Source organism: Mustela erminea, chromosome 2, assembly GCF_009829155.1.
Source record: "Mustela erminea isolate mMusErm1 chromosome 2, mMusErm1.Pri, whole genome shotgun sequence".
Taxonomy (NCBI): Eukaryota; Metazoa; Chordata; class Mammalia; order Carnivora; family Mustelidae; genus Mustela; species Mustela erminea.
In genome coordinates this window covers 95760373-96913805 of record NC_045615.1, presented here as the reverse complement: position 1 = coordinate 96913805, position 1153433 = coordinate 95760373, and the positions used below count along the sequence as shown (strand labels likewise).

General features: G+C 36.9%; 2 protein-coding genes, 1 long non-coding RNA gene, 1 other non-coding gene and 1 pseudogene across 11 annotated transcripts in view; 2 read left to right on the top strand and 3 right to left on the bottom strand.

Annotated features, from left to right (window-relative positions):
* The window catches only part of LOC116583561, a 13671-nt gene extending 10911 nt beyond the window's left edge, over nt 1-2760 (bottom strand). Inside the window, exons 1-2 of the long non-coding RNA XR_004282782.1 lie at nt 2728-2760; nt 1713-1718 (exon numbers count right to left, since the gene is read on the bottom strand). This is a non-coding gene — a long non-coding RNA (uncharacterized LOC116583561). The remainder of the gene's footprint in view (nt 1-1712; nt 1719-2727) is intronic.
* A 161342-nt stretch (nt 2761-164102) lies between these two features.
* LOC116583556 (synaptonemal complex protein 3) lies at nt 164103-164912 on the bottom strand. The gene has a single exon (XM_032331637.1). It carries the CDS (start codon nt 164854-164856, stop codon nt 164146-164148), a length of 711 nt encoding a protein of 236 aa, XP_032187528.1. The 5' UTR covers nt 164857-164912; the 3' UTR covers nt 164103-164145.
* A 137832-nt stretch (nt 164913-302744) lies between these two features.
* INPP4B (inositol polyphosphate-4-phosphatase type II B) lies at nt 302745-1108567 on the top strand. 8 transcript variants are annotated; one of them, XM_032333487.1, is made up of 27 exons: nt 302745-302998; nt 452985-453047; nt 628812-628863; nt 713931-713996; nt 742103-742312; nt 744961-745005; nt 770685-770803; nt 772884-773000; nt 849904-849954; nt 858407-858486; nt 894674-894785; nt 903961-904033; nt 917835-917982; nt 942714-942844; nt 943222-943326; nt 956027-956135; nt 977858-978035; nt 989295-989498; nt 1005682-1005841; nt 1024395-1024567; nt 1025400-1025523; nt 1026504-1026621; nt 1031269-1031409; nt 1036028-1036125; nt 1056590-1056702; nt 1060793-1060947; nt 1106142-1107545. In XM_032333487.1, exons 5-27 carry the CDS (start codon nt 742222-742224, stop codon nt 1106314-1106316), a joined length of 2820 nt encoding a protein of 939 aa, XP_032189378.1. In that variant the 5' UTR covers nt 302745-302998; nt 452985-453047; nt 628812-628863; nt 713931-713996; nt 742103-742221; the 3' UTR covers nt 1106317-1107545. The 8 variants fall into 8 exon arrangements, with proteins under 8 accessions (XP_032189378.1, XP_032189379.1, XP_032189381.1 ...); XM_032333488.1 differs by lacking the exon at nt 713931-713996; XM_032333490.1 differs by lacking the exons at nt 302745-302998; nt 452985-453047; nt 628812-628863; nt 1106142-1107545 and adding exons at nt 642732-642953; nt 1066138-1067331.
* On the bottom strand, nt 609722-724742 carry LOC116582436 (annotated as a pseudogene).
* Nucleotides 635256-635359, top strand: LOC116585399. Its single transcript, XR_004283597.1, has one exon. It is a non-coding gene; the product is annotated as a U6 spliceosomal RNA (small nuclear RNA).
* Nucleotides 1108568-1153433: the final 44866 nt, after the last annotated feature.

Here is a 1153433-nt window from a genome sequence, read left to right as displayed (position 1 = left end):
TGACTCTGGGATCATGACCTGAACCAAAGGCAGAGGCTTTAACCCACTAAGCCACCCAGGCACCCCAGGGACCAAAAGTTTTATTGTTATATGAATGTGTCCTGTGGGGACAGGAACAGAAATGCATAGTTAGAAGATGAGAAACAAGGATTCAACAGTATGGTGCCAGAAGCAAGTCTGTGGGAAAATTCTTACGTCCATCACTCCATCTCAGAGGATGATGTGTCTAAGTACCTCCAGGGTAAATCTCTACATCAACACTGGATTCCATCCCTTCAAGCCTCTTCCAGAAACATGGTCTATTATTTATACCAATGTGTGCATTTATGGTGTCTGACTATTCAGATAATAAAAAATAAATATCTTCTCATTTTAAATTAGACCACTTTGGGGGAGGATCTACCATATTACTAAACCACATTACCAGTATAAAGTATGAGAGCATTTACTTATTCATTCAATAAATATTTAATAAGTATGTATGCATCAGTTTTCTGTGCATCAGTTTGCTGTGTAACAAACTACTCTAAAACTTACAGCTCAAAACAAAAAGTTATTTATACTAACCATAAATCTAATTTGGTAGGGCTCAGTGGGAACAGTTCATCTTTATTTCACATATTAGCTGGGAGCTAACTCAATGGGAGCTGGAGAATTCACTTTCAAAATGGCTAATTCTTTTTTTTTTTTAGTTTTTTTTTTTTTTTTTTTTTTCACCAACGAACTTCTGGTTGGAATCATTTTCTTTTTTTTTTTTTATTTCCAGCATAACAGTATTCATTATTTTTGCACCACACCCCGTGCTCCATGCAATCCGTGGCCTCTATAATACCCACCACCTGGTACCCCAACCTCCCACCCCCCGTCCCTTCAAAACCCTCAGATTGTTTTTCAGAGTCCATAGTCTCTCATGGTTCACCTCCCCTTCCAATTTCCCCCAACTCCCTTCTCCACTCTAAGTCCCCATGTCCTCCATGCTATTTGTTATGCTCCACAAATAAGTGAAACCATATGATAATTGACTCTCTCTGCTTGACTTATTTCACTCAGCATAATCTCTTCCAGTCCCGTCCATGTTGCTACAAAAGTTGGGTATTCATCCTTTCTGATAAGAATTAGCCATTTTGTAAATCAATGAAATACAAAATGGCTAATTCTTATGATTAACAAATTGGTGCAGGCCCTTGCATGGGAGCACAACCAAGGCTCTGAGCCAGGGACTTTGATACCTTTTTACTTAGACTGCTCCATGGACTGCTTGGGTTTTCACACAGTACAGTAGGTAAATTTCAAAAACAACATCCTGAGAAAACAAGGCAGAAGTGAATGACATTTTTATGACCTAGCTTTAGAAGTCACAGGGGCAAGGACTACATTGGGCAAGGTAGTCATTAAAGTTCACTCAGGTTCAGAGGGAGGGGAGATAGACACTTGTAGTTGATGGAATGAGTGCTAACATCAACTTTTAAGAAGAACATATGGGATGTTGTATTAATTTCCTAGGGTTTCTGTAACAAGTACCACATATTGAATGCCTTGAAACAACAGAATTTTATTATATCATGGTGTTGGAGGCTGGAACTACAAAATCAAGGTGTTGACCAGGTCATGCCCTCTCAAAAACTTTAGGGAAGAAACTATTTCATGCCTCTCTTTGATCTTATGGAGTTGTTGGCAATCCTTGGTGTTCCTTGGCCTTGTGGTTGCATAACTCCAACCTCTGCCTCTGTCACCACATGGCAAGCATTCTCTCCCTGTTCGTCTCTCTCCTTTTCTCATAAGAACAACTGTCTTCATGGCTTCGAAGCTGTTTGTTCCAGGCATCCTCCTGATCCTTTTTGTTTGTTGCCTAGGTCACTAATTCTATCTTCTGCCTCAGTTACCCTAGCTGTTAGAGAATTTAGATTAGATTGGAACTCATTGAGAGCATTGTTAACATCTTCCATCGTGGCTTTCACTTCAGTCCTAATCAATTCCATTTTGTCATTAAAGGCTTTCTCCAACCTAGCCATTGCCTGGATAATTGTTAGCCTGAATTCCCTTTCTGACATACTGTTTATGTCCATATCCAATAGCTCTGATGGAGAGGGCACAGTCTCTGAATTTTTCCTCTGTTGGGCACTCCTCCTCCTAGTCATTTTTGTGAGAGATGGCTGAAGGGATATGTAGCTGAATGTATCTACCATGGTGCAGGCAAGGTGCACTCTAGAATGCTTCTGAGCAATTGAGAGTCCCTACCAAAAATAAAAAAAACCAAAAACCACAAACCAAACCAAACCAAACCAAACCAAAACAAACAAACAACAACAACAACAACAACAACAACAACAAACAAAAAAAGGAAAAAAGAGAGAGAGAGGAAAAAAGAAAAAAGAAAAGAGAAGACCCAGACTGAATGGGCCCCAAAGGTAAGATTTATAAAGTATACAAAAGAAAACAGACAGATAAAAAAAAAAAAAAAAAGGACTGGCAAAAGTAAATGACAAGGAAAAAAAAAAAAAAGAACCCAGCCAAAATGAACCCCAAGTATAAGATTTATATACTACCAGAACAAAAAATTAAAAAAAAAATACACAGAAATAGTGAGAGAAGAAAAAGCTAGAAGGGGGTTATAGATTCTCAGTGTGGGTGAGGAAGGTCATTTTGATTCTTTCTGGGTGTATCTTGATATCTTTGTTAAAGGACTCAACTTTCCTGAGAATCAGGGCTCAACCAATACAAAAAGACTGAGATTATTCCCTGCATTTTCTTAGATCACAATGCTTGGAAACTGGAACTCAATCTCAAGGAAAAGTTCAGAAGGAATTCAAACACCAGGAAGCTAAAGACCACCTTGCTTAAGAATGCTTGGGTCAACCAGGAAATCAAAGAAGAACTTAAGCAATTCATGGAAACCAAGGAGATTGAGGACACTTTGGTCCAAAACCTATGGGGTACAGCAAAGACTGTCCTAGGGGGAAATACATAGCCATCCAAGCCTCCCTTAAAAAAATTGAAAAATCCAGAATACACCAGCTGTCTTTACACCTTAAAGAACTGGAGAATCAACAACAAGATAATCCAACTCCACACAGGAGAAGGGAATGGTCGAGTTTCATTCTTCTACATATAGCTGCCCAGTTTTCCCAGCACCATTTATTGAAGAGACCGTCTTTTTTCCACTGTATATTTTTTCCTGTTTTGTCGAAGATTATTTAACCATAGGGTTGAGGGTCATATCTGGGCTCTCTACTCTATTCCACTGGTCTATGTGTCTGTTTTTATGCCAGTACCATGCTGTCTTGGTGATCACAGCTTTGTAATAAAGCTTGAAATCAGGTAACGTGATGCCTCCAGTTTTATTTTTGTTTTTCAACATTTCCTTAGCGATTCAGGGTCTCTTCTGATTCCATACAAATTTTTGGATTATTTGCTTCAGCTCTTTGAAGAATACCGGTGGAATTTTGATCGGAATGGCATTAAAAGTATAGATTGCTCTAGGCAGTATAGACATTTTAACAATGTTTATTCTTCTGATCCAAGAGCATGGAATGGTCTTCCATCTTTTTGTGTCTTCTTCAATTTCTTTCATGAGTGTTTTGTAGTTCCTTGAATGCAGATCCTTTACCTCTTTGGTTAGGTTTATTCCCAGGTATCTTATGGTTCTTGGTGCTATAGTAAATGGAATCGATTCTCTAATTTCCCTTTCTGTATTTTCATTGTTAGTGTATAAGAAAGCCACTGATTTCTGTACATTGACTTTGTATCCTGCCACATTGCTGAATTGCTGTATGAGTTCTAGTAGTTTGGGGGTGGAGTCTTTTGGGTTTTCCATATAAAGAATCATGTCATCTGCAAAGAGAGAGAGTTTGACTTCTTCATTACCCATTTGGATACCTTTTATTTCTCTTTGTTGTCTGATGGCTGTTGCTAGGACTTCTAATACTATGTTGAACAAGAGTGGTGAGAGTGGGCATCCTTGTCGTGTTCCTGATCTCAAGGGGAAGGCTGCAAGCTTTTTCTCATTGAGGATGATATTTGCTGTGGGTCTTTCATAGATAGATTTGATGAAGTTCAGGAATGTTCCCTCTATCCCCATACTTTGAAGCGTTTTAATCAGGAACGGATGCTGGATTTTGTCAAATGCTTTTTCTGCATCAATTGAGAGGACCACGTGGTTCTTCTCTCTTCTCTTATTGATTTGTTCTATCACATTGATTGATTTGCGAATGTTGAACCATCCTTGTAGCCCAGGGATGAATCCCACCTGGTCATGGTGGATAATCTTTTTAGTGTGCTGTTGGATCCTGTTTGCTAAGATCTTGTTGAGAATCTTAGCATCCATATTCATCAGTGATATTGGTCTGAAATTCTCCTTTTTGATAGGGTCTTTGCCTGGTTTGGGGATCAGGGTAATGCTGTTATTATAGAGGGCACAGATTGCATGGAGCACGGGGTGTGGTGAAAAAATAATGATACTGTTATGCTGAAAATAAATAAATGAAAAAAAATAAAAAAAACTATAATAAAAAAATAAAAAAATAAAAATTTTTTGAAATAAAATAAAAGAAACTAGGGATACAGTAGAATGCATCAAAACTAGAATCTGGTGTTTTGAAAGAATCAATAAGATTGATAAATGATTGGCCAAACTAATCTAAAAGAAAAGGGAGAAGGCCCAAATTAATAAAAATATGAATGAAAAGGGAGAGATCACAACTAACATCAAGAAAATAGAAACAGTCATCAGAAATTATTATCAACACTTATGAGCCAATAAGTTAAGCAACCTAGTTGAAATGGATGCATTCCTGGAAAACTATAACTTCTAAAACTGAATCAGGAAGAAATTGACAACCTGAATATACCAATATCTAGTAATTAGACTGAAGTTGTGATCAAAAACCTCCCAAAAAACAAGAGCCTAGGACCTGACGGATTCCCTGGGGAATTCTACCAAACTTTCAGAGAAGAAATAATACATATCCTCTGGAAGTTGTTTCAAAAAACTGGAGCAGAAGGAAAACTTCCAGACTCTTTTTGTGGCCCCAGCATTACCCAGACCCTGAAACCAGGCAAAGACCCCACCAAAAAGGAGAATTTCAGACCAATATCCCTGATGAATATGGATGATCAGTTTCTCAACAAGATCTTAGCTAATAGGATCCAACAGTAAATTAAAAAGATTATCCACCATGACCAGGTGGGATTTATCCCTGGCTTGCAAGTATGGTCCAACATTTGCAAATCAATCAATGTGATAGAACAAATCGATAAGAGAAGAGAGAAAAACCACATGGTCCTCTCAATTGATGATGAAAAAACATTTTACACAATCCAGCATCTGTTCCTGATTAAAATACTTCAAAGTATAGGGATAGAAGTAACATTCCTCAACTTGATAAAATCTAGCTATGAAAAACCCACAGTGAATATCATCCTCAGTGGGAAAAAGCTGACAGCCTTCACTTTGAGGTCAGGAACATGACAAGGATGCCTATTCTCACCACTCTTATTCAACATAGTATTAGAAGTCTTAGCAACAATAATCAGACTACAAAGAGAAATATAAAGTATTCAAATTGGCAATGAAGAAGTCAAACTCTCTCTCATCGCAGAAGACATGATACTTTATACAGAAAACGCAAAAGACTCCATCCCCAAACTACTAGAACTCATACAGAATTCAGTAATGTGCAGGATACAAAATCAATGTACATAAATCTGTTGCTTTCTGATACACTAACAATGGAACTATAGAAAGGGAAATTAGATAGTCGATTCCATTTATTTTAGCACCAAGAACCGTAAGGGACCTGGGAATAAACCTAACCAAAGAGGTAAAGGATCTGTACTTGAGGAACTACAGAACACTTACAAAAGAAATTGAAGAAGACACAAAAAGATGAAAGACCATTCCATGCTCATGGATCAGAAGAATAAACATTGTTGAAATGTCTATAATGCTTAGAGTAATCTATACTTTCAATGCCATTCTGATCAAAATTCTGCTGGCATTTTTCAAAGAACTGGAGAAAATAATCCAAAAATTTGTATGGAATCAGAAGAGATCCCGAATTTCTAAGGAAATGTTGAAAAAGAAAACAAAACTGGGGGCATCACATTGCCTGATTTCAAGCGTTACTACAAAGCTGTGATCACTAAGACAGCATGGTACTGTCACAAAAACAGACACATAGACCAGTGGAACAGAGTATAGAGCCCAGATATGGATCCTCAAATCTATGGTCAAATAATCTTCAACAAAGCAGGCAAAAATATACAGTGGAAAAAAGACAGTCTCCTCAATAAATGGTGCTGGGAAAATTGGACAGCTATGTGTAGAAGAATGAAACTTGACCATTCTCTTACACCATACACAAAAGTAAACTTGAAATGGATGAAAGACCTAAATGTGAGGCAGGAATCTATCAGAATCCTAGAGGAGAAAATAGGCAGTAACCTCTTCGATATCGGCCACAGCAACTTCTTTCAGGATATGTCTCCAAAGGCTAAGGAAACAAAAGCAAAAGTGAACTTTGGGGACTTCATCAAGATCAAAAGCTTCTGCACACAAAGGAAACAGTCAACAAAACAAAGAGGCAACCCACAGAATGGGAGAAAATATTCACAAATGACAGAACAGACATAGGGCTGACATCCGAGATCTATAAAGAACTCCTGAAACTCAACACACACAAAACTGATAATCATGTCAAAAATGGGCAGAATACATGAATAGAGACTTCTCCAATAAAGACATACAAATGGCTATCAGACACATGAAAATATATTCATCATCACTAGCCATTAGGGAGATTCAAATCAAAACCACATTGAGATACCACCTTACACCAGTTAGAATGGCCAAAACTAACAAGACATGAAACAACATGTGTTGGAGAGGATATGGAGAAAGGGGAACCCTCTTACACTGTTGGTGGGAATGCAAGTTGGTGCAGCCACTTTGGAAAACAGTGTGGAGATTCCTCAAGAAATTAAAAATAGAGCTTTCCTATGACCCTGCAATTGCATTACTGGGTATTTACCCCAAAGACACAGATGTAATGAAAATTTTCATAGCAGCAATAGCCACAGTCGCCAAACCGTGGAAAGAACCAAGATGCCCTTCAAAGGACGAATGGATAAGGAAGATGTGGTCCATATACACTATGGAGTATTATGCCTCCATCAGAAAGGATGAACACCCAACTTTTGTGGCAACATGGACGGGACTGGAAGAGATTATGCTGAGTGATATAAGTCAAGCAGAGAGAGTCCATTATCATATGGTTTCATTTATTTGTGGAGCATAAGGAATAACACGGAGGACATGGGGATATGTGGAGGAAAAGGGAGTTGGGGAAAATTGGAGGGGGAGATGAACCATGAGAAACTGTGGACTATGGAAAACAATCTGAGGGTTTTGTAGGGGCCGGGGGTGGGAGGTTGGGTGAGCTGGTGGTGGGTGTTTTGGAGGGCATGTGTTGCATGGAGCACTGGGTGTGGTACATAAACAATGAATTCTGTAACACTGAAAAGAAATTAAAAAAAAATTAAAAAAAAAAAGGTGATCTAACTTTATCCCGGGGTGGGGGGGAAGAATAACTGTCATCTTGGATCAAGAGCCCACCTTACTCTAGTATGTCCTCATCTTAACTAATTACAGGTACAATGCCCCTATTTCCAAATAAAAGCACACACTGATGGTTAGGACTTCAATATACCTGAGAACAGAATTCAACCCATAACAAATGGAAAGTGTTGTGACTTCTCTGGAAAATATAATTAATTTACATTGTATTAAATAGTAGTCACTATTACGTTTGTATGTATACATATAGGTGATAAACTAGTGATTTAAAAAAATATTTGTTTTGAAAGAGGGAATGAGAAAAAATGCATACATGTGCACATGGTGTCAGGGCCAGAGGGGGAGAATCTTTTAAGCAGACTCTGCACTGATCTAGGAGCATGACTACAGGCTTGATGGCATGACCCATGAGATCACAACCTGAGCTGAAACCAGGAGTCAGATACTTAACCCACTGAGGCACCCAGACACCCAGATAAACTGCTGTCTTTTTATAATGTAGGATCCATGAAACAAAATTTTGTTTAATGCTTAGAACACTGCTGATGTAGTATAGGCACTCAATGAATACTCTGAATAAAGAGAATGAAACAAAATAAAAACTCTGTCCTAAAGTTTACAGTTCTGACTAGTACAACCAATCAAGCTATCACACAACTATACAAGTAAGCTAACACACATGATATTTATTTATATTTAACTTACTAAGCACATATTTCCTGTCAGGCATTGCTCTCAGAAGTGGATATAGAGTAGTGAACTAAACAAAATTCCTGCCCTAACTCAATGTCAGAGAATAAATAAGCAAATATACATAATAAATAAGTTGATAATAAGTATTATGGAGAAAAGTAAAGAGAAAGGGGATAGAGAATGATGGTATTGTTATGGGATAACCAAGTAGTACCCAAGTTCAGCTGCCCCTTACTAGAAAGGCCAATACTGGAGAAGAGTTTGATTGGTAAGAAATATGAACTTTATTCAGCCCACCTGGGGAGAAGGCAGAGTCTTCTACAAAGGTGAGCTCCTAGAGGGCACCTGGGTGCTTCAGTCAGTCTGACTCTTGATTTTTGCTCAGATCATGATCTCAGGGTTGGGAGATCCAGCTCAGTGTGTAGTCTGAGATTCTTTCTCTCCCTCTCCCTGTGCTCCTCCCACTGCTTGTATTCTCTCTCTCTCAAAAATAAATATATATATATTTTAAAGACCAACTCCCAGGTTTTTACCTGGCACAGAGATTTTCAAAGGTGTTTAACCATTTAAGGGTATGCTGTGTTCTGTGACATTTCTTGATTATATGCAGACTTGATGATGTTAGCTACAGAGTTATCTCCATCCTCAGAAGTTGTGCAAGAAGATCTGGTTCCTTCTTACACATGAGTTGTATAAAATTACTCTATTCTTTCTGCAAAAGATGGCAAGGTCTATACATGCACAAAGTGGAGATCAGTAAGTAATTTCTGTGACCTTAAAAAGGAAAAACATTTTGCTAAATGATTGCTGGACTAATCAGAAAATTGAGGGGGCTTCAGACAGACTTGCCGGCCTCTGTGCCCTGGGAATGTTCTCGTACTTTATTCTTCAAGGCCAGTGGTCTACAAATCTCAAGGAAAGTAAATTAGTTCTGTTATAGGTCGAGGACCTTAAGTCAGCAAACATGGAGTGTGTTAACTTGAATCAAGTTAAGCCTTAAGACCAGTTGAAACGCTGTTATAGTACTGGTGATATTTACATAGGATGCCCCTCAGTCTGTACCACAGAGGAGGTAACATTTCTGCAGAGATTTGAAAGAAAGAAATGAGATAAACCATATGCAAATCTGGGGGAATGTGCTCTGGCAGAGGCCAGGTGAAGGGAACATTCTTGAAATAAGAAAGGGTTTGGTGGGCACCTGGGTGGCTCTGTCAGTTGGGTGTCTGCCTTCAGCTCAGGTCATGATTCCAGAGTTCCAGGATTGAGTCCTGTGTTGGGTTCTCTCCTCTGTGGGGAGTCTGCTTCTCATTTTGATCCCCCCTCTTTCTCATGCCTTCTCTTTCCCTCTCTTTCTCAAATAAATAGATAAAATACTAAAAAAAAAGAAGGAAGTGCAATTGCAGTCCTGGGTATTTACCCCAAAGATACAGATGTCGTGAAAAGAAGGGCCATCTGTACCGCAATGTTTATAGCAGCAATGGCCACGGTCACCAAACTGTGCAAAGAACCAAGATGCCTTTCAACGGACGAATGGATAAGGAAGATGTGGTTCATATACACTATGGAGTATCATGCTTCCATCAGAAAGGACGAATACCCAACTTTTGTAGCAACATGGACGGGACTGGAAGAGATTATGCTGAGTGAAATAAGTCAAGCAGAGAGAGTCAATTATCATATGGTTTCACTTATTTGTGGAGCATAACAAATAGCATGGAGGACAAGGGGAGTTAGAGAGAAGGGAGTTGGGGTAAATTGGAAAAGGAGGTGAACCATGAGAGACTATGGACTCTGAAAAACAATCTGAGGGGTTTGAAGTGCCAGGGGGGTGGGAGGTTGGGGGAACCAGGTGGTGGGTATTAGAGAGGGCACGGATTGCATGGAGCACTGGGTGTGGTGCAAAAACAAGGAATACTGTTATGCTGAAAATAAATAAAAAATAAATTAAAAAAAAAGAAGGAAGGAAAGAACGAATGAACGAAAAGAAAGAAAGGAAGGAAGGAAGGAAGAAAGGAAGGGTTTGACTTGTTTGAGAACTACTGTATGGAAACTGGAATGAGAATGAGCAAGAGGGAGGAAGGTGGAAATGGAGACCAGGGATTTATAAACAAGCCAGTGCAAAGACTTTGATTTTTGCTTCAACTGAGATAGAATACCATGAAGTGGCGGGGGGTGGGAAGTTGGGGGAACCAGGTGGTGGGTATTAGAGAGGCACGGATTGCATGGAGCACTGGGTGTGGTGCAAAAACAAGGAATACTGTTATGCTGAAAATAAAAATAAAAATAAAAAATGTAAAAAAAAAAAAAAAAAGAAATCCATGAAGGGTTGAAAGGAGAGAATTGGTGTGATATGCTTCTGTAGAATCTCAGCTGAAAGTCAGTTTTCAGCTTCTGTGTGATCGCCTCCCTCCCCCCCAAAAAAGATTATTATATAAATATGTAGCAGGAGAATGTGATCTAGTCAGATAGTGGGGAGTTTTGAGCTAACAAGTGGGAGATGATAATCATTCTCCAATTTTATCTCAATTTGATTTTCAACAGGTACAAAACTTGCATTATTTAACTTTTGCATATTACATATCAAACTTTCTATAGTATTTCTAATACCTATGTATTTAAAAAGGAAAAAGAAACATATAGTGATAGTTCTGCTCAAATTACATTTTTGTTTAGGGCAAATAAGAATTATTCATACCTGCAAATAGGAAACTGAAACTTTTTCTATTATCTTGTTGTTTAGAAAAATAATGCTTGGCTCACATGATAAAAAATAAATTATATGTCACTTGTTAATAGGGAGAAGGCAAAAATTTAGTTCTGTGTATTATGAATACTTTTAATAATGGTGCCATGGTTATTAAGTCAACATAATGGTCTTTAATAATATGATGATCTGAAATGACCTCTTTATCATGTACTACCTGTTACAGACTGAATGGCTAAATCTCCCTAAAATTCATATGTTGAAACCCTAATCTCCAAAGTGATTGTTTTTGGATATGAGACCTTTGGAAGTTTCTTAGGTCATAAGGATGGAGCTCTCATAACACTACTAGTGCCCTTATCAGCAAAGATGGGAGAGAGCTTGCTTCCTTTCTGCTCTCTGCCATGTGAGGATACAGCAAGAAGATGCTGTGTGAAAATCAGGCAGAAGGCCCTCACAAAAAATTGAATCTGCTAGCACCCTGATCTTGGACTACCCAGTCTCCAGAAATGTGAGAAATAAATGTCTATTGTTTAAGATATCCAGTCTATGGTAATTTGTTATAGCAGTCCAAGCTAAGACACTACTCAAAAATGAAGAAATTATTTTTAAAGTTCCTAAGTGAACTTATGTCTATGGATGTTGAAAGATTACACTTTGCTTGAGTGTGTTGGGAAATGTAGCCCCTGAACAGGGTTTGGTAAACTGTAGCCTATAGGCTAAATACTGCCCGCTGCCTGTTTTTTATAAATAAAGTTCTATTAGAAGACAGATATACCCATCCATTTACATATTTTTTCTGTGTGTTTGGTTTTCATTGTTGTTTTTGTTTTTGCTACAGTAGCATAATTAAGTTCTGACAGAAACTGTATGGACCACAAAGCTGAAACTATTTGCTATCTGGTCCTTTATAGAAAGTTTGTTTCCCCTGCTAAGTAATTTAGCAGGCACAGAGAGGAAGGCCTACAACTTCTTTAAATCCCAGAAAGGTAAAATAATTTTTTTTTAGTGAGGAGGAATTTATAAAAAATGGACTTTCTGGTAATTAAAATATTTATTGAGGAATAAATGGTCATGGAGACTTTATAGAAAACTGTTCCAAATGGCTTTGTAGATTGTTCCACAAACCATTTCTACTTCTGTTTTCTATATCAGTCAATGCCACCACTCAGTTGCCCAAATCAGAAATCTAGCCAATGTTCTAAACCTCTCAGTTCCTCTCTGCTTTACATTAACTCAGTACTTCTCTCCATTCCCACTGTTACTCTGGCCAGGCACCTAGAATTTTACAAACTTGCCTGCGGTGCTGAAAACATTTCCTAAGAGCCTTTCCCACCTCCAGACATTCTTTTATATTCAATCTCTATCCTACACAGTGACCTTTTAAAAGGCCTAGTCCCCTATTTATATCAGTGGTTTTCTATTACCTTCAGAAATAAATCTAAACACTGTAGCATAATATATAGAGTCCTTCACAAATGGCCTTTATTTGACTAACTTATCTTTACCCTTTAGGTCTCAGCTGATCTATCACTTCCTTTGGGGATCCTTCTCTGATGTCTAAGCCTAGTTTAAGTTACCCTCAAATGGTCCCCTAAGGCACTTTATAGTTTCTTGTTATAGAGCAGAACACATTGCATTGTAATTGTTTAATTGTCTGTCTGAACACCGTAACACTGAAAGCAAGGACCATGTCTTCATTAACTGGGGACACATTAGGGAGGAAAACAGACAGAGTCTCTGTTATAAGGACACTTGTAGCCAGGTGAGAGAAACTGATACTTATCAAGTAATCACTGAAATATAAGCAGCAGCTTCCTGTTTGGAGATTTTAAATTGAGATTTCCTGCTCCTTTTTACTGAAAGTATTCTTCTTGTCTTATGATTCTTTACACATTCACTGGATTAAGAAGAAGAAAAAGACAAGTGAGAATAATAAGGATAATGATCAGTTTTGAATTTAATAGTCCTTAGGGAGACAATAGTTTTGAAGTCTTTTAGTGGCAAGAACTAATCACCCCAAAGAGAAGAGGGATTCCTAAATTCTAAAAAAAAAAAAAAATCCTTTAATTATCAAGAATCAAAGTTTGGGGTGCTGTGGTAGAATTTTACTATAAGCTCCAGAGGAAGACAGATCCAGGATATGTTACACAGGGAGAAGATAAAAACTCTTTAGGCTGGGTGGAGAAGCCTGGAATAAGAGCAAGAGAGCAAATATGAGAAACCTTCTCACTTTCCCATCTCTTTCCCCTAGAGTATAAGTCATATGCAATAACAGAAGCCCAAGGTGGAGTCGAGAAATTCAGAGCAGGACTTGTGTATTGTTCCCTTTCCATGACACAGGGAAGGGGAGAGCATCTTAGAGAAGTCCTGAATTTAGCATGATGCTGGAGAAGCATGATATATGATGGTTGATAGCAATTGTTGATATAGGTGACCCTGTGAATGGGCTTGATATAGGGAAGGTTTGACCTTCCTTAACTAAAGACATGTGGAACTCCAGACTCAAGTTCCAACTGATAGGGGTGTCAATAGAGAATATGTGTTATAAGAACTGAGAGAAGGTCTTGTTTATGGTTGTATTCTAAGCATCTAGTACAGATTACTGGCACATTGTAGCGTATAATAAATACTTTTTCAATGAACTGAATGGATTCAGAATCAGGAAAAAATGGAGGAAATGGAGTTTTCATTTATTTAAAAGGAATTTTTGAAGGAAATTCTCATGTGGATTCCTGACAAGTCACTTAAATGGGGAATTAACCTTCTTTAATTTTAGGAAAGCAGCTATATATCCAAGTGATATAAAATAGATCATTAAAACCTTACATCCTTGGATCATCTACATGGCTATAGAATCCATGAATTGTTATCATCTTGATAAAATTATTACAGCTGACTCGATCTAACCCTTTTACAAGTTTTTCCTTGTCTTATTTTTTTTTTTAAAGATTTTAATTTATTTGACAGACAGAGATCACAAGTAGGCAGAGAGGCAGGCAGAGAGAGAGGAAGAAGCAGGCTCCCCGTTGAGCAGAGAGCCCGATACGGGGCTCAATCCCAGGACCCTCGGATCATGACCTGAGCTGAACGCAGAGGCTTTAACCCACTGAGCCACCCAGGCACCCCTTGTCTTATGTTCTTAATTTCTAGTGAAGTAGTTACTGTGTAGTGCCTAACATGGTGTGCAATGCTTAGATAAAACTCAAAACATATTTGTTGAATAGATTGTTGAAGAATTCATCTAATGTCCAGGTCTGAAAACTTTGGAAGAAGGGAAGGTTTCCTCTTCTCTTTAATCATATTTGTGGTAATTACTAGTTTAGGAGTTTAGAAAGAGTTATCCCAAGATGTGCCATTTTGGTATGCAGATTATTTAGAACTGAAAACCATCAAGGCCGAAAAGACTTAGGAAGAAACTTTGATCTTCCTCCTAGATGCCTAAAAGAATGTAGATAGTGGACTAGCTACTCTTCTTTCATGAAGAGAGCTATCACCATAGATAAATACATTGTAATATGAACTAGGGGTGGTAAACAGGGAGGAACTCAGAAGACTGTGCTTGTTAAAATTCTTCTCTATGTCCCATTGTTTCTGTATGGCCCAGCAAATATTTGTTTACCAAACATTTGCTCTTTTTCAACTCCTGTGAAATATCCCCCTTCTCTTTGAAGTCCCAGACCTTTCCCCCTTTTTCCTGAGTTCAGGGTGACATATAGACCTCATTTTGCCTGGCTGTCTTTGGAATCTCATGTTTATTTGGAGTCCCTGTATGAACGAAATTAAATTTGATTTTCTCTTGCTAACCTATCTCATGTCAATTTAATTCTTTGACTAGCTAGAAGAATCTTGAAAGATAGAGAAAAATTTTCAAGAAAATATTTTCCTCCCCAACATCTGTAGAATCATGTATAATATAAGTATTCAAAACTATTTGTAGAAGAAAAGGAATAAACAAAGAAATAAAGAAAAAAAGAGACAAAAACTTTAGCTTATCCTGCATACTTTAATTTTTTCTTTTTATTATTATGTTATGTTAGTCACCATACAGTACATTATTAGGGTCTTTTTTTTTTTTTTAAGTTTTTGATGTAATGTTCCATGATTCATTGTTTGCATATAACACCCAGGGCTCCATGCAATCCATGCCCTCCTTAATAGCCATCACTGGGCTAACCCATCCCCTCACCCCCTCCCTTCTGTAACCCAGTTTTTTTCCCAGAGTCTATAGTCTCCCATGGTTTGTCTCCCCCTCTGACTCTCCCTCACTTTATTTTCTCCTTCCTTCTCCTAACATCCTCCATGCTATTCCTTATGTTCTGTAAATAAGTGAAGCCATATAATTGTCCTTCTCTGCTTAACTTATTTCACTTAGCATAATCTTCTCCAGTTCCATCCATGTTGATGCAAATTTTGAGTACCCATCCTTTCTGATGGCTGAGTAATATTCCATTGTATTATGGACCATATATTCTTTATTTTTCAATTATGTTATGTTAGTCACCATGCAGTATGTCATTAGTTTTTGATGTGGTGTTCCAAGATTCATTGTTTGCATAAAATACCCAGTGCTCCATGCAATCAATACATGCCCTCCTTAATACCCATCACTGGGCATACTTCTACTAAAGAGATCTTTACAAAGAATCTATGTCAAGTTTAAAATCTTCTATTTTTTCTCTGTATTACCTTCAATATGATTTTTTAATGTGCTTTTCTCCATGAAGCCCTATGTTTAATCTTATGATCATACAATAATTATGAAAGGGTATATGTTTAAAATAATTAGGCTCTTTCAATTGTGTTTTTCATGCTTTTTAAGGAGGGTGAGCTCTTAAGAAGAACTTTGTTTTGTTGAATGAGATGTTATGTGAGGGTATAAGATATAGAAATGAGTAAAAGCTGTGTCTGATACAGAAGGAGTATAGAGGCCTAGACATCCAGGTGTATGGATATAGCCCACATTACATTTTAGCCTTTGGTCAGTAAGACTTTCTTCTTGAGTGTGGGTTGGTTGTTGTCTATTGAGACACATTTGTTTCAGTACTTGTGTTCTGCTGGTGTCCATAGCTGACTTCTCTGCCTGGTTACCTTGTGCTTTGCTTTTTTCCACTTGGTCAAGATATGATTCTGATTTTCCTCTTCCTGCTGAATTGGCCTGTCTTTAGACTGTGATAGCTCTAAGACCTTTTGAGTCTCTGCTGTATCCTCCATTTGACCTTCATCAAAGATGTCTACCTTGCTGTAGAGGACAGGGCTCAGCTTTTCTTCGACTGTGGCAGATCACACAATTTGAGTGTGGGCTATCATTTCAGCATCTCTTTCACACAGGATTAGAGGTTGGCCCTGTTTATGGCTGACCATGCCTCTCCTCAACCATACTGGGTATGTTGATCAAGGGCCTCTCTGCATAATGATCTCTCAGAGTCATAAACAGGGAATGTTCCTCTCAAGCTATTCCATCCATCTTCTCCCACAAAGCCTTGTACCTAGGAGGCTTGGGCATATATCTGATTGCTTATCTTCTCTACTTATATTCCCATTTTCCCACCCAAACCATCAGGTTAGAAAGGACAGACTTTCCCCTTCTCTGTGGCTAATTAAGATATTCTCTGTTATTCCATTTCTTCAAAGTTATGATTGTGAGTAATTATAGGGAGACAGAAAAAGCTGCTTACCAATAGGTAACATATGTAGGAAGCTATTTTTAAACTATTTACTTGCTACAGTCTGAGAATGGGTGATTCAGATGAGAGCCACATATACTTAGGTTTCTGGGTGTTTATTAGGTTAAATAAATCTGTAACACTTCCTTACAGAATGGCAGACTAGAAATTAATATTTAACCTACTCTCTAATGATACATGATTTACTTAGTGATTACAGTTATTCCTGGAAATGGAGATATATTAGTTTCATCCTGAATTCTGGGGACACTTTATTTAACTCTGGTGTGGTTACTTAACTTTATACTTTTGTAAAATAGCACTTAACTGTCTTATTTTAATTATCTTTGCTAAAAAGTTTCTTTCTCCTTTAGATCTATGTGAACTCAGAGCAAAGATCTTGTTTTTTTCTTGCATTTCCTAACACTGCATCCCCACCTGTCAGCACACACAGTAAGTGCTCAAAATTTCATGTTGAATAAATGACACAATTTAAATCCATGATTAACAAATATGTTTTACTTTAAAAGTGGCAATATTACAAAAGACCACAAGATGGGCTCATTACACTATGTGAGTTTGTGAAACCTTCTTGAACCATGAAATTAACGTTTTTTCCTTGCAAAAAATGAGAAAGATTTCATATAGTTTCTTCATCTTTAAAAGGAATTAAAGTGCTTGTAGTGATAAATCCTACCAACATTTAGTCATTTATTTCTCTAAAGTATTGTATTAAAAGAAAAACCATAGTGTTGTTTATTATTCTCTCGTGTTTTGGAAAAAATATCAAGGTTTTATCTTTATAACTATTTCTATATATTCCTTACTATATAAATGAAATATGTGTCTTGCTATTAATGGAATAATAAATTATATTTCTTCATCTTAGAATTTAAAGTGGGGTTTGTCACTTTTTTAAATTCAAAATTAAGCTTAGTAAATTGAATAGACTTTTCTCCCCCCTAAACCGTTGCTTCTTGAAAACTGACTCTATGCTTGACTGTCTACATTATTATCTCATTTGACACTTATTAACTAGATCCTCATCTGAGGGTCTCCTGATGGTATGAGACTCTGAGGCTCGCCAACTCATTTAAAGAATAATCTGAAAAACAATCTGAGGGGTTTGAAGTGGCGGGGGGGTGGGAGGTTGGGGTACCAGGTGGTGGGTATTATTGAGGGCAGGGATTGCATGGAGCACTGGGTGGGGTGAAAAAATAATGAATACTGTTATGCTGAAAATAAATAAATTTAATTAAAAAAAATCAAAGTCCATATATACCGAAAAAAAAAAAAAAAAGAATAATCAGAGCCAAGTTTTAGTGGGAAGACAGATACAGGTCAAATAAAAACAAAGGCAAAAACAAAATCAAAGAAACAAGAGAATATCAGCTTGTGATAAGGCATGGTGATATGATAAAATGACTGAGGTAATACTTCAGGTTGGATGGCCACTTTGAGTTGGTGATGCTGAAGCTAAATCAGGGATAACAAGAAGGGAACAGAGAAGGGAAATTCTGGGAAAGAATTTCCAAGAAGAAAGAACAAAAGGTATGAAGGCCCAGATGAAGGAGGTGTTGCTCTCAATTTGGAAGGAAGAGAGAAGCTGTATGGCTCCAAATATTCATTCGGAATCACTCTCATATCTTTGATGCAGATGATATTAGTAAACATTTTCTGGCTTCCCTTGGAGATAAGCAGACACTGGTCTATGTCTTTATAACAGCCACAGAATTCTTGCTTATTTTGAACTACTGGCACAGGCTATGAGGCAGAAGGAAGAACTGTTCTAGAATTGGTTGTTCTTTAGCTAAGGAGGGTCAGAATTCTATTTCATTAGAAGGACTCTAGGCCAAACAAACCTCCCTGCACCTGGGAAAGTCATAATGGAATTGGAATGTTCTTCATATAGTCAGTATGTATATGTTAAGTATTTACTGCCAGGCATTAGATATAAAGCAGTGAACAAACAAAATCTCTACCCTCAAGAAACTTGTATTTGATGACATCGTGGTGAGATGGCTTATATAGTTTACACATGGCTTACTTCAATTCTCTAGTCCACCCACTAGTTGATCAAATTTATAACTGTATTTATTGGGTATTTGAACAAAAAAGGAAGTGTGTTGATTGTCAGGATTTCCATTCTCCTGTCACAGTCCCAGTTGGGTTCTTTTAATAGTAGGGATTCTTCTGAAGATATATGTGGTCTTACTCATTCCAGCCTACAAAGATGCAGAGCATTACTGCTGATATCAGGAATCTGACAGATACAATGGCTTATTTCTACAGTTCTGATCTTTTATGCAAGCCCAGACTTACACAGTGTTCCCTCACTCCCTATCTAACTTCTGTCTGTCAGGTCAGGGTCATTTTTTCAACATTTCTGTCACCTTAAGTCTATTACAAGAGAAAAAGAAACTCAGTCACTGAAAACTAAAACAAGTGTGAATCTAATTATTATAGGCTCAACTGCCTTTTCTGATATTTCCCCATAATTTAGGGTACCTGGAAGAAAGTCAGGAGAGAAAAAACAAACGACATTAATGTATTGACCTTTTGACACCAGAGACTCTATCACTCGAGAATGTGGTGTAATTTATGCCCTTAAGTTTCACTAATATATAGGAAAATCCTCTAAACAGAATTTGAAAACTATCCCCATACCCCCAAGAATGGCTCTTTTATAATTTTTCTTTTTCACTGGAAGAAAACAGACTATGTGTATTATTAACTATTAACAGACTATGTGTATGGCCTATTCTTAAGATTCATATCACTTTAGGGCACCTGGGTGGCTCAGGGGGTTAAGCCTCTGCCTTCAGCTCAGGTCATGATCTCAGTGTCCTGGGGTTGAGGCCCACATTGGGCTCTCTGCTCAGTAGGGAGCCTACTTCTCCCTCTCTGCCTTCTTTTCTGCCTACTTGTGATCTCTCTTTCTCTCTGACAAATAAATAGAATCTTTAAAAGATTCATATCACTTCATATTAGGTTTTATACCCACTTACATTAGATTTCCCATTATTGTATTAACAAATTGCCATGAATTTACTGATATCAAACAGCACATATTTATAAAATCTTAAAAGAAAAAAAATCCACGTTTATTATCTTATAGTTCTCTAGACCAGAATTCGGACATGTCTCTTTGGGATAAGCCAAGATGTTGGCAGAGATACTTTCCTTTCTAGAAGCTTTGGGGAGAATGTTTCCTTGCCTTTCCCAGCTTCCAGAGACCACATGTACTGCTTAGTTTTGGGGTCTGTCCCTGCACCTTCAAAGCCAACAACTTTGCATCTCTTTGGCTTTTCTAGTATCATCATCTTTCTTTCTAACCACAACTGGAAAAAGTTCTCTGCTTTTAAGTGCTGTTATGATTAGATTGGGTTCCCCCTCGGATAATCCAGGAAATTTCCCCCCTCAAAATCCATATCCATAACCACATCATTGAAATATCTTTTGCTATGTAAGTAACATATTCACAGATCACAAGGATGAAGGATATCTTTGGGGCCACTATTTTGTCTACCATACTTTTTTCTAAAAACAGTATACACTGAGAAATGTATGTGTGTAACTCCTGTAAACTCCTTGAAAAGAAATCCTCCTGTTTTTAGTTAAAACTCAACTCTCCGTCCTTCTCCTCCCCTCCCCTCTCCTCATTTTCTTCTCTGGGCAATAGATATACAAAGAAAGTAGGATGAATACTATGCTTTTATCTAGTCATTTTCTCTTCTCTTAACAAACATATGCTCCTCTTAGCCTTTGGTGGGGAAAGAGAAAGCTCTTTTTTTCTCACTTTAATCCTGATATTTTGGTAGGTTTTTTTTTTTTTTTTTTTTTTAAAGATCTTATTTATTTATTTGACAGACAGAGATCACAAGTAGGGGGAGAGACAGGCAGAGAGAGAGGAGGAAGCAGGCCTGCTGCTGAGCAGAGAGCCCAAAGTGGTGCTCGATCCCAGGAATCAGGACCCCAGCGGAAGGCAGAGGCTTTAAGCCACTGAGTCACCCAGGCGCTCCTTTGGTAGGGTTTTTAATCATTGTACTCTTCTGTCTCCTTGCCTGGGGGCTATGCACATGACTCAGCCCCCTATCAGATTAGCCTATCATCTCCACCTAGACATTGTGGTTGCTTTGGTAGTGGGCATTTAACCTGAGCTAAACCAGTCAAAATACTTCCCTGAGATTTTTTTCCCTAAGTGGCTCCATGTAAGAACATTTTTCTTTATACCTTTTTTATACAAAAGCTAAGAGTGTATGCTGGCTTTATGTCTCACCAACAGGAGACACCAACAGGAGACTGAAGGGATGCAGAAAGAAACAAGCTTGGTGAGTTACTGATTGATTTTATCCCTTGATCTCTTCAAAGCAGCCTTGGTTCATCTTTGATTTTATAAATTACCCAAGTTTGTTTCCAATAAATCCTCTTTTGTTTAATCTGGTTTATTTTGAGGTTTGTTTCTTGTAACTAAAAGAAGTCCAATTAATAAGCTGTTTTTTTCTTCTAATGTCTTTGTTTCCTGACTTTATTATTTAGTCTGTTAATCTATCGGCTTTATAAACCAAATCCAAAATAAAGAATGTCTCCTATGGGGGGTGGTAATAAACAGAAGAAATTCTGAAGTGAGTCCATGTGATATTGCATATGTTAATTCTGAGGTCACACCCTGAAAAATTCACCTCCTGCTTCACAGTCCATCTTGGATTATGCAACTCAGTTGATTAAAGAGGCTGATGCACAGATACCAGTAATGCTATTAATACAATGGCAGTGATATGAAAAGCTTGAAATCTGAATACTTTCTATTTCTATTATCAAGTTTCCAAGGTGAAATTAAAATCCTTAAATTGAAATTTCCCTTCTCATTTCTTTTTATTTTGCTTGTGGAAATTATACATTCACTCCAAAACCTCAAAGGCAAACTATTCTATACCTAGTTCTCTCATGCATCCCGTTTCCCCCAAATTCTCAGAGTTTCATAAGAACATTTCCACTGCAATCCCATATCCAGAAGGTTCTGATCAAAATACAAGAAGTGCCAATTTTGCTTATAATTTGGATTTTCTTAACAGCATAGTTCTGAGACTCAGAAATGACACTCTCTTTGGGTATATTCTTGCCATACAAATGGAGGATAACATATACTTCCTAATGCATTGCAATTCCAGAAGGGAATTGGTGGGTAGGTGAATGCCCAGCCGGCATATGAGGCCAAACTATTCACTTCACATTAAATCATAGAATGACTGCCAACTGGATCTGCTGAACTGCATTAACTGAAAAGGATACCTCTTCTGCATCCTAAGTACAGAAATAATTCCTAATCTCTAGCCCATGGAAGCCACCATCACAAAACAAATTTAGCTTGCTGTGCAGAAGGATGCAGTAACACTTACCAGCTACTAAGTTGAGTATTTGTCTCAGTTTCCATAGACAAAAGTCACATTTTATGCAATGAATAAGAATTAGAACTGCTTAATATCTCTGATAAGTGAGGATAGTGCATCATGGGACAGATACTTTAATTAGTTTATTTACTTAATTGTTCATCATGTACTTGTTGAATATAAGCTAGGTACTAGGAATATAAACTTAGGCAAAACAAACTTGAGTCCGGCTCTCACTGAGCATGTAGTCTAGTGGGAGACATAGACAGCAAATAAGTAACAAGGTTATAATTAATAATTATCCTAAGTACTCTAAAGGGAAAGGGCAAGTTGCTATGAGAGAGACTATGGACAGGACATAGTTTAGGTTGAGTAGGTAGGGAAACTTCTAGAAGAAGGTGACATATAATTCAAGATCTGAATCTGATGGATGAAAAGAAACCAGTCAGGGGAAAACTATTAGAAAGAGGGTCTTAGGCAGTAGGAGGAACATCCAATGAAGAAGAGATAATTATATAGGCCCTGAGGTAGCAAATAAATTGCAGTTCTAGACGATGCTTACATATGCTGTGTTGTGGAGTGTGGTGAATGATGTACAGTATAATAAGAGTATATGTTGGGTTTTTTGTAGGTAAAAATAATTTTATATGAAATAGCAATGTAAAGCAAATAGCATTCTCCATAAGAATAACCAGAACAGAATACAGTAGATGAGTACTTTATTTTCACAAAAGAAAGTCTGAAATTGATTAACTCATATAAAAATCAACTACCTGAATATGTTGATAATTGCAGCCACTTGGGAATATGGATTACTTATTATAGAAACTATAAAATTCTTGAAATTTACAGATATAATATTAGAAAATACAGTACTGCTAAAAAAAGTATATGTGTGTTTGAAAGAGAGTCAGGGAGGGAAGACAAATTATATATAGCTTAATTTGTCATAAATCAGATTAAGAATTTTGAATTTTATTCTAAATATGAGAAGCAATCGAAGTATTTTGAAAACTGCATAGTCATGATCTGATGTATGTTTTAAAGGCATCACATAGTATTCTGTTTGGAGAATGGTTTGGAGGGGAGCCCAAAGCCCTAGTCAAGCAGAAAACTAGTTAGGAAACCATTACAATGTACTGCAGAGGAGATAAAGTGGCTTGACATAATGGCAATGGAGAAAGAGATGAATTTGAGACATATATTTGCAAATAGGATCAACAGATTTTGTGATGGGTTGCATATGGTAAATTACATCAAGAAATCTGCTTTGAGTGATAGGTAGTGGCATTTAGGGATTTGGAAAAGGCTTCTGGTGAAAGAGAGCTTGAAGATAAGGCAAGAGTTCAATTTTTGAAATGTTGGCTTAAAATATTTGTGATACATTCAGTAGAGATATCACAACTGAATATACTGGTCTGGAATTCACAAGAGAAGTCTGGGATAGACAGTTAAACTTGAGATCCAAAGCACTTACACTGTAAAAAATTTAAAATATTTTCAGTCATACAAAAAAGTTTGAAAAGAGTAAAGGAATTCCTATATATACTCAGATTTTCCAAATGTCAAAATCTTACATAACCACAGTGTAATAATAAAAACCAGGAAATTATTCATCTAGTACTATCTAATGAAAAACCTTATCCAAATTTTGCCAATTCTCTAACTTGTATTCTCTTTTGCATCCAGCATCTCTAAAATTAGAGGGAAAATATTCAGTGTTTACTATTAAATCTGATTTTAGGTATAAATGTTTCATTGATGCCCTTCATCAGGTTGAGGAAGTTCCCTTTATTCTAGTTTGTTGAGAGCTGTTATCAAAAATGAGTTAATTTTTTTTTGTCAAATGCTTTTTCTGCCTTTTTTATAATGATTATATGGTTTTTTATTATGTTAATGTGGAGGATCACATTAAATTAGTCCTATATTCCTAGAATAAAATCCACATGCTCATTGTGTATTTTCTTTTCTTTATTGCTGGATTCCACTTGTTAATATTGTTTTAAAATTGCATCTATATTCATGAGTAATAGTGGTCAAAATTTTTTTGTGATTCCTTTAATTTTGGTATCAAGATAATACTGACCTCAAAAAAGTATAAGGGGGTGTACCCTGGTCACTCAGTCGGTTAGATGTCCAACTCTTGATTTCAGATCAGGTCATATTCTCAGGGTTGTGAGATCAAGCTCCATGTTGAGCTCCATGCTCAGTGTGGAATCTGCTTGAGCTTCTCCCTTTTCTTCTCCCTCTGCTCCTCCCTCTGCTTATTTCCCCCCCCCCCCAAATAAATAGATACATAAATATTTTTTTAAAAAGAAAAAAAAATAAAAAGACAATGAAGGGAGTTGGGGGAAATTGGAAGGGGAGGTGAACCATGAGAGACTATGGACTCTGAAAAACAATCTGAGGATTTTGAAGGGGCGAGGGGTGGGAGGTCGGGGAACCAGGTGATGAGTATTATAGAGGGCACAGATTGCATGAAGCACTGGGTGTGGTGCAAAAAGAATGAATACTGTTATGCTGAAAATTAAAAAAAAAACAATACTGACTTTTTAGTATTAAATGACTTTGGAAGTGTGTTGGGGTCTCTAAGACCAACTCTGGGCTTGATAATTCATTAGAAGGGTTCACAGGACTCAGAAAACTACTATACTCATGATTACAGTTTATCATAGTAAAAAGATAAAGATTAAAATCAACAAAGGGAAAAAATGCATGGGTTGAAGTCCAGTGGAAACCAAACCTTGAGCTTCCAGTATCCTTTCCTAGTGGAATCACATGCATGTAGTTAATTCTTCTTACACTAACTTGTATAAGTGTTACCAACCTGATGATATGACTGGTATTACATAGATAATTACTGGTATTGCACAGGGAAGCTCACCTGAACACTGATGTTCAGTGTTTTTAGGTATTCAGTGCATAGGTGACTGACCTCAGCTTTTTGTATCCCAGCTTTAAAGACTAAAAACAGATGTTTACCATTAGTCATATGTTGGCATAAGCTGTCTGAGCAAAAGTACCATGGGACCCCAGGCCTCAGACATACAAACACTTTCTTATCAGGCAGAATATTCTGAGAACTTAAGAGTTCATATCCCAGGAGCTGGCCTATCACCTGTCCTGCAGAAAGACCTCTCATGGGAATGTGCAGGATTTAAGCAGCCCAGTCCTGCTAACTTTCTTTCATATGATGTCTATTTGTACCTCTATTTTCTGAAAGAGTTTGTGTAGGATTGGTCTTATGGTTGATTAAATGATGACTATAATCTACCAATGAAGTCATCTGGACTTCAAATGTTCTAAGGGGAAGATTTTTAATTGAAAATTCAATTTTCTTAGTTGAGGCAGGGCTATTTATGTTGTTTATTTTTTCTTCTGTCTTATTTGGTAATTTGTATCTTTCAAGAGATTTATCCATTTAATTTAGCTCATTTTTTTGATGCAAAATTTTAGGTAATATTCTCTTATTAGTTGTGGTATGTTGAAAATGGTTTCCCAAAGATATGTCCGCATCCCAATCCCTGGACCATGTAAATGTTACTTTGTTTGGAAAAAGTTAGTATTAATAAAATTAAGGATTTTGAGATGAGGAGATCATCCTGGATTATCCAGGTAGACTCTAAATTCCATCACGAATGTCCTTTTTTAAAAATTATTTTTATTAACATATAATATATTATTTGCCCCAAAGGTACAGGTCTGTGAATCATCAGGCATCACAAATGTTCTTATAAGACAGAGGCAGATTGGAGAGATACACAGAAGAGAAATTGACTTGGAAAAAAGAGGCAGAAATTGGACTAAGGCAGCCAACGTCATGGAACACCAAAGAATGCTAACACCACCAGAAGCTGGAAGAGGCAAGGAAGGGATTCTCTACTAGAGCCTCTGGTGCAGATACTGTCATGCTGACACTGTGACTTCAGACTTCTTGACACCATAAACTATAAGATAATAAATTTCTTTCTTTTTAAACCACAGCATTTGTAACAATTTGTTCCAGAATCCTCAGGAAGCTAATGCATAAGTTTTTATGGTATGTAATGACTACAGTGGTACTGAAATTAGTAATATATGTCTTCTACTTTTTTTTCTTTGAACATTTTGGGTAGAAGTTTATCAATTATTTTGATCTTTAGGTTTTATATCTTGCTTCTCTAATTTATATTTCATTTACTCTGCTCTTATCATTATTATCTTATTCCTTATGGTTAATTTGGGTTTAACTTTCTTTTCTTATTCTAGCTTTTTAAGGTGGAACCTCTAGATCACTAAATTTGCCTCTTTTTTCCAGTACAGGCTTTTATATAGATAAACTTCCCTCTAAGTACTGCTTTAGACCATCCCACAAATTTTTATATATTTCATCCAGTTAAAAATGTTTTCTAATTCTTCTTGTGATTAGTGTGTTATTTAGACATTGCTGGAGGGGCAAGGATTAACCTCAATCAAAAATGCCACAAATTTAATCCTTACCTATTATAGTAACATCTCTACTCGTTTCTGTGGATATTTGGTTAGTTTTCAGTGTCTGAAGAAAGTCGTTTTTAAAATATTCCATCCAGTTTTTATAATTTTTATGTACGTGAGGCCTGCTCAACCACTTAATGCTGTGGAGGGAATAAAGGAAGGTCATTTATTAGACATCTAACCACTGGATTTGAATTGTCTCTTTTCATGACTATTTCCTTTTTATTTCACTATTATTTCTTGAATGTGAGACTATCATAGTCTATGTTGTGTCCTTAATCTCTAGAAAAATACCTGGTAGCAAGTACATGTTCCACAAATATTTGTTAATTAAATGAATACGATTCTAGTAATGAGTATCATCTGATATCCTCAGAAGCATGGCATGATCATTATGCTACATATGCCCAGGAAGATGCTTAATTATCAGAATTGTGGGAAGGAAATTCAGATATGAGAACAATATGTAAATGAGGAGTTCTATTAGAGATGAAGCCATGGTTCAATGGGAGGAGAAGAGGGATGTCAATCAGGGTAAGTCTGAAAAGATCAGGAACTGACTGAGATAAAAACATGTAGGCAGAGAGATCATTGAGAGAGCACTTCATCAACAGGTTCTAGGAAGACTAAATTTGCGTTCACAGAGAATATAAAAACGTAAGGTGAAATTTGCATGGAACTACAAACACATCTGAGTATTTATCTGAAGAAAGTGGAAACATTATTTCAAAAAGATATATGTACTTCCATGTTCACTGCAGCACTGTTTACAATAGCCAAGATATGAAAGCCATATGTGTCCATCGATGGATGAATGAACAAATAAATATGATTATATATATATATGCATGTATATATTTATATTTATATAAAGTATATTATTTATTATATTATATATCATATATTTTATATATAATATATATTTATATAAAATGTGATTTGATATATATTTGTATATATAAATAAATGTGATTTTATATATATATATGGGGGTAATTTATTTTTTAAATTTTGAATTTTTAAATTTCTTTTCAGTGTTCCAGAATTCATTGTTTATGCACCACACCCAGTGCTCCATGTGGTACGTGCCCACCAGGTATTAACCACCACCAGGCTCACCCAACTTCCCACCCCCGCCCCTACAAAACCCTCAGATTGTTTCTCAGAGTCCACAGTCTCTCATGGTTCATCTCCCCCTCCAATTTCCATTAACTCCCTTCTCCTCCCCATTACCCAATGTCCTCCATGTTATTCCTTATGCTCCACAAATAAGTGAAATCATATTATAATGGACTCTCTCTGCTTGACTTATTTCACTCAGCGTAATCTCTTCCCATCCCGTCCATGTTGATACAAAAGTTGGGTATTCATCCTTTCTGATGGAAGCATAATAGCCCATTGTACATGTGGACCACATTCTCCATATCCATTTGTCCGTTGAAGAGCATCTTGGTTCTTTCCACAGTTTGGCAACTGCAGCCATTGCTACTATGAACACTGGGGTACAGATGGCCCTTCTTTTCACTACATCTGTATTTTTGGGGTAAATACCCAGTAGTGCAATTGCAGGGTCATAGGGAAGCTCAATGTGGTTTTTATTTGAATCTCCCTGATGGCTAATGATGATGAACATTTTCTCATGTGTCTGTTAGCCATTTTTATGTCTTTATTGGATAAGTGTCTGTTCATGTCTTCTGCCCATTTTTTGACGTGATTATCTGTTTTGTGTATGTTGAGTTTGAGGAGTTCTTTATAGATCTTGGATATCAGCCCTTTGTCTGTTCTGTCATTTGGAATATCTTATCCCATTCCATGGGTTGCGTTTTTGTTTTGTTGGCTATTTTCTTTGTGTGCAGAAGCTTTTGATCTTGATGAAATCCCAAAAGTTCATTTTTGCTTTTGTTTCCTTTGCCTTTGGAGACATATTTTGAAAGAAGTTACTGTGACTGAAGTCAAAGAGGTTACTGCTTATGTTCTCCTCTAGGATTCTGATGGATTCCTGCCTCACATGGAGGTCTTTTATCCATTTTGAGTTTATCTTTGTGTATGGTGTAAGAGAGTGGTTGAGTTCCATTCTTCTACACATAGCTGTCCAATTTTCCCAGCACCATTTATTGAAGAGACTGTCTTTTTTCCACTGTATATTTTTTCCTGCTTTGTCAAAGATTATTTGACCATAGAGTTGAGGGTCCATATGTTGGCTCTGTACTCTGTTCCACTGGTCTATGTGTCTGTTTTTATGCCAGTACCATGCTGTCTTGGTGATCACAGCTTTGTAGTAAGGCTTCGAATCAGGCAACATGAAGCTCTCACCACTCTTGTTTAACATATTTCTAGATGTTCTAGCAATAGCAATCAGAAAACAAAGAGAAATAAAAGGTATTCAGATTGGCATTGAAGAAGTCAAACTCTCTCTCTTCATAGATAACATGGTACTTTATATGGAAAACCCAAAAGACTCTACCCCCAAACGCCTAGAACTCATACAGCAGTTCTTCAGTGTGGCAGGATACAAAATCAATGCACAGAAATCATTTGCTTTTTTATAAACTAACAATTAAAATACAGAAAGGGGGATTAGAGAATCAGTTCCATTTACTATAGCCCCAAGAACCTTAAGATACCTCGGAATAAACCTAACCAAAGAGGTAAAGGCTCTGTACTTGAGGAACTACAGAACACTCATTAAAGAAACTGAAGAAGACACAAAAAGATGGAAGACCATTCCATGCTCATGGATTGGAAGAATAAACATTGTTAAAATGTCTATACTGCCTAGAGCAATCTCTACTTTCCATGCCATTCTGATCAATATTCGACCAGCATTTTTCAAAGAGCTGGAGAAAAGAATCCTAAAATTTGTATGGAATCAGAAAAGACCTCGAATTGCTAAGAAAATGTTGAAAAAGAAAATGTGACTTTTTTTTTTCAAAATGATGAAGCTAAGTCTCAAAGTCTCAAAGTGCTGTTTCTAGGAACACAGAACTGATAAATTGCAGATCCAAAATTTTATTTAAAGATTTTATTTATTTGTTTGATAGAGAAAGAGGCTAGTGAGAGAAGGAACACAAGCAGGGAGAGTGGGAGAGGGAAAAATAGGCTTCCCACTGAGCAGGCAGCCCAATGCAAGCCTTGATCCCAGGACGCTGGGATGATGACCTGAGCTGAAGGCAGATGCTTAACAACTGAGCCACCCAGGTGCCCCCAGATCCAGGATTTAAAATGAGTACTAATTGTATGTTTGGCAATTAGAGAGTCTGAAAGTGGAGAAGTTCTATGAGGGTAGTAGACAAAAAAAAATGATAATAAATAATAATGATAAAGATCAAATTGGGAAATGTCTTGAATGACAGTTTCTCAATGCATACTAGAAGACTTCTTAAAATCTAATTAAATATAATTTATTACTTTAGAAAGGTAACATATCTACTAAAAATATCTTTACTTTTAAACAGGAATTTTGAAAATTCCTTCTATGTATATTTTTACTTAGCAATTCCTGGTCTAAATATCTATCTTACAGAAATACTATCATGAATATGCCAGGATGTATTTAGAAGGGGTGTGTGTGTGTGTGTGTGTGTGTGTGTGTGTGTGTGTGTGTGTATGATTGCTATTAATGGGAAAAAAAGAAGTTAACTTAACCTATGTGGCAAAGACTGCTAGATGCTCATTAAGCCTGCTTTCATTTCCTGGGCATGAACTCAACTAAGCTTTCCAAACTTCTTGGAGGGCTATATGACTAGTTCTTGTCAGTAGAACATGAATAGGAGAAGTAAATTGTTTTCAGTCCAAGGTAGTAAAGAGTGATGCAGTGATGTGTCTTCATACATTCTCTATCTTCTTCCTGTCTGCTGAGTGACCATGAAGAAGGAAAGATCCTAATACTTGAAGGACTATATATATTAGAGAAAATACCTATTCCTCACCCCCTGGACTCTGACCTGAGTTCAGTTATCAACTTTATTGGGTTAAACTGTTGAAGTTTCAGATTTATTTGTTGTAGATTTTGACTATGGTAATAAGTAAAATCTGATATATGTCCAGGGGAATGATTTTAATAAGTTGTGATACTTCCATATTATGGGCTGCAATATGGCCACTTTAGAGAACTGGGCAAAGTTTTGGTACTGTCATGGAAATATTTCCAAGCTGTGCCATTAAGTAGAAAAGCATTTCATAAAATAGTATGTAAAATATCCTACTTATGAATACTGGCTACCCTGAATTGTGTGTACATGGACATGTGTACACATGCATAGGAAAATAGTTTAAAGGATACTGGGTTGGAACAAGAAGGTCCTACACATTTTGCTCTATGCACTGTACTATTTCAACTTTCAAAATTGAAAAATATATGCAATAGTTTTATAAAAAAGAAAAAAGAAAAAAATCTGTTCAGGTATTTTTTTTTATAGTTTGTTGTAAGGCTCAAATAATGTAATAGTTGTAAAAATTCTTAGGAAGAAGTGCTAAATTTATATGAGATTCTTAATTATAACAAACATCTTCACATATCTCTTGCTGAGATGTATATTTACATTTCTGACCACGCTATAATTTTTTGTACCATAGGAATGGTTTAAAAGTTCCAGGTTGCTAGGCTATCTTAGCTGCTTAATAAAGAATCACTATGACAATACTTTGAGATACTTCCTGTCTTCCATGCATTTTACTACACTCATTCTCTTCTTCCATATAATTCTTCCAGAGATAAACTATTAGGAGGAGGGAGAGAGTTTGCTTTCTTTTGGGAGTAGCAGAGAAACTTCTTCCCAAGTAAATACAAAGACTCATAAATGGTGTGAAGAGGTGGCTTTCCACTTTGGGAAGAGAGGTAGTAAATAATGAGAATGTAATAATGTCATAGGGAACACTAGGTAATTCTACTGATAAGGAGATCTGAAGGCAAACTGAGGTTGTCTCTTTAATTAGCTTGAAGCAGGAATTAATTCAAAGACATCAGTACAGAGTGTGTAGAAATGAATGAAAGTCTTCATGATAAGAAACCAGGGAAAGGAGCATGCTCTGCATAGGGCTGGCCTGGGATTGAATTTCTATTTATCTGACCTCCTCATAGGCAATTTAATACATTGAAACCTCTTGTTTTTTAAATACCTAAGACATTGTTTGATGTATGCAAGACATTCCCCTAGTGCTTTTTTTTAAAAAAGATTTTATTTATTTATCAGACAGAGATCATAAGTATGCAGAGAGGTAGGCAGAGAGAGAAGAGGAAGCAGGCTCCCCACTGAGCAGAGAGCCTGATGTGGGGCTTAACCCCAGGATCCTGAGATCATGAACTTAGCTGAAGGCAGAGGCTTTAACCCACTGAGCCACCCAGGTGCCCCTCCCCTAGTGCTTATAACAATGTTTTAGGAACTTACTTTTGAAGAGCACTGCTCTTTAATAGTCATTTCTTACATCATTGTTCTGAGGAACAACATATTCGTTACGAAAGTAGTTCTGCTGTGTAGCCATTTTTACTTCATAGGAAATCTTAGGATCTGAAAGGAGCAGGAAGGAAGGAAATAGATGAGAAGAAGTAAAGGAGGAAGAGAAATTGGAAGAAGAGTTAAAAAATAAAGGAAGGGAACAGGAGTAGGAAGAGGAGGAAACAGAGGAAGAGAAATAAAAATACAATTAAAGTCACTTTTTGTTATATGCTTAGATCACAAATTTTTTTTTCAATGATATAATCATGTAATTCTTTCTCTTTGTAATGTAAATTTTATGACGGAGCTTTTACTTCCACAGTAATTGCCATTGTCTGATAGTTAGCTTGTTCCCAGAAAGAATCCACCCATAATGTTACCTTTACTGCTCCCTATTTCAGTAAAATAGAAAATTTGTTTTTTATTATAGTGGCATAGATATGATAGCCACATAAAGATGTTTATGTTTCATTTGTTTTCTGCTAAAAAATTTTGAAAATCTATGGTTCAAATATATTGATATATTGATAAGTAGAAATTAACTAAACTATGAAAAGATTGTTTAAATTCATACTGTAGCAGTTAGTGCTAGAATATAGTTGACTCTTAAACAGCATGGGTTGTGCTGCATGAGTCTTTTGGTACATGAGTTAGTTTTATAAATACAGTATAGTATTGTAAATGTATTTCTCTTATAACCTTATGATTTTCTTAATAACAATTTCTTTTCTCTAGCTTTATTATAAGAAAACAGTATATAATACATACACAAAATGTGTATTGATCACTGTTTATGTTATTGGTCAAGTTTTTCACCAACAGTAGGCCGTTCATAAAGTTTTTGAGTAGTCAAAATTTCTACATGGATTTTTGACAGTGCAGGGGATTGACACCACTAACCTCTGCATTTGTTTAAAGGGCAATGTATATGGATTTTATAGATCACCATGAAATTTCATGGGTTTGTAACTTGTAGGTTGCATTGATAATTTTTCTTTGTTTCCTCAAATTCTAAAATAAATGAAGAACATTTTCAAATGTACCTTAATAATAATTGTGTTATTTCCCATTATTGCCTTATGTGTTTTGGTTGTCTGAATAAAATTTCAAGAAATTTCTTTGTTCTGCCCAAGTTGATCTTGCAAATGATGCTTACTGGCAGAAGATTATGATCTGATATTATAACTTTACATTTTTTCTGCATATATAGAGAGGTATAAATAACTCTTTAGTATATTTAGAAATATTAACAACTATCACATTTAAAGATAATATAAAGAACAATTTAGAGAAGTAAATCTGTAAGTTCAGTTGGGTACCATTCTTATTAACTTCCAGCATCTGATAGTATTTTGCATGAAACTTAAATTTCTTTCTTTTTTTTAAAAATATTTTATTTATTTATTTGACAGACAGAGATCATAGATAGGCAGAGAGACAGGCATAGAGAGAAGGGAGAAGCAGGCTCCCTGCTGAGCAGAGAGCCTGACGTGGGGCTTGATCCCAGGACCCTGAGATCATGACCCGAGTGAAGGCAGAGGCTTAACCCACTGAGCCACCCAGGGACCCGTGAAACTTAAATTTCTATCTTAAATTATTTCCTTAATTAGAATGCATCTGCTGGAATACAACACAGTGTCACTGGACAACTAGCATATTGCAGAATGAAAAAGAAATAAAAAAGAAAATTAACTGCTACTCTTAGTGTCAGTTCTTTCTATTGTAAAATGAAGGTTTTAATATCAGTCATATCAGCACATGTCATTGTGAAGCCCAAGCAAGAAAATGTTTTTGAAAATATTTCGAAAATGTAAGGCATTTTTATAAACATTTGTTCAACAGGAGTGATGGCAGATGTTTCTGATGGCTTGTTGGCAACCTAGAACCATTCTTTTTTTTTTTTTTTTTTTTAACCTTAATATATTCCCCATATCATAAAAATTGGAAGCTTGGAAACTAAATTCCAGGCCAGCAGGATTCTGGGTTAAACTGTATCAAAGACATGCACTTGTATATGATTTGAAAGATTGAAGAAAAGCTTCTATTCTCTTGCCTTTTCAGCAATAGTGATCTTATGTGTGTATGCATCATCATGTTATCTTAAGTCTGTTTCGGATGATAATGCTCACCAAAACTAATGCACTTTCTATCCTTAACCCATGGTTCTGCATATCACTATGTTAAGATAAGGCAGACAAAATGAGATTTGTCCATAATCAAGATTCATGAATATGATCTGGCTTCTATTTTTCCCTTTCCAAGGAGAGCTGCCTCTGTTTTTATACCAAGGTCATTGACAGTGATGACATTCAATTACAGCCCTTGTTTTTACAAGGGGACTTGGGAAAGTGGACCTCTTTTCTACTCTAAGATAGACAAATTGTTGGTGCACCTGGCTGGCTCAGTCAGTCAGGCACCCCACTCTTGAATTCAGCTCAGCTCGTTATCTCAGGATTATGGGATCGAGCCTTGCATTGGGCTCTACACTCAGTGGGGAGTCTGCTTGGGTTTCTCTCTCTTCTTCTCTCTCAGTAACCATCTTGCCACTCTGATACTCTTGCTCTTTTTTCAAAAAATAAAATAAAATAGACAAAGTGGTAAGGATTCAAATATTCTTGTGATGTAGTGGGATTATCACAGTTGTTTTAAATTTCTTTTGTATCAATTTCAATGTCTGTCATATCTTGACTATCTTTTTCTCTTCATATTTTACATCAAATTTTCCTTCATCATTGTACACTTAGTAATGTATTTTGGTATGCTGGATGTTATTGATGTGTTGTTGAAAGTCTAAGGTGTATTATGTTTCCTTGTAGAGTACTGACTTTTGTTTTGGTAAGAAATTTGTTTACTGATAATTCAGTTTAATTCTTTTGAATCAGTGTTTTGGCTTTGTTTGAATGGGTCAATAGTATGCCCTGCATTATGGCTAGAGTCCTACTCCTTGCTTGTGGCCTTTTTGAAGTCACATAGGAAATTGGTTAAAAAAACATGAGTGCATAGAAAGTTGTATGAGGTCTATGGATGGTCAGAATTCCAGCATGGTATGATCTCTGGAATTTCCATTCAACTCACAGACTTCCAGCAGTTAAGCCCTGTTAGACTTTGAAGAATTTCACTCTCTGCATTCAAAGCTAAGGACCCTAACCAAAAACTCAAGGGAACTCCCATATATTTTTATGTCTTTTTTCCCCTATAGTTCCCTCTTTTACGGCATCTTGTATAGCAAATCCCTACTGCCTCAGCAGCCCCACGCTCCAGTATTTATATTCTATACCAAACAAGACTGATTTAGGCTCTACTTTTCTGTGAGCCATTTTGAAAGTGTCCGCATGACAAAGCTAGGGTGGAAGTAGAACTTGCCTTGTGAATTTTCCTTCTTTTTAGATCAATGTCACATGCTTTCTTTTGTTTAATGCTTGAAAATTTTACTTCATTTATTTTTCCTGTTTTATTTTTATTTACTGGAGGTGGGTAAATCTAATACCTACTACCCCAATTACCAACTCCCCCCCCCCCCACAAGAGAACTTCTGGAAGGCAATTATTATTTTTCTTTGTGTCATTATCATATGTGAATGTAATACAAGAAACTTTTGCATCTTGTTAATAGCATGGAGATGGGTCTAAAACCTGTAAGAAGTTAAGGCCAAAAGAAAGTGAGCCCAAGGTACTAGATCAAGTCAAATTTTAAGAATGCCCTGGCTCTAGACCTCTAGTTATGTGGATATATGTCTTCATTGGTAAACTTAATTTGAATTTAATTTTCTGTTAATTCCAGGCAAATCATTTTAACTGATATAAACCCACACATTTTTTAAAAAAGATTTTATTTGTTTATTTGACAAAGAGAGACACAGTGAGAGAGGGAACACAAGCGGGGCGAGTGGGAGATGGAGAGGCAGTCTTCCCACTGAGCAGGGATTCTGAAGCGGGGCTTGATCCCAGAACCCTGGGATCATGACCTGAGCCAAAGGCAGACACTTAATGACTGAGTCACCCAGGTGCCCCAAACCCACATATTTTTTAAAAATTAAAATTTAAATCATGTTGATTTTATATAGAGAAAAATCTTAAAGATTCAACAAAAAAATGTTAGATTTAATTAATTCAGTAAAGTTGGGAGATGCAAAATTAACATACAAAAAATACATTACTTAGGAATAAATTAAGCCAAAGAATTGAGAGATCTATACTCTAAAAACAAGACATGATGAAACAAATAGAAGAATACAGAAGTAAATGGAAAGGCATCCTGTATTGATGGATTGGATGAATTAGCAATGTTAAAGTGTCAATACTACCAAAAGCCATCTATAGATTTAGTGCAAATTGCTATCAAGATTCCAGTGGCATTTCTTACAGAAGCTGAAAAAAACCCAAAAACAACATTCATAAAATTGAATGAAACCATAAAAGACCTCTAGTAGCCTAAGGAATCTTGATGGGGCAGGAGGAGACAGGAGTCATCATACTCTCTGATTTCAAGCTATCCTATAAAACTATAATCATCATAATATTATGCTATTGACATAAAAGCAGACAAACAGACCAATGGAAAGAATCAAGAGCTCAGATATAAACTCAAGCATTTATGGTCAACTAATAATTTTCAGGGGAGCCATGGAGATACTCAGTGGAGAGAAGACAGTCTCTACAATAAATGGTGCTGGGATAATTAGATATTCCCATGTTAAATATGAAATTGGACCTCTATCTTATATCACTCACACAATTAACTCAAAATGTATTAAAGACTTAAATGTAAGACCTGAAACCATAAAACTCCTAGATGAAAACATAGGAATAAAGCTCCTAGACATGGGCTTTGATAATGAATTTTTGGATATGACACCTGAAGAAAAGGCAACAAAATAAAAAATAAAGATGTGGAATTGTATAAAACTAAAAAGTTTTTGCATAGCAACAGAAACCATTAACAAAGTGAAAATACATCTACAATGGAAAAAAATATATTTGCAAAACAAATTTCTAGTAAGAGACTAATAGCAAAAAATATATAAAGAACTCATAAAACTATGTAACAAAAAATCCAAGTAACACAATCTAAAAATGGTCGAAGGACAGGAACTGACATATCTCTGAAGAAGATCTATGAAAGGGAAACAGACACATGAAAATATTTTCTACATCCCTAGTCATTAGGGTAATGCAAATTAAAACTACAGTGAGATATCACCTAATACCTGTTAGAATGGCCATGATAAAAAAAAATGTTAAATGCTGGTGTGAATGTGGAGAAAAGAGAATCCTTGTACACTGTTAATAGGATAGTAAATTGTTATAGTCACTATAAAAAACAGTATGGAGTTTCCTCAAAAAATTAAAAAAATGAAACTACCATATAATCCAGCAATTCCATTTTGGAGAATATATCCAAAGGAAATGAAAAAAAAACTCAAAATATATCTGAACTCCCATGTATATAGTAACATTATTTTAGTAGCAAGACATGGAAAAAACCTAAGTGATCACTGATGTCATCACTGAATAAAGAAGACAAACAACAGAGAAATTAAAAAAACAAGGAAATTCTAGTGTATGTAACAACACGCATGGACCTTAAGAGCATTATGCTAAATGAAATAAGTCAGACAGAGAAAGACAAACACTGTATGATTTCAGTTATATGTGGAATCTGAAACAAACAAAATAAAACAACACAAGAACAGCATAGAAAAAGAGATCAGACTAATAATTACCATAGGCAAAGGGTGAGGAGAGAGGAAATTGAAGGAAGGTGGTCAAAAGATACACATTTGTAGTTGTAAGATAAATAAATGTGATGTATAGGGATGTAATATACCACATAATGACTATTGTTAACACTACTGTATGATATATAAGAAAATTGTTTAGAGAGTATATACTATTTGAATCTCCCTGATGGCTAATGATGATGAACATTTTTTAATCTGTTAGTCATTTTTATGTCTTCTTTGGAGAAGTGTCTGTTCATGTCTTCTACCCATTTTTTGACATGGTTATCTGTTTTGTGTGTGTTGAGCTTGAGGATTTCTTTATAGGTCTTGGATACTAGCCCTTTGTAGTGTCATTGGTAAATATCTTCTCCCATTCCGTGGGTTTCCTCTTTGTTTTGTTGACTGTTTCCTTTGTTGTGCAGCATAAACATGAATCTTGGAACACTGAAAAAAAATTAATTTAAAAAAGGGTATATTCTAAGTGTTTCTTATCACAAGATTTTTTCTTTTTATATGTATATATATGATATGATAGATGTTAAATGAGTCTATTGTGATGATCCTTTCACCCTTGTAAATCAAACCATCATATATATACCTTATACTTATGGTGATGATGTCAATTATTTCTCAATAAAACTGGAAAAAATTAAATCCCATCATAATTTATCGTGAAAGAACATTAAAATTATATATTTGTATTGATTTTTTTTGGTATTGATTTTTTTAACATGTCAAACATTATATGAAATAAATTCTCCATTGGCTGGGACTAAATACACAGAAATTTTTCATGAAATAGCCATTTTTCACTAATTAATTTCTCAATGTTTTTGACATTCCACAGATATTTATTTAATGCTCTGGAGAAACAGTGGTGAAAAACCAAAATAATGCAGGAGTTTTGTCTCTAAGCACTATTGCACACATATGCCTAGAGAAAGGTCTAAGTCTAGGAAGATTGAAAGAAACTGTCAAAAAGATTTAACATGGGTGGTAGATTATTTTCACTTTCATTTTATAAATTTTTCTTTTTGAACTTAAAAAACACTGCTACTTATAAGACAGTACTATGTATCTGGCACTAGGATAAATGATTTATTTTCTCTTTTAATTTTCATAACAAAAGATAAGAGTTATATTTTTCTGCTGATAGGAATTACATAATTTTACTGATGAGGAAACCGAAGCCTTGATTTTAAGTAACTTGTCCAAGATCAAATAGTTAATAAATAGTGGAGGACACATTATATTTATAATTAGAAAACAACAAGAAAGTTAAATCTCCTTAAGAAAAATAATGATGTATAAATGTATTTAATGACATGAAAAGAAGTTTATGATGTATTAAGTGACAAAAAAAAAAAAAAAAGAAGTTACAAGGCAACCATCTTTTTTTTTTTTTTATTTATTTTTTTTATTTCCAGCATAACAGTATTCATTATTTTTGCACCACACCCCGTGCTCCATGCAATCCGTGCCCTCTATAATACCCACCACCTGGTACCCCAACCTCCCACCCCCCGTCCCTTCAAAACCCTCAGATTGTTTTTCAGAGTCCATAGTCTCTCATGGTTCACCTCCCCTTCCAATTTCCCCCAACTCCCTTCTCCACTCTAAGTCCCCATGTCCTCCATGCTATTTGTTATGCTCCACAAATAAGTGAAACCATATGATAATTGACTCTCTCTGCTTGACTTATTTCACTCAGCATAATCTCTTCCAGTCCCGTCCATGTTGCTACAAAAGTTGGGTATTCATCCTTTCTGATGGAGGCATAATACTCTATCCCCAGGGGTACAGGTCTGTGAATCACCAGGTTTACACACTTCACAGCACTCACCAAAGCACATACCCTCCCCAATGTCCATAATCCCACCCCCTTCTCCCAAACCCCCTCCCCCCAGCAACCCTCAGTTTGTTTTGTGAGATTAAAAGTCACTTATGGTTTGTCTCCCTCCCAATCCCATCTTGTTTCATTTATTCTTCTCCTACCCACTTAAGCCCCCATGTTGCATCACCACTTCCTCATATCAGGGAGATCATATGATAGTTGTCTTTCTCTGCTTGACTTATTTCGCTAAGCATGATACGCTCTAGTTCCATCCATGTTGTCGCAAATGGCAAGATTTCATTTCTTTTGATGGCTGCATAGTATTCCATTGTGTATATATACCACATCTTCTTGATCCATTCATCTGTTGATGGACATCTAGGTTCTTTCCAGAGTTTGGCTATTGTGGACATTGCTGCTATAAACATTCGGGTGCATGTGCCCCTTTGGATCACTACGTTTGTATCCTTAGGGTAAATACCCAGTAGTGCAATTGCTGGGTCATAGGGCAGTTCTATTTTCAACATTTTGAGGAACCTCCATGCTGTTTTCCAGAGTGGCTGCACCAGCTTGCATTCCCACCAACAGTGTAGGAGGGTTCCCCTTTCTCCGCATCCTCGCCAGCATCTGTCATTTCCTGACTTGTTGATTTTAGCCATTCTGACTGGTGTGAGGTGATATCTCATTGTGGTTTTGATTTGTATTTCCCTGATGCCGAGTGATATGGAGCACTTTTTCATGTGTCTGTTGGCCATCTGGATGTCTTCTTTGCAGAAATGTCTGTTCATGTCCTCTGCCCATTTCTTGATTGGATTATTTGTTCTTTGGGTGTTGAGTTTGCTAAGTTCTTTATAGATTCTGGACACTAGTCCTTTATCTGATATGTCATTTGCAAATATCTTCTCCCATTCTGTCAGTTGTCTTTTGATTTTGTTAACTGTTTCCTTTGCTGTGCAAAAGCTTTTGATCTTGATGAAATCCCAATAGTTCATTTTTGCCCTTGCTTCCCTTGCTTTTTGCGTTGTTCCTAGGAAGATGTTGCTGCGGTTGAGGTCAAAGAGGTTGCTGCCTGTGTTCTCCTCAAGGATTTTGATGGATTCCTTTCGCACATTGAGGTCCTTCATCCATTTTGAGTCTATTTTTGTGTGTGGTGTAAGGAAATGGTCCAATTTCATTTTTCTGCATGTGGCTGCCCAATTTTCCCAGCACCATTTATTGAAGAGGCTGTCTTTTTGCCATTGGACATTCTTTCCTGCTTTGTCGAAGATTAGTTGACCATAGAGTTGAGGGTCTATTTCTGGGCTCTCTATTCTGTTCCATTGATCTATGTGTCTGTTTTTGTGCCAGTACCATGCTGTCTTGATGATGACAGCTTTGTAATAGAGCTTGAAGTCCGGAATTGTGATGCCACCAACGTTGGCTTTCTTTTTCAATATCCACAAGGCAACCATCTTAAAAGTCCCTCATATCATCCTGGTTACAGTCTGGGGAGATTTTTGACACTGGACATGTGACATATCTTTCTTCTTTTGGGAGAAAATGGGACCAATGAATTGACATTAATTTTCCTTTCTTAGGCTCAGTATCACAGAAATGTAATAAAATATAATGTCTGAAAAAACTATTTTAGAGCTCTCTCTTCTTTGTGGTTTAGAGTTCTTTTAATGATTTTATTAGAGAACAAAAATCTGCTTCTCAGTGCCTCAGTGCATCAGTGGAACCAAGAAAAGAAGTGATTGGATGGGAATAGCATTGTCCTTAGAAGTAATTTCCAGGTTGTGCCCACGAAGCTTGACAAAAGAAATTTTTTTAACCCAAATATTTGTCCCAGAAAGAATCCAGACAGTTTGCATATTTGAAGAGAAAGTATTAACCAGCAGATGGTTAAGAAGTGGGTTATGTAAATGTGCCCCAAATATCTGATCCATCCCTAGCATGGCCTTGTGTACAAAATAGATTTTAAAAATCTCTAATTGAACCTCGGTCTTAATACACTTATTCTCGTGTCCCATTTTTTTCTCTTTTTGCAAAAAACCCAAACCAAAACAAAACAAAAAGTCAAATAAGGCAGTCTTAATTTTGGCAAGAACTGTTATTTTGGTTTTGTCTCCATTTATAAAAAATAATTAAAACTTAGTCTGGGGGGAGGACAAGATGGCAGGGAAGTAGGAGGAGGTGCTTTTTAAACCTGTACCCTAAAGTGAGCTGATTACCAACCAAAGAACTCTGATCACCCATTAAATCAGCCTGAGATCAGAATTATACACGTCTGGATCTCTACAGGGGCAGAAGATGCCAGTGGGCAGGTAAAGCGGAGTGGGAACTGTGAACTGATATTGGAAGATAAACAAAAGGGGGAGGAAGCCACCAGAAGCGACTGGTTGGAAAGTAATACCCCTAATACGAGCAAGGGAGCCCTGTGTCTGGGAACCAGCATTAACTTGGAGACTGGTTGAAAGCACTTCAAAAGAGCAAAGGATCGCAGGGGGGAAATTGTGGGAATCGGGGTGGCTAGGGACAGGGGCTTAAGTCCCCGGTCCCAGGACAGCCTCCCCTGGCGCTGAGCCAGAGAGACTGCGGCAGAGAAACCAAGTCTTGGTCCCTAAGCTGCCAGCGCGCCCGAGAACACGTGGGGTCTGGCTCCTGTGAGGGGCTGGGAGCCTCGCCAGAGGACAGAACGTGCAAGCCCTGCTATACAGCCTGAGATTCCCCCCCCCCAACATTCTCCCCTGAAAGAGGTACACAAAGGCCTGGCCCACGCTCTTTGACCCACGCCATTGTTTCAGAGCCTAACGTGGGCCCCAAACTCTCCCCTGAAAGAGGTGCGTGAAGGCCCAGACTGGTACTTTCAGACCTGCGCCCTGTTCTCAGAGCCTGAAATGCAATCGCGGCCCACAGACTCCCCTGAAAGAGGTGCACACAAGCTGGGTGCTCTTAGACCCAGAAAGACCAGGCAATCCTAGCCCGGGCCAGTGGCAAAATCTCAGTGTGCGATAGCAGCTTGGAACCTCTCTGGCGGTCTGGAGCTGCCCAGACAGCCACCGCTGCCATGGTTTTGGGTACAAGCAAAAGATCCTGTGTCCCCAGGGACCGTGACTTGGAACCTGCTCTGCCAGTGGCCAAGGAGGAACTTATTTGGGCTCTGCAGCCAGACTGAGGCTTCTCTCTGAGAGGGAGGTTAGGATGCAGTTTGTTTTCCTCTAAAACTACAAAAACCATCAAAAGCGGTCAAGATGAGAGAAAAAAAGTGAACAAACATAAAAACTGCCAGAGATGAAAAGCTTGAAAAAAACCAGTTCCCTCAGAGCCCACCCCCTTGAGGGGGGCGGGGGGACTTAACTCAGGGAACATCATTGACTGAAAACCCACGTGGCAGGCCCCTCCCCCAGAAAACCAACCAAGAAAGGGAAAAAAAAAGACTACAAGAGAACCACCACTACTACTTCATAGGACAACTTTTATTTTTAACTCGTTCCCACTATTCCGGTTCGTTTTTTTTATATAGATAATTTTTTAACCAATTTACCATCACAGTGAGATGTCCAGTACATCAAATTCCATAATAGCCTTCTAACATGAACTTTTTGATACTTACACCTGTGTTTTTCTTTTAGATTTCTATTTTTTGAATTTTAAAAAAAAATTTTACTTTAGTTTAGTCTAGTTTATTCCTTTTTATTTTTATTTTCTAATGTTCATATAGAGTTAAACTTCAAAGTAATCCCCTTTCCACAATCAATACTACCCCTATAGGTAAACCAATTTTTAATCCCCCTTTATCTTAGGAAAGTTGAGTCCTTTAACAAAGATATCAAGATACATCCAGGAAGAATCAAAACAAACTTCCTTGCCCACACTGAGAATTTATAACCACTCTCCCATCTTTTTCTTCCACCGTTGTTTCTGTGTTTTTGTGTTTGTCTTGATAGTATATAAATCTTACATTTGGGGTTCTTTTTGACGAGGTACTTCCTTTATTTGCATATATATGTATATATATTTTTCTCTTGTCATATACTTTTATCAGTCTTTTTGTTTGTCTGTATACATCATAAATCTTATGTTGGGGCCCATTTGGGCTGAACCTTCTCTTTCATCTTCCCTTTCTTTCCTGTCTCTCTCTCTCTTTTTTCTTTTTTTCTTTTTCTTTTCTTTTGTCTCTTGTATGGGTGGGGAATCCTGATTACTCAGAAGTGTTCTAGGGTGCACCTTGACTGCACTACGGGGATCTCCTGGTTGATCCAAGCATTCTTAAGCAAGGTGGTCTTTAGCTTTCAGGTGTTTGAGTTCCTTCTGAACTTTTCCTTGTGATTGAGCTCCAGTTTCAAAGCATTGTGATCTGAGAATATTCAGGGAATAATCTCAGTCTTTTGGTATCAGTTGAGTCCTGATTTGTGACCCAGTATGTGGTCTATTCTTGAGAAGGTTCCATGTACACTTGAGAAGAGTGAGTATTCTGTTGCTTTAGGGTGGAATGTTCTGTATATATCTATCAGGTCCATCTGGTCCAATGTGCCATTCAATGCTCTTGTTTATTAATTTTCTGCTTCGATGATCTGTCTATTTCTGAGAGAGGCGTGTTAAGATCTCCTACTACTAATGTATTCGTATCAATATGACTCTTTATCTTGATTAACAGTTTTCTTAGGTAATTGGCTGCTCCCATATTCGGGGCATAGATATTTACAATTGTTAGATCATCTTGGTGGATAGATGTAGTGTCCTTTAAGAATGATGTAGTGTCCTTCTGTATCTCTGACTATAGTCTTTAGTTTAAAATCTAATTTATCTGATATGAGAATCACTACCCCGGCATTCTTTTGAGGCCCATTGGCATGAAAGATGCTTCTCCATCCCTTCACTTTCAGTCTGGGTGTATCTTTAGGTTCAAAATGGGTCTTTTGTAGACAACACATGGATGGGTCCTGTCCTTTTATCCAATCTGCAACCCTGTGCCATTTTATGGGCGCATTTAGGCCATTCACATTGAGAGTGATTATTGATAGATACATTTTTATTGACATCGTGTTACCTTTGAAGTCTTTCTTTCTGTAGATTGTCTCTATATTTCTGTTCAATGCTATTCTTGGGCTTTTTCCTCCTTTCAAGAAGCCCCCTTAATATTTCCTGCAGTATCGGCTTGGTGGTTGCATAGTCCTTTAAGCCTTGTCGGTCTTGGAAGCTCTTTATCTCTCCATCCATTTTGAATGTCAGTCTTGCTGGATAAAGTATTCTTGCCTGCATGCTTTTCTCATTTAGTGTCCTGAATATATCTTGCTAGCCCTTTCTGGCTTGCCAGGTCTCTGTGGGCAGATCTGACATTATTCTGATGGGCTTTCCTCTGTAAGTAAGGAGCCTCTTTGTCCTATCGGCTTTTAAGAGATTATATCTACAATTATGATTCCTCAATTTGACTATCAGGTGCCTTGATGTTTTTTTGGAATGTATAATCTTGGGTGGAGACCATTCAGCCTCTAGTACATGAATGCTGGTTCTTTTCGGGAGATTGGGAAAGTTTTCATGAAGAACTTGTTCCACTTTATCTTCTAGACTTCTTTCTTTCTCCTCCCCTTCAGGGATTCCAGTAATTCTGACGTTAGAAGGTTTCATGGCATCATTTATTCCCCTGATTCTGTTTTCATGGCTTCTAAGCTGTTTGTTCCAGGCTTCCTCCTGATCTTTTCTCTATATCTGTTTGTCCTCCAGATCACTAATTCTATCTTCTGTCTCAGTTACCCTAGCTTTGAGAGAATTTAGATTAGATTGGAACTCATTGAGAGCATTGTGAACCTCATCCCTGGTAGCTTTTGGCTCTGCCCTAACATTGTGAACATCATCCTTGGTCACTTTCAGTTCTGCCCTAATCAGTTCCGTTTGGTCATCCATGGCTTTCTCCAACCTAGCTATTGCCTGGATCATTGTTAGCCTGAATATTCTTTCCGACATATTGTCTATGTTGATAGCCATCAGCTCTGTTGCAGAAGGTCCATCTTCTGTATTTTTCTTCTGTTGGGCATTCCTCCTTCTACTCATTTTGGTGAGAGATGACTGAACAGATGTAGCTGGATGTATTGACCGTGGTGCAGTCAAGGTACACCCTGGAACACTTCTGAGCAATCAGGATTCCCCACCCAAACGAGAGACAAAAGAAAAGAAAAAGAAAAAAAGAGAGAGAGAGAGAGAGAGAGAGAGACAGGAAAGAAAGGGAAGATGAAAGAGAAGGTTCAGCCCAAATGGGCTCCAAGGTAAGATTTATGAAGTATACAAACAAAAACAGACAAACAAAAAGACTGATAAAAGTATATGACAAGAGAAAAATAAATATGTACTTTTGCATATATATATATGCAAATAAAGGAAGAACCTCGTCAAAAAGAATCCTGAGTGTAAGATTTATCTACTATCAGGACAAACACAAAAACACAGAAATACTGGTGGAAGAAAAAGATGGGAGAGTGGTTGTAAATTCTGAGTGTGGGTGAGGAAGGTTGTTTTGATTCTTCCTCGATGTATCTTTATATCTTTGTTAAAGGACTCAACTTTCCTAAGATAAAGGGGGATTCAAAATTGGTTTACCTATAGGGCTGACATTGATTGGGGAAAGGGTAGTACCGTGAAGTGTAACTCTATATGAATATTAGAAAATAAAAATTAAAAAAAGGAATAAAGTAGACTATACTAAACTAAAATAAAAAAAAAAGAAATTTAAAAAATAGAAATGCAAAAGCGAAACACAGGTGTAAGTATCAAAAAGTTCAGGTTATAAGGGTATTTTGGAATTTGATGTACTGGACATCTCACTGTGACGGTAAATAGGTTAAAAAATTATCTATATAGTAATAAAAAATTATCTATATAAAAAAATGAGCCAGAATAGTGGGAACGAATTAATAATAAAATTTGTCCTATGAAGTAGTGGTGGTTGTTCTCTTGTCGTTTTTTTTTTTTTTTCCTTTCCTGGTTGGTTTTCTGGGGGAGGGGCCTGCCACGTGGGTTTTCAGTCAATGATGTTCTCTGAGTGAAGTCCTCCCGCCCCCCCTCAAGGGGGTGGGCTCTGAGGAAACTGTTTTTTTCAGGCTTTTGTTCTCTGGAGGTTTTTATATTTGTTCACTTTTGTTTTTCTCTCTCGCCTTGACCGCTTTTGATGGTTTTTGTAGGTTTAGAGGAAAGAAAACTGCACCCTGACCTCCCTCTCAGAGAGAGCCCAAATAAATCCCCTGCAGAGCCCAAATAAATCCCCCCTTGGCCGCTGGCAGAGCAGGTTCCCAGTCGTGGTCCCTGGGGACTCAGGATTTTTTGCTTGTGCCCAAAACCACAGCAGTGGCGGCTGTCTGGGCAGCTCCAGACTGCCAGAGAAGTTCCAAGCAGTGATCACACACTGAGATTTTCCCGCTGGCCAGGGCTGGGAGTGCCCGATCTTACCAGGTCTGAGGGCACCCGGCTGGCGCCTTTGTGCACCTCTTTCAGGGGAGGGCACGGGGCACTACTGGGACTCTGATGGCATGGCAGGGCACTCACATGGGGACTGCAAAAGGCTGTGCTTCTGTTGGCTGGCGAGGCTCCCAGCCCCTCACGGGAGCCGGGCGCCATGCACTCTCAGGCGCGCTGGTGGTTCAGGCACCAAGACCTGATTTCTCTGCCGCACTCTCTCTGGCTCTGTGCCAGGGGTGGCTGTCTTGGGTCTGGGGACTTAATCCCCTGACCCTAAGACCCCGATTCCCACAATTTCCCCACGGTGATCCTTTGCTCTTTTTGAGTGCTTTCTACCAGACTCCAAGTTAATGCTGGTCCCCAGATGCAGGGCACTCTCGTATTGGGATATTACTTTCCAATGGGTCATCTCTGGTGGCTCCCTCCCCCTTTTGTTTATCTTAGGATATCAGTCCGACTTTCCCACTCTGCTTTACCTGCCCACTGGTGTCTTCTGCTCCGGTAGAGATCCAGACATGTATAATTCTGATCTCAGGCTGATTTCGTGGGTGATCAGAGTTCTTTGGAAGGTAATCAGCTCACTTTAGGGTACAGGTTGAAAGGAAGCCTCCTCCTACTTCCCCACCATCTTGTCTCCCCTCAGTTTTTAAGCAGTTCTTGAGTTAAAAATACTTATGTCCTAAAAAAGGATTTTCCATCTTTCCTTTTCCTTTTTTTTTTTTTTAACTCCAAGGGGATTTTACTATCAGATATTTAACATGGGTATTTTGTATCATTTCATCTTGCCATTTAAAATAGCATTGCTATAAACTTTAGCCCATCCAGAGACATACCTTGTGACTTTTCCATTCTCAGAGACAGCACTGAAGTGCTCTTTCTATTCCCTCTCATGAATGATCTCTTTCAAAATAAGGACTATTTCCTTTGAAAGAGATTTTATCTGAGTGGTTTATAAACTCTTAAAATCTTTGCAGACACTGGCTCATAAAGGTCAAGTACTCTTTGTAAAAATGACAGTTGATTAAAATGAGATTTTCATTAACTTTAGTATTTCTTTTGCCTTTGATTCCTCTTGGCACCTTGATAATGATGTAGAGCACAGTTGTCTTCTTACAGGGACCTTCACAACATTAACATGTAGGTTTTTTACTCTGAGAAGATTTTCTAAATTTAAAAAGCCTTTCTTTTACTATTAAATTTTTCTTCTTTTCCATGTGTATTATTTAGGATTTTTTTGATTACTAGAAACAAAAAAAAACCTGACCAAAAGTTACTGCAAATATGTGTTTATTTGGTTAAGTAATGAGAAATTCCAAGCAGTTTTTTGTAGGTTCAGTTATTCAGGAATGTTATTAAATGCTATGACTCTTTCTATATATTTATTTCACTGATAATAGTTAATTGGCTTTTTCCTCATGCTTGCATAAAAATTGCTGAATAAACTCTATCTACAACTGAGTTAAATTTTGGGATTTTAAGATTCATTTCTTCTCTAAAAAAACAATAAATATCTAGTAAAGTGGGTAGATTTCAGAGGAGTCTGTTTTCAAAAGGTATTTGAGTGAATGTAGAGATTGATGAGACCTTTCTTCTTTACTCCATCCATCCTTTTACTTTCCATTTCAAACCACACCTAACCTTTGGGCTACAGTTTCTTGTCAGATGAAAGGATGCTAACCTCTGGAATATTGATGTTATTGAAAGTTGAGAAACAGCAAGTTTGCATCTGAATCAAACCATTAAATGTGGGCATTTTGGGTCCAGACTGGGTAATCATGATGACAAATATGTCTCACAAAGTCCTCTAATAAGATGTTATTTGGAGCCCTATACTCTTTAGATAACTGGCTGAATCTCAAGCTGAATCTCATGTCCTGAATCTCAAGTTTCATAACTTGTGAGATTCCTCCCCTGATTTCTGTGAATTCCTGTGACATCTTTATTCAAAATTTAGCTTTTATAAAGGAAAATGGCGTGGTAGGAGGCTCACCTTGTCCCATGTATACACATAGATAACACCCACATCAGTGTAAAAAAAAAAAAGAAAGAAAACAGAAAATGACACAAAGACTGTCAGAACAGACTCTCCACAGCTAAATGTAGCAAAGAGGCCACATCAAAGAAGGAAGGAAAGGCAGAGACGCTGAGAGCCAAATTGACCATTGGGGTCTGTCCTAGGGAGGGAGGGACATCATGGGGTACTGAGAGGGGAGAAGTAGACTCCACAATAGATAACCCAGGCATAGGGCACTTGCACCAGGAAGACAAATCTCATAATATTTGGCTTTGCAAACAAGAAGGGCTTAACTTTGCAAGTTCTTACAATCACCAGGGCTTAATATCTGGAACTTTAAAAATCAGTAGGCTTAGCTTTGGGGGTGTTGAGGGCAATAGGAGACACAGTCTCCACCTTTAAAGAGGCAAGACAACAAACAATCTCACCAAGAAACATCACGGAAGAGGCAGTTAAAAAAATGCCTATGGTTTATGTGGAGATTTGTTTACTAGTATCAGAAAGTGTGGAGGTGTGGCAGGGATTTTAGGGTGCTTCTCAAGGAACAAAAGAGCTGGCAGGCACAGTTTCCCTTCCTTCTCCTGAACCTAGGTACCTGGAAACCCATGGAACCAGCACAGACACTCTACACCTAGCTAGCTTTCACCAAATTCCCCATAACCCATTCTCCTGAGGACCTGCCCTATCCAACACACCCTCTGCAGGAGTTCATTCAAAGCTGTGCCACAAGCATGACATTGTACAGCAACCCTGATAGTGGATAGCACAACTCTAAAGTGACTCCTGACCTGGGGAGAGGAGAAGATCACCACACATACTAGTTCTACTGTGGCTCCAGTAGAAGGCAGACGTCTGATCTGACTGCAGACCTCGCCCACCAATGAAAACTTCTCTGGGGACACTACAGGGGGAGCACTTTGCAGTTTCATGTAATTGAAGCTCTGAAAAATGTCTGAACTGACCCAACTCAAGCCAAAGAAGACCTCAGTCTGGCTCATTAACAACACAGAGACCAAACTCTGCCCACAATAGGCAAAGAGAGCCATTTCAGACAGCTGGACTGAAAACAAACATGGCACAACCATTGTAGTAGAGTGCCTTCAACATAGTTAGAAAATGTCCCTGAAGTGCCATATCCTGGTGAATGGAGGACTTGCACTGCAAGGCACTATGGTACATGTTTTTTATAAGCCACTACTTTCAAACAGGAGACATAACTAACTTTCCTAACACAGAAACAGACACAGAGAGTTAAACAAAGTGAGGAGATAGGAATATGTCCCAAGTGAAAGAATAGGACAAAAATAACAGCAAGAGAGCTAAGCAAAAACAGAAATAAGTAGTATATCTAATAGAGAATACAAATTCATGGCCATAAAGATACTCACTGGACTTGACAAAAAAATGGAGGACCTCAGTGAGACTCTCAACAAAGAGACTGAAAACACAAAAAAGAACCAACTAGAGATGAAGAACTCAATAACCGAAATTAAAAATACATTAACAGTACATGGGTTGAGTTGAGTGTCCAGCTGCTGGTTTTGGCTCAGATCATAATCTCAAGGTTTTGGGATCAAACTCCATGTTGGCTTCTGTGTTGAGTGTATAGCCTGCTTAAGATTCTCTCTCTCCCCCCTCCCCTCCTATTCATGCTTTCTTTCCCTCTAAATAAGTAAATCTTTAAAAAGATAGGGGAAGATATTTGCAAGTGACATATCTGATAAAGGACTAGTATCTAAAATACATAAAGAATATATAAAATTCAACACCCCCAAAACCAAGTATTCTAGTTAATAAATGGGCAGAAGACATGAATGGACATTTTTCCAAAGAAGACATATTGATTAACAACAGACTGATGAAAAGATGCTCAACATTACTCAACATCAGGGAAATACACAACAAAACTACAATGAGATATCACTTCACACTAGTCAGAATGGCTAAAACTAACAACACAAGACACAACAAGTGTTGGCAAGGATGTGGAGAAAGGGCAAATGTCTTGCACTGTTGGTGGGAATGAAACTGGTGAAGCCACTGGAAAAGAGTATTGAGGTTCCTCAAAAAGTTAAAATACAACTACCCTATGATCCAGAAATTGCACTGCTAGGGTTTTACCAAAATGGTACAGAATTGCTAATTGGAAGGGGTGAATGCATCTGATGTTCATAGCAGCATTATCAACAATAGTCAATTAATGGAAAGAACTGAAATGTCCAACAGCTGATGAATGGATAAAGAAGAGGTTGTGTGTGTGTGTGTGTGTGTATCTTACTCAAATATAAAAATGAATGAAATCTTGCTATTTGTAATGATAAGGTTGGAGTTAGAAAGTATTATGCTAAGTGAAATAAATCAGTCAGAGGAAGACAAATACCATACAATTTCAATAATATGTGGAATTTAAGGAACAAAATAAATCAACATTGGGACTAGAAAGAGAAAAAACCAAGAAACAGACTCTTAGCTATAGAGAAGAAACTGATGATTACTGGGGGGGAGGGGTGTAAATAGGTGATGAGATATTAAAGAGGGGTTTTGTGATGAGCACTGGGTATTGTATGTAATTTTTGAATTACTATGTTTGACACATGAAGCTAATATTACATTGTACTGACTAAGTGGGGTTTAAATGAAAACTTGGAAGAAAAAATTAATTATAAAATAAAAAATGTAAAAAAAATACATTAGATGGAATAAATAGTAGACTAAAGGAAGCAGAAGAATGGATCAGTGACCTGCAGGACAGAGTAATGAAACAGGAGAAAGAAAAATGACTAATAAAGAATGAGAATAAATCAAGGAAACCATCAAGCATAATAATATTTACATTATAGAGATCCCAAAGGACAAGAGAGAGAAAGGGAACAAAAACATTATTTGAACAAATAACAGCTGATAGCATCTCAAATCTAGAGAAGGAAAAAGAAATCCAGACCCAGGAGACACAGAGAAACCCCAAGAAAATCAACCCTAGGAGGACCACGTGAAGATACATAGTAATTAAAATGGCAAAAGTAGTGATAAAGAGAGAATTTCAAAAGCTGCAAGAGAAAAGACACAGCTACATACAAGTGAACCCCATAAGGTATCAGCTAATTTTTCAGCAGAAATTTTGCAGGTTAGAAGAAAATGGCATAATATGTTCAAGTCAATGAAAGGAAAAAAAAATCTGCAAAGAAAGATATGCTATCCAAAAGCTATTATTCAGAATAGAAGGAGATAGAGAGTTTCCCAAACAAAAGTAAAAGGAATTCAAGACCACTAAACCAGCCCTACAAGAAATGTTAAAGGGGTCTCTGACTAGAAAGGAAAGACCATTGAATAGGAGTAAAAACAGTAGGAAGCATGTACAAAAAAGCATAATTAAGTATATCAATTATGTATATCTATATACATCTTAAGTATATCTAAGAATTAAGTATATCTATAAGAATCATTGGAGGGATTCACAAAATAAAAGGGTATAATGTGGGGATACCATATACCTAAAACATGAGGAGGAGAGGAGCAAAAGTTTCATATTTAAGAAGGGGTTCAGATCTAAACAACCATCGGATTAATAGAGACAGCTATATGCATAAAATGTTATATATAAACCTAATGCTAATCATAAATCAACAACTGCTAATAGATATGCAAGACCTTAAGATAAAGGAATCTAGGATATAATAAAGGAAAGCATCAAACCACAAGAGAACAGAGCAAGAGAAGAAAGGAACAGAGAACTACAAGAACAGCCATAAAATGAGTAGCAAAATTGCAACAAGTACATAGTTATCAATAATTACTTTGACATCTGAAACTAATAATGTACTGTATGTTGCCTAATTGAATTTAAATTTTAAAAAGAAAAAAATTACTTTAAATGTAAATGGACTAAATGCTCCAATCAAAAGACATAGGGTTATTAGATGAATAAAAAAGTAAGGACCCATATATATGCTGTCTACAGGAGACCCATATTGGACCTAAAGACACATGCACATTGAAAGTGAAGGTATGGAAAAATAATTTAATGCAAATGGATGTACAAAGAAAGCCTGAGTAGCCATACTTATATTGGTCAAAATAGACTTTAAAACAAAGACAGTAACAAGAGACAGGGAAGAACACTTCATAATCATAAAGGGAATAATCCAACAAAAAGATATAATAATTGTAAATATTTATGTACCTAACATGGGAGTGCCTAAATATATAAAGGAGCTAATAACAAAGATAAAGGATGGAATTGGTAGTAATACAATAAGAGTAGGAAACTTTGACACCCCACTTACAACAATGGATAGACCATCCAAACAGAAAATCAAAAAGGAAATTGCGGCTTTGAATAAGACATTGGACCAGATGGATCTAATTGATACATTCAGAACATTCCATTCTAAAACACTGGAATACATATACTTAAGTGCAAATAAGAACATTCTCCAAAGATCACTTATTAGGCCACAATGAAGACTCAAAAATTAAAAAAAAAGATGGAAATCATACTATGCATCTTTTCTGACCACAACTCTATAAAACTAGAAGTCAACCACAAGAAAGAAGTCTGAAAAGAACATAAATACATGCAGGTTAGGTAACATTCCACTAAACAATGATTGGGTCAACCAAGAAATCAAAGAAGAAATAAAAAAATTATGGGTACAAATAAAAATGAAAACAGAACAGCCCCAAATCTTTGGGATGCAGCAACATTTTTTCTAAGAGGGAAATTTATTGTAATACAGGCCTACCTGAAGAAGCAAGAAAAATTTCAAACAACTTAACCTTTTGCCTAAAAGAGCTAGAAAAGAAGAACAGAAAAAAAACCCCAAAACAGTAGAAAGAAATTATAAAATGATTAGAGCAAAATAAATGGAAAAGAAACTAAAAAAATAGTAGAACAGATCAATGAAACCAGGAGTTGGTTCTTTGAAAAGATCAGTAAAATTGACAAACTTTTTGCCAGGATTATCAAAGAGAGAGGGAGAACTCAAATAAACAAAATCTGAAATGAAAGAGGAGAAATAACAAGCAGCACCACAGAAATACAAAGTATTATAAGAGAATATTATGGAATATTATATGCCAACAAATAGGACAACCTAAAAGAATATACCTCCCAAAACTGAATCAGAAAGAAATAGAAAATTTGAATGGGCTGATTACCAGCAAAGAATTTGAATTCATAATCAAAAAGCTGCGAACAAACAAAAGTACAGGATCAGACAGATTTAAAATGCATTCCGCCAAATATTTAAAGAAGAGCGAACACCCTTTCTTCTCTAATGACTTCCAAAAATAGAAGAGAAAGCAAATTATCCAAATTTATTCTATGAGGCTAACATTACTCTAACACCAAAACCAGCTAAAAGCAGAACAACAAAAAAGGAGAACTGCAGTCCAATATGATCAACCTAGATGAACCTGATGAACTTAGATGCAAAAATCCTCAACAAAATATTAGCAAAACAAATCCAACAATACATCAAAAGAAATTATTCATCACAATAAAGTGGGATTTATTCCCAGGATGCAAGGGTGGTTTAATATTTGCAAATCAATCATTGTGATATATATATCAACAAAAGAAAGGATAAAAGCCATGTTATCATTTCAACAGATGGTTTCAATAGATTTCAAAAAAGCATTTGACAAAGTACAAAATTCCATTCATGATCAAAATGTCAACAGAATAAGTTTAGAGGGAATATACCTCAACATGAAGAAAGCCATATATGAAGAACCCACAGCTAATATCATACTCACTGGTGAAAAATTAAGAATTTTTGTTTTAAAATCAGGAACAAGACAAGAATGTGCACTCTTACTACTTTTATTCAACATAGTACTAGAAGTCCTAGGTACAGCAATCAGATGAGAAAAAGGAATAAAATGCAACCAGATAGGTAGGGAAGAAGCAAAACATTCACTATTCACAGACGACATGATATTATATACAGGAAATCCTAAAGGTCCTACCAAGAAACTACTAGATCTGATAAATGAATTCAGTAAGATTGCAGTATAGAAAATTAATATACAGAAATCGATTGCGTTTCTTTCTTTCTTTTTTTAAAGTAAACTCCATGCTCAATGCGGAGCTTACTGCAGGGGTTGAACTCACAGCTCTGAGATCAAGACCTGAGCTGAGATCTAGAATCAGGTGCTGGGGCGCCTGGGTGGCTCAGTGGATTAAAGCCTCTGCTTTCAGCTCAGGTCATGGTCCCAGGGTCCTGGGATTGAGCCCTGCATCGGTCTCTCTGCTCAGTGGGGAGCCTGCTTCCTCTCTCTCTCTCTGCCTGCCTCTCTACCTACTTGTGATCTCTGTCAAATAAATAAATAAAATCTTAAAAACAAAAACAAAAACAAAACGGAATCAAACGCTTATCTAACTGAGCTACCTAGGACCTCCAGAAACCCATTTCATTTCTATACCCTAATAATGAAGTAGCAGAAAGAGAAATTTTAAAACAATCCCATTTACAATTGCACCAAAATTAATAAAATACTTAGGAATAAATTTAACCAAGGAAGTGAAAGACCTGTACTCTGAAAACTATTAAACAGTGATGAAAGAAATCAAAGATGACACAAACAAATGGATAGATATTCTATGATTATAGATTGGAAGAAGGAATATTTGTAAAATGTCCGTGACAGCCAAAGCACTTTACAGATTTAATGCAATGCCTAACAATAGACTAACAGCATTTTTCATAAAACTAGAACAAATAATCCTAAAACTTATATGGAACCACAAAAGACCCTGAATAGCCAAAGAAATCTTGACAAAGAAGAAAAAAACCAGAAATGTCATAACTCTAGATTTCTAGATATTACAAAACCATAATACTAAAACAAGCAAACAAACAAACAAAAAACAAAAAACAAACAAAACAAAACAAAATGAAAAACATGGTCCCGGCACAAACATAGACTCATAGTTCAATGGAAGAGAATAGAGACCCAAGAAATAAACCCATGATTATAGATGGTCAATCTATAATCTTTGACAAAGAAGGCAAGAATATGTGATGGAAAAAAGACAGGCTCTTCAGCACATGGTGTTGGGAAAACTGGACAGCAACATGCAAAAGAATGAAACTGAACCAGTTTCTAACACCATATACAAAAATAAACTCAAAATGAATTAAAGACCTAATTGTGAGACCTGAAACCATAAGTATCCTAGAAGAGAGCATAGGTAGTAATTTTTCAGACATTGACCATAGCACCATTTTTAAAGATAAGTTTCCTAGGGTAAGTGAAACAAAAGCAAAAATAAATTCTTGGGACTACATGAAATTAAAAAGCTTCCATGCAACAAAAGAAATGATCAACAAAACTAAAAGACAATGTAATGAATGGGGAAAAATATTTCCAAATGAAGTATTTCAAAAAAGGTTAATATCCAAAATACATACAGAACTCATACATCTCAACACCAAAAACAAACAAACAAACAAACAAACAAAATGACCAAATAATACAATTAGAAAATGGGGCAGAAGATGTGACCAGGCATTTCTCCATAGAGATGACCAACTGACAAATAAAAAGATGCCCAACGTCACTTATCATCAGGGAAAATGTAAATCAAAACTACAATTAAAAAAACCATGGAAAACAACAAGCATTGACAAGGATGTGGAGAAAAGGAAACTTTATGCACTATTGTTGGAAATGAAAACTGGGATGCCACTGTGGGTAACACTATGGAGATTCTTCAAAAAATTAAAAAATAAGAGTTACCATATGATCTCAAATTACCACTACTGGATATTCTTCAAACAACAACAACAACAACAACAACAACAACAACAACAACAACAAAACACTAATTCAAAAAGATATATGCACTTTGATGTTTATTTCAACATTAATAACAATAGCAAAATTATGGAAACAGCCTAAGTGTCCACTGATAGAGGAATGGATAATGAGACAATATATACACACAATGGAATAGTACTCAGCTATAAAAAGAATGAAATCTTGCCATTTGCAACAATATGGATGGATCTAGAGGGTATAATGCTAAGTGAAGTAAGTCAGTGAAAGAAAGACAAATACTATATGATTTCACTCATATAGAAATCAAGAAACAAAACAAAAAGTACAAAAAGAGAGGGCTGGGGCAAGGTGGCAGAGAAGTAGATGTTCTTTCAACCAGTCCCCTAAAGTGAGCTAATTATCTACCAGAACACTCTGAACACCCATGAAATCGCCTAGATGTAGGATTATACACTTCTGGATCTGTACAGGGGCAGAGGACTCTAGTGGAGAGATAAAGTGGAGTGGGAATCAGACTGATATTGGAGGATAAACAGAAGGGAGAACGAGCAACCAGAAGTGACCCATTGGAAAGTAATACCGCAATACAAGAGTGCCCTGTGATTGGGGACCAGCATTAACTTGGAGTCTGGTTAAAAGCACTTAAAAAGAATGAGAGATCTTAAGGGGCAACTGGTAGAATCAGGGGGTCATGGGCACAGGACTAAGTCCACAGACCAAGAAGAGCCATTGCTGGCAACCACCTGTGCCAAAGAGAGTGCAGCAAAGCCCCCAGGCTGTGGTCCCTGAGCCCCTGGCTTTCTGCTGCTTGCACCAGTGCTGGGCTAGGGGCCCTCTGTATGTGAGGGAGTCTGATGTGTGCACCAGCTGGTGGTCTCTGGAACCACAGCCTTTTGTGCTCTGTAGGCACACTGCAGGACTGGGAACTGACCACGCTCTCTACTGGCACCTGAGAATGCTCTGTGCAAGTGCTAGCCAGTGGGTAATAGGACCTGCCAAGAGTCTGAATACTCCCAGCCCAGGCTTGAAAATCTCAGTCCACTATCTCTGGTTGGGATCTCTCTGGTGGTCTGGACCCAAAGACAGCCACTGGAAGTGGGCTCTCTGGACAAATATCACTCATGGATTTAGTGGCATGGGGATGCAGAGACAAGAGACAAGAGACAAGAGAGCACACTTGGTGCAACCCCTGAGATGCTGGCTGGGGTCGCACACTGCCTGTGGGAGATAGCACAGCTCAGTGGAGTGTGCAGATGGGGAGTCTATGTGCTCTGGACCACCCAGCGGGGAGCAGACTGAGGCTTCTCTCTGAGGTGGAGGTCTGGGTGCAGTTTGCTTTCCATTAAACCTCCAAAAGCCACAAAAAGCCACCAAAGAACAGAACCCTCCAGAGACCAAAAGCCTGAAAAACTGGTTTCAAGAGAGCCCAGCCCCTTCATAGGGAGCAGGAGGACTCAACCCAAGCAAGACTGACCAGAAAACAATGCAGCAGGCCTCTCGCCAAGAAAGCCAGCTGAAAGAATGAGAGGACAACCACAACAGCGTCCCCATAAATCTGTAAAACCCCAATATCAGGGGAAAACAAGATATTAAGTTCCTGGTATTGATCTAAAACCTGTATATTTCATAGATACAACTTTTGTTTTTAATTCATCCTCAGTATTCTTGTTCTTTCTAATTTTTTAAACCTACTTACCATTACAAAGAAAGGTTCAATACAACAAATTCCATAACAACCCTTTAACTTGAACTTTTTTCGTACATATACCTGTATTTTTCTTTTGCTTTTTTAAAAATATACATATAGATAGAAGTTTCAAGGTAATCTTCTTTCCCTAATCAATATTACCCCTATATATAAACCAGTTTTAATCTCCCTTTATCTCTGGAAAGTTGAGTCCTTTAACAAATATATGAAGATACACCCAGGAAGAATCAAAATAACCTTCCTTGCCCACATTGAGGATTTATAACCACCCTCCAATCTCTTTCTTCTACCAATGTTTCAGTGTATATGTTTATGTTCCGATATTATATAAATCTTATCCTTGGGATTAATTTTGTCTGTTTTTTTTTTTTTTTTTCCTTGTCATTTACTTTGTCGGTCTCTTGGTGTGTCTGTTTTTGTTTGTATACCTTTTAAAGCTTACTTTTGGGGCCCATTCTGGCTGGGTATTCTCTTATCATTTTTTTCTGTCTCTCTTTCTCTCTCTCTTTTTTCCTTTTTCCTTTCTTTTGGTGCTGACTTCTGATTGCTCATAAGTGTTCCAGGGTGCACCTTGCCTGGATCATGGTTGATATATTCAGCTACACACCCCTCAGCTGCCTCTCACAAAAATGACTAGGAGGGGGAATGCCAACAGAGACTGCCCTTTCCATCTCTCAATCAGAGTTATTGGAGATGGATATAAATAGTATATCAGAAAGGGAATTCAGGGTACCTATTATCTAGGCAATGGCTAGGTTGAAGAAAACCATTAATGACAGCATGAAATCGATTAGGGCAGAAGTGAAAGCCACCTAAGAAGAAGTTAAAAAATGCTATTCATGAAGTCCAATCTAAACTAATCTAAACTCTCTAACTGCTAGGGTAACTGTGGCAGAAGATAGAATTGGTAATCTAGAGGACCAAGTGATAGAGAAAAAGGATACAGAGGAGGCCTGGGGGAAAAAATAGCTTAGAAGCCATAAAAACAGAATTAAGAAACAAATGACTCCATGAAACATTCCAACCTCAGAATTATTGGGATCCTTGAGGGGGAGGAGAAAGAAAGAAGACTAGAAGATACAGTTGAACAAATTCTTCATGAAAATTTTCCCAACCTGGGGAATGGAACCAGTTTCCATGTCCTAGAGGCAGAAAGATCACCCCCTGAGATTATAGAATCTAGAAAGAAGTCGCGACACCTGATTATGAAACTGATAAATCATAATTTTAGACAGGAGCTCTTGAAAGCAGCTAGGGAGAAGAAATTCCTTACATAGAGAGGAAGGTCCATCAGAATAAATTCAGACCTGTCCACAGAAACTTGGCAATCCAGAAAGGGCTGGCAAGATGTATTGAGGGCACTAAATGAGGAGAACATGCAGCCAAGAATACTTTATCCAGCAAAGCCGATATCCAAAATGGATGGAGAGATGAAGAGCTTCCAAGATTGGCAAGGCTTAAGAGTATGTTACCACCAAGCCAGCACTACAAGAAATATTAAGGGGGATTCTATAAAAAAAGAATGAACCCAAGAGTGTCAGAGAACAGAAATTTACAGAGACAATCTATAGAATCAAGGACTTCACAGGCAGCATGATGTCAATAAAAATGTGTCTTTCAATAATCACTCTTAATGTGAACAGCCTAAATGCTCCCATAAAATGGCACAGGGTTCCAGATTGGATAAACTATAGGACCCATGCATATGTTGTCTACAAGAGACCCATTATGAATGTAAGGATACATCCAGACTGAAAGTGAAGTGTTGGAGAGGCCTCTTTCATGCCAATGGGCCAAAAAAGAAAGCTGGGGTAGGGATTTCCATACCAGATAAATTAGATTTTAAACTAAAGATGGTACTTGGAGATAAAGAAGGAGACTACATTCTTCTTCTTCTTCTTTTTTTTTTTTTTTTTGAAGATTTTTATTTATTTGACACACACAGAGAGAAATCACAAGTAGGCAGAGAGGCAGGCAGAGAGAGAGAGGAGGAAGCAGGCTCCCCGCTGAGCAGAGAGCCCGATACGGGACTCGATCCCAGGACCCTGAGATCATGACCTGAGTCGAAGGCAAAGGCTTAATCCACTGAGCCACCCAGGCTCCCCAATTAATACAAATAAATTTATATAAATTTATAATTTTGAGGCTTTTCTCTTTTTTCTTGGTTATTATAGCTAAAAGTTTGTCAATTTGCTATCTTTTTTAAAAATCCAACTCTATTAGTGATTTTTAAAAAAAATTTAATAGAAAAAGAAGGAATACTTCTAGACTCTTTTTATGAAGCCAGCATTACCCTGATCACCTAACCAGCCAAAGAGCCCACCAAAAAGGAGAATTTCAGACCAATATCCCTGATGAATATGGATGCTCAGATTTTCAACACGATCCTAGCTAGTAGGATTCAACAGTACCTTAAAAAGTTTATCTACCATGACTGGGTGGGATTTATCCATGGAATGCGGGGGTGGTTCAACATTCACAAATCAATCAATGTGATAGGACAAATCAATAAGAGAAGAGAGAAGAGCCACATGGTCCTTTCAATTGATGCAGAAAAAGCATTTGACAAGATACAGCATCCATTCCTGATTAAAATGATTCAAAGTATAGGGATAGAGGGAACATTCCTCAACTTCATAAAATCTATCTGTGAAAAACCCACAGCAAATATCCGCAATGAGGAAAAGCTGACAGCCTTCCCTTTTAGATTGGGAACATGACAAGGATGCCTACTCTCACCACTCTTGTTCAACATAGTACTAGAAGTCCTAGCAACAGCAATAAGACAACAAAAAGAAATAAAAGGTATTCAAATTGACAATGAAGAAGTCAAACTCTCTCTCTTCACAGATGACATGATACTTTATATGAAAAACCCAAAAGACTCCACCCCCAAACTACTAGAACTCATACAGCAATTCAGTAATGTGGCAGTATACAAAATAAATGTACAGAAATCTGTTGCTTTATTATACACTAAAAATGAAACTATAGAAAGGGAAATTAGAGAGTCAATTCCATTTACTTTAGCACCAAGAACCATTAGGGACCTGGGAATAAACCCAACCAAGGGGGTAAATGATCTGTACTTGAGGAACTACAGAACACTATGAAAGAAATTGAAGAAGATGCAAAAAGATGAAAGACCATTCCATGCTGATGGATCAGAAGAATAAACATTGTTGAAATGTCTATAATGCCTAGAGAAATCTATACTTTCAATGCCATTCAAAAAAAAATATTCCACTGGCATTTTCAAAGAGCTGGAACAAACAATTCTAAAATTTGTATGGAATCAGAAGAGACCCCAAATTTCTAAGGAAATGTTTAAAAAGAAAAACAAAACTGGGGGAATCAAGTTGACTGATTTCAAGCTTTACTACAAAGCTGTGATCACCAAGACAGCATAGTACTGGCAAAAAAACACACACATAGATCAGTGGAATAGAGTAGACAGCCCAGATATGGACCCTCAATTCTATGATCAAATAATCTTTACAATTCAGGTAAAAAATATCTAGTGGAGAAAAGACACTCTCTTCAATAAATGGTTCTGGGAAAATTGGACAGCTATGTATAGAAGAATGAAACTCGAACATTCTCTTAAAACAGACACAAAGATAAACTTGAAATGGATAAAAGACCTAAATGTGCAACAGAGTGGTTCCTGGATCTGTGGCTAACAAATTGTGGCACCTGCAGCAAGTCACTTACCTCTTGAGTTAAACCTGTTCCATAGGAATAATATTGCCTGCCTCAGAGGATTTTTATAAGATTAAATAAGTTGATTTATATACTGGATATTTTTAATTGTAATTTTTTGATAGTAGTAAAATATACATGACCTAAAATTTGCTATTTTAACTATTATTTATTTATTTCAACTAAATTTAATTAACATATATTGTATTATTAGTTTCAGAGGTAGAACTCAGTAATTTATCAGTTGCATACAACATCCAGAGCTCATTATTTCAAGTATTCTCCTTAATGTCAATCACCAAGTTATCCCATCTCCCCACCCACCTCTCTTTCATTTTTCCTTTATTTTTCCTTCCTTTCCACTATGCTCATCTCCTATGTTTGTTTTGTTTCTTAAATTCCACATATGAGTGAAATCATATGGTATTTGTCTTTCTCTGACTGACTTAGTTTGCTTAGCATAATACCCTCCAATTCCATCCACATCCTGACAAATGGCAAGATTTCATTCTTTTTGACAGCTGAATAATATTCCTTTGTGTATAAATACCACATTTTCTTTTTCCATTTACCTGTATTTGGACATCTGGGACCTCTCCATATTTTGGTTATTGTCTATGTTGTTGCTATACACATTGGGGTGCATGTGGCCCTTTGAAACATTACGTTTTTACCCTTTGGACAAATACCTAGTAGTGCAATTATTGAGTAATAGGATAGCTCTATTTTTAACTTTTTGAGGATCCTCCATACTATTTTCCAGAGTGCCTACACCAAGTCTGCCTTCCCACTAATGGTATAAAACCATTCCTTTCTCTACATCCTTGCCAACATCTGTCATTTCCTGAGTTGTTAATTTTAGCCATTCTGACAGGTGTGAGGTGGTATCTCATTGTAGTTTTGATTTGGATTTTCCTGATGCCAAGTAACATCAAACATGTTTTCATGTATGTGTTGTCCATTTGTTTGTTTTTTTATTTTATTTTATTTTTTTCTATTATAATTTTTATTATGTAATATTCTTTTTTTTCATTTATTTATTTGCAGCATAACAATAAAACAGTATCATTATTTTTTCACCACACCCAGTGCTCCATGCAATCCGTGCCCTCTATAATACCCACCACCTGGTACCTCGACCTCCCACCCCCCTGCCACTTCAAACCCCTCAGATTGTTTTTCAGAGTCCGTAGTCTCTCATGATTCACCTCCCCTTCCAATTTACCCCAATTCCCTCCTCCTCTCTATCTCCCCATGTCCTCTATGCTATTTGTTATGCTCCACAAATAAGTGAAAACATATGATAATTGACTCTCTCTGCTTGACTTATTTCACTCAGCATAATCTCTTCCAGTCCCGTCCATGTTGCTACAAAAGTTGGGTAATCGTCCTTTCTAATGGAGGCATAATACTCCATAGTGTATATGGACCACATCTTCCTTATCCATTCATCCATTGAAGGGCATCTTGTTTCTTTCCACAGTTTGGCGACCGTGGCCATGGCTGCTATAAACATTGGGGTCTTCGATATCAGCCACAGCAACTTCTTTCAAGATATGTCTCCAAAGGCAAAGGAAACAAAAGTGAAGATGAACTTTTGGGACTTCATCAAAATCAAAAGCTTCTGCACAGCAAAGGAAACAGTCAAGAAAACAAAGAGGCAACCCACGGAATGGGAGAAGATATTTGCAAATGACAGTACAGACAAAAGGTTGATATCCAGGATCTATAATGAACTCCTCAAACTCAACACACACAAAACAGACAATCATATCAAAAAATGGCCAGAAGATATGGACAGACACTTCTCCAATAAAGACATACAAATGGCTATCAGACACATGAAAAAATGTTCATCATCACTAGCCATCAGGGAGATTCAAATTAAAACTACATTGAGATATCACCTTACACCAGTTAGAATGGCCAAAATTAGCAAGACAGGAAACATTTGTTTGTTTTCTTTGGTGAAATGTCTGTTCATGTCTTCTGCCTATTTCTTGATTGGATTATTTGTTCTTTGAATTGAGTTTGATAAATTCTACATAGATTTTAGTTACTCCTTATCTGTTAATACATTTGTAAATATATTCTCCTGATTTTTTTTTTTTTGGTTGTCTTTTGGTTGTTAACTGTTTTCCTTGCTGTGCAAAAGCTTTTTATCTTGATGAAGTCCCAATAGTTCATTTTGCTTTTGTTTCTCTTGCCTTTAGAGATATGTCTAGCAAGAAGTTGAAGTGGCTGAAGCCAAAGAGGTTTCTGTCTGTATTCTCCTCTAGGAGTTTTATGGATTCCTGCCTCATATTTAGGTCTTTCATCCATTTGAATTTATTTTTGTGTCTAGTGTAAGAAAGTGGTCCAGTTTTATGTTTGTGTATGTGGCTATCCAATTTTCCAACACCATTTGTTGAAGAGACTATCTTTTTTGAATTGGATATACTTTCCTGCTTTGTCAAAGATTAATTGACCATAGAATTGAGGATCTATTCCTGGGTTCTCTATTCTGTTCCACCGATCTCTGTGCCTGTTTTTCTGCCAGTGCTATATTGCCTTGATGATTTTAGCCATGGAATGCATCTTGAAGTCCAGAATGTGATACCACCAGCTTTGGTTTTATTTTTCAACATTCTTCTGGCTATTTGGAATCTTTTCTTGTTCCATGGAATTTTAGAATTATTCGTTCCAGCTCTGTGAAAAATGTTTTGATAGGGATTGCACTGAAGCTCTGTTTTTCCCCATTAAGAATGATATTCACTGTGGGTCTTTTATATACAGTTTTTCTGATGGTGAGGTATGTTCCCTCGATCCCTACACTGGGATGATTTTTTATCAAGAAAGGATGTTGTATTTTGTCAAATGCTTTTTTTTCTGCATCTATTAGAGGATTGTATGGTTCTTGTCCTTTCTTTTATTAATGCGGTGTATCACATTGATTGATGTGTGGATGTTGAACCTCCCGTGCAGCCCAGGAATAAATCCCATTTGGTTGTAGTAAATAATCCTTTTGATGTGCCGTTGGATCCTAAAATCCTCATCTTATCTTGGTGAGAATTTTTGCATCCATTTTCATTAGGGATATTGGTCTGTCATTCTTTTTTGGTGGGGTATTTGTCTGATTTTGGAATCAAGGTAATGCTGACATTATATAATGAGCTTGGACGTTTCCCTCCCATTTCTATTATTTGGAACAGTTTCAGAAGAATAGGTATTAGTTCTTCTTTAACTGTTTGGTAGAACTCCCCTGAAAGATATTTGGCCCTGGACGTTTGTTTGTTGGGATATTTTTGGTTATATATTAAAGTTCTTTGCTGGTTACAACTCCATTCAGATTTTCTACTTCTTCCTGTTTCACTTTTGGTAGTTTATATGTTTCTAAAAATGCATGCTTTACCTCCAGATTGTACAAGCTGTTCTCATATAGTGGCTTCTTTCCATTTTCTCTTGTAATTGTTTGTATTTCTTCTCTGTTGATAGTGATTTCTCCACTTTCATCCATGATATTATTTGGATCCTTTCTCTTTTCTTTTTAAAAATTATATTTAGTTTCTTTCAGTGTTCCAAGATTCATTGTTTATGCACCACACCCAGTGCTCCATGCAGTACATGTCATCCTTAATACTCACCACCAGGCTCACCCAACAACCTCCCACCCCCAGAACCCTCAGTTTGTTTCTGAGGCCACAGACTCTCATGGTTCATTTCCCCCTTCAATTTCCTCCAACTCACTTCTCTCCTTCACCCAATGTCATCCGTGTTGTTCCTTATACTCCACAAGTAAGTGAAACCATATAACCGACTCTCTCTGCTTGACTTATTTCACTCAGCATTATCTCCTTCAGTCCCATCCATGTTGATACAAAAGTTGAGTATTCATCCTTTCTGATGGAGGCATAATACTCCATTGTATATAGAGACCATATTCTCTTTATCCATTCATCCGTTGAAGGGCATCTCAGTTCTTTCCACAGTCTGGTGACTGTGGCTGTTGCTGCTATGAACATTGGGGTACAGATGGCCCTTCTTTTCCCTACATCTGAATCTTTGGGGGTAAATACTAAATAGAGTAATTGCAAGGTCATAGGGAAGCTCTATTTTTAATTTCTTAAGGAATCTCCACACTGCTTTCCAAAGTGACTGCACCAACTTGCATTCTCACCAACAGTGTAGGAGGGCTCCCCTTTCTCTACATCCTCTCCAACACATGTTGTTTCCTGTCTTGTTAATTTTGGCCATTCTAATTGGTGTAAGGTGGTATCTCAATGTGGGGTTTTGATTTGAATCTGCCTGATGGCTAGTGATGATGAACATTTTTTCATGTGTCTGATAGCCATTTGTACGTCTTCATTGGAGAAGTGTCTGTTCATGTCTTCTGCCCATTTTTTGACATGATTATCTGTTTTGTGTGTGTTGAGTTTCAGGAGTTCTTTATAGATATTGGATGTCACCATTTATCTCTAGTGTAATTTGTGAATATCTTCTCCCATTCTGTGGGTTGCCTCTTTGTTTTGGTTGACTGTTTCCTTTGCTGTGCAGAAGCTTTTGATCTTAATAAAGTACCAAAAATTCATTTTAACTTTTGTTTCCTTTGCCTTTGGAGACATATCTTGAAAGGAGTTGCTGTGGTCAATGTCAAAGAGGTTACTGCCTATGTTCTCCTCTAATATGTTGATAGATTTCAGCCTCACATTTAGGTCTTTTATCCATTTCGAATTTATCTTTGTGTCTGTTTTAAGAGAATGGTCAGGTTTCATTCTTCTACACATAGCTGTCCAATTTCCCCAGCACCATTTATTGAAGAGACTGTCTGTTTTTCCACTATATTTTTTTTTCCTGCTTTGTCAAAGATTATTTGACCATAGAGTTGAGGGTCCATATCTGGGCTCTCTACTCTGTTCCATTGGTCTATGTGTCTGTTTTTATGCCACTGCCATGCTGTCTTGGTGATCACAGCTTTGTAGTAAAGCTTGAAATCAGTCAACGTAATGTCCCTAGTTTCATTTTTCTTTTTCAACATCTCTTTAGCAATTCAGGGTCTCTTCTGGTTCCATACACATTTTAGGATTGTTTGTTCCAGCTCTCTGAGAAATGCCGGTGGAGTTTTGATCAGGATGGCATTGAAAGTATTGATTGCTCTAGGCATTACAGACATTTCAACAATGTTTATTCTTCTGATCCATGAGCATGGAATGTTTTTTCATCTTTTTCTGTCTTCTTCAATTTCTTTCATGAGTTTTCTTTTTAATAAGGCTAACTATGGGTTTATTCACCTTATTAATTCTTTCAAAGTACCACCTACTAGCTTCATTGATCTAGTGTCTTTTTTCTTTAAATATCATTGATTTCTGCTCTAATATTTATTATTTCTCTTCTCCTGTTGGATTTAGACTTCATTTGCTATTCTTTTTCCAATTCCTATAGGTGTAAATTTAAGCTGTGCATTTGAGAATTTTCTTGTTTCTTGAGAAAGTCCTGTATTACTATATAATTCATTGTTTATTGCTATAATTACCTCTTATGACTGCTATGTCGCAAAGATTTTGCACTGTTGTGTTTCAATTTTAATTTTCCTCCATATATTTTTTAAATTCTTCTTTTATTTCCTGATATTTAACCTCCACGTATTTGGGTTCCTTCCAAATTTTTTTATTTTCTTTGACTTCAAGTTTTATAGCAGTGTAGTCTGAAAATAACACATTGAATAATCTCAGTTTTTTGTTACCAGCTGAGACCTGATTTGTAACCCAGTACGTGATCTATTCTGAAGAATATTTGGGTATTAGCGAGGGCACGGATTGCATGAAGCACTGGGTGTGGTGCAAAAATAATGAATACTGTTATGCTGAAAATAAAAAAATAATAATACATTATTTATTAAGTATAAAATTAAAAAATTAAATTCATCAAAAAATAAGAATATTTCATGCACACTAGAGAAGAATGTGGATTCTATGGCTTTAGGATGAAATGCTCTGAGTATATCTGTTAAGTCCATCTAGTTCATGTGTCATTCAGAGCCCTTGTTTCATCATTGATCTGCTTACATCTTCTGCCCATTCCTGTGAATGGGATGTTAAAATCCCCTCGTATTGTATTATTATTAATGTGTGCTTTAATTTTGTTATTAGTTTATATATTTAGCTGCTCTCAAGTTAGGAGCATAAATATACATAATTGTTAGATCTTTTTCTTGGTTAGACCCCTTAATTATGATATAGTGTCCTTCTTCATCTTTTGTTAAAGTCTTTGGTTTAAAATCTAGTTTGTCTGATATAAGAATGGTACTCCAGCTTTCTTTTGATGTCCATTAATATGATAAATGGTTCTCCACCCCTTCACTTTCAATCTGCAGGTGTCTTTGACTCTTAAATGAATGTCTTGTAAGTAACATATCAATGGGTCTTTTAAAAAAAATTTATTTTGATATCCTGTGTCTTTTAATTGGAGCATTTAGTCCTTTTACATTCAGAGTAATTATTGAAAGATGTGAATTTAGTGACATTGTATTACATGTGAACTGTCTCTTGTTGTAGATTGTCTGTTCCTTTCTGGTCTTTGTTACTTTTGGTCTCTCTTTCCACTCAAGGGGTCCCTTTTAATATTTTTTGCAGAGCTGGTTTGGTGTTCATGAATTCCTTCAGTTTTTGTTTGTCTGGAAACTGTCTTTCCGTCTATTCTGAATGACAGCCTTGCTTGGTTGAATATTTTTCTCATTTAGCGTGTTGAATATATAATGCCAGCCCTTTCTGGCCTGCCAGCTCTCTGTGGACACAGCTTCTGCCAGCCTTATGTTTCTCCTCTTGTATTTAAGGACCTTTTGTCCTGTGCTGCCTTCAGGATTTTCTCTTTATCTTTCAAATTTGCAGTTTTACTATTATATTTTAGAAGGCTGACCTATTTTTATTGATTTTGAGCACATACTCTGTGCCTCCTGTACTTGAATGCCTATTTTCTTCTCCAGATTAGGGATGGTCTCAGCTATAATTTGTTCAAATAAATCTTCCATCCCTCTCTCCCATTCTTCATCTTCTGGGACACCTTTTATTCAGATATTATTTTGATTTATGTAATCACTAATTTCTAGAAGTATTCCATTTTGATTATCTGTCCTTCTCTCTTCTTTTCAACTTCCTTACTCTCCATCTTTTTATCTTCTATACCATTGACTTTCTCTTCTGCCTCATTTATCCTTGCTCTTAAAGCTGCCAGTTTATCTTGTATCTCAGTAATTGAATTTTTATTTCAATCTGATTAGATTTTGTTCTTTTATTTCTACACTAAGGGATTATCTAGTGTTTTTTATACTTTTTTTCAAGCCCAGCTAGTATCTTTATAATTATTGTTCTAAATTCTAGTTCAGACATTTTACTTATATCCATATTGATTTCATCCCTGGTGATATTCCCTCCTGTCCTTTCTTTAGGGGAGAGTCTCTCCATCTAGTCATTTATCTAGAAAAGGAAGATGGAAAGAAAAAAAAAAGGGAAAAGAGCAACAATTTCAGGAAGTTTTTATGGCATTTGGTGTGTATCATTTGTTGTGTTTTGGCTGTTCTTTCCCACTGTTCCTTCCTACAGAAAGGAAGTTGTACAGAACTACGGAGTTCTACCTTGCTTGTTATGGGGAGTGTTTGGACCTTTAAATATGTGTGCTTTGATTTATTTGTCAAGATAAGCCAGTAAAAGAAAAAAGAAGAGAAGAAAAAATAAAAAGAGAAACAAAAGGGAAAAACAAATCCCAGTCCAAGATAAGAGAAAATAAAAGAGAGCAAAAATGCAAATAAATGGACAAACAATAAAGTATGTGCCTGGTTCTAAAAAATAAAAAGGAAGAAAACAAAAAGGGGTAGGGAAAGAAGAAAAGAGAGAAAAAGACCCTGATCCTAAAAATAAGAGGACAAAAGTGAACAAACAAATGAATAAAAGATTATAAAGCTGAAAGAAAAAGAAAACAAAAGAGAAAGAGAAAAGGAAAAAAGATGACAAAATATATATAATAAAATGTAAAGAATAAAAAATAAATAGAAAAATTAAAAAAATAAAAATTAAAACAATTAAGAAAAGAAACAGAGAATAAAAAAATAAAAGGAATCAACTCTGGTCCCATTTCCACTGGAAGCTGATTTTTGGAAATTTCTCTAATCAGTATAATTGGTAGATGTAGGAGCCTGTGTTGGTCTTCTGAGTGAAGGACTGCTGGGCTGGCTCTCAAGCTGACTTGCCCTTGTAAAGAAGCCCCTGCCAGTCTGGTGTGGGGAGAGTGGGGTTTAGCATAGGGGAACTCCAGCCTCTGCTGGAGGTGCTCTGTTTCACTCTGAAATCAGACTGTGCTGGTGGGTGAAAAGAGGGAAGTGTTGGGGAAGAGGAAGAATTTGGTATTGCCCTGCCATCTTGTCCTTGGGGAGTGGAATTCCTCACCACCCCTGTTTGGGGGCCCTCTTGGAAAAGTAATTTTCCTGTGTCCCAGGCTTTTGTCAGTTCCCTTCCCTTAACCTGACTGTGCCTGGGCTGCAGGCACATCTGGAGCCACAGAATTCCTGTATTTTATCTCTGACTGGTGGCTGGGATTCAAAATCCCAAATTTTAAAGGGCCTGGTCATATGCAGGCCCACTCCCATTCCTGGTGGAGGCACTCTAGGCATGCCTGGAACTGTCCCAACCCTGAAAACCCACTACACAGTGTGCCTGCAGAAGCTAGATTTTATCGTAACACTTAATGAAAAGCTGAAAGCATTGGCACTCAATTCAGTCTCCTATTCCATTCTGTTCAAGAAAAGCCATTGAAGAGGTTTGAATCTCTTGTAGCAGACATCAAAAAGGGGCAGTTGGAAAGGGGAACCCTCTTACACTGTTGGTAGGAATGCAAGTTGGTGCAGCCACTTTGGAGAACAGCGTGGAGATTCCTCAAGAAATTAAAAATAGAATTTCCCTATGACCCTGCAATTGCACTACTGGGTATTTACCCCAAAGATAAGATGTTGTGAAAAGAAGAACCATCTGTACCCCAATGTTTATAGCAGCAATGGCCACGGTCGCCAAACTGTGGAAAGAAACAAGATGCCCTTCAACAGATGCATGGATAAGGAAGATGTGGTCCATATACACTATGGAGTATTATGCCTCCATCAGAAAGGACGAATACCCAACTTTTGTAGCAAAATGGACGGGACTGGAAGAGATTTTGCTGAGTGAAATAAGTCAAGCAGAGAGAGTCAATTATCATATGGTTTCACTTATTTGTGGAGCATAACAAAAAGCATGGAGGACATGGGGAGTTAGAGAGGAGAAGGGAGTTGGGGGAAATTGGAAGGAGAGGTGAACCATGAGAGACAATGGACTCTGAAAAACAATCTGAGGGTTTTGAAGGGGCGGGGAGTGGGAGGTCGGGGTACCAGATGGTGGGTATTACAGAGGTCACGGATTGCATGGAGCACTGGGTGTGGTGCACAAATAATGAATACTGTTATGCTGAAAATAAATAAAAAACAAATTAAAAAAAAAGGGGCAGTTAGGTTATCTGCAATCTGCTTCAGTCTCTTCTTTCTGCTTAGTTCTTCAGAGGAAAAGATGCCACTTGGTGTACACACAGAGGTTTAAACCTATTAGCTTATGGAGAAGCTAGAGAAGTTTTCTGCCCTCTGTGTGCACCTCTGACCCTGCCACTGAGCACTGTTCAGTGGCTCTCTGGATGGCCTTTTGTTCTTGGAGAGACACACTTTTCCAAATGCCTTATGGGAAGGGGCGTGATCTCTCCTTGTGCAATCCAGAGGATCTCCTTACTGGGGCTTAATATGTGGTCTCCACCTTCTGGGCTCTTTCTCCTTCTTCCTGACTTTGTTGCATGAAATGTGTTCCCTACCCTACAGAGCTGCTGGGCTTTTCTCTCCCAATTTGTGGCTCTGAACCTCGCATCTGCCATGCTCTCTCCCACCAGATGTGCAGATTGTTTCTTTAATTCTCCAATCTCTTCCTAGTTGTTCAAAATAGTTGAATGTTGATCTAATTCTATTCAAAGGACCAGGAAAGTTTAGAATCTCCCTACTACACTGACATATAACTCCTCCTCTTATTTTAACCATTTTAAGTGTACAAGTCTGTGTGATTAAGTATATTCACCATATTATACAGCCATCACCATTATCTATTTCCAGAACTTTTTCATCTTCACAAACAAAAATTTGTATTGTTAGACAATAACAACTCCTTACCACCCCCCACCTTCCCTTGGTAACTTCTATTTTACTTCTTGTTTCTATACATGTGTTATCTTTACATTGTCCCACAGCCCTACAGTGCCAGTTCAGTGACTTATGCAAAAAGTGAGTTTTTTCTGCATCTCAGTAATTTTCACAAAAGCTTCTGTTTCATCTCAGTTGGATCAAGCTGGGTCACATACCCATTCTTAAATCAATCTTTGTGACCACTGGGATTGGCCAGACCTGTGACATGTGTATACTCCTGTGTCTTGGATATGGGATCATTCTTACATTTCCACCTGAACCATATGGACTGAAGATGATGGACTTTGGCCTCCAAAGAAGAATCAACAAGCTATCATCCGAATTGAAGGTAAGCTGTGATTGAAGAAGTTGCCAAGCAGACAGACTCCAAGTCACTGCCTGGTCTACACACACATGTTCATATGGATTAGGTAACTTTCTAGTGTATGATTCTCCAAAAGGAAAGAGCATGCTTATATGCTTAAATATTTTTTCTCCTGAGAGTGAGTTAATCTACTACTATAATACTAATTTTTCACATACTAGTGGAAATGCAACTTTAATTTTGATTGGAAAATTTTATTATGGTTCGAAAAGGACACCATATAAATGTCCATTTTATACAATTTTTAGAACAAAGAAAAACTACTTTATTAAATTTATAATTCCAATTTTTGGTAAATAAAAGGAAGAAAAAGGAAATACAAGGGGAGAGAGAAACATGTAAAAGAAAACATCAGTAAAATTTGAAAAGTTCTTTGGTTAGGGAGACAGGATACAGATTAACAGAGGTGGATTGTTCTTCCCATAATTTGAACTTCTGAGCTAAGTATTCCAATTATTTTTTTGCTTAAAATTTTAAAATCAGGATTAGTAAATATGAGATATTTAAGTCACTATTTCCTCTTTTCTGAATGTATGGCAGGAATTGTTAATCTATCTTGGCACTCCTGGGCAACTGTGTGGCTCAGTTTGTTAAGCTTGTTAGCTAGGTTTGTTAAGCGGCTAACTCTTGATTTCAGCTCAGGTCATGATCTTGGGGTCCTGAGATTGAACTTCATGTTGGGTTCTGCACTTAGTGGGGAGTCTGCTTGAAGATACTCTCTCTCCCTTTTCCTCTGTTCCTTCCCCACTCACATGCATGCTATCTTTCAGAAATAAAACCTAAATATTTATACATATATATTTATTATATATATAAATATACATATATTATATTATAATATATGTATATTTAATATATAAATATAAAATACAAATATAATATATTTATTTATATATTTATATTTATTTCATATTTATATTTTATATTTATATTATAAAACCTAAATATATATATTTAGGTTTTATTTCTGAGAGATAGCATATATATATATATATATATATATATATATATATATAACTCCATTTGAATGTGTATGTGACCTTTGAAAGTTATTAAATACTTACTCTAGACAACCACCACCAAATAATCAAAGTTCAAATGCAAAATGAGACCTATTTGCTGCTCTGAGAAGCTCATTCTGTCCAGATATACAGGACTGTGGCTAGGGATACATTGGCAGAACCCAAAACAGTATTATTACCTTGAGAACTAGACAAAATAGACTTAGAGTTGGATACAACCCCAAAACTGGAAATTTTTCATTCATGAAACAAAATTGTGACATGTATCCTGAACTACCATGGAGCAGTTAAAACTATTCAATTTTAGGATTATGCCAGGAGGCCAATGGGATAGCCAACATTTCTTAACTTTTCCCACTGCAATGAAGAGCATTCAGTTGCCTGATTATGGAAACTACACTGTGGTCACTGGAATTTCCTGAATCTGAACTAAGTGAATGCTCTTTTATTTTATTTATTTATTTGACAAAAACACAAACGCACAGAGAGAGAGAGAGAGAGTGAGAGAGAGAGAGTGTAGAAGCAGAGAGAGTGGCGGAGGGAGAGGAGGAACAGGCTCCTCACTGAGCAGGAAGCCCAATGTGGGGCTGGATCTCAGGAATCCAGAACCATGACCTGAGCTGACGATAGATGTTTAACTGACTGAGCCACCCAGGTGCCCCAAAGTGAATGCTCTTAAACTGATTAATTTGAAATCAGAAGAAAGAGGATATTTTATATTTTTCATGTAAAGATATTGATTAAATTTTGTATAAGAAGTTTTCATTTAGAATTTCAAAAGTAGCCACAAAAGTAGAATATTGAATATTTTTTAATCAATATTTAGTTGAAAAGCAAAAAAAAAAAAAAAAAATGATGACCAAAGGAAATCAGGATTACTTAAATGATAAAAAGAATAAAACTGGACAGTTACTAGAATCATATAATGAATCTTTGTTTTATTATCTTCCTACCATACTTAAATGTATTTTGCAGGCAAAAATCTTTTTTTGTCAAGATTTGTACCTAGGATCATCAATACTCCATTTTCTCTAAATTATACTTATTAGATAATATATCATATGTATTAATCAATTCTTCACTTACATTAAAATCCATTTACTTTACAGAAATTAATATAGAAAATAGAGTATGTCAGGGTTCTATTAAAAACATGATGAACAGCAGTTAGTGTAAGAAACTTCTTTCAAACTTTGTTGAGTATCTATAAGAATATTTATGTATTTTTAAGTTATTTTCCCTAGTGCTTAATAGGTTTTCATTTCTTAGCTGAATTTGGGAATTGGAAATTAAAATTATCAAGTAGCTTTAAGGAGTATAGTTTTTGTCATTTTCTGTGGTAGAAATACTAGGTAAATGACAAAACAAAACCAAAAAAGTTAATTATTTACACCAGTGATCAGAGGATAAGTTTACACTAATATTGATGCTGGAAGGAGAAATAATCTTCCTTTATCCTCCTTTTTTTTATAAAACAAGTGCCTGACTGAAGTGTTTGTATATAATAACTTCTGTTCAGAAACCAAAGATGACTACTAATACTGGAAAAATGGACCTTATAATTTTTCTTGTTGTATATGTGTTGTATATGTTTTTGATTCTTTTTTTCCTGTAGTTAAGTTCTTTTAGAATCACAACACGTGTGGTGTTCATAGAAATCTCCTATACCCAGTGTCTGCAGAACTGAGCCTATTCTCACATCATACCTTCAACTTGGACTGATCCATGTACCTATCATATGTCCAATATACAGAAAAAATCCTGGACATTTGCTCCTTTTCTGATCCTGCTCAGTTCTGTGCTTATCTGATTCCTGAAACTTTGGCTTCATTTCCTGTTCTTTTTCTTGCACTTCACCTTGGATATGACATATGACTTACTTCTTTGTGTAACTCTTAGCACTCTGCTTATACATTTTTTTTTTTCTATTTTGCCTCAAGGTCCCTTACTTCCAACTGTCTTATAGCCCAAACCCAGAGGATCCAACTGAGTTACAAATATGTTTGGCCTTAATCTTGAATAAACTTCAGCAAGCTGTAAGCAAAGAAATTGCAGTTCCAGGTTCTGATGGTTGTTTATCCTGGTTCCCTCGGCACTAACTTGATGAGAAAGACAAATGATGCTTTCTCCTATACCTGAGAACTTGAGTTTTTGAATAATGACTAAGATATACGTTCTAGATACCTTTGTCAGATACATAACCAATTTTGCCAGATGAATTACTTCCTTAGAATATGAGATTATACAAATAATGTTGTAACTCAAGAGGACCTGGCTTGGAAAGAACTCAGAAGATGGAATGATCTGGAGCATGAACTAAGAATGGAGAATAAGTTAGGATGCATGGCCAGAATGAAATTAAAATATTTTAAAAGGATCAGTGATAAATTTAGAGGACAGAGAAAGAACAAAGAGTTTTGAGCCAAAGCTCAGCAATCAAGACCATTCAACACTGAGCATGGAGAGGGGTGTCACATTCTAGAAGCCTAAGCTAGCAATGTGAGTTGCAGTTCGGGGAGCTGCAATTATCCAAGAGGCAAGATCTTGGGTGAAAATTAAAATAATAGTAGTTTATCTGGTTAAGTCATTTATTTATTTAATATTTATTTTTTCTTTTAATTGAAATATAGTTTCTACACATTTTTTTTTTTTTTAGTTTCAGGTGTACAATGTAGTGATTAGACAAGTCTATACATTATGCTAACACTCACCACAAATGTAACTGTTCAACTCTTTACGATTTCATTAGTTATATTTCCTTTACCTTTCATCTCTGTGACTTATTCATTCCATAAGGGGAAGCCTGTATCACCCACTCCCCTTCACCCATTTTATCGATTCCTCTACTACCTTCCCTTCTGGCAACTGTCAGTTTGTTTTCTGTTTTTATGGATCCAACTGAATCTTAAATACACAGAAGGGAAATTCAAATAGAATAGAATAGAAAAAATACTTGGGAAATAAGGCAAAAGAGATTTAATGTGCCAGTGGGTTTTTTATATTGTTATGATGGTCACATGACTGAATTAATACACCAAAATGTTATAGATTCACAAAAATCACAATTTCTTGAAACTCATCTTTTCTGCATAAATAAAGATTATACAAATCTTAAACTCTTTTATGTAAGTAAATAAATACTTAAAAGCACTACATCTTGCTTTGTAGCTCACTTACATGGAGAAGGTTGGGTGGAGATAGTGGAGGTCATAAAGAAAAGTAGATGGCGATAAAGATTCTGATGAGAAGTTGAAACATAAAACTATCCTCAGAAAAATAGTTTCACCCTGAATGGAAAAAGATTGCAAACAGTTTTTTAAATCTGGTAAGTAAGAACATTGTCTTACATAAAATTAAAACACAAAGACTTAAGAATGTTAATTATGAAATATTAGTTTGTAGTAGGCACCACTTTCAGGGTAGAAGAGGGAGGATAAAAGAATCACCTTTTGGAGACTGTTTGGCCAAGGAAAACCAAGAAATTGAGTAGGAAATCCAGTGTCCTGAAGAAACAAAAGTGAATCACAAAGTCAGAAGCCACACCAACTTTTTCTTCCTCACCCCTAAAGGGTTATTGATTAAAGAAATTGAACATCACTATATCATCAGAAGGGGCACCTAGATGGCTCAGTTAGTTAAGTGCCTGCCTCCAGCTTAGGTTATTACCTTAGGGTCCTAGGATCATGCCCTGTGTCAGGCTCCCTGCTCAGCTCCCTGCTTCTCCCTCTCCCCCTGTTTGTGTTCTCTTTCCCTCTCTCCCAAATAAACAAAAAAAATTTTAAAAAAGATTAAAAACATTTTAAAAAAAGAAATGTGTGCTCATGAACAAAAAATCTAATTTGTCAATGAAAGTCTTCTTTTCTGTCTGTTCATACCATTGTTTGGCTAAAGAGAAAAAATTATTATAAAATAAACAGAAAATGCAAGATGGCATTCAAAAAAGCTATTATAAGAAGAAAAGATAAAATGAAACCAAAACATTTTAGCTGATGAAAATCTCTCCACCAAAATAACCACAAAGCAGAGGAAAACTGTAACCCAATACATCAAATCATTGAATATCTTTAAATCAGCAATATATATTACTGGTTTAAAGAATATATATATATATATTTTTTTTTCTCAAATAATTGGTCAAAATAAGAACAATATCTCCAGAAAACAAGAAGATATGAAACAAATGTTTAACAAACACTGTAAAGAGAGTGAAGAAAAAAATTATATTAGAAACGAAGACTAAATGACAAAGTACTCAAGGGAGAATAGATTCAGCTGAAAATTTGTCAAGGGCGAATGGAGGAAGGTACTTAAACAGTTAAGAGAACAAGCTCAAAAAAAAAAAAGTGAAAAATAATGAAAAAGTAAAAGAAGATAGAAGATAGGCAAAGAAGACCCAATATACATGTAATTGTCATCTTTGTTGAAGATATAGAAAATTATCCTAAGGACTTTTAGTTTGAAACACCAAGTTACAAAGAAAAGAAAATCATATTAGTGTTAGTCTATGTAGCAACATATTAAGCAAGACAAAATGGAGTGTCATTGTCAAAAAATGCAAATGAAGGAAGTATGAGCCAATGTTCTTTCCATCATCCATCAAGCAGTTCCTTGAGAATGAGGGCTACATAAAAAATGCAGGAACCTAGAGAATACTGGTTCATACAAGCACTTCCTGAAGAATATACTAAAGTGGGAGTTGGAAAAAAAATATCTGGAAAGGGCAGGTAGTAAATATTTTTCTTTGGTGGGTCACATACAGTTTCCTCTTTCTAGTTGTCTGTTTCTGCTCATCCTCCTTTCCTTTTTTTCTTAATTAAAATTGTTTACAAACATTTAGAATTTACAAACCATTCTTAGACTGAGAACTTTATATGAGAGCCATAAAAAGACAGGCCATAGGCTTGATTTGGCCAGTGGGTCATAGTTTTCTCACTCCTGTATTAGAGGATGAGACAATGACGGAAACTTAGCAAACTTGAGAGTGAGAAGTGAATATATTTATTTGTAAATTTAAAACTAAAACAAAGGTAAGGACAAGGGTGGAAAACAATATGCAAGTTATATGGTCTTACGAAGTAGATATCTACAAACTAGGAGGGAATGTAGAAAGAGAAAGGAAAGTAAATAAGCTCATATGTATGATTATTAAAGAATGTGGCTTAAACATTACAAACCAAAGAGTAGGAAGTTTAAAAGGACTAAAAATTATGAAAGTATTAGCATAAGTGTTATGAAAAAAAAATACAAACTTTTCTAAAAACTAAGAAATTAAAAGCAAAAGACTCTAAGCAACAAAGAGAAGTAAATAAAAACAGTATATATTCATAATTATAACATAAAATAATATGATAGAACTGAGGCCAAATATAACAGTAATACAAATGTGAAGGGGCTTTAATGAGCTATTAAATGAAAAATTTTTAAATGGCCTGACAAATCTAAATGCAACTCTATGCTGTATGTAAGAAGCATGCTTAACATAAACAAACAAAACAGAAAAATGTTAAATGAAAGCCTGAGTAAAATTATACCAGATAAATGGAAATAATCAGAAAGCAAAAGTTGTACTACTCATATTAGATATGATAAAATGCCTGGCATAAAACAAGGGTTGGCAAATGACGGTCCAGGACCAATTCTAACTTGCCACCATTTTTTGTATGGCCCATAAGCTAAGAGTAGCTTTAATAGTTATATATATAAAAAAAGCAAAATAATAGCATTTATATGGCATGAAAATTACATGAAATTGAAATTTTATGCTCCAAAATAAGGCTTTTCGGAACACAGGCATGTTTATTTGTTTAATGCCTTTTTTAATGGCCTCTTTCACACTTTAGGCAGAGTTGAATAGTCTCAATGGAGACTGTATGGCCTACAAGTTTAAAATATTTATTAGCTGGTCTCTTACAAAAAAAAAATTGACAGCCCCTGCAATGCAGTATCAGTTATAACAACCAAGTACACTTTAAAATGATAAAACCACAATTCTTAATGAAGTTATAATAGTGGCTAAAATCTAGACACAGCAACTGTCTTAATAAAGCAGAAACTACAAGATATTCAATACAAAATGGATAGAAACACAAGTATAGTAAAAATAGAAGACTTTAACATATTATTTTTAGTTCAAGAAAGAATAAGTAGGTAACAAATACCAAAGGATATAAAAGACCTACACAACATGCTAAGATAGATCTTATGGTTATATATCAAACTTGATATTTTGATTATATAGGATACTGTTTATTTGAAGTGACCATGATACACTGACAAAGATCAGTATATATTAGGTTGTAAAAATGCATTAGTGAATTTCATAAAGTAGAAGTAATACAAATATTTTTTCATAACCAGTAAGTAACACTATGAATAACTTAAAAGTATGGACAAGTTCTATCAGGAAGTAAAAAATATCCCTTTCTATTAGACAAAACTTGGGTGAATACAAACCATACTGAAATAAAAAGAATAAAAATCATAAATACATATCTCAATACCTATGAGAAATATATACAGGAAAATTCAGTGCTTTAACTACTTATATTAATAAAATAAAAGGATAAAAATAAATATATTGAATCCTATCTGAATGCTGTAAAACAAGAACAACAAAATAAACTACAGGAAAGAAGTAAAACTAATATTGATAGAAAATAATGAAATAGAAACATGAAAACTTTGACACTCATCAATCAATATGATGTTTTTGTTTTGTTTTGTTTTGTTGTAGACTCTAGGTCCAATGTGGGGTCTCACACTCTACTGACTGAGCCATCCAGGCACACTGGTTTTATTTATTTATTTATTTGTTTGTTTGTTTGTTCAAATAACAAAATAGACAAGACACTAGATAGCTTGGTCAATTAAAAAGGATAAAAAAACAAAAGGAAACGGAATGGGAAGAAATCAGAGAGGGAGACAAACCATGAGAGACTTTGACTCAGGAAAACAAATTGAGGGTTGTGGATAAGGAGGAGGTTGGGGGAGGATGGGGAAACAGGGTGATGGGCATTACAGAGGACACATGATGTGACAAGTGCTGGGTGTAATATGCAACTAGTGAATCATTGAATATTATGTCAATATTATATCAATACTAAATATTGATTAATTGAATTTAAATAAACAGAAAAAACCCAAAAGGAAATGGCAAAAGGGAAATAACCACTGAGAGAGAAGAAATTTTACAAATCATGAAATCACTTTACACAATTTATGCAATAAATTTAGAAACATGATAAAATAATTTAAAAAGTAAAAATTTACCAATATTGATCCTAAATATTATTTATCACTGTTGGCCCCACAAAGCAAAAACATGGCAATTTCCATTGAGAAATCAAGAAAATCATTGAGTATCTACTTCACTCACTGAAATAAATTTGCCAACCAGATTGGATTATTTCCTATTAGTTCCAATTTCTATCAAGCCTTTAAAATCAGAGAGTTCCATTGATACATAAATTATTCCAGTGTAGAAAATGAAAAATAATTCCAAGACATATATGAAGAAAGTTTAACTTTGATTTTGATTTGAGAGTATATCTTTGATTTGAAAAATGAATCACAAAAAAAATTGGGACAAATCTCACTTATGAATATCGATTCAAGAAGCTAAATAAATTATATCCAGAAGATGCAACATTATATTAAAGAAAATAATGCATTTTTATCAAGTGGAAATTATCCAAAAATTCAAGGATTCAGTATTAAGAAATACATCAATGTAATTCACCATATTATTAGTTCATGGGGAAAATCACATAATGTTCTTGATAGATGTTGAAAAGTTTTCAGCTAAAATTTACATTCATTCTTGATAAAAAAGACTCAGTAAAATAGAAAATGCATACTTATTTAATATGATTTTCAGTATATATTTATTTTAAGGCTGTTATCTTACCAAATGGAGAAACACTATAGACTTTTCCACCAAAATCAGGATGCAGACAACAGTGTCTACCATTTTCACTATTATTTAACATTGACCAATAAGAGGCTAAGTGACTCCTTTTGTCTAATTACATTGCCTCATACCTCCAATAAATTTCCACTGGAAATTTACCCTGAAAGATACACTTTCAACAACGTGAATAGAATTAACAAGTGAAAAAATCTGCCTCACTATTTGTAATAGCAAAATATTAGAAAGAACCTAAATGCCAAAATAGAAAACATTGGATGAATAACCTATTGCTACAAAAAAGAATGAAAAATACACCTATTAATTGATAGAGTGATTTACAGATATATAATCAAGTGAAAAAACAATGTACAAAAGAACATGTAGAGTGTGATATTTACTGTGTAAGAAAGAAGAGTAAATATAAAATTATTTATGGATCTGCTGTAATTTTTCAAAAAGAGACATAGACAAATGTAATGAATTTTTTTTCTATATTTCTTTTTCTATATTTCTTTATTTCTATAGAAATGTTTTTCTATAGGGAATGGGCAAAATTAGAGCTGAGGGGTAGGAAATAGGATAAAGTTTCTCTGAACATGCCTTTTAAACTATTTTTGAATTTTGGAATATATTTTAGATATTTAAAAGTAAAATTAAATAATAGGATGGAAGGAAAATTCTAAAAATTCAATGTAAATAAAAGTCAAGAAGCCTAACAATGTACAAAAAATAATCACACCCACAGAGACACTAAATCAAATCAAGTAACTTTTAAAATTGAATTTTCAATTTTGAGATAGTTGTAGATATACATACAGTTGTAAGGAATAATGTAACCAGGTTCCATATAGCCTTTACCTAGTTTCTTTCCTTCCTTCTTTCTTTTTTACTATATAATTTTATTTACACATGGAATCTAAAAAATGCAAAAAGCAAAAACAGACCCATAAATACAGGGACCTGGTTGCTGTCAGAGGGGAAAGGAATGGAGAGTGATAGGTAAAAGAGATAAAGGGGATCAAGAGTATACTTAATGAGGTATTAAGAGTATTCAAAAGCTAATAGAAGAAAAAAAAAACCAAACACTGAAAACAGAGCTACCAAATGATTCAGCAATTCCCTTTCTGGATATGTATCTGAAGGAAACAAATCACCATCTTGAAAAGATATCCACACCTCATGTTTTCTTTACAATAGTCAAGACATGGAAACAACCCGTGTTTATAGACAGACAAATGAATTTATTTATTTATTTATTTTTATAAATTTTTGATTTTTTAATAAGCATATAATGTATTATTAGCCCCAGGGGTACAGGTCTGTGAATTGCCAGGTCTGCACACTTCTCAGCACTCACCATAGCGCATACCCTCCCCAATGTGCATAACACCACCACCCTCTCCCTACCCCTCCCCCCTGGCCACCCTCAGTTTGTTTTGTGACATGGTTTGTCTCCCTCCCGATTCCATCTTTTTTCATTTATTCTTTTCCTATCCCCCAACCCCCCCCAGGTTGCATCTCCACTTCCTCATATCAGGGAGATCATATGATAGTTGTCTTTCTCAGATTAACTTATTTCACTAAGCATAATACCCTCTAGTTCCATCCATGTCATCACAAATGGCAAGATTTCATTTCTTTTGATGGTTGCATAGTATTCCATTGTATATATAAATTACGTCTTCTTTATCCACTCATCTGTTGATGGACATCTAGGTTTTTTCCATAGTTTGGCTATGTAGACATTGCTGCTATAAACATGCAGGTGCACGTGCCCCCTCGGATCACTACATTTATATCTTTAGGATAAATACCCAGTAGTGCAATTGTTGGGTCATAGGGTAGCTCTATTTTCAACTTTTTGAGGAACCTCCATGCTGCTTTCCAGAGTGGCTACACCAGCTTGCATTCCCACCAACAGTGTAGGAGGGTTCCCCTTTCTCCACATCCTAGCCAGCATCTGTCATTTCCTGACTTGTTAATTTTAGCCCTTCTGACTGGTGTGAGGTGGTATCTCATTGTGGTTTTCATTTGTATTTCCCTGATGCCAAGTGATGTAGAGCACTTTTTTGTGTGTCTGTTGGCCATCTGGATTCTGGATGTCTTCTTTGCAGAAATGTCTGTTCATGTCCTCTGCCCATTTCCTGACTGGATTATTTGTTCTTTGGGTGTTGAGTTTGATAACTTATTTTTAGATTTTGCATACTAGCCCTTCATCTGGTATGTTATTTGTGAATATCATCTCCCATTCTGTCAGTTGTCTTTTGATTTTGTTGGCTGTATCCTTTGCTGTGCAAAAGCTTTTGATCTTGATGGAGTATGAATAGTTAATTTTTCTCTTGCTTCCCTTGTCTTTGGCGATATTTCTAGGAAGAAGTTGCTGTGGCTGAGGTCAAAGAGGTTGCTGCCTGTGTTCTTCTCAAGGATTTGGATGGATTCATGTCTCACACTGAGGTCTTTCATCTATTTTGAATCTATATTTGTGTGCGGTATAAGAAAATGGTTCAATTTCATTCTTTTGCATGTGGCTGTCCAATTTTCCCAACACCATTTGCTGAAAAGGTTGTCTTTTCTCCATTGGACACTCTTCCCAGCTTTGTCAGAAATTAGTTGACCATAGAGTCGATGGTCTATTTCTGGGCTCTCTATTCTGTTCCATTGTTCTGTGTGTCTGTTTTTGTGCCAGTATCATACTGTCTTAATGATGACAGCTTCGTAATAGAACTCGAAGTCTGGAATTGTGATGCCACCAACTTTGGTTTACTTTTTCAATATTCCTTTGGCTCTTCGAGGTCTTTTCTGGTTCCATATAAATTTTAGGATTATTTGTTCCATTTCTTTGAAAAAATAGATGGGATTCTGATAGGAATTGCATTAAATGTGTAGATTGCTTTAGGTAGCATAGACATTCACAATATTTGTTCTTCCAATCCATGAGCATGGAACATTTTTCCATTTCTTTGTGTCTTCCTCAATTTCTTTCATGAGTACTTTATAGTTTTCTGAGTATAAATTCTTTGCCTCTTTGGGTAGGTTTATTCCTAGGTATCTTATGGTTTTGAGTGCAATTATAAATGGGATTGACTCCTTAATTTCTCTTTCTTCTGTCTTGTTGTTAGTGTAAAGAAATGCAACTGATTTCTGTGCATTGACTTTATATCCTGACACTTTACTGAATTCCTGTACAAGTTCTAGCCGTTTTGGAGTGGAGCCTTTTGGGTTTTTCACATATAGTATCATATCATCTGCAAAGAGTGATAGTTTGACTTCTTCTTTGCCAATTTGAATGCCTTTAATTTCTTTTTGTTGTCTGATTGCTGAGGCTAGGACTTTTAGTACTATGTTGAATAACAGTGGTGATAACAGACATCCCTGCTATGTTCCTGACCTTAGCAGAGAAGCTTTCAGTTTTTCTCCATTGAGAATGATATTTGCAGTGGGTTTTTCATAGACGGCTTTGATAATATTGAGGTACGTGCTCTGTATCCCTACACTTTGAAGAGTTTTGATCAGGAAGGAATGCTGTACTTTGTCAAATGCTTTTTCAGCATCTATTGAGTATCATATGGTTCTTGTTCTTTCTTTTATTAATGTGTTGTATCACATTGATTGATTTGTGGATGTTGAACCAACCTTGCAGCCCTGGAATAAATCCCACCTGGTCGTGGTGAATAATCCTTTTAATGTGTTGTTGGAAACTATTGGCCAGTATTTTGGTGAGAATTTTCGCATCTGTGTTCATCAAGGATATTGGTCTGTAATTCTCTTTTTTGATGGGATCCTTGTCTGGTTTTGGGATCAAGGTGATGGTGGCCTCATAAAATGAGTTTGGAAGTTTTCTTTCCATTTCTATTTTTTGGAACAGTTTCAGGAGAATAGGAATTAATTTTTCTTTAAAGGTTTGGTAGAATTCCCCCGGGAAGCCGTCTGGCCCTGGACTTTCATTTCTTGGGGAATTTTTGATGACTGCTTCAATCTCCTTACTGGTTATGGGTCTGTTCAGGTTTTCTAGTTCTTCCTGGTTCAGTTGTGGTAGTTTATATGTTTCTAGGAATGCATCCATTTCTTCCAGATTATCAAATGTGTTGGCGTAGAGTCGCTCATAGTATGTTCTTATAATAGTTTGTATTGCTTTTGTTAGTTGTGATCTCTCCTCTTTCATTCATGATTTTATTTATTTGGTTCCTTTCTCTTTTAATTTTGATAAGTCTGGCCAGGGGTTTATCAATCTTATTAATTCTTTCAAAGAACCAGTGCCTAGTTTCATTGATTTGTTCTATTTTTTTTTTTTAGTTTCTATTTCATTGATTTCTGCTCTGATCTTTATGATTTCTCTTCTCCTGCTGGGTTTAGGCTTTCTTTGTTGTTCTTTCTCCAGCTCCTTTAGGTGTAAGGTTAGGTTGTGTATTTGAGACCTTTCTTGTTTCTTGAGAAAGGATTGTATCGCTATATAGTTTCCTCTCAGGACGGCCTTTGCTGTGTCCCACAGATTTTGAAACGTTGTGTTTTCATGGTCATTTGTTTCCATGAATTTTTTCAATTCTTCTTTAATTTCCTGGTCAATCCATTCATTCTTTAGAAGGATGCTGTTTAGTCTCCACCTATTTGGGTTCTTTCCAAATTTCCTCTTGTGATAGAGTTCTAGCTTCAGAGCATTGTGGTCTGAAGATATGCAGGGATTGATCCCAATCTTATGATACTGGCTGAGACCTGATTTATGACCCAGGATGTGATCTATTCTGGAGAATGTTCCATGTGCACTAGAGAAGAATGTGCATTCTCTTGCTTTGGGATGGAATGTTCTGAATATATCTGTGATGTCCATCTGGTCCAGTGTGCCATTTAAAGCCTTTATTTCCTTGTTGATCTTTTGCTTAGACGATCTGTCCATTTCAGTGATGGGAGTGTTAAAGTGTCCTTCTATTATTGTATTATTGTTGATGTGTTTCTTTGATTTTATTATTAATTAGTTTATATATTTGGCTGCTCCCATGCTAGGGCCATAGATTTTTAAAATTGTTAGTTCTTCTTGTTGGACAGACCCTTTGAGTATGATATAGTATCCTTCCTCATCTCTTATTATAGTGCTTTGCTTAAAATCTACTTTATCTGATATAAGGATTGCCACTCCAGCTTTCTTCTGATGTCCATTAGCACAGTAAATTGATTTCCACCCCCTCACTTTGAATTTGGGTGTAAAACGAGTACCTTGTAGGCAGCATATTGATGGGTTTTGTTTATTTCTCCATCCTTATACCCTGTGTCTTTTGCCTGGGGCATTTAGGCCATTTACATTCAAGGTAACTATTGAGAGATATGAATTTAGTGGCATTGTATTGCCTGTAAGGTGTCTATTACTGTATATTGTCTCTGTTCCTTTCTGATCTACTACTTTTAGGTCTCTCTTTGCTTAGAGAACCCCTTTCAATATTTCCTGTAGGGCTGGTTTGGTGTTTGCATATTCTTTCAGTTTTGTTTGTTTGTTTTTTGTCCTGGAAACTTTTTATCTCTCCTTCTATTTTCAATGATAGCCTAGCTGGATACAGTATTCTTGGCTGCATATTTTTCTCATTTAGTGCTCTGAATATATCTTGCCAGTTCTTTCTTGCCTGCCAGGTCTCTGTGGATAAGTCTGCTGCCAATCTAATATTTTTACCATTGTATGTTACAGACTTCTTGTCCTGGACTGCTTTCAGGATTTTCTCTTTGTTGCTAAGACTTGTACATTTTACTATTAGATGATGGGGTGTGGACCTATTCTTATTAATTTTGAGGGGGGTTCTGCACCTCCTGGATTTTGATGCTTTTTCTCTTTGCCATATTAGGGAGATTCTCGACAATAATTCTCTCCAATATACCTTCTGCTCCCCTCTCTCTTTCTTCTTCTTCTGGAATCCCAATTATTCTAATGTTGTTTCATCTTCTGGCATCACTTATCTCTCGAATTCTCCCCTCATGGTCCAGTAGTTGTTTGTCTCTCTTTTGCTCAGCTTCTTTATTCTCTGTCATTTCATCTTCTATATCACTAATTCTTTCTTCTGCCTCATTTATCCTAGCAGTAAGAGCCTCCATTTTTTATTGCACCCCATTAATAGCTTTTTTGATTTCAACTTGGTTAGATTTTAGTTCTTTTATTTCTCCAGAAAAGGCTTTTATTTCTATGGACAGGGTTTCTCTAATATCTTCCATGCTTTTTTTGAGCCCAGCTAGAACCTTGAGAATCGTCAATCTGAATTCTAGATCTGACATATTACTGTATTGATTAGGTCCCTAGCCTTCAGTACTGCCTCTTGTTCTTTCTTTTTTTTCTTTTCCTTGTCATTTTGTCCAGATAAGAATATATGAGGGAGCAAATGAAATACTAAAAGGGTGGCAAAGACACCAGGAAAATGTGCTTTAACCAAATCAGAAGAGACCCCAAGTTGGGAGGGGAGGGCAAGGGTGTAAAAAGAAATTCAGAAAAAAAAATTAAAAAAGAAAACAAATATAGAAAGAAATATAAATATATAAATATATATGTGTATATATACATATATATTAGACTGGTGACTAGTACAGGGTCACCCACTTAATTTTGGGAGTACTTTAGTCTCTTAGAAGAAACTACCTCCCAAAATTTTAAAGAATGAAAAAAAAATGTAAAGAATGAAAAAAATATATATAAAAAATTTTAAAGAATGAAAAATAAACACAATGAAAAGAAGGAATATGACTATAAAGATGAAAAAAACCAATTTTTTAAAATTTCTAAAAAAGGAGATGATAAGATAAGTTGGCTGGGAGAATAAGTGGAGAGAATTTGCTCAGGCTGGAGACTAGAAAAAGCCCAGTCCTAGAATCAGGGTGTATTTTGATCTATTAGAAGAAGTTGTGCCCCAAATTTTTTAGAAGAAAAAACCCTATGTGTATACAAAAAATAAAGTTAGATACAATGAAGGATAAAATATGACTATAATAATGAAGGTTCAAAAAATTTATTTTTTATGAAAGGTATTGTTAAGATAAACTAGTTAAAAAATATTAAAAGAAGAAAGGGTAAAAGTTAAAAAAATTAACAGAAGAAAAAAAATTAAAAACAATTAATTAACTTTGCAAGACTAAAGAATCATGGGGAGAAAGCCATGAATTCCATGCTTTGCTTTCTCCTCCTCTGGAATTTCACTGCTCTCCTTTGTAAGTGAACTTGGTCTTGGCTGGATTTCTTGTTGATCTCCTGGTGGAGGGGCCTGTTGTAGTGATTCTCAAGTGTCTTTGCCTCAGGCAGAATTGCACCGCACTTAATCAGGGGCCAGGCTAAGTAATCTGCTTGGGTTCGCTTTCAGGAGCTTTTGTTCCTGAATGCTTTCTGTAGACTTCTGGAGGACGGGAATGAAAATGGCGGCCTCCCAATCTCTGGCCCGGAGGAGCTGAGAGCTCGGAGCCCCACTCCTCAGTGCGCCCTCAGAGAAAAGTGCTCAATCACTTTCGACTCCCTGGCCTCTGGCTGTGCTCCCAGCTCACCCAGCCTGTGACCAAGCGTCTCTGTCTCTGGCACAGAGCACTGCCTGGAGTCTCCAAACCCTGCAGATCCCTGAGCTCTTCCGGGGAGTCTCCCTGGATCTTTTGGGACACCACTCACAGAGCAGTGACCTGTGCCACAGATATGGTTCAAATAACCCCAAGTTGAGAGCTCACTCCTTGGCTCTGTCTCTGTAGCTGGCTTTTCCACTCTAATACCTGCGAGCTCTGCGACACTCAGACACCCCTGATCCTTCTGTGACCCCACGGGATCTGAGGCCATGTTTCCCCATGTGGGCTTCACCCCAGTTTAGCCTCTGGAGTGATGTCCCTCAGTGGAGCAGACTTTTAAAAGTCCTGATTTTGGGCTCCATCGCTCTGCTACTTGCTGGGAGCCAGCCCCTACCCCTGCGGTCTATCTTCCATTCACTTTGGATTCACTTCTCTGCCAGTCCCACCTTCCAGAGAGTGGTCAATTTTCTGTTTCTAGAATTGTTGCTCTTCTTCTCTTTGCTCTCCTTTTGGATTTGTAGGTGTTTGGAATGGTTTGATAAGCTATCTAGCTGATATCCTGCTACCTGATGTCATCTCACCCTGCTACTTCTTCACCATCTTGACTCCTCTGCCTAGTTTCTTTTAAGGGTAACCTAATGCAAAAGGATACAACAGCACAATCATATTATTGGTATTGATATGATCCACTGATTTCATTCACATTTCCCTGGTTATCTTGTATGTGTATGTTTAATTTTATGCAATTTTAGCACATGTGAGTTCATTTGCCCACTACCACAGTCAAATAAAGAACAATTCCATTACCATAGGATCAAAGATTCCTGGTCTTGTCCTTTATAAAAATACTCATTTCCTACTTGAACATCCCTAACCTCTCCCAACCCTTAATCTGTTCTGTATTTCTATAATTTTATCATTTCAAGAATGTTATATGAATAAAAACATGCAATATGTAATCTTTTTGGATCATTTTTTTCAGTCATCATAATGCCTAGAGATTCATCCAAGTTGTTGCATATAATCAATAATCAGTCCTTTTTGTTACTAAGCAGTATGAATGTATTACAGTTTGTTTTGTTTGGTCTTTCTTCTGTTGAAGGTCATTGGTGTTCTTTCAGTTTTTGGCTAAATATTTAAATAGTTACATCCAGGTTTTGGTGTAAGTATAAACTTCTACTTCTTTAGGACAAATGCCTGAGAATGCAACAGCACAGCCACATAAAAATTGCCTGATATTTTTAGTTTCATAAGTAACTGCCAAACTTTTCCAGCAGCTGTATCATTTTAAATTTGTACCAGCAATGTGTGAGTGATCTAGTTTCTCCATATCCTCTCTAGCATTTGGTGTGGTCAATATATTTTATTTTAGTCTTTCTGATAGGTGTGTAATGATATCTAATTGTGGTTTTATTTGTTTTTCCCCAATGGGTAATCAAGTTGTACATCTTTTCATATGATATTTTGCTATCTATATATATCCTCTTCAGTGAAATGTCTGTTGTCTTTCTCTATTTTCTAGTTGAATTGTCAGTACTGTGAAAATGTACTCCAATTATATACTTTCGGGAGGCTATATCATAAGGACAAAAAGAACTACAGGCAAATATTCAATTCTAATTAGTAGGTTTGTTGTGATAACTGTACTATTATAGTTCCAAACTTACTTTGTGTATATTAGAAATTAAGAAAATGAATAAACATCTTGATGTTTTTAGGAATTAGTGCTCTCATTGTAGGAAAAGTAAAAAAACAAAAGGATTAGAGGCTAAAGAGGAAGAACTTTGTGACATTACTTTGATATCAGATATGTCAGTACTTTATCTGTACTATGGTACAGATTTATCAATACTATATCAGCACTATATGATACACAAAATCTTTTTTGAAGATTTATTTATTTGTCAGAGAGAGAGAAGGAGAAGGAAAGAAAGAGCATGAACGGGGGAAGGGCAGGCAAAAGGAGAAGCAGGTTTCCTGCTGAACATGCAGCCCAATGCAGAACTTGATCCTAGTACCCTGGGATCATGACCTGAGCCAAAGGCAGACACTTAACTAATGTGCCACCCAGGCATCCCAGTATATAAAATCTCAGTGATTTCATTCAGAAGAAGTTGTTCAAAGTATATCACAAGATATTTTTTGATTAATTCTGATCACTAGAAATTTATCTACATATATTTGAAGTGAAACTAGATATGCCTGGAGTGTTGGAATGATTGGATAAAAGGAGAAAGAGATCACTTGTTAGTGCTTTACTGTGAATAAATTCCAAAAGCATTTACTAGTATCTAGTTAATAAACTCTAAATGGTCTTTAACAGATGACAATAACTTTAATTTTTTCATCAATATGTAATAATTTTTAACTGTTACTATGAGGATTATATGTCAGATGGAAACATGAATTGAGTGGATTATTTGGCATCATGCAGAGTGGGTTAAAAGGTATTGTATAATTCAGAAGTAAGAGGTATTTTTTAAGACCAAAAAATGTCTACTGAAGACTGTGCGTTTACTGGGATGTGTAAAAGTTTTGCTTCTTGAGTATCTAGGGAAGTGTGGTCAGAGAAAAACACAGAGCTACTCAAGTGATAACCAAATAGTGAGGGAAATGAAGGTGTTTAATAACTCCATGTGACATTATATGATGGATAGAATTAGAAAGGAAGTCTATTGTAAGAGTAATATGGAGTAATTAGGAGGTTTATTGTTCTTCATGACTGGAAATAAAACCATATAATAAAAACCATATAACAGAAATACAATACACTGAATGGAATGCATTTCACTGGTGGATTTCAGAAACCATGTCTTGGTCAATAATGTACACTAAGACACAGGAGTCAAGTGGAATAACTCTAGAATATTTACAGTCTTGTGCCCACAAAAATTGAGTGAGTTCTTAACTGGGGTTCTTGGGGTTTTTCCAAGTGGAGCAGAGTAAACTGCAAAAAACTAAGCTGTACTGACATCACTGCTGCCCAGCCTGGCTGTGGGACTTGTTCCTGTCCAGCCCAAAATTTAAAAAAAGTTTCTTCATTGCCAATTTGAATACATTTTATTTCTCTTTGTTGTCTGATTGCTGTTGCTAGGACTTCTAATACTGCATTGAACAAGAGTGATGAGAGTGGGCATCCTTGTCATGTTCCTGATCTCAAAGGAAATGCTATCAGCTTTTCCCCATTGAAGATGATACTCACTGTGGATTTTCCACTAATCTTTGACAAAGCAAGAAAGAATATCCAGTGAAGAAAAGACAGTCTCTTAAACAAATGGTATTGGGAAAACCGGACAGCAATGTTCAGAAGAATGAAACTAGACCACTTTCTTACATCATACACAAAAATAAATTAAAAAATGTATGAAGACTTAAATGTAAGATAGGAAATCATCAAAATCCTAGAAAAAAAAAACACAACCAAAAAGCTCTTTGACCTCAGTTGCAACAACTTCTTACTAGATACATCTCCAGAGGCAAGGGAAACAATAGAAAAAATGAACTATTGTGACCTCATCAAGATAAAAAGCTTCTGCACAGTGAAGTAAACAATAAAACCAAAGGAAAACCAATAGAATGGGAGAAGATATTTGCAAATGACATGTCAGATAAAGGGCTAGTAACCAAAATCTATAAGGAATTTATCAAACTCAACACCCAAAAAACAAATAATCCCGTCAAGAAATGGGCAAAAGACATAAATAGATACTTTTCCAAAGAAGACATAGAGAGACATGAAAAGATGCTCAACATCACCAAAACCACAATGAGATATAACCTCACACCTGCCACAGTGGTTAAAATTAACAACTTGGGAAACAATAGAGGTTGGAAGAATGTGGAGAATGTGGAGAGAAAGGGGACTGACTACTTTTATCCTATTGGTGGGAATGAGAACTGGTGCAGCTACTCTGGAAAACAATATAGAGGTGTCTCAAAAAGTTAAAAATAGAACTATCCTATGAGCCAGCAATTGGTCTACTAGGGATTTATCCAAAGGACATAAATATACTGATTCCAAGGGGCATGTGCCCCTCAATGTTTATAGCTGCACTATCAACAATTGCCAAATTATGGAAAAAGCCCAAATGTCCTGTGACTGATGAACGGATAAAGAGGATGTATTACAGATATAAATAATGAAATATTACTCAGCTTATCAAAAGAATTACATCTTTTCATTTGAAACAATGTGTATGGAACTAAAGTGTATTATGCTAACCAAAATAAGTCAGTCAGAGAAAGACAAATATGATTTCACTCATGTGGAATTTAAGAAACAAAACAGGTGAAAATAGGGGATGGGAAGAAAAATGAAATAAGATAAAAATAGAGAGGGAGAAAAACCATTAGAGAACAAACAGGAGCTTGCTGGAAGTGGGGGTGGTTGGGTGGATGGGCTGGATGGGTGATAGGCATTAAGGAGGACACTTGCTGGGATAAGCACTGGGTGTTGTATGTGGGTGATGGATCACTGGATTCTACTCCTGAACCCAGTACAACACTATTTATTAACTAACTTGAATTTAAGTAACAAAATAAAAATAAATGGAGGAGGAAGAATGAGATCTTTGGGGGAATATTTCAGTCAGTAAATCAGAGATTTGCTGAGTCTGCCAACAGTATCCTGGGAAAGTGTCATTTCTCTTGCTGGTGATGGTGTTCAGAATGATCACCTGCCCATTACCATTGAAGGAAGTCCTAAGAAGTAAAGATGTCAGCCTAGGAATGACTAAATTATTGCTAAGATGTTAGAATTTATTTGAGTCTTTTAATCTTTTCCAAGACCTGAACTGACAAAACTTCTGATTCTAAAGAGTGCTACAAACTAAAAAATTTTGAAAACTGTTGCTGAATGGGCTTCTAAGATTTGCAATCAATTTTCTTCCCAACTGACTTAAGGATATGTCATTTGCATCATAGCTCATCTTGAGGAATTTGGTGATTTCACCTATGGTGTGATGGAGACAGAACAAATGAAGTTCTCAAGAGGAGGAGAACTGAGACTGGAGAGGGATCAGAGTCCTGGTTTTCAAATGCAAAGGAGATTTAGCTGAGAAGCAAAGCAAAGGTTAAGTGAGTATTACTCCTCCTAAGGCCCTTATAGAGGTTTCCTATCTGTGACCCTGTACTAGAGAAGAATGTATCCTCGTTTCAAGCTTGGAATAGAGAGCAACTAACATAGGCAGTAAATGAGGAATATAATAATGCAGTTGAGTTAATTTGGAGCTCAGGTGTGTTTCCAGAGTTGAGCAGACACTTGTAGTCATTTTATGTTCAGTTTCTGTAACTATGTGTGGTATGTTCCTGTGGTAGAAATATCAATATGGAGGAGAGGTCACTTTAAAATATTGCATACCCCAGAGGCATCAAGGGTTGGAGGAGCTCAGAAGTCTGCTTGTTGGGTAACTTGAAAGCAAATGCAAGAATTAGTGTCTGGAAAACAAAACAGGGAAGGCTATGAGGTAGAAGGAGGCACAGAAATGAATGGAGGTTTTGAGTTAAATAGAAAATGCTTAAATAATATTAGGTATTTGTTGTGGTAGCAGGAAAAGTGTCAGTATGATCTTTAATCTAGTATGGCTATGAATAAATTAATAAGAGTTATGGTCACCCTTACTCTGATTATTCTGACAAAATATTTTTGCCACAACTGCCTAAGTAATAATGGAGGAACTGTCCAATGATTCCAATTAGCTATTTAATATACTTCAACTCATCAGATAATGTATCCTCCTGTATTTTGTAAGAGGCTAGGAGAGATCTTAAGTAGAGAGATTTTCCCATTTCTAGTCCTTAAGTCTTTTTGTGAAATTAGTCCAGCCTGTATAATTTCCAATAATAAAAAAAAGACATTGCAGTGAATACCCCTTATTTATTGTTTGTTAAAGAATTAGCTTTTGTTTTCTTTTAAAACATTTTGGAATATATCCAAGATCTCTTTACTTTCTTTTTATTAACTAATGTGGTCTTAACCAATTGTTTTAAATTGGTTTATATTTGAATACTATTTTGCATTGAGTGGGGAGTGCCCTTTCCTCCTTTTTCTAAGAACACAAAATTCAATGGGAGTAGAACGGAAATACAATTACTATTAGTCTCAAATATCATTATAATGTCAAATAGTTGGTAATTGTAAAATGTAGCTATCAGTTCTGTGTTCCACAAACCTGTCACTTTTTTCTATCAATATCTTGATTTTAGAGATGGTAGCATTTCTATCTCCCTCATGGGCCATTATTAAAGTTAATAAATAACAACGGTAATTTTTTTTTTTAAAGATTTTATTTATTTATTTGACAGAGAGAGAACACAAGTAGGCAGAGAGGCAGGCAGAGAGAGAGGAGGAAGCAGGCTCCCTGCTGAGCAGAGAGCCCGATGCGGGACTCGATCCCATGACCCTGAGATCATGACCTGAGCCGAAGGCAGCGGCTTAACCCACTGAGCCACCCAGGCGCCCACAACGGTAATATTTTTGACAAAAACTTAGAACCTAGCATTTTATAGAAATCAAGACACTATTTATTACAAAACTGATTGCTTAGAACTCATACAGCAATTCAGAAATGTGACAGGATAAAAATATCAATGTACAGAAATCAGTTGATTTCTTATTTTCATACTTTAATTATTAGATGATAATAATATAACATAAAATATATTTTAAAATTTAAAATATATCCTTTTGACATACCCTTCAATCATTGCCTGTTTTTTTTTTTTTTTTTTTTCCCTCTCCAGTTGTTTTTCACTTTCTGGAAGTACCAGATACTACATTCTCATTTTGTGTATTTCCTGTACCAGCCCTAGACTCAGCCATTCCTCTAAGAAGTTTGAATCTTTTTATTGGTAGTAGTATTAGAAACCAAGATCTGGCATGCTCATTGGTACTAGGGTGATGTTGCTTCTTGGCTTTCTCAGCTGACAAAGCAAGGGGATGAATGGGTTATACTAATCTGTGTATACACACATCTATAAATATCTATAAATTTATATAGAAATACATAAATATGAAATATCTAGAAATAGAAATATTTCTTTATGTAACTATCTGTATTGTGTTAAGTTGAACACGAGTTCATACTGATGCCTCCAACCCTAATTCATTGTCTTGAGGATTTTTCTAGTCTCTTCCCCTTGCTTATGTGTAGCCTGATTTAACAGTGACAAATCTGGCTTTCACCACATGCCATCTATTTACCTAACTGCTTAATTTTGGTATACATTTGTAGCATTATGAGAATTACTAGTCTGTACCTCTGTAGCAAGCAACATAATCTAGAGCACAGTGCTTATATATATTTTGGCTTTCAGTTTACTGCCTCCACTTATTTCCAGAGTTACTCAGGTCTTTTCTTCCTTAGCCCCATTTAGTGATTCTTTCAAACATTTGTAATACAGTTACATTGTTTTGTCACATTCTGTATTCCATTGTGCATTTTCCCAACCTTCTAAATCATATTTTTAAATTTGCACATATTAAAGTTTATTCTTTGTGCTCTAAATTTCCATGGGTTTTGACAAATTCATAGTACCACATGTTCACTGCTAGAGTATGATACAGAATAATTTCACTGCCCTAAAAAAAAATCCTTGTACTTCACCTATGTAGCACTTCTTTGTCTTTAAATACCTGGCAACCGCTGTTTTTGTTTTAATATCATCTTTATAGTTTTACCTTTTCCAGAAAGTTACACAAGTTTTGATTGTTTATTCTTTCCAGACTGGCTCCTTTCTTTCTTTCTTTTTTTTTTTTTACTTAGCAGTATGTATTTACAATTCATCATGGTTTTTGTAGCTTGGCAGTGCGTTTCTTTTTATCACTAAATAACATTACATTGTTTAGATTTAGCATAGCTGTTTACTCATGGAGATCTTGAGTCTACTCAAGGAGATCTTGGTTGCTTCTGGTTTTTGACAATTATGGGTAAAGTTGCTTTAAATATATGTATGTGGGTTTTTTTTTCCCCCAAGATCTTTATTTTTTATTTTCTGTAGTTTGAAAGTACTATGTCTATGTCTAGTCTTTTGGAGTTTTATCTGCTTCATGTTCTCTGAATTTCCTGTATCTGTGATTTGGTGTCTGACATTAACTTGGGGAAATTCTCAGTAGTATTATTTCAAATATTTCTTCACTTTCTTTCTTTCTTGATTTCTTTCTTTCTGCCCTTTCTAGTATTATCATACATGTATGTTACACATTTTGTAGTTGTTCCATAGTTCTTGGATATTCTGTTCTAGTCCCTGTATTGTTTTGTTTTTGTCTTTGTTCTTTTTGCTTTTCAGTTTTGAAGGTTTATATTGAGATATCCTCAAGCTTATTCTTTCCTTGACTGTGTTCAGTCTGCTAATAAGTCTATTAAAGGCATTCTTCATATCTGTTCCAGTGTTTTTGATCTCTAGTATCCAGTTTTGTTTTTCTTTAGGATTTCCATTTTTGCATACATTGCATTGCATGCTGCCTGCTCTATCCATTAGAGCCCTTTGTGTATTAATCATAGTTCTTTTAGAATCCTAGTCGGATAATTCCCATATCCCTGCCATATCTGGTTTTAATGTCTCCTCTGTCTCTTCAAATTGTGTGTGTGTGTGTTTGCCTTTTAGTATACCATGTAATTTTTTCTTGATAGCTGGACATGAACAAGGAACAACTGTAAATAGGCCTTTACTAATGTGGTGGTAAAGTGTGGGGAGGGTAAAGTGTTCTATAGTCCTATAATTAGATCTTAGTTTTTAGTAACCCTATGCCTCTGGACAGTGAACTTCGCACAGTTTTTCTTTTTTTATCTCCCCTCAGGTGAATGAGGATGGCTACTGCTGTATATTTCCCTTTTATCAGGTGAGTTAGGCTCTGGTTAATTAGTTTCTCCTGAGGGCTGGCCTTGTTAAGAACAGAGTGCTTTATTATGTCTCCATCAGAAAGGATGAATACCCAACTTTTGTAGCAACATGGACGGGACTGGAAGAGATTATGCTGAGTGAAATAAGTCAAGCAGAGAGAGTCAATTATCATATGGTTTCACTTATTTGTGGAGCATAACAAATAGCATGGAGGACATGGGGAGTTAGAGAGGAGAAGGGAGTTGGGGTAAATTGGAAGGGGAGGTGAATCATGAGAGACTATGGACTCTGAAAAACAATCTGAGGGGTTTGAAGTGGCGGGGGGGGGGTTGGGAGGTTGGGGTACCAGGTGGTGGGTATTATAGAGGGCATGGATTGCATGGAGCACTGGGTGTGGTGAAAAAATAATGAATACTGTTATGCTGAAAATAAATAAATTAATAATTTTTTTAAAAAAATTTAACAACAACAACAAAAAAGAACAGAGTGCTTTGAAATATTTCATAGTGGTTCTTTTTTGCCTTTTGCTGCTGGAAGTATGAGGGGGTATTTCCTCTACTATTTACTATGAGAATCTGGTTGAGCGATGGAGGTAAAACTCACAAAAGCACAGGAGACATGTGTGCATCTTCCTATAGTTTTTAACTGTCAGAGTTGTTCACACTGAACATAGAACAATTCATCAATTACAGTTCAGTTTTTCCTGTTGCAGCACCAAGCCCTGGTTCTGGTTATCCATCTCTGTTCATGTAGCCATGACTCCCTCCCTATATCTGCCTGTCTGACTTTCCAGTTTGGGGGACAGTGGTTTGCCCTGTGTCCTCCTCTCTTTTATTGATCTAAGAATGGTTGAGTTTTCAGTTGTTGTTATTTTCTGTTTAGCTTTTTACTTGTTGTTAGAACAGAGTGGTGACTTCTAATTCCTTATGCTTAGACTGAGAAACCAGAAGTCTTTAATTTTTTTGCGACGTTTTCAACCAAATTGGGTAACTAGAGTATATCTGCTAGATTGTATAATGAGATTATGTTTAACTTTTTAGAAATTGCCAAGCTATCTTCCAAAGTGGCTAAACCACCTTTTTTTTTCTTTTTTGTGGCTGAACTATTTTCATACTGTCACTGAATGAGAGTTTGTTGTTTTGCATCCATGCCATCAACTGGTATTGTTAAATTTTTGGATTTTAGCCATTCTAATTGTTGTGTAGTGGTTTCTATTTAGTTTTAATTTGCCACCCTCTAATGATAAATAATTTTGAGCCTATTTTCATATGTTTATTTTCCCTATGTATGTCATCTTTGGTGAGGTGTTCAGATATTTTGTCCATTAAAAAATTATTTTTATTTTTTTGTGAGATTGAGTTTTAAATTTTTTCCATAATTTGGATACAAGACTTTTATCAGATATGTATTTTCCATATAATTTATCTCAGTCTATTTCTGGTTTTTCTATTCCCTTAAACATTTCTTTCACTGCAGAGAAAATTTTAATTTTTTTAAGATTTTATTTATTTGTCAGAGAGAGAGCAGAAGCAGGGAAAGCTGCATGCAGAACATGCAGAGCAGGTAGGGAAAAGCAGACTCACTGCTGAGCAAGTAGCCCCATGTGGGACTTCTTCCCAGGACCCTGGGATCATGACCTCAGTCAAGGGCAGACACTTAAACCACTGAGTCAACAAGGCATCCCTGAAATTTCAATTTTAATAAAAGTTCAACTTACCACGTTTTTCTTTCACAGAATATACTTTTGGTATGAATATGAAAACTAATCACCAATTCAATGTCACATACATTTTTTGCTAATTTTACATTTGTAGGGGTACATTCCAGTGTCTTCTGGTTTGCAAACTTTCTTTTTAACCATTGCAATCCCAAAAGCCAGAATTTGAAGATTTTTAGTCTCTTAATTATTTAATCTTTAATTACTGACTTAAAAACTATATTTATGAAGTAGTGGTATAGTGGTGGTTGTCCTCTTGGTTTTTTTTTTTTTGTTTGTTTGTTTGTTTGTTTGTTTTTGGCTGGATTTCTGGGGGTGGGACCTGTTGCCTGGTTTTTCAGGCAGTCTTGCTAGAGTTGAGTCCTCCTGCCTCCTATCAAGGAGCTGGGCTCTGAGGAAATGGATTTTTCAGGCTTTTTTCCACTGGAGGGTTTTTTTTCTCCCCTTGGTGGTTTAGAGGAAAGCAAACTGCACCTAGACCTCCATCTCAGAGAGAAGCTTCAGTGTGTTAGAGAGGATGTGGAGAAACGGGAGCCCTCTTACACTGTTGGTGGGAATGCAAGTTGGTGCAGCCACTTTGGAAAACAGTGTGGAGATTCCTCAAGAAATTAAAAATAGAGCTTCCCTATAACCCTGCAATTGCACTACTGGGTAATTACCCCAAAGATACAGATATAATGAAAAGAAGGTCCATCTGTACCCTAATGTTTATAGCAGCAATGGCCACAGTCACCAAACTGTGGAAAGAACCAAGATGCCCTTCAATGGGCAAATGGATAAAGAAGACATGGTCCTTATATACAATGGATGATTATGCCTCCATCAGAAAGGATGAATACCCAACTTTTGTGGCAATATGGACGGGACTGGAAGAGATTCTGCTGAGTGAAATAAGTCAAGCAGAGAGAGTCCATTATCATATGATTTCACTTACTTATGGAGCATAAGAGATGACATGGATGATGTGGGGAGATGGAGAGAAATGAGTTGGGGAAAATTGGAGGGGAAGATGAATGATGTCTATGGACATCTGGATGTCTATGGATTCTGAAAACAATCTGAGGGTTTTGGAGGGGTGGGAAATGGGGGGTTGGGTGAGCCTGGTGGTGGGTATTATGGAGGGCACATATTGCTTAGAGCACCGGGTGTGGTGCATAAACAATGAATTCTGGAACGCTGAAAAGAAATAAAAAAAAATAAATAAAAATAAACAAAAACTATATTATTTGAAAGGGAGGGAGAGTGTGAGAGAGAGTGAAAACACATGTAAGCAGAAGGGGCAGAGGGAGAGAGAATCTCAAGCACACTCTATGCTGAGTATGGAGCCCAATGCAGGACTCAGTCTCATGACTCTGAGATCATGAACTGAGCCAAAATCGGGAGTCAGATGTTTAACCCATTGCACCACAGAGTCACCCCCATTTATTGATTTTTAGGTTATTCTGAACGAGATGTAATCTAAATGTAAAGGGCTTTCTAACAAAAGGTTCCATGTTTTTGAAAGACACTTAGGTTTTTTTCTTCAGGGGCACCTGGGTGACTCAGTTGGTTAAGCATCTGACTTTTAGTTTCCACGCAGGTCATGATCTCAGGGCTGTGAGATTGAGCCCTGTGTTGGACTCTTTACTCAGTGGGATATCTGCTTGAGATTCACTTTTCTCCCTCCCCCTCTACCCCTCTGCCCCTGTGTTCTTTCTCTAATATAAATAAATATTTAAAAAAAGTTTTCTTCAGAGACTTAAGTATTTTAAAGAAGGTAGCAAAGAGAAAATTTACAAAAATTTTGTAGTCAGTTATATATATATATATATATATATATATATATATATAATATTTATAAATTATTTTTGGTAAAATTTGTAAGAACCCTGCTTGAATTCAACTATGAATTCTGTGTGCACCACAGTCTGTTCTAAGTATATGACTTATATATTTTCAGTTTAGTAAGAACATAGTTCTTGATGAAGTCCCAAAAGTTCATTTTCACTTTTGTTTCCTTTGCCTTTGGAGACATATCTTGAAAGAAGTTGCTGTGGCTGATATCGAAGAGGTTACTGCCAATATTCTCCTCTAGGATCCTGATGGATTCCTGTCTCATGTTGAGGTCTTTTATCCATTTTGAGTTTATCTTTGTGTATGGTGTAAGAGAATGGTTGAGATTCATTCTTCTTCATATAGCTGTCCAGTTTTCCCAGCACCATTTATTGAAGAGACTGTCTTTTCTCCACTGTATATCTTTTCCTGTTTTGTCAAAGATTATTTGTCCATAGAGTTGAGGGTCCATATCTGGGCTCTCTACTCTGTTCCACTAGTCTGTGTGTCTGTTTTTATGCCAGTACCATGCTGTCTTGGTGGTCACAGCTTTGTAGCAAAGCTTGAAATCCGGTAACGTGATGCCCCAGTTTTATTTTTGTTTTTCAACATTTCCTTCATCAAGATCAAAAGCTTTTGCACAGCAAAAAAACAAAAACAAAAACAAAAACAAAAAACAAAAAACAGTCAACAAAACAAAGAGGCAACCCATGGAATGGGAGAAGATATTTGCAAATTACACTACAGACAAAAGGTTGATATCCAGGATCTATAAAGAACTTCTCAAACTCAACACACACAAAACAGATAATCATATCAAAAAATGGGTCAGAGATATGGACAGACACTTCTCTCATGAAGAAATATAAATGGCTATCAGACACATGAAAAAATGTTCATCATCACTAGCCCTCAGGGAGATTCAAATTAAAACCACATTGAGATATCACCTTACACCACTTAGAATGGCCAAAATTAGCAAGACAGGAAACAACGTGTGTTGGAGGGGATGTGGAGAAAGGGGAACCCTCTTACACTGTTGGTAGGAATGCAAGTTGGTGCAGCCACTTTGGAAAACAGTGTGGAGATTCCTCAAGAAATTAAAAATAGAACTTCCCTATGACCCTGCAATTGAACTACTGAGTATTTACCCCAAAGATACAGATGTAGTGAAAAGAAGGGCCATCTGTACTCCAATGTTTATAGCAGCAATGGCCATGGTTGCCAAGCTGTGGAAAGAACCAAGATGCCCTTCAACAGACGAATGGATAAGGAAGATGTGGTCCATATACACTATGGAGTATTATGCCTCCATCAGAAAGGATGAATACCCAACTTTTGTGGCAACATGGACGGGACTGGAAGAGATTATGCTGAGTGAAATAAGTCAAGCAGAGAGAGTCAAGTATCATATGGTTTTACTTATTTGTGGAGCATAACAAATAGCATGGAGGACAAGGGGAGATGGAGATGAGAAGGGAGTTGAGGGAAATTGGAAGGGGAGGTGAACCATGAAAGACTATGAACTCTGAAAAACAATCTCAGGATTTTGAAGGGGCAGGGGGTGGGAGGTTGGGGGAACCAGGTGGTGGGTATTCGAGAGGGCACGGATTGCATAGAGCACTGGGTATAGTACAAAAACAATGAATACTGTTACGCTGAAAATAAATTAAAAAAAAAAGAACATAGTTCTTATCATGATAATGTATAACAATCCATCAAAATTTGTATATATAGTATTACTGAAGAAACATCTTTTTCCTTCAATGGCATTCATAATAATGTCAGGTGTTTCATTTTAAATAGTATAAATTTTTAAGTGTTATTTTGATTCCATAAGATATATTTTAAAAACCTATCATTAGAATTAACTCATTTTGTATTTGAAGTATTGATAGCACAGATAAGAAAGTTTCTGATGTTTTGCCTTTGCTAATAGAGTTGGCATGTTAACAGCTGTCATTTCAATTTTTATACAAGAAAATGAGCTAAATAAGTATAGAAGCCCCGTCATTTGATCTAAATGAAAAGTCATGCTTCACATAAGTGATACCCCTATTTTTTAAATTTAAATTCAATTAACTGACATACACTATCTCATTAGTTTCAGATGTAGTGTTTAATAATTTGTAATGTACCTTGTATAGCTGTACATTTTTTCATCTCTAGACACAGTTAATAGATGCATAAAATAGATGCTGGCATTTCTTTAACAGATTTCTGATTACAGATTTTGATATAACCAATGATTTCTGTAATCCTCATGGCATGGAAGATAGTAAGCATTTTGAGTAATTTGTACATTTATTATAACCTTTTTGAGAGAAACAGCATGCCTTTTGTTTCAATACGTACTTGCGTTGTGTGTGTGTGTGTGTGTGTGTGTGTGTGTGTGTGTGTGTTAGGTCATTTCTGCTGAAAGAATATGTAAAATAAAAAATCATTACCAAGTGACAAACTAAATAGTTGTAGATTTATATCATATAATAAACAACTAAACTGTAGCATATAGCATTCAGGCTAATGTCTATCTACTCTTTAGCAGAACTGCTCTGCTTTTATTTCTTCCATATATTTCATATATATCTAGCTTTTAAGTTCTCATGTTTCACACATGATCACACATGATCTTTTCTCCTTTCCTCCAATTAGTGGTCTGGTAGCTTCATGTATCTTGTAGACCATGGCCTGTGTCACGCACAACTAGCCATTATGCCAATTAACTTACAGGATAGAGGCACAGAATATTTTCCTTGGTACCTACCTGAGGATATAGTAGAGATGACTACCCTAGTTGTGTGTGTTGAAGGATGCCTGGTTTCATAGTCCAGGGTCAGATAGCTCTCTTGAAGGGTAGCATTTGTTATGTTGAGTCTGGAAAATCTTAGTGAAGAAAGACAGTTTATTGTTGATTATCTTCCAAATTTAACTACACCTAGTTAACTACTACAAATTTAACTCACCTACTGAAGTAAGAACTTTATTGCACATGAGTCTCTCAGTCACTAGATAAAGTCATGTCAGAAACTGAAACTTCCAAGTAGAGATCTTCCAACCCCAACCATCTTATTTTAATGCAACTATTAAGAATAAAACTTCATTAAATATGAGTAATCAAGGAAAATGCTAAATTTGACAGGAATAATACTGAGAAAAAAAAATATAAACTCAGAGTATGCTGGGCAAACCAAAATATATGGTCACCTTATTATCCCAGAATCTCCAAAACATTCTTGTGTTTTTTGGTGATGTTCTTCATTTCCTAACTTCTATTCCTCAAGGGCAGTTACTTTACATTTACCATTTTTATTTTATGTTTGGCATTTATTTCTGTATTTTTAAATACATGTAGACTATTCTCTTGATTTTTTACTTTTTTTTTTAATATTGTGAGTGCTACAACTTTACATATTTTTAAATAATTTTTTTAAAATTTCTTTTCAGTGTTCCAGAATTCATTGTTTATGCACCACACCCAATGCTCCATGCAGTATGTGGCCTCCATAATACTCACTACCTCCTCTTCCCTCCAAAACCCTCAGTTTGATTCTTTACTTTTTAGTCAATATCTATTGACTTCTTCTAAAAATAGATGAAGACTCCTTCTCTTTATCCTTTTTTTACTCCCCAATATATTATCATAATTCCATTAAATCTATTTTTGGTATTTTAATTATTATGGAAGTATGTGTGTGGATATTTTTCACTGCCAAGCCCAAGTATCATAAAATAAATACAGTTTGTCATTAGATCTTTTCCCCTTTAGAATAAACAACTGCCCACTTACCTAGGTTCATTTAAGTCAAAACTTAAAGCTTAAAACTGAGTCTTTCTATACTAACAGCTCTGTAAAATATTCATGAATATAATTTTCAAAGTGGTCAAACTTCTAAGATAATTTGTCAGTAACTGTAGCACTACTTTTTAAAAATTTTTTCACTAAAAGCATTATTTTTTCTGGAACTTCACCTTTTCTGTTCCAGGATAGCTGTAATATGGATTTTCTGAATAGCTCTTATCTTGGAACTTAGTTTGGCAAGTTCATACAAATTCCTTTCACCTCTTTCTGCTGTTGGATCCTTTCTCCATACCCTGTCTTTTATCCTGCTTTATTCATTTTAGTATAATATATCCTTTAGTAGCTTAAGAAATCTACCTGAAAGGTTATGTATTTTAGACATTTGGTTTTACCTCTGAACTGTGAACACATTGCTCTATTTTTTTCTAGCATACAGTATTGCTGCTGAGAAATCCAATGTCATTCATATCCCTGAGTTAGTGGAAATTAGAAATATTTTACATGTTATTAAACATGGGCATGTTGATATGTGTGTAGTCTAGGCACTTCCTAACTCAAAATGGATGAAAGACCTCAACGTGATTCAGGAATTCATCAGAATCATAGAGGAGAACATAGGCTGTAAGCTTCTCAACATAGGCCACAGCAACTTCTTTCAAGACGTGTCTCAAAAGGCAAAGAAAACAAAAGTGAAAATGAACTTTTGGACTTCATTGAGATCAAAAGTTTCTGCACAGCAAAGGAAACAGTCAAGAAAACAAAGAGGCAACCCACAGAATGGGAGAAGATATTTGCAAATGACACTACAGACAAAGGGCTGATATCCAAGATCTATAAAGAACTCCTCAAACTCAACACACATGAAGTAGATAATCATGTTAAAAATGGGGAGAAGACATGAACGGACACTTCTCCAATGAAGACATACAAATGCCTAACAGACACATGCTCATCATCACTAGCCATTAGGGAGATTCAAATCAAAACCATATTGAGATACCACCTTACACCACTTAGAATGGCCAAAATCAACAAGACAGGAAACAAAGTGTTTTGGAGAGGATGTGGAGAAAGGGGAACCCTCTTACATTATTGATGGGAATGCAAGTTGGTGCAGCCACTTTGGAAAACAGTGTGGAGATTCCTCAAGAAATTAAAAATAGAGCTTCTCTATAACCCTGCAATTGCACTACGTATTTACCCCAAAGATAAAGATGTAATGAAAGGAAGGGCCATCCAAAACCCAATGTTTATAGAAGCAACGGCCACAGTTGCCAAACTGTGGAAAGAGCCAAAATGCCCTTCAATGGATGAATGGATAAAGAAGATATGGTCCGTATATACAATGGAGTATTATGTCTCATCAGAAAGGATGAACACCCAACTGTTGTATCAACATGGATGGGACTGGAGGAGATTATGCTTACCCAACTTTTGTATCAACATGGATGGGACTGGAGGAGATTATGCTAAGTGAAATAAGTCCAACAGAGAGATTCTATTATCATATCTTTCACTTACTTGTGGAGCATAAGGAATAACACGAAGGACATAAGGAGATGGAGAGAAGTGATTTGGGGGAAACTGGAGGGGGAGACAAATCATGAGAGAGTGTGTACTCTGAGAAACAAACTGAGGGTTTTGAAGGGGAGCGTGGTGAGGGGTTTGGTGAGCCTGGTGGTAGGTACATGGAGGGCATGTACTGCATGGAGCACTGGGTGTGGTGCCTAAACAATGAATTCTGGAACATTGAAAAGAAATTAAAAAAAAGAAAACAATCAGCAAGCCAATGTGGTGGTGCAGACCACTGAGACCAACCATTCAAGGCACAAAGCTGAATAAAGATGTGCAGAGAATAAGTCTGTTGGTGAAATAGGGAAAAAAGTCATCAAGACAATAATGCAACAGTCAAGGCCAGATACTGTCATGGCTTGGACTAGGTGTGATACTGATTGATGTGGTGAGAATTTATGAGATTCTGGACATCTTTCTAAGAAAGATATAACAAGACTTGGAGGTGGATTGAATGTGCACATGGGAAAGAGAAATAAGAAATAGACATAGAGAAATTTATGCAAAAAGCAGATTGAGAGAACATTTACTTTGGATAAGATAATTCTGAGATGTCATTGACCATCTAAGGGGAGAGGTCAAGTAAGCAGCTAAAGTATATAAATTTGGAGTTCAGAGCAGAGTCTAGCCTGGAGATATAATTCACAATTAGTATTGTGAAAGAAACTCAATGGCATATAAAAATGCCATCTTTATAGGTATCAGATGTATTTTTAACTGAAGTGCCTGGGAATATACACAATATACTAAAATTATCAAATAGAGATTTCATTTCATGATTATTATACTTAACATTTTATAGAAAGGATCTCATGATTTCATATCCTGTTTTTATCCTTAATTTAGTTCAAATCTTTTCCAAGTAGAACATATAACAAGCAAAAATCATCAAAAAATACACTGTGTCGATTTTGTAATTATAATACCTCCACAGTTCAGAACAAAAGTAAAATCATTACAGATAACAAAATATTATAAAGTCTTATAAAATCTGAGTTGTATTGCAAAAGCCATAGTTGCTTGTATTTAAATCATTAAAACAATCAAAATGCATTACACTTTTACAAAGGCTCATAAATTAAGAAAAAAAAAGGAACATTTTGTCTTTGCATCAGGATGGCAGAGTTAAGGATTACATGTGATTTCAAGTTCTTTTTTTATGATTTTATTTATTTATTTGACAGAGAGAGAGATCACAAGTAGGCAGAGCAGCAGGCAGCAAAGAAGGGGAAGCAGGCTCCCTGCTGAGCAGAGAGCTCCATGCTGGGCCCAATCCTAGGACTCTGGGATTAGGACCTGAGCTAAAGGCAAAGGCTTAACCCAATGAGCCTCCCAGGCGCCCCTGATTTCAAGATCTTAATATCAAATTCAATATTACTTCAAAGACCCTAAAAAAGACCAGTTAGAGCACAATTCTCCATAACTTGATCTGGATAATATTATGTCCCCAAATATCTGCTGTTGACAAACTTAATTTCAATAATATTACAATAATATCTGGATACTTTTTTTTCCTTTTTTTAAAAAAATTTCTTTTTAGCATAAAAGAATTCATTGTTTTTGCACCACACCCAGTGCTCCATGCAAGAGATGCCCTCCATAATACCCACCATGTTACTCCCCAAACCTCCCACCCGCCATGCCTACAAAACCCTCAGGTTGTTTTCCAGAGTCCATAGTCTCTCATGGTTCACCACCCCTTCCAATTTCCCTCAACTCCCTTCTCCTCTCCAACTCCCTATGTCCTCCATGTTATTTGTTATGCTTTACAAATAAGTGAAACCATATGATACTTGACTCTCTCTGCTTGACTTATTGTACTCAGCATAATCTCTTCCAGTCCTGTCCCTGTTGCTACAAAAGTAGGGTATTCATTATTTCTGAAGGAGGCATAATATTCCATAGTGTATATGGACCACATCTTCCTTACCCATTTGTCCATTGAAGGGCATCTTGGTTCTTTCCAGTTTAGTGACCGTGGCCATTGCTGCTATAAACATTGGGGTACAGATGGCCCTTCTTTTCACTACATTGGTATCTTTGGGGTAAATACCCAGTAGTGCAATGGCAGGGTCATAGGGGAAGCTCTATTTTTAATTTCTTGAGAAATCTCCACACTGTTTTCCAAAATGGCTGGACCAACTTGCATTCCCACCAACAGTGTAAGAGGGTTCCCCTTTCTCCATATCCTCTCCAACACACGTTGTTTCCTGTCTTGCTAATTTTGGCCATTCTAACTGGTGTAAGGTGGTATCTCAATGTGGTTTTAATTTGAATCTCCCTGAGGGCTAGTGATGATGAACCTTTTTTCCTGTGTCTAATAGCCATTTGTATGTCTTCATTGGAGAAGTGTCTGTCCATATCTTCTGCCCATTTTTTGATATGATTATCTGTTTTGTGTGTGTTGAGTTTGAGAAGTTCTTTATAGATCCTGGATGTCAACCTTTTGTCTGTAGTGTAATTTGCAAATATCTTCTCCCATTCTGTGGGTTGCCTCTTTGTTTTGTTGACTGTTTCTTTTGCTGTGCAAAGCTTTTGATCTTGAGGAAGTCCCAAAAGTTCATTTTTGCTTTTGTTTCCTTTGCGTTTGGAGACATATCTTGAAAGAAGTTGCTGTGGCTGATATCGAAGAGGTTAATCCTTATGTTCTCCTCTAGTATTCTGAGGGATTCCTGTCTCACGTTGAAGTCTTTTATCTATTTCGAGTTTATCTTTGTTTACAGTGTAAGAGAATAGTCGAGTTTCATTCTCCTACATATAGCTGTCCAGTTTTCCCAGCACCATTTATTGAAGAGACTGTCTTTTTTCCACTGCATATTTTTTCCTGTTTTGCCGAAGATTATTTGCCCATAGAGTTGAGGGTCCATATCTGGGCTCTCTACTCTGTTCCACTGGTCTGTGTATCTGTTTTTATGCCAGTACCATGCTGTCTTGATGATCACAGCTTTGTAGTAAAGCTTGAAATCTGGTAACGTGATGCCCCCTGTTTTATTTTTGTTTTTCAACATTTCCTTAGCAATTCGGGGTCTCTTCTGATTCCATACAAATTTTTGGATTATTTGCTCCAGCTCTTTGAAGAATACTGTTGGAATTTGATCAGAATGGCCTTAAAAGTATAGATTGCTCTAGGCAGTATAGACATTTTAACAATGTTTATTCTTTTGATCCAAGAGCATGGAATGGTCTTCCATCTTTTTGTGTCTTCTTCAATTTCTTTCATGAGTGTTCTGTAGTTCCTTGAGTACAGATCCTTTACCTCTTTGGTTAGGTTTATTCCCAGGTATTTTATGGTTCTTGGTGCTATAGTAAATGGAATCGATTCTCTAATTTCCCCTTCTGTATTTTCATTGTTAGTGTATAAGAAAGCCAGTGATTTCTGTAGATTGACTTTGTATCCTGCCACGTTGCTGAATTGCTGTATGAGTTCTAGTAGTTTGGGGGTGAAGTCTTTTGGGCTTTCCATATAAAGAATCATGTCATCTGCAAAGAGAGAGAATTTCACTTCTTCATTGCCAATTTGGATAACTTTTATTTCTCTTTGTTGTCTGATTGCTGTTGCGAGGAATTCTAATACTATGTTGAACTAGAGTGGTGAGAGTGGGCATCCTTGTCATGTTCCTGATCTTAAAGGGAAGGATTTGAGCTTTTTCCCATTGAGGATGATATTTGCTGTGCGTCTTTCATAGATAGATTTGATGAAGTTCAGGAATGTTCCCTCTATCCCTATAATTTGAAATTTTTAAATCAGGAACAGATGCTGGATTTTGTCAAATGCTTTTTCTGCATCAATTGAGAGGACCGTGTGGTTCTTCTCTCTTCTCTTATTGATTTGTTCTATCACATTGATTGATTTGCCAATGTTGAACCATCTTTGTAGCCTAGGAATGAATCCCACCTGGTCATGGTGGATAATCTTTTTAATGTGCTGTTGGATCCTGTTTGCTAGGATCTTGTTGAGAATCTTAGCATCCGTATTCATCAGTGATATTGGTCTGAAATTCTCCTTTTTGGTAGGGTCTTTGCCTGGTTTGGGGATCAAGATAATGTTGGCTTCATAGGAAGAGTCTGGAAATTTTCCTTCTGCTTCAATTTTTTGAAACAGCTTCAGGAGAATAGGTGTTATTTCTTCTTTGAAAGTTTCGTAGAATTCCCCCAGGGAATGCATCAGGTCCTGGGCTCTTGTTTTTTGGGAGGTTTTTGATCACTGCTTCAATCTCGTTACTGGATATCGGTCTATTCAGGTTGTCAATTTCTTCCTGGTTCAATTTTGGGAGTTTATAGTTTCCCAGGAATGCATCCATTTCATCTAGGTTGCTTATCTTATTGGCATATAACTGTTGATAATAACTTCTGATGATTGTTTCTACTTCCTTGGTGTTTGTTGTGATCTCTCCTTTTTCATTCATAATTTTATTAATTTGTGATTTCTCTCTTTTCTTTTGGATTAGTGTGGCCAGTAGTTTATCGATCTTATTGATTCAAAAAACCAGCTTCTAGTTTCATTGGTATGTTCTACAGTATAAGAGAGTTGCTTTAAATTCTCATAACAAAAATAATTTTCCCATCAGTATTGTCTTCTATCTTCAGCATAGATGTTCATGACTGTTTTATCTTCACTGTGAATTAAATTACTTGTCAATACAAATGACTACCTTCTTAATGCTTTACTATATGCAATTTTACTGTGTTTGAAATCAATATTACTATTTTCTTTCCTTTGGCATGATTAGCCTATTAGCATTTTGGTGTCTTAACGTTATATGGGAATGTTGAAGTTCATATTCTTGGGTTTATCTTAATAGGAGGGTTTAGTTATTTTATTTTTTGTGCAAAAAATAAAGGATGATTTTATCTCCTTATCATCTTTAGGAGGATCTTATTTTAGGAATGTTTATTTTTTCATTTTGAATATCTCTTTATTAGGTTTTTTCCTCTAACTTCTTTTTCTAGTGATTAAAAAGAAAGTATATAAATTAACTTCAAAAAGTTAATTAAAAATGGCCTGAAATCAAGTTTTATCTAATTAAGTAGATTTAAGAATAAGAAGTTTTGAGTTCTATATAAAATTTAAAATTAGCATATTTTCCTTCCCATCACTTCTTTCTGATTTCCTAATATAATATAATGTTATTAGTGTTATTGTTTTTGTTATTTTGTTATAGGGTTGTTATAGGTTATAGGTCTTTTTCAAGACTGTTTTGATTTTTTCTTTCATAAATGGCAAATGCAGTTGTTACCAAATTGAATTTCAATATCCGTCATCCTCATCTTTTTAAAAAATAAATCTCCCCATATACAAACAAATTCAGTCAGAGTTTTACTTGGTCACATGCCTACTTAACTAAAGTCTTTAGTTTTTAATCTTCTTGTAGCTAGATGAGGAGATGTGACTATGTTTTGTTCAATAGGATATAAACAAAGTGATATGTGCAATTTCCAGATCAATCTTGTATAAGGAAATTATTTGTTTTCTACACCTTCTATTTCTCATTTTCCATGGCTTAGATCGAGGACATGATTGTCTTTGCCAACTTTAACCAGATGTGTATATATAAGTATAATATTCCAAGAGATAGGCAAGTAAGATGATAGAAAGAATCTGAGTCCTTTTTATATCTAATGGACTGTTTACATTCCTACCTGTCTTGACTCTTACAAGAGAAAAGTAAATTGCAACCTTGTTTGAGCCACTGCATTTTATAAGTCTTTTGTTTCAGCTTCTTAATCTGATCCTTAACTAATATACCATATTTTCAAGTTTTCATATTTATAATTATTGACATAGTCTTTAAACTTCTAGTTTCTCATTTAAAATTTTTTTTTCTTCTAATACTAAAGAAAAATTTCTAATTTTTCAAGTAGATATATATGAGTAGTATATGCCTCAAGCCATTTCATTATGTTATTTTGTCTGGGTATAAAATAAAATAATGAAATCTTGCCACTTGCAATGATGGGATAGAATTAGAGAATATTATGTTAAACAAAATAAGTCAGTCAGAGAAAGACAAATACCATATGATTTCACTCACAGTGGAATTTAAGAAAAAAAAAAACAGATAAACCTAGGGGAATGGAAGGAAAAATACATAAGATAAAAACAGAAAGGAAGGCAAACCATAAGAGACTCTTAAAGAAAGACACTGAAAGAGAGGTGGTTGGAGGATAGGGTAATTGGGTGATAGGCATTAAGTAGGATCACACTTGATGTAATGAGCACTGTGTGTTATATGCAGTGGATGAATCACTAAATTCTATCACTGAAACTAAAAATACAATATATGCTAACTAAATTGAATATAAATTAAAATATAAAATAAAATAATTGCCACATCCTTTTTCTCCCCAATTGCTGAATAAAATTATGGTGTTCAGGATTTAATGAGACAGGTCTGACTTTTTTGATTCTTTAAAAGTAATCTATTTCTGCTTGAAATTTTATAAAATCTTGCTTTGGAACTTAAAGTTTTGTTTGGTTCATGTTTAATTTAGCCTATTTTTATATTAATTTTGCCTAGGATTTACTAAGTCTTTTTGATCTATCAATGTCTATGCTTTCATTTTTCTTTCTAATAAGTTTTAATTAATTACTAATCACAATTACTAATTAGTACTTTTGCTTTTTTTGAAGGTGTCCTTGATTTTTATCTTCTCCATAACTAGTTTTTCATCTCATGCCTAATCTTTTATTTCACTGGGTCCATGGATTTTATATTTCATTGAAATTATTTAAAAAAACAGAAACAATATAAGCCTTTTTTGTTTAATAAATGTTACTTAGAGTTAGACATCTCTATGTGTTTTTAGTATAATAGCTAATTTCCTTCTTACATATCACAGAGGATTTTTTATTTTAAAGGTCCCCTTTCCCCCACTTCTTTCTTTTTTTTCCCTTTTTTTAAAAAAAGATTTTCATTGATTCTTCTCCTACCCACTTAAGCCCCCATGTTGCATCACCACTTCCTCATATCAGGGAGATCATATGATAGTTGTCTTTAAAAAAAAAAAAAAAAGATTTTATTTATTTATTTCGCAGACAGAGATCACAAGTAGGCAGAGAGACACGCAGAGGGGGAGGGGGAATCAGGTTCCCCGCTGAGTAGAGAGCCTGATGCAGGGCTCTATCCCAGGACCCTGAGATGATGACCTGAGCCTAAGGCAGAGGCTTAACCCCACTGAGCCACCCAGGTGCCCCATCCTCCACTTTTTTCTGATTTCTTAAACATAAGTAAAGAATTATTTCTCTGAACCTGCTATTTGTCAAGTGATGTGATAGTTTTATTCCCTCTGAGTTTATATATTATCCACATCTTTATTGTTATAATAACCCCATCAGATCTTAACCTGACAACCAGCTTCCTGAGTGCAGATATTCACTTAAGATGGCCTTGTTAGATAGAGTGAGAAATCTCTTCTGCTCTCAGTTTTTGATTCTTAAAAGTGTAATGAAGTAAACTTACCTTCGAAATTTTCCAAAAATATTTTGAATTTTGGATAATTTATCATAGATCATACATGACCAGTACAATATCTAGGGTGTGTGATTTACTCTGCCCTAATTGACCTTAATTTACCACTCCAAAACAAGCACCACTCCCTATTGTCTACCAAGTATTTAGCACTAGAAGTTCTACTTTCTGAATGGATATAGAAAGAGGTAAAGGTGAGCATGGTGGGAAAATCTGTAGTATTTAGTAGTTGTCTTGTATGTTAGGACTTTTTTCAATTTATTCTTATAAAACTGACTATCAGAGAGCTTATCAATGATTATTTTATAACCTATGGGTGCCATAAGTAGGAGTAGATAATTCATTAATAATTGATTTTTTACATTTCTATTGTTTTTACAACTTTCATCATCTGTTTTTCTTTATCTTTTTATGAGAATATAAAGCAATATATGTTAGTTTTTGTTTTCAGTTAGTCAGCATTATGACCTAAATGTTTTAATATTTTACCTCAATTTTGCTTTAAGTCATTTTATGCTTTGGGGAGAATAGTTCTTATTTTTTGAACCAAACAAAAAATTAATAGATGTGAACTTCAAGCTCAAAACCATGCAGAACTGTTACTGGCATTCCCAGAGGTGCTTACTTCCCTGTGGGAAAGACTTGTTTTGCCTGAAAATACTCTGAATGTGCATGAAAATTCATAAAATTAATTTTTCTTCCCACTTTGGGTAGTAGGACTCTTTCTTAGGCTTCCAAAGAAGTAAGTAATATAATATGAAAATGATCACTTAAGTGTGTTTAAGGAAATATTTTGACAAAGACGGAAATTCACCAGAAGCTTGTGAAAAATATAAACATTTCTAGAAGCCTAATGACAATGTGTACTCATTCTCAATCAAAGTTTAAAATGCTTCTTTAACAAAAGCTCTCAGGGTATAACCTCTTACAAGCTTTGCAAAATATCCCCCATTCCTAGGCACTGAGAGGGTATATTCATCTGGCTTTGGATGTCACATATTCATGCTCTTCATCTAATCAGATTAGTCCACTTAGCATTATTCAAATATGAATTACCTTCTGTATTTAGGCACTGGACTATCACACTGCAGAACTGGCTTTTATTCTAGAAGGAAGTAGCAGAAATTTCCGCATGGATTTGGTTCTAGTTCTTTCCCCCTCACCTTAAATTTTCATATTGTCAAGGGTCCTGGTTCTCCATTAATGACTATCTTAATCATTGGCAACTGCATTCTCTCACTAATCTCTGACTGTGTGTCTAGTTTTGCTCTAGTTCCAACTTGGTTATTAGTTTCCAGCCTTCCCTGATACCAAACCTCTAACTTTTGTCCAAGTTATAGCTTTGGTTATCTGAATTTTATTTCATTCTTAAGTTTTCAGTCTCAACTGCTGAAAGTCTTGAAGTAACAAAACTATTGATAAATCCATATTTAGTGTATATGTGAGTTTTGGTGTAAGTACATGATTATGCCAAAAATTTAACAAACTGTAGATTTTACAAACTTCCTAAATTGTCTCCCCAAAATTACCATTTTTTAAAAAAAGATTTTATTTATATATTTTTCAGAAGACAGGCACAGTGAGAGAGGGAACACAAGCAGGGGAAGTAAGAGAGGGAGAAGCAGGCTTCCCACAGAGCAAGCAGCCCAATGTGGGGCTCAATGTGGGGCCAGATACCAGGATGCTGGGACCATGACCTGAGATGAAGGCAGATGCTTAACGACTGAGCCACCCAGGTGCCCCAATAACCACCATCTGGAGTACAAGAAGAGTACTTTTCTACCATGTCTTCCTTAATGTGGCTTCCAAAAACTTACCAAGTTCTTTAAAAACATCAGTATTGCAGAAATAGAAGATTCTACCTTTCCAACTTCTTGGGTTACCTCTAACCCAAGACCAAGCAGTTATGCATCTTCTTCTTCAAGGTGAGGATTATTAAAATATATTCATCTTTGTTATAGTATAGCCCCCCACTGTCTGATGGCTAATGATGAGTAGTTTATAAAAGTCTGGTGGCTAATAATGAGTAGTTTATAAAAGGTAACTATCAGTGTGATTTTAATTTACTTACATCTCTCTCTATGTATCTCATAAATCTCATATATACATAGGAGATAATTTTTAAAATGCTGCACTTTGCTTTAAATAAAATTAAAAATCTTTAATTTTGGTTTATTTAAGCATTCTAATTTTTTCAGAAATATTATTCTTCCTGGTCTCATATTTGGAACTTCTTTGGGCTATATTTTGATAAGCTAGCTACTTTCTCTTGGATCCACTGTTAGTTATTTATATTATAAAATCAGCATTTTGCTTTAGGGTATTTTTTTTTAAATTTATTTTTTATTTATTTTCAGCATAACAGTATTCATTATTTTTGCACCACACCCAGTGCTCCATGCAATTCGTGCCCTCTATAATACCCACCACCTCATACCCCAACCTCTGAGAAGTAATAAAACTACTGAATTTAAAGTATCATTTGGGAGAAGAGAAAATGGTAAGGAAAAAAAAGAGTGGAGGTATTATATTTATCTTGGGAAACTGATATATTTAAGAAATTATAATCTTACCTTGATAAGCCTATTTCCCCCTTTAAAATAAGGGAAAATTCCCCCTTTAAAATGAGCTTATATTTCTGGGGTCTAACAGGAATTTTTTTTAACTCTTTTTTAAAAATTGTATCTATTTTTAAAATTTCTTTTCAGTGTTCCAGAATTCATTGTTTATGCTCCACACCCAGTGCTCCATGCAATATGTGCCATCCATAACAGGGTTCTTTTTATGTAATTTACTACTAATTCCTATTCTTACAACATTTTTCACCCCTTTAAAAATATATGGGGACAAGATGACTTTATGGAATATGTTTTCTTTTTGGAATGTTGATAATACATTCTAATGAACAAATGAGTCATGAAGGTGCAGGTACATGATATTTAATAATATGTGACCTTCATCTTGTGAACTTATTACAAATGTAATATTCATTACAAATGTATAAATTTGTACAGGACTTATTACAAATGTATAAATGAAAAAAACTTATTACAAATGTATAAATGAAAAATGTATAAATTATTACAAATGTATAAATGAAAAAACCCAGAGTAGAGCCTTAGCACAGGGAAGAGAAATAGTGACTGGTGGCTAATAATGAGTAGTTTATAAAAGGTAACTATCAGTGTGATTTTAATTTATATAGATATCTTTCTATGTATCTCATAAATCTCATATACACATAGGAGATAATTTTTAAAATGCTGCATTTTGCTTTAAATAAAATTAAAAATCTTTAATTTGGGTATGTTTAAGCATTCTAATTTTTTCAGAAATATTATTCTTCCTGGTCTCACACTTAGAACTCCTTTGGGTTGTATTTTGATAAGCTAGCTACTTTCTCTTGGATCCACTGTTAGTTATTTATATTATAAAATCAGCATTTTGCTTTAGGGTATTTTTTTTAATTTATTTTTTATTTATTTTCAGCATAACAGTATTCATTATTTTTGCACCACATCCAGTGCTCCATGCAATCCGAGCCCTCTATTATACCCACCACCTTGTACCCCAACCTCCCACTCTCCACCCCTTCAAAAAACCCTCAGATTGTTTTTCAGAGTCCATAGTCTCTCATGGTTCACCTCCCCTTCCAATTTCCCCCAACTCCCTTCTCCTCTCTAACTCCCCATGTCCTCCATGCTATTTGTTATGCTCCACAAATAAGTGAAACCATAAGATAATTGACTCTCTCTGTTTGACTTATTTCACTCAGCAGAACATAGGCAGTAATCTCTTCGATATCAGCCACAGCAACTTCTTTCAAGATATGTCTCCAAAGGCAAAGAAAACAAAAGTGAAAATAAACTTTTGGGACTTCATCAAAATCAAAAGCTTCTGCACAGCAAAAGAAACAGTCAACAAAACAAAGAGGCAACCCACAGAATGGGAGAAGATATTTGCAAATTACACTACAGACAAAAGGTTTGGGATCTATATCCGGGATCTATAATGAACTCCTCAAACTCAACACACACAAAACAGATAATCATATCAAAAAATGGGCAGAAGATATGAACAGACACTTCTCCAATGAAGACATACAAATGGCTATCAGACACATGAAAAAATGTTCATCATCACTAGCCCTCAGGGAGATTCAAATTAAAACCACATTGAGATATCACCTTACACCAGTTAGAATGGCCAAAATTAACAAGACAGGAAACAACATGTGTTGGAGGGGGTGTGGAGAAAGGGGAACCCTCTTACACTGTTGGTGGGAATGCAAGTTGGTGCAGCCATTTTGGAGAACAGTGTGGAGATTCCTCAAGAAATTAAAAATAGAACTTCCCTATGACCCTGCCATTGCACTACTGGGTATTTACCCCAAAGATACAGATGTAGTGAAAAGAAGGGCCGTCTGTACCCCAATGTTTATAGCAGCAATGGCCACGGTTGCCAAACTGTGCAAAGAACCAAGATACTTTTCAACGGACTAATGGATAAGGAAGATGTGGTCCATATACACTATGGAGTATTATGCCTCCATCAGAAAAGATGAATACCCAACTTTTGTAGCTTTAGAGTATTTTTTAAAATTAATTTGTTTATTTTCAGCATAACAGTATTCATTTTTTTTCACCACACCCAGTGTTCCATGCAATCCATGCCCTCTATAGTACCCACCACTTGGTACCCCAACTTCTCATCCCCCCGCCACTTCAAACCCCTCAGATTGTTTTTCAGAGTCCATAGTCTCTCATGATTCACCTCCCCTTCCAATTTACCCCAACTCCCTTCTCCTCTCTAACTCCCAATGTCTTCCATGTTATTTGTTATGCTCCACAAATAAGTGAAACCATATAATTGACTCTCTCTGCTTGACTTATTTCACTCAGCATAATCTCTTCCAGTCCCGTCCATGTTGCTACAAAAGTTGGGTATTCATCCTTTCTGATGGAAGCATAATACTCCATAGTGTATATGGACCACATCTTCCTCATCCATTTGTCCGTTGAAGGTCATCTTGGTTCTTTCCATAGTTTGGCGACCGTGGCCATTGCTGCTATAAACATTGGAGTACAGATGGCCCTTCTTTTCACGACATCTGTATCTTTGGGGTAAATACCCAGTAAGCTTAGCAACCTAGATGAAATGGACTCATTCCTGGGAAACTATAAACTCCCAAAATTGAACGAGGAAGAAATTGACAACCTGAATAGACCGATATCCAGTAACGAGATTGAAGCAGTGATCAAAAACCTCCCAAAAAACAAGAGCCCAGGACCTGATGCATTCCCTGAGGAATTCTACCAAACTTTCAAAGAAGAAATAACACCTATTCTCCTGAAGCTGTTTCAAAAAATTGAAGCAGAAGGAAAACTTCCAGACTCTTTCTATGAAGCCAGCATTACCCTGATCCCCAAACCAGGCAAAGACCCTACCAAAAAGGAGAATTTCAGAGCAATATCACTGATGAATATGGATGCTAAGATTCTCAACAAGGTCCTAGCAAACAGGATCCCACAGCACATTAAAAAGATTATCCACCATGACCAGGTGGGATTCATCCCTGGACTACAAGGATGGTTCAACATTTGCAAATCAATCAATGTGATAGAACAAATCAATAAGAGAAGAGAGAAGAACCACATGGTTCTCTCAATCAATGCAGAAAAAGCATTTGACAAAATCCAGCATCCGTTCCTGATTAAAACACTTCAAAGTATAGGGATAGAGGGAACATTCCTGAACTTCATCAAATCTATCTATGAAAGACCCACAGCTTTAGGGTATTTTTAATTTTGTTTTTGCTTAGTTTGCCTTTTATTTTTCAGTATTGCAGATTTTCTCAATTATTATGAGTGTATTCATTTTTATTGGTTTACCATTGATTTTCCAACTTTATTACTGTCATTCATATTAATATAGTGCCAGAACTGCACCTCATACTTTATACAGTTGTTAAATGCAAATAATATTGCAAATAAAGTGAGTTAGTTTATTACAAATTACAAATAAAGTGAGTCATTGCTTGGGGTAGAGTTTATATCTTAAAATATGATGTTTTCATAGTTCATGTGGCCCCCAACTAGCCATGACAATTCTTAACTGAAAGAGGTAAAAGTTTTTCACCGTAGAAAGCTAGTATGATGAGGTCACAAAGTACTTACCTCATGCCATGGTGAAAAGGATGCTGTTTAATATTAACTTAAGAAAAGAAATGATGTGCTTTCTAATTCTTTAAAATTATGTCAATGCACATTGATGGATATAGGAAAATATAATATCTCATATATTTCCTCACTAATTAATAACAGGATAGTCTAAAGAAAAATCATTAGAGTTCAAAACTACAGAAGCAGCTAACAAAAGAAACACCATGTTCAATTTGCAGAAAAGCTTTCACAGCTTTTACTGTACACAGCTTCTGTGTACAGTAAAATGTTTTACTAAGCAAAGTAAATCAATAAGGAGTAAGAAATGTAACATAATAAAATTCTAAAGATATTCTTCAACATACAACAAGAGGATCAGGCAAAACCAGAAAGAACTAAATTTGCATTACTTTCTGTAATTTTTCTGGAAAAAAATGATTTTTCATTTCCAGAACTGAATTAAGGTATTGATTGCAGTCTTGATATTCTGTGAGAACAAATGAAGTCACAAACTAAACCCACCACTTGTAAACATACAATCAAGCACCTTGGCTTAATCTTCACTTTTAATCAGCAGAAGCCATTGAAATTTTAAATCCAAGATTTAAAAAACGGTTTTGGAATTCTTCCTTGATTCATTCTTTCTTGATTTATTCCCATTGTCTTTGCCCAGTAATCATGCAGAGTTTATTATTGTGCCCTTTGGAGCATGCAGAAAGGAAGCCATTAAATCAAGGTGTAATCCTTGTTTTTAACAGAGGCTGGTCCAGCAATCATCTGTGTTAAAGATCACCACATTGGCATACTAACTAATGATTTTTTTGTTGTTGTTGCTCTCGTTTCAACATAATAGTTTTAAATTTAATATATTTAACCCATAGTCTCACTAGGGACTATAAATATAGCACAGGTGTTTTGGAGCATATATTAAACTCTGGTTTAATCATAACATACTGTAATACATGGAGTAAGGGGTTGAACATGCTAAGTGATTTCAGGAGCAAGAAGAGAGATGCATAGAACCCTTAATTATATTAATTTAGGAAGACTTTTTCTTTTGGCAAAGTTTTGAACTGATTCATTAATTCCTGAAATTCTTTTAATTTAATTTAATTTAATTTTTTCAGTGTTCCAAGATTCATTGTTTATGAACCCAGTGCTCCATGCAATACATGCCTTCCTTATTCTAAGTGAACTCTATTTAACAATGGAGAGTTAAGGTGCATTTACTTTATTTAATCATTCCACTCATAGCCCAAATTAGCCTTTGTTAAAATGTGTGTTTAAACAGAATCTCTACCAGTTTTCTATAGACCTTGTTTTCAGAGAGTTTCCAAGTTCTCAAAGTTTTCTAGTACGAAGACTTGGTAGGGGATTTTGGAAAGCCCTCAGATCCTTCTAATGAAAACTGTCCTATGCCCAGACTCTGCTGATGGAGAGTCCTAGGAAGCCTGCCTTGTACCGGCTCTGCTCTGCTCTTCCATTTAACCCCACATATGGTTTTCCCACACAGGTTTAGAGCCAAGATGGAACTTGGTGTTCATGTTTTAATTATCATGTAAGTGAACCAGTGTTCATCTAACCCAACATCAGTCAATCAGTGGGGTTGAAGATAACTAGAAGGTGCTTCCTTGTGGAAATTTTGGCCCATGCAAAGTCTGCTTGTGCCATTTAGTTCTTTCTGTGGGTTATGTCAGTTAGGCAGTTCCGAGGTAGTTAGCAGAGGGAGGCAATGCTAAATGGCTATGCCAAAGGTGGAGCCAAAGTCATGTGTAAACAGAAGTTGTGAGAAGTAAACAAAGATATAGAGGATGAAAGGTAGATGGAAGCAGAAGAAAGAAGGAAGTACTCAGGTTGTAGCTGTAGAATTAGTGGTGGGGCACTAGGGTGAGATCCAGATTCCTGCTGCTTGGCTTCTCAGCAGCCTTATATTTTGAAACACTTTCTAGCTCCAGGCTTCAACAGGCCAGCTCTACTTTGGTCCTACTTTTCTTGAAGCTCAACTGAAACATTTGACTTTTTGAATACCCCTGAGGCTTACCATCCAGTTCTTTTTTCTTATTTTACTGGCATGGCCAACTTCACCACCTTGTGATACAAAGGAATTCATATTTATTTTATCTTTCAAATTAATTTATGTGCCCCCAAAATTAGAAAGCCCAATACTTTATGATATTTTTAGCTCATCTATCAAATTGAAAATTACTCAACTTTTGGGAGGTTACTTAGTTCAAAGGGATAATTCTATTTCCAAACTTTCATGGAGTTAGAGGAGGCCGTTGTCCTCTGCTGACTTTGTTTCTGTCACTGCCACATGCTACTGCTAAAAATGGAAGGTCTTGCAATTTCCTCTGCCATCCAATTCACTGCTGCAATGACATCGTTGCAGATCTATTAGTAGGTTTAAGTATGGAAAGATGATGTTCTAGAGGTCTCTCTCCATATTGGTAAACCTATTTGTGGTCACATTAGTATTGTGACCAATACAAATGCTTTTAAACCGTGAGTGCTAAGGCAGATGCTAAGAAGCTACAAAGGTAATTGTAGGGAATATGATCTTAGTGCCTCAGTGTGATGCTTTGCAAGGGTGCTTTAGTTGATTTACCAAGTTCAGCTCTTTTGTTCACTTACATTATAATCAAAATATGGGCACCTATCAGGGAGCTACCTGAGTCAAAGCACAGCCACCTCCTCTGATGAAATTGGCCCTTCCACCATGAACATTTGGTACTGGCTCTGAGCCAGCCCACAAGTCCAGATCCCATTTTCCTAATGGCAAATTCTCCCTCTGGGACTATAGCATATCATTCTTGTTAGTGGGATTATATTGGCCAGTTAATAAGAAAGTTTTTAGCAATCTCAGAAGAGATGAGATCAAGATCTTGGTGTCTATGTCCCCAGGGAGCTCTTTAATTTTTAATTACTAAGAAGTTTGTCCACACTTCCTCCATAGAGAGCTATACCAGAGGGTATTAGTAAGAGTAGCTTTCATCTGGTCACATAAATGTAGTGTTGTACCCTTCCTCCAGTGCTTGAGCTAACTACTTGCCTTGTATCTACATTACTAAGATGTCCACCCAATAAAGAATTTATGTTCCAGGACAGTAGTGTTGGGTCTGTTATCAAAGGAATGAGACTGAGACAAAGTGAAGGTTATGTAAAGCTTTATTCTATGCCAAGCATTAAATGTCAGACTGACTGGCCAGGGCTGTCTCTGAAGAGAGTGACCACCCCTTGGTCTTACAGCCTAGTTTTATAGGGCACAACCACAGACATCTACATATGTGGCTTTGGCTGATAGGATGTCTTCTACCTGTGTGTTTTAGTAATGGTTACCCAGAACTGATACCAGTAACTGCTGAGGTGTTTATTAAACAACAAAATGGCCTTGTTTTAGATATGTGTTTTAGCAATGGTTACCCAGAACTGGTGTCAGTAACTGCTGAGGCATTTTTTAAACAACAAAATGGCTACCTAGGCAACATGGAATCACTATGGCTAAGTAGGCCCAGGCAGGCCCTAGGGGTTTAACAGGTTTTAACATGGAATCGACACCAACAGTACAAATTTCACAACTAAAAGGAGAAAAGAGTCCTCATCAAAGAAGGTAGGAAGTGTGGAGACATGGTTTAGGGAAGAAATGGATCACAGGTGCTGTAGAGTGGAGGGCCATGGTTATGGAGAAGGGTGAGAGAGAGAGGAGCACAAAGGCGATTGTGTGAGGAGAATGTTTTCCCAAAGCAAGTGGCTTGGAAAATGAGAAGGACTGAATTTTATGAGTTTTGCAACCACTGGGTCTTAAACCCTAGAGTTTTAAAGGTCAGTGGGCTTGGCTGGATAGAGCTAGGAAGGCATTGTGCCCTTCCTAGAGAGAAAGCAGGGAAACAACCCAGGGGCAGATAGTATGGAAACAGCAACCTACAGAATCTCTGGGTCACACGGTGGGGGCGGGGGGAGAGATTATTCTTCTCAGAGTGTGTTCTTGAGAAGCACTGTTCATGGAGATTCCTCTCTGAGAACAAAGGAGCTGGCTGGCACCATTTTCCTCTACCACCTCTCAGCATAAACACAGAGCCACCTATGGGGAGTAACACAGAGCTGACCCTGGCTGCCTAACTTGCATACATTAGGCCCCACTTCCCTGTTCTCTGGTAAGACTGCACTTCAGAGTTACAATTGCCTCAGTCCCAGCACAGGGAGCCCCTCCCCAGAAGACCACCCCAAATCCCTACCCACACCATATCTCCTAACCAGAGTGTATTGCATGGCCTCAGTTCTGATAGAGTTGGTATCTGGTCTCATTTCACAAACAGATTAGAGCAAGCCTAGTTAAAACTCACCACATTCAGGCCAGGGACCAAACACTTCCCACAGCAGCAAGAACTTCTGCAGATAACTGACCTGAGGATAGAGCAGCCACAACACAACAGCAAAGTGCATGAAACACACGTTGGAGACACTCCTTAAACTGTGCCCTCAGCTCTACTCGAACTCTTCTTCATAAGACTATTACATTCAGGAGCATGAGACATAATTGGCTTTTTTAACATGGAGAAGACAGTAGAGACAGACAAAATGCCAAGATGAAGGAATTTATCCCAAATGAAAGAACAAGACAAGGCCACAGCCAGATAGCTAAGTAAAATGATATAAGTAACATGTCTGATGGATAATTTAAACCAACAATCATAAGGATACTCAGTGGGCTTGAGAAAAAGAGTGGAAGATATCAGAGAGATCCTTACCACAGGGATAAAAGAGTTAAAAAAAGAATCAATCAGAGATGAAGAATGCAATAAAAGAGAGTGGTAACAGGCTTGATGCAATGAACAGCAGGCTGGAAGAAGCAGAGGAATGAATTAATGACATAGAAAACAAAGTAATGGAGGGGGAGGAGTCAAGATGGCGGAGAAGTAGCAGGCTGAGACTACTTCAGCTAGCCAGAGATCAGCTAGATAGCTTATCTAAAGATTGCAAACACCTGAAAATCCATCGGCAGATCGACGAGAAGAAGAACAGCAATTCTGGAAACAGAAAAACAACCACTTTCTGAAAGGTAGGACCGGCGGAGAAGTGAATCCAAAGCGATGGGAAGATAGACCCCGGGGGGAGGGGCCGGCTCCCGGCAAGCGGCGGAGCAACGGCGCACAAAATCAGGACTTTTAAAAGTCTGTTCCACTGAGGGACATCGCTCCAGAGGCTAAACCGGGGCGAAGCCCACGCGGGGTCAGCGTGGCCTCAGGTCCCGCAGGGTCACAGAAGGATCGGGGGTGTGAGTGTCGCAGAGCTTGCGGGTATTGAAATGGGAAAGCCAGCTACGGAGACAGATCCGACAGTAAGCTCACAGCTCGGTGTTACCTTGAACCGGTCGCAGACTCGGTGAGCTCAGAGCGCGGCAGGAGGTCAGGCAGACGGGAATAACTGGGCGCTGTTCTCTGAGGACGCACTGAGGAGTGGGGCCCTGGGCTCTCGGCTCTTCCGGGCCAGAGACCAGGAGGCCGCCATTTGTATTCCCGTCCTCCGGAACTCTACGGAAAGCGGAAAGCGCTCAGGGAACAAAAGCTCCTGAAAGCAAACCCGAGCGGATTACTCACCCCGGCCACTGGTAAGGGCGGTGCAATTCTGCCTGGGGCAAAGACAATTGAGAATCACTACACCAGGCCCCTCCCCCAGAAGATCAACAAGAAATCCAGCCAAGACCAAGTTCACCTACCAAGGAGTGCGGTTTCAATACCAAGGAGAGCAGCAGAATTCCAGAAAAGGAGAAAGCAAAGCACGGAACTCATGGCTTTTTCCCTGTGATTTTTTTTTAGTCTTGCAGTTAATTTAATTTTTTTCTTTTTCATTTTTTGTTTTTTTTTTTTTTCTCGCCTTCTGGTTAAATTTTTTTTAACTTTTACCTTTTTCTTTTTTTAACGTTTTTTAACTAGTTTATCTAATATATATATTTTTTCTTTTTTATATTTTTCTTATTTGTTTTCTTTTTTTTAATTCTTTTCTTTTCTTTTTTTTTTTCTTGTTTCTTTTTTTTTCTTTCTTCCTTTTTGAACCTCTTTTTATCCCCTTTCTCCCCCCTCACGATTTGGGATCTCTTCTAATTTGGTTAAAGCATATTTTCCTGGGGCATGTTGCCACCCTTTTAGTATTTTACTTGCTCCTTCATATACTCTTATCTGGACAAAATGACAAGACGGAAAAATTCAACACAAAAAAAAGAACAAGAGGCAGTACCGAAGGCTAGGGACCTAATCAATACAGACATTGGTAATATGTCAGATCTAGAGTTCAGAATGACAATACTCAAGATTCTAGCCGGGCTCGAAAAAGGCATGGAAGATATTAGAGAAAACCTCTCGAGAGATATAAAAGCCCTTTCTGGAGAAATAAAAGAACTAAAATCTAACCAAGTTGAAATCAAAAAAGCTATTAATGAGGTGCAATCAAAAATGGAGGCTCTCACTGCTAGGATAAATGAGGCAGAAGAAAGAATTAGTGATATAGAAGACCAAATGACAGAGAATAAAGAAGCTGAGCAAAAGAGGGACAAACAGCTACTGGACCACGAGGGGAGAATTCGAGAGATAAGTGACACCATAAGACGAAACAACATTAGAATAATTGGGATTCCAGAAGAAGAAGAAAGAGAGAGGGGAGCAGAAGGTATACTGGAGAGAATTATTGGGGAGAATTTCCCCAATATGGCAAAGGGAACGAGCATCAAAATTCAGGAGGTTCAGAGAACGCCCCTCAAAATCAATAAGAATAGGCCCACACCCCGTCACCTAATAGTAAAATTTACAAGTCTCAATGACAAAGAGAAAATCCTGAAAGCATCCCGGGAAAAGAAGTCTGTAACATACAATGGTAAAAATATTAGATTGGCAGCTGACTTATCCACAGAGACCTGGCAGGCCAGAAAGAGCTGGCATGATATTTTCAGAGCACTAAACGAGAAAAACATGCAGCCAAGAATACTATATCCAGCTAAACTATCATTGAAAATGGAAGGAGAGATTAAAAGCTTCCAGGACAAACAACAACTGAAAGAATTTGCAAACACCAAACCAGCTCTACAGTAAATATTGAAAGGGGTCCTCTAAGCAGAGAGAGCCTACAAGTGGTAGATCAGAAAGGAACAGAGACCATACCACAGTAACATGCAGCCAAGAATACTATATCCAGCTAGGCTATCATTGAAAATAGAAGGAGAGATTAAAAGCTTCCAGGACAAACAAAAACTAAAAGAATTTGCAAACACCAAACCAGCTCTACAGGAAATATTGAAAGGGGTCCTCTAAGCAGAGAGAGCCTACAAGTGGTAGATCAGAAAGGAACAGAGACCATATACAGTAACAGTAACAGACCATATACAGTACAGGCAATACAATGGCACTAAATTCATATCTCTCAATAGTTACCCTGAATGTTAATGGGCTAAATGCCCCTGTCAAAAGACACAGGGTATCAGAATGGATAAAAAAACAAAACCCATCTATATGTTTCCTCCAAGAAACTCATTTTAAGCCCGAAGACACCTCCAGATTTAAAGTGAGGGGGTGGAAAAGAATTTACCATGCTAATGGACATCAGAAGAAAGCAGGAGTGGCAATCCTTATATCAGATCAATTAGATTTTAAGCCAAAGACTATAATAAGAGATGAGGAAGGACACTATATCATACTCAAAGGGTCTGTCCAACAAGAAGATTTAACAATTTTAAATATCTATGCCCCCAACGTGGGAGCAGCCAACTATATAAACCAATTAATAACAAAATCAAAGAAACACATCAACAATAATACAATAATAGTAGGGGACTTTAACACTCCCCTCACTGAAATGGACAGATCATCCAAGCAAAAGATCAGCAAGGAAATAAAGGCCTTAAACGACACACTGGACCAGATGGACATCACAGATATATTCAGAACATTTCATCCCAAAGCAACAGAATACACATTCTTCTCTAGTGCACATGGAACATTCTCCAGAATAGATCACATCCTTGGTCCTAAATCAGGACTCAACCAGTATCAAAAGATTGGGATCATTCCCTGCATCTTTTCAGACCACAATGCTCTAAAGCTAGAACTCAACCACAAAAGGAAGTTTGGAAAGAACCCAAATACATGGAGACTAAACAGCATCCTTCTAAAGAATGAATGGGTCAACCGGGAAATTAAAGAAGAATTGAAAAAAATCATGGAAACAAATGATAATGAAAATACAACGGTTCAAAATCTGTGGGACACAACAAAGGCAGTCCTGAGAGGAAAATATATAGCGTTACAAGCCTTTCTCAAGAAACAAGAAAGGTCTCAGGTACACAACCTAACCCTACACCTAAAGGAGCTGGAGAAAGAACAAGAAAGAAACCCTAAGCCCAGCAGGAGAAGATAAATCATAAAGATCAGAGCAGAAATCAATGAAATAGAAACCAAAAAAACAATAGAACAAATCAACAAAACTAGGAGCTGGTTCTTTGAAAGAATTAATAAAATTGATAAACCCCTGGCCCGACTTATCAAAAAGAAAAGAGAAAGGACCCAAATAAATAAAATCATGAATGAAAGAGGAGAGATCACAACTAACACCAAAGAAATATAAACTATTATAAGAACATACTATGAGCAACTCTACGCCAATAAATTTGACAACCTGGAAGAAATGGATGCATTCCTAGAAACATATAAACTACCACAACTGAACCAGGAAGAAATAGAAAGCCTGAACAGACCCATAACCAGTAAGAAGATTGAAACAGTCATTAAAAATCTCCAAACAAACAAGAGCCCAGGGCCAGACGGCTTCCCGGGGGAATTCTACCAAACATTTAAAGAAGAACTAATTCCTATTCTCCTGAAACTGTTCCAAAAAATAGAAATGGAAGGAAAACTTCCAAACTAATTTTATGAGGCCAGCATCACCTTGATCCCCAAACCAGACAAGGATCCCATCAAAAAAGAGAGCTATAGACCAATATCCTTGATGAACACAGATGCGAAAATACTCAACAAAATACTAGCCAATAGGATTCAACAGTACATTAAAAGGATTATTCACCACGACCAAGTGGGATTTATTCCAGGGCTGCAAGGTTGGTTCAACATCCACAAATCAGTCAATGTGATACAACACATCAATAAAAGAAAGAACAAGAACCATATGATACTCTCAATAGATGCTGAGAAAGCATTTGACAAAGTACAGCATCCCTTCCTGATCAAAACTCTTCAAAGTGTAGGGATAGAGGGCACATACCTCAATATCATCAAAGCCATCTATGAAAAACCCACCACAAATATCATTCTCAATGGAGAAAAACTGAAAGCTTTTCCGCTAAGGTCAGGAGCACAGCAGGGATGTCCATTATCGCCACTGCTATTCAACATAGTACTAGAGGTCCTAGCCTCAGCAATCAGACAACAAAAGGAAATTAAAGGCATCCAAATCGGCAAAGAAGAAGTCAAATTATCACTCTTCGCAGATGATATGATACTATATGTGGAAAACCCAAAAGACTCCACTCCAAAACTTCTAGAACTTGTACAGGAATTCAGTAAAGTGTCAGGATATAAAATCAATGCACAGAAATCTGTTGCATTTCTCTACACCAACAACAAGACAGAAGAAAGAGAAATTAAGGAGTCCATCCCATTTACAATTGCACCCAAAACCATAAGATACCTAGGAATAAACCTAACCAAAGAGGCACAGAATCTATACTCAGAAAACTATAAAGTACTCATGAAAGAAATTGAGGAAGACACAGAGAAATGGAAAAATGTTCCATGTTCCTGGATTGGAAGAATAAATATTGTGAAAATGTCTCTGCTACCTAAAGCAATCTACACATTTAATGCAATTCCTATCAAAGTACCATCCATCTTTTTCAAAGAAATGGAACAAATAATTCTAAAATTTATATGGAACCAGAAAAGACCTCGAATAGCCAAAGGGATATTGAAAAAGAAAGCCAACGTTGGTGGCATCACAATTCCGGACTTCAAGCTCTATTACAAAGCTGTCATCATAAAGACAGCATGGTATTGGCACAAAAACAGACACATAGATCAATGGAACAGAATAGAGAGCCCAGAAATAGACCCTCAACTCTACAGTCAACTAATCTTCGACAAAGCAGGAAAGAATGTCCAATGGAGAAAAGACAGCCTCTTCAATAAATGGTGCTGGGAAAACGGGACAGCCACATGCAGAAAAATGAAATTGGACCATTTCCTTACACCACACACAAAAATAGACTCAAAATGGATGAAGGACCTCAATGTGCGAAAGGAATCCATCAAAATCCTTGACGAGAACACAGGCAGCAACCTCTTTGACCTCAGCCGCAGCAACAACTTCCTAGGAACAACGCCAAAGGCAAGGGAAGCAAGGTCAAAAATGAACTATTGGGATTTCATCAAGATCAAAAGGTTTTGCACAGCAAAGGAAACAGTTAATAAAATCAAAAGACAACTGACAGACTGGGAGAAGATATTGGCAAACGACATATCAGATAAAGGACTAGTGTCCAGAATCTATAAAGAACTTAGCAAACTCAACACCCAAAGAACAAATAATCCAATCAAGAAATGGGCAGAGGACATGAACAGACATTTCTGCAAAGAAGACATCCAGATGGCCAACAGACACATGAAAAAGTGCTCCATATCACTCGGCATCAGGGAAATACAAATCAAAACCACAATGAGATATCACCTCACACCAGTCAGAATGGCTAAAATAAACAAGTCAGGAAATGACAGATGCTGGTGAGGATGCGGAGGAAGGGGAACCCTCCTACACTGTTGGTGGGAATGCAAGCTGGTGCAGCCACTCTGGAAAACAGCATGGAGGTTCCTCAAAATGTTGAAAATAGAACTGCCCTATGACCCAGTAATTGCACTACTGTACCCTAAAGATGCAAATGTAGTGATCCAAAGGGGCACGTGCACCCTAATGTTTATAGCAGCAATGTCCACAATAGCCAAACTATGGAAAGAACCTAGATGTCCATCAACAGATGAATGGATCAAGAAGATGTGGTATATATACACAATGGAATACTATGCAGCCATCAAAAGAAATGAAATCTTGCCATTCGCGACAACATGGATGGAACTAGAGCATATCATGCTTAGCGAAATAAGTCAAGCAGAGAAAGACAACTATCATATGATCTCCCTGATATGAGGAAGTGGTGATGCAACATGGGGGCTTAAGTGGGTAGGAGAAGAATAAATGAAACAAGATGTGAATGGGAGGGAGACCATCCATAAGTGACTCTTAATCTCACAAAACAAACTGAGGGTTGCTGGGGGGAGGGGTTTTTGGAGAAGGGGGTGGGATTATGGACATTGGGGAGGGTATGTGCTTTGGTGAGTGCTGTGAAGTGTGTAAACCTGGTGATTCACAGACCTGTACCCCTGGGGATAAAAATATATGTTTATAAAAAATAAAAAATTAAAAAAATAATTAAAAAAAAAGAAAACAAAGTAATGGAAAGCAGTGAAGCTGAACAATAGAGAGAAAGAAGAATGATGTAACAAAGAATAGACTTAGGGAACTCAGTAACTGCATCAAACAAAATGACACTCATGTTATAGGAGTCCCAGAAGAGGAAGAGAGAGAAAAGGGTGCAAAAAATTTATTTTAAGAAATAATAGCAGAAAACCTCCCTAATCTGGGGAAGGGAACAGACATTCAGACCCAAGGCACAGAGAACTCCCATTAAAATCAACAAAAGCAGGCCAATATCAATACATATTATAATTAAATTGGCAAGATACAGTGATTAAGAAAAAAAATCTTAACAATAGCAAAACAAAAGAAGTCACTAACTTAAAAGGTTAGCTGGGAAATTCTCAACAGAAATTTAGCGAGCCAGAAGGGAGGGCCATAATATATTCCAAGTGCTAAATCTGGAAAATCTGCAGCCAAGAGTATTCTATCCAGGGGCACCTGGGTGGCTCAGTGGGTTGAAGCCTCTGCCTTCAGCTCAGGTCATGATCCCAGGGTCCTGGGATTGAGCCTCGCATTTGGCTCTGTGCTCAGCGGGGAACCTGCTTCCTCCTCTCTCTCTGCCTACCTCTCTGACTACTTGTAATCTCTGTTATCAAATAAATAAATAAAATCTTAAAAAAAAAAAGTGTACTCTATCCACCAAGGCTATCATTCAGAATAGAAAGAAAGAAAAAGAGTTTCCCAGACCAAAAAAATAAATAAATAAATAAATAAAAGGAGTTTGTGACCACTAAACCATCCTTGCCAGAAATACTAAAGTAGATTTTTTGAATGGAAAATAAAGACCAAAAGTGAAAAAGACAAAAAAAGGATGAGAGAAATATCCAGAAACTATGACAAAACAAGTAATAGAATGGTGCCAATTACATATCCATCAATAATTACTTTGAAAGTATATGGACTAAATGCTTCAATCAAAAGACACAAGGTGTCAGGATGAATGAAAACACAAGACCCATCTATATACTGTCTACAAGAGCTCATTTTAAGTATAAAGACACCTGCAGATTGAAAGTAAGGGGATGGAGAAACATTTATCACACAAATAGATATCAAAAGAAAGCCAGAGTAGCAATACTTATATTGGGCAAACTAGACTTTCAAACACAGACTCTGATAAGAGACAGAGAAGGGAATTATATCATAATAAAGGAGAAAATCCAACAGAAGATCAAACAATTGTAAATATTTATGCCCCTAGCATGGGAATACCCAAATATGTAAAGCAGTACCAAACATAAATGAACCAAGTGAAAAAAATATAACAATAGTAAGGGACATTAACATCTCACTTACATAAAATAAAGAAACAATGGCTTTGAATGACACACTGGACCAGATGGACTTAACATATTTATATTAACATATATATTAAGAACATTCCATCCTGAAACAGCAACATACATACATTTTTCAAATGCACTTGGGAAATTCTCCAGAACAAATCACATATTAGGTCATAAATCGGGCCTCAACAAAAATAAAAAGTCTGAAATTATACTATGCACCTTCTCTGACCACAATGCTATGAAACTAGAAGTCAACCACAAGAAAAACTTTGGAAAGACCACATATACTTGAAGTTTAAACAACATGCCACTAAACAGTGAATGGGTCAACCAGAAAATCAAAGAAGAAATTTTAAAAATGCATGGAAACAAATGAAAATACAATGGTCCGAAACCTTTGGGAGGCAGCAAAAGCAATCCCAAGAAGGAAGTATATAGCAATAAAAGCCTACATCAAGGATCAAGAAAAATTTCAAACACATGACCTAAACTTACACATAAAAGAGCTAGAAAAAAACAACAACAACAAAAGAAGCCTAAAGCCAGCAGAAGAAAGGAAATCATAAAGATTCAGGTAAAAATGAATGATAGAGAAACTTAAAAACAAACAAGCAAACAAACAAACAAACAAACAAACAAAAAAACAGAGGCTGGTTCTTCGAAAAAAAATCAATAAAATTATAAACCTTTAACTAGACTTACCAAAAATAAAAGAGAAAGACCTAAATAAGTAAAATCACAATTGACAGAAGATAAATAACAACCAACACCACAGAAATAAAACAATTGTAAGACATTATTATGAAACTCTATATGCCAACAAATTGGGCAACCTGGAAGAAATGGACAAATTCCTGGAAACATATAAACTACTGAAATTGAAACATTAAGAAAGAGAAAACTGGAAAAGACTGATAACCAGCAATGAAGTTGAGTCAGTAGTCAGAAAACTCCCAACAAATTAAATTTCAGAGCTAGATGATTTCATAGGTGAATTATTTAAAGAAGAGTTAATACCTGTTCTTCTCAAACTTCCAAAAAATAGAAAAGGAGGGAAAACTTCCAAGTTCATTCTAAGAGGCCAGCATTACCCTGATTCCAAAACCAGATAGAGTCCACTAAAAAAGAAAACTATTAACCAATATCCTTGGTGGACATGTATGTAAAAATTCTCAATAAAATGATAGTAAATTCAAATACAATAATATATGGGGAAAAAAAATTCACCACAATCAAGTTGGATTTATTCCTGGGTTGAAAGTGTGGTTCCATATTCACAAATCAATCAACACAATACGCCACATTAATAAAAGGAAGGATAAGGACCATATGATCACTTCAATAGATGCAGAAAAAAAAAATTGACAAAGTACAATAACCATTCATGATAAAAACCCTCAACAAAATATGTTTAGAGGGAACATACATCTCAACATAATAAAGGCTGTATATGAAAAATCCACAGCTAATATCATTCTCAATGGGGAAAAACTGAGACCTTTTTCCCTACAGTCAGGAATAAGACAAGGATATCCATTCTCACCACTATTATTTAACATAGTACTAGAAACCTGCTCCTGCAATTAGACAAAAAAGATATAAAATGCATCCAAATTGGAAAAGAAGAAGTAGAACTTTCATTATTTGAAAATGACATGATACCATATGCAGAAAACCCAAAAAGCTCCACCAAAATACTGGTAGACCTGATAAATGAATTTAGAAAATTCACAGGATAAAAAATCCACATCTGGAAATCTATTACATTTCATTACATCAAAAATGAAGCAACAGACAGAGAAATCAGGGAATCAATGACATTTACAATTGCACCAAAACAATAAGACACCTAGGAATAAACCTAAAAAAGGAGTAAAACAAGCAAACAAAAAACAAAAAACAAAAAACAAAAACTATACTCTGAAATTTAAAAGCCACTGATGAAAGAAATTGAAGATGGCACAAAGAAATGGAAAGACATTCCATGCTCATCAACTGAAAAAACAAATATTGTTAAAATGTCTATACTACCCAAACCAATCTACACATTTAATATAATTCTTTTTTTTTTAATTTATTTTTTATTTTCAGCATAACAGTATTCATTATTTGTGCACCACACCCAGTGCTCCATGCAATCCGTGCCCTCTATAATACCCACCACCTGGTACCTCGACCTCCCACCCCCTGCCCCTTCAAAACCCTCAGATTGTTTTTCAGAGTCCATAGTCTCTCATGGTTCACCTCCCCTTCCAATTTCCCCCAACTCCCTTCTCCTCTCTAACTCCCCATGTCCTCCATGCTATTTGTTATGCTCCACAATTAAGTGAAACCATATGATAATTGACTCTCTCTGCTTGACTGATTTCACTCAGCATAATCTCTTCCAGTCCCATCCATGTTGCTACAAAAGTTGGGTATTCATCCTTTCTGATGCAGGCATAATACTCCATAGTGTATATGGACCACATCTTCCTTATCCATTCGTCCGTTGAAGGGCATCTTGTTTCTTTCCACAGTTTGGCAACCGTGGCCATTGCTGCTATAAACATTGGGGTCCACATGGCCCTTCTTTTCACGACATCTCTATCTTTGGGGTAAATACCCAGTAGTGCAATGGCAGGGTCATAGGGAAGTTCTATTTTTAATTTCTTGAGGAATCTCCACACTGTTCTCCAAAGAGGCTGCACCAACTTGCATTCCCACCAACAGTGTAAGAGGGTTCCCCTTTCTCCACATCCTCTCCAACACATGTTATTTCCTGTCTTGCTAATTTTGGCCATTCTAACTGGTGTAAGGTGATATCTCAATGTGGTTTTAATTTGAATTTCCCTGATGGCTAGTGATGATGAACATTTTTTCATGTGTCTGATAGCCATTTGTATGTCTTCATTGGAGAAGTGTCTGTCCATATCTTCTGCCCATTTTTTGATATGATTGTCTGTTTTGTGTGTGTTGAGTTTGAGGAGTTCATTATAGATCCTGGATATCAACCATTTGTCCGTACTGTCATTTGCAAATATCTTCTCCCATTCCGTGGGTTGCCTTTTTGTTTTCTTGACTGTTTCTTTTGCTGTGCAGAAGCTTTTGATTCTGATGAAGTCCCAAAAGTTCATTTTTGCTTTTGTTTCCTTTGCCTTTGGAGACATATCTTGAAAGAAGTTGCTGTGGCTGATATCGAAGAGATTACTGCCTATGTTCTCCTCTAGGATTCTGATGGATTCCTGTCTCACGTTGAGGTCTTTTATCCATTTTGAGTTTATCTTTGTGTACAGTGTAAGAGAATGGTCGAGTTTCATTCTTCTACATATAGCTGCCCAGTTTTCCCTGCACCATTTATTGAAGAGACTGTCTTTTCTCCACTGTATATTTTTTCCTGTTTTGTCAAAGATTATTTGCCCATAGAGTTGAGGGTCCATATCTGGGCTCTCTACTCTGTTCCACTGGTCTATGTGTCTGTTTTTATGCCAGTACCATGCTGTGTTGGTGATCACAACTTTGTGGTAAAGCTTGAAATCAGGTAACGTGATGCCCCCTGTTTTATTTTTGTTCTTCAGCATTTCCTTAGCGATTCAGGGTCTCTTCTGATTCCATACAAATTTTTGGATTATTTGCTCCAGCTCTTTGAAGAATACCGGTGGAATTTTGATCGGAATGGCATTAAAAGTATAGATTTCTCTACGCAGTATAGACATTTTAACAGTGTTTATTCTTCAGATCCAAGAGCATGGAATGGTCTTCCATCTTTTTGTGTCTTCTTTAATTTCTTTCATGAGTGTTCTGTAGTTCCTCGAGTACAGATCCTTTACCTCTTTGGTTAGGTTTATTACCAGATATCTTATGGTTCTTGGTGTTTTAGTAAATGGAATTGATTCTCTAATTTCCCTTTCTGTATTTTCATTTTTGGTGTATAAGAAAGCCACTGATTTCTGTACATTGACTTTGTATCCTGCCACGATGCTGAATTGTTGTATGAATTCTAGTAGTTTGGGGGTGGAGTCTTTTGGGTTTTCCATATAAAGAATCATGTCATCTGCAAAAAGAGAGAGTTTGATTTCTTCCTTACCAATTTGGATACCTTTTATTTCTATTTTTTGTCTGATTGCTGTTGCTAGGACTTCTAATGCTATGTTGAACAAGAGTGGTGAGAGTGGGCATCCTTGTCGTGTTCCTGATCTTAAAGGGAAGCCTGCAAGCTTTTTCCCATTGAGGATGATATTTGCTGTGGGTCTTTCATAGATAGTTTTGATGCAGTTCAGGAATGTTCCCTCTATTCCTATACTTTGAAGTATTTTAATCTGGAGCGGATGCTGGATTTTGTCAAATGCTTTTTCTGCTTTGATTGAGAGGACCATGTGTTTCTTCTCTCTTCTCTTATTGATTTGTTCTATCACATTGATTGATTTGCGAATGTTGAACCATCCTTGTAGCCCAGGGATGAATCCCACCTGGTCATGGTGGATAATCTTTTTAATGTGCTGTGGGATCCTGTTTGCTAGGATCTTGTTGAGAATCTTAGCATTCATATTCATCAGGGATATTGGTCTGAAATTGTCCTTTTTGGTAGGGTCTTTGCCTGGTTTGGGGATCAGGGTAATGCTGGCTTCATAGAAAGAGTCAGGAAATTTTCCTTCTGCTTCAATTTTTTGAAACAGCTTCAGGAGAATAGGTGTTATTTCTTCTTTGAAAGTTTGGTAGAATTCTCCAGGGAATGCATCAGGTCCTGAGCTCTTGTTTTTTGGGAGGTTTTTGATCACTGCTTCAATCTCGTTACTAGGTATTGGTCTATTCAGGTTGTCAATTTCTTCCTGGTTCAATTTTGAGTTTATAGTTTTCCAGGAATGCATCCATTTCATCTAGGTTGCTTAGCTTATTGGCATATAACTGTTGATAATAACTTATGATGATTGTTTCTACTTCTTTGGTGTTCGTTGTGATCTATCCCTTTTCATTCATAATTTTATGTATTTGAGCTTTCTCTCTTTTCTTTTGGATTAGTGTCGCCAATGGTTTATCGATCTTATTGATTCTTTCAACAAACCAGCTTCTAGTTTCATTGATACGTTCTATTGTATCTCTAGTTTCCACCTCATACATCTCAGCTCTAATCTTGCTTATTTCCCTTCTTATGTGTGGAGTTGCTTTGATTTGTTGTTGATTCTCCAGTTCTTTAAGGTGTAGAGACAGCTGCTGTGTTCTGGATTTTTTAATTTTTTTGAGGGAGGCTTGAATGGCTATGTATTTCCCCCTTAGGACCGCCTTTGCTGTATCCCATAGGTTTTGGATCGAAGTGTCTTCATTGTCATTGGTTTTCATGAATTGTTTCAGTTCTTCCTTGATCTTCTGGTTGATCCAAGCATTCTTAAGCAAGGTGGTCTTTAGCTTCCAAGTGTTTGAGTTCCTTCTGAACTTTTCCTTGTGATTGAGCTCCAGTTTCAAAGGATTGTGATCTGAGAATGTACAGGGAATAATCTCAGTCTTTTGGTATCGGTTGAGTTCTGATTTGTGACCCAGTATATGGTCTATTCTTGAGAAGGTTCCATGTGCACTTGAGAATGAGTATTCTGTTGTTTTAGGGTGGAATGTTCTGTATATATCTATCAGGTCCATCTGGTCCAATGTATCATTCAATGCTCTTGTTTCTTTATTAATTTTCTGCTTTGATGATCTGCCTATTTCTGAGAGAGGCGTGTTAAGATCTCCTACTATTAATGTATTCATATCAATATGACTCTTTATCTTGATTAACAGTTTTCTTATGTAATTGGCTGCTCCCATATTGGGGGCATAGATATTTACAATTATTAGATCATCTTGGTGGGTAGTCCCTTTAAGAATGATGTAGTGTCCTTCTGTATCTCTGACTACAGTCTTTAGTTTAAAATCTAATTTATCTGATATGAGAATCGCTACCCCAGCCTTCTTTTGAGGCCCATTGGCATGAAAGATGCTTCTCCATCCCTTCACTTTCAGTCTGGGTGTATCTTTGATTCAAAATGGGTCTCTTGTAGACAACATATGGATGGGTCCTGTCGTTTTATCCAGTCTGCATCCCTGTGCCGTTTTATGGACATATTTAGGTCATTCACATTGAGGGTGATTATTGATAGATACGTTTTTATTGACATCATGTTACCTTTGAAGTCTTTCTTTATGTAGATTGTCTCTATATTTCTGTTCAATGCTATTCTTGGGCTTTTTCCTCCTTTAAAGAAGCCCCCTTAATATTTCCTGCAGTATCGGCTTGGTGGTTGCATAGTCCTTTAAGCCTTGTCGGTCTTGGAAGCTCTTTATCTCTCCATCCATTTCGAATGTCAGTCTTGCTGGATAAAGTATTCTTGGCTGCATGTTCTTCTCATTCAGTGCCCTGAATATATCTTGCCAGCCCTTTCTGGCTTGCCAGGTCTCTGTGGACAGGTCTGACGTTATCTCTGTATGTAAGGATCTTCTTTGTTCAGCTGCTTTCAAGAGGTTCTGCCTACAATTATAATTCTTCATTCTTACTATTAGGTGTCTCAAGGACTTTCGAGAATCTGTAATCTTGCGGGGAAACCTTTCGGCCTCTAGTACATGAACGCTGGTTCCATTCATGAGATTTGGAAAATTTTCATGAAGAACTTGTTCCACTATACCTTCTAGACTTCTTTCTTTTTCCTTGCCTTCAGGGATTCCAATAATTCTGATGTTGGAATGTTTCATGGCATCATTTATTTCCCTGATTCTGTTTTTGTGGCTTCTAAGCTGTTTGTTCCAGGCTTCCTCCTGTTCCTTTCTCTCTATCTGTTTGTCCTCCAGATCACTAATTCTCTCTTCTGTCTCAGTTACTCTAGCGTTGAGAGAATTTAGATTAGATTGGAACTCATTGAGAGCATTGTGAAGTTCATCCCTCGTAGCTTTCAGCTCTTCCCTAATATTGAAAACATGATCTCTGGTCGTTTTCAGTTCGGCCCTAATCAATTCCATTTGGTCAGCCATGGCTTCCTCCAACCTAGCTATTGTTTGGATAATTGTTAGCCTGAATTCTCTTTCCGACATATTGTCTATGTTGATAGCCATTAGCTCTGTTGCAGAAGGTCCATCTTCTGTATTTTTCTTCTGTTGTGCATTCCTCCTCCTAGTCCTTTTGGTGAGAGATGGCTGAACGGGTGTACTGGGTGTATCAACTGTGGTGCAGTGAAGGTGCATCCTGGAATGCTTCTGAGCAATCAGGGTTCCCCACCCAAATGAGAGGAGAAAGAAAAGGAAAAGAAAAAAAAAAGAGAGGGAGAGAGACAGGAATGAAAGGTGAGATCAAAAAGAAGGTTCAGCCCAGATGGGCCCCAAGGTAAGATTATGAAGTATACAAACAGACACAGACAAACAAAAAGAATGATAAAAGTATATGAACAGAGAAAAAAAAATATATATATATTTGTGTATATATATATATATATATATGCAAATAAAGGAAGAACCTCTTCAAAAAGAACCCCGAGTGTAAGATTTATATACTATCAGGACAAACACAAAAACACAGAAATACTGGTGGAAGAAAAAGATGGGAGAGTGGTTGTAAACTCTCAATGTGGGTGAGGAAGGTTGTTTTGATTCTTCCTGGATGTATCTTGATATCTTTGTTAAAGGGCTCAGCTTTCCTAAGATAAGGGGGGATTTAGGAATTGGTTTACCTATAGGGGTGGCATTGATTGGGGAAAGGGGATTACCTTGACATTTAACTCTATATGAATATTAGAAAATAAAAATTAAAAAAGGAATAAACTAGACTAAAATAAACTAAAATTTAAAAAAAAATTTTAAAAAAAGGAAATGCAAAAGGAAAACACAGGTGTATGTATCAAAAAGTTCATGTTAGAAGGTTATTATGGAATTTGATGTACTGGACATCTCACTGTGATGGTAAATAGGTTAAAAATTATCTATATAATAATAAAAAATTAACTATTTAAAAAAATGAGCCAGAGTAGTGGGATCAAATTAATAATAAAAATTGTCCCATGAAGTAGTGGTGGTTGTTCTCTTGTCGTCTTTTTTTTTTTTTTTTTCCTTTCCTGGTTGGTTTTCTGGGGGAGGGGCCTGCCACTTGGGTTTTCAGTCAATGATGTTCTCTCAGTTAAGTCCTCCCGCCCCCCTCAAGGAGGTAGGCTCTGAGTAAACTGGTTTTTTCAGGCTTTTGTTCTCTGGAGGTTTTTATATTTGTTAACTTTTTTCTCTCTCGCCTTGACCACTTTTGATGGTTTTTGTAGGTTTAGAGGAAAGCAAACTGCACCCTGACCTCTCTTTCAGACAGAGGATTCTGGCTACAGAGCCCAAATAAATCCCCCCTTGGCCGCTGGCAGAGCAGGTTCCCAGTCGCGGTCCCTGGGGACTCAGGATTTTTTGCTTGTACCCAAAACCATGGCAGCAGCGGCTGTCTGGCAGCTCCAGACTGCCAGAGAAGTTCCAAGCAGCGATTGATTGCACACTGAGATTTTCCCGCTGGCCAGGGCTGGGAGTGCCTGGTCTTTCCTGTCTGAGAGCACTCGGCTGGCATTTGTGTGCACCTCTTTCAGGGGAGGGCACAGGGCACGACTCAGGCTCTGATGGCACGGCAGGGCACTCGCATAGGGACTGCAAAAAGGCTGTGCTTCTATTGGCTGGCGAGGCTCCCAGCCCCTCAGGGGAGCTGGGCGCCAAGCACTCTCAGGGAGCTGGTAGTTCAGGGTCTGAGTCCTGGTTTCTCTGCCGCACTCTCTCTCTGGCTCTGCGCCAGGGGGGGCTGTCCTGGGTCTGGGGACTTAAGCCCCTGACCCTAACACCCCGATTCCCGATTCCCGCAATTTCCCCACGGTGATCCTTTGCTCTTTTTGAGTGCTTTCTACCAGACTCCAGAGTTAATGCTGGTCCCCAGGCACAGGGCACTCTCCTATTGGGATATTACTTTCCAAAGGGTCACCTCTCGTGGCTCCCTCCCCCTTTTGTTTATCTTCGGATATCAGTCCAACTTTCCCATTCCACTTTACCTGCCCACTGGCGTCTTCTGCTCCAGTAGAGATCCAGACGTGTATAATTCTGATCTCAGGCTGATTTCGTGGGTGATTGGAGTTCTTTGGAAGGTAATCAGCTCACTTTAGGGTACAGGTTGAAATGGCGCCTCCTCCTACTTCCCCGCCATCTTGTCTCCCCATTTAATATCATTCTTATAAAATATCAACATCATTTTCCACAGAGCTAGACTAAACAATCCCAAAATTTGTATAAAACCACAAAAGATCTTGAATCACCAAAGCAACCTTGAAAAATGAAAAGCAAAGTTGGAGGTGTCACAATTCTGGACTTCAAGATACATTACAAAGTTGCAATGAACATGATAATATGGTACTGGAATAAAAATAGACACAAAGATCAATAGAATAGAAAGTCCATACAGGAACCCACAACTACATGGTCAATTAATCTTCAAAAAATCAGGAAAGAATATCCAATAAGGAAAAAGACTGTCTTTTCAGTAAATGATGTTGGGAAAATTGATCACTTTCTTATACCATACACAAAAATAAATCCAAATGAATTAAAGAGTTAAATGTGAGGTAACCTCTTTGACATTGGCCATAGCAATTTTTTTCTAGAAATGTGTCCTGAGTCAAGAGAAACAAAAGTAAAAAAAAAAAAAAAAACTATTAGGACTTTATCAAAATAAACATTTTCTGCACAGCAAAGGGAACAATCAACAAAGCTGAAAAGTAAACTTTGGAAGAAGTTTTTGCAAGCTTTTGCAAATGACAAATCCAACAGAGGATTAATATCCAAAATATATAAAGAACTCACAAAACTCAACATTCAAAAAAAACAGAATAATTCAATTAAAAATGGGCAGAAAACATGAACAGACATTTTTCCAAAGAAGACCTACAGCTGGCCAACACACAAGTGAAAAAATGTTCAGTACTACTGATTGTTGGGAAATACAAATCAAAACTATGATGAGATATCACATGACATCTGTCAGAATGGCTAAAATCAATAACATGAGAAACAAGAGGTGTTGGTGAGGATGTGGAGAAAGGGGAAAACTTTTACACTGTTAGTGGTGATGCAAACTTGTGAGCCACTCTGTAAAACAGTATGGAGGTTCAGCCAAAAGTTAAAAATAGAACACCCTATAAATTGTACTACTATGTAATTATTTAAGAATACAAAAATACTAATTCAAAAAAATACGTGCACCAGATGTTTATAGGCCATCATATATAGTAGTCAAATTATGGAAAGAGTCTAAATATCAATCAATTGATGAATTAATAAAGAAGAGGTGGAACACACAGACACATTGGAATTTTTAAATTTTTTAAAAATTTTCTATCTAAATATATTTCTATATTTTGCTTTTTTTCCATTTATTTCTTTTCTTTTTGGTGTTCCAGCATTCATTGTTTATGCACCACACCCAGTGCTCCATGCCATATGTGCCCTCCATAATACTACCACCAAGCTCACCTAACCCCCCAAACCCTCCCCTCCAAAACCCTCAGTTTTTTTTCCTCAGAGTCCACAGACTCGCATGGTTTGTCTCCCCCTCCAATTTCCCCCAACTCCCTTCTCTTTTCCATCTCTTCATGTCCTATATGTTATTCTTTATGACTCACAAGTAAGTGAAATCATATGATAATGGAATCTCTCTGCTTGACACTCAGCATAATCTCTTCCAGTTGATATTCATCCTTTCTGATGGAGGCATAATACTCCATTGTATATATGGATCATATCTTCTTTATCCATTCGTTCATTGAAGGCATCTTGGTTCTCTCCACATTTTGGTGACTGGGCATTGCTGCTATAAACATTGGGGCACATATGGCCCTTCTTTTCACTACATCAGTATCATTGGGGTAAATACCCAGTAGTGCTATTGCAGAGTCATAGGATAGCCCTATTTTTAATTTCTTAAGGAATCTCCACATTGTTTTCCGAAGTGGCTGCACCAACTTGAATTCCCACCAACAGGGTAAGAGGCTTACCCTTTCTCCACATCCTCTCCAACACATGTTGTTTACTGTCTTGCTAATTTTGGCCACTCTAGCTGGTGTAAGATGGTATCTCAATCTGGTTTTGATTTGAATCTGTCTGATGGCTAATGATGATGAATATTTTTCATGTGTCTTTTAGCCATTTGTATGTCTTCATTGGAGAAGTGACTGTTCATGTCTTCTGCCCATTTTCTGATGTGATTATCTGCTTTATGTGTGTTGAGTTTGAGGAGTTCTTTATAGATATTGGATACCAGCCCTTTGTCTGTAGTGTCATTTGCGAATATCTTCCCCCATTCCGTGGGTTGCCTCTTTGTTTTGTTGACTGCTTCCTTTGTGAAGAAGCTTTTGGTCTTGATGAAGTCCCAAAAGTTTATTTTCACTTTTGTTTCCTTTGCTTTTGGAGACATATCTTGAAAGAAGTTGCTGTGGCTGATGTCAAAGAGGTTACTGCCTATGTTTTGATCTAGGATTTTGATAGATTCTTGCCTCATGTTGAGGTCTTTTATATATTTTGAGTTTACCTTTGTGTATGGTGTAAGAGAATGTTCGAGTTTCATTCTTCTACACATAACTGTCCAATTTTCTGAGCACCATTTATTGAAGAGACTGTCTTTTTTCTACTGTATATTTCTTCCTGCTTTTTTGAAGATTATTTGACCATATACTTGAGGGTCTAAATCTGGGCTCTTTACTCTGTTCCACTGGTCTATGTGTCTGTTTTTGTGCAAGTACCATGTTGTCTTGGTGATCACACTTTGTAGTAAAGCTTGAAATCAGGCAATGTGATAACCCAAGTTTTGTTTTTCAGTATTTCCATAGCAATTCAGGGTTTCTTCTGATTCCATACAAATTTTAGGATTGTTTGTTCCAGCTCTATGAAAATGCCAGTGGAATTTTGATTGGGATTGCATTGAAAGTATAGATTGATATAGGCAGTATAGACATTTCAACAATGTTTATTCTACCGAACCATGAGCATGGAATTTTCTTCCATCTTTTTGTGTCTTCTTCAATTCCTTTTATAAATGTTCTGTAGTTCCATGAGTACAGATCCTTTACCTCTTTGGTTAGGTTTATTCCCAGGTATCTTATGATTCTTGGTGCTATAGTAAATGGAATCAATTCTCTCAATTCACTTTCTATATTTTCATTGTTAGTGTATAAGAAAGCAACTGATTTCTGTATATTGATTTTGTATCCTGCCACAGAACTGAATTGCTGTATGAGTTCTACTAGTTTGGGAGTGGAGTCTTTTGTGTTTTCCATATAAATTATCATGTCATCTGCAAAGAGAGAGAGTTTGACTTCTTCATTGTCAATTTGAATACATTTTCTTTTTCTTTTTTATTTGATTGCTATTGCTAGGAGTTCTAATACTATGTTGAACAAGAGAGGTGAGAGTGGGCATCCTTGTTGTGTTCCCAATCTCAAAGGGAAGGCTGTCAGCTCTTCCCCTCTGAGAATGACGTTCGCTGTGAATTTTTCATAGATAGATTTTGTGAAGTTGAGGAATGTTCCCTCTATTGTTATACTTTGAAGCGTTTTAATGAAGAACAGATGCTGTAACTTGTCAAATACTTTTTCTGCATCAACTGAAAGGACCTTGTGGCTCTTCTCTCTTCTCTTATTGGTTTGTTCTATCAAATTGATTGATTTGCAAATGTTGAACTACCCTTGCATCACAAGGGTAAATCCCACCTGGTCATGGTGGGTAATCTTTTTTTATGTACTGTTGTAACCATATTAGCTAGGATCTTGTTGAGAATCAGAGCATCCATATTCATCAGGAATATTGGTCTGAAATTCTCCTTTTTGGTGGGGTCTTTGCCTGGTTTGGGCTTTAAGGTAGTGGTGGCTCCATAGAAAAAGTCTGGAAGTTTTCCTTCTGTTTCTATTTTTTGTAAAGGCTTCAGGAGAATAGCCATTATTTCTTCTTTGAATGTTGGTAGAATTCCCCAGGGGATCCGTCAGGTGCTGGCTCTTGTTTTTTGGAAGGTTTTTGATCACTGCTTCATTTTCATTTCTAGATATTGGTCTATTCAGGTTGTTAATTTCTTCTGATTCAGTTTTGGAAGTTTATAGGTTTCCAGGAATGTATCCATTTCATCTATGTTGCTTAACTTATTGGCATATAACTGTTGATGATAATTTCTGATAATTATTTCTATTTCCTTGGTGTTAGTTGTGATCTCTCTCTTTTTATTCATAAGTTAATTAATTTGGTTCCTCTCTCTTTTCTTTTGGATTAGTTTAGCCAATGGTTTTTCAACCTTAATGATTCTTTCAAAAAATCAGCTTCTAGATTTTTTGTTTTGTTTTCTTTTTTGTTTTTTTAATTTTTAATTTTTTTATAGTTTTTTTTTCTAATTTTTAATTTATTTGACAGAGATCAGAAGTAGGCAGAGAGGCAGGCAGAGAGAGAGGAGGAAGCAAGGCTCCCTGCTGAGCAGAGAGCCCAAAGAGGGACTCAATCCCAGGACCCTGAGATCATGACCTGAGCTGAAGGCAGAAGCTCAACCCATTGAGCCACCCAGGCGCCCCAGCTTCTAGTTTTGTTGATGTTTTCTACTGTAGCTCTAGTTTCTATCTCATTGATCTCTGATCTAATGTTGATTATTTCCCTTCTTGTGTGTGGGTTGGTTTAATTTGTTGTTGATTCTCCAGTTTTTCAAGGTGTAAAGACAGCTGGTGTATTCTCGATTTTTCAATTTTTTTTGAGGGAGGGGTCGATGGCTATGTACTTCCCCCTTAGGACTGCCTTTACTATATCCCATAGGTTTTGGGCCAAAGTGTCTTCATTCTCATTGGTTTCCATGAATTGTTTAAGTTCTTCTTTGATTTCCTGGTTGATCCAAACATTCTTAAGCAAGGTGCTCTTTAGCTTCCACGTGTTTGAGTTCCTTCCAAAGTTTTTCTTATGGTTGAGTTCTAGTTTCAAAGCGTTGGGGTCTGAGAATATGCAGGGAAAAATCTCAGTCTTTTGGTATTGGTTGAGCCCCGATTTGTGACCCAGTATGTGGTCTATTCTGGAGAAAGTTTCATGTTTACTTAAGAAGATGAGTATTCTATTGTTTTAGGGTGGAATATTCTGTATATTTCTATGTGGTCCATCGGTCCAATGTTTCATTCAATGCTCTTGTTTATTTATTGATATTCTGCTTGGATGATCTGTCTATTACTGAGAGTGGCATGTTACAACCCCCTACTATTATGTATTCATATCAATATGGCTCTTTATCTTGATTAACAGTTGTCTTATGTATTTAGTTACCCTCATATCGGGGACATAAATATTTACAATTGTTAGATTTTCTTGGTGGATAGACCCTCTAAGAATGATATAGTGTCCTTCTCTATCTATGACTACAGTCTTCAGTTTAAAATCTAATTTACCCGATATGAGACTTGCTACCCCAGCCTTCTTTTGAGGCTGATTGGCATGAAAGATACTTCTCCATCTCTTCACTTTCAGTGTGGATGTATCTTTAGGTTCAAAATGGGTCTCTTGTAGACAACATATGGATGGGTCCTGTCATTTTATCCAGTCTGCAACCCTGTGCCATTTTATGGGAGGGTTTAAGCCATTCACGTTGAGAGTGAAAGATAGATTTTAATTGATATCATGTTGCCTGTGAAGTCCTTGTTTCTATAGATTGTCTATGTAAATTTCTGTTCTATGACACTCTTGGGTTCTTTCTTCTTTTATAGAAACCACCTTAATATTTCTCATGGTGCTGGCTTGGTGGTCACATACTCTTTTAAACCTTGCCAGTCTTGGAAGCTCTTTATCTCTCCATCCATTTTGAATGTCAGCTTTGCTGGATAAAGTATTCTTGGCTTCATGTTCTTCTCATTTAGTGCCCTGAATATGTCTTGCCAGCCCTTTCTGGCTTTCTGTGGACAGGTTTCTGTGGACAGGTCTGAGGTTATTCTGATGGGTTTTCCTCTGTAAGGAATCTCTTTTCCCTAGCTGCTTTCAAGAGCTCCTGTCTAAAATTATAATTCATCAGTTTCACAATCAGGTGTCTTTTGGTCTTTCTAGAATCTATGATCTTGGGTGGTGATCTTTCTGCCTCTAGAACATGAACGCTGGTTCCATTGCCCAGGTTGGGAAAATTTTCATGGAGAATTTGTTCAACTGTATCTTCTTTTCTTCTTTCTTTCTCTTCCCCTCAGGGATCCCAATAGTTCTGAGGCTGGAATGTTTCATGGTGTCATTTATTTCCCTAATTCTGTTTTCATAGCTTCTAAGCTGTTTGTTCCAGGCCTCCTTCAGATCCCTTTTCTCTATCAGTTTGTCCTCTAGATCACTAATCCTATCTTCTGCCTCAGTTATCCTAGCTGTTTAGAGAGTTTAGATTAGATTAGATCTCATTGACAACATTTTTAACTTCTTCCCAGGCAGCTTTCACTTCTTCCCTAATCAATTCCATGTTGTGATTAATGGTTTTCTCCAACCTAGTCATTGCCTGGATAATCATTACCCTGATTTCCCTTTCTGACATACTGTCTATGTCCATATCCAATAATCTGATGGAGAGGGCACAGTCTCTGAATTTTTCCTCTGTTGGGCATTCTGCTCCTAGTCATTTTTGTGAGAGATGGTTGAGGGGACGTGTAGCTGAATATATCAACTGTGACCCAGGCAAGCTGCACCCTGGAACGCTTCTGAGCAATTGGAAGTCACCACTAAAAAGAAAGGAAAAAGAAAAAAAAGAGAGAAAGAGAGAGACAAGAAAAAGAAAGAGAGAGAAAGAGCGAGAGAGAGAGAGAGAGAGAGAGAAGACCCAGCCATAATAGGTCCCATAGGTAAGCTTTATAAGGTATACAAATAAAAATAGACAAAGAGAATAACAAAACTAAATGACAAGAAAAAATAAAAAATAAAAAAACCCAGCCAAAATTAACCCCAACGATAAGATTTATATAATACTAGAACAGAGACATATACACAGAAATGCTGATACAAGAAAAATATGCAAGGGTGGTTATAAATCCTCAATGTGGGCAAAGAAGGTTATTTTGATTCTTCCTGGGTGTATCTTGATATATTTGTTAAAGGACTCAACTTTCCAGAGATAAAGGGAGATTAAAACTGGTTTATATATAGGGGTAGTATTGATTAGGGAAAGAGGATTACCTTGAAGCTTATACCTATATGTATATTTAAAAAATAGAAAAGCAAAAGAAAAACACAGGTATATGAATGAAAAAAGTTCAATTTAAAGGGTTATTATAGAATTTGTTGTATTGAGCCTCTTGTTGTAATGGTGAATAGGTTAAAAAAAATAGAAAGAACAGGAATAGTGAGAACAAATTAAAAATAAAAGTTGTGTCTATGAAATACACAGGTTTTAAGTCAATACCGGGAACTTAATATCTTGTTTTCCCCTGATATTTGGGTTTTACAGATTTATGAGAACCCTGTTGTGGTTGTCCTCTCATTCTTTCAGCTGGCTTTCTGGAGGAGGAGTCTGCCACTGTTTTTCAGTCAGTCTTGCTTATATTGAGTCCTCCAGCTCCCTATCAAGGGGCTGGGCTCTGTTGAAACCAGTTTTTCAGGATTTTGGTCTCTGGAGGCTTGGCTTTTTGTGGTTTTTGGAGGTTTAGTGGAAAGCAAACTGCACCCAGACTTCCACCTCAGAGAGAAGCTTCAGTCTGCTCTCCTCTGGGTAGTCCAGAGCACACAGACTCCCCCTTCTGCAAACTCCACTGAGCTGTGCAATCTCTCACAGGCCTTGTGCACCCTCAGCCAGCATCTCAGGGGTTCCACAAACTGTGCCCACTTGTCTCTGCACCCCCCATGCCACCAAAGCCACTAGTGATATTTGGCCAGGGAACCCACTTCCAGTGGCTGGCTGCCTTTGCCGGGACTGCTGTCTGGGATCCAGACTACCCCAGAGATCGCAACCAGAGGTAGTGCGCTGAGATTTTCAAGCTGGAACTGGGATCCTTCAGACTCTCAGTGAGTCCTATTGTCCACTGGCTAGCACCTGCAGAGAGCACTCTCAGGTGTGGGAAGGGAGTATGACTCAGTCCCCAGTTGCACAGTGTTCCTGCAGAGTGCAAAAGGCTGTGGTTCCAGAGAGAACCAGCTGGTGCACACATCAGACTCCCTCACATGCAGAGGGTCCCTAGCCCAGCACTGGTGCAAGCAGTGGAAAGCTGGGGGCTCAGGGACCAGGCCTGGGAGGCTTTGCTGCACTCTTTCTGACATGGGTGATCGCCAGTGGTGGCCGTCCTTGGTTCGTGGCTTAGGCCTGTGCCCGTGACCACCTTTGATTCCACTAGTTGCCACTTAAGATCTTTTGCTCTTTTTGAGTGCTTTTTTTTTTTTAATTTATTTTTTTATTTCCAGCATAACAGTATTCATTATTTTTGCACCACACCCCGTGCTCCATGCAATCCGTGCCCTCTATAATACCCACCACCTGGTACCCCAACCTCCCACCCCCCGTCCCTTCAAAACCCTCAGATTGTTTTTCAGAGTCCATAGTCTCTCATGGTTCACCTCCCCTTCCAATTTCCCCCAACTCCCTTCTCCACTCTAAGTCCCCATGTCCTCCATGCTATTTGTTATGCTCCACAAATAAGTGAAACCATATGATAATTGACTCTCTCTGCTTGACTTATTTCACTCAGCATAATCTCTTCCAGTCCCGTCCATGTTGCTACAGAAGTTGGGTATTCATCCTTTCTGATGGAGGCATAATACTCTATCCCCAGGGGTACAGGTCTGTTTTTGAGTGCTTTTAACCAGACTCCAAGTTAATACCAGTCCCCAATCACAGGGCACTCTTATATTAGGGTGTTACTTTCCAGTAAGTCACTTCTGGTGGCTCCCTCCCCCTTCTGTTTATCCTCTAATATCAATCCAATTCCCACTCCCCTTTACCTCTCCACTGATGCTCTTCTGGCCCCATAGAAATCCAGAAGTGTATAATCCTACATCTCAGGCTGATTTCATGGGTATTCAGTGTTCAGGTAGATAATTAGCTCGCTTTAGGGGACCAATTGAAATAGCATCTCCTACTTCTCTGCCAACTTGCTCCAGCTCCCCACACACTGCAATATTACTCCTCTAAAAAAGGAAAAAAAAAAAAAAAGAAAGAGGAAAAAAAAGAAATCTTGCCATTTGCACCTACATGGGTAGAACTAGAGATTAATATGCTAGGCAAAATAAGTCAGACAGAGGAAGACAAGTATCACGATTTTGTGGAATTTAAGAAACAGTACAAATGAGCAAATGGGTGATAAAAAGAGAGAAATCAATCAGGAAACAGACTCTTAACTATAGAGAACAAACTGATGGTTACTAGAGGGGAGTTGGGAGGGGGGATGGCTTAAATAGGTGTAGGGGATTATGGAGGGCACTTGTGATGAGCACCGGCTATTGTACAGAAGTGTTGAATCACTATATTGTACACCTAAAACTAATATACACTGTATGTCAACTAACTGGGGTTTAAACAAAAATTAAAATAAATAAAAATAAATTTAAAATAAGAAATTTTTAAAAAGTCACAATGGAAGGACTATTTCTGATGCCTTAGGGATCATAAAATGATCCCTAAGGAAAAAAAGTTCCAAGTTTATGAGCTTATTAAAAAGGAAATTCATGCACTAGATTCAAAATTCAAAAGGTCAAAGGGTTTATTTTTATATTGTTTTCTAGTTATCTTAGTTCCCCTTTTCCAGAGGTGTCTATATTCTTAATGATTCTATATATACTTGTACATAAACACGTATCATGCTATGCATATAATTCTATAGGACTCTGCTTCTTTTCACTTTCTAATATCAGTCCCACATCAGTATATACATGAAAATTGCCTTACTTTTTAAAAAGTAATAGTTATATATTCTACCATATGCATGGAATATAATCTAGTCATAATCTATTAATAAATATTTAATTTTTTGCCAATTTTTTGCTGTTATAAACAGTGCTAAGTGTGTATATTTTACATATATTATTTGGCACATGTATAACATATCCATAGGAAAAATTTCCAGAAGCACAATATGGTGCATCCAACCTAGATTTCCTAGCAATGATTAAATTGGCAGTCAGGTCAATTTAGTGGCAGGGCACAAAACTCCAATGATACTTTTTTGAACAAAAGTTTGAACTGATACCCTAAGGATAAGACAGTCTCAAATGGTAATAACTTTGAAGAAAAGACAATATTTTGGGGAAAATAAAATATTTTTTTATTTGGGAAACAAACATATTTAGAGTATAGACAATAGTAATTCAGATACATTTTATCTACATTTAAATTTTAAGGCCTTTCTCCATCACATATTTCTGATTCATGTATTTAATAAGTTGTAAATTTTGCATTTCTTAATTTCTTAGGCACCAGGAGGTTAAAGAATTAGATGCAGTTGTTCTTCATGTTTTGGGACTTCCATGTTCACATGAGAATTGATAAGTCAAGAAAATACATGTGTGAAACCAAGAACATATATTCAGGCTTATGGATCAGCTAAAGCATTGTAAACTGTATTTGAAAATGTGTAGAAGTTAGTGATTTTTTTTTAACAGAATTAGACTAGAGAGTAGATATTACTGTTTTTTCAAAAGTATTTATCATTGTTGAAAGTTTAGGAAACAGATAAGCAAAAAAGACAGTGGTGGGAAACAAGGCATACTGGAGAGGTCCACTTCAAGCATGCAGCTTTTCTGTCCTTTCTTTCTCTGACACACATACTGTTTAGTAACTTTTTTTTCCCTCTTAACAATAGCCTAGGTACATCTTTCCATGTCATCCCATGCTTACCTAAAACATCTTTGGAATTTTATTGTAGAGATTTAATTAATTCCATATTGTTGAATTTTGAATGGTTTCTAAATGTTCAAGATGGTAAACAACGTGCTAAATCTCTGTGTGCATCTACAACCTTTCAACATGGAAAGGAAGCTCCTTACCTGAAAGTAAATATAGGGAGGAAGGTAATAACTTTGAAGAAAAGACAATATTTTGGGGAAAATAAAATATTTTTTTATTTGGGAAATAAACATATTTAGAGTATAGACAATAGTAATTCAGATGCATTTTATCTACTTTTAAATTTTAAGGCCTTTTTCCATCACATATTTCTGGTTCATGTATTTAATAAGTTGTAAATTTTGCATTTCTTAATTTCTTAGGCACCAGGAGGTTAAAGGAGGTTGCACTGAATGCCTTACATTTATATCCTAAGAGTTAAAAAACACATCCATGTTGAACTTAGGATTATTAATTTTAGTGAAAATTTTAAGAAGACCATTTTGGTGTGAGATGTTTCTAAGAAAAGGAACTAAAATACTCCTGATCACCCTAGTCTATAGATCTCTAGGGAAAATAAATTGAACCAGGTTAGAAGGTAGAAAATGGGTGACCTATGTCACCTGTGTCTACCTGGACACAACCTGAGAGGGGGATCTTACCTTCTTTGTGTTGTTCCTATTAGTGGTTGCTATGCAGTGAATTGTGTCTACCTCCAACACCACCTCCCCCACAACAATCCATATGCTTAAGCCTTAAGTCCTAATATAGTGGTATTTGAAATGGGGCCTTTGAAACAATTAAGTTTAGATGAGGTCATCAAGTGAGACTATCATAATAGGATTATAAGAAGAGACACCAAAGACCTTACCCTCTCTGTCTCTCTGCCATATGAAGACATAGTAAATAAGACATATTGATATAAAACTAGAATATATGAATAAATTTTAACAAGTGGTATTTGACTTTGTGAAATTTAAAAAATGATTTTCCTCTTAAAAAATAAATTATAACCAAGTTCATAATCTTTGGTGCTACTCTTCTCACACTTCCTCAGACTGGCTACTTCAGAATAATTTTGACATCACTCTTTCCTCCTTTACTTCTGCCCTCCTTCTCTCTTTGTCTCACTTTCTTCTTTCCCTCCCTCTTTCCTTTTCTCCTTACCTCTCTCCTTCTTGCTTTATTTTCTTCTTCCTCTTGGGTATTATGTGCCAGACACTACTCCAAGTAGTGTCTTGGAAAGTTCCTTAATGGAACTTTCATATTTATGAGATGCATTTCACTAAAGTAAACCAAAAGCAAGAAAGTAGATATGGTGAAAACAATGAGGAAACATAAAGCAGGGGAAAGGAGAGGAGGTATTATTTTATAATTACCTATCTGGAAGAGTGTTTGGGATAGGATGACATTAGGCCAGAGATACAACTGAAGAAAGTGAGAACAATAGATATGCAGAAGAGTCTTCCAAGCATAAGTTTAGGTGGGAATGTACTTGGCATCTCTAAGAAACAACACAGATAGATAGCAAGGCTGGAGCTGAGGGGGAAAAGGAAAGGTGCTTTCCTGCAGTGGGTTTGTTTATATTTCAGGAGAGTAGAGATAGAGATATCTCTCTCTGGAGAGTAAGATAGGCAGGTTTAATGGCAACCACTTACATAACATCAAGGCTTCCCGACTCCTGTAACACAGTCCACTGCATCTACTGGCAATACCTGGCTCTCATCACGTCAACGTGAGAGAACTGGGGCTTAGGGAACTTAAAACAGCAATGTTAAACTGACTGCTATTATTACTGTGAATAACAAATGGTCTTTTGCCTTTGACCCAGTTTTATGTCTTTTGTCAGTATTTGTGAAACTGCAGCAGGCTATTTTATTAACTTGCTGGTAGGTAAGATCTCACAACCATTATAGATCCTCAATTGATATATGGTTTGCAGATGTTTTCTACCATTCCATAGATTACCTCTTCATTTGGTTGATTGTTTCTTTTATGCACAACTTTTTAAAAAAAAAATTATTTTGTCTGTACTGTCATTTGCAAATATCTTCTCCCATTCAGTGGGTTGCCTTTTTGTTTTCTTGACTGTTTCTTTTGCTGTGCAGAAGCTTTTGATTCTGATGAAGTCCCAAAAGTTCATCTTCGCTTTTGTTTCCTTTGCCTTTGGAGACATATCTTGAAAGAAGTTGCTGTGGCTGATATCGAAGAGATTACTGCCTATGTTCTCCTCTAGGATTCTGATGGATTCCTGTCTCACGTTGAGGTCTTTTATCCATTTTGAGTTTATCTTTGTGTACGGTGTAAGAGATCTATAATGAACTCCTCAAACTCAACACACACAAAACAGGCAATCATATCAAAAAATGGGCAGAAGATATGAACAGACACTTCTCCAATGAAGACATACAAATGGCTATCAGACACATGAAAAAATGTTCATCATCACTAGCCCTCAGGGAGCTTCAAATTAAAACCACAATGAGATATCACCTTACACCAGTTAGAATGGCCAAAATTAACAAGACAGGAAACAACATGTGTTGGAGGGGATGTGGAGAAAGGGGAACCCTCTTACACTGTTGGTGGGAATGCAGGCTGGTGCAGCCTCTTTGGAGAACAGTGTGGAGATTCCTCAAGAAATTAAAAATAGAAATTCCCTATGACCCTGCCATTGCACTACTGGGTATTTACCTCAAAGATACAGATGTAGTGAAAAGAAGGGCCAGCTGTACCCAATGTTTATAGCAGCATTGGCCACGGTCGCCAAACTGTGGAAAGAACCAAGATGCCCTTCAATGGATGAATGGATAAGGAAAATGTGGTCCATATACACGATGGAGTATTATGCCTCCATCAGAAAGGATGAATACCCAACTTTTGTAGCAACATGGACGGGACTGGAAGAGATTATGCTGAGTGAAATAAGTCAAGCAGAGAGAGTCAATTATCATATGGTTTCACTTATTTGTGCAGCATAACAAATAGCATGGAGGACATGGGGAGATAGAGAGGAGAAGGGAGTTGGGGTAAATTGGAAGGGGAGGTGAATCATGAGAGACTATGGACTCTGAAAAACAATCTGAGGGGTTTGAAGTAGCGGGGGGGTGGGAGGTTGGGGTACCAGGTGGTGGGTATTATAGAGGGCATGGATTGCATGGAGCACTGGGTGTGGTGAAAAAATAATGAATACTGTTATGCTGAAAATAAACAAATTTAATTTTAAAAATTTATTTTTTAAAAATTTCTTTTCAGTGTTCCAGAATTCACTCTTTATGCACCACACCCATTGCTCCACCTAGTGCTCCATGTAATACGTACCCTCCATAATACCCATCACCAGTCTCAGCAAACCTCCCACCCCACGCCCCTCCAAAACCCTCAGTTTGTTTCTCAGAGTGCACAGTCTCTCATGGTTCATCTCCCCCTCCAATTTTCACCAACTCCATTCTCCTCTCCATCTCCACATGTCCTCCATGTTATTCCTTATGCTCCACAATTAAGTGAAACCATATGATAATTGCCTCTCTCTGCTTGACTTATTTCACTTAGCAAAACTTTTTGACTTGATTTGTCCTACTTGTTGAATTTTGCTTTTCTTGCTTATGGTTTTGATGTCATAACCACAAATACAATGCTGTTTATAGTTTTTCTTTTCTTGTAGATTCCTCATCTGGCTTGTTATACTGGTCTTTTTTTTTTTTTTTAAGATTTCATTTATTTATTTATTTGAGAGAGAGAGACTTGGGGTAAACATGAGAAAAGGGCAGAGAGAGAAGCAGGCTCCACAATAAGCAGAGAGCCCGATATGGGACTCAATCTCAAGACCCTGAGATTATGACCTGAGTTAAAGGCAGATATTTAACTGACTCAGCCACCCATGTGCCCCTAATCCTAGCCTTCTAAAATGAGTCTAGGAGCATTTCCTATTAAAATTTTTGGAAGAGTGTGAGAAGTATAGGCAACAATTCTTTTAAAAATGTTCAATAGGATTCACCAATGCAATCATCTGGTCTTGGGTTTTGTATTGTATTTTATTTTATTTTATTTCTTTTCTTTTCTTACTGATTGAATCTCCTTACTAGTTACAGGTCTGTTCAAACTTCTTTTCCTTCATGATTCAGTCTTGTTAGGTTTTGCTACAAAATTTACAGTTGTTTTTCTGGATAATCCAGTTCACTGGTGTATAATGTCTCATAGTCACCTGTATAATCCTTTGTGTTTCTATGATGTCAGTTTAACATCTCCTTTCTCATTTATATTTATATAAATTGATACAAATAAAATTTTTTAAAGATTTTATTTTTGTACTTGACAGACAGAGAACAGAAGTAGGCAGAGAGGCTGGCAGAGAGAGAGGAGGAAGCAGGCTCCCTGCTGAGCAGAGAGCCTGATGCGGGTCTTGATTCCAGGACCCTGGGATCATGACCTGAGCTGAAGGCAGAGGCTTTAACCCACTGAGCCACCCAGGCGCCCCAGTTAATACAAATAAATTTATACAAATTTATAATTTTGAGGTTTTTCTCTTTTTTTCTTGGTTATTACAGCTAAAAGTTTGTCAATTTGCTTATCTTTTAAAAATCCAACTCTATTAGTGATTTTTAAAAATTGCCTTTTCTCTGTTTTATTAATTTCTGGTATAATCTTTTTAAAATTAATTGTTTTTAGTTTCATAAAATGAATATACAGTGTTATAGTAGTTTCAGGTGTATACTATAATGACTCAACAATTCTATACATTATTCAGTGCTCAAAATAAGTACATATTGCCCTTCACCTCTTTCACCCATCCCCTCACCTATCTCCCCTCTAGTAACCATGAGTTTGTTCTCTATAGTTAAGAGTCTGTTTCTTGGTTTGTCAATTTTTTCTTATTCATTTGTTTTGTTTCTTAAATTTCACATATGAATGAAATTACATAGTATCTGTATTTCTCTCACTGAATTATTTAACAGAAAAACACAAAAATACATACCTAGATCAATTTAGAACCATCCATGTTTTTGCAAATGACAAGATTTCATTCTTTTTGTGGCTGAGTAATATTCCATTGTATACATTAACCATCTCTTCTGTATCCACTCATTAAATGATAGAAACTTTCATTTCTTCACTATTTTGGCTACTGAAAATAATGTTATAATAAATATGGCTGCATATATCATTTGAATTAGTGTTTTCCTATTATTTTGGTAAATATTCAATAGCAGATTACTGGATCATATGGTAATTCTATTTTTAACATTTTGAAGAAACTCCATACTGTTTTTCACAATGTCTACACCACTTTGCATTTTCACTAACAGTGCATGAGAGATACTTTTTCTACATATCCTTGCCTACACTTGTTTCTTGTGTTTTTTATTTTAGTCATTCTGAAAAGTATAAGGTGATATCTCATTATGGTTTTAATTTGTCTTTCCCTGATGATGAGTAAACATCTTTCCTGTGTTTGTTATCTGTTTTGTTTCTATAGAGAGATGTCATTTATGTCTTCTGCCCATTTTTAAATTGGATCATGGTGATGATGATGATGATGATGATGATTGGTGTTGAAATGTATAAGCCCTCTATATATTTTATATTTTAGCCCCTTACTGGATATATCATTTACAAATATTTCTCCCCATTTAGTAATTGTACTTTTATTTTGTTAATTGTTTCTTTTGCACTGTGGGAGTTTTTAATTTGATGTAGTCTCAATAGTTTATTTTTGCTTTTGTTTCCCTTGCCCTATGAGACATATCTAGAAAAATGTTGCTGTGACCAGTGTCTGAGAAATTAATGCCTGTGCTCTATTCTAGGACTTTTATGATTTCAGGTTTCACATTAGGTACTAATTCTATTTAGATTTTATTTTTGTGCATAGTATAAGAAAGTAGTTCATTTTCTTTCTTTTGCTTATAGGTGTCCAGTTTTCTGATACCATTTGTTAAAGAAACTGTCTTTTTCCCATTGCATACCCTTGCCTGTTTTGTCATAAATTAATTGACCATATAATTGTGGGTTTATTTCTGGGTTCTCTATTCTATTGATCTAGGTGTGTATTTTTGTGGCAGTACCATATTGTTATGGTTAATATAGCTTTGTAGTATATTTTGAAATCTGGGATTGTGATATTTTCAGTTTTGTTCTTCTTTATCAATATTATTTGGCTATTCAGGGTTCTTTGTGGTTCTGTACAAGTTTTAGGATTATTTGTTCTAGCTCTGTGAACAAGACTGTTAGTATTTTGATAGAGATTGCATTAAATCTATAGATTGTTTTGGGTAGTATGGACGTTCAACAATATGTATTCTTTTGATCCATGAGCATGGGATATCTTTCCATTTGTTTGTGTTAGTAAATAAGGCTCCCTTAATATATGCTGGGAGTTTTTCAAACTGTTGCTTCTATGCCTTATCTCACAGTGGTGTTTTTTCTTTTTTTTTGGTTCGGGTTGGTTTTTTTTTTTTTTTTTTTTTTTTAAATGCTGGCTTTTTAAGGTTGAGAACTCAGTTTCCTATCACCCTCTTGTTCTCCTAGATGGAATCCGCTGATTTTTAAAGTTCTCAGTGTTAAGTCCTACTGATTATAAAAACTTGTGAAGGGAAGCCCTTCTAGTTTCCAAAGCCAAAGGGGATTTGTCTCCCAATGCAGATTCCCCATGCTTGGGTGTCTGGTATGGAGTCTACTCTTCTCCCTTCTCATCCTTGCAGTCTCTCCCTCCTGCTGACAGTCTCAGGAATGAATTTGACTCTAGAACGTTTCTGCCTTTTCTACCATTTTTGATGTGGCCTCTTCTCTAAATTAGCTGTGGAAAGTCTGCTTTGCTAGGCTTTGGGTCATTTTCTGGGTTATTTACATTGATGTTTTGTATTATCTAGGTGAACCATTGGACCAAGCATGAGCTTAGGATCCTTGTACTCTGCCACCTCCCCACAAATCTGTTTCGGGTATAATTTTTTATCATGTTTCTTTTGCTGCTAATTTTGGTCTTAACTTTTTCTTTTTCTAATTTCTTGAGGCATAAAGTTAAGTTGTTTAAGAATGTGTTGCTTAATTTCCACATATTTCTAAATGTTTCTGTTTTCCTCCTGTTGCTGATTTCTAGTTTCAGACCATTGTGGTCAGAGAAGATACTTGATATGAATTCAGTTTTCCTTAAATTTTTAAGGCTTTCTTTGGGGCCCAACATGATATAATCTATCCTGGAGAGTATTTCATTAGCACATGAGAAAGATACGGGTTTTTTTGGTGCTGTTGGATGAATTATTCTATATACATCTATATATCAGACTAGAGACAAGAAGAAGGATTAGACTTTGAGAAGAGTATGGATCATTCTTTTCTAGCACCAAAAAGAAAGGCACATATCAAAGCAAATACACTAATAGGATCTTGAAAATTTTCTCTTTTAATTTAATCTCTCTTTTCACAAAAATATGAACATCATCAGCTGAAGAGAGATGGTATTGGATGTTCAAGGACAGAGAAGACATGGAATGATTATCTAAATGAATGGGAGAGGGAATGGACAAGGAAGATAAGATGAACACTGAGCAAGTGTTCTTTAAGGTAAAGGATTATGAAATGAAATGGAGAAGGATGAGCATGGTTGTAATTTTCCTCAGTTCTATTCAGTTGTTCAGGTACAAGGATAGAGTGAGTGTGGGGAGCTGGGCTTTATGAACACTGGGATTTAGCCAGATAAATATAGTGGGAAGAGAGAAGCAGTTGAGAAATGTGTGATTATAATTATGAAATATGCTATTGATTTGTCTAAGACAGGGAAGTGGGACTAAATGGAAAGTAGGGACAATGAAAGGTTATTCAAATCAATGGAATATAAGCAAAGGATTGATGGAAAATCTACTTGAAGGTGGTAGAATAAAAGATTGGAATTTTTGGGTGAAGAGTTTATAGAAAGAAGCCAGATCTAAGGGCATATCTGTTTTTATATAATCCACTTTGAATTTTGTGTCCTGGTCTTTTTACGTCTGGGTACTCAATTGCCTCATGTTCCAATTTTTTTTTTTTTAAATAAAATGTCTGTTCCATATACTATCCAGCTCACAGAAGCAGTAAGAAGCATCCTTCTGAAGAATCATTTTGATCTTGCTACTGAAATTTTTAGACATCTATAATGATTCCAGTCTATTTTCAAATCAAATTTTGATGTTCTTTACAAATAATATTCCTATAACTTCTTACACCATTATATATATTTTGTGCCACTCTCTACACCATTATATATATTTTCTCATTTTTCACTTACAAACACCAGATATTTCCCAGGAGTTCCCTAAATGAAAAAGAAATCATTTTCTCTCTTTATGTCTCACCAATTTCATTGTTTCAAGGAAAATGTTCTTAGTCTGAAGTTTTCCTTTTGCTGCTCAGTGGTTCTTTGTAGTATGTTTTCACCACCTCTCTAGAGTAATTGCATTACAATCACAGAACTTGATCTCTAAATTTTGATTTATTTCCTCCTGTGATATCTTATAAACGCAAAGAATAGAGAGTCAGATTGCTTTCTTATCCAAGTATGTAGTAAGATTCAGTCACACTGTCTTCAAACACTGAGAGGCACTTTGTCCTTTCCATTCTTTCTGGCAGTCTGTGCACAAGTGATTCCCTTTGTTGTGTTATCAGGAGTTCCAAATGAAACCCAAACACTTTGTTTGTATTCATTACTGTATATTGCTCCAGGCTTAATGTTCTAACTGGATGTCTTACCTTTTTAAGGGACATGTATTAGGGCCTTAGCCTATTATTTTTTCTCTATTGATTGGTTATTTTGAGTGATTAATTCTCATTCTCATTTGACTGACCTCTTCTGTAGAACTCTGGGACTAATGGCACTTGGGTGATTTTTTTTTTTAAGATTTTATTTATTTATTTGACAGAGACAGATCACAAGCAGGCAGAGAGGCAGGCAGAGAGAGAGGGGGAAGCAGGCTCCCTGCCGAGAAGAGAGCCTGATGCAGGGCTTGATCCTAGGACCCTGGGATCATGACCCGAACCGAAGGCAAAGGCTTAATCCATTGAGCCACCCAGGCGCCCCACTTGGGTGATTTTTTTATATAATGCATCTTAAAATTTGTTTTTTCTCATATTCCCTTCCCATCATCTTTTCAGGACTTTCAGGTAAATCATTAGTCTATTTACAATGACAGTTTAAGAAATATTTTTCTGCTATTTCTGAAGATGGGTGCAGACTCAGCAATGCTAAGTTCTGGTAGAAAATAGTTCTTTTGATCCTTAGAAACCTTAATATAGGAAGCACCCATTAGTCATAAAACTTGGGTTCCTTGTGTTTCTTTGGTAGGTATATAAGTTCCCAAGTGTTGCCATAACAAAGCACTGAAAACTAGGTGACTTAAAATACAGAAATATTCCTTTACAGTTCTGGATGCCAGAAGTCCAAAAATCAAGATGTTGATGGAGCTCTGCTCCCTCAGAAGCTGGTAGGTAAAAATCCTTTCTTGCGTCTTCCAGCTTCTGAGAGCCCCAGGCATTCTTTGGTGTAGGGCAACATAACTCCATTATCTGCCTCTTTCTTCATGGGTCTTATTTCTATGTGTGTGTCTGTGTCTCAGTTTCTCTATTCTAATGACAATACCAGTCAATTGGATTAAGGGATCACCCTCATCAAGTATGACCCAACTTAATTTAGTATATGTGTGAAGATTCAAAAAAGGTCACATTCTGAGAGAGGAGTCAAGATGGCAGAGAAGTAGCAGGCTGAGACTACTTCAGCTAGCAGAAGATGAGCGAGATAGCTTATCTAAAGATTGCAAACACCTGCAAATCCATCGGCAGACAGAAGAGAAGAAGAACAGCAATTCTAGAAACAGAAAAACAATCACTTTCTGAAAGGTAGGACTGGCAGAGAAGTGAATCCAAAGCGACGGAAAGATAGACCCCGGGGGGAGGGGACGGCTCCCGGCAAGTTGCGGAGCAACAGAGCACAAAATCGGGACTTTTAAAAGTCTGTTCCGCTGAGGGACATCGCTCCACAGGCTAAACCGGGGCGAAGCCCACGTGGGGTCAGCGTGGCCTCAGGTCCCACAGGGTCACAGAAGGATGGGGGGTGTCTGAGTGTCACAGAGCTTGCGAGTTTTGGAACGGGAAAACCGGCTACAAAGACAGAGCCAACAGTAAGATCACAGCTCGGGGTTACCTTGAACCGGTCGCAGGCTCAGTGAGCTCAGAGCGGGCGGCCGGAGGTCAGGCAGACGGGAGAAACTGGGCGCTGTTCTCTGAGGGTGCACTGAGGAGTGGAAGCCTGGGCTCTCGGCTCCTCTGGGCCGGAGACCAGGAGGCCGCCATTTGTATTCGCATCCTCTGGAACTCTACGGAAGTGTTTAGGGAACAAAAGCTCCTGAAAGCAAACCCCAGCAGATTACTCAGCCGGGCCCCTGGTAAGGGCGGTTCAATTCCACCTGGGGCAAAGACAATTGAGAATCACTACACCAGGCCCCTCCCCCAGAAGATCAACAAGAAATCCAGCCAAGACCAAGTTCACCTACCAAGGAGTGCAGTTTCAATACCAAGGAAAGCAGCAGAATTCCAGAGGAGGAGAAAGCAAAGCACGATACTCATGGCTTTCTCCCTGTGATTTTTCAGTGCAGTTAAAGTAATTTTTTTCTTTTTCATTTTTTTTCTCTTCTTTTGCTAAATTTTTTTTAACTTTTACCCTTTTCCTTTTTAACGTTTTTTTTTTTTTTTTTTTTTTTTTTTTTTTTTTTTTTTTTGAAATTAAATCATCTTTATTGCTAAAAGTTAATTAACAAGTGTTAAAGAGAAAAATTCACTATTACTATTAAAGATCTGGACTCACATAACTGTTCAGCTTTATCTGAAGGTTAACAGAAGGAAGGGTCTTGCACTTAAGCTAACAATTAACACCTTGTATTGTTTTAAACTAGAATTTTTAAACCACTCTAAAAGAATTACATGCCTCTTAGCTAATGCTGTAATTGTATCATATTACTTAGGTTCAAGTTCTTCCTTCAAAGAGTCATCAGAATAACATGGACTGAAGAGACTTTCGAACACTTGCCATCTCTTGCTGCTGAGTTTCCATCATAATTTTTTTTTGCAACATAGCCATTTCTTTTCTAAGTTCATTTTGTGCACCAGTAAGTAGACTATCGTGATTCTTCTCCAAGTCCTCCATACTCTTTATGAACTGCTCATATAACTGTCTAATTGTTTTCAGTCTCTGGCTCTGAACAATTCTAGATTGTTGAAAAACCTTTTGTTGCTGTCGGAACATGTTAGCCAGTTTTTCTTCTTGTTCCTCAGCTTTCTGCACATCTATATCCCACTGCTGAAACAAAGTCAGAAATTGCTGAGAATATTCTTGGTTAAGCTTCTGCCTTTGCTCTTGCTGGGTTTTCCAAACATGTTCAATTTTCTGGTTACTAGTTTTGAGAGACGCTTTGGTATATAATTCTAGTCTTTTTCTCTTGGCAAGAAGAGCCTTGTTAATGTCAGCTCCAAATCTTTCCAGCATATTTTGTACTTCACCCCCCATATCTTCAAACACTGCTGCAGAAGTCCTTTTCTTCCCATGCTTCTCAATTACTGGAGTCTTCCCTTCGGTAACATCCTCCTCTGAACCACTCAGATCTTTTTTATCTTCCTTCTCAAAGTCATAGGCTCTTACAACCTGATCCTCCATTGATGTCTTCCCAGATTTCCCTGTATGTTTTCTTCCAGAGGGCACCATATTTAGATGTTTTCTGAGGCTCCTGTCCGCTTGGCCAGCGCGACGCTCCTCTGAGGCAACTCCCTTTTTAACGTTTTTAAACTAGTTTATCTAACATATATATTTTTTCTTTTTTATACTTTTCTTTATTCGTTTTCTTTTTTTAATTCTTTTCTTTTCTTTTTTTTTCCTTTCTTTCTTTTTGAACCTCTTTTTATCCCCTTTCTCCCCCCTCACGATTTGGGATCTCTTCTGATTTGGTTAAAGCATATTTTCCTGGGGTTGTTGCCGCCCTTTTAGTATTTTACTTGCTCCTTCATATACTCTTTTTTTTTTTTTTAATTTTTTATTTCCAGCATAACAGTATTCATTATTATTGCACCACACCCCGTGCTCCATGCAATCCGTGCCCTCTATAATACCCACCACCTGGTACCCCAACCTCCCACCCCCGTCCCTTCAAAACCCTCAGATTGTTTTTCAGAGTCCATAGTCTCTCATGGTTCACCTCCCCTTCCAATTTCCCCCAACTCCCTTCTCCACTCTAAGTCCCCATGTCCTCCATGCTATTTGTTATGCTCCACAAATAAGTGAAACCATATGATAATTGACTCTCTCTGCTTGACTTATTTCACTCAGCATAATCTCTTCCAGTCCCGTCCATGTTGCTACAAAAGTTGGGTATTCATCCTTTCTGATGGAGGCATAATACTCTATCCCCAGGGGTACAGGTCTGTGAATCACCAGGTTTACACACTTCACAGCACTCACCAAAGCACATACCCTCCCCAATGTCCATAATCCCACCCCCTTCTCCCAAACCCCCTCCCCCCAGCAACCCTCAGTTTGTTTTGTGAGATTAAAAGTCACTTATGGTTTGTCTCCCTCCCAATCCCATCTTGTTTCATTTATTCTTCTCCTACCCACTTAAGCCCCCATGTTGCATCACCACTTCCTCATATCAGGGAGATCATATGATAGTTGTCTTTCTCTGCTTGACTTATTTCGCTAAGCATGATACGCTCTAGTTCCATCCATGTTGTCGCAAATGGCAAGATTTCATTTCTTTTGATGGCTGCATAGTATTCCATTGTGTATATATACCACATCTTCTTGATCCATTCATCTGTTGATGGACATCTAGGTTCTTTCCATAGTTTGGCTATTGTGGACATTGCTGCTATAAACATTCGGGTGCATGTGCCCCTTTGGATCACTACGTTAGTATCCTTAGGGTAAATACCCAATAGTGCAATTGCTGGGTCATAGGGCAGTTCTATTTTCAACATTTTGAGGAACCTCCATGCTGTTTTCCAGAGTGGCTGCACCAGCTTGCATTCCCACCAACAGTGTAGGAGGGTTCCCCTTTCTCCGCATCCTCGCCAGCATCTGTCATTTCCTGACTTGTTGATTTTAGCCATTCTGACTGGTGTGAGGTGATATCTCATCGTGGTTTTGATTTGTATTTCCCTGATGCCGAGTGATATGGAGCACTTTTTCATGTGTCTGTTCGCCATCTGGATGTCTTCTTTGCAGAAATGTCTGTTCATGTCCTCTGCCCATTTCTTGATTGGATTATTTGTTCTTTGGGTGTTGAGTTTGCTAAGTTCTTTATAGATTCTGGACACTAGTCCTTTATCTGATATGTCGTTTGCAAATATCTTCTCCCATTCTGTCAGTTGTCTTTTGATTTTGTTAACTGTTTCCTTTGCTGTGCAAAAGCTTTTGATCTTGATGAAATCCCAATAGTTCATTTTTGCCCTTGCTTCCCTTGCCTTTTGCGTTGTTCCTAGGAAGATGTTGCTGCGGCAGAGGTCAAAGAGGTTGCTGCCTGTGTTCTCCTCAAGGATTTTGATGGATTCCTTTCGCACATTGAGGTCCTTCATCCATTTTGAGTCTATTTTTGTGTGTGGTGTAAGGAAATGGTCCAATTTCATTTTTCTGCATGTGGCTGTCCCGTTTTCCCAGCACCATTTATTGAAGAGGCTGTCTTTTTTCATTGGACATTCTTTCCTGCTTTGTCGAAGATTAGTTGACCATAGAGTTGAGGGTCTATTTCTGGGCTCTCTATTCTGTTCCATTGATCTATGTGTCTGTTTTTGTGCCAGTACCATGCTGTCTTGATGATGACAGCTTTGTAATAGAGCTTGAAGTCCGGAATTGTGATGCCACCAACGTTGGCTTTCTTTTTCAATATCCCTTTGGCTATTCGAGGTCTTTTCTGGTTCCATATAAATTTTAGGATTATTTGTTCCATTTCTTTGAAAAAGATGGATGGTACTTTGATAGGAATTGCATTAAATGTGTAGATTGCTTTAGGTAGCATAGACATTTTCACAATATTTATTCTTCCAATCCAGGAACATGGAACATTTTTCCATTTCTTTGTGTCTTCCTCAATTTCTTTCATGAGTACTTTATAGTTTTCTGAGTATAGATTCTGTGTCTCTTTGGTTAGGTTTATTCCTAGGTATCTTATGGTTTTGGGTGCAATTGTAAATGGGATTGACTCCTTAATTTCTCTTTCTTCTGTCTTGCTGTTGGTGTAGAGAAATGCAACTGATTTCTGTGCATTGATTTTATATCCTGACACTTTACTGAATTCCTGTACAAGTTCTAGCAGTTTTGGAGTGGAGTCTTTTGGGTTTTCCACATATAGTATCATATCATCTGCGAAGAGTGATAATTTGACTTCTTCTTTGCCGATTTGGATGCCTTTAATTTCCTTTTGTTGTCTGATTGCTGAGGCTAGGACCTCTAGTACTATGTTGAATAGCAGTGGTGATAATGAACATCCCTGCCGTGTTCCTGACCTTAGCGGAAAAGCTTTCAGTTTTTCTCCATTGAGAATGATATTTGCGGTGGGTTTTTCATAGATGGCTTTGATGATATTGAGGTATGTGCCCTCTATCCCTACACTTTGAAGAGTTTTGATCAGGAAGGGATGCTGTACTTTGTCAAATGCTTTTTCAGCATCTATTGAGAGTATAATATGGTTCTTGTTCTTTCTTTTATTGATGTGTTGTATCACATTGACTGATTTGCGGATGTTGAAACAACCTTGCAGCCCTGGAATAAATCCCACTTGGTCGTGGTGAATAATCTTTTTAATGTACTGTTGAATCCTATTGGCTAGTATTTTGTTGAGTATTTTCGCATCTGTGTTCATCAAGGATATCGGTCTATAGCTCTCTTTTTTGGTGGGATCCTTGTCTGGTTTTAGGATCAAGGTGATGCTGGCCTCATAAAATGAGTTTGGAAGTTTTCCTTCCATTTCTATTTTTTGGAACAGTTTCAGGAGAATAGGAATTAGTTCTTCTTTAAACGTTTGGTAGAATTCCCCCGGGAAGCCGTCTGGCCCTGGGCTTTTGTTTGTTTGGAGATTTTTAATGACTGTTTCAATCTCCTTACTGGTTATGGGTCTGTTCAGGCTTTCTATTTCTTCCTGGTTCAGTTGTGGTAGTTTATATGTTTCTAGGAATGCATCCATTTCTTCCAGATTGTCAAATTTATTGGCATAGAGTTGCTCATAGTATGTTCTTATAATAGTTTGTATTTCTTTGGTGTTAGTTGTGATCTCTCCTCTTTCATTCATGATTTTATTTATTTGGGTCCTTTCTCTTTTCTTTTTGATAAGTCGGGCCAGGGGTTTATCAATTTTATTAATTCTTTCAAAGAACCAGCTCCTAGTTTCGTTGATTTGTTCTATTGTTTTTTTGGTTTCTATTTCATTGATTTCTGCTCTGATCTTTATGATTTCTCTTCTCCTGCTGGGCTTAGGGTTTCTTTCTTGTTCTTTCTCCAGCTCCTTTAGGTGTAGGGTTAGGTTGTGTACCTGAGACCTTTCTTGTTTCTTGAGAAAGGCTTGTACCGCTATATATTTTCCTCTCAGGACTGCCTTTGTTGTGTCCCACAGATTTTGAACCGTTGTATTTTCATTATCATTTGTTTCCATGATTTTTTTCAATTCTTCTTTAATTTCCCGGTTGACCCATTCATTCTTTAGAAGGATGCTGTTTAGTCTCCATGTATTTGGGTTCTTTCCAAACTTCCTTTTGTGGTTGAGTTCTAGCTTTAGAGCATTGTGGTCTGAAAATATGCAGGGAATGATCCCAATCTTTTGATACCGGTTGAGTCCTGATTTAGGACCGAGGATGTGATCTATTCTGGAGAATGTTCCATGTGCACTAGAGAAGAATGTGTATTCTGTTGCTTTGGGATGAAATATTCTGAATATATCTGTGATGTCCATCTGGTCCAGTGTGTCGTTTAAGGCCTTTATTTCCTTGCTGATCTTTTGCTTGGATGATCTGTCCATTTCAGTGAGGGGAGTGTTAAAGTCCCCTACTATTATTGTATTATTGTTGATGTGTTTCTTTGATTTTGTTATTAATTGGTTTATATAGTTGGCTGCTCCCACGTTGGGGGCATAGATATTTAAAATTGTTAAATCTTCTTGTTGGACAGACCCTTTGAGTATGATATAGTGTCCTTCCTCATCTCTTATTATAGTCTTTGGCTTAAAATCTAATTGATCTGATATAAGGATTGCCACTCCTGCTTTCTTCTGATGTCCATTAGCATGGTAAATTCTTTTCCACTCCCTCACTTTAAATCTGGAGGTGTCTTCGGGCTTAAAATGAGTTTCTTGGAGGCAACATATAGATGGTTTTTGTTTTTTTATCCATTCTGATACCCTGTGTCTTTTGACAGGGGCATTTAGCCCATTAACATTTAGGGTAACTATTGAGAGATATGAATTTAGTGCCATTGTATTGCCTGTAAGGTGACTGTTACTGTATATGGTCTCTGTTCCTTTCTGATCTACCACTTGTAGGCTCTCTCTTTGCTTAGAGGACCCCTTTCAATATTTCCTGTAGAGCTGGTTTGGTGTTTGCAAATTCTTTCAGTTGTTGTTTGTCCTGGAAGCTTTTAATCTCTCCTTCTATTTTCAATGATAGCCTGGCTGGATATAGTATTCTTGGCTGCATGTTTTTCTCGTTTAGTGCTCTGAAAATATCATGCCAGCTCTTTCTGGCCTGCCAGGTCTCTGTGGATAAGTCAGCTGCCAATCTAATATTTTTACCATTGTATGTTACAGATTTCTTTTCCCGGGCTGCTTTCAGAATTTTCTCTTTGTCACTGAGACTTGTAAATTTTACTATTAGGTGACGGGGTGTGGGCCTATTCTTATTGATTTGGAGGGGCGTTCTCTGAACCTCCTAAATTTTAATGCTCGTTCCCTTTGCCATATTGGGGAAATTCTCCCCAATAATTCTCTCCAGTATACCTTCTGCTCCCCTCTCTCTTTCTTCTTCTTCTGGAATCCCAATTATTCTAATGTTGTTTCGTCTTATGGTGTCACTTATCTCTCGAATTCTCCCCTCGTGTTCCAGTAGCTGTTTGTCCCTCTTTTGCTCAGCTTCTTTATTCTCTGTCATTTGGTCTTCTATATCACTAATTCTTTCTTCTGCCTCATTGATCCTAGCAGTGAGAGCCTCCATTTTTGATTGCACTTCATTAATACCTTTTTTGATTTCAACTTGGTTAGATTTTAGTTCTTTTATTTCTCCAGAAAGGGCTTTTATATCTCTCGAGAGGGTTTCTCTAATATCTTCCATGCCTTTTTCGAGCCCGGCTAGAACCTTGAGAATTGTCATTCTGAACTCTAGATCTGACATATTACCAATGTCTGTATTGATTAGGTCCCTAGCCTTCGGTACTGCCTCTTGTTCTTTTTTTTGTGTTGAATTTTTCCGTCTTGTCATTTTGTCCAGATAAGAGTATATGAAGGGGCAAGTAAAATACTAAAAGTGTGGCAACAACCCCAGGAAAAAATGCTTTAACCAAATTAGAAGAGATCCAAAATCGTGAGGGGGGAGAAAGGGGATAAAAAGAGGTTCAAAAAGGAAGAAAGAAAAAAAAAGAAAAAAGAAAAAAAAAAAAAAGAAAAGAAAAGAATTAAAAAAAAAAAAAAGGAAAACACCTAAGAAAAATGTAAAAAAGAAAAAATATATATATTAGATAAACTAGTAAAAAATCGTTAAAAAAGAAAAAGGTAACAGTTAAAAAAAAAAAAATTTTACCCGAAGGTGAGAAAAAAAAAAAAAAAACAAAAAATGAAAAAGAAAAAAATTAAATTAACTGCAAGACTAAAAAAAAATCACAGGGAAAAAGCCATGAGTTCCGTGCTTGGCTTTCTCCTCCTCTGGAATTCTGCTGCTCTCCTTGGTATTGAAACTGCTCTCCTTGGTAGGTGAACTTGGTCTTGGCTGGATTTCTTGTTGATCTTCTGGGGGAGGGGCCTGTTGTAGTGATTCTCAAGTGTCTTTGCCCCAGGCGGAATTACACCGCCCTTACCCGGGGCCAGGGTGAGTAATACGCTCGGGTTTGCTTTCAGGAGCTTTTGTTCCCTGAGCGCTTTCCGTAGAGTTCCGGAGGACGGGAATACAAATGGCGGCCTCCTGGTCTCCGGCCCGGAGGAGCCGAGAGCCCAGGGCCGCACTCCTCAGTGCGTCCTCAGAGAACAGTGCCCAGTTTCTCCTGTCTGCCTGACCTCCGGCCGCGCTCCGAGCTCTCCGAGCCTGCGACCAGTTCAAGGTAACACCGAGCTGTGAGCTTACTGTCGGCTCTGTCTCTGTAGCCGGCTTTCCCGTTCCAATACCCGCAAGGTCTGCGACACTCAGACACCCCTGATCCTTCTGTGACCCTGCGGGACCTGAGGCCACGCTGAACCCGCGTGGGCTTCGCCCCGGTTTAGCCTCTGGAGCGATGTCCCTCAGCGGAACAGACTTTTAAAAGTCCTGATTTTGTGCACCGTTGCTCCGCCGCTTGCCGGGAGCAGGCCCCTCACCCCGGGGTCTATCTTCCCGTCGCTTTGGATTCACTTCTCCGCCGGTCCTACCTTTCAGAAAGTGGTTGTTTTTCTGTTTCCAGAATTGCTGTTCTTCTTCTCTTCGATCTGCCGATGGATTTTCAGGTGTTTGCAATCTTTAGATAAGCTATCTAGCTGATCTCCGGCTAGCTGAAGCAGTCTCAGCCTGCTACTTCTCCGCCATCTTGACTCCTCCCTCTCCTTCATATACTCTTATCTAGACAGAATGACAAGGCGGAAAATTCACCACAAAAAAAAAGAACAAGAGGCAGTACCAAAGGCTAGGGAACTAATCAATACAGACATTGGTAATATGTCAGATCTAGAGTTCAGAATGACAATTCTCAAGGTTTTAGCCGGGCTCGAAAAAGGCATGGAAGATATTAGAGAAACCCTCTTGGAGGTATAAAAGCCCTTTCTGGAGAAATAAAAGAACTAAAATCTAACCAAGTTGAAATCAAAAAAAGCTATTAATGAGGTGCAATAAAATGGAGGCTCTCACTGCTAGGATAAATGAGGCAGAAGAAAGAATTAGCGATATAGAAGACCAAATGACAGAGAATAAAGAAGCTGAGCAAAAGAGGGACAAACAGCTACTGGACCACGAGGGGAGAATTCGAGAGATAAGTGACACCATAAGACGAAACAACATTAGAATAATTGGGATTCCAGAAGAAGAAGAAAGAGAGAGGGGAGCAGAAGGTATACTGGAGAAAATTATTGGGGACAATTTCCCCAATATGGCAAAGGGAGCGAGCATCAAAATTCAGGAGGTTCAGAGAATGCCCCTCCAAATCAATAAGAATAGGCCCACACCCCGTCACCTAATAGTAAAATTTACAAGCCTTAGTGACAAAGAGAAAATCCTGAAAGCATCCCGGGAAAAGAAGTCTGTAACATACAATGGTAAAAATATTAGATTGGCAGCAGACTTATCCACAGAGACCTGGCAGGCCAGAAAGAGCTGGCATGATATTTTCAGAGCACTAAATGAGAAAAACATGCAGCCAAGAATACTATATCCAGCTAGGCTATCATTGAAAATAGAAGGAGAGATTAAAAGCTTCCAGGACAAACAAAAACTGAAAGAATTTGCAAACACCAAACCAGCTCTACAGGAAATATTGAAAGTGGTCCTCTAAGCAAAGAGAGAGCCTACAAGTGGTAGATCAGAAAGGAACAGAGACCATATACAGTAACAGTCACCTTACAGGCAATACAAAGGCACTAAATTGATATCTCTCAATAGTTACCCTGAATGTTAATGGGCTAAATACCCCTGTCAAAAGACACAGGGTATCAGAATGGATAAAAAAACAAAACCCATCTATATGTTGCCTCCAAGAAACTCATTTTAAGCCCGAAGACACTTCCAGATTTAAAGTGAGGGGGTGGAAAAGAATTTACCATGCTAATGGACATCAGAAGAAAGCAGGAGGGGCAATCCTTATATCAGATCAATTAGACTTTAAGCCAAAGACTATAATAAGAGATGAGGAAGGACACTATATCATACTCAAAGGGTCTGTACAACAAGAAGATCTAACAATTTTAAATATCTATGCCCCCAACGTGGGAGAAGCCAACTATATAAACCAATTAATAACAAAATCAAAGAAACACATCAACAATAATACAATAATAGTAGGGGACTTTAACACTCCCCTCACTGAAATGGACAGATCATCCAAGCAAAAGATCAGCAAGGAAATAAAGGCCTTAAACGACATACTGGACCAGATGGACATCACAGATATATTCAGAACATTTCATCCCAAAGCAACAGAATACACATTCTTCTCTAGTGCACATGGAACATTCCCCAGAATAGATCACATCCTCGGTCCTAAATCAGGACTCAACCGGTATCAAAAGATTGGGATCATTCCCTGCATATTTTCAGACCACAATGCTCTGAAACTAGAACTCAACCACAAGAGGAAGTTTGGAAAGAACCCAAATACATGGAGACTAAACAGCATCCTTCTAAAGAATGAATGGGTCAACCGGGAAATTAAAGAAGAATTGAAAAAAATCATGGAAGCAAATGATAATGAAAATACAATGGTTCAAAATCTGTGGGATACAACAAAGGCAGTCCTGAGAGGAAAATATATAGCGGTACAAGCCTTTCTCAAGAAACAAGAAAGGTCTCAGGTACACAACCTAACCCTACACCTAAAGGAGCTGGAGAAAGAACAAGAAAGAAACCCTAAGCCCAGCAGGAGAAGAGAAATCATAAAGATCAGAGCAGAAATCAATGAAATAGAAACCAAAAAAACAATAGAACAAATCAACGAAACTAGGAGCTGTTTCTTTGAAAGAATTAATAAAATTGATAAACCCTTGGCCCGACTTATCAAAAAGAAAAGAGAAAGGACCCAAATAAATAAAATCATGAATGAAAGAGGAGAGATCACAACTAACACCAAAGAAATACAAACTATTATAAGAACATACTATGAGCAACTCTACGCCAATAAATTTGACAATCTGGAAGAAATGGATGCATTCCTAGAAACATATAAACTACCACAACTGAACCAGGAAGAAATAGAAAGCCTGAACAGACCCATAACCAGTAAGGAAATTGAAACAGTCATTAAAAATCTCCAAACAAACAAAAGCCCAGGGCCAGATGGCTTCCCGGGGGAATTCTACCAAACATTTAAAGAAGAACTAATTCCTATTCTCCTGAAACTGTTCCAAAAAATAGAAATGGAAGGAAAACTTCCAAACTCATTTTATGAGGCCAGCATCACCTTGATCCCAAAACCAGACAAGGATCCCATCAAAAAAGAGAGCTATAGACCAATATCCTTGATGAACACAGATGCAAAAATACTCAACAAAATACTAGCCAATAGGATTCAACAGTACATTAAACTCACCACGACCAAGTGGGATTTATTCCAGGGCTGCAAGGCTGGTTCAACATCCGCAAATCAGTCAATGTGATACAACACATCAATAAAAGAAAGAACAAGAACCATATGATACTCTCAATAGATGCTGAGAAAGCATTTGACAAAGTACAGCATCCCTTCCTGATCAAAACTCTTCAAAGTGTAGGGATAGAGGGCACATACCTCAATATCATCAAAGCCATCTATGAAAAACCCACCGCAAATATCATTCTCAATGGGGAAAACTGAAAGCTTTTCCGCTAAGGTCAGGAACACGGCAGGGATGTTCATTATCGCCACTGTTAATCAACATAGTACTAGAGGTCCTAGCCTCAGCCATCAGACAACAAAAGGAAATTAAAGGCATCCAAATCGGCAAAGAAGAAGTCAAATTATCACTCTTCGCAGATGATATGATACTATATGTGGAAAACCCAAAAGACTCCACTCCAAAACTGCTAGAACTTGTACAGGAATTCAGTAAAGTGTCAGGATATAAAATCAATGCACAGAAATCAGTTGCATTTCTCTACACCAACAGCAAGACAGAAGAAAGAGAAATTAAGGAGTCCATCCCATTTACAATTGCACCCAAAACCATAAGATACCTAGGAATAAACCTAACCAAAGAGGCACAGAATCTATACTCAGAAAACTATAAAGTACTCATGAAAGAAATTGAGGAAGACACAGAGAAATGGAAAAATGTTCCATGTTCCTGGATTGGAAGAATAAATGTTGTGAAAATGTCTCTGCTACCTAAAGCAATCTACACATTTAATGCAATTCCTATCAAAGTACCATCCATCTTTTTCAAAGAAATGGAACAAATAATCCTAAAATTTATATGGAACCAGAAAATACCTCAAATAGCCAAAGGAATATTGAAAAAGAAAGCCAAAGTTGGTGGCCTCACAATTCCGGACTTCAAGCTCTATTACAAAGCTGTCATCATCAAGACAGCATGGTATTGGCACAAAATCAGACACATAGATCAATGGAACAGAATAGAGAGCCCAGAAATAGACCCTCAACTCTATGGTCAACTAATCTTCGACAAAGCAGGAAAGAATGTCCAATGAAAAAAGACAGCCTCTTCAATAAATGGTGTTGGGAAAATTGGACAGCCACATGCAGAAAAATGAAATTGGACCATTTTCTTACACCACACATGAAAATAAACTCAAAATGGATGAAGGACCTCAATGTGAGAAAGGAATCCATCAAAATCCTTGAGGAGAACACAGGCAGCAACCTCTTCGACCTCAGCCGCAGCAACATCTTCCTAGGAACAACGCCAAAGGCAAGGGAAGCAAGGGCATAAATGAACTAATGGGAATTCATCAAGATCAAAAGCTTTTGCACTGCAAAGGAAACAGTTAACAAAATCAAAAGACAACTGACAGAATGGGAGAAGATATTTGCAAACGACATATCAGATAAAGGACTAGTGTCCAAAATCTATAAAGAACTTAGCAAACTCAACACCCAAAGAACAAATAATTCAATCAAGAAATGGGCAGAGGACATGAACAGACATTTCTGCAAAGAAGACATCCAGATGGCCAACAGACACATGAAAAAGTGCTCCATATCACTTGGCATCAGGGAAATACAAATCAAAACCACAATGAGATATCACCTCACACCAGTCAGAATGGCTAAAATCAACAAGTCAGGAAATGACAGATGCTGGCGGAGATGCGAAGAAAGGGGAACCCTCCTAACTGTTGGTGGGAATGCAAGCTGGTGCAGCCACTCTGGAAAACAGCATGGAGGTTCCTCAAAATGTTTAAATTAGAACTGCCCTATGACCCAGTAATTGCACTACTGTACCCTAAAGATACAAACGTAGTGATCCAAAGGGGCACGTGCACCCGAATGTTTATAGCAGCAATGTCCACAATAGCCAAACTATGGAAAGAACCTAGATGTCCATCAGCAGATGAATGGATCAAGAAGATGTGGTATATATACACAATGGAATACTATGCAGCCATCAAAAGAAATGAAATCTTGCCATTTGTGACAACATGGATGGAACTAGAGCGTATCATGCTTAGTGAAAGAAGTCAAGCAGAGTAAGACAACTATCATATGATCTCCCTGATATGAGGAAGTGGTGATGCAACATGGGGGCTTAAGTGGGTAGGAGAAGAATAAATGAAACAAGATGGGATTGGGAGGGAGCCAAACCATAAGTGACTCAATCTCACAAAACAAACTGAGAGTTGCTGGGGGGAGTGGGGTTGGGAGAAGGGGGGTGGGGTTATGGACATTGGGGAGGGTATGTGCTTTGGTGAGTGCTGTGAAATGTGTAAACCTGGCGATTCACAGACCTGTACCCCTGGTGATAAAAATATATGTTTATAAAAAATAAAAAAATTAAAAAAATTAAAATAAAAAAAATAAAATGGAAAAAAAAAGTCACATTCTAAGGTTCTGATTAGACATGAATTTTGGGGGGGAACCCTCAATCTCATAGAGTGAATGTAGAAAAGATATCTATAAGAATTGAATCATAGTTATTCCATAGGAAGGTGAATGATTTTATTTATTGATTGATTTATGTATGGATTTTATTTATTTATTTGCAAGAGAGAGAGAACACAAGCAGGGGATGGGGCAGAAGGAGAGGGAGAAACAGACCCCCCCCCCCCGCCCACTTAGTGGGGCTTGATTTCAAGACCCTGAGGTCATGGCCCAAGCTGCAGTCAGACACTTAATGAACTGAGTCACCCAGGTGCCCCCAAGTGAATGTTTCAAAATGATGCTGTGCAATTTGTTACCCCTTCCATCATTATCACCATTTATTTCCTTTTTATGAAGAGTTGACATTAAAGAGAGAAAATGATTGAGAATGACTCATTTCAGTCATTCAAGATGCTTTTCTCTGAAAACTTTCTCCAATTATTAGAAAAATGAATGCATTGAGGAGAAGAATAGATTTGGTAAAATATTATTAAAGTAGAAATATTAAGAGATAATTTCCTTTCCTGGATAAATGCTTTTCACATGTGAAAGATAAACTAAACTGAACATCCCTTCAGGTCTTTAATTTACCCATTTCACTTCCCCTCCATAGATGACCAACCTATTACTTTATTAAGAAGGCAGCTTAAATGAGTTGTCTCATGATGAAGAGTTGACTTCAATATCTTTTTTTTTTTTTTTTCCTTTCTCCTTTGTTTCTCCATTTTCTTTCATGGGGAAAGTGCATCTCTCCCACCGGGAGAGGCTGGTCTTTCCAACTATGCTCTTGATCTAACCTCTTTTCTTCCCTTGAGATTTTATTCCTTTGACTTTTCTTTTTCTGTTACAAATTTTTATCTTTTCCTCCACTAGCTCTTTCCTCCATGTTGACAAACACATTTAGGTCTCTGTTTCCTGATAAACTGCATTTTCTTGACTCAGCCACTAAAATCAACACTATTTTTCTCATATCTCAACTCTTTTTGTCCTCTCAGCAGCATTTGACATGTTGACCATCCTTTCTTTGGATTCTCTTTTTCCTCGTTTTTCATTTCTTCTGGCCTCACTAACATTTCTTCCTGTCTCCTTCACTGGCTCCTGTCTCTCTTTAAAATGTGTCTTTTTTTTAATGATTTTTAATTTTTTTTTCAGTGTAACAGTATTCATTGTTTTTGAAATGTGTCTTAATGGAGATATCTCCCAAAGCTTTCTCCTCAAACTATTTCATTTCTTCCATGACTTCATGAACTCTCACATCTTCAATGCATACATTCCTTTCAAACCTACACCTCATTCTCCCAGTTTTTTATAATGCTTAGGAGAAGCAGTGGCAGCAACAATAAATATTTTAGCCACTTTTAGTGATTGCCTGTTGTGTGTGATCAACAGTTCTAGGTGTTTTTCTCTCCTTTTCAAAAAACATTATCTTATTTAATCCTCAAATAAAGCCTATGAGGTGGATATTATTATTCTTATTTTTTATGATAAAAAAATAAGTTTAAAAACATTAAGCCAATTTTGTAAAGTCAAAAGGCATGTAAGACATGATACTGAGAAAGCTGTTTCTCTCCTTAGACTGTCAACATCTCAATGTGCCCCATGTTCCTCCTTACCTCCTATTTTTTGTTACTATTAACATCTCACTCCTTATTTTACTAATTTCAGTATTCAGATTCTAAACCTTTGGTTTTTCTCCCACCTCCTTTTCTCATTCAATTTGAAACACAATCACAGAATTATTTTCCAAGTTCTTCATGTTTCCAATCCATCCCCTTTTCCAGTTTCAATGCAGCCCCACTAGTTTAAGCACCCAGTTCTTACCTTTCCTATTACCTATTCTTATTCCTATTTCCTATCGACTATATATATATATATATATATATATATATATATATCCCCTATGCATCCTTCACTGCATAGTCCTACCTTGTTATTAGCCTTACTGAAGCCCAGAGAGTGCCCTTTACTTTCACATAATTCTTCAAACTTTTTTTTTGCCTGTTGAATTAGATACAGATTCTTCACACTAGAGGTAATAGGTAAAATATTTTATTAGGTATATAAAAGATTTATTTTGATAATAAATTGAGAAAGTACATATAAGGCATTTGGCAAAATGCCTATAGAAAGAGTTTAATTCATATTTTATAATAAAAATAATTTAGTGCTCCTCACAATATGGCCTAAGCTTACTTTTCCAGCTTACATAGTTCAAGGCCCTTCAACACTACCCTCTATTCTAAAAGGACACAATAGCAGGTATTCACTTTTCTGCTGTAGTGCTTTCATTCATACTTTTCCTTCATGTCTTTATCTCTGCTTTTGAAATCCTTTGAATTACAGGTCCTTCTCAAAGGCCATCCTTGTGAAGATTTTTCTGATTCAAGATTTCTTGCTCTAGGTTAATAAAATTGTTTTCTACTATAATCCCATAGCATCTTGTTATAACCCTCAGATGACAAGCAACATAGACTATATGATAATTGTCTGGGTACTTAGTTCATCTTTTCTGCATTATAAATTCTGTGAGGGCAGAACTCACATCTAATTAATATTGCATCTTTATAGAGCCTAACATAGTAACTTACACAATACTTGCACTCCATACAGGTTTGAATTTAAATTCTATCATTTTTCTTTATATTTATTAAAATAATAGTAGTCTACTACAACAAAAAGACTTCAAAGAGCTCTGACTCAACTAAGATAGATGTTAATTGCCTTGAGGGAGGTATGGGATCCAGGGGATATAGGGCACTCTATTCCTTCCACAATTTGACCTTGGAATCCAGTTTCCTCTGTGTTTCTGTTAAGCCAGGTTTCCTTGGTTGTCTTCTCATCTGTATGGTAGAGATAGATTACTTGCTTCATATTCCTAAAACAACTTGTGGAAAGAGGAAGAGGAAGTAGAAGGCAAGCAATTATCTTACAAGGAAACAACATAAGTCATACAGTAGATTTCATTTACATTCCAGTATTGTGAGTTTAATCACATGGCCACACTGATTTGCAAGAGAGACAACAGCATGTAGTCCCTAGATGACCAGGTAGTCATAACCCCATATACTTAAGGATATTATTTTCAAAAAGGATATATTTTTAAAGGATATTATTTTCAAAAAGGATATATTTTTAAAGGATATTATTTTCAAAAAGAAAACTTGGAGAATGAAAGGTAGGTGACAATTAGCAGTCTTTGACACACTTTCACATGAATAATATGCCATTTATATTTTGTTTTTACTTTCAGCATCTTCTCATAAAACCACTTAGGTTAAATCCTTCTGGATAACTGAGTATTTTGGAGAGGTGAGTATGTATCTATTAAGGCACCAAATTTTTTTATTTGGCTCTTTCAAATAGAAATCTTTCAGAATGTATTTCATCTTCTACTGAATTATTTGTCTATTTTAATAACTTCTTGCATGCTTATCATCATTTTTATAAACATCAACTATTTTACTGAAATGAAATAGATGTCCTTAGATTGGTTCAGGTTCCTTTTTATAAACTTTCACTACTCTATTGTGATGTAGTCAAGTGATGTGCCCTTGTATACTCACTAGGCTTTTATTCCCAAACTCAATGTCCCCAGTCATTTAAATAACAGTCTAACATCCTCCCCATTGCTATTAAGTAGACTTTTAGTTGATTATGCTTGCTGGTGTAGGTGCAAATGCCTACAGAAGTCCTTGTTGCTCTTCTTTCCTGTTGTTTATAGCATCTTATGGACTTAGAAATGAAACAAAAACTATGTGGTTGGCACAGTTCTAGGTATTTTACAAATTTTAATTAATTCTATCTCATACCAACCCTATACAAAGTATTGTTACTTTGTTCATCTTATGGGTGCTCCAAGGGAACACTAAGTTTAAGTAACTTGCCCAAAATCACAGAGCTAGTAAACAGCAGAACCATGATTCAGTTTAGATAATCTAACTCCAGAGTTTGTGGTGTTAATAATTACACTGTATTGTCTTCAAGCTTCCTCAATTCTATTCAAACTATGAATAATAAATTCAGAAAGAGTGTGAGAAACATTCTTGTATAAATGACATTTTTGGTCCTTAGAGCATTCCTCCTTGCTCTATTACATGAAGATTGAATTGAAAGATAGACAAGTTCTGCAAAGGTGAGGGAATATGGCAACTTATTTGTTGAGGCAGTTATGTCAGAAAACAGTGAGGAAGATTATTCTTACCATGCAAAATAAGTCAATTATAAAGCATGGATTCAGAGGTGATATCAAGTGCTTTTGCTCTTCTGCATTTGACATAATGGTAATAGGAAGCCCAGTCATTCCCTTTTGTGGTGAAAAAGTCTGATGCCCATTGGTATAGAATATATATAATGCTGATGTTTCACATATAGACACATCTAACATGCTACCAGGATGTTAGAGGAAAAATTCAAAGGAAGAAGGAAAAGGTTAAAAAAAAAAAATGTTACCAGTGTTTTTCTTTTTTCTTTTATTTTAAATTTAGTTTTTTTCAATGTTCCAAAATTCATTGTTTATGCACCACTCCCAATGCTCCATGCCATACGTGCCCTCCACAATACCTACCACAAGGCTCACCCAACCCCCCACCTCTTTCCCCTCCAAAACCTCAGTTTGTTTCTCAGGGTCCACAGTCTTTCATGGTTTGTGTCCCACTCTGATTTCCCCCAACTCACTTCTCCTCTCCATCTCCCAACATCCTCCGTGTTATTCTTTAATGATCCACAAATAAGTGAAATCATATGATAATTGACCCTCAAATTGTTTTCCATAGTCCACAGTTTCTCATGGTTCATCTCCCCCTATAATTTTCCCCAACTCCCTTCTCCTCTCCATCTCCCCATGTCCTCCATGTTATTTCTTATGCTCCACAAATAAACAAAACCATATGATAATTGACTCTTTCTGCTTGACTTATTTCACACAGCATAATCTCTTCCAGTCCATGTAAATACAAAAGTTGGGTATTCATCCTTTCTGATGGAGGCATAGTACTCCATAGTATGTATGGACCACATCTTCCTTATCCATTTGTCCACTGAAGGGCATCTTGGTTCTTTCCACAGTTTGGCAACTCTGGCCATTGCTGCTATGAACATTGGGATAGAGGTGGCCCTTCTTTTTACTACATCTGTATCTTTGGGGTAAATACTTAGTAGTGCAATTTCAGAGTCATAGGGAAGCTCTATTTTAATTTCTTAAGGAATCTCCACACTGTTTTCCAAAGTGGCTGTACCAACTTGCATTCCCACCAATAGTGTAAGAGGGTACCCCTTTCTCCATGTCCTCTCCAACACATGTTGTTTCCTGTCTTGTTAATTTTGCCCATTTTAACTGGTGTAAGGTGGTATCTCAATGTGGTTTTGATTTGAATCTCCTTAATGGCTAGTGATGATGAACATTTTTTCATGTGTCTTTTAGCCATTTGTATGTCTTCATTGGAGAAGTGTCTGTTCATGTCTTCTGCCCATTTTTTGACATGATTATCTGTTTTGTGTGTGTTGAGTTTGAGGAGGTCTTTATAGATCTTAGATATCAGCCTTTTGTCTGTACTGTAATTGCAAATATCTTCTCTCATTCTGTGGGTTGCCTCTTTGTTTTGTTGACTGTTTCCTTTGCTGTGCAGAAGTTTTGATCTTGAGGAAGTCCCAAAAGTTTATTTTTGCTTTTGTTTCCTTTGCCTTTGGAGACATATCTTGAAAGAAGTTGCTGTGGCTGATGTCAAAGAAGTTACTACCTATGTTTTGATCTAGGATTTTGATAGATTCCTGCCTCATGTTGAGGTCTTTTATCCATTTTGAATTTATCTTTGTGTATGGTGTAAGAGAATGGTTTAGAAGAATGAAATTGAACCAGTGTTTTTCTTTGGTGCTATAATATAGAAGTCAGTTTCTAAAAATGATTGACCTAAAGGGGAAAAAAAAAGAATATCTTTTGGTCAAAGAAAAAGGCATTTACCTCATGTGAAAAATTGGTACTTTGAAGGAAATGTGCATTGGGAAATGCAATGTAATGTATCTGAGCAACATTTTAACTTAAAGTATAAATGTAGTAGAGTGCATCTTAGAGTGAGAGGATACTAGCTGGGAATAATGCCAATAACAAAGAAAATTGCACAAGTGAAAAAATGTTCTGTAAATGCTGATAGTGAAGAGTGGGCACTAAGTAAGTTTGTTATGACTTCCATAAGACTGATACTTTCAAAGAACTTTAGGCTTTGTTAGTTTATTTTGATGACTAACACCAGTTTTTGGAATATTTCTTGGGTTTTTACTTATTTTTCTGCTTCAAAAAAACCCAGATCTTTTTTTTTTTTTTAAATAACAGAGATGACTATCATTGAAAACTAAGAAGTGTCTTCTCTTACTTATTGCTATACATGTTTTTTTTTTTTTTTATAAGGCAGCAGCATATTTTGGAGGTCTGCAATTTGGTTCATTACAAAGCAAGTATGATAGTAGAATATTCTGTAGAATCACATACATCAAAAATTTATATTCCTGTACCTCATTAGCCTGCCAAAATGAGTGGTTACATTCATTTTTCATATAAACAACACATATAATTACAAGTTATAAAACTTAGACTGACCCATATTAAGGAAGTAAACTAACCTATATAGCATCAAAGTGAGTATGAAGGATGTAGTGGCCTACCATTAGGAAATTTTCTATTTCTACAACCTGATATGGCAGACAAATATTTCTTCTTCAAATCATTAGATATTCCCATCTTTTCCTTCTTCCATCTCACTCAGCTATGAGAACACAAATATACACTGAGGAACAGAAGGCCCTTGAAAAGTTAAGAGAGAGAGCAGGAATATTAATCAAGTATTAATTGTGGCCAAGTGTCCTACTGCCAAAGTGCCCCTTAGCTTTTACAGATATCCTTAAATTCAGCTAATATGAGCTAGAACCTATTTTTAAGGTTGTGCTAGTTTCATGTATTTATGTCTTTTTGAGTTCACATCACTACTCTGAGTGCAGGAAGAACTTCCCCAAGATCAAAGCTGAAATTTTTGAATTCCTATTAGAATTTTAAGCTGGTTTATTTAGCCTTGTCTCTGACTCTGGAAAAGAGCAATGCCTTGTGCAATCTTGAACGCTTGGTTTTGTAACTTTGGTTTGGTCTTTTGGGTAGATAATTTTCATCTATCTGTTCATCTGTATCAAATTCCCTGGCAGAGATTGAGATCATGCTTCAGCTACCACGTTCCTTTATGGCAAGTCTAAGTACTTTCACTGCAACATATGACTGTGAATGTAAACCCGGATCTGATTGTTGCCTTTTCTTCTGGCTTTTGTGTCCAAAGATTTCATGTCATATATATATTTTTTTTACCCCCACATAAACCATGATTTTTAAATTGTATCATTTGACTGCATTTCAAGAATAAAAATATCCACTGAGGACACTTTTAATAAATTTCTTAGAACACTGAAGATTTGAATGTCAAGGGGGTGAATGCATTGTTGCAATCCTAATTGCTTCATTTTCTCTCTATTTCTTTCTGTGTTGCACACTTTTCCTCTTATTTTGCCTTGGAATTATTCAAACTCTGTCTCTTTTTTATGTAAATTATTCCCCACTCCCTCCAAGCTTTCATGGGTTGGTATTTGGGCCCTGAGGGGTTTAACTTTTACTCTAAGGACTTCCCATGATGTCTTCCCAGCAAAAAGCTATCTTTTAGAATTATATCAGCTCTTAGCTCTTATACACTTTAACTACCCTATTATGGGTAGTTGAATTTAATAATTCTATTAATTGCTTTCCTTGTTACATTTCTGCCTTTCCCTGTCATCTTCCTTCTTATTTTCCCTTCATTGTACATGTCTTCCTTTCACTCTCCTTTCCTTTTTTCCTTCCTACTTTGCGCACCTAATGTTTACTAGATAATCTTCTAGGCACTGAGATGAGGATGAAGAAGACGTGTCCTTACTTTTCAAGAAGCATTGGTCCAAAAAGGATAGATAATTAATAAACAAATAAAGTAAAATAAAATAAAAATAAAAGTAAATACAAATGTGGGAGGCAGAGAAGGAGGGGGAAAATCTAATGGGCATTTCACAGTTGCTAACATGGAGGATTTTTCTGGAGAAAACAATAATGTTGCTTTTCAACATAAATTTTTATACCTGCACGATACCTGAGAAGAGGAAAATACAGTTTGGAGTTTTGGGAAGAGATTAAAACTGTAATATAAATTAAAGCATCACTAGCATCTATGGATGAGATTATCCAGAAAGGAGAAAAAAGAATAAAAAGAAAAAGAGACTGATGAGGGAGCAGGAGGCTGGCTGAGGACAAAGCAAAAGCTGGCGCCTTGCACCCCCTCTTCACCCGCTCCCCTCCATATGTGTAGCATTCCTCAGGCACCCCTGACTGCCATAAAATGATAAATAGTTAACTTGCAGGGATCGCAATCCTGCAGAACAGGAATCTCCCTTGCTCTACAAGATGTCCTAGAGACCTAAACAGGGAGGTTACCTTATCAATAGCACAAATTTCCAGAGGCAAATAACTCTTGGTTCCTGAAGCCCTAATGTCCCCCTCCCACCATAAACTGGAGGAGACTGGGGTAGAAAGGAATGTAAATGATAGCCAGATCATAATGCCCCACCAAGAATCCCCCATTATCTTGATGTTAGTGCCTGACCTAAAGACGACATTGATCAAGCCATAAGGGCAAAGACTCCCCCCCTGGCACCTTGTAGGCCCTCCCTAACATGTGAGAACTCTGTTGAAATCTCCCATCCCTTCACCACCTCCCCCACCAACCGTGGGGTATATAACATGCCCACCTTCACAACCCGGGGCAGCAGCTCTTCCTGCCCACGGGTCCTGTCCCCGTGCTTTAATAAACCACCATTTTGCACCAATGACGTCTTAAGAATTCTTTCTTTAGTCGTCGGCTCCGAACCTCCTCACCCCACCGAACCTGACTTAGGTTCTGGGACTTCATCATTTTTGGCGAGCCAGCCAGGAGATTTGTGAGTCTTTACATTTGGACTCTGAGCTTCGGTGCAAAATTGGTGAGTACTTTCTCTCCTTTTCCTGTACTCTCATTCCAGGGCTTTTTCAAGGAGTATGGTCTTATTGGAACACTTGCATGTCAATTGCTCAGGCTGTAATCCTCTAGCCCATGGCTACTCTATGGGGAGGAGAACGTCTGCCTTTGGGCTATAAGCTAGTACCCTGGCCGGAATGGCAATAAGACCCAGAAACTCGATGGTCTCACTCTGTTCCTGTTCTTATAGAAAGTTGTCTCTCTTGGGCATGGGACAGCCGCCTAAGTCACCAGGACGGCTGCCAATCTTAAGACTCCCGTGTGAGGTTTCCTCCTGATTGATCTAATGTGATCCCCTCCACATCCCTGGTCTAGCCACTTCTGGCCGCGGGACCTCCACTGGGAGCCGGCCGAAACCAGTACCCGATTGAATTAAAACGCAACCGGGGACCGTTTCCTAGGGAAGTTGGCTGCAAGGACCACATGTGTTGGGATGTCACATAGACCATGATGGATTTCAATCTTTACTGTTTCTCGTCAGTGTCTTCTGCAAACCGCCTAAAGCTATGAAATTGGGTAATTTCCCCTTGCCAAACTTTTCTAGTATTTCCATGGGTTAATATGGCAAAACAGTATGCAGTCTTCAGGATAGACAATGGCACAATTTCCTAGTCCATTCACCAGGCACCCATCTGTAGCCTGGGATGCGATGGGGAAGTGGAGGGACGCCGGCACCCCTCCAGGGCCTTTTAAGGCATGATGGTGATCAATAGCGTATCTTGAGGGACGCCTCCGGTTGCTTTTGACACCTGAAACCTCTGACATACCCTGTGTGGGACGCCACCCAGGAGTTAGGGGATTTGGTAATGGACCTTCATTACTTTTCTGGAAGCAAGGCCTCAGTAGGCTTCTTCAGTTCCCAAGGACTCTACCTTGGGGTGCCTTTTAACCCACTGGAAATAATTTGGATTGCAAAACTTAGGAAAGGACTGAGCTCCTGTAACACTGCATGGCCTCAGTGGGATCTATCAGTTAGATCTCTGCAGGAAACAGGGCAAATGGACGTAGGGTGCCTGCATTGCTCATACCTAGGCCTTCATTGCTCTGCACCAGGGCCCCAGACTAAGGGGCTTTTGCGGAATGTGTTTGCCCAAATGAGTCATCTAGTAAACTTTCTCCTGACATATTGGATGGTAATTACGTAAATAAGCCGCCTTCTAGTAAACCCAGGTTGCTGGGCCATCCCTAGCAAAGGGGACTCTGGCTTTATTTCTCTGTTTCTCCTAATAGATGTGGGGGCTTCTCCCTCACTCACTTCCCGTGTTAATGGCTATAACTGGAGCCAACTGGGGTTAGTCTAACTCGAGACAGAGACCATAAGGAAGATTCCCAAGCAGCTGCCGAAACTCTCTTTGTTTCGGGGAAGTTTCCCTGTGTTCTCTGGCCTGACTTGGACTGCCTAACCCCTCCCCCCTTGCTGGTGGGAAAGCATGGTGTCTGCTCCTCTGTTGGGGCTTATGAGCTCTAAAACCGGGAATCCTTTCTCTGCCTCCTGGCAGCACTTTGTTTCCTCTGTTTTCCCCTTCTGTTTCTGCACCAACGTGTGTGCAGCCTGCATGACTAGCCTCTAGATCATGCACCACAGCTCCTTCTCTTTCCACTGTCAAGGAGCAAGAAGAGCACCCCTGGACCTAACATCCCCCACTCCAGATCTTCCCACGCATGTCTCAGGTAAACATTCAAAGTGGAGTGGGCCCAGGTGGAACGTAAATCACTATTGGAACTAAGTTAAGTTTGTTGGTTTAATTAAGATAAGATGTGTCTTTTAAGTTAACAGCAGTAAATGTGAAGCTTTTATTCTATCAAAGTTTACTGAAGGTCAAATAAGCTTGTGTTACTTGTTAAAATTTGTTAGCAAAGAAATGACTAAACTGATGGTTAATTGTCTGTCTCAAAGTTCTAATAGGTAATTGCTGAAGTAGCTTTCAAAGTCTTTGGTAACCTGAAAGTTTTAAAGTTTTGCTTGGATGACAAATGGAATTAAATTGTGGACATCTAGGTCTTAACCAAACAGGATAAAATGCTAAGTCGTTAATTACTGGATGTAGGTTTGTGCTTTTGACTTCCTACTGCAAAGAAACTAAGAGTATTTAAATCTGCTGGTAAACTTGTTTTCCACTTAACTGATTCATAAATTGCCACCTGAAGAATTCTGTTGTAACAGTTCACAATTGGTTAATAACTAAAGGTGTTTCTAAGAATACAAAGTTCTGCTTAGTGTAACTAAGACTGATGGAAATAAAGGGAAACTCTGTATGTAGGAAAGTAGGAGATATGTAAGAAAGATTTAAGGAATGGGAATACATTTTGTTGAAGGTAAAGGAAGGTAATTTTGTCCTAAATGAGATGGTTGTTTGGAAAGAAATGGCTTGGGACAAAACCTGAATGCAAAGGAAAGTTGTAGAAGGTTTGTGAAGGGAAATCTTCAGAAAAGGAATTTTAGCTATGGTCAAGAATGGATTAAGATTGAAATGAATGGGTTTTAAAGGTACATTGGTACAAGACTGAAATTGTCTCTGTTCAAAAGGACAATGTTTTCTTAGATCAATTGATCTGCTGTTAAGAAAATGTAAATGGTTTTCTCTTTGCCTGCCCAGAAAAACCAGTTTTTATGTTCAGTTTTATCAGGTGTTTAACATCCCTAATTATATTTAGGCATGTGCTTTAAAACTTTCTAAGATTTTAGCAAATGTTGACAAGATTTAAATCGTAAATCTCTTTAACTCAGGCTTTTCCTTGGTATGTGAAGTTGCTCATGAAGTACTACTGAACTAGTGATAAACCTTGGGTTACATTTGGGAAAATGCTATAACTATTCTAGAGATTCTACGCACTTCCTAAAGTTTTAATGTTTTGAGAGATCATCGCTTGATACTGTAATTATGGAAATGTTATGTATCACAGAAATAACCTGATTTCCTTGCAGCTAAATTGTAAACTCCCGTGTCTCTTTAGCTCTAACCATATCCATTCTGAGTTTTTGTCATTTATAATTGTTTTAATTCTCTGGTAAAATGAGTTTTATCTTCAAGGAGATTCCTATAAAGGACTTTCAGGACAAATACAGATATTTGATATGCTTGAAAATCCTAAAACTGAAATGGGTAAGAATTTCCAGAACTGACTAAAGCCGCATTCACCAGAATTAGTAACATGGGACTAAATGAACTAAAAGATTATAGTGTTGTGTCTCTTATTGTTTTGTCTTACTTTAAACATTGCTGGTTCTCTCTAATGTTTGCTCTTCCAGACTAGGGATACTCCCTCCTAGTTATCTGTAACTTATAGAGATGTAAAAGTGCTCATTTGTAAAAGTGCTCAAAGCATTCACCTTTTCTCTCTATCTGAACCCTCTGAAACCAAAAGGTCTTAGTAAGTATTCTTTCTTCCATGGCAATCAGTCATTTGCATAAGTTCAATAAGAATCTGTTCTCCTTGTAACAGGAAAGAATTGGAAACACGGGTTATTTTACCAAGGCTTTGACTGGGATGTCATATTTGAAAAGACTCAGATATAACCAGACAGCTTTAAAGGAACTAAGGTTGATTTTATGAAACCTGGAGCCATAAAGCCCCTTGGGACTGTTGGCCTGATACCTTGCTTACAGAGTTCCCAGAAGCCTCACCAGGTGAGTAAAGAATGTCACTCCTTGGTAGGTGCAGTCTCCGGAAGAGGAATTCGCCCAAAGGTATTGCAGGCATGCCTCATGGCAAGTACAGGGCTTGGCTTCTGGCCCGGAGAGGCTACTAAAAGTTCAACCTAGAGATTCCTTATACAAAGTTCCAGCAAAGCAGATTCTAAAAGATCTATTGATCACACTCACTGTTCTTGCTGAGCTTATGTAAATAATGGGCCGAGTTTGTTAAAACTGGACTTGTTTCACAAGTGAATTAGTCCTGATTTGGCTATCTCTGTAAATGAGGGTTATTTTAGAGAGAAAAATTATGTTTTAGTAACACGCCTTTATGGATGTTAAATTCTAGATTTGATTGTCTTTAAATGCTTGTTTACCTAAGCTAAACAATTTGAGGTAAACTTCAGAGAAGTTGCACAATAGCTTCTTTAGTCGATCTTACTATTTTGTGGGGATATTAGCAGAACCCCGTGGCACATGATTAAACAACTGAAAAAATGGGATTGATTCCCCAACAATTATATAACTTAACTAACACCTTATGTGTGGCTGGGATAAGGAAATTGCCTAAAAGCCAACCTATCACACTCCATAGGATTAACTATGGACTTGTGGAGATAATGGATGACCCCACTTTCTTTATGAGTGGATTGAATGATGCATGGGGAACTCCCCTTATCTCTTGACAAGTTTTCTCACTTGCCAGTGATCCTCTGTAATCAGGATATTGTTAAGGTTGGACCACTCAAAGGTCTTCTTATTGGTTTCATCCCTTAGTCATATTTATCCTAGAGGCCACCTCTGTTGAGGTGCAATTGCAAACAGATGCTTTAGCAAAGCATAGAACAGCCCTCATAAAAGGAGCCTCAAAGCTCACTGTGGGACAGTCCTTGACTGTGATGACTTCACATCAGGTCCAGATTTGTCTTAGAAATCAAAGGCCACCAGTGGGTGATGGAGGTCAACTAATTAAATATTGGGCCATACTTACAGATATGCCAGAAATAATACTTAAAATTTGTCAAACTTTAAACCTAGTTACCTGTATGCCTGAACCTGACCACTGTACTTCTTTCTCTATAGAGCAAAAATGTTCTTTTTATTTTATTTTATTTTTATTTGCTTATTCTATATGGCCAGATTTAAGATGCCCCTGTTAAAAATACGAATGACAGTTGGTTTTCTGATGACAGTAGTTTTCATAGAAAGAATAAGAAAAGCTAGGTATGCCATAGTGCTCACTAGCACTTTGCAATTGCCAAAGCTCAAGGATTAACATTTATACTGACTCCAAATATGCTTTCCTGGTACCACATGCCCATGGAGCTATTTGGAAGGAAAGGGGATTGCTATCAAGCCATTACTCCCCAATCAAATATGGGCCTAAGTTACGAAACCCTCCTTATCGCTATACTGAAGATGGCATCTATCAGATCCGGGATACATATTTGTAGTTCAAACCCACGATTGGACAGCTCAGTTAAAAGGCAGTTTTATGCTGGGAACAAAAGAAATCATACATATGATACTTGGGCAAATAACACACAGTGTCGAGAATGGCTATCATTAGAAATGTGTTCCCAAATAATAGTACTCCAGACTACTGACTGGTTTGCTACTGACTAGGCAAGGCGACCTGGCATTAGGTGGCCAGCTCCAAACGGAACCCAGTGGATATGTGGAACCAACCTGTGGCCCTGGCTTCCTCCAGGGTGGATAGGTCGCTGTACTTTAGGATTTGCCTGGATTCATGGGCGCATTACTAAAACCATTACAACTCCAGCCAATCTCCCCAACTTGAAACAAAGATGGAAGTGATCTGTTTTTAAATGGTATGATCACTTAGCATCCATTTTTGTTCCATCTGCGGGACTAGAGGATGTCATGTGGCATGTAGAAGTGCTTAATAAATATACTACAAAGGCACTCAATGATTCACTAAATAGCATCTCCCAGCTTAATACCGAAGTGTCACAGATATGCAAGGCAGTCCTACAAAATAGGATGGCCTTGGATGTCCTGACAGCAGCCCAGGGTGGCACACGCGCAATTATCAAGATAGAATGTCACGTGTACATCCCAGACTATCACAAAAATGTCACAGGATTAATAAAGGATATGAACACCCAGATTAAGGCCCTACAAGATCCTTCTTTCTCTTTTAGTGATTGGTTAAGTTCCTGGCTTGGAGGAGGGCTATGGCCAAATCTCCTTTTCAGGCTTCTCATTCTTACTGCCTTATTAATCTGAATATGTTGCTTTGTTCCATGTTTCTCTACTTGGTGCCAAGACTCCATTGCTACAATGACTACACCACGGCAGACGATCCTTGTCGCGCGCGAGGACGCCTCTTCACAGTCAGCGCTGGATTCAGCTGCCTCCACCTTTCATAACTCTCTTATACGTTCCTACCCTGACCAATATTAACCCGAGCAGGTAGGGACAGCTCTACGCCCCTATTCAGCACGAAGAAGTTACAGAAGATGAGACCTTCCACCTTCAACCACCTTAAAGATTTAAGGGTCAAAATTGTTCAGGGGGGAATGATGAGGGAGCAGGAGGCTGGCTGAGGACAAAGCAAAAGCTGGCACCTTGCACCCCCTCTTCACCCGCTCCCCTCCATATGTGTAGCATTCCTCAGGCACCCCTGACTGCCATAAAATGATAAATAGTTAACTTGCAGGGATCGCAATCCTGCAGAACAGGAATCTCCCTTGCTCTACAAGATGTCCTAGAGACCTAAACAGGGAGGTTACCTTATCAATAGCACAAATTTCCAGAGGCAAATAACTCTTGGTTCCTGAAGCCCTAATGTCCCCCTCCCACCATAAGCTGGAGGAGACTGGGGTAGAAAGGAATGTAAATGATAGCCAGATCATAATGCCCCACCAAGAATCCCCCATTATCTTGATGTTAGTGCTTGACCTAAAGACGACATTGATCAAGCCATAAGGGCAAAGACTCCCCCCCTGGCACCTTGTAGGCCCTCCCTAACATGTGAGAACTCTGTTGAAATCTCCCATCCCTTCACCACCTCCCCCACCAACCGTGGGGTATATAACATGCCCACCTTCACAACCCGGGGCAGCAGCTCTTCCTGCCCACGGGTCCTGTCCCCGTGCTTTAATAAACCACCATTTTGCACCAATGACGTCTTAAGAATTCTTTCTTTAGTCGTCGGCTCCGAACCTCCTCACCCCACCGAACCTGACTTAGGTTCTGGGACTTCATCAAGACCACGGAGGATGCAATCCTAAATAAAATCCACCTTTTGCTGGTAGTCAGAAGCAGAACCACGAAAAGTAAAAGCAAAAGTAAATAGTAAAAGTAAAAAAAGAAAAAAAAAGAGAGAGAGAGAGAGACTAACCCAGTCCATTTCCAAACTATCTTCCTCTTATGACTTTGAAACCATGGATAAAAAAGAATGCTAGCCAAGCAAGGTAGGATAAGAACAGAGAGTAGTACTAGGAAAGAGAGGAGTATCTTCCATAAGGAAGGGAGTAATTGATGGTGTACAGTGTCTCAGAAACAGTAAGTTCACTGAAGATTGAAACGGGGCCATCAAATAAGTGTTCTTCCTTCTTTAACCTTCTGTATATGGTTCCATCCTGTTCTGTTTCAGTGAAGATGAAGGACAGATGCTCACCAGTTTTCTCAGTTTTCTTGCCTAATACTTTTTTTTCACTGTTTCCTACTTAATTTCATTCCTTTAGTAATATTTTGTGAGCCTTCTCAGAAATATATTATAAAACCCTCATTGAATCTTTATCTTGACAGAGTCTCACTGGGTGAATGGAGTTCAAGTTTCACTCTACCTCATGCTTTTGTTTTTATTCCTAGAGAGCTCTTGTTTATTAAGAAGCATATTGAATTCCTGGATTATATTTAATTTCTGTCCTGTGATCTTTAGATTTCTTTTATTTACATTTCTGTTTTGGGCCAAAATTGATAGATCTTTGTATGTCATAATATAACTGATTTCAAAGGAAACCTGAGAATTTTGTTCTGTTTTGGCAAGTGTTAAGGGATAGAATCTGAGTAAACAAAATGGAAAAGACAAGTCATAGACAATTATTAAAAATGTTTTCAGTGAAAGGAATTCATGCTAAAGGTTTCTGTAAGTGTGATCAGTGATCAGTAGAGCCTTTTCAAATTGGCAATAATAAAATGACTTTTTAATCTTGCAAGAACACAAGAAATTGAACAGATTAGATGTTTAAAGAGTAGAAAGTTGCTTTTCTTGAGTCATAAATTTCTTTGGATTTGACATCTCTCAATATTGATTTTATACTGCTATTTTCTATAAAATATATGATTGGTTTTATGATAGTTTTTACACTATTTTATTAATTTTATAAGTATCCTTGAAATAAATTTCAGTGTATTTTTTATAAGAAGAACAGAAAGACAAAAATTACAATGATACTGAAATAATTCCTACATCTAAACATTCATTATGTGAATTTATGTAAAACTTTGCAATCAGAAGGCCAGTGAGTCTAAAAGTCTATTTATATGTCATCCTTTTTCTGGAGAAAGTGTATTTATATTCTTATCATATTTGGATGCCAGGGTTCTTGTGACCAAGAGTTCATCCAAACTAAAATAAGTTTTTGGGGATAGAAAAGAAACTGCTGTGGGTCTTTCTTCAAGACTTTCTTCAGGATCATCCATCCTAAGAAATGCAATTGACTGCAAGGATCTTTAACCAGAGAGCTTATTTTATCAGGCATGGTAGGGGATGAGATGTTAAGTTTTAAAACATTTTATTATGATTCTCCTCAAACATAGAAAAATATTAAAATAATTTTATAGTGAAAAACCAGATTATATACAATCACAAACCAAATTCCATTTTTTATCTTGTCCTATAGGTGTTTTATCACATTTTATATATATCCCTTTATCCCTCCTTTAATTCATCTTATCTTTATGATGCATTTCAAAGTAAATTGCAGACATCAACATACTTCTCTGTAAATATTTCAGCAGGCATATTATTAACTAGAATTCAATATTGGATTATTTTTCTTTTGATATAAAACTTATATCAGTAAAATGCACAAACATTAGCACATTCACTGAGGTGTTTTGTTTCTCTTTGTGTTTTTGTTTAGAGAGAGAGAGAGAAAGAGAGGGTGGGGAGGGGCAGAGGGAGAGACAGTATCTTAAGCAAGCTCTGCATGGAGAATGAAACCCAATGTGGGGTTTGATCTCACAACCCTGAGATCATGACCTGAGCTGAAATCAAGAGTCAGGTGCTTAACTGACTGAGCCACCCAGGTCCTCCACATTCACTGACTTTTGACCAATGAATACACTTGTTTAAACCAAATGCATATCAAGATATTACCAACCAAGAAAATTCCTTCATGACCTTCCCCAGTCAAACCTTTCCTGTATCCCCAGAGGAAAATACTTTCTCATTTTTTCCCACCATAAATTAGTCTTTCCTATTCTGGAATGTCATATAAATGGAAGAACACAATAGGTAGTCTTTTGTGTTTGACTGATGTGGAATATAGATACAATGAAATATTACTCAGCCATCAAAGAAATGAAATCTTGCCATTTGCAATGATATGGGTAGAACTAGAGGGTATTATGCTAAGTGAAATATATTAGAGAAAGACAATTATCATGTGATCTCACTCATATGTGGAATTTAAGAAACAAAACAGGAGCATAGGGGAAGGGAGGAAAAACTAAAACAAGATGAAATCAGAGAGGGAGCAAACCATTAGAGAATCTTAATCATAGGAAACAAACTGAGGGTTGCTGGAGGGGAGGATGGTAGGGGAATGGGGTAACTGAGTGACAGGCATTAAGAAGGGCACATGGTGTAATGAGCACTGGGTATTATTATTTTTTTTTTTGAGGAGATTTTATCATTTTTTCCTCTTTATTTAGTACTTGTGTTCTGTTTAAGAGTTTTTGCACACATCACAAAAATATTTTCCACATTTTTTTTAGAGGATTTATAATTTTAGGATTTGCCTCTAGGTTTGTTTTCTGAATTGAGTTACTTGCATATTGTATGAATTATTATTTAAGACTGATGAATCACTAAACTCTACCTTTGAAACTAATAATATACTGTATGTTAATTAATTGAATTTAAATAAAAATTAAATAACTAGAACACCAAACAGACTTTGTTTTATCCTTATACAGAAAGATTTTTTGTTCCCCTAGTGCATTCAGGTATAAAGAGCAGGCGGTTTATAAGCCAGTAGGACCCTGATTGTGCTCATCAAACATCATTTTCATAAGAAGTCCTGATTTTGAAGAACACTGTCATATATGTACTTTAAGAAATCTGGCATTAGTCCCATGTAATCTTTAAGGTTAGTGGCTTGTAATGTTATTTCCTGAAATACTTACTTTTTAAACCTATTCTCTGATACTTTATTTAATTCTTAGTTGTTATTTGTATTGAGTTTGATGTTTTACAGCTACATGTAGCCATTGGTTTTAGTGTCATAAGATTTTTATTTTTCTTTCTAGGTTTTTCTCCTTGACTGTCCTCTGTGCATTAAATTTGGGTTAGGATGTTCATGGAAGAAAGATTTGATTTCTGCAACTCTCTTAATATTGTATAGCTGATTTTCTTTATTTGTGGTCTCAAACTATCATTCCCTTCCACTAATTACAGTTATTAAAGAAATTTTAACCAGTTGTTTTGCCCTCACAAACATAAAACATTTTGATGTTTATCTTAAAGTAATCCCAGCCGGTAGTATCAGTAATTATTATCATTTTACACATGCACAGAGAAATGTCATTCTCATAATTGTCTAAAGTAGAGGTCATGATCTAAGACTAGGTCTCCAGGAATATTTAATAGTTGTCATGGTACCTTAGAAAGGATGAAGGGAGTAATAAAAAGTATTGGGGGTAGGATGGACAGATTTGCTATGCCACTATGGAAAGCAGAAGTTCTGGATATTAGTACTTAAAAATGAGACATATCAAAAAAAGGCAGCATAACTGATACCTACCTTTTTTTTTTTTGTAGTAATACCTATATCCTATGCCATCATTTTTTCATTCAACAAATGTTACTGATAACATACTATGTGCCAAGCATGTTTTAGGGGTTAATGGTACATCAGTGGACAAAACAGAAAAAAACTTCCTCATTGATGGAATTTTATTTTTTACACTCACTCATTTTGATGTGTAGGTATAGAAAATAAAAATAGACAAATATTTGTATGTTATGAGGTGATAAGTGCTATGGAAAAAATAATGCATCTGGTGGGTGAAATTTTTAAGGAAGTTTCTCATTAAGAAAAGAGCATTTGAGTAAAGATTTGATAAAAGGTAAAGGGATTAAATATGCTGGAAATCTGGGCTGAGATTGTCACAGTCCGAGGAGCACATGCATGAGAGAATGCAGGAATTAGCAAGGGGATGACTGTGATGCCAAAGTGAAGTGAAGGAAGTACAGATAGTAAATGAGAGCAGAAAGGTGATGGAGGTCCAGATCCTACAGGAATCTTGTCTGCTGTTATAAAGGAATTTTTTTTTTTTTTTTTTTTTTTTTTTAGTATGCTCTTTATTCTGTTTGGCTGACATGATTTGACATGTCTAAATGGATCACTCTGGTTCTTGGTTGTGTATAAATTGAGGAAGAGAAAGAGTGTAAGGGGAGATCATTTGAGCATGAGTAGAGCCTTCTCTGTGCCTGGTAGGTATAAGGATTTTAGGTGTAGTACAAATAGAATAGATAGATAGGAAAACTAAAATTAGTAAAATGACTCAGAATTTCTTTGTGGAAAGACTACACACACTGTATTTGTGTCTGCCTTGGTTCTTGGTATGTTTGCTAAGTCTATAACCATTTTATGTGTTTATGGTGAATAAACATGCAATTACAGATTTATGTTCACATCTTGAAATTCTACTCTTTGAAGTTATATCTGTATTTCAAAAGTACTATTCTTGCTCTAGTTATATATGGTGGATTACTCAAGAGATATTTTCCCAACTGTCTTTGAAGAAACATTATAACTCTGCTCAAAGACAAAAGCTTATCCAAAGGCAAATAATAATGAACCTGAGAAGGCATTATGTTAGGGGCTCCTCCAGGAGTAATGGACTGGATGATCTCAGGAGTATATTGAGAAGTGTATGAGTCAATAGAAATTAACTAAGTGTTTAAAATAGTAAATATTTAATGTCTAAGACAAATTGGATTTTAAAAGTCATCAAGACTACGGGATTGAAGCAAATAATAAGGCAATTTATTCTTTGCTATTAGAGTATAAGAAGAAAATCAAGATTTCAGGAAAATGAAAGAGAAAGAAAAAATTACTCATCAGAGCTAGCTATTCCTAACTTGTTGCATATAAATAGTTAAGATGATCAAACCAATAGGAATGAAAGCTTAAAGCAATTGTATAAGTATTGATTTAATTGCCCACATATTTAGAAGCTCAAAAATATGATTTTATTTTCCTACAACTGAAAACAATATGTCCCATTCCATTCTATCTAGTAGAACAAATGTACAAATGTAACTATTGTCCTTTAAGGTAAATGTAATCAATTCAATAATTTGTCAATTCAATCGGGATTTTCTCCTTTTCATTCTCCCTGAAAATGCATATGTATTCTGGGGGCTTCCTTTAGTGTCCAGCTCCAGAGGAGCAGGGAGTCTGTTTCTCAGTTGTCCTTGCTGACATCTGTTGCCACCTTCCAGTGGCTAATCCTGTTGTTGGTATTCATTCTCATACTAAAGGTAAAATTGACTCTTGTTTTTTGTGTACTTTGCACTTTCTCTGTTGAAGCAGTGTAAACCACTAATTCAGTATGAAGAATGTCTTTGTATAACAAGGAACTGATGTGGTATATCTCTCAGATGGCAGGCATCACTTCCTTTCTTCTCTGTATATGCATGCTGTTTCCTCATCATGTAATAGCCTAGTTCACCCTCCTCCTCTTGAAACTAGACCCATCCAATTGACTTGCTTGACTAACGAAACAAAGCCTTGATAGTGAAATTTGGAGACGTTCAAAAGCTAGGTCAGAGGAAGTCTTGCAGATTTGCTGGACCACTTGGAATGCTCACTTCCGGGAACACTGTCTGGACCAAGTCCTGAGCTTCTGTATGAAGTCCAACTACTTTGAGACTGCCATTCTGAGGAGGATACATATGAGCATTCTGATGAATAATTTTAGATGATCCCATCCTGTCTTCCAGCCATCCTGGCCAAGGTATTAGTGGGTAAGTAAAGTTTTCTTGGACCCTCTAGGTGGGCTCCTTCCCATGTCAACTACCACCAAGTGATAGCAATTGATATGACATGGAACATAAGAAATGCTTAGCTGAGACTTGCCCACATTTCTGACCCACAAAATCATGAGATATAATAAGTTACTGCTCTAAGCCACTAAATTTTGTTATTATTTATTATTTGTTTATTTATTTTGAAGATTTTATTTATTTATTTGACAGAGAAAGAGGCAGTCAGAGAGGTAACACAGGCAGGGAGAGTTGGAGAGGGAGAAGCAAGCTCCTTGCAGAGCAGGGAGCCTGATGCAGCACTCAATCCAGGACTCTGGGATCATGACCTGAGTTGAAGGCAGATGTTTAGTGACTGAGCCACCTAGGCACCCCATGCCACTAAATTTTGAAGTAGTTTGTTATGCAATAAAAATTAGCCAGGATAGGAGTGGAGTAACACATTTTTTTCATATCTCAAGTTTTTATTGCATTACCTAGTCAATACAATCAGGATAATAACATAATATTGATTTCAAATTCTTTTGAGCTTTGCAATCTGTTTTTAGGAAAATGGTCTTTTTTCCCAAAGAACAGGGTCTTCTCCAGTAGTCTTTACTTATCATTGTCTGTAGCTTTCACATGTCATTACCAGAAGACTTTGAAGAAAGACTGTCTTAGGAAATATCACGAGTTCCTTTTGAGTGAATATCCGTTCCCCCTGCTTTGAAACTACCTGCTTAGTTCCTCTGGATCTTTTAGCTATTTTATATACTTTCACTACCTCTTTTATTTCTTTGGGCTCTGAAAGGGTCAAAATCACACTAAATTAGCTCTAGTCCTTCATTCCTCTTTTGATATGCTTTTTCCTGATTAATCTATTTACTTTTATCTTTTTTTGTTAATTTTTATTGTATGGTAGCACACATAGAGAACAGTTCACAAATCTTAAGTGTATAATCTTCACAGAACAAAACTAACTTATGTATCTATCACCCTGATCAAGAAATAGAACATTTAGCAGTACCCAGAAGTACTCTTTCTACCAGGCCTCCACTCATTACCCTGAAGTAACAAAGCATTTTGGTTTTTATAGCCATAGTTCTGATTTTTTTTAACTTTATGTAAATGGATTCACATAGTATGTATTCTTTTGTTTGGATTCCTTTATTTAACTTCTTGTTTGTCATATTCATCTATGTTGTATATGTAATAATCTTTTGTTCATTTTAACTATTTTATCTACCCATATGAATATATCACACTATGTGAAAATACCACAATTGTTAATGAAATTTTGTTTTTAAGTTTTAACTAAGTATTGAAAAATATGAATATATTAGGATATGTATATTCTAGTACATACGTATACATTTTTGTTATGTACCCTGAAGTTGAATTATAGGCTCCTAGAGTATGTGTATGGTCACCTTTGGGAGATAATCTCAAATCAATTTCAGAAGTAGTTTGTGTCAGTATACATATCCACCAGCAGAGTGCCTAGGAGTTCCAGTTGTATCACATCTTGACACTATTTGCTTTAGTTTATATATATTTTTTAATTTTAAATTGTTTCCTATTCCAGTGGATGTATAGAGAATTTTTTTTATTATGGTTTTAGTATTCATTTTCCTAAAAAGAAAACTAATGATTTTAAATACCTATTCATGTATTTATAGCCATTTGATATACTTTCTGTGAAGTGCCTGTTTAAATTTTTTTCCACTACAAAATCAAGTTATCTATATATTAGTACTGACTAATAGAAGATCTTAATATATTACTGAATTCAGTTTTTCTTTGGTTATATGTTTGCAAATATATTCTCACACATTACAGCTTGCCTTTTTACTCTCTCTCTCTCTTTTTAAAGATGTTAATGCAGTTTTTAAAAATTTTTTATTTCTTTTCAGCATAACAGTATTCATTGTTTTTGCACCACACCCAGTGCTCCATGAAATCCGTGCCCTCCCAAATAACCACCACCTGGTTCACCCAACCTCCCACCCCCTGCCCCTTCAAAATCCTCATATTGTTTTTCAGAGTCTATAGTCTCTCATGGTTCACCTCCCCTTCCATTTCCCTCAACTCCCTTCTCCTCTCCATCTTCCCATGTCCTCCATGCTATTTGTTATGCTCCACAAATAAGAGAAACCATATGATAATTGACTCTCTCTGCTTGACTTATTGCACTCAGCATAATCTCTTCCAGTCCTGTCCATGTTGCTACAAAAGTAGGGTATTCATCTTTTCTGAAGGAGGCATAATACTCCATAGCGTATATGGACCACATCTTCCTTATCCATTCACCCGTTGAAGGGCATCTTGGTTCTTTCCACAGTTTGGCGACCATGGCCATTGCTGCTATAAACATTGGGGGTACAGTTGGATCTTCTTTTCATTAAATCTGTATATTTGGGGTAAATACTCAGTAGTGCAATTGCAGGGTCATAGGAAAGCTCTATTTTTAATTTCTTGAGGAACCTCCACACTGTTCTCCAAAGTGGATGCACCAACATGCATTCCCAAGAGTGTAAGAGGGTTTCCCTTTCTCCACATCCTCTCAAACACATATTGTGTCCTGTCTTGCTAATTTTGGCCATTCTAATTGGTGTGAGGTGATATCTCAATGTGGTGTTTTTTTTTTTTTTTTAAAGATTTTATTTATTTACCAGAGGGGGGTGGGGAGAGTGAGCACAGGCAGACAGAATGGCAGGCAGAGGCAGAGGGAGAAGCAGGCTCCCTGCTGAGCAAGGAGCCCAATGTGGGACTCCATCCCAGGACGCTGGGATCATGACCTGAGCCGAAGGCAGCTGCTTAACCAACTGAGCCACCCAGGCGTCCCTCAATGTGGTTTTAATTTTTTCATGTGTCTGATAGCCATTTGTATGTCTTCATTGGAGAAGTGTCTGTTCATATCTTCTGCCCATTTTTTGATATGATTGTCTGTTTTGTGTGTGTTGAGTTTGAGGAGTTCTTTGTAGATCCTGGATATCAACCTGCTGTCTGTGCTGTCATTTGCAAATATCTTCTCCCATTCCATGGGTTGCCTCTTTGTTTTGTTGACTGTTTCCTTTGCTGTGCAGAAGCTTTTGATCTTGATGAAGTCCCAAAAGTTTATTTTCACTTTTGTTTCCTTTGCCTTTGGAGACATATCTTGAAAGAAGTTGCTGTGGCTGATATCGAAGAGGTTACTGCTTATGTTCTCCTCTAGGATTCTGATGGATTCCTGTCTCACGTTGAGGTCTTTTATCCATTTCGAGTTTAACTTTGTGTATGGTGTAAGAAAATGGTCCAGTTTCATTCTTCTACATATAGCTGTCAGTTTTCCCAGCACCATTTATTGAAGAGACTGTCTTTTTTCCACTGTATATTTTTTCCTGTTTAGTCGAAGATTATTTGCCCATAGAGTTGAGGGTCCATATATGGGCTCTCTACTCTGTTCCACTGGTTTATGTGTCTGTTTTTATGCCAGTACCATGCTGTCTTGGTGATCACAGCTTTGTAGTAAAGCTTGAAATCAGGTAGCATGATGCCCCCCGTTTTATTTTTGTTTTTCAACATTTCCTTAGCGATTCAGGGTCTCTTCTGATTCCATACAAATTTTTGGATTATTTGCTCCAGCTCTTTGAAGAATACCGGTGGAATTTTGATCAGAATGGCATTAAAATATAGATTGCTCTAGGCAGTATAGACATTTTAACAATGCTTATTCTTTCAATCCAAGAGCATGGAATGGTCTTCCATCTTTTTGCGTCTTCTTCAATTTCTTTCATGAGTGTTTTGTAGTTCCTCGAGTATAGATCCTTTACTACTTTGGTTAGGTTTATTCCCAGGTATCTTATGGTTTTTGGTGCTATAGTAAATGGAATCGATTCTCTAATTTCCCTTTCTGTATTTTCATTGTTATTGTATAAGAAAGCCACTGATTTCTGTACATTGACTTTGTATCCTGCCACATTGCTGAATTGTTGTATGAGTTCTAGTAGTTTGGGGGTGAAGTCTTTTGGTCTTTCCTTATAAAAAATCATGTCATCTGAAGAAATAGAAAGCCTGAACAGACCCATAACCAGTAAGCAGATTGAAACAGTCATTAAAAATCTCCAAACAAACAAAAGCCCAGGACCAGACGGCTTCCCGGGGGAATTCTACCAAACATTTAAAGAAGAACTAATTCCTATTCTCCTGAAACTGTTCCAAAAAATAGAAATGGAAGGAAAACTTCCAAACACATTTTATGAGGCCAGCATCACCTTGATCCCCAAACCAGACAAGGATCCCATCAAAAAAGAGAACTATAGACCAATATCCTTGATGAACACAGATGTGAAAATACTCAACAAAATACTAGCCAATAGGATTCAACAGTACATTAAAAGGATTATTCACCACGACCAAGTGGGATTTATTCCAGGGCTGCAAGGTTGGTTCAACATCCGCAAATCAGTTAATGTGATACAACACATCAATAAAAGAAAGAACAAGAACCATATGATACTCTCAATAGATGCTGAGAAAGCATTTGATAAAGTACAGCATCCCTTCCTGATCAAAACTCCTCAAAGTGTAGGGATAGAGGGCACATACCTCAATATCATCAAAGCCATCTATGAAAAACCCACCGCAAATATCATTCTCAATGGAGAAAAACTGAAAGCTTTTCCGCTAAGGTCAGGAACACGGCAGGGATGTCCATTATCACCACTGCTATTCAACATAGTACTAGAGGTCCTAGCCTCAGCCATCAGACAACAAAAGGAAATTAAAGGTATCCAAATCGGCAAAGAAGAGGTCAAATTATCACTCTTCGCAGATGATATGATACTATATGTGGAAAACCCAAAATACTCCACTCCAAAACTGCTAGAACTTATACAGGAATTCAGTAAAGTGTCAGGATATAAAATCAATGCACAGAAATCAGTTGCATTTCTCTACACCAACAGCAAGACAGAAGAAAGAGAAATTAAGGAGTCAATCCCATTTACAATTGCACCCAAAACCATAAGATACCTAGGAATAAACCTAATCAAAGAGGCACAGAATCTATACTCAGAAAACTATAAAGTACTCATGAAAGAAATTGAGGAAGACACAAAGAAATGGAAAAATGTTCCACGCTCCTGGATTGGAAGAATAAATATTGTGAAAATGTCTCTGCTACCTAAAGCAATCTACACATTTAATGCAATTCCTATCAAAGTACCATCCATCTTTTTCAAAGAAATGGAACAAATAATTCTAAAATTTATATGGAACCAGAAAAGACCTCGAATAGCCAAAGGGATGTTGAAAAAGAAAGCCAAAGTTGGTGGCATCACAATTCCGGACTTCAAGCTCTATTACAAAGCTGTCATCATCAAGACAGCATGGTACTGGCACAAAAACAGACACATAGATCAATGGAACAGAATAGAGAGCCCAGAAATAGACCCTCAAATCTACAGTCAACTAATCTTCGACAAAGCAGGAAAGAATGTCCAATGGCAAAAAGACAGCCTCTTCAATAAATGGTGCTTGGAAAATTGGACAGCCACATGCAGAAAAATGAAATTGGACCATTTCCTTACACCACACACAAAAATAGACTCAAAATGGATGAAGGACCTCAATGTGAGAAAGGAATCCATCAAAATCCTTGAGGAGAACACAGGCAGCAACCTCTTTGACCTCAGCCGCAGCAACATCTTCCTAGGAACAACGCCAAAGGCAAGGGAAGCAAGGGCAAAAATGAACTATTGGGATTTCATCAAGATCAAAAGCTTTAGCACAGCAAAGGAAACAGTTAACAAAATCAAAAGACAACTGACAGAATGGAGAAGATATTTGCAAACGACATATCAGATAAAGGACTAGTGTCCAGAATCTATAAAGAACTTAGCAAACTCAACACCCAAAGAACAAATAATCCAATCAAGAAATGGGCAGAGGACATGAACAGACATTTCTGCAAAGAAGACATCCAGATGGCGAACAGACACATGAAAAAGTGCCCCACATCACTCGGCATCAGGGAAATACAAATCAAAACCACAATGAGGTATCACCTCACACCAGTCAGAATGGCTAAAATCAACAAGTCAGGAAATGACAGATGCTGGCGAGGATGCGGAGAAAGGGGAACCCTCCTACACTGTTGGTGGGAATGCAAGCTGGTGCAGCCACTCTGGAAAACAGCATGGAGGTTCCTCAAAATGTTGAAAATAGAACTGCCCTATGACCCAGCAATTGCACTATTGGGTATTTACCCTAAAGATACAAACGTAGTGATCCAAAGGGGCACGTGTACCCGAATGTTTATAGCAGCAATGTCCACAATAGCCAAACTATGGAAAGAACCTAGATGTCCATCAACAGATGAATGGATCAAGAAGATGTGGTATATATACACAATGGAATACTATGCAGCCATCAAAAGAAATGAAATCTTGCCATTTGCGACAACATGGATGGAACTAGAGCGTATCATGCTTAGTGAAATAAGTCAAGCAGAGAAAGACAACTATCATATGATCTCCCTGATATGAGGAAGTGGTGATGCAACATGGGGGCTTAAGTGGGTAGGAGAAGAATCAATGAAACAAGATGGGAATGGGAGGGAGACAAACCATAAGTGACTCTTAATCTCACAAAACAAACTGAGGGTTACTGGGGGGAGGGGGTTTGGGAGAAGGGGGTGGGATTATGGACATTGGGGAGGGTATGTGCTTTGGTGAGTGCTGTGAAGTGTGTAAACCTGGTGATTCACAGACCTGTACCCCTGGGGATAAAAATATATGTTTATAAAAAATAAAAAATTAAAAAAAAATAAAATTAAAAAAAAAATCATGTCATCTGCAAAGAGAGAGAGTTTGACTTCTTCATTGCCAATTTGGATACATTTTATTTCTCTTTGTTGTCTGATTGCTGTTGCTAGGACTTCTAATACTATGTTGAACAAGAGTGGTGAGAGTGGGCACCCTTGTCGTGTTCCTGATCTCAACGGGAAGACTGCAAGTTTTTTCCCATTGAGGATGATATTTTCTGTGGGTCTTTCATAGATAGATTTCATGAAGTTCAAGAATGTTCCCTCTATTCCTATACTTTGAATTGTTTTAATCAGGAAGGGATGCTAGATTTTGTCAAATGCTTTTTCTGCATCAGTTGAGAAGACCGTGTGGTTCTTCTCTATTCTCTTATTGATTTGTTCTATCACATTGATTGATTTGCGAACGTTGAACCATCCTTGTAGCCCAGAAATAAATCCCACTTGGTCATGGTGTATAATCTTTTTAATGTGCTGTTGGATCCTGTTTGCTAGGATCTTGTTGAGAATCTTAGCATCCATATTCATCAGAGATATTGGTCTGAAATTCTTCTTTTTGGTAGGGTCTTTGCCTGGTTTGGGGATCAGGGTAATGCTGGCTTCATAGAAAGAGTCTGGAAGTTTTCCTTCTGCTTCAATATTTCAAAACATTGAAAAATTCATAGAATTCCCCAGGGAATGCATCAGGTCCTGGGCTCTCGTTTTTTGGGAGGTTTGTGATCACTACTTCAATCTCGTTACCAGATATCAGTCTATTCAGGTTGTCAGTTTCTTCCTGGTTCAATTTTGGGAGTTTATATCTTTTCAGGAATCATCCGTTTCATCTAGGTTGCTTAGTTTATTGGCATACAACTGCTGATAATAACTTCTGATGACTGTTTCTACTTCCTTGGTGTTAGTTGTGATCTCTCCTTTTTCATTCATGATTTTATTAATTTGCAATTTCTCTCTTTTCTTTTGGATTAGTGTGGCCAATGGTTTATTGACCTTATTGATTCTTTCAAAAAACCAGCTTCTAGTTTCATTGATACGTTCTACTGGATCTCTAGTTTCTACCTCATTGTTCTCTGCTCTCATTGATTATTTCCCTTCTTATGTGTGGAGTTGGTTTGATTTGTTGTTGGTTCTCCAGTTCTTTAAGGTGTAGAGACAGCTGGTATATTCTGGATTTTTCAATTTTTTTGAGGGAGGATTGGATGGCTATGTATTTCCCCCTTAGGACCTCCTTTGCTGTATCCCATAGGTTTTGGACCAAAGTGTCTTCATTCTCATTGGTTTCCATGAATTGTTTCAGTTCTTCTTTGATCTCCTGGTTGATCCAAGCATTCTTAAGCAAGGTGGTCTTTAGCTTCCAGGTGTTTGAGTTCCTTCTGAACTTTTCCTTCTGATTGAGCTCCAGTTTCAAAGCATTGTGATCTGAGAATATTCAGGGAATAATCTCAGTCTTTTGGTATTGGTTGAGTCCTGATTTGTGACCCGGTATGTGGTCTATTCTTGAGAAGGTTCCATGTGCACTTGAGAAGAATGAGCATTCTGTTTTATAGGGTGGAATGTTCTGTATATATCTATGAGGTCCATCTGGTCCAATGTGTCATTCAATGCTCTTGTTTCTTTATTGATTTTCTGCTTTGATGATCTATTTCTGAGAGAGGCGTGTTAAGATCTCCTACTATTAATGTATTCATATCAATATGATTCTTTATCTTGATTAACAGTTTTCTTATGTAATTGGCTGCTCCCATATTGAGGGCAGAGATATTTACAATTGTTAGATCATCTTGGTGGATAGTCCCTTTAAGAGTGATGTAGTGTCCTTCTGCATCTCTGACTACAGTCTTTAGTTTAAAATCTAATTTGTCTGATATGAGACTCGCTACCCCGGCCTTTTTTTGAGGCCCATTGGCATGAAAGATGCTTCTCCATCCCTTCACTTTCAGTCTGGGAGTATCTTTTAGGTTCAAAATGGGTCTCTTGTAGACAACATATGGATGGGTCCTGTTGTTTTATCGAATCGGCAACCCTGTGTCATCTTATGGGCACATTTAGGCCATTCACATTGAGAGTGGTTATTGATAGATACGTTTTTATTGACATCATGTTACCTTTGAAGTCTTTCTTTCTGTAGATTGTGTCTATATTTCTGTTCAATGCTATTCTTAGGATGCTTACTCTTTTATAAAACCCCCCTAATATTTCCTGCAGAGTTGGCTTGGTGGTCTCATACTCTTTTAAGCCTTGCTGGTCTTGGAAGCTCTTTATCTCTCCATTCATTTTGAATGTCAGTCTTGCCGGATAAAGTATTCTTGGCTGCATGTTCTTCTCATTTAGTGTCCTGAATATATCTTGCTAGCCCTTTCTGGCTTGCCAGGTCTCTGTGGGCAGATCTGACATTATTCTGATGGGCTTTCCTCTGTAAGTAAGGAGCCTCTTTGTCCTAGCGGCTTTTAAGAGATTATATCTACAATTATGATTCCTCCATTTGACTATCAGGTGCCTTGATGTTTTTTGGGAATCTATAATCTAGTACATGAATGCTGGTTCCATTCATGAGATTGGGAAAGTTTTCATGAAGAACTTATTCCACTTTATCTTCTAGACTTCTTTCTTTCTCCTCCCCTTCAGGGATTCCAATAATTCTAATGTTAGAACGTTTCATGGCATCATTTGTTTCCCTGATTCTGTTTTCATGGCTTCTAAGCTGTTTGTTCCAGGCTTCCTCCTGATCCTTTCTCTCTATCTGTTTTTTCTCCAGATCACTAATTCTATCTTCTGTCTCAGTTACCCTAGCTTTGAGAGAATTTAGATTAGATTGGAACTCATTGAGAGCATTGTGAACCTCATCCCCGGTCGCTTTCAGTTCTGCCCTAATCAATTCCGTTTGGTCATCCATGGATTTCTCCCACCTAGCTATTGCCTGGATAATTGTTAGCCTGAATTCTCTTTCCGACATATTGTCTATGTTGATAGCTGTTAGCTCCGTTGCAGAAGGTCCATCCTCTGTATTTTTCTTCTGTTGGGCATTCCTCCTCCTACTCATTTTGGTGAGAGTTGACTGAACGGATGTAGCTGGATGTATTGACCATGGTGCAGTCAAGGTGCACCCTGGAATGCTTCTGAGCAATCAGGATTCCCCACCCAAACGAGAGAAAAAATAAAAGAAAAGGAAAAAACAAGAGAGAGAGAGAGAGAGACAGGAAAAAAAGGAAGATAAAAGAGAAGGTTCAGCCCAAATGGGCCCCAAGGTAAGATTTATGAAGTATACAAACAAAAACAGACAAACAACAAGAATGATAAAAGTATATGACAGGAGGAAAAAAATATATGCAAATAAAGGAATAAACTCATCAAAAAGAACCCCAAGTGTAAGATTTATATACTATCAGGACAAACACAAAAACACAGAAACACTGGTGGAAGAAAAAGATGGGAGAGTGGTTATAAATTCTCAGTGTGGGCGAGGAAGGTTGTTTTGATTTTTCCTGGATGTATATTGATATTTTTGTTAAAGGACTCAACTTTCCTAAGATAAAGGGGGATTAAAAATTGTTTTACCTATAGGGATGGTATTGATTGGGGAAAGGGGATTACTTTGAAGTTTAACTCTATGTGAATATTAGAAAATAAAAATAAAAAGGAATAAATAGACTAAACTAAAATTTTAAAAAAATTAAAAAACTAGAAATGCAAAAGAAAAACACAGGTGTAGGTATCAAAAAGTCCAGGTTATAAGGTTATTATGGGATTTGATGTACTGGACATCTCATGATGGTAAATAAGTTAAAAAATTATATTAAAAAAATTAACCAGAATAGTGGGGATAAGTTAAAAATAAAAGTTGTCCAATGAAGTATTGGTGGTTGTTCTCCTGTAGTCTTTTTTTTTTTTTCTTCTTTCCTGGTTGGTTTTCTGGGGGAGGGGCCTGCCACGTGGGTTTTCAGTCAATGATGTTCCCTGAGTTAAGTCCTCCCAACCCCTCAAAGGGTTGGGCTCTGAGGAAACAGGTTTTTTCAGGCTTTTGTTCTTTGGAGGTTTTTATGTTTGTTCATTTTTTTTTTTTTCTCTCACCTTGACCGCTTTTGATAGTTTTTGTAGGTTTAGAGGAAAACAAACTGAACCCTGACCTCCCTCTCAGAGAGAAGCCTCAGTCTGTTCTCCTGTGGGTGCTGCAGATTCCATATAGATTCCTTCTTGGCCTCTGGCAGAGCAGGTTCCCAGTTGAGGTCCCTGGGGACACAGGATCTTCTGCTTGTACCCAAAACCATGGCAGCGGTGGCTGTCTGGGCAGCTCCAGACTGCCGGAGAGGTTCCAAGCAGCAATTGCACACTGAGATTTTCCTGCTGGCCTGGGCTGGGAGTGCCTCATCTTTCTGGGTCTAAGAGCGCCCGGCTTGTGCCCACCTCTCTCAGGGGAGATTGTGGGTCGCACACACGTCTTAGGCTCTGATACAATGGCATGGGTCTAAGAGCGCTGGGCTGGGCCTTCGAACACCTCTCTCAGGGGAGGGTGAGGCGCACACGCATCTCAGGCTCTGTTACCACAGCTCAGTGTTCCGCTGTCTGGCGAGGCTCCCAGCCCCTTAGAGGAGCCGGACCCCACGTGTTCTCGGGAGCGCTGGCAGCTCAGGGACCAAGAAATGGTTTCTCCACTACACTCTCTCTGGCTCAGCACCAGGGGAGGCTGTCCTGGGTCCAGGGACTTAGGCCCCTGTCCCTAGCCACCCTGATTCACACAATCCGCCCCCCAGCACGCGTACCTTTACTCTTTCTGAGTGCTTTCAACCAGTTTCCTAGTTAATGCTGATCCCCAGATGCAGGGCAGTCTCATATTAGGGGTATTACTTTCCAATTGGTCGCCTCTGGTGGCTCCCTTCCCTTTTGTTTATCTTCCAATATCAGTCCGATGTTCCCATACCGCTTTACCTGCCCACTGGCGTCTTCTGCCCCTGTAGAGATCCAGACGTGTATAATTCTAATCTCAGGCTGATTTCATGGGTGATCGGAGTTCTTTGTGATCAGCTCACTTTAGGGTACAGGTTGAAGCGGCGCCTTCTCCTACTTCCCGGCCATCTTGTCCTCCATCCCTTTTTACTCTCTTAATGGTGATTTTTCTGTGAGTAAAAGCTCTTATTCTTAATGAAGTTTAACTTATCAGTCTTTTTCTTTATGGTTAGCACTTTTTTTTTTTTGCATCCTATTAAAGAAACTCTTGCTTACTTCCAAGGGTTTTCTAATGCTGTTGAACAAATTACTATAAACTTAGTAGTTTAAATAACATTATCTCATAGTCCTTATAGATTAGAAGTCTAAATATGACTTGTTCCTTTCCTAAGGGTCTCACAGGTTGAAATCAAAGTATTGTCTGGATTGTATTTTCATCTAGAGACTCAACTAAAAGGATCTACTTCTAAGATCATTCAGATTGTTGGCAGAATTAAGTTTTCTGTGTTGGTATGACTAAAAGCTCTGGATTTTTCCTGGCTTTTGGTTACCCTGAGGTCATAGAGGCTGTTAGTAGTTCCTGAAGGCTACCTGTAGTTCTTCATCATGTGGGCTTCTTGGACATGACTGTTTACTTCATCAGGCCCACAAGACAGTGCCTCCTTCAGGGAGGCCCCAGTCTTTCTTGGAAAGGCTTTCACTTGATTAAGTCAGATCTAGGATAATCTCTCTTTTGATAATAACTCCAAATTAACTTATTTGAGACTTGCATTGCATCTGAAATCTTTTCACTTTTGCCATATTCTATTGGTTGGAAGAAAATCACCGGTCTCATCCACACTCAAAGGAGACAGGAATCATGGGATCTACTTTAGGGACTGTCCCACAGTCTGGAAGACTTAAAAAATGTTATCTTTTGGAAGTTCTACTCTTTTACATTTAACATTTACTCTCACAATCTACTTGGAATTGATTTTTATGTGAGGTAGGAATTAAATTTTTTATGTGAATAAACTGACCCAGTATAATTTATTTGTCATACATCAGGTGAATGTATGCATTTGCTTATTTTTCTATGTTGTGGTTTCTATGCATTGGTCTATGTATCTCTTTTGTGGCAAAACCACACTTTTAATACTTAGGTTTATATGTCTTGATATCTGGATAGTATAAATGCTCCACATTTTTTCTTTAAGTTTCTCTTAGTGTATTTTTTTTTTCATATTCCCATATAAATCATAGAATCAGCTTGGCAGTTTCTACAAAATCTCAAATGGTATTTTTATTGGTATTCCATTAAATTTATAGATCAATCTGGAGGAAACAGATATTAAAAATTGAGCATTTCAGGCAATGTCTTTTTTCTCTCTAGCTCTCACTCTTTTTGTCTTTTAAAATTTCCTCACTACTACTTTATAGATTTCTGCATAGAAGTACTGCATATATCTCATTAAGTGTATTTCCTTAGGAGGTGAATTAGCAGTTCTCTATGTGGTTAGAGCTTTTCATTAACCGCAGAAGAGCAAGCATTGTTGAATCAGGAGGCAGGGCTGAGAAAACACATAGTTTCCCTGCATTCCTCAATAAGAGAGTTAAAATACAATTTCACTAATAATAATTGTGAATGCTCAGAAGATTAGAGACTCCAATATTCAAATATATAGACAAATTCCATTTCAAAACCAAATTTAATAGCAATTATAGTGATGCCAAGAGAATTGACCTGCTTTGAAGTCTATACCAGGGGTTGGCAAATATATATATATATATATTTGTAAAAAGCTAGACAGTTAAAATTTTTAGGCTTTGTTGACCATAATGGAGATCCTGATTTAAGTGCTCAACTCTGCGTTCATGGCATGAAAACAATCATAGACAATATTTAAATAAACATGCATGGCTATGTTCTAGTAAAACTTATAAAGCAGGTGCTGGCTGGATTTGGCCTAAGGGCTATAGTTTGCTGGGTTCCTGTTCTAAGGCATTGTATAGATATTATTGTAATCTATATGTAATCCATTTAATTATGAATATGGAATGCTTAAATGATAAGCCTCTGAGTTATTGCAAGAAGGAAGGATATTTAATGTTAATCAGAAAGTATACAAATGTCAGTTTCTGCCCAAAGGGGCAATGTGGTTCCTGACCTGATAGTGTTTTGCAGGCTAGTCTAGAGGGGAAAGAGATACTAGGAAGAACTAAGTAGTTCTTGACAATATTGCACTAAGGATTTTCACAGATTTTTTTAACGAGGAGGGGAAGGAAAAGCAGATTCATAATGTATATGTGTATTCATTGTAAATATATATGTATGCATATATTTGTGTTTGCAATAGTATACAGTAACAATTCTACATATTACACATGCTTTTCTTAATTCATCTGTGCAGACTGTCTGAGAGCTAATTCTTCTCTTCAAGTTTAACTATAATGCATTCACTATATTTAATTTGACTCATTTATGAATATAACCACAATTAATATAAATATCTTGAATTATGGGAGTTTTGCTACACAAGTTTTGATGTGCAGTGTTTTAGTATGATTACATCCAGAAAACATAAATTACTGAACTCAAAAACTATTGATCTGAAACTTTTAAACATAAGGAGAACAAGTTTTTAATGATATGTAATAAAAACATATATAATGTCTTAAATAATAATAAAGGATTAATAGGGATGAAAAAAGTATTCCCTAAGCTCAGATACAGCTGTGGTAAATAGAATGTGAATTCAAATATCTGGAGTACATGTTAGGATGAACAGATAGAACATTATTTTTTAAGAATTTCTAAACACTTTGCTGCCATTTTAGTCTAAGGAAAACATGGTACAGTCTATCTAGGGTCTAGATTTATTTGGTTAGCTAAGAAATCAGGGTACAATTTGTAATTTCTACTTTTAGAATTAATCATTTAGTATTTAATAACTTCTGTGACATATTGATAAGCATTTTGTATAACATGAACCATTACTAGCTATCATGGAAAAAAGAATTTATGATCAAATCAATATGGGATTTACTGGATACTATTTCCCTCTTAGTGATTCACCATGTGGATGAAATTATGTTAAGAGCTTCAAGCCTGGAAGTTAAAAAATATGTTCATGCTTAGCCTGGATTTCACATAAACTTTTATATGATGAAGCAGTTTTTTCCCCAATAGGACACTTATGTTCAGAAGTGCTAGTGTTCTACAGGAAAAAGTTTGGGAAACAACTACTTTGATCCATAATTTGTTTATTTTCCCATTGTTTTTTTGAACCACTTCCCTTTGTTTTTGAAATTTCTAATTAAATTAGTTGTATTTATATTTATCATTTCATGTAAACTTACAGAGCTGGCTAACTTGAGGATAACATGGGGAGAGAATTTTACCCTTTTCTGCACATTGTTTCTTGCCTAATTGAAGACATTAAAGGCAAGTTATATTTTGTATTTTTAATCAGCAGTTTTAAAAAGGGTGTTTACAGAGAAATAGATCAATCCAGTAAATACATTGACTATTAGTGGCTTAGCTAAGTCCTATGCAACACTTTTCATTTTTATTGTCTTAAAATAAACACAATAATTGTGAAAATATGCTCATTAATTATCTTTAATGAGAGCAGCTGGGTGGCTCAGTCAGTTAAGCATCTGCTTTCACCTCAGGTCATGATCCCAGGGTCCTGTGATGAGTCCCGCATATAGCTTCCTACTCAATAGGGAGTCAGCTTCTTGCTCTAGTCCTCCCCTTGCTCCTGCTTGTTCTCTCTCTCTCTCTCTTTCTCTCAAAATCAAATAAATCTTAAAAAAAATTATCTTTAAGAAGTAGAAAATTTTTGTTCTTTAAATAAAATATAAAAATTTCCCACTCATTAAAGGTAATCACTGTTAAGAGATTGCAACCTTTGGGGCTTTTAAAAAATGCATATTAAAGTATTTAATATTGGGGGCACCTGTGTGGCTCAACTGATTAAACAACGGATTCTTGATTTTCGCTCAAGTCATGATCTCAAGGATGTGAAATCAAGCCTCTGCATTGGGTGTGGAGCCTACTTAAAAGTCTTTCTCTCTCCCCCTCTCTCTGCCCCTCCCATAAATAAATAAATAAATAAATAAATAAATAAATGAATAAAGTATTTACTTTTTGACTTTTGAGGTTTTTTTTTTTTTTTTTAAAGATTTATTTAGAGACAGTGAGGGGTGGGTTGGAATATGGAGAGGGAAAGAATCCTCAAGAATTCTCCCCACTGACACCAAATCCTGACATGGGACTTGATCCCTGGACCCTGAGATCATAACCCAATCAGAAACCAAGATTTGGATGCCCAACTAACTGAGCCTTGGATTTTGAGTTTTATTACAAATGTAGAAAGCCCTCATATGCCATGATTTGAAATAAAATAATCATATATTTCCTCCTGAAATAAGATGGCCAGAATGGAAGCATAAGTAAATATGTATAATAAATGGCTTATTGATATTATGTTCCATATTTATATATGTTCAATGATATTCATGACATATTTAATGTGCTGTCCCTCATTAGTGTTCCATCATTCAAATGTACTATAAAGTTGCATCATCAGTTACTTTCCATTGACCCAAGCATATGCACCTGTAATGTATTAATTTATAATTCTAATTTTCACTGTGCCTTCAACATCATCTCAGAAGACATCAAAGTTCAACTTATAAATATATATGCATGTTTTTATTATATTGCTTTATGTTATAAATGTATTTATATATCTTTTTTAAAACTTTATGACCACCTGTGTTTTTGTAAAAAACCTTTTTTAAAATGTTTATCTCTTCAATACATCTAGAATTGAATTTTATATACAGTACGAAGATAGATTTTTTTTCCAAAAGAATTATCAGTTGTTCTAATACCCTTTATAGAGCAATCCATGTGGGATCTATATATGCCCATCTAAAGGGGAGAAGATGAGGAATTTTGATCTACCTACAAAGAGATGAAAGTTGAAGGTAGATGAGAGAACATGCAGGAGGAGAATAGATACAGGGAATGATGGTACATAGCCTTGAACCTTAGGATATGTGCACCTTTAAAGGGGGAGAGTAAGGAAAGGAGTTAAACAAGAGGTAGGTAGAAGGGCTCAGAGTAGTGTCATGGAAGTCATGGATTAGGGAAGTTTCAAGAAGAGGAGAGGGTAGCAGTGACCAGCAGGGAAGCAAGGCTGTATAGTGAAATGGGTAAAAAAATGTTTGATACATTGGTTATGCAGTTAATTGGATTCTGTGGTACAACTGTGTTATAACTGGTTTTTGATCATTTTGGATTATCCTCATTTATTCTGTTGTTTTCACCCATGGATATGGATAATTATGAGCAAACTATAGGCATGCTCTATTGCTGGGTAATAAAGTGTAATTTTCTGAACACATTTCAAGTCTCTGAATGCATTTTATTAAAATTTTACTTGTATGGTCCATTTGAAAAGTATATTCATGGGGGGACAAGATGGCGGGGAAGTAGGAGGAGGTGCCTTTTCAACCTGTACCCTAAAGTGAGCTGATTACCTACCAAAGAACTCCGATCACCCATGAAATCAGCCTGAGATCAGAATTATACACGTCTGGATCTCTACAGGGGCAGAAGATACCAGTGGGCAGGTAAAGTAGAGTGGGAACGGTGGACTAATATCAAAAAATAAACAAAAGGGGGAGGGAGCCACCAGAGGTGACCTGTTGGAAACTAATACCCCAATCTAAGAGTGCCCTGCGTCTTGGGACCAGCATTAACTTGGAGTCTGGTTGAAAGCACTCAAAAAGAGCAAAGGATCGTGGGGGGGAAATTGTGGGAATCGGGCCAGCTAGGGACAGGGGCTTAAGTCCCCAGTCCCAGGACAGCCTCCCCTGGTGCTGAGCCAGAGAGAGTGCGGCGGAGAAACCAGGTCTTGGTCCCTGAGCCACCAGCACTCCCGAGAATGCATGGGGTCTGGCTCCTGTGAGGGGCTGGGAGCCATGCCAGATGGCAGAATGCACAAGCCCTGCTATAGAGCCTAAGATGCGTGCACCCCTCATCCTTTCCTGAGAGAGGTACAAAGGCCCAGCCGGCGCTCTTTGACCCGTGCCATTGTTTCAGAGCCTAAGACATGCGCCCCAAATGCTCCCCTGAGAGAGGTGTGCGAAGGCCCAGCCTGGTGTTTTTGGACCTGCGCCCTGTTCTCAGGGCCTGAAACGCGTGCGCGATCCACAGCCTCCCCTGAAAGAGGTGCGTGCAAGCCGGGCGCTCTTAGACCCAGAAAGACCAGGCACTCCCAACCCCGGGCCAGCAGGAAAATCTCAGTGTGCAAACCCTGCTTGGAACCTCTCTGGCAGTCTGGAGTGGTGGCTGACAGCCACTGCTGCTGTGGTTCTGGGTACAAGCAAAAGATCCTGCATCCCCAGGGACCGTGACTCGGAACCTGTTTTGCCAGCCGCCAAGGTGGAACTTATTTTGGCTCTGCAGCCAGACTGAGGCTTCTCTCTGAGAGGGAGGTCAGGGTGCAGTTTGCTTTCCTCTAAAACTACAAAAACCATCAAAAGCGGTCAAGGTGAGAGGAAAAAAAAAAAAAGTGAACAAACATAAAAACCGCCAGAGAACAAAAGCCTGAAAAAAACCAGTTTCCTCAGAGCCCACCCCCTTGAGGGAGTCGGGAGGACTTAACTCAGGGAATGTCATTTACTGAAAACCCATGTGGCAGGCTTCTCCCCCAGAAAACAAACCAAGAAAGGGGGGAAAAAAAAAAAGACTACAAGAGAACAACCACCACTACTTCAAAGGACAACTTTTATTTTTAACTCGTTACCACTATTCTGGTTCATTTTTTTTTTATATAGATAATTTTTTAGCTTATTAACCATCACAGTGAGCTGTCCAGTACATCAAATTCCATAATAACCTACTAACCTGAACTTTTTTTTTTTTTACAATTTCTATAAACATATATTTTATCCCCAGGGGTACATAACCTGAACTTTTTGATACATACACCTGTGTTTTTCTTTTGCATTTCTAGTTTTTGAATTTCTTTTTTTTAAATTTTAGTTTAGTTTTGTCTAGTTTATTCCTTTTTATTTTTATTTTCTAATATTCATATAGAGTTAAACTTCAAAGTAATCCCCTTTCCCCAATCAATACTACCCTTATGGGTAAACCAATTTTTAATGCCCCTTTATCTTAGGAAAGTTGAGTCCTTTAACAAAGATATCAAGATACATCCAGGAAGAATCAAAACAATCTTCCTTGCCCACAATGAGAATTTATAACCACTCTCCCATCTTTTTCTTCCACCAGTGTTTCTGTGTTTTTGTGTTTGTCCTGATAGTATATAAATCTTACACTTGGGGTTCTTTTTGAGGAGGTTCTTCCTTTATTTCCATATATATATTTTTTTCTCTTGTCATATACTTTTATCAGTCTTTTTGTTTGTCTGTTTTTGTTTGTATACTTCATAAATCTTACCTTGGAGCCCATCTGGGCTGAACCTTCTCTTTCATCTTCCCTTTCTTTCCTGTCTCTCTCTCTCTTTTTCTTTTTCTTTTCTTTTTTCTCTCGTTTGGGTGGGGAATCCTGATTGCTCAGAAGCATTCCAGGGTGCACCTTGACTGCACCATGGTCAATACATCCAGCTACATCTGTTCAGTCTTCTCTCACCAAAATGAGTAGGAGGAGGAATGCCCAACAGAAGAAAAATACAGAGGATGGACCTTCTGCAACAGAGCTAACAGCTATCAACATAGACAATATGTCAGAAAGAATATTCAGGCTAACAATGATCCAGGCAATAGCTAGGTTGGAGAAATCCATGGATGACCAAACGGAATTGATTAGGGCAGAACTGAAAGCAACCAGGGATGATGTTCAAAATGTTATGGCAGAGCCAAAAGCTACCAGGGATGAGGTTCACAATACTCTCAATGAGTTCCAATCTAATCTAAATTCTCTCAAAGCTAGGGTAACTGAGACAGAAGATAGAATTAGTGATCTGGAGAAAAAACAGATAGAGAGAAAGGATCAGGAGGAAGCCTGGAACAAACAGCTTAGAAGCCATGAAAACAGAATCAGGGAAATAAATGATGCCATGAAACATTCTAATGTCAGAATTATTGGAATCCCTAAAGGGGAGGAGAAAGAAAGAAGTCTAGAAGATAAAGTGGAACAAGTTCTTCATGAAAACTTTCCCAATCTCGTGAATGGAACCAGCATTCATGTACTAGAGGCTGAATGGTCTCCACCCAAGATTATAGATTCCAAAAAAACATCAAGGCACCTGATAGTCAAATTAAGGGATCATAATTGTAGGTATAATCTTTTTTTTAAAATTTTTTATTTTTTATAAACATATGTTTTTATCCCCAGGGGTACAGGTCTGTGAATCACCAGGTTTACACACTTCACAGCACTCACCAAAGCACATACCCTCCCCAGTAGGTATAATCTTTTGAAAGCCGCTAGGACAAAAGGCTCCTTACTTACAGAGGAAAGCCCATCAGAATAATGTCAGACCTGCCCACAGAGACCTGGCAAGCCAGAAAGGGCTAGCAAGATATATTCAGGACACTAAATGAGAAGAACATGCAGTCAAGAATACTTTACCCAGCAAGACTGACATTCAAAATGGATGGAGAGATAAGGGGTTTTCAAGATCGGCAAGGCTTAAAAGAGTATGAGACCACAAGCTGACACTGCAGGAAATATTAAGGGGGGGTTCTATAAAAGAGTAAGAATCCTAAGAATATCATTGAACAGAAAAATAGAGATAATCTACAGAAAAAAAGACGTCAAAGGTAACACGATGTCAATAAAAATGTATCTATCAATAATCACTCTCAATGTGAATGGCCTAAATGCACCCATAAAATGGCACAGGGTTGCAGATTGGATAAAAGGACAGGACCCATCCATATGTTGTCTACAAAAGACCCATTTTGAACCTAAAGATACACCCAGACTGAAAGTGAAGGGATGGAGAAGCATCTTTCATGCCAATGGGCCTCAAAAGAAGGCCGGGGTAGTGATTCTCATATCAGATAAATTAGATTTTAAACTAAAGACTGTAGTCAGAGATACAGAAGGACACTACATCATTCTTAAAGGGACTATCCACCAAGATGATCTAACAGTTGTAAATATCTATGCCCCGAATATGGGAGCAGCCAATTACATAAGAAAACTGTTAATCAAGATAAAGAATCATATTGATATGAATACATTAATAGTAGGAGATCTTAACACGCCTCTCTCAGAAATAGACAGATCGTCCAAGCAGAAAATCAATAAAGAAACATGAGCATTGAATGACACACTGGACCAGATGGACCTCAAAAATATATACAGAACATTCCACCCTAAAACAACAGAATACTCATTCTTCTCAAGTGCACATGGAACCTTCTCAAGAATAGACCACATACCGGGTCACAAATCAGGACTCAACCAATACCAAAAGACTGAGATTATTCCCTGAATATTCTCAGATCACAATGCTTTGAAACTGGAGCTCAATCAGAAGGAAAAGTTCAGAAGGAACTCAAACACCTGGAAGCTAAAGACCACCTTGCTTAAGAATGCTTGGATCAACCAGGAGATCAAAGAAGAACTGAAACAATTCATGGAAACCAATGAGAATGAAGACACTTTGGTCCAAAACCTATGGGACACAGCAAAGGAGGTCCTAAGGGCGAAATACATAGCCATCCAATCCTCTCTCAAAAAAATTGAAAAAATCCAGAATACACCAGCTGTCTCTACATTTTTAAGACCTGCAGAAACAACAACAAATCAAACCAACTCCACACATAAGAAGGGAAATAATCAAGATTAGAGCAGAGATCAATGAGGTAGAAACCAGAGATAGTAGAATGTATCAATGAAACTAGAAGCAGGTTTTTTGAAAGAATCAATAAGATTGATAAACCATTGGCCACACTAATCCAAAAGAAAAGAGAGAAATCTCAAGCTAATAAAATTATGAATGAAAACGCAGAGATCACAACTAATACCAAGGAAGTAGAAACAATCATCAGAAGTTATTATCAACAGTTATATGCCAATAAGATAAACAACTAAGATGAAATGGATGAATTCCTGGAAAACTATAAACTCCCAAAACTGAACCAGGAAGAAATTGACAACCTGAATAGACCGATATCTAGTAACGAGATTGAAGCAGTGATCAAAAACCTCCCAAAAAACAAGAGCCCAGGACCTGGGATTCCCTGGGGAATTCTATGAATTTTTCAAAGAAGAAATAACACCTATTCTCCTGAAGCTGTTTCAAAAAATTGAAGCTGAAGGAAAACTTCCAGACTCTTTCTATGAAGCCAGCATTACCCTGATCCCCAAACCAGGCAAAGACCCTACCAAAAAGAAGAATTTCAGACCAATATCCCCGATGAATATGGATGCTAAGATTCTCAACAAGATCCTAGCAAACAGGATCCAACAGCACAGTAAAAAGATTATCCACCATGACCAGGTGGAATTCATCCCTGGGCTACAAGGATGGTTCAACATTTGCAAATCAATAATGTGATAGAACAAATCAATAAGAGAAGAGAGAAGAACCACATGGTCCTCTCAATCGATGCAGAAAAAGCATTTGACAAAATCTAGCATCCGTTCCTGATTAAAATGTTTCAAGTATAGGGATAGAGGGAACATTCCTCAACTTCATCAAATCTGTCTAGGAAAGTCCCACAGCAAATATCATCCTCAATGGGAAAAAGCTCACAGCCTTCCCTTTAAGATCAGGAACACAACAAGGATGCCCACTCTCACCACTCTTGTTCAACATAGTATTAGAAGTCCTAGCAACAGCAATCAGACAACAAAGAAAAATAAAAGGTATCCAAATTGGCAATGAAGAAGTGAAATTCTCTCTCTTTGCAGATGACATGATTCTTATATGGAAAACCCAAAAGACTCCACCCCAAAACTACTAGAACTCATACAACAATTCAGCAACGTGGCAGGATACAAAGTCAATGTACAGAAATCAGTGGCTTTCTTATACACTAACAATGAAAATACAGAATGGGAAATTAGAGAATCGATTCCATTTCCTATAGCACCAAGAACCATAAGATACCTGGGAATAAACCTAATCAAAGAGGTAAAGGATCTATACTCGAGGAACTACGGAACACTCGTGAAAGTGAAGAAGACGCAAAAAGATAGAAGACCATTCCATGCTCTTGGATCGGAAGAATAAACATTGTTAAAATGTCTATACTGCCTAGAGCAATCTATACTTTTAATGCCATTCCGATCAAAATTCCACCGGTATTCTTCAAAGAGCTGGAGCAAATAATCCAAAAATTTGTATAGAATCAGAAGAGACCCTGAATCGCTAAGGAAATGTTGAAAAACAAAAATAAAACGGGGGGCATCACGTTACCTGATTTCAAGCTTTACTACAAAGCTGTGATCACCAAGACAGCATGGTATTGGCATAAAAACAGACACATAGACCAGAGGAACAGAGCAGAGAGCCCATATATGGACCCTCAACTCTATGGGCAAATAATCTTCGACTAAACAGGAAAAAATATATAGTGGAAAAAAGACAGTCTCTTCAATAAATGGTGCTGGGAAAAGTGGGCAGCTCTATGTAGAAGAATGAAACTCAACCATTCTCTTACACCATACACAAAGATAAACTGAAAATGGATAAAAGACCTCAACATGAGACAGGGATCCATCAGAATCCTAGAGGAGAATATAGGCAGTAATCTCTTCGATGTCAGCCACAGAAACTTCTTTCAAGATATGTCTCCAAAGGCAAAGGAAACAAAAGCAAAAATAAACTTTTGGGACTTCATCAAAATCAAAAACTTCTGCACAGCAAAGGAAACAGTCAACAAAACAAAAAGGCAACCCACGGAATGGGAGAAGATATTTGCAAGTTACAGTACAGACAAAAGGTTGATATCCAGGATCTACAAAGAACTCCTCAAACTCAACACACACAAATCAGACAATAATATCAAAAAATGGGCAGAAGATATGAACAGATACTTCTCCAATGAAGACATACAAATGGCTACCAGACACATGAAAGAATGTTCATCATCACTAGCCCTCAGGGAGATTCAAATTCAAACTACATTGCGATATCACCTTACACCAGTTAGAATGGCCAAAATTAGGAAGACAGGAAACAACATGTGTTGGAGGGGATGTGGAAAAAGGAGAACCCTCTTACACTGTTGGTGGGAATGCAAGTTGGTGCAGCCACTTTGGAGAACAGTGTGGAGATTCCTCAAGAAATTAAAAATAGAACTTCCCTATGACCTTGCAATTGCACTATTGGGTATGTACCCCAAAGATAGAGATGTCGTGAAAAGAAGGGCCATCTGTACTCCAATGTTTATAGCAGCAATGGCCATGGTCGCCAAACTGTGGAAAGAACCAAGATGCCCTTCAACAGACGAATGGATAAGGAAGATGTGGTCCATATACACTATGGAGTATTATGCCTCCATCAGAAAGGATGAATACCCAACTTTTGTAGCAACATGGACGGGACTGGAAGAGATTATGCTGAGTGAAATAAGTCAAGCAGAGAGAGTCAATTATCATATGTTTTCACTTATTTATTGAGCATATCAAATAGCATGGAGGACATGGGGAGATAGAGAGGGGAAGGGAGTTGGGGGAAACTGGAAGGGGAGTTGAACCATGAGAGACTATGGACTCTGAAAAACAAACTGAGGGGTTTGAAGTGGCGGGGGTATGGGAGGTTGGCGTACCAGGTGGTGGGTATTATAGAGGGCACAGATTGCATGGAGCACTAGGTGTGGTGCAAAAATAATGAATACTATGCTGAAAATAAATAAGAAATAAATCTACAAAAAAAAACCCTCAGAAAAGTATATTCATGAAAATCCAGTGAGTGTTCAATGATATCACATACATAAAAGAGCTTTTGACCTAAACAAATCTTATAAATGAGAGATGTGGTTTGTGGTTTGTGTGGATAACATGTGGTGACTTTGCCTCATCCCTTGGTGAAAATATGGAGCACATTTGGCAGGGCCCTAAGCGTCACCATTTTTCAGCACCTATAGTAATGCTATACAAGACATTTTAAGCTCACTAATTCTTTATTTCTATACAGTAGTCATTTTAACACCTATCTGTGGCTCAATTTTTCCTGTTTCTTTCCTCAAAGGAGGTTGAGGGAGGTAGTAAACTGATCCCAGTTTAGTTTGGACGTACTGTTTGATCAGCCTGTAGTCATGCCACAAGGGTAATAATCGCTATATAAATACACAGCAACATTGCATCACTCTCGCTTTTCCCAGCTGCCTTGGAAAGCAGCCAGCCTGCAAAAGATGAAGCTATGTGCTGCTCTGCTTGGCTGCACATTGGCTGGGGATGGATGGCAGCAGGACCTGGAGTGCTGCTCTATAGCAAGACTTGTGAAGGAAGCTCCATCTAGGATTGAGAACCCCATAGGAAATGTTGATGTGACACCAAGGGAACTGCCATTCGTGATGAATGAGGGGCACTCTCTGTGGACAGATATGACACATGGCAGTGTGACAGAGGTGACTCATTTTGATTCAATGTATTGAGCAGGCTGTGAAGTTAGAAAAATCATCAAACAATGACAGGCCATGCACTAGTGCCTATAGTCAGAAGGCAGGGCTTGGGGGTTCCCGGGTGGCTCAGCAGGTTAAGCCCTGCCTTCAGCTGAGGTCGTGACCTAAGGGTTCTGGCATCCACGGAGCGCTGCTTCGGCATTGGACTTCTCTGCTCCACAGGGAGCCTGCTTCCCTCTCTCTCCCTGCTTGCCGCTCTGCCTACTTGCAATCTCTTTCTGTCAAATAAGTAAATAAAATCTTAAAAAAAAGAAGAAGGAGAAGAAGAAGAAGAAGACGACGATGGCGACAGGGCTTGACCAGCTAAGCTCTCTGTCTGGAGCAGTTCGAAGAGGTTTTTGTTTTTGTTTTTGTTTCTGTTTTTTTAAAACAAGAGCCGTAAACATGGAAATAACATTGATAGCATCATTATAATCATATATGAAGGAAGCTGATTGCACATTCATAAATCATGCTAGTGAATGCCAGCTAATGGTGATGGGCCTAATGCTGTATTCCATAAAAGTCTTCCTGTCATCCTCTATCTGCTTATCTTGATTTATTTTCTTCATAGCCTTATCTTTGCCAGGTATTTTATTATATGTGCTTATTTCATTATAGATTCTATCCTTAAGAGCTCTTACTAAATAGAGGTCACAGGAGTAGGCTCTTTGAATGGTCTTATTTCCTATCCATGGTGTAAACACCAGTGCCTGCATGTAGTAAGCCCTCAATATATGTATATTTGGAAAAACAATGTAAAAACTCGGTCTGACATATTTCTCATGGTTTCCCATAATATTAGATAGAACATCATTTAGAATCATAAATGTGATCATTAACTAAATAGTAGTTTTCTTCAGGCAATTCCTAAATAGCTGTGTTTTACAGTATTCAAAATGTTTGATGCCATGTTCCTCATGGATTTATCAGTTAGCATTAACAATTTATTCAGCAAACTCGTTGTCTTCTGCTCATGCTATCAAATAGCAGTTTTTTTAAATTAAAAAAATCCATTTATTTGCTTCACCAAAATAAATATAATGATCTACCCACTAAAAAATAATGCATTTTTTATGGTAAACACAGTGGTTTAAACCATTTTAGTTACTCTGCCCTTCCTATTTTTTTTTTCTTTTCAGCTTAACAGTATTCATTGTTTTTTGCACCACACCCAGTGCTCCATTCAATACATGGCCTCCCTAATACCGACCACTTTGTTCCCCTAACCTCTCACCCTCTGCCCCTCAAGTTGTTTTCCAGAGTCCATAGTCTCTCATGGTTCACCTTCCCTTCCAATTTCCCTCAACTCCCTGCTCCTCTCCATCTCCCCATGTCCTCCATGCTATTTGTTATGCTCCACAAATAAATGAAAACATATGATAATTGACTCTCTCTGCTTGACTTACTTCAATCAGCATAATCTCTTCCAATCCTGTCCATGTTGTTACAAAAATAGGGTATTCATCTTTTCTGAAGGAGGCATAATACTCCATAGTGTATATGGACCACATCTTCCTTATCCATTCGTCCGTTGAAGGGCATCTTGGTTCTTTCTACAGTTTGGCGACCGTGGCCATTGCTGCTATAAACATTGGGGTACAGATGGCCCTTCTTTTCACAACATCTCTATCTTTGGGGTAAATACCCAGTAGTGCAATTGCAAGGTTAGGGAAGTTCTATTTTTAATTTCTTGAGGAATCTCCACACTGTTTTCCAAAGTGGCTGCACCAACTTGCATTCCCACCAACAGTGTAAGAGGGTTCCCCTTTCTCCACATCCCCTCCAACACATGTTGCTTCCTGTCTTGCTAATTTTGGCCATTCTAACTGGTGTAAGGTGGTATCTCATCGTGGTTTAAATTTGAATCTCCCTGAGGGCTAGTGATGATGAACATTCTTTCATGTGTCTGATAGCCATTTGTATGTCTTCATTGGAGAAGTGTCTGTTCATATCTTCTGCCCATTTTTTGATATTATTGTCTGATTTGTGTGTGTTGAGTTTGAGGAGTTCTTTGTAGATCCTGGATATCAACCTGTTGTCTGTGCTGTCATTTGCAAATATCTTCTCCCATTCCGTGGGTTGCCTCTTTGTTTTGTTGACTGTTTCCTTTGCTGTGCAGAAGCTTTTGATTTTGATGAAGTCCCAAAAGTTTATTTTTGCTTTTGTTTCCTTTGCCTTTGGAGACATATCTTGAAAGAAGTTGCTGTGGCTGATATCGAAGAGGTTACTGCTTATGTTCTCCTCTAGGATTCTGATGGATCCCTGTCTCATGTTGAGGTCTTTTATCCATTTTCAGTTTATTTTTGTGTATGGTGTAAGAGAATGGTTGAGTTTCATTCTTCTACATATAGCTGTCCAGTTTTCCCAGCACCATTTATTGAAGAGCCTGTCTTTTTTTCCGCTGTATATTTTTTCCTGTTTTGTCGAAGATTATTTGCCCATAGAGTTGAGGGTCCATATCTGGGCTCTCTACTCTGTTCCACTGGTCTATGTGTCTGTTTTTATGCCAATACCATGCTGTCTTGGTGATCACAGCTTTGTAGTAAAGCTTGAAATCAGGTAGCATGATGCCCCCCATTTTATTTTTGTTTTTCAACATTTCCTTAGCGATTCAGGGTCCCTTCTGATTCCATACAAATTTTTGGATTATTTGCTCCAGCTCTTTGAAGAATACCGGTGGAATTTTGATCAGAATGGCATTAAAAGTATAGATTGCTCTAGGCAGTATAGACATTTTAACAATGCTTATTCTTTCAATCCAAGAGCATGGAATGGTCTTCCATCTCTTTGCGTCTTCTTCAATTTCTTTCACGAGTGTTCCGTAGTTCCTCGAGTATAGATCCTTTACCTATTTGATTAGGTTTATTCCCAGGTATCTTATGGTTCTTGGTGCTATAGGAAATGGAATCGATTTTCTAATTTCCCTTTCTATATTTTCATTGTTAGTGTATAAGAAAGCCACTGATTTCTGTACATTGACGTTGTATCCTGCCACGTTGCTGAATTGTTGTATGAGTTCTAGTAGTTTGGGGGTGGAGTCTTTTGGGTTTTCCATATAAAGAATCATGTCATCTGCAAAAAGAGAGTTTGACATCTTCATTGCCAACTTGGATACCTTTTATTTCTCTTTGTTGTCTGATTGCTGTTGCTAGGACTTCTAGTACTATATTAAACAAGAGTGGTGAGAGTGGGCATCCTTGTCGTGTTCCTGATCTCAAGGGGAAGGCTGCAAGCTTTTTCCCATTGAGGATGATATTTGCTGTGGGTCTTTCATAGATAGATTTGATGAAGTTCAGGAATGTTCCCTCTATCCCTATACTTTGAAGTGTTTTAATCAGGAACAGATACTGGATTTTGTCAAATGCTTTTTCTGCATCGATTGAGAGGACCGTGTGGTTCTTCTCTCTTCTCTATTGATTTGTTTTACCACATTGATTGATTTGCTAATGTTGAACCATCCTTGCACCCAGGGATGAATTCCACCTAGTCATGGTGGATAATCTTTTTACTGTGCTGTTGGATCCTGTTTGCTAGGATCTTGTTGAGAATCTTAGCATCCATATTCATCAGGGATATTGGTCTGAAATTCTCCTTTTTGGTAGGGTCTTTGCCTGGTTTGGGGATCAGGGTAATGCTGGCTTCATAGAAAGAGTCTGGAAGTTTTCCTTCTGCTTCAATTTTTTTAATCAGCTTCAGGAGAATAGATGTTATTTTTTCTTTGAAAAATTCATAGAATTCCCCAGGGAATCCGTCAGGTCCTGGGCTCTTGTTTTTTGGGAAGTTTTTGATCACTACTTCCATCTCGTTACTAGATATCAATCTATTCAGGTTGTCAATTTCTTCCTGGTTCAGTTTTGAGAGTTTATAGTTTTCCAGGAAAGCATCCATTTCATCTAGGTTGCTCAGCTTATTGGCATATAACTGTTGATAATAACTTCTGATGATTGTTTCTACTTCCTTGGTGTTAGTTGTGATCTCTCTGTTTTCATTCATAATTTTATTAACCTGAGATTTCTCTCTTTTCTTTTGTTTTAGTGTGGCCAATGGTTTATTGATCTAATTGATTATTTCAAAAAACCAGCTTCTAGTTTCATTGATACGTTCTACTGTATCTCTCATTTCTACCTCATTGATCTCTGTTCTAATCTTGATTATTTCCCTTCTTATGTGTGGAGTTGGTTTGATTTGTTGTTGATTATCCAGTTCTTTAAGGTGTAGAGATAGCTGGTGTATTTTGGATTTTTCAATTTTTTTGAGAGAGGCTTGGATGGCTATGTATTTCCCCCTTAGGACCTCCTTTGCTGTATCCCATAGGTTTTGGACCAAAGTGTCTTCATTCTCATAGGTTTCCATGAATTGTTTCAGTTCTTCTTTGATCTCCTGGTTGATCCAAGCATTCTTAAGCAAGGTGGTCTTTAGCTTCCAGGTGTTTGAGTTCCTTCTGAACTTTTCCTTCTGATTGAGCTCCAGTTTCAAAGCATTGTGATCTGAGAATATTCAGGGAATAATCTCAGTCTTTTGGTATTGGTTGAGTCCTGATTTGTGACCCAGTATGTGGTCTATTCTTGAGAAGGTTCCATGTGCACTTGAGAAGAATGAGTATTCTGTTGTTTTAGGGTGGAATGTTCTGTATATATTTTTGAGGTCCATCTGGTCCAGTGTGTCATTCAATGCTCTTGTTTCTTTATTGATTTTCTGCTTGGATGATCTGTCTATTTCTGAGAGAGGTGTGTTAAGATCTCCTACTATTAATGTATTCATATCAATATGATTCTTTATCTTGATTAACAGTTTTCTTATGTAATTGGCTGCTCCCATATTCGGGGCATAGATATTTACAATTGTTAGGTCATCTTGGTGGATAGTCCCTTAAAGAATGATGTAGTGTCCTTCTGTATCTCTGACTACAGTCTTTAGTTTAAAATCTAATTTATCTGATATGAGAATCACTACCCCAGCATTCTTTTGAGGCCCATTGGCATGAAAGATGCTTCTCCATCCCTTCACTTTAAGTCTGGATATATCCTTAGGTTCAAAATTGGTCTCTTATAGACAACATATGGATGGGTCCTGTTGTTTTATCCAATCTGCAACCCTGTGTCATTTTATGGGTGCTTTTAGTCCATTCACATAGAGAATGATTATTGATAGATACATTTTTATTGACATCGTGTAACCTTTGAAGTCTTTCTTTAGATTTTCTCTGTATTTCTGTTCAATGATATTCTTAGGATTCTTACTCTTTTATAGAACTCCCCCCCCCCCTTAATATTTCCTGCAGTGTCAGCTTGGTGGTCTCATACTTTTTTAAGCCTTGTCGGTCTTGGAAACTCTTTATCTCTCCATCCCTTTGAATGTCAGTCTTGCTGGATAAAGTATTCTTGGCTGCATATTCTTCTCATTTAGTGCCCTGAATATATCTTGCCAGCCCTTTTTGGCTTGCCATGTTTCTGTAACAGATCTGATGTTATTCTGATGGGCTTTCCTCTGTATGTAAGGAGCTTCTTTGTCCTAGCTTCCTTCAATAGGGCCTGCCTACAATTATAATTCTTCATTATTACTATTAGGTCTCTCAAGGACTTCTGAGAATCTATAATCTTGGGAGGAGACCGTTCTGTCTCTAGTACATGAATGCTGGTTCCATTCACGAGATTGGGAAAATTTTCATGGAGAACTTGTTCCACTATATCTTCTAGATTTCTTTGTTTCTCCTCCCCTTCAGGGATTCAAATAATTCTGATGTTAGAACATTTCATGGCATCATTTATTTCCCTGATTCTGGTTTCATTGCTTTTAAGCTGTTTGTTCCAGGCTTCCTCCTGATCCTTTCTGTTTGTCCTTCAGATCACTAATTCTATCTTCTGTCTCAGTTACCCTAGCTTTTAGAGAATTCAGATAAGATTGGAACTCATTGAGTGCATTGTGAACATCATCCCTGGTGGCTTTCAGTTCTGCCATAATCAATTCTGTTTCGTCATCAATGGCTTTCTCCAACCTAGCTATTTCCTGGTTAATTGTTAGCCTCAATTCCCTTTCCGACATATTGTCTATATCAATAGCCATTAGTTCTGTTGCAGAAGGCCCATCCTCTGAATTTTTCTTCTGTTGGGCATTCCTCCTCCTAGTCATTTTGGTGAGAGATGGCTGAATGGATGTAGCTGGATGTATCAACTGTGGTGCAGTCAAGTCACCTGGAACACTTCTGAGCAATCAGGAGTCCCCACCCAAATGAAAGAAAAAAGAAAGAGAAAAAAAAAAGAAAAGAAAAAAAGAAAGAAAGAGAGAGAGAGAGAGACAGGAAAAAAAAAAAGAAAGATAAAATAGGGGGCTCAGCCCAAAGTGGCCCCAAGGTAAGAATTATGACATATACAAACAAAAACAGAGAAACAAAAAGACTGATGAAAGTATATGACAAGAGAAAAATATATATATATATAAGCAAAAAAATAAAAGAAACTCATCAAAAAGAACCCCAAGTATAAGATTTATATACTATCAGGACAAACAGAAATACACAGAATCACTGGCAGTAGAAAAAGATGGAGAGTGATTATAAATTCTCAGTGTGGGTGAGGAAGGTTATTTTGATCCTTCCTGGATGTATCTTGATATCTTTGTTGAAGGACTCAACCTTCCTAAGATAAAGGGGGATTAAAAATTTGTTTACCTATAAGGGTAGCATTGATTGGGGAAATGGGGTTACCTTGAAGCTTAATTCTGTATGAATATTTGAAAATAAAAATAAAAAAAGAATAAACTAAACTAAACTAAAATTGAAGAAATAGAAAAGCAAAAGTAAAACATGGGTGTATGTATCAAAAAGTTCAGGTTCGAAGGTTATTATGGAATTTGATATACTGGACATCTTACTGTGATGGTAAGTAGGTCAAAAAATTATCTATATATAAAAAAATGAACTAGAATAGTGGGAATGAGTTAAAAATAAAAGTTGTATCTATGAAGTAGTGGTGGTTGTTCTCTTGTCTATTTTTTTTTCCCCCCCCTGGTTGATTTTTCTGGGGGAGGGGCCTGCCACATGGGTTTTCAGTCAATGATGTTCCCTGAGTTAAGTCCTCCCATCCCCCTCAAGGGGTTGGGCTCTGAGGAAACCTGTTTTTCAGGCTTTTGTTCTCTGGATGTTTTTAAGTTTATTTGTTCATTCGTTTTTGTTTTTTTTTTCTCTCTCTCGCTTTGACAGCTTTTGATGGTTTTTGTAGGTTTAGAGGAACGCAACTGCACCCTGACCTCCCCTCTCAGAGAGAAGCCTCAGTCTGCTCCCCTGTGGGTGCTGCAGAGCTGCTGGCAGAGCAGGTTCTGATTTGAGGTCCCTGGCAGCGGTGGTTGTCTCCAGACCACCAGAGAGGTTTCAAGCAGCAATTGCACACTGAGATTTTCCTGAGGGGCTGGGCTGGGAATGCCTGGTTTTTCCAGGTCCACCGGGCTGGCACCTGTGTGCACCTCTCCTATGGGAGGGGGTGGGTGCGTGGGTCTCAGGCTCTGATAGCAGGGCGTGGCGTTCTCCTGTCTGGTGAGGCTCCCAGCCCCTCACAGGAGCCAGATCCCACACGTTCTAGGGCGTGGTGGTGGCTCAGGGACCAAGACCTGCTTTCTCTGTCACACTCTCTCTGGCTCAGTGCCAGGGGAGGCTGTCCTGGGTCCGGGGACTCAAACCCCTGTCCCTAGCCTCCCCGATTCCCACAATTTCCCTCCATGATCCTTTGCTCTTTTGGAGTGCTTTCAACCAGACTCCAAGTTAATGCTGGTCCCCAGACACAGGGCACTCTCTGATTGGGGTATTAGTTTCCAATCTGTTGCCTCTGGTGGCTCCCTCCTCCTTTTGTTTATCTTCCAATATCAGTCCAACGTTCCCACTCTGCTTTACCTGCCCACTGGCATCTTCTGCCCCTGTAGAGATCCAGATGTGTATAATTCTGATCTCAGGCTGATTTCATGGGTGATCAGAGTTCTTTGGTAGGTAATCAGCTCACTTTAGGGTACAGGTGAAATGGCGCCTCCTCCTACTTCCCCGCCATGTTGGGGAGCCAAATAGCAGGTTTTGACTAAATCCCTCTCCTCCCTTTTCCATCCCTCCCATATTATTAAATTTACCTCTAGGGCACCTGGGTGGCTCAGTGGGTTAACACCTCTGCCTTCAGCTCAGGTCATGATCCCAGGGGCCTGGGATTGAGCCCCGCATCGGGCTCTCTGCTCAGCAGGGAACCTGCTTCCTCCTCTCTCTCTGCCTGCCTCTCTGCCTACTTGTGATCTCTGTCTGTCCAATAAATAAATAAAACCTTAAAAAAAAAAAAAACTTACCTCTAACTCACTGTCAGTACATTGATAATAGGAATCAAGTGATCTACTTCCTTACATAGATTGGGTGTGTTTGTGTGAAAGGAGGTGGGAGAATTATGAGTTTTCCTAGGTAAAGAAAACAAACTGGTTGTAATTATTTTAGGTGGAAAAGATTTGGGTTCTCAGCTTGGAGGTATTCAAGCAGACATAGAGTAAACCCTGTCGAACCAGGCCTGACCAATCCAGCATCAGCATCATCTGCGAACATTAATAAACCAGTCAACAACCCCTAAAACAAGAACAAACAAAAAAACCCAGGTTACAAGACCCCATTCTGGGAGTACATCTGTGGAAGTATTGGACTTCAGAATGAAGAAAACTCCCCAGGTGGTTCTTATGTACAAAAAGTATTAGGAACCACATAATGCTAGGGTTTAATTTTCAGGTAGGAAGTTGGACCACATCAGCCTTTCTCAGGTATCACCTGAGTGCACCTATAACTACTTAGTCAAGGCTTTTCCCACTGGGAATTCAATTGTGCCAGGTTTGGGGACCCAATAATCTTTTCCTACTTTTTAATTTTTTAGGATTTTTAATAAGATTGCAGGTGATTTGTATTTTCAGGCACATTTGGAAACATTAATCTAGAAGACCTTGCAGTCTGGTCCAGGTCTCAGATTCTATGGTTATTCAAATAATTTAATTATCTACTTTATCTGTGTGTAGACTTGGTCTTTAAATGTTTTTTTTTTGTTTTTTTTTTTTGTTTTTTTTGGTATTAAGAATCATATAACTAAAGTCATAGATGGTGGTACATAAATTGGGCAGTTTATGCTTGGCTTAGAGACACATAAACAAATAAAGAGGCTTCATTTCATGCAAACTTCTCTGTGGAATGACATGCCCTATGGATCACTGGGCCCAGTAATGTTTTTCATTTGTTTGTGTGCACACTCTATGGTCCTGCAGTCTGTAGTGTGCAAAGGTTAAACTCAACAGCTAGAAAAATGATGACAGTAACAAAGTTTAAATAACAAAAAAGCATGGTGCATGAAAACCAATCTTCAAACCCTATAAAACGACCAGTGCCAATTCCTCATTATATTTTTAACTACATCATGATTATGTAACTTGAACTGCCCTACAAGTTGCAAAACAAATCCCAGGACTTAGAGCAGTATTTCCCAGAAATGATTCTGCTTTGAATTTTCTCTTTCTTTCTCTCTCTTTTTTAAACTATATATTTCAAGTGGATTAAATAGGGAATTTTAATTAAGAAAACAATGTTCAGAGCCCTGTTTGCTTATCAGATGCTGTATGCTACGGTCTAGTAAGCATTTTAATGAGTTGTAACATTGCAAGATGTTTCTAGTTCCTTTACATCCTTGACTCCATCAGCATGTATTTCTGCCAGACTTTCAGAATGAATTCTATTTTCTTAAAATGGATAATTCTTAACAGAGAGCTTAGTGAAAGAATTTATTCCTATTCTACTTTTTAAGGTACTAACTTAAAATGTAAACTATTCTTAATCCTAAGGAGGATTGAACTAATTTTTCCCTAGCCATTTTTTACATAGATACACTGCAAAAGTCTTTGGTTATTTTATCTTAATTTTAGGTCTCCAGATGCTGCAGACAATAATTATAGAAATATGGAATTTTGTAATTTGAAATAACATTGGAGATCATTTATTGTAACATTCTCAATTTTCAGATGTGAGAAATGAGACTCACATGGACGAAGTGACTTGCTTAAGGCCATTAATTCAAGACAACCAATGCCAGCACCTGAGCATCCAGAAGCCAGATTCTGAGTTCTTTCCAATCCATACATTGACTTTAAGTGCCCTCACCCTAACAAGACATCTTGGTTCTGAATTATTCTTTTAAGCTATTCAAAGAGGTCATTACAGACGATTTTGAAAACAAAGTATTTCTGCTTGTGTACTCCGTACAAATATGTTTTTATGTAAACACACAAATTTTTATAATTTCCAACACAACACACATACACATGTAGTAATAAAATGTCTCTCTAGACCCAGACTTGGCAATTATTTTCTTCAAGCAGTATGTGGCTTTTATATTCCCCCTTCTCCTTTCTTTCCCTTTTCCTCTTATTTAACCTTTACTTATCTTGAATTTAGATTCAAACATCATTTCCTAAGACGACCTTTCTCTGAATGCCCAGACCGGGTCAGGAATGATTGTCACATCTTCTCTTAGTACTTTTTAACCTGCACTTGTAATAACGGTGATTTTCTATTTATCTGTGTGATTATTTAATTAATGTCCATCTTCCTCCAGTCTAGACTGACACTAGTCACATGAAGACTGGGTTGCCTGCTGTTGCTCATGACTGTCCCCCAGTGCCTGGCTCAGGGCCTGGAACATAATATTTCCTAAGGAAGCATTTATGGCATGAATAAAGGAATGAGTGAAATTTCCTCTATCCTAAAATCTATACTTGAAGTAATTATTCTATTTCCTTCCTTCCTTCTAGTATCGAATTCATAAAAAATAGTTTTAATTTGTGGTTCCTACTTTTGTAACTCCAATATGCTGTAAGTAGGCTTTATTCCAGGCGCTAGCAAGTGGCCCCAGACTGGGCCTTACCTCAAAGGGGTGTTTCAGGATGAAGTGATTGGCAGAGACATGAAAGCCATCCTCCTGGTGTCCCGGATTTAAAGAGAAGGAAGGAGGAGACAGCAAAAGTGAGAAGCTCCACAAGACTCCCAGAAGAACTTTAGCCAGTGATTAGAGGTCAGCATTGCTCAGGGTAGAACCTCAACATTTATCCCAGTTTAGAGGGGTAGTACTCAATGCCTAAAGATAAGAGTTCCTCAGGTTCTTCTTAAAGATTCATAAAATGATAACATCTGACATTTTGTCTTGGCTGTAGGAAAAGGCCGTTTCCTTCAACGATTTTGGAAACTCTATGGGGCCAAGGAAATAAGTCACAGTGACTCCTTAAGTAAATTGAGATGGATGAGTCCATGAACAAGGGATGAAGACGCATGAACTAGATGATTGAGGAAGGTGAGTGGGAAGGGCGGGCAGAGTATGCCACCCCACATCCTGGTCCCAAAGCAGAGGCCAAAGGAAAGTCAATGAAGAGCATCCTCAGAGAGACTTCTGCCTGCCCAGACCCATATGCATTTTCCCTGCCAGGAAGAAATGCCACCCATACTCTTAAAGCTGCTTTGCCTGTAAAATACAGGAGCCTTGCTCTGAGTAAACATGTGATTTAGATAAAAAAAAAAAAAACTAGGTTCATACAGTCTGGGAAAAGACTACAGGATGAGGGCAACCATCTTTGAAAGGGTGCAGAGATTTTACTAAAAGTGTGAACCAGGATTGGTAAGCAGGTTCCTCATTCTGGAACTGAATATTAAGCCCAGATTCCACAACCTCGACACACAATGTGCTCCTGCCACATGCAGACAGTGAGAAAACCTGAAAGGTATTCTGGATAGATGATTTTATGAGCCCTAGGGTGAGCCACATCAGAAAGCAAGTCATACACAAATTCCTGGATTGGATTCTTGTTCACCTCCATAACCTCTGTGAAGACTTGTGAAAGCTTACAGCCTGATTTGAGCTGTACGGTGGAGAAGTAATGGAAATTCTCATCTCCTGACCAAGTGTGAAAGGGGGTGGATGCCCTGTCCCTTCCCATGGGTGATGGTGACAACAGCAGACCCCAGTGGAAGCTTGTGGGGCCTGGCAGAGTGTCCCCTGAGAGGCTCACTGACAGGAGTTTTGGCATCATCTGTCTTGACCAGGGGACTGCAGATAGCTGTAGAACTCCTTCCTGAGCAAGCACAAATGCTTGAGAAATAACAGGGGACAGAAGTCAATCATTATGTGCATATTAAACAGGAATATGACATCTTTAGCACTTATAGCCTGGTGAAGAATAGTCCTTTTACTTACTAATGAAAAGACTGGAACTCAAGCCACATGAATTAGTTTATGTGACACATAGTGTCTAGAGCAGTGTGTAACACTTCATTCCTAATAGTAACAAATGTTAATGATCACCTACTCTGTGCCAGGCACTGTTCTAATAGCTTTATGTATATTCTCTCATTTAATCCTTATAACAACCCTACCAGGCAAATGTTGCATTTTTGTTGTGTTTTGTTTTGTTTTTGCCCCACTCTGTGGATGATACTCTCTTGAGTACTCACACAGTGAGTGAGTGGGTCAGAATATGAACCCAGGAGTTTGACTCCAACAGGGGTCCCTCAGTTGATAGCTATACTTCCTTTCTCCAGTGTGGTAGCATGAGTGGCCTCCACAGACATAGGTGACATAGTTTTTTCTTAGGTTGAAATTGCCCACATTGAATAGCCCACATTTATTAAACAGTCTCCTCCTTGACATGCGGACACCTGTGATGTGCTGACATGCTGGGCTGTACATTGAAGAGGATCTGGTCCCTGGCCCGTTGCCTCTCACTGTGTTAGTTGCATAATAACCTTCAGAGCAGTAACGGAGCTTATCTCTTAGCCACACAGGTGTATGACATGCAGACACAAATCCTGCCTTTCTCTTTTAGGCATCATAAAGATTTTTCTCATTCCTCCTGTGTCCTTGTTCTATTTCCTCAGCCATAATGGCCCCATTTCCACTTGGTGCACCCTACAGAGTTTTGCATACTTTTCATCAGTCTGTTCCATGGACTCCTTGCCTCCCTCCTCTTCCTAGCTTTGAAATGTTGATATCTCAGCATTCTGTCCTCTCTTGTCCCTGTCTTTGGTGCTCTCAGTCAGTCCCATGGCTTCAGCCACCACCAGGATGCCCACAAATCCCAGTTATCTCTCTCCTCCCACATCTTTTTCTTGCTCTTGGGCTCATTAATATTTTACTGTAAAAGATGTATGAAATGTGGTCTTTTTCCTGAGAGATATTTTAACTTAGTTGCTATAAATTTCACATTTTAAAGGAAACAAATATTGTTCTTAGGTCCATGTTTATTCAAACTATCTTGATTCTTAGTTAAACTTAGAATATGATAATAAACATTTTGTAGTTTATTTAAGTCATAATTATATGTTAGACATTTAATGTGAACATTTAATTTTTATTGGTAATAAAAATCATAATAAAGTAAGGTTTAAAAGCCACTTATGGGAATATAGAAATATTAACTAATAAAATCTCAATATTTACATTTAATAGAATTATTTTTTGAAATTACCTTGTCTCAGAAGTTAAAACATAAAATGAATTTATAGGTATTCAGTTTTTTAAAGCACTTTTATACACAGGAAAACTTAGCACCTATTTATATAGGTGCAAACTTTGCTTATGAGGAAGACAAATGTTTCCTCCATAGCCATCCATAAATATAGTTACTAATGAAAAACAGAGAACTTCAATTTCCTTATTAGTCTCTAGAAACATCCCAAGGATTTTCTTTCTTTCTTTAATATAAAAATGAGTTAATGGCCTTCACAATTTTCTGTCCCTAGTTATCCCCTCTGAAGCCAGATCTCAGAAGAAAAGTGACTCTGGAATTACTCAGATAATTCAGGAAAATCTTTTAATGCCCATACAAAATGCTTAGTTTAGACCATTGAGTTTGGGTTTCACTTTTTCTCAAGAGTTTTTACCTTTTCTCTTTTTCTTTTCTTTTTTCTTTCTTTCTTTTCTTTTTCTTTTACTTATCTTTATTTATTATTATTATTATTAATTATTATTATTATTATTATTATTATTATTATTTTTAGTTACTTACAAATGATCTGGGCATAGAAAACAGGTGAAGGACAAAGCCCAGGACATAGGTCACCTATTCTGACTTGGCATCATCATCTACTATAAAATGAAACATCCTGAAACATTCAAATCTATGGTGTCTCTATAAATTACAATAAATAAGACAAGCATTAAGCATTGTGAAAATATGAAAAATAGTACTGTTTTGGGTCCTCAGAATTGGTGACGCAAATCTGTTTTTATTCTTAGTGTCCATGTAATGATAGCAAGGGCCCCTGAAAACAGATCGAGATGTCACCAGAGCCATCCGTGCAACCCTGCAGACCTGCACAGAGTCTACTAAAAGGAGGGGCCCCAGCAAGCCCATGGAGCTTTTGGCATATTCATTGACCCAGCCACACCTATGGTTTAGATCAAGAGCTACACGTATGTTCACATCTGAATCCATTTATGGGTGATCTCCATGGGGTTCAGATAATTTTGTCTAGCTCAGTTGTTTGCGGCATGGGAACTCAGCAGCAACATGGAAGTTTGAGAGCATGTACACTTAGTAATGAGAGGATCCAGAATTGACAATGAAAGTAAATGGAGTGTGATTGAGTGGTTTGTTCATGGAGGTGATGTTCTCATTGGCTCTCAGTGGTAACTGGTTACTGAGCCTAGGAAAGAAAAGGTAAAGGAAGAAGAGAACAGGAAGAAGCAACCTTAAAAGAGGCAGGGATCACTCCCTAGACAGAAGCTAAGGTTCCACAAGGGCAAAGAAAAGAAACATGAAGTGATTATGTGTTAAGTGTATTAAGCTAGACTGCCTGGTTCCAAATTCCAGCCCTCATGAACCTGAGGAAGTTATTTACCCTTACTTTGCCTCAATTTCCTCTTTTACAAAATGGTAATAATAATAGTCTTCATTGAAGATGGTTATTGTGGGATTATATGAGTTAAAATTGGAGCACTTAGAACAGCATGAAACATGGTAAAATTGCTCAGTGAGTTTCAACCTTTGTCATTGTAGTGATAAACGTTCCTACATAGTGCCTGAATACATCACTGTTTCACCCTGAACGCCAGTCACATTGCATATGAGCCATGGGCTGCAGATTATGGGGACATGCAATAGTTCTTAAGTGCATCACTGTACAATAGTCCCCTCTTATCTTTGGGAAGAATGTTCTAAGACCCCCAATGGATGCTTGAAACTGTGAAAACCAAACCCTATGTACATTATGTTTTTTTTTTCTTATACATATATAACTAAGGTAAAGTTTAACTTATAAATGAGACATGATAAGAGATTAACAGCAATAACTAAAGATAAGAACAAGTTAGTGATAGACTAATAAAAATTATGTGAATGTTGTCTCTCTCTCAAAATATCTTATTGTATTGTGCTCATTCTTTTTGTGATAATGTGAGACAGTGAAATGGCTGTGTGATGAGATGAAGTGAGGAGAATGTCATAAGCACTGCGGCAGAGTGGTAGGGTACAGTTCTTCTCCATCCGCTTCTGGACTGCAATTGACCATGGCTAACTGAACCCATGGATAAGGGGCAACTACTGTATTTAATGGATTGCCAGATTCAAAGGAGAAGATCACCTTCTAGAGAACATGAAACTATTAGAGCCATTAGTGCAAGACTATATAAACCTTGTGCAATTTGAAGACATCTTAGCACCTTTTTGTGGGGAATTGGTGCATGTACACACATAGAGTGAGCTCTTACAGTGCGTCACATATTCTAATAACTCTTTAAGTGTACCAATCTTCAGAATTCTGGTAAAATAAGCCTAATTATTTTCTTCATTTAAAAGATGAAGACTGATCTTGGTGAGTTAAGGTCAATTAGAATCAAACACCTGGTAAGTTGTATAGCCAGAGTTTGGACTCAAGTTTGCCTGACTCTGAAACAAATGCTCTTGACAATTGTGCTAGAAGATGCACAGGATAGTGATCAACAGGAGGTGGGGCAAAAAATGATTCTTGTCATGTTCTGAGGAGATTGCTACATTTTCTGGAATGTGTAAACTGAAAATTATTAAGCTATGTCCCTTGTGTTAAAGAGTTGAGTTTTAATAGTCACAAGTAAGGGTATACAAAGTGGAGTTTGTTTCCTGTATTTGAGCCCAACTTCTCTTCAGCCCTTATTCCTGCTAATAAGAGGAAATGGCTGGTATGTGTAAATTCTGGAGCTTCTGCACATTATTCATATTATGACATTTTAGATTCTTCCTTATAGAAGATTTTCATAGTTCTGCTGCATTAATATCCTGTTCTCATATTTATCTGGATAGTACCACGTTTCATCTATTGATTTATTTTTTGTTATTGTTCCTGTGACCAGCTATCAGGACCCGAGCAGTGGCACAGCCCCTTTACTTCTGGAAAGTTGGTTCACATTTCCAGTTTGCCTTTGTTCTTTGGCAGGAACTATTTCTATCTGTATTAGTAGCCATGGCAAAATAATGGTTAACATGGATGCTATAGCTAGAAGGCCTGGGTTTATTTCCTATCTTTGATTTGTTAGTGGGTAAACTCAAGGGCATTCTTAAATGACTTTAACTGACTTTGAATCCTATCAGCATTACATGTACATTGAAATTGAGGAATTTGATGAGAGGACTGGCTTGCAATGATTGTCTGGATTATTTATCCTCCTCCTCCTGTCCCCTTTAATATGTAATTTTGCAGAGTTTTTCTACTCTAGGTAGGTTTACCTGCTATACCCATCTCCCTTGGCACTGGGCTCAAACATGTGACTTGCTTTGGCCAGTGCAATATTAGCAGAAAGAATACAAGCAGAAGTTTGGAATGGATTTGTGCGCTGAGACTTCCTTTCTTGTGTTTCTACTAACACTATAAGAGCATATCAGGGTAACCTCCTGAGGTCAAGAAACATACTAAGAAGATCTGAGGCTAGCTTAGTTCAACTGTCAGCCAGCTGCCAGACATAACAGTGAGTATGACTGAGCATTATCTAGCTGATACTAGATATATGAGCCATAAATGCTTATTGTTAATACTGTTGAGGCTTTGTGGGTTTTGCTATATAGTACTGTGACAATAACATGAGAATTTAATTTGGGGACTTTTATTTTTTTTATTTTCAGCATAACAGTATTCATTATTTTTGCACCATACCCAGTGCTCCATGCAATCCGTGCCCTCTCTAATACCCACCAACTGGTACCCCAACATCCCACCCCCTGCCACTTCAAACCCCTCAGATTGTTTTTCAGAGTCCATAGTCTCTCATGGTTCACCTCACCTTCCAATTTCCCCCAACTCCCTTCTCCTCTCTAACTCCCCTTGTCCTCCATGCTATTTGTTATGCTCCAAAAATAAGTGTAACCGTATGATAATTGACTCTCTCTGCTTGACTTATTTCACTCAGCATAATTTTATAAAGGGATGTGGATAGGGTTTAGGTAAACAAGAGTTGCCAGTTTAGAAGTAGTAGCAGCAGGATTCCCTTAACCACACCTAGGCCTGAAATGACCAGGAGAAAAAGAGGTTAATAGAATTTAGAGAAAGAAATGTATGGATATTAGAGCTTGAACACCAGCCAGTCAGTGGTTACACTGCAGGAAAGAAGTTGGGGGAGTAAATATCTTCATCTCACTCTCCCCACTAGACCTACTGGCTAACTATTAGATGAACCTGGTCTAAAATTTCACAAGCATCCACTCTGGATAATGGTGTTTCAGGAATTGGGATTAGCACCAGATCAGAGCTGAGGTTTTAATAAGCCTCAGGAGTTCTGAGTATTTTTCTTTCCAAAGAGCATAGTCAACCTGGTAAAATTGCACCAGGACCCTGTGGGAAGGACTGGGGTAAGATTTAGGGTATAGGCTCCTGGCTGTGTTGCATGGTTTTTCCTCAAAGGTCCCAACCTCCCTGGTTAAGAGCCTCTGGATTTGTGAACTGGCTTAGGTCTGGTTGGGCAAGGTATAAATTCCCCTGTAGTTATTTGAGTCAAATCTCTGATAAACAAATCTAGAATATATCTGCTTATATATGTACTTATACATATATTACCTTATGGGCAGATACCTTAATAGGCAGCCTATCTGCTTTATTTCTAGGGATCATTGATGATTCAGTAATCAATTCATCATTCCCATCATCATTCTTGTGGGTAAAAATAGTTTGACTTTGTTTTTACCATAGGCTTATTGTTTAATTGCATGCACCTTATTGCTGATGTGCCAACACCTGGTTTCTATCCCTCTGGGACTGTGTTGTTTCCACTGAGATAGCGAAACTAAATTTTAATGCAGCATTCTCCATTATTATCTCTATCTTGCAAAGGACAGCCATCACAGAGCTTTTTATTCTTCTGATGTCATTCTCATCAGTACTTTGGTAAGAGAAGTATTTTGGGGGTCTTTCCATGAGGTATGGTTGAGGTGGTGAGCTAGTTGCATGTAATGGGTCTACCAACCTCCCATTTCCCCTTAGAACTCCTTCCTCTCCAGTAACTTGAGCATTTCCACATTTTGACCTCACTGATGCAGATCAGAGGTCAACAAACTTTCAGTAAATAGTGGATAGTAAATATTTTAGCTTACGAAGATCACCTAACCTCTTTTGCAACTACTCAGCTCTGTCACTGTGGCCCAAAAGCAATCATAAACAATACAGAAATAAGTAAGTGTAGCTGTGTTCCTATAAGAATATTTACATAAATAGATTGAGGGCTGGATTTGAGGGATGGCCCATCATTTGTTGACCCTAGATGTAGATAATTTTGGATCCACCTTCAATTAGCCAACTTGGCAAATTATCAACACCACTGCCATGTTTATGGCCTAATACACTATTTGTGTATCCTGGGTGAACAGACTTTATTTAATGAATTCAGCTAGATCAAGCTTTACCTTTCAATATAGACCTAATACTCAGATTTTACTTTTATACCTGCCCCTCAACACTGCCAGCATATGTTATTTCTATTTTGGTGTATAGATTATCTCTTTGGGAGATGGCCTTATAATACTGCATCTGGACTGTGTAGAACTTTCACTATTGTTGGGATCCAGAGTTAATGATCAGTGGTTGGGTTAGATCCTGACAACAGGCACTAGTCTGTGAGGCAACTCTTCCTGGTTAATCACTGAATTATGTTTACTAAGCATTAAATTAGTTCCCTTAGAGTGTGAGGAGACAATTCGTGAGGGAAATAGAGTTTCTTGAATTCAGCAAGGGGTGTTCAGAGAGTTGTAGGTTCAGAATCATCAGCCTCTTCTATATCTGCTATTCCCTATCTCAGGGTCTTATGCCTTCCCCTTTCATTAGGACCTTGCATTTCATTAGGGTCAGGAAGTACTGGGCATTTAACTACTGATGTAGTTCTATAAACCTTAAGATCAGGTTTACAATGGAGTAACTTGAAGAGCATCTAAAGAGGGATTATTTAAGGATTGGGCAAAGTTTAGGGAAAATACTAATGCAACTGATGATGGGATGGGTTTATAAGACATAAGCCACCCTGCTACAATTAAGGGAACCCAAAATACACTGACTCAATTAAGAGAGAAATTTATTACTTTCCAGTGTAAGAATCCAGTGGTTAGTGGTCTGTTGCTAATTGGAAAGGCCTAACTTTTTCAACTTATGACTTCCGACATTGTCCTAGTCATCTTCATTTTCTAGGAAATGAAAAAAGGAAAAGTAGAGGTTCAAGGGAAGTAGCATTGACTTTTAGGAGATAATGTTGCATTCATCATTTCTGCTCCTATCTTATCATTCAGTACTGTCACTAGCTATGCCTTGCTTCAAGAAGGGTGGAAATACAGCTACTATCTGGGTGGTCACATGCCAAGCAGAAATGTGCTAGAGTTTATCATTAAAGGGAAGAAATGGAGATATACTTGATGATAATTTGCTGTAACTACCTCAAATAACATATTGAAGGTATATCAGGAACAAAATATTACTATTGTTAAAGACAAGATACCAGGTTTCTTAAGAAAAACAAACTGGGATGCAAATGGCTTATCTCAAAGAGTTTAGAATTGCCTTCAAGCAATTCTTGTAAGGACACATGAAAGCTATGAGATGATAGCCTAGGATCTATATTGTATTTTTGGAGAATTTATTTTTGGATTGAATTTGTAAGTTGGTTCATGAATTCATTTGGTTTAGGATTTTGATGTGAATATTCAATACCTGGAGGTACATTTGTTGATCGGAGAGAAATTATGCAGTAAATGCTATTCTTTTGTTATTGAAACTCATTGTGGCATTCATAATTCTTTTTTCTTAATATGTTCTCTTGTCCAGTCATAATTTATTTTTGTAAGCTTATCTTATATTTACATTAGCTTTTTCAATTAAGATCTGTAGTGATGAAAGGACAAAAAATCTAAAAGGGTTATTGGTATTAGACAAGTATACTTTACTTCATTCAACATGGGTAATATTTTCAAGCTCTGAAAATAATTTTATTATCTATTTATAAAAGTCTCAAGACCTCATATTTTGCCTTTAATCAAGTAGTAGGAAAATGTATTTACTCCCATTTCATGCAGATCTAAATGCTGTTGGTGCTAATTCATGATAATGTAATAAGAATTTGAAATGAAGTCAATGAATTATTGTGTGGCATGATACATATGTATAAATAGTGGAATAGTAATGCAACTGTTTAAAATAATGAGGCGGAACTTGAAGAAGTTACATAGTATGATGTCAAGTTGTATGAAAATAGCAAACTGCAGAATAACATGGATTGAATGATCTAATGTCTGGAAAAGATGAACAATGGACATAAAAATAAAAAATAAAGTAATCCCAAATATATATATATATATAGCCTGCGCTATGATAAAAAGTACAATGGTGGTTCTAACATTACCATTTCTGGCTGATGTTAGGATTGTTGCCAAAAAGAGATTATTTTTGATATTTGAAATATGAAAAAGATGATACATTACATCTACTTGACATTATCACTTCTGATTATGCTTATCTCCTTTAATTTTAACCTTGGAGGGTAAGATAAAAGGTTAATCTTTTAGAAGATTAAAACATATTTTTAGTTCTATTTCTAGGAAGAGTGAAGAATTGAGAAAATATGTGGAAAAATCAGCAATATTTTTGATTACTTTACCATGTATATAGTGCTACCATACTTATGTTTCATGTAGTATCATGAAGGTAATATTGTTTCCATTTTGCAGAGGAATTAAGTGAGGCTTAGAAATATTAAGGGGAATAATTCATTCAATACAAAACATTCATTTGGTAGGAAATCAAGAATAAAGCAACTGTACCTCCAAATTTTGTATACTTTCTATTATACCATACTGTCTCATGACAAATAATCATGGTATTTCCTATTTAAAAAGACTACCTATATTCTGGCAAGACACTTATCTTATTTTCTAGTGCAGATTTCCAAAAAGAGATTTTAGAATGCCTAAGTTCTTATTAAATGTGTTCATATGATCCATGTTAAATGCTGTCCATTGTCCTAACTCAATTGTTGAGCAAAGATTAATATGCTCAAGAGTTGCAGGTACAGTTGAGGCAAGTTCTGGTGTGATATTTCTCAAAGTGTGGCATCTGTGATCCATGCGAACTTAAGAAGCATTCAAAATGAGAAGGTGAGGCCCAAAAATTCTTGGAGATTTCAAATCTTAAATGTGTTAAAGTAAAAAATTGAAAATTAGATAAATTCACATAAGATATAGAATTTCTGTATTTATAATTGTTTAATCTCAATGAGATCATATTACTTTAATTTTTCCCAGAATAATAGTATCTGATTCCATCTGGTGATGGACAGTTTGAGCTACCGTCCAGGCTCTACATTCTTTCCTTCCTCTTCATTTCTCTAGAAAATCCCAACTTGTTGGGATTTGATAAATTAGCCAATAGTTCTGGATAGTCAGACCAAATATACATCTAGTGACTTTACAGATTTTTCAGGCTGAAGACAACATTAAGCAACAGCACCAGATGTAGAATTATAAGCAGATCATATACAGAAGCCGTAAGACCTAGTTTATGTTTCATTTTGGGAGGTAGAGGCTAGTGACCCTCTAAATTCATTCTGGGGATTCATTTAACTCTATTCTGTTTCAGAATTTATAAAAGGTAATAAAATATATTTTATAGCACATAAACTATGTCATCAATTTCTGCCTATAGGCATGAAGAATATCATTAACTGTCATTAAGTTAAACTCTTAGAGATAAGCCATTTGCATCCCAGTTTGTTTTTCTTAAGAAACCTGGTATTTTGTCTTTAACCATCGTAATATTTTGTTCCTGATGTAAAAGGTTCAACTGTTTGAAAAATTCTAGATAAATCCTTAAGTATGTCAATTGAGGAAATAGTTTGAAATTATAGAAATGGTCTCTTTAACATAACTGGGTTTGCTCACTGAAAAGTAACACCTTACTTCTTATGGAGTACATTTCATATAGAGAAGGGTCTCTTGTCCCAGTTCACCATTTCTTTATACAACATGCTGAAAATAAAGTTCTCAGAGTCTCTGCATATTGGACATTGGTTATGCTTTGTCTGACTATTATAATCGGATAGGGCTCCTATCAGGAGCCTTTTCCTCTGTTGTTCAAGGTGGAGTATTTGAATCCTATATAGAGGGAAAAAAAGAATTAAGCAGTTGGCTTTCTGTGCCAGATCCAGTAGCAGGCTTCCATCATCCTGGTTCTGATATACCACAACTGCTTCCTGATCCTTCGTGTTGGGCAATTTCATCCCCACAATTCCCAAGCCTATTTCACTGGTCTGACATTAATTCTGTGAATACTTATTACCACTCCAATAAGTTTATTTTTATTTAAATCAGCCAGAACTTGGTTTGGTTTTAACTAAAGAATGGTGACCTGATTTTATTCAAATGTATTTCTATTTCCTGCAACACTGAATCAAAGAGAAATTATTAATTTTTTTGTATTAATAAAGCAAGTGTTTGGTATTTTGGGGCAAAAACTTAAATAATTTTTTTTTCTTGCCACACAACTAGTGAGAGCTAAAGTACTTATCCCAATACACCATTTCTAGACTGCATCATGATTCAAAAATATTGTAGCTATAATTTTTGAAAAGGCCTTTTCAGATGTAGTATGGAATTTCACAGCTAAATGTTACAGAAAATCATCACTTTTCTTTCATATATATACTGTGCGTATTATAAGAACTGATTCATACTACATCAATGGTGTCATCCAAATGCAAGTTGAACTATACGGTAGTATACAACTGTATTTGTAATTCTACATTTTGTGCCATTAATGTTATGTGAAATACAACAAGTTGATTTGATTAAAGGAATTTTGTCAATGATATCACTATGGATTGCTTGTGCCCCCCTCAAATTCATATGTTGAAACCTTCAGTGTGATAGTATTTGGATGTAGCGACTATAGGAGGTGGTTAGGTTTAGATGAGGTCATCAGGATGGAGCCCCCATGATAAGAGTAGTGACTGTTTAAGAACAGTAAGAGACTAGGGTTCTCATTTTCTCTCTTTGTCATATGAAAATACAATGAGAAGACAATTGCCATCTACAAACCAGGAAGAGGGTCCTCACTGAGAATCTGACCATGCTAGCACTCTGATCTTGGACTTCTAGTCTCCAGAACTCTGAGAAATAAATGTTTGTTGTTTACGTCATATAATCTATAATATTCTGTCATAGCAACAAGAACTAAGACAGATGTGTTCTGTTTTCTCTTTTAGCACAATATTTTTCAGTAACTTTAGAAACTTGTCAACAATATGATTTCTGTAATGTTACTAGAAAGTATGCAATAATGAATAATCCTTCTGTAGTTTTGTTTCTTTTTCCTCTTTCATAATAAATACCACCAATTTTTTTCTTTAGAAATATGTTGTAATTGTTCCAGAAAAACATAGTTGGTTTACAAAAGAGACCATTGAGCTCTGTTTAGAAATGGAATAGAAGCCTTGATAATGTTTTATAATTCAAATTGTTGTGAGGACCAGAAGGAAGTATGTCACAGGTCCAATAAAACTCAATATCAAAACCTTTGCAAAATAACCATAACTGAAGATGCAATTATCTCAGCCTATTTCGTATTTGCTCTAGAGTCATATTCATTACATATATTAATGTTATTCTAAGTTACAATATTTAGATTAATATTTTCTTAAGTACTTACTACTTTGCTTCAAAAAACTAACTCTGAATCATATTCTCTACTTTTGGGGCTTAGCAACTTGACATTAGACAATAATAATAATAAAGTGCAATAGAAAAAATAAAAACCCAATAATAACAAATGTAAGTAATGTGCACACAAGTGATGTGAAAATATGTTAGTTAAGATGAATTGCAACCTGTTAATTTAATATGAGTTATGGTGACTGATCAGCATGACCTTTATAGTGTATATGCATACCTAATGATGTAATGATTTATAAGAACTAAAAGAAATTCCTTGGGATTCACAGATAATATTACATCTAATTTTGTGAAATTTATACAAGTGAAAATTTTTTTCCCTCTGAAATTACCAAATCATCCGTCAAACACTTGGTACACCAGGGAGGCATTTTGAAGAATGTATATTGAAAAACTTTGAATTAGAACAGTGGTTTCCATATTCTTTTTTTTTTTTTAAGATTTTATTTATTTGACAGAGAGAGGTCACAAATCGGCAGAGAGGCAATCGGTGAGAGAGGGAGAGAGAGAGAGGAGGAAGCAGGCTCCCTGCCTAGCAGAGATTCCGATGCAGAACTCGATCCTAGGACCCTGAGATCACGACCTGAGCTGAAGGCAGAGGCTCAACCCACTGAGCCACCCAGGCAGCCCTCCATATTCTTTTAATGTACACCTTTTAATGTAAAGTCTTGACTATAAATAATTATCTATTAATGACAAATTATATACATTCACATCTCTTCCAACATTTTATGTACATTTAAAGCCACACAAAAGCGTCTGCCTTCGGCTCAGATCATGATCCCAGAGTCCTGCGATAGAGCCCCACATTGGGTTCCTGCTTGGCAATCAGCCTGCTTCTTCCTCTCCCACTCCCCCTGCTTGTGTTCCCTCTCTCGCAATGTCTCTCTTTGTCAAGTAAATAAATAAAATCTTTAAAAAGGATAAGGAAAAAAAATTGTTTTTAAAATAACTCATTACTGACACCAAAGTATTTTTTAGTATTTATACTAGTATAATATTTTAGTGAGTCTGTATTGTTGAATATATTTTATTATTTTTTTGAAAACTATCATAAAAACTTTGTGATGTGGTGATTAAAAAGATTGGTTCTAACTTCAGTTTATTTTATTATTTCTTTTTAAGATTTTATTTATTTATTGGACAGACAGAGATCACAAGTAGGCAGAGAGGCAGGCAGAGAGAGAGGAGGAAGCAGGTTCCCTGCTGAGCAGAGAGCCCGATGCAGGGCTCAATCCCAGGCCCCTGGGATCATGACCTGAGCTGAAGGCAGAGGCTTTAACTCACTGAGCCACCCAGGCGCCCCTTATACTCCTCTTTTTAATCAATAAAAGGATGATTCTAATAGTTCTTCCAACACCATTATGTATGATAGTGCATATCTCCTGGAATGTCTGCACACTCATTTTGGAGACCCCTTCCTATATATATATGGGAGATCTATCTATCTATCTATCATCTATCTATCTATCTATATAGATCTATCTATCTATCTATCTATCTATCTATCTATCTATCTATCTATCTGCATCCTGGGAGCCATTTAGGCCTGGAAAGTAGCTGTCTTTAGTAGACAATGTATATGAAAATTATAGGAAAGAAAGGTTATTATCAGATGCCCATCTTCCCTTATTTTCATTAATATAACCTGACATGATTTTTAGCTTAGCATGTGGTCTACCCAGCTAGAAACTACATTTTCCACCTTTCTTGCAACAAGGTATAGCCATATGAGTATATTCTTGTCAGTGGGGTGTAAGTGGAAGTGATATATGCAACATCCATGTCACAAACTTGGAAAGGAGGCCTCTATGCACTCCTTTTCTTTCCCTTTCCACTGAATTAGAAAAGGGAGTCTGAGAGCATCTAGCCTGGACCCAGTGATGTAAACGACATCACTGATGTGCACTGGTAGAGCCATCCTGTCATGAACTGTTATGTAAAAGAGAAATAGATTTCTAATTTACCTGAGCCATTATATTTTGTGCTTTCTTGTTAGAGCAGTTTGACCTGTTTATCATAATACAAAGACCGAAGCTATGGTTGTAAGTCATCCTCACAAAGAAACAGAAATCAGAATAGTTTGGCATATCCAGACACTTGTGTGGATGGAAGAAGTGTTTCAAAGGGACAGTATTTGCTGGTGGTTTTCTCATTAGTATCTAGAACAAACTGCAGGTGGATTTTGACTCACTTGTTATCTTGACCATAGATGATAGAAATAGAACAAAAGGGCAGAATATGTTTAGATAACTTCAAAACAAGATAGTAACAGCTATTACAATTTATCAAGCTTTTAACTGTGTTAGAAACTTTTAATATATTCTCTTATTTTTAATTCTCAAACGACTTTATGGATTTGGAATCATTACCCCCATTTTATGGATAAAATATTTGTCCAGGGGGTTTGAAGACTATATAATTACTAAGAGACAAAACCTAAGAAGCCAAGGTATCTGGTATCTTTCCATTCTGACTCTGCCTTTTTAGATCTATTTAAAAAATAAATAAAGTTATAGCTTGATGGGTGAAGGGCTGTTAAGAGTTTGTCAACTTTTTTAACAAGGAGATTTCTGATATTTTTTTAAGAGACCGAAGCTATGGTTATAAGTCACCCTCACAAAGAAACAGAAATCAGAATAGTTTGGCATATCCAGAAACTTATTCCATCCAGGTGCATCGTTTTTGACCTAAATACTTGGTCAATATGATCTGCTTTTGAGATCAGTGATAAATACATTGAAAGAAGTAACACAAAAGGACACTTTAATTTATGTCAGTTGCATCAGTTTTCTCAGGGTTGGATGATTAAGAGGACCCATGAGATTTTCCATGGCACTATTCACTTAGGTTTAAATATGGTATATTAGGAGGGAAAAGGCACAAATACCAGAGGCATAAGTCTTTCTGGCACAAGTCCCAGCTTCTATTCTCAGTCACAGAAGATGTGCTTTGTCTTTAGATTCTGAACCACCGATGTATGTACAAATTGCCTTAATCGCAGGATAATCTGAGCTCCACGTGAGTTGTCTTTTATACCCTCCAAGTCAGGTAACTCAAACCAATAGGCTCAGTAATGGAAACCAAGAAAGCACACAGAGGCTAGGTGCTCATCATCAACCTGTATGTTGTTGTTGTTGTTTTTATAAACAATGGCGATAAGCTGGCACAGGTTGTCCCTGGTCTGCTTGGATCCTAGCTCAGAACTATATCCATCAATAGTTTGTACATTTCATTCAGATTTGGCCAAATGTCAGAACCATGACTCAAAGTATGTCTGGAGATAAACATAGGGTTGGAACAGATCAGCTGAGTAAACTTGTTCTCTACACCATCCATTCCCCTGATTCTTGGTCAAGCTTTCTTGATTACAAATTGGTCACCATTATTCTTCTTTTCTCATTTTCTAGCTCTTTATGGAGGAAAAAAGAAAAGAAAAGAAAAGAAAAATAAACACCAAACTACTAATCATTTGTAATATTCAATGAAGTGTATGTATGTTTATATTACTATAAAGAAATGTTTCAGCTTTTCAACTAATTCAGCAGCCAAAAATTGTTCACAATTACATATAAGCTTGACAACTTTTTTTTTAAAGTTTTGTTTTTATTTTTTAAAAAACTCCACTACAGAAAAAAGTTCATGAGGAGAATGTTACGTGATAGTGACTGAAGAAGAAGATAGAAGGTTGGGGTTAGGGTTGCACAGAAAATTCCTGTGTGTGAGTGGAGCATGGCATCATGGAGTCTGAAAGAAGAAGTAGGAGGAAAATTGCGATTTGTTTGGCGTTAAACAATGAAGATGTAGTTGGGGGGAGAAAACTCAACCATGGTACCAACATTTAGGAGCAGTGTTCATATACCTATGACCATTATAGAGCAAGGCAAGATCTTAGAAATACCAGGCGATACATCAAGATTCACTGTTTTGAATTCAGTTCCAAGAAGAGCTTGTAACCTAGAACTCAACTAAGACACCATAGAATCTGTTCATTTATTCACTTACTAATTTATTCATGCTTATTCTTTCAATGCATATTTACTAACTCCCACTATGTGACAAAAAATTAAGTGCAGAATACATAGGTCTAAACATGATAGAAAAGAAACCTTTGTTATCAAAAGTTATACTCCAGTGAGTGACTACAGAAAGCTTACTTTAATTCTTCCCAAATAGCAATAACATTTATTCCCAGAGGCTATAGTATGAAGAGTAGGAAGATACTGAAGAATGGGGCTTAGCATCCTCAGATTTGGGCTTTGGAAAGATGTGCCAGCAGAAAGTCAAGAAGATTATTTCACTGCCTCTGTCTCCAGAATGGAAGGCTAGAAAATTACATAGTTTGTGTTGAAAATCTAAATTCATAGAAAATTGTCTCCCACATCCTTTATTGCCATGATAGAATTGTCTTGATGTAACTGGCTATTTCAACATTCCACTTGACTTTCTTATTACAGATCTAGACTAAAATGAAGCACAGAGTGAGAAAATGTATGATTTTACCCCATTGATGATTGTTTTTAAAATTATGTTTAACAAAGGCTCTGCTCAAGCAGTACAGATCTATTTTACCAGTCAAACCTTAATATCGTCCTTCTGTCTCATCACTCAATATGATTAAGTACTTACTATATTCAAGTTCTATGAGTTAAAAGATTTTCAAACTTAAAGATGGATATCTTCTATTCACTACAGAAATACAGTTTTTCATGTTATCTCACTTCCTGAAGCTTTTATAAACTGACTTATTTATTTCACTTTATCTTATTTTTAATACTGAAATAGTGAGCAACAATCCATGCAGTTGATAACAGTAAAATAAGAAACTTCATTAGCCAATCCGACTTCTTGTTGCTTAATGGTGATGAAAAAAGCTTCATTTCCATTTCGTTAAAACGTTGACTGGTACTTTATTCTCTCAGAGAAATAAATTCTCATGGAATTAGCTGGCGGTTTTTAAGACTCTTATGCAAATTGGTAGCAGAGCTTAAGCAGTTATAAAAGAAGCTGATAACTGAAAAATGTGAAAAACGGAGTGCTTTGACTTCTATACACTTATGTAGCTGCATTTAAAGGTTGAACATGAAACAATAACTGTTAGGAAAAAAACTGAAGTATACACATTGAACAGAGTGAAACCAGCATCTTTGAGAAGAAAATTTAAGTGAAAGGCAAAAGAAATACATTGAGGTCTTAGAAAAGATACTGGAGCAATAATAAATTGTCATATAATAATCAGAATATGAAAAGTAAAAAGAAAATGAAGGCATCAAGTAAGAAACAGCATACCCATGACAACTTCGTTAGTTCCTGCTTTCCTTTGTTAGAAACAGTGGATCTCATCACCATGGTCAAATCTAAAATAATAGCTTCTTTTCACAAGAAAGTCACTCTGGATTTTTATTTCAGCTTATGTGTTTATGTGCTATTTTCCTGGATTTTGATAAACAACCTATCTGTCATTCCAAAATGTAGATCTTATTTTCAAAAGCTATTCTTAAACAATATTTTGAAAAACGGTGGTATTTTTTTTTAGGGGAAAAAGGTCACAATCACAGATTTGCTAACTCTAGGATTCATGGTTTATTTTTCATTTGTTTTAATTATAGAATCCAATTAAACAATGACTCCTGCACATTTCATTGTAAGAGAGATTATGTAGCAAATGTCAAGGTTAATTAGTGGACAATTGTGTCTACCAATGAATGGGAGATGTTGTAATTAGACTTATATAAAGAAAAAAAAAGTGCTAACTTTTTAGATGTGTAAGGACATATCAAATATACATATAGCTGCAAATGAACAGTGAGGAGTGGGAGGCTCTACATTCAGTAGCCTTAACTGGGCTTGGTCATATATATACCAGGTGGTACATAGAGAGCTTAATAAGCCTGTCTCAGTGTGGGATTGAGGTCTACATTTAAATGTGGACTCTCATTCCAGGGACATTACTATCCAGACAGTGAATAGAGCCTGCAATATAGAGCACAGCTTTATTTCAGAGAATACGAAGAAGTCTGGATTTGGAGTCAAGTGAAACTGGCTTAGTAGAGTAACCTGTGTATGTAGATTTTTCTGGACCTTGGTTTCTATAAAATGGAAAAGTTGGATTCAATGATCTTTAAAAATTTCTTAACTTTAAATTCAGCAACTTGTTTTTAAATTGTACATTTGATATGCCTTCCTTCCTGGTCAACTATTTTATTATGAAAGCAAAATCAGATTTAACTTTTAGCCACTGGTATTTCAGAAGTATGAGTTAGATGGATTTTGAATAGTGATACCATTATATTCAGGACATTAAACTTTAAGGAAAGAATTGGATCCATTTCTACAAACATTAAAATCCTGTATCAGTTTAGTATTTCAAAATGAACAATATTATCTATCAATGTATAAATTATTTTCTTAATGTTGTGGGTTTCCTGATTAATGAGATATTGTGAACTATAGCATCATCTTAGGCGTGCTTCTCAAAGGATGACCAATCAATCATGATTTAAATAATAGTTATCTTGGGTAGCCAAGGAAACTGGTTAGAAAAATTAATTGAGTGGATTCCTTTAGAAAAAAATAAAAGCAAAAACACAGAATAAGAACAATACAAAAACCCCCAGCTGATTGTAACTGTGTATTTGGTTGTCTAAGAGATCCAAATTCAATAATTTCCACCACTACTGAATTCCAATTAAGAAATGATTTTTGAATAGATAAATGTTCTAGAAATATTTTTTCCTGGCAAAAAAATGTTCCAGATACTTTCCTAAGAACATTTTCATAAATATATATTTGTTCTGAATTGCTACAGAAAACTATGGGAGTATTCCTCTGAATACTATTATGATAATTAGACAATGGGATGTATATATTTATATGCTGCATGAATCAGTCAGGAGTTTTTTTGTTCTATTTAGTGGAAAATTTGAAAGTAACAGTTATTTAAACGCAATGGAAGTGGGTTCCTCTTTTAGATAAAAAGTGAGGGGGTAGAGAAAATTTTATCATGTTAATGGACATTAAAAGAAAGCCGAAGTAGCCAAACTTACATCAGATAAACTAGATTTTAAACCAAAGATGGTTATAAGAGATTAAGAAGGACACTATATCATAGTAAAGGGGTCTCTCTAACAAGAAGATTAAAAAATTATAAATATTTGTGCTCCTAAATAAGGATCAAGCCAACTATATAAATCAGTTAATAACAAAATTAAAGAAACTCATTGATAATAATAAAATAATAGCAAAGGACTTTAACACCCCACTCATAACCATGTACAGATCATCTAGGCATAAGGTGAACAATGAAACAAGGGCTTTGAATGACATAGTGGACCAGATGGACTTAATAGATCTATTCAGAGGATTTCATCCTAAAGCAGCAGAATACACGTTCTTCTCAAATTCACATGGAACATTCTCCAGAATAGATCACATACTGGGTCACAAATCAGGACTCAGCTAGTACAAAAAGACTGAGAGCATACCATACATATTTTCAGACCACAGTGTTAAGAAACTTGAAGTCACACAAAAGAAAAGATTTTGAAACAACACAAATACATGGAGATTAAAGAGCATACTACTAAAAAATGAATCGGTCAAGCAGGATATTAAATAATTCAAAAAAAAATCATGGAAGCAAATGGGAATGAAAACATGACAGCTCAAAACCTTTGAGATGCAGCAAAGGCAGTCCTAAGAGGGAAATCTATAATAATACAGGCCTTCCTCAAGAAGCAAAAAAGTCTCAAATACACAACTTAAACTTACACTTAAAGAAGCTGGAGAAAGAACAGCAAACAAAGCCAAATCCAGCAGGAGAAGAGAAATAATAAAAATTAGGGCCAAAATCAATGATATAGAAATTTAAAAAAGGAGCAGATCAATAAAACTAGGAGCTGGTTCTTTGAAAGAATTAACAAGATGTATAAACCCCTGGCCAGACTTATCCGAAAGAGAAAGGAGCCAAATAAATAAAATCACAAATGAAAGAAAAGAAATCACAACAAATCCTGAAGGTTATAAAAGAATATCATGAGCAATAATGTGCCAATAAATTAGGTAATCTGGAAGAAATGGATGTCGTGAAAAGAAGGGCCATCTGTACCCCAATGTTTATAGCAGCAATGGCCATGGTCACCAAACTGTGGAAAGAACCAAGATGCTCTTCAACGGATGAATGGATAAGGAAGATGTGGTCCATATACACTATGGAGTATTATGCCTCCATCAGAAAGGACAAATACCCAACTTTTGTAGCAACATGGACGGGACTGGAAGAGATTATGCTGAATGCAATAAGTCAAGCAGAGAGAGTCAATTATCATATGGTTTCACTTATTTGTGGAGCATAAGAAAAAGCATAGAGGACATGGGGAGTTAGAGAGAAGGGGGTTGGGGTAAATTGGAAGGGGAGGTGAATCATGAGAGACTATGGACTCTGAAAAACAATCTGAGGGGTTTGAAGTGGCGGGGGGGTGGAGGTCGGGGTACCAGGTGGTGGGTATTATAGAGGGCACGGATTGCATGGAGCACTGGGTGTGGTGAAAAAATAATGATACTGTTATGCTGAAAATAAATAAATTAAAAAAAAATCTTCCAATAAACAAGACTCCATGGCTGGATGGCTTCCAGGCGAATTCTACCAAATGCTTAAAGAAGAATTAATACAAGAATTAATACAAGAATTAATAAATCTTCCAAACTCATTCTATGAGGCCAGCATCACCTTGACCCCAAAACCAGACAAAGACCCCACTGAAAATAAACACAGATTAATATCCCCAATGAACAAGGATGCAAAAATTCTTAAGAAGATTCTAGCTAATACAGTCTAACTGTATAAGAAAAGGATTATTCACTGGAACCAAAAGGGATTTATTCCTGGACTGCAACTGTTGTTCAGCATCCCTTGAACCAATGTGATACACCACATTAATAAAAGGAAGGATAAAAACCATACGATCCTTTCAATAGATACGGGGTGGAGGAAGCATTTGACAAAAAACAGCTTCCGTTCTTGATAAAAACCCTCCACAATGGATTCCTGTCTCACATTGAGGTCTTTTATCCATTTTGAGTTTATCTTTGTGTAGGGTGTAAGAGAATGGTCGAGTTTCATTCTTCTACATATAGCTGCCCAGTTTTCCCAGCACCATTTATTGAAGAGACTCTTTTTTTCCACTGTGTATTTTTTCCTGTTTTGTCAAAGATTATTTGACCATAGAGTTGTAAAGATAGAAGAAATACATCTCACCATCAGGAAAACCATATATGAAAGACCCAGAGTGAACATCATCCTCAAAGGGGAAAGGCAGAGCTTTCCCCCTAAGATCAGGAATATGAAAGGGATGTCCATTCTCACCACTATTGTTTAACAATACTGGAAGTCCTAGTCTCAGCAACTGGACAACAAAAAGAAATAAAAGGCATGCAAAACATCAAGGAAGAAGTCAAAGTTTCACACTTTGCAAGTGTCTTGATACTCTAGAAAACCCAAAATACTCCACCAAAAAATTGCTAGAACTGATACAGTGATTCAGCAAAGTCACAGGATATAAAATCAACACAATGAAGCCTGTTACATTTCTATACACTAAAAATGAAGCAGCAGAAAGAGAAATCAAGGATTCTATCCCATTTAAAATTGCACCAAAACCATAAGATACCTAACAATAAACTAACCAAAGAGGTAAAAGATCTGTACTCTGAAAACTATAGGACACTATGAAGGAAATTGAGGAAGACACAAAGAAATGGAAAAACATTCCATGCTTATGGGTTGGAAGAACAAATATGTTAAAATGTCAATGCTACTCAAAGAAATTTACACATTCTATGCAATACTTATTAAAATAACACCAATATTTTTCAGAGCTGGAACAAACAATTCTAAAATTTCTGTGGAACCAGAAAAGACTCCAAATAGAGGAATGTTGAAAGAGAAAACCAAACATGGTGGCTTCACAATTCTGGACTTCAAGTTGTATTGTAAAGCTTTAATCACTAACACTTTATGGTACTGGCACAAAAACAGACATAGAGATCAATGGAACAGAACAGAGAACTCAGAAATGGACCCTCACCTCTATGGTCAACTTCAACAATCTTCAACAAAGCAGAGAAGAACATTTGATGGAAAAAAGACAGTCTCTTCAATAAATGGTGTTGGAAAAATTGGACAGCCACATCCAGAAGAATGAAACTGGACCATTTTTTAAAACACCATACACAAAATAAACTCAAATGGATGAAAGACCAAAAATGTGAGACAATAATCAATCAAACTTCTAGAGGAGAATGTAGACAGCAACCTCTTTTTTTTTTTTTTTTTAAAGATTTTATTTATTTGTCAGAGAGAGAGAGGGGGAGAGAGCGAGCACAGGCAGACAGAATGGCATGCAGAGGCAGAGGGAGGAGCAGGCTCCCTGCTGAGCAAGGAGCCCGATGTGGGACTCAATCCCAGGACCCTGAGATCATGACCTGAGCCGAAGGCAGTGGCTTAACCAACTGAGCCACCCAGGCGTCCCGACAGCAACCTCTTTGACCTCCACAGCAACTTCTTCCTAGGCACACCTCCAAAGGCAAGAGAAACAAGAGCAAAAATGAACTATTGGGACTTCATCAAGATAAAAAGGTTTTGTACAGCAAAGGAAACAGCTAAAACACCTAGAAGACAACCTACAGAATGTGAAGAAATATTTGCAAATGTCTTACCAGATAAAGGGCTTTATCCAAAATCTACAAAGTACTTATCAAACTCAACACCCCAAAAACAACAAATCCAGTCAAGTAATGGGCAGAAGACATGAACAAAAATTCCTCCAAAAAGACATGTAAATAATCAATAGACACATGAAAACATGCTCAACATCACTTGGTGTGAGGGAAATAAAAATCAAAACCACAGTGAGATACCACACCTGTCAGAATGGCTAAAATTGACAACTCAGGAAAAAAACAGATGTTGACTAGGAGGCAGAGAAGGGGAATCCTTTTATACTGTTGGTGGGAATGCAAACTGGTGCACCCACTCTAGAAAACAATATGGAGGTTCCTTAAAATTTAAAAATAGAACTACCCCATGAACCAGCAATTGAATTACTAGGTATTTATCCAAAAGTACAAAAATAGTGATTTGAAGGGGCCCATATACCCCAGTGTTTTTAACAGCGATGTCCACAATAGCCACACCATGGAAAGAACCCAGATGAATGGGTAAAGAAGATGTGGTATTTATCTACAATGAAATACTACTCAGCTATCAAAAAGAATATCCTGCCATTTGCAATGATGTGGATAGAACTAAGGGTATTATGCTAAGCAAACTAACTCAGTCAAAGGAAGACAAATACCATATCATTTCACTCATATGTGGAATTTAAAAAACTATATATCTTTATATAAGATATAGATATATATATATCTATATGTATATCTGTATCTATATATCTTTATATAAGATAAAATCAGAGAAGGAGCAAAGCATAAGAGACTTCTAACTATAGGGAACAAACAGAGTTGCTGGAGGAGAGATGGGTCGGGGGTCTGGTAATTGGGTGATGGACACCAAGGAGAGCACTTGATTAGTGGGCACTGGGTGTTATATGCAACTGACGAATCATTCAATTCTACCCCTGAAACTAATAATACACTATATGTTAACTAAATTGAATTTAAATAAAAAATTAAAAAGTAGAAAATAAAAATATGAGATTACTTTGTATACCTCCTTTATGAAAATGTATTTGAAAATATAAGTTCAATGGCTAATTTTCTATGAAAATAATTTCACCAATCATGTTCTCATTTTGATAGTAATCTTAAACGGGTCAATTTTTTATATAAGTAGAGAAAGTTGTAAAGAATTACCCTACTAAGAAACACTGGGTTTGAATGGTTTTATTGGGAGAGTCTAACAAAACCTTAAAGACCAGAGAGTTCTAATGTTGTAAGAACTGTTTTAATTTTTCATGAGACTCCAATTATACCTCAAAAAAGACAGGGGTGCCTGGGTGGTTCAGTGGGTTAAGGTCTCTGCCTTTGGCTTGGGTCATGATCCTGGGGTCCTGGGATTGAGCCCTGCATTGGGCTCTCTGCTCAGCAGGGAGCCTGCTTCCTCCTCTCTCTCTCTGCCTACCTCTCTGCCTACTTGAGATCTCTGTCTGTCAAAATAAATAAATCTAATGTGTATATATACCACATCTTTTTGATCCATTCATCTGTTCACAGACCTGTACCCCTGGGGATAAAAATATATGTTTATAAAAAATAAAAAAATAATTAAAAAAAAATAAAAATAAATAAATAAATCTAAAAAAATCTTTTTAAAAAAAGACAAAAAAATAAAACAATCAAAGTCGATATGCTAAGCTGATTGAATCCTGGCTTAAAATTTTTTGGGGGGGCACAAACGAATAAATTTGAGTATGACTAGACATTAGATGATTGTTAAATTGTGGTAATGCCTTTATTTTTAGGAGATGTATATATCATTATTTAGGGATAAAAAACCATAACATCTGCAACAACATTGTTTCAAGGGATAAAATTATTGGGAAACTTTACATTCCTTTTATTTTAAACAAATGAAGTATTTATATCTAACTTATAAAAATAGTATAAAAGAAAATAATTCAGACAAACCAATATTATTATTAATACAAATATCTTAAATAAACAGTGAACTGAATTCAATGACATATTTAGAAGAAAATATACCAGGACCAAATGGGACTCATTTCAGGAATGCCAGGTAGATTTATAGTTAGGACATCTATTAATACTGTATAAAGTGTTTTCCCCTCCTCCCCCTCTTCCTCCTACTTCTTCGCTTTATGAGTTTTGGTGTTATATATATTTTGTTATGCACAACCTTATGACAGTTCATTGTGCATTGTACTTTTTGTCTTCACAAATTTAAAATTTTTCAACATTATGAAATTTCTTTTCTTTTTTAAAGATTTATTTATTTATTTATTTATTTACAGACAGAGAGCACAAATAGGCAGAGAGGCAGGCGGTGGGGTGGGGGAGCAGGCTCCCCGCTGAGCAGAGAGCCTGATATGGGGCTCCATCCTACGGCCCTGAGATCAGGACCTGAGCCGAAGGCAGAGGCTTTAAACACTGAGTCACCTAGGTGCCCCGACATTATGAAATTTCAAAAGTTCAGTGTTCCCATCCAGGCCTATTTCATTGGCTCCTCTATCCATTACTGGTTTGGTTGAATTTTATCATTAAGTAGTATTTTCAGAAGACTCATGGTTATTATACTCCTCAAGTTCTTTACATTTGAAATTGTTTGCCTTTATAGAATTCTTAGTATTATATGTTATTCCCATGGTAACTTCATTAGAAATTTCCCTAGATTTTGTTATTAACATTGATATGTATACTTTTAAGGCTGACCTAATTTTCTTCCTTAAAAATTAGTTAGTTGATTCTTTTGCTTTTAGGCCTGAAAGTTTGCTATAGAAAACTAATTAACTACTGCCCTCAAATCCTGTCTGATTTTGCATTTACCTTACATTTTCTATGTTTTAAAAATAAAATATTTATAAATAGTTGTATTATAATAAACCTGGATGCATTTGAGAGAACTTCACTCTGTACTTCCAGCCCCCATCTTGAAAGCTGCTGGTTACGCATATCCAGCGAGTTGAGTTTAGCATGCTGTTAAATCTGAAAGTTGACTAGCAATAATCTATCTATCTTGGCTCTTCTCACATGTATCCTAATACCCCTTTTTAAGTATCCAGGGCATGTGCTGTTGGAGTCCACATACACACAAACAGCTGGAATAGCTAACTCCGTTGATATTGGTGGTTAAGTGGGTAAAACATTCCTTGCTGCTGCCTCTGCTGGCCATTTGGTATACCAGGGAGCTGCACTGTGGTCTGTGCCATTGTCTTTGAGATAAACAGAGAAGCTTCAGGAATAAAAATTCTTTATGCTTGTAGCTCAGAGCAAGGCCAGAAACACTGCTGGATGAATAGAGATCATTGGCTGCATTCAGGCAGGGGTTCTTAGGATCCAGAGAGAAGCCTGAATGTCCCAGTTTTTTTTTTTTTTTTAATTTTCTTTTTAATTGAGTTTTCTTTTTTTAATTTATTTTTTATTTTCAGCATAACAGTATTCATTATTTTTGCACCACACCCAGTGCTCCATGCAATCGTACCCTCTATTATACCCACCACCTGGTACACCGACCTCCCACCCCCGCCCCTTCAAAACCCTCAGATTGTTTTTCAGAGTCCATAGTCTCTCATGATTCACCTCCCCTTCCAATTTCCCCCAACTCCCTTCTCCTCTCTATCTCCCCATGTCCTCCATGCTATTTGTTATGCTCCACAAATAAGTGAAAACATGATAATTGACTCTCTCTGCTTGACTTATTTCACTCAGCATAATCTCTTCCAGTCCCGTCCATGTTGCTACGAAAGTTGGGTATTCATCCTTTCTGATGGAGGCATAATACTCCATAGTGTATATGGACCACATCTTCCTTATCCATTCGTCCGTTGAAGGGCATCTTGGTTCTTTCCACAGTTTGGCGACCGTGGCCATTGCTGCTATAAACATTGGGGTCCAGATGGCCCTTCTTTTCACTACATCTGTATCTTTGGGGTAAATACCCAGGAGTGCAATGGCAGGGTCATAGGGAAGTTCTATTTTTAATTTCTTGAGGAATCTCCACACTGTTCTCCAAAGTGGCTGCACCAACTTGCATTCCCACCAACAGAGTAAGAGAGTTCCCCTTTGTCCACATCCCCTCCAACACAAGTTGTTTCCTGTCTTGCTAATTTTGGCCATTCTAAGTGGTGTAAGGTGATATCTCAATGTAGTTTTAATTTGAATCTCCCTAATGGCTAGTGATGATGAACATCAAAAGCTTCTGCGTAGAAAAAGACAGAGTCAAGAAAACAAAGAGGCAACCCACGGAATGGGAGAAGATATTTGCAAATGACAGTACAGACAAAAGGTTGATATCCAGAATCTATAATGAACTCCTCAAACTCAACACACACAAAACAGACAATCATATCAAAAAATGGGCAGAAGATATGGACAGACACTTTCCCAGGTTTTTTATATCATGATGTGGCATTTGTTTTCCATCAGCAGATCTGGGTACACAGCTATATTCCTGATGGCCATCATCTTTCTGTCCTCAGTTCTACTACACTTGCTCCCTGCAAAGGTGGCATGTCTGACTCCTTCCTTGTTTAGCTGTGCCTCTTCTGCCACTTTCACCTGTTGAATTGGGATCAGGGATACTCATCAATTTTTTCATATTCCTAGCTTCAAGCAAGGGTCATCAGCCTGCTTCTTTCTTGGGTTTCCACTTACTTTTGGAGAGCTCCTTAGGATGCTTGGGATCTGCATAATAATATGTTCCCTTTCAGAATCCTTTCTTGAATTGGCTTTGATTTGGTGGCTATTTTATTTTTTTTCCAGGTTATTTTTTTATTATTATTTTTTTAATTTTTTATTTTTTATAAACATATATTTTTATCCCCAGGGGTACAGGTCTGTGAATCACCAGGTTTACACACTTCACAGCACTCACCAAAGCACATACCCTCCCCAATGTCCATAATCCCACCCCCTTCTCCCAAACCCCCTCCCCACAGCAACCCTCAGTTTGTTTTGTGAGATTAAGAGTCACTTATGGTTTGTCTCCCTCCCAATCCCATCTTGTTTCATTGATTCTTCTCCTACCCACTTAAGCCCCCATGTTGCATCACCACTTCCTCATATCAGGGAGATCATATGATAGTTGTCTTTCTCTGCTTGACTTATTTCGCTAAGCATGATACACTCTAGTTCCATCCATGTTGTCACAAATGGCAAGATTTCATTTCTTTTGATGGCTGCATAGTATTCCATTGTGTATATATACCACATCTTCTTGATCCATTCATCTGTTGCAAAGTACCATCCATCTTTTTCAAATAAATGATTTGGTGGCTATTTTAAACAGATTCTGGTTGAGGCTCTGGTGTTTTCTAGTATCACCAAACTGTTTTTTCTTTCTTTCTGTTTTTAAGTTTTGTTGTTTTCTCTGGTTTTAGAGAGTGAAGTTATGGAGAACCACATCTGTATCTTTGTTTTAGCTTTCTGTGGCCTCCCTAGTTGGCCTTTTGGTGGTTAGCTACCCTTCCTGTACAAAGAGATAGTTTAGCCTTCTACCTTCACTTTCTCTGGATTAATTTTTTTCTGCTTTACCACTTTATCACTCTCATTATCTCTCTAGCATATGTATACAGATTCAGAGATATAACCTCACTTCAATTTAAGATCAGAGTAGGAAATATTTCTTATTTAGTATGAGGTAAGTAGTAAATACTTGCAGGTTAACAATGAAGCACTCTGTGATTTGGTGGTGAAATAGAATAAGAGGCAATAAATAGCACAAAAATTTTTGCTGAGATTGACTTTAGTGTTTTTTGAACACCATCGCTGAAGTAGGCTTTTTCCTTTTCTTTAAATCTCTGTTACAGCTGATTACCTTGCAACTCAGATGTTTCCTAAATAAGGAACAGATTCTGGGAGCCTATTTAAATGAACTCACAATATCCTTTAAAGGACAATGAACTATGATTTTTCAAGGTGTTTCTAAGAGAGAAGAGATCCACTTCTATTCAATTGCTCTGATACTGCCATTCAGAAAATATACATAATAAAAAGAGATATCTTGGATCTTTGTTGAATAGTTCTGATTTTGTTGTTGTTGTTGTTTTGTTGTTGTTGTTGTTGTTGTTGTTTAAGATTTTATTTATTTATTTGACAGAGAGAGATCACAAGTAGGCAGAGAGGCAGGCAGAGAGAGAGAGAGAGGAGGAAGCAGGCTCCCCGCTGAGCAGAGAGCCCGATGCGGGACTCGATTCCAGGACCCTGAGATCATGACCAGAGCCGAAGGCAGCGGCCCAACCCACTGAGCCACCCAGGCGCCCCTGTTGTTTTGTTTTTAATGTGAAATGAATTATAGAGAAGTACTTTAAATCCTAAAATCATAGGATGCATTCCAGGATAGACCATATTTCCCCCAGATCATTTGGAGGATTATGGGCTCTTGGAAGGTCTTTGGTGTTTAGTCTCTGTGAAATAGGGAACAATTGATGGTTTTGAGGAGCGACATGATCTAACCTAACAAGGTCACTATGGTTGCTGTGTGGAGAAAGAATCATGAGTGTAAAATCCGGGAGACCAATTATGAGGCTACTGAAATAATTTAGGCAAGGAACTATGCTGAACTGGACTACTGTAGTGGCAGTACAGGTAGTACAAAACTGTAAAACTAGAAATATATTTTGAGAGTAAAAGTGAAGGAACTTTCTGAAGATGCAGCAGGCAGGCTGGGTAGAGCTGAGGATGAGGGCATTCTGAGTGTGGGAAAGTAAAGACTCCTCAGAGGCCACATCTTTGAACCTGGTCAATAGGCATCATCCAGGTGAGATCTTTGGAAAAGGCAAACCCCAGAGGAACATATGCTAGGTATGGGGGCGAGACTAGCCATATCCCACAAATAAACATCTATTTCTTTTCTTTGGTTTGAACCCATTCTCCCACTTCCATACCTTCGATTTTCTCTAGCTCTAGTCTAGGTTTTTACTCTGGTTTGTCTTGCTTCTTTTACTCTGTTCACTCTCTTCTACCTCCTTATTTGTGGCTAAACCTCCTTATTTGTGGCAGAATTTTTTTTTTAATTTCCTGTCCAGAAATTTGTTTATTCAATTTAACCTTTAATTGAATATGATTAACTTACTCCATTTGCAACCCTAATAGGCATTGCCCAGATTTTATTCCTTTTCCATTCCTTCTCTTCCTTTGGAGGGGGGAATGAGAGTCATGTCTTTTCTTTTTTCTCCTCCATCTCTTCCTCAGAACTTTCTTGTCCAGGAAAATGTAACTTCCTGAACTTTTCTAAATTTACCATCTGTTTAATGCCTCTGTCTTCCAGGTCCACCTTGAACGTCTGCCCAACACACCTTCCCCTCCTCCAGTGACTTAAACTTATGCTATTTTGTAGGATAATTTGCACATAACCCTAAGCTGTAATGTATTATCAAGATAGGCCAAGGTAGGCTACAGTAATAAACAATATCAAAATCTATGTGACTGACACAAGTTTATCTCTTGCACTTCCAAGATCCTGCATAGATCTGGGAGACAATTTGGGTATGCTGTCCTTTTTGTGCAGGCTCACCATCCCAGGATGTTTTGGTCTTATGGCAACTCCACATCAACAAGTATTTCCATGACCCTTGGACAGGTAAAAAGAGCATGACAAATTGTGCACTGGATATTAAATGCTTCTGTCTGGAAGTGACACATGTTGCTAAAATGATCACATTTTAATGGCATGTGTCCATGCATATATTTACAGAGGAATGTGCCCTGAAGGAAAGGAGAGCCAGAAATCTTAGTAATTACCAGGACCGTCTACATTGTGGGATATGCTGGTAAATAGTAGTATCCTGCTATTGTCACTTATCACCAGTAAATTATGTAATGATCAAATTACATAATTTCTCCTACCTTTGTTCCTTCAGCTTTAGAATAGGGATAATAAGTTTATCTATGCTAAAGTTTCATTGTAAGAGTTAAAGTGCTTAAAACAGTGCTTAGAGCAGTACTTGGAAGTAGCACAAGTTGAGTCATCAAAGAATCCTTACTGATTTTTACTATGAACTCTTATTTGAGCTGCCTGTCTCAGCATTCCACAGCACAGAGTGAAACATGTTTTCCTCTGTCTTCACTCCTCTTTGTATGCAACCATACATGATTACCTTCATCTCACTATTTGTTATTTATTTAGATGAGATTGTCAGTTTCTACTAGGATTTTACTGAAACACGACAGGATCAAGGAGGGAGTCAAACCATAAAAGACTCAATCTCAGGAAACAGACTGAGTTGCTGGGGGGAGGGGGGTAGGAGGGATGGGGTGGCTGGGGATGGACACTGGGGAGGGTGTGTGCTATGGTAGGTGCTGAGAATTGTGTAAGATTGATGAATCAGAGATCTGTACCCCTAAAACAAATAATATATGTTAATTAAAAAAAAAGACTAAGATTTTACCTGTTTAACCTTATACCCTGGAATCTAGCACAGTGCCAGCACTCGATATATTTCACATGCATGAATGAATACGTGAATAAAGGAATGAGTTTGTCATTTCAAAGCTCTGCACTAGGGAACAATAACGTTTAGGCTTACAAATGCCTGCTGCTTTTTTTCTCCCTTAAAGTCCAGCTCCTTGATATTCTAGTTCTAAAACTCCTTCTATTTAATATATTGAAAGAATGGAAGCACTCTTGACCTAAATATTCATGCTTGCAGGTATGTTTTCCCCACTCAAGAACTCAACTACTATTTTTTGATGTGGTCCACAGATGAGCAGCCTCAGTGTCACTTGGGAGCTTGTTAGAAATAGAATTTCACAGCCCACCCCAGATTTACCAAATCAGAATCCACATTTTGATCCCTGGTGATTTGTATGTATATTAAATTTGAGAATCACTGTTCTATAACACTTAATAAAGTTGCCAGAACAAACTCATGTGCCTCCCCATGCATGTGGCTGAGAGTTACAGGCTGAGAAAAAGCAGTTTTGGTCGACTATGGTCACTATGGTTAATTTATTACTGAAGAAAAGAACTTGCTTTTAACTGGTCGAATATTAGCAGAACATACTTAGTATTTGGGAATTCAGGGATTTAGAAATCTTTTGTTCAGAAGTTAAGGGGTTTGTCAGTTAATTTAATTAGTATTAATTGACTTATTATTTCCTTGTCACTGAACATAAAAAGCATACCTGAGAGAATGGAGGTAGGAAGTAAAAAGTGGCTTTTGTCAGATGGTTTTATGACATGTAATGTTGAGCTGTTTCTTCATTAAATTAGCTGATCTTAATATTATAGAAGACTTTAAATAGGTCTTATGCTACTTGAGAAGGAGATCAGGCAGCTGGGCTTCATGTATGTCCATAAAGTGGATGGTAATCTTTGTGCTGGATAAAGACCTTAAGTTTTTTTTTTAAAGTACATTCCCTGCTGTAAGCATCTTTCATGTGAACAATGGAGAATAATGCTTGCTATCTGTAATGATTCATGGCAGAGACAGGGCATGCCACAGCTGGTTCACACATGAGTGAGGAGCAATAGGGGAGCCAAAGAATCTAGTCAAGGCATGATTTGGTGCTGTATAAAAGTTTCTATTTCAGGAAACATCAAATGACAAATTTTACAAAAAGTCCTATTTCATGACCTGCCTTGAAGTTCTATGGTAGAAGGAAATCCCGATCATCCCTCATAATGAATAATACAGTTCAGCATAGTAAATGTTAGTGCAGGGTTATATGGAGGAATTTCCTTTCTGTGTGAAAAATAGCCAGTAAATTTCCCATAATTTCAGAGTGCTTTTGGTTAAAGGAGCTAGTTCAGAATACTGATATGATTGTATAAAAATGTGGCCCATAGCTTTTTAATAGAAGTCTGTGCCCAAGAATCAATAGGCTAAGTTTGATTCCAAAAATTGTTATCTTGTTCTTTGTAGTAGCTGTATATTTCTGGCCTGCTGAGATTGCTATGTTCATTTTGGTTTTCTCACAGATAAAGAAGTCGTTAAAGATTTTTTGGATAATATATGCATAAACAAGTGGTAAACATCTGATATTATCTATCACATGAAGAAACACTTGCTGATTTTTATCATATTTTTGTTACATCCTTGGCATATTTTCTAAAAACTGGATCAAACATAAAAGAAACATTTACCAAGAGATACTGTTACATCTTTTTAGCAATCATAACAGTTTACACAGCCACTTTAACTTGTTTTGGTAGATTAATTGATACTTATGACAAAGATTTCTTGCATTGTCAATTATTTTGTAATGTTATCATAACAACCTATGGAAAACATCATTGTGCTATGAAAAAGATCAGGAATTAACAACAATAGTTGAATGGAGATACTTCTGCCCTAACATGTTATATTGAAGTGTTTACCAGAATATTTCCACATTCTTTCCTCAATGGCATGGCAATATATATATATATGCATATATATATATATATATATATATATATATATATATGATTTTTATAAAATCAAGTGCATCAGCTCATGTATAGCCCTTTATATACAACTGTTGTACTCCTGTAGTTGTCAATCTACGGCAGTGCCTCAAAAGCAGAGTTTGTTTTCTCATCTCTGTTGTTATGTGAACAATGTAACACTCAGGTGACTTTAACACTTGACAGATAAATGAAGCTTTAAAGCTATTTGGCTGTTTAAAGACTAAACATCAATGATAAGTGAGTGAAAAGACCCAGCATAACGAAAATAATTTAAACAATAAAATTGATAGAAGTTTTACTTCCTGATTTGAAAATTTACTATAGAGATACAGATAAGATGGTGTGGTGCCGGTGTAAGGATAGACATATAGAAAAATGTAACAGAATTGAGAATCTAGAAATAAACCCTTATATTTATATATAATCCACAAAAGAGGGAAGACAATTCACTAGCAGGAAAAAAAATAAAAGGATAGTCTTAGCAACAAATTACACTGGAACAATTGGATATACAGGTTTAAAAAGATACAGTAGGCTCTTACCTCACACTACACATAATATTTATTTCAAATGGATCAGAGATATAAGCAGAAGAGCTGGAAAAAAATATTTTAGAAGACAAGAGACAATTGTGTGTGTGTGTGTGTTTCAATAAAACTTTATTCATTAGCACTGAAATTTGAATTTTGTGTCATTTTCACATGACATGAAACATTATTCTTTTGATTTTTCTTTTGAAAAAAGATTTGGGTTAACCAAAGATTTCTTGGACATAACAGCAAAATCATGATCCATAAAAGAAAACAATGACAAAGTGGACCTCTTCAAATTTCAAAACTTTTGTGCTTCAAAAGACATCATCATGAAAATGGAAACACAAACCAGAGACAAGGAGAAAATGTTTGCAAATCATGTATCTTGTAAAGGATGTGTATTCAGAATACACAAACAACTCTTACAGCTTCAGAATAAAAAGACAGCCAAGTTAAAAATGGGCAAAATATTTGGATAGACATTAAGCCAAAGAAGATATATGAATGTTTAGTAAGCACATGAAAAGATTATCAACATCATTAGTCATTAGAAAAATGCAAACTAAAACTATAGTGAGATACCATTTCATACTCATTGCATGGTTCTACTAAAAAAGACAGACAACAAATATCGTCAAGGATGTGGGGAATCAGAAAGCCTTCTGCATTTCTGGGAAGAATGTAAAATGGTATAGCTAATTTGAAAACAGACTGGCAATTTCTTATGAAATTAAACATCACTTTATCAAACATTCCAGCAATTCCATACCTAGCCATCAACCTTAGATAAGTGAGAGCATATATCTATGTTTAAAAAAATTGCATGTAAATGTTATACAAGGTAGTCAAAAAGTGGAAATAGTACAAATGTCCATCAACTGATGATTAGAGAAAATGTATATTCATACAGTGGAATACCATTTAGCAATAAAAGAAATGAAACACTGATAATAATACAACAGGGATGAACCTCATAAACAGTATGCTAAGTGAAAAAAAAAAGTCATACTCTCAAATATGTGACTGTATATATAGAAAATTATCCAGTGAAGGCAAGTATATTAAAATTACAAAGTAGAATACTGGCTGCTTGAGGCATGAACATGGTAGAAAGACAGATTAACAGGTAATGTGCATGAGGAATGTTATTGGTGAGGTGGAAGTGTTCTAAAATTGGATTATAATAATGGGGCACAACTCAGTAAACTCACTACAAATCAGTGAATTGTATACTTAAAATGGGTGAATTATAGATATATAAATCATACCTCCTTAAATTCGTTGAAAAATGGTAAACGAATGATTGAAACAAGTAAAATCTAGATCTTTATGTCATCTTGATATTCTGTTGGGTTTATTCTTGTTGGAACTTTCATGTAATTTCAGTATTACTACTCCCGTTGGTCTCTAACATCCATCAGAATGCATGTCTACTTAGCAACATAATAGCTCTTTATTTGCAGATAGATATGGACCCAGGGCGAGTTATACCCCTTTCCCCTAGAAGAGCAATAGAACCTTCCTAATCCGCAGCTAATTATCATTTCCAGCTGCTGGTGGAACTGAAATATGTTCCTCTCCTAATTATCTCCAGCTCATATTTTAGATCTTACCTTAAATCATGCATCCTCAAGGGATTCTACCTTCTGGATTATGTGTATTTGTCTGCTTCACATTCATAAACCAGTCCTTTTGTTTCACTGACCGCCTGCTGTTTAGATTTTTGCTTTGTTCTGGGCAGTGATGTCATTTGTTACATTATGTTTAGCAAAGTTTTCCAAAATAGTGTGATAAAGACTGATTAAATACTAATTACATGGGACTTTGTTAAAAATGTAGATTTCTGTGTCTTACCCATAAGACTCCTGGTGAGTGGATTAGAAATAAATAATTTTGACAAGCTCCAATGATGTGCCCATGTATGTAGTATGTAGATCACATGCCGTTTTTGAAACACAGAGATAAGAGTGCTGAGGATGGAATCCATCAGGGTACTATTTAATGCAATTTTATTTTGGCATATTTTACATATCATATCATTCACCTATTTAAAGCACACGGCTTTTGTAGCCACATGGACGGGACTGGAAGAGATTATGCTGAGTGAAATAAGTCAAGCAGAGAGAGTCAATTATCATATGGTTTCATTTATTTGTGGAGCATAACATATAGCATGGAGGACAAGGGGAGATGGAGAGGAGAAGGGAGTTGAGGGAAATGGAAAGGGAGGTGAACCATGAGAGACTATGGACTCTGAAAAACAATCTGAGGGTTTTGAAGGGGCGGGGGTGGGAGGTTGGGGGAACAAGGTGGTGGGTGTTGGAGAGGGCACGGATTGCATGGAGCACTGGGTGTGTTGCAAAAACAATGAATACGTTATGCTGAAAATAAATTTAAAAAATAACCATTTCACTTTTTTGACTGACTATAAAAAATAAAATAAAATAAAAATAAATAATTAAATAAAAAATAAATTAAGTGATTAAAAAAAAGCACACAGCTCACTTAATTTTTATTAAATTTCCCAGGTTGTGCAATCTGCACCACAAATCAGCTTTAGAACATTTCCAATAGCCTGATAATATTTCTCATATCATATCCATTTACTCTTAATCTTCACTTCTATCCTCAATAGCCTGCCCTGGGCAATCACGAATCTACTTTCTGTTCCTATAGGTTTTCCTTCTCTGAATGTTAAAATAAAAACATGGAACTATGCAATATGTGCTCTCTTCTGTCTGGCTTGTTTACTTGACCATCTGTTGTTCAGGAGCTAAATGTCAGTAGTAAGTGAGACCCAGAATAGCCACGTCATGACATGTATCGGGGCATGCTCCTTGTTATTACTAAACAGCATTCCACTGTGTGGGTATACTACATTTCCTCTATCCATGTATCAGTTGATGGACATTTAGGTTGTTTCCAATTTTTGGCCATTATGAATAATACCAATATAAATATTCATGTATGAATCTTTATGCAGATAAAAATTTTCTTCTTTTCCTGAGCAGATATCTAAGAGTGGTTATAGTAAATTTATATACATTAGAAGAAACTGCCAAGGCGTTTTCTTTTAAGACTTTTTTTTAGAGAGAGAGCACGAGCTGGGGTGAGGAGCAGAGGGAAATGGAGAGCCTACTTCCCACCCAACAGAGAGCCCAACATGGGGCTCGATTCTGGGATGCCAGGATCATGACCTGCGCTGAAGGCAGATTCCCAACCTGCCGAGCTACCCAGAACCCCCTGACAAACGGTCTTCATATCAGCTGTATATTATTTTACATTTCCCTTTCTGATTCTCCACATTCCAGCCAACACCCAGTTCTAGAGCCAGTTCAAATTATTATTCTGCCATTTGTAATCCTTTAGACTTTGGGCATTTCTTTTTCACAGGTGCATATCCACTTGTCCAAGAATCATTTGTTAAAGAAACAAATAAATTTCTATATAAAAAGAATATGTCTGTCCTTATGCCAATACCACGCTGTTTTGATAATTATACTTTTATATTAAGCTTTGAAAATGGAAAGCCTAATTTTCTGATTTGCTCTTCTTTTCAAAATTATTTTGACACTTTTGGTCTTTTGCAATTCCATATACATTTTAGGCCAGTGGGATACTACATACTACACATTTCTCATCACTTTCTGGAAAAAAAAAATCTACTTGAATTTTAATAGGTATTGTGCTGAATCTATAGATTGTGTTGATCTATAGATCAGTTTGGGAAGAATTTCCATTTTAACACTCATAAGTTTTCCAATTCAAGTAGATGGAATGTCTTTCTAATCATTTAGAAATTAATTTCTCTCAGTAATGTTTATGATTTTTGGTATATAAGTCTTACACTACTTTTGTTAAATTTATTCATTTATATTATATGTTTTTTAAAATCCAACGGCAGTACCTGAGGTCTATCATGATCAAAGATGATTTAAAAGTGTATACCCAGGTTACTAACAGTGTTTATGTCTGACAGTGTAATAAGTTTAATTTTATTTTTAAATGCTTGTCCACATATTCCAAATTTTTCAGAAATTCATGAATCTCATTTTAAGTTGCTGATACTCCAAAATATAATAAATCATCAATATAAGAAAAATATATAAGACAGAAAACCTTAGCCATAATAATTAAAGCTGTTATATACTATATTCTCACTATATATCAGGAGTTTTTCCTAAGAACTTTACATGTATCACCTCATTTAATTTTGTCAATGGATTCGTGAATTATCTCTCTTTTTATGCGCATTTTATTGATATGGAAACTGAGCCACAAAATAATTAAGGTACTTGCCCAAAGTCTCAAGGTTTACCAATAGCTTTGAACTGGCTCTAGATCCCATGCTCTTAACCACTGAAAATTGAAATAAAATCCATCAAAATATAAATAGTAAATATCTCTGGGTAGGTTAAGATAGATTTTTAAAAAATTTTTTTAAATTTATTTATTTATTTTCAGCATAACAATATTCATTATTTTTTCACCACACCCAGTGCTCCAAGCAATCCGTGCCCTCTATAATACCACCTGGTCTTCAACACACACAAAACAGACAATCATATCAAAAAATGGGCAGAAGATATGGACAGACACTTCTACAATAAAGACATACAAATGGCTATCAGACACATGAAAAAATGTACATCATCACTAGCCATCAGGGAGATTCAAATTAAAACTACATTGAGATATCACCTTACACCAGTTAGAATGGCCAAAATTAGCAAGACAGGAAACAACTTGTGTTGGAGGGGATGTGGAGAAAGGGGAAACCTCTTACACTGTTGGTGGGAATGCAAGTTGGTGCAGCCTTTTTGGAGAACAGTGTGGAGATTCCTCAAGAAATTACCCTGCCATTGCACTCCTGGGTACTTACCCCAAAGATACAGATGTCATGAAAAGAAGGGCCATCTGTACCCCAATGTTTATAGCAGCAATGGCCATGGTCGCCAAACTGTGGAAAGAACCAAGATGCCCTTCAACGGACGAATGGATAAGGAAGATGTGGTCTATATACACTATGGAGTTTTATGCCTCCATCAGAAAGGATGAATACCCACGTTTTGTAGCAACATAGACGGGACTGGAAGAGATTATGCTGAGTGAAATAAGATAGATCTTTTTAATGTTTTTAAAATTTTCTAAATAAGTGTTAATACTTTTATAACTAGGAAATAAATATTTGAAAGTAGCTCAAAATGATTCAGTGGTAGACTCTGCTACATGGGATAATTTTGGTTACCTGATAGAGCATTCTGAAATTCAGTCACCAGTGGCTGACACAATGAGTAAAAACATTTTATCTTTCTTTCTCTATGAATACCTATTCTATTACTATAATCAGAATTTTATGCTTAAGTCTTACATTACTTTATCCAAATCACAGGCCAATCCAGTAGCAATTTCAGTAGCATAACAGAAAGAAATGCACATTCACATAACAGGTAAGTATAATATAAATAAGGAAAGCAAAGGGAATGCAGTTATTTTTAAAAGGTTATTTAAAAAAAAACATACAACCTATTTTCTTTCACTCATGCACCATTAAATGGATTCCTATGTAATGTTTAAATTGACATTTTCACTCTGGTTTCTTCTGTTTTTGTGTCTTGTTAGTGAACAGGCTTTTTAATGTTCCAAAGTCATAAGGTCATTAGAAGAACCTTGCATACTATAATTAAAAATTGCTATCCCTTTAGCTGTTTTGCTCAGCAAAGGCATAGGTCACAGTGTCTTTTAGAGACACTCCTCCTGAGATGGGAATAAAAGATTTTGACCTTTTATTGCAGCATTCATGAGTTGGAGGAACTTCATTTATTTTAGGTAAAGAGCAAATGGAGCATTGCCTATTTTTAGTAATTCAAGAAGGACTGGAGTCACCTACAACTTGCTAGTCAATAGTCTTTTCTAAAGTTATTCATTTAGGAAACTATTGTACTTGTCTTTAAAACATCAGTGGCTCTTAGCTAGCAATTTGAAGACACACACATACACAGACACACATGCATACACACAACCATATGACTATAGTCCTGTCACTGTTATAGTCATAACACTACCCTAATGTGTGAAAGTCTTCCTCCTCTTCCAACAGAAAGGACATATTTCTTTTCCAAAACTGAGAAGTCATTTAAAAATTGACACTTAAAAGTAAAATAATTAGAGTTCTGGGGCTCCATCTAGTTCAATGTTTCAATATAAAAAAGAAAAAAAGCTAAAGGTCTATTTGATATTAATTTAACTCACAATTATATGGACAGACCCAACTCGCTCATATATAAAATGAAGTCCAGGGATAATCTCAGCACTTACTTTCATTTTAAAAGAAAAAAAAATTCAGATAATAATTAAAAACAGGTAAGAAAAGATCTGGTCAATTCCACGTTGGTCACTAAATCACATTTGAAAGCCAAGTAAGTGCTTGGAAAGCTAAGTTCCCTCCCTGGTTTGGTTAGACCACATGAAATCATGAGCACCTGATATGTTCATGAAGTGTTTGAATTGTCTTGAGTCTGTATAGTTTGAGGAGAAGCAAATCTTAGTGTGGCAAGTTTAGTTACTAGGATTCACCACTGCCCCTCTAAACAATCGATACAAATTGCTGCATAATTAGCCCAGCTGCAATAATCCATTGATCACAGTGACAAGCTGCAGAGAACCAAAGCCACTGATGCTGCCTGCTGTGGGACATTGTTAACCATGTGCAGACCTGGTTGAAAACACCAGGGAATATATATATGTGGTTTGCTTTGGCATTGAAAAAGACTGGCTAACAATTAAAAAGTGAATCCAGGACTGGGGAGGGAGACAAACCACAAGAGACTCTTAATCTCAGGAAACAAACTGAGGTTTTGGGGGGTGGGGGGTTATGGATAGGGTGGCTGGGTGATGGACATTGGGAGGGTATGTGCTATGGTGAGTGCTGTGAATTGTGTAAGCCTGATGATTCACAGACCTGTACTCCTGAAACAAATAATATAATTTTTTAAAAAAGGAATTCAGAACAAATTAGAAGTGTCTGGTTTTAAGGGTTTGATAAAACATGGGGTGGGCTTGGGAGAGGAGCTATGTGAGGGGCCCAAATTTCCTATTATTGCTGGTCAGAAAGACAAAATCAATTAACGCCTCTCCCAGTCAGAACCTCCTTAAAAGAAAAAAGAATGACTTACGGATGGTGGTGATAGTGGGGGAGACAATGTGTTGATTTTAAAAACAGCATGGAAAGAGAAATTCTGAGTGATATTAATAACTTGTGAAAATTATGTAATTTCAGAAGGCCAACCTGGGAGCAATCCAAAGTTTATTTTTAGAATCAGATGTGTCAGACACATTTACAAAAAATCCAATTTCCTAACTCATCAAAGATAGAAAACCTGGAACTATATGCTGGATACCTAATTTCCAAAAAAAGTATGTAATGGTTGTTTTGGACAAATACCTATTTTATTGTGGCACAAGTAACAGTTGAACAAAAATCTCAAGTACAATAAAATAGTACTCTCCACCCATACTATATTCAACCTGGTATAAACTATGTACAAGACAAAGAATAACATCCTATAATGGACCAGCTGTTAGGGTGACTCAACAAAGTAGGACAAGGGTAACATTTCCTATGAGCTCATTTTAAATTTTGCTCTGACCAGTATAGAAGGGTCATGGAGTTGTGAGGGCAAATGTGATCTTTCCGTAATTCACTGATAGAAAAAAAAAATCATCCTGAAATTTAATTATATACAGAAAGAAGCTATATAATTCATTTTTTACTAGATTCTTCAGAAAAATCTTAAGTTCAAATATAATGTCTCCAGAGCAGAGTAGTTTGGAAGAAAAGAGATCATCTAATTAGGGTAACTCTGTTTAACTAAGGATGACTGATTAGCAAAATTAATATTTTGGGGGAATGAAAGGAAATATTTGAATCAGAAAAAGTATTCTGTCTTATGGAATGAATAAGTCTCAGGAATAAAAGGCAAAGCATGAGGAACAGAGTCAATGGTATTGTAATAACATTGCATAGTGACAGATGGTACCTACACTTGTGTTGAGCATAGCATAATGTGCAGAGATGTTGGATCCCTATATTGTACACCTGAAACTAAGGTAACATTGTGTGTCAACTATACTCAAATAAACAAAATAATAAGATAAAATTGCAAAACCAAAAAAAAAAAAAAGAGGAAAAAAGAAAAAGAAGAAAACCATACACTATCTTGTGTATGGACCTGAATTAAAAGGAAGTGTCAAGGTATTATTTATTTCCCAGATATGAACTCTGCAAATATTAATACTATGTTGGTAAGTTTGAAAGAGATGATACAGTTTGTTTTGAAAATTTGGGTTCTATTTGGCAAGCTATTTATATTGATGCCATTAAAATTTCTTTTTCTGCCATTAAAAACTCTTAATTGTTATATCATGAGATTCAATGCAAAGCATCCAGGCTGACTGCATTGGGACTTGCTGGAGTCATATACTCCTCTCCAGTACAGACACTGTGATGAAGACCGCAGCAGGAACAGGGAAAGTTCAATTTAGCAAGCAAAATACTGCATGTAAAGAGTATGACAAGAAGAAGCAGATACCAGTAGTCCAGGAAAGTAGTTCATATAGGGGAACAGTTTTAGCACCAAAAAATGGAGGAAGGGGGCTGATATTCACGTAATAGGTAACAATGGACAATGAGGAGAAGTCAGTATAGAGATATGGCAAGATCGGCAGGTTGGCATCAGGAAATCCTGTCAGCAGGTGGCAGAGTTCCAATCCCAGGAAGCTCCTGCTGTACATCCCCTCCCCCCCAAAAAAGGGGACTGTGGTGGGTATTGCAGACTGGCTTTCTCAAAATTGATTCCCATCTCTTTCTAGCATGGCTTTCTATACAACAGAGGCTAGTGAGCTAAATCTCCCTTTCCTATGTTTCTGGTCGTGATTTATGTTCTGTCACCCAGACGCCTTTACATAAGACTTAAATCCAGAACTGAAATAAGAATGGCAGGGAACATGACGTGAGGCTCCTATTTTTGCTGGTACAGACTGAGATGAAAGTGCTTTGATCTGGAGCTAGCAGCTGTCACCATGACTTCTTGATCCATCAGGCTACTTCCTGAGTATAGCCAGGGCAACAAGCGTTCCATATCATGACTTAAGGTTTCTTTTCCTGGAAGATCAGACTAAAGTCTCTTCAGTTTATAAACAATTTAATAAGTCATTTAATCCCCAAAAAACCAATGACTTCCCACAGACACCATATAGAGTAGGTTTTGTTCTTTACAACTGAACCCTCCAAGGCTATTGCAAGGGCCACCAACCATCTCTCAAGAAATGACATCCTGTGGTGCACCCAGGTGGCTCAGTCAGTTAAGCATCTGCCTTTGGCTCAGGTCCTGATCCCAGGGTTCTGAGATCAAGTCCTACATTGGGCTCTCTGCTCAATGAGGTGGCCTGATTCTCCTTCTGCCTGCTGCTCCCCATCTTGTACTCTCTCTCTGACAAATAAAAACCTTAAAAAAGAAGAAGAAGAAGAAGAAGAAGAAGAAGAAGAAGAAGAAGAAGAAGAAGAGAAATTCTGAGATTGGTTAACTCATTAGCTTATTGGTTTGAACCAAAGGCAGCTAAGAAGCTGTTGGTGTTGGAGTGCCTGGGTGGCTCAGTCATTAAGCATCTGCCTTCAGCCCAGGTCCTGATCCCAGGATTCTGGGATTGAGGCCCATGTCAGGTTCCCTGCTCTGCAGGAGGCCTGCTTCTCACTGTTTCACTCCCCCTGCTTGTGTTCCCTCTCTCACTGACTCTCTCTATATATCAAATAAATAAATGTAAAAAAAAAAAAGAATCTGTTGGTGTCATAAAATAGACACCGGTATGTCCTGTGATGTATGAACTGAAACCATAACCTGGTTGTTCCAAATAGGAAGACTATCAATGATGTTCTTTCTTGTGAGGAAAGAGAGGCTGGTCATTATGGGACATTGTGACAATGTGGGGTAGATTTTTCTACCTGTTCCAGAGAACTTAAAGGAAAAATGATAAAATAAAATCTAAAGTGTTCTGCCCAAGGCATGGTCAGAGAATTGAGGAACTTACATGGCTGCCCTCAGGCTGCTCTTCTGTTTTGTAGCTCTTGAACCGATGAAGCCCAAATATGTAGAACCAGAGCCTGATCCTTCAAGTTTCTGAACTACAACACAGTGTGGATCCACAGACTTCATGTTTCTTATGTGAATAAGAGGGCATTTGTCAAAGAATAGGATCAGGGGTGCGAGTCAAGATGGCGGAGAAGTAGCAGGCTGAGACGACATCAGGTAGCAGGAGATCAGCTAGCTAGCTTATCTAACCATTGCAAACACCTACAAATCCAATGGGAAATCGAAGAGAAGAAGAGCAACAATTCTAGAAACAGAAAATTGATCACTTTCTGAAAGGTAGGACCTGTGGAGAAGTGAATCCAAAGTGACGGGAAGATAGACCACGGGGGGAGGGGCCAGCTCCCAGCAAGTGGCAGAGCAACGGAGCACAAAATCAGGACTTTTAAAAGTCTGCTCCATGGAGAGACATCGCTCCAGAGGCTAAACGGGGGGGAAGCCCACGCAGGGCAGCATAACCCCAGGTCCCGCGGGGTCACAGAAGGTCGGGGGTGTCTGAGTGTCACAGAGCTCACAGGTATTAGAGTGGAGAAGCCAGCTACAGTGACAAAACCAAGGAGTGAGCTCTCAGCTTGGGCTTACCTTGAACCGGTCGCAGGCTGGGTGAGCTCAGAGCATGGCTGGAGGCCGCAGAGACAGAAGCAACCAGATGCTTTTCTCCAAGTGCAAGTGATTGAGTGCTTTCCCCCAAGCGCAGCCTGAGGCCAGGGAGACAGGGCAGTTGGGCACTTTTCTCTGAGGGCGCACTGAGGAGTGGGACCCCGAGCTCTTGGCTCCTCCGAGCTGGAGATGGGGAGGCCACCATCTTCATTCCCGTCCTCCAGAACTTTACAGAAAGCGCTCAGGGAACAAAAGCTCCCAAAAGCAAACCCAGCAGGAGAAGAGAAATAATAAAGATCAGAGCAGAAATCAATGAAATAGAAACCAAAAAAAAAAAAAAAAGAACAAATCAATGAAACTAGGAGCTGGTTCTTTGAAAGAATTAATAAGATTGACAAACCCCTGGCCAGACTTATCAAAAAGAAAAGAGAAAGGACCCAAATAAATAAAATCATGAATGAAAGAGGAGAGATCACAACCAACACCAAAGAAATACAAATAATTATAAGAACATACTATGAGCAACTCTACGCCAACAAATTCGACAATCTGGAAGAAATAGGTACATTTCTAGAGAAATATAAACTACCACAACTGAACCAGGAAGAAAGAGAAAACCTGAACAGACCCATAACCAGTAAGGAGAATGAAACAGTCATCAAAAATCTCCAAACAAACAGAGGAGGAGTCAAGATGGCGGAGAAGCAGCAGGCTGAGACTGCTTCAGCTAGCCGGAGATCAGCTAGATAGCTTATCTAAAGATTGCAAACACCTGAAAATCCATCGGCAGATCGAAGAGAAGAAGAGCAGCAATTCTGGAAACAGAAAAACAACCACTTTCTGAAAGGTAGGACCGGCGGAGAAGTGAATCCAAAGCGACGGGAAGATAGAGCCCGGGGGGAGGGGCCGGCTCCCGGCAAGCGGCGGAGCAACGGTGCACAAAATCAGGACTTTTAAAAGTCTGTTCCGCTGAGGGACATCGCTCCAGAGGCTAAACCGGGGCGAAGCCCACGCGGGTTCAGCGTGGCCTCAGGTCCCGCAGGGTCACAGAAGGATCAGGGGTGTCTGAGTGTCACAGAGCTTGCGGGTATTGGAACGGGAAAGCCGGCTACAGAGACAGAGCCGACAGTAAGCTCCCAGCTCGGTGTTACCTTGAACGGGTCGCAGGCTCGGTGAGCTCGGAGCGCGGCCGGAGGACAGGCAGACGGGAGTAACTGGGCGCTGTTCTCTGAGGGCGCACTGAGAAGTGCGGCCCTGGGCTCTCGGCTCCTCCGGGCCGGAGACCAGGAGGCCGCCATTAGTATTCCCGTCCTCCGGAACTCTACGGAAAGCGCTCAGGGAACAAAAGCTCCTGAAAGCAAACCCGAGCGGATTACTCACCCCGGCCCCGGGTAAGGGCGGTGTAATTCCGCCTGGGGCAAAGACACTTGAGAATCACTACAACAGGCCCCTCCCCCAGAAGATCAACAAGAAATCCAGCCCAGACCAAGTTCACCTACCAAGGAGTGCGGTTTCAATACCAAGGAGAGCAGCAGAATTCCAGAGGAGGAGAAAGCCAAGCACGGAACTCATGGCTTTTTCCCTGTGATTTTTTTTTTAGTCTTGCAGTTAATTTAATTTTTTTCTTTTTCATTTTTTTTTTTTTTTTTCTCGCCTTCGGGTAAAAATTTTTTTTTTTAACTGTTACCTTTTTCTTTTTTAACGATTTTTTACTAGTTTATCTAATATATATATTTTTTCTTTTTTACATTTTTCTTAGGTGTTTTCCTTTTTTTTTTTAATTCTTTTCTTTTCTTTTCTTTTTTTTTTTTGTTTTCTTTTTTCTTTTTTTTTTTTTTTTCTTTCTTCCTTTTTGAACCTCTTTTTATCCCCTTTCTCCCCCCTCACGATTTTGGATCTCTTCTAATTTGGTTAAAGCATTTTTTCCTGGGGTTGTTGCCACCCTTTTAGTATTTTACTTGCCCCTTCATATACTCTTATCTGGACAAAATGACAAGACGGAAAAATTCAACACAAAAAAAAGAACAAGAGGCAGTACCGAAGGCTAGGGACCTAATCAATACAGACATTGGTAATATGTCAGATCTAGAATTCAGAATGACAATTCTCAAGGTTCTAGCCGGGCTCGAAAAAGGCATGGAAGATATTAGAGAAACCCTCTCGAGAGATATAAAAGCCCTTTCTGGAGAAATAAAAGAACTAAAATCTAACCAAGTTGAAATCAAAAAAGCTATTAATGAAGTGCAATAAAAAATGGAGGCTCTCACTGCTAGGATAAATGAGGCAGAAGAAAGAATTAGTGATATAGAAGACCAAATGACAGAGAATAAAGAAGCTGAGCAAAAGAGGGACAAACAGCTACTGGACCACGAGGGGAGAATTCGAGAGATAAGTGACACCATAAGACGAAATAACATTAGAATAATTGGGATTCCAGAAGAAGAAGAAAGAGAGAGGGGAGCAGAAGGTATACTGGAGAGAATTATTGGGGAGAATTTCCCCAATATGGCAAAGGGAATGAGCATCAAAATTCAGGAGGTTCAGAGAACGCCCCTCAAAATCAATAGGAATAGGCCCACACCCCGTCACCTAATAGTAAAATTTACAAGTCTCAGTGACAAAGAGAAAATCCTGAAAGCAGCCCGGGAAAAGAAGTCTGTAACATACAATGGTAAAAATATTAGATTGGCAGCTGACTTATCCACAGAGACCTGGCAGGCCAGAAAGAGCTGGCATGATATTTTCAGAGCACTAAACGAGAAAAACATGCAGCCAAGAATACTATATCCAGCTAGGCTATCATTGAAAATAGAAGGAGAGTTAAAAGCTTCCAGGACAAACAAAAACTGAAAGAATTTGCAAATACCAAACCAGCTCTACAGGAAATATTGAAAGGGGTCCTCTAAGCAAAGAGAGAGCCTACAAGTGGTAGATCAGAAAGGAACAGAGACCATATACAGTAACAGTCAACTTACAGGCAATACAATGGCACTAAATTCATATCTCTCAATAGTTACCCTGAATGTTAATGGGCTAAATGCCCCTGTCAAAAGACACAGGGTATCAGAATGGATAAAAAAACAAAACCCATCTATATGTTGCCTCCAAGAAACTCATTTTAAGCCCGAAGACACCTCCAGATTTAAAGTGAGGGGGTGGAAAAGAATTTACCATGCTAATGGACATCAGAAGAAAGCAGGAGTGGCAATCCTTATATCAGATCAATTAGATTTTAAGCCAAAGACTATAATAAGAGATGAGGAAGGACACTATATCATACTCAAAGGGTCTGTCCAACAAGAAGATTTAACAATTTTAAATATCTATGCCCCCAACGTGGGAGCAGCCAACTATATAAACCAATTAATAACAAAATCAAAGAAACACATCAACAATAATACAATAATAGTAGGGGACTTTAACACTCCCCTCACTGAAATGGACAGATCATCCAAGCAAAAGATCAGCAAGGAAATAAAGGCCTTAAACGACACACTGGACCAGATGGACATCACAGATATATTCAGAATATTTCATCCCAAAGCAACAGAATACACATTCTTCTCTAGTGCACATGGAACATTCTCCAGAATAGATCACATCCTCGGTCCTAAATCAGGACTCAACCGGTATCAAAAGATTGGGATCATTCCCTGCATATTTTCAGACCACAATGCTCTAAAGCTAGAACTCAACCACAAAAGGAAGTTTGGAAAGAACCCAAATACATGGAGACTAAACAGCATCCTTCTAAAGAATGAATGGGTCAACCGGGAAATTAAAGAAGAATTGAAAAAAATCATGGAAACAAATGATAATGAAAATACAACGGTTCAAAATCTGTGGGACACAACAAAGGCAGTCCTGAGAGGAAAATATATAGCGTTACAAGCCTTTCTCAAAAAACAAGAAAGGTCTCAGGTACACAACCTAACCCTACACCTAAAGGAGCTGGAGAAAGAACAAGAAAGAAACCCTAAGCCCAGCAGGAGAAGAGAAATCATAAAGATCAGAGCAGAAATCAATGAAATAGAAACCAAAAAACAATAGAACAAATCAACAAAACTAGGAGCTGGTTCTTTGAAAGAATTAATAAAATTGATAAACCCCTGGCCCGACTTATCAAAAAGAAAAGAGAAAGGACCCAAATAAATAAAATCATGAATGAAAGAGGAGAGATCACAACCAACACCAAAGAAATACAAACTATTATAAGAACATACTATGAGCAACTCTACGCCAATAAATTTGACAATCTGGAAGAAATGGATGCATTCCTAGAAACATATAAACTACCACAACTGAACCAGGAAGAAATAGAAAGCCTGAACAGACCCATAACCAGTAAGGAGATTGAAACAGTCATTAAAAATCTCCAAACAAACAAAAGCCCAGGGCCAGACGGCTTCCCGGGGGAATTCTACCAAACATTTAAAGAAGAACTAATTCCTATTCTCCTGAAACTGTTCCAAAAAATAGAAATGGAAGGAAAACTTCCAAACTCATTTTATGAGGCCAGCATCACCTTGATCCTAAAACCAGACAAGGATCCCACCAAAAAAGAGAGCTATAGACCGATATCCTTGATGAACACAGATGCGAAAATACTCAACAAAATACTAGCCAATAGGATTCAACAGTACATTAAAAAGATTATTCACCACGACCAAGTGGGATTTATTCCAGGGCTGCAAGGTTGGTTCAACATCCGCAAATCAGTCAATGTGATACAACACATCAATAAAAGAAAGAACAAGAACCATATGATACTCTCAATAGATGCCGAAAAAGCATTTGACAAAGTACAGCATCCCTTCCTGATCAAAACCCTTCAAAGTGTAGGGATAGAGGGCACATACCTCAATATCATCAAAGCCATCTATGAAAAACCCACCGCAAATATCATTCTCAATGGAGAAAAACTGAAAGCTTTTCCGCTAAGGTCAGGAACACGGCAGGGATGTCCATTATCACCACTGCTATTCAACATAGTACTAGAGGTCCTAGCCTCAGCAATCAGACAACAAAAGGAAATTAAAGGCATCCAAATCGGCAAAGAAGAAGTCAAATTATCACTCTTCGCAGATGATATGATACTATATGTGGAAAACCCAAAAGACTCCACTCCAAAACTGCTAGAACTTATACAGGAATTCAGTAAAGTGTCAGGATATAAAATCAATGCACAGAAATCTGTTGCATTTCTCTACACCAACAGCAAGACAGAAGAAAGAGAAATTAAGGAGTCAATCCCATTTACAATTGCACCCAAAACCATAAGATACCTAGGAATAAACCTAACCAAAGAGACACAGAATCTATACTCAGAAAACTATAAAGTACTCATGAAAGAAATTGAGGAAGACACAAAGAAATGGAAAAATGTTCCATGCTCCTGGATTGGAAGAATAAATATTGTGAAAATGTCTATGCTACCTAAAGCAATCTACACATTTAATGCAATTCCTATCAAAGTACCATCCATCTTTTTCAAAGAAATGGAACAAATAATGCTAAAATTTATATGGAACCAGAAAAGACCTCGAATAGCCAAAGGGATATTGAAAAAGAAAGCCAAAGTTGGTGGCATCACAATTCCGGACTTCAAGCTCTATTACAAAGCTGTCGTCATCAAGACAGCATGGTACTGGCACAAAAACAGACACATAGATCAATGGAACAGAATAGAGAGCCCAGAAATAGACCCTCAACTCTATGGTCAACTAATCTTCGACAAAGCAGGAAAGAATGTCCAATGGAAAAAAGACAGCCTCTTCAATAAATGGTGCTGGGAAAACTGGACAGCCACATGCAGAAAAATGAAATTGGACCATTTCCTTACACCACACATAAAAATAGACTCAAAATGGATGAAGGACCTCAATGTGCGAAAGGAATCCATCAAAATCCTTGAGGAGAACACAGGCAGCAACCTCTTTGACCTCAACCGCAGCAACATCTTCCTAGGAACAACGCAAAAGGCAAGGGAAGCAAGGGCAAAAATGAACTATTGGGATTTCATCAAGATCAAAAGCTTTTGCACAGCAAAGGAAACAGTTAACAAAATCAAAAGACAACTGACAGAATGGGAGAAGATATTTGCAAATGACATATCAGATAAAGGACTAGTGTCCAGAATCTATAAAGAACTTAGCAAACTCAACACCCAAAGAACAAATAATCCAATCAAGAAATGGGCAGAGCACATGAACAGACATTTCTGCAAAGAAGACATCCAGATGGCCAACAGACACATGAAAAAGTGCTCCATATCACTTGGCATCAGGGAAATACAAATCAAAACCACAATGAGATATCACCTCACACCAGTCAGAATGGCTAAAATCAACAAGTCAGGAAATGACAGATGCTGGCGAGGATGCGGAGAAAGGGGAACCCTCCTACACTGTTGGTGGGAATGCAAGCTGGTGCAGCCACTCTGGAAAACAGCATGGAGGTTCCTCAAAATGTTGAAAATAGAACTGCCCTATGACCCAGCAATTGCACTACTGGGTATTTACCCTAAGGATACAAACGTAGTGATCCGAAGGGGCACATGCACCCGAATGTTTATAGCAGCAATGTCCACAATAGCCAAACTATGGAAAGAACCTAGATGTCCATCAACAGATGAATGGATCAAGAAGATGTGGTATATATACACAATGGAATACTATGCAGCCATCAAAAGAAATGAAATCTTGCCATTTGCGACAACAGGGATGGAACTAGAGCGCATCATGCTTAGCGAAATGAGTCAAGCAGAGAAAGACAACTATCATATGATCTCCCTGATATGAGGAAGTGGTGATGCAACATGGGGGCTTAAGTGGGTAGGAGAAGAATAAATGAAACAAGATGGGATTGGGAGGGAGACAAACCATAAGTGACTTTTAATCTCACAAAACAAACTGAGGGTTGCTGGGGGGAGGGGGTTTGGGAGAAGGGGGTGGGATTATGGACATTGGGGAGGGTATGTGCTTTGGTGAGTGCTGTGAAGTGTGTAAACCTGGTGATTCACAGACCTGTACCCCTGGGGATAGAGTATTATGCCTCCATCAGAAAGGATGAATACCCAACTTTTGTAGCAACATGGACGGGACTGGAAGAGATTATGCTGAGTGAAATAAGTCAAGCAGAGAGAGTCAATTATCATATGGTTTCACTTATTTGTGGAGCATAACAAATAGCATGGAGGACATGGGGACTTAGAGTGGAGAAGGGAGTTGGGGGAAATTGGAAGGGGAGGTGAACCATGAGAGACTATGGACTCTGAAAAACAATCTGAGGGTTTTGAAGGGACGGGGGGTGGGAGGTTGGGGTACCAGGTGGTGGTTATTATAGAGGGCACGGATTGCATGGAGCACGGGGTGTGGTGCAAAAATAATGAATACTGTTATGCTGGAAATAAAAAAAAAAAAATTAAAAAAAAAAATCTCCAAACAAACAAAAGTCCAGGGCCAGATGGCTTCCTGGGGGAATTCTACCAAACAGTTAAAGAAGAGTTAATTCCTATTCTCCTGAAACTGTTCCAAAAAATAGAAATGGAAGGAAAACCTCCAAACTCATTTTATGAGGCCAGCATCACCTAGATCCCCAAACCAGACAAAGATCCCATCAAAAAAGAGAATTATAGACCAATATCCTTGATGAACACAGATGCGAGAATTCTCACCAAAATACTGGCCAATAGTTTCCAACAGCACATTAAAAGGATTATTCACCACGACCAAGTGGGATTTATTCCAGGGCTGCAAGGTTGGTTCAACATCCACAAATCAGTCAGTGTGATACAACACATCAATAAAAGAAAGGACAATAACCATACGATACTCTCAATAGATGCTGAAAAAGCATTTGACAAAGTGTAGCACCCCTTCCTGATTAAAACTCTTCAAAGTGTAGGGATAGAGGGCACATACCTCAATATCATCAAAGCCATCTATGAAAAACCCATTGTAAATATAATTCTCAATGGAGAAAAACTGAAAGCTTTTCCACTAAGGTCAGGAACACGGCAAGGATGTTCGTTATCACCACTGCTGTTCAACATAGTACTAGAAGTCCTAGCCTCAGCAATCAGACAACAAAAAGAAATTAAAGGCATCCAAATCGGCAAAGAAGAAGCCAAACTATTACTCTTTGCAGATGATATGATATTATATGTGGAAAACCCAAAAGGCTCCACTCCAAAACTGCTAGAGCCTATACAGGAGTTCAGTAAAGTGTCAGGATATAAAGTCAATGCACAGAAATCAGTTGCACTTCTTTACACTAACAACAAGACAGTCATCTATGCAGCCATCAAAAGAAATGAAATCTTGCCATTTGCAACAACGTGGATGGAACTAGAGGGTATTATGCTTAGTGAAATAAGTCAATCGGAGAAAGACAACTATCCTACGATCTCTCTGATATGAGGAAGTGGAGATGCAATGTGGGGGGGTTGGGGGGTAGAAAGAAAAAATGAAAGAAGATGGGATTGGGAGGGAGATAAACCATAAAAGACTCAATCTCAAAAAACAGACTGAGGGTTGCTGGGGGAGGGGGGACAGGAGAGGGTGGTGGGGATATGGACATTGGGGAGGGTATGTGCTATGATGAGTGCTGTGAAATGTGTAAACCTGCCGATTCACAGACCTGTACCCCTGGGGATAAAAACATATGTTTATAAAAAATAAAAAATTAAAAAAAAACAAAAAAACAAATACAATTCTATGAAAAAAAAAAAAACCAACAGGGGCAGCAATGGACTCAGGGTTAGATCAACTCTTCGATTCTGGTAATTTGGCTCAAGGATTGGCAAACTTTTCCTGTAAAGGGTCAAACAGTGAATATTTTAGGTTTTGTATGACACATGTAGCCTCTACTGTGTATTCTTCTTCCTCATTTTTTTTTTTTCCTTAACAGCATAACAAATAAAAAGCATTCTCAGCTTGTAAGTCTCGGGACTATAAGATTTACAGAAGCAGACTGCCTGTAGGTCATAGTATGCTGGCTTCCAATCGGGCTCTTGGGCTCTCTAGGGTCCTCACCCATCCCCAGGATATCATGTGCTCCAATCATTTAGAACATCATCACTGTGGATCTGGTGAACAGAAAGTAGACGGGATGTCCTGGTAAGACATATCGATGTTTAAAAACAAACGGTAAATCTCACAAATGCCAGTGTACCATTTCTAAGACACACAGCCAATTTTTCAAACACTTGTTTTTAATTTTGGGTTTCAGAAACAAGAAAAATTTGAGTCAGGAGAACTGGACACAAGCTCTGAGAAGGATGAATAGTAAATGTATCTTGAAGTAGCCCCTCTCGTGTAGTAGGGCTGTCCTTAAATCCTTCCCACCAAGGGCCTCTGGAACTGAGAAATGGCTGAGCCTCCACCAGGGTGCAAATGGCTCCAAATTGAAAGGAGAGAGGGAACACAGTGGCTGGAAGCCAGGGGACTCAATGGAAGAGGTCTTGCGAATATTGATTTGGGGCCTTTTTTTTTTTTTTTTACCACTAAGTCATTTTGATTGGGTGAATTGTGTGACCTCAAGATAGAAACAAGTCAAAAATTGACTTTAATTTTATTCCTCAGATTCCTACCCACCCCCCCCAAAAGAATCTAAGTATGGGCAATACAAAAGCAGCCATGTTCCAAGGGAATTTTAAAGAAAAAAAATTTAGAGATTGCTGAAAACCATGTAACTGTATAATTGTGCAAGCAAAGATGACTTTTTATTCATTGTAAGAATGGTTTAAATTGGCTGGTATATAATAAAAAGTTAGCCTTTCATCAATACTTGGATAAATAAATTGCAGCATCCCCGGAATATGATTATCAAGGGACAATCAAGCTGTGGTTTACTATTTCACATAGTATGCTTTCTCTTTGGAACTAATAAAATCCACAAATGCATGTGTTATTATAAAAAGCAGAACAAAACCTGCACAGTCTTTTCCTTATTTTAGAAAGACAGAGCTCAACAATGAATCACATATTAGGAATTTGACCTGGACAGTAAGAGACTTGACTTTCCTGTTGCCATGTTGCCATGTGTGGTTTGCAGTGGTGACAAATATTTGAACCTCTTTCTTTGATTTCTTTTGATTTAGCAGAAACATATTTCACTGTACGTGTGTACGTTTTCATCAAATGCAGTTTTCTTCTGTATTTGAATGTGCATTTGTTTCACTAAGGACTTTTACTGGCCTGGAACCTCTCAATCTGAAATCCTCCCAGTGACGTGCCCTTAGAAATAATGTTTTTCTGCCCTTTCTACTCTACAGAGAAGTATGGACTTGATCTAAGGCTAACCTAACCATACGTGGGTCAGCAACACATGAGGTTGCTGTGTTGCTTGCTGCTGCAAGAGGCCCTCTTCTTAATAGGAGACAAATTAATTGCCCCAGTCAATCTGATGCTATACTTTGCAATTTGGACTGACGAGAATACAGAAGGTCATTCATCTCATGATAGAAGGAGAAAGGGAAACTTCCAAAAAGAAGCACAGATAATTAAAATTGCTGAGAAGTATTAATGATCAAAAGGAAGGATGCAGAAGAGACAAAGACTATGATTCTGAATGGCAGTGTCCTCCAAGTGTTCTTCATTCCTCCATTTATAGCTGTCCACTATAAGGTGATGAGGACCCCAATAGTAGCAATGCCAGTGGCTTCTCTGACAGAAAAAAAAAAAAAAAAAAAAAAAAAAAAGGGTGAGCTACAGAGAGAGAAAACCCACCAGACAGGCCAACATCATACATTTCTAGTATTTCATGTCTGCCCAGTGTACTTCTGTCTTTTGTAACTATCGCCCAAATATATGTGGCTTTTCAAGGCTTTGGGGCTCATACCACTCTGCAACAAATAGATACAAATAGTTGGAGCTTGTATCCCATTTGATTTTTGGAAGTCCAGTATTTTTTTGATCCAAAGAATGCTTATATGTTCTACCAATTTGCTCTGGTTTGCAGAGTCCCCTCAACCAATTATCTTCTGATTCTAACTCGAGGCTTGCTTCTCCATGTTATTGCTTCCCTCCTGATCCATCTCGGAGGGAACAAAGTCACCGAGGCTCAGCTAAGACTCTGTTACTGCATTTTGCTACGCTTCACAGATGAATGGTGGGTACACGAAGGAGTGACAATGAAGGAGAACAAACAAAAGATGACTTCTTGGGACTTTAAAGATACAAAGGCCACATCCTTTCTTAAGGTACATGAGATGTGGGGATAGAGACAGAATGGGGTGGAGAGGGGATGCTGCTTGGTCTGCCAACATGATGCAGGGAGCATTTTGCATCTTTGAAAGAGAAGTGCCTTTGATCATGGGGTCCCTGCCTGGAGTTCACTTGCCCCACAACCTTCTGAGATCCAGCGAGACACAGATCAAGTTTCTTTCTCATCCACCACTGTTAACCCCTAGTTCAAAGCCTGTCTCCAGGAAGCACAATCATCTTCAGAGATTTAATTATGGCCTAGAACAAAAACAGCTTTTTTCCCCCACTGTTATGTAGAGCTATTTTGCTTCCTCACTATTTTGTACATCCCACTGTAGAATAATATTCTGGTTGACTTTACCATTACAAAAATCCAGCAGAGTACCCACTGTTCCCTGCCACCCCCCAAAATAATCCAACCACATAGTTTATATTAATCCTCTATTTGGAGAACCTGGTAAAATGTTCACCATTTTAAAATAATGGTGCTTCTATTTACTACTGAGTGCCCCATCTATCAAGGTTTTTTTGTTTGTTTGTTTGTTTGTTTTTTTAAATCTACTCTCAGTTAGAGCTTTTGTTTACAAAACCAGAAAAGGCTAACTCAGACAAGGAGGGTTTTGTTGTTGTTGTTTTATTTTGTTTGTATGATTACAGAAAGTACAAGTTGAGTCACTCATTTGTTTTCATTATAACTTTCATGAAACTGAAACTCAGTCTTATAAAATGTTACTTCATTTTAGATCAAATGAAATGGTTGTCTTTTCACATTGATGAATTTTCTCAACCATTTCCTAAGGTTTAAAATGATTCTATTTGCCCATAAGAGCAGTGTTTCAAAGGAAGAACATTTTTGAGCTATCTGTAATGATTTCTCAGCTCTCACCTCAGAGAATATTGCAATGTGTTCTATGTGAAAAGCTTATATTCTGTTTACAAAGAAGAAAATCTGTAACTTTATATTTTTCTGGATATGTCATATAAAGCAATATTCCATTATAAATTAAAAAGAAAAGTTACTCTGAACTATCAAAAGTCTTCAAAATGTTAGTCATCATACACACACACACACGCGCACACATGCGTGCACATTCACACACTCATTCATCAGTGTAGCATGCGGTAGTATTTTTGTAATAACACAGATGGATTTTCTCTTCATGTTCTCTTCAAATTCTTTCTCTGCATCTTCTCTGGGATTATTGTTCCAAGAAAGAGAAGCATGATTGCCAACAGAGAGAGCAGGATATGATATAGAAGACTTGGTGCCGAGGGTGGGGAAGTAGAAAACAGGGAAGGGAGAAAGGACAGGAGATGAGAAAACGATGGGAAAATGGATGTGGTTGTCCTTTCCCCTTAGGGGTTAATCTGTAAGGGAGAGAAAGTAGATGAACTGAAATACATGCTGAAGTGCCCCAAGCATGGCAAATCTCAGAAGTTTTACATTCAGCCTGGTGTAGGATATTAGAGAGCATTGACAGAGGAAGATTCTAGATGGATGGATAATGATGTCCCAGGATCTTCATATGCCATGCGGAATTCCAGAGTTCCTGTTGATCCTGTGAGGAATGCAGAGGTGCTGAGAAAAGTCATGGGTCAGAAGATGCCCCAGGACTGAGTAAAACCCTATCCCATCAGAAAGTCCAGAAGTGGTAATGCAGACCCTAAGAACTGACAGATTTTTTTTTTTTTTTTTTTTTTTTAGCAAGTTAGGTGAGAGGCTCAGGTTGGATAAAATTTGACTTAAAAATAAGTAAATGTAAAATTCCCTAGGTTTCAAGTTCTCAGTTTTCCAGAATCTTAATGTCTGTTACATAAAACTAAATAAAACATAGTTTGTACTCTCAGATAGAGCTTGTGACCCAATGAAGGAGGCACATGGATAAACAAATCCAGTACTGTAAGTAATACAGCTGAAGTAGGTTCACAGTGCTAGGGAACAGGATTAAATGGATGGTCTTCTCAGTGTAGATGATGTTCTAATCAGACCCTGTAGGATGAGGATTTTCACCAGGTAGACTTCACTTATTCCTGCAGCCAGATGTCTCCCAGTGGAGTTCCTGCCAATTATGCCTCCTGAAATCCCTCACATATCAAACATGAAGATTTTTCTGATTCTTCCCACCATATATGATTTCTCCTGTTTTCTTCAAGGCATTTCAGCTTAATATTTGGGAAATTCTCTGGAAAGTTCTCTCATATGGCACAGACCCTAGCCAGATTCTTTAGAACTGTATTACTTTTTTTTTTTTTAAGATTTTATTTATTTATTTGACAGAGAGAAATCACAAGTAGGCAGAGAGGCAGGCAGAGAGAGAGAGAGAGAGAGGAGGAAGCAGGCTCCCTGCTGAGCAGAGAGCCCGATGCGGGACTCGATCCCAGGACCCTGAGATCATGACCTGAGCCGAAGGCAGCGGCTTAACCACTGAGCCACCCAGGCGCCCTAGAACTGTATTACTTTTCATAGGTGCTGACCAATATCTCCGTAACAAATGTCTAATCGTAGGTAATAGTGAAATACCTAGCCTAGAACATACAAATTAGTTTTCTTAATGATTTTTGCCTCTTCTGTGTGCATCTTCTTCAGTCTTGGCAAGGGGAGATTGGATAGATAAGTTGTGCAAGATGGATGCCAGCTCATATCATGTCCTTACAGTGTCCCTGAGTATTTTTATGGTCAGTCTATAGGTAGGTACTATTTTCCCCATTTTTATAGATAAGGAAGAAGAAACTCTGAAATTTTAAGGCACTTGTCAAAGATCACACAACTGATGAATGAGCACCATGATTGGAATTCTAATTTGTCTGACCCTGAAGCACACATCTTAGCTTCATAAACAAATGGCATCTTGATGGAGAGCATCTCCAGAGATACAGGTTTTACCAGGAGATGCAGTTAGATCCAATTCTGTCTTGCTTTTGTGATCAAAACTGGTTTATTCCAGCCTAGATCAGGTCACTAAGAGATGGTAAAATTTGATTATACCATGGAAAAGAGACCTAGCATGGTAAATTGTCAGGAAGATTGCATTTAGAGGAATTTTTGAAAACAGGCCAAGAAGGATATATTTGTCTGTTTAAGTAATAGAGACAGCAATGAGCAAAATGTAACAAAATATTAAGAGAGTGAACTTAGCTCTGGAAAGCACTAGTTGCTCCAACCAATGATTACCACAAACATTTATAATATATATAATCATATATATATTATATATATAATATATATATGATTATATATATATCATATATATAATATATATATGATTATATATATATATTATATACATATATAATCATGTTCATGTATATTTAGATACATTTAATGCTTTCTAAATGAGTTTTGCTCTTAAATCATTTGGCTTGCTGTTTACTCCCTTTTGTAGTTTTTAATCTAAGGAATTTTAAGTCTAAATTTAATAAGTAATCACATTTAAAGCTTTCTCTTTGTGCAATCTAAGAAAATGTGAGAAATCACAATTGGTGTAGTTTGTCTTAGTTGATATTCAGGGCTTTAGAAGTCATTATTTCTGGGCGTGGTGAGTGAATTTAAGAGACCTACTGCTCTAGAAAGTATAGATGGCCAAAGGACCATTTTGTATCGTTTCCTGGGTACTAGTCTGATTATACTGTGTGTGCTAATATACTCTATTCTTTTTGTTATAGATTGTCTTAACGGTAGGTGATTACCACAAACATTTACCACAAGTCTGTCTGATATATAAGTTTGTCCTTCATTTTATACCATTAGTGATGTAATTAGATAATAAAAAGTATTTGGTTGAAAATGGGGACAGGAAGAAAAATAAGATATTTTTGCTTTTGAAGATGTCCCTTTTTTTTTTTTTAAAAAAAAAGCTGTACATTTTTTGAAGTGAAGCAGCATAATACTTTCACCTCAACTCTTTGAATATAGCTATCTTTACCAAGTGATTGTCTATAATTTCTCCATTTACGAGTCTATTATTTTTCTGGCATTTACTAAATACAATCATGTGAGCTATTCTGCCATAAGTTACAGACATAACTCTCTTTAAGAAAATAGAATTTCAAATAATACATTAGTGGAAAATTATATATATAAGTAGTATTTTTTGGTTAAAAAGATTTTTCACACAACTGGATTTAAAGAACCACATCCCCTGGGGCAAATATTCTCAATCTGGAGTCATAAATGTTATTCTGTGGAATCAGTGCACTTTCTGAAATTCATTAAAAACAAGAAATGTAAGGGATATATTCTTAAAAGTCAGTAAAGTCTGTAAATCTCAGGTATAAAAATTGGAACATAATTTTTTCTACAATAAAATTAACTTAGAAACATTCATTTGCACTTAGAAGCATAGACAACATAATTCAGTGTTCTTAGTCCTATTACAACTTACCAAGTTTTTTTTTTTAAAGATTTTATTAATTTATTTGACAGAGATCACAAGTAGGCATAGAGGCAGGCAGAGAGAGAGGGACGAAGGCAGGCTCCCTGCTGAGCAGAGAGCCCAATGTGGGGCTCGATCCCAGGACCCTTGGATTACAACTCGAGCTGAAGGCAGAGGCTTTAACCCACTGAGTCACCCAGGTGTCTCCCCAGTGGGTTTAAAACTTATCCAATTTGAGATACTTTTTACTCCCTTTCTTCCTCTCACTCCTTCACTCTGTGGTAACTTACTGGTCTGGCCCAGAGGTGACTGATGAAGCACTGTGATACAGGGAGACACGTCTGGGAGGCACCTCTCTCATTTTCCAAAAAGCTGACTTGGTCTCTGTTCTCAGGGTATGAGTAAAGCACAACCTTGCTCTAGTGAACAGGATCTGACTATTCTGAGGTCCCTGCTTGGTCCCATGCTTGATATTTACAATGCCATAGAATTGTGGCCATGTCTGTACACACTGGTCAGCTGGCCATACTGTCCCTTGGTATTTTATGTGGTTGCCCTTACAGGTGGGTCTTCATTGTCCCATTGGCTGGCCCTCTTTCCCAGCTAACTTCCAGGCCTCCTACAACTCACAGGGGCCCCATCCTTACTAAGTAGACACCATGAGAAAACCCAGAGGGCCAGATAGGCCATAATCTTTTGCCCTTCAGGATCTAGATAAGGTGTACTAACACATTTTCACTTTACAAACTGTGTTCTGGGTTCTTCTATTAAGACTGAGATTCTCAAAACACTCCAGTGGGAAAGCTGGACACAGATTTCTTTACTCTTGGGCCCTGTTAACAAAAAGGGGAAATCTCTATCCCACCTTCACCTCAAGACTCATTCTGGAGTTTGATGCGATGCCTATTATAGGCTGAAATGTGTCCTCTCAAACTCATATATATATATATATATATATATATATTTTTCATAACTGTGTGGCCTTAGGTAAGTAACTCAATCTTTTTTTTTTTAAGATTTTATTTATTTATTTTGATATATAGAGAGAGATCACAAGTAGGCGGAGAGGCAGGCAGAGAGAGAGGGGGAAACAGACCCCCTGCTGAGCAGAGAGCCCGATGTGGGGCTCAATCCCAGGACCCTGAGACCATGACCTGAGCTGAAGGCAGAGGCTTTAACCCACTGAGCCACCCAGGCATCCCCTCAAACTCATATGTTGAAGCCCTAAGCCCAGTACCTCAGAATGTGACTGTATCTGGAGAAAGGGTCTTTCAAGAGATGATTAGGTTAAAACAAAGCTCTCAGGGTGGTACCTAATCCAATATGATTGTTGTCCTATTAAGAAGACGTAATTTAGACATGCTAAGAGACATTGGAGGTGCTGCGCCCAGAGGAAAGGCCGTATGAGGACACAGAGAAAGGTAGGCATCCTCAAGCTAAGGAGAGAGGCCTTAGGAGAGAACTACCACGACAGCATCTTAAGCTCAAACTTCCAATCTCCAGCACTGTGAGAGATAAATTTCTGTTGTTTATGCCACCAGTCTGTGGTATTTTATGATAGTCTTAGCAAACGAATACAACATCCTTCTCCACATTGCAATTTTCTTCCATCCCTTTAAGAGCTCTGTTTTGTTTTCCTACCCATGGCTTATCTATGGCTCATTCAGGGCAGGAATGGGTGGGAAGGGGACTTGTTCTCCAGGTTCTCATAGGCGCCAGCACACCATAAGCAAGTTTTTGGCTTATACTTAGCATTTGAATCTTTTGTTAAAGTATCTGGAGTCTTTGTTTCACTTGTTCAAAGTGGGGTGATTGAAGAAAGGAAAAAGAAAGACAATGTTTAAAGTTTCAGATCTCAACTACAGTGGACCTCCTGTATCCACAGGAGATATTTCTAGACCCCTAGGGGGTGCCTGAAACCACAGATAGTGCTGAACTGTATATGTACTGTTTTTTCCTATACAAACAAACCTACCAGAGAGCCTAATTTATAAATTAGGCACAGTGAAATAAGAATAAAATAGAACAATTATATTGTAACAAAAATTACGTGAATGTGGTCTCTTACTCTCTCAAATTTCTGTTGTGGTGTACTCAACGCTTCTTGTGGTAATATGAGATGATAAAATCCTACATGCTGAAATGCAGTGAGGGAATAAGGTAGGTATGGTGACATAAAATTAGGCTATGACTGACCTTCTGATGATACATCAGATGGAGGATCACCTGCTTCTAGACCAAGTAACTGACTCTGTGGAAAGTGAAATCATATATAAGAAGGAACTACTGTAAAGATGTCAAATATCATCTCATCACAAATGTGGGTGCATTTGTTCATATTTTTTTCTGGGGAAAGTCCACAGCTCTCTTCAGATTCTTAGAGGGGTCCATGACCACAGAAATGCTAAGTTTCACCACCCTATTATGTTTGAAATATGATTTACTTTCAACTATGTGATTTATAGACATTTTAGAAATATAGCTATTATGTAAATGAGAGAGCAGAATGTTTATCTTCAATAAATGTAAATGGTATCACACTCATTTCCTTCATTTAAAAAAAATCTCAGATTTAATTTGCCATGATAAAAGAAGCTAAAGTAAACTGTCTGTGAAATACTTGATTCCTTCTTCATGGTCATCTGGTTCCACATCAAGAGATCATAAAACCCATATAACTACTTCCACTAGGACAATCATCTTAGAGCACCACCATCAGCAAGAGGCATTCTGCTTCTCTCAATATTTAAACATCCATATGCATTTACACAGATGTCATTGCTTCTTGTGTTTCTTCTGCTGTTTGTGCCAGTATTCATGGAACAGCAAGGATTAGGAATTAGTAGAGATCAGGGGTGACTATTCTCCTCCTCACATTCTGGAAGTTTTATCCTTTCCCTCTTGTCTCAACACATCGCTACCAGCTCCCTGATTACTATAGTAGCTGCCAGGAGATTGTAGCTTAATCTCCATATCCTGGCCATGATTGTCTGGACTAGGGTCCAAAGCCTGAGCCAATCATGGTCCTTCTTTGGACCATGATTGGTCTTCCTTGAGACCAAATTCTTCCTTGAGAATTTGGGACTGGCCCATAGACTAGGAAGTGCAAGAGCTATGAGTAACCATGCACACCAGAGAAACAGAGAAGGTCTCCCTAAGAGAGAGAGAGAGAGAGAGACTGATTGGAGGAGGCAGCATGGTTGGGGAGGAGGGAGAGATAAAGTCCTAGTGGCATGTCCCTGTTTCCAAGTTGTCACTGATGGCCCAGTTGCATCCCTTTTTTTGGGTTCCATGGGTGACCTGGTACCTTTACAATGGTTTCTCCTTTTTACTTAAGTTAGGTCAAATTTCTATTTCTAATAACATTTCCCATTAATTTAAATATATATATACACACACACACACACACATGCATGCCCATGGAAAAATGACCTTAATTATGATTATCAAAGATTAACTCTTCCAGTGTGAATTTTTCAAAATTAGAATGAAAACCATGACTTGATCTACAGAATTATCATTAAAAAAAATGAACAACTGTGGTAAGAAAAAACACATCTATCATACTTGGTGCTCTACTTTTATAGGTTTTTAATAGTGAAAGATCATAAAAGTGTAGAGTCCTTCTTGTGCCATACCATGTTCACTTGAAATAGAAATCTCCAGGAATAATGAATGAATTACTTCACTAAAAAGGAGGGTGTGACAGCAGCCCTGTAGATCCTGGCTTGATTTTATTGCTTTAGACAGCAACGTAGCTAATGGGAATCACGTTTTAGACCTTCGGCCATACAAAGATATTTCAAAAGGGAATGAAAAATATTTTGTCCTTCATTGGTAAATGGAGTTATGTTTGGGGGGCACAAGTGGCTACAAGTTCAAGGTTTGTAAAAACGGAGGCTCATTAAAAATGGGTTTAATAAACCACAGAAGGATCTGAATCCTCTAGACTTATTTAAAGAAAACAACAAACAACTAAAAAAGGTAACTATCAGGCTGATCGATTGATTTTTAAAATGCCACGTGGCATATGTATCTGACTCATTCATTCCCTCTTTCTTCTTGTCTTTCTCTCTGTCTTCCTGTATCTCCCCAGAATTTAAACTTCCTAGATGACATGCACAGGTACATCACATTTTCTTCAGCAGCCCTGCAAAAGGTCTAGGTCAGCATGATCTATGTCTGGATTTTAATTATTAGAGGTTTTTCTGGGTATCTCACTTTAAGTGCTAATTTCCATAAAGACATTAGCTGCATTTATTTTACAACTCTGTCTTTTAAAAGGAATAGTTTAGTACTTCTGGCACTGTGGCAGTCTTACATAAACACACACACACACATACACACACACACACACACACACACACAGAGCTCCATTCAAGTTAGAGGATAAATATGTTAAACATCTTTTCAATTCAGTAGCAAAGCTCTGGCACCCTGATGTTCTGATATTCTTTCAATCTTTCTGTATTTTAAGAAAAGACTGAAACTGTTACCCAATGAAAAAGTTGTATCATCTTGCCAGCATATCTCTACTAGCAGAATTCATCCATTGTTTCAAGCCTCAAGTATGAATAGGAGTATGACATAGTCTTCCTCCCCACCCCCCACCCCTCCAAAATGGGTGTGTTCAGCACTGCCCCATGCAGGAGAAATCTAACTCTAACAGGCTCCTTAAGTGTGATCCACGTTCCCAAGGGCCTGCCTGGAACTGTCAGCCTCCCACCTTTCTTCTTCTGTCCTTCTAGCGTACATGTGATGATGGCTGGGCATAACAGAAAAGCTTGAAGAGAGGGAAAGGGAAGGGCTGCAGGGGCAAAAGGAGGGAATGAGCCTAGCATAATGTTTAATTTATTCCATAAACATTTACGGAAACTACAGCGTGTAATCATTGTTCCAAGCTCTGAGGGAAAGTGATGGAAAAAACAGACAGACAAACACCAAAACCTCTGTACTCCTAGATTAAGCTTATAACAAGTGGCAGTTAAATGTTTGTGGAATGAATGGTTGTCTAGATGCAGGAAATGACAGCAGGGGGCAGCTAGAGTTTCCCACTTCCTGTGACTGACCTAACCCAAATCGACTTCACCATCTTAACCTCGGGATTCCTGCATGGCAAATGTAACCCATGCGTACTAGCTTTCTCACTCTATTTTATGTGAAGTATGAATTTAAAGTGCCCTTAGGGAAGGGAAAGGCTGAAGATCCCTGAGTGGACTGGTGCTCGGCATTACCAGCCTTCCCATTGCCTTTGAGCAGTTTAGATAAAAACCTCTGCAAGAGAACCGCCAGGTGGCACCTGTAAGGCGTAGATGGAGAGAACCATTTGCCCCACACCCCACAGCCCGGAAAAACGAGGCTGCGTGTCTTCCACTGTGGGCTTGTTGGCTGGGAAGTGGGGGAGTTTTAGTCTCTGTTCAGGCTGCGTGATTACGTACCCTGTTTTCTTGACACCCCAAACACGCAGAGTGCAGATTTGTCCCCACGCTTTCGGGCTGCCAAAGGCGTGTCACACTCTGGTTAGGAGCAGCTCGGCCTCAGGCAGCGGCCGCGACGTGGGGCTGGCGGTGGGTGGCGGTGGGCTGCGCTAAGCTGGAGGCCCAGTCAGTGCCCAGGTCTCCCTCGTCAGACCCCTACCTCGGGCCAAGGCGAAGGAGTGGCAAGAGACGGGTCCCAGGGTGGTGGCAAGCTGAAGTCCCCTGCACGGGGGTCACCGCCTCCCACTCTGCTCACCCCCAGACTGGGCCGGCGCTGCCAGTGGCCGGGGTCTGGGGCACCTCCTCCCGCCAGTTAGAGAATCTTGTGTTTTTTCCGGCCCCCGTTTCGGCGTGGTGGCTCCGGGTCACCCCTCACCGCCACTCTGCATCTGTTCTCCCCCAGCCCAAGCTGGACGACCGTCCCCGCTTGCAGAGGGTCGGGGTGCAAGGTGTCAGCTCACGGAGCAAGCGTGTTGGGTCATTTGGTGCTGGGTGGCCGGGGTACCAACTCCACTCCATCAGCGAGAAGCGAGCTGCGCCAGTTGCGAGACTGTCGCTGCTGCTGCCGCCTTTATTGGCGGTTGCTGGTGACATTGGGAGGAGACCGCTCGGAACAAGCGGAGGAGGAGGAAGAGGAGCAGGGAGGGTGGGGGTGGGGGGGAGAAAGTAGCAATTGTGCCAGGGGGCGTGTGAGCAGCCAGAGAGGCAGCCGCGCTGGTGACAACTTCTCCTGGGCGCGCGCGGCTGGGCGGGCGGGAGGGCGGGGAGCGAGCGCCGAGCGCGGCCGGAGCCGGGCGCCTGAGGGAGCCGCGGGAGCCTCAGGGAGCCGCGGCCCGCGCCCTGCGCCGCCGCCGCCGCGGCCGCCTGCTCGCTTCCTCCCAGTTCTCAGCCCCGGGTGCTGAGGCTCGCGTCTATAAATAGCAGGTTACAGCTCCTGCTCCGCGCGCACACGCTCACAAGCGAACGCAGGAAAGTCAGGCTAAAAGTGTCTGCTGCTGCTGCCGCCCCCCACTCCGCCTCCGGGAGAGGTAATTATCCGCCCGGGATCTGAGGGCTCGGTGGGGATTTTTGCAGGGTGGTGTGGGTGATGGTGGGTGATTCGAGAGGCGTTGGAGCGGGTCTGAGAGCGCGGGGACACGTCCTGGCGGGGGGAGCTGTCTGTTTTGCATTAAGTTTCCCAGTCTCCCTGCCTCGGTAGCCCCTCCAGCCCTGTCGCCGGCGGGTAGGATGAGCTGTCTCTGCTCGGTGGCCGGGGTACCTCTGTCACCGCGCTTGCCCTGCCGCCGAGCGCCCCTCGGCACGGCGAGCGCGTGGGTTCACCCTCTCGCTTGCACTCACACTCTCTGGGCCCGGGGTAACTCTGAGCTCCGGCCTCGTCGACCTTCCAGGGCTGCGCCCACCTGCGCAGTCCTTTTAGAGAGGCCACGGTGGCCCGGGGTTCTCTCTCAACCCCATCCCGGCCGCGCCAAGCTGACGCCACCGGCCTCAGAAGTCGGCTTTAAGGCTAGGGGTGGGGTGGTGGCGGGAGCGAGGGTGACTGGTCCTGAGGTGTCAGTTGCCCCCTGTCCTGGGTTTTCCTAAGGAGCCCTTCTCCGTGACCACCCCCACCCTACGCCCCGCAACTCATTCCGGCAGAGAAGCCCGGCACGTCTCCTCTTGGCCGAGGTGCATCTCTTGTCCTACCCCAATGAGGTCTCGCTGATAGGGTTAGAAAGCGAGGGCCTGGGGTGAAAGCATGGGGAAGGAGGGTGGTGGTGGTGCGGTCATTGTCCGGAGTCCGAAAACTGCGCTGCTGACTCCGCAACCTCCGGCAGGGAGGGCCCAGGCGGAAGGGTGTCTAGGAGCCAGGGCTGGTTCCTGAGTGGACTTTCAGGCTTGTAGCTGGGAGGGAGATGAGGATGCTGGATCTACACATACCTGTTTTTGCCCCTCCCTGTGCCTCTGAAATCTCTTTTCTTTTGGGGGTGGTTTCTGTCCCTGAGGACACAGTGAAGAGGGACCCGCTGTTTTCTGTTTGGGGACAGGAGGTTTTATGACGGTGAGGGTGCGCATCTTGATTGGGTTGTTGTTGCTGCTGCTGCACAAAACTTACTGGAAAAACCTGAGAGGGTTTTCTATTACTCCTGTTTTAGTGGTGCAGATTCGCTCCTTTGCCTCTTTTTTTTTTTTCCCTTCTCTGGAACCAGTCCCCCCCCCCCCCGCCCCCTTTCTGAGATGTGTTGTTTGAGGTCATTACATTTTATGACTCCAGGTGTTACATTTTGCATATCTCCTTCCCCTCTTCCCCTCAGTGAGACAGAACTTGTTTATAAAGGTGTGAGTTTATAAAATAAGTAAAAGCCCAGAAAACAGAGTCCCCTCAAGGTGGGCACTCTATAGCCCTTTTATAGATGTAAAACTACATTTCAAAGACCTTACTTGTAACAGGAATTTTCTTAATGGGTCCTGGACCAGACGTGGTAGTAATCTGACTTACTGCTAAAGCAGCATATGAGGTACAAGGGATCAGCAACAGGGCAGCTGGCTGAAAATGTGCAAGAAGTTGAGTAAAAAGGGGACTGGGCAAGTGCGCTTTATCTCACTTAGTAGACAGAGAAGTACATTATCTTGTGTTTCAATATGTTCCAGTAAAACATTGATAATAAGTCAGAGTAAATGATTAATTGGTTTGTGATAAGTATGTGGGTGTTAAAAATTAAACCTCTTACATTTATAGTAATGTAAAATGTTACTGCCATGGAATGCTTTTTCAGCCTCTTTCTTTAAAATGTGATCTAGAAGATTGTCCTTGAAAGGTTATGAAATTTACATGTGGAGAGAGTCTAAATGTTCACTGTCATTAAGAAACGTATGTGCTGATTGAATTATGGATCTTATTTTGGATGAATATTCTCTTTGATTAGGCAAATCAATATTTATTTGTGATAAACTAATGACCAGTTAGAATGTACATATTTGTAACCGTGTTTTGCTTTTGATCTTTCCATAAACATAAGAAAACCCAGATAGACCAAGGGAGATAGTCTTCTCCCTCTAGTTGTTCAAAGAAGCACATGGTCAAAGTTACAGGCAGAGAATACTTTTAAAATGTTGGATTTGAACTTTACTTTGGGAGTGCCAGCTGACTGAATGACTTCATTTATCATAAACTTTTTGTGAAAAGACTCAAACTCATCAGTTAAATTTATAAAACAATGTATTATATTTTAGTTGCGTGAAATGGAAAGTCATTAAGCTTGGACGAAAACCCAGATATTTGTTTTAAATTGTGTGAATTGGGAGTAATTCGTTTCTTTTTTGAGACATGGAAGTTTCTTTTAGTACAAGTAATACAGGTCCCTACATGGGTAGCAGAGTTAACTTTTACTACTTGGAGGTAAAACCCAAGAGAGCAATTCTCCTAAAGATACAGAAAAAAAATGCAAACTGCTCTCATATTTCTTAGCAACCAACTAGATTTCTGTTTCTGGGTAAGTGTCTGACATCTGAGAATACAAAGTTAAAAGAATTATAAAATCATAATTAGTGAGTAAAATGCTCACTGCCTGTGGTGCATAATCAATGAGTCTTGGAACACTGAAAAAATAAAATTGAATTTAAAAAAATGCTTATTGAATATCTATTACATATTCTTATTTCAGTATGCAATTCCAGTATGTCTAATATTAGACATACCAATATCATGATTTTTGTAGTCTTTGTGGAATATGTTTTTGCCTTTTATAACCATGGGGTTTCTAATAGATAGAGATGTGCTGTTTTAAATAATCTCAAGTTAAATGTAATGTTCATTTCAAAGCTATGTCTTTCTCTTCTGTATTCTCTAATTTTTAAACATGTCTTATCTTTCTAAAGCCTTAGGGAATTTGCTTGATAGGCCATTTTGTTGCTACTTATTTTATGTTGAGTTAGAAATTCTTGTTTATAGACCTTAGGACACACTCTTAAGTATACATACGTTCATATTCAAGCTTAAGAAATGAGGCTATTAGATAAATAATTTCAGCTTAAATATTTATTTTTAGATGCATCCAAATGATGATATTACAATCGCATTTGTGTGTGTGTGCATGTGTGTGTGTGTGTGTGTGTGTAAATACACATAACCTTGGTTTTCCAAAACTTTAAATGCAGTATGTACCTAGAAAAACACACTAAGATCTGTAAGAAAATTCTAAGGAATCTTCAGAGTCTCAGGCATAATTGTCATTTGAATCAGGATTTGTTAGTTCCTTCGCTTTATACCTTTTCACTACTTTGTAGATTAACAGGAGAATTTTAAAAATGTTGTTGAAATTTTATAGTAATATGATTAATATAATATAATATAATATAATTTATGTTGTGTATATATCTGCAACTGCAGTGTTTTTCCTTTTATCAGGCATAGTTGTAATCACTGTCTTATTTTCTGGAATTATCTTGTTATAGACCATATACCATAAGGCCAAGGGAATATCTAGGAGTTACAACTTAAGACATTTTACTCAATTGTAAATTTACTGAACATTGAGATGTCATAATAAATGTAATCCCAACATAGTGTGAATAATTGGATTTCAAAATAATATGTGTTCTTAAGTCATATTTTCCAAATTGAGTTTCTCAAATTGCGATATTTTGAGTAAATCTTTCTTCTGCCTTGGGCAGGCATATCAACTAGGTTTCTTGAGTATGTGGTAAAGACCTCAAAATAGCACTAAGAGCCTCAAAGTAGCCTTAATAGAACTAAGTGAAATAGACTTGGCAGTAGTCACTTGGTTAAGCTGATTAAAGGAAATCTTGAGAAGTTTTCTAGATCATGTGGCTTTGATCAAAGATTCCTTTGAGAATTATCCAAATTAAGATTTTGAGGCGATGGAGGTAACACTTCCCTTAAAGGAAAAATTCTTTCCTCTTCTGTCTTTCTTTCCCTCACTTTCTCCCTTCTTTCTTTCTCCTGTGTTTCTTTTCATCCATTTGTCTATCATCTATTTTTATGTGACCTTGTGGTTATTAAAATGAATCAGTGCAAAAGGCCTAATGTTGAAGTCACTGAATGACATTCTCTATTGTCCACATTTCCAAGGATGGAAAATGTTTATAGGATATACAGGAAGCCTTAATACTCATGCTGATTTTAAATTACTGGAGTAACGTCAACATTGAAATCTCTAGTTTGATCTTATGAGATCAAACTAAAAATAGAACTCTTAAAAATTTCCATATATTGTTTTAAATATATCTTTCATTTGTAAATTTTAAGTACTTCAGAAGGAGAACCTGAGATTTTTATGTTTCTCAAAAAGGTGTGTGATTCTGAAAAAGCTAAGTAAAATGGTTTAAAAAAACCCTCTGATTATTTTTCACTATGAAAAAACTTAATTGACAGAAATATGAGTCTTTTACTTTTCACTTAAGTTCTTAAAATAGGTAGTTATGCGTATTAAGTAGACCAAACTGGGGACTACAATTGCAAAATACAATGAAGCAAATAAAATATACTACCTTAGGACAGTAAAATAATCTATAGCAGTCCTTCCTTTAGTCTTTCAAATGATCTCATTTCATTTTTATGGGGATTTATTTTTTTAGTCAAAAGATCGAGATGACCTATAGTGATTAGCTTAACTGAAACACAAAGAAATTATTCACCTCTAGGAAAATAAGGTAGAACTAAAAACCAGTGGCATCTGAAATTGAAATTATAACCTGTAGATGAGGTGAGATTATAGTTATGTCCTTAAGAAAGCTTGTGAATATCTTTAGTGATTTTTTAACATCCTGTGATGCCTTTTCAAACATCTTCATATGTCAAACTTGCCAGCTAAACACATATTCCATCTAGCTCATCAGCATATATCACATGCATAATAGAATATGTTGCATACTGGGTGAACAGTATTAAAAATAATATTAAAAAAACCAGACATTTCATGTCTTCATTAATAAAATCTGTAGTTTTTTATATTTACTAATCTAATCAGACCTTTCTTACATGAATTTATAAGACAGGGCTGATTTTATGGTATGTGTAATTTCATTTATTTTAAAAGTCTTCTTATATTGAAATAATTATAAATAAATATGCTTCCAATCTATCTTTCTGGATAAATTTGCTTCAAAACAGAGCATTTCCACTTTCCTGAAGACATCCATTGTGCATTTGGAGTTAAAGAGACATTTAGCACTAGGTGGCAGTGTGCAATGCTTAGTAGCCTTGAGTCATTTAATTGCAATATATTCATTATTAAAGCTTTTCTTTAAAACAGAATTTATTTATATTGTGAGTGTGTTAATGAAATTGAAATCAACTGGCAGCTAAAACTTTAACACTATATTGAGAAGATCTATTGTTTGTAAGACTTTAAGATTTGATGGTAATATTTAACATACTCTGCTTTTATGTAGGGTTGCTTACATGAGGGATTGTTAGGAATTAATTGAATTAAATATGCCAGAATTCTGCTTATGATGGAGTAAGAGAAAAGGAAGGGAAAATTAAGTGAACATGATAGGGAAGAAGCCATATGGCCATTCTAAAATAGACATCATATTAACTGTATTTTAATCCTAATCCTCTCACTACACAGGCTGAGAAAGAACATTTTTTTCCTAGGGGGTTGAATACTATGATTGTTAATTTTTTTCCTCTATCTCATTGCTGTTGGGACAAGGCAAAAAAAAAAAAAAAAGTACAGATTGTCTTACTGATGCTTCAGCAAATCCTTTGCTATCCTCTGTTATAGTGATGGCCTGGCCAGCACAATGACCAAATTGAATTAGTTATGTATCACTACAATTTACTGGTTATTAGGACAACTGAAGTTTATATACACCATTTTTCTTGGTTAATCTAGATGTATATATCTCTGTCTTTGGCTAAATGATTAAATTATGGGTCTTGGCAGAGTAAATCAATTTATTCCATCATCAGTGCTCCAGAATGGGACCATGTGGCTGGAACTTCCTCAGGATCAGTTTGGTAGGTGTTTCACCATGTTTACTGGACATGACTGTTGTAGGAATGGAGACCAAGGGAAACATTATTCAATATAAATTGCATAATTAAGAAATACGTTTCTTTTAAAAATTTTTACAACATAAAATTTCAAATCTAATAAAACGCAGAATAATACAACAAACTCACAAGTACCTCCAGCTGGCTTTAACAATTGTTAGATCATATCTATTCTTGTGTCATCCACAGTCCCACTTGCTTTTCCCCTCCCTCGAGTTTCTGAAATCAAATCCTAGAAATTATATCAAAGGAAATACCTTTGTGAAGTAGTTATTTACCAAAAATAGGGGCTGTATGAAGGGCAATTTAAAAAATAATTGTTGCATTTTCAGCATCAATTATTTTTTAAATTATCATATGATCTCCCTGATATGAGGAAGTGGTGATGCAACATGGGGGCTTAAGTGGGTAGGAGAAGAATCAATGAAACAAGATGGGATTGGGAGGGAGACAAACCATAAGTGACTCTTAATCTTACAAAACCAACTGAGGGTTGCTGGGGGGAGGGGGTTAGGAGAAGGGAGGGTGGGGTTATGGACATTGGGGAGGGTATGTGCTTTGGTGAGTGCTGTGAAGTGTGTAAACCTGGTGATTCACAGACCTGTACCCCTGGGGATAAAAATATATGTTTATAAAAAATAAAAAATTGGGCGCCTGGGTGGCTCAGTGGGTTAAGCCGCTGCCTTCGGCTCAGGTCATGATCTCAGGGTCCTGGGATCGAGTCCGGCATCGGGCTCTCTGCTCAGCAGGGAGCCTGCTTCCCTCTCTCTCTCTCTCTGCCTGCCTCTCTGCCTACTTGTGATTTCTCTCTGTCAAATAAATAAATAAAATCTTTAGAAAAAAATAAAAAATTATTTAAAAAAAAATGTTGACTCTATACCTCATCATCACAGTTCCCTTATATAGCATTTTACTTCTAAAGAGGCAGACATAGAGCAAACCCTTGGCATGCAAGAATTCAGTTTGCATGAGTCAAGATTTTACCATTAATCTTACAGGTACTTGACATATAGTAAGCTATAGTTTTGCTGAAATGAATTTAAATCACCCAGTCCTGGAAACTGACCTTTCAGTGAATGAGCTTAGCCAGTGACCAAGAGTTTATACCTCTGGGTGATTTTGTGCTCCAGGTAACATGGCACTTTACGTTCCTGGGCTAATTATCCCTGATGAGTGTATTTCAGAATATGGGAATCTCAGAGTTGCTCCTCCCCTTTGAGAATATCATGGATATTCTAAAATATACCTATTATATTTTGTGTAGAGTTAGAATTTTAAATAAATAAAATTCTTTCAGATTTCAAAAAACTGATGGTAACCACTATGTAAATCTTTGAGACTATTATGTGTCTAAGAGAAAATATAATTCCATAGTAGTGAAAACAAGTAATTTATATTGAAAGGGTTCATCTGTCATGCTATAGTTTTCATATGTATGAATTATATGGGGAAAAAGCCCCTGTATACTTTTCTTAATATTAGACCTATGATATTTTGACTTTATCTTTGAAATTTACTATAATGTTTTCTTTCCTGGGCTGTTTTAAGGCTGCCTCCCAATTTATTCATGCTATTCATATTTCCACTTCTCATTTTATATTCGGGTGGGAGTGAAGAATGGTACATACTTGGAATAGTGTAATGAGGAATAATTGAGCCTGTTGGCTTCCAGTTGATTTCTGGGATTCTTTCTTTCCTTTTTTTTTTCCCCCTACTCATTTTCCTCCTTGATTATAAGTGTAATAAGTCTTCATTGAAAAAAATTTGGCAAGTAGAGACAAATCTTAAGAGTCAGAAAAAAAATCACCTGAAGACAATATTGTTAACATATCATCATATTTCTTTCTAGGATTTCCTGTGACTGTCTTACAAAAGATTGACCTGTTGAGATTAACCTATGTTCAAGGGGTGTGTGTGTGAGAAAATGAGTATTCTAATTATTTTTCCACTTACAATTTTGTTGTTCAATTCAGTTTACACTTTGATTGAGCAATGTACCAGGTAGTATGTGCCAGGTACTGTGCTTGTCTTTGTTCTAGTTTACTACAATGAATACAAAAGAAAAATTACTTTTACCATGCCTGTAAACAATTTTTCTATCAATTTTTAGTTGCTTTCTGTTAGTTAGGCCTATAGATCATTATCATTTGTTTACTCTTGTTCTCTCAACTTAGACTTTTACCTTATTGTAAAAGTCTTTTGCTGTTACTACGTGGTGATGAGCATTTCCTGTATGACCTCATTTTCTAGTATTCCTTTTCTATATTTTTCACTGTTATCTTAGGAGTGATTTCTAGAAGTAGTATACTGGATAAAGGGCTTGAGCTTTTTAAAAACTTCTTAACACATATTTCCAAATTGTTCTCCAGAAAAACTGCACCTACTTCCATTCTCCCTGAAAGAACATAAGTCATATCTCCATCCTCAGCAGGGCTGAGGGATATTTTTTTTTTTTTAAATCTTGTTATTGGGAAAGGTGAAGATGATTGTTAACACCACCACCACCAATATCATCATCAATAATCACAACAATAACACTTACTGAACATCTCTTACAGGCCATTCATCATGTATGACCTTTATACTATCTCATTTAATCCTTACAACTGTAAGAGAAGAATATTATTGTCCCATTTTAAAGTAGAAAACTTATTTTTTGAGAGGTTAAGTAACTTATCCAAGGTCAGGCAACTGGGAAGTGGTATAATTAGGTCCTGGCCTGTGGCTGATTTTATTTTAAATCTAGGCTTTAAAGTGCTACTTTCTTGTTGTACGATTGTTTGATTAGACGAGGTTGAAAAATTTTGAAATTCTTATTTTCATTTATACTTTTTTTATATGAATTCCTATCTTCAGCTGGTTTGTGTATTGGAACCTTGGTTTTCATCATTTTCAATATCCTTTATGAATTAGGGGCACTGTTTCTTTGTCATTTATGTCATCTATACTATTTTCTTTAACATATAAAAGTTGAAAATGTGTCTAGTGAAGTTGAATGTCATATTTCCACTATTGCTTGTTTTGCTTAGATAATACTTTCTCATTCATAGAACAGATTAAAATTTCCCTGAATTATTCTTCCCCTAAAAGAATTTACATCCAGTTCTTCAATGACTTTTTCTCTTGAGTCCACCCAACATTGTGATGGTGTATGGTATGAGATAAGACTTAATTTATCTCCTAAAAAGAGTTAAACATGTTCCAGCAGCAGTTTCTGAATAATCAATCCATTCATTCCCCATTTATTTGTTATTCTATCACATAATATCATAAATTGTCTTATTGTAAAGGTAAGTATACACACTCCTTCTTAGTGGGTTTCTGGTTTTGGTATGCGTGGTCTAGTTTTCCATCAATTCTTTTATTAATATCACACGGGTTTAAATGTTTTTATTTGCTTCATATCTGATAAGATTGATACTCTTTTCTTGTTGAATTTTTTCTGTGTCTATGTGTAGCTTTTAAGAATCTCACTGATATTTCTTCCAGACTCATTTTAGAATAATTTGATAAGCTGTCCCCAAAATAGTTGTAGTTTTCATTGAGTATATAAATGAAATTAAGAAGAATTGACAAGTTTACAAGATCTAGTCTTCTTATCCAGGAACCTGGTGTGTGTCTCAGTAAAGTTTTGATATGGAGAATTTTTCATGCTATATATAAGGGCTTATACTAGACATCAGTTATTTTGCCAAAGTACTTTCCTTTCTCATGTTTCATTCTTCAGACTGACCAAGGAATAATAGAGCCTGTTCTATGCACCATGAGCTCACATTAGTTTTGCTCATTCATAGTCATATGTTTGGCCTAATGGCATCTCTTTGTCCCTGGAAGGAGGGACCCAGGAGGCCTGAAAGTTTCTCTTTCCCATTACTGGATTACAACCTTGTTTTAAACAAATATTTAGGTTAAATCATGTTACTTAAATTATCTCAAGAAGATACCTTTAGTATAAATATTTAAAACATCAATATGAATAATTGTGCAACTTCAACAGCTTACTAATGAGATGTCATAAAATTGTCCAAAAATATGTATTACTTTGTATATCAATAGCATACAAGGCAGCAAACATTTCTCAGTTTGATACTTGGTTTCCAGTTGTCAAATCCAGCATAATTGCCTCTAAGATCATCAATTTTATCCCATTACAATGGTGTGGCAGGGTTGGATAACTAGCCAGAAGCTGTAATTTATTCATCTGTGTCTATACTCCAGTTATGCAGATTTTTAGAATGGAAATCTGGAAGTATTTTCACACACACAATATGTTCATGAGTTTCTTAAGTGCTATGTAGCTATATACTCCAGCTCTTTCCCACTGATCATGGTATGTTAAACAATTTGTTACTGGTATCATTCAGAAGATAATGTCTTGCTTTTATTAACTTGAGTCCTCCAGGTTTTTTTTAAGGGGAGAACTTATTTATCTCAGGCTAATGGATCCTACTTCTGCTGGCATTGTGTCTCAGGAAATTACAGATAAGTAGGAGAAGTATTATGTATGTGTGTGTGGGGGTGTGTGTGGTCTTCAGGCCTTCTCATCTATACTTCCAATTCCAGTTTTATCACTTCCAAGGGCAATTCTGTGTGGTGGAATTGTGCATGTAAGTTATGTATGAGTTACAAGGATTAGGTGAGGTGGTGAGGACTGTGTTCATTTCCCTGCCTAAAATTGCATGGATTGCCTAAAATTGACCCATGGATGGGATACCAAGTCAGGTTCTAGTAACATCTACTTTTCATTTCATAGGCTAAATATTCGAGATCAACAACAAAAGACAACAAGAGAAGAGCTTATAATTTGCTTCTGTTAAGATTTTCTAATTTCTATGCCAGGGTTTATATATTCCTTTTTAGTTGAATGCTTGAAGTAACAATGCACTAGCAGTGATGAAAATCCTCTCAAAGCCTCAAGAGACTTTTTCTACCACTTGTTGAAATTTCCCTGTCAAAATCTCTTGGGTAATATGATGCTAAGAAAGAATATGTGAAAGAAAAAATAGACTAGTGCAGACAGTATACAGCAAAGAAAGTGTTATCTGTTTCTAGCACATAAACATTAATTATAATAAAAAATGATAAAAATTCACTGAAAAATACAGCTTTAGTTCAAGAGGCACCTTCAAAGAACTTTAGTTTAACTATTCCTGTGCTCCATTGTAAGATGACCAAAATTTTCATTTGTTTGGGACTGAGGAATTTCAGGACTAAAAGGAAGAGAGGCTAGAGCAAATGGCATGGTTGGTCATCTTATCTCCACAAACATGGTGAAAAGTGTAGGGAAGTAATGGGTATAAGATTTTATGTAGTCTGTTGTATTCAGGAGAAAGAAAAGACAGTTTTTGATTATTAAAGTGTTACTTCAATATTCTCTGAATAAAAATGATATAAAATCTGAACTCAAGTTGTCCTTTGATGGCAGAAGCTCAGTATTTTTTATTTATGTATTTCTACATATTTATTCATAATTTATTCCCTGAATACTTCCAAAAATGATTTGAGATGCCTTACAGTAAAGCTATGTGCAAAGATACTGAGTTTTTATAGCAGTTCAATAATAATGTGAAAGATATATTTTGGAGCTTGACTAAAAGTAGTATGCCTTAAATATTAAATTTGTTAATATGAATACTATCCAATGTAATATCTCAAGTGCTCTAGGTAGAAAAATATATTTTGGGAAATTTAAAATCTCTATCCAAATCCTGTGATTTTGGATAGAAAGCTAGCAATTATTTAATATTATAAGGCTCTCATCAGATAGTCTGGGTGAGGTACTGAGGAGAGGCCCAATATAGAAGAGCTCTGGATCCATCCAAATAGGAAGAGCAGCTTTCTGTCACATGCATGTTTTTGATTCTGACTCCATGTAGTCTAGCATTAGACACAGCTGTTTTGCATTGAAAAGACTGTTGCATTTATTAAAAAGAACTGGTATAGGTCTTTGTTCTTCCAAATCTAGGCCATAGTGATTTGGGGAAAGTCATTGTAAGGTACCTGAGCCTGTTTTCTCATTTATTAAGTACAGATAATGATAACTCTCTCATAGATTTGTAGTGAGAATTAAGTGGGATTGTATAGAAAAAAAAGACACAAAATATACTACAAAAGCATAGTGTTAAAATATCAATAATCATTAATTTAATTATTTTCCTATTATTAGGTCCTCAGAATGATCATTTAGGACTTGATTATAGTTCTAAATGTAACCAAGGATCTATCTACATTCAATTCATCTTGGATAGGGGCAGGTGGCAGGTGTCTTTAATAGAGAGATAAACTTATTTGAATTTATCCAAGTTAATCTTCTTCTTTTTTTTTTTTTTTAGTTAAAATTTTCTAAGTACATGGGCATCTGGGTGGCTCAGTCTGTTAAGCATCTGACTCTTGATTTTGGCTCAGGTCATGATCTCATGCTCATGAGATCAAGCTGACTGATCAAGCTCAGCACTCAGAGGGGAGCCTGTTGGAAATTCTCTCTCTCTTCCTCTCCCTCTGCCTCTCTCTCTCGCTTCTTGCATGTGTGCATGTGCTCTCTGTCTCTAGTGAAAAATTTTAATTGCAAATGTAATGAATTGACTCCATAGGTATAATAGATGAAATTCCTCATTTTTGTGTAGTAGCCATTGAGAATTTCTAGAATAAATGACAACATAAGTATATTTAAAAAAATTAAATTGTCTTAGACAAAATTTAAATTGCCTTAGACAAAGGATTTTTTAAAACAAATATTGGGTTTAACTCAATATTCAGATAAGGTATGTCTATTCAGATAGCAACAGTCTCTATTACTCTGTTATCTTACACTGGACCCACTTCACCTATATGTGTTAATTGTCCAACCCTTGCAGGCATTTGAGTTTGTGTCTTCTAGAAAACAAAAACAAAAAACCCAAATGGATTACATAGTACTCAAATTATTCTTTACCTGTACTATCACATAAAAGAAAACTTTAGTAAAAGGTAGCATATACTTCAATGTTATGTTTTCTGGTAGTGTTTTGGTTTGACTATACTATATGTTACTTACAGCTTAAAATAGAATAATAGACTTGACATTATTTTGTGAAAACTGAGAACCTAGTACAGATTCTCATCCAAATATGTAGTTATTTTTTCCTGTCAAATGGAGAAGGGCTAAGGAATTATCTATGGGCACAGCCAAGAAAAGTTTTCAAAAACAATTCAGAGTCTACTCTGATGAGTTTCAAGCCATAATCTCCTTATCTATAAACTGGTTCATTAACACCCACTTACAAAAATGTTATGAAGATTAACTATAATAAGGAGTCTTTAGGGTACCATGTCAGAACATGGTAAGTCTTCAAGCTCTTTTATTATTATGATTAATACTTTTTATTATTATATTAATGAACAAGGAATTGAGATATTAGTTATCTGATAGTATTTTCTAAACTTTTGACAGTAGAATTTTAAATGAAATCTTAATATATAAAGTGATATGAAAACAATATGTTATTAAGATGGATACATTCTATAAGTTCACATTTTAAAAATATGCTTATTGATCATATCAATCATATCAATAGGGTCAATCAATGAAAAGAAGGAGGTTCCTTTGCTGAACACAATTACATACATAATTACATTACATAAAGTCTGGACATATAGAATAGTTATGCAGTTATATCAACTTCATCATGCAATTCATTTTTTATTTATTTTTAATTTCTCTTTATTTGATTTTTGTTCATTTGGTATTTTTATTTTGTGTCTTTGTTTGGTTTATGTGGCTTCTTCCTCTATATTAGTAATTTCTCAAGGATGGAGACTCTTTGGCCCCAATATCCAGTAGAATGCATAGCACATGATAGGCCTCAATAATGTTTTTTGGATAAATGAATAATCAGCAGAATGGGGCTTACTCTACTTGGAAGAAATCACTGTGCTGTTAAAGGTGTTAGAACATGAAAAGGACTGGTAATGGTATGATAAAATAACTGATCTAAAAATGGTACTTTTTAGAAGAACTTTAATCTTTTAGTAAAGCCCTTGCTATCCCAGGAATAATCTGGTCTTTGAAATGTCAGCGTGCATATGTGTGCTCATACACAAGTGTACACATGCACACGTATGTATGCTCCTTTATGCATGTGCCTTTATAAGAATTAGTGAGGGACAAAGTGAGGGAAGTGCGAAGGGAATGAACATTTGTGGAGGGCCTGCCACGTGCTTGGCACTTACCTGACCTGAATATGGTTTAACCTCCTTCAGGATATTTGCTACATCAGAGCCTATATAAATATGTCCATTGAAGTATTTATTACATTTCAGCAGGTGGATTATGGAAAATAATTACAAACACCATGTAGAACTTCTTTTTGAGGCTGAGTAATTTGTAGAGTTTTTGTTTTGTCTTGTTTTTTTAACTACACCTTTCTAATCGATAAGAATTAGCATAAAAGGTTGAGATAAATTGGAAAAAGAAATCCTCATGATAACTCACATATATGCTCTATTCTGCTGAAAATAACAATAGCTAGTATTTATTGAACAATAAGAGTGCTTTACTCACATTTCCTCTTTTACTCCCATCAACTGTATGAGGTAGGCACTGCTGTTACTCCCATTTTACAGGTGAGAAAATTAAGGCACAGAAATTAAATATAACACGGTCTAGTTACATATTTAGGAAGAGGTAGATCCAAGATTCTGATCCAATCCCTTAAGGACCCTACTCTTGCAATCTGACTCTTTGAATATCAGTAGTAGAAGTACATGGAAGCCCTATATTCTTCTTGCCAGTTCTATGTTGGAGGTTCTTTCCTGGAGCTTAAACTGGTAAGAAAAGAAGATGATTGCCCCTTTGAGGGTGGCTTGCAACCATGGTGCTAGAGGCAATGTGTGCTGTCCGAGTTGTGGTCATGAAAGGGGAAGGAGATGGTTCCCATCCAAAGAGGAGGTCTGGCTAGAAACAATGTAGATACCTGTAGGATACTTCCCTTTGCCATTTATTTGTTCTCTAAGATGGGAAAATGGTTATTTGGCTCTGGTTGGATCAATCTGTTGAATATAAATACATATAATATCTGGAGAATTTATGATAAATATGAGCATAAAATTGCCCAGCAATTGGAAACCTTTAATCATGCACTTTGAACATTCTAGCGAAAATTTTTCTGTGGCCTGAATAACATCATAGGTGGAAGGAAACATCTGCTGTGTTTTTCATGAGAGCTATAGAATCCAATGTGCTTCATTTACAAGGTCATTCTATATGCATTGGGCACACTTAAAAATTTTACTTGTCACTGAATTTTCTATTCAGAATATTCCACATAAATAGAAATAAATGTTAACCTCTGTAAAATGCACTGGTTACAGCCATCTATAGAAGTTGGCAGCTAACTGCAGAAAAACCACTGTACAGGCTGGATTGTTTTTCCCTCCTACTGTCTTAGAAGGTATATCTTGAGCACAAAATATATTTTATATTTAGGAAGGATTTGTTTACACTGTATGGTGCCAACATTGCTAAGATTTATTTGTGCCATGCTACTTATAGTACAGAGTACCAGTGGGACTTTATCTACACTGTAAGAACAATATATTTGAAGAAAATGAGCACACCTTGGGTGACAACTCTTCATTAAGATAAGCATGCATTAAATCTCATTCTATGAAAAGTCTTCTATTTCTTAACGGAAGACAGTGTTGTGAGCTAACATTGCGTGACCATTGCAGATTTGTTTGCCAGTCTTTATGGGGAGGTTCATTTGCAGATCACCCAACACAGGAGCTTAATCTCAGGAAGAGGAAAAAATACTTTTAGACAAACACTAAGAGGAATTGGTGGTTTCAGCCTGATCATAATTCATTGAAAGCACAGGGGATCTGTATGAACCATGTTCTTTAAATTAATGGATAGTGAGAAGTCTTTCTTCACCCTTGTGAATCCTTGTAGAAGACATTTGCAGAGAAATTGCTGGAGCTGCTCCCCTGTGGGGAGATGAATGTTTTAATATGCAAAAGCAGACAACTAACATTTCCTTTGCTCAACAGCACTCTGAGCTGTAGTCTTACTACTTTATTTTCTCCTTATAGCTTGTCTTCTTAACAACTTTTGTAGAGTCAAATAGAACCACTAATGTGAAGCCATATCCTTGGCTGACGCATGAGGACTCTGCTACATGGAACACCCATGCAATTTGTGACCTAGATCTGGTGGAATTAATATCTATGTGTAGGTATGAGATTCTCCTGTTCATCCATTTGAATTTTCTACTGGAGTTACCAACATCTAAGTTAGGCACTGGAAAATGTTCTTAGGGGAAGATATACCCCTAAACTCTCTTACCACTAATTTCTAATAGAAATAAAAGCCAATGCAAGCTTTATTTTTAATACCCCCCGCCCCCATCAACTCCACTCATACAACTTGTCACCATCTTCTCCTCCTTCCTGGATGGCCAAACTAAGCCCTACACCTTTGCACACAACTTACGTTCTCATGGAATCTTAGGGATCTCTACATGGCCATCATTCTTTCTCTCTCCTATCTTCACTTGTCTGCTTCCTTCCAATGAACAATGAATACATGCAAGATTTTCACATGTTCAAAAGAGTAAAACACCCTCTCTACTGCATAATTCACTCCAGCAACCCTCATTTCTCTTCCACGGGTTTCCTATATTTTCCCATTTCAGTGAAGTCTGATCTCTACCCTTATAGCTCCAAAGAAACTGCTTTCGCAAGGATCACTAAGAGACTTTGTGTTATATTCCATGGGTAGTTCTCTGTCTTTATTTCACTGGCCACTTGGTAATACCAGATCATGTTAACTATTCCTTTAAAAAAAAAAAATCTTCCTTTGTTTTTCTTTACATTGATTCTCCTTTAATTTTTGAATATAAATTTTTATTATATATATTAAATGTGTATATTACAAGAAAAAATAAACAACCATACTTTTATCCCTCTCTTCCAACTAAATCCCTCTTTAATTGGATTTACAGTGAATTCTTAGATCAATTTGGATAAACTTGGCCTCTTACAATGTTGATTATAATTTTATATCCATGATTCTAATGTAGCTCTCTCTTTCTCAGTGTGTTTCAATATAATTTAAACATTTGTTCTATAAAAGTCATCTACATCTCATGTTCATTTCATTTTTACATACCTCATTTTTATTGTAGTTATTTGAAATGGTATCTTTTTAAAAAATCACGTTTTTATTTATTGAGTTTCTGTGGTGAAATGGCACAAGGTAACAACTATGTTGAAACATCAAGGAGACTATATTATTTGTTTTAACTTTATTTTTTAAAATAAGATTGACCTTTGTCACTTAAAAAATCACATTTTTAACTATTTGATAATCATATATAAAAATTGACCTAATTCAGCTACTTTACTGAGCCTTCTTATTCTAACAATTATTTTTCTATAGCTTTTTATTTTCTAAGTATATTTATTATAATCAGTCTATTACTAGTCATTGCTCTTGGTTCTCTGTTTATCTTAAGCTCCTTTTATTTGGGGCTTGCTCTTAAATAATAGTGTTAATTCCAAGTTTACTGTTTTTCTCTCAGCACTTTTAAATATTGTTCCACAGTTTTCTGGCTTCTATGCTACTATTAAGAATTTTCTGTTAGTCCAATTGCAATTTCTTTGTAGTGACCTATCTTTTCTTTCTGGTTAGGGTAAAAGGGAACCACAAGGAAGAGTGCAGAAACTCAGGAATAACAGTGACAGAGCTGTTGGAGAGGGAGAAGTTGCTGGAAACTGGAAGAGGGGAAGATTGTGTAGAACAGGAGCACTGAGCTTCTGTCAAGAGGCACAGTCAGTCCTGGGGATGTCTCAGAGAAGAGTAAAGGTTATAAATGCCTGGACTTGGTCCCCTTCCTTCCTCTGATCTGCTTGTGCTCAGCACTGGCCAAACTCAATCAGAAGACAGGGATCGTGATATGATTCATATGATGATAGACACAGGTCAGATAAATACAGGAGTATAGAGTATGGCAGAAAAGGGTGGAAAGAGAGGATCTGGAGGGTTTAAGGCAAGATATTTAGCCCATTGTATTTCGTTTCTTTTTCTCTTCACATTTGTTTCCATCATTTTCTCTCATTCTTGTTCCTTTCTCAAATTTTAATCTCATATTTTATTTCTTTAGCATCTCATCCATACTTATATCTGTCAGGTCTAATGTCTTAAGTCTTAAAGTTCTATAATTTTTTGTGTTCCTGCTGACTCTTGCCATGATGGCTTGTTTTATTAAGTTTATGTTCATTTTTAAATGTGAGCACATTTTGACTAAAGTTAATCTTTGTGGGACCAAAGAAGATTTGCATTTATTTCTGCCAAATACCATGGACCTCCACAACCTTCTCTGTATGAGCAGTGTCACTTAAAATTCAGACTCTTAAAGAATAGTTATAGATACCATTATTCAGAAAAGGCCATCGTTTTCTATTTTTCTGCCAGATGTATGATAAAGGCAGACAGATTTCCTCATCTATTCCCTTTGGTAATGAGTGGAAGTTTTCCAGGCTGCCTTTTACATACAGTACCTTACTTTTGAGTATTGCAGTTCTGTGTGGGGCTCAGGGTCGTCTTCTCTTTAGGACACAGACCCAAGACCTTAATATCAGTTCTGCTTTACCTTGGGGAATTGAAGGTCTAGTTTTCTGGTATTAACATTTGCCCCAGCCTTTCTTGATTTTTTGTTCATTTAAATGTACAACTGAGACATTTTCTTATATATAATGGCAATTTGTCTGAAGTCTAGGACTTTGGTGTGAAAGGAGATGACCAGTTTTGTTTTTTCACTTGTTGTCTTACCTTGTCATCCTTCTCAATGTCATTTCCCTGCCTGTCCTTTAAACTTGAGGTACTTCGGAGTTCTCCAATTCTCTGTTCCTGTATCATCTTACATTTATAAATTAATTATTACTTTAATTCACCATCGATTGTAATCTCTTTTTGGGCCAGGATTGTGTTGCCAATTTTCACCAATACCTCCCTAATGTTTAACATAATCTCTAGCACCTAGTAAATGTCCAGTTCATATATGGGATTGGGAGGGAGACAAACCATAAGTGACTCTTAATCTCACAAAACAAACTGAGGGTGGCTGGGGGGAGGGGGTTTAGGAGAAGGGGGGTGGGATTATGGACATTGGGGAGGGTATGTCCTTTGGTGAGTGCTGTGAAGTGTGTAAATCTGGCGATTCACAGACCTGTACCCCTGGGGATAAAAATATATGTTTATAAAAAAATAAAAAATTATAAATAAAAATAAAGATTGGGGTTAATGTGTCCAAACAGAGAATGATTAGTTTGTTGTACTATAGGCAGAAGTGGTTGGAACAGTGGCAATCCTACAATGGATAAATACTTCATTAAGCTTCAGTTTCTTGAAGCTTGCCCTTATCTTCAGGAAATACAACTTTGCTTCTGGACTTCCCTCTCCTTTATGTAGCAGGCAGTGTTAAATATTTTTACCCCTCCCTTAAAAATATATGCGTTGATAATATATGTGGACATGTAGAATTCTAAACAGCTGCAGTTGTTAGTGGGATTTTTCTGTCTGCTGAGGGGGATATTATTGCATCTCTCCTGGTGAATAGTAACAAATTATGATTGGCTTTTTGTCCCAGTTGTTATGAGGACCTATTAGTTTGTGACTTTGTTAAATTGGATGGTTGGGCTTGAAGACTTAGCTTCAAGTAGAACAGATTAAAGGAAATTAACTTTTGCTAATATTCAGAGCTTGCAACACCTTAATATATAGGAAAGCACTTTAAGTGCACCGGGGTAGAGAACTAGGGTGAAATCTGTATCTATATTCACAGCTCTTATGCTGACAACTTGGAACTGACTCATGTGTATGAAAGTCTTCCTGCCAGGAATAGGATGGATAAATAGCTACTGTTGTGTAGAGGCAAACCAAAGACTGGCCCTCGAAATAAATGATTTCTGGCTTTTCTAAATAAGAGGTGACCGACCTTGAAAGCAAGTGACTGTTAGAAGCAGTAAGGTGAGAACTGATGTGTGTTCTATAGTAAGCCCTGAAAACAATGGTGGGGAGATGACTTTGGGAGCATATTACAGAAAGGCACCAACAGACCAGTGAACAAAGAGATGCTACCGCAGACTTTAGTAGCTGCAAAGGAAAAGCTATTTCAACAACAGTGACAAGCTTTCAAGAGCTTCTAAAAATGAAAATGGTTATTGTGCTTTATCTTGGCTACTTGAGAGAGCTTGCTGGGTTATTCATTTTTCCTGTGAATCAAAAGCTGGAGAGTTGAGTTTGTGAAGACCATAGTGGAGAGAGCTCCTGTCAAAGTGAATGGAAACACAGGATTAGCTGGCTGTGAGATTCCAAGGAGAAACAACAGTTGCAAAGAACATTATTATAGATGAAGACACTGAAGCTGAAACATTGGAGAGGCAGACCTGTGCAGGAGGATGGGTATTGTGCCATTTCAAGAGATGAGGGGGAAAAGTTTTCCGTGTGTTTTCCTTGTTTGTGCTTGAGTTTAAGAAAATAATTTAACTTTCAGAGCATGAAAAAGGGGACAGGGCAGTATCTACTGGGACTTGGGGATTTAGGGACTTATGAGAATGTCTCTATGAGCAATACTAAAGAACAGCAACTTCTCAAATAAAATGCTGGAAAAAATGGTGTTAGTTCTTTTGTAGCATTGTCCTGAACTTTCAAATGAAGAAATTTCCTTATATAATTTAAGGATGTGTTAGCCTCATTCTTCTGTGTAGCCAAATAAATTTACAAACTTAACTTAATCAACTAAAACTTAGGAAAAGCATTTGCCATCCGCAAATTTTGGCTGTTAGATCTTCTGAAAAAAGGAAGACCTAGTCATTGTTTCTCACGTGTATGTGTATTTCCCAAATAAATTTGTTAACTCTCTCTCAAACTACTTGCATTGAAATGAAATTTGAGCCTATCAATGGAAAATGGGCAATATAATCAAATTAAAAAGAATTACCTCAAATAGAGGGCACATAAAAAATGGAACATGTGAAAAGGGGCTTTAATTTTCTACTACTGTAAAAATAAGAGAGTAGGCAAAGTGTTCACTGAGATCCCTTCTACCTTGGATGTTATATGGCTCTAAGAATCTGCAGTCTGCATTTTATTTCCTACTTCTTTACTCTGTCCTGTGCTATAACCAAACAAGACTACTTGATTTTTCTCAAACATACTCTCTGCTTGTTTACATTTTCTCCTTTCACAGTGTTCTATTTTCTCAATTCTATCTCTTAACATTCTTCCCAGACTTTAAGGTTTAATCCAGGTGCTATGCTACTCTTCTATGGAGCTGTCCTTGAGTTCTGTGGCTGAAAGTGATCTCCAAGAGCTGTACACCAAAGCACTTATGGTTCTAACACTTTTCACATGCTTCTTTGTATCATGCTTATTTGTTTACATGCCAACTCTTAATACCTCTACTACATTAAAGATATCTTAAGGTCAGGGATTTATTGTTAGGTTCCCAATAGCACTGTACTTTGCACATAATAGGCACTTTTTATTCATACATTGATTGGATTGAAAGTTAAATAAAAAACAAATAATTTGTTGGTAAATTGAAGCCAGCCCGATGAAGTTATAGTAAAATTTTACGCTTATGTAATACATTTAGTGAAAATAATCCAACTTACGATCAAGGATCTAAAACAGGTGAATAGGACCTTTTTCTTTTTTGACATTTCTACTGCAGGTAATGAGATGTTAGATTATCAATAGTCCTCTTACTACATGTAATCTAGTAACTATATCCTCCCTGAAAAAGTACTAAATTTTCTAGAAGTCAAAAGAAAGAAAATAACCTATCATTTTCACAAAATGCAAATAACTTGCCCTTAAAATGTATCATGAGAAGCACAGCTACTAGACAAGTTTGACACGTACTTTAGCTCATCAAAGAGATTAGCACACAAATCCAAGGTTGTAGTACACAAAATTGCCATCATTTTTTCCCCTCCAGTATATCTCTCAGCTTTAATTTTTCTGGTGCTAAAATGCAAATGACTTTTTAAAAAAAAAGTCCTCAACACTTTGTCAAAAAATGTTATTTTCAAATCTAAAGGCAGTGATTTTCATTTTGAATTATTTCTAATTTATATCATTAAAATTAAGATTTTTTTTTTTAGTTCTTAATGTGTTTCTTTTAACAAAGAAAAGATCCTCTATTTAAAGAAAAATCATTTGTATAACGTGGAACAATGTTGTGGTGATTGAACTCTCTTTTTGAGAAGGAGACATTGAAATTCTGTATCTGAATAAAGAACTGGGGAAAATGAGTTAGAGTTGAGATTGCTGATAGCTCATAACCAAAGAAATCTCCTCTTTCTCGTATTACAAAGAGAAAACTTTCGGACGGTACCTTTGGGAAGAGTGATTCATAGCAGAAAAACCCATAGCTTTGGAGTATAGTTAATTCTAAATTTCAAAGTAATCACTTACTTAATTGAGTGGTTTTTAAGACAACACTTACCAACTAACTGCTCTTGGTGTCTTAAAGCCAAGAGGGTTTAGTGGAAAGAAGGGGTTTAGGGAAAAAACCTAGGGGACTGACAGCTCCTGCATGCAGCTTTTGCTTTCTCACTGGAACTTCCAGATCAGGGCAACAGCTCTAGTCCTAAAGTGCTACCATTCCAGCTGGACCAACCGAAAGTCCACCGAGTTTTGTGTGAATGAGTGTTGAATGTAGAGGTCATTTGAAAGAGAAAATATTTAGTGGCAGGCATTTAGTGTATTTAGTGATTTATATCTATAAACAATAAAGCACTTTTTAAAAGAGATTTTGTTTACGTATTTTTTTTTGATTAATTTTTTATTTTTTATATTTTTATGTATTTGACAGGGGACGGGGGAACACAAGCAGAAGGAGCTGCAGGCAGAGGGAGAGGGAAAAGCAGATTCCCTACTGAGTAGAAAGCCTGACATGGGGCTTGATCCCAGGATACTGGGATCATGACCTGAGCCAGAGGTAGATGCTTAACCAGCTGAGCCATCCAGGTGCCCCAACAATGAAGCACGTTAATTAAAAAATATATCTTCGTCCTTTAAAATTATTGAGATTGAAATTCAATTTCTGTTTCTAAAAAGGCTACATATTAGTATTGTGTCATTATCTCTACTTCAGTGGGTTGTTTTGGGTGTGGATAAATATACCCTTGTAGTATTTTACATCTTAATTATTTTTTATTCAAGTTGGAAGAAACACTACATTTTCAGAAGAGGTATAAATACTGAAAAAAAAAAAAACCAGACAGTACCATAACAATTTTGTGCTAGCACAGGACGTTTATGTCTCTCATTCATACTTAAGAAAAATATTTTGAGAAGCTGTGAGATATCAGCAGCTTTTTTTTTTCATTTTATTTTATTTATTTATTTGACAGAGATCACAAGTAGGCAGAAATGCAGGCAGAGAGAGAGGAAGGGAAGCAGGTTCCCTGCCCAGCAGAGAGCCTGATGTGGGGATCGATCCCAGGACCCTGGGATCATGACCTGAGATAAAGGCAGAGGCTTTAGCCCACTGAGCCACCCAGGCACCCCCTATCAGCAGCTTTTGAATGAAAGAATGCTTGAAAACTTTGTAGTGAAAATGTGGTAGTCTGTTCCCAAATACTTCTTTTTGAAGAAGTATTCAGAAGTGTTCTGAGCTATCACAAGATTGTACTTCCTGGCCATGATGATGATGATGATGATGATGATGATGATGATGATTTTTAGTTTTTATTTAAATTCCAGTTAGTTAGCAGGCAGTATATTATTAGTTTAAGGTGTGCAATACAGTGATTCCACACTCCATACATCACCCAGTGCTCATTCCAAATGCCCTCCTGAATCCCTATCACCTATTTCACCCACCCCCCACCCACCTCCCCTCTGGTAACCATCCATGTGTTCTCTATTGTCTGTTTTTTGGTTTGCCTCTCTCTCTCTCTCTCTCTTTTTTTTTTTATCTTCCTTTGTTTGTTTGTTTTGTTTCTTAAATTCTACATGTGAGTGAAATCATATGGTATTTATCTTTTTCTGACTAACTTAATTTCATGTAGCATAATACTCTAGCTCCATCCATGTCATTACAAATGACAAGATTTCACTCTTTTTTATGGCTGAGTAATATTCTCTTGCATATACATACACACCACATCCTTTTTTATCCATTTATCTGCCGATCTGGTCCTGGGTGTTTGGGTGGCCAAGTGACTTGTTCCAACCAGTGACTCATGAGTAATAATTAAATTTGTGTCACCTTTACCTGAGCATCTAACTGCTAGTGCAGCCCACGTCAGATCTTTCATTTTCCCTTTGCTATGGTCACCAACATCTTTTGGGATGGTGGCTGCTCCATAAGCCCCAATCCAGTATCAGAAAATGCAGAACAGGTCACCAACATACGGAGTGTGTAGTGAATGAGAAAGAAAGCTTTGTAGAAGACAGGAAGACTTAGGGGTTTTTATTAATATAACATGACCTTGCATATTTTGACTGAAACCAAAGCAATTCCAAATAATAGAACCAGATTAGAAGAGTATGTAGAAAAGAGGATGGGAGGTTCAGCTCTACTGGTATTACTGAGGAGACCCAAGTCATATATATCATGTCCTTGGAAGTTGTACAATCTAATGGTTAAGGGCTGCTGGGTCCCCCCAAGACCTAGAATCAAAGCCATTATTTCCCTTTTTATAAAATGGGAGTGATTATCTTAGTACTTGCCTCCCAAAGGAGTGATGATTCAATAAGATGATGCCCTTAAAGTGCCTTTCACAGGAGCACATAGTAAACATGTAGTGAGCTTTAGTTTTCCTTGTTTTACCATTACTGAAATTGGGATGAATTGTAACAATTGTTAGGAATCTTGAAATCTTTTGGTCAAACTTCCCAGCCAGTTGGGGAAAATCTCTTTTACAATATCTCTGAAAGGCAGTTATTCTGCTTTTGCTTTGTCTCCAGTAACAGGGACTCAACTTTCTGAGGCTGGTGGACATTTTCCCATATAAGGAAACAAAGGCTGTCTTTCCATAGCTTCTGCCTTTGGGTTTCATCCTGGTTTTTATGGACAATCAGAGCAAAATTTAATCTTCCCTCCACAGAATATGCTAGTTCCTTTAGTCAGTCTTTTGGTGATGCTTACTTTTTCAGATGTACTTTGATGTCACAGTGACCCATTTATGCTGTGTGTCTGGACCTAACCGCTGCACTATGGAACTAGTAACACCTGTGTCCCTGCCATTTGAGTTAGCATTTAGCAGGTGCTCCGTACATGCCAGGTTGTCTCTTCTTTACAATTCTATGAATTAATTTTTGTTAATATCTTCATTTTATACATAAGAAGTGGAGAAAAGCAAAAATACATCATTTTACCTGTTCCTAAATAAGAGTGTTGAATATATAGGAAAATATTTGCATATAGAATTAGAAATGGAAATTCACAGAATAAACTACAGAATTAAAAATACGTTAAATAAGAGTACATAGGTGGCGACAATTGAAAAAGAAATAATAATAATATATTAATATTAATCAGATAAACCAATAATATAATATAATATAGGAAATGTGTATTTTTATTAAGCTTATTGTTACTTCAGATTAGTTTAAGCAACAAAGAAAGAACATTGTCACCCAAAAAAGGTATAGCCACCTTGTGGTGTAATGTTAATTAAAGCTGTGTGTGTTCCTAACATAATGTGTGAAAATAGAACACTGACCAAAATATAAATCTAACTGCTCTCTGAAAAAATAGTATATAAATCAAATATATATAAATGCCTCAAGAGAATTCAGGCCCAACAGAATGTAATAAATACTTTATCTCCATTGAAGTTTTTTATAATGTTATTACTAAAAATGTAAACTAAAAATAAAATAGCAATTGACCGAGTTCTCAAGAGGCACTTTAATTCCTAAAAGAAATAACTGACCAGAAGCAAGCTTGCATATTGTGAAGATAATTCACAGTTTGCTAATAAAATGCAGGAGACAGATTAAATTCTTAACCGACTATAACCAATATAAAGTTATAATGAAACCATGAGATAGAGTCCTCTTAAAATCCATCAAATACACAAGAACAACTTCAGAGAATAAACAATTTAAATTAGAATAAAAGGTCTCTGAGTTGGCTAAATAAATGATTCTTTAAGCCGTAGAATCAAGTTTTCTATATTAAACGATGAAAAACAAATACACAAATAAAAGTAAACTAACCAACTATACATGCAAAAAGGAGCAAAATAAAAAGTGGTCCAGGACACTGCAGCTGTCCATTTGGATGGAGAATGCCCATTTTCCTCCCCAGTGCTGTCACAGCACTGGATGGGTGATGAACTTGTCGGCTGAAGTAGAAAAAGTTCTTCCTCTGCACACAATATCTTTGTAGTTCTGTGAACTTAGAATCTGTTAAATTCAAGTATACTTAAAATGAGGTAGGATTTATTTCAATTTAATCTAATTTAAGCCTTTCTAAGTTTGGATTTTAAGTCAATAGCCTAACCTGGATATATAATGTTTTATTCTGGGTTTTCAGAAGCGGAGCCTGAGACAGGGATTCAGGTGCTGTGACTTATTGAGGGGGTGCTCGGTCAGGAAAAGGGCTGTAAGGGAAAAGGTGGCAGGCCAGGGGAGGGAGAAGACTGAGCAAAGACGTGATTTCAGGTGCATTCTAGCCTTGGCTTGGGGGTGAAAGGAAGGACAATGGAGGCATAAATCACACCATAAACCACACTATACCTTGTCATCCAAGGATGTCAGCCTGTCATTGGCTGTGTGTGTGTGTGTGTGTGTGTGTGTGTGTGTGTATGTGTTTGGGTGTGGGGCAGGGAGGAAGCAGTGATAATTCCCTGGTGAGGGGGGATCTGGACATGTCATCAACGCAGCTTTCTGCTCTATTTTCCTTTCTATTTATTACACAATTTTAAGGCCTTCAGAAATACCTTTTCTGTAGAACTCACTTGCTAGAGGGAGGAGGAATGCAGATAGAATTCGTGGCTTAAAAATTATGCTGGGTGTTTCACCCGGATTGGTAGATAGCTGTAGATTTAGATGAAGTGGGTAAAAGTCTTCATTTAGAATTCCGGTTTCATAATTTTCTAAGACTCACTTTGAATTTTCTAGTTGCCATTTTAAGACTTCCCACTTTGTGTGCTTAGAATTTTTTCTCTGTTGCTTAGAGAGTGACTCAAATCTTAACCGGACCCCATGTTCTGCCATCAGTGGGGTCCAAGATTTTACAAGTTGGTTTGAAAAAAGTGGATCAGACACATCTTAGCACATTTTATTCAGGGCACATGGTTAGGCAGGAGAGCCCTGGTCTTTAAGACACTGGGTATTTCAAAATGAAGTTGTATATTCAAACTGTGAACTCTTTACTTTCATCAGCATCTCTCTCCTCCTCAATTCTTGATCTGAAACATTGGAGTCTAGGAAGGCTGGGAACATGAAGGTCTGAGTCACTCCTCTTCCTGCAGTAAATACCACAAGGTAATCCCAGAACAACAGTGTCGAACTGAAAGTCATCCATTCCTCAATGAAAATTCATGAACTTGTGAGAACCAGGTGTTCTTCTAGGTGCTGGATATGCAATAAACCAAACTGACCAAGGCTCTGTCTGAGTGGTATTCACATGGTAGTAGTCCAAAAACTCATACCCAAATGTAATAATGTATCAGTGGGAGAGATACAGGATGGGCAAAAATAAAACAGGACAAAGTGTTAAGAAATGTTGGGTGGTTGCTATTTTATCTAGACTGGTGAGGGGGAAGGGGTTTTCTGATAGGGAACAGTTGAGTAGTGACCAACAGAGCCATGGTGGTAAAGGGGAAAAGAGAATTCAAGTATCAAGTGTTAAGTATGGAAAGGCATCTTGCAGAGAGGATAATGAGGCTTCTGGGATGGCACAGACGCTGGGAAGACACCCAGGAGCTCACCTACCCACAAAATCTTTCTATTGTTGATTTTATATTTATTTTTATTTTTATATTGTTGGTGCTGTTCTTACCATAAAGACTTTGAGGCATTCACCTGATTTTATGCAAAAATTGGTTCCAGTAGAAATTATAATTCTACTGAAATCTAGATAAAGATACAATTGGAAACACACACACACACACACACATAAAAGATAAATGTATATGTATGTATTTAAAATTGCCTTCCTTTTTTGGTAGAAAATTCAGCCCTGGAATAGCCTTAAAAAAGCCATGGAAATTTTACGTGGTAAAAAGGTCAATAATGGAATGAAAAGCTTGCTTCAAGTTTTTTTTCTGAGAAAGCAGCTGTTGCTCAGTGAAGGAATGGTGGTCTTTGAAATTCAGGTTCTATTAGAGAGGAAATGCAATGTTGGCAATGGCAAGGCAAGGGCCTTAGAATGACTCAGGAGCTCCATGTTGTTCAAGGTGCTTCTCTCACACATTTTCATGTAATGTCAGAAGGAGCGGTTTCTTATCATCTTCTCATTCTTTAACATTACTGAAGTTCCATTATTTTTATTTTTTTTTTTGCTATTTTGACTACTTGATTTTTTCCCCCTCCCTGTCACTTTCTTGTCATTTAAGTGTTCTTTCTTACTTCCCTCCCCTTCTCCCTCTTCCCTTCTCCTTTTCTGGAAAGCTGGCTGTTTATTTTTTCTAATTCTGGTGAAAGGAAACCAAAAGGCCACCCAGATAAATTTATCTAAGAAGTTCCAATTTCCTCGTGTCTTTTGTCATTATTTTGGTGTCTTTTTTTATGTCATTGTATAGCAGTCATAAAGTAGGTTTAGCTGGTTTTATTTTATTTTTTTTTTAAGTTCAGATACGTCTGGAATATAAAGTGGCACAAATATGATGACAGAAGTGACCCAAGAAATGTTCACGTTAAGTTATTTAAAACGGATTTAATTCTAGTTGAAAGCCGACTTCCTGGGTGACGCACTGTGAGGGAGGCTGAATCCCTGGCTGGGTGGTGTGTGTGGGTCGGCCTTGGCATACTAAGCACTTACCAGTTAGTCTCCACACTATTATGGCCTGTTGGGGCCCAGGTAGGACAGTCAGCCTGTCACCTCCCTGAACATGCCCCCTGGAAAAGAGATACCAAGTGGATGCATGAAAAGCAGTAAAGGGCTGGGCAAGTCTGAAGTAGCTACATGTACAAAGATTAAAGCACTTCATACTCAGTGTGACTTTGAAAAGTCTAGGTAATCAAGGGGAAAGCAAGGGGAATTAAGAGGCTTGTAGTAGGCAGTTCACTTGTGTTCTGGAAGCCCATCAGGTCTCTGACTGATGATTTCATTTCACACACCTTTAGTTTTATGTTGCTTTTTAGCCATGGCTGGAAACCTCAGTGAAAAACTTTCATCCTAAAATCAGAATGACCAGCCACCTTGTTGAATGAATGCACATAATGAGAGGTATAGGAGCAGACCTATAAACAACCAAGAAAAGAATTAAATCTCATTTCCTCCTGGTCCCCATCTTATTTATGCTTTATAGTTTTACATCTAGGACAACTATTTTGATGTGGAAGGTCTGGTGTATATCAACATTTTCAAGGGCTCTATTTAAGCTGAATCCATTCTTAAAGAAACGCTTTTCTGTATATATATCTTTCTCATCCCCTGCATGAGTTTCCTAGGGCTGCTGGAACAGTGTACCATAAACTTGGTGGATTAGAACAAAAGAAATTTATTTTCTCACAGTTCTGGTGGCCAGAAGTCTGAAAGCAAGGGGTGGTCAGGGCTGTGCTCTCTCTAAATCTTCTATAGAAGAGTCCTTCCTTGCCATTCTCCTCACTTCTGATCGTTGCTGGCAATCCTTGGCATTCTTTGGCTTGTTGATGCATTATTCCAATTTCTGCCTCCATTGTCACACGGTATTTTCCCTGTGCCTCTGCACATTTTGTTTGTTTTGTTTTTGTTTCTGTTTTTATAAGTACAACAATCATGGATTAAGACACACCTTCATTCAATATGACTTCATTTTTTTAATAAATTAATTAATTTATTTTCAGAAAAACAGTATTCATTATTTTTTCACCACACCCAGTGCTCCATGCAATCCGTGCCCTCCATAATATGACTTCATTTTAACTAATTAAATCTGTAAAGGCCCTATTTCAAAATAAGGCCACATTGTGCCAGTCAGGTCCAGGTAGACATGAATTTTGGAGGGATACTATCTAACCCAGTACCCCAGCCCCCATCCTACTAGATGGTAAACATTTTTGAAAGACAAGACTGTACCTTATTTGTTTATATGTATCTAGATCGGCTCTTGGAACTCAATGGATGCTTTGTAAATGGTTGTTAAATCAAATGGTTTTACTTTGAGCATTCAAATATACTATAAAGAAAAAATGAGAGATGCAAATGATGCCTAAGAACATTTTATATATTTGTGTGTGTATGTATAAAATAAATACACACATATGTGTATATATATACACAGAGATATACACATATTTTATGTATCATTTATATATGATTTTAAAGAAGTTAAGCACCACAGAATAGTTACTATTTATTTATTTTTTAAATGGAGAATAGTTTAGGTCTGTTGCCTATAGGAAAGGACTAAGTAGATCATTTTGCCTTCTCCCACTTACTCTTAACTTTCCTGTGATATCATATTTGACATAAGGGTATGGGAAATGTGATTACATAATTAATTATTCTTTAAAAAAGTATTATCACAATATTCTTGATAATCCAACAGTTCTGAACAATTCCTTAATAAGTGGAAATTGGCAACCTTGAAATTAACCTGCTTTTTAATCTATTCTGAAAATTACCCCCTATGAAAGTTATAACCCTACAAGTGGAGAGTGGCAAAATGTTCCTTCAATTAGGTATTCATGCCTAAAGACCCAATCATGGGTGCAAAGGGAAAGGTACTTTTCTGAAAGGCCTACCCAGGAAGAAAAGTAGAAGACATGCATATTGGTTCTGTCATTAGTCTGTCATTCTTCTGTTGTCACAGAAATGATGGTGACACAAATTTAGCACGATGACTTCCACAATAGAAAGTAGGCCTTTACTTTATTTTACTTTCTTTCAGAGTAGGTGGACAAGATCTACTGTGAAGGGGGGAAAAAGTGTCTTGTTTGGGTAAAAGCCTGCAATTGACAAAAGTGGAGACAGAAATTAATAATTATCTATGGAGAAAAAAATGGGTTTTCTGAAGTAGATTTTCACCTTTCCTTTAAAACAAGACATCTTAATTTTTTTTTAAATTTTTTATTTTTTATAAACATATGTTTTTATCCCCAGGGGTACAGGTCTGTGAATCACCAGGTTTACACACTTCACAGCACTCACCAAAGCACATACCCTCCCCAGTGTCCATAATCCCACCCCCTTCTCCCAAACCCCCTTCCCCCAGCAACCCTCAATTTGTTTTGTGAGATTAAGAGTCACTTATGATTTGTCTCCCTCCCAATCCCATCTTGTTTCATTTATTCTTCTCCTACCCACTTAAGCCCCCATGTTGCATCACCACTTCCTCATATCAGGGAGATCATATGATAGTTGTCTTTCTCTGCTTGACTTATTTCGCTAAGCATGATACGCTCTAGTTCCATCCATGTTGTCGCAAATGGCAAGATTTCATTTCTTTTTTGAAATCTGTCTCCAAATATTACACATGATTTATAAAAAAGTAGACTGCATTGAGAATGATGCTAGTCTATATAATAATATCTAGAAATTAATATAAAGTTTTATCAAGTTTACTTACCTAATTTGTCTTCATAAGATTCAAAAATCTAATAAAAATTTACTGCAAAAATAATTAATACTGTTATGCTGAAAATAAAAAATAAATTTAAAAAAATTTCTGCAGAAAGGCAGTTCTTTTGGGATGTCAGAATTTTTCTCATTACAGCTTACATCTAATGTAATGAGTAGCACAAAAGTTAATTGTTTTATTAAACTAAAACATATGAATGGCACGATAGGCTTATATTTGTGTGGTTTTTGTCAAAATAAACTTTCTGTTTCAGAAAGTTTTGGATTCATAGAAAAAATTATAAGGTAATACAGAATTCCCATAGAACACATATCAAGTTTCCCCTGTTAATAACATCTTACATTAGTATGGTATATTTGCTAAAGTTAACAAACCAATGGTTGATTTTTTATTATTAACTAGCATCCATGGTTTGTTCAGATTTACTTAGTTTTTGTTTTTTTGTTTTATTTTATTTTATTATTTTATTTTATTTTAAAGATTTTATTTATTCATTTGACAGAGAGAAATCACAAGTAGACAGAGAGGCAGGCAGAGAGAGAGAGAGAGAGGGAAGCAGGCTCCCTGCTGAGCAGAGAGCCCGATGCGGGACTCGATCCCAGGACCCTGAGATCATGACCTGAGCTGAAGGCAGCGGCTTAACCCACTGAGCCACCCAGGCGCCCCAGATTTACTTAGTTTTTAATCCATTATTCTTTTTCTGTTCCAAGATCCCATCCAGGATACTAATATCTCCTGAGACTTCTCTTGGCTGTGACAATTTTTTTAGATTTTCTTTGTTTTTGATGACCTTGACAGTTTTTAGAAGTACTAGTTGGATATTTTCTAAAACACCCTTCTATTGGAATTTGATGTTTTCTCATGATTTGATTGGTTCTACAGGTTTTTGGGAGGAAAATGAGGTAAAGTGTCATTCTTATCACATTACATCAGGGGTACATCCTATCCATATGTCTTCATAGTATCGATTTTAACCTTGATTACTTGGTCAAGAGGGGTTTTCATCATTCACCATAAAGTTACTATCTCCCTCCCAAAGCTCTGACTTTTCATATTGTATTCTTTGGGTAGCCCACACTTAAGAAGTTTTGGGGTGTAGGGTTATGCTCCATCTCCTTGAATCTACATGCATGATTTGGAATTATTCTGCATGGGAGTATTCTTCTCTCCATATTGAGTTATTCAATTATTTATTTAGCTTAGTGTAGACTCATGGATATTTATTTCATGTTGAATTATAATCCCATACTGCTTTATGAATATTGTTGCTGACGTTGATTCATTTTTGCCCATTGGGAACTCTTTCACAAGTTGGTTCCTATATCCTAGGTATAATTTTTAGGTCAACCAAATTGAATTTTAATAGTCCATGACATCTTTTTCCATCTTTGTACAATCACTGTATAAAATAATTTTGGAGACGAGGACAGATTATTTGGCCATGGTATTAGAAGGTAGCTTGACCAGAGAGTAATATCCATTTTCTATCTTTGCTTTCATTTTTATCTTAGCATTTTGTTAATTTTTACCTCAAGAAAAATGCACTTGTTTCACAGTTTATCTTAATATATGCTTGCCAATTATTTCATGCTCTTAGTAGAGTTTTAAACCTATTGGGTGTTGGGAAAAAAGCTGAGGATGTGGATGGTGAAAGAATATTCTACCCTCACAGCAGTTGCCTCATCTTCTACTGACATTTTGCTTTTGCTTAAAGATCTTGTACTTGAACTATGATCTCTCTCATAGAGAAAAAGCATGCTTGGTCTTCCTTTATCTCTTTCATCTGCTTTTTACCATTGCTCTCCTTCTGCCTCTGGCACAGCAATGGGGAAACACCTGCTAGGGCAAAGACTATGTGCCAGTCTCAAACCACTGTCGTGTTTGCAGCACCCCCTCAGCCTGTAGTTCAGACCACTTTCCAGTCTAGGCATACCTGGGAGAAAGGTCCATATTTGTTGTTGTTGTTGTTGTTGTTGTTGTTGTTACTTTTCCCTTCTTTCAGGGACAATATCAAATTGGAACAGTCTGATGGTTTGGAGTGGAGTGTTTTATTTTTTTAATTTATTTATTGACAGACAGAGATCACAAGTAGGCAGAGAGGAAGGCAGAGAGAGAGGAAGGGAAGCCTTCAGCGGAAGGCTCCCCGCTGAGCAGAGAGCCCCATGTGGGGCTCGATCCCAGAACCCTGGGATCATGACCTGAACCAAAGGCAGAGGCTTTAAACCATTGACCCACCCGGGCGCCCCTGGAGTGGAGTGTTTTTAAGGTTTCTAGAGAAATTGGTATCATGATTTTTTTTTTTAAGTAGTTACCACTGTGTTTTATTTGGAATAAAAATTTCAATTCAGAATATAAATACTGCTCAAAGACACAAAATACAGCACAATAAAAGGAAGTGAGAGGTAATATGTGGAGTTTTTCAGTTACTTTTTGGTTTTATTGTATATAGGACACTAATACACTGTAAATCATTGATTTAGTATTCATTTATTTTGTTGTTGGCACTGTGATCTTTTAAAATGAAACTTTTTATTAGCTTGGTTCTATAATCTGTGTCACTGGAAAGCTTTGCCAACCTCTTTTGCCAACCTCTTTTGTGTGTTATTGTTTATTTCTTTATTTTTTTATTGCCAGTGACAAGATATAGAGCAAAGCTTAACACATAACACAAAACACCATTTACATCACTTAGTAACATGGAGGTGAAAGCAAGACATGAAGAAAGTGATATTACAGAAGTACTGTGTTATCCTTAACTGCATTAACCCAACTGACTCAGACAAGTAAACCCTAGGCTTTGTTCATCTAGAGATTTTTTTTTTTTTTTTTTGCTCCATGTGATGATTTGTCTGGAGAGATTTCTCTTAAAAGACCCATTGGCCTTTCTTTATCTTTTGTCAAACGGATGTTTAGAAAAACATGTTAATTTCCATTTTGAAATGACATGTATATGAGACATTTATAAGGCTGCAAGGTAGAGTTATTTTTACTTATTATTGGTTTGGAATATGAATAGTATGTATGTAAATCTTTCTGGATTCAGGAAGAAAGTGGTATGGATGAAACTCCCTCTACAGTGAGGTTTAAATTTCATTTTTAACATTTTCAGGAGCTAGATCACAAGCACGTGGAGAGAAGCTGAGGCAGGGCATATGGTATTAAGTACTTGGATGTGCCTTATGTTATGAATGTGAATTTAGTGTTGATCATAGTAAAGTCTTTTATTTTTTGGCATCTAAAGGATAAATAAAATCCTCCATCTGTGATTGGTGAGGTGTTCCAGAAAGGTGTTCTTCTAATAATTATAAAGGATTGCCATGCTTTTTATAAATACAACCCGTCACATCCATATAGCTGAAAAAGTTGGGAATAGGTTATGGATTCTAGAATTCTTTGTTGTTCAAAAATATTTCATTAAAATCAGGTGTTCTGATGTCTTTTTTTTTTTTACCTTATTTTGTTATGAATAAATTTAGATAAGTCATCAGTGAGGTAATATAATTATTTCTGTTTTTCTCTAATGGTTGTCTAGTTCTTACTTAAACTCTTTAAACCTGCGAGTTGTGTGCATCTCAAGATTAGGTACCCACATCCTTTATTACACCTTAGGCAAGAAGAAAAACATGTTTGTAAGGATGGGATGAACAGAATTTAATGGAATTAATAAAACATTTATATGTATTAGAAATACATGATGCGATTTTCTAGCTTTGAAGGGGGTGGAGAAAACAAAGCAAAACCAAGAAATTTGTTGATGAAACAGTTGTCACGGCCTAAAGCCAGAAAGTGCAGTTTCTTTACTCAAAAACCATAGCTTTAAGGGAAACAGCACTTCTGGGGCAATGTAGGACAGGCACAATCCTGAAATCATAAGCCCTTTCCCACGTCCAGGGTGAAATGCCTACCACAGGTGTGTGGCCATGTGCATACCATGAAGTATATCATATCCTGAAGAGGCTGTTTTCCTTAGAATGTAAAAGTCAATACAGAAGTGTGAAATAAATATTAGGGATTATAATTTTTCTTAAGAAGCTCTGTCTCACATAGACCTGTGGAACAGAGTAAACAACATGTGTTGGAGAGAATGTGGAGAAAGGGGAACCCTCTTACCTGTTGGTGGGAATGCAAGTTGATGCAGCCACTTTGGAAAACAGTGTGGATATCCCTTAAGAAATTAAAAATAGAGCTTCCCTATGAACAGGCAATTGCACTATTGGGTATTTACCCCAAAGATACAGATATAGTGAAAAAAAAAAAAGGGCCATCCATACCCCAATGTTCATAGCAGCAATGGTCACAGTTGCCAAACTGTGGAAAGAACCATGATGGATAAAGAAGATATGGTCCATATATACTATGGAGTATTATGCCTCCATCGGAAAGGATGAATACCCAATTTTTGGATCAACATGGACGGTACTGGAAGAGGTTATGCTGAATGATATAAGTCAAGCAGAGAGTGTCAATTATCATATGGTTTCACTTATTTGTAGAGCATAAGGAATAACATGGAGGGAATTGGGAGATGGAGAGGAGAAGTAAGTTGGGGGAAACTGGGGAGGAGATGAACCATGAGAGACTGAGAAACAAACAGGGTTTTGGGGGAGCTGGTTGGGTGAGCCTGGTGGTGGGTATTATGGAGGGCACATATGTCATGGAGCACTGGGTGTGGTGCATAAAGAATGAACTCTGGAACACTGAAAGAAATTTAAAAAAAAAGTTAAAATAAAAAGTGGAGTCTTTTAATTTCTTGAGGAATCTCCACACTGTTCTCCAAAGAGGCTGCACCAACTTGTATTCCCACCAACAGTGTAAGAGGGTTCCCCTTTCTCCACATCCTCTCCAACACATGTTGTTTCCTGTCTTGCTAATTTTGGCCATTCTAAGTGGTATAAGGTGATATCTCAATGTAGTTTTAATTTGAATCTCCCTGATGGCTAGTGATGATGAACATTTTTTCATGTGTCTGATAGCCATTTGTATGTCTTTATTGGAGAAGTGTCTGTCCATATCTTCTGCCCATTTTTTGATATGATTGTCTGTTTTGTGTGTGTTGAGTTTGAGGAGTTCATTACAGATCCTGGATATCAACCTTTTTTCTGTACTGTCATTTGCAAATATCTTCTCCCATTCCGTGGGTTGCCTCTTTGTTTTCTTGACTGTTTCCTTTGCTGTGCAGAAGCTTTTGACTTTGATGCGGTCCCAAAAGTTCATCTTCGCTTTTGTTTCCTTTGCCTTTGGAGACATATCTTGAAAGAAGTTGCTGTGGCTGATATCGAAGAGATTACTGCCTATGTTCTCCTCTAGGATCCTGATGAATTCCTGTCTCACATTGAGGTCTTTTATCCACTTTGAGTTTATCTTTGTGTATGGTGTAAGAGAATGGTCAAGTTTCATTCTTCTACATAGAGCTGCCCAGTTTTCCCAGCACCATTTATTGAAGAGACTGTCTTTTTTCCATTGTATAGAACTTCCCTATGACCCTGCCATTGCACTCCTGGGTATTTACCCCAAAGATACAGATGTAGTGAAAAGAAGGGCCATCTGTACCCCAATGTTTATAGCAGCAATGGCCACGGTCACCAAACTGTGCAAAGAACAAGATGCCCTTCAACAGATGAATGGATAAGGAACATGTGATCCATATACACTATGGAGTATTATGCCTCCATCAGAAAGGACGAATACCCAACTTTTGTAACAACATGGACGGGCCTGGAAGAGATTATGCTGAGTGAAATAAGTCAAGCAGAGAGAGTCAATTATCATATGGTTTCACTTATTTGTGGAGCATAACAAATAGCATGGAGGACATGGGGAGTTAGAGAGAAGGGGGTTGGGGTAAATTGGAAGGGGAGGTGAATCATGAGAGACTATGGACTCTGAAAAACAATCTGAGGGGTTTGAAGTGGTGGGGGGGTGGGAGGTCGGGATACCAGGTGGTGGGTATTATAGAGGGCATGGATTGCATGGAGCAATGGGTGTGGTGAAAAAATGATACTGTTATGCTGAAAATAAATAAATTTAAAAAAATAAATAAAATCTTAAAACAATAAGAAAAAAAAAGTGGAGTCTTACTACCATAAAAAATTTATAAACATATATTTTTATCCCCAGGGGTACAGGTGGTGGGTATTAGAGAGGGCACAGATTGCATGGAGCACTGGGTGTGGTGCAAAAACAATGAATACTGTTATGCTGAAAATAAATAAAAAATAAATTAAAAAAAAATTAAAAAAAAATTTATTGAAGACCCCCCAAAAAGCTTTGTGTATATGAATTGTATCAATAAAAATTTTATTAGAAATTAAAACCAGAAAAAAAAAGAAGCTCTGTCTCTCATTCACTTTTAAGTTGGTTGAGGGTAGGGACTGGGTAATTGTCTTCATACTCTCCTCAGAATTCCCATGGTAACTTACACTTAGTAGGTTCTCATAATCTTTTTGTTTTATGAAATTGAATTGACTTTGGATTTAGGAGGACTTGGGAAATTAGAACTGCTGTTGAATTTATATGTATTTAATTATTTAGGCATTCATTAGATAATTTTTTGAGACTTATTGTGTACCAGTACCATGTTTTATAGGGGGGGAATATTAGTAAGAAAATATTGATATAGGGCCTCATTTTCACAGAGTGGGGTGATGCAAGTAAAATGATAAAAAAAAATGGAAGTATTATTGACTAAATGGTCAGAGAAATTAATATGTAAATGAATACACAAGAAAAATTTCAAGAATATTTTGTTTTCTAACTTAACTGGTGTATATCAGAAGACAGTTTATCAAGTCTTATAAATTGTAATTTAAATACATTTACATTTATCAAATCATTGTGACAATTTGCAGGTCCTTGGTTGATATTTAGATAAAGCCCATGTGATATTTTGTTGAAGTTTGTCAGTAGTTATGGTGCTCCTTTCTCAGTCAGGATGTGATTAATCACATCAAACTTTTCCAATAACCTCCTCATCCAGCCTTCCCAGGTCAGGATTTCTCTGCAGTCAGAGGCCAGCTGGCACCATATCCTTGAATCAGGGCAGAGTACACACCTACCTGGATGTCAGTGATTCCCTTATGGCCTGGACCTATGGAGACCTGGGTTGGCTTACTGTCAGCAGCACCTCTACCAGTGCTTCCTGCTGTGTCAGCCACATACCCACCCTGCCCGCATTGTGCTACCCTGAGGCAGTAACAGCCATTGTCTATGACTCCACGGCCAAGGTCACCCCACTGAGTACCAGATGGATGTGTGGGTGGAGGGAGTGGGTACATATTCACCCACAATTCCCCCTGCCCTATCCCAGCCTCTCCTTCCCCTTGCTCCATGGCAATATCCTTAGGCAGCATGTAATAAGGCAGTAAGTGTCTGGATTCAAAATAGATGAGTATTTTAATAGCCAGTGCAGAAAAATGTGAGCATTGTATACTGGTATCTATGTAATATCTTTAATTTTTAAATTGCTAGGAAAAAAAAAAAACCCTTATGACTGGACATGGATAATTAGTAAAACCAGGAAGAAATAATGTTAATAAATAATATGTATCTTTGTTGAATGACACTTTGTCTTGCAAGGATTTTTTGTAGGTGGGGAGCAAAGAGGCTTTGGGGTTATACATAAGTATATGATACATATGATAAACAAGAGCTGGTTTTGGAAAATTACCATAGTGACTTTGGGATTATGATATGAGGTTAATAACAATCTTATATATGAATATACCTATATTATGAGTGTAAAGCTTGCAAGTTAGTCAACAATATATTGAGATAACAATAAAAGTGTCTGGGAGAGTCCTTTGTGTTCGACAGGAATTCAGTAGTTGTTAGTTGAATTGATTTTATGAAGCCACGGGCACAGTACTGAAAATATGATTGTATATATTAGCTGTGGCCCCATAACTGAAATGTTAATCTCAGTAGATTACTGCTCATATTTATGGCAGTAAAATATTTATGTTCTGAATCAATGAATAAATAATGCTGATGGATCAAGATATGGTTCAGTGTTAGTAAAAGAAGCTAATGCAATAGGAACAAAATTTTGTGGTAGATGCAGAATAAACAGATATGAAATATTTTATAATTAATGATAAATAGCAGAACTATTAATAAGTGTTTAATGATAAATCCTTTTTAAAATTTTGTGGTAAAATATACATAATAAAATTTATCTTTTTAACCACTTTTTAAGTATATAGTTCTATGACATTAAGTAGATCCACATTGTTGTACAACTGATAATAAATTCTTATTAAGATCAAGGTCATGTTATATCCTATAGGGTTTTTTTTTTTAAATGGGAAAAAATTTTTTTTTCAGAGTCACTGACTATAGCTCAACTGAGTCTTGTTGACTTACAAACATAAGTCATAAGGAAGGTACTTGGAAAGAACACAGATTATTTGCTTCAAATTTCACCACTTTAAAATACATTCTAGTATATATGCTAGGATGTTTGTACAAACTGAGGGTTGCTGGAGGAGAGGTGGGTGGGGAGATGGGGTAACTGGGTGAATGGCATTAAAGAGGGCACATGATGTAATGAGCGTTGGGTGTTAATTGCAACAGATGAATCACTGAACTCTACCTCTGAAACTAATAATACACTATGTGTTAATTAGCTGAATTTAAAATAAAAATTTAAAAAGTTTTACATTATTTTCTTAAAATAAAAATATAGGCCACTTTCCTTTTTATGCATTTTTTGACATTAAAATTCCTTCAACATACACTGGATTCCAAAACACATTTTACTGATAAAAATCTATTTACTGATAAGATTAAACTTTCCTTCTTCAGTAATAAGGTTTTAATCCAGGGCAACTGGTGAAATCATTTCGTACACAATATCTTTGATAGTAAAAAAACTAAAATTCCTTGTCTTCTCTTCACTAACCAACTTGAATATTTGATTTTTAATTTTTAAATACTGTATTCTAGTATTAACAAATCCACAGATATTTCAGGTAACAATATTAGTGCTGTTTAGGCATTGTACTCACATATTAAAAGATATTGATTGTTTTCATTTTGAAGTTTTTTGGCTTTTCAAAATCTTCACTATTTTAAATAGTTAAATAAATATTTTGACATTAGAAATCAAAGCATTCTGAAAAAAATATCTTATGTAGCAATTTCTGTTGGTGTTTTGGTCATTAATGAATTAGATAAGCCTAGAGAATAATAGGGATTATGTTTGCATTGTCGAAGGCTATTTCCAAGTAAAAAATTTCTCGGTTAACTTCAAGCTTCTGTAGCATAACTAGGTCCTAATGTACTCACTTTATACTCTTATTAATTGTTTATGCATGCTATTTATCTAAAGTAAAGTAGTCTTGTTGCACTGGAAAAAGATGAGTACAATTAGGACTAAGCTTTATTTCTTTTTTTCTTTTTAGGATTTTATTTCTTTATTTGACAGTTAGATCACAAGTAGGCAGAAAGGCAGGCAGAGAGAGAGGAGGAAGCAGGCTCCCCACTGAGCAGAGAGCCTGATGTGGGGCTCAATCCCAAGACTCTGGGATCATGACCTAAGCTGAAGGCAGAGGCTTTAACCCACTGAGCCACACAGGCGCCCTAGGACTAAGCTTTATTTCTAACTAAATGTTACATATTGTGTTCCTCCTAACTTCATGATTCTCTGGATCTTAAAACAGGAATATCATAAATGCCCTGAGAGACTTCCCCTATGTCATTTTCTTATTTTTTTTCATAGAACTTCCAGTTTAAGAAGTCTTGTGAATTCTCTGCATTTTTATTTTCCATTCACCCAGTTCTACATATCCCAAGGATGAAGCCCAAACTGTGTACCATTAGCTGTCAAGGTGTTTGATAATTAAGTCACTATTTTTTTCTCCTAACATCCCCCCTCTCTATCTGAAAAAAACACACTTCTCATTTTAGCAATTCACTGTTCTCTAAACTTGTCTTCATGCTACTTTACATATTTATCAGTTTTCCCATGTGACTTCTCCTGGAACATTCCCCTTTTTGCCAGATGAATATGGTCAGAGGCAGGCACAGTTATGGAAAAGGCCATCATTGCAAAGATGATTGTTGTTTCTGTTCAAGCCCCAGGAAGACTTCATGTTTTTTCTTCTCCTGCTACCTTTTCAACTTGTTTCTTAAGATTTTTATGCCAACATATGGTTTAGAGACAGATGTTTCTTTCCTTAGAAATGTACTAAAGGTTTGAAAAGATCAAAAATGTAAAAAGAAGTATCCTATCAAATTCTCTCTTAACTTTGTCTCACATTTGCCCAGTTCCCCATTGGCCCTAATCGGTAAAAATTATCCAGAGATTTGTTGTGCTTGTATGAGCTAGTACACACATGTATTTGTATGTTCTTTTTTTCCCTCTTTGTTTTTAGGCAGAGTATGCCATACTTATACATACTCTTCTGTACAACTTTTTTTTTTTTCACCTACCAATCTATCTTGGGGATTTTCTGCATAAGTGAATCAGCCAGGATAAGTTACTGTGTTGATTCTAAAATCTCCATGCCTTTAAACTACATAGATTTATGTCTCACACAGTGTTTCTACTGTGGGTCACTTGTAGTCTATACCAAGGCATTGTCTTTAATTCAGGCAGATTGAACAGTATCTAGTTGGAACAGTGTTAGACTTATGGCTCTTAAATCTTCTGAAGTAACACATGACATGTATGCCCACACATCATTGGACAAAGCAAGTTACATCTTTTCTGAAGTTCAACAGGGATAGATACATATGATTCTCCCATAGGGAGAGGCATCATGGTAGGGGAGTTGAGAATAACTGGTGAATAGTAACCCAGTCAGCCCAAATCAGTAATAAAGATCTCAGTGTCATTTTATAACTGCACACTCTTCCATTGAATGGATGTATCATAATTTAACTGATTTCTAATTAATAGACATGAGGTTTTTAATCTTATTACAAATGGTTCTGAAAGGCATTATTTCATATGATTGTGAGGACCTCTTTAGGTTAATTCTTTTATTTTTTTTAAAGGACGAATACCCAACTTTTTTTTTTTTTTAAGATTTTATTTATTGGACACACACACACACAGAAATCACAAGTAGGCAGAGAGGCAGGCAGAGGGAGAGGGGGAAGCAGGCTCTTCGCTGAGCAGAGAGCCCGATGCAGGGCTCCATCCCCAGATGCCAAGATCACAACCTGAGCCAAAGGCAGAGGCCCAACCCACTGAGCCACCCAGGCATCCTAGGATAATTCTAAGTAGTGAAATTTCTGGATCAAAGACATGTATTTGTAATGTTGATTGATATCACTAAATTGCCTTCTGGTTTGTAAAAGCCAGCCACCTGTGAAAGTGCATGAGTTTTTTTTTATGTTCACCAACACATGGTGTAATTAAGCCTTTTGGAATTTAACAGGTCTGCAAGGTACAAATAGTATTCCAATATAGTTTTAATTGAATTTTTCTTATAAGTGAGGTTGAGTTTGTTTAATATATTTAAGGGTGATTTGAATGTCTTTTTTTTTTTTTAATTGTTCATGTCCATTGACTATTTTTCTACTGAGAGATTGATCTTTCTCTTGTTGATTTCTGGGACTTTATCTATTGAGGGGATTATCATTTAATAATTACTTTAAAAATCAACTGACTTTTGACTTATGTATTCTTGTTTTTTAATTATGATATTTGTGTATGTTTCTTTGCTTTACAATATTGAAGTTTTGAAATTTTAATGTAGTAAAATTTATTTACTTTTCCTGTATTACAAATGTTGAATCACTGAATTTGTTTTTCATGTTGTGTGACAAATTACCATAAATTTAGCAGCTCCAAATAACATACATTTATTATTTTACAGCTTCTGTAGGTCAAAAGTCTAGGAACTTCTGCGTAGGGGGTGGGGGGAGAATCCTCTATCAGGATCTCACAAAGCTGCAATCAGTATGTTGGCTGGACTGTGTTCTTGTGTTCTTTTGAAGACTCAATTGTGGAAAAATCTGTTCCTCAAGTCACTCTAATTGTTGGTAGAATTAATTTCTTTTTGTCCATAAGATTCTTAGAGTTTGCAAAAGACAGAGAATGAGAGAGAGAGAAAAGGGAGAAGAATTATCAAAATTGATTCTGCCCTTCTATATTATAGAACCACAATAATTATATACATCCCATTATCTTTGCTACATTCTGTTGGTTAGGAACAGGCTATAGGTGCACCCATATTCAGGCAGAAGGGGTATACACAAAGACATGAATAGTGGGAGCGAGGGATGATGGTGGTCACCTTAACGACCGTCCTCCATAGTCATATTTAGAAGAGTCTTACCATGAGGCTATGAAGACATTTGTCAAACTTTCTCTATCTATGGTTCATTTTTTTACATTTAAATATTTTGATCCATTTGGGTTTATCCTGTTATACTATGTTACATGGCAAAGTGGAATTCAAGTAGTGGATGTGATCCAGTTTCCTAATCAGCTGTTTGGATAGGGAAGTTATCCTGGATTACCTGGATGAACACAGCATTGTCACAGGGTTGTTAAAAGTGAAGACAGGGGGCGCCTGGGTGGCTCAGTGGGTTATAGCCTCTGCTTTCAGCTCAGGTCATGATCCCAGAGTCCTGGGATCGAGCCCCACATCGGGTTCTCTGCTCAGCAGGAAGCTTGCTTCCCTCTCTCTCTCTCTGCCTGCCTCTCTGCCTGCTTGTGATCTTTGTCAAATAAATAAATAAAATCTTTTTTAAAAAAGTGAAAGCAGGAGTCAGAAAAAGAGTCAGTGTCATAGTGATATGATTGAAGAAAGACTCGATCAGCCACCTCTGCTTAAATGTGACAGGGACTATAAGATGAGGAAATTCAGACAGCTTCTAAAAGCTGGAAAAGGCAAGAAAAAGAATCTTCCCAAGAGCCTTTAGAAGGAAAATAAACCTGCTGATGTTTCACTGTTAGCCCACCAAGACTAATTTTGACCTTAACCCCCAACTTTATTGAGGTATACCTCAATACATATAATACATATACCTTACATATAATATATATAATACATATACATATAATACATATACAATACATAAAATACATATACCTTAAATATATACAAATGAAAATTGTATATATTTAAGGTGTATAATATGAGTTGATAACATGTACACTGTGAAATGATTACTACAATCAAGCTAATAAAGATATCCATTGCCTCATAGTTGCATTTATGTGTGTGTATGATGAGAGAAGTTAAGATGTATTCTCATAGAAAATTTCAAGTGTACATACAGGATTGTTAAATATGGTCACCACACTGCACATTAGATCCCCAGGACTTAGTTGTCTTATAACTGGAAGTGTATACCTTTTGACCAATATCTTCTCATACCTCCCACCCTGGACTTTTGAAAACCACCATTCTACTCTGCTTCTGTGAGTTCAATTTTTTTTTAGATTTTACATAACTGGGATCATACAGTATTTGTTTTTCTATGTCTGACTTATTTCACTTAACATGTTCATCCATGTATTTGCAAATGACAGGATTGTCATTCCTTTATGGCTGAATAATATTCCACTATTTATATTTACCAGTTAAAAGATATAATGAAATAGAAGTTCCAAGCTACAATAGCAAAAAGAACAGCATAACAAATAAAATAGAATTATTTTTCAAATAAATGTGCAAAAATTTATTATTCTGATACCTGATTAAGCTCATGTTCAATTTTGTAGTTTTTTCATTTGACTTTTCACTCTGGTTGTATATACAAGTACTTATGTTTATTCTGTCCATTATTTATATATGTAAATACTTTCTATATCTAATTAAATCAGCTTATACATGCCATATAAGTTCAGTGGTAAATAATGGTAGTGGTCACCTTTGCACCTAATGGTAGTGGAATCCCTTCAGTGTTTTCTCTATTAAGAATGTTTTTTAGATAAATACTAGTAAGGATTTACTCACTAATTTCTACTAGTTGAGTAAAAACTCAAGCAAGAATGCGTATTTGTTTGCCAAATGTTTTTTTAAAATTTTTTTTCCTTCACTATAGCACATACCCTCCCCAAAGTCCATCACCCAGCAACCCCATCACTCCCACCAAATCCCCTCCAGCAACCCTGAGTTTGTGTCCTGAGATTGAGAGTTTCTTATGGTTTGTCTCCTTCTCTCATTTCATCTTATTTTATTTTTCCCTTCCTTCCTCTATGATCCTCTGTCTCAAATACCTCATATGAGTGAGATCATATGATATTTGTCTTTCTCTGATTGACTTATTTTGCTCACCATAATACCATTTAATTCCATCCACATTGTTGCAAATGACAAGATTTCATTTTCTTGTTGGCTGCATAGTATTTATATATCTATATATCTATATCTAGATATAGATATATAGATATATCACATCTTCTTTAGCCATTCATCTGTTGATTGACACCTAGGCTCTTTCCATAGTTTGGCTATTGTGGACATTGCTGCTATAAACATTCAGGTGCATGTGCCCCTTCAGATCATTACATTTGTATCTTTAGAGTAAATACCCAGTAGTGCAATTGCTGCGTTATAGGGTAGTTCTATGTTCAACTTTCTGAGAAACCTCCATATTGGTTTCCAGAGTGACTGCACCAGGTTGCATTCCCACCAACAGTGTAGGAGGGTTCCTCTTTCTCCACATCCTTGCAATACCTGCCGGTTCCTGACCTGTTAATTTTAACCATTCTGACTGGTGTAAGGTGGTATCTCACTGTGGTTTTGATTTGTATTTCCCTAATGCCAAGTGATTTTGTTCACTTTTACATGGGTCTATTGGCAATTTGGATGTCTTGTTTGCAGAAATTTCTCTTCATGTCTTCTGCCCATTTCTTGATTAATTATTTGTTCTTTGGGTATTGAGTTTGAGAAGATCTTTATAGATTTTGACTAGCCCTTTATCTGATATGTCATTTGAAAATATCTTCTCCCATTCTGTTGTTTGTCTTTGGTTTTGTTGACTGCTTCCTTTGCTGTGCAAAAGCTTTTGATCTTGATGAAGTCCCAATAGTTCATTTTTGCCCTTGCTTCCCTTGCCTTTGGCAATGTTTCTAGGAAGAAGTTGCTGCAGCTGAGGTCAAAGAGGTTGTTGCCTGTGTTCTTCTCAAGGATTTTGATGGATTCCTTTCTCACATTGAGGTCCTTCATCCATTTTTAGTTTATTTTTGTGTGTGATGTAATCCAATTGATTTCTGTGCATTGATTTTATATCATGACACTTTCCTGAATTCCTGTATGAGTTCTAGTAGTTTTGGAGTGGAGTCCTTTGAGTTTTCCACATAAAGTATCACATCATTGGCAAAGAGTGAGAGTTTGACTTCTTCTTTGCTGATTTGGATGCCTTTTATTTGTTTTTGTTGTCTGATTGCTGAGGCTAGGACTTCTAGTTCTGTGTTGAATAGCAGTGATGATAGTGGACATCCTGCTGTGTTTCTGACCTTAGGGGAAAAGCTCTCAGTTTTTCCCTATTGAGAATGATATTTGCTGTGGGTTTTTCATAGATGGCTTTGATGATATTAAAGTATGTAACATCTATGTCTACACTGTGAAGAATTTTGATCAAGAAAGGATGCTGTGCTTTGTCAAATTCTTTTCAACATCTATTGAGAGTATCATATGGCTCTTGTTCTTTCTTTTATTAATGTATTATATCACACTGATTGTTTTGCAGATGTTGAACCAAGCTTGCAGCCCAGGATTATATCCCATTTGATCATTGTGAATAATCCTTTTCATGTACTGCTGATCATATTGGCTAGTACTTTGGTGAGAATCTTTGTATCCATGTTCATCAGGGATATTGGTCTGTAATTCTCCTTTTTGATGGGGGACTTTGGTTTGGGGATCAAGATGATGCTGGTCTATAAAATTAGTTTGGAAGTTTTCCTTCCATTTATATTTTTTAGAATAGTTTCAGGAGAATAGGTATTAATTCTTCTTTAACTATTTGGTAGAATTCCACTGGGAAGTCATCTGGCCCTGGGCTCTTGTTTGTTGGGAGATTTTTGGTGACTGCTTCAATCTCCATACTGGTTATGCATCTTTTCAGGTTTTCTATTTCTTCCTGGTTCAGTTTTGGTAGTTTACATGTCTCTATGAATGCATCCATTTCTTCCAGGTTGTCAAATTTGCTGGCATATAGTTGCGCATAATATATTCTTATAATTGTATTTCTTTGGTGTTGGTTGTGATCTCTCCTTTTTCATTCATGATTTTATTAATTTGGGTTCTTTGGCTTTTCTTTTTGTTAAGTCTGGTCAGGGGTTTATAAATCTTATTACTTCTTTCAAGGAAACAACTCCTAGTTTTATTGATCTGTTCTACTGTTCTTTTGGTTTCTATTTCATTGATTTCTGCTATGATCTTTATTATTTCTCTTCTCCTTCTAGGTCTAGGCTTTCTTTGATGTTCTTTCTCCAGCTCCTTTAGTTGTAGGGTTATGTTGTGTACTTGAGACCTTTCTTGTCCCACTCTTTCTTCTTTTGGGATCCCAATTATTCTCATATTGTTTCATCTGATGGTATCAATTATTTCTCAAATTCTCCCCTCATGATCCAGTAGTTGTTTATCTGTATTTTCTCATCTTCTTTATTCTCCATCATTTGGTCTTCTATATGACTAATTCTCTCTTCTGCCTCGTTCATTCTAGTAGTAAGAGCCTCCATTTTTTATTGCACCTCATTAATAGTGTTTTTTTTTTTTAATTTAAGTTTGGTTAGAATTTTAGTTCTTTTATTTCTCCAGATAGGGATTCTCTAGTATCTTGTTTGTGTTTTTCAAGCCCAGCTAGCATCTTTATAATCATCATTCTGAACTCTAGTTCTGACATCTTACTAATGTTCATATTGATTAGGTCTCTAGGTATCGGTCCTGCTTCTTGTTATTTTTTTGAGGTGAGTTTTTCTGCCTTGTCATTTTGTCCAGAGGAGAATAGATGAATGAGAGAAGAAAATGCTAAAAGGATAACAACCCCAGAAAAATATACACTAACTGAATCAGAAGAGACTGGAAACGAGGGAGAGAAGAAAGGAAAAAAATATATATATATGATTAAGCTGGTGAATAGAACAGAGCCACACTCTTGATTTTGGGTGTATTGTGGTCTATTAGAAAAGACTGCCTCCTAAAATTTTAAAGAAAGAAAAACTTATAGATAGGTACATGATAGATAAGGATAAACACAATGAAGGGATGGAATATGACCATAATGAATAAAATTTAAAAAGATTTTTTAAAAGGAATTGATAAGAAGTCAGTTGAAAAAAGGGAAAAAAAAGGACAGAATGTCATCAGACTGAAGACTAGAACAAAGCCATGTGCTAGATTGAAGGTATATTTTGGTCTGTAAGAAAGCGTATCCAAAAATTTTAAAGAAAAAAATACTTATACGTATACAAAAAATAAGGTTAAATACAAAAAAAATGAAGGGATAGAATATGACTATAAAAATAAAAATTAAAAAAGATTTTTAAAAAGGTATTGATAAGATAAAATAGTTAAAATAGGAAAGAGGAAATATTAAAAAACAGAAAAAGGAAAAAAATAACAGAAATTTTAAAAATTTAGCTTTGAAAATCTAAGCAATCATGGGGAAAAAAACATGAATTCTAAGTGGTGTATTTCCCTAGCACTGGAGTTTCACAGTTCTCATTGATCTGTGAACTTGGTCTTGACTGGATGTTCTTGCTGATCTTCTGGGGGAGGGGCCTGTTACAGTGATTCTCAAGTGTTTTTGCCTAAGGTGGAATTGCACTGTCCTTGCCAAGGGTCAGGCTTTGTAATCTGCTCAAGTTTGCTTTTGTAGCTTTTGTTCCCTGAACCACTTTCCAGACAGCTTTGGAGGATGGGAATGAAGATGTCAGCCTCCCAGTCTTCAGCCCTAGAGGAGCCAAGAGCTCAGGGCCTCCCTTTGCAGTGATCTCTTAGGCAAAAGCAGTCAATCACTCCCGTCTCCATGGTCTCCTGCTGTGCTCTGTGCTCACCCAGCCTGTGACTGAGCATTTCTGTATCTGGTACTTGGTCCCATTTGGAGTCACCAAACCCAGCAGATCTCTGCAGTGTGCTCCAGTGCCATTCTGCCCAGAACAGGGGGGGGGGGGGGTCTTTCCGGATCTGCCACTTGTGGGGTCCCTGCTACAAGAGCAATGGCCTGACTATGCCATGGATCACAGTTTAAGGTAACCCTAAGCTGAGAGCGCACTCCTCAGCTCTGTCTCGGTGGCTGGCTTCCTCGCTCTGATACCTGAGAGTTCTGCCACACTCAGACACATCTGGTCCTTCTGTGACCCCGCAGGTCCTGAGACCACACTATCCCCATGAGGACTCCACTCCCCCCCCCCCCCACTTAGCCTCTGGAGTGACATCCCTCCCCAGAGTAGACTTCTAAAATTTATGATTTTGCGTTCCACTGCTCTACTGCTTGCTGGGAGCTGGTCCCTCACCCCATGGTCTATCTTCTTGTGTATGTCACCTTGGACTCATTTCACCACAAGTCCTACCTTTCAGTAAGTGGTCACTTTTATGTTCATAGAATTGCTGCTATTCTCTTCAGTCTCCTGTTGAGTTTGTAGTGTTCAGAATGGTTTGGTAACTAGCAGAATTCCTGGGACCAGAGGAAATTTAGATCCTCTACTCTACCATCTTGCTCCTCCTCCTTGCCAAATGGGTTTTTAGTGGCTAAGGAGAACACCATGTGACTTTTCTTTAGATATATTAAATAATCATTCAGTCATCTATTTTAAGATGACTATTAAGTCATCTATTTTAATCAGTTGAATGCTAACTATGTGCCAGGTATTATTGTAGGCACATGGAATATGGTGAATAAAATGGACAAAGCTTGTATAATGACAGGAGAGAGAGAGACAATAAATAAAAATGATGATATATGAATACATTGAGTTAGTTCTAGAAGATGATACAGAAGTACTCTACCAATTCTTATAAAGAAAGAAGAAAGAAGGAAGGAAGGAAGGAAGGAAGGAAGGAAGGAAGGAAGGAAGGAAGAGAGAGAGAAAGAAAACACCGAGCAGGATAAGAAATCAGAAATTCCAGGGGTGGGGGTAGGAAAGTTTCAACTTTAAAGCAGCATAAGCTTTATAGTGAAGGTGACATTTAAGAAAAATATTTTAGAATGTGAGGGACTTAACCTCACAAATATTTGGTGGAAGTTTGTGGGAGAAGAGTGTAACAGTGCAAAGACATTATGGCAGGAATATTCCTGGATTGTTTGAGGACCGGCACTGTTCATTGTGGCTGGAGCCATGTGACTGAGGAGAGAATAAGAGACAGAGACAATAGTTTTCAGATTATATAGACCTTTTAGGTCAGTGTAAGAATTTTTGGCTCTTACTCTGAGTGAAATGGGAAGTCTTCAGACATTTTGGGGCAGAGAATTGACATGATCTGACATCAGTGTTAAAGTAATACTTCTATTCTAAATAGTATTATTGCATTTTCTCATAGTGAATGATCTTAAAGTTAGCCATATTTAGTCATAATGCACAACCCTTCAAAGTATTGATGGATTTTGTTTGTTACTATTTTCTTTAGGATTTTTACAGTGATAGTCAAAAGTGAAATTGGTCTAGAGCTTGTGTTTGTTTTGAATAGTGTATATATCCTCAAGGTCAACATCAGGTTTTGCTCACTTCATGAAAATAATTTTGAGAGGTCTTCTTCGTTTTTCTACATTTTTTCAATGTTTAAAGAGAATCAGCATTATCCTTAAAAAAAAAAAAAACTTTCTTGGAATTCCCCTGGGAAACCATAGACATATTTCTCATCTCTCTTCCTGCATTAGACCATAGAAGAGAGGTCACTTTGTAAAGTTCTGTGTAATTAAAAAAAATGTAAAGTAAAAGTAAAGAAGATATTACTGGGTTTTTAAAAAATTATTTTATGATAAAATGCAAAGAAAAGACTGTGAGTTTTTTCTTTCACAAAGACATTGAAAATGATTTTGCTCTTAATTTTCAGTGACTCTCACATCAAATTCAATCAAAAGTATTTGTTGAGAATTTACTGTCTGATTTTTAAATAAATGTATACTTGTGTCTTAAGTAATTGGTGGCTGTTATAAAAACCCATTTAAAGATTTGATATTGTATAAAATATTTTAAAGAGCTGGTTCTTGATGTTTTATATCTTATATTCTACTAACTATTCAATTTTATTATTTTTGCACACAGAAGGGGTGGCCAATACTATCTTTTAAATCTTACTATCTTCTAACTAGAGGAAATAGAAACCCTCAGACTAAAATCTGAAGACTCTTAGCTTTAATAAGTTGAACAAGTTGACATCTTAGCTTGCACACAAAGACCTTCCATAAAATGAAATGACTGTCTCAAAGAAAGATCTGCATCCTTATGTTCAATGCAACATTATTTCCAATAGCTAAAACATGGAAACAACTAAAGTATCCATGTGGGGTGTGTGTGTGTGTGTGTGTGTGTGTATACACACATACATATAGTGTACACAATGGAATATTATTCAGCCATAAAAAGAAGGGAATGTTGCCTTTTGTAACAACATGGATGAACCTGGAGGCATTATGATAAATAAAATAAGCCAGACAGAGAATGACAAATGCTGTATGATCTCACTTACATGTGGAATCTAAAAAATGTCAAACTCAGAAACAGAGAGTGAAATGGTGGTTGCCAGGGCCTGGGAGTGTGGGAAATGGGGATATGTTAGTTAAAGGGTACATACTTTCAGTTATAAGATAAGTGAGTTCTGGGAATCTAATGTACAGCATGGTGGCTATAGTTAATAATACCATTTTGCATATGCAAAAATGATAAGAGAGTAGATCCTAAATGTTATCACCAAAAAAAAAAATATGCAAGTATATGAGATCATGGAGGTATTAATTAACCTGATTGTGGTAATCCTTTTGCAATACATATGTGTATCAAATCATCATGTTGTCCAACCTAACTTTAAACAACATTGTATATAAGTTATATCTCAAGGAAACTGGGGGTAAAAAAGATACTTTTCATATCATTTAGTGGGTGAGCTATTTGAGGGAAATTCTGGTACCTACTGGAGTGCTTTTGGCTTCACAAAACAAGATTCTTAACTGAAAGTGGAACGAAAAATGGGGGATTATTTTTCTCCCAAGACAAGAGAAGTGGAGAGTGATTCCAGGATTGTTTCAGCAACTACACAGGTCCAGACCCCCTGGGAGGCTTTTCTTCAATTTTATTGACTTTCCCTCCTTCTCACAACATAACTACTGCTATACAAAATGTGGCATCTTCTCAATAGTCCTCAAATTCAAGAAGAAAGAGGGAAATATCTTTGCACATTTTTTCCCTTTATCAAGAAAAAATTTTCAGATATATTGTCACTGGAAATGAATAAGTCAAATGCCTACTAAACATTCTCTGGAAAAGGGAAGGCGGATTACAATGATTTCCATGTACCAATCATGATTCATTCCCTGGGGCTTGGCACATTACTGCCTGAAACCTGATCCAAAATAAGCCCCTGTTAAAAAGAAGAAAAGGGGAATGTGTTCTGGGTAGGCATTCAAGTGTCTGCCTCAATACCTAAGAGCCAACACTTAGTGATCTTTGCCAGAGGAGCATAGAACCATCTGTGAAATTTTCATTTCTATAATCTTATATCTGCAAGTTGCCAAGTGCAAGCAATGGTTCTCCTATCTCCAACAGGGTCTTCACTAATCTGCATGCTGTTGAGTGCGGGCCCATTTCTCCAGCCAAACTCGCTTCCTGAGTTCCAGATCCATATATCTATATAATTGTCTAACCCATAATTAGATGTTCACTTGGATGTCTCATAATTACAAAGAACTCAACATATCTACAGCTGATCTTCAGTCCATCCTGCTCCTCCCTGTGAAGTCCCTGACTCAGAAAACAGCTCCCCTATCCAGAGGATGGTTCTTGCCACTTCATTTAAACTTAAATCTAGTCACTGAATTTAATAATTTTGACTTCTAAATATCTCTCAGATCCATTCATTTATATCCATCTCTATTCATTTGCTATACAACATAGTAAAATATTGCAGACTGAGTGGCTTATAAACCAGAAGCTAATTTTCTCACAGTTTTGGAGGCTTGATGTCTGATATCAAGGTGTATCAGAGTCGAGGCCTCTCTCCATGGTTTGCAGATTGCTGCCTTCTTGTTGTGCCTTCCTGTGGTCTTTCCCCTATGTGCACACATTCTTTGCATCTCTGTGTGTGTATATATTTGCTCTTCTTAAAAGAACACCAGTCAGATTAGACTAGGACCTACAGTAACAGCCTCATTTTAACTTAATCATTTCTTCATAAGTCTGTGTCCAAATGTAGTCACATGCTGAGGTACTGGAGGGTTAAGTCTTCAAAATCTGGATTTGGGGAACACAATTTAGCCCACAACACCATCTCAGTTCTAGTTTCTTAACATTGGCTATTGTCTTTTGCCTGTATTACTGCAACAACTTCTTTTTTCTCCCAGTTAGTTATTTGTTCTCCAGGTAGAATGTTCTTTATGCCTTATGATGACATCCCATTTTTAAATGTCCTCAATGATGTTTTACTACTTTAACCTGGTGTATAAGACCCTTTGTCATCTGTTTATGGTCAACCTCTCCATCGTTTTTTTTTTTTTTTTTAAGATTTCATTTATTTATTTATTTGAGAGAGAGAGAGAGAGAGCTAGATCATAAATGAGGGGGAGGGGCAGAGGAAGATGCAGAAGCAGACTCCCCACTGAGTAGAGACCCTGTTGTGGGACTTGATCCCAGGACTGTGGGATCATGGCCTGAACTGAAGGCAGGTGCTTATCTGACTGAGCCACCCAGGCCCCCCACAACCTCTCCATCTTTGTGTCTGGACAGTTTTTCTTCCATCACATTCCTCATTAAATTTATTTTCCATCCATATTGATCTTTCAGATTCTTATAATGACTTGCTCTACAAACTCTGGGTTTTGTTTGTAACTTGCTTCCAGTGTGGAACAATTTGCTGTCTTTTACTTTCTTCATCATCTTGTGCCTTTAATCACGTATGGGCTGTAAGAAATCATAAGCATAGTACCATGAAGGATATACCAAAAGAGACCCTCAACATTTTAAAAAATTAATTTACTTGTTTTTTCAATACTGGTATAATTAACATATAGTGTTATATTGGTTTCAGGTGTACAATATAATGATTCAACAATTATATACATTACACAGTGCTTATCATGATAAGCGTACTCTTAATCCCCTTCACCTATTTCTCCCTTCCTCCCATCCACCTCCCCTCTGGTAACCACCAGTTTGCTCTATTTAAAGATCTTATTTTTTTCATTTTTCTCTTTTTTCTTTGTTTGATTTCTTAAATTAGACATATGAATTATATCATGCACTATTTGTCCTTCTCTGCCTGACTTATTTTATTTAGCATTATACTCTCAGGATCAATCCATGTTGTTTCAAGTGGCAAAATTTCATTCTTTTTTATGGCTGAGTAATATTCCATAGTATATATAGTACCACAACTTCTTCATCCATTCATCCATGAATGGACAAATGTGTTGCTTCTGTATCTTGCTATTGTATAAGTGCTGCAATAAACAGGGGTGGACATATCTTTCCAAATTAGTATTTTTGTATTCTTTGGATAAATATCAGTAGTGGAATACTGGATGATATGATACTTCTATTTTTAATTTTTTGAGGAATCCCCATACTGTTTTCCACAGTGGTTGCACCAGTTTGCATACCCACCAATGGTGCACGAGGGTTCCTTTTTCTTCTCTACATGCTTGCCAGTACTTGTTGTTTCTTCTGTTTTTGGTTTTAGCCATTCTGACAAGGATGAAGGGGTATTTCATTGTGATTTTCATTTGCGTGTTAAGAGACTCCCAACATTTAACACTTAAGTAACTAATACAAGTCCCTAAACAAAAATAATCATCATATTACTAATATCCTATCATATTTTCAGGATTATAATCCAACTATTATGAAAACATTAATTAGGGTTTTGCCTTTAGTAATTAAAATGCTAGGAGATCTATCAAAGTCATTGGATCTCTTCTTTTCCTTTCAGAGATCTGCATATAAATGTCAGTAATTGAATATTTCTTTAGAAAATGATTCTGTAATTTCTAGTGATCCACCTTCCATTAGATCACCATTCCTTTAATTTGGTGCCATGCAAGAATCATTAGGATCAGAGAGGAAGCATGATTGTTAAAGCAACCCTTTAACAGCCATGTAAATAAGGACTGGTACTTTATAGTTGACTGAGAATTGTTACCTTCTCTACTGCTTCCATAGAGATACATCGGCTGTAAAAGGAATGAAGCCAGCAGTTGTTTGTTTGCCTGGTATAAATTATTACTCACTTTGGGGAGAAAGGAGGTTGTTATTTCTAAGGTTTCTGTGTGTACCTTCAACCTAAAAGGCGTCATATTTTCTTACTGACTTTAAAAGCATTTGAAAAGAACTTGCACTACTGCTTTTGATTTTTAATTATTCAGAAACCTCTTACATAAGTCAAAAAATCACTTCACCTTCATCTAAATTACATGCTTCTTCAATTACTGTACTCAGAATGATCTTTACACAGTCTAAAGTTATTGTACTTCTCCTAGAGACAGTATTTGTACTTCTAGAAATTTAAGCAATGAAAATAATCCAAAAGAGGCAAATATTTTTATGCACAAATATGTTCATTGTGTTATTATTTGAAATTTGAACAATTAAAAAATCAGAAGAAGAATATTTAATAGTAGGATGAGATTTAATAGCATTTAATAATGGGACAAGAATTAACTAAAATTGGATAAGTAAAATGTAAAAATATTTATGAAAGAGTTGATATACAGGGAATAGTTTTTGTTATAGTGTTTAGTTTAAAAAAGGCAGGAAACAAACTTCTACATACAATAGATCAATTATTAAAACACACTATATACAGAGCAAAGATGGGAAAAGAGATAAGAAAATGTTAAAACTGAATATCTCTAGACTATAAAATTGTAAATGCTTGTTAATTTCTGTCTTTTTATCTATTTTCTGACTTTTCTCTATTTGATATGTACTATTTTTATAATCTGTCAACATTTATTTTAAGGATTACATTTAAATAGTCCTTTTGATAGCATGGACAATTTTATTTTATATATGAATTTCTGTAAGTAGAATGTAAAATATTAGTCATGTTATGATTTTAGTTATGTTAAACAAGGAAGATAATTGAAGATAAGTATCAAAAGTATTTGCTTCCATGAAGCACCTGGGTGACAGTTGGTTGAGCATCTGGCTTTGGCCCAGGTCATGATCCCAGAGTCCTGGGCTCCCTGCTCAGTGGGGAGTCTGCTTCTCCCTCTGACCCATCCCCCTCTCATGTTCTCTCTCTTTTTCTCTCTCTTAAATAAATAAGTAAAATCTTGAAAGAAAACGAACAAAAAATCCCACCCAAAATTGTTGCTCCCATTATTTTTTTCTATTCAAAATTTTTTTTTAAGTTTTTAGTTAAATTCTGGTTAGTTAACATATATTTTATATATATATATATATATATATATACACACACACATATATTTTATATATATATATATACACACATATATGTGTGTATATATATATATTTCAGGTGTGCAAGTTAGTTTCTGAAGAATGGATTATGATTGTTTGATCTGTATATTTTTCAGAATTGTCCAATTTTTCCATGGTATATATACCTTTTCATATGTATAATTTAAAATCAGCAAAAAAAGCAAATAATTATTTAAAATATATTGGGACTATTTAAAATATATTGGGACTAATGAGTTTCAGATAGAAATGGGTAGAAGGTGATCCCTAAATATATATGGGGGGAAGAGAATTAAGAGATTTTGTAAGTACCTTTTGTAAGCAGTGTTGGTTGTAAAGCATTTAATAGAGGTTGAGTATGAATATTTATGCTGTGTGATGACATTTCAAGAGACATTTATCCCAGTCTTAGAATCTCTTGGGTTTTCTTAATCACTCATCCTTTTTTATCTTAAATGACCAGTGTGTTATGTGTACATGGGTAAAGTCCAGTAGTACCAAGGGACTTATCAAGAAAAGGACCAGCTAGTCTCTCATAGTCCCCATCCCACTTCTCAGACACACTTTAACCATTTAAACAATTTTGGTCTTTTTCTGACTGACTTATTTAACTTAGAATATTATACTCTAGTTCCATCCATGTGGTTGCAAATGGAAAGATTCCTTTCTTTATGTCTGAATAATATTCTAATTTATATATATATAACATCTTCCTTTTTTAATTAACATATAATGTATTATTAGCCCCAGGGGTACAGGTCTGTGAATCGCCAGGTTTACACCCTTCACAGAATTCACCATAGCACATACCCTCCCCAGTGTCCATAACCCAGGCACCCTCCCTGCCCCCAGTAACCATCAGTTTGTTCTGTGAGATTAAGAGTCTCTTATGGGAGAGGAGTCAAGATGGCGGAGAAGTAGCAGGCTGAGATGACATCAGGTAGCAAGAGATCAGCTAGATAGCTTATCTAACATTGCAAACACCTACAAATTTAATGGGAAATCGAAGAGAAGAAGAGCAACAATTGTAGAAACAGAAAATTGATCACTTTCTGAAAGGTAGAACCTGTGGAGAAGTGAATCCAAAGTGACGGGAAGATAAACTGCGGGGGGAGGGGCGGCTCCCGTCAAGCAGCGGAGCAATGGAGCATGAAATCAGGACTTTTAAAAGTCTGCTCCATGGAGGGACATTGTTCCAGAGGCTAAACCGAAGGGTGGGGTGGGGGAGCCCACGTGGGGTCAGAATAACCCCACGTCCCACGGGGGGGATGGGGGTTTCTGAGTGTCACAGAGGGGGCAGGTATTAGAGTGGGGAAGCCGGCTACAGTGAAAAAGCCGAGGAGTGAGCTTTCAGCTTGGGGTTACCTTGAACCAGTCACAGGCTGGGTGAGCTCGGAACGTGGCCAGAGGCCACAGAGACGGAAGTGACCGGGCGCTTTTCTCCAAGTGCAACAGACTGAGTGCTTTCCTACAAGCGTGAGGAGAGGCCAGGGAGACGGGGGTAGTTGGGCCCTTTTCTCTGAGGGCACACTGAGGAACGGGACCCGAACTCTTGGCTCCTCCGGGCTGGAGATTGGGAAGTCGCCATCTTCATTCCTGTCCTCTGGAACTATATGGAGAGCACTCAGGGAACAAAATCTGCTGAAAGCAAACCCAAGCGGGTTACTTAGCCCAGACCCTGGTAAGGATGGTGCAGTTCTGCCTGGGGCAAAGACACTTGAGAATGACTACAACAGGCCCCTCCCCCAGAAGATCAATAAGAAACCCAGCCAAGACCAACTTCATTCACCAAGGAGAACAGTGGAATTCCAGAGGAGGAGAAAGCAAATCTTATCTGGACAAAATGACAAGGCGGAAAAACTCACCACAATAAAAAAGAACGAGGCAGTACCGAAGGCTGGGGACCTAATCAATACAGACATTGCTAATATGACAGATCTAGAATTCAGAATGACCATTCTCAAGGTCCTAGCCAGGCTCGAAAGAGGCATAGAAGATATTAGAGAAACCCTCTCTAGAGAGGTAAAAGCCCTTTCTGGAGAAATAAAAGAACTGAAATCTAACCAAGTTGAAATAAAAAAAAGCTATTAATGAGGAGCAATAGAAAATGGAGGCTCTTACTGCTAGGATAAATGAGGCAGAAGAAAGAATGGCAGAAGACCAAATAACAGAGAATAAAGAAGCTGAGCAAAAGAGAGACAAACAAATACTGGACCACGGGGAGAGAATTTGAGAGATAAGTGACACCATAAGACGACACAACATTAGAATAATTGGGATTCCAGAAGAAGAAGAAAGAGAGAGGGGAGCAGAAGGTATATTGGAAAGAATTATTATAGAGAATTTCCCTAATATGGCAAAGGGAACAAACATCAAAATCCAGGAGATGCTAAGAACGCCCCTCAAAATCAATAAAAATAGGTCCACACCTTTTCACCTGATAGTAAAATTTCCAAGTCTTAGCGACAAAGAGAAAATCCTGAAAGCAGCCTGGGAAAAAAAAGTCTGTAACATACAAGGGTAAAAACATTAGATTGGCAGCGGACCTATCCACAGAGACCTGGCAGACCAGAAAGAACTGGCATAATATATTCAGAGTACTAAATGAGAAAAACATGCAGCCAAGAATACTATATCCAGCCAGGCTATCATTGAAAATAGAAAGAGAGATAAAAAGCTTCCAGGACAAACAAAAACTGAAAGAATTTGCAAACACCAAACCAGCTCTACAGGAAATATTGAAAGGGGTCCTCTAAATAAAGAGAGAGACTAAATGTAGTAGAGCAGAAAGGAACAGAGACAATATACAGTAACAGTCCCCTTACAGGCAATACAATGGCACTAAATTCCTATCTTTCAATAGTTACCCTGAATGTTAATGGGCTCAATGCCCCAATCAAAAGACACAGGGTATCAGAATGGATAAAAAAACAAAACCCATCAATATGCTGTCTACAAGAAACTCATTTTAGACCCAAAGACACCTCCAGATTTAAAGTGAGGGGATGGAAAACAATGTACCATGCTAATGGACATCAGAAGAAAGCTGGGGTGGCAATCCTTACATCAGATAAATTAGATTTTAAGCCAAAGGCTATAATAAAAGATGAGGAAGGACACTATATCATACTCAAAAGGTCTGTCCAACAAGAAGATCTAACAATTTTAAATATCTATACCCCTATCATAGGAACTGCCAACTATATAAACCAATAACAAAATCAAAGAAATACATCGACAATAATACAATAATAGTAGGAGAATTTAACACTCCCCTCACTGAAATGGACAGTTCATTGAAGCAAAAGATCAACAAGGAAATAAAGGCCTTAAATGACACATTGGACCAGATGGACATCACAGATATATTCAGAACATTCCATCCCAAAGCAACAGAATATACATTCTTTCCTGGTGCACATGGAACATTTTCCAGAATAGATCACATCCTGGGCCATAAATCAGGTCTCAACCGGTATCAAAAGATTGGGATCATTCCCTGCATATTTTCAGACTACAATGCTCTGAAGCTAGAACTCAATCACAAGAGGAAATTTGGAAAGAACACAAACACATGGAGACTAAACAGCATCCTTTTAAAAAATGAATGGGTCAACCAGGAAATTAAAGAAGAAATTAAAGAAGAATTGAAATAATTCATGAAACAAATGATAATGAAAACACAATGTTTCATAATCTGTGAGACGCAACAAAGGCAGTCCTGAGAGGACTTGTGTACAAGCCTTTCTCAAGAAACAAGAAAGGTCTCAAATACACAACCTAACCATTCACCTAAAGGAGCTGGAGAAAGAAGAGGAAAGAAAGCCTAAACCCAGCAAGGGAAGAGATATCATAAAGATCAGAGCAGAAATCAATGAAATAGAAACTAAAAAAACAATAGAACAAGTCAACGAAACTAGGAGCTGGTTCTTTGAAAGAATTAATAAGATTGACAAACCCCTGGTCAGACATATCAAAAAGAAAAGAGAAAGGACCCAAAATAATTAAAATCATGAATGGAGGAGGAGAGATCACAACCAACACCAAAGAAATACAAACAATTATAAGAACATATTACGAGCAACTCTACGCCAACAAATTCGACAATCTGGATGAAATGGATACATTTCTAGAGACATATAAACTACCACAACTGAACCAGGAAGAAATAGAAAACCTGAACCGACCCATAACTAGTAAGGAGATTGAAACAGTCAACAAAAATCTCCAAACAAACAAAAGTCCAGGGCCAGACGGCTTCCCAGGGGAATTCTACCAAACATTTAAAGAAGAGTTAATTCCTATTCTCCTGAAACTGTTCCAAAAAAATAGAAATGGAAGGAAAACTTCCAAACTCATTTTATGAGGCCAGCATCACCTTGATCCCCAAACCAGACAAGGATCCCACCAAAAAAGAGAATTACAGACCAATATCCTTGATGAACACAGATGCGAAAATTCTCACCAAAATACTGGCCAATAGTTTCCAACAGCACATTAAAAGGATTATTCACTACGACCAAGTGGGATTTATTCCAGGGCTGCAAGGTTGGTTCAACATCTACAAATCAATCAATGTGATACAATACATTAATAAAAGAAAGGACAATAACCATACGATACTCTCAATAGATGCTGAAAAAGCATTTGACAAAGTGTAGCCTCCCTTCCTGATTAAAACTCTTCAAAGTGTAGGGATAGAAGGCACAAACCTCAATATCATCAAAGCCATCTGTGAAAAACCCACTGCAAATATCATTCTCAATGTAGAAAAACGGAAAGCTTTTCCACTGAGGTCAGGGACATGGCAAGGATGTCCGTTAACACCACTGCTGTTCAACATAGTACTAGAAGTCCTAGCCTCAGCAATCAGACAACAAAAAGAAATTAAAGGCGTCCAAATTGGCAAAGAAGAAGCCAAACTATCACTCTTTTGCAGATGATATGATACTATATGTGGAAAACCCGAAAGGCTCCACTCCAAAACGGCTAGAACTTGTACAGGAATTCAGTACAGTGTCAGGATATAAAGTCAAAGCACAGAAATCAGTTGCACTTCTTTACACTAATGACAAGACAGAAGAAAGAGAAATTAAGGAGTCAGTCCCATTTACAATTGCACTCAAAACCATAAGATACCTAGGAATAAACCTAACCAAAGAGGCAAAGAATCTATACTCAGATAACTATAAAGTACTCATGAAAGAGATTGAGGAAGACATGAAGAAATGGAAAAATGTTCCATGCTCATGGATTGGAAGAACAAATATTGTGAAAATGTCTATGCTACCTAAAGCAATCTACATATTTAATGCAATCCCTATCAAAATCCCATTCATTTTTTTTCAAAGAAATAGAACAAAAAATCTTAAAATTTATATGGACCCAGAAAAGACCTCGAATAACCAAAGGAATATTTGAAAAAGAAAGCCAAAGTTGGTGGCATCACAATTCCAGACTTTAAGCTCTAGTACAAAGCTGTCATCATCAAGACAGTATGGTACTGGCACAAAAACAGACACATAGATCAATGAAAGAGCATAGAGAGCCCAGAAATAGACCCTCAACTCTATGGTTAACTAATCTTCGACAAAGCAGGAAGGAATGTCCAATGGAAAAAAGACAGTCTCTTCAACAAATGGTGCTGGGAAAATTGGACAGCCACATGCAGAAAAATGAAATTGGACCATTTCCTTACACCACACACAAAAATAGACTAAGGATGGATGAAGGACCTCAATGTGAGAAAGGAATCCATCAAAATCCTTGAGGAGAATGCAGGCAGCAACCTCTCTGACCTCAACCGCAGCAACTTCTTCCTAGGAACATCGCCAAAGACAACAGAAGCAAGGGCAAAAATGAACTATTGGTATTTCATCAAGATCAAATGCTTTTGCACAGCAAAGAAAACAGTGAACAAAACCAAAAGACAACTGACAGAATGGGAGAAGATATTTGCAAAGGACATATCAGATAAAGGACTAGTATCCAAAATCTATAAAGAGCTTAGCAAACTCAACACGCAAAGAACAAATAATCAAATCAAGGATATCAAATCAGAGGATATGAACAGACATTTCTGCCAAGAAGACATCCAGATGGCCAATGCCACATAAAAAAATGCTCCACATCACTCGGCATCAGGGAAATACAAATAAAAAACACAATGAGATATCACCTCACACCGGTCAGAATGGCTAAAATTAACAAGTCAAGAAATGACAGATGCTGGCGAGGATGCGGAGAGAGGGGGACCCTCCTACACTGTTGGTGGAAATGCAAGCTGATGCAACCACTCTGGAAAACCGTGTGGAGGTTCCTCAAAAAACTGAAAATAGAGCTACTCTATGACCCAGTGACTGCACTACTGGGTATATATCCTAAAGATACAAATGTGGTGCTCCGAAGGGGCACGTGCACCCGAATGTTTATAGCAGCAACGTCCACAATAGCCAAACTATGGAAAGAACCTAGATGTTCATCAACAGATGAATGGATAAAGAAGAAGTGGTATATATACACAATGGAATACTGTGCAGCCATCAAAAGAAATGAAATCTTGCATTTGAGATGATGTGGATGGCACTAGAGGGTATTATGCTTAGCGAAATAAGTCAGTCAGAGAAAGACAACTATCATATGATCTCCCTGATATGAAGAAGTGGAGATGCAATGTGGGGGGTTTGGGGGGTAGGAAAAGAAAAAATGAAAGAAGGTGGATTGGGAGGGAGACAAAGCATAAAAGACTCAATCTCAAAAAACAGACTGAGGGTTGCTGAGGGGATGGGGGACGGGAGAGGGTAGTGGGGATATGGACATTGGGGAGGGTATGTGCTATGATGAGTGCTGTGAAATGTGTGAACCTGGCAATTCACAGACCTGTAGCCCTGGAGATAAAAATACATTATATGATTATTAAAAAAAATAAATTTAATAATAAAAAGAGTATCTTATGGTTTGTCTCCCTTTCAATTCCATCTTGTTTCATTTTTTCCTTTCCTACCTCCAAACCCCCCACGTTACCTCTCAAATTCTTCATATCAGGGAGATCATATGGTAATTGCCTTTTTCTGATTGACTTATTTCGTTCAGCACAATACCCTCTAGTTCCATCCACGTCATTGCAAAAGGCAAGATTGCATTTGTTTTGATGGCTGCATAGTATTCCATAGTATATATAAACCACATTTTCTTTATCCATTCATCTGTTGATGGACATCTAGGTTCTTTCCATAGTTTGGGTATTGTGGATATTGCTGCTATTAACATTTGGGTGCAAGTGCCTCTTCGGATCACTACATTTGTATCTTAAGGGTAAATACCTAGTAGTGCAATTGCTGATTCATAGGGTAATTCTATTTTCAACTTTTTGAGGAACCTCCATGTTTTCCAGAGTGGTTGCACCAGCTTGCATTCCTACAAACAATGTAGGAGGTTTCCCTTCTCTCTGCAACCTTGCCAGCATTTGTCATTTCCTGACTTGTTAATTTTAGCCGTTCTGACTCGTGTGAGGTGGTATTTCATTGTGGTTTTGATTTGTATTTCCCTGATGCCATGTGATGTAGAGCACTTTTTCGTGTCTGTTGGCCATCTGAATGTGTTCTTTGCAGAAATGTCTATGCATGTCCTCTGCTCATTTATTGATTGGATTATTTGTTCTTTAGGTATTGAGTTTGAGAAGTTCTTTATAGATTTCAGATACTAGCCCTTTATCTGATATGTCATTTCCAAGTATTTTCTCCCATTCTGTCATTTGTCTTTTGGTTTTGTTGACTTTTTCCTTTATTGTGCAAAATCTTTTGATCTTGATGAAGTCTCAATAGTTCCTTTTTTTCCCTGGCTTTCCTTGCCTATGGCGATGTTTCTAGGAGGAAGTTGCTGCAGCTGAGGTCCAAGAGGTTGCTGCCTGTGTTCTCCTCAAGGATTTTGATGGTTTCCTTTCTCACATTGAGGTCCTTCATCCATTTTTAGTCTATTTTTGTGTGTGGTGTAAGGAAAGGTCCAGTTTCATTCTTCTACCTGTGGCTGTCCAATTTCCCCAATACCATTTATTTCAAGAGACTGCCTTTTTTCCATTAGACATTATTTCCTGCTTTGTCAAAATTAGTTGACCATAGAGTTGAGGGTCGATTTCTGGGTTCTCTGTTCTGTCTTGTAGTTCTATGTGTCTGTTTTTGTGCCAGTACCATACTGTCTTGATGATGACAGCTTTGTAATAGAGCTTGAAGTCTAGAATTGTGATGCCTCCAACTTTTTCTTTTTCAACATTCCTCTGGCTATTCAAGATCTTTTTGGGTTCCATATGAATTTTAGGATTACTTGTACCATTTCTTTGAATAAAAATGGATGGTATTTTGATAGAGATTGCATTAAACATGTAGATTGCTCTGGGTAGCATAGACATTTTCACAATATTTGTTCTCCCAATCCATGAGCATGGAACATTTTTGCATTTCTTTTTGTTTTCCTCAATTTCCTTCACAAGTACTCTATAGTTTTCTGAGTATAGATTCTTTGCCTCTTTGGTTAGGTTTATTCCTAGGTATCTAATACCTAATCATAATGTACTCATATATACTCATAATAGCTGCTCATAATTTGTTCTTATAATTGTTTGTATTTCTTTGGTGTTGGTTGGGATCTCTCCTCTTTCATTCATGACTTTGTTTATTTGAGTCTTTTCTCTTTTCTTTTTGGTAAGTCTGTCCAGGGGTTTATCAATCTTATTAATTCTTTCAAAGAACAACTCCTAGTTTCATTGATCTGTTCTACTGTTCTTTGGTTTCTATTTCATTGATTTCTGCTCTGGTGTTCTCCTGCTGGGTATAGGCTTTCTTTCCTCTTCTTTCTCCAGGTCCTTTAGGTGTAGGGTTAGGTTGTGTATTTGAGACCTTTCTTGTTTCTTGAGAAAAGCTTGTATTGCTATATGTTTTTCTTTCAAGACTGCCTTTGTTGTGTCCCACAGATTTTGAATAGATGTGTTTTCATTATCATTTGTTTCCATGAATTATTTCAATTCTTCTTTAATTTCCTGATTGGCCCATTCATTCTTTAGTTCTTTAGTATGCCCTTTAGCCTCCATGTATTTGGGTTCCTTCAAAATTTCCTCTTGTGATTGAGTTCTAGCTTCAGAGCATTGTGGTCTGAAAATATGCAGGGAGTGATCCCAATCTTTTGGTACCAGTTGAGACCTGATTTATGACCCAGGATGTGATCTATTCTGGAGAATGTTCCATATGTGCTAGAGAAGAATGTGTATTCTGTTGCTTTGGGATGGAATGTTCGGAATATATCCGTGATGTCCATCTGGTCCAGTGTTTCATTAAAGCCTTTATTTCCTTGGTGATATTTTGCTTGGATGATCTGTCCATTTCAGTGAAGAGGGTGTTAACATCCCTTACTATTACTGTATTCTTGTCAATGTGTTTGATTTTGTTATTAATTGATTAATATAGTTGGCTGTTCCCATGTTAGGGACATAGATATTTAAAATTATTAGATATTCTTGTTAGACTGACCCTTTGAGTATGATATAGTGTCCTTCCTCATTTCTTATAGTCTTTGGCTTACAATCTAATTGATCTGATATAAGGGTTGCCACCCAGCTTTCTTTTGATATCCATTAGCATGGTACATTGTTTTCCACACCCTCACTTTAAATCTGGAGATGTTTTTGGGTCTAAAATGAATTTCTTGTAGACAGCATATTGCATATTGATGGTTTGTTGTTGTTGTTGTTGTTGTTCATTTTAATCCATTCTGATACCCTTTACCTTTTGATTGGGGCATTTAGCCCATTAACATTCAGGGTAACTATTGAAAGATAGGAATTTAATGCCATTGTATTGCCTGTAAGGTGACTGTTACTGTATATTGTCTCTGTTCCTTTCTGATCTACTACTTTTAGGGTCTCTCTTTGCTTAGAGGACCCCTTTCAATATTTCCTGTGGAGCTGGTTTGGTGTTTTCAAACTCTTTTAGTTTTTGTTTGTCCTGGAAGCTTTTAATCTCTCCTTCTATTTTCAATGATAGCCTAGCTGGATATAGTATTCTTGGCTGCATGTTTTTTCTTGTTTAGTGCTCTGAATATACGGTGCTAGTTCTTTCTGATCTGACAGGTCTCTGTGTATAAGTCTGCTGCCAACCTAATATTTTTACCATTGTACATTCAGAGTTCTTGTCCTGGGCTGCTTTCAGGATTTTCTCTTTGTCACTAAGACTTGTCAGTTTTACTATTAGATGATGGGTGTGGACCTATTCTCATTGTTTTCGAGGGGGATTCTCTGTACCTCCTGGATTGTGGTATTTGTTCCCTTTGCCATATTAGGGAAATTCTCTACAATAATTTGATCCAATATACCTTCTTTCCCTTCTCTCTTTCTTCTTCTTCTAGTATCCCAATTATTCTAATATTGTTTTGTCTTATGGTATCACTAATCTCTCAAATTCTCCCCTCGTGGTTTAATAGTTTTTTGTCTCTATTTTGCTCAGCTTCTTTACTCTCCATCATTTGGTCTTTTATATCACTAATTCTTTCTTCTGTCTCACTTATCCTAGCAGTAAGAGCCTCCATTTTTTATTGCACCTCATTAACAGCTTTTTTGATTTCAGCTTGGTTAGATTTTAGTTCTTTTATTTCTCCAGAAAGGGATTTTATTTCTCCAGATAGGAAGAAATAAATGTCCTCCATGTCTTTTTTGAGCCCAGCTAGCACCTTGAGAATCATTGTTCTGATCTCTAGATCTGACATGTTACCAATGTCCATATTGATTAGGCCCCTAACCTTTGGTACTGTCTCTTGTTTGTTTTTTGTTTGTTTATTTTGTAGTGAGTTTCTCCTCCTTGTTGTTTTATCCGTAAGAATATATGAATGAGAGAATAAAATACTAAAAGGGTGGCAAAGAACCCAGAAAAATGTGAGTTAACCAAATCAGAAGAGATCCCAAATCATGCGGATAAGAAAGGGGGTAAAAAGAAGTTCAAAATATAGATAGATAGATAGATATAACAAGAGCTGCCCACTTGATTTTGGGTCTATTTTGCTCTCTTAGAAGAAACTACCTACCAAAATTTTAAAGAAAGAAACACACACACACACACACACACACACACACACATAAATAAGGGTAAACATGATAAAGGGATGGAATATGACTATAAAGATGAAAATTTAAAAATATTTCTATAAAGGGAATTGGTAAGTTTGTTGGGAAAAGAAAGAAAAATAAAGTGGAGAGAATTTTCTCAGGCTGGAGACTAGAAAAAAGCCCTGTGCTAGATTTAGGGTATATTTTGATCTATTAGAAGAAGTTATATATCAAAAAATTTTTAGAAGAAAAAACCCTATAGGTTTACAAATAATAAAGTTAGATACAATGAAGGGTAAAATATGACTATAATGATGTAGGTTCAAAAAGATTTTTTTTTTTTAAAGAAAGGTATTGTTAAGATTAAACTAGTTAAAAAAAAAAGTTAGGGGCGCCTGGGTGGGCCTCTGCTTTCGGCATAGGTCATGATCCCGGAGTCCTGGGATTGAGCCCCTCATCGGACTCTGCGCAATGAGGAACCTGCTTCCTCCTCTCTCTCTACCTGCCTCTCTGCCTACTTGTGATCTCTGTCTGTCAAATGGATAAATAAAATCTTAAAAAAAAAAGTTTAAAGAGGAAAGAGTAAAAGTTTAAAAAAATAGAATAAGAAAAAAATAAAATTTAAAAAATTAATTAACTTTTCAAAACTAAGGAATCATGGCACGAAAGCCAGGAATTCCTTGCTTTGCTTTCCCCGCCTCTGGAATTCCACTCTTTTCCTTGATCAGTGAGCTTGGTCTTGGCTGGATGTTCTTGCTGATCTTCTGGGAGAGGGGCCTGTTGTGATTCTCAAGTGTCTTTGCCCAAGGCAGATTTGCACCGCCCTTGCTAGGGGCTGGGCTGAGTAACCTGCTTAGGTTCCTTCTGGGGTGCTTTTGTTCCCTGAACACTTTCTGTAGAGCTCTGGAGGATGGGAATGAAGATGGCGGCCTCCCAATCTCCAGCCCAGAGGAGCTGAGAGTTCAGGGCCTCACTCCTTAGTGTATCCTTGGAGAAAAGTGCTCAATCACTCCCATCTCCCCAGTCTCTGGCCCCACTCCCAGCTCTCCTGCCTGTGACCGAGGATTTCTATCTCTGGCACATAGCCCCATTTGGAGTCTCCAAAACCAGCAGATTCCTGTCTCTCTGCTCTTCCAATGGTTGTCCCTGGATCTGCCACTTGTGGGGTCCTTGCTCAAAGAGCAGTGGTCTGATTGTGCTGCAGATCACAGTTTAAGGTAACCCTGAGCTGAGAGCTCACTCCTTGGCTCCATCTCTGTAGCCGGCTTCCTCGCTCTAATACCTGGGAGCTCTGCTACACTCAGACACCCCCAATCCTTCCATGACCCCGTGGGACCTGAGACCACACTGTGCCCGTGAGGGCTCCACCCCCACTTAGTCTCTGGAGCAATGTCCCTCAGTGGAGCAGCCTTTTAAAAGTTCTTATTTTGTGCTCTGTTGCTTCACCACCTGCTGGGAGTTGGCCCCTCCCCACTGTGGTCTATCTTCACATTGCTTCTTCTTCTTTTTTTAATATTTTATTTATTTATTTGGCAGAGATCACAAGTAGACAGAGAGCAGGCAGAGAGAGAGGAGGAAGCAGGCTCCTTGCAGAGCAGAGAGCCCAACACGGGGCTCATCTAGGACCCTTGGATCATGACCTGAGCCGAAGGCAGAGGCTTTAACCCCCTGAGCCACCCAGGCACCCCAATCTTCCCGTCGCTTTTTACTCACTTCTCTGCATATCCTACCTTTCAGAAAGTGGTCAATTTCCTGTTTCTAGAATTGTTGCTCTTCTCTTTGATCTCCTGTTGGATTTGTAGGTGTTTGGAATGGTTTGATAAGTATGTAACTGAACTCCTGCAACATGATGTCATCTCAGCCTGCTACTCCTCCACCATCTTGACTCTCCCTTGACATCTTCTTTTTAAGAAGGAAAACAGACAAACACATGGGAAGGAAGAAAAAAGAAAAAAAGGAGAGAGGGAAACAAACCATAAGAGACTCTTAAAGACAGAGAATAAACTGAGGGTTGATGGAGGGAGGTGTGCGGGGAATGGGCTAGATGGTTGATAGGTATTAAGGAGTGTGTCTGCTATGATGAGAACTGTGTGTTGTGTGTAAGTGGTGAATCACTGAATTCTATTCCAAAGACCAATATTGCACCATATGTTAAATAAATAAATAAATAGAGGTAGGATGCTTAAACTAAAGCTTAATTGCAAAGAAAATACCAGGGATAAGCACAATGTACTCAATAGCCTTGAATTCCCACAAGCCAGTGAAAAGTACAGCTCTTTTGTGGGGTGGGTGGAGATTGTGAGATAAAACATATTAATATAACTATGCTTTTGTCTAAGAAGTTGTGTGTATGTATGTATGTGAAATGTTATTGCATTTATACTAAAATGATTATGAAATTTTGCATAGTTATAGCATGAAGGCAATGAAGTTCAATGCCGGAAGTGACTGTCAATGCAAATGTAAGAGAAGGTTTTCTTTCACTATGCTCTGAGTCATGTTCACTGTTATTTCTTATGTTTTTCTCTTTCTTTATTTTTTTTTAAGATTTTATTTATTTATTTGGCAGACAGAGGTCACAAATAGGCAGAGAGGCGGGCAGAGAGAGGAGGAGGAAGCAGGCTCCCCATGGAGCAGAGAGCCCTATGTGGGGCTCGATCCCAGGACCCTGGGATCATGACCTGAGATGAAGGCAGAGGCTTTAACCACAGGCGTCCCTGTCTTTCTCTTTCTTGATTGACATTCTCATTTTGATGAACCATCCTCAAGTGATTTCCTCTAAGAGGTGGATGCAAGAAAAAAAAAATGGAATTATTGAGTATATGAAAATATATTTATTTTATCCCACATTTGAAAATAAATAACCTAGTTTCAAAATTTTTTCCTTAAACTCTGAAGGCATTGCTCTAAATTTATTTTCTAGCATTTAATTATGACAATGGCATATTGTCATTTGCTTTTCTTGAACTTTCTTTTCATGTTTGTTGCTTTGGAAGCATTTAGGATTTTCTTTTTATGCTTCAGGGTATAGAACAGCATGAAGCTCAAGCTTCTCACACTTATTGTATGTGAATATTGAAGCAAAATTCAAAGGTGAGGGGCCTGACTTTGGGAGGAATGGATACAAAAAAAATAGCATGAATGTGGAAGTATTGTAGTAGTCTTAAATTGAAAATAATGACCAAGATGAGATGAAACATACAAGGGGCATACAAAAAGAGGCTGCCACTATGAAAGTTTTAGAAAGAAGATTTGTAGTAAAAACAACAGGATATATATTATTAAAAAGATGGTTGAGGAAAGTCATAATTCATTAACTTAATTCATTTTTGTTGGTTATAGAAAGCATTAAAGCATTAGGTAAGCAGTCAGGTCATAGATGGTTTTGGCCACACTGATAGTTACATGGGTAATAACGGATATGATGATGTTGATGATAATAATGATAATTAACAATTATTAAGCACCTGCTATATATAGTATACTATTTTAAGATATGCTATAATAAATATTAATTTTTTTCTTTAAACTGAGAGCACAGGTTTAAAAATGGAATTTATCAGTCCAGGGACATTAAGAGGAACTTCAAACAGCACTCTTTTGTAGGTTTTTCTTTTTACCTATTGAACAAAAACTAAAAAATGATTTATTAGTATGCATTATGTTATAGAGAATGAAAGAACATCTATCTCTTGCATACCTACCACTTCAGATTAAGAGGACATTGCCTTTGGGGCTCCTTGGGTGTTTATCATTGTAACTCTGTTTATGCTTCCTAAGAGGTAGATACTAACTGGATTTTGCTTTTTCTTCATAGTTTTATCATATATGTTTCTATCCCTAAACCTGTATTATTATTGTTTTTCATGCATTTGAAATCATATAAGTAAAATTATGTGTTCTTCTATAGCTTGCTTTTTCACTCAACGTTATATTCCTAAGAATCACCTGTATAGTTGCATGCACTTGTTATTCATTAATTTTTATTGCTTTAAAGAGTTGCACAGAATGAACATACCAGAATTTATTTATCCATTCTCCTCTTGGAATATATTTTGCCAATACAAGGGATATTAAATAAGTATTTTGTGAAATATCTATCTATCATCTATCTATATATATGTTTAAGATTTTTAATTTTCTACAAATGTATCTTAAATATATAATATGTTATATGCACATACTTATATCCTATTACTTAATGCCAAATTGTTTTCTAAATTACATTTTAAAAATTATTTTAGCCATTTTTTTTTAATTATTTTAATTTTTATTTTTTATAAACATATATTTTTATCCCCAGGGGTACAGGTCTGTGAATCACCAGGTTTACACACTTCACAGCACTCACCAAAGCACATACCCTCCCCAATGTCCATAATCCCACCCCCTTCTCCCAAACCCCCTCCCCCCAGCAACCCTCAGTTTGTTTTGTGAGATTAAGAGTCACTTATGGTTTGTCTCCCTCCAAATCCCATCTTGTTTCATTGATTCTTCTCCTACCCACTTAAGCCCCCATGTTCCATCACCACTTCCTCATATCAGGGAGATCATATGATAGTTGTCTTTCTCTGCTTGACTTATTTCGCTAAGCATGATACGCTCTAGTTCCATCCATGTTGTCGCAAATGGCAAGATTTCATTTCTTTTGATGGCTGCATAGTATATTTTAGCCATTTTTATTGCTGCTTTTGTTAAGTGCTGCCATCTTCTCATTAGCTTCTCACTTGTGATTGACTTCTAGGCATCCTTTCTATTTTTTTATGATAGTGTTTTAAACATTACAAATATCTCCCAGATTCTGTTTTGAATTTTCACTTTCCTTATGGTATCTTTTAATGGGAAGAAGTCCTTATATTTAATACAATCTAGGCATATGAACATTTTCCTTTATGACCTCTGCTTTTTAAATTTAACTTAAGAATTGTTCCCTGCCCTAGGGTATTAAAGATATTCTATCATATCTTATTACATTTTTATGTTTTGTCTTTTATATTTAATACACATAGAATTACTTTTGTGTATGTTATCAGTACAAACTCTAATGTTATATTATTTTTTCCCATTTTGTCTCAGCTTCTCTTATTGAAAAATTCCTCCTTTTTCTATGAACTTTCAATTCAAGTCTCTAATAAATCAAGCTTCCATATATCTTTTATTTTGGATCTTTTATAGTGCTCTTGTCCTATTTATCTATCCCTAATCCATACCATCTTAAACTATAGCTTGATATACTTAATACTTTATTTATAACTTAAACACAATAAGTCTTAATATCTGGTAAGACACATCCTCTTTCTTTGTTTTGATATTCCTTAGGAGTGTCTTGGTTATTCTTGATCTTTTTCTCTTCCATAGGCACATTTTAGAATAAGATTGTAATAAGGAGAGAGATGAATGTATGGATAGATAGATAGATGGATAGATGGAATTAATACCTCCAAAACCAAGTCACTGATTCTTTACTTGTAATTGCATTGCTTCTGTGGATCAGTTTAGGTAGAACTGATATCTGTATGATATACAACCAACCAGAATATGGTATTTGTTCATTTGGTTTTAATTTTTCATTTTTTCTATTCATCCCCTGATTCCAATCCTTCTCACCACCACCAATTGATCACCTGCTTTGATTTTATTCTAATTATTATTAAGTATGAACTTACCTTCATATATTTGTTAGCCATTCAGGTTTCTCTTTCTGTGAAGTTCGAATCTACATCTTCATGTGATTTCTGGTTGATTGTCTATTTTTGCAGAAATTTTTTTAATATCCTATATTCTTTTCATACTAGTCTATTAATTTTCTCATTTACATCATTAAAGAAACAGAAGCCTTTAATATTAAATACATCAGTTTTCACCTAATAGTTTGAGTTTGGTGTCTTATTTAAGAAATCCTCATCCACTTAAATTCATAAAAAATACTTTCGTATTTGTAACATTCTCATATTTGTTAACTTCATACTTTTCTATTTCACATTTTCCAACTTTTGTGCATAATATAGGAATGATCAATAGTATTAATTTTCATCATATAATAAGCTGGATTTCCTAACATCAACTTTATACAATCTGTTTTTTTCTTACTGCTAAACTCTATTTTCAGATCTATCAGGAGGAACTTTTGTTCCACTGTTTATTTTTTTCCCCATAATTGCATAGAGTTGTTATTACTGTGGTCTGTGTTAAAATGTGACAGGGAGGGAGTCCTTTTATTTTCTGACTTGGTGTATCTATCCAGGGATACACACACACACACACACACACACACACACACACATATGCCCACCATGAAATAAGTTTAACTTCTTAAAAATATACAGCTGAAATTTTGGTTAGTGTAATGTTGAATTTATAGATTAATTTAGAGAATATTGATTTTGGGAGTATTTATAGCATAGTTTATTCCATTCATAAATACATTATGCATTTATTCAAGTCTATGAATATTTTTTAGGTAAGTTTAAAAATTTGCTCTCTGTAGATTTTTGTAACTTTTGCCAAATTAATGTCTTAGTAGTTTTAATTTGTTCACCATAATGAATGGTATCATTTTTTAAATGAAATTTTCTAGATGGTTATTAGTAATTTAGAAATGTTTCTGAATTTTGTAAGTTAACCTGTGTTTGGACCTTGATAAGTTTTTTATTAATTCAAAGTTTTTTTTTTCTGTTGATTCTAATGTTTTCCCATGTAGATGATCATAGTGACATGACAATTTTGCTTCTTTCTATTTCTTATACCTTTTTTATATTAAATAACCATGATAAGTTATCTCTGTCTTATTTCTGAATTTAAAGGCTCTGTCAAAAATTTCTTTGTTAAATATGGTATTTGCTTTAGTATGTAGCCATTAAACATGTTATCAAGTTTAGAAAGTGTTTAATTATTTCTATTTTCTTTGGCGTCTTTGGTTTATTTTCTTTGTACAGGTTGTTGAATTTAAAGAAATGATATCTTTTGTACCTGTTGAGAGTCATATGAACTTTACATAGTAGTCTTCTTTAATTTCTTTTCTATTTATCACCACTTCCTCATATCAGGGAGATCATATGATAGTTGTCTTTCTCTGCTTAACTTATTTCGCTAAGCATGATACGCTCTAGTTTTCTTTAATATTTTAAATGAAACTTTAAATACTTTCATAAAGGTATTACTTATATTTTGTTAAATTTATTCCTATTTTTTGTTTTTATGCTATTTTAATGTAGTATCTTTATTGCATTTTATAACTCTTTGTTGCTAGGGTTTAGAAATGCAATTGACTTTTGTATATTGATTTGTTTTCAGCCACCTTGCTACAATGTTTTATTAATCCCAGTAACAAATACATTGTGTTTAGAACTGCACCTTATTTATTTATCTTGAATATTCTGTTTGACTTTTGAATCACGGTTTTCTATGCACAGTTGATAAGAGTGTTTGGCATTACCGTCATTCTAGGACTTTGAGATCTCTGAGGAAATCCTTACAGATGCATTTTTTTTTTTTTAACCTGCAGGGCTTGAACCCCAACTGCTGCAAAAAATGCATCCTTTACTTTATTTTGCCCTTAATTCATTTTTGCTCTATTGGTAGTTGCATTGAAATATGTGCCCTGCTTACAGTTCTGTTTCTTTGTTTAATTTAATATTAATTGAGTTTCTGCTGTGCGTCAGTGTTTGTCCAGACAGTGGCCTGGGTGCTGGGAATACAAAAATGGTCAAGTCAGTCTCAGCCTTTCATTAACTGAGAGTCTGGTGGATTTTTGGCAGATTTGTTCCTGCTTAATTCTTTGTGTTGCAAAGGATAACTTATTTTCTTCAAGGAGCTCCATTTCTGATGGGCTGTTACTAGAAGAAAAACACTCTATGTGTGTGTTTCATGTTTTTTAATCTTTGTGTTGAAGCAAATGAACATGTGTTATTGACCCATTCCTGGTTCTATAGAACTGTTGCCATTCATTCTTTACTTCATGTGGCATCTTGGGACAGTAAAAAAGTTAGATCCGTTTTGTGCCAATATCTTGGTTTGGTCACAAATATCTGTCCAGTCATGGAGACATAGAGTTAAGGTTAAGGTATAGAGAAAACTTGCATGATCAATCCATTTGGAGATTATTTTTGGTAACTTTTTATCTTGTGTTTCTAAGAATGTCTTGGACACTTCATTTTTAGTTTTGAAAGTCAGAGTAATGTTTGAATTAAGTTGGTGCTGTTGTCACACCAACTCTGCTAATGATGTGGAAAGCATCCTTATTCTGCTTATGCTCTGTGGCTTGGAAAGACTGCTGTGCTTGGATGTGGAGTGATTTTTCCATTTAGGATGTCTCTCATGACATTTTCAATTCTAATGACAATGAGAATATGGCCAAGAAATCTGTCACTTTTTCTGAGTCCATGGGAATGCTTTTGATTTCCCTGTTTGACCTCATCTTAAAGCAGTTTCATAAGGTAAAAGAAAAAGGCCTTGGGGAAATGATTAAATAAATGATCATACTTTCATATGATAGAAACAAAAACATTTTAAAGGTATTTTCAATGTCAGGCAAAAATGTTCATGACAAAATACTAAGTGAAATTAATAAGACAAACTATTGTAATTCAATCCATCTTATTAATATTCATTTAGACATTAACTGATAAGTGATTAATTATCATTAATTGATAAGTAGAGTCAGTATTTTTCTCTCTCCCACCCCAAACCAAGTTCCCTAATATGCATGCATTGATTTGATAAATAGAGAAAAATTTTCTTTAAAAAATTCTAAAATTTAAAAATTACACACATACAAATATACCCAGTTAAATTAAATATGAAACATTATAGGAATATTTGTTTCAGAAGTGAAAAAAAACTCAATATCAACTTTTAAACAATTATCTCTTGGTTTCTGCCATTTGAAGTTTGTTTTGAAGTTTACTGTTAACCACACTGGGTGATAAAATTGTGGGAAATGGGCTGATGAGCAGTGAGAAGGCAGAGTAAGGCAATGTGAAAATATCTGGGTGGAAAATCAGTGTTTGGGAGGATCATATCGATTGGTGGCTGGTTTGGGTAGTATTCAGTGGGTGGGTATGTAGAAAAGTCTCAGTCTCAGGGTCCAGATTTTAGTGGGGGGGGGTTATGGCTCTGGAAATAATTAAAACTTAGAAAGAAGGCAAAAAGAAGGCCATTTTGGTCCTTGAGGTTATAGTACAGAGAGACAAGGTAGTAGGAAATTCCTCTGTAGGAAGATGTGAGGAAGATATCAAGCTAGTAATTGAATGCCTGGGTGGCTCAGTGGGTGACCTCAGCTGAACCTCAGGTCATGATCTGAGGGTCCTGGGATCGAGCCCCACATCAGGCTCCCTGTTCGGCAGGGAGACTGCTTCCCCCTCCTACTCTGCCTGCCTCTCTGCCTACTTGTGATCTTTCTTTCTCTCTCTCTGTCAAATAAATAAAATATTAAAAAAAAAAGAAGTTGAGAACCATGTTGCTGGTAGAGCATGGTATAGGCCCACTGGAGGCCTTGATCCTGAACTTCAGTATCAATTCCTTCCCAACCTATCTGTCTCCGGCTGGCTGCCCCCTACCACCTGTAGTGAAATTCATCCTGGAATCCGAGTGGACAGCATGCTGATGCTATAGACAGAATCCCATTTTAGTTGTTGCTACTATAATCTCCTTCTAGTATGAAGCCATTTTCTTTTCCTAGTGAATTGGTCATAGAAAATGGTATTCGATGAATTACTGAAATCAAATGAAATGAAAGAAGAACCTTTATAAAACAGCAGAATTTAAAATTCCCTCTTCATGTGGCAGCAAATTTCTGAGGTAAAGTCATTGATACTTTCAAAATAAAACTAGTATGTCAGGCACTTTCTTAGGCATCTTATCTTGGATAGATCATGTCAATATTCCAATTACCTATTTCCTTTCTATAAAATCATGATATGTGTACTCCTGCTGTGAAGTCCAAAGTCAAAAGTTAATAATGTGTGTCAAAACACTTGAAAAACAATGAGTTTATACAAATATTAGATATTATCATCGTTTTTTTTTTAAATATAGAACATTCTGAAATGTTGGTAGTTTTCTAAAAGCTTGCAATGGTGTTAGTGTAGGGTGTTAGGGAACTAGGGTGAAGTGTGGTGCTTATCAAGTAGTATGCCCATGCTGATGTTGTACTTTTACCTTCTAAGCCTTTAAAAGAAAAAGGAAAACTTGGGGCACCTGGGTGGCTCAGTCATTAAGCATCTGCCTTCAGCTCAAGTCATGATCCCGGGGTCCTGGGATTGAGCCCTGCATCATGCTTCCTGCTCAGCGGGAAGCCTGCTTCTCCCTCTCCCTCTTGCTTTTTGTGTTCCCTCTCTTAATGTGTCTTGGATATATCATGTCAATATTCCAATTACCTATTTCCTTTCTATAAAATCATGATATGTGTACTCCTGCTGTGAAGTCCAAAGTCAAATAAATAAATAACCTCTGTGTCAAATAAATAAATAAAATCTTTTAAAAAATAAAAGGAAAAGGAAAACTACCATATGATCTAGGAATTGCACTACTAGGCACTTACCCAAAGAATACAAAATGCTAATCCAAAGGGATACATGCACCCCAATGTTTATACCAATGTTATCCATAATAGCCAAATTATGGAAACAGCCCAAATGTCCATCAACTGATGATGGATAAAGAAGATATGATACACACACACACACACACACACACACACACACACACACATTTGGAATATTGCTCAGCCATAAAAATGAATGGAATCTTACCATTTGCAATGCCATAAATGCCATAAATAGAGCTAGGTTATTATGCTAAGTGAAATAAGTGAGTCAGAGAAAAACAAATACCATGAGATTTCACTCAAATGGGGGAATTTAAGAAACAAAACAAGCAAAGGGGGGTGGGGGGGCAGAGAGAGGCAAACCAAGAAATAAACTCTCAACTGTAGAGAACAAACTGATGGTTATTCTGCCCTCTCTTCCTTGTATGAATCTTGTACTAGTTTGTCTTTGACACATTTTCTGATTGCGCAAGTCTACATCAATCTTTCTGAACTTACATAGCTCTTATATTGACTTGGTTGTTGCTGTGTTTCCTCATATTACTATTTGCTTTCTTATATGTATATCTTTTCTCCCCCTTATCCTGAAAGTAGTTTCTTTTCTTTTCTTTTTTTTTTAATTTTTTATTTTTTATAAACATATATTTTTATCCCCAGGGGTACAGGTCTGTGAATCACCAGGTTTATACACTTCACAGCACTCACCAAAGCACATACCCTCCCCAATGTCCATAATCCCACCCCCTTCTCCCAAACCCCCTCCCCCCAGCAACCCTCAGTTTGTTTTGTGAGATTAAGAGTCACTTATGGTTTGTCTCCCTCCAAATCCCATCTTGTTTCGTTTATTCTTCTCCTACCCACTTAAGCCCCCATGTTGACTTTTTTTTTTTTTTTTAAAGCAAGGACTTGCTACCTGTTAGAGGCTATTTTATCTTTTAAGCACAAACCTAGTGTTTTACCCAAAGCAGAGTTTGTATACATATTTATCATTGAATATTCAAATACCCAACTACTGTTGTATAAAACAAAACAGCTGATGGTTTAATGTCATAAAATGAGTTTGTAACATGTATAGGTATGGAACCCAGAACATGGGATTTCTAGTCATCCTGATCCTGGCACTTATTTTAATAGATTTTATTTTTTAACTGTTTTAGAGTTACATCAAAATGGAGTAAATTGTACAGAGAATTCCTATATACTCCTACACACAGTTTCCCCTATAATTAACATTTAATGTTAGTTTGGCACTTTGATATAATTAATGAAACAATATTGATACATTACTATTAATTGAAGCTCATATTTTACTCATATATCCTTGTTTTTAACTAATGTTATTATTTTTTTTTTAAGATCCCATTCAGGATACTACCTTACATTTAGTTGGCATATGTCTTTAGAGTCCTCTTGATCACATTTTCTCTCATTTCTTGTCTTTGATGAACTTGACAGTTTTTGAAGAGTCTGTTTAGATATTTTGTAGACTGTTTCTCAATCTGGGTTTGCCTGATGTGCTTTCATGATTAGATAGAAGTTACGTTTTTTTGAGGGGTGAGGGATATAACACAGGTAAAGTGCCATTTTTTTAAAGATTTATCCACTTATTTGAGGGGGAGCACATGTGGGGTGGCAGACAGAGGGAGAAGGAGAGGATCCTTAAGAAGACTCCCTGCTGAGCATGGAACAAATTGTGGGGCTTAATCCAATTATTCTGACCTCATGACCTGGGTTGAGATTGAGAGTTGGACACTCAACAGACTGAGCCACCCAGGCGCCCGGAGGGCCATTTTTATCATATCATATTGAGGGTACCTACTATTGACATTATTTTTCACTATTAATATTGACCTTGATTACCTGGCTGAAGTAGATTTCTTAACTGTAAAATTTCTCCTCTCCCCATTTTTTAGAGAGAGGTAGAGGGTGAGAATTAGAGAGAGTGGGGGAAGAGGCAGAGGAAGAGCGAGAGATATCTTAAATAGGTTCCACATGCAGTGCGGAGCTTGAGGTGAAACTCAGTCTCATGACCCTGAGATCATGGCCTGACCTCAAATTAAGAGTTGGTTGCTTAACTGACTGAGCCACCTAGAAGCCCCTCCCCTTTTTCATATGATTCCCTTGGAAAGAAATCAGTGCCTTCAGTCCACACTTGAGGAGTGCAGCATTATGTTTTACCTCCGTTTGGGCAGAGTATCTGTGTAAATTATTTGGGCTATCTCTCTTATCCCTGATTTATTAATTTCTTTACAGTCATTTGTTTGTATCTCTGTGGGGTCATTGATATTTATTTTATACTTTGGATTATAATCTAATACAACTTTATTTATTGCTTAAGTTGTTCTAGCTTTGGCCAAAATGAGCTCTTACATTTGGTTCCTAATACTCTTATTTTACACCCGTCAATCTGGGGTTTATTAGGTTCGTTTTTGTTCTTTTTGGCCTTACATGATGATTCAGGTTGATCTTATTTATTTTTTGCTTCAGTCCTAGAATCAGCTACTTCTCCAAGGATCCCAGGTTCTTTTTATTGGAGAATGGAATTAGAACTAAGATATGAGTACTACATAGGTTTGTTTCATTAAGACTCTCTCTGTTGACATAGCAAAGAAATATGCATGTATATTATTAACCTGTGCACAAACACATGTCTCTATTTAAGTATATTTATCTATATGAAGCAAAGAATGATTTCTTACTAATGGCTCCAACTGTAACCATTACCATATGAATAATTCTAGTCTCCTTTTCTTGCTTATCTGTAAATATTCACCCTAATAGGAGAAACCCAGCTCCCATCATCTACCACCCATTAATTGAATTGCTCTGGTCCAGTTTACATGTATACTCTTTCAGAACTGTTAACTTATATCCCTATGAGAATAACTTTATCAGCTAGAATACAGTGCTTACATGGGCTTCCTTTTGTTTTTAGTCTTAGAGATTCCATTTGTTTCCAAAGTCACTTAGGTCCACATCATTTCCCCCAGCCACATTCAGTGAATATGTTTTATACATTTGTAATACATTGGGGGTCATTTGTCACTGGCAATCTTACTTCGTTGGATCCCCTGATCTCCAAAATGATTTATTTAAAAAAACTTGTAAACATTAAGTTTTGCTCTTTGTGTTGTGTGTTATATGAATTTGAAAAATACATAATGTCATAAATCCACCATTATAATACCATGCATAATAATATAATTACCCTAAGAATTCCATGTACTTGACCTATTCATCTCTCCCTATCCCCTTCTAAACATCTGCCAACCACTAATTTTTTAAACATCTCTGTATTTTTGTCATTTCCAGAATATCATATAATTGGAATCATATAGCTTACAACCTCTTCAGGTTGGCATCTTTCATTTAGTGATATGCACTTCAGGTATCTTTAGCCTTTATGTCTTCAACAGATTTTGCTCTAGGTAAGCTTTTCTTGGCTATGATTCTCTGTACTTTGCCTGTCTTCACAGGGGTGGTGGCTTACCCTCCAACCTCAATTCTGTGATTGGTCTAAGAATAGTTGTTGATTTTTAGTTTGGTCAGCTTTTTTCTTGCTGTAAACATGGGAATTGTGTCTTCTAAGCTCTTACCTGCAGGAGCTGAAACCGAAATTCTCTGGCATTTTTCTTAACTTTTAAAGTCTTAAAATCTTTTCTTCTTATAAAGTAAGTCCAACAAGACACATTTACCTGCTCTCAGCCATTCTGCCATTCCTCTTAACCTGATCTATGCTGACTATTTCCCACCCAGACCCTCATACTTTTGGTGCTGAACCTGCCTCAGTAACTGGCAAGAAAGAGGTGCGGGGGCGGGGGGGGGATTGGGAGAAAGTGGATAATATGCTACATGAAGTGTTATTACATTCTCTATTCTTTCTAATACATGTTTTCTATCATTTTAATGTTTTGCAGAGTACGCAGAGGATCTAAATTTCTGTTTATCATAATCCCAATGCAGCAAAATGTGGTGTTTAAAAAAATTAATCTTTCACAAGGGACACATAAAAATGAAACCGGGAAAACTAAACACTGAGAAGAGAGGAAAGGAAGCCAAGTCAATAAAAATTGTCTATACATGGTGCTGCAGTCCTCCCTCTAACATAAATATTGCTAATAGGGGAGATCTTTACCTTATTTTATTTTTTATTTATTTTTATTTAAATTCAATTTACATCCAACTTATTTTAAAATAAGGTTTTTCTAAAAAATGTTAGCAAGACAAAAAGAGGGTATAAGTCATTCCAGTTGAACCATTAACTAGCAAGTAAAGCAGTGGCCTTTCTGTAGTAATCTTTTAAAAGACAGTAATTAAATTCTTTTTTTTTTAAGATTTTATTTATTTGTCTGAGAGAGAGAGAGTATAAGCAGGAGAAGCAGCAGAAATAGGGAGAAGTAGGCTGCACACTAAGCCCAGAGTACAATGTGGGACTTGATCCCAGGATGCTGGGATCATGATCTGAGCTGAAGACAGACACTTAGCTGACTGAGCCACCCAGGTATCCCACCAGTAATTAAATTCTTATTGTTAATGTTTATTTTCTCATGGAAAGATCATTTCCATAAAGTTTTATTTTGCTGTTATATTCAATATGTTTAATATTGTAATGTCAATTTTATATACCTTAAATGAAGACTTATATCTTAATTTATAAAGATTCATTCTTAGTGACTCCATAGATTCTTTTCCCCATTGCAAAATCTTCCCTCCAATCTGATTTTTCATCTGTGATTTTTTAAATAATTCTCAAATTTCATTAAATCAAAGATAAGAAATATTCATCTAATCCAACCACAAACATTCACTTTATATTTGTGTCTTATCTGTTCCTATGAATGGTGCATGTGTGTCTGGTGTCAGAAATATCATCTCTTTATAAGATGACCTATTCCATATTGAGGTGTTATGAGGTTTCTTCATATAATGACTAAAAGTTGTTCCCTCCTATTCATATCTACACAGAGTTAGAACCTGCTCACAGCTGGACAGAGGTGGGGAGGAGTCAAGTCCAGACCATGGGAGTAGGAGCAACAGCGAGATGACTCCTCAGCAGAGGCAAACTTCCACGGGACAGGCAGAATGCAGTTTTCTTTGTGATTTGGTGAAAGAAATGCTTACCTAGTCACCCCTATAGAATAAAAACTCTATGTGAACAACCTCACTCCACTTCTGTTTTCTTTTTTTTTTTTAATTTTTTTTTAAGATTTTATGTATTTATTTGAGGGACACAGGAGAGGGAACCCAAGCAGGGGAAGTGGAAGAAGGAAAAGCAGACTTCCTGCTGAGTAGGGAGCCCCATTCTAGCTCAATCTGAGGACCTGGGATCATGACCTGAGCCTAAGGCAGATGCTTAATGATTGAGCCACCCAGGCGCCCCACTTCTGCTTTCTTAACAACTACTCTTATGCCAGCACCCAACTCTACCACTGTCTTATTGAAAATCTGCCATATTGAGATTATCTCATATGTATGTAAAGAGCCACAGCAATGATATGGTGCATTGTTTCAATACTTCTTAGTTCACAAATTTAGTGAGCATTATGAGATTGATTTTTCTAAAGCCTCTAAGGTCTTAAGATAAATGAGCTCATAGGAACTCTCTATATTTCATTAATTTTATATTCACAACTGAAAAAGAAACAATCATGTAACTTCTGACACCTTTATGAGAAGTACATTAAGATCAGATTCAGTCTAGACAGGACTGAGTTTTCGGTTAAGTTGAAAGTTGAAAGTTTGTTTGAAAGTTGTTTGTTGAAAGTTGTTTTCCTGGAATTTATTAATGCCTAAATTCCTTAGTACTAAATTCATGTGTCCTGAGCATGTATCAGATCAAATATAACTTTGCTTTCCTGTCTTACTTTCCTCACCATTTTGTATTTTGAGTATGTCCTGTTTATCAATCCCTGAACATTTCTTCCAACCTATCCCTCTCTCTCTCAGTTTCCTCTAATATTCAGCCTTAGTTAGAACCCTCAGTACTGCTTTTCTGGAATTTTGTTGAAGGTCAGAGATGAGAAAATCTACTTGATTTTATCATATGTTGAAAGGCAGATACTTAGCTTTATGGAATTGACATTAATAAACTGTGAAAATAATGTTCACTTTTAAAGAGAAGATGTAATTCTCTCTAAATTGAACCTGAACTTGTTGGAGCTGTCATTGAGGTGCCAGAAATTGCCCTATTCTTTCTTTTTTTCCTGTGAACATAAAAGTAAGGATATTTGTTTAATAAATATGAGTTTATTTCTCTAAAGAGCATTGCAGATATCTCTTCCTATACCTGCTGCCACCTTAGTTTCGAGCTCAACTCCATATGTCTACAGCCTTGCTAATCCATTTTGAGGTCTCTCCCACTGTGACTCTACATCACCATGCAATTTTAATGACCTTCTAGCTTTCTTTTCATCCTTCCTGCTTTCCTTCTTCCATTCTTTTTCTCCCTTTGTTTATTTTTATCTCTAGAGTCAAAGTCTACTTTTCTGTTCTTTAAAAGCCAAATACAGCCTCCTGATCTCTTAGGTGGAACATGGACCAACCTCTCACGGTTTCAACCACTAATTTTTTTTCTTTTTCTGTGAATCTGGAATATAGGAAAAATAGAGGCGTGCCATACTAGTATTGACTTCAGTGTACCACACTGGTATGGAATAATTAATAATAATAATAATAAAAGCTAGGAGTTCTAGATTTTTAGAAAGAGTAGAAAGCAAAAATTTTGATAGGATAGTAAACATATACTACTAATGTTTCATTGTCTTTTTTTTTTAATAATCTCCTCTGGTCTTTACTATTGGTGGTTTATAGATCCATGCAGATCCCAAATTGTATGGCATCTGTATTTTAAAAATGTTTTTCTAAATGACTTACTTGACATCTTATATGATTAAAACATTGTTACCAATATTTAGATTTTCCCACAAAACACCATTCAACCCATTATAATAATCATTTTAATAATGTTAATTATATCATAATTATTTAAATAAATAATTAAAATTATGATAAAGCTATAATTTTAATAATTTCATTGCTTATAACTGCTATTTATTAAATTGATCTCGGGAGTACCTGGGAGGCTCAGTTTGTTGTGTCTGACTTTTGAGTTTGGCTCAGGTTCGTATCTCAGGGTAATGAGATCGAGGCTCCACAGTCAGCATGAGCCTGCTTAGATTCTCTCTCTCCCTCTCCCTGTGCCCCCATTCTGCTTGTGCTCTCTCTCTCTCTCAAAAAAAAATATATGTGTATATATATTAATATAGAAGGTATATAATACCACATTGCTCAGGGTAGGGGAAGGTCTTTTATATATATATATATATATAAATTATCTCAGAAAAGATATTCTGAGTTTCATCTTAGGATGCCAGGGACATTTGCCTGTGATTCTGTTAGTGACTAAATTAGAATAGGCTCTAATGGTATATCACTAAAAATCAGAGTTGTATTAACTCCTCTCATGCACATGGAAAGCTGCCTTTCATGTTTGCATGAAAGGAAATAAGTTGATAATTCAATTTGTTCTCTAGAAGCTACAATGGTTCTGACTCTTATGTGTGCAGGCAAGTATAAACGCTCTGAATTTAGACCTCCAGCCTCCAACCATCTTTTTCAGTATGAATTGATTTCTTCCCCAATATTAAAAGTCATATGTTGCCTGTGCGCAAATTTATATGATGGAGAGGTTAAGGAGTAGCAATTTATAAAAAGCTATAGACTCAAACAAAAAATTACATAGGAAGTAAACATAACCCTTTCTATTCCTAGAAGAGAAACTATGGAAATCTTTCTAAAATAATGATTCCCAACAAAGTAGTGTTGGTGAGTTGAATGCTTACCTTGTAAGAAACACCAAAGGGTCTTTCTCAATCTACCCACTTGCTTTAGATCTTATAGCTCCTCCTTCCAAATCCCAGCACTTAGCCCTTTGATGTTCTCTATCATTGTGTCACTAATACTGATAAGAGTATGCCGCATTGCTCAGGGTAGGGGAAAGCTCTCTAACTAACAGCTTTTAAGAGTAGACAGTAAGATGACAGAGATCTATTGGAAAACCCTGTGTTCTTTCTGAATCTGTGTTGTAAATCTGTACGTAACTTGCCTTTTTTTTTTTTTTGAGTTCTGAGGAAAAATCTGAAAACAAGTAACAAGTCACAAAAATCATCATCTTTTGGCATTGCGTGTCACCAGTTTTCTTTGGATGACTGAAGTTACTATATTATCTGTGTTAGGAGAAAAAAAGAATAAAGAAGGATTGTGTGCTTGAGGTTGATGGCTCAATAATAAGTAGACAGAAAAGAAGATTAAAAAAGCAAGCATTTGTTGATTACCTATGCTAGACCAGGAGCTTCAAAACACACATTTCACAGTATTATGTGTTGCCAGATACTGCATGTCATTTTCTACAGACGAGTGCATTGAGACTTAGTTTAAATGATCTGCTCAAGGCATATCTAATAGGGTAGAATTTCCAGCATCATGAGTAGTTGCTCTGATGAGCCCATACTCAGTTTCATTTTCTGTTCTCACCATACTGAAGTTCTTAAAAACTTTGAGAAAGAGGATCCACATTTTCATATTCCCCTGGGCCTTATAAATTATATAGCTCCTCTTTCTGGTAAACTATGCCAAGGTCTTTCATAGAGTTCCGTAAAGATGTACACAGAAAATTCCCAAGACCTGAAAGGCAGACTAAGAGAAGAAGAAGTAGCTCTAAGCCTTGCATAAGAACTTTGTGTTCTGGAACCAGGATATTGGGCTTGGGGGATGTGCCTCCCTCAGAAGAAGAATCATTGTCTCATAAAATAGTATAAGTGGTTGCTGGGTGCCAATGTGGTTTGATGGTTTGATTTTTCAATTTTTCTATTGCTATGTAACAAATTACTACAAACTTAGTGGCTTAAATCAACACATATTTATTATGCTACAGTTTCTGTGTGTTAAGAGTCTGGGCATGGCTTAACTGGGTACTCTGCTCAGATTGTTACCAGCATGCAATCAAGGTGTCAGCCAGGCTGCATTCTTTTCTGGAGCTCATGTGTTTGTTGTCAGAATTCAGTCCATGGGATTACAGGATTTAGGTACTAGAGACTAGACCTGGCTAGGCCTCCTAGAGGCCACCTGCAGTTCCCTGGCATGTGTCTCTCTCCATAGGACATTCACACATGTTCACACATTACGACTTCTTCAAGGCTAGTGGGAGAGTTAGTCCTTCATTCCAGGGTGATCTAATGTAATCACAAGAGTGACATTCTATTACCTTTGCTATATTCTGTTGATTAGAAGCTAGTCATGTGGAGAGAAGTTTACACAAAGCTCTTAACAATAGGAATGAGGAATATTGGGGATAACCGTAGGGTCTCTCCAGCCCATATAAAACAAGTCCACCACTGTTGAACACTCTGCCTAGGTGGGCCTCTCCCTTCACAGAGATTGCCAAAACCACCAGGTTTGGGACATACATTCATGAGATATAAGGAAAGCAATACGGCTACTCACTCCTCCTCTGAACTTATGTCTTCTATATTTTTTTGTATTTCTTGTTGCTATTCTATGAGCCAGATTAAAAGCAAGTTTGAACTGAGTTCGTCATTCTTCATGATCATTCTCAAATCCAGGCCAGAGTATGTGTCTGCGTTACCTCACAGTAACTGGCAGATGTGGTGTTTAATACCAGGTTTGTGTAGCTCTGGATTTCATAGTCTTCACTGGGATAGATCTGGGTCTTGTGGGGTCTGAAATTTACATATTTTGGGGGACCCTACATTGAGTAAAGGAATGTAAAATAATTTACAAGATTAGATACAAATTGAATATTAAGAATGAGGTAAGAAATCACAACAAATTACTCAAAACTTGAAGATTTGGTCTCTTTTTTCTGAGATCCTTAAGTATTTTACCAGAAATGCTTGAGTAGAGATGCTTCCTAGTTGCAACCTAGTTTCGTCCCATTCACCCAGAATATTCCATACCTCCTGGCAGCTTCCGGTGCTCCAGGCAGGTAGTGCAAGTGATGGGCCTTAGAGCTTTGTTAGCTTTCCAGTAAGTGTGTTTCTGCATCTCACTATATCCTTACTACCTGAAAATCAACAGTATTGCTACCTCTGGGAGCTTGTTCAAATGCAGAATCTCAAGCCCTATATACACTTGCTAAAGATAACCCTACATTTTTGCAAAATCCTAAGTAATTTATATGCACATTAGTGTTTGAGAAGTACCACAGTATACCACATACTGAACAGCATTGCTTCTTCTGTGGGCTGCAACCTACTTGTTTTTTACTTGGCCAGAGCAAGTGGGTAATAGACCTTAGCCCACAGCTGGTAACAATCTTGATAAGAAATAGTAAGAGCATGTTAAACTGCTTTAAATTAATAGAAGTCTCCAGGGTCAGACAAATTATATCCTTGGATATAGAAAAAATTTATAGCTATGATTAGAGAAAAACCACTAGTAATCTCTGAAGAATCACAGGGAACAGAGAGGTGCTTTTTTTTTTTTCCAAAGAAAGAAAAAGATGAATTCTGAAAATTACTGGGTCGTGAGTCTGACAACAATTTCCTACAAAATTCTGGAAGGAATTATTAAATGGATAACTTGTCAGCTCTTAGAAATGGTGATCACCAGGAATCATGCCAAATTAACTTTATTTTTTTTTTTTAAATGCTGTCTTTTGAAGAGTGAGAGGCCTCGGGAAAGGTATAGGTGTAATCATTTTGATTTTAGACTGGTATTGATAAATTTCCTAAGGATATCCTTATATCCTTAGACACCATATGCAGAAATGTAGTGCAGGTAATAGTATAGATAAAGGAATTACGGTTCATTGAATGATTGTCTTCTCTAAGTTGAATCATAAATCATTTGAAGAAAGGAGTTTATAGTGGGTCCCTGTATTGATCAGGGTTCAGTTATAGAGGTGAAACTCCTAGGAATAATGTGAAATAAGGCATTGTTTTTTGAGATTTGACTTTATACAATTGTAAAAACTGGCTCAAATTCTGTGTAAGTTGTTGCTTTTGCTGGACCTGAAGTCAGCACTGCAGGAACTCAGGAAGAAAAGATTGATGTGAAATTGGGGAAAATAAGGACAAATAGAAATGTGTGATGAGTGTGGTCTAGATCCTGCCTCAGACTCCATATTTCCAATTCTGATCATGGAGGTATCTGGCAGGAAAGCTGGGGGCCGAACATGCTTCTGGCCTGGGAGTGGGAAAAGCTTGGATGGGCCTGTGGCCCTGGCAGCTGCTGCATGCCAGTGGGGTCAGCCAGCAGATTCACAATCAATCTGTAGGAGCTGCAAGAGTGTCTGGCCCAGTGCTAACCTTCCAAACTTAAAGATGACTGCTGCCTTACTTTTGTTTTCCTATCTCACCTAAATTTCTCTTGTAGCCAATCTTAACTCAGAGCCATGAGTGAAAGGAATTCTGGGAAATGTAATTCCCACTTTGCTGAGTTGACACAGTTTAAAACTAATACAATCACAAAGCCCTGTTCTTGGCCTTATCTTGTTGATTTTTTTTTAATAATACAAAGCTGTGAATGATTATACATGCTGGATGGCAGGAGTCCAAGAAAAATCTCAAACTAAATTCTCATCCTTCAAGTATCACATTAAATGGGAAAAGTTCTTCTTGACTATACTCAGTGAACTGGCACCCCAGCCTCTAATATCCCAATATATTCACAGACCTTACCCTATTTTTCCATTGTACATATTAGGATTTGTTGTATGAATTTATTGACTTAGTTATGCTTTGTCACCTTTACCAGAATGAAAGTTCCATAAGAGCAAGAACCTGTCTGCTCAGTGTTCAATCCTTAGCACCTAGAATAGGTGGCACATAGAAGGCATTCAATAAACACTTGTTAAATGAATCTGCTATGAAACTTAATAATAATAAACATAACATCATATGTGGAGGGATAAAAGAATAATTACATCAGTAAAGAATTAAAGATATCTAAATTAAGAAAATATCACGAAGGAATATAAGTCTGGAACTTTTGTTGATATAAGCACAAATTTCCAATCAAATTAGAAAATTAATACATGTTTTATTTATATTAGTAGAAACAAAGGTGGAATATTCAACTGTACTATATATGGAAGGACAAGAAGTATTATCTTTTTAAAGACAAAGAGCCACCATATCAGTAGTTTAAAGAATAAAAATTACATGGTCATACCAATTAATGCAAAACTTATTTGACAAAAATGCAATGCTCAATTATAAAAACTCTTACCTAACTATAAATGGAGGGGAACTTCCTTAACTTGAAAGTGAACATCTATATATATAAAACTATAGTTCATATCATACTTTTAAAAAAGATGTGTAAACCTGGTGATTCACAGACCTGTACCCTTGGGGATAAAAATATATGTTTATAAAAAATAAAAAATTAATTAAAAAAAGATGTTATTTATTTATTTTTATATATTTATGTATTTATTTATTTTAGAGGCATTTATTTATTTATTTATTTAGAGAGTGAGAGAGTGTGTGCATGCAAACAGGATGAGGAGCAAAAGGGGTGGAGAAGGAAAAGGAAAGATTCTCAAGCCGACGCTGTACTGAGCCTTGAGCTGGACATGGGGCTCAGTCCCATGACCTTGAGATCATGACCTGAGCCAAAACTTAGATGCCCAATCAAATGAACCACCCAGGGGTCCCCATCATACTTTTTTTTTTTAAAATCATCATACTTAATGTTGAGAAACTATATACTTCTGAGATTTGGACAAGGCAAGGATGTCCACTCTTAGCACTTCTATTCAGTCTAATACTAGAAGACTAGCTAATGTAGTAACACAATAAAAGAACATGAAAGTTATACAGATTGGGAAGCACTTGTCTGCAGATGACATGATTGTCTATCTAGAAATCCCCAAAAAATTGACAAAAAAAAATTCCAGAAGAAATAACAAAGCATAGCAATTTTGCAAGACAAGGCTAATTGTTTTCTTACATACCAGTAATTAAGACTGTTTTCTTACATCCCAGTAATTAAGAATTTGAATTTGAAGTTTAAAAAAAGCTTTACAAAGGCACTAAAAATGAAACATTTAGGTTTAAATCTAATAAAATACATATAGATGTGATGAGCACTGAGTGTTATATGAAACTAATGAATCTTTGAACAGTACATCAAAAACTAATGATTTACTATATGTTGGCTAATTGAATTTAAATAGAAATATATATATAATCTATATGAGGAAAACCATAAAACTCTGATGAAATCAAAGAATATCTAAATAAATACAGAGATATTCTGTGTTGGTGAATTGGAAGACTCAGTGTTGATAAGATGTGGACTCTCCTATTTGATCTATACACTCAATGCAATCCCAGCCAAAATCCTAGCAATGTATTTTGTAGATACTGATTAAAGTTTATGTGGAAAGACAGGACAACTAAAATAGACATACCATACTGAAGAAGAACAAAGTTGATGGACTTATACAAAAAGATTTCAAGACTCATTATAGAGCAATAATAATCAATAGAGCATAAGATTGGTGAAAGAATAGACACATAAATTAATGAAATAGAAATAGCACCCAGAAATAGACTGACACAAATATAGTCAACTGATCAACCAAGGATATTCAATGGTGGAAGGATAGTCTTCAACCAATGGTGCTAGAATAATTAGACAGTCATGTACAAGAAAATGAAACTGAACACAGAGCTTACCATCTTTCACAAAAATTAAACCATAATGGATAATAGAGGTAAATGTAAAAATGTGGAACTACAAAGCTTTTAGAAGGAAACACAGGAGAATACCTAGGTGACCCTGGATTTGGTGGTGGCTTTTAAATACAATGTCAAAGGCATGATCCACAAAATAATAATAAAAAAATTGGTTGGACTCCCTAAAATTAAAAACTGTTCTGAAAAAGACATTGTTAGAATAAAAAGACAACCACACGTGGGGAGAAAATATTTTCAAAACACATATCTGATAAAAGACTACTTTGTAAAAAGTATAAAGAATTCTTAAAATTTAAAGAATCTGATTTTTTAAGTGTGTAAATGATCTAAACTGACATCTCACCAAAGAAAACATACAGATAGTAATTAAGGATACAAAAAAGATTCCCAACATCATTTGTCATTAGGGAGTTTTGAGATAAAACAATGACATGCCATTATGAAAGGTGTTAGAATGGCTAAAACCTCTAAAACTGATAATACCAATTGCTGGTGAGGATGTGGAGCAAAACAAACCCTCATTCATTTCTGGTGGGAATGCAAAGTGATATAACCACATCAGATGGCAGGTTAGCAGTTTCTTATAAAACAAAACATAATCTTGACATATGATCTTATAATTGTAGTGTTTATGTGTTTACCCAATTGAGTAAAATACTTATGTCTTCACAGAAACCTTCACATGAATGTTTGTATTGGTTTTATTCATAATCACCAAAGCACTGAAAGCAACCAAGATGTCCTTTGTTAGGAAAATGAATAAATAAACTATAGCATATCTATATAATGGAATATTATTTATCAATAAGAAAAATACACTATCAGGTGACAATAAGAAAAATGAGCTAGTAAGGCACAAAAAGGGATAGTGGAATCTTAAATGCATATAGCTAAGTAAAAGTAGCTAACCTAGAAACACTACATATTGTATGACTCTGATTATATGGCTTTCTGGAAAGGCAAAACTATAGAGATGGTAAAAATACCAGTGATTGTCAAGTGCTCAGGGAGAGCAGAAGAGAGCTGAATAGGTGAAACATGGGGGGTACTTCAGGATGGTTAAACAATTCTGTAGTAAATTATAATGATGGGTACATGACATTGCATATCTGTCAAAACCCACAGAACTTTAAAGCACAATAAGTAAAACTTAATGTGTGCAAATTTAAAAAATCATTTGTATGTTGGGGATATTTCTAGGATAGAATACAGAATTTAACAAAATAATTTAGCTGTATTACATAAGTATGAAACAATTCACTGAATGGGGTGAGATGGAAAGAAGGCTGTAATCTTTGGAAATGAGTTAAGTCCATAAGACTAAAACCAAAAGAAACATGCATAAACACTATATATGTTGTTTCTCACCTGGAGACAAGTTAACACTTCTGGCACTGCTATACGAGTGTACTGTAATTGAATAGCTAAATAAATGGCTGACCCATGGTGGGAGCCAGATTTCTCAATGTTGGAGCGGAAATTTACAGATAAGCAATGGGGGAGGCTAGAATGAATCATGATAATGGATTAGAGTTAGAAACAGCAATATGAACTCATGTTTAGCTTAATATAGATACAGATAGTTACATACAGAAATATTTTTAGATATGCATATAACATGGGTAAATATAGACATATATTTTTTTCCCCTATGAGCTGAAAGAACCAAGAAGCAACCTCATCCCAATAGCAATAAGCACACCTAACTCTCAATGCTTGATTCTAATGTTACCTCCAATAATAAAAAAAAATAAACAAAAAGATCACACAAAAAAAACAGACCATCTAGGAGAAATGGTTGATTTTACATATAACGCAGAAAATATACAAGATGATCTCAGAGAATCTTATGGTACCTAAAAATAAGGAAGTACTTTAACATAGAACTGAATAAACAAAATCAAACAAACAACCCTCCCCCACTGATGTGGGTATTTCAGAGAAATACAAAGCTAACTGAAAGAGCTCCCAGTAACCAAAGCTGGAACATTCCACGAGCAAAAAAAAAAAAAAAAAAAAAAAAACAAAGCAATACTGTGTTGTAACCCACAGTACAAGATAAATATCCATGGGCCCATACAGGTATAAAGACCTGATTTAATAAATAAATAAATAAATAGGGGACTAAGACAAATAGCACATGTAAATGATTTCCAAATAATGCATACTGATACTCTCATAATGCATAGCTGAACTACTCATTTTTTTTTAATTTTTAATTTTTCAAAATTTCTTTTCAGTGTACCAGAATTCATTGTTTATGTACCCAGTGCTCCATGCAACCTCCATAACCTCCATAATACCCACCATCAGGCTCACCCAACTTCCCACCCCTTCCCCTTCAAAACCCTCAGATTATTTTTCAGAGTCCATAGTCTCTCATGGTTCACCTTTAAATAGTATTCTGCATAGTGACATTCTTCCAAAGAATACAGTATAGAAAAGGGAGTCAGGGGAGAGTAAGTTTACAGTAGAGAAAGCTGACAGACACCACCTTACCAGGGTATCAAGGTCAGCCTCAATAGTAATGTCATGTTCACTTTTGATATGCCATGCATTTTTTAAAAAATTTTAATTCTTTGCTTATTTTCATTTTATTTTGATTGCTTCTCAATCTTGATTGTTATGTCTTTTGATAGTTTTTTTTACTAATTAATTTATTTTCAGAAAAACAGTATTCATTATTTTTTCAGTTTTTAAAATTTTTTTTTTATTTTTTATAAACATATAATATATTTTTATCCCCAGGGGTGCAGGTCTTTGAATCGCCAGGTTTACACACTTCACAGCATTCACCATAGCACATACCCTCCCCAATGTCCATAACCCCACTACCCTCTCGTGACCCCCCTCCCCCCAGCAACCCTCAGTTTGTTTTGTGAGATTAAGAGTCACTTATGGTTTGTCTCCCTCCCAATCCCATCTTGTTTCATTGATTCTTCTCTTACCCCCTTAACCCCCCATGGTGCATCTCCACTTCCACATATCAGGGAGATCATATGATAGTTGTCTTTCTCTGATTGACTTATTTCGCTAAGCATGATACCCTCTAGTTCCATCCACGTCGTTGCAAATGGTGAGATATGCCATGCACTTTTGATTTGATGTGCTGACAATGTCACTCTACGTCTCTTGTCTCTGTCCTTAAGCCCATAACCCCACTGCAATCATGAGAAAAATATCGAACAATTCTAACTGAAGGACATTCTACAAAATACTTGATCAGTAGTCCTCAAATTTATCAAGGTCATCAAACCAAGAAAAGTCTAAGAAGCTGTCACAGTCAAGAGAAATCTAATGTAATGGTATACCTAAATTGGATCCTAGATATCAGGTAAAAACTAAGGAAATACTGAATAAACCATGGGCTTTAGTTAATAACAATATGTCAATATAGTTTCATTAATTGTGACAAATGTCCCATCCTAATGTAAGATATTAATAATAGAGGAAATTGAATACACATGGTATGTGGAAACTCTTCTATCTTTGCAATTTTTCTGTCAATCTAAAATAATTCTAAGATAAGGACTTCATTTTTTTAAAAAGACAAACATAAAGTACAGAAGATTTAATCAATGAATGATTTGGCAACCAGGTCATAGATGGAATGGTTGATTAAAAATAGAATGGTTGGGACGCCTGGGTGGCTCAGTTGGTTAAGCCACTGCCTTTGGCTCAGGTCATGATGTCAGGGTCCTGGGATCGAGTCCCGCATCAGGCTCCTTGCTCAGCAGAGAGCCTGCTTCTCTCTCTGCCTCTGCCTGCTTGTGTGCTCTCTCTGAGAAATAAATAAATAAAATCTTTAAAAAATAAAAATAGAATAGTTATATGGTACTTGAAATTGAATAAATAGTTATGAAGTAGTTGTAATTAGAGTGTTTATAATTCTTGCCTTCATATATTTCAGCTGCTGAATATAAAGGTATTGTGCTTTGTGTAGTTTCCAGGGGTTCAACAAAAAATGGAAGCAGTTATCAACTTAGATTGAAAAACAGAATTTTGTAATGATTAGAGCAGTCCAAATGTGTCTAATCTTCCTTTGGAGGGGGATAGAACACTTCTTACCGATCTTTAAGCAGAGGCTAAAGGAATGTCACAGAGAAGAATAGTTGGATGAGAATGAGCCTGAAGGTGCCTTCATCTCAGATGCAGTGATTACATGAGTGTTATCTAACTCCACTATGATTGCATTAGTTCAGGTGGCTGTAGGCACGTCTCAGAAACTAGTTATTTTCTTATGATGTCCAGATGGCAAGTTTTTCTCTGATCATCTTGGAATTACACACTCTAGGTTGGAAGGGAGAAATAATTATTGAGCACTGTGAGGAATGGCTTTAAGAAAAGCCTTTGAGACTGTATTTATGAATATGCCTTCTTCTTTTCTCTTAAAAGGAATACTAACAGAAAGTTTAAGAAAACAAAATGAAGACATGAAACAAAACCCCACAGTGGGTTTTTTTTTAATTTTTAATTTTTTATAAACATATATTTTTATCCCCAGGGGTACAGGTCTGTGAATCACCAGGTTTACACACTTCACAGCACTCACCAAAGCACACACCCTCCCCAATGTCCATAATCCCACCCCCTTCTCCCAAACCCCCTCCCCCCAGCAACCCTCAGTTTGTTTTGTGAGATTAAGAGTCACTTATGGTTTGTCTCCCTCCCAATCCCATCTTGTTTCATTGATTCTTCTCCTACCCACTTAAGCCCCCATGTTGCATCACCACTTCCTCATATCAGGGAGATCATATGATAGTTGTCTTTCTCTGCTTGACTTATTTCACTAAGCATGATATGCTCTAGTTCCATCCATGTTGTCGCAAATGGCAAGATTTCATTTCTTTTGATGGCTGCATAGTATTCCATTGTGTATATATACCACATCTTCTTGATCCATTCATCTGTTGATGGACATCTAGGTTCTTTCCATAGTTTGGCTATTGTGGACACTGCTGCTATAAACATTCGGGTGCATGTGCCCCTTTGGATCACTATGTTTGTATCTTTAGGGTAAATACCCAATAGTGCAATTGCTGGGTCATAGGGCAGTTCTATTTTCAACATTTTGATGAACCTCCATGCTGTTTTCCAGAGTGGCTGCACCAGCTTGCATTCCCACCAACAGTGTAGGAGGGTTCCCCTTTCTCCGCATCTTCGCCAGCATCTGTCATTTCCTGACTTGTTTATTTTAGCCATTCTAACTGGTGTGAGGTGATATCTCATTGTGCTTTTGATTTGTATTTCCCTGATGCCGAGTGATATGGAGCACTTTTTCATGTGTCTGCCTGCCACAGTGGTTTTATACTGGATATTATCATTCAGTTTTAAATATTATCTGGTGTAATGGTGCTTGAGGCCAACTCAGTGACTAGGAATCACTTGGAGGGCAGGCATGCACTACCGTTATCCATGGGACCAGATGGCTCTCACCTGCTGCAAATCCAGATCAACTTATTTTCTTCTGGGAAAAGAGCACCAGCAGAAATTTTGGTCACCACCCTTTCTGCTACTACTACTAGCAAATAAGTATTATCTTGCTTATGTGTTTCTATGTTCATCCATATTCTCTTCACAAATCTCTACTTTGTGATTCATGCTCTAAAAGTTAGAGAACTTCAGGAATACAGAAATGAATATGAGATGGCAGTATCTTCTATTATGTCTGGTCTTTGACAAGTGTATGCATCAAAGTTCAGGCAATTAGCCCTTCCTGTAAAAAATAGTTTAGCCAATAGATCTCAGATCAAGAAATATCTCAGTATATCTAACACAGGGAGAGTCATAAGTGCATACGTACATTTGTGTGCATGTGTGTAGCTTACATGACTTTTAAAATTTATTTGTTTTTATTTGAGAGAGAGAGAGTCAAGAGGGAGGCAGAGGCAGAGGGAGAGAAGCAGACTCCCTGCCGAGTGCAGAGCCTGAGGATGTGTCTTGAAGTTCAATCCCAGATATCATGACCTGAGCCAAAATCCAGATTAAGTTGCCCAAATGAATGAGCCACCTAGGCACCACTCGTGTGATTTTTGAGAGACAGTTTGAATTCAATTAGAGAGTTCTGTCACCTTGAAGTATAAGTACATGGTAGCTAGATCATCTGTCATTTGTAGGCTTTATATTCCTTGGCAATGGTTTCCGTGCAATAGGAAATGTAAATAAGGTGATTTTTTAGTAGAAGACACTGACCTTTGGATTTTATGTCTGCTCTAGTATCACACTAGAGTTCTAATTTCTTTCCTGATATCAATTATAGTCAAATTAATGCTATGGTATATTACAAAGTGCAAGAGACAGCACAGACCTATTTTTTTATTTAGAATTTGCAGGCATAACAGTTTACTATCTCTTGCCCATCTCTCTGTTTCTCTCTCCCTCTCATTCTTAAATATTTAATTTATTTATTTTGAGAGAGAGAGAGAGGATGAGCAGAGGCAGAGGGAGAAAGAAACTCAAGCAGACTCCACGCTTGATCTCATGACCTTAGCTGAAATCAAGAGTCAGAAGCTTAACCACTTAGCCACCCAGGTGCCCCAAGCCCATCTCTTTCTTGTCTCTAGAGTGGGAGGCCTCTAATTTTTACTCTCCAGCATCAGTTTCTAAGAGTATCCATGTCCCGGATTCAGAGCTCAAGAGTAATTGTACTGCTAGCCTAGGTCTTTAAGGCATCAGCTTTCGTAGTATTGATTTGCTTTCATACTTTACACTCTTCTCTGACCCCTTTGGAAAACCACTTTCATTATTTGTGTACATGCAGTTCTCCTTACCTAGACCCTAACCTCCTTCACTGTTGGACACTCTGTTGTGTTTATTTGTTCATTCCTTCCTGTTTCACAATGGTGTTTTGTATTTGCTTTTGCACCTCCCTGCTATTGCCCACAGTGGACCGTCAACCCTTTCCCTGTTCATCCACTTACTAATATCCACACATTATTTTAGGGTCACCTGAAATGCCTTAGCCTCTGGGAAACAGATTGTTCAGTTGGAATTAATTACATCTTTCACTATATTCCACTCCCCTTTGCTTTGGTCTTTTTTGTACCGATTTCCTTCTGTATTGTGTATTTTATTTATGTCTTATACTCACCCCAGAGTGTATTGTGTATTGTGTATTTTATTTACGTCTTACTCTCACCCCAGAGACACACACATGCATACACTATGTCATAAGCTCCTAAAAGACAACCATCCTGTTTATCCCAGCACAAGGACTAGAATCTCCTTTACACATGCAGGTGTCTCATAAATGTGAGCTGAATAATACACCTCCTGGGTCTTGTTAAGATAGTTTCAGAAGCATCTCCTCTCAAATGGCTCACAAATTTGTATCCTCAGCCTGGACCTCCCCTTTACCTCTCTTGTATTTGTCTATTCAATTTCCTACTTCTCTCCAGTTGGCTTTCTAACTAGAATCTCAGACTTAACATGACCAGAAAACTCTTGCCTTGTTTTCCTCACTAAGCTTCCCTTATCTCGGTAACAGTGAGTAAGCCCTGATTTCCTTCCTTTCATAGTCCATATCAAATTCACTAATAAATTAATGAATCTTGCTAGTTCATTTCCAAAATATATACTGAATCTTATGCATTTTCACTGTTTCCATATCTATAGCTCTGGTCTAAGCCTCTGTCAACTCTCCCTTGGAAAAATGCCACCATCATTTTGCCTACACTATAGTCACAATCTCCTAATCAGTCTTCTGACCTCCATTATTTCTCCCCTAAAGCTAGTTCCCCACCCAGTTGCCAAGAAAACTCTTTATGGCATACATTAGACCATGGCATTCCCATTTTAAAGTTCCCCAGTGGCTTCTACTTAAAATTAAATGTAAATTGCTTTAACCAATCAATTAATTAATTTTTATGACTATAATAATTTTTAATGAATATATAATATAAAAATATAAATTATGCCATCAAAAACATAAAAGAGGGCTTTTATTTATTTGTTTTTCCTTGCTTCTGCTGTCAGTCACCTGAATGACTGCCATTTATTTACTTATTTATTTTTCTTTTAATTATTATTTATTTATTTATTGTTTTATTTTATTTTATTATTTATTTTATCTTATTATTTCACTATTTATTTATATATTTTATTATTTGTTATTTAATTTTGTTTTATATTTATTTTTAAAAAATTATTGCTGGGTCAGAGGGCAGTTCTATTTTCAACATTTTGAGGAACCTCCATGCTGTTTTCCAGAGTGGCTGCACCAGCTTGCATTCCCACCAACAGTGTAGGAGGGTTCCCCTTTCTCCACATCCTCGCCAGCATCTGTCATTTCCTGACTTGTTGATTTTAGCCATTCTGACTGGTGTGAGGTGATATCTCATTGTGGTTTTGATTTGTATTTCCCTGATGCCGAGTGATATGGAGCACTTTTTCATGTGTCTGTTGGCCATCTGGATGTCTTCTTTGCACTATTGGGTATTTACCCTAAAGATACAAACGTAGTGATCCAAAGGGGCACGTGCACCCGAATGTTTATAGCAGCAATGTCCACAATAGCCAAACTATGGAAAGAACCTAGATGTCCATCAACAGATGAATGGATCAAGAAGATGTGGTATATATACACAATGGAATACTATGCAGCCATCAAAAGAAATGAAATCTTGCCATTTGCGACAACATGGATGGAACTAGAGCGTATCATGCTTAGTGAAATAAGTCAAGCAGAGAAAGACAACTATCATATGATCTCCCTGATATGAGGAAGTGGTGATGCAACATGGGGGCTTAAGTGGGTAGGAGAAGAATCAATGAAACAAGATGGGATTGGGAGGGAGACAAACCATAAGTGACTCTTAATCTCACAAAACAAACTGAGGGTTGCTGGGGGGAGGGGGTTTGGGAGAAGGGGGTGGGATTATGGACATTGGGGAGGGTATGTGCTTTGGTGAGTGCTGTGAAGTGTGTAAACCTGGTGATTCACAGACCTGTACCCCTGGGGATAAAAATATATGTTTATAAAAAATAAAAATTTTGAAAAAAAATTATTTATTTATTTATTTATTTAGTTTTTTAAGTTATTTGTTTTTGTTTTGTTTTGTTTTAAATTTTATTGTGTTATGTTAGTCACTATAAAATTCTTAACTACATCATCCAAGGTCCCACACAATCTGAATCCTGAATAACCTTTGATTCTTTCTCTCTCCCCTTTGTTCACTATGCTGCAGTGACATCGGCTTCCTTCCTGTCCCTCACATGTGGGAAGCTTGTTTATTCCTGTCTAGAAATTTCGTTTTTGCTATATTTTCATTTCAGAGCTTTGCAGGATCATCTATTCCATATCCTCAAAGAGGCTTACCGTGACCGCCTTGGCTAAAAGCACCCTCAGCTATCCTCTACCATGATTTCATCTTCTTCCCAGCTCTTACTTGGTGCAGAATGCATTTGTTCCCCCCCGCCCCACTCTAGAATCTAAAATAGTGTCTGTCTTGATATGTATTTATTGACTGACAGATAGACTAATGCCATCTCATCAGGAGTTCATCTTGCTTCTCTAGATAATTGGTTCTTTGGTTAAAGATTTTTGCCCTGTCTGGAAGCTGTCAATACACCTCATGGCTCTTTCTCGTGCTTGACTATGAGCCCCTTAGATATCATGCTTCTCAGAGAATGTGGCACAGAGTAGTCCTGAATAGATGAGCACACATGTTTTCTCTTTAATTCTGTAATCACTTTTTCCTCTCTCATTCCTTTTCTAATGGAATTGCTTGTTAGTTAGAGGAAACTTAAATTCCTATTAGAGCCTTTTAAAACTGAGATTGGGGAATTGATGAGGCCTATAATTGGTAAAAGACACTCTGACCTAAGGAACTTGCCTAATGAAAGGATGTGGTAGGAGGGCAGTGGGAATAGTTTCACTTAATAGAGGAGATGAAGATTTGATGCTCATGGTACCGGTTTATTAGGCAGGAAAACCAATGCTATTAATTCATTGAAAAAAATGATCTGTCAGAAAAGTTTATTTGCTCTATAAGCTGAGAGACTGGCTTGGGTCTTCTCACAAATTACAGCCCTTTTACTTATATTAACATGATTAAATAAAGATTTATCTTTATTATAAAATTTTACATTGTCTAACTTAATGTTTTAAACTGAACGTTGATATTGGACCTCGGTCTCAGACTTTACACCCAACCAAGGGGATGTTTCACGTTCATTGGTAAACTCTCATGACTAAAAAAAAATCTAATTTTGTCAAACAAACAAACATACAAGCAAACTGTTATCAGTATTCTGCAACCATAACTCAGTCTGTTTTCAATGTTTCCATTATAGTTGCCTCACACCACACACCTCATGCCGAACACTTGAAAATTAAGCACAAAGAGCTGAAATAATGAAGTTGTCCTTTATTTCCCTCCCCCAACCCAAGTCCATCTTCCCTCCTGAAAGGTCCGGGCCCCTTGATAATGACTTCTGATTCTAAAGAAAGATTAGAGTCTCTTTCCCTCCTGTTCTCCACCTCTGAGCTTCAAATAACCCCATTCCTCTGTCTTCACATCAAAGTTCCCATTCCCTTAGTGACTTTCTTCCACCTAGACTAATGAGGAAAAGCATAGATTTGTCAATGAGTCATAACAACTCAATCTGTGTATCCAAAGGTATTTGTACCTTTAACATACAAATTCCTGGAAAGAACCATATCTTTAGGGTAATAAATCATCTGTGGTAGTATTTCAGACACAACATTCATCTATATCATATTCAAAAACATCCATTATGCACCTAACATCTACTCTAATGATGTCATAGTAAATTAATGGAATTTTAAACTCAGTTGTATATAGCTTAGTTTTAGTTTACTAAAATACCACAGACATACTCATTAAGGTCTGGTTTCAGTTTGGGGCCCAGAGAAGTACTTCAAAGTGCCCTTCGGAGTATGATGGGTACCTCTCTTTGTCTTTCTCACCTCACCGTGTTCCTTCTGGCTGAGTTTACAATGGAGACAAGCACAGCAGCTGTGGACAGCATGAGCTTGGTAGATCACTCAAAGTGAGCATATGCAAAATGAACTCATTATTGTTTTCTTCCTTTCTCTGAGCCATAGTATCTATTTTATTTCCTATCTTCATTGAACATTACTAAACAGTTACTTAAACCAGAACCCTGCAGGTCATCTTGGAAAAATTATTCTTTCTCAACTTCCATATGTATTCATTCACCAAAACATAAATTCTGCCTCTTATCCTCATTTCTAGATTAATTTTGGTCTTCATCATATTTACCTCAGGCCATTACAGTAGCCTCCTATCTGATTCCTTCTTGGTTTTTCCACACCAATCCATCCTCTGTACTTCTAACAAGTTTCTAAAACATGAATCCTTCCCTCTTTCCTCTTCCCCATAGAAATTATTACAAACTAAAGAAAATTATACTCTTTTTCCTCGATGACTATGCTTTGACTTTTCATGATACAGATTTGTTTCCTCATGTTCACCCATGGAAATCTGTTCTTTAAGAGCTCCAAGTTCTTTCTTTACCTGTGACATGCTTCTGTGTATGTTGCTTCCACTACTTGAAATGCTTCCCCTCCTGAGGCCATTCCTACTTACTGTCGAGACTGTACAGACACATCTTCTGTGAAAACTTTTTGGTTGCCATAATCTCTGGCAAGAGTGTGTTTCTCCCTACTTTCTGTAGTAATTAAACCCAATATATGCCTTCATCATAAAGCTTATTGCTTTGGTTAACAAATGCTTGATAATTTGCCTGCTGTCTCCAGTAGATTGTAAGGAGCTTGAGAGAAGAGTCTGTTAATTATACATTATTATTATTTTTGTATCACTTGGAACAACATACATGGCATCTGGTAGGTTCTCAGTAAATATTAGAGGAATAAAAATCACGGCCAACATGAATCGATCCCTTATAATATACCAGATTGATTCTAATCACTTTAACATGAATTGCTTTATTGTGGGACACCTGGATGGCTCAGTTGGTTAAGCATCTCCTTTAGCTCAGTTTATGATCCCAGGGTCCTGGCATTGAGCCCGCATCTATCAAGCCTGCTCAGTGGGAAGTCTGCTTCTTCCTTTCCATCTCCCTCTGCTCCTCCCCCAACTCATGCTTTCTCTCTCTCTTTCTCTCAAATAAATAAATAAAGTCTTTACAAATTAATTACTTTATTGAATTCTTCCAATTTTTGAGGTAAATAATGTAGCCAGTACTTTCAGTGCCCTGTTCTTATTGTCCTTTGACTCAACTCTAATCTCAGTCATTGCTGTGACAGATAGTTTTGTGTGAGCTCAGACTTGTGTTGAGTGTCTGACCTCAAACAAACTACGTGTCAGTCTGTTTTTTGTCTCAGGTTTTCTCCAAAACTGCATGAAGTCACTATATTTGTTTGTGAGACTACCACAAAGTGAAGGAGACTTAACATTCTCAGGGCAGCCCCCAACCATAGGTGCGCAAGAGCTGCTGGATAAGTACTCCAGCCTCCCCTCCTTTGGATCAAAAACTCTCAGAGACATTCTGTATGTTCATAAATGTCCCAGCTGAATGAACTTTCTGTTGCATATAGAAACAGCTTTGATAATATAGTCCTGTAGAACTTTGTCTCACTTGTCAATTCTCACTCCTTCCAGAGACATTTCCCAAGTAAATCACTTACACAGATCTTATCAGGTTCTACTTTGAAAAAACCCAAATTCAGGTAAATGTTTCTGCTATCCCCATCATATCAGAAATAGAGGCACAGAAAGGCTAAATATCCTCCCAAGGTCTTACAGTGCAAAGTAAGGAAGACTGGATTTGAACTCAGATAGTCTAGCTTCAGAGCCCATTTTCTTGACTACCACTCCATAGTGAACAAAGATTATAACAGGCGTAAAGGTCTCAAATTGTATGATATAAGTCATCTACTCTAACTGTGTTTAAAACTTACAGTTGACAGATTAAAGTTCATATCCTTGCCCTAGGTTTAGAATACAAAAGTACATTGCTTCTTTGATGTTTTCTCCCCTCCAAATAAATTCCTAATATTAAGTTCCAAAGTGTTTTGTTTTTTTTCCCTAGGAGAAGAATAGTGTAGAAGAGTGACAGAAGAGACATTACAGTGTTGAAATTTCCCATTTTTAGAAGCTCAATTTTTAAGATTTCACAGTCGAAGCCTCTGAATAGTGGTGCCGTGGAAAAAGGAATGGCGATTTATGTCATAATCTAGGAGACCAGTGTCACCTGAACCACTAACTAGTTCTATGGCCTTAGGTGGCTCTATCCTCCAGTCTAAGTCTCTATTTCCTAAGGTGTAGAATAAAAATAAAGAGCTTATTTTACATGTGTAGAATGTAGAGAATGAATATAATGTGTAGAAAATAAGATAAAGTGGATATTCTTACTCTCTTTTAGAGTCATGCAATCCCTTAAGAATCTGTTTAAATTTCTGTGTATCATCCCCACTGTCTCACCCCCACCCCAAAAGCACATGCACAAGTACATGCACAAGTGCTGTTGTCATTTCAGGGGATGGTATCATCTGTGGATATTCCATTCCAACTCTATCCTCCCATGGTCTTTGGTTTTGGTAAAGAAGCACTCATTTGAATTCATCCTGCTTAAGATTTTTCTACAAGAAAATTTTACACATTTTGCCAACTAAGACTCACCATGAATGAATTATTCAATAAGAATCCAGGTGATTTTTAAATAGACATTACTGAGAAGGAGCAAACATTTATATTTTACTTGCATCTTAGTGTGTTACTATTCTATGTTTGAATATCTTTTTAAACCATGTCAGTGGAAAATGTAATTGATTGACTGGTGGGCTATGCTCTAAAAATGTTTGCTGTACAATATAAATAAATTGAAAGGTATTAGGAACATGATTGATTAAATGGATAAGTATTCTTATATATTTCTATCACTGATTCCATGTCTGTGATTGGACATTTATACAAATATTAGACTGCTCCATGCATTTCTACAGGAAGCTATATTGATTCAATATCTCTATTTTCTTTAAAAAGAAAAAATCTCATTAAGTGAGAATCTAATGGGCTGGAAAAAAAATCAACAGACTGACCTTGAAGAATGAATGTATTTATTGGGAAAAAAAATGGAACACCTTGTTAGCTGGAAAGGAATGGTAGCTTTGATTTATATTGTATTTGTTTCATAAAATTAGTACCTCTTACAGTTTCCCATACATATTTTATTAGTTGAAATCCTAGCTTATAAAAGAGAGATAATGATGATCTGAAAAGCAATGCTCAATTTTAATCCAGGTTGTATAAGTAATAGAAAGGTGGCATACTATGCTGTTGTACTGGTTTAGTTAATCTTTCTCTTAGGAATGATATAAATTATATTAGCAAGGAAAATCCTGTATACTTTTCTGAATCTAAACAAAACAAATAAAAAAACCCTAGTTCTATTTTGTTCATTTTGTTTTGAGACAAAGTGGCTCTCAGGTGACTGATAAAAAGAGGGTAAGGAGATTCATTAGTTCCAACCACGAGATGACTATCCATTTGTCTACTGATGCTGTGTAGGAACTCTTCTTCCAAGTACAAAGTGATCAATCCAGTCTGATTTTCTGTACTGTGTTTGGAGAGAGTGTTTTGGTGCAATATACAACTCAGTGTATGTTAGGTCTCAGAAAACACCTAAGTGACCATGGTTCTTGTGTTATATTTTACAGAATTACATATCCAGTCTTTTTTTTTTAAATTATTTTAAAGATTTATTTATTTTAAAGAGCAGGGAGAGGGAGAGAGAAACCTAAGTAGACTCTGCGCTGTGTGGAGCCTTAAATGGGGATCCATCTCATGACCCTAAGATCAGACCTGAACCAAAACCAAGAGTCAGAATATTACTTGACTGCACCACCCAGGTGCCCCTAGTCCTTTATATTAGACTGTCCATCTTATGTCATCTTGGCTTATAAGCACCTTACATATTTCACTTGACTTGTTTGTCCCTCTGGACCTATGGTTAGTCATTTCAACTTTTCCATTGCCTTGCTAATCTCTAATGCTGGGTCACCCAATTGTCTGCTTTCTCCACTATCGGGTAACCGAGATTTGTTGCAGAAAGCCATGAAATTGTTTGGGCTGTGGTCCATGCAGTATCATGCTCTCTCCTCTCACCTATGTCCTCAGCGTGGCTTAATCTCCTATTTATCTGTTAAAGACTTTTAGAATTTTTGGGAGAACATTGCACCAAATCTTTTTCACTATTTTCAAACGCTTGATTATTTGCCTGTTTCCAGAGTAGACAACCTACTCTATTTTTTTTTAAATTTTTTATTTTTTATAAACATATGTTTTTATCCCCAGGGGTACAGGTCTGTGAATCACCAGGTTTACACACTTCACAGCACTCACCAAAGCACATACCCTCCCCAGTGTCCATAATCCCACCCCCTTCTCCCAAACCCCCTCCCCCCAGCAACCCTCAGTTTGTTTTGTGAGATTAAGAGTCACTTATGGTTTGTCTCCCTCCCAATCCCATCTTGTTTCATTTATTCTTCTCCTACCCACTTAAGCCCCCATGTTGCATCACCACTTCCTCATATCAGGGAGATCATATGATAGTTGTCTTTCTCTGCTTGACTTATTTCACTAAGCATGATATGCTCTAGTTCCATCCATGTTGTCGCAAATGGCAAGATTTCATTTCTTTTGATGGCTGCATAAGATGTGGTATATATACACAATGGAATACTATGCAACCTACTCTATTTTATTGGACTCACATACATTCCCTTCTTTAAAGAGTTGGGGCCTTTTTAGCCAAGTCCAACTTCTTGGCCTCTTATTCAAGAGGATTCTCCATGCCCTTGCTCCAGCATCCATGCTATGGTGCATATATTTGCAGGTCTCCAGTTTCTTAAGTTTTTTGAAGGATCATTTTTTCTCAGAGTAGATTTTGATTATCACTGATAGTGGGAGGTGGAAGAGTAGGAATAGAGAGGATGGGTACCGATTCATTGGGTGTTGCATAATAAACCTTCCGATATCTGGGGTAACTTTCAAGAACATCTCTGGAGGAATAGTGGCTCTCTGATTTCTAATATGCTCCCGGGAGAACAGGTGGTTCCTCTTTGTTCTTGTCAAAATAAGATGGTTATGTTCACAGGGTGGGATCCCAGTATCATCAGAGCCCCAACGAAGTTATTTTCTTTTTGTTGGAAAGGACTAGAACATCAACAGCTTCTTTGATGTCAGCTCCGTATGGTGCTGTGCCAGCTATTTTCTGACAGTTGCCTTGAATTTTTCATTACTATATAAAGCAAGAAATGACCTTTGAGGGTTTCAGTATCTGTTTGATGTAGGTACTCATTCCTATACTTTTCAATAACCATCTTAAAAGGGTCAAGAAATGAACACAATGATTTTAGTTAGAAAAGAGCTTTTATTGATGTCTTGGTTTACTTGTTAAGCTTTTACTTACTCAGTACAGATTAAATGCAGCTTATATTTTGAATGTAAATTACATATTGTTTATTGTATACACATGTGTAATTTTGTCTGACACATTAAAAAGGGAGATAGAAAATATCTTGAGAATGTGATAAAACTTTTTTTTAGGGAAGAAAAATTTATACTGTCATAAATTGAGTAATAAAATTAGCATTTTGTCATAACTTTTTGAACTTGAAATAAAATGTTTTAAAAGTGGATCAGCTCAAATAATTTTAAACAGCAGTTTAGTGCTTTTAGGAAGCTGTCAATAAATAATGTTAGTCATTATTTCCTACAGAGTTTTCTTTTTTCTCTTTCTTGTAACACAGAATAATTTCATCTAACTGGAATACATTGCTTTTTTTGTTGATTTTTTTAAAATTTAAATTCATTTTTTACCAAGCAAAGTATATGTTATTATCTTGAAAAATGTCTTAGTTGCAGATAAATATGAACCTTAGTTAACATTGGCTCTGACATCACTTTTACTCTGATAGTATACCTAGTACATTGATTTGTTGTTAGTAGTTTCCTATTTCCTTGTGATATTTTTATTCTTCCTTTAGAAAAGCAGTAAGTCCAAACTAAATATATTCATGATTTTCAGAATTCTTCCTTAGAATTTGATATTTTAATCCTCAGGCTTGTTTCCCTTCTCAGTTCTGTGTCAGTTTCTCTGGTGAAGTTTCCATCCTGTTCTGCAAGGGCAATATCTTAAGTATTTATATAATATGTTATTATAGATTTATATATCTGTTTGTTTCTTGGTGTTACATCTTGTGACTGAGGATTAAAGCCAAACAAGGAGGAAATCAATTAATAATATTGAGTAATATTTCTCTTAAATCTATCATTTTTATGTCATAAGTAAAATGTGCTGAATTTTACAAAATTACAAAAACCTTTCATTAGTACTGACAAGTTCACATACGTGGAGAAAGATCTTGATTGAATATATTTAATTGTAAACTTTTGATCAATATTCACAGTATGTAAGGTTCAAGTAAGAAGGTAATGACACTGAGGTAGAAATGTATACTTAGAGACTTTAAATGACTTCTCTAAGATGACATGGCTAGAGGCTAATATGTCATTCTTGTCCTGATATTTAACCTTTGACTAACACAGCATCTTCAAATGTATATCTGCCTCCTCCCCAGGTCCCCAATGTACATTGTATTATACTACAGGGATTGAAGAAAATATAGTTAGTTGTTCTGTCTCTTAGAATAGAACAGTATTTAGCAGTGGATTATATCTAGGCTCTCCATGCAGGGAAATTCATGGAAAAATTTGGATTGGCTTGCTGCAAAGTGCTTCTGTGGGATTGTTTTACTACTGGCAATATGCCATAAACCAGCTTTAACCAGAGGAGTTAGCTCAAGGTAGCTATTTTTAACTCTTGACAAATTACAGGATTATGGTGGCTCCCAGAATTACACTGAGAATTTAAGTTCCTAAGTGATCTACCTTACCCACCTCTTCTAAACTTTGACAAACTACACATATGGGGGAATGTGTGGAGGGGAAATGCTGTTGGAGAACCAAGGTGAGCACGTTCATGGATTTCTTTTGCTCCACTGAAATATTTACTACAGTGTTTCCATGAGCCCTTCCAGCTCTAAAAGTTTTCCAGAATGCCAGGGGAATGCAGAGTGGGGCATGCATGTGTGTACTTGGCATACAATTGTAGACAGCTCTCTCTGCCTGAGACAGTTAAGGTCATTAACTCCTAAGCCAGGGACTTGGGCTATGTAACACACTTTTATTTTAAATTCAGTTGTGTCAGGGTTTTATGTGGAATGTAGAAGATCAGAATGGTCTTTTTTGGCTCACAAGCTGAATCTGGCCAGCTTCCATGTCTACACAGTTGGCCTTGTGTTCTGAAAGATTTTGAAATGGTTTATGTTCCACACTTGCCTAAAACTGTGTTAACATGTCTTAACTGTTCCTGTGTGACTGATTCATATCTGAATGGACAAAAAGTCAGAGCTACTGCAATGTTCCACTTTAACAGGGAATCCATCACACAATTCACTTAATATCTGATGAAAAGGGCTGTGCAATCTTTCTACCTCTGTCAATGTATGAAAAACAGAAATAAGCAGTATCAGTGGGTTTGGTTATCTTGACAGTGACTTTCAAGTAATTTTCCTAATATGGAATAGACTTTAAGAAATCTCTCACAGGGGCGCCTGGGTGGCTCAGTGGGTTAAAGCCTCTGTCTTCAGCTCAGGCATGACCCCAGGGTCCTGGGATCGAGCCCAGCATCGGGCTCTCTGCTCAGTGGGGAGCCTGCTTCCTCCTCTCTCTCTGCCTGTCTCTCTGCCTACTTGTGACCTCTCTGTCCAATAAATAAATAAAAATCTTAAAAAAAAAGAAATCTCTCACAACAGAGATTACAGTGAGATCCTCTGTAAACACTTCTCAAAAAGATACAAAATTAATTGAAAAATATGACCCAGTAATCTGAAAATATTTTTATGAATGTTGAACTAGACACATTTCTCAGTCTTGACTACATGCTCTTTTGATGCTCTGTGTAGAAAGGCCTTTATAGAAATGACTTAAATAAATTAAATACTTTTTACATTTTCTTTGTTTTCAGAGAGGGTAATCAATATGCAAAAATATCAAAAGGGATCCATATATAAAGCTTCAGCCTGTTTTCTAACTCATAGAACTGAGAACTCCTGCTACCATGACTGGTAGATAAAATGGAAAACATTGTAGAATACAATTAAAAATAGTCAAGATGTGGATGTTTTTAAGCCAATAAGAAAGATTACTTACTTTATGACAGTGTATTCATTTATGAAAAATATGTTAGGTTTGTACCACATTCTTAGATAGCAAATGCTATGTCCTGGTCCTGAAGGAGCTTGTAGTCTGTGTGTGTGTATGAATGCATGTGTGTACGTGTGTGTGTGTGTGTGTGTGTGTGTGCACAATATGGGAGAATACAAATAAATAAGAAATGATAAGACAGTGTGCTTTGTGCTATATTAGAGGCCTAGTGCATATTTTTGGTGGGGGGTGGTGGCTAAATCCAGTTTTGTGAGGGATGTTCAGGGAATAATGATCAAAAAACCTGTCATCTGAAACTTAAAGAATGTATGTAATTTAGATAGAGAAGAGGATTTGAGAGAGGAGAATGGTAATTGATAATGATATTCCCAGATATAACACAGTTGCTTGACCAAAGGCAAAAGGAGAGAAAAGCTTGTTCAGGAAATACTCTCCTTTGGAAACTTATTTTCAGTAGTTTTTTTTTTTTTTTTAAATTAATTTTTTAATTTTTTTTATAAACATATATTTTTATCCCCAGGGGTACAGGTCTGTGAATCACCAGGTTTACACACTTCACAGCACTCACCAAAGCACATACCCTCCCCAATGTCCATAATCCCACCCCCTTCTCCCAAACCCCCTCCCCCCAGCAACCCTCAGTTTGTTTTGTGAGATTAAGAGTCACTTATTTTCAGTAGTTTTTTACACCAAATTTATTACAAGAACAATTTGAATATTTAAAATGATGAAATTCTCTGCTTGACTTATTTCGCTAAGCATGATACGCTCTAGTTCCATCCATGTTGTCGCAAATGGCAAGATTTCATTTCTTTTGATGGCTGCATAGTATTCCATTGTGTATATATACCACATCTTCTTGATCCATTCATCTGTTGATGGACATCTAGGTTCTTTCCATAGTTTGGCTATTGTGGACATTGCTGCTATTTTTAGTTTTTTTATAATTAGCAGTTATTGTATATTGGGCTTCTTTAAAACATGACTACCCCGTTTTTTTGGATTCAGTCACTGAAAGTATTTTCAGCATAATTTATTGCTCTTTAAGTGTATCCTGGCTTTTCAGCATAGTTGTTTTTCTCTCTAGAATTGGCTGTGAAAGCATTTATAAATGTTGACACTAACTTCAAGTGTATTGCTGGTTATTCATTTAAATTTCCAGTTTATATGAAACAGTCACCTTTTATAATTATTTTTTTTGCTATGTTTTTCTACTAAACTCTCTGATTTTGCATTCTTCGCTGTGTATCTCTTTTGTGAGTTGAAAGACATTTTCTTTGCCTTTTCCACATGTGACATGGCAGAGAAGCTGTTAAAATGATTTATTGCCATTTTTTAATATGATAGCATAAGAACAGCATTTTTCAGATTTATTTGTTCAGAGACTGTGTTCTCAATTCCATGATACTATCTACTTAATTAGAAATGTGGATTTCTGAATATTTGTGAACTTTAGCAGTTGTATATTTAGTGACTGCACTGGCAGATCTTGGTTTGAAGTGCTTAAGTCTTGGCTTTAATTATTTAAGGTGGAATATCATTCAGAAGTATGGCAGCAAAAAGATTTTCTGTTTTGTTTTTTATTTTTGTCAAAGAAAATCAGAGGACTTCTGCTAAAAAATTTTGCCTTTTTTCCTCTGCCCTTTTAAGAGCTTAATAATATGTTCTTTTCTTATTTCTAATTATATAGGAATGTAGCAGAATTGCCTCATGGTATAATTAAATAATATTATTATTAGCAATGCTTTATATAAGATGCAGGCTCAAAAAAAAAAGATATAGGCTCAACTTCTGGTAAAAATACAAATTACTTTTGTAATCCTGGGCTAATCACTTAAACTCTTTGTAGCTCAATGTTTTTCCTCATTTATTTATTTAATCAGAGTGTATTGACTAACCACTGTAAACATGGTAGTACATTCAGTTTGGAGGGAATTTGGGGGGGTGGATTTTAGAAATAAGTAGGAGAAACTAGAGACATAGAAAATTGTTATAATGTGACTCAAACACTCACGTAAACATCATAAATGCGAAATAGAGTGTTAATACTGTGAGAGAACTAGTATAGAATACAGTAAGGATTCTCAGGATAGAAAACTGATTTTGAGTTGATAAAGAGGAAACTTGAGGATGAAGCATGTGAACTTGTATTTGAATAGAATAGAATTTGAGTTTAAAGAGATGTAGAGAGTAGAAGAAATGGTGTTAGAAGGAAGAGGTGGTTTTTTTTTGAGTTTTTTAAAAAAACATTTTTTTAATTAACATGCAATGTATTTTTGCCTCAGGGGTACAGGTCTGTGATTCATCAGTCTTACCCAACTCACAGCATTCACCATAGCATACACCTTTCCCAATGTCCATCATCCAGCCACCCCATTGCACCCACCCTCCTCCCCTCTAGCAACCCTCCATTTGTTTCCTACCCTATGATTTGTCTCCCTCTCTGGCTTCATCTTGTTTCATTTTTTCCCTCCCTTCCCCTATGATCCTCTGTCTTGTTTCTCCAATTCCTCATACTGGTGAGATCACATAATTGTCCTTTTCTGATTGACTTACTTCGCTTATCATAATGCCTTCTAGTACTATCCACATTGCTGCAAATGGCAAGATTTGGGGTTTTGATGGCTGCATAGTATTCATTGTATATATATACCACATCTTTTTTTAAAATTTTTTAAAATTTATTTTCAGCATAACAGTATTCATTGTTTTTGCACCACACCCAGTGCTCCATGCAATCCGTGCCCTCTCTAATACCCACCATCTGGTTCCCCCAACCTACCACCCCCTGCCCCTTTAAAACCCTCAGATTGTTTTTTGGAGTCCATAGTATCTCATGGTTCACCTCCCCTTCCAATTTCCCTCAACTCCCTTCTCCTCTCTAACTCCCCTTGTCCTTTATGCTATTTGTTATGCTCCACAAATAAGTGAAACCATATGATAATTGACTCTCTCTGCTTGACTTATTTCACTCAGCATAAACTCTTCCAGTCCCGTCCATGTTGTTATAAAAGTTGGGTATTCATCCTTTCTGATGGAGGCATAATACTCCATAGTGTATATGGACCACATCTTCCTTATCCATTCATCCGTTGAAGGACATCTTGGTTCTTTCCACAATTTGGCGACCATGGCCATTGCTGCTATAAACATTGGGGTACAGATGGCCCTTCTTTTCACTACATCTGTATCTTTGGGGTAAATACCCAGTAGTGAAATTGCAGGGTTATAGGGAAGTTCTATTTTTAACTTCTTGAAGAATCTCCACACTGTTCTCCAAAGTGACTGTACCAACTTGCATTCCCACCAATAGTGTAAGAGGGTTCCCCTTTCTCCACATCCCCTCCAACACATGCTGTTTCCTGTCTTGCTAATTTTGGCCATTCTAACTGGTGTAAGGTGGTATCTCAATGTGGTTTTAATTAGAATCTCCCTGATGGCTAGAGATGATGAGCATTTTTTCATGTGTCTGATAGCCATTTGTATGTCTCCATTGGAGAAGTGTCTGTTCATATCTTCTGCCCATTTTTTTATATGATTGTCTTTTGTGTGTGTTGAGTTTGAGGAGTTCTTTATAGATCCTGGATATCAACCTTTCAAAGAGCTGGAGCAAATAATCCTAAAATTTGTATGGAATCAGAAGAGACCCTAAATTGCTAAGGAAATGTTGAAAAACAAAAATAAAACTGGGGGCATCATGTTACCTGATTTCAAGCTTTACTACAAAGCTGTGATCACCAAGATAGCATGGTACAGGCATAAAAACAGACACATAGGCCAGTGGAACAGAGTAGAGAGCCCAGATATGGACACTCAACTCTATGGTCAAATCATCTTCGACAAAACAGGAAAAAATATACAGCAGAAAAAAGACAGTCTCTTCAATAAATGGTTCTGGGAAAACTGGACAGCTATATGTAGAAGAATGAAACTCGACCATTCTCTTACACCGTACACAAAGATAAACTCAAAATGGATAAAAGACCTCAATGTGAGACAGGAATCCATCAGAATCCTGGAGGAGAATATAGGCAGTAACTTCTTCGATATCAGCCACAGCAACTTCTTTGAAGATATGTCTCCAAAGGCAAAGGAAACAAAAGCAAAAATGAACTTTTGGGACTTCATCAAAATCAAAAGCTTCTGAACAACAAAAGAAACAGTCAAGAAAACAAAGAGGCAACCCACAGAATGGGAGAAGATATTTGCAAATGACAGTACAGACAAAAGGTTGATATCCAGGATCTATATACCACATCTTTATCCATTCATCTGTTGATGGACATTTAGAAAGAGCTTTAATATAGGTCTTGGAGTCAGGAGACTTTTGAGCTAGAAGGAAACAAGTAATTAAATAATTTAATTTAATTGGATTATAAAGTGAATTGAGGTTAATCATGGAATATAAGGATGAAAATGTAGGTTGGTGAAAGATCATCGAAATTCTTATATCCAAACCAGATTCATTGTGTTGACCTTGAGAAGTCATTGGGGGTTGTTAATTAAAAAAAAAAAAAAAAAAAAAAGGAGAGAGAGCCCTCGGCAAGACTTGGTTTTAAATCCTATGTCTTCTATTTTAATGGCTTAAGGTAAGTTAGAGATTTTTAAAGAAAATTTGTTTTCTTTTTTATAACATAAGACTAACAACATGGTCTTGCTGGGTTGCTGTAAGAATTGGTGATAATATTGCATGAAGTGTCTGACATATGGTTGTTGTTCACTGAGGGTTGACAATTATTTGTTGAGTGAAGAACATTTAATGGGTAAATTCCAAGGTTGTTTTCTGAGCTATGTTTCTGTGATCATTATGTGATATATTTTCTAAGGGTATCAAAGAATCTCAGAATCAAAGATAACCTCAGATAACCTCAGAGGTTGAGGTCTACTCCCTATTGGGAGCTAGTATCCCCATTACAGCTTTCCTGATTGTATATCAGAATATTAGTCATCTGTCTTCTTGGGAGAACTTGTAGTTATGAGAAAATCGCTATTTTTCAAAGCAGTCCTTTCCATTGCTTAACATTTAATGGCTTGAGAAGTTTCCTTTACACTGATCTAAAATCAGCAGCTTTCTAACTCCACCCATTAGTTCTTTAATCCTCTTTCAGAGCTATCAAGGAGTAGCACCCCTTCCACATTTCAAATCTTAAATATCTAACGTGTGTATATAGTTTTCTTTCGTGAGTTCCATCATAGTTTCACTCCTAGGAGTGAAAGCTTGGGTCTTTCATCTACTCATCATATGACATAATTACAAAACACTTTATTATTTTTTTAAAGATTTTATTTATTTATTTGACACACACACACACACACACACACACACACACACAGAGCGTGAGTGCATGCACAAGCAGAGGGAGAGGCAGAAGGAGGGGAGAAGCAGGCTCCCTGCAGAGCAGGGGAGGCCTGATATGGGACTCAATCCCAGGACTCTAGGATCATGACCTGAGCCAAAGGCAGTAGCTTAACCAACTGAGCCACCCAGGCGCCCTACAAAACACTTTACTCTCTTGGCTGGCTTTCTTTGTGTTCATTCCAACTTTTAAAAGCCATTTTTGAAAATATAATTCCAAGAACTAAATAAAGTCTCACTGATGAGGCCTAGAGATGAATTCAGCAGATCTTGCATGGTCTAGAGTTTAGATCAGTTATCAGCTAAAGCTTACGGAATTTTACAAAATGCATGAAGCCAGGTCTGCCTCCAAAAATATTCTGAGTCACCAGGTCTGTAGTTGAGCCCAGGTGTTTGCATTTTTAAAAGGATATAGATAATTTTGATATCTAACTGGGACTTAAGATCCTTCAGTATACTTAGTGAAGGAAGGAAGATCACATAATATTTTTGGGTAGCCTCATAACATTATTTTTATGTGCTGAATTTAGAAACAAAACCACTAGAGCTTTTTCCTTCCTTCCTTCTTTTTGTCTTTCTTCTTTCTTTCTTTTCTTTCTTTCTTTCTTTCTTTCTTTCTTTCTTTCTTTCTTTCTTTCTTTCTTTCTTTCTTTCTTCTTTCTCTTTTCTAAATTTGTACACTGCTTCTTCTAGGACCTAGATCTAAGACTTTACATTTATTCCTATTATATTCCCTCTTGGCCATCCCGGGTCATCATTTTATTCTACCCATATCATTTTCAATCTCACATACCTTATTCAGATAACCTTTAAGGATTCATTAATTTGGGGCAGGCATTCCAGAATGATAAATATAAGGAAAATTACAGATTCAGATCTGTCCTTTACTTATCACTACTCTTCTCTGGTGGGTATTATGTATTGCTCTCACTTTTTTCGTATTTGACGTATTTATTATTTTGCTTAATGCTTTGAATCACCTTTCCTTTCTAAGTTATCATAGCACATGCCTTTAACATGGAAGCCATTGAGACAGTGGCTCTCAGAATGCTATAATGCAATGTCAGAACCCCCAAATCTATTACCTAAGTGATGGACAACTTTTGGCCCTTGCAAGCATCTCATAAAAAGACACCACTGTATCTTAGTTAGGCTTATGTTGGCTGCAAGTATCATGAACCCTAACTCAAGATATCGTAAGTAATGAGGGGTTTCAATATCTTATATACCAAGAACTCTAGGGGTAGGATGGTCCCAAGATTAGTTAATTTGGCAGTATTTGAATGTCCTCAAAATCCTACTTTACATTTGTCTTTCTACTCTGCCCTCCCCAGCATTTCCTTTCAGGCTGACTTCTTTCATGGCCTCAAGATGGGGGCTGAGACATAACAGTATCCAAGAGCAGAAGAGGAGACCTTTCTTCTTCTTTATCTGTTTTTAGAATATTCTCATCAGTCACCCTCCCCTATTTCCCTCTCCTGAACAAGTCCCAGCAGAAAGCAATCAGGGGCAAAATGTACTAGACAAATAGTGACTCACTCCCAGGTTTAGTACAAGGGCTGGATCTGGAGATGGGGCCACTGCCCTTGATATTGATAGATGGTTTGATACCTGGTAACAACCAGGGTTTAGTGAGCAAGACCTGAATGAAATTGGGATTATGTGAGCAAGGAAGAAGGGGGCTGGGCATGGGAAATAATTTCTGGGTAAGCAACTACCAGTATTCATTATACGATGAAAGCTCAACAACATTTGCCTTCTTCAGAGAGTAGATATTATTAGGCCACTGAAAATGTTATCAAAATAACATTTTATGAATGGTAGCTTGTTGCTAAAGATCAAGCAACCAGTTTATGGGTCAAAGGTAGAAGAATAATCTGCTTTGTTGAACACATGGTAACATTTTATTTCTCTCTAAAGCAAATTAATTAAAGCCCAACTTTTTTTTTTTTTTTTTTTTTTTTTTTTTTTTTATAATCCGTGCATGGTTCCAGATTAACACTATGTTTGCGATTCTTCGCCCTGTGTGGATATACTCCATCTTGCTGAGAAGAGAGGATCTTTATTTCTTTGAAGCAATGACTCTTATTTTTCCTTCAGTCTGATGTCTTATAACAACTCTTTTAAAAGGAATTAGAGTTTTAACTTTGCAATTGGGACATAATAGGGAGAAAAGGACAATTGAGATCACTGTCAGAGGAAAGTAGCTGGGGGAGAAAAAGTAATCTTTAAAAGCTGGATTTTAAAATACAAATTAAAAATTTGTTTAAAAAAAGTTTGTAAAAGGTCTATGTAATATTATTTCTAATTGATCCTGTTGAAGCTTAGAATCAGAAAAACTGAGAAAAATAATATAGGTAAGATGGAGTCTGAGGAATTCATGCAGTATAGAGTGGCTTTCAGAAAGAAAACCCAAGGTGAATGAATGTCTATGGCTATTATTTGATTTCAGTGTTAACCTGAAGAGAAGACATAACAGATTTATGAAAATAGATAGAATGAAAATGTTTGTCATCTGCAGAAGGAAATGAAGTCTGTGACAGGAGCAAGACTTTCCATTTATTGTGACCTATGTATGTGTCAAGAATTTACCCACTTTGTTTCATTTAATCCTTGCAACCCTTTGAGGCAGGTGCAATACAGGGCAGGTATAATCATGAAAAATTATGTAATTTTAAATTTTGATGTGCCATAGAAATGCAAGGTATTTTTAGTCCGTGTTTTTCTGCACCCATGCCTGTCTATTGTTGGGCATACTGGCTTGCCTCAATTATAAGGAAAATATACCAAAACCCATGCATGCATGGGTCAGAGCTTAGTTATACAAGAATCATGAAGCAATTTTACCTGCCACTATTCTCAAAACGTCATTGTGTTTAATAAGTTCTGTAAATCAGGAATGAGTTACAAAATCAAATTCATGAGCCATATCATGCTTTGAAACTGAACCTATCCATATTGCAAATATATATATATGCATATATATATATATTAAATTGGCAAATATTAGAATCTTGAACTCAATAACTCTGAACCATTTAAATTTTTTTGTTGTGTTTTGTTTTGTTTTGGAAAGGATATATCTTGCTGATTAGCATAGTGCTGCATTAAAATACTGCTCCAAGAATTTTTAAGCCTGGATATAGCATAATTATGAAAAAATACAACTCAATGGTAAATATTGGTGTGGACAGGAAGGGAATATACAAGGAAAGAAAAAATAGGTATATATCTCAATGTGCACTTGGCTTATTCACATACAAATGCACTGTTTGGGTTCCAAGTAATTATTTTTGCTGCTTGTCAGGACTTGAGGTCATCATTGCTTCAGCCCAAATAAAGAAGCTCATTACTAAAAGATGTCCTGGAGAACAGCATGACTCATTTACTTGAGAAACTGAATACAAAAGAAACCCCTAGCTAATAATATTTTGGAGTTATTTTTGAGAGAAAAAGAGATGCAATGGAATTATAAAAGGCATAAAAGAAAATTCTCAATGAAAAATTCACACTCTTCTTCATTCCAGATCAACTACTTTGGAAATGAGCACAGATTGCACACATGACATTACGTATGACCTTACTTGGAATTGTACTATTTTGTTCTTCATATTTTTCAGTTGCTGAAGGTAGAAATCAGTCATCAAGGTAATGCCTTCTAGGGTTTTCTTAGTAATCAGCAAAACTGAACATGAGCATTTGTGGGAAAGAAAAAAAGAGTAAAACAAGAAGGAAAGGAACAGAGAATTATAGGTGGAATTCAGACAGGAGGTAACAAGCCATTTACAGAGTTTTTAATAACATTACACATAGTAAGCATCCTAGAATTTTTTGTAGCAGTTTGCACAAACATAAAATGATACTGACATGATTTTTAAATAGTATCTTTGTCATAAATATATTGTCATACAGCTCACTTTTTTATCCATATGGGGGAAACAATTTATTGAAAAATATTTTATTTCCTCTTTGAGAAGCCTTTCTACTGTGGATGAGCTTTACCAGTAAAATTCATCTTGAAAACAAATTTGTGAAAGATTTGAGGTTTTCTCTCTTTGAAAAGACATATACTCCTAAATGCCCCTAGATCACAGCAAACCTTCAATGTGGTCAGAAGGAGATATGGAGAGAGGGGGATCAATATGCAAATTTGTTTTGAGAGGTTCTCCTGGGCTGACCTGGTCTTCATCATACCAGCTGCACTGCTGATATCAAGATGATAATCAGTAGGTTGACAACAAATCGATTTTGGCTTCACTCTAAAGTAGGTGCAAAAGCCCGTAGCATAAGTAATTCAGCAACCTCAAGCTGGCTATCAAGTCATGTTGGATATGCTTAAATATTTTATAACAAAGACAGAGTACATTATTATTGTTACCCTCCCACATACAGATGAAAGTTTACCTTTGAAAAAACTAAGTATGCAAAATAAAATTTATGTCACTTTATTAGCTCAATAAATAACAAATTGTTGTTAGGCCCAATCCAGTTATTGTAAGCATGGTCCTATAAAACTAATGCTGCAAATATTCTGTAACATTCCATTTCAGCAAAATGTTTATTCTAACTGAAAAGTCCTGGCTGTGACATTTATAGGTCTGACAGAATAAAGGCTTTATTACATGTCCTGAGGCTTAGAGCTCTCCTCTGCATAGAGCTGTTTCCACCTGGGCAGGTGTGCTAGGAATTCCTTACACTATTCTGAAGCAGATCCATAGATTCTAAGTCATTTTGGGGCTCAAAGGAGACACTTTGGAAGTGCTTCCTGGGTCACTGAATTCTAGTATCTATCTGTTAATCCATGTGCTTCCTTTTCTTTTTCATAGAAAAAAGGAAAATTTGCTTTTCTTCAAAGACCTCTCAGGATGTACAGCAAATATGGCCAATACTGAAGACACATCTGGTCCTTCTTCATTGGGGAATTTATAGGAGGTAGAGTCTCCTCTCTCAGGCCATTGGCAACTGATAATATAAAATATGATGTTAGCTGAAGAATTATAGATGATCTCTAAGACTCCTGTACAACTCTTGCTGCCTGACAGCTGCATTCTATGACTCTTCCAAGGACAAAAGAAGGGCTCATTAAGTTCAGAATTTCCCCAGCTAGTTGCTTAAAATTAAACAGTAAAGCTGTGAAAGGACAGAGCCTCCTTCTTCTCCTCCAGCAACCGGCAGGGTATTCACTTCTGACAGAGGAAACAGATAGTTCCAAGCCTCGGGGACAGGTGGTTCAGCAGAAATTCAGGCTGTGAGTCTTGACTATAAACAAGTTACAGCGGAAAAGATCCACTGAAGGGAAACTGAGGACACACATGGTGTGTGGCCTCTATGCATGAGATTTAACACTGATCTTTAGAAGATTGCCAGGACAGCTTCCTCCTGGACCAGGATTTCATTTCTCAGGTTTGCATTCCCCTGCTCACTAGACTACGTGGGCCTCCTAAATCTCTGCTCTCCACATAGAACAACTTCAGTTTTTGATGTGATTCCTTGATCTTTACCTTATGTGGCTGGCTTCTGTTCTTCTGTCTCTGAAAAATATCTATTTTCTTCAGCAGGTCTTACAAGAAACCTCAACTTGGTTGTCTGTAGGCTTATAGTGTTTGTGTCTCAGTCTTATATATTATGAAGCAGGCCCTAAATAGGAATAAAATAGAATTGCCATCCTAAAAATGTTAAATTGTTTAATTTCTTTTTCTTTTTGAAAAGCAGATATGTCTTATTCAGTTTGGACTGCCAAAGCAAAACAGTGTACCATAGACAGGATGGCTTATATACTATAGGAATTTATTTCCACAGTTCTGGAGGTTGGAAGTCTGTAATCAGATGTCAGCGTGGTTGGGTTCCACTGAGGACCATCTTCCCAGCTGTAGAGGGTGACTTTACATTGTACCTTCACATGGTAGAAAAAGAGTGAGCAAGCCTACTGGCCTGTTCTTATAAGGGTATTAATCCCATTCATGGGAGCTTCATCCTTATGTCCTAATCACTTCCCAAAGGCCCACCTCCAAACACCATCCCTTTGAGAGCTTGATTTCAACAAATGAATTTTGGAGGAACATGAACATTCAGTCCATAACAGAATGTATGTGGGGTCTGATATGCTTTGGGGAGACTGAAATAAATAACTTTCCAAAGTACATGGAGAAATGAGAATATGCAGAGTGAAGCAATATCCAGGTTAGGAATGAGACAACCCAAGTTTCTAACCAACTGTGTCTTTTGGAAGGTGCAACTAATCCTCCAGACCTTAGCAACTCTTCCCTATCTGAGTGATTTTGCTTAATAATTTAAAAAATTTAGGGTCCGAAAAATTTAAAAAAATTAGAAATCAGAGTCAAATATGGAATAAATGATGAGCCCATAGTATCTGCCACACCATTAATTTCTGATCACTGGTTCATATGTTTCAGCTGCCTTCCAGGAAGTACTCTTCCTAGAATAGAGGATCACAGAGTCATGGGGTTAGAAGTGTCTTGAGGAGCCCCTTAAGGAATATGAATTTAAAAAGCACTGCTTCTTGAGAATTTTCATGGAGTTGGGTTGAAAGAGAGAGAAAACATGGAAGTTATGTATTGGAAGAATTTTTTTTTTACTTCAAGGGGAATACATTTTGTTTTCATAATTAAGCCCACCTTCTATTGCACTGTCCTCCCTAGCTCCCTCTCAGTACCTGAGGGTCATTGTCATTATTGGACTTATTTTTTGACTCTGTTAGCACTCATTACTTTGGAAAGGCAACAACAACTCTTCTACTTTTGCTTTTTTATTTATTTTTACTACTCTTATATCTAATGTTTAACACTCGATGGATGAAACTACTGTACCAAGTTCTGATTATATAGCATATATCGACCTTTTGTTGTCATATTCCTTTTTGATATTTCTCAGCATCATAGTAGTTTTACAGTTGTAGTTCAAATAAGGCAAGTGTCTACAGAGTCTTGAGGTCTTTCTACAATATTTATATTTAGTTTTTGCATACCATATTAGTTCCTTACTCCTCTATTTTAAAACTTTCCCTTATTAAGTTCTGTCATCTGATATTTTGCATTTTATCTCTCTGATTTAGATCCTTCTTTCACATTAAATTATCTAAAAGACAATAGTATACGTCATAACCCACCTATACGGATAATGGTTTAAATTCTTTAACTTGGCATCCATGCTCATCATCTGACTTAAAAGGTACTCCTCATTTATTACTCCCCTGAAAGAACCCCCTGATCAGGCCATGTGCCCTCCAAATGGATCCCTCCGCCTGTCCCCTGTGTGTAAGCCACTGTTGCCACCAGCTCTCAGACCTTTTTTCATTGCTTTGCGGTGATCTGTATGCCCCTCCTACTTTGCCCTGGCTCACATACCACCTTCATGGTGAGACCTCTCCGGGCTCCCTCAGGAGCTTCATCCTACCCTGTCACCTAGGGCAGGTGACTCCTGCCTCCCCTACCTCTACATCTGCCCTACAGAGCCATACCCATTTCGTAAGTATCATAACATGGTGCAGAACAAGATTTTTATTTCTTGCCACTGTTTTCCTATTGAGTTACATCCTTCTTTAAATATAGGACTCTGATTTTGTCAAGGCCATTTTAAGACGAGTTTCATTTTTGCCGAGTGGTACAATTATGAGAGATTAATTTGTTTCTCTCTATACTTTCATATTTTCCAAATATTCTTTACTAAAAAATATCGCAGCTATTATTTATGGTAATAGTTACAAGTCCTTAGTATGTGCTAACAACCATATGGCATAGCACCATAGAAAGTACAGTATTATAGGTATTATTATTTCCATTTTACATATCAGGTGATTTATTTTGAACCTTAACCCTAGTCTGTCTGACTTGAAAACTGAAGCTCTCAACCACTATAGTCCTTTTAGTTATTAGGAAAATAAAATAGCTTTAATCAGTTACTTACACTTTTGAGAGTATTAGTAATCCTCTTAATTTAATATCAACTACAATATTATGTATTTGCCATTCCTTTATTCAGAGTTCATAGCAGATTGTATTTTGGATACACCAATATGTATGTGTCTCAGCCCACTTGTTTTTTTTGTTTTTTGTTTTTTGTTTTTTTTCATGAGACTAACATGTCTGCCATTGAAGATGTGGCTTGTTAGTTGCTCTTAAATCTGTAAGTAGGGGTTTTGACTATTCCAACTCGTAGACAATGATGAAAATGATACACAATGGCATCTGAAGTGGGGTCATAAAAAGCCTATAATTTCTGCCTGGTGCTTCCCACAATCCTTCTCTCCTCCCTTTTCTCTCCCCTCCCCCAACCTCAGTACCTAGTGACAATGCTGGGAAATGGATAAGCACTAATTAGGAGGAAGAGAATTCAATCTGGGAATAGAGCAGAATAAACAAGATTTTAAGAAAGAAGTAAATTGTATAATTCCATGCAAAGACATTTGTTTTGAGGAAACAAAGGAAAAGAAAAATTTTTAAAAGGCGGTATGAGAAAAAATTAGAGCAAGAGAGAGATAAGAGGCATTCTTTAAGACATGTGTATTTAGGTAACTACCAAATGCACTTTGTTTTTAACATTGTGGCCAACAATAAGTGAGAATTAATGGTGGGCATAAGTGCTAAGGAGAAAGATGCATTGTTCCTGAGGTGTGTCATTTTAAGAATTAAATTATTCCATAAACTTGATAAATGATAGTTTCCTTAATCATTCCCCCTTCATTGGGCAGTTGAGTTATTTCTGAACACTTTCAGTTATAATTGTGTTGCTCACATGATTTATAGGCTGTGAGGTGATTTCTTTTTTGTATTTTTCAATCTGTACCCTATTAGTTCTTTTGCTTTCTCTTTTATCTGGAGCAATCTTTAATAGAAGGAGTATATCATTCATTTTTTTATTTCTCTTTGAGTCAGTTTTGGCAAGTTGAGTTGTTCAAGGTATATGTGCATTTCATCTAAGTTATTGAGTTAATAGGCATAAAGTTGTTCATAATATTTCCTTTTTTCTTTTGTAGAAATGTTTATTCTTTCATTACTGATTTTCTTTTTTTTTAAGATTTTATTTATTTATTTGAAAGAGAGAGAGTATGCACACGTGCACACGCGAGAGGGAGAGAAAGAGAGGGAGAGAGCACGAGTATGGAAGATGGAGAAGCAGGCTCCCCACTGAGAAGGGAGCCTCGGTGGGCCTCCAGCCCAAGGCCCTGAGATCATGACCTGAGCCGAAGGCAGACATTTAACCGATTGAGCCACCCAGGAGCCCCTCATTACTGATTTTCTTAATTTGTGTTTCCCTTCTTTTTCCCCCTGAGTAGTTTACTTAGAGTTTATCATTTTTATTAAACTTTTCAAAGAACCAATTTATGTTTTTAAAAATTTTCTCATTTGTCTATTTAATGTTTCTTTGGTTTCTGTTATGATTTTTTTTTACTTTTTTATTTTTTATAAACATATATTTTTATCCTCAGGGGTACAGGTCTGTGAATCGCCAAGTTTACACACTTCACAGCACTCACCAAAGCACATACCCTCCCCAATGTCCATAATCCCACCCCCTTCTCCCAAACCCCTCTCCCCAGCAACCCTCAGTTTGTTTTTTGAGATTAAGAGTCACTTATGTTTTGTCTCCCTCCCAATCGCATCTTGTTTCATTTATTCTTCTCCTACCCACTTAAGCCCCCATGTTGCATCACCACTTCCTCATATCAGAGAGATCAATGTGAGAAAGGAATCCATCAAAATCCTTGAGGAGAACACAGGCAGCAACCTCTTTGAACCTCAGCTGCTGCAACATCTTCCTAGGAACATCGCCAAAGGCAAGGGAAGCAAGGGCAAAAATGAACTATTGGGATTTCATCAAGATCTGTTATGATTTTTTTTTAAGATTTTATTTATTTATCTGACAGAGAGAGAGAGAGAGAAATCACAAGTGTGCAGAGAGGCAGACAGAAAGAAAGGAGGAAGCAGGCTCCCCGCTGAGCAGAGAACCCAATGTGGGCCTCTGTCCCAGGACCCTGAGACCATGACCTGAGCCAAAGGCAGAGGCTTAACCCACTGAGCCACCCAGGCACCCGATTTTTTTAAAATTCAAGTACAGGGGCACCTGGGTGGTTCAATGGTTTAAAGCCTCCGCCTTCAGCTTGGGTCATGATGCCAGGGTCCTGGGATCAAGCCCCGCATTGGGTTCTCTGTTTGGAGGGGAGCTGCTTCCCCTTCTCATTCTGTCTGCCTCTCTGCATAGTTGTGATCTCTGTCTGTCAAATAAATAAAAATCTTTAAAAAAAAATTAAAAAATTCAAATATAATTAACGCAGCGTTATATTAGTTCCTGATGTATACATACAGATTATAAGTATCAGTATAATGATTATAAATATCAATATAATGATTCAACAATTTTATGTATTAGTGCGCATAACGGTAAGTGTTCTCTTAATCCCCTTCTGTTTTGCCCATCCCTCTTTCCACTTCCCCTCTGGCAATCCCCAGTTTGTTCTCTATCCTTGAGTCTCTTTTGTTCTTTGTTTTTTTTCCCCTTAAATTCCACATATGAGTGAAATCATATGGTCCTTGTCTTTCTCGGACTGACTTACTTCACTTAGCATTATACTCTCTAGATCTACCTATGTTGTTGGAAATGGCCAGATTTAATTCTTTTTTTATGACTAATATTCCATTATTAGCACAACTTCTTTGTTCATCCATCAGTGGATACTTCACTGGATTCCACATCTTGGCTATTATAACTAATGCTACAACAAACATAGGGGTGCCTGTATATTTTTGAATTAGTGTTTTTTATTTTCTTGGGTAAATACCCAGTATTAGAATTACTAGATCATATGGTAATTCTATTTTTATTTTTTAAGGAAACTTCATACTGTTTTCCACTGTGGCTATACCAAGTCTGCATTCCCAACAACAGTGCACATCCTCCACTTCCTCCCCAAAACTTGTTTCTTGTGTTTTTTATTTTAGCCATTCTGACAGGTGTGAAGTTATATCTCATTGTGGTTTTGATTTGCATTTTTCTGATGTGAGTGATGTTGAGCATCTTTTCATGTGTCTGTTGGTCATCTGTATATCCTCTTCGGAAAAATATTTATTAATGAATTCTTCTGCCCATTTTTATTTGGAATATTTATTTTTTGGTGTTGACTTATAAAAAGTTCTTTATATATTTTAGAGATTAACCTGTTATCAGATATGTCATTTGCAAATATCTTCTCCCATCTGTGAGATGTCTTTTTGTTTTGTTGATGGTTTCCTTTGCTGTGCAAAAGGTTTTTATTAAACTATAAAACATTGATCAAAGAAATTAAAGATGACAAACAAATGGGAAGATATTCCATGCCCATGGTTTTAGACAACAAATGTTAAAATGTCTATACCATGCAAAGCAATCTACACATTTAATGTAATCCTTATCAAAATACCAATAACATTTTTCACAGAACTAGAACAAGTAATCTAAAATTTTTATGGAACTACAAAAGACCCCAAGTACCCAAAGTAATCTTGAAAAGAGCAGAAGTGGAGCTATCACGATTCCAGATTCCAAGATATACTATGAAGATGTAGTAATCAAAACAGTGTGATACTAGCACAAAAATAGACCCATAGATCAACAGAGCAGAATAGAGAGCCCAGAAATAAACCCATGATTATATGGTTAAAGGAGAAAAGAGCATACAATGAGAAAAAGATAATCTGTTCAACAAACGTGTTTAGAAAACTGGACTTCCTTACATCATACACAAAAAAGAACTCAGTGTGGATTAAAGACCTTGGGGTTACTGGATGGTTCAGTCGGTTAAGTGTCTGACTCTTGATTTTGGCTCAGGTCATGATCTCAGGGTCATGATCTCAGAGAGATTTTCTCTCCCTTTCCCTCTGCCCCTCCCCACCTCTCTCTCTCTCTCTCTCTCTGGAAAACAAAACAAAACAAAACAAAACAACAAAAACAAAACAAAATTTTTTAAAAAGTGTGACCTGAAACCATAAAATTTCTAGAAGAAAACATAGTGCTCTCTTAGAAATCAGCAGTAGTAACATTTTTCTAGATAGATTTCCTTTGGCAAGGGAAACATAAGCAAAACTAAACTATTAGGACTACACTAAAATAAAAAAGGTTTCTGTTGTGATTTTAATATTTATTTCATTTTTCTTACTTTAATTTAATCTTCCTTTTTCCGGTTCTTAAGTCAGAAAACTTCTCTCTTGTTTTCTAATATAGGCATTTAAAGCTATATATCATTTTATATTCACTACTTTAGTTATGTCTCACACGTACTGTTGTGTTGTATTCTTGTCATACTGTTTGAAAAATTTTCTATTTTATTACTTTTTTTTTTCCTTTGACCCATGCGTTACTTAGAAGTAGATCATTTAGCCTTCAATTATTTCTTTTTCTTTTGTAGATTTTTAATTTCAATTTGGAAAAAGAACATATTCTGTGATATTTCAATCTTTTAAAATATATTGAGGTTAGTTTTATGGCTAATATTTTGAATTATGGTGAATATTACATGTGTTCTTGAAAAGAATGTATGCACTGCAGTTGCTGGGTATAGTATTTTATAATTGTCAATTCAAGATTGTGGGGTGGTGATAGTAAGATTACTTTTTCTTTATTGACATTTTTGTTTTCTTATATGAATTACTGAAAAAGGGGTATTGAAAATCAATTATGATTATGGATTTGCTTGTTTTTCCCTTTAGTTCTATCGGTTTTTGCTTCAGGAGCTTTGATGCATACATATGTTTAAGATCATTATCTCTTCCTGATGAATTGACCTTTTTATCATTATGAAATATCTATCTTTATCTCTTGGAATATATTTAGCTTTGAAGTATACTTTGTTTCATATTAATATAACCAGACCAGATTTCCTGTTTCCTGTTTACAGTATATATCTTTCCCCACTCTTTTCCTTTCAACTATTTGTCTCTTTAAATTAAAATTTATTCCATTGTGTATATATCTTCTTGATCCATTCATCTGTTGATGGACATCTAGGTTCTTTCCATAGTTTGGCTATTGTGGACATTGCTGCTATAAACATTCGGGTGCACAGGCCCCTTTGGATCACTACGTTTGTATCTTTAGGGTAAATACCCAGTAGTGCAATTGCTGGGTCATATTGGGAGGGAGACAAGCCATAAGTGACTCTTAATCTCACAAAACAAACTGAGGGTTGCTGGGGGGAGGGGGTTTGGGAGAAGGGGGTGGGATTATGGACATTGGGGAGGGTATGTGCTTTGGTGAGTGCTGTGAAGTGTGTAAACCTGGCGATTCACAGACCTGTACCCCTGGGGATAAAAATATATGTTTATAAAAAATAAAAAATTAAAAAAAATTAAAATTTAAAATGAGTCGTTTGGATCCTAGGGTAGTTCTTCTTTTAACTTTTTGAGGAACCTCCATATTCCATACTGTTTTCCAGGGTGGAATTTAAGAAACAAAATAGATGAAAATAGTAGGGAAGAAAACAAAGAGGCAAACCAGAAAACAAAACCAACTCTTACCTAGAGGGAAGAAACAGGTCTACTGGAGCGGAGGTGGGTGGGAATGGGTTAAATTGGTGATGGGGATAAAGGGGGACACTCGTGATGAACACTGGGTATTGTATTTAAGTGATGAATCACTAGATTCTGTACCTAAAACGAATGCTATACTGTATGTTAAAAAACTGGAATTTAAATAAAAACCTGAAAAAAGAAAAATAAATAAAAGAGTCTTTTGTTGCTAGCATATGGTTGGATCTGACTTTTTTTGTTCAATCTTGTAAAATCTGCTATACAATTGGAGTATTTATTTCAAGGGTAGGCAAAGTTTTTCTGTCAAGGGCCAGATAATAAATATTTTAGGCTTCATGAGTCATATGGTCTCCGTCACAACTACTGAACCCTACACTGTACCACAAAAACAGCTACAGACAATATGTAAATGGATGAGGCTATTTTTCAGTAAATATTTATAAAATAAATGGGCAAAATTTGACTTGCAAGTCATTGTTTCTCAACCCCTTGTTTCCTCTGTTTGCTTTTCCATCTCTGTTTACATTTTATATAATTATTAAATTTGTTGCATTTAAGTCTATCTTCATCTTACTTCTTTTCCATTTTTCTTGCCTTTTTTTGTTTTTTTTTTTTGTTGTTGTTTGTTTGTTTCTCCTCTCCTGAGTACTTTGGGCTAATTGAATATGTTTTGATACTGTTTTATTCATTTTCTTGGCTTCTTAGCTCTTTAAAAAAAAATTCAATACAGTATTTGCTGTAGGATTAACAATATCTTATCTCTAACTTATTAAACTCTATTTGAGTCAATATTCTGTTTAACACATGACCCTTCCACTTTATTCACATTTGACGCTTCTTACTTTCTAGTTTCTAATTCCCATTTCCAAAGTATTGTACCCACTCAATAGTAGAATTTTATTAACTTATACCTTATATATTGTGCTGTTATTAAAAATTTTTCTACTCTTTCATGTATTATAAACTCTACCTTACAATTTTGTTACTATTGCTTTTTAAAAAGAAATAAGGAGAATAATATAATCTCTTTATTACTCACTATTTTTTTCAGTGTTCATCTTTCTTTCCTGTAGATCTACCTGTTCATATGCAATAATTTCCCTTCTTTTTTTAACATTTCTTGTAGCTTATGTTTGTTGTCTAATTATTTTTCACTTTAGTTTATAATGAAATGTTTCACCTTATTTTTGAAGTATATATGTGTGTACATATATCAATTTTTAATTTAATTTTTATTATTATTTTTTAAAATTTTATTTATTTACTTAACAGAGAGAGAGAGCACAAGCATAGGGAGAGGCAGGAGGAGAGGGAGAAGCAGGCTCCCTGCAGAGCAGGGGAATCCCGATATGGGACTCAGTTCCAGGGCTCCGGGATCATGACCTGACCCAGAGGCAGTGGCTTAACCAACTGAGCACCCCTTTATTTTTATTTTTTAAAGATTTTATTTATTTATTTGTGTGAGAGAGAGTGCACAAACAGGGGGAGTAGCAGGTAGAGGGAGAAACAGGTTCCCTGCTGAGCAAGAGCCTGATGTGGGACTCCTATCCTAGGACCCTAAGATCAGGACCTGAGCCAAACACTGACACAACTAACTGAGCCACCCATGTGTCCCTCAGTTTTTAATTTTAAATTAAATTTTAAATTACATTTGTTTAATCTTTAGAGAGAGAGAGTGGGAGGAAGGGCAGAGGAAAAGATTCTCAAGCAGCCTCTGCACTGAGCATAGAGCCCTACTCTGGACTTGATCTTACGATCCTGAGATCATGAACTGAGCTGAAGCCAAGTCAGACAGATGCTTAACCAACTGAGGCACCCAGGTGCCCCATATTTAAATTTTTAAATTGAATTATAGTTGACACACAAAGTTACATTAGTTTCAGGTATACCGATAGTGATTTGACAAGTCCGTACATTATGCTATGCACATCACATGTGTTGTTACCAAGTGTCACCATGCAACTCTATTACAGTACAATTGACTATATTCCCTATGTTGTACTTTTTATTTCCATGACTTATTCATTCCATAACTGGAAGATTATTCTATCCTCTTGCTTCACCTATTTTGCTTATCCCCCACCCTTCTGGCAACCATAAGTTTGTTCTCTCTATTTATGGGACTGTTTCTGCTTTTTGTTTATTTTGTGTTTTAGATTCTGCATGTAAGTTGTATCATGTGCTGTTTGCCTTTGTCTGATTATTTCACTTAGCATAGTACCTTCTAGGTCCTCCAGGTTGTCACAAATGGCAAGAACTGATTTTTTTTATGGCTGAGTAACAAAGAATTTTACATACATGTACATATATATATATATGTACATACATATATGCATATGCCAAAATATGGAAGTAACCCAAGTTTCCATCAATAAATGAATTTATATAAGAAATAATGCTACAATAAACATTGGGTTGCATATATCTTATCAAATTAGTGTTTTTATTTTCTTTGGGTAAATACCCAGTAATAGAATTACTGGATTGTATGGTATTTCTACTTTTAATCTTTTGAGGAATCTTCATACTGTTTCCTACAGTGGTTGCATCATTTTGCATTCCTACCAATAGGGCTTGAGGGTTGCTTTTTCTCCACATTCTCTCCAATGCTTGTTATTTCTTGTCTTTTTGATTCTAGCCATTCTGACAGGTGTAAGGTGATGTCTTATTGTGTATGTGTGTGTGTGTTTTAAGATTTTATTTATTTTTCAGAAAGAGAGGGAGAAAGAGGGAGAGAGATTGAGAGTACAAGCAGGGGGAGTGGCAGGATAAGGGAACAGGACAAGCACGCTCCCCACTGAGCAGAGAATCCGACAAGGAGCTCAATCCCAGGATTCTGGGATCATGGCCTAAGCCTAAGGCAAATGCTTAACCTACTGAGTCACCCAGGTGCCACCTTATTGTGGTTTTAATTTGCATTTTTCTAATGATTAGTAACATCGGGTATCTTTTCATGTATCTGTTGGTTATTTGAATGTCTCCTTTGGAAAAATGTCTATTTAGGACCTTTGCCTATTTTTTTTTTTCATAAAGACTTTTTTTTTAGGGAATCTTTACACCTAACATGGGACTTGAATTTTCAATCCCAAGATTTAGAGTCACATCCTCTACTGACTGAACAAGCAGAATGTCTTTGTCTGGTTTTTAATTGAATTACTCACTTTTTTATTGTTGAATTGTATAAATTCTTTATGTATCTTGGACATTAACTCCTTATTGGATATATCATTTACAAACATCTTCTCCAATTCAGTAGGTTGTTTTCTCGTTTTGTTCATGGCTTCTTTTGCCGTGCTGAACTATATTTTTACTAGATATAAAATTTTTAAATAACAGTACAGTTGGCCCTTGAACAGCACAGGGATTAGGGGCACCAAATCCCCATGCAGTTGCAAACTGTGTGTAGCTTTTGAATCCCTGAAACTTAACTACTAGTAGCCTACTCTTGACCAGAAGCCTTACTGATAATGTAAATGATAGCTTAACAGACATTTTGTATGTTATATTATACAAGCTAGAGAAAAGAAGATATTATTAAGAAAACCATAAGGAAGAGAAAAAAAACATTTACAATACTTTACTGTATTTATTGAAAAAAATATGTGTATATGTGGACCCAAACGGTTTCAAACTGTGATGTTGAAGGGTCAACTGTATTTCTTTTCCTTTTACAGATTAAAGATGCTGTTCCATTTTTGTCTGGAGTACTTTGTTCAGATGAGAAATGAGCACTAATTTTTATTGGTCCCTGTAGTAATATGCCTTTTTCTCGGACTGCTTTTTGTTTTTAGCAGATTGACCGAAGATATACTTTGGTGTAGTTTTCTTTGGTTTTATCTTTTTTGGGATTTCCTCAAACTTTTGACTCTGTGGGATGCCTGGGTGGGTTCAGTGGGTTAAGAATCTGCCTTCAGCTCAGATCATGATCCCAGGACCCTGGGATCCAGTCCTGCATAGGGCTTCTTGCTCAGTGGAGAACTTTCTCCCTCTGTCTGCTGTTCCCCCTGCTTGTACCCCCACTCTCTCTGACAAATAAATAAGATCTTTAAAAACTTTTTTGACTCTGTAAGTTCACTTCTTCCCCCATCATTGAGTATATTTTTAGTCATTATTTCTTTAAATACTTTCATGTCCTGTTATCTTTTCTTTTTGAGACTCCTGGTGTGTGTGTGTGTGTGTGTGTGTGTGTGTGTGTGTGTGTGTGTGTGTGTATATAATTTGCTCATTTTTCTTCAGACATTTGTTTCTCTGGTCCTCAGATTGTGTAATTTCTTTTAAAAAATTCATTTATTTATTTTGAGAGAGAGAGAGAGAGAACTTGAGCAGGGAGAGGGGAAAAAGGAGAGAAAGAGAGAGAATCCCAAGCAGATTCCATGCCAAGTGTGGAGTCTACCATGGGACTTGATCTAATGACTCTGAGATCAAGACCTGGGCTGAAATCTAGAGTTGGACCCTCAACTGACTGAGCCACCCAGGTGATTCATATTGTGTAATTACTTTGATTTTTTTTTTAACTTGACTAATTCTTTTTTCTTCCATCTCCAACTTGTTTTGAAGCCCATAATAGTACATTTTAAATTTTATTATTCCTTGTAATTGTAGAATTTCTATTTGCCTTTTAAAGCTGCTTTCATTTCTCTTCTGAGATCCAGTATCTGTTCTCTCATTAGTACCATATTTTTTCTTTAATTCTCTGAACACATTTCCATTGGTTCTTTATTTTTAATGGCCTTTTAAAAGTCATTATCTGCTAAATGCAAGATCTGTGTCATCTCCATTTATTTTGATACATTTTCTTTACTACATATCCTATTTTCCTTTATTTTTGTACATCTAGTAGTTAATGTATACTTACATTGTAAAAATCTACCATATTAGGAGGTATTAAAGGACTACCTTTATTCTGACTGGCATGGACTCCAAAATCTAACAGCACTGCTTGATCTCCAATACTCTGTTTCTAATATCTCTGTTTCACTCTTAATAACTCTCTAAAAGCATCATGTTTTCTTGCCCTGCATATGTACAGCCCAGTCATTGTCCACGAACTTGTAGGGACTATTACTTGGACATCTGAGTCCTCACTTCTGCACAGCTCCCTCCTTTCTGACACCTTGCTGTGCATATTCCAGGGACTTCAGCTTCTTTGAACTCTAATCTCTGCCTTCTAAGCACAGCAGGACCATATGTTGGTCTGCATCTCAGCTTACTTTACTGAGGTTGGAAAATTGTTTTTATGGAGAGAGGTGGGGAAATTGTGGAGTTTTCCTTTCACTCATAAAGTATAATTTTAGGCTGCATGTTGTATAATACCCCCAAAGATTAACCTTATATTTTTGTCTAACTTTTGATTGTTTATAGTGAGTGGACTAATCTAGGACCAGTTACTCCACTGAGGCCAGAAACAGAACTTTCTGAAGGGTTCTTTCTGATTGAGGTTTACTATTCTTTTCTTTCTTCTATTCGTTGCTGATTTGAAGTTAATATGGTTGATCTCTACTTTTTAGAGATTGACCTTAAAATATTTGTTGGCATACTTAAAATCTTAAGTTAATTAATCTCTATTGCCTGCTCAACAAGGCAAGACATCACAATTTAAATTCAATCATATTCCTCCTTTTGTTGTAAAATAATTTATTTGTTGTTACCTAAATTAAAATTATTATTAATATTATTTTAAATATAGTTTTGTTGATTAAATCTACTCACATGATCATTAATTACTCATTTTCCTTATTTCTCATCCCTCTTTTGTATCAGACTTCCCATCCGGGATTACCTTCTTTCTGTCCCAAATTCTTTCTTTAAAAATTTTCTTGATGTGGATCTATTGGTGATAAACTCTGTCTTGATATATCTGAATAGTTATTTATTTTATGTCTGGTTCAAACTACAGTTTGGGAATAGAGTCTTAACTGACAGTTACTTTTCTCAGTGCTTAAAATATATTACTCTGCAGTCTTCTGGTATACATTTTTGTTTTGAGAACAGCTGCTGTTCTATTTGTCATTTGCTTGCTGATAATTGCACTTCTTAGATTCAAATCCAGGATGAGGATTTTCAGCTTTGTTGAAATCAGACAAAGAAAATTAAGGAAGTATTATAACATGGGAAAATCAGGTAGCTGAAGATGTGGATTTAATGGAAGATCAGCCTGATTCCATAAGACAGTCTGCATCCTGAGGGTACCACAGAAATGTCACAGTTAATGTTAGGGATATGGCCTTGGTATCCATTCATTATTCTTTGGCAGTGGGCTGTCCGCAGAGGGAGTTTGGAAACTCTTAAGATATGAGGACAATTATGAAGAGAAAGGTAGGTGTAAGTTCAGTGGCTGGTAGAGAGGATTGGGCATCGCACCTAAACTGTCTACTAAAGTAGTCAATCTTTTATTTCTGGCTGCTTTTAAGACCTCTTTGTCTTTGGTATTCTATGTTTACTATAGCCACCGGTGTAAATTTCTTTTTATTCATCCTTCTTGGACAACATCATTTTCTGGATTTCAAGTTTCAATTCTGGAAAACTTTTAGCCAATTATCTTCTTGATACTGCCTCTTCCAGGTGACAAAATTTAAGAAAACTAAATGCCTCCTTAAAATGTTGCCCTAGCTGCCTCACTTGCCTCACTCTAGGCCAGGGAGGTCTAGCGTCTCCTCCATTTTATCTTATTTCTTTTTCAGGGAATTTGATTGGTCACATGTTAGAACTTTGCATTTTTTTCTCTATCTTATGTGTGTTCCATTACTTTTTCTTTCTCTGTTGTATTTTATGTAATTGCTCAAGCATACCTTTCAGTTTATTAACTTTCTCTGAAGTTGTACCTGATTTTGTACTCAATGCATCTATAGAGAGTGTAATTTTATATTTTTTTCTAGACGTTACCTTTTTCCTTTTTAAATTCCAATTGACTTTAATATTCTATTGTGTTTTTAGTTCCTTCTTTTACATATTTAGAGATTTTTGAAATATTCATTTTATGTTATATTCCTGACAATTACAGAATCTGATGTCCTTGGCAGTCATATTTTGGTGTTTGTTGCTTTTTTGGACTCTCCTTTATGAAGGCCTCTTTTCTTTAAGGTTGTATAATTTTGCGTTGTTTGCTCATTTTTGGCTTTTTAAAAATTCTGGGGATTCTGAGAGGTCTGAGATGAAGTTATATTATTTTGGAATAGATTCAATTTGCTTCTTTAAGTTAGTGTCTTTCCTTGAAGCTTTTCCAGATTTATAATCAGTGTAAAACCAAGGCTAAAAGCTATGGGGGAAGAACTACAGTTAATTCATTTTTAGAAGAGTGATTTTCTTTTTGTCTACTCCAAGATAGGGATGCCATAGATAAGTTTGCCCTTGTCACTTCCCTATGGTAGAAGGCATTTTTTCAAATTGTACATTTTCTTGGGGTTTTAGAGGTTCTGAATTACAACTCCTCACTTTTTTCAAACCTAAAGCCTTGTCCATTATTTCCCACCAGGCTAATAAATAGTAAAGCTTCAAGATTTTAATAGTAAACAACATGAGGGCATCCATGTTTTTGCATGTGTATGTTACTATTGTTTCCAACCTGCTTCATTCTGCCACTTTAAGGTTGTTTATGTCTTATGAGCTCAGCAGTGCAGTTTAAAGTATGTTTGTTGTATTTTATCAAGCATTCTAGATGTTCTGAAGGAGAGGGCTTTTTAGAATTCTTAGTGCCAATGTTACCAGAAGCAGAAATTCCCTGATTGGGCACTGTATAGTTTTTAATTTTGTCTCTCTCTTTTTTTTTTTCCCCTGTAGTACTTTGATAGTGGAATATGGAGGCATTCAACTATAATTCTCTTTTCTTAGATTATTTATTTATTTTTTTGCATGTAAATACTGTTTAGGTTTTACCTTCCAGCATTGCACAAGGTTTTCCAGCTATATTACTTTTGATGTTCATATGCTTTGCCAAAATTATTGGTTCCTAGAACGGGGTAGAAAGTAAAAGTTAATGCAGTTGAAATTTTTTTGATGTCTGTTAATTTCCAAAATTTTGGACTGTTTTCCACTTATTCTACTGCATTTAGGCACAGAAACCACCTATAATAAGAAATGACTGTCTGATTAATCAAATTAGGAGATAAACTAAAAAGGCTTACTATAAAACAGTGTAAAACTTCTGGCCTTGGGTCAAGCCAAAAATGTTATGAAAGTGGGAAAAGTGTTCCTGTCTCTTTTAAATAACTATTTCATTTTAAGAGCAGGGATATATATAACAGAGTTATCATAGTGATTAGCAGGAGCAAGAGGTCCATAAAATGTGTCCATAACATTTTTCAAATATATTGTTAGTTCAGTTACATTATGAATATTGAAAGAAACATTATTATTTTCTTTCATTACTTTTAATTTAATGTACTAATGGCTTATTTAAGCCTCCTGCATTGATACTAAAATTTTTCTATTATTGATGTTATTTCTAGATTCCTTTTTTAAAAAAGATTTTATTTATTTATTTGATGGGGAGAGAGAGGACACAAGTAGGCAGAGTGGCAGGCAGGAGAGAGGGGGGAGGCAGACTCCCTGCTGAGCAGAGAGCCCAAGGCAGGGCCTGATTCCAGGACTCTGAGATCATGAACTGAGCCAAAAGCAAAGCCTTAACCCACTGAGCCACCCAGGTGCCCCTATTTCTAGATTCCTAATCATTCTCTTTCTCTTCTGTTTTTGTAGCTGGTACTTAATTTTATTTCATTTTTAGTGATGGTACTTCATTTCATTTTTAGTGGTGTACCTGTATGTCCTATTGGAAATTTTTTTTGACATTTCAGCCCACATTTTTTCCAGTATACGTTTCTAAAAGATAAGGATATTAATCTTATGTAACCATAATACGGTTCTCACACCTGACACAATTGAAATAAATTCATTTTTATATCTAATACCCAGACTACATTCAAACATTCTTCATTTTTCTGTTGGCAAAATTTTAATGAATGATCTTCCTTGATTCTATATGCTGAAGTAAATTAACCTTCTTTATCCCAGCTAGCTCATAAGTTGGAAATACATTCAGAGCCAAAGCAAAGAGATAAGGTGATAAGGAAATTTAATAGTTTTTTGAAGATATAAGTATTGGTACTTTATTAAAACAGTAAAAAATACTTAACACACAACTTTGTCTTTTATCTTAAGGTTGACTTTTTTGCATTAATTTGCTGTTTTTGAAGCTTATTTTTATGGTTTTCAATATGGATGTTTCTCTTTGAGGGTTTTATTAGTTATTATGTTTGATTTTGGTTGTTGTTAATGGTGTTTGTTTTAGGCAGAGCAAAATCCTTAGCTTAGTAGTAATACTAAATTATCTTTCTGGAACCTTTTTAGGTCATCTTATGTGCAAAGCTAGAAAACCCTAGGGCAACTTATAAGTGAATACCTAAGAAATAAGAAAATTTGAGCAGAATTCACAAAGGATTTGAGATCAGCACTGTGCTATAATATAGCATAAAATCTCTCAGGATTTTGAGAAAACAGTAGCTACTCTAGTATTGATTTTTTAACTTAGGAACTCTCATGGACATTTACAAGGCTACACACCAGAACTAAAGCATGTCAGCTCTGCCTGTTTTCAATTGATAGCATTTGTAGTTACTTGTGGAAGATACAGTACCTTGCAAACAAAACAGCCTTTCAAACAGCCCTAGAAGAGAAGCTTCTGTTTTAAGTCCTCAGTAGTTAATTCAGTAAAATTCAGTAACACTGCAGGCAGCAAAATTGATAGAAATAGTGAAGTACTCAATAATAATTTTAACAGACTAAAATTTTCGTGGTAAAATTGATAAATTTTGCAGAAACTACAGAAATAAATTTGCGGAAGCAAGGATTCAAGCCTTTAGTTTAGAGGAACAGATCATCTAAAATGTTTTTTTTTTAAGATTTTATTTATTTATTTATTTATTTGAGAGAGAGAGAACATGAGAAGGAGAGGGTCAAAGGGAGAAGCAGACTCCCCTCTGAGCAGGGAGCCTGATGTGAACTCCATCCTGGGACCCCAAGATCATGACCTGAGCCAAAGGCAGTTGCCTAACAGCTGAGCCCCAGGCACCCCTAAAGTGGCTTTTTAACCCACTGAGCTACCCAGGCGCCTCTAAAAGTGGCTTTTTTAAACTTTAATATGCCTACTGAGCACTTGAGTTTCTTGTTAAAATGAAAATTCTGACTCAGTTGGTTTAGTGCAGTGCCTGTAATTCTGTATTTCTAACAAGCTGTTAACCTGGTAACCAAACTGTTCTTCAGTTTCCTCGTCTGTAAAATGGAATAATAGTATACCCAGCTGTCAAAATTGTAATGAAGCTTGAATGTGTAAGACAACAACTCAAAACAATTTCTGGTAAATATGGCAGTGAAGTGTTTATTTTAACTATTACAGTAATAATAAGGTACTTCTAAGGTAATTCAGACTAAAAGATTAAAAAAGTAGTTTTCAAAGAATAAAAGTTTTTTTTAAGTCTTTTATTGCTAAATTGCCTACGGGAAAATATTTTGATTATTTTTGACTAAATGGAGAGTGAAAAACTTAATGATTAAATACATAAAATTATCAGTGAAATTAGAGTACATCATTTTGAGAAAAATGTTTTTATTAATTGTTCCTAGTATTTACTTTTTAGTGTGCTTTAAAAGTATTATTAATTGGGGCGCCTGGGTGGCTCAGTGGGTTGGGCCGCTGCCTTCGGCTCGGGTCATGGTCTCGGGGTCCTGGGATCGGGTCCCGCATCGGGCTCTCTGCTCGGCGGGGAGCCTGCTTCCTCCTCTCTCTCTGCCTGCCTCTCTGCCTACTTGTGATCTCTCTCTGTCAAATAAATAAATAAAATCTTAAAAAAAAAAGTATTATTAATTGTTCTTATTTCTGCCTTTTCTCTGGCATATATTAAGCATACATTTCAAAATGTCTGTGCCTTGGTTATTATCTTTGTAGTTTTTCATTATTGATGTTTGATCTAGATATAATTATAATTCAGAGAAGAAAAAGTTTTTTCTATCTCATTGCTTGCAGACAAAGATAAATAGGTGTTTATTGTGTTTTTGTATTCTATTCATTTTTTTCTTCCCGAAGTTTAAATGCAGAAAAAAACCTACAAATATAAATGTAATAATTGTATCAAAAAATAATAAGCAAAGGAAAATTAGAAAGGAATCAAATTGGTAGAAATTTTAGTATTTGCAAAAGGAAATAATTTAAAAGGTCAGATATAACACTTAAAATCTGACTCTGTTTCCTGGCTAATGTAGCTGAAAAAAAAAAAAAAAAAAAATCTCAGGGCACCTGGGTGGCTCAGTGGGTTAAGCCTCTGCCTTCAACTCAGGCCATGATCCCAGAGTGCTGGGATTGAGTCCCACACTGGGCTCCCTGTCCTCTCCCAGTCACTACCCCACAAGAGGTCCCCTCCACATTTTATATATATATATAAATATATATATATGTGTATATATATATATATATATATATATATAAAGTCATATGATGCATGCTTTTTTGCATATAACTTCTTACCCTGATTATTGCTTGTGATAATCATACATGTTCATGTAACTGTGGTTTGTTCGTTCTCATTAATGTGTGGCATTTCATTCTATGAATAAATCTTCATTTCTTAATTAGTTCTGCTATTAATGGAGATTTGAACTGTTTCCAGTTATCCCTTACTATGAAGAGTGTTATTATGAACATTTTGTACATAATTTTTGGCAACCAGTGTGCCTTTATAGTGATTATAAGCCTAGAGTAGAACTCCGCCAGCTGCAAGGTGTGCACAGGACCACCTTTAGTAGGTATTACCAAACTGTTTTCTAAAGTTACACCAGTTTCCATCCTCTGCCCTTCACAAGCAGGATATCACATTGTTCCATATCCTTACAACTCTTGATGTTATCTGTCCTTTTTATTTTGGCCACAGTGGCATCTCATTGTGGTTTTAATTTACATTTCCAGGGGACTAATAAAGTTGAGGAGGTTTTAATATGTTAGTTGAAAATTTGAATGCCTCCTTTTGTAAAATCTCCATTTGTGTCTTTTGCTCATTTTTCTTTCAAGTTGTCTGCCTTGTTCTTGTTGATTTGTAGGACTTTAAATACCCTGAATGAGTCATTATATGATGTATGTATTGCAGGTTTCTCCTTATACTCTGTGGTTTGCACTTCATTCTCTATGTGGTGTCCTTTGATAAACAGAAATTCTTCATTTAAATGCAATGACATGTATGGTATTTTCCCTTTATGGCTACCACTTCTGTGTTCTCTAAGAAATCATTGTCTACGCCAAAGGGAAAGATACTCTTTTCTGAAAGCTTTATTGTTTTGTCACCCATGTGTTAGGAAACAACCCTCTGAAGTAATTTTTTGTTTGTTTGTTTTGTATGTGTCAGAGTTAAGATTCACGTTTTACCCCAAATGGATATATAATTTGTTCAGGATCAGTTAGTGGAAAAATTGCCCTTTACCAACTGCTCTATGTTGCCTAATTTACCTGGGTAAGTAGTTATCATAATTTGTGTGGGTTTTTTGTTTTTTTGTTTGTTTTGTTCCATATATCTTTTTTTTTAAAGATTTTATTTATTTGTTTGACAGAGAGAGATCATAAGTAGGCAGAGAGGGAGAGAGGAGGAAGCAGGCTCCCTGCTGAGCCGAAAGCTGGATGCAGGACTCGATCCCAGGATTCTGGGATCATGACCTGAGCCAAAGGCAGAGGCTTAACCCACTGAGCCACCCAGGTACCCTATCTGTTTGTTTTTACACCAATTCCATACTGTGTTAATTATGAAAGCTTTATAACAAGTTTGATATCTGGTCATCGAAGTCCTCCAGCTTTGTTCTTCTTTAATATCACCTTGGATAATCTTGGCCCTTTACATTTCTAGATAAATGTTAGGTTGTAAATTTAAAATTAAAAAACAAACTACTGGGATCTTTATTGTGATCAGACTGAATACATGGGTCAGTTCGGGGAGAATCAACATCCTGTAATAATGAATCTTCCAATCAGTGAACATGATGTGGCTGTTTCCATTAATTTGCCTGCTTTATTTTTCCTAAGTAATGTTTCTCTAAGTAATTTTTAGTTTAGAGGTCAAAAAAATCTTTTGCAAGATTTATTCCATGGTATTTGAGGTATTATTTCTATTTTAAATGTAGACTTTGTTTTTCTTCTAAGTGGTCTCCAGGCCCAGCTCCACCCCCAGCTCCACAACCAGCATGGAGCCTATGATCCTGAGATCAAGAGTCAAATGCTTAACTGACTGAACCACTCAGGGAGCCAGAATTTCTATGTTTTTGTTTGTTGTTATGTGGTAGCACAACTGATTTTTGTACAATGACATTAAATTGGTAACCTTGCTAAATTTACTAAATAAATGAGACTAATAGTGTTTCTGTGGAATCATTATTCATTATTTTAATTTTACATGTATTTCATTATTCATTAAAATAAATGGATTTAAAATTATTGATATTTTTATTTAAAATAAAATTTGAATTTTTATTTTTAAATATTAGCTGAATAATAACATTAACTGATATTTATAATAAAAAGGAGCTGGATAAAAATGCAGGATAGTGTGTAGGCATTCCAGTAGGTATTAGAAAAACTGAAATTATTGCCTCTTTTCTGTCCTGATTTGCATAATACTCTTGAGTAGGTGAGTCTGCCACTCTGTTTTTTTGTTTCCTCATCTGTAAAAGAACAACCTTGGACTAGATACATTTAAGTTCCTTTTTACCAGCAGTTGATGACTGAGACAACTTTTGGGTAAATGTTTGTGCTTTCAGAATTTTTTTCTTTTTTCTACTCTTTCCTTTATAGTATTGTGACTATGGAGACAATGATCTCATTGGAGTAGGTGGGGGATCACATCTACTCAGCACTCCCATATTCCCTGATTAGGGTACTTGGGAACTTCTGTTTCCCTGGGGCACCACACATTGGTTGTGGGCATAATGGGATTCTGTCTCAGATTCATGGTTTTAGATATTTCCCTCCCTCTTCTAATGCCACTTAGTGGCTCCCATGTAGGTGTAGTGTTAAATGTTGAATGCTAGTTTTCTCAGAGAGTCTGGAATTCTCTCCAGGCTATGCCCTGAAAAGCAGTCTGCTAGTCCTACTGTTCCTATTACCACATTCATGTGGAGGTTTAACTTAGAGGAGGGAAATGAGGATTTGATATTTGACCTCTTCCTCTTCTGTCTTCTTTTCCATACAACCTTTGAGCCTAAGGTAGTTTTCCATATTCTTTACATCATACCCTAAGTTTTCTTCCCTAATTGTATCATATAACTTCATGATCTAGTTTTCTAGTTCTGACTTCTAATATGTTAATGCCAACTAAGATTGTGTTTTTAAAAATTAAAAGGAAAGCCTGATTTTTCAAGACCATCACCTTACTATGGATCTAGAATTTTGCTGGTGAAGCTGTAGTCTCTTCCTTTCTTACTTTATTTGCCTTGTATCAATCCTAATCCTTCTGAAGCAAGTGCTACCCCTGCAGAAAGGTGAAGTCAAACATAGAGAAATCAAAAAGCATTGCATATGGATTATATTTCCAAATAATGACATCCTTGTTTTCTGTTGGCATTTCACCTCTCATATTCCTTTGTCTTCTGCTTCTGTTCTGTCTGACATATTAGTTTGTTCAAATGTTCTTTAAATTTTATGTGGCAACAATAAGGACTTACTATGTAATTTCTATATGAGACATGGTAAGATATTTGTGCCACAAAAGTTAGCTCTTTCTTATCTTTATTAATAGATATTTAGTACATGGAAGTGAGCATATATTTATTAGGAAACACTTCCTATGTGCTGAGCATTGAATCAAGTACTAAAGCAGATATGTGAGAGGCACAAAATACAAATACTCTTAAGGAACTTAAAATATAGTTGGAGAGACATGACAGCATAAGACAACCCAAGAAGGCAATATAAATTATATGCATTGCCTATAAATAAATGCTACACAAGGTCAGATAGTGATAAAATCAACAAAGTCCAAAGTACCTGGGGATCACTTTGTGGAGAAGTTGGCATTGAAACTTTGACAGGGTGGTAAATTTGGAAGGTACTGAAAAGTAAGAATTCAATCACAACCAGAAGGAACAGACATGGTCAGTGGAACTGGTGAGAGTAACATGGGAGTTTTTGAGCACTTCACCTGACTGAAGATGAGAGATTATATTGAAGATTAAGAGATATAATATTGATTATATTTTATTGAATTTGTATATAAAACTCATAGAATGCTCAAGAAACTTTAAAAAGAGAGTATATCCAGTAGACATATTATACAATTTTTAGCTGATTCCCCCATGAGTCTCTTAAAATTCAGATTGTGAAAACTCCTATCACAGGATGTAAAATGGGAAGATATTGACTCTTTAAGACAACAGCTATCCAATACCAAAATGATTTATGAACACAGGTCACCTTGTAGAAATTCCCTTGTAAAATATGAGAACTGGTTAGATAACTCCTACATTCCTGACCCAAAAAAGGGTGGGAAGTCTAGTGATTAAAGGCATATTTCTTTGGAGTAAACTGAGGGACCATTAGGAATGTACACAAGGATGTAGTTGTGGGGTGTTTCCCTTTTTTCCTCCTCCTACTGATAAGAAGAGGTGGTTCAGCAAAACTCAGTGAGAGTTTAGTATGTGTTCCTTTAAGTTTTGGGTGTGGTTGTGGAGACTGGACTGATTTCAGATGACTCTAAAGCCAAGATGAGCTAGTGAGCATTTATGGAAGAGAAAGGAGAGTTACTGAATTGAGAATAGCCCATTTCTCCAGGGTTTGTGAGAGCTCCCTGTGCAGTAGGTCTGGGTCATGAATGTGAGGGAGCTGAATGAGGCTGAATGAATGAATGAATGAATGAGGCTGTCCCAGAGAGCTACCCAGGGACTGAGTTGGCTTCAGCAGATAGGGGCTGAAGGTGTTAGTTGGAACTGTGGATGTAGTAAGTGATAAAATGAGACAGTGTGACTCATATCAAGGTAGTACACATAAAAGCTCCTCAGTGACTGGAGAGGGGGAAACAATCCCTGAAAAACCTGGAAAAGCATCCACTGATTGAGAATCAGCTTTAAATACAAAACAGCTCTCTTAGCTCAGTGGACAGAGAGTAAAATTTCCTTCTCCAGTTACCTCTTCTTTTCTTATCTTCAATTTTCCACTCTACTCCCATATCCCAGAGCATTGGGACCAAGCTTAACTGGGCTAGGGAAGAGGGACATGGGGTAAAAATACAGGACCAACATATCCCTCTTCATTGGCTGTTGGTTTGTACTTGCAGCAGATCCTAGCTATGGAGGGAAGGCAATTTAAACCTTAAACTTTCAGAGTCCATAGTCTCTCATGGTTCACCTCCCCTTCCAATTTCCCCCAACTCCCTTCTCCACTCATATACTATATGGTGACTAACATAACATAATAATAAAAAACATTAAATAAGATTTTTATATGGAGCTGGGCATTCTAAATTCTAAATTGAGAATATGTTTGCTGAGTTAGTATAACTGTGAGATTTTTTGAAGCTCCAAGTGAGCAGGGTAAAGGCCTAATTCTTGTTGCCTCAAAAGTCGCTGCATTAGTTTAGTAGGACTGCCATGACAAATTACCATAAACTAGGTAGCTTAGAATAAGATATATCTATTCTTTCACAGTTCTAAGAGGCTATAAATCTAGAATCAACAATGTTGAGAGAGAACAATGTTCTCTCTGTAAACCTAGGGGAGAATTGGTTCCATGACTTTCTCTTAGCTTCTGTTGTCAGCAATCCTTGGCATTTTTTGGCTTGCTGACTCCAGTCTCTTCTTCCCTCAACACATGGTGATCTCTATCTCTTTGCCTTGTCTTCATGTGGCATTCTCCATATGTCTCTCTTTGTGTCTCATTTTATAAGGACACCATTCATGTTGGATTAAGCTTCCCTCCTCCCATATAGCATCATTATATCTGGAAAAACTCCATTTCCAAATAAATTCACACTCACAGGTGCAAGGGGAGGACTTCAATATATTTGTTGGGGGACACAGTTCAACCCACAAGAGATGTTATATAGACTTGTTTGCTTGATTCCCGCAACTTGGCGTTGGGGGCTGTGGGTGTGAATCAAAGCCCCTTCCCAGTTTCTCTGTTTCTCATCATATATGCTGTGTCCTCCAAAATATACAGTATGAAGTTTGAGTCTAAAACAGTGTTACTTAGTCTGTCCCTATCAGGGCTGCAGCTACTGGAAATACCTTTTTATGTTTTGTCCCTTTTCTCTAGTTGCCATTACCAGTATTTCTCTTCTTTGACATCCTCAGAGCATTTTAGTGAGAGATTGGGGAGAAGCACAATGGGCTCTGCAAGTCAGTCTCCTGTTAATCTGGTCTCCATGGTTTTTGTTTTGTTTTGTTTTGTTTTTTAATGTTTCAGTTCTTCCTATGCATTGTCCCAGCTCCCTAAAAAGACATATTCTTACTTACCTGCCTTCCAGACCTAGTCCTTCAAAGTTCCTCTCTTTTGTGAAATTTTCTTAGACAAAAGAGGGCGGATTGTCAGCCAGTGTGCATCGGTTCAGCTATTCTGACTGACTTTATAAAGATTATTTTAAAAATCTCCCTTTCCTGACTGTACAGTATCCTTTCAATACCTTCTTTTGTTCAAACACAGTGTATACTGTTTAATGATTTAAACTTGATATTTACACCAATTGCTTGAAATAATTGTCTAAAGATGTGAATCCTCTACCGAACTATGTTTTTTTGGGGGTTGCTTTTTGTTTACTGTTTCCTCTAAAGTCAGTCCATACCCTTGGTTTGCACTAGGAGCTCATGAGGTGTTTTCTGAATGGGATTGAATACTGACACGAGTACACAAGAGCCAGTTGCTTTAAGAGAATCTTAAACTAAATCATACTTTCTTGGGGGCCTTCCTTAAATTAAAATCTCTAGCAAAATCAAGAGAAGCCAGTGGAGTAGAGTGGTTGCAACTTAACTCATCTTCCTGAAAAGTTTTTTTCCCCATCTGCCCAAAGATATACAATAACTATTTATTTATTTATCTATTTCTGTCATCACGGACTCTGATTAACAAAAGACAAATTCAGTGATATCCAGCATGATATTATTTTAATTATTCCACCACATGGCTCAGAGGCAGAGATTTTCAATGAGGTAGTGAGATTTTTTAAAAAAGGGGAACAATAATAATAATATTAATCATGTTATTGATAATTATAGTAGCTAATAATCATCAGTCCTATATCCTTTATATATTTTATTTCATTTATTTATCAGCTCTGTTGAGTAGGAGGAATTCTTATTTGGATAGTACAGATGAAATTTAAAGGTTTACAAAGTTTAATGTACTTGCCCAAGGTCACATAGCTAGTAAGGTATTATATGGATTACAGTTATAGGACTATTCTTATAATGACTGTTGTCCTCAATTAATCAATGATGCTTTTAACTGTTAACATTTGTCCAAATAACCTTCTTAAGGGATGAATTTAAAATTCTTACCTAACTATGCAACATTCTTTTCTGGAAAGCTGTTGCTCAGACTTGAATTTCTTATCCTCCAATCTGAACATTCAGATAATGATGCAATAAAATCTCTTAAGGAATACTCATCAAGATTGTTATATGCTAAGAGAGGGAATAAGATATATTTTCATACTTTTGACTTCTAGAAAGTGTTTTCCTCCTTGTTGAGGCATAGAAAAGCTCTGAAATTGCATCATATGAGCAGGGTAATCTGCAATTATTTACAGAGTCATCCCATACTATCTCATGTTATCACTTCTGTGGAAAGACAGAATAAGAAAACACCCAAGCTTTCATGAATATTTTAAAACCCATACTCACTGCAGGAGGGAGAAAAGTAAGTTTAGATAATTGCCAATTCCATTTCAGTTAGTTGTATTCCAAGTAAATGTTCTGTCCCAACATGGCTTACATCTTATCTTTTGAAAGAGTGGAAGCTAATGCTTTTTCATGTTCAAGTGCTTGTTTTGTTCCCATAGGAGAAGAGAGAGAAGCAAAGAAAACAAGGCTGAGTATCTGCCACAGTATCTGCCATGTTCTCAGCTGTAGGAGGGGGGGGCTTTTGAGGAAACTATTTGGCATTTATAACAAGTACTTCCCAAGGCAGCTGCTGAATGGAGCAGAGTATTTTGCTAAATGATTTTCCTCTCTGACCTTTATTACTAATGAATCTTCTTAAAGAAGTATTTAAAGAGTAAAAAGAAAGATTGTTTTTATTAATCTCTTTTCATTTTGCCCACAGAACCCAAAGAAATGGTGTTACCTGGCAAGAGATCTGCTGTTTTTTATGAAGATTCAGATCAAGGTAATGCTTTTTTTGAACTGATAAGTTTTTTAGTCTGTTGAACTCTGATACATTAAACCAGTTGGCTTTCTTTGATCACTGGTTTTAGCTACTGTATAACCCTCCAAAAAAATCAAATCATTATCTGAAAAGTAGAGGGAATGATTTATGATGATCATCCTATCTATGAAGTGAAGAGTAAATTTTAAATTATATATAGCTTATCAAACGTTATGGATAATGGTTAACTTTATGACACTTTTATTTCATTTATGTTAATATGTGAATAGGATCTTGATGAGAAGATTGCATTCTCTTTGGAAATAGCCCCAATTAGTGTATCATATTTACAAATGATAGACAATAAGACAATTAGATTCTAAATCAGGTTACAGTGATGAGATTTTCCTTTCATTTAAGCATTAGTCAGATGGCTTTACCTTTTATTTTTTGAATATGTGAAAATTTCAGTACAAATTCCTAGAAAACTTCATCAAGCTTTTATAAAGGCACCCTCATGCAAAACATATATTTTCTTTGGAAGATTGAATTATATGATACACTTGCTGAATAGCATGTCTGATTATACTTAACAGATTGCCTATTTAGTTGCTAAATTTTCAAATTGCTATGTGATTTATTTACATATGTTGGCCTAAGAATATGAACACTCATGCAAATATTTTAATGACATGTATATGTAAATGAAGTGTGGTTATAGATGCAGATAAGTAATGTGTGTATGTTTTATGAATAAAACTGCTATCTCAAAATAGTTTTTTATAGAAGTGTTTCTAAAGCTTAGAATTGTGATGGGGAACTGGACGCATCTCTCAATACTTTCTATTCATACAGCTGTGAAGATAGGGTATTACTTTATGTATGTGAACACAAATAATAGATTTATTGAAATGTACATTAGGCTGCATAGTAATTGGAATTAATTGGGTTTTATTTTTGACAAATCATTGAATTCCTAAAAACAAATGAGTGCTGAAATAAAGGTAGCATTTAAATTTAATAGACATTAGCAGAAAAGTTGCTTCTGAACTTTAATTTGCAGTTGAACAAAAATTTAGGCTGAATTGCAAATTGGGGTGTTTCTACTTATTTCTGACTTCCAGTTAGTTCTTCAAAAGATGTATAAACCCCTTAGGGAAGCAGCTTTTCTCCCCTAAAGGGGATTTTGAATTGTGGGCCCTCTATTTAAGTTTTATCTATACTAAAATGTTAATTCAAACTACAAAATATCTTAAAAATGGTTAATGACATCAATTGAGGGTTGCCTTTTGCATATATTTACTGTATAAAACCAGATTTTATACAGTAGCTAAAGCCAAAATTTGCAATTTTGCAAATTGCATTGAACTATTAACTGTGATTCACCGAAGAGAGACATAATGAGAACTACCTGGACCATATGTGGAAGAGGGTGAAGCTGAGCTATATGATAGAGGCATAGGGAGATAAGTGGTGGTAAAGTGTTTGTTGAGGGTAAATTGATGATTGACTCAGAAAAAAAGACCGAATGAGATGAAACCAATAATGAGGGTCAAGGATCTATGAGCTTTAGAATGAAAATAAAGGATAAAGAGAGCACGGACTATCCAGGATGCATCCGTGTGGTATTTTTCTTTTTTCAGAGGTCTGTATATGCTAATACTCAATTTTACTAACCTTTTATTTTATGTATGTAAGAGATGGATAAACTTATTTTGAGCTGAATGTAGTAAAAGAAAGAAAGGTAGAAGGAGGGATATTTCCATTAACATGGTAGAGTTTTCAGAATTGTGTACACATAGTAACAAAACCCACTTCTCCTCAACATGAAAATAAAGAAACAGTTCTGTATACTCTAGAGTCCAAGTACTTTGGTCTGACAGAATTCTCAAAGAGCTTATGCTTTAGCATGTATGTGTTTATATGCAGGTTGGGAGTGGGATGTGGAAGAGTATTTGGGGTGGAGAAAATGGTGTTCACATCATCATCTCTCTAAGTTAGACCTTTCAATTCATTGAAATAGGGGTGTCTGCAATCTTATTAAAAATTTCTATTAATACAACAGAGTGCTAATTATTGATGCTCAATATTTATTATCTCAGATGGAATATAGACACTTAAATTTCAATCTTTAATGTGCTGTTGAGTTTGTTTTACTGGTGTCTTATTGAGAATTTTTGTATCCATGTTCATCAGGGATATTGGTCTGTAGTTCTCTTGTTTTTTTGGAGTCTCTTTTTTTAAGATTTTATTTATTCGACAGAGAGATAGAGAGAGAGCACAAATAGACAGAGAGACAGGCAGAGGGAGAGGGAGTAACAGGCTCTCTGTTGAGCAGGAAGCCTGATACAGGGCTCCATCCCAGTACTCTGGGACCATGACCTGAGCTGACGGCAGATGCTCAACTGACTGAGCCACCCAGGCATCCCTTTAGTGGAGTCTTTATCTGGTTTTGTTATCAAGGTAATGCTGGCCTCCTAGTAAGAATATGGAAGTTTAAGACACAGTAGTGAAGGTGTTATTTTTAGACAAATGGGACCATTCAGTTTTCCCAGTTGAAAACGAACACACTTTTGTGTAAGATTAACTATGACAATGGAGCTCAGGGAACAAGCTGTTTGAATAGCATGCACTTTTGCATGGGAAGATACTTAAAAATTCTGCATTTGACTCTTTTACAGGGAGTGATTTAGTCACAATATTCTGAATTTTATCATTCAAAGAGAGAAGCAACTTCAACTAGTCAGGTCAAAATATCCTTCTATACATCCATAGAAAGATTATGTACAAACATAGAGGCTGTTTTTACATATGTTTTATATGTCCTGGAAATAGATAGAATTTCATTAAGAATATTTCATGTCTGTAATTTATTTTTATTATGTAAGAATATCAAGTTTTTTTCCTCACATATATTTAACTGTAGGTAACTGTAATGAGATATTAAGGATTTGGCATTTTTTTTTGATGTATACTAGGTGAAGATCTAAACTTAGTACAAATGGTTTTAAGAGTTGAAAATAAACTGTATCATAAGGTTAGTGTATGTTGCTTAAGTTCAAGAACACTAATAAATAAACTGTAAAGAAATTGTTTAGTTATGTGTTTCACTGTAGTTTATTATACAGGCTGTAGGAAACACAGATGTAATATCTATTGAGGTTTAAAAGCATGAAAATCTTGTGATATTTTAAGAGCTTACTGCATTACTTATATTTTATATTATTTATTACATACCTACCCTAAAGTAACAGTGGAAAGTAAATCATCAAAACTTGTGGGTTGATTAGTAAGTTAATGGCTGTGAATTTAAAGGAGAAGTAGAAATATGTCTATGGCATGTGATAAGAGGTGTGATAATAGTCACATTGCCTGAATTAGGTGCTGTGTGTGATACATGTAATACTATGCAGGAATACAGATGTAGCATCAGGCAAAATATGTTCCCAAAGAGTGCTTAAAGTGCAAGTCAGAGAAGAGATCACAGAGCATTTTCTTACAGAAGTGATTAAAAAGTAATTCTCAAAGAGGATTTACGTGACAAAGAGCTATTATGATAGCTTTAGATAATCTTTTTGGCTTCTGTGGTTTTTGTCATTTGAAAAGTTCTTGTTATGTTTTATTCCTCTGAGGAATAGAATCTGTGGGGTACTCCATCTTTTAAAAACCTGTTTAAAAACTCCCAAAACTATAAGGCATGTCACTGTCTAAAATAAAGTCCTGCAAATAATTTTCAAGCTCTTCCATCAATCCCCTGCCTGCATTTCTTCCTTTGTCTCGCTCTTACTATCCCTCTTATCCTAAACATTCTTGTCTTTCTTTAAGCTGAATACTCCACCCTGAATGCCCAATCTTTCTCCCTTATTCCTAAGCCCACATAACCTTAAAATTTCTCTTTAAGACCTTCTGAATTCCTCCTAACACTACAACTATTTCTTTCCCTTAACCCATATTCTCTTGGTAAAGTCATCTAGATGCTGCGCTGTCACTGATTTGCATAGATTGCTACTATTAGTTCTTATGTATACAGGTGTGTATATGTGCATATGTACAAGTATCATTTTATTATATATAGGTACAGACACAGACATGGGATTTCTTTCCTTTAATATGAATGTAAAGAAGATTCTTTTGCCATCCATTTTTACGCCCACTTTGAGTGAAGCACACAAACTTTGAATGAACTCCTTGTATCACCATGATTTCCACTAAAGTAATATTTAAAGGCTAAAAGAGTGCTTTGTACTATGAGAGTTATAATTTAGCTATGTTAAATTAGCTATGTATTATTTTATTAGCTATGTTATTAGCTATGTATTAAATTAGCTATGTATTATTTAAGATTGCCTTGAGAACCTACTGTCCTTTTATCACATCTTTTCAATGAGAATAAAATCTAAATTTAAATACATTAACTTATAAAGAAAACAATTTTTCACTATTGAAACATTCTCTTCACCAAGGAAAGATTGCCCAATTCTATCACCCATTAGCTTCTGCCACTATGCACACATGTCGTGGAAGAAAATTCTAACCTGAGCCACACAGCTAAGGCACTTGCCCACAAGCAAAACCCTGCCTTATAAAGACAATACCTATAGCATATCTCACATTAGAACCAATAGCAAAAAAAGTTGTATTGTAATTTGCCCCCTCATTCATTTATGTATTCATTCATTAAATCAGTGTTTACCTACTATATTCATCAGTGTTCTAGTTTGGAGTGGGGGTACATGCAAAACTTGAGAGTCTCTTGTTCTGCTCACATACACACATGCACACCTTACATACATACATACATACATACATACACACATATAGAAACTACAAAACAAATCTCTTTACATGCTTACAGAAGCATGCTCTATGCACCTTATTATTTTTTCCAAGTTCAGTTTTTTTCTGTGTTTTTTTTATACATCATTATTCATGTTGATGCTTGGAAGCCATTAAAGCTGTCCCTGAAAGCTATTTTTAAGTTTGCAATAATTGTTGAACCTCATGACTAAGAAGTTTGTGGCCATTTTGAATGTGTGTGTATGTTTGCATATATGCAGTCTGAAATAAAATATTTTCGCTTCACAGTATTTTCTTTAGGCTAGGATCCTAAAAGTACCTAAATACTAGGTGTGGAAAGGGCGATTGTTATTTAGAAAGTGGAGATGAAATTAATGACTGTTGGGGTTGGAGCAGGGCTTTCGGGAGTCAGGGCTGTCTGGGAATTGGTACTTCCCAGTAGAGAACTAAGAACTTTGAGGGAATTGGTTCCTTTAAGGCTTTAGCATGTGCGTTAGTTTTCATTTCTTTGGTTTTGTGGTGCTAACATTACTTTGGAAGGGGAACAATTCATTGCAAACAGAGTATTGTGGGCAGAGGCAAATAATTTATGACATGGGATGTCCACTAGACTTTGCAAGTGCATTTTTATGTACGTTTGTCCCTTTCTCTCTCTAGTTATATATTTTTAATGCATTTGGCATTTAAAAAATTATGCCACTAGATGTCAGCAGCAACCTCCCAGGGTTCCTGTGGCCTTAATTCTTAATGACAACAACAAATTGGTACTCTATTAGAACATCTTATCTGAGAATAGTAAGTACCTATTCTGAAAATTTAAGAGGCAGTTTTTGAGTTATGAGGAGGATTACAAACATAAAATATCTTGAAATTATTTTTTAAACGGTTTCTGTTGACATGTAACCAGTTACTTTTACTTCCAACGTTCTCTCTACCAATGAGATGACATGAAGAACAATGTGTGCAGCTGAGTAGTTTGTCAGACATTGTATTTGATGCCAGATCTCTAAACTTCTGCTTCAATGTTTTATGATTCATTTATGCCATGATTGCATGAGTGTTTGTGCTTGGGTTTATTTATTCTGTTTTTGCAGAAGCATTTTGGTACTACAGCCCATCAGGTTGTGTGGTATTAATTTTTCAGCATCCACATCTGTGTGCTGTTTATTTAGTCATGTCTAAACTTTCTTGGATCTGTGTTCTGTTGTTATAAGACACTCAGAACACTTTGATAGATGCCAAAGATTCTGATAGTGTTTGCTCACCAGTAGACAAGGAAAACAACCTAGAAAAAAAAATATGTGTTTTCCATGAATTATAATACATAAATTGTTTACTTCTTGAAACAGCAGGTAAGATGACCTCAAATGTTTTTTTTTTCAGAAATTAATAAGACAATTGTAGTGCTGGCCAATGTTCAGTAGATCCTAACATCATTTTAAATAAGGCGGTTAATATCTGGTCAAATCAGATTCACATTAGCAGAATGATTCAAACTAATCTGCTGGATTTTAGTCATGAATTAGAACTCAGGTGATTAGTTGATCAAGTATCAGATGATTTTTAAAAACCTTGAAAAGGTTACCTTCAGGCCATTGCAGATGCTCAAATACCTCAACCTGATCATCAAGGGCCACTTTTCTGTGGCTGCATCATAAATATTCCCAACCTCATTTTCACCTGATTCTTCACCCAGATGTTGTCTCATAACCCATACATGAGGAATGATCCAGCCTGTGTATGATTTACTTATTTCTACCTTGATAAATTTTCATTTACCACTACCCTTCTCTCCTCTCTCCTAACTTCTTATTCTTCATTTCAGAGACAGAAGAGGGTAACAGAGACACTTGTGGGAACCAGATGGTCTATATTCAAATGCCCTGTTGGTGATTTATTAGCTTACTGCTACTAGACTGAATGCAAGCTCTTTAACCCACAGAGTCTCATATTGGTTTCCTGTACAAAACCATGAAAAAAGTACTTAAATAATTGAGTTAATGCTAGTATCAACTTACAACATTACTTTTACAATAGCTATTGGAATATAGTAAGTGTTTAATATACATAAAATATTAATTTTGTCACATTAATCTGAAAATTTGCTTTCACAAAATTTAGTCTCAAACTGATTATTCTCCACACAGTCATTATTAATCTTACTGGTGTGTGGATATAGCTGTACCTGTTATCCTACCTGTACTTTCATATTTGGTGACCTACACATCTTATTCTCTTGGTACTCATAATCAGTAAATAGGATAATAAGACTTACTTAACCATACCTAGGGTTATTGCAAAGACAAAATTAGAAAATAAAGGTAACAATGAAATTGGCCATGATTACTGCTTATCCTGCTTTTGTTACATTGTGGAACAGGACCAGGAGCTTTATTTACATTGCACCATCACTTAGCATACATGTATGTTGTGGGTGATGAACTGGGAGGCAGCAATTCACGTTAAGACCTATAGAGACAAACCATAAGTGACTCTTAATCTCACAAAACAAACTGAGGGTTGCTGGGGGGAGGGGGGTTGGGAGAAGGGAGTGGGATTATGGACATTGGGGAGGGTATGTGCTTTGGTGAGTGCTGTGAAGTATGTAAACCTGGTGATTCACAGACCTGTACCCCGGGGATAAAAATATATGTTTATAAAAAATAAAAAAAAATAAAATAAAAAATTATGCTAAGTGAAAGAAACCATTAAAAAAAAAAAAGACCTATAGAGAAAAGAAATAGCAGAATACACGAGTACAAAAGTCAAAGAGAAATGGAAATACAGAATTGGGTTCACAAGAGAATTTACAAGTTAAAGTGGAGTCTGTAAACTGCCACAGAGTTCTATTGAAGTTCTGTAACTGGGTGCGTGACTTACCTAAGAGAGAGAGAGTGAGAAGGGTGACTATGAAAGAACAGCCCCTCCCCCCAGTACAAGTACTCACACTGACAGATGAAGCTCAGAGGCATGTGGGTCAGTATTTGTAAAGGTAATATATAGATATAATTTCTTGGAGCGAATGCATTTATTCTTTTAAAGTTTACTATTGAAAATTGTGTCAGACATAATTATTGTGTTTAAAAAATGCTAGGAGAGATAAAATTACTCTTGTCCTAATTTTTGGACAAGTATAAATATTGTTAACAACAGCAATTAATCATATAATAAAAATGTTAACATCCATTTTGCAAGGAAGAAGCTTGCTATTTGATCTAATTGATGATATGATAGCTGAGCATATATCAGATATTAGAAATTTACACAGAATGTGTGAAGGACATTGGAGATCATCTACTTTTACTTCACTGACAGTAAGTGATGTGCTTCCCATTATGATATGCTTACTTTTTCTTTTAAATTTATTAAATTGCTAAAAATTTAATAGATCAATATTCTGTCCTTATTAGACCTCGTGCAGCATGTGGTAGATACCTCATTTTTAATTTTTTTTTTTTTTTTTTTAGAGTTTAGTTTGGGAAACTTTTTCTTCTTTAGGAAGCTACCACACTCAAATTCTGTGTGGTACTGGCAGGTTATGGATAATAATAATAGCAAATATTTATTGACTACTTTTTTGAGGTCAGACACTGTTTTAAACAGAATAGTCCTAAGATTTAGGGACTAATGGTATCACTGTTGCATATTTGTCATAATAAAACTGTGGAACTCACACACAAGGAGCAGAACTCATGGGCACGGACTCCAGATTGGGTGATCTTAGCTGGGTTTGCTCATGGATCCTCAGACAGCTGAAGTCAGCTGTGGGTTGGTTTTACTAATCTTGGCTGAGCTGTCCTATGTGTCTCTGACTTTGGCTGGGAGAACGGGGCTGACTCAGCTTTGCTCTACTTGATCATTCGTTCCTCAACAGTCCAAACTGAGCTTTTTCTCCTGGTAGTATCAGGGTTCTGAGAGACAAATTGCAAAATGTGTAAGAGATTTTTAGGTTTATGCTCAGAACTGGCACAAAGTTATATCAACCACCTTCTATTGGACAAATCTCAATCTCCAGCTTAGCGTGGAATCCAAGGATAGGGAAATAGACTTCACCATTGGATGAAAGAGGCCACAGAATCACATTGCAGTTGTTCGCATACAGAAAAGGGGAAAACTGGAGTAAGTCTTGCCATCAATCTATCAGAATCTGCTTTCTACCTGTGAGAAAACGGCAGTTCAGTGAGATTAAATTACTTGCTTCTAGGTAAAATTTACCTGGCTTAAAATTCAGCTTCATTTTCCAGATCCCAGAATTGGACAAGGGGTGGGCATGGGACCTGAACAAATTAATCACAGTCCTTCTGTGAGACTTGGTATACAAGAAAAATACTTCCTTTAGGTTCAAAAACTGTCAGAATGTTGACTTAGCATCACCAGTAATCTTTAGTTCTGCTATTTGGAGAAGACACTGAGACAGCAGAAAAAAAGAGAGACAGAGAGACAGAGACAAGAGACAAAAGAGGCAAGAAACAGAATGATTAGCATGTAGGAGAAAGATGAAATTATGTAATTTGAGCCACTAGATGCAGCCATACTTGAAACGTTAAGCTAACTAGTTCCTTAAAACAGTAAGTTTCTATTTTGTTGTTAATCTAGTTTGACTAAGGCCTCTATTACTTGAAGCCTAAACTATTTTATTAAAAAATGATGGGTTATTTTGCAAAAAAATGGCTACAGCAATATATCTAGTCTTAGGAGCATTTCCTGTGTACCTCCTCGGCACCCCTTATCAAAAGGTGAAGACTTTCCACCTGATTGGGTTTGTGTCTTCTCTGATGATCAGAGTCCTACAGAAGCAATGCTATGGGACGTCCAGAGCTAGGCCATAAAGAGGGTACAAAACTCTTTCTGGACACTTGCATTTGGAATCCAGTCACCATGTTGTGCTAAAAGCCCAGACCTCATGGTGTAGCCATTTTTAAAGTGTTCTGACTGATGGTTCAACAGTCAGTAGTCAGCATTATCTCCAGCCCTGTGTGGGGGACAGTCCTTCACATGATTCCAGCTCCCAGCCTTGGGACAATTTGGGCAATGCTAACTGGAACAGAGATGCACTATCTTCCCATGGGCCCCACCCAAGTTGCAGATTCATGAATAAAAATATGTTATTTGTTTAAACCACTAAATTGTGGGGTAATTTGTTAGACAACCACGTATATTTACACTCTTATCCTGTAACTCTTTTTTAGGATTCTCTTTTATTTCTTTTCTTTTTCTCTTTTCATTGAGGTATAATTGACCTAAAACATTACATTAATTTCAAGTAGTAATGATTTTTTTTTTTTTTAAGAGTGAGCATGAGTGGGGACAGGACAGAGGGAGAGGTAGAAAGAGAATCTTAAGCAGGCTCTGTCATGGAGCCTGATGTGGGGTTTTATCTCACAACCCTGAGATCGTGATCTGAGCTGAAATCAAGAGTCAGACATTTCACTGACTAAGCCATTCAGATGCCCCATGACTTGATATTTTTATGTATTGGTAAATGATCACCACGAGCCTAATTAACATCTGTCACAAACACATAATAATACAGTGTGTGTGTGTGTGTGTGTGTGTGTGATGAGAACTTTGAAGATTTATCTTTAGCAACTTCCAAGTATGCAGTACAGTATTATTAACTATAGTCACCATGCTGTATATTATGATCTCATGATTCATTTATTTCATACCTGGAAGTTTGTACCTTTTGATCCCCTTTACCCACCCGCCCCAACTCCTGCCTCTTGCAGCCACCAATTTGTTCTCTGTATCTATGAGCTCATTTTTTTTTTTAAGATTCCAAATGTAAGTAAGATCATACAATATTTGTTTTTCTCTCTCTGGCTTATTTCATTTAGCTAATGCCTTCAAAGTCCATCTAGATTGTGCAAATAACAAGAGTTCATTCTTTTTTTAAAGGGTGAATAATATTCCAATGTGTATAAATATGCCACAATTTTTATCTATTCATCTGTTAATGGAAATTTAAGTTGTTTCTATGTCTTGGCTATTGCAAATAATGATGCAATGAACATGGATGTGCATATATTTTTCTGAGGATTCTCTTGTCTTACTAAGACACATGTCAAACTCTCCTTCTACCAATGACTGCCATTCCACTTTTACCCATGACTTTATTTAAACTCACTCTGATTTTCCAAGTAGACACAGACAATTTTTATTTACTCTTGCCATTGGCTTTGTGGTGTAACTTTGCTTGGAAGGAAATGACCAGGAGACATGGTTTGGTGATATCCATGTTTCTCTATGTCCTTACTAAATGGCTGGGTCTCCTGACCAAATAAATTCAGCTCTCATTCTCCAGTGCTATGCTGTCTAATATGGTGACAACTAGGCACATGGAATTACTTAAATTTGGATTCATTAAAATTAAGTAATATTGGCAATTCACTTCTTTAGCTATACTAACCACATTTCAAGCGTTCAGTATTTATGTGTAACCACTAGCTAACATGTTAAGCAACACAAAGTTATAGAGCATTTCTATCATCTCACTGTGTTCTTTTGAAGGGTGCTGCGTTGATTTGCAACTTGAACATGTGGTCCAAGGTCATCTTTTTTACATACTGTCATGCAATGACAAAAATCTTTTGACCTAGAACAGAATTCTAAAGGATCTAGTCTTTATTTCCTAGGTATAACTCCAGGAGAGGACAGAGGTAAGAATCCCAGCTCCCTTAATAAAGTTACGTTTCATTTACATTCACATGAAAAGGCTGCTTTGTGTAGCCTTACTTACCTTCTTTCCCCATCCTTCAATTTGTGGACAATGTTTTATTTTCTTGGCTACACTGGTTCCCTTTTTACAATCCTGCCTGAATTTGGGAACAATTCAATTCACAGAAGTTATGCTAGTAACAAAAGATATCCCTCTGAAAATACTTGGGGGCTCTGTTCTCTCAGCAGAGAGACCTCATGAGCACACAGGGCTTCTGTTGACTTGAAAGTGAACTCTGGCTGTGGAGCGGATATTACTCCCTTAAAAAAGAAAAAGAATAACTTCAAGGCAAAAGGCTCTTTATTCTCCCTGGGTATAAGTTTCCTTGAAAGCTTGTTTATTGATTTTCCTTGTAATAACTGAGCTTGCAAGCTATAAAAGAAAAAAAAAAGTAAGTAGAAGCAGGGAAATAATATCAATGATGAAGTTTATTCATCAGCTTTATCTCATTTTTACTCAGTTATTATGTACACTGTGAAATAAAAAACACCACAAACCCCAATCCCATTTTTTATGCAGTCCATAGAATTTTGTTGATCAAAAGGGGAAGCAAACACTTAAACTCTAAAGCAAAGGTCTATTCCCATTAAAAGTGATTGTGACCAAATTAATGTCATGTTGTGAGGAAAGAGTTGAAAGCGGGTAAAGTGGAAAAAAATGACTGCTCCAATAGGGCGATACATGGTATGGTTACAGTGGTGTTGATTTTGATCTCTAATTAATTTGCCACATTGCCTAAAATGCCCACCATTAGCATTATCCCCGTAGGAAGATATCTGCTTAGATTTCTGACCCATTTGATAACTTTTTTAAAAAGTCCTGTAATCAGGTAATTTCAGAAAATGCCGAATTTTATGTCTCTCCAGTAGTTTTATGATGTATGGTAGAATATTAGTCTCTGAAAATCCTGCTGTAAAGAAACTTCTTAAACTTTGTTTATAGGCCAGCATTTCCTAAAATGAGTGTAACAAGGAACCTTTTATATTTTAGCATATTTTAATGTAATACTAATTGCATTCAATAGTACTAGGCTTTAGGGAAGCACACTTTGTGAAATTCTGCTTTAGAATAAAATATGAATCCCCAAGAGGGCTTATTTCCACACAGAAGTCACCTGATAAGAGTAACACTTTCGCTATTAGTATCCATCCATACAGACTATCTTGCCTCAAAAAACTGGATTCCAAGTCACCGATAGGATGGAAGAGGCCATAACATGGAGTGTTTCCTACAGAGGGCTATCTCGGGAGGATTCCTGAGGAGTTAGAGGACGGCCAGCCATATCTGGCAAGGTCTTTCCTACGACATGAGACTTTCCTACGACATGAGACTTTCAGACCTTTCTGGAAAGGTCCATTTTAGAAGGTGTCAAAGGGGATATGATCAGCTAAAGAAAGTTTTAAAAGCTCCTGTGACTTCCAGATAGTTTTGAATTACTTCCTTCCCTTGAATGAGTTCTAGATAGTGTTGAATTGATTCTCAGAAGAGTAGATTACGTTCACTGTAATCTACTTCCCCCCAAACCATCACTCTTTGGCCTATAACAATCTTCCATTTACTCTCTCATTCTGGTAAAATGCCTCTTTCTCAGATAACCTGTTATTTTCTATTAGCCAAGCATAGTGAACTCTTCCTGAGTGAACTTACTGGTCTCCATAATTTTGAATTCTGTCCAAATGCTTTTGAGTTCCCTATTTATATCTCCAGGCCTGGACACAGTTCTGAGCTTCAAAATTATCTTCCCACAGATATCTCAAACTTACACCCAAACTGATCTGATAAACTTGTGCTCTAAACTTCATCCTATAGGTTGTTGGAAGAATCATCATTCACCTAGTCATCTAAGCTAGACACCTGTCAGTCATGCTGACAATCAATCACATTTCTCAAGATATATCCTGTGTCCCATAAAGCACATATCTTTCCATGCCTTAGATCTCAGAGTCAGATCATAACTCTTCCACCTGACACCTACATGACCTTGAACAAACTTTCTAGTCTCATGCTTAATTTCTCTTCTGTTTAATGGGGATAATAGTAATAGCTAAGTGACAGAGTTGTGAGTTTGTGAAAATTAAAAGGGAATAAACTAGGAGAGTAGAGAAGATTAAATTGACTTTTTCTTTTTGTCTCTCTATGGAGGGAAAAAGTATTTATTATTAAGGGAAAAGTCTTAATGGCTCACTTAGTGTTTTTACAGGAGCAAATATATTTTAAATAGCAATAGCAGTGAATAAAAAAAACCTAAGGTTGTGATCTGGTTATAATTCATGGGAGGAATAATTTTTAGCATTTTTCCCTTTTTGTTCCATAATTATGGGTTATTGGAAAGAAAATAAAGGAAGGAAATTGAGCTATATTTCATACTCTTTAGGCCAATAGAAGTACTTATGTGTATGATGAAGTAGACAAAAAAGAAAGACCCAAAATCAGCATCACTAACACATTATCTGTATTATCTGTTTAACCAGGGCCATATAGAGGTATCTTTGACTTATAGGTAAGCCAGAAGGAACATTGCTAACATAGGATTAAGACCTGATTATGGATTGCATGGAGCACTGGGTGTTATATCCAAACAATGAACCATGGAACACTACATCAAAAACTAATGATGCACTGTATGGTGACTAACATAACATGATACTAAAAAAAAAAAAAAAAAAAAAAAAGACCTGGCTATGAATTTCAGACAACTTCTGGAAATATTTCTTATTTTTTGCTTAATAGCTAAAAACTCTCTTTAAAATCACATTACACATAGAACTACATAGTACATAGTGTGGAAATTACACAACATATGTGTACTCTGAGGCCTGTCATTATCACAAGAATGCATGATTGATGATAGTCAGTCTTTCAGTAAATATTATTGGTCTCCTATATGGGCCACCAATCCTGTATTCTGGGGATGTAGTATTCTATGAAACAGACCTCCTTATCTTGCTGGATCTTATATCCAAATAAGAGGAGACAGACAGTAAACAAAATAAGTAACTGTATAGTATTTTATACAAGGGGTTTGGAGAAAAGTAAAGCAAGAGAGGGGGACAGGGCATTTTGTAGTGGCAATAAAATTATATGTTTAAGGAGAGAGGCTTGGAGCTCTTCACTATGAAGATGCTATTTGAGCAAAGACCTGAAGGAGGTCACAAGGCCAGTGAATGGTTTTGATCAAATCAATGAGATGGTCTGACTTTCCTTTTATAAGGGTTACTCTGGCCACTCTTTGAGCATAGACAGAAGAGGAGACCAATGATTAGGCTATTGCAATAATCTAGGCAAGAGGTGGTAGTAAACAGGACCAAGGAAGTAGTATTAGAGGTGATAAGTGGCAGAGAAAAAGTTCAGTCTCAGTGTGTGTGTGTGTGGCATCTCTGAGACCCATGCTTTGTCTGCAGAAATGCAAGCATTTCAGGGGAATACTGAGTGAAAGAACCAGAAAATAAAACTTTGAGGGAAACACTGGGGAAAGAGCAGAAGGATCGTATAGAAAAAGATGTCACACATGCCAAAGCCAATGCAAATTTTAAGAAAGAGATATGAACAACATTCAACACTGCCCAGAATTCAGTTATGAATGTATCTGAAGGAGGTTACTTCCAATCTGATAAGTTGAAAGCCATCAGTGACATTATTAAGAGCTATTTTGGTGAGTTTGCTGAAGCAGAAATAACAGATTGAGATTGGGAAATAAAAAAGGCATATACAGAGGAATATAGATTATTCATTTTTAAAAAATATTTTATTTATTTATTTGACAGACAGAGATCACTAGTAGGCAGAGAGGCAGGCAGAGAGAGAGGAGGAAGCAGGCTCCCTATTGAGCAGAGAGCCCGATGCGGGGCTTGATCCCAGGACGGTGGGATCATGACCTGAGTCGAAGGCAGAGGCTTTAACCCACTGAGCCACCCAGGCTCCCCTAGATTATTCATTTTTGAAGCTTGTAAAACACAAACTAGTGAGTCCAAATATATATATATATATATAACCACAATTTTTACCACAGTAAAAAATATATTTATACTGTAATCTACTGTACATGCATACACATACCAATATACATATTTATATGACAAAATTACTACTTTTTTATATGTGTTATGCACTTTATTTTCTATTCACCTATATAATTTCTTTTCAAAATACTGACTAAATTGATTTTATAACCTTCTCTAAGGTCTTGACTCATGATTTAAAAATCATGATTATGGACAGCAGTTAAAACAAAAGTTTTCCCCTCAGAACTATTGCACACAGTTTCTGATGCCTGTCGATCATATTTGAGCACTTGCGTTGAAACTTTCAGAAACATAATCTCTCCCTTACATTTGGAATTTCTGCCTTGCCATGTGTAGTCAAAAAACTGAAAATCAATAAGAGAGTTAATCCAAACTTATCATAATATGATTAAGACTCACTGTGTAGGGCGCCTGGGTGGCTCAGTGGGTTAAGCCGCTGCCTTCGGCTCAGGTCATGATCTCAGGGTCCTGGGATCGAGTCCCACATCGGGCTCTCTGCTCAGCAGGGGGCCTGCTTCCCTTCTTCTCTCTCTGTGATCTCTTCCCTTCCTCTCTCCTACTGTGATCTCTCTCTGTCAAATAAATAAATAAAATCTTTAAAAAAAAAAAAAGATTCACTGTGTAAAGAGCCAGGCAGAAAGGATGAATACCCAACTTTTGTATCAACATGGATGGGACTGGAGGAGGTTATGCTAAGTGAAATAAATCAAGTACAGAGAGTCAGTTATCATATGGTTTCACTTGCGGAGCATAAGGAATAACACGGAGGACACTGGGAGATGGAGAGGAGAAGTGAGTTGGGGGAAATCAGAGGGGGATATATATGAACCATGAGACACTCTGGACTCTGAGAAACAACTGAGGGTTTTGGAGGGGACGGGTTGGGGGGTTAGGTGAGCCTGGTGGTGGGTATTAAGGAGGACACGTATTGCAATGAGCACTGGGTGTGGTGCATAAACAATGAATCTTGGGACACTGAAAAAAAACTAAATAAAATTTAAAAAAAAATGGGGGTATCAATACCAGAAAAAAAAAAAAACACCAAAAAAGACTCAGTGTGTAGTGATGACATTGACTATGTTGATAGATCAGCATTTCTTGTGGACTAAACAATATGAGTCCATTTCCATTCTTTGATTTTATTCTGTCTCTATGACATGCAAACTGAAGATCCATGACCCATGGCAGATTGGTTTAACTGTGCTGAGTCACTTCAAGCTCAACTGGGATTTAGAATGGATCACTCGAGCAGCGCTTGGTATATACTAGGCAAATGAGTATTTATCAAATAAACAAATGGCGTTAAGTAATACTTTTTTTTGAAAGTCAACAAACTTCACATACATCAATAAAAATGATAGCTTCTTGTTCTGTAAATCTATGCTAATAGATAGTAAATCTCATTGAAAACTACAAAAATAAGCTTTACTTTAAAGGAAATTTAAAAAAGGGAGCAGTAGGCCAAAGGAGGTTGCTTGCCCCAGGAGGAGACTGTCACTGAATTGAGCAGAAGGATGAAATTGAAGATCTTTGAGAGAAGAGGATAATTAATGGAGGGGACATGTTAAAGACAACTGTGGGGGGAGTCCCTGAAGCAGGAGAAAGGCCACCTCTCCTTGAGGTTGGATGGTTCCAATGATGGGCAATTTTGCAGATTAAGAATAGGAAGGTTGTTACTAACATTAACCAATCTGTAAAATCAAGATTTTCTGCTGAGAGTGAGAGGTTATATGTTAACCTCAAGGTGCTTGAGAATAGCATGGTATGTCTGGAACTGTCCTTGGGTAATCTAAAGTAAAGACATTCATAGACATGACATGGCTGTCACAGATTTTTGTCTTCTCATTGGTTTAAGGCCAAGATCATAAATTGGTAATTCACTATAACTGAATAGGCCCCATCAATATGTTTTATTGGTTTCTTATTATTTTAATAGGCCATATTTTAAAATGAGTAGGCTCACATCAAATTTTGGATTTCCAGGTTTAAAAAACTAGCCAGAGGACCTGAAATAATATACTGGAGCTGAGCAATGTCTGTTCCGTTTAGAAAAGGCCTGCTTTCTCCTTTTAGCTCAGTCCCCACTGTCCTATGGGACACTTATCACTTACTTATGTGCTTGCAGGGCCCCTCTAGGCATATGAGTATAAAATTCCTGCTTTAAGTCTCAGCCTATGGGATTTGTTTTCGAAATAAGCAGTGAAGGTATGCTTCAGCCTAGGATGGTCATAGCTTAATGGATTGATGGTTTTAAGGTTTGGTCACTAGCTCCTGATGACTGAGTTCTGAGTATTAATTCGTGTCAATAAAACACATGAGACAGATTTATGAACAAACACATACTCCTGACCAGACTAGATGATGAATAGGCCATCCCTTTCCTACATGTAAGGCTACTTAGCAGCCTCCATTATTAATTCATTTATTGATATACTCAAAATTGTGAAGTACCTGCCATGGATTAAGAAGTCTGATAGCTTCTGGGATCACAAAGATAGATAAGATAAATATGGATACATATCCTCATCTCTCTCAGATACCTAAAAACCTGGAGGGGGAGACAGAAAATTTAACAATTATGATAGTGCCATACTCTGGGTGTTGCAAGGTACTGTGAATTTTCTCATAGTCAAATCAATGACCTTAAGCTCTGGAACCTGATTGAATTAGCCAGGTAAAGGGGAGGAGGAAAAGTTGTCCAAATGAGGAGAATTGCATTTAGAAAGTTTGGAGATACATGAGCATGAGATTTGGGGGTGAACTAAAAGAAATTACCTGAGAACATATAGAGGGCAGGAATAAAGGTTGAGAGATAAGGCTGAGAGAGTGGCAGAGGCCAGATCATGAACGATCTGGTAAACCATTTTAATAGCTTTGCATTTTATGCCACAAGCAACAGGAATTACCAAATGGTTTTAATTTGAGAAATGATTTCTATTTAGGAAGATCATTAACATCAGACCATTTAGAATGATCCATTCTAAATCCCAATTGAGGTTAAAGCTCCTCAGTAGAATTAACCCACTCTGCCATGGGTCATGGATCTCCAGCTGACCTGTCTTAGAGACAGAGTAAGATCAAGGTAGGGAAATTAATACAGATTTAGTTGTGAAGAATACAAAACGAAGAAAAAGGCTGGCAGCTTGGAAAAGCTTTCTAACACATACTGAGTACCTAAGTATTTTCCAGCACTATGACACAATCTTGTCCATTATTTCACTTAATTTTTACAATAGTTTTATGAGGCTGGGCTTTATAATCATTCCAGTTGTAAAGATGAAGAAATGAATGTTTAGAGTGATTAAGCAAATTGTTTCAAGTAGCACAAGAGGTAAATTGCAGAGGAATTCAATCACAATATAGAAAACTAACGTCTTAACCATTAGGCTCCCTGACTCCAGTTGCATTTATCTGGAAGCAATATATGATCTAGGGCTGTAGAACTGGCTGAAGAGAAGTTGACTGTATTTGGAAGTGAGGAGAGTATGATTGGTTTATTTTTGTGAGTGTGGATGGAAGGGGTACTTTCTGAGGGTTAACTGGAGAGAAGGCTAACATCTAGGCTTTTTTACCTCTTCCATGAAATTGATGATTGGCCAGTTTGTGGAACATTATGATAAATTCACGTGAATGTGTTAGAGTTAAGGTGCTATGGGAATGCCTATAGGAATTGCAGGAATTGTGATCTAGGTTAACAATGGAAAACTGATAGTCCTGAACACCAAATTAGCTGCCAGATCCAGATGAATACAGACCATTTCCCAGAAACCATGTTTGGATTGGGAGAAGCTGTGATAGGAATAGTCTCAGAAATAGAGAGAGAGAAAGAACCACTGAAGGACATTGATAACAATACTTAGAGAGAAACCTAGAAATGTGGTGAATTTCAAGAAGGAGACCATGACCAAGAACATAGTTTCCAAAATGCTAAATAAGGTAAGAACACAGAAATATAATAAATTGAATGATTGGTCAGGTGGCAAAGGACAATTTTGGGGGAAAGTAGGGGAAAAAGTCAGATTACCATGGATTGAAGAATGAATAGGGGGTGAAAAGTATGTAAAGAATTGACCTTTATTTATCTAAAGGTATTTGTGAGTGGAAGAAGTGAGGGCAGTGTCTGTGAGGAATATGGAATCGACAGAGAGAGGTTCTTGTTTGTTAAGTAAAATAATCTTCTGCATGTTTACCTGCTGGTAGTAAAATGTGAATAGAAAAGGAGAAGGTGGAAGATGCAGGTAAGAATAGACAAGTGATTGAACTTCTTGAACAACTCATAAGGGGCTAACATACAGAGCATTGGTGGAAGATCAGTTTTAAATTGAATTTTCCCACAGTAATAGTATTAGTTTATTTGGGCTGCTATAACATATATACCACAGGCTGGGTTGCTTTAAAAAAAAAAAAAAAACATTTATTTCTGGAGGCTGGGAAGTACAAGATCATGGTGCCACGAATTTGGTTCTTGGAAGGTACCCTCTTCCTGGCTTGCTGATGACAGCTTTCTCCTGTGCTTATGTGGTGGAGGCAGAGAAAGAGAGTAGGGTAGGGGGTAGAGGGAGAGAGTGGAAGAGAGGGAGAGCAAGCTCTGTGGTACCTCTTCTTCCAAGGACACCAATCTCATTATGAGAGCTCTAACCTCCTGACCTTGTTACCTTCCAAAGTTTCCATCTCCTAATACATTCACCTTAAGGATTAGGGTTTCAACATATGAATTTTGGAGGGACAGAAGTTTTCAATCCATTACAGTAATAGAAAGAAATGGTAAAAAAAAATATGCAGAAGTGTATAAAGGTTTAAGTTTTGTGGTAAGAAGTTAGAGGAATTCTGTATGATGGCTTCCATTTGTTCTGTGAAGTGATGGAGGTCATAAATTCCTTGGTTATATGTTTTAAATAAAGTAGATGTCCCAAGGGATAGCTTACTAAATTCATATAGTTCATATATCATCATACTCACCAACATGAAATAAAATGCGATTTCATTTTCTTACAGTGACATTCTTATGACAGAAATCTTCCACTGATTTGTTGCTGAAAATTAGCTCTCTCAAAGTGTGTTCATGCACTGTTCATCACCCCCACCCCATTTTTATCTCCCTCCCCCTCATCATGCCTTATTGTGTTTGTTTTTAAGTTTGCCTCATATGTGTTCTGGAACGAGTTCCTGTGGTTTGTCAGTCTGGCCCTCTTATCTTGCCATCGTGTTTTATCCTTTGTTGCTGATGAGCCTTGAATCCTCTGCACTGTGAAACACACCTCCTTCTATTGGTGTTTAACACCTACTGGTGTTTAACCAGTAGGTGTTACTCCTACTGGTGTGCCCTCCTTGGCTTTGGGAAGGGGTACCACTCTCCTTTTGTTTCAAGAACAGCCATTATTCCTTGAAAGTTAAGTGCTAGATTTTGGATATGACATGTCCCTCCACACGCTGAAGAAAATGTTCTCATATTGATATTTCTCAAATGGTAGAATTTCAGAGACTGGCCACACTTCTGCCTTGTTAGTCTGGTGTTGTTGGCAAAAGGCAGAGGCTGTGTGGGTCCATTTACATCTAACGTGGATCAGCTTTCTTTTACTGCTAGAACATTTCCTGTCTCCTGTATGCTTCAGGATTTGGTAACAATGCACTGTCTCAGAGAGAGGAGCCTCTTTCTATTCTAGGACTAACTCTGAGGAATATAGATAATTGCCACACTTATTCTTTCAGGGATAATGGGATATTATTAGGAAATTAAACTGCCTTAGAGAATTTGAGATACCTCTATCTATAGATATATAATATTATCTACCATATATGTATATCATATATCTATAAACATATATCTCTACATAAATATGTATCTCATGTATCTATAAATATTTATATCTATATAGATGTATAGACTATATCTGTAAACACCAAACACCCTGCACCAAACCCTGTACTAGTTTGTTTACTAGAACTCACTGGTCTCATTGCTGAATTTGGAAACCCGTGTTACTTCTGTTCTCCTGAAGCTCTAAACATCCCTAGATTTCTTGACAATCTGTTTAAAGGTATCCTGTCATCTTTGCCTCTCATGATGTCCCCTTAACAGTAAATCTGGCTGTACTAGTATTGTGGTCTAGCCACTGAATACAACTAACGGCAAAACATACTAATGTTATTGTAAGGTATCTACTCATCTTTATAAAATGTGAGAACTGCTTATTAACTAAAAACCTGAGATTTCAAATACATATTTGTTGTTCGTGAGCAAGTAGCTTTGTGTGGAAGAACCAATATGATGGCCGGGGGTGAGGTTGGCTGTTGGGACACTCTTCATGAAACTACTCAGATTTAAAATTCATTGTCCCAGGCTGTGGAGCTGATCCAGTCACTTCTGTCACTGCATTTTGGCAGTTTGGAACACCATGACTAAGTCGTGTGTGTTAATTAAAGAATGGGAATACCCTTGAAAGGGTCAGAAAGAGAGCAAGGTGGGGGTGTCTGGTGGCTCAGTCCATTAAACGCCTGCCTTAGGCTTAGGTCATGCTCTCAGGATCATGAGAGCCTGCTTCTCTCTCTGCCTCTGCCCCTGTGAAAGACAATAGGTGACAAAAGTGGAGTTACAAGTCAGGAATATCTTCAATAAGTAGGCTTGCAAACAGGTCTTTGAAACTCCTAACTTAGACCTGACTTGGGTGAACTGTCAGTGTGAGTGAGAGCTTCTTTATAATAACCTGATCTGGTTTTGTTTATGTTGATCTATCACAATATCTACATGTTCCTTATATTTACTCATGTTTGAGAAACAGCAGTAGTTCACTGTCAACGCAGATGTTTATTGTGATAGGGTTTGGAAGGAAATACCCCACAGTGCCAGATTTTTAGGTTCTTCACAGTTGATTCAGTTCTTTATGTCAGGGTAGAGGTACCAACCCCTGACTTTTGGGAGCTTTGAGTATAAACAATGATTCGCAAAGTACCTAGTGGGAAGAAAGGGTAACTTTCCAGCTGGTATTCAAAACAAAATCCACAATTTCACATACATCAGTATATACCTGGCAAACAAGAGGGCAAAGCCCTTGGGGCACCTGGGTGGCTCAGTTGGTTGAGTGTCCCATCCTTGATTTCCACTGGGATCATGATCTTGGAGTCATGGGATTAAGCACTGGCTCGAGGCCCTCGAGGGGGCCCTCATGGAGCCCCATGTGGAACTGCACGTGGAGGTGTATATGAGCCCCTGAATGAGCCCCTTGTCAGTTTGGCATTCAGCAGGGAGTCTGCTTCTCTTATTCTTTCCCCCTCTCCTTCTGCCCCTCCCCACCTCATGCTCTCTCTCTCTAAAATAAATAGATCTTAAAAGAAAATCATGGAGGTCAACTCCAGGCCATCCTTGAAGGAATGCCTCACAGATCCAACCACATCAAAGGCAGTCACATGTCAACAGGTGCAATGGGAAGAAATGAGCATCAGAAACAAGAAACACCCTGAGAATGAAAAATAATAACAAGAAGGATTGATTAGCAAGGAAAAAGGTGAGGTTTCAGATTATACCAATTCCCTTTTAGGGTACCCCCTACTGTGCAAGCACCAGGTAAGGGGGAGTGTCCACTAAACATTATGGAAACAGAATTGTCTCCTCTTGCCTAGGACAGTCAGGGGTAATCATGACCGTCATCTGTACCTTCCTGACACTTTCATGCAGAGCTTGTATTAACAATGAATGACATGCTGACCAGACTGTTCTCACTGTGACTTTTTCTGTGATTTCCACTGCCTTCTTCCAGCTCACTTGTTCCCACCAGGTCTCCAAGAATGGCCCTCTAGCCTCTCATCAGCCCTGAAATCTCCCTAATAAATTTCATTATGGCTTAAGGTAACAGAGCAAATTTCTGTTGTTTTCAGTCTTAGCTTTGCCTCATATATGATCTTAACATGTTCTGAAATAATGAATGTTTAAATTATCTGATTATCAATATTATTATATGCAATATTAATAATATTCTTGACCTAGTCTTTATACTGAAAATTAGCATGAAAAATATAAATTTAAGACATTTCACTGATTTTTTTTCATTTCACTGATTTTTAAACACAATAATTTTGCAGAAAGATTCTAAGAAGAGATTATAATCTGAGGTAGGAAAAAAAAACCACCTGCTGCAATGCAAGAATCAAAGATTTTAGTTCTTTGCCAATGAGCCAGGGCAAAAACAAATGAGTAATAAATTGGGCAAAAATATAATGGCCAGGTGTTTTCTTAAGTAAGAATGTTCTTCATTTTTTATAGGATGGGATGAAAGGGTTAATAGAATTTAGAACATATATTTAGACAAAGAGAAATTCTTTACTTACAATGGAAATATATACAAAGATATAGTTCTATAGAAATCTGACTGACTAGTGCTCTTAGGGTCATGGAGTCTGAAATATGCTTCCCTATGGCCAATTTGAAGTAATACCAGATATACCACAGAGAAGAATTATTAATATCATATTTTACTCAGTATTGTGCATTTATGAGAAAGATAAACCATACAACTTCTCCATTTAGTGCATTTCATAAGTTACAATGGCAGCTTATAACTTGATGCCTCAATTTTATTATATAAATGCCCAAAGACTGAGCCAGATTCCTCATTTAGTGAGCTTAAACTTTATTCTCCCCTTTGAGGCTTTAGAAGTTAGTATGTGGCATCACCATGGGCATAGACTGAAGATAACCTATCATCCTTGTATCCTATCTTAACTAGAGGGGCAAATTAAAATTCCATTTCTGAAAACCTACTTAATTATTTAGTTATTAAATCATGGTTGAATGGCCATCATTACACAACAGAGATGTTGTTGGTGACATGACAACTGAAATTTTGATAGAGAGAAAAAGGCAAAATTTGATTAGAACAGTTTCAGAGAATAGAAAAGACAATTTAAGAACCAAGAATACAGGGAAATCTATCAAGATGTTTTACTACACAGGGATGTAGAGAAAGGAGCATTGTTGCTGAAGAAACAGTTTTTCTTTTCCATTTTTTAAAATATGGAAGATATAGCAGCATGTTTGCATGCTGATAGGAAAAAAGGTTAAGAATAAGAAACTGTGTAGAAAAAAGAAAGAAATGTTGAATGATGCCCTTGAGTAATCAAAAAGGGTTGAGATCTGCAATTAAAGGATTGGTTTTAACCAAGAACTTATGGAGTTCACCCATAATGATGGGGCAGGCTCAGAATATGCAGGTGCAAATTAAGTTAAGAAGGTGTATATGAGGTAGGAGCTTGTATACCTTCTGATTACTTTTATTTTATTATTGAAGTAGAAAGCAAGGCTGTCAAAGAAACATAAGGATGGAGGAGAAGGTTTTAGACATTAATAGGAGACAAAGGTATCTAATAGTCCCTGAGGCATGTGGAAAAATGAAAGTACTGGGGATGTACAGTACAATTGCTAGCCTGTGTTAGGAAAACATTGGAAATAAAGATCATGGATATAAAGTGACATCAGTCAGCATGGATATGACCTTTTCTCCAGACACATTCACAACTGCACAGGTCGAAGTATAGAGTAGGTGGGAAGATGTTTTTACCAAGTGTGTGTTTTTCTCAAGTGAGATGATGAAGTGCCAGAGACTCAAGGTAGTTTGAAGTTTGAACAAGAGGTTGTATTTAAATGCCAACCACGTCATTCACGTTGGGTAAGAAAGGAGTCAAGGACATGAAGAGATAAAGTAGTCTATGCTGACCAGTGGTAGTCCAATGGATTGCAGATCTTATGGACCAAGCTGAGTTGGGAGAGAACTGAGTTGGGCTGCCAGGTATCAGAATAGCCAGTTAAGACAATAAGCCAAAATAAAAATTAAGTCAAACCTTTAACCACTTAGTGATTATAACTATAAAGAAGAGGCTAAACCAAAGAAAGCACTGACATGCCTGTTCCATATTTCCATGTGAGCAGGGCTGGCTGGGTGGTCAGTGGTCAACAAAGATACGAGGAATCACTTTACTACCAGAGGAAGTCCCAAATAAAAAAATTACTACAGTCTTATGGTCCCAGGACCCAGGGAAAAGGACAAAAAGGAAGGACTAACAGTGTGAAGAAAAACTTCTTCAAGGTTCCCTTCTGCTCCTCCCAATAGGAAGGTCTAGGCAGACATTCCCGAGGAAGGCCATAGCCCAACAGTTCTTAATAAAAAGTCCACAGAATAATGGTGCTCAGCCAAGAATATAGATATGTCTGACAGCATGGCTGGCCTTGGGGTCCTGAGTCCCTCACAACAGGTCCCTTCAGAGACTGTCTTGCCTGAGCTGTGCATCAGGTCTGGTGTGGGGAAGGTTGCCTATCCCTGTGAGGCCAGCCAGGTAAAACCTTTCTAACTACCTAGCATCAAGTCTGAAAGATCACACAGAGATTTTTAGGCCAGGAGATAGACTACTCAGTTTATCCTGATGAAGTTCGAAAATTGTTAGTGATAGGAAGTAAGTTAGAAAAATTGATAAATGAGATGCTTGCAACTGAGGTACAGAGACTCTAGATATTTGTAATGATGACATCTAGGGTTTGGTTATAGAAATGAGTGGTTCTAATGTAGGAAAAAATCCTTTGAGAGAGGAGAGGTAGAATCATCTCTGGAAATTAAAATTGCAGCCTCATGACAGGAATTATGCTGGAGAGAGAAATGATGACATATCATTTTGGTGTAATATACTTAAACATTTATCTCATCTATGTCTTTTTTCTATGAGAAATATTTCATGAAAAATTATTTGACTTGAAATTTATCAAAATAACATTTGTATCAGGAGTTTGTCTTAAAAAGCTGAAAGATCTGTAACTGCATTATTTTCTTTTACTGGAAGGGTGTGTTCAGACAAATAGTTGCCCTTATGAGATGACTGCGGTTGCTTATCTTGATGTAAAAAAAAAAAAAAAGAAAGAAAGAAAGAAAGAAAAACAGATTCATTTCAACTTGAGTATTTTTTCCAGCTTTGTCAGGGGAAAATTGACAAATATAATTGTATGTATTTGAAGTGTACAATGTGGTGTTTTTTAAATTACTTTTTTTAAACTTGGATTTATTTATTTATTTGAGAGAGAGAGAGAGACCATAGAAAGAGAGGGAGAGGAAGAAGCAGACTCCCCGCTGAGGAGGGAGGCTGATGCAGGGCTTGTCCCAGGACCCTGAGATCATGACTTGAGCCCAAGGCAGATACTTAACTGACTGAGCCACCTAGATGCCCCCTTGGTGTTTGGATAGACACACACACACACACACACACACACACACACACACACACATTGTGGAACGATTATCAAAATAAGGTAATTAACATTTATCAACTCACATGATTTATTCCTTTTCTGTGTTTTTATGTGTGTGTGTGTGATAAGGGCAGTTAAGCTCCTGTTTTTCTTATAGGTTCCCAGTGTATGGTCTAACCACATAAAGTAATGAAAAACAATAAGCTTTTGTCATTTAATCATATAGAAAAGCTCACTAAGAATATGTTGTTCAAACCTTTTTCAGTTGAGATTGATAGTTTTATCTAATTTGGATGGGATTCTTAAGAGAAGATGAACAGAACATTATCCTGTGATTAAAATCTACTGCCAGAAATAATAAATTTAGCGTACCTATTCTGTTAGAGTATTATTTTGATTTATATGCTAATATATATAATTCAGTTTCACAATTGATAGCAGACTTTTGTTTTTTAATTAATGAAAAGTCCATAAATTTAGTTTTTCCAGGAATGGGGCTGATGGTGTTGGTTGGGGAAAGCTAAGCAGTATCATTGGGGAGGGTGGGATTGGGGTTACTTGGCTTATGTTTAGCCACAGAGTTCTTTTCACTAGAAGTCTATTATTTGAATGTCTTGTTTTCTTGGAAATTATGTAACATTGTACAACAGATAATTTAATAACAATTTAGGCTGCTTACAACTGACATCAACATGTAGATGAGGAGATTCTAAGAAATTTTTAAAAAATTCATCATTGGGATAATAAACTATAACTGACATACTTTTAAACTAAAAGAAAGTGACAGCTTGCCAACCTCCCTATTGTGTTTCACTCTCTCTGACTTACCATTCTAAGAATAAATGCATACAATGGAGTGTGGTGGCTGCAAACAAGGTTTTATCGACTTCCTTGCTGGAAGTAAGTACTTTTATAAAAACAAGGAAAACATGCAAAGGAAGTAATATAATAAGTAATTTTACAATAAAAGAGTGGAACTGTAAACCTGCTTTCGCATGGTTATCCTTGGTGTTATCCAATTTGCCCCCTCACTGGGCTTCTCAACTGGCTGGCTGGCAAAGGGTTTGGTGAACTGAGATGTGCAAAAATGGATAACTCAGTGCCTCATTTTGAAATGTCCAGAGTTTTTCAAGTAGTAGCTGATGATAAGGTGGGATTTGGGGGTGAAATAGACACTGCGAATGCCAGGATAAGACAGTTTGGGGGTAGGCAGTGAAGTGGTAACGTTGGGTAGACACTGGTGGTGTAGTTTGTGTAGGAGGTAGAAATTAGTACAAGGTGGGAAAAAGTAGTGTTTGTGCTACAGAGTTAAGCACTGGGTCCATTATTGCCTTCCAATGATATGTGGATATATTCCGTTCCCTCAGCTAGATTTTGTGCTCTCTGGGGATAGAAGCCACATTTTTTTTTTTTTTTTTTTGTCCTTTTAAAATTTAATTTAATTTTATGTTTTCATTGTTGCAAGATTCATTGTTTATGCACCACACCTAGTGCTCCATTCAATATGTGCCCTCCTTAATACCCACCACCAGGCTCACCCAACCTCCCACCATCCTCCTCTTCAAAACCCTCAGTTTGTTTTTCAGAGTCCATAGTCTTTCATGGTTCATCTCTCCCTTTGTTTTTTTTTTTTTTTTTTTTAATTTTTTTTTTTTTATTTCCAGCATAACAGTATTCACATTTTATAATCGTTTCCTCAAGCCACCTGGCACAGTTATGGAATGACTTTGGTTGTTGTATGAGGATCTCTTACGAAGTTCTCTTGTGGCTTTCTGACCTCTTGGGGCAATTGTCTAATTCTCAAAATCCTGGCTTGTTCTCCTGGAACTTGACCTCTGACCTGATCGAAGTGTCTGGGTTTAAGTTCTTTCTGGCCCGTTTTGTCCCTTGCAATCCAACATCCTGTTAAGAACATTGGTGTAATTTGTGTGAATGGTATGTATGTGACCTCTGAGACCTATGACTGATAGTTAAGATTTAGTTGCAGCTGGATTATAGATCACAGACGGCTTAGTGCTCTGCTGGCTAGAGCACTGTAGCTGCCTTAATGAGCTTTATGTAACATATTTAAATTCTGCTGCACAATTTATTAAATCATATGTGTTGAATAGGTTCCTGGCTTTGTGGCATGCTGCTAACCACACAATACAACATCTTATTTTTCTTTCAACCAGTTATTTCCAATCATAGGCTTATGCATAGTATTTTAAAAATGAACTGCTAATTTATAGATAATTGCATGAAGAAAGTGACAGCTGCATTATACTTGATCCTTTGCTTAAAAAAAAAACACATTAAGAACTAAGACGTTCAGATCTTTTGCATGGGGAAAAATGTTTTCAGCATTATTAATTTTTTTCAATGTATTAATTTTTTAAAAATTTATTTTTAGGGAAACAGAATAGTTATTCAGTTTAGCAAAATCATTTGTTTTGGACCTCCTGGCTAACAGAACACATGCTTTGACTTTGGCAGAGATGTTTCAGAATTAGCTCCATGTTTAGGACTCCTCAGTCTCCTGGTTTATTGTTGGACTTCAATTTCAGAACTCCGTATCTTTGTACAATACTGAAGCAGGGTCAATGATTTTGATGTATCCATAGTTGAGGTTATTTTGCCAGGTGTTGCTTTGTACAACATATAGGTGGTTTTATAATTTTTACCACACAGGCACAGGGGTCGTTTAGCACTAAAAATATAAATTATTAAGAAGGTGTTCTAGGGGCGCCTGGGTGGCTCAGTGGGTTAAGCCTCTGCCTTCAGCTCGGGTCATGATCTAATGGTTCTGGGATCGAGTCCCGCATCGGGCTTTCTGCTCGGCGGGGAACCTGCTTCCTCCCCTCTCTCTCTCTCTCTGCTTGCTTCTCTACTTGTGATCTCTCTCTGTCAAATAAATAAAATCTTAAAAAAAAAAAGAAGGTGTTCTAGATACAATAAATTTCATTGTAATTTTTGGAGATTACCTACCCCCTACACATCCCCCACACACCTGCAAGCAACCTGCAAATTCTCTATGTTATAACTGGACTGATAATGATATGTGGGTTTTAATGAAGAAAATTATTGTTTTTTAGTTTTATCTCCTACTAGAGAAAAATACTTTCCTGAGGTACTTCAGCTGGTATGCCCCTACATTTAGTAAAAGCAAATATATTTTTCAAGCATGTTAAGTAATTTAATGGAGACTATTTTAGCAAATTTAATTTGAGAATATTTTTAAGCTCACTGGTAAGTCTTGTTGGCAAATGGAAGGAAGTGAATTATAAAATGGTAGGAGGGATGCTTTCTCTTAATATTCTGTATTCTTTTTTGCCTTAAATGTTAATTTCTCTTCTAGTAGTTTTTATTTGTTTCCATTAATCTATTTAAAGTAATGATAAGGCAGCTGAGAACCCAGCCTGATTTGTTTCATCTGTGGTTTCTGAACAGAGGTCTCTAATGGGACAAAGAAATCATTTCACATGGTCCATAAGGTTCTTTTCTGTGTAAGACTCAGTATTAATCTTTTTTAAGAACACTGAGTAATTTTGCATAGATTTTAAGTCAAAAGGTGGTGCTCAGGTTGTCTATAACACATCCCATGCATTTCAGAGGAGACAATGAGGTCCAGAAAAGTGAAGGGCTGCCTGTCTGGGATGAGTGGCAGAGTCAGAAGTAGAACCTAACCTTCTGGCTCTCCCTTACATTTCTTTCTCAGAGCTTCCACAGAGCTCCTTGAAGGGAAGGCATGAACAAAGGAGAATTTGTCATCTAAAGTCATTAGTTTAGGGACTTTGTTCCTGTGGAGTATCCACCTGTTTCCTGAATTGGCCTGAGGAAGTACAGAGAAGAGAGAATGAAAGCAGTTTACTCAAGAGTCACAGGATAAATTGAGGTTCCCTAAATGAGGTGACTAGGATGCTGTGATTGTGTTGTTTCTAAATCTAGATTGTCAATGGGTAAGTAGGTGCAATTTTAGGAATGGTTTTGAGACTCAGGGTACCTGCCCTGATATTTTCTTTAGTGGTCTCCCTCTCCCTGCCTGATTCTAATTGTTTGACCCTATTAAAAAGGTACAATTTGACTATTAAAGTATTAATCAGGGGAAATCTTTCCAGTAGTATGTTTTCCAAACATGGACCTTGTGACATATGCTGTATTATGTGGATCCTGAGTAACTAAAACTAACAATGAAAAGTCTGCCCCTTTTTAGGCATTTTGGATCCACTGGTCTTTTTTTTTTTTTTCTCTAAAATGTTTCAAAAACACATTCTAGTGTTGGTGTCAAAAGGGCTATCATTTTCCTTTGAGGTTTTTTCCTCCCTGGGCTTTTAGAATTTGCTAGAAAATGTAGTGACAGTTACAGCTAAAGATAATGTTCAGCTGAGAAGGAAATGAGACACATTGGAGGGTGGAGGTGCACTTAGAGCTTCGTAGTCTCAGTGATGGATCTAAACAGATGGTTCCTGACGAGTCCTTAGCTCTGTCAAGTCCCGCAGGTCGACTGGTCATCACAGCATTGTACACTGTATGATAACACAGAATTACATGCATAATTTGAAAAAAAAATGCCAAAGAGACCAGTTGCTGGCTATAAACAGCTTTTAGGGTAGGCTTCTTAAAAATAGGTTCCAGGGAAGTGGTCCTGCGCTCCTGGATCCTGGTTTCTGGAGGTGGGTGAAGGGGGAGGTGCTGAGGGTCTTCTAGACTAATTTCTAAGCCCTTGCTGTGCTTTACAAAGAGGTCAATTTCACTATTCACTGGGATAGAAAAGTCAGTTTTGGGAGCCATTTAAAAAGCCTAAATTGGCTTTTCTAATGAAGTTGAAGGCACCAGGGGAGGCTCTCTAGGAGGAATGGGAGGCAAGCATTTACAATTCTTTCTCTGGTCCTTTTTGCCAATTCTCCAACAGCTCCCTGCAGGGAAGTGGGCTTCTTTCAAGATTGTTTCAATGTTAAATTGACACTAAATCAAGAGCACAGTAAGCCCCTTAACCTAGTCTTTTTAAGTGAAGAAAATTTTGAAGGCAGCCAGGTCTCCTGTGGGGAACTGATGCAGAAGGGGGTAGACAGTAGATAAAACCACTGAAGAAGTTGGGGAATGAAAAGTTGAAATTAAAAGACTGTTATTTTTATTTTTAAATATGTCTTTCTGGTCTTGTATATCTTCCTCATTTCATTGTTTGTATTATTTGTTTTATTTTATTTTTTATTATTTTTATTATTATTTATTTATTTATTTTTTGTGCAAAAGAACAAGAACTACCTCTGAAACAATTTTCTCCATGTTATATTTAGGCCAAGACACTCCACAGCATCCTTTCTATACCTGCATGACACCTGGTTGGCTCAGGCTCTTAGGCAGTTTTTTCATGCTTTTTAACAGACCTGAATCAAATAATAATGGATCAATAAAAGATTCCCTATTGTGTTTTGAAAGGATATTAAGAACCAGATCCTAAGTGGAAGGCCTGGTCCTGATGGTGACTAGATCTCTTGTCACCAATACAGAGCTGAGTATGTCATTCACTTTTCAAACAAAACTCCAAAGTATATACAGGGTATTTTATTGTGGAAAAGGTTATCAAATGTATAAATATCAGTACATTTTGTTATGCTGATGGTAATTGCCTTCTATCTATTTATCTATCTATCTTGCAAGATAAGGCAAGATTGTTTGATTTTTTAAAATTCCATGAAACCAGAATTTAGTCCTTACTTGTAAACTTAATTCTAGAAGGAAGGAGGGAATATAGAATATTTTCTAAAGAATTACTCAGCTGTACATGAACATGTACATTTATGTAAAGTAGAATTTGTTTCCTTATGAATGTTTTTTTCTAACAACTGTGAGGCTTTTTTTTTTTATAGGTGTGCCAATCTTTTTTTTTAATTTTTTTTAAATTTTTTATTTTTTTAATTTTTTTTATAATTTTTTATTTTTTATAAACATATATTTTTATCCCCAGGGGTACAGGTCTGTGAATCACCAGGTTTACACACTTCACAGCACTCACCATAGCACATACCCTCCCCAATGTCCATAACCCCACCCCCCTTCTACCAACACCCCTCCCGCCAGCAACCCTCAGTTTGTTTTGTGAGATTAAGAGTCATTTATGGTTTGTCTCCCTCCCAATCCCATCTTGTTTCATTTATTCTTCTCCTACCCCCTTAACCTCCATGTTGCATCTCCACTTCCTCATATCAGTGTGAGGCTTTTTTTAATGCTTTAGAATGTGAGTTGTATGGTGGCTCATTCTATACCATCAGCTTGGGCTACTTTTTAAAGAAGTTTAGTATCAAAGATCTTGAGAATTAATACCACTGAGTAGAGAATTGTGATTAGCTCTTCAAATGTTTTATGGACTTTTTGTTGTAAAATGACTCTGAAACAAAGAGTCTATGTAATTCTGTTGAAAGAATTATAATTTCTTGATTTAAACCTACAGAAATAGATTGTCATGAGCAGCTTGGTACTAACTGTTGAAAGTGCTCTTAACACGTTAGTTGTGTAAAAGATTGCAATTTCAGAAAATTCCATCAATTTGCAAATATTTATTGTCTACCAATATTCTGGGACCTTCACTTGATCCTGGGTACTAGTCTTCTAAGAAGTCCGTAACAAAGAAACATGTATTTAATTGCTGTGAGAGATTCATTTCCATTAGTGTATATCTGAAAGATTCATTTCCATCAGTGGGTACACTATGTACAGCAGTGATACAAAAACAGGACCTAAGATGTCTCAGGATATCTACCAGAAATGAGGATCTCCTAGCTGAGTCTTAAAGGAAGGGTATTTTCCAGGTAAAAATACTATGGGAAGGCTTTCCAGAGAAAAAGGGAAATAACATGTGCAGAGTCATAGAGGCAAGAAATATCGTAGTGTATTTAGGGAATTGTACATAGTTTTGCAGTGTTTCTTATCAAGATCTTGCTCTCATTTCAATATTCACAAAGAAAATAAATAATATAGGAAATGACCTTCAGTTAGCTACTAAAGAGGATGACTTTATACTGATTACAGGGTTCATTCTGATGATGAAATGAATCTGCAAAGCATTTTGAAGACAAAATTTAAAAAAAAACTAAGATAAGAAAAAAATGATGTTCTAGAAAGGGCAGATGTCTGTAGAAAAAGTTTCAGTGTAGCTTTGGTGTCTATTCACAAGCTGTGGGTCTTAGGAGAATGAGCAAGGCAGACAGTATGACAGCCAAGAGTTGTTTCTTGGAGGCAAAGAGACATAGGGCCAAGTTCACTCAAGTCTGTCATGGTGGGATGGTTCATAGAACGGTACAAAGAGCTAGGCAGAAAGAGAAACAGGAAGGCTAAAAGGAGGGGCAAAGCCGAGATGGGTGCAGGGACAAGGAAGATGTCTCCCTGACAGTATAGATAGTGCTTGAGTCTGATAAGGATCAGAAGAGTGGGATGCATATGGTGGCTGAGAATCCCACAATATCCCACACTGTTGGGAGTGTCTTAGCAAATAACATCCATATCATTGATAGTCAGCTGGACTGTGTCCTCCATTCCTAGCAATGTAAATGTGGCACAAACAAGCCCATGGCCCACCTCCATGCTTTCCACATGTTTTCTGTTTCTGGCTGCCATCTTCCTGCCTGGATTTTGCCTGAAGAACTTTCACAGCTTTCATGACCTGAACAAGCCCAAGGTATCTGTTTTTCCTTCAGGGGTTTTCCAGAAGAAGGATGACTGAATAAAAGAAAGAATTAGCAATGTCATTGCCCTTATGTCCCATTTTGCTTTGAATTCTAGAAAAGTGAAAGCTGAATTTGCTTCCCAGCTCAGGCAACCCTAGCAGAACTTATGCTTATCTATTTCTGTATACAAACCCCAATCAGAGCCTTATTGAATTCTGAATGGTTACTTTCTCTTTTTCTCCATTTTTTTCTCATAAATTTTGTGCTCTGGTATTGTAGCTATTTTGGAAAGTCTTCTGAAACCCTTTTGAAATGAATTAAAAATTAATTAGTAAAAATAATCAAATAATGTTTCTAATCTCATGCATCCTTTGGCATAATCCTGTCGGTTCTTCTCTGCCTTGGAGTATATTCTTGATTCCTTGTCAGGGGGTCAGTTTCATATCTTTTTCTATTTGTTATTCCTTCTAAGTAACTCTCAGCACTCATGGGCTTTCAATAAAAATGAAATCCCTATTTTTCTTGTGGCAAAACTCTTTGTTTCTTACCGGGTTTTTCAAGAATTTTGAGATTTTTATTTTTCCTCCTGAAACTGTGACTCTTTCCAGTGAAAGGGAAAGAAAATCCTGCCATACATCTGATTTTTTACCTCCAAAACTACTTAATTTTTAACAAGTCTGGGTCATCATCCCTTATCTCCTATAAAATGGATATATACTGCTCTTCAATATTTGGTTTGGATGACCTGCTATCTAGCTTCTAGTGAATGGAGATAAAGAAGACACATAATCTTTCTCGCAGAGTTTTTTTCTCTTAACGAAGATTTATTTTTCCAAATTTTAAATTATATATGAAACCCAAGGATAAATGAAAATTATCTTTTATAACTGAAGTTGTTTCTTGGGCATGTTATACACTTTAAAACACATTAGATACTCCATTGAAGTTCCGAGTGGCTGATAGGAATTATCAAAGGCGAACAGTAGTTTAGGGATCACTGATCTTTCTTTGCATGAAAATGGTGTGAAGACATTGTTGGTCTGTGTTTTATTACTCAAAGTGTCCCTGTGATTCTTTGACATCACCTGTACTCCAGCCTTCATTGTGAATCCTGACTACTGAGTATCAGGGCAGCTGATACTCAGAGAGCCAACTAGACTGAGTCTGGTTTAGTTTGAACTTTGTTTCTTGACTTTGACCCAAGATACAACTATAGATTGCTTATTCAAGGGGCAAAACGGTCATCAGAATTTCTCCCTACTCAGGGATCTTAACCTGTGGTTGGTAACTTTGTCATTTCCTCCCGGAGATTGTCTTAACTTTAACTTTTTGTTAGTTGAGAACTGGAATCTTCACTTAACCACACTTAAACATTTTAAACTTTAGCATTCTAGAGAATTTCTCAAAAGCTTATGGACTATCTAGGGAGTAGAAACCGCAGTCTTAGTGTGTTAGAAGCATTCTAAGTCTCAATTCCAACTTGATTCTAGAGTTTGGAAAATCTGATCAAAGTTTAGGGGTTCAGTTATACCCAATGTTGAAAATATGCCTTCTGGAACTTGTAAACCTGTGCGTTATAGTTTGTTACCAACTTCAGTAACTCAGTATTTAAAATCAAATATCTATTTATGGCTCATATATTCTATGCAGTTAATTTTTTGTTATTATGTAGCAATGCATATTTTTATATACTCACTTATTTAAGTCAGTTGTTTGGTAAATATTTTTAATGCTATGGATAAATTTGCACATGGAAATGTATTTGATTCTAGAGAAAGTATAATTGATGTGGGAGTTTAAAGACAACTTAAGCTTGGTAGGAAAACTCCTAATCATTTGTATTTTTAGAAATGGTTGTAGATAGTGGAATTTCAGTAGAATGAAAGTAGACCATATCAAAAAGCCATACTATGAAATTTTCACCATGGAAGCCACTAAAATATTTATTGTTTATAAAACATTTCTTTACCCTTGAACAGTCTTTGGAATATTATTCACTAAAAATGTCTCCCTAATGAAGGATTTTTCTAAAGTGTAATTGGCTTTTTTTTCCTTACCTCTTCTCTGAAGTCAGGAAGGTTGTATAAAATGGTAAATATTCAAACGTTCTTGTAAAGTGCTATATATTCTCCTGCCTCAGGCAAGTATAGGACTGTGTTGGCAGAAGTCAGCTTATTACTATTAAGTAATGTTGCTATGGCTTGTAAAATTGGGAAGCAGCATATATGAACCCACAGCATTCCTTTGGTACCTCACTGACTATGATGCTTTTCAGAGTTATGGAAGACATACTTAAGCCTGACTCAGGAAATAATGTAAAAAAAAAAATAAATTTCCACCTTTTGGGCAGCAGTTTAAATATATTAAATTTTAGAGGTGTTCAAAGTCACATATATGTTCTTAAATTTTAGGCATTTTAAGTCACACATATGTTCTTTAATTCACTTCCTTTTATTTATATATAACTAGCATGTAGCTTTCAAATGGACCTTTTGTGGTTTGAACTATCACGCTGGCTAACTTTTTTTGTAGTCTTATGCCAATTTAGTCCCGTTAAATTTTGCCAAATAATTAGTAATGGAGAAGTGTCTTTTATCTCATGTAGGATTACTATGACCAACATATATTTAATTAAAGATATTTTGGCTTTTTCTTTTAAGCTGAAATGTCTGTTGCTAAATATCAAGATTCCTTTTCAAAAATAATGCCACTGAACTCTCAGGAAAATCCAATCAAGTATTAATGGCTCTACTAAATCAAACTGAAAGACTGTTTTTTGTTTTTTGATTTCTTAATTTCAAACTCCCTTTCTACCATTTTCCTAAATTCTCGGGTCTTTCTCAGTTTTGTGGCTGTAGAGCTTTTTGGGAATTACTGGTAGTGGAGTTCTCTCTTGCTTAAGTACTGGAGTAGAGGGAAAGACCTCTTTATAGTAGATGTCATGTTGTCAACTTAGAGTAATCTTCCAGTCTGAAAACATTGACCTATTCATAACTCTGCAGCACCCAATCATATGCTCTTGGATACGTTATATGAAACTTTCTGGCATTAATATCTTGGTTTCCCATGAAGGATTAAATATGTGCAATCTTTTTTGGCAGAGCCATTCATAAAGGTTCAGATTTCCTCCTAAGAATGTCTTATTTTGTGTTGCTTTGCAGAAGCCACATGAAATCTTGGGAAACCTATCCACTGGGAATTCTTGTTGGATGGCAGCAAGTGCTCCATTTGCAAACATGCTTAACACAAATATCCCAAAGAAAGTTTTATTTATGTATATGAATTGAAGGAGTTTTGTAATGGAAAAAATATAAGTTATACTTTCCCTGACTTATTTATTGTCGCTCCATCTCCATAAATACCTTATGCTTTAGCCTCCCCAAATCACATCTAGTCCTGAAAAATACTATGGCTCTCTTTTCACTCTCTGTTTGCCTAGTATGTCCATCAAGCCTGTTGCTACCTGGCAAACATACATTCATTTTTCCTGACTCAACTCAAGTGCCCATTCCTCTTTAATGCTTTCCCAAATTCTCTTCCTTTTTTCCAGCAGATTGGTTTTGATATTCCCTTTTTGAATTTTTAAAAAATTTTTTTGTTAACATATAATGTATTACTTGTTTCAGGGGTACAGTTCTGTAAATCATTAATCTTACACCATTCACGGCACTCACCATAGCACATACCCTCCCCAATGTCCATTACCCAGCCACCCCATCACTCCCACCCCCTCCTCTCCAGCAACCCTCAGTTTGTTTCCCGATATTAAGAGTCTCTTATGGTTTGTCTCCCTTTCTGGTTTCATCTTGTTTCATCTTTCTCTCCCTTCCCCTATGATCCTCTGTCTTGTTTCTTCAATTCCTCATATCAGTGAGATCATATGATAATTGTCTTTTTCTGATGGACTTATTTCGCTTAACATATACCCTTTAGTTCTGTCCATTCAAGTCATTGCAAATGGCAATGGTTTTTTTGGGTTTTTTTATGGCTGCATAGTACTCCCTTTTAAAAATCACCCTATATTTATACCTGTTGTAATAATTAATTGATTATATTGAAATTCTCTTTTTTGTTTACATATGTAATCATATATCCCCAGATCTTCCAGGCTTGGAGAATAAAACATATGGTCATAATAACTTGAGAAAAAGGCATTTGTCTGGCTTCTTTCTCCAAAGTTAGTAGTCATGTGATGTCCTATATGAACCTGTTAAGTAGTCCTGTTAATTTTCAAGTGGTAGACAGCATTTTTTTCTTTTGTATTATGTTCTACTGATGTCCCTTGGAAGGCACCATCACCAAGAAGTCCTATTTGGTGCTCTGAGTATCTTACAGAAGTTTTTATAACTTACTTTTCTGGTATTTCCCCTCCCACCAGACACACAAAACACAGTGAGAAAAGATGTCCTTTTATTCTAGAGCTACAGCATTTAAATACAGGAAGAGCTTGTTTGTATATGTAATACACATGTGCTATATTAGAAGTTCAAGGCATGGGGCACCTGGGTGGCTCAGTGGGTTAAGCCGCTGCCTTCGGCTCAGGTCATGATCCCAGGGTCCTGGGATCGAGTCCCGCATCGGGTTCTCTGCTGAGCAGAGAGCCTGCTTTCCCCTCTCTCTCTCTTTCTCTGCCTGCCTCTCTGCCTACTTGTGATCTCTCTCTGTCAAATAAATAAATAAATAACCTTTAAAAAAAAATAGAAGTTCAAGGCAGTATTGTTAGAGAACAACAAAAAAAAAATGCTTAAGAAAAGTTTTGATTGAGGTGTTTAAGTTATCTAGAAAATGTTATCTCAAATTGCAAAGATAAATTATTCTGAGAGGCTTTCTCCCTTTATCACATATGTATGTGTGAATACATATGTGATATATAATAATTGCAATACCTTTATTGTATAATACATTCTTCCTTTCCCAAAAGCTAAAATAATCTTTTTTTTTTTTTTTACTTCTTTACAATCCTACTGATTGATATCATATAGGTACCAAAGTTATTTTCTATTAAGTATTTTTTTTTAAGATTTATTTCTTTGGCAGAGGCGGATCACAAGTAGGCAGAGAGGCAGGCAGAGAGAGAGGAGGAAGCAGGCCCCCTGCCAAACATAGAGCCCGATGCGGGGCTCGATCCCAGGACCCTGAAATCATGACCTGAGCTGAAGGCAGAGGCCTTAGCCCACTGAGCCACCCAGGCGCCCCTTAAGTATTTTTATAATACCAAATTTCCAAAACAGCATACTGTTTCTTTTGATAATGAAATGCCAGATATCACTCCCCTGTCTGTCTCTCAGAATTCCATGGTCAGAATCCCTGGGAGGAAGATATTTTTACCTTCATACATCAATACTCAATGGAAATATTTTCTATCTTGCTGCAGTAGGGAACTTTGTTATTGTTTTTCAAGGGATTATACTCTTTTTGTTTAGAAATGGTTGTTATAATCATTAAATACTCAAATTAAGACATTGAAAATTATTAAAATATGAATGCAAAATAAAAGAATTGTGGTCTTTTCATAAGTTAATCAAAATAATTAAAATTAATTTGAATCTTTTGGAAAAGAATCCATAAAAACTGCCAAAGTTGATGTGGGAAGACAAAGAGATAACAATTTTAAAAATCTAGATTTATTCTATATAAATTGTTTTGTAAGTATCTTTAAATTCTCACTTTTGTTTTGGGAATCCCCAAGACCACCCCCAGGTTTGATGATTCACCAGAAAGACTCACAGAACTCAGAAAGCTGTTATACTCATAGTTACAGTTTATTTCAGCAAAAAGATACAGATTAAGATCAGTAAGATGAAAGGTACCTAAGACAGTGTCTAGAAGAGACCAGGCATGAGTTTCAGTGTTCCTTTCACAGTGAGGTTATATGGAGAACACTCAACTCTCGCACCAGTGATAGGTGAGATGTGTAACGTTTGCCAGCCACGGAAGCTCACTTGAACCTTGTGTCCAGGGTTTATATTGGAGTTCAGTCACATAGGCATGGAGGCAACATGACTGACCTGACCTATTTAGTTAGTGTCTAGCTCTGCTGGGTCAAAATGATACAGTGCTCCAGAGCCCAAAGTAAATAAAATAAAATTAAGTTATATTAAAAAAGAAAGAGAGAGAGAAGAGAGGCATTCAGTATACTGCGTTCTTAGCATAACCTATATGCCATGGCCTGAGGTCTCAGGTATACAAAGTCTTATCAAGTAAGATATTCCAAGAGTTTAGAAATTACCTCCCAGGAACCAGTTAAGAACAGGTCCTTTCATTGCAATGTATAGGATTTGAGCATGCAAAGCCTGCCAGTTTAACTCTTTATTGGGGTTTTTCTTAAATACAATGTAACCGTCATGCATCATTTCACTTTGGAGACATCCAAGCTGAAATGATGCATCACGGTTACATTGCATTTAGGAAAAACTGTGGTCCACCAATTCCCCATGGATATACTCAAAGAAAAAGCCTTGTTCCAATCTCAGAAGATTGCATGTAACTTCTCTACTAAAGAATTTCTTTTCTGCACACAGGAAGGGTCCCTGCCAGCTTTCTTAGGACTGAAGGGGAATATCAACATGATTATTCTAAAGATATTCAACTGTGCAGTATATGTTAGAACTATAGTAACCACCTTAACATTAGGTATGGGATCTGACATGGAAGACAAAGACTATCAGTGAGTGAGCCATCACTATTTTTATAGAATTACCTATATTTTATTTAATCAGTTGTAGCACATTAATGATAAATTTGTAAGAAGTTATTTATTTGGATTGTGCTCTGCTGAACTTCACAATATCCCAACTTCCAGTGCTCTAGATTCAGTCTTACAGAAAAATTATTTTTATACTCAGTGCACAAATTCATTGTTAACTTTTTGGCATTTTCACTCAATACCTCTGTAAATATTTAAATAATAATCATAAGAGTATAAAATTAAATTTTTTATCTTAAATCATTTTCAAAATAATTTCAATAAAATGTGAGAACAATCCAAAAAGTATTGATAGTCACATTTTGTCCGTGAGAAAAATAAATATATCGAGTAATGAACTATCGATTGAATGTTGATGAACTCAAGTTTATCTTGAAACTTCTATCTTGTATTGGTGAACAGCTAGAGTTTGATGTCTCTTCACTGATTATGAAAGCAGGTGGGTTGGAACAGCTCTAGGAAGTACAGGTTCCTGACATTTTCTTAACAGAGATACCTATGCATACAATTTAATTAATCTAACAACTTATTTATTGCCATCTTTTTGCACAACAAATGCTAGGTGCTAGTGGGAGGAAAAATCAATATTGTATTGGATAAATATACAGAAAAATTGGTACTTATGAAAGTAGGTTTCATGTAGAAGCAAGGCAATACATTTTGTTCTAAAACAAATATTAAATATTTAACATTAACACAAAATTATAAGGCAAGCCTGTAAGTGTGATTATTTTCTTTCCAACTAAAAATTATTATACCATAAAATTAGCATCAACTTGTACTTCCTTATTTTCATGCATTGCATGAAGACAATATTCTGGAATGTGTTGGTGTATCATCTCTGTATGTTAAAAGTATACTTCGTCTCCTAGCTCTTGTTTTTTGCCTACATGATTACTCCATGATAAGGCTAGTTAATTATTTTGTCTGAATGAAATAGAATAGATGATAGAGTAGTGATCGAGTCAATGAAAAAATTTGTACACTTTTGTATGTACATCAAGATAATTAAAAATACTGACTCTGTTGACCTCTTATAATAATATAAAATTAGTGTTCATTTTATTACTTAAGCTGCATTATTTATCTTGATTAATGTAATTTTAACTTTATTTTATCCAATAAAATAAGTTGCTGAGTTTATCCTGTAAATTACTGTAGTTTTATTTTCATCTATCCCTAAATCCTGGCTAGTAGATGAGGAAGTTATTCTATAACAGTGATGTACAGGAAAGTATCAGTGTAGTGAACCCAATTATCTGGCTTCTCAAATTTTTTTGTAATGAACCTGCTCTGCAGCCCATGTCATTCATGTCTTTGAATGAAAGTGACCCTGTCTTAGGTAGAAATTATTATAGGTGAATTAGTGATGATATGATCCCCCCCCCTTTTTTTTTTTTTAAAGAGAGATTGAGAATGAGGCACTAAGGGCAGGGGGAGAAGGAGAGAGAGAAATTTTAGCAGGGGCTTAAGCAGGGCTCAGTCTCACAACTCTGAGATTGTGATTTGATCCAAAATCAAGAGTAGGACACTTAACTGACTGAGCTGCCCAGATGCCCCCAGTGATGATACTTTAATGGAATATAGAATATTACATGTATTTTATCAGTGACATAATTTAATAGTTTTAAAGATCATTAATATATTTTATATGTATTGTAGAAATATTGTCCCTTTTCTAATGTTTATTATTTTATGGACATCAATGACAGAAACTTCAAAAAAGGATATAATAATACTTCAGATTTTTAAGGTGTTGCTTTTGTTTTTTGTCTTTATTTATTTTTTTTTTTAACAATCCTTGTTAAGGTTAAATTGGGTAAGTATTGTTTTATAACCACAAGGAAGAAAGAGGAGAGAGTGAGGGAGGGAGGGAGGGAGAGAGGGAAAAAGAGAGTCTCCTGTCAAGGAATTCCATTAAATATTCTCTCTGGGGGAAAAATGTGTCAAAAAAACTAGAGAAGTTGTGGAAATTGATAGAATAAATTAACTTCTTGTAAAATCATTTTCCACATCATTAGAACATTTGTTTTCAAATGTCAGAAGCAGATGAAATAATTTTACTAGAGATATTGTTTCAAGGATGAGGCTAAAACTCACAAAGCACTAGAACAAATGGAGGATACAATACCTCCCAAAGGTATATATTAAGACTAAATTGCACATTGGGTAGAAAAAATAGTGCTTTTTGTGACTGAACTTTGGAGTTGTTTCTGTATGGACTTGGGGTAATTACACATGATGAAATATTGTACAGCATAGACAGCAATATCTGCCAGCTGTATTTATTAAGATTGAATGTACATGGAGCACTAAAATGCCATACAATACAATTTGTTATGTTAAATTTTAAGAAATTTCAAGGCAGATTAAAAATGACATTAGAACAAATTGACTATCTTTGCCTTCTGCTATAAATCTTCCCCTATTATGGGCTTTTTTTTTCTTTTTTTTTATCATTAGCAACCTTCATTTCCTTGGCTTAAACAGACATCTACCTCCTTGAAAAGCCTTTAATTTTTCCCTTTTCTTTTTCCTCTTTTCTTTTTTTCTTTTTTTTTTTTTGACTTCTATTATCCACATGTTTGCTTTAATGCCAAAATTAATGACACTTTTAAATGTATTCTTTCATTTTAAGCTTTAGACACCTGACCTTTCCTGAGTATATAATCTCTTTTTTCTTCAGCTTTCCCCAGTTACTCAAGGGCAGCTAATTAAATAGCATCCATAGCAGAGGAGGAGAAACAGCCACACTTGCTTGCAATGCCTTTCATCTCAGCATTAAATTGCACTTAGAATTCATAAAATCTGGTCTGGTTCAATAGACTATTCCATGTTTAAGACTTACAGTCCTGGCATCCTCAGGTTAAGTGGAATCAGTTGCCCTGAACAGGATGTTTCTCTTCTTTATATTATAATAGGGATATAATGCCTGTGCTAGGAAATGATATTGACCTCAGACCCATGGCTCATTAAAAGACGGTACAGAGTTTAGAAAAACTGGTACTAACATAAACATGTGCTTTAGACTGTTTAAAGCAGCATGTAATTGCAGTTAATTCTAGCATAAACTGAGTGAAACTACAGGAAAGTGGGATTTTATGTCCTCCGTGTCATTCCTTATGCTCCAAAAGTAAGTGAAACCATATGATAATTGACTTTCTCTGCTTGACTTATTTCACTCAGCATAGTCTCTTCCAGTCCCCTCCATGTTGCTACAAAAGTTGGGTATTTGTCCTTTCTGATGGAGGTATGATACTCCATTGTATATACATGGACAATATCTTCTTTTTTGTTGTTGTTTTGTTTTAGAGGGCTTAAAAAATTTTTTTTAATTTAATTTTTTTTTCAGTGTTCCAAGATTCATTGTTTATACACCAAACCCAGCACTCCCTGCAATACGTGCCCTCCTTAATACCCATGGACCATATCTTCTTTATCCATTCATCCATTGAAGGGCATCTTGGCTCTTTCCACAATTTGGCAACTGTGGCCATTGCTGCTATGAACACTGGGGTACAGGTGGCCTTTCTTTTCACTACATCTGTATATTTGAGGTAAATACCCAGTAGTGCGATTGCAGGGTCATAGGAAAGCTCTATTTTTCATTTCTTAAGGAATCTCCATGCTGTTTTCCAAAGTGGCTACACCAACGTGCATTCCCACCAACAGTGTAAGAGTGTTCCCTTTCTCCACATCCTCTCCAACACATGTTGTTTCCTGTCTTGTTGATTTTGGCCATTCTAACTGGTGTAAGATGGTATTTCAATGTAGTTTTGATTTGAATCTCCCTGATGGCTAATGATGATGAACATTTTTTCATGTGTCTGATAGCCATTTGTATGTCTTCTTTGGAGAAGTGACTTCAATTTCTAACTAGCTTGCAGGTAACTCATTAAATAAAAAGGCTTAAAATATGCACTTGCTGGAAACTGCTTCATGTCAAGCAAGCATCTTTGATTCTATGATTTTCTATCTTTTTTCCTTTTCGTGGTTATTAGAAATGAATAGCCAGCTATAAATAAAGGTTCAGGTTGTTTGGCAATAGTTATTTTAAAGGGGAAACTAAATGTCTTTTTAATTTGGAAACAAACCTAAAACAAATGATCATGTTAGTTAAAGTGCTTCCCTTGGGGGATGTGATAGGTAAGAATGGGCAATAGGATTTGGCATGGAGTAGATAATCTCGGAATGCAGTATAGCTGCAAGAAATATTTTGATTTGCCTTCCTGTTGGTTTCTTGGCTGGGGTTCCTGGCACAAAGTGAGAAAATCAAATTAATAGGAATATGTGAAGTTTTAATATTTTATGTTAAAGTGCCATTTTAAAATTAGTCTAAAAATAATCAAGCCGGGTTTGAATTCACCATCTAAGACTAGTAATTAGATTTATGCACTGTGATGTTATGGTTCCAAATCAGAACTCAAAGTGGATGCAGAATAAGGCTGGCTAAAACCAGCCAGCTTGTCCATGGCTGAAAAGAAAATGGAACAGATAAGAGAGACATTACATCTTCACTAAAAGTTGTCACCCATTTCTAAATTTAAATGCTCAAGTCTCCAGTGTCTAAATAAGATCATGGTGTATCCATTTTTTCCATTATGTTCAGCTAGCCAACATATAGTATATCATAATTCTTTTGTTGCAGTGTTCAATGATTCATCCGTTGCATATAACACCCAGTCCTAATCCCATCATGTGCTCTCCTTATTACCCATCACCTGGTGTATTAAATGTATTGACACAGTGAATGGTATTAAAAGGTATCTAGGTCTTATTGCCCTCTGCCTGACTTAAGGGGAATGTTCTCTTCATACAGTGGGAGTGATCATTTGTTTTTCTGGGTAAGGATTGGTTCCTTTATATAGAATCTTAAGGAGTCTCCCATAGAATAGTGTTTTCTGCTCGATGATCTCTTGTCAACTCTTCATCTTCTAGAACTCAAACCTCTATTGCTTCTTAGCCTTTTGGCTAAGATGAAGTGTAGAACTCAAACCTCTAGATGGGTTTGAAGTGCTGATGGTGCCAGAGAATAAACTGTCTCCATTAACCACATGCCAATGACACACAATTCCTATAATGGTCTTCTTTTAGTGAATCTCAACCTTTCTATAAATACTATTTTGGAATATGCTTTACTATCCTGAAATAAAATTCAGAGATATCATGCAACCTACCTAAATACATAATTTTAAAAATAAATTTAACACTAGGAATGGAGAAATACAAAGTATATTAAGTTAGGGGCTCCTGAGTGGCACAGTCCGTTGAGCATCTGACTCTAGATTTTGGCTTGGGTCATGATCTCAGGGTCATTAGATCGAACCCAGTCTTGGGCTCTGCACTCAGTTTGGAGTCTGCTGCAGTTTTCTCTCCCTCTCCCTCTCTCCTTCGCTGATCTATCTTTCTCTAAAATAAATAAATAAATCTTTTAAAAAAAGAATACTGCATTACTAATAAATAATATGTCTTTCAGTAGGTAAATACTCATGCAGGACTTTACCAGAGGGGAAAAAAAATAGCCCTGCAATTTTTTTTTTAAGATTTTATTTATTTATTTGACAGAGATCTCAAGTAGGCAGAGAGGCAGGCAGAGAGAGAGGAGGAAGCAGGCTCCTGTGGAGCAGAAAGCCTGATGTGGGGCTTGATCCCAGGAACCTGGGATCATGACCCGAGCTAAAGGCAGAGGCTTTAACCCGCTGAGCCACCCAGGCACCCCAGCCCTGAAATTTTTAATGCCATTTCAGTTTCCAGAAACTTTTAGGGGATTCTGGTGATCCCATTAAGATCCCTGCTTTAAAGAATATATATTAACTGTCTTCTCAAGTGTTTGGATTTTAGATAGATGTTTTCCTGACTTGCTAAAACAGCAGGACCCTGTCTTCCAAAGAAATCATATTCAGAAGTATAATATATTAATAGTATATAAAGCAGATAAAAGCTCTTCCCCACTCCAGTCCACGGCAGTGGCTATCCCTGAAACACTGCAGGTCCAGGGATATCTTATTGTTTCAGTGACATTTTGAGAACTAAAAATAACTTGAATTAGATGAAGGAAATCTGTTTAAGGAAGTACATTTTCCCTTAAACTTTCCTTTTTCCCCCCTTAGAACAATACAGTAATTCCCTCAGCCTTATCATTAGAGAGATTATTTAGGGATTAGAAAAGATAAATTAATGTCTCTTGAGAAGATGTCTCTGGAGTGTTTTATACAATTCTTCATTGCACAATTAAAGGAAATAACAAATGTTTGAGTGCATGAGATGTTCTACTAACTGAATGGTGGTCTAACTTTAGATCAGTTATTCATGTCTAAAATAAACTAATTTGAGGACAGGTTTTCTAACATTCTCTCCAGTTCAAAATACAGATTGAAAGTTTAACTTGTGAATGGATGGTGATATATACAATTTTCCTTTTACTAACCTTTTCTGTATCTTTTTATGTTGAGTGGCAGATCTCCTTTATATTTAGTCTTCTTTTTTTGGAGTAGCACATCTCAGAATCAACATCTTTTAGAGTCAGAAGAAGCCTGAAGAATAGCTATCTCAACATCTAAATTTAAAAAAAAAGAAAAAAAAGTAAAAAAGGAAACAAAGCCTAGGGATCTACATTTTTTCCCCAAGATCACACACAAAGTCAATTGCCTAATGAGAAACATATGCTGGAGACAGTCTATACCATCTAAAAAAATACTTTCCTGAACATAACTTAAATTTTTACTATTATTTTGGACATTATCGGATACTTAAAATTAAATCCACCTAGCAAAACAAGATTACTTTTATTAACTGGCAGGAACCAGAAATGTTGCAGGACTAGAGGTGGTCTGATATGGTTGACCTGTGGATGACTCACTTCCTATTATATTCTAAATGGCCAGTCAGCAGGCCTCATGGGCTTCATTCAAGAGACCATCAGCATAGTCTTCTAATAAATAATGCCATAATGGTCTGTCTTTCTATTTCTATTTCTTCTGAAAAGGTCAATTCATATTTCATTATTAATAGATCTCAATATGGCAGGAGTCTTTCTCGATATACTCTAAGGTCTTTCTCGATATACTCTAAGTTTTCAAGTTTCTTGAAAACTTACTACCAGTATTGGATCAAAATACTACAAAACACTACAAAACCCTATCCATAATGCCAGTAGTTCCCAAGTCCACATCATAAACACCTGAGAAAGCTTTAAGATCACATTGGCCTAGACTGCACCTCACACTTACTCAAAGAGGAGCTCTAGAGATGGAGTGCATGCAGGTGTGTCTTAGGAGATATTCTGAGCATCCAGATTCTGAGCACGTTTACATTTTTGGAGGGATAGGAAAGTTAACTGAAAAGTACGTTGACGATAACCCTCATAAGAAATTGGAAGAAAGGTGGACAAAAGGAGAAGATGACAGAATGCAATTGCAATATAGGGAGGCCTCTGTTGACTTTATGGGGAGCTTTGGACATGGCCCTAAATTAAGGAAGGATGTGGGGCCCAGTCATTGGAAGCAGGCTCTTCCTGGATAGAAGTGTAACCTAGGGATACAATTTTTGTCTGCCATTTGGGCCTTGCTTAAAGACTGAACTATGACCTATCAACAGGCAACAGTCTTAGCAGCAAGGAAAATGAGTCTGGGGCCTGGCAGCTTATCTAAGTGCTGGCTCCACCCAGATTCACTTGCTTTATATAGTAACTTTCCTCATCTAGAACAGCTTTTCCTGGATTGTGGTTGGTTTCTTTTCCTGGCTAAACACAAAAAAAGAAAGTTAGTATGACCAACTTTAGTCATGCTTCTACTACAACTAATACTCCATCAGCTTGTAATCATTCTGGATTACATTCACCCTTGGCAGGAACCTCTACTGGTCTTTATGGCTTAGCTAGTGAGCTGATCCAAGTCTTTAAGGGGTCTGAGCTCCAATTCCCCTTGCCTATCTCAGGCTAAGGTCCACCATCATACTTGCCAACTTACCATTGACATTGGGTAAGAGAATACAAAGAATTGCCCAAGTCATCTACAGATTGCAAATGTATTATTTAATGTCCTCACTGAGTAACAACATCCTCACCTCCTCATGACAATCAGTCAACAACACTCACAGAAGTATAACTCCTTCCCTGTCTACTAGTATTTTGATATGAAGAGCCAAGGGTGATGGGCAGAATTTATAGGTCAATATTCAACAGGACTCTCTCTAAACTACTTGTAAATGCAATGCAATCTCAATATGAATGATTTTTAAAAATAGAAACCAGCATGTTGATTTTAAAATTTGGAAAGGTGAAGGAACTAGAATAGCTGAAATATTTTTTAAAGATGGGAAAAGGTAGAGAACTCACACTATCTAATTCCAAGATTTAGTGTAAAATATAAAACTACAGTAATCCAGAGAGTGTGGTAATAGAAAAAGGATAGATGTATAGATGAATAGAAAAGACTGGGAACCTCAGAAATAGGTTTATACATACACAATCAAGTGATTTTGACAAAGTTACAAAACTAATTCACTGGATAAAGGTAGTCTTTTCAACAAGTGATACTGGAAAAATTAGGTAACTATATGCAAAAAATGAACTTGAATCCATACCATGAACCATATATAAAAAATAACTCTATATGAATCATAGCTCTACATGTAAAAGCTAAACTTCTAGAAGAATACATGGGAGGAAATCTTTGTGACCTTTGGTACAAAGATTACTTAGATATGATACCAAAAACATGATCCATAGAAAAACTATAAATTAGATTATCACAAATTATTATTATAAATAAAATATAAATTATTATTATTATAAATTAGACTATCAAAATTAGAATTTTCTGCTCTTCAAAAGACTGGCCAGGCCACAGATGGGAAGAAAATACTTGTAAAACACACATCTGGTATAGGGATTATATTCTAAAATATATAAGGAACTCTCAAAACTCAATAAGAGAACAAAACAACCCAAACCAAAGCAAAATAATTGAAGAGACACTTTTCCAAAGAGGTAAGCAGATAAAAATTAAGTACCTAAAAAGATGGCCAGTATTATTAGTCATTAGGGAAAAGCACATTAAAGCCACAAAGACCTATTAGAATGTCTAAAATTAAGGAGGGAGTAGAGAAAAAAGACAATAAAAGACCATACCAATACCAAGAACTGGTAGGGATCCAGAATATTCAGAAGTCTCAAATGTTGCTGGTAGGCATATGGAACAGCTGCTTTCAAAAACAGTTTGGAAGTTTCTTATTGAGATCAACATATACTTACCATATGATTCAATAATCTTTCTCCTATGTATTTGCTCAAGGGAAATGGAAACTTCTAAACATACATAAGTACACAAAAACTTGTATGTTTGTAGCAGCTTTATTCATAATAGTAAAAAAATGGAAACTATGCAAATATCCTTCAATTGGTTAATTTATAAACTATGGTACATTCATACAATGGAATACTACTAAGCAGTAAAGAGGAATGGACTACTGATATATAGAGCAATATAAGTTATACTAGGTGAAAGAATCCAGACTTAAAAGGTTACATACTGTACTGTATGATTCCATTCTGGAAAAGGCAAAACTATAAGGAAAGAAAACAGTATCAGTCATTGCTAGGCATCAAGGAATAGGTAAGAGTTGATTGCAAAGCAGCATGAGGATTTTTTTTTCTTTTTAAATTTTAATTTTAATTCCAGTTTAGCTAACATACTGTGTTATACTAACGAAATATTTTGGAGTTATTGTATACCTTGATTTGGTAATGGTACCTCAATTATATGCATCTGACAAAACTCAGAATTATGCACTTTGTAAAAGGTAAATTTTACAGTATATAAATTATATCTTTGTAAAAGGGCACCTGGGTGGCTCAGTGGGTTAAAGCCTCTGCCTTCGGCTTGGGTCATGATCCCAGGATCCTGGGATCGGGCCCCGCATCGGGTTTTCTGCTCAGCAGGGAGCCTGCTTCCCCTTCTCTCTCTGCCTGTCTCTCTGGCTACTTGTGACCTCTATCTGTCAAATAAATAAATAAATAAATAAATCTTAAAAAAAATTATATATTTGTAAAATAAAACTTTTAAATGGTTCAATGGGGCTTTTATTGTGTTCCCTGGTAGAAGTTGTTACTTTTGGGAATTAAGACTTCTAAACCCTCAGAATCTAAAGTTTTGCTTTTCTTTTTCTTTTAAGGTTTTATTTATTTATTTGAGAGAGAGACAGAGTGAGAGAAAGCATGGTGGGGGAAGGTGAGAGGGAGAAGCAGACTCCCCACTGAGCAGGGAGCCCAGTGTGGGGCTCTATCCTGGGACTGCAGGATGGTGACCTGAGCCAAAGATAGATGCTTAACTGACTGAGCCACCCATGTACCCAGAACCTAAATTTATGGAGATGAGAAGCACAATACGTATCTTTACCTTTGTTTTCTAGATCCATATGTTCTACCTAATTCAAGTTGCACTATCATACAGTGAGATATGTAGAGTTAGGTAGATATGTAGAGATATGTAGAGATAGGTAGAGTTGCAACAGATTTACAAAGTACAAGAGGTTTTCAGGAAGAAGAAATTTTCACAGCAGAAACCAGGAGGCAGGAAATGCATAGCATGTTTCAGTCTGTTTTGTTGGAGTGCTAAGTATGGGCAGGAATATACTGGGATAAAGTCTGCAAAGGAAAGTTGACTTATACCATGAGGTTATGCTGAAAATATTGTATATAATTCTGTAATACATTAAAGGGCTTTGAGAGACAACTTGGCAGACGATCATAGCTGCACTTTAGGGAGATTGGTGGATCAGCAGTACTTAGGATGGATTTATATGGTTCAAGAGCAAAGGTGGTTGCAATGACCCTGTGACTTTCCGTATAGCCTGCTTCCAAACCCCAGAGCATTAGTGTTTTTACCTACGTCTACATTCTCATTCCCATCTAGATCTCTAGAATTTTCTTTTATGGTTCGGTGAAATTTCAGGCTTATCTTAGCTTTTCAAGTAAGTTTACATTAAGGTAGTTTGGTTTTTCCTTGCCACTGACCTTAGGCATAAATACCTATACTTCTAGTTTTTATATTTTAGAGGACAAAGATTTAACCCTGAATCATAATCCCAGCAGTTGGTTCTATAGCCAATTAACTCTATGAAATCATCTATTCTGAGACTTCCTTCTTGGCCAGAAGGGCCTGTGAACTCTTGTCATTTTTCTTGCTCTTGAAAGCCTTATATTTTTCACTATCCATGGATAGACTGTTCCTAGACATATAAAGTGCAAGCCATATGCCTGGTTCTTTACGTGAGATCTCATTTAATTTCTAAAATAAACTCCCTGGAGACATTTTCTCAGAAGGAGACAAAACTTAGAGAAGCTAAATGGCTCATTCCAATTTACACAGCCGGTAAGCAACTGAAACAGGACTTGGACCTAATAGTCTGATTCCAGAAACTATACTCCCAGCCTCTCTGCTATGTCCAGGTAAAGGCCATAGTCAAACATGTCAGTGTTTTACTGTTACTGGGCTTGGCTGTCTCCACTTTGTGGAGCTGGATTCCATCAGCATCGTGATTAGTATCTGATGATGGTAGAACCTTCCAATACATAGATAATAAAGTCCTGGCCAAGTGGGTCAGGGCTCTGAAGAAAGAGACTGGAGGACCTGTCAGAAGATAAGAAAAAGCCAAAGCAGGAAGATTAGATGAATGTACCAGGGGTAGAGAAAGATTGAGCAGGTACGCAGATACTGAGAACTGCCCCCAGTTATACCATGCAAGCTAGAAGTCTTACTGATGACCCATCTGGTGGTGGTTCTATAGCCCCTTATGCTGTGAGAATGGTCAACATAGCTCCAGAATTTAGGCTTTCAAGTGCCAGATCATGAAGATTGATCCAGCCTCAGGAAGACAGGTGTTGACAGACATGTCATGTTCAATGATTTCCTTTGTTTATGAAGTCCATGCTTAAATGTATGGGTGGGCATTTGGTGTGTGTATTTATAGCTACTGAACTCCTGCCGCCATTAAAAATCTAACAGAACAGCATGAAAATAGCCTCAGGCTGTGTTGACCTTCCATTCATATAAAATGGCTTGTTTATCAAGCAAATGAATATTAAGGGTTATTAGTCCTCATTAAGGGATTTTAGCAAATTAAAAGATAGCACTCTTCTCTACCCTTTTATTCCCAAGGCCAATGCTGGTGATGTCATTGGACATTAATAAGTTGTAGCTCTTCAGCAGCAAGGAAAGTAAGCACAGGCATGCATACACACACAAAGACAGAATATCAATCCCACATTAAAAATTTTTATTTCCACATATCAGGGAGATTATATGATAGTTGTCTTTCTCCGCTTGAGGAAGGGTGATGCAACATGGGGGCTTAAGGGGGTAGGAGAAGAATGAATGAAACAAGATGGGATTGGGAGGAAGACAAACCATAAGTGACTCTTAATCTCACAAAACAAACTGAGGGTTGCTGGGGGGAGGGGTGTTGGGAGAAGGGGGGTGGGGTTATGGACATTGGGGAGGGTATGTGCTTTGGTGAGTGCTGTGAAGTGTGTAAACCTGGTGATTCACAGACCTGTACCCCTGGGGATAAAAATATATTATATGTTTATAAAAAATAAAAAATTAAAAAAAATTTATTTCCAAGGGCTGAATCTTAGAACAACCTGAAAAATTTTAGAAAAAGAAAATTCATGTGATTGATTTTTGTTGTTGTTGTTGTTAAAATGTTATTCCCTGTTTCTAGGTTGTGAGTAGGAATACTACTGAATTTGTTAAAAAAAAAAAAAACAAGAAAAGCTTAAAGGGGGTACTTTTTCATTGATTATCTCTTCCAATCTTAATGTTAATATAAAAATGATTGGTTTCTATAACTGTTACATATTTTATGTTTAAAATTGCTTTCATCTCTAATTACTTTTTTTTTTTAATATTTAATTTATTTTTATTTATTTTTTTTTTATTTCCAGCATAACAGTATTCATTATTTTTGCACCACACCCCATGCTCCATGCAATCCGTGCCCTCTATAATACCCACCACCTGGTACCCCAACCTCCCACCCCCCGTCCCTTCAAAACCCTCAGATAATTACTTTTTGTTTTAATTTAACTTAGTACTCTTCTTCATCTTTGTACTTTTATTTATTTTTTAAAAAGATTTTATTTATTTGTTTGACAGAGAAGGACACAGCGAGAGAAGGACACAAGCAGAGGGAGTGGGAGAGGGAGAAGCAGGCTTCCTGCTAGGCAGGGAGCCCATGCAGGGCTTGATCCCAGGACCCTCAGGTCATGACCTGAGCCACCCATGTGCCCCTCATCTTTTTACATTTAAATTTTTCTTTCATTTTATTTTTTTCCCAAGTTTTTATTTAAATTCCTGTTAGTTAACATACAGTATAAATCATTATTCATTATTCATTTTCTTTAGGTATATCTCTTATAAATAGATTTTTAAAATTTTCTTTAATCTGAGATTGCATATACATTTTTATTATTTTATTGCTGAAGCAAAAATGTGTATCTTGCAGAATAATTAGAATTAGGAATTATGGATTTTATGTAAACCTCCCCATACTTCTTAATATTTTGATGTACACTTTTCTTTTTTTTCATTTATTTATTTTCAGCATAACAGTATCATTATTTTTTCACCACACCCAGTGCTCCATGCAATCTGTGCCCTCTATAATACCACCACCTGGTACCCCGACCTCCAACCCCCCCTACCACGTCAAACCCCTCAGATTGTTTTTCAGAGTCCACAGTCTCTCATGATTCACCTCCCCTTCCAATTTACCCCAACCCCCTTCTCTCTAACTCCCCATGTCCTCCATGCTTTTTGTTATGTTCCACAAATAAGTGAAACCATATGATAATTGACTCTCTCTGCTTGACTGATTTCTCTCAGCATCATCTCTTCCAGTCCCGTCCATGTTGCTACAAAAGTTGGGTATTCGTCCTTTCTGCTGGAGGCATAATACTCCATAGTGTATATGGACCACATCTTCCTTATCCATTCGTCCGTTGAAGGGCATCTTGGTTCTTTCCACAGTTTGGCGACCATGGCCATTGCTGCTATAAACATTGGGGTACAGATGGCCCTTCTTTTCACTACATCTGTATCTTTGGGGTAAATACCCAGGAGTGCAATGGCAGGGTCATAAGGAAGTTCTATTTTTAATTTCTTTCTTTTTTTTTTTTTTAAAGATTTTATTTATTTATTTGACAGACAGAGATCACAAGGAGGCAGAGAGACAGGCAGAGAGAGAGGAGGAAGCAGGCTCCCTGCTGAGCAGAGAGCCCGATGCGGAGCTCGATCCCAGGACCCTGGGATCATGACCTGAGCCGAAGGCAGAGGCTTTAACCCACTGAGCCACCCAGGCGCCCCACTATTTTTAATTTCTTGAGGAATCTCCACACTGTTCTCCAAAGAGGCTGCACCAACTTGCATTCCCACCAACAGTGTAAGAGGGTTCCCCTTTCTCCACATCCTCTCCAACACATGTTGTTTCCTGTCTTGCTAATTTTGGCCATTCTAACTGGTGTAAGGTGATATCTCAATGTAGTTTTAATTTGAATCTCCCTGATGGCTAGTGATGATGAACATTTTTTCATGTGTCTGGTAGCCATTTGTATGTCTTTATTGGAGAAGTGTCTGTCCATATCTTCTGCCCATTTTTTGATATGATTGTCGGTTTTGTGTGTGTTGAGTTTGAGGAGTTCATTATAGATCCTGGATATCAACCTCAACTCTATGGTCAAATAATCTTCGACAAAACAGGAAAAAATACACAGTGGAAAAAAGTCTCTTCAATAAATGGTGCTGGGAAAACTGGGCAGCTATATGTAGAAGAATGAAACTCGACCATTCTCTTACACCGTACACAAAGATAAACTCAAAATGGATAAAAGACCTCAATGTGAGACAGGAATCCATCAGAATCCTAGAGGAGAACATAGGCAGTAATCTTCGATATCAGCCACAGCAACTTCTTTCAAGATATGTCTCCAAAGGCAAAGGAAACAAAAGCGAAGATGAACTTTTGCGACTTCATCAAAATCAAAAGCTTCTGCACAGCAAAGGAAACCAGTCAAGAAAACAAAGAGGCAACCCACGGAATGGGAGAAAATATTTGCAAATGACAGTACACTTTTCAATTTGTGTGTATATATATGTAAATGTATACACTATTTATTTATCAAGTGAAATAACTATTTTTTTATATGAGATTGATCTATTGTTTTTAGTATTCTTCATTACATAAGAAAATATTCTGACTCTTCATATCATTTCAGATAGTTTATAGAAATATCTTTAAAGGGAAGTAGCATCTCACTATATCACTGTATTATAATTTTTTAATTGGTTCTTTTGACTTTTTATATTATTTCCATTTTCTGCATCAGTAAACAAAGTTATAGTGAATAACCTTGTAGCTGCCGTTGACATATCAATCACTACTTCTTTAAAATGAAATCTTAGAACTGAAAATTCTGAGGAAAAAAGGGTATATGATATATTAGGATTTTGGTTCAAGGAAGTAAGATATTTAATTTCTTCCTTCAGTTGTCTTGTTCATGTTTTATGTTTTGCATGTTATTTTGATTTTTCTTTTTTGCTCTTAAGTCTCTATTCTTTGTTTTCTTTTAGTAAATTGAAACATTTACATCCAGTTTCTATTAGTGCTTTACTTTAAATTCTTAACACTTAATCTTCATAATTATAATTAGTAAGTATAAAAGTGATTATTATTCCTTTATTGTTATTTGTTGTCTGTTTCATGCTTCTAAATGAAAGGGGTTAACTTGATTTTGGCATTCCACAGTTTCCTTCACTGATATTCTATCCTGGACCCCTGCATTGCCATTTGTATATGTAGCTGTACCAGGTATCAGATGGCAACAACCCAGTCTAGGCCAAGAAGGAATGACCCCAGGACTGTGTGAAACCTTGGTGGAACAGTAAACAAAGCCCAAAAGAGACATAGCTGATATGGCGGCAGTGGGCAGCAGAACTGGCAAAGAGATTCAGGGACCAGCAGGCCAAACAAATAGTTTGAGATGGAAATAGGGATGCCTGGGTAAGGTTAAGTAGCAGGATGGGCCTCAAGCACAGTGGAATTATGTAGGTGAGTCACAAGCCAGACTCTCTAAGCCTTGATGAAAATATTTTTATGGGATAGCTTAACCTACTACCATCCAAGTCTTGGAACAAATGGCATGGATGACAGTGCACAGGATAAATCAACAAGACACTGAGTTGATTTCTTCCAAGGCAGAGGCCTTTCATGCCTTCCTGTTCAGATCAAAGCATTAGCCTCGTGGATCACTCAGGTAGACAAAGTCATCAGTCCAGAGAGTAAGGTGTTTCACTTCCTGAGAAAAGTCAAGTTGTACTCACTACCTCAAAGAACACATAACCAAACAAATATAGTTTATTTGAACAAATATAACATTTGTCTGATGCATTTTAGTCCTTTGTCACTTTTTGGACTATCCAGAAATGCATTTCCAAGATAATTCGTTCTTTTAAACAAACATTTTTTAAAAGTCCCTTTTTTGTTTCACTTTCTTCCCATATCCCATATGCTTTAATTTTAACAGAGTGAAAATTTTCACTGACTGAAAGGTTTCTAAAAATTTTTAATAGCGTTATCTGAAAATCTCAAAACTATGGTGACAGTTGCTATAGAAAGTCTTAGAAACAGATCAAAACAATTAAAATAGTCTTTCAACTTGTAAATGAATACAAATCTCAAATTTATTAGTTTTCCTTTGTGGGATAATAAATTATTTAAGAAATAGTAAATATAATTATTTCAGCAAATTGGATAGGTTTTTTTTAAAAGATTTTTTTCATTTACCTGACAGAGAGGGAGAGAGAGAGTGCAATTAGGGGGAGCAGAAGAGGGAGAAGCAGGCTCCCCACTGCAGGGCTCCATCCCAGGACTCTAGGATCATGAACTAAGCCCAAGAACCTACATGCCCAGGTAGATTTTTTTTCAAAATATACAACTAAGTGGTTGTGTTCTAAAACCACCTACTCCCTGTACTGAAAAAAATCTCTTTGTCTCAATATTATTATTCTCTAAGAAGATATATTCTTTGCATTAAAATGTCAATTTAACCCAGTCTTAAATCTATCACACATTTAATCCTCACTCATGTTTTATGCCTAGACTTTTGTTTCTTATATTAAAATATGTAATTACAAATTTCCTTGAGCTTCCAAATCTAATCTGAAAGGTAAATGAAGTTAATATAATTTAATTATCCTAATGTCTACAGAACTGTTCTGATTAATTTATTAGCAATGATATTGCTTTACTTTTTAAAGTACTTGACAGTTTTTCAAGTGCTGTCATATCTTTTATCTGACTTGATATTTTAACAAGTAAGATAGTAACCATATCAAGGACGATAAAGTTGAGATGGAATAACTTGTTTGTGTATGCCTGTTCTAGAAAAGCACCAAACATCCTTTGTATTTTTTCTCACATTCTCAACCCCATCTATGTTTTTAATCTCAATTTCTTAGTTAGTAAATTGAATGTTTTCTTCATCTTGATAGTTTATCTCTACAGGGGATCCCAACCTATTCTAATAACATACATTTATTTATTTATTTATTTGATTTTTATTTCTGACTGCCAATATTTATTAAATGTTTTGGAGAAAGAAATGCCTTTCAATTATTATATTTTTTCTTTTTTGAGACCATCCCATTTATTTTAGGATTATAACCATTTATCTGGCATTTCTATAACCAAGAATTTAAAAAATGATATGGAGCACTTTTTCATGTGTCTGTTGGCCATCTGGATGTCTTCTTTGCAGAAATGTCTATTCATGTCCTCTGCCCATTTCTTGATTGGATTATTTGTTCTTTGGGTGTTGAGTTTGCTAAGTTCTTTATAGATTCTGGACACTAGTCCTTTATCTGATATGTCGTTTGCAAAATGTAGAGATCTGTATTTTTCTTTTACTTTATTTTAGGATTTAGAGTTATAGGCTTCCTTTAGCTGTCTCAATTAATACACACCAAGTTTTCTTTACTTCTCATGTCTGCAAGAGTCCAATGTGGGTATTTCTAGTTAGTAGGCAATTTTCCTCCATGAGGTTGTTCAGGGAACTCAGGCTTTTTTCACCTTTTGAGTCCACCATCCCCTGGGGTCTCTAAGTTCTCTGCCTCTGATTTATCTCCTTCTTCAGTGCTTCAGACTGGAGAAGACACAATCCATTTTTACATTCTAGCAGTGGGAACGATTCACATGGACAAATACGAAATGTATCTCTGATTGGGCTGCCACCTTCCAGAATCTACACCATGCTATGAATTAGAGTAAATTTTGGTGGACAGTTAGCCATCAAAGTCACAAAAGATTATAACTATGCTTACTCCAAAGATGTGATGTTATTTAATAATGAGACACCAACAAGGAAGCATGAGGATGGTGCAGGGAAGTTTTTAAGAGCTTGACCACAGGTACACAGGGAGGGAGCCGTGTTCTACCTCTCCCACTCCTCTGATTGGTTGTATTTTAGAATCCTGCTTACCTCAATCCCCATCTGATCATGTGGAAGATTTGAGCCCATGGCACAACTTACTGGGCCCCACTTTTTAATATCTTACCCTCAGCAGTGCATCCACTAATGGTTTCAATTGGACTGTCTCCTTTTTTGAGGAGAAGTCTTCCAGCATCTATTACTTCAGATGAAAGTAAAGCCTCACTATTTCCTGGTCAATAGATGTTACACTACAGGTGAATGGGGCTAAAAGACTCCTGTTTTAAATAATCATCCCTAAAATCTACTACAGCATAAAAGGAAGATTGAGGTGTGTGTTTTTTTTTTTTTTTAAAGATTTTATTTATTTATTTGACAGACAGAAATCACAAGTAGGCAGAGAGGCAGGCAGAGAGAGAGAGAAGGGGAAACAGACTCCTGCTGAGCAGGGAGCCCTATGTGGGGCTCGATCCCAGGACCCTGAGACCATGACCTGAGCTGAAGGCAGAGACTTAATCCACTGAGCCACCCAGGCACCCTGAGGTGTGTTTTTAAAGGACTTTTCAGTTCTAGAAGAATTGCCATACTAAGAAGTTCCTGTGGTTTAACTATCTTAAAAGATTTGATATTGTAAGTGGAAAGACTCTCGAACATTACCTAGTATTGACATTGTACCCTATTTTTTGAATTCTATCGCACCTAGTTGATATCCACTATGGACTGAATATTAGGAATTTGATAGAAATTCTTCATACTATGTTTAAGCTCTTTTGTTTTTAATCTTTTTTAAAATTATGTTCAGTTAGTCAACTTATAGTACACCATTAGTTTTTGAAGTAGTGTTTGATTCATTCATTGTGTGTAACACCCAGTGCTCATCACATCACATGCCCTCCTTAATACCCATCACCTGGATACCCCATCCTCCCACCTCCTTCCCCTCTGAAACCCTCAGTTTGTTTCTCAGGGTCCATTGTCTTTCATGGTTTGTCTCCCTCTCTGACTTCTTCCCATTCAGGTAAGCTTATTTCCTCTTGTGCTCTTCTCTCTCAGAACAGGGACAATTGCTCCTTATGACACGACCCTTTGAACTTTATCATTGCCTATATAGTTTTTTTCTCTAATAGGTAATTTAAAAATCTTCCCTAGAATTATGATTTAATTTTGCCTTCATTCTTTAGTGTTGATTTTACCTGTATCTTGCATTTCAGAATTAATCAATCAAATATCCTATATAATATATCGCTTTCAGGATTGAAAAAATACTATTAGCTTTCTAATTGAAAATGTCTTGTTTTTGAAAATAAGTCTTGCTAATTTGAAAATACAGGAAGCTAGTAGTATACAAGTGAAATTAGCAGATAGGCTAGGAATAAGAGGAAGGTTCCCATGCCCTTCATGTAGACTTTCAAAGGAATAATGCATGTAAATGAGAAAAACCAAATTAAATTAAGTTTATAACCTACAGTATGTTGCCACAGATTCCAATTTTTATATTCCTATAATTAATCGTGCCACTCATTAACTTTACAGTATCCTTTTAAGTCTTGTTACTTAACCATAACCTCATGCTAGTTAATTATGGAAAATGTAAGGCAAAGAGGTTTTTTTTTTAGAAATATAATTCATTCAGGTACCTTTAAGCACTTAACATACAGGATGTACAAAATTAGCTGCACTTGTCAGATGATTTTAAAGCCAGATATTAAAAATGAGCACATGGAGGATTGTTTCATTTAGATCTAGACCAATTCTAAAAGAGTATGGTTCATTGAAAATATGGTGTGCTCCAAAAGAAAATGGGAATTCACTGAAGGCAGAAACCGTTAATCTACTTTTCCCTGTAAATGAAAGTTTAGAAAATAAAATGACAAGAAGTATATAACTGTGGAGATAATGAAGCTCGCCTACTGAGTTGGACCACCAGGTGAGATGATTTTCATAGTTCATTATTTTAATGAGGAATTGATGCCATTGAGCAATAATAAAAGGATTCACAAGAGGGTTTTTTTTAATTGTCTTTTTTTTTTCAAAAACAATTGACTTTTGAAACTATGCTGAAATACAGTGGATTAGAAGACAAAACCTGAATTCTAGATCAAATTTGTAACTTTTCATTTCATAACATTGGTTATTATGAGAGCTGAATGAGATGAATCTGAAAGTGACTGATGCAGGTACTAGATTGAGGAACTCCCTCAGTTACATGTTCTCTCTTTTTGGAAGCTTTTTGGATCATGCCCCCTCATGCTGGCACTGGGTTTGATTGGCTGTGAATGGTACTTGTTTGGATATTTGTGTCTCTTTACTCTTTGGAACATTAAGGAATAAATCTCTCCCTTGCTCACTATTTTATCTACCTCCTTGCTGACCATAGCTCTTCCAAAATGCCTTCAGACATATTTATTGACTTTAACTGAGTAATCGAGTTTCAAATAGAAGTGGAATTGTAGCCCTGCTTTTGTTTTTTTGCGGTTTTTGTTTTGTTTTGTTTGTAATATTAGGTACATGAAGATACTTAGGGAAAGAGGGAAGTCCAGCTTGAAAACAAGAGCTTTAGAATCCAAAAGGATGTGAAATAGGAAACAAGAAAAATTTAATAAGCAAGTCCTTTGGCATTCCCTTGAAATGATACAATTCCATAGTATTTTTGAGTTTGTAGGTCTCTTTAAGATTTATTCATTATCATTGTATTTGCAAGGAACAGTGTAGAGCAGAGAGGAAAGAGAACATTGCTCCTTATGGTCTCAGTTCACTAACTCATTTTATGTATTTTGGTGCTAATCTGAGCCAATTTAGTTTGATAGCCTTGTGGCAAAGGTATATGTTACACTTTAGCAGGGTACCTACCGTATTAGACAAGCTAACCAAGAAAATACCTTTTTTACAGAGGGGATGGTGCGGAGAGGTAGTGAGTCCTTTTATAAGAAATTGATTCTATGTCTCAAATTTTGAAGCATTTGGAAGTTCAGAGTAGAATCCAACTGGGATGAGAGAGGAAGAAAATATGCATCTATGCAGTCAATAAAAATATATCTATTTAGGACTAACTAATCACCAGTTGCTTGCTACAAATAGTGGAAAACAATAAAACAATGAAGGACAGGAAGAAAGTAACATTTATCAACACCTGCTTTGGTTCCTTAATCCGGTGTTCTGTCTGCTGTAGTATTTGATTCTCACATTAATCGAGTGAGGACGAGACCACTTCCATATCACTTATAAGGAACTTGGGGCTTGGTTAAGTAACCTATTGAAGGTGATTTTGATGATAAGAGAATGAGAGAGGCCTGGAGTTCAGATCTGTTCTATTTAACACCCACACCTTTTCAACAACAGTTCTCCTTCCCTACTGTGGGTAAGTATTGGGGGGAATACTGATACAATATAGGCTTGCCTGCAGGATTTCTTTTGAGCTACATGCACTGGAGTCCATAAAAGGGATAAATCATCTCTGAGGACATCTGTTTCTCCACACACCGCTAGGCAGGCTTCAGGCAAAATTGTGATGTAGATGAATGGTGTTTCTTATCCCAAGCTATCCTTGCTGACCTTCCCACTTCTTCTCTTGGCATCTCTTCCTTCAGGTCCTCTGTCTACTTTGTACCTGTAAAAACAGGAAAGAGCTGGGTCAGGCATCATATGTTTTGGGTTTCAGTCACTATATTCACTACCTTTCATTTCTAAACTGTTTTTCTTTAAAATAATAATATATGCACGTAGTTAAAATGTACTTCAAGATACAGCAACAACAATAAAAAACTGGTAGGCACTGCTCCACCCCTCCTGGCTTCTGAACCCCACTCCCCAGAAGCAAATATTTTCAACTGTTTCAGCTATTTCTTTTGGCATTTCCTCTTTTCTTTCCCTTAATAGTAGGCCTATTAACTCTTTATGTACTCAATTTTAAGCATGATCTATTATCTTCTGTCCATGACATTGAGGATTGAATTCTCAGATCTTCCCTTAAACACACCCTTCCCATCCACCAGCAAAGTTATAATCACAGTCTGGTGAAATTGATGTACTGTGTTTACAGTTTTACATGTTGCTGACAACTGAGTCATATAGTATGTTATAATTTCATTACTTTTCTTCTATATGTCTCCATTTTCCTTGGAGCTAATGTCTGCAGTATTAGCTAGGACAGGTTCACTTGTTGTAAAAGAGAACAAAATGGCAGTGGTTTGGAAGATGGTGTTTATCTCTGTCTTATCTGACAGTCTGAGCAAGCCACCTGGAGCTGGTATGACAGTTCCAGTGGCAGGGACTCAGACTGCTTTTATCTTCTTGTTTTGCCAGCCTTACCACCTGGCTTCCACTTCATGTTCTAAAAATGTTTCTTTAGCTTGACTGTCATGTCTGTTTTCCTAAAAGTGGGAGGGGAGGAAGATGTGGAGAGCACGCAAGTAGCAAATACTATATCCCATTGGCCAAAATTTTGACTCATAGCTATATATAACTGCAAGGAGGATACGGAATCTAGTCTTACTAGGACATCTGCATGTCTAGCTAAATTTGGGGGGTTTATACTGAAAGAATGGGGGAGGGATATATGGAGACTAAAAATGGTGTCCCCTGCCTTGCTTTCCACTCAATTTTTTTTTTTCTTTCTCTTTTCTTCTTTTTTTTTTTGTTATTGTTTTGGTTTTTAGATTTTTTATTTAAATTCAGTTAATTAACATATAATGCATTATTTGTTTCAGGGGTACAGGTCTGTGATTCATCAGTCTTACACAACTCACAACACGTACCATAGCACATACCCTCCCCAATGTCCATCACCCAATCACCCCATCCCTCCTGCCCCCTTCCCTCCAGCAACCCTCAGTTTGTTTTCTGAGATTAAAGTGTCTTTTTTTTTTTTTAATAAACATATAATATATTTTTATCCCCAGGGGTACAGGTCTGTGAATCGTGTCTTATGGTTTGTCTCCCTCTCTAGTTTCATCTTGTTTCATTTTTTCCTCTCTTCCCCCATGATCTACTCAATTTTTTTCTGACTTTTGCCTCTACTACTGCACAGCCATAGTCCATTCTCAGATCACCGCTATATCCTAGATTGCCAAATGCTATGAGCTCTTCAATCAATAGGACATTTCTTACACTGAAATTTTCTCCAATTCTATCAACTATACATTTCCTGAAACTCCTATTAAAGATTACAAATGTTCTTCTTTTTTTTGTATGGTTATAATTGTGAGTGGGGCAAAATTTAAAATTAATCAATGACCCTATTACCTAATATCTCTTCTATATTTTTATTTGTTGATAACTAGCAGCATACAATGTCAACAGTTTTAGACACCACATCTTGATTTTCAGTAATTATATCATACAATCATATAATTTGTAAGAAAGAGCTTGCATTTTCTTACTCCAGGGAATAAATTAATATTATAAAGCAAATGTTTTGTTTGGTCTTCAAATGCAGTCACAGAATAAATAAAATATTTCCTGGAATTGAATTGTGTGTTGTATTAGGTTGCTGAAGTTAACTAGTTAAGCTAGTTAAAGCTAGTTAAGCTAAGTTAATAAGTAATTATAGTTAGTTGACAATAATATTATTTTAAGCATTAAAGTGGGGCAAAAATCCTATCTTAATTAAGTTTGATAATCTAAGCCCAATCCATTTTCCTGTGAAATGATTTCAGAAGTAATGGTCCACAATTTTAAATACTTTGAAGAGAGAGAATATCATCTGCTGGATCTTTGATATTCTCCTAAGAAAATATTGCTGCAACATTCTTATATGGGAGTTGATCTAGTTTCCCACCCTTGTCTTGATTTTCTTGTTCACACGTGATTCAGATAGGAAAAATGTTACTCATCATCACATTTACTGTTTAATAATTTGTTGCTTTCAGTCTTAACTTTTAAAAAAGATTTTATTTATTTATTTGATAGAGAGAACAGAGGGAGAGTGAGGGGGAGAAGCAGACTCCCCGTGGAGCAGAGAGCGTGATGTGGGGCTTGATCCCAGGACCCTGGGATCATGACCAGAGCCAAAGGCAGACACTTATGCCACTGAGCCACCCAGGCACCCTTTAACTTTGAAATTTTATGAAATCCTCACCCAAACTTCCACCCAATTGGTTAAGTACTTTAATGGTAAGCTTTGAAAATAGTTCAGGCAAAAAAACCTAATCTTGATATACTCCAAATAATGAAATAGAATGAGGCTTGAATGAGGAACTGTTATAGTAGAGTTTATCTTTTTGTAAAAAATTGAAGTATAAAAAAAATACAGAAAATTGCACAAAATAAAAACATACTCTTCCACAACTTAACAAAGTGAACATCCCGGGAACCGTCATCAATCAGGTCAAGGATAAAACATTGCCTGCCAACTGGAGGCTCTCTTTGCATCCTGGTGGAATTGCTAACTCCACTCCCCAAATATAATTAAATCACTTGATTTAGTGACTTTTTAAAAATGTAGTTTTACCACTTAAGCATGTATGCTGACTAGTTACTCTCTATAACCTGTCCTGTTCTTGAACTTACTTTATGTAAATAATATGAAGCACACACAAGTCTGTCTTTCTATTTTTATTCTATATTGTTTATGATATTGATTATGCTGTTGTAAGAAGCTATAGTTTTTAAAATTTTTGGTGCTGTATAGCATTTAATTTTATGAAATGTAAATTTATTACATTTTAGCTATCTAGTCTATTAATGGATATTTGAGTTTTCATTTTGGAAATTTAAAGATAATGCTGCTCTAAATATTCCCGTGCATGTCTCTTGGGGCACATGTGCATATTTCTGATGGGAACATAGTTAGGAATGCAGTTATTACATCTTAGGTTATGTCTACCTACAAATATTGCCAAAATGGTTTTCCAAAGTGATACCTGTTTATATTCCCCCTAGCAGCAAAAAAAGGGGTCCCAGTGCTTTACATCCTCATCAATAGTGGTGATTGAGAGTGTTTTCAAATTTATCCAATTAAGTGGATTTCTAATGGTATCTTGTTGTTTTAATTAGCACTTCTCTGAAGTCTAATGAGCTTGAGCAAGTTTTCATATAATTATTGACAAATTGGCTATCTACTCTTTGCAAATGATATATAAAGGCCTGTAGCTCTTTTTCTATTGTGTTGATTGCTTTTTGTTTGTTTGGTTTTTAATTGTTAGGAATTTTTTTTTTTAATTTGTTAGGAACTCCTCATTGTCTATATTGCAAAAATCTTCAGCTTTCTGGCTTATGTATTTATTCTCTTACTGTGAATTTTGATGAACAGAAGTTCTTCCAATTTATCCCTCATTTTCTTTGTGTTTAGTGCTACTTGAATTCTTTTAGGGAACTTTTTCTCTATGCTGAGTTGTTGATGTTATGTTACCATATACTATTTTTAGAAGCTTTATTGTTTTCTCTTCTATATTTAGACCATTTATAAAATATAGTTATTCAAATGTCTTAGCAAAAATTACTGAAAAAATATCTTTACCCTTCAACTTTATTTTTGCATTCTGTTTAATTCCCTTAATCCATTACTTTATTTTTGTACCAGTATCTCTTACCTTAATTACTGTGCTTTTAAAATAATTTTTTTTAATGGAAGAAAATATTTATTTATTTATTTATTTATTTTTTGGATTTAATTTAATTTCTGTGTGTGTTCCAAAATTCATCATTTATATATCATACCCAGTGCTCCACACAATACCTGCCCTCTTTAATATCCACCACTAGGCTCACCCAACCCCCTAACCCGAAACCCTCAGTTTGTTTCTCAGAGTCCACAGTCTCTCATGGTTCATCTCTCCCTCCAATTTCCCCCAACTCGCTTCCCCTTTCCAATTCCCAAAGTCCTCCATGTTATTGCTTATGCTCCACAAGTGAAACCGTATGATAATTGACTCTCTCTGCTTGACTTATTTCACTCAGCATAATCTCCTTCAGTCTGTCCATGTTGATACAAAAGTTGAGTATTCATCATTTCTGATGGAGGCATAATACTCCATAGTATATATGGACCATATCTTCTTTATCCATTCGTCCATTGAAGGGCATCTTGGTTCTTTCGACAGTTTGGTGACTGTGGTCATTGCTGCTATGAACACTGGGGTACAGGTGGCCCTTCTTTTCACTACATCTGTATCTTTGGGGTAAATACCCAGTAGTGCAATTGCAGAGTCGTAGGGAAGCTTTATTTTTAATTTCTTAAGGAATCTCCACACTGTTTTCCAAAGTGGCTACACCAACTTGCATTCCCATCAACAGTGTAAGAGGGTTCCCCTTTCTCTACTATCTTTCCAACACTTGTTCTTTACTGACTTGCTAATTTTGGCCATTCTAATTGATGTAAGGTATCTTAGTATGGTTTTGATTTGAATCTCCCTGATGAGACTAATGATGATGAACATTTTTTCATATGTCTGTTAGCCATTTGCATGTCTTCTTTGGAGAAGTGTCTGTTCATGTCTTCTGTCCATTTTTTGAAGTGATTCTCTGTTTTGTGTGTGTTGAGTTTGAGGAGTTCTTTAAAGATCTTGATATCAGCTCTTTGTCTGTACTGTCTTTTGCAAATAACTTCTTTCATTCCATGGGTTGCCTCTTCATTTTGTCGACTGTTTCCTTTGCTTTGCAGAAAATTTTCGCTTCTGTTTCTTTTGCCTTTGGAGACATGTCTTGAAAGAAGTTGCTGTGGCCAATGTCAAAGAGGTTATTTCCTATGTTCTCCTTTAGGATTTTGATAGATTCCTGTCTCATGTTGAGGTCTTTCATCCATTTTGAGTTTTTTATCCTTGTGTATGCTGTAAGAGAATGGTCGAGTTTCATTCTTCTACACATAGCTGTCCAATTTTCCCAGCACTATTTATTGAAGAGACTGTCTTTGTTCTGCTGTATATTTTTTCCTGTTTTGTCAGAGAGTATTTGACCGTAGAGTTAAGGGTCCATATTTGGGCTCTCTATCCTGTTCCATTTGTCCATATGTCGGTTTTTGTGCCAGTACCATGCTGTGTTGTGTTCTGTAGTTCCACAAGTACAGATCCTTTACAATAATTTTTGACTTGCAATAAAGAAGTCCTCTTACTCAGTTGCTCTTCTTTAAGAGTATCTTGATTCCTCCTTCAGCACTTTTTAAAAAAGATTATTTATTTATTTATTTTAACAGAGAGAGAGAGAGAGAGTACACAAGCGGTGGGGGGGGGGGGGGAGAGAAGCAGGGACCTCGCTGAGCAGGGAATGTGATGTGGAACTCGATCCCAGGACCCTGGGATCATACCCTGAGCTGAATCTAGTTGCTTAACCAACTAAACCACCCAGGTGTCCCTATTTTGGCATTTTCATTTACATTTTTAAATTAGTTTGTAGTACCACTAATAAACCTGCCGGTATTGTATTAAGTATTGGAGGGGATGTGGAGAAAGGGGAACCCTCTTACACTGTTGGTGGGAATGCAAGTTGGTGCAGCCTCTTTGGAGAACAGTGTGGAGATTCCTTAAGGAATTAAAAATAGAACTTCCCTATGAACCTGCAATTGCACTCCTGGGTATTTACCCCAAAGATACAGATGTCGTGAAAAGAAGGGCCATCTGGACCCCAATGTTTATAGCAGCAATGGCCACGGTTGCCAAACTATGGAAAGAACCAAGATGCCCTTCAATGGATGAATGGATAAGGAAATTGTGGTCCATATACACTATGGAATATTATGCCTCCATCAGAAAGGATGAATACCCAACTTTTATAGCAACATGGACAGGGCTGGAAGAGATTATGCTGAGTGAAATAAGTCAAGCTGAGAGAGTCAATTATCATATGGTTTCACTTATTTGTGGAGCATAACAAATAGAATGGAGGACATGGGGAGTTAGAGAGGAGAAGGGAGTTGGGGTAAATTGGAAGGGGAGGTGAATCATGAGAGACTATGGACTCTAAAAACCAATCTGAGGCGTTTGAAGTGGCAGGGGGTGGGAAGTTGGGGTACAAGGTGGTGGTTATTGTAGAGGGCACGGATTGCATGGAGCACTGGGTGTGGTGAAAAAATAATGAGTACTGTTATGCTGAAAATAAATAAATTAATTTTAAAAAATGATTTCATTAACTATAGAAAATATGTGCTGCTTTCCTCATTTGCCTGTGATAATCCTAGTTTATACCTATAGTCCTGGTATCCTGTCTACCTTAATATTTCTCTGAGGTGTTGTTTTTATTTTAATCTTTCACTTATTAATTAACTAATTAATTAAATTACAATAAGCAGGAAAAATTTTGTTAGACCATTACTTTGTAACTTCAGTTCCTGTATGGTCTCTTTTAGAAATGGAAGAGACACATGTATAGTAAACAGAAAATATCCAGCAATTATGCACCTCTCTTTCTTCAAATAGTTCCTGTCACAATGATATTAATAGCTTCCATTTAAAGACAACAAGCAGAATGCTCACTGATAAAATAAAACAAACTCAAACACGAAGAACTAGGGATAACTAAGTCATTCTGATCCAGGTCATGGTTGGAAGACTATACTATTTGATTTTTTAATTTCCATTAGTCACCTGATGTACATGGTATATTTTGTAAATTGTGCCTTAGAAACATATTTGTATTAATGAGTGTTCAATGAGTATTCAATTAATGAGTGTTCTGAGAAAAGGCAGAATCAATACTTGTGAAAATATTCAGGAGGAGGCATTTTAACATGAATAACTTTCTCCTACAAATTTGATAACCTAGATGAAATGGACTTATTTCTTAAAAGACATAATCTGCCAAATTTCACTCAAGAAGAAATAGGAAGTCTAAAAAAAGGAAGAAAAAAAAGAAGAAATAGGAAGTCTAAAAAGGCCTATATATATTAAACGAATTAACTCAATAATTAATAGCTTTTTAATATAAAAAATGCTAGGCCTACATAAGTTCATAGGTGAATTCTACTAAACATTTAAGGAAGCAATTACATGATTTCTCTACAATCTCTTCCAGAAAGCAGAATCAGAGCGAATATGTCCCAAATCATTCTATGAGGCAACATTATTCTAATACCAAAAAGCAGAAGACATTACAATAAAAGAAAACTATAGGCTGATATTTTCATGCATATGCATGCAAAATTCTCAATAAAATATTAGTAAATCAAATCAAATAGTATATAAAAGGAATTATACATCACGATCAGATTTATTCCATGTATGCAAGGCTGGTTCTACATTTAAACATCAATTAATGTAACCTACCACATCAACAAACTACAGAAGAAAAAAATCATGTGATAACAGTAGATACAGAAGACATATTTGACATAATGCAACTTCCATCATGACCAAACTCTCAGCAAATTAGGAATAGAGAAGAGCTTGCTTGACTTGATCAAAAGCATCTATTAAAAAAAAAAAAAAAAAAAACTACAGCTAACATAATACTTAATAGTGAGAAACTAGAAGTTTTATGAGCAGGAACTAGGCAAGGATTTCCCTTCTTCACCTATGCCTTTCAACATCTACTGGAAGTCCTAGCTAATGCAATAAGACAAGAAAAGGAAATTAAAACTAAATAGATCTGGAAGGAAGATATAAAACTTTCTTTCTTCACAGACAACATGATCATTTATGTAGAAGATACTAAAGAATTAGAAAAACACTCCTAGAACTCATAAGCAGTTATGGCAAGGTGGCAGGATACAAGATTAATATACACAATTAATCATTTTCCTGTATACCAGCAATGAATGAATAAGTGTGATTTGAAATTAAAAACATGTTACTGTTATATTAACAATCCAAGCAATGAAATTCTAGATAAAAATATAGAAAAATATGTATCAGATTTATATATGGGAAACTATAATTTTGATGAAAGAAATCAAAGAAAAACTTAGTGGAGAGATTCCATGTTGGATAGGAAGATTCAGTGTTTCAATAGGTCAGTTTATCCCAACTTGACCTGTAGATTAACAACAATTCCAATATAAATCCCTGAAAATTATTTTAGAATTATTTTGTGGAGAAACTGATCCTAACATTTATATGGAGAGGCAAAAGACCCAGAATTATCAACTCAAAAATTAAGAAGAACCAAATGGAGAGCAAGCACTATCTTAACTTTAAGACTTACTATAAAGTGACAGTAATCAAGCCAGTGTCAAATTGGTAAAAGAATAAACAGATAGATTAGTGGAACAGAATAGAGTTATAAATAGACCTGCATAAATGCATGGTAAACTAATCTTTAACAAAGAAACTAAGGTGATACAATGTAGCAACAGATAGTTTCTTCAACAGATGGTGCTGGAATGACTAAAAATCCATAGGCAAAAACAAAAGGAAGAAAGAAGAAGAACAAGAAGTAGGAGGAGGAGGAGACACAAACCTATAAACCTAGAAGAAAACATAGGGAAAAGTCTACACATATTGGGTACGGTGATGACTTTTTAGATAAAACACAAAAAAATATAACCTGTAAAAGAAATAATTGGTCAGTTTGACTTACTTAAAATTAAAACTTCTGCCCCATGAAAGGCAATGTCAAGGGAATAAGAATTGGAAGAAAATATTTGCAAAAGACAGATCTGATAAAGGACAGTTATCCAAAATATACAATGAACCCTTAAAATTCAAGAAGAAACAAACAACCTTATTAGAAAAATGAATGAAAACATGAACAGACACCTCATCAAAAAAGATATACAGATGGCAAATAAATGTAAGAAAAGATGCTTCACACCATGTGTTATCAGGGAGATGCAAACTAAGGCAATAATGAGATTATACCCCTTTTAGAGTGGCCAAAATTTAGAACACTGACAATACTGACCATATACACTGACAATACAGATAATAATAATAATAATAATAATAATAACAACAACAACAATAACAATAAAATCTTAAAAAAATAAAAAAATAAAGGTTCCTTTATGTGATAGAGTTACAGCTGCATTCTTTTGGATATGATTTTCATGGCATATTATTTCCCATTCTTTTATTTGCAATCTTCTTTGTATTCATAATTTAGATATTTTTATCATTGCTAAAATATTTTTTTAACTTTTCTAAGAACTTATTTATTTATTTAACAGAGAGAGACACAGCAAGGGAGGGAACATAAGCAAGGGGAGTGGAAGAGAGAGAAGTAGGCTTCCCGCCAAGCAGGGAGCCCAATGTGAGGCTTGATGCCAGGACTTGATTATGACCTGAGCAGAAGGCAGAGCCTTAACAACTGAGCCACCCAGACACCCCTGCTAAGATGTTTTAATTCAGTCTATCTTCTTTTAAATTTTAAATATTTTAATCTAATCCATTTATGTTTACTATAATCATTTAAATTTTGTTTTTAAATCTAACATTATTTTGTGGCCTTTCTGCTTTTTTTTTTTTCCCTCCCTTTGGGTTGATTTTTTTCCCCCTATCAAATTAGAAATCGTATATTCCTCCACCATTTTTTTTTTAAGTATTTATTCTAATGTTTACAACATGCATCCTTTACCTATTAAAACTGAAAATTAATTGGCATTTTCCCAACATATTTGACAATTCAAGCACATTTGCTTTGGTCTTTAAGTATATGCTTTTCCTCTTTAAGTAATGCTTTTATTGTTGGATATTTAATTCTTCACTTATATTTAAATTGAAAAGGTATTATTTTTTATCTTGTCCCATTAGCATTCATATACATCCACATATTTATTTTTTTTTAAGATTTTATTTATTTATTTGACAGAGATCACAAATAGGCAGAGAGGCAGGCAGAGAGGGGGGCAGGAAGCAGGCTCCCTGCTGAGCAGAGAGCCCGATGCAGGGCTCCATACCAGGACACTGAGATCATGACCCGAGCCAAAGGCAGAGGCTTAATCCACTGAGCCACCCAGGAGCCCCTCTTCCTGTATTTCTAATCCTATATTTTCATTGATCTGTATCAAGTACATCATTAATTGTTTCCTTTTATGTAGGTCTACTGTTCATGAGTTCTTTTAGGTTTTTTTTTTCTTTTGGCTAAAATATCTCTATTTCACCCTGATCCTTGAAAAATATGTAGTTTTCATAAAGAACTCTAGGTTGGTTTGTATTTTTAAAGTACATTAAAATATCATTTTATTTCTTCAAGCTAACTTACTTTTTCTATAGATAAGTTAGCTGTCAGTATAATTGTTGCTACTTTCAAGTTAGTCCTTTTTTAAAAATTTCTCTTTAAAGATTTTTTTTCCTTTACCTTTAATTTTCTGCCAGTTTACTATGTGTTTAACTGTAGGTGTCTTTTTACTTGTTGAACTTTGTGTTTGCATAGTCTCTAAACCTGTGGCTTACTGTCTTCATTCAATTTTGGAATGTTCTCACTCTGTATTCTTTCAAATAATGCAGTTACTATTTTCTGCTCTTTTTGTTTTACTCAAATTATCCAAAATTATAGACCCCCATATATATTCCCTTTCCTTACTGTCATTTTGGCATTTTTCTCCTCTTTTCCTCTTTATGCTTCATTTAACTGTTTTCTCACAACTCATTATCAGGTTTACTAAGTATTTTTTCTGCTGTTGCTATTTTACTTTTAAAGCCATCCATCAACTGAGGATTCCTTGAGGGGAGGTGGGTGGGGAGATGGGCTAAATGGTGATGGGTACTGAGGAGGGCCCTTATGTTGAGAGCTGGGTGCTATGTGTAATCATCTGGTGTTTGTCTTTCTCTGACTGACTTACTTAGCATGGTGCTTTGTGGCTTCATATATGTCATTGCAGATGAAAGGGTTTCATTCTTTTTTGTGACTGAGGGATATTCCATTATCTTTCTTTACCACAGCTTCTTTATTCATTCATCAGTCAATGGACACTTGGGCTCTTTCTAAGGTTTGGCTTTTATAGGTAATATTTCTGTAAACATCAGGGAGCATGTGTCCCTTTGAGTTAGTATCTTTTTATTCTTTGGGTGAATACCTAGTGGTGCAGTTGCTGGATTATAGGGTGGTTCTGTTTTTAACTCTTTGAGAAACCTCCATACTGTTTTCCAGAGTGGCTGCACCAGCTTGCATTCCCACCACCAGTGTAGGATGGTTCCCTTTCCCCCCACATCCTCTCCATTAAAATCATAGAGGAAAACATAGACAATAATCTCTTTGACATTGGCTGTAGCAACTTCTTACTAGATATGTTTCTTAAAGCAAGGGAAGGGAAAACAAAATCGAACTATTGGGACTTCATCAAAATTAAAAGCTTCTGCACAGCAAAAGAAACAATAAAACTAAAAGGCGATCTACAGAATGGGAAATGATATTTGCAAATTACATATCTGATAAAGGGTTAGTATCCAAAGTGAATAAAGAACTTCTTAAACTCAACACCCAGCTAATTAATAACTCAACTAAAAATGGGCAGAACATATGAAGAGATACTTTTCCAAAGAAGACACAAATGGTCAACAAACACATGAAAAGATGCTCAACACCACTGATCATCAGGGAAATGCAAATAAAAGTGACAATGAGACATACACTAACACATGTCAGAATGGCTAAAATCAACAATGCAAGAAATAGGTAGTCCTGGGGATAAAATTGTTTTTTAAAAAAGAACCAGTGGGGGCGCCTGGGTGGCTCAGTGGGTTAAAGACTCTGCCTTCGGCTGGGTCATGATCCCAGGGTTGTGGTATCAGAGCCACGCGTCGTCGGGCTCTCTGCTCGGTGGGGAGCCTGCTTCCTTCTCTCTCTGTCTCTGCCTGCCTCTTTGCCTACTTGTCTGTCAAATGAATAAGTAAAATCTTTAAAAAAAATAAAATAAAAAGCTTCAGTTAGTGCAGCAGCCATTAATTCAGCATCCACTTTGTGCCAAGTCATTTATACACTAGACAATAATGGTGAAGTTCTTCAATCAAATGGACTCCAGAACTAGAATATTTAGGCCCAAATCTCAGGGTTTTTTAAATAATTTATTTTATTTTTATTTTATTTTATTTTTTCAATGTTCCAAGATTCATTGTTTATGCATCATTCCCAGTGCTTCATGCAATATGTGCCTTCTTTAATACCCACAACCAGGCTTACCCATCCTCCCACCATCTTCCCCTCCAAAACCCTCAGTTTGTTTCTCAGAGTCCACAGTCTCTCATGCTTCATCTCCCCCTCCTATTTACCCCAATTCACTTTCCCTTTCCTTCTCCTAATGTCCTCCAAGTTATCCCTTATGCTCCACAAGTAAGTAAAACTGTGTGATAATTGGCTTTCTCTGTTTGACTTATTTTACTCAGCATGATCTCCTCCAGCCCCATCCATGAACAGACACTTCTCCAAAGAGGACATACAAATGGCCCACAGTCACATGGAAAAATGTTCATCATCATTAACCATCAGGGAGATTCAACTCAAAACCACATTGAGATACCACCTTACGCCAGTTAGAATGGCCAAAATTAAGAGGACAGGAAGCAACATGTGTTGGAGAGGATGTGGAGAAAGGGAACCCTCTTACACTGTTGCTGGAAATGCAAGTTGGTGCAGCTTCTTTGGAAAACAGTGTGGAGATTCCTTAAGAAATGAAAAATAGAGCTTCCCTATGACCCTGCAATTGCACTACTGGGTATTTGCCTCAAAGATACAGATGTAGTGAATAGAAGGGCCATCTCTACCCCCAAAGTTCATAGCAACAATGGCAACAATCGCCAAACTGTAGAAGGAGCCAAGATGCCCTTCAGCGGACAAATGGATAAAGATATGGTCTGTATATACAATGGAATATTACACCTCCATCAGAAAAGATGAATATCCAACTTTTGTATCAAATCTCAATTTTTAACTACCAACCTTATGATCTTCAGTAAGTTACTTAGCCTTTGTGTCTGTTTTCTTATCTATAAGATGAGGATAATAACAGCATTTGTCTCTAGACTTTTTCTGTGGATGAATAAATAATTCCACTTAAAGCAGTAACAACAGTGTCTTGTAATGGCAAAAACTAAATAAATGGTAACTGTTACTATATGCATCACACTAGCTCATCCACACAATTATCCAACAAAGAAGGGAACATTTTTGAATTTGTCAGTGAGAAAACTGAGGTTCAGGGATACAAAACAAAACAAAACTTGTCAAATAGCTCAGAGTGAGAAAGAGTGGAGTTGCAATTAGAATCATGTTGACTCTCGTGATCATGTCCTTTTTACTCTGCTGTGAACTTCTGCATTCATCCTCTATGTTTGCAATAAATACAGATGATTGACAGTGACAAATACTCCTTTTTCTCCTGAATACTTACTTTGGACTAGATTTAATTGATGTCCATCTGATGCAATGTCTAGTGCACAGTGACTCCGTAAGTGGCAGGCAGCTGTAATCATCATCTATTTCACCATGAGCTGTTTAAAACTGACCTAAATGGATAATTTTCTAAATTTTTAGCAGATCCATATAGCTTACCTTTCCATTGGTCAATGTCTGCTTCTCTCTCTCTCTCTCTCTCTCTCTCACACACACACACACACAGATTTTTTTTTTAAATTTATTTTTAATAATGGTATATTTGGTCAAAAGTAGGAAGGATTTACACTTCATTTTTATTTCCTTATTTTACATTTATATTTGACTACAGAGAAATTGGATATGGTAAAATGGTAGCCCACCAAATACAACAAAATCAGTGAATAATGGACGAAGAGTTGTCATTTTATTCTTGGTTTTCCATTGGAAAATACCTAAGAAATTATAGTATGAAAAATTCATATACACTGGATATAAAATCAGCTCTTTCAATAACATTGAAGGTTATTTTTGGGATATTTTTAATTTACTTTTTGTAGTATAGAGTTGTATGAATTTTAATACATGCATGGGCTTGTGTAAGAACTAATAAAATCTGGATACAGAGTAATTTCATCATCCCAAAAAAGCTCCTCAAAGGATATGCTTTAAGTGAGTCTTTGGGAAAAAAAATAAATAAAAAGGTTAAGCTCAGAGATACAGGAGGAATAAGAAAAATGAAAAAAAATAAAGATTCAAAATTTGAACAAAATCTGAAGACCTGAGTTTTTCTTCTGAGTCTGCTGCTAATCACCTGTAATTTTGTGGAGATTTCTTATCTTTTTAAAGATCCAGTTTCATCACCTTTAAAAACGTATTAGGCTAAATGGGTCCTACTGCTCTTCCTTGACTTTGAATTCCAGAATTATAATTCTGTATTAAAGTATGTGAACCCAAATATTTCAGAAATAATTCTTACTTTAGTAACTAAATAAATATATTTCCTCCATTCTTTATTTTTTTTTAAGATTTTATTTATTTATTTGACAGACAGAGATAACATGTACCCAGAGAGGCAGGCAGAGAGAGAGAGAGGGGAGGAAACAGGCTCCCCATGGAGCAGAGAGCCTGACGTGGGGCTTGATTCCAGGACCCTGGGATCAGGACCTGAGCCGAAGGCAGAGGCTTCAACCCACTGAGCCACCCAGGTGCCCCTCCTCCATTCTTTTCTTATGATCTACTTGTGAGATGCAGTGTTTTGTTTATATCCATTTCTTAATCTAACTATTGGAAAACAAATAAATTATATGAAATTACATTTTCTTTAATTCCCTCCAGAATGTCTGATTTGAATTACTGTTTCATCAGTGTGATGACACTTTGCCACATTGCTACTTAAATGTGATATTTAAATTGATATGTTTTAATACTTTTTGGTAGTCCATCTTCAACAAAAGAAGATGAACCCAGAAGAACAAGTGATGTGAGAACTGCAACTTTGGTTACATGCTGTTCTCTTTGTTGCATTTCCTGGAAGTTATGTTAATCTACCTTGGCAAGGCAAGGTGAGGGAAAATTAGGGCATCCTCCACCCAAAGTTTTCCACAGGATTTATGTTGCAGCTGACTATTTTAACCCATGATTTAAATCAGAGTCATTTTCCCTTTCATCTGCACTGTTTCTTCTAAACTCCAAGAGACAACGTGCTTAAGAAGTAGGCATTTAGTGCCTGGAATCATGCCAGCTTTTTGTTTATTGCTTCATGGCTACATTTTGGGAAATTAGTGGCAGAGCATTCTCTCATCATGTTACTGAATCTCATTTTCCCTGATGACTGTTTAGCATCCCATCTGGGTGTGAAAATCTGGCTGGAATGTGGCTCCCTGCTGTGGACTGCCCAAGGAGGTAGGACAAGTCCTGCTGCAGGGAAGGGAGAGTACACTCTGGGCAGTGAGCAGCAATCCCTGTTTGCAGGTGTCAGAGGTGATGCACATCAACTGTGAATGCGTGAGTTGAAGTGAATGTATGTCAGCTATGTTTTGTCTCCACACCCAGGGAATGAGGAGGATCTGTCTTTTTTAGTGTCAGTTTGTCAGTAGAAACAGTGGCTGTAGGCATGGAACCTTTTTGTAGACTCAAGGAAAGCCACTGAGTAGAATGAATGGTTATGAATTAAGAATGTAAGGGCTCTTGGCTTGAGCCGCTTGAGCCAGGTGAGGGCCTGCTTCAGCCATCACCACTGAGTTTAAGCATGAGCTTCTATTAACCAAGAATATTCCTATAGCATGAGGCAATGCAGTGGGAGACTGGCTAATTAGATACACAGACCCTTGGTATTTGTGTATTCAAACTTGGAGGACTCTGCCATATGCAAGTATCCCTAATGGGATCATGACACATGATTTTTAAAATGTAACTTAAGATATGGATTTGAGTAATACTCACTGTGAGACTGATAGGTGGGACTAAGTCGTTAACTGATGAGTGAATCTAGATGGCTGTCAGCCTCTATATATTGATAATTTTTGCATTCTCCATTTGCTACTGTATAGCTTTTTTTTTTTTTAATTTATTTATTTGGCAGACAGAGATCACAAGTAGGCAGAGAGGCAGGCAGAGAGAGAGGAGGAAGGAGGCTCCCCACTGAGCAGAGAGCCCTATATGGGGCTGGATCCCAGGATCCTGGGATCATGACCTGAGCCAAAGGCAGAGGCTTTTAATCCATTGAGCCACCCAGGCACCCCACTGTATAGCTTTTTATGTAGTGATTTAAACATTTTTCTTTGTAGTATGTGATGGACAAATATATTCAGAGAACATGAGACTGGACAGAAAATATATTTCTGAAAAATTCAGAGGTTTTTGTAAAGATGTATGTATTATGAATTTTACCAAGGATGTATAGATATAGTTTCCCACAAATATTAAGAATCTACTGGGTGGCTCAGTCGGTTAAGCATCTGCCTTCAGCTCAGATCATGATCTCAGGGTCCTAGGATCAAGCCCCTCATCAGGCTCCTTCTCAGTAGGGAGTCTACTCCCCTTCTCTCTGCTGCTCTCCCTGCTTGTTCATTCTCTCTTTCTCTCTCTTAAAAAAATAAATAAAATCTTAAAAAAAAAAGAATCTACTGTTGTGTTATTAGTATATGTCTGATGGTAACCCAGTAGGCTCTATTAATTCAAAGTAGATATAACCCTTGTAGTAGCATGTACCATCCTTTAGCCCTGTAATCTTGAAACAATTTTACTATATATAATATAAAAGAAAAAGAACATGCATGTGTTATATGTATATTAATTTGCACATTAAAATGCAGTTTTAACAAATCTATGTTTCAGTTAAGCTTAGGTTCAGGGACATCCAATAGAACAATGATTTAAAACAGAGAATAGTGTTTTCAATAAGATGAAATTTAACTTTTCTTCCACATCACATCTGAAGGTTGACAGTCTATTTGGTCATTTCACGAGGTCAACATATAAAAGGCTCTTTTCTGAATTTCCGTCCTCACATGGGTCTTTTGTCTCATGGTACAAAGTTGTTACTGGATCTGTACTCATTACATTCACATTTTAAGCAGCAGCACTATGATTGCATTACAGTAGCCAAAATTTAGCTGCAAGGAGTATCAGAAAATGACAACTTTTATTCTAAGTGACAATAAATCAAGCTAAAAGTTAGGGTTTCATTACTAAGTGGGGAAGGAAAAAAAGGATATTGCAGTAGGGAATTAGTTTCAACACAGTGCGTGTGAAATGTTTGTAAGGTTTAATTTCTCTTAGTTTTTTTAGTATAAACACTAAATAAATAGTAAAGCAGAAGTTTTAATATTTTCTTTCTGTATACAAGTGGATCATTTTATGCACCTATTTGGACGTGCCCCATCCCCACTCTGGAGGCAGAAACAAGAAGGATAGAGTCTGTTTTCCAATTCAATTTATGAGAGAAGCACAACTGGAAAATATCCTTCTTCTCCACCTGTCCTCCTGAAGGTGATAGTTTTGCAGAACTGTTGGCCACACCTATGCATCCCGTACAGTGGGCTGAAGAAATGAGTCCTTCAGATAACTGAAACATTTGAGAAGCCAGTTTATTTTTTGTACACAAATAAAAAAATATTTATTTTATACATGTTTGGTCCAGATAAAGTGTTTAAATCATAGCTATTGTATGTTACATGCTTGCCATTATTTGCTTTTCCTTAAAGCAAATGAAACAACATAAGATCTGAAATGTTATAGATACTTATTTTTATATACCGACATATATTCTGTGGTGATCTAGAAAAACTCATGAATTAGTGTTTCAGCATCCAGATCCTAGTAAATTGAAGAATTGGCAACCTGAATCGTATGAATTAAAGTGCCCCTTTTCTAGTTCATGTACTTTTTCTAATTTGATCCTCAAAAACATCCTCAAGATAGTTTTAAAAGTATGAGACGAGGGGCTCCTGGGTGGCTCAGTGGATTAAGCCTCCACCTTCAGCTCAGGTCATGATCTCAGGGTCCTGGGATCAAGTCCCGTATGGGGCTCTTTGCTCAGCGAGGAGCCCCTCTCTCTCTGCCTGCCTCTCTACCTACTTGTGATCTCTCTCTCTCTCTCACTCTGTAAAATAAATAAACAAAAGCTTTAAAAAAATGTATGAGACTAATACAGACTCGTAATTTCAAAGTTGGTGATCCCATGTTTTAAACTTTTAAGGCCCTGAGAAAGAAAGCAATTTTCCCAATGCCATACAACTAGTTAGGAATGGAGTTACAAACACACAATTTCTGACTCCTGGGAAATATTCTTTCCAAAATCTTGTTGTATTTACCCAGAGTTATCAACTGCAAGTGAGAGAAGCATTTACTGTTAAAGTAAATGTCACTTCAGGGGCACCTCGAGGGCTCAGTCATTGAGCATTGGCCTTTGAATAAGGTTATGATTCTAGGGTCCTGTGATCGAGCCCTGCATCAGGCTCCCTGCTCAGCAGGAAGCCTGCTTCTCCCTCTCCGTCTGCCCCTGCTTGTGTTCCCTCTCACTGTGTCTCTCTCTGTCAAATAAATAAAATCTTTAAAAAAATAAATAAATGTCACTTTATCTTGAATATTATTTACTTAACCTCTATTTTCAGTAAATACATAATCTTAACAGTATTGAGTATATCAAAATTGCACTGTCCAATAGAGTAGTCATTTAAATTAACTAAAATGAAAAATCTAGTTCCTCATTCCTACTAGCCACACTATAAGTGCTCAGTAGCCAGATATGCTAGTGATAGAAGTAACTAGTGCAAATTATAATTTGATAGTGCAAATTATATAGAATTTCCATCATCATAGACAGTTCTATTGGACAATGCTATGCTAGAAGGCTTCTATACATTACTTCTTGGTGAATTATGATTATATTCTTGTTTCAACTGGTGCATGGGAGTGACAGGGATAGTGAACAAACAAAAAAACTAGCAGTAATAAAAGGACTAAGAACATAGTTGACTCATAACATGGAGGACAAGGGGAGTTAGAGAGGAGAAGGGAGTTGGGGGAAATTGGAAGGGGAGGTGAACCATGAGAGACTATGGACTCTGAAAAACAATCTGAGGGGTTTGAAGCGGCGGGGGTGGGGGGGGAGGTTGGGGGAACCAGGTGGTGGGTATTAGAGAGGGCACGGATTGCATGGAGCACTGGGTGTGGTGCAAAAACAAGGAATACTGTTATGCTGAAAATTTAAAAAAAAATAATTTTCCTAGGCAAGAGAAAATAAGTGTGTGTGAAATTAGGATAATAAGTATCACTAAGCAGATAAATGGTTTTTAGGAAGTTATCAGCACAATGGGTATTTATAGATGGTACTCTAGATAAGCTTTTTAGGGAAAGCATTTTAGATCATGATCCTTTTCAGCAGCAAAGCCATTTGGGAAAGTGTTTTCTTCAGATCCCTATCAGTGAAGATTCATTTATTTATTTATATATGTATTTAAATTTTATTTATTTATTTTAGAGAGAGAGTGTGTTTGTGGGGGGTGGGGGAAGCAGAGACAGAGGGACAATCAGACTCTACACTAAGAGCAGAGCCTGACATGGGCCTCTAACCCATGACCCTGAGATCACGACCTGAGCTGAAATCAAGAGTTGGATGCTTAACCAACTGAACCACCCAGGCATCCCACGAAGTTTTAAATACTTCAGATTAACATGGTATCCAACAGTGTGAAGCTGAGCATAATACTCTTTCAGAGAAGGGGAAAAGAGAATTGCCTAGAGAGGAAAAGGAGAGACAACTGGGTCAGTCACTTAGAATCAAAACATGCATATGATCACACACTCACAGACCTTTGTTCTGATTTAACTGAAACATTAAGTTCATTTTTATGACTTTTGCATGACAGTATTGTGCATCTGATAGGACCTGGATGGTGAATTAAATTAGCCCCTCATCCATTACTAGGCGGTCTCTGGGATCTTTGAACCTCCCACACAGCCTCACAGCCTCAAGGTGAATTACATACACTGACACACTGGAAAATTGTTGAGGACTTGAGGAGGGAATCACGATTCTGGAGTCTCAGGATCTAGTCCTGCTTTGGGCTCCCTGGTCAGGAGGAGCCTGCTTCTCCCTCTCCCTCTGCTTGCTGCTCCCCCTGGTTGTGCTTTCTCTCTCTCTGACAAATAAATAGAATCTTTAGTAATAATAATCAGAGAGACAAGCTAGAAACTGACTTTGAGAGCAATGGGTGGAAGATTACAGTTGATTAGGAAAGAATTGTTAGAAGATGTAGGAGGCTTATGAATCCTTCATATTTGAGATGGCTGACATAAAAAAAATAAAAATTCTTTTTTTAGGCCATTTATGTTATAATATTTGTTTCTAATACCTCTTTTCTCCAAACACATTATAAATGGAAGGTGTGGTATTTCCATGCAGGTGAGAGAGGAATAATTGCCCTTTTACTGGCTTTTTGCTTTATGCGAGGAGATGAAAGGAAGGGAAGAAGACCTGGCAGTTCTGCCTAGAAACTCCAAAAGGAAATCTCTCCCTTTATTTTCAGGAAATGTGTTGGCAAGTGTAGGCATCACTGTGGCTGTTTATAAGTAGTGATTCATTCAACAAACAACAGCAGCACTGCCCCCTCCCAGCACGCGCGCGCGCGCACACACACACACACACACACACACTTTTTAAATGCTTGCCTTATGTCCTGAAGATACAGCAGTAAATAGATAAGAGAAAATATCTGGTGGGGAGTGCCTGGGGAGCATAGAACCCTATTTGATGCTGACATTTGGGCATGCTGCCTGCTGTCCTAGTCTAAGAGGGTCTGCTTTCTTTGTGCCCTAGAGCAGAAACATAACCATCCATGTATAAAAACAGATTATCAAACAACTAAAGACAATAGTGGAACAACCTTTTCACTTCTCCATCCCTAACAGGGGATATGACTTGATACCTTCTGTTCTTACCCTAAAGATACAGATGTAGTGAAAAGAAGGGCCATCTGTACCCCAATGTTTATAGCAGCATTGGCTACGGTCGCTAAACTGTGGAAAGAACTAAGATGCCCTTCAACGGATGAATGGATAAGGAAGATGTGGTCCATATACACTATGGAGTATTATGCCTCCATCAGAAAGGACGAATACCCAACTTTTGTAGCAACATGGACGGGACTGGAAGAGATGATGCTGAGTGAAATAAGTCAAGCAGAGAGAGTCAATTATCATATGGTTTCACTTATTTGTGGAGCATAACAAAAAGCATGGAGGACATGGGGAGTTAGAGAGAAGGGGGTTGGGGTAAATTGGAAGGTGAGGTGAACCATGAGAGACTATGGACTCTGAAAAACAATCTGAGGGGTTTGACGTGGCAGGGGGGGGTGGGAGGTCGGGGTACCAGGTGGTGGGTATTATAGAGGGCAGGGATTGCATGGAGCACTGGGTGTGGTGAAAAAATAATGATACTGTTATGCTGAAAATAAATAAATTTAAAAAAATTTATATATAGAAAAAACTAATACTTTTTTTTAATACTTTTTTTTAAAGGAAGTATATCTTCTCTATACATTTGTGTATTTTCTCTATAATTATTCGTTGAACAAGGTTAATATCGTGCAAGAAAAATGAAAGTCTATACATAGAGGCTTAACATATTGTCAGTTTAAACATTGTTTTGTACATTTCTTTAGAGCGTATCATGCTTAGTGAAATAAGTCAAGTAGAGAAAGACAACTATCATATGATCTCCCTGATATGAGGAAGTGGTGATGCAACATGGGGGCTTAAGTGGGTAGGAGAAGAATCAATGAAACAAGATGGGATTGGGAGGGAGACAAACCATAAGTGACTCTTAATCTCACAAAACAAATTGAGGGTTGCTGGGGGGAGGGGGTTTGGGGGAAGGGGTGGGATTATGGACATTGGGGAGGGTATGTGCTTTGGTGAGTGCTGTGAAGTGTGTAAACCTGGCGATTCACAGACCTGTACCCCCGGGGATAAAAATATATGTTTATAAAAAAAAAATTGTTTTGTACACAAACATCTGAAAAACAACTTTAGAGTTTTTCTAGTTTTTGTTTTGGATCAGATTGAAAGACCAGAATCCAATCTACATTCTCTAGAGACCAAGGGATCTGTCAGACCAACGTTGGTGTCAAGCTTTGTGTTGGCTAAAACTGGAGCACTTTAAAAACATGTGCAGCTGCATCACACACATATAAACACACACATGACAACCTATAAGTACTTCACATTAACTAAATCAAGTAGAGAGTTCTCAGAGGGTATGAAAATAAAGAAGTTATCACTATCGGCTTTAGTATAGTTTATATTCTGCCTATACTGAGTTTTGTAACTAATTTTATATTTAAATAAAATGCTTGGGGCACCTGGGTGGCTTAGTGGGCTAAAGCCTCTGCCTTCGGCTCAGGTCATGATCCCAGGGTCCTGGGATTGAGCCCCACATTGGGCTCTCTGCTCAGTAGGGAACCTGCTTCCCTTCCTCTCTCTCTCTGCCTGCCTCTCTGCCTACTTGTGATCTCTGTGTGTCAAATAAATAAATAAAATCTTTAAGGGGAAAAATAAATAAATAAATAAAATGCTTGTCTACTTCTCCATACTATCCAACAAAAAGCAGAAATGGTTAAATAAATTATTCAATATGTATAAGGTAGAATTGATGTAGCATTAGAACTTGTGCTTTTCTTTTTTTCTTAAAAAATATTTTTATGGAGATATACTCATGACAAAATGTTGAGTAAAAGAAATCAGAATATAATGTTATATTTTTGTTGTAGCACCATATATATAAGAATTAAAAGAACAGTATAAAATATAGCATGAATGAACTTTATTAATATAATGCTATATAGATTTATTCTATTTACACTTTAGATTTATTTTTTTAATTTTTTGGATTTTCCAGTTCTTCTATACTAAGTATATAACCTTTCACAATATGAAAAAAATCAAAACTGAAACTCAAAAACCATTTTAAGTCATTGCTTTTTTTTGTGTTTTAAAAAATTTGCCTTTGATATTGTAATTTTCAGTACTTCTCATTTTACAAATTGATGTGAATTCAGAGTAAACTGATTTCAGTATTATTTTCTTGGTGAAACAGAAATATTGCCAGCAGCTTCCTCTTGGAATTTTAGCACTTTCAAAGCCAGAATGTTGCATATAAAACGATAAAAAAATTTCTTTACCAAACATTCTTAAGTTCCAAAATATTTGAGAATATATATTTGAACAGCTGTGTTTTAATCTGATATTTTTAAATTATGTAGTTTTTCTTGATGCAGGAAGTTTATCTTGGTCTTTTTTTATTAGAATAATAGTTGTGTTCGAACAAATTTTTATGGAGTTGGGAGCGTTTGTTTATCAAACTGTAGGTTCTTGTTTATAAAAGGGAGTTAGTTTCCAGCTCACTGGAGCTTTAGTTGGTATTGCCTGTTACAGCTCCTGGTATTCCAAAAAAAGCATAGTAGCCTTAAAGGCAGACAGTAGATATTGTACCACAGTGAATACAAATTGTTAATGAGTTACCACTGATTCTTAAAGGACACTTACCATGTTATTCATTGAGTTTCCTCAAAAGAAAGATGCTTACAGATAAAGGGATTTTATATGGCAGTAAGTCTGATTTTGAAACTTGCTGACAATCACCTTCCAGAATTTAATCCTATTTCAGAAGGGATTATCTAGTTTAGGATAAAGGGGAGTTCTGAGTGATTCAAACAAAGAGTAGTTCAAGTGAAAAATTACCTAGGTCTCAGTCATCTAAATTTGTGCATTTATCTCAATTATTATTTCTCCTGGCACTATCTGAAAAGCCTGTAAAATTTATTGTGAAATGTTTAAGATCTGATATTAGTCTCATCTGGGCTTTAACTCCAGTAAATGGTGGCACATGTGTAAAAGTGTGGAATCTGCAGGGCAGATAGAAAAGCTCTTTCAACAGACCCTTTTAATTTGGACATTAGGATACATACAAATAAATAGGAAATTTCACATGTGCTCGTATGAGATCATCCGTGAAATGGAGTTCCTATCCTTCTAGTTACTATTTGGGGACACCAAAGCAAGGAATTTTATTCTATCCTGTGTCACCTACAGGAGACCTTGGGAAGGTTGAAGGACATGATGTAATCCCTTTACCCCCATACTTGGCCCATCATAATAGAGGTTTTAATGAATGAACAGTGGTTTTGGAGCCCAGACAGGGAAAACTGTTGGTAATTTGAGGGTAATTGAGATGATATTAACCTTGGAGGCCAGAACAAAAAGCACAAAATAATGCCCTTTAATCTGTGTAGTTGTGAAACCTATAGAGAGATGAGAAAGGTCCCTGACTTGGCACATTTTTGGTTTCCACCTGATACCAAAGAGCTGACAAGGGCAAGTTTGCTGCTTTATTTGGTATCAGAAATACCATTGCTAAGAATTATGGTGGCTTTAAAACCTGCACAGTCTTTAAAAATTGATACCTTGGATAAATCTCAAATAGCTTTATTATAGTTATTAAACTTTAAGTGTCTAAAGAAATGTGGAGGGAAAAATAATTTATTTTAAACTTTTGTTACACTTATCCTTTGTTGTATAACAAATCAACCCAAAAGTCTTAAACAAACAAACATGATTTATTATTTCTAATAATTCTGGGGTTGACTGGATGGTATTTATGTTGGTTTTTCTTGGACTCAGTCTTTCATAGTGTCTGTGATTTGGGGCTGGTCTCTGCTGGGGTAGATTGGCCAAGCAGCTGAGGATTCCATCCCGAATTTCTTTGCTTGAAGTGGTCTCTGGGCAGAATCCCAGGAAGGCAACAGAGAAAGCTGTGAAGTCTCTGGAGCCCTGGGACCCGGACATCATGTTATTATTGGTCAGGGAAAATCACAAGACCAGTCTGAACTCAGGGGGAGGAAACACAAACTTCACCTTTTAATGGGATAAGTAGCAGAATCAAATGGTCAATGAACATGGGAATAATTATGGCAGCCATTTCGGGGGTTGGGGGGGAGAAATCTACCTCAGCATTTTATAAGAAGAAGTCAAGTGGATTTACAACAAGGGAACTGTTGCTAGGTGACCTGTATAGGGCAAGGTGCTGATGTGAAGAGTGGAAGCAAAGAACAGCCTCAAATGACTGCCTAAACCCTTGTGCATTGCTAAGTTGATTGTTGACCATGACTAGGATGAGTATAGTGAAGGTTTGTTTAGGACAGCTTTGGGTATGTCTGCTGACTCAGAGTAAAAATAAATACAGCTTTCTCTTTTCCTCTCAAAATATACAGTTTTGGTTAACACATTTTACACTCACATTAAGTATAGTTTGACTATATACATTTTATACCTTGAGATTTTATTATGTTATGGTAAAAATGTTGACTAATCTCTGACATTTCCACACTATAGTGGATCTTTTGGAGGAGGAGCGTATTTGGAGAAGGGAAATGAGAAAAAGTTCACAAACAGGAACTTCTGTCACTGATATATTAGTTTGTAGTTGTGGCAGCTATTAGTTAGAAGGTGCCTGTTGAGTGAAACTATTTGTTGGAGCTGCCCAAGGGCTAACTTCATTAGAGAGCAAGAATGAGAAAGAAGTAGCCAGAGAGAGAAGAAATACCACCAAGAAAGCAAAGACTCAATTTCCATCTCCTTATCACTAAAAATTAAATAATGTGCCAAACCTCACATACTCCAACTTAAAAAGTAATTTCAACTAATTATTGCAAAAATATACCAAAATAAGCATTTCACTTAAAGGAAAATACAGGGGCACCTGGGTGGCTCAGTGGGTTAAAGCCTCTGCCTTCGGCTTGGGTCATTGTCCCAGGGTCCTGGGATCGATCCCCACATCAGGCTCTCTGCTCGGTGGGGAGTTGGCTTCCTCCCCCTCTCTGCCTGTTTCTCTGCCTACTTGTGATCTCTGTCTGTCAAATAAATAAATAAATTCTTTAAGAAAAAAGAAAATACAAATAAAGCAAAAATAATGACAACAATAAGAACATGGGAAAGTCATTGTAGTAATAGTCAAAGAAGTAAAATTGAAGCAATCTTGAAATAGTTTTTTTTTTATTGTAATTAATGCTCCTCTTTTTGCCTGCCAGAACTTTACTATCTAAATGTTTGATATATCATATGTAATTGCCTAATGAGAGGCAATAGTGAAATTCCCAGTTCTGAAGTCAGATTGCCTGGATTCAAAGTTTGCTTTCTCTTAGTCATGTAACTTTGGGCAAATTACATCTCTGTTTCTCAGTTTTCTCATCTGAATAAATGGGGTTGATAATAATAATAATAATAGTAACTACATATTAGTAGTATCTATATTATCTTACATTTATGAGACAAATGAGTTACTAGAAATAAAGCACTTTTAAGAGTAGTAGTATAAAACAATACAAAAGAAATATTTGAAAAATATTGGCTATTATTTAATTATTGCTGTTGGCATTGGATATTGACACAAACATTTCACAGTACTAAATGGCAACATGTATAAATTTTCCTCAGTTTGTCCCAGTAAACACGCTTCTAAAAATTTACTTCATGAAAGAATCCAACAGAAGGCAAAAGATCTAGTCTAAGGAACGACTAGTGCAGTGTTATTTTCTTGTCATGGCAAACACTTCATTTGCTTTATATCCAAACTTTGTTTACAATGCTTGAAGCATATAGGGTTGTTAATATTTTTCTCCTGGTGTTACAGATTAGAACTGGGGTTCAGATTCTGAATGGTGAAATCCTAGATGCAAACCAGTCAATGACTAGTTAAATTTAATATTATCGTGTATCCATAAAGGAAATACTAGTGGTTATTTTAAAATGAGGAAAAACAAAACAAAATATCTAATATCATTGTTCAATAAAAAAGAACCAAGGCTCTTTGGAGAAGTGGTTTGAGTCTAGCACTGGGAGAGTGAACACATAACATGGTCACAGAATGTCTTCCACTGCCAGAAGATAAGAAATGCTAACAACAACAAACCACAACAATGTCCTGAAAGACACACACACAATGCTAAGGATATGTTAGAGGGACACAGAAGCCAACTGGAAGAACTCTCAGTGACTGAAGCTAGAATGCTTTAAATAACAAAATAAAGTAATATTGGATTGTAATTCAAAGTATAAACTAATTACTCATAAATCCATACAGAGCTAAATGATTGAACAAAAAAGTAAATAGGGGAAAATAGATAAATCTCCCATGTAGAAGAATTGCAAATAATTTGTGCAGATGCTCTGCCTTGAAGTGGACCATCCTTCCCACTCCTTAAATGTAGTCTGTACTTAGTGACCTCTTTCCAAAAACTAATGTATGGAAAAAGGGAAAGAAGAGTGACCTTATAACAAAGAAACCTGCTTAGACATGCCCTGTCTAGGTGATTGAAGTTAACATTGAGAGTAGTAAGTCATAACAATAACATGTCGCCTTGATGTGATGGGATGAAAATGATACTTCACCTCCATGGACTTCCTCCCCAAAACCCAATCCAAGCATGAGAAAAACATCAGGCAAATCCCAACACTTTATAGAGTAGGTGACTGGTCTTTTCCCAAACTAATTATCAAAAACGGGGAAAGTCTGAGAAAGTGTCATAGGCAAGAGATATGAAGCCTGAATGCAATAAGTTATACTGAATGGGATTCTGGAATAGAAAGACAGTAGTCTGAACAAAGTGTGAACTTTAATGATGAGAATAATTAATATTGGTTCATTATTGATAACAGTTGCACATACTAACGTAAGATTTAACAATAGTGGAAACAGGAAGGGATACGTGGGAGCTCTCTTCACAATCTTAGCAATTGTCTGTATATCTAAGACTGTTGAAAAATAGTATATTTTTAAAAAGTTTTTTTTTTTTAAACAAAACAAGACTCTTACTCTTCTTCTCTTCATCTATTCTGGTCAGGAGAGTACAGAGCATATAGAACAATGAGGGTAAAGGACAGAATCACCACAGGTTTTCAGGCTGAGACAACAGCTAGAGGTGTGGGAGAAAGAGAAGCATTCAACTGACCGAGATTAAGTGTTAATTTTGATTGAAATATAAATGTTGAATATTTCATGATATAATTGTTAAAACCTAAAAAGAATCAGAAAATGCTTTGAGACCTTTCTGAGTTATTCAAGGGAAGTGGGGCTTTGAAAGCTACTTTGAGAAACAAATAATATTGTTTCTTGATTTCTCATCACAAATCCAGTTACTTCAATAGACTTGTTAAATGATATATTTTCGGATAAAGAAATGCATTCACACACAAACAGGTATTTCAGTTGACTGAGTGGAATCTCACGTGCTATTTGTACATCACTCTCGCCCCTTACAATTACCTCCAGTGTTTGTTGGCAGTCATGTATTTACTCAGGGCTTCGTGTCCGGAAACTGGAAAACCTCAACAGGGGTTTTGTTTGAGATGAGGAAAGAGAGGAGGCAGATGTTTGGAAGGAAAGACGAGACATCTCTTCGGTATTGGGTTGCTTGAATTGGGTGGTCTCCTCTGGAACAAGAGGGGATACTCACAATAAAGACTCTTTTCAGGAGCCTGGGATTCTAGGAGAAAGGTGAGGCATTCTAGCTGGTGGGGTTGTGCATGGCCCTGGTGCAAAGCGTATCACAGAATTGGGAAGAAGACTGTTTCCTGACTCTGCAAGGAGTCAAGCCCTGCTTCAGTAAAAACTGCATCAGTTGACTTGGCAGAGAACAAAAGTGTTCTCACAACTGCTGCATTCTGCAAGGTGATGGGAAGCTTCCCTTCTAGCAGGATTTGGGCAGCAGAAGTGTAAATGGGAGCAGAGCAGAAGAGGGAGAATGTCTGCGGTTGAGATAAATTGATAACTCTTTGAGAGGGGTGGATTTTTTTTTCCCCCTTAAGCAGGTAGAGTCTCAGATTCATTGTAATTTCAGCCTAAAAATGAATATGGCGGCATTCAGAGGAAAAGACATTGGCAAGGTTAGCTAAAGATACACATACATTTAATTTGATCCTTGGAGGTGAGAGGTGCAATATTATCTGTTTTTCAGATAAAGAAAATGAGGCCCAGATAGATTCAGATTAAGGCCACACAGTTAACAAACTGGTAAAAGTGAGACTCAAGTGTAGTATTTTTACATCATATTTTTTGCATCATATATGTATAACCCAATATGTATGGTAATTAATCTCCAGTTAGGAGAAATCATACATTAAACACCAATAGCAAAATGTACAGTAAACAAACTGCCAAACTTTTAGTATGTTATGACAAACTGTTATTCACTTTGGTTTTATAGGGAACTTACGGGGGAAGTTGATTTTTTTCCTGATTTTTGCTTAGCAGTCACAGATTAACAAGTATAAAGAATATTAAATAGGGAAGTTGTACCATGCCTCTTTCAAGTGGACCGGCCCATGCCCATCTTATGAAAGGTTCTATTTTATACTCACCTTACTCACTATCAAAAGCTTTTACAAAAGAACTTCTTTACTCTTTGGTTAGACCATATTCTTTAGAGATAGATTATACTACTATTAATAGCTAGCACTTTTCCCTTTATGAGTCATTGAATTATTTTTGGAATATCTCTACTTCCAGGTGACGTAAATTCCAATATGCAATTTCCCTCAGCTTCTCCCCACCCACCCCCGCCACCACCGCACACAGAGCAAAATATTTTTTGAGCATATTACTTAAAGTTTATAGACCGCTAGTTACCTGGGTTTCCTTCCACCCACTTGAACAAACCTAACTAAAGCAATTGAAAGTACATGTGCTTCTTTCTCTTCTCATGTGTTTTTTTGTTTCACTTGATAGTATTAACATAGAGTACAGATTCTAAGTCCAGTCTTGGGCCTGTAAAGACTTACTTATAATTTTGTAGCATCTGCTGTTTCCATCCTGTAGCTATCCATGAGTAGATTTATTTTCTTAACCATTAGATAATTATGTTTTCATCAGATTAGGGAAATGATCAGAGAAGGTGTTCAAGACCACTAAGGCCTTACAGTAAGAGCAAATTGGCAGCAGCATGTGTAATCTGTTTGGGAAGAGAATCAACATGGGCCTCATGTGCATGCCAAACTGTTGGGTAATATAGCAGTTGCTGGCTCCCACGATGCACATTTGTAACGTATCTTTATTTTTTTTAAGTGGCCCTTTTCCTTGGCATGATTAATATTCTTTCATTTAAACATAATTGCAGAAGATGGTGAACCTCTCATGCTAGCCATTATTTCTAGTAATTTCTTAGTAGCATCCTCTTCATTATCCCCAGTCCCTATAGACTCAAGATCAGCTGGAACAGGAATCATATTGTTGCAAGACTCTGGAATAATCTCATACAAAGAACAATATGCCTATACTGTTGCCCAATTTAGAATAATTGTAGTAGTTTCTTTTCCCATCAGGTAATCTGAAGGAAGATTTATTATCAGAAATAATTATTACGGAAAGAATGTAACTCTTACCTATTTCAGTTGTAACCTAAAGTTCACGGAGAATTGTTGTCTGCTGACTTTGAGGATTTTAAAGATAGCATAGTGATCATCTAACAGTAACTTGGGTAGTCTGTTTTCTTGCCCTTGACTTCCAGTAGGACTTGGGAAGCTGGATCTTAAAGCTATCTGCTATTAGAAATACTTGAATACATTCCTTTGTATGGTACAAAACTTGGAGAAAAACTCCCTAAAGCTGTTAGAGGAATATAAAATATGTCCTTATTTTTTGTCCTCCCAGATTTCATATCCTTTCTTCAAAGAGTAAACAAAAGTATGTTTTTCTAAACCTGACAGATTTTCCTCAGCTCTCTTTTCTTTCGTCCTGTTTTTTATACTGAAAATAATGACAAGATATGCCACTTTCTGCCCCCTTCTAGCCCATATTCTACACTATTTCAGACATATTTCTTCCAAAAATCTTACAGTGAGGAAATTAGAGGAAAGAGTCCTGAATTACTCTTTGCACATATTGTGCAATTACAAACGGTCCTGAACTGGGGCCAGATGCTATCTAATAATACAAAGTTCCTTCTGTCAATTAATGCATCAGGCCTGCTGAACTATGAAACACTACCATCTAATCTGCCCCAGAAGCTGAAATTGTGTGAGAGGTGGGTTACCTGATTTTGACCCAATTTATTTAGTGTGTCTCTCTCTGGTTTAATTTTATCCCACACAATGGTACATATTCCCTTTTCTAAGCCCACCAAATATTTCAGGCATTTTTTTTTTTTTGAGGGAAAAGAAAAACTAAAGAGAGAAGATTGGATATTCAATACATATATTTGTTTTCTTTTAATATTTGGACACAAAAATGGGCCAAATGAGCACATTCTTTGTAACCTGCACTGGATATTTTTTTCTTGGCAGAATCAATACCTCATTTTAACCACAGTTATTGATGAGGTCTTTAAGTCTTAGTATTCCCCAAATAAACTAGATCTCTCAATTAGAGATCCTTAATCAAGAAAACTTTCTAACTACTAGATTATCTTTAGATGCAGGTTTAACAGAGGAAGTAACAAAGAGAGTAAATAGTATGTTGAGCTTGTTTCATGTTAAGATTGGTAATATTTGCTGCACACAGATTGCATGCCTGAAACCAAGGGCTATGTTGTTTAACTCATATAGTCTTTGCAGTAACCTGCAAATGCCATTACCACTTGATACTTTTAAAATTGGGAAGTTGGGTCTGGGTTAACACAGGAAGTCGGTGGCAGAGATGGGGTTGGAACCCAAGAATGTCATCCACATCCAGGCTCTTCATGGGGCCTGCTTTCTCGACTAGATGCTTGTATGTGTCAGTGACTAGACTCATCAGCAAGACCTGGATTCTTCATTCCATGTCCTGCCACTTTCTGTACTTTACCTTAGGTTCTCAAACAAAGTCTGTTTTGCCTTGAGGGTCTTTGCATTTGCTGGTGTATTGTTGAGAACCACTCTTCTTCACTCTTTTTTTTTTTTTTTTTTTTTAAAGATTTTATTTATTTACTTGACAGAGAGAGATGACAAGCAGGCAGAGAGGCAGGCAGAGAGAGAGGAGGAAGCAGGCTCCCTGCTGAGCAGAGTGCCCGATGCGGGACTCCATCCCAGGACCCTGAGATCATGACCTGAGCCGAAGGCAGTGGCTTAACCCACTGAGCCACCCAGGCGCCCCTTCTTCACTCTTTACATTGATTGTTTACTATCCTTATGGCTTCAAGTAAGGCATGTTCACCTCTGGGAGGCTATCCCTCACCACCCAATATAAAGTAGGTTTCCCCTCCCCTAATCTATGGGCATTCACATTTCACCAACATTCACATTCATAGCTCCTTCCTACCATGTATCGCATTCCACAATTCATGTTGCTTATGCGGTAAGTGTTTATCTGCTTGCTTAATTAATGCCTGCCTCCTCGCCCTTCATATTATCTCCTTAAATGATGCTCCATGAATGCAGACACTGTGTAGCTTTGTTTTAGGGACCCTATAAAATGTTAGATTGTTAGAAGAATTAAGGCACATTTTCAATACAATGTCTAACATAGTAGGTTCAGCAAAATTGCAGTGTGTGTGTGTGTGTGTGTGTGTGTGTGTGTGTGTGTCTTTTTGGTAGGGATAAATCACAAAATAAAGGCATGTCTACTTTTCAGTCATAGGAGTCCACAGTCACAAATTCCCCAAGAACATAAAGTTAAGAGGAACAAAATTTCTTTCTTAGAGCTTAAGTTTCACATGAAAGTGTAATGGATTGCAGTCAGAATGGGTAAATCACTTCATAGAGGTAGTAGACAAGTGAGACCCAATTGTAGGCTGAGTGATATTGCAACATTTCTAGAAGACAGCTTCTGTTATTGGCTGAATTATGACCCCCAAAATTCATATGTTGAAACCCTCTCCACCAGTACCTCCGAATGTGCCTATGTTTGGAGATAGGGCCATAAAGAAGTGACTAAGTTAAAATGAGTCAGTTACAATGGGACCCAATCCAATCTAATTGGTGCCTTTGTAAGAAGAGGGAATTTGAACACAGAAAGACATGGGGAATGCATTTGCAAAAAGGAAAGAACATGTGAGGAAACAGGGAAATGTGGCCATTTGTAAACCAAGGAGAAAGGTGTTAGGAGAAACCAAACCTCCCAACACCTTGATATTGGACTTCTAGACTCCAGAAGTGTGAGGAAGTAAATTTCTCTTGTTTAAATCTTCCAGTCCGTGGTGTTTTGTTAGGTAGCCATAACAAACTCAAACAGTATCTAAGAATCAGAAGAAAGTTGGATGTTCAATGACAAAGAGATAAGACATCAACAAAGGAAAACCTTGTAATTTTCTGTTTAAGTATTGCTCTAGGAAGAAGTTCATGAATTTTGTGTATTCCCATGTTGTTGGAAACATGAGAACAAATAGACTTTTTAAGCTTTTTCCACCTAGTTTCATTGAGAAGTAATTGACATGCCTAACTGCATAAGTCTCAGGTGTCCAACACGATGATTTGATTTACATGTGTTATGAAATGAGTCCCATAATAGGTTTAGTTAACACATTTCATAACATATAGATACAATAAAAGAAACAAAAAAATTCTCTTTGTGATGAAAGCCCATAAGGTATGCTCTCTTATAAATTTGTTACATATCATACACCAGTGTTAACTATAGTCATCATGTTACACATTATGGGCATACCTTGGAGATACTGCAGGTTCTGCTCCAGAACACCACATTAAAATGAATATCACAATAGGGGTGCCTGGGTGGCTCAGTCGTTAAGCATCTGCCTTTGGCTCAGGTCATGATCCGAGGATCCTGGGATTGAGCCCCACATTGGGCTCCCTGCTTGGTGGGAAGCCTGCTACTCCCTCCTCCACTTCCCCTGCTTGTGTTCCTTCTCTGGCTGTGTCTGTCTGTCAAATCAATCAATCAATAAATATTTTTTAAAAAAACCATAAGTGACTCTTAATCTCACAAAACAAACTGAGGGTTGCTGGGGGGAGGGGGTTTGGGAGAAGGGGGTGGGATTATGGACATTGGGGAGGGTATGTGCTTTGGCGAGTGCTGTGAAATGTGTAAACCTGGTGATTTACAGACCTGTACCCCTGGAGATAAAAATATATGTTTATAAAAAATAAAAAATTTAAAAAAAAATTTTAAAAAATAGGGGTGCCTGGGTGGCTCAGTGGGTTAAAGCCTCTGCCTTCGGCTCAGTCATGATCCCAGATTCCTGGGATCAAGCCCCACATTGGGCTCTCTGCTCTGCGGAGAGCCTGCTTCCTTCTCTCTCTTGGCCTGCCCCTCTGCCTGCTTGTGATCTCTGTCTGTCAAATAAATAAACAAAATCTTTAAAAAAATTTAAAAAATAAAATGAGTATCACAATAAAGTGAGTCAAAAAAATTTTTTTTGGTTTCATGATGCATATTAAAGTTATGTTCACATTATACTATACTCTATTAAATGTACAATAGCATTATGTCTAAAATAAGAATGTATATAACTTAATTAAAAAATACTTTGTTGGGGCACGTGGGTGGCTCAGTTGGTTAAATGTCCCACTCATGATTTTAGCTCAGGTCATGATCTCATGGGTCATGAGATTGAGCCCTGCATCAGGTTCTGTAGTTGGGGGAATCTACGTGAGATTCTCTTCCTCTCCCTCTCCCACTGCCCCACTCCTTGCTTGTGCTATCTCTGTCTCTCTAAAATAAATGAATTTTTAAAAAAATACCATGAGAGACTATGGACTCTGAAAAACAATCTGAGGGGTTTGAAGAGGCGGGGGGTGGGAGGTTGGGGGAACCAGGTGGTGGGTATTAGAGAGGGCATGAATTGCATGGAGCACTGGGTGTGGTGCAAAAATAATGAATACTGTTATACTGAAAATAAATTTAAAAAATTAATTAAAAAATATAAAAAAATACTTTGTCACTAAAAAATGTTAACCACCATCTGAGCTTTCAGTGAGTCATCTTTTTGCTGGTGGTGGGTCTTGCCTCAATGTTGATGGCTGCTGACAGATCAGGGTGGTGGATGCTGAAGCTTCAGTGGCTGTGGTGATTTCTTAAAGACAGCAATAAAGTTTGCACACTGATTCCTTCTGTGGAAGAATTCTCTGGGGTATATGATGCTATTTGGTAAGACTTACCCACAGTAGAATTTCTTTCAAAATTGAAATCAGTCCTCTTAAACCCTGTTGCTGCTTTATCCATGAAGTTTACATAACAATATTCTACATCTCTTGCTGTCATTTCAACAGTCTTCATAGCATCTTCACCAGAAGTAGGTTCTATCTAAAGAAGCTTTTATCCATTTTGTTTATCCATTGGAAGCAGCTCCTTATCTGTTCAAATTTTATCATAAGATTTCAGCAATTCAGTCAAATCTTCAGGCTCCTTTCATGATTCTAGTTCTCTCCCTATTTCCACACATCTGCAGTTACTTCCTTCACTGAAGCCTTGAATCCCTTGAATTCATCCATGAGGGCTGGAATCATTTTCTTCCAAACTGCTGTTAATGTTGCTATTCTGACCTCTTCCCATGGATGGCAAATGTTCTTAATGACATCTACAATGAGGAATCCTTGCCCAAAGGTTTTCAACTGACTCTTCTCAGATCCGTCAGAAGAATCACTATCTATGCTAGCTATGGTTTCATGAAATTAATTTTTTTTATATAATTTTTTATTTTTTATAAACATATATTTTTATCCCCAGGGGTACAGGTCTGTGAATCACCAGGTTTACACACTTCACAGCACTCACCAAAGCACATACCCTCCCCAATGTCCATAATCCCACCCCCTTCTCCCAAACCCCCTCTCCCCAGCAACCCTCAATTTGTTTTGTGAGATCAAGAGTCACTTATGGTTTGTCTCCCTCCCAATCCCAAAAGATTTTATTTATTTATTTGACAGACAGAGATCACAAGAAGGCAGAGAGGCAGGCAGAGAGAGAGGAGGAAGCAGGCTCCCTGCGGAGCAGAGAACCCGATGTGGGACTCGATCCCAGGACTCTGGGATCATGACCTGAGCCGAAGGCAGAGGCTTTAATCCACTGAGCCGCCCAGGCACCCCATGAAATGTATTTTTTAAATAGTAAGACTTGAAAGTTAAAGTGACTCCTTGACCCATGGGCTCCAGAATGGATGTTGTGTTAACAGCCATGAAAACAACATTAATCTCATTGTACATCATTATCAGAGATTTTGGCTGTCCAGATGCATTGTCAATAAGCAATAATATTTTGAAAGAATTTCTTTTTTTCTGAGCAGCGGGTCTCAACAGTGAGCTTAAAATATTTAGTAAACCATATTATAAACATATGCGCTGCCCTCCAGGCTTTGCTATTCCATTTGTAGAGCATAGGCAGAGTTGACTTAGCATAATTCAGAAGGGCCCTAGAATTGTCAGGATGGTTAGTGAGCATTGGCTTCAAGTTAAAGTCACTTGCTGTATTAGCTCCTAACAAGGTAGTCAGCCTGTCCTTTGAAGATTTCAAGCTAGACTGACTTCTCCTCTCCAGTTAGGAAGTTCTAGATGGCATCTTCTGTCAATAGGTCTGTTTCATCTATGCTGAAAATCACTTTAGTGGAGCCACCTCCATGAATTATGTTAGCTGGATATTCTGCGTAACTTGCTGCAGAATCTCGTGTTACTTCATCTTGCATTTTTCTGTTACGGAGACAACGTCTTCCTTAAACTTCATGACCTGTGTGCTTGGGTGGCTCAGTTCGTTAAGCATCTGCCTTTAGCTCAAGTCATGATCCCGGGGTCCTGGGATCAGGGAGCCTGCTTTTTCCTCTCCCTCTGCCTGCCATTCCCCCTGCTTGTACCCTCTCTCTGCCAAATAAATAAAAAAATTAAAAAATTAAAAATTAAAAATAAACTTCATGACCTAACCTCTGCCAGCTTCCAACTTTTCTTCTGCAGGTTTTTCACCTCTCTCAGCCTTCAGAGAATTGAAGAGAGTTAGGACCTTGCTCTGGATTAGATTTTAGCATAAGAGAATGTTGTGGCTGGCTTGATCTTTTATCCAGGCCACTCAGACTTTCTCCATATCAGCAATGAGTCTGTTTCACTTTCTTATCATTCATATGGTCACTGCAATAGCACTTTTCATTGTATTCACAATGCGGCTATTTGGGGCAAAGAGGCCTAGCTCTCAGCCTTGTCTCAGTCTTTGACATGCCTTTTTTTACTAAGCTTAATCATTTCTAGCTTTTTATTTAAAGGGAAAGAGGTATGTGACCCTTTTTTTCAGTTGAACACTTATCAGACCATTGTAGGATTATTAACTGGTCTAATTTTAATACATTGTGTCTCAGGGAAACTGCTGGAGGGTGGGGCAGTCAGAGCACACACAACACTTATTGATTAATATCTCCATTTTATATGGTTATGGTTCATAGTGCTCCAAAACAATTAAAACTGTAACTTCAAATATCAAGGATCACAGGTCATCATAACAAATATAATAGTAATGGGAAAGTTTGAAATATTTGGAGAATTATCAGAATGTTACAATAAGAGAAAGTAAGCAAATACTTTTGGAAAAAAAAATGGAAAAACAAACAAACAAACAAAAAATCATGGTTTCAATAGATTTATTCCATGCAGGATTGGTACAAACCTTCAATTTGTAAAAAGTGCAGTGATCTAGGAAGTTCAATAAAGTGAAGCACAATAAATGAGATGTGCCTGTATGACAACTTTTATATCCATGTATGTATCGGTGGACACTTAGGTTGTTTCCATGTGTTGGTGACTGTAAATAACACTGCTATGAACATGGGGGTGCAGGTATCTTTTTGAGCTAGAATCTTGTTTCCTCTGAATATGTTCCTAGAAGAGGTATTGTTGGATCAAATGGTAGCTTTGTTAATTTTTTAAGGACCCTCTGTATTGTTTTTCATATTAGCTGTGTCAATCTCACCATCAGTGCACAAGTGTTCTTTTTCTTCACATCCGTGCCAGGATTTATTATCTCTTACCTTTTATATGATGGCCATTCTAACAGGCACGATGTGATATCTCATTGTATTTTTTACTTTGCCTTTATCTAATGCCAAGTGACCTTGAGCATCTTTTTATTTACCTGTTGGCCATTTGTTCATTTTCTTTAGAAAAATGTCCATTCAGGTCCTTTGCCTATTTTTAATTGGATTATTTAGGTTTTCTTGTTTTTGGTTTTGTTGTTGTTGTTGTTGTTGGCCATTGTGTTGCAGGAGTTCTTTGTATACTCAAGATATTACCCTTTATCAGATATATCTTTCAAATATTTCTTCTCAGTCCATAGGTTCTTTTCACTTCGTTAATGGTTTCTTTTGCTGTGCAGAAGCCTTTTAGTTTACTATAGTCTCTCTTGTGTATATTTGATTTTGTTGTTTGTACTTTAGATGTGATTTCTAAAAAATAGTTACCAAGACTCATGTCAAAGAGCTTTCTTTCTATGTTTTTTCTAGGAGTTTCATGGTTTCAGGTCTTACATTTAAGTCTTTAACCCATTTTGAGTTCATTTTTGTGAGTGGTATAAGATAGGGATCAAGTTTTGGTTTTTTACGTATGAATATCCAGTTTTCTCAGAAAAAAATGGATAAGATGAAAGAAGAGAATGTGTTTTCCTCATTGAGTATTCATGGTTCTCTTGTCAAATATTAGTTGACTGAATATGCTTGGGTTTATTTCTGGGCTCTTGATTCTGTTCCATTGGTTTCCATTGGTGTATTTGTCTGTTTTTATGACTGTACCATGGTGTTTTAAATTTAACTTCTGTAACTTTCTAGTGTAGCTTGAAATCAGGAAATGTGATGCCTTCTGCTTCGTTCTTCTTTCTCAGGATTTCTTTCAGGGTCTTTTGTGGCTCCATTAAAATTTTAGGAATATTTTTTCTACTTTGGTAAAAAAATACTATTGAAATCTACAGAGACTACATTGAATCTATAGATGACTTGGTAGTATTGAAATGTTGACAATATTCACTTCTAATCATAAAACACAGGATATATTTCCACTTACATGTGTCTTCTTCAATTTCTTCCATCAACATTTTGTACTTTTCAAAATAAAGATCCTTTACCCCTTTGGTTAAATAATTCGTAAGTATTTTTGTTTTGTTTTGTTTTTAATGCTATTGTAAGTAGGATTGATGCCTTTATTTCTTTTCCAGAAAATTTACTGTTGATACATAGAAATGCTACTGATTTTTGAATGTTAATTTTATACCCTGCAACTTACCTGAATTTATTATTTCTAGCAGTTTTTTGTTGTAACAAAAGTTATACAAAGTCATGACATCTGCAAATACAGAAAATTTTATTTCTTCCTTTCCAATTATGATTTTATTTACTTATTATTCTTTTTGTTTCTTTATCTTGCTGGATTGCTATAGCTAGGCCTTCTAGTATTATGTTAAATAGGCATCATAAGAATACATACATCCTCTCTTATTCTGATCTTAGAGGAAAACTTTCAACCTTTCCACCATTTAGTATAATGTTAACTGTGAGCTTGTCAGATATAGCCTTTATAATTTTGAGATATATTCCTTCTATGTCTAATTTGTCAAGTGTTTTTTTTATCATAAATGAACATCGAATTTTGTCAAATTCTTTCTCTGAATTAAGATGATAATGTGATTCTTTTCTTTCATTCTGTTAATGTGATGCATCACATTGGTTGATTTACATATGTTGAATCATCCTTGCATCTCAGGGATAAATTCCACTTGATCTTAGTGATGATCCTTTTTTAACGTGTTGCTGAATTTGGTGTGCTAGTATTTTGTTGAAAATTTCTGCATCTATGTTTATCAGGGATAGTGACCTGTAGTTTTCTTTTCTGGTAGGGCCCTTATTTTGGCTTTGGTATCAGGATAATGCTGGTTTTGTGAAATGAGTTTGGGAGTGTTCCCTCCTATTCCATTTTCTAGAAGAGTTTGAGAAGTATTGATGTAAATTCTTTAAATTCTTTGTAAAATTCACCAGTGAAGCCATCTAGCCCTAGGTTGTTCTTCATTGACATATTTTTGATTCAATCTCCTTATTCATAATTGGCCTACTTAGATTTTCTATATCTTTCTGTTTAAATCTTGGTAGGTTGTGTGTTTCTAAGAATTTTTCCATTTCTTCCAAATTTTCCCATTTTTTGGCAATAGTTGTTCATAGGAACCTTTATGATCCTTTGTGTTTCTGTGATATCAGTTGTAATGTCCCCTTTCATTTATAATTTTGTTGATTTTGGTCTTCTCTATTTTTCCCTTAGAGAGTCAAGCTAAGGTTTTGCCAATTTTGTTCATCTTTTCAAAAACGAACTTTTAGTTTGGTTAATCTTGCTTTTCTATTTTTCCTTTTGTCAATCTATTCTTTTTCTGTTCTCCATTTTATTTATTTCTGTTCTACCCTTTGTCATTTCCTTTTTTCTGCTAACATTGGGTTCAGTTTTTATTTTATTTTATTTTAGCTCCATAAGGCATAGAGTTAGCTTGTTTATTTGGGATCTTTCTTGCTTCATGATGTAAATATTTATTGCTATAATCTTCTTTCTTCAAACATTTTTTACTGTATACCATAAGTTCTGGTGTGTTATGTTTCCATTTTCATTTGTCTCAAGAAATTTTTTTTTATTTCCCTTTTTAAAAGATTTTATTTATTTATTTGAGAAAGAGAAATAGAGAGAGAGCATAAGCAGGAGGGAGAGACAGACGAGGGAAAAAGCCAGTTACCCACTGAGCCAGGAGCCAGATACAGTGCTGGATCTCCAACCCGGGGATCATGACCTGAGCTGAAGGCAGACATTTAACTGACTGAGCCACCCAGGTGTCCCTTTTTCCCCTTGAATTTCTTCTTTAATCCATCGATTTTTCGGGAGATTGTTGCTTAATTTCTTCTGTCCATTAATTTTTCATTTTTTCTTCTTGTTACTGATTTCTTGTTTCTTGCTATTGTGATCAGAGAAGATATTTGCTATGATTTTAATCTTGGCTTTGTTAAAACGTGTTTTGTGGCCTAACATATCATCTATCCTAGAAAATGCTCTATGTGTACTTGCAAAGAATGTCTATTCTACTGTTGTTGTATAGAATATTCTGCATATATCTGTTAGGCCCATTTGGTCTATAATGTTGTCCAAATCCATTCTTTTCCTTATTCATTCTCTGTCTGGATGATCTACCCATTGTTGAGAGTGGGGTATGAAAGTCCCAAACTGTTCTTGAAATTACTATTTATTTCTGCTTTTAGTTCTGTTTTTTTGTTTTATGGCTTTGGGTTTTTGCTTTATATATTTAGATAATAAACCCAATGTTGGGTACATAAATTTTATAGTCCTTATATCTCCTTGATGGATTAGCCTTTTTATCATTATATAATTATCTTCTTTGTGTCTTTTCTTTCTTTTTTTTTTTAAGAATTATTTATTTTAGAAAGAGTGCAGGGTGCAGGGGCAGTCGGGGGAAGTGGAGGAAGAAAAAAGGGAAATAGAGATTCTCAAGCAGACACCCTGCTGAGCATGAAGCCCCACATGGGGCTCCATCTCACAACACTGAGATCATGACCTGAGCTGAAATTAAGAGTCGACCGCTAAACCAACTGAGCCACAAAGGTGCCCCTCTCTTTACTATTTTTAGTATAAAGTCTATTTTGTCTGATAGAAATATAGCTACTCCTGCTTTCATTTTTGTACTGTTCTTTCTTTGTTTTGGTTACCATTTACTTAAAATATCTTTTTCCATCCCTTTATTTTCAGGCTAAGTGTGTCTTTAAGTCTAAAGTATTTCTCTTGTAGGCAACGTATAATTATATCTTGTATTTTTATCCATTTAGCCATTCCACATCTTTTTATTGGAGAATTCAATCCATTTTCTTTTAAGGTAATTATTGATAGGTAAGGACTTACTATTGCCATTTTGTTAATTGCTTTTGGTTTTTTTATAGATTCTTTGTTCTTTTTTCTTATTGAGATGTCTCTTTTCATGGCAAACACACTTTTAGGTGGCCCTTGTGATCCCCAACTGCTAGTTTCACTCTTGTGAGATTTTTTCACCCTAGAGTGTGGGTGGAACTTGTGGCTTGTTTCTAACTGATAGAAGATGGAAGAGATAATAGAATATTCATAATTGCATGTATGTAGCATGTTATATAACATTGTATGTTTGTTAAATAACATTTTAGCATTCATTTTGCTGGAGTCTCTTTTGGTAGCTTTGAGATATTAATGAGCTATGTTGAAAACCCCATTTAACAGGGAAGTGCAGGTGACCTCTAGGAACCAAGAGTAGCCTCCGGCCAACTATCAACAAAATACTGAAGTTCTCACTACTCTGCTGAAGCACTGAATTTCACAAGAAACCAAATTCTGCCAATAACTTTAGTGAGCTTGGATATAGATCTTTCCCCAGTCAAGCTTCACATGAAACCAAAATCCTGGCTAATTTCTTCACTGCAGCCTTGTCAGATCCTAAACAGAGGACCCAGATAAGATGTGGTGATATTGTTACACAGCAAAAGATAGTAACATACTTGGTTTCCCAAATAGGCTTCTTTATAGGGAAATAAATTACTATTTAAACTAAAGTTAAATAATCTACTTTATATGATAGTGATTTTTTATTATAAATATGTAATTAAACATTCTGCATATTATTTTGCTCACATACCTATTTGCTTACTAAAAAAAATTTGGGTTAGTCATGTTGTAATTATTGTTTTAGTTCATATATCCACTACTGTTCTTGTAGATTACTAGATTGCCCTAAGCTTAGTGGTTATAAATCGGCTACTGAGAGGTAGATCTATTCTTCATGGAATGATAAAACATGACTTCATTCATATAAATACTACTTTGACTGGCTTCTGTGGAGACTGTCACTGACCTTCTGAATGGACCTCCTGTCTTTACCACCAAGTACTGAGAGACCTTTATTATACTGATAGTTCTCTATCTATACTTACATGTTTTACATCTTTAAACATAAATGCTTGTATATCCCTCGTGTTCCAACCTGCAGAGGAAAAACATTTCTCTGGGTGGGTGTTTTCAAGTTGGCTATTGTTGACTGTAATTTGGTCATTCAAATTAAAATGACCAAAAGTGGAGCTATTAGATCAGCCAAGCATTCCTATAAAGGGATGGTTAAAATAGTTGTCTAAGTTCAGTGCATTGGCTAGTTTATAGATAAGTAATTCAAATGATTACTTCTATGAAGCTGTTTCTTGGATCCTCAAAATCTAAGAGGACTTTATAGTTAGTTAGTGATAAACAGGGCCAAGAAATATAAAACACCTTTTTTTCCTATATACTCTGCTTTCTTTTTTTGTGAGAAATTAAAATAAAGTAGGAGAAAATATAAAAACTAAGTATTAAATGCAATTTATGTTATCATAACACTAAATATTGTATTGTAACACCAAGTATTACTTAATAATTTGCATTATTATAACTAAGTAACACTATGCTACTCAAGTCTTAGAGTATTGATGGAGTACCTATGATGTATAAAGCTCTGTCTTGTACTCTAGGACACATACACAAGTAAGTGAAATGCAGCTGCTGGTCAACAATGAAGACACAAAGAAAGGGACACATTTCTTACTATGCTCTATATACATGCTCCACTAGAAGTATCCTAAACAATTTTTAATTTTTCACACAAGCACACATTCTCTTATCTCCTCTGTGTCTTTGCAATTGTTTTTCCCCAAACATTGTCTTGGCTAGCTTTTGTTCATTCATCAAAACTAGCTCAGGTGGTCTTTCCTGTGGAGTATTTTCCCTGACCATTCTTTTGACTACAACTAGATTAAGTATCATATTCCATACCTTCAATCACCAAGGGATATATACTTATACTGCCACACCACTTTGTATGCTCCATTGTAGTTTCTCCTTTTCTTCTCTCTCTGTTCCTACACTATCATTTTTCTTTCTATTACAAATAGTAAAATTTTCATAAAATTCTGCTCACAAACCCCACACACATATCTGTGTTTGTGTATGTATATAGAGTGTATGTGCATATATGCATAAAGGTATACAAATGCATACATTTATTAAATACCTTACAGATATAAAGGTGGCACATAATTTAAAAATAATAAAATATTTTGTATTTCGCTAAGCATGATACGCTCTAGTTCCATCCATGTTGTCGCAAATGGCAAGATTTCATTTCTTTTGATGGCTGCATAGTATTCCATTGTGTATATATACCACATCTTCTTGATCCATTCATCTGTTGATGGACATCTAGGTTCTTTCCATAGTTTGGCTATTGTGGACATTGCTGCTATAAACATTCGGGTGCATGTGCCCCTTCGGATCACTACGTTTGTATCCTTAGGGTAAATACCCAATAGTGCAATTGCTGGGTCATAGGGCAGTTCTATTTTCAACATTTTGAGGAACCTCCATGCTGTTTTCCAGAGTGGCTGCACCAGCTTGCATTCCCACCAACAGTGTACCCCTGGGGATAGAGTATTATGCCTCCATCAGAAAGGATGAATACCCAACTTTTGTAGCAACATGGACGGGACTGGAAGAGATTATGCTGAGTGAAATAAGTCAAGCAGAGAGAGTCAATTATCATATGGTTTCACTTATTTGTGGAGAGGAACCTCCATGCTGTGACAGTGAGTGCTGTGAAGTGTGTAAACCTGGTGATTCACAGACCTGTACCCCTGGGGATAAAAACATATGTTTATAAAAAAATAATAATAATAAAATATGTGATATATTATTAAATTCCACACAGCCATTGATTCTCAAATAATGTTTTCATTGATTTTTGCACAATTTTTGTGCCCTTGCCAACATATGGTTATCTATGATGTTGCCATTTTTTAGGCTATTAAACACTTTTAAGTTTAATTTGCATGATTAACATTTTATCTGTGGCCTCTTTAATTCCAGATAATCGATAAAACAACAGGTTCAGTCTTGATTTGTAGTGCTCTCTGTTATTCATGGTGAAAATGCTCCTATCATGGCCAGTTTCAAGTACTAACATGAGCTCTCTGCAAAGTTAGAAAGAGGTGCTCTGCAGCTCAATTTATGGCTTTTCTACCATATAGTTATAATCAAGCTATGTGAGCCTAAACAGTAAAATCTTCTAAATTAATTAGGAGTAATGAGTTCTGAGTATTCCTTTTTTGTTTCTAATATAATTTATTAAATTATAAGTTTACATAATATACTTTTTTAAAATCGTGGCTATGTTTAATAGCTGACAAATTTCCTGAAAATATAACTATCAACTCTAGTGAGCTAGCTCAAATTGAGGCCAAATGGGATAAATCTTATAGTAAAAGTTCAGAAATTGTGTTTAGAAAGCCCAGAGACGGTAGAAATTAATTTTCAGTAGAGTATTTAAGAGAAAAATTAAAGTTATCACTATCTTATGGACATTTCTTCTACATTTTCATGTTTGGTTCATAAAACATTTTCATATAAATAATACCATTTATAATAGACCTCATTATAAATACCCATGATACTGGAAGAGCCAAGCAAAATTTGGGGATTTTAAGTTGTTTGTTGCAGGTTGCTTTTATGTCTTACTCTATTCTAATCTCTGTGGACAACGTAAAATCGCATAACCTAATTCCTGTCTTGCAAGAGTTTTTCTGTTTGTCAAGGGAAACACAAATAAGAAGAGGGAGCAGAAAGTAATTCACGGAGTCATGAGTTAAGATGGAACTGACTGTATTAAGAAAGACAGGTTGGCATGTGATTGTCAGCAGCAGACTGTTGAAGTGTGAGTCCCAGCTCTGGCATTTACTAGTCATCTGAACTTTGGCAAGTTATGTTAGTCTTCAGTGCTGCCTTTCCTTATCCGTAAAATGGGTGTCATATTAGTTAGACCTGAGTTTGCTTTGTGTGTGTGTGTGTGTGTGTGTGTGTGTGTGGTGTAGAATAGGTCCTTGAACTTGAAAAACATTGGCCTTTTCCAATATTATCCTTATTATAAATCATTTATGTCTTTTTAAATAAAATACTTACAAATAGCAAGACTCTCACAACAGAAAATATAGCACATTCTGCTAGTGCTCAGGCAGTCCCTCTCTGTTACATTTGAATTTTTTCTTGTATCTAAAATTCCAGGTTTGGACTTGATTCCATTGTAGCAGTTGTGGAGGAGGAAGTGATAGGTTGCAGTGTAAACCCTTGAGTGTGATTGTAAACTACAAATGCTGCTTTTGTTTTAAAACCCTTAGGTTGAACCACCAGAGTAAGAAAGGGTGATGGGAATGATAAAGATTGGGTGAATGGGTCCTAAAAGTGACTTTTGTATCTTTCTTATTTCATAAATTATTTCATAATTTATGAATTATTTTTAAAGCTTTGGTATTTCTGCTTTAACTTATCTATAACTATTATCTTTAGATTTATTTCTATTTTATCTTTTGGTATATTGTTCTTATTTGGTTTCCCTTGTACAATTAAGGAAGTTAGAGGCATATATCAGGGAAAACTGTTGGTCATAATGTAGAAGTCCATGCTTAAGATCTTGATAGGTTGTATACTGTCAAGGTAAAAGACAGCTTTTTATAAAAATTTATTTATTTCCATTGTAAGAGCAGCTTATTTTGAGGGTTAGGAGATGACATTTCCAAAGAGTAAACACTTTTTTTCTGCCTTTTACTATTCTGGATAATTCCTCCTCTAGAATGTAGTTCTAATTGGTGAGGAATTTTTGCCTGCCTTGCTTGCTGCTATAGCTTCAGCACTAAGTAAGTGCCTGGTGCATATCAGAAGCTCAGTAAATATTTGTTAGGTAAACAAATTAGTCCCACCTGGGTACTGAGTGGAAATGTAACTGTATTACATGTGGACTACTGGGAAACCACAAATGATATCCAGCCTAGTTAAAAAGCATTAGAGTGCCCACTCTACAGCTCAGTGGATTTGTAACAGCTATGAAAGGGCACAGTCAGGGATTAAATCTCTTAAATGTAACCTGGGCACATGCAATATGTAATTTTTCATCCAGCACCTTGAATTATTTGAGCCACTAAGCAGGTGATATACATAGTAGTAACCACAGGGTCAAGGGTGTAATGATAGAGCACAATTATCATAAGCTTCATTTTTGTGACAAGTATTGAATACGTCATGTTTGTACTAGTTCTGTTTTCATGCCAGATTTTCCAGGAAGATCTATGTTGAAGCAGGCATGAGTCCGAGGTAGATGATAGTTGCTAATAATAGTAATACTTGAGTGCTTTCAATAAGCTATCTCTGTCCTAAGCATTGTACACTTGCTTTCTCTCTTAATACTGACAAAGACTCTGTGCATTGTGTATTCTGAACATTCTGCCTTCTTGATAAGAAAATAGGAACTATTTGTGTTATTATTATATGTTTATGTCATTATTTGTTTCTGTGGAACTTTTGAATTCATAATATAGCAGCAATAGAAACATCAGAAAGAAAGTGAGGTATGGTAGAAAAGTAGATGGTTGGTTGAAAACTTTGGTTTAGTTATTTAATCTTGGTCATCTCACAACCTACTCTGGGCCCACTAGTCTCATATGTTAAATAGAGTAGGTCTTAAAAAAACATTGCTATAGTTCTTGTTTTGATTTTCTCCTTGAATGAATCCATCTATTGTTTCTGTCCAGTAGGAACTCTTATTCTCCTTTTTTCCTTATCTTTCTTTCTTTCTCCCTTCTTCTTCTTCTTTTTTATTTTTTTCTCTTTATTTGGCCTCTCATCAGGATTCTGCTAAACTATGGGTCAAATGGGATTTGGGGCTGAATGGAGAGCCAAAATGATGTGGCTAACACTTCCTAAGGTAAACCATATTCCACAGTAAATTTCTCTTCCTGTGACCCCTCTCAGAGTTAAAGTTATTTCAGCCCAATTAAGGATTAACAAGGTTTTTGTTGGATAGCTTGAGGCTCTCAGTGCTAGCTGTCATTAAGGGAGTCTGTGTTCCAGTTGCTACTAAATCTACATATTCATTCATTCATTCCTTCTTTCAGTCAGCCTGCAATGTAATATTTAATGAAGTCTCTATTTGAACTCAGTGCCATAGTGGGTCACAATGAGTGTCACATTCCTTATGTCCACGGAGCTATGCCACTGAAAGTAGGGAATTGTGTATAAACAAACAAACAAACAAAAAGCGTATTAAGTGCTAAATGAGAAGCCTGTACTAGTTACTGTGAGGATATGAGAAAGCTTGAAGACTTTATCAATGAGAGGATATTTGAGTTGAATCCTGACAATTTTGAAAAGTACTCTCTTGATAAGTTGGTGATTTTCTGTCCCCAGTGACAGCACCACAGAAAATGACAGGAGAACATGGTACCTCAGGGGATATTCTCATTCTCTAAGCTTCAAGTAACTTTATCCAGTCAGGGTAAGGCTGAAAGACAGTGTTAAATGTCACGAGGGCCTGCTCATAATGTCCACATAAGAGATGAAAAATAACCACACAGGGGTCTCACGGAAGAAAGATCATACTAGGCTGGTGGCAAGTAGGAAAGCTTCGAAGAAGGGTGGGGTATGAACTGGAGCTTAAGTAAATGAAAGTCTAACAGAGTCTAGGTCAGGAAACACAGAAAATCAGAAGGCTGAAGAATATTCCAAGCTGGGAATACAGAGTTCAGGGAGAGAACCAGCTCTCCAGATAAAGCTGGGGGACAGTGAGATGAGAAAGTTTAGCTGTAAACAACTAGATCTAATGTTGGAAATGGATGAGTTCAGATTTTATAATCTCAGTCATATAATCTCAGTCATGTCTCCTAATACCTCTGAATTTTACTTTAGTCACCTGTAAGATAGGGATAATATCACTTTCCCTACCTGTTTAAAATAACCAGTTAAAATTATACATATAAAGGTATTCTGTAAATTGTAGAATTCTGTGCAAATAAATAGGTACATGCATAGCCAACAAGTTCTAAGTAAAAAGACATGAGAAAATTGGAGAATGCAGATTGTCAGTATAATTCAAGATAGGTTTGATGGGGAGAAGATTAAAGTCAAGAAAGCAGGTGGTGATGGCACTGGTCCACATGAGAGACTGCAGTCAGAAATCATTCATGGCTTTCTTGAGCTAAACTTGATAGACATGTGATTTAGCACAAGGAATCTACGATGGTGCACTGAATCCTCTAGAAGGCCTCTTTTCACAACACTAATGTGATCCAAGTCAGAGTTAATAGCTGGAGATTTTTTTAGAAGAATTATTTATTTATTTGAGAGAGAGGAAGCAAGCATGCATGCCTGAGTGAGCGGAGGAACAGAGGGAGAGGAAGAGGGAGAGAGAGAATCTCAAGCGGACTCCCCACTGACATTGAACCAGACAAAGGGTTTGATCTCACAACCCTGATTATCATGACCTGAGTCCAAATCAAGAGTTGGACGCTTAGCTGACTGAGCCACACAGGTACCTAGTTGGAAATGTTTCAAAATTGGAATTTAAGACTGAGAGAGTGACATACATACATTTTTTTTTTTTTTAGCATAATAAGGTTGAGGAACAAGCCAGTGACGATTACCCTTCTCTAACCAAGTGTATGACTGATTTTTAAAGTTTTTATCTTCAGGCCGAAATACCATGATAGCCTACCTCAGGAACAAAATTCTCCTCTGTCTGCTATACTGTCTTGAAGAACAAAGAATTGCTGCCTATCCTTGCCAGAAACAAGACATAAATGGATGTAGGGCCCTGGACATGAAGGAGAGGGAAAGGTTTGTTAAAAGAAAGATGCAGGGCACCTGGGTGGCTCAGTGGGTTAAGCCTCTGCCTTCGGTTCAGATCACAGTCTCAAGGTCCTGGGATCGAGCTCCACTTCGGGCTCTCTGCTTGGTGGAGAGCCTGCTTCCCCCTTCTTCTCTGCTTGCTTGTGATCTGTCTCTTTCTCTGTCAAATAAAATATTTTTTAAAGATTTTATTTATTTATTAGACAGACAGAGATTGCAAGTAGGCAGAGAGGCAAGTAGAGAGAGAGGAGGAAGCAGGCTCCCTGCTGAGCAGAGAGCTTGATGTGGGGCTTGATCCCAAGACCCTGGGCTCATGACCTGAGCTAAAAGCAGAGGCTTTAACCCACTGAGCCACCCAGGCGCCCCAATAAATAAAATCTTTAAAAAAAAAGAAAAGAAAAGAAAGAAACAACTGGGTGGCACAAGATTCAAGCAAGAAGATTCAGGAGGAGTATTTTCTGTCAGTAAAAATAATGCACATAAGATATGTCCTGAGAGACTGGGTCATAGTGAAAGCTGCTCAGAGGGACACACCAACTGACCGTAGAGGTCATTTCTGGATCCCCATCCTCCTGAAAGTGCTCTGTGGGTTGGCATACACCACTTCGCCTAATACAACAATGAACTATTCTTCAGGTTTTTTACATATGTGCTTGGTTGACCATCCCCAGGGGCCTCTCCCCACTTTTAGTCACTACCATGTCAATATGTAGTTCTGCACTGTAGAAAGCAAGAGGTTACAGAGAACAGTAAAAGGGACAAATAAAACTGACAGAAGACTGGGTACTGGGGTTAGTATTTCCATTTCTCTTCTTCCTGAAGGAACTGGGAGTCTTTTGGTAAGGATGGCAATAGATGGAGACCATTGTGGGGTACGGAAAGCCACATCTTGTGCAACCTATGCAAAATCATCTATTCTCCCCAACACTGTAATTCTTCAAAATACATATAAGCATATACAAGCAAACATAAATATATTACACATAATATACTATGCAAATGATTTGTATTAATTTGTATAACTTTTGCATTATATAATTAATATATTTATATAAGTCATGCATTTATTAAATTATATATTTAATTATTTATATACATTAATTTGTATATTATATAAATGTATAATAATGATGTATAATAGGATAATGTATGTCATATAATATATATAATTTATAATTATACAATATAATTGTATAATAATATGTAACTATATATTTATTTACATTTTTTGAATACTTATTTATGCTTATCACCCTTTCAGTGAACATTTACTAAGTGCCAACCACAGGACTCACCAAACTGGAAGGCAAATATTATTCCGTCACATTTTATAATGGAGAAAAAAGAGATACAGGCAAAGGAAAAGGAAGACTCTAGTCTAAATTCAGAGAGTTAACAAGAGGGGGAGTTGGAATATTCTCACCTAGATAAAAATTTCCTTACTTTAAAAAATCCCGAATCACTAAATCCTTGCTAATTTCTCTATGCATTCTAATCCTACAAGAAGAGGAGCAGAGAGTCCTCTTCTGTAAATGATAATCATATGCAGTTTGTCACTGACTTGTGCTTCTGCCAGAATAAAGTGTGGTTGTGAGAAGCAACATTGTATTTCAGTCTTTCCAACTTCCCACTAACTCCTCAGGATGGCTAAGAGCCTAAGTGCACTACTGCATCACAGCGTTAGTGTTAATTTCTCACTCCTTACGGGGGGAAACTTCAGTAGTGGAGACAGCCCGGAGTTTGTCTGCACAGCTATACTTGGCCCTCAGCCCTTCCCTGGAGATGCGGGGCAATGCCTCAGTGCCTCTTCGAATAAGGGAGGCAGCATCATTTCCTGAAAACTCCAGCATTGAGCAGAATGGTATAGTTTCATGACCCAGTTATATAGAGCTTTTAAGATCTAATTGAATTCAGCAACAGGACAGTATGACAGTCAATCTTCAAAGACAGGAAGAGCTTTGAAGAGAGAAGATAAAATTAAAAGGGCCTACTACTGGCAATCGAAGATGATGAAATCTTTATCATTAGCTATTTCTGAAGCAATAATAGATAACTGAAGAATGTAGAAAATGGCTAAATATTTCTAAATTTAGTTTAATAGTCCTGGTATAAACCAGAAAAGCAATTAATTAATTCATTCACTCATTTATTCAATTAGTGAATTTTTACTGAATGCTTTTTACATACCAGACATGGTTAACCACTGTTTTTCACCATAGCCTTTAAAAATACCATTTGGCTAAAATATAGGTCTGTGTTTTCTTTAACTGCCGTTTTTTTTTGTTGTTTTTTTTTTTTTTTTAAGCCAGAATAGTCTGATTCTAATTTACTGTCTACCATTCCCTTGCCAAGACTGTCAAAGTATCATTTTACTTAATATCATGGCTGTTATTAAAACTTTTTCATATTTGGGCTGATGTTTTCAATCTCTAGAAAGATGTGAAGCTATCATTTTCTTATTGCAGGGGCATGATTATGTTGTTTATATAAGAATTTATAAAGACTGAGCACATGGTAAGAATGGAGTATTGTTATTAAAAAAAACTTACAATAAAGATTCTTAGGTGATTATGAGCACATATAATCACTATTGGTCTATTTTAAACATAAATGTTAACCAGTCCATGTGAATAAAGTTAGCTATTCTATTTACATAACTAATTCAAATATTGCTCCAGTTAGCCAGATGGATGGGGGTGAGATGTCAAGATGGGAGATCCAGACAAACAATTAGAGGGATGAAGATAGGGAAGAAATGAGGAAGATTAGAGCTGGGTGGATTTGAAGATTTTTTGGATGCCTAATGCCTCCAACTAGGGGTACCAAGGCCTCTCTTTCCTTTCCCCTCCACCACTTTTCCCACTTTGCACTCTCCCATTTCTGGGAGACAGCAAAGGATTGAGTGAGGACTTCTGGAAATCTTTGGGTAGGTGGGGTGCAAAGAAAAATTGCAATGGAAGCCAGATAAAAAAATAAGATACAACTTTAGAATAAGAGAGACTATCTGATGAGAGACTTTCGGTTGTTGTGGGTTGGAAGAGGATAGGTCTTCCTTCATGGGTGGGTGTGTGTTGGGATGTAGGAGAGAGGAAAGAGGCCTGAAATGAGGGAGAAGGAAGTGCAATTCATTAGCAGGTCGCAAGTGCTGTGGATATGATACAGGTGATAAAATCTGTGATCAAGGGTTCACCTGAGTTCTGTAAAAGGACTAATATGCAAAAATGTCAAAATGCCTTAAATCGTTAAATCATTGCTAATACATTTTCTTTTCTTCTTTTAAATTGACTTTAAAATGGCTTTAGCCATAGAGCATCTTCTTAACGTTAGGTTTCCTGCCAAGTTCAGAATCAATGCGGATACTACTTTCATGGTGCTTATAGTCTTTTGTAGGGTACTGAGTCTTTCCCCCATTTGAATTAGCTGAAAATTATGCCAACCGAAATTTCAGTTTGTATTTTATCCCTCTGCCCAAATTATAACACTTAAAGCAATGTTAGCCCTATTACTTCCTAATTTAAAAAATTGCAGTAAAATATTTCTTAATTTTTCACAATGCACTGAAAATTTTCAGTGGATAAAGGAACAGGTATGATGAGGGCTCTAAGTTAATTTTCAGATGAGGATCTGGGAATTTTTTTTTTTTTTTTAAGATTTACCTATTTGAAAGAGAGAGAGTACATGCATGTGAGCAGAGAGAGGGGCAGAAGGAGAGGGAAGAGAGAATCCCAAGCAGACTCCCTGATGATCATGAAACCCAACTTGGTGCTCACTTCCAGGACCCCGAGATTATGACTTGAGCTGAAATCAAGAATTGAATGAGCTGAAATCAAGAATTGGATGCCTGGGGCACCTGGATGGCTCAGTGGGTTACACCTCTGCCTTCCGCTCAGGTCATGATCCCAGCCAGGGTCCTGGGATTGAGCCCTGCATCGGGCTCTCTGCTCAGCAGGGAGCCTGCGTCCTCCTCTCTCTCTCTGCCTGCCTGTCTGCCTACTTGTGATCTCTGTCTGTCAAATAAATAAATAAAATCTTTAAAAAAAAAAAAAAGAGTTGGATGCCTAACAAACTGAGCCTCCTAGTTGCCCTGAAATGAGTATGCAGGGATGTTTTGTTTTGTTTTATTTTGTTTTTAAGAGAAAGAGGGGGGAAAAAAAAGTCTGGGACCCCTGGGATGCTTTTGTTTAGCAAAAGAACATATTATTAATGTCACTGAAAATCAGTTCAGTGTTTGGCATGAAACAAATACATAAAGAAGCAATTTTCTTTTGTTTTGTTTTCCTGTTCTTTCATGGACACTGAAAGATGATTTGACTTATTTAGCATATACTGTAGTTCTCTATAGGGAGGCACAAACTAATTTTTTCTTAGTTTTATTTATTTCCTGCTTTTTCCTACATGTTTTTTTAATGAGAGGGTCTTAATGCTTCCTGAACCTCGTTAGTCATCTAAAACAATAAATCATATTTTGTAGGCAGAGGGAAGAAAAATAAAGTTTATTTTTTTTACTGACCTATATATTTCCTATATACAGAAAATTTATGTATGAGAGGCAGTATTTGTATATATATATGCATATATATATATATGTTTATATTTAGTGGCTCTAATTACTGTATTCTTTATCAGTGGTGAGAGGAAAACATCATCTTTTCTTTTGTGTCCCCCTGTGTTTTATATAAAAGCTTTGCAGGAAAGAAAGCACATATTTCTTGAACTACAGAATACCAGGATGTAAATGTGGATCTCAGTATTAACTTTGAATTTAATCTTAAAATCTAATCCTCACTTTTAAAGAGTTACCCATATTTGGAGAAATTTTTATGACTGTGTAGTAAGAAAGAAGACAGTCATCAGCACAGTGTTAAGAACAGAGATCCTGTTATAGATCGCCTGAGTTTCAATCCTGGTTCTTTAACTTTGTTCCTCCTATCTGTAAAATAGGCATGCTCATGTTAAAAGGTTAGGCAAACTGAATGATTTGATATTTATAAAGCACTTAGAACAGTTTATCACATAGCACTATGTGGCTGTTGATAAGGAAAAGTAAATAAATCAGTTCTTGATGGGTTGGAAACACAGTAAATCATACAAAGGACTAGGTATAAAACAATAATAACCCATCTTCATCTGCATTGGTGAATACTTCTGCATGTTCATTTGCTGGTTATAATTGTGTGCCTTTCCCTGATAGTATGGGCCCTTTGTACTTCTTAGATGATGATGATTGTTGTCCCGGAAACTTCTGTTTCTACTCTTTTTTTTTTTTTTTTTTGCTGCATATTATAAAACCCAAATACGGCAGATGGTTTACAATTGCCACGTAAGAAGGAATTTTTTCCAATTGTGTTTTCATCAGGCAAGCAGCTCTGCTCTGATGGGAATAAATAATTATGGCACTGTTATGAAGTTGATACTGTCTGTTTCAGAAGGTTATAGAATTGAACAAACACTGGCCAGAATTGTCCTTCAGTTTTTGCAAATATAAGGTCAAAATAGAAATGAATAAAGGAAGATCAGGTAGTCTTCCCTTTCCATCTGGCTCTCCAGTGGCCATCTAGAATTTATTAGACAGAGAAACAGAATGTATATGTGTATAAAATCCTGTGTAATTCAAAAATACTCTTTCTTATTCATATGCATATACAGACTAAAAATGTGGGTGGAATGTTTAAATCATTAATTTACTATCTCATTCATCTAAAATTTTTTAGGAGAAAATCACAACTTAATTTATATTTAGCTTCTATTTTCTGCAAAATAGTTACATTTGAAAAGGTCAGGACAACTGACCTATAAGTATTAATAATCCTTTTGCAATTACGAAAATAATTTGTTCCATATTCCTATAAAATGTTTCCCAGACTTACTGGATTATTACCTACTGAGAAGTTCAAAAGTATCTATTTGATATTTTTTCCAACTGAGAAGCAGTTTTGCCTCAATTCCTTGATAGTGCTGAGTTGTATATTGAAGTGTGTCCTATCAAATAATACCTTCAGTAGCTGTTAAGTATATCTATGATTACCTAACAAGATTAATAATGTATTTCTTTTCTCTTAATGTAGGGGTGATGGGAAAGAAACCATTGTTTTTTGAGAGTTGTCACTTTTGAGTATTTTTGGGAAAAACCCACAAAGTACCCCATGTTCATCAACTTCTTTGGGATGCTTAGAAATTCACATGATATTAAGGAGAGAGAGAAAGGAAGTGATGATGACCTCACTGAAATCCAAAAGGCACGTCCTTTCTTTATTTCTCCATTTAGTTATTGCTTAGACATTTATAAATCCCATTTTTATGTGAGGGAAACTGGAAGAGTTTCCCATAAGCAAGCTGACTCCAGGGTGATTCAAGCATTCAGGTAGTGCTGGGGCAGACTTTGGACCTTGGTGAGTCACCATAAGTAATGAAGGTTCAGATCCTGAAAGTAAGGCTGGAGCTGAGAACTGATTTGAAAATGCAAGAAACAACTTGAGAAAAACAACTTTCTTGGTAAGATCAGACTACTCTTTCCCCTATAACTTATAGATCTACCCAACAGTAAATAGAAAAAGAAAAGAAAGAGAAAAGGGAAAAGAAAAATCAAAACCGAATTAAAATCAGAGCCAATGAATGTAGGAAAGAAGGCTTGGCTTTGAGCATACAGACTTCTGTTTTAGCTCCGGAACTATAATCCTTTAATTGAAGCTTTGCTCTGTCCCTAAGCATTCAACTGTTACTAACAAATTTCACAAAGTGTCTATTTTGAAAACACGGTTGTTTTAGGCAAGCAGTGTCTTAAGTAAATTTGTGTTTTAATTGCAAGAAGGTAGAATATGATTTGAGAGTACCTGAATTAGAAATGTTTTTTATTCCTTTTCAGGAGCATAAATAAATAAACAGGAATAATGAAAAACCTTCCTTAGAGTATGTAATGAACTGTGGTTAGAGAAGAGTTTAAAAATGATTACTTTGTCTGTGGTAATTTAAGACAAGCACTGTGGTAATGTTAGGGATATGCCTTTCTATGTGTATGTACTTTGCCCAATGTGCATGAATTTACTTCATCGTTCTTACAGGTCCTAGAAATTTGGGGGGGGCGATATTTTAATGAGAATCACATTATGTATTTCAGCATATATTCATTCATTCAACCTTTGAATGCATTAACTAGAATGAAGAGATTTTTCTCATTCATTTTTACCCTTTCTACTGAGAATAGGAGTACCTCATCATCTCCCTTTAAGGGAAGGCTGGAGGGGCAGATTTTGGGCTTACCACCACCTCTTCCTACTACCAGGAGCAAATGGCTGGAAAAATAACAAGTAGTTCATGACCAGCAACTTCTGTCTCTTATTTTTTTTTGAGACTAAGCTGTCACTTAAAACCCAGTGGGTTGAACAATGGGGTCTTCTGCCCACCCTCAGAGCTGATCTCAGTCATGTTGCTGTACGGAGGTTTAAATGTATTCAAAGGATGATTCTTTTTTTTTTTTTTCAGGATGTAACAGTTTTGCCAATTTGTATAGGGAATTGAAACCTAAAACTCCAGTTCCCATCTGCTCTTAACATTGGCTGAGAAACCTAGTGCAAATGAAATTACCTACACCAGTGTCTTTTCCTTCTAACCTATATATGCATATTTGAATGTGCAGGATCAGATACATGTAAATGATTGCACTGAAAACACTGATCTCTGAGACTGACTAGGCTCTGACAGTCAATCAGGTGACTGCTTGAAAGCCCAGGACTGCTCTTACTTGAAACTAAGGAACATGGACTTTACTGCTAGATAAAGCACAGTGGAACTCAGAGATAAAAGGGGAACTTCACTTTCTCTTTTACGTTTTTTACGAGTTGCTTATAGTTTTGCACATATATGTAATTGTGCGTGCACTTAGACTGACATTTGCAGAAGCTTGCAGTTCTTGTTAATCGCTTGCAGAGTCTCCATATACATTGAACTTCATGTAGGCCATAGAAATCTCTCCCTCCCTTCCTTCCTCCCTCTGTTCCTTTCTTTTCTTCTTTCTTTCTCCATAGAAATTTCTGAACTTAGAAGATTTGGGTTTAAGTACTGATTCTGCTTCTTACTGGCCTTGTAGCACTGCAAGTTACATGTTCTCTTCAAGCTCAGTTTCTTAATGGAAAATGCAATCATTCTCTTTCCCAGACTGGAGACTGGCCTTTCCGGCCGCCTGCTCAGTGTAGTAAACAGAGATCTTCCTTTCACTGCTTCTGCAGACCCTTCACATTCAATGAGTGCAAAAATCATTTTGAGTCTTCTTCATATCATTTCTTAGCTTACTCTCCACCATTTCTGTGGCCATTACTCTTGTTGAGGTTATTGTGACAGTGCACTTGAAATAATATATCAGATTCCTAACAGGCACAAATACCTTCTATAGCATTTATGTATACCCTTGATTTTGTATCTTATTATCTGCAGCCAGTTTAATCTTCTTAAGGCATGACTCTCATCCTGTAATTTTTTCCTTAAACCTCTTTAAATGGATTTCTTTGTGAAAAGAATGAAGGCCAAACCGGAAGAGCTTCTAACACATGAGTGTGCCCTCATGTGTCTAATATTAGCTTGATTAGGCTCTGACAATCAATACATTTTCTCTGACACTTCCTCAAAATTTAAATAAAGGCTCTGCATTTTTGGCAAAGATACCAGAAACTAAGATTATGAACTTCTCAGCATATCATTTCAGAAGTCATTTGATGTTTATTTGTTCCATTACTAAAAATGGTAACTTGGTGAAGGTGATGGCTGCTGGGTTTCTCCACTGCAAAGTTGCTATATTTCTTTGGGCACAGTAAGGATCTTATGAGGACATAATTTGAGAATACTTAAGTATCTTGTTATTTATCACACTTTCACCACTAATTTTAGCATCCACTGATGTTTTCTGTCTGAAACAATTATTACTGTGGTGTTTGCCAATTTTGATTTTCAATTTCAGTCATTCCTTCGTCTACAGAAACTAGTTGGAAATATATGGTAAGGAAGAGTTTATGCTTTTCTATATTTATCCATTGATTTTTTCTTTCATTATTTATATTGTAAGTACAAATGAATTCCTTAGATTATAATCTGTCACAATCATTATTTATTTTCTTGTTCAGTTTTTCCAGATTTGGCCTTTGGGAGTTCCCCTCAGGTTGGCTCCTATATATTTTTCAAATGTGTCCATCCTTCTCCACCTTTTAAATTACTTCCATATATTCTGATACCATAAGATATTTCAGGCTCATCTTGTACTTTCCCTGCCCTAATTCTACAACCAGATATTTCTCCAAGGACTCACAGCTTTCTGGTATTGGAGAATTGTATTTACAAACCAAGATTTGGGCACTAGGTGGACTCACTGGCATTAGGGCATCTCACTATTAGTAGTCTTGAGAATTCTCAAAGTCACGACAAAGAATGACTGAGGACCAGTTCCATATTAAAGGAGGTTAAGGAAACACAACTATATGTAAAGTATGATTTTTGCCTTGGATCCTGGACCAAAAAAGAACATTAGTTGGACATTTGAAGAAGTATGAATAAGTTTTATAAGTTAAATAATGTACTATGTTGTATTATAATTTTATACATACTGATCTCCCTGTCATGGTGAAGTCAAAGTAACATGATAATCCACATATCATTGATTTTGAATATCACCCCACACTTGTCAGGATGACTAAATCAACAACACAAGAAACAACAGGTGCTCGTGAGGATGTGGAGAAAAGAGGACCCTCTTGCACTGTTAGTGGGAATGCAAACTGGTGTAGCCACTCTGAAAAACAGTATGAAGTTTCCTCAAAAAGTTAGAAGTACCCTATGATCCAGCATTCACACTACTGAATACTTACCCAAGTAATACAAAAACACTACTTCAAAGGGACACATGCACCCTTGTATTTATAGCAGCATTATTTACAATAGCCAAGAGTCCCCATATAAAAACCAGTGTATATACAATGGAATGGTATTCAGCCATGAAAAATAATGAAATCTTGCCACTTGCAAAGACATGAATGGGATAGAGAATATAATGCTAAGCAAAGTAAGTCAGAGAAAAATATGGCATGATTTCACTCACATGTGGAATTTAAGAAACAAAACAAACAAGCAAAGGGGGAGAGAGAGAGAGAGAGAACAAGAAACAGACTCTTAACTATAGAGAAAAAACTGATGGTTTTGAGACAGGAAGGTTTGGGGGGTAGAAAAGGTGATGGAGATTAGGGAGTACACTTGTGATGAGCACTGGATGATGTATGGAAATGTTAAATCACTATATACTACACATGCCACTAATATAACACTGTATTTTAACTAACTGGAATTAAAATAAAAACTTAAAAAAGATTCAGGTGTCTGCAACTGAAGAAACTGATCTGAGTTAGGGGCAAGATAACTTAGAAATAACATTACCATTTAGGAACCTTGAAATTAATTATTATGTATATCAAAAGTTACCTAATTAATCTCTTTTTAAAAAAAGATTTATTTATTTGAGAGAGAAAGAGAGAGAGTATGAGCAGGGGTAGGGGCAGAGGACAGAGAGATAAGCAGACTCCTCGCTGAGTGTGGAACATGGGGCTTGATCCCAGGATCCTGAGATCATGACCTGAGCTGAAGCCACACAGGAGCCCCTAATTAATCTCCTTTTGTTGAACATTTATGTTGTTTCTATTTTCCATGAAAATGTATAAGGCTGTATTAAGTATATTTGGTTCAAACATTTTCAAACAGTGAAAATCTACTTGGGATACATTTCTTGAAGTGAGGTTGGCTAAATTTATGTTACAGCCATAAGCAATATGAAGTTATTAAAACTTATCATATAGATCAACATTTGTCTAACTATAGCCTACGGGCCAGATCATTTGTGTCTACCCATTTGCTTATTGTCTAATGCTGCTTGCATGCTACAGTGCAGAGACAAGAGTTGAGTGACTTCGTCTGGGACCGTATGGCCCAAAAACCCTAAAACTTTTATTATCTGACCCTTTTTAGAAAATGTTTCCAGGCCCTGATATAGATTATTATTAATATGTAGGCTGACAATATTGCTGAGTGAAAAAGAGGCATTTTTATTACATATTCTATGTATTACATTAATATTTAATAATAAAGTTTAAATCAAATATCTAATTTATTTAAAATTATATATGGGCAAGAGACTCAGCAAGGTTGTTCACCAAAGTGCATAAGTAGTTCTTTTTTTTTTTTTTTTTTACATTCTTATTTATAATTTTCTGCATACTCTACATTCTCTTAAAAGTGTTGTTGTAGATTATTTTCACCTCTATACTTTAACTCCTCAGTTCACTCTCTGCAGTCTTCTGTGCCTGAAACTAGTGAAACAGGATAGCAAAGATCACAAGAGACTTTGAAGGACACTTTTTAGTTTTTAAGTAGTATGAGCACACATGGCAGGTTGCCTGGGGACAGGGCTGATTTCTGGCAATGTCAGCAGAGCCATGAGTTTCACTTAATTCTGTGGTGGTTCTTCACAACCTCTGAAGCCACTCTTTGTCTCTTAGGTGTCCTTTGAGTACTGATGACCTCTAGGCTTTGTCATGGGCCTCACCTCTTCTCACTCTATTCGCTCTTCTGGGATCTCCCCCATTCCCATAGTTTGGTTTACACCTGTATACTGATGATTCCTAATCAGTACTTCTCATATGCAAAGCAATGCTTCCCAGGTGTTTTTAAGGTATCTCAAATCTCGTGTAATCTGGAAGTCATCCTAGACATTTCCGCTCCCCTCCATCATCCATTCCTCCAATCAACAAAAATCTCTGGCAACCTAACCTCCTAAATATTTCATGCATTGGTCCCCAGCCTTACTACCACTGTGCAGTTCTCTTATTCTTAACTCTGTCACCACCGGGCCTTTAAGTTACCTAAACAGACCACAGTCAGAAAACTCAGTCCTAAATAACAACCTGAAAATAATAGAGAGAGTGCTCAAGTCACTCTCTTTTTAAAATCACTCCAGGAGACCTGCCATTGCCTAGTGATGTTTTCTTAAAGTGTAGTCCATGAACAATCTTTATCACACTTTCCCCATCGGGATTACCTATTAAAAATGTGAATTTAAAAAATCTGCAGCCTGAAGTCTGGCCTCCATTATAGTTACTAAATCAGAATTTATGAGTGATAGAGGCCTAGAAATTTTTGTTCTTAACATGACCAGATGATTTTCATGTGCTTTAATGTTCAAGAACTACTGGCCTAGACCTATATCAATCATCCCAAGGTATTTATGAGAGCAGCCAAAGCCTTCCATGGTGCTGTTCTCACTAATTTCTCTAGCCTCATTTCCTGGATGCCCCAACTAAAACTTTACACTCTGTAATATAAATTTCTGTACCTTCCTGCTTAGATCTTGCTGTTTAACTTCAGTATACCTTTACCATTCCCCCTAACTACAATACTTTTCCCTGCTTACTTCACCTGGCTCATTCATAAATATATTAAAAGTCTTCACTCAGATGCCTTCTGCTGCAAGACTTCCTGATCTCCTTTGCACAGACTTTGCAACATGGAGCTCTGTTGCCTGAACGTATCACTACTGACCTCTGTCATTATGCCTGGCATGTAGTTAATAATAAAATTTTGACAACTTGAGTTATAGACTTATATGAAGCTTCTTAGAATGTATGGATTCTGTCCTTTAATTTTATTGCTTAACAAATCACCACGAAACTTTGAGGCTTTAAACAACAACTTATTTAGCTTATAATTCTGTGGGTTGACAGTTTGGCTGGGATCGGTTGAACAGTTCTTGTGCTGGTACAATTTGGACTATTCACCTGTCTGTGATCAGCTGCTGGCCAGCTGGGTGGTGTCGCTTCAGGTGGCTTTGGATGGGTGATTTTGGCTAGAGCAGTGACAATTTGCAGTGACTCCTTCGTCTTGTAGAAGGCTAGACTGACCAGTCTTGAGGTGTGTTCAGATGGAGGCAGCAGGTTCTAGGAGAGAGACAGAGAGAGAGAAAGAGTGGGAGAAGGAGGTGGGAAGAAAAACTGAAAGATTCTCAGAGGAAGTGGTGATGCAACATGGGGGGTTTAGGCGGTAGGAGAAGAATCAATGAAACAAGATGGGATTGGGAGGGAGACAAACCATAAGTGACTCTTAATCTCACAAAACAAACTGAGGGTTGCTGCGGGGAGAGGGGTTGGGCGAAGGGGGGTGGGGTTATGGACATTGGGGAGGGGATGTGCTATGGTGAGTGCTGTGAGGTGTGTAAACCTGGCGATTCACAGACCTGTACCCTGGGGGATAAAAACATATTATATGATTATAAAAAATAAAAGAATTTAAAAAAGTATTATTCTCAGAACTGGCACAAAATCATTTTTGCCACTTATTAAATTACAACACCAGCCCAGATACATGATGGGCAGGTAGACTTCACTTCTTGATTGGAGGCAATACAAAGTATTATGGCTATTTTTGTAATCTACTGCATGGGTCTAATGTATATAAATTTATAATTGTCATTTATAAGTAAATGGATTATAATATTTCATCACTACCATCACTCTCACCTTGTAAATATTCTTATTTCATTTTATCTTCAAACCATTCCATTGCCAAATGTTACTATTTCTTCTCTAGTTCTGTCACCTGTTCCAGAGTACCCTTTGCATCTATTCATGGGCAATATAAACAGGCATGTACCATTTAATTAATTACTTGGATTTGGTTAAGCCTTTCACATGAAGCCAACGTTCCCAAGCAGAGCAAACTATAGACTCTGAGAATGGAAATGCTACCTATCAGAAAATGTACCATCCTTGTATCCTTGAATGTTACCTTTCATTCTCAGCTTTACTGCCTTAAAAAATTGACAATACCTTGCTTTCATTCTGTCGTATCAGTTGACCTATTTTCTGTTTTGAAAGTGATATTTATCTTTGTGCCTACTAGAGGGGTTCTTCACTGCTAAAAAGAACTTTCCTTAAAGGGCAAAGCAATCCAAGGTCAAGATTGCTGGCCTCTTCACTGGTAAGGTGGGCTACACTCTGACTTAGAGCTCGTGCTCTGAGCCCTAGCATTCGTTATTAGAGTTTGTGCCTTCTTGTCCTGATTTTCATGGGTCAGTCTGGGAACTTTAACTTTATTGGCATTTAATTTCGTTTTCTCACCAGACCTTAGAAGGAAATCTAACAATATCTGATATTTGCAAATAACATGAGATGCAATAAGGGCATGGAAATTATTAAGTAGGCTTTTAAGTTTTACACTAGGGACTTTTTTTTTTTTTGGCCTTATTTCTCTAATTTTCCTCCTCATGGATTCTGAATTAAACTCTCAGCAGTCTTTGATTTTTTTCTTTAACACAAAAATGGATTTTATGCAAGCACTTGGGAACTGGACATTTCTGTTTCTAAGAAGCAACATAATAATTTCTTTCTTATTTTTGAGGACACCTTAGTCACATTGCTTTCCTGTTTGTGGCCTCACTGAAGCTTAGCATCAAAGCCTGTCATTAACCAAGGGGAAAACATCATAGAATTTACTTTGTGACCTGGGATATATGGGATGTAAGTGTACGTTGCAAAACTTAATGCATAAAGCTGCTACTTTTGATACAGTCTGGCTCATGAAGAGATGGGACTTAGCTGCTTATAATGAGAATTTGATGTGATTGGAAATTGAACAGAAGTATCTTTTTATTGAAGGTGGTGAGCCTGATAACAATCATTTAGTGCCAAAAGTTATTGTTTTTCACCTTACTTTCCAACTATAAAACATTTCAGAGCCTTATAAGAAAATCCTTGTCCTTGTTCAAGCAACAAAAAACTTGGTAACTTTTTCTTTACATCCACATGATGCAAAATAACATTAATATCCCCTTACTCACCTTTTTAAACATCTGTCTCTGATGTTCTTCATGTTAAACGTCTTCCTTCCCTCATTCTAGGTCAGAACTATCCTCTGGTGAAATCTCCTTTCCCCTCTTTTCTTCCCCTGTGAGAATCTCAAGGAAAAAAAGAAAAGAGAAAAAAAAAAAAAAAGAAACCTAGATATGATGCTAGAGATTTGAAATGTACATAGAAACTTTTTGAAAAAAAAATGTTTTTTAGACTTTAGTTAGAATCTTTCTTACAATGTGTGCATAAATAAGCATTTTAGTTGGTACAGATCTTTAGAACAGGAAGAGTGCCAACAAAACTTGAATCAGACATTTGAATTAAAGTTAGGGGGAAAGAATTCTATTTCTTGTTCCATTCACAAATCAACTTTAGAAACAGTCATATGAATTTTCTCATTCAGTTTTTCCATTTATAAAATGGGTATCAATTCAAGTAAAAAAAAATTTGTGAGTTGATTTCTGTTTCAGAAGTATATTTTTATTTTATCTCAGATATCATTTTTAAGCACTCTTATCCACCAGAGAATATATTTAGAAAAATTAGTGAGTAGAGATTTGTAATTTAAAAAGAAAATTTGTCTTTTAGTGGACCTGATGAAAAAAAATTTAAATTTTATATCTTCTGCAAATAACTGAGTTATTCCATTAGTGGGTTTAGCTCTACTTTATATATTCTGTTGAATTTCAGTTTGGTTGTCCTAAGTATTTTTCTCTGGTTTGGCAACTATTCCCTATATAAAAGCAGGATATTAAAAGGATCACTTCAGTTTTTAGCAAAATGAGAGTAAAGGTTTTGTTAACCTGTGTGAGGCTGATTTTTTAGAAAATCAATACCAGCATTTATGAGCTTTCAGGATTAGGAAGATCTTAAATGCCACATACACACAGGGCTGGCTGTCCTCACAGCTGTAGAAGAGAGGACAGGACAAGTCTGTCATTCCCATGGGGGGTTAGGTGTGTTTAGAAGAGGTACAGGGCTGTGGCAGAAGAGCTTTCAGAAGATGTCTTGCAAACTACAGGCTTGCAATGTTGAGGGTTAAATGTTGTCAACACACTTCTGGGGTCATCTCCACAAAGAAAATGGTGCTGCATCAACCCCATTTTGTGAAGTTAGAAGAAAAAGATATTTCTTTACTTGTATTTCCTGCTTGTCCTCTGATGTGATGTTATGAGAAGTGAGGATGCTGGGGGCAGTCCACTCCTCATACACCACCCAGGTGTCTCCAGGAAAACTGATGAGCAAAGTGACAGCCACACTAATCCTACTGTGAACTTTATTTTAGTGGGTATAAAAGCTATCTCTGTGAGTTAAATGTAAATAAATAACTCAAAACATTTTCAACATGTAATATGAGGAACAAGAGGAAGCAATAATAAAGAGTAATTCAGCAGCTTTCTTTTCTCATTATTTTGGTGTACTTTTTGCAAAATGTTCAGTTTATACACTGAGCATTTAATGTTAATTCTAGGTCTAGGCAAACTAGTATCATAATTAATACATGTGTTGAATTATCCTTGGTTTGTTATAAAGGACTATGATTAAAAGTTTCAATATGTAAAAATGTGCAGGTGGCACTCTAGAATTAAACCACAAAATATATTGATAAACTGATAGGTATGATTTTACTAGTTGGCACCCTGCTCCATATGAAGAAACTACAAGTTGCTTTCATTTTTCTTTTTTCTTTTTTTGGTTGAGATGGATACACTTTATTTTTTGTTTTATTTTGGGTTTTTTTAAATTTAATTTATTTTTTTCAGTGTTCCAAAATTCATGTTTATGCACCACACCCAGTGCTCCATGCAATACATGCCCTCTTTAATACCCACTACCAGGCTCACCCATCCCTCCAATCCCCTCCCTTCCAAACCTCTCAATTGTTTCTCAGAGTCCACAGTCTCTCATGGTTTGTCTCCCCTGCCAATTTTCCCCAACTCACTTCTCCTCTCCATCTCCTAATGTCCTCCATATTATTCCTTATGTTCCACAAGTAAGTGAAACTATATGATAATTGACTCTCTCTGCTTGACTTATTTCAGTCAGCGTAATCTTCTCCAGTCCCGTCCATGTTGATACAAAAGTTGGGTATTCATCCTTTCTGATGGAGGCATAATACTCCATCATATATATGGACCATATCTTCTTTATCCATTCGTCCATTGAAGGGCATCTTGGTTCTTTCCATAGTTTGGCAACTGTGGCCATTGCTGCTATGAACAGTGGGGTACAGGTGGCCCTTCTTTTCACTACATTTGTATCTTTGGGGTAAATACCCAGTAGTGCAATTGCAGAGTCGTAGGGTAGCTCTGTTTTTAATTTCTTAAGGAATCTCCACACTGTTTTCCAAATGGCTACACCAACTTGAATTCCCACCAATAGTGTAAGAGGGTTCCCCTTTCTCCACATCCTCTCCAACACTTGTTGTTTACTGTCTTGTTGATTTTGGCCATTCTAACTGGTGTAAGATGGTATCTCAATGTGGTTTTGATTTGAATCTCCCTGATGGCTAGGGATGATGAACATTTTTTCATGGTCTGTTAACCATTTGTATTACTTCTTTGGAGGAGTGTCTGTTCATGTCTTTTGCCCATTTTTTGACATGATTATCTGTTTTGTGTGTGTTGAGTTTGGGGAGTTCTTTATAGATTACAAGTTGCTTTCAATAAGACATCCTTATTCTTTTATGCTCTCAAATATTACATGCAATTAATCATAAAAATGAGAGGTAAATGCTCCATTTTTAATCTTGGTTCATTAAATACAAGGTACACATTAAAAACTAACATTAGAAAAATGCTTCTCAAGTTACAAAAATAAAACAAGCAAAAACAGACAGTAAAATAAAATGGTGGCAGCATAACCACTCTGCTACCTCAGGTTCTTTCTGGCTCTTAACACACATCCTGTCATTTCATCAGTCAGTGAGAACATATTCATTTCTTTACATCTCACTGCAAAAAAAAGTTTGCTTTTTGTCAGCTAAATATGAGGAGCATTGTCATAACTGTGAAGGCCTTTGCCCTTTAGCTAACCAACCACTGTAAGAATTGGAGAGCCACAATGACAGACTTACTGTGCCTTGGACACCACTAGCATTCTGGGTGTCAACTTCCCCCCTCCTTTGGGCTTCACGGAGAAGTAAGGCTGCTCTGAGTCCTTGGAGATGGGAGGCACATGGGCCGATCTCTAACTAATGAGCAGTGAGAGGAGGTAATATGTGTTAATTCCAGGTCAGGACTATGAAAACCCCCTTGTGATCCTTGGGTTTCCCTTCAGCTGCCAGAAAACAAAGAGGGGAAGTTGTCCCTAGTGATGAATCTTCAAGAAACTGAGGCCTCCTTGAACCCAGGTTCCAACTCCTACATAGAGCAAATTCTCCACCACCTCTCAACGCCCATTGCATATTTATGAGGAGGAGGAAATGAAACTTTCTTATGTTATTTCACTGAGATTTCCAGGTAAATTTTTTAAGAGCAGCAACCTAGTCTAGCCTGAATAGTTCCTATAGATTGGATAATTTCTTCACTTTTAGGCCTTATATTCAGGTATATTATTAATACCTGTTTCTAGATGCAGCCCTATTTCCTCAACATGTAGATATCATCTTTCTTCTTTCCTTATTTTCTGTTGCCAAATTTAAATTGTTGTCAGTGTCTTATTTGGGCCAGGACTATTAATTTTGGAAGATGGGGAGGGGAGGGAAGGTAGGGGGCAAGGTCAAATAAATGCTGTGAACCTAGAGGACAGAGCAGGGTCAGCCTGGATAGCAAGCCATAAGGGACAGAACAGGCAATGAGTGGCCTGAGATCACAGGATGGTCTTGCAATTTGGGAGTGAAGGTTGTGAAGATGACAGAGGATTGGTGCCATGTTTAGTGCCTATGAGCTCTTCCAGAAGTGTGAGGTGACAGGTGTAGGTGTAGCATGTAGAATTCAGGATGAAAGACCGGGAACAAGATTTTAAGATTGAAAAGGGCAATTATGGTTGTCTTGGTGGGTACTAGGGATATGGATCTAGAGCCTGCTAAGGAATTTGAGTCTTAGAGGTAGAAGCACAGGGGAGTGAGGTCACACCAGCTTGGAGAAGGCATGTTTCAAATACAAAGGTTAGAAATGGTGTTGACGTTGTTGCTGCACAACCTGTTCAGCATTCCTCATGGCTCTGGAAGAAGAACCAGAACTGAGGAAGGGAGGTAAGGGACTGAGCCCACAGACAAGACCAGAGCTCTGCAGGAACAGATGTTAGAGAATGGTGCAGTGGGGAACACTACTATCTCTAATAGACCTATGTTGGGGACTTCAATTCTATTTTTATATATTATTTGGCATGTGAGTTATATCAATTCCATCTTATTATTCATCATAGATATTTCCTACCACTACCTTTATAATTTATTCTATTTGTCAAATACCATAATGACTCTCCACAGTTTGGGGGTTTATGTTTACCCAGCTAGGATAGGTTTTGTGATATAGTGTGGACATTAAGAAAAAACCCTTGAGTAGGTGTCTGCAATCTTGAGTGTATAGCCAGACCCTACCACTGACAGCTGCCTGTGTGACCACCAGCAGGTCATGTGACCCCTCTGGCTCAGTCACTTCCTCTGTGGAAGGCGTGGGTCTGTGTGTTTGTGGGAGGTGGGGGAGGGAGAACTAGATGAACTTCAAAACCTTTGTGTCTCTTCAGTTCTCTGTGGTGAGTCTGACTTTCACAGAAATTGCAGTTCTGGGAAGTAGCAGAGCTTTACACACTCTTCCTCTTTGCCTCTTGTCTATGTCAGTCTTCACATCTGAACCTAAATTCAGCTCCAACTTTAACCCTTTCTTGGTTTTCTTCTCTTCACAACTATACCTACCCCCCACAATTTTTTTCTGTCAGCAGTCCTACCCTGCAAACTGCCAGCCTTCCTCCAGAGATGTCAGCAGCTGTGAGTGCCTATGAAGACGTCCCCCCTTGCACCGTCAACTTCTCCAGGCAGCCTCTTTGAAAGCTTCTCTCAGCCTGAGCAGCTATGTGAAAAATACTCTGGGTATAAACCAGAGTCTGGCTGCCGGCTCCCAGTGGTAGGAAATATCTATGATATCTGGCTGCCGGCTCCCAGTGGTAACAGCAGGGCAGTTTTGTGTGGTATTGGTTTTGATACATCAGTGAAAAGAGAAGAAGAGCCCATCTCAGCCCTCTGTCTTCTCCTCTCCAGCCTATATATATGGGGAGATAGTGCCCATTTCCCAGGTATGAGCTTAGATGATCAAAACTGCAATCAATACTTTCCTCGGCAATTTGTGCACCTCTTTAGGCCTTTATTCTTCTTGCTATAACTGCTAAGCTCACCTTTCTGACTCAAAGTGGAAATAAAACTGTCTCAGGTGATATAAAACATTTTTCCCAAATAACACATCAGCAGGAAATCTCCACATGCATATCCTGCCCTCCTGTCAAAATGAACTTACCCAGACTGAGCTAATGGTCTTTCTCTCTGTGACCTGGGCTATGTCTCCTTCCCAGGTGACCCCTTTTGGTCAGTAGTACCTGCTTTCTTCCCAGTCTACAAGTCTTGCATTCTTCCTTACTTCTTCTTTTCTCCTTATCCCTTATACCTTATCAGACATTAAGTTCTTTTACCTTTTTTTCACATTGTCTCTAACATTTTTCTCTTTTTCCTATTTCTGTCACCATAACTGTAATCCATGTCCTCATTTCAAAAGTGGTGACTGTTTTCTTTAGTTTCATACAAGTCGAACTCCTGTCTGGCGTCAAGGAGCCCAGCAATACCTGCCTTAGTGTTGGAGGGGCCGTGGGATGTGGTGATGTCCCAACTCATTTGGCAGCAGGGGAAAGAGAACTGACTTGGTGGACCAGAAAAATCTCCTAGTCTTGCTGGTGTGGAAAGAGGAGAGACTCCCACGGGTGCTGTTCAGGAACTATACCTTTGACCATGCATGGCTTTATGGACAAAGCCGTCCTCTGGCTGTTGAAGTCCTGGGTTCTGATTGTAGCTAGGACTCCTGGCTTGCAAGCCAGTGAAGCTCTGAGCCCCAGCTTTCTTGTCCACACCTAAGAGGTTTAAATTTGTCCCATCTCTCATCTCAGTCCTGTGTGCTTCCACAGGTCACCTACAGCTAAGAACTCTCCTCTCTCACCAAATAGGAAAAAATAAATATATGTACTTTCTGCCAGTGAGCAGAAACAGAAATGTTTAAAAAAATTTTTTTTCAAGCAACCTCAGGGCCCTCACCCAAATAAGTTGGCTCTGAAGACTAAATCAACTGTAAAATGCCCATTTACAACTCTTTAGGGTCTAATAAATACATGAGATAGACTGCATCGTAACTAAGTCTTACAGATTCTCCCTCCTTGACATTTTTCTGGTCTGCTCTTCTCTCCACGCGAGGGCTTCTATCTTTACAAATACGCTTACTGGCTCTCACCTGGGCTTCTGACTAACTTTCTAAATATGCTATCTTTGTCCTATTTTCTCAGGCTCCAATTTGTTCTTCCCAGTATGCCAGAATGTCCTGTGTAAGAGCTATGACTGCAGTCAGATGGCTTTAGAAACTTCTGTAGGCTCTACTATCTGCCCTCTCTCCCAGACATCTTTTGCCTCAATATGGTTGATAACCATCCTGCAGCCTAATATTTTGATTCTTCATGGGTTTCACTTTTAATTCTCCCCAGTGAGTAGGTAGAATTCTCCTTACCTATGTGCCTCTCCTGCAGGAGAGGTTTTCACCAGGTCCTTAGGAGCCCAGCACGGATGCAGTTGATATTAGGAGGGTGCCTACGAATTCCCAGGCAAAGAATTAGGGCAAAGCTCTCCAGGCAGAGGGACCAGCATCTTCTGAGGCTCAGTGGCAGGAGAGAACACAGTATGCTTAAGGCATGATTTTTCCAAACTTCTTCTGAGTGTAATAGTTGGTTACAAATAGGTTTTTCATCGTGATACAGTACACATATAATTGGAGGAGGGGGACTCTAACAAGTAACACTGATGTGTTTCTCTTATCCCATTTCATTAAAATAAAATGCTGATCCTGACCAAATAAATTGTTTTCACACTTCACTAAAATCCATTAGAGAGTTTGAAAGTACAAAAGCATAGTTTTGAAGTTCAGACTGGGTGGAGCCCAGGGTGTGGGCTAGTTTGAAGCAAAATGAAACTGGAAAGGAAAGCAAAAAAATCCCTCAGTGCCTTGTCTTCTGGTTAGGCTTGTCTATCATTAACCTAAAAGCCACCAAAATGTACCAAAGTGTTTAAGTAGGGGGGACTTGGGGAGTGTGACATGAGAAAGTTTGTACAATATTCTTGCTGTACACTGATTTGTGTGTGTGTGTGGGGGGGGTGTCAAGGGTGGGTATGGAAGACAGTTAGAGGTATTTTTTGTTTGGTTTTTGTTTTGATTTTTTACCTTTTCAAGTGAGAAATGACTGGTGATTGGAATAGAAGGGGATAAAGGAGATGGAGCAGTGGACACTTTGAAGCTCTTGAAAAGATATAATTTGTAGGTTTTATTGATAGTAGATCTGGGCTATAAGGAAACAGAAAGGGTCAAAGATGACCCTGGGTTTTCAGCCACTGGAGTTAGGATGATGGTACACCCATTCATTGAGAAGGGAGGACTTGAAGAAAATCAGGTGGAAGTGTATGTTGGTGTGATCTTCTCCAGCAGCAGAGCCCAAAACAGGTTTAAAGGTGAGTGGCTTGCTTGGGGGTTGATCCCAGGAAATGCTAATGGGGAAGTGAGCAAATGAGACAGAGAAGGGGAGGTAGGTCATACAAGAGATATTTTCAAGGAATTTACTATGGAGTATAATAGTTCATTCCTGTTAGGTAACTCTAGAAGCCAGTATGGAACCTGTGTCCCCAGAGTTATCCCACCTGAAAAGAAAAGGAACTGAGATATTTATGCCCAAGCCCTTCTCCTGTCAGTTATTAGCTGACTGGTGGACATCAATTCTCTATCACTTCTACTTGCCATATGGAAGAGTCAGAGTGAGCTCCATTTCTTCAGACAAGAATTGCAACTGTTGCAAGTTGGAAGTTGGGGGTAGGAACTGAAATAATAAACCCAGAGGGCTATGGGTAAGACACAGACAGCAGCCTCTGCTACAAGGTGTTGTGTGGAGAGAGAAGATGGAGGCAGCCATCTTGAGCTTAGTTGTAGAATGCATCTGACCTAACTTTCAGACATACAAATAAAGGCATCATCTTAGATACTTGAGTCTAGACTTTGGGAGAGGCTGGAGAGCTACAGTCATCTGAGCAGAGGTAATAATCCAAGAAATAATGGTCAATACTGTCTATTGAAAGAAACTACAATGCAGGCACACAGGAGAGACTCTGCCTTGGCCCTGAGGAATCCCAGCCTTAGTGGCCTGATAAGGGAGAAGGATACTGAAAAGAAACTGACAGTAATTCTTGGGAAATGGAACAGAAACAAAGAGAGTTGATGCTCTGAAAATCAGGGGAAGATAATACTCAGAGAAAGAAGGAGGGTCTGGAGCAACCAGTGTTCCTTAGAGGACCAAAAATGTCCATTATGTCTTGAATCATGGAGACCTTCATGGAGATCTCCATAACAAAATCTGTTTTAGTGGAACAGTGGAGATTGAAGATGGAGGGAGCATAGGGGGTTGTGAGCATGTAGTGTAAAGCAGGACTATGTTCAAACAGCTGTGTGACCTTGAGCAAGTAATTTGCCCTTTCTGAGTCTTATTTTCCTCATCTCTAAAATAAAGATAACAATTATTCCTGCCTTATGGAGTTACCATGATATTAAGAATCAAATGATAAAATACTTAAACCTGTGCCTGACAGATGATAAACATTAAACAAATAGTAGCAATTGTTAGTTTTATTCTTTATACTCTGCATATTTCTCTGAAAGTCAATGTTGCTCCTTCTCTAATTTCTCTCTAGTCCTTGGTGTTATACTTTCCAGGCAGATCCCTGGGTTTCGGTAATATGGGAGGCCTGCCAAATGCTCAAAAACCTCTACTTACCAATCTGCTGTAGGAATCTCATTTCTCTGACACTGTCTTCTGATAGCTGGTGCAGAGTTCCAGTAAGAACATTCTTTTTGCTCCCCAAGAGACTTCAAGTTTTAAGGAAGGTTATTTATGATGGGGTTAACTTATTTAATGAATGTCAGGTGCCTCTACTGTTATCTCATGAGGTGACTTAGCCTTGCTGCTCTGAGTGTGGACCCCAGACCAGGAGCCTCAACACAATCTGTGGACTGTTAGGAATGCAGAAACTCAGGCTCTATCCCAGACTTGCTCCTCAGAATCTTCATTTGAACAAAATCTCTGGGTGGTGCACATGCCCATCGAGATGTAAACAGTGTGCTCCTTAGAGCTCACATAGCATTGTATGATGCCACAAACATTCGATCTTAAATAGCTTCCTCACCTAAATTATATTATTTCAGAGAATGTTTCACAACTTCCCTGTGACTTTGTGGTAGAAGCCCCGTAACCTAATTAGTTGGTGCTTAGTCAATTGCTACTCCTCTGAAATGGTCCCCCCACAGTTTGGCTGTTATATGCTGCTGGTTCAGAACCAGGGCAGGGAATCAAACAAGGGACTCAAACTGTCTATTGCATCAGAGTTCAAATGAACCTGAAAAGGACTTAAAATAAAACCCCAGCATCAGCCAGGGGATCTCTTTCCTCAAACATAGACAAAATTGGCTCAAATCACTATTCCATATCCTTGTGTCTCTTGCCATCAACTTTTTGAAGTTTGCCATGTGTCATGGACATTCTCTTGGCTATATGTCCCTGAAGCTTCTGCTTCAGCTGAATTTAGTTTGCAGATCAATGTACCAATCCTTGAATGTGAGAGTTCCATTCTGTATCAACACAGATACAGAGCTCTACTTGCCTCATTTGTCAGAAATTAATAATAATAATAATAATAATAATAATAACTGAATAATTAGAAACACACAATTCTGTTGTGTGCAGGATGAATAATAACAGGTTTGAGGAGACGGAAAAGACTGAACATCCTTAAATACAAGCAATGCAATGTTCTATGTTTTATACTAGTCAACCCTTGCCATAAAATGCCCCTTGGACATTTTTACGATGGATTCTAGCTTCCTGCCTTATCTTTCCACCCTCCTTCCTCTCCTCCCTCTTACTTCTGTGCAATCTCAGAGAGGAAATCATAAAAGGAAAAAGCCCCACTAATTCTTTCCATTTTTTAAGACACTGTAATTTAGTATTTAGGCTCCCTTTGTAACCCAGACTCTGCTGAAGCTTTGGACTGAAATGTATAAACTCCCTTGGAAACACATGGCTGAGCATGGTGGATGGGAGATTATCCAAGGAAATTGGACAGGTAGTCCTAAAGTAATGAATGTCCACTTGTAGAAAGAATAGCTTCCTCTTTCCTTTGTCTTTCCTACTTGGTGTCACTCCTTGATTGGAACACTTATAAATTTGTGTTGTCACTTTTTAAATTTTTAAAAAATTTTTATCTTACGTATTTATGTATTTATTTGTTTGTTTGTTTATAGGGAGAGTCGGGTAGGGGAAGAGAGAGGAGAGAGAGAGAATTTTAAGCAGGCTCCATTCCCAGCATGGAGCCTAAGGCAGGGCTCCATCTCATAACCCTGAGATTGTGACCTGAGCCAAAATCAGAAGCCAGATACTTAACCAACTAAACCACCCAGGCACCCCATATGTTGGCACTTTCTAATTGGGGAGCAATGCCTAATATATGCCAAACACACTACTCAATGATTTATATCATTGATTCTTTCATACTCATAATACAGTTGGCAAGGTAAATGTTATAATTTTATTCTTGAGGAGACTAGAATTATGAAATTTAACCATGTTAGCCAGAGTGACACAGTCAGGTAAGTACCCATGTAATTTAATTACATCTCTGTTTCTCCAACTAGACTGTGAACTTTTGTGAAAGCAAGGAACCACGTTGTCTTAATACGTGGCTTTGAAGTGTTTGGTCCTCTAGTAAGTTGTAAAGCCTCAATAGTTTGGATTGAATGAACTACTTCAAAGCACAGAGGATAAGAGAAAAACCTAGTTTCTTGACAATGAAATAAAAGATTCATATATATGAACGTACTTTTTTTGTGCTAGAACTGAGAGATCATGAGGTAGGAGAGATAAAAACTTGAAAATAACTTCTATTCTAGGTACATCCCCTTATCTTAGAGAAGGTGACTTTCCTACCTCAAAGGATGAAATAAAGAATGAGGTAGGCTACCCTCTTGAACCACTCTTCTACTAAGATTACTAACATCTTGGTTTGCTCATTTTCAGTTCACACACCTTAATTACGTACCGCACAGCATGAATCATCCTGTCTGTTTCTACAGAGAATACCAATTTGTCTTCCAGACTATGCAGCAAAGCAAACCTTCCTTCTGCCACTACAGAAAAGAGTGAGAAAGAAAGCACAGCAGATTCTGCTCTGCGTACCACCTGGGGAGCAGTTTCCTCTCTGAGATGATAAAACCTGACCTATGACCACCCCTTGGAGTGTAGGATTCTAATACTGGATCATTTCAATCAGAGGCAATGGCTTGCCATTGTGTCACCCTGGACAAGTCCTTTACCCCCTGGGAGCCTCAGTCACCTCATTTTAGAAAAAGGGCCAATTCTTTCAGAAAGTAAGAATTTGCCATCCTGTTAAAACAGGTTCAAATATAGCTGGCTTTTAAAATGCTCTTTTCCCTTCTGCCACTATACTGCGTTGTTGCCTGGTCTGTTTATTGACATGGAAACCAAAGCAAAGGTAACCTCTCACTCATCTGGAATTTGTTTTTGTTTTTTTTTGTTTTTTGTTTTTAAGATTTTTTAAATTTATTTGACAGAGAGAAATCACAAGTAGATGGAGAGGCAGGCAGAGAGAGAGGGGGAAGCAGGCTCCCTGCTGAGCAGAGAGCCCGATGCGGGACTCGATCCCAGGACCCTGGGATCATGACCTGAGCCGAAGGCAGCGGCTTAACCCACTGAGCCACCCAGGCGCCACTGGAATTTGTTTTTAAATCTCAGGGCTCTGGGACAAGGCCAGGAAAAGCTGTTACCAGGAAGTAAACAAATAAGAATTCTGAACTACCACAGGCCCCATGCCTTCTACATCCTAATGTCTTATTACCCCTTCTTAAGTTCCTCACGTCATTCATTCACATCTCTATGAGATGCACATCCAACCATCCAAGGGATGGGTGTTTTCCTAAGTCAGGCCCAATTTGGATTGGTTGAGGGGCTATACTAAGAAGCAGGGACTCTCTCTCCCACCCATTACATTTACTTTCAAAATATAGTCACCCTAGAATGAGGTTAAAAGAACAGATGTCTTTGTCCTTTGAATTCACCTAGGTTACCTCCCATAGCTTGCTCCTTCCATACCTCATGCTTGACATTTTTGGTTCCTGCACCCCTTCCCCACTTGGCTCCATAACTTCAAGTCCAACATTTGGTTAGACCCCCTGACTGGGGTCCAGGTTTATTTTCTTTCTAAAATTTAGATCACTCTCCTAAATTTTACCCAGGTGTTCCCCAGAACCCAGTGTGCAGCCATCACCCTCTGAGGACCATGGGTTCCCTGCACCCCCTCACTGCACCAGAACTCATCAGAGTGCGCAGTTACAGGGGTGAGGAGATTGTATCACCGGCAACAGTGACGTGAGTGAGCATAGAACATAGCAAGCAGGAGAGAAAACCATAAAACAATAGGCAAAGAAACTAATGAAAACACAGACTGTGGTATAGGATGTGGGGGAATTGAAAGGACTCTGTATAAGAAGTTGGGAGACCTGGGGTAGGTCACTGCTTATGTCCCTTTAATTAAATCATATCACTCCTCTCTTGACATTAGTGTCCTTATCTGTAATTGAGAAAGCTGGACAAACTCTCAAGTCCTGCTTAATTCTGACATTCTGTCATTCTGAGGGCAATAGAAAACATACATTTCTGAGGACCTTACAGAAATAATTTTATTACAGCACAGTATGATAATTAATATTCATAATGATGACTCTGGGTCATCAAGGAAAATTACATTATGCCCAATGTACTTTTAAGGAAGGCCTCATAAAGTTTAATGTATTTTAGAATGATTTTCTGTCAGAATGTTAAGTGTAAAAAAGTATAGGCTGTATTGCTACTTAGAAAGGTAATTCCTCTGCTATACTGAAAAAATGGCATCTAGAGTGACCAAATTTTAAGGAGTCTATAGAGTGAAGCTTTAGTGTATCTATAAAGCTTTGATCAAAATAACGACTTCATACTGAAGTGTTTACCAATACCAGAAAGGGTTTACAAATTAAAAAATTCAGCTAGGTCATTATGGCAGCAATTAGGTTTGTTCCCTCATTAATATGTATTTTAAGTTTTAATATGTTAACCTCATATCATATTGTTTTTCCTCTGTAAAACAGGACCATTTGAGTTAGCCTCTTCTGCTAATTTATATATTGATCTTATCACTTACATTTCAAGAAGTAGACTTTTCCTTTGATGACTTTTTTGGTTTTGTTTGGATATTTGTGTTCTTTGAAATGTTTTGGCTATTATTCCATTGCTGACAGAAAAGCTTAAAATGCTCAGATTAGTACTTACAATTTCCACTCATTTGCCATCAAATTCATGACTCTCTGTGTTCACCCATGCTGGAAATATTATTCTTTAGTGATTGGTACTTGGTGAGTTGGTTCTTCCATCACTTCAGCATTCCAAGGATATAGCTTCACAGCCACTGGACAGCTTGAGAGATGTGTTTGCTTTCCAAAGCTGTCCTTGCGAGCTTCTCTCCAACATTACCACCATCACGGTAATGTTGAGTGTGAGCCTGTTTTCCACCATCAAATGTAACTCATGTTAATAACAATCCTTACCCTATTTCTCTTCAAGAGCATTGAAGGATTGGGCACGTGGTTGGCTCAGTGGGTTGGTCCTCTGCCTATGGCTTGGGCCATGATCTTAGGGTCTTGAGATCAAACCCTGCATCGGGCCCTCTGCTTGGTGGAGAGCCTTCATTCCCCTTCTCTCTCTGTCTGTCTCTCTGCCTATTTGTGATCTCTCTCTGTGTGTCAAATAAATAAATAAAATATTTAAGAGAAAAGTTTAAGAAAAAAGAACATTGAGGGATTTTAGCCTTTTTCTCAATCTTTAAGTATTTAGGCTCTCAGATAAAACAGTGGTGATACATTCATGAAGTTGAGCTGTTGTTACCTGAATATTTCAAAACCAATGATTTCTCCCCATAATAGTTTATTTTCAAGAAGAAAACAAATATAACACATCATATTCTTAATTGGTCCCCAGATTTGTTCTCCACACGTAAGGAAACATGATATAGTAGAGAGTGAGAAATCATTACTGCAATGTAAATGACTAGAGAGGTCATTTTCCTTTAAGGAAGGGTAAAAGCAGTCTTTTTCTGCCAGCCAGGCCTTGAGCAGCTTCGCTCAGCACACTGTGTCACTTCAGCCAAGTCACTTAACCTTCATGGTCTTCAGTTTTCCTGAGATATAAAATGGGGCATAAACTCGATGACCTCTGTTGGCCCATTTGGCTCTTTCACTCTCTGATTTGCTAGCAATTCACAAGATGAAGGTCACTTTCCTTTTGTCATGTGTTTCTAATTGGGTTGCAGAAAATTAGTGCGGAGTGCTGGAGCCACTCATAAGTAGTTAATGTTTAAATTTTACTCAGGCAATCCTGCAAGGATTTGGGGGTTCAGAAGCTGAAGGGTCCTTCAATGTATCTGAGGAATCCCCAGAACTTGGAGGGAGGCTTAAAGTATTGTCACTATTTTGTCAGAAGTTTTATTATTAAAAATGGTCTGGCTAGCATTCTCAAAGATTTCTGAGCCTCTTCTAGAAAGAACTATTCGCACAAAAATTATTGATTTCAGGGTAAGCTCTCTGAATTTGCAGGAAATAACTGCTTCACTTTTGGAACTTACCTACTGTACTGATCGTCTTGGTTATAAAAGTACAAAAAGTTCAAAAAAGCAATGGAATCAGGAAGAGGAGACTAGAGAACATACGTATTGTTATACAAAATATACGGAGCCAAAAGTATTATTTTGAAGAATCTTGGGGGAAAAAATGCTGAAAATAGTAAGTTAAACAATATAATCTAGATGAAGGAATTTATGATAGGCTCTTAACTTTGAAAAGGAGCGCAAAATATTAATAGGATTTGTGTCTGCATGGCAAGGATTATAGCTGCATTCTATTTTCTTTTTTTTTTAAGATTTTATTTCTTTATTTGATAGAGATCACAAGTAGGCAGAGAGACAGGCAGAGAGAGAGAGAGAGGAGGAAGCAGGCTCCCTGCTGAGCAGAGAGCCCAATGCGGGGCTGGATCCCAGGACGCTGGGATCATGACTAAGCCGGAGGCAGAGGCTTAACCCACTGAACCACCCAGGCACCCCTGCATTCTATACTCTTTATAGTTTTCTGTAGTGTGTTAATATTATTCACAAAGTCTGCATAACTTTTTTAAGATCGACAATTAAAGTATTGAGAATTCAACATTCCTTTGGACTGTTTCTTCTGTGTACTCAGGTGTGTGTTTTGTCCAAGTTGCATTACTGTTGAATAGTGTGGCTTTTTTTTTTTTTTTCAAACTAAGGATATAAACAACTTTAAAATATTGTTTGAGGATTCCCATATTTCTAGTTAACAATAATAGCTTACAAATATATTACCGAAGAGCTTTTATGCACTTCCATTTTCACTAGACCGTTTGACTTTTTGGACATCTCTGGGGCAGTGTGACATTATTAGTCCCTCACTCATAAGTGATACATTGTCTGATGTCTATCACTGTGGTTACCTCAGGCTCCTCAGTTTCTCCATTTGGGACATAATACTCAGGTCAGAAGGACTCCATTGTTGGTATTTTATTCTACCAAATAAACATTTCTAGATAAAGTGAAACCAATTGATTCTGAAAAATGAAAGTCTCTGTCATTTTTCCTGAAGTTGACCTCCCAAATTATTTGAATCACAGACTATTTTGTGTATCTGTATTAGATCCAATATCTCTTGTTCTTTGCACAGACAAGCTAAAACATTGTGTGAAAATGAATGTAATTGAGGGTACAGGAGGCTTTCTGGGAACTAAAGAATGGATAAGTAGTTGTCCACAAGTGAGCTTGCCTTTTCAGTCAGAGCAGGGGTTCTACAGTGGACTCCTCATGTCTTCTTTGCTTCTGTTTCTCTTCAGTTCCCATGAAGACTGGTTGAGAGTTTCAGGTCTCTGTCATTTAATATTTACTCAATGACCTTGTGTGAGTTGCTCAGTTACCTTCCTTCTGCCATAGTTACCTTCTTTCTACAGGGGGGTAAAAGCATTACCTACCTCCTAGGGTTGATGAGAGCATTTCACAAGTCCCCACCATAAAGTATTCAAGATAGTGACTCACTCAAAGTTAAGTGCTTAGCGCATACTAGGTATTATCATTATCATCATCATCGTTATTGTGATCACTAGGTATTAAGTGTGCTGCATATTTACCCTATCAAGTCCTGAATTAATACAGGTGCTGTTTCCCTGATGCATTGCATTCTGGTATCGCCTACTGGTGACTCTGGTTTTGTTTTGTTTTGTTTATACACATCTATAATCAGGGTCCCTGAGAGGCAAAATGTAGATTTGTAGAAATATGTAACTGAAAAAGTACAACTCCCAGAATGTAACCATAAAATCCATTTGATTTTGTTTTCCAATGTCTCTGTAAAATGTATTCAGTAGAAGTTTTTGCTCTATTACTGGAGAGAAAACTCCAACAAGTTCATTACTATTGGGTAATAGGAAGTCCTAAGGTCACTTTATATACAAAATACAGTCTCGATTCAGAAAATAGGCTGTCTAGTCCAATGTATTAGTCAACATTCAATCTTCATTTGGTTCCCTTCTCCAGCTGAGGCACAGTTTTAGTGGGCCACTTGTTTGTGGGAGTCAAGTCTGATCCATCTTCTCCACAATGGCTCCTCTCTCCTTCCTTCCCCTCTGGGGCTATTGCCTTCAATCTTATCAGAGTAAAAATAAGGTGGATGAGAGCAATGTAAGGACATGAAGATAGTTCTTTCTTGAGTGATAACATCACAATCTGATTTGTTCTTTCCTATTCTACCAGGATTTTTTTCTTCCAAGGATGCTTCCATAAGTTCTTTGGAAGATCCCTTCTGATGGCAACCTTTGCCAAGACTTGAGAAAAGGATTCCATCTATCCAGTGGCAGCAACCCACTCTGCCTGTGGTTTTACAGTGGGCCCCACCATGTGGTCACTTTCCATCCTCTTTCCCCCTTCATTTCTCCCCCTCATGAAGTCATAACACCCCTAGGCCTGCTTGAACTCCATGTGTTCCCACATAGAAACCACAGAAAACACTACAAATTTGTTCTGATGAACTTTGAAAGCCAGGTTGATGCCAACACATTAGTAACCCTGGAGTTACGCTGCCAGAGCACTTAGTCATCCCATTTCTCCTCTTGTAGATTTCATAGGAAGAAGTCAGATATTAGTTCTCTGTGCTCCCACACACACCCACCCACATATGCACAGCCTGTGGTAGTCACACTTTATACCTTCTACATAGGCCCCTTGCAAAGCCCCTCTCTAGGTTTTAGTTACAGGGTACAATTTTCTGCAGAGAAAACTTCTACACAGGATTTTCTTCACAGCAATCCAGTCTTTCCTTGTTTTAGACTTTCACACAAACTAGGGACTACAATAACCGTGTGGCAGTCTTCTCAGCCTTTTCCTTGGGTTCCTCTGGGGGGACACTTTCACACTTCCTTCAATGCCTATTATCTTTAACTTCTTGGCATTTTATTTGTTGTATCATATTTAAAATCCATTTTTTTATGGGCCAGGTAGGTTTTTTACATACAGTTTAAAAATATTCCAGAAATATTTCAATAATTGTATATAACATATAATCTGTCAACATTCAAAGTTAAAAATAACCAAGGCCACATGAAAATCATTGCAATTTAAACTTTGGGAAAGAGTTGCAGATTTTAAGATTAAAAAAATGTCCTGCAATGAAGTGGAACAAATATTACTAAGTATCATTGGGAATTTTTTTTTAATGTGGACTCTGTAATTGAATTCTAAGATTAAGAAAAAAAAGAACACTTATACTATGATGAAATAAAATGACCTTTTAGCTACACAGTTTGAAGTTTCACTAATGGATTTAGCTCTATCAGAAAGAAAAGTTCCATTTCATTTTCTGCCTATCATCCACAAATATAATAGATTATAATGCTAAAGGAGAATCAATCATATGACAGTGGAAATGAGTTTGCATAAAATTCATTTGCTTGAAAATAGAAGCACTCATATTTACCAAAATTGCAGTTAGCTAAGAAGTGATACAGTAACAGCAGAGTTAAACCATAGAACAAAGTGCACCACTAAACTTAATTGGAAACAGCATTTATGTAGTGGTTGAAATAGAAGGATTGAAAATGTGAACAACGATAATGTAATGTTTTCTGTTGGGATTAATACCTTAAATGTTAGAATATTATATTTTAATATGTAATTGTGAACAAAATACACTTTAAATTGTGCACATGTATCAGTACTTGAGAAATGGGCCTCCAAATTCTCATTAATGTAATTTTTAGACCCAAGAAGTATGATATTTCCAAAAGGCTTTTTCACCCATAATAATGAGAAAGATACTGTTTTGAGCATGTAAATGTGCATTTTTTCTTTCACTGAACATCTGCTACTTTATTTTTTTTATTACATGATCAAATCAATTGATGCTCATTTTGAACAAGGAAGATTTATGGTGTTTGCACTTTAGAAAAGATGAATTTATTCAGGGAGTTTTTGTTGGTATATGTAACGTCTTATTTAGTTTTACTGAGATATGTGTATTAGAAAAAAATCTCATTATATTGATCTGGTAAAATGACTTTATTGGTTTGCAGCATTCCTAACTTGAGAGGGAAATGAACTTCCTATGAAATTGGTTATTTAAAAGAAACAAGTATCAAATTGCTGTGGCCCTGGAAGCTAAGATTATTTGTAACCCAAGAAGAGAAAAGTATTTTATAAAATTTAACTCTTTACTATTCAATCCATAGTACTGAACTAAGTTTCACAGGCCATCTTAAGCAGTTGTTTCATGTGTATTAATCAAATAAAGATAAGAAAGATTATTTAAAGGTTACCAGAAATTTAAATTTTGTATCAGAGATGAGATTCAAAGCATCTGCTAGTTTTTTTTGTTAGATAGTTTTCATATTTGTAAAATGAGATGATTTATTCACTTCCTAATAAGGAATGCCATGTTATCCTATACTAGGGAAAAAGTTTTTGATTACTCTTTCAGTCAGGGTCTAATCAGGAGATAGAAACCACATTTCAATTTGGAAAGAGGAAGTTTAACATAAAGAATTAACAACTTTAAGAGAGGATTACAATAACTAATAATAAGTAGTTATAAAAGATACAAGTATTTCCTCTGGGGCTGGCATTGAGTGCTTAAGGACTATTTCCTCATTCCTGCCTCCAAGCCTGACATCCAAATCTTGTTGGAGTGGGCAAAGCCACAGCTTAGGATGGCAGAGAAGTTCTGGTGCCTCACTGGCAGAACTCGCTGGAAATATGTCCTCCAGAAATTATGGGAAATCGACCCTCTGTTTACAGGAAGGTGTATCCCCAGAGCACTTTTCTCCAAAACCACCTGAGAGGCATGTCAGGGAAAGCTACTAGTGATGCGTGGTGTTGACAATCAGAACTTCAGGATCTGGACCCTGGATAAGCAGCCATTTATGCAGTTCCTGAGTACTGGAGAAATAACTTGTGCTGAAGAATTGGACACTGGAGAAGCCACATACACTGCCAAAGCTGAAGGTTCGGGACATTATATGTCTTGCAGGAACATGGTGCATACGAAGCCATGCCTGTTGTAGAAGTTGGGTAGGTGAGTAACCTTCATGCTTCAGGAGTCAGCTGAGCAATGAGCAAGCACACAAGAACCAGGAGGGAAAACCCTTTCTTCTGCAGTCTCTGTAGTGCCCTCTACTCACAAAGCTTAACATCTTCCCTACTGACAATAGAAAAATGTATATATTATTAAAAAGCTCACTCCATTTTCTCAGAGCAGTTACTGAAGGGTGCATTTGGAGCTGTGAGACAATACATTGATAACTGGCACAAATAAAATTAATAGAAAAGCATGCTTAATAGTTCTTTGATCCTGAATTAGGCCTGCTCTGCTAGTCTCAAGGCATGTATTCCTTGGGTCAAACCCATTGTCCTGGCCCGTCTTATCTGGGCTCCTGCCTAAAAACCTGTATTCCATTCAGAGTACGTTGGTGTATTTACCCAGGGGTGTTAACCAACCAGAACCCACATAGACCTTTGGACTACCTAATATCCTCCTTTGCAGAGATGTTTCTTTTCTCTTTCTCATCAGCTTCTTGGGTTTAAATCTGATTTACAGCTATGAGGTGATTCCTTTTTGCTTTGGTTTCCTTATTTGTAGAATGGCAGTAATATTGGCATCTATATCATTGTTTTGCAGTTCTGAGGATTATATGAGTTAATTAATTCAAGTTAACTATTTATCACCATACTCAGCATGTACCAAATGCTCTATAAATATTATCTATTATGTTAACCTAAGTGTTCATTACTAGATTAGGTATTGTTATTGCTCTTGGCCTAAAGAGATGCTGGCTTTAGGAAATCTCTACCAGGAGCTCCATAGGTTGTGGACTAATTATACCTCAAACACTATGACCCCCATCCTGTCTTATTGTCCAAGCTAGTGGTAAATTATCCTTCTTAATTTAAATAAAAGAGAGGAAGAAGTTGAAAAAGGATTGTGGAAAAATATTGTCTTTATGGCCAAAATACCTGGCTACTGAACTGAACTTCTTTATTATTGGTTGTGTTATTGATCTTTGTCAAATTATTTAACCTCAATGCTCTCCTTCAAAAAAAAAAATAGAGAGATATATTCACATGCATTGTTTATACACACACACACACACACACACACACACACACACATTCCTTAAGGCATATTAAATAAGATAATGTACATAAAGCATCACTCCTAGAAAAACAAAGGTATTCAACACATACTACTTTTATTATAAAGCAAAACTTCCTGTAGACACAAAGGCTGTCTCAGGCTTCACCCAAGTGGCAGAGGGGTGTTTATTTTATTTTTTTTAAATTAACTAATTAATGAATTAGTTTTGAAGAGGGGTATTTCTCTTTTTTTTAAGTTTTTATTTATCTATTTATTTGTCAGAGAGAGAGAGCACCCACACACAAGCAGGCAGTGTGGCAGGCAGGCAGAGGCGGAGAGAGAAGCAGGCTCCTTGCCGAATGATGCCCAAATGAAGCCCAATGCGGGACTCGATCCCAGGACTCTGGGATCATGACTTGAGCCAAAGGCAGTGGCTTAACCAACTGAGCCACCCAGGCATCCCGAAGAGGGGTATCTCTATGCCTAGGTTGCTGTGAAACTCTAGGACAATTAGGGAAATACACACAAAAGAACAGAAGCTCTAGTCTGGGAAAATAGAAAGTCAAGAATCACGATTGCTGGGTTTCTCTAGTCTAGTTCAAAATCCAGTTATGGAATAAGTCATGGGAGTAAAAGGTCCAGCATAGGGGACATAGTCAATGCTACTGTAATAGCATTGTATGGTGAGAGATGGCAACTACACTTGTGGGGAGCATAACATAAAGTGTAGAGTTGTTGAATCCCTATGTTGTACACCTGAAACTAATGTAACATTGTGTGTCAACTATACTTAAAACAAACAAATGAAGAAACAAACAAAACCAGAATTTCCATATCTGTGATACTCTAGCTACTGAGAGATTTTGTTCTTCTTCATACCACCTTATCGAGTCTCCATACCAAAGCTACGTTGAGTCTGGGTAACAAAACATGTCCTGTCTTTTCACACAAATTTGACCTTACTCTTTGAAAATTCAATAGGCTTGGATCAATAAATGAAAGGAATCTTGTGGGTTTTTTTGGTCTGGTTTTCATTTTTCAGGGTCTCCATTTCCATCTCTTCCTAAGATATTCAGGACAAAAGGCATGATCTTGTAGTGTGTTTCGTTTTGTTTTGTTTTGTTTTCTGGTCCTGAACCAATAAAATGGTTGTGAAATTCTTTTTATTCCATCCCTAATATGTTAAAATGATAACTAGAGTCTGTCTAGTAATACTAATAGACAGAGGAACTCTGTGAAAAAGTTCTATCTTCCTAAACAACATTATTTGGCGTTAAGAGGGAACAGAATAAGGAACCCAAAGCTGAAATGCTGAAAAGGAAATGTGATAAAAATGTTTACAACCCTATTAATGGTAATAATTTCTACTGGTTGCCTGGCATATATGCTAGGTTATAAGTTACTTTAATATTTAAGAATATACTTGGGTATATTGTGGAAGAGGTTGAAATCAACTGAGTATGCCTAGGTTTATCCAGAATCTGCTTTCAGCTACTGAATGGATATAAGTGCAAAGGATCAGCTGAAAATTGAGGGTAGAGCTCTCGTTTCTTTAAAGAGGAGGGTCTAACTTTGATGGGTCACAAAACTTAGGGGTAAAAAAATGTGACTTTATATACCTGTCTATTTCAAACCCCAGTTCTGCCTCATGGTAGCAAACATTATCCTTGTTAGTTCCCCATAAATTCAGAATCACCCTATATTCTCCACTCTAGGTGACACTTCAGTCCTGGGGGGCTTCTGTCCTTTTCTGGAATAAAGGTGGGCAACATGAGGACTTGTTTCTCATTTAGCCTTTGACCTATGTACAAAATCATCTGGCCCTAGGTCATAATCTTTATTGCCTTATCTCCTGATTATTTTTCTGCCAAGTAAGGACCATATAGTCAATGTCATTTTCTGTTGCAGTATCAGTTGTCATTCATGATCCAATGAAAGGAATCTCATGGGTGTTTTGTTTTGTTTTTTTTTTTTGGTCTAATTTTCATTTTTCAGAGTCTTCACTTCCATCTCTCCCTAAGATATTCAGGACAAAAGGTGGTGTGATCTTGTAGTGGGTACCTCAAAGGGGTTTTGCCCTTTTAGATTTATTAGCATCCTCTCTGTCTGTCTCCCTCCCGCCCCTCTTTCATTCCTTTCCGTCCTCCTAAGATCTACATAATTCATGGTGCACAGAAATATTTAGCTTTTCTTCCACAACATTCTCTGCTGCAGGAAGAAAATGACTTCTCTTTGGGTTGGGACGACTGTGGACAATCACATTCCTGATATTCCTCAGGATTTCCTCCACATAATGATGATGCATGTGCCAATGTGGTGTGGATGTCCCCAGGAGCCTGTTGTCCCCAAGGACTCCAGATAAGTTGCTGGGCACAGATCTCCTCTATTTTTGGTTTCCCCAACATATCTGGAGCAAAAGAGTGGACAGGGTCAAGGACTCCCCCCCGCCAATACCTTCTCTTGCTTATTTTCTTAATTCTTTTTTCTTTTTATCTTTAGATAATTAATTTAAAGAGAAAAACATAAATTAAGACATTTTATGGCTTTCCCTTTGTTTTTTTCATGGCAACAAGATAAGTTTCTAAACCAACCTATTAAATATATTATAACTTCTGTAGCCTTCTCACTCTTAATCATTCTCCTTGATCACAAACTCTAAATTTTCTGAACTCCTCTAAAACCTGCCCCACTGAAATAAATCAAATACTCAGGTAGAGTTGGGGAGAATCTAATGGGACTATTAGCCCATGATTTAGAGAGTACATATTTACTAATATAGCCCAATACTGCATTAATATCAGCAGCTACCTCAAATATTGGCTTATTAAAAATTCGGAGAATTAGCATCTATACATTTTTCTGTGTAAATTGCTTCCCTACTCATGCATATACTATTGAATATTAGAGCTAAATCACAGACCAGAATATTAATCATTAGGTCACCCATCATGGTCTCTTTTAAAATCTTTGGGGAAAATATGACTCGGTCAACTAATACATTTTCTGTTTCATGTAACTTGGCATTACCTGTAAATGTAAGGAGGTACAATTTATGCTTTTATCCAAATCACTGATTAAAATTTTAAACAGGGCTCAGCCAGGTGTTACATAATGCCAGTTATAGACAGAATCAGGTATGGGTGACTGAGACATTTCAGCTCAATCTAACTATTAAAATTCAGCTCACATTTTATCATCTTTTTTTTTTAATTTTTTTTTTAATTTTTTTTAATTTTTTATAAACATATATTTTTATCCCCAGTCAAGCAGAGAAAGACAACTATCATATGATCTCCCTGATATGAGGAAGTGGTGATGCAACATGGGGGCTTAAGTGGGTAGGAGAAGAATAAATGAAACAAGATGGGATTGGGAGGGAGACAAACCATAAGTGACTCTTAATCTCACATTTTATCATCTTTTTAACCAAGATATCAATATTGACTTTTTAAAATGTTTTCTGAAATTAAGAATAAACTATATTATCAAGAACTGTTGGTGTATCTGGATGGCTCAATCAGTTAAGCATCTGCCTTCAGCTCAGGTCATGACCCCAGAGTCTTGGAATTGAGCCTCACATAGGGCTCCCTGTTCATCAAAGAGCCTGCTTCTTGCTCTCCCCCACTGCTTGTGCTCTCTCTCTCTCTCTCTCGCACTATCTCTCTCTCTCAAATAAATAAAATCTTTAAAAAAGTAACTTATCAAGAGAGATAACAAAGAAGAAAAATGCAGATTTTTTTTGTTGTTTAAAAATTATGCTAAATGTCCTCCGTAACAGTGGTTTTTTTCACCTGAGGGTGATTCTGCTTTCTTTCTCCATAGAGAGTTAGCAAAATCTGAGGAGGTTTTGAATTGCTACAATTTGTATGTAGCAAATTGTTTGGGGTATGGTCATCACTTACTCTGATGTCCTTGGCCTCTAGTGGATAGAGGTCATTTCTGGGGCTACGCATACTTTAACATGTAGAACACTTCTCACAACCAAAGACTAACCTTCCTAAAATATCAATAATGGACTTTTGAGAAAACCTGCTCTACACATTGCTCTTTAATGTTTATGTTCATTACTTCTTCTTCTTCTTCTTCTCCTCCCCCTCCTCCTCCCCCTCCTCCTCCTCCTCCTCCTTCTTCTTTTTTTTAAATGCTCCTTACTTTTAAAGAAGTGTCTTTCCCCAATTATGGAGATCTGCACAATTCATGGTATTAGTCTCTCCTTTAACTCCATTAACAAGAAAACCCTAGTGCTAAAATCTCATTGTTTCCCAAAACAGTATTCTAAACATTCAGTATTCAAAACATACTATTCATTGCTCTGAGAAGTAAGAATATCAAGATCTTTTTCTGTATTGTAGATTCACAAAACACACTATTATTTCAAAACCCGAGGCATCTGGTAATAAAAAATATTTTTAATGTTATTTAAGAAAATAGACTTATTTTGATAAAGGATAGCATTTTTCTCAGCACATCTACTTATTGAATAAACTCTGTCTGTCAACAATTTTAGTACCATTATTTCGATTAGGCTACTTAGTAAAGTCTAGAAGCACATACTCATGTTCATTAGGTACTGAAATTAAAAGTTGTTCTTGAATTAGTTATGATAAGGCTAATTGCCTTAGCAAATGACCCCCAGATACTTATGAGCAAATGACACCCCGAATCATCATTGTCTGAACACAGTAAAAGCTTATTGTTGGCTTATGTCACTGCCTAATGCAGTAAGCAGGCACGGATGATGAGAACTCTTCTCCACATAGTCATTCTGGGGTATGGTCACCTTCAACCTCAAAGGTGCATTTATCTTCAGAAAGAAAGCATTCTTTATGAAAATAAAATGTCTGTTCTGGATACTGGATCCACTTCCATCCCCTTCCTATGTATTGTTCCTTGTCAGAATTGCAAAACATGGTAGCAAGAGTCTGAACTTCTCAACTTCCTTACTCTGATGTTCTGGATGCAGTTTGGTTTCTGCCAAGGAGTCTTCTCATCCTGAGATCTGGAGAATGCAAGGGAGACAATGACACTTAGAAGTGCAGATGGGCTGGATCCACTTATCTTCAATGTATGGCTTCAGGGTCATTTTAGAAGGGGAGATAATGTGGGGAAGCCATACTAGATCCATAAACTCCTTAGATCACAGATCACTTTGTCTTACACCCCTTGGTGAAAACTTGTTATAAGGGGACTAGGAAATGTCGCTGCCATCTGGGCACTACTTCTCATCAACAACACTATGCTGTGAAAGAGAACAATTCTTGGACAGTCTGCTCTTTATTTCTGCTCTAATGAAGAAGAGGTTTTTTTGTTGTTGTTTCTGACAGAATTCTGCCTAAGAAGAGAATTATATTTACTTAGAAGAAAAATTTGGACAAGGTATTTGAGGCAAAGAGTAAAATGTTGGGCACATACTGAAAAGCAAAACAAAACGAAAACAGAACAAGAAAACCTTCAAAGTTCTAAAGATTTCCTTTTGTTTCATATAGATTATTAGAATGAAATTGCTTATTCAAGTTGGGGGTAGAGGCTGGGACAGTGAATGATTTCGTATGGTAAAGAAGGGAGGAAACTGACATTCTTGGAAGATGTTTGTGTATTAGAGGAATGAGGAAGCCTGATAAAGACAAGGGAGAACAAAGAAGGAAAACGGTAGGGGAGGCCATGATTGCAGGAAGTTTTTGAATTTAAAACAATGCTTAGATCTGTGTCTGGAACAAGATAAAATGAGATGATACAGGAGAAAACTAAGAGAATAGAGGTATCAGCATCAGGGTTACACTCTGTAAACAAAATTGCAATATCATCAGAAATGCTTACAGAGTACACATTATTTTTCCTAAATGGTGGCATTGTATCAGTTAGGGTTCAGTGCAACAGAACAGAAAACAATGCTAGGTACTTCAACAGAAACAGTGCTAGGTACTTCAGGCAAAAATGGGTTTAATATAAAGATTAATTGTTTACAAAAATCTTTAACAATTTGGAGGAGTAGAAGTCAGGAAGCCACCACAGGACTTTTGGTCTCAAAGCTTTTACGGCACTCCGGGCTCCAGAGATCAGCAACTGCTGCTACCTAAGCTGCATTGCTGCCAAGTCACAGCCTCCCTCCAACCACCAAGCAAGTGAAAAACATGAGGTCCAACTGCCACTGACACCCACATCTGCTAGAGCCCATCTGCACTTCTAAGTGTCATTGTCTCCCTTGCATTCTCCAGATCTCAGGATGAGAAATATCCCTGGCAGAAACTAAATTGCATACAGAACATCGGAGTAAGGAAGTTGAGAAGTTGAGAAGTTCAGACTCTTGCTACCATGTTTAGCAATTCTGACAAGGAACAGAACATAGGAAGGGGATGGAAGTGGGTCCAGTATCCAGAACAGACATTTTATTTTCATAAAGAATGCTTTCTGGAATCATTCATTTCATTAAAAGCTTAGTGATTTTTTTCCCTTCTATATATTATATTAGTATTTATAAAAGTTATCTAAAATGTACTAATGATTTTATCAGAAATCCAAAGCCTATCTCTTCCAGTCAGCTCCCCCTACCCCCAAAGACCCCTTTAACCAAAGACCTTTAATAGAAGCACAAGATATAAAACAGATTCAAAAAAAAAAATTGGAGTATTGGAGCTGGGGAATGGTGTGGGATTTTATTCAATCTGGCCAGTCTCCTGCTCACCAGGCCCTCCCAGGCAACTTTACAGGGAGAATCAAATAAGAAACTTTGAGACTCCCTGGTCTGGATTGAGTAATGAAGATTTTGTTCTCACATCAACAAGACAATGTGAGAAAGAATAAATTGAGGCAAGGGGAAGGAGGCAGCAGTAATTTAAATTATGTTATTTTCCAGACTATTGATCAAGTATTTTGATTGAACTGGCTGGTCAAGCTCAACTTGAGCTCAGCTACCGTGACTTCTGTTGAGTTGATCATCTGTTATAATTGACCTCATTGACAGACTGGTTGACCTAATACAAATAAATCTTCAAAGACAGTAACCTTTTGTCTGGTCACATTCCTCACTCAAATATACTTTGAAACATGTTTTGCTTCAGTCAGAAATGCTTTTTTGTTGTTGTTAAATTGCCATGTAGGTATGCAAAATAAATGTCATCCAGCTGTTTTATGACCTCCCCAGACACTCAGGTATCTGGGTGACAAGTACAGCAAACATGTAGCAGGTGGTGTGAGCGGCCTGAAGCAAGTCTTGTATTCTCAACCTGGAGATAATCCAAACTTTCTGGTTTGTGAAAGGAGGAAGAGCTCTGGTTCACATCTGTTATCTTAGAGCCATGATTAACAAATGAACGTCTCCTCAGGGTGATGTGTGTGTGTGTATGTGTGTGTGTGTGTGTGTGTGTGTGTGACAGAGAGAAAGAGAGAGAAAGAGTTGGCAGAGAGAGGGGGAGTTGTAACTTTTCCCCCCATGTACAGGCATATCTTGGAGATATTGTGGGCTCTGTTCCAAACCACTCTCATAAAGCAAATATTGTAATAAAGCAGGTCAAATGATTTTTTTTTGTTTCCTAGCACATATAAAAGTTATACATGCATTACACGGTAGTCTATTAAATGTACAATAGCATTATGTCTAAAAAATGTACAAACCTTAATTTAAAAATAACTTGTAAAAAATGCTAAATATTAGCTGAGCTTTCAGCAAGTTGTAATATTTTTGCTAGTGGAGGGACTTGCCTCAATGCCGGTGGCTGCTGACTGATCAGGGTAGGAGTTGCTAGAAGTTGGGATAGCTATGACAATTTCTTAAAATGAAGTTTGCACATCTATTGGCTCTTTCTTTCATGGTAGATTTTTCTGTAGTATTTGATGTTGTTTGATAACACTTACTCACAGTAGAATGTCTTTCAAAATTGGAGTCAGTCCTCTCAAACCCTGCTGCTTCTATATCATTGAAATGACAAGAAAAGATTTAGAATATTACATAAACTTGGTTGATATAGAAGCACTAAATTTATGTAATATTCTACCCATCTTTTGTTGTCATTTCAACAATCTTTGCAGCATCTTTACCAGGAGTAGAGTCTGTCTCAAGAAAACACTTTCTTTCTTCATCCATTAGAATCAACTCCTCATTGACTGTTAAAATTTTATATAAGATTGCAGCAAATCAGTCCCATCTTCAAGCTCCACTTCTAATTCTAATTCTCTTGCTATTTCCACCACATCTGCAGTTACTTCCTCTATTGAAGTCTTGAGCTCCTAAAAGTTATCCCTGAGGGCTGGAAATAGCTTCTTCTAAAATTCTATAATGTTGACATTTTGACTTCTTCCCATGAATCATTAGTGTTCTTAATGGAATCTGGAATGATGAATCCTTTCTGGAAGTTTTTTAATTGACCTTTCCCAGATCAGAGGAATCTCTATTTATGGCAGCTAGAGCCTCATGAGATATGTATTTCTTAAATATTAAGACTTGAGAAAGTTGAAATGACTCCTTGATCGTGGGCTACAGAATAGATGTTGTGTTAGCAGGCATGAAAAAACATTCATCTCATTGTACATTTATATCAGAGCTTTAGGGTGGCGAGGTATATAGCCAATGAGCAGTAATATTTTGAAAGTAGTCTTTTCTTCTGAGCAGTTGGTCTCAATAGTGGGCTTGCAGTACTCAATAAGCTGTGCTGTACAGAGATGCACTGTCATCCAGGCTTTAGTATTCATTTGTAGAGCACAGACGGAGTAGATTTAGCATAACTCTGAAGGGCCCTGGGATTTTTTGATTGGTAGATGAGCATTGGCTTTAACTGAAAGTCATTAGCTATATTAGCCCCTGAGAGAGTCAGCCTTTTGAAGCTTTGACGTTAGGGATTAACTTCTCTTCTCAAGCTGTGAAAGTCTTCCATATCATCTTCTTCTAGTATAAGGTTGTTTCCTCTACACAGAAAATCTGTTGTTTAGGGTAGCCATTTTCATGAATTGTCTTGGCTGGATCTTAGTGCAGCGTCCACATTAGCCCTTGTTGCTTCTTTCATTGGTATTGTGGAGATGGCTTCTTTCCTCAAACTTCATGACCCATCCTCTGTCAGCTTCCAGCTTGTCTTCTGCAGCTTCCCCACCACTCTCAGCCTTCATAGAACTGAAGAGAATTAGGGCCTTGATGTGGATTAGGCTTTGGCTTAAGGGAATGTTGTTGCTGGTTTGATCTTCTATCCAGACCACTGAGACTTTCTGCACATCAGCAATAAGTCTGTTTCACTTTTTGCTTAGTTTTGCTTTGTTTTTAAAGATATTATTTGAGAGAGAGAGCACAAGCAGGGGGAGCAGCAAAGGGAGAAAGAAGCAGGCACCCCCTTGATGTGGGGCTTGATCCCAGGACCATGGGATCATGACCTAAGCCTAAATTGAACTACCCAGGCACTCCCGCCCCATTTCTCTTCCTTATTTTTCATGTGTTCACAGAAATAACGCTTTTAATTTTCTTCAATAACTTCATGTGCATTTACAACTTGATTAACTGGTGCAAGAGTCCAAGATTTCAGCCAGTCTTGGCATTCAACATGCCTTCCTCACTAATTTTAATTATTTCTAGCTGTTCATTTAAACTGAGAGATGTGTGACTCCTCCCTTCACTTGAACATTTAGAGACCATTGCAGGGTTACTAACTGAATGAATTTTAATATTGTTGTGTTTTAGGGAATAGAGAGGCCCCAAGAAGGAGAGAAAGATGAGAAATGGCTAGTCAGTGGAGCAGTCAGAACATGCACGATACCAGTTTTTTGCTGTCTCATATGGTTGCAGTTTGCAGCATCTTAAAACAATTACAATAGTAACATCAAAGACCACTAATCACAGATCACCATAAAAAAGTATAGTAATCATTTATTCTTCTCCTACGGGGGGTGGGTGGTTGGGGTACCAGGTGGTGGGTATTATAGAGGGCACGGATTGCATGGAGCACGGGGTGTGGTGCAAAAATAATGAATACTGTTATGCTGGAAATAAAAAAAAAAAAAGTATAGTAATCATGAAAAAGTATGAAATATTGGGTTAATTACCAGAATGTGACAGGAGACACAAAGTGAACAAATGCTATTGGAAAAATAGCATTTTCCAATAATGCTTGATGCAGAGTTGACACAAACCTTCAATTTGTAAAAAACACAGTATCTGCAAAGTACAATAAAATGAGGTATGCCTATACAGAAAAAGAGGCCCAAACAGAGCCAGGATCAAGCTCATGTAATTTCATACTTCAGCATTGTCTCTCTCTTTTTTTTCTTTTTCTTTTTAAACTGAATCTTTTTGTGTCCATTGGTTAAAAAAATAAAAAAAAAGAAAGAAAGAAAAAGAAAAGAAGTGCCATTCATAACTATAAAGATCTTCTTGCAGCATCTAAGTTAAAAGAAGTCATATTTCCATAAAGAATTTATTTTATTAAAACAATTTGGTGAAAGACTTCCTTAACCTTCATGCTCATGCCTGCAATACGGACATGTGAAGATACTTCTCATCTTGAAATTAGCTAAAATTTCAAAGTAGCTTTTTCGCCAAGGTGCAATTTATATGCTTCTTGGTGTTTACAGCAAGTGAATCTTTCCAATTCTTTAAGGCAATACTTAGTATGAGTCATATTTTCTGCAACTGGCATATTCATTCAAGGCATCTTTTTATGATATCACAAGGACTTATGATACCCAGTGTTACAAATATTTAGGCAACATAAATGGGAGTTTGCTTGAAAGATTATAGTTCAAGAATTTAGCTTCATGGTTATGTAAGTTCCTATAATATCTGATTTTAAATATGTATATATACTCACATACATAAAATCCTGATGCATTTACTAGAATATAGTTAGAATGTCAACATTATTTTTATAAGTTTCTGCCCTGTCACTGAGTTTGCAAGAAATTATTTTTAATGTATTACCATTTTTAACACACTCCAGATTGTTGGCTGCCCTTCTTGCCATGTGGATTTAACCAATTTAGCAGTCGGTGTTGAATGTGTTCCATATTTAAAAAAATAATGCTTACAAAGAAGGAGTATGGGAAGCCGCTTACATAAGGATTTAGGTAGATGATTAACAGTGAAAGGGAAGCTGTGCTTTTTGGTGCTTGTCCTATAAAGGTCATTCATGATGATCATTTCCCAGAATCCTTAAAGTTCAGGTGAGGGGTTTCTTGTTGTTTTTTAAGGTACAGAAATTTAAAAAAAAAAAAAAAAGATTGGGAATGATAATTTTCTTGAAATAAGAATTTATACATCCTGTACTCTAGCTTACTGTAGTTTTTTATTGCATCATTTTGAAACGAAGATTTGAAAAATTCTAGGTAAATTTTGAAGTAATTATTAAATATTTCTGGAGTCTGTGTGGTAAGATATTTTTCATTTTCCTTCCCTCCCTGTCTGTTTGTCTCTCTTTCTACACATATGTAGGCTTGTGTGTGTGTGTGTGTGTGTGTATAACATCTGCTATCTGAGAACTGGCTTATCTTCTGTTTTTGTTCATTCAGGCAGCATCTTATATATATGTATGCAAACTCCATCAAAAGTATCTACTTTGACTTCTTTTTAAGAAACTTCTCTGCCCCCTCTCACACCCGACCTAGGCGCTATTTCTCTCACTTCCCATTCCCATCTCTGGAAATTTGTGTCTGCTGATATTCCAGAGCTTAGCAGTTTTCAGTTTGAATATGTACACATTGCTTAATTTGAAAGTATTCCCTTGCTATTTATGAATCACAACCATTGTGCTGTTAATTAAGCATGATTACCATAATATCTTTTATTTCCTGAAACTTATGTCTAGTAAACCCCTTGAAAATTATTTGAGATTGGTTGGAGTAGTTTCAGATGGAAAAATGAAAGTTACATTAAGAGAGAGCCAAATATCTATAGCACTCCCCTCAGATCAGTCCCATTCAGACCTCAGACGGAGGTGTTCTGGGAGCTGGTTACACACACTGAAGTCCAAGATGATTGCCGCATGTGTGGGAGACACGTACTACTTCATTTTCTCTCCCTTCTCTCCCCAGAGTTCAGCATAACCAAATGTAGGAACAATAACAGAATTCCAATGGGGTATTTTTTTTTTTAATTTGAGTACAGTTGACACACAATGTTACATTAACTTCAGGTGTACAGCATAGTGATTCAACTTCTCTATACCTTATTCTATGCTCACCACAAGAATAGCTACCATCTGTCATTATACAACACTATTACAATGTCATTGACTATATTCCCCATGTTGTGCCTCTTATTCCCCTGGTTTATTCATTCCGTTATGGAAACCTGTATCTCCCACTCCCTTGCACTCATTTTGTCCATCCTACCACTCTCCTCCCCTCTGACAACAATAGTTTGTTCTCTGTATTTATAGGTCTGCCTCTGCTTTTTTGTTGTTTATTCATTTGTTTTATTTTTTTAGATTTAACATATAAATGAAATCTTATAGTATTTGTCTTTTTCACTGTAATACCCTCTAGGTGCATCCATGTTGTTGCAAATGTCAAGATCTCATCTTTTATTATGGCTGAATAATATTCCATTATCTATATATAAATTTTTATTTATGTCACATTTTCTTTATCCATTTGTTTATCAGTGAACACTTAGGTTGCGTCCATATCTTGGCTATTGTAAATAATGCTACAGGGAACACAGGGGTGCATATATTTGGCTTTTTAAATTAAATTTTTAAATTTTTTTATAAACATATAATGTATTTTTATCCCCAGGGACAGGTCTGTGAATTGCCAGGTTTACACACTTCACAGCACTCACCATAGCACATACCCTCCCCAATGTCCATAACCCCATCACCCTCTCCGAACCCCCCTCCTTCCAGCAATCTTCAGTTTGTTTTATGAGATTAAGAGTCACTTATAGTTTGTCTCCCTCCTGATCCCATCCTGTTTCATTTATTTTTTTCCTACCCCCCAAACACCCCATGTTGCATCTCCATTTCCTTGTATCAGGGAAATCATATGATACTTGTCTTTCTTCAACTGACTTATTTTGCTAAACATAATACCCTCTAATTCCATCCATGTCATTGCAAAAGGCAAGATTTCATTTCTTTTGATGGCTGCATAGTATTCCATTGTGTATATATACACCACATCTTCTTCATCCATTCATCTGTTGATGGACATCTAGGTTCTTTCCATAGTTTGGCAATTGTGGGCATTGCTTCTATAAACATTCAGGTGCATGCGCCCCTTCGGATCAGTACGTTTGTATCCTTAGGGTAAATACCCAGTAGTGCAATTGCTGGGTCATAAGGTAGCTCTATTTTCAACTTTTTGAGGAACCTCCATGCTGTTTTCCAGAGTGGTTGCTCCAGCTTGCATTCCCACCAACAGTGTAGGAGGGTTCCCCTTTCTCTGCATCCTTGCCAGAATCTATCATTTCCTGACTTGTTAATTTTAGCCATTCTGACTGGCGTGAGGTGGTATCTCATTGTGGTTTTGATTTGTATTTCCCTGATGCCGAGTGATGTGGAGCATTTTTTCAAGTGTCTCTTGCAAAGAAGACATCTTTGCAGAAATGTCTGTTCATGTCCTCTGCCCATTTCTTGATTGGATTATTTGTTCTTTGGTGTTGAGTTTGCTAAGCCCTTTATAGATTTTCTATACTAGCCCTTTACCTGATATGTCATTTTCAAATATCTTTTCCCATTCTGTAAGTTATCTTTTGGTTTTGTTAATTGTTTGTTTGTTAACTGTTTGTTTCCTTTGCTGTGCAAAAGCTTTTGATCTTGATGAAATCCCAATAGTTCCTTTTTGCCCTTGCTTCCCTTGCCTTTGGCGATGTTCCTAGGAAGAAGTTGCTGCAGCTGAGGTCCAAGAGGTTGCTGCCTGTGTTCTCCTCAAGGATATTGATGGATTCTTTTCTCACATTGAGGTCCTTCATCCATTTTTAGTCTATTTTCATGTGTGGTGTAAGGAAATGGTCCAGTTTCATTTTACTGCATGTGACTGTCCAATTTTCCCAACACCATTTGTTGAAGAGGCTGTCTTTTTTCCATTGGACATTATTCCCTGCTTTGTAGAAGATTAGTTGACCAGAGAGTTGAGGGTCTATTCCTGGGCTCTCTATTCTGTTCCATTGATCTATGTGTCTGTTTTTGTGTCAGCACCATACTGTTTTGATGATGACAGCTTAGCAATAGAGCTTGACGTCTGGAATTGTGATGCCACCAACATTGGCTTTCTTTTTCAATACTCCTTTGGCTTTCTTTTTCAATATTCCTTTGGCTATCCAAGGTCTTTTCTGGGTCCATATAAATTTTAGGATTATTTGTTCCATTTCTTTGAAAAATATGGATGGGATTTTGATAGGGATTGCATTAAATGTGTAGATTGCTTTAGGTAGCATAGACATTTTCACAATATTTGTTCTCCCAATCCAGGAGCATGGAACATTTTTCCATTTCTTTGTGTCTTCCTCAATTTCTCTTGTGAGTACTTTATAGTTTTCTAAGTACAGATTCTGTGCCTCTTTGGTTAGGTTTATTCCTAGGTATCTTATGGTTTTGGGTGCACTTGTAAATGGTATTGACTCCTTAATTTCTCTTTCTTCTGTCTTGCTGTTGGTGTATAGAAATGAAACTAATTTCTGTGCATTGATTTTATATACTGACACTTTGCTAAATTCCTGTATGAGTTCTAGCAGTTTTGGAGTGAAGTCTTTTGGGTTTTCCACATAAAGAATCAAATCATCTGCAAAGAGTGAGAGTTTGACTTCTTTGCCAATTCTAATGTCTTTTATTTCTTTTTGTTGTCTGATTGCTGGGGCTAAGACTTCTAGTATTATGTTGAATAGCAGTGGTGATAACAGACATCCCTGCCATGTTCCTGACCTTAACAGAGAAGCTTTCCGTTTTTCTCCATTGAGAATGATATTTGCAGTGGGTTTTTCATAAATGGATTTGGTAATATTGAGGTATGTACTCTGTATCCCTACACTGTGAAGAGTTTTGATCAGGAAGGGATGCTGTACACTGTCAAATTCTTTTTCAGCATCTATTGGGAGTATCATATGGTTCTTGTTCTTTCTTTTATTAATGTATTATATCACTTTGATTGATTTGCTGATGTTGAACCAAACTTGCAGCCCTGGAATAAATCCCACTTGGTCATGGTGAATAACCCTTTTAATGTACTGTTGGATCCTATTGGCCAGTATTTTGGTGAGAATTTTCACATCTGTGTTCATCAAGGATATTGGTCTGTAATTCTCTTTTTTGATGGGATCCATGTCTGGTTTGGGGATCAAGGTGATGCCAGCCTCATAAAATGAGTTTGGAAGTTTTCCTTCCATTTCTATTTTTTGGAAAAGTTTCAAGAGCATAATAATTAATTCTTCTTTAAATGTTTGGTAGAATTCCCCTGGGAAGCCGTCTTGCCATGGACTTTAATTTGTTGGGAAATTTTTGATGACTGCTTCAATCTGCTTACTGGTTATGGGTCTGTTCAGGTTTTCTATTTCTTCCTGGTTCAGTTGTGGTAGTTTATATTTCTCTAGGAATGCATCCATTTCTTCCAGATTGTGAAATTTTTTGGTGTAGTGTTGCTCATAATATGTTCTTATAATTGTTTGTATTTCTTTGGTGTTGGTTGGGTTCTCTCCTCTTTCATTCATGATTTTATTTATTTGAGTCCTTTCTCTTTTCTTTTTGATAAATCTGGCCAGGGGTTTATCAATCTTATTAATTCTTTCAAAGAACGAGCATCTAGTTTCGTTGATTTGTCCTATTGTTTTCTTAGTTTCTATTTCATTGATTTCTGCTCTGATCTTTATGATTTCTCCTGCTGGGTTTAGGCTTTCTTTGCTGTTCTTTCTCCAGCTCCTTTAGGTGTAGGGTTAGGTTGTATATTTGAGACCTTTCTTGTTTCTTGAGAAAGTCTTGAATTGCTATATATTTTCCTCTCAGGACCGCTTTCACTGCATCCCACAGATTTTGAACCATTGAGTTTTCATCATCATTTGTTTCCATGAATTTTTTCAATTCTTCTTTAATTTCCTGGTTGACCCATTCATTCTTTAGAAGGATGCTGTTTAGTCTCCATGTATTTGGGTTCTTTCCAAATTTCCTCTTGTGATTGAGTTCTAGCTTCAGAGCATTGTGGTCTGAAAATATGCAGGGAATGATCTCAATCTTTTGATACCAGTTGAGATCTGATTTGTAACCGAGGATGTGATCTATTCTGGAGAATGTTCCATGTGCACTAGAGAAGAATGTGTAATCTGTTGCTTTGTAATGGAATGTTCTGAATATATCTGTGATGTCCATCCTGTCCAATATGTCACTTAAGGCTTTTATTTCCTTGTTGATCTTTTGCTTGGATGATCTGTCCATTTCAGTGAGGGGAGTGCTAAATTCCCCTATTAATGTATTCTTGTCAATGAGTTGTTTATTATTAATTGGTTTATATAGTTGGGTGTTCCCATTTTAGGGGCATAGATATTTAAAAATGTTAGATCTTCTTGTTGGACAGACCCTTTGAGTATGATATAGTGTTCTTCCTTATCTCTTATTATAGTCTTTGGCTTAAAATCTAATTGATCTGATATAAGGATTGCCACCCCAGGTTTCTTCTGATGTCCATTAGCATGGTACATTGTTTTCCATTCCCTCACTTTAAATCTGGAGGTGTCTTTGGGTCTAAAATGAGTTTCTTGTAGGCAGCATATTGATGGGTTTTGTTTTTTATCTATTCTGATACCCTGTGTCTTTTGATTGGGGCATTTAACCCATTTACATTCAGGGTAACTTTTGAGAGATATGAATTTTGTGCCATTGTATTGCCTGTAAAGTGACTATTACTGTATATTGTCTCTGTTCCTTTCTGATCTACTACTTTTAGGCTCTCTCTTTGCTGAGAGGACCCCTTTCAATATTTCATATAGAGCTGGTTTGATGTTTGCAAATTCTTTCAGTTTTTGTTTGTCCTGGAAGCTTTTAATCTCTCCTTCTATTTTCAATGATAGCCTAGCTGAGTATAGTATTCTTGGCTGCATGTTTTTCTTGTTTAGTGCTTTGAATATATCATGCCAGTTCTTTCTGGCCTGCCAGGTCTCTATGGATAAGTCTGCTGCCAATCTAATATTTTTACCATTGTATGTTACAGACTTCTTTTCCCGGGCTGCTTTCAGGATTTTCTCTTTGTTGCTAAGACTTGTATATTTTACTATTAGATGATGGGGTGTGGACCTATTCTTATTGATTTTGAAGGGGTTCTCTTCACCTCCTGAATTTTGGTACTTGTTCCCTTTGCCATATTAGGGAAATTCACTATAATAATTCTCTTCAATATACCTTCTGCCCCCCTCTCTCTTTCTTCTTCTTCTGGAATCCCAATTATTCTAATGTTTTTCATCTTATGGTGTCACTTATCTCTCAAATTCTCCTCTCATGGTCCAGTATTTGTCTCTCTTTTGCTCAGCTTCTTTATTCTCTGTCATTTGGTCTTCTATATCACTAATTCTTTCCTCTGCCTCATTTATCCTAGCAATGAGAGCCTCCATTTTTTATTACACCTCATTAATGCTTTTTTTATTTCAACTTGGTTAGATTTTAGTTCTTTTATTTCTCCAGAAAGGGCTTTTATATCTCTGGAGAGTGTTTCTCTAATATCTTCCATGCCTATTTCGAGCCCGGCTAGAACCTTGAGAATTGTCATTCTGAACTCTAGATCTGACATATTACCATTGTCTGTATTGATTAGGTCCCTAGCCTTTGGTACTGCCTCTCGTTCTTTTTTTTGTGGTGAATTTTTCCACCTTGTCCAGCTAAGAGTATATGAAGGAGCAAGTAAAATACTAAAAGGGTGGCAAAAACCCCAGGAAAATATGCTTTAACCAAATCAGAAGAGATCCCAAATCGTGAGGGGGGAGAAAGGGGATTAAAAAGAGGTTCAAAAAGAAAGAAAGAAAAAGAATTAAAAAAAGAAAACGAATAAAGAAAAGCATAAAAAATATATATATATATTAGATAAACTAGGTAAAGATCGTTAAAAAAGAAAAGGGTAAAAGTTAAAAAAAATTTTAGGAGAAGAGAAAAAAAATGAAAAAGAAAAAAATTAAATTAACTGCAAGACTAAAAAATCACAGAGAGAAAGCCATGAGTTCCGTGCTTTGCTTTCTCCTCCTCTGGAATTCTACTGCTCTCCTTGGTATTGAAACTGCAGTCCTTGGTAGGTGAACTTGGCCTAGGCTGGATTTCTTGTTGATCTTCTGGGGGAGGGGCCTGTTGTAGTGATTCTCAAGTGTCTTTGCCCCAGGCGGAATTGCACTGCCCTTACCAGGGGCCAGGCTGAGTAATCCGCTCGGGTTTGCTTTCAGGAGCTTTTGTTCCCTGAGCGCTTTCCGTAGAGTTCCAAAGGATGGGAATGGAAATGGCGGCCTCCTGGTCTCCGGCCCGGAGGAGCTGAGAGCCCGGGGCCCCACTCTTCAGTGCGCCCTCAGAGAACAGCGCCCAGTAACTCCCGTCTGCCTGACCTCTGGCCCCGCTCCAAGCTCACTGAGCCTGTGGCCGGTTCAAGGTAACACCGAGCTGTGAGCTTACTGTCAGCTCTGTCATTTTGTCCAGATAAGAATATATGAAGGAGCAAACAAAATTCTAAAAGGGTGGCAAAGACCCCAGGAAAATGCACTTTAACCAAATCAGAAGAGACCCCAAATCATGGCGGGGGGGGGAGAAAGGAGATAAAAAGAATTTCAGAAAAAAAAAATTTAAAAAGGAAAACAAATAAATAAAAAATATAACAAAGAAAAAGAATATATATATATTAGACTCGTGACTAGAACAGGGTCACTCACTTAATTTGGGGAATATTTTGGTCTTTTAGAAGAAACTACCTCCCAAAATTTTAAAGAATGAAAAACATATATAAGTGTAAACACACTGAAGGGATGGAATATGCCTATAAAGATGAAAAAAAAAATTTTTTTTCCTAATTTCTACAAAAGGAGTTGGTAAAATAAGTTGGTTGGGAGAATAAAGAAAAAGAAAGTGGAGAGAATTTGCTCAGGCTGGAGACTAGAACAAGCCCAGAGCTAGATTTAGGGCATATTTTGATCTATTAGAAGATATTGCTCCCCAAATTTTTTAGAGGAAAAAGCCCTATGTGTATACAAAAACTAATGTTAGATACAATGAAGGATAAAATATGAATATAATAACGAAGGTTCAAAAAATTATTTTTTTTTATGAAAGGTATTGTTAATATAAACTAGTTGAAAAAATGTTAAAAGAGGAAAGGGTAAAAGTTAAAAAAATTTAGCAGAAGGAAAATAAATAAATTAACTGTAAGACTAAAGAATCATGTGGAGAAAGCCATGAACTCCATGCTTTGCTTTCTCCTCCTCTGGAATTCTGCTGTTCTCCTTGGTAAGTGAACTTGGTCTTGGCTGGATTTCTTGTTTATCTTCTGGGAGAGGGGCCTGTTGTAGTGATTCTCAAATGTCTTGCCCGGGGTGGAATTCCACCACCTTTACCAGGGGACAGGCTAAGTAATCTGCTTGGGTTTGCTTTCGAGAACTTTTTTTTTTTTTTTTTTTTGCTTTCGAGAACTTTTGTTCCCTGAACGCTTTCTGTAGAGTTCCAGAGGACGGAAATGAAAATGGCGGCCTCCTAAGCTCTGGCCCGGAAGAGTCGAGAGTTCAGGGCCCCACTCCTCAGAGAAAAGCACTCAATCACTCCCATCTCCCTGACCTCCAACTGCGCTCTGAGCTCAGGCACCCTTTGACCCATTCAAGGTAACCTGGAGCTGAGAGCTCACTCCTCAGCTCTGTCTCTGTAACCAGCTTCCCTGCTATAATACCTGTGAGCTCTGCAATACTCAGACACCCCTGATCCTTCTGTGACGCCAGGGGGCCAGGGGCCACGCTGACCCCACATGGGCTTCACTCCAGTTTAGCCTCTCGAGTGATGTCCCTCAGTGGAGCAGACTTTTAAAAGTCCTGATTTTGTGCTCTGTTGCTCCGCTGCTTGCTGGGAGCCGGCTCCTCCCCCCGAGGTCTATCTTCGCATTGCTTTGGATTGACTTCTCCGCCAGTCCTACCTTTCAGAAAGTGGTCAATTTTCTGTTTCTAGAATTGTTGCTCTTCTTCTCTTCGATTTCCTGTTGGATTTGTAGGTGTTCTCAATGGTTTGATAAGCTATCTAGCTCATCTCCTGCTACCTGATGTTGTCTCAACCTGCTACTTCTCTGCCGTCTTGACTCCTCCAGGGGTGCATATACTTGAATTAGTGTTTTCATTTTCCTTGATTAAATACCCAGTACTAAAATTTTGGGATCATTTATTATGTCTGTTTTTTTCTCTTTTTTTCTTACTTTTCTTTTTTTCTTTTTTTAATTTAAATTCAATTAGCCAACATATAGTACATCATTAGTTTCAGATGTAGTGTTCAATAATTCTTCAGTTGTGTATAACACTCAGTGCTCATCAATCATGTGGTTCCTTAATGCTATTTTTAATTTTTTGAGGAACCTCCATACTGTTTTACACAGTAGCAGTACCAACTTATATTCCCACCAACAGTACACAATGGTTTCTTTTTCCCCACATCCTTGCCAACATTCATTTCTTGTCTTTTTTATTTTAGACATTCTGACTGGTGTAAGGTAATATCTCGTGGTCTTGATTCAAATTTTTCTGATGGCTAGTGATGTTGAGCATCTTTTCATGTGTCTGTTTGCCACCTGTATGTCTTTTTTTGGAAAAATGTCTATTCAGATGCTCTTCCCATTTTTGAATTGGGTATTTTTAAAGATTAATTTCAGCATTGAGCAAATGGCTAATGACTTTTATCTTAAATTGTACTTTGGAGCAATATATTTGGTATCAACAAAAAACTATTTAGACAGTTGATGAAGGTTATTGATATTAACAACATGATAGTATTTATCAAACTAAAATAATTTTTCCAAAATTAATCACTTAAGAAAGGCATAGTATATTCTCTAGACTGTAATTTTTTTCAAGTACCTCCAACTTTTTCTATAAAATGTATCTTATAGGTGTTAACTACTGACTACCATGAACCATAAGGGTATACACTATAAACATCAGTTTCATGGACCACAATTTGGTTTTTAACATCAACAGAACATTGAAGGGGAAATGCAAGATTTGTGCAAGACATTAGGTGTGGCTAAACATCATACTGAATACTTGGCCAAAACGAAAAACACGTTAGGTAAAACTATAGCTCATTTCCAATACATGAGATAGAAGTAATGCTTGGCTGTCTACTTTTTGTGGCAGGAACACAGTTTTAAGATCATAATAACAGGAGCACAAGGAAGATAAAAAGTTAACCTTTAGAAATTCCCATGGAATAGTAATAAAATGTCAAACTATAAGAAAAAAATAATAGCAGAAGTTTAAAAAATATTTTTACTAAGAGTAATTATATATTATTTATTAAATTGCATTAAATCCCATCTGTATGCCCAGTTCTATGTTAGGTTTGGAAATACAGAGATTCTTACAGTCTATCAGGATAGACAAACATGTGACCAGTTAATCCTGCCTGTGAATTATGAGGGCAGGTTATTTGAAGGGGGGAACTGCATCTTCAAGTAGGTATAGGGATTTTCTAGACAAATGAGGCAACTCTGAAAAAAAAAAATATTTGTAAAGTTGTAGGTGAGGAAGAACATGAGGTATTTTGGAAACTGTACACTTATCAGCTGAAACATAGGCTTTTATAGATGATAATTAGAAAGCGCCAAGGCCTGGTATGCCATGTGTATCTGCTTCCTTGATTAGAGCTTATCCTATGAAAATAGATCAATGGTACCAAGGTTTCGTTTCATCCTTTAAATGAGTTTACTTGTTTAGCTACTATTTTTGTTTTTGTCTTTCTTTATCATGTTTCCCCAAATCAAGTGGTCTCATGAATCATTATACACATGCAAATGAGGAAAAGTCTATTGAACATTTTACTCTTAAAAATGTCATTTGCAGGGGTGCCTGGGTGGCTCAGTTGGTTAATAGTGTCCTTTGCCATTTGTTTCAAATTTCCACAAAGTGATAGGTCACATAGATAGGAGCAGAGGTTTAGATGTGAGAGGGCTATGCATTTGAGAGATGAGGTAAGTGAAATCTAGAAAAGTTTAAGTGACCTGCCCTTCACCAGAGGAAGCCAAGAAAATCAACATCAGCTCTCCCATCCTTGGCTATTTTGCCTGCATGTAGTCAAGTTCATTGATGACAGGAGGGAAGATCCTAGCTTTCCAGATGCTGAGAAGTGCAGGAAGAGGCATCTTCAGTTCTGGAGAGGCCAGGGCACGCTACTCTATGTGCAGCTGCCACGTCTTTTGATTTCAGAAGATAACAATTTCTACTAGGAGGAAAATAAAATCTAAAATTGTAGAAAGACAGGAAATGATGATGACACAGTCTTTTGTTGATTTTCAGGTGGTTAATTATCAGTTGAATTAATGGTCATTTATCTTTTCCTGCTTAGAAATTGTTCAGTTCCAATTTTGAGAAGTTAAAGTCAGAAATGTTTTCTGAAGTAGAAAATGGAGAGAAGGAGGAGAGCTAATTAATTATCAAAGTATAGACAGAAAAGAGATTTAGCAAATCAGCTAACATTGTTTATAGAAATATTAAATATAAAACTTTAGTTTTCATGAACCAAGTATTGAATGTTTAATTCTTATACAGTTAATTGGGAAACTTACTTTTGGACTATTAATCTGTCAATAGTTTTTCTTGCTTTTGAAAAAATAGGGCAATTATGATATAACTATACAGATGGTCCCCAACCTATGATGGTTCAATTTTCAACTTTATGATGGTGCAAAGCTGATTCAACTTCAGTAAACATCATACTTTGAGTTTTGACTTTTGATTTTTTCCTGCGCTAGTGATATACAGTAGGGTACTCTCTTGTGATACTAGGTAGCAACAGTGAACCACAATTCCCAGTCACCATGAACTCACAAGTGTGACTGCTGATACACTTACAACCATTCTTTACCCATATAACCATTCTGGTTTTCACTGTTAGTACAGTGTTCAACAAATTACATGACACATTCAATGCCTTACTATAAAATAGGCTTCATAATAGATGATTTTGCCCAATTGTAGGCTACTGTAAGTGTTCTGAGAATATTTAGAGTAGGCTAGGTTAAGCTATGATGTTCATTAGGTTAGGTGTATTATATGCATTTTTGACTTAAGGTATTTTCAATTTATGATGGGTTTATCGGAATATAATTCCATTGAAGGTCGAGCTTCCTCAATCTTCTGTATAGTTTGTATACAGATCCTCTGTATAGTGATGACACTTTTTAGTCTTGCAAAGTTTTGCTCTGTGGAGAGGAATGCAGTCAGAAAAGGGTAGGAGCAGACCCCTCTAAGTCAGGTCCTAAAATAAACACCATCCTCATCCAAGTTGAAGGCCAGCATGGGATTGGGGATATTACACATGATATAAATATATAGACTTTGGAGAAATGATGGGATATCCACTTGAAAATTTTCTAAAGGGAATTGGAAATAACAGCTTGAAAATTGGGGTTGAGTATGTATGTTTTGGCTCTTTTTTAGAATTGATAATGGAAGCCTGGAGACTGAGCAAAATTTCCATAAAAAAAGAGTATGGGGTGGGAAAAAAGAGGATGATAGGGATGAACTTGGGAAATATCTATACATATATAATTTATTGATAATAATACATATTATACATTGTATTATATTTATATATAATATATTATATAAATTATATGTATTATTATATCTGTTATATAAATTGTTTATATTAAATAATACATTATATATATATATAATTACCATAAAAACAATTACAATTAAGGAAACACTAGGCGCCAGGCAGTCTGTATGAATTGGCTCATTTTAAACTCACAATCCATTGAAATAACTAATGAGATTAACCCTGTATTACAGATGAGAGAACTGTTATAACTTGATTACTTTTCCCGCACTTCTACTTAATAAATGAAGAATAATAACCATGGCAAAGAAACTGCTCACTTTTGCTCTCCTGTCATAGAGCTTACTTTCATTTATGTACAGACCCTCATAAGAAGTGTCTAGAGATATACCATGGGTACAGAAATGGTAGATTGCCTGAAGTGAAGGGAGTACCTGCTTGGAAATTTGTTTTTGTTTAAATGACATAAAATTGTTGACATTTATCTGGAAGCAAGAAAATCAGATTTAGCTCTCTCCATGTAGGTGGATGAACTAAACTCTCCTTCAGCTTCTATCATGGAGTTGTTACTTAACTCAAGGAATACCAGCAGCAGATGAAAGATGTGTTTCCAGGTGCTCAGAGAACTTTTGTTGAATCACCAACTGACTGATGACATTTCTAATGTTTGGGATTCCTAGACAAATTGTACATAAGTGTAGTCATTTGTACAATCCCTCACGATGATATGTGCTTCTTTTTGGTAATGCATGAAAATTGAAGTTGTTTTAGATATTTTAATATGAGCATCACACTGGAAGACACTAGAGAATGAACCCTTACTTCCCAGGCAATGTATTTTAAGAAAAAATGGTATTATTTTCAGTAACAATTAAATTATGCCATACCTGTGAAAAAGAGTACAACAGATGTACTTGCTATTAGATAATTATAGAAATATATATAGTTTTCCTCTCTTAGGTTAAAAACATTACCAGAAAATTTGAAAAAGATGTAAAGGTAAGAATAAATCAAAACCTGATGACATTATATAATTTTTGCATACTTGGATCTATTTTATTCTGTGATGCCCATATAAAAATATATATATCCATTTATTTATATTTATTTATTTATTTGAGAAATATATCTCTCAAATACATATATATATGTACATACATATGAGTGATATATCTCTCAAGAAGAATTTTTTAAAGATTTTATTTATTTATTTATCTATTTGACAGAGAGAGAGAGAGGGAGATCACAAGTAGTCAGAGAGTCAGGCAGAGAGAGAGGGAGAAGCAAGCTCCCTTCTGAGAGAGATCAGAGCAGAGAGCCTGATGTGAGGCTCAATCCCAGGACCCTGAGACCATGATCTGAGCCAAAGGCAGAAGCTTAACCCACTGAGCTACCCAGGTGCATCAGCATAATACAATATTTGAAAGTATCTTTGATGACTTGAATTTGCAAGTATGGATCACATAGGATGGGCTGTGTTATGGTAGAGAAATAAACAAATTCAAGATTTAAAGACTTAGAAGACTTAGAAGAACAAAATACTTAGAAGAACAAAAATATTTCTCACTCAAGATACATGTCTACAGTGGATTGGCCAGGGTGCTAATAAAAATCTTTACAACTGGAAACCAAGATGAATGAGTGTCTACCATTCCCAGCAAATTCAGCCAGTGGCAGTGGCAAAGAAACCTTGCAAATTGTGCACTAGCTATCAAAGCATCTACTCAAAGATTACACCCATAACTTCTAATATTTCATTGGTCAGAGCAAGTTCATGGCTATGTTATCCTAATAAATACAGTCCTACTGTGTGCATAGAAAAGGGGGGAAAGGAAATATTTGGTTGACTGGCACTGATGATTACAACACTGGCCCTGGTTCTATGTGTTCAAAGAGGCAAATGTGAGGTTTGGATGTTTACAAGTTGTCACCACAACTTTCAAAGGCAGGTTGTATTCTTGCAGCTTCTTATAAACACATTATTTCATTTGTTTAAGTATTTTGCTAATGAGATCAAGGTGAAATTTTTATTACAATTTTGCTCTGTTTCACCTCACTTTGTTTTAAAAAGTATAATATGGGAATTGAGATAAGTTATGAAGAATGGATTTACTCCTGGGGTGTTTGGAGGGCTCAGTGGGTTAAGGATCTGATTCTGGATTTTGGCTCAGGTCATGACCTCAGGGTTGTAAAATCAAGTCCTGTGTCCAAGAAGTCTGCTTAAGATTCTCTCTTTCTCCCTCTACCCATCTCCCCTGCTCACCTCTGCTTATGAACTCTCTCTATATAAATATATATAGAGACATCTATCTATCTATCTATCTATCTATCTATAGAGAGAGAGAGAGAAAGAAATAAAATGGATTTATTCCTTTTTTTAAAAAGTCAACAACAATTCTTGCTATGTTCATAGGGGATGCTGACCAACGTGAACTTTAAAACTCAACATTATTTTTATTATTCAATTTTTAGAAGTATTTTTGTGCATTTTAGAATCCAGGGCAACATTGATTTCTATTTGTTAACAAGATAAATGTTTGAAAGCTTATTGTTTTGAATCTTTAAGCTAAATAAAGATCAGACAAAGAGCTACTGTACAGTCCTCCTAGAATGATGCACAAATTTGTCCTACACTGATTTGAAAGCAGACTGTCTTTTAAGAAAAACTTTATGATTGTTGCAGAGCAGGGAGAACATTTGTCTTGTGTTTGTATTCATGCAACTGAAATTGAACCCATTCAAATTGTAAGACTGAGGATATATTTGCAATACATTTTGAACATTGCCCTCCAAAGATAAAAGGGTGAATGGCACAATCACTTTTTAGACCTATAATTTTAGGCACCATGCACTGAAATGATTTTCTGATTCACTTATTTCTCGAGTCTCTGTTTCTGCCATGTGTTTCATTTGCTTTCTAAGTGCATTAATTAGTGGCCTCTGAATCTCTTTCTTAGCACTAATGTAAAAAAATCCTTATACTTACCATTATGGTTTATAGCTCTTAACATACAGGGAAAAAAAAAAGGTAAGGTTTTCCACAAACCCATAAGGCAGGAGATGAACAGATGAATGGCCTTTGAACAAAATTAAAAGATCTGAATTTATCAAGCTTCTTTTCATCCAATTATCCATTTCACAATTATAGCTGATTATTTAAATTTCTAGATTCTAAATATATGTTTCACTTTTACTCAAGTATTTTGATATATTCTGTTCTTACTCTTACTCTTCTTTTATAAAATGTTTCCTTTGCTTTGTGAATAATTTATACATGCATTTATTTTTCTTCAAATAGTTACTGAATATCTATCTTACTTTGTGGCAGGCTGCTGAGCTTTAACTGACGTGGGTCCCTCCCTCTTGAAGCTTGCTGTCTGGTAAGAGAGACAACCATTCATTAAATAATTGCACAGTTTAAAGTTGCTACTTTCCTAAGTTCTGTGAGCTAGAGGAGTATGGGATAATTAGTGCACATAACAGGGAGATCTCCTCTTGTTGGAGTAGAGTGGGGTGGTTGGAGAAATGTTCTCTGAAAAAGAACAGAAGGGTTAGAGATCTGAAAGAGAGATGAACTAGGAGCATGTGGGTGTAGTGTCCCAGCAAGGGGCACAATCTATGCAAAGATGGTGGGATGGTTGGAAGCAGAGTTAGTCCTGAAAAGGACACAACCAGAGCTGTAAGAGGAGCAGGGACCTCCTCCTGAAGAGGATGGAGAGGCCAGTGACAGGCCTTTACAGGTCTCCAGTGTTTTCATTATCCTGTGAACTAGGAGGCTTTTGAAAGTTCTTAAGCTGAAGAATAATATGTGATTGGAGTTTTGAATAGGATCATTCCAATTGCTCTGCAAAGAAGGATTGGACCTGGGAAAGATCAATGTGGAGATAAGGTGGGAAGATCTTGTTACTATTGGGCCACAGATGACTAGATGACTCTAGCTTGTGTCAGGTTGGTAATGGTGGCAACAGGGACAAGTGGATATATGCTAATAATAATCAGAAAATAAAAGGAAGTTGATGAATTGAAAATAGGAATTAAATATCTATAACACAATTTTCTGAGGTCTATTCTCAGTGCAGCATGACTCAGGCTTCAATGTCTGGCTGTTGAAACAAAAGTAAATTAAAATAAAACATCATTTGTTTAAAATATTCTTGTGCATTAAAGATGGATGAATAATATATATGCTTATTAATTCTATCCAGCTTAATCAATGCATTAATATCAATTTTTGCAAAGAAATGGAGAACTGTTCTTTGTAAATGGCACTAGCAAATCCTTTGTGGAGAAGCAGTCCACCTCTGTCTAGTGTCTTGCTTTATTTGGCATGGACTTTCCCCTTAGCTTGAGACTGGAATTGACAGAAAATGTGACCTTCATATAGGCTTGTTAAAAAATCTATTCAAGAGAAATTGTATTCTGTTCAGAGAAGTACAGTGCCATTTTACTCAGGTGTGGATTAGATAATAGTAAATCATGTTGTAATAATGTTGAAAGCTACATCATCACTTTGGACTCATAAAAGAGAAATTATTTCTCATAGACTATACAAATGTGCACAAGCAGCTACAGGCGGTCAATTTGTCTAACACCACTTCAAGTTTTTATATTTTCTTTCAAGTTTTTGATGCTAGATAACCATTTTTATTTATATAAAGTATATCATTCTTCTGACTGATAGCCAAGGACTTCCCTAAGTCACAGTATTAGTTTTCCAGGAAAATCTATTCATTCTGATACAAAAATCTTTCAACTGAGAAGTTAGATGAAGGCTTCCTCCAGTTTCCTTCCATTCTCCCCCCTCCCTCTCCCCTCTCCTCCCCTCTCTTTCCCCTTCATTTTTCCCCTCCCCTTCTCCATCACCTTCCTCTTCTTTTCCTTTCTGTTTTAAAGAGTGACCACTTACCTTGGTAATGACTCTTTCACACCCACATCATTTATCCATCTGAATATCTATTGACTTTTTCAAACTATATCTGGAATCCAGACAATTCTCACCCCCTTCACCATTACAGCTCCCATCTAAATCAACATCATCTCTATTTTATGTTATTGCAATGACCATCTGACTAGTCTTCTGGCTCTTAAGCTTGTCCCTGGGTTATAGTCTCCCCGTAGTTGTCAGCAATCCCTGAAAAATGTCACCTGTATTATAACATTCCTGTAAGTAAATGGTTCTTTGGCTGCCCATTGCAGAATAAGGGCTATGTTCCTTTCATAGTCCTTAAGGCACTGCATTATTACTGCCCTCGAGCTCACTCTCTGACCTCCTCTCCTCCTCTCCTCCTCTCTAAGAGCACCCTGCCTTCCTTGCTATCTCTCAGACATTCTAAGCATTCTCCCACATTAATGTTGCTATTTGTAATGCCTCAATGTTCTGCCTCCAGACACTGTGATTTCTTTCTTCACTTTCATCAGGGATGTACTCAATTATTGCCTGATCACAAAGGCCTTTTCTGACCACCTTGTCTAAAACAGTATCTGTCATACCATTCTTAGTTACTTTTCCCTGCCTTTTCTACATTGTCTATATAAATCTCCTAATACAGATGTGTTTTTATCTATCTCTTCATTTTTTTTTCACTAGAATTAAGCCCTGTAAGAGCTGGGACTTGAACTTCTGTTCAGCCTAGCATCTCCAGCATTTACAATGGTGCCTTAAGTGTTCAATTACTTTTGGTTTAAGGGAAAAATATTGCTATAGTTCACATTTTCTAGGAGCTAGAAAACCAAAAACTGATTGTTCCTTGGAGACTCCAGAAGAAGTGCATCTCTGTCCACACTCTGATTTTAGGATGTCTGACCTCTAGATCCATAGGAAAATACACTTGTGTTTCTTTAAGACACGAAAGCTGTGATAGGTTGTTTCAGTAGCAATAAAAACTAATAAACATCTGGAGATGTCTAAGATGCAGCCTCATAATCCTTTTTAACTCAGTGCTTCAGGCATGTATGTATGGATTAAAATTAGCATACATGGCACTCATTATATTGTTCGCTGGATTTTCTTTTGGGTATATGGCAAAATTAACTGTTATTGCCCCCTTAAAGTGAAGTGTGACCATGTGACTTTCTTAGAAAGACGACTAGTTAGTGAAAGTAGCATTTGTAACTTCCAGGTAACATTTCTAAGCCTTTGCAAATTTTACCATACTGCCATTTTTCTTGTTATTGGACTGTAGAAATTTTTTAAAGATTTATTTATTTATTTGAGGGGTGAAGGAGCAGCAGAGGGAGAGGGAGAGAGAATCCCAAGCAGACTCCTCATGCTGAGTACGGAGCCCAAGGTGTCTCGATCCCCCGACTCTGAGATCACAACCCTCAGATTGCAACCTGAGCTGAAACCAAGAGTCTGATGTCCAACCAACTGTACCACCCAGGCCCCCCGTGAACATAGAATCTTGATCAAATATATTCTCCATGAGCCTGGTCTCCTGACAAAACAATGACCACATTCCCTCAGAAAACACCAATGTACTTGTAGTGTGAATGAGAGATCATTTTGTGCAAGCTGTTGAGATTTGAGGGCTACTTTGTCAACGTAGCTAAATCTAGCCCAAAGGTTCTCAAAAGTTTTGACCATAGGATCTTTTTTACAATATTAAAATTTCTTGACATCCCAAAGAGTTCTTGTTTATGTGGGGTTATCTATCAATTTTTATCATGCTTGCAATTAAAATAGACATCCTTAAATAATTCACGTAAAAATAAATCCATTTTATGTCCACATAAAAATATTTTAAGGAAAAAACTATAGTTTCCAAAGCAAAAATAGTTTTATGAGAAGAGTGGTCCTTTTATACATATTTGTAAATATTTTAAATGTTTAACTTTATATGAGCCAGCTGGATTCCCGTATCTGCTTTCACAGCATTCAAACTGTTGCCATTTGTTGTGGTTGAAGTATATGGAAAAGATCCAGCCTCATGTAATTATATTATATGGTTGTAAAGGGAGAAGTATACCCTTTTCAGATAATTGTGGATATTCTTCTTTGATACTACACTAGAATTCTGTAAGTAGTAGTTTTTTAAAAGTGAATTTCAATGTGGAACTGAAATCATATTAATGAACTTCTCATACTGCTAACATAAGATCCGTTGGTCTGTCTTTTTTTATTATTCAAGTATAGTTAACATACAATATTAAATTAGTTTCAGGTGTACAATATAGTACTTCAGCAATTCTATACATTTCGTAGCATTCAACCATAAAATTCGCAGCAGAAAACATAAGCAGTAATTTCTTTGATAGAAGCCATAAAAGCACTTTTCTAGATATGCCTCCTCTGTCAAGGAAAACAGAAACAAATTTAAGCTATTGGGACTAAATCAAAATAAAAATCTTCTGCATAGCTAAGGAAACGATCAACAAAACAAAAAGGCAACTTACTGAATAGGAAAACATATTTACAAATGATGTATTTGATAATGGATTAATATCCAAAATATATAAAGAACTTACTCAATTCAAAACCAAACCAAAACAAAACAAAACAAAAAAACAAACACCAAAACGAATAATTTAACTAAAAAAGGCAGAGGAACTGAATAGACATCCCCCCCCCCAAAAAAAAAGATGACCAATAAACACATGAAGAGATGTTCACTGTCACTAATTATCAGAGAAATGCAAATCAAAACCATAATGAAATATCACTTTACACCTGTCAGAATGGCTAAAACCATTGGTCTATCTTGCACCTTAAATGGACATGTGCCTGTCTCTGGAAAAACATCCATTTGGTCAACTGAAAAACCTTGATTCACTGAGTTTTGCAGATCTTTTACATGTTAACACATTTCTTTCTTTTTTTTTAAAGATTTTATTTATTTATTTGACAGACGGAAATCACAAATAGGCAGAGAGGCAGGCAGAGAGAGAGGAGGAAGCAGGCTCCCTGTGGAGCAGAGAGTCCAATGCGGAGCTCCATCCCAGGACTCTGGGGATCATGACCCGAGCCGAAGGCAGAGGTTTTAACCCACCTAGCCACTCAGGTGCCCCAACACATTTCATGATACAATATCAAACCCAACATTCTTTCGTATTGCTAACAAAACCTGTAAAAGAGATTTTTATGTATCAAGAAGTTGTTAAGACACTATTGCCAGATACAAGTTTTACAAAATTCTAACATTCTTTTGATATTCAAATTCCACTGAATTTATTTTCCTTGAAGTAACAAAACGCTCTATTTTCAAGAAATACTCAGTTCTGCAAATATCAGCAAAATACTCAAGCCTGCATAAGTATAGTTTTTAGGTTAATTATTCTTTCAAGTAAAAGTGGTTTGTAATGAAAAGAGCAGATAGTTCAACTTGCAACGCAAACAGTAGTTCCCATAGATGACCATTATGAACACTGCTGCTAACATGGCTCTTAATGATCTCTGCCCCTAGGAAATCATGCTTTTGTGTCATTCTTTCTCCTTGAGAGAGTTGGAGCTGGTGACTTGCTTCTAACAGAGTATGGCAAATGTGAGGCAGAGTCACTTCTGTGATTGGATATAAAAGACTATGATTTCCATCTTGCTGAATTTCTCTGGTTCTTCTCAAATGCTTGCCCCCATGGAGAGAGCAACCTGGCAAGGAATGGAGAGTGCCCTCCTAGCCAATAACTACAGGGAACTGAGGTTCTCAGTCCAAGCACCCCAAGAAATTGAATCCTACTAACAACCACATGGATAAGATTGGAAATGGGGAGGGGTCCATTTCTCCCCAGTTAGACTTTGACATGCTTGTGGTCCCAGGTGACACCTTGATTGCACCCTTGTAAGAAACCTGAACCAGTGGACCCAGCTAAGCAGTACATGAATTCCTGACCAACAGAAACCAAGATAATAAATGTATGTTGCTTTAAGTTGCTCGGTGTGGACACAAACTGTTCAGAAATAGATAACTAATACAACTATCTACTTCATTATATAAAAGTATACAATTCTGCAATTCTACCTTTAACTCTATGTTTAATTTTTGTCAAAGAGAGTATTAAAGCACGTCTTTAAGTTCCAAGATGTAATGTAAGCATTATGAATTTTTACTAATTCATCAAAGATATTCTTAAAATAAACTTTGGTGCATGTTGATGAAATACACAAAATCTGCTAGTACGCATTGGTTCTACTGCCTCAATTTGTTCTAAGCATCGAGTAATTTTACCCATTATTGTATTTGTACCATCAGTGCAAATGGCCACACAGTGAAAGAGGACACATGCCAACATAGTAAAAAAGATGAATAATGTATTGAAAATTGCTTTGATTTCACAGAGATCCTGAAAAGTTCCCTGGGATCCCTAGGGCTCCTAGGATTACACTTTCAGAGCTGCTGCTATAGACTATCCCAATTATCACATCAGATGAATTGTTAATTTGCCATCCCAAGTCTATATATTACAACATAGGAAGTTGCTCAAGGGATGGCAATGCAAAATACTCTTCATTTAAAAAAGAAAACTAGTTTTTATAAGGTTTTGAAATTCTACCTATATAAAGTGCCTGCACATGATTGTCTCTTTTTATCAATTCATGACTGCTGAAACATCACCCCTGCATTTACTACCTATTCAGGAGTATGTTTCAAAACAATGTTGATTATCACTGTGACTTGCTGCTGCTCATGACATCTTATTTTTTAATCATTAAGGAAGACATCGCTAATATGTTTTTGTGTATGTGTTTGTGTGGGTGTGTGTTTTGGTATGAGTTCTATAAGTAGGAATCTGGTACAGCTTGAATAAGGTTTATAACTATTTCCAAGTACATATTTCATGCTTGCTTCAGCAGCACATACACTAAAATTGAAATGATACAGAGAAGATAAGCATGGCCCCTATGCAAGGATGGCATGCAAATTCAAGTACATATTTCATTTGTATCTTATTACTAACATTGGTACCATAATGAATAATAATACTTCTTTGTGATAGGGAATTCAGAAAATAAGTATGTATAAATAAAAAATTATGCATTATCTTTCCACTAAGATAAAATCATTGCTAGCTGTTTTGTGTATTTTCTTTCTTTTCAAGCATTTAAAATTCACATGAGTAATAGTTTAAATTTTCTTTAACAATATTAACAGGCAATTTGAACCCTAGAACTTGCTTTCAAACTTCAGGTCATGCTTGTCAATAAATTAAAGACCAAAGTATATTGATTTCATTGTGAGGAATCATGGTTTCACATCACAAAGACAGCAGTATTCAATTATTCAAAATGTTTTTAAAAAGTTAAAGCTTTTTCACTGTAGGTTAAATTTGTATATACTATTAAACATGTTATATAAAGTGATAATACAAGATATATTTTATTGGCCTACCTTTTACATGCTATCCTATACATTTTATAGATCTAAGTTCTCATGTGTACATGCATTGATATACAGATTATAAAGTAAAAGAAAAAACATAATAAGAAACACACCAGGATTAGCTTGTATTTTTAAGTGATGGGGTAACATGTTTCAAGTTCCTAAAAACTGGATTTTTTAAAAATTAAACATGGACCCCAAGATGTTACAAGGCAGCACTAGTGTAAAATGCAGGTGCTATTCCTGTATGCGTCCTACTCTAGAGCATGTCATGGTAGATGAACTTATCTCAGATGTCTTCTTGTCACTGAGGCTGAGCTGATCTTTTATAGTTGATTGGCACATCATGGCCAAAACTAATACTCTAGCCAGACCTCTGATAGACTGTTAAACTGAAATCTCTCATTATTTCTCCACCTTGATTTCTACCAAAGAGTTGGTAAAACTCCCTAAAAACATAATGAAAAATCCGAAAACAGGTGAATATTTTCTGTGACTACTGCTCATCTCTTTTTCATGCTCAAACTTAATGATTTCAAGATGAAATAAGTTTTAAAATAAAAGTGTTCTTAAATGGTACAGATACAGCATGTTCTTTACTGACTTTTATCTTTCAGGGGTCAGAGAAGGGTAGATACATGATTAGATAGATAGATAGATAGATAGATGATAGATAGATAAGCATTTTATATTTAATGGCCAGGATAACCATTTTATATTTAATATTTAATGCTAATAAAATCTGGGTTCTAGGCTGTTATTACCCTCAATTATTATTTACAAAGCTCTGTCAGTACACATGGTATTTAATGTTCAATGAAATTGTGCCAGACAAATTTTCTTCCCTGAGGAGCCTCCAAGCTGAAAATAGGGTAAAGGATGCAGGAGAGAAATTGTGGGAAGGACAGAGTGATTAAGAATTGCAAAGTTGGCATTGCTTTGCTCAGTAGGTAGACAGCAAGGAGAACTTGAATGCTGGGAGATGATGCTTAGATTGGGAAGCCATTCAGTACAATAAAACCAATAACTAGAAGCAAGGAAAGGTATCAGAAAAGGAGAGTTTCACTCTTTAAGTGAGAAATCCATATCTGCAGCTCAGAAATTTCTTCATGCTTCGTGTTCACGATGGTTTCTCAGCACCAGCTCTTACTCATCGTGTTCCCAACCAGTGGGCCTCAAACTTGAACATCATCAGAATCCATGCAGCCGGGTGGGGGTTGTTAAAACCAGTTGCCATTACTGGGTCACATGTTGGTCAGAGTATCTGAGTCAGTGAGTCTGGGGTCTTGAATTAGCATTTCTGACAAGTTTTCAGATATTGCTGCTATTGGAACCGCCCTTTGAGACCATCAATCCTAAACTAGTATCTCCAATTCCTCTTACATCTTGTCCTCCAAACTGCAGCCTAGAGGCATCTCCAGTTCTTACCTTACAATCAGACAGTTCCCCAGTGCTGTCTCTGCTTTCCTAAGAATGTCCTTCAGATTTGTTTTAGCTTTTCGAACTTATAGAACTTGATCTAATTAGATCTTACTACCATTCCTATCACTACGGCTAGCCATAGTAGGAACTACAATGACTACAACTAACCACTTTGAACACCTGCTATATGCAAGACTATATAGTAACCATTTTAAAATATATTATCTCACTAGATAATGCTACTAGATCATTTGTATGATCCCCACTTACAAGGGAAAAAATTCATTTGCAGCAAGATTAATTTTATTTGCAGCAAGATTAATTCGCTTGCAGTGAGTATTACAGAAAGGATATAAATGAACATTTGTCTGACACCAAAACCCATGTCTTTATGTCCATCTTGTGTTCAGACCCTGCCTGAAGGCCACCTCTTTCATGCAGTCCCCATGCATGATTGGGTCAGTGTAATAGTGAACCCTCTCCCTTCTCTCAGCTACTAGTGATCTCCTTTATATTACAAAGACTTAGTATGTATGAGGTGGCATTAGCAATCAGTACAGAAAGGATAGATTAATCAAGAAATGTCACTTGGGCAATTAAATGCTTGTGTGACATAATACACAAATAAATAGCAGATGGAATAAAATCCTCAATGTGAAAAATAAAACTGAAAATTTTAAAATAAGACATAAGATGCCAAGGTACAAATGTCACATGAGTGGTAAATATGAACACCTGTTGAAATATTAAAAAAAATTTTTAAAAATGAAAGTTGAACCATAAACCAGGAAAGTTATTTGTAGTGGATTTGAACAGTGAAGGATTAGTTAAGGAAATATATAAGTAACTGTTAAATCTTCATGATTCACAGAAGAGGGAAACCAGGTGGCCAATATGTTTATGAAAATATGTTCAGGATCCAAAAATAATAAGGGAAATTAATGTTGTATATCAGCATTATATAAGTCCATACACATCAGATTAGTATGTCTGAACATTTGCAGAGATGTGAATCCCTGGGAATTCCTGTGGTGTGCTGGTGTGTAACTTGTTTAATTACTTTGGAGAGAAGTTTGAAATATCTACTAGCATTGATAATGTGGGTATCTATGACTTATTCATTCTACTTCTAGGTAAATACTCTGAAAGATTTCTTCAACAGACACACAAAGATTTACGTGCAAGGACATTTATCACAACATTCTTTTTTTTTTTTTTAAAGATTTTATTCATTTTGACAGAGAGAGAGAAATCACAAGTAAGGAGAAAGGCAGGCAGAGAGAGAGAGGAGGAAGCAGGCTCCCCTCGGAGCAGAGAGCCCGACGTGGGGCTCGATTCCAGGATCCTGGGATCATGACCTGAGCCGAAGGCAGAGGCTTTAACCCACTGAGCCACCCAGGCGCCCCATATCACAACATTCTTAAGAATAGGAAAACATTGAGAACAATACATATGTTCTTTCTTTAATATTTTATTTATTTATTAGGGAGAGAGAACGAGCAAGGGTGACAGACAGAGGGCAAGGGAGAAGAAGACTTCCTGCTGAGCAGGAGAGGGGCCCCGTCTCAGGACCCTGAGATCATGACGTGACCCAAAGGCAGACACTTACTGACTAAAGCACCCCTCCCCCAACCCACATTTTCCTAATAGGTTATTGGATAATTAATTTTTGTGGTCTATTTATACAAAGAACATAATTCCTCAGTTAAAACAGATAAACCAAATCCATATGTATTATCATAATCCGTCTCATATACATAATGTTGAATACAATTAGTAAATTGCAATGTGTATGAAAATGATAGTTTTTAAAAACTTAAAACACACAGGAATCCTATATATTATTTGTGAATCCAAACATACAAGTTAAAGTAAATATATGATCAAGAATAATATATACCAATTTTGGGATGTGGAAGAGGAAGGAAAATGGGATGGGGGTTGGCCTTGTGTAAGGAATCTTTTGTTTATTATTTAGATGAAAAAATCTGAACCAAATATGGCAAAATGTTAAATGCTTGTTAAATTAATGTGGCAAACACTTGTGTTATTTTTTCTCTTCATTTGTAAAATTTTTGTGATCAAAAGGGAACATTTTAATGAAGTCTTCCATGTTGAAAGATTTTGAATATTCTGGCTTAGTCAAAATGCAGCCATTTTCTTTGCTGCAAAACTTTTCAGCCATTAGTATGCTAATGGCACTGTGAATTGCCAAGAGGATAATGTCTAATGAAATAATTCCCAAACTTATTTGACCATAGAAGTTTTTTTTTTTTTTTTAAATAAAACATCTATTAACATCTCAAGGATCTTTTGGGAAATGCTGTTATACATCACAGCTCTTAACTTTCCCTAATTGTTTCATATAATTTAACTTGATTTCTATGGTTATATTCTCCATCTCCTCGAATTAGTACCTGTCTTACTCCTTATAACTAGGCATGTAATGGACATAAATGTAATAAATACTTTGATAGCTTTGATTTTTCTGAGAACCATTATACTCAGTGTAGGTTTTGGGGAGAATGTAGTGAAAGCAATCATTGTGTATAATTTTATATGGAAATAAAAAAGCAAAACTCAAGAACACAAAGATCAATACAAGGGTTAACAGTATTTTTCAAACAAATGGAATATAATGATGACAAAACATTGCCAGAACTAGTTGCTGGAAACTTCTTTTCTTCATTTATTCATTCACCTCATCCAACAAGTATTGTGAAATATCTAAAGAGAAATTATTGCTTCCTAACATATAGGAAGTCTCATACAATCCAGTGCACAAGATTTCCCAGAATTAAATGATTTCCCAGAATTAAATGACAAATGATTTCTCAAAGAACTCAACCCTTTTGAAATTATTTTGAGTATAAATCCTTTCACAATTTTATTAAATAATTAATTCATATGAAGATTTATAAATAGTAGGTATATCTCTTTGGTTTATAAGGGTATAATTTGACACAACAATTAATAAAATTGATTAAGCAAAAATTTATTGACTTACATTTTATTTTTCATTGTCCACACCTAAAACACTGTTAGCCAAACTTAGTATCAGAAAGAAATTTCCCTCATTACTACCTTTTGACAATTTACAATATATTAAATGCAGATGTTTGATGGAAATATCAAAATTTTAAAGTAGATATGTAAGATCCAGTACAGGGGTTAATAAGTTAACCCTTGTCCATTTGAGTGTTTCAGAAAAGCACTCTGTGATTCTCGTTTCCTAACTTCTACCATTTATACCATTTTATATTTGGTGAAATTTTGTGTCTATTTGCTTAAAGATAAAACATTTGAATCTCATTCTTTTTGAATTTTTTATCTTATTATAATTTCCACAGCTCTTTAAAAATCATTTTGGGACTTACATAAGAGAAAATTTCTGCGCTTTGCAGAAACTAAATTTGTATATGATAAAATCTTGTGAAATATAATTCAATACTTTTAATATTATTCAGGTTAATTTAGAATTTTGACATTCCTATGAGAAATTCACATTAATACTAAGAAAGTAATCTGTGTTTTCAAACTTATTCTTATGTTGGAATCTAATGCTGAAAACAGCTTTTTAAATAGTTTTACTAAAAAATTATACAGGCACCTAAAAGATTTCAGAGATGTGATTTTTCATCTGTTTTGTTATTTTAGTCAGGGAAGTATAGTGATATAAATAGTAATGATATAGCTTCTCTAATTGTATTACCATTTAATACTGAACTGAAATGTTAATGATAAATTGATTTTATACAGAGTAGAAGGCAGGTAGGGAAGAATGATACATTATCTACTTTAGGTGCTTCAGCACCCTTTGTATAATGTTATTATGAATCAAAAAATAAAGTTACAATTAATAATTATTTGAAATTTTTCTGCCAGTAAAGAAACTCATATTTGGTTTAAGAGCACTGGAAGACCTTTGCAGTATTTTAGCCAGATGCTCCTCTTAATTGCCTAACTAACCTGTTTCACTATCTGTTGAAATAAAATGACTCGATTCTGGCAGTTAACAGGGGTTAATGACAGAACATTAACTCACTACTTATAACTGTCTGGGTAATAAAATGACATCACCAGTATTCCACTTAGGCTATTATAAGACAATGAAATTATCTACGTAAATTAGAGTTACGTATACATTATGAAGATAAGCATGTAGTATTTATTTTTGTAAACAATTTCTTGGACGAGGACATTTTTCAGTTTGACTTTCATTGAACAGATGTAACTATGGACATATATATCTTAGAATATTAATTCACTAACATTGTGTCTTTGACAAAGTGATCATGCCTTCCTGTTGCTCCTCACTATTTTGCCATACCAATAAGAAGGTCTTGCTTGAAAAATAGGTGAGTAGTGTCAGGTTTGGTGGAAAGGTAAACCTTGTATAAAGAAAATCAGAATGGATAGTATTTTAGTTATTTATTACTACAGCAAATCACCTTCCCCCCCCACACACAAATCTTTGTGATTTATAGCAGCAAACATTTATTATCTTATACAGTTTCTGTGGATCTAAAGTTTAGGAGTATCTTAGCTGTGTGATTCCAGCTTGGGATCTTTCATGAGGTAGCAGTCAAGATGCTGCATTCATCTGAAGGCTTGACTGGGATGTGAAGATCTGCTTCCATGATGGCTTAATTATATGACCGGCAGGTGGTGCTGACTTTCAGTAGGATGCCTCAGTTCCTCATCATTTGGACTATCCCTTTGAATATGCTCTTACACTGCAGCTGGTTTCTCTTAGAGTGAATGATACAGGAACAAGGAAGAGGTCAAATGGCTTTGATGAACTAACCTTGGAAATCAATATCATATTGGATATACAGGTATCCAATGTGGGAGAGAACTATCTATGTAAGTGTGTGAATGTCAGAAAATGATGGTTATTGGAGGAGACTACCTTAGAAGCTGGCTACTAAAGGAAAGGAGGAAAAGAAAAAACATGTATAATTTGAATGAAACACTGTACCCTGTCTTTGTTTCAGGACAATGAGTATCTCAATCACTGAAAATATTTTCTGACTGATTTTTGCAAGGTGAAGTAGCACAGAGGTTTTGCTATTGCCATCTATACAAATAAATCATTTTTGTTCATACCAATAACTTTGAAGTCTAGGTCATATAGAAAGGTGTCATTTTATGGTGGGGTAGCTCTAGTGCCATACATCAAGAAGGTGACAGAGCTAGAATTAGAAAAGCAGGGCCCAGGGTTCTTGTCTTTTAACATTTGGTCATAATCATTGTTCCTTGCCAGTTCAGAAGTACCCCCAGGAGATTCCCCAGATACTTATTGCTGAAATGGATCAATATTATGCATCCATCTCCAACCATTGCTCCATGAAACTGTAATTCAGAGAGATGTCAACTTGTATCTATTCCACTGGTAGATGTACATGCTCATATGTTTTAAGACTCTTGTGACACATGTTGATGATGAAACAATGAGGTTTGTAAGCAAAGACAGTGTGTCATTTACCTCCACACACTTTAACTTTGCAAACATCAAGTCATAGTGAAAAGAAATGCATCATTCTAGCCAAGTAGCTGAATCATAGCTGTAAAGCTAGACCTTCAACATGAAAACCAGGAGTGGAGCAGTGAAGAGTTATGAGCACTATAAAGGTGGATCAAAGGAGAAGAAAAGGAGGGTAACCATAGTTTTGGAATTATGGCTCAGCATGTTGTTCTTATATCCTTTCATTGGAAATAATCTCTACTCTCACAAGGTGAGCTGTCAAAGTAAATGACAAGATCAACTTGAGATGTTTTGAATAAGAGATGTTAAGGTCAGTTCAGATGTTTAGTCTTTTTTTGAGACCAAGATATATTCATAGACATACATTGTTTCTGATGAATGGCTAATTAGTTTGAAGGGGAAACAAGGATGCACCTGGTATCTTTCTGTACCATGGGATTACATTTCCTGGATGTATTTTACTATCTGATTCCAGGAAGTCAGCATCCAGTTTTATCAGTTGCAAAGCATCAGATATTTTTATACTTAATTAGGCTAAGTACCTGATTTATGACACCTGAGTCAAGGCTTCAATAAGGTCATCCACCTCAAAGAGATCAACATCCAAAATGAATAGGTCTGCTACTGCCTTGCTGCTTGACACTCAGGATATTTTACAGACCCAATGACTGTTATTAGAATTAAAATGTGTTCTATTTGTAGACCCCAATTCCTGGCCTCTTATAAAAATCAAAAAAATTGACAAATAATTTTTATATAGACTTGTAGTAGGAGTAATGGAGCTCTCTTTGGATAACTCTAGAATTTATTTCCTGAGTCTTTTGTGCAGAACTTAGAAAATGGGGATAGTGAGGGTTATACTGCATTTATCTTTTTGTCCAGTCATATATAAACTAGATGAAAAGATGAATGCTTAGATTCCTGATTTGACGAAAGTTTAATAACAAGCCTATTTACAAAGATGTGGTCAGTATTTAGAGAAAATAACAAATATGGTTCAGTGCCCTAGCAACTGTAGTAACAGAGAACTATTGTTATCTTCAGGTTTTTAGGGGCAGAGGAAGGGAGAGGTAGCAGAATCCAGAGTGAAGTGAGTCATTTGAAGTGTTGTGGTTTCAAAAGAGGGATGCAGCTGACCAGTAGTGACCTGACTAGGAGGAACCAGGAAAATAAATATGTTGTCCTCATACTCCTGTTGACCTCTAATCTCCAGTACTAAACCCAGCTGGAAGCCTATCAATGTTACTCATATAGGTCAGACTCTGAAGCACAGAGCAAGAGAGAAAAATATGGGTTATGGATTCAGGGGGCAAAAGGAAGACATCAAACATTAAAGCATACTTATAATTGGAAAAATTCAGATAAAAATATACTTTCTAATTCCCAAACCCTCTGAAACTAAAAATTAAAACAATGTATGATCATCTCTAGACTGATCGTCTAGGTTTGAATCCTAGCTCCAACATTGACTTCTGGTAGGTGAGTTATTCTCCCTAGGCTTCATCTTTAAAGAAGATAATCATGGTGTTAAGTCCATAGGTTGTTGTGAGGAATAAATGAATTAATATTTATAAAGCATATAGACCAGTGCTTTGTATATAGCAAGCATTATATGGCTTTGCTATTATTATTGACTTAAGTCCCACACACTATTCTATATTTGTATTGTTCGTTTCTAGGACAAATAATGAGTATTGAGTTAACTTGGATTCCTGTTGTTACTATTTTTCTATATTCTTTAGCATTTGTCTATAACCTGGCATTAAATATGTAGGTTGAAGTAATTGAATGGAGATCCTTAAGGGCCTCATTTCTAACTGAGGGAGGCAGGAAATATTTTCCTGGATATTCTCATAACAACCAGGAAGTGTGGTGAATTTCTTTACTCTAGATGACTAACTGGGTTGATCCTATGTGAATTAAATTTGTGGTGGAAAAATTTAGTCAAATGCTTCAGCTTCCTCCATTAAATGAATCCCTTTAGGAAGCATTTTAAATGGGCTTATTGCACAGAATGGTGGAGACAAAAATAAATCTTTAACTTGGAACAATGCCTCTTCTTGAGATTTATTATCTAATTAAACAATTTCCCAATAAAAAAAAGCATTTAAATTGTCACAGGAACCAAGAAACAGCAGTAATAATATTAGCAACTAGCATTTGCAAATCACACTACAGTTTACAAAGAGCTTTACTGGCTCAGAGGTTTTCAAGGTTTTTTGATCAGGTATGGAACCCTTTGGTCATCAAAGGGAAAATGGAGTGTTCTGGTTCAAGCTCACATGATTAGCCCTCTTTCCCTTACTATGAGGTAACTCTTATTGAGGGTTGCTGGGTTTCTGAGGAAGACAATGTGTAAGCTACTTTATTTGTTTCTTTCTAAATTCCTTCCCTTCCTTGGGTGCAGGATTCTGTCATCTCACTGCCTTTTGGAGTTCTATTCCAAATATGTAGTGCTGGTCCTCAGTGTCCCTGCAAATAGTTGTGTTAGTGTGGAGGGAGTTCTCACCTAGTAAGAACTTTGAGAATAACAGGAAAAGATGAGAAAAATTAGGAAGACCTTAGCATTTCTTTTTCATGCCCCAATGTGATTGTTTGAAACTTAGCATCACATCTGTGACCAAGAGTTAGTGGAGTTTGGGATTTTAAATTCCCCAAGTCCCACATTATATAATCCATCCATGTAAACATTGGTGGATTGTTCTTCTCTGTCAGCAGAACACATTCAGTCTTCTAAGCAATGCACTTTCAGGAGGCCATTGAAGGCAAACTAAATTAAGCCTTGGTTTTGCTACTAGTAAGATATTTATGCACACAATATTTAAAATAACCTCAAGGTGTTATGCGAGTGTGCACACATGTGCACACGCACATATATGCTATCTCTCTCCCCCGCCAATCTCTTTCAGTCTCTTCTCCCCACCTCCCTCCCTCTCTAAAGACTTGTTTTTTCAGGCTCTAGACTGAGTTCTCTGCACCATCTCGTTTAAAACTCAAATTATTATTATTGGGTTAAGGAAATTGTGGCTGGTTTAAGTACCTTAGGTAAAGTCTTAGCTGTTAGAATCCGTCCATAGCTTAAAGTCTTTACTGCAATATTAAACCACTTGTACAAGCCAGTACATTTCATCTCCAAAACTGACAACAACAATAATAGCAACACAAATTTTAAATGTCAATAATCCTGGGAAATGTCAATAATTCATAGTAAAAATAAAGGATAGCACAAAGTTTAATTCTATCTTATGTTCTATGTCTTTGCTTAGAAATTTTGGGGGAAGAATTTGGCTTTATCAGTTCTCTTGTAATTGGTGACATGTAATAAAGTAATTGGTCTCTAAGTGGCTTCTGAGGAATGAATGAGATCTGATTCAAGGGGAACAACATGAGGACTGGTGAGGAAGGGGCATTTTCAAGACTTGCTCACTTTTTGCCTGTAACTTCATGAAGATCTGTTCCAAAGAATTTCCTGGAAGGTAGCTTTATTCCATTTCTCTTGCATTTGCATATGTTTGAGTTTCAAACATGGTTGATTCTTGCTTATTATTAAATCTCAGATTTAATGATATTAAAGATATGATTAAATCTGATTAATGATATTAAAGATATCATTAATATCATCTTTAATATCATTATATTAAAGATACCCATCTCCAAGTAGAAACTATCTACTTGGAGATGGGTATCTTTCTAAGCACCTCCCCTCTCTAACCAGCTCCCTATCTAGTGTCAGAATCCCATGACTGTTAAAATGAGAATCACTCTGTGAAATTATTTAATTTATTTATTTATTTGCTTATTTATTATTGTCTGTTACTTCTTAAAAGAATATAAACTCTATAAGGCAGGAATCTTTGTTCTTTCTCTGTCCTCAGTGTTTAAAATAGTATCTGGTACATATAAAGCAGTGTGTGTAAATATTTGCTTATTAAATTAATATTCTGAAGATCTTGAGGTACTCTGTAATATTAACAATTTCAGCCATATACCCTTTCAAGTGAGATTGATAAAGAGTTCTTAATGACATTTTTAAATCCTTAAAATAGGATGTAAATTAAAAAGCTGTACCAATGGAATAATATATAGAATTTTAGATTCAATATGACTTTAACTGTAAAAGTTTGAGAGAGAAAACTTGTAAAGATGTCAAAATATTAAATATAGTTGCTCTCATGGTGAATTATGAGTAATTTTCTCTTGTACTTATAAAACAGTATAATGAGCACAAATTACTCTTGTACAGAAAATATAATTAAGAACTGAAAAAATTCTAAGTGGATCAATAATAATTTTCCAATGCTAGTTTTGTTTTCAGAAATATTTTCAAGTTATGTATTAGAGACTCTGTCTAGATAGCTGACAAAATAACAGTAATGATGATTAAAATGAGAGACAGTAAGAAAGCAAGAAAGAAACAAATTTGAGGAAGTTAGAGATATGAGAGTCATCTACTATATATTTTTTTCAGAAACTTGCATAAGTTTAACTATTAAATAATTTTAATATTTAAAATTATCAGTCTTTTCTTGGTTATTTATTTATTTATTTTTAAAAGATTTTATTATTATATTTTTTATTTGACAGAAAGAGAGCACAAACAGATAGAGCAGCAGGCAGAAGAAGAGGGACAAGCAGGCTCTCTGCTGAGCAGGGAGCCCAATGCAGGGCTCAATCCCAGAACCCTGAGACCATGACCTGAGCCGAAGGCAGCCACTTAACTGACTGAGCCACTCAGGGACCCCTTTTCTTGTTTTTTTTTTTTTTTTTTTTTTTTTTTTTTAAAGATGGGACCTAAAGAAAGTTATTGAATATCAATCAAGATTATCTGAAAATTTGTTACACAGACAAACATAAGCAAATAGTAATTCATTTGGAAGTTGACATACTACTAATGTTTAACAATATCTTGAGTTTATGGTGACTATATAGGTGGGATAAAAAATCTATGGCCTGACCTACAGGTCAACCAGCTGTCCATCAATGATAGCAGGAGCTCTGTTTTTCAGGTAACATGTATCTCCAGGGCCCAGTGGGGTGCTAAAAGGGTCTCAACTACTTTTTAATAAGTTAATATATTAGTCATTGTGATTTTTACAAGATTTAATCTATGGAGTCAAAAGTTATTTCTTCTGTTATACTATGATATTCTTATATACCAGATTTCATATTTTTGTTCTATGTTTGAGGAAAAAAGTTGCCTGCATCTTCTGGTGACTGAATCTTCTGTTTCAGTCAGAGTCCATTGAAATTACAATATTTATGTTCATACTTTAGAGTATTATAAATGGCCATATCAAAGCAAATTGCATCAACTTAAATATACACGTAAGAAATTATCTAAATGTTTTTCTGGAGTAATAAAAGAAAACAAAAAGGTTAAAAATATACTCCAATAGTGGCTTTAAACCTCATTCTGAAAGTTATAGCTGTGGAGTGGGAGCACAGAGAGATAATTCTTCCTTCTACTCTAATTAGATTTTAGTTATGAAAATATATCCATATATTCCCTTTAACTCTATGCTATTATTAAATTTTCCATTTCTTTAAAGCATCTGTTCCTAACCTGGACTGTAATATTGGAATCAACCTGGGGAGCGTTTAAAAATACCAATGCCTTCTTCCCAGCCTAGGTATTTTTATTTAATTGATCTGGGGGTAGTCTAGGTATTGGAGTGTTTAAAAGCTCCAGAGGTAATTTTAATGTGCAACCAAGGTTGGGAGCCACTGATTGAAATCGTTAAAACATTTTCTTACTTAGACAACAGTATTGTTTTCCAAACTAACAAGCTGGCTTTTGTAAGCTCTGGATCTACAACTGGTACTAACCTATTTACAGAAGTCCTTCTAAACAATGTCTATAAATGATTGTTAGATGGTAAAAAGTTTTTCCTTTTAGGCAGAATGTTAAATCACTTGCCCTCATGTTAAGGTTATTGTAAAGGGTAATTCTGTACCACTTTTAATAATTTCTTTTAAGTTCTTCTTAGCATTATGTCCTGATCTGTACTTTATTGGAATTATACTTCATGTTTCCCTTTTCAAAAGTATATTAGAGATTACTAGCACTTTGAAGATTTTATTCTTTGACTAAAATTTTTAGGATGAAATTGAAAAATGAACTTATGAGAAAGTTAAAGTAGGAATAGCATATTGAACTAACCAAAATGTACCCTCTGGAACTCATAAAGAGGGAAGAAATTTGAAAATTTTAATACAACTCTGCTTTATGTAAGACTAGAAAATGAAACAAGATATTCTTCATTTCCCAAGATCTCAGAAACCCAAGTCATGTTCAATTTGAAACTGACAAGTCTATTTAAAGGATAAATTAGTTTAGAAAATTTGGGGGAAGATATCCACTGTTTTTAAACTTAGTTTCCTGTAGTCTGGTAGTTTAAAAACATTCTTTATATATTGATTTAGTAATGTATTATTGAGTGGAGACTTAAGGGATTTTATACTTTTATTTCTCATTTACCAATGCATTTTTAAATTTAAAATGTGGTTCTTGAGGAAACTCAGACAATCTTTAGCATATTTCCAAGAATGCATAAGACAAATACAAATAATAGAAGGTTTAAATGTGGGACAAACAAAAATGAGACATAATATCTGTCTTTTACTCCAAGTGCAGTTGATGAGGATGGGCTATAACTTTACATTACAAAATAAGTCCAATTAATTTACATAGAACCATTTAAAGCCAGTCTGTCCTGGTATGGGTTTTCTACCTGTGTGTGAAGGGGAGAAGGGAAGGTGTTTAATTTCTTTTTATTGTCAACTTGCCAAATAAAATGAAATCAATGTGCCACAAGTGAATTAGATATACGTTTGTTCTTTATTATTGCTACAATAACTACTTTTTGAGTAAATGAAAAAGAAATCAAGTAACCTGTTTGGGTTAACTTGCCAGTTAGGAGAGCATCTGAAAACATAACATTTCTCCTAGGGGGCTTTGGGTTAATTGAAGGCTAGTCTTTGGTCAGCAAGACAGTGATTGGTGGTGGCAGTCTATATCGGATTAATCATAGTTACTACTGTGTCTCTAAACTGGCTGACATGAACCTCTAAAGGATTTAGTGGCAGAGTGGCAGTTCATTAGCCTATATAGACTAATTAAACATCTAATTAGATTCTTACTTGGAAATACCTTCATGTGATTAAGAGTCCAGAGTGACTCAGCAAGCCCACAAATTGGATTATCTGGATCTTCAACTCTCATAAAAATAATGGTGTTTGAAGAGTTAGCTCGGTCTCAAAATAGTAAATGACAAACTTAGGACTTAATTAGATGTCACTTATTTCCTCATTTATTTATTAAGTAGTCAATTCTGGGACCTCTATTTTCCTTTCTTATTGCAATTTTAAAATTGTTATTGTACTGAGAGTTTAAGTCAGACACCATACTAAGCAATGAGCATGCATCATATCGCTGCATCTTTACAACAATAGTGTGAGGGAGGGACCCTGATTCCTCTTTTATAGCCATGAGAAAACTGAACATGAGAGCTGAATACCTGGTTTATGTTGCTACAGTTAGTAGAGAACCTGGACACCATCAACAAGGGCATCATGTTCTACACCAATGCAAAATGCAGACTCACTTGGTATTAGCTTAATAATTCAATATTCTTTAAATTGTATTTGTTCTACTCATGTTTCTCAATAATACTATCTTCCAAAGCTATTTTTTAAAAGATTTTATTTATTTATTTGAGAGAGAGAGAGAGCAAGGAGAGGGGCAGAGGGAGAAAGAGAGAGAATCTCAAGCAGACTCTGTTCTGAGCATGGAGCTCAACCAGAGGCTCAATCTCACAACCCTGAGACCATGACCTGAGCCAAAACCAAATGAATTAACCACTCTGAGTCCCTAGGAGCTATTTATAGTTATTTCTTAGTTGTCTACTTCTGCTACTTTTAAAAACTATATAGTCTAACAATCTAGTGCAGGGTTTTGGCACAGACTAATTTCTTTGGCCAGGCTGAGACCTAGAAGAGTGTTCTTAGGATCCTGGTTGTTTATAGAAGGATTTCTCAAATAGGTGTTATTTACATTTGTAGCAAATTATTCTTTGTTATGAGGGACTCCCTGTGCATTTTAAAATGTTTAACAGCACCCCTAAACTCTACTCACTATATGCCAATAGCAAACTTCCTGCTTCTGTTCCTAACTGTGACAACCTATAGGGTCTCCATACTTTACCAAATGATTCCTTTGGGCAAAATTACCCTTGGTTGGAAATCATGGTTTATAGTGTCAAGAAATGGTATTAAATTTTTTTTTTTTATTAATCATAGTTATTACCATGACTATTTTGTGAAGTTCTATACAGTGGTTGCCAAACAAAAATTACACTGAACAGAGTTAAACAAGGAAGAATGTTATCAAGACTATTGCAATAGGGAAGAAAGATTAAACTCAACTCTGTGGAAACAAAAAGGAGAAGAGTTTTAAGCACTGTGATGAACTAACAGAGAAGTACTGGGAGGGCTTAGTGGGGCACTTGGTTCCTGTGAAATGTGTTTAGGCTATCTGTGTTTGTTCACTGATGCTTATGGAGGTTAGACTCTTTACCTACCCACAGATACTGGGAGATAAGGGTACTATCTTTCTTAATAATTACATTTTAAAATAATGACCCATGGCTCCCTGTGAAAAATATTCCTGAGTTGTAAAACTGGCTAGAGGCTAGGAGAATATTTACATATCAAATGAGTAAAATAAGAATTTACAATTGCAATTTTTTTTTATTAAATTAATTTATTTATTTTCAGAAAAACAGTATTCATTATTTTTTCACCACACCCAGTGCTCCATGCAATCCGTGTCCTCTATAATACCCACCACCTGGTACCCCAGCCTCCCACCCCCCCGCCACGTCAAACCCCTCAGACTGTTTTTCAGAGTCCATAGTCTCTCATGGTTCACCTCCCCTTCCAATTTACCCCAACTCCCTTCTCCTCTCTAACACCCCTTGTCCTCCATGATATTTGTTATGCTCCACAAATAAGTGAAAGTATACGATAGTTGACTCTCTCTGCTTGACTTATTTCACTCAGCATAATCTCTTCCAGTCCCGTCCATGTTGCTACAAAAGTTGGGTATTCGTCCTTTCTGATGGAGGCATAATACTCCATAGTGTATATGGACCACATCCTCCTTATTCATTCGTCTGTTGAAGGGCATCTTGGTTCTTTCCATAGTACAATTGCAAATTTTTAAAAGGAAGACAGTTATATCATCTCTCTGATATGTGGAATTTGAGAAAAAAGGCAGAGGATCATGGGGGAAGAGAGGAAAAATTAAAGGGACAAAACCAGAGAGTGAGACAAACCATAAGGAACTCTTAATCTCAGGAAACAAACTGAGGGTTGCTGGAGGGGAGGGGTGTGGGAGAGGTGGGGTGGCTGGGGGATGGACACTGGGGACGGTGTGTGCTATGGTGAGTGCTGTGAATTGTATAAGATTGATGAATCACAGACCTGTACCCCTGAAACAAATAATACATCCTATGTTAATAAAAATTTTTTTTTAAATAAATACTCTAAAACAAAAGAGGTTGAGGATTGGGGTGGGGTTTAATTAGCTATTGTCTAATTTTAGACAGAAAGAAACTGTCTAAAATTTAGTCAAGCTGATGGGAATGGTAAAACCATCTTGGTGATGGTTACGATGATGCTTTTATACTTAGGGTGAATTTAGGACATGTCATTCTTAAGTCAGTGGTTGGGTTGAGATTTATGCAGCTATCACACTTTCTCAGTAAAAAAGTGTGTAGGAAGGTCTGCTGTTGGTTCCATGACCTGCTTTATTGCCCTCAGTTTATGCCTACCTAAGTTTTCATATCTTCATTTTATAGAGCTGACAACTCACACCCAGGGTTTCATCAACTCTGAGTTTAAGCTGCCATTGCTCTCAGCAAATGATGATCATGCATTTTCCAAACTGAGATCCATTTTAAACAGTTGTAAACATTATCAGTTAAAATAACAGGGTAGGTGCTGTCTTCATTTCTCATTTCTAATGGCTGACACATAGTAGCAGCTTAATTGTAGTTTGCTTCATACATGGATGACCCTGGGACTCTATTTCCATGGGTGTTCAGCTATATCAGAGTCATCTTGACTCTTACCTAACAAGTCCTCAGAAAAGCAGAAACTGTTCTGCTGCCTGGCGGAAGTTTTCTGGACTTATCCTCTAGAGGTACAGGGACACAGGTGATAGACAATGTCTTGGATTCTGTGGCTGACTTCAGTGATCTCTTCATTCCATAGCAGTTTAATCAGCTAGTATCAAATGTTTAATATGAGCAAGATACTGTGCTCACCACTGGGAATTAAAAGGCAAGATGCCATACCCTTAAGGAGCTCACTATTTCAAAGGAGTCTGACTATATTCTTGGATACAATAGTAAATAATGAATAGGGTTTAAGGCTATGGGAGCAAGAAGAAAATATTAATTTATCCAGTGACATTGTGAAAGGTATGGAGACAATGTTGTGGAAGGCAAGACAAGACGTGGGGCAGAATTTCAAGGGCAACATAAGTGAACAACATTAGAAAAACCAGAGGGTAGAAGTAATGCTTTCTTATATCACCAGTCAATAACAGATAATCATGAAATAGCCTTATTCTTTCTCTTGCCACTGCCCTCTAATAGACTTCATTGAATTTTCTTTCTCAGTCACTGGGGAAGATCTCAGAAAGAACCCAGATCTTTCCAGGAGGAATACTCCTTGGGTATTAGAAATTTTCTGAATATATTTAGAATATGTACAATTACATATTATAATTTTCACCTCTAATTCAGTTTAAGACATCTGCCATCTTTCCAGCTCAGTTCTGACACAAGAACTGATCAACAGTGGGGAAGGGGAGGAGGACATTATCTATTTTTTTACTCTTTCTCCATTTTGCTCTCACAGTTCTTTTATCCCACAACTCTGTAGCTGTGGATCTTCCATGGTTGAGGAAGTAGGAAGGGGTAGGAACTAGAAGTAAAGGAACAGTTGCAAGCATTAAAGGTTAAAAGGTATCTCTTGTCTGGTGCTCTTATAATCTGACATAGTGCTCTGTGTTTCATATGCCCAATAGCTGTCTCTTTCTATGATGGGATGCTTCTTGATCATAGTCTGGATATGGGGGGGTGAAAAGCCCAACCTTCCTCTTTTCTAGGCTAAGAAGTTTTCTAAAGAGCCCCAATACCTTATCAACTTTAGATGGACTGATGGCAGGTGACAAAAAAGGAAGGTAAGGACATGTTTAGATTTATCTCAGCAAGTCTGGGTAGGAGTGCCTAGCAACTCTCTTTAGAATGTGTGAAGTACATTTATCACCTGCTATCTTCAATTTTAGGACCTCAGCCAAGACTCTATGGCAACAGAAACTTCCACTAAAAATCCAACTACATTTAAATTTGTAGACTATTTACTGCTTATACAGCACTAATATACATTGATGACAACAAACTGTGTTAGAACATGCCTGGGGATTGAAACTGGATTTACCAAACATCAAAACAAACTTTTGATATTCATCTAAACTATGGGGACATTAGTTCTTTTATCTGCAAAATGTGGGGAGTGGAGCATACTTTTCAGTATTGCTATATACAGCACAGTGCCTGGTATCTAGTAGGTTATCATAAATGTGTCAACATGTTCACTTTTTGACCCAAACAAAACTCTCTGAGTAGGTATTACAGGAATTGTTTGGGAAACAAACAGAATACTGGATATAGGAGAGTCATTGCACTTAGGTGAGGGATTGATTTTAAGGATCTTGATACCATATTAAGTGATTTTAACTTTCTATACCTAATCAAAACAAAGGAAAGAGAATTTAAAATATAACAGGACATAAAATCTTAAAAAAAAAAATAGGGGCGTCTGTTTGGCTCAGTAGGTTGAAGCCTCTGCATTCGGCTTGGGTCATGATCCCAGAGTCCTGGGATCGAGCCCCGCATCGGGCTCTCTGGTCCGTGGAGAGCCTGCTTCCTCCTCTCTCTCTGTCTGCCTCTCTGCCTGCTTGTGATCTCTGTCTGTCAAATAAGTAAATAAAATCTTAAAAAAAAATAAAATATAACAGGACAATTTCAAATCACTTACACTTGAACTTCAAAATCATCTTGCTTCCCACCTGTCCTCCTTTCCTCTGAGATTGAAATTTCATTAGTTTGCAGTAACTGTAATAAAAATGATATTAATAGTCAATATTTATTGAGCACTTAATATGTCCCAGGCACTCTGGTAAGCAGTTTAATTACATAGTCACATTTTATTCTCAAAAGCTTACTGCGTCGATGAGGAAATTTTGAGTTTGGAAAAGTAAACAATCCATGGAAGTCCTACGTCCAGTTACTGACAAGGTAGGACATGAACTCTGGTTGTCCAGTACCAAAACCTGTGGGCCTACTGCCTTCCTGTTATTTCCTCAACATTCCCACAGGAAATTTCCTTAATCACCAAAGAGAGAGAGATTTAAAAACAAGAGAGTGACCATCATTTGTAATTTTTAAAAATTATGTCCCTATTTGTAATTTTGCATATTTGTATACTTTTCAATTTTTAATAGTCTTTTTATCTGTTGTTGTTGGGGTTTTTTTTGCCTGATTTTTTTTTTTTAATGTTCTCCTTCATCTTCAACACTAATCACCACACAAACCACCTGCAAAGGGTGGAAATTCTTGGTGACATCCTAATATTTATCCTTCCATGGTTCCATTTTATATAACTGTATAATGATATAATTTTTATATGATTTGTAAGCATCTGTATGTATATTTGTAATCATATTGCAATTATCAAAACATAAAAAAGTGTGTTTCATTCATTTTTCTGTACCTTCCTTTTCTTATTCAACAGGAGAGTTGAATAGGTGCAGGGGAGGAAAAACTTTTCCTCTACCCATCTTAGGTTTATTGGCAGAATTCTCTAAATTAAACTAACAAAGAAACAAGTTAACAAGAGAAAAACAGTTTATTAACACAGGCAGTGTACCTCATGCAAGAAAAACCTCTGATGAATAACTCAGAAGGGTGTTAGACTTGGGCTTATGTAGCATCTTAGCAAAGAGTAATAATTTTGTAGAGAAGTGACAAGACAAAGGAAAAGGACTTTGGCCTTCCAGGGGCAGCAAATTGAGAGAGGTAAGTGTACATGAAACTAATGGTAAGTAAGACTCATTAGTAAGGTTGGTTTGTGTTGGTTCTTTCTCAGTGCCATCTCGCCTCCAGTGATAAAGTTGTTATCCCTTCTCACTCCAGGACAAAGGGAAGAAGGCACCTTCACAAAAAGAATTTATGTTCAGTTTTCAGGTAGTTCAGGGGGAGGGCAGAGAGCTTTTCTTCTTCTATCTGATACCTTTCAATGACCTGCAGTTCAAAACAATCATTATCAAAGTGGCATATTTTGGGGAGACGTATTCTGCTACCCTTCAAAGGACATACTTTCAGATCAACTGGCAAATCTCTAATTCACTCTCTTTAATGACTAAATAAAATTCCATTATATGATATGTTATCATTCACTTATTCATTGCCCTATATATGGACATTCATGTAACAAGGTTTTTGTTTTTGTGTCTATTTTTGGTGAAAATGAACAGAGGAACAATAATCATCCTGTACATAACTGTTAATGAACTGTGGCTTTTATTCTATGGAAATAATCCCAGTAGTGGGATTTCATGGTAGAAAAGTAAATGCATTTATAATTCTAATAGATGTTGCTGTATTGCTTTCCAAAAAGGCTATAACTCTCCATACTCACAGAAATGCATTAGAGTGCTTATTCCTCCTATATACCTGTTATTTGGTGTTACAGATCTTTTCAATAGTTAGAAACCTAATAGGTAGGAAGAGATAATTCATGGTGCTTTATTTGCATCTCCCCCAAGTACTGGTAAATTTAAATCTTTTTCCTCTGTGAACTATTCTTTCAGAGTTCTTCATTCATATTTCTATTGAGCTGTCCTGCCTTTTATTTTTATTTTATTTTTTTTTACATTTTATTTTATTTTTTAATTAATTTATTTGTTTTCAGAAAAACAGTATTCATTATTTTTTCACCACACCCAGTGCTCCATGCAATCCATGCCCTCTATAATACCCACCACCTGGTACCCCAACCTCCCACCCCCCCACCACTTCAAACCCCTCAGATTGTTCTACAGAGTCCTGCCTTTTAAAATCACATATGTATAACTTGTGGGCTTCCAGTTTTGTCTAGATTTTCCTATCCCTTGACCACATATGTTGCCGTTTAATTTATTTTTGCAATTAAGTCTATAATTAATATGGAATTTGTTTTTTGCATATGGCATAAAATGGGAAAAATTGTTATATTTTTAGATAGCTCATTGTTCCAACATAATTTTTTCATAACCTATTCTTTTTCTACTGATCACATATGGTGAGATCCATTTCTAGCTCTCTCATTCCATTGTTTCTACACCAGTACATAACAATTGTGGTAACAATGTAGTGGCTTTATCATAAGTTCTTAAGTACCTTCTCATTGTTCTTCTGTAACATGATTTTATTAACTGTTGTGGGACACCTATTCCCACTGTAAATCCGGAATTATTTTATCCAATTCTTTTTAAAACATTTTCAGGATTCTGTTTGTAATTCCATTAAATGTGTGTGCTAACTTTGGGGAAAATTATTACTTTTATGACGCTATGGCTTCCCACGCGTAAGGACCTTCCTATTTGGTTCAGATGTTGTTTAATAACTTTTAATACAATTTTAAGTTTTTTTAATATATCATATGTCTCATATCATTTTTATTGAAACGCTTGTAGTGCTTATAAGTATTGTGAATGGTATATTTTTCTCATTTCATTTTTAACTTTATTATGTCTAGAGAACATAAAGGCTAACAGTTATTTTTATATATATAGTTTCAAACTACCTTATGTTATGTACTCTTCCATTATTATCAATGATTACTTTTACTTTCTGAGGACTCATGATCAAGGACCCAAGTATTTCAACCTACTTACTATTACTTGCTTGACTCTTCTTCCCTCATTTTGAAATTTCTGATCTGATCTGATTGTATTTTTCCAAGTATTTTCTTCATATACTATATATGGGTGATAACCTCTCTCTTATTACCTATTCTCAAATACTGTTGTTTCATTGTTATGGATGATGGATAGTTTTGGCTGGTAAAGGAATTCTAGTGTTGTCAGACTTGTCTTTCAATTAGTTGTAAATTTTAACCCACTCTACAGGGCTTCATATGAGAAATCTCATTCCAGTCTGGTTTTCTTTTCTCTTAAGCAACTCGTGTGTGTGTGTGTGTGTGTGTGTTTTAAGATTTTATTTATTTATTTGACAGACAGATCACAAGTAGGCAGAGAGGCAAGCAGAGAGAGGAGGAAGCAGGCTCCCTGCTGAGCAGAGAGCCTGATGTGGGGCTCGATCCCAGGACCCTGGGACCATGAACTGAGCCAAAGGCAGAGGCTTTAACCCACTGAGCCACCCAGGCGCCCCTCTTTTGTGTTTTTAAGCTCATATTTTATTTTCTTTGTTTTCAGACTTGCGAAATTTTGATTGCGCAGGCCTAAGAATATGTCTTCTCTTATCAGTGAAATCTATAACTTAGTGAGCCACTTAAAATGCCCATTTATATTATTTTTCCACTTAGGAAAATTATTCTTCTACTCTAATTCAGTTGTCTTCAGTTTAACTTTGCCTCCAGCTGTTCTTTTTTTTTTTTTTTTTTTTTTTTTTAATCTTTGGGGAATTTCAATCATTAGGATATATTTCTACTGTTTCTGTCTTCCAAATCTCTTATCTTTTCCCTCATATTTTCCGTCTGAATGTATTTTTTGTTTGTTAGTTTTGATCTGCTTTGTAATATAACTCTTGGTCTTCCAAGCCATGATTTTGTGTCCTGGTGGCAATAATCTACTCCATTTCATTTTAATGAAATCTCGAGTTTGGAAACCAAGTTTTTTTTTTCTCTGCATGTATGCATGCACATGTTTATAGAAACATGCTTATGTATATGCATGAGCTGAACTAAATTTTATTCAAATATTCATTTAGTTTAGTTTTTTGTTTTTTTTTTTTTTCCAGAAGATTTTCTATTTTTCTGGGCAGGTTTTCTGATTACTCTAATATTCCTCTTATCTCTGGCTGTCAATCCTCCAGAATGGATGCAAAGTTTATTTTTGTTAATTCATTGCAGCTGAGGTTTATTGGGATATTCCACAGAGGGTAGAAGCCACTGCAATTTCTATATCTGTGGGCTGTGATATAGGACCCAACAGCTAAGTGTCTTGATGAGCTGTTGAGGATTTATCAGGCAAATTGGTCAATGTGATTAGTCCATCTGGGTTTACTAATTGGTGTTTATTAAAGGTTAGGTACCTACCCTCCTACAAAGACTGGAAAATAGGAGCACTACTTTTTTGTTGTTTTTAATTGTAGTTAAAAAAGAAAAACAAAAATATGAGATCATGAGATCTACACTATTAACAAAATTTGAAGGTAGTGCATTGTTAACTATAAGTACAATACTGTACCACAGATCTTTAGAACTTTTTTATCTTGCATAACTGAATCCAATTCCCACTGAGCAGGAACTCCCCATTTTCTGCTTCCCAAACTATGGTTAATCATGATCCTACTTACTGCTTCTATGAGTTTCCCTACTTTTGATGTCTTATATGAGTGAAATCACGCATTATTTGTCCTTCTATGACTGGCTTATTTCACTCAGTTTAATATCTTCAAAGGTTCATCTTTGTCACATATGACACAATTTCCTTATTTTTTAAGGATCTTAAGAGATATTTGCAGACTTAACACTTATATTCATTGTAGTACTATTTACAATAGCCAAAATGTGGAAGCAATGAAAATGTCTACCCACGGATGAATGGATATAAAATATATATACAAATAATAGAATATTATTCAGCCTTTAAAAAAGAAGGTGCTTTCATTTATTTATTTGACAGAGACAAAGAGAACAAGCAGGGGGAGCACCAGGTGGAGGGACAGAGAGAAGTAGGCTCCCCACTGAGCAGAGAGCCCAACATGGGTCTAAATCCCAGGATCCCAGAATCATGACATGAGTTGAAGCCAGACACTTAACTGGAGCCACCCAGGCACCCTACTTTTAGTCTTTTAAGGCTATATTTTAGAAGAGATTTAGACTCACAACATAACAGAGAAAAGGTTCAGAGATTTCCCATATACCCCCTATCTCCACACATGCACAGTCACCCAAATAGTATTACTCACCAGAATGGTATATTTGTTACAAAGAATGAAACTACATTCATAACAAATGCAAATAATCACCCCAAATCCATAGTTTACCTTAGGATATATTCTTAGTATTGTACAATATATGTTTGGACAAATGTATAATGGCATATATTCATCATTACTGTATCATACAGAGTAGTTTCACTACCCTAAAAGTCTTCTGTGCTCTGCCTATTCATTCCTTAGAACACCCCCGTCCCCATCAGCAACCACTGATATTTTTATTGTCTCCATAGTTTTTATTTTTTCAGAATGTCATATAGTTGGAATCATATAGTAGTTAGCTTTTTAGGTTGGCTTCTTTTACTAATATGCATTTAAGTTTCTTCTGTGTTTTTTTCATGTTCTGGTAGGTCATTTTTTAGCACTAAATAATATCCCATTGTCCAAATGTACCACATTTTTCTTCACTCACCTATGAAGAACATCTTGATTGCTTTCAAGTTTTGGCAAGTGTAAATAAAGCTGATATAAATATTTGTGGGCAGGGTTTTGTCTGGACATAAGTTTTCAGTGTCATCAGATAAATGCCAACAAGTGTTATTACTGAACCATATGGTAAATGTATGTTTAGTTTTGTTAAGGAACTGCCAAGTGTCTTGTAAAGTAGCTGTACACTTTGCACTCCTATCAGCAATTTATGAGAGTTCCTGTTTCTGTACATCGTTGCTAGTACTTGGCATTGTCAGCATTCTAGACTTTGGCTTTTCTAATCAGTAAATAGTAGTATCTCATTTTAATTTAAATTTCTATGATGACATATGATGTGGGACATTTTTTCATGGTTTGTTTATTTATTTATTTATTTATTTAATCAGCTTGTTTATATATCTTCTTTGTTCAAGTGTTTGTTCTGGTCTTTTGCCCATTCTTCAATCAAGTTGGTTTCCTGTAGTGGAGTTTTAAGATTTCTTTGTATAGGTGGATAATAGTCCTTTATTGGATGTGACTTTTGCAAATATATTCTCCCAGGATGTGGCTGGTCTCCTACTTATTTTGATAATTATCATTCACAAAGTGGAAGTTTTTAAATTGAATGAAGTCCAGTTTGTCAATGATTTTTTTCATGGATTGTGTCTTTGATACTTATCTGAAATATCATCTCCAAACTCAAGGTTATCTAGGTTTTCTCCTGTGTTATCTTCTAGGAGTTTTATAGTTTTGTGTTTTACATTTAGATTCATTTTGAGTTAATTTTCATGAAAGGTGTAAAGTCTGTATGTAGTTTGTCTTTCTTTTTTTGTCCCTCCCTCCCTCCCTCTTTCTTTCTTTCTTCCTTCCTCTCTTCCTTTCTTCTTTCTTTTTTTGCCATATGGATGTTCAGTTGTTCCAGCACTATTTCTTGAGGAGATTACACTCTTTGCTCCATTGTATTGCCTTTTTCCCTTTTTCAAAGATCAGTCAACAATACAAGGGTCTATTTCTGGGTTTTCTATTCCATTTAATTTATTTATTTATTATTTTGGCAATACCTCACTGTCTCAATTACTGTAGCTTTATAGTAAATCTTGAAGTCAAGATTTACTTTAAACTTTGCTCTACTCCTTTAATATTGTGTTGGCTATTCTCGGTCTTTTGTGTTTTCATAAAAATGCTAGAATTAGTTTGTCTATAACCATAAAATAACTTGCTGGGATTTTTATTGGAATTGCATTAAGTCTATAGATCAAATTGGGGAAGAACTGACATCTTGACAGTATTTAGTTTTCCTATCCATAAATATAGAATATATCTCCCTTTATTTAGTCCTTGATTTTGTTCATCAGTTTTATAGTTTTCCTCATACGTATCATACATTTTGTTAGATTTATACCCAAGTATTTTATTTGGGAGGAGGATGCTAATATAAATGATACTGAATTTGTAATTTAAGGTACTATTTGTAAATTGTTGGTATATAGGAAAACAATTGACTTTTATATCCTACAACCTTGCTGCAAGCACCCACTAATTCCAGGAGGGTTTATGCATTGTTTTGTTTTTGTCATTTTATTTTTTTCAGATTTTCTACAGACTATTATGTCACCTATGAACAAAGATAGTCTTATGTTTTCTTTCCAATCCGTGTATCTTGTATTTTCTTTTCTTATCTTACAGTGTTAACAGACTTTCCACTACCGTATTGCAAAGGAGTGGTGAAAAGGGACATCCTGGGGGTGCCTGGATGGCTCAGTCTTTAAGTGTCTGTCTTAGGTTCAGGTCATGATCCCAGGGTCCTGGGATTGAGCCCTACATCCAGCTCCCTGCTCTGGGGGCAGCCTCGTTCTCCCCCTTTTACTCCCCCTGCTTGCATTCCCTCTCTCACTGTGTCTCTCTATTAAATAAATAAATAAAATCTTTTTGTGGGGGGGCATTCTTTCATTGTTCCTAGGAAAGCTTTCAGCTTTTCACTATTTTTGACAAAATCGTTTATTTATTTGACAGAGAGAGAGAGAGAGAGAGAGCGCACAAGCAGGGGGAGTGGCAGGCAGAGAGAGAGGGAAGAGCAGGCTTCCCACTGAGCAGAGACCCCCATGTGGGGCTCAGTCCCAGGACCCTAGTATCATGACCTAAGCCAAAAGCAAACGTTTAACCAACTGAACCACCTAGGTACCCTTGGGTTTTTCACTATTAAGTAGGCTGTTATAGGACTTTTTTAGATATTCTTTATCAAGATGAGGAAGTTTCCTTCTAGGATATTCTTAGTTTGCTGAGAGATTTTGACATGAATAGAAGTTGAATTTTGTCAAATGCTTTCTCTATGTCTATCAATATGGTCATATGATTTTTTTCTTCTTAAGCCTATTGATATGATGGATTATATTAATTGATTTTTAAGTGTTGAACCTGCCTTGCATACCTGGGATAGATCTTAATTTGTCATGATGTATGATTCTTTTTATACTTTTAAAAACTAAATTTGCTAATATTATATTGAGGATTTTTTTCACCTATTTTCATGAGACACGTTGGTCTGTGTCTTTTTTTTAAATATAATGTTTTTGCCTGATTTTGGATTAGAGTAATTCTGACCTTATAGAAAAAGTTGGGTAATAGTTCTGCTTCTCTCCTCTGAAAGTGATTGTAGAAAATTAGTGTAATTTCTTCCAAGAGTTTGATAGAATTCACCAGTGAACACATCTGTTTTCTGCTTTCTGTTTTGGAAGGTTACCAATTATTTATTCCATTTCTTTAATAGATAGAAGCCTATTCAGATGGTCTCTGTCTTCTTGGCATTATTTTTCTTGATGCTCCACATTTCAAAATGATGGCTCCTCAGTTCTTGAGAAAGACATTCCTGGGTTGTAGAATTGGCCATAGACTGTGAGAAGATTTATATATCAAAGAAACAGAGAAAGAGTTGACAATTAAATTGATTCTTGAGAAGTTACTCAGTTCTAAATTATCTCTGTAATCACATGGTCTCAAGGGCAGAGAGATTCGGTTCACCTGGTGTACTTTCTCTATCCTTTGGTATTCAGGGGACACCAGAGTTTATTAAGTCAGCCTTCTAAGAATGACATAGTTTCATGTGTCAAGCTTTTCTCCAGAAGTATAGTTTATCCAGCCTTGCCCTTGGGCTCCAGTTCCTCAGAATCTTGCCAAGCGCTATACTTCAGGGAACAAAGCTTATGTGTGTTCTCTTGTGCTTGGCATCCCTAGTTTCTGATAGTACTGGCTATTAGCAAAAGTCTTAGAGCACTTTGTGGAGGGAATGGAACTCCTAAATTTATCTTGCTGTTTCTATAATCCTTTCTCATTCTCAATGAGACTATCATAATTTTCTAAAGCTATAGAGAGGCACATTAGGAAAGCTTGGGACCAGGCAGTAGAGGATTGGGGTGAGGAGGGAGGAAGGTAGGGAGGCCTTTAGGCTGTCACTAGTAATCTCAATGATAAGTCGTATTTTGGAATAATAGGGTTTTTCAGGGTCAAGGAAGGGGAAAAAAGAAGTAAAGGTAAGGAGTGTATAGATTACTCTTTCATGATAAAATAGAGTCTAAATAATTTCTTAACAGTCTGCAAATTTATCTTTTTAAAAAATTGGTTAAAGGGCAGAATATTTGGAAGATTGTTGAATTGGTAATTGGTATCTTTCAACAATAATGACCCCTGCGAAGTGATGGATAACATTATTCCCAGGATAATTTATTCCATGGGATGCCTGAATAGTTACAGGTTCAGTTTTCTGGTAAAAGCAGTTCCTATTCCTGCTCAGTATGTCTTAGACAAAAGCTAGCTTTTGTCTAAATAAAAATTACTATAAAAAGCAAAATTATATTATAACCTGTGTTACTTAATGAAATCTTCACTGGCCTCAGTGAGTCTGTCCAATAAAAGAAACTATAGTTTATATATCCACTCAAATCAATACAATTAAAGCCTATTCTTTTTTTTTTTTTTTGCATAGCTTTAAACCATCATATTTCCTGATTTAATCTCCTTTTAATCAAGTGGTATATGCTAACAATAACTCCTTCTGGTATTTGACTATTATTTTCCATGATTATTATTTTTTTCCACTCTCAGAATGTTGGGTTGTTTGCTTGTTGGTAAGTCAAGTAAACAACCAGAGTTTTTCTCAGTGATATTAAATGTATTTCCGGCTCCCGATATAGGTTGAATACTTTTTATAGAAAAAGTATTCTTTATTCTTGAAGATCCAAGGCAGATCGCAGGAATAAAGAAATAGCTTCTGCATTATCTAACTACAAATATGCTGATAAGCAGTCCTTACAGGGAGAAAAGTCTTTCCAAATATTTTTTCAAAATGCTTTGTACATTTTGGAAAATTGCTTTCCTCTCTTAAACCCTGGGACTAGCTACTTACACAGACACACAAGTTTGCCTTTAGGTTGCCCTCTTTATATTTGACAATTCCAACTCATAGTTACGTTTTCTAATATTCAAAAAATGCCTTGTAAATATTTTCTTCTGATCTAAACAGGAATATTTCAAGTTCATTTCTTTTTAAATAAAACTTTTTAAATAGATATATTATTTATAATGACAATGGCTTGCTCATAAAATCAGAGTTATCCTTAACTTTCTTGTAGCTACAAATCTCTCATTTATTTCTGTCATTGCTTTGTGGGAAGTGATTTTTAATCATTAGAAAAATGGTGTGATTGGACAAGTCTGGTATATTTGAATTGTGACCATACATTGCTTGGGTTGGCATTTTTGGCACTGACTTATTCCCCTGACTTATTTGGTGACTTAATCACCAAATAAAAGTAAATATAAATATTTAAAAAATTAAGTTGCAAAAGGGAAATAAGCTAGTTATATCATGATTTGAAGTACCTTTAAAGATTTATAAATATAGCCATACTGCATATGCATAATATGTTTTTTAAATTTAATTTTATTTCAGTGTTCCAAGATCCATTGATTATGCACCACACCCAGTGCTCCCATGTAATACATACCCTCCTTAATACCCACCTCCAGGCTCAAACAACCACCCACCCCCTTCCATCCAAAACCCTCAGTTTTTTTCTCAGAGTCCACAGTCTCTAATGATTTGTCTCCCCTCCGATTTACCCCAATTCACTTTTCCTTTCCTTCTCCTAATGTCCTCCATGTTATTTCTTATGTTTCACAAGTAAGTGAAAACATACTACTATTGACTCTCTCTGCTTGACTTATTTCACTCAGCATATTATCCTCCAGTCTCATCCATGTTGATACAAAAGTTGGGTATTCATCCTTTCTGATAGAGTCATAATATTCCATTGTATATATGAACCATATATATGCACCTCTTTATCCATTCATCTGTTGAAGGGCATCTTGGCTCTTTTCACAGTTTGGCAATTGTGGCATTCCTGCTATGAACATTGGGATAAATATGGTCCTTTTCACTGCATCTGTATCCTTGGAGTAAATACCCAGTAGTACAATTGCAGGGTCATAGGGTAGCTCTGTTTTTAATTTCTTAAGGAATCTCTACACTGTTTTCCAAAGTGGCTGCACCAACTTGCATTCCCACCAACAGTGTAAGAGGGCTCCCTTTCTCCACATCCTCTCCAACACAATTTGTTTCCTGTCTTGTTAATTTTGGCCATTCTAACTGGTGTAAGGTGGTATCTCAATGTCGTTTTGATTTGAATTTCCCTGATGGCTAGTGATGATGAACATTTTTCATGTGTCTATTAGCCATTTACATGTCTTCTTTGGAGAAATGTCTGTTCATGTATTCTGCCCAATTTATGGTGTGAATATCTGGTTTTTGGGTGTTGAGTTTGAGAAGTTCTTTATAGATCTTGGATATCGGCCCATGGTCTGTTATGTCATTTGCAAATATCTTCTCTGATTCTGTGGGTTTCCTCTTTGTTTCGTTGACTATTTGCTTTTGCTGTGCAGAAGCTTTTGATCTTGCTGAAGTCCCAAATGTTGATTTTTGCTTTTGTTTCCTTTGCCTTTGGAGACGTGTCTTGAAAGAAGTTGTTGTGACCAATGTCAAAAAGGTTACTACTACCTATATTCTACTCTAGGTTCTGATAGATTCCTGCCTCACATTGGGTGAGTTTATCTCTGTGTATGGTGTAAGAGAATGGTTGAGTTTCATTCTTATATACATAGCTGTCCAATTTTCCCAGCACTCATTTATTGAAGAGACTGTCTTTTTACCACTGGATATTTTTCCTGCTTTGTCAAAGATTATTTGACCATAAAGTTGAGGGTCCATATCTGGACTCTCTACTCTGTTCCACTGGTCTAGGTGTCTGTTTTTGTGCCAGTACCATGCTGTCTTGGTGATCACAGCTCTGTAGTAAACCTTGAAATCAGGCAAGGTGATGCTCCCAGCTTTATGTTCTTTTTTCAACCTTTCCTTAGTAATTCAGGGTCTCTTCTGGTTCCGTACAAATTCCAGGTATGATTGTTTGTTCCAGCACCTTGAAAAATGCCAATGGAATTTTGATCAGGATGGCATTGAAAGTGTAGATTGCTCTGGACAGTACACATTTTAACAATGTTTATTCTTCTGATCCATGAGCATGGAATGCTTTTCCATCATTTTGTGACTTCTTCAATTTCTTTCATGAGTGTTCTGTGGTTCCTCAAGTACAGATCCTTTACCTCTTTGGTTAGGTTTATTCCTGGGTATCTTATGGTTCTTAGTGCTATAGTGAATGAAATCAATTCACTAATTTTCTTTTCTATATTTTCATTGTTAGTGTGTAAGATAGCAACTGATTTCTGTACATTGATCTTGTATCCTGCCACATTACTGAATTGCTGTATGAGTTCTAATAGTTTGGGGGTAGAGTCTTTTGGGTTTTCCATATAAAGTATCACTCATTTATGAAGAGAGAGTTTGACTTCTGCTTTGCCAATTTGAATATATTTTATTTCTTTTTGTTGTCTGATTGCTGTTGCTAGGACTTTTAGTACTATGTTGAACAACGGGGGCAAGAGTGGACATCCTTATTGTGTTCCTCATCTCAAAGAGAAGATTGTCCACTTTCCCCCCATTGATAATGATATTCGCTGTGGGTTTTCCATAGATAGATTTTATGAAGCTGAGGAATGTTCCCTCTATCTCTATACTTTGAATCATTTTAATCAGGAACAGATGCTGTATTTTGTCAAATGTTTTTTCCTGCATCAAGAACAAATCAATAAGAGAAGAGAAAAGAGCCACATGGTCTTCTCTCTTCTCTTATTGATTTGTTCTGTCACATTGTTTGATTTGTGAATGTTGAACCACACTTGCATTCCATGGATAAATCCGCCTGGTCATGGTGGAAAAACTGTTTAATGTACTGTTAGATCCTATTGATTAGGATCTTGTTGAGAATTTTAGCATCCATATTCATCAGGGATATTGGTCGGAAATTCTCCTTTTTGGTAGGTTCTTTGCCTGGTTTGAGGATCAGGGTAATGCTGGCTTCATAGAAAAAGTCTGGAAGTATCTCTTCTTTTTCTATTTTTTGAAACATGTTTATGAGAATAGGTATTATTTCTTCTTTGGATATTTGGTAAGATTCCCCAGGGAATCCATCAGGTCCTGGACTTTTGTTTTTTGGGAGGTTTTTGATCACTGTTTCAATCTCATTACTAGAAAGTGGTCTTTTCAGGTTGTCAATTTCTTCCTGATTCAGTTTTGGAAGTTATAGTTTTCTAAGAATGCATCCATTTCATCTAGGTTGCTTAACTTATTGGCTTATAGTGTTGATAATAATTTCTGATGACTGTTTCTATTTTCTTGGTGTTGGTCATGATCTCTCCCCTTTCATTCATAATTTTATGAATTTGGGTCTTCTCTCTTTTCTTGTGGATTAGTTTGGCTAGTGATTTATCGAACTTATTAATTCTTTCAAAGAAACAGCTTCTAGTTTCATTGATGTCTTCTAATGTATATCTAGTTTCTAACTCATTCATCTCTGCTCTAATCTTGATTATTTCCCTTCTTGTGTGTGTTTGGCTTAATTTGTTATTGATTTTCCAATTATTTAAGGTGTAAAGAGAGATGGTGTTTTCTGGATTTTGCAAATTTTTTGAGGGAGGATTGGATGGCTATGTATTTCTTAAGACTGCCTCTGCCATATCCCATAGGTTTTGGACTGAAGTATCTTTATTCTCATTGGTTTCCATGAATTGTTTAAGTTCTTCTTTGAAGTATTGAATAGGGTAAGCCTATATCTATATGTATTAAAAAGAAAAAAGAAAAAAAAAAGAAAAGGAAAAACACAGGTATATGTATGAAAATTTTCAAGTTAAAAAGTTATTATGAAATATGTTATATTAAACTTCTAGTTGTAATGGTAAGTAGGGTAAAAAAAATTCAAAAAGTAAGAATTGTAAGAAGGAATTTAAAAAAGAAAGAAAGAAAGAAAGAAAAAGAAAAGTTGTATCTATGAAATGTACAGGTTTTAGGGCAATACCAGGAGCTTAATACATTGTTTTCCCCTGATGTTTGGGTTTTATAGTTTTATGGGGACCCTGTGGTGGTTGTCCTCTTGTTCTTTTGGCTTGTTTTCTTGGGGAGGGGCCTGCCGCTTTGTTTTTCAGTCAGTCCTGCTTGGGCTGAGTTGCCCTGCACCCATCAAGGGGCTTGGCTCTGTGGAAACTGTTTTTTTTTTTTTTTTTTAGGCTTTTGTTCTCTGGAGGTTTTTGTTCTTTCATGGCTTTTTGTGACTTTTTGGCTTTTTGGAGGTTTAGTGGAAAGCAAACTGTCTGCACCCAGACCTCTGCCTCAGAGAGAACCTTTAGTCTGTTCCCCTGTGAATGTCCAGAACACACAGAGTCCCTCTCTGCAAATTCTGCTGAATACCACAACCTCCCACAGGTGGGGCAGGCCCCCAGCCACTATCTCAGTGGTCACCCAAGGCCCTGCTTGTCTCTGCACTCTGTGCCACTAAAACTGGGAGTGACATTGGTCTGGGCCAGCCTGAACCCGGGTGACTGCCATGGCCGGGACTGCTATTTGGGGTCCATGCCCACTCTGGTTGTGCTTACACCCAGCAGAGGTGCAGGTTGTGGAAGGCTGTGGGCTGAGGGACCCCAATGAGAGTTCATGCTGGGTTCTCTCAGGTGCGGGCTAGATGTGCTCAGATCCTGCAGTAGCACGGGTTGTGGAAGGCTGTGGCTAGAGGAATCCTGACAGGAGTCTGTGCTGGTATCTCTCATGTGCAGGCTCTGTGCACTCAGACCCTGCAGCTGGTCATGGAAGGCTGGAGGCCCAGACACTGCGGGCCAAAGCCCACACTGTTCTCTCTCAGGCACGGGCGGGAGTGTGCCCAGCCAAAATGGTGATGCAAGCAGTGGAAAGCCATGGGCTCAGGGACCATGGACAGGAGGCCCCGCCCAGCTCTCTCTGGCATGGGTGGTCACAAGGGGTGACCGTCCTGGGACCATTGGCTTAGGCCCATGCCCATGACTGCGTGATTCCACCAGTTGCCCCTTAATATCTTTTGCTCTTTTTTAAAAATTTATTTATTTTCAGCATAACAGTATCATTATTTCCATGCAATCCGTGCCCTCTCCAATACCCACCATCTGGTACCCTGACCTCCCACCCCCCCCCCCGCCACTTCAAACCCCTCAGATTGTTTTTCAGAGTCCATAGTCTCTCATGATTCACCCCCCCCCCTCCAATTTACCCCAACTCCTTTCTCCTCTCTAACTCCCCATGTCCTCCATGCTATTTGTTATGCTCCACAAATAAGTGAAACCATATGATAATTGACTCTCTCTGCTTGACTTATTTCACTCAGCATAATCTCTTCCAGTCCCATCCATGTTGCTACAAAAGTTGGGTATTCGTCCTTTCTGATGGAGGCATAATACTCCATAGTGTATATAGACCACATCTTCCTTATCCATTCGTCCATTGACGGGCATCTTGGTTCTTTCCATAGTTTGGTGACAGTGGCCATTGCTGCTATAAACATTGGGGTACAGATGGCCCTTCTTTTCACGACATCTGTATCTTTGGGGTAAATACCCAGTAGTGCAATGGCAGGGTCATAGGGAAGTTCTATTTTTAATTTCTTGAGAAACTCCACACTGTTCTCCAAAGAGGCTGCACCAACTTGCATTCCCACCAAGAGCGTAAGAGGGCTCCCTTTCTCCACATCCTCTCCAACACATGTTGTTTCCTGTCTTGTTAATTGTGGCCATTCTAACTGGTGTAAGGTGATATCTTAATGTAGTTTTCATTTGAATCTCCCTGATGGCTAGTGATGATAAACATTTTTCCATGTGTCTGATAGCCATTTGAATGTCTTTATTGGAGAAGTGTCTGTCCATATCTTCTGCCCATTTTTTGATATGATTGTCTGTTTTGTGTGTGTTGAGTTTGAGGAGTTCATTATAGATCCTGGATATCAACCTTTTGTCTGTACTGTCATTTGCAAATATCTTCTCTCATTCCGTGGGTTGCCTCTTTGTTTCTTGACTGTTTCCTTGGCTGTGCAGAAGATTTTGATTTTGATGCGGTCCCAAAAGTTCATCTTCACTTTTGTTTCCTTTGCCTTTGGAGACATATCTTGAAAGAAGTTGCTGTGGCTGATATCGAAGAGATTACTGCCTATGTTCTCCTCTAGGATTCTGATGGATTCCTGTCTCACATTGAGGTCTTTTATCTATTTTGAGTTTATCTTTGTGTACGGTGTAAGAGAATGGTCGATTTCATACTTCTACATATAGCTGCCCAGTTTTCCCAGCACCATATATTGAAGAGACTGTCTTTTTTCCACTGTATATTTTTTCCTGTTTTGTCGAAGATTATTTGACCATAGAGTTGAGGGTCCATATCTGTGCTCTCTTCTCTGTTCCACTGGTCTATGTGTCTGTTTTGCTCTTTTTGAGTGATTTTAACAGTCTCCAAGTTAATTCCGGTACCCAATCACAGGGCACTCTCATATTGGGGTATTACTTTCCAATGGGTTGGTTCTAGTGGCTCCCTTCCCCTTCTGTTTATCCTCTGATATCAGTCCGAGTGTTCCCTCTCCACTTTACCTCTCCACTGATGTTCTTCTGCCCCCACAGAGATCCAGAAGTATATAATCTTACATCTCAGGCTGATTTCATGGGTATTCAGAGTGTTCTGGTAGATATTTAGCTCACTTTAGGGGACTGGTTGAAAGAGGATCTCCTACTTCTCTGCTCTCTTCCCCCTCCTCTGTATAATATGTCTTTTAACTGAAGCTTTGTCTTTTCATTTCATTTTCTCATTTTCTGTGCCAAATAAGTCATAGATCACATAACTGTAAATAGTCATCTATGTAAGCTTACTTGGAAAATTTGTTTAATTTTTGTACACATTTCCAATGGCTAGTGGGAGGACACATATTAGTAGGGGTAAGCCTTTTCGTTCTTCTATTAGTTAATATGCTGAGTATGCCATAGACTTCCAGTGCAATGACTGATGTGACTGATAATAGACTGGTAGGAGGGGATGAAGTCTATTACTGGAAAATGTGGCTGTTTCAAGATAACATTGAAAAAGTCCATAAAATTGAAAGCAAACCAAGAATTTAGACGTAATTTTCTTTCTCTAAGTGGAGTGCTGTTTATGGATGTAATTATTTACAACTTTGACTCTGGTTTATTTACCCTGTGCTTAGTCAATAAAGTATTTGCTTAAAATATACTTGAGATGAGGCAGAGATTAAATGCAATGAAACACTGTGTAGAATTAAAAGCCTGTTTGGAAGTCTTGGGGCTTATTAAACTCTTCTATAAAAACTTGAGATTTTCATCATTAGCAGATGTAGACTTGATTCTCTATTGTACTTTTTTTAAATGTAAATTCTCCAGAAGATTGTGCTGGAAATTGGTTTTACTGAATATCAAGATAAATGTAACTTGGGCATATTGCATTGCTTGTTGGTTTGCCTTTATGTGATTCTAACAGTTACAGTTAAGATAGGCTTGCTGGAGCTCAACATTGTTTACTTATTACCTGGTATTAGTCACAGCTGAAGTGATGAAATGTGACATGGCTAATAAAGTATCAGGTGTAAAAGAAGCCTGTTTCAGATGGGCATGCTAAAGAAACATTGTAGCTACAAACATTCACATAAGGTATTTTATAGAGGGTCAGAGTAAGGCATGAAATTTCACCTTATTAATTACAGATTCACGTTATCCTTATTACATAGCTATAAATTTTTTTTCATACAGATACCCCTTGTTCTTCTTCTTTTTTTTTTGTTATTCACCAGTTTGTAACTCTATCTGTCCAATGAGTAATAGTGAATCTACATTGTTCTTAATTTATTTTATACATATCTGTCTTAAAGTGATATTTTACATCATTTTATCAAATATTGATAGGTAATTCTGCTGATAAGAAATTTATTGTTGTCTTAAAATTAAAGCTTAATTATTTACTGTAAGGACTGAGGCATATATGTGGATAATTCATAGTGTGAATAATCTAGTTATCTACACATTATGCCTGGCATAGATGAGATTAAATACAATGAACAGAGTATATGGGTATATATTCACTGAAATGCAATGGTTAATGTCTTTACCATAAAAAGGATTTGCATAAAACAATAAGAAAAACAATGACTTAATAAGAATATGACAAATGTTTGAGAGAAAATATAGTAAATTAAAAATATACAAATAAAAACTCTCGTACACTAATGGTGAAAATTAAGTAGGAACAACCACTTAGAAATCTGTTTGACAATAGCTACTGAACATAAGCACATGTGTTCCCCATGACCCAGAATTTCTACTACTGTGTACACTTAACAAGTGTGCATTTATATAAAGATGTTTATAAGAATGTTCAAAGTAACACTATTCATTATAGTTAGAAAGTAGAAATTTCTTAAATACTCATTAACAATATAATGCATATATAAATTTTGGTGTAATCAATAATACTGTAATCTACAGTATTTGTAGATTTATCCACAGTATTTGGTGTAATCAATGATACTGTAATCTACAGTAATGAGAATAAATATTCAAGGAAATGGATGAATATCTAACAAATAATAATACTGAGCAAAATTAGCCAGACACTAATAAAGAATATATGTTATGTAATTATACTTATATAAAGATCAAAATTACGTATGCCTGGGTTGCTTGGTTGATTCAACAGTGGACTTTTGGTTCCCCCTGGGTCATGAGCTCCAGTCCTAGGATTGGGCCCCCTAAGGGGCTCCACACTCAGTGGGGAGTCTACTTGTCCCTCTCCCTCTTCTTTTGTTCCTAACCCTGCTCTCTCATACAGTTTTTCCCTCTCCAATAAATAAATAAGTAAATAAATAAAATCTTAAAAAAATAAAGTTTAAAAATGGCAAAACTGGACTTCTGCCAAAATAATAGGTAGTAAGTCTTGTAAAGTCAACAAAACTGCTGAAAAAACTATAAAAGATAAGTTATAAAAATCATATTTTCAAAGATACCTAAAAGCTGTGGAACCAATGCGTACTAGACACAAGAAAAGTCAGGAGTGATGAAAGTATGTCCAAAGTGAGCTGAAGACAGCAGCTGTTTGTTTCCCTGTGGTATTTTCCTCTTCTGTCTGGAGGCTGAGGATCATGGGTTTACCAAAGAAAAGCACTACTCCAATAAACTCTTAGTGGTCATTCAGCATAGAAGGAACAAAATTAGAGAATTTGGGATTTCACATGCACAGCTAGTTTATTATGTAGTATTTTTTGAGGCTTTAAATGAAACTAAGGTTCTCAACCAAAAGCCTCTGGAAGCGAAATTATTATCACTTCATTCACAATTAAAAATCAGTTGAAAACCCTCCTGGTAAAATTATAATGTCAAGTTGACAATGAGAAGCTACCAGAACCCATTTTCTATGGACACTTAAGGGTTTGGGGTAAACTGTAGGCTGAGAATCCAGGCTAGCTATAGGCAGAAGGAAGCTACTGGAAAAAAGAGATCAGAGAAAAACTTTGATTCTTTGAGGGGTGCAGATATTAAATTATTAACTTGCTACTCTGCCTTTTCAAACATTAATACTGAATTCACATTATCCTGAATTTGCTTCATTATGAAACAAAATAATATATTAGTGTGTATAACTCTGTAGTGAAGCTGGTATTCCATTGCATTACTAATGGTACTATAAATTGATCCAATTATTATAGAAATAACTTGGAGATATATCTCTGTTTGTAGATAAATATATAATCTTAAAATAGACTTAAGATATTCTACTTTTTCAGAACTTCATTGGACCTTTACAGAATATGCATCATTAAGATGCCTATGATATAAGACTTTTTCTATCCATGACACAATAACTGTTTCTCAAGCTATCCTTCTACTGTAAACAACTATCAGACTGGACAAAATGTAACAAATGACTATCTGCTGTTATCAAGCAACAGACAGGGAAAGAATTTGATACTTATAAAAAAAGAAAAAAAAAAGTGAGGTGAGCCTCACATTTTTTCAATGTTTCTGATTTGGAGCAGGAAAGCAATCCTACGTGGAGAGTAGAGATCTCGTTGAGAACAGAAGACAAACACTGAGTTGAGGCTGAGGTTTCTGGTGCAAGGATAGGGTAAGATTTCATGTGGGACTAAGAGTAGAATATAGATACCAGAAATTGTGGAATGTTAGTGAAAATGATTGTTCAGCCATCCATAGTAGAAAAAGATTGCTGAACATCTCAATCAGTTGAAACCCGAGAAAGATTATGCTTTGGAAATAATGGCCATGCCATAGAATAAGAGCCACATCCTGGGTTTAAAAAAAAATGAGAGTAAATCTTTCCTAACAAAGGGCAAAAAGACAAACAACAAGATTGGGAGGGTCCTCCAGGAGTTTATCTGCATGTCAAAATTAAATATTATTTAATGGAAAACACCATAGTCAAAACTCCTTTCAGTGTAAAATCTGCAATGGCTATCATAAAATAAAACAAAATGAAAATCACTGGTCATGTAAAGAAGGAAGAAAATGTTTCCTAGAATCAAAAGGGAAAGTAGTCAACAAAAACAGAAACCCAGATGACCAAGATGTTGTAAAATAAAATACTAAAACCATCACAGGCTGTCTATATTAATAATTTTAAATAGCTATTTTAAATGTATTTAAGAGTTTAAAGCAACTATAGAAAAAGTGCATGATAAAGTATCATACTGAAATTCTAGAACTAAAAAGAAGTACAAAATCTGAATTTTAAAATGCATCACTGGGTGAAATTAACAGCAGTGTGAAACTGCAGAATGAAGGGTAAGTGAACATTACAGATCAACAGACACTATCCAATTTGAAGAACAAAGAAAAAGAAGGTGTTTGTTTGTTTTTAAACAAACACAATTTCAGTTACATTTAAAGTAATGTCAAAAGACCTAGTAGGTGAAAATAGAATCCCAGAAAAAGGAAAACGTTAGGGCAATAAAATGTTGAAATAAATAATGGTCAGAAACTTCCCAAATTTGCTGAAAATAACATAATACACAGAACGAAGAAACTAAAAAAAAAAAAAAAACACAAGTAGCTTGAGTACAGAAGGAATCACCTCTAGACACATAGCTAAATTGCTGAAAACCAAACACAAAGAAAAAAATATTCAGAGCTTCCATAAAAAAAGTGCACATTATACATGGGAGAGCCATGACACAAATTATGAATGATTTTTTTTTTCTCAGAAATAATGACAGCTAGAAAAAAAATCCTTAAAGTTGTTTTTTTTTTTTTTTAAGATTTTATTTATTTATTTGTCAGCGATAGAGGAGCGAGAGCTAGCATGGGCATACAGAGCGGCAGGCAGAGGCAGAGAGAGAAGCAGGCTCCCTGCCAAGCAAGGAGCCCAATGTGGGACTTGATCCGGGGACGCTGGGATCATGACCTGAGCCGAAGGCAGCTGCTTAACCAACTGAGCCACCCAGGTGTCCCTATCCTTAAAGTTTTAAAAAGAAAACAAAAATTCAATCAGTATTATATATCTAAAAATATATGCAACAAAACTGAGGGTAAAATCACGTTTTTCAAAATGAGGGAATTCTATGTAGGCAGATCTGCACCACAAAAGAAAGGTTAAAGTCTGTTCTGCTGGCTATCGGGAAGTGATGCTATATAGACTTTTGTCAACAGGAAATAATAAACAGTGCTAGAAACCATAAATATGTTTGTAAATATGAAAGCCTACATTTTATATTATTATTTTCTTTAACTGAAAACTGACTGCTTAGAATAAAATAACATATTTATAAGATATGGCAACAATAGAACACAGAAAGGAGGAGGGCAAATGAGATTATGCTGTTGTTGTAAGATTCTTACATTTTGCCTAAAGTAATACAATAATAGTAGAGTATGATAAATTAAGGATGTAAATTATAACATTTAAAGATATTATTCAAAAACATTATATATACAACAGAAAACCCCCCACAAAATTAAAAAAAATAAAAACTCTACAGCCTGTCATCTAACAGTAAAACTTATAAGTCTTAGTGACAAAGATAAAATCCTGAAAGCAGCTTAGGACAACAAGTTTATAATGTACAATGGTAGAAATATTAGATTGGCAGCAGACTTATCCACAGAGACCTGGCAGGCTAGAAAGAACGGGGATGATATATTCAGAGTCCTAAATGAGAAAAATATGCAGCCAAGAATGCTATATCCAGCTAGGCTATCATTAAAAATAGAATGAGAGATAAAAAGCATCTAAGACAAACAAAAATTAAAAGAATTTGCAAACACCAAAACAACCCTACAGGAAATATAGAGAGGGGTCTTCTAAGCAAAGAGAGAGCTTAAAAGTCAGAGACCAGAAAGGAGTAGAGATAATATACAGTAACAGTTACCTTACAGCAATACAATGGCACTAAATTAACACCTTTCAATAGTTACCATGAATGTAAATGGGCTGAATGCCCCAATCAAAAGACACAGAGTATCAGAATGGATAAAAAAACAAAACCCATTAATATGCTGTCTACAAGAAACTCATTTTAGACACAAAGACACCTCCAAATTTAAAGTGAGGGGTGGAAAAAAATTTACCATGCTAATGGACATCAAAAGAAAGCTGAGGTGCAATCCTTATATCAGATAAGTTAAATTTTAAACCAGACTAAAATAAGAGATGAGGAAGGACACTATATCATACTCAAAGGGTCTGTCCCACAAAAGATATAAATTTTAAATATTTATGTCCCTAATATATAGCCAACTATATACTTATATAGCCAACTATATAAACCAATTAATAACAAAATCAAAGAAACACATCAACAATAATACAATAATAGCAGGGGACTTTAACACCCCCCTCACTGAAATGGACAGATCATCCAAGCAAAAGATCAACAAAGAAATAAAGGTCTTAAATGACACACTGGACCAGATAGACATCACAGATATATTTAGAACATTCCATCCCAAAGCATTCTTCTCTAGTGCGTATGGAACATTCTCCAGAATAGATCACATCCTGGGTCACAAATCAGGTCTCAACTGGTATCAAAAGATTAGCATCATTCCCTGCATATTTTCAGAACACAATGCTCTGAAGTCAGAACTCAAACACAAGAGGAAAGTTGGAAAGAACTCAAATACATGGAGGCTAATGAGCATCCTACTAAAGAATGAATGGGTCAACCAGAAAATTAAAGATGAATTGAAAAAGTTCATGGAAACAAATGAAAATGAAAACACAACTGTTCCAAATGTGTGGGACACAGTTAAAGTGGTCCTGAGAGGAAAATATATAGCGATACAAGCCTTTCTCAAGAAACAAGAAAGGTCTCAAGTAAACAACATAACCCTACACCTAAAGGAGCTATAGAAAGAACAGCAAAGAAAACCTAAACCCAGCGGGAGAAGAGAAATCATAAAGATCAGAATAGAAATCAATGAAATAGAAACCAAAAGAACAGTAGAACAGATCAATGAAACTAGGAGCTGGTTCTTTGAAAAAATTATAAGATTGATAAATTCCTGGCCAGACTTATCAAAAAGAAAAGAGAAAGGACCCAAATTTATAAAATCATGGATGAAAGAGGAGAGATCACAACCAACACTAAAGAAATATGAACAATTATAAGAACATATTATGAGCAACTATACACCAGCAAATTTGACAATATGGAATAAATGGATGCATTCCTAGAGACATATAAACTACCACAACTGAACCAGGGAGAAATAGAAAACCTGAACAGACCCTAAACAGACCCATTACCATAAGGAGAATGAAGCAGTCATCAAAAATTCCCCAACAAATGAAAATCCAGGCCAGACGGCTTCCTAGAGGAATTCTACCAAACATTTAAAGAAGAATTAATACCTATTCTCCTGAAACTGTTCCAAAAAATAGAAATGGAAGGAAAACTTCCAAACTCATTTATGAGACCAGCATCACCTTGATCCCAAAATCAGAGAAAGATCCCTCCAAAAAGAAGAATTACTGACCAGCATCCTTGATGAACACAGATGCGAAAATTCTCGCCAAAATACTAGCCGATAGGATCCAACAGTCCATCAAAAGGATTATTCACCATGACCAAGTGGGATTTATTCCTGGGATGCAAGGTTGGTTCAACATCTGCAAATCAATCAATATGATACCATACAGTAATAAAAGAAAGAAATAGAACCATATGATAGTCTGAATAGATGCTGAAAAAGCATTTAGCAAAGTACAGCATCCTTTCTTGATCAAAACTCTTCACAGTGTAGGGATAGAAGTTACATATCTCAATATCATCAAAGCCACCTATGAAAAACCCACAGAGAATATCATTCTCAAAGGAGAAAAACTGAGAACTTTTTCCCTAAGGTCAGGAATATGCAGGGATGTCCACTATCACCACTGCTATTCAACATAGTACTAGAAGTCTTAGCCTCAGCAATCAGACAACAAAAAGAAATAAAAGACATTAGAATTGGCAAAGAAGTCAAACTCTCACTCTTTGCAGATGATATGATTCTTTATGTGGAAAACCCAAAAGACTTCACTCCAAAACTGCTAGAACTCATACAGGAACTTAGCAAAGTGTCAGGATATAAAATCAATGCACAGAAATCAGTTGCATTTCTCTACACCAACAACAAGACAGAAGAAAGAGAAATTAAGGAGTCAATCCCATTTACAATTGCACCCAAAACCATAAGATACTTAGGAATAGACCTAACCAAAGAGGCAAAGAATCTGTACTCAGAAAACTATAAAGTACTCATAAGAGAAATTGAGGAAGACACAAAGAAATGGAAAAATGATCCATGCTCATGGATTGGGAGAACAAATATTGTGAAAATGTCTATGCTACCTAAAGCAATTTACACATTTATGCAATTCCTATCAAAATACTATCCATTTTTTCAAAGAAATGGAACAAATAATCCTTAAATTTATATGGAACCAGAAAAGACCTTGAATAGCCAAAAGAATATTGAAAAAGAAAGCCAAAGTTGGTGGCATCACAATTCCGGACTTCAAGCTCTATTACAAAGCTGTCATCATCAAGACAGCATGGTACTGGCACAAAAACAGACACACAGATCAATGGAACAGAATAGAAATCCCAGAAATAGACCCTCAACTCTATGGTCAACTAATCTTCGACACAGCAGGAAAGAATGTCCAATGGAAAAAGACAGCCTCTTCAACATATGGTATTGGGAAAATTGGACAGCCACATGCAGTATAATGAAATTGGACCATTTCCTTACATCACACACGAAAATATACTCAAAATGGATGAAGGACCTCAATGTGAGAAAGGAATCCATCAAAATCCTTGAGGAGAACACAGGCAGCAACCTCTTTGACCTCAGCCACAACAACTTCTTCCTAGAAATATCACCAAAGACAAGGGAAGCAAGGGCAAAAATGAACTAGTCAGACTCCATCAAGATCAAAAGCTTTTGCACAGCAAAGGATACAGTCAACAAAACCAAAAGACAACTGACAGAATGGGAGAAGATATTTGCAAATAACATACCAGACGAAGGGCTAGCATGCAAAATCTAAAAAAAACTTATCAAACTCAACACCCAAAGAACAAATAATCCAGTCAGGAAATGGGCAGAGGACATGAACAGACATTTCTGCAAAGAAGACAGCCAGATGGCCAACAGACAAATGAAAAAGTGCTCTACATCCCTTGGCATCAGGGAAATACAAATCAAAGCCACAATGAGATACCACCTCACACCAGTCAGAATGGCTAAAATTAACAAGTCAGGAAATGACAGATGTTGGCAAGGATGCAGAGAAAGGGGAACCCTCCTACACTGTTGGTGGGAATGCCAGCTGATGCAGCCACTATGGAAAACAGCATGGAGGTTCCTCAAAAAGTTGAAAATAGAATTACCCTATGACTCAGCAATTGCATTACTCAGTATTTACCCTAAAGATACAAAGGTAGTGATCCGAAGGGGTACTGCACTCAAATGTTAATAGCAGCAAAGTCCACAATAGCCATACTATGGAAAGAACCTAGATGTCCATCAACAGATGAATGGATAAAGAAGATGTGGTATATATATGCAATGGAATATTATGCAGCCATCAAAAGAAATGATATCTTGCCATTTGCAACAACATGGATGGAACTAGAGAGTATTAAGCTAAGTGAAATAAGTCAATCAGAGAAAGTCAGTTATCATACAATCTCCCTGATACGGGGATTTGAGAGGCAGATGGGGGGTTTGGGGGTAGGGAGGGAAAAAAATGAAACAAGATGGGGTTGGGAGGGAGACAAACCATAAGAGACTCTTAATGTCACAAAACAGACTGATGGTTCCTGGGGGGCGGGGGTATGGAGAGGATGCTTGGGTTATGGACATTGGGGAGGGTATGTGTTCTGGTGAGTGTTGTGAAGAATATAAGCCTGATGATTCACAAACCGGTACCCCTGGGGCAAATAATACATTATATATTAATAAAAATAATTAATAAAAAATTAAAACATTATACAAAGAGTTATAAAAATTCATGCAAATCCAACAGAATAAAATAAAATATATGCCATCTATAAGAGATGAACTCTTAATATAGAGACACCCATATATGTTGAAGTAAATGGTTGGGAAAATATGTAATGTGGAAACAATAATGAGAAATTTGAAGGCTGATGTAGTTTCAAGACTAGGATTATTACGTGAAAAGAAGAAATATCTCATAATGCTAGAAAGGTCAATACATAAGGTGACATAACTATTCTATGTACATATGTACCTGAATAACAGAGCTTAAAATGCATGAAGCAAAAATTGGCAGAACAGAAGGAAGAATACACAAATGCTTAGACATATTTAGTATTTTTAATATTCCCTTCCAGGAATTGATAGAATCACTCGCCAAAAAAAACCAAAAAAACAAAAAAGCAAAAAAAACATTTATTCTTCTCCTACCCACTTAAGCTCCCATGTTGCTGGGAGGGAGACAAACCATAAGTGACTCTTAATCTCACAAAACAAACTGAGGGTTGCTGGGGGGGGGGGGGGGGGTTGGGGGAAGGGGAGAGGGGTTATGGACATTGGGGAGGGTATGTGCTATGGTGAGTGCTGTGAAGTGTGTAAACCTGGCGATTCACAGACCTGTACCCCTGGGGATAAAAATACATGTTTATAAAAAATAAAAAATTAAACAAACAAACAAACAAACAAAAAACAGTGAGTCTATTAAAATCTTGAAAACACCATCAGGTTGATCTAATTTATATTTGTAGAATACTATTCTCAACATCTGCAGAGCACACACTTCTCCAGGACTCATGGAGCACTCACCAAAAGAGACCATCTGTTGGGCCATAAAAGAAGCTTCAAAAGATTTCAAAAGAATGACATTTTATATAATAATTTCTCTGATCATAATAGGTATGGTAGAATTAATTTAGAAAAAATATTAGAGACCTGGAAACTGACCAAATACTTGGGAATTAAGTAGCACATATCTGAGTAACTTAAGGCACAAAAAAGGATTCCCAGGAAAAATTAGAAAATGCTTTAATCTAAGTAAAAATTAAAACACAACATAACATTTATGGGATGCAGCTAGAGTAGTACTTAGAAAAAAAATGAAGGCTTTTAAATGTTTATATTAGAACAGAAGAAACACTTCAAATTAGTGACCTAACTTTTCACATTAAGAAGCTAAAAAAGGGAGAGGAAATTAAAACCAAAGTTGAAGAAAGGAAATAATAAACAATCAGGAAATCAATGAAATTTTTAAAAAAGACAAAATGTTCAAGGGCTAAGTATTGTTTTTTTCCAAAGGATTAATCAAACTGATAAACTTTTACCAAGACTGACCAAGAAATGAGAAAGTACAAATCATAAATACTGGATTTGAAAGAGGATAATAGCACATACCTTAAAGATGTCAAGAGAAATATAAAAGAATGTTGCAAAAAAGTGGACAATTTTAAGTGAAATGGAGGATTTATTTAAAATTCAGCTTTTTGGGGCCATCTGGTTGTCTCAGTAGAGCATGTGACTCTTGGTCTTGGGGTTGTGAGTTTAAGTTCTACACATTGTGTACAGAGATTTCTTAAAAACAAAATCTTTAAAATAATTTTAAAAATTAAACACTAAAATTAAACATTAAAAAAATCATCTTGTCGAAACTGACACAAGAGGAAACACAAGATATGAGCAGTCATGTATCTGGTAAACAAATTACATTTATAATTCCAAACCTTCCCATAGAGAAAACTCCAGGCTTATGTGACTTCACTGATTAATTATATCATATGCTTAAGGAGGAAAAATTTCCAATCTCATGAATTTTCATAAAATGTAAGAAGAATGAACACTTCATACCCAACTTTATGAAGACATCATGATTGCAAAACTAAACACATTAAAAGAAAATACATATCATTATCCCTCATGAACAGAGACAAGAAATCCTTAACAAAATATTGGCAAAATAATTCCATTTTATATAAAAAATAATAATATATTATGAGCATTTGGAGTTTGCCCCAGGAATGAAGATTTTTTTTAATATTCAAGAATTAATCATATATTGCACCGCATTAGCAGAAGAAAGGAAGAAATTATATGAACAACTCAATGGGTATAGGATAAGCATTTGAAAAATTCAACACCATTCATGATAAAAACTACAGAAAGCATCGTATTTAAAATTAAAATGTTGAATACTTTCTAGCTAAGATCAGGAAAAAGTATGTTTGCTATTCAACATTGTATTGGAGGTCTCAGTCAAGGCAAAAAGATAGGAAAAAAATATAAAAGATACAGAAGTCATAAAAACTCAAAGAAATAATTAAAATTGTCTTTATTCAGAAAAGATACATGTATGTAAGAAATCTTAATTTCTGGGGCACCTGGGTGGCTCACTAGGTTAAGCATCTGCTTTCAGCTCAGATCCTGATCTCAGGGTTCTGGGGTATGAGTCCAGCATGGAACACAGTGTTCAGTGGGAAGCCTGTTTCTTCCTCTTCCTCTGCCCCTACCCCTTGCTCATTTTTTATCTCTCTCTCTCTCAAATAAAATCCAAAAAAATAAATAATAAATATTTTAAAGATTAAAACAAGAAATCTTAATTTCCACCACTAGAAATAATAAATGAATATAGAAAACTCATAGGATATAGGGCCAATTTTATACAAATCTAATATATGCAGAAACAATTAGAAGATAAATTTTGGATACATTATTTATAAAGGCATTCCCCAAATATAAAATATTCAGGGATTTTTAACAAAATATATGTAAGACTTCTGAAATGAATGTTATAAAATTTTGTTAAGAGAATTTAAAGAAAATCTTTAATCCATGTTTATGGATTAACTCAATTAAGAAGTCTTTTCTCCCAAAACTGCTTTGTAAATTAAAATACAATCCCAATTAAAATCCAAGAAGTCTTCTCTGGAGGTAGAAATTGACAAGCTGATACTAAAATTATATGGCAATAGACAAGACCTAGAATAGACAAAATACCTTGAAAAAGAACAAAGTTAGGGAATTTTCAGTCCCTAATTTTAAGATTTACTGTAATGCTATTAAGATCCATCTAGTGGCATACGTGTAGATAAACAGGTCAGTGGATCAACATAGTGTGTCTAGAAATAGACCTACATATTATAGTCTTGATTTTTTGATATAGGAACCAAGGCAATCATTGAGAAAGTTCTTTGCAATTAATGTTGTTGGAACTGGATAAATTTAGGTAACAAAATGAACACCAGCTTACTCTCACTAGATGAACTATATTTTGAATTGAATATGCTAAAATGCAAACCTTCTAAAAACAAACAAAGTAGATTTGTCTCATGAACTTTTGCGGGAGATGAACCCTAATAAATAGTAAAACAAACAATCAAAAAAAATTGATAATTATAGTTTAAAAATGTATAAAACATTTTTGTTTGAAAGAAACCATTAGGAAAATGAAATGGTAAATCACTGATAGGAATAAAATATATCTGACAAAAAAGTATTCCAACTAAAATGTATTTGACAAAACATTATATCTAGAATATAATGCCGCTATCACAAAATAATGAAAAGATAATCTTCCCCATTAAAAATGGGGAAAAGATTGGAATAGAGAGTTTCAAGTGAACATGTAACAAATGAGTGATGAACATGGAAAATACTTAAAATTACAAGTTATTGGGAAAATGCAAATTAAAGCCACATTTATCACTACGTATGGACTGAATATCTAATACTAGGAAGATGAATAGCACCAAATGTTGGTGAAAATGTAAAACAATTGGACTTCTCATACTTTGCTAGTGGGAGTAAAATGTTGCAGTCCCTTTGGAAATTTTGAAGTTTTAATAGTTTGTGGGAAGAAAAGTTTACTTCTTCTTTTCATACAAATTGCAATCTGACCGTTCTTGGTAGGTAGAAAGCCTTCAAATATATGGTAATATAGGGAAATAAGTCTTTGCTTTTATGGGGAAGAACAAGGAGAAGTGTGTGGGAGAATTACTAGGTCAGGTCTGGAACAAATGTACAAAGCATCTATCTACACACTATCAACCCGATCTCAGTCATGTGACTATGTGTAATTGCACAGAAGGTTGGGAAGGGTAATCTAGGTGTGTACATAGGAACAAAGGGAAAAGAATGTAGTGAATGGCTAGCTGGTGCCAGCTGTTTAGTTGTGGATGGATGTGGGAGGCAATTTGTATAATCAGAAGAACTCTAGTTAGGGAGTTTAATTGTAGGTTCTAGTAGTAAATGTGTGTTACCTTGGACGGGAAATATAAAATATAGTGGGTTAAGAGTATGGGTTTAAAATCAGACAGATCCATTCTGATCCCAGTTCCTTAACCTAGCTAAGGGCCCATTAAAGCAGTTCACATAGTAAACATTAAAAAATAGACAGCTACTGATACATTTGCTAGTTCTTAAAGATTGACATTTTTATTTTATAAAAAAGAAATAATGATACTTTCTCTTATCCATTCTAGGACTGTCTTGAAGATCAAATGAAATAGTGTCTAATGTTATGAAAAATAAATTATTTTCCTTCTCAGATGATGGAGTATTGTTCTATGTGATAAACATCACAAACAAAACTCAGAGTTTGAAAAACATCTCTTGAGTGAATGTTATTCATTCATAAGCTACAAAAACTTAGAGGTATAGACTATCAGTCTAAAAGTTAACTACTGTTTTTGTTTTGTTTTGTTTATAAATGAGAAAATTTCTACTCTAGCATGGTGCTTAAAAAAACTTTTAAAGAAGATTAAGGATATGTCTTGTTCTTTCTGGCCTAAGATCATAGTCTCCTCCGTCAAAGTAAAGGAGTATCTCCTTTAGTGTCAGGTTAAAAATGTATCTGTGCATACCTTCTCTGAAAGTTATTTCCATCTGCTATATAAGGAGCAGACTCATCTGTTGAAATCTCATACAGAACAAAGTTTCTCTGCAGATGATAATCTCTGCTTTAGTGCCCAAATGACAAATTAACATTCTGATAACTTCAGTTCTCCCTTGATTGCTTATTTTTTATAGTAGAAATCATTATTAATCAACAGCTAAATACAAGACCCCTAACTGCAATTGTTTCCACAATTGTTTCCATTGTATCTGAACAGAGACATTTTTCTAAAGAATTATTTAATTTACTAATGTTTTCTTTCAGAAAGTTAGTTATCAGTTATTGTTTAAGTTGCTTTTTAAAATACTCTTGAATTTGCGGTGCCTGGGTGGCTCAGTTGGTTAAGCCTCTGCCTTCGGTTCAGGTAGTAATCCCAGTGTCCTGGGATCGAGCCATGCATCAGGCTCTCTGATCAGCAGGGAACGCTTTCCTCTCCTCTCTCTGCCTGCCTCTCTGCCTACTTGTGATCTCTGTCTGTTGAATGAATAAATAAAATCTTTTAAAAAATAAATTAATTAAAATATTCTGGAATTTAAATGGTAATATACTCAGGCTCTTCTAATTCTAGAGTTTGCTATTAGATGCCTTAGGGTAAAAATATTAGAAGTTGTGCTTTCAACTATAAAGATAGACTATATCTAAGATATCCTTTGATCATTGTCTGTGGTTTATGTCCTCATATACTTGAAAAATTCTTGTGAAATGTATGTATATAGTCACAATGAATTTCTATTGAATTCCATGAATTTTTAATTGGTGTTAATAAAATACTGATTATCTTATTTCCTTAAAGCATATATTTTTGTCCTAAATGCTTTGAAATTTGTTGAACAAATCTATATTAAATTTGTAAATTATGAGACACATAATTTACAGTTGGTTGGGTGGTTCAGTTGGTTAAGCATCTGCCCTCAGCTCAGGTCATGATCCTGGGATCCTGGGATCAAGTCCCACATCCCACATTGGGCTTCTTGCTCAGTAGGGAGCCTGCTTCTCCTTCAGCCTGTTGCTTCCCCACCCCTCTCTGAAAAATAAAAAAAATAAATCTTTAAAAATTTTTTAAATTATATCAGTTGTTTAAGCTGCTCCTTTTTGTATGGCTACTATTTATCAGCTTCTGTTTCCAAGTTAGCAAAAATTTTCCATTTTAATCTGACTGCATATGGCAGGCCTCATACATCACTCACCGGATGGCTTTAGGTGCTATTTTCTGGATCTTTTTAAGTTTAAAGTGCTTTTCTTATGATACAGTGATAAAAGAACAACATTAGATGTTCTAGGACAGGACATTTTTTTCCAATATTTTTAAGATAACCCTGTTATCATGCATGAATTATCTCATCTTTATCAACTGCTCCAACACGAAGATTCATATTCCCAAGAAGTAGTCTAGAGATTACCAGACACCATCCTGGCCTGTTTAATCGGGAGCCCAAGATTCTAGGGGTAAGAGGTACCACATTTTAGTATCACATTTTCCTTTGGTATTCAAATAGCAATAATCTTGAGTCCATATTCTATTTAAGAAACTTAGGCCGCTCTCCAAGAATTTCTAAGAATTGCAAGTGAGTGAGTGTTCCTGAATTTCACAAATCTATTCTGGTTGTTGCTCACCACTTGACAGCAGGCGCCTTTCCCTACTGCCTATAATTGCATAGTAACATTAATTCTGCTTTAGCTCCTTGTCTTTCAGTTTGATCCAAAATACGTCCATGGCTCTACATTAGCCCATAAAGCATAATATTTCAAGTTTACTGACTTGACTAGGACCTAGGGAAACTATGATGCAGAAGTGGAAACCTAAGAAAGAATATCAAATATCACTATTTCTTAGGTCCAGTAGTAATATCCATTCACAAAGAGTTCTCACTGGCCTTTGCTGTATGAACCGAACGTCAGGAGGTGGGGGGCAGTATTATGGCAAAGTGAGTTTTTAAAATAAAAGTAAAAAAAACTGTTTCTATGCTGACTCTATTTCTAGAGTGTTTTCTAGACTACTTGGCACAATGTCAGAACATAAGGACAGTCAACAAAAGGAGTTTGTTTTCATGACCTGAACATCATGATTATGAACTTTGAATTATCTACCTTACTCTATTGTCAGATCCTTTGCATTAATCTGTGGAACAGAACAGAAGAAAGCATGAATGTAGTTAATATTATTGGATCCTATCATTATGACCATTATTAATTTTGTATTTCTGGAGACTATTATACTCCTCCAAACAAGAGTTCTCCTTTTGCAGGACCTTTATTTCTGGGGACTATGTGTAAAAGAAGCCAAAATTAAATTGGCATCATTATCTTTTCTCATACTAAGGATAATCTTTTATGTCATTAAATAAAAACATTGCATTATTCATTGACTGAGCATATCATCTATATTCTAGTTATTATTCCAAGTGTTGTAAATAAATGATAATTAAAGATACACTTAATTCTCTTTCCTTATGAAATTTGTATAGCATACACTCTGGTAGAATCTATAAATTCTCCATTAATGAATCATACAAATTAAGATGTAATGTGTCACAAAGGAGAATAGATACCATTAAAGCAAACAATGTAGGATGGACCAACTCAAGGAGGTCAGGAAAGGCTTTCTTTAATCTCAGGACAAAGCACTTTCATATGATTTACTCCTCTGGTTCATGGCTGCCTTGATACAAACTGATGCACACATAGCTTGTATATATGCCTAAAATGTCATTTAAGTAGTCTCTCTCAGAACAAGCCCAGTCCACCACAGAGACAAATTTTTAAATACTAAAGCCAATAAATGATCAGAAATAGTTTCAAGGTCTGGGGGGGGGGAGTTGTCAATAAGTTGATTTTCTTTTCCTTTCATGTTTTGGAACTTAAGTGATTAGTAGGCATAGAAATCAGACAAATGGAGCTCTAAATAACAGCTTTATTGTTGATAAAAGCTTGATTGGATGATATGGCATATTTGATGCTAGATTGAGCTTTGAATATTTCATTCTAGAATTAAATTTAGCCACCCAGTCTGATGGAGCTGAACAAACGCAGAGCCCATTGTTCTAGGATTACCACAAAATAGGAAGCAGATTAAGAGTCACTTATGGTTTGTCTCCCTCCAAATCCCATCTTGTTTATTGATTCTTCTCCTACTCACTTAAGCCCCCATGTTGCATCACCACTTCCTCATATCAGGGAGATCATATGATAGTTGTCTTTCTCTGCTTGACTTATTTCGCTAAGCATGATACGCTCTAGTTCCATCCATGTTGTCGCAAATGGCAAGATTTCATTTCTTTTGATGGCTGCATAGTATTCCATTGTGTATATATACGACTCTTAATCTCACAAAACAAACTGAGGGTTGCTGGGCGGAAGGGGTTTGGGAGAAGGGGGTGGGATTATGGACATTGGGAGGGTATGTGCTTTGGTGAGTGCTGTGAAGTGAGTAAACCTGGTGATTCACAGACCTGTACCCCTGGGGATAAAAATATATGTTTATAAAAAATAAAAAATTAAAAAAAAATAGGAAGCAGAAAAGAATGCACAGTTTCTTCTGATTCAAAACTGAGTGAGAAGCCCAAGTAAAGAGAAAGTCAGAAGTATTACTCTAGTGCAATTCTTTTAAAAATAAGAATCCCGAAGAATGGAAATCCCACCTCCATTCCAGCCATGTTCTTTTTGTTCCCTTAACCCATTAGATTTGACAGGTAGCCCTATGGCTCATCACAGTTAAGTCTGGCCCCTATGGAGGAGGACATTGTTGGTTCCCAAGAAGTCCTGCTCTTTATTCATGAAGTTGAGAATGACATTGCTCCTCTGTGTATCTGATGGAAAGTGTAATTTACGTCTAAAGCTGCCCTGTCCAATACAGTGACCACTGGCTGCACATGGCTAATTAGGGTCAAATTAAATAAAATCAAATTAAATAATGATTCAGTGCCTCAGTAACACTAGGCACATTCCATGTGCCCAATAGCCAGATGTAGTCAATGGATACATTTTAGGACAGAACAGATAGAACATAATTGCATCATCACAGAACAATCTATTTGACAGGGGGTATTGAAATAGACTAGGGTAGTGTATGAATGAACTCCAGAGCCTTGCGATACCCTAAGGTAGCAATCCACTGTTTTTTATTTCTCACCTCAAATTATGAATAGCCAATATATTTCAGCAGAGTTATGTAATTCCAACATATGACAACTAAAAGATGCTCAAAAATACAATGCCAATATATTTTGTCCAGTGTTGGATTTTAGGGGGGAAAAGGGGACCCCTCAAAAGCTTGGTAGAATCAGTTTCCTCAGTGGTTATGTGGGCCTTGTAATAGTGTAGTGAGGACCACATGTTCTGCCTCACAATTTTTTTTCCAGTCTTACTTTTCACATATTTTCAGGTCTTAAGTAACTTTCATCTCTTTAGGAACAGTAGAAATATTTTATTCTTTCTTTTTATTTCCATTTAACTTATTTATTTAAACAAAACATATTCTGTATTAATAAAAAAGCAAAATGATATCATCTTACATAAAACAAAACACAACATTCGTCTAACAGGCCCTATTAACCTTATAACTACAAAATAAAATTATTTGAATATTAGAATGTTCTATTTTTGGAGAAATAACTTTTTTCTAATATACCTAATATCAGAGGACACTCCCAAATGAAAAACTATTGCAATTAAAACTCTTACATCATACTCAGAGAAAACATTTGCGAACTGATAAATTGTATCATAAAATGAAATCACTATTAGATTACAATTATTCTTTTTAATAGATATTAACATTCAAACACATTTTCAATATTATGAAGCAACTTTTATTTTCTATTTTAACTAGGAGGTAACAATGTGCACATTTTGCATAATAATATTAACATACATCTGTATTGGCTAAATTCTGACTTACAGTATAATAGGCTAAATATTCTTTAGCAGAGCTTTTCAAATTCTACTAGTCAATCTATGCAAAAGTGGTTAAAATCAGTTACACAAAATGCCAGTCTCAGTAATAAGGCATGGTAACTGCAAGTGACTTAAAATACATATATATACATATAATATATATATTTGTATAATATATATATTATATGTATATGTGTACATATGTATTATATATATATTTGAGTATAGTAGACACACAGTGTTACATTAGTTTCAGGTTTACAATTCAGTGATTTTGCAAGTTTATACACTATGCTATGCTATGTTCACCACAAATATAGCTACCATCTGTCCCATTATAATTCTATTGTAATATCACTGACCATATTTCTTTTGCTCTGCTTTTTATTCTGACTTACTCATTTCATAACTGGGAGCCAGTATTTACCCTCTCCCCTTTACCTACTTTGTCTAACTCCCAGCCCCTTCCCCTTTGGTAACCATCAATTTGTTTTCTGTATTTATAGTGCAGATTCTACTTTTTGTTTATTTATTTTTTATTCCATTTATGAGTGGGATCCTGTGGTAATTGTGTTTCTCAGTTTGACTTATTTAACTTAGTATAAAAACCTCTAAGTCCATCCATGTCTCAAATGGCATGATTTCACACCTTTTATAGCCATGTAATATTCCATCCTGTGTGTGTGTGTGTGGGGGGGGGTTACAACATTTTCCTTATCCATTTATCTACTGATGGACACTCAGGTTGCTTTCATATCTTGGCTATTTTTAGTAATGCTACAATGAACATAGGGGTGTGTATGTCTTTATGAGTTAGTGTTTTCATTTTCCCTGGGTAAATGCCCAATAGTGAAATTATTGGATCATATAGTATTTTTATTTTTAACTTTTTGAAGCACCTCCATGCTGTTTTCCACAGTGGCTGTACCAGTTTAGATCCTCACTAACAGTCCATGAGGGTTCCTTTTTTTCCACATACTTGTCAACACCTGTTTCTTGTCTTCTTGATTTAAGATATTCTAACCAGTATGAGGAGATATCTCATTGTGGTTTTGATTTGGATTTCCCTGACATTTAGTAATGTTGAGTATTTTCCATGTGTCTGTTGGCCATCCATATGTCTTTAGAAAAATGTCTATTCAGGTCCTCTGTCCATTTCTTAATTTGATTCTCTTTTTAGTGTTGAGATGTATATACAAGTTCTTTATATAATTTGGATGTTAACATTTTATCAGCTATATCATTTGCAAAACATTCTCCCATTTAGTAGGTTGCCTGTTAGTTTCATTGATTGTTTCTTTTGTTGTACAAAAACTTTTTATTTTCATGTAGCCCCAATAGTTTATTTTTTGTTTGTTTGTTTATTTTCTTTGCCTTAGGAAACACATCTAGAAAAATGTTGCTGTGGCCAATGTCAGAGAAATTGCTACCTGTGTTCCCTTGTAGGATTGTTATGGTTTCAGGTCTCATATTCAAATCTTTATTCATTCTGAGTTTATTTTTGTGTATGGTGTTAGAAAGTAGTCCAGTTTTATTCTTTTACATGTAGCTGTCCAGTATTCCCAGAACCATTTATTGAAAAGATTGTCTTTTTTCCATTGGGTATTCATTCTTGCCTCTTTGTCATAGATTAATTGACCATATAATTGTAATTTTATTTCTGAGTCTCTATTTTTTTTCCTATTCATCTATATGCCTGTTTTTGTGCTAGTATCATACTGTTTTGATTGCTACATGTTGTAGTTATCTTGAAATCCAGAATTGCGATACCTCCCATTTTTCTTTTTTAAGATTGTTTTGGCTATTGGGGGTCTCCTGTGGTTCCATACAAATTTTAGTACTATTTCTCTATTTTTGTGAAGAATGTTGTTGGCATTTTGATAGGAATTGCACTGAATCTGTAGGTTGCTTTGGGTAATATGGTGATTCTGACAACATTAATTCTTAAAATCAATGAGCATGGAAAGTCTTTACATTTGTTTGTATCATATTCATCTGCTTTTACCCATTTTTACAGTTTTCAGAATACAAGTCTCTCACCACTTTGGTTAAGTTTATTCTTACGTATTCTCCTTTTTTTAGTACAATTGTAAATTTCACTTCCTTTTGAATGGTAAATATTTTTTCATCCCCTCACAGTGAGTCTGTATGACTCTTTAGGTCTGAGGTAAGTCTCTTGTAGGCAGCACATAGTTGCATCTTGTTTTTTTGTATCCATTCTTTCACTTTGTGTCTTTTGAATGGAGAATTTAGGTCATACCTAAAGTAATTAGTGATAGATACATAGTTATTGTCATTTTTAATATTTGCCTTTGGGTAGTTTTTGTAGTTCATTGTTCCTTTCTTCTTCTCTTGCTCTTTTTCTTTGTGTTGATGAATTGTTTGTTTTTTTTTTAATTTTTAATTTTTTATAAAGATATAATGTATTTTTATCCCCAGGGATACAGGTCTGTGAATTGCCAGGTTTACACACTTCACAGCACTCACCATAGCACATACCCTCCCCAATGTACATAACCTCAACCCCCCTTCTCCCATTCCCCCTCCCCTCAGCAACCCTCAGTTTGTTTTGTGAGATTAAGAGTCACTTATGGTTTGTCTCCCTCCTAATCCCATCTTGTTTCATTTCTTCTTCTCCTATCCCCTGAACAACCCATGTTGCATCACCACTTCCTCATATCAGGGAGATCATATGATAGTTGTCTTTCTCCGCTTGACTTATTTTGCTAAGCATGATACGCTCTAGTTCCATCCATGTTGTCACAAATGGCAAGATTTCATTTCTTTTGATGGCTGCATAGTATTCCATTGTGTATATATACCACAACTTCTTTATCCATTCATCTGTTGATGGACATCTAGGTTCTTTCCATAGTTTGGCTATTGTGGACATTGCTGCTATAAATATTCGGGGGCACGTGCCCCTTTGGATCACTACGTTTGTATCTTTAGGGTAAATACCCAGTAGTGCAATTGCTGGATCATAGGGCAGTTCTATTTTCAACATTTTGAGGAACCTCCATGCTGTTTTCCAGAGTGGTTGCTCCAGCTTGCATTCCCACCAACAGTGTAGGAGGGTTCACCTTTCTCCACATCCTCGCCAGCATCTATCATTTGCTGACTTGTTGATTTTAGCCATTCTGACTGGTGTGAGGTGGTATCTCATTGTGGTTTTGATTTGTATTTCCCTGATGCCCAGTGATATGGAGCACTTTTTCATGTGTCTGCTGGCCATCTGGATGTCTTCTTTGCAGAAATGTCTGTTCATGTCCTCTGCCCATTTCTTTATTGGATTATTTGTTCTTTGGGTGTTGAGTTTGCTAAGTTCTTTATAGATTTAAGACACTAGTCCTTTATCTGATATGTCATTTGCAAATATCTACTCCCATTCTGTCAGTTGTCTTTTGGTTTTGTTAACTGTTTCCTTTGCTGTGCAAAAGCTTTTGATCTTGATAAAATCCCAATAGTTCATTTTTGCTCTTGCTTCCCTTGCCCTTGGTGATGTTCTTAGGAAGATGTTGCTGTGGCTGAGGTCAAAGAGGTTGCTGCCTGTGTCCTCCTTAAGGATTTTGATGGATTCCTTTCTCACATTGAGATCCCTCACCCATTTTGAGTCTATTTTTGTGTGTGGTATAAGGAAATGGTCCAATTTCATTTTTCTGCATGTGGCTGTCCAATTTTCCCAACACCATTTATTGAAGAGGCTGTCTTTTTTCCATTGGACATTCTTTCCTGCTTTGTCGAAGATTAGTTGACCATAGAGTTGAGGGTCTATTTCTGGGATTTCTATTCTGTTCCATTGATCTATGTGTCTGTTTTTGTGCCAGTACCATGCTGTCTTGATGATGACAGCTTTGTAATAGAGCTTGAAGTCCAGAATTGTGATGCCACCAACTTTGGCTTTCTTTTTCAATATTCCTTTGGCTATCCGAGGTCTTTTCTGGTTCCATATAAATTTTAGGATTGTTTGTTTCATTTCTTTGAAAAAAATGGATGGTACTTTGATAGGAATTGTATTAAATGTGTAGATTGCTCTAGGTAGCATAGACATTTTCACAATATTTATTCTCCCAATTTAGGAGCATGGCACATTTTTCCATTTCTTTGTGTCTTCCTCAATTTCTTTCATGAGTACTTTATAGTTTTCTGAGTACAGATTCTTTGTCTCTTTGGTTAGGTTTATTCCTAGGTATCTTATGGTTTTGGGTGCAATTGTAAATGGGATTGACTCCTTAATTTCTCTTTCTTCTGTCTTGTTTTTGGTGTAGAGAAATGCAACTGATTTCTGTGCATTGATTTTATATCCTGACACTTTACTGAATTCCTGTGCAAGTTCTAGCAGTTTTGGAGTGGAGTCCTTTGGGTTTTCCACATATAGTATCATATCATCTGCGAAGAGTGATAATTTGACTTCTTCTTTGCCAATTTGGATGCCTTTAATTTCCTTTTGTTGTCTGATTGCTGAGGCTGGGACTTCTAGTACTATGTTGAATAGCAGTGGTGATAATGGACATCCCTGCTGTGCTCCTGACCTTAGCGGAAAAGCTTTCAGTTTTTCTCCATTGAGAATGATATTTGCGGTGGGTTTTTCATTGATGGCTTTGATAATATTGAGGTATATGCCCTCTATCCCTACACTTTGAAGAGTTTTGATCAGGAAGGGATGCTATACTTTGTCAAATGCTTTTTCAGCATCTATTGAGAGAATCCTGGTTTTTGTTCTTTCTTTTATTGATGTGTTGTATCACATTGATTGATTTGCGGATGTTGAACCAACCTTGCAGCCCTGGAATAAATCCCACTTGGTCGTGGTGAATAATCCTTTTAATGTACTGTTGAATCCTATTGGCTAGTGTTTTGGTGAGAATTTTCGCATCTGTGTTCATCAAGGATATTTGTCTGTAGCTCTCTTTTTTGATGGGATCCTTGTCTGGTTTGGGGATCAAGGTGATGCTGGCCTTACAAAATGAGTTTGGAAGTTTTCCTTCCATTTCTATTTTTTGGAACAGTTTCAGGAGAATAGGAATTAGTTCTTTAAATGTTTGGTAGAATTCCCCTGGGAAGCCGTCTGGCCCTGGGCTTTTGTTTGTTTGGAGATTTTTGATGACTGTTTCAATCTCCTTGCTGGTTATGGGTCTGTTCAGGCTTTCTATTTCTTCCTGGTTCAGTTGTGGTAGTTTATATGTTTCTAGGAATGCATCCATTTCTTCCAGATTGTCAAATGTGTTCGCGTAGAGTTGCTCATAGTATGTTCTTATAATTGTTTTTATTTCTTTGGTGTTAGTTGTGATCTCTCCTCTTTTATTCATGATTTTATTTATTTGGGTCCTTTCTCTTTTCTTTTTGATAAGTCTGGCCAGGGGGTTATCAATCTTATTAATTCTTTCAAAGAATGAGCATCTAGTTTGGTTGATTTGTTCTATTGTTTTCTTAGTTTCTATTTCATTGATTTCTGCTCTGATCTTTATGATTTCTCTTCTCCTGCTGGGTTTAGGGTTTCTTTCTTGTTCTTTCTCCAGCTCCTTTAGGTGAAGGGTTAGGTTGTGTATTTGAGACCTTTCTTGTTTCTTGAGAAAGGCTTGTACCGCTATATATTTTCCTCTCCGGACTGCCTTTGTTCTGTCCCACAGATTTTGAACCGTTGTGTTTTCATTATCATTTGTGTCCATGATTTTTTTCAATTCTTCTTTAATTTCTTCGTTGACCCATTCATTCTTTAGAAGGATGCTGTTTAGTCTCCATGTATTTGTGTTCTTTCCAAATTTCCTCTTGTGGTTGAGTTCTAGCTTCAGAGCATTGTGGTCTGAAAATATGCAAGGAATGAACCCAATCTTTTGATACCGGTTGAGACCTGATTTAGTACCGAGGATGTGATCTAATCTGGAGAATGTTCCATGTGCACTAGAGAAGAATGTGTATATTCTGTTGCTTTGGGATGAAATGTTCTGAATGTATCTGTGATGTCCATCTGGTCCAATGTGTCATTTAAGGACTTTATTTCCTTGTTTATCTTTTGCTTGGATGATCTGTCCATTTCAGTGAGGGAGTGTTAAAGTCCCCTACTATTATTGTATTATTGTTTATGTGTTTCTTTGATTTTGTTATTAATTGATTTATATAATTGGCTGCTCCCACCTTTGGGGCATAGATATTTAAAATTGTTAAGTCTTCTTGTTGGATAGACCCTTTGAGTATGATATAGTGTCCTTCCTCATCTCTTATTATAGTCTTTGGCTTAAGATCTAATTGATCTGATATAAGGCTTGCCACCCCTGCTTTCTTCTGATGTCCATTAGCAAGGTACATTGTTTTCCATTCCCTCACTTTAAATCTGGAGGTGTCTTTGGGCTTAAAATGAGTTTTTTGTAGGTAACATATAGATTGGTTTTGTTTTTTTATTCATTCTGATACCCTGTGTCTTTTGATTGGGGCATTTAGCCCATTAACATTCAGGGTAACTATTGAGAGAGATGTATTTAGTGCCATTGTATTGCCTGTAAGGTGACTATTACTGTATATTGTCTCTGTTCCTTTCTGATCTACCACTTGTAGGCTCTCTCCTTGCTTAGAGGACCCCTTTCAATATTTTCTATAGAGATGGTTTGGTGTTTGCAAATTCTTTCAGTTTTTTTTTTGGTCCTGGAAGCTTTTAATCTCTCCTTCTATTTTCAGTGATATCCTAGCTGGATATAGTATTCTTGGCTGCATGTTTTTCTCGTTTAGTGCTCTGAATATATCATGCCAGCTCTTTCTGGCCTGCCAGGTCCCTGTGCATAACTCAGCTGCCAATATAATGTTTTTACCATTGTATGTTACAGACTTGTTTTCCCGGGCTGCTTTCAGGATTTTCTTTTTGTCACTAAGACTTGTAAATTTTACTATTAGGTGATGGGGTGTGGACCTATTCTTGTTGATTTTGAGGGGGGTTCTCTGCACCTCCTGGATTTTGATGCTTGTTCCCCTTGCCATATTAGGGAAATTCTCTCCAATAATTCTCTCCAATATACCTTCTGCTCCCCTCTCTCTTTCTTCTTCTTCTGGAATCCCAATTATTCTAATGTTGTTTCATCTTATGTTGTCACTTATCTCTCGAATTTTCCCCTCGTAGTCTAGTAGCTGTTTGTCCCTCTTTTGCTCAGCTTCTTTATTCTCTGTCATTTGGTCTTTTATATTGCTAATTCTTTCTTCTGCCTTATTTATCCTAGCAGTGAGAGCCTCCATTTTTTAATTGCACCTCATTAATAGCTTTTTTGATTTCAACTTGGTTAGATTTTAGTTCTTTTATTTCTCCAGAAAGGGCTTTTATATCTCCTGAGAAGGCTTCTCTAATATCTTCCATCCCTTTTTCGAGCCCGGCTAGTACCTTGAGAATCGTCATTCTGAACTCTAGATCTGACATATTACCAATGTCTGTATTGATTAGGTCCCTAACCTTCAGTACTGCCTCTTGTTCTTTTTTTTGTGGTAAATTTTTCTGCCTTCTCATTTTGTCCAGATAAGAGTATATGAAGGAGCTGGTAAAATACTAAAAGGGTGACAAAGACCCCAGGAAAATACACTTTAACCAAATCAGAAGAGATCCTAAATCATGGGAGGGAGAAAGGGGAAAAAAAGTAGTTCAGGAAAAAAAAAAAAAAAAAGAAAGAAACAATTAAAAAAAGAAAATGAATAAAGAAAAAATATATAAAATAAAAAATATATATATATTAGATAAACTAGTTAAAAAACGGTAAAAAAGAAAAGGGTAAAAGTTAAAAAAAATTTAGCAGAAGAAGAAAAAAAAATGGAAAAGAAAAAAAAAGAAAAAAAATTAACTGCAAGACTAAAGAATCATGGGGAGAAAGCCAAGAGTTCCGTGCTTTGTTTCCTCCTCCTCTGGAATTCTGCTGCTCTCCTTGGTTTTGAACCTGCCCTCCTTGGTAGGCGAACTTGGTCCTGGCTGGATTTCTTATTGATCTTCTCGGGGAGGTGCCTGTTGTAGTGATTCTCAAGTGTCTTTGCCACAGGCGGAATTGCACCGCCCTTACCAGGGTCCGGGCTGAGTAATCAGCTCGGGTTTGCTTTCAGGAGCTTTTGTTCCCTGAATGCTTTCCGTAGAGTTCCAAAGGATGGGAATGGAAATGGCGGCCTCCCAGTCTCCGGCCCGGAGGAGCCGAGAGCTCGGGGCCCCACTCCTCAGTGTACCCTGAGAGAACAGCGCCCAATTACTCCCGTCTCCCTGGCCTCCGGCCGCACTCTGAGCTCATGGAGCCTGTGACCGGTTCAAGGTAACCCTGAGCTGAGAGCTCACTCCTCGGCTCTGTCTCTGTAGCTGGCTTCCCCGTTCTAATACCTGCAAAATCTGCGACACTCAGACACTGCCGATCCTTCTGTGACCCTGCGGGACCTGAGGCCACACTGACCCCGTGTGGGCTTCACCCTGGTTTAGCCTCTGGAGCGATGTCCCTCAGTGGAACAGACTTTTAAAAGTCCTGATTTTGTGGTCCCTTGCTCCGCCGCTTGCCAGGAGATGGCCCTTCCCCCCACAGTCTATCTTCCCATCGCTTTGGATTCACTTCTCCACCAGTCCCACCTTTCAGAAAGTGGTTGATTTTCTGTTTCTAGAATTGCTGTTCTTCTTCTCTTTGGTCTCCCATTGGATTTATAGGTGTTTGCTATGTTTAGATAAGCTATCTAGCTGATCTCCTGCCACCTGAAGTAGCCTCAGCCTGCTACTTATCTGCCATCTTGACTCCTCCCCTCAATCTGCTTTTTAAATTGACCCTTTTTGTTGTCTCCTTTGTGTCGCACAAATACCTTTGCCAGCATCTGAATTTCTTCTTTCCTTTTGATTTTGGTCCAGAGATTTGTTTTTGAACAAACTCCTCTGAATTTTTTGTTAGAGAGACTCCTGTCCTGAGAGGTATGAAGTCTTCCATATCTGGATCTACCAAAAAATATCATATTCATGCAAATTTTAATTATCTTCACTTCCCTAAATGGGATAACTATCTCAGAGGGACTTTGTCATAAAATCAGACAACATCTAATCTAGGTTCAGAGCTCTATCATTATCCTTCTTGGATTTTCTTTAGTACGTCTCCTCTACTTTGTTCTTTTGGAGTCATAGTACATAGATGTCTTGAACAAGTGCCTGTGGGGGCAGTAATGTGCTGAGAAACTGGCTTTCTGGAAAACAGAAGTCCAAAGTTTTAGTGTTCACCCATTTTCCAGGTATAAATACTCCCACCATGGCTGATTTCAGGCTGCTAAGAGAATAGTCACTAAATGCAAATTTTAGGGGAAAGCTCACAGACTGGATCAGCTGCTCTGGTACAGGACACTTTTCCAGGAACTACAATACCAACCTTCCAGTCTACAGTCATAGAGCTACACTGAAATGAACCCAGTAGTGTTGTGTGTTTTGACACTGATCTCTAAGTGTCTGCTGCTCAAACATAACCCCAGCTACTGAATTTCTTCCTAGAACAATCAGGATTTTCCAATCCTGGTTTCCCTATTGCACACATTAAGAAATCTGTAAGAACATATATCTCAATAGCTTGCTAGATCCCATCTCCCTTAGGAGAAGTCATTCTGGTCTGTTCTTAGTTCTTGGCATCTTTGTTTGGCCTTAATATATTAGGCCCTCATAAACCCTATCTAATGTGGAAACTAACTTCTATCATTTGTTTTTGTATAATTATTGTATTCTTCACTTCAGACCTACCATTTTAGAGGACAATATGTGGTTTCACCTAAAATCTTTCCTTTCAAAGGAAACTGCTGATCAGTTTTAGTCTGTCCTTGTTTTGTTTTGTTTTGTTTTGTTTGTTTTGGTCCTAAGTCCTAAGGGTTCTCTTTGGTCGACCATAATCATGAATTTATCATCTGTAGCTGGTTCATTTCCTCTGATATATTTTTTTAGTTGTGTTTTTATTTGTTTTGACATTCATTGAAAGTTAATCTTTCAAGTTGTTTGGGGGAAAAACATTTTATTACCAGATGATACTTGATCTATTGGGTATTTTGAGGGTTTTCCTGTCATCTCACTCTGCCTGTCTTTCCATGTTTTGAAAGATGATTTTTAACAGGTGACAGTTTATGGCATTTGACTGGTTGTATTTACTGCTTGTGCAAGAAGCTCCTAAAAATAGCAAAATTTTAAAGCTGCCTTTTCTCAAATTTGACAGAGCTGGTTGAACTTTAAACAACAAAAATATGTACCTTTTTTCTTACAATATTATTGTTTTCCTGTATTATACATGCCCATAATTTTAATCCACAACATGCATTTTTTTCCTGGGCTGGTAGTAAGGGACTTAATAGGCAATCACTAGGATTTTTGTAGGTTATTAACTTTCTCCATTTTAATTTAAAATGATTTCCCAACTAATACCCACATATTGCTGCCATATGTCTTTTTCTCTAATATTTAACTATTTCTTTGTTTCTTCACTCTCATGAGAGTACTAAAGGTAATGTTATTGTGATAATTATTACTTTGGAGCTCACTCACAGTAATGTCTTTTACTACTTCCTATGCACTAAAATACACAAAATTCTGTAGATAGATGTTTCCATCTTGAGAAGTTTTAACTACTTTTACCAAGAAATAGATCCCAGTCCTCTCTAAATTTTCTAGTACTTAATCATATACTTGTCAACTTATTTGGGGGTAATTAAAATCACTGATCTCTTTGTGTTTTTGTCTGAAATGTGGTTTACAATTTTACCTCAGATTCAGTGGAATTAATCCTGTTTTGTCCAAAGCCGGTGAAATCAAATCATCTGTGGGCTTTTTAGAAATACAAAATACCCCAATTATACTGACTGAACCTCTTGAGTCCTCAAGTAATTCTGGTATACAACATGTTTAAAAACAACTTGTTTAATGTATAAATCAGCTCACCTTTTTAATTACTCAATACAATTTTAACCTCTTAATATGTAAAAGGAGATATGATAGTGTACAATCAGAAAAAACAGATTAATATAACAACATACAAATAAATAACCACATAACAAGACATCATAACATAAATAAATGAGAGTTCCAAGGGAGTGAGAATTTAGAGGAGCATAAAGATGAGAAGGCTTTGTTGGGTTGGTGAAGTTCTAATGGGCAGCCACCTGATGAAAGTTGCCTCTCGACAGAGGAAATTTGCAGAAGCCACAAAACAAAAGCCATTTTGAAAATGGCTGAGACAAAATCCACATAGAGAATGTTCTGAACTTCAGCTTGAGGAGTATTTTTATATTTTTATTATATGACTATGAAAATAACACCCCAAGAAATTCCCTTTTCTAATATGACTTTTGCCCTGAAGATGTTTCTGATACTTCTCACACAGAACTATATTTCCCCTGGATATCTGTTGTCTGTCCTTCCTAAAGTGCTTGCAGGTTATAATTACCACATTCTTCTGATTATCATCTTGTCTTCAATTATTATACCAATTTTACCAAAGCCCTGATTATCAAATCATTCATTATACTTCCTTCATTATTTAGTTATCTAGCTTTGGTATAGACAAATGTGTGCAATCTTCCTTGGACTAATTGAGCTTCATAACATCTTGATGGTGGACTGTGATGGAGATGGTCAGCTGGTCCAGCGGAGATCCTGGCTCCCTCCTAAAGAATAGAGTTATGAATGCTCAGCCCCACTTGCACTCAGAGGAATCATGTATGTGCCATGTCCAGACCTGTCCTATAAAAGGCTCTCATATGATCCTCATTCTCTCTCTTCCCTCATTTCCTTAATGGATTTCCATGTTCAGGATGGCTAAGCCACTTGCTTGCAAGATGATGGAGACTCTCTCAGCCCAGATTCCTGAAGGACTTCATAAAAAAGAACTCCTTCCATATCCTCCTCAGCCAAAAATTGGACCAATAGATAATACAAACAAGATTGAGATTTCATGGCTAGCTATTTAAAAGCTAGCATTACCATAACTTATATAAGAATCCAGTATTTTTTAAATGAGTGAATTAAAGTATAGGATTTTCAGTTAATATAGACAGGTTTTTTAGGTGGTGACAACTCTTGTCTGTGAAAATGGGACACATAGATTTTTCAGGCTCCAAGAACAGAAAAAATGCATACCTGGTGGCAGTCAGGAGGATAACTAACAATAGTGCATTTTTTAAAAAAATTTCAATACCACTGAATACTTCTCCTGTTCATCAGTTGAAAGAAATCTTAATACAAATGACCCTACATTGTTCAACAGTTTTATTTTAATTTTACTCCTTTGTAGAGCTTGGACTTAGGATCTAATTCATTATTAGAAGTCAAATTACCTAAATTATCCCAAAAGGAACAGAGAGATCTGGATTTTATAGGCTATAAAGGATTTAGTAGCAGAACTAGGACTCAGAATCTGTATTTTCCAATTCCCATGTTTGTATAGTTTTCACTATTCCATTTTGGTTATCTGCTTCAAGAAGAACAAAGCAGAAGAGAGGTTTTCCTTTCCAAATACTAGTGTCAGCATTTTGCATTGGGTTCCAAATTTCTTTTAAAACTATGGCCCAGTGTAACTTTATTCTCCTCTGGTGAGAGTCAAAGAAAAGATGAGTTTATGATCTGAAGAGAAAGAATGGACAGTGTCTCTGATTCAGCAATTCACATCTCTGCTCTGGTGTAACACATTTCTGCTCAACACGTTCCCCATAAGAATGGTAGATGGATGTAGAATCAAATTAGTAAGTGTATGGAGTTGATATAAAGGTCTTTTTTTTTTTTTTTTTAAAGATTTTATTTATTTATTTGACAGAGAGAGATCACAAGTAGGCAGAGAGGCAGGCAGAGAGAGAGGAAGGGAAGCAGGCTCCCTGCTGAGCAGAGAGCCCGATGCGGGACTCGATCCCAGGACCCTGAGATCATGACCTGAGCCGAAGGCAGCGGCTTAACCCACTGAGCCACCCAGGCACCTGATACAAAGGTCTTTTGAGCTGGATTGCTATTCAATGATTCCAAGGTACTGATACTGGGTATTTAAAATGGGAGCATAAAGAATACTAAGATATTGGAGATGCATTCAAGGGGAAGAAGAGGAAGCTTAAGGAATATGTATTATGACTCAGTATTAAGGAGAACTTTCTAGTTGTTAAAGCCATTAAGAGATAGAGAAATGAAATCTTGCCATATGCAATGACATGGATGGAACTAGAGGGTATTATGCTGAGTGAAAAAAGTCAGTCAGAGAAAGACAATTATCATATGATCTCCCTGACATGAGGAATTTAAGAGGCAAAGTGGGAGGTTTGCAGGGTAGGGAGGGAAAAAATGAAACAAGATGGGATCAGGAGGGAGACAAATCATATGAGACTCTTAATCTCACAAAACAAACTGAGGGTTGCCGGGTTTAGGGAGAGGGTGGTTGAGTTATGGACATTGGGGAGGGTATGTGCTATGGTGAATGTTGTGAAGTGTGTAAGCCTGATGATTCACAGACCTGTACCCCTGGGGCTAATAATACATTATATGTTAATTTTAAAATTTTTTTTTTAAAAGCCATCAAGTGATAGAATATCTGGTTTTCTTCCTGAGATATGGGACTACTGAGCCCAGTATCATTGACTCTAACATCTTGGTCAGGGTATGGGGTAGAGGTGATTTAAGGCGCATGAGTGATCAGACTCAGTGACATTTTTTCCCACAATGATCTTTATAGTCCCTTTCCAGCTTGAGATTCTGAGATATGCATGTAAAGTTTGTCATTTAATGATATAAAGTACTGATGATACATTATTGGTCAGATTTTCTTCTTTTACTTTCTTTTTTTTTAAGATTTTATTTATTTATTTGTCAGAGAGAGAGAACAAGTAGGCAGAGTAGTAGGCAGAGTAGCAGGCAGAGGTAGACAGAGGTAGAGAGAGAAGCAGGCTCCCTGCTGAGCAAGGAGCCCAGTGCGGGACTGGATCCCAGGACTCTGGGATGACAACTTGAGCTGAAGGCAGCCACTTAACCGACTGAGCCACCCAGGTGTCCCTCTTCTTTTTCTTAATGTACATCTTCTCTCTGGTGACACATGCTTTTTCAAAGAATTTGAAAATTAAAAAAAAAAAAAAGGTTGAGAAAATGTAAAAATTGTACTGCAGTTTCATCATCTATATAATCAGGTTTCATACCTGCAAACACCAAATAGACTCCAGCTAGTTTAGAGAAAAAAAAATTCATCTGAATACATGAGGTAGGACTGACTTTTCCAGCAGATACAGTGGGCACTGTACCAATGACATTCTTTGCTGTTAGGGGCTCAATAAAATGTTTTAATTTCTTTAAAAAACTGGAGAAAAATAGAAATTTTACTTTGAAAAAAATTTACTACATAATAGTATTATATTTATCTTTATAAAAAGGTAGTCATAAGTTATAATTATGTAATATATATAAACCATATATAAGTCATTAGCTATAATTATATGTACATACACACACACACACCTCCCTCTCAAGAGAGAGAGGGAGGTGTGTGTGTATGTGTGCATGCGCATGTGTGTGTGCACTTCTGCCCATGCACACACACACACACACACACACACACACACACAAAGGACTGATGAAGGCAAATGTGTGTAGGGGCCATTAAAGTCTTGAGGCTCCTGGGTGGTTTAGTTGGTGAAGTTTCTTTTTTTCTTTCTTTCTTTTTTTTTTTTTTTTTTTAGATTTTATTTATTTATTTGACAGACAGAGATGACAAGTTTGCAGAGAGGCAGGCAGAGAGAGAAAGGAGGAAGCAGGCTCCCTGCTGAGAAGAGAGCCCGACGCAGGACTCGATTCCAGGACACTGGGACCATGACCTGAGACGAAGGCGGAGGCTTCAACCCACTGAGCCACCCCAGGTGCCCCATAGTCAGTGAAGTTTCTAACTCTTGGTTTTGGCTCGGGTCATGATCTCAGGGTTGTGAGACCAAGTCCTGCATAGGACTTCCTTGCTTAGTGTGGTATCTGCTTTAGATTCTCTCCCTCTCCCCCTGCCCCTCTCCACCTTAAAAAAAAAAAATGAAAAGAAAAGAAAGAGAAAGAAAGAAAAGAAAAAAAAAGGAAAAGAAAGAAAGGAAGAAAGAAAGGAAGAAAGAAAGAAAGAAAGAAAGAAAGAAAGAAAATCTTAAAAAAAAAAAAAAAAAGAAGTCTTAATGAACAGAGGCTCAGGTGTAAGGGCTGCCTGCTCAGGAACTCTTGAGACCAGCCAAACAAATGAGCACCACCCCAGAACAAACCTCCAGTTACTGCCTCTGGCACAGTCGCCCTCACTCCCATCTTTGATGTGGGCCTGGAGGTTGATTCTCTGCCTCTACTGCCTCAGAGAGCAGAAATGTCAGCTCTCAGGATGGATCTCAAGGTTCTGTCGATCTTGTGCTTCGGAACTGAAGCTTTATAAAACAGTATCTTATCAGCAAAGCCTAGGTCACATGCTTCCACCCTAGCTTATACCCCTGGAGGGATAATTTAGACATGTGAGGAATACTGGCATCCATCCTGGTGATGTATAAACTTGTAAGGCGGGGCATTTCCCAAATATAGGAGATGTGTTCCAAAGGTTCTAAGCAGCCAAATGCACCATTCAAAAACTCCAACATATTGATACATTAACGTCTAGACTTTCTGGTAGGCATAAGTTCTGTTTTTATTTAATAATTCAAAATCTAGAGTTTCAGTTACTGGATGCTTATTGTATGATTGATACTGTTAACACTATTTGAATTATCTAATTTAATTTTTGGTTAAAAATAACAAAATAACGTTCAGAAAGGCACTATTGTTACTTTTCCATTTTATAAATTAAGACTGAAGCTTAAAGAGGCTAAATAACTTGTTCATAGAGATAGTTAAGAATTAGAGAAAATGGGATTTTATGCTTGGTGTTAACCTGCTACGCTATACCTGTTATGTACAAAATATACAACTGTAAATCCTGCTTTTTACATTTAACATTTTGGTATAAGCCTCGTTAAGCCTTAATTTTTAGACTTCTTTTTAAAGGTTGCATAATATCCCATCAAATTAATATTACACAACATTTTTAATGACTTCTTTTTCTGAATACTTAGGTTGTTTGTACATTTTCCCTTTTAAGTCATATTGTAGTAATTCTTTGTATATACACTTTTTTTTCTTTATTTAGGATTATTTCCTTAGAATAGCAACACAGGGTTAGAACTACTAGATCACAGTCTGAGAGCATTTTTTGAGAAGCTGACACCACACTTTTATTTACTTTGACAATGAAGAAACAGCCTCTTTAATTCTTCTGTTCAATATTCGTTACATGCATTGCATGTCTTCTAAGAACTCGGCATTGTTCCTGTCATACCATGATGAATATTTGATAGTCACTTATCAAAAAGGTGTTACAGTTTAATTCTGTTAAAATATGTTGTGCTCTAAATGAGTATTTTGTGTTAATTATATATGGTGAGAAGACTTCCTAGGTTTTCTGGGACAGGGTAGGAATACCTCTGGAGCACTTAGAGGTTGAAAATGTCATTCAAAGAAATTTCAAAATGGCACTAAGCATGAAATTTTTTTCTTCTTTGCCAGTTTGTTAGATGAAATATTGTCAGTCATTGTTTTAATGGTTATTTCCTTGAGTACTAATGAGGTTGAACGTTTTCCATATGTTCATTAATGACTTGTTTCTTCATTGTGAGGTATCCTTTGGTGTTTTGGTATTCAGTATATATATAAAATGGATTTTGGTGCATTGCATTTGTTGCAAATAATTTTTTTTTATGTAGGGAAATTTTTTTGCATAGTTCAATCTACCAGGCATTTTCTTTTTTATTTCTTTTGCCACTTACAAGCTTCAGAAGTACAACTGATTTCTTCAAAAGGGCATTTAATCAATTCCATTTTTATTCATTTTTTATATTATATTTTATTTGTATTTAATGCCATGGTATATCTGGAATTTATATCTATGTCTAATGGGACATATTTGATTTTATTCCAAAAAGTTAGACAAATTATATCAACATTATGAAAAAAATCCTTCCCTTCTCATTAATTTGTGGTGTTCATTTTATCATACACTGACTTTAGGTTTCCATCATATATGCATCCATAGAGTCCAATGCCCATCTGTCTCAATTTCTACCATAATGAAAATAGTTCTTAGTTTCTTTACATCAGACTTTCTGAGGACAAGAATTGGGGTTCCTTTAAGAGACATAGATCTTGGTATATGATTGGAATTAAATATTTGTTGAATGAAAGCATAAAATAGGATGTTTCTGGAATTACCTATATTTTCACAGTAGTTTGTACGTAATTTCTAAGCCAGTTCTACCTGCGTTAAATGTATCACAACAATGTATTTTATCAGGAGAGCAAAACCTCCCTTTAGTATTCAAGTTCAGAATTTTTGTTATGATCCATGACTCTTTCTTCATATGAACTTTAGAAAGTTTTAATAGGCTCCCAAATTATTCCCATTAGAATTCTGATTGGAATTATGCTAAAAATATTAATTAGTTTGGAAATAAGTGGTATTTATCTTGTAAATACTTTCCTATTCATGCATTTGTTATAGTTTCTTATTTCTCTTTACAGATTTTTATAATTTTATTTACCTAATTATTCATAAGTAGTTTATTAATTTTGCTATTACTGCGATAGTGATTCAAGATCACCAATGCTATTGGGAGTTGCATTCATTTATTTTGAAAATTTATTTTCTGTTTATTGCTATGATATGGAAAGTCATTGTTACAAATTCACCTCACATCCTAAGACTTCTATTGAGTCACTTTATTAATTTTAATAGAATGTTTTGTAGTTTTTTAGTTAATATGAAGATCATGTTGAGAATAATCTCATTGTCAGCTAAATTTTACTTTGTCTTTACAATAAGGGATGGGACTTGGGAAACTAAAATAAGATTTTTGAAAACCTGCTTTTGAAGGTAGAATTAAATTTCACATCTATTCTAGAGACAGTTAATTATTTTAGATCCTAATGCTATGTATATCATATATGAGGCAAGCTTTTTTTTTTTTTTTAGATGTTTTTGAGATTTAATATCAGAGCATTGCATAGCTGTATTGTAATCTGGAAGACTCATATTTGGATAGAACAGTGTATTGAAAATATTCTCAAATATTTAATTCTCTGCATTGGTACTAATTAGTGGTTATATTCTACGTGTATTTAGATATTTGGACTATTAGTTCCAATTCATACCACAAGCCATGCACAAAAAGCTAGGAAAGCAAAAGCAGGTAAGTCAATATAAAGGGTTGAACTTCTAGGTCAACAAAATCAGTAAGTTACACGTTGTACATGTCTATATTGATTTAATGAAACCTCGGAGAAATCTCCTTTTTATTCCCCACAAAAAGAAATCACCAGGCCCACTTTTCCTCTAAAATATCTCTGAAATCTATCACTCCCTATCCTTATCACCACTGCTTTAAATTACGTTTTGATCATCTCCTGCTAAAGCTTTGTAATAGCCTCCAAATTAACCTCTCTAATGTCTTCTTCCTCCAGGCTCCATTTCTCAGGGCTACTCACTATTCCAGCTGAAACACAACCTTGATCATCTTGTTTCTTGCGTGAAATCTTTATAGCTTCAGGGAGCCTAGATAGCTCAGTCAGTTAAGCCACGACTGGGTTTCAGTTCAGGTGATCTTGTGGTCACCAGATCAAGCCCTGCGTCCAGCAGCACGGTCACGGGAACTCTGCTTGGGCTTCTCTCCCTCTCCCTCTGCCCCTCCCACCCCCACACTCACTCATTCTCTCTCTAAAATGAGTAAATAATCTTTAAGAAAAAAAAAAAAAAAAAAAAACTTTCGGTGTCTCCTGGAAAGCAACGTCCAATCCTTAACATGGTCTACACTGCCTTCCAAAATAGGCAGCCTGGTCTAGTCGTTATGAGAATGAGTCCTAGAACCAAAGGCTTGGGTTGAAGACAGGTTCTGCTTCTGTTAGCTGTGTGGTCTTATCTAAATATTTACAACAGTCTATAAACCGGGTAGCTTTTATTTATATTATATGGTTTCTCCTTCATTTCCTGTATTTACTTCCTGACGGCTTTGAAGTTACCCAAGGGCATTTTGCAGTTTTGTTTCTCTGTTTGTTTTTTAACTGCTGGATCTTTCAAGGGATGAATGTGTGAGTTTTTCAGAACTGATGAGGACCTTCCTATCAAACAATTTTCTGAAAGACACAGCATGCTCTCTCCCTGATCTTTTCTCAACTCCATTCCACTCAGCTCCTGCCTTTGGCCTAATATCCCCAATCCTCTCTCTGAGGGGAGATCTTCCCCTGGACTCACCCAGACTGTCTGGAAACAACAAAAAGGCACCTCAAGCCCAGCTTTCTTTCATGGGGCAATATAGAAAAGGCAAATAACAAGCTTTGAATTAACATACATGCCTGTCACACCAGGGCACTGGGGTAGAAGGAGGCAGTATATGATTGATGAAAATATCATTCAGGGCCACAAACGGAATGGATAGAGGAACCAAAGAAGGCACCAATTTTGATAACATAAGGTGGAGCCCAATAAAGTCTAGTCCAATTGTTTTTTTAAGATTTTATTTACTTATCTGTCAGAAAGAAAGTACAAGAGTGCACCCAGGCATGGGAGAGGGAGAGAGAGAGGGAGAAGCAGGCTCCCTGCTGAACAAGGAGCCCAAAACGGGACCCAGTCTCAGGACCCTGGGATCATGACCTGAACCAAAGGCAGATACTTAACTCACTAGTCACTTAGGCATCCATATTCTAATTTTTTTAATATTCCATATTTTAATTCTAATCAGTAATGTTTAATCCAACTTAATATCCAGAAATTGTTCAAAATAAAGTTTTACATTTTCAACTTACAGATAAACTTTTATGACCTAATTAAGGCTTAATGATCTACTTGATCATGTTTTGTGAAGGTGTTGGTAAAGTCTTAAATAAGGCTTTTGATTGGCATTAACTCTGTGGGATGTTTGTTTAAAGTGACCACACACTTTGGTGGGTTTGGGTAAATACTGGTTCTTGCTACATGATGAAAGTTGACAAAGTATAGCACCATAAGGGAGACAAAATGAGTCTGAAAGACTCAGGCTTACATAATACGGTTGGTCCTTCTGCATCATAAACTTATTCTTTGGACTTGCACAATTATCCGGTTTATATTTGATATATTTCATCATCACTATGTGAGGTGTTGCCCTTGCTCTGCGTGCTCTATGCATATTTTTTAAAGTTATTTCAAGGGCTTGTTTAGACACTGTGGGTCATATGAGAGTACACTGACCTCTGTACATCCACATTGCAAGGTAGACTCATTACCTCTGCAGATGTAATGACACCTCAAAGTATCAAGAGGTGTGCAGTCTATTTAAATGATAAGAGCAAGACACTGTTGGGGTGCCTGGGTGGCTCAGTGGGTTAAGCCTCTGCCTTCAGCTCAGGTCGTGATCTCAGGGTCCTGGGATCGAGCCCCTCATCAGGCTCTCTGCTCAGCAGGGAGCCTGCTTCTCCCCCTCTCTCTCTGCCTGCCTCTCTGCCTACTTGTGATCTCTCTGTCTCTCTGTCAAATAAATAAATAAAATCTTAAAAAAAAAAAGAAAAGAGAAAGACACTATCATCCACAGTATGTACAACAGAGAACAATGCTTAGTCTTGGGTGGATTAAAAGAAAGGTAAGAGAATGAATTACAGTTTTGTTCAAGTGTTAGAATAAAGCATCTACCTCATACACCTAGCAGCAATGACTAATTACACCAAAGCACTTTATGCAAAGTCTACCCGAATAAAGCTAACTATAGCAAACTTAAGACTTTTCCACATAATTGGTAAATTATTTTTATCTTCTGTGTTTAAAACTCAATTGATGGTTTTCATTTTCTTAATTGTGTTATGTTAGTCACCATAAAATACATCATTAGTTTTTTATGCAGTGTTCCAAGATTCATTGTTTATGTACAACACCCAGTGCTCCATGCAATTCATTTTCTTTAGTAGCAACTGAATGACTAGCTTCATGCTTTCTCCTGTTCTGAAACTATTTTTTCAAACACTTACTTTGAAAGCAATTCTGGTTCTATCAGGCTTAAAAAAATTAGATATCTTAAGAAAAAGCATGATAAAGTGTTTTATTTTCCCCAAAGTAAGCGTACCTGGTGTGATTTAACTCTGTAGTTAACTCTGTAGCTTTCGGCCCCATATTAGAAACAATTTAGAGAGGCTCCTGGGTGGCTCAGTTGGTTAAGCATCCGTCTTTGGCTCAGGTCATGATCCCAGAATCCTGGGATCCAGCCCTGCATCAGGCTTCCTGCTGGGCAGTGTAGCCTGCTTCTCCCTGCACCCCTGCTTGTGTTCTCTCTCTCACTCACTCTCTCTCTCAAATAAACAAATTAATAAAAAAAAATTTTTGGATTTTATCTATTTATTTGTCAGAAAGAGAGAGAGAGAGAGCAGCAGGCAGAGGGAGAAGCAGATTCCCTGCTGAGCAGGGAGTCCAATGCGGGACTCAATCCCAGGACTCCGGGATCATGACCTGAACCAAAAGCAGACACTTAACCAACTGAGCCTCTCAGGCATCCCAAATTAATAAAATCTTAAAAAAATAAAAAATAAACAAAAATTAAAACCATTTAGAATGGTGAGAGATATATGAGAACATGAGAAAATCTTATGTCACATTTGCATTATTGACAAGGCTGAAGGAAAGTTTGTTTTGAATAAAGTATAGTGGTTAAAGAACAATTTAATAATAAAACTTATTGTTATTACTCTTTTTTTTGACAGATAAAATGAAATTTTGGTAATTAATAATACATTTACAATTTGAAAATTATTCCTGATAATAAAATAAGAAAAAAGAACCACGTTGCATTTCTTGGTACACTTACTGAATGACAGATAACTATAAATATTTTGATAAACAACATGACATAATTGGTAAAATATATGAAGCAAAGTCCCTCTGCTAACTTCCAGGTGTTCCTTCCCAGTGGAATCCCATGGGTATGAGCTTCATTCTCCCAGAGACAATGTGTGACGAACTGTGTGGCATGTGGTCTGTCAGGGAAGAAGCTCAGCCAAGCTTTGATTACTAGAGTTTTAATGGGGGTCAGTCATGTAGTTTCATTAGGGGTCAGTCACTAAACATGTAGCACCCTATGACTAACCTCAGCTACTCAGGCTTTAGCCTCCCCTTCCCCCAAAGGAAAACAGGTGTTCACCGTAAATGTATCTGGTCAAACTGAAAGAACAGAGGCCAAGGCACAGGCATACAAAAACTCTCTTATCAAGCCGGCTATTTCAAGAGCTCAGAGGTTATCTTCCAGGACCTGGCCAAAGGCCAATCTTGTAGATAGGCTTTTCATGGAATGTGCAGTGCATTGGAATGTGCATTGAGTAACTTGGGCCTGCTGTGTTAACCCTTGCCTCACCAGTGGTGATGAGGAATAGATGAATTAATACATGCAACCTAGAATAGCACCTGGTTTGTGTAAGCAAATAAATAAGGGTCAGCTATAATTCTTCCTCATAGGGTGGTTGGGTTATGGACATTGGGAAAGGTATGGGCTATGGTGAGTGCTGTGAAATGTGTAAGCCTGCTGATTCACAGACCTGTACCCCTGGGACAAATAATACATTATATGTTAATAAAAATAATTTTAAAAAGAAGAATATAAATAAGAAATAGCTATATCCCATGATTTTGTGATGGTAAATCTTCAAGTTTGGAATGATGGGTATTAGGAACATATGAAATATTTTAGCTAGGTCTGCATTAGTAAGAGAAGTTCCCAGTGAAACACCACGATCTAACATTTTGTCCTTTGTCCTTTACAGAGCTCTAAAGTTAGCAAAGCAATAATCGAATAGCAGAGCTATTTGAGGAATACAACAGTAAAGCAGGTACAAGAATGATTCTCAGTAATTAATTAACATAATACTCATTTAGATTGATGAATAATTCAATCTTAGAGTTTTTACATTTTAAATATTTTACAAAATTGCTAGTTTTACAAAAATGCTACTTTGGTGTCTTAGAATATGTGTGACTGTATGTTATAGATGGCTGACCATATCCTGAAGAGGAATTGATTTCTAGGTATAGACTAAATTAATCTTGAGAGTTTCAGGAAGGCCAAGCCTAGATAGAAATGTGAAGGAATTAAGTAATAACAATATTTTTTATTAAATTAACACATTCATTAAAGGCCTGTTATATGCAAACACAACAAATAATTGGTGATTTTATAGAATTGAACAAAACAGCATGGTCCATTGCTGCCCTTAAGGTGCTTACAGTCTTGTGGAAGTGACATGAAATAAATAAGCAAATATCAACGTATGAATAAAAACTGTGATAAGTGCTATGAAGAGAAATAGCAGTTTGTGGGAGAAAGTACTAAAAGACAAGGAGGGAATCTATTGTAAACTGGTTAAACAGAGAGACTTTCTCTAGAAAATAATATATTTTTTTAGATTTTATTTATTAATTTGATAGAGATCACAAGTAGGCAGAGAAGAAGGCATAGATAAGAGGAAACAAGCTGAGAGAGGGGAATGTGGGGCTCGATCCCAGTACCCTGGGATCATGACCTGAGTCGAAGGCAGAGGCTTTACATTAGACAGTGTTTCCAAAGGTTCTTTCTTGGAAATATGTATTTTTAAAAGTTCTTTATACATCTGAGGCTGGCCTGCCTTTTAGGTAATTTGAACTATTCAGTGGCTATGCACATTAAATTATAATAGATAATTTACTAATTTGCTAGAATCTAGATAATTCAAGCTAGAAGAAAAAAATCTGTTTTGCTTCATTGGTTTAGGTTTTTCAGACAGAAGATTTTTCTTGACCTGAATTATATGGTTAATTGTTTCAAATCCTGATTATAATTTTCATGTGAAAATAATATGGAGTAAGGTCTTACTAAAGAATTCTCTTTATCAGTATTAGTAATATTTGTTCTCTTAAATCAGGCAAAGGAAAACCATAAAAACGTGTTTGCATCTCAGCTGCTGGGAACCTTATTCCTTTCCATTGAAAATATCCTATTCACCTTGATTTGTTCTCATAATTTAAAAAAGTCTTGGTGCCTGGGTAGCTCAGTGGGTTAAACCTCTCTTTTCGGCTCAGGTCATGATCCCCTGGATTGGGCTCTCTGCTCAGCGGGGAGCCTGCTTCCCCCCCATCCCACCTGCCTCTCTGCCTACTTGTGATCTCTCTTTCTCTCTGTCAAATAAATAAATAAAATCTTAAAAAAAAAAAAAAGTTTAAAATGAGGAAAATGACTTGGGGTAGTGCTTACATTAGCACCTAAGAACGACTTGATTTTGTATAAAGTGGGGAGATTTTGTATTTATAATAATAAAAGTGTCAAGGAACCAGAATATTAGAGTTAACCTACACTTACTCCAGAAGAGAGGTGCTGAGAAGCATCTGCATTGGAAAGGGCATTGACTTTTTTAAAATCAATTCAGCATTTTTCATTTCAGTTAACTTAAGACAATAATTTCAGTTATTCTTAAGACAATAAGAAAAATACATGAAGAATTCCCTAGAATTTTGTAACTTAGAACAAAAAGCCCTGTTTCATTCCCAGAAAGACAAGAGACAGCTGTCCTTTAATTACAGCTCTCGCCATTCGCTTTTTACTAGAGATGTCTCAAATTTGGAATCTAATTAGAAATCTTAATTGAAATAGCAAGGGAAAGAAAGAGAAAGAGAAAAAGAAAAAGAAAAGAAAGAAAAAGATCAACATGAAAACATGACAGTAGGGATAAAAATAGAAATTGATAATATTTTAGCCAGATGGAATGAGTCGGCCGCTGGGGAACACGTTATCTGGCATGAAACTGAACTTGCTGTTTTCTCTTTCAGGAGGAATTTTCCCAACCAAATGACTAGTCTTTTCATCTTTATCAATTGTAATTTCTAGGAACTATATAGTGCTCAGGGCAAAAACAATGTTTTTAAAGTTTTGAAGCCTGAGTTGAATCCCTGTTCCCTAACTTATTCCCTGTCTGACCTTGGACACATTTTCTAACCATGTGCAATCTCAGTTTAGCCATCTCTATAATGGAATTTTAAATCCCATGCAACATGGTTTCTGTCTTAGTTGTCTTTTGACTTATACACTGAACAGTATATAGTAGCAGATCTAGATATATTAAGTTCTAGAAAGGAAAGAAAGAAGAGAAAGAAGTAACAGGAAACAAAACTAAATTTGAGAATACATAAAATAATATCTAGCCCAGAAGAATGCAAATACAAAACAGTCAAAAAGTACTTGTTGATTCTGTATCCTGGAGACAAAGACTCAAAAGTAGATTCATAAATCCCTTTACTCAAACTTTTTTTTTCTTATAGATACATTGGATTCTGCTCATCAGATTGTAAAGCCCAATATAAAAGTATAGTGGCATATAATTCTGAATTATAGCACTTTGCATGCTGTTAGACATGATAGTTGCTTGATTAATATTGGTTTAATTGAATAAAACAGTGAATTAACAGTGCCAGGAAGAGCGTAACCTGCATTGTCCTATTTCCTGGTTTACAAACACCATATCTAACATCCTAAGCAAAAGCAGTTGTCCTCCCTATGAATGATTTAATTCAGTGATAATGCCCCCACTTCCTGCTGCTTCTCCATGCATTCTGCTCCGATCAGATTAGCCAACTTCCTGTTGTTTATGCATATTCTATCTCTGTAGCTTTTTGTCTTTGCTTTCGTCAACTTTTTCAATGTTTCCTTCTTTTGTGTCTTTTGTTCTGACTTTTTTCTTTAACTTCTCTTCTCTTTTCCTTCCCTTTTATCTATCCCTACATTTTTGATGCACAAATCTCTCAAAGTCCAATTAAGTATCATCTCTGTGAAGCAGTCTCAGGTATTTCCTGAGATAACTATCTTAGGCCCCTTTTGTTTGTTTGTTTGTTTTCAGGCAGTGTCCCTTATTCCCCATCTGTGGAAAGTAACATGGACATGGAGTCAGTGAAACTCAACTGTGTATGTTAATGGCTCTTTTCTTCCATCCTCTACTTTGTTCTGTTTCCTTTTACTAAAAAACTCACCAAAGGAGTGAACCTCTGCCAAGGTTACTGTTTGCTTCCACATTGGTATCTGTATTACTGCTAAGATGAATTTAGGCCATGAGTACTGGGCTACAGTCACATCAGCTGTCTGAGTTTGGTTATAAAATTTGCTATGTAGAAACAATGTTGTCTGCAAATAGCATTATTCATTTTCAATCTGTATGTCTTTTAATTCTTTTCCTTGACTTATTGCATTAGTTGACCGAATGAAATTGAAGACAACACTGGAAAGTATTAAAAAAAAAAAAGGGGGAAGTCTGACCTTATTCCTGATCTTAGCAGAAAAGTGTTGAGTCTTTTATAATTCATTTCTATTGATAGCTGTAGGATTTTTATAGATCCCCTTATTGGGTTAAAGTACTTTCCTTCTATTCCTATATTGCTGAGAGTTTTTTATCGTAGAGTTCTATTTTATGCGCGTTGAATTTCCTCAAGTATTTTTTTCTGTATCTTTGGGATGATCAAATGTTTTTCTTTTTTTATTTTTTGATACAATGAATTGCATTAATAGAGTTTTGAACGTTAACATAGTTTTGCATTCCTGGAAAAAACCCTCTGTATGCTGGTTTGTCCTGGGGGGGGAAAAAAACTTTTTATATACTATTGATTATATTTGTTATAGCTAAGATTTTGTTGATAATTTTTGTGTAAGTTCATGACATGTCGGTCCATATTTTTCTTTTCTTATAGCATCTTTACTTTTCTGTCAAGATAATGCTGACCTCATAAAATGAGTTGGGAAGTATTCTCCATTTTATATTTTCTCAAAGAGCTTGAGATTAGATTTGAGAGTTTGAGGGTAGATTTGTTAGTATTCTTCAAATCTTCAGTACAATTCACTAGGAATGACATATAACCTGGAGTTTTATTTATAGTATTTAAATATAAATTCAATTTCTGTAATAGGTACAGGACCATTCAGGTTATCTATTTTTTCGTGGGTGAAATTTTGTAATTTGCATTCAAGAAATTGTTCACTTTCATCTGTTATCTTTTTAAATCTTCACATTCTTCAGGATAGTTCTCTTTATTATTATTTTAAGGTCAATGATCTATAATGATGTCCCCTCTTCTATTCCAATATTGTAATTTATAGCATGTTTTAATCTTAGTCCATCTGGCTAGAGTTTATCAATTTTATTTATCTTTTCAAAGAACCAGATTTTGGTTTCATTGATTTTCTCAATTGTTTTAATTTTCAATCACATTGATTTCTGCTTTTGTTTTTATTATTCTCTTTCTTCTGCTTGCTTTGAGTTTAATATACTCCTTTTTGTTTCCTAAAATGACATTTTAGATCATAGATTTAAGACTTTTCTAATGTTAGCATTCTAAGTTTCTGCCAGTACCACTTCAGTTGCATCCCACGAATTTTGATTATTTGTATTTTCACAATTACTTCTGTAACTTTCTCTTTGGTCCAATGGTTACATAGAACTGTATTGCTTAATTCTCAAACATTTGAGTTTTCCAGATACCTTTTTGTTATTGTATTTTAGTCTAGTACCATTGTGTTCTGAAAACATGATTACATGATTTCAATTTTTAAAAAAAACTGTCCCAGTTTTATGGCCTATGCCAAGAAATGGGGACTGCCTTCAGGTCAAAAGCACAAGAAAAGTGAAAAATTCACCTTCATATGGTTTACTGCTCCATGATTTAGCTTCTTTTCACAATTTTCCTGCTTTTGTTTATTTTTAAAATCCTTAGGCAGCTTGCTTTTTGTGTTTACTTCTAATCAGTGGAGTACAGTGTTTTGTTGCATTGGTCCATCTTTGCTAGAAATGGAATGCCCAAAAACTTTGCATATATTATATTAATTTATTTAATTCTCTCTGCAATTAATTAGGTAGGTATCACGATTTTACCAATTTATGTTGAGAAAACTAAGGGATAGTATGGTTAAGGACATTGCCCAATGTCCCAGAGTAAGTGGCAGAGACTCAACATTCTAGATCCATAATAGGTTACTTTTTTCTTTTCTCTTCTCTCTTTTTTTTTTCCCTTAAGATTTATTTATTTATTTTAGAGACAGAAAGTGTGTGAGCTCAGGAAAGGAAAGAGGAGAGAGAGAGAGAGAGAGAGAGAGAATCCAAGCAGATTCCCCTCTGAGCACTGAGCCCCCGACACAGGGTTCCATCCCAGGATCCTGAAATCATCACCTAAGCTGAAATCAAGAGTCAGATGTTCAATGCCTGAGCAGCCCAGTTGCCCCCAAAATAAGTTTCTTTACCACAATGCTGTACAACCTCTCTCATGACAAATTACTGTAACAGTAAGTGACAAGTGAGAGGGATTCAGATACCAGATACCAGACTAACAGTTAATTTATAAAAGAAAGACCACAGAACAATAACAAGAAATAGTCAAACAAAGACACATTTGCTAACTTTTCAGACAAAGGATAAAGGGTAAGGAAATTCTCAAGCGTATTTTACTAAAGGGAAAAGAGCCAGGAAATGTTAAGTGCTAAAATATGTGTGGGAGTAGAGGGGTAGAGGGGAAATGGGGCAGAGGGTTAGAAGCAGGAGGGAGAAAAAGATGTGGAGGTAGGTATTTTGTTGGTTACTCTACTGAAAGTCTTGAAACCAGTACTTTGGCAAAGACAATATAAAAAGAAACTTGTCTATTTACACACTGTATGTCATATAGAAGATGCTCAATAAATGCATATCCTATGAATTCATGATTGTGGTATTTACTTTCCTTCCTTTTATACATGGGATCAAAGCAATCCTAGAACTTGTAGGGCTTCAGTCTGAGACTGAGAAGATGGGAGAGGTAGAAGGAAAGTTTATACATGTTTTATTCAGTATTCAGGCATAAATTAATGACATACTTTTCACATAAAATTTGAGTTTGGATATCATATTGTCTTAGTGGCAATCTTTAATATACTCTAGCTGATTACAAAAGATTAACCCGCATTACAAAGGGGATTTGTCAAATCAATCCATGATTTCCTTAAGTTCCATGAGATTCACTAGAGAAATGTTAGAAGAATTTGCAGGTGGAATAATGGCTTGAACCTTACTGCTCAGGCTTATTCTTTTTATAATATTCTGTCCAACTCAGGTTTAGCAACTGAGTTCTCTCTTTTTTTTTTTCTTTTTTCATTACATATTGTTTGCTCTTAATTTCATTGTAGTGCAGTTTTATTGAGTAAACATTTTAATGTAGAATGTGTGACTTTGTGCATATTGGAGAGTAAGGGGCCTGCTTGCAGTGAAAGACCTGAGACTCATTATCTTTATGCAGTAGGCAGTACGAATGAGAAAACTTAGTTATACTGTATCATGTTCTTTGTAGATAACCTCAGGCACTCTGTGAACTTCTCTGGAGAGCTAAAGTGAAATTATCACATATATACGTTTATTCTTGTCATAAAAAGCAGAAGATAAAATTTTAATTAAATTTAGCATCTGTCTTACTTTGAAATTTCAAATTTCAAAAGAAAATAAGCAACTAATTATCAGAAACTATAGATAATTTAGTCAATACTAATTGGAACTTGAAATGTATCCTCATAAGGAATTCAGTCAGTTCTATGAATTAATAACTTCTGATGTCTACATTAGAAATGTCCTGCGGATATAATCAAAGTTTCAGTTTTAGTCTTGCTTGAGCACACGGTGCTTAACTGGCCTTGGGTGTTTGGATGCAACAGTGCGCATAAGGATTTGAGACATTTGATGTTGCCAAGGCACACTTCCTCGGAGTCCTCTTCTTCAGTACAGGTGAAAAAAAAATCAACCTCTAGCCAAATTAAAATTCTTTCTGTATATCTCTGCTTCTTAAGATAGGCTTGAGATGGGCTGCTAGGAGTCATTATATTTGGAATATACGTTTGTTGAATAAACGTATCAGGGGAGGGGTATCTGGGTGGCTCAGTCCATTAAGTGTCTGCCTTCGGCTCAGGTCATGATCCCAGGGTGCTGGGATCGAGTCCCCGTCAGGCTCCCTTCTCCCTCTCCCACTCCTTCTGCTTGTTCTCTCTCTCTCTTTCTCTCTGTCAAATAAATAAATAAAATCTTTAAAAAAAAAAAAAAAGTACCAGGGAGAAAAACCTGTCAGACAATAAACGCCTATCCTTTATTTAGTTTTCCAGATCACAGAGAAGGACACTAAAAATACCCAGACATCTAGTGAACTGCTGTATAACCCTCTTGTATTATTTCTTTAAACCTTTGCTGGGTGATAGCAATTTTTTAAAAGTGTCTTTGGGGCTTAAGACCAGGTTTTACAACTTTTTGTTAAGTAAGCAAAATCCAATACATCGCATGAGGTATTTATAGAAGAAAAAGTTTCTGTGAGATTTCTGTCTTTTCTGGAATATCCAATGAAAGTTCCTTTCCTTTGTATAACAAGTGAGAAGCACAAGAGTGTCACGCCCTGAAGAAAAAGGTAAAAAGCTCAGAACAAAAGACTTTGTCTCTAATCCTGGCACTAACTAGCTGGGCCCCTGGAGCTGTCCTACCTCATTTCTAGGCCTGACTGTTCCCATTCCTTAAATGAGACAACCACTGGTTTCTTGAAGTCTCCTCAATGTTATATTCTATGACAACACTTGATTATAATATTTTAGAGTGATGATGGGAAGGTATATGTAACCAACCTGTTGCAAAGAGATGAATAAAATCAAATCAAGCATGTTTTGATGTCTACACTTTGCAATTCTTCAGGATGCTTTCATTGTTATGATGGACCCAGCAAAATCTAACAAATTAAATGGCAGACTATCTACATTTCCAAAGTTGGTCCAAGTGCTCCCCCTCAGAACATCAGGTCACTGTTAAAAATCTATGTAAAATATGGTGCAGATCTGGCGTGATGCTGAGTTCTCAGGACTAAAGGGGACTTGCCACAAGGATTGGCCGAGCCTCTCTCTTCTGCATTAAATACAGTGGACACCAACATTGTTCTTATCTTAATCTGAGAGAAATGAGCAACAACAGATTGACCTTGATTCTCCGCATTGCTGCTTTGTATTCTGTCTTTTGGAACATCAAAATTTTGCTAGTTTTAGTGAGTATTCATTTAATATGCATTTGACTCAGCAATATTTCTTGACTGAGACTGCAGTCTCCAAAAGGGAGCCCCATGATTCAAACACACAAAAGAAGAAAATGTTACCCCTTTGTTAAGTAACCAAAATGGTGGATCTGGAGAATTGGATATGTTCAAACCCTTAGAGCTTTACTTAGAGCTTCAATTATTTGTTAATATTCAATTTTATTTATTTAGAGCTTCAATTATTTAGAATTTTTATTCTTGGTTTTTTTTTTTTTTTCATGGCAGCTTGTCCACTGAAAATATATTCACACCAGGACCAAGTAAAAGTTATATAGATGAGTATGTCTCAATGAGATAGAATGTTATAAACAGAAGTATAAAAATACCTACCATGGTGCATTATTTCATTTTGTTTTGCTTTGTTTTGGTCTTTCCTGGGGATTCTGGAACTTAAGCATTAAAGGCTATATTGATTATCTTATAAGTTTTCCAGAGATTTCTATTTTAAGAAAGAAAATAATATGAATAAAATAAATGTCTCCTAGATCTTCCTCCAATTTCTCTACATTTGCCCTAGTATCTTTTTAAAATAATAAAATTTTGAGGATTTTTGTAAGATAAAATTAAAAAATGATGGCAGGTAGAATAAAGAAAGGACTCTGGAATTAGAAATTCAAATATACTTTCTCACTTATCCAAATAAGTGGAGCAAATTACTGTTTAACCTTCAGTTCTTCACCTATGAAGCTGGAGTTACAACTTAAATCTGTTATAAAGATTAATGTTATGTATATAATGTGAAAAAACAGAGCATGGCACATAATATATACTCAGAAAAGGCACATAAATACTCAGAAAATTGTGACTGCTATTGACTAAAGTGAATTTCAAAAGCAGTGGTAGAAGTGAATATTAGTAGAACCTCCTTTGATATGGTATTTACAAGAAAAGAAAAGGAAGTGTACCACACTAGTCAATTGTTATTAAATCCTCCCCCCCTCCACCCTGTTTTCATGTGTCACTGTAGTTTGAATCAATGTATATCCTAAGACCCTCCAGTCCAGACATGTTCAGTAAATTGCTGGACTCTAGATGATCTTGCTTTTGCTGACATTAAGACACTAGTTCTTATTGTGAGCTACATAATACATGTCCTAGCCAGCCTCCAGCACTCTCCAAAGTGTGCCTCCAGCACTCTCCTAGCTAAACAGTGACCTGGATCTGTTTAGCTAGGTATTTAACAGAGGTGCCTTGGTCTGATCTGGTCAAGTGTCCAGCAGCTGAGCTAAGGCTGGAGAAAGCAAAGATCAAAAGAAGAAAGAGTAGATACCATCAAGGTTGGGTTAGGGCTAGTCAGTGGAAAAAGTCTAATACAAAGAGGCCAACAAATAGGGGAATAAAACTCTAGGTGGGTGTCAAGGGCCCCAGGCAGCCAATCCAGATTATAAAATTCTGGGTAGAAATTAAAGTCCTATAAGGCAGGTCGTAAGCCAGTGACTAGAGAGACTTAAGCCCAGGTTCCTTGATAGCTCTTGACACCAGATTAGAAATTCCATTAAGTGATATGGGCCTTTAGCCCATGTTGGCTCTTTATTTGGTGGAATCCCATATTCACTTCTCCCAGTTTATGAGCATGGATTCTAGGTAGTCTTCTGTGTCTTAAAATGGTGCTTCTCGTTCTTGAATGTAGATGGAAATCCTCTATGCCATAATGAAGTTTCTAATTTATCACCTCTGGGATCTGGCTCAAGGTTCTGCACATCTAATAGACTTCCAGGTAATGCATATTGCTGGTCTAGGGACCACATCTTGAGTGGCAAAAACCTTAAAATATTTGTTGCTCTTCAGTCTGTCAGTGCTACTTCCTTGTGATAAAGATGAGGAGAACATTGCTGACTAACAGAAGCTAGACTTTTGGTCCATCTGGAGCCCTGATAACTCTCATTTTTATTCTCCTTATTCAATATGAGGAGGCTTGTATTGAATTTAATATTGGTAGCAAAATCATATGGATGATGTGGAGAATTAAATTTTCTACTGATACAGTTGGTTTTCCCAGGCAGAAATGTTGCCCCTGAATGTTCATTCATGGCTCTAACAGCAGTTATCTTCTGCCTAGTCAAGGGCCTCATGGGTTAGGAAAGAAGGCCTTGACCTTAAATACATGCCTGGTATTTTTTTTTTTTTTCAGGTGAAATATCAAATTTGCCAATTTATGCCATTTTTTCCACAAAAGGAACCTTTTATCTGATACCATTTTTTCAATTCTTCTATTCCTTTCAAATGATGTAAATTAGAATAAATCCCTGTTAGTGAGAATAGGGGCCTGGTTGCAGAACTTTGAATATCATTATACTACAAAGATGGTAGCCTTCAAAGTACCCTGACATTTCCAGTGAGGAAAAAGAATCTGAGTAGGTAGAGGTAAATCCCCATCTGCATCATATACCTGGTTTTACCTCTTCGTACATAGCATATGGCTGATCCTTACAAGCCTTGTCCATCATCTTGTAAATTTTGGGAGTGCAGAGGGTAAAGCGATCTGGCATTGTGAAATATATCTGGTTGATCAGAATGTCCTGGCTTCAGAACTTTTGGGATACTGGCATGAAGTGAACACATTTAGTGGGTTAACTACTGAAAGGCTATACCATCACCATAATAGAGCATTGCTGTTCTATTTTTGAAATTGCTAGAAATAATCACTTATTCAACATTTTATATCAAAGCACTGTTTGGAAACCTAAACAAAAGCCACAGGTACATAGTGACAGCAACCCTCCAACAATGCCTGACTGGACCTCAGCCTGAACAGGCTAGGGAACATCTTTAACCAGAGGTACGCTTAGAACCTGACCACAGCCCATCGTATGATGCTTTACCTCCTGTCATCCTGGGATGCCACCTAAACCACACGTACCTCCTGCCCAGTGTCCTTTGCCCCTTGTGTCATCCTTATTTTGGTATGGGCTTAGTTAGTCATGACTCAATCTTCCCCTGATCTTCTCACTTTTAAAATGTCACATAATATCCTTGGGGTCTTCTGTTCCAATGAAAAAAGTTTCTTTCACTTTCTACCTCTTCAGAAAATGTTTCCTTAGTCTCTTGGTCTTAATGGAAACCTGGTTTTCTGGGGTTTCCTTCTTCCAGGCTGCCTGCTCTAATATAGACTGGCCATATACTACAGAGACTGGAGGCAGGGCTGCTATCTTCCTAGTAGTCACAAGAGGCCCTTTAAGCTGTTAGGACCTTGTTTAAGATTACGGATGTCTAGCTGTACCACACCTCTACCCTTTTTACTGTGCTCTTTGGCCAAATTCCTGCTTTCTTCCAGGAAGAAGACTTTCCTAGTAGACACTGCCTTCCCCTAGTTCCCAGTCCTACCTTCTATCCTCCTGGGAGATTTCAGTTTCCATGGAGATAACCCCTGAACACTCACGATGCACAGCTTTTTCTTCTTACTAGTGCTAGTGACCAACAATACCACACAATTTCTGCGACTCATGTATGCCTGTGGCAGTCCCCTAGACTTCTCATCACTCAGACCTGAATTATTCTCCCATCTTCCAGTATTGTTACATCTTCCCCTTTAATGACTTCCCAATCCAGTCTAAAAGCGGTTTGGTCATATTTGTATTATTATATTCTTGGTTGCACTCTTCTCTCACTGCACCAGCAGGCCAAAACCCTACACTGTCAACTAAACTATCCTCCTCAATGATAATGCTGAGCATGGTTGGAGAAAGCCACAGAGATAGTCAGGCTGAGACCACTACAGATCTGTGGTCTCTAGGCCCTGCTGGACCCATAAGTCTGCCCCCATTGTTCCCTCATCTGGCAAACCCAAACTCTATCTTTCTTTTCCAAGCTCCTACCCAATTTCCTTCCCACTTCCTCTCAACACATGACTTTGCCTTTTTAGCTAATTAAATTTACAATGAGAATTTGGGACATACCAGGGATATAAAGAAAAATATAGAAAATACTTTTTACCTACTACTCAGTTTAATGAAACTTTCCCAAAACTATTAAGTTTCTTCTGTTCCCCTTTCTGATCACATCCCTTATACTCATCCTCCCAAACATCATAAAGATTCTGATTTTAGTGTTTATCGTGCATATCTCTGTGACTGTACTTCATGTTTATGTATCCCTACACAACATAGAACTAGAGTATCATTTTACGTGTTTATAAATTTTCTATAAGTACAATCACAGCCCTCTCTGTGTCTTCCTGCCCCCCCTCATTCTTTCTCCTCTTTTCTTTATACTTTGCGAAGTTAATTAATGTTGATATATGAAATGAAGATCCATTTTGTATAAAATGAAAAGGTTACAATGTATTTGTCCATTTTCCTATGGACATTTAGGCATAAGGGCATTTGATGGGCATTTAGCCTGTTTTAATATTTTTTAATTAAAGTTGATTTAATATGAAAATTCCTTTGTCTTCTGGTGTACATTTTCAAGAATTTTTCTAGAATATAACCTTAGACGTAGACTTGCTTTTTAGCTTATATTATTGATCTGAGAACTTCTTTTCTAACATAAACATTTAATCCTATAAATCTCCCTCTAAGCACATTTTGATATGTAGTGTAGTGACTGGTTTTGATATAAATGTACATACACACACATAGTTTTTTAGTTTGTTAAGGTCTGTTTTACAACCTAGGATATAATCTTAGTAAATATTCCATGTGTACTTTGAAACAAAGTGTATATTCTGTTGTTGAACGAGATTTGTAGTAACTGTCAATTAGGTCAAGTTGTTGGTAGTGTTATTTAAGTATTCTATATCCTCACTGATTTTTTGTCTACTTGTCCAGTCCATTGTTGAGAAAGGAATGTTGGCATCTCTGAGTATATCATTGTGGATTTATCTATTTCTTCTTTAAGTTTTATTTTTTCTCCTTTGAGAAGTATTTAAGTTTTTGCTTCATATATTATGAAGTTCTGTTAGGTGCATTTACCTTTAAGATTGTTACATCTTCTTAGTGAATAACCATGTTATCATTATATAATGCTCATATTCTTTACATGAAATCTATTTTATTTGGTATTAATATAGTCTCTGCAATTTTCTTTTGATTAGTGATTCCATGATATAACTTTTTCAGTCCTTTTACTTTTAACCTATTCATGTCATTGTTTTTAATTATAAATATGAAGCATATAATCCATTCTTTAATATCCAAGCTGATAATCTTCTCTTTCCTTTAATTGGGTATGTGTGTGTGTGTGTGTGTGTGTGTGTCTATGTGTGTGTAGCTTACATGTAATGTTATTATTGATGTAGTTTGATTAAAAACAAACCTTTTACTATGTATTCTCTATGCTATTGGTTTTTTTTTCCTCTGCTTTTAAATTTATTTTGTATTTTTTGTTATTCCATTTTACCTCCATGATTGGCTTATTATTTATACTTATTTTTAAAAGTTAGTAATTACTCCCCAAATTACCATAAATGTTTTTATTAATTAGTCTACCTTCAAATATCTCAGTGATATAATTGCATACTATACTTTTAGTGTAAGAACTAAAGAACAATAACTCCTCAATCATCCCTGTCATTCCTTCTTGCTATTGTTATATATATTTTTTCTACATGTCATAAGCATTTAATATATCGCTACCGTTTTTGCTTTAGGCCAGCGGTTAGCAAACTCTAGTCTGTAGACCAAATCCTGAAATTAATTACTTTTACAAATGAAATATTATATACAATCACACCTCTTTGTTTATGTATTGTCAGTGGTTGTTTTTACACAACCATAGCAGAGTTGAATGGTTGTGACAGAAACTGCGTATTCCAAAAAGCCTAAAATATTTACTATCTGTCTTTCACAGAAGTGTGCCAGCCTCTGCCTTCGGCAATTATCTTTTATACTCACTAGTCAGAAAAGATGAAATTAACATCTACTTTCATTTATACCATTTGTAGCACTCTCCATTTCTTTCATATCTAAGAGATACAAAAGAGATCTAAGTATTGTTATGTCTTGCTTGAAGAGCTTCCTTTGTTATTTCTTGCAGTGCAGTTCCGATAATAATGAATTTGTCAGTTTTTATTTGTCTGGATAAAAGTCTTTATCCCTCCTAATTTTTACAGGTTATTTCTACTTTTAAAAAATCTGGAGTTGATGTTTTTCCTGTTTCAGAACTTTCTTTTTGTTGTTGTTTTTTTTTAAGATTTTATTTATTTATTTGACAGAGATCACAAGTAAAAGAGATGCAGGCAGAGAGAGAGAGAGGAGGAAGCAGGCTCCCTGCTGAAGCAGAGAGCCCAATGCAGGGCTCGATCCCAGGACCCTGGGATCATGACCTGAGCTGAAAGCAGAGACTTTAACCCACTGAGCCACCCAGGCGCCCCTTGTTTCAGAACTTTCAATGTCACCTATGTACTAACAAGAAATCCAAAATATTTTCTTATTTTTGTTACTCTGTGTGTAATTTGTGTTTTGTTTTGCTTTGGTTGTCTTAAAATTTTCTCTTTATTTTCATTTTTCAGTAGCTTGAATACAATATAGATGGAATTTTTTGTTTGTTTGCTTATTTGTTTATTGGTGTATGTATATGTCATTACTCTAGTATTTTCTGTACTTTTTAGATTGATGTGTGGATATTTAAGATTTTGGGAAAATCTTGGGCTACAGCCTCTTCAAATACCTATCATGTCTTTTTCTTTCTTCTGAGATTCAAATAATACATACATTTTTGTTCATCATTGTGTCACAGTTTTTGAATGTTCTCATGCCTTTTCACTTCTTTCTTTTGTGTTTCAGTCTGGATAATTTCTATTAGTCTCTTTTCAAGTTCACTGATTATTTCCTTGATGGTATCATTTCTACTAATTAGATTGTTAAAGCCATTCTTTATCTTTGTTTTTGTTTTATATCCCTGGGATTTGCATTTAATCATTTCCAGTAGCTTCTATCTCTGCTAAAAGTCTCCATCTGATCATGCAAGTTACCCATATTTTTTAAAGATTTTATTTATTTATTTGACAGAGAGAGAGAGAGAGATCACAAGTAGGCAGAGAGTCAGGCAGAGAGAAGGAGAAGCAGGCTCCCTGCTGAGTGGAGAGCCACATGCAGGACTAGACCCCAGGACCCTGATATCATGACCTGAGCCAAAGGCAGAGGCTTAACCCACTGAACCGCGCAGGCACTCCATCCACATTTCCCATTAGAGTCTTTGGTATATTCTATTTCTAATAGTTCCAACATTGGGGCCGTATATGAATCTGGTTCTCTTGATTGCCTTTTTTTTTTCTCCTTTTCTGTTAACTATTTTTCTTTGTCTTCATCTTTATCTTTGTGTTCATCTTCTTTGTGTGGTATATAAGATAATACATATGAAATAAATAGTACTTATGCCGGAAAGTGGGAATTTCTCTTTTTCTACTAAGTCTTTAATTTGAGTCAACCTAGTCAGTAACTGACCTGGGTTTGGGTTTTGTTGTTGGTATGGCTACCTTCCGTTCATCACCAGTTTCAAATTACTCAAGCACTCATTTGTACTTAGAGTGGCATTTGAGTGGCTGGAGACTTTGTTCTCCACTCTCTATTTCAGGCTTTTCCTCATAGCTTCTACCTAACAGAGGTTCGGTGTTCATGCTTTTATACCTCCCTCCGTGGTAGGCTGCTGCTACTAGTTGTCCAGTGTTTGCTGGACTGGTAGTTGGGATTAGAGACATTCTCTGTTGTACTACTTCAGCCTTGACTTTAGGCAAAATCTGTATTCTTGGGTTTTGGGGATAAGGCTTTCTCAGGGGTCCTGTCCTTCTCTTAGCAATAGAGTATCAGAGGATCTCTGATCTCTCTTGACTGCAATGAATCTTCACTTGTGTCCTGATGACAACAGTCTGCAGTTTTTGTTCTACAGGGAGGATGATCCAAGTGGTGTGTCTTCAGAGACTCCCAGCTTCCCTCTCAGAGGCTTGAATCACCAAAGGATGCTTTATCCAGATTCCCAATTTGTTTCCAGTCTTTCTCCTGAGCATCTAGTGAGGATAAAGAAAAGTCTGTTAGTGAATGCAGATTACCCTTGAGTTTATGGCTTCAAGTATCTCTGGACTTTGATAGTAGCCCACTCTTGACTTTCAGTAAGTCATTAAATATTCTGGCTGAATTCGTACCAGCTTATGTGAGGCCTGACATCTCTTCTTCTGTGGAGGGAAGCTCTGTTCCATGAAGGCATTTACTTTTTCTTAGATATCAGGCTAGTTAGTTCCTCTGAGACTGCTGCTTTCAGAGTAGTTAAGGAAAAGTTGTGATTTTTATATATTCAGCTTTTTCTTGAGTTTATAGTGGGAATAATAGTCTTTACATTTTTGTATATTCTAAAGTGAAGCTGAAATTTCTGCATTACAAATAAATTTCCCTAGTATATAATTTGTTACCTCACTTTTTATGGTATCTTTTACTTATGGAATTTTTTTATTTTAATATAGTCAAATTTATTAATATTTCCTTTATATACTGTGCTTCTGAAGTCAGGTTGAGAAATTTTTTGCATTCCATAATTCATAAACATGGCTTACTTTTGAATGAGAAAAAATTAGGGCATTGGGAAGAATATCCTCATTTCTGTTCATACTTTTCAAATCATGCCTCATTTTATCTTCATACCCCCCTTTCTCTCATTACAGCAGATTATATAACTTAATTTTTTCTTGCCCCATCAATCATCTCCCTTTCTCCTTAATCTTCAATTTCTCTTTTGTTTTTCTGGCCATGTCCTCTCAGCATTTATATATGCTCAAGTATCCCCATTCTTTTTAAGAAAAGCCATCGCTTTTTTTTCTATATTATTTTATTTTCTCCAGTTTTATTGAGAGAAAATTGACCTACATCATTGTATAAGTTTAAGGTGTAGAGCATGATGGTTTGATTTTTATATATTGAAATAATTACCATGGTAGACCTAACATCCATCTTCTCATATAGATACAATAAAAATAAAATAAAATAAAGAAACTTTCTCTGTATAATGAGAACTCATAGGACTTACTCTGAACAGTTTTCCTATATATTGCATATCAGTTTTAGCTGTAGTCATCATTTCGTATCCCTAGTACTTATTTATCTAATAACTAGAAGTCTTTACTTCCTGACCACCTTCCTCCAATTTCATGACCCCTACCCTTTGCCTCTAGTCACTGCAAATCTGATCTTTTTCTCTATGTGTGTATGTGTGTGTGTGTGTGGTTTGGATTCGAGATATACATGAGATCATATAGTATTTGTCTTTCATTGACATTTCACTTATAATGCTTTCAAGGTCAACCCATGTCATCACAAATGATAGGATTGTCTTATTTTTTTGTGACTGAATAACATTCTATTGTATATATCATTCCATAATTTATTTATTTATTTATCTGTCTATGGACACTTATGTTGTTTCCCTGTTTTGGCTATTGTAAATAATGTTGTTATGAATATGAAGGTGCAGATGTCTTTTTCAGCTAATGTTTTTATTTTCTTTGGATATATTTCAGAAAGTTGAATTGCTAGATCATATGGTAATTCTATTTTTTTTTTTCTTAATTGAGGATCCTCCATACTGGTTTCCATTGTGGCTATACCAATTTACATTCCCACCAATAGTTCCCACAAGGGTTCCCTTTCTCCACATTTATGGCATTACTTGTTATCTCTTAACTTTTTGATGATGGCCATTATAACAGACATGAGGTGATATCTCATTGTGGTTTTAAATTGCATTTCTCTATTGACTAGTGATGTTGAGCATCTTTTCATTTACTTATTGGCCTTTATATACCCTCTTTAGAGAGATATCTATTCAGGTCCTTTACCCATTTTTTATATTGGATTATTATTGTTTTTTAATATTGTATTGTATGGGATTTTTACATATTTTTAGATATTAATCCCTTTTCATATGTTTGGTTCACAAATATTTCTTACTATTCTATAGGTTATCTTTTCACTTTATTGATGGTTTCTTCTGCTGTGCAGAGGATTTTTAGTTTAATGGAGTCCCACTCACTTATTTCTGCTTTTGTTGCTTATACTTTAGGTGTCATATCCAAAATTCCATTACTAAGACCTACATCAAGGAGCTTTATTCCCATGTGTTCTAGGAGTTCCATGGTTTCTTACATTTAAGTCTTTAATAATCTATTTTAAGTTAATTTTTGTGAATGGTGTAAAATAATGGTTAAGTATTATTCATTTTTAAAATTTATTTATTTGAAAGAGAGTGGGGGAAGGGGTAAAGCGAGAGAATATCTAAGCAGAATCCCTCTGAGTGTGGAGCCCAACATGGGGCTTGATCTCACAAGCCACAAGATTAGGACCTGAAGCAAATCTGAGAGTCAGAGCCTAACTGTCAGAGCCACCCAGGTGCCCCAAGTTTCATTCTTTTACATATGAATATCCAATTATCCCAACACCATATATTGAAAAGACTGTTTTTTCCCATTGAGTATTCTTGGCTCCCTTGTCAAGTATTAGTTGACCATATATGCTTGGATTTATTTCTGGCCTTTTGATTCTGTTCCATTGGTCTATTGCTCTGTCTTTATATTACCACACTGTTTAGATGACTATATCTTTCTAGTATAGCTTGAAATCAGAAAGTGTGACATCTCCTACTTTGTTCTTCTTGGGCTTTCTGTGATTATTTGGGGTCTTTTGTGGTTACATCTATGTTTTAGTACTTTTTCTTTACTTTGGTTAAGAAAATGCCATTGGAATCTTGATAAGAATTGCATTGAATTTATAGATAACTTTTGATAGTATTGATATTTTAGCAATATTAATTACTCCAATGCATGAATATGGGGTATCTTTCCACTTATGTGTGTCTTCTTTAATTTCTTCCATCAATGTCTTGTAGGTTTCATAGTAGAGAAATTTCACCTCCTTAGCTAAAGTTACTCCTAAGTATTTTATTGTTTTTGATGCTATTTTAAATGGGATTCATTCATTCATTCATTCATTCATTCATTCATTTTTAGAAAATTCATTGTTGGGGCACCAGGGTGACTCAGTCAGTTAAGCATCTGACTTTTTAAAAAAATTTAATTTTACTTTATTTCTTTTCAGAATTCATTGTTTATGCACCACACCCAGTGCTCCATGCAATACATAATACCCACCACAAGGCTCACCGAACCCCCCATACCCTTCCCCTCCAAAACCCTCAGTTTGTTTCTCAGAGTCTGACTCTTGATTTTGACTGAAGTCATGATCTCGTGTCCTGGGATTGAGCACAGAGTCAGGCTCTATGTTCAGCATGGACTCTGCTTGTCCCTCTCCCTCTGCTCCTCCCCCAATTCTATCCCCCCAAAATAAACAACTAAATATAATCTTAAAAAAATCAATGTTAGTATATATAAACACTACTGAATTTTAATGCTAATTTTGTGTCTTGCAACTTTAATGAATTCAGTATTGATTCATTGATTAGGTATACCAGCTTTTTGGTTGAGTTTTTAGGTTTTTCTATTTATAAAATCATGTCATCTGCAAATAGAGAGTTTTACTTGCTCTTTTCCCATTCTGATTCCTTTTATTTCCTTTTCTTCCTGATTGTTCTAGCTAGGACTTCTAGAACTATGTTGAATGGGAGTCATGAATGTATGCAGCTTTGTCTAATTCCTGATTTTAGAGGAAGGTTTCAACATTTCCCCATTGACTATGATGTTAACTATGGGATTGTCATTTTTTGCTTTTATTGTATTGAGTTATGTTCTTTCTATGACTAATTTGTTTAAGAGTTATTATCATGAATGGATTTTAAACTTTTGCAAATGCTTTTTCTGCACCTGTTACATGAAATTATGTGATTCTTTCCTTTAATTCTACTAATGTGTTCTATTACATTGATGGATTTGTATATGTTGAACCATCCTTGCATCCTAAGAATAGACCTTACTTGGCCATGGTGTATAATGTGCTGCTGAATTTGATTTAGTTAATGTTTCATTGAAAATTTTTGCATCTATAGTCATCATGGAAATTAGCCTGTAGTTTTTGTTTTTAGTATTGTCTCTTCTGGGTTTGGTATTGGGATAACATAGGTCTTACAAAATGAGTTTGGGAGTATTCCCTCCTCTTTAAGTTGCTAGAAGAGTTTGAGGAGGATAGGAGTGAATTCTTTAAATGTTTGGTAAAATTTACCAGTGAAAACATCTGGTTCTGGACTTTTTTGTTGTTATTGGGGGACTTTTGATTACTGATTCAAATTTTTTTACTAGTAATTGGTCTATTCATATTTTTATTCTTATTTACTGAGTCTCGGTAAATTGTATGCTTCTAAGAATCTTTTTCCATTTCTTCTTGGTTTTCCAGTTTATTGTTATACAGTTGGTTATTATGATCTCTCTTTCTTTTAAAAGATTTTATTTATTTATTTGAGAAAAAGAAAGAGAGAGAAGAGTAGAGGAGGGGCAGGGGAAAAGAGAGAAGCAGACTCCATCGAGCAGGGGGCTTGATGCTGGGCTTATTCTCAGGACTCTGGGATCATGACTTGAGCCATAGGCAGATGCTTAACCGACTCAGCCACCCAGGTACTATCATGATCTCTTATGGTCCTCTGAATTTGTGTGTTATCAGGTATAGTATCTCCTTTTTCATTTATAATTTTGTTGATTCAGGTCCTCTCTCCTTTTTCCTTGTTAGGAAAGGAGTTTCCTTGTTAGCTAGGAGTTTGTCAATTTGTTTACTTTTTGAAAGAACCAACTCTTAGTTAATCTTAGTTAACCAACTCTTGGTTAACCTTTTCTATTTTTTTGTTATTTATCTCATTTGTTTCTGCTCTAATATTTATGATTTCTTTTATTACAATGAATTTGACTGTTTGTTTTTCTTTTCCTAGTTCTTTAAAGTACAGGTTAGGTTGTTTATTCGGGATCTCTCTTGCTTCTTAATGTAGGTATTTTTGTGAACTTCTCTCTTAGAACTTCTTTTGCTGCATCTCACAAGTTCTAGTATGTTATGTTTCCCTTTTCATTTGTCTGAAGAAATATTTTTATTTCTCCTTTAATTTCTTCTTTAATCATAGGCTGTTCAGGGTAATGTTGTTTAATTTCCATGTGTTCCATGTGTGAATTTTCCAGTTTTCCTCTTGCTTTTTATTTCTAGTTTCATGATGTTTCAGTATTAGTCTTCTTGAATTTGCTAAGACTTATTTTGTGCCCAAACACATGGTCTAGCCTAAAAAATGTTCCATGTCATCTTGTGAAAAAAAAAAACAAAAAAAAAAAACATTTGCTATTGTTGGGCATAATGTTCTGTATATTTCTGATGATTCCATTTGGTCTGTAATATTGTCCAAATCCACTTTGCTCCTCACTGATTCTCTGTCTAGATGATCTATCCATTGCAGAAGGTGGGGTATTAAAGTCCCAAACTATTATTGTATTTTTGTTGATTTTTCCGTTTAGCTTTGTTTTTATTTTTGTTTTGTTTGTTTTTGATTCAGCTTTATTTTGCTTTATATATTTAGATGTTACAGTATTGAGTGTATACAATTGTATTTTCTCGATGTATTGATCTGTTTATCACCATATAATGATCTTCTTTATCTCTTTTTACCATTTTTAATTTAAAGTCTTTTTTGTCTGATAGAATTATAGCTACCCCTGCTTTATGTTGGTTATCATGTTCTTGAAATGTCTTTTTCCATCCCTTTATTCTCAGTCTGTCTTTAAGGCTCAAGTGAGTCTCTTGTAGACAGCATATTGATAGATCTTATTTTTAAAAACCATTCAGCAATTCTGTGTCTTTTATTGGAGAATTTAATCCATTTTCATTTAAAGTAATTATTAGTAAGTGAGGGCTTATTTTTGCCATTTTGTCAATAGTTTTCTAGTTGTTCTATAGTTCTGTTGCTCCTTGTTTTATTGTTGTTGTTGTTTTGTCTTGTCTTTTTTAAGTTTCTTTTTTTTGTATTTGTATGCTTTGAGTTTTTTGTCATATTCTTTTGAGTAGTTACTACAGGATTTCTCCTTATGGGGGAAAATCTTAAAAGATCTTAAACTTCTATTTTAAGCTTAAATTTAAAAATATATTTTAGAAAAATATGAAATACCTTAAATTTATAACACTCTAAACTGATAACAATTTATCTTCAATAGAGTTTTTGAATTAACACTTTTACTTCTCTTCCACCTCACAGTTTAGACTATTGCTGTTACAATTTACATGTTTGTTTGTTTTTTAATAGTGTTCCTCATAAGAGATCATTGTAGTTATGATTCTTTAAACTACTTTTTTTTAACTTTCTAATTAAGATTGTAAGTGAATTATACACCACTATTACCAGATTGTAGAATTTATCTATGACTCTATATTTACCATTAAATCTCTGGTGAGATTTACACTTTTTATATTTTTATTATCTAAATTAGTTTTCTTTTATTAAAAATATTTTATTTATTTATTTTTGTGTGTGAGAGAAAGTGCATGAATGAGGAAAGGGGACAGAGGAGACACAGACTGCCTTCTATGCAGGGAGCTCAAAATGGGGCTTGATCCCAGGGTTCTGAGATCATGACCTGAGCCAAAGGCAGATGCTTAATTGACTGAGCCCCTGAGGTACCCAATATATATATATATATATTTTTTAACTTTCATTCAAAGAACACCTGTTAACATTTCTGGTAAAGCAGGTCTGGTGGTAATAAATAACCACAACTTTTGTTTGTTAGTAAATTCTTTTTACTTCCTTTGTTTCTGAAGGATAGCTTCACTGGGTATAGAATTCTTGGCTGATAGTTATTTTCTTTCAATATTTTGAATATATCATTACATTCTCTCCTGTCCTGAAAAATTTCTGTTGAGAAATCTGCTAATACTCTTATGGGGGTTCCCTTGTATATAACTTTTCTCTTTTCTTTTGATGCTCTTAAAATTCTTTCATTATCTTTGACTATAGACAATTTAATTATACTGTGCCTCTGTTTAACCCTATTTAAGTTTAACTTTTTAGGAACTTCTGGGCTTCATGGATCTGAATGTCCATATCTTTTCTTTTCCCCAGATTCAGGAACTTTTCAGCCATGCTACTTCACACATATATAACTTTTTGTCACTTTTTCTTTCTCTTCTCTTTCTGGCATTTTCATAGTGTGCATATTGTTTTTTTTTTTTTATTCTCTACTATAATTTATGTAGGCTTTCTTCACTTTTTTTCATTCTTTTTTTCTTTTTCCTTCTCTGACTGGTAATTTTCAAAGTCTTATCCTTCAAGTGAGTGATTTCTTTTTTCTTTTTTTTTTTTTGCATGGTCAGATTCTTTTAAAACTCTTTATTGAGTTATTCAGTTCAGTTATTGTATTTTTCAACTCTAAAATTTCCATTTAATTGTGGGTTTTTTTGATGGTAGCTATTTTCTTATCCAACTTCTCATTTTGCTCATGCATTTTATTTCTGATTTTATTTAGTTGTGTGTCTGTGCTTTCTTGTAATTCACTAAACTTCTTTAGATGATTGTTGTTAAATCTTTATTTGACAGTTCATAGATCTCCATTTATTTAGGGTCAGGTATTGGAACTTTATTAATTTCCTTTGGTGATGTGGTGATGTGGTGATGTTATATTTACCTGTTTTTTTGTGTGTGTGTGTTTAATCTTTGTGTCCTTATTAATGCTATTTGTTTATTTTAATAATTAAGCTCCTCTCCTAGACTTACAAATTTTCTTTGGTAGAGACAGCTCTTCAATAGTCAACTCAGCTTGGGTTTCTGGGTTTGTCTTCTGGTAATGTCCTTGCGCAGGTGGGGCCTGCTATTATGGTCTTTTGGGGGGCAAATTCTGAAGGGAGTGTCTGCAGTGAGTGCCACTGGCTGAAAATATTTTTATAGTATTATGGGCTTGGTTTCCTATCCAACTGAAGCTGTAGGATTGGGCTCCATGCTTGCTTGGATTCTCTGGTGAGGCTTACTGGATGGTCAGGACTGGGTTCAATATTTGAGAGTAGGTAGAGCTATGAATTGACTTCCCTGGCCTGGCAGGGCAGTAGAATGGGGCTCTGGACCTGTATAATTTGTTTGGGGACCTGAATCAAGCCAGAGTGTGCACTGAATTCCCTGGTCAGATGAGGTAACTAGTTTTGCTCTGCAGGTAGGGGAAGTCACAGGCTGTGCTCTCTGTTCAAGTGCCACTGTATATTGGGCTGTTGAATGAGCTATGCAGATTTCCCCATGCTCTGGTTAGGTTCCTTGGTTGGACAGACTGAAAGTTGTATTAGAGATAAGTGGGGTTACAAATTAGATTCTCTTCCCAGGAGCAGTGGGAAAAGCAGCTCTGAAGCCATAAAGCTTTTTTTGTTGTTGTTCTCTTAACTCAAGACAAGCCCCACCCCAAGTTCCCTGACTAAACACAGCACCGCCACTAAGTTTGTTCTGCAAACTATTGGCTCTGACTGTCCATCTCTCAGCTGGAGTGCCACGGGTCCACACAGCTTCCGGGAATTGCCAGGCCTTCAGTTTGGATGGAGCTGGAAGACAACCTCTATAGTATATCTCAGCTCCCTTGACTAGGCAGTAGGGGGAGGGGCTGCTCTATTTACTCTCAATTTCCCAAACAGGTTCTCTGGTTGAGAGGAATGGGAGCTAACCTCAGCCTTGTCTGTGAATTAATCCCTTGTCTCTATGTAGCACTGGAACACTTTATACTGGCTTTGCTCTGGGGGTGATCAGCTTTGTCTGCCAGACTCTCAGCTTGAGTACCTTAAGTCTATAAATCTTCCAGGAGGTGTCATCAGAAGGTATTTTTGGCTCCCTTGCTTGGGCAGAAAGAGAAGGTACTACTGCAAGGTAGACTCAATTTCTCAGATAGGCTTTCTGGTTAAGAAGGGCTGGGAGCTACTTTCTCTTAATTTAATGACCTTGTTTACTTGAGAAACACCCATTAAATAGAGTGATGACATTGTTTCCTCAGTTGTTCTTCTCTGCTTCTCCTCCTGTCACTGCCAGTGCCTTTACTAGCTAATTTCTCTTCTCACGCCCCTGAATGGTTTTGTGCCTTAAGGTTCAATCTTCAGTCATCCTTTTTTCTCACTAGATGCACTTGCTTTCAGTGACTTTATGCATATCTTTGATTTCCACTATTAGTCAATGATTTCTAGAAATATGCTTTTTGAGACTTAATACCTCCCTTAAAATCCAGACTCATGTCTGTTTTCTGAATGAAAACTGTTTTCTGGGTATTTTAAGACATTTCAAAAACCACACTGTTAGAACTAAACTCATCATCCTTTACTAAAATCCTTCCTTCTTTATACTTCCAGATAGTTTAATAGTCCATAATTTATTGGTTTTACCTGAAATTCCTCTCTTTCATCATTTCAATTCTAAAGTGCTTCTAATTCCATTTCTAAGGCTAGGTAATTCCATTGAATAAATAGCCTTTTACCCCATTTAATAATTTTCTTTGGAACCCAGATTCTCTTCTCTTGTCATCTGTTTCTATTTTGACCTAGATTATTTTTATTATTTTCCTTTCCTAGAATATTAAAATAACCTCCAAACAAGCTTGTTACCTTATTAAGTTTCCAACTTCTAGTACATTCTCTACTTTGACATCCAGTAAACTTTCTAAAAATCAAATATAATCATGTCACTCTTTTATAATAGGTATATTTCATGCAGCTTCTTTTTGCTCTAAGAATTAAGTTTAGTCCTCTAGTTGACTTTTTAAAATACAATTGTGGGGAAAAATCATAAAATAAAATATATTTGTGGTATGTAAAAATTAAATCTATTCTTGTGCATGATCTCCCAACCAAAAAATTTCCAAACAGACAAAGAAAAGGAACTATTGTACTTAACCATAACTGTAGGTAAATGCTGTATTTACCACCAAGAAAATGCAGTGGTTATCTAGAGCTTTTCTAGTAACATAACTGATTCTTTCTGAGGAATGTCCCTTGTTAGTAGGTATCATATATGAAATTTTTCCTCAGATGCAACCAGGGTAGAATGAAAATGATTAAAATCATAACAGGTTGTCATATGATCCATGTCTTATGTATTTGGCTTCATTCTCTGTGAAAATGAATTTATTTTTCAGTTTTGAATGAGTGAGATATACCTGTAAGGAGACCAAGTTAGTGTTTGTAGGCATCTTCAGTCCTGTCCCTCCACCCAGAAGTGCACACTCACTCACACAGAGAGTTTACATTTATTTTATGAATTATTCATCATAGTGTGCTAGGCCATTGTTTTGCTAGGATTTACCCATATTGCCTTATTTAGGTTTCCTTTTCAATTTTTAAGATAACTGATCAAGATTAGGGATTGAGTTTTTGGTGAAGAAATATAAGGAAGTTAACAAAGTCCTTGTATCCAAGTCCCGCATGCATGGCCGCCACGGATATTATCCCACTAATGCTAATGAATTTGTCATAGAATATGGTTCCATGAATATGTGTCTGTCCTTATCAGAGTCAACTTCAAAATTTAAATAGAAATTAAAAAATAGAAAAAAAAATTTAAAAATAGAAAATAAAAAAATAGAAATAATTATCTTAATTTAAAATATAAATTTTCAGGGGTGCCTGGGTGGCTCAGTGGGTTAAAGCCTCTGCCTTCGGCTCAGGTCATGATCCCAGAGTCCTGGGATCAAGCCCTGCATCAGGCTGTCTGCTCAGCAGGGAGCCTGCTTCCCCCTTTCTCTCTGCCTGCCTCTCTCTCTGCCTGCCTCTCTGCCTACTTTTGATCTCTGTCTGTCAAACGAATAAATAAAATCTTAAAAAATATATCTATATCTATATCTATATATACATATAAATTTTCAAATTGATGGATTTGGTCTAATTGATAGCACAATGGCCCTTTACCCAGGCTTTTAATTCTTGGTTGTATCCTGAAAAACGAATTGTATTTATCTGCAACTTTATTATAATATTTTCTAAAGATTCAAGATGCTTTCTGGATTTAATTTTTGCCAGAGGATCTTTAAAAACCAGAGCAGAATTGCAAATGAAGATGCTTTGTTAAAACAACAAAGACTAAGGCTGTGGATTAGTGAAGTTGGAGACCAAATCATTATTCCAAACCAAACCTGATTGTCGCTATCTCTTTAAATAACATTGGGCAGACATTTAAAGATTTTTTTATACATTTTAATTCAGGTGGTAACTTGACTCAAAACAACATTGATCTTTTTTCTAATTCATTCTTGGTCATGTATATCAGGCTAAATGTCAAAATAAATTTGAAATTATTTGAGGCTATCTGCATAGGGTATTAAATTCTTGGAGAGTCTTTTTTTCCCATGCTGACTTTCATGTTACCATTATTTTCATTTCCCCTTGAGCTTTAGCTGTTTAGAATTGTGATTCATTCTTTTCACCATATACCCTGATCATTAACCAATTAAAACTTAATCAGGCAGAGAAGCAAGAGAGTCTATGGATAATGATGAGGCTGGAAACTCTCTTGTACAACTTGTTGGCTCAAATTGGAAGAAGAGTATCATGCCAAATTATCTTTACGTGCTCATGAATAATGTTCTAACAAAGGTGGATGGAGGCATGAGCATAAAGCATAGTTCTAATGGAAGGAATAATAGTAATATCCACCTTGGTAACACATGCTAATGTCTTGACAAGATGTTATCTGCTCTTGCTGCTAAATTTGATGCATATTAAGTTAGCAGCCCCTATTGCTATCTACTATTTTACAGAATGAACTAGAAGAGAAAGAATACAGCTTTCAGGATCTGCAAATCCCTCATGTGACGATAAAATAATTGCATAGAGAATACCCATTTAACTTAGAGTTTATGACACATTAAGTGGGTGGGTTGATCTTAAAAATAAAAGTGAAATAGGCAGGAAGGAATCTGTAATTTTATACCTATCTTTAATTATTTATACTAAACTCTGAAATAACCTAGATTTTTGCTTTTTCTATTTCCTAAATGCAGAATTTCAGAGTGGAATATAGACCTTTAATGTGAAAAAACATCTATATTAAACCAGGAATCATTGTCAGTAACATTTGGACACAGAAATTTGGGAGATTAAATAAGCGTGAAAGTTGATCATGGAAATCAAAGAGGAAGGAGCATCAGAAGAAGGCCAGCACTTTCTTCCCACACCCCACGCAAATGATACTGGGGACTTCCAGTTCACAAGTAAGTGTATGTTCCCTTTTCTATAACTCTCTGAAAATGCAAATTAGATCAACTAAACACAAATGTTTAGAGAGCCTGATGCTGGGCTCAATCCCAGGACCCTAAGATCATGACCTGAGCTGAAATCATAGGCTTAACCCGCAGAGCCACCCAGGCACCCCATTATTTTGAGTGAGATAGATGATAGTTTATGAAATGGTTAAATATCACAAAGTAGAACCAAGTTCCTGAATGTGTATTAAGGCATTAATAAATACTTTTTAAGTACAACTTGTATTTAGCATTTATATAATCTCATGTAAATTATTGTTTGGGGGAGGCAGCCAGGTGGCTCAGCTGTTGAACATCTGCCTTCAGTTCAAGTCATGATCCCAGGTTCCTCGGATCAAGCCCCACTTCAGGTCCCCAGCTCAGTGGGAAGCCTGTTTCTCCCTTCTCACTCCCCCTGCTTGTGTTCCCTCTCTCACTGTGTTTCTCTCTGTCAAATAAATAAATAAATATTTTTTAAAGGAATTATTCTTTTAACATAGAAATGTTCTCTTTAAAATCAAAAGCATGTAGGGGCACCTGGGTGGCTCAGTGGTTTAAAGCCTTTGCCTTCCGCTTGGGTGATGATCCCAGGGTCCTGGGATGGAGCCTGCATCTGGCACTCTGCTCAGCGGGGAGCCTGCTTCCTCCTCTCTCCTGCCTGCCTCTCTGCCTACTTGTGATCTCTGTCTGTCAAATAAATAAATAAAAATCTTAAAAAAAAAATAAAAATAAACAGCATGTAAGTTAAAAGCACTAGGGCACAACGGTTACCCTAGACATGTAAATTGTCACTGCTATACCTGAAAGCACTAAGTCACATAAATCAAATAAGCAAGGAGATTTGCCAAGATTTGCATTTGGGCTTTAGAATTGGTTTTTGTCCTACTCAAGTAATTAAAATCTTTGGAAAAATTGTGTTTTCTCTCATGCTTAAAATTCTAGAGTTTGTTTTATTTTTTAATATGAATTGTGTTTTTTCTTTTCAGAAGACTTTAATTTACATTATAAAAATAATCTTTAGAAAACAGTATTGGTTGGAAAAGCTTTCTAAGAAATTTGGTTGTCAAAGCTTACAGCAGTTAATAACTTTAAAAAAAAATCACACTACTTAGAACAGAAATTGACCTAATGATTGTCACTCTCATCTCTCTTGGAAAGTGTAAAATTTTTAACCATGGTATTGTTAAATGTCAACAGGAGAAGAAAAATAAATGGTTATCATGCAAAAAAGTGTTAACTCTGGGGATGCCTGGGTGGCTCAGTTGCTTAAGCATCTGCCTTTGGTTTAGGTCATGATCCTAGAGTCCTGGTATCCAGCCCCACATGGGGGCTGGGAGTGGGGGGCGGGGGGAGGTTTATGCTCAGCGGGGAGTCTGCTGCTCTCTCTGCCTGCATCTCTCTCCTTTTTGTTTGTTTGTTTTTGTTGTTGTTGTCTTTTTAATGATTTTATTTATTTATTTGATGGAGAGAGATGGCCAGGGAGGGAACACAAACGGGGGAGTGGGAGAGGGAGAAGCAGGCTCCCCACTGAGCGGGGAGCCCACATGGGACTGAGCAACTAAGGCATCCACCTCTCCCATTTGTGTGCTTGCTCTCTCTCTCTTAGTCCCTGACAACGAAATAAAATATTTTTTAAAGTGTTAACCCTGTAAATAAAAATAGTTTTTGTACAAAGAGGTAGTTCTAACAATGTATTAGTAGTAAGTTTAAATTGTATTTGGTAAATATACCAGTAGAAATAAATAAGAAAATTATTTTAGTAATGTCCTTACATTTATTACCAAATGATTCACTTTTACATAAATTTTATCTGCTAGTTTGACCACCCATGAGTCATAATAAGTGGCATCCAAGTTCTCATCCACTTTTGTTTAGGAAGCCCCTGAGATGTGTGTGGCCATCGGATATCCACATTATCACATTATAGCACATTATCACGTTATAGCACATTATCACTTGCCACAGCCTGATCTTGCTACCTTGTAACCACTACATGTTCTCAGCCCTACTTTTGTTCTCAGACTATCCCTTCACTTCACTCTAAATCATTTAGCAATGTTATTAGATTTCTTAAAAATCAAGAAAAAAGGAATAGAGACATTTATCAGAACATTGATTTGAGCTATCAGTAAGTTGGCAGTATAACCACCCACCATAATGTCTTTCATCACCTTATTAGAGATAGCTCTTTAATTAATAATTTACTATTTACAGCAGGCTGGACTGATTTGAAAGAAAAATCTATATAAGAGAGTATTTTTGTGAGGTCATCTTTTTAAAGGCTTTGCCTCTGTCTACATGCATCTAAGAGAAAATAACAATTGAATAATACATTTTAAACTTGTCAAAGCTATAAAAAACAATTATTTTTTTCAGTTTCTTTATAGCCAAAGAGCTAAGTAGATCAGTCAAAACTTTAGCCACATTTAGTTCTGCTACAAATATGTACTCCCTGAAAATGGACTGCTTATAAATTTGGACAATTAACTGAGGTAATTCTTTCTGCCAAATAATGTATTTATACATTCTGGGCAGGGTGAAGCATAGTAATATATATTGACATATTTTTCATAATAAGTTAAATACCTTTCATCTGAATTCTTACTCATTATTTATAGGTATTCAGAAGACTCCAAATGAACCACAGTTGGAGTTCATCCTTGGTAAGGAATTCTGTCTTATTTATACTGATAAATAGAATAGTAATTTATATATATAGTTTATAACCTTAGGTGCCTATATCATTATATTACTACTTATATCATTATATAATTTACAAACTTTTATGAACATTGTTCTATAAAAAGCTTTCATTCTTTAAGGTGTTACTCTGAGGTGGGTGGTGGGAGGGGTAAAGTAATAAAGGAGATTAAGGGTACACTTATGATGAGCACTGAGAAATGTTTTGAGATTATTGGATCATTATATTGCATACCTGAAACTAACACAACACTGTTTTCATTATACATCAGTTTAAAAAATAATAATAATAATAAAGCTGGGGTGGGGGGAATCATTCTATGTGATGTCACTTCTCCCAACTTGTAAATAAAGAATCTGAGCTGTGGAGTAGGTCAGTTCACTACCCCAAGGGTATAGGTTTCAGTGGTGACAGAGTTGTACCTCTCAATCAGGTCAGCTGACCACAGATCTGGACCCCAGCACTCATCCTACTCATCCTAATACAGTGACTGGACTTTGCTGCTAACCAGCATTTCTCAAAATCCATGTTTATTTCCTCCTCGAACTGGAGACTGATCTCATGTAGTGCTCCTTTATGCCATATACAAGGTTCCTGCCTCTTTTTTTCAATGTCACATATTGAAAAATTTCCTTTCTCTTCCACCTTGATTTTGTGGACAGATCCTTAATATTTGCAAATTTAACTATAATTCAAAACTTTGATTTGCTTAAGCAACTTTAAAGATCTGTCACATGTAGAAATTTGTAACTTGGTCCATGGATGAGTTAAAAATGTTCACTCTGTGGCTGATCCACTGCTTAGCTAGTTAGTGGGACCTGCTTTGTGTCTGAATTTGCATGACTGCAAAATGTCATTCGGGAATTAGCTGCAAAATGGTATTTGAAGACGCTAAAAACGTGGTTCATATGAACCATTTAGAGAGGGTTTTTCCTTTTTATAATACTAAAATGTTTTAAAAACAATGAGGTATTATAGAGTACTAATACAGGTATTCAATTTCTTATACAGAGACCAGATATCTAAATCTTTAAATATTAATATACACGTTTTCTGAAGTTATGGGAGAATTAAAATATGTACATTTACTATCTATAGTAGTTTTTAGTAGTTTGAAGTCTCAATTATTCCAAATATATATTTTCATTATATGATGAAATAGGTTTCAATTTATACCCTTTGCTCAAAATATTATATTTTGAAGTATAACTTTTTGAGATGGACAAAAACTATATAACTATATAATAGTTATATTATATAACTATATAAAATAGGTTCACAGCGCAATTGAACAGAAAGTACAGAGATTTTCCATATGCCCTCTAGCCCCATAAATTCATACCTTCCCTTATCAGAGTGGTACATTTGTTACAGTTAAAGAACTTATATTGATACATCATTATTATTCTAAGTCCATAGTTTACATTTGGGTTCATTCTTGTTGTTATACATTGTTATACAGATTTGGATAATGTATAGTGGCATATATCTACTACTAATATATCATACAGAGTATCTTCATTGTCCTAAAAATTCTGTGTGCTCAGACTGTCCATCCCTCTCTCCTCTAACCCTTGGCAGTTACTAATTTTTTTTAACTGTCTAGTTTTGTCTTTTCCAGAATGTCGTATAGTTGGAATCATACAGTATGTAACCCTTTCAGATTGGCTTCTTTCACTTCGTAATGTGCATTTAAGTTTCCTCTATGTCTTTTCATGGCTTGATAGTTCATTAGAATATTCCAATGGTTGGATGTAGCATCGTTTATTCGTCTACTCACTAAGGGATCCCTAATAAGGGATATCTTAGTTACTTCCAAATTTTGGTAATTATGAAAAAAGTTGTGTGCAAGTTTTTGTGTAGACATAGTTTTCAACATCCTAAGATAAACACCAGGGAACACATTGTTATGTGATAAGAATATACTTAGTTTTGTAAGAAATTTCCAAACTGTCTTGCAAAGTGCCTGTACCATTATGCCTTCCCACCAGCAATGCATGAGAGTTTCTATTACTCCACATCTTCACCAACACTTAGTGCTGTCAGCATTCTAGACTTTGGCATAATTCATTTAAAAAAAAATTTTTTTAATTTTTGTTACAAATGTAGTTAAGTGTGCTGCAAGTTAAGGAGTCTGTATTTTTTAATTTTCCCAGGTATTAAAAAACAAATGTGAAAACTCAGGAAATTTCTGTGGTAACACCACAAAAGTTATATATATTTTTTCTAGAGAGTTCTCAGATGGTGTCAGATTTAGAAAGAACTTGTTTCAGAAAGGGAGCTGAGTTAGCAAAAGAAGCCTAGGTACCTCTTGACTCAATATAACTTGCTACTTGAGATTTTATCTAGTTACCTTTCATTTTTAAGGGAGGAAACTCTTTCTTTACTTTTTTATTAGGACTTCAAGGAGTAAAGATATATTAGAGTAACTTAGTGTATTTCAAAATACAGATAAAACCTTCTTGTTTACACCCTGGAGAACAAGGTGGAAACCTGAAGGCGGCAAAGACAATTGGAGGAGAGGCTGTTAGTCAAACATGGAGACCAGCTTTCAAGAGACAGGGAGCCTAGGCCAAATGCATATTCTTTTGCAAATGAAGTTATCTGTCTTGTTCAAAGACCTAGCTATATTTTTTGGTTTTGTTTTGAAAGCCCAGTCAAATTCAATGACAATGTTTTCGTCACTTATATTTCTGGCTTAAAATCAAAGACTTAAGAGAGGAGCAGCTGTGAGAATTTGTTCATAATAATATTCCTCTCATAAAAAAACTTCAATTTTCTTTTATCATATTTATTCAAAAAAACCAGTAGAATTCTTAACAAAGATAATTTTATCTTATCATGTGGAAAAAAAAAATGTCTTACAAGTAAACAAACTTATTAAAGTCTTCAGGAAATTGTGTTGTTGATCCTGGATGATAAATTCCCCAAACTTTTTTATGCTTCTAGCATTTTAAAATCCTCAATCGTAGTATTTCTTAAATTAAAAAAAAAAGAAGACTTTTAAAAACTACTCTTTCAAGGTCATTAAAATTAAACTCATGTATGTTTTACTGTATTTTTTGGTACATTTTTCTTTGAGTTTTTTAATCCCACATATTCTTTACAACTCACCTACTAACTAGTTTACTTCATAATAATGAAAGAATAATAGTTTCTTAAATATTTTTTTCATTATTTAAAAATGCATATGCATTTAATTAAAAAAAAGACATCTTAACACAAAAAAAAATTTTTAGAGAATTAAAGTTAGAGGCTTTTGTTCCACCTAATCTTTCAACTAAATTATTGATATTTGAGTCTTGATTCTTGCCAAAATATTTAAATAAATTGAGAATTTCAATGGTTTTGCTTTTAAATTGGGAAAACAGCTACACTAATTTTCCTAGGTGTCATATTGCTTTCTATGTTATTTTCCATTGAGGATTTGTTTCTGCCTCGTCTGTATGCCATTATAAAATCACTGTATCTTGCTGAAGTTCCTCTGCTACATCTTTATTCAAGTAAATGAGGTAGGAGATGCTTAGTCAATTGAGCAAGCTAATTGGTTAAAAATGTCTTGAGAACCCAAGTTCGGCATTTACTGAAAAAGTGAGTATTTCAGGTCCATTGCCATTACATTTCTAGTGGTTTACTGAATTTAAATTATGTAAGTCACCCTTATATCTGCAACCTTACTTCCACATTTTTCTCATTCTTTCATTTAAATGCGTTGATACCTTTTTTATGTCCACAAAGAGGGAAATAATTAAAAACTCAAGAGAACACAGATTTTCTTACAGTTTAATAAAATTGTTTTTTATTTTAACAAAGTAAACATTTGAATAGAGGGATCATGGGGTGCCTGGGCAGCTCACTGGATTAAGCACCCAATTCTTCATTTCAGCTCAGGTCAAGAACTCAGGGCCATGGGATGGAGTCCTACCTCAGGCTCTCTGCTCAGCAGGCTAGTCTGCTTGTCTCTTTCTCTGCCCTTCCCCCTCCCTCCCCCTGCTTGCATTTGCGCGCGCTCTCTCTCTTTCTCTCTCCAAGAAAGAAAGAAAGAGAGAGACAAAGAAAGAAGGAAAGAAAGAAGGAAGGAAGGAAGGAAGGAAGGAAGGAGAGAGATCACTTCTTAAAATCTGGGTACATTTCTTTTGAAATCATTATGGAAAATATATAGAGCAGACAACATCTTCATTTACTGGATCCAAAGTCAATAGAATACTTATGTGTATGTTTTCATATTTTTATGTGGATACTACATATTATAAATCCCAAACAATAGCTACTAATGTATGTTAAAATAGAAGAGATGGTGTGTATATGTGTGTGTGTGTGTGTGTGTGTGTGTGTGTGGTGCATTTGTTCTTTGTGTTCTTTATTTGACTCTATGAAGCTATATTCTTAAAATAATTTATACCTTGATGACTGATACCTAATGGAAACCAATGACTAGGTATAGGGTGCATTGAAAGACACATTGTAGACATCAACAGCCTCAGTGTCAGTTACGATAGGAATGAAAAGGCATGGATGCTGGAGTGAAATCTCTAACAGTACATATCATTCATTCATACATATTGCATTGGGAGCATAGAAAACTTGTAAGTAAATAATTTCAAGCAGTGTTAAGTTCTATGTAGATAGTAAACAGAACAACTCTATAGAACATGTTTGGGGGAGATGTAATTGACTTGGGAGATGTAGGAACTATTTTATTTTTTTTTTTTATATTAATATATAATGTATTATTTTCCCCAGGGGTACAGGTCGGAATCATCAGACTGGCACAATTTATAGCACTTGCTATATAGCACATACCCTCCCCAATGTCCATAACCCAACCACCCTCTCCCTACCCCCCTACCCCCAGCAACTCTCAGTTTGTTTTATGAGATTAAGAGTCTCTTACGGTTTGTCTCCCTCCCGATCCCATCTTGTTTCATTTTTTCCCTCCCTACCCCCATGATCCCCCGCCCTGCCTCTCAAATTCCTCATATCAAAGAGATCATATGATAATTATCTTTCTCTGATTGACTTATTTTGTTCAACATAATATACCCTCTATTTCCATCCATGCCATTGCAAATGGCAAGATTTCAAGGGGTTTTTTGATGGCTGCATGGTATTCTATTGTATTTATATATACCACGTCTTCTTTATCCATTCAACTGTTGATGGACATCTAGGCTCTTTCCATAGTTTGGCTGTTGTGGACATTGCTGCTATAAACATTCTGATGCATGTGTCCCTTTGGATCCCTACATTTGTATCTTTAGGGTAAATACCCAGTAGTATGATTGCTGGGTTGTAGGGTAGCTCTATTTTCAACTTTTTGAGGAAGCTCCATACTCTTTTCCAAAGAGTGGCTGTACCAGCTTGCCAACAACATAGGAGGGTCCCCCTTTCTCTGCATCCTCACCAACATCTGTCATTTCCTGACTTGTGGGACTATTTTAGATATAAAAGTCAAAGAAGGCCTCTGTGTATCTGAAGGGACTTAGAATGTGGAAACTTATTTGGAAAGTGTCCATACCAAACATAAGACCCAAGTGACTTTCTCAGCAGGAGGGCCTGACTATAGTAAATATTTATGTAGCAGGTAATAGAGTTGTAAAAATGGGAGTACTGGGGCTCAAGGGTAATGAATTGGGTTGCTGGTTTGATCACGAATGAAACCAAGTTAGGAGTTGATCTGGTCTTGTAGTTAAAAAAAAAAAAAAAAAGAAAAGAAAGGCCTCAGAGGAAATGACAGAATAGTGAAGAACCACTTGTTGGATGACTGGAATGCCAAAGTCAGACTAGGAGAATTCTGGGAAAGAAGAAATACTGATCCACTGAGATCCTGGCCCCACGGCCTCTTCTAGTCTCCCTCGCTCCCTAACTACAGAGTAACAGGATCTGCCCTGGCTATTGGGTGCTGCCAAGCTTCTAGTGAGCATGAGAGAGAGAGAGAGAGAAGTTTCAAAGCCAACAAATTGTTAAATCCCTTACCTTTTGTAAAAGTATTTCATCTTTTAAGAATCCATATTTAAGTTATGGGATAATTTTTTCCAGAGACTTTTTCCTTTTGAAAGAAAATGTTCGACTCCTCCCCTAAATGTTTTATTAGTACATAAAATCAGGCTAATCTAAGGCTCAAATTATTTAACAGAGACTCACTTCATTTTTCAGTTTTCTCTAAAATTGAGAAGTCTATAGCAACGGCTATAATTTTCATAGTAATATAGTGAAAGCTGTCATAGATAAAAATCAATAATAGACAATGTAGAAATAAATCCGTTTTCTCGGCAACATGGTCATATATCATCATACATTTTCAGACATAGTTAACTCTCTTTATTTCCATTTTATCATTCCATTTCTAGACTTTTCTGCTAACACCTCAAATTCAGAATGGGTAAAAGAAAGAGCAAGCCAAAAAAAAAAAAAAAAAGGAAAGTACAGGCCACTGTATTTTATTCTCAACTTAACAGTCAATCAACATATGTTGTTTAATTTTTATAATGAAACATACAATCTTAAGAGGGAATGCCATACAATCATAAGAATGATCTGTCAGAAGGATATTTTATCGAACAAGAGAATATAAAAATTGTCAAAGCAGAATAACAAACTACATGTACAACATGACCCTTATTTAACTCTCTTTGTATGCACAAAAGAGTAAGATTGGAAGAATAGGTATGAGTGTCTTTAACTGTGGTTATGACAAGTTAGGAGAATTCTTAATTCCTTTGTTCTACTTTCTCGTATCTGCCAAAATCTCTGCAATGTGCCCATTTAGATATCATAGTCAGGAGTTGTCATTTTAAAAAATGAATAGCCTGCATGTTTAAGTGTCTGCCTTGGGCCCATGTCATGATCCTAGGGTCCTGGAATTGAGTCCTGCATCAGGCTCCCTGCTCAGCAGGGAGTCTGCTTCTCCCTCCCCCTCTCCCTCTGCCCCTGCCCCCTGCTTATGCTCTCTTTCTCAAATAAATAAATAAATAAATAAATAAATAAATAAATAAAAGCTTAAAAAAAAATAAAAACATAAAAATGAATAACCTGAGTAAGCTGAACAACAAAAAGGGCATAGCCAAAGGAGTAAAATTCTGCTTTTTATCTTCAATTAGCTCATTGCATAATTAGAGAGGTCAAATTAAGACTCCTGAAATCATTAAGAGACCATTAAAAGCTAAGTGATTTTTAGGGTCACTAATAATAAAAGAGATTGTGTAAAGAATCAAACCACTAGAGGAAGGAGTAGTCAAAAATGTCTTCCTAAGGAAGACTAACTGAAATCACTTCTTCAAGTATGAAAATAGGATTAAGAATAGGAAGAGGAAAAGAGGAATTACATTCCAGACTCGGAGAGCAGCATAAACAGACTCTTGGTGCTTGGAACAAGAAAAAGACTTCACATCCAGAACACACACATGCAAAAGGCATGCCCTAAGTACTTATTTAATATTATACCAAACTTTATATAGAAAGGCCAGCCACCTTGTCTTCCTTGAAGAGAAAATGGAAAATGTGTTCTCAGACTTGATTCTTGATTCATCTACTTCTTGGTCTTTTAGAATAGTGGTATATATAGAAAAATTAGTGATTCCAAGCATTTTATAAAAAATTAACTTCACATTCACTACGTAAGCCATGCCATTTCTGCCATACATAATATGACTAAATAGGCAAATTGAAATTTACCACTTGTGAAAACTATTTTTCTATGGAAATTAAGATTTAAAAAAAGCAGTCTCATGGATATGCAACCCACTGTACAGCTATACTAGGTACATGGTGTGTACCATCCTAGAATTCAGTAATTAAAATTCAATTTTATCACAACATTACATTATGGCACAATGACAAGATGTCCCTAGGTAGGTAAATTCAAATATTAGAGTGAATTTCAGAAAGGAAGGTTATTAAGCCTTTGCCCAAGAGGGTGTTGATTTTAAATACTTTGTTCTACTGTTGAATCATATGTAAGGTTATGTGCACTGACTTTGGATTTTGAATATAGAGCCATTATATTTCTCATAGCCTGGTTAGAGAGGAAAAAAACAAAACAAAAAAAAAAAACAGCAACAACAACAACAACAAAAACCCTCAAAAAGTCAGGTAAATTATGCGATCAGTTTTCTGCATTCAGAATTTGAAATGTGTATTAAAATGTGCTCAGACTGACAAGCTGCACAAAAGCAGTCTCATCTCTTTATAGACACAGATTTTATAGCTTGCTAGGGCCTTCATTAACCTGCATGTCAGGTCCATTCATACTTTACGAATTGCTATAAATCAGGAATTGTTTTATATGTTTCTCTAAAAGAAAAAAAAAATCCTAGGAGGCCAAACTTACCAATTCTCTCCTATGTTCACACTTCCACTTTCCTGTTGGTCTGTGTTCTATAAATGATTATAAAGCTCTGACTTTTTTTTAAAGCTCTAATGGGAAAATGGAAGATTTTAGTCTATCTTCTTTAGTATTTTCACCCTAAACACAGTATGCTGCTCCAGCTAAAGGGAATATCAAGCACAGAATTGTATTTTTGTATTTAATTGTTACTGATAAGATATTCATTCTTATAGGCTGTAAGATCATCTTCCCGCCGTAATAGAAGTATCTAGTAAGAATTAGATCATGTCTGTGCTTGTCCTTTTTTGTTGCTTCACCATACCTAGCTGACCATTCTCTTGATTCTTGCAGTATGATACTTCCCTTACAAAACATGGTTTTCTACTGAACAGTAATTTTGGGGGAACCTTCTAAATACAAGGCATTGTACAAAGTGCTGGGATCACAGTAATAGCACAGGAGTAGCTACCATTTTCTGAGAATCTATGATACTTATGGTATTATGAAATGGTGGTTACCTCTTTACAAACAGAATGCCCTGTTTTCCTCACCACAACTCCACAAGGTGATAACACTAAACATAACTAACATTTATCAAGTGTTTGTTTACCATAAATTGTCCTCAGTAATTTACATAAATTGATTACTTTAAGTTTCACAATTTAATTATGAGATAATTGTTCCATTATCAATCACTTTTGTTTTATAGGAAAGGAAACAGGCATGAACTGGTCAAGTAATGAGCCCAAGATTTGAACCCAGGAATCTGAATACAGAGCATTCTCTCCCATATTATGTTCATTTGTGAGCTAAAAAATCTAAAATTCCCAGTGGTCAACTTTCCAAAGATCTTATGAAAGTTGAGTGACAAAGTCAGGATCCAAGTTGAGGGGGTACCTGGGTGACTCAGTCAGTTAAGTGTCCAACCATTGATTTCTACTCAGGTCATGATTTCTGGGTGAGGAGATTGAGCCCTGAGTCAGTCTCCAAGCTGGGCATGGAAGCTGCTGGAGATTCTCTCTCCCTCTGCCCCACCTCTCCCCATTCACATCCTTTCTCTCTCTCTCTCTAAAAGGAAGGAAGGAAGGAAGGAAGGAAGGAAGGAAGGAAGGAAGGAAGGAAGGAAGGAAGGAAGGAATGATCTAAGTTGTGTTCTGATTCTGAAGCTCCTGCTTTTAAACACCAGGATATATCCCTTTCTTAATGATTCCTGCTTCCCAAGACTTTCTAGGAGTGACGACAACTACAATGCTACGCAGATTATGATAAGGGCAAAAGGTATACCCTGACAACTATAGAAATACTGAGTAAACAGTAATTAAATATAACTGTGGCATCAGAACAACTCAGAAAAAGTGGCATTTGAACCAGATCTGGAAGGATAAGCAGGATTTCAGTTGGTATAGAAGGAAAACAAGAGACAATTCAGGCAAAGGAAGTAGCAAATTTCATGAAACAAAAACCTAGAGCTCATTTTCCAAGGTGATGCATTTAATGCTCACTTATGTATCCCTCTTTATTACTTATAATCCCACAACAAAAATAAATTAAGACTCTAGGAATTCTGTTGCAATATTTTATAATCATTGCACATTATTAGAAACTGGATTTAAAATTCTAAATGAACACAACCCTTTAAACATTGTCTATTGCTAGCAAATTGTATTTGGGTATCAGGAACAATTGAGTCTTACTGACTTTGGGGTTATGCTAGATGAGATTCAAAAAAGGCTTAGCCATGCTGAGCTAGACTCAGTAAACTCTGCTGCCATGCTGTGCCCCTGACAACTGCCTACCTGTTCAGAGTTTGCAAACAGAAGACTCTTCCCTTTCTTTAAGCTACCTCAATTTTGACAGCATCGGTTAACTTGCAATATATTTGAGGAGACATTTTCAGAACAACCATATACCAACAGCACAACAAAAATAATAGACAACAAATAGAAGTGGATTTGCATTTCAGGCTCAGAGTTCAGTCTACAGTCTGAGTGGGGAGGCAAAATATTCACCAGGTAAGAGATGGGAGTGTGAAGCCAACTGCAAACATTTGCATCCTGTCTTTGTTACCACCTGGCTACTTGACCTTAGAAAAATTACACAGTGTCTCTGAATCTTTGTCTTCTTATCTATAAAATGGAAAGGGTATCAGTATCTACCTTCTAAGATTTTGTTAGAATTAAATAAGTTAATGTACATAAAGCACTTAAACTGGTATCTGACATATACTTAATGACTGGTTAAGCTTTATTATTTGGAATATAACCTTGGGTGAGTATTCAATGAGGATTTCCTTGAGCAGGAGGTCTTAACACTTTATTTTGGGGAATAATAATTGCCATCATTTATTGAACTTCTTCTAAGTGCCAGTTATTAGGCCATTTTTTTATCTCTGTTTCTACAACTGACCCTTTAGGTGCTTCTCACTATTCATGTTTCACAGATAAATTCAGTTGCTTGCCCAAGGGTATAAGGTTAGGAGGTAGAGAATATAGATTTTAACTCCAAAGGCCATGTTCTTTGTGGTTGAGTATTAAAAGTGCAGAAATGGGAAAGAGAAGACATTAAAGGCTATCTACGACCTGCATTATGTTTTTGTACTGCTGAAATAATTAGAGATTTAACTGGAAGAAGAGAAAATGAACCAATTAGAGCCTCCTAACAGGTCTGTTGTGTGGGTAGTGGTTTCTAGAGTCTCAGGATTGAATGTGTGCTGCAGTCAGAGCACAGCCTGTTCTTGTTGACACAGGTCTGGATTCTAGTTTGGCACTCTTCAGGAAGTTGAGATCTGTGACATCGTTAATAAAGGAGAAGTATATGAGAAATCAAACTTCTCTTCCCACTTCCCGTTTACTGCAACCGTATCAGTTAATTAAAGTTATGTGGTGATAAAGTATGTTTATTCTCATCACATTTCTTTCTGAGTAATATAACATAGGATTTTTCGATTAAAGGAGGTCTTTGACCAGGTCTGCCTTCCCAGACCAAAACTGATTCTTCATATACGTTTCACGAATTATTTGTTAAATTAGATGGGTTTTTAAAATGCTCACTATCTACCTTTATTTGTGTCTTTTATCCATGATCAACATGCCCGATCTAGTTTATTACTCTTTTTGTGTGATTTACCTAATTACTTTTATCCTTCCATTGTCTAATTACTGAGATCCGCTGGTCACTGGAACAGGTCTACCTCTGCAGCATCTGTTGCTATTTATGGGTAATTGGGGAATCAGGACTACCTAGGGGCTTTGTTCATTAGGTGATTTTGCTTTGCATAAAGTTGAAATCCACAGAGGTTGTGAGGCAGCAAGATCCCCTGATGCTGCTGTCTGTGTGACTGAAATTTATCAGTCAGCCTTCTTGTGGAGCAGATGGTATCCAAATGTATCCTCGGCCGCCTGGGAACCGTGCCATGGGGAAGAGAAGAGACCTAGTAGAGTGGAATGCAGAATTAAAGAAAAGTCCCTTCACATTTCTAATGTACAAAACCGTCTTTTCCCAAATGATTCTTACTTGAGCTTTGATCTTTTGCAATTGGCATAAGTGGTACTATGCCCATTTCACAATGGAGGAAACTGATTCTCAGAGTTAAGTGACCTGCCTGTGGTCTTATACCAGGCGTGAGAAAGCTGCATTATGTTTTCAAGTGTTCAAGCTTTTCAAGTGTTCTACCACTTATTCTCCTATTACCCCTACTTTACCAAGGACAAAAGATTGTTCTTGGCTGTTATCTCTAGTGGTAAGGTCTCAGAAGTCCGTTTAAGAAAAAGATATTCCCAGGTCAAAACCTGTCCAAATTCAGAATATCAGCTGTAATGCCACACAAAACTTAAATACCCTCTCACTCTAAGCAATTTCACAGTCAGTGGCTTTAAGCAACATTTATTTTGTTTCCAAAATTTGTAACTCTTACCTTCACTTTTCCATGGAGCTCCCAACTCCCATTTTCAACGGGCTGGTAGCTATCTCCACTTGCTCATCTAAAAGCTGATCTCTTGATTCTAATTCCTGTCCCTCCCAAAATGTTGTTCCTCCATGATGCCCATCTGCATAAAGAGCATCGCTATCCATTTAGTTATGCCAGTCCCCAAACTATAACCCTTTCTTGAATCTTATTTTCCCCTAATCTCACATTAAATCCATCACCAAGTCCTATAATTTCTATGTTGAAAATATTTTCTGAGTTTGACCAACTCCTTTCTTTGCCACTGCTGTTGTTCAGTTCTGAGCAGGTATCAGCTCTCACGGGGGCCAGTTAGGAGAGTCCTTATGGGAAGCTGTCATCTGCTCTTGCCTTGCATGGTCCCCACCCGACAGAAGAGCCCTGGTAATCTTTTCAAACTATCAGTGTGATTTGTTCACATCCCTAGATAAAATCCTCCAATGGCTTCCATTTCACTTAGAATAACATTGAAATATCCCATCACATTTTATAAAGATCTTGAGAAGCAGGCCATTCTCACCATACTTACGCTAACCTTCTAGCTCATTCTTCATCGACCTTGGTCGTCTTTTTGCTTCTCAAACAAGCCAAAAATTTGGGTTTTCACAGTTGTTGTCCTCTCTGAGCTGGCTCCTTGGTATGTTTTAGGTCACGGCTCAAGCATCACCTCATCAGAGAAGCTTTTCCTGATCAACCCTCCCTCCCAACACTCAATTTTAAACACCCTATTTAAAATTCTCACTAAATTATTATTTTAAACTTCATGTCCCACTAGAGTATAAGCTCCATTAAATAGGGAACTTCTTTTCTTGTTCACTGCTGTGAAACTGTCACCTAGCATCATGCTGGGTACATTTAGATGTTCAATAAATATCCATGAACTGAATGCATGCATGAATGCCATTGCTTTTTTCCTCTCATATTTCTTCATAAAATAAGTGTATATATTTAGATATGCCCTTGAAATGTTTTTGTAATTATTGCTAACACAATTATTTGTAAAAAGTAACTCATTTAAAAAGTCCCAATAAATACAAGTATTTAATCATTGGTATTTTGTTATTAACAAGTTATTAGGAGAGATAGAGCCTTACTGCCCTTGGAAATCTTCTAGAAAGAACTGACAGAAAGAATCAGTCATAGGTTGAGCCGAACAAGGGCATTCTGTAACTAGACTGTGTAGCTGGCAATTGCTTACCTGTGTAGAATTTTATGCCTAAAATTCTTCACAGAGTCACTTCAAGATTCTGGGGTTATGAGAGCATCACAAAGCAAGTAATCTTCTTATAGAGATGTTCTTAAAAGCATACAAAAACAAATAACAAGAAGCATAACAGAAAACCAAAATAGTAGAAATTCTCTGGGTCCAGAGGTTTGAGCTTACTTTTAAGCCTATACTGCATAACCCTGAGAGAAGACAATACAAGGGCAGCATTTGAGACCATGGGGGGCACGGTCATCCTGAGAGCATCTGAATCCTATTTCTGCTACTGGCTGCCTGTGTGACTCTAAAAAATTCATTTTTACTGGGGGCAGGGGTTGGGGATTAATCTGAGATAGTGTACTTAAAGCACTAAAAATGGTGCTAGATGTATAAGTGATCACTGAGAGGTATTATTCTAATTATTGTCTTGGGTTAATCCCTTACCCTGTCCCAAACTCTGATTCTTTATGTGTAAGTTGTGGATTATAATTCTTATTTCACAGGGTGTTTGAGCAAATATATGTGAAAGTGAGAAATGTTAGTACGTTGTTAGAAATTCAGTCCTTTTTTTCTTTTTTTTCACATGTTGAATCAGATCTTCACAAATTCTCCGTGAGGAGAACTCTAATTACCATCCCCATTTCCAGATGAGAATATTGAGACTCCATCACAAATGCAGTCACCCAGTTGGGACTGGGATCTATGACTGGGAACCTTACTACATAAAACAAGTAAGAACTATCAAGAAGACCTTCAAACAAAGGGTATCTCATATTCTTACCTTACCTAGTGTATCACATATCCTGGAAGAGTGGAGAAGGTGGTTCTTTAATTTGAATCATGTAAACTACTTCTGCTTTGTTCTGAAGTGTCCTGGATAGCTAAGGCTCTGAAGCCCTCTTCAGTCCGCTAGCAGGAGCTCTGGTGCGCTTTATATTTGAACTGCTCACCTTGGAGATCACAATTTTTCTAAGAAGTATCTTCTTTGTTTCCTTCAAACTCTGATTCTCCTAGAACCACTGTCTTCTACTTTTCAAATTTTTTAACCTACACAGTTTTCCACATAGTGTTGAACTTGTGGATTTTGTTCTAAATAATTAGATCCTTCCTGCCCTTAGTCTTTTCCACATTCGCTTTCTCACCTACACACTCACTTGTCTTCTTTCTCATGTTCTATGTCTCCTGGATCACTAGTCATTTCTAGCTTTAGCTTTTCTGTACCAAAACCTTGTTTTACTTCCTGTGAGCCAACCGTCTTATGATAGGAGAACTGACACCCTGAAAGCCTGATTGTTCTCTTGTCCACAGGAAAATCACACATATGATTGACTCAAGAGATTCAAGAAAGATGGGGTGCTATATTCTTCAAGCTCTTCAATACTCTCCTACCCCAAATGATGTTCTAGTTGGAGACAAGTAAAACAAGAGGTTAAGTACCCCCTCAGGACCATCTATTCCTCCCATTCTTCCTTCTCCCCTCTTATTTTCTATTTATGTAAAGCTTTGATGTAATGCTTTCAAACTGCTTATAAAATATTTGGCATTAGAGGGACAGCAGTTCAAGGGACAGCAAAAATACTATGAATTCCACATATAGATATTAAGTGCAGCACATTTATAAAAAATAATATTCCTGAAAAAAATTTTTTTTAATTATCTTAATTTAAGCAACACCTCCTAAAATGTAAACCCTTAAGTGTAATATATACAATGCAACTTTTCTAAAATATTTTGGTTTGGGAAGGCATGTCTAAAAATTGCCTCAATTCAGGGTTTGGTGAAAGCCAGACCATGAGTCAATGTGTTGTGTGTAAAGATGTCCAGATTGAACAACTGCTTTCCAGATTGCTTGCTACTTCCTGCCCAAACAAATGGATTCTTTTAGGAGACCATCAACCCCTGAAGGCAACATTCCAGACCCCTATTTCCTTTATTTGTCCTCAGCCTTCCAAATAACTCCTAGACATCAATCATTCTGTGCCCTTAGAGTTCAACAACTCTGAGTGCACTTCTCTTTGCCATCCATCTTTGGTGATTCAGGCTCTGACTTTACTGCCACCCCTCCTGTAAGTGTCTCCAATAGCCCCACTGGCCTCATCTCTTGGTTTGGAGGTAAAACAGAGAAGCAGGAAGCTGCTACTCACTAACCCACATGCCCTTCTGGACCCACTGATGGGCCCCCCTCTTACCCTGATAGGAATCCCGTCGGTTCCCATGTCAAACTGGTAGTCTTGGGAAAATGTTGCCCTCTTGGCCTCTGGGCAGGTAGAAGGCTTGCTGTTGTTCTCTGGATTGTTTCCTCTTACTTCCACTATCCTAGTTTTAACACCAGAGATTTCCATTAACTGACTTACAATATTTCTTTTAGTATTCGGAGGGACCTGCTTCCATTCTTGAAACAACGTTTTCCTCCTTTCTTAAGCGGCACATATGTTTCTGCTGAAAAGAGCAGCAGAAATCGGCAAGCACTTGTTTCTGAAGTGGAACGTGAGTCTGGAGTTTGCGCTCAAAGAGATAAGTCTATATCCATTGTGAGGTGATGAGGCCAGACCAGTGTGGGGCCTTCAGCAGATGGGCTGGATATCAAAACTTGAAGAGACATGGGCACTGACTTTTTTTTTTAAAGATTTTATTTATTTATTTGACAGACAGAGATCACAAGTAGGCAGAAAGGCAGGCAGAGAGAGAGGAGGAAACAGGCTCCCTGCCAAGCAGAGAGCTAGATGTGGGGCTTGATCCCAGGACCCTGGGATCATGACCTGAGCTGAAGGCAAAGGCTTTAAATCACTGAGCCACCCAGGTGCCCCCAGACTTGTTTTTAATTCAACTGTCTGAGGATGGAGTCTCAGTCACCAAGGTAATAGTCACAAAAAACAAGACAAAATAGTATTTTCTGAGGAATGACATAAGAGAAGCTGAGGGAGCTGGGGACAAGCTGGAGAATGGGAGTCTTCTGGTACTGACAACAGTGATGTGAACAAAATTTGTTCTTTTTATATGCAAATATGCTGTCTTCTGTACAGCTGGCTTCTTCAGTGCTCCAGAGCACAGACAATCAAAGAGCATTTCCCGAGAGCACCATTGTTCCAGGAAGAGGTTCTTTTTTCTCTCTCTCTAGATTCCTCAATGATACTTAAATTCAGAACCGGTACTGAGTGGGTAGTTTATTTTCATATGTGTCATGTTCCACACTAAGGAAGTGAATTTCATCTTCTCAGCCATTTTTTTTTTCATCTTAAAGGCCAACATGTTTTTATTTAACACACACAGAGATATGCGTAAGATATGGTGACATATTTGTATATTATTCTGTTATGGGGAAAAGGAAAAAAAATATCGGGACTTTTTTTTCCATACAATGTGAATCTAGCTTTTTACATGAAGGAAATCAGCTTAATTTATAACTCAACCAGTTATAATGAAATTTAGGAGCAGTAATACTCAGTCTCAGTGTAGCAAGAATTCCAAAGCAATGTTTCTCTAACAAAATCTTTTAAATTCCCTCTTGCAGATTATTGCCTATATTCCTCAATAACTCTGTCATCTGCTTCCTCCCTAAGGCATTAGTCTCATCCTTTCCTCATGTTTTATTTGGGTTCTATTATCAGAGTATTGAGAGTCTTAAAATCGTTGTTACAAAACTAAATCGCCATTGAATATGCAGAGGACCAGACAGAACAGAATGATGTTATTGGGAAAAATTATTAGATACTGCTGAATACTCTGCTATTAGTAAAAAGCAAATTAATAAATATAGTCTTCATCTTTGAGCCACGTGTTGTGATCCACAAATCTGACTGACTAGTGAAAAAAAGAGAGAAAGAGATGGAATTTAGTGGAATAATGAGGCAGCAGCAGGCACACTATTGTTCTGGACATGTGCTAACACAACCAAAGTTAACACAACCATTGCTACCTGACACAGTGTAAGTATACAGTACATTTTGCTTCCTGCCCCCCAGCTCCCATCTTCTTTGCATGCTTCATGTATTATCTTAAATGAGAACAACCTTAAAATTTGTTTGATATTAGCATTTTATTGTCGTAATATAGGAGCCCAAAATATAGCATTATTTCAGTATGTCTAAAACATTCTTGCATGAGGATGGCTTTTTTTTTTTTTCCCGTGTGTGTATGTGTGCATTGATTTCTTGGTTTTTTGTTTTTTTAAGATTTTTATTTATTTATTTGAGAGAGCAAAGGGGAGCTGAAGGAGGGAGAAGTAGACTCCCCACTGAGCAGGGAGCCCACAGCTGGGCTTGATCCCAGGACCTTGAGATCATGACCTGAGCCACAGGCAGACACATAACTGACTGAGTTAAGTCAGTTAACTCAGTTACTAACTCAGTTAATTAAGACAGCTAACTGACTGAGCCACCCAGGCACCCCTTGGATTTATATCTTCAACCTCAAACACTGAATTGCTTATTTCCCTTTGACCTTCTAAAAACCTAAAATTAATACTGTTGGTTCATGTTATGGGACAGTACTTATCCTCCTTGAAAAGTCAGGCCCTGATACTGAATTTGGGACCTTTTTTTTTTAACTCATTGTCTTAAAAGACAAAATAAAACCAAAAAAAGGAGAAGAGAAAGAATTCTAAACATTCTAATATTTTTATGCCAACTTTTATATATTTTTAAAAATTTTCCAACAAATTTTCTTATGTTGACAGTTATGCATGGTTCACATATTCTTGAGGGAAGTATGTGTTAATTAAAATCTTCCACACAACAGTTAAGGGGGAAATAACACTTTTTTTTTTTTTCTCTATAAGGACTTACAAACAGTTGCTTAATTGAAGAAAAAGCTGTGGGTTAAAAGAGATGTATTCCTGACCCTAATAGCCCCACATTTTGTAAATATACAGTGATGTCTTCAATGACCTCCTCTTTCACAGTGATGAGAGAAACATATGTTTCTCAAATGCAAATTTGAGATGGCAGAAAAGAGAACACAAAGGGAAAATGCCAAATGAGAAAAATTACAGAAAGTAGCCTTGATTAGCTGAAAATATGCTAAAATGAACAGGCATGGCAAGATGTAATACTAGATTCAATTAATTAAAGATTCTTAAAGATTCTATAGAGAATACTGAATGTGCATAGAATGTATACATTAATGGCCATGAATCAGTCAGTATGATATCAAGCCACATTTTTCTAAGAAGCAGCCTTCAGAAAATATTTAAAAGTGAATAGAGTATTCCCAACTACTTAGGAAAATCTCATTTTGTGGATATTAATATGAAGCAGATACACTCTGCTTTCTGCCATTTTACCACACACAACTGAATTGTCATGGATTGCAGTGCCCTGGGAACGAAGCAGTACTGTCTTCTGAATCCACTCAGGGGATCTGAACTGTAGAGGTTGGAAGCCTAGACTTCAAAAATTGTTGTCTTAAAATTCTGGAGAGAAAGGAAGAATAAAGAACAGAGAGGAATAAGAGACAAAACCAGGAAAGCATATTATACGTTTTATAGTGGAAAGCAATTAGAAAAGGGCTGTTCGGCTTTTTAAGTGTTACATTTTTTAATGTATGCTATAAATTTGCGTAATCTCAATTTAATCACTGGTATAGGATGGTAACTGTGAAACCATATAATGGAGTACAGTAATTTATTGGACTGGAAACATAACCCAAATTGGCTTATCAGCTGATTAGTGGCATCTAATTTTCTGGAGTACAAGGAGAAAGATATATATGTGACATTTATAAGAAACCTGACCAAACAAAAAGAATTTGAGAAGTAAATTAAAAAAACTGCATTCTAGGCTCCCAGAGCATTTCCCACAGCCTTGGGGAAGTGGCTAATTCTCTCAGCCATAGTAAGATAAGTAAGAATGGTGCTATTGAAGGAGCCTAGAAGCCAGATGGTTATTTCCCTAAAGCCCTATTTGTATAAGGCTGCTTTTCTTTTCTTTTATTTACATATAATGTATTATTTGCCCCAGGGATACAGGTCTGTGAACCATCAGGCTTATACATTTCACAGCATTCACCATATAAAGCTGCTTTTCTATTTAAGATCCCTCATCTTCAATGCCCTGGACTTTTTGGCTCTTGAAGGGCATGGATATATCCCTTCCATTTTCACTATGGAGAGACAAGAGATAAAATTTCATCAAAGGAGAAGGTATGCTTCCATCAGGCTATATTGCATTCTAGCTATAATATTTATTTTTATTTTATTTTATTTTATTTATTTGAGAGAAAGACAGAGTGAGAGAGCATGAGAGGGGAGGTCAGAGGGAGAAGCACACTCCCCATGGACCTGAGAGCTTGATGTGGGACTCGATCCCAGGACCCTGGGATCATGACCTGAGCTGAAGGCAGTCGCTTAACCAACTGAGTCACCCAGGTGCCCTTATAACGTTTATTTTTAATTGCAAGAGAAAGACAGCTTACTAGCGTTTGCAGTCTTCCCTTTTTTTTTTCCTTTTTCTTAAATTTATTTATTTATTTTAATAGAGAAAGATCACAAGTTGGCAGAGAGGCAGGCAGAGAGAGAAGGAAGTAGGCTCGCTCCTGATCAAAGAACCCAATGTGGGGCCCGATCCCAGAACCCTGAGACCATGACCTGAGCTGAAGGCAGAGGCTTTAACCCACTGAGCCCCCCAGGGTCCCCTGCAGTCTTCCTCTTTGATGAAAGAAGTACACAGAGCAGAGGAGCAATTCTTTTCATAACTGGTTGGGACATCTCAGGTGTTAAGATAATGCCTCCCTGTGAGCCACTGCTCTCAGTATAAAGGTACACTAACCTCCCAGTTAAACCCCTGCTCATAGGGTGAGTTGACAAAAATTTACATGTAGCTCATCTGCCTGGCAGACAGAAAATAAAGCTTCTGTTGTTTTTGACTTCTTCATTGGAAGAGCCTAGTCAGAGGTAAAATTAACAAGTGTAAGTGTACACATCGGATTTCACAGAAGGCAAAATATTAATGATACCTATGATCTGAAATTAACAAATAATCCCACAAAAGATTTTAAAACATTTTTATTTACCTATATAAAAACAAGCAAATACCCCCCCCAAAATCACAGTAGTGAATTTAATAAAATGCTTTTTACTGAAAAACCAGAAAGTTACACAAAATTAGGACCAACCTGGACTGTCTTAAACATTTAACTACCATAAGAATATTGGATAGTAAAATCCATTTTTGTGTCAAGACATAACTATATTCATATTAATGTTAACAACATCATTGTGCCTAGCATTGCTTCACATAATCTTTATAACAAATCTATGAAATATGTCCTTTTTCATCCATTCTAAAGACTAAAATATAGAGACTCAAAGAGATAATTTATCCAAAGTCAAATAATCCCTTAGGCTGGATCCAGCTTTCAAATATAGTATTATCTTAAGTAAAAAAGCCATTCCTCTATGTTCTTTATGCTATACTGTGTGGTTTCTCCTCTAAGCTTAACTTTCTTTTTGCTGATGTAAAAACAGAAAATAGAGATGTGAAAATCCTTGTCAAAGTCCCCTGCCCCCACCCCCGTCTCCTTTGCTTGTGGCCATTGCTTTGTTCTGGAGGAAAGAGGATACACTTTGTAAGATGCCACTGATACTGAATGACAAGAAGAGAAATGAAAGGGAGTGAGGCAAGAGAAATGACCTGACTTCAAAGAAGAAAGAGCTCTTAAGAGAAAGAGAGAGGTGCTTGGAGTCAACTGTGAATTCATAGGGCCCCACTGGCTCCTGTCCCTGCTCTTGTGGAAGCCTGTGGCAGGCCCCTTTGCTTATTCTCACACTCCATATCCATTGAAGGTCCTAGAACGTTAGGATTTGGCCAATGCTGCTGAATTCAAAGGCACCTGAATGAACAGTTGTGTTCTGCTTCTGATGGTTATTGCTGGGACTGAACTCTCTGGCAGCAGAGTCTAGAGACAGTTCGAGGCTTCCGGCCAAAGTGGGCTAGAATGTTGGCAAGACGGGGTGGATTCAAGAGACTTGACATGATTTAGAAATGATGGCCAAATGAAAAGGAAGCTGGTATTTTATGAAAACAGCATTTCTGGATAGAGACAATATTTAACTTAACAAGAACTGTGCAGACCTTGTCCCTTAGATTCTGCACCGTCGTGCATGAGAACTACAAAAGCAAAAGATGGTCTGTGCTATCTTCCTAAGACTCCAAGTAGTTGCTTGAAGCATCTAGAGCAGAGGGTAGAAAATTCTGGTCCTTAGGCCAAATCTAGTCACAGAGGTACATCGTGTGGTTCTTATGGCTTTAGCCTACACAGTGATGACTGGGATTTCAAGCCCTGGACCAATCCTCAAATCAAGCCGCAGTGGGTTTTCATTTCATCGGGCAATGAATCTGAATTGAATTCCCCTCTGTTAATACAGTGTAGGCTTTCCAGTTTGCTCAGTGTCTGGGCCTCCCCCAAGATACTGAAGCTTCATTTATTTTTATCCTTGCGCTTATACCAAGGATTCCCTTCCGTGGAGTGAGAGCTGTCTGGCTCCTGTATGAATCTGAGCTGGGGATGCCGGTGGGCATCTCATTCAAAGCACTGGCAGTAGAAAGTGAACCCTCATGTTGCTAGTTACCATAGAAAAGTTAACAGAAAAGACAAAACCAAAAACAAACAAAAAAACCAGTAGCTCAGAGCTGTTTTATTTTTCTTAAATAAATCTTCAAATTATAGCTTTTTTTTTTAAAAAAATACTCATTACTTCCATATTGCTCCTTTTTTTTTCCTTTTCAGTAAAAAATAAAACAGACTATTTAGTGGATACAAGCACATTTGAACCCTAACCTATCAGCATCTTGTATATGTAAACTCTTTTGGACTTTGGGAATATTTTAAAATAGCTCAGTCCAAAACAAAACCAGTAAAAAGGCAGTAATAAACATTAAATATATCTATATATGTATATAATAGATACAGATATAGATCTATATCTAGAGATAGTAGATAGATAGATGCATGAATGAGGTCAGAGAGGCATTTATTAAGTACCCATTTAGTTCAAGAAATTTTTAAATGAATAAAACAGAACAAGAGAAGCAAAACCCAAAGTGTGCCTTTAGTCTTCTGAGTTGAGAAATGCCATTTATGTAGAGGAGAGTTTTGTTTGGGTAATGGGCAGTGGCAAGTATGGTTGGAAGACTGAGAAATGTAGTTTCCAGGCTTCTTTATTGGCTACCAAATATTTCTTATGCAGGTTAGACTTTATGGTGATCAAATGAATAATAGCTCCATGAAGCAATCCAATCACTCACCATTTATCACCCTCCAGTGGGACAGTTTCAGTATGTATAGATCCATGGTGTGTATGGGTTTCACTATATGAAATGCAATGACTCATGCACTAGTTTGGTATTTAGCAAGAATTCTTGGACCTGGTGACCATGTTTACAGAGTTATCTGAATATGACTGAGTCAATAAAAAACATTTTACAAAATAATAAAATATTGGTAAATGATATTTACATTGGTAAATATTAGTAGAAGGATACTGGTAAAATTTATTTTTCATAGAAAAGTCTATTAATAAAAAGGGTCTAAAATCTTTTTCAACTCCACCCTGAGAGACAGGTAAACAGATGAAGAAATTGAGTGTCTAAGAGCTTGTCACATAACATCACATAACTAAAAAACAAGGAATGTGGGAATACAGCTCAGGAATTCTGAATGATCTCAGGGTCTTTCCATGATATCTTACTGCATAGTCATGAGGGAACAGAAAATCCTCTAGGCTGTTGGGAAGAAAAGAGGTATGGGCTACCTAAGGTGTGAGTTCAGTTTTTGTTTTGTGTGCCCGTTTTTAGATATAGAAAATAGAGAATTACAAAGTGCCATTATTGCTCTTTTTACTTCTTCTGTATTGGGATATCTGTAAATTGGGTTGGACAGAACATTTCAGTTTAATGAAGATTTTCTGTTTTTATTAGGAGTGAGTCTGAGAATTTCACTGATAAAATGGAGAACAGCTGCTCACTTCTGGGAAACAACCACAGCCCACAGTCAAGCCTGATAAGAAATCTGAAAAGGAGTAACTTATTTTGAGCAAAGGTGTCATAAGCTCATCAGGTAGAAATGAGGTTACAACCAAGGAAGAGGGCAAGATGCATGTGTTTGAAGCAAATAAACTCTAGCTTTAAAATCCAGGAACAGATAGAGTCAATATCTGTAAGTGGAGAGAAAGCTGTACACTCTGAACAGATAACCAAGCGAATGAGTGATGAAGTTAAACACATTCACAAGGCAAATAGAGGAGATGATCAGAGTAACCATCAAAGAACAGTACAAATCTAAATCTAACTTTTTTTTTTCCCCCTTCCGGAGATATATTGATGTTGAAACCTCGCATCAGTGTTTCCTAAAACTGTAGATCTCTTGGGTCAGACAAGAGAGAATCATGGCAGTGGGTCTTCAGAAGAGAGAGGCCATGGTGGAGGAGAGGAACTCAGTATGCTAGAAAAGAAATGGAGCTAATGGGGAATGATGTAAACAAACCACCAGGGTTTTAATAATGGAAATGTGAGCCCCTACTGTTTCTAAGCCTCTTGTTCTTAATATGCAAAACTGAGAGAGTAACTCAAAGTTCTGTTTTGAGAAGTCAAAAGATAATTCGCAAAATGCTTCAAAAAAAAATAGGGAGGGGCAAAACTGTAGCTGTTACTTTTTCCACATGTGCTTTCCTAAGCTCTCCTGTATTGCCAGAGGCATTTAAATAGAGGTGGGTTAAATAAGGAAAAATCATGACAAAATACTATACAGGACTAAAAGGATCTCAAAGTCTGGGAAGAAGTGTTAAGAAGGTAAGAAATTTGCCCAGCATTGCCTAGCTGTTAGAACTAGCCAAAAAACAGACCCGTTTGATCCCAAAACTCCTGCTTTTTTTTTTTTTTTAAGATTTTATCTATGTATTTGACACAGAGAGAGAAATCACAAGTAGGCAGAACAGCAGGCAGAGGCTTAACCCACTGAGCCACCCAGGCGCTCCCCAAAACTCCTGCTTTTCCCTCTACCCCATTTTGCTTCTATAAATGAGATGATCTGTAAGCCACTGAAGGTGATAATTACATTTAAAATTTCCTTTGCTTTCAAGTTTTGGATTTAAGCCTAGTACCTCTGTCCCAGCAGATGAAGGTTCTGGAAACTGCTGCAGTGACAGAATATAGCTTAAATGCACTGTCCTTCTGTCCCTTCCTGCCGCAGTCAGAAGTGTAGGCTAAGGATGGAATAGAGCGCAGCTCCTTCTCACCCAGGGACCCAGACAGAAGAGCTCAGTCTCCTCCAGCCTGCCTTAAGACACCAGCTGGGCATAACTCGAACCCCCTCTGATGAGGACACTTTATAGCAGACTTAGCCATCCAGCTGCAGGTAGTAAAACTACTATTTCAAAGCCAGGGACACTGGACATGCTGAAAAGGAATACATTTTTGGATTTCCCCCCTGAATTGAGGGAATGATTGTGGGAGGAGAAAATATTCAAGGAAATATGGTATGGTGCTGAGCTTCTGTAATGTGAGCCTGGTGTCTCAAAGGAAAGTTCCTACATTTGTGGCCCCTGGGCAAGAATTAACCCATCCTTATTCCACATTTCTCCCTCCCAGACTTGGCTAGAATCCCAGACAGAGGGCGTTTCTAACCCCTCCTCTGTCTCCTCTGCCGCTTGCCTGCGGCTTATGTGCAGCTTTGGTGGGGTAGGGGCTCTCCCCAGTTTTCTGTTGCTGTGTTTGATCATATCCAGTAGATTGCTAGAGCCAAGACAGAGTGCACTGGTACATTTGAACTATTCCCACCAGTGTCAATAAGGAACAGCATAAAGTTTCCTGGATGTAGCGCAACTAAGCTTACTTTGTCTGGGAGTGTGAATTAAAGCCCAGGGTTTCATGACTAATTAAAGTCGCTCAAGTCCCAGAGCTGTGTGTGGAGTCACACGTCAGACCTGGCATCCCAGGGCGGTGCAGACTAGCAGGAGCGGCAACCGTGGTCAGTGGAAATGAACTCTCAGCTCTGCAGCACGTGACTTCCTATTTCTGTAAGGTACTTCCAAGGGACTTCCTCTGTAAAAATCAGCCCGAGTCCCAGGAGATTTCATTCAGCGCCGTCGCTAAGTTTACTTCCAGCTCCGCACAGAAGTTTTCCCTGAGACACGGTGCTAGTTTCTTTTCTCTCTCTCTGCTCTGTCATTGCCAGCATGCAAGGATCTGGTGGCCCCCGTTCGTGATCGGAAGCTGAACACACTGGTGCAGATCTCAGTCATCCACCCCGCGGAGCAGGGTCTGACAAGATACTCGAGCACGGAAATTGTGGAGGTGAGTGAGCGGGCTGGGTGTCTGCCTTCCTTTGCCGCGCCGTCGCCTTCTCAGCCTCTCTCTGACTTTGAGCAAACAGCTGAAGTTAGTCAGTCCCCGGCCTGCAGCTGTGCTATGTTCCTGTCCTCTGTTATTTAGGAAAGCATACCTGAGGTTATGAAGCATTGCTAACTTACCAGAATAAACAGATGAGAGAAAAGCTTGCCTTTTTCATAGACTTTCTTTTTCTTTAGTAAGGAGAAAAAAATAATCTCACTTTGGATCCTTAAATCACCAAGTAGAGGGGGGGAGAAAAAATATATATATATACATACATATATATATATATATATATATATATATATATATATATATATATATATAAAATTAAATGTAACGAATACTTAATTTGGGAGGACTAAAAGAGTCATAAAGTACCCCCAGAGAAGTTAAGTGTTCTTGTACTTTTCATTTTTTCCTGTGTTCTTCAGTCTGCTGATGGAAACTTTATATTATTTGCTATTTGTGTGTGTGTCTTTTTAATGTACCATGTTTTTCAAAGAAAGGTAGATGATTAATTTGAGAAATTGGAATGTTTCTAGCTGAAGGGTGTAAATATTACTCATCAGATGAGAGATTTCCTATTTACATTTATTGTTACTAATATAACATTCAATATGTGTCGGGAGGAAACGTGTTATTGTATTGGATCAGATTCAAAAGAGGAAGTGTTTCCCTTTTGATTATTTTGTTCTCATTACACTTATTTCACGAACTTAGTGAATGAGAAATACTGGAACATCTGGGACTACAGAAAGTGTGCTTCAAACTCCTTAGCTCTGCATGCTTTTTTTCAGACTTGTAAGCCCTGTCTATTTTGACCGAGGAGTTTCTCTGTAAGGAACGAAGTAGCTTGCCCCAGACTGGGTTTGCTCAGTGCCAGCCTGTGCCTGGCTGCCGGAATAAATGATTCAGACTGAACTCGACTCATTTCTCTAATGGGAATGACCCAGTTCCTGCATGTAGCCTTGAATATGCCCTTTGGAAACTTTAGGTTCCAATGCTGGTATAATTTGTAGCTAATGCTGTAGTTGAATTAACAAAAATATTCTCATTCATACCGCGAAAACTTGACTAAAATTGTAAAATTGTTCATTTCTATGAAAAAAATTTCAAATATCGTTCCAGTTTCATTATTCTTAAAATATATGTATATTGTCAAAACTTAAAAGAAGTGATTTTGACACATTTCAGTTGTTTATGTTTGAACACACATAGCTGTTTTGGGCTGTTTTATTGACTGTCTTTTTCCAAAGTGTCTAACACAGAGCTGAACAAGAAGTATTTGTTGAGTAAAAGGAGAAAGAATGAATGACTAAATAAATAACTCGGGCTTTCAGAAACTCAAAGACACTTGGTTTACTAAATTCTAGCAAACATCTCAATGATATTTGACAATATAGATGTAAAATTTAATGTGGGATGTCAGCTCTCTCGAAATTAATTCTGAGGCATGGAAATATCCAGGGCACTGCATCCTATGTTAGTAATTTCATAGGCCCAAATCCATCATATTTAGTTTCTTTCATTAGTTTTCAGATCAGTCTGAGAAAAAACACAGCTGAACATTTAAAAACAAATGGACATTATCAGAGCATGGCTTTCAACTGAATCATCACAGAAAGGAAGTAAATGGTAGTTTATGAGAAAATAGCTTCATTTTAATTTGATCAGTCAATATCTTAGCTTATTTGCATGGATTTCAGGTCAAATCCATTAAATCTATTCTAAATGGACTGACAACTGACCTTAAGGAAGGATTCTGCATATAATGAAAATAAATTGTTTTTCCAGACTGTTAGCAGCACAGACACTGATGCCGTGCCATTTACTATCTATAGCTCTATCAGAATTTGGGCTCTGGGCCTTGCTGTCACCCATGAGCATCAGTTGGCGATTCAGATCTCTCTTCCAATAGGGCTATTTCCTAGAAAAACAGACAAGACTCAGACACACTTGCTGTGTTCTCATGTGTCCCTGCATGCTGCCGACTGCAGTTGCTACTTTATGGAATCAAAGTTGTCTGCTTGTGCTGTTGCAGGGAACAAGAGACCCACTGTTTTTGACTGGTGTCACATTCCCATCTGAGTATCCCATCTATGAGGAGACCAAAATAAAGTTAACAGTCTATGATGTCAAGGATAAATCTCATGACACTGTAAGTACTGTACTTCTTTCTTTTTCAGGGGGCAGTGGGAGAAGGAGTTAGGCTTTTCCAAACTATTGGGTTTGGTTGGATATAACTGGCATTTTTCAAAAAGGGCATTTATACTTTGTTTATGCTTGTCTTATGTTTATATTTTACTCAGGATCCCCCTCACCCCACATCCTTCCACACCCAATTCATTGGGTTTAGTGCCAAATTGGCAACTGGTTAGGACCAAAAGCTTTCAGAAGAGATTTTTCTCTTTCTCAGGAAGGCTGGCTTGATGTCTTAGTTGATCTTTCTGCTGTTGGTCTAAGGAGTTGTTGAGGGAGTCATAGTGTAGGCATGAGGCAAGGACAAGAGATGAAATTTTTATACTGTTTTAAAACTTTCTGGATGCTGTAATTATTCTACAACAGGAGGTTGACAAAGTGCTCTATTTGGACAGTTTATTCCTGGACAATACTGTGTAGAGAGACACTCCCTCTATTTTCCTGAAGTTGTTCCTGGCACCAAAGCAAACAGAGGGGCTAACGAGAAACACTAGGCACATGTTTTTTTTTTTGTTTTGTTTTGTCTTTTAAGATATTTATTTATTTATTTATTTATTTATTTATTTATTTATTTATTTGAGAGAGAGAGACAGTGAGAGAGAACATGAGCGAGGAGAAGGTCAGAGGGAGAAGCAGACTCCCCGTGGAATTGGGAGCCTGATGCGGGACTCGATCCCGGGACTCCGGGATCATGACGTGAGCCAAAGGCAGTCGTCCAACCAACTGAGCCACCCAAGTGTCCCTAGGCACACGTTTTAATTGGCCTCCTTGTGGGGAGGTCATGTAAAGCCCCCGTGCTCTTTCGTCCTAAATTCTTTGGTCTTCCTGCAGTGTCTGACTTTTCTTCCATCTGTATCAGACTGCCTGGTTAGACAGTCAAGGACCCCACACTGTCTCTAGAAGCCATTCTTCAAATTCCTGGACAGAAGATAATGCTCTTGGGTAGGTGCTGAAAAGGGAATGGCTTAAAAGGGGCCCTCTCCTTTAAATTTTTCCAGTCCTGGTGAAGCTCTGTCGGTTTCAAGGCAGGAGAGCATGGCACTGTTGATAATCCATAGGAAACACATGTCAGGGAACACTCTGAAGGCCAAGAGGCCTTTAGTTTCCACCAGAGTTCCTTTTGAGGCTAAGCGGTCCTGCTGGACATAGAGAATCACCCATACCTTGTTTGGGGAAAATGTCACTTTAAACTCTGCCCTCATGTAGGTTATGGTTCAAATAGGTAGTGGGAGGAGTTGATGCAGCTGTGCAGGGGACTAGTAAGCAGAGAAATGATTAGGTGATGGGAGCTGTGGGATTTTCTGTTCCTCCAAGCACACAATCAGATTCAGTCCCCCCAGCAGTCCCAAGGCATAGTTGGGGGTAGACTATGGCAAGGGCAGAGGTCTAGGAACCTCTAGACCTTACAGAAATGAATGTTACAGAAATGAATGTTTCTCCTGAACTCTTGATTTTGTGAAGTCCTTAGAAACATGAGAGAAATATTAGATATCTAAGGTATTTCTATTCCCTTTACTCTCCCTCATTTAAAATGTGCATGGATGTTAATGCTTTATGGATAGATAATTAGCTTACTCATTAATTATGCTTCTTGTCGGCTTCTATTCTGGAAGCTAATTATTTAAGGTCTTTTAAAGACTTCCTTCCTTGATCAGAGGTGTCATCACATAAAAGTATTGGATGAACTGGATCCCTGCTATGATATAAGACTGTGAAATGTGAACATACTTAAGAAATGCAACCAGCTTTCACTTACTAAGAGCTGTTAATTAAGGCATAACCTCTTCCTCAGAATAACTAACAATTAGCCCCGGTGATGGAAGTGTAAATAGAAATACAGTTTATTAATATGCTAATAGTACTCATGGACATACAGTCTTTATCCTGGCCCTTGTTCTCTGACTTCTTAAGATTTTCTTTGGGTTGGGGGTGGGCAGGGGGGGACGCAGGAAGTGGTCTTCAAGTACAGTTTATAATTGTGAGCACTTAACAACCTAAAAAATTTCAGATCATATCACTTTTAAGGCCTAAGAAATGAGAATATGCATATGTGTTTTAGAAAATTAATAAATTTTCTGCATGTATTTAAAAGTAGTTTAAATATTTGATCCTAACAAATCATTGATCATGTTAGGCTGACCCAGAACAATGAGATTTTCTACTGACTAAAAACTAATGAGTTGAGTCAGATGACTAAGTTGCTTGCCCGTTCCTATTGAATTTATCATTACTTGGAATTCATCAGTCAAATAAATGTGTTGCTTTGCCATTTCATATCCATTAAAATACCTATTAATATTAGATATTTTTAAAGAGAAATGATAACCTTTCGTCTATGCCCTTGATACAGCCATTATGTAACTGGTTGTTCTTGTATGCTTCTAAACATTAGACCTAAGATTGATTATCTCACTGAGCAACTTCAGCAAATATGCAATTCATCATTGTAACCAACGAGAAGAGTCTGTCCATTCACAAGCATTGTTGTTTCCTCCTCCAACATCCTTCATCCTCCTGCTTCACCGCAGGAGGTCTTACACTGTGGCAGGTGGATAGATAATGCTTGGCAGGTGGGGAGGTGGGTTATGGTGGATGACAGGGTCATTATTAAAATCAGAGTGACCTTTTTACTATTTTCCTCTTTTTGAGGAAACTGTTTTCTCAGAATGGGCAGCTCTCCCGTCCAGCTGTTTGGGTAGGGACTTTAACTTGAAATTGAAGCCTATGGCTAGGATAGGAGAGCCCAAGTTCAAACAGTGAAGTGTTCAAACAGTATATATCTTCTGGATATATACTGAAGTTAATTGCTCTGTTTTAAACTTCCTGGAAACTGAAACAACATAGACACAATCAGCCCTAGGGAATCAAGCTGGGACTTTCAGAAAAAACTCAGAAGAGGGTGAAATTTACATAGGAAAAGAATATAAAATTTTGTCTTTTTTCCTTCCTTCCCATGCAACTTGTGTTTTGGAAGATACTGAACAAGACTCAAGACCACACTGAGGATAGCCATCAATCTGCTGACATATAATTAGGTCACAAAATTGGTTTTGCTCACAATAGAAATTTGAATTTCTATGTATTTTGCAGAAGTTCACATTGCTACATTTGTTTAGATTTTAGAGGAAATAAATGTTTGCTCCACCCCCAACTTGTTAGATGTCTAGTTTATAGGACAGAGTCCTGGGTACAGTAAATATGGAACTTTTTTCAGGTGAGGATATATGTCCTAGGATATTTTTTAATGCTAGTTACTAGCAATTCTCCATTTGTACCTTTCAGAAAAAAATGATCTTATCAAGATTGGATGTAAATTTATTATACTGTGTGAGTTATATGTCCAAGGAAGCTAATCTATAGCACAATTCCTTACACAGAAGTGTCTAGTTAAGTTATTTGTGTTTCTCTATGGAAAAGAAAATGATTTACATTTAGTATACTTTGACTCTGTTTGATTTTCTACACTAACTTCTTAGAAGATTAGGTCTAATTATATTCATTGAGATACAAATTCTTTAAGCCTGTCTTCTCCTTGTAGAAGATATAGAGCAGCTGGTAAGAAAAAGAAATTGATAAAATTGATCACTAAAAACATGCCAAGCACTGTGTTTAATATGTTATACATGGATTCTTTTCTAATCTCCAAAAAATTCTTTGAGGGAAGTATTACCTTGCCCATTTTAAAGATGAAAAATTAGAGATTCTGCAAACTTCAGTAGGCCGAGGCAAAGATCCTTCCTTCTCTGCAGGATACATATGTTCTTAGGGTTACCCTCATTTCTGCTTCCACACGATGGCATTTTGACTTCAGCTGATGCTTTAAAAGCATTTTTCAGTTGGATCTTCAAAATTGATTCATTGAGGGAAAAAATGTTAGTATGCCAGTGTAGGGGGAAAAAATATATCCAAAATGTCTAAGCATTTAGATTAAGCATGAATAACTAATTGTAAATATCTAAATAAGTTTTATGCAGTGGCCAGCTAGTATTCATGAAAGAATAGCTGTTATTACCTGTTGTAAAATGGTTAAGTTTATGTCTTAAACTTTTGCTTTTGATCACCTGGCCCTTTCCTGTTGTATATATAAGCATGGTCCTCTCAGCTTGCTAGCTCAGTTTGCCTTTTGTAATGCTCTGGTCTCCATTGTAACATAGTTTGCAAGAGGAGTTATCAATTCCTTACAGAAGTAGTTGAGGATTCTAAAATGCTGCTGCCCTCCACAAATAATTTCACTTCCTTTTTTATCTGTTGATGAATGGTATGTATTTATAAAGAGCATGTTTATATTTTATTGAGGATTAATTTATATATAACAAAATGGATAGATCTAAACTTCAGTTCAATGAGTTTGATAGTTGCATGGGGGCCACACAACCTCTACCCAATGTAAGATATAAAATATTTCCATCATTCCAGAAAGTTCCTTTGTGCCCCATTCTTGTCAATAGCCACTCGACATACTCTGAGGCAACCACTTTTCCATATATACCAGCATGGATTTGTTTTGCTTGTTGAAATTTAAGTGAATAAAATCATATAATATGTGTTCTCTTGTGCCTATTAAACATATGTTTTTGGGGTTCATATATGTTGCTAAATGGAATTGTTACAGAATAGTATTATGTTGTCGTGATACCACAATTTGTTTATTGATTCTCTTATTTACGTTTCTCTACATTTAATTACTTTTACTTTTGACAACAATGAGCAAAGTGTCTATGAACATTCCCGTACAAGTATTCATGTAGATATTTGTTTTTATTATGAGATGTAAATACTGAGGAGTTAAAATTGTTAAGTTATAGGGCAGATGCATGTTTAACTTTTCTAGGACCTGCCAACTGTTCTTCAAAGTTTTTGTATAACTTTATTCTACTCTTCTGTGTGAGAGTTGTGTTAACTTCACCAATGATGATAATGTTGATCTTCATTTAGCATTCTAGTGGGTATGAAGTGGTTATCTTATTGGGTCTTACTTTGCATTTTCCTGATGACTAACTCCATTAAGCACCTTTTCCTGTGCTTATTGGCCATTCATCTATCTTTTTTTTTTTTTTAAAGATTTTACTTATTTATTTGAGAGAGAGAGAGAGAGAGAAAATGATAGAAGGAGGGGCAGAGGGACAAGTAGATTTCCCACTGAGCAAGGAGCCAGAAGCAGGACTTGATCCCAGGACCCTGAGATCATGACCTGAGCTAAAGTCAGATGCTTTCTTAATTGACTGAACTACCCAGGAACCCCTCTTTTTTTTTCAAATGACATTTCTGCTCAAGACTTTTCCCTTTTTAAAAAATGAGTTTTTTTATTGTTAATTTAAAGGAACTTTTCATATATGTGGATGTAAGTGCTTTTATAAATATATGTGTTACCAAAAAAGGGGGGGGGATATATGTGTTACAAGTCCTCTTTCCTCTCTTTGACTTGTCTTATAATTTCCTTAATGATGTATTTTGACTTTAAATTCTGAGTATAGTTTATCAATCTTTTCATTAGTGCTTTTTGTGCCTCCAAAGATCATTATGTCTTAGGTCACGAGACTATTCTCCAGGGTCTTTCCTCAGAGTGTTTTATTGTTCCAGCCTTTACATTTATGGATGAGATAGGAGTCAAAATCATTTTCCCCTATGTTGATATCAAGTTATTGCAGCACTGTTTGTCAAAAATACTTTTTTCCTCACTAAATTTAGTGGGTACTTTGACTAGAAATTCAATTGTCTACTGATAGATGTAGATCCACTTCTCGATGATCTGTTCTATTCCATTGATCATTTTGTCTAACTTCATGACATAACATGACTATTGTAGTTTTATAGTAAGTCCTGAAATCAGGTAATTTAAGTCCTCTATCTTTGTCAGCTTTGTTCTTTTTATCAAAGTTTTTGTTTTTGTTTTGCCTCTGAGAGCCTTAGTTTTTCCATATAAATTTGAGAATAGCTTTTCAACTTCTTCAAAACGACTGTTGGGGGACGCCTGGGTGGCTCAGTTGGTTAAGCAGCTGCCTTCGGCTCAGGTCATGATCCCAGGGTCCTGGGATCGAGTCCCACATCGGGCTCCTTGCTCGGCAGGGAGCCTGCTTCTCCCTCTGCCTCTGCCTGCCTCTCTGTCTGCCTGTGCTCGCTCGCGCTCTCTCCCTCTGTCTCTGAAAAATAAATAAAATCTTTAAAAAAAAAAAAATTAAAAAAACGACTGTTGGGATTTTGAATGGAATTGTGTTAAATCTGTAGATTACTTTGGAGGGAATGGACATCTTAACAATATTGAGTCTGTTGATCTGTAAGTATGGTAGGCATATCATTCCATTTATATAGGTATTTAAATTTTATTAGCCATATATTTGTGTTCAGATCATTTTTGTATGGTCATAATACATTTTAAGACTTAGGTATTTTTTATAGTTTTTCATGGTGGTATTTTTAAAAATATAGTTTTAAACTCCTGTTTTCAGTAGAGCTGATCTTAACTGTAGGCTTTTCATAGATGTCTTTTATCAGATTGAGGGATTTCCCTCTATCCCCAATTTCCTGTGAGTTTTTATCAAGAATAGTGTTGAGTTTAGTCAAGTGACTTTTTTTGGTATATACTGAGATGCTCAAATGTTTTTCTTATTTATTCTGTTAATGTAGTGAATCACATTAATTGTCTCTGTAAGTTAAAACAGCCTTGGATTCCCCTAGCAATATTTTCGTTTTGTAGCAGTCTCACCTCTTTCTCAAGCTTCAGCCTACTGTGCGTTGCGGGGTGGGCTGGGGGTGGGTGGAATCAACCTCTGCTCTTCTGCCTCACATTGGAGAAAGCCCTGTGCAGCGCATTGGTGATTCTCTCAGCTCTCCTGCATACTGAAATGTACTCCTTAAGTATGTGACTTTCAGTGGGAAGGAGTAGGTGGTTGGGCAAGACCCATGCTATGCCTAGGGCTCTTCAGGATTCAGATCTCTCATGCCAGGTAATGTGATCATTAAAAGTTTATTGCAAATCCAGCTGGTGTCTGTGGAATATCGTCTTCTCCCTGCTACTCAGTCAGGAATAATACAGGGCCATGGGCATTCCTTCCTCCAAGAAGGGCCTGTCATTCCCTGGATTGCATTTTATTTTGCTTTATTTACACCCTTAGTTTTCTGATGGGTTTAGCAAAAACTGATTGGGTAGTGTATCTGACTTCCTAGTGTTCCTATAGGGGTGACGGTCTCTCTTGCAAGTTTTTGCATCTTAACCAGAAGCGGAAGTACTACAAATTTAAATTCTTTCCTTTAGCACTTATCCTACTCTCTGTATATTTGCATTTCCATCTCTACTTCCTGTTTTTCCCTCCTCTGTTGTTCACATATCAAGTACATTACACTCCATGCTACCCTTTACATTGGTTTTCCTTTCTCTCTTACTCCTGTTTTCTCTCTGTGCTACTGTCTGCCTTTGCACAGTACTCCTTCTGTATCAACTGTCCAGGGATTTGTTTGGTTTTTGTTTTTGTTTGAGCTCCCACCATAGAGGAAAGAGTATTCAATACCTCCTTACTTTCCATTAGAAAATAATGATGTTGGCATGGAGAAAGACTGGCTATTTGAGAGTGAAATAAGAAAACAAATTGACTCATGAAGTAAAGTATGTTTCTTAAAAAAATCTTTGGCCTTCGCAGAGTGGCTGTTTGACTATAAAGGGCCCACATCCTTATTTCATGTAGATCAGCAGAACTGTGTTTTGAGTATTTTCACAGTTGGCTATCTACAAATATGTGAGTTGTAGAAACATTGTTTAACCTCCTTGAAAACAACAACAACACAACAATACCTAGAATTAATTTGCCTTTTTTCAATTAAAATAGAAATGATGAGGTAGGGGCCACTTTCCATTCTCTTTTCAAAGCTGGGACACTTAATTAATGTTAGTCACAACATAGAGAAACATAATTTACCCTGTGTTTCTTTATGGACTCTTATTCGACTGAGTCGTACTTCCATTGAATATTCAAGAATGGCTTTTAAGTTTTTACTCTTGTAAGTTTTTGAGCATGAGCTATCACTGGAAAGAGTGGTTGGGGGAGTTGCCAGGTAATTCTTGTTTGAGTGCATTGAGTCCACAAACTGGAAGTTAGTCATGTCTATATAAATCTTATTTGATGGGTGTTGCCCAGAAGTTTTAGGAAGCTCTCTAATGTCTCATCATAAGAGAGCGAAAATTTAGGCAATTAGGTTTCATCTAAGAATACAGCCTACAACATAGGGTGCACTTTAATACCCAAATCTGACGAGTGTTTTTTTTTTTTTTAAAGCAAGAACCAAATTTCAATTAAAAACAAAGGTACATAAATTATTGAAACAGCATTCAGTAGAGTTCATCTGTGTGGAAAGAGAAAAATATGATTCAAAAAACAAAAATGGTTCAGTATCAATATATCTATCAACATGATCCATCTTATTGGGGCACCTGGGTGGCTCAGTTGTTAAGCATCTACCTTTGTCTCAGGTCGTGGTCCCAGGGTCTTGGAATCGAGTCCTGCATTGGGCTCCCTGCTCAGCAGGAAGCCTGCTTCTTCATGTCCCACTTGCCCTGCTGGTGTTGCCTCTCTTGCTGTGTATCTCTCTGTCAAATAAGTGAATAAAATCTTTTAAAAAAAGATCCATTTTATTAATAACTTAAGGAGAAAACTCATTTGATTCTGTTAATGGATGCTAAAGATGCATTTAATAAATCTAGTGGCCACATCTAATAAAAAGGAAATAGATTATATTATAGAAATATAAAAATCTATCCTGATAAGATAATATAAATGTTCTAAACAATGCAATGGTAAAGTCATTTCAACTAAACACCAGATTAACCACTCTCAACATTATCATTCAACATTTTCTTGGAGACAGTAGAAAATACAATGAGAAAATTATATTACTTATATAAAATTTGGAAGGTGAAAAGCAAAACTATTTCTCTATTAATATGATTAAAATATATAGAAAGCCCAAGAGACTTTACATAAAGACCAAATATGATTTTATAAGTTGGTTGGTTATAAAAAATATCAGCATATTTTAAAATCAATAGCTTCCTTCTTTTATAGAAAAAATTACATAGAAAAGTATAAAGTCTTATTGAAGACTATAAAATAAGATCATTACCAATAGGAAAACTTGTGTTAGAAAAAAATTATAATTAGCATAAAACTGATCTAAACTCAATTTATAAATTTAATATAATTTCAAATAAAATACAAGTATTTTAAGGAGAAGGATTTGGGGGATTGGATACAATGATCTTAAAATTTACTTTATTAAATCAATATCCAAGGATAGCCAAGAACATTTTAAAAATAGTAAGATTTACCTGATCAGGCATCAAAACAAAACATATTGCTACTGCAGTCAAATATATATGGTTTGATTATAAGAATGAACAAACAGAGAAGTAAGAGAGAATATCACATCCAAGAGCAGATTCCAGGATACATGATAATTAACTCCATGAAATGGTTCAACTTAGCAGGCGAGAAGGAAGGATTGTTTAATACAAAAAGTATTAGCGGGGCTCCTGGGTGGCTCAGTGGGTTAAGCCTCTCGCTTTGGTTCAGGTCATAATCTCAGGGTCCTGGGATTGAACCCCATGTTAAAAAATGTTCTTGGAAACATTTTATATTTTCTTGGAAGCACAAAATTAAGATAGCAATGTGATCATCAATTTTTACTCATAAACTGACAAAAAAGTTAAAGACCATTGCTGGCAGGGATGTGGGAAAAAGTGTACTGTCATGCATTGCTGATTTAATGTGAAATTTTATAACTTAAAAAAAAAAAAACAATCTGCCAGCATTTATAAAAGTGGAAAGTAAGTGTCCATTTTGATTTAGCAATGTTACTCCTGGTTATTAACCTCTTACAAGTAAAAGACTTGTCCTTGAGGATATATGGAAAAGGATGTTTGAGCATTGCTCAAATAGTGAAAAATTGGAAACAGGATGAATGCCTATCAGTAGTGGAATGTCGAATGAATCAATTCTGGTGTGTCCAAACTAGGGATATTAGGAAACCTTAGGAAAAGTGGTCGTAATTAATCGGAGCTCTAAAAGCAGACTTGGAAGGTTCAGGAGGGACTGTGAAATTGAAAACAGCAGATGCCAAAAAGGGTGTGTAATATAATTCCATTAAAAAAAAAAACCCTAATAATAAAAAATGCCTTTATATACATGTGTGCGTTGGTTTTGTCTTTAAGAAATATACAATTGTGGATGACTGTCACAAGTATATAGAAAATGCCGGAGAACGAAGGCCGTGGATTGGGTGGGGGAGGTGGGGTCGGATGATGGGGGCAGAGGAAAGAAAGAGAGAAAGGAGAGCATGAATTACAGTAGTTACAACACAGTCATGTCCATGGATTTTCTGAAAGCTTTCCTTATTTTTAATAAAATAAATGCATCTTTCAAAACTGACCGTCATTCCCATTACTTTACACAAAATAGATTGTCCTAAGAGGAGTGTTCCTTTTGCGTCCTGGAGAGTCAATGCAGCGGGTCTGTGGGTGGTCCTGGAGGAAAGGGAATTGTCATTAACAAGGGGCAGCCTGGAGAAGGACTGGTGGGGACAGGGCAGGGGCTTCAGTGCCTGGGGAGATGGGAAGGACCCACCGTCAGGGATCACCTGTGTGGAATGGAGGAAGCAGCCGAGCACATCACTGAGCCGGGCCAGAGCAGAAGAGGAGGAAAATGGCAATCCTCTGTAATACTTGATGAAGCCCCCTGGGAACTGCCCGAAACAACTGAGGGGGCACTCATAGGCGTCTCTAGGACCTGCAGTCTCAGGAGGAAGCACAAGCTTCCCATGCTACATTAGAGACAGTAAGCTGTACAGTGACTTGTAGTTCAACGTCAACCTAGGAGCGTTTATCCTTCTACCTGCTAAGATTACTGACCGCTGCAATATGTGAGTCTAACTTGGGCTCTGAACGGAGTTATTTCTGCTTCAGTTTATTTCTCTCAGTCCTACAGCTTTCAAGTATCCCCCAGTTGTTACCATTTGTTCGGTGTCTCAAGCCTTTAGTGGCTGGCCTGCCCCATCTCGTTCAGGCGGCAGCGCTCTTGGCCCAGCTGATGTGCATGGGGAGGCTTAGTGAATGCTCCATCTGATGAGGGCCACCCCAGAAGCAGACCGACCTGGGCACTGAGGACACGTGTCTGGCTTCAGCTTCCCATTCTCTCTTGGTTTTGCAGGGCTGAGATGTGACATGTTGCCAAAACATTTCTTCTGTTGAGAAAGGAGCAGAAACTAGTGATTTAAGAAGTTAGACCTCTTCAGCTAGGAATAGCTTTTAATTACCTTAAGTTTATATATGCAGCCCAGCAGGAACAAAAGGAAATTCTAAAGAAACGTAGGTTTTCCTTAGAGCCATCTGAATGGAATAATTACAACTAAGTTCAGGCTGGTATTTAAATTCACGTGAAAATTATTTTTAAACTTACCAAGAGGAGTCATGTACACCAAGGCAGAAGGTGATGTCACATCCTGAACACTGTTAAGGGACATCTGTTTCTACACCACAAAGATTTTCTTCTCATGTTGCCATGAGCCAGGTTACTTAGGTTTCATGGCATTAAGTCAAGCTGTCCTCTAAGATGTGCTCATTGAAGTTGGAGCCAAATGTTAAGGTGGCAGCTGTTCCTTATACCACGTCCTGAGGAATTCGGTGTGTGAATTCACGCAGTTATTGGTCTTTCATACAAACTGGCGTTGTAGTTTTTAAGCATGATAGAGGAAGCAGCCTTCGGAAGGCACTATGGATATTTGTTTAATCAGATATGGGATCTGTAGGGATATTTACAATTTTAAATATTCTGATATTTTTAAATTGCTATTTTGGTTTTATGAAAAGAACAGTGATAGTCGTATTAGTGGTTTAAAATGTCTGAAAGCATTTTCCCAAGAGGATCTGTACTGGACATGAACGAGGGATCACCCACCTCAACCTGCAGCCAGCCCCCATTCAGAGCATTTGATATATTGTATGTTATACCTTTGCTTTTCATTCCTGAATTTAAGTTGAGGTATAGTGAATTGTACATAGCAGCTTGCTCTGGTCTCAGACTATTTCAGAAACAAATGGAGGCCTCATGACAGAAACTCTAGACAACTGCATATATATATATATATATATATATATATGTGTGTGTGTGTGTGTGTGTGTGTGTGTGTGTGTGTGTATGTGTGTATTTACACATACATATACCCAAATTTTGAATATGAATATGTACACTGAGCAATGCAGGGCTTTAAACATTAAGTAAGGCTTTAAACTTTAAATTCCAGGATCAAGTTCATTTGTTGCCAAAAAAAGGAAAGAAGCCAAAAATATCCTTAAGGCAATGTTAGTATTCAGAGAAATTTTCCTCTCTTTGTAAATGGAAACCTTCTAGTTAGTGTAGGTTTGTTGTTTTTTTGTTTAAAAAAAAATTTTTTTTTTTTGACAGGAAGAGACTCAGTGACAGAATACAAGCAGGGGGAGTGGGACAGGGAGAAGTAGGCTTCCCGCTGAGCAGGGAGCCAGATGTGGGGCTTGATCCCAGGACCCTGGGCCCTTGACCTGGGATGCTTAAGGACTGCACCACCCAGGCGCCCCTGGTTAGTGCAAGTTTAAAGGCAGAAGCGTATCTTTCAGATTCTGCTTCAGTGCCTTCTCCATTCTGCTTTCTCTAGCATATATGTACAGTACTGACGTTCCCTGGGCACTAGCTTCCTTGACCTTGAACTTGCAATTTGGAGAAGTATCTGAAAAAAAGACAATGCCAAACCGTAGATGAACTGCAATAAAGTGTAAGACGCATCTGAAAACCCCATCAGTGGCTATAAAAAGAAGATTTCTGAATGCTATTATGGGAAAAATGATGTGCACAGAGTGTTGGAAAGAATTATAGCGAGAACATTTCAAATGGGGCATCAAGAATACAACACTTTAGGGCACCTGGGTGGCTCAGTTGGTTAAACGGCTGACTCTTGGTTTGAGCTCAGGTCATGATCTCAGGTTTTAGGATGGAGCCCCGTGGGGGGCTATACACTCAATAGGGAGTCTGCTTGAGATTCTCCCTCTCCCTCTGCCCCTCCCCACCCCTGCCTGTGCGTTCTCTCTTTCTCTCAAATAAATACATCTTTTTTTTTTTTAAATATATTGGGGTACCTGGGTGGCTCAGTGGGTTAAGCCTCTGCCTTCGGCCCAGGTCATGATCTCAGGGTCCCGGGATCGAGCCCTGCATCAGCCTCTCTGCTCAGCAGGGAGCCTGCTTCCTCCCTCTCTCTCTCTGCCTGCCTCTTGCAGGTTGCCTACTTGCAACCTCTGTCTCTGTCAAGTAAATAAATAAAATCTTAAAATATATATGTATATATAACCCTTTGACCCCTCAAAGATTCCTTCTCAAATGGGATGCCACACTGAGAGCAAAGAATCGGAAGCTCTAATCTCAGATCTGCTACTTAGTCTGCAGCTTTAGACAAGTTACCCATTTGAGGGCTCAGTTTCCCCAGCCATAAAACGATGATAAGTCCTGGTCTGTCTGCTGTTGGAATGAAAATAGACTAACACACGTAAAAGTGCTTTGGGAATGAAAATAGTAGTCGAAATGTAAGTCCCGTCCTCATTTACTGCAGATATTATTCAGTTATTATTCTTGCCCTCAGGGCATTCTTTCCTGGGGGACATTGATGTATTTCCAAGAGAAGGACTGGCGGTTTCATGGTATCAGACTCCCCAAGGTTAGCCATGTTTCCAGTGAACTGATTTGTCTGGATATCCCGGTGGTTCTTGTCTGGTGGTTTGTGGCTGGGTACAGAGCCAGTGCTGTGCACCAGCCATGTTTCAGTTTGAACACATCAGCAGCAGTAAATAAGAATCTATTTTCTCTGTTGTTATTTTAGCATTTTATTAATCTGGCACTCTGCAGTTTGATACTCCAGCATTCATTTCCTGAGTGAGTGTGTCTTTCCAAAGGGGAGAAAAACTGAAAAAGATGATTACTGCAGAGGCATGCCCATATTTTCCATTGCAGTCATTTTGATACCTGATTCTCTTTCTGATTTAAGAGTTACAAATAGTGGTGCACTTATGGGTCTGTCTTCTGAAACCACTGTAAGAAAGAATATGAGAGAGGAAAAACCCTCTTCTTTAAGATTCACTTTCCAAGTCATACTTATACCTAATGGGCTGACCAGCGAATCACCTTGTCCCTCTTTTTCATTCTTCCAACTCTGAGTCATCATCTGGTTTGATTTTTGAGACATCATTCAAACTGCCTAAAAAGAAAGGCTTTTATAGGATTCTTTGACCTTGGATGGAGCAGCAAGTAAAAAGCAGCGAATAAAGAATTCTTTTCCACCTTCCTCACAAACTTACTTCATTTTCCTTCTAAGGACATTTGTTAGACAAAAGATTAGCAGAATGTTTCTTCTCTAGCCTGACCTCAGGAAATTCATGAATGCTTAACTAGATGAGATTGTTTGAAGAACTTCTGAGGCCACAGCCACCCAAAAATTGTGAAAAAAGTTTTTTTTTTTAATAGGAAAATGGTTTAACCATTTAGACTCTCAGAAACATCAAAGATAGAAGGAAAGTTTTGAGTGTTATTTATTAATTAAGCATCAGAACAAACTACGAGTGGTGTTCCTAGATGGCAGATTAAAGAAGAGAATGATTTTACTTTATCCTAGCAACACATATCACTTCCTCTTTAAATAGTGCTAATTCTTTTTGGAACATCACAGAAAGTAAAGAACAAATAAATGACATAAAGCCAAGATTACGAAGAATTTGTCCATACCGTATCACATTTGATCTTCCTAGGAATCCTGTTGTGTTACACAGGGCCCTGTTGTGTCAGGGAGCTGGAAAGTAAATTTAAACAATTTGCTGAGGGTCACATTAAAATCACCACATCACAGTCTTCTGCTGTTGAATCCATTGGACTGTAGGAAGTTTCTCAGGAATGATATTAAGGTCCCTAACTCTTCCAGTAAATTAAGTTTGATGATGACTTTCAATCCATCCACTGCTGAGGATAATCACATTTATAAGTGTGGTTAGTGCCTCTTTAAGTAGACTTTCAATAAAGGAAAAAAGGAGAGGTTTGAAGGCACTGTGCATCTCTGGACTAACTACCTTGGATAATGCATCTTGCTCATGGTGTAAAATGCCCTGATGGCTTTATGATTGCTCATTTCTATTTGGATAAGCATACCTTAGGTTGCTGTGGAATAGCTATGACCATTTATGATAGTCTCTTTGGTACTTATCTCAGGTTAGCTGGGTTACAGAATGCAAGTCTTCAGTCTTGAAGAACTGGACGTCCAAGAGGAGCTAAGCCATATCGTCATCATGAGATGTTATCCTAGGATGCTGATAATGTCAAGATAAGACTAGACAAGTAAGGGGAAGAGCTATGTATTTTAATGCTGTTTCCTCTAATTAAAAGTTCCCACAGATTATTTGCTATCCTATGTTTAGTTGTGTCACAATTTATTAATTCACTTAAATATTTTTATGCTTATTCTGTAAAAGGTTGCATGTATTAAGAAAGCTTAAAGAGATGATGAATACATGGGCTTCTTTATATCAATTTGATATTTGTTATGATAAATTTGACAGATGGGCTATCCATGTGGAAATATCTAAACAAGCGTTTGGAAAAAGGTGCATAGAATTAAGGGAAAACGACAAGATCTATATTGTCTAGAAGCATCTGCCTAACAGTAGCTTAAATAATTATTCCTTATTTTTTTTTCTCTCACAGCAAATGGAAAAGGTGTAGTATATCGGATTCTGTCTCTTTTACATTAGGAGACCAACTCTGATCCAGACTCTTTCTTGGATCTCCTTGACTAGAATTGTATCTTATGGTTTCCGTAATATAGCAAGGGATTCTGATAAAGCAAGCATCTGTTCTTCCAAACTTTTTGTATTGGAATGTGCAAGAAAGAGGCAACTGGGAAATGACTTTTGAATTAGGCAAGTAACCACAAGATTTGGAAGAAAGATTTGAAAGGCATCCTTACAGAAGTGATCTTTGAAAAGGAGAGAATCAAGGGAGAAAATGAACAAAGTCAGAAACTTGGGGAATACCAATGTGGAGGAGCATTGATCTCAGTAAAAAGGTGAAGAGCAGGCGGCTCAGTCATTTGAGCATCCAGCTCTTGGTTTTGGCTTTGGCTCAGGTGATGATCCTGTGGGTGGTGGGATCAAGCCCTGCATCCCTGCATTGGGCTCAGCAGGGAGTCTGCTTCAGATTCTCTCCCTCTGCTCCTCCCCAACTTGGATGCTCTCCCTCTCTCCCTCTATCTCATAAATAAATAAATCTTAAAATGAAAAGGTGAAAAGTAACCTCTCACCTGTGAGAATGGCTAATGTAAAAACAAATAAATAAACAACAAACAAATAGATCAGTTTAAAAAATTAAAAACAAAAACAAAAACAGAAAACAACAAGTGTTATTTCTCCATGGCTAAGATGTGGAGAAATTGGAACACTTGTGCACTCTTGGTAGAAATGAAAAACAGTGAAACTGCTATGGGAAACAGTATGGAGGTTCCTCAAAAAATTGCAAATAGAATTATCATATGATCCAGCAATCCTGTTTCTTGTTTCCAAAATTTTCAAAAAAATTGAAATCAGGGTCTCAAAGAGATATTTGCATACCCATGTTCAAAGCAGCACCTTTCTTAATAGCCAAGAGGTGAGAGCAAACTAAATGTTTATCAGTGGATGAGAGGATAAACAAAATGAGGCATTTATGTGTAATAGAATATCATTCAGCCTGAAAAAGGAAGAAAAAAATCCCATCAAACGGTATAATGGAGAACCTTGACAACATTGTGCTACATGACATAAGAAGGTCACAAAAAGGCAAATTCTGTAAGCCCACATGTGGGAGGTATCTAAAACATTCACATTCATAGAAACAGGAAGTAGAATAGTGGTTACCAGAGCTGGCAGGAGAGGGAAAAGGGAAGCTCTTGTTTAATGAGTGTGGAGTTTCAGCTTTGCATAACGAAAAAGTTTTGGAGATCTGTTTCACAAAACTGTGAATATACTTAACACTACTGAACTGTACACTTAAATATGGTACAGATGATTAATGTTATATGTATATATATATTTTTTTTCTTTTTTCCTTTTTACCACGGTTAAAACAACAACAACAGCAACAAATACTACCTTAGCTTTCTGCTTTGGTAGATGTGGGCTGCAGACCACAAAGCTGAATTTCTCACACGTGCCCATGTGATGTTGCTGCTGTTGGTCCTCTGGTCATTCTTTGGGAGTCAGTACTCTAATATAAGACTTACCATGTGGGGTGGCTGGTGGCTCAGTTGGTTGAGCAGCTGGCTCTTGATTTTGGCTCGGGTCTTGATCTCAGAGTCTTGAGATCGAGCCCTACTTTGTGCTCTGGACTCAGTACAGGTTCTGCTTTGAGATTTTGTCTCTTTCCCTCTGCTCCTCCCCTGCTCTCTCTTTCTCAAATAAATATGTAAATTTAAAAATCTTTTAAAAAAAGCCTTATCCCTCAGTACCAAAATCTTCTGTTTATAGGTCTAGCTCTGTTTAGAGTGTGAACTGCTGAAATAGGGACCATCTTATTTGTCTGTTTATCCCCATTTCTAATCCACTGTTTGTTCCTGAATAAATTTGTGTTACATAAATAAAAAAGGGGGGAAAAGGTAAAAAGCAATATGGGGGAAAAAAATGAAGGGAACCAGTTAGTGCAATATCCAAAAACCAAATTAGGGGGCAATGTTGCCTAAATCTACAGAGATATTAAGGAATATGAAGAAAGACTACTGAATTTAGTGGTTAGGAGATCACTAGCCTTTTAGAAAATAGTTAGGTGCTGAGAAAAAGCCAGAGTCCAAGGGATTAAGGGGTATGTGAATGCTGATGCTGTATCAATACTACTTAGCAAAACAAGAAAGAGAGAAGGAGTATGAGTGGATATACAGGAAGAGATTAGTTCAGGGTGAACTGAACACATTTGTAGAGATCTAGGCCACCTAAACAAGCTGTGGGAGTCCCCAGGAATTCTGGAATTCTGGGGTAGTGGGTAATGGGAGGCTCCAGAACAGAGAGCTGGAGATTGCTTGGTAATTTGTCTTGCCTTTACCTGAAATTCCTGAATTATCATTATTATTATTTTTAATTAGAAAATTTCCTCTGTAGCAGTATATTTATTACAATCCCTTTCTTGGAATAGTTTACCAAGTGAGAAATAATGGAATGCTTGGCTTCTCTGGTAACAAGTAGATTTGAGAATTATTTTTTTGATGCATTTGGAGATTCTGATGGGAATTGAATTGTTATGTGAAAATCACCAGTAATATGACTTCCTTAAGGAACATGAGTACCGTCTAAACACTTCTTGATGTTTATAACAATATCAATAAAGATTACTTTAATTAGTTTGACAAGATGCAGGAATCCAAAAGAATTATAATAAAAGACAATTGTATGGAAGAACAAGAGAAAGAATATATACGAAATTACATTCAATTCTGGTTTATATGCTCTTTCACCATACCGTCTCAAAAATAGTGCAAGTCCTTTTTTGTTTTTGTTTTTTCAGTCTTTATTCTATGTCTTCCAAAATGTTTACCCAAATGAGTTTTGCTAAGAAATCCAGATAATTGCAAAAAATTATAAGAAAAAGAATGTTAGGATGAAAAGTGTATCTTTGTTTGGAACAATAGTCTGAGATTATGGAAAGGATTGTAAGCTATACCCATCTGAAGCAGGGCTTATTTCCAGGCTCTAAAGCCTATTAATTCTGTAAGCATGAGCAGTCACTTCATCATTCTTGGTTTCAGTTCATTAAACACATGAAATGGTGATAATGATAAATATGACACAGGGTGGTTATAAACATGAAATGAGGTGATCGCTGTAAATCTAGCACAGTGCCTGACATACAGTCACCACTCACTGCCTGCTCACTGCTGTGGCTGTTGTTTTTAATATTATCATGATGATAATGATGATGTTTATATTTTAACACCATAACAAACTTTAAAGATTTATTTATCTATTTATTTGACAGAGATCACAAGTAGGCAGAGAGGCAGCAAGAGAGAGAGAGGAAGGGAAGCAGGCTCCCTGCTGAGCAGAGAGCCCGATGCGGGGCTTGATCCCAGGACCCTGGGATCATGACCTGAGCTGAAGACAGAAGTTTTAACCCACTGAGCCACCCAGGAAACCCCCATAACGAACTTTAGAATCATTTTCATTTTACCTTTTTTTTGTTGTTTTCTTTAACAATGACTGCAGAAAGATTCTCAACTTGGAATATAATAAAAGATGGTGTTTCCTAAAAGAATCTTTAGCTTACATGCTTATGTTTAAATACGTTTTTATATTTTGTAATTATGTGTAATCATCCTCATCCTCATCATAACAACAATCCCTTCATAGCACTACTTTGTATCACACACTGTTCTCTAGGCTTCATATATTTACTCATTTAATCTTCACAAAACACAAGGAGATAGATACTGTTAGTAATGTCTCCCATCTTCCAGGTGAGAAAACTGAGGCACAGAGAGAGCCAAAACTTGGAAGTAGAAGTGCTTGGATAGGAACCAAGACATTTAGCTCTAGTCTGTGCCCTTCTTAATCACTACATTTTAAATGTCCATAAGTAGCATGGTAAATGATACTTATTGTCTAGATACCTATTATATTTTACCATAAGAATGTTTTTACATGTATATATTAGGTCTCAAAGGGAGCAATTCGAACAATTTCACTAAAATGTATTTTTCTCTAAGCATTTGAGATTTATGATCTTAGGCTTTCAGAACCTTAAAAGGTCAAACGTTGTTACTCTATTCATCTTCTCAAACACTTTCTGCTTTATGAAAGGGCACCAATCTATTCAATATAGATGCAAAAATAGAATTTATGACACATACAGGTCTTGGCTCTTCAATCAGAGCTCTTTCCACTATGCTGCATAACACAGTGTCAGATTTTCAAAATAGTAATTGTTAAAGCCTACGGCTATTTGAAACTGATCCTTCTTTTGGCAAAGAAAATAAATGATTCAGTTTTAAAACCCTCTGTATTTCAAGTCCAGAAGAAAAGTGCACCGCATGTCCTTGTATTTATTTATTTGTAGGCAGAGACAGAGGCTAAGTCCTTGGTTCAGGGCCAAGATTCAGGTAAAATCTACCTAAGCTGTCTTGTGAGATACTGTTTGTGGTACTATCAAGGAAGCAGGACTCAGCGTGGTAAAGATACTCAGGTATTCACTTCCAGTACCAGAAGATTGAGCTAATACTTTTTCCTGGAGAGGAAACACTTTTGCTGACGATTGGAATGGGAAGGATGTTGTCAGCCTTAGTTTTTGTCCTGGGGAATACGTCAAGCTGCTCAGACAGAGGCACACTTTCCTGCTGACTGTCAGAAGTCATACTGGAAACAGAGTAAGGACTTGGGAAGGGAAACCCGCCTTTCACTGAAATGCCTCCCAGGCCTCTGGACACTTTTCCAGCTCAGAACCAAACCCAAGTGATATTTGCTGCTTTTATCGTATTTTTCATCTTTCCTTTTCTTTAATGCAAAGCATTATTATGTAGATGTAAGTCTTGGGGAATCTATTCAGAGTCTGAACTACTTTTGTCAAGGTGATTTATTTTTAAGGAAAATCTAAAAGAGACTTTAGAACTCTAGACAAACTCCGTGGGGACTCATCGCACAGAGATTAGTGTGCTTCGTGAGAGGGAGTAATTTTTCAAAGCATCCTGCTGGACGCTGTCCCAGGCTGGTAATTGATTGTGATGAAGGCAGACATTTGGGATGAACACACATGGGTTTGAGTATTGGCTGTCAGTGACCTTAACATTTAGGCCTGGTATCAGGTCTTTTCATTTCTGAAAGGAAGTATAAATGACAGAACAAATGTAAGCTGCAATATTGTCTAAGTGTTCAATATGTCTATTTCTGTTGATCTACCAGTGTGTTCCATCATGCGTTTTCTTGCCATTTGACCTCAGCCAGAGCAATGAGACATTACCTTATCTACTGGGATTGTGTTTTTCTCAGAAGCATTGGAGGAAGAAACCTCCTTCTTAGGATGTGAACTGAGGTTCTCAGCAGTTTTGTTGTCTCTTGGAAAGAAGCTGTCTGAGAATGTGGCCAAGAACGGGGAAAAATCAGAACCCCGAGAGTTCAGCTGATATTGAAGGACCAGGATCTAGATGTGCTTCAGCAAGAACAACCCCTAGAGACTTTAGGTGCTGACTTAGAGAAACTGACATCCTCTACTGTTTCCTCCACTTTTTCCTTTTATTTTCTCCCTTCCTTTCCTCCTACCTTCCATCTTTCTTTCCTTTTGGCTCCCTGTCCCTCGTCCCCTTTCTCTCTCACTGTCACCCACGGAGAATGTCCAAGCTCCCTAGCCTGGCATCCAAGTCTCTTCTTGAAGCAACCCCAGCTTATTACCTTAGTAAATGTCTTTTTTTTTTCCTCTTTCCTACAATCACCTTGAGGCTTGTTTTCCCATATTTCCTCTGCAGGTTTGTTTTTCTTGGATCATTGGATATCCTATCATGTCTCTATTCCTTTATTAGTCACCCTTTTTCCTTTCACCAATTCTCTTCTTACGCTCCCTCCCTATTTTTCCTGTGCAACTTAGAAAACATTCCTTGATGTCCTTTTCCACTTATTTAGGTCATAATTTTCTCTGATTTAATGAGAATTTGTACAAACATACATTCCGGCAATTCCTTGTTTTTTGTTTTTGTTTATGTTGTTATATATGATGTCATTCTAACTAAATTGTATGCCTATTGAATTGCTGGTAGTATCTTTTATCACTCTGTAACTTCATTTTCTCATATTATGGGGTTTTTTGAATGAACAAATAAATATGTACAACTTTTTTTTTGGATAAATGTTTACATACTTTATAGACATCAGTTATTATTATACAGAACATGAAGGAAAAAGACATTAATTACTAATATTTTGTGATTGAAGGAATAAAGATATTATTGTCCAAAATGTTGAATTTTGGAAAAGAAGGACATTATTATTTGGTTTTGAGATACCAAAGCCAACTGAATTTAATTTGATGATGGTATTATTAAATATACCAGAATTTAAGTCAATGTTTAAAATTAGAGATACAGAAGAGAGGGGCTCCTGGGTGGCTTAGTTAAGCATTAGACTCTTGATTTGACTCAGGTCATGATCTCAAGATTGTGAGATCTAGCCCCGCATCAGACTCTGCTCTCAGTGGGGAGTCTGCTCAGGATTCTCTCTCTGCCTCTCCTGCCCCTCTGTCCCTTTCTCTGCTTCTGTGTTCTCACTGTCTCTCTAAGATAAATAAATAAATCTTTTACCAAACAATACAGAGGAGAATAATCACTTGATACTAAGCCATTTATTATTATAATTATAACTTAATTTTACACTGTTAGTTGGAAGATGTATTGAGAGAAGAATTAAATCTAGAAGCAAAGACAGTGACCTCTTTTGCATGGGTTATTTTTCATTTATAAAGTTTTTCTACCACTTGGTCTCACGTGGTTGCAAAGGCAACATAGCTTAGGAGAGGGGTTACTTCATATAGGGGTGAGATTTTCGTATGTTTGGGTATTTTGGTATGGAGGGACAGAAATGAAGTGTGGTGGGCTTCTTACTTGTCCATCAGTGGGCCTGGCATGCAGTTTTCTCCAACCCTCTGTTTTCTGTTATGCTGGTTTACTGTATTTAGCCTAGGATAAAACTCATAAAGGACTCAAACCATACCCCCCCCCCCCGCCCCGCCAATCCAGAGGACACACTGGGATCTGTCCAAATACATAAACTACATAGAACTGCAAAACAGGTGTAGACCTCTAACCTTATTGTAGTGACAGGACTATGAACCTGGCATAGAGTCTCAAACCCTGCGTGGAGCGTCTATAGGGTGATTGGAGGAGATTTGCTATTACATGTTAATCGGGAGCGGAAGAACATAAGGTTAAAAAGACAAGCCATTATGGCAAGCAGATCTGTGTTTGAATTCTGACCCCACCAGTTACCAACCATATGACCTTACACATCTTAAGTAACATCACTAAAGCTTTAGTTTCCTCTTTTGTGAAATAGAGATAGGAAGAGAACCCTCCTCGTAGGTTAAGGGTGTTGAATTAGTCGTATTGGGCCCTTAGCAGAGTTCCTGGCACACCAAGCTTCCACATATGTAATTATTTTCATCCCTGTCCTTCAATATTTGACAGTATCTGTTAGAAATTTTACATGAAGCCAAGTTGAGAATTAGAGGAAGTTCTGAGAGATTGTGTGCTAAAGAAAGGTCACTCCTGTATCTTTAAACTACTTGAGACAAGGTGGGAAAAAATCATGCAGTTATTAATCACACAAAAGCTGGGGCATCTGGATGGCTCAGTCAGTTAAGCATCTGCCTTTAGCTCATGATCCCAGGGTCCTGGGATTGAGTCCTATGTCTGGCTCCCTGCTCAGCAGGGAGTCTGCTGCTTCTTCTTCTTCTCCCTCTACCCCACCATGCTTTCACTCTCTCTTTCTCAAATAAATAAATACAATCTTAGAAAAAATATTTTAAAAATCATACAAAAGCTATTGAGCTTACATTTCTGGATGTGAATGGAAACAACTGAAGAAAAAAGAATGTAATATAGAAATATCTATGGACAAACTAACCTAACATGTGACTCAGTGAAAATATAGGACATGCATCCTGGGGAAGCAAATTAGAAGTATTCCAAATAAAGATAATTCATTTTTATGATAAGAAATCAGGGGAAAAAAAAAACAAAACCTATCTCCTCTGGGGGTCTCATGTGACACAAGAAGAATGTAAAGCATTTACTGAGATCAAAACCAGGGAATTGGTAAAAGCATACTGTGAACAGAGTTTTCTCACAGAGATTCAAAAGAAAAGGTTGGTTGTGGAAGATTATCAGTTGTCCAGTCAGCATTTTCCCTGAGAGAAAACATGGACAAGAATTCTTGTGTTAATGAGTATTGTTGGTTTAAGGATTGTTCCAAAGTTTTTGAGTTTTTTGTTTTGTTTTGTTTTTATTTAATTCACATCTACTGCATCCATACCCTTATCCTTCTCTGAATTAAGAATTCTAGGTTGTCCATTAATATGTTTCAGATAACATTGGTTCGAATGATAATCTGCCATGGCACAAGGATGCTGCAGGGGTCAAGGACACCATCTAGAAGTGAAAATCAACAACAGAGCTTTATTATTTTTTTTTGTTTGTTTTGGTTTTCTGTTTTGTTTTTAAATCCCCCTAACCTTCTTAACATCCTTGTGCATGTTCTTTTTGTTCTTTTTATTTCTGAATGTGCTTTTATAGTATCTTTTACCACTATAAATTATTGGCTTACTCAGCTGCTACTCATGAAATTGTTCCGAACTAATTATAAGACCATGTTAATTGTAAAGACCTGCGATGTAATTGGCCAGGTACAAACTGAATTTTGCATTTCTATGATGATTTCTATTTAGGTGGAATCACCTAAAAGAAATTTCTCTTATTTTATTATGTCTGGATTATAATTAAGAGCTAATATTTGTAGCCAATGTGAGGCTATCAGAGGAATTATTTTTTCTGCATCCCCCTTTATATCCTCTGACATATACAACTCTCCCCAGAGAATCAAGCCTCACAACATAAACTGGTGCAGGCAAGCAGCCAGCATGACCAGAATCCTTTAATGATGCCCAGGGGAATATTCTGTGCTCCTTGTTCCTGTGAGATAGAAGTGCAACTAGCATCCTCAGAGGAGAGCTCCTATAACATGCTATGCCCCTTTATTTTCATTATCTACTCATTTGTGGAAAGAACCATAGCTTTGCTCATTTGCCCACTGGCAAAGCCTTCGTGTTTTTTTCCTTTATATCAAAAATGCAGTCCCTCTCTTAAATGGGGTTGTGAGAAATGAGAATAAGCAGTTGACTAGTGAAGGAAAGCATGGATATCAATTCCAAGCATTTCAATGATACTGTAAAAGGCACGTATTATTGGGAAGGACCTGTTCATAGCCAAGTGTCAATAATCAAGACAAATCTCCCAGTCCTCCAATAATACAGCTCTTACTTAACATTCCATTCTGTTCACCAGATCTTCCTTAACAGAACTGTGACAATGTCATTATTTAGGGTAAATCTGTCCATGCCTAATAATTCACTCTCATTTCCCTAATGCTAAATGCGCTTTATCATCACTTGTTCTTTTTTTTTTTTTTTAAGATTTTATTTATTTGACAGGCAGAGATCACAAGTAGGCAGAGAGGCAGGCAGAGAGAGAGAGGAGGAAGCAGGCTCCCTGCTGAGCAGAGAGGCCGATGTGGGGCTCGACCCCAGAACCCTGGGATCATGACCTAAGCTGAAGGCAGAGACTTTAACCCACTGAGCCACCCAGGCGCCCCGATCATCACTTGTTCTTAATAAAAATATTTCACTTAATCTAAATTATCCATTACATTTTTCTAGCTCTTTATATTTCCTCCTATCTGTTTCCTGAGTCACCAAAGGCCTGTAGAATAATTTGTCATTTGAGTGCCTAACATGTAACAAATTTGTTTTCTAAAAACAAAGAAAGATGGAGGTAAGATTTTTCAGGACTGAGTTAGGGAAAAGAACATGTCTTTTATACTGAAGAGGTTTAGCGCTATCGTCCTGTTTTGAGTAGCACCAGGCAATAGGAAGCTTATGTCTGGCGTTTATTTCTTTAATTGATGATTCGTGAGGTGGACTGGTCATGTCAGGATGTCAGATACTCTGAGGATTAGAGTCTTGTATTTATTTTTTTTTTAAGATTTCACTTATTTATTTGTCAGAGAGAGCACAAGCAAGGGGAGTAGAAGGCAGAGGGAAAAGCAGGCTCTATACTGAGCAAGGAGCCCATGCAGGACTCGATTCCAAGACCCTGGGATCATGACGTGAGCCGAAGGCAGACATTTAACTGACTGAGTCACCCAGGCATCCCAGGACTAGAGTATTCTAAAACATTCTTCCAAAACTTCCAAATTTTTCTATGTTCAACATTGTATCTCACTTAAATGTAAAACAGATTTTTGAAACCTCAAACTATGGATGAACAAAAGTATTGACTGTATTCTAAATTCCCTTTGAACAAATAAGCTGGTTATTTTATTTGCTCTGCCTGTGTTGCCCCACACCATCCCACAACCATTCTCTACACTTCTCTGTCCTGTGCATGCCTCACCTACCTCAGGATCTGAGCATTCTTTTTTTCAGCTTTGCATGGAGTCCAGCCGATGTAAATCTCTTCTAGAGCTTGGAGCATGGCAGGAGAGAGAAAGCTGACCATGTACAGCCCCCTTCCCACTCCTGCTCTCACTCGGTTTCTACTATTGGCTTCTTTCCTCTTCTTCCAGAGTCCTTGTTCAGTCATTGGCAATACTCCTGGCCCTGTCTCTCAGGGGGTCCTGGGTAAATTCAGTCTTTGTTCCCTTCCTTGTTCTTTCCCCTAAGGTGGAGACCAACTGCTGCGGCTACATTCTCTGGTGCTTCATGGGGCCATCGTGCATTTCTTGACCCTCCTATACACTTGGGAAGAGGTTCCTTTTATTAATCCTCTTCAGTCACACCATTTTGAGTGTGCCATCTGTTTCTTACTGGGCCTTGATTGATGCAGCAAATGCAATTTGCTTCGGTCAGGAAATACATTGTTTTGTATTTGTTTGTTTATTTGTTTGTTTTATCTAGAACTATGTTGATGGTGATACCTTTAAACTTCATTCCACTGTTTCCTCTTTATTGACTATGTTTTATTTATCTTTGCATTTTCTGAGTCTACAGCCATGCCTCAGCACATTGTATCTCTCATTGGATGTGTTAAAGAGATCTTCCTTCAGCTGAACTGAAATCACACTGAATTCTCATATTTTTATTGACTCAGACACCATGAGGAATAATGCTAAGCTGCATATAGATTATTGAGTGACAATCTGCCTACATAACATTAAAACGGTCATTTATATAATCATATTGCACATTATTTCTCCTTTTTCATTTATGTGATTTACCTTAGTTATTCTCATGCAGAAACTTAATTAATGACTCTTTTAAAATTAGAAATTGCTTCCTCTGATAATATTTTATAGAGCCATTTATTCTTTAGTATTTATGCAAAAATTATAGTTGTCTTTTTATAATGTGGAAAGACACTTCTAAAAATTATTGTTGAATTAAGGTATTTAGAGGGTCAATTTATATGATCAGGTTGTAAGGTCAAGTGGAAGTTACCCTGAGTAGGTGAGGAAAATGTTATTTTTGATGAGTATTAGTAATCTGGAAAAGAAAACCATTGTAAAAACTTAACATATTTTTTAAAAAATAGTGATGTATGATCTATAATGATGCTTTGTGGTTTTATGCCTCACTGAATCTTGGCTGCTTTTGCAAGGCAATGCATTATAATGAGCTGCTGTGTGAAATGACTAATGTTGTGAATACACATCGCATTTAATTGATGTAGCCACATGTCTGAAATAAATGTTCCTTGTAGCGTCAAGTGTAAACCTCTCTAGATTCTTCAATGTGCACTGCCCACATCTGAGTATAAAACTAGGAGTCTGAAAACTGCAGTTTCCACTGAAAGAGCAGGCTGCCAATGTATACTTCTTTGTATGTCCTCAGCCTATGACTTATGGGTTGTTTTTATTTTAGTCCATTATCTCTGTAGAGAAACATACAAAATATTCTCCCATTGCTATTAGAACCTGCCCTTCCTTCTCCATGGTCTCTGTTGATTTTTGCATCTGCATGTGTCTAGTTTATTGAGAAGACTCAGCTCAATGGGGAACAAACATGAAATGGTTTTATTTTTCACCAGTCTTTGCTCCCCTATTGTGTAATGTCAAATTCCTCCTCCCAGCTGGGTAGCAGTTCCCTTAACGACATCCTAGGCAGATACCATAGCTCTCGAGTCATTTCCCATTATTCAAATTCTGTCCAGTTGAAATTTCCAAGTGCATTTCTTACATAGAACTTTCCTTTCCAACATCATGAGCCAGGCTCAGGGCTTCCGGATCCATCTGGAGGGGGCCTGGCTTGCTTTTCCAGTCCCAGTCCGACCAGTTCCTCACTTGGGAGCTCTGGCCAAGATTGGTTGACCTGCCTTTGGGCACTTTCTTCCTCTCACTTTTCCTTGTGTGCTGAGGAGGGGAGAAAGGAAAGGAGAAAGAATAGTTGTCTCTTACTTGACTAAGCTGTTGTAATTTTCTCTTTGTTCATTACTACTTCTGAGGCCGTGGCTCTCCCAAGGCAGGCATTCGTGCACTTGTTGGAGAGCTCTGATGGGGGGCCTCTCTTCTGCACAGTCACTAGAACTTGATCATGGATCGTGGATCCCATATCCTCCTCCTACTTGAGGCCTCTCACTTGGCTAGCAGTCCTTTTCTGTGAGATGTCGGTAAGAGGGTTCCAGTCCAGTTTTCTTCAAAGAGGCACACTTGATTATGGGAACCAAATACTAAAAGGACAAGCTGCAATATTAAAATGACCTCTGTCTTTGGTCTTCTGTCAACCTACTTTAACTTTGTTTGCACAGATACAGGGAAATTAGGAATACCCTGCACTAAGGGAAACCAGTGAGATCTAGAATCCTAGTCTCCATTTGGGGTTCTCTCAGATCCCTCTTGTTTAGCTTCTTTATAAACGAGGAGGAGATTTTACTTCCCATGAGGCCAAGAATCTATGGCTCTTGATGACCTCTTTCCTCTCTCCTTTCCCTGTGTTTTTAAATTTTTTTAATAAAGATTTTATTTATTTGACAGTCAGAGATCACAAGCAGGAAGAGAGGCAGGCAGAGAGAGAGGAAGGGGAGCCTGCTTCTCTTCCCAAGCGGAGAGCCGGATGGGGGCTCGATTCCAGGACCCTGAAATCATCACCTGAGCCGAAGGCAGAAGCTCAACCCACTGAGCCACCCAGGTGCCTCCCTGTGTTTTTTAATAGACGAGGGAAGTCAAGAGGCTAGAGTGATGGTTATGGGTAGTAGAGCTACTTTACCTGCCTTAGAAAGCTCTAGAAAAACGGGAACCCTCTTACACTGTTGGTGGGAATGCAAGTTGGTGCAGCCACTTTGGAAAACAGTGTGGAGATTCCTCAAAAAGTTAAAAATGGAACTACCCTATGAGCCAGCAATTGCACTACTAGGTATTTACCCCAAAGATACAGACGTAAAGAAAAGAAGGGCCACATGCACCCCAGTGGTCATAGCAGCAATGTCCACAATAGCTAAACTGTGGAAAGACCAGAGATGCCTCTCAACAGATGAATGGATAAAGAGGATGTGGTCCATATGTACAATGGAATATTACTCACCCATCAGAAAGGATGGATACCTACCATGTGCATCAACATGAATGGAACTGGAGGGGATTATGCAAAGTGAAATAAGTCAAACAGAGAAAGACAATTATCATATAGTTTCAATTATTTGTGGAACATAAGGAATAGCATGGAGGACATTAGGAGAAGTAAGGGAAAAATGAAGGGGAGGGGATCAGAGGGGGAGACGAACCAGGAGAGACTATGGACTGTGGGAATCAAACTTAGGGTTTTCGAGGGGAGAGAGGTGTGGGGTTGGGTTAGCCTGGTGATGGGTATTAAGGAGATCATGGATTGCATGGAGCACTGGGTGTTATACACAAACAATGAATCATGGAACACTACATCAGTAACTAATGATGTGTTATATAGTGACTAACATAGCATAATTTTTTAAAAAAAGGAAAAAATAAACAAAATTAAAAAAAATAAAGCTCTGAAGATGAAAAGCCTTTATTGTTTGCAGTTCTCTGTAGCATAGAGGGTACTTAGATTCTCTATGTTTTTAACATTAAACATTAATCAGCAATTTGGAGTAACAGAAAAAATCCCATTTAAGATAACCTTACCTGTTCTCATATTCCTGTGGGCAGAGGCACCAGAGAGAGGTGTTAGAAAGAGCAACAGTAAAATAACTGAGCTTTATCTCTTTTCTGGAACCCCTCCAACCTCACACCCTGTCCCCCACTACCTCCCCTCAGAGGATTCTCTTAACCAGATCAGTAGAAAAAGCGCTGGGAAGGAACAGCTTCTCAGATTCTAGTCTGATAACTGCAGAGCTCAGCAGCTCCCTGTGCCTTCAACCTTCCCTACCTCAGATAATCCATCTTGGGAAATGCAGATGAACCTGCCTGCCCCTACTTATCTTTCAGAGCTGTTGGAAGACAAATGAGATAGTATCTGAAAACCCCTTGGGAGAAATGTGATGTATAAATCTAGGGCGGTGTTATATATGAGACACCACCTTAACCATTCTTCCACCCACTGCAAGACGAGATGTCTTCGTGCTGTTCTAAATGTAATAGAAGGATCCCTAGACCCAACGAGTTTTGAAATCACGGTTCTCCTTGGCTTTGAGCACTATCTGACTCTGTTTCTTTAGGCAAATTTTGTCCTTTCTTCGTGTTTACTTCCATATCTAAAAAATGTGCAGCAGAGTAATAATAGTATTTAGCCTTTGGAGGCACTGTGAGGGTCAAATACTCAAGAGGTGGGAATAGTCTGTGAGATGTGTAATGTATTTAGAAATGTATGAGTGTCTATGAGTATATATACATGACTACATATGCACACAAAATAATAAAACTCTATATAATTTTATATAACTTATACCTTTCCATATGCGCAGGTACATGTCACCCATACCCCTTCCAATGATGTTAGTTACAGGATACTGTTGAAAGAGTGGCTCTCCAAGTTTCTTACATTGATACACACAAGTGAAATAGATGATTCACTGTAACTCATTTTGTAATGATTTGAAAATTTGTCACAGTTGCCTGTGTGTCTACATGTACATGTGATACCAGACTGTGTCACAGGTTACTAAACTTGATTCCAAAGCCGTACTTATTCATTTTTCTCCTTTTACCTTTGTGTTAAATGTTTAATCTCACCCTTATGACTGATTTCTTTCTTTTCTGTCCAGTAATTCCCGGTTTAGACATGCATAAATTTTAGATGTGTTAACTACTCCAGTCCCCCTTCCTACCTCCACTGAACATTTGAATTTGTGCCAGACACCACATCCTGTTTCTTCTCTGTGTCTTTCTTCTGTATCTATGGGTTGTTTTCTTAAATAAGCCTTATTAAAGCAGAGTCACCCTTATTCCTTCCACCAAACTGTCTTCACCAGGTGCTGCCTCGAGCTAAATTGTTATAGGAAGCAAACAAATGGAATGATATATTTGTTTTACCTTTTCTATTTTTTGTCCTTAATGAGCTACATCCTTAATTGCTGAGCTAATCAACAAATGGAATGATGTATTTGCTTTTCTTTTCCTTTTTTTCTTAATGAGCTACACCTTTAATTGTTGAGCAAATCAATAAATGGAATGCTATATTTACTTTGCCTTTTTTTTTTTTTTTAAAGGGGCTACTAAAGTTTTTCACCCACAACCTGTAATTCTGGAAGTGACTTTTTAGTTTCCTCCATCTGAGCTGTTTCCCTCCCACCCACTCACCCTCGGCCTCTCCTCCATTGGAATAAAAGTCCTCAACTTCATAGTCAATTTAGGCATGCTCCTGGGAGACCTTCCTACACTCCAGTCATTAGGGATTCCACGCTCCCCGCCCCCGCTTCCCCAACTCCTATATAGTAACTGTTCCATGTTGATATCACTTGCTGCCCTTTCTGATTATTTGAGTAAATGTTTTTCTCTTGTACTAGTCTAGTGCTTTTTGAAGTCATGTTGTGTTTGTTCTTCTATTTTCCATATCGCCAAGCATGATACCTTAAACAAAATAAATATAAGACCAAAGTTAGTTGACATACGGATTTCTAATAAAGACTTACAAAATTAGTTATTTCATATTCTTTTGTCTACTAGTATATACCTTGTCCACTAATATTAATCTCCTACTGTGATAGGTGACAATATATAGCAGTAAATAGGGCATGAGTGTTCATTATGCTCATGAAACTTGGAGTCAGATAGACACAAACAAACCAACAGATTAAAAATTGTAATCAATGTGAAGAAGAGATGGGATTTTGAGATAATAATAGGAGGAAATTTAATGTTATAAAGGATAACTAGGGAAAAGCATCTTTGAGTAAGAGCTATTCAGCTGGAAACTTGAGGGAAGTCTCTCAGCATATATATCCACTTACATCTCATTGACGGAAATATGGTGGCCAACTACTTTAAATGACAAGGAAAGCTGGGGAAATTGCCAATCCTGACAAAACTGGGGTTCTGAGAATAGGGAAGAAATTCACAAGAGGTGGGCAAGCGGTAATGTCCATTCCACCAACTCAAACTCCCTGTGCCTTTGTTAGAGATCAGGCTGGCAGTACAGGTGAGATCAGTTCATTCAGAGTCTTGACAATATTTTAATTTAATTTTATCTGACTTAGGGAACCACTGGATGGCTTTAAGTAGAGAAGAAACATAATTGTATTTGTATTTTTAAATGATCTCTCTAGCTATTATGTGGAGTATGGACTAAGGGGGGTTAGGAATGAATATGTTGAGCAAATGGTGATGGTTGGACCGGCATCGTAGCAGTGGAATGGAGAGAAGTGGTTATTTTAGATATCCTTAGGAGACAAAATAGATTAGTAAACAATAGAATAAAGTGGTTAAGTAAAGAGAAAGTATCAAGGATGACACTGAAAGGGTGCACACAAAAAATAACACATATACACAAACTGTATGAGATAACTACATAGGTGTGTATATATAAATATTTATATTTATAAATATGCAAACTCAGCTCCTACAAGAATAGAATTGGTACAGATTTTGAGTAACCTGAGTAGCTTTTTCAAACTACTTGCATGACTATTGGATATTAGAGTTGGCATTTTAAAAATGATAATCACTTTTTTGGTGAACTGACTTAATTAAAAGGTATTCTCTCATTGTAGTCACCATAATCATCATCTTCAACTCTTATATAAAATTATGTTTTCCTTTCCTACAATATGTAAATCCCTGACCTGGTTCCTGTGGGATTTGTAGAATTAACATAGACATTATCCCGTCACTGAAATGACCTAACTTCTTCATAGCCTACAAAGGGATTCTAGTATTAACTATTTTCAGTGTACCAATACCTACACTTGGCTTTGTAATATGATGTAGTCTTTGAAAATAAAAATGTCTGAGATGTATTTTTCAGGATGACTTTCTGTGCACTTCCCAGATCTCAAATATCTTTACTCCTGTAGTGATGGTTTGGAAACACCTTTGTTGTTGACACCTTTCTATCCTGCATGAAAAAACAGATGGTTTTAGATGTCAGGAACAAGACAAAGTAGTAAATATTGTTAATAATAGTAGCAAGTGACCAAACCTTATAATGTGACTGTATTTTGTACCTGCTAGATTGGCTGCCTATTCATCCTTCTAGATAGTGGCCTTTGAAAATATTAACTTAATTACTGGTATGTATGAAATATTTTTATATTTACATTAGAGCCAGAATTCATATATATGTTACCAGAATCCTGATCTCAGGGTCTATGATGGAGACCATTTTATGATTAAAATTACCTCAGTAAGCTCCTCCTATATATTAAAAGCTCCTCCTATATATGAAATTTACCTTAAAAGAAAACATATCCTAACATTCTAGTTTATTTTTTAAATATTTGAAGTTATTTCTACACTAAATACTAAATAATGATAGTTTTCACAAGTCCCAGTCTTTTAAATGAGTACAAAATCCATACTTAGAAAAAATGGCATTAAAGTTCAGCAAGACTGAATGAAAATGGATTTCCTGCCCAAAAGGGTTATTTTAGCTTTACAACAGGTCATATACAGTAGGTTATGAGATACTAAGACCTAGAAATCATTGAAAAAAAAAATAGGATCAAGATAGCACAAAGTGGGGCGCCTGGGTGGCTCAGTGGGTTAGGTCTCTGCCTTCGGCTCAGGTCATGATCCCAGGGTCCTGGGATCGAGCCCCACATCGGGCTCTCTGCTCAGCCAGGAGCCTGCTTCCCCCTCTCTGCCTGCCTCTCTGCCTACTTATGATCTCTCTGTGTCAAATAAATAAAATAAAATCTCTAAAAAAAAATGATAGCACAAAGCTTAAACTAGACACAATCGAATTGTTACTTTTGAATTAAGAGCTCTCAACATTATCTATTGATGGTGGTGACAAAAATGGAGAGAAAGGTACTTAATATATTTTGGAAAACATATTCAGAGAATTTGTTATCTGAGAAAAGTTTAACCATTTTGGTATTTTTACAACTTGGTTTTCCTTTGCTACAATCGTTTAGGGTAAGAAATTTGGATGGATGACAATGGGAAGAATTCTAGGTGATGAACATAGGAAAACACCTGAACAAAGGGAGAACTGGAAAATGTAAACTAATAAACTTACCTTTGTTAAGCATTTAAATTCTAGGCATTTCAACTATTTCTCTATTTAGTCCTCTATTTATGCTTTATGACAGTATAAAGTTAGGTACTATCATTACTGTCACACTTTTTACAAATGAAGGAGCCAAGACATGGCTCTATTAAGTATGTGGCCCAGGGCTGCAAAGCTAGTTGTGAGTGGAGACCAAAGAGAACCAGAGACCCATTCCAGAGCCTGTGCTTTACCAGCCTTTTTTACTGCCTTTTCAAAAGGCAGGAAAGAGCCCTGTGGCTGGAATCTCAAAGGTGGTTTCCCAGCACAATGGACAATATGGTAGACGCTCATGGGTGGTGTAGCAGTGCCAACAACGGCTACCTCAGGAAGCCCCTGAGAAAGCTAACAACACTCAGCTGGGATTCCTTTCTGAGGGATCTAAACTGATTCTTCCAACTCTCGCCAGGTCAATCATTGAAGTAAAATAGGTCAGAGCAGCCACTTAGAAAAGGATATTATCTGGAAAGGCAAGATTACTTGCTTGGATTGATTGTTCCAGCAAATAGGGGCTTTCAAGTGGCTCTAATGCAGCCTCCTCACTGCTGTTCAATTGAGACACAGCAGTTTTGCTTCAGAGTATATACGTGAGGCATTTTTGTGCATATAGCTTCCCAGGCTGGCCATTAAAGAGTCTGGGGCCTTGGGAAATACATAGTAACAAGTTTTCCCAATGAATCTCATAATGAGGGAAGTGAGGGAGATACAACTCAATATGGTTCTTAACCTTGGCTTCATGTTGGAATCTGGAAGATTTAAAAAATGCTGATGTCTTGATCCTACTCCCCAGCGTTCTAATTTAATTGGCCTAGGGTACAACTTGGATATAAGTGGATTTTTTTAAAGCTCCCCAGCAGATTCTAATGGGCAGCCAAATTTGAGAATCTTTGCTCTAATCGGAGCTGCTCAACCAGTGTTACCTACATGTTCTTGTGCTAGAAATTGGGAAAGGTTTTCAATCCAGTGAGATTTGATTCTTCTCAGCTCTTAGGGTGGCCATGAGTGTTTGGTGAGGCAGAAGTGGCTGGTGCTCTTTGACTATTTATGAGTAACCTTTTCTCTTTAGTCCATTCAACTCTATAAATATGATCATTTTCTAGGTCTGTCATGATTTAAAACAGAAAGCCTTGCCTCGTACTAGAATAGAGTATCTGGATTTTGAACTCTCCATATAATTACAAAGTTCAGGCAGGGTTGTCACACAGTCTCCTAAAATTTCTTTGCAACACTTTTTTTTTTTTTTTTTGCTTTGTATTAGTATAAAATTGCAAGAGCTTTACATGCTCACACACATAAAATGAATAAATAAATTGTATATCCATACTAGTATGGTAGTTAAAAAATGAATGAATTCTTTACACACATTGCAGAAAACAAGACATCAGAAGTAAAAACTTACAGATGAACACAGATTTACTAAAGATGTAAAAAAGCATGGAGCAATAAAAACTAAGTTGAGGACAGTTACTATTTTTGGAACTGGAGGAAGAGAAATGGGATTAAGAAAGGAAACACAAAAGGCTTAATGTGTTTCCTTATCTATATCTTTCCTTACAAGTAGAACTAAATCAAGTATGGCAAAATGTTATGATCAGATTAATGGGAGTTATGTGGATATTTGTTATATTATGTTTTCTTATTCTCTGTAGTTGTCTATGAGTTTGAAATTAATTACAAATTAGTTAAGAGGTCAGGAGAGAAAAATTACTATAGACTAAAACACAAAAATCATAAAATGCTAATGCTAAATCACCTCATTTGATACCCATATTATGTTCATGAATATGAGGCCTTTCTTACAGAAAGGTGAGGTCTTTTTCCTATTGCCCATAGATGACACTATTTTTGAGGTTTGTCTGAGGAGAAAGAGAAGCCAGAACACTGCCCGCCCGCACTTGTACTTGCTATGAGAGGGGTGATTCATTCTGCCTCTTCTCCTCCAGCTTCTCAGCAGGGCTACTGAGCTTGGTCTTTACTTCCCCACCAGCCAGGATCCATAGCACTTCTACCCACTCCCACTTGCCTGGTCAGTCTGCCCTCTCAATCTGGCTTCCTGGATCTCCTTCCTTAGCCACAAACATAGAATGAGAGTTTTCAAAAATAGACTTAGCAGAACCCTAGATTCTCTCACCTCCTTTACTTGGGTCATTCTGGTTCCAAGCCTGGATAATTTCCATCATTCAGATACTTGCAGCTACCCAGAGTACTGAATGCAGCTGGAGAAATTTGTGGAATCATGCTGACCGGATTCTCCTATGAATGTCAGAGGCTCCAACACCACTATTTGCTTTCCTTCCCATGCCTTGTCACTGCTCTAATGCACTGATCACCATGAAGTCCCCAGACTCATCAGGTGACCTGTGAAAGCATAATATCATTCTCTAGAAACTACAGTCTAGATAACTGAAGGTAGTGAGACAATTTGTATTTTCCTCACACTGTTTCCTCCTCATTTCAAACATTAATGTAAGATTTCTATTCTTTCTGTACTTGACCCCTGTCTCTGAGATCATATGTCGTCTTTCACATGTTAATTGTCCATTGGTGCTCTTGATCTTTCTTCCTCATGGCTGTAGGGTTTAGAATTCTCATGTGGTTTATTGTAGTAGACGCCTAACCTCTCTTCCTAACCAGTCATTTCCTCTGTAATCAACCATATTCATTGCTATCAGAAGGATCTTCCTAAAAATACCACTCTAGTTATTTTATTTCATCAGCTCCCCCCTTAGGTTCTAAAGTAAGGCGAATTCTTTTATTTTCTGGCTCCAAGCTACATTTGTACTCTTGTTTCTCATGAGTTTTCTCTTTTTAGAACTTACATCCTCATAATACCAGCCACTCATCTGTGTTTATTGGTTTAATTAAACTCACTGCTCTCCTCTCTCCCTTCTATCTAGAATGTCTTCCTCCCCTTCTGTCCTGGCAAAACTCTTACCCTGTATGTAAAGGTGAAGTGCAAATCTCACCACCTTTATACTTGTTTAGATCCCTTAATGTGGTACCTTCTCCCTTTGAATGTGGGTTGTGATCTGTATCTTTTCTCCAGTGCTCTATTATTTTAGATGCTGTGAACTAATTGTTTCTGGTGAATACAACTGCACAGTTCTTATATTTGTAACCTTAGAGCACCTGTGAGAATAGATGCATTTAAGAGAGGCATTATTTGACTTATACTGTCTGTTTCTCTGAAGGTTAAAAAAGAATTCTACAGGAGGGGAAGTGATCAAGGCTGTCTTTATTTAAAAAGGGGTTCTGTCAATGAAATTAATTGGCCTATCTTGAGGATCAGAGCTTTGATTTCCTTAGCCCCATGTTCTGATAAGCTGAGTGGCTTCATAAAGTGTGCACAAGTGGACACTGCTTGCCTCGAATGCATTAGTATTGCCAGAAACCTGTAACAAAAGTTCAAAAGAATCTCCTTTGTGTTTTAATACAAAGATTCTATGTGCAAAAAAGTAATTACTTTTCTCAGCTGAGAAGGTCATAACTTTTCATAATAGATAGGAATATGTGTTTAATAAATAAACTTACCAAGTCTAGTTTATTTTCTGGGAAACACGCCTGGGCATACTTCTGTCCCCATTGTTATGATTATGTGTTTAGTGAGTGCTGGGTGTGATGTAGACATTGTATAGAAGCAGAATATTGGTATGGTTTCTGTTTGTTAAAATTCAAACTGATGAATGATCTAAAATCATGAATCAGTGGCCTTTGTCCCTAAGGATATATTCTATTGAAAACAAAGGAAACCAAATTTGCCTCTAATTAAACCTCTTCTGTCTGGGTTGGTAGATTATATGTAACACAGAATCTTTGCAGCCCCTCCTATACAGAAGTGAAGTCTACTCTCTTACCCTTTGAATTTTTGCCCTGCCCTTGTGACTTACTTTGATCTGCAGAATATGGCAAGAGTGACTTCATGGGACTTCTGAACCTCTATTTCTAGAGGCCTTACACCTTCTACTTTGCCTTGTTAGAATACCTCCAGCAGCATGTGAAAAACCCAGATGAAACATTGCACGGAGAGAAAATACTAGAGGTTAACAGCTGTTCCAGCCATCCTAGCTGTGGCCTCAGTCATGGGAGAGAGGGCATTTTAAAGCATGTAGCCCCACCAAGTGACTAGCTAATTGGGTTCCATGAGTGAGCCCAGAGGAGATGAATAAAACTACACAGTGCAGTCACAGAATCTTGAGAAATAATATAGCATTATTTTTTTAAGGGACTAAATATCCAGAATGGTTTGTTATGCAGAAATAGGTAAACTGATACCCCACGCTTCTGTAGTTGAGTATATTTGAACTCTGGAGGAAGCACAAGCAGAATTTCCCATTCACATAATAGCATCTAAGGTAAACCCAAAACAAAGATCATTGCAGTGAATAACCGGACCTCTCTGAGCTACGGTTTCCTAATTTGGAATGTGAGGACTCTGGATTTAATGCAGTTAAGATTGTTCTTTGCTCCTGGGGCACCTGGGTGGCCCCGTTGGTTAAATTTCTGACTCTTGATTTTGGCGCAAGTCATGCTTTCAGGGTCTTGAGATTGAGTCCTGCCTGGGGCTCTGCGCTGGACATAGAGCCTGCTTGGTGTTTTCTCTCTCCCTTTGCTCCTCCCCACCAAAATAAAAAAGATTGTTCTTTGCTCTGTATCTCATAATGCCAGTTTATTTTGATAGTTAGATTTTCTGGAAGAATTGGAATTCATGATTCTAATTTTCTTCTTTGTCTTCTCCCTGAATTGTTCTGGCAAGTTTATTCCGTGAGTGTCCAGGATAGATAAAAGATACAAAATGGAAATGAGTGAGAGTTCCAAGTATATGGGGTAACAAGAATCCTCCTACTCTGCTTTTCCTGTGAAAATGTTGTATCTCCTGCATATAGATGGGCTGTGCTTATCCAAACCTATCCTGGATTGCCACATACTTACGGATGAAAAGCTGCTGGGCACAGTCAGGAAGGTGATTTGTGCAAGGTGTCTGTGTATTCCACTGCATTTTTAGGTGTAAGAGTCAGCATGAACATTTGCTGAGCCCAGGTCCCAAGGGTCTAAGAAGACTTATCATGCATTACCCACGATGCTGGGTTAAGGGCAGACTGTGACTTTGCTGTGGAGAATTGTCTTGTTTAGGTGGGTTTGGGCTGTTGTGTTCCAGGTCTCTGCATCTGACTGGTCACATGTATTTGACTTGAGTTCTAATGTGTTTACTAAATGTTTTGGGTTTTGCTCCATGACTTTGAATGGTATTAGGTCCATGAAATCACCCAGTGGGGAAGTAACTTAGATTGCCAAGAGTTGAACAAAATTTCACTTAGCATTGGAAATAAATTGATGAAGATTTAAATGCATAGAATTTTGGCACCAGCAGATACTTTAGAAACCATTTAGCAAGGAAAGTGGACTCGTAGAGCAAGAGGTGCCCCTATCACAAAACTAGTTAATGGTACTCTGTGCAGTACCATTACTACTATGTTATTACTACCATCACTACTATGTTATTCTGCATACTATTTGAAATTAGAGAACTATCTTCAGTGCTATGATATTATGGCCAGTGCAGCAGAAATACTAAATATTTCTTTATACAGTATTTTCCCTCAAAAACATGGAAATGGATAACTGAGCAAAGGCAGTAATCAGATCTTCCTGGGTGCCCTTGACTATGCATGTGTATGTATGTTTATGTGTGTATGCATGTATATGCATATGTGCATACATAGATATATATGGAGGGAGGGGTTTCAGGGCAGTGATTCAGCCTGCTTGCCATAGAAAAGGAATAGAGTTTGAAGAGAGAAGTAATCAGTTAGGCTGACTTAGAAACCCTCTGAAAGCTCCAGTCATACAAAACATGCTCCCATCAATGTCCTATAATCTGATTAGCCAGTTCATTTCCTTTTAGGGGAATAGAGATTCCTCCTCTTTTTCTGATTTAGCCTTTAGGAAAATCAAGGTGAAGAGCCTGGGGTTCCCCCTAGAGGCTAATATTTATACACACAACTTAAAAACAGATTTGCGGTATATGGACTTTGGTATTTTTAACATCTTGACAACTCCCCAATGAATACATTAGCCTCGTCTCTATTCAATACTTCTACAAATGTTAACAGGATGAAAGTGGAATATTCACAGTTGCAGCTCATCAGTTAAAGACTGAAGACATGGATACTTTTTGTCTTCTGATGAACATTAAAAAAAAAAAAAAATGAATTTGGTGACTTCCATCCTTGTAGTGTGCGCTCTGTGGCAGTATATTTGGCTTCTGCGGTCTAAGGTATATAATAATCTCCAAAGTCAAGTAAATAGGGATTTGGTTATCAGAGTAGTGAGCTGGGAGCTTTAGTTCCAAGCTACTCTATTCATAATTGAATAAGCCACTTGTCATCCACCAAAGTTTCCACGGATACTTTGGCTCATCCCTGTTGTAGGATGCTGCCTCTCGCAAAGTGGTCTGCATTCGTCAACATGCAGACGCAACCCAGATGCTGCCATGAACATCAGTTTCTTGATGGCAAATCCCGATAATGTGGGGACTCTAAAAATGGGGCGTTGCCTTTCCATGGGTGTTAATTAATGGACAGCAATTATGAGAAGTGGAAGGGTTTCTTTCGTTTGTTTTCCCATTTCTTACTTTGTTCTCTGATTGCAACGATGTTCCATAAGCCACCAAAAGAGAGTTGAAGTCCAATCCTATTAAATTAGCAGAGGACTTTGTTAAGTTCCTGGTGAGACATAGGAACATAATATCTATTTATCTATCTCTCGAAATCTTTAAGAGTACGAATTTCATCTCATACAGAATATTTTAATACATTTCTGTAGCATAGTTACTACAGAGATGACTGTACTTTTAATCTCTTTTTATTGTTTTTCAGTCCTGAGGATCTAGAAAGAAATGAGGGAAGAACAAAAGTTGATGCATTTGCTTTTGTAGATTTTGTTTTGCTTTTTTTTGCTGCTGTCTTAAAGCTGCCGATTGTGGAAGGCCACTTGGGAAGTATTTGTGGTGCTTCCTTCAACTTGATTAGGCTTTGCTGCCAGGGCCTATGGTAAAGGAACTCCTGTAATTTACAGGAACACAAAGCAGCCTTTAGAAGCACATTCGCTGAACAGACAGCAGGAAAAAACACACTCTTGGCCAACAAGAGTAAGGAAGCCCACGTCTGGAAAATCTCACTGAACACCCCATCAGGAAAGATTCATTACTTTCATTTTAAACAGCAGCTTCCAGGATCTGTTTTTATATTTATAGAATATTTGGCAGCAAGCAAATGTAATCCTGAGAGCTACATTTTATTTAGTATTTTTCTTTTGCTTTTTGAAATTCCACTGTTAAAGCTGTATAGAAAATAATGAGCTCACAACTGTGGTTTTGACATTCTTCAGTGGGCTCAAGTTTAACGGATCTTGCTTCTTTATTATGCTGCAGGAATAAGAATACATCTTGGGCAAAACTCTCAAAATTATTAGAATGGGTTTAAACTGGAGAACTTTGATATAAAAATGAACCTGGGACTTTGTGTAAAAATCTGACTTTATATAGCCATTAATAGTCATCTGGGCTACCTTATATACTTTTTATGTTGTCTTACTGAACACGTGGAATATCTGTGAGAAGTACTGTATTCACCTTACACATGGTGTAAGGTAAGAAGTACTGTATTCACCTTACACAAGCATTTTTGATGGAAGGAATGCCAAGACTGGAGTTGGAAGACTGAGTTCAAGCCCCAGGTTTTTCTTTCCTAGGGTTGAAATGTTATTTTGTGAAGTGAGGACAATAATGCTTGCTCTTACTGCCCCCATAGGGTCATTGAGTCAATCACATTCCCATTCCGTCAGGAGACAGAAACCACACTATTTATCTGAAGATAGATACTGATATGTATTGAGCATGAATATAAGTAATTAAGTAGGCATAATGTTTTTATGAGGTAAAACTATCACAAAGGTGGCAAATACAAGAGATGGCGACCACCTCTAGAGCTGGAGGAGCAAAGGAGAGAGGTTGTAGATTTTAAAACTGAGAACCTTGGAGGAAAGCATCAGTAGAGCTAAAATGTAGCTCACTACTAAGGAAGTTGGACCATAACGTCCCGAGGGCCTGAAATCTACTCTACACAGGGAACAGGGGAAAGCTAGCACTCATATCTCTGAGAGGTCTCATGAGGGCTGCAGACGTTGGAAGTGGTGCACACTGATTTTGGCTTATGCAACAGAATGGAACAGTTGCTCCTGGTGTAAAAAAGTATAGGCAGGGTAAAGAAGCATAGGTTCTAAAGGATGATGCTCTTTAGATCTGCAAGGAGACTGGCCTACAGGAAGGACTGGCCCTCTAGCTGTCCAGGTCTCCATCCAGCACATCTTGGGGGAAGAACCTAACGTAGAGCCAGTTGGAAAAGCAGGACTATGGTGTTGAAAGTCCCAGCCCCAGCAACACAGCATGGAGTGTAGACAGTGGACTTGGAGCTGAGAGATCGTCACTGGCACAGTTGTATGTTAAACTGCATAGAAAATTGAGACACAAACGTAGAATATATTTTGCAATATAAAGGAAGACATTTATAATCATTAACTTTTTGCTCTTTGAAATCTTGGGAAAAAATTCTGGCATAGGTACTCTTAACTGACTTCTGTGTTATCAAATATCTTACCAATAGCAGGGTACTTAATATTTGCACCATGCGAGAAGCCTCTTACAGTTGAGGCTCAATGGCTGATGAATAAATATGCTTATTCTGCTATAACAGAGTATGAATTAGAATGTTCATATATAGGGGTGCTTGTGTGACTTAGTCAGTTAAGCATCTGCCTTCGGCTCAGATCATGATCCCAGAGTCTTGGGATCGAGTCCTACTCTGCTTGTCGCTCTGCATCTGTCCTGCCCTCTCCCCTGCTTGTGTTCTCTCTCTCTCACACATGCTCTCTTTAAATAAATATATAAAATATTTTTTTAAAAAGAATATTAATATAGAAGAGGTAAATCTAGTGTAAGGGGCAGGGGGTGAGCATTTGAATTATATTAATATTGGTGATATGTAAGAGAAACTGACTTAGGTTTCAGTTTTGTGTTCTTTTGCCAAAGGAAATAATTGAAAGAATGATCAAGAAGAGCAGTGTTGAATGTTATACATTATGTCCTCTGATTGATCTCTAAATTATCTTACAGTGATGGTAATGGAAATGTGGACACCAATTATTGAACATAGAATGTGACAGTGGATCCACTTTTATCACTTTGCTTAAATAAATCAAGGGCATACCATATGCTCCAGATGACATAGCATACCCCAGAGTGCTCTGAGAAAGGCTAATAGAGTAGGCTGCTCTTAATGGTGGAAAAAGCAACATTGAATCCCAGTTCTTTAGCTTCACATGTCATGGTAATTTTTTTCTATGGCTGATAGTATCTAAGGACATAAGAAGTAGCTTTCATTGTGGTGATAACAGTCTGTGTCCTGCAGCATGATTATTTTTAGAGTGTATTGAATATCTCAAAAAATAAAAAAAAGTCTCCTTATTTCTTCTTACATTAAAGAGAATAAAGAGATACTCCAGTCAGATATTGATGATGGCTTTTGTTTTTAACAATTTCTCTGACAATACTGATTTCAGGAAGATCTGGAATCAATAGAGCATAAAATTCTTGGTTTGTCTATTTTTAAATGCTCTGAACAATAAGGAAGGATATGTGATTCCCTGATTGCTTGGCAGTGGGTGGTGTGGGGTGATGTAAAGAGGTGATTTTTTAGAAAGGACATTGTTTTGGTATTACATTCAGATAGAGTGATTGCTATTCCTTTATTGCCCAAAAAAATCTTCCACTTCAAAAAACATTTTGTCAATATACAATAAATCTTTATAAAACATTTTATTTTTGTAAATTATTGATGTTGGAAAGTCCTGTATTTTATATTTTCAATGAAATCGAATATATTTATGCTTCTGCAAGAAAATGGAAACGCTGATCCATGAGATTCTTCTGGTGTCCAAATCACTTTCTGATTTTGAGCTATTTGGTAAGGGGTAGTTTGATTTGCATTCTCTTAGAGTACTGATTAGTGATAAGCTACCACGTCACAGAAGATTTTCCCAACGCACAAAAAGAGTACAACAAACAGGGCAGAAAATGGTACCACTTCATGTCGTCTTTCTCCCGCCCACCTCATTTGGAAAGTGATTCACAAATCTTGCTTTTATCTCTTGGTTATGAGTTGCTCTTATTCTCTGAAGGGAAGTAATAACAGGTATGTCAAGGATGGGCTATCTTCTTTGACATCAAAATTATATCTAAATTAAGATAAACTGCTGATCATTGACCCGAGTTAATTTATTTTAACTCAGATTGTAAATAAAGGTCTATCACCATAATGATCTTGGCTACTAGACAGAGTATGTAGCAATGGCTAATAAAGAGCCAAATATGGTAAAAATTTGGAAGAGGAACAGGAAAAATCTCTCTTTCCAAAGTAATGTAGAAACACGAGGAAAATAACATCTGCTCCACTTTCCTCATTGGTGCTGGCAAGGCTGAACTGTAAATACTAGCTTCTCAGACCATCAGCCTCCAGCTCTGCACTGAGCTGGCTGTGAAGTCCATGACACCACTTTTCTCTGCAGCAGAACAGCTCCTGGGAGTGGGCAGTCCCTGAAGTTGACATGGGAATTCTTGAGACAGATGAAGCTTTGCTCTGCTAACCTTCTGCAGCTTTAGAGGGAAGGACTCTTACCTCAAAGTGTTCACTAGGGATATTTTAGGCCATTCTTGCCCCAGGTTGAGTCCATATGAATTTGCCAACCTGGAGCCTTGTTACTTTAGATGAGTGTGTTGCTAAGCTCATTTGAGAGCGTTCTTTTATTTCCTTATATCCTAGATTTGCACTTGTTCATTGTAAGGTGAGAAAGAGAGAGAGAGAGAGAGAATAGAGAAGAGGTCTTCCATATGCTAATGAGTCCCAGTGACTCCTTAATCATCTATACTGAGAAAGAATTAGATGGTGGGGCTGGCTGGTACTGGAGCTCCAGCATTAACCTGATTTGGGTCCACAGTTGACTGGTTAATGATAACCAGTCTCAAGGTAAAATATTCCAGAAATGAAATATTTTCCTTAAACAAGACCAAACACTGAAGTGACTAGGTGGTGAGAACCTTCATTGAAATGGCAAAAGTCAACTCATTTCTCATTCCCCCGCCAAGAGAATTAATAATGGAACAATTGATTCAAGGACTGACAGAAACAAAGGCTCTCCCTGGTGACCTCTTTGCAGTAGCAGGGTTGGAATAGGGCTCTTTACAGCACCCCTCCTCAGATTTAATGCCCCTGCCCCCACACTACCCTATGTCATAAGTAAAGGCTTTAAGATGGAAGAATATTCATCAGATGAAGTTCATAGTTTATCTTTGTGATTGGTGTGCACTTTGCGAAAATGTGCGAATGTATATGCAGACACATGATGGAGGTGTGATTTTGTTTTATAATTATACAGCAGAATTGATGGATTGTCGTATTCAGATGTTCTCTCGTGTTTTTGATCATTACAGTTCCTGTCCCTTCTCTTTCCCTCAGAGGAGCAGGAAATTGTTCTGATTTAGGATGGGGATGTTTAACCTCCAGGTGTGAGTGCTGTGACCTTATTGCTACTCTTTAAAGAAGAATGTCCCCTTTTGCTGAACCACCTTTGCTATTATCTATGGACCTAAATCTAGCAGAAAATGTTCACCTAGTAGAGTCTCTCCCCATCTCATAAGTGCCTTCATATTTCATTTCCAGTCTTTTATATTATGCTATCAGAGAGTCTCGGGAGAAGAGGTCACATGGAAATCATTTGCTCAGTTATTTTTATTAATAAGTTATTTTAAATTGTGTTTTTGAATTTTAATATTTTTCACTTTGATTTTTCCAGTTGGGAATTTAAATGAAAGTAATAGTGTCATTGCTAATTTAGCTAAGGGTGAATAAATTAACTTCATTGTGAATTTTTTGACCCTGAGGCAGGTGCTCAAACAAGTATTGACTTGACTTACTCCAGCCTTCATTTTGCGTGTAGCCATGATGCAATACTTTGAGAGCTTCATAATGATAAGGGCTATACTTTCCACTCCAAGCGCTGGCCAAATAATAATCAGGTGACTGGAATGTATACAGCACTTTCATCTGAAAAAGTAATGCATACTACCTCTGACTTTTTAAGACTCTCCTCATGTTATCCCTATTAAGCAGGTAGGTGAAGAATTTTGGTACCACTGGATGGCACATAGCAGATAATCAATAAATACTTATTGAATCTCTATTAGCATTGAAATTAAAGTGATATCAATCTTTTCTTTAAGCACTCATCTGTATGATTTGAAAAATATATCATTTATCATATGACCTTACAATGGATTACATTACATTACATTACATTACATTACATTACATTAATAAATAAAATGGAATAAAATATCAAATATGGTTGCTTATCTGGGCACTTCAAGACCAAGACCACACTTTGGTTAGCAGAGAGATTGCCTCCACATTTTTGTAAAGGAAGGAGGCACAGAGCAAAATGGAAAGGTAAAACAACTATAGAACTTAATGAAGCCTGGTATCTTTTATACCTGTTGTGTCTGAACCTGTCAGTGATCGGGCAGCAGCACCCTTGGCCTTGCCTTCTGTGTCCTCTCAAATGGGAAGGATTACATTTGTGGAGCTACTCTGCTTCTTAGCAGGTCCACATGTATTATCAGATACTTCTGCTGTTCCACATTCCCCCTTTACGTAAAAATATTGAAGGATTCCAATTTGATCTGGTATTTCAATTATTTACATAGTGTAGCCTTGAATTATTTAATATTTGTCTTAATTTGGTCTTTTTTGCTGAGTTGCTAGAGCCATAATTTCATTTAGAAAAACTATTAAATAGGGGCACCTGGGTGGCTCAGTGGGTTAAAGCCTCTGCCTTCGGCTCAGGTCATGATCTCAGGGTCCTGGGATCGAGTCCTGCATCGGGGTCTCTGCTCAGCAGGGAGCCTGCTTCCTCCTCTCTCTCTCTCTGCCTGCCTCTCTGCCTACTTGTGATCTCTCTGTCGGTCAAATAAATAAATAACTCTTTAAAAAAAAAAGAAAAATTATTAAATAGCTCTCAAGCCTTCTATTATAATTTTTTTTTTAAGAAAAATTCTTTGTCCCTTTTCTGTTCTTGGCTTTAATTTACACTTTTTGGTTGTTATTGCTCATCCCAGATGGTATCTCTTACATTATTTTTTTTATCTGGTTTGGTTTATGAAAGAGAATTTTATCCTTTTCCACATCATCAATGTGTCAGTTTTTTTCTAGTCTCATCTCAACCTCTATTCACTCATGTTATTTAATGTTTGAGAACATTTTGCCTTTTTTATTCCTTCCGTGGGCCTTCTTATTCCCAAAGTCTCCTTAAATTATTGAGTGATAGAGAGCAAGACTCAAAAAGAAGTACAGTGAAGTGGAATAAAGCTAATGACCAGTTCATCTTACAGTCCTAGTGGTTGGATTTAATTAGGAAACCAACAGGGAAGATCTATGTACTTCTCCTCTTGGAAAAGAATAAGGATGTGTTATTTTTGTTTTAGTTCCTAACTTTCTAGGTTACAGAGACCATGTATATTTAAATCTAAGTGTTCATCTCAGCACTATGTAATATGTGATAATGATGTCCAATAAACTAGAGCTATTCCTACTATTGTTTCTTTCTATAATTCCATTTCATTGTTTTCATGACTACATACGCATGACTTGATCACTTATAACCGAATGTTTACATCAGCAAACTGAGGTGGACAGCTGAGGTGAGAAACAGTTTGCCCAAACTGCCACAACACTTAATAGAAAAAGAAAGATCTAGAAAACATTTACCCAAAGGTTTACTTACTAGACTAGGTATACACTGAAGAAGCAGCATTAAAAATTGTGGGGGAAATGGGCAGTTGGAAACCTTCATCTGTGTAAGCATAAATCGTCTGTTTTCTTTGGTTATTCTGGTTCTTTTGATCGTTGCTAAATTAAATCGTATGAGAAACACTGTGACTGTTTTCTTTCCTTTTTTTTTTATAAGATTTTTTTTTATTTATTTGACAGAGAGAGAGAGAGAGATGACAAGTAGGCAGAGAGGCAGGCAGAGAGAGAGGAGGAAGCAGGCTCCCCGCCGAGCAGAGAGAACGATGCGGAGCTCGATCCCAAGACCCTGGGATCATGACCTGAGCTGAAGGCAAAGGCTTAACCCACTGAACCACCCAGGTGTCCCAACTGTGACTGTTTTCTAATGAAGACCACTGGAATTTATGGGAGCTGAAATATTTAAGTTTGACTTGAATTAAATGAACCATCTCCCTCTGCTCAGTTTCTATGTTTTCTAGTTAGTGTGGCTGTGATTCATGTTTTGATGTCCCACCAAGTATGTGCTTGTGTGAGTGTGCCATTTCTAGTCATCTGCACTGAGGCACATCACCACATCCCTTGAGCCATACATAGCATTTGAGAGCCTCCTGTCACACCTTTATGAATGTAGAGTATGCATTTTTCTCCAAATCTGTTTCTTGTCACTATTTTTCAAATGCTTTATTTTTCAACAATATTTCCCCTCACTGTAACTTTTTCTTAACATCAGAAGAAAATTCTCTGATAGTCACTATAGATTCCTCTCATCAAGAAATGTCTTCTTTTTCTAGAGATCTGTCACCTTTAGTGTGTCTTATAATAGAGTCTAATTAGTTATAAGTACATCTATTACTCTATAATGTCTCTTCTTCTCCTAAAGAATAATATTATGCCTTTGTAATGCATAGATACCTCCATAAAGACTTTTATATTGTGCATATTTCCTCAAATATAAGTGAGTTAGGTGCACGTCAATGTTAGTAAGTTGTGAATTTGAGACTGCATAGAAAGAAGCGGAACCAAGCAAAGTCAGCTTAGAATAATTTAAGGAGCGCTTGTAAAGCACTCTGTACAAATGAAATGAGATGATAGGCAACAAGAGAACAATGTTTTATTTTAAAATACTCCAGATAGAGAAAATACTGTTGTGTGCTAACTGAATGACATACGATGGCAAAAGAAATGTGCAAAGTAAGGATTATTTCATATCTTTATATTTTAAAGAAAAACTATCAACATCTTAAATGACGTGAGTGTTTATTGCATTGTCAAACAAAGTTATGTTCTTGTTTCTTGGATGATTGATGAATGTATTGCTGGAAAAGGAGTTGATTTTCTTGCTTTATCTGGTATCTTTTTCTATTCATGTAAATTTGTACCTTGTAGAAGCTATATGATTGTGAACTCTGTGATTATGCTGAATAGGCATGATGGAAATAGAAAAATTTGTCACATTTACATTTTCCATTATCATGCCATCCTTTGAGTTTCTAAACTTCAAGATTTGGGTAAAGGGCCTATGAAACACTTCTTGTAAAAATATACATGATAGGGGCTGAGTGTCCTGCTCTTGTTTTTGGCTCAGGTCATGATCTCAGGATAGTGAAATTGAGTCCCCATGGGGCTCTGTGCTGAGCATGGAGCTTGCTTAAGATTCTCTCTTCTGTACCAAGGACTAATTATGTATTATACAGTGGCTAAATGAACATAACTTAAAAAAAAAAATGGTTCTCTCTCTCCCTCTGCCTCTCTTCCCAGCCCCCTCCCCTCTCCCATGCACATGACCTCTCTCTCTCTCTCTCAAATAAATATGTAAATCTTTAAAAATACATATACCTTATAGACATTTGCAAACACACACGCAAACATACACACACAGAAACGCACACACAAATATATATATATATATATATATGTATGTATATATATATGTATATATATATTAAATTCCCTTTGAGCTGCCCTGTTCAATAGTCTGGTTCCTCCTAGAGTTTCTTGGTATTAAGGAGACTAATGCTCTCTTTTCCATCTGCAAAGGTTTTTCTTATTTATGTGGCTATAAAATAAGGGGACTATTTTAGGGAATGTTAATGGATTAAAATGAAATTATAGCCATTATTAGAAAGACACCCGAAGTACACTCAATATTAAAAATAGCTAAAAAAGCACAGGAAATTTCATTGTTAATAAATGTTATTAGGTTGCAGCTTATTACTTAGCAGAAGTGATACTCAAAGAGCTATCTATGGGCCAGAAATGTAATACTAGTATTTATAGTAATTTTATGTTAAATTTGTAGAGTACCTTACTATTTCTACATGTATTATCGCTTCTGAGGCACCAAACAAAGGGTACGAGTAAAGGAAATGGTTACTCTCTTACTAGAGACAAAGAGTCAAAGAGATTAAATGATTTGACCAAATTTACAATTAATTAGTGACTGAGCTGTCACGAATAGCTAACTATTCGACTTCATTGGCATCCTTGGTGATGCGGAGGTAAATACATCAGAATATAGGGTAGATAAAAGGAACCCTAAAAGGTAGGTGGGGTGGTTTGGAACCATCAGTCATTGTTCTATCCAATCGGCTGGGAACACTGACTATGGAATTCATATTTAAAAAATGGGCAAAACTCCAATTCCCTAGTTTAGTGGATGGACAATTTACATTAGTTTGATTTATTATAAACTTTCAGGTATTTTTCAAGCCTTCACAGGTATAGGGATTTATGTGAGCTCAGAAGCAAAGATATTCTTATAATCCATTAAATAAATGCCCTATATCTGTCTGTCACTTCATCTCTAGACTGCCAATATCTTTGTCACTACGGTGTATGAAATGGGCTGTGAAGTCTGATCAGATCTTGAGATCCCTAGTTAACTGCTAGTTAGACCAGTTCCCCTGGTTCCTGTGTGAGTGGTTACACTGGAAGCATCCCATTTTCTCTAGAGGAATGAGCAGAGACCACAAATTGTTTCCCATGGGCTTCTGTGTTGTTAATATTCAAATTTCTTCTAATTCATTCTTTGAACTGACAGGATAGAGATGAAATCCTTCTTCTTCTCACTGATGATTTCTCTTCTAATGATAAACAGAGGGATGGATGAAATACTACCCTTTTAAGTTAATGATGTTGATTTGTACTTGACACACTTAAAGTAGTAGTCATTCTTTGGTTTGCCTTTCTCCACTAATAAGAGGGTTTCTTTCCAAATTTCTTTATGATAGCATTCACTTATAAAAATGGTTTATAGAACCCTTGGAATGAGGCCACTAACTATTCTAGCTTTAAATGCATCCACATAAGTAATAATCCATTCGGCATTGGTACTAGCTTTTTATTGGTAATTAAAATGATCTGAAATCAAAATGAGAGTAATAAATAAAGCTCAGTTTCAAGATCAAGGCAGTAAGCAAGATAGTTCAGACTGCCATTAAGGAACATGAATGCTTTTTCAGCAAAATTTCTCTATACAAAATGTATGAAGTCTATGTTGGAATTGTTATATATTATGAAAATGTTCATATTCTTTTTTTTTTTCCAAAATATTTTATTTATTTATTTAATTGACAGAGAGAGAGAGTGAGAGAGAGAGAGAACACAAGCAGGGGGGAGTGGGAGCGGGAGAAACAGGCTTCCGACTGAGCAGGGAGCCCTATTCAGGGCTCAGTCCCAGGACCTGGGGATCATGACCTGAGCTGAAGGCAGGCGCTTAATGACTGAGCCACCCAGGCACCCCGAAAATGTTTATATTCTTATATACTTCTCCCAGTAACTTTAATTTAATTCTTTGTACAAATATGCAGCAATTCTCACATTCTGGCAGAAGCAGTGATTGTGTTTCTGATGTGGCTCAAGCTACTCTAAGATCTCCTGCCTTGAAATAGATTCTTTATCCTCAACATACCCAGCTTCTAAGAAAAGCTGAGCATGTAACAGCTGAGAGCCTGTTGGGGAAAGATGGAGAGGTCTTGAAAGGTTGAGGAGAGGAAGATCAAGGCCAATTTCTTCCATTTCTCAATTTTAGTGTTCCAAAAATCAGATGTGATAATATTGGATCTGTCAAGTTCTTGGTTAATCAATACTTGGACTAAATCTTTACTATTGACATCAGTAGAACTCACATCTTCTTAAGGCCTTTCAGTCACTCTTGCAAGATTTTGCTTTCCCATATGCTAGCAGTTAATAATGTTGCTACTGATTTTTGACAGATTTCCATGATTGTGGTCCTGGGATGTGTGTGTTTTAAAAAGTACAGCATTTAATGCTAAGGACTATTCTGGGAGATCCTACTCTTTCTGTTCTACACATAAGGAACCTGAGGAGTAGATGAGTGTTTAACAAACCATCACAAGTTTAGCATCTTACTACATGCTTATACTGCGCAGTTTCCCTGGGTCAGGACATGGGCTTTATGGAGTCCAGGGTCTACAGTCAAGGTATTAGCCAGGCTGTGATCTCTTCTGGAGGCTTATCTATAGAAGCACCTGTTTCCTCACTTCTTTTAGTCCTTGGAGAAATTCAGTTACTTGTGGCAGTACAGCAGTGACCCCCTATACTTTTGTTAGCTTTTGACTTGAGGTTGCCTCAGATCCTAGGAGCTTCCAGTGGTTCTCTTGCCATGTGAGCTTCCCCAGCGTGGCCATTGACTTCATCACGTATACAGGGAAGATCTCTGGCTCCAGTATGCTAAAAACAGAGCCTTACATAATGCAATATAACCACAGGATGACATCTGATCGTCTTTGCCATGTAACCCAACAATCACAAGATTAACATTCTGTCACCTTTGTTGTATTCAAGATTAGAAGCCAGTCATACATCTTGTCCACACTCAGGGCAAGGGGAGTACATGGGGCAAGAATACTAGGAGACGGGGATCATGAGCCACCCTGAGGTTTGTTGATCACATTGAGTATAAATTCACCAAGGTCACACAGCTGCTGGAATTCGCAACTACATGTTACTAACTTAAAGACCCATGTATTGAGTCCTATATTTTCCTATCTACATAAAATACAAATGACATAAAATACAACTATGAAAGGTTGTCTGCATGTAGTTCAATTACTTTTTTAAGAGAATTTTTTAATTTATTTATTAGAGATTGAGAGATTGAGAGCAAGAGCAGGGGGTGAGGAGCTGAGGGAGAAGGAGAAGCAGACTCCCCACTGAGCAGGACACCTATATGGGGGCTCAATCCTGAGACTCCTGGATCATGACCAGAGCCAAAGGCAGACATTTAACTGACTGAGCCATCCACGCGCCCCTCAATTACTTTTCAATGTATAACTTAACTGATACAATTTCTTTCAATTTTTGGGGGGGCTCTCTTAATCTTAATTTACCTCTTAAGATAAAATAGGTGCATATTTTATCACATCTGCTTAGAAACATAAATAAGCGTAGTATTGAATTAGACCAAATAACACTGAGTAAAGAGACTCACCTTTGCTTTCAATAAAGTAATGAATGGGCCAAGGGAGAGAGGAAAGTGGCTTTCCTTCAAATGAGTATATTTATATATTCACTAGTAAGCACACTAGAACATGTGTAGTGTTTGTCTGTTTAAAAAGTGGATCCTAATCTTTGTTATCAGAATGTCTATAAAATAACGGCAAATGCATTATGAACTGCACTTCAAGTTCTTGGAGTAGGGTGCTAGAATTACGAAGTTTTAGGTCCTTTTTTTCACAATGGAGATGAAAAAACAAAAGATCTACAATTGTCTTTTTCTCCTAATGGTAAAGACTGACTACAAAGGGAGCCTTCAGAGGCTCCTCTGTGCTGACAGGCTCGAGAGGACCCCACATGGAGTCGTGTTTTTTAAAGAAGAGAAAGAGCCTTACTCAGAGGGGAGAGTGGCTGGCTCTCGCATCTCCTGTTGCTTCTGGTATCTGTTATAGCCTCTAGTAGCTCAGGGAGCAAGAGATCTTCAAACTAAGTCTTCCTGTCTTTTTCCTGTGGAAATTGGGCTGCCTTTCCTGTAGGTGAACAGGGATGGAAAAGCTCCCACTGCTGTTCCCTTCACCAGATATACCTCATGTATTCCCGGTTAGTAATTTCAGTTAATAAGATCTCTCTGTTTGATGTGCTTTCTGTGGTATTAAACACACCCTAGTTTGGAGGGACTTTCATTTCTGTAGTATATAAATAATAAGGCTTTTCTGTAAGAAGACAGTGTTGTAGCTGAGAAAGAAAAATATTTCTTTGTAGTACTCTGAGGAATTCATGTAGCTAATTTTAATTTGTTCTTCTGCTTAATAATTGCTTTTCAGTTTTGCATGAACTACCAATAAGAGGAAAATGTTGTGTTATTTAATACTGTATCAAAGCATGAGAAAATAAGAGATCTATAAATGGGGAATAGATAAATAAGCAGGAACTAAACTGCTTTTTTTTTTTTTTCTTCTTTACGGAAAGAGAGAGAGAGGCAAAAAAAAAAAAAAAACCACAGGTAAAGGGAAAAAAAAAAAAAAAACTGAAGTTCAGAGTCAGGATTTATGAGGTCACTTGAAACATAGTTTACTTTCCTACACTAAATAATGTCTCCTTCAGTTTCAAAATGTGGTAGTGAGAATGAATGAGTTGGGCAAGAGGATGTGAATTGTGGGAGGGAAGTGCTTTGCCCCACCCCTCTGAAGGCTATCCAGCTAGCAGATAATTGGGTTCTACAACCTAGTACTAGTAAAAGGAACCCATCCTTTTAATTTTGTCCTTCATCATTTATTAAATTCCCAGGACCCAACATATTTTTTTGTGTTCCCTGATTATTCTGCTAGCTCCACAGGAAAGAGTCCCTGTGCTTCTGCATGCTTTATAGATGAGCCCAGGAAAGCAACACTTCCTTGCTAAGGTTCCTAAGGTAACCTACCTTAATGCTTTGTTTTCATTCTCTTTGCACACAAGCATGGCTATTAAGTCACTATCAGTCACTGGTCCCAAGAGGAAACAGATGGCACTTGCAAATTAGGTTAATTCCAGGAGGGTGTATTTACAAAGGGACTATTTGCAAGTAGAACCACAACGAGTAGTGCAGTAACCTGGTTTAATAATGATAGAGCTATTAGCACTCCTACGTCTGAAAGAGAGAAGTGGGGGCAGTTTCCAGAAGACCCACTTGAGTGGAGGCCCCTTGGTGAAGGGGCATGGCTGGCCATAAACTGCCTCTCAGGAAGGGAGCCAAGGGCATATATATTCTGACCTCTCCTTCCCCTCTGGAAACCCCTAGCACCATCAGGACCCAACCAAAAGCCGGAGGACAAGAAAGCCCTATGATGTAGCCCACCGAGCTCAACTTCCAGAGACAGAAGACAGGCTAGAAAGGGGTGGAATGTGTGACCTGGAGTAGCAAAATAGGATTGGGTATACTTGGCACAAGTTCCAAGACATGGAAATGAGAATCTTGAAATACAAGTGTTATTTTTATGGCTTGTGATAATCAAAATAGATGAACAGAAAATACTTACTACGAAGGAGGCATTTAGGCTTTGAGAGTCTTACTTTGTTGATTTCAAAAGGTAGGAAAAACAAAAAATGACCTACTCATTAAGTTGGGCCTTTTGTGAAGGCAAATGAGCAGATTGTGCTATGCAGACTATGTTATTTTTTTTTTCTAGGTTGCCTTTAATTATAAACTACTAGAACAATTGGATAATTAGTCTCTTGTGTGACATTTAACCAACTGAATTTTTTATTAGAGTATTGGTTAGATATAAGTCAGTATCCAGGTGTTAGGATTCTGGGGAAGGCAAGGTGTCGACACATGTGGAGGAGAGTCTTGAAAGCACTGGCAAAGCAACACATTGGCAATTTGGGGATGATATCATTGATAGCAGGTAGGTAAGTGCTGACAGATGACTTCTAAAATGCAAAATTAGAGATAATAATATTAGGTACATTCTTCTAAATGTGTGTAATTATATACTACTTTTTCCTCACTTTGTCCTAATGCTTTCAAATATGAACATTTAACAGTCAAATATGAACAAAAACAGGTTACAGCAACGCTTGCAACACATATAAATTACAAAAGACTAAGATCCATTGCATAGGGGCGCCTGGGTGGCTCAGTGTGTTAAGCCTCTGCCTTTGGCTCAGGGCATGATCTCTGGGGTCCTAGGATTGAGCCCTTCATCGAGCTCTCAGCTCGGTGGGGAGCCTGCTTCCCCCTCTCTCTCTCTGCCTGCCTCTCTGCTTACTTGTGATCTCTGTCAAATTAATAAATAAAATCTTTAAAAGAAAAATTTTTTAAAAAGATCCATTGCAAATATAAAATGTATAAAGGACACCTATAAATAAAACAAAAAAAAGAAAAATAAATACCTATAGAGAAAAAGGGCAAAAGGTTTGAATCAGTGCTCTACCAAAGAGATCACTTACATGACCAATGAACATTTAGGAATCAGCCTTATTAGTCATCAGAAAAATGTTAATTAAAACTACAATAAGGTATAATTACCTATCAACAGTTGGCAAAAATGTTACAAGTCTAGTACTTTCAAGTATCAATAAAGATATAAAATTTCCATATGGTTGGAGGTAAATGATATATGCATTTTGGAAAACAATTTAGTATTCTAGTCAAGTTGAAGATGTGATCTCTCTGAAAACTTAATAATTCTTCTTCTGGAAAGTGATTTGTACATGTGCTGCAGAATACAAGAGTTTCATAGTAGCAGTTCATTCCAGCCAATACATGGAAATAATCTAAATATCCACCAAGAGTAATAGAGATATATAAATTATGATGTAGCCATATAATAAATGGCTTACAGGCACATGAAAAAATGTTCATCACCATTAGCAATCAGAGGGATTCATATCAAAACCACATTGAGATACTACCTTACACCAGTTAGAATGGCCAAAATTAACAAGACAGGAAACAACATGTGTTGGAGAGGATGTGGAGAAAGGGAAATTCTCTTACACTGTTGGTGGGAATGCAAGTTGGTGTAGCCACTTTGTAAAACAGTGTGGAGATTCCTTGAGAAATTAAAAATAGAGCTCCCTATGACCCTACAATTGCACTACTGGGCATTTACCCCAAAAATATAGATGTAGTGAAAAGAAGGGCCATCTATACCCCAATGTTCATAGCAGCAATGGCCAAAGTCGCCAAACTGTAGAAAGAACCAAGATGCCCTTCAACAGAAGAATGGATAAAGAAGATAAGGTCCATATATACAATGAAGTATTATGCCTCCACCAGAAAGGATGAAAACCCAACATTCGTATCAACATAGATGAGACTGGAAGAGATTATGCTGAGTGAAATATGTCAAGCAGAGAGAGTCAATTATCATATAGTTTCACTTACTTGTGGAGCATAAGGAATAATATGGAGGACATTAGGAGATAGAGAGGAGAAGTGAGTTGGGGAAAATGGAGGGGGAGGGGCGCCTGGGTGGCTCAGTGGGTTAAAGCCTCTGCCTTCAGCTCAGGTCATGATCTCAGGGTCCTGGGATCGAGCCCCACGTCGGGCTCTCTGCTCAGCCGGGAGCCTGCTTCCTCCTCTTTCTATTTGCCTTTCTGCCTACTTGTGATCTCTGTCAAATAAATAAATAAAATCTTAAAAAAAAAAAAAGTTAAAAAATTAAAAAAAAAAATGGAGGGGGAGACAAACCATGAGAGACTGTGGACTCTGAGAAACAAACTGAGGGTTTTAGAGGGGGTCGGTGGGAGGTTAGGTGAGCCTGGTGGTGGGTATTAAGGAGGGCACGTATCACATGGATCACTGGGTGTGGTGCATAAACAATGAATTCTAAAACACTGAAAAGAAATAAAATAATAAAGTACTATCTGGCAATGAAAATAAATGAACCTGAGCTATATGCAACAGCTTGGATAAACCTCAAAGAAATGTTGAGTTAGCAAAATAAGACAGAGGAATATATATATTGTATTTATGTATTTTATATTAAGTGAACAGGTAGACAATTGAAAGGCCATGTTCTTTTGTTTAGGGGTCTGTTTTTGGTAGAAGTACTCTGAGGAAAAGAAAAGAAACCATTATAAAAAAAACAATGCTTATCTCTGGTGGGGAGGATTGGGATAGTATTGGGAAAAAGTTTCAGAAAGAAGGTTGCTGGTCATGTTGCATTCCTTCCATGGAGGTTAAACTGGTGTTAGTTTGTCCTCTTTAAACTATACTTATATGGTTATGCAGTTTTCTTTCTGACAAAAACAGATTAACAGCTTTTTAAAAGTCCATCGGTTTTTCATTCTCCATATTCTGCAGTATGAGGACTGATACCGCCTATCATGCAAGGGTGTTTGAAGGTGCTATTTTAAAATTTCACATAGCATTTAGTTGTTGAGAATCTAAACATGAATAACATAACAAGAATTCCGAATATATAGTAAATAAAGATTAGAGTTGCACTGATACTGCTTTCTTTCTGGTATATGCAAAACAGATCATCCTTAAGGTGTACGTGGAAGCTTGGGGTTATAAGGAAGAAGAGCTAACTTCTAACAAATGTGATAGTTGAGGAAGTAGGGTGAAAGCTCAGCACAAGGTAGATTGGACTAGACGAGTAACAGGACCTGAGCTGAAGTTAGGGAATAGAAGCCTCCTGGGCCCCAAGCAGATGTTAAGAACCAATTCCCTAGAGATTTTTTTTTTTTTTTGACAGGTTTGATCTGAGTTACTATTAATAATGAGAATGGGAGAAGTGAAGAAGCTCCCATGGAAATGGTCAAATGCCATTCTTTTTATAACTCCTCCAGCTGCTTTGGGAATTCTTGGACCCTTAGACAGACTTCATATTTTTTTTTCCTACAGTTTTCTCAGGAAGTAGCAGACAGAGCATTAGGCCATCTGCTTGAGTAATAGACATTATCTCTGGGAGAGCTGAGGAGGCCGGAAGAGCAGGGAGCAGTGCCTTGGGAGCCTTTGCCAAAGGTGTGGTCACTCCCTAAAGAATTTATCCAGTCAGTATTCAGAGGCAATTCACCGACTGCCTAAATGCAGCGTGTATTAAAAAACAAAACAAACAAACAAAGACAGGTAAATTTAGTCCTGTCACAATGACAAGGTCATGCAGTTAACTTAGGCTTTGGGATTAGAAGGCATTTACATACAAGTCCTCCCTTCTGGTACGTGTGAACCTCATTGTGATGTAACATCTTCAAATGTTATCTTTATATGTGTTTAAATGTACTATCATTTTTCTAGTTTTCCTAATTTCTACAAAGCTGATTTTGAAAAATACAGGCTTGAAAGGAAAAATATGGTCACTAAGCAAACCATCCTCTCTTTTGAGAGACTGCATCCTTGTTCCAGGGTTTCTCAAACTTGAATGCACTCAGGGCCGCCAGAGGAGCTTGTAAAATACAGTTCTAATTCAGCCATCTGGGGCAGGACCTCAGATTCTGCTTTTCTAACAAGCTCCCAGCTGATTGCTGGGCTGCTGATCCAATGCCTGGCCTTGAGGAACCAGAGCAGAGACAGTAACTTAGGGCCCCAGCAAATCCAGCTGGACAGCCCCTATGCCCTCCTCGTATCTGTGATCAAACTGCACCTGAGATGGGTTCTTCCAGGTAATCTGTCTTGTGTGTTTCCAGGTTTTCACTGTGGATATATGTCTGTGATTTTTAAAGTTCTTAAAGAAAAAATAAAACTTTGAGTTTAGGCCCAATTCCATTCTGAGCTGATTTTGAGACCAGGGAGATTCTGGTTAAAGGGAACCCACTTCCAATTATAAGATGAAGTTCTGGGGAACTAATGTCTAGTGTGGTGACTACAACTGACAATACAGCAGCATATGCTTGCAAGTGCTTTGTCAGAGTGCTCTGGCAAAGAGAGTTCTTAAGTGCTCTTACCACACATAAAAAAAGGTGACCAGTGTGAGGTGATTGATGTGTTTAGTAACCTGATTGTGGTAATCATTTTACAATGTATACATATATCAAATCATCACATTCTATACCTTAGATATATATGGCTTTTTTTTGGTCAACTATACCTCAGTAAAGCTGGAAAAAATAGAATTTTAATTTTGCAAAAATTTGATTGTTTTTAAAGATTTTATTTATTATTTATTTATTTATTTAAGAGAGTGAGAAAGCATGAGCAGAGGGCAGGGGTAGAGGGAGAAACAAACTCCCGGCTTAGCAGGGAGCCTGATGTGGGCCTTCATCCCAGGACCCTGGGATCATGACCAGAGACAAAGGCAGATGTTTAACCCATGGAGTCACCCAGGCACCTGTTAAGTTTTGATTTAAGTGATTCCTGCCTTTTCTAGTCCTGATGCCTCTTAGCTCATAAATGATAGAACACTCTGACAAAGGTCTTCATGATGATGAATGTGATCTTGTTTTTTTTCCCTTCTTTTTTTTTTTAACTTCCCCACTATATGTACTTTTCTATTTCTTCTTCTTTAATGAGTTTATCTATTCATGTCCCAAGGTCATTGAGAAATATTTCTTTTTATTTAAAAATAGCACTTAATAGTCTTCTGTTCCATTGCTCTTTTTATGAATATTGGTGTTTCTGTGAAAGCTGGCAATCTATTATTACAAAACCTGTACTAAATGTCGAGCCGTGTTTACCCTACTTATGCTTTATTTTAAAGAAAGGGAAAAAAGCCAAGAATAAAGTCTCACTATAGTGTCATAAATTTCTTTTTTTACATACAAAATTGTCTGAAGTCCCTGAAATGTGATACTGTAAGCACAAACTGTCATACTATGCAGCTGTCATATTACATAGGAATACACTGTGAAATAAAACTTGTACTAGACAGCTGTTCTAAAAGTTAGCTTTTTTAAGGAGGTAAGAGTATTGGCATGGTTAACTCTCTTAAAGAAATTTCAGTTGGCTTAATTGGAACACATTTTTAAAATTCCTTACTGGCAGATTTCTATAAGAGCTCAGATTCTAATCTAGAAGTGTGGGTAAGAAATGTCTATTTATGGACCAGAGGATACACTGACAACCTCAGGGTTTTCCAGCTTGGTGATACATTCAGTGAACATACTTGTCTAAACACTGATGCATGACATGGTTTGTGGCCTGTAAAGACCACAATCAAACACTCCAAAGATAGAGAAAATTTTGAAGCATCCAGTACTAGCTGCCAGGGCACTTCAGATTGACCCCGGAGCCCAGATATGTCATGAGACCGGTTCTCATAAGCCAGATTCTTTGTATGTTTCTGCATCTTTCCCATGGCCAAAGTTTCCATTGATTTTATTTTTTTAAAAATTTTTTTATGTGCAATGGATTTAGTACTGCCATTTAAAATAATTTTTCATTGTATTTTATTTCTTTTGAATATTCCAGAATTCATTGTTTATGCACCACACCCAGTGCTCCATGCAATACATGCCCTCCATAATACCCACCCCCAGGCTCACCCAACCCCCCATTCCCTTCCCCTCCAAAACCCTCAGTTTATTTCTCAGAGTCCACAGTCTCTCATGGTTTGTCTCCCTTTCCGATTTTCCCCATCTTACTTCTCTCCATCTCCCGATGTCCTCCATGTTATTCCTTATGCTCCACAGGTAAGTGAAACTATATGATAATTGACTCTCTCTGCTTGACATATTTCACTCAGCATAATCTCTTCCAGTCCTGTCCATGAAGTTTCCATTGATTTAAAAAAAATTTCTCAGCAGCTACTGAGAAATCCGATTAAATAGCTGGTGCTGGTCACCTCTCCCACAGACATTTGAATTCTGCTGAGTTTAAAATTAATTAACATCATTGGTTTCTGAGACACGGTATTACCCCTGAGATGTGAGACAGAAGAGGGTTTCATTTTCAAATTACTGATTGGAGTACAGTTGTATTATACTAAGTTCTTTTTGAAATCCATGCCTGAGCTCTGCCAAGCCAGGCTCACAGTACTGCTGGGTCTCAGTACATCTACCTTCCCTCCCTGGTACTTCTGCTGTGCTGACTCCCTCCCCCCCGACTTCCTTGTCCCCCTACTCCTGTCCCACAACCCCAACAAAACCCCTCACTGCCTCTCTCCCCAACAATGATCCTCTGGTGGGCTGGTAGGCTGGAACAAGTCCTGGAAACCTCATCTTGCAAAATATCTTAGTAACACCCACATGCAGTTATTTCAAACCGGTAGCTTTGAAACAGGCCAGGGTGGGAGTATTTACTCTATGGAAATTGACATACTCTATAAATCATAGCTGCCCCTCCCATCCCCACCCAATTGTTACACTTTACGGGCACACTACTGTCTTTAAAGGCAGAATCCCATTCAGCATGATTAGATTAAAGCCCCTGAATTTTCCTGCTTGTGGTCTCATCTGGTCTCATCTAGTCTCTGGAAGAATGAACACCTTTCTTTGAGAATAATTGAAAGTTTCTTCTTGGAAACATCCAAGGAAAATTCACTCTAAGAAGTGGAAGGTTAAAAGTACAACTTTTGATAAGAAGAATTTATGAAAATGTCCCTTGTCTCTGTGTCCCTGTGAATGGACTTTGCTCACGCGCTTAGTTTTAGTAGTTTTAATTTCCTCTCATACTTTTTCATCCCATTCGCTCCAATGTAGCCTTCCTCTTTAGGCACTGGGGCAGCAAGATTATTAAGTATAAACTTACTTTAAACACAAAATACGCATTATATGCCAACTGTTAAGAATTTTAAGTGTTAAGATTCTACGTTTCAGGTATTTCCTTGAGACAGTGAGGTTCTTAGATAGCTGAGAAGATACATATTAAAGCCGTGTATGGTTTGAGGGCATAAGAATATTTTGGCATTTGTTGAATAGTTATAGTTTAATGAAATTGAATTGCTTTACCGAATATTTGTGTGTGTGTGTGTGTGTGTGTGTGTGTGTGTGTGTGTACATACTTGGCGCTGACTTCCAGGTCCCATGGTAAAACAGACAGAAAAACTTTAAGAAATGGAAATGCCATCTCAACATTCAGCTGCCGCCCCATCGAAGATGTAGAGTGTGACACACTTTAACTTAAAAAAACCCAGAGCTGGATTGCCAATGCATATTTTAAGTCAGACCCAGCGATGTGCACAATTGTGTCTATGTAGAAAGATGCTTTTCATCAGTCCTCTTAGTGGGTCTTTTGTGCTAGCACAGAGGTTTGGCTTAAAAATCAAAGGTGTCCTTCTTCTCTTTTATATTCTTCCATCCTGTGCATCATTACTTGCCATCGGGCTGCGGATATGGTTCAAATGCAAAGATACAACAATGAAGATAGCTTCCAAATACTACAGCCGCAGATACTTGCCAGATGTGCTGAATCCATCCATAAATCACCTTATTCATAAAATTTGCTTCAGTAATTATAATTCTGTTGTCCTCATTCAGTTTGGGCGTAAATTTTTTTTTTCAGCACATTGACTTCCCTCAGGCATTAGGGTACCAAGCTTCTTCTAAATATTCTTGTATTTCGGGAGCTGTGCTCTTCTTCAGTATCCATAATGTAAATAGGATGTAAGTAGTACATTTATTATTTAGGCTAAATTTATTAAAATAATTATATTCATTTACAAATACTCTTATGGCCAGTTGAACATTATTATCCTCACAGATGTAATTATATACATAGGAAATTTATATACCAACTTAATTTCTCTGTCAGTATCAAAGTGATTTCTATAAATATTTGGAACAAAATAAATGACTTGAGGCTACCCAGTGATTATCCCTCTAAAACCTCAATACCTAGCTTGGCTTGTACTCCAGAAAAAGTAGAATAATGGTAATAAGACTCTAATTTGCAAGTGAGTCCTATTGTTCATCTTTTCCATTTTGACCTTCTGTAGTCTGTTCTCCATATAGAATCAATCTAATATTCATAAAATATGAAAAAGATCACATCAGTTGGCTCAAAATCCTGCTAAAGATCTCCATTATCATTAGAAGAGACCTTATTACTAGAACCCTGCCTTTCTTTGACTCTATCTCCGGGTTTCTTTCCCTTTTGTTCAGCCACTTTTTTTAGTCACTCAGGCCTCAGGGCAAGATTCTGTCTTGGCCTCCAATACTCTTCTCCCTTGTTTTTCATTGAGCAAACTGCCCTTCTGCTTCTTCTCCCCTTCTTTTCCTCCCCCGCTCCTTTAAAAATATTAATTCACTCACAAAGATTTATTAAGGACCTACTATGTTGTAAGCACTACTGCATACATAAGAATAGTTGCAACCGAGAACAAAACCAAAATCCATGCTCAACTTCAAAATGCATGCTCACAGAATTTGATCTTTCATGGTAAACAAATAAATGAGACATCAGAAGATGATAAATGCCATGGGGGAAAAATCAACCAAGGTGAGAAGATGAATGTGCACTGGGTTGGGGCTGCGGAAGACCAACATATGCAAAGGCACGGACGTAGGTAAGAGCACAACGGGTTCAGGGAAACAGTGATATAGGGTGGCTGGATTAGGGGTACATGTAGCAAACATCACATCCATGCCTGAAAGAAACTCTGTAGGGGGAAAAAAATGCTTAAAAACTTAAGATTGACCTAGCAAATACGAAAGGCAAATCCTAAATGCTGAGGATCGCCAGTGACGGTCAGTGTGTTTCTCAAACTATTGGTTTCAGGTTCTGTTTACACTCTTAAATATCAAGAATCCCAAAGGGCTTTTATGTGGATTAGTAACTGTGGGTGTTGTCGTATCATTACGTTGTGCACCTGAAACTAATGTAATGTTGTGTGTCAACTGTACTCGAATAAAAAAATTAAATAAATAAAATATGGACCACCTCAACTAAACTAACGGCATGCTTACCACATTAAAAATTAAAACTCAGAAAGTTAAAACAATAATAGATAAAGCTCGGAAAAATTTTCAACCTTTATTAATTTATTTAAAATAACAAATAATAAACCCTTACAGGTTAATCTAAATAATGCCCGTTTTTAAAATTACTGTATTTTGGAAGTTTCAAGAAGTATACTGAGAGAGTGGAATTGTTTTACCACTTTGCAAATCCCTTTACTATTTGATTTCTTTGGAAGATTTTATGTATTTTTTGAGAGAGAGAGAGAAAGAGCACAAAGTGGAGAGAGGGGTAGAAGGAGAGGGAGGAAACAGACTCTCCTTGCTGAGCCAGGAACCTGATGTAGGGCTCAGTCCCCGGGATCAGGACCAGAGCCAAAGGCAGACACTCAACCGACAGAGCCACCCAGGCACTCCTAATGTTCAATTACTAGCAGAGACACATTGTCCTATCTGCTTCAGTATGCAGTCTGGTGAACTCACATTTCTTGTGCACTCTGGAGAACTCCACTGCACACTCATGAAAGAAGAGTAGAAAAGGAAAATACCATCTTAGAATTATTATGAAAATAATCTTGACCTTGCAGGTCCTCCGACTGTACCACACTAGAGAACTGCTGATCTATGGTTTGAATAAGACATAAATTGCAGGCGTTTTGTGTCCTAGCTACTTCTCCCACATCACAGGACTCCGTGTGCACCTGGTTTATGAGAGTAAAATGAGCCCTCAACTTAATGAGATTGTGTTCCCAGTTTTGTAAATCAATCTTTTGAAATGTCAAATACATTTTTCCTATAGAAACATTGTTATGTATTGTCATTACTTTCCTGGGAAGAGTTTACAACATGGGATTGAACACCTCTGCTCTTTTAAGACAAGAGGGACTGAGCCATGCAGTAGACTGGCCACTTTGTAACTGTTCCTTTGAGAAGAGTCATCCCTACTGTTTTTTTTAAAATGCCTCAATCCCATTTCCTTCTGGGCAGGGAATCTGGGACTTCTACTTCGGTTTCCCATTGCTTTTTGTGTAATAGATGTGTAGTACGATTTCAGCCCAAGCTTCAGGCAACTCGGGAGAGGGGTTCAAAGTGTTGGTTTTAGAACACTACACATTCAAAATGAGATACTAGCTCCTCTACTTATAGGTTTAAAGTTACTTAAACTTTAAGCCCCGGGTCATGATCTCAGTGTTGTGAGATCAAGTCCCACTTCTGGTTCCATATCTGGTGCGAAGCCTGCTTAAGATTCTCTTTCTTCATCGGCCCTCCTGCCCCTACCCACCTCTAAAAAACCATGAGCCTCAGTTTTCTCATGTGGTTGTTTTGAGTATCAAATGGGAAGGCAGTGCAGTGAAAGAAAAATTTGAAGCGAATTAGAAGCATCAAGGAAAGGAACAGAAGCAAGCAGGACCCTGGTATCATCATTCCGGTGATTTCTCACAGAGAGCCAGTGTTGTGGCCTACTGACCAGATTCTTAGATACTTCGGTAGAATTCTACAGAGGAGACACTAGAGCGGTAGTAGAGAAGAGTTCCTGCAGTTATCCCATTTTTGCCCAGGGTTGAACGGTCTTCATTGGATAACCTCACTGAAAGCCCCTCCCCTCTGTGCCTGTATACACCATTTGTTTTCAATCACTCATGCACGAGCCCCCGCGCGCACACACACGCGCACGCACACACTCTGGGGGTTGATTTTATAAATCAGTTGATCTTTACCCAGGCTTTGGTGTCTTCTTTTGGCTGGGGTTAGAAAAATCTGAGTTGTAAATGATCACTTAAAATACTGAATGTCATCACAATAATTTTGTTTTAAAGCTACCTAGGAATTATTTAGCCTTGTAGTATAGGAACTAATGACTTTTCAGTGAGCAACAGATTAATAGACATGTGCCTGTGTTGATATTACTGTTCTCCATCTAATGGCTTGTTCATTAACTCATGACTGTGGTCTTAATTGGGGGCTGTTAATACGTAAGGATGGTGTTTTTGAGTCTGGCAATGTGATAAATTGTGTCTGTTTCTATTCCCTGAGGCTAATAGATTTTTGTCTTTTCAAACTCTCATTAAGCAGCCCTAGGGAAGACAATTAAAGTCACCATCAGTCTGGGTTCAGAAGAGGCAAGCTGCAGGGGAAGGGGTGCAGACTTTGGAAGACTTTTAAACTATTTGAAGTCTGATCTACAGCTTGTTGTTGCAGTGACCCCAGGCACATTAATCCAGTTTTCTGAAACTAAGGTTTCTTATCTGTAAAATGGGCAAAGCAGTAATAGTACAACACAGAACTGCAGGAATTAAATGAGATAATACAGGTAAAAAAAAAAAAATGCACGCACCTCTGAAATAATTAACCCGTAGGTCCAGAGAGTGGAGTTGTTACTTCCTTTGGTTCCTTTGATTATCCTATTTATCAATTTTTAAGATTTATATTATTTCTTTACAAGGTAGAAATTTTCTAGGGTAGCTCATACTCAATCTTGGTCTAATTTTGGAATCAAGGGATCAGTTCTAATGGCTTTTTCCAGCACAATTTTTTTTTTTTTTTTTAATACTGGGGAAATAGAGGAGAAGAAGGGTGATAGGAGTAGCAAGCAGTGGTGGAGGTGTGACCCGACAAAAAGCGGTTAATATGGATACATGCTGTTTGGATTGAGCACCGTATGTAAGGGTGCAATCGCTAGAGCTGCCTGTGGGGCTCTGGAAGTCAGCAGGAATGAAGGTCTCAAGAATGAGTGACTGTTTAGCAAATTATCAGTTAATGTGTTCAAGGCCCGTAACGCCTTTTAAGTTGCATTTTTGCAATGCAAGGAGTTCCTTTATTCTTTATTTCCATCTTAAAAATACCCAAACATCTTAACACTTAAAATTTAATACTTACACTTGATCTTAAATTTAATACTTAAAAAAAAAAAAATCTCATGGCTTTACATCATACAACTCTTTGAGGTCTGTCCTGATCAGACTTGGCTCATTGGTGCAACATGAGAAGCCTGACAGGGTCCAAACAGTGCTGCCTTTCCTGGCCTGGTGTCCCTTTCTGAAAGATCCAGGAGGGTATGTAGGCAGAGGGTCCTACCCTCAGAACAGACGTATCAAGACTTCTTTGACTTCCTTGAAACTAGACCTGAGTTTCAGCATCTCATATTTTCAGCCCAGCGTGTATCTTTCCAATAATCTCTGACAAAGGAAAGGAATGTCTAAAGATATTTTTGCCGTTCAGTATTTTTTTCACCTGCCCATAATAGATCTCTGTAATAGTTGGAAAGGGAAATGGAATAAAATGTGGGTAATGGCGGGGACACTCAGAGTTATGAGACTCTGGAGTCACATTTGCAGTCACCATTAACCCGAAGAACCACATGACTCCTGTATGACTGGTAGAATTTAGTATAATGGTGCATTCATATAGCAAAATTAAAGTCTTAAAGAGCCACCGATTAAACATAAAGGGACCCATGTGACTGGAGAGCTGTGGTGTGAACATCCATGCTTAAGCGAACTCTAGGACTCCATGCATCCAAACTAAAAGAGTGCTTATATTTGTCTATTATCCTTTTAGGCTTAGAAGCTCATAGAATGCTCTTGTGTACACAATTTCATATATTTTTTAAGGTTTATCTATCTGTTTTAGAGGGAGCTCATGTGTGAGTGCATGAGTGGGAGGAGGGGGAGAGAATCCTTAAGCAGACTCCCTTCTGAGGCCACAGGACCCAGAGATCAGGACCTGAGCTGAAACCAAGGGTCCGATGTTTAACCGACTGAGTACCCAGCCCCTCTAATATGTTTTGACATGGGAAAGATGATCACATTTATCTAGTAAAGACCAAGCCAACATGTCACACTCAATAGTTACTGGATTATTTTTGTATAGTGCTCAGGCTTCAGGGTAAACTCTGTTTTAACTAGGCGAATTACCTGTAATTATGCATTTGTAACTGGTTTACCAAAGGTTTCACTCAGTAGACCAATGTGTAATGGCGTTTTCTCCCTCTCCAGTCATATTTAACTATGCTTTGTGGGAAATCACTTTTTATCTCTTAACCACACCTTTGGAAGAGTCTTTAAATTTCCAGTAACTTTCAGATGTTAAGTTCAGTTTGGGTCGGATGTTGTGGGTGGGGCAGGCATTGTTTCATCCAACACTACCTAGAAACAAGCCAGGCATATTACAAAAACCACATTTGAAGGCATCATCAAGTAAGCGGTAGAAGTAGTAACAAGATAAACTAAAATCCCAGAGAAAGAGAGACTTTTGAAGTTGAGCTATCAGGAGCCTGTGATTTTTTTCTCTTTGGGCATTTGCTGATTCGGAGAGTCAGCTGAAGAATATGGCTTTGCCTAGACCCTGGGCTGCTGCTGCTTGGAGAAAGAAAAATCAGTAAAACTCTCAGCACGCATGTTGAAGGATGTAAGAAACTGAAACTTCATCACCTTCAAGTCAGTGAACACTTTTTTGTCAGAAGAGACTTGCTGAATTCTGAGCTTTGCAGGAGGCTAAAGATCCAGGCCAAAGTCTTATAAAAACGAAGTGAAGGCTCCCACCGTTTCACAGTGCTTAGGACACAGGGAGAGAGACAGGCAAGAGAGAAGGTGCTAGAGGGAATGGTGGTGAATTGACACACAGGGACTAAAAAGCTCTCTTTCACCTGCGGGGTATTTACAGATCGTCCCCGTAGCTCGAAGTCTGAGCATCAAGGCTCTGCTTAACATGAGGTGGCAGCTGGCAGACAGAGAACCAGCAGAGATTTCGGGTTTTATGTGTAGCTGAAATGACAGATTTGGAGCCCAAAGGGGACTCAAAACTTGTGGCTGCTCTGCCTCTGAAGACATTTACCAGATTTTGAAGCTGAATGGGGCACAGTGCAAAACAGGCATGCAGAGACCTCTGAGAATCTCTAGTATTCTTTTAGAGGTGAGGGCCAAAGACTCCTCAACTAGAGCTTCTTGGTGGGAAGTCCTAGTTGGTCATGTGGGTATCATACCCTCTACAACATGGATAGACTGAGTATCTTTGTTCGCTCACTAGAGTACTGTAAGTAACTGCCACAGACTGTGTGGCTCAAGTGACAGAATTTTTTTTTTTTTTTTTAATTGAAGGACTGGAATCTGGAAGTCCAAGATCAAGATGTTGACAGGGATAAAATCTTATGAGGTCTCCTCCTTGCCTTGCAGATGGCCACCTCTTGCTGGCTCTTCCCTTGGTCATTCCTTCATGTTCACACCCCTGCTATCTCTTCCTCTTCTTACCAACCATGTTGCCTTAGGGTTCCACTCTAATGGCTTCGTTTGAACTTAATCGCACTGTCTCCAAATACAATCACATTCTGAGGTACTTCCTGGTGGTTGAGGCTTCACCGTGTGAATTTGAAATTAGGGTTTTGGTGGGGATGAAGGGGTGAGAGAAGTGGAGATTCAGCCCACGAGCCTGAGTCTCAGAAGAATTCCAGCTAAGTCAGTCCCTAACTTGATGGTGAGAGCAATCCTTTCTCCATTTGCATAACAAAGGAAAGGGCATCTGTGATAAAAAATAATATCTGGAGCTTTTACAGATGCTTGACATTAAAAAAAAATACTAAATATCTTCATACCCAGAAGAATAAACCCTGTTCCTTATCTCAAGCATGTTCATGTGCAAATGAACGTCTACCATTCTCATCTGTGACGTATTTCACTCATAAGTACTCTTCTATACCAGAGCTTCCCAAACTTGACCATGTGTATGAATTACTTGGGAACTTTATTAAAACGAAGACGGTGATTTTGTATGTTTGAAGTGACCTGAGATTGTGCATTTCTATAACAAGTTTGTAAGGGATGGTCCTCAGACCATCCTGACCAGCTGCAGACGAGTAGGTAATGAGTTTGCACACTGAAGTTTAAGAAACATTGCCCGATAATGTCGAAGACCTCTTCCAACTCTGGAAGTCTGTTATTTTTTCTAATTTGTTTTCCAAGAGTACCTCATTTCATTGACAGATCATTGTCTCCTACTTTTTTTCCAAACCGTCATAGGATTTGGACCTATGAGGCCCACACTCAAAACAATCTCATTTCTTTTACAGCAGTAGTTCTTAACTTCATGCATTGGAATTAAGTGGGAAGTGAGCCTTGACAAATACTGCTGCCTGGATCCTTCCCTCAGAGATTCTGATTTAATTATTTTAGAACACAGCCTGGAAACTGGTATTAAAAAATATTCCAGAGGATTTTTAACATGTAGTCAAGATTAAGAACAATTGTTTTAGGATAGCACATTTTTCACCCCACTAAAGATGGTACTGCGCCTACTTTTTTTTGAAGATTTTATTTATTTGTCAGAGAGAGTGTACACAGGCAGGCAGAGCAGCAGGCAGAGCGGCAGGCAGAGGCAGAGGGAGAAGCAGGCTCCCCACTGAGCAAGAAGCCTGATGAAAGCTGCCTAAGAAAGGGAGATGATCTTGAGGGGGTAGGGAGAATCTGTCCAAATGAGGTAAGCCTTTAAAAGAGAGTGGATCCTGAAGCCAGATATCCAAAGTGTGAGAAGAATTTGTTGCAAAGTAGGTTATCCGTTGCTGGACTTGAAGGTGGAGGAAGTCACATGGCGTAGAATAAGGGTGTCTTATTCTACGAGAGTTGATAGTGGCTCCCAGATGGGAAGTGGGAACCTTGGTCCTAGAGCTGCAAAGAACTGAATTCGGCTCATAGCCTGCAGAAGTTGAAAGCAGGCCTTTTCCTAGACAAGCTTCCAGATGAGGATTCAGCCTTGTCAGACCAAGGCAGAGAAACAGACACATGAGGCCTGGACTGCTGACCTATATATAGCGTGTGAGTTAATAAGTGGATGTTGTTTGAAGCAGCTAAATTTGTGGCAATTTGTTACACAGCAGTAGCAAACTGATGCAGTCATTTAATAATCTAATACTGGGAGCGATGCTTGCCAGATGGCTTTCTCTCACCTACAGCTCTGCAGTCTATCAAGGGCTGGACTTGCAAGGAGAGAGAGACAGTGGAGAGGACATACACCATCCACTTCTGAAAAGTCCAGTTTGTTTGCAGCAAACATCACTTACACATATATTCTATTGGTGAGAACACGTTACATGGCTGTTTCTCAAAACAAGGCACCCTAGGCATATAGTCCTAACTGAGAAGCATCCTCCCCCCAAATTAATATTGTGGAAGGGGGCTAAACATTTCTGTCCCCATCAGGTTTCCACACGTTTGAATATGGAGGCAGTTTGGTGTCTCATTCCTTGTGGAACAAGTAAATGTTATGAAATTATATATTCCAATTTGAGATATATAGAGAACCGGAGTAACATTTTTATTAGAGAAAAAGTTGTGCTTCAATGATGCATTCATTATCAGAGGCCCCATCAGATGTGACAGTGGTCTAAGAAGAAGATCTGGGCCCTTTCCCTGCCCGGAGGGTGTTGGAGCACCATTGCAATACAACCCCTCTGCCTTCCAGCTGAGCCCTTCCAAGGAAAAAGTTTCTCCTTCTTCCCTGAACAGTGAGGAGATGCACTTGCCCAACGCCCAGGTATGGACACCCTGGTGCATAGAGTCATGGCAGGATGGTCCTCTCCTTTTCTGGATCTGGATACTGAAGGGTGCATGGCATTCTTCTCACCTATAAAGAATACAGCAGTTCCCACCGTTGTCGTATGCTCCAGGCAGCGGTGCCCATGGTCTTTGTAAAAAGGCTGGCTAAAATAAGGAGTGTTTCTCCCGGATTAGAGTACTAGACTGCTATATTCATCCATTGCAGGGGTAACTTCTGGCTTAGGAGACCATTAAAGTTTATGAACTAGTCTATAGGGATTTTATGGAAGATTGAATATAAGTCACTATATGCTACCTGGTATATTTTTTTTCATTTTTCAAGGTAATTTTAGTATCTAGACATTTCAGCTTATGGAGAAAATAAATGAATTCGTTTTACAAGAAACTTAAGAAATATTCAAGACGGAATATATAATCTACATGATCACTTCTGTTAAGTGATCTTTCTTTATTTGATATCATAAAAGTCTAGACAAGAGGAAGTTATAAGAACTTTAAATGTGTAGTCCGGCAGACATTCTTAAGTTCCAGGAAGGATGGGGGTGGGGTATGATAAAGAAAACCAGGGAGAAGTACTGCTAATAAGACCAAAAAAGGAAAAAATGAATTCCAAAAGAAGCCAGTAAATCTCAGGAGGCCTGACATTGCCTATGAACTGGAATATTCCACATGTTACAGTGACAGCCATGGCTTCACCCCTTCCTCATCAAGAGGCCTCATCTAAATCTGTCCAGGGTTGTTTTTTTGTTTCTTTTCTTTTCTTTTTTTTTTTCCCCAGTGAGCTATTCCTCCAGCCGTCTCTACCCTCTGCTTTTTCCCTGTCTCCTCTCTCCTCTTTTCCCTTTTCTTTTTCTCCTTCCCCCCAGTTTCCTCTTTCTTCTTCCCTTTTCTTTCACTCCCTCCTTTCTTCCCCTCTCAGCATCAGGTACTATTCCAAGTGCTAAAAAGACGTTCTCCAGCAACCTATGAGGTCTATTAGTACCCTATGCTAAAGATAGCTAACGTAAAGACAAAAGGCAACTGGCATGAAGAGGTTAAATAATTCTCCCACTGTGACTCAGGACAGAGTTGGGATGCTTCAGGGGCTCTGATAATGTCACTCCTCTCCTCAAATGTCTTACATGATTTCCTATCACCTATGAATTGCATAAAGTCCCATTTCTATAACATGATAGATACCAAATGGCCCCAACATCTCTTCCTAAACATATTTAACTCTTGCTACATCCCCAAAGGACCCCTGTTATGCTGTTATCAGAATACTCACTCATTCCCAAATACAAATGCCATTTTGCAACTCCATGACATATGCTCATTATACAATACCCTGTTTGTTTTGTCGTCGTGATCTTCCTTGCCTAAAGCTCCTACTCATTCTTCAAAACCCAGAGTACTTCTTCTGTGAAGCCTCTCCTAACATTCACAGTCTGATTTATTCCTTACTCTGAATGCCCACAGAAAAATGCTCACATTTTCATAATAGTATGTATTACTTTGTGCTGGATTTATTCATATATTTGTCTCACTCACTAGTCTACAAAGTCCCAAAGGGAAGAAATGGAACTTTACTTACTGACAAACCCAGTGCTTGCCACCTAGCATGTGTTCATTCTAATGAGGGATATAGATTATGCAAGAAAAAGCATCATCAATGTGTAACCTATATACCACACATCTGTAGCATTGACCTTAAATTTAAAAGTTTTAGACCTACCCAGATAGACTATCTTAAACAAATGTTGGGTGTGAAAATCTGACTGTATAAAAATTTAAAATTGGTTTATAAAAGTTTTGTTTTTCAATTCCTCTAAATCAGGATCTTTGCTAGTTTTAAGCATGCCTTGATTTAGGAAAATGTGACATCCGTGTAGTTTTTAAAAATACTTGTATTATGTAAAGGGAAGTTCATTCTCTATCTCTCCCTCTCTCCTTCACACATGTACACACATTGGAAATGGCAAACTAGTCCATGGATATCTTCAGATTTTTTCATAGTATACAACTTTGTGTTAAGAATCTCTTTTGGGGGGCACCTGGGTGGCTCAGTGGGTTAAGCCGCTGCCTTCGGCTCAGGTCATGATCTCAGGGTCCTGGGATGGAGTCCCGCATCGGGCTCTCTGCTCAGCAGGGAGCCTGCTTCCCTCTCTCTCTCTCTCTGCCTGCCTCTCCATCTACTTGTGATTTCTCTCTGTCAAATAAATAAATAAAATCTTTAAAAAAAAAAAAAAAGAATCTCTCTTTTCCTCTGAAATAGTTTATTTGTAAAGAATAATTGTTCTACTGATAAAAATCAATATAAATGTAATGACCATATTGCAGTAATTGTCAATATCATTCTACCCTATTTAACATCATATCACACAACATTATATCATTATATTATATTTGGTGGTTGACTGTGGGTAATAATGAAACCTTGGAAAGTGAAACTGTGGATAAGGGGGAGAACTAGTCCCTCTCTTTCCCTCTCTCTCACTCTCTTTTTCTCTCTGGTTTCTATTTCAAAATCACACAGAAAATGTTTGTTTTCCTCTATGGGTTTGAACCCAGTGTCCTACACAAACATAAGGATATACATATATAAAGAGAGAGAGAGAGAGAGAGAGAGGGACAGAGAAACAGAGAGAGAGACAGAAAGTATATAGTGTGTGTGTGGTGTGTGTGTGTGTGAGAGAGAGAGAGAGAGAGAGAGATTGAGATCATATATATGCACACACTCTATGGTCCTTTACAGTCTCCCCTGTTGATACGTAGATTCCTCGTCCTTTGAGGCCAGCTAATGATTTTCAGATAATGAGACTGAATGGTACGTCTGAACATTCTGGACCAAAGAACATTAGTGCAGCTCCCACACTGCAACTGCTCTCAGCCAGTGAGCCCTGTCGTGAAATCCCGAGTTGAGAGTGTTCTGCAAATTGTGTTGATTACTCTGTTGGGATCTCTCCTGTCATTTATTTTGTGCTCTTGTGAACAATTCTGAGTCATAATGACTGACAAATTGTGCAAGTGATACTGCTGGGTCTGTCATGAAGACACAAAGAAAGAGCATTAAGCTGGAAGTTAAAATGCAGTGTTTTACCCGTGGCTTGAGGCTTTTTCCAAGAAGTGGAAACTGTGTTAAAGATGAGCAGGCCCTAAGGAGCTAGTTCAAGTCTTCGGACATTATGAGCCCTATTATAAGTATCCTTTCCACTGGAGAGAATTGACCAGGTATAGTCAGGTATGTCAGGACTTAAAGGGTTTCAAGAGAATTATGATTGGCAGTGTTGCACTCCAAAGGGATTTTGTGAAAATGACCCCCTGAACTATTGATCAAACACGTGTGCCTAGGGTTCCTCTCTTCCCAGCCATCCCCGCTTCCCTCTGCTCTCCAGTTAAACAGAGTATGCTTGTCTATTGCCCTGTATTCATTTAATGTGTTTATCTAATCCTTACTTCAAATTAAGATATACTAGATTTAGGTTTTAGGTGTTTCTTGCTTTTACTAGCTTTTTCTTAAGTGAGAAAGATCGTCGTGATTCCTTTTCATTTGAAACATTTTTTTCTTAGAGAAACATCGACTCAGCTGTACATTAGAATCAATATCTGGGGGCAGGAGAGAGCACCAGGAGTTTGAAAGGTCCCCAGGTAGCTCTAATGTACAGCCAGGATTAAGGATCACTGCTCAGTGGAAGATATATGCCTACTTATCATCTAAGGAGTTGATATTTCACTTGGAACACTTTCAAACATATGAAAAGCTTCCCCAGATGACTGATTATTTTACATTATTTCCCTCTCCCCCAGTTGAGAATTAGTTTTCAAATGAATTTAGGTAATGGTATCTGACAATTTGGCCCAGAACTCTCAAGTGGGAGGGATATCCTATAAAGACTGTGGGTTTTGGTGCTCATTTGGAGAATAAAATATTTATTGAGCTTGCATGGAATGACTTTCTCTATAACAGCTCTCTCCTTCCCCTTGAATACGGAACGAGGGCTGCTTTTTGAGGAGATTAAAGGTAATTCACCTTAAGCCTAGATACCTCTGTATTGGGTGAGGAGTGATGGGGTGAGGACCTGGCAGTTCTGTCTACTTAGGAAAATCAGGAAGCTTAGCGACGATAAAAGGACAGCTTTGCCGTACCGCAGCAGATGGTACACCCAGGTGCCTTCAGTAATGATTAACCCCAGAGTCCGAATCGATGCCTAGGATGGAAAATGACACCCAGCACCTGTGTGCACTGGTTTCTATTTCAAAGTCACACGGAGAATGTTTGTTCTTCTCTGTAGGTTCGAACCAGTGTCCTACCTGAGCATAAGGATCCCCTGCCAGAGGTTGGGGTAAGTGTTTCTTATGTTTCTGAAGGGCACATGCGTCCCTTCTAAATTGATCTTTGGGCTTTCCGCTGACCTTCTGTTGTCTGATCGCCGACAAAGGAAATTGAGTTAAATTAACAGGGTGTGACAACGCAAGGCGGCACTGTCACATATTTGGTGAATTATATGGAAGTCATTCCTTGTCTCTGGGAAATCACCCTCAAATGGATTCATACTCACTTTAGCCTGCTAGAGACGAGTCTAGAAATTGCCCTGCAGGTAGCTGAGAGGCAACTCAGAGCCAGCATTCCTGGACCAACAGAAGGCTAGGGAAATCACAGACGTGAGCTCTCCTGCTTCAGGAAGGAGGCAGAGAACAAACTAGCCACGGGTCTATGCTGTTTTCTGCTTCCTGCTATACCGTAACACAGGTCCAAACGGAAGCTGTCGTCAAAGTGCAGTCCGGTGTTGCGAAACCCTGCAAAGGTTTTCCCGCTGCGTCGGCACCGCCGTATCACGGCTTTTAGAAATTGGAAGAGCAGGAAGAGAAAAACAAGCTTTTTGCTTAGAAAAGCCTGGTGTAGGTGGTGGCAACTTCTGAGGGAGAGCCCAGCAGGCTGAGTCCCTGGGATCTGTGCAGAGAGGTTGAAAAAGCCTAGAAAAAAGTTGGGTCTAAAGAGGCCATGGGACTGAGCCAATTGTAAGGCCTCTGGGAAACTCCCCACAATCCTACAGGCAGTTGAGAACCTTCTTCCAGTTTTTGTGTGCAGCATTGTCTTACGTACTGATCATTTCGTCACTGGCAACAGCCGCCATCTGGACCTGCCAAGGGGGCCCTCCAATACATGCACCAAAGCTTGAGTTGAACTGATGGAGAAGAAGGTCAGCCATCTCTGCATTTGATCGTGAAGGAGAAGGAATGGGGCACTTTGTGTTCTCTCGTGCCTATCAGGACCTTCTCATTGTTTTTTTTCCCCTGGGTACAGGTCGAATAATTCTCTAGGCCCCAGTCAGAGGGGACTCTGACTGACTCCTCTGACTTGAAGCTGTTTTCCTGGATGTGATAGAATGAAGAAATTAGCCTCATTTCCTAAATAGTGCATCTCCTGAAATACTCACCTTCACTCCCTTCCAACACTACCTTTACATCGACTGGCCATGTCATGTTACTAATAGACCATTGTCTCTAAATTGACTTTTTTTTCCTTAAGATTTGTTCATTTATTGGGATACTTGGGTGGCTCAGTCGTTAAGCATCTGCATTTGGCTCAGGTCATGATCCCATGGTCCCAGGATCGAGTCCCACATTGGGCTCCTTGCTCAGCCAGGAGCCTGCTTCTTTCTCTGCCTGCTCTGCCTGCCACTCCCCCTGCTTGTGCTCTCTCTCTCTCTGACAAATAAATAAATAAAATATTTAAAAAAAAGATTTATTCATTTATTTGAGAGAGAGATAGAGAGAGAGAGAGAATATATGCACACATAAGCGAGAGGAGGGACAGAGGGAGAAAATCTCACTTAGACTCTAGGAGGAGAGCACAGAGCCTGATACGGGGCTCCATCTCATGCCCCTGAGATCATGACCTAAGCTGAAATCAAGAGTCAGATGCTTAACTGACTGAGCCACCCAAGTCCCATAAATAAATTTCTATAAGTCAAAGTGGTACCTATGGTAACATCGTCCATATTGAGGGTTTTTTTTTTTTTTAGCTTTAATACTGAACACAGATTGTATTTAATGCAGTTTTGTATTTGAAAATTTTATAATATTGAGTGAATTGAAAACAGCTTAAAAGTAATTACTGAAAAAAAATGCTAGTGTTCTTAATGATAGGAAATTTGAGACATTTAAACATACCACTTTTTCAAATATATTCCAATTGGGACTGATTAAGAGATCCACAGGAGTCAGAGGTCTGTAAACTATAGCCTGGGGGCCAAATTCACCAACTGTCTGTTCTGAATATGTTCGTTTATGCATTTATGCTGTTTCCCACTATCATGGCAGATATCATCACTTGAGCCAAAATCAAGAGTCAGACACTCAACCGAGTGAGCCATCCAGGCACCATTAAATTGGCTTCTTCTGAAGCATTGTGAGAAGGTTGCTAGCTCCAAGCACTGGAGGTTCTCTGAACTGATACCATGGTGTATTTAGAATACTGTCTTTGACAAAGACTCAGCCTGGATCAAAAGAACATTCTCAATTGACATCCTGTGACATATCTGTTGAATCAGTTAGGAATGCATTCAGAACCAAGTCACCTGACAAACAGTGGCTTAGAAGTAACAGACTCATTTTTCTCATGTTAGAAAGATCTGCAATAATGGTCCAAGGCCGTAGCTACTCAAAAAATGACTTTGAGCAACCAGGTTCTATCTACCTCCAGCTCCTCCTTTGTTAGAGTATTGTCCAGTCTAAACATTGAACCTTCAGAAGTCACAGTCCAGGTGGGCAAAACACTGAAGGACGAATGGCAGCTGATCTTTTTCCTTCAATTCTGCGAATCAATCACTTTGGGGAAATTTCAGTTGGTATATTGACATGTACCTATCACTAAGAAGATAGGAGTGCCCAAGCAGAAGAGAATCTGGGTCAGTTCCCATTGGAACAAAATCAAGGTGCTATTAGTAATGAAAAGTGAGCCAAATAGGTATTAGATATTGGTAATGTCTGCACACTCATCCTACATGTTAAACTCTGTAAGAGCAAAGAGCCTATTTATTTATTTATTTATTTATTTATTTATTTATTTTTAAAGTGATTTTTTGCTCTTGTTGTTTTGGTTTTTTGACAGAGGGTGATCACAAGTAGGCAGAGAGGCAGGCAGGGGTTGGGAGGGGGAAGCAGGCTCCCCACTGAGCAGAGAGCCTGATGCGGGGTTCAATCGCAGGACGCTGAGATCATGACCTAAGCCAAAGGCAGAGGCTTTAACCCACTGAGCCAGCCAGGCACCCCTTATTTTGTTCACTCTAATAACCCTAGCTTTGTGTCTGGGAACTAGTAAATTATGATATATGTATTGAATGAGTTAGAAAGCATACCATGATTTTGGTTTGCCAACCATCTTAAATTTTTTAGAACCACCAAAATGAAAGGGGGCATCTAAAACAAATTGTAATGGTATATAAGTCTTAATAATATGTAAAAATCTAGTACACTTTATGACACATCAGAACTCGGTAAAATGGCATTTATATTATACACCTAGGTCTCAAGTGTAGTAAGAATGAGCCTAAATAAGACCGAGTCCACAGGTTCTGGCATTCTAATACCCTCAGAGTACACAATATTGTGGATAGAGAAGAATCGCCACATCTTAAGCACCAGTCATGGAGCCCTGGTTACTTTATATCTCATCACTTAATCCTCAAAATATTTCTTTGGTCTGAGAGTTTTAGCTCTTGGCCCAGACTTGGCTCTGCCATTACAACCATCTAAGAACTCTAGCTCTTGACTACTCTGATTTAAAAAATGAGCTAAAATCTTTTATTATAAATAGTTCAAATATGTTCTGTACATTTCTTTGCATTCTTAAGCAACATCTATTGGATATACCCAGACCTTTTGTTGCTGTCTTAGGGAAGGAGATACCAATATGTGCTGAGACCTTTTGAGGTATATTCCTAGTAAAGATGTAATTTTTAAATATATGACTTTACCCTAAAATGCTTTTTAATGTTTTCTTTGGACCGTTTGTCCACTTATAATAGATTTCCTCCCAAGTCTCTTTTTTGTCCTTCTGATTTTTTTTTTTTCCAGTGTGAGTAGTTCATGTATCTTCTTTCCCTGCCTATTTGATGGGAAACAGTAGAACCATATCTGTTAGGGTTGTCACTGAAGAAGAAGTACATGGGCTATGAAAAAAGGATTGCCCTGTGAGTTACATGTAGGGCATGTTGTGCATGAGCCTCATGCTATCAACTCGGCTCTTCCAAGGCATTTTGGACTTGTACCACAGTTCCTGTAGATAGTTTTATAAGAATAGGTCAAAGTATTATTGATATATTCATTTAACCTCTAAGCCAGCATTTTTCCATGGAAATATTGTGTGTGCCACAAATGTGTGCCACATATATAATTTCAAAATTTCTAGCAGCCCATGCTTTCAAAAAATTAAAAAAGGAACAAGCAAGATGAATTTTAGTATTTGGTTGAACCTAACATACACAGAATATAATCATTTCAAAATGTAATCAATACAAGAAATTAGCAATGCTCTATTTCACACTCTTTTTAAATACCATGTTATATAAATGTGATGTGTATTTTATGTGTACAGCACATCTCAATTCAGAGTAGCCACAAGCCTCATGCCTGAACCAATGGTTCTCCATTGGATCGTACAGTTCTACACAGTACTTGGTAAAACTTGGGAGTCTCTTGGAAATTGTGGTATACAGGAACCCTCTATTTTGATTAGAGGCTTTGTGAGATGAACATAGGTGACAGAGGGTAGGCCAGCTCACAGCAAGGTGTACAGAGCTATACATCTTGTGGCTCGTTATATAGTACAGCTCAATCAGGGAACACTGAGGGCCTGCTGCAGAGACCTATGCAACCCCAGAAGCAATCTGAATACTTGTGACTTGCTCAGAGTCCCTGCAAGGGCTGGTACGATAAACTGTTTATTGCTACACTCCCTATAGAGAGGAACTGGGATTGAAGCAGATGCCCCAACTTTCCCCGCCCCATCCCCCTGCTTGCTATCACTCTCCAGCCAGGTGAGAGATTGAAATTATGTAGGAAGCAATTCAATGATCATCTGCTCTGGGCGCTTGTACCCAGAATGATCTTTCTGAGTGTCGCTCTCTCCTGAGCAGGTAAAAAAAGGCCAGAGACCCATGTTGAGCAGGTAGAGAGCCTGGCAGAAGGAGAGAGAATTGCCACCTGTCCTGGAAATAAAGCCCAGTGTAATGGGGATAAAAGAATGCTAGACTAAAAAGCAGGAAACCTGGATTCCAACTTGGCATCTGCATATTAACTAGTTCTGGGACCATGTGTAAGCCAGTTAACTCCTTTAACTTCCTGTTTTTCCCAGCAATGTACCAAGAGCTTTGCCTGGCTTACTTTGATTCTTATAACAGTAACTATGCGAAAGATAGAGTTATCACATGCAACTTTTTCCTACAGCGGTTATGACGCGGAATGATGAAGTAACTCATTCAAGACCACAGATTTGCAAGCGAGAAGACAGAGAAATAAGGCCTGACAATACCCATTAGTGGATAGCCTGTTTGGGGGCTGGGAGAAGTGATTCAAATGCCCATATTTCCATTTTTTGACAGAATAACATTTAACATGACACTCCAGACCTCTGAGCTCCAACTCTAGTGAGACTTTAATTTTTTTGTTTGTCTTTCACATTTTTCCACTGATACTAGACCTCCCAGTTTTAAACCTTTAAGATGAGTATTTTAGAAACAGCACTGAAGACAAGATGGGTAAGCTTGTTCCTTGAGTTATATTTGAGACTTAAATTTTTTAAAGATGTCTCTGCTATTCCATGGTTACGATTACAGTGACAGCAAAGATAAAACAGCTTTATATTCAGTTACTCTCTTAGATTAGCATTAGTGTGCTCTTTTCTTTTCATGGGGATTTAGGTTTCAGAAACAGAGAAGACTGTTTCCTTCTAACTCATTCTTTTACAGGAGTCCAGTAGATATCCGTGTAAATGAATGCTGGGTTTTATTTATGTTGACATCAAGCAAATACAAAAAACACCTACCAGAAAGTCAATATAGAGGCAAAGCCATTGTTAGTGTTTCATGACCCACTGTCTTCAGGGATTTCATTAATGTCCTTTATGCCACACATAGTCACCATGTACAGTTATTTGTAGAATAAAAAGATAATATTTATATCTAAATAACACCTCCTTGGGTTTGACAAGTTTTCATAACACAGTGCTATAATGTCATTACCTAAACTAGTTTCTAACACATTGTATGATTTCTGTAAAATGTCTTGCTATCTTTTGAGATGAAGCCTGTGGCTGCCAGTTCTGATAAAAAAGTTAGACCCATAGGCATTGTCCTTGGTCCCCTGCAAACATGTACAATGAGGCAGTAGGCATACAAGGCAGCCCTTCTGTTCTGGGCACCGGGCATGGCTCAGAGATGGACCAGCCAGAGTCCTGCTTCCATAGCAGCCCCTGATCTGGTGGACAGAGGAGACATTCAGCGGCTGTGGTCACAACTCTACAGGCAGCTGTGCCTCACGGGGTGTGTGTGGCTCATGTCTGGAAATAGCCACTCCACCTGTCTCTCATTGCTACATTCCATTCTGGGGCATTTGTCACTTTTATTGATGAAAAGACCTCAGTAACATTCATGACATGTATGGTCTGTTTTATTCACTCCAAAACCATCCATACCTTTGACATTTCAATAGACAGAGAGAAAATCATTGGAAATTTTGAGGCATCATGAAATCTTTCATCAGTTAAAGAGTTTTCTTTGAGAATAAAGAGTGATTTAAAAACTCCGATAATCAGGGAAAGAGGAAGTGGGATAGACATGCTTAACTACCACATGCTACAATGAAATTCACTACAATATACAATCCACAAGTTAAAATTGTTTTCATTTTCCAGATAGCGAATTATAGTACTTTGTAAATACCTGCAGAAAGAACATCCTGATATCTATATCTAATAGAATGACTATCTTGAAAGCTAGTTTTTATGCCAGTCGTTCACTCATTTATTGTTAGAAAAATTTATTACATGCCTACTGTGCACTAGGCAGTAGGAGTTTGTGAGAAAACAAAATAAGGCTGCTTGTGGAGCTTCAAATCTTGATTATTTTCAAAGGAGTTACAAAATAAGCAAAGAAAAAATATATATATAAAATATGTATATGTATAAAAAAATAATATGTCCTATGGTGATAGGTGCCAATAGAGAAAAATACAGCAGGATAAGAAATAGGGAAGGGGAAGGGGTGCTCAAAAAGGATGGTCTAGTAGTTATCGCTCATGAGGTGACATTAATGCTTCTCTTCAGCAGGATCTCTCCCAGGTTTTACTATACCATTTGCTGAAAAGTTACCCTAAATCCCTTCATGCTTCACTCATATAGCACTTGGACTTCTTTTTGTAGCTTGACTTACTCTCATTTCATCACTCATTGACGTATCATCAGAGCTTTGCCACAAATAGTATTTTCACCTGACGTCCTTCTCCTAATAATTTAGTCTCATGCTCTTCTGGCTTTGGTGAGTTGGTGTCTAAGCCAGCTCTGTGAGTTTCAAGTTAGTTCATTGGGTTTATCCTTGCTAATGTGTAGACATCTCCAGCTTTAGTACTGAGTTGTATTAACAGTATTTGCCTTTAAGTTTCTTGAAACAGTTCTAAATTGAAAAAAAGGGAGAAAAAAAATTTGACCTAAAGCATGTCTTTCTTTTGCTTAATAATCACTAAGTGTGGACGCAGCCTATTGTGTATGAAATAACCTCACACTTTTGGCTGAAAAGACCCAATTGTGCTTAGACTCCTTAAGCCCAAGCTCTTATTCTAGGGCAGCCCTGCAACAGAGCTATGAAAAGAGAATGCTCTGGAAAATGTAGTGGGTTGACTTCTTGTAGAGTATTACAGTATGTAAGGCAGCAATGGGAGATGGTATGGGTTTGATATTTTCGTGTTTACTTCTTGACCTTGAGGGGAGAACGAGAAACACTATTTATGGTATACCATAATATTGTGACTTTAAATCAGAAGTAGCCCAGAATATTAAAAAGAAATGAAAGATTTGTTTCCTGGAAAAGAAAAACCAATTTGGAGTTTTATTCTTTACATTATGAGTCAAAAATTGTAGAAAGGAGATATTCGTAGATAGTCAACAGCCAAGCCAGTATGATAGGTTAAAAAAGCAATTTTAGAAAATGTAACAGAGTAAGTACCTTTCTGTTTTGTGTATTGGAATGAAATTGTCCCATGCTGGTATAGAAAAAACAAAGGAAACAAATGCTTTTAAACGTTGCTGTGATGGGGGAGAAATACAGCATTTCTATTTATAACTTGTACAGAGTCCCACATAAAAATAGCTCCAACTAACAGATTTGCTCATATCTGGAATACAAAGTTGTTGCTGCCAGTGACTTGAGGAATTCTAATAAGAACGACGACGGCATTGGTAAATATTGAAAGTTTATCATCTTTGCTTCTCTCCCAGTTTTCATAGGAGAAGAAAACTCACAGAAAAGTCCTGGCTTCGGTGTTACACATTTTGTTCTTTTCTAGGCTCCTGGTCTCTTTGTTTTTAATGGAAAAGTCACCATTTGCTCCCCTGGACTTCACCCCACGAGAAGGCTCGATTATCGTATCTCTGTCAGTTCTGATTGTATCTCTGCAAGTGAAATATTTGTCAGGCTCATGCAGTCAACATTTCATTCTTCTAATTTTGTGTGGTTGGTGTGACAGCAAAGATACTAAGGACTTTTGAAGTTAATGGACACCATTCTGTCTTATTTTCAGCGAAGCTTCCTGGGCTATGCCAGTTTTGAAGTGGGGGAGCTTCTGAAGTCAAAGGAGCAGCTGCTGGTCCTGAGCCTGAGGTGGGTCTCTCTGTCCGCAGAAATGCTATAAAGTGAAGAGCTGATGACATTTACTGAAGGATGGCTGGGCTTGAAAGTCCCAATTCTTACAGATGTTTAGAGGTCAGCTCTCACATGGCTCATGTTCTCCACAGCAGCAGGTTACAATGAAACAGCAACGGTTCAGGTTCACACTGAAGTTGTTTCGCGTTGTCAAAGGTTATCAGTCCGTATGGGGGTGGGGGAAAAGACATGATCATTAAACTGATGAAATTCTTTGATAGTAAGAATAGAAACAATGAGCAAGTTATTGAATAATTTTTCTGTTACTTATTGAAATGTGACTTTTTAAGTCAAGTAAGCTTCTGGGTTTGAACGATGTTTGTTAGTGGCAACATTGCAAATTTATGATAATGGAAGGGAAGTTGATTATTCTCTTTTTTTTTAAGCTTGTTTTGTTTCTATCCTATTAAATATAAAACATACATTAAACAGACTCATACTGAAGCAAGCAGTAGAGCAGAGGTAATTTTGAATATGAGTACCATTTGTTTTGAGAGAGAAGACCAGATAATGATCTTTAGGAAGTTACGCAGTATTTTTAAATTTTTATTAACATATAATGTATTATTTTCCCTAGGGTACAGGTCTGTGAATCATCAGGTTTAGACATTTCACAGCACTCACCATAGTGGATACCCTCCCCAATGTCCATAACCCAGCCACCCTATCCCTCCCCACCACCCTCCAGCAACCCTCAGTTTGATTTGTGCGATTAAGGGTCTCTTATGGTTTGTCTCCCTCCCAATCTTTTAAAGCTAGAAGAATGTTAAATAGAATAAACTTTTTTAAAAAACTTCATTATACATTCTAAACAATAGTATGCTGTTTTATAAGTATATAATAACTCCTATAATTATGTACACATAATATATACCTTGCAGTATTTGTATAGTATAAACAAATGTAAGAATTGTATAGGACAGTCCTTGTAAATCTCAAGATGTTCTTCTTTTGATGAAACATAGAGACCACTTCCAGGGAAGAGACGGTGTCTTAAGTGGGCTTTCCTTCTGCGTTGCAGTGGCAAGGACCTACTTGTAAACAATTTATTTCAGTAAAGATGCTGTGGCTTATACTGAAATCTGTACTGAGGTCTGTCTCCTTTTCCTATTTTTTCCTGATCCTTATAGTTTTGCATTTTTGACTTAGGGGAGTATAAAGTAATTTAAAGTAGCTCATATTCATACGAAAAAATAAGTGTTAATGGGTTCTAATGATGCCATTATCGTCTTTCTCTATGTCTCTTAAACATCTGCTATTTTGTTGTTCTTGTTGTTAAATTTTATCTGGGAAGACATTTTAAAATCTTCACAGTTTTGTGGTGTTGTTCCCCATGAAATTTTGCTGTGGTGATATTCAGCTTGAAGTTTGTGTGGATCAGCTAAAAAGTCCAGCTAGCAATGTCACTGATACTCTAGAAATATGTGTTAGTGCCCAGCGCGGTGAGGAGACCTGACAAGAGCGCCCCTGGATTCACGAAATATGATGTCAAGCATTAAGTTAATTTAGGACTACTAGCAGGCCCCGTGTTTTCTAGATGGGATGCATAGCCCTCATTCATCCTCTTGCTGACGACTCACATTGATTCTCCAGAACTGCCATTAACATCAGCACAACGCTGCACCTTTAGACACTTCCTCTGAAACAGAAATCAGGGGACCAATGAATTCTTAGTAAAATGAAGGTTAGTAAACTCAAAGAAAACCTAAAGGTGGCAGAACAGGAAGGGAAGGGTCAAGTTTAGAATACTACCCCTGTAAGCAAACAAGGAATAGAATCAATACCTATTTCCACTTTTGATCTTAACACCTCTGCCTAATCCTCATTTGATTTTGATTATATAAAAGGAAAACAAGTGTAACTACAAAGAATTGGGTTTTCTAGAAAAAAAATTTTTTTTGAAATTAATTTTGAAATGGCTGGGTTGTTATGCTTTCCCTCCCTTTTCATGCTTTGCCAAATTTGTGAATTTCTCTCTCCGTGAGTAGACACTCTACAGACTTATCATAGCCTTTTGATTTCAGACACTTCATGTTTTTTACTTCAGATGTGATTCATCTTCTCTCCCCCGGCTCGTGAGTCTCCAAAGTACTCTACTGGAAGAACATCAGGTTAGGGATAAGAAGCTTTCTTTCTTTTTTTTTTTTTTTTTCAGTTGTTTCTTTTGTTTTGTTTTAATATGGCTTTGAACTGATGATATCTACATTTTGTTCCTTTAGATTCCAGTCATTATTTTTTAAAAGGTTTATTTATTTATTTCAGAGAGAGAGAGAAAGTGGGGGTGAACAGAGTGGGAGGGAGTGGAGAGGGGGTCTCAAGCAGACTCCCCACTGGGCACAGAGTCCCACTCATGAGCCTGAGATCATGACCTGTGCCAAAATCCAAAGTCTGATACTTAACCGACCGAGCCACCCAGGTGCCCCATCTAGTCATTATTTTTAAAGCTGTAGCATTCTCAGATTCCTATGAAACAAATACACAGAAATAATCATGTACAAACATTCTCTGATAGTAAGCGTCCCCCAGATCTATGTAGTTTTGTGTTCACCGTCCCTTTGAGTTGTTTCTTCTCGGACAATTCCAGTCCCAAAACTCCCAGACAAACTCCAGAGACCACCATCGTTTAATGGGGCTACTATGCCATTTGTGCTTTGAACTTTTTAACAGAATTTGGGATTGAATTCTTTTTTTCCCAGAGAAGATTGAAAGGAGCAAGAAATGTGTGTCTTATTTATAGATTTAGACTCAAATTTCATGAAATATCATATAGTCCATTTTTTCGAGTTATGGAACAAAATTTACTTGCATGCATTAGGGAAAATCCCTCCACTACGCAAAGTGGTGCCTACTCATAGAAGTCGTCTTCCTTTAAATACCTAGTTACTAAATTCCTGTCTGAGTGTTCTAGCATCGCAACTGGACATATCTTTATTTAGTACTAACCCTTTTACTTTTGTATTGTATTTACTTTGTTTTGCTAGCCTACATTTTGTGTTCCTGTCTCCTCTGACTTCTTGTAGATCTGAATTATATTTTCTGTTCTTATTCTTGAATTCATTGCCACATCTCCCTGACTTTCCTACTGCAATGTAAACAAGCTAAGGTCCTTGTATGGAGGATTACAAACGAAGGCCTGAGAGACACTAGATAATCTTATAATAATAGTAATAAGAAGAAGAAGAAGGAGAGAAGGAAGTTTCTACATGTTTTATGCTCAGATAAGTATCTTAGAGATATTGCCTCATCAACCCTTATTCTTAATGTCACTTTATAAATTAAGAAAGTGAGATGTGAAAAGCAGTTCAGTGATTTGCACAAAGTCACAGTATCCATAAAGGGGAAAGCCAAGGTACAGAGGCACACGTTTCCAAGTGCAAAGTCTGTACTTTAGTGACCTGCTTCTTGTGTGTTTTGACAAAGGAGAAAACTGAGAACTTGTGAAAGCGTATCACACATTATGTGACTGAGGTAATGGAGAAACAAAGCCAGCACTCAGGTGCAAGACCACCCGTTCACGGTTTCTTCCACTTCGGTTTCACCACAGTGCCTCGTCTTACAGTGAGTGAAGACATAATAAGTGTCAACATGCCATGAAGAACTCAGACAGATGAGCCGTAATGGCAGAAAGTGGGAGCCAGCCTGCCTGGTGGAGGGAGAGGCTGTGGGACACCTGCGGAATCTGCTCTCACCCTAGAAGCTCGGCATCCTCAGGCCCCACGCCTGGCTGCTGTCTGAGCACCTGACAGTCATTTGCCCTTGCTAAACTTACCTGAATGTCTTAGGGCCATGCAAGCAGAAATTTGGAGCATCGTAGTCCTGTTTCATTATTTAATAAGAGAATGGCAAGATTACCTCTGACTCCTGGAATGGTGCTAGCAGTTGGGAAAAATAACGTCGCTCTTAAAGTATTCAAACAACCACAAAGGCAGAGATAAAGGGGGGAGGGGGAAAGGGTGAAACTTCTTTTTTCAGATATTCTTCTCGGAAGAAGTGAGACAGATGGATGTGTTTTGACCTTGTCTCGTTGCACATGACCTTCGTTGCCTATCTCCTCACAGTTTAGGCTAAATTCAGTGCTCATTCATTCAGCAAGCACTTATGAAGACCTTTCCATATGCTAACCACAGTGGTAGGTAATCTTTTGTAGTTGGTGTTACTAATAACACTAATAATGAAAAAAATCGTACTGTTTATTGAGCATCTACTAGCGTGCAAACAAGGTATGAGGTGCTCCTCACGCATGATCTTGAATCTATGCCGCATTATCATCCCTGTGTTGCAGCCGCTTTTCTATGATCCCACAGCCAGTGAGTGTACAAGTAAAATTAGAGTCCAATTTGGTCTGCCTCCAGAGCTTGTTCTGTTTTATTTTCCTGCCTCCTAGGAAGCTAATAGAATCTTTGTTTCCTTCTCTATTTTATATTCTGTCCTTTGGAGAGTTTCAGGGGCCTCATTTCTTTTGTCCTAATGCTTTGTCTTAAAATTCAATTTCATATGCCCAAGACATAGTAGAGGTTCAATAATTACTTGCTGGAATTTTGATTCATGAGGACAACTTCCTTATATTTGTACGGATGCTTGAATGTAAGCCAAGTACCATATATTTCTGAATGGCATCCACCTAAATTAATGCATATAAGGCAGCCAAAGCATTAGAATATATCGGAGACAAGTAACTTCGAGAGTTATAGTGAGGGATAGATTGTAACATGATTGAAAAGCTGAAAACCTTATTTGGAATTTACTATTTCAGGGCAGGCCACTTTACCTTAATGCAGAAACTTCCAATAGAGCACTTAACTAGTGTTCTATTACTTCTTCTGTAATCTTTTGCATGTAACCCCTCCAAGTTAAGCAAACATTTATGTAATTTTATCAAAATGGATGTGGCAAAATATTCTTGAATTTATTCATAAAAAGAAAATTTGTTTTCATTTATTACTTCTGCCACATTTACAGTCGTGCTGTCATGTAACATAAAACATAAAGTTCCATGATCCTAAATAGACATATGGTGTAATATTTTACAATACCCAGATGTGTGGGAGAGACTATGAAAGAAATAAACAATACAGGCCTACTGTTTGTTTTTAAATTTCCCGTTTTATGTAGCATTTATATGTGTACATATTTATGCATATATAAATATGTCATAGATTGTGTGGATGGGTATGTGTTTGTGCATCTACATTATTTTAGGATTATTTTGCTTTCTCACAATCTATGAATACTTATTTTCTACTGTTGTCAAATGTGTGTGCTTAGAGAAGGTAAGGTCGAAATCACGAAGTGTTTAGCTTTTAGTTTTTGGTTTGTTTAATTTAACCCTCTTACACACACACACACACAGGCACGCACACAGAGATACACATTTCAATTTTGTTTCTATAAGTAAGAAAACCATTTTTGAAAAAACCACATATTTTTAACTGAATCTTCCAAAATCACTTTTTTAGCTTGAGAGCTGGAAGTAATGATAAGGAGGGATTCCTTGGGCTATGGCATGCAGTTTTCTACATAAGCACACCCAAGAGTGATAAAAAGATGAAATTGTCACATATGTCTCACAGGCTGGGAGTTCTTTAGCCCACAGGGCAATGGATCAGAATAAGTTTGTTACTGAAATGCAAGACTATATCTGAACCCCTACAGTCTTTGTGATGAACAGTGGCCATAGATAGAAGAGTTTTCAAGGATAAATTTCTTTTTCATTTCAGTTGGAATTAAATTTTCATAGTTTTCATTTTCTATCACTCATCTTTTCCTATATGCAAGTGATAATTATGCAAGTCTTCTTAATTTAAGCATTAGATTAAAGTCTTTAAAATTCTATGTATGATGCATACCTCTTTAACAACATCTTTTCTTATCAATATTTATTTGAATTTCAGAAGAATGTACAGTCAAATATTTGAATAGTCATGTTTATTTTGAATATATTTCATTCTCTTTTCAAAGTCTTGCAGTTAGCTTTTTTAGATATCAGAAAGTAAGATTACAGCAGAAAGTTCTGATGGTTCCACAACGCTAATCCTTATGTATGTCTATAACATTTTCTATATTAAGAGCAATAGACTTTGGCAGCTGAAAAAAAAAAAAACCTCATTGAGAGGGAATATCATATCTGTGATTATTATAAAACAGAATAGTATTATACTTTATTGAATGCACCAATGGAAAAGTCAGAAGATGAACATGGCATGCATAAGCTACTTCATTGACGTCTTTGCATAGAATTTACCAAAAATGCACATTATAAACCCTGAAAGCAATGCATCAGAACTCTGCATTTTTTTGGGGGGGGGAGTGATCAAGCAGGAAAACATGCCAGACAGTAGCAAGTGCACACTCGTGGTTGATCCAGATGCACCTGTAAGGGGAAAGAAAGCCTTGCATCTGTGGAGTGTTTCCTTCACGGTTTTTGGCATGACCCAAGTGGAGGTAACAGAAACTGCCTCCAATTCTGACAGACTCTGACCTTGTACATGTGCAAGAAGAGGTATTTGAGCTTTATGATGGATTAAGTATGTCACTTGTCTCATCTTATCCAATCTTCTAATAACCTTGCCTGGAACGGGATACCTTCCTACTTTACAAGAAGTAGTGAGCTGAGGAGCACAGTTTGACTTTCTTTAGATCACACAGCTGGCACAGGATGGAAAATGGGAGATTAAGAGAGAAGTGTCCTTGGTATCAAGGATCTCCTGGAGAATATATATTTTGTTTAGAATCTTAATTAAATAATTTTTGAGAACAGAAGAGATCTGGCCACTTCGGCTTCTCTTTGGACAGCTTTAGCGACAGAGAGTGCAAAATCAGGAGGCCACAGACACTCACAGACAGGTGAGTGTTAGAAAAGTATTCCTTTCTTATCTTAAATTTAATGTCCTTGGCATGGCCCCCACTCTCCTTCATGGAGTTTAGGAGAACAAGCTTCATGCCTTTTGCTCTGATCACATTTGAAAGCAGCTCTTGTCCTTCTTTAAATCTTTTCTCCTTTTTTTCTGAGGAAGGCGTGCGATGTAGTAGAAAGAACAGCAGGCTTTTATGCCAGACTTGGGTTCGAGTCCCAGCTTTGCCACCAGCTGTGTCACCCGAGGCATGTTATCCTCTCTCTGTAACATCTGTTAACAGAAAGAGTGATGACCTCCCTTTGAGGGTAATTCTGAGCCATTAATAAATGTAGTAAAGTCCTGTGCACTGTCTTGCATTAGAGAAAAGCACTCTGTCAGTACTGTCTTCCTTGCTGCTTGGATTAAACTAATTCCCTCAACCATAACTCAGTGTTTGCTTCATTTGCTTGTTTAGTTTGTTGAAGTTCTTTCTTTCATTTCTTTTAAAGATTTATTTGTTATTTGAGAGAGAGAGAGAGAGAGAGAGCAAAAGGGGGAGGGGAGAGGGATAGAGGGAGAGACTCTCCAGCAGACTCTCCATTGAATGTGGAGACCCATGTAGGGCTCGATCCTGTGACTCCTGAGATCATGACCTGAGCCAAAACCAAGAGTCAGACGCTCAACTGACTGAGCCACCCAGGCACCCCTGAATTTCTTTCTTAAAATGTAACATCCACAATACTCTAAAATTATCAGTGGCAAAGGGGTCAATTTAACTTTGGATCTGAAAATATTGTTTTTATTATTTGAGAAATAGATACCTGAAACCTAAACTCTGGCTTTAATCCCTGTAATATCAGATATGGGTTCCTAGCAGGTGGCCAATACCGGCAAGAGGCATATAGAGAACAGTTTAGTTAAAACAGAAACAAAGTTGGCCAAAAATTTAAAAACAATTTTTTTTTGCTTAAAACTTTAACAATATAGCATTGAAATCAGGACAGAAATTCAAGAGTGTAACACAGTGTCAATGGTTGTTAGAGCTTACTGATGCATTTTATTGCTGAATATATCATAAACTGTCTACAGAAGTAAACTTGAGTGACATTTCTCAGGACCAGACTGTGAGAATAAAGGGAGACAACAAACGCAGAAGTGGAGGCATTTGCTTCTCCTACTCATTATGCATCAATGTCCTTTGGGGACAAATTATCAAAAGGCTCTAATGTGAGCCACTTTCTAATTACTGTTAAAATTGTATCAATTTAGTATATGATCGGAATATGCAAAGTGTACAAATATCATGAGATCAGAACAGTGGAGAAGTTGAAAGAGCAGGTGATTTAGAGACACATTTGAATACACACATACCCGAGTCTTGCTCTTCTCTTGCTTAGAAGGAGGGTAGAGTACTCTGGCCTCAGTGAGCTCATCTGTGGAATGGGAAGAACAGTAGTTCCCATCTCAACAGGATTCTGGTGAGGCTCACAAGACTTACTAATGTGAGAGGTTTACAGTGGTGCCTGACACAAAGTAAGTGCTCAATAAATGTGACCTATAATATTTATCTATTTTTTATTGATTAGCTGGCCTAGCCTCAGGTCTTATTGTGTTCTGTTTTGCAGATGATGCTCAGACATACTGTACAGAGCCTATCAAACAGTACCTGATGCAAAGCAGGTGCAAATCATGCTCATCACCTATTATTAAAATTACCATTATTATTGTTATTTGGCATTTCATTCAACTAGACTGTCTTTCATTTATAATTTAAATGGCACTGCAGTTCTATATTCTGCATTTTTCTTTATGTTCCTAATCCATTTTCATGAGGCTGTAGGTATGACCATGGAAACCAATTAGCACTTTCTTAGTTTGCATTATTCAAAAGATGTCATATTCATCAGATTGCAAATTAGAGTTTTCAGTCACTGAAGGGACAGCACATACTTAGAGCACACTTTAATAGCTTCTCCATTTGTATAGAAAAGCCTGAAATCGTTCCTCTTTTAAAATGCAAATCACATGAAGTTAATATCTGTACACAAAGACCTACCTTCTTAAGAAGTCTGAGAGCTAATTTAGCTTTGAAGATAATTTGCAGGAATGACTAGGCCTGCAAGGAATTATATTTGACCTGAAAATTTGGTATTGGATTTGCCCATATTTACCAAAGTCACTTTCTTCATTATCACCCTACATTTCTATTGCTCTGGACATTTATATCAGCTTTTTCTAAACATTGTTTTGTTTTATTTTGTTTTCTAACACCAATATCCTTTCAGTTATTTGTATATGTTCCTTTTTTTAAAAAAAAAATTTATTGTGTTATGTTAGTCACCATACAATACTTCATTAGTTTTTGATGTAGTGTTCCAAGATTCATTGTTTACTTATAACATCCAGTGCTCCATGCAATCCATGCCCTCCTTAATACCCATCTCTTCCCTTCTAAAACCCTCCGTTTGTTTCCGGAGTCCATAGTCTCTCCTGGTTCATCTCCCCTTCTGATTTCCCCCGCTTCACTTTTCCTTTCCTTCTCCTAATGTCTTCCATGTTATTCCTTATGCTCCACAAGTAAGTAAAACTGTATGATAATTGACTTTCTCTGCTTGACTTATTTCACTCAGCATAATCTCCTCCGGTCCTATTCCTGTTGATGCAAAAGTTAGGTATTCATCCTTTTTGATGGCTGAGTAATATCCATTCATCTATGTCCTTTTGAATGAAGGAGTTTTATGTCAAAATAAGTTTGAAAATCCTCTACTAAAAAAATGAAGAGGGTCACTTTCCTGGAGGACTTACCAGTGCCTTCGTTAGTCCTCAAGGCCCTTTGAGGCTCTCCAGAGATAGACATTGCCCACAGCTTTCCCAAACTAATCTGAACACAAGGAGCTTCCTTCATGGAACACCTATTAACAGCTTATCAGCTGCTGTGTTCCAAGAAACACAGCTGCATAATGTGCAAGTGCTGATTTCGAACGAGAACAACCAGGTGTTTTTCAGAGAAATACATGAGTGACCGTCTATATGTGTTATCCACCATTTCCCCCACGGTAAGCCTGTTTCTAACACAGGCATCAGTAGGAAGGCATGTGGTCTTCATCTACATAAACACTCACTCTTATCCACTCTCCACCCCTGCGCATTATGCTGCTCTGAAACATGCCCTTACCCACCCCTCTTTTATGCATCCCCCTCCCCCTGTCCCTGAGTATCGCCTGCCCCGTGGCACTTCACATCCATGTCAAGAGCTGTGTAGAACCTGTTTGTGACATTTGTACAGAGCTATAAGAAAGGAATAACAAAAAACATGCTGTCTCTTTTGTGTTCATTGACCAATGTATTTCCAGCTCTCATAAGCAGACATACACTTATTTTCACGATTACCTACAGTTGTAACAACCCCAACTGAACTTTGTTCTCCCTGTGAAAGCTGTGCTTTCTGATGCTTTTCCTTTCTGGGTTAAATTAAGAACCATCAGATAACCTCGACATAGCCAAAGCTAGAAATCTCAGCATCTTTTTTCAAGTCATCCTTTCTAAAATTACTTATCTGATTAAATGTTATGTCCCTTCCTATACCCCCCACCCTGTATGTGTGCACATTTATGAACTTTGTGTGCAAAAACCTCGGCCAAGAAATACAAGATAGTAAGTCTGCTTCTTCAGCCTCATCTGCAACCACACATTACCCTTGACACTGATCACCACTTCCTCTGTCATGTATAGTGGCTTGTGCACAGTTTACACTTTGCAAAGGTGGAGTCTGAAACTTTGTATTTCTCTGGAACCCTTCTTGTTGGGGCTTTGAGCTTCGTTTCGACCTCGGCCAACCAGAGGGCAAAACAATGTTTGCACGTGTCGATGGTGCACCTTCAATTCTGTCCCGTACTGATAACCAATTATGTCTCCTCCATTTTGGGGTACCTCTTACCCAAAGAATAAGTCTTACCCATCCAGAACACCTCTTTTACTTTTTTAAAGATTTTATTTATTTTATTTGACAGACAGAGATCACAAGTAGGCAGAAAGGCAGGCAGAGAGAGAGAGGAGGAAGCAGGCTCCCTGCTGAGCAGAGAGCCCCATGCGGGGCTTGATGCGGGGCTCGATCCCAGAACCCTGGGATCATGACCTGAGCCAAAGGCAGAGGCTTTAACCCACTGAGCCACCCAGGCGCCCCTCCCAGATTTACTCTTATTGGGAGCTTAGAAACAGTAGTCTCCAGGCATGTCAGTGGAAAGTTCTGGTCACCACCACTGCCCACTCAGGCTTCTCAGTCTCCAGTGACCAAATGACAGTCAGGCTTTTGAGTGGGTGCCTGAAGAGCAGGTCAAAACACATCACCGTCCCGGCTAACAGAGGCTTCATGATCACTGGAAAGTCGCCATTGTAAATTGTGTTTCCAGTGAGATCTGACTTTGCTCTTCTATTTATGCATTGTCAGTTCTATTTAATACATAGGAGTGAGCTGTGTTGGAGGTACCATCCCTGAGGGAATACGGAAAGTTACATGCCCTGGGGCTCCTGGGTGGCTTAGTCAGTTAACATCAGACTCTTAATTTTGGCTCAGGTCATGACCTCAGGGTCATGAGATCCAGTCCAGCAACACCATGGAGCCAGCTTAAGATTCTCTCCCTTTCACTCTGGCCCTCCCCCACTTTCCCTCTAAAAATTAAAAATTAAATTAAAAAAAGAAAGAAAATTACCTGCCCCTTTACATTGTACTCCCCCTTATAGCATGCTCCAGGTAAGGATTTTTTACTCTTATCTATTAAGTAAAATTCATTGATGTCTCTAGTTCTGTAACGTAGTTTAGCTATCTCATAATGAAAGTACATTTAAAGAGATTGTTTGCAGTAAGACTTCAGTAAGGTGAAGAGTTGTCAGGAAAGGAAGACAAATATGATTCTATTAGCGGGAGATAAGGAAACTAGAAAATATTTAAAAAAAAGAGGTTTTAAGAATGCAGACTAGAAGGATGAAATCAAAGATAAAAAGATAAGACGTAGACTGAGAAAGAAGAAAGAATAGACAAGTTTATTTTGCTGAACGTAATTACATTTAGTACCAATATATGCAAATTTCTTTCAATGTATGCAAACTGTTTTGTAGGCTGCACTGTAATGAGGGATAGTTGCTTCTAATAATGGCCTCAGCCTGTTTTATGGGTGATCTTTTGGGTTCCTTGATCAATGTACATAACCTTATTAGAATAAGAAATGCCTAATAGAAATACCCAAATGCCTGATAGATAAATTAGGTAATTAAAGAGTCTTCTTTATAACATTGAGGGGCAGTGATGAATTTGCTACGTTATGGGAGAGTTTTATATCCTGCATATGAAGAAGGTTTTTAAATTATCTGAAATCACTGAATGAAGATTTAAGTTAACCTGATCTAAATGGTTCTGGACATATATCACATTATTATAAGCAAAGGAAATGACCAGATTTGCTTATAGATACATGCTGAATATTGCTTCCTTCTTAGGTTCACACATGTAAATTGGAAAGTAAATAGGCACATTTCTTTGAACTTAGTATAAAATTGATTGTTAAAAACAAATTTAAGGTGCCTTAATAAACTTGGTCTAATTCCCATCCACCCATTGAAGAGCAGAGCAGATAACTTGAATTTCATTTTATCTTCATTTTTATCTTTTTCAACACTGATGCAGTCTCTCTCATTCAAAGCAGATTTGAAAATTTCAATCCTAAACTTAAAAATGGTGTATGGTGGGGGTTATTTTTTCTCATCTAGAATCAAATTGAAGATATTTTAAAGACTTACACAGCTAATAGGAGAGACAGTGTCTAAGGGTCCTTGGGTTTGCTTGTTTGTTGGGCAGACTTCCAGCTAACACTAAATTTCTTGGCTATTGAGACATACCTCTAGTACCACTAAAAATGAATTGCTTCTATGACCAATTCTATTATTGCTTCTATGATATAGCCTTTAAAGTACTTTAAGGTTGTTAGGCCTGTGACTGTAACATCGGAGGGAGTTAGAATTCCATTGCTTTCACCAGGAATGCTAATTACTTTGCTCAGATTTCCCCATGAGTAAATATCATTTACTAATCAGAATAATGCCACTGAAATTAGATTTAAAAATGTGTTCATAAGTTAGATTTTAAGGAAAAGATCCCTTTATATTTTGATAGGAAAAAATAAGTTTACTGCCTACTCTTTCATGCATCTCTTCCTCCCTTTAGCCCCCAATGGTCCTTGAAACAAGTACTATTCTTGTTGTAAGTGATCTTATCTTTCCTGCCAAATTCATTTGAAGAATATATTTAAATAATAAAGGGTATTTAGGAGGAAATGGTAAAAACACATATAATTGGTCTCATAGTGTTTGTTAGTTATAAAATTTTGTTAATTTCTCTGATGTTTTTGTAAATTCTTTGAGTTCAAAAATGCTAGTCATGGATATGCTACAGCAGCAAATTTTCCTTTGTGTTTCAGAGCTAAGGTCAGTAAAAGATGGATGTATGTATTTTTTGGAGAGTCTTTTTCCTTTTTTATACACTCCAGGTCCATTCCACAATGAAAGCTTTACAAACCTTCCTTCTACTGCCTTCTCTTTAGAGAGATGCAGTCAGGAAGGAGGATTGATGAATTTCCAAGAGATTAAGGAGGGTTGTCTTCTGGAACTGCGTTCAAGAATAGCATCATGAACAACCCTGAAGCTAGAGAGGCAAAGAATGGAGAACAAGCAACATATTATAACAACGCATGAGTACTCTTTCTGGGAAAAACTTTCCCTTTCTATTTTTGAACGATTCATATTACTAATCCGCACATAAAGTTGATTCATGAGGGTCCAATGCAGGCTGTAGGATGGCTGTGTAGATGTTAAATTAGCTATGACTGGAAACCAAGTCACATTACTTCTAAAAATTATCATCCCTCTGCCATTAACTAGACGTTAACTTCAAGAAGGAATGTGTGTGTGTGTATGTGTGGGTGTGTGGGGGGGGGTTGGGTGGGTGGGTGTGCATGTGTGCACACACGTGCTTCAGTTTTATTGGCTCAAAAATGAAGACTTTGGATTTAATGATTAGGTAAACGCTAAGGTTCTTGGTTCTAGGAACCTGAGGACTGTCACCATCTAGGACTATGATATGCTTAGAGGAGGATGACTGGGGAGATGAGGAAGAAGGGGTGAGGGTTGCAGGCAAAAAGAGGTTGGGGGATAGTTTTTGCATTATTGAGAGGACCTAACTAGTGAATTATACAAAGAAAAAGTATTGATTTTTACTGGATAACTTTTGTGTTACTAAAAGACTCCCCTTCCATGATCCAGTTTTAAGAAGCTTTTAGAAACAGAGGTACTGCTTAGACTTTTGAGGAAACCTCATAATCTTCACCTGTAATTGAGAATGAGAAAACCTCATAACGCTGATATTGAGATTTTTAGAAAGTAATACAGGCAATGCAACTGACATAGGGCCTGGTATGTAGTACCCAATCCACACTGGTCCTCTTTACCATCATCATCATCGTCATCAGCATGAGTGTCCTGTAGCACAAAGCCTAAATAGCTTTCTCTTATTTCAAAAATGAGTCTACACCAACTCAAGGCTGTTTATACCATTCTTTCTTAGGTCATACACGTCCTCCACCTATGGTCAGCAGGTGAACCACCCACGGTTCAGGGAGCGATTAGTGCTAGTCACATTGGGAAGGGGACATATAAACAAAAACTTGGCGAAATTGACCCTGCAGATCTCAGCTGCAGAGTGATGGTGGCAGTGGTGATGGTCCTGCTGCTGTAGCCAATGTAAAAAACAGTAAAGAGCCCCATGAAGCCAAAGTTGAATGAGCAGGACGAGGAGGACAGTCAAAGAAAGAAGGCCAAGGAGGTGGCAAGGGTCTAGGTGCTCTAAGGAGTGAAAGCCATTGTGTTACCTTCATCCTTTACTCTTGAGTTCAGCCAGAAGTCATGCAGGGTTTTGAGCAGAGGCATGAGCAGACTTGTAGTGTGAGCTGTGTGGAGAATAGACTCACCACAGGGCAAGAGAGGGAGCAGGAGGCCAAGTAGCAGGTGTTTGCTCTAACCCAGGTGAAGGGTGATGGTGAGTTTCACCTGGAGTAGTTTGGAGGTGCTGAGAGTGACCACATTCTGGATATATTTTGAAGGCAGAATGAACAGGATTTGGTGACAACAAGGATGTGGTCTAAGAAAGGAAACAACAATGAATCCAAAGATTCTCGTTTAGACTGTGGAAACAGTAGAATTGCCACTAACTTAGTAGGGGAGGGCTGAAATGAAGCAGGTTTTAAGAGAAAGACTGAGAGTTCACTTTTGAACATTATCAAGTTTAGATGAGTTAAGTTTGTAAGAATGAATTAATAGACTAATGGAGAAAACAAAATAAAGCAACCAGGTAAAGCCTCAGAAAATATTTTAAACTGTAGTCAAGAGAAGCAAGCATATGAAGAAATTAAGAGGGAAAGTTATCAGCAGTCACTCTGGAAAACAGGGTGGAGATTCCTCAAAAAGTTAAAAATAGGGGTGCCTGGGTGGCTCAGTCAGTTAGGTGTCTGACTCTAGATTTCAGCTCAGGTCATGATTCTGGGGTCATGGGATAGAGCCCGGTGTCAGGCTCCCTGCTGAGCAAGGAGTCTGCCTGAGGAGTCTGTCTCTCCCTCTCCCTCTGCTCACCCCACCCCATCCACATGCTCGCTCTCTCTGTCAAATATATAAATAAATCTTTTTTTTTTAAGTTAAAAATAGAAGTACCCTGTGATCCAGTTTTAAAATTCATTGACCAAAAGATATTTTATAAAGAATCTGTTCAAGGCTCTCAACAAAGTCCTTTCATACTCCAATTTATTCAGCAATACTAGGATGGAGAAGAGAAAGTTCGGTAACATTAAAAATATAATGGCTTAAATAAAACCACATTGGGAGAAGGAATAGTAATTTGATACTTCAGAAAACAGTCTCATGCAAAGGAAAACACTCCTGCGAGTTTCTTCTTTAACCACTCACACAGAACACTTTATTTCTGACATCTCTGATCACCAGCTGTGGGGGATGCCTGTGGAATTGGGAGGCTCCACCCTCCTAGTACATGGATGTGTTCAGCAACCCAGAAGCTAGCTGAGCCTTGGACTTTTGAGATTTTAATGGAGGTTGATCACATAGGTAGCTTTAGTCATTTACCCTACTTCTAGCCCCTCTCCCCTTCACAGAAGGTAGAGCGTGGGCCTGAAAATTCTAAGCTTCTAATCATGTTTTGGTCTTTCTGGTGACCAGCCCCCATCCAGGAGCCCACCAAACATTGCCTCCTTAGAACAAAAATACTCTTATCATCCAGGAAATTCCAAGGGATTTAAGAGCTCTGTGTCAGGAAAGACAAAATGTTAGAACAAAAGATGCTCCCAGTGCTCTTATCACTTAGGAAATTACAAGGGTTTTTTACTAGGCACAGAATATAATATATATTTCTATTATTTCACAATCATGGAGGCAGATGCTAAACCCAAGCAATATTTCAGATTTCAAAATACTACTATTAATTGTGTCCCCTCCTTTCTTCCACCGTTTTCACCCGCAGTACCACCACTAAAAAATAATAATAATTACTGGGTGTTTGCTCAGGATGTCTCATTTTAAGTCTCAAAAAATCTTATGAGTAGGTGATATTAATATCACTATTATAGATGAAAAAAATTAACTTAAAAGTGTTAAGTAAATTGTCCAATACCACATCGCTAGTAAGTTTCAGAGAAAATAAACAAAAATAGAATGGGTGAGAGGGAAGATAATTTATAGGCAAAGCAATTTTTAAGGATGCAATAATAGACTTATTTCAATCAAGAAAGATGGGCCAGATTCAGTAATCAAAGTCATATTAAGATAAAATTTTCCAGACATCTGCAAATGTAATTCAGATGGGTTCTCTATGAATAAAACTAAAGTAATGAATAATGACCAATATTGAGTTATGTTCTAGCAATTTCTAAAGTTAGAGGTTTTAAGAGTGTTACAGACTGAATGTCTGTATCCCCTCAAAATTCATCTCTTGAAGCCCTGACCGCCACTGTGAGTTATTTGGAAATGGGGTCTTTGGGAAGCAGTTAGGGTTATGTGGAGGGGGCATTAGGAGGGGGCCCTCACAATGGAGAGAGCCTGCTCTTTCTCTTTATCATGTGAGGACACAGTGAAAAGGCATCTGTCACAGATCAGGAAGAGATCCTTCATGAGAATCTGACCACGCTGGCACCTTGATTTCAGCTTCCAGCCTCTATACCTGGAAGAAAATAAATTTCTGTTGTTTAAGCCACATAGAAAATTGTATTTTACGGCAACGTGAGCAAACTAAAACAAAGAGTTACTAGACCCTGATAGAGTCATTGGAATAGACTTTCAAAACATGTTCTTATTTCACCAAATGTGTTTTCTTGTTGTTACTAGTATGAATTAAATTATAGAAGTTCCTGCCATTGTGGTTAGCCACAGACATAGGTCTGTGTTCTACAGGATAGGGTTTTCAAGAATAAGTTGCCAAGAATAAGACCTACTTAAAGAGAGACCAAGTGAAAATTAGAAGAAGGGGAGAGGGTAAAAGTGATTACGATGTTTGGGAATGCTTAGTAATCCAGGATAAATTAAATAGATTAGAATAGTTTATGTAAATGATGGAGATATCATTTGTTGGACGGCTTGTGCCTGTAACAGAAGGGGTTGTGACAGTCTGTGTGGCTAATAGTTGTGACCTTCCACGTTATAATGTGAAGTCATTTTGTATTTTGGATGCTGTCCATTCCACAACTGCCACCGGATATAAAGTTTTGGGGGTTCTGAAGGGAGCTGTGGGAAGAAGCTTTTTTGCCTCTCACAGTACCAAATGGTCCCTGGTTATGATTCAGAAAGTGAGAAATTCAGCGCAGCAGTACTTTGGAAGGCTATCATTGATCTGAACATTCCAGATTCCACATGTTACTTAATGGGAGAAGATGATACTGCCAACAAGAAACAATTCTCTCAGTATGTAAAGAAAGTAACTCCAGACACGGACAAGAAAGTTCACGCCGCTCTAGGGGAAAATTCAGTCTTAGAACAAAGTTTAAAAGAAGAGAGAGAATGATCCCCAGAAGACTTTTTCTTGCTAAGAAGAAAAATCACATAGCCCAGAAGACAAGTTGCCTCAGAGCTCGGGAGCCGGCTGCTGAGGACTAAACTATAACCACAGTTTTATGAAGATTTTTCAGATAAGGATGATAGACATGTTGACAAGCAGCTAAAAATAAATCACCACCATTTTATCTTTTGGTGTTCAGAAACCAGTTTTAAAAAATCAGAAGTGGCCTTCTGATTTCTACACTTTGGTGACCAACCCCCACACTGCTGCTGACTTGGGAGGTGCCCTTGAGTTTGTCTCCTGGTTTCTCTGGGCCTCAGTTTCTACAAAATGAATTGGATGATACTTACTCTCTGCTCTACATTCTTTGGTTTTATTTAACCCTAATTCTGAGTTCTGAGGAGTTGAAGAAAAAAGAGAAAACAGCTGTATCCAGGTTATATAAAGTGAGGGAAACTTTTGTCTGGAACACAGACTTCAGTTTCTCAAAAATTTTCAAAAGGATATATAGCAATTGCTCTTGAATTGAAAATTCTACTCTTGTGACCTTCAGTTTTTACAGTCTTTCTACTTCTGGCCAAAACCCATTCTTTTTCTTATATGAATTCTCTTTTAGGGAAGTGATGAAGACCTTTTAATTATTAGCAGGTAAACTGTCTTATAATCAGAAATCTTAGAATAATGTTTTAAAAGGTAATATCTGGAGAAATCATAAATGGCTTTCTAATGCACTTTATGTTGAAAAACTGGGACAGGACATTTGATCTCTTCAAATGTATCTTCAAAATCTATTTAGCATGAATAAAAGCAGTATACTGTTGCCTTGTAGCAGTGTCTTGAACTTTGATTTAATTACTTTATTTCCTTTTAATAAAAAAGTTCTGTAGGAATCTTTACTGTTGTATCTCAACCACTTTACCTGTGAATCAGTCCCATTTTGACCTCTAAAATAATTACCAGGTGATTCAACAAGGCCGTGTTAAGACTACATAGCAGAGCAAGGTAAAGTAAGAAAATGGGGAATTTCAGGCCTTTATAATACTTTAAAATTAGTGCTGCCTTAGCTAAACTGTACTTCCTTATTGCGGCAGTAACCATTCCTCATTGTGACCGCACAGAAGCCCTGAATTCCCAGGCCGTCCCTTGCCCACATTCCACCCGTCATTTTCCCTGTTTGTCTACTCCCTACCCTGGCCCTGGGGTCTTCTGGTCCCCAGGTGTCTTCTGATGCCTGAGGTCCATCCTCAGCCCCACCAGCACTGTCAGTAATTTCTATTCACTTAACTAGAAGCTGCTTCTCTCCGTTGTAGCCCTGTCAAGTGGCTGCCCTTCATACCTGGGGTGGGATGAACCTCTCCTGAAAACTCTCCTGGTGTGAAGCTCATGGCCTCTGGCATGCCCTTAGGTTCCCCGTCTTACTAAGGTCATCTAATGACGCCACTCTCCTCTTTCCGCAAGGAGTTTGACTTGTGATTCCCTGTGTTGCCTTCAGCACAACTCCTCTCCTACATCTTGTGCATGAATAGCCACATAAATTACCCTTTCAGTTTGTGGGCCTGTCAGGCTTTCTCTGCCCTACTTCAGCAACCCGCTCCTATAGTCATCCCCTAGATCTTGTCATTAATCCCACCCCTCCAGAGTCTTAATTTTAAGGACTCTGTTTTCTGATTTCTTTTTTTTTTTTTAAGATTTTATTTATTTATTTGACAGAGATCACAACTAGGCAGAGAGGCAGGCAGACAGAGTGGGGGAACCAGGCTCCCTGCCAAGCAGAAAGCCCGATGCGGGGCTCAATCCCAGGACCTTGGGATCATGACCGGAGCCGAAGGCAGAGGCTTTTACCCACTGAGCCACCCAGGTGCCCCTGTTTTCTGACTTCTGTCTCACATCGTGCCAGCATACTCTTTCTCGTTGTTCTTTGGCTGAACCAACTCATTGATGCTGTAGTCATGTCTGTACTCTTCACCACCCCTCCCCCATACCCACTCTTCTTTTCTTATCCAGTTGAGGTTCCATGGTCCATCACTTAGGAGTCACCAAACAATTCCCTCGAATATCTCCCCAACTCCTGGGCCAATCTTCAGTTACTATACTTCCTGGGCAAAATAGATAAATGTAAATAGAGGATAGGTAGGTAGGTAGATGGATGGATAGGTAGATGATGAATAAAATAAAAATAAAGGCTATAACAAAAAATGGATAAATTCAACCATTAGCTCACCTACTCCATACATGCATCCTCGCAGCTGAGTGAGCTAGGATAACCTGACTTCCATGCTTACAAGTTTCATTTGGTTCAGAGCGTCCTCGCTACTGTTGTGTGGTCCTGTATTTCCCTGGTCCGTTTGCTCTCCCACTGTCTTGGACCATTATTTTATACCTCCTTCTTCCCAGAACCTCCACAATATCTCCCCTCTTCCTCATTTGCAGCCAATTTCCCACACTGTATTTACCAACCTACCAGCATGCACTCCACCTGCCTTCCCGCCATTATAAATGAACTCTGCTTGATGTCTAAAGTCAATCCCTTCACAAGCTTTTTAGATTCCATATCTTCTCATCTATCTGAGAACATTATCCCCTTTTACTCTTGTGTCTTTTTTTTTTTTTAAGATTTTATTTATTTGACAGACAGATAACAAGTAGAGAGGCAGGTAGAGAGAGAGGAGGAGGCAGGCTCCCAGCTGAGCAGAGAGCCCGATGCGGGGCTCGATCCCAGGACCCTGGGATCATGACCTGAGCTGAAGGCAGAGGCTTTAACCCACTGAGCCACCCAGGCGCCCCTTGTGTCTTATGTTATTCCCTCTCTACTAGATCAAGTCTGTTAGCATGAAAAATTTCCCCCAGTCCCCCACATCTTCTAATTTATGCTCCATTTCCCTACTCTTCTGTATAGAAGAACCATTTCAAGAGCTGTCTCCATTTTGCTGTGGTGGTCTTTTTTTTTTTTTTTTAAATCATTTCAATATCTGTTTTTATTGTTTTTAAAATTTTTTTTATTTTTTATAAACATATAATATATTTTCCCCCCAGGGGTACACGTCTGTGAATCGCCCAGTTTACACACTTCACAGCACTCAGCATAGCACATACCCTCCCCACTGTCCATAACCCTACCACCCTCTCCTGACCCCCCTCCCCGCAGCTGGTGGTCTTTTGAATCCATTCTCATCAGGATTTCATTGCTATCATTTACCTTAAACAGCTTTTGTCATGATCAGGAGTAAATTGCCTCCATGTTGCTAAATCCAGTGGAGAGTTCTCAATGTTCCTCTCCTTGGCACATCTGCACACTGGATCACTATCTCCATAAAACACATTTTTTATTTTTTTTATTATTTTTTTTAAAGATTTTATTTATTTATCAGAGAGAGAGAGGGAGAGAGCGAGCACAGGCAGACAGAACGGCAGGCAGAGGCAGAGGCAGAGGGAGAAGCAGGCTCCCTGCTGAGCAAGGAGCCCGATGTGGGACTCGATCCCAGGACGCTGGGATCATGACCTGAGCTGAAGGCAGCTGCTTAACCAACTGAGCCACCCAGGCGTCCCCATAAAACACATTTTTTAGATGGTATCTGAGATACTGAACTTTATTCCTTCATACCAATAGGAAGCTGGCTATTTCTCTATTTCTTTTGCATGTTGCTCCTTATCACCCTAACCTCTAAACGTTGAGGTGTCCTATGTATGAGTCTAGATACAGACTTTTCAATTTTCATGCATTCATTCACTCACTTCTACCCACTCTCAAAGCTTTTGATATCATCTGTATTCTGATGATACCTATTTTTATCTCTGTCCTTGACTAATCCCTTGAACTCCAGACTCTCACATCTAATCACCTGATATCTTTACTTGACCTTTAAATAAATGTCTCACACTTGGAATGTTAAAACTGAAGTCCTCATTCCTGTTTGCTGCTTACACCTTGCCCTAAAATCTTATTTATTCTCACAGTCTTCCCATCTCAAGAAATTGCAATTCTGCCCTTCCCATCATTCATGCACTTGCTAGTGTCTGATTCCTCTTTCTCTTATTCTTCAGATCCAACCAGTCATAGTATTTAGTTCTTTCTACCCTCAGAGCAAAAATAGAATCTGGTGTGTCTCAACTTCATCCTAATTTCTTCTAACTCACATCCATGTTTCTCTCTTTGCTTCCCTGCAGTCTATTCTCTGCACTTAAGCCCAGATTCTCACTTTAAAACTCGTGTCAATATAGAATCTTCTTTCAGTTTGTCACCCCACTCACAGAGGCAAAGTTCTTACAGTGGCCTATGGAGATCTAGCTGACGTCATCCACCATTGTTCATGTTAGACAGAATGCAAAGATGTCCCCTAAGATTCCCACCTCCCTGGTGTACTGGCCATACATCATACTTTCTCTCTGAGTCTGGGTGGGACTTGTGAATATGATGAGATAGTTACTCTGTTTATTAGATTGCCCATATGCCAAAGCTGATGTGAAAATCATTCTGGTCATTATATCTAGGTGGCTGGGAGAATCTTGTATAAGATTCTTCTATTTCTTTTATATATATATTCTTATATTTCTCTAGCAGACTAGAGAAAGAAATTCTCCTGCTGGCCTTGAGAAAGCAATCTGCTCTCTGTATATTGCCTTTGGAGAGGGCCACATGGTAAGACCCTGAGGGGACCTCTAGTCGCTGAGTGTCGGTAATCTCAGCTGAGAACTAGTAAGAAATGGAGGCTGCAGTCATTGAGCCACAAGGAAATAAATTCTTCCAACAACCTGAATGAGCTAGGAAGTGGATTCTTTCCTAGAGTCTCCATGAGGCATGAGACTGCAGTGTAGCCAACATCTTGATTTCATTTTCTTGCGGCCCTGAGTTGAAGACATGGCCCAGACCTCAGCTCTATAGAAATTGTGAGTTTGTGGTCATGTGTTATGGAGCAAAATAAAAATAATGCATACCTCTCTTACTTAGTCTTCTTTCCTTCTGTGCTACCCAGCTTTAGCCACAATGGTGTCCATGCTCTTCCTTAAATATGCAAACCAGGGACACCTGGGTGGCTCAGTGGGTTAAAGCCTCTGCCTTCAGCTCAGGTCATGATTTCAGGGTTCTGGGATCAAGTCCCGCATCAGGCTCTCTGCTTGGTGGGAGGCCTGCTTCCTCCTCTCTCTCTCTCTCTCTGCCTGCCTCTCTGCCTACTTGTGATCTCTCTGACAAATAAATAAAATCTTAAAAAAAAAAAAAAAACCACTTTAAATATGGAAACCAGGTTCCAAGGCTTTTTGGACCATGTGTCTTCTGCCTGAAAAGATTTTCCCCCAAGAAAGATATATGGCTTGCTTCCTTCCTTCCTTTAGGTGTTTGTTCAAATGGCATTGTATTAGACAGGCCTTTCCCAACCACTGAATATAAAGCAGCAGCCCTTCTTACTTTGGTTAATGTTTTCCCCATGGCATTTATCATCTTCTGATGTCTCACTTATCTGTTTACCATGAAAGTTCAAATTCTGTGAAAAGTTGAGCGTGGATTTTGGTTTTGTTCTCGGTTGCAACTATCCTTATGTGTGAAATAGTGCTTACAACATAGTAGGTTCTTAATAAATCTTTGTGAATGAATTAATATTTCCTGGGTTTTGACCTTATTTTTAAAGGGTTTTTGGATTAAAAAGAGTTTTGGATTAAAATTATTAAATTATTTAATTATTAAAATCATATTAAAGGATAAAAAAAGAAAAAGCTATTTTTAAAACCAAACTGTTTTATAACTTAATAACAGAAGAATGTAAAGCAAATCCAAATCCAATTAAGCATAAAAATATAGACACTAAGAATTGCTTGGTTTCAGAGCGCATGCCCAGTTGTGCAATTTAAAGCTTAGTGAGTGTCTTACTACATAGGTTTGAATTACATTAAACTCTAAAATTATGTTTATACACTGCAAAACTCTGACCATATACTGTATAACTTTTTTAATTCTAGCTTTAAAAAAAAAAAAACCTCATCACTATTTCCTCCCGCTAAGAAACTGACATAAACCCAAAAGCACAACCCTGATAAAAATATGTATAAATCAAAATTTGAGTATTAAATATTGACCCATCACTAGTATAATACTAATTATTTAAAAATTGTCTAAAATCCCATGCCTATTATCTGTGCAATGTTTTCACAATGTCTTAGAATATTTTTTTAGCATTTATTTATTTGACAGAGAGAGAGAGATCACAAGTAGGCAGAGAGGCAGGCAGAGAGAGAGGAGGAAGCAGGCTCCCTGCTGAGCAGAGAGCCCAATGCAGGGCTCAATCCCAGGACCCTGAGATCATAATCTGAGCCGAAGGCAGAGGCTTAACCCACTGAGCAACCCAGGTGCCCCTCTTAGAATATTTTGATTGGCTTAGTGACATTTACAAACCATTCTTGTAAAGAGTTGCTGCTCCAGGAGCAGGTCTATTTTTAGTAAGAGAAAAAAATGGTCTCAAAAATGTAAATAGATAAATACACACACACACACACACACACACACACACACACACACACACATGCACAGGCACGCTTAAAAAAAATGTCTGCATTAAGTCAGGTTTCCCCAGCAATCTAAGCATAGCCTGTTATGGGTTTTTTCTCCCTATTATTTCCTTTCTCCTCCGATGGTCTTTGCTTAATAGGTGCTCTTTTCCTCTTAATTTTCTTTCTTTCTCTTACTGAAAATAAAAATTCAGACAAATAAATATAATAAAATAAATTGAACCAACAAAAAGCCTTAGCAATAGTTTCTCTTTTGTGGGTCTAAATGTAAGTAATTTTAAATGGTAGATTCATTCCGTGAATTGGGGCCATTGGCTTGGGAAATTCACTGAACTTCCTGCATGAGCACCTTACTCTCCAGTTTGATGAAATGTCCCGTGGTTCATGTGAACTTTTCTCTCTCATATGACACATCTCTGTCAGCAGATGTCTTGCAAGTATAGAGCATGGGATAAATTGACACTTTGACTCTGCCATTTCAAATCTATGTTGCCAGAAATTACATTTCATTCACCTAGAATAGGATAACCTTTTAGTGATTCGGATTCTCTACTCCTAGACTAAATGGCTATTTTTATTTGCTATTAATTCATTATCAGAGAAAATGGCTATGTCCTTTCTCATTCATTATATTTTGTAAATTAACACACATAAAAATTGACTTTTTATTGTTGTAGATGTGTAGATTCTTGTAACCACCAACACAATCAGGAAATAGAACTATTCTCTCACCACAGAGAAACTCCCTCCTATGGCCCCTTTAATTCATGCCTCCACCCACTCCAACCCATACAACCACAATTTATGTTCTCTATCACCATAGCTCTTATCTTTTTCAGAAGGATATATAAATTGAATTACAGACTATATATTCTTTTGAGATTGGCCTCACTCACTCAGTCTTATGCCTTTGAAATTCATCCAAGTCATGTGTATCAACAGTTTTTTGTTTGTTTGTTTGTTTGTTTAATTACTGTTTGTCTAATTACTAATTCCATAATATGGCTATATTAAAGTTCATTTAACCATTCCCATTAAAGTACCTTCTGGTTGTTTCTAATTTGGGGTGACTATGAATGGACCTGGTAAAATACTCATCTGTAGGTTTTTTCAATGACTCTAAATTTTCATTTCTTTAGGGTAAATACTTATGATTGGAATATTTGTGTCATTTCATGTGTGTTGAGTTGTTTAAAAACCCAATCTGCTATTTCTCCCACCAGGGGTTTATGAGAGTTTCAGTGGCTCTTCATCCTCATTAGCCATTCTAAGGTGTATAGTGGCATCCCATAAAACTTTAATTTTTGACCAACGATGTTAAGAAATTTTCCATGGCTTATTTGCTATCTGTATATCCCCTTTTGAGATATGTTGGTTCAACCTTGCCCATTTATTAATTAGGGGGTTCTTTTTTTTTTTTTCCTTTTTTGCTGTTGAGTTTTGAGGACTCCTTATGAGTTTTAGAAGCAAATTGTTTGCCAGATACATAATTTGCAAGTATTTTTTTCTAGTCAATAGCTTGTCTTTTCATTCACATAGCATTATCTTTTTTTTTTTTTTAAGATTTTATTCATTTGAAAAATAGAGATCACAAGTAGGCAGAGAGGCAGGCAGAGAGAGAGAGGAAGGGAAGCAGGCTCCCCGCCGAGCAGAGAGCCCAATGCGGGGCTCCATCCCAGGACCCTGAGACCATGACCTGAGCTGAAGGCAGAGGCTTAACCCACTGAGCCACCCAGGCGCCCCTAACATTATCTTTCACAGAGCAGAAGTTATCAGTTTTGATGAAGTATTGATTTCTTTTTTAAATCATGCTTTTGGTGCCATATTGAAGAACACTTTGACTAAGCTCAATTTATGAAGATTTTCTCCTATATTTCTTTTTAAAATTTTATACTTTTTATGTTTCACACTTAGATCTGTGAATCATTTTAACTTTTGTTTCCATTGTGAAATCTAAGCAAAGGGTCATTTTTTCCCCCTAGATGGATATCTGATTATTTTAATACCATTTGTCAAAGAGACTGCTTACTCTTTTTCCATTGCATTGACTGTAACCTTGTCAAAAAAAATTGGTTATGTTGCTGCTATATTGTTTCATTTGACACTATATCTGCTCTTTCACCAACACAACACAGTTTGATTACTGTAGATTTACTGTAAGTCTTAAATCAGTAAGTACAAATGCTCCATTTTTTTTCTTTCTTAAAATTACTCTGGCCATTCTATTTCTTTGCCCTTATTTAAAACTTTTGAATTAGCTTATCAATAGCTTCCCAAAATCTTGCTGGGATTTTGGTTAGTAGTACATTAAATCTATAGATCAGTTGGGGGAAAATTGACATCCCTATAGAGCTGAGTCTTCCAATACCTGAACATGGCATGTCTTGCCATTTATTTAGATCTTCTTTGGTTTCTTCCAACAGCATCTGTAGTTTTCAGCATATAAATTTTAGACATTTTTGCACTTAAGCACTTTGTTTGGATCTACCATAAATGATACTCTTTTTGAAAATTTCAGTTTCCAGTTGTTCATTGCCAGATTATTGGTGAGTTGAAATTGTGTCTGTGAAACTTAGTACAATAATTTCAATATCATTTATATTTTCCAAGCTTTTGTGGTATCATTAGAACCTGTCCTTCATCTTTGTCACTCAGGTGACAGTGTGGGACCTGGGGGGATGGTCCAGTCCATAAATTATTTCTCCAAAGTCTCTGATAAGCTACTTAGAGTCGTGCAAGCACAGCTTGAGGTGGCCGGGTATTTATGAACAATGTGAAGAAGTCCCTTTCTTGAACTCCTTCCTCTTCACACTCTCCCTGGCATGTTCCTGTTTCCTGTGGCTTCCCTTTTAGATGTTCCAGCCAGAAAGCTTGGGGTTTATTTTCTTCCTTCTGCTATGCAACTACACCCTCTTCTGGGGCGAAGAAGCAGGAGAAAAGAGAGAGGTAGCAGGGATTCACCCTACACCCTTAGGGTCTCAATTCCAGAGAGGAGACTTTCCCTCTTTCATCATTTTAGGCTTCTGCAATTCCTCCCCGATGTCACCACTGGATTATTTGGAGGCTGGGACATGAGAGAGTGGAAAAAAGAAAAGTTATTTCCCAATTCCTCTGGAAATTCCTTAGGAAACCCCTTTTCTGTTCTTTGTGCCAGAATTTGAGGGCTTCTCCTGAAGCTCTATCTTTTTACCCCATTGCCCATCCCTAGGCTTGGGGCTTTATTGAGTACAGATTGGGAACGACAGTTGGGGAAAGGAGTGAACTCACGGCTGGTTCAGTGGTATGTAAAATTCTGATCTACCCACAATATGCCTGGTACTATTTACTTTGAGTCTGTGCATCCATCTGGGTTTTATACTGCATTCAGCGGATGCAGGAGAGTAGAGTGTGCTTACTTGTTCTACCTGCAGTACTTTTACGTACCAGTGAGCAGACCATGGCATCCTATTAATTTTACATAATTTGGGTTGCCTACGAATCCTGACGAATGCATTTACAAGGCGCCAATCTTGTTTTCTCACCTCACTTAAAGGATATGTCTATAATTTAAAGAGTTTATACTTCATATTTACACTGAATCAAGTTTCCAAATATAACTTACCATATTTACTTATTTAATAGACACATGAGGAGGCAAAGATGTGCTTTTTTTAAAAGATTGTATTTATTTATTTGAGAGAGAGTGAGTGGGAGAGAGAGCACAAGCAGGGGCAGAGGAGAGGGACAAGCAGACCCCCTGCTGAGCAGGAAGCCCAACAGGAGGCTTAATCCCAGGACCCTGGGATCACAACCAGAGCAAAAGTCATATGCTCAACCGACTGAGTTGTCCATGCGCCCCTTGAAAGATGTGCTTTAACAATTTATTTGTATTGGGATAATTATTTACATTTGAATAGTACTATTTTTAGCAATAAAGAAGACCCTGTTTCCCAGTTAGTCTGAAAAATGATAGCCAATGTATTTGTGATGTGCTCGTGAAGCTCTGCGACCCAGACTATATAGCTGTAGTAATCATTACCATACGTTAAAGCATTCTTGCACTTATACCTAAGATCCTTTGTTTTTAGCCACATCAATCTTGTGAGATAAGTAAGATGGTTTTGTTTGTTCATATTTTATAACTAGGACATCTTTAGAGGTGCTGCATTGCCGGCTCATGGTCACACCACTATTTACTATAGAGTAACCAAGGCCTTTGTTACTCAAAGTTCACTGCATTTTTGGCCAAGCCATCCTTCATTATTTAATGGTATGTACATTGGCATGGATCAGTTCAGACCAAAACTATTGAGCTGCCCAAAACCCTTGACAAGTCTTGATATAAGGCCTTGAAAGACAGGCTGTATTTCAGTGTCTCTGTGTAGGCATTAGACAACTTCTAAGGACTTTTAATAGAGGAAAGAATATAATACAGTGGCAGGGATGCTTTAAAAGGAAAACCTGACATTGATGGAACAGAAAAGAAGGTCCCTGAAAGGTAGAAGTAGTTGCCATCGTGAAGGGACATATGCAAGAGACATTGTAGAGGGCTAGTCAGCAGGGTTTAGTGACACCTTGGAAGGCAGGGGCAAGGCATGGGTGAAGAAGGAACGTTCTTTGGTGGTGGTGGTCTTTGGAAAATGATATGCTCTTGGTGTGAGTGAGTTGGATTTGAAGGGAGAGTTAAGTCTCAAGCTTATAGAATATAAAATATCAGGACAAAAGGAGTTTGGAGTTCTAGATCAGGAAATGAGGACAGACTAGGGGTAGAGACTTAAGATGGATCCTTGTAGAAGGGATGGTTGAATAGTGGATGGAATGTCTGAAAGAGGGCTCATAATGAGCATGGAGGAGAAAACCAGGGAAAAAATTCAGAGTGCGTAAGCTATAATGTGAAGAACTACTGAAAGTTTTATTTGAGTATGAGTTTGAAAGTATTATAGGGCTTCTGACATTTATGAATTTCAGCCAGAATAGAGGTGTGCTTAGTTATACATACTTAATGGAACTCTCACTTCTTTGAGCCCTAAGTAAATCTAGCATTGCCGGTAAATGCATTCACCAGAAAGATCATCAGGGTGCACTCACGCACTCACTAATTCCATTTGTTCACCTATGACCTTTGTTTATTTTCCTGCCCCAGTGAGATCTGTATTTTCCAGGTACATGTCTAGACAGTTTAAATGCAAGGCATGTCTCACAGCTGAAGATTCCTGTGCCTAGCACCAAGACTACTTTATATTCACAAAAACTGACAATGCTAATGATGGTTTCTCCCTGGATGTTTAGAGTCATTTGTTGGTTCGCATCTCTGTGGCATTTCCAAAACAGAACAGTTATTTACATGTTGCTCTTTAACGTTTCCAGAGGTTTTGTTTTGTGTTGTGTTGTTTTTCCTTTTCTTTTCGCTCTAGTAGGAATGGTATAGGAGGTGGTGAGGAATTGTTCTTTGGTAGGAGACCGTTTTACACCTCCTTTCATTCAGTCCTCTAAAAATGTTGGTATGTTTCAGCCCGTGAGGTTGAATATTTCATTAGAAGCCATTAGGGGAGTTATTTTAAAGGCAGATTTTGAAGAACCTTAATCACTAATCTACTCTGTATGCTGAAAATCTGAGTGAAAGGGAGAACAGCTTTGTGTTGCTGAAAATTTCTGCTACTTTGTCTTCCATCTTGTTGGCATGGTTAAATATTTAGGTGGACAATAGCCCTCCTCCCTTATTCGCAGGGGAGAGCTTACAAGACCTCCAGTGGAGAATGTGGATAGTATCAAATCCTATATATACTATGTTTTTTTTTTTTTTTTCCTATTCATACCTACCTGCGATAAAGTTTAATTCATGGGTTAGGCACAGGAAAAGATTAACAACAATAATTTAGAACAATTGTGACAATGTATCATAATAGAAGCCATGTGAATTTGGTCTCTCTCTCTCTCTCTCTCAAAATAGCTTACTGCACTCACCCTTCTTCTTGAGATGATAAATGCCTATATGATGAGATGACGTGAGGTGAATGACAGAGGTGTTGTGACATAGTGTTAGGCAACTGTTTGTTTTCCAGTGATATGTTAGAACTTCTTCTGTCGAGCACAGGTAACTGAGAATCAGAAGGTGACACTGAGAAGCAGAACCAGGGATAAGGGGGACTACTGTATTTCCCAAGTTTAATTAGAAACTTCGATGTTGTGATTGAAAGAAATACTGTATCAGCTGTGAACTAGTCATGTTTTACTTCTCTTACAGCTTTCTGCATTAAACAGTGCTAATGATCTGTCAGGTTCTGAAATGGCAGTTTTTTGCTGCTGTTGTTCATGTAGATTGAAACGGTTATTTATTACTGCAGCCTATTCTTATTGCCACATAAATGGCTAGGAACGTGTGTAAAATCACTTTTGAGGCTGGGTTCAGTCAAATCTGTACCTTTGTATAAATGCCAAGATGCTGTGTCATAATGGTAGTCAAGTATATATGTATCCATTGGCTATTACAAGAAAAACCAGCCCTTTTATTTGACTCTAAGTGGTTAGTCATGTCCCCGGTTCGGCATGCCTTTGGCTTGTTTGGTTTGTTTGTGGGGAAGGAAGGATGGGAAGCTGAGAAGTGAGGGGAGGCTGGACTACACCTGAGCTCTTTCCTGAGGCTGTATCGGTCCATGATGGCTTGTGGCGTCTGTGATAGAAGCAGATGATGGAAGCACAGGAGCAATGAGAGCAGTGCACATGAGTGCTGATATTGTATAAGAGCTGCTAGAGACCAACTCTTCATTTTCCAGCAAAGGAGACTGAAATCAGAGATCTAAAGTGTTACGTCTTTGGTCACATAGCTAGTTAGTGGCTGAGCTGGAAGTAGTACTTGGATTTCCTGATTCCTAGCCCAGGTGTCTCTTCCACATATCTTTCATGTAGATATGATGATTTCCACTAAATTCAGAATATTAGTGATGATTAATGGTTAAGCTGTTATTACTACCCCCCCAACCTTGATGGGTGATACATTGAAAGCATAATTAAGCATTGAAGAATGATTTTTTTTAATATTTTATTTATTTATTTGACAGAGAGAGATCACAAGTAGACAGAGGCAGGCAGAGAGAGAGAGAGAGGGAAGCAGGCTCCCCGCTGAGCAGAGAGCTCGATGTGGGACTCGATCCCAGGACCCTGAGATCATGACCTGAGCCGAAGGCAGCGGCTTAACCCACTGAGCCACCCAGGTGTCCCTGATTTTTTTTTTCTTAATTTGTAGGAAATCACCTTTGAAACAGCCTTTGGAAACATGAAATACATATTTCAAACTTGACTTTCCTGACTGAAAAGAAGTGTTGAATATCCGTACTTTGTGTGTGTTAAATTGTTGCAGGATAAATAGAAAACAGCTTCCATGTTTTATGTTCCAGTCCCTTGCCGGGATGAACCGTGCTTTTGGGTGTCTTGGATTCAGCTCTTTAGTTATAACTTGGATTCCCCATTTTGTCTCCACAAATCTCAGATGAAGAGACATGTTTTAGGGTAGCCAAAACTCCCTATCCAAAATGGTTTTGGGAAAAAAAAAAAATTAGAATCATTCTAGGATCACTAGATTAAGCAAGCTCCTTGTTTTGATTCCACTCTGGGAATAAGTGGTAACCTATAGAAGACAAAATGAAGATAAAATGCAGCTTCTCCCTCTCCCTCTGCCTGCTGCTCTGCCCAAAGGCATTAAAATTATTTTTAAAATATTCAGATAATTTTTTAAAAGATTTTATTTATTTATTTGAGAGAGAGAGAGCACAAGCAGGGCGAAGGGCAGAAAGAGAAGCAGACTCCCTGCTCAGCACATCAGGCTCCCTGGTGTGGGACTTGAGCCTAGGATTCCATGAAGAGGACAGGACTGAAGGCCGCTGCTTAATGGATTGAGCCACCCAGGGGCCCTAGATAATTGTGGTGTTTTTGTTGTTATCCTTGTGTTTTGTTTTGTTTTGTTTTTAAAGATTCATTAAGATTTTTTATCATTATTATAATTATTATATAAGAATATTATTATTCTGCAGAGCGGGAAGCCAGACGCAGGGCTCGATCCCAGGACCCCAGGATCATGATCCGAGTCAAAGGCGATGCCCAACAACTGAGCCATCGAAGAGCCCCCCATATAATTGGTTTAACAGGACTAGACAGAGCTATAGTTCAGAAGCTCCCTCCCATAGTACATTGCTTAAAACTTTGAAAGATACAGCCGCATTGTAATTGATACAAACTTGTATTGTTTGCACTGCTAGGTATGTAAGCTTCATAATATCTGTTATTACTAAGTCTCTGTATCTTTAATGAACATGCAATCATTGTTTGAAATGAAGTTTTTGGGGCGGCTGGGTGGCTCAGTTGATTAAGTGACTGCCTTCAGCTCAAGTCATGATCTCAGAGTCCCAGGATCCAGTCACGCATCTGGCTCCCTTCCCTGCTCAGTGGGGAGCCTGCTTCTCTCTCTGATCCTCCCCCCTCTTGTGCTCTCTTTCTCATTTTCTCTTTAAAATAAATAAATAAATAAAATCTTAAAAAAAAAAAAGAAATGAAACTTGAGATCCTATAATATTTTACTATAGACTTAGATGCATATTCTAATAAAATTTCTGGAGAGAATGACTCAGTTGAACGGCTGCCTTTGGCTCAGATTATGATCCCAGGGTTCTAGGATCGAGTCCCGCATTGGGCTCCCTGCTCCGTGGAGAGCCTGCTTCTCCCGTTCCCTCTGCCTGCCACTCTGCCTACTTTTACTGTTTCTCTGTCAAAATAAAAAAAATAAATAAATAAAATCTTTAAAATCAAATATCTTATAATTAATGACATAGAGAGTCTATTGATGCTGCTGCTGTGACTAGCACTATTAGCACTGTTCTGCTACTAGGATGAAGATGAGGGCTGGAAAGAGTGATGAGTAAAGTACTGAGCACTTTACACCAATCATGCCACAATTTAATCCTTACAAATGAAGTTCCATGTGGGTTAAGTTCTTTGCCCAGGGTCATGCAGCCAGCAGGGAGGCCAAACTCTCGAGTGCACACTTTTTTTTTTTTTTTTTTTTAAATAGAAATAGTTTTATTTAAGTACAGTTAACGTGTTCGAGGACATACCCACACAATGTATATTGGGCTTATATTATAGCTGTTGTTTTGTTATATTTTTATTATTATTATTATTTTTTTTTTTTTTTTTTTTGCCTCCATCAGAAAGGATGAATACCCAACTTTTGTAGCAACATGGACGGGACTGGAAGAGATTATGCTGAGTGAAATAAGTCGAGTGCACACTTTTAACCACCATGGCATGTATTGGTTTATAACCGAGGCCTGGAGAGACTCTGAAAAGCCTACCTTCTGTTTCAAATCATTAGGGCATTGTTTGATTCAATTCAGTGAAAAAATTTAGCAAGTTATACATAAGTTTGCATTCCTAAAAATGAATCTAGCTCAATTTGTTCAAGCAAAAATTTTTAAGCAACTCCTACAAGAAGGAAAAGATACCCGTAATTGTTATTGATGATCTGCTTGGGGGAAAAAGAAACTGCAAACCTCTAGAAAAAGCTATTAGTAGTGCCAATGAGAGCGCTTATTAAAGTCTTTATTTATTAGGTACTAAATAATTGTACAGAGTTAAGTCACATCATGATTTATGACAAGTTATTACTTCATTTTCCAGTGGGAAAATGGTATAATGAATAAGCTACCCCAGAATTGGAGCTAATGCAGTGTTTTACAACATCATATAGTGTCATCTATATACACATCTTTGTGATGAATATTTAAAGTTTCTATATTAATTGCAAATAATCGAGTCAATATGATGATTTCCATTGGTTTGAAAGTCATCAAAAGCATCATATTTCATATTTTAATAAGAAGTCTTCATTTTAACAAGAAATCACTTTCTTTTTCTATGTAAACAGTTTTTTATTTGATTACATTATGACAGTAGGTATGCATATGTCACCAGAATTTTCCTATTTCAGTTTCCTTAAAAGCATAATTCAAAAGGTGTGTTTTAATTTATGCTTTCTATATTTTGAGAAAAACCTGCCATGATCTAATAACATAATTTGGTTTCCTTTTCACCTAACGTATTCATTATTTTAATGAGCATTTTGGAAAAATACTTGATACAAATTTTCCTAATCCTCTTTTCTGACATCTTGAATGACAAAATAGTGACATTTAGAAGAAATTGGTTGTAAGAAAGACACCATTTGTATCCCAATTAAAAATAAATTTGAGAAAAAGAAAAAAAATAAGTATCACATTTCTAATATTAATCAATTAGCCTAAGAAAGAAGTTATGGCAAAATGTCATACCTATGGAGTGGCTTGCTGTCTATCTTCAAAATGAGAGTCAAGGGGAAAATATCAGTATGTCTCACAATTCTCCCATGTTATGATGGCCCCATTTATTCTGTATATTTTCTTGCCCAGGAAATGAACATAGAGAATCTTAATGGTTATTCATTTTATTTTTATATTTCATTATTGTTCACCAGAAAATTCATATGTTGACGATTATAATGAAGATGAAAAGCTTAATAATAAAATAACCATCATCATTAAATAGTTTTTCAATGACCCATATATGTGAAAAAGATAGAAACTCGGATTTCCCATTTTGCCATTTGGTTACCTTAGTTGATTCTTTCCATCCTTTTGAGTCTCTGATTCTTTTTTTTTTTTTTTTTTAAGATTTTATTTATTTATTTGACAGAGAGAAATCACAAGTAGATGGAGAGGCAGGCAGAGAGAGAGAGAGGGAAGCAGGCTCTCCGCTGAGCAGAGAGCCCGATGCAGGACTCGATCCCAGGACTCTGAGATCATGACCTGAGCCGAAGGCAGCGGCTTAACCCACTGAGCCACCCAGGCGCCCCGAGTCTCTGATTCTTTATCTGATGAAGTAAAGGGTTGTACTAAATTATCTCTGGTTAACTTCTGCTCTGCATATACATTACTTTTCTTATGTTTGCTGGGAGAGAACCTCCTTTGCGTAGTGTCTTAGGAATAAAAATGGCGTTAGGGAAAAGGCACAGAATCAGATTCTGTGGCCGATGGCCAGTCAGAAAGGAATATAGGGATGTTTATATTTTTTTCTATTTTTCTATTTTATTCAACTATAGTTTCTTTTTCTTTTTCTTTTTTTTTTTTTTTTTTAGATTTTACTTACTTGATAGAGAGAGCGAGTGCACAAGCAGGGGCAATGGGAGAAGTAGAAGCAGGCTCCCCACTGAGCAGGGAGCCAAATGTGGGGCTTTATCCCAGACCCCTAGGATCATGACCTGAGCCTCAAGCAGACACTTAACAGACTGAGCCCCCCAGGCTCCCCAGCTGTGGTTTCTTTAACTGATGTACACAACATCCCATACACTTGGTAGAGTAGCTCCACGGTTTATGCTGTTGTGGGGATATGATGTTGCCAAACAGGACACCGACGCATGATATCTGTGCCTGCTTCCAGGAGCCTGTAAGAGGTTTCACCGCCCTGAGGTAGCTTTGACAGTCCATGCACTTACCTCATAAACTCGTGGTTAACCAGGTTTTTGTTTTTGTTTTTAATTAAAAACAACAACAACAACACTATTAACACGTTTGAATGTTTTAAAAATACATCTGTTTCATTAAAACTAATGAAGGTAAAGAGCAATATTTGTGGTTTTAGAAAACAAACATGTTTGAGCATACTTTAAGGAGAGAGAAGATGCTTACCTTTCCATTTCATTTATTTTTGGTTGCAGAACTTCAGATGGTGGCAAAGTTGTTGGCACCATAGAAGTCAGTGTCGTGAAGATGGGGGAGATTGAGGATGGGGAAGCCGACCACATCACCACAGATGTGCAGGGACAAAAGGTAGGGTCTCAGTCAGCTCAATGCACACATTAAATTAGAAGTGATCAGTTTTGCCAGATGCCAGAATCATCAACAACCCTGTGCACTATGAAATGTCATTATTCGAAAGCCAAATGAGAAATCAGCTCTGGAACTGAAGTGCCCTAAGTAGGCTTCATCTGCTGAACCAGAGGGTCTATTTGCAAGGAACTATGCAAAGCCAGGCGCCATTCAGAAACACCTCTTCTTTGCCCCCCCCCCTCCCCTGTTGACACTGACTCCTCTCACCTGGAACAAAAGTATTGATCACTGCTGCATTCTGCCCTAATTAACCCTACAGTGAGCTGCACAGAAGATTCTGGGAGGGCTGTTGCCAAAAGTCACCGCTTCTCCACTCTCAAAACTCTTTAGAAAGAGATGCAATTTGAGTTTAGATTTCATTTGTATGGGCAGGAGCACAGATTTAACAATGCTGCACCTTATGAAACTGCAGAGAGAGAAGTAAGAAATAGCGCCAAGCAGCGGGGACAGCTTTGGAGGAGGGGCGACACCAGCTGGAGGTGAAGTGGCTTCCTTGAAGCTGAGCATAAAGGTCCCAGTGCATATCAATATGTGTCCAGGACTTCTCCTTTCTTTTCTCTAAGAAAGAGAAACTTGATATAAGTATTAACCTAAATTCCTGTCTTAGGAATGCAATTGCCTACTTTACTGAGCCACAGGGGAGGGACTCAAAACTGCATCTTTTCAGGAAAGATTTTGTATATACACTGTAATTCCTACCTTTTCATAAAGGAGTATTTTCTAATGATAAGGCCTTTAGTGGCTTACTTTCTGGCTTAGTGGCCCTTATCTGGGAGCATATTTGATTTTGGGTGCTGAGGAAACATCTACATGGGAAATGGTGTTTCTCTAACACAACAAATACTGACTTTACAAAAGAAATCTAAGATGGCCCTTCAAAAGAATATTGTTCTTGCCCCAGAATAAGCTAAGGTCTGGTCTGCTGGCCCAAGCCTTACTGTTCTCTGTTCCCCTGCTCTCCCTCAGAGCATAGTGAGGTTCCTGAGAATATTCCAGGGAGGCTCAAAGTTCGAATCAGTTTGCCTGACAAAGGGAGGGCTGTCCTGAGTTTTGCAGCAGACCCTCTCAAGGTTTGTATATTCAGAACACCAGTGGTGGCTCTTAGGATGTGTGCTTCTGAGTCCCCAATTGTGGGACCCCTTCATTCGATCCCTCTTTCCTTTGGAGCTCTGTATAAAATGGGTATTAGTCATCACTGCACGAATGCTTGCATCAAGATTAAGGAGGAAAGATTTGGAGGCCAATTGGCAGACTGAGTACAAAAATAGACAGACAAGACTGCCTAGACCTGTGGCAGAATGCCAGGAGACCAGTAGCAGAAACACTTCCCATTTCAACACAGGCCTATTCTGACTGCTCCCAATCTATTACTAGTCACGTCTCTATTTTCACCCCCTGACTCCTTTACTGTGTTGCTATTATGAGGCAGTGCAAATTGAATCAGACTCTTTTCATAAACAGAGAACTTGACACCCAGGAATATGCCCCATCAAAGCCCCACATAATGTTTCTGACTTAGAAATGTGAACTTAAAAAGACTTAACTGAACTGTTCTAGAAATAGGAGGTGGCAGTGTCAGCATGTACCATGTACGAGTCATAAATTGACTAAAATGATAAACATATCAATCATTGTTGGTGTTAGTTCTGTCCTGTCTGGGTTCTTAGTAAACATTGACCTTTTGCGAATTTTTTATGAAGTTATAATAAACTCTGTTGGCAAGCCTTCAGAATCTTCATAATTCATGAAGAACATGTAATAAGGTCCACTGTGCACAATATTTAGGAGAATTATGTGGGAATAACTTTATCTCGGTGTTTCACAAAGGGTTATCAGAATTTTCTGGAGTGTTTGATAGATACACGCAAACTCCTTTGCAGATCTGCTTAATCAAAATCTCTATGAAGTGTATTAACACAATCTCCTAATGGTGACTGAAGTCCTGAAATTAGTGAATGACTGAAACACAGGACAAGACAAAGGGACTGAAATTGAGGTTATTTGTAAAAGAACACTACTCTCTGGAGTTTATATGAATGGACGAGAAAGAAATGAAACTGTTAGCACCAGTCATGTGGGTGAGTGACACATGTCATTGCTGGCATAAATTGAAGTAGGTAGAAGATTATAGTACCTGTTTTAATTAGCTTAGGCTTCCATAATAATAAAATACCACAGACTGAATGGCTTAAACAACAAAAATGTATTTTATCATAGTTCTGGAGGCCAGGGAGTACCAGGTCAATATACCAGATGACTTTGTTCCTGGTGAAGGCTCCCTTCCTGGCATGCAAACTTCCTTCTGTGTCCTCACATGGCCTTTCCTTGGCACATGAGCACAGAGACAGCCAGTGAGCTCTGGTGTATCTTCCTCTTTTTGTAAGGACATCAGCCCAATAGGATTAGAGCCCCACTTTCATCATCTTCTTGATCTTTCATTCCCTCCATAAAGGCTGTCTCCAAATCCAGTCACATTGGGTGTTGGGGCTTCAGCAGAATGAATTTTGAGGAACACAATCCAGTTTCGAACAATATCCCTGATGTAAATATATTTGAATCTTTAATCTCATAAAACCTCCAGAGCCTGGAATAAAATATAAATGAAAAGCCAAGTTCTGTTCTCTCACATTAATTTACTTGTTTCCTTAAATCATATTGTTATGATACAGTTCTCATCAAGAAAGATGGTTCAGAAGGTCATTCACCATACTACACTGGTTCAAGACTTTTTTTTTTTTTTTAAGATTTTATTTATGTTTTAGAAAGTGAGAGAAAGGTAGAGAGGCAAGCAAGTGGTTTGGGGTGGGGGAGAGCAGAAGAGAGAGAAAAATCTCAAGGAAGCCCCCTGCTGAGCACAGAGCCTGATGCAAGGCTGGATCCCACGATGCTGAGATCATGACCTGAACGGAAACCAACAGTTGGACGCTTAAGGGACTGAGCCACCCAGATGCCCCACTCAAACTTTTATTTGACTTGGACATACATACTGATAGAAGACAAAGTGTTAAAATCACATAGCTAGAGAAAGAAAAATTCACAAGAGAAACAGTAATGTGGACATTTTACAAAGTTCATATAATAAGTGAAATGTTGCATTAGGTATCCAATTTTTTTTTTTCACATTTTGGAATTATCTTTGACTCATTTCTTCCTCTCATAGGCATAGTGAGTATGTCAGCAAATCCTGTTGATTTTGACTTTTAATATATCCAGAACCCAGTTTGAACCCTTCCCTCTTACAGCATTGTCTGTCACATACGTGTTTATGGTGGTCTCCTAAATGTCCCTTCTTCCTCCTTCCCAACACCCCCCATCATCATAGTCTCTTCTCAGCAGAGCACTTATTAAAATGTAACACGGAATATTTCATTCCTCCAGTGGCTTCTCAACTCCCTGAAAGTATAAACCTAAATCCTTTCGGGGACCTACTTAAAGTCTGCGAGTGTCGGCCGCCATTACTTTCTTCATCCTCTCCTGTTCTTTGCTCACTTCCATCGAGCCTCATTAGTTTCTGGGCTGTCTATTAAACATTCCAGGTGCATTTCCAACTCAGGTCTTTCACTTTGTTTTTCCATCTGCCTTTTTAGCATTTTCCCCGGGGTTAATATGTGCTTCATTCCCCCACTTCCTCTTAGTCTTCTTTTTTTTGCAAACTGTGACCTTCTCACTCTGCCTTCTCTGCCCTATATCCAAAATTGTCATGCCTACTGGAAACATTCTATCTCCTTTCTCTACATCATTTTTGTATTTTGTACCTCCCATTGTCCAATCTCACATATATTTATTTATCTCATTTATTGTCTATTTCCTCCACTAGAATTAAATTCCATGAGAGAAAGGTATTTTTCTATTTTGTTCTCTCCTTTACCCTTCCCCTGGTGCCTAGGATAGAGCCTAGCACAGGAAAAATGAGTGAATGAGTAAATGACATCAATTTTACCTGGAAGAAATAAAATCCAAATTTGTCTCCGAGAAAGGATAAAATTTGGCTGCATATAAGGCTGTGTACAAACTAATTGGTCCATAAATAAAAACTAGAGAGAGGATGCAGGAAAGAGTGCAGAATTATGAAGGAAAGAGGAAGAAACTTTTTTAAAAACAACCTTTCAATTAAAGAGTCAAGAAAAAAATATGCTGCTACAGAAAGAAAAATGAAAAAGGAAAATGATCAAATCAGGTGATAGGTAGGAAAACCAATGTAAGTAACAGCCAACAGGATCTAGTGAGATGGCCACTGCCCTCCGCTCTGCCCTGCCACAGAGGGGACTTGGCTTCTTGTCAGGGGAGGGGGATTGTTAACAGACATCCTCTACTGAGGCTCTGCTGGGGCTGAATTCAGCTCCTGCCTTGTGTCCCCCTTTTGTTTACTGTCTTTATTATATTTGAATGTGGCACATGGCACTGTACCAATGACCAAATTAGTGGTGATTTCTGCAGAAGGAAAGAAAAGCCTTACGTATTTATAACGGTGAAAGAGATGGTATTAGTAGAGTAATATACATCTTATTTTTACTACGAGCCTGACCTGACTAGTATTTCGTGGCTCTTCTCAGGTCATTTAGCGCCCATATTTTGAAGTGGTGTTTAATCGAATATTCATTAGCCGTGGTCAGGGAAAAGGTAGAATCCTAGGGGAGCTAAGGACCATCTTGAAAAGTTCCATCGGTTTATTTTTCCCAAATACAGAAGTGAAAATAATATAACTAACTTAACTTATTTTATATTTGCAGACATGTAATATTCATCATTCATTTATCAAACAATACTGCCTTTTGTGTTCTAGGCAGTCTACCAGGTTCTCGATGTTCAGCAGTGAACCAACTAGACACAGATGCTGCCTTCTAGGGAATTAAACAATAAAAAAATAAGCAAGTAATGTATTGTTGATCAGATGGTACTATATGCTATCAAAAAAAAATAAGGGTACAAGGACTAGAGAGTGTGGGCTGTGACCATTTTATGCTGGGTGTTCAAGGATAGACTCACTGGTGATGTGATATCTGAACTGAAACACGCAGGAAATAAGGGAGCAAGAAATGGGCATCTGAGAGGAACACGAATTCTAGGTAGAGTTAGCAGCAGGGGCAAAGACCCTGAGGTGGCAGCATGTCTCTAATGACTGGAACTGGGGGCTGAAAAGGACAATGGAAGGAGTTGAGGATAAGGTCCATAGGCAGGGAAGACAGATTGTATACTCCCTTATGGACCACCAGACTCTGAGCTAGGTGAAAAGACAGTTGAGGGTTTTTGACTACAGGTGTAAAATGATCTGATTCATGTTTTAAGAGGACTGTCCTGGCTTTTGTGTTGAGTATGGCCTGAAAAGAAGCAAGGACAGAAGAATGGAGCCTCTTCATTGCAAAGATTCAAGGCAGAAATGAAGATGAGTTGATGAAGTGAATCAGAGAAAGTGAAATGTGGCCAGACGCCAGGTACCAAAGAAAACCAAAGAATACACTTACCATCTGTAGTGATGAAGAAAAATCAAAGGAACAGGTGCAGAAGGACCAGAGATTTTGAGATGTTAACTTTAAAATTTGAAAGGGATGCATATATCCAGGCAGTTGGAGACTTGAGTCTGGAATTCACGAGATGTCCAAGCTAGAATTACATATTTGTGACTAGTCAGCTGGTATTTGGATGGTATTTAAACTATGAGACTGAATTAGATAACCAAAGTGTAGCAATTTGCATACTTTACACTGCTAAAATTGGTATTTATGTGGATTTTACCTATTAATATTTACTGTATTACAGAATTTGCTTACTTAGGTTATACCTGTGGACATCTATCGTATTAGTAATTCAAACAAGAATTGTTTAAAGCACAAGAGTACACAAGCACACATACCATTAGCTGTCAGTGTATTAGGGCCTCTATGGAATTCCACTATAAGCTTATAAAAGAGAGAGAGAAGCAGATGAATAGTGCTTTCATATTATTATGAAAGTGATTTTTGTCTTCCCCTTGTGCCAGATGTTGCAGAAGGTGCAAAGGCAAACATTATCAGGGACCCCTGAAGACTCCAGGCCAAACTTTGGCAACCATAATTTGAGGAATAAACTAGCACATGTAGAAGTGCTGAGCCAAGAAGTACTGGTCTTTGTCCTTTCTGATCATTGTCGTCCTTACAATTTGGTTAATTTTCTAGCCCAAAGTATGTTAGTTGATAGTCAACATCATTAAACTCCAAGAAATTTATATATCTTATATGTCTTCCTCATGGTCACACTTACCATCAAATGACACTTTTTAAAGCACTCATCAAAATCAGTAGGCTTGCAGTGAGGGCTGTGGGGGAACAAAAAGCATGTCGTGTTTGTTACTCCTGCTCAGTGTCACAAATATAAAATTGTTGCACTGAGAGCACACACAGTAGAAGTGCGTAACCCAGAAAATATCCACCATAATGACAGCAATAAACAGTATACATAGCTCGGGCCTCCTTAAGCCTGTGTTTAATGATTCCAAGTCATTTTAATCTTTGCATACTCTGTAGCATGTAGCACAGTATAAAAATGATTCTAGGTTCAACTGTAAAAAAATTAAATAAGCTAGGCTGAGGAAATAAGCACTGTGGTTCTTGGCTTCAGAACTCTCAATTTAAATAGTGACACAGACAGTACACTTGGGAAACAACTGAAGAAAATAATTAGAGTCCAAATATAAAAATATTAATTTAGTAAATATTTATTGGATTTTTCTGCTTATGTTCCATGGATTTAAATCTTAAGAGCATTGTAATAGTAAAGCTTTAAAATACAATAAAGATGCAAAATAAGAATGATATTAGGTTAAAATTATTCTAAATATCTGCCTTCTAGTGTAGATGGAAGATACAATGTATGAAAGTTCTATTTCTATATCCTTTGGTAAAATAATATAGACCTCTGTTAGGAAACAGAAAGTTGACTTTGATTATGAAGAGGAGGGCTCCCTCCACATAGAGAAGCAGTTTCTCAAGATAATAGCCTGATCCCCATGAATTATGGACTTCCTTACTAAAAGGGTTTAATATAAACCATTTCTATAAATTATATTGTAGATGATAATCCTGTTTGGAAAGGAGGATGGCTCGAAGCTATATACCTAGTTATTATGCGGAAGGGTATGAAGGACAAATCACGAAAGGATTTGAACACCAGTCTGAGAATACGGAATTTGATTGGCCAGTAAATAAATACCATACATTGTAGAGCAGAGCACTGGTATGATGAATATAAAGTTTATGAAAGATTATTTTAACATCCCTGTATGGACTGAAAAGAGTAGAGGAAATACTGGGAATAAGAGAAATAAAGAATTTTAAGTATGCCCCAGCATCATTGCACATCACTCTGTGATTTGGGAAGTGCATTTTCCAAATAGCTGTGGAGTAAGAGAAAGGATCACCTCTGAGTTCTGGTTTGGTCAGGAAAATGATTTAAAGGACATCAGATTCTAAAAGCTGTTTGCAGTTATTCATTCATTCAGTAAAGCGAACCTCAATAGAAGCACGAAAGAAATTATGAAAGCACATTTTTCCCTATCAAGAAATGTGATGCCCGTGAACCATGAGAGACTATGGACTCTGAAAAACAATCTGAGGGTTTTGAAGGGACGGGGGGTGGGAGGTTGGGGTACCAGGTGGTGGGTATTATAGAGGGCACGGATTGCATGGAGCACGGGGTGTGGTGCAAAAATAATGAATACTGTTATGCTGGAAATAAAAAAATAAATAAATAAATAAATAAAAAAAGAAAGAAAGAAAGAAAGAAAGAAATGTGATGCATGTTTATTATGGGGGAGTAAGTAGTGGACTATACAAATACAGAAGTAATATTTAAATCAATGCTTTAAATTATCTTTCTTCTTAAAATGCTTGATAGTTTTAAGCATTCCATCATTAACAGTGACTTCAGTGACCATGAGTCTCCAAGAGGGCCAGTGCCTGGAGAAGAAAGAGTGGAGGGAGACAGTTCAGAGATAACCCAAGCAATCTTGATACACCCTGCTGGGGAGGGTGACCTGAGCCTTTTTGAGTCTCTTGAGCAAAGCCATGCATGCTACAGAGGTTTGGCTGCTTCCCTCATAACTCTTCACCAAAGATGTTTCTGAGTTATGGGTTTTGCTTTTATTTCCATTTGTTTGTTTAGGTCTGATATATTTAGTCTAAAAATTCACTCTCCTCTCTACTCAAACTACCACACACACACCCTTTTTTTGGCTAGAGATAGAAGGAAACTCATGAAAAAACAAATGTCAGTCCTGCTGGTATCTGTCTGTGTGAGAGTAAGTCTTTTGTCAGCTTCCTGGGGCCAGAAGAGGTGCTTCCTCTGTTAATTACAGTTTCAGAGGAAGTTAAGGAGAGTCCATCACTTAGTGCTGCGTTGTCTGGCATATTGTTACCCATTTCTGCTTCACTCCCCAGGACCATTGCAATGTGCTCTTCTGTGTTTCTTATCTGTGTCCAGAGCAGTGTTGGTTCTGTAAGAGCTCATGGCATAATCTATTAATCATAGATTCTAGATTCATGATCTTTGGATCAGCTTATTTACAAATTATTTATTTATAAGTCAGCAATTTATAAATCAGAGATCAATTTATTTATAAAGTTTCTTACAGTTTATGAACAAGTGTGTGCATTGTTTTAGCCACAGATGAAAATCATCTTTTGCCTTATGTAATTTTATGGTACAACATATTTTATCTTTTATTTAAAGCTTTTACTTAAAAATCTAGAAAATAATTTGCTTTTTATTGATCCAAAACTATCCCAGGTGACAGAAATGTAAAACCATTCAGTTTATCAATGTGATTTGCTGCACTAAGAACAGATTTCTAGCATGATGGGGATAATCCTTGTCCATTTTTTGCTTTCCTTTCTAAGTAGTTTTTAACGATAACCAAGATGTAATCTATAATTATGCAACACAATCATATAGATGTTTAAATAATCACAAGTTAAACAAGTTTCATAATAAAGATAAAGCTGAAAATAGTGTTACAAAAATGTCATTCAAAACTTTTTGAAACCATGTGCATAGCCTCATATTTTGCAAACAAGATGGAAGAATTTCATTTCTTAATTTAATTATTTTCATATGTGTTTTTTTTTCTTTTATTCTTCCCTAGTGTACACTGGTATGTGAATGTACAGCCCCAGAAAGTGTGAACGGAAAAGATAACTTACCTTTTTTGAATGCAGGTATGTATCTCAGTTTAGGAAACTTACGTTAGTTTCATATGAAGGTAAGTTTTAATTTCTGTGAACTCAGTGTTAAACTTGGGCAGCATCCTCACAGAATCATTTGTGGACACCAAGCAAATGAACTGGTAATCACTAGAAACATCATCACCAGTGGAGTAGGGATAGACATTGTTCCTGGGTTCTTGCTCATGGAGAGGAAGACTGAATCTGGGACACAAGAAAGACTGAAGTGAAAGTTAAAGTGAAGGTGACAACAGAAAAGAAAGAAAAGAGCTCTCCAAAGTGAGTGAGGCAACTCCTCAATGAGTTGCCATTGAGGGCTTTCATGGTCCATCTTTTATAGGAAACTGACCATGGAACTTGGTAAATTTCTTGTCAATATCATGGTGGATTATTGAATACCAGGTCTATATTTAGAATGAACAGGTTGGACTTGTAACTATCATGAGAACAAATAAGGTGTTCTTGTAAATATCATGTCTATTTCTCCAAATCTGGGATTTCTGTGAGCCTGGTTATATCTCCTTCTCATGGCCCCCTACCCCTCTCCCCCTACCTAGCCTGTCTGTCCCTTATTCAACATGAGAATCCCATAAGAAAGATATAAAAATACTTTGGCTATTTGGCAAAAAAAAATTCCTTTTAGCTCTGGATTTTGTATTATCTGAAACAAGACACATTAGAGGACAGTAAGCATTAGAAATATGAAGCTCTTATTTAGTTGGACTTTTATTTATTTGTTTGAGAGAGAGAAAGGGAGAGAGGGAGCATGATCCAGAGGGAGGAGGAAGGAGTTAAGGGGAGAGGGAGCAGCACACTCCCTGCTCAGGGCCCGGAACCACCCAGGCTCCAACAATTAGAAAGGTTGACTTTCTAATTATAGAATTCAAAACAGAGTTGTTAAAACAGTAGATGTATGGATTCAGTAGGAAAAATTCATATGCGCGTTTATACATTCCTGGGAGTGTATGTATAGAATGTGTTGCTTGCAGTAATATATTTGAATTTCAACAAGGCACTAAACCATGTGTTAAATGATAACTTTGTGAATAAAACTGAAACTTATAGTACAGTTAAAAATGTGATAATATGTGTATGTAAATTATGGATCTACTTTTTAATGAAAATGTAAATTATGTTACCATTAATACTAAGCGTAAACAACGACTAGTGCAGTCAGCAGGCTAAATGCCTTCTGTGTCTTGGCTTGCCTTCTGACCTGTGCTGTGAAAAAGGCACTGTCCTTATCCTCCTTTTACAAATGAGGAAATTGGTCAAGGTCACCTACCTGGCAAATATCAGGTCCAGAATTTAAATTCAGTTGTGATCCCAAAGCCTTTTTCTCTTAATTACTAGGCCATGCTTTTACTAAAAAAACAAAACAAAAAACATTAATTAAAGTTGGTGCAACAGCAGAATAAGCCTGAATATTTTCCTAACACTGTCATGTCATATGTTTACACAATAGCAAAGCTGGAATAATAATCACCTTAGTGAATGATATGGAATTTCAAAGGCTTAGTAATAGATACCTGCTAAATTATTAGCAGTTTTTCATTGGCAACAATCTCTTATATTAAGGAATGGATAAAAGGAAGGCAACTCTTCAACTATGATTATACAGAATGCAAAATAAAATGTAACAACAGCAAAAAATCATGAATTATACTTACATGGAATGAGGGATTATACCAAAGAGGAGCAGCTCCTTAACCTGTGAGCAAATGACATTTTTAATTTCATTTCATTTAGGACGTAATATTGAGAGGGATGTGCGATGAACAGTGATGGGTCTACCCAGACAGCCATGGATCCTAAAAGTACTTGATAAGTTTTCAAGCTGGTTAAAATAGCTAATATATCCTCAAATGGTCCTCCTCACATTTAGTTTAACATCTAAAAATTGACCAAAACTTTAATCCTTTAAGGTATCCAGATAACCTACTGAATTTACTAAATGCCAATTTCGAGAAATAAAATTGAACGTGGGACATATTAAATTCATGTTAAATACGTTTGAATGAATAGGGTTTTCACCACAATCATCTACACTATAATTATAAGATAACTTTTTAATAATTCACTCATCTGAATCTTGTAATTTTTATGCACAAAGAAATGCCATTTTATTTTTTTTTAAATTTAAATTAATTTTTTATTTTTTATAAACATATATTTTTATCCCCAGGGGTACAGGTCTGTGAATCACCAGGTTTACACACTTCACAGCACTCACCAAAGCACATACCCTCCCCAATGTCCATAATCCCACCCCCTTCTCCCAAACCCCCTCCCCCCAGCAACCCTCAGTTTGTTTTGTGAGATTAAGAGTCACTTATGGTTTGTCTCCCTCCCAATCCCATCTTGTTTCATTTATTCTTCTCCTACCCACTTAAGCCCCCATGCCATTTTAAAATACTGATTAGTTTAATATAAACTTCGTAGAGAAAAACGGCTTTCTAAGGAAGAAAATATATTACTTAAGGAAGAAGAGACAGAAGAAACATAATAAAAAATAAATCTGCACCTCCTCATACCCATGCCATAAAATCCGTAAGGCATGAGTCTTAGAAGTGTACTAACTCTTCCCGATTGCTAGGATACTATTCCCGATTCATAAGTTGTAATATGACAAAGACAACTGACATGAAACTGATGGAGACAGCTGCGTTCTGTAATTAAACTATACTTACTTAGTAGAGTGGAAGACGATTGATTCCTGCCTTTCTGCTTTTATGGAGGTGGCAGTTGGGTGGTGATTCTCCACTTAGTTCTAATGCTATTGCATATTGTCTTTAGTCCACACAACCCAGAGGAGCATTGGGTATTTGCCACAGGTATTTTCTTTGAGCCTTCTTATATTAGGGAAAGATAAATAGTAAATGCAAGTCAAATGTCATAAAGCTAGATTTTTAAAAATGTGTTTAAACTACAACTGTGCTCTGTATGAAATGTTTCTCTTCAAAATATGAAAGTGCGTTGTGTGGGTTTAGAATACGTATGAGTTTGGCCTGTGCATACCTTGGTCTTTTATTCTATTTAGTTTTCTATCTCAACTCAGCAACTTTGGAATTAATCTATTATATTCCCGTGTGTGGTTTTTTCTTTTCTTTCTTTTTTTTTTTTTTTTTTAAATCTGTAGGCAAAGGGAGCTACTGACATTCTTTTCAAGTCTTTGTATTAATGTGTTATATGGAACTTGCCAGCCTCAAGTGAGTTATGAAGTACTTATGAGTGAATGGAAGAGAATGTCATATCTCATAGCAGCTCTTCACTATTCTATTTATATCTCTAGAGGCTTAATTTATTATTCAGGAAATTCACTTATCTATTGTAAGACTAACAAGAAAAAAGCTCTTCCCCCTAAGTTCTCACCCTTTTCATGCCCTGCTTGCCTTGCAAGTCCAACCTATATGTTGGGAGTCAGGGGAATGGAGGGCAGAGGGAGAGTAAGGATGAGTGGGAGGAGGGCAGAACTTGCAATTCCTTAAGAAAGATAGGTAAGAGTCTTGGCTGAATAGGGAGATGTATTCCTTCCTGCTGGTGCACTTACATTGTCTGAAACTAGACATGCTGGAAGACATGGTAAGTATTAGAAATGCGAGGTTCTTATTTAGTTTGACTCTGACCACGTAAGTCGTACCATAAAGTTGCTAAAACAGTAGATTGCCATCTCTCATTATTTGCTTATTCATTTAAGCAAACTGATAGTGAGAACACTTAAAACTGCTTGGTGGTGATGGGATGGGGAGTAGGGAAGTACAGTCAGGCCTCTCACATGCCCTGCTAAGTCACATCAGCCGAGGAACTTGGCTGCCCCAGAACAATAACAAATGGGCTCTTGTGGCGTTAATATAAACACACCAGACGGGCTGTCAGAAGAACTGGTGTCAAAGCCTGGATTTGCTAACCAGCAGTGTGACTCTAATACCTGGGTCAGACCCGTCGACATCGATTCTTTTAAAATGACCACAGTAACCTGCACAGCCTTTGACTTTCTTTTCTGGCTCTTATGTGTTTGAAGTCGATATAGCATAATTTAGCTTATCCTGTTCACCTTCTTTTTAGAAACATTTCATAAAAGTACTCATTTTAATCCATTTCAGAGGGAGTCACATATTAATTTTTTTGTCATTGTTACAGTTGTCTTTCTTAGAGGTTATTTCTGTTTAGTAAGCCTGATCAGAAATATGCTTTTTCAAAATTCTGTCAAGAAGATAATTCTCTCTGGAGTCCGAGTTCTCTCAGTTTTCCTTGTGAAAGTATAATGCTGCAGAGTACTTCAGCCCATGGACCCTTCCATTACTATGCCAAATCTAAGGAGCTAATGGGCCCTATCACAACGTTTCCTCCTTTCTTCCCATTTTGAGTGAATTTTCCCCTGTCAGCAAGCATTAGATCTGATACAGCCTCTTTCTTGGTTGAATTCCATACTTCTTGAGTCATGAAATTATCCTTTATATTCCTTGAAGACCACTTTCGTAATTTAACGGGCATACTGTCCTTCATATTCACAGAGGGTATATCTGACAGCTGAGATTTCTGTGACCGAGTAAGTTGGAATCTAAAATAAAAATGAGGGGACTGCCCCGCTCTCAGTCCTAAATCCATGCAGTCCCCTTCCTGTTTGGAGAATTTATTGGTATTTTGCATTTCTTGCTTCACAGACAAATCATACTTTTTCTCAAAATAGGCCACTATATTTTTGATTCTTTTTCTCAAATTAGAGTTAAGCCATCTACTACTTTGCAGAAGATGCTAGATTATATGCTATTTAAGAAGAAAGAACATTGCGTATTTATTTCTGTATCTCCGTGGCCAGAATACAATAGGAACTCAATAAATACTTGTCAAAAGACTGATAGCAAGTGTATCTTATCAATTCAGTTTATACTTCAGATAAATTACTTTCAAATTCTCATTTTTTAAAAGATTTTATTTATTTATTGAGGGAGAGGCAGTGAGAGAGGAAAACAAGAGCAAGGGGGAGCTGGAGAGGGAGAAGTAGACTCTCCTCTGACCAGGGATCCTAACTCTGCTTGATCCCAGGATGCTGGGATCATAACCTGAGCCGAAGGCAGACGCTTAGTGACTGAGACACCCAGGCACCCTGATCAATTTCTCATTTTTAAATGTTTTCTGCCTCTTATCAGTAAAGCATGAGACTCTTGGTCTTGATGTCTTGAGTTCAAGCGCCACATTGGGTATAGAAATTATTTAAAAAAAAAAATGTTTCCTGCCTCATATGACACCATAGATTTTAGCTGCCTTTCACAGTACCTAAATATTGAGATAATACTCTCCTCACTAACATCCCTATCCAAAGCCATGCGTGACGCAGAACATAATAAGAGATTGTTAAAAATATGTCCCTCTTGGGACTCCTGGGTGGCTCAGGTGTTAAGATTCTGCCTTCTGCTCGGATCATGATCCCAGGGTCCTGGGATTGAGCCCTGCCTAGGGCTCCCTGCTCCACGGGAAGCCTGCTTCTCCCTCTCTCACTCCTGCTGTTTGTGTTCCTTCTCTCACTGTGTCTTTCTCTGTCAAATAAATAAATAAAATACTTTTAAAAATGTCCCTCTTTACTCATTTTAAGTTCTCATGAATTCCATCCAAAAAGCAAATTCCCTGTTTCCCCCTTTCCTTCTTTTCCTTCATGAGCTATGAAATCTACTAACTTGTTGATTTTTAGATGATGTCATTTTATATAAGCAAAGATATTTCTGTTGTATTTTCCCCATACTAATTTAAATAGATGTTGCCCTTGTATCTGTAAGTGTCTGCTATATAAAATTTGGGGCCATTTTGAATACCTGCCCTTGATCCTTTTTATTTACTCACTAGATTTCTCTGCCATTTGCTGTTTTAACAAATATGATAGCGTCTATTAACTTTGCTCTTTTGGAATTTCCATACATTTTCATTATGGAGTACTAATATATTTAGAGTGTTAAATAGCTTCAGTAGAAGAGTGAATTTCATTATCTAATAATCAATGGATTCATCTCTTATACACCTTTAAATGTTTCAGCTATCTTCCTGTAGTAAGTCCACTACCTCCTCCACGGCCCATCTTAGGCATCTTAGGTAAAACTGGAAGAAAAATAAAGGCAAGAAGATGATATGGTGAAAAAGCTAACATTTTGTGGACAAATGTGAGGAGAGCTTTCTACTTCTCAAGTTTTTTCCATTCTTCATTCCGATGCCTGTGCTTCCTTAAAGTGAGGTTTTCAGTTTTATTCCTACTCTTGCATTTTCCCCTCTCAACTCACACAGTTGGTGCTCTCACTGTTCTCTTTTTGGTGAAAGTAATGGTGGGAAACATTGAGTTCCAAGGGTTAAGCTTATGTCTGTGGAATGTTTATATTTACTGGGCACTGTGCTATGTGTAGGAGATAAAATGAGGACAAGAAAAACAGCACAGTCTTGGCCTTCACAAAGTTCACACTCTAATGCTTGACGTGGAATAATGAGTCAGTTGTAGCACAACTGGTAACAACCATGATGAAGATGGGGATGGGAAGGACAAAGAAGACAAACCTATAGGGAGGGATGGGTAGAAGCCAAGGAAGGCTTCCTGGAGGAGGTGCTAGCACAGCTGAGTTTACTTATAGCCAACAAAGAGGGGTGTTCCTTTGAGATGCAGAGAATCCCTTGAACAGAAGAAACTGGTGAGGAACAACTTGAATTCAGAGAATTATAGGTCATTTCAGATTGCTCAGTGTGAAATTTGAGCCACCTTCTACCTTTACTAGTGGTATCCTTTACTTTAATCACTGAACTAGAATGAAAAGAGCAAATCATTCAAACTGGAAAGAGTGACACAAATCATTTCCTGACCATCTAAAATCTAAAATCCAAATTCTACACACTAACCTCACCAATTATCATCAACTTGAGGCTAAATGCCCACAAAATATTATCTTTATATCCTATTCTTACATCTGTAGTCATTTTTTCTGATTCTGGGCCTTAAGTTGAAGATGGAGGGCCAAGAACTTATAGGTTTGGCTAGACTAGGAAAGCAGTACTTTGTCCAATACAGCTTATATCCTATTTTCTAGTCTATTCTTTCCTTTTCTTCTTTAAAAAACAAGACAAACAATAACATAATTTAGATTTTATAACAAACCTAGAGAAAAGTAACTAAACCATTTTCAGGGGTTCATTTTTTTTTAACAATTGATTTTATCTCTTTTTTCCTTCCGTATATATATATTTTTAATTTTTTATAAACATATAATATATTTTTATCCCCAGGGGTACAGGTCTGTGAATCGCCAGGTTTACACACTTCACAGCACTCACCATAGCACATACCCTCCCCAATGTCCATAACCCCACCCCCCTCTCGCAACCCCCTTACCCACAGCAACCCTCAGTTTGTTTTGTGAGATTAAGAGTCACTTATGGTATTCATCCTTTCTGATGGAGGCATAATACTCCATAGTGTATATGGACCACATTTTCCTTATCCATTCGTCCGTTGAAGGGCAGCTTTTGTAGCAACATGGACGGGACTCAAAGAGATTATGCTGAGTGAAATAAGTCAAGCAGAGAGAGTCAATTATCATATGGTTTCACTTATTTGTGGAGCATAACAAATAGCATGGAGGACATGGGGAGTTAGAGAGGAGAAAGGAGTTGGGGGAAATTGGAAGGGGAGGTGAACCATGAAAGACTATGGACTCTGAAAAGCAATCTGAGGGGTTTGAAGTGGCGGGGGGGTGGGAGGTTGGGGTACCAAGTGGTGGGTATTATAGAGGGCACGGATTGCATGGAGCACTGGGTGGGGTGCAAAAATAATGAATACTGTTATGCTGAAAATAAAAAATAAATTATAAAAAAAAGAGTCACTTATGGTTTGTCTCCCTCCCAATCCCATCTTGTTTCATTTATTCTTCTCCTACCCCCCAAACCCCCACGTTGCATCTCCACTTCCTCATGTCAGGGAGATCATATGATAGTTGTCTTTCTCCGATTGGCTTATTTTGCTAAGCATGATACCCTCTAGTTCCATCCACATCGTTGCAAATGGCAAGATTTCATTTCTTTTGATGGATGCATAGTATTCCATTGTGTATATATACCACATCTTTATATATTTTTAAAGATTTTATTTACTTATTTATTTGACAGGCAGAGATCACAAGTAGGCAGAGAGGCAAGCAGAGAGAGAGTCGGAAGCAGGTTCCCCACCGAGCAGAGAGCCCATTGCAGGGCTCGATCCCAGGACCCTGAGACCATGACCCAAGGCAAAGGCAGAAGCTTAACCTACTGAGCCACCCAGATGCCCCTCCATCTTTATTATTTTTAAAGAGATCTCTTTTTGCTATATTTTCCAAGTTCTTCTCATGTCTTCTTGCCATCTCTTTTCCATAACCATGCTTAGGATAGTGTTTTAGTGACTTCTATTTAGGTTTTTCAGTTCTTATCCAACCTTAAAAAGAGACAACCTACATTTCAGATGTCTATAAATCTAAGATATTTCCAAGTACAAATGAGGGAATGTCAGTATCTAATTGGATTACACAGACATATCTTTAGTAAGTATAATGTAGCATTTGGAAAACAGGCAATGTATGTACATTCAGCAGAATAATTAAACTATTAAACAACTGCATAGTTAAAAGCCACAGAATGAATTCTCTACAACAATCTGTAGGACATTAAACTAATGATTTTTGTAAGACTTAAAGCCAATAAAGTCAGAATCCATTTAAATACGTGACTTCTACCACCTCCTGAATGCAAGAAAGTTCACAGATGAGCTTCCTCTAGAGAAATATATTAAGGACAATTAGAGAAAATAAGCATTTGGCTTTTTGATGACCCTTTGTCCCTGAATCTAAATTTATAAAATTCCTAAAACAAGCACAGGGAAAAGGAAAAAAAAAGTCCTCCCTGTGGTATGTCTCTGGTTTATCTTTTCTGCCCTAGTTTGCTTTTAACAGCCATGCTTTGTTGTTTTACTTTATGTATTGTCTATGTGTTGGCATTGTTGAACATTTCTTTGGCATCTTTATTTTGATAATTCATTGTTGGAACAACTTGGCTTTGGCAATTGCTGAGCAGATTACCTTGTTAAAGAAGCCCTGCTACAACGTCTGAGAAAAATATAGACGTTTGAGTTGCGCTGCAATTTGGTGGGGGTGGGGGGGATCTGCCTTTTATTTTCCATAACTGTGCTCACCATAGGGAGTTAACCTCAAGGGGAATGTATCAATATTCGGACCAGCTTAGAACTTTACTCTTATTAAGTCATCCCAAGACCATGATGTGGTCCAAAATATCTCCACTATTTTTCTCAAGGGGAATGTATCAATATTTGGACCAGCTTAGAACTTTACTCTTATTAAGTCATCCCAAGACCATGATGTGGTCCAAAATATCTCCACTATTTTTCTCTTGGCAGAATCTGTCACACAATGTTTTTAGCAATTGTTTTGGCAAAAGCAGTGAAAAAAATGAAAAGCATACACACAGGGGTCTCTTTAGAGAATTTATAATAGATATTAGATAGTAATCTGAGTTGACAGGCCTATTGTATGGTCAGAAATATATCTTCTATATAAAGAAAAACTTGGCATCAATAAAGAGCCAGAGCTGAAAATGATGGACTCATTCCCATAGCTGGAATGAGTGTGCAGAATTGTTAGAATTGTATCTCTTCTGTAGGGAAGAAACTTTAAAAAATTGACACAAGCATTCATCATTTATGATCCATTGTTCAGTATTTGGTGCATGAATACCATGCCTTACTATTATGTGAAGATGATAAAATCTCCCCATTATCAACACTTTAAGAATTTTGAGTTAAGAGCGTATTATCTGGTCTTTTTTGTAACTAGTGCAATAAATTTGCATGATAATAAAATGTTGAGCCATATTTTTTTTTTCATTTTTAAATCATATTCCATTATATGGTATTTTAAGATACAGAGTAGGTGTTCTTATTCTATGCATAGTAGGTGTTTAATAAGGAATGCTTCTGGATTAAATTGGGTTGTAAGGTGGATCCCACTATAGCTACATTGAAATACTGATTTAGTACTAATGAATTAGGAGGAGTCAAGATGGCGGAGGAGTAGCAGACTGAGATGACATCAGGTCGCAGGAGTTCAGCCAGATAGTTATCAAACCATTCTGAACACCTACAAACTCAACAGGAGGTCAAAGAGAAGAGCAGCAATTCTAGAAATGGTACTAATGTTTTGAAACCTATGAGTTTCAAATGATCATAATCTATGACGTAAAAATTAGATGGAGAACATAATTGGGATTTTCTTTTGGATGATCAAGTTGACTGATTTTTTTTTTTTTTTAATTCGTCCCAAGTGTTTTCCTTAAAAGCAGCAGCATTCCCACAGAGTCCTTGTATGATATGTACCAGGTGGTCAGAGGAGAGTTCCGGAGCTCATTAATCCAACTGCCTTTGATTTCTGCATAAGCTATTTTAATGAAGATCTATATTTAAACACACCGAAAAGCATTAAATTAAAAACAATGTGATCAAAAGTGGGAAGACTAGCTTTGGGATAACTGAGAAAATGAAAAATTTTATATTTTGTAATTTGATTCAAAATACAGATTTTTTAAAAAATAACTATTGCTTTATAAAAGGCAAGAAAAATGAAGGATTCTTACAAAAATTCCATATAATCTTGAAGGAAAAAAAAAAAAAACAAACCCAGAGGTTTAAAAGCAGCACATATGCTGAGTATACATAAGCCAAGGAACTGAATATTTACTTAGGTTACTAAGAAAAAATTTGGACATTTTCAGAGATTATTTTTTGTCTTAGTATAAAAAAAAACGGGTTTATGTTCCTAATCATGTTAGCTATATTAGAATTCATGACACCCCATCAATGGTTTAACCTGACTGACCGTATGTTAAATTCAATACATACTTTTTTTTATTCTCAAACTCGAGATAGAACAGTAGAGATTGTAGTAAAATTCTTACATCTTTGAAACATTGTAACTTTAAAAATTAATAAGATATCATAGTTTCTTTTATTGGCTGGCTTATAATTCAGATGTAAGAAAATATATCTGATGAGGCCTAATATATCCAAAATATATAAATAAATCATAAAACTCAATAGCAAAAAAGCCAATCAGTTTTAAAAATGGGCAGAGGACCTGAATAAACATTTTTCCAAAGAAGACATGTAGATCTCCTACAGGTACATAAAAAGATGCTCAATATAACTAATCATCAGGGAAATGCAAATCAAAACTACAATGAATGATCACCTCACACCTATTACAATAGATAAGAAGTAACTAGTGTTAGAGAGGATGTATAGGGAAAAAGGACCCCTTGTGCACTGTTAGTAGGAATATAAATTGGTGTAGGCACTATGGAAAACAGTATGGAAGTTCCTCAGAAAGTCTATAATGGGATTTCTATGTGATCCAGCAATTCCACTTCTAGGAATATATCCAAAAGAAATGAAATGAAATAAAAACACTAACTTGAAAAGATACATGCCATCCCCAGGTTCATAGCAGTATTATTTGTAATAGCCAAGTGTCCACCGATGGAAGAATGGATACAGAAATGTGTTGGGGCATCTGGGTGGCTCAGTGGATTAAAGCCTCTGCCTTTGGCTCAGGTCATGATCTCAGGGTCCTGGGATCGAGCCCCACATGGGGTTTTCTGATCAGCAGGGAGCCTACTTCCCCCCCTCCACCACCTGCCTCTCTGCCTACTTGTGATCTCTGTCAAATGAATAAATAAGTAAATGAATCTTTTTTAAAAAAAATGTGTACTATATGTAATGGAATATAACTCAGACATAAAAAAGAATGAAATCTTACCATATGCAACAATATGAATGAACCTTAAAGGAATTATGCTAAGGGAGATCAGTCAGACACAGAAAGACAAATATCATATGAGCTCTCTTATATGTAGAATCAAATCAGTCAATCAATCAATCAAAACAAAACAAAACCAAGCTCATAGTTACAGACAACAGGTTGGGAGTTGCCAGAGGTAGCTGGTGGCAATGGTTGAAATGAGTGAAGGGTATCAGAAGGTTCATATTTCCAGTTATAAAATAAGTAAGTCTTAGGGATATAATATAGAACATGATGACTATAGTCAATAATACTCTATTTGAAAGTTAGTAAGAGAACACACCTTAAAAGTTCTCATCACAAGAAAAAAATTTATAACTATGATGGTGACAGATGTTAACTAGACTTATTGTGGTGATCATTTTGTGACAGCATACAATATTGAATCATTACATTGTACACCTGAAACTAATGTAATGTTATATGTCAATCACCTCAATAAAAAAGAAGGGAAATAAATATAATTATGAATCTGTGATATAATATAATTGATAAAATTTAGAGCTAATATTTATGTTAAAAATATAATCACTTTAGATATATAGCTCTAGATTCTATTTCTGTTTTTTTTAAGTGTACATACAACTCTAGATTTTAAACATTTTACCTCAACATGCTGGAAATATTCTACTGTCTTCTGGCTTCTATTGGTGCTTTTGAAAAGTAAACACTGGCTAATTCTTAGCAGTGGATAAGTAGGTATACTGGAAACTTTGAGCCTGGTTGTTGAAGAATGGGATGTTTGAGATCAGCGTTTCTGATATAGCATTAATTCTGATAATGATGATGTCTAGACAATACTTCTGAGAATGGATGATTGAAGATGAATGGATGAATAGATTCTCATTTTAATGTTCCAAAAGCTATTGTATATTTACCCAAGTAGTGAATGAGATATGGTCTTATAGGACATTAAATTTTTGAAAGGAATTTTACCCTATACTTTGAGGAGACCTGGCCCATTTAACCCATGCTTCATTTCAGTATCAATTAAATCAGCTTTATTGGTAAACTGGAGTCAAATAATTATAGATGCTTTACTGGCAATTGACTGGTATTTTCTTACCCACTAAGCTTTGGTGCATGAGTATAACAAAGGCAGTCATTGCTCAACAGCAGTGGAAATAAATTTCTGACCCAAAATAAATGGCTGGAGAGTGTGGCAGAAGGCCTCATGAAAATGTATCAAATATTATTTTAATATCTGGCCCTCCACTTTTTCCCTAAATCTTAAAATCATTGATGGCGTGATCTTGTTACTTCTTCCCTAAACACTTCCCATCCACAAATACAGTTTGCTCATAACCTCATTGTCTTGCTTCTGGTAATATGTGATATTAGAAAGTGTATTATTGACTCATTGGCACTAAAGTATGCATAATATTTGAACTGTAATAGCTCTTAAGCCAATGAATAAACCTTTCTAGCATTTAGGAAACAAAACAATTTTAGTAGTGGGGCTATTTGAAACCTCTGAAATAACATGTCTCACCTACTGTCTAAGTGAGCAGAGCTGACTAACAATTATCAGAAGAAATTAAGAAATATTATTTTTCTATGTATTAAATGTTAATATATATATTTCATGTATATTTATAAATACATATGCTTTAACAAAATCTTTAGAAGAGAAAGAAATTAATAGGTGGCAAACTAGCAAGCCACAATAGCCACATTTATGACTTGGAACTTGATGTATCACTTCTTAATTTAATAAAGACTACTTGTCCCAGAAGCTACTGAAAAAAGTACAAAAACAAAATTCTTAGAAATTCAAATACACTGTTCCATTATGATAAAAACAAATTCTTGATTAAATCAACAATTACAACAATACACTGATTAAGGATTTTGTTAATTGATCTTTCTCTAATGGGCATATATTTATAATTTAACTATTAACCTGTTGTGTTTTTCTTCCCTCTCAGTGCTAAAGAACCCGGTGTGTAAATTATATAGATTTCCCACATCTGACAATAAGTGGATGCGAATCCGGGAGCAGATGTCAGAGAGCATACTTTCTTTTCATATTCCTAAGGAATTGATTTCTCTTCACATAAAAGAAGATTTGTGTAGGTAAGAGAAAATAATTTATGATTGTCTCTCACATTTTTTTCTAGAAAATATTTTTTCTTAAAGTATAATGATAATGTAAAAATCTAGACTTGCAACTGTCCAGTGTTGATGGCCACTAACCATGTCTGTCTGTTAATCATTTGAAATGCTACTAGTCCAATTTGAGATGTTCTTTAAGGATAAAATACAGATTTTGAATTCTTATCCCACAAACGGATAGACTGACTTTATAATGATATATTAAAATTTAGAGTATATTAGGGTTAAATAAAATATGTTATTAATCTCACCTGCTTTTTTTAACTTTAAAAATATGACTACTAGAAAGTTTAAAATTATATATATGACTCTCATTATGGCTCGCATTATATTTCTATTGTATAATTGCTATCTAGCCAATCACTTGAGTTTTGACCTTGCTAATAATCCTTTTATCTTTATCTCATCTGCTTACCATTACTGTTTCTGCAAGAAATTCCTACTTGACTCTTCTTTGGACTACTCATCTGTAACAAGACTTTCAGATGTTTTTGGTCCAAAAACTCCTTTATTTATTGTTTTTAAAAGAGAGGGAGAGAGGGTGGGGGACAGGCAGGGAGAGAAAATCTTAAGCAGGCTCCATGCCCAGCATGAAGCCAAATGCAGGATTCCGTCTCATGATACTGAGATCATGACTGAGGTGAAATCAAGAATCAGCTCCTTAACTGACTGTACTATCCAGGCACCCCCTTAGATGACTGATAATGTATGCTATATGAATGGACAGTGTTGTCATACAGCAAACTTAAATATGTTGCCGTAATAAAACAGAAAGATCTGGGGACTGGTTGTCAATAAGAATATCTCTGAGGCATGACAACTCAAATAATTTCTTTTTCTGCCTTATAAACCTCTAGTGATTTTAAAATGCTGAATACTACATTATATTACTGTTAAGACCATAAATTTCAGAAATATTTTTGTAATGTTTGTAATTGCGGAAATACATAGCAAAGTGTAAAATGTCTAAAATTTGGATCTCTAGCCTATGTCCACTTTAATACACCAGTTACCTAATAGTAGTGTGCCCTTTGGGTAGACTCTATAGTCCCCAAGCATGCTGTATTGATCTAAACTAGTGAGCAAACAATGGACAAGGTAGGTCAAATTTGGCAGTATTGACAGTATATTTTAGGGTAGGAATGACTGCACAAATACTATATTTCTGATTGAGGAGTAAGAGAAAGAAAAAGCAGAGCCTGGATTTTAGAGAAAATTAGGCAGGAAACTGGGTTGCAAGAAACAACCTGGATTTAGGAAAATAAAGATTAAAAGAGAAACAGAAGATAGATATTTGAGAGTAGCAGATTGAGAATAATCAGGCCACAAAAATCAGATAAAAGTTATTGACTCAGGACAAGAGAAGCTGTAGCATGTTCAGGAACCTGAACAGACTACCTATAAGAGCTGCCTATAAGGATGAATTAATATAAGCCAAATTATTCAGTACTATCCTTTCCCAGAGCTAGTAGTAAGCACATGTAGTGGGCAAAACAAATTCCCAGGAAGGATAAGCCAATTTAGGGAGTTTGTATCTTTGAAGTCATAAAAGAAGTATCAACTTCAGCATTGTTATATTCGAGATTATGACACTAAGAACCATTCCTACTAGTGTCATGTAAAGATTACATTTCACATGGAAGGTTTGGGAAAGATAACTCTTCCTCACAGGTGTTGTACAGTAAGGAAGGTTTCCTTAGAAAAGCATGAGGTCATAGGCAGTGCTTTTATTTCAGCTGAGAACCATAGAAAAGAAGTTGATAGATGTGGTGGATTTAAGCAGTTAGAGATAGACATTGCCCTAAAAATGACTCCTGATAACTCAATCTAAGTTAGCCAGTCCTAAATTCTCACTAAAATATCTATATCATGCCAGACTCTCCTCGCCAGCAAAGTTCCTGTTCAAAAATCCAATGATAGCCTTATGGGTTTCCCTTGTATGTAACTGTTTTCTTTTCTCTTGATGGTTTTAGAATTCTCTATTTATAACTACTTTTACCATTTTAATTACTGTGTGTCTTGGCATAGACCTTCTTGGATTGATCTTGCTGGGGAATTTCTGTGCCTCCTAGAACTAAATTTCAGTTTCCTTCCCCAAATTTGGGAAAATTTCAGCTATTATTTCTTTAAATAATTTTTCTGTCCCTTTTTTTTCTCTCTTCTGGGATCCCCATTATTCTACTAATCTTGTTACTGGATATTTACCCAAAGAATACAAAAACAATAATTCAGAGGAATACATGCACCCCTTTGTTTACTGACACATTATTTATAATAACCAAATTATGGAAGCAACCAAGTATCCATCAATAGGTGAATGGTTAAAGCATATGTGGTATATATATACAATAGAGTTAGCCATAAAAAAGAACGAAATCTTGCCATTTACTACAAACAGATGCATCTAGGGAATATAATGATAAGTGAAATAAGCCAGTTAGAGGAAGACAAGTACCATATGATTTCACTCATATGCAGAGTTTAAGAAACAAAACAAATGAACAAAGAAAAAAAAAGAGAGAAACCAAAAACAATCCCTTAACTATAGAAAACAAGTAAATGGTTACAAGAGGGAATGTAGGTGTGGAGATAGGTAAAATAGGTGAAGGGAACTAGTAGTACAATTATTGTGATGAGCATGGAGTAAAGTATGGAATTGTTTAATCATTGTATTGTGCACCTGAAATGAATATAAAACCATATGTTAACTATTCTGGAACTAAAATTTTAAAAATAACCCATAAAGACACAAAAAATGGAAAATGGTGGCCATTCATAAGATATGGAAATCTATTAACATACTACACATACTACCACATTATTAAAATGAAAAATAATAAATCTTTCTTAAAAAAAGATTTTATTTATTTATTTGAGAGAGAGAGTGAGAGAGAGCATGAACAGGGAGTGGGCAGAAGGAGAGGGAGAAGCAGACACCCTGCTGAGCAGGGAGCCCCATTTGGGATCATGATCTGAGCTAAAGGCAGACGCTTAACCAACTGAGCCACCCAGGCGCCCAGGGTTAAAAATCTTAGTTGACAGACCACTAATGCTATTTCATCTAATAATACAGCAAGCTAGTGAGAAAGAGGATGAAGAGAAAGACTCCTAATGTTGCCCCAGTCTGTCTGTTTTGTTTATCTGTTTTGTTTTAAGTTTTATTTACTTATTTATTTGAGAGAGAGTGGGGGTAGGGGCAGAAGGAGAGAGAGAGAGAATCCCAAGCAGACTCCCTGCTGATCCTGGACCCCGATATGGGGCTTGATCTCACGACCACAGGATCATGACTGCACCTGAAATCAAGAGTCAAACACTTAACGGACTGAGCCACCCAGGTGCCCATCCTCTATCTGCTTCTGTCATCAGTTTAGAAACTTCCTTAAAGCTTGAGCAGCTGACCTTCTGCATGTCTAGTACTTTACAGTCCTCCACAGTGCTATCTTTAACCCCTATCTCCTCTCCATTCCTACTAATGTCTCTCCGTCTAGCCATTCACTGACAGTAAATCCCAGGAGGAAATACTGAGTAGGGAATAAGGAGAAAACAGCTACTCCATATACCATCTGCCTTCTCCACCACCTTTTCTGTTTAAGTCTCTTATGTAACTTCTGAGAACGGTACTAGAATTATGTGTTGGGAAGGGAAGAGGGAAGGTTCTACTTACAAAATACTTAGTATAACACCTTGCTTTTGAGAAGTTACTGAATTCCTTCATAATCATGATGCTCTGGGAATTGTTCAGAGGAGAAAAAGCCCATTTCAGTCCTTAAAACTAAAGTATATAAAAATCTGATAGGTCTCAGGGCACCTGGGTAGTTCATTCAGTTCAATGTCTGCTTTAGGCTCAGGTCATGATCCCAGGGTGCTAGGACAGAATCCCACATTGGTCTCCTGCTCAGCGGGGAGCCTGCTTCTCCCTCTCCCTCTGCCTGCTGCTCTGCCTACTTGTGCTCTCTCTCTCTCTATCTCTCTGTCAAATAAATAAGTAAAATCTTAAAAAAAAATATCCGGTAGGTCTGAAAATTGGCTAGGCACTGTGAAGAGCAGCGTATTCCACATATCCTCCACTCTCTCCATCACCTTTTCTAGGTAAATCTTTTATAATTAGTTTTTAAGAATCAAATATTTCTCTTTCACATTTTGTAAAGAAGAGGAGAGGGAAAAAAAAAATCATGCTGAAGACTCAAAAGGGAAATAGGAAAGATAGGGAGAAAAAAAAGAAAAACTGACTAGCCATCTCAGTAGAGTGTAAGAAGGTATGGTTATTATGAAACAAAACCAGAACTCCATGGAAAATAATTATCACGCTTTAGGGAAAATGCTGTAAAATGGAGGGGATAAATGGAGGGAATAATGAAATTTTAAAATGAAGCAACCAAATTAAGTCCACAGAGCCAGGAGAAAAGAACAGAGCTGACACTGAGAAATTATATCCATAATGTGGAAGGCAAACATGGTAAGCTCATCTCAAATGCTAAATGAGGGTGAAAAATATTCAGAATGATGAAAGAGAAGATGTTAGATATACAAGGCACAGAGCTGGGCACTACTTAATAATTTCAAGTGTTCTTGGGGAAGAAAAACTCATGCAAAAGCTTGAAAGAAAACAGTAAAAACTTAGGCAGGTCTGGTGTTTTTTTTTTTCTTTGGCATGGTAAAATCAGGGTAACCTTACATTTCCCTACAGAAGCCCATACAATAACATCTACTGATTTTTGAGAGGAAAAGCCAGTGGCCTACTTTATTGTATAGGGCCAGGTTATGAATATTTTATGAGTGAAGGTGATGGAAATGACATTAATATTTAGGAGTTCAAAAAATGCCACTCACAAAACTTCCTTAAAAAATTTACTTGAAGATCTATTCCATGCAATGAGAAAATCGTTTCATTAAAATTATAATATACTATAAATTGATGTATAAAAATTAAATTATATTATAAAATTTATGTGACATATCACAATATAATAAATTAAAAATATGAGTGGGGTTTGTCTCACAAAAGAACTTATATCATTTCTCTTGACTGGATGGGATCTCCAGCCTGGACAGCCTGGACCCTTACTGTGATGTTCTTTTCTCAGCTTCTTTTAATCCTAGTCTTACTCAGATCCCAGAAAGTATTTTACTTGCTTTTACCTCCCCACTAAAGCCCAGAACTTAGATGAACTCCCTTACCTTGTTTGATGAAGACTACGGGTGCCATAGTGCTGTTGTCTTTCAACACTTCACATTCACAACAGTGCAAAATGCTTCTTTTGCATGCTTGGAAGTCTGTCCTGGGAAAATTATATTATATTACATTGGATTTTTCCATAAAAATTAATATATGCACACTACATAAAAAAAGTATAGTAAAAAAATAAAGAGAATACTAAAAAGAAAAAGTAAAATTCCTCTAAATTTACCACCTAGAGGGGATATTGTGTCTTTATTTTTTGCATATATTCTCATCTTCGTAAGCCTTCTTATTGGAAGCAGAATTTTGTTCCCCATGGCTGTTATCCCTTGGTATCACCCTTTATTTTCCTTGCATATCTGAGTGTATTATTATGAATACATCTGTGATTCTACTACATAATTGTAAGGGCCTACTTAGCCAGAGGGAGCCATTTTGTGTTTATGCAGTGAACTTAGATTGACCCTGCCCCTCCCAGAGGAACTTACTTTCGAAGCCCAGACACAGGCCAGGTGGAGACATCCAATCAGTGGGGTGTGCATATATCTACTAGGGTAAATTGAAATTCAATTGGCCACCCGTGTGTGACCTAGCTTGACTGTGCAGTTTTCTCTGTGTGTTGCTGACCTAGCATGACTGTGCAGTTTTCTCTGTGGGTTGCTGACCTAGCATGACTGTGCAGTTTTCTCTGTGTACCTCAATCTCATTGGCCACCTGTGTATAGCCAGGCTCAATCACCTCTATAAAAGTTAGTCTGTGAGGCTGGGAGGGGTCGCCTCTTTGTAAGAGACAGCCCCAACCAGTCGGTTTGATTCTGGATGCTTGGCGCGAAATAAAGCTTTGCTTGACCTTCGCTTTGTTATTGGTCTTGCTCCTTTGATTACGGACCCTAACAATAATGTTAAATAAAAGTGTAGGCTACTAACAGTGAAAATTATTGCATTGGAATTTTTATGGATACATAAAAAGACTAGAAGAAAAATAGACTAGATATATACTAGAGCATTACTTACACATATGCGAACATATTAACAATGATTATCTCCGGATGATGGATGATGATGGATAGAACAGTGATTTACTATATAGCAATAGAAAGCAAATACATAAAACTTTACAAATAAATGACAGAGAATAGATTTGCCAGTTAACCATATCTTGATTTCTTTTAATTTAAATAGTTTACTTTCAAACAGTGACGTCTCTTCAAAATTTGGTTCTCCCTCGTGCTTGGTCTAAAAAATTGTGGATGATTGTTCTGTTTTGTTTTGTCTTGGAAAATTACCAGTCATTTAGAATTGAAGTTTTCCCCCCTTCCCTACCTCAAGAAAATACGTAGGTAAATGAGAATGGTCTTACTGTGTTCTCATGGCAACAGTGACAAAAGATCCTTCATTCCTTGTAGTGTCCCTTAGATGCTTAGTGGTTTCTATGATGGGATGACAGATAACCACTGAGATGTTACAGGCTCCATGTGGCCTTTGAGATATTTAGAAAGTTTGTCTTTATTTTGAGTTTAGTTCAGTATTAATCCTTTCAAAATTTTTGTTCAATTATTTTACATTACAAATTTTAATTACCTGGAATTTATTTGATTACATTTATAAAATGAAATGCCAAATTAGCCACATTTCTGAAAACTTAGTTTCTTCAATATCACTTTTTCAGTGTTCCATTCCTTTCTTACCTCCTTATAATACTTACCAGTTTCCATGCCTCTCCATTGTCATTACTAAAGTAATTAAGAAACTTAAACAGTGACAACAAAATTCAAAAGAATCTGACATGTTTGGAATATTTGCTCTTGACATTCAAGAATACAGCCTGCTAAAATCTTCTTTTATACATACAAATACACCATTGTAGTTTTTCATTTAGCTTTTATATGCTTATTATAAGGATTAATATACTTTGTTGGTTTTTTGAAAGAGAATTCTTGTGGACTTGTCAGTTCTACTCCTCCTATTTGTCCTTTTTATTTTCTTTCTTTTTTTGAAACAGACTTCTTGCATGGACTACATGCTGCTTTTATTTCTGTTTTGTTTATTTTTATCTTTTTTTGAGGTATAATTGATATATAACCTATATTAATTTCAGATGCACAATGTAATGAATTTTTTAATTCATTTTTTTTAAGATTTTATTTATTTATTTGACAGACAGAGATCACAAGTAGGCAGAGAAGCAGGCAGAGAGAGAGGAGGAAGCAGGCTACCCGCTGAGCAGAGAGCCCAATGCGGGGCTCGATCCCAGGACCCTGGGATCATGACCTGAGCCGAAGGCAGAGGCTTTAACCCACTGAGCCACCCAGGCGCCCCTTAATTCATTTTTTTAATGTTCACTCCACCTACTCTAATCCCAACAACCATTATGTCTTGCCTGTGATAGTGCAACAGTCTATTAATGGCTTTTCTGCCTGTAACTTTATCATCTTAAAATACATGTTACAGACTCACACAGTCTGATTGAAAATATTGTAAAATGCAGATTTCCAATAAGAGTTTCCTTGAGCCCTGATATTTAACCTCTTAAGAACCATACAAGAATAATGTGTTCAGGGGGCGCCTGGGTGGCTCAGTGGGTTAAAGCCTCTGCCTTCGGCTCAGGCCATGATCTCAGGGTCCTGGGATCAAGCCCCGCATCAGGCTCTCTGCTCCGCAGGGAGCCTGCTTCCTCCTCTCTCTCTGTTTGCCTCTCTATGCTACTTGTGATCTCTGTCTGTCAAATGAATAAATAAAATCTTAAAAAAAAAAAAAAAGAATAATGTGTTCAGAAGGGAAGAGGGGAAGTTTTGCTGCAGTTTACTAAATTACACATAAGGGATTAGTAATTAAAAAGTAAACCAGTTCCTTGATCTAGCATGTCTGAAGGATAGGGAGAAATGGCAAATGGCTTATTATGGTGTTGTTACAATGGAAAAGGACAGGAGAATGACATGTTAAAGACAACTCAGAGATCCTAAATACACAGAAAGTGTGTGTGTGTGTGTGTGTGTGTGTGTTTATGTGTGTCGTTGCCTGTGTTTATAATGCTTTAAGTTTTATAGTCTTTCAGCTTGGGTTGCACACAGACAAGTTATGTAGGTCTTGCCAAACTACCACCTATAAAATTTTTATAGCTTGTTTTAGTGTTGCCACATATTTTGTTTATGTTGAGTGTTTTCTTTGGATTTTGTCCTACTTCAAAGGTTTGCTGTGCTCAGTCTACATTGAAATATGTTAGTTACTAGAGAAAATGATGGTACTTGTAAGACTTGAAGCTTCATGACAGCTACAAATATGGTGTTAAATCATGGTGTGCGAAGTATCCTTTCAGATGGGAGGTTCTGTGACCATATAGTGTTTGGCTTTATCAAAAAAGTACACCTTCTACACTTTAAGACAATATTTGAAAACCTATCTCAGTACAAAAAGTTTTAAAGAAATGAAATATTCAGTGAAAGTGAACTCCATGGTCCATAAAACTCTCCAGGAAAACAAATAGTTTGATTTATATCCTATATTTTTCTCTTTTGATCCCAGAGGTGGGGCAAGAAAGAAGCTTTCTGGCATGTATGCTGGGAGTTTAGAAGAAAAGAAAGAATATTTTATAAGAATTAACTTTAAGACTTTCTTGGGTCTTATATAAAACATAAATATTGTGTGTATGATGTAGAGAAACAATCTTGTAAGTAAAATATAAAAAATATGTACCAAAATACTTTGGTAGGGAAAAATATGATAGTGTTGGAACATACAGTTGTTGTTGTTTTTTTTAAATATTTTATTTATTTATTTATTTATTTGTTTGACAGAGAGAGAGAGAGAGAGAGAGAGCATGAGCAGGGAGAGTAGAAGAGGGAGAAGCAGGCTCCCCGTTCAGTAGGGAGCCCAATGTGGGACTTGATTCTGAGACCCTGGGATCATGACCTGAGCCGAAGGCAGTCACTTAACCAACTGAGCCATCCAGGCACCCCTGGAACATACAGTTTTATTACTACTTCTTTGGAAGAATGTACATGCCTTGTCTTGTATATTAGTGTTTGTAAATATTATACATATTCTAAGTTTGTAATGATAAAGTATTTTATATCAATGGGGCAAACAATTTTTTCAACACTATATTTTCAGATGTTTCGTATTCTATGTTGTATAGAAATATTATAGAACTCTAAGTTCTATGTACCTATATACCTATATCCCAAATCTATTTCTTGAATGTAATGTATTCCTATATATGAAAAAGATTGTTGGTATGATATTTTGAGATCCTAGGCTGAAAGCCTAGTTGCTGCAGAGAGATAAATGTTTGAGAGACGTGTTCTACATGCTTACTTAAATATTATCATATGCGGTTAAATTGGCTTCCTAAGCATCATATCTAGTTTGAAAGAGATGCAGGAGATATTTCTTACCTTGTACTTTATCTTAACACACGTTACAAATTTCATAAAAAAGTCCCATTTATTTCAGACTGATAACACTACAGAAGTTCCTTTTTAAAAGTGTTAAAATTATATATTAAGAACTATAAACTGGAACTAAAATATATCCAGGTAAATTCTTTTTCAAAAACATCCTCACTATACAAAAAGATACGCAGTAGGATTGTACAACACAGTGACCCAACCCGTCCATTTGACATGATCTAACATTCTAAAATGTAATCTACATACTTTGTTGCAAGATTTATCAACAGATAAGGCTTCCTCTTCACATGGCCTACAAAGTAGAAAGGACCCTGTGTCTACCTACTTCTCCAGCCTCATTCAATGCCTTATATATGCTGGTGTGGCTGAAGCACATGTCTTTTGAGAGGTCTATCGACATTTGCATACTTGGTTGAAATAAAGGCACACTGAAAATCTTTACTGACCTTAAAGAAACATTGATTAGTGGGAAAAGTGAAAGGGAGCTAGCCATTCTGTTTAAGTCTCACATATATCAAACAGACGTCAAACCAATGAATCTCATAGATGTTTTATGGCATTCTTTTTCACTGTTTCTCTTTGTTTTTTTTTTTTTCTCTGTCTCCCTTGCTTGCTTTCTCTGAGAGAAATCATAAGTCCGAAAGATCCAAAGATGAAGAATAAAAAATATGTGAGAACGCCACTGGTGGTTCATACCTGATTAGTGCTGTTTCTTCTGCTCATTTTTCTTCATGCAGTGTTGACACTCAGTTGGAATACTGTGTGTATGTTACTTATCATGGAAAGTACAACCAGCCCTACTGCCTCCCCGTACTGAGGGCAGATGCTATGTGTCGTTACGTTCATCATTATGGTTTCTTGGGATCACTTAATGAGAGGTCCTGTAGAGCACTTAGTATCATCAAACTGGTGGTAGAAATATGTGTTTTATTTTGGTGTTTGGATATTACAATGTCTGCACAGGAATGAATATGGCAAAACTCATTTAGAGGTTTTTTTTTTTTTTTTTCCTGTTGCACCAAGATTCTTGATTTAAAATGGATTGAATGGAGGAAAGTGTGTTGTAATGATAAAAACACAGAATTGGAATTATTATGGACCTTAGTTCAAAAACCTGTATCTGCCACTCAGTACATGCTTATGATTATAGAAAATTACTTGATCTTTCGATTTCCAGATTGTTATAGGTAATAATGTTATCATTTGCCTTACAAGCCTACTGTAGTAATTACATGAGCAGTCAGGACAGTTCAGGGTTTTGTTTTGGGGGTGTGTGTGTGTGTGTGTGTGTGTGTGTGTGTGTGTGTAAGTACAGCTGTGATTTGAAAGCTGGCTTCCCCAAACTCCACTTAATAGCTATGTGACATGGCACAATTTACCTAACTACTCTAATTTTCAGTTTTCTCAACTGTAAAGAAGGGATTAAATAATGAATGCACATGGTGATGTTAAGGTTTAAAGTGAAGCATTGATAATAAATGCCCAGTATGCACACACATAGGTCTTTAATATGCTCTTAGCATCTGTGTAAGAATCCTGTATATAGCAGCCACTCCATATATGAAAGCTATTATTTTTGTTGATCTTAGCTGAGGGCTCTAGAGCTTCAGACAGAAAACTGAGTCTATAATTTATTTTAATCTCCTTTAGCTTACTAACCTAGCATATCTCATAGATACGTGCACTATACGGTACCACACATTCCCAGTGGGCAGAAAAGCAGCACTGGCATGTCTTAAGCCACAAAGCTGGTGTGTTTGGACCTGAGGCAGTGATCTTGGGATGAGAGTCAGGCTGTAGATGAATTAGGGCCTTCTGGGCTACAGAAAAGGAAGAACTTGTCAATCTTCTTATGCTTTTCTGGAGTCTAGCATACTACCTAGCATATAGTAAGCTCCCAGTAATGTAATATATTTCCTAAGAACAACTGAAACCATTAGCAGGAATGACACGATTGTGTTTAGCAAAAGGGAAGCACATGTGGAGGGATGAAACAATTTAGGGGATATTACAGTCGCCTCGGCTGGTAATAATGGTGGCTTAAACTAGGATGGTAGTGGGAGAAATGGAGAAATACACATACATCTGCAAGTTTTTAAGCAGCTGAAATCCACAGGACTCCATGGTGGATGATATCTGGAGGTAAGGTGCTGAGGGTGATTCAAGTATTGTGGCCTTCATGACTGAACACGTCAGTATATGTCATTGATACAGAGCATAGTAGGTGCTCATGAGGTTCAGAAGAAAAGAAGGAGCCCTCACTGCTTCTCCCTTGAACCATCTGGATCTGTGCTGATGCAGTAGACACGTGCCCCATGTGGCTATTTAAACTCAAGTTAAAATTTATTTAAATTAAATGAAATTAAAAATTCGATTCCTCAGTTACCTTAGTGACCTTCCAAATACTTGATAGTCACATATGGCTAGTAGCGATCATATTAAACAGCACGGCTATAGAACATTTCCATCATCACAGAGAGTTTTACTGGGCAGCACGAATGTACAATAACCAACAGTGGCATTTGTAATTTGAAAAAGAAGGGCTACAAGATAAAACTCTTCTTTCTTCCTAATCCATTAGAATTTAAAATGGAGAATGAGAACTTTGACCTCAAGCTTTCTACTTTACCCTTGTAGGTAAAAGATAAAAGATTTCTTGTTCTTTTTTTCCAAGTTGTTAGTATCTAGATACACATTCTGCACAGTTATTTCTAGTGGGAATGAGATTGCATAATGTTTCTAACGGAGAGTCCATCTAGCATAGTAGTTTAAAATACGAACACCAAAGACGTAGCTCTGGAGCTTAATGCCAGTACTGCTACTCACAATCTGGGCGACGCTGGGAAAACTACTTGTCTTCTCTAAGTCTCAATTTCCTCACTAATAAAATGAGGATAATAATAATAATACCTATTTCAACAGGCTGTTGTGCATATTGAACGAATGGATATTTGTAAAGTTCTTATTACAGCACCTGGCATAAATAAGCATAATAAACACTGCATAAATGTTTGTCAAATGAATAGAAAATAAATAAGAATTTTGTCCTGTTTTTGACATTCTTGGCAATTACGTCAGCCAAGTGAACACTACAGCAAAATATTTGAATGAGCCCTCTGTGGAGCTGGGTGGAAGCTGCATTCAGATGAGTCCCCCAGGGAGAGACTTCAGTCATCCTCTTCAGGAAGAAGCCATACTCCCCGGGAATTAAAATAAAAAAGAGAACAAGATTTATAGTCATAGAACCTGGACACAGGTCTTGATTCTGCCTCTTACTAGCAATATGGCATTGAACAAATCACTTCTCATTTCAGTCTTCTCATTTGTCTAGAGCAATGTTGTTCAGCAGAACTTTCCATGATCATGGAAATATCCTACAGCGGACTGTGGAGGATGATATAGCTATGTGGCTATTGAGTGCCAATGCAACTGAATTTATAATTGTGCTCAGTCCGACTCTGGAACAATGATCTCCAAGGATTGCTTTGAACATAAGAAAAGATATGTTCTATACAGAAGTATTTGTGATTACCTGGAAAGCTTTATGGTGTCCACTGAAGAACCCTACTGCCACACGTTTTTTTGCAGCCACTTGAATGCCATCTACTTGTGAAACTGAATTGAGTGATGTCTGCACTCCAGGTCCAGGGATGGAAATTGGAAAGGAAAATGTTTTCAATTTCTAAAATTATGGGCAGGAATAATAAGAAGGTGCTGAGAATGCCAACGTATTTTCTTGCTTTGCTAGTTGAACTTTCAGGTACAGTTAGTAGTTTTCATGGGTACTCAGAATGAAAAGGCGTGTAATTGATAAATGGGGATTTTAGAGAAACTTCACGTATGTGCCACTTTAAACATCAGCTCAGAGCACCAAGCTTTAAGATACTTAAAAAAAAAAAAAGAAAAGAAGATGTCATCCATATTTGATAACTTTAAAATAGACTTCAAAGTGTAAATACGATGTTACTTAGAAATAAATAAACATACTCACCTGTATCAGGAACAACAAATAGTTTTTTAGGAGTGGAGTAAGACATGCTTATTATCCCTCATTTTTTTTTTTTTCCAATGCAGTTACCTAAAGTGAAATGATGGAATCTGGCTATTTATCAGATACACTGCTTCTGTGATTACAGCTATATCCTGTAGTTACTGGGTTCTGATGTTTAGTCTTTGCATATAACTTGGAACCTTCCTTAGTATACAATACAACAGCCACTTCGTTTAATGTCAAGTGAAAATCAGAGGGAATGACCACTGAGACTAGCCAGTCATTTTTCAGTGAAAGGGTGACTCACAGACTACAGTGTTTTCCACATCATCATTTTTTTATTAAATGCACTTTTTTAAAAAAGCCCATGATTTATGGATGCCATATTTATCCCTGTATGGGTTAAAGCACAGACAGCTTGAATTGTTGGTTGAACATAACTGTGAAAAATATTGTGAATCTTGACATCTAGTTGAACTTTGCTCAGTTTTATGTTGTCTCCCAACCACTTTATAAAATTGAAGCCACCCACCAGTCATTTATGTCATCTAGTGTTTGACTGTTTAATATTTAATTTTTTTTTCCTGATGGGCAATTTCTGTTATGATTTCTTTGGGGTTTGATTTAAGGTCTGATTTTGCCTAATGAATGAAAGCAGCTTGGCTAGTACACTTTGCATCCGTGAGCACCCACATGTAGTATCAGTATGATAACTACTAGAAGGTTCTGGTGAATTTGTAGAGCTCTTTTTATTCTACAGAATGATATTGTGCAGCCCATTGTAGGGAAGTGTTTCTATTTACTTAGATAATAACAATTTCCAATAACGTTTTAATGCCTTTTTTACTGAGCCATAGCCTATTGTATATAAATTTGTATCAGGCTATTAGGTCTTACTACATTCTTATAAATGAATTAATTATTATTCTCAGGTACTCTTCATTACCATGATTACTTTTCATAAATTCAGGAATTTTTGAGTTTGCACACCCAGATTTTAAAATTGTATTATTCTGGGTTCACAATTTTAATAAAATTAGGTGTTCATATGTGGTGCTTTGGCCTCAGAGATTTCTTGGGCATGTCCCTTAAATGAGCTAACCATCTCTGTAGTTATTTTTCTTTTGAGGAAATCTAGAAGGATGTTGCTGTGGCCAAAGTCAGAGAAATTATTGCTTATGCTCTCTTCTAGGATTTTCATGGTTTCATGTCTTACATGTAGGTACTTAATCCATTTTGAGTTTATTTTTGTGTATCATGTAAGAAACTGGTCCAGTTTCATTCTTTTTTTCCTCTTTTTTGAAGATTAGCCAAGAATATCTATAGAATATGCTGAGAGAGATAAAAGACCATAAAAGAGCTTGAACTGTGTTCTAGATTTTTCCATCCCATCCCCTTTCCCCAACTTTTGGCACCAAACAGAGAAGAACATATACTTTTGTGCTTTTGTGTTGGAATCCCTGTGTAGGTAGTGTATTAGTGAGTGTTCTTCAGAGAAACAGAACTAATACTGTGTGTGTGTGTGTGTGTGTGTGTGTGTGTGTGTGTGTGTGTGTAGAGAGAGAGAGAGAGACAAAAACAGAGAGAGAGATTTATTATTAAATTATTATTATTTATTAAGGAACTGGCTTCCATAATTGCGGTGGCTGACAAGTCCTAACATCTTCATGATTAAGTCCATAAGCTGGAGACATAGGAGAATCTATAATATAGTACTAGTCCAAAGACCAGTGATTTTGAAGCCCAGGAAGAGTGTTTCAATTTGATTGTAAAGGCAATAAAAAGCTAGAGTCCCAGTTCAAAGTCAGTCTGTCAAGAGGACTTCTCTCTTACTCAGGGAGGGGACAGCATTTTGCTCTATTCACCTTCAACTGATCGGATGAGGCCCACCCAAATTAGTGAGGGCAAAGACTTTACTCAATATACCAATTCAAATGTTAATCTCACCCAGAAACACCTACCATAGCATTTAACTGAATATTTGGATACCTTGTGGTCCAGCCAAGTTGACACATAAATTAATCATCTCAGTAAGAAGTGCTATATGAAGATACACTTTCAAATCTTTCTCCATCCCTAAGGAAGACTTGACTAATCCAGATTTATGGACCTAGATCATACAAGGTTAGAGGACTCAACAGTGTCTCATTTATCTATTGCATTTATTCATTTTATCTGGGGCAGAGCTCAACATTCTACTTTAGGTTAGATTATATCCTGACTTTCTCTCAAACTTCAGGAAAATAAAAAAATAAAAATCTGCAAGCAAACCTTTCATTCAGTCAGTCCACAGGCCTATCTTGAAAAATTCCCCCAAACTAAGAACTGTGGTAGGACAAAAAGATGAATGAATGAGACAAGTCTGCTACACTCAGAGGCTCAGAGCAAATATTCCCGTTGGAATTCCTCCTTGAATACATCATCGGTAGGCTTTAAAACTGTTTTAAGTACAAGATCAACTTTCTCCTTTTTAAACTACATTGTTTTAGTGATCTTAAACCCAATTTTCTTTCTTTTTCTTTCTTTCTTCTTCTTTTTTTTTTTTTTTTAGCAGCAGAAACTTGTTTTCATACAGAACTGCACATGGAATTTCAGTATTAATTTAAAACACTTTAACTGGAATTGGTGTTTGACTGGAGTAAGAAAAAGGGCCTGATGCCTGTTCCTGTACTTGACTTCTCTTTTGTCAACACCCTCCCCTGTCCCTCTAGCCACAGCAGCCCTGGGGGTATAGGGAATAAAGTTGAAAAACTATTCATCTATTTAATGTTCTTGCAAATGCTTTATTAAGTATTATACGTAAAAATGTTAAAGCAGGTTTGGCTATGTCTTCCAGTTTCCCTAGGACTTATTTTGTGTTCAGTTATTTTTCTTCATTCTTCCTAGAGTTGTTTGTTTTTAATCTCATTTCTCTCTTTATGCTAGTCAAAAGTTTTGTGTTTCAAGCATGTTATTATGTACTTAGTAGTGTGCTCCTTTATGGAAGGAGGGTTCAAAGGATCATAGTGACCCCAGAAAGTGCAATTTTGCTAAAGAGGAAAAGCATTTCCTCTTCACTAAAGAGGAAAAAGCATTTTTAAACTATTTAAACAAAGGAAGACAAAACACTCCATGTAGACAAAAAGTGCATTATAAGGTTATTTCCAGAGATCAGCATGAATATATCATCAAGTATCAAGAATATCATTCATACTTTTACAATTGGTATACCAAAATCCAGAGTATAAAGATATTTCTAAAAAAAAAAAAAAAAAAAAAAAAGATATGTCTCAAGTAAGGCTTAGCAAACACCTGCCTCCTTTGAGATTTATTTTATCTGATTTACCTTTTATTTTTTTAGGTAGCAAAGCAAAAGGAATGGATGGCAGTAAGTGCCAAAGAATGTTTAATGTATAAGAGGCCTAGACTTATTAATATTTGAATATTCGATCTTTTCTTTCCAACATCTTTGTGTCTACCTCTTGGACTCTAAGAGAGTCCTAGCCTGTCTCCTAGAAGATTTGTTTTAAAGGTAGAGCTCTAGTGAGAGTAAAGTAATGAATTCAAAAAAGACCGTATGTGGTTAGGAGAGCAGTGGATTTTTCAGAAAGACATTTTTGCTCTTATTGTTGTAAAGTTCCAACTGAAGGAGACAGCTTTTGAGAGCAGAAGCTGTTGTTACTGTAAATAAATGAGAATTTTTATAGAGGGAAGGAGTATTTTTAAAAAATATTTTTCTGTAGATTAAAAATGCATTTACACAGCTCATCTCTTTCACCATTCACACCAAAGGCTTAGTGAAGATGTGTATTTAACTGTAACGTCAATGCCAAGATTGCTCCCTAGAGAAATGTGGTGGAGAAATGCAGAGACTGGGCTCTCTCTATGGGTCTTATAATACTGGACACCAGTATGTACTTGAACATATTTTAGAGAATATCAGTTTTCATGCAAGGCATACCTAGTAGCTGTGCCATTCTAACTAAAAGGCTCAGAAGTAGAAGTATTGAATTATGACTTATCTTTTGTTCAAAGTTAACTTTAAAAGTACATGAAAGCTTACAAATGTAGTCCTAGAAGTCAATAGCTCCACTAGCTCCAAACTCCACTCCGTCAGCTTATGTTCATTAAGTACCTTCAGAAACAAGGCACTACGTTTTTTGTGTGTTTTAGTTTAGTTTGTGTGTGTGTGTGCTTCTTTGTTTTTTTTTTTTTACCTGTAATTTTTTTTTTTATTTTTTATTTCCAGCATAACAGTATTCATTATTTTTGCACCACACCCCGTGCTCCATGCAATCCGTGCCCTCTATAATACCCACCACCTGGTACCCCAACCTCCCACCCCCCGTCCCTTCAAAACCCTCAGATTGTTTTTCAGAGTCCATAGTCTCTCATGGTTCACCTTTGTTTTTACACTGGGGAATTACATGGGGTGAGGAAAGAGTGCTCATGGGGATTATAGTCTAAAAGACTTGGTATTCTAGTGACTCCAAGACTAAAAAGCTATTTAATTTAAATGCTTCCATCTGTGAAACAAGAGGTTTCAAATTATTCTCTGAACTTCCTTCCAACTGCAACATTCTGTGAGTTTGTAGTAGTTTTTTTTTTAACTATATCAAAAAAGTTCTATTAATTCTTGTGTCCTATAACTTGGCTAGTTTAACAGGATATTTTGGAATAATCACGGTGCAAGAACAGGTATAAAGTGACACATATGGTCACTCCACCTCTAACATCTGTTGGCACAACGGCAAATAATAGGGGGAATCGGTAACATAAAACATATAGACATGTACACAAAAAGACCTTTATCATAGAGGCACAAAAATACTTGTGCTTTTTTTGAACTCTGTTTATGATACATATTATCATTAAGACTTTTTGTCTGGTGCTTAACCAGCCACTAATCTATAACTGACAGTGGATGCTTAGAGGATTCCATGCCTGGGGGAAACCCATCAACTATTTGGTGGTAGGCCAATTAAGTTGGATCCCCTTGAACTTGGAGAGGACAGCAATTTGTCCTAAGAAGGTGAAACAAAGTCTGAATATGTGCTTGTCTTTCCTGCTCACAGTGCCACTGCCATCAGCCACATCTGACAATGCCTTGGTCTGATGGTTCGCCTTGGTCTGCTTGTACAATGCCTGGTCTGATGATACAGTGTCCCACATAACATTGTTCCTACCAAACGACACTTGCTATAAAAGGAGGTGTGACAGTGAGCTTGTCCCACCATCCAAAAGCCACAAACCTGATACAATAGTGGAATAATATTAATCATGAAAATTTCAGCTATGGCACCACTGTAGGGGGACAAAACCTCAGGATTGGAGTACTGACCTCCAGGATGAAGTTTGTATGCTAAACCAACAGCCAATAGAAGATGTTATGCCCACTATAGGTAGAACACACAGCTCTGGGAAACGGGGTGAGCCCTTTTTTCAATCAATCACAATGTCCCATTAGTGGATTTGTGTTTCCTTTCCCTACGACCTTAGACTTTGACAGTTAGAATCCTGATTCTTGAGGCATGGGATGGGGTAATTCTGTCCATTACCCATAAAGAGTCCTACTCATCTGGAAGCTATGTTTGGTTCACATGTGATCTGGTTATCATGCATTTTTCACTACGGTGGACTAGCAAAGATAGCAAGGGTTACTGTACCTACCACCACAATAGGTACAGTATCTTCATAATCTGAGCAAAGAGAAATATGTCTAGTACTTTGGTGTGCTCCATGCCCAGAGGTGACTGAGAAATTATAGCAACTAAGATTCCATAAGAGCAGGAAAACCAAGGACCTAATCAACTGGGGTTAATGTCTGGGTCACTTCATAAGGCAGCAACCTAGACCAGCTGAAGTACTAGAGGAATCTGAGGAAAATCGAGAATGAGTGATAGAGGAGAGTGAGGAACATCAACTAAGGCCCCCTAAGATCATTGAAATATCAGATATTGTAGCATGGTTCATGACCTCATTTGGGAGAATTGCATCTGGCCATCACTTTGAAGGATTATACTTGAACTCCCTTTTAGGGAAGATATGAGGATGCTGTTTTATATGCTACATGGATATCAAGAAATGATGGAAGTCTAAGTTCTCCAGGGGGTGGTCTGCCATGGGCACCGGTGGTGTACTTTTTTATACTGGCTCAACCTTAAACTCTGCTCAGGTTTTGCCTACTTGCTCAATGGAGGGCTTCAGATACTGCCACCATTATCACCTATGTCTCAACACCACCAGCTGTCTCGGCCTCCGCCCAGGGTGAAGACCAGATATTAACATGCCCCCAGTGACATCTACCCTGGAAAGACCCAGAGTGGTTCTGGTACCTATGACCAGATGTAGGACACTTCTCTCTCTACTGGGACATTTCTTCTTCAGTAGCCACTCAGAAGAGACAACTAGAAGTGCCAAGGGGTTAATGTCCCATACAATGAATCTTTACGAATGAAATACTATAGAAGGAATTGGTATATAAATGTTTCTCCTTCCATCTAATAAACTTTTCTAAGGTGCTTTAGTTCCATATAAGTTATCCGGAGCTGTTAACATGACCAAGGAGCCAATCATGTTTTCTTGTGAAGTTCTGCCTGACTCGGTAACCTCCCACTTGATGTCTACTTTCTCTTTGTCCTACAACATCCCCTCTTACCTCCCCCTTGCTGACCTCGGACTGCTTGATCCCAGTCTACATTCTAGAGAATCTGACTTGAGATACAAAGCAAGGTCCTTCAATGTCAAAGCTTTATTCGCTGAGTAACAAATTAAAATATAGTATAAACAACTCTTGTTTTCCCAACTGAAAAGTTTCCCAATTTGGGGACACCAATGTACCCACTCAGTCTCTTTCTTTTTTAAGATTTTATTTATTTATTTGTCAGAGAGAGATGAACACAAGCAGGGACAGAGGGAGAGAGAAAAGCAGGCTTCCCGCCAAGCGGGGAGCTCAATGCAGGGCTTGGTCCCAGGACCCTGGGATCATAACCTGAGCCAAAGGCAGATGCTCAACCAACTGGAGCCACTCAGACGCCCCCCTACTCAATCTATTTTAATGCATTGATGTAATTAATGTCTTTCATTTTTCTTAAACTTACAACTACTCTCTTACTATGTCCCATTTTGTTTTCTAACTTTTTCATTACTCTGCTCTGGTCTATTATACCTTTATTCTATAGTCCCCTGTATTTGAGTTTTCTTCAATGCAAAGAAACCTTATGTTGGTTGTTTTTCCCTTTTGGAATGTGTAGCTGTTCAGTGCCATCATTTAGAACAAATGAGCGGTGAATACCAGGTTTCATCTGCATATTTCAGTATATAATCTTTGACATATTGAAGGAGTATAATAAATTTTAAACAGCAGATTATGGACTCCTTTCAGCTTATCTCAAGTCACTCCCCCAAAACACTAAACTTCTCTCACCTCCTTTTGCTGAGCTTCTGTTAGGGAAGGAGATGTACCCCATCCCAGTTTCCTACAATGTGTTCAGTGGCTTCACTATCACCCTTCCTTCTCTCCCTTGCCACCTCTCTTTTCATTATTCTTTCTGATAAGGATTCAGAGACAACATAAACTGTAGACCCACGGTACATCTATTAGTATTAAATAGGAATACTTAACTAATATTTTCATTGTAATAGTATATTGGAAGTAAAGCCTGAAACCTTATGTATTAAGTTGACATATCACACATGGCTATCTTGCTCACATCTGACCTAATTGCCCAGATTCTTCTAGACTTAGATATCTCAGGCTTTTGGAATAATTTGTTTTTGTTGGTTAGTGTTGTTTTGTCCTGAATTTGAATACTCTGCTATCTGAGTGCACACAGAGAACTGGATTCCCCAGTTCTCCAGGCTCCCCCACCTGTCTCAACTTGGGTCATGAACTTTCTTTACCCTCAACAGCTATTAATTAATCTTTTCCCATGAATATTGTGCAATGGAACCTAATCCGTCGAAAAGTTAAGAATGAGATTAATGTTCACAAATTTGTAAAGACCTCAGATAAAAGATGCAACAGTACCATACTGCATCCCCTTTGAAACAAAACAAAGGCAGCTACAAACATTTGAAGGCAAGTCACATTTTTGCACACCATCCATTATTCTTGCATTTAACAGGATGTTAAAGATTCTACATCTTCTGAATTTATTAGCTTGGTATTTAGCATGTTTCACAGCCAAAATAGCAAAAAAGGTTCATTATTGCTAGTTAAATTAGCCTCATGAAAATGTTGTTGGTAAAAGGTTACAGAAATGAATAAGAGATCTAACCAGGCAGCATATTAGACCATTTATCATTATAATTTAAAAAAGCATTCTGATTATTTGAATTAACTTGGCTAAAGGGTAGAGAATTAGATAAAAGGTAATAATTAAAACTTAAATGGCATGATTAGCTCTTCCTTTTGATAAAGAAAAAACAAACCATATGCATACTGCATTTACTTAAATTGTCTTCTTGAGAGAAACTGAGGCCAATAAATCATACCTGATTATACCATTTATGGGCCTTTAAAAAATTTTACAGCAAGATGCCTGGGTGGCTCAGTTGGTTGAGCATCTGCTTTCAGTTCAGGCCATGATCTCTGTGATCCAGGCCTGCATCGGACTTCCCGCACTATGGGCAGCCTGTTTCTTCCTCTCTTTCTGCCCTCCACCCACCCTGTTTGTTCTCTCTCTCTCTCTCTCTCTCTCTCTCTCTCTGTTAAATAAATAAATAAATAAATAAAATCTTAAAAAAAAAATTTTACAGCTGTATTATGTATAAACTGGGTTACTTGAATATCTTGTTATTCTTTCAGACATAATCAGAGAGCCCGTCCCACATTATTTTTTCCACGTAATTTTATTTTCGATGACTGAAGCCTAGCATTTAGCTGCTTTTCTATTGAAGTTTTAATGTTTCTTTTTTAACTGACTGTCCCGTGTGTGTGTGTGTGTGTGTGTGTGTGTGTGTGTGTGTTTGGCAAGTTTTTGTCATCTTTGTGAATTTTTTATCAGTGAGAATATTCATTAATTTGTATTTTTTTCACCTCTTCAACATACAGAACTTTAATGTTTTTTTTTAAAATTAATTTTTTATTTTTTATAAACATATATTTTTATCCCCAGGAGTACAGGTCTGTGAATCACCAGGTTTACACACTTCACAGCACTCACCAAAGCACATACCCTCCCCAATGTCCATAATCCCACCCCCTTCTCCCAAACCCCCTCCCCCCAGCAACCCTCAGTTTGTTTTGTGAGATTAAGAGTCACTTATGGTTTGTCTCCCTCCCAATCCCATCTTATTTCATTTATTCTTCTCCTACCCACTTAAGCCCCCATGTTGCAAACGTAGTGATCCAAAGGGGCACATGCACCCGAATGTTTATAGCAGCAATGTCCAGAACTTTAATGTTTGTGTGACCTAAGCTATTCATATTTTCCCTTGTGTTAAAATTACTTTTTAAATTTTATTTTAATTCTAGTGTAGTTGACATAGAGTGCTATATTAATTTTAGGTGTACAATATAATAATTCAGCAATTCCATATGTTACTCAGTGCTCATCAGGATAACTGTACTCTTAATCCCCTTCACCTATTTCACCCATTCCCCCTCCACATACCTCCCCTTTGGTAACCATCTGTTTGTTCTCCTAAGTTAAGAGTATGTCTATTGGTTTGTCTCTCTCTTTTTTTTTTTTCTTAAATTTATATGGTATTTATCTTTCTCTGACTGGTTTATTTCACTTATCATCATACTCTGTAGATCCATTCATGTTGTTGGAAATGGCAAGATTTCATTATTTTTATGATTGAATAATATGCCATTTCTATATATATGTATATATTTGCATATGTACCACTTCTTTAGCCATTCATCTATTGATGGACACTTGGGCTGCTTCTATAATTTGGCTATTGTAAATAACCCTGCAATAAACATAGGGATGCAAATATCCTTCTGTATTAGTATTTCTGTATTTTTTGTATAAATACCCAGTAGTGCAATTATTAGATCATAGGGTAGTTCTATTTTACTTTTTTTTTTTTAAGATTTTATTTACTTGGGGCACCTGGGTGGCTCAGTGGGTTGAGCCTCTGCCTTCTGCTCAGGTCATGATCTCAGGGTCCTGGGATCGAGCCCCGCGTCGGGCTCTCTGCTTAGCAGGGAGCCTGCTTCCTCCTCTCTCTCTTCCTGCTTCTCTGCCTACCTGTGATCTCTCTGTCAAATAAATAAATAAAATCTTTAAAAAAAAAAAAAGATTTTATTTACTTTATTTGACAGAGAGAGAGATCACAAGTAGGCAGAGAGGCAGGCAGAGAGAGAGAGAGAGAAGCAGGCAGAGAGAGAGAGAGAGAGAGAAGCGAGCTCCATGCGGGGCTCGATCCCAGGACACTGAGATCATGACCTAAGCCGAAGGCAGTGGCTTAATCCACTGAGCCACCCAGGCATCCCTATTTTTAACATTTTGAGGAGACTCTGCTGTTTTCCACAGTAGCTATACCATTTTGCATCTCCACCAACAGTGCAGGAGGGCTCCTTTTTCTCTGCAGGCTCACCAACACTTGTTTTTTGTCTTTTTAAGTCATTCTGACAGGTGTGAGGTGATTCTCATGTGGTTTGATTTACATTTCCCTGATGATGATTGATGTCGAGCATCTTTTCACGTGTCTGTTAGCCATTTGTATGTCATCTTTGGAGAAATGTCTATACACCTCTTCTGCCCATTTTTTAGTTAGATTATTTGGTTTTTTGATATTGAGCTGTATAAATTCTTTATACATTTAAGATACCAGACCTTCACTGGATACATCATTTGCAAATGCCTTCTCCCATTCTGTAGGTTGCCTTTCAGGATTTTTGGTGGTTTCCTTTGCTGGGCAGAAGTTTTTTATTTTGATGTAGTCCCAGTGGTTTATTTTTGCTTTTGTTTCTCTTGCCTCAGGAGACATACCCTGAAAGATATTATTATGGCTGATGTGGGGGAATTTTTTTTTTTTTTCCCTAATGAGTGCATAGAACTTTCTGGAAATGGATGGTGAATCAATTTCTAATTAGTTTGGCAATGTTTATTAGGTGTTCCTTGTCTGTGGACTTAAGATCAAAATAAATATTTTCTCCTCATTTATATTTTTAACAGAAACCAGGAGTTAAAAGAACTTGGCGAGCTTTCTCCACACTGGGACAATCTACGGAAAAATGTCCTTACTCACTGTGATCAAATGGTGAATATGTACCAAGATATTCTGACAGAACTTAGCAAGGAAACAGGTATGAAAGCAATAACATTTTTATATATTCAAACTGAATTGCATTTCATGTATGTTAGGTGAAAACAATAATATACACTGTTGTTATGGATATAGAAGAGCCAAAAAATTTTAAAAATCTTTTTATCTCTCATTCTAACATCTCAGCATGATAGACCAGGAAGAAATAGATTTCCCTATTTTACCTCATGGGATTATTATAAGAATAACAGAATTTTTTAAATTGAATTTCTATAAAGAAAAGCAGCTTATACAAGATATATTTTTCTTTCTGAAATCCTTATAATATTTTTCCATGTCAAACATTCTCTTCAATGTACCTGCCACACACATTTATTATTCATTTACTATTAACATTCAATTTTTTTTTCTGCCTAGGGTCCTCTTTCAAATCAAGCAGCAGCAAAGGAGAGAAAACATTAGAATTTGTTCCAATAAATCTACATCTACAAAGAATGCATGTACACAGCCCTCACTTGAAAGGTAGTGTATATAATATTCTTTTTTAAGTGGGCAAATTATTTGAGTATGTACTTTTTAAAAAAACTTGACTACAGGCAGAATTAAAAATTTTAGAATTATGTAAAGATGAAGATGAAACAATTGAAGTTGATAATGACCCTGAATACTACAAAGGTACTATAGTATTTTTGTTGCTGTGTTTCTGAACATTACTTTAAAAATGTGGCACTTGGATTGAGTTACAGGTGAATATGCAAAACAAATGAAAACATCCTTAAGTAGTCTCAGTGATGGCTGAAACCATGCATGCCAGTGTTTGAATTAAAAAAAAAAGGGAAAAGGAGAAATAATACTTGTTCATTTTATGCTTAACTTGAAAAATCAAAGTCCAGAGATGGACTCATAGGCCATTTTTCTGACTTAGTGGTGATTGTCAACAGTCACCCCCTTCTCTGTGAGAAGGATATTTATCAGAAAAAAAAAAAAGTGGTGGAGTATTTTACTGTACTTAGACATGAGAAACATTTTGCAAAGAAAAGTGTATAGATTTTTTATAAACATACCTCAGTAAGGTTTTTTTTTAAAAAGATTTTATTTATTTATTTGAGAGAGATAGAGAGAGAGATCACAAGTAAGCAGAGCAGTAGGCAGAGAGAGAGGGGGAAGCAGGCCCTCTCCTGAGCAGAGAGCCCGATGCAGGGCTCAATTCCAGGACCTTGAGATCAGGACCCGAGCTGAAGGCAGAGGCCCAACCCACTGATCCACCCAGGCACCCCACTTCAGTAAGTGATTATTGAATATTGAGTATTGAATAAGGTGAATATCATATTGTATCCCTTGCTACTCTACATAATTCCTTGCTATTTCTTTGAAAAAAAGATTTTAAAATATTCTTTCCCCTCCCTTTTCCTTTAACTTACTGCTACACCAATTTCTGTGCATAAACAGAGTGATTATCTGCCTCTATTCACACACAGCAAAAGTCCCATATTATGACTATTGTCCTACATCCTTATTAAAAAATTCTTCTCCTCTCTTCCCTCTCAAAAGTCTCTCTATTTAATGATAAATGCTAAGGTCATCCTACTAGTACCCATCTTCCAAGGGATCCAAAATTTACTTTAGGTCATCCAGTCCTTCGTGGTAAGTGTATGGATATGCAAACATACAAAGATACATCTAGAGACTCATGCTAACACCCTATTTTGTAGCTATTGTCACAAATATAGAGGTTCCATATTGTAAAACAATATAGAGGTTTTACAAAGTTAAAATCTGTGTCCTGCTTCAGAATCATCTGAAATTTCACAACCAGAAAAGTTAACCATTTTTCTGAGTTTGTGCATACATTTGTGTTTATACAACCAGCTAATATGCAGGTGTAAGTGTAGTTATGGAAATGTAAAATTTTAGTAGCTTCAGTAACCTTTAACAACTATCTGAAATTTTAACTTGGATCCTTTTCACCAAAAATTATGTCAATGAAAGAACTAAAATAAAAATGAGATAGACTGGTCCAAAGCATTTAGGAAATCTTAATTGATTACTGAGTATCTGTCAGTAGTTTGAACATAACATCTAATGCTGGGGGGACGGGGTTTGGGAGAAGGGGGTGGGATTATGGACATTGGGGAGGGTATGTGCTTTGGTGAGTGCTGTGAAGTGTGTAAACCTGGTGATTCACAGACCTGTACCCCTGGGGATAAAAATATATGTTTATAAAAAATAAAAAATTAAAAAAAAATCATCAAAACCAAAGTATCAGCTAATAATAAGCTACGAGAGTTAAAGGCTATCTGACAGGGGTCCCTGGGTAGCTCAGTTGGTTAAGCTTCTGCCTTCAGCTCAGGTCATAATCTGAGGGTTCTGGGACCAAGTCCCATGTTGCGCTCCCTGCTCAGTGTGGAACCTGCTTCTCCCTCTCCCTCTGCTGCTTCCCCTGCTTACGCATACACTCTGTGCCAGATAAATGAATAAAATCTTAAAAAAAAAGAATTCTTCACTTCTGGTTTCAAATTTCCCCCGTAAAGGCACCACCATTTTGAATTAGGGTCTGTCCTAAAGCCTTGATTTGAACTTGATTCCATCTGTAAAGACCATATTTCCAAATAAGGTCATATTCAAGGTATTTTTCGGGGAAGCATAAATCAACCCATAATAACAAGATATATAAAGGAATTTCTTCTTTGTGATGACAAATATCAAGTAGTATAGAGAAAAGCAAAATTTTCATGTTACAGAACTAGGGTACAACTCTTAAACTAGAGGGTTTTTGAGACTGTAGTTTTCAGAAAGACTTCTTTTTGAAGACCTAAAGGAGAAAATGTGGGAAAAGATTAAAAATCTTAATGACCAAGAATTAATGCAAAGGTCCTGAATTCTACTGCATACTGGTTTTTTCCCCCAAGGTTACTCATTTAAGTTTTATATATATATATAAATATATAAATATGTGTGTATGTGTGTGTGTACATATATATATATGTATATTGTATGTATTTAATTTTATATACATCATATATATGTGGTATACATATCATATATGTAATATTGAATATTAAGCTTACATGTTTTAAAATATTTATGATTTTATAATAAGTTCAAAATTTATTATTTGAGATTGGAATTCAGATAAAGTAAGTGCTTATAGACTGCATCACCAGCTATATGTTTTAATATAAATTGAAAACTTGACTGAATTTTGGAGTTCTGCCACTTACTTCTTAGACATTGACCAAGTTAATAACTTTTCTGAGCATTGGTTTTCTTATTTACAAAATAAAATGGTTTAAACTGTAGATGGCAGTCAATCAAATTTCTACTTACTTATATAACATGTATTCAGCACATTAAATGAATTGCGGTTAAATTTATTTAAGATCCATGTTTACTGATTTGAATGTTTAGCTGAAATTACAGACAACATTTTGCAAGGTAATGATGCAAGTAAGATTGGCCAAGCCTTGGTATTTCACTGGTGAGTTATTTGGATGTAGTCTAGATTTATTTTCATTCTTACCATTAGTAAATTACATCAATCCGCATTTGATTAATATGCCTGCTATATTTGGAGAGGCGGCTTTGCAAACAATATGAGGCAGATTCACCAAAGACAAGGCTAATGTCTAGCTCTAGAAACAAGTAACTGAGCAGAACTAATGTTGTCATGTCTCATACTGACAAATGAAATAACCTCCATTCAATGTCAGATGCCCCCAGACCCAATAATTTTTCACTCTTGTTCATTACTTAAATTAAATGGAACAAATACAATCCCAATAGAGATCTTAGACAGCAGTCACAATAGCAAAGAAAAAACCCTGAATTTAAGAACAAAATTTTCCACCTCAAATTTTATTTTCATAGAGGGTCAGTGATAAATATTATAAAATATGGATTCTTATAATACTATTCTCTAAGTTATTTTATTTTATGTTATAGATATATAATAGCATATTGTAATATATAACAAGAGAGACAGAGAAAGAAAGAGGAAAGAAAAGAAAGAAAAAAAATGTATCATAAAACTATAATTGGAAACAGGTAGGACATAAGCCAGAATTTATTGTGTAAGTATGGATGAGTCAGCTAACCTCTCTGCCCCTTAGTTTTCTAATCTCCGTATTGAGGGAAGGAACAAATGAGGAGCTGTTTAGAACTCCCTGATTTCTGTATCTTTAGTTTGGGTATACCAACTCATCAATGAAGTATAATTACTTTTAGATGTTTCATGATGTTGGTAAATTGTTTGGACTATTTTGAAATAGATTTCCCTTAAAATTCCTTATTGTTTTGTGATTCATGACAAAGTCATTTTGTGGATCATTTTGAAGTCCGGGATTATGGTTAAATTGTTCCCTGAAATGAGATCAGCATGTCTACATTTTTTCTTTCATTACCACTATTTTTATAGTTGCAGGAATTTTAAAAAGATCTTCTGGGGAAAAAAAATAGACTTATTATCTCATATCTATTATTAAGTGGCTTTTTAAAGGCTATGAGGCAGCCCTATTATTAAATTTCAAACCAAACTAGTATCTGTAGCTTGATGAGATTCAACAACTTGAATTCCACTTCCACATTGTGCTATGTATGATGCCATTTTCACAAAGCCTAGGACAATTTTTGAGATATAAACTATCAAAAGAAGAAGACTTAAACTATCAAATATGTATATTTGATATATAAACTGTAAAAAAACTGTCAAAAACAAATTATGTTATTTTAAGAAAGAAAAAAGAACCACTGATTTTTTTTTTTTGCTCAAATTTTCTGTAAAATATATGTCCATCTAGATTTTTGTAGTTGTTTCTTAGTACCAAAAATCTGAAAGCTTTTATTCTATAGAGTTAAGGGCTGAATATCATAAAGATACATAATTTAAACAGCAGGATAAAGTAAGGAAAATTTTTAAATGAGACAAATATTACTGATCAGATTGTTCCCTTAGAGTTTTATTTTTTATTGATTATTAGTTTTATATGTTTTTCTATATGCTCACTCTTAGAGGAATACAATAAATTTCAGTTAGTTCTAACTAAATTTTAAAAAGTACAAGTGCTCTAGCCAAGACTGAACACGGTACTTTAAGTGTATACCATTCTTTATTAACTAAACTAAGAGACCAGGAAATGAATCCCATGCTCTACCTAGGTCTGTCTACTATTTTCATAGTAATTGCAAGTGGCATTCAGGATGAAGGGGCCAAAGAGATAAACCCAGCATTTCCAATACTGTGATATTTGTAAATAATAATTATCAAATACCATTTGAAAAATACTAAGACTCCTAAGAGTCATAATTTTGTGTTTTCCAGTAAGTATGGTATTTAAAAATTTTAGTAATTAGTGTAAAGTATGCCAGAACGGATTTCAAACCTAAGGATTATATAGCTGTATACAGTTTTTATTCTCATTTTAGATCATGTGATAAACCAAAGAAACCTATAGCTGAACAGGACAGCTTAACTTCATGTAAACTCTGGGAATAACATTCAGTAGCTACTTTCTAATTGTTTCCTTCAGAGCCACTCTTTAGTTATTAATGACTGTGGGACCATTCCAATGTGAAGATAAGGGTTTCCCATACCATCAGTTTCCCAGTTCTCCATGGATGCCAACTGAGTGTCTTAAGTTTCAACTCAGTTCTGACATTATCTACCTGGAGATAGCATCAGATTCCATGGGCTAAGGGCTCTGTCCACAAGACTGCCCTCCACTTCAGATGCCAGTTGAAAAGTTCAGGTTCTTACCTGTACTTTTGACCATCTGGCTATAAATCAAATGTGCCCCCCTCCTTGGGTTCAACTAATTGAAGTCAGAAAAACCTTTCATTTACTAGAACACTGGTTTATTATAGAAGGATGTAACTCAGGAACTGCCAGGTGGAAGAGATGCACAGGGCCAGGCAGGGAAAGTAGATAGAACTTCCGTGTTCTCTGAACGCCTCCCTCCCAGCACCTCCACCACAGAAGCTCCCCAAACCTAGTCCTTTTGTTTTTGTTTTGTTTTGTTTTGTTTGAGATTTTATTACACAGGCAGGATTAATTAAATAATTGGCCCTTGGGAATTGAACTCAATCTCCAGCTCTTTTCCCCTCCCAGGTGCCTGGGTAGAGAGAAGGGATAGAAAATTCGGACCCTTTAATTACTTGGTTGAGTGCCCTGACAACCAGGCTCTGTCCTTAGGGGAGGTCCAAAAGTCACTTCTTTAATATAAGAAAAGACATCTTTAAAGCTCTCAACCCTTAGGAAATTCCAAGGGTTTTAGGACCACCTTGCCAGAAAAGGGAACAAGGATATTTACCAAATATATTTATTTCTTACCCTTGTTAAGCAACAAAAATTCAACTGAGTAATTTAGAAGTTCGAATTGTCTTTATTGAATGATTCATGAATCAGGCAGCATCCTATCTAACAAATAAAAGAGAGCCCTATAGAGTTGCAAAAAAGGAAAGCTTTTTGAATGTAGCAAGTGGGGAAAAAAGGAAATTATCGGCAAAGGAATCCATTATTTGAGGCAAAGTCATCCTTTTTTTTTTTTTTAAGATTTTATTTATTTATTTGACAGAGAGAGATCACAAGTAGACAGAGAGGCAGGCAGAGAGAGAGAGAAGAGGAAGCAGGCTCCCTGCTGAGCAAAGAGCCGGATGTGGGACTCGATCCCAGGACCCTGAGATCATGACCTGAGCCGAAGGCAGCGGCTTAACCCACTGAGCCACCCAGGCGCCCCCAAAGTCATCCTTCTAATGGAATGGAAGGGATCTTTTAGTAAAATTTCCTAGCTGACCAAGAAATTCTATGTTGACTGGTTAAAGGTTACATTCCTGGGAGGCTGAAACTGCAGTTAGGTTAGATATAAAGCCTTGGTTTGCTGATGTGGGTCCTTTGACAAAAGTGACTATTTTGAGCCTCTGGCTTTCTTTTTTTACATTATAAATCACAATATCACAGTTATCAGTGTTTAAAAATTAACACTTCAAAGCAGCTTTTTGGAGATCTCAAATGTATGAAGGAAAAGATTATATATGCCTAAATTTTTTGAGCCTCTACAAAATACATACTTAATGATCCCACCTTTTTGAGGAGTGATTCTAATCAAGGTAGATAGAATCAAAAGGCAACAAAGAAAAGTGAGAGAGGCAAGAGAGACCTTATTTGCTCTTTCAAAATCCAGACATAAACCCTACTTATTGTCTCTACAGAGAAAGCCTCTTGGTATTAATGGAATATCAAGGTTGGCTTGCGAGGTGGGGAAATGGGAAAAAAAGGTTTCTGGAATATAGATAAAGTATTCAGTTCTGCTAGCTGTGCTGAAACAACAGTACTACTTTTTACTTGCCTATTTGAAATGTATTCTATGAAGTTCAAAAGTAAGAAATACTTGGGAAACTCTTCTATGTTTTAGTTCCTGGTCACTTTGCCCTTGAAAACATATAACTGTATGAGGAAATTTGCTCTCTCTCCATTCTTATTTTTTTCAAATCCTGATTGTTGTGCTACTAATGATTTGTAAGTTTTCCTTAGAATTTCATATTCCCAATCTGCTTTATTGTTAACTTCCTGTTAATATATTGTTTAAAATGATAACAAATGGTAAATAAAATTACAAAAATTATAATTTAATGAAAATAATGGGAAATAAAGGATCTGATATAAGAAAACATATAAGGCTAAATTTAAAAAAAGAATACAAACACTGTACTTTTGTTAGTATATTTACTTCTTACAGAGGTATGAATTAACAATTCTAAAACTATTTTATTTGTATAGTATGGTTAACCAAATCTGTAAATATAAAGTAGGGAGAGTCCAGTTTCTCAATATCAGAGAAAGAAATTAGAAATAAAGAAGGAAGGCAGGCTAGAAGGAATCCTGTAATGCTGAACTGAAGTAGGAGGTAACAATATGGACTTATGGGCTTGTTGTTAATATAGATGTACAGATGCAGGGGTGTGTGTGTGTGTGTGTGTGTGTACAAGTTAGTACGCATATACATGCATATACTTCCTACCTCTGGCACTGAAAGAATTGAAAGCAGTAAGAATGAGTATACCTACCCCCAGTATTTGATTTCTTTTTTTAAAAGAAAAGATATTTATTTGTTTGAGAGAGAGAGAGAGAGGAAAAGGCAGAAGGACAAGCAGACTCCCCACTGAGTGCTGAGCCCAATGCTGAGCTAGATCTCAGGATTCTGAGATCTTGACACTTAGCTGACCAGAGTGCCCCCAGTATTTGATTTCTAAACACCATCCTCAAGTAAAAAGAGCTAGGGCTCTTTGGAAAACTGGTTGATTCTAGGGCTGAGGCAGGGAAAATATACGTGAGTCTAGAGCATCTGGTGGCTCTAGAAAGTAAGGAAGTGCTAAGAAACAAACTACAATGATGGCAACAAATGGAGAGGGTGAAATAGATAAATAGTTACAAGCCAATGAAAGGAGTTCCCAACGGACAAAGCTAGAACAACTTAAACATAAAGATAGTGTTAGATCATAAACCAATACCTATGAGCCCATACTGATGTTCATAAATAACTGAGGGGCACCAGGGGGGCGCAGTCGGTTAAGACACCAGCTCTTGATTTCAGCTCAGATCATGGTCTGACAGGGGATTGAGCCCTGTGTGGGGCTCCACATGTAGAAGGGAGTCTGCTTAAGCACTCTCTCTCCCTCTATCCCTCCCCCTTCTCTCTCTCTTTCTCTAAAATGAATATATAAATATTTAAAAATGAATAGGTAGATAGATAGCTGAATATATAAACTAAAGGAGAAAGATAAACTATTCTTCCCAAAAGAATTCCAATTAATAAACGTGGAAGGAATGAGGGAAATGGGAAATCACCATTCAACCGTAGCAGTAATAATTGCCACAGGCAAGATATATCAATAGATGCTAAAATTAGTGGGCACAAGTCTAAAAGGAAACTGGATATTGTACTGTCTTAAAATATGTTTCTCTAAATATTTAGTAACTTTACAGTGAAGAATCAACTATAGATAGTGGCAGTCAGCACTTTGACCCATGCATCAAGTTTAATTAACATGAAGTAATATATATCAACTTAACATACTCCCTGTTATAACGCACTGAGAGGGGCATATCACTTCCATAGTATCCTACTCAACAGTGCAGAACTTCAGTCTAATTATGAGAAAACATAAGACAAACCCAAATTAAGGAACCAGTACTCTTCAAAAGTGTCAAGGTCAAAAATGAAATGCTGAGGAACTGTCATGGATTGGAGAAGACTACATGATAGCAACATGAAATGTGGAGTTCTGGACTGGATCCTGAAAGAACAAAGGGTAAAGAACAAAGGGAAAAACTAATTTTAACATATTATCTACTTTATTTAATGTTATAGCATAAGATTAATTTCTTAGTCTTGATAATCTCTGACTGTATAAGATATTAACATAGGAACATAGTGAAGGGTATACAGAACTGCGTTCTAATTTTACAACAACTCTGGAAATCCAAAATTATCTCAAAAATAAAAATTTTCAAAAGTATTTAAACAATAAATATGTTTTTGTATTTTAATAAAAATTATGTATATTTTCAAATATGTTATTTTGCTATACATATGTATAGCGAATGATCACTATAGCTAAGATAATTTACATATTCATCTCACAGAGTTACTAGGCTTGCTTTTTTTCATGTGGTGAGACATTTTTAAAGGAATTCTGTATTTCTTCCTATCTTAGCATATTAAAATTTCAAATTTAAAAAACAAAGATAAAAAATAAAACTGAATTCAAATTTTATAGAAACATTGACAGCAATTTAGCCTAGATACCTCATACAAGTAGAATCATGCATTATTTGTCTTTCTGTGGCTTATTTCACTTAATAACCTCAAGGATTGTCCATATTGTCACATATTACAGAAGTTCCTTTCTTTTTAAAGTTAAATAGTATCCCATTATACATAGACAGCACATTTTCTTTATCCATTCACTCACTGATGGGCTTTAGGTTGTTTCCACATCTTGCCTATTATGGATAGTGCTTACATGAACGTAGAGACACTCATATCTCTCTGAGATCCTAATTTCAGTTCCTTTGTATAAATACCCAGAACTGGTATTGCTGAAGCATGATAGTTCTACACTGTGCAGGGATTCCAATTTGTCCACATCATGGCTAACACTCACTGTCTTTTGTTTTTTTGATTGAAGCCATTTTTACAGGTGTGAGATGGTATCTCATTGTAGTTTTGATTTGCATTTTCCTGATGATGAATAATAACCTTCAACATTTTGACATATACCTGTTGGCCATTTGTATGTCTTCTTTTGCAAAATGTCTGTCTATTCAAGCCTTTAGCCCATTTTTTAGTCAGGTTATTAATTGTTTTACTATGGAGTTATAGGAGTTCGTTATATATTTTGGAGATTAACTTCTCATCAGATATATCATTTGCCAATATTTTCTCCTCTTCTGTATGTTGACTTTTTTGTCTATAGTTTCCTTAATTATGCAGAAGCTTTTCAGTTTGATGTAGTCCTGCTTGTTTTTGTTGCTTATGCTTTTAGTGTTGCATCTATGAAATCACTGTAAAGACCAGTCATCATAAAATTTTCCTCTGTTATCTTCTAGGAGTTTTATACTTTTAGGTCTTATGTCTAAGCCTTTAATCCATTTTTTAGCTGATTTTTGTGCATGCCATAGGACAAGGGCCTGATTTCATTCTTTTGCATGTGAATTATCATAAATTCTCTTTATTCTTTTATAGAATATTGTCCATGGATGGATATGTATTCATTCTCATCCCATTGAGATATATATATTTCAGATTCCAATATGTTTTTTTTTCTGGATAGTATATATAATTTTTTTTATTTCTTCAATAAAAAAAAATACCTTACATGATCTATAAGGACATATAAGAGAAACTGAAATGAGCCTCAAAATATTTATTTATTGACATTTTTGAACACCTACAACATGGATGAGCTCACAAACAGGAAATAGAATGGAAACAAGGGGCACCTGGGTGGCTCAGTGGGTTAAAGCCTCTGCCTTCAGCTCAGGTCATGATCCCAGGGTTCTGGGATTGAGCCCTGCGTTTGGCTCTCTGCACAGCAAGGAGCCTGCTTCCCTTCCTCTCTCTGCCTGCCTCTCTGCCTACTTGTGATCTCTCTCTCTTTTATCTTTAAATAAATAAAAAATCTAAGGAAAAAAAAAAAGAAAGAAAGAAAGAAAAAGAAAGACCATGAGAAATAGCATGGTTTATTTAAAAAAAAAAAAAAGAATGGAAACAAGTAAAAGTCAGAACTTTGGATATGAAAGAACTTGTTTATAACTTTGGAAGTTCTTCATTATAGTTGGATTCAAGAAGCACACAGGCCTTCTTTTAGATTTAAAATTAATCAGCTTTATTATGAAGAGTAGACAATATTTGAGTAACTTGCTTCTCTTCCTTTACCTGCTGCTTCCAAGTTTCATGGTTTCTTCATAGGTGACTAAAATTCCCCTGAGCAGAGTAGATGATGAACAAAGAGAAAATTTCTGCTTCTAGAAAGTAGCTTTGGAAAATGCTGAGACTATATGTGAGTTGAAGAGTCAGATTCATTAGGAAGCTAGTGCAACTTAAGTTTGGGGTTCTTCCTGTATATGAGCCTCTTCTTCTAAGATTCTGCAAAGGGCCTTAGCAACTTGTTTGTGGTCAGGTGTTTTGCTAGGTTCCAGTCACTAATTTAAACCCCTGGCTCTCCATCCCTGGATTAGATATCAGAAGACTGCGGGTGTAAGGTCTTTGGCACTTCAGACAAAGCAGGTCATTTCTCAAGGTTCTCAGAGTTCTCATCAGATAAATGAAGGTAGACTAGAATTTTGTTTTGGGAACTTTTGGGTGCTTTCATGACCATTTGAGAAATCTGTGACCCTTTTCCATGAAGTAGAACAGATATACAATTTTCACATACTTATGAACTTTCCCGAAACTATTTTCATAACCCTAGATTAATATCTCTTGGATAATAAAGTCTTTAAATTTCATGCAAGTCTAATATTCTGCTATATTAAGAAAAGCTAACTTCTAGTTTATTAGCGACTTTTTAAAAGGGCAAGAGATTACCACTCTAGCCATCTATTGATGGCTGTTCAATAAGTGCCTTATTGATAGGTTGATTTGGGTCCCATTCTGGGTTTTTTTTTTTTTTAATTTGTTCGCTTTCTGTATTGTTTTCTTTTGTTTATGTGACCTTGAGTTCTCTCGGTTCTCCTGAAGACTTTCACTTGAAGACATTTTTTATTAAGAAAAATATTTTAGATGCCTTTGGACTGAACCAGTATAAAGAAGTTATGGTGTTTACCTGAAGCTAATAAAATAATTTATGTTTTCCCTGTAAATGGGAACTGAAAAACAACCAGTGTCAATACCAAAATCAATTTGGAAAGGATCTACTATGAAATTAGGTTTCTCAAATAAAATGTAGTTTAACAAGAGATGTTCACTCTGTCTTCCTTCTTATGGGGATACTTTTCATTAGAAGGTAAAAATGATGCTATGTTTTGAGCAATAAACTTAATATGTACCAAACTTGATGGCTTTCAAGATCAAAGGATTGAGTTTCAATTTAAATGTATGGATTTTTTATTAAAAAATACAAAAAATCTTGGTGGAAAATAGATCTAGAGACATTTTATGTATTCTTTCCATGTCATCTAAGAAAATTGCAAAAGCTTGCATTCAAAACTGTGTAAGATTTAGTATACACAGACAGGAAACTACTCTGTATAGATTTTTAAAAAATGTACTAGTACTGTTCTGCCCTTGAGCCAAGATGAATTAATATTTTCGTTCTTCCTCTGTAAATTTTCTCTGTAAAGATTGTTCATTATTGTTCAATTTCAATATGATTGCAAATTAAATGATGCAAAACTCAATAAAGTAAAATACACAAAAGACCAATTAACATGTTATCTCAGTAAGTATATAGAAGAATGAGGGAACATACTGTTCCACACAGTAGCATATAATTAAGATGTAGTCATAAATCAAAGAAATATTTTGACTTGTTTAGGTGCACAGGTGGCTTTTAGAAAGATTGATTAGCTCCTCTTGCCCCCTTGAGATGAGAGTTCATAGTTATTCCTGCAAAATTAAACAGAATAATTTCTCAAACTTCCCACAGCATGTATGCTTCAATGCAGATAGCATGCTGGAGACAAATGTTTGCAAAGTGTTCATCTCCTTGTCCATTCCTGTTCCAGATGCTCTCTACGATGTCATCACTGTGGGAGCCCCAGCTGCCCATTTTCAGGGATTTAAGAATGGTGGTCTTCGGAAACTACTCCATCGATTTGAAATGGAAAGAAGAAAGTAAGTGATGACATGATGCATTAATGATACTACCTTCCCTTTGGGAAAGTTTGTTTATAAGGTTAGGATGAAGAAGCTTGGTCCATCGCAATGAATAGTTCTTGACATCTCCAACCCATTAGTACCTTCAAGTTGCCAAATGGCCAAGAAAATATTGGAACAAAAATGAAATTAGAATACATGAAGTGCCTGTGGTGCCTGGGTGGCTCAGTGGTTAAAGCCTCTGCCTTCGGCTCAGGTCATGATCCCAGGGTCTTGGGATCGAGCCCCGCATCGGGCTCTCTGCTCAGCAGGGAGCCTGCTTCCTCCTCTCTCTCTGCCTGCTTCTCTGCCTACTTGTGATCTCTGTCTGTCAAATAAATAAATAAAATCTTTAAAAAAAAAAAAAAAGAAAAGAATACATGAAGTGCCTGAGTGTGTTGCTTATGGAGTAGCACTATGCTGGCAGAAAAATCTTCTGGAAACTATGCTACCAAAAAATAAGATCTATTCTGGTATCAACTATGGTTCATTCAATGGAATGGTATTCATGTGGAGATTTAGTTGAAAATGATCTACTTTAACTGTGAAGCCCAAGACACTTGATGGAGAGCATGAGTCCCAATTATGACTCTGACCATACTAGTGATTTCCACTGGGGCTGAAGGCCAGGCACATAACTGCCTATCATTTAATTGTGTCATTTGAAAAAGAGACATCAATGTAGAACTCTGTTAAATGGTGAGATTAAAACAGTAATCTTGTATTCCTTAGAGATAAGGCATAACACAAAAACCAAAGTATTATCACTGTCACTTATAATTTTATTATACTTCAATTTTTTGTGTGTTCAGTTATTTTAAAATATTGCATCGGTAGTTCAGTCCCACATACTGACCCCCACATACTGAGTTTATCCTGTAATATGCATATATTCATGTAAACCATCAAGAGTGTTATTCAGGTGTGAAGGGTAAATTTCCTTTCTTTTTAAGGTTGTTACTCTTCTTGGATTACAGTCCCAAATTTTGAAAATTAGGGGAAAATAGTTGTTCTTAATCATAGTTGGTTTAGTAATAGTATTAGAAAATGTGAGTGGCAGAAACAGAATTTTCTAAAAAGTTTTTATCACGTAACACATTTGTTATTCAGTGTCCAGATGTTCAGGAAGAAAGCATTCAGAAATTTGGAAGCGTTCAAACTGGGGCATCTGGGTGGATCAGTTGGTTGAACTTCTGACTCTTGATTTCAGCTCAGGTCATGATCTCAGGGTCCTGAGATGGAGCTCTGCCTTGGGCTCCACACTCAGGGAGGAATCTGCTTGAGAGTCTCTCTCTCCTTTCCTTTTGCCCCTCCCCCTGCTGGCACTGTCTCTTAAAAAAAAAATTACTTAAAGTAAGTTAGAATTGAATAAGTAATATACTATTATATTAAATATAAACTAATAATAGAGCTATATGTTTTTTCTTGTTTTAAAGAAATTGACTTTGGGGGTTGCCTGGTGGCTCAGGTCCAATAAGCTTCTGAGTCTCGATTTCAGCTGGGGTCATGATCTCAGGGTTGTGAGAGGAGCCCTGCACTGCATTCCACACTGGGCATGGGGCCTGTTTAAGATTAGCGCGTGCTCTCTCTCTCTCTCTCTCTCTGTACTGCTTACCCCTCTCCCACTCACATGCTCGCTCACTCTCTCTCCTTCTCTCTCATTAAAAAAAAAAAAAAAACACAAGCATGGAAGGAGGGAAGGAAGGAAGGGAGGGAGGTAGGGAGGAAAAGAAGGAAGGCAAGAAAGGGGAGGAGGGGGAAGAGAAGGAAAGAGAAAGAACAAATGGACTTTGGTACAATACTATTAACTTAGATATAATCCTTATTCAGATTACTCCAGGCTTCATTTTCGTGTTTGGTTGGTTGGTTGAGAGGACATAGATAGAATTCGATGAAATTTTATCACAGGTGTAGATTAGAGTAACTATCATCAAAGGACTAATTCCTTTATTCCACTATTCCACTAGGACTATTCCACTAATCATCAAGGTCTATTCCATTACCACCGAGGAACTCCCTCAGGTGATCTCGTAATAGTCACACCCTCCCCCAAAACCTTCTGCTGCAGAGAGTTATTCTGTTGCCTTATTATTTCAGCAGGGAGTAGGAATCAGAATTGCAACCAGGGGCTCTGAGGGGAGAGGCGCTCCTATTTAAGTCATGGAGGCGGGCAGCCAGTTATCACAGACCTCACGGGGAAAGGATGCCATCTCTTTGCTGAAATGGGGATGGGAGTGGAATACAGGTTTCTATCCAGGTACTGTACCAGGGAGGGGCTTTTCTCACTGACCCCTTGCTGCACCATTATTTAAGTGGGGGAGCAACCTGCCATTTTTCTGATATCACCCACAGAATAGACAAGTATGAGTGAAACTTTTCTGTTCTGTCTGGCCACCCTTTACTAGTTGTCTGGCTTTTCTTGGATGCCACTTTTACCTGGCATTTTGCATCACTGGGATATGAGACAAGGAAAAAAAAACCAAAACTATGGAACTCACTGTCATGTTATTCCTTGAGTCCGAAGGCACCCAGTCAGATTGCCCTCATTTTTCCACCTCTTAGATTCTTCTGATAAATGACTTACAGCTTTTGTCTAGAGTATTTTTTGTAATTAGAGAAGTAAAATAGACTATATTTACTCCATCTTGCCCGGAACTGGAAGTCTCTAATCTTGAGAATTCATCTAATCTATTTGTTTTTCTCAATCAAATGTTAGAGTTTATAACACAGTTAAAAGACTGAAAACTGTCCACAGGGCACATAAAATCTAGTTAGCATATGATGATACATGGAACCTAACTGTGTTAACTTTGTAAAATCCTAAAATACTACTATATGCTACTATACAATTAAAGAAAATATTGAGTTGTGTGATTAGATTCTGAATAATATTTTTTGAGTCTTAAATATCTCCATGAATATCTGAATTTTTTACTATTCCTCACCTCTCACTGGGATGTTTATATACCTATAATCACACACACACACACACACACACACACACACACACAAACACACACCACTTTTAGGATCAAATTTAAAATAAAAGGAAAAAGAGCATCCAATGCTTATAAACATTAATTTGCTTTAGGTTTTTCATATGTGTTATTATCCCATTATTTTACTAATGACTTTATTGATAAAATGCAAAGAAGTTTTTTAATTAAAAAACAGTATGGTGTGAATCTCAAAAAGTATTCCATAGGGCAGTGATACAGGACAAATACGGCTTGCTGAGGCAATACACAGATAAGTATGGTTTCAGCCAGTCCATCAAGTTAAGAGGTGATATAAACAAAGACTTCCAGCATGAAGTGACATCATACTATGCTAATTATTTTTCTGTATATTCTTCCAACAACAAATATTGCATTTGTCAGTCAAAAGCAATAACAGGAGTAAATATGACTATATGAAATGAGTAACTTAGACTAACACACTTATTTACATTTGGCAGTGCAGAAAAGCACATTAGGTGAAGGAATTTTCTTCAGCTCTGTTCTTTTGCTACTTCCCCAAAAGACAGTCAAATATTTTAGGCCAGTTTTTTAAGGGATCGACTATAGCTGTTACACTACCTCACCTCCATTTATTTTCATCTTAGCTATGCTAATGAACTATTGTCCTGTGAGAACATGTGTAATTTATGTGTCTGTTCCTCAGGGATCTGTCTTTTGATGAAACATTGAATACATAATGAGAAGGGTTTTAGTATAAGAAAGCCTTGCTTACCGGGGCGCCTGTGTGGCTCAGTTGGTTAAACTCTGACTCTTGATTTCAGCTCAGGTCATGATCTCAGGGTCTTGGAGGGGAGCCCCACGTTGGGCTCGCACTCAGCACAGAATCTTCTTCTCCCTCACTCTCTACTCCTTCCCCCCCTGCGATCATGTTCTCTCTCAGTCTCTCTCTCTCTGTCTCTCAAATAAATAAATGAATAAAATATTTTAAAAAGAGCAAGCCTCGCTTATAGTGTTCTTATAATGTAGCTTAGATCACATAAAAATGCATTTTAAAAGCTACAAGATAATTAATAAGAAGAGTGATCTTTTTAAAGAACAAGTGTCTGAGTGTATTTCTCTGTTCAGAAACCTTCAGGGGTTCCACAGTCATCCACTGGGCCTTCAAAGCATCTGTGATTGCGCTCCACCAACTTTCTACTTTCACCAATCACACCTTCTCCTATAGTTGCTTCTTAAATGCTATATAAACTGTTTCCTTAATGGACCTCACACTTTTCCACCTCTTCTTCTTTCCTTACTCATTTCCCTTATATAAGAAATTCTTCTGTTTTCATCTTCCCCCTATTTTCTGTTTCTTTCTGTCAAAAACATACACAAAATCCTATTCAAAATTCCGTGCATCATCCGTCCTAAGATTCTACCCTCTCCATTATGTCTTCCTGATTTCCCAAGTTGATTTGACTTCCTATTCCTAATATTTTATTTTTACTCCCCTTATAGCCTTATTAGGTCAGGGTTATGATGTATTAGGTTTGTTCTTGTGTGATACTCCTGTAACAGTTTGTGATTCCCTTGATGAAGAGATAAATTTGGATCTTTTGGAGTTTCCCAGAGAGTATTTGGTATACAAGTTCAAATTCGGCAGGCATTGGAATTCACATATGAATCAGTTACAGTCTCTGATTTAAAGTGCTGAAAACACCAGTGGGAGATCAAGTTTCACAAATAATAATAATTCAGTACAATCAGTATTACATAAAGTAGGGCTTCTCAACCTTGACTGCATATTACAATTACCTCTGGAGCTTTAGAACATTTTTATCTCTGCCAAGATATCACCCCAGACAAATTTAGTGAAAGTCATGGGAATAAAGCCCAGGTATGGGTATGTTTTAAAAGATTCCCAGGTAAGAATGATGTGTAGCAAGAGATAGATGTGAGTGGATAGTGCTGGGAGAAAACTATGGGGCGTGGAGAATAGAAACAAGAATAGTGACACAGAAGAGTTACACTTGAAAAATATTCAATATAGACTCTCAATTGAGATGTATCACGAAGAAAGAAAATTTATACAAGGTAGTATCTGTTGATATAGGAAGAAAAATATTACATCTTGATTAGTGGAAATGTGTCTTTAAAGAATCCCAAAATCATTAATAGTTGCAAAACAGCACCAAGATCAGAATAAAGATATAACAATTTTGATCTGAGAAAACGTGGGCTTGAGTAACATGTGAACAAATAAAATTGAACATATTATAAGGGTTTTCATGCCATGAACATGAGATTTTTCTGAGACAAAACCCTAATTGCACACGTTATTTTTCTAAAGGACCAAAATTAGGATGTTTGTAGGCTGTGTATTCAGTTGTTACATGAAACATCAAACAATGTTACATCAAACTTTCCTGGAGTCAGTAATTTACATGGAAGCTCTTTAAAGCTTGTGGATTCCTCCCCCAAAATATGATCAATTCTTTACTTCTGCTGTTGCTTAAAAGAAAGGGGGTTAATTGCCACAACAACACATATTTTGCCTGCTTTGAACATTTGTGATTTCAGCAGGAATTTCAGGCTCAGACAGAACTTTGACTGAGTAGGATCATGACCTCAAAACATAACCTTTTCCTTAAGATGAAAAAGCACCTTATGAAAACCAAGAATCTTTATAAAGAAGAAAAAGTGCCAGTGAAGGGCAATGTCAACTTCATGTGAAAATATTAATTCCCTGTGATCTGCCTATTCATTTGGAGTAAACTCAGAGCCAACTCCCTGCAAATGACCTAATGTCACATGCCATCACTTGGAAAAGTCATAAGGAAAATGAACTAAAATTTTACTGACAGGAATATTGTAGGCTCGCCTTGAGCCTGCCACAACCTGAGTCTGTATTATAATTCGGGGGACTTTTCTAACGGAAAGCAGAATATTAATACAAAGGGTTAAACAAACCAGTCTTACCTTTATGAGATCAATGGTTATGTAGTCATATGACAAAAACCCTGAGGGAAATTTTCCTATTGTAAGGAGGAGATGTTTCCTCATTCTCTATTTTAGGAAGAAGACTTCTTGGGTAAAAGGAAAACTATTGCATTAGGCAAGGAAGCTCTGTGTAGCCTATAGTGAGGCAGGCATTCATTTAGCCAGAAATGGGACCTGGATGCAACACCTCATACCACTACCTTTGATATATGTATCCTTCTGATAGAATCACTAACCACTGCTTAATTTGGGGAAATAAAACATAAACAGCTGAGATGTCTAAACAAAACAGTTTTCCAACTTATCTTTTTTTGTACTCTCTCCAGTAACTAAGCAGTAGTTACAAAAAAATTTGTTTTAAACCTTTCGTTTTCATACTTAAGACTAAGATTCTCATTTTTTAAATGAAACGGAATTAGTGATTCAAATATATTCAGTGAAAGGAGTAAGACTGCATCCATGATTTGTTTGGAGAATGAATTTTTCTTTCTTTCTTTTTTTTTTTCTACTGAAGTTCTTTTGCTATCTCTAGCTTGATCTCTGGATTTCTCTTAGAAATTTGTCTTGTTCACTAGCAGACCAGTTTAGTCTGAGATCACGATTCTGTTTATATTTTCTGTGTACCAAGAGATCATGCCATATATCTTTTCATTAGAAATATTTTGATCTTTAAATAATGTGAATTTAAAAATATTTTCTATTAATTATTTCCTTTTTTAATTTTAATTCCAGTGTAGTTAATATACAGTATAATATTAGTTTCAAATGTATGATATAGTGAAACAATACTTCCATATGTTATCCTGTGCTCATCACAAGTACCATCCTTAATCCCCATCAACTATTTAACCCATCCCCCCCCCCCACCTCCTCTCTGGTAACCATCAGTTTGTTCTCTATAGTAAAGAGTCTGTTTCTTGGTTTGTCTCTTGTTCTCTCTCTTTTTTTATTTTGCTCATTTGTTTTGTTTCTTAAATTCAACACATGAGCAAAATCATAGGTATTTTTCTTTTTATACTTTCTATACTTTCTATTATCCATGTCACTGGAAATGGCAAGATTTCTTTCTTTTTTATATGGCTGAATAATACTCCATCGTATAAATATACCACACTTTTTTTTTTTTAAGATTTTATTTATTTATCAGAGAGCACACTACCCAGTAGTGTGATTACTGGATCACAAGGTAGTTCCATTTTTAATTTTTTGAGGAACCTCCATACTGTTTTCCACAGTGACTATACTAGTTTGTATTCCCACCAACAGTGCAAGAGCATTCCTTTATCTCTGGATCCTCACCAACACTATAGTTCCTTGTGTTTTCAATATTAGCCATTTGAACAGGTGTGAGGTGATAGCTCATTGTGTTTTGATTTGCATTTCCCTGAGGATGAGTGATATAGAGCATGTTTTCATGTGTCTGTTAGCCATTTATATGTTCTCTTTGGAGAAATATCTGTTTGTAACTTCTGTCCATTTTTTAAATTGAATTATTTCAGTTTTATGTGTATTTTTATTGGAAAATGTAGAAAAGTCAAAATAAAGATTAAAATTGCCTCTAATCCACCTTCTGAACAAGACAGTCCCTGCTGGCATACAGGTGTGGTCTCATCTAGTTCGTTTTTACACATATAATTTACACCCTTATTTTTTTTCTCTTATAAGCTTAAAAATTCAGAATGGTTTAAAATGGTTAATTCTTCAAAGTATATCAATTGAATGCTCTACATTGAAAAAAAAAAATCTAAGTGTTTGTGGTTCTTTGGAAGTCATGACCAATCCACCAAAGGTAGTCTATTTTAAAATATCAGTCTTATAGGTTATAGTTAAAATTCATGTCCTATTCACTTCCAAATATATTTTCTTTCCTTTTGAAAAAAATACTTTATACCACATTAAAAAAAAAAACCCACTTTATATCATACAGGCTCTATGGAAATAAAGACTAGGTATCTACCCATTCATTTTTTTCTTTTGAACCAACACCTGGCAATACGTGATTTTCAAGGAGATAGCAATTTCACTCTTCGTGTAGATTATAATTTGATTCCTTGGGGATATATTTTCTTCCACCTATGATTTAGTCTTCCTCAGCCACTCTTAGCTCTCTGCTCAGTTCATCTTTGAGCCAATACAAAGTGAGGGCTGCCAAAACTATGGCCCATGTCTCCGTGACAGTTCCCTGCATGTAGCTAGCTCCCTGTATAAACAGCATCAAATCTTCCAGAGAAAGTGGATTTTTATCTCTTACATACGTATGGTTTGGAATAACAAGAAAATAAACTGTGTTTAAATAAATAGTCATGTTGAGACTTCAACATACTGTGCAAACGGCATGATTAGGATTGCAAGGCATTGAGTTACCTGTGATAGAAGGGAATAGAAGGATATTTCTAAGTTGAATATGATCCTAAATGAATTTGTGATGCAGTTTTTCTCCTTCTTTATTCTCTTTTTAACTAAAGAGAATAACAAAAACAAGATTTGCTTGTAGCACACAAATTTAAAGAATAAAGAAGCATTTAAACTGAAAAGCCTACTTCTGCTATCTCTACCTAGAATAAATCAGTTAGAACAGCTAAATGTATTTCCCTGTGTAATTTCTTCTAGGTGTCCAACCATTTGAATTTTCAATGGCTGTGACTCAGTCCGCAAACTCAAGGTTCAAGGGAGTATGATGTTCTTGAACTTTCCATAACTAAGTTTATTTTTTTCTGGCTGCATTCTAGGTTAATGCAGAAACTTTCATTTTAGAAATTCATAGACTCCACTCCCTAAATGGATGGAATCGTGGCTTGGGCACAGAGTTGCTTTGTGACATTAGTCAAACTGCCTCACCTCTCTATAACTTAGTTTCCTCATTTGTGGTTTGGAAGTACTGCTTACCTCATAGGGTTGTTCTGAAGATTTGATAATTTCATATACACCAAATGTTTTATAACAGTGCCTGGTACTTAATGAGGGCCTAACAGATACTAGCTATTATTTATGTAAAATATGTAAACAGGTATATTTTCACTCAGAAAAGTGTTTTGGCAGTGCCTCATTTCAATTCATGTAGATCTCATTTTTTCTAAAAGCTATGTACATTTTATCGATTAAGTGTAGCATAATTATCTAACAATACAATATTGGTGATCATTTAGGTGATTTCTAATTTTTTTGTTATAACTACACATGTTCACAGGATACACCCTTATTTTTATGTCCCTAAAAACTGTATTTCTTTTTTGATAAACTCCTAAAAGTAGAATTTCTTAGTTGAGGTGGTAAATTTTAGAGATGTTGCCATGTTTCCCTCCAAAATAGTTGTATCAATGTGGATAAAATGCCTAATTGCCGACATATTCTCAAGCTCTGGGCTACTGACACCATCTCTGTGTGAAGCCCAGCTATGGCTCATGAGGTCCAGACACGCACTGACAACCATCTAGCAGATAGCTCTACATTAATGCTATCATCCAACCACTTCATTGTCAACATATTCAATCATCTCTCGATCTCTTTCCCTCAAACTTCTCTTGAGAATCTCTTTTCTTAATAAACGTCACCACCGTTCACCTAGATGTTCATTTAGAATCTGGAAATCATTGACTACTTTTCTTCCCTTGCTTCCTCTTCCAATAAAACAAAATCAGTTCTTTCAGTTCCACCTTCTTATTTTTCAGGAAGTCATTTATTTCAATAATAAATAATGGGTTCGGACAATTCTAACCCATGAAATCACCATCCTTTAAATATTCTACTGCCAAATCTCTTAATTTGGCAAGTTAAGAGATTAATCTCTTTCCAGACTGGCTCTCATCCAATCTGTTTTTCTCACTTTGGTTGGAGTAATAGTTCCAAAAGACAGATGCAGTCTTGTGATTTCATAATGTTGAATATTTCTTAGCTACCTCTTGCCTGGAGTATAAAGTTCAAGGTGCATAATATATTCATGTGTCATCTGGTCCCACTTTCTTCTCCATTTTCATCTTTCACCCCATCCTCTATATGAACCCGACTAAATTTCCTCAGTTTCAGGGCTGTCTGAAAGCCTTCTTTGACCCATTGGCTAGACTGCTGCTTTAAGACTTCTGTATGCAATCATCCCTAACTGTCTGTCTTCCCCTCTGGACCATGTGTGTGGTTTACCACAGTATCCTCAGGAGCTAACATCTAAGTGTTTGCTGAGGGGGTGAATAAAAGAAGTGAAAGGATTACCTATCACAGGACTATCTCTCCTCTGCCTGAATAGACCAGTGTGGTTGTATCAGGTAGCAGAAACATACGAAATAATTGTGGAGTTGGGAAATAGAAATAGAAGAATATTTGTAGAAAATGTCTCATAAGCTTTAAAAGCAGCCATTTTTTTTTCAAGTATTAGAACGTTAGTGTTTGCTTGCACCTCACTAGGAAGGGAAAATAATACTTTTATGTGTTCTGAAAGGGGATAGATAATAAATTCTGTAAAATCAGCCTCGCGTAAAATCTGATTCAATATTAGTAATGCAGTAGTGACTTTAACATTTCAGTTGGTGACATTTTTCCAATCACCAACCAAAAAGCTTGTGAAGCCAAGTGTGATCTGAAGTGTAGGCAAAAAACACTGTATGTAGTATGACAATTGCAGAATTCTTAAAATTAAATCTTTCCCTTAAAGAAATGACTTTAATTGTAAGTGAAAATAAGTCTGTTAAATGACCTAGAATTTCTAGTGATAATAAATTTGGTGAAGAGAAAAGTGTCTAAAATGATAAAACACATCATCAATCCTATTTGAGGATTTCAGAAAGCCATTGAACTTCTCACCCTTCCATTTCCTTGTTTGCACTATAGATGCGGCTGATTTCTTTTGAAATCATTAGATTATTAGAAAGAGTGGTTAAAATCTTGAGATTTTAAGGAAAGATTTATGAAGTATATCATCACTATCTCTCAGGAAGATAATTTGCATAATTTGACTTTCACAATTAAACGTTTTAATTTTACAACTATTAAAATATGATTTCTGCTTTTATCGGGGAGAAAAAGTAATCAGCAGGAAGATTAGCACTTAAAAGATATTATGTGAAATCTAATAAGCAAATTACATGAAGAAGCTTTTCTTACTTAAAAAACTAAATATGAAAAGATAATATGGTTTGAGGACTTATTTTTAAAAATCCAAAGTTGTATTTCTCCTTCATTGTAAACTAAAAAAAAAAAATTTAAATCATGACACTGTAATGTCATCTCAACTAGTATGCATTTAATCCAAAGAAGAACTCTTGTACTCAGATTAAACACTGAGAAATTTCCAGCATATTTTTAAATTTCTCTATTAGTTTAGATATTTAATATCGATTGGTCTCAAAGACAGCAAACAATAGAAAAGAAAGTCATCTATAAGTAAATTCTCAGAAAATAAAAAACACTATGTTTTCCAGAGCTTTAAAGTAGTAAAAGTATTAACTTGAAAAGAAAAGAAAAAGGTTTGTATGGGACTATGTCATGGAAGAATCACACAACTGCCTTGCGTAGCATAAAAAACAAACAAACAAACAAACAAAAAACTGTTATTGCAAAATCTTTGTTAGATGGGACTTTGCCTGAACAATTCAGTGTCTTCTCCCCTGTCATGAGGTCTGTGCTAATAAGTAGTTATTGCAGTGGTTCTATCAGGAGAAAGATGGCTTAGCTTCCAGTGGTGTCAGCACAGATACAAAAAAAGAGACTGGTTACAGATACTTGGGAGGGGTTAGCAATTGTTTAGATTTTGTGTTTGTTTGGAGTGGGAGGTAAAAATCTAGGGTAATCAAGGAAGACTTCCAAGTTTCTGTGCAGCACATACATGTATGGTGATGACATTCACTGTCCTTGGCTCAAAAATTCCAAGAGTGTAAAGAATCTGGAAATGAGGGAAAGAGAGAGAGGAAAAGTGGGGGATGGGAGAGGAGAAGGGAGAGGAAAGAGGGTGGTGGGAAGATGAGGGGAGGGAAGGGGAGAGAGAAAAAGAGAAGAGAGAGAAAGAATATAAGTGTGGGCAGGACAAGAGACAAATCTGAAGGGTATTTGTTTGCTATATCAAGTCCTGGCAGCTCATCCAGTAGACTGTAGGGAGTCACTGATAGGTTTTTGTCTGAGGATTAACAGGATTAGATTTGTATTTTGAACCACATGAAAAGCATGAAGAAGAGCAAACAATTAATCCATTATAATACTAATGGAGAGAGGAAATGGGTGACTATGGAGTTAGAGATTTTAAGAAAACTTTTATAGAATTTAAATCTAACTGAATGAAAACTTAGGAAGGCTAGGCAGGGTTGAGGAACTCTTAGTACTCTGGTTTATACAACTAAGTAAATGCACAGGTTGCTGGGAAAGAGAGTACAGGAAATAACCCATTGATTTCCATTGCTAAGTTAATAAAGTCCGCTGTATATATTCAATATGAAAATAAGTGTTGGGAAATAAGAAAATAATTTTGTTGAGTCTGTGCTTTTTTTCCAATTAAAGAGCCTCTTAAATGTTAGAACCAATAAGGAATCTCAAAGATCATAAATTCCCCTATTTACTTTATTATTGATGAGAATACTGAGATCAAAGATTAAATCACCTATACAGATAATGATAGAATCAGACCAGAAAATTAGACTTCTGTCCCCACTCTCAGATTCTTCTTTTATACTTATTCACCCTGATGCAATCAATAGATATTTAACACAAAATATAAGCTCTTAATAAATGAACAATTTTAGTTCTAACTACTAATAGATAATCTTGCTGCCCACCAGATAGAAATTTAAGGGGGAAAAACAAAAAAAAAGTTGGTCCATTCAACTCTTTATGGGCTTTAATGAGAACATAATTTTAAGAGATAATCACTTCACCTGTATAATTACAAAAAATACATTACTTGATATGGTGATTAACACTATTTTAAACTGCCTGAAATTGTTTTGTATAGTAGTCAGTAAAAATAATTGTAGACATTGGTTCTCTCTATATAACCTGCCCAATACACCTCAGGAAAACCACTTAGGAATTAAAATAATAAAAGGAAAAAGTAAAGTTTTCAAAGATGATCATCCTTTAAATATTCTACTATTTATAATAGTAAGATATTAAAAACATCTTGAATGAATGAATAAGCACTCTTTGCATCATTAGAGTAGAGCACTATGTAGTCATTTCAATTAGTGTATGGATTATGAATTATGTAGACATGTATATTAAAACTGTACCTGGGGGCACCTGGGGACTCAGTTGGTTAAGCAACTGCCTTTGGCTCAGGTCATGATCCTAGAGTCCCAGGATCTAGTCCCATATTGGGCTCCCTGCTCTGTGGGGGGGTCTCCCTCTCACCTCTCCCCTCTCATGCTCTCTCCTCTCATTTTATCTCTAAAATAAATAAATAAAATCTTAAAAAACAAACAAACAAACAAACAAAACTGTACCTGCAAGAAAACATGAAATTATATATACAAAGACGTCAATCTAAACATGGGTGAATGTTTTGGAAGGGATAGTTAAGTTTATGTAGAATGATGCAGATAGATGCAGACAGGGTTCTAGTTCTTTTAGGATACTTTTGTTTTCTATCTCCCTTTTTTTTTTTTTTTTTAAGATTTCATTTATTTATTTGAGAGACAGAGAGAAAGAGCTTAAGACAGAGATCACAAAGGCGGAGGGATGTTTGGGTAGTGGGAGAAGCAGACCTCCCCAACGAGCAGGGAGTCCAATGTGGGACTTGATCCCAGGATGCTGGGATGATGACCTGAGCGGAAGGCAGACGCTTAATCAACTGAGGCACCCAGGCACTTTCTCTTCCTTCTTATTTTGTTGTACAATGAGAGAAATGTCTTTGTAAAATCCTTTTTCTACTTCTCCCTCCAGCAAATATGGAGAACTAGATGACATGAAAAAAAAATCTCCAACTACAAAATACATAGAAAGTTAGAAGCCATATGACATCCTTTGTCACGATGCCATGTGACATTGCTTTTAAATGAATGTCTGACCTCACAAGAATATAAGAGTCATAGTACTGAGGATTGTTAGTTAAAAGCTCTGAAACTATGGCTACTCAAATGATATTTAAATTTGCAAGGTCTTGTGAGAAGATGAGTGAGGTTAAAAAAAAAAAAAAAAAGTTATTTATTCCCTGTTTCTTCCTCTCTGCTACCAGCCCTGGCTTGTGGCATTTAGAGGACAAGCATCATCATACTCATCCACCAGAAAGACCTCTTGGTGTATTCACCAAGTAGCAGTCATTAAATATTTGTTGAAAGCAATTTATTGTGAGATGATTTTCAAATTTATTCTTTAGTCTGATCTGTGTTATAAAATAGACTCATACATCTTCTGTAATGAGCTTTAATTAGATGTGAATGTCTTCAGTGGTTTTTTATTTTAATATTTATAGGCTGTACCTACCATTATATTACTAAATAAAAGATGTTTCCTGTTTTAGTTATTGTATTATAATTTCTCCAAATTTAAAGTAGGCCAAATCATGTTCATGAGGTGGTAAAATATAATTAAGAGTTCAAACTGAGTGATAATGAAGACCTGGGGATAAATGTTAGTTTTACCATCCATGTTAGTTGTTTGATCCAGGAGAAGTTACTTAACCTACCCAAGTTCCAACTTCCATATCTGTATGATGGAATAGTATTTGTTGCTCAAAGTTTTGTCAAGATTAAATAAAAATAATCTTTACAAAGCATTTAGCATAATTCTAGTCCTGTAATGTAGACTCTGTGATTATTGGCTATTAAAATGAGAGAAAGAAAGAGATTTGGATTATTAGTATAAATTCCACAGTACAAATTTGCTTTATTAGAACTCCCAATGAAAATATCTTTAGGTTTAATGGGGAAAAAATGAAATGTCTCTTAAATATATTTTCTACCTTCCTGACTTCTTATCCTAGACTCATAATGACCAACACTGTAATACCATATTCTGGAAACACTTGCTTACTTTTGCCCAGATTTATGAAGGTGTAATTGACAAATAAAAATTATATATATATAAAACATATAACATATATAATATGCAATTGTTATGTGTTATATTTTTGAAATTATCACCACAAATTATTTAATCTATCCATCATCTCACATGGTTATTATTTTCTTATCTTCATCTTCATCTTTGTCTTCTTTTATTCTTTTTTGTGGTGAGAACACTTGAGGTCTGCCTTCTTAACACATTTCAAATATACAATGCAGAATTGTTAACTATAGTCATAGTGCTGTACATTAGATCTCCAGAACTTATACACCTTGTGTCACCAAAGCTTTGTATCCTTTGACTAATGTCTCCCTATCTCCCCCTCCCTCCTTCCCTGGCAACCACTATTCAACTCTCTGCTTATGTACTATACCCTGGGACTGCCTGTTTTAAGGTCAGTGATATGATTGGTGATATGATAAGGTCAGATATATGATTCAGTGATTTTTAGTAAATTTATAGAGTTATGCAATCATCATCACATTCCAACGTTTAGAACATTTTCATCACCCCAGAAAGGCTCCTCATGATCATTTACAGTCAAAGAAATTTTTACTTTGACAGTGTATTTGGGAATGGTTTCTATTCTTGTACTTAATCTTACTATGTATTAGGCATGCAAATGGATATAGTCCAGGATGGAGTTGAAAAGTTTTCGAGGTGAGAGGAAATCAGAGGACATGATTTGGATATTATGCAATGACACCTTTGCAGAGGAGTGAGCATGAAAATACCAGAAGCCATACTAGGCAGAAATAGAAGTGACCAGACCCTTGAAAGCTAGCAAAGGAATTAGGACAAGTGATTTCAGGAATAAATGGAAATAGGCCATGGAAGGAAGTGAAATCATATGGGACTTTGTTTATTTAAAGGTCATATAAAAGTGCCTGAAAATTCTTGAAAGGGCAAAAATAGAGCTAAGGAAATATTGTATATAGAAAAGAGGTCTTAATGGTTAAGAAATTGCTGATAAGAACTTCAAACTGAAGGGGTGCCTAAGTGGCTCTGTCCTTAGGCATCTGCCTTCTGCTCAGGTCATGATCCCAGGGTCCTGGGATTCCTGCTCAATGGGGAGTCTGCTTCTCTGTCTGCCACTCTGCCTACTTGTGCTCTCTCTCTATCAAATAAACAAATAAAATATTAAAAAAAAAAAAAAAACTTCAAACTGAAAAGCGGGATAGTAGAAGCCACTGTAATCGAGAAAATAGGCTGATTTTCCTTGAGGGTAAGTTGAGCTGAAATGAATTTTAGGACGTTTTCCCTCTTAATTAGCATTACCTGTCACAAAGCTAATAAATGGCAGAATCAAGTATATTATTCAAAACATTGACTAAAATCTCTGTGAAACCAATATTTGTTTTAAAAAGAGTTGATTCAAAGATAAACATTAATTTAAGCTTCGATCATATAACTAATGTAATTACGTAAGTGAAATCCATACAAGGTAAGCAAAACAAATACCGTTTTCCTCTTAGTTCTTTTATCTAAGCTATACTTCAGCAAAAAACAGGAAGGATGCATGGGGGAAAACAGAGAAGCATGTTTTTACCTTCTACAATTTCTTGAAGCACGTTGTTAAACCCTGTGAAGCCAAAAGGGTATATTCAAGTGCACTAAGGTGTAAATTTTCATTTATTATCCGCATAGTTTTCTTCTCAGTTAGAATTGAGAGAATGTCTATCCCTCCCTTAGGATTCAAGAGATCGTTTTTTCACAAGTAGTGCTTGAGTTGGGAAAAAATAAGTGGAAATAGTCCTTAGGTTTTTCTCTGGAGATTAAGTTCTGCCTCAGAAGCAGAGGCACCATTATTCTTTATCATTCTTTTCTATATTTCTTAACCCTAATCCTCTTCTGCCTGTGCCCCCTCCCTGATCTTTTCCTTCACTTTTTCCTCCTTGTCTCTTCCTCATTTCTAATCTATGTTCTTTCATGACTCTAGTTACCAACATAATGGCTTGGTTGGGCAAATGGGTTAAGGGTGGAGGTGGTGGTGGCATGGGGGAGGAAAGGTGCAGATAAGTGGCAGAGCAAGTCCCAGGATCTGGGTGTGGGCAGCGAGCTAAGGGAGAATTGCTTTATTTTGCTCTCCTCACCTGCCCCCTGCCTCCTTCAACCCTAAGTGTAAATCAAGGATTTCGGGTCTTAGAGTAAGAAATGGAAATGGAAAAGATCAGTTTGTGAGGTAGAAGATGATGGCTTACACCAGGCTTGTTGCAGTGAGTGTGGAAATAAATGGTTGAAATCTGCTTACGTTTTGAAAGAACAGAAAGAATTTTCTTAATGGGTAAAGATAAAAGAGGAAGAAAATGGGTAAAGATAATGGGTAATGGGTAAAGATAAAAGAGGAAGAAAAGAGAAATATGCCACATCAAACGGACTTGCCATTAACTGAGATGGGAACATGTATAAAAGGAGCTGTTGTTGAGGACGTGGGGCAGATACAGACCTCAGTTTGGGACATGATAAATGGGAACTGTGAAGAGGAGAGCGTTTGTTTTTAATTAGAGTTCGGGGAAGAGGTCTAGGCTAGAGAAGTGGATTTGGGAATCATCACAACTGAAGTATTTAAACCAGAAGATTAAATGGAATTACTTAAGAAGGGCATGGAGACTAACAAAAAGAAGTGTCCCCAAGGAGTGAGCTTTGGAGGGGGCCAACACTAGAGGATGAGAAGATAAGGAGGACCAGCAAAAAGCAAATGAGGTGGAATAAACACAGAAGAACATACAGCCATTGGTTTAGTTGTATTTTGGTTAGCAATTAGAGTCTATGAATATGAATGTTATTTCATATTCTTTACAACTTCAGAATATGACATCCCTGGTAAAAACATGTACATGCCCCTGTGAGTTACGAGTGTGTATGTGACATGCATATTTTCTAATTAAACTGATATATAATTAAATAGATATATATTTAAGTATGTATATATACAGATAGATAGATAGATATACACGTATATATATATACACACACTTTAATTCACTGCTTCATCAATAGAAAAATAGTATGAAATTAATTTCAATTTTCATTGTCCAAGATTTGCTATATTTACATCTTATAAAATATTTTTTGTCCAAGCAAATACTTTGTCTTTCTTCTGGTTTTGTCTGATTGATATTTAGTTCAAGTGTTTGGATTCAGTTTAAATTTCAGACCACTATAAAATAGAGTTTAGCTATATTATTTTTATCTCAGTAATTAAATTATACTCATAACTTTCCATTTAAAAAGCTATAACTGTTAAAATACATGACATGTTTAAAGTGTAAGGCACTGAATAGGTAAAGGAAATTTATGCACACTTAAAATTATTTTGTGGGTGGTGATCTTTTTTTTTTCCATACCATACTATTTCATCCTGGACATCAACATTGGCTTTTACTGTGGAGAATGAATCTTTCTACCTCACTAGGTAAGATGCTCATCATTAAATAACCTAATGGGGAGAACCAAAGCCTGCTAGTTTATTTAGCTCAATGGAGACTGACTTAGGAGCAGGGGGCAGGAGTTCTGGGAGCATCCCACGATGGAGACTGGGGAAGGAGAGGAAGAGGAAGGGACTATGCTGGGAGGGAAAAGAGGAAAGGATGATGAACATAGTGAGGGGAGGCAGCGCTGGTAAAGAGAGGGAAGCAAAACAACATGAGCTAGATATAAAGATGGAGTACAAAGCTAGCCTTGTAAAGGGTATCATGGAAATGAGAATAACTAAGGAACAAGGAACTTGAAACTTAGAACGAGAAAAAGGACCTTTATCAGAGGCATGACGTAGCAAGACCAAGGGTTTAGAGGGGATTCACAAACAAAGCAAGGGCAGCAAGTGTCTCTAAACGTGCTCAGCTGTGCCTCTGCATCATCTGCATTTCCTGAGCTGGTTGTTACAGTGCTACAGTCCACTGAAGCAGAATCTTTCAGTGTTGCCAGGAAATCTGCATTTTTCAAACAAACACCCAGGCCCTCTCCTCATCCACAAGTGAATCGTATGCCTGCTAAAATTTGAGGACCACTGAACTATTAATTAGAACATGTAGAAATAAAGAACCTGTAAGAAATAAATGTTGAAAATGTGTGTAGTAGACTCGAATGGAGAGGAGAGGCTAAAGAAATGTGCAGAGTAAGAAATATGTAGGAAAAAATAGTGAAAGTAAGCATACCTGGGTGGCTCAGTCTGTTGAGCATCTGACTCTTGGCTCCTATCAGGTCATGATCTCAGGGTCCTAGGATGGGGGCGGATCAAGTCTCTTGTGGGGCTCCATGCTCCAGTCTGTTTGGAATTCTTTCTTCCTCCCTCTCCCTCCCCCCTGCCCCTCCTCCCCTGCTCTCATGCCTTGACATGTGCTCTCTCTCAAATAAATAAAATCTTTAAACATAATAATGATGATGAAAGTAGGTAAAATTCAGGAATAAAGTAACAATGAACTGCTAGGAAAGTATGAGATGAATAAAGAAGGAAAGCAATGGTGCCAGGAGTCCAAAGAATGCCTGGGATTGAATTATGAGAGGGCACGCATGACATCCTCAAAGAGGACAGTTATGGGACGAGAAAGCTAGAAGACCACACATGGCCTCCAGAACTCTGCTTTCCAAGAGCTAAGCTGTGGGAGGCCTGTAGGTTCCCAGAAGTTGACAGCAGAAAGCAAATTATGACAGGAAGAGCAGAATAGTGGAAAGGGACCACCAAGCAGCTACTACATGTTCTTTCTCTGTCGAGTCTCTAGAGTCTTTCTCTGCTGTTAGAGGTGCTGGGTATCAAACATCATCCCCACCCCCACGACCCACTAATATCTTTAGATAATCTCTTTCTTTGCAAAAATAACACGGAGTTGTTTGCTTTCTTGATCCACTGTGGTGGATTGAACCTTGTATCTGGTCTGAGTACAGATGAGTAAGGGGTACATCAAAGGTGGTGATTTTTGTTAGAGGCCTTCGCACACTCCCGAGCGAGATCAGATGAACCAGAAAAAGGTATAGGTGATTGGCAGGGATGACTATCTTCTTTCTCTTCCTCACCACTGTTCTTCGTTCATTTTCTTTAATTTGCATTGAAATACATAGAGTAGGGGCACCTGGGTGGCTCAGTGGGTTGAGCATCTGCCTTCGGCTCAGGTCATGATCTCAGGGTCCTGGATCAAGCCCCACATGGGGCTCTCTGCTCAGCGGAGCGCCTGCTTCCCCCTCTCTGTCTGCCTGTCTCTCTGCCTACTTGTGATCTCTCTCTGTCAAATAAATAAAATATTGAAAAAAAGAGAGAGAAATACATACAATAAGTAGTTATGGTGTGTTTTATTTTTTCAGCTCCCACTTCTGAAATGTAGAAGTCTGTAAGGACAGAATTAAGAGCAAATTCTAAGTGTCACACACTGCTGAAGTGTTTCTTAGCCTTCACAAACCTGTATCCCTCGTCAGCTTGTTGTCCTATCTTCTGAATAGTCCAGGCGACAAAGGACTTTTCTTTCAATCAGTGCAATAAATAAATATATAAATAAAACAATAGGAACAGTCATTATAGGTTTACAAAAAGGAGTGTTGTGTTACCGAGGAAACCGATACCTTCCCATCAAAGTCATTAGTGTGAATGGAAGAGGAGGAAGAGTGCTCCCTACTTGTTGATTTTTCTTACTGGATTCTAATATTTCTAAATAAGAAATGGAATTATGGGAATGTTAATAGTTTAACTGGTAAGTAGAGAAAATACTCGATAAGTACGCATCACAGAGTGCAGGATATATGAAAAATGCTTTGACAGTGGATGCAGAGGGATGTAGGCCGGCGCTACGCCAGGCCAGCCCAGGGCATTTCCCTCTTCTTTCACTTTGGCTAGTGTTTTGCTGTTTGATTCCTTCCCCGGCCGAAATGCTTCCTGTGTCTTTCCTTATCAAAAGATTCCTTCATTCCATGGAATCCTTACCCCTGCAGTATGCTTGATCAATTCTTAGATGAGGATTATAAAAGTCAGTAATTCTTTATTTAGTGATCCCTTTTAGATTGTTCTTTACAACTGAAATGAGAAACCACTAGGAACAAATTGGGTAATGATAAAATAGCCTAGTGAATTTTTTATGCTATCAATATTCTTGTTCTAGCCAATAAAATTCTCCTTATGCCCATTAATATAATTTGGTATTAATAGATTTTCCTGGCATTAATATATTTTCTCCCCATTTCCCAGCTATTAAAATTTACTCACTCTGCCATGTATATCCTGGGGGAAAATATAGGTAGTACTTACTGAATGCTTGCTCTGTGTTAGGCACTTTTGTAGGCATTTCACATGAATTCTAACCAAGCTTACCCACCTCTTAGAATTCTTGTATATTTATTCATAATTTCCTGTGGAGGAAACTGAAGCCTGCCTAAGGTCACCGTGCTAGTAGGTGGCAGAGCCAGGATTTACATTCAAATTAGCCTGAATATAAAAGCTCATACTTTCACTCCATATTAATGTGACTTCAAATTTATTAGTAATGAACAATAATTTGTTTTGAATACTAATACCTGACATATGTAATTATGAAGACTCTTCCTTGTAGTTGAGCAAAACTTGATTTATTTCACTTTTAAAATCTTTGAAAAACAATCTTGGTCTTAAAAAATATCTTGGTCATTTTGCTTAAAAAAACTCTTAGGACATCATGAAAACCTCTTAGAATAGTTCTTATCTGTTCAAAAGGAAATCATGCTATCTGGAGTTCAGTTTCTCATTTGCCATCTGGTACTAAGGGCTGCAATTGCTTTCTGCTTTTTTTGTGTAACTTGCCTTTATCTTTGTTGTTCCAGTACTGGATACCAGTTTATTTACTATTCGCCTGAAAACACAGCCAAAGCAAAAGAAGTTCTCAGCAACATCAATCAGCTCCAACCTCTGATAGCAACCCATGCAGACCTACTGCTTAATTCTGCAAGCCAGCATTCTCCAGACAGCTTGAAGAATTCTTTAAAGATGCTTTCAGAAAAAGTAAGATCCAAATCACTGCTAACAGTGGGGAAAGTGAAATACCCAAATCCCCATGGGTGTTGCTTTCTGCATACATTGCCTTTCATAGCATCTGGAAATGTTAAATAGACCAGGTTAAAATGTAAGCTTCAAAGAGTTGCCAGAGGATCAAAATGAATAGGCCTCATTCTCTTCTCAAATCTTACGAAGCATTAATTTTTTTTTAAGTAGGAAATGAAACCTAGTATTGGCTGAGGTATATTTCCTCTTTTTCTTGACATTTTTCATTCTCTTTGGTTCATGGTCTTATTAAATGAGTTAAATTAGATTTTGAAAATTAATTTATTTTCCTCTGGTGACCAACTAATTTTTATGCATATGAGGCTCTATGTTTGAATAGGAGTGTCACTTCATTTGAAAGCACAACTTTGATGTGGATTCTTATCAGTAGCGTGGGGTGATTCCTCTGCCTTGGTTTGCTTTCTACAACATTATCTACTGGGAGAAGGTTTTTAAAATTTCCAAAAATATTAGCTATTGTTGGAAATGTAATGGGACCTAAGCCTTAATTTTTTCAAGGATGACTTGCACCTGTACATGCAAAGAGGTAAGGTAGTCTGGCATGGGTAAATACTGAACATCAACTTCCATATCTAATTAAGGCAGCTGAACGATTTAGAGAGATCCAAAATGGAAAAGAGAAATTGCAGCTTGATTTTAAATACAAAACCAGGTGTCCTGGAGTCCAATTCCAATATACTTATCCTTAACCTTCGCATTCTGAGGACATCTTGCAGTTTATTATGAGACAGTTCCAATAAATATGACCTTGAAGAAACTGAGCAAAAAAAAAAAAAAAAGGTATCATTTAAGAATAAAGTAACTATAGTTTGTCATGTCTCTAAAGAACAGATTCATAAAAACTTGGGTATTATATATGTATATATTTTTGATCCATATATGTTAATTTATAATATTAATACCTGGCACTTATTGAACATTTTAAAGTGTACATTACCATATATTTTTCTTATAGAAAAAATAATATCTATTTTCATTAAAAATTAGCTCATATCTATTCAACAAGGTCCACTGAATTGTCTCATAAATTAAAAAGTGAAAAATGACAACCTAAGTCTTCTAGTTCAAAATGCAGCATTCTTTCCATGATTTAACAGGTACTTCCATCATGAAAAGGAAAGAAAAAAATTGACCCACATTTCACAGATACCCTACTTTGCCAAATATTGTGCTTTATGGCTTACATTGTTTCATTTAATCTTAAAATTTAATTTTCAAATTGTGGATACATATTATCTCCTTCTCACACAGGACAATGATTGAAGCTCAGAGTCATTAAAAAAAGATGTGTGAAATCATGGAGCTAGAGTCAAACCTGGGGTTCAAACAAAACCAGGGTTCAAACCCAGGTCTGGTTGACTCTGGAATGGAAAATCTTTCTGGTATCCTCTGTGTAATATATGTGCTTTGACATTTCCTTTTTAAAAGTATTTTAACTTCTTTTTGTTAGACATACTCTTCAGTAATACTTCAGTATCCTAATAGTCAATAAATAGGTCATGGCTAGAAAAAAGTGGGGAAAAGAGGAGAGTGTTGTATATAGTAAAATAACATAATCTCAGTTTCGTGATTGCTTTTTTGGACTTGTAGATGATGTGAGGTGGTTCTGGGTTCACCTAAGTAGAAAATCTTAGCAAATAGGACATAACTGCAGTGATTACAGAACAATATTTATATTCTTCCTGTGCATTGGGCAGGGGTTTGTCATTTCATAGACCCTTTATTTACAACTTTCTGCAATGATTGGGGTGGGGGATGGGACAGGGTGTGTATTTTTCCTGTAATTCAGCCTTGCTCCAACTTTCTTCTCTCTGTTTTTCTACTAAGTAGACAGACTTCATCTACTCATAAATCTGTCAGACCTTGAAATCAGGGGGAATTTTTTTAGGTTGAGTTTGCAAGCCATGCATTATTTTAAGAACTCATGCCTGGAATTTCAAAGAATTATTGAAGTTAACAGAGTTTTGCATAATCTATCAAGATGGCTGGCTAATAATTTATGGTTTAAAAGAACGTATGATCCATGAACTTAGCATAAAATGTAAATATTCTTAGTGGCATCTTAAATCTTATTATAATTTAATATTAGAAAGATGTAGCTTAAAATATTTTCCATTTTTTTGTTATTGTTTTAAGATTTTATTTCTAAGTAATCTCTATACCTAATGCGGGGCTCAAACTTAACCATCACAAGATCAAGAGTTGCATGCTCTACTGACTGAGTCAGCCAGGCGCCCCTAAGACATTTTGTGTTTGAGATCAGGGTCTTTCACACTGTGGGTTAGAGCATAAAAATCCTTTTTTTGTTGAGAAGCCTCTTGTTTCTTTTAGAGTCTGAACTGTCATGTTTACAAAATAAGTACTTGGTTGTTTTCTTTGGAATTCATTCATGTGGCATATTCAATACATAAAAAGGATTATCTATGGTCATACTGATCAAGGAAACTCCATAGTCAAATATGGGAAAGTTCTCTGTACTAGGCTGGGGAGGTTGGGGAAGGCTAAGGGCAGCCCATGGGTAGTGTAGAGGAGGGATTCAATTATTTTGTAATGAGATGGCATCTCTCCTCTTAGGTAACATGTTGCCTCTGGAGATGATAGCAAAGAACACGTTATCAGATCAATATATGCACAGAGTCTGGGGTGGAAAGCAAAGGACAACAGAGACAATTGCATATTCAGAGAATCTCAGAGCAGCAATATTTGTAGATCTAAAGTCAGTTCGTGTCATCTCTGCTGTTACTGATAACCAAGCCATAAGACTAAGGCTCCCCAGCAAAATTCCATCCCTCTGAACAACTACTGGTGGAAACAAACAAACAAACGAAAACAAACAAACAAAACAAAACAAACAAACAAAATACAATTTATGAAAAGTAAAAATATTTACTGAGTTCGTATTAATTATCAGGTGCGGTTTCTGACACTAGGTGGGCAAAATGGAATAAGACACAGGTCTGTTCCTTGTCTTCCCAAGAGATTCAAGGTTCTTGATGATAATGGTTATTTATGATTCTAATGATGATGACAATAATAGCTAGCATTACACTTTAATAACTGTAAGTGAGGTATTATAACTCTCCACAAGTCCAAGAAGTGGACACTATTATTTTCAACATTTAATCTTTTTAATCCTATGAAGTAAGTATTGTTTATATCTTTATTTTATACAGTAAGGGGAAACTGAGGTACAGAAATATATATATGCACCCAAAAATCACACCTTGTGAGTCTAGCTCCAGATACTGTGAGCTTAACTGCTATACAGTATGGTGAAATGTTCCATGAGTTCCATGATGGACACTTGCATATGCAGTGAAGGAAACAAGTAAGGTTGTGGAGGTGGGAGTGGGGAAGACAAAACTGAAAATCCATGAGAATAAAAATGTTTTATAATTTTTTCATGTCCTAATGAGCACAAACTCAATTAAATTGTTCTAATTTAGTATATCTTCTGATAAATGACTGGGTTTGTTTATTGCATATTAATCCATGAAAACAATAAAGAAATTATTTAATCTTTTAGAGTCATAACAAAAGACAGGCTCTAAGCTTATATGAATAGCTTGAACAGAGAAGACAAAGGATAGGCCTTTTAACATAAGACCTGAAAGTTTAATAATAGGATGTGATAAAAATTCATTTTCCTTTCTGCTAGACTGAAAGTATGTAGTACTATGGAAAAGAAAAGGGAGAAAAAAGTAATGTGCTGAAATTCAAACTGAAAAACTAAGGACCTAAGTATAGACCAATGTATGGGTATTTATCTCTAATAGCTTAGATATATATGTGACATTAGCGCTTTTTTCATAATTTTTTTATTTTTCCTTTTTCTCATTTTATTTTATTTTATTTTATTTATTTTTCAGTGTTCCAAAGTTCATTGTTTATGCACCACACCCAGTTCTCCATGAAATACATGCCCTCCATAATACCCACCACTAGGCTCACCCAACCCTCCACCCTCCTCCCCTCCAAAACCCTCAGTTTGTTTCTCAGAGTCCACAGTCTCTTATGGTTTGTCTCCCCTTCCGATTTCCCCCATCTCACTTCTCCTCTCCATCTCCTAGTGTCCTCCATGTTATTCCTTATGCCCCACAAGTAAGTGAAACCATGTGACCTTAGCTTTAAAGCTCATCACATTCTTTTTTTCACAGAGATTGATAAATCCTGTTTAGAAAATCATTATTATTATTGCTCACTAAAAAACAGTATCAAGCACTTAATTATGTTTGGTATTGGACTAGAAGCTATAGGAATAGAAATGGCCCTTAACTTTTACCATCTAAAATTTTTAAAAGTGGGTTGTGTCGCATTATGACAATTGCTAAATGGTAACAATAACAGGATTTTATTACAATATTAGAGGCTAAGCTCACATTATATTTAACAAAATCTCACAACTTCTGATTTCTAGTATCCTTTAACCTTAACATGATACGCTGAAACACCCTACTGTATTCAAAACAAAGAAAACAAAACATTTTATTCTAACATTTAACTCAGGGTTTTCTTAAGAAATATGCTGGTTTTTTTGGGTTTTTGTTTTGTTTTGTTTTGTTTTTTTAATGACAATGCCAGGAAGCTGGTATACTAAGAAGTTGAAGATACACATAGTATATTGATTTTGTTGATCACTTAGGTACTGAGAAGGAATTCTTAGTTTTGTTTACTTCAAATACCCCTAGATCTATCTCAGTTCCAAACCAAACAGAAGAACTTAATGAGTAGAGGTTCTTTTGTTTGTTTTATTTAGAGTTGGTGAAAGTATATATAAAGGAATATAAAAATAAATAAATGAAATGAAATTTTGTGAAAGTATTTCTATTTCTTCTTTTTATATTCCTCTTTAAATGGTAAACATTTAATTGGTGAAATAAGCATATACAAAGCAAAAATGAAGCAGGAAAATATGACCCATAACCAGAAGAAAGATTGAGCAACCAAAAGAGACCCCAAATGACAGAAATAATGAAATTAGCAGATAAGGACCTTACAACAGCAATTATAAATATGGTCCATATATTTAGGGAAGCTGAGAAGTACATAAACAGTGAGGAAAAAATGGAAATCTAAAAAAGAATAACATAGAAATGAGAGAATTGTGAAATATAATGTCTAAAAACTATATAGTAGGTGGGCTTAGCAGATTGGTCACTTGAGAAGAATAATTAGTGAACTTGCAAACATAGTATTAGAAACCATTTAAATATAGAGATACAGAAATATAGAATAGATATAGAAATATAGAAACCATTTAAATATAGAGAGAAAAAGACATGAAAACATAAATAGAACAAAAATGACTTACAGAACAATACCAAGAAGTCTCGTATGCATGGAACTGGAGTGCTGCAAGAAGCAGAGAGGAAAACAGAAAAATATTTGCTGAAGTAGTGATGAAAATCTTCAAAATTCAATGAAACAGTGAAACTATAGATCCAACAAGCTCAATGTACTCCAAGCAGAATAAACATGAAAAATGAAGGTACATCACCATTAAATTATTGAGAAACAAAGATAAACTGAAAATTGAGAAAAAGAAAAAGAGATATGAAAAGAATTACTCACAGGCTTCTTATTAGATACTATGTAAGCCAGAAGACAATACAGTAATATCTTCAAAGTATTCACACACACACACACACACACACACACACACATTCTATATCAAAAGATTATCTTTCAGAAATAAAGAGGAAATAAAGACCATTGTAGACAAATAAAAACTGAGAGATTTCATAGAAAACTTTCACTATTACAAATTTTAAAGTAGTCTTCAGGCAGAAGGAAGTGATAACATGTAAAAAACAGATCTACACAAAAGAATAAGGAGTGCCAGAAATGGTAAATATCTGGACAGTTATAAAAAATTTCAAACTTTAATTTACTTAAACATATTTACTCTTTAAAATAAAAGTAATACCCAAGGGTGCTGGGTGGCTCAATCAGTTATACGTCCAACTCTTGATTTCAGCTCAGGTCATTATCTTAGGGTCCTGAGATTGAGCCCTGTGAGGGCTCCAAGCTCAGCATGGAATCTGTTTGAGATTCTCTCTCTCTCTCCCCCTCTCTCTGCCCCTCCTCCCCACTCAGGTTCTCCCTCTCTCTCTCAAAAAAAAGAAAAAAAAATTAGAAAAAATAAATGAAAGTAATACCCAATGTATTATGTAGCTTGTAACTTATTAGTGTAAGTATAGATATAGTGGAATGGAATAGAGAATCTAGAAATACATCCACACATATATATTTCAATAACTTCAGATAAAATTGCAAAGAATATTCACTGGGAAAATGACATTTTTTAACATAAAACTCAGAAACAATTGGAAATCCTTAGGCAAAAACAAAAAATAAACAAAAAACAAAAACACAAAAAAACCTTTCCTTATCTTTACATCACACATCTATAAAAATTAATTTAAAATGGATCATAGATCTTAATATACAAGCTAAGAGAAAGAAGCAAACAAACAAATGTCTAGATGACAACATAGGAGAAAATTTCTGTTATCTTGGGTTAGACAAATATTTCTTAGGACACAAGAAGTAGGAACCAAAAGAAGAAAATAAATGATACATAAGACATCATCAAAATCAAAAACATCCATTAAAGTTTCCAGGAGACACTAGTCAGAAGACACTACTAAAAAAATGAAAAGGCAAGTCATTCAAACGCAATTTGAAAAGATAGAATACATTCATTAAAAACACTGGAGGGGCACCTGGGGGCTCAGTGGGTTTAGCCTCTGCCTTCGGCTCAAGTCGTGGTTGCAGGGTCCTGGGATCAAGCCCCGCATCGGGCTCAAACACCTGAGATCAGGTTGTGACTTCTAATCTTGAGAGACTTTCAGATTCAAATAGGTGACAATGCTGGTGGTGGGTAGAGATGGGTTTTTGAGACTGGGGCATAAAGATAGTTGAAGATATCGAGAAATGAGTTTTATCACCAATAGAAAAAAAAAATGCTTTCAAGGTAGTTGTTTAAGCTTCTTTAGGATCCACTTACTATATTTTAAAGGAGCCTGGAATGAGGAGTCAAGAAAGAAAACTGAAAAGATCAGTCAAGAAAGAGGAGCATGGAGCATAAATAGAAGAGTGCACTTCACAGTTTACAATGAATTACCACGTGGGTTTCACAAATAGGCGTTGTAATTTTGTGCAAACTAGGGAAAAGTGATTATGTGATTTAGCCAAGGTCAAGTGAATAATTCCTATGATCTGCCCAGATGTCAAGTAACTCTACTGAAAGTTCAGTGTTCTTTTCTTTGGGGAATGTTGAACACATATTACTAATTCCAGTGTATAGCACTATTGCCCTGTGAAATAATTAAGGCTTATCAAACTGGAAGTGCCTAGATGGCTCAGTTGTTGAGCAACTGACTCTTGGTTTTGGCTCGACTCATGACCTCACTGGTCCTGGGATCAAACAGTGTAGGGCTTCCCCACTAACTGGGGAGTCTGCTTGAGAGATTCTTTCCTTCTGTCCCATCCCCTCAATTAAATGAATAAGTCTCTAAAAAATGAAAATAACCAGACTTATTGTGGTGATAATTTTGCAGTATATCTAATGTTGAATCCTTATACTGTACACATGAAACTGATAATACCTAATGTCAATTATACCTCAATAATAAAAAAGAAATCAAATGGTATCAGAGAGGGACCGATGTAGCTGATGGAAACAGATGAAGCTAACTGGGTGCAGAACAATAAGGAGTGGTAGAGTCTGGAAAAAAAATAAACAGGATTCTTTTTTGCAATATACATGGCTACTAAAATAATAATCAACCGTTTATGTCATGGGCTACTTCTGTATTGCAGGTGCGATTAGGCATCACTGAATTTTTTCAGTTGAAAAAGAAGATTCTAAATAAATTGATACTTTGTGTAATTTGTTGAGATCACTAGTTAAAAGGGGTGGTTTTAAATAAACATATTCTTAGCTATTCCTCTGCCATTGATATTTAGGAACCTAGGAAATTCACCCCCAGGAGAGGTAATTTTACTGGTATTATACTTGCAAATAATTCTGTATGTTACTTTGAAGAACACTTGTATAAAAATATGAATTGGAAAAATGTCAGTAAGGCAAGAAAACATTTCATTTTTAAGATAACATTTCTCTCTTTTAATATCAACCAAAATGATCTACCTTAGGTACAGAGATTATGCTTTTTTTTTTTTACTATATTATTAAACTATTTTAAAAAATTGTTTTTCCTACCCTTAGGATAACATTTAGACAGCCCTTTTTCTTTCCTTTAATGCAGTGTGAGCTGAGTCAGAAAAGGAAAACGTTTTCAATACTTTGAGCCAATGGGCAATTCAGAGACACAGTCACATCTTTCTTAGGATTTAAACTTCCCTAATAACATCTCAGTTGCAAGAATAGCAATGTTCAGATGTATGGGAATCGAGTGATTACATTAATCTCTTCAAGCTAATTTATTTTGACTGCAAAGCATCAGGGTCTACATTGGTCTACATTTACTAAGTACTGCTGGTCAAGAAAATTTGTACATCGTATGGTTATAGCAATGGAATATTTAGCTATTTTCTAAAAAAGTACAATTCTGTGCAAAGAATCTTGGTGATTCAGAAAGTTTCCAAAGAGTCAAATCAATTTTTCAATGTAGACACAAAGTGTTTCTCTAAGATTTTTTGCGTTCATTCAGCTACCCTCAAGAAAATTCTGGTTTGTAAAACTGCAAGAATGTGGTGTATTATTTTTGATGTCTTTGGTGATAAATCGACCCAAATGAGATTTGAATAAGTGAAGTGGAATCTCTGTGCATGCATGCAATGGGAAGAAAATGACGGCAATTATAAGAACTGTAGATTTCATTGGGTGTGAATAGATATTCAGCTCCATAGTAATTAGGTGACTGTTATGGAGACTGGAGCTGTAGTAGCAGGAATTCAAAGAAGGCAAGCTGTTTTGCTCTAAAAATAAATCAAAAGAATTTATTGAAACTATCAATAAAGAAATAGTTTAGTTAAGCTGAATGGAAGTAAATTTGCATTTTAAAATATTTAAATTCACATTGATGGATCCATCCATGGTGTATAAAAATTATGTAAATAACATGTTTCCCCATTTTGCTTTAACTATACTGCCTTGTCTGAGTACTGTCTAGCTAAATTTTTCATCAGTATTTTTTGGTAACTTTCCTTCTCGTTTTAACACTTCATTGTGATCATCAATTAACACTTCTCTTTGTGCCTTTTTGGTATAAGCTGCCTTTTTCTTTTGTTTTCCTAATTTATTACCAAAATATTTTTCAACCTTTTATTCTTGTATATTCTTTTCTTAAATATCTCTTGTCTGCTTACCTTCAGAGTACTCTCAGTATGACCAATAGATTAAAAGAGTATTTAAAAGCATCCAGTAAAGTTTAACAGTGAAGACAGTTACATTGGCAATTGCAGACACGATTAATTATAAGAGTGGATAGATATCCAAAGCAATCAGGAGGTTGGGGTTTAGAAAGAAGGGGAGGACAGAAGCATGCAGGTGATGGTGGGTGGGTAGGTGGTGTGGAGTAACGAGAAAAGCTACTGAATTTGTTAGAAAACTCGGGCTCTATGCCATTTGTATTACCAGTAAGCTGTTTGTTCCCGGACAGGGCACCACTCTTGCTTCTTAGTTTCCTTCTCTGGTTAAGGAAGAGGTCTGAGTTTAAGGTCTCCTCCAGCTCTGGAACTTCGTGATCGATTGCAAAGGCTTAACTGTGTAGATATAACACAGTCTTATTAGGAAGTTGTTTTGCATGGGGTTTAGCTGGTTTTCTTGAATTGCTGACACTCACAACAGGAGTTTTTTAGGGATAATTTAGTAACTATTACTTAGACGTGGCACTGTTGACTGCACATTGAGAATGCCTCAATAAAGGATTACCTTGAGTTAGAGCAGTGGTGAAGTCAGCATTACATCTAAGTTTCTCATTAAATGGTGATGGTATCAACTAGTATTCAAAATTATGCTTGTAATTTTCAAAATAATGCTTTGAGTTAAAGGGCTCCTTCCTAACAGATTACCAGGTGTGAATGTGTTAGTAATATGAGTCAGTGCTTGAGTTACTTCTCTACGCTTTAACTAAGTAAATTATTAGACCACGTGCACGTCAAGCATAGTACAATACAGAAAATCAATTATGACCTCCTCCAGTAGAGTAGGGTGAAGCTATTAAACATTTCATCAGAAAATTGCAAAGTACTACTGTCAAGTTCTTTATTGTTGGGAAGCCGTCATTTCTATATTACTTACTAAGTATTTACCACCAGCTTGTAAAAATCTGCCATGGCAAGTTTCACAGCAGCCTCATTCACACTGAGCATCACTAGCAACATTTGGTGGAGGAAGACAGTTTAGGGAGTGATAATAAGGAAAAAAAAAAACAAATATTTTCATGAGAATATTGCCTGTGCTATCTCTACTGGTTTGTTTAAATTAATTTATTTATTTTCAGTATAACAGTATTCATTATTTTTTCACCACACCCAGTGCTCCATGCACTCCATGCCCTCTATAATACCCACCACCTGGTACCCCACCCCCCCATCCCCCCGCCACTTCAAACCCCTCAGATTGTTTTTCAGAGTCCATAGTCTCTCATGGTTCACCTCCCCTTCCGATTTACCCCAACTCCCTTCTCCTCTCTAACTCCCCATGTCCTCCATGCTATTTGTTATGCTCCACAAATAAGTGACCCATGATGCTAAGAAGCAAAAAAGTTTTCTGTGTCTATTTTCAGATGTATCATCCTTTCTTTAGCCTTCCTTTCTGCTTAAAATACAGAATATACACAGTCTCACCACATTTTCTTTTAAGGTGCATTTGGAATTACTTGAAAAGTGTAGCAGGTAGATGGTGTTCAAATTATTATCTCTAGTGAAATTCATCTTCAAAGACAGAATTTGGAACTAAAAGAGAGGGGGCTGAGGAGACAGCTGCTGTTTATAGTGCCCATGGAACCAAAGCATTAGCTTTCAGAACAGGAGGACTCAAGGCCTTGGCAGCATCCCAAAACTCAACTATTTTCATTGATTGGTATGAATCATTTTCTCTCTCTGTTGCCTGTACTTTTTCCACCAGGCACACCACATATGTGCCAACAAATCTGCTGTTGACCTTTTCATGGCTCTGTGCTGGGATGCCTACCACGGTGTTTCTAATCCTTGTCAATTTCTTTCCAGACAGAGCTTTTTGTACATGCCTTCAAGGATCAGCTGGTCAGAAGTGCTCTTTTGGCCCTCTACACTGCCAGACCAGGAGGTGTCCTTAAGAAATCACCGTCTCCTAAGAACAGCACAGAGGAGAGCTGTCCCCAGGACCCACCCGCGCCGATGAGAAGGCAGGACTCCATACCACACCATTCAGACTATGATGAGGAAGAGTGGGTAAGTGTCATGCACATCGTTTGCCTCCTCAGGTTTAAGCCTGAAAACTAGAGCAAGAAAGATGAGCATCTCTGCTTTTCATCAAAACAAGTTGGAAAGGAGTCATAATACAGATTGTGGATAAGTAGGCCACATTTTTTTTCCTTGGTGGCAAATTATGAATGCAAGTTTTATTCCTGATCACATTCATTTAGCATAAAAATTTATATATATATATATATATAATATATATATATTATATATATATAACCTAAATAAACATATATATATATATATATATATAACCTAAATGTCATAAAAGCAAAGATGCCATAATTATACGATTCTATAGCACTTTTCTGTACTTATTGCCAAGGTAATACAAACCATTAAAATGGTGTTTTTTTAAGGAAAAGAGTAATAAATCACTCAAAATCCACTACTTGTTGCAAATATTTTCTTGTTGCAATCCAGTGTTTCAGTCTAGACATCCTTCAAGAAGTATGAGCATTTAAATGTCAGTGGACGTAGAGATCTCTTAAATCCTTCCTGTTCTTGATTCTATTATTTAAAGGAAGATGTTGCTCCAGGTTCTTTAAAATTGGCTAAAGGATGGTTACATAAAAGCCTCTGAAAATAGCTAGTAAAAGCAAAAATACAAGAACAAAAACAAAAAACAAAACAAAACAAAAAAACCAGCACACACACACACACACAAACACACACACACACACACACACACGCCAGCGTGGTAATAAGAACTCTAGTGGGACAGAATAAGAGAAACATGAAGGTCCTGGGCAAAGGGGAACAGTGTTATTCCTGAATAAACACATATTGATTATCCAGGAAATCCCCAAAGTATGCACACCTCACACCTGGAGAGGAAGCTGTTTGCTGTATCTTGAGTTTAACCAAGAAAATAGTATTCCAGACATATAGATGGTAAATAGTTAATGATTACTTTTCCTGCCACCCTAGGATTTAAGAGCATTCAGGGAGTAAATTATTTGAAAGGCCCGGCTCTCTCAAAAAAATTGCTGTCTAAAGGGCTATGAAGTGATGCCTGCTCTTTCTTTTGATAAAATTTCTATCACAGGAAAGACAGAGCTGGGTTCCAAGAGGTAAATGCTGAATAAGTATTTGTTGCTGCCGATTAAGATTGCGTTTCTCCCACTGAAGCATTTTCAAAAGAGCAAATCTAATATTTCCCTTTTTTACCTTCACCTTCTTCTTCAATTTATTCACAGCTCCAAGGCGTATGTACCTCTTAACCTCTCTGAAGTTCAATTTTCTCAACTGTAAAGTGAAAATAACAGCCCCTGCTCTGTTTATCTCTTCAGGTGATCATGAGATAAATGACTTACCTGAGCAATAATGCCCCATTACCTGGAAAGGCCTAGGCAAATGCTTTGTATTACCTCAGTATTATTACTGTACATTGTCCTTTTTCAGATGCACACATTAAATAGTCTTATGGGGATTAATACTATCCCTTGAGGTAAATGGGGAGACTGGATCTAGCATAAAATGTGTATTGGGAATTTTAAAGCTTTGAGTAGATACAGAAAATAACTTGTCTTTCATTTAATGAAACATATAATGTTAACCTTTTGACAAATAATTTCTGTTTTTACGTTAAATGAAGTGAGAATTTTGAAATTGGGTGCCTTTTGTTTTGATCATTTTCCTTTTTTCTCTTTTTTTTTGTATTTTAGTATATTTTATTTATTTTTTATTTTATTATGTCATGTTATTTTAGTCATTAGTCACCATACAGTACATCATTAGTTTTTGATGTAGCATTCCACGATTCCTTGTTTGCATATAACACCCAGCGCTCCACGCAATCTGTGCCCTCCATGATACCCAGGCTTACCCATCCCCCAACCCCCTCCCCTCTAAAGCCCCTCAGGTTGTTTCCTGTAGTCCATAGTTTCCCATGGTTCTTCTTCCCCTCTGATTTCCCCCCTTCATTTTTCCCTTCCTTCTCCTAATGTCCTCCATGCTATTCCTTATGTTCCACAACTAAGTGAAATCATATGATAATTATCTTTCTCTGCTTGACTTATTTCACTTCACATAATCACCTCCAGTTCCATTTTCACCCCACTGTCCTGCAAACCCTCCCCACACCTCACTATTTTCCTGCTGCTCCAAAGTGTCCCTCTCCTGCCCTCCCTCCTTATTTCCTTTTCTTTCCATCATCTTTGAGACCTTCTGTATTGTAGTGATGCAAAGAGGAAGGTAAGTCACACTAGATTCTTAGGTTCTAGAACTCAGTCTCGTGGTGGATAAAACATACTAGCCAATAGTTACAAAATGTTGTGACCAAGGTTGGAGAGAGCCAGTTGGTAGAAAATAAGCTCTGCTTATATGACTTCCGCTCAAGATTGTATGTACAGACCCTTTCACGGTGGGGAGAGAAGGAAGGGCGTGAGAAATGTGCAGTGAGCAGATGAGGTTTGTGGTGAGCCCGTCTATGTTCCTGCTCACCTGCTCTGCCTGGTTGATTGTGCCACGTGCTGGAGACAGCGTGAAACACCCAGGGACACGAGGACTCCATGGCCTATCCAAGGCTTTGGAAAGACAAATGAAAACTGCAGAGCAACTCCAGGTTGTAACAGGATAGAGCTGGAAGGAGTCTGGTGGCCATGTGGATCCCCAGAAGTAAAGTTCTTTTTTTTTTTTTTTAAAAGATTTTTTTTATTTATATGACAGACAGAGATCACAAGCAGGCAGAGAGGCAGGTAGAGAGGAGGAAGCAGGTTCCCTGCTGAGCAGAGAGCGCAATGTGGGGCTCGATCCCAGAACCCTGGGATCATGACTTGAGCCGAAGGCAGAGGCTTTAACTCACTGAGCCACCCAGGCACCCCCAGAAGTAAAGTTCTTAAGATGTTAAAGGGAATAGAAAGTTAATCCTTCAGGAAAGAGAATGAATGACTTTCGGACGGGCACACAGGACCTGATGTATAAGGAGAGAGTGTGTGTGCATGATTATACCATTAGCTGTTTATTATACCATTAGTTGGTATATACCATGATACCATTAGTTGTTTATTATACCGTTAGTTGTTTGCTTCAAAGATGGTGGAAACTGAGCATGTTTATACTCCAGAAACCATTTGAGAAGCAGACAGGTGATGACTGTAGCGCGAGGCCCTTTTTCCAAAGGGAAGAAATGATTCAAGTCTGCAGGTGGAGAGCAGTCCTGGGCAAAAGTGGGCTTTCCTGCTGAGACCGCAGGGAGAGTGTAAAGACCAGCTTCACTTTGGGGACGCTGGGTGAAGCTGGATGGCTTCTTTCGTGTTAGTTTAAAATATTTTCCCAGTTGTGTCTCAATACAACTGACATGTAACACCTTATTAGCTTAAGGTATACATGATAATGACTTGGGAAATCATTGCCATTAAATTTAATTAACATATATCACCTCATAGTTGATCTATTTTTCCATGAAAGCCTTTATCATCTACTCTCTTCACAACTTTAAATATACAATGCAGTGTTGTTGGCTATAGTCACCGCACTATACATTGCATCCCCATGACTTACTATCTTACAACTTTTCGACCCCCTTCATCTATTTATCCCACCCCCTACCCTCACCTCTGGCAACCATCAACATGTTCTCTGTTTCTATGAGTTTGTTTTTTGTTTGTTTTTAGATTTCGTATATAAATGAAGTCATACAGTATTTTTCTTTCCCCATCTGACTTATGTTCACTGAGCTTAATGCCCTCGGGGTCCATTCGTATTGTTGTAAATGGCAGGATTTCTCTCTTTTTATGGCTGAATGATAATCCACATATATACCCCATTTTCTTTGTCCATTCATCTGCTAATAGATACTCAGGTTGCTCTCCATATCTTGGTTATTATAAAAAATGCTGCACTGAATGTGGAGGTGCTGATACTTCTTTGAGATTCTGATTTCCTCTCCTTCAGGCATATGCGTCCTTAAAAGTGGAATTGCTGGATCATACGGCCTGTCTATTTTGAGTTTTTTGAGGAACCTCCACACTGTTTTTCAGTGTCTGTACCAATTTACATTCCCAGGACAGCATACAGGGTTCGCTTTTTCCCACATCCACACCCAGCATTTGTATCTCTTGTCTAACCATTCTAAGTGGTAGGAAGTGACATCTCATCGTAGTTTGGATTTGCATTTCCCTGATGATGAGTGATGTTGAGCATGTTGCCATGGCCTGTAGGCTATTTGTATGTCTTCTTTGGAATGATGTTTATTCCATTCCTCTGGCCACTTTTTAAAATTTATTTCCATTGAGTTGTATGAGTTCTTTGTGTAGTTTGAATATTAACCCGAGTGCTTTATTTATCCTTAAAGCAGAATCACGTGCAAAGAGAAAGGGACGAGGAGGACAGGCTAAGGAGTGGGGTAACGTGTTTCAAACTGGTGCCAAAGAAAGTGGGTACAGGCTCTTACAAGCAACATTTGGAAAGATTAGGAAGAATTTTGGTCCTCATGGAGGACCCGCCAATGTTGCAGTAGGAATCTGTGTGGTTATTGATTTATCTTTTATTATTCTTCTGGGAACACTTTCCTAGTCTTGACACTAGGAAAAAGTCAGACTGATTTGTTCTTCCCGTTGGTGTGGAATGGTCCTGTCAGTTTCTCAGCTGTTTTGGTTTCCTTCACAGGCAAAAGGATAGAATAATAATAAAGATCTCCATCCCCCTCTTTATCTTCTTTGATATAATTTCTGAATTTCCTCCGGAACCTACTGTTGCTAGAAAGTATATGAATACTTTGTCTAAATTTACCACAATTACAAGGAAAATCCTTCCCACTCAGAAAAGTTGCTTCTAACTCTCTCCTCCTAATTTGACTCTATGAACAAATATAACTAACTTTGATTGTTACACAACATAGCAAACACTTTCTGTTAAAAAGATACCTTGGTTAAAAGATAGAAATCCCTTACTTAAAAAATATCTACCAAAGTCATAACCATTTAATGTTATTTTCAAAGCTTTTTCTAACTTTGAAAATTTGAGTAAATCCAAAGAAAATGTAGCTAATTGAAAATGTCTTTAGAGACAGTGCTATTAAATGGATTGGAAACATAACTTTGTGAACCACTTTTCTTAGTTAATTAGGTGTTAGAAAAGTTTCAGCACTGATTACATGTTTAATCAACTTCCTAAAATAATTCAGTGTTTTAAGTTAATTTAGTTAGGTTTCTGTGATATACGAAAGTATTTTCTGATCATTTAAGTTGGTTTAGATTTGCACATAAGATTACAGTAGCTCCATTAAAAAAATTGTTTTATTTAATGTCTTATAATGATTGTAGTTTTAACAATCACTTAACTTGAACAACTGTCTTTAAACTTCTTGTAATAAATACTGGGAAAGTAAATATATACTTGTAAATTACTCTTGAATTCTACTCTGTTTATATAAAAATCTTTCTTTTTGAGGTTAAGAGAAAGAATTTCTATTAATTCTAAATTAGAGTGAGGCTGTTCTTTTTCGACCTGTTTTGTTGGCAGAATTGATGACATATGAATCTGGATAATAATTATCTAGTCAATATGGAAGAGATTGAAACTAAAATAATCACCGACAAAAAAAAAATGTCTGTTATTTGCTGAATTTTCTTATTAAATGATTGAATGCTTTAAAGATTTATTTTCCTGAAAAGTTAGTAAACAATTAAACCCAAAGGAATGTGGGGATTTTATGACAATCTGTGCAAAGAAATAAACTAATATAATGTTCTTCATCTTTTATCTGGTAAAAATGACATATTGCTTTTCTTTCTCTTTATCTATACAACAGATGCTTCTAGCAGCTGGGACTCCAAGATTAGTTTGTCCAAAATATGAAAGCATGTCATCCAACTAAAGTATTAAGTTGACCCAGTTTTTGTGGCTTCCAGTAATTATACTATTCTCTAGAACACTATGATTTAACTTCAACATTACTACACTGATGGGTTCGGGGCTAAATCTGTCTACCCTCATTCAAAAATTGTTAAAAAAAAAAAAAAAGATAAACTTCTGATCCTTTATATTCTGATCCATTCCAGCAAAGAGCAGAAGTAGAAAAACTATTCTTATTACTTAGTCATATCCCAAACCCATTTTTTTAGTTGAACTAAATTCCTATAACAGGCAACATTTCACCATCCAAATTACCCAATTAATTCCCTTCTTTGTGTTGTAAATGTAAATCAAATTTTAAATTTTATTCCCTTGCTTAAGGTAAGGGAACATTTGCTATGACTTCTTATGGTAAAATGTGTTCACAACACATAAGCACAATAGATGATCCACATTAATCTATAATAAATTTTCAATAATTTTATAGGTTATAGAAGCAAAAGTATAAATTTATAGTAATATTTATGTCAGACATCCAGTGAGTAAAGTCATATATAACCTGAAAAAACATTGTGTGAGTTCTCTGTAACTCAGTATTCCCAAAGAATGCATTTTTCAATGAGATTTACATAAACCACTTTCTGGCATGTTCTTTACTAACATCTCACATTCCACTTTGTACTACAACTTTCTCTAATGATGTCCAGAACAAATATAATGCTTAAGCTTCCCAAGAGTATTGATAGAACTATTTATATTGCCATAATTAATAACCGTAAGCATACATAGTTGCAAAATATTATATTAAAGGCAAAATGTATTTAGCCAGCCAGATACCTCCACAGGCAGTCTGAAGGGATCTGTATTCTCAACTGCACTTGCCATCTTCTATTTTCATCTTAGACCTTATCTCTAGGGAAAATAGCTCAGGCTGTGTATAATGCAGAGATACCTATGCAAATTAATAATTCAAAGAGATCTTGTTTAGTCCTCTGACTGGCTAGAATTATTTTATGTGAAGCCATTGACCTGATCGTAATAGGAAGGGAATAAATCTCATTCTTTAGAGGTAATTAATTCTTATAGACAACAAAATATTAACTTATGATTTAACTTTTCTAAAGCAACACCTTATAGCTTAGTTACCTAAATGAATAAAATTTCTATTAAATTATAGCCATTTATTTCCCAATTTTATGTTATAGAGAGAGATGCATGTATTTATATGTATATATATATATATACATTCAAGTCTAAAATATTTTGTGTAATAAAGCATTATTCTTACCTCTTGTGATGCCACAACCTCATGAATACTGAATTATAATCATTTGTTAATGTATCTGTTTCTTCCATGTGTTCATGATCTTCAATAAAGTAAGCTCCTAAGGGGCAAAGTCTGTATCATGACCACTGCTGTTTCCCCACAGTTAGCAGGCTATCTGCACCAAAAAGGTACTCATCTTTTATTTGTAGAATAAATTAATGGCTCTGAAATTTGCCATCAAATTATTCTTGTTTACCTTCTTATTTTGAAACATGGACTATTCAACTTTAACTTGTCTCTGGACTGTTCTGTGCCTTTTCCTTTACTAGAATTCATGAATTCTTCTGGGGATTTTGTTTTTCTCTTCTAGTCAAAAGCACCCAGCTATATCCCTCTCTCCTTAGTACATATTTCCTAGCATCATAATCAATCTGAGAGGTAACTATTTAAGTCCTCTTCCAATACCTCCCAACATAGAAAGCAGTAAAATTCAAGATAGATACAGAACATCAGAGATGACCAAATGACATAATGAAGAACATAGAACATGATGAGTTAAGGCCTTCAGAAGCTTCCAGAAACACAGTGGTGGCAATTTTAATTTTATTTGATTTTTCAATTGCTAATTACAAAGGTCCTAGTTACACACATGTTACCCAGCAAATATGATTGGAAATGACTATTTTCCCCTTTCCCAGCTTTTTCTTTTTCATCCCTAATAGGGTTGCCTGGTTTTGTTAAACTTATAATGAGAGTGGGATATTGGAAGCATCCATTCACCCCATCAAAAAGGGCAGGTAAAGACAGGGAGTATTAAGCTAAGTTGTTCCCTATGTGGCAACTGAAATGTGTTCTATCATCTGTTTCTTTGATGGATGGGAAACATTCCTGAACTTCTCCAGTCCATTTCACTCAGAAGAAATGTGCTTTGAATACTTATCCAATATTAAAGTCCACAAAAGGTGATTAAGCAAAGTTCATGACTGTCCATTAAAATGCACAAATGTTCTATTAAAGAAAAGAAACCCCAAATGAGATCTTTATGTGCATGCATATTCATGAAATCCTGACAATTTCTTGATTTTCCCACATGAAGTTAATACATTCACCTTCAGTTCCCTTTTTTATAGTACCTAATACAGTGTTTTATACACACTAGTTCAATGTATTTTTCAGAGTTAATGTAGGAATAAATGAATAAATGGATTTGCTGAATCAGCAGTTCATCCTCCAACTCAAACTAGTGTTTTTAACAGAGATATTTTATTTCTATCAATGTAGTGGTGACTTTCCTGTGGTATTATATTGAATACCATCATCTTCCTTGGATACATTATTGATTCTTACAATGCCTGATTCAAGATCAGATATTTTCATTTGCCTTTGTATAATGAATATGTAAACTTGAATGAATATACACACATTCTTTATAAATTTATGATTACATTCAAATCAAGTGCTCTTAAACATTAGTACATTCTAATGTGAATAGTGAGACATTATTTTTATATAGAAATTTTTGAATCTCCATAATTTAATGAATAGTTAAAAGAAATGCTGAGGCAGGGCACCTGGGTAGCTCAGTCAGTTAACCATTCTACTCTTGATTTTGGCTCAGGTCATGATCTCAGGGTCGTGAGCTCTATCCCTACATTGGGCTCCCCATTGGGCATGGAGTGTCCTTAAGATTATCTTTCTCCACCTACCCCTCCCCCCTCCACTAATGCTCACTCCCTTGCTCTCTCTCTTTCAAACATAAATAAGTAAAAAGAAGTGCTGACATGTATATAGGCAGACTATTGACTTGATATATTAGGGTACATTCTGTTAAAAAAATTAATCCTGGAAATTGATTGCATGCAACACACTAACCAATAACGTCATATAATTCAGCCAGTTGTGCAACTATCTAATGGTGTGCAGATAACATCCAATTACTAATTTAAAATTAAAAGCTTTAGTTAATCAGTGGATTCTTTGTTACTAAATGCTTTATGTAATGTCTTCACTGAATTAAAAGCATTAGCATTTATGTGGCATTTATTAGATCAAACGCAGTCATTCAGAGTACAAGCTTGGTTCTAACTTTAATTTGAAGTTTCATGTGATAATACTGCAGTTGTATTTTTTACTTGTAAGTCACAGCTTGTTAAGTCAATCAGCAGATGTTAATTAAGCATCAATAGTGTGCGATAGTGCTATAGGTACTTGGGGGAAAACAAATAAAGTATAAAGTATGGATCCTCCAAAAGCCATATTATCTAATTCAAGTGAAAGACCAGAAATCATAAAATAAGCAGAGATATTGAAAGGTACAGAATCTTTCCCAGATGGAGATAGTTGTGTAGTACACATTAAACATGTCAAAAATATTTAGGAAGAAGATACATAAAGGTTGGAGAGGATTAAAAAAATCATCCCTTCCTTGCTTCTTTTATCATTCATTCACTCATTTATCCATTCTTTTCTCTATTACCTTGATTGCCAGGGCCTGGGAATAAAAGGATTAATTAATGATAGTCATTTCCCTCATCGAGCCCACTGTTAAGCAGAGAGAACAGAGTCAACCATTCTTGGACATGATGAAACTAAAGGAGGAGAATTTGGATTGATGGAAGTTGAGAGAAGGCATTCTAAGCATAAAAAGCAGTATGTGTCAAGATAGAAATATTAGTTCCTCCAAGGTTTCCTTCATATCTTTGATGTTTAGCACTGAGCAAGCTTGTAGCAGATGCCCAGAAAGTATATGTTGAGCTAATTAATAGCATGTTTCTAAGACAGCAAGGAGACTGACTTGGGCAAGTTTTCATTTTGAAGATTGATGAGAAATAGGGAGAATTATGTAGGTTGACACAACTGCAGCGGTGCCTCCGGGCTGAGAGAAGAATGGATAGTTGCTGCAGTAGAAGGTCTGCTCCTGATGAGAGGACTGATGGTGATGGATAAAGTGAACATGCCGTCATGTGTAGACCTGATTGTGTGATAGCTGAGTATGGGTCTGGCCAAAAGCCAAATCAGGAGAATATGGAGAAGTCTGTTAAAGAAACAGTAGCTGACTAGCTGAACCCACTTGTAGAACTATTCAGTTAGGACTGAATTTCAGGATGTGACCAGCAGAATGGTTATGAGGAAACAAAGGCCATGGATTTTTTTTACAGGAGTAATTAGGTGAAGTTAAGCAGGAGGATCAATAGGAAGCAAAGGTTGGGGAATTTCCCTTAATTCTGGTGGATATCACATGTTTGGCTATTGTCAATGCACACAATATGCATGTCTGTATGCATGTGTGCAGGTGTGTGTGTGTGTGTGTGTGTGTGTGTGTGTACTACCTACTGTGGGCCGTATGTGTGCTGGTTTGTGCCACAGAGTATTTTAAGTGCAATTCCTTTCACCCCACAGTCTGGCCAAGTAAGGATTTAGAGAGAAAAGCCAGCAAACTATTGAAAGAATGAAGGTTTGTAGTACTGAGGAAGGAGGCCAGTTGAGTGCAACTTCCTCTCAGTCAAATCAAGGATAAACTAAAGCTTCTCTTTGAAGATGTGATTGCCTATATTAATTTGCCTGCCCATTCTAATCAAAGTCCTCAAAAATTGGTAATGACAGGTGGGAAATTGTGCATAGAGATATAGATACAACAAAGCTACTTTGGACCCCCATTTCAGTTCTCAGTCAGTCTTCACATTCTTCCTGATCAAAAATTGGTCCCAGAAAAATTGATTAGTTAAGCAATGCTAAACTTTTTTTTAATTTTATTTTTTAGGTTAAGTGCTGATCCAAAGGAGAAAATTGGAAAAATTGGAAAAAATCCAATGGGACCAATCTCATAGATGTGTGGCATGCAGAATAAGCACCATGTCCCCTGCCCTCATGGCTCACTTTGCCAGGTCCCCCTGACTACTCATTGACAAGTCCATTAAATTTGTGGATCTGTGGCCACAAGCTTTGCCCGCACCTTAGCTTAGGTCCTAACGCAGAAATAAATAAGGATGAAAATCAACATCTGATTCTGAGTGGAATAAATGTTGCTATTAGTTCCCTGTCGCCCTTGGCCTCCAAGAAGATGGATTGTCTAAAGGCTCCATTAAGGTCAAGGACACCAGCTAGGCTCCACTTAATAAAGGGTAGAGTGTAACCAACCAATTTGCCATTATTTACTTCAGCAGGAGACAGCAGGATCATGGCTGCTATTTTCTGGGGAGCAGGGGAAAAGTCCAGCCTTCAGTTTTTCTAATAGGTTGTTGTTTTAGTTTGCTTTTGGTTTTGGTTTATTTTCTTTTGTTTTGAAAACTCCCCAGTGGCAGAGGAGCTAGCAGGATCTAGGGTAGTAGCCATGACCCGAAAAGGGGAAGGATGGAAGCACCATGTACTATAGTCACATTCTTATGCTTCCATTTGTCTTTGCCCTACTGACCAGCCTTTTCTCTTTGTGGGAATAGTCTGTGATCTTAGTAGGGGAAAAATGGAGTAGGCTACACACATACTAGCAATCTAAGCAAAAAGAAGCTTCCACATGGACTGTTCTCATGAGTGAAAATGATCAGAATTGGAATGCATTTTTGACAGTCATTTTCCTTTGTGTGAATGCTTTCACAGAAGTATTATGGAAAATGTTTTTTTTCGGGGAGAAATCAGATATTCAAGGTTTCCTATCAAGAGTATTGCCTATCCATTTTATCATCCTAGTTTCAAAGTAATGATTTTGCTAAGAATAATTAATAATTATCTCCTAGAAATTTAATTATCTTCCCTCCCTATAACCTTTTCCTTGTTTTGTATCCCAGTCATGAGTAGATTTTGGGTTTTGATGCTGACACTGTCCTCTCTTTATGTTAGTCGCTTATGTCCTTTGACCCAAGCTCATTGACCTTTTAGCTAAATGATTGTTCCATCCTTGATTGTATGACCCTCTTGATTTCAAACTTAAGAGCACAATGTGACCAGACTGTCCTTTTCAGAGTCATCTCTTAGTGATTTGCCATTGGACTCATTTTCAAGTCTCAGATAACTGACATGTACTCTTGCTCATGTGAGCAAGAGTACCTTCTTCCTGATCCTTCCTGTGGCTCCTTCTCCTGACTTTCCTCTGTCTAGCCTGTCCCTGGAGTTTAGTAATCTCACAAAGAAGAATTCCTACTGTGTGTCACTATTCTGTGGGAAATCCTAGGGGAAGAATCAAGTCTCCAAAACCAAGTAGAATTTCTAATTTAGTTATACCCATTTTAATGTGGAATGTTATTCAACATCTCTTAACCTGAGGTCTCCTCACCACTGTAGACTGGGTCCATAATGTTGAACTTTTGTGGTGGTTTTGAAGGTAGATAAGCTAATTTCATATACTAGGTGAAAATAAATAGCAGCTCTCAATCTGCCTCTGGGTTGGAGTCCTCTTTCTTCTCCTCTCTCTTTTGTTCCATTTCTCTTTATCTGCCTTTCCTCCAGACCCTGTTCAGTGTCGTGAATACACAGCCCTCAAACAACTCCTAGACTGGTATGAGAGACAACAATGCAAATTAATGACTTTATAATCTACTTTGTAGATGCGCTGAAGGAAAAAGAAACAGAGACCAACAAAACTCAGCTTGTGTCCCCACCAGCCGGGTAGGATTTCCTCTCCAAAACATAAAGACCAGCTTGAGTCTGCTTGGGGTCTCCTACTGAGTGTGTCTTCAATAAAAAATAAATTTGATTATGTATGAATTATCTATCAGTCTTGCATAAAATCCCACTCAGTTTCTCACCCCCAGCAAACATCCTCCCAGCTTATGTGCCCCCTATGTATTTAATGACTTAAATGCTCCTCTGCTCTTTGCCATCTAACCTCTTACCATATGGTTGTTGGTCTCATCCAGTGAACATACTTCACTCTGCATCTCATGTTAATAAAGGTCTCTCTACTGACTGCAAAGATTACTATTTCTGTGGGTATAATCCTATAGCCCAAATTATCTATAAAGGAGGAACAAAAAAGGGTTAGAATGCAAAATTATCCTTTTATATATTCTCATATTCTCACCCTTGAAAATGTAATTAAAAGAAGTTGGTTAACCCCTAGTATTACTTTATATAAGAAATGCAGCATGCAATATGATTTGGTTCTTCCCAACATGGGCAACAAGAGGAGAGTTGAAAATGTATCCAATGTACAAATCTAATCTGGAAAATTAAGGATAACCCTCTGCCCATTTTCCCCCCTTAATAACAGTGTTTATTCCCAGTGTTAACTGGGAGAGTTACGCCATTTTTTCCATTCAACGCTTTAAAGATGTAGTTGCTGGTGGAAATTAAGCCATATTCAGAATAGGGACCAGTAAGTTTGTTATTGTGGTCTGAAATGTAAGCTCCTTACCAAATCCCAGTATGAATGATGTCAGGACCTCAGTTTGCTTACCATTCTCCACATTTCATCCCAGAAGAAGTGAGCTTCCTTAGGTCTCCTGGATCATAGCTGAGGAGCGCCTACACCTAATTTCTCAGACAATAGGCAGGGCATAAAGCAATTTATGGTTGTGACTGGTATCTTAGTTTCCCTTAGAGGTAGGAAGTACTTGTAATCTTTTGGTGGAAGAATTCTTTAGAGGAAAGATTTTTATGATTATTTATGATTATTAGCATACTTCATACCCTGGATTAGAAGGTGATGAAAAGCAAGTTTGATTCATTTAGGAAAGCCAGCAAGAATAGGATATGATTTTGCCAATTGTAATAGTTTTCCAGGCACTTTCATGGAAACTATGTTGTATGGCTCCCACTGCAGCATGGTGAGGTTGGCAGGGCATTCTAAACTCTAGATGAACCAACTGTAGCTCCCCCAGAAATGAGGCAGTTTTCCCAAGGTAGCATGTCATGTAGATGGACCTCGAACTTCTCTTTTCAAACTTTGAATGTTCTACTTTTCCCCCTCGACTATAGTATACATATCTGTACACTCCCATATCTGTTTGTTACATTATTCAACTAATATTATATTATTCAACTAAGTTAGTCTTTATAAGACAATCATCCAATAATCTAAACTCAATTATAGTTCTTTCTTCCTAGATTTGTTTTACCCAAAATTAGTTTCCATGTTTATAAACTAGTAAAATTAACTTGGATAAAAATATGTATTTGGGTAAAAATGTATAAACTACTAAGGAGTATTACATATATATATACACTAATTAATTATTAAATACCAATTGATTTATAATTTATAAAATAAATATATAATTAATATATAAATTTATATTATATGTAATATAATATATGTAAATATGCATAAATATAAGTAAGTTATATTTATAATTCATAAATATAAAAATTACCAATAGAAATAAAATATTTTTACCAATCATAAATACTAATTGATTATTCTCTTTGCATCAAGTGCTACCCCAAATAGCTCTGAAATAGCTCTATTACAGTGAAAGATAAAAGAAAAGCAAAATCCCTTTGGTTCTTATGCAATATGTAAGATACACCTAATATGTATATTAGGGTCTTTCAGAGAAATAGAACCAATAAGATACATATTATTTATTATAAGGAATTGTCTCACATAATTTTGGAGGCCAAGAAATCCCATGATCTGCCATCTGCAAGATTCGCCATCTGCAGACTGGAGACCCAGGAAATCTGGTGGTATAATTCAGTCTGAGTCTAAGGGCCTTAGAACCAGAAGAGCCTGTGATATATGTTCCAGTCCAAGTCTGAAAGCCTAAGAATCCAGGAGTACTGAGGGCAGAAGATCAATGTCCTGATTCAGTCAATCAGGCAAGAAGGATCACATCTTGACTGCCTCCACATCTTTGCTCTCTCTCGGGTCTTCTGTGGATTGAGTGAAGCCCACCCAACCTGGGGAGGACAAACTGCTTTATGAGTCCACTAATTCAAATGTTAATTTCACCCAGAAACACTCTTACGAACACACACATAAATAATGTTTAGCCAAATTATCTGGACATCTTGCGATGCAATCAAGTCGATATATAAAATTAGCCATCACCCTTGGAAAGTCAGTGACTCCATCTAAATGATATGAAGAGAAGAGCACAAAGGGAAACTATGGATGAGAAACTACCATAATGATAACTACATTTGAATTTTTTATTAAGAAATAACAACTTTTATGAATTAGAGTGTTGTGAATTGCCCTAAACAAAAATGAATGCTAATCAGAATTGTCAAGTTGGGAGACAAAGAGGCCCCCTAGTGGTAGGGGCTGCTTCCTAAGAAATAAATCCGCCACAGTGACATTAATGGCCATAGCACATAATATTGAGTAGAAGTTCTCAGATTTAAAGTGGTCAGAAGCACCTGAAGAGTTTGTCAAAATTCAGTTTAGAGTGCCTTCTTCGTAATGGTTCTGACTGACTTAGTAGGCGCTGACAATCTGTGTTTTAATTCTCCGGGTCATTCTGTTAAAGGTGTTGTAAAGACCACACTTCAAGAACTTCTGTTACCTAGAGCAGTCAAATCCATAGAGGCAAAAAGTATAATGATGGTTGCCAGTGGTGGGGGAGAGAAGAGTGGGGAGTTCATTTTGAAAGGGCAAAAGTTTCATTTTGGGAAAATGAAAAATTCTAGAGATGGTTGTGGTGATGATTATATAATAATGTGAAGGTACTTAATGCCCCTGAACTGTACACTTCAAAACGGTTAAATGGTAAACAATGTTATGTGTGTTATCACAGTAAAAAGGAAAAACAAGGAGTTTGAATGCAAATTATAGCTATTCTTTAAAAAATGTGTCTTTTCTTTCCCACTAAGTGTCGGTAAGGGAAACAGATACATCCAGTTTAAAATATCATAGGTTGTGTTCAATTATGGATTAATATTGTACAGTATTTCATCATTGCTTTATGACTTAGAAAAAGTAAGGATCTAAATAAAAAATTTATAGGACTTAAATTTTGCTTTATTAAGATGAAACCGATTTCTTCTTATATATTCATAGTCTGGCCAAGTGAATGGGAGTATTAGAATTAATCACTGAGTCTGCTTTCTTATGATTCTTCCTCTACCTGCTTCTCTAAAATGGATTCGTCAGATTTTGCCTTATCTTGATTTTGCAATAAAAATGTGTAGTGATACTTATGCTCTTTTCAGGATAGGGTGTGGGCCAACGTGGGGAAAAGCCTGAACTGCATTATTGCCATGGTTGATAGACTGATTGAAAGAGATGGCAGCAATGAAGGCGGTGGTGGTGGCAGCCAAGATGGAGAAAAGGACCCTTCTCTAGTGGACCCCGTCATAACTCATCCAAGGGGTAAGGAGTCATGTTTTCCCAATCACTGACTGAGTAAACAAAATGAGAAAGTCATGATAAAATGAGATAGAAAAAGAGGAGTCAATAGTGCCTTTGATGAAAGTGCTGATAGCATGCTTTTCTACTGCTCTGGCTTGGATGATAGAAGGCTATTTATCAAATTGCATCTCAGTTGTGTTTTCAGAACTGCTTGCAATGCTCATTTTTTTTTCTTTTGCTACATAAAAACCTTCTTGAAAGAAGAAGAGTGTTTTCTTTTAAAGACTCTGACCAAATTTAATCTACTTTGACACAGTCCTCCAAAATTTTTTAGGAAGCAAAACAAGCATCTGCTCTTAAAGCTCCTAGAAACTTCTACAGATATCAGGACACAGTATCCACAATGGTTCCTGAAAAGAATGCAGTATGATAAAATGCTTTTTACCTTGTGCTGGGGAATATTTTTTGTGAATTAACTCAAAAACTTTAAGAAGGTTTGGTTCCATATAAGAAGAATATGTTTGTGTGTATTAGTAAGTCTCAGTTTTCATGAAGACATGTATACACACAACAGTTACATACACATGTGGGTGTCTATATGTGTGTAAGGGCAGACACACAGATATATAAATACTTTCAAAAGTATGGCTTATTACAAGCTTGACCAGAAAATATGATAATCAAATTTTAACTATGGTTGTGTCCCTATAAATGGCTTTTTCGCCTTTTTTTGTTGTTGTTGTTGTTGTTAATTTGATTAATTTTGATGACAAAAACCCAGACAAATATCTGCATTTCTTTACAGGGGTAAGAACTGCTGTTAAAGTAGTCCCAGCCCTTTTGGTAACTTAAGTGTTTGGAGAGAATACCCAGTGTTGCCCTACTCTCTTCTTCTGAATTCTGCATTTCCTGTTACTTTAAGAAAATGAGTCAGAAGGAAATATGGACACTTATAAAATTAAATTTATGTTTTCCCAATTTGTTTTCCTGATTTTTCATTACTCACATTTTCACCAGGAGTTTAATTATGTGAAACATCAATCTTTCCTTACTTGATTAACAGTAGAACTATTTCTAAATCATGTTTATAAACTAAAGTTTTCTTACTATAGATGGTCCTCATCTTCTATAGTACATTCACATGGAAAAGTTTATACTAATATTCATTATGTTTATACCTACTTAGTTTAACTATATATGGGGATCTTCTTTTTTAATAATATCAGTTTTATTAGTTAATGGATCTAATGTCAGTCAGATTCTATGTCAGCCCCATAACTTTTACATGAATCAAAGTGAAAGCTTGTCATAACTGATGTCATAAAGAAGTAGTATACTTCAGTTTTCTTTAATTGAACATTTATTGACTATAGCCATAAGCCAGACAATATGCTGAGCTCTGGAAAATGAGGTAAGGAAGTTGAAATCATGTTAGGGGCTTGTTATGTCCATTGATGGGTTTTCAAGGCATAATACTCTTTTAGCAGAAATAAGATGAGAGGTACTGAATTTTGCCATATTTGTTTTGATGTTCCCCAAAAGTTCTCATTGACAAGAGTTCTAGAATATTTGAAATTATATATTTTACCTATATCTTGTATTTTATCAGAAGGTTGTTTCTGTGGGATCAAAATTACATTTTAAAGAGTAAAAATATTTGGTAGGTAATATTTGGTAAGATTAGATGAATCACTTTCATTTGAATGTGAGGCATTGTCTGAATATAGTATAAAACAGACAGAAGCTGTTGTCAATGTAGAATTCACAGCTAGATGGGATTTATGGATGGTTAAAGTCAAAGTATAGCATAGTGCCCTCTAAGTGATTTTATTTTCAATTTATGATCCATATTTATTTCATGCATACTTTTTTATGTTATCAACATTTTCAGGAGATAAAACACTTGAAAAATATAAAATGAAATACACACTTTAGTCTAGTAATGATTTAATATCATATTGTCAAATAATTTCAAAGTTAAAGCTTTTGTTAACATTTTACAGGTTAGACAATTGTGTATAGAGTTCATGTTTTAGAGAGGACATCGGTACCTAAAAGAAGATGTATAACATTTACAAATAGATGCTTTACAGATGAATCTGTGCTCAAGTATACTACGATAGATTATGAATGCTACTGCATAGTTGGAGTGGGATTGATTAGCTTATTCAGTCATTTAACAATAATTTACTTTCATTATGTAATAATAATGTACTAATAAAATACTTACGGTTGTTTTAGACTTCTTAAAGTTAGGAAAAAAGCATTTTCAGTTTCTATCCTGATTTTTGTCACATAAAGCAATGCAGTAGAGAAATTAATAGTGGTTTTTTGTGCTGATATAAGGCAAATGAATAACCAAAAGTCATGTTTTTACCTACACTATCTCGCAATCTATTTCAGATGAAGATTTTTGAGATACACATTTGCTAATTATATTGTGCCCCAATTTACCTGTAGTTTTAAATTTTATTAGAAAAATAAGAATTTAAAAAATTTGCAAGGGTAAACAAATAGGACTATGTATGAGTTTTATCTTTTTATTTCAATCAGACAGAAACATTTTTAACATACCTGATGTTTACCCGTACACACAAACACACACACACACACACACAGAGTAACAAAACTGGAGTACACACTGTAAATATAGATGTACTTCTTGATATCCTGCATATCATTATATAATGGATATTTCCTGAGAAGCATTTTCTGGAAATGAGATTACAATGACTGTAAACGAATTCATCAAAAGAGAAACCACTATTTCAGAAATATAATTATTATAATTTCACTGAGTTAACATGTAACACATCTTTGAATGTTGAAGTCTTCTACTATATCCCTGATATTTTCCCCAAAGTCAGATCATGAGAAGTGGAATTATTTTATAAGGAAGAGTTATTCCTTCTCTCCCACATGTGCATTTTTACAATTATCAATTCGTATCAGTGTAGACTCAAGAATATGTATGTTATTTTTTAGTTTATAATCTAATACTATTATAATAATATATATTTGAGGCTCAAACTGTTCTGGAGTTAGCCATTAGGAGCTCTTTCAGGTTGTTTTCAGTGGCCTTCTAACAGTTTGCCCACCCATAGGCTAGTTACTCCTTTGTGTTCTTTCTTACTTACTCCCTTACTTTTTTTACTCATTCCCCTTCCCTCTGGCACCATGAGGTAGTCTAGGTTCAGCTGTTACTTCTCCTGCCCCAGCGCTAGGTTAAGCCATTTTTCAAGGAACTCTGATTTCTTCTATTAGAGAATAACACATAGAAACCAACCAATGGGTAGGAGCATTGTGATGGTTCTTTTTAGCAATAGATACTCTCACGAGCAGTATCTACAAGCACCCTTTTAACCACAGTCTTCCCAGCCTTAAATATTTTCCCTATTTTCATGCCACTTTGGGTGAGAAACATTATATTGCAGCCACTTTGGGTGAGAAACATTATATTGCAATCTGTAATTTGTTGTAATTTAATTTGTATTTTTTTGTAATTTATCTAGTTATTAGTGAAGTTTGACATTATAAAACCTAATACTATATTTCAAAATATTATTTTTATAATAAAATGTGTTTCTTCAGTAGCTCCAGTTTTATCCCCAGCTCATATCTGGGATGGAAAAACCATTTCTTCTTTTCTTTTTACGATTGATAAATGAGTTGAATGACTGAGTCATCCAGAATTAATACGAATGTATGATGTCATAAATACTGCTATGCATTTGTTAGCGCATCACTTATTAGTGATTCTTTCATGTTGTATCAGTTTTATTTTGTTTCTTGCTATATTAAGTTCTGCAATTTTTTTTTCTAGAGAGGGAGAGCAAGAGTGCAAGTGGGGGAGTAGGGGCAGAAGGAGAGAGAGAGAAAGTCTTAAGCAGACTCTTTGCCCAGCAAGAGCCCTCCATGGAGGTCAATCTTAAAATCCTGACTGAGATTATGACCTGAGCCAAAATCAGGAGTCAGGCATTTAACTCACTAAGACGTCCAAGCACCTCATGTTCTGCAAATATTTTTAGTCAATTTCTGGAATTTTTATTCTCTTCATGAGGTTTTGACTATTTACTATGTTTTATGTTGGGATATATTTTGAAATCTTATAGGGTAAGTCAACCCTATGACAGTCAGCTTTTCTTTCTTCATTATCATCTTTTATTTTTACATTTTAGCTGTAATTCCTGTTTGTTTCACTGGCATATATGTATATCATGGTTAAACAGATGGTTTTCTGAATTATTGCTACCTTTTTCCATTTTTTAATGTTTATAACCTGCAGATATTTTTTAAGGTGCACATTTTTCTTTTGCAGTATGTTTATTTAATAATGTTTTAAATTTGTAGTTTTGAGAGTTTTTCAATTTGTTTTAGATCTAGGATTTTACAAAATATCTTCATAAATCTCTTTTCAGGACTATTTCAGGAAATAAAACATTCTCTGCTGTTCTGAACACAAATAATGGAATACCTTTTCAAACTTACATGGCTTATATATATATTTATATGTTTTCTTAATGAACAAGTTTTTTCTTTTACTTCCCTACACTCAAACATACTTAAAACCATCTACTTATATGCACGGGACCACATGCCTTCAATTTCATAATAAGCTGAAAACTCAAAGATAAAAATCACTGAATATTAGAATCTTAGATTTTAAGGTGCCCTTAAACATTACATAATTAAACGTCCTAAATTGTGTTAAGAAGCTTACCTATAGTATCTCCCAGTTTTCACCTAGCCCGTGGTACACATCTCCACTGATAGAAAACCATTTTTTATTTTCTAGAATGGCACACTCCAGATGTTGATCTAAATATGTTTCCTTTAATTTTACCCACTGGCCCAGATCTAATTCTGTGCAACAAACAGGACAAATCTACTTTCCTTCTTCCACATTATAGTCTAACAAATCGGAAAACAACCATTATGTCCTTTTTGCCATTTTCTGGTCATTTTTCAAAGAACAGCGTCAAACCCAGAGTAACAGAGGGGTACCACTTTCCTACTTTTAGAATCTATTTTTCTTTTTTTTAATAATTTTTTATTTTTTTAATAATAAACATATATTTTTTATCCCCAGGGGTACAGGTCTGTGAATCACCAGGTTTACACACTTCACAGCACTCACCATAGCACATACCCTCCCCAATGTCCATAACCCCACCCCCTTTCTCCCCACCCCCCACCCCCCACCCCCAGCAGCCCTCAGTTTGTTTTGTGAGATTAAGAGTCACTTATGGTTTGTCTCCCTCCCAATCCCATCTTGTTTCATTTATTCTTCTCCTACCCCCTTAACCCCCCATGTTGCATCTCCACTTCCTCATATCAGGGAGATCATATGATAGTTGTCTTTCTCCGAATTAGAGTCTATTTTTCTATTAATGATATCTAAGTTCACACTGGCTGTTTTGACAGCCAAGTTTTTTACTACTAACTTTATTGATACCATAAATCTTGCTTAATTTGACTTATCCTTCAGGCTTTCAAGATTCAAATAATATTTAAGTGCCATTGTGTGCTAGACATTGTGAAAGAGTAGGGACACAAGGAGATTAAGACATGGTCTATCTCAATTCTACTGATGTGATTGATGGATAAACCCAAGACTGAAGTGTACTACACTTCTCAGTATACTCAGATAAATACCTATTTCTTACATCCATCATATCTACTATCCAGCTTAGGTCTATTTTATTCACATTTTACAAACATTTTCTGTTCATTCACACAAGTAATACATAAAAAATGATGGAAAAACAGAAATAAATACAGATCCTTGAGGCACATCACTAAAAAAAAACTGTATGCACTGAAATACTCTTGTTAATCACAACTGTTTGGGGATATGTGTTGAAGCAGTGATCCATTCACCCATTCATGATATTGCATGCCTGAATTTCTTTGTCTTTCACAAGGTTACCATGAAATGCCCCGTCTCTGAACACTTCTTTCTAATCTGCTCAGCTACCAGTCCTGTCAAAAAGGAGATGAAATTCTTCTGACATGACTTTTCTCAGTGAGCCCATGCTGGTTTCATGCCGTCACTGCTTCCTCATACAAAGGAGATAACGCAGATCATAGCATTTGTTTACTTACCACTGGTTAGAGTTTCATGCTCATTGATACTCATGTTCTTTCCTCCTTCCTAATTTCCTTTTAGCTTACAAGGTACATTTCATATCTTCTAGTGGGACCTGAGAACTCACATATACCTTTTACTTTATCTCTGGTTGCCTCCTGTTAACATAATTGTTTGGTAACTACCAAGTATTTGTCAGTAATTTATCACAAATTGTCAGGGGCTTCCTATGCCGAAGATGTGTCATCTGAAAAAAGTGCCCCGTCTTCCAAATAGGAACAATCGGAAGGGTTTAGCAAATCACTTTTTTGAATCCAATATCTTTCTTATGTTTTATTTTAGGTTGGCCAGAGTAGTTATCTGCCTAATAAATTTGAAGTAATTAAGGATTAATTAATGAACACGGTTACACATAAAATGGTTCATGGCATTAAGTTTATGGAAGACACACACTAAATTTGTGTTAGTTAGAAGACAGAAGAAGATCCTTTCATTCATTCAGTATTTGTTGATCATCTACCCTGTGCCAGGCATTGTACCCAGGAATACATGCAGTCGTCACCCTGACCTTGTGGTCTTGTGGGTGAGCAAGTTGTATTTTAAAGAAGATATTCAGAGATTTTCCCAAAGACAGAATATACAAGATAAAGGACGTAGAAGAGAGAGTATGCATTTGAGAGTCATTAGCTGATAGACAGATGAAACTGAATGAACGAGAACAGGAAGAACAAGACAAAATTAGCAAAATCCATAAAACAGAGCCTTGGCTTGTAGACATTGCCTCCAGCAAGGAGTAGGAAGAACTAAGGGGTACAAATCAAATGCAACTTGGATCTCAAACAAAGGTGTCAAGAGAGAAAATAATCACATTGCTTAGTTAAACCGTACTGCATTCACATTTTTGTGACAAGCACTCGCCAAGCCTTGCCATTCTTGCCTCCCTCCTTACAACAAGCTTGTTGAGGAGGTTCTGTTTTTATCCCCATTTTATAGATGAAGAAGTTAAGCAATACTTCTAAGGCTACAGAACTGGTAGGTATCTAAGCAGGATTCAAATGCAAAGTGATTCCTGATTGAATTTGTCAAGAAGAATCTGAGTCCTTAGAGCAACTATTGGTGAGATATGCTTAGATCTTAAGAGCCGTTTTGCATGTGGATTCTCTTGCCTTTCTGTTTGGACATTAGTCACATCTACTACTTCACTTGTTTGCTTAAGTTTTCTGCTGATTTTCCAAAACCCTAAATGCCCAGACCCCCACCTGCCTCTTTATTCAGCTTTGTCCCAGTGCAAGTAGACAGGGTCCTGCACACAGCAGGGCCCTCTGCTCTGGGTTTAATGCTTTGTAATCACCATCTTGCATTTTAAAAAGTTGTATCTTTGTGTCTTAAATAAATTCCAATAGGGCAATGGAGGCTGTGCCTGGAGCTTTAAGATTCGATTCACCTATGGTTCTGCCTCGCAGGTTCTCCAGTTCCTGCCCAGCTTCCCCATCCCTGCCCCAGCCCAATGACCACTTTCTGTCCCATTTCTCACCCACCAAAGGGCTTGGGTGCAGGGGTGAAATACTCAGAATCAGTCTGGGTACCTTTGAGACTCTGCATACATGCATCACCGAGCCTAAGGGAGCATGACATGAAAGAGTAAATAGAATTTCACCGTGACAGGTTGAGAGATATACCACTGAGGAAGAAAGGAAAAAGGTTGTTTACTCCTTTTGAATGGAAGTCTCTCACATTTTAACTTTTCATTGAATTCTGCAAATTATGTAGTCATGCTTTTTATAAGGGTTTCCAGTACAAAGGCTCTCAAGCAGCATACAGGGTAACATGAATGAGTCAATTGAATTGGGTAGACACTGGGACAATATATATCCCTCCAAAAAGAAAGGCCACCACTCCAGTTCTAACCAATTCTTCCTACAAAGGAAACTGAAACTAAAATCGCTGTATCTTCTGATTTTTCAAGTAAATGTGAATTTTTATATGAAACATCCAAATTCTTAAAATGTCAATAATTGACATTTTAAAATTGTCAAAATATGAGGAAGACCAAATAAAATATCTTTGAGGACCAGATAAGGCTGGCCCATGGGCCACTATTTTGCAGCCTCTGAATCTCTGATTTATTACAAATGCTGTTTTAAATATTATCTCCTCTACTAGACTTGGCTCTGTGAGAAAATATGCCAAGTATTTGTGATTTGCTCTTGAATCTCCAGAACCTGACATAATTCTTGGCAAGTAATAGAAGCCAATGTTATGAAATAAAAGCCTAGTTACCTTGATCTATAACTGCTACCTGACAAGAAATGCTTAGGTAGGTATTTTTTATATTATTGAGTATTTTCAACATAGTGAATATTTATGCATGCATACATGAAAATCATTATATTACCAAAACTTATACTCAACATTAGACAATTATTTCAGTGGTTTTATAATATGAAACATGTCTTTTATTTGGCAAAGTGCAAAGAGCCAAGCACAAAGCATCATTTTCATCAAAGGGCTTAAGTATTAATATTCCTGAATGTCATGAATTTCTACACATAAAAGTTTAGAATTACATTGGGAAAGAAACATCAATGAACCAGGCTTTGAAAAACTCCTAGGTCAATAGGTAAAAACAAAACAAAACAAAACAAAACAAAACCCCACAACCTTTAAAAGTACACTTAAAAGCTAAAAAAACAAAACAAAACATAAAACCAGTAAAAAATAATCAAAAGGTACCACATATATTTTTATTATAAACTTAGAATTTCAATCATAATTATAGATTTGAAATTTTCAAATATCCAGTCAGAAAATTAATGCTTCTCTTAAATATTGTGCAGTGAATTTGATGTAACAAAACAACACTTAGCTCAGAGTCAAGATTCTTGGCAAGTCCTCAACTTACTTACTTGGTTATATAACTTGACAGATTACTTACATTCTCTGGACCTTAATTTATTGGTAAATTAAAGATCATCTAACAGTTCTGGGGGTTTCTTCCATTTCTACTGTTTTATGATAATATAGGTACCACATTATTTTGAGTGATTTTTTTTTCTTTCAGTCATTCAGCATATTTTAATTGAGTAGCTACTATGTGCCAGGTGCTACTCTAGACACTGAGGATACAAAAAATGAACAATACAGGCAAAACACCTGCCCTCCTGGGTTCATATTCTTGTCCCAGAGAAACATTAATAGAAGAAATTAAGAGAATTTAAACAATATATTAACATCAGCAAATAATGTGGAAAAATGGAGGAAAGTAAAAGGCTTTGGGAATATGGTTGGAGGGCAGGAATTGAAATTTAAAAGGAGTGGTCAATGGCTTCATTGAGAAGTTGTTATTAGAATGAAGACAAATAGGAAAAGATGTGAGCCATGTGGATATCTGAGGGAAAGATATATTGAGTACAAAAAAGAGCTAGTGCAAAAGTCTTAAGACAATAGTGCCCCCGTCATCATCAGTAGACAGCAAAAATGCCAATTTGGTTTGAATAGAGAAGGTGAAGAGAAGAGAGTAGAAGATGAATTTATACAGGCAACTTGGAGAAAAGATCACGTAGGACCTTTGCATAGACTTTGACTTTGACTCTGAGAAAAATAAGAGCAATTGGGAGGTTTTAAACAGAGGAGTAACTTAATATGACATAAATTTTAATACCTACTCCATTATGTTAAGATTCGGCTATAGATGGGAAGGCAGAACGAGGTATAGACTGGTTAGAAGGCTAAGTAATTGTCTAGGTGAGACATGATTGTGGCTTGGACTACCAAGAAGAAGGTGGCAGTGGAGGTTATAAAAAGTGGTTGGACTCTGTACTTATTTTGAAGGTAGTGCCAATGGACTTTTCTGATAGTTTGGGTGAGAGAATGAGAAAAAAAGGGGAGTTAAGGATAATTGAACAATTTCTGGCATGAGCAGCTGTAGGGATGGGATGGCCATTTACTGGTTGGTGAAGACTGGGTAGAACAGGGTTTGTGGTGACTAGGAGCTCATTTGGGATGGTGATTTCAGGTACGCAGTAAGATATAAGAATCTGGGACTTAAGAGAGAGGTTCAGGTTAAAGACACAAATTTTGATAAATAGTACTTTTATCATGATGTGCACTGAGTAATGTATAGAATTGTTAAACCACTATATTGTATACCTGCAACTAATATAACACTGTATGGTAACTATACTGGAATTAAAATTAAAAAATTAATTAAAAAGTTGGAAATTGTCAACATATAAATAGTACTTAAAACTGTGAGACTGAACAATGTCAACAAAGAGTTGAGTGTTCAGGGCAAAGGGAATTAACATACAGATTACAACTGGGGATGTTTCCATGTCAACATTCTAAAACAATGGTGGAACCAGCCACAGAGTTAGAGAAGGAATGGCCAGTAAGGTAGGAGGATGCCAGGAGAGTATGATATCCTGACCTCTAGGGTGAGAAAGTATTCCAGGGGGAAGTGATCAGCATGCCTAATGCTGCTGAAAGCGGAATGAGGACTAAGTAACTTTGGATTTATCAGTGTAACAGTCACTGGTGATACTGACGAGAATTCCCTAGAGTGGATGGGGACTAAACCTAAGTGGAGTGGTTAAGAGGAAGAGAAAGAAAAGGAACTAGAAACACTATCTATAGAAAACTCTTTTTGAGAAGTTTCACCATGAAAGGAAGCAGAGAAATAGGGTGGAAGCTATAGAGGGAAATAGGGTCAAGTGGGGGCCATTTCTAAAGATGGGAAGAAAATGGCTTGTTTGTGTGCTAATTGGAATGCTCTGGTAACAAAGAAATACTGACAATGTAGGAAGAAGGGGAGAGAATTGCTTGAGTGATACTTCTAAGTAGATGAGAGGACATGAGTCTGGTATACAGAGAGAGAAGCTCATCTTAGCTGGAGAACGAACAGTTTATCTTCAGAAATAGGAGAGAAGGAAGAGCAAAAGCAACAATGTTAGCAGGTGGGAAGTCATTGGGTGACATATAAATTAGTTTATTATTGTAGTAATTTTTTAAGGTAGTAGCTAACATTTTGGGGTTGCTTAACATGTGCCAGAAACTTTAAAAAATATTACCTATATTCTTTAATTCTTGCAACACTCATAAAAATAATTTGATGTATTTAATGGATGAAGAAGTAGAAAGTTGAAAACACTTGTGCACTATCAAGCCCAGTCCAGCAGCAGAGCCTGACTTCTGACCCTGGTGGTCTGAGTTGAGAGCCTGTTCTAACTACTATGCTGTCTTGCTTCTGTTCTTTCCAGGAGAAAAAATCACTAATCTTAATCTGTACAGATAATTTTTTGCTGTCATCCTTTTAACAAAATGCTAAGTTTTATTAGACTCTAATTGGTGGTATTATAAGATAACTTTATGAAAATCAATCCTGTAGATATCTGTTAAAGTTTTATTATGGAATTGTACCTTAGGCAAAAATTAAGAACTACCATGTATTCATAAATTACACTTGAAAAATTACTTAACTTTATCATAAATCTGGTGATGCTCATACCCACAGTAAAAGTGAGATAGGGACAAAAAGAAGAGATTCACATTTTCCCTGTGGGAACATTGGGGCATATGATTATTGAATGGAATGGCCTGAGAAATAGTATTGCTTACAGCGTGTTTGGTCCCTTGCCTGCTTTCTCAGTGCTTATAAGTTAAATCTATGTACATGAGTCTTTGTTGCATTTATAGATGTATTTTTAAAAAATAGTACAGTATATACCATGGGTCTTGAAGTTTACTGGAAAACTGCTATGTTCACCTTGTTTACTTCAGGATAGAAGTGCATCGCCTCTTCCCTTTTCTGGATTTCTGTGCTCTACTCAGGCTTCAGTGGACTCAATATCCACTCCTTCTGTCTTCTCAATCTTAGATAAGGCACAAAATTTAAATGACAGGCGCTCTCTGATGCTGATGTATTGGTAATTTCAGATCATCAGGATCTATGACCTATGCAGCTTATTCTTAAATGCTCAGCATATTTGTAGGCCAGAGTCCTGAGATTACAGGTTTTTTTAAGGCCAAAAGGCAAAATATGCCCAAGGAATACAAGTGTGTGACTCCTCCAGGTTCATCATAACCCCCAATTCAAAACTTCTGTGCTACAACAAACACAGAGCTTGTTTGATTAATGGATTTAGTTCCTGGAAACTGTCTTAGCAGAATTTACTTAAGGCTTTCCACTTTGTGCTACAAAATGAGAAGTTTAACCAGGATATCGGTTGATGCATTTCCTTTGCCATTTTTCTAAGAGCAAGACTGGAAAGTTTTATGACATTGCGTTCTTCGGCTGGCAGGATTTAAACAAACAAGGTTCCCTTGACACAAGAAAAGGTTGCCTTTGTTCTCATAGCAGCTTGTTTTGAGTTGAGCAGTATACTCATTTCTAATGCATCTGGAAGGTGCCAAGATCAGTCACTTACCTTGGACGATAGTTCAGTGGACACTATCATGATTGCATTTTAAGATTCATGTCTAGTCTTTGTGTGAATACCCCTGGGGCCTTAAACTGCTCTGAAGGCACAGACTGCTCTCTGTGCAACCTTTCTCTAGGGACATCATAAACCCAGCTCCCATTTGCCCTACAAGTTACCCATTATTTCTAGCTTTGACCTTGCCTCTTAGCTTTTGGCTCTCGCTCACACATAGTCTGTACCTTCCTATTTCCCTCCCTACCCCTGCTTACCTCTTTCTCTATCCCTGCTATGGTAACTACCCAGTAAGTTTTTTTATTGGGTTTTTTCCCCCCTCATGGCTTCAGTCTCAACATGATTTCCATGTATTCTTTTTTGTTTTTTAAGATTTTATTTATTTATTTGAGAGAGAGAGAGAGAGCATGAGAGGGAAGAAGGTCAGAGGGAGAAACAGACTCCCCATGGAGCTGGGAGCCCGATGTGGGACTTGATCCTGGGACTCCAGGATCGTGACCTGAGCCGAAGCCACTCGCTTAACCAACTGAGCCACTGAGGTGCCCCAATTTGCATGTATTCTTGCCTTGTCCAAGTCCTTCAGTCATGTCAGCCCCTCTCCTCCTCCCTTCCAGTCCCCGTACAATAACCTTTGGTCAGTTTATAACATCTGTTTATGGGACTTGATATCACCAAATGATGCACCCCTCCCAGACTTATCCTACAAAGCTTTGCACAATGGGTGTTTAGCTACCTGCTGGCCATGCAGCTTCCTTGAACTCCATCTGCACAGGACTCCCTTTAAATGTTCAGTCAACAATACAGCTGTGAATGAATATGATCTTCTCACCAGAAATGAACTCTGTTGCCTCTAAACTCTTATTCCTTCTAAACATGTTTTGTCAGGTCCCCAGATTTTTATAGCACTTATCAGACTCCCTTATATGGTAAGTATTACTTTACACCTCTTACTTCCCCTTCTATATTTTAAGCCCCTTGAGAGTAGCAGTCAGAAGTTAGAAATATAAGTGTCACCCATAGGACTCACTTCCAAAAAGTTGTCTCTGGCTAACGAATGACTATGTGTCTCTTGATGGCAGTGAAGAAAGGAGGGAAAGTGATAAAAGGGAAATAGGTTAGCATTTATTAAACTAATATAAATACAGATTGATTTTTTTTTTATTCCTGGACTGGAGCCAAGAGATGGATGATAAAGATGGCCAAAGGGTTAGGAAGGCTCAGAGGGCATTCTGAGTAGCTGGGAAAGACATTTCAAGGCAGCCAGGACTCAGTGGGTGTTTTTCATTCCCTGATTATTCATCTAGCACATCATTAGCCTATATGCTGGAGTATGTCCAGATATTTGGAGGCAATGGGCAGGTGTCCATGATCTATGACCAAAGATGGCCACATGTATTATACTCATACAAAGGAGTTTAGCTGTGAAGTATGTGGAGAGAAAGCCTGATCATTGACCAAACCCTCCAAGTTATGCTGTTCAAATTGTAGAATTGTGCCTGAAGGAATGGGCCTTCACTCAGAGGGCACCTAGGTAGTGGTATGTGAGCTGATATAGGACGTAGGTCCATCAAAGCAAAAAGGACTCTGAGCAGGGATAGCAAAATTGGCCACTGCCAGCCCCTAACTGCAAACACATTGGCCCTTCTGTGGGACCTGAGGTTTGAGCACAGTATCAAAGCCCTCTTGGCTATGGGTTGGTCTCTGTTCTCACAACCTTGGGGACTTTATCGCCCTCCTTAGAGGCCATTCTAATTGTTTAGCTTCACAGTGAGCATCTTCTTCACTGAGGTGAATCCTAGAAGCTGGGCTCATTTCTTCTCTCTCTCTTTGCATAAAGTTTAATGGGCATGCAATCTTTTCGCTTTTCTTTTCTTCTATGCCTGAAAAGTTGTGATAACAAAAATAACAATGGCTGTAAGCTTGTGTGGAGTTAATTATTTTAAATGATCAAAGAAGACCAAACACCTGAGAAGAAAATGGCTCAGAAATTGGAAAGAAAGCATTCTGCTCTGCGGCAGTTGGTTGGTATTTGGCTCTTTTATTTTCCTCCTGGGTAACATAAGAGCCATTGAGCTCAGGGGACGTGAACATCCTGTACAGGAAATAGATGGCGTATGGAGGGGGTGGGAGTGGACACCTGGCAGTCGTTCTTTGAATCCTTCAGTGAGCGTCACTTGAATATGTTATAGAAGCAAGTAAAGGGCTGGAAAACAGGCTCTGCTTGGATGGCTTCCAGGACACTTCACAAAGCTCAGGAAAAGCTCAGCTAAACCACATGCATTTTATGTTTTCCTAAGGAAAGATTCTGCTTTTTGGTCTCCGGGTTAAGGAGTTTCAGCAAGTTTTTATAGAGACAATAAAACATTCTCTTTATAGTCCCGTCTGTCAGTGAAAGGAGCCCAGAGGGATAGAATTGAGGATGTGGGCACTTAAGTGTCTGCTGAGCCGATTAGCTCCCAGAGAGGTGTTTGTGAAGTGACTATATGGTGGAGAGCCCCTAGCCACTTAGCTTCACTGGGTGTGTGTGTGTGTGTGTGTGTGTGTTGTATAAAATCTTAGTTGAAACTTGAAGTAATTAAACTCAGAAAACTGGATGTGTGCATTTCAGGACTTCTTATTTTGACCAGATGGCCCCAAATGAACACCAGTTCATCCCTACCAGAAAATGGGCTTTATCTTGAGAACAAAGTAAGCACCATGGAAACTGTGAAGTAGAGAGAGGCAGGAAGGTGAGGGGGAAATGACAATGGTCTTAAGACTGTCAAGAGCTGTAGCTTTTTTTTCTCCACCCAAAAATATTTTTTAAGAGAAAACTAAAGCATTTGCTGTTCCTTTGTGAGAATGATTTGGAAAGCTCATTGGAGCAAAAAGGCCATTTATGAACTGACTCCAGCCTTTCTTTGACCTGTCATACACCATTGTGTTTATTTGAAAACCTGAGATTTACAGTGAGTGAATATTAACAGGGACCGGAACCTGTAGTCATTGCAATTTGCATTTGCCAGTGCAGTTTTTTCTGTATCTGCTCAACTTAAATTGTTTCTTGGCCAGAAAAAAATGTGATGTTAGCTTTCTCACTTATATTTTTCTATAGGAATCTTCCTACTATCTTTAAGGCATTCTGCCTCACTCACAAACTTGTATTTTTATGGTTTAGAATTAATGTTTTATTATACTGTCATTTGCCTTAAATTTTAGCCACAAAAACTGTATATAATTATAGTAAATGGAGACACTGAATATTTTTGACATTAGGCAAGCAGCTAACAATGCCCCTAAGTTTAAAATATTAGTGTATTTTTTCCCAGGTTTTCAGTTTAATTCTATTAAGATTAGAAATCAGAGTCATTTTTTTCTTTATGTGATTGCAATTTATGAGTAAGAATCAACTGGTTAAATAAGTATGAGGATAGATTTTGAAGTAGGTAAGGAAATTATCCTGGTGCTAATGAAGAAATGTGCAAAGAAAGATCTTCAAGAAGAACCAAGAGCTATATTAAATTTTAGCTGTCACTGAGTGTCTTTCAAGAGAAGCGTGCCCTTAAGTTAATTTTCCACTTTCTAACTAGGAAGCGCATATCACACCCTTGACCAACTTACTGATCACTTGACACAAGAGAGTATGATGCAAGGTTCCTAAACTACCCGCACATGCTATGTATAAAGCCATATAGATCAGGTACTTGAACAGAGTAGGGACAACCTAGCTCTACTTCAGCCTAATAAGGCAGCGCCACCTACTGCACACAAGCTTTATTTATGTTGGAGATTGTTGAATAGAAACTGGTCTCTACAGACCTAAGCGCAAAACAAAATCATGCTGCCGTCTATTCTCTTCTAAGATGTAAATCTCAGTCAATTTATTGAAATATTTGTTTTCCTAGTGTATATACGTATGTGTCAGTGAATCAATATATGTATGTAAACATTCATACTGGGAATTATAGAGTGGGAGAGAAATAGGAGATAGAAGAATGTAAATATGAAAAAAAAATAAGAATAAGGACTATTCCTTTCAGATGTCTACTGATGTGTCTTTTATTCTGAAAATAAGACTTATGTACCTTCATAAGCCCTTTTACATATACTTATGACATAAAAATCAGTAATTAGCCCATGCTTGTTTTAAATAACCGTTGTCCAAATTTCATTGTAGGCTGCCCACAAGTGAGTCCTTCATTAAATGATTACAGATTTAATAGGCCTTCATTGTATTCCCCTTTGTCTGGTGTTTTTTTAATTCCTACCGTAACATGTAATTCTACAATATTTTAAAATAATAACTCATTACGTATTTTGCATTATAGCATCACATAAGCATTTACATAAAGTATTAACAAGAGTGCATCTTATTATTAAGTTGGGGTCATTAATTATTCTTTCAACCATTTTGGTTTATTTCATTTAGTCTATTACAACACAAAATAAAATAACTAAGTGATGGTAGATAAGGTACAATAGTGATTATGATTGTTTGTATCATTCCCTGTAACTCTTCCAAGGTCTGAACTGGTTATTGACCATTTACATCATTCATGGTAAAACTTACACTTTTGTGCTGAGAAGATCATATCATTTCAGAGCCTGAATTACAATTAATTTTCAACATACATTCATATCTATTAAATTTCATTGCCATACTACTATTAATTTATTTGTATGTTAATGAAATGTCACACAGTCTGGAATGTGTGGGATTTGACATTTATCAGGGCCTTGATTTCCAAATAAACTAAAATATAACTTTTTCCCACATCATATGCCAACATCATGATTATATACTTGAAACAAGTCAAGTATCTAAACATACAAAAAGCACAGATGGTTTCAGTTTTGTACCTGATTTGAAGAAAGCCTATTTGAATTGTCAAAAACTTGATTTTTTTTCATATTTGCCTATATCTTTAAAAACGTTTGTTATGGGGCACCTGTGTGGCTCAGTTGGTTAAGTATCTGCCTTCAGCTCAGGTCATATTCCCAGGGTCCTGGGACGGAGCCCCCTGTCGGGCCCCCTGCTCAGTGGGGAGTCTGCTTCTCCCTCTGCCTGCTGCTCTCCCTGCTCGTGCTTTCTCCCCCTCTCTCTCTCTCACCCCTCTCTCTGTCTCTCTCAAATAAATAAAATATTTTAAAAATATAAATAAATAAAAACCAAAAACTTTTGTTATATTTATTATAACTTTACTCATTCAATTAAAACTGATTGGGGCACCTGGGTGGCTCAGGTCATGACCCCAGGGTCCTGAGATCAAGCCCCACCGACTCCCTGCTCAGCAGGAAGCCTGCTTCACCCTCTCCCACTCTGCTTGCTTGTGTTCCCTCTCTCGCTCGCTCTCTCTCTCTCTACCAAATAAATAAATCTTAAAAAAATAAATAAATAAAAAATAAATAAAAATAAAACTGATTGAATATCTGCTATATGGGAGACTCTATGCTAGGCTCGGGTATTATAACATAAATTCCTTGCTGCCAGTGAGCTCCCTTTCTTTACAATGTTTAAAGTAGGGCAGGAAGGGAGTGAATGATGGGATGGAACTAGATTAGATTAGAAAGTCCCCTCCAGGGACTCTGGGGACACCGTTAAGAAAAGGTTCAGGTAGGGCATGACTAGAAGGAGAGGGATAGTAATGGATCCAGAGAAGCCAAGTGATGAAGACAGAGGGCCTGGGGACAGTAACCGTCTGGTGCGTTCTACAACAGTAGAACTAATTCAATGTCCCCAAAATGTGAAGATCATAGAAGAAGTCCAGGAAAACTGGTTTCCAGCCTGGAAGGAGTTTGGTGACACTACCCGCTAGGCCACAGGCGGTCCCCAGATTGGAGGTGAGCAGGCCAGAGAGGAGTTCTACTGTACATAGGGTAAGTATGCCCAGCAGAGAGATCCAAAGGCGGCTGATGGCAGACATCTGGAATTCAAAGAGATTTGGATCAGACCTCTTCAAATCGAATCATTGTGAATCCTTAATAGTGTGGGTACCTTGACTAAGAAGAATAACCTGGTTCCATCCCCAAGACCTTCATCTGTCCCCCTGTTCTTACACCCCCTTCCTCCCTGCAGAGGACTGGTATGAACAGCTGTATCCCCTCATCCGCACCCTGAAGGACTGCATGGGAGAAGTGGTGAGCCGAGCCAAGCAGTCCCTGACCTTCGTGCTCCTTCAGGAACTTGCGCACAGCTTGCCCCAGGGCTTGATGCTGATGCTCAGAAGGGACATCGTCTTCAGCCAAGCAGTAGGTGCCTCTCGGGAGCACAGCATGGGGATGGGTGGCTAAAAGGTATCCTTGGTGATGGTAGAGGTCTTCTTTTGGTAGTTTCATTTTTTTTTAAAGGGATTCCTTACTTGAAGTTTTAGTATCAGTTTTCCTAATCCATAATAAACATGAACTGAACGGAAACAGCTTATGAGATCGTAAGGATTTATTTCTGCAGAGAGGTGGCCAAGTCTCTGAAATGTATGCTCTGTTTCACAGTGCAGAGAATCAGGGAAGAAAAGGCCTCCCACTCTGTCATCATATTATGCCCTGAGGTCTCCACACAGCATACGGTAGAAGGAAAGGGGTGGCTGCCTTGCACATAGGTGGCGGCCGAGGCTGGCAGAAGGGATCTGTTTGCCATCTCCCATTTCTACAGCTCTCTAATGCATCCCAGGACAGGGCCTCATAATGGTCTCTTATACGTTTTGTTTGTCTATAAAATAAGTTTGCAGGGCAGTAATGCTTAGAGGCAAGATTTAACAGGACCACTTCCATTGCCTTCAGCCAACCCTGTCTCATGACATCGAGGCTGGTGTCCGTCACAGTGGTTGTCCTGGGGGCCTTTCTTTTCCCTTCTGCCTCAACACCCACAACTGAGTTTTATAGACCTACACGTGGAGGAAGGGAGACCGAAGGAAAGGGAATATTTTAACCAAACTGTCCATGCCCTCCACTAGTTCATGAATGTTTCACATACTTGAAAAATTTTAATTAATTCTGTGATGCCTCAAAAATCTTAAGGATTTTTCAATTAAAGTTTGCTGACTCCAGTCAATTTCTTCAATGACTTCTTTTTCTTTTATTCTAGCTTGCTGGATTGGTTTGTGGTTTTATCATTAAATTACACACAAGTTTGCATGACCCTGGGTTCCTACAGCAGCTTCACACAGTGGGATTGATAGTGCAGTATGAAGGACTGCTAAGTACATATAGTGAGTATCGCTTTAGTACATGTTAAACTCATACTCTCATTCATAAGGATATTTGATCTATAGATTCTGCAGTTAAACATAAAAATGTGGAATAAACCTCGATGACCTAAGCATTACAGAAATAATGTAACTTTCAGTTCTCTGCATTCATTGACCTTGTAACTGTATTCTTACCCCCATTATGTTTTGAAAATGGAATTACAGATTATTTCATGGAGTATGAATAGTGGAGTCTGAGCAGACATCTGGCTTTTTAATATAAAAGGCTCTCTCTGCCAACATAGTTTCAATGACTGGATTTTTAAAGTCCTAACTCTCTAATGTGTGGAACTACACTATTTAATACATAGCCTGGTGTGGCTATTCAGCACTTGACATGTGTCTAGTCCAAATCAATATGTATTAAATATGCACACCAGGTTTCAAAGACTAGTAAAAACTAGTTTTATAAAAAAAAATGAATAATTTGACATTGATTTTTAACTGAAATGATATTTGGGATATACTGAGTTAGAGTAAAATATATTATTAATATTAATTTCATATTTATAAATTTTACTCTTTTAAAAATATGGCTATCAAGAAATTTAAAATTGTTTATGTGATCTGCATTATATTTCTATTGGATAGTGTGGATCTATCTCTATTTCTAGAAATCAAATATCATGCCCGTCAATGGAAAGAGAGCTGCATGATACTCTGTTTCCTAAAGGAGTAAAACTTCTCTGTAGTCTTCCTGCAATTGTATACATTTTTCTTTTCCCTTAAAGGGTACTTGGACTGCTGGAGTCCACTGAAATGGTTCTTATTTCACTGGTGAAATTCTTCAACCTCTGAGGAAAAGCGTTTAGAGTATATTCGCTGCATTCAGAAACTCATTCACTAAAATGCTAGAAAAAATCCCAGCAGGGAGATGTAGTACCAAATGACATTTTCTTTAAATAGTATGTTTGTAACAATGCTCCTTTTCCCTCGTGTAGGTGATGAAATCGGAATGCTAGAGGACATGGCTGTTGGCATTTCAGATTTGAAGAAAGTTGCATTTAAAATAATTGAAGCCAAATCCAATGATGTCTTGCCAGTTATAACAGGAAGGCGGTAAGTGGTGCCCATTTCCTTGGGACCAGGCTTTGTTAGATATTTGTTTTAACTCCTGACAGAGGAGCCAAAGAGAATTAAGGTTTGGTTTGGAAAATTTTCTTCTGTTCCTTTTTTCCCGATTTGGTGGAGAAATGAATGTAAGTGACAGAACAGGGGAAAATCTTGAAAAACGAGAAAGTTCATGAATGTTTATAAATGTGTGTGATAGTGAGGTGAGCATGGTGATGGTCTCCCATGAAATATGAGGGATTTCGAAAGACTAGCAGGCATGAGAAGAACACTTTTCTCTTTCTTACTATCTAGTCCAAAGCTCTAGGTGTTTTTACTTTTGTTGGAATCATTTGGTTAATAGAGTCATAATTCCTGAAATGACTTTAAATTAAATTCTGTTAAAAGCAGCAACATTTTAGAAAAGATCTATTTCTGTGTCAGGGGCACATACGACCATTTTTCTTAATTATTTTTGACAACTCACTCACAGACTGAAATTTCCGAGAATGTTTTTAAATAAATAGCTTCGAAGGTCAGTGAATGATAGGCAAAATATCAGAAATAATTAAGAAAAATGATGGTGCATAGAGTAGACCTCCAACAGAAGAGTTATATCCTGTGGTAAATCATTTTAGTCAGAAGCCCACCAAATTATAACCATTCTGGCATTAGCACTTTTCAGTGCTGCATGAGGATATTTGAAATTTGAAACATCCTTAGATCATAATGAAAAAATATTAATGTGCAAAGAGAAAATCCTTTTCGTGGTGGAGAGAGTTGGAAAAGAAAGTAAGTATAAAAGTTCAAACTGAATTTGCTTTCTTGTCTATAGTAAACATACGTTATTTTAAACTTTGTATAAAGGTTGCCCAGAGAAACGTGACTGAATGAAAGGTGACTATTTCATATACATAAAGAAAAAATATCCTCATAAAACTAAATATATCAACTGTGAACTAATGCTTAATTTTCCATGCACTGGAAGAAAGAAGAATAAAATTGTTCATATACACACCTGGAAAATAGTACCATTCTATATGATCAAAAGTGGGAAACTGATACTTTTATCACAATTGATATGGGAAGTTTACCAGGCCATTTGGTATAGCAGAGGACGAACGCCTTTTCTGAGGGAGTCTGTAGGCTATATCTGAATTCAAATACCAGAATTCAGAAACCAGATGTGAATGGAACTCACAGAATATGGCAAAGTGAGCAGTTTGGTAAACCCTCTCTCCAAACAGCAACATTGCAATTGGACAGAATTGCCAAAAAACAATGAACTTGAGACCGAGGAAATAAGTCAAATGTGCACACAAACTTACAAGTACTTATAATGAAAAACCAGTGGATATTGATTAAGACACATACATGGTGTCTGTGGCACTCTTGCCCAGAGTTGCTCCCATAAAACCCAGTTCAGTCAGCACAGTTTTAAGGGGTTAATACAGGCTGAAGGACCAGCAGTTTCACTACCAGAGGGGCTGACTTGATTTGGATTGGAAAGCAGGAAAAAAAAACACACTCCTAAAAAGTTGCTGGAAACAGTGGTGATTTAGATGACAATTTCATTCACAATAGCGTCAAAAAGAATAATTACATCAGACCAAATTTAACAAAGTACTCTAAGAATTGTACACAGAACACACAAAATCGTGCTTAGAGAAATTAATAAGGTCCAATAAATGGAAAGATAGTCCGTGTTCCTAGATTAGGATACTCAATATTGTTTGGATGGCAGTTCTCCACAAACCGATCTATAGATTCAGTGCAATTGCTGGCTAAATCCCAGTAGTCTTTTGTGCAGAAATTGGCAAACTAAACCTAAAATTTGTATGGAAATGCAAAGGACCCAGAATTCCAAAAACAATTTTATAAAAGGGCAAAAGAAGACTTACACTTTCTGATTTCAAAACTTAATATAAAACCACAATAATGGAGACCCTCCAGTATGGGCATAAATATACACATACAGATCAGCGGAACAGATTTTAGAGCCCAGATGTAAATTATTACCTTTAGGGTCAATTGATTTTTGACAAAATGTGCCAAAGCAATTCAATGGAGAATGAAGAGACTTTTCAAAAACTGTTGTTGTGATAATTGGTTATCCATACACAAGGAAAGTCATTTAGAACTTCAGTTTATACCATGCACAAAAACTAACACACAACGGATCATTGGTCTAAATGTAAGAGCTTAAACTCTGAAACTTCTAGGAGAAAATATGTATTAAGTTGGGTTTAGGGAAAGAGTTCTTAGATAGGATCAGAAATTCTAGTTTCATAAAATACACAATTTGATAGGTAGGATTTAATCAAAATTACAAACTATTAAGAAGCAAAAATATCATTATATCACTAAGTAAATGAAAAGACAAGCCACATAATTGGGAAAATATAGGCAAATCATATATCTGATAAAAGACTTGCATCCAGGGGGAGCGTGGTGTCTCAGTGGGTTAATCCTCTGCCTTCAGCTCAGGTCATGATCCCAGGTCCTGGGATCGAGCCCTGCATCAGGCTGTCTGCTTGGCATGGAGCCTGCTTCCCTTCCCCTCTCTCTCTGCCTGCCTCTCTGCCTACTTGTGATCTCTGTCTGTCAAGTAAATAAATAAAATCTTAAAAAAAAAAACTATTAAAAAAAGTAGGCAAAGGATTTGAATAGATGTTTTGCCAGATAAGATATATGAATGGCTATACACACATGAAAACATGGTCAACATTAGTCATTAGGAGAATGCAAATTAAAACCACAATTCAATACCACTTTGCTCACAGTGGAAATCATCACAATCAAAAAGTCAGACAATAAAAAGTGTTTGCGAGGATGTGGAAAACCTAGAACCTTCATATATTGCTGGTGGGCACATAGAGTGGTGCTGCCACTCTGGAATCAGTTTGGCCGTTTCTTAAAAAGTTAAACCTAAAATTTCTATATGACCCTTAGGTACGTACCGAAGAGAAAACGAAACCATATGTCCACAGAGAAACTAATGCTTGAATGTTGATGGCATTATTCATAACAGTCCAAATTGCAAAGTATCCCAGGTAGCCATCAGCTTGTGAATACATCGGCAAAAACGTGGTTAATCTATACAATAGAATGCTATAAATAGGAATAAAAATGAATAAACTACTGATACAGCCTACAACATAGTAACTTCAGAGACGTCACGCTAAATGAAAAATGCTAGATACAAAAGACTACATATTATATGATTCTGTTTATAGGAAATAGGTAAAAAAGTAAAATCTGCAGAGATAGAAAATAGATTAGGGGTTTCCCGGGGCTGGCAGTGGGTTTGGGGTGTGAAAGCAAACAGGCATGAGAGATTGTTTGTAAAGTGACGGAAGTATTCTGAACCTGGATTATAGTCAGGATTTCACAACTCTATAAATTTGCTAAAACTCTGAATTAGACACTTAAAATGCATGAGTTCATGCCGGTTCTATTTTAATAAAACTGACAAAAAGTTATCATAAAACCTTATATAATGTTTCACCTTCAGTGCAACCTTTACACATGGACGGACTCGTTAATTATTCTCAGATTCTTGAAAGACTTGAAATAAATAAACATCGGCACTCTGTTAGCCGGGCTTTTTTAAAGGGCACTGAGAGCAATTTTAAAAAGAAAAATAATGTGTCCATTCATCTGAGGGTAGTGCTAATAATAACATCCTTGCTTGCTGGATTCATGGTATTTCCTGGTTCTCTGGTTCCAAGCTCAGGTAAGAAACAAGTCTGAGTCCATCATCTGGAGTAGTTTTGTCTCAGGATGGTTATACTAGACAACTAAAAATATTTCCACAAAGAGACTCACGAATTGTTGAGTGCTTCTTTTCCCAATACATGTATTACAATTTCAGCACTATAGATAGCTCCAGAAACACATGGATTTTCATAAATTCTGAGCAAAACTCTTCAACATCTCAATACTCAGTTCACACTGCATTGAGTGATGTCAAGTTTAAAAATATACAAGCAATTCTTCTTGTTGACCATGTTCTGTGAATCCTAATTTAAATTTTCAGCACTGAACATTAGGGGTAATTTTCAATGGAAATTTCCAGTGAGGGGGAAAGAAACATTCCTGTGATATGCTCATGTTGCAAAAATGATCAGAAACCCCTCAAGGTTACATCTTATGTAATGAAATCATTCCATTTCCATCAAGCCATCACAAACAGGGAGGTTCATCAATAACAGGAACAATCAGGCCATCCTCAAAAATATCTTAAATGATTTGATTTATTAGCTTACCTATATTGAAAAATCCATCATTAAATTACTTTTTTTATTCTTGAGATTGACTGGGTTTTAAAAATAATTAAATCAAGAAAATAAATATTGAGTCTCTTAGGCACATAACCCTGGTATACAAACAAACTAAACATTTTTCCTTTCCTAAAGGAACTCAGAGAAATGGAGAAATTTTTTTTTAAGCTGTAAATAGTTCTTTATGCCAAGTAATTTAATAGTGAAGTGAACAAAATGATTGCCGAATGAATTAATGCCAGAAAATAAGCAGATAGCGGCCCCAAACCTAAATCAGCTCTACATTCCAACTCCTTGTTTCTTTCCAATGACTCTAACATAGCAGTGAGTGAAATAAGCAAGGATTCTTCTCTTTGTCCTCCGCTGTCCACAGTGAACATTACGTGGTGGAGGTGAAGCTTCCCGCGCGGATGTTTGAGGCACTGCCTTTACAGATTAAAGAGGGACAGTTGCTCCATGTGTATCCAGTACTTTTTAATGTTGGAATCAACGAACAACAAACTCTGGCAGAGAGGTAAGCCTCAGGTAGAAAGCTGGGACTTCTTTTGTTGTTTTCAGTGGAGGGTTTTTCGAGCAACTCCCACCCACATGGAACTCATGGGCACATATTGCCTTTTTATCGTAGCAAGTCATTTGAGATGGCAAAGAGAAATATTCATATTTCAGATTCCTGGCCCACATCAAATTTAAACACGGCAAAGGAATGAGGAAAATATTGAATAAAAATATTGAATGCCAATGCCAAATTATTTACATGGATATAAACTTTCTTCATGGTTCCAAACACCGCATGAGTATCCAATTTTAACATGGCTTACATTCATATGTATTTCAACATTGTAGAGACACAGCCAACTGGGTCAAACTTTTCTGGACCTAAAACACTGTCCATTTTTCCCTTTTGTTTTGTTTACTAAAATAGCTGTTATTGGGGGAGGTTAGCACATCTTTTCGTAATAACTTGCTTAGTCTAACAACAGATGATTGTATACAGTCCTGTGAGTTACTGTCAAAAACACTTTTTTGTATCTTATTACATGGTTCACATGTAGAGATTATCGAAAGTGTGGTTATGACTTAAAGTTCCTAGAATACATTTTTAAAAGATTCTGGAGAAAGAAGTTGCCATCCTGCCGTGGGGCCTGGCTGGAAAAGTTCTCTGATGGGCAGAACTTTTGGAGAGTTTAATAGTCTTCCATATTTAAAATGCTTCTTGTACATAATTTACTCTCCAAATGTGTCCTTCCCCCATAGGTATCAGTTTAAAAGCACCTAGCATATTCTTTGCCATGACTTGGTAAGTATGTGTTAAACCTGTATCGATGTCTTTTACGAAATTAAAAATGCCACTACTTTTCTAGTCCTCCTGAATTTCAGTGACGGTCAAGGTGCCTGTTTTTATCTATTCTCTCCCAGTGATTTTTTCCTTCTGTCCCTCTTTTCCAAAAGGTATTTCCTGTACAGCATACATTTTCATAGTTCTCACTTGTCAGTTATAAAATTAGGTGGCAGCTTTGTATTTCAAGTTTAATTTCAAATTGTGTAAAAGCATTAATCTCTTATAATATGTGTAAATCAGAATATAATTTTATTCACTGTGTGGTACAAGAAGTTTACTTTGATAATTGAGCACTTTTCCACATCAGTCCCTAAAGGAAGGTATAGTCCAGTTATCTGTGTATATGTGCCTTACAGCAAGTCCGATGGTTGAGATAAATGATATTTATGAACATAAGTTATACAATTTGGAGAAAAAAGAAAACCCAGCACAGTACTTTCAATCAGTTGTCTCTTCTTTGATATACTAGATTAGAAAATGTTTTGGGTTTGACTTAGTAAATTAAGGCCTGTGAGTGTGGTCTTTAGAGAGATGTGAAAATCCCTATTTACAGGATTTTCAAGGAAAAGTTAGCATTGTAGTTACCATTGTATTTTCAAGCCTTCTACATTAGGTTAATTTGCATAATTTATGTCATTGCGGCTATTTTAGTTGTTAGTCACTTTGTTTTAAAAACTCCCCTCTCATGGGCCACCTGGGTGGCTCTTAGGTGTCTGGCTCTTGATTTGGGCTCAGGTCTTGATTTTCAGGGTCATGACACTGAGCCCTGCATCAGGCTCCATGCTGAGCTTGGAGTCTGCTTAAGATCCTCTCTCTCCCTCTCCTTCTGCCCCTCCCCTATCCCCTCTCTCACTTCCTCTCAATTAAAAAAAAAAATGAATGAATGAATAAATAAATAAATAAATATAAAAACTAAAAGGTCCCTTCCCTTTCTTCTCTCTTATCTCTCTTGCATATTTTATACATGTGTGTCTGTGTGTGTGTACACACACACACATATACACTTTTTTTTCATATCTGGAAGCTGTAAAGACATTTAAAACTTGAAGCAGAGACAAAAATGGCAAAGTAGAGAAAAACTCAAAGAGAAGCAAGAAGGCTGGCACTCTAACATCAACTAACTACTCATCTGAATAGATCACTTCCTCTCTGTTCTCTGAACCTTATTTCTCTGATTCTTCATTTTGAGCTTTACCAGGCAACATCTATAAATTAGGTATGCTATGTAATCCCGGTGTAATATTTTACTTACATACTTACCTATTGCCAAAATGTATGTTATGTATATTCATTCTTAATTAAGTAAATACTGATTATTCTGGATTATAACCTAACAAAATACCTCAGAATGGGTGGTTTAAACAACAGAAATGTGTATCTCATAGTACCAGAGGCTGAGAATTCCAAGGTCAAGGTTCTAGCCAATTTGTTTCTGGTGAGTGCTCTCTTTGACTTATTCTCTGTGTGCTCGCTTGACCCTCTATTTTGTTTGTGTACACAGAGAGAGTGAGCTCACCGGTGTCTCTTTTTACAAGGACACACTAATCCTATTGGATTAAGGCCCCACTCTCGTGACCTTTAATTACTTCCTTAGAGGCTTTATCTCCAAACACAGCCACTGGAAGTTGAGGCTTCAAAATGTGATTTTGGGGGGAGGGCATAAACATTAAGTCCATAATAATGACATCACTCCAGCAAGAATGATATTTTTAAAATACCATTTGTTTTGTAATGTCTGAAAAAGTTAGAAGTGTATTCCAGAGTTCAGAGAAACTCGCCTATAGATTTTCCTGGGTCTATATTCCTATTCTCCAAGTTTAACAGTATAGATATTAAACATTGACCTTGCACCAGGCACTACTGTGCCAAGCTGTGGGACACAGGGAACATGCAAATGTAACAAGACAAATGGGCATGATCCCTGTCCTAAAAAATCTTACTATCCCATAAGGAAGCCAGATCAACAAGTAATATGTGACAGTTTGACTCATGCAATAAGCAAAGATGTGGAAGGGGCAGGAATAAGGGAGGAAAGAATGTGATTCACAAATGGGAGAGGAATTCATCAGGGAGGTTTCATGGAGTACATGAGCCTCTCATAAAGCCTGAAGGATGAAATGATCAAGCAGACAAGGAAGATAAGACATTCTAGTGAGAGGGAGAATAGTGGAAAGTCGCAAAGGCATCAGTATGTTGCTGCTTGAGGGAGAGAGGGCTAACTCCATTCCCACAAGGGTTTGGAAGCCTTTGTGGAGAAGTTAGATGTGAAACTAAGGAGGTTAGGCTGTCATTACAGAGAGAGAAGAAGCAGTGAAGTTTAGTAAGCTGATGTGAAGAACCGGTATTAGATTCACTTCTCCAACATTTCATTTATTACACGTGTAGCTCCTGCCACATAGTCAATGTTAAGTAAGTATTTGTTGAATGAACAAATGATCTGAATTAATGAATGGCCATGGTGTAGAGGATAGACTGGAAGGGAAGGAGACTGAAGGCTTAGTGCTGGAGTTTTGGGGAGGCTCTATACCTAGTCTGGAGTGGATGTAATTAAATGCCTACTATATAATGACAGTGTTAAAGAAAAAGAAAGTCTGCCAGACATGTGAAAAGATCAATGAATAGTGGATGGAGTGGCGAAAATAGAAGAAATCCAAAAGAGTGCCTAGATTTTAACCTGAGTTAATGGCAGAGTATTGGGGACATGTTTAATTTTAAACAAAAGGAGGAGGTGGTTTCAGTTTGGGCTTATGTTGCATTTGAAGGGGTTGGGATAATTCACACTGAAGCTTTCAACTGATATCTAAAAATGCAGATTTGAATGGAGATACATATTGGAAGCCATTTACATATGATGCTTTTATAGAGGGACAACTTGACCATGAATTTAAATCTGGGACGTGCTTAAAAAAAACACAAGGTCAGTGATATACAGGTAGAGAGTTTTGTGGTAAAGAGACAGAAGAGCACCACTACAGAGGCTGTCTGCCTTCATGGTGTAGACAGAAAATAAATGTTGGGGGGTGCCTGGGTGGCACAGTCAATTAAACATCTGACTCTTGATTTCAGCTCAGGTCATGACCCTCAAGGGCATGAGATCAAATCCTGCACTGGGCTCCATGCTGGATGTGGAGGCTGCTTGAGATTCTTTTTCTCCTTCTCTCTCTGCCCTCTCTGTGTGCGTGTGTCTCTCTCTCCCTTCCCTTTCCCTCTCTCTCTTAAACAAACAAACAAACAATAGAAGAAGTGTTGACAGTTGTAAACCACTCTCCAGAGATTGTAGAGGTCTATACGTGCCTGCAGCAGCCGACAGTGTATACAAGACTGTGCCCAGCCAGGTGTCTGCTTTTGGTGTTCTAGACCCCTCCTCAAGCTGTCATGGGTGAGAAGGAAGATTCGAGGGTTGAAAAAGAAGAGGCAGGGTTTTTGGCACTGTAGAAATACCACCCTGCAGAGGTCGGCGAACTAACATTAACTACATATCAACCACGCACAAACACGGGAGCTGGTGTTATAGATTTGGGTTTTCATTTGACTTCATATCGGATGATTGCAAAAATAGTTTGGTGTGTGAAAGGGGATTGGTGGAATCAGGGCCAGTGGAGACTGGAATGTGTTTAAATAACCATTGTGCAATGTAGCTTAAAAAAGACTCCTTTAAAAAAAAAAAAAAAAGGCTCCTTAGGAAACTCTTGCCACCTACTTAAAAAGGAGGGGTGAAAAGTGTTAGTTCCAGGAGCTTCTTTATAACCTGTAACTGTTTTCTGTTTGTTTATTTTTTTTTTCCTATTTTTAGGTTTGGAGATGTCTCTTTGCAGGAAAGTATTAATCAAGAAAATTTTGAACTTCTAAAAGAATATTACACAGCATTTATGGAAAAGATGCCACCTGATTGTAAGTATGCCAGCCTCAGAAAGTGTCAATAATAATTTCTTGATTATAAAGTCTCACGCCAGACATAGAGGTCAATGGGAGAAAGACGCGTGGGGTAAGGATGGGAGAGCAACTCTGAGATTATCTGAACCAAGGAGACTGATTGCCGAGGTGGCAGGGCTGACACCTGCCTTCCTGCCTTGATTGTGCTCTCGATGTCCTGCTGCTTATGCTAGGACATTAATTTCAGTGCCGCTGGAAAATACCAAAAATCTAAAAATAAGAAACTTATAATTGGAAATCTCAGTTGAGTCCAATAAAAATTTTATGTAATTCTTAACCATGTAAGAGCCTTTAATAAGTATTTAGCTTTCTGATTTATAATCTGTATCAGATCACACATATACAAGGAGAAAATCAGGTAGAATACAAGTTTGTACAGGTAATAAAAAGTAATACGGCCAGAGGAATTAATTGATTGAATATATTTATTGGGATATTTATGTGAAACTGTTGAGGCATCCATGCCTATAGAAATGTATCTTTTGGAATTTTTTTTTTTTTTGTCATTGTTCACTTCTTTTTCCCCACAAAATTAAGCACATAGCATTTGAGCATTTTGAAACCAGAGAATTAGAAATGTGTTTGGGAGTGCCTGGGTGGCTCAGTGGGTTAAGCCTCTGCCTTCTGCTCAGGTCATGATCTTAGGGTCCTGGGATCGAGCCCCACATCAGGCTCTCTGCTCAGCAGGGGGCCTACTTCCCTTCTCTCTCTGCCTGTCTCTCTGCCTACCTGTGATCTCTCTCTCTGTCAAATAAATAAATAAAATCTTAGAAAAAAAAAAAAAGAAATGTGTTTGGAGTTCATCAATAAGTAGTATAAATATGTTGAAATATTGAGACATTTACAATGATAAGACACTGAGTTTTAATAAAGGAGGAAATATTTTAATATTTTTAATGAAAAGCTATAATAAAAGCCTACAAGGCAATTTGTTCACTGATCTGTAGTCTCATACTTATTCTGAAATACCTTCAGTGGAAGAGCATTTAGGACTTTTCATAAGCCAGCGAATCTTGCATCAGAATATTACAATGGTATATGCAAGTTCAAGTGTGGATAGTTAGAAAAATTCACCTGGCAGTGAGAAAAATTCACTTTCAGGGTTTTTATATTATTTTATTTCACATGAAATATTATTTTCATGCCAAAATGAAATTAAGTGCAGGGAGACTTTTTGGTAGCCAGCATACTTGTGAATTCTAAATTTAATTTCTTGAAAAATTAATAATATAAACATAAAATATAAACATTAATAATATAAACATAAAAATTAATAATACAAACATAATATAAACATAATTATAATAAACAAAACTATTTATAAATAATATAAATATAAACAATAATATAAACATAATATAAATAATATAAACATATTCGGTATTAGTAACTAATGAAAAAAGGTTTATTTTAACTTGGATGTGGGTAGATAATTTTTTTACAAGTGACCTAAAATCTGGATGGGAGTAATTCTCAGAATTCTTATAAACAACTTGGTTTCTACCAGTCCTTTCAAAGTATGGTCATGGGCCCAGCAGAATCAGCATCACCTGGGAACCTGTTAGCAATGCAGACTCTCAAGCCTCTGCAGATCTATTGAGTTTGCCCTGTAATCTGTGTTTTAATAAACCTTCCACATGATTTCTAATCCATACTGGTTTTTGCAAACCAATGATATGCCATCGTTCTTCAAATTATATATTATATTTTGGGGTGCCTGGGTGGCTCAGGGAGTTAAAGCCTGTGCCTTCAGCTCCAGTCATGATCCCAGGGTCCTGGGGTCAAGCCCCACATCTGGCTCTCTGCTCAGCAGGGAGCCTGCTTCCTCCTCTCTCTCTCTCTCTCTCTCTCTCTCTCTGCCTGCCTCTCTGCCTACTTGTGATCTCTATCTGTCAAATAAATAAATAAAATCTTTAAAAATTTTTTTTTAAAAATTCAAATTATATATTATATTTAAAAGTAGATTGTTGGCAAAGTCTGTGAAGGACTTCAGTACTATATAAAAAACAATTATTTCACCTTAAAAAGAAATATGTGTAAGTCATTGTTGAATATGTATGTCATTAGTTATTGCCTGAGATATGAAATTTTTAAAAAATCCCTACATTCAAGTCATTTAAACTCTTCATAGGAACAAAAAAATCTTGAAAACATTAAACCTCATATAATATTCTGCTAATTAAATATAACTAAATGTGTTTATAACTTGTAAATATATTTCATCCTTGAAAACATAGTAGACTTTTGCATCAGACCAATTGTATTTCATTAGTTGGACCATTGTCTTAACACAGTTTTTCCTGATACTTTATTTCCTATTATGTCAACATATTTTTGAGATAACACTGTTATAGACTTGGCACAGAATTTTTTGACTTTACTTTGGTTGTTTTCCATAACAAACTTCCAAGCCTGACCTATGTAATTATACTGACGTATGTAGGGTTATACCTCATGCATAAATATTATAACCCAAAGCCTCATTCGAGTTACACTCCATTCAAGAAAGAAACTATAAAGCTTTATTAACAGTGTGAATAGAGGTTAAACTATTTGTAAAGGAGGAAAAATTACCATGTTGGCTCATCCCCATAATCTGTATAATCTATTGTTTCTTTCGCAAGTGAAATTAAGAGATAATTTGCGTCAGTGTTAAAAGAATAAATTAATCCTCTAAAAACATGACTTTCACTTAATAATCCGTTTTAGATGTATTCTTCATTAACTTACTAACCCTGTTTTTTTTTTATTGTTTATGAATTAAATACTTGAACTCTACATGTTTTTGAAGTAAAAAATTTCCCTTTCTTCCCCCCAAATTTTTGTTTTACCTTGAGGGATGTCCTTTACTTTTGTGATATTGGGATTGAATGAATAAATCTGTTTCAGCTGATATGAGAAAACATACATGATAGGAGACTATCCATAAGTACAAGGAAAGAAAGATTAAAGAACCCACAAAAAATGGAGGAATTGTTAGAGATTGGGGGTCATCAAACATTGCTGTAGTTAAATGAGAAGGATTTCAGCCAGGACAAAGTAAACAAGAATTTACAAATGCGATGAAGAAAAAGGGATTCAAGAGAAGTTGTTGTAATTTGGTGGTTATGAGCATTGATGACATTCCATGGAGTTATTTACATAAAAACATGGACTGGAACCACATCAGAGGCATTTAAAAAGACAACTCGTGTTGTACAAGTAGACAACCAGAGAAAAAGCCACTCTTCCAGGAAAGTTTATAGTGACTGCAAGGAATGAAAAGATAGGCTGAAAATAGTAAAATCAAAGAAGAGGGTTTTTCTCTTTTGTTTCTCTTTAGTTTCATTTTCCAAGAGAGGTGAAAATTTTAAAGACGTATAGAAATTGCAGGACAGTGGCGAGGGGCTAAGAATCTGCTCTGCACCCTACCTGGGGCTTCTACAGGTGGGCACAATGATAGGGCCCCTAGAATTAGTCAGAAAGCCCAGGAGGGGCCCCAAGAGAGAGCAGAGGACTATGCCTCCCATATGATACAGAGATAGAACTTTACTTAAGAGGAAAAAAGGAGAATTCTGGCTTTTAGAAAAAGAAATCTGCCTTGCCTGCCTGAAGCCCCTGTGACACGTGAAGAAATCCAATACCAGGTCACAGATAATTCTTTTAAGATTGGTGTTCTGAGTGCATAAGGTTTGGAAAGAGGCTAGTGTACTTTAGGCCTGCTGGTCTACCACTGTCTGTCAGGTCTTCCTGGTCCTTAGGTAGCGTCAGAGGAAATTGCCTTGAAGAGATTCTTCACAACCACTATATTCACTTTAAAAATCAGATTCATCATGGTTTTCCCTGAATCCTGTCAAATTCTTTTAACATAATAATTAAAACATCTTTAACTATAATTTGTAAAAGCTGTGCATGAGTGTCAAGCACTCTGATGTTTAGTTTTGCTGAGCTAAGATTTAGTTAACAGGGTGCAATTTATCTAAACCAAAATATTTTTGTGTCCTTTGAGCTTATATTTTCAGTTAACACTTTCCATTTTTTAGTGTTTTTATTTATCTTACCTCTCATTTAGAAAATAGACCAAGAGAGCAAAGTTGGTTCAGTGAAGGATAAAATTAGAAAGAACATTATAATACTAAAACTCAAAATAATGTGAAATATAAAAGTAACAGGACTCCATTAGGACAAGAAAACATTCATATGAGAAGATTTCCCAGAAGTAGATGAAAAAGAAAAACTTAACTATGAATACAATGTTGAATATCCAAAATCGGATTTTATTAAGTCAGAAAATGAATCTACTCACCCTTCATATCTAATTCTTTGTCCTTTAAAATTATTGCCCTATAGCCATTGAAAATTCACCAGGTTTTCAAACATAGGACAGAACTCTCTAATAAATCTATAATTTTTTCTAGAACAAGTATATAGTAATAGTTTCCTGAGTAAAATTATTGGATTTTGTTTCTCTAAGAAATGAAAAAAAGAGAGAAACAAAACAAGCAGAGTTACCAAGGTATCATTATGTAAATTAAACTTACAAATGGTTACACATCTGACTATTGCTAAGAAACAGACAACTAGCTACAGTATTTTCAACACATACCATGCTCTGGAAGAAATCAGAACTAGGTCTTGGCAAACTTCTTTAGCTGATCACACTGTTGGACTTTCCATATGGTTCAATACCATAGAGTGTGGGAGATTAGTGGCTGGCTCACATGCTAACAGGTACCTTGCGTTACAAATGGATAAAACCACTGAAGAGCAGCATATAAATCAGTCCTTGGAATATTAAGCATATATCAGAGAGAAGAATTGCACCACATTTGCTCTGTTTATTAATGAAAATTAAGGCTAATTAAATGGATATTTCCTTTAGCTAGTAGTGATATTATGAGCTCTGGTTGCAGACCAGAAAATATGTGATGTAATCAATACTGACAGCATCAGTGATATGTGCCACATCGATGGGCAATGCTCCATAAACAAAATAAGGTGCATCTGAATATCAACCCACTTACTGTTTATTTACTTAAAATTGGAGCCCACATGTTTTGACACTTGCAACATGGCTTACTGCTGCACAAGTGTAGACATGCTGTCTTCAGTTTCTCAGAACAAGTGCTGGGTGTTTCTGGACCCTGCTTTTCAGAGCCCTGTATCCTTAAACTGCCACCCATCCTGAGCCTGGCTGGCCAGACATCAGCAGCCTCGGGAAATAACCTGAACTTATAAAATGGGCAATGAGGTAAGGCACGTATCTCAAAAGACATTAACAAACACATGCACACACATGGAGTTGCACACACACACAGACACGTAGACACAGTGTTGCACTCACGCACACACCCCACTAAATGACTTCCAATAATCTGAGTTGGCTTTTCGTTTTTTGGAGTTATGTTGTTGTTGTTGTTTGTTTATTTGTTTTCATTTGGCAAAGGGACTTTCTGACACAGGTTAAATATTTCCCAGGTTTTAAAGTAAATTTCTGAGGCACCTGGGTGGCTTATCCGATTAAGTGGCTGACTCTTGATTTCACCTCAGGTCATGATCTCAAGGTCCTGGGATTGAGCCCTTCATTGGGCTCCATGCTCAGTGGGGAGGCTCCCTAGGATTCTCTCTCTCTCTTTCTGACCCCCCCCCCAATAAATAATTTTAAAAAATAAAGTAAATTTCTAAATTTTTAACCTTTTCCCCACATATAGCAATACTAGATCTCTTCTGAATAATTCACATTTATATATGATATTAATATTATATTTATTTATTTATTTATTTATACACTATTTCTGAACATTAGGACAGCCTCTCAACATTTACAGAACAGTGACACCAGAGGCTACTGTTTCATTCTGTCAACTTAAGCTTCAGCTATGGGTGATAAAAAAAATACTGTAAGACCCATCCCCCATCACCTTTCTCCCTCCTCCCAATATATCTTTTCTCTCTGCTTCCTTTTTACTGTCCATAAACTTTAAAGGATAAGATCAGGAAATGCAAGAAGAGATTAACCATCACACAGAGTCAGATAGAGAAGGGTGTCAGAATTAGACATGTTATGCTAGCCTAGGTTATACTTCGGTAAAACAAAAACAAAAAAATACCAAATCCTTAGTAGCCATATCAGTCCTAGCCCTGTCAGGAATACACATTTGAGGAATTTGCTACAGAGCACTGATGATTGACATTTAAAAAGAAAAGGGGGTGGGAGGAGAAATTAACCAGGGATCAACATAGCCACTCCGAATTTAGCAATAGCAGGAAGCTGCTACCAGCCCAGGTGTTAAAGGGACTTAAGTCAGATGTAGTGTCACCAGGGCACAAAAACTAGAGCCACCCAGCTCTATCTTTGCTTTTGGGTGGAAGCTGTCCGGTAGAACCAGGGACCATGGACAGAGCTGTTGTCCCTGGGAACTGGAGCTGTGCAGAAGCCACGGATGCCCTCTTAGGAAGCCAAGAGATCAGGGGAGAAATGAGCTGGTTTCTGTCTCCCTCCTTCCTTTAATCTCCCTCTTAATCCTCATGGTCCAAACTTAATTATGAGTCAGTGGGCAGCAAGCAGCCTGGGGAACAAGGTTGCCTGTGATAAAAAGCCAAAGGGAAAAAAGTACAAATAGATATGAGAACAAATCAGCAGGTGACCAGCACCGTCCGCCCCTCTGCCACTCAGCACCTCTTCTTACCTTTTACCCACGCAAGAATAATTTCAAATAATTTCAATAATTTCAAATAATTTCAATCCGTATTTGGATGTGGGGTTAGCTCTTTGTGTTTTAGCAAGCATTCCAGATGATTCTACTGTACAGTAATATTTGAAAAGGTTAGACTTGTAAAATGTTATAGATTAGCTATCAAATTGTATGTTTTGTGTTTCATTTATACTCCAGACTTGAGTGTAAAACAAAGTGAAATTCCCAGAATATTGAAATGTTGTATCTTTTATTTAGTGTTGTTTAACAAACATTTATTGACCTAAGTGAAATGTGTAAATAAAGCACCTCAGCTGTAATCATGATTCTGGGCAATGTGAGATTACCTTGATTTATTATGCCAAGCTAAATTAATGTGTATAAGTTTCTCAAGTACAAGGAATAATCTGAATATTATAGATTTTTGGCATTCTCAACAAACATAAAGGTAAAAGAAGATATAAGATTCATAAGTTAACATGTGAATGTTTTCCCAACAGGAGCTATAAATTACTGCATAATTAAATTACTACTTATCATTTCTGTTTTACAGACATCCAACTTTGATACCATGTACATGGCCAGATATTCAAATGAGAAATACAAATACTCATCCAAATATTTCACTTAATTTCGTTCAAACATATGTATATTTGCAAACATTCAGATGGCTGAGGAGATTTTCACATATTACCCATATGTTTGGCATTGCATTGACATTAAAGATGAGTAAAAGGTATTGGCAGTATAGGAGAAATTATTTTATAATGTAGGACCACCTTAAGGGTGGAAATGTTCCAGAAAGAACAGATAACAGTGAAATTAAAAAATGACTAGCTGTCTCCAATTTTTCTCTACCCATCATTTTTTTTCCAGTCAGCCTTTATTCTACGTAACTTTACTAACACTGGTTTTGTCAGGGGTTTTATATTGTTAAAGCCAATGTTCAATTCTCTGTCCTCCTCCTGCTTAATCTAGTAATAGGTTTGACATTGTTAGTTTTTCTCTTTCATCACTCACTTCCTGGCCACCACACTTTTCTGTGATTGCCTCTACTCTCTGACTGCTACTTTTCAACCTCCATTACTGAATTTTCATTATCTTTTTGACCTCCAAATGTTGGAGTGTCCCAGGATTTAGTCTATGGATGTCTACTTTGCCCTTATTGAATAGTCTCTTTGCTTTAAATACCATCTATTCATTACTGACCTCCGTACCTACATCACTAGCCCGTTTCTCTTCCTGGGTCTCGTATATCCTGCTCACCACCTCAAACTCTACTCCTGATATGCCCTTAAAAATTTACCTTTCCTACAATCATCACCACCTTAGTTTTTAATCAGTTCTAGCTTTTTACGTTGCATTGACAAAAAAAAAAAAAAAAAGTCATCCTTGACCCTTCTCTTTTCCTTACACCCCACTTTTAGTCTATCAGAAAATTTCACTGGTTCTATTTCCCAACAATGTGCCACCAGTTCCCACCACCTGTCTTGCTACCACTCTATGCAAGTCCTTGTTATTCTCATTTATAGATTATGGCAATAATGTCCTTCTGGACTCTTTGGTTCCTCTCTCAGCCTCATTGAGTATTTATCACTGCAGCTGAAGTGATCTTTTAAAAAGGAAAGCAGGGGGCACCTGGATAGCTCAGATGGTTAAGTGTCTGCTTTCAGCTTAGGTCATGATCCTGAGGTCCTGGGATCAAGTCCCGCATCGGGCTCCCTGCCTTAGTCGGGAGGTTGTATCTCTCTCTGCCTCTCTCTCTCTCTCTTTTGCTCCTGAATAAATAAATAAAATCCTTAAAAAATAAATAAATAAATATAGAAATAAAACCATGTATCTTCTCAAACTCTTCCAATAGGCCTTATTTCTTTGGTAAATGAAAAACCTGAGTTCTTTCAATGGTCTCAAAGGTTCCCTGTAACCTGGCAACAAATCTGCCCTTTGACTCTCCTCTCCTACCTCTCTCTCCCTCGCTTGCTCCACTCTGCCCCACACTGACCTCTTGCTGTTTCTTAGACATTTCCTCTGCTTCAAATGCTTTCCCCTTATATGGCTCCTTCACTCTTCTCTTTTAAGTCTTTCCCCAAATGTCACTTTCTTTCTTTCTTATTTATTTATTTATTTATTTATTTATTTATTTATTTATTTATTTTTCAAATGTCACTTTCCTAGTGAGGCCTTCCTTGACTGCCATCATTAAAATTGCAGTCTCCCATGCCCTGGTCCCCTTCTCCATAGCATCTACCACCATCTAATGTACAGTTCATCATTTACCGTGTTTGGCTCTGTCTCCTCAGAATGTAAGCTCCATCTCCTTGTCTATATTTTGACTATATCCCCACTACCAAAAACAGTGTCTAGCCCAGAGCTTAGCCTCCAAAAATATTTGTTGAATGAATGAATGAATGAAATATATGAGGTCTATTGAATGTTTTAAAGAATCAGAGACTAATTGGGATCTTGTAAATAATCTAGACTATTCCAAGAAATACTCTTTCTGCTGGTAATTACTGGGCAATAGTAGGATTCTATAGTCAAATAGTTTTGGAATTCACTTTGAAAGTTTTGAAAAGGCTTATAGCCTGGCCAACCAAGTTGTTATGTAAAGGAGCAGAGAGTAAAGAATTCAGGCTTTGAGGGTCAAAGGATGTTTGTTAAAGACCTGTACCCCTGGGGCTAATAATGCATTATATGTTTATAAAAAAATTTAAAAAATTATTTAAAAAAAAAGGATGTCTGTTAAAATCAATCAACTGGAGCTGCCATTGTAGTCCAAATTAACCCATAGACAAGGTGTGAATTAATGAACATGGCTAAATTTTAATAGAATTGTATTTACAAAAACACATAACTGATTGGGTATAGGCTGCAAGTCATAATTTGCCAGTTCTACAGTGTCTAAAGCTATTTAGTTTTGTTGAAATAGCATTTTATTGCCATATATATATATACGTGCATACATACATACACACACACACACATATATATATAAATACTCATGAGCATCTTGCCGAATAAATGCTCCTCGGAACATAGTTTAACCAATACAAACTTCGTGAATGGGAGAGCAGAGACTAAGTTGCATGTTTCCTGACCCCCCACTTAAGGGCTTCTGATCTTAATTTAAAATCGCAGATTTAAAAACATTTGAATATTTCCAGCAGCACCTTTATTTTCTCTTTATAATTTCTACATGCTAATACGTATAAACTTATTTTCAACTCATTGCAGAAGAAACTCTGATGTACTTTCACCTTCAAGCTTTTAATGCTCTCTGATGTTGATAAAAATTTAAGAGAAATTTTTTTCCCTGATCTGTCTCTAGAAGCACTCCCATGACTTTTTGAAAGGAAAAGTGATGCAAGAAAGTATTCAGTTTTAATTTTTCATGTACAGGTGAGACCACAGGCATAGACTGCTAGTGTCCAGTAACTTCTACACTAGATGGAAGCAACAAATAGAAGCAACACCACAGGTAACAAAGACAGACACACACCATCACATATGTCCATACAAATGGCCACCTCCCTCAGTATTGACTTCTACATCTTCTGTGTTACTTCAGGATCCTCACAGATTAGATGCATCCCTCCCCCCCCCCCCCATTAGCCTTATCCTGCTCTAATTTACATAGGAAAAGTCTAAGATTGATTGGTCTTTTAGTCATCCTTACATTTTTCTATATGTAGACAAAGTAGACTAGGTCTTGCATTACAGATTCTACCACTCGTCAAAGATTGGCTAGACTCCCACTAAGCCAGGCTGATAAGTCTGCATAAAATGGCACAAAATCAAAAGATATGAATTCAACTGAAAGCTCACTTAAGTGAATCACTTGATGTTTTGAATGCCTCCATTTCATTATCGACTAAATGAGAATAACTAATACGTATATGCCAGTACTTCAAAGCACAGTCTGCCATTATCTCACCAGAGAAAGGAAGTTAATTTTCCCAGTGTCAGTTTCTGGACTGAGAAGATGTCACATTGCACTTACAAATGTGAGAGTGATGGACAAGATCACGACAGTGTGCACTCTGAGTTTCTCAAGAGACTTCTATTTCTCCTGTGTACAAACAAGTCAACTTATTGATCCAGTTAAAATTGATCGTAAAGCTCTTCCTATAGTTTGAAACAACCTGCCTCTTTTGCCCATTCAATACACTCTTTTCTTCTGTCTCATCTGTATCCCTTCAAATAACTATCTATACTAACTTTAATGAATTGTTTTCGCATAATCACTGCTTATCTGATAATCTGTTTAAAAAGCTGGGGCTCTTGGCGGGCTCAGTTGTTAACTGTCTGCCTTCAGCTGAGGTTGTGATCTCAGGGTGCTGGGATCAAGCCCCGCATTAGACACCCTGCTTGCAGGAAGCCTGCTTCTCTCTCACCTGCTCCCTGTTTGTGTTCCTGCTCTTGCTCTCTCTCTCTCTCTGACAAATAAATAAATAAACTATTTTTTAAAAAATATAAATAAATAAAAAGTGTATATTTCTTTGTGGAATACTCTGATAGAGATGAAATCTTGGAAATCATCACCTCTAGGGTGAGTTCACTGGCCCCACAGTGAGAAGTAGGGTAGATACTAAAAATCTGGTTGGCTCCATGGGTTAAGCCTCTGCCTTCAGCTCAGGTCGTGGTCTCAGGGTCCTGGGATCGAGTGCCGCAGCAGGCTCTCTGCTCAGCAGGCAGTCGGCTTCCCCTCTCTCTCTGCCTGTCTCTCTGCCTCCTTGTGATCTCTTTCTTTCTCTGTCAAATAAATAAATAAAATCTTAAAAAAAAAAAATCTTAGGGCTCACCTTCCCTTTTGGAAATACATATCACCTACATTAATACAAGTTTCCTATGACTCCAGTTAAATCCAATAAAGAGCCCAACAATTAAAGGTAAATAAAAATTAGTTCCAACTTTGAATTAAATATCAAAAAGGAGACAACTAGCAACTTGTGATTTAACTTTTTAAATCCTTTTTTTCCAACTCTCTAATTCACTCTCCTGAGCATGCCACTCTGTCAGACATTCACTATCTACTATTCTCCTTTTCTGAAACACAAGTGCAAGGTCTTTTATTTTATTCTGGTTTATAGTTTCCCCACCTTTATTTCTTCATGTTTCCAATTCAGCAAAACTAAACTGCAGATAAAGCAGAACTCATCTTTGACATCAGGTAAGGGGGTGAAACTCAAGACTCGGGGATAAAATTATCTGTATCAGATGGGTCAGAAAGAGAAGTCTGGCAACATCGTAAGTTAATCTATTTTGTTGCTATCAATAAGTATATTAGAATCCGAAGTTATAAAACTAGAGCTCACTTCAAGTTAAAAAAGGGACTATATGAATAAAATAAAATGTAGAACTTTTATTCTTATTACCTCTTCCCCTTTTATTTTGGAGCCTCCTAAAGCAGCTTTATATCTGTAATCAACTTCCTCTCCTTTACCTCATCTATACCTTTCTTGAAACCACAAGAGTTCTTTATTTTATCCTATAGAGTATGAAATATTCAAGATCTCATTCTTCCTTGCCTCCAGGAGCCTAAAGAAGCCATGCCAAGACCTTGGCTATTGGGAAAAACTCCTGTCTTCTTGTCTGTCTCCCTGCTTTGTTTTGGCTGTGATTCCTGCAATGTGATGGTCAGCCCCTCCCATGTGATCAGAAAGTGGAGGGGAGCATGGAAGTGCTGGACTGCTCTTTCTTAGACATGGCCTTGTTATAGATCTGTGTCTCCATGCTGCCATTTGGCCTTGGCATATTTCACTGGCAGCCTGGCTGGTACGTGGTCAGGGAGGTGGGGCATTGGAATTAACCTCAAAAGCTGCTTCCCTTTCTTTCCTGAGCTTCGAGAAATCTGTTCTTGCTTTGGTTTTCAGACTTTCTGTGTGTAATGTGTGTTCTCAACAGGACTTTTCTTGCTCTTCTTCTTGTCAGAGTAAAATACAGGGACTTGGAGGTTACCTTGGGAAAAAGAAAAGGCAGCCACTCACCTGCCTTGAGTGCTAAGGACCGAGGCCACTTGCTTAACACAGGCACGAGCATTCCAAGCAGTACAACTGAGGTCACAAGAAGACTGAGCTGGGGGGCAGGGGGTGCCAGGGTAGCTCAGTCGCTTAGGCTTCTGACTCTTGATTTCCTCTCAGGTTATGATCTTGAGGGTCATGAGATTGAGCCCCATGTTAGGCTCCGCACTGAGCTTGGAGTCTGCTTAAGATTCTCTCTAACCCTCCCCTGCTCACATTCCCTCTATCTCCCTTAAAAAAAAAAAAAAAAAAAAATTAAAAAAAAAAAAAAACCTTAGCTGGTAAATCTGTGTCAAGCCCCTTTTCAGACTCAAATTTCCTATTATCTGTGCATAAAACTATCTCAGGTATGTGAGGATAGTAAGTTTTTGAGAGTCATCTCCCTACAAACCATGCCCCAACCCTTTGATATGACTTGAAATTGTTTGAGATTTGGATATCAATCATGACTGTTCTCTTAAAGAAAATGAAAATAGGAAAAAAATATTAATATATTCTAATTCTACTCTCTTCCCTGCACATCAGGTCCCATGGCCTTCAGTGTAAATTAGTGAGTATGGAAATTCCTAAGGATTTTTAGCACATTGGTTTTAATATATTTTAACAATTACGTTTAAAGTTTGTCTTTTCATTTGCTATGGGTGATGCAACCTTGAAATTGAAAATTGAAAAGGAAACAAAAGTGTATAGGTCAAAAATATTATTCAGCTCTGTTCAGGTGGGGAGTTTGATATTTGATTTCTTATATTGCCTTTTCATAAATTGTTAAGTTGGAAATACAATTTAAATAAAGCCAGTTTCACTGGGGATTTTTTTCTATATTTTTCAAGATTTTACAGCATTTGAAAGTACATAATTTCCAATTTTAAGACATCTCAATGGCTTTCACTTAATTGCATTTGTTTGCTAGTACATTTAACAATAATTATTTCAGAATTAATTATAGAGAAGATTTGATATCACAGAATATAGTACTAACCAAGATGGACTGTGAAAGTATTCTTTATATGTTCATTTTTTCATACTTAGAGGTACAGGCCTTTCTAACTTGTTTCTCTTTTTTCTTTGTAGTTGTTCTGGTTATTACTAAGTAACAAATTATGCCAGATTTACTGATGTGAAATCAGAATCATCTTATTTGTGCTCACAGATTCTGTGGGTTAGGTATTCAGGCAGAGCATGTAGGGATGGTTTATATCCACTCTGTGATATCTGGGACCTCCCCTGGAATGAAGATTGGTGGGAAGGGGTTACTTAAATGACTAGGAACTGGAGCCCTCTGCAAGCTTCTACACTCACATTCTGGCACCTGGGCCATGCTGACTCAGGGCTGGACTTGGCTGAAACCATTGAGTGGAGTACCTGAACATGTGGTTGGACTTCTCCCAGCTTAGTGCCTGGGTTCATATAGGTAATATCTCAAAAAAGGGAAGACAGACAGCCAAGTTCCAAGAGAAACAGACAAGAGCTGCATAGTCATTTATGACCTGACCTCGAAAGTGATGTAACATCACTTCTGCCATATTCTGTTAGTCAAGACAGTCACAAGCCCACCCACATTCCAGGGGAAAGTAAATAGACTCCATCTCTCAGTAGAGGGAGTGTCAAAGAATGTGGAGCCACGTCTTAAAACTATCACTGTAGAAGTGATCGGTGTGCTGCTTTCCAGAGACATTCTTACTTGCCTTTTTCTCACCTCCAGAGCAACAATACACATTTGTATATGGCTGGCAAATGTTAAAAATGTCTAGATAGGGGCACCTGTGTGGTTCAGCCGGTTAAGCATCTGCCTTCACTCAGGTCAATTATCCCAGGGTCCTGGGATCAAGCCCCAGGCTCCCCACTCAGGGGGGAGTCTGCTCTTCCCCTCTGCTCATGCTTGCTCTATCTCTTTCTCTGTGTCTCATATAAATAAATAAATCTTTTTTTTAAAAAATGCCTATATAACCATATGTTTTACCTTAGCATGTTTTTTATTGCAAACTACAGAAACCCTGACTCAAAATGGCTTGAATAAGAAAATTTATTTACAAAACTGAAAATTCCAATGATAAGGCAGGCAACCTTCAAGGGAAGGTTGTTTGAATGGCTTCACAGTATCGAAAAGACACTTTCCAAGCCTACTTCATCACTCAGCCACTCTTGGTGTTGACTTTATCCTACCTCAGGTCATCTCATGACTAAAGGATGGCAGGCGTGGGCAATTACCCACATGCTCAACCAGAGATAAAGAGGATTTTTCTTCGTTCTTCAACATTTGAGTCTCGAGTTTCACTCAGCTGGCCAGGACAGATCGCCTGCATACCCCTGAAATAATTGTTGAGGTCACAGTCAAGTTCTGATTGGCTTAGTTTTAAGTCCCCATCCCTGAACTTAGTCCGGACTCCATAGGGGTTGGGATTGTATCAGTTGACTTCAGAGTGAAGGTATGTACTGACCCCATGTAAGTTCTGTGCCTGCTATGAAGTGTGAAATGGGCGGAACAGGTGCTGGGAATTCAGCTTTAATTTCAGTTTCATCTTGGAACACTCTCTGGCAACATAAAGTCACATGATCATGAGGTGATGAAGCTATTGCCTTGGCCTCATTAACGTCACAGATCAATCAGCTAAGTTTACGGTCCTATTCCTATTCACTGGTCAGCAGCCCATCCTTTGATTAAGGTCAATGTCATATTAAAGAGACCTCATCCAACAGAACAAGGAGAAAATTGGTATAAAAAGTGACTCTGAATTTGGCTATTCTGTGCCATTGGGGAGTGGTAGGAAACCATTTACAGGGTTTGTGAAGGTTTGTGATTCTGATCTTTGTTTGCACCTATACACACCTTACTTTGGATAAATTCTGACTTTTGCCTGAGAAAGTAGACTTGCTATCTGAGACTGTGAATGCTTTCCTAAGAACTACTAATGTCTTCCTCTGTTTTTCAGAGTTGACACAGAATATAACAATATAGGCACTTCTGCCAAGACTTTTATTAATTGTTTTTCACTTCAAGCCGATGAAGCATGGCAGGGTTATTGTCCTCATTTTTCAGATGAGAAAATAGGGACAGAGGGTTAAGCAACTCACCTAAGACCACATGTCGGAGCAGGGACAGAGTTGGCATTGGAAATCACTTTCTGGAAATCTTGGCTCCGTGCTTCCTTTAAAAAAAAAAATAATGAAAGTTTCAAACAAAAAAAGAACATCATAAAATAATAAACACTAGGGAACCCATCACTCAGCCTCAGAAATTTTGTAAGAAAAAATGCAGATAGAATGAAAAACCCTTTTGTACCCCTGCCAGTTCCAATCCCTTACTTTCCCTTCTCTGAGAAAATCAATATCCTGAATTTGGTGTTTTACATTATCATACATGTTTTTACCCCACATGTATTACCCATAAAATATATGGTATTTTTGCTTATTTAACTTTATATTATTACTGTTACTTTGCATGAGTCCTATAATTTGTATTGTTTTGCTCAACATAGTTTTTACTCTATACTCATGCCAATATATACATGCATAATATAGCATGCTTATTGATTTTCTCCACTATATAATATTATATTTTATGATTATATATCAGTGTATCCATTCTCTTTATGAACATTTAGATGGGTTTTTTTCTGCTGTTTAATATTATAAACAATAGTGCAATGAACATTGTTGTACACTTCATCTGCTTACTTTCTTGAGCCCCATTTGAAAAGAATGCTCTTACTGAGATAGGTATGGAGATTCAATTACCCTGTCTGAATTCTGTGCTGAGTAATGCAGGAGAGAGTAGACAAAGCAAGACTTATTGGCTAATTTACATTTGAAGAGATTCATTCTAAGTTTAAAAACCAATCCATATTCCCCATTTACTAGGATTTTCAGTTGATTTATCAGAATCTATCATTATATCTTGAAATCTCCCTTACTAATCCAAAAACTAGTCATTACTAATGATACTTCCTTCTAGAACCAGCCCTGAATTTCTGTGACCTCTGGGATTTTTGTCAGATTGAAAAAAAAAAAAAAAAACTGGCAACAACCAAAGAATTGAATTGCTAGAGATGTGCTCTGAATAAAGCAAGTTTTATCATTACAGAAATAGAAATAGTGGCCTGAAAATTTTAAGAACATCAAAATATCTTCCTTCTAAAAAGCATGCCATGGGAAGAAGGGGTGCCTGTCTATCCTAAAGTGCTATCTTTATAGAGTAGAAATACACAAAGGATGACCATTTATTTGACTTCTGTTTCAGATCCTTATATTCTGTTTTAAATGACTGATCTAAAAAAATCCTCATGTCAACAATGAAGCTAAAGTATTTTAAGAAATCATTGTACTTTATTCTGGAGTCTCAGAATTCCGAAGAAGCCGGTTCATTGTGTTATTACTGGAACTGCCTTTTAGCACCACCAGCTAATAGTGAAGGTGCTAGCACATATTGGGGGGAAATTGCTGGTGTAGGAATTTGGAGACTGGATTTTTTTTTACTTCCTCTGACTATGAACCCTGGGAAAGTCACCAAAGCATCTTAGACATGGGGTTGCCCTGAGTCAGTAATTTTCAAATTTTTTATGGTGACTCCAGGTTGTTGCGTCAATTTTGAGGGTTAGGACAATAATAATAAAAATGACGGTCACCATCACATGGAATAGAATGGAATATATTCAGGGAACAGTGTCTGCAATTAGGATAAATATCATTTCATAAAATTCTTGTTACAGAAGGGCATGTATGTCCGTGCGTGTGCACATAATGCTGCAGGTGAAATTCTTATTCCGTATTCCTTTCAAAGACATCTGAAAGCCACTTATACCAGGTGACTTCAGAAAGGACCTCAGGGGAGCCCCTGAGGTGGCTCAGTCAGTTAAGTGTCTGCCTTTAGGTCATGATCCCGGGGCCCTGGGATCAAGCTCCACGTCGGGCTCCATGCGCTGCAGAGAGCCTGCTTCTCCCTCTGCCTGTGCTCCTTCCCCTCATCTCTCTCTCTTTCTTGTTCTCTCTGTCAAATAAACAAATGAAATCTTAAAAAAGAAAGAAAGAAAGAAAGGACCTCAGGGACCTCTAAGATATAGTTATATCCCTATTTAAAATTCCTAGTTGCTCCTATTTTTTTTTTAGGATGAAGCCCAGATTTCCTAGCATAGCAGAGAAGACCCTTCATAATTCCTGCCTCTGGGACCAGGCCTTGCAAGGACATAGTGAACCATGAGCTCCCAGCTTTGACAGTACTGCTTCATTTCACCATGCATGTGCTGACATTTTTCCCTGGGCCTCAAATGCTTTCTGTAGCCACGAAGCATTATCTTTGCTAGAAACCCTTCCCTACCCAACTATTCTTTATAAGATGGCACACTCCTTCCCTTGGGTCTCTATTTTTATTTTTACTGATTTAATGCCATAGCCCACAGTACACTTTACTATAGTTAATGATGGTTTAAAAATCTGTCTTCCCCTACTGAACTGTGAAGACTTTGAGGCCAGCTTTTTGTATCCTAAGAATTTGAGTTCTTTCCTTTTCTTATGCATATACTGTGCTCTCCCTTTTTCTCAAAATAACTTTATTCTTTAAAACAGCACACATTTACTTTAAATTGTCTCAAATGACTCAAAAAGGCAGTTGAAAAATCATTCTAAATCCTATAGCCTAATAATGACCGATTTCTCTCTTTGCCTATATGCCTATAGAGAGACGTAAGCACACACACATACACACACATAATTTTATACAATAAATTCATTCATTCATTTGTATTCATTGATACAATGAATAAATTCATTTCATTGATATTGACATATTTCCTTTCAACAATGTCAAGGTCACTTCCCCTGTTAATGTATACCCGTACATAATTTTAAATGGCTGCTTAAATTTTAATTCATTAAAAATAGTGATGGTAGACCTGACTTCCTGTTCCTTTTATTTTGACTATGAATTAAAAAGTAGAATTATTGTCCTTACTTTCTTTGATCAGCTGTAGAGTCTTGAGCTGGTTTTTTAACTCTCTTCGAGGCATTCCCTTATGCTTTCTTCCCTTTATCTCTGGACTGTGTCCTATTAAACTTTCTGTATATCAGACAGTCCATCAAGCAACGTGATGTTTTTAGTCAAACTTTGTCTTTCTTAAGAGAATCATCTATAGTTACATCATAAGTGTTCGACTTCTGATGGTTTTTCCATTTAGAAACTAATACAGTGGAATCATGCATATATTGTATGTAGATATTTTTAATCTCATCGCCCTACTATAGGAATGCATCTCGATTGTACCCGACCTTCTCCTATTCTGTGGTTATGAAATTCAAGATGATATATAACTGTTTTCAATGGATATTTTTATTTTACCAACCATTTGCATTCTTTGGCAGATAAATATTGCTAGTATAGTTCATCAGGATACTTCCTCACTCTCTGGTGCTAAAGTCAAGAACTATTCAGATGTATTATTTTAATAAAATGAAACATCTGGTACAGTTTTGAAAAGTACAGAGTCACGCTATGATTACAGCTTATCTGTACTGTGTGTGAGTGTATGTGTGTGAGTGTGTGTGTGTGTGTGTGTGCACAATGTGTGTGTTTGTGAGAGAGAGAGAGAGATATGATTCAGGAATATATCAGTTTTGTTTCACTGTTACTGGACAGCCTACACACAGTCCGTGTTACTCTTACAGATTTTCTCCTGTTTCTAGCCTCAATTAACACTCTTAGGAATTCATCATCCTTTGGGTTGTGGATTCAACATTAGAGCACATTTTCGTACTGTACAGCATTAATCCAACAACTCTCTTAGAAAGACTTTTTGTTTCCATATCTATATTCGGATCTTGACCCCATCTTGCCAAGTGTCAGGGACATTTGTGTCATAATGTGCATTGCCTTAGGTTTTAATACAAAACATGTACCATTTGTGACCTATGCTTTAGTTATGAGTATGTAGAGATCTGAGCAATCAGTCATTTCCTGCTCCCTATCTAATTATCTCATGTAATTAACTATCACCTCTCATGTTTTCCCTCTTTCCATGCCTTACCTATGCTCCTTAATAGCAGTTCTTCTCAGCCAGGATAGATTTTGCCCTCAAGGAACATCTGGCAATGTCTGGAGACATTTTTGATTGTCGCAGGAAGGGTATTACTGGTTTCTAAATTGTAGGGGTCACTGATGCTACTTACCATACCACAAAGCAGAATATAGGTCCATTCCCCGCAACAAAATGTTATCCAAGCCAGAATGTCCATAGCCCTGAGGTTAAGGAATCTTGCTGAGAAACTGACTCCATGTATTTTACTTGAGCCTCCAGATTTCTCCCACCCCTGAGGTGTTCAGTTTAACATACCCTCTTGATTCAGACTAGCTACTTAGTAGCAGAAAGTGGTAATAGTAAGTTATAAAATTACATCTCTTGTCTCATCTATGTCATGCATTGGTTGAAGGGAGGCAGCAGCCATTATCAAAAATGTTTCACTTGTTAGTAAAATAATAGTATATGAAAACTGGCATTACCACAGTAGCACAGAATAGGTAGAAGAGGCGACTGAGGCATATTTCTAAGTAAGAAATAAAGCTGGAGAGATTAATAACTATGATTATCCTCGGATTAATAAACATGATTATACTCAGATACTCTCTGTTCCCAATGCTATTTGTTGTTATGGAAATTCTATTCGTACCTATATTGAGCAAATCTCCATAGGCAGCTTGATACTAACACGATCTCCCTTTCTTTCTCTTTTTTTCCCCCCCAGACATTTCACATTTTCAAGAACAAAATGATTTAAAAGGATTACTAGAAAATCTCCATCAAAATATCCAAGCCAAAAAAAGAAAGAATGTGGAAATCATGTGGCTGGCTGCAACGGTAAGCATTCTCCAGCCAGGTCTTTGCCCCTGTCACCATGATGATCAGCAAACATCATGGAGTGTCACTGCGTAGCATCCAACCTCTGCACTTGGTTACCAGATGTCATTCTCCATTATCCAGGGGTTTGGGTATTTTCAATGCTGTCAGTAGTTCTATCAATATGTTAGAACACAAGATGGAAGAAGGTGCACTCAACGAGGAAGAATTACCTATTAGTTTTTCCTGTACATTCTGGATGTCGTTTGACACTCTGTGGCTAAAGTGGAATGTCTGTGATTTACTACATGTTGTGAAGTCAGTCACCCATTTCAATCAGGATTTTGAAGTGCTGCTCTAGAGACATATGGTGGCAACAGAATGTGGTTATCAGATCTCTGACTCACAGCCTCAGTAAGACTCCTGGACATCTTGTTCAATTAATGAGCTTGTAAATGCGTTTGTTAATTGAGATATTAGCATAGAATTTGTTACTGGTGGATTGCTCTTGGGGTAACGAGCTACATTTTCTCTGGTTCTTTCTCATTTAATGACACCTTCAGGACAGAAGTACTGCCTTATTTCCCACCCCAGGTTTCTAGCGGAGTGAGGGAGAAAAACACTACCTGTTATTTCTGAAACTCTTACCTCCATTCGGGCATAGCAGACGTGAACTTACAAATTTTGTTAAGCGTTCAGACCCAAAGATCCTTTCCTGATGAGAGGTTTTTTTCATCAGAGAAGGCCCACATTGGAGATCTTTATGATGATGGCCATAATGAATGCCATATTTGTAGTTCCTGTACAGTGTTGCTTGTGTAATCTGGAGTTCAGTCACCGATCTCCTGACAAAACTCTATTCACTCTGTATCAATAGTGTTTAAAACAAAGGCTTGCCCTACTATCAGTGTTCAATTATAATCCAATATTACTTACTCTCTTCTGGGAAAAAGGAATGGATAATTTACCGTGAGTCTATATAAAATAATTCACCAAGAGTGAGGCAGAAGAAAGCTACTTTAGCTTCCCTTCATGCCCTCTTGGAGCCCCAGGGAAGAACATCAAAGTAACAATATGAAACATTGCTTTCAGGCAGCTCATTTACCCTGGTCCCATTTAGCCCCATACTGCATTACAGGAGGGTTGTTTTTAATAGTTTTTTCCCCCAGTGTGGCTTCTCTTTATATCTTCAAAGACTGCTATGGTTGTTAATTCTCACAAAAATTTCACAAAGGTAGGTCATGAGCTATTTTTGCTATTTTACTAATAATGGGATAACAGGAAGGTAATTTGATCATTTACTAAGGCTTTCTGACAACTTAGGAACATATAACTATGCCGCTATACATATCATGAAGTCGTGTCAATGGATAAATGAAGGATGTACGTGTACAAACACAAATGTATACTTTCTCTTAGTCTATGTAGTTTTACCATTTGAATATATTTTAAAAGTTTTCCCATAAATCTCATTTTTAAAAATCTTTTTTGAAACTTGAACACTGACCAAATACGGCTTTCTCACAACTTAACTGTGGAATGGATGATTGACTGCCTTGACACAAACACGGCACCCATAATGTGCAAATTTAGCATTATGTAGGAACACTGACTTTATTATTATAGCATTTCTGTAGCTGATACTTCAGTTTCAATATCCTCTTTGTAAAAATCCTCTTTGGACTTTTAAAATGAAGAAATACAGAAATTCCTGTTGACATTTTCTAAAAAGCTTTTATTTGTCTCTATTTCATTCTCCTCTCTTTTAAAAATATTATTTATATATTACTGTATTAATATTTTAAATTCTATTAAAAATATAAAACTATTTGCTTTTGTCTTGAGTTTTAAAAAATTTTAAAAAATGAGAATTGAAAGAGATCACATGCCAGCCAAGCGTGTTAAGTTCATATGGCTCAAAGGAACTATAGAAATAGGGAAACCAAGACCCAACCTGCCCACTCTGATTAAATTGCCCCTCCCTCCTCTTGATGTTAAATTTAGAATATTAAACATCCTTAGTAGAATAGTTGCATATAGTAGAGACAACACATTTTAAAGACATTCATTCTTCTTAAAAATCATTATCTTGGGGTGCCTGGGTATTTCAGCTAAGTGTCTGCCTTTGGCTCAGGTCTTACCATAGGGTCCTAGGACAGAGCCTTACTTTGGAGCAGGGAGCCTGCTTCTCCCTCTCCCTCTGCTTGCTGCTCCCTCTGCTTGTGCTCTCTCACTGTCTCTCTGTCAAATAAATAAATAAAATCTTTTAAAAAAAATCATTATCTTGGGGCGCCTGGGTGGCTCAGTGGGTTAAAGCCTCTGCCTTCGGCTTAGGTCATGGTCTTAGGGTCCTGGGATTGAGCCCTCATTGGGCTCTCTGCTCAGCAGGGAGCCTGCTTCCTCCTCTCTCTCTGCCTGCCTCTCTGCCTGCTTGTGCTCTCTGTCTGTCAAATAAATAAATAAAATCTTTTAAAAAAAAGTTTAAAAAAATCATTATCTCGTAAGTGGTCATTGAAGTCAATATTTCATTATTATGAATATAGCCAAGACTTTTTTGTTTTATATTAAAATTTCAAAAATAGTCTTTATTAAAAGGTTAGAGTCTTCCAGATGAAAAAAGATTTTATGGTGAAACCATGCTATCGTATTTCTTTAATCACTTACGTTGGAAATAGTGAGAAAGTACTAAAGGTCTAATAAAGACTTGTAAATCGTAGTGTAAGTATCAGAATCACAATTAAAACATGATAAAAACCTTTGATAAACTGTGTTAGTGTATCTTTTCATCAAAGCAGATTAACTGTTAAGGGTTCCTTGATGGGAGATAATAAACTAAGACTTTATCATATCATACTAGATTTATCTTAAGTGCATGTTGATTAAGATTATTGATACTAATGTAGTGTTGGTCTCTCATATCAGAGCCCTGCCATGGGACAGGGAAGAGAGAGGGAGAAAGGAATGGTATTATTCTTCTGCTAACCATAAGGCAATGAGACAACAGATTATTATGGCTCAGAGACTTTTCTCTTGAATTACATTGGGATAACAAAAAGAAAGAATTTTCAAAAAGAAACAGAATAGAAAGGAAGCTAAAGACTCGGTGCTTGGCATTAGGCCAAACCCACATTAGCACCAATGCTCTGTCCAATTGTGCATAAGTTACTTAACCGAGCTAAACCTTAGTTTCCTCATCTGTAAAATAAGAAAGATTACATCTTCTTCCAGGATTTATGTGCATTTATTAAAAGAGCAAATCTAGGGGCACCTGGGGGCCTCAGTTGGTTGAGCATCCAACTCTTGATTTCGGCTCAGGTCGTGATCTCGGGGTTGTGGGATCGAGCCTCGTGTCTAGCTCTGCTCTCAGCTCAGAAACTGCTTGGGACTCTCTCTCTGCCTCTCCATCTGCCCCTCCCCATCTCACATGTGCACGTGTGCTCTCTCTCAATCAATCAATAAAATCTTTAAAGAAATGAATAAAAGAGCGAATCTATATGAAATTTATTAGCATTATACCTGGTACAGCAGATGTGCATTTCACAGTGACCCTTTGCTGTCCTTATTCTTACTCATTGCATTGATGAGTGGCTAGTGGTTCACTAACTGCTACACTAGTGCCATATAAATGTTTGAAATCTCATAACCTCAAGCCCAAACTCCCAAAGGATTCTTAAAGGCAAAGTAAGAAGCTGTTAGCTATTTCAGATTCAAAGCAGTGTCTGATCCAGAAAATACAATTGTATTTTCCAACCCTAAGGTGTTGCTCCTAAGCTGTGACTGTCATCCACTATGGCTAGGACTGGCTCACCGCCCCCTCAACCCGACCCCCTCAGGGAGCACTGCTGCCTGTGCTGGATTTTTACCATCTCATAGGGCTGCCACAACCCCATGCCTCGCACATCACATACAAAGAACTAAATAAATTCAATCTGTTCCACTAGCTTTTGAAATGAAACGATAATGTTTTTCACTCGCTAGGGCCGATTGAACCAATTGATGATCATAAATTAACATAAATTTGGAATGTTTAGATAAGAAGTGTTTAGGTGAGTCCGACACTTCAGAGTCATCTGCGGCTGAGCAATAAACTGTTTGTATATCTGTGTTGCAGATTTGTCGCAAACTAAATGGTATTCGTTTCACCTGTTGCAAAAGTGCCAAGGACAGGACGTCCATGTCGGTGACCCTTGAACAGTGCTCCATCTTGAGAGATGAGCACCAGCTGCACAAGGACTTCTTTATCCGAGCCCTGGATTGTATGAGAAGGTAGCCCGCATGTCTTCAACTTTCTTTCTTTTAAAGACATTTTAAAGTTTGGGGTCTTTTGTTTTCCAAATACATATTTTACTGGCAGACTAAATATTTAGTGACTTCCCTGCATTTCCTTGGCTTGTAGCTCATGGCATGAAAGATAAAATAATGTTAAGTATTCCCCCTACTCCTTTTAGGCAATAAAAGAGAATGTGGCTGGATTTTGATAATAGCTTATTAAATCATTTAGATCCAAGTTTTAAAGGATCTAAGTTTTAAAGGTCCTTTCATGTGTAACGCTTGAAGAACAATTTCTGTGTATTAGTAATTATGACTATACACAAAATAAAACTCAGCCATTATCCAAAAAAAAAAAGTCTCCTAACCACAACTAACAGGTGATCTTCCCAATGTCTTGTAAGGTCTCCGGGTCGGTCACCTCCTTCCTAAAATTATTTTCACATCACCCATCATAAAGATGGGATGACAAGGATACTTTAGAATAGAGAATTAATGTTGTTTCTCTGCCGACATTTAGAACGCTATGCCTGAAGTCATGTCTCTTGATTCATTTCCACTGTAATTAAATCTAAAGTCTAAGCCATAATGGGAAGGAAAAAGTGTCTCATTCACAGTGTCTGTCAGCAAGGACATACGTTAATTAAAAAGTTAAACGAAATTGTCCTCTTTGCTGCAAAGCTGGCTCAGAAGCACACCAGATAGCATGGAACAGGCTCTCTATTTCCAGAAAGGAATGTCCTGTGATGCTGTGGAGAGAACTTCTTCTTATCTGGCATATCATTAACCCCCCCCTTTTTTTTAATGGCTGCAGTCTTTCAGTGGGGACTGGACGCTTGTCTGCACTTGCCCTGTGCTTGCATGCTTTCCCCACTACATGAGAGATTTCTGGAGCTTTCTCTGTTTCCCCATTTCATGTCTCTCAGCATTATCATTGTTCAGTGGAGTTCTATCATGATTTTTTGATAAATGTACAAGGATGTCTTAGAGGCCTGACATGAACATCTCAGCCATATAAAATGCATTTGGTTGATATAAAAAACTTATTTTAAAAATAACTTCTCAGCACTAATGGGACGAATTCAGAATCTGAAGCTGAAATCTTCTAATGTGCAGAAGAAGAATACAAATGTCACTATGGTTGGAACAAAGGTACTAGGTGGGGAGAGCAGGCACACGTGATATTTTAGGCCAGATACACACCAGAAGACTACAATGATTCAACAAACATGAATTATCTAGAAGATGTAATTGTGGTTTGTTTAAGGCAGAAAAAAAAGAAGACCCTTAAATTAGAAAGATGAATCTTTCAAATTTGGTAAATAAAAGGCATATTTATCATATACACGTTCAAATATAAAACCAGATAGTGTGGTATTGCATAAAAGTTCTATAGAATCGACATTATCTATGTAACATACTTGCTCACAACCTAAGATTTATAGGGTTCATGTTTGGACTGTTAAACAAGGTAGGGTCTAAAAATTTTAATCCAATCACACCGAAGATCTTAACTTCCATACCACCACTTTTCTGGGGAGTGAAAATATATATTTATATATGTATCGTAGAAATTTCAAATCTGTCGAACTTATGATTTGTTTTTTTGTGAATGCATGAGAGCTGTATGAGGCTGTGAGGGCTAGCGTGTGTGTGCACATATGTGCCTGTGTTTAAAGGAAATAAGATTTGTCTTTTCCTTTAATAACTGCCATCATTTCCTTCTTTGGATATTCTGTATTTCAGTCCAAGCCCTTTGTTTTATGAGTTCTGGAAACATACAGTAAACGAGAGCGTGGGGTTTGGGAGCCAGCTGACCTGAGCTTTAATGCCTAATGCCACTTATTAGCCATGAGCAAGATTTTTTTTTTTTAAGTCTTTACTTTTTTTTTTTTTTTTTTTTTTTAGAGAGAGAGAGAGAGAGAGAACAGGGGCGGGAGAGGAATGGGGATTGGGCAGAGAGAGGGAGAAGCAGGGTCTCCGCGAAGCAGGGAGCCAGAAACAGAGCTCAATCCCAGGACCCCAGGATCATGACTTGAGCCAAAGGCAGATGCTTAACCCACTGTGGTACCAGGTGCCCCAGCCATGAGCAGGTTAATGCCTCTTAGTGCCTTAGGCAAGTTAGTCAACCTCTTGATGCCTCAGTTTCCTTATCTGTAAAACAGATGAATAATAATAGAAGCTCTTCTTAGGAGTGTCTTGAGGATTAAATGTAAATGATTACACAGTCATTCCTGTATGATATTTGTTAGTAAATAAAAAATAAATATCAAGAGTCATGATGTTAACATTCTGATCTTCCAGGTATAGTAAAAGCTAGTCAGCTATGGTCCCTATAATCTTTGTGAATATACTATGACAAGTTTTGACTCAAATACTATATATTAAAATGAAGTCTACTGCCAGTTCTCATACATAAGGTTTCAAATGCAATGCTTTATGTGCTCAAGAAAATAGTTATCTTCCACCTTGAAGTGCGCATGCGTTTACAAATGCTGTGCTAATTACGGATGGATTGTATTAATTAAAATAAACCTGGATAGGTTTCTTGTAAGTGTTTTATGTTAATGTGAATTATTGTATGACCTTAGAATTTGAGTCATAGAGCTGGGGTCAAAGAGTGACTCTAGAAATCTAGTCAGATCTGCTTTACTTTATCAGCAGCGAAGCTGAGCTATAGAATGATTTGGCAAAGACTATTCAGACAGAATAGTATTAGTATTCAGACAGAATAGTATTAAAAGTATTAGAGCCAGCACTGGAACATAGACGCCCTTGTTATATTTTAATATTATTTTCCTGGTACCAAATGAACCAAAATACTATCACTTAAAATTATTTGGTAATGTATCTGACTCTTTTAAATCTGTTACTTAAATACTGTTACTTAAATTGGTCTACTTACTTGTGGACTGTTTTTTAATAAACACAGTACATTACTGTAAATGCACTTTATTTCTTATGATTCTCCTTATATCCTTTTTTCCCCTAGCTTACTTATATGTACATATATGTATTATATACATATATATGTATATGTATATATATGTATATATATAATACATACAACATACAAAATATATGTTGATTAACTGTTTATATTATCAGTAAATCTTTCTGTCAATAGTAGACTATTACTAGTTAGGTTTGGGGGACTCAAATATTATACATGGGGATTTTCCACTTTGCGGGCAATCTGTGTTCCTAACCCCTGTGTTGTTCAAAGGTCAAGTGTATTATATAAATCTTACAAATCATTAAAAACCATGTCCTTTTAGAAATTTGAGACTGTGTATAAGACTAGAGAAATCTGCCCAAATCCTGAGACCTTGAAGAGCAGACTCTAGTTCTAGAATATGAACGAATTTCCACTTTATCTATTATGTCTACCATTGTACTGGGGCATTGAGTACAGTGTCCAGAGTAAAACAAATAAAACAAGGGTTGAATAAATGAAGAACAGTCCAAATAGGATGTCATTCTGCTGCCTTCTGCTTTTCACAACCATGTAGCAATTTTGTCTTTTTTATTTTTTTAAATTATGTTTTCAGTTATGTTCGAGATCGTAGTTTGGTTCTTGCTTTCATGTCTAAGCCTTAATTCTGGGAGGTCTCTATAGTTCATTGGCCAATGATAAGCCAGAGGTTGCACTCCAACAACTCAATCCAGTAAAGCCTCCAACCCCTTTCGAAGAGCATTGTGGATTGTGAACATATTCAGAATTTAGGAGTTTTCAAACCTGCTCTGCCTTTTATTTCCACCTGCCTGTTAGGTCCTCCTAGTTGGCCAGAATGTGTGAAAGTTTATCAAAACCCTCCGCAGAGCTCCGTGGAGCTCTCATTTTCAGGATCTCTGGTTAAATGAACAACTAGTTGTCTGGGAGTGGCCCCAGGGAACTGCTATCTCAGGCTAGCCAGCAGGCTGACTGTCAGCATCCGTTTGCCTGGAAGAGTACTGCTGTCTCAGACAATGGTGGGAGTGGCATTTCCTGCTGTCCAGATTCAGGGCAGTCCTGCACACCGCCAGCCCACCCTAGCAGAACTTGAGCTGAGCGAGGGCAGGAAGAGTACATACTTCCCCTCCTCTTACCCACTGTGGGCAGTTTTCCAAGAAGCAAGAGTTCTCAGCTTGCTGCTTGATTTCTTTTGATTACCAGGGTCCTGAAATGGTGGGGTTTGACCATGTTTTCAATTCTCATAGGTTTTTGGGAGAAAGGATTTGTAGAACTCTCCGTCTGCCATCTAGGAAATCCCACCCTCAGATATGGGCTTGAAAATGTGCTTCTGGTTTGCTTTTTAAAACGATCTTTGGACACCTTATGGTTTATAATTGGGAAGATCTGAGACAGATCCAGGGATCTAAATTTTTTAAGAACTTTACTAATATTCTGGGGCACAACCTTAGATTTTAAAAAATCAGTGTTGTAAAGGGCTTTGATTTTTATGCTTTTGAAAATATTGGTTTTTCACTTTATTTGACATGAGTTGCTGTTTCTTTTACCTTTGAATTATTCTAACCATCTTTCAGGCTATTTGCTCTGTATTTTTTTAAAGTTCACCAAGGTTATAATATCATTGCTGGTTTTGGGTTTTTGTTTTTTGTTTTTTGTTTGTTTGTTTGTTTTGGTTTTACTCTTTCCTTATCTGTATTAAATTTTTCTATTGCATTGTGCTTCTCTCTCTAAGTTTCGGGTTATTTATGGATAAATGAAATGTAATAGATAAAGAGAAATAAGTAAAGCTTCATTTGGCTGCTTAGTCAGAAATTCCCTTGGTAGAATAAGCTCCATGAGAGCAGGTATTTTGGTTCTCCTTTGTCCATTGCAAACTTTACGGTACCTAGAACATGCCTAGTGATAGTAGGGTTTTTGTTTTTTTTTTTTGATAGTAGGTTCTTGATAAGTATTCAGTGAATGAGTAGATGAATGAATGAATAATGCAGGTTTCTAGAATGTTCAGGTCACCTATATTAGGAGTTTTGTGCATACATAGGCATTTAGAATTAAACATGAAATTAGTACTCAGTTGTGGCATATTTATCAGCAAAATTCCAGAAGATGAAATTGAAGGTTTTGAAGAGGTTATGATACCAATTTAAAAACACACAGGCCACAAAAAACCTACCTTAACTCACCGTCTGAATCCACCCTTTGTACTATACTAAAAATGTCATTCTCTTTTCCTACAGAGCCGTAATTACCCACAGGCCCACACTCCTGATGCGTGTGCCTCTGGTACAGTCTGCTTGACTGAAGTAGCCCAAGGGCCTCTTCAGATGAGCCAAGTTGGCGGAGTAACTAGGAAGATCTGGCCCTGTGAGAAACTCTTAGTAGTTGCCTATACTGTAAGACAAAACAATGATTCTCAATTCTCCTTAGAAACCCTGGGGGGCTTGGGGGCTGAATGGCAGGAGTCCCGCCCCAAATTGGCTTCCAGGTCAGAGGCCAGGTGGAGGACCCCTTGACTGAAGTAGAACTCATTTAAACCTGTTACCCTTCAGTGTTTATTTTATTTTATTTGGCTTTGTGGTAAGACTATAAGCCTGGTATATCTATCCTTTCCATGAGTTTTGAAGTGTACATGTATTGACAAATTTTCCCTTGAATCCTCTATAATGGAAATTTACAAAATGGTGGCAGCATAATTGGCAGATTTTTTTAAAAGAGAGGGATAGTGCAGTATTAGCTCTCAGTTTTTGGTTATGGGATCTCCACTGATGCTAAGAACCATTTTGTCCCAGTGCATTTATGGAAAGCAATTTTAGCAAGGACTTTCAAGCTTATATTTCATTAATAGATAATTAGGAGTGGATTTTAAAATAGAAAATTTGACTGGATTATATAAAGTCATGCTTTTATCAAAAATGATTGTGTTGGGAAATTTAATAGCCACTAAAAAGTAAATGAAAATGACAATGCCAGTGCAGTCTTATTTCCCTTAACAGGAACATGGGGATTATGTGTGTCTACAATGTAACAATGTGACACCATATTGCTCAGTTGTCTGTAACTTTTATTTTCCTTATGCTGTATTACTCTGCAATCTGTCATTCTACAATAGCTCCTTAAAATTAAGATAGTTGATATGCCATTAGTAAGATTAATCAGGGTTCATTTCAGCATACAACCATTTGTTACCCTTTAGATACGAGGCTTTCATCACTCCGTTTTAGTAAATATTGACTTCATAAGAGAAAGACTAAAAGGCCCATCAGATTTATTGAATTTTATCTTGTTGAATGGCACATTCTCAACATGTTGCACCTGAAATTTATTTTGTTTTTATTGCCTAACTGATGAAATGTTCTGCTTTGTAAATGAGTGACCCTTAACCAATTGATGTCAGTAAAGGTTGTTTTTTTTTCCTCATGGCTTACTTCTTTTTTTTTTTTTTTTAAGATGTTATTTATTTATTTATTTATTTGACAGAGATCACAAGCAGGTAGAGAGGCAGGAAGAGAGAGAGGAAAAGAAGCAGGCTCCCTGCTGAGCAGAGAGCCTGATGCGAGGTTCGATCCCACGATTCTGGGATCATGACCTGAGCCAAAGGCAGAGGATTTAACCCACTGAGCCACCCAGGTGCCCCTCATGGCTTACTTCTTTATGGGCTTTACTTTAGAGTCCTGTAGTTCATTTGTGTTAAAATAGAAAACATTACTTCTTCTTTCCTTGGTCTTGTTTTCACTTCATCTTGTTTTCCTTTACTTTTGTTGAATTTTATGGGCCGGGGAAAAGTTGCCATTATTTCATATTCTCTGCTATTTCAAAAATTGAAGTGAATAATAAGCATTGTAGGCAGAGGTCATTGAAACATTCAGTGATGCCCTGACTACCCGAAAGAGCTGTGTTTATATAGACCAGCATAAGTGGGAGCAGTTTTTCCATGAGCACCAAGTGTTCTCTCTTCCCTGGAGAACTTCAGTAGTGTACTTGCAGCATCCCTTCAGTCCATATCTGTGACGAATAACAGCAACAAGCCCAGGTGGAGTCACCTTCCTCGTAGGGTTGCTAATAGTCATATGAACACTGACCCCATTAGGATGTTTTGGCTTCAGTTGACCAATAAGATAAAAGGTAGTGGCAAAGAATACATTTTTTAAAAAATCAGGTGTCTTTTAACAAGATATCCACAGATGAACCACTAAAGGGTGAACTTGTTGGAGAAATCAAAGAATGACCTACAGAAAAACTTTCAACTTCCTGAATAAAACGTTTGTGCTGATTTTAGGTAATCTTCTTTATACGCTTATTGTATGTCATATTATTTTGATTCTGAGTTGTGATTTGGAGGTCTAGCTCTTCCTAATTTGTTTTGTGTAGAATATTTGTTTTCTACTAGTAGTAACATGAGACCCTGTGCTTGTCATCTGAACACCTGCTTTGCACATACCTTCCCAAACAAGTCACTTCTTTCAGTTCTTGAAATTGTCACCTGAGGGCCTCGAAATATAAGTGTATGGAATATATATACATATGTGTGTGTTTGTGTGTGTTTGTGTGTGTGTGTGTGTGTGTGTGTGTAGTTTAAGGGAAACAAATATAAATGAATTTAATTGAAGTAGATTTAACTTCTGCCACAAAAATGAGTTTTTTAAGTCAGGAAGATCTGGGGTTGAGTCCTAATTTTTACACTCATTGTCCATACATCTTTGGACAAATTAATCTCCAGGCCTCAGTTTCCTCATCTTTAACATGGGGGTAATGATCTCTCTGTTCTGTGGTGGTTGTGTTAAATGAGATTACTAACTGAAAGTCGCTGTGCCCAGTGGTATCAGGTAGTCTGCTTGCTCCCCATGCTCGTCCCATCACCACCTGCCCAGCCTGTTCTTTCTTGGCCCATGTTTCTCCTCCATGCCTCCTCTGATACTCCTGAAGTTGAGAAATGTCCCTAGTCTTTAGGGTCTTAGGAAAAAAGCCCCAAGAGAAATACTTGGTTTCTAAATGGCTTAAACTCTCTCTCTCCAGGACTATGGGCTAGATGGTTTGGATATCTTGCGAGAAGCTTGCCAGTGGTAACAGGGGAATCTAGGAGCATCCAAGCCTGGACAAGAGGGTTAGTGATTATATGCCGTCCTGGACAGCAGTGCCTTAGCATTCAGGGAGTAGAACATGCACGTGTCCAACCTCAAACACGCACAGACTTCACTAGTGAGTTAGGATATCCAGTAAATAACAAGCCAAGGACTCCACCTCAGGAGATGGCCAAATATATCAGGAACAGGAGTATGTCATCATCCTATTCAGAGCCAAAAGTAAACATTTATTGAGTATCTTCTGTGGCTCAGTGCCGTGTTAAACAAAGGGCAAAATTCATTTGTAATAAGAATAGGAACTAGTAATCAATGAATTCTTGCTATGCATAAAGAATTATATAAAACATTCTATATGTGGAACCCCTGTTAATGCCCACAAGGATAGTTATGAGACAGGAGAGGCCACATGCCTAAAACTTCTATAACCAGAGTGGATCAGAAGGGGAAAGGAATCACTGTGGACAGAGCTGCTCCTGGGGGAGGTAGGATTTGATCTGTATCTTGAGGATGAATATGATTTAGGGAAGCAGCAAGGAGAAGTTAGGAGTTCTTGACTAGAAATATTTAAGTGGGTGAGCTAAGGTTCCTGATTTTGAATTCATTACATTTGTTGAGTATTTGTTTTTATGTAGACCAACAACTCATTGTCTTCGGCAGGTATCATGTTTGCTTATTTTTTTTTTTTAAAGATCTTCATTCTTACATAGTTCTAGTCATCTCCTTTAATGTAGTATTCCCTCATATGACTAGACCACAATTTGTCTATTCCCCTGTTGAATTTTAGGCTGTCTCTGATGTTTTGCTATGACAAACAACACTGCAGTAGCCACACTCATAGGAGTATATCCATGAATACATGGATATACTCATACTCATATGAGTATATCCATGAATACATGGATATACTCATACTCATATGAGTATATCCATGAATATATCCATGAATTATCCATGAATAATTCTCCAGTATAACAAACATAAAAGTGAAGTAGTTGGTAAGGTATTTATATTTTCATTTCTACTAGATGTTACCAGATTGCTCTTCCAAATAGCTATACTATTTATATCCCTCAACCCATGCACCTGTGTTCCCCTTTTCCACATGCCCAAATATGTGCACTGTACAGGTCTTTACCAATCTGATGGATGAAAAGTGGTATCTAGGCTTAATTTGTATTTTCCTGATGATAAGTGATATTGAACCTCTTTCTAAACATTGATTGGCCATCTGTGTTTCCACTTCTAGCATCTCATCTTTATTATTACATGTTGCGTGTATTGGAGGTTTGCATATAATTCTAGTTAAGAAAGGGTTCTAGCCTATATACCGATTTATTGTATTTAAGTCAAGTTGTAGATAAGAGAGCTTCAGGAATGATAGTTTTTAAAAATATTTTTCATTCATTTTGTTTATTTTTTTTTTTCCAAAAAATTAAAAGCACGGTGGAGTAGGCCAGGAGGGTCTCTTCGGTTTGGACAGAGAAATGGAGTGTTTTGACAGGAGCCTGTGACATAATATGTGAAATTTTAGTGCTCCAATTTGGACAAGGGATGGAGACTTGCAGCTGAGACGTGTGTACACACACACACACACACAGAGGCAAAAAGGGAGGTGATTGATGCTTTTGCACGTGAAAAATGAGGTGTGGCAGAGACTAGCCCTAGAAAGGGCTTGTTGTCTTTAAAAAGCCAGAGATGCAGGTGGTCCAGACCTGAATGATATGTGGAAACCACATCATTCCGACAGGCCAAAATCTAGAAAGTCTGTTTCTGCTCCTGGAAACTTGATATGCAAGAATAGAGGAAGTGAGTGGGCGTCATCACATACTGCTCAACCCACACACCCCCTTCCAAGAGAGGAACAACTCAGGATTACACACGTGGATCTGAAACAAATGTCACAATTCTATCTCAGACCTTGCTTGCTTTTAAAGTTGACAAATTTGTTAGGGCATTTTGTGCCCATATACTAATGCTTCCCAAATCTCAGTCAATCATTAAACCACCTAATAATTTTTTCCACACGTGTCACTTGAATAATCATTACCTTCAACCTTGTCCTAAGGAATGATATTCATGAATTCATGGACTTGATATGCCTGTTATGTTTGTCCTAACACCCATGAGAATAAATCCAAAACTGCTAAAATCAACGTATCATCAGTGTACTGTGTAAAAGTATGTGCCTGCATTAGTGTGTTTAGTCTACTTGAGTAAACACTGTCATAGAAAGGTTTCAACCCTCCTTCTAACCTTTATTTTTCTTATAATGCTCCAGTCTTTAGCCCAGGAGAAAAAACTGAAGGTCTTCATTGGCCACTCTCTAATAAAATATTAAATTTGGGAGTCAATAGGTTTATGGAATAGCAGTCAAAATGCTGCAAACTTTTCTCCTGATCAGAAGATCACAGATGACAGAAAAGTTCAAATGTCTGGCGTAATGGATTTATGCCCAAGGATAATTGCCTCAAGTCCTATGAGCAAAAATATATTATGTGGAATTATACCCCATTCTCTCCCACTCATTGAGTCTATCAGGATTCAGATGAGTGTGAATGACATCATTACAGGGATCAAGAGGGTAATTTATAAAGCATGTCATTTGGAAAATTGGTAGTTTATTATAGTAGGAAAAAAAAGCACATGTGGTATTTCTCAAGTGTCATAGCATTGTTTTGGCAGACATGTTGCTATGAATTCTTTAAAATCTAAGTATTAAGGCAGCTTGGTAAAGAGTGGTGAGTGTAGTTGAGTAGTTAAAAGGAAAGACTTTGGGCATAGATGGCCTGGTTCTCCACTTCTTGGCAGTGAGAAGGAAATGCTAGGAACTTTTGGGTTATGCGTAAAGTGAAACAGTGTATATGAAGAAATTGGTAACAGGAATATCAGGTAAGTGCTTGATAAAGTTTAATTATTACAGTGTTGATTTCCCCAGCATCTTCATCTCATAGGGCTCTTGTGAGGATTACATTAAATGATCGTCAAAGCGCATAACAGAGTACATAGTAACATAGTTACATAGTAAGGATCAGTAAAAAGTAACTGCTGCTTGGGCTGTGGCATCGTCAGAGGAACTATGCTTATTGCTACCACCTTCTTTGTCATAATGGCGTCTCATCAACCTGTTTGTACTAAACTGTGCATTGGTGTGATTCCTCGAACCATACTGAGGAAAGCAAAAGAAACAGCCTTTGCCGTCATTCATAATGTCTATGCACTGCTCCTCAAAGGGTGGTTCCCAGACCCACAGCAACAGCAGCCCCCAAGAACTTGTCCAGATTCTCAGGCCTCACCCCAGTCCTATTGGATCAGAAACCGTAGGAGGGGGGCCCAGCAATCAGTGCTTCAACACACTCTCCAGGTGAGTGTGATACATACTTAGGTTTCATAACCTCTGGTCTAGTGTAAGGATAGTATGCATTTTTAACAGTTTTGCTGAGATAAAATTCACATACACCTACCATACCATATCATATCATAAAATTCATCCACTTAATAGTGAAGGGGAGTGAGAGGTATAGAATCAGTTACTCATGGGGATAAAAGATATAGCATAGGGCATCTAGTCCATGATATTATAATGGTGTGATATGGTAGCCACGCATTTGGTGAGCACAGTGTAACATAGAGAGATGTCAAACCACTACATTGCACACCTGAATCTTAGGTCAATTAAAAAAAAAAAGAATGCCTCATGAAATATACGGGGTATATTTATATCAAAAACTTACTTCTTGTTTATCTGAAGTTTAAGAAGAAAAAATTCACCCTTTCAAATGTGCGATTCAGTAGATTTTAGTATATTCACAAAGTAGAATAACAATCGTCACAATCTAATTTTAATCTTTTTTTTTTAAAGATTTTATTTATTTGAGAGAGAGACTGAGAAGGGGGACTAATCAGAGGGAGAAGCAGACTCCCTGCCGAGCAGGGAGCCCAATGTGGGACTCAGTCCCGGACTCCACGATTATGACCTGAACAGAAGGCAGACGCTTATCCCACTGAACCACCCAGGCACCCACAATCTTACTTTAGAAAATGTTCATCACTTTTGCCTATTCCGGACATTTCACATGAATAGAGACATAGAATATGTGATCTTTCGTGAATGACTTCTTTTTTTTTTCAAAGTTCATCTGTATTACGGGCATTTTTCATTACCTTGTAAAGTTCCCTCTCTGTGAGTAAATAGTCTTTGCATTCATTTCTACAGCATTAACGTTAGGCTTGTTTATGATTCTCCAGAACAACTCGAGTGCGTGTGTGCATTTGGGTATGGGAGTGGGGTAGCTAGATATGGTAGTGTGTGCATGTGAGTTTTAATTTCATGGTTTCCCTTTTGCAGAGACTCCTAAAAAGCTCACAGCAAATTCTGTGATCCATCTACTAGAAATAGATAGCATTCTTTAATGGGCCTTTAAAAATATATATATATATAGTGGCCTCAGTCCTAATTTCTTTTTATGATATAACCCTTGCATTTACTGTTTCTTTCCCACTTTCATTCTTGATATCTTACTGAATTTTATGTACCCATTTAAACTGCCTTCAATTCTTTTTAAAACAAGGCAGGATTTAAATACCTAAGAATAAAACCACATAAAGCGTCTCCTCTATCCTAAGCTAAAGACTTCCTAAATATATACTTAGCACTTGTCAAATCAAGTTGAATAACACTGATTTGTAGTTTTTTTCAAACTGCAAAAAGGAAAATTCAGTCTCTTACATCTGAATTTATGTGTTTTCAAAGTGATATCTGTCCTCTCAACTATTTGAGAAAATAATAGCGTTATATTTTTATATGCTTCAGAGTTTGCAAATCACCCTGACTGCTCTTTTGCTCTGGAAAATAGGAATACAATAGATATCATCCTTTGTTCAGCTTCTGTTCCATAATTTAATTTTATAACATGAATTCAGAGATGGAATGTTTATAACACAGATAGTTTTATTTGATTTTGTGATAAAGATTTTTTTTCTCTTGGAAAGACTGGAACAGAAGTGAGAAAAAGGCATATTAGAGCTGTCAAGAGACATTATTTTTGCCAGAAAAGAAGAGGCAAATGCCTTCCTCTTCGTGAGAACAAACTGATTTTATAGCAACTGCTTTTGAAATAGATACATGTATTGAAAACTCCACCATCTCTAGTCGCAAAGAAAGAAAGACCAGTTTTGCAATAAGAAAACAAAACCTCATGTGCCTATATGTGAGGTAGGTATGATTAAATATTACATGGTCATAATGTCAGAGGAACTGAGGCAGCTGAGTGGTGTCTCCATGGGTCCAGCTTGACCACGTGAGAAAATGCATGGTTGCCATTTTCTGGAAGGCCCAAACTCTGGCAAACGTTTGCTGAATTTAATCTTCTCCCTCCCATTTGGTTTGACTTCATAAATACAATTTTATTGTGCACGTTAATAAGTTAAAAGTTCCTAGGGAATTGTGTGGTTCCTGAACAGACAGGAAAGACTGTACATAACTGAAAATTAATTCTAAATAATGGTGCTTTATTTGGGGATTAAACAGATCTATTTTTAGCAAATAATATGGTTTGATATTCATGTCAATTATAATCTCCCCAAATGCAATGCTTAAAGTTCTTTTACAAATTTAAACTTCAGGGGCGCCTGGGTGGCTCAGTGGGTTAAAGCCTCTGCGTTCGGCTCAGATCATGATCCCAGGGTCCTGGGATCGAGCCTTGCATTGGGCTCTCTGCTCAGCAGGGAGCCTCCTCCTCTCTCTCTGCCTGCTTCTCTGCCTACTTGTGATCTCTGTCTGTCAAATAAATAAATAAAATCTAAAAAAAAAAAATTTAAACTTCATATTACTGAGGTTATGATTTCAGACTGTAATGGAAAGTAGAAATTGTTTTCCATTTCTATTTCTGCCAAGTAAAAAAAGAAGTTACATTCCTTTGCAGTCTGCCTGATACAGTTTTAGCATAAATGTGTGGATGTTTATTTTGCCACCTTTGCCCACACCCCTTGAAGAACAAAAGAAGGATGTACACTCTTGGTGTGGCTGCTGGGAATGAAAAGAAAATGAAAAAATATTAAGTATTTTTAAAAATCTTCAGAATTTGGGGAAGACAGCATATAGGTGCTAATAAAAAAATCAATTTATGTGTACTTTAAAAGTTTTTAATTTTAATTTGAAAGTTAGCAGCTGCCTTTTGAATATCCTTCTCTCGAGCCAAATGTGAAAATAGTATTAGTACATGCTGCCTGCACATTGTTAACTCTGCTAATTTCCCCCAGAGTTTGGTTCGTAATGGAAGCAAAATTTTGGTTTAATTTGATCACATCGAGAAAAAGGAAAACTAAAAAAAGAATATTGAAAGAATCTGATACCACGTGTGTGGAGGGTGGGCGGGAAAAAGAAGTTTTCTCATTTATATGGAGTTTGATGGGGTAAAGGTGTGCGTCATCTTTCATTTCTATGAAATTCTTCCTGTTTCTCATGGCCAGGCCCTGTTGGCCAGGGCGGTTGGCGGGCGGGTGGCGGGGGGGGGGGGGGTGTCTTCCAGGCAGACAGGGCTCTCTCCCCCTTACAGAGGCAAGCCTTCTGCTTCTGCACAACTAGACTGATATTTTCCCCAGCAACTAAAAGAGACTTGCCACAAGGAACATGGTATGTACTCCCCCTACGTATTTATTTCTCCTTGAAGGAAAATGCTAGGTGATCTGATCTTTTTTGCCATGTTTCTGCAAATAAATAAATAAATAATGAGCAACTGTTCAAGCAGTGGTGTTGTTCGTGTGTAAAGAAACTTACTGCACCATTTCCAGCACGTGGCCTTCTGTCGCCATTGATGCCAAGATAGCTAAAGGCAAAATACAGTATTTTGACAGAAGATAAATATTTTATTGAAAAATCTGAACAAGTGTGGTTAACATCGATTTTTTTTCATTTCTGTCAGAGTCAAGGTCTATAAATATGCTTTTCCGGTTCAATCACTGTTGGAAGAGAAACTGGGTATCTTCTGGTCCAGCACCTCAACATGTTATATGTTAATGAATGTATGCCTTGTAAAGTAACTATTTTTTAACCTAGATATCATTCTTAAGTTGATAGTAACCCTTTAGCTAAGTTTTGTGGGATTTTCAAAGGAAGATTCTGTACCTGGCTTTGGCTCTGGTGGTCCGGAGCAGACATGCTGGAGGATGGCAGGGTCTGAACTGAGAGAAGGTGTATGCCTCTCGGAGCAACAGCAAGAATTTATACGGAATTACGGGAGCGAGGTTAGATCTCTGTGTTTGAGGAAATAGTGTAAAACCACTTTGAAGAATAGTCTAAAGACACTTTTTTTTTAACAAAATGAATTTTGCAGGCTTGTAGGACTTATGATCCTAATGAAGTCACTGAAATGGAAAAGTGAATTGCAATGAATCTTTTTAACGTTATTTTTTGACTTACCGTGAAGGCCTAACCATAGATAGTATATACACATGCACACACACAACATATATATACATAAATATATAAAGTATATGTATATGTATATAAGTGTATATATATACGTATATATGTATATATACATATATACACTTTACATATACATATACATATACTTATACATATACATATATACATATATACATATACATATACTTATACATATACATATATACATATGTATACACTTATATATATGTAAATACTTATATCCATATATATGTATGTATACATACAGAAGTGTATATATATAAGTATATACATATATATATATAAATTATTTTTATGTTCCTTTTGCTTAGATCAAAAATTTGATCTTGTTTATAAATTGCACCTTCATCCAGATGACCCAGTCATTATGACTTTGAGAGATGTGCTTATTCTTACACTCCTCTTTGGGCCACTAAATTTAATATTAAGTAAAAATAAATGTAACACGAAGTAAAGAAATACCTGACAGCATGTATCTCATTAAAATGAGACAAACTGAGAAAAAAGAATACCTGGGAGTTGACACATCAACTTCCCCCAAATATGCCAGGCAGATGACTTTGCTCATTATTTTAGTGGGTTGGTGAAGGGCTACAAGCTTTAGGTATAGAATAAAATGTTATCTTTCAAGCCTTCATGCTACTCGCCTAAAAAAAAAAATCAGTTTTCAAGCTACTTCCATTTCTGTGCACCTGTAACTTTTCATATTAGTGGTATTTTAAGGCTGCAGTGTTTGAAAAGGGCCTGGGAGATTACCTAGTGACCCTGCCAGCCAAGGCAGGGATTCTTTGTATAACCTCCCTGACAGATTGTCAGCTAACCTTTACTTGCACATGCCCAGTAGCAGGGAATCTGTTTCTTTGCTTATCAGTCCATCCTGTGGTTGGACGGCTATCCATTTTATAAAACTTATCTTCATGCTAAGCTGACATCTGTCACCCAATAACTTCCAGTTGTTAATCCACTCATCTGTGCGGATCAACATACAGTACATCAGTCTCTCCTTCCTTATGTCAGCCTGCAAGTATTTGAAAATCCTTGCTGTGTTCTGCTTAATCGTTTCAATCCCCTTTCAATATCAAAGTAGATACAGCCCCTTCTTCCTTTCTATACTGCCACCATCTCTCAAAGCATTCTTTGTTTTTAATGCCCTTTATAAATAATTACAAGCAAAATTGCATTTTATGTCCTACATGTAACATGAAGAACACAGTAAAATAAGACAAAGGTCTGTATTTCCCTACTCCCTCCCCTCCTTTCCTTCTTTCCTTTCTTCTTTCTTTTCGCTTCCCTTATAAAATGCATACTCTTTCTAAGCACTTTACAAACATGAACTCCCTTAAACCTTATTTGAAACCCTGCAGATTAAGCCTGTAATAAGGAAACAGCCACAGAAAGATTAAATGACTTGCTCAAGTCTGCACAAGTAGGAAGAGGTAGAATCTTACTTGGCGTATCTGTGCTTCTGAGAGCATAGGCTCTTTCTCCTGATCTATGTTCAATCTTTTTGTTCCTGAATCCATAAATTGTGTGACCATTATAAAATAATTTTGTCTCACTGTGTAATAAGTGGAAACCTGTAGTCCTTTGTCATATACACTGCTGTCTAGGAAGGTTTCTCCCAGCTCTACTGAGATGATTGATATTTTTTAATGAAATATAAATGTATATACTTTTATCTTTGTCAGCCTTGCCCCTAAGAAAATAAGTATAATAACCCCATTATATATTTTCTGGGCTTTAAGAAGTGGGGCTCAATTTTATGATAAAACATACTGTTAGCCTCTGATACCAAATTAATAGGTAGTTTTAAAGCCCTCAATAAACAATTATATAACTAAGTAAATAAATAAGTATTTAAAAAGGATCTTTCATGAGACACTTTCTCTGGGCATGGTGAACTATCTACATTGGAAAATCATGGAAGATATGGATCCAGATATTAGCCATGTGTACCTAGCATGGAGCAACTCTAGAACCAATCTGTGGCTGATGCTTAGACTAAACCAGACAACAAAATCTTGAATAAGTTTGAATATTGGCTAGAGAGACCATCTGGACTTGGTTAAAGTTCCCTTTGGTTTCCCACTGAACAAGCAGTGCAATGGGGTCAAAGAAAACAGGATGCTGGTGAGCAATTACACTTACCCCTGCACTTGCTTTTTTCTCCTGAAGGCTTAAAGCACAGGGATGGGAAAGTGAAGGGAGAAATCAGACCCCTGAGTAACCCTACATTATAATTGTCATCTTTGGGGCACAGCCATCTCTCCCTCAAAGTCTATGTGCCAGCACAGAAGGCAGATTTACAGCATGGTGACGACCTACTATGCTCTTCTGTCTCCAACATGGGGCCTGCAAAAACTGACTTTGGTTGACCATAATTATTTTTTATTAAAAAATTTATTCCTAGTAATTCTTTATTTTAAAATATTTCATTCACTGTAAGAAGTAGATGGCTTTGAATATTCTCTTACATCAAAGAAGGAAGCCATTTTTGAATGCATGTAATTTACCAAGACTCATACATCATATTGAAATCACATATATGGGGGTGCTTTGTGACTCAGTTAGTGAAGGTTCTCACTCCTGATGTAGGCTGAGGTCATGATCTTGGGGTCGTGAGATCCAGTCCCATGAGATCCAGTCCTGTGTCTGGAGCCTGCTTGGGATTCTCTCTCTCCTTCATTCTCTGAACCTCTCCCACCGAGCTGCATGCACAAGTGTGCTCTTTCTTAAAAAGAAAAAAGAATGAGAGAAAGGAAGGGAGGGAGGGGTGCAAGGAGGGAGGGAGGAAAGATACATACGAATATGATGTGTTCCTGGTCCTGAAGAAGCTCAAAGCCTATTGGGAGAGAATCACATACAAATAAATAACTACAGCTTACGTTTTTTATGATATTATATATAAACTGCTTTTGGGAAACCTAGATGAGGGAGCAGATAATTCCCAGAGGGACTGTGGGACAGTCTTACGACCACAGAGAGAAGGTGACCTTAAGTCAGTACAAGACAGGTAAATTGAGAAAGAACACAATCCAACCACAAGAGACTTTGAAACTATTGGTTACTCTAGAAATTTCAGCATGGCTTGCTAGGGGCTAAGCCTGGGATATAATGACAATAAATATTAAAAATAGATCACTTCCTCAAGTTATACTCTCTGAGAAAGTAATGACCTTAAGAAAAACTAGAGAAGTGACTTTTATAAGTATCTAAGTTTAGGAGCCTTTAGCCCTCCACAAACACACTGGTTTCCTAGGTGATTCTAAACCGGCTTGCACTTTTCCCTTTGTAACTGGTTTCATCAGACTGAGGCAGGCAAGGCAGTATATTTGGGCTAGAAACCCATGATTCCATCAGAAACCTAATCTCTCCTATTAGTTTCAATTTTAGTTGACCTCCTCTCAAGACTCATAAACACTATTACTGCTCAACCCAAATGAACCTCCACCCTTTATTGCTAGATTGAGGGAAAGCTGTGTTAGAACCAGATACCTTGCAACAGAATATCATAAGCTGATTCTGCCCAAGAGCCCATCCCACTGGTTTTATATGGGATTATTCTGTTTCAGCAATATTAAAAATGTGTTTCTGTAAATTAGAATTTCATTTTAGGGCTTGTACTTTATTTTTTTTAATCTCGAACTTTTCTTGCCTTTCATCATAATTGTTAAGCAAGAGTAATATATGAATTCTGCAGCGCTTTAAACATAATATTGAACCGCAGAATATCTAGCCTAGCCTTTTGTTCTATTATATGCTGTTGGAACAAAGAACAGATTGGATCTAAAATAGCTTCCTCAAAGATTCACTAAGGAAAAAAAGAGAACAAAGGCACAATCTGAGAAATAATAGGCCAGTGATATAGTGATGTTCATTTTAACATCATTTGCGAAAACCAGGGCTTGTTTTTATTTGAGTCGGGCCCAAAATCAGAATTAGTCCTCATTTTCAAGTTAGTATAAACTGATTAAATATTAGATTCGTATGCTAATAACTATTACTCTAAATCTCTATTGTGCTAGTGACCTTCTGATATTTACTAGGGCTAAGGCACGATTAATTTTAATCAAACGCATTTATTTTTTGAGTAACTAGCATGGATACAGCCTAAGTCATGGACACGGTCAGAAACAGTAACGGTTGGCTCTCTTGAGGGGCCTTGACTCAAATGGTATTTTACATATGATTCTTTAGTATAAGGCACATTAGGTATCTAAAATATGTTCTTTGTCCTAAAATAACTCCAGTCTGGTAGGAGAGACAAGGCATACACAAATAAAGAAGATGCAGGGCTGCATGCGGAGAATGCCATCTGGTGAGATCCAGAAAGCACTCTAAGTGTTCACAGGAGGCCAAGATCCTCTGACGCTCACTTTGCCTGGAGCACTGAAGCTGAGTCTTGAGGAATAATGGACTGAAACAAATACATATATTTTTAAATTTCCATTAAATCTTTGGCACCAACGTTTCTAGAAATTCTAGAAATGTTCAATAAGAAGCAAAATGAACACTGCACAAGGGAAGAAGAAAACAAATTTTGATAGAGCATAAACATCTGTAATGGAATATTACCAGTTCCCAATTTTACACCTTCATTTTTTTGCCTGTGGCTAGGGAAGAATTTCCATTATCTGTATATCCAGGTAAATTTATTTCTGGTTTGGCTTAGGAGCCTTTGCTAATGTTCATGACAGTACACACTGACCTCTTAATTTCAAGTCCAGCACTGGGATTGCATGTGTGAAATTGTCTTTTACTTCTGAAATAGCTACTGAGAGTTTACGTTTTTGGAATCTTAAGTGGAAATAGATAAGCTCAGCGAGTTCCTTGAAAGAAAGTTTGCTTGAGTTCTCATCTTCGATCACTAACCAATATTGGAAAGGAAGAATAGTAAAGATGACGTAAGTGGCAGCCAATGAAGAATTTGACTATAGATAAATTTTCTGTAACTTTTTAAAAAATTTTTTTGAAGATTTATTTTTTTATTTTAGAGAGAAACAGAGTGTGAATGGGGGCAGGGGCAGAGGGAGAGAGACAAGCAGACTCCCTGCTGAGTGGGGAGCCCAAAGCAGGGCTCCATCTCAGGACCCCAAGATCATGACCTGACCTGGAATTAAGAGTCTGGGGCTTAACCAACTGAGCCACCCTGGCACTCTGATTTTTTGTAATATTAGAATAAGACAAACAGATAAAAATAATGCAGATAGAAAGATCTCATTGCTGGTTTTTAACATCCTCATAATAAAATGGAATATTTTTATCATTACAAAAGTTCCTGTGAAATGTGCTATATTTCCTAATTGTTGGTGTGTTATGCGATGATGTATTTATAGGTTTCCATCTGTAATTAGTTATTTCTATGGTGCCTGTCAGTCTAGAATATGGGTACCCTGACATCACAGAACATAATAAACTTTAAGAGAAAAACTTGTGAGTATTTTTCACCTCTGGATCATTTGTGTGGTTGACAAGTGAGAGGCGAGAAAATTCTCTGCACAGAGCCTTCAGGGCTCCCAAGGAACCAGGGTAGGACAAAAAGGAGATTTCAATTACAAAATACAGCACAAAATTGACTTGTATCTTTGATTTCCTCTTGTCACTAGTATTGCTCAAATTTCCAGAGGAGGCTAGAGGACACTGGACTTCTGCCTTCATAGTGTACCTGTTAAAACCGCGGACATGACATATTAGTGTCACCAAGCCTCCGCAGGTTTAGGTTTGCTGATTTAGCACTCGAGGCTGTTCATTTCCCTATAAGATGTTTGTGTGTCTTCGGGCTAAGTGGCTTCCAATCATCTTTGGTACTTCGTTACTGACCAAAACATCCAATAATAACTTCTTTCTGGGGCCTGATGTATAAGTTGTCCTGGGAATCAAAAGTCCTTGAGGGTGACTTTCTCCATCTTCCCATCACTCACTTCCTTAGAGTAAATTTTTACAGGTACCCAGCATCTATTTCTCTTTATGTAGTCTCTGTGCCATAAACCACTGCATCTCATTTCCTATTCAAGGGTGTCTTTGAAAGTCCAGCATTTTGGAAAAGGGAGATACCATTTAACAGTTTATCTTCTGTAGGCTGATTTTTTTTTTTTTTTTGTAAGCCAAATTTACTTAGGTAGCACTGTTAATAGTTTAAGCCTCTCTCATTTAAAAGAAAGCATTTCCAGCTCATAAACAATTCATAAACTACTAATTGCTTTGGTGGTGGTGGTTGTTCTTGTTACAGGATTCACATGATTTTGCATAGAATGAAACTTCGAATAAAAAAGAAACATCTGTAGAAAATTAGCCCCTGGGTGGCTTAGTCGGTTGAGCACAGGACTCTCTATCTGTTCGGGTCATGTTCTCAGGGTGGTGAGATCAAGCCCCGCATGGGGCATGGGATTCTGGGCTCTGCTACTCTCTGTTTCTCCTCCTCTTCTTCTGCCGCAACTCCCCACACTCTGTCTCTTTAAAATATATAACTAAATCTTGAAAAAAAAATTAGATGTATACAACATATAACACTTATGACTCAAAATGACCACTTTAATTCTAATCCTGATGACCCAGAATATAATGTCTCCCTTTGGTTAAATACCTCTGTAATTCCCTTTTTTTACTCTTTTAAGGAATTTAATGGGCATTATATCATCTAGCCTTAAAGGAATATATATAAGATTCAGAGAAAAGATAGAAAATAACTTTGCTACCTGACAAAGAGCTGCTTTATTTTATGAATTTGGGGTTGACTGTTGTATTTACCATGGCCTTTTCTGAAAGTAAAGTCCAGAGTCCATCTCTACCTCAGAGTCACGTTTTTTGATATATATGACAAAAAGGTTTGCAGAGTTTGAGACCCCTTTTAGGTGTGTCTTAGGAATATGTGATTGTCAATATTACCAGTGATCTCTTTAGCCATCAGACCAATTTCAATGCACTCTGCTATTGAAAATGAATGCAATATCGTTAGCCCCATGGTTCCTGTGACTTGCAATTATAAATGCACAGAGTAGATCCACAGAAATATTTTTTGAATTAATGAGGCAAAATAAAAAATCTGGAAGCTTCAAACTAGTGAATGGACTCAAGCACACACACATACACACACACTTGTCATTCTTATGTCATAAAATGCTTAGGTGATCTTTAGCTGATGACTGTGGTTAAAATTAGCTGACTTTGAAGTATCCATTCAAGTTCAGTAGAACAGATTGTTCTAAATAAGGCAACACAGGTTTAGAGACCTTCATCTATCCCCATTTTACAGATAGGACATAATAAAAATGGCATCCCTTATGTATATTATTATCTCCATCTCCTAAATACTTCATGTCCAAAGATGCCATTGTCTGACTGTGGATATATTCAAGCATGATTTTAAACCTTTGTGATTATCTAGCCTCTTATAATCACAGCACTAGTTTTAGTAATAGATCAGAAAATATAAAAATAAATGTGGCAAATCCTTAATCCATGCAAGCAGACACTCACAACTATGTCAGTTCTCAATAAAAGAAAAAAAAAAAAAACACGATTCTCTGAACTGTCTATGGATGCATCTGAGTTTTATTTTTTTAACTTTTTAAATTTTTATTTATTTATTTATTTTAATTTTTTATTTCTTTTCAGTGTAATAGTATTCATTGTTTTTGCACCACACCCAGTGCTCCAAGTATCTGAGTTTTAGATTACTGTGTATATGTTGTGAACTAACCCAAACTCTGTGCTTTCTGCCCCAGAGACAATCACTCTCCCTATCATCATGAGCCATCTTCCCTAAGCAGCACAATAAGGATAACAAAACCCATTTCAGTCTCAATTTAAGTTTAATTCCCAGATGGAGCTTGAAATGAGGCTGTAAGGAACTTGAACTTGCAGCAGTGATTATCTCATACATCTATAAAAAAGTGTTCAGATACAGTAGTGGTGTTTCCTGATACTATTCTGAAGGCAGTCACTTCTACAGAAACTGATGAAAAACAAAGTATATGGCTTAGCGTATTATTTCACTGAATAATGTACATGCAGAAGTTTCCAGGTTTGGGTGTATTTTATTTACATACAACAGAGCAGAATAGAACAACATATAGCATGACCAGAGGATTTTCTTAGTGACCTGTAGAACATTTCCACCAGAAGTTTCTAAATAAATGCATAAAAATGTTAGCAAGATTAGCTGAAGGAAATATATGAAGGCAGAGATAGATGAGATGTCTCTCTCATAAAAAAAGATACATGATAATATATCACTAAATACATTTAGTGATAGGTCGACTGGAATTATAAACTAGTTATAAAAAAAAGAACAGATGTCTGCAGTGTCCAAATAACTCCCTAAAACCATTTAGGCTTTTAGGAAGACACCTTCATTCAGATGGCTATGCTAGGCATCATTCAGTATTCTATTACTAAAGTACTAAATTACATTCTGTGGACATGAATGAATGATTGTGCCTACTTACACATTTTATAGACCAGAATTCAAGAAGCAATAATTAAGCCTCAAGGGAATGAGAGAATGGTTGTTAAAACCTATGTCAGAGGTAAAAATCGACACTGGAAAGACCTGATTTTGGATTCTTGTTGCAACAGTCTTGCTGTCTGGTAGAAAAGTTAGCAGTTAGTAATTCACTGCCCTTGGACAATTTTCTAGAGCTGGATGATCTCTTCCATGATTCCTGGAAAAGAAATTGAGGGATTCAAGTAAATTCTGAGTTAAGTTCTCAAGCCTATCTACAGTATTTTTTGAGAAGTTAAGCCATGACTACAAGTACAATTGTAACTTTTATTTATGTGAAGATATGGTGGTCTGCTATTAGGACAAAGAATACAAGACAAGATTTCTCATTTTTCCTAACAAAATACCAGCACTGGCACCAATATCACTAGAAATGGACAGACTTCCTTTCTGTCAATAACACAGAATGTCAGCTTGCAATTGTGTCTGCCTGAGATTAAGCATTACTGTTTCTCACCAGCTTCCTTCTCCTTACTGCCTTCTGGAGGCTCACCTTCTGAATAGCTGCCAAAATTCATGTTTTAAAACAGAAATCTAGGGGCCCCTGGGTGTCTCAGTCGATTAATTGTCTGCCTTCCTCTCAGGGCATGATCCTGCAGTACTGGGATCCAGCCTGATTTGGGAATCTGCTTATCCCTTTCCATCTCTCTGCTTATGGTCTCTCTGTCTGTCTGTCTCTCTCCTGTGCGCGCACATACACACTCACACACACACACACACACACACACATGCTTTCTGTCTCAAATAAATAAAATCTGGAAGAAAGGAAAGAAGGAAGGAAGGAAGGAAGGAAGGAAGGAAGGAAGGAAAAAAGATGTCTGTTCCCTACTTGCTTAGGAACTTTTCAGTGGTCTGTCACATGACCATTGCCCACCCCCCCCCCGCCTCTTCTCTTTCTCTACAGCCCTTTCCTCCCCACCATCCCCCTATTGAAGACATTGTCCTTTGCACACACCATCTGTCTCTGCTGTGCTTCTACCTCCTTCTATCTCCTCTGCCTATTAAACGGCCACATATTTGTAACATCTACCTTGGATGATACCTCTTACATGGTGTCTCATTGTTCCTCTATGTTTGAGTGTTACTGTATTGACATTCATTGTGAGATCTCAGTATCGGTACTGATTTAGATACCCTCTCTCCCTCTAGTCTTTGAGCCCTGAAGGCTGAAACAATACTAACTCATCTTTTTAGCATCTAATGCAATGCCTGCTACATGGTGAATGTTAAAGAGGTAGAAATTCAGAATTACAATTCTACAGTAAAGGATGAAAAAGTTGAGGTAGCTTAGACTTTAGGCTTAGAGGGTATCTAAGCCACATCTCTCAAATAACATTTCAGTTAAGTTATGTGGCAGTACACACTATCAGTTTGTCAAGCCCAGAATTTGTTTCCCCACCACTTCCTCTGAGGCTCTTTTCTTTATACAGTATGGTTCCTGTTTGCCAGAAATCTCCTTTATTAATACTTTTCTTTGAAAGGAGACTTTCTTCCCTAAAACCATGTTTAAATCTCATCAGTAGAGTTCCCATGCTTGCTTGGAATCTCTAAAATGATTATATAGTGTTTAGAGAATGGGGAAAATAGGTTATTTGTACATGTCCTGTCTCCTGGAAATGTTTATACTTATAGACATTCCCCAAAGTGGAATACACGATGCTTTGTTATCACAATAACATTAATACATCATATTTTTAAAATATATATATTAAGAGCAATAAAAATTATAATCAAGTATTGTTTTTATAAAGTACTTGAAAAAACTTTAAATATGATGAGAGTCTGACATAATCTTTTTTATTTTATCTTTTAAAGAGGGAAAGAAAGAGGTGGAGGAGGAGCAGAGGGAGAGAGAGAATCTTAAGCAGACTCCACGCCTGGCACGGAGTCCAATGCGGGGCTTGATCTCAAGACCCTGAGATCAAGACCTGAGCCGAAATCAAGAGTTAAATGCTAAACTCGCTGAGCCACCCAGGCTCTCCTAATATTCTATTCTTTTTTTTTTTTAAGATTTTATTTATTTATTTGACAGACAGAGATCACAAGCAGGCAGAGAAGCAGGCAGAGAGAGAGGAGGAAGCAGGCCCCCTGCTGAGCAGAGAGCCTGATGTGGGGCTTGATCCCAGGATGCTGGGATCATGACCTGAGCAGAAGGCAGAGGCTTTAACCCACTGAGCTACCCAGGCACCCTAATAGTCTATTCTTGATCAAGAAAGATTCGAACATTGATTCTGAGGAAGTCAGAACAACTTATCATTTCAGTATAGTATTCCATTTCATACTTTATTTAAACCAAAGCCATTCCAAAAAAGAAAAAAGTAAAAGAAACAGAGAAATGAGAGCAGTGGAATTATATTTACTTATAATATCAAAATAATCACATTGCTTTCCTTTAGTGGCAGGTTCTAGATGAACATGTTTTTAAGACAGCCCTGGATTTCATCCAATACCAAGTGAAAAGAAAATTGGAACATTTTTCAGGTTAAAAATCAAGATAAAATGATATCTAATCTAAACATGTGTATGTAAGAATAATACATTTTTGTCAGAATTATTTAGATGATTGCAATGATTTTCCATCTAACTTTGTGAGCCATCATGACTTTGGTATGTGAATATTAATTTGGTATGTGAATATTAATATTAATTAAGTGATTTAGTTTTCTAATTAGTCTGTGACTTTGTTTTCTGAACTCTTATGGGGCAATATTTCCTAATTCATGTTCCTCTGAATACTAGTTACCTTTATGATGTTTTAAGTAAGTGTTCCAAGAAAAAAGAAAGTTTTTCTAGTCCATATCTCCTCAGAATATCACAACAGATGTTACAGGACATAATGTTAAAGTATTAATATTGTCAGTAATAAACAGTGAATAAAACCTAAGTGTACATTTTAATGAATAATCATAAAGTGAATACCTGAGAAAAAACTGCTGACATCCAAGAAATAGTGTCTTGTCAGCTCCCAAGAGCCCCCACCCTTTTATATGTTTAAGTCTTCTGAAAATTCTGTCATGAAAAACAATTGACTTTTGTTAACACTGCACATTCATCTATACTTAGGAAATACAATACGGGAAAATCTCTCTTAGCAAACCAGGCAATTTAAGCACAGCAAATTTTGGCCAGTAGATAAAATAAGAGCATTGCATTCAAAAAGAATATTTAATGAAAGTCAATGTATTCCTGACTGTAGAATTTTTCAGGGAATTAATGTTATTTTATAAAGATGTGCTTGTTTACAGGAGCATAGAGAAAAAAGAAAGTACAAAGAACCTATGTACTTGTTTTAATTTATACCTATATGCATTTGTTCTGCTTTATATTTATTAACATAGAAAAGAACATGGATTATACTTAAGTAATCAGATAGCAATTTCTGAAGAAATAAATTTTAAATAAGTAATTCCTAGGGAGTAAATAAGCTAGTTTAATAATAAAAGAGCAACCTCATTTCCCCTTAGAAATTATTGTGCATTTTAATAATTTAGTTTGCACCAAACCTTTCTAATTATCATTATCTCAATTATGAAAGTTTGAATATTTATAATTATTCAAGGCACAAATATTTGAACAAAAATCTCTCTCTATATATTAATGATTTCTGATTGAAAGTATTATAACAAAACGTCATCAGAATTAAATGATTATTCAGGTAGACTAAGATGAATTGTAAGATTGAGTGACAATTCTTCTGTGCAGTGTATGATTATATTAGGCATGGAATAGAAACATGAGAGAAATAAGCATCATTAAATGTGTAATAATAAAAGCAAGAAAGCTATATTCTACAGATAAAACATCTTTTGGTTAAAACATATCATACTGTTCAACAGCCTATCCAGTTTGGATTTGCATGCATTGTTAGTATATATATATCATAAGTACAAAATATTATTAGAAATAATGGTTAAATATTCTTTGAAATCACTACTGTTGACTACAACTTTTATGAAAGATAGCTCTGCGTTACACTGTATGTTTTTCATTAGCTGTTAATGGAGAGATCGTGTAGATTATTTGATTGTCATTTATCCAATGTATTTCAATATGTGTGACGCCAATAATAGCTACCATTTATTGAGTACTTAATATTTAGCAAGGTATGTTAAATATACTACTTGTGTGCATGTCTGTTTATATATGTATAGTTAACTTTCATGTCAACCTATCTATAACAATTCTGTTATGATCCCCATTGGAAAGAAGATAAAATGAGAGTTTAGCCAAATTTTATAGTTTGTCTAGTTGCTATAGGTACCAAGAGGCAAAGCCAGATTCAAATCTAGGATTGTATGACTCTCCAGTATATAAACCCTGTGCTATATATACATATAGAATTGCTGTATACTACATATGATGGTATTGCTGAGAATTTTTTTTAAAACAATTGTAGCAATGTATAGGCTAATAATCTGTATTTTGGTTTTTAATCAACAATTTACTTTTCATTTATCATTCCCAATGAGAAGTATTTTAAGATAATAAAAATAACTGCTAATCCCTGATTTACTAGAATGGAATCCATTAAGATACAATCCTCTAAAACAAAAGTGTAAGTCTTCTGATAAATTTTGCCTTCATACTTGCATGTAGGATTCTTCAGTCACTACTAGATTAACTTTATTTATACAAAGTCAGTTCTTTGTGATCCCCTAAACAACTTCTTAGAGGCCAGTTTCAAGGAATTAGTGACGATTATTTTGAAAAAAGAATTAAAAGAACCGGGTGCCTGGGTGGCTCAGTCAGTTAAGTATCTGCCTTCAGCCAGGGTCATGATCCTGGAGTCCTGGGATCGAGCCCCATTTTGGGCTCCTTGCTTAGTGGGGAGTCTGCTTCTCCCTCTACCCTTCATCCCATTGTGGCTCTGACTCTCACTTGCTCAAATTAATAAATTAAATCTTCAAAAAAAAAAAAAAGAGAACAAAAGTAAGTATTTTAGCCATGTGGTTTAAGAGCTCAAGACCACCACCTGACAAAAACTTGTAAACTCAGCTCTTTAAATCAATGGCACGTCACATGGATATATGACCCATGGAACTTTGCTAACTGATTTGTGGTTTGGAGCATTTAGATCTGGCACCTGGATTATCTTCCATATTTCTTGGCACTTCATCTTTTAATGAATCTTGCCAATTATCACTTACATTTTTGGCCATAAAATTAATTCCTGCCTATTGATATATTCACCTTTCTGGAAAGAAATATATGGAATGTCTACCACAGAACCACAAAATTCATATTTTATCCAAGTGCCAACTATTGTACCAAGTCTCGAGTATCAATCATAGCTTATATGGTTGGGTTTTATTGCTTTCCTTTCTTCATTTTATGTTTTTCCTTCAAAATTTGTTATATGTAATATATATTTCTTGATGTGGCCTCAGTTGTAATATATACTTCTTGATGTTGCTCTTACTTTTTAATCCCATATTCTCCGCCTGTCCCTTCAGCTTGACTCCCATCGACCAGACCACTTACACTGTTTGGCTGTATGTCATGGATAACTACCCCCTTGTCAAAGCCAGTGATGTAAATAACAGTCTTATTTGTCTTCAACAGTGTTTCTCAAACCTGAATCCTGCATTGACCTCATTAAAAAGAAATAATTATTGCATACCTTCCTTTCCAACAGAAACTATCTTTAGCATAATTTTGCTTATATATGCCCAAACACAAGGCCAGGTAGGAGCTCCCTATGCCTTTAGCTCTGATGCAACTATAAATCAAAATAAGTGGACAAATTAAATAAAACCAACAAAATTGAGTTAGCACAATTCATTTATTATGGTGTGAAATGTTTTTGCTGAAGTTAAATTGCATATGACAACAGTTTGTAGGTTGCCTGTATTTTTCTGTGACATATGCTACACTTCTGCCATGACTTTTTTTTTTTTTTTAACTACTGTAAAACCTTTTTGGTAGCATGTACCATTATTTCAGTTTGCTGTCATTTAGCTCCGAAGCTTCATGAGTGCATTAAGGCAATTTCTATTTTTCTGTCACTGTCCATGATCATAGTGTCTACTAGTTGGGGGCCAACGTAGTCAAAAACAATTAGGCAAGTCTTAATTCCTTGTCTGTTGACTGGAGCTCTGCCATTTTTTCCCTCCAAGGTGTCTTTGGCTTTGACAAGTTCTCTCTGTCATGCTGATGCTGTCTTATTTGCCTTACACCTTAATTATATCAATATCCTCTTCATTGACTTTTCTATTTCCAGTCTTTCTTCTTCAGTCCATCCTGCAGAGTATCATTTTTTTAAATTTAATTTTATTTGTGTGTGTGTGTGTGTGTGTGTTCCAAAATTCATTGTTTATGCATCACACCCAGTGCTCCTGCAATACGTGCCGTCCTTAATACCCACCACCAGGCTCACCCAACCCCCACCAGGCTCACCCAACCCTCCAAAACCCTCAGTTTGTTTCTCAGAGTCCACAGTCTCTCATGGTTCATCTCGCCCTCTGATTTCCCCCAATTCACTTTTCCTTTCCTTCTCCTAATGTCCTTCATGTTATTTCTTATGCTCCACAAGTCAGTGAAACCATAGGATAATTGACTCTCTCTGCCTGACTTATTTCACTTGGCACAATTTCTGTCATGTTTTTTTAAGTAGGCTCCACACCCAGCGTGGAGCCCAACACAGGGCTTGAACTCACAACCTTGAAATCAAGACCTGAGCTGAGATCAAGAGTCAGATATTTAACTGACTGAGCCACTAGGCAACCCCCGCCCCCCCGCAGAGTATTTTTAAACTGATCTTTCTAAAACTCAAGTATATCATGTAGAATCCTCTATCTTGTAGTTTCATTTCATCTCCTTGTCAGACTATGCCCTACTTCTCCCACTCATTCTCTCACCTCTCTCCTATGTTAGTACACGTCCCTACATGCTTGTTCAGCACACAGGTAACAGCACAGAAACATAGCAAGCACCACATATCTTTGCTTCTTTTTTCTTTTTCTTTCCTTTTAATGCTGTATGCTCTAACCCTCCTTCCATCCACCTGAGTCCTGCTGGGGCAACAGGCATAAACCAGAGCTGTCCTGGACGTGATGGCACGTAGAGTCACCCTAAGCCTAAGATCACACTGAAAACTCTTTAGATTTGAAAACTTCTTGCATTTATGGCAACTATTACGTCTCTTTCTCTAGTTCTTCAGAGTATGTTGAGCTATCCTGTGTAGACTTTAAGGCTCTGTATGCAGATACTCTGATCTCCATAGTTTCTTGTCCAATGTAGAATGTAGAAAAAAAAGTATAGCAATTATTAAGACCACAGACATAGGAGTCAGAAGGAATGAGATTCAAACTGTCTCTACCTCTTATTGCTGATATAATCTTGGATATTTCTGAGTTTTCCCTTTTGCAAAATGCATCTTTGTACTTCCCTTCTAGTAGTAGTATGAAGGTTGAAGATCATTAGCACGAGGTGACTAGCCTTTGTAAAATGATTTGTATTCGATAAATGGTAACTTTTCTTACTAACATTCTATAAGCTTAGCTGATGATTTTATGAATCAAAGTTATATGAACCCATTCCTTAATTTTCTTCCTGGAGTTCTCAATAGTTTACAAGTTGGAAAAATAGCAGCTGTTGAGGTAGATTGAGAAAGTTTAATTCTGCACCATGATAGTCTAGAAAAAGGAACTGAAATGCCATAGGGATTGTTGAGGAACAGAAAGATCAGGACGAGTCATACGCATGGTATTCAGCTCCACTTCCTCCCAACCCTGAGAACATTTCTGTATAGGAATGTGCTGGACACCATGTCCTCACAATGTATAAAATCCGAGGAGTGAGAAAGTGACTCCTTCCTATTAGAGATGGAGACTAAGAGAAAGTCCTGTCTCATTGTGTGAGAGCTGAAGAATATCATCAATCTAAATGTTCTGTCACAATCCCAGCTCTGCACCCCATGGACTACTAATGAGATCCTTGTCTCGCTCTGGAGGCCTCTGCTTTCTCATCTGAAAAATGAAGGGGTTGGACCCGGTGATCTCTAAGGTCCCTTTAGGCTCCAACAATCTGAGTTGAGGAAAAGCAGTAAGCAAATTAGAGGGACACTAAACAAGACAAAAATAAGAGGGGAAAAACAGCGTTTTTCTAAGGTCTGTGTCTTTGTGTCTTACTCAGCTGAACAGAAGAGAGTCGATAGTTTGATTTCTGACCAAAGTGCAACAAAGCATGAACCAAATGGACAGGGAAAAAAACAAAAAACAAAAAACAAAAACCTGTTGTGTCCTAAATATTCTCTTGGTACTACTATAAAGAAACTACTGACACATTTTTTTAATTTTAATCAAAAAGTTAACCGTAAGCAATTACCACAGTTGGCTGTGAGTGATATTTTGTACTCTCCCAGATAGCCATCTATTTGGCAAACAACACAGCTGTTTCAAGAATTATTGTAGAAAACTGTTGCAAGTGTCAGAAATGATGAGTCCTCAGACTCAACCTGATTATCTGTGTCAGCGTAGTTACAAAAGGGGACAGTGACGGGGAAAAAATGATCTAAGATCAAATACTCTCTCCTGGATCTCATGATTTATAACGGCTACCTTTATTATAATTCACATAAGGCAGGTTCCGTAGGACGTTGATTCACCCCACCCCGTCTGTTTCAGATATGGTCTCTTATGCATTTGTATTTCTTCTGCTTTACTCCAGACCCTTATAACTTTCACCCAGACCTCTGCAGTAATCTCTTAATTGTTCTCTTTTCTCTAATCTCTTGCCTTCTGGTCTACTTCCTGAAGTTCAGCACTGATCATGTCTCTTCCTGCTGCATAGAGAGTGATGCCAAAATTTTATAGCTTGAAGTTTAGGGGCCTCTGTCATTTCAGGATTAATCAATCTTTCCTACATCAGTACCCCCTCTTTTCTAATCCTCTTAGACTGTAGTCAGTTCACACTATTCAAGGCACAAAGTCAATACTTAAGAGTGTTTCATAAATAAAGAAATAAGTAAATAAACGTATGTCTTTGAGTTTTTAAGCCAACATTCCCTCAACTTATTTCATCACAGATATCTTAGGAGATGTTATTTTCCTGGGGTTATGTTCTATATCATTAGAGGGACTGAGGGGTACAGATCAAAAAGGGGAATTAATCAAGATCCATAGTCAAGCGACTAGAACTTACACTGGGACAATATCATTTTAAAAAGGAAAAAGAAATACTCAGCACTAAACAGAAAAACAGGAGCAAGTTAGTCTCTGGTCAGTAGAAAACAGCTGAATATCTTTTCTTTAAGATTTTATTTTCTTTCTTTCTTTCTTTCTTTCTTTCTTTCTTTCTTTCTTTCTTTCTTTCAAGCATGAGGTGGGGGTAGTGGGGAAAGAAGAAAGAGACTCTTGTGCAGACTCCACGCTGAGCGTGGAAAATGACACTGGGTTTATCTCAACCACCCTGAGATCATGAACTGAGGGGCAACCGAGAGATGCTCAACTGACTGAGCCACCAAACACCTCTGGCTGAACATCTTTTAAGATCATTTATCAGCCCTGGATAAATGGTGAAGTTCTAAGAAGCCAGTTAGAAGACCTTCCCAATGACTAGAATCAAGAGTCATATCCTGGGCACAAAATCTAGATAACTAAAGGTCATTAACAGGATTAGATATTAAAAGGGGAGGAGAATAATGCATTCTAGCATAGTCAGTTTGATCCTCATTTGTATGGATAAAAGGCTTCAGATTGGTAGTGTTTATATTTGTACAATCATAGGGAGGTTTCCCTCCACATAACCTTGTGAAGAAAGAGTCAGTTGAGCAGAAATACATGCTGTTTTGAAATCTATATGGGAATGTAAAGTGTGAACCCTTAGGACCAAATGACAATGAGCTTCAAAAGTATATGCAAAGATGCTACTCCAAACACATGATCAGTAGCATAGATGTATGTTCTAATTTATTGGGACACTGATTGTTAGAGGACTAGAAATTTCATCTTAGCTTTATTTGCTTGTTAAACCAATGAGAATATATTGCAAAAAATTCTGGTTGTGTCACAAAATAGAGATGAAGCTTCTAATTTGGTTACTTCCCCCCATTCCCCTCCTCTAGCACCTGGACACATTTATCTTCAAGTCCATGTTCAGATGAATCAGGGAATGCTTTGAAGCTAGTGGACCCCAGCTTAATAAGGACTTTGTTTTAGGACTTTTTGATAAATAGTGAAAACTCACTGTTCTGTGGCTAGTCCTCAGCCCATAAGTATCTTTTTTTTTTTTTTTCTGAAAAAGACAGCCAGCTAGCCCATATTCTTGAATCTCCCTATTTCCTTTTTCCTTTGTTCCTCCAAGCATACCTGTCTCCCAAATCCTAGCAGTTTCATTAATGCTATTGACCCTTTGAGACTCTGTGCCGACTTCCTTCTTCTTTCCACTGTCAAGGCTCTGGACCTAGTTGAAATAGAATAAAACGCTGCCTTCCATGCTTCACTACTCATTCATTCATTATTTGTAAACTAATTTCTGCTCTGAAAATTCTACTGAAAGTCAAAGACTACAAGCCACGTAATTATTGAATCTGGTGACCTTTATGTACTTTGCAACCTCTTTGCTCCTGCTGCAGATTAGACTCATTGATCACACCTTTTTTTTTTTTTTTTCTTTGATTCTGTGACTGTTTTCTGGGTTACTGTCTCTTCTGCCTCCTTTCTCATGGGCTTTTCAAATGCAGTCATTCCGCAGAGTTTGTCCTCAATTCTCGTCTCTACTCATCACATACTCTCCACGTGGGTGGCTTTATCAAATTAGCCCATGTTTTTCAGGAAAGTTCCAAACTTAGGGTATAGAACTACATAATCTAGATACAGTCTAGAGCTGTCTTTCATGACACGTATTTAAATGAAGTCTTGTGTCAAATATAGCATATTTAAATAGAATGCATTTTCCCCTAAAACCTTATTTTATTAACTCTTCCTCTCCTTGATCTTTCCCTATCTAAACTCTTAACATATACCCTTTTTATTTTTATTATTTGTTTTAGAATCTGCAACTCTTTACCCTTCCTCTTCACTCCCAAGCCCAAGCCCTCATCATTTCTCCCCTTGGCTATTCAAATAGCCTCCTAATTGGGTTCCTCCTTATTTCCAGTTTATCCGATCCCTGCTGCAGTCCTGGCTCAAACCCTCCTTCTACTGCTGCCCTCTGCTGCCCTAGGACACATAGCTAACCTCACCACCCTGCTGCTCAGGAACCCACCCCCCTTCTAGAGAATAAGGTCTAAGTTTTTGCTGTCAATCACAAACATTTGTGAAATAACCCCATCTTTGTTCAAAACACTGTAGCTGAATTTCTTACAGCAAAGTAGGTGTTTATTTTAGCAAATGCCTAAAATAAGTAAGTAACAAAAAAGAAATTTTCTTTTTAATTCAGTTTCCCTGCCTTTATTGATTTCCTTGCTGCCCCATTATTAAAACCAAAGCAGACTATGGGTCATTCCCAAATGCATCTGACATTCTCATTTTCACACCTTTTCTTGTAATTTACATTCACCCAATCGCACCTAATTTCTAGCCCTTGAAATTCTATTCACCCTAACTGTCCATCACAAAAGTCTATTTTTCTAAGACATTGTCTCTGACTTTTGGATCTCTGTAGCAGGGATTAATTATAATATATGTAAACTATTTTTAGTTATACCTTGAGGTTATTCTTCCTTGGTGTATTTCATATTTTATATTCTGCCTTTTTCAAAGTTATGTGAGTCATATTGGTTTTAGCCATGTACTTGTATCCAGAAACTAAATTCTAAGATTCTCAAATATATCTTACTCTCTTTTCCTAGGATTTTCATAAGCCTTCACTTTTAAGAGTTAATAACATAAATTGTAGCTTCATACTGTTATACCGTCTGCAGGGGATGGTGAGAGTAAAGGGAAAACTGGGAAACAAAAATGGGAAAAACTGGAAGGTGGGAAAAGAGAGAGAACCTGCCCTTCTAGAGAAGATGAGGAACACTTGAACAGTGCTGGGACAAAAACTGAATGGATTCTTTTGGAGGGTCCTATTCAAAGAGTGGGCCAAAGTGAAGGTCTGGGAATGCATAACACTAGGATGTTGAGTTGGTTCGTACTCCACTCTGTCCCTTTCAGATGGAACAAGGGAGCCCCAAAGCAGGACAGCGTCTCTGAGAAAGGTTGACAGCATTCATTCAGCTGGCCATGATACCGCGGCACGGACAGTGCTGGGAGGGGATGAAAACCAGGAAAACCCAGAGCAGACGATGGAGCGGAAGGATGTAGCTGAACTTCCTCCTTGAGATTCAGGAGCTCCCGTCTCAGGGCTGAGCAGCTAAAAATAGTTCCACCTCCCTGTAGACGGCTAAGTAAGCACCACTGCTATTTTGATGAGCTGTGGGCAGCTAGGATGCAGCTGGATTTTCATTCTCTAACGTTCTCCAGGAAATGTTTTTAGAAAGCAACTAGAGTGGTGTCTGGGTGTCTCAGTGGGTCGAGCCTCTGCCTTCGGCTCAGGTCATAGTCTCAGGGTCCGGAGATCGAGCCCCAGTCTGGCGCTCTGCGCAGCGGGGAGCCTGCACCCCCACCCCCCACTCTCTGCCTGCCGCTCTGCCTACCTGTGATCTCTCTCTCTGTCAGATATATAAGTAAAATCTTTAAAAAAAAAAAAAAAAGAAGAAGAAGAAGAAGAAGGAGGAGGAGGGGGAGGGGGAGGGCGAGGGCGAGGGCGAGGGCGAGGGCGAGGGCATTGGTTTTGCTTACTGTATGCGTAAATGGATACACCAGGATTTAGTGAAACTTAATAGCGAAGTCAGAGTAGTGAAGGCAGGAAAACTGCTTCTGTTGATACAAGAGCAAGGCTACGGGCCACAGTGGATCCATCAGGCTGTGCAGTGAAGATGGTGTGAACTGGTCTGACTGGTTGATGGATGAAGGTGGAGTGTTCTACAGAAAGCTGAAGAATCTGGGAGATCTGAGATGCTTACCATGAATGTCTGAGAGTAGGTGAGGGTCCTTTCCTGTGCTGAGAAGGAAGAGAAGGGGCTGATTTGGTATGGTGTAGAAAAGGTAGACAGAAGATTTGGCCTTGAAATCGTGAGAGGCAAAACTTTTCCTCTACCCTCTTAGAGCGTCTGGCTGGGCCTGAGAATTAAATTGCCCTAAGACAAACAGAAAAGCATAGAGATTTCACATGTATGTGGAAAGCTTTACCAAAAAATGAACCCAATGAAGTGTCAAAACCTAGATGTTTTTATACTAGACTGAAGAAAGAGAGGAAATTGTGGGAAAGTAACTAAAATATGGGGTAAGTTAAAGGAAGGGAAGAATGATTTCCCTTAGGTCTGTTGCATAGAATTCTCTGTAGAGAAACATGAGCATTGACTCCCCATCTCCTGCAATAAGAATGTTTGCTTCTCCTCATAAGTGAAGGGCCACTTCCCCATGTGAGTTTTATTCCTTTATTCCTGTTCTGGAGAAGAAAAGAGGAGGTTAGGGCATCCCTCTTGCACATGCTCTTTTTTAAGTGCCTTTAGCTCAAGGTAATCCTTTTCCAATGTGGCATATTTGGGAGCGGCAGATTCTGCCCCCCTTTAAAATCTTAGAATGTCTGTTGGCATCCAAGTGAAGATGTGCTATTTGTGTCTGTAATCCAGAGAAGAGGTCTAAACTACAGAGAGTTCATATTTGTCAGCACAAAATTATGGGATAGTCCAGAGACTAGCTGAAATCCCCGAGGGAACGTATCTACAGTAGAGGAAAGTAAAGCGTACTGTCCTAAATCCTGGGGCACCTCAACATTGGCTAGAAGGGGAGGAGAAAGAGCTGGAACTAAGTTGCAGCACGTCTTGTCAAGGAACTCACTGTCTGCACAAGGGCTGAAATTTAGCATGAGGGGCAAGGCAGAATTTTGAGTTTAATGATTTTTACTCTTGCAAATGTGTAAGTGCCCTTGCATCATCTCATAATGATCTGATTGGGTAGATGTTAACATTCCCTTTTAGTTAGTTATTTATTTTTAAAGATTATATTTATTTATTTGACAGACAGAGACATAGCGAGAGAGGGAACACAATCCCGGGGGTGGGGGGGGCTGGGACAGGGAGAAGCAGGCTTCCTGCTGAGCAGGGAGCCCCATGTGGGACTGGATCCCAGGACTCTGGGATCATGACCTGGGCCGAAGGCAGACGCTTAACGACTGAGCCACCCCGGTGCCCCTAACATTCTCTTTTAAAGAAATAGAAGTTTAACCAGTTAGGTGAGGAGAGAGCTGAACTGATTTTCTTTACTTTTATGCAAGTCCTGATATTTATTTGTTGCTACCGCTAGCTACTACATTTTCCAGGCTACTTTCAGAATAACATCAGCTATAATTTTTCGGTATATATGGACTTTGATTTTTATTTGAGAGCTTAAGGGCCACCCCTGGAGTCAGGCCGCCTGCTCTACCAGGCCCCCAGCTCCACAAGGGAAGCTAGATGGCAGTTGATTTACCTCGTGATTCCTGGTCTGGTGCTTATTTTGAGCATGTTAATTTTCTCTTAACTTGGGGATAAAAATTATCCCGAACTCCAGGAGAGTGGTGAACTAGAGCAGTGAGACAGTGGTTTTTTATATTTTTAAGTACCAAAGGAGCAAGTACACTCACAGAATGTTTTTTAGGGACTGGTTTCCTTTCTTCTGACTGTTATTCTGAAGCAATTAAAGCTAAGTCATCTTGTTGGCACTCCTGTACAAAGAAAAACTAGTTAAGTTGCATGGGAAATAGAAAATGAGTTATGGGTCTATATCTACATCTGTGTACTTATTTCTTTGTAGAATTTCCTTATTTATCTGCCCACTAAGGTACATAAGATGAAATGTGTTTTTGTTTTGTTTCTTTTAAAGAAATTTCTTTAAACAAATGTCATTCTTCATTTCGGTTCCTCTCCAGCCCGACTGATGGAAAGTCAGTCTCTGTTATTTTGAGACTTCCTCTTGCCGCAGGTCTTACCTTGCACGGAAACTTCTAGAACTTGTCTGTATCCGTCATTAGCCACGAATGTGCCCATTTTCCTATTCATTGCGGTAACGTCACGCCTCTTATTTCATTGCGCCCAAGCCAAACTCAAGATCAGGGAATCTTTGACAAGACCAGTGACAGGTCTGAGGGCCAGCTTGCCTGGATGCATCCCGCTGCTTCTCTCCCCCTCTGGTTGTCCTTTGTCCCCAGCCACCCATGCAGAAGGCTTCACTCCCCCAACACCAAACTTTGTCCTTTTGTCTTCTTCCCAATTAGTGCTCTCTGTCTTTATGTGTCTCTCTATCCCTTCCCTTTCCTTCTCCCTCTCCCTCTCTTTTCCCTCCCCACCCTCAAAGATCCTTTTCCCCCCACTGACCACCTCACATTTTCTCTGTCATGAGATTAAGGAAGGGCGGGTCTACTTAGTTCGGGCAGCTCTCACTTCCAGCACTGCTAAAATCCCTGGGACACATGCTTTAGTTTACAGCCTAAAATGTAAGAGAACACAAAATAATACCTCAAAAATGATTTTACTGCTGTCTTACATATATGTAAATACAGCGATCACATTGCATATTAGTCTTGTCTTATCCAAATAAAATTAACCTTAAACACCTCCTTATAGGCTTTTTTCTTTAGTCCTTTAATCATTTATGATATTTCTTTCTGGATCTCATCCAAATATTCTTCTTTCTAAAATTCTAAGATCAAAACTGGAATCGGTTCTCTGATAATCATCTGATGGAAGCAATTATACTTTCTACTCATTATGTCCCCCTCCTTTCTTTTTTTCTTTATGAACCTCTGAGTGGCTCAGTCAGTTAAAGCATCCAACTCTTGATTTCCGCTCACATCTTGATCTCAGGGTCAAGAGTTCGAGCCCCCCACCCCCAATTAATATAAAGCATATTTAGACTTGATACCAAACCACTTTCCTATCTTTTCTTGAGTTGTTTTTCTGGACATATGTACTTTCTGTCTCTTCAAAGCAATGTTAAGATACTCTCTGAAACTGTCACTGTGGAGCCTCGCTTCTTCTCTGATAAGAGGCTATTCCTATTTTCCAGACACTTTATAAAACTAAAAGAGTGGAGTGGAAGAAGAGTACAAAAAGTGATACCAGGGAGAAATTAAATCAAAATAGTCCAATAAGTCACAGTTTTTTAAAAATTCCGAAAATAGGCAAGAATGAGTAAGAACACCTTTAGAGACCGAACACAGCGTCAGCGTGCTTGGCGTTCTTTGGTTTTTGCTCCCTGCCTCAACTAGTTCTTATTGAACTGTCACCTATTATGTTAGTAGAAAAAAACATGCATCTCTAGAGTGCTGCCGTTATGTTTGAATAGAATCAAAGAATCACAGGAAGGTAGAGATGAAAGTAATTTTAGAAGTCACTTACTGTAATGTAATAACTAGCAAGAAATCACACCTGCCAGCTTCAGAGGGAGCAAGAAATCTTGTCCTTGAAGGAACCCAGTCATAAAGTGAGAGGAATATGATTTTTCCACTAGACAGGGATAAAAATCTCCCATCTGCCTCTTGAACAAGTTTTGTGACCCTTGTGGGCCCTTGGAGATAATAACACCGACCAGTTTGGCTGTTTGTAAGAAATAAACCAGGTAATGTCTAGAAAGCCGCCTTCGCAGGGTAGGACATAATGCAAGGGAGATCTTTTTCTTTTCTTCCAACAAACTCTCTTTGCTTCCCAAGGTAGCCCAGACTTTACACTAGAAAAACTGAGTCTCTGAAATCAACCTCTTGATTTTTTTCTCTTCTCTAAGCTAATGGAGCGCTTCTGATTCTCAACGTCTTCCATCTTCGTCTTCTCTGATAAGTCCGGCTCCTCAGCGCACCATCACGTCCTGGTTATTAGGCTCTGGTATCCTCTCATTCATAGCAACTCCCCCTCCTCAAAACATGTCCTGTTCGGAAAGGCATGCAGTGTCCTATGCGGAGGACTCCTGCTTCCTTTGGGGTTCTGTTTTGCTTAATACTGCTCTTTCTTTTATACCAAACTTGTCCAAGAAGACCAGAAACACTCTATGACCCGGACATTCAAAGGAGTGACAAGGTCTTACATCTTCTGAGTAATTTCTTCAATTAGGGGCTTTTCTTATAATATATTTTGAATTAGATTCTGAAAACCAGTTAGAATAAAGAAACCATCTTAAACGTGGCCAGTGATCCAGTGGCCACAAAGGCTAATCTTCCTTCTAGACCACCGGAAATTATCCCACCTCTGACATTGTTTTATCAAAATTTTCCCTGTATTTAAATAGTTGTACAGTTTCTTAAAAGTCCTGGAAATATACTTCTGCTATTCTAGTTATAAATTGAATGTTTGGAAAGCTTTGGTAATTTGACATTTAGAAGTATTTTGAGTTTTAAATTTCAGGACCTTGATCTAAATTGACACAAGAAACCTTTCCCCCCTTATTTTATCAGACTACCATATAAGCAAGCTGTGAAGCAGGCTAACTACATTCTCAGGGTCCTTTCCCTGCAATTATTATTGTAAAGCATTGGCAAGGCCTTCAGATCTAGTTTCTCATCTGTAAAATGTGCAGTTCAACTTGAAGATTTTCTGAAGTCACTTTTACCCCTGAGAATCTATGATTCTATGATTTCTGTACCTGTCTCAAAGAGTCCTACATTATATTCATTTTTACACAGATCAACAGGCTTAAAATCTGACACAACCCAGCAATCCAGGGCCTGAAACATGGTGCTCTATTAAGATTGATTTATCAGATGATTGTGGAGTGAAGTAAAGCTCTATAAAATATTGGCTTTAAAATCTTAGCTCATAATTTCAAGATGGTGTGCCCACAGCCCCCAACTTGGATGTAATTAAATGTGAAGTGATCTCATTTTAGCACAGGAGGAAATCAGCTTTCTGGTCAGAGGAAATGTTTTTTCAATTTAGTATTAATTGGGAATTTTCCTTTGGGGGAGCTGGAAGAGCTCTAACAGTTAAAGGAATAAAGTGCCAAATAGCACAACTCTTCATGAATGATTACCCAGCAGGGGAAGACAGGAAGAATCTTGCTTTTGTTTTTAGCGATCTGGGTGGTTTGAGAGGGTACCTGCCTTGGGGGACATGTGATCCACCATACACCCTAGCCACCCACAGAAAAGAGGGAGAAAAACACGAATATCATCAAGTCATGCACATCGGGTTTTATTTAAGGAAATGTTTCCTCAGGTAACAGTGATGTATTTAAACGTGAGACATTTCTTTTTACTTCTTTTTAAGTGATGGCTTTGTCAGGTCTGTAAAGAGGAAAAAAATCATTTTCTATCCTGCAGATTCAGTAACTGCCCTTAAATGACTGATCATGTCACATTTTTAGTGGCAGCAACATGGTAATTTTTTCCATGGCGATCTACCAATGATGGTTAAAACGAGCGACCCTAGTTGGTCAGGACACCTTGTAAGGCAGCCATTAATTAGTTGTTTTTCATAATCTGCTGGTGAGGAAATTCCTAATACCATTACTCAATCAATACATACACATCCTTTGCAGTTTACCCTTGCAGAGTGCTTAAAAACTCATTTGTAGTTATGAGGAAATGACCATCTGTGCTATTCTTAGTAGAAAGAAGGAGACAGCCCCACTAGCACCCGTGACCACATTGCGACATTGCCCGGGGCCTCAAGCCTTACGTTCCGTGGCAGCCGCCCCCACCACGTAGCTTTCAATTCTAGCTGAATAATGGAATTATTATGTGTGAGGCCTTTTTTCATATATTATTCTAATCTCCAGAGAAGGGAGTCAGTAAGCAATAAAGTAATTCAATTATAAAACTATCTTTTCAAAAACAAAACAAAAAACCACAACCTTTTAATTTAGTAATTTTCACTTCTAAGGCAAATTTAGCAAACAGACTGGAAAACGTGAAATGTGCTCTGGCGGGTTTTTTGTTTTGTTTTGTTTTTGTTTTTTTTATTTTTTTATTTTTTTAAGATTTTATTTATTTATTTGACAGAGGGAGAGAGATCACGAGTAGGCAGAGAGGCAGACAGAGTGAGGGGAAGGGAAGCAGGGTCCCCGCTGAGCAGAGAGCCCGACGCGGGGCTCGATCCCAGGACTCTGGGATCATGACCTGAGCTGAAGGCAGAGGCTTAACCCACTGAGCCACCCAGGTGCCCCTTGTTTTTGTTTTTAAATCTAGTACAAATTATTCCCCTGTATTTGGATTAAGGACTTCACAAAATCCTTTCAACTTACTTTTTTGGCCAGTAGTGTACTCCTTAGCCAGATAGGCATCTACAGGCAGTTCCAGAGGGAGAGAGTGTTTCTATACTATTATATTGATTGATCGTGGTTACTATTTAACCTAAATTTGTAATCAGAATATAACATTTATAATATGATTGATAGGTAGATGACAGAGAGGTAGGGTTGATCCAGGAGACTATACATGTCTCCTAACAGGGAACACTGGAGAGGCAACAATTTCAACAAAGTTAAGATTTGCTACAGATAACTTTCACCTTAAAACTGGATGGGAGGGAATGGTAGTGATATCAGAGAAATAATATTAGTCAAGGAAGCTTTTCCTAATCACAAAAATACTACAAAAAACCTACTGCCTAGGAGCACCTGGGTGGCTCAGTCCTTAAGCGTCTGCCTTCAGCTCAGTTCATGATATCAGCGTCCTGGAATTGAGCCCCGCATCGGGCTCCCTGCTCAGCCGGAAGCCTGCTTCTTCCTCTGCCACTCTCCCTGCTTGTGTTCCCTCTCTCCCTGGGTCTTTCTCTGTCAAATAAATAAATAAAATCTTTAAAAAATAAATAAAAATTAAATTAAATATAATAAAACCTACAGCCTATTTCCTACCTAACGTGCCGTAGAATGCTTAACAGGCAACCAGGTCACTCATGCGGTTGACAGTGGGAATTATGCAAGTCCAGAATAACTCTCCTCTTGCTCAATAAACCATGTGTCTTATTCAGAGATGCTGCTATTTAACATTGTCACTGGCTCCAGAGTCCTGAGATCTTCCCAAAGAACAAGGAAACACCAGGCACAGCACAACATGACTGAACAAATGCTTTAAACTAAGTCAGACAGATGCTCATAGTAATTCTCGCCACTGCTGCTGGTGTGGCCAGGGACGCAGTGAAATGCCTCATCACGAGTGCCTGTGTCGGAGGTTTTCAGGGGCCGCACCTGGTTGAAGGGGGCCTGGAAGCTCGGGGGCTGGTGCACATGGCATTCTTCCTGAGACTGAGTAACAACCAGTTTTCTGCCTCAGAACCTGGAGGAGCTCATCAAGATCAAACCACGCCTTGACACCTGAGATTGAAATTGACACCTGTGACTAAAATTCTGAAAATTCTGACAACTGATGAAATAGAACCTAGAATTTTTCTTTTCGACTCACATGAGCATGGCAGATTTCAGACGTGCCACGATGGCTGCCACTTTTTTAAGCCCGATTACCAACGACCGTTTTTCACTTGCACAGAAAATCTGTTCTTTTCCAAAGAGTCGCTCTGCAGATACAGATCTCTTTTCAGATCAGGGGTCCCTTGGAGATAGATTCAGCCTCATCTAAGTAAGATGGGCAGCAGAACACATAGTTCATGAGCCGAACTAACAGGAGGGTGCTGAGTCGGGTTTTGTTCAATGAATCATATGGCTGGCAAGGATGGCATGTCGGGTGTTTCATTCATTTTAAAAACCAAACCATTTCCATAGATCATTTTTATAACTGTAAATGCATTATGTAGTATAGTGTCAATAGATGGCGTGTTTCAAGGTGCCAGGAATGTCCGTTTGCTTCACTCCATACTGTGTTTCTCATTTTGTTTTCCGAAGATGTATTTATCAGATTATTTTTTATGGGTTGATCCATATTTTAGTTTTATTCATGTAGTCCTATTGATTGGTGCTGTTATGCTTATGCGATTGACTCTTCCCGGTACAGACACATTCAGCCCACATGAATATCATCTTAGTGTCTCTCTGTTCCTTCTTGCCCAAAAAGCAAAAGGAATCTCCTTTCTTTTTTTTTTTTTTTTTTTTTTAATGCAGTTGTCAATGTAGTATGGGAAAAAAAAAAGATGCGCAGGATGCTTTTGGGGCTGTTTAGCATAAAAACTCCATCTGAAACAGCTGTGTTATGTAACATAATGTGTTGTATTTCAGGATATTTAAGGTTGAGTTTCTTTCCTGTGTGAATGCTATACTATTTTCTTTTCTCCCCTGACTCCCCCTCCCCACCCCTGTTTAACAGCAGACAAACCCAGGGAGCACTGAGTGAATCCGATGATCCCGAAACAGGCTGTCTAACTGATAACAAGCCAACTTCTCGACACTTCTATCCCGTCGCCTTGCTGCTTGTCAGCTCACACCTGCTCGTTGTGTGGCTTATTCTAAGTCTTGCGTTACTATTAGCCAAATACCAATAAGTTTTATGTTGTATCCCTTTCTTTTCTACAAATGACAATGGACTTTAAATTACGGGGGGTGATGCTGTAATATTTCTACATTTTCAAATTCACAGAATTTAAAAAAAAAAAAAACAGACCAAATGTTTGAATTGTAAGTGTTTTGTTTGTTTTTCCTAAAAATCTACAAAAAGAAGTACTATGCATTAAGGGAATTATTTTGCTCTTTTGTTCATGGAAAAGTGTTTCCCACTGTGAGCTAGCTCAAAAGAATTTTTAAATTACCGTCTTTGGAATAAGACAAAGAACAGAATCCTGAAAGCTTGAAGTTCTGCACCTCCCGTTTCTCTTCCCATTCAGTTTATCAAAAACAATTAAGAATGAATTGGCACAAGGCGCTGAAACCGTGAGACAAGTCTTAGAGACGTGGGAGGTTCCAGACTTGATTTCCACTGTGCTAATATCATTGTTGCCGTCCGCTGATAGAACCTTCTGTTTGATTCCTTAACCTGTGAGTTATGTTAGTTCTTGGCTTCAATTGACCCTTCACTGTCACGCAATTTTATGGAGAGAGTGGCTCTTTATGTTTTGTAATTAAATTAACCTGTTTGTAACTATTGTTTGGGTTGATTTGGCTCTCGGAGTACTTTTCTATTCTTTTTAACCAGGTCTTGTTCGTGTCCCACACGCCATTTTCAGCACCTGTGACTTTTGTACTGTCTGTGCACAAGCCCCCTTCCTTTATAAAGCGGAGACTTGGACCAGGCTGTTGGGAAAGCCATTCTTCTCTTCGTTGCACAGCTAAAATAATGAAGTAAAATAGAGATGAAGTTTTCCTTTAAAAATCTATAGGGCCAGACTTAATCAATTAAATGCCTTATTCTTAGAACCTGCATCCTTAGGGCTACATGTAGATTTTAATGTGTTTTAAAGAGACTGAGAAGTTAATTTGTGGAAAAGTTATTTAAAAAAAAAGGCAGATATATTTATGAGACGAAAGTGAAGCCGTATTGTGGAGCAAATTATATTTAAAGAGTTTATTAAACCTTAAATATCGGTTAAGAGCAAAGAGACTTGAATCATCTCTTTCCGAGGGCAATAACGGTATTGGGCCTGGCCTAGGATTTAACTTTGTAAGATGTATCATCATTTGTGGAAAAAAAAAAAAAAAATGTAGAGTTGACTCTTTGTTATTTTTACTTGGACTGTTGCTGCAACTCTGCATTGAACAAATAAAGCATATTTCTTTATTCTGTGTTTCATGAAGTTGTACTTTTCCCCCCTTTCACCAGAGAAGGATGCCGCATAGAGAATGTACTGAAGAATGTCAAATGCAGGAAGTATGCTTTCAACATGCTACAGCTGATGGCTTTCCCCAAGTACTACCGACCTCCAGAGGGGACTTATGGAAAAGCTGACACCTAACTTTACCAACAGGCAAATAAACAGGAACACAAACACGCTTCAGTCGGATAATCTCCACCCTTTTACCTTTTTTACTGTCACGAATTTGTGGAGGGGAAGTGATCAGGGATGGTGGCCCAGATCTAGGCATTCTTTGAATTAGGTGTTAGCATATTACTCTGAAAGAAATCCATTTACAAAATCTCCAGTTAACGTTGTGATTCTAGTTCTCGGTCTCAATGCATCGCCCCTCGCTGGCTGAGATCGGCTCAGGACGGGGACATTTCATTCATGGAGTCCCTGAGCCAGAGGCATTCTGAGGAAATGTAGGCTGCCACAGAGGTAGGACAGGTGACTCCAAGAGGGACTCTCGACCTCCCAAGCGAAGACAGGAGAGGGGCAAAGGGGAGGGAGACTCAGACATGTTATTCCACAGCTGTTCTTACGTGTAAACTTAGAGCCCATTTTTGGGACTTGGAAAATATTTTTCCAGTGAATTAAAATTCGGTAATGTCAACGCATGAACTTGACGGCAGAAGCGGGTTGCAGGTGTGCTTGTAAAGACTTGGGGCCTCGGGGCAAGATGAGACCAGTCCCCCCGCACAGGTAGATGACAGTGTTAGCAACACGGTGAGAGACTTTTCCACAACATGCTGTCTTTTCAAAACTCTGACAAGAGTCATGTGACCCCATTACAGAAGTGGTGATAAAAAAGTTGAATAGTTTAGTAGAAAAAACACCACGAGGAACAGCTACTGCAAGGAAATGAAAGATGATCAGCGTGCTGATGTCAAATGTGAAAATCCCCATCAGCCCGAACTTTATGTAGCCAAGTTCATAAGAGTCAATAAACTATCTTTGTGATGTTTCCCAATAGTCCTCTTGTTACAGAATATAGACGGTAGAAGTGTGCATGTCTGGCATAGATGACTATATGTGAATAAACATTTTAAGACCTATGCAGCCATAACTAATGATAAACTCAAACAATTATTTCTGGTAACCTGAATTTGGAATTTATTCTCCGGAAAATTGCACCATAGGTTTTCCAAAATTCCAAATTAGAAATTGCTTTGGAGATCATCTTGTATAAGGCCAATCTAATTGGGTAAATTAAAGCACCAGGAAGAGATGCACCCCAGTCATCCAGCTAGATAATTTTAGAACCATGATTACAATTCATTCTTACCTTCCTGGCCTGTGGATTGTCTATTCTCCAAACTGCCATGCTAAAAATATACATGAAAATTGTGGGAGAATGCTAGTTAGTTAAATAAAATTTGGCATTTATTGCCAGAATTGAGCCTTGGAGTATAATGGTCTGAATAAATGAACCTGTTTTCTCCAGATGTTAAGAGTTTATTCTTTTTCCTCACTCATTGGAAGAGTATGTTATCCAGAGCATAAATCTCCCCTTGGAAATGCTGGAGGGCTGTTACGTAGACATCTCCTGGCTGTGCCCACATTCAGTGGATGATATTATGGGTTTTTTTCATAGCTAGTGTGACAGCTTCTTGGCTAAGATGTCTGTTGAACTAAGGACTCCAAACAGATCTCTAGGTTTGTGTTGGGTTTTTCAGATTACTACAAATTTTTGATAGCTGTTTGGCACCTTTCACACTAGAATTTTCAATCCATTATTTTAGCTACTGACTTGTGGGCGTTGTATTTGAGGTCATCTACAAACAGTTTCCAGGTTTTTAAATAAAAAGGTGCTGTATACTATGGATCTATTTACAGACCAAGTTTCCTGGTATTCTCTCTTATGCTTCATTCTCCATTTCAGTGATTAAATATAATTTTTGAATTGGTCAATTTTATTTGAAAATGATAGGATTTGGGGTTATTTCCATGATCCCGTTGGATTTAAATAAAGAGGTTGGGATGACAGAGGTTTCCTTGAGTAACAGTGAAGCCACACTCAGTATATCAAAGAGTGGTCTGTGTTCCAAAAGACCTTAAATGAAAATGTATTATCTTGTAAATACTCTTATAAAGTCATTTTTCTTTGTATTTTTAAAAATGAGAACTCTTGACAAAGATACAGAAAAAAATATTTATTAAATAGAAAATCAATAAGTACGGTCTTCTATTTGGGGAAGATATCCCAAAGATATATTTTCTTTCTTTTTTAGTAAGTTCTGATAGAGAAGTCTCAAAAGCTGGAGATTACTGCCATACAAATGCATAGAAGTTTTCTTTAATTATTAGCAGAGTCATCTGCCTTTCCCTTTATAAAGCCTGTATGTGTGCATACTGTTAAAAGTGGATTTAACCAAGAAAATTCATATTTCATACCAACAGCAATACTGCTCTCTTCCTGAAAACTATTCTAAGTACCATTGGAAATCCACCTCAGTATTTCTTAATTTTTTGCAGTTTCCTAGATCAAAGACCAAATGTTAGAAAGTTTTAAAATCTCCTTTGTAAAAACACAGACTAGTCATGCTTTCCTCTTTCTTTTTTTATTTAAAATATACACGAGCAGACCTATTTCAAGAGATCAGATTGAGCCAGAAACTGAACCAGAAAATGACATTTCCAAACAAGATAAAAAAAATTTTTTTGGCTAAAAATATGTTTCCCTCTAATGCAGTTATCAAATGCAGATATCAATTCTGTAGAGCTGTTTGCAGAGTTCTATAGAAAACATATTTAAAAACAAGGGAAGGCAGAATCTTGATTATGTTTGACCCAGTGACAAAAGACCCAAAAGAGCCTGAAAATGTTCCACGAAACAGGTCAACATTAAAGTTTCAAATATTTGATTGAAGCAGACCCACATTTGGATGCATTCATTAATTTCCCACAGGGTTGTTTGGTTTTTCTTTTTTTTCCTTTGTAAATATCGTCTTGGATCTTGTCTGTATCCTGCCAAAACAATCCTTTGGTGTTTAGTCAGTCCAGGAATCCCATGAGTCAGAGCCACAATTTGATCCTGCTGACGAACTGTGCTAAAATGACCAACTAACTAATTAGAGCAGTACAGCATATGACTAACCTCCAGTTCTTACTTTATAAGACAGATCCCTGTTTTTGTTCTGGAAATCTATGAAGTCTTAAAAGCCAGCATCTGGGTGGAAGATACTTTCCTTTTTCCCCCTTTTACCCTCTACTACGTATGGTATTTTGCATAAAATAAGACTCTGAGTGGAAAAGAAAAAGATTTGTATGGAGTAATGCTTTTCTTCTCAACAAATCAAGCCCCTCCTTGTGTAAAGTATGATGCATGAACCAAGGAGAAAGGATACCAGTGGTGCACTAGAACTGACTCATGCAGACTCATGAGAGCTAAATTAAATTTAACTCTCATTAAATTTTCAGGAAATTTGTGAGCCAGTTGTTAAACACACCATCATGAATTATTAAATTATCAAAAGCAATTAAATACATTTTATTAAAAACAAGGATCATGATCAAAACTTACTACTTCCTGATTGTTTTCCTTCGTTTTACTCTTTCCCTGTGCTTCTGAGGTTATTTATGTCCATTATCTCTGCACAGTGGAAACACTATATCATCGTGAGCTACTGTGCATCTCTTCCTGACTCCACACCCAGGAACATCAGGTGGGTAGCTTGAAATTGATCACAGTGGGAATATTTACATCCAAAAATGACCCAGTGCTGCAAACTAGGACCTTTAATTCCTGGAAACCCAGTTGTTAAACATTTACCAGCATACAACTGAATGCCACCTTTTTTTCTCCAGCAAACAACAAATAATTGAAAACATTATGAAAGTATTAATATAGTATTAAGTGCAATCAGGCATCTTCAGATGGCTACAATTTTGTTTTGGTTGTTCCCCTTTTTAAAAACACCTATTAGACTATAAGTAATATTTGATGTTTATATTTTCTTCATAATTAAATTATATACTCATACAGATGCATTTAAAAATGTATCTCTCTTGATGTTCTGCAAGGGAAATCTTAGCAATGAAGCTTTAGCATAAGCAATAACAACCATGGGCTAAATTCAGAGAAATGTTAGCCTAATTAGAATATCACTGAAAATGTGCTTTAGTACAAGTTTTTAAGCTTATAATTTCAGCATTTTCTAAAAGCAGGAAAAATGGTACCATATCACTATGTCCAGATTCTAATAAGTATAGTTCGGTTGAAATCCACACTGTTAGATTAGGCAAATTAAACTCTGGCAGTATGCTAGAACACTACAGACATTTTAGATGTTTGATTTCCAAGCAGGATGGCATATCAGTTGTCTAATTCAATATGCAGGGCACCTTTTGTAATCTTTAGGAAATAAATTAATGTTTATCACAGATTCAAGAAACTGGCCAGAGAAAAACCATGATCAGCAGTTATGGAGGGAAGCGAGCCTGTTGAACACAAAGCATCCCTAATAGCTGGAGGCTTTACAAATTATGCACCACTGAAGAGAATGATTTGCTGAGCGTTGTGTGGTTGATTGACAATTTTAGTGTGAATTGACATTCATTTAGCTCAGCTGCAGTCGGCAGAAGCTATGATTTTTCCCCCCATATTTATATTTTATTGCTTTACAAAGAAAGTCCCAATATATTATATCCTTTGTTTCTTTGGCACTTCTAAGTTAGAACTTTCTACCCACACAGATGCTACCTATAGCAAAACTATCTTTAAGAAGAGGAAAATAAAATCAGTGTTTAGATAAAATATTGTGAACCAATTAGGTATCAAGCTAAGGTATGGAAATTTGGATTTTTACTTTCTGAGTCGTGGTACACATTAATCAGTCTTCGAATCTTATTTCTAAGCACATAAGAGAGTCTAAAGTATTTCTGATGTCAAAGAAACAAAGCCTCTCTGGCTACTAGTACCAAGGAGGTAAGAAAAAGAATTGTAAGGTAATATCAGCCAAAAAATAAATTGTACATGCAATTAGCTGTCCTCAGCTTGAATATCATAGATTATGTGAACATTTAGAATTATAAATCAAAAAAAGAAAAAAAGGCTCACAATGAAGTATAGTCCCCGGAGAGTGAGTATGAAGAAAGAGAAGCCTAACGCAAGCAATGGTTCCTGAGAAGCCAGACCTTGTTCATCTTTCAGTAAACTGAGTTCTTTAAGATGATGTTGCACTTTCCTACTCATAGCATGAATATATTCACAGGCTTCCTAAAATCACTGAAATGACTCTACAGTCACAAAAGAGCATACATAATCCAGCAGTCCAACTCTAATGATCACTTGGTACGATTTCATTGTCTAGCAGGCAATATTGACGCACGTATTAGCAAGATTGCTTTCCCATCGATATAGGTCCTATGATGTTTTTATGTTGCTGTCAATATTAAAACAATATTTCATGTCAAAGGTCTTTTCAGACGTTTCAAAGGCAGGCTCCACAGATGTGTAAGTGGAGAGACACTCCCGTTTCCCTGCACAGGTGTGTTCTTTGTACACATGTACTTCTCGTGTGAATATTTTATTATATTGTTTAACCTAACATCTAATTTTCAGACTCTTGTGGTACTTATCTGAAATGGTGGCATTTGTTCTCTTTTTATGTTAAGTATATATTCTAGATGAGCCAATAATGTGTATTCCTAGGAAATGGGTCAGAGATAGGTTAGATCATGTTATACTGGCACTTGAAGAAAAATCATTTTATTTTGTTGTTCCGTGTAAACCATATTCATTGTACACTGTGTGTATATTTTTGTTTAAATAAATGTGATTTTTATTTTTTTCTGTTTCCGTCTTTTTCTCCCTATCACACATTTTTTTTTTTCATTTTCATCAGTGTAGCAATGTCTAAAAGCTAATTTATATAGCAGAAGAGTGTCCTAAATAATCATTCAAAGACAATAGACTAGTTTTTGGCTAGACCACAATTACAGTGCAAATTTTACATCGATTCTAGGTTAGTCTCATATTCACTAGTAGATGTATCCTTAAGGGTTGCCATTCTGTAGGAATAAGATCAGCCGTGGTCTAGAAAAAAAGTTCAAGAACCAGATGTCAGTGCTTCAACACTGGGCAAATCACTGATCTTTGTAGCCCAGATGCTGGTGGAGTCACTTGAGCACACGAACTAACTTCTCCTTACAGGCTAGCTGGATCTGATCATTCATAAGTCATTAGAGTAGCTGATACTAGAACGCACATTCCAAAGTTGTAATTACATCTTGTTGCCAAAAAATTTGCCAAAAGAGGCCCCTGGTTGCATGTAAAAAAAGAATGGAGCTTTGCCATCTGGAGCATTTCAAGAACATTGCTGATCCTGCAGCAAGAAACATTCCCCTTCTATCATGTCATCATCATTAATATATGTTTGTACTGACATGTCTTTCTACATCTGAGCGGGAACAGTATGTAGGCAGCCTCATGGTGGGACAATGCATAATGAATTAGGGCAAAATGCTGCCTGCCGTCAAACCAGAAGCGGGAGTGTTCTGCTGTCTTAAACCTCCACACAAAGGTACCTTGACTGTTGTAAGTGACATTCCCACTCAAAGTCACCACACAACAGGGACTCAGAAAATGTGTTCCAGGGCTGTGCTTCGGCATCTCCAGAGGGTAGAATCAGGATATCAAACCAGCTCCCACTCAAAGCAAAAATAGTCACATGGCATGATTCTGTGAGTCCCTATAGCAACAAACACCGAGTTCTCTGTTCTTCCGTTGGTCCTGATAAATCAGGGTGACTGAAGAACCAGTTTTTTTAAATAAATATTAAGTGAAAAGGGAGATTGTGAAAGCATATTTGGGTAAAATACCAGGAATGTGGTGTTCAAATGTTAAGAACTTTCCACTTCCTAATCCATATGACTTTGCTGCTAGAGCCCTTGGTTACAGCAAGGGTGATAATGATCTGCTTTTTGCTTAGTCGGGTGGCTTCTCAGTTTTTAAACCAATTGACCATCAGCCACCACGGCCCTTGTGGATTATTCCCTTCCTCTGACCTGAACATGCTCTCCTAAACATTCTTTAGGCTCAGTTACTATGTCTACTTCCCTTGCCTGTTCCTTCCATTTAGGAATTGCCCAGAAGTTTAGCTCAAGGTCTCTGTTATTTCTAAGGAGAAAACCAAACACCAGCTAAAGAATGTGGGCGTTGAAGTCACAGTGTCTGGATGCAGATCTTGGCTCCCCCAACTGAATGCAGACACATGTCAAATTCCTCTACATCTTCCTGCTCTGATCTGTAGAATGAGGGTTGTAGTAGGACTTACTTAGTATTTCTTGGTGAAAAGGAGGTGTGAAAGTGTATGTCTAGCCCTTTGCCCCATGCTCAGTGTGACACCCAGTACCCATTCCCAGTTTAGTCCCCTGAAGCCCCATCATCTGCAAATAAAGGGTTGGCAGACTAACTCCATGTTCTCAGGACATTCACCATGACAATTCAGGACATCTGGGGTTCTGCCATTGAGGACCCCCGGCACCATATTTGGAAGGCAGAAGGAAGACAGCCAAGAACTGGAGGGGACTGACCCCTTCTGCCCCAGCAGGAGCAGCAGTTGGATTCCCATTTCTACTGCCGGTTCCCCAGCTTGCCACTAGGGGTGGCTGTGACCTCCACAGTGGTCACAGCAGAGCATTTTCCAGGCCCATAGATGCCAAAAGTGATTTCTGACAACTGGACCAGAGGTGCTGGAGGCCAGAAGCTTGACAAGAGTCTGCTTGGGACATGAAGTTCCTCTAGCCATTCCCATGATTAAATAAACATCAAATTCTCCATATTATACATATTCATTTTTTTTTTTTTTTCTCTGCTAGAAATAACCAGACTGGGTTCTTTCCCCACACTAAACACTGACTGGTGATACTGTCAGTCTATAGGACATACTCAATACATTTCTTTTCAGTAGTTGTTGCTGATTAACTGATTTATCTTTGATTTTTCAGCTGGGCTATAGTGCCACCTTTTCCAATACTGTTTGGCCATTTCTGAATATATCTGTTTGGGGGTGTTCATACCTCCCAGGTCACACACAGTCCTCTCAGCTTTCCTGTCTGTTCATGCATCTGTGCCCGAGTCACACAGGTTTACAAGCTCCAGTCAGCTTTCGTCCATCTCCGTCGACATATCAACGTTCCGTTGGTCACTAGATCTATACATTTTACCACCACATCACCTCCTATCTGTTACTTTCCTTTCTTCTGACCACAGCTATTACTTTTGTTATCCTTTGTTATCCTCAGAACTATAGCTTTGTCCAAGCTAAATGAAGTGTGGTATTCAATGACATCCATCATTTGGCCTCACCTTCCCTATCAAGGCTGACTTTCTATCTCCTGCACCTCTGTCCTCCGTAGGTAACCACACTAGGAGCCAGCATACACAATATGTCCCTCAGACACACACACACACACACACACACACACACACAGTTTCTCTCTCTCTCTCTCCTAGGTTTTCTCTGAACTATTTCCTTTTTCCCACCCTTCCCCCAAACTATTGCTCCAAGTTTAACTCATATGCTTCTTATTCCAGAGCAGTCTTCCCACATCACTCTAAATGGAATGAGTCTCCACTATTCTAATCTTTCCTTATTATGCCCTGTAGAATTCATTCGTCTGTACATTTCTTCTTTGATTCATTTAGCAGATACTTTAGAGTGTCTGTGTTGCTGGCAGGCAGCTGAAGCATCATGGTTAGCAGCAGGCAAGAGGCTTGGCTCTCCCATTCACAGACCTCACTGTCCAGTCTAGTGGTGGAAGCAGACAAAAGGGAAACCAACTAACAAAACAAAAACATAATTATTAGTTATCATGCTTGATAGGAAATACATAATCTAGGTATTCTGGCAGAGAATCATGGTATAGGTAAGAGGTATCCTGGCATTAGGTAGGGGGTCCGGGATGATCTCTGAGAAGCCATCACTTAGATGAAGCCATAAAGGAGGAGGCTGTTCAAGGAAAGGGAGGGAGGTACAAGCACAGACAGTGTGCCTGGGGTCAGTGCATGAACCACAGAGTACAGGGCTGGGGGAGAGATGAGATTAGACTTAGAGAAAGGCTTCCAGACCAGGAAAGGGAATTCAAGCTTTGTTTTATGTGCAATTAGAAGCAATTACAAAGTTCCAAGCAGGGGAACGAAAGTGACTAGTTTACTAGGACCACTTCAGGAGCAGTGCAGAGGCTGGATCATGAGGAACCAAAAGTGAAAGTGGCGAGGCAGGTAGAAGGAAAGCGCAGGCAGTGAGCGATGGTGCTAGACGGGGGCAGAGACAGTAGAAACAGAGAGAAGCAGAGAGATCTCTGGAACGTTCTAGGAGTCAGAATAGCAGGACTTGCTGGAGGACTGGTGGTGAGGGAGTTCGAGGGGATGGGAGTGACTGGGAAGTGGTGGTGACCTATGGAGATGCAGAAGGTAGAGGAGTAGGTCTGTGGGGAAACCAGTTGTTTGGCTTCAAACATGGAAGGTCTAACGGCCTAAATCTTCCAAATCCAAGCAGAAATTCGGGTTTGCCCATGGAGATGAATCTAGCGTTCAGAAAAGAGTTTAAATTGGGAATAGAGGAGTGTAAGCTGTCAGCAGGTGTAAATGAATGCAAACACTTGGGATGGTGGTCAGCACTTGTTGGCCGAAAGTGGCAAAAACGTAACTAACTGAAACCAAAGGCAATTTTTTTTTTTAAAGATTGATTGATCAATGGATTGATTTGACAGAGACAGAGAGAGCACAAGCAAGCAGAGGGGCAGAGGGAGAAGGAGAAGCAGGCTCCTCAAGGAGCAGAAAGCTGGACACGAGGCTCAAACCTAGGATGCTGGGATCGTGACCTGAGCCTAGGGAAGATGCTTAACTGACTGAGCCACCCAGGCATCCCCAAAAGGCAATTTCTGGACTCATCAACGGAGAAAGAGCAAGGCTGAGGCTTTAGGCATATCTGTCACCTGATATTTAAATGATAATTTTAGTTCTCTTTCTCAATCCTACTATTTCTCTCTCTCTGTCTCTCTCTCTCTCTCGATTCTATCTTCTCTCTCTCTATTCCCACACCCATGAATTTTTTTTTGGGGGGGGGCAGGGCACGGGAGAGTGTTCTTTCCTCTTAGTGTAATATTCCAGAAAATCTCTCCCAGTTCCAGGCTTACATGGTATTTTAACACAAGTCTCATGAGAAAAAAAGAGATGCTTTCTCTCCCAGCAATCATGTGAATCCCCAGAAGGACTCTGTCCACTCACTGTTCTGGGAAGAGGCTCTGAGGGGCTAGTGGGGACCACCTTTCCACTGCTATGGCAGGTGATGTGCGGCACCTGAAAGGACAACTCTTCACATTAAATGGCATTGGCAAAGAGCAACACCACAAAGGAAGAGACAGAGGAAAAGTAGATACCCACATCATCTGGGGTGAGAAGCAATGTGAAAGAGGCCTGTGACTGGGACACTCAGGGCTCTACCATTAAGAGGTAGGGTTACAGGAGAAGCAGCCTGCTTTTGATAAGAATTACTTCACTGCAAAATTGCATTTTATTTGGAGTTAGACTCTAAAGTCACTAATAAAATAAAAATAAAAAGTCATTTCACCGAAATAAATGTAACTAAGGAAACAACTATAATACTACAGTGAGAGGCAAGAGGTCTAATGGCTTCTGGATTTGCCATTAACCCTGAATGAATCCATTCATTGTTATTTTTCATTTGGGCAATATGTAAACTGAAGATAACACAACTCTCTCTGTGCGTGTCCCTGGTCAGCTTCATGAACAAGAAGTGAATTCATCTGACGCCAGGATTCTCTGAAACAAGCATTGCCTCTAGAATATGGTTTTATTTCAGAAACCCCTGACTTATTCCTAAAAAACATATGAACTTGAACTGATTTTCTTTTTTCAAGAGAAATTAAATAGAGACTTAAACATCCTTTCATGTTTTTAGATGAGGAGCATCCTCTAAGATAACACTTGTGTTTGCTCATAATCCTTTATACAACTTGCCATTCCTTAAGCAACTTTCTATTTGGTGAGTGTGGACACAACCGGATATGCAGAGTTTAGCCAATATGTTGCTTCCTTTTTCTGGTATTTGTTATTTGCCTACTTACAGATAGGACATTTTCTTTTAGAAAATTGACAGGAGGGACTATTTCCCAACTCATTCCATGAGGCCAGTATTACCCTGACACCAAAATGAGACAAGAAAAAAGGAATTAAAAAGTAATATAAAATAATTACAAAGCAATACAAAGTAATTGCAAAGAAGTAATCAATGAATTCAACAAGGTTGAATCAACAAGATCAATATACAAAAATGAATTGCATTTATCTATTTCTGACAATAATCCATTTAAATGTAATAAACAATACCATCTACAAAGGCACAAAGGTAAGTCAATTAATACAAGGATAGTTTTTTTAGTAAATAGCACTTGAACAATTGGATGTTCATATACGAAAAGTAAGCCTTCATGAATACCTTGGAACTCTTACAACAATTAATCAAAATGTAAATGTAAAATTATTAAACTTCTAGACAAAATGATAGGGGAAAATATTTTTGAGTTTGGATTAGGTAAACAGTTCTTAGATACAATAGCATAAGCACAAATCATAAAAGTAAAATAATTAATGAATTTAACTTTATTGAAATTGGAAACTTTTGTTTTGCATTTAACATTGTTAAGAGAAAGAAAGCTTGGCCACAGACTAGAGGAAAATATGTGCAAATCATACATCTAACAAAGGATTTGCAACCGACAATATAAGTAACTCTCGATGTTCAACAATAGGAAAACAAGCTATTCAATTTTAAAAATCATGAGCAAAAGATTTGAATAGACACCTTGCCAAGGGAAATATATGGCTGGCAAATAAACACATAAATAATGTTCAACATTATTAATCACTATGGAATTGCAAATCAAAACCGTAATGAGATACCATTTGAGTATGTAGAGCAACTGGAACTCTCATACATTGCTGCTGGTGGGAATGCACAGTGATACAGCTACTTCGGAAGATAGTTTGATGTTTAGGAAACAGTTAACACATGGGTAGTACATAACCCAATCACCTTACTCTCAGGTATTTACCCAAGAAAAATAAAAATGTATATTAATATAGAAACCTATACATGAATGTTTATGGAAACTTTATAACTACCAAAACCTAGAAACAAGGCAAATATCCTTCAACCACTGAATGGGTAAAGAAACTGTGACACATCCATACATTGTAACACTCTTCAGTAACACAAAAGCATGGACTATTTCTTTACACAAAGATACTGATGAATTTCATGTTCATTTCTTTAAGTAAAAAAAGTAAGACCCAAAGGACCACATTCTCTATGCTTTCATTTACATAGCATTTTAGAAAAAAACTGTAGGAACAGAAGAAAGGTCAGTGGTTGGCAAGAATTGCAAGTGAGAAGATGTTTGACAGAAAAGGGATAGCATGTTGAAATTTTTGGATGTAATTGAACTATTCTGTATCTTGATTTTTGTAGTACATAGAGTACACTATGCATTTGTCAAAATCCATGATCTGTAAAAAATTAAGAGTGACTTTTACTCTGTGTCAGTTTTTTAGATTGTATGCAAACTTTTAAAAATTAATTAAAATTTTAAAATAATAAAATGCAAATTAAAACCACAAAGAGATACCACCACACACCTACTAGAATGGCCAAAGTTGAAAAGGCTTACTATACCAAGTGTTGCAAAAATGTCGCTAAATCTCAAAGTAATTATGTTGAGTGTAAGAAGCAAATAAAGCTAGACCACATACTGTATGATTGTATTTATATAAATTATAGAAAATACAAACTAGCCTGGAGGGATATAAATACAAGGTGTGTGCCTGAAGATAAAGGTAGGAGATGAGAAATCATTATAAAAGGGCACCAAAGGGGTTCCTGGGTGGCTCAGTGGGTTAAGCCTCTGCCTTCAGCTCAGGTCATGATCCCAGGGTCCTGGGATCAAGCCCCGCATCGGGCTCTCTGCTCAGCAGGGCATCTGCTTCCTCCTCTCTCTCTGCCTGCTTCTCTGCCTAGTTGTGATCTCTCTCTGTTGAATAAATAAATAAAATCTTTAAAAAAAAAATAAAAGGGCACCAGAAACTTTTGGGAGTGCCAATGGCTCCATGATATAGATAGGTCAATAGAATAAGATTGATGATAAGTGGTTAGATGACAGATAGAGAGAGAGAGAGAGAGATAAAAACCCATTAAATCATATACTTTAAGTGCCATATATTGTATAAAATTTATATCCAATAAGCCTGTTTAAAAATGAAAGGAAGTAAAACCACCAATCTTATAAAAACTCTTCTGAAGGATATAAAGAATAGAACACTTTACAAACATGTTCTTTGAAGCCAGCATAATTGTGATCAGGATACCTGAAAAACTATTACAAGAAAAGATAATCTCTGGTCAGTGATACTCACCGTCATAAATATAAATATCTGCACAGAATATCAACAGCTGAATCAATTAGTATATTAGAAAAAATGTATCACAGAGAAGCTGAGTTTATTCCTGGAATGCAAGGTTGGTATAATATTCAGGTTTCAGCCAATATTTAGTGTTTTAGTCAACACTAAAAACACACTGAGAATTAACCACACTTGAAAAATAAAAGAGTAAAATCACATGGTATCTCAAGAGACGCCAACAAAATATAGAGTAAAATTCAACGAACTGGAAGTGAAAAGGAATTTGTTTTACCTGATAAAGAGATATCTTGAAAACTTAGTGCATACTGAATGGTGAGATATTCGTATTATGCACCTGAAAAATATGTTCCTTCCTCCCCACGCTTTGGAATTGTATCTAAGATCCTGACCAGCACAAAAAGAAAAGAATGTGTGTGTTATGAATTCTAAACAATGAAATGAAACATGATTATATGATTTTCATGTGGATTTATTAAAATTAGAAATAAAATATTAGAATTAAGAAATGAATTTACCTAATCATTCAACATAAATGAAGAGAAAGCAATTATATTTCCATATACTAGTAGATGAAAAAGTAGGAAATACAACTTTTCAAAATACACAATTTTCTTTCTTTTTTTTTTTTTAAAGATTTTATTTATTTACTTGACAGAGATCACAAGTAGGCAGAGAGGCAGGAAGAGAATGAGAGGAGGAAGCAGGCTCCCCACTGAGCAGAGATCCCGATGTAGGGCTCGATCCCAGGACCCTGGGATCATGACCCGAGCTGAAGGCAGAGGCTTTAACCCACAGAGCCACCCAGGCATCCCAAAATACACAATTTTCAACTGCATATCAAATGCAGTAGAATCAATATAACAAAAGACACACAAGACCTCAATGCTATAGATTCAAAACAATCCCAAGCAAAATCCCAGCAGGTATTCTGGTGAAAATTGGCAAGTTGATTCTAAACTTTACATAGAAATGCAAAGAATACTAAAAAACAAAGCAAACTTTCATAAATTGAACAAATAGTACACATACACTGAAATACAAATATTTAATGCACAAGGAAGGTAATTCAGTATAGTGCTAGTTTAGATGAAAAGTGCAGGGAAGTAGGGAAAGATGGTACATTCATTAAATGGCACTAGGAAATTGTCTCCTATGATCTCAGGGTCGTGAGATGGAGCCCCAAGATGGGTTCTGTCCTTGGCAGGGAGTCTGCTTGAAATTCTTTCTCTCCCTCTCCCACTCCCTCTGTTCTTCTGCCTGATCACACATATTCTCTCTCTCTAAAATAAATAAATGTTTTTAAAAGGATTAAAGCATCTATATAATAATGAAGATCATCTTTATGACTAGCAGTAGGTAAAGGTTTCTCAAACAGGACACAATAACCCTAACCATCAAAGAAAACATTGATAAATCTGTCTTTGTTAAAATGAAGAATTTCTGTCCTAAGGAGAACATAAAAGCACTAATCATGAACAAAATGTTAATAAATGGCAATTATTTTTAAATGAACTTCTATTCAACAAATGCTATCAGTAAGAGCATTGAAAGAAAAAAGCAGAATGGCAGAAGGTATTTACAAAATTTATAATCAGCAAAGTATTTGTTCCCAGAATATGTAAACCATTAAAGGAAAATATTTCAGGTAATCCAATTAGGGGTGCAAAAAAAAGATATCCAAAAGTATGTAGAGTACCTATCCGCTTTAGTCATTTGGCAAATGCAAACTAAGACCACACTAAGAAACCTATAGGTAGAATGGTTAACATTGAAAACCTGACAGGTCAAAAAATTGGTAATAAAATAAGCAACAGCTGGAAGTCTCACATACTGGTAGAAATCTACAGATTTCTACAGATCTGTGCAGACAGATATGGGCCGTATATACTAAGCTGAACATTACACATACTCCATGACCAGCCATTCCACTTTTAGGCAGTGACACACCACAGGTGAAGAGGTAGAAGCATTCTGCCCTGGGTGAAGAAATTAGAGAATGCCTTGTCCATAGAGAGTTTTACAACAAAAACGACTAGAGAGAAAAACAGAAGATGAAAAGATGGCCTGATTTTTATTATAACTCTGCCCTAGAAATTCTAAATAATGTCAATGGGCAAATAACCTTTTCCAAACGTCTTGTCTTGGTTTATATTCTGAACAACTGACATAGTCAATATCGATCATTTTAATATTGTTAATTTTGGTAATAGATGTCAGCATCACACCAGCCATTTTAGTACATATCCTTTAATAAACTCTGTGTGTTATGTAAAAGGTGAATTCAGAGAACTCCTAGTTCTATCATTGGTCTCTGACAAAGGTGGACGCAGTTACATGTGTTCCTCTTATACATGTAAGTTCCTTATAGTCCAGAATTGTTAAAATGTATGCCTCCAACTCCTGTTACACTGTATGTTCCTACACAAAAGCATTAGATTCAAAACAAACAATGATTGCACAGCAATTGCAAAAGACAAAGTTAAAACTTGAGTCATCCCGATTATCTCTCTACAGAACCACCTGAATGAAGTTCTTGTCTTTAACATTTGAAACATTAACATAAGGCAGACTGAGAGGGCTACCATCAAATTTTTGTTCATATATGTAATATTTTACTGAATTTAAGAAAAATCTTTTAAAAATGAAATGTCTTGTTTTCTTACATTATTAGTTTTAAAGCTAAGGACCAAATTAGGAACATGATTATTACTACTTTTTACCTGATTATTACTAATATTTATTTTGTTGGATGGATGAAGGTGCATTAAAAAATGATTTGCCCTGGTGTCAAATACACTATGCATGCCACTGATCCTGGTTATATATGTGATCGAAATGCATAATGCATACACACCTGAGGACGCATCTTACTAACAGAGGCACAAAATAAATGGAGATAAGACTCCAATGCTCACAGATGCATTTCCAGTATACGGGAGTTGGGAGCTGGATGCTGAGTGAGTACAGTTCCCCAGAGGAAAAAAACGGCTTGGCTGGGTCCCTCTCATTGCTTAGAATGCAAGCTGCCTTTATAAGGGCTCATTGCAACATAGACAGTGAAAGCTATTTTAGCTTCTGCCTGTTTTCGTAAAAGCAAAAATCCTTATTTTGGCTACTGAAAACAGTACTAATGTGAAAGCAAAGTGGAATTAGGTGGACTTTCAAAAAGCAGGGGACATGGTGCTTTAGTTCATAAATTGTTTCTCATGTAAGTACAAAGTGGTAATTTTGAAATTACAGCTACACTCTGGTTAAACAAATAGGTATTTTGTAGGTAGAGCTAAGTTTCTCCCTGCCTGAGAAAGAAGTTACAATAAAGAAAGAGGAAGGATTGAATAAACTGGAAGCGGATATATGGGTATAAACTAATGTTTCTATGTACCTATGTTTAGGATGTGTAATATACACGCACAGATGGAGAGAGCACATGGAAAGGTCTGCATCCATATATTCCCCAGCTCTGTGCACTGAGAGTACCTAGAAGCAGTCACACACCAGAAGCAATGAATACACCTAGCATCCACATACTGATTTATAAATTCCATTTTCCAATATAAAGTAATAAAATTACTTGGATAAGTGGTTTTTTCCCAAGGTGGAGGTGGAGAAAGTACAAGATGAATCCGGATCATTTTGTGGTGTCAGAAAGTAAAGGTAGAATAAGCCAACAAACAAAAGAACAAGATCAAAACAGCGCACAAACAGAACATTTCAAAGGAACACAAGAGCCAACCTGAAAGAGCCTCCGATGACCACAGCTGGAACAATCAGAGGCACACAAGAAATAATGACAGCACTGGATTGTTAATCAAAGAATAAAATAAGAATTTGTGATAAAAATGATTGCATGAATAAATAAATAAATCAGAAAGAAGAGACAACTTACCCTTTAGAATTCCAATTAATGAATAGAGAAAGAATATAAGTAGGAAAGTCAGCATTATTTATATCTCCAGTGGTCACTAGTAGTAAAATGTGTTTAATGTTGTGATTGTTATAATGCATTATGACAAGGACATGACTTCTCTTGGATTCCCAAAATCCATGAACTCTGTCTAATGATTAAAAACTATAAGGCAGGTCCAAATTCAGGGACAGTCACAAAATACCTGATGAGTACTTTTCCTAAATTGCCAAGGTCATGTGTTACAAAACCTCCTGATGGACGGTGACAGACCGGAGGAGACAAAGGAGACATGACAACTGAAAGCAATGTAGATCCTGGAACAGGAAAAGAAACATTAGTGAAGAATCTGGGAAATCTAAATAAAGTCTGCGGTTTAGTCAATAGCACTGAACCAGTGTTTATGTGTGATGTTGACATTGGGTGGGACGAGAAGAAAGTCCCACGGAAATGTTCCATACTGTCTTTACAGCTCTTCTGAAAGTCAAAGGGTATCTAAAAATTCAAAGAAAATTAATTGCTTATATCTTCATCTCTGACAGCTTTGCTCTCTGTCTCCCTCTAATTTGCTCAGAACATGAACCAAAAAAGAGAGAGAGAGAGAGAAAGAGAGAGAGATCCTATAGATTAATTCCCTAATGTCTCCCTTAAAAAGTAATTTTTTGTAGGATTTATTAGTTTAAAACTGTGTAATGTGATGACATGTGATAGAATAAGTGATTTTTCCTGCACAGCTTTTATTACTCAACTTTTTAAAAATTGTCTGAACACCGAAAGAAGCCTGTGTATGAGAATTTTACTTGAATTATTTCTCTTTAGTACCTCTTTCTCTTGTCAAGATTTTATTTATTTATTTGAAAGAGAGAGAGAGCCTGTGTGCACAGGAGCAGAGGGGAGGGTCAGGAAGAAGCAGACTCCCCACCTAGCGGGGAGGCCCATTCCATTTGGGGCTGGATCCCAGGACCCTGGAATCATGATCTGGGCTGAAGGCAGATGCTTAATAGACTGAGACACCCAGGCATCCCTTTAGTACATCTTTTTAGTAAATATGTTTTCCAAATGTACTGCTTTAGGGAGTGGCTGGAGTAAGAGATAAGATATAAATACCCGAGAGAAAACCAATCGTTTAAAGTATGATTTAAAAATTCCTAATGTACAAATAAGCTCATGAGAAAAAAAAATGTGTATTTTTGAGACATTTCTTGAAATTATTAGTTCTTAGAATATTTGAGAAGGAAAACTACAAGGATATTAAATGATTGTGTTCTATACCTGAGGGATGATAGTAAAGATTACTTTTTAATTCTATGTGTTTAAGATAAACAAATACATATTTGTTTTTTCTGCCTTTACATCGTTTCTACACTAATATCTTTTCTAGCACAGATTTTTCTCCACTTAAAGAATGTAAGCATTCAACATTTACAATTGAGAGGATTATAAAAAGCTTTTCTGTATAAATTAATTCAACTTTCACAGATGCTGCATGTATAATAGTTTAAAATCTTTAGATCAGCCTAGACCAAATGCTGAAAGTGCTGTGGACAAGGCAGGGAAGCACTTAGACAAGTGTAAGCGAGTGAACACGTTGCCCAGCTTTTAATGCCTTGGAACCAGAAACCAATAAGAGACTAGCCAAAAAAAAAAAAAAAAAAAAAAGCCACTTTTTTTAATATATTAAGATGCATAATGAATTTTCAAGAGGAGAAAAAAAGAAACCTGCCTGGAATGTGTAATTGATTTCTCTCACAGATGCTACACTAGGAAAACATCTGAAGGCAACAGAGTAAATCATCAAGGAAGCTAAAAGGCACCTGCTGCTGCGCCATGGTGACTCCACCGCCATTAAGTCCAGAGGCGGGGAGACAAACAAAGAGCAATTACTTCCTGATGCCATGTATTAACTACTTGGAAGATTCAACTTTGAGGTGGACTTTGGTGTACATTTTAATACATTATAGGCATTGAATAACTGAGTTTAATGGGTTAGGAATGGAGCTTTGATAAGGGGAGGTGGCGTTAGTGCCAAGGTGTGGAATACAATATATCCCTTCTTTTGAGGATAAAGATGGTAAACAAACAACTGTTAACAAAATTCTACTGAGTAAATTTTGAGGATCATATTGGATTTATTCAACTACTTGTGCATCAGGCAGCATCCAGTTCAGCAGACAGAAAGGAGCTCCCAAGGGGCTGCACGAAAGGAAAGACTTTTATAGGGACAAGGGGTTGGAACAAGGACATTATACTAGACTATAACTAGAACATGGGCTGGTTATTGGAAGGCTACTTTCCCCGTGGTGGGGGCCTGTCAGGCAGATTACCTTATCATAGGATTCCTGATTGGCTGCCTTACGACTCCATTTCCAGGAGAGCTGAACCTGTAATTCAGGTGAGTCCTGATTTGGTGACATGGGGCTTAGCGTAAGGGACTCAAATTTGTGCCCGTTGTCTTATTTATAGCCATACTACACCATTTTTATGATGAGCACTGTTCCTTGAACTTCAGCTCTCTGGAAAGTTATATTCCATATGCGGGTTTGTAGAATATTTTTCTAGGTTTTGTTTTTTGTTTTTGTTTTTGTTTTTTTTTCCTGTTGGATACACAGCCATCCACCCAAAATGAGGCCAGCGTCATTTTATGTGAAAAAGATAATAGTCCCCCCAAAATGGAGTACATTTTTGCTCTGTTCTTTGTTCTGGGTATAATTAAAAAATAAACATATGGAAAAAATATATGAGAGAAATAAATTCCAGTGATAAAACTAATAAAAGTAGGATATAGGCTAATTCCCCTATTGTCTTACTAGTATTTCTATGTCAGAAAGTTACTATTTCTTATGCTTAGTTTTCTCCATTTTTCAATGAAGTCAGTGCTATCTATCCAAAAACACACGGAAAGAATGATTCATTTCCTTGAAACAATACAATATTTTAAAAGATCTGGAGCCTCTGAAACTTAGGCATCAGTTATGAATAAGATATTATTAGTTGGGTCATGAATTCTTTTGCATGCTATTTTTGATAGATGAGATCTAGATCAATTTAAACAAGTAAAATTGTTTTTTGATTTCTCCATTTCCTAAAAAAGAATAAACATGCATCCTTTTATTCTAGCTCTATATGATAATCAGATATGTCCTTAAGATGCCTGCTGTCCTAAATGAAGAGAATCCTGTTCTAAATTGGGCTTCTGTTAACTAGTAATAGTTTCACCTTTGCTCTTATTCTTCTCTTTCCTCTTGACTACCCTTTATAATGTTACTAATCGTTGTTCTTAAAATCATCTGTTGTTTCTACTTTTATTTTGTAGATTTACCATATTGATAATGGGGACTCTCAGGTAAGTATAAGAACCCTCTCAGAGAGAATAAACTGTAATCAATTTAAAGAGCATTTGATTTGTCTGATTGGGCAGGGCAAGTGTCCTAGTCCCTTCCATGAGGTAGGAAAGAATAATCATTATTTTCACTCTGCAAAGCAGAAAACCAAAAACACAGAAGGGAACAGTCACATGAGTGAAGAAGTCACATCCTTGAATACAGCTCAGTGTCACTTGCGTGTCACCACTCCAATGAGTTGGATGTGGTTCTCCCCCACCCACCCCCATGATCAGAGTGAGATGCTAGAAAACCAACCAAATGTCACACCAATCGGAATTTGCTTTCATAATTGTACATATCAGTGATTCCTTTGGGAAGTTGTACATGAAGAAACATTCTTCCTGGACTGGTGGAAACTCGGGGATCACTTTGGAATTAACTTAGATATACAAATAGGCCCATGACTAGATTCAGCTCAGTTCAGTAAGTGCCTTTTGGGCATGTCCTCTGGGCTGAGCACTGTTGTAGGTGATGGGATTCAAGAGTGAACAGGATTTTCACAATGTAGTGCGTAAGGCAGAAAGAGAGCTACAATTTTAATATCATATGGAGTGATTGAGGAGGACAGAAGAAGGGCATTTTGCCGGTGCTAAATAGGGAAAAGGGATAACAGGAAGCTTCCTAGAGGACACTGAAATTAAATCTTGGCAGATATCCCGGGTTAGCGAGGAGAACAGACTAAAACATTTTACACCAAATCACCTAGAAAGGTCTTGAAGTAAAAAATTGGTGTGATTACTAGCAGTTTCATGCTTTCGATCTAGTGGTGGTTTCACAAAATGATTTACAGGAAGGGTTAAAAAAAACAAACAGGTTTAATCAAGAGGATGAGATGAGAGATACAGTACTTCTTTTATGGAGAAAAACATGACAATCATGAGCTGTCTTTGGGCATGCCCCAATTTACCGTGTTTCTTAAAGTCTATTTTGTCCACATGCTAGTCTGTGCTCGGTTTTAAATTTCAGATAAAAAGCTGATCTTTAAAAATGAAAACAACCTATTTACATTTATTTATTCATGAGAATTCTAAATGGACAAAAGCAAGATGTGCTCACACAGTCGAAGATGTGTATGTTTGTATGTGTATGAGTGTGTGTCTACACACATCTCAAACAATACAACTCTATTTGCATTGGACTTATTAAGTCAAATCAATTTTACAGACATGTGGGCTAGAGCTTTGGCACTTAATTCCTCTTGATCTTCCACCTGGTAAACTTCATTTCGCACTGTGTTTCTCTGCAGTTTATTTTTAATATGGCATTTGTTTGGACATCATTAACGAAGAAAATAGCATCCAGGAAGTTGCAAGATGCAGAAGAGCGGTTCAGATACATTTGTGCGTAAACAGTGAAATAAATTTACATACTCAGCTGGGTTTTTAAAAAGATTTTATTTATTTATTTTAGAGGAAGATAAGAGACAGAGCACGAATTGGGGGAGGGCAAAGGGAGAGGGAGAGAGACAATCCCAAGCAGACTCCGTGCTAAGCACATGGGGCTCGATCCCTGCACCCTGAGGTCATGACCTGAGCCAAAATGAAAGCTTCCAGTCAGACGCTCAACCAACTGAGCCACCCGGGCACCCCGTATACACAGCTGTTTGTCACACAGTCAAACTAAGTTGAAATAAACACAGAAATACATTCTACTCAGGAAGTCTGGAAGTACTTAATTATTAAATAGACACCAAGGGTGTGCGGATCAATGAGCTACATAGGGATAAGGAAAAACCCACATCACACATCTTACTTCACAGAAACAAATACTTCAGCTGTCAAGCATCTGTTATAGACTGGCTCAGTAACAAGGGGACTTTGTTCTACTTCATCTCAATAATTTTCACAACAGCATGGAAGGTAAGGAAAGAAGGCTCAGAAATTAAGCAGGCTATTGTCAGTCACGTGGCTAGAATTCAACCCAGCACTTGTTGCTCTGTCCCCAGTGCCCGCGGCAGCTTGCCTGGCTCATTGAATTTCAGCAACCATAGCACCACGAAGGGTTAAAGACAATAACATGCTATAGCTGGACTCACAAGAAATAAAATTTGTGGAAAAATCAAGTTTATGAGATAGAAAAATAAGGAGATACTTGTATTTGAAAGAAATTTGTATCGAAATCTTTTTTCTCATTATATTTTCAGTATAGATGTGACACAATGTTACCTTAGGTTCAGGGGTACAACATAGGGGTTCAACATCTCTATGAGTTATGTTACACTCACCGCAGGGGAGCTGCCGTCTGTCACCAGACAGCACTGTTACAATGTTGTCGAATATACTCCCTATGCTGTACTTTTCTTCCCGTGACTTTGAATAGGAAACCTGAATATCTGTTGTAAATGTGTCTGGACACACAATATGCTGCATATCGTGTTAAATGATTTCAGGAGATTATCTCACTTAACCCTCAGAATGATTGTATGAACTAGATGTTGTTATTATTATACTAGTGAAAGGAAATTATGAGCACTGTCCCCAAATCTGAGTCTAGAACCTGTTTTTTTCCCAACCGCTCTGCAGACCCCTCCTAAACTTCCTTCCATCAGAGAAGTCATAAAGCCATGACCAGCTGTGGAAACAAGGCAGTCCTCCTCAGACAGTATATATGAGTAGGAAACTAAAAAGCCACAGACATTTTCCATTTAAACAACATTTTACAACCCTTCTCTCTGCCCATGATTTTTGGGATTCATTACTATAAGCTGCTTAAGTCAATAACACCTACAAACAGATGACCCTCTCCTGACTATTGTACAACTCAGGAAGTATCTGCCTTTAGGAGAGGTCATTTGAATTTAGAGACTTGAGAAAGAAAATAAGAACATTTCTATTACTTTAAAAATGTGTCCTAGATCATTTCCTTTGTCAAATGTGACCCAGGTTAGAAATCCTAGGCAAGAATCTCATCTGTAAAAATGTATGTTTTAAGTGAACACTTACCGAATATTATTTCCTGTAATATTAGGTTTAATCTGCTGTAAACCTTGTGATGGTAAAACAGCTGCCATTATTCATTTCTGTGGCGCTCACGATCCTCATGCAAATACCAGGCCTATCTATCAGGCCAGCTCTATTTCCAGCCACAAGGGGTCACGCTGCTATTTTTCTTCTCTTCATCACCATGAGACAAAAAATGGGGAGGGTATTTTTCTGAATTGAATGACTACACCCTCTTTCGGAAAGCCATTTAATAAAGATTGTTGAGAGAACATACGTGCCCATTTTATGAGCAACTTCCACCAATCTTGACTACTGTGAAAGAGCAGCTCCTGACTCTGAGGATATTTATTCTGTCATTTAAACCTGGACTGAGTTCTTATTTTAAAGGAATAACAACTTGTTGGACTATGGTTAGGACTGATTCGATAAGTTATGCAAACGAGAGTCTCCATAGGCAGCCTGGTCACCTTCCAGCCGCTGCAGAGACCCAGGCAAAGGCCAAGGGTGTCCAAAAGCTAGTTTAGAAATGACACAAGGGCACCCTGCCCAACCTGTACCATTTCCTTTTGGTGGAAGGAAAGTGATAATGGTGAGGGAATTCCAATCGACCCAAGGTAATGATAGAGGTCATGCTCATAAAATACATGGGGTTGAATAATATTTATCTTGAAATAATCCAAGCCAAGCCATCCACTTAAAGCTATTAGATTCCTTTTGATAAGTGTTAGTGACCTCTCATAGTTAGAGGTAGGTAAAAAGATACAGCTTTTCCTCTTCCACACTGTTGACGTGAAATCAAGTGTGACTGAATTCTGTCATACATGAGATATTTAGTAACCAGATGCAGGAAGCAAGCACACAAATCCTTCTGTCTGCTCTAACTGTCCCTTAGGCCTTCTGTCAAAATCTTAAAATGAAAAGTTTACCTCGAGGTAAATGTGACATGATTTGAGGTAACCACTTTAATCTGGGTCATGTGAACAAAAGTTGGCTGAGCAAGGGCTAAACGTAAGACCATCTAGGCATGAGAACCAGGCAGCTAACTCCACGGGTAGAGGATGAAGGGCCAGTCCACATTCCTACAGCCTATTCATGCACCTTTCTCTGCGATGTTTCTGCCATCTGAAGATCTTAGACACCACTCATTTCACCAAAGAGACAATCTCTAATCTCTGTTAGACAAATTAAGAAAATTGCGATACTGAGTATAAATAGGGCTGAACCTTGTAGTGGCCACATCTGCAATCTGTCCTTTTGATCAAATCCTAGCTAGCCTTCCCTGGTGTGAGTACTGATTAGAGCTGACCACACCTACAATGTAAACTTAAACTAACATTACTATAATTGGAAAACATTTTTGTAATAGAAACGAGAGGAAGGGATTAGGAGATTTCATTTATTTAAAATTCCACTTAATCTATTTAATAAACACTCGCTAGTTGTATTTCCAAGATAATCTGTATTAATTTATATAACCCTAAGAACTTAAAGTAAACAATTGTGACACTTTTTTAAGAGTTAAAGCAGACTAAGAATCTGGCCCATTTGTTCACTACATCTCTTCTAGTTTCTTAAGAAAATATGACCACAGTATAGAGAAAAAAACATAAACTCTGAAGTCCGATGGATTTGAAATCAAACCCCAATCTTCCACGTCCTTACTTTGTGAACTCAGACACCTCTCTGAAGTACAATCTGTTACATGAGAATAATAATGTCTGTGTCATGAAGTAATAGTGAGGGTTAGGTATAATAACGAACATGTTCTTGGCACAAAAGAGACACTTATTAAATATGAGTTATCATTCTATTTGGTATCAGAGTAATTTGAAAATAAAACTAATATTTTCATTTTAAATAGGTAGGAATATAGAATCTACAATTTGAAAGGTTTACTAGTCTAGTACTGTTCTTTTTTCCGAGTGTGGAACATTAGTGTCCTGGGTTTGTAAAGGGAAATAGGGCGGAAAAGTTCTTTAGTCTATTTAGCAAAATATCCAAGTTCTTGGCTTTTTTTTTTCCTAGTTGCCCTCTTTAGAAAAATGTTTTAATTGTTTATTAGGATTTTGCCTTTCAGAATTGTGTTACAATTATAGTTACGACAAAAAAGGAGTTAATGTACAAAAAAGGGGGGTTTTGTCCTTGTGGTTGTGTTTTGTGATTTTATTTATCCTCTTTTGTTGGGTACAGAAAATGAAATATAGGGCTTATATTCAAATTTTTAGAGCATATTCATTCCTTTAATAAACAAATCAATACCACACTCCTCTGCTCTATGGGTGTAAGAGTCCTTTCTTGAGGACAGATCTTCAATATACATGGAATGAAAGATAGAGATTAAAATTGTTAAGCTATTGATTTACCAGCAAGGTTTAAAGGGCCATCTTTAACAACAGTTCACTCTAAAAGGCTATAATAATCTCATGAGGAATCTCAGGACCTAATTTGTTAAAACCATGTTTGTATCCTTATGCAGGGTACATCTTTGCTACTAATTCTCATTAGCCTGCGGAGAAATATGTTGACTTTGAGCCTTTGTTTTAACTGCATTTGGAAATGAGAGCTACCCAGATAGTGATGGAGGTCATTATAGCAGTGAATGCAATAGTTACTGATATCTGTTTTGCAATTTACAAAAAAAAAAATCTTTCATATAAGTAGGATTTGTAGCAGCTGTGTTATAGACCACAGATATTTTGAATGTTTTATTTCTTGTTCTTCATAAAAGAAATACAAATGAAGTGATTACATAACTGAATTTGACAGCAAAATGGAAATGTATTTTTATGTGAATATTATCTGAAGATAATGAAAAACAAACAACAGCAATGCTTTCTTTATTCTTTCTCTACCCATTCCTAGGGAGCTAAAAAAAAAAAAGAAAAGTTTGCCATTTTATGAAGTTGTCCACGGTGGTCAGGCATGTCTTAAAATTACTCCCTGTGTAAAAATTACACTTTTAAAGGCAAGAGTACAAATAGAGGTAGGATTCCTAAATTATTCAGCTAAAGTCTGCTCAATCGGCTGTGAATTACTCATAAAACCACACGCTCTTAAAGAAGACCTTGAAGACATCTGCCTAGTCCAGACTCAAGTCTGCTGTTGAACTTTTTTTTTTTTTTCCATAGCATCATTCATAAATTATCCTCCAGCCTTCTCTGCCACACCTGTAATGATGGAGAACATACTCCCTGGTGAGGTACCACCACACTCTTGGAGAAATTCACATGAGGTCACACAAAGATCAGTAGACTTCAGATCTGGGATCTCATGGTGACAGGTTCTTACTAACTTAGGTGGGCTTTGAAATTGACTGTCCTTATCTGGTAAAATGAGGGAGTAGAGCTAAGACACGCGAGGAAGCTCTTCACTTCAGCTTAAATGATTCTTTAATGTCAATATCTTCAAAGCCTCCCCATTCTAAATTTTTTAAAAAGCAAAGGTGAAACCCCTGCCATTTCCTACCCAGAGCTAAACTCTCTCATTGTCCAGTTTGGGTTTTTTTTTTTTTTTTCCCTCTATTCCCTGTAATTCCTACAAATCAGAAATTAGAACTACTTCCTGGGTAAGTATACATAATAAGTAATATCAGCTCCTACACATCACATCAGAAAACTTATTTTCTAGTTGACCAACCACTGATGTTGCAAAGATTAAACAATGGACTAAGTGTCTGATAAATTGGTTATTTTGTTGCAGTTATCATTTTTCCCCTTTGCGAGCCAGAGATAACCAGAAAGATGTTAGATCTGCAGTTTTTCATACTCCCCATCATCCATTCACCTAGTTGTTTTAGGCGATAATTCTTACTTGGAGCAGTAATATCATTAGAGATTCTAAAAGGACAATTATGTAATCCTACAATTTCTCATACATTATTAGCTCACTTTCTTCTGTATTACTCCTTGACCAAACCTGGTAAATTTCTGATGGGCTGTACTGCACTACGTCTAGTTTGTTACTTGGCTATTAAAACAGCACCTTACTACCCATGCACATATTGACATTTGACTCCAATTTTTTTTACTGTATTTATATTCAGCTAATCTTTCCACAATATTTTCATTGTTTCATCTTTTTTTTTTTAAATAAGAATTCTATTTATTTAGTTGGGAGAGAGAGAGAGAGAGAACATAAGCAGGGAGAGGGTTAGTGAGAGGGAGAAGCAGATTCCCTGCTGAACTGGGAGCCTGACTAGGGCTCGATCCCAGGACTCTGAGATCATGACCTGAGTCAAAGGCAGATTTTTTACCAACTGAGCCACTTCAGTTGTTTCATCTTTTCTGCAGCCCAGTTTACTCAAGGCAAGTATTATAACAGGTATCATTCTAATTCATTGATTGTTTCTATTAGGCAGCTGCTGAGAACTTTGCCCTCATCCTCAGGACCTTAAATGGGATTGCCATTTAGTGTGTACCATCATTTATATGCTAAAATAAATGCTTGTGACTTGATTATGAAAATAACCATCTTTAGAGCTGGAATTGCCTCCCACCTGGTAATCTTTTTTGCATTTGCAGACTGCACATTCATTTCTAGGCCACAGATTTTAGTTTTGTTTTTCAGTCAAACAACACCTATTATAAAGGGTAAATTGCCGACTTAATATCTTTCCTTCCAATAGAGTTTATACCTTAATGGACTTTTAAGAAAGACTCCAGGGCATATGTTAATGTAAAATTTTGAAGTCAATTATATTATCTCTGTAATTCATTTGATTAGTCAACTAATCAAATAAGAACTATGTTAAGTAGTTACACAATGCACAGCTTATTTCATTAGTTTCCAGCTAAATTTTTATTATGACAATGACTTTTTAATGCATACCTAATTATTTTCAATTAGATAACAGGTTTAAGGCACCAATGCATTCAAAAGAACTTCTATCTAGAACAAGCCTCATTTTTCTTGGGCTCATGCAAGCATAGGTTGTTTTTATTCCACTGAAGTGGTTAATCCTGTTAACCAGAATTAATAAGAAATGTTTAAGCATACTGAATATTGATTTTTTGACAAACGTTCTTTCAATTTACACTACTAAGACTATGTAATCCTACAAAAGCAACCTCAGCCTTTTCAACAATATAGTTTCTTTCCTTTCCAAAGTATGCTTAATCATTTTCATGGGACTATTTTCACAAAATTCATCTCTTTCGGTATAGGTGCTAAAAAAGCAAAATGTTAAATCAGAGACAAATTTAGAGTAAAAGACTAAATTCATATAGAGACTAGAAAGCTCTAGTTGTCTTTGGCAGAAGACATGCTTCCTTTAAGGCCACCATGGACAAAAGTTAAGTTGTAACTGATGTTCCTGTTCTGTGGAATTTCAAGAAAAAAACAGCAATGCTTTACCTAAGAAACTGGTTTCCTTTCCGGGAACACTTTAATTTTCCCACATGAGTTTGTGATCATTTAAGTCAAAAGAATTGAGAAGGCAGTGTGTCACAATTTATAGACAATCAAAACATGAAAAAAGAAATGGAAAAAATGAATAAATAAATAATGATAATTTTGAAAATGTCTTAAACATCAATATCGTCATAAGTTATCTGAAAGCAGAGATAGTTGGCTTCAACAGAAATGATACCATAAGCAAGCATTTCCACATTCTGACTTAATGAAAGTTATCGTATGATGGAAATGTCATCCATTCTTACCACAGTCTTTACCACAGTTTTTCTCAACGTTATGACAATTTTCAGTTCCCATTGGCTAGAAGAATAATGTGTTGAATTTAACAGCGGGCACTATACAAGACTAACAGAAATATAAAATACAACCATAGGGTAGATTATACTTGAGAATCTTGAAATATTTGAGATGAAAGTAAACTTCAATAGACATAAATTTTTTAGTCAAACTTCGTTGATCATAAGAAGCTGAAGGTATATACCTAACTATAACGCCACTGTCTCCTCCAAAAAAGACACTGAGGTTTTGTGGGCTTGTTCTTGTTTGTTCTTTAACAATCATAACTCAATAAATGGAGCAAGTGTCTTAGTTAAAGGAAAGACTCAAATATCCCCATACTCTGCCCACCTCTTCTGTGGAGGTGACAGGGAACTCCTATATAATCTCTTAGAGAGTATGTGTCCAAGGCTTTGGCATTCGCAAGTGTGATGGATATAAACTTACTGTCATATAATTGAAAATGGATGGCTTTGGAGTTAGGCAGATGTGGATTCAGATCCTAAAATTTTTGCCACTCTTTCAGGCAAGTTACATAACTCCACCAAACCCTGTGTCAAGAGCCATAATTACCTCCACTTGACTCAATCACTTCATGACTAAAGGAACTGATGTTTGGAGAAGAAATGAAGAAACTATGTATGTGTTGGTATAAATACTTTGACTAGGGAAATGCCAAGACTTGGAGTAAATTACTGGCTTTAGTAGAACAAAACAGTAAAACTCCAAGAATACAGGAAGAAAAGAGAGAAATATATATAATTTCCTTGATATGAAAATAAAAGTAAATAGTACACAGCTTTTTCTTTTTGCTCTAGTAAATGAGAGATAGAATTGTCCATTCCTGCCTTCTTTGTGTTCATGCTAACGACTGAGCAAATAAATTGAGTAGACTTGTCTTTCCAATAAAAGGCTGAGTTGTGGGAGAAATAGAATATTCTTGGGTTAATCTTACCAAAAGACATCTGTACTCCACCGAATGTGAAAACATCTCCCAACATCACATCTAAAGAATACTGATGTTTGTAAAACAAGATAAACCAAGGTACCTGGGTGGCTCAGTTGGTTAAGTGATTGCCTTTGACTCAGGTCATGATACTGGAGTCCCAGGATCAAGTCCTGCATTGGGCTCCCTGCTCAGAGGCTAGTCTGCTTCTCTCTCTGACCCTCTACCCTCTCATACTCTCTCTTTCTCAAATAAATAAGTAAAATCTTAAAAAATAAATAAATAAAACAAGATAAACACAAAATATGTGCTATTACATTTTCTGCAACTAGTGGTTGATTTCTATTAGAATGAAATGGATTAATATTCTCTTCATTTTCACTCTTCTGTGTTTATGATTCAAATGTATTTAGTTTGTAAAAGTCACCAATGGTATATATGTCAGGGTTATGTATCTTTGGTAATCAATGTCTGGAAAGAATTGAGCATTCTAATCTTTCCATTATGAAGCTTTTTTTTTTTCTTTTTTCTTTTTTTATTTTATTTTTTATTTTCAGCATAACAGTATTCATTATTTTTTACCACACCCAGTGCCCCATGTAATCCGTGCCCTCAATAATACCTACCACCTGGTACCCCAACCTCCCACCCCCCCCCTACCACTTCAAACCCCTCAGATTGTTTTTCAGAGTCCATAGTCTCTCATGGTTCACCTCCCCTTCCAATTTCCTCCAACTCCCTTCTCCTCTCTAACTCCCCATGTCCTCCATGCTATTTGTTATGCTCCACAAATAAGTGAAACCATATGATAATTGACTCTCTCTGCTTGACTTATTTCACTCAGCATTATGAAGCTTTTAAAATGTATTTTTGGGAGCAACCAGTGAATATCAATATGCAAACACTTTATCTTTAAACACCTCATAATATAAAAATCAATTGAATTATTTTTTCTTTTGGAAGAAGTTTATTAGAGAAAATGTATGTTCATTACCTTATATTTAACATGTTAAAGACAGCATTCTCAAGATTAAAAAATTAATTTTAGTCTACGTTAAGGTATTTTATTCCCGCAAAACATCTAATATATATGTTATAAACCAATGGCAATTCTGTCTTCAGTTTTCTTCCTTTCCTTCTCTGTGTGTGGGTTATTTGAGATGTATTGATAATAAAGTTCCTTGGTTCTCTTCTTTTGTTTGTTTAATTGGCCTGCTTTTAGAGTGGCCATTGGCTTGTCCCATTTGATGAAGTCTTTTCTGCTCTCTTGTTTAGTGACTCTTATAAGTAACAATAGACTATTAAGTGCTTTATTGGTGGTGTCTCTTTCTTTCCGGTGTCTCTGACATTCTTCATACTCTGAAAAACAGTAGAGATTTTGCTTAATAACAAGCTTTAAGTTCTTATTATTTGGTTGTGATTGTTTTGTAAATTCTTAAACTTTATCACTTTCACATACTTTCCATAGTAACTGACATTAGGAAACTTACAGTCACAGAAAGCACTCAGCAAATGTGTATCCCTGGGAACTTTTGTTATATTATTTTCAATAAAAATGACTTAAGCAACGTATTGATACTGACATCACAAACATTATAAATGAGGCCTCGCTTACTTTTCAAGAAAATATCACCTAGATGTTCTTTATTTTAATATTGCTTCATAGGATTAAAATTTTGATAGCATATGGTTCAAGTTCCACATTATTCTTCATTATTTTGCACGCATTGGTTCATGAGAATTAGTTATTTGATATGTTGAGTTACTATTTTCATGAATTCCCCTGAGTTTTCATAGACCCATCATCTTCCTTCTTTCTTTTCTTCCTTCTTTCCTTCTTTCCTTTCTGGTGTAACTCTCCTGGTTAAGGAAACTCATCAGTGGACCTTCTTCAGGAAGCCTCAAACAGGAAGCCTCTCTTACTAGTCATTAGTGCAATGTTTTGTACTCAGTGATTTCAGTGAGACCACTGGCTGGATGAAACAAAATTTAAGATGAACTTGAATGCTTCCTATTGCTGCTGTAGCAAATTACCACAGACTCACTTTACCATAACACACATGCATCTTCTTACAGTATTGGAAGTCCAAACTGGGTATCACTGGGTGAGTCATGGTTGGAATTTACCAAGGTGTTAGCAAAGCTGTGTTCCTTCTAGAGGCTCTAGAGGAGTGTAGCAGGTTGAACGGTGACCCCCAGAAAGATACATCCACATCCTAAACCCTACCTATAATATGTACTAATATGGTAACCACTGGTCCTTGTGCCTGTTGAGCACTTGAAATATGGCTCGTACAGATTAAGACATATTGTAAGTGCAAAATACACACCAGATCTCAAAGACTTAATATGAAAAGAAGAATGGAAACTGTCTCATTAATAATCTTCTTTTTTCTCTTCAATAATCTTAATATCAATTACATGTTGCAATGGTAATTTTTGAAAATTTGATTTTTAAAATAAATTGTTAAAATCAATTTCACCTATTTCTTTTCCTTTTTTTTAATGTGGCTAGAAAATTTGAAATTACACATTTGAAATTACACGTGTATTTTGTTTCTGTTAGACAGTGCTGGTTTCTGTCCTTGACTTTCATTCTTAGAGAAGGAGAAACTAATCTTGTTACACAGTAGCAGCAAGGTACATTAACCTACTTCTGTTCTAATTTCCAGCATTCTTCTTTATTTTTCCAAATAAATTAGGTCACAGAGATGATATGGCTAGCTTTGGGACATTGACTTTTTCTTCCTAGCCTCAGCATTACTGATTTGGAACTCAATAAATATAAGAATAAGTAAATGAACAAATGAGCTGACTGAATAATGAATATATTGAGCAACACCAAAATCATACACTTAAATATTTTAAATCTTTATCTTTATCACTGATGTTCAGTTCTCACAGTATGCTTTGAGTATATATATATTTTTTCATAATCTTGTAAATATACAATTAGAGGAAAAAGTCATTTTTATGCAGTGAAGATAACACTCCAGCCTAGTGCAAAGTTTTCTAAACTTACAATATCAATAATGACACATACCCTAACTATTCTCTCAGTTTATACTAATAATTTTCAGCTTTTTTTCTTGCTTGTAAGCAAGTCAACTGAGATATTACTACTTCTCAGAAACTTTGAACATGGACAAAGTTCTCCAGTCCCTTTAACATTTAGTGGACTGATTAGCAAATAATCATATGCATGAGAAATCTTATGGGAAAGCCATATGACAAGCAACATAAACTAATATTCATTGGTTTAAGTAATTTTATGAGCACATTCCATGTACCAACCACTGTACTAGTTAATTTAAATGCATAATTTCATCCAATGTTTAGAATATTAATAAATAAATAATAACAATAATAAATCTTACATCATTTCCACATTTTACTAATGAAGAAACTTACAGAGTTTAATTAACTTGTCCATAGTAACATACCTAGTGGGTATGGTAGAAACTGTCATAAAGTGCAGAAGGTTTTATTTGATATGAATATTTCACTGAGAAAGAAACAGGCTATTTGAAAACAGGAAGTCTTCAAAACTAAAAGTATTTGGCTCTTAGCTGTTACAGCTCAGTTTGTAAAATCTGAATGAGGAAACACCTTGCTTTCTATTTTGACTGGTTACTAGTCACGTACATTCCTTTTAAGGTAGTAGCACCCCCATCACCCCATTTACTTGTTTACAGCTGATCAGCTGGGAGCTACGAAGTTTCCTTTGAAGTCCAAGTCAGCATTTCAGGGGAAATCAGAACCACTTAAATTTTGCTTCTGTAGCTATCAGTGTTTGGATTAAGGATATACTCGGACCATAGGTTCCACTTAGAGTTTTCTTTAACATGACGATTCAGTCTTAATTTTTATTCTAAGGCCCTGTTCCACTACAAAAAAAAATTTATATGCTTTATATATTTGAAGCTTTATATACTTCAAACAAATCTTCAGTAATCATATGCAGGGAAGCAATGTTATACTTAAATATTGAATAGATACAATAACCACTGGATATTTGTAAGCTGGCTTCATAAGCAGTTGCAGAGTTGTCAGCAGTAACTGATGGCAGGTGCTCCTCAGAAGGATGTCTCCAGTTTCCACCTTTGTTGGAAACTATGCCCATCGTGTTTGAACTTAAGATATATAAACAAATTTATGCTTCATGCCACCGGCATGTGGTAGACTATTAAAACATTATATAATGAACAAGGAACCTACCTAAAAATTGATAATCCTTTAGTTTGATCCAGGGTCTGCCACTAGCTGTCTGTAAAATCTTGGAACTCTTGCCTGATTATCCAGGTGTCTACACTTACAAAATAAGGGGTTTGGTCTCTGTAGGACTTCCGGAGAAGTTCAGTGGCTAACTGTAGCTTTGCCTCAGAGAAAGTCTGAAGATTCAACTCTCAAGGAATTGCTAGGAGCTGATTTCTATTAGACCCAAGATGATTGAGAATCCAAACAGAGCACCTGTATCTCATTTTTGAAATTGTTCACTGAGTAATGAAAAATAAATATTGATCTGATGAATAGCAATTCATAATGAGAGGACATAGAAAGAAGAATTTGTAAAATACCAAAAAATTCAAGAGAATTTTTGAGAGCTGAAGGACAAAAGCTCCAGATTGAGACACTTTCTAAGTGCCAGGTAAATGCATGAAAAAGTCCCATTTTTCAATAAATATTTATGTAACTTTAGAACTAAATAAGTAACGACAAAATCCTAATAGTTATCAGAGAGCAATAGACATGTCATCTATGAAGGAATAACCAGATTGGCACCAACCTCTTTATCAATAACATTGATGTTAGATAGTCATGGAGTAGAGCTTTCAGAAATATGACAGATATAGATTTGGACTAAAATTCTATGTCTAGCCAAACTTTCAGTCAAATGTTTGGAATAAACACATTTTCAGACATACAAGTTTTCAGAAATATTACTTCCCACACACTCTTTGCTTTAGCAAAACAAAAGAGTAATCCAAGAAAGACAAAGGTAAGTTTCGGGAAACCAGGGTTTCTACCCAACAGTCTATGGCACAATGACCACTTCAAATCTATCCTAAAAAAAGGCATGTCCAGATGACAGGTAAGGAACAGAGTGTTCTAGGGAAAGGCAGTAAAACAAACAAATACTCCATAAAATGCCTGATAAAATAAATAGTTTAAATATATTAGGATAAAGGCTCATAGAAAAAAGGAAATTAGAAACTCTTGGTGAATGAAAAAAATGCATAAAAATAAGCTGTATGTCCTTCAAATAAACTATCTTTATATAGTTTATTGAAGAAGCTAAAAATAGTGATTTAGCTATTTTAGAAGTTTGGTAGATTAAGAGACAAAGGAGTAAATAGATAGCTTCTAAAATCGAATAATTGAAAAATAGTAGTAGAAAATCATATTTAGGGATATGAAAAGTATAGCAAAAAGAATCAGCTAAGAATCAAAAGGTACAAACTTCCATTTATAAAATAAGAGGTGTGATGTGCAGCATGGGAACTGTAGGTAGTAATACTCTATTGCATATCTGAGAGTTGCTAGCAGAGTAGATCTTAGAAGTTCTTATTACAAGAAAGATAACTTTGTAACTATGGTTGGTGATAAACTTTAACTAGACTCACAGTGGTGATCATTTCACAATATGCAAATCTTCCTTGACATATGATGGGGTTATGTCCTGATTAACCCATCAGAAGTTGAAAATCTCATGAATCGAAAATACATTCAATACACCCAACTTACCATACATGATAGCCTAGCAAATTAGCCCTCCTTAAACATGTGCAGAGCACCTACATTAGTATACTGTTGGGCAAAGTCATCTAACACAAAACCTATTTGATAATAAATTGTCAAGTGTCTCTTGTGACTTACTGAATACTGTACTGAAAAGGAAAAAACAGAATGGTGGTTGGTTAATCTCGTGAGCACACAGTGGACTGGGAGCTGCCCCACCAGGAGAGAGTATTGTACCTCCCATTGCCAGCCTGGAAAGAGATTCCACGTACAGTTTCTACTGAATTCATATTGCTTTCCCATCACCGTAAAGTTGAAAAATATTAAGTCAAACCATCATAAGTCAGGGACCATCTGTATACAGATACTGAGCCATTATGTTGTACACTTGAAACTAACATATTATATGTCAAAGACATTTCAATTAAATTTTTTTAAACATTTATTTAAACATCAGCTAAAAGAAATAAAAATGGTTGCCTCTAGATAGGCAAAGTGGATTATGAGGAAGAGTATGTACCCTTTCATAAAGCTTTACTATTATTATCTAGTGATTTTACCATCTTCATAGCACACTGTGATAAAAAATCCTTTTAATATTTTTTAATTTGTAATAAGGACATTAGGAAATATTTTGAAATATTTTTGATGTGAGGAAACAGAATACACATTTCTTTGTATAATCTGACCTAAATTTAGTAAAACAAATATTAATAATACATTTTTCTTTTCTGTCAGACATGTTTTATTTATCAAACTTTATTGAGTATTTATGTATTTAAATATATTATATATAAATATTATATATATATCCTATATACTTTGCACATACATACATTGAGAAAGGAGACAAGAAGAATTTGGGAAACAAATGTCATATGGAATGAACTTCTGATGAGACCTTAGTCTTTCGTGTTTAGGTAGGGCATTTTGACATTGGTGGTTTGTGTCGATACTAAGCCAGGTGGGTTTTTACTTTGCAAAGTTCACTTTTAGTTGATGACACTTAACTAAAATCCTTAAGCATTAGTCACTAGGTATTTTTTACTTTGCCAGGTGGCTGCAACTTATTGTGGTTCTGACCCTAAAAGATATTCTGTAGAGGCTGGGCCAAAGGCATGGGCCCGTTAGCCATCACAGATGGCCTGAGAGTGCTGATTGCTGCAGTCTGACCTTGAACTTGTAGCACAAGACAAAAGCCTCAGCAAAGCAGTGCCCTTGGCAGGTGCAAAGGCCTCAGGCTCTAGGCTGCTGTAGCTTATTATAATGCAGGCACAGCTTGGCCTTTTATTGTTGGCTAGGCTAAAGTGGGATTGTAATCTGCATGTATATTGCAAGAACACAAACTTACATATGAGCTATAGAACACTAGGAAGCTTCTAGCTTTAAATTGTTAAAATATCATGTGGTTAAGGCTTAAGGTCTTTTGCAGTAAGTGGCACTCCTTTCTGCATTCAGGTCACAGGCTGAAACTGCGGAGCACTTGACCTTAAATCCTATGTCTGGGCCAAAGTCCCAATCACAGAAAATGAAAATAGTAGAAAAGAATGTCTGGATGAGTTTCAAAACGAGAATTATTGTAGCTGGGCATATGAGTATCACAGTTCCCAAGGAATTTATGAGATGAAATGGAAGAAGATGGTCTGGACTTAAAGAACCACATGGCTGAGGCAACGGCCCTCTTCAGGATCTTGGGGGCCCCTGCTTTGGAGCCTCAGTGGTAGCTTTAGTTCAGAAATTCTGAAACAAGTATTGCTCTAAAGTGGAATCCTTTTCTAGAAGACAGGGTATTTTTAGGCTGAATTCTTTCTGAGAAGGAAGCAAAGGGTGCCGCTACAACACAGGCACAAGACATCTCACAGATACCTAGGAGTCAGTCCTAAACATGGAGCTCGTTCATCCTCAGGCAATGGAAGCTATGAGGTTTTGAGTAAGTTGGGGAAGAAAGAAAGAAATCTCAGCTAACACCTGACTCGAGAGGAAGGGTTGCTATCGTTGCAAACAAAGATGACAGTGTCTAAGTCAAGGTCACCCTCCTGAGGAGACTGGAGGCTTCTGGACTGACCCATGCCCCACACATCAGATAGTGACAAAAGTGAGCATTTGCTGGGAAGCTCCTCCCAATTAAATGCACAGGTTGTAGGTTCCAGGCAAGTAGATTGGCTGACAAATCACCCAAGTTGGAGCTTTGATAGTCACCATCTATCCCAGGTCCTCCTCAGACAACATTGGGATGGCCTCTGACAACACTGCATTCCAGGTTTAGGGAACAGGACTGTTACCAGGGATCATTCCTCTAGGGTTAAGGTTTGGCTTATATTCTAAATTGGGTGGGTGTGAGATTGGAGTTCATTTTAAGAATCCTATTTGAAGAGTCTTATGGAGTAAGAATGAGGAGCTTTGACATTGAACTAAGAATTTTTTAAGGTCCTAGAAGATTCACACCCTTCCCAGGCTGAAGTTGCTAAAAGACACCCAAACTCTACCCAGATGTGGTGAACTCCTCTGATGGAACTGAGCTGAATTACAGATGGGGAAGGATGACTTTTGGGCTTTAATCTATTTTTGAAACCCAAAGGAATCTGGTTTTGGACTTTATTTCCCCTCTACTTAATTTGCAAGAATATTTATTCTTTGAACTTTAATTTCTCCCTAGAAATTTAAGACTGGCAGAGGGCTTAAAGGTAAAGTTAGGGTATCTTTATTTTTGGAATTTTATAAATAGGTCTTTGTGCCTTTGTGATTGCAGTATTGTACTGTTATCACCTAGTCTCATTACAAAACTTCTGATACCCGGTATAGGACAACATGGCTAGATGTAACTTGGTTTGAAAATTAGAATAATAATGGTTAATTTTTTGAGATTTTCCTTTTTGATAGGCAGACTCTATGTTATATATGTTTGTAATTATATATATGTTACAGAATAGTAATGTCACTATGTATATATTACATAATAATTAAGTAGATCTCTAGATTTGTAATGTCTAAACTTGCTTGGCACTTTTCTCCTCTTTGAGAGACAGCCCACCTACACAGAACACAAATTCTACTTTGCTCCTCCTGGGCCAAGCCATTCCCTAGTTGAACTTGGTCTCACAGGGCCAAAATTGCCTGTGGTTGGGTGGGTAAGTGCTTAATTTGGGACTCCAACTAGCTTACCCTTAGGTTTCTTACACAAAACTATGTTCTCTAACTTAGTCCTTTTAAAAAAGATTTTATTTTGGCTCAGTGTGTTAAAGCCTCTGCCTTCTGCTCAGGTCATAATTCCAGTGTCCTGGGATCGAGCCCCCCATCGGGCTCTGCTCAACAGGGAGCCTGCTCCACCCCCTTTTCTGCCTGCCTCTCTGCCTACTTGTGATCTCTGTCTGTCAAATAAATAAAATCTTAAAAAAAAAAAGATTTTATTTATTTATTTGACAGAGAGAAAGAGAGGGAACAAGCAGCAGGAACAGCAGTCAGAAAGAAAGAAGCAGTCTCCCTGCTGAACAAGGAGCCTGATGTAGGGCTCAGTGTGGGGCTCAATCCCAGGACCCTGGGATCATGACCCAAGCCAAAGGCAGACGTTTAACCTACTAAGCCACCCAGGTGCCTAACTCAGTCTTTATCAATAATAACGGCATTATTATAAGCTTCATCTTCTACTCTTTATTTCTCAGTTTATTAAGTATTTGGGCATCATTATTTACCTCTTCTCAGATATTGCAGTAGTGTATGTGCATGGGTAATGCATTATATATATATATATGTATATATACATATATATATATAAAATGGATAATATACAAACTTGTGTTCAAATATACTACGCATAGGGAGTATCTGTACATATATACATATATCAATCTGTGACATCTATATGTCATATATGTGTGATAGAATTTTTTTCATGACCATAGACATAATGCAATGCACATTCACACACACAAATACATTTAATCATACATATAGAAATATATGTGTTTTGTCTGGATTATGGAATTACTAGTGATATTTTATTTACCTTCTTAACACATTTCTGTATTTCCATTTTTTTCTGTTTATTAATCAGAGAAAAAAAAGTGTTTAACTACATTCAGTTGTCACCATAACTTGTGTGCTGTCCCTTCTTTCTGAAAATGTTACCCTTTTTCTTCCCAAAGAATGTCTTACTAAAGGTATTGGGACTACACCAAAATAAAAAAGGCTTTTCATTGCAAAGGAAACCATTAATAAAGTGAAAAGGCAATTTACTGAATGGGATAAGTTATTTGCAAATGATATAGCCAATAAGGGTTTAATATTCCAAATATATAAAGACCTTATACAACTGAACACCAAAAAAAACCCCAAACAACCCAATTAAAAAATGGACAGAGGACTTGAATAGACATTTCTCTAAAGAAGACATAGAGATGGCCACCAGACAATAAAAATAAGCTCACCATCATTCATTATCAGGGAAATGCAAATCAAAACCACAGTGAGATAGCACCTCACAGGTGTCAGAATGGTTAATATCAAAAAGACAAGAAACAACAAGTGCTGGTGAGGATGTGGAGCAAAACAAACAAACAAACAAACCCTCATACACTGTTGATGGGAGGGTAAATTGGTGCAACCAATATAGAAAGCAGTATGGATGTTACGCAAAAAATTGAAAACAGAAGTACTACATGATCCAGTAATTCCACTACTTGGCATTTACCCCAAATAAACAAAAACACTAATTTAAATAAATTCCTATGTCTCTTGCTGCATTATTCACAGTAGCCAAGATATGGAAGCAACCCAAGTGTTCATCAATAAATGAATGGATAAAGAAGAAGTAGCATATATACATACTGGAATATTACTCAACCATAAAAAGAATGCGATCTTGCCATTTGCGGCAACATGGATGGACCTAGAAGGTATTATGTCAAGTGAAATAAGTTAGAGAGACAATTATATGATTTCATTTATATGTGACATATAAAAGAACGATGAACAAACAAAAAAACAGAAACAGACTCATAAACTCAAAATAAACTGGTGGTTGCCAGAGGTCTGGGAGCAGGGTGGGGGTAGAGGGATATGCAAAGTAGGTTTTAGAGGTACAAACTTCTGGTTAGAAAATAAGTCACGCAGATGAGAAGTAGAGCATGGAGAATATAGTCAATAACATTAGAACAATACTGTATGGTGACAGATGATGACTACACTCATTGTGGTCAGTGTTGAGAAATGTACAGAACTATCGAATAATAATGTCATACACCTAACTCATGCAACTGTGTGTCAACTATACTTCAATTAAGGGGAAAAAAAAACTAGCTATAAATGTTTTGATTGATTTGATTTGATTGATCGATGGTACCATTTGGTAATCCCCTTTACCATGTGACCTACTTAAGAGGAAGAGCCATGTTATCTTAGTTCAAGTTTTTATTATGTGCACAAAACAGTATGCCTTGCAAACAGAGAATACACAGTCAATATTTATTGGTATGAAGATTCTACAACATGAAAACTTCCGAGGCAATTGGGTTGCATCCCAGTGAAATAATTGCAGAAAACGAAAGGAAAAACAACATTCTCAGTTACATGCGATGAGGCAATACATACCACAAAAGAGTCATGCAATAAATAAATGGTCCAATAAGCTCGTTGAAAAAGCCTGAAAAATAAGACTGTATTTCATGCAGGAGCAGATTTAGATCAGGCTCTGCTATACAATATCTGATTTAAGGCAAAATAATCAAAGTGTGTTTGAAATCAAACCTACACAAAGCGATCATGGAAACATCATGAGGTCCGCTTAGTATTTCCTGAGAGGCCCCAACAATTCCTCCTGCCGAATCAACAAATCCTGTTGTTCTGCCTCTGGAGGGCCTAGATGATTGTGTAACAGGCTACAGGTGTGACGTCTTTAAGCTAGTTTTCCGTTTGAGGAGCCTGTCAGGCACCACATACTGTGATGTGCAGCCCCTGCCGCCTAGGAAGGCCCTCAGGGGAACCAGCTCCAGTGCGGGGAGCACACTGAAATCACAGCCACTGTAAGAACAGCTGATTCCTGCTCATCACCACAGACACCCCTCCCTGCCTTCTGGTTTCATTGACATAATGTGCAACTTGAGCATGCAGGGTTTTAAAAAACTCTCCAGGTGATTCTAATATGCAGTCAAGAGCGAAGATCACTCCTCAGTCATGTCCTGGGACTTTAATTGTATTTTCTCCATCTACACAAAGGTTTTCCCAAACAGACACACCTACTTTCCTCAGACTCCAGTGAAATCAAACGGGTTTGATTATGGCCGGCCTGGACTTGTCAAGAGAACTCCTTTCTCACCTTACAGCTCCATTTCCAGCTTAATGGTGCTTTCCAAAACATGATTCTTCCTCTCAAGAAAAATGCACTTTTGTCGAATAGAGTGCTAGCTAACCTGTTCTGTGGATGTGTAAGAGTTAGGGATGAATAGTGTGCCAAAGGAGGAAAAGGAAGAAAAAATAAAAATTCGGTTGAGTATGGAGACAACTTTTCCCACCTCCTATTCAACAATTTCACAGACTCTCATCTGTAACAGCTGGTTTTAGAATTCCTTGACTGACAAAAAGCATATTATAAAAGGTATCACAAATTTTAGAAGCTGTAAGAAAGCATAAATGTCTTTATTAACCCAAGTAAGATCTACATCTCTGGGGGTTGGGGGCTCGGGGTAAATGCTTGCAAGTCTCATTCTATTATTTAGCTTATAGAAAATATTTAGAAGACATGAGAATTCATGGACTTTTAACAGTAATTCTGTGTTTCCTTCAAAGTTCGTTGGCCAAAGATAGAGGTTCCTGTTCTATGACATCTGAACATGGCGATAGTTTGAACTGTCCTTCTCACCACTTCTAAGATGTTTATTGCAATATCGTCTGGCCCATGTTAGTTCCAAAGTCTGGAAGGTCATCTTTATTCCTGCTCCCAAATGCCAGAGCTATTCAGTCATTATGGATTTTTCTTTTTCTTTTCTTTTTTTTTTTTTAACACTACGGAAGACGTTTTCACTGATCAGTTTTTATTCCTGGCCTGGGAGCAGTAAAAGTGATACTCAAGCTGAAAGTAGTTAGTCCTTAACTATCCTTTCTAACTACAAACCATGTCAGTAACATTACATTTCCTGTTGGCCATAAGGGAATGAGAGAACTATCAGAGCAGTCATTTATGTGATGAAATATAACTATATTGTTGAGTAAAATACAGCAATGGGAAGTTAAATAAACCTTCAGTGTGTTAAGTAAACCTACAGCTTGAAGGAGGTTTGCTTGTTAATGAAAAGAGCCGATCAGATCTGTGATACTGACAAAAAGGCCACATGAAAGGTTTGAGAGCAACAGTAGAACCGTTTCTTTAAATGCTATCAATCACGGGCATATGTCAAATAGAAATTTTCTTTGCTCCATCCTCATAGGCTATGGATCTGCCTAATACCTCTTACCATTCTTATTTTTCTTTCTGCACAGGACAGTGTGCACTTACTGTTGTTAGGTAATGTAGATTTTGCATTTGGATCAGTGCTTAATTACTCCTAATTTTTACTTTCATGTATTAAAGAATGCAGTCTAAGGAATAACTACATACCAAGTCTCAATTTCTTAAATAACTCCCACAAATCATCTCTCCTTGTCTGTTCCAGTGACCACCTCGTTAAATTTTACATTCTCATTAGCCCTGGGAAAACCCCATTTCACTAGCAAAATTGTTCTTACTATTTTATCTTCCACAGACCTAGGGCACCATTAAGGGATATCCTCTGTTCTAGTCTAAAATGGAACCTTGGATTCTCCCATTTTCTTCACTCCCATGAACTTTCTGAAATGCATTTATGCCATGGAAATTAAGTGTATTGGAGTTATAAAACAGATCTAAGATGATAAGAATTTTTGGAGGATTCAGAAACCTTGCATTTGTTATACCCTCTTACACATGGTGATGAGAAATAAAAAATTATGAGCCCCAGATATTGAGTGTTGCATGGATAAAATTAAAAAAAAAAAAAAACCATAGGCACCCGTTTCAAAGGTACTAATTAGAAAATTTAAGTGAAGGAATTGTCACAAGTGATTTTGAGAGTGTAAAGCACTAAATTAAAAAGAAAATGGAGATAAGAAAATATTTACATGTCAAAAATTTCAATTACATCTATGCTAATTCATAGCCAGTTTTTGTCAAATCTGTTTCCTGTTAGAGGGAAATTTTTTCCTCCCTCTTAGTCGTCCTTCCAGGGGAAAAGAATGAATTAGTAGAACCCCAGGACTCTGTTTGCCCTTTTATTGACCTATCCCTGAGTGAGTTAGGGACATATCTGACCGGTAACTTGGAAAGAACAAAGTCCTCTTCATTCCTCTTGAAGAAAACCTGCCTGTAAGTTCTCTTCTGTTTTCTGTGCCATGCAACCTACCCAAATGTCACCTTACGGCAGTGATGGTTGCCTGATCTAGTTGCCTATGATAGCGGATAATTCTGATGATTTAACTGTTAAGTATCAGGAAACTTATTTGGCTTCCACGCAACTCTTCTCTATTAATAGTGAAGGTCATACACTGGCCTCATTTGCTGCCCTTTCCCCCCACAATTTATTCAACACTCATGTAGAGAGAAGGAATAAACACACCAGGATTTACCGAATATTAAAGAACTTCGCTATATTTGTAAATTTACTTTAATATTTTCAAAGAACCTTTGGCCTTTTACCCATTTATCTACTTCTATGTAACAAACCACCTCAAAACTCAGTGGCTTAAAATGATTTATTACTGTTTCTCCTGATTCTTGGTATGGGCTGGGCTCAGGTGGGCAGTTCTTAGCTAGCATTTCTTACATAGTAGCAGCTGGTATATGGGCCGCTGTTGCTGGATTCAGTTGCTGCCTAGGGCTACATGTCTGCAATGTCCAGACAGGCCTGGAACCTCAGCTGAAATGGCAAGATCAGCTCTCCTTCTCCGAGGATCCCCTTCATAGGGCCAGCTAAGTCTTCCTCACATAATAAGGAATGGGGGTTTCCTCACACTTGGACTTCCTTTTCAGGGGTAGCTTCTCCCAGCATATGGGTTTTAAGAAAACAAGGCAGACACTGTTAAGTCTTCTTGGGATGAAGGCTTATAAGTCATGAAGCATCCTTTCTGCTATTCTAGAGTAGGCAAGCCCAGTCCTGATCCAGTGTAGGAGGGGTTAACAAGGACAGAAGGCTTCTAGAAGCCTGGACACATTGAACATGAAGGGGTTAGCCACAACCTGTGATATTGAAAACATGAATATTTGCTATAGAAAACTTCCTTTATTAGGATGTTTATTAGAAATAATTGTATTTGGGGGTAGCTGAGGGTGTCAGTTGGTTAGGCATCTGCCTTTGGGTTAGGTCATGATCCCAAGGTCCTGGGATTGAGTCCCACATTGGGCTCCTTGGTCAGCAGGGAGCCTGTTTCTCCCTGTCCCTCTCCTTCTGCCTGCTATTCTGCCCGCTTATGCTCTCTCTGTCAAATAAGTAAATAAATAAATAAATTCTTTAAAAAAAATTGTATTTGTTTACTTAAAGTTTAATTACTTATCATAGAAAGCTAAAATCTCAACAATCTTATAAAATTTAAATGCTAAAGATAATTAAATGCTAATTATTTCATTCAACATAATATAATTTATTCAATAAGTTCTAAAAGACTGTAATTTTTTTCCACTATGAAAACTATCTGAAAGATCTCCTTTCTTGTATATACTTTTTTTTGGTTAAAATAAACAATTCTTCCAGTTTAATTTTAGAGCGTAGCATAGATTCTA

What these genes read in the sequence shown, in the direction of transcription:
- LOC116583556 (XM_032331637.1), bottom strand. Translation starts at nt 164,856, where the DNA reads ATGGTGCCCTCTGGAAGAAAACATACAGGGAAATCTGGGAAGACATCA.
- INPP4B (XM_032333488.1), top strand. Translation starts at nt 742,222, where the DNA reads ATGGAAATCAAAGAGGAAGGAGCATCAGAAGAAGGCCAGCACTTTCTT. An exon ending in AGAACTTAGCAAGGAAACAG is followed by an intron (nt 942,845 to 943,221) that starts GTATGAAAGCAA and finishes TTTTCTGCCTAG; the next exon opens with GGTCCTCTTTCAAATCAAGC. An exon ending in ACATCGTCTTCAGCCAAGCA is followed by an intron (nt 1,024,568 to 1,025,399) that starts GTAGGTGCCTCT and finishes CTTTTATTCTAG; the next exon opens with CTTGCTGGATTGGTTTGTGG.